Raw genomic sequence first — 972,517 nt, 5'->3', positions numbered from 1 at the left:
CCTTCATCAGGTATGGGAGTGCCCTGCTCCTCGTTCGACAGTTGAATTGTCGCGTCTTCACGTCCTAGATTAGCTATTCGTGCTTCCGCCTACATTGTGTCCCCGTCTCCAGTAGCTCGCATGGGTTGGTTATCCCTCTTTCCAAGATGGTGATGATGGCTATGCCGTACTGTAGATGCACCTTGTTTGGTTGGGCGAAACCTCCATCTCCAGCGAGTATACTGCACATGGTTTTCAGATTGTAATGTCAATAATCATGCATGTTTTTATCATTAGTGAACTGCTGTCTCAGGAGACAGCAGTTCACATATTGATCCTGGAGGTTGGAGACGTTCGAGAAAATTCACCGGTGTCTACCTGGGTCAATTGGGTCTCCATTCCCCCTCATATTCCCAACACATTGTGAATTTCAGAGTCGCAATTGGGTTCATATGCCATTAAACTGTGTTGGCCATAAGCATTCACTACGTTCATGTTCATATATTGTATTACAATACATAAACATGGCAAAACTTGGAGTGACAGTTCTCTCGGCATTTTGCGCCATAACGCTACATTCGATTATACGTATTGAAGCCAATGTCTGTGACTTCTCTAATCCAGATGCCTTCGCCGATGGGTTTTTCGTTCAGTGTAGCGTAGATACCAGCGTCTATCCCGATTCTACTGCGATATGTCCACGCCAATACAAAGGAATCGAGTACACATGGCATCCTCGACCACGTGAAATGCCGAGCGATAAAATCTATGGTTACGTAAAGCAAAGTGGCAAGCTTGCTTCTCGTAAAATTAGAAATATGGTACGCAGCGAATTCAAGTACTTTGCCGGACGGTATGAAGCCACTCCTTCGGGAATCGCTATGAAATTTAAATATCCAGAGGTTCCAATATTGGCAATGACCGAAAGCCGTTTCATATTTATCTGCGGCCCGAAGACTTTGGTAGTGAGCGATGACATCGAGCGTGAGATTTACCACCTTTCGGACATTACAGATGACACGCATCCGAATTCGTCACGGCCATTGCATCGCAGAGTGGGCAGGAACTTAAAGGATATAGGTGTTTTATTCTTGAACAGAGGGCGTACAAGTGGATGGTTTTACGGGTGCGGTATGCTCGATTCACCATTGTTTCCTCGTGATAACAACGTGTCTCTGGACCTACGTACTGATGTGATGTCATGCGTGGTTGATCCGATGACCACAAGAACGATCGGATTCACTTGCGACGGTATTGTTGAACCCCCAGGCTGCAACGGTCTCCTCTCTTGGTACACAGAGCCAGCAATTCCTAGAATTAGCACAGACGTGCGTGTATGGATGACAGGTAGGATATTCAATGACCTAGCACTTCCTGAGTATGATGAAATGTGCATATGCAAACATAGCGACACGTATGAAGTGAAGTCCATTATTCACTTCCGTTCACAAAACGTGTATACATGCGACATCGCTGGACTATTAGACCGCCACCGCAGGAGGCCCATAAGTGGGCCTTGGTGTTCAGTAGTACTCCATCCAGGAAGCACGTTGACCATAAAGTTCCCAACTTTCATCATAGATAAGGACTCCGAAACGTCTGACTTAATAATGATGGGTATCAATTCAAACGACCTCGGATTTGGGCCGAGAGACTTGGAAATTCTGCGCCAACTGAAATCAATTGATGACTTCAACAGCTACGAAGAAGTCCCGTACAACCAAGCCCTGGCTGGCAATGCGCTCGAATTAGATGTTTCCGAAGTGGAGGGAGGAGAGGTGAAGCTGAAGTACCGAAAGGGCAGACCTCTGGCGTTACGAAACGGTGCAAACCGGTTTGAGTTTCATTGGACTATGGTGAATGCTAAACATGGCCGTATACATAGAACAGTAGCCACCGTCAGTCTGGCCCTCGCGTTCACCCATAGATATGACGATCTTGGTTTCGACGTAGTGAAACAAAAAGACGTAGATCTATATAGCGTCTTCAATCCAGAAAAGAAGAAAAAATACACCTCTGTCAGACGTAAGGGAAATGGTATAGGGGACGTTTACGAATACCGCGTACCTATTGACGTTGCGAGTGAGCCTGCTGTTATTTACTGCAAATCAGACCGGATGTTGCCGAAGAATTGTGGCTATGAATCATACGATCTTCTCAATAATCGTGTTGTTGGAATGGGTATGGGTTCGACTCGTGTACGGGAATCTCACCTTCCAGGATTTAGAAAGCTCCACTTTGATTCAGTGCACCAAATAAGAGTCAGTAAGGCATGTTACTGTGTCGACCAACGTGGTTACGAAAAATATAGGATTGCATTCGAGTCACATTATCCCCGCGACTTTGTCTTCGAAATCTTTTCCCAGGGTGTTCCTAAATCGCGTATTCCCTATGTATTACTCCCATGGAAGGATGCGGAAGCATCGAGTGATGGAGTCACGTTATCCGAATGGCTTAGGGTAAATGACGTGGTTGAAGCATCAGTTACGATGCAAGTCGGTGACACGGTGTCTCTGGATTGTCGTAAAAGACAGTCGTCTCCCCTTCAATGTTCTCCTCCACCCTCTGAAGCCCATAGTGACTCAACCGCAACATGGATGCCAAGACAACCTGAGCAATTCCATTACTTGGTGAGCCAAACTGGCCGAGCGTTCGATGTTTTAAAGAGAAAGCGCGAAGATTCACTCGTAATAACTCCAGGTGGATTGAAAATAGGTTTAGAACATGACCCAACTATATCACCATGCCGTAAATTGATCTTACAAGCAGATGCGAGCGCCATCGTGATTTCTAAGGATCCACTGAACTATGAAACTTACCCGATGGCATTTTTTTGCGGCATAGCACCCGAAGGATCGGAACTGTCCGTCAATAGCGATACGCCATCTCTACCTAATATGAAGGTCGTAGGGCCTGCCAATCTGGAGATGTGGCATATGGTTCGTGTTAACTTCGAGACCACTGACCCGTACATGCAAGGCTGCGGTGTTACATACGAGTCCACTGAGTTGTTCAAGCCAGAGACGCCCACACTCTACGACGATAACGGTCAAGAAATCGGTTGCAGGATAGACATTAACGCTGCTGAGGAAGCGGCATTCTACTGCCCACCGCCGTACTCTCTCTACCCACCCGGTTGTTTCTTCGAGGTTGACATGGACGGTGAAGTGGAGGAAGTAGACAGCATCTCCGATTATTTCACGGCGACGACATCCAATCACTTCGTCATTTTAAAGTTCCGAAGTGGCTTCGTTAGACCTGGCGAAACGATGCTCCAGACGCCGCCGTTGGAGTGCCGCTGCATCACCAACAAGGGTGTCATTCTTTCCACCATACAGATCGTGAACTATCACACCAACTTATCTAAGTATCGCCCCGGGTAACTCTTTAGCAGACACCGAAAATTAATATATGTGTATCATTGTCTATTAATTTGTGTATTCCCGTGGCAACGTACCCGTTTGCTAGAAAGTATTAATTTTGGACGTATAACTCACCAGAGTGCTGTAGTGTTGTCACGGCTTTTTACAATCTGTGTGAGTAGCCAAGATCACAGTAATAAGGCTGGGGTGCAATTACGCCATACTGTAGCTTGGTTGCCTTAGCACGACTAATGAATTGGGAAGGTGTGATGTGGCTCTTCGCATTCATCCTCGCACGTTGAAAAATCGGCTATAACTTTAATACGCAAGAATGGATTTCGCCTCGCACCTTATAGTAAGCTTTACTTATTCTAACAGCCATGATAGAGAATTACGGTCAGTGCGTGGCCATGTTAGAACACGGGTGGGTAGGCATGGCGGAATGGCTTTATCCGCTCATCAAATTTCCGCAGTACGATACACAATATGTTAGGTAATGCAGCAGTAGGTCATTTTGATCACCTCAGGCTACCATTTTTCAGGTTTCACCGGAATCAGTCAGCCTACAGCATGAAGGTATGGGTGAAGGAAAATTCGGTAATGATACACAGTAGTAGATCTCATTTCAACTATCAGACCATGGTTTGTTAAGCGCAGAAACTGCGGGAGGTATATGAACTGGGTTAATACACGCATCCCAGTGACCTCGACATATGTATGGATGCGATGCGAGACTTTACGTCGTGAGTAGTGTCATGTTAACACCACGTGTACATTTTTAATACGATAGTTAGTCATTAGATAACACTTAATTTGCAAGGGATGAGAAGCCAACTGAATTGCGATGTCGCCATGGAGTATGTGTGCTGCTTTCACTGACGTTCTTAGTAACCAGCTGTACATAGTTGCTGTAAATACGTTACATGCTGCTTTTTTGCACTATGGACCACAATTATGACGCCATAATGGGCTTGGGAAAGCGCTGCCAATTTCTAAATAGCGAATTGAGGCACGCCCTCCAAAACAGCGTTGAGGACTGTTGTGATCAAATACTAATATAAATGTCGCTTCTTGCAAACAAGTGATACGATGAGCTTGTGTTGGACATGATCTGTGAGGCGTCTAAGTGCTAGTTGAGCCGCCGTAAGCATTCGGTGCCCGTAATATGCAAGGTGTGAGCAACGTGTAAGAACAAAAGTCGGCTCACGCCTTAGTTAACCCACGCCTGAGCGCAAACCATCTACACTAAGTACACGAATAGTGATCTCACGTGTGAGCGGATAATATATGCCTTGCTTCTTAATTTCTGTCTACATGCAGGGGCACGAACATTTTAATCGCCGAGTAAAATCACCAGTGAGCCGCGGTGACAATCGCGGCAGCTCTAATAGCACAGGATATCATACATACGACATTTCACATATCATAGAAATACGCTCATCATAAATTATTTGATGCACATATTCGTTTCTGCCCTAGTTAAACGCCGAGTGGTTATCACGCAAACTGCGTTATTTGATTTTAGAAGCAGGTTGGAGTTCGTCTCGAAGGTTAAGGGCGACACTGTGTCATATAGTGGCGCGGTTATAATTTAAATATAGGTGTTTGCAAGGCCCAATTTATTTATTGTTGATAATGAAGCCTCTTGGCTACTTCGTTCCGCAAGCTATCGCAGCATTAATGTTTTCTTGGGTGACCGTCTTTAATGAATCACCTATAAGTGCACTACCCACCAACGGTGACTCGGGCGGTGAAGATCACCCTTTAGAAGGTATTGCATTTTACGCCGAGGATGAGGAGTTTTATCGTAAGGTCAAAATCCTCGTAACACTTACTAGGCCAGATGGAGTGCTCTTTGGCTTTTTTGAGACATTGCCATCTTTATTGTCTGCCTCTGAAGCCACACCGGAGGTTAAAGAAGCAGCCATACATGAATGCCGTCAACTGTTGAATGCTGTTCAAGACGTGACTGGTAGATATATATATTTCGCCGACTTAAAAAATATTCTTGATAAGTACCGTGTCGTATCTAGAGGACTTAAAAGGAAAAATTTAACACCTGAACTATCGGCTAAACTTAGAAGCGCCTTGGAGAATCTAACAGAGCAATTCAAAGGCAATGAAAGGACGGCATCCGGTATTTTCCAATTTTACAACGCCTCTAAGTACCGAGAAACAATCAGACAGGCACAGTTATTCATTCAAAAATATACAGGCTATACGCAAACGGCGCCAGAGCATAATATTCCAGGGTCATCGGTAAGAAGCAGACTAAACCAAGCAGTGAACACAGCAGACTTCGTGAAAAATACAGGAATGATCCCCAGTGATGTGCCTCAAAGTTACTTAAGTTCTGATGAAGGTAATGAGACGATGCGAGTATTACTCAACGATCGGGAAATACTACAAACTTTGCATGAGATTCAAGCAATGGCTAACAAAATAGAGGAAATTTTACACGAGCCCTTAATGAATGACATCAATTTTTACGCAGCAGGTAGCCCTCCGATTTTAAATACTGAGTTGATTCTCAAATTTCAGGAGCATTACGACAAGTTATATGACACCCTAAGAGACATCAGATATGCATGGCCGATTCACAAGCGTTATAACGACATCAATGATATGCTGAAAGTGATTGATCCTCAATCCCCTCAAGCATCCGAATTAATACGCGAGCAACGACAACTGGAGATATCATTCGAGGAGTACGGACCTGTTGTAGTTACCATGTCTGCGAAATATGTCAAGTTGAATACAGCAGATATACTAACTATGCTGGAAAAAATTGAAAAGGAGAGGAAACCAGCTCAATTGGAATCGACCGTTCCTACTGCCTCACCACAGGATACACCACCCTCATCAGCGGCATACGTTCCAAAGGAATCTACATCCTTACCACAATCAAAGGAGAGTAGTAACACCACAGCTCCAACAATTCTTAGTCTTGGTGAGGGCGCAGGTTTACCACTGACAAAGGAGCGAGGTGAAACCATAACCACATCGAAGATTTCAAAAACAATTTGCGACGAACCCTCACAAATGCAGAACGCGCAAAAGCCATCGATAACTGAAAGTGGAGCTTCGGGTGAATCGAGCTCTGAGCAACCAGCAGAAAAGATCGCTCTCCGCGTAAATGTTATCAATTTGTATAAACGGTCGTCAGGATTTTTGACAACTGCTATCACGGTGATTCGGACAATGGTAGCAGTTGGTGTAATCGCGGTGATATGATTTCATAGGCCGCATACCGAACTTGGGTAGTTATAACATTGGACGCCCGCGCTGTTTATGGGCGACAATGTGGTAGAGTTGTTATGTACCCTATGGATGGTGATCGCTCGTTTCGTACACTTACTGCCTGTACGCGATTGGAATTCGTACACAATATTTGCCGTATAATGACCGGACGTTTTAGATGTCACCCCTATGAGACCGTGCAGTGCCGCCTCCCACCGCTTCACGGGATATAGCAACTAGACAATTTTAAACCCCAATAATTACGCAATTTACGACAAGAATGAGCAACATGGTTGCGTATTCGGGGCTCAATAATACCAGCTGCGCTCAGGAGGGTAAGTGCGATCAAATGTGAAGCTGTGAAGTGGCACTAGGCCCGACGGTCAAAATACTTTGCACTTACCACACGCCCATAAGCGCTTCAACGTCTGTCACCAAGGTACGCCAAGAGGTAGTGATCTCGTCAACCCGAGCAAATGTGGATAGCGTTCAGCATTATTCATAAACCGCAGGTCTCCAGACAATGGCTATCCAGCATTCGGACATTTTACTCATGTGAAGCTGCAAAATGCAGAGACAATTGTGTCCTTGTCGATTCAACATACGTTGAGGCGTGCTTCTACCCGCATTCTGCGGCAGTAGCATTGTGGAGGAGAGCTGCGAGCACAAAACACGCTATAGTTATGTTTGTTATATTAGAAATGATTTGTGTGGATTCTAATGTTGACTAACTACGGACCGGGACACGAATCTGTTCTTTCGAGCTGCTGCTGAACTTTGCCTTCTATCCCTACTCAGTAGACACCCCAGAAGCCATAGGTCGTGTGTTGCACCAAACATGCGTGAGATGGTACTTCTCTAACGCACTGCCAGATTAAGCACAACCCGTACGATGGCGACATACTGGCTTTACGTTGACCACAGTTTTCAACACCTCTCCGTTGATGCCGACTTCTGTGATAACCGGCTTTGCCTACAAACAAATTAAACAACGAATTCGTGCATTATAATACATTCAAGTTGCCAGTTAGGTGATCAGTGGGATTTGCATTAACAACTTATGCGCCAATAATTTGTCGAGATCAGCTGTAAAACGCGATGCAGAAGGGTATCTTGCGTACGAGGAAATCGCGGATGTTGCGGCCCACCGGGAAGCGGAAGATGCACAGGTCGAGCAGGATGATGGCGACGATGATGGCAACGATGATGGCGGCGATGGCGGAGTAGGGAGGGGGGGAAGGTGTGGAGTCTTGTTCATGAAGGTCGTCGATGAAATCATTTTGACTGCTGGTACCACTTAGTGCACGGGTTTGAGACTCAGCACCGGGGGATGAAAGGGTGACGGCGGCAACTTCTGCACGCGGACGTTTAGCGAGACAACATGTACATCCACATGTGTTAAAGTCGGGACACTGTTGAGTTTGGGATTTACATCCTTTAGGATGGCAGTCCTTGTTACCTGAGTTCCTGTAGAAAAAACCATCGTAACATAGATAGCAACCACTGCTAGTCTTACATTTTTTACAGCACCAACGACAGCAGTTACACTCTTGATAAGTTTTACATACATAATCACACTCATTACAACGAGCACCGTACCTTATGGTTATCCCCATCTCCCCTCCCAGTCCCCTCAACTTGCAAGCATATCAATCACCTCAGCAACACTCATCAACAACTCATGAACACGCGCCGCAGCAACGCAGTCGCCAAATGCACTCATGAGCACGCACCTCAGCCAGACACTGCTGTCTCCCATCGGCGCCGCCGTAGCAGCCGGGTGATTGCCATCCAGTGCACCGCTGGTTACATCACTAAGATACAGATAACGTCACCGAAATATTGCCAACTTGGCGCATGTCAATTGTATCCTGACTACGGCATGCAGATGAACTAGCACCAGTTGGGCAGTCAATTCAAACCATCAAGGACAGTACAACGTTGGCGCAGGCGCTTCTGAATGTCACCAAATTTGCTTGCTGATAAGTTCATTGATGAACCACAAAGCGTTGTTAATATGTTTATTGTTTACACCGTTGGCGTCTATGTCACGTCACTCAGCCGTTCACTGGCCATCTCGCCTATCAGTGCCTAAGCCGTCGCCTATCCACGGATCCAATTGTTATCTTGCGCCATATAATCACCTAAGACGTATGCCTCTTATTGGCCTATCACTGTAGTCGCAAGATACCAACATGGGTGACCGACCAGCCACCCAGCTTCACAATCCACTTTGTCACGCACTGCCTTCATTAGGTCTTAAGTGATCAATGAGCGCAGCCGCGTCGGCATTTCTGTACATCGTGATAATAAGTCAAGACACACTTACAACTTGTTTCCGCGCCTGGCATCTAAGTGCCTTAGTGAAGTGAATGACAGCTTCGGTTTGGTGATGTGGATTGCGCCAGACGGTTGCCGCAGTTTCGACTTAAATCATGATTGCAGGCCATATCATTCATATTTAAAATGCAGTATACTGGTACCAGTGTATTTATGCCACATTTCATTAACGAACCCAATGGTTACGTAGCATCTGTGTTGGGCACATCGGTCGGCCTCAGCCAGTCATCAATTTTCATTGACTGGTTTAATCACCAATGTCTCATTACGCTTAAACAACGCTGTGAGTGGTCTAATCATAACGCAAAGGGGTAGTGTTGGCGCCGCGTTTTCTCACTGTTGTGCCACGTTCCTTTTTGCTGCAGGTGATATCATTATGATGGTGACTCAACGATGCGCTGTGCAATTGGTTATGAACACTTTTTTGTGTAGTTACCGCGACATGAATAAGACACTTCATGCGTCCAATGATGACGTATGCTTATGCGTCAGACGCTTTTATGTGCGCACCAGGTGACCCCTGATGTGTGGATACGTCGGAAGCTTCAGAGGCAATGTAAAATGCAACACAGTTCATCGCGCTCAATATAATTTCGATACATGTGTTGATAGCAAAAGCTGCCGCATACGCCCTGAGGCAGTGGAAATGACCCTAAGTGTGGAAAGGAAGCGGGGAGGCCGGACAACGGAGCCGCCGCACACTTAATACCACGGGAGGACCGACGCACTACCCTGGAGGGAGAGCCTAACAATGACTTACCACGTAAGTAAGCTCTCCAAATAAGTACACTCCGTCATGGAGGTAGAAACCAACAGCGACGCTATGTAGCGAGGACACGGTAGGGGGTTGGGAAGAGTAGTGCTAGTAGCCCGCAAACCGGGACTGGAGGTGCCCGGCCAAGAGGCACACTGGAGCATCAGAGTGACACTAGATACCACGTCCTAGGCCATGCCGTTGTCCAGTGGATGGATCATGGTGCAGGAGAAAGCTCGGGAGAAGCGGCATACCTCTCACCAGTTACAAGGCGCCCTGTCTGGGAGGGGATGCAAGTGGCTGAAAGGATTGGCGTGGAGCCGAGTTGTGTCGTGGACAGAGGCAGATCAACGAAGTTGTGGAATTGGCATTTGTCAAGGAGTATTTGTTAAGCTAACATGAATTCATAAGTGTTACGAAAGGCAGTGGAGGTTGGTATCTAACATCGCATATGTGCTAATAATTGAGATTATGAAGCTTTGCCAGCACGTTGCCCATTGATTCGTATCCGCTTATACGCCTAGACAGGAGACGCCGGTATTGTCGAGATGGACGTGTCACTTGATTGTCAGCATGCTCCTTGCAACATGGGGGTAATATTGGATATTCATGTCATGTCAGCGTTGGGATATCCGGATATATGGTTGCCCCAGCAAATGGTGGATGGCAAGATAGGAGTGGGGGTATGGGCATTGTGTATTGTCGGTTGCTGAGAGTGTTAGTGAGCTGAGGTGCGTTGTTGATTACTGTGCAGGGTTGGTTGTCAAGTAAGGGAAGATGGGTAATTGCCCTGGTTGTAGTCAGCCAGCGTGCAATGGGGGTGCAAAGTGCTTGGGCATTGCCATAGGCATTGGCGTTCCCATCGGCTTGATTTTATTCCCAGCCATCGTTGTATTAGTATTTTATGTCCTCGGTAGACAATACAACCAAAGTCTTGGCGAGACTTTCGGCCGACTACGTGACGCATTCCGTGATTCTAAACCTCATCTTCAATGATCTGTCGTAACCTGACCAAACTTATCACAGCCTCACCCAGTCCAGATAGCTCATAAAATAAATGTCAAACCCGGTGTTAATGTGATAACGTCCAATTGATAGCACGGTCGTAATACATGTAGTAGCTTGCTGCACGTTTATTATGCCGTGGCTAAACAGAGTAGTTATCGCAGCTATATACATTCGACGACGGCCATGCCACTGTAAGCTATGCGCGAATAGACATATCCACCACTGCATCACAATGTCTCACAAGGCAACCTATTATCACGTAGGGCAATAATTACTATCTTGCGTCGACTAGCGCATCATGGCCCTCACCGCCGCAGCTGGGAGTGAGGATGGAGGAAAGGGTGGCGCCAGTTTGTTTATTCTCAGGCAAATCTTCCATTTGAAATCCCATCCGGACCCTGCTCTTGAGGCACAGGTTGCACGGGTCGAAGGGGTGAGTCTCGAAGGTGGAGCCCCAGTCGTCAGTCAGGAACGCCTGGAGGGGAGACTTGGAAGCAGTGATATCACTGCCGTACTCATAATTTTCCCACCCACCACTTAGTTTGTCCCGACTAGACTGCGCTTTCAGGAATTCCAACTGGTGGTGGCAGGCGTAGACGTAATCACGCAGCTGGCAGAGGAGACCGGCGGGGTCGGGGGAATAATGAAGGTTACTGTAAACTGATTCAAACTTAAACTTTTTATAGGCTGCGTAATCATCACGATGCTTTATTCTGTAGATAACGGTGGCTGAGTAGAGACACGCCTCGGTCAGTTTGGCGGTGACCATGGAGGCGTCCAACGTCGAGAGATCCCCGGTGACGTCGATGGCATCAGTAGGATGGGAAGTATCTTTGTTAAGTTCCCTCAGAAGGCTGTAAACATGTTCCGTAACCACTCCAATAAGTCCATATTGACTCAATCCAACAAACCAGCAGAGCATTTCCCGAACTGTTTTGGGCGGGGGCAGACGGTCGATAGCTGGGGGAGGGGAGGTAGGTGGTTGAACGGTATCGGTGGAGGAAGCGGATGTGGAAACGGACCAGGGGTCAGTGCAAAGGTGTGGATTTGCAAAAAGTGGGATGCTTCGCTCTGATACCAATCTAGCTGAATCAAGGGTGCTCGCAAGTTGAACCCCTGCTACTACCGGAGGCGGCATCAATGTACGGCCGTAATCGTAGTCATTCAGAGGCTGAAACGGTGAGTGTTTTAATACGTCGACGGACAAGCCGACTTCTGGAAGCGACTCGGAATCTTTGACATCAATAAACGTTTTAGACACATCCCCGGTTGCTTCAGTTGACTGTAAACCATGGGGCAATGTTTCAATAACAGGCGGAGCAACATATGGTTTCTCGTTGGGATATAAAATATTTTGAAGTTTGCGTGGTGATGGAAACTTGAGTGTTTCTGTTGATTCTTGTACATCATCAAGTAGATGTTGGTTCCTGTCATCGTCGTGCATATGTACCATGTTTTTAAATCCTTCTCCGTATCGTTGTGCCTCTTTGATTCTCCGGTCTTGGTCGTTCGCCAACGCCTGCTTATGCGCTTCAAGATCCCTTTTTATATTATTGTACATAACTTCCTTTTTTCGCCATGACTCAACGCCGCCAATAAACCCGGTAGTGACACTGCCGCTTACATCCGGCGGCTTGAATCTTGGCGGCGGACCTTGCACCGGAGGATCCTTATTATCATATGGAATAGGGTGGCCCATCGGTTCTGCTGGTAACGACAATTTAAAGTCCAAAGTGTCTTGAACTCTAGCCATTTGTATCTTGTTTGTATCTTCTGTAATTGGGGCACCGTGGATGTCTGGTATGCTTCCCATAAATTGGTCGTCAAACTGCCCACTATGAGGAGGATAAACTTTGGTGGGAAGCGGGGGAACAGTGGGTTTCGAAATTGCAATAGGTGACGTAGGAGAAAAGTGCTTAGGATGAGAAATACTATCGCCGGTTGCTTCAGAGACCAAGGGATAGAACTCGCCAGGATACGCTGCGATTTCTTCGTGTGGAATTTTCGTGGTGGTAGCGTTGGCTGCGATTTTAGGCAGTTGAGAGGGTGGGAAGGTTGGAGAGGGAAAACGTTTTTCAGTGTTAGGAATGGTCCATGATGTGATAAGAGATGGTGGCACTGGGGGGTCAATTTTCTGAGGAGCGGGAACGTTGGCATCGTTTTTTGTGGACCCTGTCAGGTCTGTGGTGGACACATTCAACATTTTTTCAATTGTCTGGTCAAGCGCAACTTTGATTGGCGATTTGTCGGGTGCATGAGCACGTTGCCAAGGAAGATTGGAACTATCGATAGGTGCCATGCGACGTCCTATGTTGGGGTCCGAAATAGGATTGCCTATGGGTTCTGACACCAATGAATTAAAGTCGCGAAAGTCTGTCGGGATATCGGCGGTTGGAATAGACGTTGGGTTAATTTCACTTCCGCTAATGTACATAGTAGTTAAGGTAGGTTCAGGTTGCGTGGGAACAGGGGAATGATGCTCTGCGGACTGAGACGGTGGTATCACCGGGTCACCTGAGAGTGGAGGAGATCGCACAAATTTATGATTGGGAACAGCGTCTACAGTCAAACCCAAAACCTCAGGCACCGGTGGATACGTCTTCGGCAATTTCGGTTGTTTTATCGGATGCCCCATAACAATACCATTAGCAAAGGAACCCTGTAGACCAGTGAAATTCGGTATGCCTCTGGAATCTGCTGTAGCATACCCTGTCGCGTAGTCTGTACTTTGGGTAGGTCGTACCTTAGATTTAATATCATCGATGATATTTGTTGTAAATTCGGGAAATTTGCTTACATCTCTACCAATTGGTTTCTCAAAGTCAAATAATGATGAATCAACGGGGTGATGATTTGGTGTGGTTGTCTGAATACCACCTACGGCTAACTCATGACTCCCGTATATGCGTTTTTTTATCCACTGTGTGTCTTCATCTTTTTTGCGTTGCACCGATTTCTGTATCATGTCATGCATCTTCTTATCTGATTTTTGCTGATTGTATATAATGCTATGGTAGGTTTGTTGAATATGTTCGGCATTATTTTGCTGCCGTGAAACCTTCGAGCTCTCAGATATCGCTGTTCCGTCAAACGGAGTGTTGACTGCAGATCCATTTAGAGCAGATGAATAATTCGGCATTTGCTTCATCTGACGTACATAGGTGTTATAAGCGTTTTGGGTTTTCCGTTCTTCCTCTTCCTTTTTTTTCTCATAGTCATCCCAAAGTTGCTGAGGAGTCTTTTGGCCATTTATGGGAACACGTGAAGGTTTCTTATATTTTACCTCACAGAATTCTAGAGCCGTTTTGCCTTCTCTATGGTTCCAAAGATTTTCGATATTGGGTTCCAGGCACTTTTTAACTGGATTATGCCCATTCTCTCCACTATCTCCACCCCCTCCAGCTCCAACGCTTCCTGAACCAGAAGCCGTGTCAGTGGGCGCCGCAGTATCACCGACTGGACGTTTCGGAGCCTTTTGAACACCTGGTTGACCAGCGTCAGCAGAACCCGCCTGAGAAACCGGACCCTGACCACTACTGGGATCAGCGACACCAGATGACGCAGAGTCTGCACTTGAATTACTTGAAGGCTGAGTTTGTACCACCTGTGAAACTCGTGAACTAGGAGACTTTGCTTCACTCTGACCATTTTGACTTGTATCTCCCTCTGCCTTCTTGCCCTGGTTCTGTGCTCCCTCCGCCTTCTTGCCCTGGTTCTGTGCTGCATCGGGTTTTGGTGCCGCTGGCTTCGGCGCCTCGGCTTTGGTCATCACAGGCTTGGCGGCCTCGGTTTTGGTGGCGGCAGGAAGATCTTCATCCAATAACTGTTCATCTTTTTCATCCTCGGACTCTACATCTGAATCTTCAGCCGGAGGGTCAGGCTCGCCGTCGTCAGCCTCTTCCGCTGCTTTTACTTGTTCTGTCCCTGTTCCTTTTCCTTTTCGTTTTTCGTTTTCGAGTCTACACTTCGCCCCATTCAAAATGTCAACTAGCTTATCCAAACCGTCACCTTCTCTATTAAGATCACTAATTACACCATTCCAATCCTGAGTCAATATCTGATACGCATTCGTCCATTTGTTAAAATCATGGCCATGAAATGTGAATCCGTAGGGAAAGAAATTGTGCGTAAAATAGTCGGCAAGCTCTTTAGCATTCTTAGGGAGGACTGCGCCCCTCTGAAAAGATGCATTTTTAAAGTTCTTAATGCTACTAAGGGTTTTAATTCTTTTCAACTTCTCCTTCACTTCGAACAAATTTGCTTTAAACCAACTCGCCATTTTCTTGGCGATATGGTTTTCGCTAAGGCCTTTAAGATCTCGCGCATATCCGGTGAAGGAAAATCGCTTTTCCCTAAAAATTTTTTCAAGTGGCACAATAAGTTTTTGGCAATGTGCTTGTAATTGCGGCAATTCAATGCATCTATCTTTCGAATATAAATGGTTCTTAAAATCTTGCGGATCTGTCACTTTTCCGAATATCCTACAAAAATCACGCACTAATCGAAGAGCATTGGCGATGTTCGGAGTGTCGGTTCCATGATTACCAACCACTGTGGTGGAATAAACATCGAGGAACAGATTATTCACGTGCCGATTTTTGTCCAACAGATTTCCAAGGTCCTTTGCCATCTCGCTACCACTGGCATAACCCTCTCCATGTGGGAGCATATAACTATCTTTCAATTCGTTGGCCCCGAATCCTCCGGGGATGACTCCGTATTCACCGCTGTCTGTATCAATGAAATACCTATCAATAACATTGGCATATTTCCTAATTTGATCCACCTGTAGATTGCGTTTAGCGTAGAGTGCAATCATCCCAACCGACTCATCTTTCCAATCCCCTCCGCCCATAGCCTTGAACCCCCCATCAACACGGTATCGCAAAAAGTAGAAGGCGGCAAGCAATTTGTTTACGCACTCTAGCAGGGCGTTGAGGGTACGTATAGCGGTTTGTGGTTTTTGTGTACCGTGATCTGCTCTATTGCACAGCTTCTTATAAAAGTTTGAGACTTCATTGAGGAAGTGCGACAGTGCGGATTCAATTTGATTTCGGTTAACATCATTATACTTCTTCTCGAGTAGTCTAGCTAGCCGACCCGCCAGCTGGGTTCTAGCACCACTCCTTTTAGTATGATTTAACCACTCCAGGAACTGGAGACAGTCCCTAAGAGTGTCCAACTTAACTCCATGACCCGCGACTGAGGGAGTGCTCTTAGCCGCCATCTTGTCCACCCCCAAACTCCCACTAATCCACACCTACAAAACTCCACTTCAAGCCTCCAGGACGATCTGAACTGGAAAACACTAGAGTGATCACGCCTTTAATCCACTCTTACAAACCACCACTTTCAGCCTCCAGGACTGTGTGAACTGGTGAACACTAGGGTGATCACACCTCTAAGGTGACGCCGCTTAACACAGCATGGCAGACAACTAAGTGCGCTGAGTGAAAGGGCTATGAAGTGAGACGCTGAATAACACTAATACGCATCATACTAAGACAATGACACACCTAAGCATCTATGCAAAATCCATGAACCATCACACGAATCCTATAGACATACCACTCACCTGAGGATGGAAAGCGACAAGGCAAGGCAGCCATGCTGGAGTGAGAAGGCGGAGCAAGGTGGGAGGATGGCGTTAGTAATGATGATTCAGTGTAGAGATAGACGAGTAGCGAAGGCATTATGTCAACAATTTAATTAGTTAACCACACAAGCAACGGATTATGTTCTACGTTGTTAGGTAGGTTAGGTGAATGACATGAGGAGTTCATAAATATTGCACGTAGCGGAATTATATGTTCTGATAACGTGTGCTCAACGTTTCGCATAGTTCTGTATAATACGTATAACATCTCATACTGGACAATTGCATCCAACCTGCAACCGCTGACTCAATGCTGTGTCAATGTAGTTTGTTAACATATAGCTGAACACCTTAAATAAACGATCATATTGTATTTAATAATACGTCATTAGACAAGCCGTGTACGGTTGATCTACAATACTGTGAGCTGAGTGCGATAGTACGAAGTGTCGGAGTTTATTAATGAGTGCGATGTAAACCGTTCATTTTGTGGGCGCAGAAATCGCGGAGCTTGTGGAACGGCCGAATGCGGAAGACGATCATGACGCAGATGACGACGATGATGAGGGCGACGGCGGCGATGAAGTAAGAAGCGGGGGAGGGGGAAGTAGTCACCTCACTGCTCAAGTGATTGGTCATCAACGCAATCGTTACTATCTACAACATTAGATGTCAGTTGCCAGTTAGGTGATCACTGGGATTTGGATTAACAATTTCAGCGCTAATGAATTGTTGAGATTAGCTGTAAAACGCGATGCAGAAGGGTATCTTGCGTACGAGGAAATCGCGGATGTTGCGGCACACCGGGAAGCGGAAGATGCACAGGTCGAGCAGGATGATGGCGACGATGATGGCAACGATGACGGCGGCGATGGCGGAGTAGGGAGGGGGGGAAGGTGTGGAGGCTTTTGTACCAGGGTTGTTGATTGAGTTATCGTGACCGCTGGCACCAGGTTGTTCACTGGTCCGAGGCTCAGGACCGATGGAAGGAACGGGAGGCGGAAGAACAGGGGCTTTGCAGAATTCAGGCTGATCTTTACATTTTTGCAGACAACATTTACATCCACATTTGTACTCGTTGCCTTTACATTTGGTTGGACAATCGAAAGTAGCGCACTCGTAAAGTTTCTTGCCTCCCTTGCGCATCCAGACAAGCCCTAAACATACTTCGCAAATGTCATAACTGTCCTTATTACATTCTTTACAACACCAGGGACAGCAATTACACTCTTCAGCCCTTCGACATCGGTAACCACATTTCTCACACGGATCTCCGTTCCTTATAATCCTCCCTCCCATCTTCCCCTCTCCCTCCCAGTACCCTCAACCTGCGAACATATCAATCACTTAAGCAACGCACTCACCAACCACTCATCAACACGCAACTGAGCAACGCAACTGGGCTCCCACCAGCTTCAACATCAGACAGGCGCCCGTCGTCCCGCGAATAGCTGCCACATTACGGCCTTGTAGCTATAATAACGGATATTTGACCTACTCAACGCATGTGAACGGGATCCTAGCAGTGACATGCAGGTCAACCTGTGCCATCGGAGGAGTCAACTCCAAGCATCACAGACTGTCCAACGTTGGCAGTGCCTAGGACTGCTGTAACATTTCTGTCATAATGAGTGCCTAAGTGAACCACATTACTTAGTTATCGTGTTTCTCATTTGCACTATTACCATCAATGTCACAACCTCGCCATCCGTTGGCCATCACGTCACAACCCGGTGGATCCTATTGCTGGCATCTCAACTAGTGACACAGCAACTACATAAGGACTCATGTAACACAGCACTTACCAGCTGCCTACTTCGGTGGCCAATGACTCGGCTTCACAGTGAGATGACGTAGCCACCTCTCACAAGTAACCAACGTGACAACGCATTGACAAAATTAAGGTTGACGTTAAGGTCACCACCTTGGTCAGGTGCTTGGTCACCTCACTGCTCATGTGATTTGTCATCAACGCAATCATTACTCTGTCTAGACATTAGATGTCAGTTGCCAGTTAGGTTATTGTGATCAGCTGCGCAGTAGATACCGCACCCTGTGGAACGGCCGGATGCGGAAGTAGATCATGACGCAGATGACGACGATGACGAGGGCGACTGGGACGATGATGTAAGGGGCGGGTGAGGATGATGTATTAGAGGGGTTGGTGCTACGATCTTCAGCGGAGGTTTGAAGCTGAGCGCTGCGGGCAGAGGAGGAACCGAGTGAACCAGAGCGAAGCTGTTGACCGGCGGCAAGTTGTCGACGGGCAGCTTCAGCTTCTTTACGTAGACAACACTCACATAAACAACCGTAGGGTTTACAACCAACACATCCCGAAGTATGGCACGGATATCCACCTCTGCGCGGTTGGACAAACTCGGCACAGTGAAGACACAAACCTTGACATTTAGTACAACAATATGGACAGCACTTACAATTAGGCTTTATACATCTATTTTCACACTTACAATCGTCCCACCTCCCCGCCATCTTCCCCTCCCAGTCCCCTCAACCTGCAAAACCTGTACCACTTACCTCACCCTCCAACACTGACAGTCTCCCACCGGCGCTCCACCAGCAACCAGGCAATCTCCATCCAGCGCAATGCCAATATCCTCACAACTATGCATCTATAAGCACGGAAGTACAACCATATTGACGCATGTCGACTGTAAGCTCGACGTGGCATGCAGGTCAACCGATACCAGTTGCGCAGTCAACTCCACCTATCGCAGGCCGTACAACATTGCCAGTGCCTACAACTGGTGTTACATGTGTAACTTAATGAATGCCTAAGTGAGATACATTGATTATTACGCTTCTAATTCTCATCTTTCACATCAATGTCACAGAACCACGCCATCCACTGGCCATCACGTAGGAGACGCAGCGGCATCCATTGCCTAGCGACGTACGTGATAGTACCATACCAGCCACTCATATCACATACGATGCATAATTTCACCTAGAACGATTATCACGGCTGCCTACGTTGGTCGCCCTCCACGCAGAGCCCCATTACACTGACTAGGTCGGAAGGCGTAGACATCTCTCACAGGTAACTCACAACTCAGCTTACCGGATTAAGTCATCTCTTAAGTGGGCTACATGTGCATAGTTGTGCCTTGAAGCAGTCACGCTTTTCTCACACCATGGTGCCGTAGATGCTGCAGTAACACAACTAACCACTACTACAGCACAACCTATCAATGGGAAAATGACTTCATGAATGAAATAATGATTATTGAATAACAAGTTGACCATTGGGGTCCTTGTCGAAGTAGTCGACGTCGTTGTATAGTGAAAGCATCTTCCGGCCTTTCGTGAGTAAGGCCTTGACATCGATGCGGTGTGAGGCCTTGGAGCGCATGAAGTGCTGGCAATTGCGCAAATCGACCCGCTTGTGAAACTTGGCCATGTAGCATGGGGAAAGGGGATAGGGTTCTGTGTTCTGGGGTTTCGCCTTCAACGCTGGGACTACCGTCGACTGGCTTATTATAGAGCATGGCAGTTGGACGGCCCACGACATTTACAGCCGCTTAACCCACCTCAACAAACAGTGCCCCATGCTTTGCCGTCTAAGCAGAACAATATAATGTAATGTAGCGGCTACGACGATAAAATATTGAGTCGCTAAGTGATATAATGTACCGAAGTTACTACGCTTTGCACTAAGGGGGGCTACATATCTTAACTAGTACACCACCATTCTTCCCCAAAGCTGCATTGGTCCATTATCCACCCGAGTAGGCGTAAAATAGTTGACCATGTGACACTTAAACTGCAGGCACTCCCATAAGGTTTGGCATACTAAGATTAATAGTTTGGACCTGGTAAATATCAGGGGGCAAATTGCACTATGAAAGATATCATGTAGAAATTCAAGACCGTGTGTAACATCATTCTACGAAAGAACTATTGTGCATTAAGAGTGTACACAATTTTGGAGTGATTGCGTTTGATAAGTTAGCAAATCTTCGTTCAGTAGTGGTTAGATTGCCACTCACTGCGTAGAGAATGCACGCTGCTGCTTCTCTTCATTCTGGAGGGCCTTCTTGGAAACCTTCCTTGCAGCTTTTTTCGCAGACTTTACCACATCGGCAGCTTTTGCAACCTTAACAGGTTGTTCAACGTCATCTACTTCAGGTTGCACAGGCTCGACGGACGGTTCGACCTCGGGGATCACGGACTGCTCACCTTCACCGTCAACGGACGGTTCGACCTCGGGGATCACGGACTGCTCACCTTCACCGTCAACGGATGGCTCAGCTTCGGGGATCACGGACTGCTCGCCTTCGCCGTCAACGGATGGCTCAGCTTCGGGGATGACAGGGTCTACGGGTTTCTCTCTGACAGCCTCTATTTTATTAGACCCGTAGAATGCCCAGAAGCCAGAGAGGTCGTAGAGTGTAAGAAACATTCGGAGCCTCAGATTTTTCAACGCGTTGTAAACATATGAAGCATTACTATTATAAATGCATTTCGGGTCATTGTAACCCAACGCGGACAATATATTCCCAACATTTGTCTTGCTCTTACCCAAACAGCTCAAGGAACCGCTGTCACTTGCAATTCTCAAAGAACGCAGACCTGCGCATAACATAGGCGCAATACCCACGAAGACCGCTGCGCAGTCTTCCGGCTTTTCGGAACATGATTTTTCCCACGTAGCTTCAGAACTGTAGGCAGACTCATACTTGTTATCGACCTTGATAGTGTTCAAGAACTTCTCACAACCATACACAACATCAGTTACTTTATTTGTGATTATGTCAGGCCTCATTTTTCTAGTTTTCACGATGTTTTTATATATACTTTCGTCTGCTCTGTGGATGAAAAAAGGTGTCCCATACTTTCTTACAGGGCTGCTGTACCGACTCCGTAGCTCCTTTACGTACGGCATGTTCTTTAGCTCATTTTGATCCATGAAATCTTTCACATTAAGTTTAACAACTTCTAGCGCTGGAACAACCGTGTGCCCGACAGGCTTGTCCACAAGAAACTTGTGAACTGCAGCACCCATAGCAGCCAAGTTACTTTTAGCAGCCGTCCCCTTCACGGCAATCAACCAATCAATACCTTCCTTGAGGTTGTGAGGAGCTTCCGTCAATGAATTGTATACCATTTTTGTGGAGAGTCATTAAGGTACACAGTTGTTATATTTGTAAGAATTTTGCGTCTTTAAAACCCGGTAAGAAAAAAGCTGTCCTAATGGCGGAACACAATAGCAGTGTTGATACCTTAGGTGTTCGCATTACAGTGTTAGGTGCAGCGATGTATGTAATTCACCTACTCATAGGCTGTTTACCCAGCCACCTGACCGTAGCCTGGTTAATACCATGAACCTGGCATGCAGCATCCTACACGCATGTCACCGCAGCGTTTAAATTTCAGGCGACGCTTGCAAATGATCCACACATGGTACAACAGTCATATATGCATTGGCGCATCAGAACCTGACATTGTACGACAGGTTGCGACAAGCAGATTGAAGGGTGTTCTCCTTCCAGTGGCCGCCACGTCGGAAAATACCCCTGTATCACGTATTGCGTCGCCACATAAGTGTGCCAATTTGCATCCTTGAGCCACCGAACTGATTAAAATGCGCTATTGACTCACTTTAGAGATAGCCCGCTGCCCTACCTGGGGTGGCGCTCCTAAGACACCACCGATGATCGCTTATGGAGCTTCATACACCGCTGTGAGCATGCTTATTACGTCACAACTTGCCGCAATTAGCTACACAACAACTGAAAGCGTCAAGTTGGCCAAAAGATTAGGTTTTATGTGACGTGAGTTGCCCGCGTTAGTTGGGGAAGGTGGAATAAAAAATTAACATCACGCCTGGGAGTGCGTAAGCTTGTTGGTACGGGCGAGATGGCTTTCTACTGTCCAGCACCGAACATGCTGTACCCGCCCAATAGCTTCACAGGCCTCCGTGGGCGGTGTTGTCAAGGACAGACCATTTCAACTTGTCTTTGGTAGCGCACACCGCCAACCATTTATCCACTTCTAAATATAAGTAGCAAACTCATAGGGCAAAGTGATCCACTGCTCCAGACGCGACCACGAAATAGGATGTCAGCGCATTTGTTGGCAGGTCGCGTCTGACGCCGGTTACGCAAGTGCTGCTGTCGTCATTTGCCGATGATATCACGGTAGATTACCTGTAAATAGCCCGGTGGTCACTGTTGTACTTAATGGGAACGTGTCAGAAGTCCTACTGCACAACCGCGTATTCCAACAGATGCCGATGGCCTTGTTACGGCGGTTGATTTACGCTTCGAATGTTGAATACACCTGTAAACTTAGCCAATAGGTGAGCTATGAATGCGCAGCCAAATTACGTGATACACAACCGCTTTGTTAAGAGCAATCCAGACGTTCCACTGCATGGCGAGAGGTACATTCTGGAGTATATGGCCGCAGGATTTATTTGGTTTCAAAAGATGAAGCTTTGATGATGGCCTGTTCACACGGGAAATTATAGGCCAATGTGATAAGATGGTGAATTCAACATAAAGAATTAATGGTAGTTCCGAGTTAGAACACTAGAAACATGCAAGGCATAGCCATCATCACCATCTTGGAAAGAGGGATAACCAACCCATGCGAGCTACTGGAGACGGGGACACAAAGTAGGCGGAAGCACGAATAGCTAATCTAGGACGTGAAGACGCAACAATTCAACTGCCGAACGAGGAGCATGGCACTCCCATACCTGATGAAGGAGATGACGCCGGGAGGCGTCTGTGCCAATTTAACGGCAGAAGATGTCATATGAAGAGTCCGTTCGGTGAAGACATTCGCTGATTACGAGGGGCGTACGAGCCGTTTTTCATCCAAAACGTCATATTCTACAACAAGATAAAGTGTGCAAATGAATGTAAAAATAGACAGTTAAACATATTTGGAAACGCCATCCAGGAGATAGGCTCTTCCAGTGAACACGGACAAATGCGCCTACATGGCCAAGGACAACTTATGTGTAACTCCGGTCGCGCCCGTTACAGCACGATACGTTCCGAAAGTGTCATCGAACGCGTGACATAGACATGTATGATGGCCGCCGTTCAGTCCCCACGTTTGTATATGCACGATCGGGTCTTTACAGTTACATCGATAACTTTAGAAGTCAATGTTTTTTTAGTAGTACGGCACTTGACTGCTAGGCGTAAGTCGAGTGAACTTCTCGACTTGGTGTTCCACATCGTTCGTGAGTTCAGTTTCCTGCAGTGCGGGTGACACGAACGTGACCTCCGGTTCGAAGTATACGGCCCAAAGCGTCGCAGCCGCCAGAGTGATCAGCAGGAGTGGTGTGGCGAGCATTCCCTTCTGGAAAACAAGCACCATGAGTTCTGAAAAGGGGTCAGCATTATGCAAACGTCGACTCACCAGCACACCCGGTTAGAACGAAGCATACGCCGTTGAGGTAGGCGTGGAGGTCACCAGCGCCCTCGTCATGATACACTTCGAGAAGATAGCAGGCCAGACCATACAAGAAGCAGGCAAATGCGTGCATGATTCGGGTGAACACGAAGAAAACGAGTTCCGAGCTGCCATCGTTGAGATGCGCGAACCATCTTTGGGTGTAGAATTTGGAGATGTACAGATAGAATATGAACTGCATCGTAGAGCTGAACGCGTCTAGAAATGTTGCAAGCCTCAAGATCTTGGAGCCCGAGCGATAGCCCCTTGCCCAGCACGTGTCGTCCGCGAGCAGAACCTGGAAGCAGAGCAGGCTAAGCGATCCCAACATGTATATCATTGCGAAGGTGGTGATGTGTGAACGGAATCCCTCATCCAGCCTGCTTGCTTCGGGTAGGCCGACGAGGTTGTAGGTGAACAATCCCTTCCCGCCATAGGCGAAGTAGACAAGGTTCATGCCCACAAAGCCCAAAAGTTGCATTCCGAAACCCATTCTAAGAGTGTTGTTGAATATGAAGTTGAATGAGACGGATGGCGCCCTGCTTGGTGGGATGCCATCGTCGAGATGGTCCTTTCTAGTCGTGAACCACATCATCTTAACAAACGGTTTTGTGACCTAAACAAAGATTAGCATGACGACCCACTGGTATGCACATGTATACAACGGCTCACATAAGCATACTGTATCAAACCAAGTTACACGTGAACGTCTACAGTGCAGCTACCACATCGACCCGGGGCCTGTGATAGGGAACTGCAGCTCGCAACCAATTACACCAACGAAAATGCCAATTTTCGTACACAGATGCACTCGCAATAATGCTTGAAGGCACAGCGGAGACTCGCAGCAAAATTTTAGCGGCGCGCTTATACACACTTACCGTATACACATAGGCCGTGCTTGCACGCACACTGTTTAGCTACAGACGGGTTGTGCAATATCGTTGCTATATCCTCCAGTTCCTATGTTTGTCACGAATGTGGCGAGGATGAAGTTCCAGTAAGTCTTATTGGGGCGCGATGCATCAATGCACGATGGCCCGCGGGAGCGCACGCTGTTTCAAAAGGTGTACGGCGTCAATGTATCACTTTTGATCACCACTTGTAGCGTCGAATAACGCAGCGTAGCTGGTGTGTATATCGCACGTTTCAGGAATTGTGCTTACACACTGTGCCCTGCGTATGCCTAATTATTGCTTCGGCACTTTAGGGCAATTCCGGCGTTACGGTAATGATCACAGGCGAATACACGGTTAAATACTGCGGTTTAGGATAACATTTGGTAAAACCTCTGCCTATTGCGTCATTAGTGCAGTTTTGAACCCCTTTTCGGGTCCTTGGGTTTCGTGTATCTAGGTCGGTACAGCATTGCTTATACTACGATGTGTCCACTTACTTGTCATTTATAGAGTCCTAACTCGTATAGGAGGGCTGTGGTACCTTTTGGTGTCTGCAGCTCTCTCATTCCCGTGGTCACGAGTGACCAATCGGCACGGCCTTAATAATGCGCGTATTACGCGTAATCGATCGCACAATAAAGCATGATTTGCTCTGCGCTTGAGCGCTCTGCACGTTATGCCGGCATTTGTGACGTTTTGCGGCGCAGCCACGCGCCGCGGTACCGCGCCTCCCAGATTTTGCGTTCCGTTTACCAGACTAAGGTGCCGAGCTACTTAGACATGCTGCATATCCCACGCCAGCTTCGTGAGAATCTACACGAGCACTTCGACGGGTCGTTACTATCTTTGAAGGCGTGTAGTACCCACAAATCCGACCGTGCGTGCAAGATTTTATTTGAGTATCGCGATGGCAGCAAGGTGGAGGCTGTATTGCTGAGTTTCCCCACGCACAAATCGCTTTGCATCTCCAGCCAGGTATGTGCGTGCTATTGTCTGGTCTAATCGGTCGTACAGGTCGGCTGTGCTTATGCATGTTCCTTTTGCGCCACAGGAAGGATCGGCCTCAAGCGGAACCTGTCGGTGGACGAGATAACAGATCAAGTGCTCTATTTCCAACAGCTGGGGCACGAAATAGACAGCATCTCGTTCATGGGTAGGCAATTTGTCGAGTACATTCCCTGCAGCATAAATGTTTTCCCTCACGTGGCCAATTTCGTTATAAACCTTGGATGTGTTGCTAGTGGGGCTATAATGTCGGTCTGCATGATGTACTGTGTTTCGTATAGACCTGGTGGCGTATTTCGCATCATCACCTTTATTCAGGTATGGGCGAACCTCTTTCGAACCCCAATGTGTTTCGTGCCATGAGGGTGCTCAGTGACCGCCAGCTGTTCGGCACGTCATCCCGGAGAATAAACATTTCAACAGTGGGCATACTGCCTGGAATCAAGAAGCTCAATCGTGACCATCCTAAGGTGGGTGAAATTTGCGCCATGTAACGCATGTCAGGTCAACCTTGCTTTTTCCATGCATTCCCCCTTCACTGACCAGCGCAACAAACTAGTGCCAGCCAATAACGTGTATCCCTTTCAAGAGGTCTTCGGTCTACTGGACGAGCGCATAAGGCTCACTGGGAAGCGCGTCTGGGTGTCGTACGTGCTCATGAAGGGCGAAAATGACACGGTGGCTCATGCCGAGGAGCTCGTGAAACTAATTAAGAAACGACCGGAAGAACTTCAATACCTCTACCACGTCAATTTAATCCCGTACAATACAGGTAGGTTGTTGGCGCCGCCGGCCTACAGCTGACGCCAGCACACCCTGACCTTCATGCAGCGCGTTCGATCGGTGTCTACGAGCGTACTGAAGAAACTGATATAGACAAATTTAAGGTATGTGCGATGCGCTTAATATCGTTTTTCTGCACAACGCTCAGGGTGTTCTCAAGAAGAGCAAGATTTCTTATTCTTTTCGGTACGTGGATTCAATGCATACACGCATTTTCGCGCAGTAATCACTTCGGCCAATCAATCGACGCGGCCTGCGGGCAACTATTTGCCGGTAAGTTGCGGAAATGCGTGTCTTTACAATCCGGCAGATTACGATCCCGCCGACCAGTCCCAGCTCTTCGGACATCGCCGGAAGGTGAATACGAGCTGACACACTTTCCGGCATTGTCTCGAAATGTGAGACATGCAGGCGTTTGTTTAATACAATGTGTAGCGTTAGAAACCCGGCCGGCGGCATCTTCAAGGTCGCAACACCCTATCAGTCCTACACACTTCCGCGGTGTGTGTGGCACAAAACGACATCGTCGGGATGTTCTTGGGGGTGTTCAGCGGCCTTCGGCCTCGCCATAACACGAAATGCGACAATGAAGTGGTAGATTGTTACACATTCTTGAGCACAGCCTGTTAGACAATGCTGCGACGGCTGCACATCCGTCGCCGCGGCGCAGCTCCGCTGCCGTGGTTGGCGTTGTGCACGATCGTCGTGGCGTTTCTGTGGCGCATCGCTTCTTCCGATGAGTGGTGTAAGGTCGCCACTTTCGGCCTCGAGCCTCATTACGAGCAATGCCTACCAGGTGTGTAACCGCGCTGCGTCTGCACGATGTCTACAACTCCGTGTTGCGTGCCGTCTGTGCTTCCACATTACTAACGCAACACAGATGGAGACACTCTGGTGCGCTACACCATCGAAGTGGTCCCCTTGCGTCTGGACGATATGAGCCTCAGGTGGGTGTATTCAGCTCGCTAACTTCTGAAGTGCGCTTAGTGCCGACGTACGCATAAAGATCATCGGTGACGGGAGGGAAACGAAGCCTATAACTATAGCTTCCATCGACGGCACCCACACGAGGTTTGGGAATCTACTTTATGATGCATGCGTTACAGGCTGAATGTGGAACGCATCGACGTTGGCGACCCTCGTGCCATTGAGTTGGATTCCGGCACCTCCGATTGGTCGTGCGAGCGCATCACCGTGTTTAGGGACTCCAAGTACTGGATTTTCGACTGCGTTGCAGACGGATCGGCGGGCGTGGTTGAGGACCGCCCGCGCTACCTGCTTTCCGGCAACAAGGTGTACACCGTCAGCATCCAGACCGGCAGCTACAAGGACTCGGGCACTTCCGGCCGCATATCGCTGATGTTGATCGGCCCGCTGGGGAAAAGCAACACGAAGTCCCTGGGAACTAACTTCTACGCGGGGTCGTACTTGACGTTCGTGTTGAAGGCCGCGGATGTCGGCGACGTGACCGGCGTGCTGCTGTCGAATTCGGCAACGTCCGACCCGTGGTACTGCGAGGACATTCGCGTGATGTCGTCGAACGAATCTGTGAAGACGTTCGCGGTGAAGCGGTGGGTAGGCAGCCCCTACGAGTCGTCGGTTGAGGTAACTACGGCCGAGGGCACGAGCGTGACGAACTTCAACGAGACCACGCCCATGGATATCCAGTGCCACACGCGCGCTATAGACCTTTATTCCGGGTACGTTTCCGCGTGGGCGGTTTTAAAGCGCGCAGTCCCGTCAACAAGCCCTTCAACGTGACTGTGCGGTGCCCGATGAACTGCCAGGCGTCCGCGCTGGTGCACGTTGTGGGTTCCTCCCTGCACCATTCATCGTCTTCAATTTGCACATCGGCGTTGTACGACGGCGTGCTCACCCCTTCTGGTACGTGCTTCCGCCGCTTTGGGGGTCCCAGCACGCGCTGCAGGTGGAGAGGTGGTGGTTTCGATAGTGGGCGCCTTGAAGCACTACCATGGCGCCGTGAACCCTTTCAACCACATGGAGTCAGAGAGCTACGAGCCGTCCCCGGACAAGCCCTACTACTCGTTCTACACATTCCTGAACGAGAGCATCGACAACGTCGAGTCCAACGTGCGGCTGGTGGACGGTAAGGTTGCTTGGTTTCGGTTGCCATCGTCTGCAGCGTATGGGCGCCTCTCTTCGTTCGGGCGCCTCGAGGTGCTGAAAAACGGCAAGTGGGGCACCGTCTGCAACAAGGGGAAGTTCGGCGCTTTCAACGAAGCTGCGGCGAACCTGGTGTGCCGGAAGTTGGGTGCGTTGCTGCCGTCCGAACCGTCATGTTGCCCAGGCTTCAAGCACGGCGTCCACGTCATGGAGAGCTGCTCCAGTGTGAACGACCAGAACATGTGCGTGCCGCGCGGTTACGCCGTTTCGTACGCCGGGTTGATGGTTTGTCTGCGTCTGAGGCCTGTATATTCGCGCGCAGTGCTTGGGCACGGAGGATGACATATCGAGCTGCATCATCGAGGAGCCAACGGTCGACTGCCAGTCTCACAAGGACGACGTGATCGTCAAATGCACCAACACGATGCCACGCGACGGCATCCCGTTCGGCACCTTGCGTCTGGTTGATGCGTCCGGCGTGCCCACGAGCACCGGCACCGGCCGCCTTGAGTTCTACAACGACGGGTTCGGCTCCGTGTGCAACGAGTCGTGGAGCAAGGCCGCGGCGAAGATCGCCTGCCAGGAGATGGGCTACATCGGCCTTCACAACGGCGGCTTGGTCGGCCAGGACTGCTCCGACGTGCACGGCGTGAACCTGTGCGCACCAGTCACGCAGAAGATCGCCGCGGTGGACTTCCAGTGCAAGGGTGAGTTGCCGATAGCTCGCGGTTAACATTTGCAGGCCTGGAGCGCGCTCTCGGGCAATGCCCCCACGAGTCGGCTGACGACATCTACTGCACCCACGACCAGGACGTGGTGCTTTCCTGCGCCGGCAACGGCGACCCGAGCGAATTCAGGCACCAGCGGCGCACGGAGCCGTTCACGCCCGTGATGAAGAAGCTGCCGCACGCCGTGAAGCTTACTTGCTACGACAACATGGGATCGCACAGCGAGCTTCAGACTAAGCATGGCGACTTCGCGATCGCCATCTGCCCACCGGGTTGCAAGTACGTTTGCGGCATGTTACGTGTTCATCGTCTGCCAGGAGCGACCCCGCCGCTTTGAAGGGCACGTTCATCTACACGGAGGACTCGGCGATCTGCAAGGCTGCCGTGCATGCCGGCGTGCTAGATGACTCCGGTGGCGAGATTGTGGTGATCCGCGCCATCACCCAGCCTACGTTCTACGGCTCTGTGATGAACGGCGTGACGAGCCTCGGCGCTCACAAGATGGCGTCGGAGTTTCAGGCGGGGGCGTTTCTGGTTTCGCGCGCGACGAAGCACATCCTTTCTAAGCAGATGAAGCTGCAACACGCGACGGGATCCCAGGCCGACCCCAAGCCGCTCGTGGGCGCTGACACCCCTCCGTCTCCGCCGAGCGTCCGTTGGTTCCCCGAGATGGGCTGGAAGGGCTTCAACGGCTCCGCTGCGGACTTCGTGAGCCTGCGCAACTTCCCCAACACCGAGAAACTGAAGACGTTGCGCGATTTCACGTTCATCGTGCAGATGACCCCCACCGGTACGTCGTCCGTGAGCTTCCGCTAATATGCCCGGCAGAGCTGGTTGGTAAATGGAACACGTTGTTTTCGTTCCAGGGTTGCGGCGGCCTCACCTGCACGATCGACAACGCCGGCGAGATGGTCCTGGAGGAGAACTGCCGGCCGGAACTGTTCAAAACAACGTTCTTCCCTACTTTGGGCAGTGAGTTACCCTCGTGCGTCGTCGTTCACCGTTCGCCCAGGACGTACCACCATCGCAATAGTGTACTACAGTCCCACGCGTGACATGGGCTTTTTCGTGGATGGGACCCTTATCGCAAGCCGCTCAACGGAGTTCGACTTCAGCTTCCAGGTATGTTGGTCTTAATGCACTTTCCCCCACCCTCCGCCAGGGCGACCTGATTCTCGGGAAATCTGCGGAGACTGATTCGGACTTCTTCGTCGGCCAGCTGCTGTCGCTGGAAGTGTTCGACTACGTGATGCCGCCGGATCAGGTGATGCATCACAGCCGCATGCTCCAGTCGTTGGACGGTAACCGCATCCACTCGCGCCACTCGTCCACGCGCATGACCGTCGAGGGGAACATGTGCCTGAGCAAGTGCGTCCGGATGCGCTCTCCAGCGCACGATTCCGCTCGTCACGGCAGCCCCACTAACCCTGCGATCCACCTGGCTTGCCACAACACGCTCGAAGACGAGCGCTTCAACGGCGCCACTGGCAACGAGTTCCTGGTGAGCTGCAGCCGGAGCTGCACTGACCCCCTGCTCGTGCTGAAGGGCAGCAAGGTCTACACCCCCGACTCGTCGATCTGCAAGGCCGCAGTCCACTCGGGCGCCATCCCTCTGGAGGGTGGCGAGGCTGTCGTCACCATCCTCCACGGGCAGGACAGCTACGACCGATGCGTGGGCCACTACGGTAAGTCAGGAGCGGCACGTTTCTAACGTTCCTAGGTGTGCTGAGCAACAAGTGGAACCAGCCGCACATGCGATCGTTCTCCGTGCGCCGCGCCCCTCGCGTGTTGGCGCTGTCATGTCAAGGTGAGTGTCTTACGGCCGCTCGAACCTAATCGTGCCACAGACCCCGGGCTATTCGTGCTGAAGATGAACCCAGGGACGCGGACGCTGCTGCGCTGCCCTCCGGGCTGCCTAGACAACCAAGCGACGAACGTGTTCGGCAGCGGTATGTTATCGGTCGCCGCCAATGGTAATGCTGTGCTAGGCGTGTACAACCCCGTCTCGTCGCTCTGCCAGGCCGCCATCCACTCCGGGAAGCTGGACAACCGTGGCGGCGAGGTCGAAATCGAGGTGCTGGGGAGCCAGGAGTCGTTCGCCGGGTCGACCGCGAACGGCGTGACGTCGTTGTCCAGCGGCCAGTACCTGAAGAGCTTCCGCGTGCTCCGCGGCACCGTCGGCGCCGCCTAGTGCCCTCAGGCACGGGCGCACTCATCTAATTTACATCCGAAACATGGTTGTGTAAAAAGTTTGCGTTTAGACCGGTTCACGCTCCCCCTTTGCGGCGCGCGAGCACCACAGCGACGGCGCTGGGATTCGCGGCGTATTGGCAAAAGTCCACGGCTTTTCCGCTATCTTCCAAATTGCTTCCTCACCGACTATGTTAGGTGTGTCATGGTGTATTCCTCTTGGCCTCCGGCGCCTTTCCCCGTCCTTGCCGATTCTAACCGTGTTCAGGTAAACGAGGCTTCAAGCCCGCCAGGGGTGGCGGAGGCCGCCCTTCTGGCAAGCCGATGCGCGGTGAGTTAATTTATGTCTGCGTTTGACAGCGCGCTGCAGGCCGCGGGTTCAAGGGTGGCCGCGGCGGCGGCCCGGGCGGTAAGCGCGGCCCGGGAGGGGGCTCCGCGAACAAGGTGATGGTGGTGCCGCACCGTTTCTCTGGCGTCTACATCGCCAAGGGGAAGGCCGACGCCTTGGTCACGCGCAACATGGTCCCCGGGGAGTCCATCTACGGCGAGAAGCGCATCCAGACGATGGTGGGTTGACAGGCTCCTCTATCGCGCATCGCGGGTGCAGAACGAGGAATCCGAACCGACCGAGTACAGGGTGTGGAACCCCTTCAGGTCCAAGCTGGGCGCCACCATTATCGGCGGTGTGGCCAACATGCCTATTGAGATTGGATCCAAGGTGCTCTACCTCGGTGGGTTCCCTGCCTAATTTTTGCCTGATTATCTCCCAGGCGCCGCTAACGGCACTACGGTGTCTCACGTTTCCGACATGGTCGGCCCTACCGGCATGGTGTATGCCGTGGAGTTTTCCCATCGTTCGGCTCGCGACCTGACCAACATGGTATGTGGCCATTTTGTTCATCTGAGCGTTTTTCAGGCCAAGCGGCGCCCCAACATCGTGCCGATAGTGGAGGACGCGCGCCAGCCGCTGCGTTACCGCATGCTTGTCGGCATGGTCGACGTCGTGTTTGCTGACGTCGCTCAGCCTGACCAGGCGCGCATCGTCGCGATCAACGCGTACCACTTTCTGAAGCCCGGAGGGTGGTTCATCATTGCCATCAAGGCGAACTGCGTGGACTCGACCGCGAAGCCTGAGGCCGTGTTTGCCGCGGAGGTCGACAAGCTGCGCAAGGAGAACTGCAAGCCCCGTGAGCAGCTCACGCTGGAACCCTACCACCGCGACCACGCAGTGGTCATCGGGCAGTACCGCGTCAAGAAGAAGAAGGCCACATGACCTTATCGTAACAACACTCTCAACACGTGCACTTAAATGTCGCGCCATTGCGTACCCCGTTGGCGTGAATTATTGACAGTAGTTTTTCACCAGAGCCTCACGTGCGGTTTACGTGAGGCGCGACAATCACACTGCACCCACGGGGCACCGTCGTGTCTCCCAGTCCACGACGGTGCCCGTGCCCTGCCTACAGTGGAGCTCAGCCATGCGCACGCGTTCGCAAGCGCGCAGTGCGGCTACAATACGGCATATTACCGACGACATCAACTTAATTGCCGATTACCTGTTCTTCAGGAATCTGATCAGTGAGTATACGAACAGGCACGCCACCACCACGAAGCTGGCAATGAGGGCGGCGCGTATCGAACACTCCACGGTCTTCTGTTTCCTGAGCACGCTTTTGATCTGCTGCGATACGGACGTGACGTCTTCGGTTGCGTCCTCCACGTGCTCCATGGTGGCGACGGCTTTCATCACCTGCTCGTTGGCCCGCTCGCCGATGACAACGGCCACCTCGCCTGCACCCAGTTGATCGCTTGCGCGGATGGTCCCTACCTATGCGTTCCACGGCCTCTCCGATTTCCTGCAGCTGCTGGTCGAACTGCTCGTCACGTGTGCGCCAGCGCTGGATCGACGCCATTGCCTTCAGCTGTTCCTCCTCCGTCACTGCGCACGCATGCGGTTGAGGGTGCAGCCCACTTACTTGGCTCGGAGTCAGAGGGGGGCGTGAAGTCCATGTTGATGCGCCGCTTCACGGTCGTGGTGCGCCTGTACCTGCTGCTGTCGTAGGTGCTGCATTGCTCCTCGAGGTTCTGGATTGTGTCTTCGAAATTGTCCAACTCCTCGTCCGTGTACTTTTTGCGATGTCGTCTGCTGGAGGTGATGCGCTCGTAGATGTTGTGGAGGATGTCGAGGTCGACCCTGACCTGCTCCACTCTGGCGTCGATCCGCGCCGTCAGTTTGATTTGCGCCAAGGGGTGGGCCGTCTTATCGTGCCTGATCTGGTCGCGCTCCCGGATGTCGGCGTTGATTGCGGCATTCTGCTGGAGAATCAGTTGCACCTGAGCATTGAAGTCGAGGTTGCTGAGATTGGCTTTCCCAGCTGCGAGATCCAGCTGCGGATCCGGAAGGTTTTGGGCGGCCTCTGACGTGTCGCCAACCATTCTGACCGTTTAGTTTTTACGATAGCCACATATGCTACTTGTCTACAGTATAAATATGCCGAGTAAGCACGGCTGTGTAGGCTCCAGTCTCCTTCAAAGATCCGTGATCTGCGATCGCGTATGTGGAGCGGTAGACATACGCGCCGGCTCCTGTATTCAGGATTTATATGCAAATCACCCCTTATCAGTTATGATTATGCAGGGTGTGTGTATGCCACCGTAGTCAGGATATTGCGGGATGGCGTGTTGGTGTCTACGGTGATCATCCGGTGCGCACATGGACAGGGACACAGGCGAGTCGCAGATACGCTTACACCTGATTTAAATAATTGTGTCGACTCGGCGCCACCCTTTGGGGGCGATGTGTTTGCTGGTTGTGGAAGACGCCAGTGCCTCTACAGTCGTTTCTCCGCATTGTAGTCATATACTCGCAGTACAGCGACAGAGACGACTTGCTAGGTCATTCCTGGCTTGTGGAAACCATATTATGCACCTTAAGCATTCACTTTTTAAGCAAGCGACGAGCGCGATGCAGGAATCCTAACGCAGAGAGGTAGTGTGTCAAATAATCTTCCTGCCCGTATTTGTGTAGAAGCGCACGCGACAGACACATATATATAAAACCGTTACGCATATAACCGTTAATAACATTTATTGACTCTGGCAACAGCTGCTTTCTCGCGGTTGCCTTGGGCTATTGCCCTCCCTATCCCTCACCAAATTCGTGCAGCCTGTTGCTGCTTTTGCAGGCAATTTTGTTGCCTATTTGGGCGTGATTTCAAACGTCGCGTCGGCCGGCGTGAATATACAAATCGGTTGCCGCGCCCTTTCTCGTTGGCGCGATGTATGGCCAAAACAACGAATCCGACCCAGCGAGAGGGCATGGCGCGCCCAATGCGTCTTCGTTGGAATCTGCCACCCATATTCCACCGGGGAATCCGCCAGTTCCGGTGCCCGGCTACCCCGCCTCTGCGACTGTGCCTGCGTACGGCGCCTATTACGGCTACAACGGTTACGCTGCATACGGTAATAGTTAGATCCGTGTATGGCTAATGGTGTTGCGTAGACTACGGCGTGAACTATGGAAATGGGCCGGCCGCGGCCACGGTACCGCCTACACCTCCCGTGGCAGCGCCGTTGGCGCCCATGGCTGTGCCCTCCACCGCCTCAATGCCGCCAACTACAGCAGCTGTGTCGTCCGCTATGGTCCAACCGTCTGCTGAGGACAAGCTCGAGAGCGTTCAGCGCTGCCACATGCACAGTAGGTCACGCCACTACAGCGCCTAATGCCATTTTCAGCGAAGCCAGATCTGAATTGCAAGTTCTGCCGCAAGTACAAGTCCGCCGTTCACGAGATGAGCCGCTTGGCCGCTCAGCAGAGCAGCCAGCAGCCCGTGGATAAGCCCAACCAGCTGCCGATGACCAATTCGAGCACGTACAACTTGAACACACTGCTTTTGAGCAACATTCTGAACTCGGAGTACTACAAGTCGCTATCGTAGGTCGACTTTCTGCAGTCACATCACAGTGGCAGGGCGATTAATTCCTACGTCGACGTGATGAACGAGTTGATTCAGTACGCCGACCATGCGGAGCCGTACTGCAGCACTGCGACCCGTGCGCCGTCTACCCTGTTCTGCTGCCTCCACAAGCTTTTTACGTTGAGGCTCACTGAACGCCAGATGACAGCTCTCGTTGACTGCCCCAAATCGCCCTATCCGCGTTGCTGCGGGTTTTTGTACCTGCGGTTCGTCCTTCCCTCCGACCAGGTACGCTCCCTCAACGGCGCCGTCATGTCATGGCCACCGCAGCTGTGGGACTGGTTCGAGCCGTACCTAATGGATGACGAATCGTTTGTTGTGAGTGCGCACCCAACCCGCAAAACGACGATCGGCGAATTTTGCGAGCGTCTGCTGGTGGACGACAAATACTTCAACACAGGTTCGTTCCGCCACCTGGTGACTTGAAGCGCCCCTCAGTGCTCCCGCGTTTGCCCATGCGTTTCAAGAACCGCCACGGCCCGCACTTGTACAGCATGGCCGAACACCGGCGTCGGCGCGTCAGGAACCTGGAGTCCATCGACGACTTCGCCCCTGGAAAATCGGCTTCGGCGTTCATCAGGTATATTACCGTGGTTTGGCAAGGTGGTGTTATCGTGTTTGTCTTCAATTTCATCATCAAGCGTTTCGTGTGTTACTGTTGCACGCCCGCGTGATCCATGCCTTCAATTGACTTGCAGTGGTGACTGGGTGGAGTGTACCATCCAGTCGGTCTCCGACGATTACCCTACGGTGACCGTGTCGCTGACCAGCGGAGAGGAGCAAACCGTCGACATAGGATACGTATCGCTAGGCAAGACCGGAAAATCCGGCTCTAAACGTGGAAGGGAGTCGGAATCGCCCGAGGCCGATGGTAGCGGCCGGAAGCCCGGCCACGTCGACCGTCACCGCGCCCGTGACGGTTCTCCCGGCTCTACCAAGTCGAAGGAGGCGTTGCTACGCGAGTTCAAGCGGCGTGAGAGCGAGCGCGCGCTGGCAGTTGGGAAGGTGCGTTTGTGTGTCGTGGCGCCTAAGGCTGCTGCAGGACTACTCCAAGCGCCCGTGCTCCTTCAAGACATCGCTGTCGTCGAAAATGGACAACAAGCGCTGAAGATAAAGCCCCGTTCGCCGAAATAAGTTGCCAGACGGGCATGTTACACTAAAATAATCGCTATATTGGGTTTTAAAGTGTCGTGGCGCCATCGCGCGCGTTTCGTTTGATTTCCCTTTCCTTCTGCCTTTTGGGCGCGCCCAGTTTTCACGATGCGTCTGATAACGCACAACCTGTTGATGTGGTGAGTGGACGGAGCGGTCTGCGCGCGCCGCCTTCCGCGTGCCTGTCCCGTAACACGCCGTGCAGCAACAGGCCCCGCTGCAGCGGAGGCTATCCCCTGCGGGTGTGCGCCTCGATGGAAGATGGCTCCACGAAGGTGGAGCCGCAGGAGCTGAACCCCGAGTTCATCAGGAAGATGCTGCAGCGCATGGATTACGGCGTCCTGGTGGAGGCCGCACGTTCGGTAGGTTTCAGGCCACTCTCGCCACCGCTGAGCCGCTGCGCACCGGTCTAACTGAACTCGCAGCTCGGCACGAACCTGCCGGAGAGCTACAGCGACGCCGACCTGGAGTCTGAGGAGTTCATCGCACTGGTACACCGCTGCATCCTGGAGGTGGGCAACACTTCGTGTCATACTTCGTGCTAAGGACCACGAAACGTGGATCCGGCCACGTCCACGTGTCACAGCGATTTGCTCGGTCGTCGCCGTGTCGGCGGTTGTTTACACATCGCGCATCTCACGTATATTCGGTGGTGTCTAACGGCGTGCAGACACACGTCCTCAAGGGCACGCTCACCTGCCCCAAATGCGAGCGGGTCTACGACATAAACAACGGTAAGCGAGCAGCGAAGCTTGTCGACCGCGTTCAGGGATCCCAGATATGCTCCACTGCGAGGGTGGCGAGTAGACACGGCCCGTCACTCGGTTGCGGGAGTGACCTCCCGGTCGCCCATTCTCGCCTCGTATCAGACTCAGTATAACACGTGATAAATGTCTGCCGTTGTGTATGTGTCGTTGGTGTGCGCTAGACCTCTCTTCTGCGTGTGGTAACTTGGCGTGTACCGGGGGAGGGAAAGTGCAATTTTTGGCAGCGCGGCGCGTGCGTACGGTTATTGCGAGCCGTCCGCCGGCTGAGCACGCGGCGGCGTTTGCCCATGTGTGCTTTGTTGGGGAGTGTGTGAGCACACCGCCCACTTTGCTGACGTTGTCTGGAGCGGTGGGGGGTGGCGATGTTGTCTTACACATCAGGGCAGCCGTGGCCAGAATCGTTTTATACCGCTGCAGCGTGTAGTTTTTGTCCCCATTTACCCGTCCACAATGGCCGCCAATCGCACTAACTTCCGCTATTCGGATTTCAAGTGCGATCTGTCCGGTGCGTGTGTTCGCTTCCCCGGCATCGGCGCGTACGTGCGCATCGGCGAGAAACTGGGCTGTGGCGCATACGGGGACGTGTTCCGAGGCTATAGGTTGGATGAATGTAGTGATGCGACCCCTTCGAGCAACGATGCGGGTTACCAGTGTAAGAAGCGGCACGTCGGAGGCTGCTCGCCCACCTCCGACTCCGCCGCCGCGTCTGCAGGCGGTGACGCGGCCGGCAGCGGCAAGGACGACGGCAGCGGGCTCGTGGGCACCTTCAGCAACCCTCCGGAGACTGCCCGGGAGGAGGGGTCCCCCGAGCCGCATGTCCCTGACTACGCCATCAAGTACTTCAAGGAAGACATCGTGCACATAATGAACGAGGGCTTCAGCTCTGGCACTCTGCGCGAGCTCAGCATAATGAAGGTGCGTGGGCCGTATTCATTTGGGTCACTTGCTGCAGAGTTGCAACGACCACCCCAATATTCTGAAGCTGGTCGACGTCTATGTCGGTACGTCATCCCGGCTCATTTCGTCACTGCGGCTGCAGGCGCTCATCCCGGCATCGCGGCCACCCTGAACACCCAGCTGGGCGACATGCTGAAGTCGTCCGGCAGCGACCTGTCGCGCAGGAAGGACCTGCACTTCTACCCGTTCAAGAACTCCCAGGTGTTCATGCTGGCTCTGTACGAGTATTGCGAAGGTGGGTCCGGTGTCGCCGCGGAGCTTTCATTGCGTGCAGGTGGCGACCTGGGAAGGGCCATCTGGCGCGCCTACGACAAGGGCCTGGGCGGCTACACGCTGTCCGAGGTGAAGTGGTACGCGTTCCAGCTGCTGAACGGCCTGGCGTACCTCCACACGTCCAAGGTATGCTGCTGCTCGTTGAAATTTGGTGTAATCGCGCTCTCAGATCCAGCACCGTGATTTGAAGCCGAACAACATCATGCTCGCAACCAGCGACCGGCTGACGGTGCTGAAGATCGGCGACTGGGGCATGGGCCGCGAGATGCGTAACCTCGACGGGACCATCACCCCCACGGCGTGCACCCTGTTCTACCGTCCCATCGAGGTCATTCTGGGCCCGATGGTGATCCCCCCCGAGAGCGAGAACTTCCTGCGCCCCTCCCAGAGCCACGTGAGTTTTGCCGATCGCCGTGTCTAACCTGCCCTAGCGGCACAACTACGGGATCAACGCGGACAACTGGAGCGCCGCGTGCATCATCGCCGAGCTGGCGACCGGGCAGCCCCTGTTCCACGGCAACTCGGACTTCCAGGTGCTGACCCGCATCGTGACCACGCTGGGCCGGCCCACCGAGGAGGAGTGGCGCAACTGCTCGCGGTCGGAGCACTACCCCTTCAAGGGCAGCCTCTACAGGATGCAGGTCACCGACAGGAAGGAGCGCCTGCGCACGGTGCTCCAGGGTCGCATGGACGACTTGGGCCTGGACCTCCTGCTGTCGCTGCTGGAGTACAACCCGCACAAGCGTCTCAGCGCGCTGGAGGCGCTATCGCACCCGTGGTTCCACGACGTCGACTTCCGTCACCTGGACGCGTTGGGCGTGCGCAACTGCATGTCTAACACGCTCATGGGCCGGTTCGGCCCGGGAGCGGTGCGGGACCTCGAGGCCAACTCTGGCGGGATCACGTCGAGCACGCTGCTGTCGCACGTGCTTTTCCTAGATTCGGATACGCGGGATCAGGTGGTGGACGCCATGGACCGCGACTACGCGTGCGTGGCGCCGGCGCTGCGGCAGTCCGCGCTGCCTGTCGCGATCCAGTACAGCGGCGCCGCGCGGTCGTCGCCCCTTTGAGCTGCCGAGGAGCTGGAGATCGGGAATCAATTATTAAATGAGTAAAAAATTGGTGTGGAAATGCATCTTTCGCGGGGCGGTTGCGCTGCGCGGAGGATTCCGCAGGCAGCCGTTGTCGCGACGGCCGCTTTCGGCCGGTTGTCTTCCACCGCCCAGCTGACACGTTTGCCTAGCCGGCATCAGAGGCGTGACGCGTGATCCGCGCTGCCGTGTCTTGCTGTCATAACCGCTGGGACCGCTGTAATTTTTGCCGCGGTGGGGCGAAAAGTATATAGTATGGGGTTGCGATTGGCGTCGAGCGACCGCGGACCATTCGCGTGGATACGGCCACTTTTTGCGCAGTGCTGCCTTCCAATAAACTCGAAACGCGTCGGACAAAATAATTTGCCGAACAGGGCTGTTGCTAGCGCGTGCTCGTGGGTATTTTGTTGTGGCAGCGCGGCCGGGTCTAAACGCTGTGTCACAGTCGCCTTGAGCTGTTTCGTGTCTAACGGCTTGCCGCGCTTAAATTTCTCGCGCTAGTTGGTGCGCGAGCTAGGGATCCACCTGACGACTCACAGGTGTTTAGAGTGGAATCCTTCTTGGGGACGCGAGCCCAGCAGATTGTTACTTGAGGCAAAAAATTTCGCCCGGATATTATTTTTTTTGTCGGAGAGTTTGATTCGACTGAGCGAGTGTCGTTCGCCCAACTGCGCATTGCCTGTCACCCAACGTTATCAGGCGCGGCCGAAGGCTTCGTGTACTCCTGCGTAGACGCTCCTGCAGCTTGGAAGGCCGGATCGTTTTTTTAGCGCGGGTCGCTAGGCTTCCCGATTTGGCTGATTGTGAAAATGGCTGATTCTGCTCAGGTCGAGAGACCTTACGCGTCGGCCGACTCCGCGGTGGATGTTACTTCCACGTCGCTGGTGCAGGGCGGCGAGAACTACGGTTACACCGGCGAGGTGCAAGATATTCCCGGCTCAGGTGAAAAAACTAATCGCATGGAGCACCTCGAGGCAACCGAGTCCGTGGAGTACGGAATGCCGGATGCCAACGGACAGCAGCTGTACGACAACGGCGGGGCCGCTTACCAGCCTTCCGACGGCAGTTATACAGACCAGGGCTGGAACAGCTCGGGGTACATGGGTTTGTCCCAGGAAGGCCTCCACTTCAGCGGCGAGGTGCCGCACGAGTCACACATGGTACGTTTACGCGTCGGTGGCCGCCGTCACGCGGCCTTCCGGATGTAGTGACGTCTCTTCATCGATGCTGTACGTCCCGTTGTGTATTTTATGTGGTGTGTCTTATTCCTGTTGTGTTGTCGGGGTATGTCGGGATTCTTATCGAAGACGGCCTTCCACGGCCTGCTCCCGTGCTGGTGTCCACGGTCGTATGGGCTGTGGAATCCACCTCCAGCAGCCGTCTACCTTTGCGTTTCGTTAATGTGTATCGTTTGGACGCAGCTCCAGTCGCGGCGATGTCGTTTTTTAGTTCTTTAGGCGTACTGTATGCGTGGGATAGTTGTTGATGCTCTTCAGGCTTTCGGAAACCAGGGATTCGACATGACCAGCACTTTAGTGGGCTCGTTTGGCAGCGTTGTCAGCGAGAATTCCATGCAATCCGCTGATGGTACGTTACCGGGTGTGAGTTGGCACGGCGCATTCAGGCTCGCTGCACTCCAAACTGCTGGACATGGCACAGCACGATATTATGCCGCCCCATGGCATGTCCCTAAAAATGGACGGCGGCGCCATGTCGGGCGAGCCTCCTCGACGCGCGATCTCGAAGGGTCGCAAGAACAAGGATGAGGCCAATGAGCTGGTGCGTCGCGCCAAGTTACTGCCCAAGGTGATGGGCGTTCGCTACGATGCCAACCACCAATACTGGGTTGCGACGTGGTATCAAAATCGCAAGAGAATGGATCGGTACTTTTCCGTAGGTCGTTTCGGCTTCGAGGAGGCCCGTATGCTGGCCATCGACTGCCGCAAGACGGCGGGCAAGAGCCTGCAGGGCAAATCATACGACCGGCCGCATTACGCGCACAAAGAGGCGTCGGCCAACCCCCGCCCTACCTACGGTGCGTTACTAGGGTGCCTCCTGTGATTGCTTTCAGATGCTGACAACAGCGCGGACAAAAGCACGGAGTACTACGGCGGCTCCGACACGTCGAAGAAGACGAAGGATTTCAACCGTCTCAACGTGTCCAAGGTGGCGCTGAACTACATTCTGTCTGACCTGTGCAACAACTGCTTGCCGAGCATCCTCGAAAACAACCACATGCCCGGGGAGCTCTATATTCATTGCTACAACAAAATATCCGACCACCTTCAGATGATAATCACGGCGAATCAGTCTGAGGAAATAGAGAAGTACCTGCACTTGTTCCAGTTGTGTATTCAGAACCGCGTGCTGCCCAGCGCGCTGCAGGTTCAGGAGCAGAGGGCAATGATCACCACTCTGTGCCAGATGTAGGCCTATCGGCATATCTGGTTGTCTGTACAAATGTCATTTGATATATTTTGTTAGATGTTCATTGGCGTTGTGCGGCGTTCTGCCGCGTGTTTTGCGCGTCTGCCGGTCGAGCGGTACCTGCTTCCGCTGCCGTCGCGCCGCGACTCCGTGCTCTCCAAGCTGCGGTTCGTTCCAGCCGGCCGGTGTGTCCGCATCCATGCAGCCGGGTGTTCATGGACCCCGTGAGGAAAATACACCCGTTTGCCGTGCTTGCGCTGTGTCGCGGCGACTGCCCGCGTCACCTCCGAGGTGAGCGTTCCCGGCGTGGAATCCAGCCTTCCCAGCCTTCGGCTTCGAGCCTGCGGACCAGACGGCGAAGCTGCTGCTCGGGATAGTGCACATCTGGATCCTGCATCGTCGTATGCACAGCGCGGTAGCAGTCGGTGGCTCGTGTGTCGACCCCCGTGCAGGGCCTCGAGACGGAGAAGATGCTCCTATGGGACTACCTGTGGTCCCACATGCGCACCATACTGTGTGCACAAGGGGTATCTGCGTTGCCCGCAGCTCTGATTCGTCGTTCAGATCCACGAGCTACAGTTTCGGGCCAACCTGGAGGAGATGCAGCACAAGACCCTGGGGTTCTGCCTGGCGCTGGACGAGTCCATGGACGAAATCGCGCAGAAGGGAGACGACACCACGCTACGGAAGATGCTGATCATGTATGTACGGCTGTGGGTGTCTCGTCTGAATCGTCGCAGCTACTTCTACCAGCGGAACAGCGGCATGATGCAGTCGCAGCCCCTGGACTTGTTGACCAAGTACATCCTGGCGCTGGTATGTAGCGTGCTCCGTCGTTAGTCTCACAGCGGCCGCAGGTGGATTTCGTTTCCGAGGTGCCCGAGGAGGAGTTTCGCTACGCGGCATTCACATGGTAGGCGACATGCACGCTACTCGCATTGCTGTGTTCGTGACTGCGCGGACGCGAGTGGTTACCGTAACCATTCGCGGGCGCGACACCGTAGCATATACGCTACTAAATGAGCAGGTTATATGGCAGTTTGTCGTACATGAGCACATGGTGTGGGCGCCGCACGTCAGGGCAGCAGCCTCGCAACGGAGCTGCGCATTCGCCCCCGCCCACCTGTTGTCTGATCCACTGTGACGCACACATCACGCAACGCAGGCCTGAAATCGACCACTACATCGCGAACTCAGCGGCTTAATTCAGGAACGCCGGCTTCACCTTGACCTGAGCGTAGAGGAAGACCGGTTGCTGCCACATTTTACTAAGCCTGTGTGACACATTTTTTTGCATCTGCTTGACGATTCGCCCCTGGATCCCGCATATGATTTTAGCGGCCTTGTCGTTTCTGACGTACAGCTCCTGCGCACCGTTGATGGCATGTCGTGCTGGCTCACCATCTCTATGATCAGCGACCCGTTGTCCGCAGGCGTCCATCCGATGACCTTCTGGCCGACCTGGTACGGCAGTTCCTTGTTGAACCAGCAGTAGATGTAGGTCCGCACCAGCTGTTCGACCACCTGCACCTTGGACATGGTGGTGAGCATGTCCGGCGGGTACACCCACCGTCCGGGCCTGGCCACGGCCTTGAGGAAGTGCAGTACGCGTTCCACGCCTATTCCGTGTTTTGCGCTGGTGTAGAATATGTCGTCGAAGGTGCCGTGGTTCTTCATTTCCCTCGTCCTGGCCTTGACCCACTTCTTGTGCTGCACCAGGTCGATCTTGTTGAGCACCAGCGCCACCGGCTTCCTCCGTTCGCACGGTTCGTGTCCGCCCGCTGCGATTTCCCCTCCAGCTAACGCCGCTGGTTCGTCCTCATCGAAGAGTTCCGTGCCGTCGGGGTCGGCGTCATCTGCCCCGGCCGCCTCAGGGTAGCTTGGGCGGTGATCCATGTCGCCGACGTGGCCATCACCAGCCTCAGACACAGCTCCGGTATCGCACGGCGCCGCCCCCGCGAGCAGCCGTACAATCCGAAACAGCTCCGCGTCCGGCCGCTTCACGGTGTCGAGCACCAGCAGGCATGCGTCGGCCTCCCGGTAGGTCCGCCACGCGGTGTCCACGAGTGGCGCGCAAAACCGCCTCCTGCGGTGCGACTCCAGTATCCCAGGGCAGTCCATGAGTATGATCTGGCAGTTGTCTGCGCACAGGATGCCCTTGATGTCCTCCCTGGTGGTGTTGACCTTGGGCGACACCGCTGCGATGGTGCTGCTGAGCAGCGCGTTCAGCAGCGAGCTCTTGCCCGCGTTGGGCAGGCCGACCAGCGCCACCCTAACTAGCTTAGGGTCCTCCGGCTGCTGCGGCGCGTGCCAGCTGACGGTGGTTGCCTGTGTGTGTATTGCATTGCGCATTAAGAGTGCGACGTACGCTGAGGGGCACGGGCTGCCGAGTCGCGTTCGCTCCGTAGTAGGGCACGTTGCCGCGTGGCCTCGCTGCTACCGTCGTGTCTGTCTGTGCCTGTAGTGCGACGCTGGTGTCAACGTCGGTGCTGGCGCTGTGGTGGGTGAGGCCCTGCGCATGGCCGGGTCGAGCCGAGGACTGCCGCCTCAGCATGCACGGCAGGGCCACCGCCGCGCCCCTCCGCCAGCAGGTGTTAGCGCACGGCGCTACTACGCGGCTGCTAAAGAGGAACATCGGATAACGGCGGCGTGTCGGCTGGGCAGGCCAGGGAGGTCATCCGGGGTGTCGCCGTCCGCCTGCAGCGGCGCATCATCCGCATGCGTCGTACGGCATAGCCGCGTTCACACAACGACTGACTGCCGCCGCCGTCCGCCGCTAGTATGTTGACGTATCAACGAACGGCCGCGTTGATTTGGGCGTCGAGCGGACCCTGGACGTCGCCCCGTCCTTGTGGTAGCCAACACCGCCGGGCGGAAGTGATCCCTTATCCGCGCCTGCACGGATATTTGAGCTATTAAGCCGCGTTAAAGACGTACTGGCCGCGCCTGCCCAGCGTTTTGGCGACTGTACCTTCCGCACCCCACGCTCTATGCGCGCGAGTGTGTTGTCGCATTAGCGGCGGTGTCAGCCTAGTAACCAAGCGCGCTTTACTCCACAGCGTTTCACAGACTGGATATTTTACTACATTGTTGCAGCGGGCCTGATTGGGGTCGCTCTTTCCGTTGTATCGCCCGCAGTCGATCGTCCGCGTACGTTGGGTAGGATGATGCGTAATTCGGGTAGCGGTCACCCGCACGGGCATGCTGGTAACACACACAAAGGCGACAAGCGCGCGTCAACGCTTGCGCGCGTCAACGAGGAGCGTTTGGCCTACGCTATCTCGTGCCTGGTGGTAAGTGGCTGTTCGCGCTCCCCAAATCCCCGTAGGGCAAGGACGTTGTCGTGCACATGAACGGCGGCCGCATCATGAAGGGCACCTTCCACTCGTGTGACCCCGTGCCGCGCCCGACCAAGGCCTATGACATTGCTTTGCGCCATGCGCGTGCCGTCCAGAACAAGGTACCGTCCATGTGCATGGCGATCTGACGCTTCTGCAGAGCGAAGACAGCGGTTCTGGCAGGCAGTACGTGGTCTTCGGCACGGACTACCAGTACGTGGTGGCCAGCGGCGTGTCGATGGGCCCCTCCGCCAAGGAGTCGAAGTCCGCGAACGCCGCGTCCGCTCCGCCGGCGGGCGAGGGCGGCGCTTCGAACAAGCGCTCGGGCTCCGGCAAGTTCAAGACCGACACTGAGATTTCCGGCTCCAAGGGCCAGCGCCACAGCGACAAGCTCGTGGAATGGGCGTCCGAGGCGCCCGTCGCCGACAATCAGCTGTACGTGCTGGAGGCCCAGCGCAAGACCGAGTGGGACCAGTTCGAGTCCAACCGCAAGGACTTCGGCGTGGAGAGCACCTACGACGAGAGCCTGTACACCACCGAGCTTAACATGGACGACGTGCCGCAGCGCATCCAGGACCAGGCGACGAGGCTTGCGTCGGAGATCCTGGGCAGCAGCGGCGAAGGCGGCTACTCGCAGCTGGAGAGCTACCTCGAGCAGGATGAGGACGCCGTGAACAACGCCGTGACGGAGCAGATCGTCAAGAAGGCGCTGGCGCGCAACTCCCGTGAGGAGAGGCGAGAGGAGAAGCGCGAGGAGAAACGGGAGGACCGGCGTGAAGACAAGCGGGAGGAGAAATATTCACAGGGTAACAAGGGCAAGACCCGCTCTTCTGGTGGAGACGGCGCTGCGGGCGGCCACAACTCACGCCCCGCGTCGTCCAGTCGCGTCATGTCGTACAAGGATATCATAGCCAACAGCTCGACCTCCCCGTCTCAGTCGCAGAAGGGTGCGGCCACGCAGGACAACACCCCGCAGCAGGGCGGCCACGGGAAGGGCGCCGGTCACGAGCGTGACTCAGCGCAGCACACGGTACGTTTCCGTGACGCATTTCCCGCAACTGTCTTTCAGCAAACCTCCACCGCTCGCTCTGATGTAAATCGCGGCCGCGCGGCGAACGTCGAAGCGCGCGGCGGCGAGCATGGTGCTGAGGAGTCACGCAAGGGCGAGCGTGGCGGCGCGTCGCACCCTCAGAAAGCCGAGGAACGCGCCGCTGCCAAGCCTGCGGTTGAAACCAAACCGGCCTCCCCCGCTTCCCAGACGAGCGGGACCATCAAGAAGACGTTCACATTCAACCCGAACGCCTCCAGTTTCACCCCGTTTTCGGCTGCTCACATTGCCGTGCGCCTAGCATCCCCGTCGCGTCGCTCGGGCTCCCGCTCTCCCATGAGGCAGGCCCAGGGCCCTCAGAAGGTACGCCACGTATGTTGGAGCCGACATTGCCCGCAGGCGCCGTCTGGCGAGTCACGCCCCGCTGGCGTCGGAACCCCAGCCTCCGGTGGCAAGAGCAAGGATAACACGGCCAACGCGAACGTCGGCGCGCAGGCCAGCGCAAAGTTCAGGCCTTTCGCGGCTATGGTGGGTTAACGTGTTTCGAGCGCCAAATGCGTGCAGGCTGGATACCCCGTGCTGGACGTATCTGCCTACACCGTGCTGACCTGGCCGCTGACCGACTATGGGCTCGAGGACGGTTGGCAGAACTGCAGCGACGTTACGTACCGTAGCGTCATCGGCGACCTGAGCCAGTATTATGCCGCTCCCGGCATCGTAGCTATGCGTCCTCAGCACCCTATGGTCGCCTCAGCAGGCATGACCACGGTCCTGTTGCCGCAGGCCGGGCCGGTCACGTACCCCGCCTACCAGCTCGGAGGGATACCCGTCAACATGGTTCCCTACAACCGGCAGGTTACCCCCAAGTTCTTTGCGCGGCAGGCGCAGCAGCCCATGCAGCCGATTGTGCCTGCACGGAGGCCAATGAACGGCGCCACGACGCCTTCCATTGGACATGCGCAGCCGCAGGTGAAGCCCAAGCTATGAACAAACAGGAGCGGAAACGTTATTTAATGCATACACCCACTGTTCGGCGTCGTATTGCCAGCAGGCGCGCCGCATGTATGCACGCTGAGCCACGGGGCCCGCAGTCAGCCCATAGGCCCGGAGGTACCGCACATTTACTAGGGGAGTGCGGCGCGTGGCTCGTGGACATTGTTTTAATGCGCTACTTAACCATAGTGAGCTCAGTGGGTGGTGATGGTGGTGGTTCGGGGCTGCTGTGTGTCGCCCGACCTCGGCGGCTCCGTACGAGGCGGCCGCTGACAGTCGGCACCTTTGCACGGTAAATTACGCACGTGCTCACATTTGGCATTGGCGGTCACATCAGGCCGCGGGCAGCGCCGCCCGGGCGCGATGGCCCTCGCGGCCGCCGTCGCCACTGGCGGTAGCTGCCGAACGATTTCCATGCAGATCAAAAATAATAGTCGCAGCAAATGGACATGAGATCGCCATTTCAGACGCCATTATACACAGGTATGTGTCGTGCCGGCGTCGCGTCCAACGCACGTTGTTGCACGGTGCGACGTCGTGATTCCGCGCTACCTCAACGGCGATTCCGGCCCGGACTTCCACACAGATAAAGCGGGAATTGCTGAACACACAATGTGTGACAGTGGAGCGTAAAATAAGCGGCAAGATATAAGTTATTGGAGCAGGTGTCGCCGTTCTATGGAGCTCTTTGAGCCGGGACAGCAGGTCCTTTTCTAGGACATAGCGTGAATCCAGTTTGCTTCATTGGCATCTTTAGAGCAATGTGTACACGTGGATTGTATTTTTTAGGTGCAGCGCTCGTAAATAAGGGTTGAATGCAGACGTCGATTGGCTACATGTGTCGGTGCTGACTGTGCGTCGTCGCTTAGAATTCCGTTTGGCAGTCGCTTTGGATGATAACCAGTGGCGGCTAATCGCTTTGCTGAGGTCGGAGCTGCAGGATGTGACCGATGTGTATCTGAGCAATGGCCCGTATCTGAACCGCTGGCGGTGGTCGCTGCTGTGTTCGCATTATGGAGCATCAGACAGTGCTAGGCGTTGATTCGCGAAGTCTGTCCTCAGTAGGGGGCAGCAGAAGCAACCTGCGTCACGTAACCGCGCCTTTCAAGCCCCCAGTGAAGGAATCCGAACGGCCTAACACGACGGTGCGTTCGGTTAACGTCACCGGGGCCCCTGCAACGGACCCCTTGGTGCCCTCCGCGCATTCGTACTATTCCAACGTGAAAGAGATCCCATCCGCATTGCCTCCGTTCGTGAGTTTCCGTGAAGCTGACGCTGATACCGTCCAAGGCGACACCAACGATTTGTCGGTGTCGTCGTTCAGCGCGGCGATCAACGACCACATTTCGAACAGGGTAGGCGAGGTTCTGAAGTGGAAGGTAATGAAGCCTTGGGAGTGGTCACCGCTCGGTGACCAGGCTGCCAGCTACCTGCAGCACTACCACTCCGTCACCAAGGGCGATGCGGAGGCGCACGCCTCTGTCGTGAGCAAGATTTACCCCTCCGTGTTCACCTTCGACGACTATGGCGGCGGCGCGCATGGAAAACACGCCAGTGGGGTGGGCGAGCCCGTCGCAAACGTCCGCATGGACTCGCGGCGGCACATGGGTGCCGCCATCCAGAAGGGGGAGCTGTTCGACAACCTGAGGCACATCAACAACTTCTTCATGGCCGACGAGACGCGCCTGCCAGTCTATATCGCAGCCTTCGGTTCGGGCTTTTTTTCCGTGCTGATTTGCCTCTGCGCCGCCTTGTACGTCAAGTACCTCTTCGCGAGGGTGCGCAAAAGCAAGTCCACCACCCAGCAGAGCGACGGAGGGTCCGCGCTGCCGCTGCTCGACAAGCGGACGATCATGGCCGCCCAGAAGAAGGAGAACCTCGCCGAGACACGCGCGATGAACCCGAACCTGGCGCGCATCGACGACTACATCCGCGGCGAGGTCAAGCGCTGGGAGCGCCGCGTGCTCATGGCCGAGGCCAAGGCAGCCTCGCCGGAAAACTTTCAGGAGATCATGAAGGAGCTGAACTCCGACGCGGAGAGCAGCGACAGCGAGGAGCAGGAGGGCGGCAGGGTCAACAAGATCTCGCCGGCGAACGCCATCAACGCCAGCGTGGACAAACTGTTCCAGGGCAACGCCCAGCTGGAAAAGGCGCTGAGGCACGACAGCGACTCCGATGAGTACACCACCGACAGCAGCGACTCCGACGCCAGCTCTTCCGACGATGACTACGACTCGTCGTCCGACGACTCCAGCGAGTCCGACAGCGACTCGTAGATGTACACTAATAACGAACCGTGTGAAGTGCAGTATAACTTTATTCAGTGTTTCAGGGCTTTCTGAACTTTGTTAGCGTGATTGAGTCCCCGTTGGACCATGAGTTGAGCAGGTCCCAGCCCGATGGCGGGGCTGCCGCGTCCTTGGGGGCGGGTGGCTGCGTTTTTGCGATGACGGTGGGGTTGGTCATGAACCCGTTGGCGAAGGCAGTGACCTGCGACCCCGATCTGAGCGACGATGCGATCCCGGTCCCATCGTCGGAGCATATCCGGCGGCTCTTGAACCTGAGCAGGTCGCTGTCCGCGTCCTCGCTGCGCTTCGACGGCGACAGCGAGTCGGTGATGGAGGTGAAGAAGCGCGGTAAAATGTGCACGGAGGACCCGCGCGGCGTCGGGGTGCTGGGCTCCCTCGCGAACTGCCCGAAGAAGTTACGCAGGTCAAGCTCGCACGACGCCATGGTGTCGCTGATCTCCATGTTCCTCGTCACCCAGCCGCTGATGCCCTTCCTGAGGTTCGACAGCGCGTACCTGCGGTCGGCCAGCACCACGGCGCCGTAGTCCTTTATGTGCCTCAGGGACCTGCCGACCGCCTGGTTGACCGCGCGAATCGCCTGCGAGTTGTACCACAGCGACATCACCTCCTCACCCTTGCCGCGCTCGGCGCCCTTGGACAGGTAGTCCATTTTCAGCGCCACGTTGTCCTCGTAGGGGTTCGGGTACGGCACGCCGCAGATGAACACGCCCCTGCAGGCGTCGTCCGAGAAGTCGATGCCCTCCGCGATCTTGCCGCGGCACACTCCGATGAACACGCACCCCCGGCCCTTGGACACGAGGTCGTTGTACTCCTTGAGCTGCGCCTGCGTCGGGTCGGCACCGCCGTGGGTGAACTTGTTGTCGACTATCGCCGAGGCGGCGCTCGACGCCCCCCTGGCCTCCACGAAGATCGTTTTTTCCTTCTCGAGGTGCGAGTAGATTCCAGTCCGCTTCCACGCCTTGACGGTCGACTCCATGACGGGGTACGACCCGAAGAAGACGAGGACGCCCGCCGGCACGCACTTGGCGAACGTGAGCAGCGACTCGCCCAGCGCCTTGATGTAGGCGGGCGTCGACCGCGTGTTGAACGCCGACGAGAGTATCTGCGGGTCACCGGCCGTGCCGGTGATGACCCTGGCGCAGACGTGCGACGCCGGCGCGACGTGCTTGTTCGACAGCTTGTACTCGAACGATATCTTGTCATCGCCGATGTTCTTCTCCAGGTCACTGAGCGGCGACAGCGTGCCCGAGGTGAGCAGGATCGACCTCACGCCGTCGTTCTTGAGGCGGAGAAAGGAGGGGGTTGCCTGCAGGCACTCGAACGTCATGATCTTCGGGAGCGGGCCTTCCTCAGCAGGTGCGCTGCCGGGCGTCTCGTCCCCGCCCCTCTGGAGCCCCTTGCTCTTCCAACCGCCTCCAGCCGTGCCGGATTTGTCGGGAGACGCGCTGGCCGCTTCCTGCTGCTTATGGGCGCCGAACGACGTGTCGTGCGTCACGAAGACGTGGAAGTACTCCGGGCACGCGAGCAGCTCCTTCGAGTACACGTGCTGGAAGAAGAGCATGAGCCCAGTCAGCGCCTGCAGGTCCTCCTGCAGCGTCTTGGCGTTGTCGTAGTACGCCTGGTACGCGTACGAGATGTCGTCGACGTTAGTGGACAGCACCGAGATGCAGCTTTTGATCACCTCGTCGATCTTCATGTTACGCAGCTCGTACAGCCCGATCTTTTTCATCAGATACTGCAGCACGTCGACACCCTTGACCACAGCGTGCTCCCGCTTGATGGTCGCCAGTTGCCACAGATCCAGCCCCATCGACTGCGATGTCGGGCTGTCCTTGGAGTAAGTGCCGAGCTTCAGGTTCGTCAGGAACGCGTCGAAGTTTTTGAGCGCCACGGCCAGTTTGGCCATGGCCGAGAAGTCGATCGCCGGCCCCTCCAGCTGCGCCGCCGGGTCCTGGGCGTCGATGGCCTTCTTGTGCGCCGCGGCGAACCGCCGCAGCGCCATGAGGTAACGCGCGATGTCCACCTGCCGCACGGCGAAGGTCGCCGCCGCCTCTGCGACGCTCTCCACGTTGTGCGCCTCGTCGATGATGAGCACGGAGTTCGACAGCTTTATCTCCATGGCCTCCCGGGACCGGGGCGACAGCAGGTAGTTGTACGGCAGCAGCGTGACATCCGCGGTCTCGTGCGCCTCCCTGCTGGCGTAAAACGGGCAGCACTTCTGGGATTTTCCCAGCATCACCAGGTCCTCGATGTCAATGAAGTCGTAGAACTGCAGCTTGCTGTTGCCCTTGTACTTCTTGAGGCCGTTGTAGTACACGCACCCCTGGCCCTGCACCAGCTTCCTGCAGAAGTTGTTCAGCGCCTCGCCGGTGGCGTTGCGCCGCCCGGCGTGGATGCACAGCTGGTCGCGGGACCCCAGCACGATGGTGGTGAGCCCCTTCGCTGCGAACTCCTTGGTGTAGGAGCTCTTCTTGGCCTCCCGGATCACCTGCTTCAACTGGCTGTGCGTGCGCGAGGCGTAGATGATGCGCAGGCTGTTCGAAGCCTTGCCCTTCGGACCCTTGGGGCCGCCCTGCAGCGAGCTCCGGAGGTCGGAGATGGTGCTGAGCAGCGAGGCCTCGCACGACCCGTCCAGGCTGTTGAGCTTAAAGGCAGAGGCATCCTTGAATCTCGAGTGCCACAGGCACGCCAGCGAAGAGCACATCAGCGCCAGCGTCTTGCCCGTTCCGGTGGGGGACTCCAGCAGCGCGTTCTGCCCATTCTTGACGGCCTTGATGACCGTTTCCATGTACACCGTCTGGCATGGGTAGGGCTGATACGGGAATCGCACGTCGATTCCATCGATGATGTGCACGTATTCCCCGCTCGGCGCCATGAAGCGTCACCTTTTAGCAGCGGCCGGGCATCGAAACTGCGCATTCACCCGAAACGTGAACTTAGGACCACATCATCCGTTGCAGTTGCTTTCCCGCCGCAGCGTCATTCGGCGCGCGTAGTAGTGACGAACGCAATTGTTACGGCTCGTTCGCCGCGTATGTGTGCCTCGTTAGCCACCCCTCGAGCCAGCCGTTAGACAGACCCAGCAGAGAGCACAGTGTGTTCCAGGCATGCTTCGGCCCAGCGACGTTAGCGCTATTAAATGCCGTAGTATGCTCTACTTGCGGTGCGCCAGGCGGCCGTTTGGTATCCCAGCAGCCAATTGACGGTTTGTGATGGCGGCGCCTTCCGGCCGCGCAGCGCGGAGGCAGCATCCCACACATTTCTGATTTTTTTCATGCTTGGAGCCATACACGCGTAATTAAACGCCGCGGGAGATCACAGCTGCTCTATGCGTTGGCTTCCCGGGGATCTGTTGATGCGTCCGTCAGGTGGTACCAGGGTCACTCTGCAGAGCAGTATGCGCCGAGCATGGTCGTCGCTGCCCGCGGAGAGTCAGTCTGGGCGGTTCCGCGGCCGGCGGCGGCGTGTATAACGGAGCTGCGCCTGTTCCAGCAGCACTGCGACCGCGTCTTCCACGACCTGTACGCCAGAAGAAGCTTCGCCAGGCTGCAACGGCAGGCCGAACGCAACATACACGCCGTCGATGTCTTGACCGGAGCCAGCTATGCGCGCCGCGCGCGCACCGTGGTTGTCGACGCCGGGCACCGCGTCCCCGAACGGGCCTACGACTACTCATCGCATTTCGTCGGCGTCGTTCGCAGCACCGGCGCAGCGCAGCATCCGATCAGCTACAGCAGCGCGTTCCGCACGGTGGTGTTCACCAAGGCGGTCCGCATCTGTCGGGAGGAGTTCGCGAACATCGCCACCGTGGACCTCCTGCTGCTGGCGTACGACGTCTACACGGCGTTGTACTTGTCCCTGATCGACGCGCTGATACACCTGGGGAGTTGGGACGAGGCCACCGAGGTGTTGATGCAGCTCGGCGTGGTTTTGTACTTCATACGCTCAGATTTGAACAAGAAGCAGCGGTCGCTCGTTGGCGCGACCGCCGACGCCAGGACGGAGTTTAGACGCCGGCTCTTTAACTGCGTCCTGGCCAAGCGAGGCATCAGTTTGGACGACATGCCGTGTTGCACGGACAATAGCGCCATAGTGCAACACGTCTTCGACTGCTTCATGCTGGAGCTGCCTCTGGAGACCTGGTCGAGGACGGTGTACTTGTGGCTGCGTGATGCCTCCCTTTACAGCGTGCTCGAAACGTTGCAGGCGTTGCCGCTGCCTCAACGATCGGAATTTTATCGCAGAGTGCGGCGTGGTCTCTTATTCGCTACAGACACTGAGGACACGGACAGCCCCGACCTTCCTTATTTCGATGCCGAGTCCTGGTCCTCCAAACCCCCTGTTTGGAAGGCGGCGAGGCCACGTGGAAGCGGCGGATGTTTCGGAGCGCAACGTTGGGGCAGGAAACGCGGTATACCGTACGACTTCGTCCTGGGTTGCGTCCTGTCCGCTTCAAATTGCTGCCGTCGTTACGCGCTGGAGGGGCTAGTCATGGTGGCCAAGATTTCCATGGCCCTCGATCGGGAGCTGTACGCGGCGCTGTGCTTCACCGTGTGCATGGTGTTGCGCGTGCTCTCGTCGAAGATACGCTTATTGGATGAAATTTCTTTCGAGAACGGTGTCAGCCAGGGCGCCGGCGGACATGAAGACGCCGCCACGGATCCGCCTCTTTCCGTGGACCACCTCTCGTCGCTGCTGCAGTACGTCGGCATGAACCACTGGGAGAACCAGAAAAGCTTGTGCGTCATGTCATCCATCGACAACGTCTGGGTGAGGCGCAGCGGTATGCGCTCGCTGTCAGTGAGCCTGACACCGGTGGCCTCATTTCTTGGCACGTCGAGGTACAACGGGCATAGTTGGGTCGGATTGGATTACGTGGTGATGTTGGACGTTGACGGCATGATACAGTGCGACGCTGCCGGGTTGGATGGGATACGCTTCGTCCCGTCCCGCCGCGTGGATGGCCAATTTTCCCCTTTGGGTGAGATGAAGATTGTACGTAGCGACCACGACAAGACCAAGTCGCCTTCAGGCGCTGGGTGCACAGGCTCAATTTGCCTGGAGAACTTGAAGGTGCGGAACAATTCGGTGGACGTGCAAATGGACTTCACGCCGCTGTGCAACAACATGTGTCACTCCGGCAGAAGGTACAAACGTGCCCCGCCGTCGAGGGGCACCAAACTCGCCTTTTCCGTCGTTTCAAAGCCCCCCGACCACGTGCCGCAGCCGTTGGTGCTAGGCTTCGACCACAAGCTGGTGCTTGCCTTGTTCGCATTTTGCGTTTCCGTGGACCGCGAGTACGCCGTGCTCCACTTCCGCCAGGCGCTGGAATACCTGAATTACAGGGACACGCTGCGCAAGAAGCGCAAGGCGTTCCTCCGCAAGCTCATGACCTGGGTGCCCACGCCGAACAGCAAAGAAGCGCGCAACATGATGAAATTCCAAAAGCGCATTCGCACAGCGTTTCGCCACAGGTCGTGGCTGTCGTACATGACTGCCACTGGTGGCAACGAGGACCATGCTCACGACGCCGATGGGGCCGAGTGGTTACCTCCTTTGCCGCCAACGAAGGGCGGCGACGCCGTAAACGTGAAGGAGTACCTGTCCATGGAGAGCGCCGAACTGAGGATGCATTACAACGGCAACAATTGTCTGAAGGAGACCATGATGGCGAAGAACCGGGTAATGGATGTAGTGGAAAAGTACCGTTCCGCAGTCTCCCAGGCGACCAACTACTTGTACAAAAAGTGTATCAACTACCGGCCCTTTTGCAAAACGGGCGCGCTCAGGGGCAGCCACTATCGACTGGGCATCAAGTACCCATTCGTGGAAACAGAGGAGGCCGAGATGGGAGCGGCGAAGCCGACGCGTTCGAGCATGCCGCCATGTGAGCACACGGCGATGACCCTGTCCATGGACGAGTGCACGCAGTGCTCCACCTCACAGTCATTCCGGCAACTAGATCGGATGATTACGTTGACAGAGTGGATATCGCATTTGGTTTTCACGGGCTGCATCCGCCCTGGCAAGGTGCACCCTAGATCCTTGCCCATTGGGACGCCGGTGGATCCTCACCGCGCAATGCCGTCTGCCGCCTCAGGTGGCGCGAATCGGCTTGCGAAGAAACTGGCTGGGAAAAAAAGAGCGCGGCGTGTGGATCGCCGCAGTTACCGTATTATGGAGTATGTCGTCGACGCGTACGTCCCCGATAGGCTAGCAGGGACTGCCATGGCCAATTTGTCGGACGGTTTGGCGCTGCTTAACGAGGTGGTTGAATCGTGTATGCTGACTTCGCTGGCCACGTTTTTCCACGAGCCTTACTACAAGGGGCTGGTGTTGGATTTGGCCCTGGTGCAGTTGCTGCAGGGCCGCTGGTCCCTGTGCCTCGCGCTCTTGAAGCAACTGCGGGGGCCTCCAGGCAACTACAGCACCCCGTTCGGTGCTGAGACCATAACACTGCCTATTGAGGTTTTCAGATTGACGAAGGTTGAAAAGGAGTTCCTCTCACGCCTGACCGGCAAGATATTCACCGAGCTTATCATGGAGCCCCAGCTAAGCATCGAGATGCTTTCGCAGGAGTGCGAACCGGTCGATATAGGGTTAACTGATGGCAACGATCACTGTGCGACACATAGTGGGAAGGGTCCCGGAGTGGCGGTGAGTTCACACCCTGACAATTTCGGTATGGGCTTGTCGGCCAAGTCTCTGCTGCTCCTTGGAGTGTCGTACCTGAGGCTCGGCATCGTTCAGGTCGACCCCTTGTCTGCCTCGATAGGGGACACCACTGGCAGCTGGGTGCACATCGACCACCCAGAGTTGGACAACTTGCGGTCCTTTGAGTGCGACGCCCCCAATTCGGTGGCCGTCTGCAGGGAGTACTATCCGCAAGCTCCGGGTGACGCCGCTGTGGCAGATCCGGACACACCCACAGGCCGGTTGGCGACCGCCTCAGAGCACATCCTGAAAGCGCTGTCAATTGACCCGCTGTGCCACAAGGCGTGGCTCTACCTGGCCCACTGCGGAGTGCTTGCGCACGAATACGAGTTTGCATACAGGTGTTGCCAGCGTAGCATCGACTGTTACGATGCGTGTGTGGCCGCGTGGCTGACGATGGCGGTTGCGCTTAGCTCACGCAGTCGTAGCTGCCCCCCCGTCAAGCTTTCGGACGGTGTCTGGACGGAGTATTTGGTCGAGCAGAAACGCTTGACCCAGCGCATGCACCACGACAAGCCAACCAAGATAAGCATACCGTCATTCGTGGTTCCGTATGACCCGGTGTTCCCGAGCCGTGCGGAGACCACGGACGATCTGGCACGGCACATGAACCAGGCGGTGGGTGGCGACACCGCGGAGTGTTTGGACGTGCTGATCACAGCGACACGTTTCGGGAGCGTGTTTGCGTACGCCGGGGTACTTCAGCTGTTGTCGAGGACGGTGGAAACGCCAATCCACAGCTTCCCGTGGGAAAGTTCCAATGTTGCGGCGAGCTCGTCGCGCGTTGTTTTGACACAGCTCTATTTGGTTTTGCACGCCAGCATAGAATGCGCCTCTCAGTCGACACTCGCCAAGATCCCCGACGAATGGCTGCATCCCGACCCGCGTAAGATGCACTCGCATATGCGGGCGCTGGTGTCGCGAGCGGTTTCCGCCAAGCTGCACGTCTCCTCCCTTCCTTTTATCCGCGCAATGTGCCTGATGTACTCCTTGGATGTCGTGGACGTTTCGCGTGCTGCGGTGCTTTCGCGGGGCGAAATGTCGTTTGAGGTCGGCTTGACCGACGCGGCGTGTTTCGAGGATGAAGTGTACGGCTGGATAACCTGTTTGGAGGTGTTGATGCAGAGCGGCCACGCTGCCACGGCGGAGTTGCTGTTCCCGCTGCTGGAATTGTACCTGGATGTCAGCTCGCCTCGTTGTCTGGAGGCGGAGTATGCCGCGCCATCTTGCGACAAGTTGCCTGTCGGCCCTCATGCGGAGGAGTCGCGGTGGGGGGCGGTGAGACGCCATTTCAACGGTCGCGCGTTCACGTACGCCGACCTGCGCGCCGAAACGGTATTCCTGCGCCTGTACATGCGCTGCTACACTGCGGCTGAGGGTGAGCTTGACGAGCTGCTCTCTGACGTCCAGGATGCCATCACCCAGTGCGCCAGCCGCAAGCTGCGCCTGTTAGAGGCGCGGGTGCTGGCGGGGCTGCGGCGTTACGAGCAGGCGGCCCGTGTATTCGCCGCAGAGCTGCGCCGCGGGTTCACCGGGTCGGTGTCTACCGACTACATGCTGGAGTGCCAAGCTATGAAGGTGTACGCTAAAGTGCTCACTGCGCTTGGAGAGGTATCGCAGTCCGCTGCGGCCACGGCTTTCGCGGAGCAGTGTTACCTCACGACTCCTGTGTTGCGTTGCGACCTGTGTCTGGTCGCGCCGCTGTGACTGTGGCCCCTCGGTGTGCCTTTCGCACAGCCGCGCGGGCATATAGACCGAATCACTCTGTTAATGTAGCATTATTGTGTATCTTCTGCGGTCTTCGTCTCGATGTGTGGCCGCTGCGAGTGTTTTGCGCGGCTCCCTTGATTCCACGGCGGGCGTGGCTCCTTTTTCCTCCAGTGCGGGTGCTCACAACGAACCCGCCGCGCAGTTCACCATAGCGTTGATGTTGATTTGAGCAAGGAGTCTCTGTCTTAGGTCACTTCCGGCCTCCTTGGCTTTCTTTTCATCGCACGTGCGTCTCCGCAACTCCAGGGCCGTTTCAAGATGGTAAGCGGCTCGATACGATCCTGCGACCGCGCAGCGATGTGTGTGGACAATGTGTTAACATAACTGTGCAGTTTTCCATGTTCTTCGGACAGCCGTGCTCCCTGGAGGTGGAGATAGACTCGGACCCCGGCCGCCCCTTGGTGTTCGTGGACCCGCAGCAGAAGACAGACAAATGCCCCGTCTTTTCGGTACGTTCGGCGGGTCTGTGTGTGTGATCGCGATGGCAGGATGGCGAGGAGATCAGCGGCACGGCCGTGATCAGCCTCAAGCCCGGCAAGCAGTTCGACCACCAGGGCATCAAGGTCGAGCTTATCGGCCAGAGCGGTTAGTGTGGGCGCGGTTCGCTGTTGCGTCATAGCTGCGCAGACACTCTGTACAACAAAACGGGGACGTACGATTTCTTCACGATGTCTCGTGACATTGAGGCCTCCGGTGGGTGCCTAGCGCGCTTTCGGCTCACCTCGCGCAGGCAGCGTTATAGAGAGCAAGAGCTACCGCTGGAAGTTCCCGCTCGTGGGGATTGAGAACGAGACCTACTGGGGCGTGAACATCCGCATGTACTACTTCGTGCGCATCACCATAGTCAAGCCCTACGGCGGGTATGTGACGCTGCCTCGGGTCTTCATAAGTGCGCAGCAACATCTGCAAGGATGCCATGTTTGCCGTGCAGAACGTGGGGATCCCCCCGCAGATCAACAACACGATCAAGATGGAGGTCGGCATCGAGGACGCGCTGCATATCGAGTTCGAGTACAACAAATCGGCCTACAACATGCGCGACGTCATCCTCGGGAAGGTAAGGCATCTAGCGGCTCCTTAATATGCGGCTAGGTATACTTTTTGCTGGTGGCGCTGAGCATCAAGTACATGGAGGTGGCCATACAGCGTGTGGAGACCATCACACTGGGTTTGTTTCGCGCGCTGACATGGGCATGTTTTCCAGGCCGTTCCGTGGTGAACGAGACGCAGACTGTGACGACGTTTGAGGTGATGGACGGGTCGCCGGTGAAGGGCGAGTGCATTCCCGTCCGCATATACTTGACGGGGCTGGACCTGTGCCCCACCTACAAGAACGTCCAGAACAAACTCACCGTCAAGCACTACATCAACCTGCTGATAGTGGACGAGGACGACAGGCGCTACTTCAAGAAGCAGGAGATCGAGTTTTGGCGTGACCGCCTGGGCTGAATAGCGCCCGCTCGCCGCGATTGTGTCTGACGGGGTGGCATTCGCGCTGCCGGACCCTGGCAACAAGCGCTTGTAATGTTATCGTAACTTAGTGGGTTGTGGGCCTCGAAGCTGGGGAGTGCTGCCAATTTCTCGTTTTATTTCACGCTGAGCAAAGGTGCATTGATGGCATGCCCTGAGCACTCTTAGGCCCGACCGTCACTGATATGTTTTGGTTTCCATTTAATTTGTAGACCAACTGCTGCGTCACTGATTGTGTTAAAGGGGAGTTATGGTCTGCTTAACCAACGGTCGTCATGTGCAGCGATATTCCTCTTGCCTACATCATGGTCATTACATAGAAATTTCTTCGGCGAACTTTCCTCTCTCATGGCTCGCTGTGTTGCAGCCTAACGCACACTGCCGATGTGTTGGTGCGTTAAAATGTTGTAACGCTGGGTTACACGCCACCTCGCAGTCACATGTTACCGGTGGTAAGGTTGATGCAATATTAGAACATGCGCTATATACGTGATTGGTTTCGCTTCTTTGCTGCCGCACACACCATCCAATTGCATCGTTACGCCGCTTGTTTGTCGCAGACGAGCCTTTGTTGTAAAGTGGTTCGGTAGAGGTACATATTTTTAGCAGACACCGCACATTCCGACCAATGAGAAGCTGAGCGTGGATACAGCCCACGTCAACTAGATAGTCCGGCCTTCCAATGGAGATGCTGGAGCATCTATTCGAGGAGTTCGAGCGCTGCTTCGACGAGATAGACACCAGCAAGCAACTTCTCTCAACAGGTATGCACGGCACCGGGAATGCTGGGCGTGCTTCTACGTTCGGGCTTCCATCCCAAATTTCCCAGCCGATGTGACTTACCATTGTGCAGTGTTGTGCCAGAGCAATACGTTATATTTGCGCCATGGACTGCTGCATGACGAGATCAAGTGCCTGCGGTAGGTTGTGCGGTTGCACAAGCCAAACAGCGTTTCTGCAGCAAGGATGTCGTAGACCAACTTCTGATCTATAATGAGATCAAGGAGCAAATTGAAGATATATGCAATGCTATCGAGGCTTTGGAGATTCAAAATGAGGCGCTGGAGCGTGCGGTCGCGGAGAAGTCGGAGGCCCTACAGGCGAAAACGCAATGTTAGTTACACCTGCGACTCTGCCTATCACGCAATGCAGCATTGAAGGTGGCACGTGAGAAGTATGACGCCACTGTTGGCGCACTGAGGGATTCCCAGCGCCGTTGCAACATAAAGCTGCTGGCGTTACAAGAGGCGGAAGAGGTCAGTTGTTTGTAATGTTGGTGATCATCACCGTGCAGGCAGGCTCCAAAGCTCATGCAGCGTTGTTCACTATGCTGAGAGCTTTGAGCGATTTTAAGGTAGGTTAACGTGATTTTGGCGTCCACGGTAAACCAGCGGCGCATGCAAGAGCAAGATTCGAGCCACCGCAACGAAATACGTATAGGTGGAGAACAAACGGTTCGTAAACATAGTTACTATGGCCCAATAGCAACAGGAGTCGAAACAGGCTGAGATAAGTGCCGTGCGTCGGTTAGTAGAAGAGACGACCGCTGAGTTAACAGTGTCCTTGGAGGAGCTGCGCTGCGTGGAGTGTGAGAAGCAGGAATTGGAACGAGTAATAATAGAGCAAAAGTCCGATTTCGCCGCCCGTTGCGAAGAGTAGGTTGCACGGTCGAGTTCAACGCATAATGGCACCCAGTTTTGAGAAGTTGAGGTGTTCGGAGTCGTTGTGCCGTACCAGGTTGTCCGAGCTCTCGCGCCAGTTGATGGAAGCACGCGATGCCCTCAAACAGCATTCTACTGTGCTGGCTGATTTAGAAAGGGAGGAGTCCCTTCTGGTTGAGTTGCGTCAGACGTTGATGGCCGAAGCCGCTGACCTGCAGCGTGCACTGGTGAGTCGCAGCAAACAGCCGTCCGATGTTGAATCGCACTGCAGCAAACGGCGTCGGACCATTTTTACGAGCTTGAGCAGAAGCTGTCATCGACTGACGCGGAGTGCAGCTACGTGTCTACTTGTATAAACGATACGTCGAAGCTGCGAAGCACGTGGGCGCACCACGTCATGGCTCTTCGGGAGCGAACGACGCAATGCGCCAGCCTCCTAAGCAATATCGCAAGCACGGCAGCGGAGATCGATGAACTCCAGCGCCAGCTGTCAGCTTTGGACGCTGAGGTATGGTCCTAGTTGCATGTAGCAAACCTCACACCCCCCTAGAACACCGGTCTGATGGACGAGATCTCTACATGGTCAAACAAGAATAGTATGCTGGAGGTTGGTTAACATGGCACGGGGTTGCTGTTTTACAATGCTGGGGCAGCAGGAGATCACTCGTGTGCAATGTGCGCTTCGTTCGTTGGAGGACTCAAGGTCGTCGCTGAAAGAGGCGCTGGAGTCGGAAACGAATCGGTCTCGCCAGTTGTGCGAAGAAGTCGACGAGTTGAACAAGGTGGGGGTTCCATGGCTTGATTTAACTCTGACCAGGGCATCACTCAATCCCGCCTGCTGCTGGGCGATTTGAAAAAGAAGTATGCGGAGTAGGTCACAGTCCATCCCGTTCCTGATCACGCCCAGGGAACAGCACGAACGTAACGCACGCTTGTCGGAGTTGCGCCAGGTAGGCTTGGTTGCACCGTGTGTTGTGACCCCCGGCAGCGCCACCTGGACGAGTACAAGGAGAAGCAGAGCGTCAAGATTTGCGACCTAAAATCGGCTCTGAAGAGCGAAAGGGCGTCTGTGATTCAGGTGGGTGCACTGATTGAGAGCCATTCATACAACGCCGTGCAGAGCAAGAAAGACAACATCGCGAAGGCGCTGGAGGAGCGTGCCGCGCAGCTCCGCAACAACGCGGCGGAGCAGGAGCGCTGCCACCAACGGAAGCTGTGTGAAGAAGCACGCATAATATCGCTGCTCCAAGCGGAGTTGCGGAATGTTTGCGGCGAAGCCCGCTAATGTCTAATGTGTGTCGACACACCTGTCTGCAGCGCGGCTGCCCTATGTGCGCGCTGCCAGCGGCTACCACGTCTTAATGAGTTGTTCTTCTGAAATGGTATAACGATGTGTGACGCCGACTGGCCGATCTCCTTCGAGAGTCACCTGTACGACTCACAGCTGCTGGCTGCCTTGAGGGGGACGCTCAAATATATGCTCGAAGGCTCGTACATCAGCAAGAGCACCGCGGACAATATAATGCGCGAAGCAGCAGAAGTAAGTCTCGTTTGATGTGCTATGTTGCCGCTGTCCGAGCCAGTTGTCCTTGTCCGTCGATTGCCCTGATGCGCTGCAGCTCTATCACCGCCTGCTGCGATTGAACTACGTTAAGCTTCCGAGCCACTACATGATGGGACGCCTGCAGCAATATCACCATAACAAACACGCGTGGTACTTCACCGTATACAACCCTATTGTATGCCTGGGATACGATCAAGCGTCGTTAAGCGGTTGGTTTTTCGTTTCCCATTGTGCGTCGTTTCGCTTGCCAGCCACTCCTCGCGCTTTGGTGTTTATATGAAGATTACCGACGATGTTCATGCGTGTTTAGCCCCGGTCAACACCGTCGTCGTCGACGAGAATTACAGTCACCAGGATCCAGCGGTGGGTTGGATGGTGCCCCGATTGATCCGGCGCAGCGTATTACGAGCGACCAGCCACTGTCCGACGCCCGTGCGGCGTTTTGTTACCCCGGCTACGTGAAGATCAAGGCGGTCATTCCCTACGTCGAACCAGATTCCTCATGATACGGCGGCGAGATATCACCACTGCTTGCCCTTCCACACCGGCATTCAACGGCCGGCGACCTTAAATTGCAATCGCATTAATAGTGCCTCTAAGTAGTGTCGTTCACAATTACGGCTACATGTTTGGCTGTACCGTGCAGCACGGTAGATGAGAGGATGATGCCGCGAGGTGGTTTTCGTGACAAATTCCCAAAACAGAATCCACGTTATCAATCAAAAATCGTGCCCTCCTGGGAGGCGTCAGTAGTCTAACGGTTATGATATCTGCCTTCCAAGCAGATGACCCGGGTTCGACTCCCGGCTGACGCATATTTTGCACCCAAGCCGGTTTAAGTCACGTGACGGCCGTTCTCACCTACCAAGGGCATCGCATTACGACCATGCAGCGCCACTGTGCTACATATTTATATACAATTACTGCGAGTTTCTCTGGGTCACGCGCCCGTCGATGAGGTCCTTGGCATCGCACGGGTGCATGTAACACAGCTTGATGGTGTCCATCATCTTCTTGGTGAGCGGCGCCAACTTGATCTTGTGCATGGACTCGGTGGCCTCTACCACCGCGTCCGCGTTGGACTCGTACAGAAGCAGCCAGGTGGCCTGCAGATGCTGAATGGCAAGTCGCGCGGCACCTACCACGGAGGCAATGTAGAGCAATGTTATACAAGTGGAAGGCAGCACTTCCTGACAGTTCAGGAAGACGCCAGACATCGCGAACTGCGTGAGCGAAATGCATATGAGCATCGACTTCACGGCCGAAGCTGCGATCTTGCCGGTGGAGTCCAGCGGCAGCTGCAGAACGTCGTATGCGATATTGTGCCTGTCGACGCAGTATCGGACCGCGAAGTACAGAGTCCCGAGGATAAGCAAATACGGGATGAACAGGCTGTATTGGAGTGAGTGATTCCAGCGGCGGGCCTACCTGAAGAGCATCACCAGCGTCAAGATCGACAGGTGGAAGGCGTACCAGTACCCCAAGTCGAAGTTGGTGACACCAATGTCGAATTTGAAGAAGTATATACATATAGATCGCACTGAAATGGTGTCAGGAGGCAGCGTATTTCGACCTACGGCTCAGCTGTGACAGTTGGAGTAGCTGGTTACTCGATCCGAGTAGCGTGGCGTTGAGAACGTAGATGGTGGAGAACCGCCACGTGGTGTTGACGAGGACGGTCCCCAGCTCCAACGACAGCGAGTCGAACGCCCCGTCGAAGATTTTCTAGACGACGTCAATTGTCACGTTTCACCGCTTACCCAAAAGGCGATCATGGACGCCACCAACGGAATCAGTATGGTACCGATCACGAGATAGAACACGTGGCCGAACAGGAGGTACTTCTGGTGCGCGGTTTGTGTCCAGAAGCCTGCGGTGGGATGATTTCTCATTGTGGCGATCACCTACCCACTTGCCTCGACAAGAGGTTTATCATGGTGGGGTGCACGAACGAGTTCAGCCCGGCCATAATAATGGGCGGCATGATGGAGCTCCAGAACGAGCGCTCGGTGAGGTCGTTGATGCTGAACGATCTCTCCGGGTTACCTGCGCAGTGTCACGTGGTAGTCGGAGTTTGCTTACGGTCGTCCTTGCTCTTGACGGTGTGCAGCAGGTTGAGGTGCGAGAGTATCCAGGTGATGACGATGTAGAAAATCGTCAGCAAGAGGTTGCACACCACCATACGCGTGGCCACGTACCACCTGGGAAGGTGCAGATTCTGCCAGATTATGTCCCTTGGGTGCGGGGCCGGCACGATGCGCCATGTAGGCATGCCCTCCAGCAGGTTCCGGTCCTTCAGAATGTGCAGCACGATGTTGGAATCCGCGAACGAAACGAAGCATATACGGGCAGACGTGGTGTGCTCCCGGTTCAACTCCTGCTCGATGCGCGCCTTCAGTTCCTTCACCTTCTTCAGGAGCCCGGCAAACCTCTCCCCCAAGTATTCCAGGTTTTCCGCGTCGCCTGCTTCCTGCAGCTCACAATCGTTTTTGCCCAGCATGCGAGTCACGTAGCGCGTGAACCCCTTCGGGATCGCCAGCGACGGCTTTTTCGGCTCGGGCTTCGCAGGTTTGGGGAGCGAAAGCAAGTTGGCCGACGACGCACAGTTCCGAGGCGTGCCTCCCTGATTCACCGACGACGCGCAGTTCCTCAGCGGGGCAGTCTGGCCGAGCGAGCACTTCATCTCGGCCTCGGGGAGCATCCCGCACGATCGCGACCTCCGAGGTTTCTTGGGGGCCACGTCGGCGTCGGCGCGCCCGTCGACCGCCTCCTTCCCACTGGTGCTGGTCACGGCCGAGTGCTGGTACGCCTCGCGCGACCTGTCGACCAGCAGCGACATGTCCCTGCACAGGCAGAGCTGCGCCTTGGTGGCCTTGAGCTCCTCCTCCAGCGCCATGCGCTTGCTGTGGTTGAACACCACGTGGACCGATAGCACGTGCTCCGGGAAGTACTTCTCGAAGTAGCGGTAGAACCGACCGGGGTCGGTGATGGTTTTGTCGAAACCGAAGATCATTATCGTGTGCAGCTGCGGACGCAGCATCACGGTGATCTGCTTGCCCTTGTTGACCTTCTGCTTGAACTTGAGGATGTGCACGTACACGATTATCGAGTAGATCCACGTCGTCGCGTACAGCGTCCACACGGTCACCTTGCAGGTGCGCAGGTCCTCAATGGAGTACGTCAGCAGGAAGTGAGGTTTGTTGTTCACGGTCAGGTGGGTGAAGATGACGACGTTCGAGACGATGGCCACCGCCGAACAGATGAGCAGCATGATGCATGTACTGCGGATGAAGCCGAGGTACAGCACCGCCTCATTGTTGCGGATCTTGTTGTGCTTCCCATGGTAGAGGTAGTACCACCAAGTGTCCTTGCGCTTCTTGCTGCTGGTGGCCCTCCCTCCTTCAGCCGAGGGCTTCTTTTTCTTCCGTTCGATGTACATCAGCGTCGCGGCCGACGCTTCGTTGCTTGAGTCCTCGTCCCCATTCTCGGCGGAGCTGCTGCCGTCGTTGTCCGCTTCCGTGACTGCTCAACAATTAGACTCTGAAGTGAAAGAGCGACTTCGGCGGACCGCAGCGCCGGGCAAACCACCTACCGCTACTGGCGTAACCGCTCTGGTACGTAACTCGGTACTTCACATCGTCTACGGTGACGCGCCTGTTATCGGACTGGGTGTGCTCCTTCTGCTTCTTCCGGTTCAGCAGGTGCAGTCCCTGCAGGCTGTTCTGGATCAGCACGATTATCTTGGTGCGTTTGCTGCACCAAATCACCACGCTGGCCACGAACACCGTGATATCTATGGCTAGAATGATGATGAAGTTCCTCAGGGCGCGCTCCATGGTTGAGGTCGTTTGGGCGCTGCCGGCGTAAGGGCAGCCTTACGTGCCGCTGTGCTTCTATTCATGTGGAGGCCGTCGAAGCTGACGCGAGCATTTTGACGGCGGCGCGACTTCGTGTGATCTCGCCCAATGTGTGTCTGCACATTCCATGCGCCGCGGGTCGCGGTCAGGCGGGCAGTAGACTCGATGCTTATTCGCAACGCCCTCCCATAAGCGCGCTGCAAGGCCGATCCTACGTTTGTCTGGTGGCCTCTGTCGCACGCGGAAAAGCGCGCGTCTTCGGTTGGTGGTCTGCCCTGGTCGTCGCGGTTCGGCGGCGGCCGATAGCGTCGGATTTCCGCGGCAAAGCTGCCGGACATCGTGACGATGTGTTGCAGTGCGCGCGATGAGCAACCAGATTTTGAAGGACTACGTGCGCTGGCACCTGGAGCAGGTCGAGGCTTCAGCGCCCCTCGGCGACTGCGACGGACCCCCGCAGCTGTCTGAAGACATCTCGGACATGATTGAATCAGATTCGGTGTCGTGGTGCCGCAGCGTGGACCGGTGCTTGGCCTACACGTTCGAGTCGTACTGCAAGCTCGTGCTCTCCACGGCGATGCAGCGTGCGCACGCATCGCACAGCAACGAGGTCACAGCGGAGAGCGTTCGACAATCGGTGCAGGCGCTGTTCCGCCTGCCGCAGCAAGATATCGCAACGCCGGAGGTAGGGGATCACCACGACGTAGAACGCTGTCTGTGTCTGTACCGCGGGTACGCGACGTGGTACCAGCGGGTGGGACATCGCATTTATGGAGTCGCGCGGCAGCGCATGAGCAACCTGAGCCTACACCGCCTACAGTCGCGCGCCGGAGCTGCGTACGCCAACCAAGCTCACGCCGCGCGTAAGGCGACGACGAGGAGCGCAGAGGCCGGACTCGAGGGGCGGTACGCGTACTCGGCGCCGCAGCACAAGACCGCCGAAATACCGTTAAGTCAAGTGTTCGAGACGTAGGCGACAGCCTCAGATGCAACCGGACAGTTCCGCGTGGAACACCGGGGCACTCATGGCCTCCTCGATGGAGGGCCGCATGTTGGGCTCGAAAGCAAGGAATCTTGAAATGAGATCCTGCCCATCATGACAGTGAAACGGAGGATGCCTACCCTGCAGTCCTCAGACACCCGGTCGTTCGGCGGGAACTTCACGCCACTTAGGATGGCCTGGTACATCCTCTCTGTAATGCAGTATAAGAGTTTTTGCATGTGTTGCTGCGTACCCGAAAGTGACCTCCGGCCACCGATGAAACCGAACGGGCGCGCGTTGTACAGCATCTCGTACAGGATGCAGCCAACCGCCCAGATGTCGATCTTGTCGGTGAGCACAATCTGTTTGTTCCTGAAGTTGGCGAGCAGGCACTCGGGCGGCTGGTAGAAGATGGTGCCGCCGCCCCCCCAGAGTTCCCTCGTTGAATGGTGGGGCACCATCTGCGGTGTTGTGTTCTTTTAGTGCTTTGAAAGCCTACCTTAGATAGGCCGAAGTCAGCCAGCTTCACGTCCCCCCGGTGCTTGAGGATGTTGCCTGGCTTGAGGTCGCAGTGGTGCACACGCCCCTCGGGCAGCGTCTTCATGTAGTGCAGACCCTCCAAAATCTGGTAGGTCCAGGTCAGCGCGAGCTTCTCGGGCACCGGCGCGTGCAGCTTTATGTAGTGGTCGAGGTCGCCGTCGTCGCACAGCTCGAGGATCGTGGCGAGCATGTTGTCGCCCATCTCGAAGCACGCCTTCATGTTCACTATGTTCTTGTGCGATCGGCACGTTTTGTGTATGTCTATCTCGTTCTTCACCCTCATGACGACGTTACCGCGCTCCACGGGGTTCATGTCCACGGACAAAATGTGGAGCTTCGCCGCCTGCACGGTGAGCGTTATGGGGTCCAGCACCTCCCACACCTCCGCGAAACCGCCCTTTCCCAGCATGTTCAACAGCCGGTAGCCCCGCTTCAGCGGAGGGAACCCCGCCCATTTAGAGTTGCGCTCGGCCCAGTCGCGCTTCAGTTTCTTGTACAGCGCGCAACGACCATTGTCCAGCTTCTTTTTCAGCTCCAGCAGCTCGCTGTTCACGTCGATGATCTGCTGCAGGATCGCCGCCTCCATGTCCTTGCTGCGGTTCTTCGACCGTAGCGCACAAATCCCGCCCTGCAGGACCTTCATGAGCTTAATTTCAGCATACGAGCAGGTAGTGTACAGAGTGCCGTCCCTGAAGTTCTCCTGGCTTGGAGGCACCGTGGGGCGGCAGTTGTCGGTTTCGTCGAGCCAGCTCAGCGCAGGCGGCAGCTTGCTGAACCCGAGCACGCTGCCGCCGTCTGCGAAGAGCAGCGCGTTCAGCTCGCTCAGCAGCGCCCTGTAGCCCTCCAGTTCGCCCTTCTCCTCCATTTTACTGTAGATCCTCTTGTTTACGTGGCCCACAGAACTCAATCGGTTCGCGAACGGCGTGTCCTGTTCCCTGGCGCTGTTGGAGTTGCACCGGAACGAGGGGGTTATCGGCCCACCCTGTCGGGAGCCCGCTGCCATGGCTGACGACGGTGATTTGCTGCAGTTGGCGATCGAGTCTGTGACGGACCTGTCGCCTAGGCGTTTCGTGGGGGTGAGGGTCTCCCTTGGCCGGACCCTTGAAGATGGGATGCACGAGGAGACAAGCTGGATGGAGCGGTTCTGCGCACTGGTTGCCACATCCCACGCGCTAGAAGACCCCATTTGCCCGCTGATTACCGTCTTGTCCCTGTTAGGTGTGTCGCACGAGAAGTCGTGCCTTGACGGGGTCGCGGTGCCGGCGGAGGCGGACCCGCCATTCCGGCTCTGCGTGCCCAAGTCCTCCTGGGTGGGCAACGCTGGCAACGAAAGCACGATCTCGTGGCACACGTTGCTCTCCGCTTGCGTCAGGCGTTCCGCCGTCTGCGACATCTGGCCCACCTCCCTGTCGCCCTCGCCGGTCGCAGGGCCCGACGCTGGCGCCGTGGTCTTGCAGTCCTCCAGGTCGTACTGTTGTTGCGGCACGTGCGCGGCGTTCATCGCCGTATCTTCGGTGATGTCGTGCGACGCTGCCGAGTGCGGCCCTGGCCGGACGGGGGGCGGCTGCACCCTCTCGGGGACGGGGACGGGGACGGGGGCGGGGCTGGGGCCGGGGCCCATGGCGGCGGCCTGCTGGGCGACCCTGTCACGCAGGTGCCTCGACATCTCTTCGCACCTCTTCTGGCACTGGAGGTACATCGTGTACATCTTTTTGCACCTGTTGCGGTTGTTCTGGTTTTCCCGCTCGATGTCCGCAATGAAGTCCTTCCTGCCGTACAGACGCTCCTCGGTGACGAGCTCGCGCTCACGCATTTTACGCTCGCAGTCCTTCGCTTCGGCGAGGATCTCGAAGAAGTAACGCGACGTAGCCGCCACCTTGCGCTTCAGAACGCCGTTGCCCTCCTGCTTCGAGTAGAGGTATTCGTAGTAGGTCTTCAGCACATCGCTGAGTGACTTGCAGTACACGGGCCCGGAGCTGATCCAGTTACGGGTCATCGCGTTCTTAGGCTCAGAAGGCGCGTGCCTCTTTCGCGCCAGCGCGCTCTCGATGAGGCGTTGGGCTGTCTCGTTGCCCGCGGCGCTCGCAATGACGTTCTCTTTCACGGTGGCGTCATCGCGACCCTTGAAGCGGGACGCGTAGAAGTTGTACAGGCAATCGTTGATGGCGTTGCGCTTCCACTGTTTGGCGAACAGGCTGTGCCTGCGGCGTTTGACATGCTCCTGCGAAGGCGTCAAGTGCGGCAGTGCGAGGCTCACCTGGGACAGAATCGAGTCCTTTCCGGGCGACACGGCGAGCAGGTCCCTGTCGTTGTTGTCGATTGCCCGTTTCACCATCTGCGAAAGCTGCGTGTCCAGCGGCGACACGATGCTGGAGTCGCCCCGGTAGTCGCCAAGTCCGCAGAAGGGCACCAGCGTCCTGCGCGGCGTCCTCACCATTTTAGGCAGCAGCGGGTACACCATGTCATCCACCGACCCTTCCGCCACCGCAGAGCTGTACTTGTACGGGTAGTCGGGCGGAACAACGAAAAGCTCACGCTTGTCATGGATGTTGACGAACACAAGCGGCGTCCGTTGGCTTCCCTCCTGCCTCTGCGGCGAGACTCCGTAGACGTCGCCAGCCTTGGAGTCCACGCAGCTGCTCGGTTGCTTCGGAATCGACTCTCCGCGACCGCTCGCCTTTGCAGCGCTGCTTGCGGCGGTGCTGCTGACGGAAGAGCGGCTGGCGGTAGAGCGACTGATGGCAGAACGACTGGTAGCAGAACGGTTGATGGCAGAGTGACTTATGGCAGAACGGTTGATAGCAGCGCTGCTGACGGAAGAGCGGCTTACCGTAGAATGGCTGACGGCGGCGCTGCTGACAGAAGAGCGGCTGATGGCAGAGCGGCTGGCGGTAGAATGGCTGAGGGCCGGCCGTCGAACGTGTTTGGGCGTCTTGACGCCGTCGCCGTCCGCAAACGGCGGCGCTCGCCTCCTGGGCATATGCATCGATGCGTATCTCACTGTCGCAAACTGCCCATACGCGGATTTTGGCGGACGTCGTTGTCACCTGAGTTACGACGACAACGGGATTTGCAAAAGGCCGGTCAGCTGCCCGGAACGACGATCACGCCAAGCACAAATTTTGTACATTAGCAATACTGCGATACTGCCGTTTGCGGCGACCGAAGTTGAGCCCGGGCATCCAACCTTCTACTGCCCGGTGTGTCGGCGCAGACAGCCGACGCGCGCGCGCGTGGAGAGGGTCAGCAGAGGTTAGGCGTTAAATACAGTTCCGCAAAAAGCAGTTTGCACATCGGAAAGTCGGGTACGCCGTTGTCAGCGCTCCGGTAGAGACACGGCGCGGCTGCAGGATTGGCGACTCCGGCCGTGGAGTCGGCCGTGCTTAGGATGTCCACAGCCATCTTCTACAGCCAATAGCAACCGTTTCGCTGGGTTGTCGTAGATTCCATCTGTCGGCAGTTCCTGTATTGACCCATGTAGGCATATGAGCGTCCGTGTCAGCAGCGGCTTTACCGCATCGCGTCTTTTTTGGCTGCTCCACTCAACCGTTTGGCTATGGCTCTCCCTTGGCGCGCGTGGATGTTCATGCGTGTCCACTGGTAGGGTTAATGGGCGATATGCGGGTTTCCTGGCGCCGCAGCCACGCCCGGGAGCCGTGCGAAGCACCCCGCTGATGGGAGCGATCGCGGGTATACAGGTACGCTGATGACGATTTTGGCCGTACCAGTGCATGTTGCGAGTCGTTCGTGTGGCTGCTTGGGTACTGTGAAAACGCGCTCATCCCGTTCAGCCAACCGGCGACCTCCACATCGGAAACTACATCGGCTGCATACACCCCGCCGTGCAGTACCAGAACGATGGCGGCCAGCTCGTATTCATGGTCGCCGACTTGCATGCCACCACAGGTACGTTTTCAGCGGTTGTTGTCAAACGGCCCAGGCGACGAGCCCGTTGTCGATTTGGGTCGCCAATCCCTCAGCACTGTGGCCACCCTGTTGGCCTGCGGCGTTGACCCAGAGAGGACCAGCGTGATCCTCCAGAGCCAATTCCCAGAGATCCTGGAACTGAATTGGATTCTGGGCACTGCAGTGTCACTAGGTAAGTGGAGTTCGTACCGACATTGTGCATGGCTGGTTTAGGCCGTTTGCGGAAACTTGCCAACTTCGCCAAACGCGTGGTGGCGCAGGAGTCGGACTCCGTGGGGCAGTGCCTGTACCCGCTGCTGGTAAGTCGAGTGTACGTGCGGGCCGTTGTTGGCCGATTCGGCCTCCCTCAATGTGCGCAGATGGCCGCGGACGTGCTGTGCAGCGACAGCGACACCATCATTGCCGGGGATGACCAGGCGTGCCACGTGGGCCTGATCCGCGAAGTCGCCAACAAGCTGAATCGGAGAATATCGCAGCCAGTTGTAAAGGTGCCCGAGCGATACCACAATGGCGGGTTCAGGTTGGTAGACGGGTCACGGTGCGGACTGATGCAGGGTGCTTTCGCTGGACGGCGCCGAAAAGATGTCCAAGTCCAACAGCAAGGAGGCATCGCGCATACACCTGACGGACGATGACGAGGCCATATTCACGAAGTTGCGCGCGGCCAAGACTGCCAGCGACCACGGTAGTGATCTGCTTGGGGAAGCTGACGTGATGCAGACCTCGCCGCTCCGGAGATCGCGAATTTGGTGCGACTCATGCGCTTCTTCTCGGGGGGATTTGTAGATGAAACCGATGGTTGCGGGCGCCCCGAGCTGCAGTTCAGCGAACTCAAGAGCCGCCTGCACGAGGCGGTATCGTCGCACCTGCGGCCCATCCGAACGTGAGTTTTGTTGCGCGCCGGCGTCACCCCGCGCAGGCGCTATCTGGAGCTGATGCAGAACGACGCGATGCTGAAGGCGGTGCTGCAATCGGGGCGACGGCGGCAGCAGCCCGTGTTCTCGGCGGTGGTGGAGGTAAGGCGGAGCGGTCGCCGCATTCACGGTGCTCAGCGGGTCAAACGAGCTAGTAACTATTGTCACGTAAATTAAATACAGTGTCACTTGTTCATGAGCTTAGACAGTAGCCTGTATTTTAGCGATAGCTCAAGCGGGTTCTGCGGCGGCTGCTCCCTCGGGGGCGCAGGCGCCGGGTCCACCGGACGCGCCACGATGAGCCTGGGGTGCAGGATGCACGTACGCTTCGGCTGACTACTCTCCGCCTGCTCGGCGACCTCCCGGCCGAACCCCGCGAGGTCGCCGGCGAGCAGCAGCTTCTTCAGCCTCTCCAGGTCAGCGCTGTGCTGACGGTACAGCTCCATGATCTTCTCAGCCTCCTCCACGCTGACGATGCGCGAAGCGGCGTAGGCGGGCTTCTGCGATCGGTCGGCCGCGCTGCCGCCCGCATGGTGGCCGCCTCCGTGGTGTTGCGATTTGGAGCCAGCGGACTCCGACGCGTTTCTCCTGGAGCCGCTGGAACCCGAACGACCTGACGACCTTGAAGCGTTACGTGGGGTTTTCACAGCCGGCTGAACGTCGGGGTCCTGGTCTTGTGCGATAGCACCGCCCTTCCTGCGCCTGCCCGCGTTCCTGGCGGAAGCACGGGTACGGGTGACCCTGGAGACCGGCGGAGGCTCGGGGTAAACCTCCTCGGCGACGGTGCTGTCAGGGGTCGCGGATTCCGAAGGAGGAGCAGCGTCACTCAACGGCGTCGACGCGGCAGGCGTCACCGTTGGCGTAGGGGCCTTCCTCTTCTTGACCTTCCTCCGCGTGCTTTTCTTGCTCGGTGTCGCCTCGACAGCCGGTAGAGAGACATCGGGGATGTACTCCTCGTCCTCGTCCTCCTTCACCACGGGGTCGTAGTCCATCACGTCGTCCTTCATCACGGCGTCGATCTCCATGTCCTCCTCGTTCACGATAATGTCCATTTGATCGCCCTCCAACTCATAGCCCTGTTGTACATCCTGGGAAGCGGGTTCCTGCTTTACCTCCGCCGGTTCTTCCTTCGACGCGGGCGGTTCGTGCGATTCGCTGCTGGCGGCGGCATTCTCGGCCTGCGGCGCCTCCTCGGCGGGCTCCGCAGTGACGCTTGTGTCAGCAGCGGAGTCGCTGGGCTGGGACGCCGGATATGCCTGCGCAGTCTCACGCTCGGACGCGGGATCCGGCGGGATCACCGCCTTTATCTGAAACGCCTGCGGCAAACGGTAACCGCTGTGCCGGTACACAGGCGCGGGCGGGAAGTCGATACCGCCCTGAACCGCCGCCTCCAAAGAGTCGCGTTTTAGCTCGGCGCTTAGCGACGGCAGGATATCCTTCGTGAACTCCGATTTTAGCCTCGGGATCCTGGTGTCATCGGCGCTATGCGAAGTGGCCGGTACCAGCGGCGCTGAGAAGCGGCTGACTCGCCGCGGCCTAGACTCATCGTTTAACTGAACGCGAGTTGTATAGGTATCATTTTGGTAAGACACCCGCGGAATCTTAATTTCAGAAGACTCGCGGGCGCTGCCGGGGCTGCCGTGCAAGGCCGACGCCTCGCCGCTGCCCTTCTTAGACGATTCACCATCCGTCGAGCTGTCGAGCGACGACACCATACGCGTTTCAGAATCGAAACCCGTAGACTGGCTCTTACGTTCGCCATCCTTGGAAGCGCTTTGGCGCAAGTCGAACGTCGGCACCAGCCACTGCCGCTGCGAGGCCGACAGGCCCGTGGAGCTGTTTGTAATCTGGTCGATCCCAAGCAGCCTCGATATTTTCGTCCCTGCGATGTCGGTCATGCTGTGAATGCCGGGCGACGAGGATTGCGAAGCACCATCCTCAACCCCGTTCAGAAGGTTGCGCGCCACGCCGACGCCAGACTCGCCGCCAGCGGACGGTTTGCGGTCGGTTTCGTGTTTGGGGACCGATTCTGCGCTCTGCGAGCCTTGAGTTGACGGCGCTTTGTAGCTTTGGGTCTTGATTTTTATGGATATGGCATCCCGTTTTGCGATCATCAGCTGCTGCTTTACAGGCTGTTCTATGGGGATCTGGTGCGACCCGGAGCCTCTATCCTCTGCCTTCGACGCCTTTTCGCCCCTCTCGGTTTTCTGGGTGTTGTACATTCCGTAGCCGTGGTCCGCGGCGGCGGGGGGAGCGGACGACTTCCTGGCGGATCCCTGCTTGGGATTCTTAGACGCGCCCTTCGAGGACGTGGAAACCTCGCCCTCGTCACGGCTACGGTGCTCCAGGGAGCTCCCGGCGGACGACTGCGCGCTGCTGCTTGTGCTCTTCTTGCTCTTGTCCTGGCTGTCCAGCTTGGAGAACATGTGCTCGTAGTACATTATTTTCCGCATCTCCCGCGAGCTGGAAATCGGGTTGAAGTCCTGCTGCCTCGCAGACTCAGCGAGGAGCTCAGAGGAGCTGTAGGGGCCGCGACGCTGCGGCGGCGCAGACCGCTGAAAACCGTTCGCGGCATAACCAGCGTTGTTCTTCATGGTGACCACACACGAAGGCGAAGTTTACAAAAGTTCAGCTGCTGTGCCGCCAGGTCTGCGCGCCCATCTCACACGTAGGAGCCGACGCGCTCGTGTTGCGGAGCCTGCCCTCGGCGAGGCCCTTGCCCTAGACAGAGCATCCCACCCGGGGGAGGGCGACTAGGCGCTAATTTTACGCACGTAGCAACGAGTACAAGACCTCCTCACACCCACTGCTACCACTCACGCCGAACATCCGCGGGCGCTCGCGAAACGGCCGCGCATCGACCACGGAGCCAATACAGCACCTGTTACACCTATCGTTATGTCCGCGGTAAAACCGACGGCTATAAAAGTGGACAGGGGCGGGCACGGCCGCGCGAACGCCCCCTCACAATCGCTGCCCTGCCACACCACCGTGGGCCGTCACGCCGCAGCGGCGCATGGCTTTTCCCGCAGTGCGGACCGTGTGTGGCGCCGGTTCTTGTCAGTGGCGTGACTACACGCGGCCGCCGACGCCGTGTGGCCGGGCAGTCACCGGCGACCCGCTCGGTGACGCCCGGCGCGACTCCCCTTGCCGGCCGCCCCCTTCTTGGGCGGATTCCGCGGATTCACACCCCGCTTAACGGCTTTTTTCGGCGCACGCGGGGGGGACTCAGGATCCCGTTCCGTTTCGAGGCCTGCGCGCAGCCTCGTCTCCACCAGTTCTTTCTTGGAGGCGGCGCGCTTCTCGCGCTTGGTACGGAACCACATGCGCTTTTCTGACACACGTTGGGTCGCTGCTTCGCGCAAATTACCTTCTTTGCCCTGCTCGCTGCCGTGCTTTATCACGTTCTCGCACCTGCGCATCTCCTTCTCGACCTGCTCTCCCATGAGCACCTCCTTTATCTTGTCCTCCAGCTCCTCGATTTTGCGCTTGTAGTTGTTCAGCGCGGCCGTCGACAGCTTTATCTTCTGCTTTTCCAGGCCCGAGCCCTCGGCGGCCACACGCTTCATCATGCTTTTCACGGCCGACCGCTCGCTCTCCACGTAAAACGTGATGGCGGTACCCGATTCGCCCATGCGCGCTGTCCTGCCGACCCGGTGGACGAACCTGCGTTCAGTGCACAAATAACGCATATTGGCGCTAATCCCACCTCACGACGTCCGTAGGGACGTGTACGTTGATGACGGCACGGACACCGGGGATGTCCAGACCCCTGGAGGCCAGTTCGCTCGCCATGAGGAAGTTGACACGGCCGTCTTTGAACCTGCGCAGCATGATACCGTGCCTGCGCCGTGAGCAACCCACATTTCAACCTGCTCGAAGCGCTTGGATTGCGATAGGTCGCCGTGCAGCTCGCCGCATTTCAGGCCAGCGAGGCCGAACGCCACGGCGGCCCTGTGGGCGGCCTTTTTGGTCTGCAGCGCGTTGGCGTGGCTTCATCCGGAGCTAACCTGGAAGAACAGAATGGTGCGGCTAGTGTACTTCTGCTTGCACAGGTACAGCGCAGCTGCCTCCCTCAGCTCGTCGTTGGGCAGCTGGATCATCTCGCACTTGAGGGTCTTGGCCACCGTGATGCGCGGGGCAGCCTGGATGTAAATCGGGTTGACCAGCGACACGGGGACCATCTCCTTCGTTGCCTCAGTGAGCGTAGCGCTGAACAGCATCGTCTGCCGGTCCTTGTTGCACAGCTTCAGGATCTGGGTGAGCTCGTCCTTGAAACCGAGGTCGAGCAGCCGGTCGGCCTCATCCAGCACCACGATCTCGATGCCGTCCATGTGGATGCTGTTCGAGTTCAGCATTATGTCCAGCACCTTGCCGGGGGTCGCGAACACGATGTAAGGCACACGGCGCAACCTCGCCTCCTGGTCCTTCACCGGCACGCCGCCGGTGAGCAGCATCCCATTTTGGCTCACGTACTTTGTCAGGCCCAGGAAAACGTCGAAACACTGCGCAGCCAGCTCCCTGGTGGGCAGCAGGATCAGCGCCTTGGTGCCCACACGCTGCGCATGCCACGGCGTGCGCTGGCCACTGTCCTGCCTGATCACGCCGGCATTTATGAGCCGCTGCAGCGTGGGGATGAGGAACGCCGCGCTCTTCCCGGAGCCGGTCTCGGCAGTGGCCAGCAGGTCCTTGCCCTCAAGGGCCACGGGGATGACCTTGCTCTGGATGATGCTGGGGGCCTCGTAGCCCATGTCGAACACGGCCTGCGTATCGTGCGCGCAGCTACGGTCGATGGTACCTTGATCAGTGAGCGTGCGATGCCGAAGTCAGACCAATTGGACGTTGACGTCAGATGCTTGCGCATGGCGGGGTCGGCCTTGCTGTCTGCGCCCTTCGCAGCTGTCGCAGCGCCATCAGCCGCATTGGGCGAAGGCTCATCCGCCGCGACTTTGCCAGATGCGGTCTGCCTGGCGGTCGCTTTATCGCCGGTCAGCGATTCGGCAGTGGCCTCGTCACCAGCTGCCACTCCGGCGGCAGCGCTGCGGCTTCTGGGCGCAGAAACGTGGCCATCGCGGCCGACGCCGGTGCTGGAGTCGCCCAGAAAGTCGAAGAATCCGTCCTGAAATGTTGTTAGTTGCGCTCAGTTGGCTGATGCAGGCATGTAGGTGTGTCGTGAGCGTCGTCTGCCACGGGATCGCATACCTCAAATTCAAGGCTGAGGCCCTGGTCGTCGTCAGACTCGGCTTCCGGCGTATTGACGCGCTTCATTTATACAAATGGGTGCGTTTCGCCCGTGTTAGTGGCGGAAACGTGGCGACGCGCGTTGGTAGCAGGGCTACGTGGGCGGCTGCTGACCAGGTGTGTGGGCGCCGGCCTTCCACCCACGGACGACACAGAAGCCGCACGAAAAGCACGTAACCAGCACGCAGGTGTGAAAAGACACTGTATATTACACCATTCAAGTTTTAATGGCGCGCGTAGTACGTGTGGAAGGCGCACCACCAAGAGCGCTCAGAAGAAGTCGACGCTGTAGGACTCGCGAGTCTTCGAGTTCGGCGTGATGATCGTGCGCAACAATCCACTGCTGTTGTTGGTTCGGATATCGGCGGACAGCCCGATATCACTAGACAGGATGGTCACCTCATGGCTCTCCTTAGAGCTCAGCAGCACCTCGTAGTTGCCAATCAGCAACAGGGTGTCCAAATCACGGGGCGGGATGCTCAGGAACGTAATGCCGCTGTACTTCTTCACCTCAATGCCCCACATGATGGCGTCGCACTCGATGCTGTGCGCATCGAGCACCGCCAGCCTCGCCTCAGGCGCGAGACCGAAGCACTCCGTGGTGATGTCGAAGCACACGTCGAGGTTCGCAGTGTAACGAGCGCGTTGGTAGCTGTTGGCGTTGTCGTGCGACTCGACGTACCTCTTGTGGTGCAACACGTTGCGGCCCCTGAAGGTCATCGTCAGGTAGCCCTGGCCCTCGCCCTTCGACGTGGTGATGTTCACCATCGTCATGCCCTCCGGGGTCACGATGTCACCATCGACGAACGTGATGTCCTTGCTGGACTTCAGGTAGCCGCTGTCGATGGTCTCCAGCACGAACAGGGTACCGTTGGCCTCCACCTGCTTCAGCGAGGCGTTGCCCTTACCATTGAAGGTGAAGTTCTGGAACCACATGGGGTCGCGCCTCAGCGACTTCTCAGCGTAGGCGTCCTCGAACAACGTCGGGAGCGAGATGTCCTTGAACAGCGCCTTGGTCGCAACGTTGGTGAAGATGTCCATGTCGCCAGCCTTGTTGAGGTACGTGGTGGTCCACTTGCCACCCTCGTCACGGCTGCCAACCGCAAGATGGTACTCGCCAGGCCGCTGAAGCGCACACACGATAGTGTCCACAGGGTAGCTGACACCAACTTTCCTGGACTTGCCCTGAATCTCGACAGTCCTGATGATGTGACCGTTGGTGGCCCTGTAGCACGTAATGTCGCCATTCTTCTGCGTTCTGATGTTCTCGTTAGGCTCGCCGATCACCAACGTCATGTCCGTTTTGACTGACGCCTCAGGGGTGTTCTCTTCAGCGGTTGCATTGGACTGCACCTCGTGGTGCTCCGATTCCACGTCGCCCGTGGTGATCGTCGCGACGTGCGTGTTGTATTTGCTTCCAGAAGACGCAGGGGAGGCAGTCATAATCTTCTTTTTCCTCGCAGGGGGAGCCGGAGGGGGAGGCACGATGCTAGGCTTGACGGCTGCACGCATCGCGCCACCGGCGTGGAACCCCTTAAAGTTCTGATTCGCGTCTTCCGCGGAACCGCCCGTGTATCTGGTCTGGGGAACTCTCGGAGGCACAGGCGGAAGCTTGTGTGACGCAGAATTCAACGTATCCTCAGACGAAGGACCCTTCGATGGAGACGTTGACGCATCATGCGACGACACATAGGATGATGAAGACGTTGACACATCAGACAAAGGTGTTGTCGTATGCGATGATGATGAAGATGAAGATGAAGATGCATCCGACGACGACAGGGTGGATGATGACGACGATGTGTCCGATGAAGACTGAGTGTAGGACGACGATGGGGTGGATGATGACGACGATGTATCTGAAGTAGACTGCGTGTTGGATGATGATGATGATGATGACGGGGTGTCCGAGGAAGTCTTTGTGGAATCATAGGACGACGTGTAGGATGAGGATGGAGTGTAGGACGATGTACCTGATGAAGTCGTCGTATCAGATGAGGGAGTCGTTGTGTCATACGACGACGGAGTGTAGGATGATGTACCTGATGAAGTCGTCGTATCAGATGAGGGAGTCGTTGTGTCATACGACGACGGAGTGTAGGATGACGCGGATGTGTCCGATGATGGCAGCGTGTAGGATGATGAGGATGATGACGTATCAGACGATGGAGTTGTCGTGTACGATGATGACGGAGTGTAGGATGATGAGGACGATGACGTATCAGACGATGGAGTTGTCGTGTACGATGATGACGGGGTGTCGGTATAGCTTGACGAGGAAGTGTCATCCGAGGTTGGCTTTGCGACATCAGCGGATGACGAGGAAGTGTCGGTTGAAGACTGACTGTACGATGACGACGATGACGTATCGGATGACGAGGAAGTGTCAGATGAAGGCGCCGTAGGAGAGGATGAGGAAGCATCCGTTGATTGTGATGACGCACTGCGGTGTTCATCCCCATCTACATCCAGCAACCCATCGTCCTTACCCTTGGAGGCGCCACTGCTGTCCTCTACATCTGTATCGAACTCGTCGTCAATGCTCTGAAAGTCTTCAAACACCATTTTAGACGGCTGCTTAGCGGGGGTTGGTTTGTTGGCTGCTTCCCGCGCTCGTAGATCTAAAACAGGCGTCTTGTCAGCTCTACTGGTGATTTGCCTCTCAGCCATTGACCTCAGCCTGCCACGCATCTGCTGGAACCCCGGCGTTTGGGGAGCTCCCATGGAGGGAGAGGCCTTGGCCATGGCCCTGAGCAAAGAGGGGCTCATAGCCGGCGCAGATCCAGAACCGTGCAACGGAGACTCAGTTATCCTATGTCTACTGTCCGATTCCGTCCGTTTTGACATCGCGGATCTCCATGGGTTAGGCTCAGCGGGTGCCGAGGGTGTAGATTCGGGCTTGGCTGCCTCCGATGAATCTGCAGTGGTCGAAGAACTTGACAAAGTTGATGAACTTGAAGAGGCTGGTGAACTTGGAGAAGCTGGAGAAATTGACGAGGATGAAGAACTGGAAGAAGATGAAACATTTGATGAGGATGAAGAACTGGAAGAAGATGAAACATTTGATGAGGCTGGAGAACTGGAAGAAGCTAGTGAACTGGACGAAGATGAAGAACTGGAAGAAGATGAAGCATCGGAAGGCTCCGGAGCTGGCCTCTGAGGCGGTTTCGCTACACTTGTGATGGTGTACCGCTCTTTGTTCGTCAAAGCCTCAACGCCTTGGGATGTGACCTCGAACTCGTCGGAAGTTTCATCGTTGAAGACGACGGTGAAGGTGTTGTTGAACGGGGATGCGCAGAAGACAGCCTCCACCTTTGGAGCAATCGGGAGGTCTACACGGAAGTCGTTGATCTGGATGGCAGTGATGGTGGCGCCTACGTCAGGTTTGACGAAATAACGAGTTACTCCCTTGAGCCTGTTGCACATGGTGATACGCGGGTCAAGGTTGCCCGCAGTGAAGTCAAGGATCAGCTTTCCCCTGTTCATTAAATCCGGCCTGGGGAGCTCCTTCACGACAGCTTGAGTGGCAGGTGCGGCGCCTACGCCGATAAGAGACGACGACAAGGCCAGAATGGCAGCACATAATGCCAAATTCCTCCTCGCCATCCTCTCAGAAAACAGATGAATACCTATACGTTCAGAATATATAACACATTTCACTACAATGCATATTGAGTATTTCCTCAATGACAAGCGACAAAACACAGGATTCTATGGAAACTCGGAGTACTAAATTTTGCGCGACTTTTGCGTCCTTTATCTCATCCAGGACGGAACTTTATTGCGGGCATTCAGCCGAAGAAGCACGACCTCCTCCCGTCCTCGGTGCGATCTGCAGAGCGCATTGGCGAGACGGGCGTAACCGCAGCCCGTATCCTGACTTCAGGGAGTTGTGTATAGTTAATATGACGGATTAGGGCTGGCTTCCGACGCCAGAGGCCATAGGGTTACACGCAACAATGCCCCACCCACGCGTCGTTCGTGCTATGGCATGTTCCGGTCCTAGCGTTACTAACACGATCTTCTGCCGTGAAGATGCTGTACATGGTCATTTTGGTCAATTCTAATAGTATATAGGTCTGCGGTGTGGGCGGGTTTCCGGTCGAAAGGCGGCATAATGGACGCGGCGGGGTGTAGGTGACGTCGCGATCCTTCCGCATATTTGTCAAGCTGTAGCAGCTTACACACATATTTCCACCAATAAAGCGGTCATGAGGCATCTGTACGTGAGGTGGAACTAGCTGTATGTGCGACGTTATACGAACATGCCGACGGCCATCCGCTGACAATTCATTTCGCAGGTGGCGTGTGAGAGTGGCTATTCACCGACCAAAACACTTCAGCAATATTGGCATTAATATGCTCAAGAATTAATGGTCATGGCGGCTTGCGTCATGCTGTGAATCAGCGGTTTGCGGCGCGTGCCTGTCACTTGTCTATTGCAACCTAACCGCTAGAGTTATTCTACGCACATCGACGTCCTTTAATAGCACGCGTAAATGCGTAACGACACGCGATGCGCCGCAAGTAATGCTGGTTGATGCATCGCGTCACAACGCCCTTCGCGGCGCAGCATGAAGCGCGCAAGATCTGTTGGCTCATGTGCATCTGCGATATATCTGAAACAGTGTGCTTAGTGATGCTTTCAGGCGCATCGATGATCGCAACCCTACAGCGCGTGGAAGGACGCGAGTTGTTGCAGAGACCCAGCCTCATATTACGTAAGCGTTCGTGCAGGCACGGCTGCCGCACATCGACTTGTGTCTCTCAGGTGGAAAAAAGTCCCTGTGATTTTATATCGGATTTGTATGGGCGTGAAACTTGCGTGTCGTCATTGCTGCTAGAGCAGATATTTAGTTGACGTACATCTACCAAAATGACGACAGTTAGGCTGAAGAATGTGTTCGGTGGGTTTTCGAGCAATATATTTGTTTAATTCGTGACGTGATTCTGCTGTATGCTGACTCGAATGCGCCATTCGGTCGACCCCGGTCGTACTTGACGTTCGTGCCCTTATTGGTTGTAATGTTCCGCTACTGTGCTCGTATGCGCCATAATTTCGCGGCAATGTTGCATTTTGGGGGTATTATGGTCATTTGGGTTCTTACATCGTTGCATTTTGTAGCGAAGCTGTCATTCGTGCTGCTCGTCAGTGCCCGGTGTTTTGTGTGTTGTTCGGCCAACTGTTGTCGCCTTTATACGGGAGTCACATCACCGCAGGTGAGCCTTTCAAGCAGGCTTACTGCGATCTCAAGATCAACCCGAAGCCCACCGCATTCTCCCCGGGGATGGCGGCCAGCAACACCCATATTGCGTTCCCATGGGAGGTTGGAGGTGGTGGGCTCATCACCCTGATCAACATCGATAAGCTGGGGAGGAACAGTGGCTCTGACCGTATGAACTTTAAGGGTAAGTGTTTACAGAGCATTGGCGCGTGCTGATAATTTGCAGGGCACACTGGATCGATTCAGGATATTACCTTCAACGAGTTTGACAACAACCTCTTCGCCTCAGCATCTGACGGTAAGGATTGGCGTGGTTTCCATCGGTCATTTAGCTACAGACGGCTCCGTGAGAGTTTGGCGTGTGACTGGGGAGCAGGATTCTACCGCCGCGGCGAACCTGAACGGGCATACCAAGAAGACCACCAATGTAGTATGGAACAGCGCCACCGATTTCGTGCTCATGTCGGGTGGACTGGATAACACCGTCCGCGTGTGGAACGTGCAGAACGAAACCGAGGTTGTAAGTATCCCCATTGAGGGCCAGTATTCCTACTGCAACTGGTCGTACGATGGAGACCTGTGCGTCGTCGCCACCAAGGAGGCAGGTGTCGCCGTGGTCGACCCTCGTGAAGGAAAGGTGTCGCACAGCTTCAAGGCACACGAGTCTAACAAAGCAACGAGCGTAGCCTGGCTAGGAGGCAATTATGGTAACGACCACCTCGCCACGACGGGATATGTCGGCAACCAGACACGCCAGATCAGGATATGGGACAGGCGCAACACCGATAAGCCGCTACTATCCAAGGACATTGATTCGGCGCCTGGACCTCTGATCCCGCACTGGGACAGCGCCACTGGGCTGTTGACGGTGGTCGGCAAGGGTGACCTCACAGTGCGCATATTCCAGTACCTTGAGAATGAACTCAACCGTGCTGGAGAGATCAAGTGCAGCGGAACCATCAAGTCGTTCTGCTTCCTGCCGGCTACTGCGTGCGACAAGTCCAAGTGCGAGCTTGGCCGCATGCTTTACAACAACTCCGGCAAGGAAATCAACCCCATCTCAGTGGTTGTCATGCGCAGGAACAGCGGGGCCGCTATGGATGAGATTTACGGTGCTTTGCAGCCCAGGCGCCGCACAAGCGCCAAGGATTGGCACAATGTCCCCGGTCGTAGTGCGGGTGTCAGTGTGGAATCATCTTTGACCGAAGGCTCCTCTTCGGCCGCAGTGACATCGACTTCAGCAGCAGCGTATGATGCACAGAGCTATCACGCGGCACCGTCGCGGACGATTGCGTCGGATAATTCGATGTCCTTTACTCCGACTGTTCCCACCCCTCCGCAAGAGTGCGAGACGACTGCAACAGGCCGTGCGTTCGGTGAAATATGCGCCTCTCTGGGAGTGCTATGCCAGAAGTACAAGCCAACCTTCGACGACGCCGACATGATAGATGAGCTTGAGACCTTCAAGGGCGATGTGGAATGCGTGATTGCGAAGCTTAGGCAACTGCACAACATCCCAGCTCCCGCTCAGGAGCAGCCTCAGTTTACGTCGATGCTGTCGGGCGAGCCCAAGGCGCCTGTGCGCATTGTGTCGCGTGACGAAGGGCGTCCGGCATCTGGATCGTCGGGGCTGTCAGGTGTGAGGGCTGCGATAGCAGCGATGGAGGCCCGAGCTCAGGCAAAGGCGCAAGCACAAGCCAACGGGCGCGCCGGCAAATGATAGATTAACTACAGCATCAACAGCAGCACCACACTATCAAAACGTGTAACATATCAGAGTTATTTCTGATGAGGCTGCAGTGACATTGATTATACCCTAATATGTCGTTTCATTCGTGACCATGTAGTTTATCGTTGCCTGTTTTCTTTTGGGCTACGTTGTGTAAAGTGTTGTAGTGGGTTGTGGGCGAATCCCGTAATGATATGATCTGACAACGACTTTCAGTACCGCATACGGCAACTGCATTATCTGTTTGGTCGCAATTTAGGTTGAATTAGTGACGCTATATTATAGGATAGTGATGCGGATATGGTCGGAAAGTGCAATAAAACATTGATGTGCGGTATATTCGCGACTCCCCGAAATAACATAACAGTATGATGGTTAGGGATATAACTGCAACACTAACTGGACGATTCTAATTGCATCATCAATTATGAGGGCTATGCGAGTGCAGTTACCCCTTGAACAAGGTCAGTTATGTTATTTTAAGGGACGCCACAGCATTGAATATGCGGCCCTACCACACCTAGTGGAGGGTTGACTACCGCTCATCATATAGTGGCAAGCTATTACATAAATGTGATCATGAATATTAAACCCCAAATTGCCCAACATCTCCGTCGTCGGCGTGATACACATCGCTGTAAAATGAGAGCATCTTCCTCCCGTGATATGCGCCTAGGCATCGATAAGGCAAGATTCCCCGGTTGACCAGCAGGCGATAAAGTATAAGCAGTATGTCCAAGTTGCACGAGAAAAATGTGCAGCAGGTGACCTCTGTCGATCACGTTAATGTTGTCAATCCGCATTCACTACTGCGTATCGATTATGCGTAAACGTATAGCTGAGTGCGTGACGACGTACAATTGTGAAACATTTAGTAATACGTCATCAGACAACCATTATACTCTCAATTCATAGTATGCTGCGATAAGTGCGATTAGACGAATTGCTGGACTTAATTATAAAACGCGATGCAGACTGGTATCTTGCGTACGAGGAAATCGCGGATGTTGCGGCCCACCGGGAAGCGGAAGATGCACAGGTCGAGCAGGATGATGGCGACGATGATGGAAACGATGACGGCGGCGATGGCGGAGTAGGGAGGGGGGGACGGTGTGGAGCCTTCTGCATTAGAATCGCCAGAGGAACTTTCTTCAGTGCGAATATCAGACAAGTGCGGTTCACTGGCGGTCTGAGACAGAGCATCGGGGGAAGAAAGGGATTCGGAGGCAGCGGGTTCACGTGAACGTTTTTCTTTGCAACATGTACAATCACATTTGGGGTTGGTACAATCTTTTTTTTTCTTACCACACCCATCAGGATGGCAATGGCTGCTATACTTGCGCTTGAAATTAAAATCATACCAACAATCATTGCATCTTCCAGCCTTACACTCTTCACAACACCATCGACAGCAATTACATACTACAGACCTTTTACAGTTATTATGACATTGCGTGCACGGCTTCCCTGGCCAATAATAACTCATCTTCCCCTTCCCTTCCCACTCCCCTCAACCTGCGAACATATCAATCACCTAGCAACGCACTCACCAACTGCAACACTACCACTGCCGCTCCCAGTCCCCTCAACCTGCAAACATATCAATCACCTAGCAACGCACTCACCAACTACAACAGGTACCACTGCCGCGCCCAGTCCCCTCAACCTGCGAACATATCAATCACCTAGCAACGCACTCACCAACCAACTACATGAACACGGACCGCAGCCAAGGCAACTGAGCTCCCACCAGCTTCAACATCAGCCAGGTGCCAGTCGTCCCGAGAATAGCCAGCCACATTACGGCTATGTTGCTATATTAACGGGAATATGACCTAATCAACGCATGTGAACGGTATCCTAGCAGTGACATGCAGGTCAACTGGTACCTGTTGAGCAGTCGACTCCACCCGTCACAGACCGTCCTACGGTGCGAACTCCCACTACTGTTGTTACATTTATGCCTCAAATAGTGTTAGATTATACCCCATTGCTCGGCTAGCATGCTTATCAGTTACTCTGTTACCATCAATGCCACTTATCCTCACCATCCATTTGCCATCACGTAGGAAATGCCCCGGCATCACTCACCATCTCGACAATCAGTACCCAACCCGTAGCCTGTACAAATTACAAATCGCCGTCTTATACAACTCAAGTACCTTGCGTATGTGCCACTATCTCACCTGGCACTGCAGGTGGTCAGACGGCAACCTGAATGACCCATCACATTTACAATCCACAGTATCGCACCGGCTTGGTTAGGTTCACGTGACACACAAACTCACGCATCCTAAAGGTTTCTATGACCAGTATAATTAGATCAACACGCATCTCCACCGTATTACTGCGTTTGGTATCTACGTTGCTTAGTGAAGGGAGGATTTCGGCGGGGTGAAGTCTGGAATGCACCAAACCATTGCCACATATTTCGAGTAAAATTATGATTATATGCCCAAGAATTCAGAGTTTTAATCTATTTGAATGCCATTGGCACAAGTTTGCCACATTTTATAAACTCACCAAATGGTTCCGTAGCATGTGGCTGGGCAGCTTGGTGGGACCCAGCCACATATCAGTTCTATTGTTGGCGAGCTCAACTGCAGCAATGTCACCATGGTTAAACATCAAAGTGTCTCCCCTACTCATAGCGAAGGGGGTGAAGATTTACACCGTGCTTTGCCACTGTTACGTCACGTTCCTCATCGCTGCAACAGTCAACTCCGTGTCAGTACGGAGTTATATCATCCACGACTTATTATGTACCATATTTTGTGACTCGAAACACACAATCAGAACATATCAGAAGCAAAAAATGTCATGTTCCTATCTGTCATATGTATTTCGGCACGGCTTAGGTGAAGATGACATGGTGACCTCGGGTGGATGGATACGTCAACTAGGTCAGGGTCAGTACGCAATACGATACGTTAAAACAACGCAAACGCAATTTCAATATGTGTTGAAAGCACAAGTTTCCGCAGACGCCCTCGAAGGAGTGGAGATGGCCCTACGTGTGGAAAGAAAGCGGAGAGGCCGGACAACGGGACCGCCCCATAGCCAATACCGAGGAGCGATCCCTGTATTTTACATCCCCAGGGGAAAACGATTAGTACGCCGTACCACGTGAACAGGTTGGCGTTACAGGTGGACTTCATCATGGAGGCGAAATAGAGCCGCGACGTGAAGGGGAGAGTACAAGCTATGGTGCTGTTGGACAGGCGTACTGATAGCATGCAAGCCGAATCTAGCGGTACCCGGTCATAAGACAGACTAGGCCACCAGCGGGTGATGCCGGATGCAACTACCAATGCCATGACATTCTCCGGAGGAGGGTGGAGCAGGGTAGGCTGGGGAGAAGCGACATGCCTCTCACTCCTCAACGCTTCGAAGGCGTCGTTGTACCGGAGGAGACAAACGCAGCTGGATGGATTGGCGTAGAGCTGGTATGCAGAATGTAGGGACGCATGTTAACGGCACTTTCAAGTTGAAGTTGAGCTGTGCGAATTATTTAATACAAGCACAAATTCTAAAGTGTTCCAAAGGGAAGTGGAGGTTTAGTTGTGAAACCGTACGAGTGCTAATGATTGAGATTATGAAACTTTGCAAGTACGTTGCCGATCGATAAGTCTGCTTATACGCCTGGAGGGGAGACGATGGGTTGCTGGGATGGAAGTGTCACTTGGTTATTAGCATGCGCCTTGCCACATGCGGCGGTATTGGATTGTCATAACGTGTCAGCGTCGTGAGATGTTGGAACCTGGTTGCCCCAGCACAATGTGGATGGCATAGTAGGAGTGGGGGTATGGGCATTCTGTATATTCAGTTGGTTGAGGATGATCGAGGTTTAAGGTGCGTTGTTCATGCTGTTTAGGGATCGTTGGCGAGTGAGCTGCTTGTAAACATGGCTAATTCGTGGTGTAAACGAGTATGTGGTAATAATCATGAGGGGGCACCTTGCGTGGGTCTCTGTGTGATGGCTTACATTGCCATTGCTCTTGCAGCAATTATTGGTTTCTCGGGACTCGTTTTCTTGGTCCTCCATATTTGCGCAAAAGTCCACAACCAAAGCCTAATGACAGTTTTGGATCAACTATACGATGAGTTCGCTGACACTAAGCCCTCACTACACTGATATCTCGTAAGCTCACAGAGCCCACATAGCCTTGGTGTAGCCATGCCACACTTGATCTTAATGTGATTATGTAGTCCGATGTCTAACATTATTACTTCACATATACTTGTCTGGGTCACCCTAGGTAACCATTGGCCGGAGTACGGAGTTGTCACAGCTTAATAGTTTCGACGGTGACCATGACATTGTAAGTTATGCGCTAATACTCCGAATAATCACGGCTGCACAACATATCATGAGGTAACACGTTACTGCTTATAGCGATTATTACCATTGTGTCGAGCCGCGCATCATGCTCCTCACCGCCGCAGCTGGGAGTGAGGATGGTGGAAATGACACTACCCAGTTGCGATGTCCTAAACAAATCCTTGTGTTTGAATCCCATCCTGACCCTGCTCTTGTGGCAGAGGTTGCACGGGTCGAAGGGGTGAGTCTCGAAGTCGGAGTCCCAGCCGTCAGTCAGGAACGCCTGGAGGGAAGATGGCTTCTTGGTCTCACTGCCATAGTGATGATGCTTCCACCCACCATGTGACTTTCCTCTATTACACTGCGCCTTCAGGAACTCCAACTGGTGGTGGGCGGCGTAGGCGTAGTCACGCAGCTGGCAGAGGAGGGTGCAGCAATCAGGCTCATCAGATTGGGTGGAAGAGTTAGGCTTTACAGTTTTGGATGACGCATTTGCTCTCCACTTAGGCGCAATGGATGTAAGTACTGAAGCTGCAAACATGGCGGTAAGTTGGAGTATGTCGAATACATCTGTGGGTCGGACGTATGAACCGTTGATTGAGAGTGCAAGCTGTGAAGGATCACTATACAAGCCGCTAAATGCCTTGTTAATACATTGTCTGAGTGTGCCATGATGCTTTTCATTCCTAAGCCCTGCCAGCCAAGTGAGCATCTCCCGGACAGTGCGAGGGGCCTGGGCGGGGAGCAGCTCTGTTTCGGGGATGTCGGTGGAGTCAGGTGTCGGTGTTGAGGTAGTCCAGGAAGAGATACACATTTTTAGTTCCGGACGGTGGATTTTTTCTGGATCGAAGTCTTGGGGTGGCGGCATAGACTGCTCGACGTCTGGAGGCGCGATGTTGAATGAGACTGCAGGGAATGGTGGATATACAGGGTCACGCAGTGTCTCAGTTTCAATATGCGTTGAGTCATCATCAAAATCCAACTCAAAGTCGAGATCGTTGTCTGGCAATTTTAGTTTTGGGACGTGGATGTCAATCTCAAATGGGTCTGAAGTTTTGCGTTGTTTGTACGCTTTTTCCATTTCAAAACGTATTGGCGGTGGATGTTCCAAATAGACCTTGGGAATATTGGAATCAAGGTTTGAATCGGGAACGATTGTTCCATTAAAATCCGGCATTGGTGGCGTTGGCGGCGTAATATGTTGGACTGCGGGGATATCTACATCGGATCTCAAAGGAAGCGTCATACTGATGCTGGGGGCCGACAAGAATTTGTCCATTGATGGGTCATCAAATGTGTCGGTGATAACAGGGGCGTGGGGAATGAGGGGAGGATGCTTATATTCAGGCATGCCAATGCCTGTTGGCTTCATACGAATAGGATTCATTGACGGTATCGGCGCCGGAAGTAGATGAATGGCTGATTTACTCAAAGTTTTGGGCGGATTTAGTGGGTAGCCTGCTGCCATCGCATACCATGGCGAAACTTGTGCAACGGTCTTTGGTGTACTTTCGATATCGCTAATGGTGATGTTTGTTAAGCTATCCATGTCATGGTTGCCCAGTGCGGGTGTGATTGGGGACTTAATTGAAGTGTGATCCTGTTGCACAGTGGGTTTCGAGGTTGGCAACGGTGGCATGCGACGTCCAAGGTTGGGGTCCGAAATGTGCTGCCCTGAAGCTTCAGAAACCAACGGATTGAAGTCTCCAAGAAACACTGGAATTACTTCGTGTGGGATTTTGGTTGTAGTAGCGACAGCTGACATTTTAGGTAGTTTGGCGTTTGGGAGTGGTGGGGCGGGAGAATCCTTTTTAGGGTAAGGAATTGGTACACCGGTAAACTGTAACACTGACGGATATACATTGCGAATGTCCGCTGGTATTTTGACTTGTGGAATTGTCCTCAGTGGATCTGCAAGTGCAGCGCCTAAGACGTCCGGTATGTGGGCAACCGTTTGATCTTCAATTTGGAGGTTGGTAATAGGGTTAGGTTTAGTTGTAGCGGCTAAAGGTTCACGATTAGCGTAGGGTGGAAGAGGCGGCAGGTGGTTTCGCCGGTTTGGATCCGGTATAGACTGAGATATAACCTCCGGAACGTCCGTGAAAGGTATACGATTGGTTGCATGTTTCGCAGTTTCAACCGGAGACGCTGGTTGGTTAATAGCATTACCTGTTGGTATGCCATTATAGTCTAAAACCTTCCGAGGAATTGACTTTGGTATACCCCTAGAGTCAGTCGCTGGCGCTCCAATAAATTCAGAATTACGGCGTTGAAATTCATTTCGCGCATATATCCGTCTTCGAGCCTCGTTGGTTTTTACAAGATCCTCATTTAGCCGAGATGCTCGAAGTCTATCTGGCAAAGGATGACCAATCGCAGAAGATACAGGAATAGAGGACGAAGAAAAGTTTGGATCAGGCGGTGGGTTCACAGCCACATGTCCATCCAGAGCAGAAATGGGCTGCATCTCTCGCCTGCCTTGATTCCCTCTCGGATCATAGTAATTACGACCACTATCAACACGGCCTCCGGTGTAACCAGGGACATTTTGGTTTCGGTGTAGATCGGCGGATCGTAGATTTGCAAATAACTGTCTTTGTAAATTGTTTTCCATCTGTTGTTGTATTTTCTTTTGTTCAATCTGTTCTAAATTTTCATTAAATTTATTCAGTATGGTTTCAATATTTTTCTCATCTCTGTCTCTTTTTTCTTTCAATATTGTCTTGTATACCTTCAATCGCTCGTCGAGTTCGGGATACACTATCCTTGTATCACCTGCCCCCTTAGCCCTTCCAGCTGCACCGCCACCTGAAACAGAATCCGTATCAGACGCTGCATTAGTGTCACCTGCACCTGCCTGAGCCACGTGATGACTTGGTTGACCAGAAACATCATAACCTGCCTGCCCATCTTGGCCCTGACCACCACCGGTACTAGGGGCACCAGATGATCCAGGGTCTGGATTTTGAACACTTGAAGTATGAGGTTGTGGTGTCTGCGCAACTAGTGAACTCCCAGGCTTTTCTTCACTATAACCGTTATTTTGATTTTGCCCTCCCTCCGTCTTCTTGCCCTGGTTCTGTGCTCCCTCCGCTTTCTTGCCTTGGTTCTGTGCGCCCTCAGCTTTCGTGCCCTGGTTTGGAGTCCCATCGACTTTAGGTGCAGTAGGCTTGGCGGCCTCGGTTTTAGTGGCTTCGGTTTTGACGGGCGGACTGTCTTTATCATCCAACGGTGCATCCTCTTCATCCTCGGACTCCTCATCCTCATCCTTTTCATCTTCATTTTTATCTTCTGTTCCTTGTTCTTTTCCTTTTTGTGTTTCTTCTCTATCCTGTAGTTTGCATACTTCGCCATTCAAAATTTGCACCAGCTCTTCCAGGCCTTCACTTTTATCTTTCATCACACCAATTACACCATCCCAATCCGTTTTCAAAACCTCATACGTATTGCTCCATTTGTTAAAGTCGTGGCCATAAAACGTGAATCCGTAGCGGAAGAAGTTTTCATTGAAATAGTTGGCAAGAGCTTTGGCGTGTTCAACAGACGAGATTTTACCTTTCTGAAAAGATCTACTATTAATACCTTTTAGGCTACTAATGGATTTAATTAGCGTCAATTTACTCAGTACATCATCCAAATTTGTTCTAAACCAACTCGCCATTTTTTTAGCAACATTTTGTTTATTAAGGTCTTTGAATAGGCGTCCGTACCCTGTAAAGGAAAACCGCTCGCCTTTAAAAATCTTTTCAAGAGGGTCTTTCAGTTGGGCACAATGTGATTTTAATTGATTATAATTGATGCATTTTTCTTTCGTATATAAATGACTTTTAAAATCATCCTCATCCTCCACTTCCGCAAATATTCTGCAAAAATCGCGCACCAACCGGAGGGCGTTGGCGATGTTCGGAGTGTCCGTTCCCTTATTACCAACTACCGTAGTAGAATAAACGTCGAGGAATAGATTTTCCTTATAACGATTCTTGTCCAGCAGATTTCCAAGGTCAGCTGCCATTGCAGAACCGACGGAATATCCACCCCCAGTATTTGGCTTCAGATCGCTTGGCTCAAATCCTCCAGGGATAACACCGTACTTATCGCCGTTTGGTGTAATGAGATATTTTTCAATATTAGTGGCATGTTTCATAAGTGAACCCGACGGCATAACCCTAGCCAACATTTCAACTTGCCCAATCATGTCATCAGCCCAATCACCGCCTCCCATAGCTGCGAAACCTTTATCAACATGATACCGCAAGTAGTACATCACGGCAAGCACCTTTGGAATGCACTCTAGGAGAGCGTTCAGGGCAGGTTTAGTGGTTTGAGGTTTATGTGTGCCCTGATCCGCTTTTTTGCATAGCTTGTGATGAAATTTTGACACTTCATTAAGGAATTGGAACAGTGCGTCTTCAATGCGCTGTCGGTCAACATTATTATACTTATTGTTTAGAAGCCTCGCCAGTCGACCAGCCAACTGCGTTCTCGCACCACTCCGTTTAGTATCTCGCAACCACTCCAAGAACTGGAGACAATCCTTGAGAGTCTCTAACTTGACACCGTGTTCCGTGACCGACGAAGTACGCTTAGCCGCCATCCTGTCCCCTTCTAATCACCCACTCATCCACCCTTACAAAACTCCACGTCCAGCCTCCAGGACTATGTGAACTGGGAAACACTTGAGTGATCACACCTCTAAGGTGACACTGCTTAATACAGCATGGCAGACTACTAAGTGCACTGGGTGGAAAGGCTATGAAGTGAACCGCAGAGTGACAACAGTACGCATCATATTGAGACAATAACACATCTAAACCATATTGCAAAGTCCATGACCCATCACACGAATCCTATAGACGTACCACTCACCTGAGGAGGGAAGGCGACAAGCCAAGGCAGCCATGCTGGAGTGAGGGGGTGGAGCGTGGTGACAATGCAGCAACTAATGTGAGGGTTAAGGGTGAAAGTGGAGAGGTCGGGGAGGCAGTTGGTTTGATGTTAGGTGGGCTGTGTGTCTAGGCAGGGACATCGTCAGGGTATCGATCAAGATCAAGGTGGCGATTGGAGGCACGGTCACGGTCATGAGTAACATAACGGCCAAGATTAGATTGCGGGTGGAGGGACGATATTCTGTGCAAGCGGATGCGGAGCGTGTCGAGGCTTTCGAGAAGGGCGTACAACAGGTCACCTCAATTGATATCGTTCGATTTTTAAAGACTTGTTCTATTGCATATCGGTAAAATTTTGAAACGTCTCGCTAATAACCTGACAGTGCATGATCATTAAACATTTAATAACACATCATTAAAGAAGCTTTGTGCCGTTAATGTCTGACACCATAAGCTAAGTGCGATAATTGAAATTGTTAGAGTTGATTATAGGTTGCGATGTAAGCCATACATTTTGCGGGCACAATAATCGCGGACTTTGTGGAACGGCCGAATGCGGAAGATGGTCATGACACCTATGATAATTATAAGGATTAAAATGAAGGCGATGATGTAAGGGGTGGCGATGGTAGCAGTGACATCTTCTGTGTGAGACCTAGCACTGGATTGAGCCGAAAAAACGGAAATGGCGCGTGCACTGGGAGTATGGCTATTGCAGTCGGCAGGAAGTATGCCTGTATTTTTACCTGCACAGCATGGACACGGACATTCACATCTGCGGTTGCTGCACTTTTTACATTGATTTGCACATATAGAAGGATCGCAATTGTAATCTGAGCTGAGACGTATGCTGTCCATGTTCAACGACGTACATGTAACGCACTGTCTACTACCACTACATCCAGCACAACACCAGGGACAGCAACTACATTTCCCGTAATAGTGACAACTAGTATCACAATTACACTCAAAACCCATCTTGCCATTCCTCTCAGTCACAATCAACCTGCACAGGTATAAACGACGTACCTCAGCCGCGGGGGCTGAGATCTCCCATCTGCTTTAAGATAGCAGCCAGGTAACGGTCATTCACAGCACAGCCAGTTACATCACTACTATGCAGATATCGAAAGTATAGTACAACCAAGATAAAGCATGTTGATACCATCCTGGTCGTGGCATGCAGGTCAACGGGCACCAGTAGCGCAGTCGACTCTATCCACCACAGACCGTACAACGTTGCCACTGTTTATTATAACCGTTATCACATTGGTGTCATAAATAGTATCTATATAAGCTACACTGCGTGATAAACATGTTTCTACTTCACACTGCCACCACCAACGCCACCTAACTACGTCGTCCACCGGCCACATCGGGTAACCACCACTAAATTTATTGCCTAACAACGCACATGATAAACAACTTGCCAAACAATCACGTTGCATACGACGCACTTTCACATATCACAACACGTTTCAACAGCCTACGTTGATGACCTATCACCCAACATCCCTGCCCACTAACACCATGGGAGTGGGCACGTTTAACGGGTAACTCACAACTCGACATTCCAAATCACGAACCCATTGATGCATGAACTACATCGACTACCGAATTGCTGAGTAGGTATTAGGTAATACATTTGGGTGAGTGTTAGGTTAGGCGGTGGGTTGCTGGGTAGTGGGTTAGGTGAGCGGTGGTGAGATGGTCTATCAAGGTTGCAGGTAAAACACTCTGTTAAGCTTGTTAACACGTGCAGCAGCGAGCAGTGATTGAGCGGCAATCCTATGACTTGACGGACTATGTAAATGCGATTTGATGTGGAGCAGGTCGAGGCGGATGACCATGATGTGGATGAGGTACAACACAGAGAGGAGCCAGAGGGTGAGGACCAGGTAGGAAAAGGGTTGCCTGATGATCCAGAGGAACTCATCACATTTTTCGAAGAGGTCTTTGAAGTACTGCGAGTTAAGGACACTACACAACTGATTGCGCAGGTTAAAGCATTTCGTTTCGTTGGATATCAGACAATGTACATCTTGGAATGTGAAACCATATTGGTATAATGTAGGACCAACTCCCTTGCATCCAACGATCGACTGGCATTTGCATCCGTCGCCAGGGACGTCTGGGTTGAGCATACCGTGCGCCCCTTTTTTGCAGGTGTCTCCTCTCAAGCAGCCAGTGCATCCCCAGTCTTGGCAGAATATCTGTAAGAATGCGTCATACAAACTGTTGAGTTGCTGCCAAAACGTCCACGGCAAATAAACAGACCACGACATGTATGCGTTGCAGTGTTTGTTGCCGAAGTAAGGATATGTGTCCGAGTAAAGAGTGGACAGATAAGGCCCGCAGTGATTTGCGCCTCTGCATCTAGTACTGATTGACAAGCTTGATACAGCAGCGTTTTTAGGTTCGGGATGACGGCCAGTATTATGAGTACCCCGTGCATCACCGTAAGCATTGCGTAGCGCATCAGTTACCTCGTTTGGCGATTCACGTAGCTCCATAGACACGCTTTTAATGGATTTGTTGATGGCATCTTGCAGTCCATTACCGCCATTATGCGACCATCCTTTCACAAAGGACAACGCGAACGCATAGTGTTCCGGCAAGCTGCTTGGGGGTCTGGGCGACAGGGAAAGCAGGCATGAAGCGACGCCTTTGTCGAAGAATTTGGTTAGCACGTTGCTTATGTCTTTACCTGTCCTTTTGCTTCCCGAGAAACCCTTGAACCCAAGTGGAGTGATACATGGCATCCCGGGTGTAGATTTGGGGCACGTCTTACATTCCGATTTACAGTCAACGCTGGTCAGTTGGTGAGGCAAGTGGCCGGGAAGGGAGTCACGGAGATATGACATGAGCGGTGATCTGGGACGGCAGTCGACATCAGTTTTCGAGTGGTCCTTGCATTGCCAACCGGCGGACTCGACGTCGCTGCCATAGGCGCAATGATACCAACCGTACTCCGATGCCAGGTTGCTACAGCGGCTGTGCAGGAATCTGAACACGGGGAACAGTCGACGCATCAACTCAAGCAACATGCTGAGACATGACGAAGGCGATGAGGGGATGGCAAATCCAGCGGCGTTACTGTGGTAGTCAACGGCGTAGGTTGTGTACTCATCACCGAAACCGACGATGGTAGTCAGTATGACTGGAGCGAGTGACGTGACGTGCATAACTGCGTCATGTAGATCACTAGGCGTGAGGTTCTGTGGGTAGGCTGCCAAGGATAGTTCAGTGAAGTCTTCGACTTCAATGAAATCGTCGTCAGCAACAGCAGCCTTCTTCTTCTCACGCTTGTCAAACAAATCACTGAAACTGTCTGTTATCAAGTTGAAATATACGGGATTGTGACGGAGACTCGTAAGCCAAATCAGAATTTCCGAGATGGAACATGGGCGTCGAGTCGACAAGGAAGCGGCGATGTGGCAGACATCGTAATAAAGGTTGAGGTAGCTGTGAAAATTTTCTAGCGCGTTTTTGGTATCTTTACCCTTGTTGTAAACATATGTATGGCTATCTCCAACCAGTTTTCTATGAATTTCGAGGCCCGTCATTGTACCCTTATTCTGCAGCTCACCGTTCTGTTCGGCGTCCTTAATTGCAACACGGTAACCGCATTTCTGCATAAAAGCACCGAGACTTCTACTCGAACATATTCTACTTGTAGACCATTTCGAATCACATTGCTCCCTCAAATACTTGAGGTCCTCACTCACCATCTCCACTATCGTCAGGCAGACCTTGGCGCAGTTGCGGCCCTCAGGGGTTAAATCGGTAACAGTTTTGGTGGTGACTTTACTACCGGATTCACCTGTTTTTGAAGGCTCCTTAACGGTTTTAGTAACAGTTAACGCAGTGTATTTTTGACCAGAGTACCTGTTCACGTACGCGTGGCCGAGTTGCTCGGTGAAGGCTGAGAGGCCGGACTTGAGGGGGGCGAGGAGGGGGGGAGGGGGAGGAGAAGGAGGGAGAGAGGGAGGTGACAAGAGAGTTGAGGGAGGTGAGTGAATTGACAAAATTATGGTCGTAGTTATATAACTTGTCTTTTTCGAGGTGATTAAGAAGTTCGACGAGTTTGTCGAAAATGGACTTGAGTTGAGGGGAGTAGTCGGCGGAGGGAGAAGGGGAAGCGAGAAGTCTTTTGATTTCGTCTTTATTGTAGACTACGAGAGGAGTGAGATAGGCACGGACGTGTTGCACAAGCGCAGTGAAATCCCCCTTAGTTGGCGGGTCTTTCTTAGGCACAGCTTTTTCAAGCTGACTGAGCAGATTATTTTTGTCGGACACAGAGCCTTTGAAATTGGCGGGAACACCACTCAACGTCTTCAGCATTCCTTTCAATCCGGTAGCTTTGTCATTGTCAATTATCTTCTGGATCTCCAAATGCTGCGTTTCTACTAGCATTTCCAAACCTCGCAGATCAGCATGCCGTTCGGCAGTGAACAGCTTTCGAACACCTCCAGTGAGGATGGCGAATGATGATGTGACTTGTTCAATAAGTTGGGTTTTGAGTGTTTCTATGTCGCTATCCAATGTCCTAAGTGACGTTTCCAGGGTGACTAGGACGGCTTGTATAGCCTCATTTATAGAGTCATCAGCTTTAGCAGCGGTAACGCCAATTGTATTGAGTTTGTCGAAGAGATCATTGTACAGCTGATGCATAAGCCTTTCCGCGTCATCACGACATTTGTCAACCGCTCCAGGCACTTTGTCGAGCTCCTCAATTTTGGTAAGAACGACTTGGATATTAGTGGTGACGCGTGTCACATTGGTGCTTCGTAGCGATGCGATGCTGCTCTTGATTTCAGCAAGTTCATTCTCGATCTTATCATTTTTCAAATGATCGAACTGCAGCTGAACAGTTTTACCGGCTTCCCTAATCGTTCTACACAATTCAGCAAGTTTGGTCCTTACCAGCTCAGCTCCACCTAAGATTGCTTGTCGAGCAGCGGAAGCATCCAAGATAGAATTGCCAACAGCACCGTCGACGCTGTTAAGTTTGCTAACAACTTCATTCTGTATCCTATCGTTCAGCACCGCAATACCTTTCTTGACAGCGTTTTGGAGGAGTTCTCCAAGTTGGGATTGAACTTCCGATCTCTCAACCTCCGTTGCAATTGCATCATCAAGCTTGTCGTCAATTTCAGCATCCTTTCCAACGGAATGCAATGAAGCTCCAACGTGGGCTGCAGCACCGCGTTGTAAAGCTTTATGGAGATCTACTAATAGATCTTCCGTTGTCTGCAAAGCGACGTCCACGTTGCCAATATTGCACTTTTGGAGTATCGCTCCTAGCTCGTTTGCTGCTTCACTAGCGGCGGACGAAAGAGCCACCAGTGTTTGCTCGACGGCGCGATTGAGATAGAAATTGGGGAATGTATCAGAGCTGCTAATTCCCCACGTCCCAGGTGTGTCTATCGCCCGGACAATGTCATTCGCAACGCTACCAACGCCGTTTTCAATATTAGCATTAAGGCTTTTAGCAAAGGCTTCACATATACTCCTAACAGCTTGCAAATCTCCCACAATATTTTGCGTTGTTCTACCTGGAAATGTCAATTCATGCCCGCCGTAGGCATACGCCTGAAGGTGTTTAGTAATTGTATCTTTAATTGGCTTATGCAGTGCTGAATCCTCTCCGCTGATTAGATGCTCCAGGTTACTGCTTTTTAATTTATTTCTGGCTGTGCCACTTTGCTTCTCATCCTCCACATACTTCTTAAGAAGTCGCATGACTTCAGCATTGTGTTTCAAAATATCTGCAATCCAATCATTCAATACCGTATTCGTGAAATCGTTCTTGTTGCTGAATTTCTGAGCATACTGCCAAACGTTTTTCTTCATTCCTTGTAGGCCCACATCGTTCGAGAGGCCTTTTATACTTCCAACTTTTCTTCGAACTTTTTCCACATAACCCATAATGTAATTTGTAACATTACTCTTAAGCGTGTTTTTAAGGGCCCGACTATCTAATTGCCAAGCATCTTTTTGAAATTCACTCGCATCATTCGGTACGTTAATTTTGTTGTGTAGCTCGCTAAGTTGTTTTAAGGGCCCAGTCAGCCCATCTGCCCCTTTCACTTTGGCGATCTCTTCATCTAGTCGTCCTTTTACCGCCATAAATTGCTCATTGAATGTACCTGTTTTTTTCTCAATCTGCTCTGCAGCGTCGTCAATTGCTTTCTTTCTCTCACACTTATTCGGATTATCAACTTCATCGAAAAGACTTTGCAGGTCTGTTCGTTTTACGTCATCAATAATCTTATTGGTGTCTTTCATCCACTTGTATATCTCGTGAACATGCTTATGCATTGTATCATCAACATTTTCAACCGCCAGTTTGATCATCTGAACTTGATCTCGTAACTCAGACTGCTTACTGCGACTTTTTGCAGGATCGACGTCCTTTAATGAATCTTTGATCTTTGTGAACATATTATGAATTTCATTTCGTGTGCTACCGGAATTTCCCAATGCACTGTCTAATGATTCTCTTGCCTTCTTCAAGCAATCATTAATGTCCCTAATATGATTGATGCTTCTTACTTCTAAAACCGTGACACTCTTGCGCATGCTGAAAAGCTCAGCTCTCATGGTCTTTCGCAACCACTCACAGCCATCCTGAATTTTTTTACGTATATCACTTTCTTGTTGTTTCAGTGCCTCGTCCACATATATTGCCTGACCCTGCAACGTCCCATCCATAGACGATGCCTTTAAAGCTTTCGCAGCTCCTACAATGACGTTCATTTCATTATTTATTCTGCTCTTCAGTGCGTCATCCAACTCACTAATTCTTTCATCATTGATTCTACTAACCTCATTTGATATCGTTTCAACCGTATCCCTCCAACCTTCCAGCTGAGATTTCAGGTTATCGACATTCTTCGATTTCACAATTTCTGTATAACCACCAATTAAGTTATTGCTTAACGTTGTTATAGAGTTTGTCACTGCATTTGTCTTCTTGCCAACTTCCTCTCCATACCCCTCCAACCACTCCTTCACCGCGTCGACAGACTCCGCAAGCCCAGCACGCCCGGAGCCAATTTGTTTATTTACCTCTTTTAGTACTGTTTGAAGGTTTGTTTGAAGATTATTATCATAAGTTGTCACTTCATTTTCGTTTTTCACCGCTTCAAGCACGCCACTCAAAAATCCCATCACCCCGTCACACAGCCTGTCCAGGTCGGAGTACACAATCCCACTGCCGTCGTAGCCGTTGGAAGTAGAGTTGAAGCCGAGGAAAGTCTCGAGGCCGACACAGAGGTTGTTAAGGATGTTATTATGATTACGTTTATTAGTGTCAAGTTGATCAGCAAATTCAGCAAGCTTCTGCACAGTCTCAAGAGACGCCACCTGGGTAGGAAGGGAGTCAAGGGACTTGGAATCTTTTTCAGTGAGGTAACCATTATTGGCATTTTTACGCTTTTCAAGTTCATCTTTTTGCTTATTAAGCTCCTGAATTTTGTCACTAATTTTCGTAGTCCAACCAGTGGATGAGGGAGATGATGGAGAGACACCAGATGAGGGAGATGGAGTAGAGGGAGGGGTAGAAGTACCTTTTTCATCAGGACATAGGCTATAAAAAGCATTACTTATAGCCTCCTCAATCAACTTTTTCAAAGCTTGAGACAACTTGGTAAGACCCTTACCACCCTCACCATTCCCATACCTAACCTGGATCAACCAGTCGATGGACTCACGGAGATTGTCAGGACAGTCCGTTAGTTTCTCCTCATGCCACCATGTGTCTTTATAACCAACGTAGGGAGCAGTTAGTTTGTTCAATGGGATTATCTGTACTTCCGTTCATCATATTGTTCCTTCGAATTTTTTACTGCCCAAATTGGGACGGTGTTGTATGCCATCTGGGTTTTTGACTCATCAACCAAAATATAATCTATATCATTCATACAGCACAATATTACGTATGCGAAATTCTTAACGGAATCCACCGATGCCTTTAATGTTGAGGAGTTGCTTCTGTCACTGCCTCGCCACGTTGGACAAGATTTGTGAGCCCATAGAGTGATGGCACCATGCGCTTTATTACAGTTTCAGAACATAGAAAACGATGTTACACGCTACATTGAGTCATAGTGATATTTTTGGATTGTCGTCTTTTAGGTCTCCTTAAATTCAGACACCCAACATATAGCTTTATGGGATAGGCGAGAGAAAACAAGCAAGTGATAAACACTTGGATGTTTAAGTTCATGCATATGGTAAATACTTGGGAAATGGATTGAGTGGCCAGTCAGTCGAACACGTTCAATGCCCCTCAGCTCAATAGGGGGTACAACAGCATTAGGGTCGGGATGTGAGGAATTTTCAGCAAGCACAGTTCCATGTTAACATCAGAAAGATATTGCAAACGGAACTGTCGCCTGTGGATCGCGTGATTAATGAGTGAGTTGGGTCGCCAGCTGAAGCTGGCAGTGTCATGGGTATTATGGTGCAATGCTGCTGGAAGGTGACTGAGGGGGAACGGGAGGCGAGGTTGTCGCTGTAGCAATATCACGCATAGACATAGAACTGCAAAGCATGAACAACGTGCGTAGATTAATGCAGCAATTTATAATATGCACCCCGTTGGGCCAGGGCAAAGTGGGGTAACGTTCGCAATCTCAAGTGGTCATTGGGGTGATGCTAAAATGAGGCACTGGTGTCTACCCAGCCGACAGCGGCACGCTGCATCGCGGGTGCCCTAATGTTCGCAGAACGCCGATGTGAGATGGCTTGGCGGCGTCACAATGCGGAATGAGGGTAGGCATCCTATATTCCGCCCGGAACCCTCATGGAGTGCTCCGTGCTCCAGCCGTTCATGCCAGTCACGATACAATCTTTCCAAATACATAGACCTACCGCCTTCCTTACTCAGGTAGGTGGGATGGTGGTATCGTTTCAGTCTTTGATGTTGTCTGCGGAGGGGAGTGGACAAGTGATTGGCTGCGGGTCCAAGCTTGTCGCGCTTGCTTTTCGCACCATGAGATACTTCTTTGTGTCACCTTTGCGCTTTGTACCCTTGTCACCTAGCGCACTTCGCGGCTTGGATAGGAGGTTTGTAAGGGGAGTCACCTTAGAACTTTCATCCATGTAGTGTCTCCTGTTTAGCAGAATCCGCACGTCAACCTCGGTACGTTGTGATTGTATCTTATTAGATCATTGGAAGTGGTCAGGATGGCTAAGCATGGAGTCAAATTAGACACTCTTAAGGACTGTTTCCAGTTCCTTCAGTGGTTGAACGGCCCAAAAGGCCAAACTAGAAATGTGATAACTGAGTTTGTTCAAAGGTTGAGTCCGTATTATCAATTTAATACACAATTAAAGGGGCAATTGCAAGTTCAATACACTAAGTTTCTTAAAAATGTCTCGCTGCTATACAAAGCATTGTCATCTAATGAACATATTACACGGCGCACTTATACGGTCAAAGCAAATGATATTGTCGAATCTCTTTCAGAATACGTCCCTAAGTTCCTCGCTGCATTATATTACTTGCAGTATCGCGTTGATACTGAGTTCGGCAAAGTTGGAGGTGGAGATTGGGCTTCAAAGTCTCCAAATTCCGGAGATTTTCAGAAGTTTTTGACTACTGGGAATGACATTATTGGCGGCGGGTTCAGTGCCGGAGAGCTTAAAAATGTAAAGGGTAGCGATCTTGTTAAAGTATTGCGTGAAATTTTAAATAAATACGGTGCTAAAGGAAAGCCGGTGCATGATCATTTTCGAAATGTTATGTTGACGACATTAGGCAAATCGTTGGACGCTGGGAATACCGGGAACGCCGTCTTTCTTCTGCCCTTTTTTTGCGAGTTGGTTCTTGAAGACTCCGGCGGCACTAAGTACAAACCCTCTATGGAAAAAGGCATTGGACCTAAGACAATATGTTGGCAAGATTTAACAAGTCATTGTGTGATGCTGAAAGAAACCATTGATGCACTGATGAGAGCGGGATTTTCTGCTACCGGTATAGCGTTTAGACCTAAGGAGGATGTTAAATTTGTTACAAAGGCCGCCGAGTGGTTTAGAGAAAATTTGCTGAGTACCGCAGACGTCTTAAAACGCATGATACCTCAGTCAATCCGCTCGCAGTTGAATGAACTGCAATCGTTTGCCAACGATAAACTCTATCCCCATGGGTTCATTTTCGACGGGAGTAAACAGAGAGTGTGGGCCAAACCCAATAAACTAGATGAATGGAATCCTATATTTCAAAAGTTCCTCCAGCTAGATGAAATGCTGAGGAAACTTAAAACGATTTTGGATGGTTATAATTGCGGCGCTGCGCCCTTGGTCACCAAAGCCGAGGCGGCGAAGCCGACTGCCACTAAAACTGAGGCGACTAAAACAGAGGCTGCGAAGCCTGCTTCACCTAAAGCTAAGGTAACATTAAATCAGAATAATGTTCAAAGTGGAGGAAATGCTTCAACTTCATCAGTTGGCAAACCTTCATCTCAGCCTTCCGGTGGTACAAGAGAGCCAGGACAGTCTGTGCCTCAAGGTGATCGAGGCCAGCAAGGGACTGGTGGTTCAGAATTTTCGAAACCTGCCGCTTCACCAGCAAAACAAACTGTTCAGCCGCAACAGCCCATTCAACCCCAACCAGCACAACCCCCTCAAGCCACTCCCCCTCCAGCCCCTGCCTCCCCTAGTCAGCCGGGTAGCGGGGGTGGGAGGCCAAATGGCGGTGGTGGTGCGGGTCAGAAGGCTGGTGGATCTCCACAGCCTGGACAATCTCAGTCACCGAGTGTCCAAGCTTCAGGCCCTCCGTCACTTGGTGCCTCTGGTACCGGTGGTGGTAATGGGCAGGGTAAGCAGCCGGGGTCCTCTGTTCCTGGCCCACCAAGTGGTAAAGATCCCGGTTCAAAGGGCGGTGGTACTACGGTTCAACAATCTGCTGGATCTTCATCAACTAACCAATATCAAAGCCCTCAGTCACCTGGTGCCTCTGGTTCCAGCAGTGGTAAGGTGTCTCCTTCTGGGTCTGGTCAACCAGGTGGTAATGGGCTGGGTTCACACGGCGGTGATCCTAAAAGTACACAGATTCCTTCGTTGCCATCCCCTGCTCCACCTCAGCCTCCAGGTGTTCAATCTTCAGGCGCTTCGTCACCTGATGCTCCTGCTCCCAGTAGTGGTCAGGGCCTGGGTGACCAGGTGGGTTCTTCTGGCACCACTCAGCAGCATGGTAGAGGTACATCGCGAAGTTCCACCAACGTTGCTACTACTACGTCCGCTGGTTCGGCTCCTGGTGCAGGTGGCGGTGGAGGAGTTGGTGGGAGTAATGGGAAGGGTACGGCAGGGAAGGATCAGGGGTCCGGTAAATCCCATGATCAAAAGCAAGACGAGAAAAGCCCACTGCCAGCCTGCAAAAATGGTGAACATCCATTCACTAAAAGCGGTGAATACAAATGTTTTCGAAAACCTACGACGAGGAATTTAACCAATACATACGATAACGTTTGGGAGGACGTCAATAAAATAACACAAAATAGAACAATTCAAAAGAATATACAAAAAAACAAGGAAAAGCAAAATTTACCACCTCGAATTCCACCCACCCTTCCAACTCATCCCACCCCTCAAATTCCACCCAACCGTCACACTCCACCTAGCCGTCCTGCTCCCGGGCCTACTACTCAGATCCCGTCTACTCCTCAGCCGCCCAGTGGCAGCCCTGTTAATCAGCGTCCGCAGAATGTTCCACAGCAGAGGGACGTTGGACGGGGGGCTACGGATGCGGTGCCATCCGAAATCACAGGTACAATCATAAAGGATACCGATACAAAGAAAAAGTACGATAAGATAGGACGCAGAGTGGAAACCGAACAACAAGTGAGAAAGTGGAACAGGGAAGCCGAAGAGTCGAAGGTTAAAGAACAAGCAAAAACATCATTTGCAATACTGAAAGCAAATGCTGCGGAAGAATGGAAAAAGCAGCTAGAAGAGGGGGAGCGCAAGAAAAAACACGATGATGCAGCAGAGAAAATGCAAAAAACATTGCAGCAAGGGGATATAGAGTTGGAGCTCAAAAGAAAAGAAAAGCAAAGAAGAATGGATGCCGAACGTGAATACCAAAAATCCACTGAACAATATAAGCGCCAACTTCTCCATGGAATGGATGTTGATACAAAAGTTCTAAACGAACATCCCAGGAGACCTACGTATCCCGATGCGGCAAGAGTGGAAACTGAAGTTGCGAGGCGGAATGCAAGGGAGGACCCAATGGCCACGGCGACGCCTATTCATCCAGATAAGCAGCCTGTTGATCTCGAAGGAGATGCCACGCCCGGCTCTAAAGGTATTCCAAAATCCACTTTCCCACCTCTGTCTAGCAATATTGGTGTTCCGATGAGTTACCCGATCAAGCCACCACAAACCAAAAAGTCAAAAACGACGTCATATGAGCCGGAACTTACAGTTACCAATATTCCCGATTTTAACATGAAACATCGTTGGTTACCCCCTCCACCAATCGTTGCGCCGCCCACTTCACTTCCTCCCCCCGCGGCACCGCATCATTCAGCTCTCCTACAACATGACCATACCTTACAAACGATGGCAGCCAAAAGTAGAGACCCGAATGCATTTGTCTCAAAAGCCGAAGGCACCCCTATTTCGGCACCTGATGTGCATTCGTCATTCATTCCTACGGTATACGTAGAGCCTCCACCACCAGGCGGTTTACAGATTGCTCTGCCAGACCGCCCTTCACCCAAAGTCGATGACCCCGAGTTCTTCATCGAAGTCGCCAAACATACATTGCCAGAAAACAACCTTGACTTTGATTTGGATTTCGATGATGAATCAACCCATATTAGGAATGAGACACCGCCTGACCCCGTAGATCCATCATTTCCTGCAATCTCATTCAATATACCGCCTCCGGGCCCAGAGCAGTCAATGCCACCACAGAATGATTTTGATCCAGATATTATCAGTCGCCCTGACCTTAAAATGTGCACTGCCCCGTGGATGACTCAGACAGAAACTGGAGACTCCCCCGACATCCCTGAGACGGAGCTGTTCCCCGCCGAGGCCCCGCGCAATGTCCGGGAGATGCTTACTTGGCTGGCTGGGCTTAGGAACGAAAAGCATCATGGCACACTCAGACAATGTATTAACAAGGCATTTAGCGGCTTGTATAGTGACCCTTCACAGCTTGCACTCTTCATCAACCACGCAAAAATCAGACCCGGAGATGTCTTCGACATACTCCAACTTACCGCCATGTTTGCTGGATCCGTGCTCAATTCCATCGCACCTAACTGGAGAGCTAGTGTCCCATCAAGAACTGTGCAGCCTAAGTCATCTGACCAATCCTATGAGCCTGATTGCTGCGCCCTCCTCTGCCAGCTGCGTGACTACGTCTACGCCTGCTGCCACCAGTTGCAGTTCCTCAAGTCGCAGTGTAATAGAGGAAAGTCACATGGTGGTTGGCAGAATTGTCAATACGGCAGAGATCTCAAGACTCCATCTCCCCTTCAGGCCTTTCTTACCGACGCCTACGACTCCAAGTTCAAGACGCACCTCTTCGACCCGTGCAACCTGTGCCTCAAGAGCCGTATCAAGATGGGATTTAAGAGAGGGGATTTGCCTAATACATCGCAACAGGGCAGTGTCATTTCCACCATCCTCTCTCCCAGCTGCGGCGGTGACGACCTCTTACTGACATTGTCCTCCTACCTCAACTGCATCACCAGGCGGACGCCGCGCACCACCGGGGAGCTCGTCTCCTTCTTCCATCATTTGGGCAATTCGCTTCATGATATGTATTCAGATACATTGTTGCCACTAGGCACTGCACTCGCCAAGTCACATGCCGACTGCCCTGACTGGGACCATCTTGGTCGCCACGGCCTCCAAGCTGTCAGTGGCATCCGAGGGTCCGAGCCTCTCAACTTCATATCCAAAAACAACTCCAGCCACGACAAGGACCATCCCCGTACCCTGTCCACACTGGTCAGCTGCGGCAGTGACCCTGACAACTGCCATCCACGTATGTCTCCCATCACGTACCGGGCTTACGCAATGTACTCTCATACCTTCGCCAACACCTACCTTAGCTGGGCGGTGTACCTGCCGGACAGACTGTGGGAGTCACTTCAAACATTGCACTATGAACTCAATAAGCACGACAGCAGCAAGTGCACATCCCTCTACCTGTGTTCCACTGCGCTGCCCCTCCTCTACACTCACGGGTTCACGCCGCCGGAGGGCACATTGCAGTTACCACTCAAGTGTTCAGATGTCATTGTCAAGCTGCAGGAAATTGTCAACGGTGGGCCTATCGCAACCCTCCTGACCGCCATGGACAATTTCCTCTACGGCATCCGGGAGCCATTCATCTTCACCCTCGTCGCACTGTGGTCCACCGCATTGCTGGTCCTCGCCAACACAATGTTGTACCACTTGGACGTGCTCCACATCCGGTCACACCTTATCCGCACCAAGGCCTCCCATCTCATCGACGTCAAGGCCTTACTCACCAAAGGCCGGAAGATGCTTTCACTTTACAAGGACGTCGACTACTTCGACGAGGACCCTATTGGTCAACTTGTTATTCGATAATCATTACCTCATTCATCTAGTCATTACTTGCCTAGTGATGGATCGCACTACAGCACTAGTGGTTGTTTGTGTTACTGCAGCATCTATGGCACCGTGGTGAGAGGAAAGCGTGACTGCTTGCAGGCATAACCAGGCTCATGTAGCTCACATAATGGATGATACAGTGTGGTTATTTGAGTTTTGCATTGCCCATGACATGCATTTACACAGTCCCACTTTGTCTGTAATGTGGTACTCGGATTATTAGCCACTAAAGTAGGCAGCTGACAAGTGCCGTGCTACGTAAAATTTAGCATCGTGTGTTCGGTGAGTGGCTGGTATGGTAATATGACGTGCAGCGCTGGGCAATGGATGTTGCCGGAGCACACGTATGTGATGGCCAGTGGACGGCGTAGTTAGGTGGCCTTGGTGGTGACAGTGTAAATAATATGCATGTTAACCAAGTAATGGGTTTCACGCAGGCGCTCATTAAGACACAAATGTGATGACATTTAGCAGCTGATGTGGCAACGTTGGTCGGTCTGTGATGGATGGTGCCGGCTGCGCAACTGGTCCCAGCTGACCTGCATGCCACGGACAAGGCACCAACCACATGCGTTAACTAAGCGCAACTTCAATCGTGACAGCAGCATAGTCGTGATGTAACTGACCCTGCTTTAGACGGCGGTCACCTTGCTGCTAACGTAGCGCCGGTGGGAGACCATCAGTGCCTTGCTGAGGTGCGTGTTCATGGTTGAGTACGTTGATTGGACGGGATACGCCTTGCTGAGGAGCATGTTCATGAGTAGTTGGTGAGTGCGTTGCTTAAGTGATTGATATCTTTGCAGGTTGAGGGGACTGGGAGGAGAGCGGGAAGATGGGGAGTTGTAAGTGTGGCAAACAATGCACAGAAGACAAGTGTCTTTGCTGCTACTTGTGTTGTGGAAAATGTATTCTATGTTTTTCCCAATGTCGTACGTTCTACCAATATCGCCAAAGTGGATACCAAAGTTGCGACCCTAACGGATGTAAAGAATGTAACACCCTCACATGTATGTGTGACTGTTGCATCAAGAAACGCCCTACACCAACTGTAACCCGTACCCTTTCTTCCAACAGTCTACAGCGTACCGCCCTCGCCCCCGGTTCCCCCGGTGCCGCCTCCTTCCCCCGTGCAGAGCAGCAAATAGGTAGACAGACTACCACCCCTATTCTCCCTTACATTATCGTCCCCGTCGCCCTCATCATTGTCGTCATCTGCGTCATGATCTACTTCCGCATCCGGCCGTTCCACAGGGTGCGGTATCTACTGCGCAGCTGATCACAATAACCTAACTGGCAACTGGCATCGAATGTCTAGACAGAGTAATGATTGCTTGATGGCCAATCACATGAGCAGTGAGGTGACCAAGCACCTGACCATCCATTTGACATAGCATTTAATAGATGCACTGATGAGCGAGTTGTTTGGGGTGTTGGCATCTGAGTTACTTGTGAGACGTGTAGACGTCATCGCATCGAATCCGTGCGATGTGAATCTAGATAATTGCCTGCCAATGTTATAAGCTGTGATAACCGTGTTAGGTGATATCATGTTGTGAACTACGCTACTGTTTGGCGCCTCAGCTATCATCTGTGTTGCTGGGGGATGTCACCGGGACTCTGCCATGATGGCCAGTGCACGTCGTAGTTATGCGGCATTGATGATAGCAGTGTAAATTAGAAACATGTTTATCACGCAATGTAGCTTATTTGGATATTCTTCATGACACAAATGTGATTCCATTTTGAAGCAGCGTTGACAACGTTGGTCTGTGATGGATGGAGGTAACTGCGCAACCGGTACCAGTTGACCTGCATGCCACAGCCAGGATACCGTTCACATGCTTTATATCGGTAATACTTAAACTGTTATAGCTGCATAGTTGTGATGTAATCGGCTGTCCGTTGAATGGCTGTTACCCGGTTGGTCGTATCGCCGATGGGAGACGGCCTCAGTGTCCTTGGCTGAGGTACGTGATTCATGCCTGTGCAGATTGGTGGCATGGGAAGTAGAGGAAGATGACGGACGGGTGTAAGTGCGGTAAGCCATGTACCAAGAGTTGTACGTGCTGTTCCTGGTGTTGTCCAATATGTAAGTATGACGGGGCGTGCGAACCATGCAAAGAAAACAGAACACAATCAAGCACTTGCGATCGGGTCTCGTGCGGAAAATGTAGCTTTACAGATTTGTGGAATTGCGGCTGTCCATGCTGCACAAATAAATGTATAAGCATAGTCATAACTCCCGTCATAGTAATCATTTTCCTCGTCGTATGCATTATGACCATCTTCCGCATCCGGCCGTTCCACAAGGTCCGCGATTTCTGCGTCCACAAAATGAAAGGTTTACATCGCAATCATTAAAAAACTCCGACACTTCGTATTATCGCACTTAGCTCACAGTATTGTAGATAAACAGTGCACTGCTTGTCTAATGAACTATTAAATGTTCCATAATTTTGCATCAGCAAGTACCCGGCCACACTTTCATGCAGTATATGCAGACTATATCGGATGCACGTTGCATAATGGAACAGATGACTTTTCATACGTCTTACTCGGACGTTTATGCAGGCTCGATGTCCGTAGATATTTTGCCTTTTCATTCGGGAACCCCTCTCTTGTGCCTTTCAAACTTACTCAACTGAGGATTGCCAATGTCAGTCAAATTCTCACTTTCCCTTTCCAGTTCATTAAGTATCTTAGTAATGTCGTTGTCATATTTCTAACAGTATTGTCGTCACATGCCTGCTTCGCAGCCAATCTCTGGTACGCTCTCACGGCACCGTACAGCCCATCGATGGCGCGTCACTCCCTAGAGCGAGTGGCTCTGCGGACTTGCCTGAGCAGTTTTGTGAGTAGCTTGCATATCTGTTTAACACATCTATTCTATTTGAACTGCGCATAATGATTCAAATGATGGACTCCCATATGGCCGTTTGTGAGATTCGAAAATGTGACTATAAGGGAGAGATGTATGACATCCATGGGCATCATTGTGAGCTAACATGAACTAAAATACAGTATGCGTGAAAGTTTGCTAGTGTATGCAGTAAAGCACTGAGCTGATGCTCTCTCTTGTCTTGTCCATCTTATTGTCGTCAATGTTCACAGGAACAAGATGACGGGTGTGGACGGGATAGGCCCAAAGGGGAAGGGTACAAACAAATTTCAACTTAACTTAGGCATACATTGCATATGACCCACACTGAAATGTAAATCGATTGACGCTACTATTTTGATATGGGATTCGACAGGCACACAGAGGGCGCTATGTGGGTTGGGTGTGGGTGAGGATGTCAAGGGAAACAGCAGGGCCAACCGATTACCACGACAGATGCTTGGAGCGCATATGATATACATTATCAGTATCAATACATGTAGGCTGCAATGAACGTGGTGCGTGACGGAGCGGCTACGACGGCGCCATCGGGTACACCAACTTCAGCCGTTGACCAACCTAGGGCAATGTTTGTGACTCATGCAAGGAAACTTAGTGAGGATAATGCGGTGACGAAATAGCATTAGCGTGTGTTGCTACTAGGTCCACATGATACAGATACTGTGCTGTTAAAAAGTGACAGCTGTTGTGGTGTTAAAAATCTATGCGTTCTACGCCAAGCCAGTGTATGGCCTTGGACGGAAGGCGGGATAGCGGTCAATCTTACCCTCCTCAAAAATTTTGTCACCGACGAGATTAATCGGGGATTTGCCGGGGTGCCTAGGAGAACTGGGAAATGCAGCACGTATTGTACTCATCACCGCCTGGAACTTCTCGGGAAGCATGAATCGGAAAATAAGGAATACTAACACAATGATAACCAAGGGAATCGCTATGGTGCAGCAGCGCCTAAAGTTATCTTGTCCGCATAGTTTGCCACAGTAGGTGCATTTGAGGACGCAATTACCATCTTTGATCTCGTCTGCACAAATCCAATTGCAGTTGTTGTCAGTACAGTCCTTGCCTTTGTGAGGTTTTCCATCGCACGGGATTACATTTTCGGTATCGCGCTTGTATACAGCACCGTATGTGCCGTTTTTGTCGTAATTGTCGTATTTGACGTGTCCTCTGCATTCAGTAGTCTCTGGATATTTGTCTTTGCATCTGCCGAGTACGTAGCCGTTGCAAGGCCCTCCAGAACAATTACTAGGATCACACCAGCTACAGCAGCTGCAAATTACGCCGTTACATTTCGTTCCGCAACTACAATAATGACATAGACATGGTTTCCCATCTTCGCATCTTATGATGCATCGCTTGCAATCAATTTTATTCTTTTCTTGACACTTGCCATCTTTGCCGCTTGCATAACAATCTTCCTCACAACCACAGCGGGGAGTACAACATTTGCATGTTCCAGGTTGTTTTACCTCCTTGCATTTAACTTCGCAGCCCTTACATCCGGGGGGGCAAGGCGCCTCGCACTTCGTACATTTGTCATCAGAGCAGAGCTCTTCATTGCCCTGACATGAAACTGGTTTGCATCCACACTGGTTATCTCCCTGCCCCTCCACCATCCTCCCCCGACTCCACTAAAACGCCACCCAGGGCAACAGAAAATATATTTTAAGACTCCACCATATTTGAAATATCCGACGTGAACGTAGCATAAGTCATCACATGCAAGGTACTTTTAATCCAGCTGAGCATGCAAATCCGTATGTCAATCCCAGAAGGGTGACACCGAAGGCATCATACGCACTACATGCGTTGACGAGCCGACTCCATAACACGATAGCAATGGCGGTACACTCTAATATTTGTTGGTCAATAACGTAGACACCAACTCATCCATCTCATGTCATGTCAGCGTACCACCACCTCTGCTTTGGCACAACCAACGCAGCATGTGGCAACGCGTCTAATCGCACCGACCGTTGAGTTCATTGAACTCACTGCGACATCTCCATATTTCTCTCCAACTGAAGTACAGAGTCCCAAGTATTTTATACAAACGCTTCTTGTACTCCAAACGTGTGGGATGATGCGCAACTTTAGTCAGTGCCAATTCAGCATCTCCTTTTAATGATAGTACGTCAAACACTCGCTGCTTTCACACTGATTACTCGTAACAGATGGTCGCAATTATGTACAATTGGTGATACAATTTCGTAGATTGGTCCACCTTCACTCACCTGCTTCATATTTACTCTTTGTTTCTCGCCAGCGCATTACCAGTTAAAACTCAGTATAGGGGATGTTAGATCTGTTAACATAGTTCCAACGTTATGCTTATGACACCGATAGCCATTTAGTCCAATATGCTTTCCCAACTCGACGTATGATGTTCCCAATGAGCAGCGTAGATCAATGGCTGAGTTGCTTGCATAATTTTACACAACTTGTGGCGCTTACCCTACGCTTATTTGTATAGCTATCCATACAGCAAAGATTTCGCGTCGCCTAATCGTTGCCTACCTTTGAAGTTAGGTGCCTAATCTACAACCAGTATCACTAAATGGGGGAACTGCACTGATTTTTTATAAACGGTGTCGCTCTAACCCAGCATACGTCACTCTCAAAATATCTATCACAATCGCAATGTCGACGAAAAATAAGATTTCTGTCAAAAATATTATCACACCTATTACGCTGGTAGTTGGTAGGCAGTATACGTCAACTTTTCTGTGGTTGGATTAATTGTGAAAGACATTACAAAGTAAAGGTCCGACTGAAAGTCATCAAACTTTACATACCATCATTTCGGGATAAGACTTGTGCCCACCTGAACTGTGTAACCATGCGGATAGAACACACCCAGACATCCGCGCTTGCTCAACGATGGGGGATTTCACAACATGATATAATGCTGAATGGTATAACAAACTAGTAATCTATAGTAATGTATGAAAGTAGTAATCCGTTCATACGTGTCAGTGTAGTAATACTTAATCGATATAAAGTAACGCTTTGTCGCCATTAAAATGACGGAAAACGTGTTTGAGGATCCATAATAACAGGTTGAAGATGGTGACGGGCACCCGGTGTCTGATGTGCGGAATTGGCGGCCGGAGATGGGTTTGTAAACAAATGGCATTAGCGTACTGCTAGCTACTATCGCAAACAGATTAAGGATGTTAATTATGGGCCTCCGAAAACCATCGTTGATGATATGTTACAACACTAACAACGTTAGGGCGATCGATAATTGTAACGATCGTCTATGTCCATGGTCGATCTTGTATGTGGTGACGGAAAGACGTAGTAGTTGGTGTTGTTAGGAGACATTCGGGTTACGAGTAAGCAGCGGATTTTAATCCAACGTGTATACGTGCACAGCTACGAACAGTGTTTAAACCCGAAGTATATTGTGATAAAGATGTATATATCGGCCGCAAAGGCATTACAACTGCTTCGTAATGTCAATGCTAAGCTGGATAATTTATCAGGAACACTATAGGGGGTAGTATCGTATCAGTAGCCGTGGTTTACGATTAGATCGAGACTTCATGCTCTCAGCATTCCGCTCACAAATGTAACAACTAACTGTTACCTCAACCATCAGCATCATTCATACCTCTCATTAATCACCGGAGAGCAAGGTATGACGAAGCAGGGTGCAGCTTTCAATTTTGATTAGCAATATAATGAAAGGGGGGTGTCATCTGCAATGAGCAACATTCGCATGTATTCGCAACCGTGGAGTATGTGGCGGATCTATGCTAACTACTGTCCTATGCATCTAAAACATCAGATGCCAAGAAGCATTTTCCATGCCTAACAATGGGACACAGCCTAAATAGGAAGCAAAAATACATTGAATTATATCCATGATGCGGTAGATGAGGCATCATTCCCGATAGCTACCACCGTCTGTGTAAGCCGTTCATTGGTTTGCAGGGTTTTGTCAAGTGAGCTGCAGGAGAAGATGTCACAGCGTTGCGAATGTAAAGAAAGTTCGTGCTCTAATGGAAGAGCTCAGTGTTGCGAGAATAAAGGTTGCCAATCTGATAATAAATGTAAATGTTGTTATTGTTCATGTGAAAATCAATGTACAGAGCACATTTGCAAGTGCTGTTCCTGGTGTTGTAAAAAATACTCTGAGTGCAAATATTGCCAAAACAACGGAGAAAAACGTAGAGGGACTCATACAAGTTATCCGCGTTGTGAAAATTGGTTTACCTGTAGGTGTCATGGGTGTATAGTTCGCTTATGCGCATTACTGGGAATGACCGCCTTCTTGGTCCTCTTAGTCATCGTAGCGTACAAATATCCGGACAAAGCTCATAAACTGAGGCTTGCAGTAGTGAATGCATTTAGCCAGGACTCATAACCTTCCGCTTCATTATAAGCTCCTCCATCCAGCGATCGCTTATTGCCTCACTAATCAAGCAACATAGGGAATAATGATATCAACGTCTACATCGTTTTACCGACTCTCTCAATAATGAATGTCATCTGAGTTTTCAAGGTCGATGGTGTCATGCAATGTGGACAATAGACAGAGGACTCAGGCACTTGCTCTTTCACGTCAGCAGCCGAAAATCGCAATTCCACCCAAGGTCTCAACTCATCTGATGAATGCCAAGGTATCATTTTACTGACTGTGTGTGTGTCTACATGATGTGTAGAGTCATGCCCGTAGACGGCACGCTTCGTGATACCGGGATCTTTTCCACTCGATGTGCACTTGCTGCCATGGTTAGAAGACGTTTATGAGTACTATTGCAGTTATTACTAACATTGCTACGCCACACCGTAGCTAAACCAGACAGCAGGTAGCGCACCCATGGCGCTACACGAAATACACGATCGTTGGAATACAGTCTGTGTTACTCTATTTTTTGCAGTTGAGTAACATGGAATTTTTACAATGCTGACAACTACATTCCTCAACTTAGGCTTCGGTCGTGGAAGTGCAATGTGTAACTGGGTTGAGTGATTTTGGAGTGCAGGGTGAGTGCTGTGGCACATGTCCTGGCTTTAAGGGATTTATGAGATTTGATATAAGTTCGATTTGTCTTACGGTGATGGTCAAAGTGCAAGACGCATATGGACGTGAAACTGAACTGTCTCTGAATTGTTCCTGTAACGGTGATGGCACGGGGAAAGTAGGTAAGGAAGTCGCTAAACCGTGTGTCAGAGAATGTACGGGTTGTGGCAGTTTGCTGGATTGTGCGTGTAGATGTTGTATACGTCGACGGAGCAAAATATATTTAGGTTTAGCCTCAGTACTTCTTCTCACTTTCTTTACTTATTACCTCGTTACTCATTTAACTCCCGACTTCAGGAAATGGCACGACTACTTCTCGAATATATTGGGTGCTAGAAAGCTCCGATTCATTCCCAGGTCGGAGTTGGACGCACCCCAAATTACGCATATTACCGAGGAGATGGACATTAATCCATACTCATTCTTCCCGTCCAAAGACCTCATGTAGCCTAACGGGCTGCGTGGAACTTTAATATCGCAAAAACTGTGTAATCTAAATGTAGTAGAGCAACCCGAGTATTAAATTTGGCCATTTCACACGTATCCAGTTACAGGGACTGATCAACCAGAAAAGACATCATGTAATCAGTACTATTGTTGATATTATTAATGCATTATATTTACAGATCCATTGCTATGATCACTGCATGTCAAGCTTTATGAGAATTGACATCCAAGGGACGGCAGTATTGGGCCTGTTCCACCCTATTATCGTTTGAACAGGAAAGAAAGGTCCTCCGAGCTGAGCTTGGCCATGGACTCCGCGGAAGATGATATGGTGGCATCGAACACGATCATCTTCTTTTCCTGGAGCTCAATGATACGTTCTTCAATAGTGTCCTTGCAGATAAACCGCACCGCATACACGGGTTTTGTCTGACCGATGCGGTGGGCCCGCTGAATGGCCTGAAGCTCGGATGCAGGGTTCCACCAGGGGTCCATCAGAAAAATGCGGTTCGCGATCTGAAGGTTGAGACCCTCGCCACCTGCTTTAAGACTGATCAACATGACCCGCAAGTTGGGATTGTTGTTAAATTCCAACAACATGTTGCGTCGAGCTTCGAGGCTGGTGGAGCCTGCCAACACGGCACATTGCACCTGTGCTGTCTTGAGGCGGAATGAGATAAGTTCCAGCATCGAGCAGTACTGCGAGAACACAAGGCACTTGTCAGTGGTGGTAGTGAGGATCTCGGAAATTTCCGCGAACAGCGCCTCGATCTTGGTGCTGGACTTGAACTCGCTAAGTTTGATGTGCTGCAGGATGCTATGCTTGGATGTGCCATGCGGCGCGGCATCGCTACCAGTTCGCGCGGGTGAATCCTCCTCCACCTGCGGGGTATGACGTATCTTGATGGTCAGCGCTGCATAACATGTGGGACAGGTCACAACATTGTTATCGTCTCCGGTTACGTCATCGGGCCTGCTTTGGAGGTAGTCGTTAAGGCACGGCTGATGAAATGAATGCTTGCAGTTTGACGTACAGAACTCATCGCTATCCGTAAGCTTATCGAAACAAAGTCCACAGCTGCGCTCGCTTCCCGCCGCCGGTAGGCTCTCACTAACAGTCGCCTCGAGCTCCGCCTTCGTCTTTGGGTCCGGTGCGTTGCTTGCCTTCATTGCAAGCGAAGAGGGGCCATACAGAATCAAATACGGATGGTCCACTGCCTGTCGCAGCCTCGTTAGCAGGTCGAATATGTGCGCGTAGTTGTGGAGCAGCGTGCCGGAGCGAGCATAGGTGTCCTGTATGAAATTTAGATCGAGGGCTGGGCGCATCAACTTACGAATTTTATGGCTGACTGTTTGTAAAGCGCTTCGTAGAAATCGCGTTCGAAATCCGACAGTACATCTCTGCGTATGGTAACGTGCATTGGTGGCAGATTAACGTCCTTTGCTCTCTCTGCCTTCGTCCTTCTCAGCATGATCTTACCGAGGACATCGTTGTGCAGTGCACTCATCGCCACCTGACCTTCGTTACTATACCCGCAGCTGAGAATTGGCTTTAGGATGCGCTTGTTAAAGTAGGAGTAGTGCAAGATCCGCGAGTGGCCGCAGAAGTCACAATACTTGAAGTCCGAACACGAGAACTCGGTACACTCGCAACTACAGCCATACTTTCCGCAGAAATTATGCGCAAATGGGTACATTTTAAGGAAGCTGATGAGGCTGAAGACATCGCCGACCCTGTTTTGTAGCGGGGTCCCGGTCAGGCACCACCTGGACCCTGATGATCTCAGACGTATTATCGCCTGAGTTTCCATTGATTGGCTAATTTAGATACAAAACTAACCTGAGAGGTCGAGTTAGATTTTGTTTTGATCCTGTGCGCCTCATCTATCACTATACGGTCCCAAACCATTTCATGCAAAACGCTCCCCTCGCAGATAGTTTCATCAGATGCAGAAGGAAGAGGTTTAAGCCTCTTTTGATCGACAGTTTCCTTCTTGACATGGCTTTTCAAAGGCTTATATACGTTCGTGTTCGCACTGTCTGGTTCCATTTTGACCTTTATTTCGGTTGCTTTCTCCGGTAGCTGGGTTGCCAATCCATCGCCGGTCCCATCCTCCAGCTTCACCTTTATTGCAGTGTTGCTAATCGATTCCCTCTTGCGTTTCATATCACGGCCTGATTTGCCGCCACTTGTGCTTGCTTCCTTGTCTTTATGTGTTGTCCCAGACCTCAACCTTCGTCGGACGACTGTAGCTTCTTCGTCGTCTTCATAACTGCCGTCTGATTCCGCGTTGTCGGCTTCTATGGTGGCCATTGAGCTGGGTGTGGCATCATAATCAGGAATAGCTTCTTCATTATCAAGTATCTTCTTCTTAGACACTAGCTTCTTTATACTGCTTTCATCAAATTCCAGTTTTACCCTCACATTCTGCATGTCCCCATCAGGGCTACCTCCCGTGACGCCGATAGGAAGCTTATTTTCAGCGGATTTCGTAGCAATCGATGCTTCTGAATATTGCTCGCTCAGTCGACGCATCTTATTAATGAAGACAATGACCTTGTTGATCAATTCGGTTTTGGAACCAAAAGCACTCAAACCGAAGTGTCCCAACAGAGACTTTAGCTCCACCACCCTTGTGGACTTGAGCAGGCCCATGTCCAACTCATCAGAAGAGGCAAACCTTTCCAAAAGCTCGAGCTGTTTCATCTCTCTGACGTTGCTTTTCTCTGCCAGGACCTTTAGCTGCTCCACGAATACTTTGACACCACTGCTCAGCGACCCCAAAGCCGACTCAACATCCTTTTCAGGTATACCCAATGTAGTGAAAGCGTCCGTGATCTCCTATAGAACATTTTGGTGTCACATGATAGTTCGACCTACAATTTTCAGAAGCTTGGCCCCAAAGTAGTCTTCGTCCTCGGGATCCTCCTCTTCCACTTCCATTTCCACTTCAACTTTCTGCCGTTTCTACAAACAATGCAAATTATTGTATCCCAAAAGTCCCTACCGGTGATCCAGACGAATCGTTGTCATCATCTTCATATGCTTCATTGTCAGCTTCGCCCTTTTTGGCGTTGATCTCGTCTACAGCTTTCTTGATGTCAGGGAACAACCGGGCGTGAATCTTGAGCACGATTGAGCCTGAGTCGGCCTTCCGCTCACTAAGCCGCTGCTTTTCCGTACGTATCGCAGTTGGTCCGCAGAAGTATTTCTGGTGCAGGACGAGCGTTTTATGAAGGTACATGCGACCGCAAAACTACACGCGCTTTGAACATATGAAGTGCAATCAACCAACCTCACACGCTATCTTGCTCTTGTTCTGCACCTTTCTGAACTCAGCTTCCACGATGGCGTACGTGGTGAGAACCACGTCATACTCGTGCAGCACATGCGTCAAGCTCTTTCGGTGCCTGAGAGGCGCTGTCAAGCGGCGAATGTGCACAACTCACGGCCCATGGTAAAGCAACACCGACAAGTAGCCATCTGCGACTTTGGTTTTTATTTCGTTGTACCACTGGAGCAGCGCCGCAAGAGGTGAGACTATAAGCGTGCAACCCCGACGGTTGAGCATAGAAACGTTCTTGGCATCCTTCTTGTCCGACTTCTTACCCTTTTTACCTTTGCTTTCAGGTTTACTTTCTGGCTTGTACGTCACTTGCGAATCTACCTGCGGTGCCTCTTTACTACTAGAAGCGCTTCCTTTCCTCGATGTTGACTTCCCAGCAGCATCGGCGCCGGATTCTATTGCTTGCGCCTTCTGCTGCGCTAGCAGCGCATCACGCTTCGCAGCGATCAGGAGAGCAATTGTTTGTATGGTTTTGCCCATTCCCATTTCATCTGCCAATATCCCCCCTTTGACTGGCCCCTTCTCTTGGTGGTACATCCACGTGACTCCGTCCTGAAACACCGTTAATTGTCACAAGCTTGCACCCTACCCTCTGGAATGGCAACAAAGGCACGAGCAACTCGGGCGGTTGTGGCAGCGACTCCAGCTCCGGGGTGATGGCTACCGTCTCAACTGCGTCCCTAATTTCGAACTCCTCGTCTAACTCGTCCGGATATTCCATTGCTAGCCTAATTTTTGCGACAACGACTTTCTGCAAGGCGCCAAGGCTATCGAAACCGTACGCATGCTCGACAAGCTGAGCCATAAGGGGATCAGGTTCCTCTTTCCCTTTACCTGTCTCGTCTGTACCTGCGATGAATTCCATTAATATTGACATATAAACTGACCCTTAGAATCTTCCTTGTCCCCAGATTCATCCTTTGCCGCTTTAGCAGCCTTGCCCTTCGCAGTTTTCCCCTTGGCCTTGGCACCGTCGGATTTCGGAGCATCAGCACTGCTGGCTGCCGCCTCATCCTTGGTTGTCGCTTCAACCTTTGGTTTCCGGCCTCTCCTGGTCTTGACACCCGATGAAGGCAGATCTTTACCGCTCTTGGATGCTCCTGCATTATCTTTATGAGTGCCAGCTTCCCCGTCCTGCTTGGCAAGTGTTTTGCCAGTAGCTGCTTGCGATGCCTTGGAGCTCTGTAGCTCGAATATGCACACCAGCGCCGGGACAGCGCAATCTACGTGCCTCCAAAGTGAAATAAAGCCGTATGGGCCACGTATGCTCTTAATTGGGATGCCGACAATGACGTCGTTCTTGCCGATGCTTCTCTGGCATTTTTGGCACTGCACGGCAGCTGCAATCGTATTTAGAATTCGCGCAAACCGTGATTAATCCATACAACACACCACTAGTACAGTTCTGGCTTAAATCATAGTATTAGACAAAAGCACAGGCAATGTAACGGGATCGTATTAGTCGCGTAGTACACGTCAAAATCCGTGGAAGGCTGACCTTCCACGCGTCACCAACGACAATGAAGGCAAAATACCGCACAGAACGCCAGTGTAGCTGAGATTCAACGACACATCAAGGTACAACGTGCACGCGACAACCTACTGCGATTGTGCTTCCGGATGATGCACTTATATTTCACGATGTCCTTTGTACGCTTCCCCTTGAAGTGGTTGGCGGTACTGGGCGACATCCACTCTCCCCTGCCGATGTCCAAGAGACAGTTGACGTAGAGCACATTGCTGGGTGTGTGCCACGCGGCAAGAGCGTTGGAATCCGCCATATTCGCAATATATGGTATCCGAATAAACGGCTAAAATTTATCAGAGTGATCCATGAATTTCATGAACTGCGCTAGCCAGCCAAAGCGGCATGTGTGTCAGTGATAGGAAAATATTATCGTCACCTAACCTGAAAAATCGGGTCCCCTAGGTAGGCAAGATGGCCGAGTGGTCTAAGGCGCAGCGTTTAGGCCGCTGTCAGTAATGGCGTGGGTTCGAACCCCACTCTTGTCACCATCTTTTCCGCGCACCGCCGGCTTATGGCTATATGTTTCGGCAGCGACGCAGTGGCCCTCGCAGTGGTTCATTTATTTCCACCCTTGTGAAAAAATTGACTCAACGTTTTTCAGTGCAACTCATAGAGGCTTAATATTAACACATAATTTAAGGCCATCGTCAGGACAAGATGGCCGAGTGGTCTAAGGCGCAACGTTAAGGCCGTTGTCAGTAATGGCGTGGGTTCGAACCCCACTCTTGTCACCACTTTTGGCCTATTTTTTTTACGCACAGCGACGCGAACGAGCCTCTAGTGACGCTAGAAGTGCCGGCTTTTGTCGAACTAGGCTAACTTATAAGCTGCTATGGGCGGCATCCGCACGGAGCACGTAGCCGGCGATGTGCACATAAGATCAACGCCATTTGGCAGCGCCACCGCTTCCGCGGCAACACGACGTGTTCGCGTTGTGGTGTAGTTGCGTTTAAGCATCAATTGTCGTTACACATAGTTGAGACAGCGAATATTTGGTTACTGTCGGTGGGACCCTCCGCCGAACGCTCACCCCATAGGTCACGTAACCCCGGCAGCCGCGTCGCCTCCGCGGAATATCAAAGACCTATTAGCCGAATATATCGGACAAGAACGACACTGTTGGACTGCGAATCGTTAGGTATGTTCGCGGCCTGTACAGCCCGCCGTTTCGTGCGCGTGCCTGAGCCCTCCGCGGTGTCGCGAGTTTGACGTGTAACGCGGCAGCCCGTTGACCGCGTGCGGCCAAATTGCACACTTCATTCGTGTTGCTTTTGTTTTCACATATTTTGGGATCATATCGGCCGCAGGTTCTCGGATTTATCGTATATCGTCAGGATGAAGGTCAGCAGAAGTAAGTCACCGCTTTCGCGTCACCGACGACCGTGTTTTAAACCCGCTAATTATTTGTGCAGAGGTGTCTTCTAGCCGCAGGAAGTCCCGCAAGGCCCACTTCACGGCGCCGTCGTGCAAGAGGCGCATCATCATGAGCGCCGCGCTGTCGAAGGAGCTGCGCCAGAAGTACAAGGTGCGCTCCATGCCCATCCGTAAGGACGACTCCGTGATGGTCGTGCGTGGCCACTACCACGACCGCGAGGGCAAGGTCACCCAGGTCTATCGTAAGAAGTGGAAGATCTACATTGAGCGCATCACCACCGACAAGAACAACGGTGAGAGCGTTCAGGTGGGCATCCACCCCAGCAACGTGATCATCACGAAGCTGCGCATGGACAAGGATCGCCACCGCATTCTCGAGCGCAAGGGACAGGCGGCCATGAAATCTAAGTACACCGAGTCCGACGTTAAGGCTTAGGCTGTCTGGCTATAGTGCGCTCTCAGACCTTTCGGTTTGGTAATATTGGCAGCATGCGATATATGTCTTCGACGAATGTGACGTAGTCTATGCGCTGGGTGCTCTGCGGGATGCCGAGCAGCTCGAAGAGGTAGTTAACCTCCGATTGCTCGAGCTTCTCTCCGCGCGTCGTGAGCAGCCTGATGAGCTCCCTCGTGTCGATGAAGCCTGAGCGTCGATGAATTCGGAGCATTGGGCTTGCTTAGTGACAGCGGTGTACGCATGCGGGTCCCCGCAACGGCCAGAAGCTGCACTCACCTGTGTTATTCTTGTCGAACAGCATCAGGGCCTCCCTCACCGCCCGCTCCGTGGGCGGCGGGGTGAAGTGTTGCACGAAAATGTTCACGAATGCCTCGAAGTCCACACCTGAAGGCCGTGCATATGTTTACAGTGCACGTCCGTACCTGTTGACGGTGCGTTCTTGAACGCCTCTGCAACAATATTAGCGACTTCCGCGTTGACCATCAACTTACCCTCGACTATCTGGTCGAGACGTTTGTTCGTTATGACCTGGCCGAACGACCGGAAGAGCAGCCTGAACTGCAGAGAGCTGTCTATGCCACTGATGCAAACGCACCTCGGACTGGTTGATGCAACCATCTCCGTTGCTGTCTACCAGCTTGAAGTGGTTCCTAAACGCGATGTGTACGGATGTGAAGCGACAGCTATCGCCGGCCGTCGAAAACGGGCGATGTGTACGCGGCGCTTTGTGCGTAAACCTACTGGAACATAACCAGATGCTCCGCGCTCAGGCGGAGGTGTGGCCGCGGGGCCATAATTACCGACGCTTATATGACTGTGCAGCGTCAAGAACAACAATTGTGCCGTATTAAGCCCCTATTACCGCCTAGGGAGTGCCCTGGGGAACCGGTCGCCACAGACGGTACGGTTGCCGCCTTTGGCAACATCAATGAGAGGCATTTATCGCACATATTTCACATCTGACATTATGCCAATAACCGATAGTAAATGAAAGGATGACTATCTCCCGTGCCCTTTTCGGGCGATCCTTCCTCTCCCCGAAGCTCATCCTCGAGCGGACGCCGTTTGGATCGTTGTTGTCAGCTTCTAAGAAAAAACAGTTCACCCCGACCCTACGTCAAGGTAAGTTAACGGTTTTTGGCCCAACTAGACTGGATGGCTGAGTTTTGTTTACGTTTCCATGATGGCCCCGGCTGAAGTCGGCCGACGTCAATCGTTGTTACGTCTGTATAACACATGCTCAGGAGCGTACCAGGTGCTGCCGCCACAGCCCATTCCGGCGCATATCACACGCCCGCCGTACGCCGCTTCCCGCAACGAGAGCGAGTTACGTGCGTACTACTCCCAGCCCTGCGTACATGCGGAGGTAAAGAATGCTCAGCAGATCGCGGCTATGCGCGCAGCGGCACGCGTAGCTGCCGACTGCCTAAAGCGGTGCATGGATGCAACCGCTGAAGGCGCTACTGCGGAGGACATTGATCGCTTGGGGCAGGAATTCATCGTGTCGAGAGGCGCGTACCCGGCTGGCGTGGGCTTCCACGGGTTCCCGAAGGCGATATGCATTTCGGTGAACGAGGTGGCCTGCCACGGCATACCCGACACGCGTCCATTCACGCGCGGCGACGTGGTATCGTACGACTGCACGGTGTTCCACGACGGCGTGTTCGGAGACTGCGCCGCCACAGCCATAGTGGGTGAGGCCACTGAGGCCGTCAACACGCTGGTACGCGTGGCCAAGGTTTGTTTGTTGCTCAGTGTTTTGCAACACATCGCAGGAGTGCGCAGACAAGGCAGTGGCTGCTGTTGCTCCCGGCGTCGAGTTCGCGCGGCTGGCCGAGATCGTGACCTCGCATGCTGCCGCCTTTGGATTCGGCGTGGTGCGGGAGTTTGGCGGCCACTTCATCGGCGAGCTCATGCACATGCCGCCGATGGTGCAGTTCAAGCACCCCAGCTCAACGCCTGGGGTGATGCAGGCGGGGCAGGTGTTCACCATTGAGCCCATCATTTGCCAGGGCGACCCCGCCATCTACACCTGGGACGACGGGTGGACCATCGCCACTTGCGATGCCGGCTTTTGCGCGCAGTTCGAACACACGGTCCTGGTCACGGACACCGGCTGCGATGTGCTAACTCTGCCGCAGGGCTAATGCGATATTAAATGAGTTGGTGTTGCTTCACACTAGCTTCATTCGATGTCCGGCTCGTCGTCATCGTCAGATCCTCCGGAATCTTCGTCTGCCTTCTTGGTACTCGGTTTGATTCCGATGAGTTCGTCTTTTCGGCGTCGTTTGGCAAATGTGCCATCATCGTCGTCGTCATCGCTCTCTTCCTCGTTAACTCCCGTGGAGGGATCACCTCCGACACCGTTACTTTCACCCGCACCTCCTCCTGAGGTGGCGATATTGCTCTCGTTGTCGCCTGATGCAACCTTGTCGGCGGTGTCGGATGCGGCGTTTCCGCCAACGTCAGCCCGACCCCTTTTAACGCCACCAGGCAGCTCAGCACCCGGGTTCAGGAAATTGTAGAGTGGCGTGTCCCTGTGGCCGACCCACTCCTCGTCCAGTGGCGTGCCGTCCGGGCCCACCTCTCTGAGCTCAATGGGGTTGTCGTCGGAGACGTAGTCGTGCGCGATCCAGGACAGTACCTCGACCTCCGAACATGGGCCGTATACAACGCCGTCTCCGCGCACCCACCGGAACTGGTATCGCGTGGGGGGCGCCGACTTGCCGCCGCGTTTGGGTCGGTTTTTCGCCGCGGCAAGCGCATTGCGTATGTCCTCCTTCGTCATGTAGTACACGTTCTGCCAGGTGATTGTGAGCACGTGCGCAAGGTCAGACACGTCGTATTTGCTGAGGTCTTTAGGCCCTGTCTCTTTCTTATGCTTTGATTCGGCTCCTTGACTGGCCGCACTGGCGTCCGCCGCATCCCGCTCCTGTTTACGAAAGCCAGGCAGGCAACGTTTGCCTGATTGCTGGCGCTTAACCTTGAGCGCATCCACCGGCGTCTCTCCCGGCTCCAGCAACGTGATGAGCCTCTTGATGACGTCGATTGTAGGGACGTCCTGCAGCTGCTCCATGAGGTCGGGAGTTGACGCAGAGGCGCGCACCGGCTGCTTTGCGTAAAACGCGCCATTTTCAGCCTGCAGACACGTAAAACTGGCATACAAACACTGATAGCGTACCTTAAATGACAGTGAATTCTGCTCCTCGAGGGATGCAACCCAAGGGTCGTCACCCTCGTCCCGGTTGAGGGACCTGTTCGTCGAGGTCATCTTCCGGTTGCTCTCAACGTAAGTCCCCTCCGTGTCGAATGCGCCCTCCTGCATCTCGCGGCGCATGTGGAACGGCTCTATCGTGATCCCGCCCTCATCCGCAACACGGTCGTCGCCCTGAGGAAGGTGTATCCGATCCAACGTTGCGATGGCTCCAAAAGGAGCCCGGCAACCTAAAGACACCTACCTCCGCATCTCCAGCGGCCCCTACTGCCGACTTCTCGTCATAATCGAGACCGGCGTCACCGAAACCGAGGTCAGAGGGGTCGGCGATGCCCCGTTGCCGGAGGCGTCGCTGGTCCTTGATGCGGTTGATCTGCGGAGAGATGAGCGGAGGCACAACCACTATACACATCCCAATATTACACCCGAATAATGAGCCCAGTAACACATCGGCCTTCGTAGATCGAGACTAAACGAAGGAGCAGAGTTGCGTCGAAGGCTGATACGAAAACACAACCCACCTCGTGTGGAAGGTACATTTTAATAACATAATTAGCGATACTCTACACCAGCGAGAGCACGCTACTTAATGTGTTCGCGTCAGCACCCATATGAACCCCCCGGCGAATACCTCCGGCGGCCGATTGGGTACTGCGCCACCACTTGCGACTTGTTGCCACCTCCCACGTAAGCGCCTTCGCACACATCGGCCAGGGCGCCCGCTTGCAAGCTGCCTCGAGGCGATTTCCACCGCGCAGTGGACTGGTCTGTGTTCTGCCTCGCGCCGCGATGGAGGATGCCGGTAACTTCATCCGCGTGACCGTCAAATGGATGGGCAAGCGCTTCAACGACCTCGAAATTAGCCTTGACGATAATGTAGAGGTGCTGAAGGCGCAGCTGTACTCGCTCACTGGCGTGCCGCCTGATCGGCAGAAGGTGATGTACAAGGGTCTCATCACGGAAAGCACGAACCTGAGGGAGAAGGGGCTGACCAATGGGACTACCCTGATGCTGATCGGATCCCCGGATAAGCTGGTGGAGCGCACGGAGCCCGTGCGTTTTTTGGAGACCATGACGCCGCAGGAGAAGTCTGCGATGCTCAGCTCCGCCAAGATGAAAAGGATCCCTTGCGTAGGTGGTTCTAGACGGCAATCATGGCGCGCAGGGTATCATGAACCTGGGCAACACGTGCTACTTCAACGCTGTGTTCCAGTTCCTGCAACCCGTGACTGAGCTCTGGGAGGGCATCGAGCTTCTGGAGGCCAAGGACGCCATCGACACCAAGTCCGACCGGTACCAGCTGACCAAATCGCTGCTGGACATGCGTCGCAACCTGCCGTCAACGCTAACGCGATACGTGCCGCTGCAGCAGATGCAACTGCTGAGAAGGGTCAACCCGATCTTCAACCGGACCGACGAGAAGACCGGCGTCTATATGCAGCAGGACGCCGAGGAGTGCCTCAGCTGCCTGCTTAGCTGCATCAACGGCCTGTCAGACAACAAACTAACCGACGAGCTGTTTGGGTACACTTTGTCGACGACCATCCAGCCAAAGGAACGGTCGGACCCTGCGGCTACGGAGGGCAGCTCAGTGACGAACGAGTCCAACTTCAAGCTGAACTGCTACATGGGCACGCAACTGAAGTCCGTGGGTACGCTGATGGACGGGATAATGATCTCGCTGAATGAGGACATCGTCAAGTTCAGCGAGCAGCTGGGCACCGACGTGCCCCACGAGAAGGTGGCTCGCATCTCCACCCTGCCGAAGTACCTCATTGTGCACCTCGTGCGTTTCGAGTGGAAACAGGAGAGCAAGGTGTCCAAGACGGATGCGGTGAAGGCCAAGGTGTGCCGCCGCGTGAACTTCGAACGCGAGTTAGACATCACGTCCATTTGCACCGAGGTTAGTTTGAATAGTGTTATCTAGATTGCCGATGACTGTTTATTCGTCAAGTGGACTTCGTGTTGAAAAACGCGCTCAAAACCGCACTCGTGTAACAATGTCGTCACCATGACGGATGACTCAATGAGCGTGGCGCCGCTGCTAGGGCCAACCCCAAACGAGGCCCTTACAGCCCAATGTAAAAATCGTTTTCATGCGTACAACGGCGGCAATTGCCAAGCATTTCATGCAGTAATGTGGCAACACCCACATCTAAGTCCAAACGACTAATTTAACCTCGCCGCAGGAACTACAGCAATTGCTGCATGAAGCTAACGCCGTGGCGATGCAGTTGGACTTCAACATGGGCAAGACCAACCGTACTGCGCCTTTCAAGGGCTACGAAATGTACCCGGGGATGTACGCCACGGGCAGATACACGTTGCAGTCGGTGGTCACGCACCAGGGGCGCACGGCTGACGGGGGCCACTACGTCTGCTGGACCAAGGACAACAACGAAGGTTGGTTACGCGCCAAAGTACACAGCATTGTTCGCAGCGGCTCCAACCGAGGACTCCGACTCAGATGTGGCAGTCGACGACGGCTGGCTGATGTTCGACGATGATCGCGTGACCGAATACCGTTGGGGCAACTTCGACCTCTGCGGAGGCAGGAGTGACTACCACATCGCAGTACTGCTACTGTACAAGGCGCAATGCGTAAGCGTGGACGCCGAAGAGGCGCCCGCTGGCGCCGACGACGCACCAATGGCTTGACCAGATATGTCAGATGCCGCACTGACCGGCGGCGACCATTTTCCGCCCCTTCCTGTTGGCTTTATACGTTAATCATGTGTTACCGAAGTTCACTCTCATCCTTTAGTCATTAAAAAACGATATTCTGCGAAATTCACCGCGGCAGGTTGGTGGACGGCCGTAGGGGGTGCCCTTCGGTCGCGGCCTATCTCCCGCATTGGCAGTGCTTCCTGACTGGAACGCTGGGCAAAATACTTGTATTTTAACAGCCACAAGTCATGGCGGATCAAGAGGTAGTCGCGGCTGAACCGGTGTGCGAAGCGCCGGTGGCGCCGGCCTCCTGCGAAGGGGTAGCCGCGACCGAGGAGCCGGCCCCGGAGACGTCGTCAACCGATGAGCCGTCCAACGAGGCATCAGAGACGCCGGTTGAAGAGCCAGCACAGCAAGAAAGCAACGAAAGCGAGCAGCCAGAGCCACAGGAGGAGGACCAGCGCGCGTCGAACAAACGTAAGTTTAAAGCCGCTGTTTGGCTGCTACCCGCGGCTATGACGTTACTAAACTAGTGACAGATTCCACACCTGCGGATGACCAGGTGAAGTTCTTCGTCGGAGGCTTGCACCCATCTGTTGATGAAGGTACGTTACGTGATGACTACGCGTCTTGCTACGCGCTTCGCAAAACGCCGTGTAGCTGTCTGATATGAGCGCACAAATGCGCCGGTCTGATCGTTTCGGTCGACTCGATGCGTTTTGTGTAGCAGTGTGTTGCTCTGTCTTGCTATGCGGTCTCTTCATATACATTATGGAGCCCTTTTGGTGTGAAATACGTTTGTTAACTTTAACTATGGGTTAATTTGAGTATATCTAAAGATATGTATCGTATACGGAATAAATGTGGATTTGCGTTTCATGTAGTTTCCGTGCTGCCGTGCAACTACCACTATGCTTTTTATTTTGGCCGATGTTATCCCTCATTTCGGTTTTATATGGCGCTGCTTATACAATATTTGTCACGGCTTCACTGACATGCTGCTGCAGAGGTCATAAAGGGTCACTTCTCGAAGTATGGACGGATCGTTTCGGTGCAGATCATGCGCGACTTCTCCACAGGGCGCAGCAGGGGCTTCGGTTTCATCACCGTCGTCACCCAGGATAACACGGAGAAGGTGTTCACGGACGATCACATACTCAACGGTAAAAGGGTGGATGTGCGCCACATGCAACAGGACCCCGGCTCCACCATCAAACGCAAGATATTCGTCGGTGGGATCTCTAAGGCACTCAGTGAGCAGATGCTTGAGGACTATTTCGGCAGATTCGGGACGATTGAAAAGGTGATAATAATGCGTCAAATCGACGGTAGCTCGCGCGGCTTCGGGTTCGTTGTCTTCGCGGTGGACGGCGCTGCCGAAAAGGTGCTGGAGTCACCGAGCCACTTCGTGTACGGCTCTAAGGTCGATGTTCGCGCTGCTGAGACTCGCAGCAGACAATCTTCGAACCGCCCCGATGCTTACTTCAAAACCCTGGCGCAAGGCATGAAAGTGAACGGACATGATAACATAAAGGGAATGCCTTACCCACGTTCGCATCACATGCAACCGCCGATAATGCCCCCTCCGTCAGCAGCTCCGGTTGTCGGTTACGACCCACAGATGCTCCAGCAACACATGATATACCAGCAGTATGCCATGCAAACGCAGTACGCGTACTATGCACAACAGGGTGGTGCCCCTGGCGGCAGGGACCCGTCCCGCTACCTGCCTCATCGTCCAACCAACTTCGGAAACCAGCCATACAGCCAGAACAACATTGCACGCTCCTACCGACCAAGACCGTATTGATATTAATCCAAACGAAGCCATATTCCGGGTTTTGTAGGGTACCCTCCTGCACAATATTTTCCAAACCGCCGCAGAGGATATTAACGTGTTGTCCGTCCAAAACTCATTTGGTTGCTCAGAAAGGCGGCGTTCTGCAGATACATGTGTGTGGGGATTGCCATCTGTATGCTCAGAGGCGCCCTTTAAATTCATAAACAACATGAACGATTACGACGTAAGGTAGTTGGTCTGTGTCGAGTGACGGTTGCTCGGGATGCGCTATGGAGAGGGACTCAAGCGCAACCTTACTTGGCTAGTTTAAGATTCCTGTGGACCACAATGATCAACTACGAAAGTGAATATCGCACACTAGAAACTGGCCCCTGACACCAACCGGTATACGTCTGCAGAGGACATATCGAGACCCGTCCGTGATATTACGCGCTCTCACGGCGTCACGATGCAAATCCGCCCGTTCTCTGCGCGTCACCGCACAATATCCGAGGTGCGTGCGCCAAACGGGCGGCGGCGCTCATCAGTGACCGGATGCGTCAATCAGAGGGAGGCCTGCAAACCACGAGGCAGGCACGGCTCCAAGCTACCGCGCGACACGGAAAGTAGAAGTTTACGATCTGTGCAGACTGCCGTATACCTTAGGGAGCGCCATTATCGCCTTCAGTGTACCAACCTGCGGTACAAGTGGCCTCCACAGCGTAGGCAGGTGGATGACGGCTGCTTTCGGCCCGAATTTACCGCTGCGTTGTGGAACTCCAATAACATGGTCAATAATATTGCATATTATACAAAACCATCTGTAGTTAATGTTTGTTGGTTACCCTCCAGATCTCTACTCGTCAGACCGTGGTGTTGCCCTTGTTTTCTGCCAACCACCGCGTGGCAGGCCGCTTTAAATCGGCTGAATTATCACAATTGCGGCGGAATCTAGTGGAATCTTACATATTTCCACCAGGTTACGCTCCATCATCCGTATTGAGGTCACAATACACGATGTCGCTGGCCCCTTTTCATGCTTTAGCTTCCGCTGTCAACGTCTTCCAGCGGCGCACATCGGTATTTAGAGCCCAGCATTGCGCTTATGTCACCAGTTTGTGGAAGGATGGCGTGTGTCGTTACAGCAGAGTGTGTAAGTGTCTACACAAATACAGAGAGCTCATGTACCAGCAGTGACACAGACGAGGTGTACGAGCACTCCACCCTGCTTCTACTGGCAGCGATGGGCGTCTTCTGCGGTGGCATCGCGCTCTATGGCGGATCAAGTGGCAGTAGACAAGGGATTCCAACGAGTAAAGGCGATCCCGCCTGGCCAGCCTAAATCAGGCGAGGTACAGGCGCACCTGGTAGCTGATTCGCTGCACATAGATGCGGTCAAGAATGAGTTGAAGTCCATGGGAGCGAAGATGTCAATGCGTGGTAAGTGGAGTTGCTTGCGTTTAACACCTACGGGCGCCACGTAACTACCGGTGTAAATGGATGTGAATGCAATGCAAAATTAATATATAAAACCATGGCTATAACGTCATTTTAGTTGTGTCATGCACGTGAATTGCATCCTATAATGCAATGTATAACTGTTCTCTGATAGTATAGCCGTTTTAATGTTTAAATTGATGTGGCCTGTATCGCGGATGGCCACTCCATGTCTTGCGCACTGATTCTCTAGCGCACCCGATGGATGGACGTTAATCATGCGCGTCCACGGTGTAGTGGAAATAATATTGGTGGAACCCATTGCTCGCAGACGGAGTCACGCTAGTGGAGGGATGCGCTGAGCTCGGCCACAATGAGGGCCTGGTATTCATCCACAAGGTGAGTTACGTACATTGCGCGAATTCGAACACTGACGGTGCAATACCTACTTTTGGTTTGGGTTTGGTTAATGCGAATGCTCCGATTTTGCGTACACTCTAGAACCGTGTAAACTGGCCACCGCAATGTGGAACACTGGCCGCCTGGTGGCTGCCACAAGTGAGACATCTGATGGGACCCCAATAATGCACCTGCAGAACGGTTCTATCGTACTCTGGGACGCGGCAACGGCTGCCTTCGCTGGCTACCGGAAGGTCATGGAACGACATGCCACGATGTGGGTTCCGCGCACAATAATTGCAACACCCACGTTTACAGCCCGCTTAAACTCCCGAAGAGCATGATCGCAGAATTCAGCGAAACCATCGATGTGGTCGACGCAGATCGCAGTTGCATGGTCAAGGGTGTCCTTCACCTGGGCAAGGATCACACCATCGCAGAGAAGGTAGGAATTCGCAAACTACGTAACACGCTATATACATTCAGATAGCAGTGTCTCTAGCCATGATGTCCGCGGTTAAGCTGAACAACGTCGAGCTAACTATCCGCCAGAAGATCGTCGTCAGCAACGCCGAGCTCGACCGATTGCGCCAAAGCATGTCCAGGCGGAACCTGGACAAGCTGGCGGAACGCCTTTTTGAATACCAAACCTTCGCGCACCACACCAGGTACTGGCTTAATCTAGAGCACGACCTCCTTGAAATCCCGGACTCGCTGTGGGAGGAGGACCACCTGAGGGCGCTGTTCCGCGCAACTCAGGCGGTGTTCGACATGCCTCCCAGGCTCGAAAAGCTCAACCATCGCATTTCGTGGCAGCTGGAGTCCCTACAATCGCACTCTGAATTCGTGAGGCACAAACACTCCTCTCGGTTGGAGAAGATCATAATCCTGGTCATCACCTTCGAGCTTGCGCTGGGACTCACGCAGGCTCTGTACAAACTGGTGTGACGCGCCATTCCCACAAGTGTCGCAAAAGCGCCACTAAACTGCCAGCTAATCTTACAGAACGGGCATATAAGCAGACTGGTTTGAGTCGTCCGCCAACTGCATTTTATGAGGACCCGAGCCGGACGCCACGACCGATGAACCCGACGTGCGGCTGCTGCTGGCGTGCAGCCGGAGTGTACGCGTATGAGCCGGGGCCGCTGTAGGTGTCGACCCTGCGGAAGTCGAGTAGGTTCTCCATCTTCTTGGCCATGTAGTCGAAGCAACGCGGGCAGACAGAAAGAAGGTTGGGGAACCCCTTTGAGGGCAGCACCTCGCGCATCAGGTAGTAGGTGTGTCCGGAGATGAGCCCGATTATGTTTACGACCATCGGTGCGCCCATGATGAAGTTGAAGAAGAGCATCGCGAATGGCAGCTGGTAGGCCTTTACCGTGAAGATGTATATGGAGACGGAGTTCCACATGTCGCGCTTCGACCAGTAGTACACGATCGCGAACAAAAGTGCCTCACAGAGCATGGGGTATCCGGTCGGCCAGTATATCAGCAGGCTGAACAGCGAGACCAGCAGGATCTGGATCACCACGAAGTAGAGGTATGCGCCAACCGAAGAGGCAAACACTGGATTGCGCTCGAGCATTGACGAAAACTGGGAGAACATGTACGTGTGAAAGACCCACCGCAGCGAGAATGGTCCCGCGTACAAGCATCCCAAGAGAATCCGGTGCACTTCATACTTGAAGCGGATGATTTGCCAGTCGAGCAGCAGGGAGTGCGGCGAGACTATGTTGAACGTCGTAATCAGCGTCAGCGCGAACGATAGCGTGATTATCATGCGCGTGATGCGCGGCAACGACGCGTACCAGACCTCCGGGCCGTTGGCGTCCATTTGACAACGTTGTTGTTGGAGTCCCCGTTCAGGAAATCGGCCGGGCTAGAGCCGGCAGCAGCATGCGATTTGCACTAGTCACACCTAGTACAGGCGGCCACACCGGCACGCCAGCGAATCGCGTGTCCGAAAAGCCTAGTTACGCTGAACCTATGTGCAGGCCACCGACGATTGCGGTGCAGCGAACACACACCGAAAACATCAGTTGTTGACGTTTCGGATTCTTTCTATACCCTTTAAATTGACAACACCAAACAGAAAATCGAATGTGAAACTCGTCCGTACGCTTTCTGTTGTGCCTCCCGCGGGGTGTGGCACGTCTGCGGCAGGCGCCAAAAATTCACCAAGTATCAGGATTCACAAAATTCGTCTCAATTACGAACGATAAATTGTCAGCGTCCGCTGCGAGAAGTGACGGATGCTCCCGGCAATGCCCCTGTCCGAGACCGGCAACCAGCGTTACCGTTGTCGTGGGCCCTGCCGACGTTGACCGCTACCGAGCGTTCGTAAGACGAGACTTGTGTGATTCCTGGGTCGCCTTTCCCAGCCGGTTTTGTGGCGTGTTCGCTGGAGAGGACGGGGCTCGTGTTGAGCCCGAAACACTGTGGACTTCTGGTCACTGTGTCACGTCCACCCGGCGTTGTCTGCCGTGCCTCCCGCGCTCTGTAGCCCGTATAGCTGCAGCAATGTCGTCATCGAAGTCGTTGGAGGTCGAGAAAGCTCCGGAGCCGTCGGAGTTGGTCCGCCCTGACGGCTCATACTTGTCCCATCTGGTGGAGGACATGCTGCAAGAGATGGGAGTATCGCACTATGACAATCGCACGACCCATTTGCTGGTTGACATATTGCAGCGTAAGTTGATCCAGATGCCAGAGCGTGTTGTTTTGAATTTGTTGATGTTATAGCAACCCTGGACATCCGTGCATTCCGTCTGGAGGCTGCTAGGGGCCTTGTTCGAAAAGGCTCCCCCTTGCACCCAGATATTTTAATTGTGCATGTGATACGTATTGGCGCGGATTTTCGCACTAGGAGCGCTGGGATATGTTTTTAAGTTACCGGCGCTTTTTACATCGTCATGTGTCTGTGCCACCGGTTTTGACCGGTTTGCCCATTCCGGCCGGCAACCTCGCCTCCATGTCGTCGTGCAGCACCTTTGCACAATGTACACAGATTGTGTTGGTTTAATAAACAATGCTTCGTAACACGAATGTCTATACACTGCGCAGGGGAGTCGCTTTCACTGCTCGACGACGCCCAGCAGCAGAGCGAGAACCGCATATCGCAGGAAAAGCAGCGCCTGCTGCAGAATTCCACCATCGCAGCCAAGCTGCCCAAACTGAGCGTGACCGTCAGTGAGGAGGACGCCCAGCTGGCCTGCCAGCAGTACCTCTCTCGACACGTTGGGAAATCGTCCTTCCTCCAGGTTCGAAACACGGCACTAAAACCGATATTGTCTGCCAGGACATCAAGGAGATGCAACGTTACGCGAACAGCGTGCGTCTTGGTGTGAAGACGATCACCCTGCCGCCGTCGAAGCAGAGCAGGGGATTCCTGGCCGCTCTGCGCTCAAGCGAGTGAGTGACATTTGCGTCCGACTGAGCGTTCTGCAGGGCAGCAACATTGGGGTTCTTCCCCACCGGCTCGCCGCCGCACCTCCCCGAGAACATCTCGCTCAACACCCTGGTAGGTGACTGCGTGCTGAGGCTGACGTGGCTCAGTTGCCGAATTGGGACGTCGCTCCGAAGGAGGACAAGTGACGGAGCGGTTGTGTCAATGCTTGTGCGTAAGTGTCGCCGTGTCTGCGGCAGCAGTGGCTCAGCATGGACTCCCATGTTGCCGATCCCTGCGGTCGACAACACCTGCGGCTAATGCCGCGATATAACAACGTACGGCTGGATTCCGCCGGCAGCTGCTAAAAACCTGTTGTAACATAGACACTTCGCGCTTTCCAGCAGCCTGTGTAGCCGTGTTGACGTATTACCGGATCTGGCGCCCGTACACATCGCGATGGGGTGCCGACGCGACGCATTAGGTGTCTGGCTGCGTTAAAATCCGCGGCCACAACGTACACACCGAACCCGCCCGTGTACCACGGGCATCGCACGCAGTGAATGGCGACCGTCGAGGAGATAACCTCGCGCTTCGTGGCGCTGAACGCGCGGCGCGAGGCGATCGACGCCGAACGCGCTCCCAAATGCGCACCTGGCGCGCGTATAGGATGCTGCACGTACCCGGCGGACCTGATCGAGGGCTATGTCGCGCTGAACGAGTGCATCCTGGGAGCGCCGGGCGGCCTGAATGATGCCGCGGCGCAGGCTGCCACGGCCGCAGCCAGCCATTCGCTGAGCGTGCTGACCGACGAGCGCGTCATGTGCATATGCGAGAACGTTTTATACGTCATCGTGTACCACTTAATCGAGACGAAGCAGACCGACGCCATGCTGGGCGCCCTCGTGCGCAATGAGGCGTTCTTCTGCGTGCTGCCGCAGGCTAAGACCGCCAAGCTGGTGAGGAGCGTGCTCGAGCGTCTGTCGCAGGAGGTGAAGGACCTTGACGTGCTGTACAAGGTCTTCAGCATCTACCGCGGCTGGTGCGAGTCCAAGAAGCGGACGTTCCTCGGGCTCCGGCTGGACCTAAAGATCGCGATTTTGCTGCTGCTGCGCAGGAACTACACCGCTGCGCTGAGCACGCTGGACCGGCTGCAGCAGGAGGTAAAGGCGCTGGAGGACAAGCCGCTGCTGCTGGACATCCACCTGGTGCAGGCCAAGGCGTGCCTGCTTGTGCGCAACCTCGTGCGCATGAAGATCGCACTCAGCAACGCCAAGAACATCGCGTCCAACATCAACACGCCGACTTACGTCAACGCGGAGATCGACCTGCTCAGCGGGCTGGTGTGCCTCAGCGAGAAGGACTACAGCACGGCGTACTCGTACTTCTTCGAGGCGTACGAGGGCTTCCACATGGCCGTCGGCGGCACCCACAGCGTGCTGTTCCCCAACCTCGCGCGGTCTAAGGCCAAGGCTAAGGTGCTCGGTGAGCTCACCGCCGCCGACACGGCGGGTCCAGCGCTGGTGTCAAGCGCCGCGGTGTCGCTGATGGTGGGCGAGGGCGAGCTGTACAGCTGCCACGCGGCGATATCCGACATATCGCCCGTGTTCTTCTCGTTCTACAACCTGACCGAGTACAAGAGGGGCGCGGAGGCGGATAAGGCTGTCGGTGACGTGCCTGCGGTGGATGCGTGCAGCAGCCACTACCTGCAGTACTACGGGATGCTCAACCTCGACCTTGCGGCCAACGGCCCGGAAAATGCGGAGCAGATGCACTACGAAAGCGGCGAAGAGCCGCTGGACGTCAGCGTGCTGGCGCGTGCCGACGAGCGCAAGCTGGTCCAGGCGCTGAAGTACCTGCTGCTGACCATCGTGATCACGGGCCGCAACGACGAGATGATACCGCTACTCGCGGCGAAGAACAAGCAGAAATTCGTGAACCACGTGGAGTGCAAAATGATACAGCGCATCAGCGCGTGCTACAAGAACAGCTCCCTGGTGGAGTTCGAGAAGCTGCTGACGGAGTACAAGCAGGTCATCCTCATGGACCCCGTGCTGCAGCAGGAGATCCACCGTCTGTACGAGGCGCTGCTGGAGCGCAACATCACGCGGATTTTGCAGCCGTACAGCAACGTGCAGATAGACTTCGTTGCGAATAAGCTGTGCCTGCCGCAGCAGAAGGTCGAGAAGAAGCTCGCGGAGATGATTCTGGACGGCAAGTTGCGGGGCACAATCGACCAGGGGCAGGCGCATCTCGTCATTTACGACGAGGAGGAGCACGAGACGTTCTACGAGGACGTCAACCAGACCATCGGGCACATGACGAAAGTGATAGACACGCTTTACGAGAAGGCGCAGCGCGCGATATGACGCGCCAGCAACACCATTAAACATTTAATTTAAATACACACTTCCCAGCGGTGGGAGTCGGTGCCGGCCGCTCGACGCATCAATGCTTTTCGACCGGCGCCGCAGGTTCCGGCAGGACTACATCGAGCAGGTACGAGCTGTGGCGTCGAGCTTCGCAGACACGGCCGCCTGAGAAGGAGCATAGTGCTCCTGACATCAGGTGGTTGGCATTGACGCAACGATGGATGGCAAACGTTTCTGCCGTGTTGCATCTCTTGCCGAAGTGGCACGCTTATAAACTCCGACACACGATCAATATGACAGCAGCACACGTTTGTTCAGAGATGCGCTCGATGTATATCCGTATGCAACTCCTACGGGCTCTTCAACCTGCCCTGCCGCAACCAGAACAGAGTTGAGATCAGCACCTCCGGGTAGGTGATGCATGCCACCGCAGAGGCACTGACTAAACGACAGTGCCAGCATGCGCCTCCAGTATTTTGCACAACCACAGCACATCCAAACGGTGTGCGGTGTTAATCAAACATTCGCCGGCGTGGCTGTTGTTTGCATACGAATGCTTAAAATGGCGGTCATCGGCCCTCAGGGAGTTCCTGCTGTGCTCCAGCAGATCTTGCTTCTGCGTGATACACGTGCCATCGGAGATCTACAGTGACCGTTCCGTGAGAAGTATGTGACTGGCAAGGAGTTTCACAATTTGTACCAGGACGCGGGGAAGAGTTCACGCCCTGCTCATGCAACGCCAGCAGCGCGTCGTGCCCCTCGCCGTCACCATGCGAGGTGTCACTCACGAAGCCGTTCACGTACAAGTCGAAGTGCAATGACTGCGTGTGGTACACCGTCGACGATGGCATCTTCCTCTCTGCGGGTGACTCCATGGTCAACGTGAGTTCGTGGAACCGGCGCCTGATAATGGCGCAGGTGTGGGACCTCAACGTTCTGGATATCGCATACACGTTCGGCCTGAAGCTGTCAACTGTGAAAAGGTTGGCGGTGGAGAAGTCGAACAGCACGAACCCCCTCATCGCAGCCGGCCTCGCCTGCGGGTCCATCGCAACATGCGACATGCGCGCCGGGACCACGTTCAACTACAGCAACGTGAAAGTAAACGCGGAAGTCACGGCGTTATCTTTCCAGCCGCATAATCAATATCTGTTGGTAGCTGGCTACGAGGACACGTCGGTGTGCGTCTGGGACCTGCGGCGGCACAACAGACCGCTGGTATCGCTGGGCAACCGGGGGAGTTCCGACATCCTATCCATCGTGCACGGCTGCAGCGTGGCATACGGCGAGAACGGAGGTGCCCTGTCCAAACCCCGAGAACTACCCATCGCACTGTCTCAGGATTTCGAAAATGAAGACCAAATATGGTCCTACGTCATGGGGACCACAAAGGGCCCGTCCATCAAAGCGCAAGCATCTCGGGAAGGCCCATTGTCGCCGGCAGTTTCGGCTAAACAGTCCGAGGCGGATTCTGTCCTGGGGATCAAAATTGGAGCCGGGCCAAGTTTGCCGCTGGACAGGCCGCCGCCCAAAACCAAGCGGCTTAGGAGCACGGTCTCTGTGACTGACCTGTTGATGGGGATGGACTCGAGTGCAGCGACTTCCACATCCTCCAGCAGTGCAGCGTCCAGGGTGCCACAGCGGAGGACAAGAGGCCCGGCGGGCAGCAGCCTGATGGCGAAGTACAAGCTTGTCGACCACAACAGGCGCCTGTACTCCGGTCCCGATTCGACAGCACGGCCGGTAAGCGTGCCATGTTTTGACTTATAGCAACCTTAGGAGGCGCAACCCAGTGACGCTGGCCCTAGCCCCGTGCGTCCGCCGAGCACGGCACGCGGCCCGAAGACGCCCAAGTTCAAAGAACGAGGAATGCCGACGGCGATTGAATGCAGCCCTGAGGGCAACTTCCTATTCGTCGCACGTAGGTTTAAGCCACTAACTAACAATGACCTGATTGTCACCAGGTCACAAGGGCCACGTCGAGCAGTATGACGGCAAGAACTACCGCGCCATCAACCAGTTCGACATCGACAGCCTCACCAAGCCCTACCAGACCGGCAGTCCGAAGAGCTATGCGCAACGAATGCAGCTCCACTCCATCGCCAACGGCGACTACTTGCTCTTCAACGTCAGGGAGCAGCTGGCGGTACTGGACGTCCGCAAGGGCGCGCTGTTGAACGTGGTTGCCCTCCAGTGGGAGAACCACGAGTCTATAGTGGATGCAGGCGCCTCCAACGCCTCGGATACCGTCCAGATGGCGCAGAAGTACGTCACCGACTTCGCCGCCATGAGGAGCAGGCAAGATGTGTACGCGATAAATGAGCGCGGAGAGCTTTTTGTCTTACACCCAGGTAACTAGGTACCCGTGATTCGCTAACAAACGCCGTTGCAGACAAACGGGTGATTTTCCGAACGCACGAAGAAGGAAGACAGCGTCAGCCTAACGGCCCGGAAGACAGATGGTTATAGTTCGTGCTGCGCAATGAACGCTGCACATAGGCATTCTACAACCGCAGCAGCGCCGTCGCAGCTTCTAAACGTGAAATATAAGATTTGAAGGGCGGCATTGGCGAGGGATACAGCCAGAGACACCCATGAAGCTACCACACATTAGCCCATAGTTTGGAGTAGTTTATGAGTGGCACGGCACGGTGCCACTTTGTTAATTATTAACATTTAATATCCCTGCACATTGAGGAATGGTACGACCGCAATACGCGCCTGCTTCCTACATGTGTAATGCACTGCGGCCTGTCTACCAGTATCACGTCGAGACGGCGCAAGGCATGGAATCTCGGGGTTTTGTGAAATGGGAGGACAATAGGGGGCTCGAGATGTGATCAACATCGCTGCACGCGTTTGGCAGGCGCTGCAAACCACTATTGCAGCGGAATCGCAAAGTCGGTGACTCCATGGCTCGAAAAAGAGCGAAGGATCCACCCAAGCCGACGGATCCCGCAGAAGCTGATGATGGCGCGGGTTCGACGCCACTTAAGCCGAGACGTCGGCGTACCATCCTCATGGTTTCCGAGTTCTTCTACCCCGACATAGGCGGTATCGAAACGCACATCTGCGCATTGTCAACGGGGCTGATTGAGCTAGGTGAGCTGACATCTCTATAGTGGCAAATCCCGTGCAGGATACCGCGTGGTAATGGTTACGAGGCACTTTGGCGATCGGCGAGGCGTGAGGTACCTGTCCAATGGCATGAAGGTGTACCACATACCCACCATCTTCTACATCAAGCCATGTGGGATGCCCGGATTCTTCGACACCTTCCTGCTTGCGCGCAACATCTACATCAGAGAGCAGGTTGACATCGTGCACGTTCACCAGGTATGGTTTTAATCACCATGCGTAGGTGTGACTTTCGCTGGGTCACCATCCCCCCAAACGTGTCATTTCCTCACCACTTCACAGACCACCTCGCGCTACGCCAGCGAATTCGTGCACGTGGCATACATCATGGGGCTCAAAACCGTCTTCACGGACCACAGCCTATTCAGCTTCACCGACCTTGGGCCCATCACGACTACGGATGTGAGTTAGACACCGCCGGCGCATGACTCACATGCAGTACCTGAAGCACCAGGCCGTGGTGCTCAATCACACCATATGCGTCTCGACCACGCACAAGGAAAACCTGGTTTTGCGAACGCAGATGGACCCAACCGCCGCATCCGTCATCGGCAACGCCATCGTGAGTATATTGGGAATGCGAACCGAAATCCCCGCAGGACCCGGACATATTCCTGCCCAGTGAAACTAGTAGAAATGACGGGCGTATCATAATCGTGGTGGTCAGCCGCCTCACCCTCAAGAAGGGCACTGAGCTGCTGACCGACGTCATACCCATCGTCTGCAAGCGCCATGAGAACGTCGACTTCATCATCGGTGGGGACGGCCCGCTCTACGCGAGCATCGTGGAGTGCGTCGACAAGCTGTACCTGCATAAAAGGGTCACCCTCCTAGGCGCTGTGCCAAACTACAAGGTCAACGCCGTGCTCAAACGGGGTGACATTTTCCTCAACACATCGAAGAGCGAGTCGTTCTGCATTGCCATTCTAGAAGCAGTTTCGTCCGGGCTTTTGTGCGTGTCCACAAACGTGGGAGGGGTGCACGAGATCCTGCCGCACGACATGGTGCTGCTGGCCAACTACTCGCCGGAAAGCATCGCCAATCGTATTGATGATGCCATCGAGATGCTGCCGTCCGTGGACCGGCAGAAACTGCACAGCAGGGTGAGACAGATGTACTCCTGGGCCAGAGTCGCCGGCGAGGTTTCGCGTGTCTACGAAAATGTGGTGCGGGAACCCCGGCGTCCCGTGATTGACGTCATCAGCATATACTGGGAAATCGACACCATATTCAGTAGGTTACCCGCTGCCATATGTTCCATCCGGCCACAGGGGGGTTGCTAATCGCCATAATCATTTTCTTATACGCGGAGTGGTGGATTGCGGAACTCTTGTACCCGAGGTTTGCCATCTGAACTTACGGTCATGCGTTTCAGGGAGGAAATCGACATCGCGCCGGACTGGTCAATACACGGATCGCAAATGCGGGAAGAGACCTCAGAAACTAAAGAATCGTGAATCGCAAGCTGTGGGTGCAATAACTGGCACGACATACCTCTCACCCCGCGCAAGGAGCGCCATCTGAGGCGTGTTTGGCAACATCGGATCATACAAAAATCTGACGTTATACATGAACGTCTGCCATTAAAAGCTAGAATGTTGCTACGTTTGTTTGTGAACTTGCTCTTCCACGTTTGCTCTAGCATGAACCAGCTGAGCAACAGCCGTAATCTGCATGTGCGGCCCCGGCCTTCATAATAAGAAGCGGTCAGTCTCGCCATATATGGTGCGCTGGTTCAGCAGGTAGTTGGCCTTGTACTCGATCTGCTCAATCCACGATAGCGACTCTGTTGCACTCATTACATAAAAGGGACTCCCATACACCCACCGTACTCGTTGTCGATGAACGCCTCTATGAGGAACCGCGTCAAAGAGTCCTTGAACTCGAGAGTGCGATGCTGGACGTTGAGGTGCAATATGCCTGTAGATATAAGCGAAAGCACCACCTTGTTGTCAATGGTCGCCCCGGGGCGCAGCTGGAGCATCGGCTTGCTTAGCAGGTAGCGAACGGTTTCCGACACCGTCACCCAGAAATGCACATTGTTATTCAACCGGTGGCGTACTGCCTCCATCGCAGGCAGGCTGAGGAAGCGGTTCATCAAGTTCTCGAACTGTCCCACTTCGGTCGCCAACGCGGCGTTGTGGACGTTGCGCACGAACATTTTGCAGCGCTCCTCCTGCAGGTACCGGGCCTGCTCTTCCACGGTTCCTTTGAGAGGGAAATACTCGTCGTCCACAGGACTTACAGAACCGGCCAGAATCTGGTGTACCGCGGGCAGGTCCAGCGACAGCTCCATCTCACGGTATGACCGTACGAGATTACTCAGCAACTTCATGTTGCCGCCACTAACTTTCATCAGCGCTTTAACCACGCGATCGCAGTTCCAAATGCCCTGCTTGAGTGCCGCGCGAGCGACAGTAGGCTCCAACTCCGGGACATCCAACCACACGAGAGACGACCGGTCGACGGTTGCCTCAGCCGACGGTGGCTCGTTGGGCTGCATGGACACGTCGTCCAACTTGGCCGACAACCGCTCATCAACCAGTGGCATGGTGGACACGCAGTCGTCAGAAATGAGCACGGAGTGCAGATTGTTGGCCTGCATACCGGACAGCAGCTGGTGGAGGAATCTGCCTCCACGGTCGTTCAAGAATGGCGACCTTGTGAGATGGTGTACGCCATCAAAGCACAACACCAGCCTAGATCTGTGAAGTTGCGATAATGCTGAGCACGCTTTGAGCAGATACTTCGTGGCCTGTCGAGATATTAAAGGCACACAACCTTTTCCTACCCAGGTGCCAGTGAGCAACGAGCTCGGGTTAGCCTCGCCTCGCGATTCTATCTCCGCCTTCTCTGCGATGATGCCGACGGCATATAGTCCGTAGAAGAACGGCTCGGTGCTCCCGACCGCGGAAACGTTGTGGATACCGAGCGTGGCTGGTGCATGCTTCAGGAGCAGAAGACAGGTGTCGTGCCACGTGGCACCGGTGATCTGCAGGATGTCATGTTCACCGTTGACCTGCTAACCTCAGATTTCGAGTTTACAATCCCTTGTACGGTAGCGGCTACGCGCTTGTCAAGGCGCTTTAAGGACACTGGAGAATAATGTACACGATAAGCCAAAACGTACATATGCGCTTCAAGAAGGATCGAATGTGGCCTTGCAGCTCGGGTATGTCGCCATTGACCGCATCGAAGACCTTAGAGCATTCGTCGTGCTCGATCTTGCCGACAAGCGGGTTTTGCGATATCAGAGAAGATGACCATTGCGTCACCATGACCTGCGCAGCCTATGGAATGCGCATTGCTGGCAGCTCCTACCTGGAAGTTGTGGTTCGCATTTGCGCCGAAGTCGTAGTATGCGTAACGTAAGTCATACGGGCCTGGGATTTGCCCCTGTTTCATAAGCTCCTTCAGCAGCGTTGTCTTGCCACGGCCTTCCGGGCCGACCATGAAGACTGCAGAGCGATGTGTATGGCAAATAACCCAAAGTCGGTAACACTGACGCATACACATCGCATTGAAGTGAATGTATCAGTCAATACTAGGCCCAGGCTACGACACTTACCCTGTCTGCTGCTCTCCGAGGCAAGGGCCTGCGAGAGGCGACCTCGCAGCTGCCGCAGCAAGGGCGATTGAACTACAGACATGACATTAAAAATTAAACAACTGCAAGTGACATTGCGCGGCTCAGCCGTTGTAGCGGGCGGCCTTTTCGGTCAGACGCCGCCACAGCAACTTCAGGAAGTCCTCACTCTGCATCGTCTCGGCACACGCGGCGCACAGCATTTCGTAGGTCACGGTGATCGGCATGCTGCCGGTGGGAAGCGCCATGGGCTGCTGTTCGCGCGGCTGGAACTGCGGGGCGAACGCCGGCGATGGGAAGTGTACAGGGGGCATGACGGAAGTCCGCGGCGTATAGCCCGCAGGCGATTGGTTCCCACCGCGTATCAGCGGCTTCAGCATGTTCACGAACCTCTGAGGATCTTTGCTCGTTGGCTCCGTGGCAGCGACAGGCGGCAGGTTACTTCCGGTGCTCGCCATTGGCGCAGGGGGCATGGGCGCCGAGGCTGCGGGGCCCGAAGGCGCCCCTGACACATTAGCCCTTTGCTGATACAGCGTTCCTGCATTATTAAATCCACCCATAGCCCTCATCTTATCCGTGTCTGGCGTCGGATACACCTGCTGGAGGGTATGATGTCATCGTATACCATGAACATACGGTCGGTTCGGCGTGGGCGTTGAGGGTGCTCGCAGCCACAGGGGGGCTGTTTGCCGTCACTGCCGCCGTAGGAGGCACCGTGTCCGGCTTCGCATTTTTGCTGAAACCGGGCACGGGCTCACGGTTGACTGCCACTGCAAGGATCTTCTCGAATGTCTTGACGCACTCCTTCTCGTCATAGAACCAGAGGCTGCGGGTGTTCTGCATAGTGCGCTGCATACTCGTTAACTGACGCGGCATCGCACGCCTACCGTTTGCATAGACAGCGCGCGGTAGAAGATGTAGTTGTTTTCACGCGTTATCTGGAATTCGGGTGTGATGAACTCCATGAGATGGCGCTCCGATTTGCGGTTTACCACGATTAGGCTGTGGCGCGGCTCATTGCTGCGCTTCAGCAGGTACAAAAACCCCTCAACTCCACTGCGTTCCCATCTGCGGACGATGTACAGGCCGCGTAATACACCTACTGTTTGTTGTCACTTAGCACGTAGGCTGTTACGAAGGGAGTCTGGTGAAGAATCTCTTCCACGTACAAATCCAGGCCGCGCAGCAGCTTCAGGCTCAGCTCGCAACGTATGCGTTTGACCTGCGGCATTTAAAATGTGGAATTGTGCGCATACCTCGTCCAGAGAACCGCTGTTGGCCGCGGACTTCGGCGCCGACGTATCTCCGGCCCCGGGAAACTCCATCACGAACTAGGGAGTTTCTTACAAATTAATCATTAGCATACACATTGAACACGCCACATACGTCAGACGGTGGCGCGGCGTCGGACGCGGAGCATCAGCACACTACGCCCGCCGCGAAATTGGACGGAGCTCAAGAAAAGACACGTTTCTGAACCAAATGCGACTCGCTGTGAGAGTGTGTGTGTGCCACGGCCAACCAACCCATCGGTGTGAAAGACTGCCGAGGTTACTGTTGAGTCTACGTAGCGAACCCCTGGCCTTCGTTTTGGCGTGTATTTGGTTCCATAGAACCAATTAGTGCATTCACCGACGCCGTATGTGGCTCGTATACCGCGTATCGAGCAGTGCGCTCACTCCGGCTGTAAACGGTGCTCCGGTCGGTGCCGTCACGGCCCATACGAACTCCAAACACGCATATAGAATTCGCATGGCGCGTTCACCGTGCCAAACAAGCTTCATAAAGCCCGCAAATGTATTCTTTAAGAGAACATTGCAACTACGTTTGCCACGATGGCACTAAGCTGAATGCTTGCTACCGACGGTATCCATATAAAGGCCAATGGAATACGGCACGTGATACGTGCGCACTATGACCTTGTCCAGCACTCTCGAGATGAGGGCGTCGGGGTTGTCCGGTTCTGCAGCCGCCATACTCGCTTTAACGTTCTTACGGGAGGCTCCGGAGCTGGCCGTGGCCGCCATCTGCAAGGCGCGCAGCAGCAGCATATACGATTCCTTGGAGTACCTCGAAAGCGGCTCAGCATCTATACCGAATTCAGCAGGTATTTCGACATCCTGCTGAATAACGGCGCTTGTGTTGACATCCCAGTGGCTCACGGCGAAATGCGATGTAACGTGCGATATTGTGCGATCGAGGCACGCCGTTAGCATTCCTGGAAGATCCGTAGACAGGCCTTCGGCACCCGACTGCGACGACTTCAAAAGCCGCAAGAGGAATGTGTGAATATCCGGGATTGCGAACGGGTTCTGAAGCACAAACACTGCTTGCGATTTTACAGTCGCATCAGCGGCCATTTCGAGGCCTCTTCGGAATCCCTCGGGGTACGTCATGCGAGGAATACGTATTACCGATTGGAAACCCGTATTATTAGACACTTCGTTTCCGTGGTTGGGTAATGCAATGTTGTCTTGACTTGTGGCTTCCCGACCTCTGGGGGTATCCGGCTCCCTACACTTAGGACAGATGGCCTTGGAAGCGCTTTGCTCGTCGTAATGCTGCTCGAAACCAACACATGCGAACACAATGCGCGTGCGCATCAAGCTGGCGTCAACAGGCACGCCAACGCTGGACGCGTACCTGATGACCTCGGCCAACATCTGTTCCTCCACCGACGACAGAACCTGCTCAAGCCTCGTCGCGCATGTCTCTCGGTTCTTCTCAGCACAACCACACACGCTCACCGTGTTTGGCAGGCTCGTGTTGAAGTACTCGTACAAGGTCAGCAGGTCCAGAGTGGAAACGGACAGACGGTAGCACACCACGCACGTGCGGTACTGCCCCCCGATTTCGGGCCCGCTGGCATGCATCAGCGTTGACAGGACGCCGTAGGAGTCTATACCAGAAGCGCCGACGGCAACCGTTGGCAGATCTGGCATTACTGCGCATGTGAACAGCTCGTGCAGCAGCCCCTCCTTGCCGATGTATACGGGACACGAGTGGGCATACAGAGCAATTGACACCGTATTATGGTACCTCGGATCGTCCGGATGAATCACTTCAAAACGGTGGCAAAGACGGTAATCCACAGCCACAGTAGCACCGTTTACATCGCCGTCATGAGGTCCGCTCGTTTGGAGACCGTGAGACAGAGACGACACAGTATGTTCTCTTGAGCATGGCGTAAACCGAACCTCCCTTTGTATGCCGAAGCCATCATCGCGCAAGTTCAAAGACACCGCTACCGTTAATGGCAATGCAGTCTTTTCGGGGTCGCTATCCTTCCGTGTTTGCAGCGGGCTGGCAGAACAGCACTGCATCGCCAACCGCCTCGAAGCGCATCCACCCAGGAACAAACGATCGGCACCAATTTCAAACCCTGACATGTGCAGCACATCCTGCTTTAGACGCAGGCAGTAGTCGGAACTGTGGTACTCCTCAATTAACCGTCCGAGCGGCCCTTCAGCCGTGAGGTCGCGACCTTTCGACCCGCTAGGTGACGATGCCAACAACTCACTCCGTACCAACAAGGGGTCAAAGAAGGCCACGTGGAAAGAAATGCCCGTGCCCCAAACGCTGTAAGTGTGCAGGGGTGCTTGGTAGCCCAAACTGTCATGCATGTTTGCAGTGGTGCTCCCAACGATAAAATCCAACCTTTTGATGGCCACGCGTAGCAACAGTTCCAGTGGCGAAGCATCGCTATTCAACGATTCCTTGAAGCAGTCGGCAAATCTGTGCGCCAAACGTGAAGAACTCCCGTATACGCCCGCCAAATATTTCCCCGTGGCAAGTGCACGCGAACTGGTCGAAATAGCCATGTCTTTTAATGCACGTTCGGTGACTACGGCCAGGTCGAGATGTCCCACACCATCGCAATGCATCAGTGGCGGGGAGTATGGAACGTCGGTCTCGCTGTCGTCACCTCGGGAATCACGTAGCCGCTTATGAACATATTTGACCACCTTGACTGTGGCTCTGGATGCATGCCTGACGATGAACCGTGCCAGCCGGTACACTCCTTTAGTTATCTGCACTGTTGAGGAGCCTAGCATCTTTAAAACGTCTCGCATGTCGTAACCGTTGTTACTCCAGCACGACTCACAGGTATAACAAGGCTTTATGATGCTCCTGACCCCGTGGTCAACCAGGTGCTTGATGTAAGCTTTAACCAGGAAACGCTCGCTGCCGCGCCGATTCAGGTAGAGAACCTCAACACATCGATGGGCGGCTCTGTCCCTGACGCCACCTTCGCTCATAATGCCATCAACGGGGGTTAGCCGTGCCGATAATCCTTTGACCTCTCCCAAATCCCGGCGAGAAGAGGTTGGCGACGCTCCATAGGCATCCACATGACTCACGTTGGCATCAGACGACGGGGACCTGACCGAACGCCGGTAACGCTTTCTCGCAGGCTCATCTAACCCACACAAAGCGATCGGGTCGTCGAACTGGTTGTGCAAGCGTCGGTCTAACATCGCGCCAGTCACTGTACGGTCCACCAGTGATCCCACCAGGTCCCGAAGATGATGCAGCAGACGCTTATCTGCAGACATCTGCACGGCACCTTCTATACGCATGGAGTTAACGTCACCAGGGAGCTTGGGTCGTATTAGCTTTACTCGCTTGACTGCCTTCGCATTTTCATAGGCTTCTATGACCCTTTCCAACGAGTAAATATCCTCGGGTTCATCCTCACTCTGGGCTGATTCGTGACTTTCTACCTCCTCACTTGGAGCCGACGGCTGCGGGACGTTCGCAGCGCTAGGAGGATCGGCAGTCGGAGTTGGCTGGATGTTGCCGAATAATGGCAACTGCGGAGCAGCCGCATCCGTGGTCTGCTTGCCGAAGAGGTTGGGGAACGCAGGTTTGGGGTCCGTAATACCAAACAACGCCTTTACTTCATCGATCACTCCTGGGGTCGCCGCTGCTGGAGCGGCCTCTTTGTTGGCATCCTTACCCGCAGCTGCTGTGATTGGTGGCTTGAACAGCGTGGGCTCCGTTTCGTTTCCGAAGAAGCTGTTGACCGTAAATGAAAACAACGGTTTCGGCGTTGCTTTGTCTTCAGATGGTGGCGGTTGAAGCCCGAAAGCACTCTTCGACGACTTTTCCCCTGGCTCACACGTGCTGTCGCCACTCACCGCATTGGCATTGCTGCCCGATTCTGCTGGCAGGGTAGATGCGCGTATACCACTCGATGGCGGCATACGTAGCCGTGCAGATTTGGGCGGTGTTCCGACAGAACCGGTATTGCCTGGCGGAGCAGGTACAGCCTTGTCCGAAGCCTGCTCTGCAGCAGCGGGAGCAGCACCAAAAGTAAATTTTGGTTTGGGCTCGGGCGTAGCGCCGAATGTGAAAGGCTTGACGTCATTGGAAGGGGTTGTGGCTGCAGTCTGGGTCAGCAACGGCTGTGACGGCGCTGGTGGAGGCATGCCTGGAGTTGGGAAGCTTGAAGCAAACGGGTTAGTGTTGTTTGCAGGGGTCGCGGCTCCGGGGCCAAACCCGAAGATCTTCTGGTCTGGCGCGGTAGGGGGTGGTCCGAATGCGAACGGCTTAGGTTCCGAGGCCTGCGCACCGAATCCGAAGATGCTAAATGGCTTGGATTCCGGGGCACCCTGCAGCTGCCCGAATGAGAAGGCAACTTTGCTCGTCGCTGGGGGATCGAAACCTGAACCAACGGCTGGTAAACCGCCTCCAATAGGCGCACTCACAGGAGGGAAGCCCGCAAAACTAGACTTGCCAAAAGTGAACTTCGGCTGCGGAGGTTCGACGGGTGCAGCCGGTGGCTCGGGTTTCGGGGGAATTTCCTCAACATACGGCGTTCCCGGGGTGTCTGGTCCTAATCCTTCAGGGTACTCAAAATCGGGGTCGAAGATAAGTTGGCGTGAGGCAAAACTTGCGAGCTTTGAGCCGACCACCGAGCTTGTCGTCTGGAACTTGTTGGTCAGCTTCTGCAACGCCGCGCTGTCGTACGTCAACTGGTTGGCATTGGCGCCCTCAAACTCCAAAAACTGCTTGTCGCCGGAGCTGTACACGGTGATATCGTACTTCTTGAACAGCTTCTCGGCGCTAGCCGCAGGTTCGCCGTCGAAGCCGAAGATCGAGTTGAAAGTTTCCATGTCCATAGGGTTCACGCCCTTCTTCGCAACCTTGTACACAACCAAGGTCTCCAGGAACTGGACCCTCAGGCAGGCTGCGAACCTGTTCATCAGCGCCGCGTAAAGCGCAGGGCAGTCCTCGCGGCGCAGCAGCGTGAAGTAGCGATACAGGTTGCGCGACGCAGCCGTGTGGCACACCTCCACGGCAAAGGCCACAACCGGGGACTCGCGCAGTGATTCCGGCATGCGCTGTTTGATGTCGCAAAAGGTTGCGGAGCCGCCAGGAAGCAGAAGCTGGGGGATATGCAGCAGCAGCCGGTATCCCCAAAATTCGGCCTCATGCGGAGACTGGTACACCAGAATGTCCATCACCTCGTCAAAGTTCGGGTTCGCGCCACTCTGCTGCTCCATCTGGCGCTTCGACTTCCGGGCATTCTTGTACTTGTGCACGGCCTCGTAGCCCTCCATCAGCTTGTCTAGACACGTGTTGAGCAGGCCGCGGTTCTGGGCGATGTCGTATTCCTCATTCTCGCAAAGCTGCTCGTTGGAGTAAATCAAAAAGCGAATGCTGATCTCGAAACACTCGATGTAGGCGCGGTGCTTGGTGCAGTGCTGCACCGTGAGGTCTTGCCAAATGCTGCGCAGGCGGTCACGCAGGAAGTTGTAGACGTCCAGGTACGAAAACTTCTTCGGCATCAAGTAGGGCTTCTGCACCAGGTCTGCGTCCACGAAGTAGCACAGGATGTTGAAGATGGTGCGACGACACCAGACCGCGGGTCGGGTCTCCTCCGGCTTGAACACGCGGCTTGCGTCGGAACGCTGGAAGCTCTTCAGCGCCAGTCGCGGGTTAACCTTCGTGCTGCAGATGCGCTCGAGGTCACTCGCCGTGTTCATCTCCAACTTCTGCTTTATCTCCTTGGCGGGGCACATGCCCAACACCTCGCCGACCATGCGGCCGGTTTGCTTTCCGCGCAAGAAGGACGCCACTTCCTGGTGCTTGAGGATCGTCGCTCCCAACTCGCTGCCCTCCAACGGACGCAGCAGCTGGTTGCGCAGCGTCCGGCTAGCTGGAGCTGACCCATCGCCTAAGCATGTTAATCCGTTCCGTAAAGCACTTACGATCAGCGATCGAGAGGTAGTCCGGCGGATTGCACGTCATCTTCTCGAGTTAGTACGCGACGACTTATACAGGCCGCCTGGCGCTACGCCACGAGGCGAAGACGCATCGTAAAGCCTACCGGCGCGACACGCACTGCCACAGTGACACCACGATTCCCAGTCGATTATGGGAAATCAGACCCATGCGACGGTGACATGTCCACGCCGCTGCCGATTCGGCGAAAGAAATATTCGGCAGATTCGTTTGAGGCGGTTATTAGGCGCTAGAGGGGCGTGGGAGGGCAAACACCTTACACGCGCTGGAGCTGCAACCAGCAGCAAATGTGTAGGTGGAAAACTGACGTTTCTAATAGAGATGTCTTAAATATATACAGCGCGGCGTTATCGTGGTATCATGTGCCCTATCGGAGGGTATAGGAGCGTCATTCACGCCTGTCTTCGGATGAGACGCATGGCCTAACATGGCAGAACGCAAATCCCCAGCACGCTTGATTAAACCGGAAATGCGTTGCTTCTGTGCGCCAATATATAGGTGCCGCTAACGAATAAGCGGCAGAAGCTTGCGCAACAGATCGGGCTGGACCGCTTTCCACAGCTTGTAAATGTGCGACGTTCCACGCTGACGAGGCATAAGCGATTTTTCGTCGCCTTGGTTTGGCTGGTACTTGGGTTTCCCGCACGACCTCCTGTAGCTGCTGTAGACGCACCGCACTCTGCCCGCACTACGATCAGGTAGGAACCGCGTTCCTCGGCCGTTGTAATGCTGAGATGCACTTAGCGGCGTAGCAACCAACTGCGAGTGCTGTGCCGTGCCTACATACTCTTCACCTTCCACCTCCTGTGCTTCTCGGTCAAATTTCCTAGAGCCGTGTTCACATAGACCAACATCGTCCAAATAAGACACGACTCGCATGAAACTTTTCCTGCGAACGCAGGCGACCATGTCGTACGGGATGCGGAGGCACAGCATGTGGAGGTTCGCCGCCAATACGGCGTCAGCATGGCTGATTACGTAACGTGACAGCGCCGTGTTCAGCATAATACGCGCCCCGTAATGATGCAGGTAGCCCATTTTGGTGTAGCACCGCTCGATCACCTAATGCGAAATGTTTTGCGAACGCCGAGTCACCTACGTCAAGGATGCTGGCTGTACTAAGTGACTTGCTGTTGACGTACAAGTTGCGAAAACATTCGGGCAAAATGTTGCGCAACTCGTCTCCAAGCTGCTCTGGAGGACTTCCGTGGCCATCGGCAATTATACACAGCAGCATTGACACCACACTTGGATCCATAGCCTCTATGTGGTTCCCGAATTCTTCTACACATCGCGAAGCAAAATCCCGCAAAGTATACGGGGGATCGGAGGAGTTGCCGTCATGGTCATGCCGTGTCAATTGGCCATGGGTGTCAAAAACACTTAGGACCTTATGCAGCGACAGGCACTTCGAGTTCAACCTTCGGCAAAATTAAAGTTAATTTACAGTCTTACCAACCTTACGATGTCGTTGAAACAGTCCAAATTCTGTGAATTGAGCAATTCGCATAACCGCTGCATTTGTGACTCCAACTGCTTCATGCCGAATATGGACTGCTGCACATCTAAGCTGAGCGGCTGTTTATCTTCACTGTCGCACCGTGCTGTTATGTGATGCAAAGCATCGCTGAGCATGCGAAATAATGTTGGGTCAGCACCGACATATGCAGACCGAACCTCCCTTGAGCCCCTAAGCAGGTCCAGCTTCAAGTACATCGACGACGTTAGATAATCTGAAATACCGCATTTGGGTAGCGACACAGCGCGTGTTATCTTTGGTAAGACATCCAGCAACATAATCGAGAGGGCGTCGGCAATCCCATGTGCATGTCGTACCAAATCACGCAGGGCAGCATCTCGTGCGTCGCCCAAACTTTGCAACGATTCTATATTCACGTGGCTCACTATATCGGCAAGGTTTCGGGCGCAGTCTTCAATCGTGCTCGTGTGGACGTCTAGAGTGGAGGATAGCTTAAGCATAATCTCCAGTGCTGAACCCAAGATGGCGCCAGAATCCGAAGCCGCCACTACACGGGCGCCTCCCAGGATGTTCGCACCATAAAGGGCGGCTGTTTTGCGGACAATCTCGAGGTTCAACCGATTTAATTCGTCAAGAGGCACCGGGCCGCCATCGAAGTCAGCGATGCTCAGGTAATTGAAGCCGGCACCAACCACTTCGTCTGCGGCCACAACAGCATCGTCATTCACCGTTTGATCTGGTCCATGACTTTCATTAGTGTCGCTCACAGCGTCTGCAACTCCACTCGGAGTATCCTTGGCATTTCGCGGCAGGAAGCTGTCCAGTTGCGATATCACTGTTGCGCAATCTTCCGCAGAGAGCAATTTGGCCCCGTGAACCGTGTAAGACAGGCATGTGCCGATGTACGTCAGGAGCTTGCGATGTTGCGCAGGAGTGAAATACAGGATGTTGCGCGCAATGGAGTCGTACAAGTTGTAGAGGGTGCGACGATCAAAGAGCTGATTCTCGCTCAATATCCGAAGGGCTTCAAGCAACTTGTCCGGACTCAGCTGGGAACAATGCCTGTTCAAGGAGCGCAACACATACTGCAGACCCGAACCTGTAACAACATGTCGTAGGATCATACACGATGGCAAATGCAACTACCGTATCCAATACCAACGTGGATATATCATACTTCTATGAATGAATTCATAGCCAGATGTTACGCCACAGCAATGGCATTGGGGCACAAATCCGTGCATACATACCTCTTATGTGGTCCTTCTTGCGCTCACAGGTTTCCAGGCGTGCAATCACGCCTTCGTGGATGTGCACAGGCCGACGCTCCAAGGGCCGTCTTCGAACGGCCTGCAGGGCGTCCTGAGGCTTGACTTCCACAATGTCCATTGTGTATACGGTTACACATACGCCTTATGTGCAGGAATGTGTCGCTGTAAACGACGACATTCGCACTTTACCGGTGGAAGACCAGATGTGTAGCGAACAACAGTGACGTCATCCCTGATTGTCAATCACGGAAAGGTCGCACGTGCATACAATATGAACTTCATTCATTGATAACTAGTATGGAATCCGGGTTTTGATTGGTTTGGTGCCGTTATTATGGGTCTAGTTACACGCCCAAACAGGAAGGCAAGGCAATAGATGAATCTTGGAGGCAATTTTCAGACAGCCACACTCAGGTTATAATTGTAAATATTAAACCAATATGGTTGCTTACACTTCATTTGAACTGCAAATGTGACCCAGGTGACGGATGGAGGACAACCTCCAACGTCATGTAAAGCGTGAGCCAACATCACTTTTTCTTGGGTATCTTCCTTTTTGCGAATTTAACAGGAACCTCCGCATCCAATGTATCCGCCTGCATATGTTTTAACGATCAAAAGATGCATATCACCTTGTGTTTGGTGAACACCTGCTTCTCCTGTAGTTGCATGTCGTCAACGTTCAACAAAGGCGTTTCATAAGTTGCATCGCGAATCACATCCAGAATGTCCGGTTCTCTTTTTGGCGCCGCTGGAGGGTTGATATAAGGGTCCAATGAGACTATAGAGTGGGAAAACACGCTTTCCTCCGGCTTAACTACCTCCCACTGGCCAATTGGAGGTGCGGCGTACTGCTCCTTGGGAAGCTCTGGTCGGTTTTCCGTAGCGCGTTGACTAGGTTCATAAGCATCAGCCCCTTGCGATTGGTCCTCAGGCTCAGGCTTAATACGAACTGCAGCCGGCGTAGGGGGCGTTGGCCTCTCCGGAGGTTGAGACTCCATTGGCTCCAACTTTATGCGGATTTGCGATGGCGCCTTATTGGCGCTTGTTTCGGACGTATCAGGTTCCATTTTTATGGGGATTGATGGCGGAACGCTACTGCTTTCTGCCTTCCTTGGCGGTGGCGCCGGGGCAGCGCTTGGCCTCGGTGCCTCCAGCCACCTAATCTCACCTGTGGCCAGATTGTGATAATACTTGGCCCCCTTAGTAGGGTCGAACTTGAGCGTCCAATCTGCGAAATGTGTGGAGGAGTTCACATTTTACATACTTGACGTAAGGGAGCTCGCAGCGGTTGGAAGTACGCCGTCGAAGTCCCGAGGCCGATTCTTGGTTTTCAAGCCCGTAAAGTTGTTGTAATACGTCAGTGTCCCGTCTTCCGGGTCGATGAACGCCATCCACGCTGCAGCATGCGTTGACACTATAGTAACCATGACATACTGGTGTTGCGATTGTGATCCGGCTCGTCGGGCGGCGCCCCGGACAAGACACGCGAAATGGTATCCAAAACTTGCATCTGCTCCTTCTCTTTGTCCACAGGTGGGCGCAGAAGGCGGTTATGCGTGGAGAATGAACTGCCTACAAAGCCCGAATCACCAACGGGCTCGACGATGCTAGGCCCGTCCATCGTGACGCTGTTTAGGCGAGCGATTTCGGCCGCTTCAAACGCTTCCTGTTCTTTCCTAGCCACGTCTCTGCGGTGAGACTCGATCATCTTATTGCGAAGCGACGAGATATGCCGGGCGCTGGATTCATGGTTCTTAATATTCTGCGACGGTGTCAAAATACGACGCAACCAGCAGCTCACCAGTGTTGTACCCGATATCCAGCACTTGCATACCTCGCAGTAATGCTTCTTGGTCGATACCCAGTAGTCCGTCATCGTGACCGGAAGGCGCTTTGCAATTTGGGATTAATGGAGGAGAAGAAAGTGCGAAAGACGCCTCAATAGTTTACATATTAACCAAGTAATGCCCTCATGTGGACTTCCGCGAAAGAAGTCTGCGAAATGATGTCACGAGCGGGTTCTGTCATAAGAGGTAAGGTCCCGAGCGGCTACACACCACCAAAACCAGAAAGAAGATCTACGCCCTTTTAAAGTTAACGGCGCCGCCTTGTTATAGGGATATATTTTTAACAGTGTAACTGTAAGGCGATTGAGCTTCCGCCGCCAAGTGTGTGAGGGCTTAAGAGCCGCTCTACAAACGCAGCTTTTTAGCAGGAACCTTAACGTGTGATTGACCGCGTAGTAAATATGAGCACTAAACGCTCACTGCCTGTTAATTAGGGTGATATTGCTGCGGATTGAGGTTGAGCGTCGCGAGATAAAAAAACGCCTCCACTTAACGGTGAAGACAAGCTCTATTGCGAAATCCACCACGCTCATCGTATAAAGTTTCGCTATCTGCGCTAAATTAAAGCTGCGCGGGTTCGCGATGAAGCGATAGCGATGAACTAGACTGCCATCTATAGGGGAGGGGGGGAGATGTGCCGGTCACGCGGCCCACCCGACAATCGACGTCGACTACCTTCCGGCCTAAGCGCGATCCACGCGACCCATAAATATATAAACGGGCATTTTTATAGCCGCCGGGGTTTAAATGGGAAGCTCGTAAGCTCCATTTCCGACGACACGCTACACAGACTCAACACCCGACATAGGAGAAGGGGTCCATACGGCGACGAGAGCTAAGCCACGCTAAACTCCGCCGCTGTGCCCTACATTTCAAGCTCAACTTTGGGTTTGCTCAGGAGCACTAAAGCAAGCCCGAATTGAGCCACCTAAGCTAACCCACCATGGCGGGCGCTCAGGTTTTTATCAAGCTTTTTAACGGCAGCACTGCCGTTTTCGACGTCAATGGCCTCGAGACCGTCGCCGAACTCAAGAGCAAGATCGCCGAGATTTACAACTTGAGGAACTGCACTCAGTCCCTCTGGGTCGGCATCATCGAGGCCCAGGATGCCACACCCATCGCTGAGCTCATCGGTGAAGACAACACCATCGACCTCGTGCAGCACATCGACATCAGCGGTGGTGGTAAGAAGCGCAAGAAGAAGCAGTACACCACCCCCAAGAAGATCAAGCACAAGAAGAAGAAGGTCAAGCTCGCCGTGCTCAAGTACTACAAGGTCGAGGGCGACAAGGTCGTCAGGCTCCTCAAGGAGTGCCCCTCGAGCACCTGCGGACGCGGTGTGTTCATGGCGGCTCACCACGACCGCTCTTACTGCGGCAGGTGTGGCGCTACCTACTTGAACGCCGCAGAGTAACACCCGCTAATTGAACTGTAGCGACTGCTTTAGTCGGAGGCGTATTGCGTGGTTTCGTGTAAATGGCGTCTGATTTCGGGTTTACTAGCATTACAATCAAGTCCTATGGCTTGTGCTGAGGCCTCAGTTGTCGGCTGCGAACATGTCCTCTATGTCGTCCGGGTCCTCCTCTGGCGCCGGCGGGGCGACTTCCTCGGGCTGCGCGTCCTCTTCGGCTGCAACCTCGCTCGACTGTTCAGGGGCGTCAACGGGGGCCTCATGGTCGAGGTCAGGTCCGACGACGTCTGAACTTGTGTCCATGTGATCGTCGGACTCGGAGGCGGCGGCATTCGGCACCTCGGCGTCGGAAGCTGACTCCACGTCGCTGCATTCGTCCGAAGCCGCTTCAGCGTCTCCGAGTTCCGGTTGTGGCGGTGATTTGGCGGGATCTGGCGGTCGGCGCATTTCGGATTCGCCAGAGCCGACCTCCATCTCCATAGTGTCTGCTCCGCCGTAAGGTGAGACGCTTTGTGACAAACGTTCGTGGTCTTCGCGATCATTATCACGTTCAGCAAGCTCCATCTCTCTTATCTCCGCCTAAGGTGGCCGTGAAACTCCAATCGCGGCAACCCACCTCCCTGGCTTCCACGTACATGTCGTTGATTATCAGGCGGGTGACCAGAGATGACCTGTCCCCGGGTATGGTCAGCAGCCCACGAATCAAGCACAGCTGTTTCAGCTTCCTGACGCGCATGAGCAGGTAGCGCTGCAAGCGGGTGAAGCCGAAACCACAATAAACGTACGTAAGCTGCTTCGCGCCACTTCAGCGGGAACCTAGATAGCACGTCAAAGTACTCCATCTTCTCTCCATCGTAGGTGGAGTCGATCGCCTCTCTGTGCTCCTCGAAATGCGGCAGCGTGGCGAAAGATTCGAAGTCAGGTCCCCAAAGGGCAGACTCCAGGCCGTGGATATACTCCGTGGGGTATGCGTTCCACTGACGCCACGCAGGCAACATACGGGTGATACTGCCTATCAGCTGCTGGACTGCGATCTTGCTGCTGGAGGTCTTCATGAACTGCCTGAAGTGCGCGAAGACCTCGGGGATCCGCTTCTCAAAACTCGACCTATACAGCCACGCGAACTTGTTGGACGCGGACGTGTTGTACAGCACGTCGCTCAGAATGTACAGGCGACTTATCTAAGAAAACATGAGAGCGCGTGACTCGAACAACTACCTTCTTATCAACCGTCGGCGTGTCCTCCAGAATCGAGTTCACGAGGTAGTCGGTAACCTGGAACGCGGACTCGCCGTGGTTGATGATGAACATCATGGCCTCAGCCACGCTCCCCCGGGTCGTGGTGCAGTCGCGCAGCAGCTTCTCCAAACGGCTGATGTCTGAGTGCATCATGGGGGCGCGGCCGCTGTGCGACATCGTCATCGCTGTCTCTGCACCGAGAATGGGCGGCACCGTGGGCATCGGCGGCGCCGGCGACGTGTCGGTCTTTTCAACGGGCGGATGCCACTGCAAACCGCCGGCAACCACTTGGAACGGTTCTCTGCGCCACTCCTTATCGGTGTCACCCTGGAGAAGGGAGTACACTTTCCAACGGTAGTATATATGCTCGGGAGAGTTGCGGTTGAAGATGAAGTTGAAAAGGCCTTGCTCGGACTCGTTAGCCATGATCATGGCCTCGAATTCAGCGCCGCCCTGATTCAAATGAAAAATTGGGGACTCTCAGGGGAACGCACCTGGACTACGTAGCGAGCCATCAAATCGATCACCGCACGTTTCATTGGTGACGGGGGCAACTCAACGTGCACTCCGCGCTGTTACAACGTCAACTAAACGAAATGCTAAACGCACCGCATCGGCCAGCAGTGGCGGGAGATTGGATGAAGAGGGCATGGGCGATACGGCGACCTCGGCAGGTTCCGCGTACGACGACGGAGACGAGCCGTGGGTTGGCGATCTCCCGCCTCCGTGGTACGACCATCCCAACCTGCAGCGGTAGCCCAATATTTCGGCGCCATCGAGCGATTCCTTAGCCCATTGCGCATCTGAGGGGTGCGAAAAGGTCACGAATGCGTAGCACTGCTTCGGGCGGTCGGCGGCACTGCTGCGCATAACTTTGATGCGATTGATCCGTCCGCAGCGCCCGAATTTGCGTTCCAAATCATCCTCAGTTATCTGCAGAAAATGCGACTACAGGTCTCGAAACCTACGGAAGGTGGCAAGTTGCCAACATAAATGGTACATGGGGCGTCGGAGCCCGAGTTGCGCCTAGGGTCCACCCCTGCGCTGTGCACGGCGGCATCTGGAAGGCCTGGCGACAGCTTAGAATCGCGCATGCGGCGTTGCAACGCCTTCTCTTCCTCCTGACGCTGCTGCTTTTCCTTGAGCTCTGCACAGCGTCAGATCAGGCAGGGCGAACACCTGCCTTGGATGAAAGCGTCGATTTCACGCGTCTTCCCAGTTGCCGGAGGCCGCGCGGCAGCCGCGTTCGCGTTGGAGGTTACCCATCTCAGATACTCGGCGCTGTGCTCATCGACCCTCTCAGCCGCCGGATCGCCTCCAGCCTGCACGGCATGTGAAGGAACCCAGGTGCGACCTGGTACCTGGGCGTCGAAGATTCCGGAAGCTGCTAGACTTGAATGGGACGTTTGCGATGGTTTGGGCGCAGGTTCTCCACTTTTAACGAAGCGTACGGGCGCAGTTGCAGCGACGGCCGTGGCGGGAGCGCCGGTTCCTTCGAAATCGCGCACGTACTCCGCATATATCTTAGAAGTCTCGAGCCGTTCCTTCAAAAATGTCAAATTATGTATCGAAGTTGCGGTAGAAGCCGTGTCAACGCAATGTCTAACGCAGCCGAAAAGATGACGCCGCATCTCTCCGTACCTTTTCCTTGGCCAACTCCTCCTCCTTCTGCCGCTTTAGCCACGCGGCCACATGTGCCATTATTCTAAGTAGCGATGTGTAGCCAAAATTCGTAGTGGTCGGGGCGTAGCGCTGCCGTCTGTGTCGCCGGCGACCGACGCGCCCGTACCGACGCACGAACACCAAATCAAATGCAACTGAATATGTAAGCACATTTAACACGGTAATGTGTTGATACGGGCGCTCAGTAGAATATCCAGTACATGGGACCGGGTCCACGGCTGCCGTCTGTGCGCGGAGGGGTCCACGGGTAGTGCTCGTGGATGGTACTGTAATCCAGACCGTACTTGTACATGTAGTGGAGTGCGATGGTGGAGGACAGAGTGAACCACAGGGAGCACCACATCAGCTTGTGGTCCTCCTCGGCCTCGTGCTTGCTGGGAACGAGGCGCTGCAGCTGGCGGGCCTTGAGTCTGTTGTACAGCACGAGCCTGGTCACGTCAGTGCGCTCCGGGCCGTGCAACCCGGAACCGCGCAGCACCTTACCCGGAGGGGTGATGTCGTCGACGGTCACCAGCGGCTTGCTGGGGAGGTCGCCGTTGAGGTGGGCCAGCGGGTCCTTCATGTGCATGAACACGGAGCCGCTCTCGGGCACCAGCGGGCTGCGCACGCCGACCTCCTTCTCGATGGGCACGATCACGTGCTGCAGCCTCGGAGGCGCGACGAACTCCCAGAGGCCAAAGTCGCGATAGTTACCTGAAATAGCATTAGCCCAAGCAGCTACAAGGGTCACATGGACGATGGGCCACCATTGACACGAACACTAAAACCACAGGCATGCGCTCGGAACGCGTGACAGTGCAGATACGGCGCGATGCGAGCGTACGGCCGGCAAGTGCTGGCTTGCGCTGTGTGAAAACGCCAAGCGTCAGAGCACTGGGACCGCGAGATGGCGGCAAGACGATACAGGCATACACAACGTACCTATGAACAGATGCTTCCCATTGTGCAATTTTCTGGACGCGCGAATCAAACCGGAGCTCGCCATGGTCGATTCACGTGCCGATCATTTACGGGATACGATGCGGCAGTCCGCTGCCCCGGCAACGAGAGCTACACAGGCAGCAGCGGACGGTGGTATAATTGAATCCGCTAATATAGCGTGGTTGCGGTTTTATTTCCGCCTGTGGTTCTGTTTGTGGATACCCGAACTCCCCCAGCCACCTCGGGTCGCAGCCGCGCGAAGGTGACGGGATGATGTAGGGGCACGGCGGCGGCCGCTTGCGCTGTTGTAGACAATAATATCACCTTTCACTTGCAGTAAAACACGTCATTGCGCAAACTCGCACGCCGCACTGATACGGGGCGGCGCGTGCAGAGACGACTGGACCGACTCAGGAACGAAACACAAAATTTCCACCGCCGTCGCACAACGGTACCGAGACGCATCACCACTGCGAGCTGCTGTATCAGTAAAAAAAGGCTAATAACGGTATCTGCTGCTTGGAAGGACGCAGCGCGCGCTGCGGAAGGAGGCCTGCCTGTCTAGGACCGCCCGGCTATCCAGCTCATTACCAAAACCAGCGGAGCCACAGCAGCCCAAAGGCAGTCCATAACTGTTGAGAGGCGGCCGCGAGCGTGGTCGTCGAGAACACCCCATCGACGCCATGGAGGGGTCGCGAACTATGACACTCCTAGCGCCGCCCAGTACGGTGCGCACGTTGAACGACGATGCCGCAACTGCAGTGCTGGAAAGGCGTTTCCGCATACTCAGAGTAACCCAGCCACGAAGGGTCACCTGGCAGGAGGGCACCATCGACAACGAGGGGCAGCACAAGAAGAGCAGCAAGTGCTGCTGCGTGTTCACCAGGCGCCAGCGATACGAAGACGAGAGCTCAGACGGTAGGGCTTGAACAACAAAAGCTCACATCACACTGCAGACGAAAGCAACGCGGCCGGCCCGAACCCAGAACAAAAGAAGCCGAGTGGGTGATGCACGAAAAATACGACCGACCCCAACTGGCGCCAATGCGCGTGGCTCGGCACTACACTTAGGAGCCGCGCGTATTAGGCAGCGACCGCGCAGCCGAATCTGGCGTAATGTAGACTACAACGCAGTATTCGGAAGCGCGACGTTACGGCGAAAAGAGCCGAGATACGCACGAACAGGCCGAATCAACACTCGGATGCCAAATTCAGATGAAACCTATTGGAAGGCGGCTGGGAGTGCTATTCGTTATGTAGCGAAGGATTCCGTGGAGGACCTCGCACGCGGCACCCGAGGGTGTACCGCGGTAAAATTTAAGCGTAGTCCGCCTCTATAAACCTTGTCAAAATTCAAAGGTAGCTTGTATTCAGTGGCCTGTGTGAACGTGCTCTGCGCCGGTTGCAGGTGGTGTAGCCTACAGACGCCAGATGGGGCGACCGGCAGCGAGGCCGCTACGAACGGCCAACTTCACCAATAAATTGCTCTCGACGTGGCACTAATCGGTATCGCGACACATTACTGGTTCAATTTCAACCGACCAGTCGCGTGAGCTGCGCCATAGCCGTTGCCAAACCCTACCCAGCATAATTGGGTGAACTGTCGCGCGACAAACGCAAACCAGGCCGACACAAGATCGATCGCCTACCGCGAGCACTAGACTCGTATTCATGTGCAACCAGGATTGAGGCCGCTTGAAGTCAAAATGGTGCAGAATACCACCCAGGCGGAGCTGACCCCCGATGAAGACAGCATCAGGATGATGTTGACCTGCAAGGTGAGCACACCACCACAGCTTTTCGTGGTTTAGTGCGGGAATTTGAGTGTGTCGTGGTTGTAGGAGGCAGGGAAGGCCTTTGCGGAGCTCAGGGTGCCGCAGGCCATAGGAGGCCTGTCGGCGCGTTCCCGCTCCGGCACGAGCCTTCCATGCCGTCAGTGACTTCGTGATGCGTACTGTGGTTCGAATTTGAGTAGCGATGTTTAGAGATGTCGTTGGAACAATTTTCGTTGAACCCACTAATGCCCCGCAGGTCCACATCGGAACCAAGAATGTCGAAAACAAGATGAAGAAGTACGTTTTCACCAGGACCCAGGAGGGTGTCCACCTCATTGACCTTTCGTGGACCCTGAAGAAGGTCAAGTTGGCGGCGAGGGCCATTGTTGCCGTCACCAACCCCGCCGAGGTCGTGGTTGTGTCCGCTAGGCCCTACGGTAGCCGTGCCGTGCTCAAGTTCTCGCACTACGTCGGATCCCAGCCCATTGCCGGAAGCTGGGTGCCCGGAACGCTCACCAACCAGATCACGCAGAAGTTCATCGAGCCCAGACTCATGATCGCCACCGACCCCAGGACCGACGCTCAGGCCCTCAAGGAGTCATCATACGTGGCGCTCCCCGTCATCGCTCTCTGTGATACCGATTCCCCGCTCCAGTTCGTGGACATCGCCATCCCCTGCAACAACAAGGGCAAGAAGTCCATTGCGCTCATGTACTGGCTCCTGGCGCGCGAGGTGCTCTACCTGCGCAACCAGATCCAGAGGCACATGCCGTGGGATGTTATGGTCGACACCTTCTTCTGGAGGGACGCCGAGCAGCTCGAGTTGAAGTTCGAGGAGCAGAAGCGCGAGGAACACGCCGCTTCCCTCCGCCCGCTCATGCCCCCGAGCGTCGAGGGTGACTGGAACCAGATGCCCGGTGCACAGGCTAACACTGACTGGAAGGTCATGGCCGCCGGCAACGACGAATGGGGAAACTTCGTCGACGCCAGGACCACATGGCAGTAACTGAGTAACCCTAATAGATTAACTGTGCTTCAAACCCACTGAAAACGCCTTCAGGGGAATTTTCTAAGTGACCGTGGTGCAATGCGTGAGCGAAAATTTGCAGCGTGGAATAAACGGACGGTCGCCGCCGGCCTGGTGGGCTGGGCAGCGAGAAAGCGCTGACAACTCGGGAAGGCAAATGTGTACGAAAACCGCACGCTCAATGGAAAATAGTGCACTCGAACAGTTCAAAGCGAAAACTACCGGGCCAAACGCGCACCGGAAGACAAAAAACTCGGGGGGCACTTTGGCTAGGCAACACCGCGGTCAACGCGCTAGCCAGAGATAGTATCGGCGCCAGAACCGCACAAAACAGTGCGTATTTGTACCGCCAATTCGCACAATTCACACACGGCAGAAGACACGCAACAGGGGCTGGACACGACAACTCATCGTGGTGTGCTATGTGGTTGTCGTATGATTCCACACGCGGTGTCCGCCGATGACCACCGGAGCCGACGACTCTCACACAACAAGCAACGCCACAAACGTCCTACGCATACTGGGTGACTGACCCTAGGTATTCCCGTAGCATCGAGGGCACTCCCCGCTGTGTGTGAATCCGTTGTGGCGCACGACGTCGCCAGCGGAGTCGCGGAGGAAGTAGACAGGCGTTGTCTACCTAACCACGCGTCAAACAGACAGTGTGTGGGACGCGAAGCGCGCGAAAACGACCGCAGAAACGCCATCCAGGGGGCTCTGGGAACGACATCACCAGCGTCTGGCTTGGATGTGTGTATGTACCATAGGACCACGATGAGATTCAAACAACAAACAAGGGGCCAGCACGCTTCCAGAGTCGCCGAAGATGTGCCGAGGGAGCCGCGGATGCTCACCAGAAATCCCACTGTCGAGCATGCCGGCGTGGTGAGGAACATCGGCGACTGCCCCCTCACCCTCAGGAGGTCGATCAGCGCGTGGAGCTCTGCCGAGTTCCAGCGAAGCACGTACTGCCAGAATCACCCGCATGCGTTTCAAGAATATGCCGATAAGGGGGCCAACACCCCCAGGTACCAGCTTTTGTCAACGCAGTCCAACAACGAAAACAACATCGCACTAGAAACTGCGCACAACAGGAGGGAGCTGTATGGCGGCCTGTCAGTCGATGAGGCCTCTGAGTTGCGCAACAGGCCGACGATATCGCTCGCCGACCTCAACGAAGGCGTGGACTTCGAGGCGCTGCTCTACGGACCGCTGCATGACGACAAGCTCAAGGCGGCACATCAACACTCCATAAGTACGGCCGACCACTGCCGATTCGAGCAGCCGCGGCCCGTGTGGCACCTAGTCAACGCAATCGCTTCGGATGAGGTCTACAGGAATGCTGAGGATTGGGGAATTGACCGGTCTATATACACCAGGTATGCCAGGTCGGGGTTCTTCGCAGACTGCCACGTGGCTGACTCGATGCACCACGGGGAGTACCTCAGCGGACCTGACTGCGAAGAGTTCGCGGATTGCAGAATTCCGCTTATTGTATGTATCATATCTACGAGCCGCGAGGCAAGACACAATGAAGTGCAGAGGGGAATCGTGCCGCTGGCAGTCCACATACTTGATAGGTACATCGAGAAACACAAGCATTCGATGTCGAGGTTGCTCTCAATCGCCTGTGCGCACCTAGATCTAGCGTCGAGCGAAAACGGCTCCAAGCAACCCTCCCTGGCCTCCAGCATGAACGCCTCCGACGCCGCTGCCCTGGATGCCGCAGCCGTTGCCAAACACCTCAAATCTAAGTACAAACACGACAATCTCATCAAGCTGTGCTTCAATTTCTCTCCTGAAAGGAGGCGCGGGGACGGCGCGCCGCCGGATGGCCATACCAACACTTTCCACGACTTCAGCTGCCGCAACTTCGACACTGACTCCTGTTATGAAGAGGGCAGCGAGTTCGACGAAACGACGCAAAAGTACAGTTCAGCGTCGGTAATGAAGGCGGATGTCGTATACAACTTCGTGGCCGCGGCGTGCTTCTTTATCGCCGACAGATACAACGGGCTCTCAAATACGTCCGTCAAGGCCCTGCTGGTCAAGTGGGAGTCCATCTGCCACGTGTTCACAAAAACGAGGCACGCCGGAAGATATATTCGCGAAAACAGAGCGACCGCACTCTCCATCATCATGTCGTTTATGTTCGATATTTACTTCGTCCTGGAGTACAAGCTCACCACGCCGTTCCCGTGCCACATGGTACAGGATCTCATACTTTCGACAACGGACTTCCACTGCTCCCCCAACCCTGGCGAGTACAGCGTATACCAAAAAATTGCAGCAATCATGGCGCGCATTGCCTATGTTGACGACACCTTCCACAAGTTCCAACCCAGCATCATCACCCTGGCCATTTACGGCGTCGTCAGGCGCCTGGCGGTCCACAACGAAGTGGTGGAGGACGAAAATGCCTGGCTGCTCGTGGACGAGACTGATTCGGAGATACGCAGATGCTCGAGCCTTCTCATTAACACGCTGATCCAGTACGTCAACACCGACATCCTGGACGTGCTCACGCAACCGGTGTATATGAAGCACCACACCGACGAATTGTTCAGTCATTTGTTCGAGGATCTGTGTGATCTGGATGCGGGGCATCTCAGAAAATTTGCGAACACTCTCATGTCACTGACCTGACCGTCACCGCGACAAACATTTTAAGTAATCCTAAAAGTCATTAGCACTTGTTTATGATTGTATCTATGTTTGTATTAGTATGCGGATGTCTGTCTCGATATTGGACGAGTATTGTTATTCCTGGCAAGGAGGTGAGTACGAAGCGTTACATGGGCGCCAGATGTCAGGTACTTCGTTCACATGTCTAAAGCTTTATTAGCAAGCACGTGCGGAGCTCTTCAATTGTATACATTAAATGAGTCTTATACATGAAAGTGGAGCTGCTACATGGATGCGGGGATCCCATGTTGAATAAAAGAAGTCAAGTATTGTCGGTAGCAACGTATGAGATGGTGGGATTAGGAACAAAACTAACGTAGAAGCTCAACTACTATTGGCAAGGTATAAAATGCTAAAATAGGAAATATATAATGAATATAGGCGATGCGGACAGAAAGAAACGGACTGAAGTACGTTGAGTCTGAGTTTGCCGCTGCGATATTACAATTCTACGTGTTCTATGTTAGCCTATGGTATATACGTTATAGGGACGTGGAATAGATTCAGGGCAATGTCCTCCTAAGTTCTGTCACTAATCGGATTATATCTGGGTGAGCCTGAACGTATACATGCTTTGGCAAATGAAGCACATATTGTAACAGTCACCATCCGTGATTATTGAGAAAACATAACAACAAATTGTGGAGGGCTAGTGGAACTGTAGTGACGATTCCACCACTTACCCACGTGTCTACCACTGGTGGGGCTGGTTGTGCACAACTTTGGCGCTGGAAAGCGTCATTTGGCCGAACTTTACAGTACATAGCAGGCGCATTAGAACATTCATAAATGCTGAACCCCCTGCAGTGAATATCACCCAAGTGTAGGCTTTTAGGGGGAGATAGCAACAGTACGGATATTCAGGAAAGTCCCTATGAAAAAAATTTGAGTTGTTATGACAACATGTATAATCGTTCATACGCTTCGATCTCGATGCTGCTATGCATTTGTGTAACTCATGATCCACCGATATACGCCAAGACCACTCAAACACATGAGTAGGCAAGAACGAGTGTACAACGTTATTTATAAACTGCAAGTCTGCACTAAATACAAATCGGACACGCAAAGATTGAGTTATGTTACTTCAGAACAACAACACGCCAAATCGCGCCATGAAACAAATTAGGTAGAAGATCAGAAATGTTAGTACCCTTATTCGATGACACCTGCTAATGGTGTAAGGGTGTATACATCGAATGGCGGCTAACGTCATTTACAAAATGAGATAGGTTTTGTCAGAATTCATGACGGCTGCTAAGAACCTGTGTGCTTAATTCTTTCTTCTTGATCTGCTTCTACATCTCTCCTTTAATTCCTAATCAATAGAAAGCCCAGAATCCAGCTAGGTCGTATATTACATCCATTACACGGCCATCTATACCGCCCAAGGCCTTAAATACATCTGAAGCGCTCAAGTTAGCGCGGTTCTCCGTAGCTGAGTAGCCAACACATTCCAATATTCTAGCAAAACGCGTCTCTGCATTAGAAAATACCACATATCCAGTTGCATCATCGGCTGCGTCCTTCAAAGAACGTATGCCAACGTATAACATTGGTGCAATACCTACTAGGATAACGGCGCACGCTTCTGGGTCTTCAGAGCACGATGCCTCCCACGTAGCTTCAGAACTGTAAGCGGACACGTATTCGGAAGGATGTTTTACGCCATCCAACAGCTTCTCACAGCCATCCAAAACTTTGCGTAAGCCTCTTGCAATAGCCGTAGGCTTGACACCCCAGGCCTTTATAATGTTCTTATAATCGCTCTCCTCGATGCTCATAGAGACAGTAGGGAGCCTTTTGGGATTTTTACTCATACGTGTAGAGTATCTCCCAATCAGTTCTTGTACGAATGGCTGATCCTCAATATCCGGTTTCTTCATAAAAAACCTAGAAAAATGTTTTACTCTCTCCAAAGCTGGCACCTCCGTAAATCCAACAGGGTACCGTATCAAAAAACGGTGAAGTGCGGCACTCATAGCATCCACGTTTTCGGCATTGTCTCCCTTCATGGCCATCAACCAATCAATGGCCTCCTTGAGGTTGCGAGGAACGTCAGTCAACGAAGTTAGTAACATTCTGAATAGAGTTGTTGGAGTCTGCAAATGATATAAGCGTATGAACTTTGTTGTTAATTTACAAAACGGGCCTCTAGAAACAGCTGTCTTAATAGCGTATCAGTAAAAATGCCGTTGGTGCGCAATATAAACGCATTTAAATGTTACATACAATGCTTACGGCACAGCGAATACGTATATGACGATGAGCTGGATATCCCATAATAGACAGATCCGCACCACCAACGTAACATGCAGTAAGTTGCACGCGAGTCATCGGGTAGACACGTTTCAGACAAAAATGCCAAATACCGAGCCAACAGTTGTTGGTATTATTAGTATGGAGTTGTAAAGGTTTGACAATATTCCGATGGGTCGCAACTAGCACGCTACACAGCCCGCGGTGTCTCGCGGAACCTCCTCTTCATAAACACCGCGGTCATTGATAAGTGCGCTGCTTTTGCCGTCTTGCACAATACGCCTGATTGCTTTGAACTTCAAGATTTCGCAGCGATTCTCGTTTTGGATGATTATTAAGGTAGAACAAAAGCATGTGTCTGTGCGCTGCTTCTGTTTTATAGCGAAATACTTATGTTCGCAGCTGTGGTAGTCGATTGCTGCGAAATCTTGCGCACATCCATGTTCGGTGTCACTGTGTCCATGCAGACAATTTGTGTGTATTTGTATCGCTGAGATACGCGGGGTTTGAGAACTCATTTGCTACTTGTGCAGTGATGTTCTAGCTTTGCTCCGCAGGTGCTTCGTCTAAAACTTCGTCGATCCGCGGCTGCTCCAGACGACGTCGGCTTATCCTGAATTTGGCAGTATGCATGAAAATTCCGATTCCTTAAATGTAGTTGCAACCAATTCGACACATCATTTCCATGTGCCAGCATAGGCGAAATTGAATTCAACGGAATGTAACTTCTCCAAGGTACACCATTGTTAGTTTGGCGTTATCTACGGCATTGAAAACCTGAAAGACACGCATTACTGTAACCATATCTTCGCACAAAAACCCCGAATAGTGTGTATGGTCTGTCTGAATTCCGACGTCAGTATTCGTGCTACGCTTAGGGGTCCAGGTTCTTAACCATAAGTGGCATAAGTCGCATGGTACCATGGCAGGCATAGAGAAATATACTGCTCTCTGTCTATCTGGCATGCAACCAATAATTCATCGTAACGTCAACTTTGACCGTTGTATTCGAACTCAACCGGACGCGCAATGGTCTCCCATAACAGTGGGAACCGCACATTAGTCACTTCTGGACAATTCCTCTTTTTGCACTTTAGGTGTTCTATATTCGCAAGTTATTCAGGCATAGTGAAAATAGTTGTAAGCATTATACAGCTGGCAACGTTGACTATTAGCTTATGGTAAAATTGCGAAGTACACTACGTGCAACGCATCGGCGTAATCCGTAGCCCGGTAAATCTAATACATTGATATTACAGTTATTGCTATATACAAGTTTACGTGAAGCATTCGCAGTCACCGCAACTCCTTGTGCGGGAAAGCAGAGTAACTGTCAAAGCGCTTCTTTTGAGAGATCCACTGCTCGTGTATTGTAATAACCCGGGTGGTAAGCAAATGCGTCTAGTATATGATGAATCGTATATCGAACTTTATCTGGAAACATAGACCAGGCAACGAGGATGACTAGTGAAATTCCAACAATGGCGCCAACAACAGTGCAGCATAGCACAAATTTATGTTGAGGGCATAGTTTATTGCAGTTGGTGCATTTACAGTCCAGTTCATAGACATCATGTTCTTTAAGTTTGACGATACCGTGACATTTCCCAGAACATTTGGTACCAGTATTACACCATCGACAGCACTTACAAATGCACCTAGCACATCCACAATTACAGTGACAATGACAACATATACACGACACTCCTTTCCTACAACCCTTTAACTCGCAGCACTGAGCACTTCCATTAGAACAACAGTTGACTCCACATTCACGATTCGTCTTACTTGTTTTAGCCAGGTCTGCGGGGCAGTGAACGCTCCTAGAAGGTAGCAGTCGTTGAGTTATGCAATACCTTAGTTATTGCAGTCAAATTCTATCTACATTAAATTTGCAGCATTGAACGAAATCTGAAAGGGTTCCAATGAACCCGTGTCGAAGATGCACGGCAGTGGGTAACCACGGACCCGCCAATCTATTGTGTCTACTTTATAATAGTGATGCTTTTCGCGTTATATTTAATGTCAGATTGTCTACTATACAGGTAATAAACCTTGAAGTACAAATCACAATGGCAGATTCTGGACGCGACGTCTGAAAGCAACCATTTGCGTTATTGGTGTGCCACACGGCATTAACGTATTTATTGACGCACTAATAGGCGCATATATTTTCATATTGTTCAAAAATATCCGTTTAATTCGTGTGTGACCGTGTCTAATGTCTATTCCATTAGCCAAAGATAAGTGGTACCACTAAAAGTTTAAATCAACCGGTAATAGCGACGATGCATTGTTCCAATATTACACCGGTATCCATCTATAGCGCATGGTGTAGCATTACGCTTATCTCTTAGTATTTAAGCTGTAAAATATAGTTTTACTGATTCGCTATCCGACTAATGGTGCCCAACGTAAAAACGGGTGTTGGGGGTACCAATTACAACAGAGGATATGAGTAATAAAACTCGAGGGCCATCGGGAACAGATAACGGGCAAAAATTGGGTTGATTAATCGTTATTCAGACTTTGCTCTGCAAATCCTATAACTAATTTCGTAAATTGAGGTACAATGGTCATAAGTGTGACATCGGCACTACGCTCCTACAAAGAAATCGCTTGCTATATTCTAGAATAACCAAAATCATGTTGTCGGTATCAACTATTTCATTCCGAAAACCAACATATCAAATTGCGCTTCGGCTGATGGTATCCGCGTCAATGCGAAAAGTAATTTTCTCTCAACCATGTAGAATCGGCGATCATCACTCCTCAATCGTCACCGAAGTAGTGTGCTAATCTGTATAGCTATAGAATCACAAATACCGCATCGCTTCGTGTGACGGTGAGCAGTGCGATATAACCCGGGTCGGCACCTAAGAGGTGGTACGCAACCTTATATTGCAATGACATTTTACATGGATTTACTGTTGCAAGAGCTGCTATTATGGCATCCGTCATAAAACTTTGGAATTATACACGAAATCAGCCAGACAGAGTAGAAGTCAACGCCAAGAGGCCACCCACCTGCTAGTCTCAATGTTATGGTGGGAACAGTAACTGCTTTGGCAGTCTACTACCGTAATTGCACCTCAATGTTAGCACATAATGTTTTTGAGGTGGAAGTGAAGCCTAATTGTGAGACTTAAGCCAATTGTGTGAAAGTTGCCTTTAGTCTGATCGATTCAACGGTAGCGTGGTGAAGATGCCATTTGAATAAATCAACATTAATTTAGGAACATACATTGGCTCTAATGATTGCAATCTCAGATATGATAATGAAAACATTGCCATTGGGAGGAGGTATTCACATAGGATATCATATGAACTGTCACCCCTCAGATTCGTGCCAGGTTGAGGTGTGAAAGCTGACAGCCATTAATAAGACCGAATCTGCCATATGACGCATAGGGAATATGATGCGTCATACTACCGTTCTGATGGTATATGAGAAATGTGATGTGTACTGCGGGAAATTATATCAGTGATGGTGCCGTAGTTGAAATAAGGACAGCGAGATGAAGAGACAATCAAGCTACTAAGTAGTGTTGATTTATCTGGATCAAAAAAGTGCTGAAGCAAAAGATAGACACGAGTAAAACGTATATATAGAGAGAGGCAACATTAGATTCGCGTAATTCATTGATGGCACAGTTAGATATACAATCGTGAATCATTCCATACAATGTTAAGAGTACTGCAAAAGGTCTAGCAATAACACCCTGGTAACATAGAATTTTTAAGAGTACAGATGTAAATGAAAGCGGGTATTTTATGGCTTATGTTCCCGTACGGACAGAAGCGTTACCAGATGATACCATGGTCGTCCCACAGCAGACCGTTTTAATGTTGCGTTATGCGACATGAATGGATATGGGATTGTGATCTTGCGTCTACCGTGTTTGAGTCCAACGTCCATGTCATCATTATCTGGACAACGCCACTCTCCGATGCAAACAGTGGTCATCCATGCTCATGGTGTCAGTGCTCTGGGACTGCAGTTCAAGTATGCATGCGCAGCAGGATGCACAGCGCCTCGCATGTGAGTACGTAAGCGCTGTATGACTCCAATTTTCAAAATATGACAGAGCCTTAAGATAGATAACCTGTTGCCCCGGGTGGCGTGTGAATGGAGTCAGCGGGGAGGATGGCGGAGAGGACGGAGGAGGCAAGTGGAAAAAACCAGTGCGGATGTGGAAAAACCGAATGTACTCATACTGCAAAATATGGCGTCTGCTGTGATCGCACTTGCAAGGTATACAAGGCAGGTTGTCCGCCCGGATGTGAGGGCTGCAAAGTAAAATGCAAGGCGAAAGGGAAATGTCAATGTTGTACTCCCCGCTGTGGTTGTGAGGCGGATTGTTATGAAAAGGGGGATGGCACGTGCAAAGGAATAGGCACGTGTACACGATGCAATGCAAGATGTAAGCAAGATAATAAATGTTTATGTCATTTCTGTAGCTGCGGAATACACTGCAACGGTGTAATTTGCAGCTGCTGTAGCTGGTGTGATCCTGAGAATTGTTCTGGAAAAGAGTGTAACGGCTTTGTAATCGGCAGATGCAAAGACAAATATCCAGATACTACTGGATGCCGAGGTCACGTCAAATACGACATATACGACAAAGACGGCAAATACGGTGCTTTATACAATCGCGATGCTGAAAATGTAATCCCGTGCGATAGAAAACCCCACCCAGGCAAGCCATGTACTGGCAAAAACTGCAACTGGCTTAGTGGAGTACGAGACGTGAATGGTAATTGCGTCATTAAATGCACGTACTGCGGCAAACTATGCGGACAAGATAACTTTAGACGCTGCTGCACCATAGCTATTCCCTTGGTGATCACTGTGTTAGCATTCCTTATTTTTAGGTTCATGCTTCCCGAGAAGTTCCACGCGATTATGACTAAAATACGTGCCACATTTGCCAGCTCCCCTAGGCACTCCGCCAGATCTTTCAGTAATCTCGTAGGTGACAAAATTCCCCAGGAGATGAACACCGACCGCTACCCCGCCGTCCCTCCAAGGGCATACGCTGGCTTGGCGTAGAGTGCTAGTATCGCAGCAGCTGTCACTTTTTAACAGCACAGTATCTGCATCATGGCAACGTAGTAGCAACACACGCTAATGCTATTATATCACCGCCTTATCACCACTATTGGTGCGTTAATCAATGATAACCAAGGTGGATTGACTGGCGTTGTTGTACTAAAAATCGCCGGCGTAGCAGCTCTTCAGCACTCCACGTTTATAGTAGCGTACATTGTTTGATGCCGGAAACGTATGTCATGTACGCCAAGCTTTTGTCATGGTGATAGGTTGGCCCTTTTGTTTTCCTTACCTTTTTAACTAGCACATAGCCTTCACTAGAAAAGTAAACTCAGATATAATCTTACCATACTCCACCATTCCACGTTTTGATTTGCCATATATGCAATTTGTGTCTACGTTAATTTGATAATTTCCCGTACCCTTGTCGCCCTCTGAGCTTAGTTCGCCCACACCCCTCAGCAACTTGTTCCTGTAAACATTTACAACAATAAGATTGAAACCACATGAGCAACCATCGGCTTAGCGCGCCAATTTATCAACTAACACACTTCAACGCATACTGCATTAAGTTGATGTTAGGTCACAATGATTCCCATGGGTATCCATCCCTCCCACAGTCACATTTTCGAATCTCGCAAACGACTATGTGCATGTCGTTCATTTGCCTCATTATGAGCAGTTCGAATAGCAGAGACGTGTTTAACAGATATGTAAACTATTCGCAAAACTGCCCAGGCATGTCTGCAGAGCCACTCGCTGTAGCGAGTGATACACACAATCGATGGGCTCTATGGTGCTGTGAGAGCGTGCCAGAGATTCGCCGAGGAGCAGGCTTATGACGACGGCACTGTCAGAAATATGACAACGGTATTACTCAGATACTGAATGATCTGGAAAGGGAAAGTGAGAAGTGGACTTACATTGGCAGTTTTCTGTTGAGTGAATTTGCGAGGCAGAAGAGAGGGATAACCGTATAAAAAGACAAAGTGCGAGCTAATTGTAAGCATGAATAAACGTCTGCTGGAGACGTAAAGCAGGTAGCCTCGTTCAATTCGCCAATGTGAATCCGATATCGTCTGCATATGATGCATGAAAGTGTCGCCGGGTACTTGCTGATGCAAAATTATGGAACATTGAATAATACGTTATACGAGCAGTGCTCTGTTGATCAACAATACTATACGTTGTTTGCGATGATAGAAATTGTTAAAGCTATTTAATGAGTGCTACGCAAGCAGTTCATTTTGCGGGCGAAGCAATCGCGGACCTTGTGGAAGGGCCGAACGCGAAAGACGCTCATGACGCAAACGGCGAGGAGGATGATGAGGAGAATGAAGACGACGATATAAGGGATGGCGGTGATAGTAACGAAATCATCTATGTAAGACGTAGCACTGGATTGAGCCGAAAAAACGGAAGCAGAGCGTGCACCGGGAGCATGGCTATTGCAGTCGGCAGGAAATATGCCTGTCTTTTTACCTGTACAACATGGGCACAGACATTTACATTTGGAATTATTACACTTTTTACATTGGTTCGCACATACCGAAGGAGCGCAATCGTAATTGCGGTAGCCACTTTTGCGCTCTAAGGAGGGTATAAGACATTCAATGCATCCTTGATGCTCACATTCCTTACAACACCAGGGACAGCAATAACAAACCACATTCATTATACAGTTATTACCGCATTCCAAGCACTTCTTCTGCGCCATCTTTTACTCAACATACAGAACCATGAACCTCCTACCTCAGCCAGGGACACTGACCGTCTCCCATCGGCGTCACTGTAGCAGCCAGATGAACGCCATCCAAATCACAGCCGATTACATCACTACAATGAAGCTATCACAACTGAGATAGTGCCCAGTCAAGGCATGTGAACGGTATCCTGGCCATGGCATGCAGGTATACCGGTGCCAGTTGAGCAGTCGACCTCAATCATCACAGACCGTGCAACGTTGGCGGCGCCGACAACTGCTGTAACATGTCATGTAATGAGTACCTACCTAAGCCACATCGGTTGGTTAATATAATAGTAATATACACTGTTATCAGTAATATCACACAACCACGCCGTCCACTGTCCATCACGTCACAACCCGGTGGATCCTATTGCTTTCATCTCAACTAGTAACCCTGCAATTACACAATTACTCATCTAGCATGGCACTCAGAAGCTGCCTACTTAGGTGGCCAATTACTTAGCTTCACAGTGAGATGACGTAGCCACCTCTCACAAGTATCCAACGTGAAAACGCATTGGCGAAATTAAGATTGACGTTAAGGTCATCACTCTGGTCAGCTACTAGGTCACCGCACTGCTCCTGTGATTGGTCATCACCGCAATCATTACTCTGTCTAGAACATTAGATGTAGGTGGCAGTTAGGTTATTGTGATCTGCTGCGCAGTAGATACCGCACCCTGTGGAACGGCCGGATGCGGAAGTAGACCATGCCGCAGACGACGAGGATGATGAGGGCGACGGCGGCGATGGCGGAGTAGGGATGGGGGGAAGGTGTGGAAGATTCGGCGTCGGTGGAATTTGGTTCAGTGGAGACAGCAGCCGAATGCGGTCCACTGGAGGTGTGAGGCTGAAGACCGGTGGGAGCAAGGGAAGAGGCGGCAACGGGTTGCTGTGGACGTTTCGCAACACAACAGTTACATGGACAAGTGCCAATGTCACAGTTTTTACATCCCGAAGACGAGCATGACTTTTGGAATCTACGCAAATTGTAGAAATGCAAACATAAAATGCAACGGTCACGTTGCCTGCAACAAACTTCACAACACCTGTAGCAGCACCTACAGTCACTCGTCTTACAATCTGTACCACATATACACGTAGCGGACCACCAAGCCATCTTCCCCTTCCCCTCCCAGTCCCCTCAACCTACTAACATATCAATCACTTAGGCAACGCATTCACCGACACCCATGCTTCCGCCAGGGATACCATATCCTCGCCTCTTGCATGACAGATATATCACACCCATGGAGGTTATATGCAGACTGCTTACCCCGACCCACACCTCGATGATGCAACGTCTGGGATATTTTGAAAACAAACATTAATTGATGCGCCGTATTCATCATTGTCAAAGTTTCGTGTGTGAAGCACCATTAAAATAGGCAATTCTGCTCTATCCTTGGCACCCACCTGGAATCCAGCAGGCATGCTGTGATACCAACAAAAAGGCATAGCGCTTCAGTTGACTGCCTAGCTTTCTCAACTTTGATATGGAGCCACTAGTACCCACAGCACCTCACATATCGTTATGTTAATACTGTGTCACGCAATCCTACACTGTTTATCGAACCCCCACCGTGATGGCCTCGAACTCCACATGGAGTGGAGATTTACCTAACACCGTTCGCCGCTTCCTAAACTCGCCATTTGACCAACATGTTAATTTATATATTGGTGATTAACATTAATATGTGAAGAATTGGAAGTTCTGTTGCTACCTACCTCATCAAGGCGCGAGTTGTGACTGAGTCCCGTAAGATATGGAAACCGCAATTTAGGAATCATCAACATGATTCAGTTTGACATTATGTGACATCGCATGGAGTGCGTTGTGAACATATAATGATGGCACGAAGCCATTCCTCTGTGCCTCACCACCGGTGATCCAACACGGCCAGGTACGGCATAGTGCTCTCTCAACAACATTTGTGAAATCAGTGAAGTCCATTGTTATGTATCAGTTGTTACTCATTGCGGAGTATTAATTGCGTTGTTGGGTTTTGAAATGGCAAACGTAGACGAGTATGAGTGCATCTCACCTTTTATGTTTCTGAAGGACCATGAACGCAGCACGGACGTAATGAGATGTACTTTTATTCATGTCTAATATGCAGGCATTATACTTCACCCCAAAGTTGATAATACTAGAATATGATATAGGATTGGCAATTACAGTAATTCCAACCTTCACTGATGCTGCCGTTGGATACACCAACATAGCGACAAACACGAGCTACGACAATTAAAGTGTATAATTGCCTAACGAGGTACCAAATCTGCGTTACTCATTCCTTGGCGTAATAGTTCTCGATCTGTATGGTGGAAAGAACAATACCCTTGATGGTTACGCAGCGGCATTCAAGTGGCGGTGTTTTGCGAAGGGTCTCCCCGGGTCCTACGACTTTGCCGTAGAACTTCAGTGTGACAAAGTGATTACTCCGGGATGCTCCCAACGACTGACTGATGTCCCTTACGTTTTTCTCTTCACCGTCCACGTAAACTTGGTCGAAGCAACCGGGTGGATCCAAGACGTACGGTGCTGGGCAGTAGAATGCCGCCTCACCGGCAGCCTGGATGTCTATCTTGCAACCTATTTGTTGTCCGTTAGCGTCGTAGATTTCGGGTGTCTCAGGCTTGAACAACTCATCTGATTCGTAGGTAAAACCGCAGCCTTGCATGTAGGGGTCCGTGGTCTCTAGTTGAACCTTGACGACATTCCAAGTGTATTTTTCTGACGCGTCTATGATACTGGAGACAATAGGTTCGGATTCGTCAGCAGACAACGCATCACCGGAGATGCTTGACAAATCCAATGGTTCGGCCTTCTTGCCGCATACGAAGTTCATCCGCACGTGCTCACTGCTTATCGGATCTTTGGAAATCAAGATGGCGCTTCTACTCGTTCTGATTGTCAATTGTTTGTGCTCATTACTTTTCGGATCTGTTTGGTATACAACTTCCAACGCGGAGTGGGTAGAACATATAGAATCTGCATATTTCTCACGATTAAGTTCGAGACCATCCGTAACCTCGTTAATTTTATAATAGAACTCCTCAGGTGGCATAGGAAGCCAAGTAGTCTCCAGATTTTCAGTATTTACATCGTTTTGCAACTCAGAATCAAAAGCACATGTCATGTGCAACGTTGTGCCCATTTGCATCTTAATGGTCTTCTCTGGTGCATGATATATAACAAGATACATGGGCGAATCGATTTTGTCGCTTGATGGCACGCCCTCACTCCAGGGTAGAAGCATGTAGGGGAGTGGCGTGTGAGACTCCCCTGCACGACGTACTACATAATCATTAACAATTTTGCGGTTGGACGCCAAAACAAGCCTTGATGTTTCGTATCCACTTCGGTCAACACAGACACAGGCATAACTGAGAGGTCTGTTAATGAAGCCCATGCGTAACACGCGAAAACCTACAGTGGGATATGGTGTCACATTCCTAATAGATCTAGGGAACGGCCTAATACTATTAGAATAGAGATCATATCCCGTCGACGCACAGTTACCAGGCAACAGCTCCTCGTCTGGTCTGCAGTGGATACCAAAGTGTTCATCTGTCGTCGACATATCGTTGACGCATTCATACGTTCCCCCTAGACCGTTACCCATAGGCTTGGTGGAACACCCGTCCTTGCTCCTGTCTGGGTCAAACACACTTGGCTCCCCCAGGTCGGATCCAATGATGTCATAATGATGAGTAAGCGCGAAGGACACATTGACCACGGCGCGTGTCTCGTTGGCAACGTTTTCGCTTTTAGATACCAACTTCCAGTGATACAAGAATGAGTTCAATCCTCCCTTTAAAGCCAGAGGTTTGTCTGAACGGTACTTCAGCTTCACCTCACCCCGTGATATTTGAGATGCATCCAACTCAAGAGCATCGCCAGCAAGGGCTTGGTCGTATGCAACTTCGTCGTAATGATCAATGTCACGCAGTGATTTTATCTGACGCAGCGTGGTCATGTCCTTCGGCAGAAACTCAGTTTCGTATTCATAGACAGATGGCAGTTGGGAGAATGGGACAGTAATTGCATCTTCTTCTATATCCCCGTCGTCATCTCCCTCGTTTTGTTCGTCGATAGACGACGAATTCACTACCGGTGCTGGTAACCGTATCGTCAAGGTGCTGCCTGGATGAAGTACCACCGAACACCAAGGGCCACGGATTGGCCGCACCCGGTTGCGCAACATCATACTCGCTATGTCACAAACGTACTCGGTTTTCCGGCGAATCTTCATCTTTGCCATCACAGCACCTGTCTCGGGATTTATGCACCTGCATTCACCATGGAAAGGAGGTAATGCGAAATTAATAAAATATCGTGCTACCACCCAGGGTTTACTTTCTTCGAAATTCAAATAAGCGTTTGGGGGATAGGCTGTCACAATTTCATCGTTGTTGTTGATAAGATATTTCATGCAATTAGGAGGATCAATCCAGCCTTCGCAAAGAAATCCAATACGTGATTCGGACATAGGATCTGCCACGCATGAAACCGCTCCGGTCTTTCTATCTATGGAAACCTCATTCTCTGCGTCAAACAGAGGCGAGGGGCGGCTTCCACAGCCCTGGAGTGGTCGATCCATGCGTCCTCTGTCTAAGTAGAACACGCCCAATCCATGCCCTATCTTCGCTATTTCTTGAGTCAGCGGTGTTTCTTGGGTCCAAGGAAGCTCTTGCATCCCATCGAAATCATCGAGGCGGTGCAGTTGACGCTGCAATTCAGCATTCAGAACCAAATCTTTAGGTCCGCAGATAAATATCAGGCGACGTTCTGTACTGGCAAATAATTCGTTGGCTGAAAAATCCAAACGCAGTTCCGTTGACGTATCATTTGACACCAACCAGATGAGTGGATTCTCGGCTTCGGAGAGCAATACATTCGAAAGTGGTATAGAGCGAAGCTTGCCGTTGTTACTCACATACGAGTTGACATCACCGTCTTCATTCGAATTAGGCCGAGGATGCCAAACATATTCTGTCCCTTCGACATAGATCGGGCATATCACGGTTTCTTTAAGAGGGTATGCAATATCCATCCGACATCGAACGACAGCATTGTTGACGAGTAACTCGCCCTGGTAGTCAAAATTATATTCCGATGCGTATATGAATCCCCCACGATGCAGCCATATTGCGCAGAAAGCTAACACGGCATTGATCAGGGCGGAAATTCCCATGGTGTTGAAAGGCGTTGTATGTTGCGCTTATCCCCTATAATTGCAACCGCCTTACAAAACCAAGCAGTTCTAATGCATCAAATAACGTAGCAACGTGTGCGCACATCAATAATACGGACAATAGCTTATTGAGTTCTGTAATAGTTTTACAAGGATGACGGCAGCTGTCCGGATGCTTACCGAAGAATAACCGCCACAGTTCAGACAAAAAATTAACAACTGAAGGAAAAGACCTGATAATAGATCAGATTTGAGTTGCTGTGCATTTTTTAGGAGCATCTGGTCATTGAAAGATCATCGTAGCACTCCACTGCGCGTAACTGGCCGTGTGCCGTAGTTGCCAATGAACGAGAAAGTGTCACCACGATCGCAGATATCGGAATAAACCAGCCTCAGATCGTGACTGATACATGTATACACAAGAGCAAGAAGTACGTTGACCTGGTGGAGGACCTCAATTGGTGCCAATTAAACAAGCACACGAAGTTCTTCGTTGTACCCTGTGCGTTGACTCGCTATGGACTTTTGGTGCGTGCTAATATTAAGCAGATGCTTTAATTAGGCAGCTAGGTTGGGTTCGACGCTCATCTGGTACAGGTGGTTTTCCGGCAAACCTATGGTTTTGCGATGAGGATGAACATGCGATCAAGACTATCGACCACCGCCACAGACGAGCACATGAATCACGCCTGGAAATACGGACACTACGAAGGTCATAAGGCGACGAAAACGGCTGATATGAGCAAGTCAAGTCCTAAACCGTAGCTAAAGTCTGATAACATGAGAACCGCCTTGAGGCGCAACGCAACTCTGTCGTAGTTATTTGCGTTATCTTTTGCCACACCTATGTTGATTGAATCATACATTAACAGCTATCACAGAGGATTCACGTGTATGTTGCAAATTGCTTGGCCGCGCTCTCAGTTGCCTTACGGTCACAAAGAAATGGAGGTGGCGTGAAGAGCAGACAACTTTTTTTCGAAGTGAATAAGGCACGACGTCGTTAATTAAGACAAAACAAAAGTATGGACTTAGGGCCGACCTCAATGAAGATAACCATATGTATTTTATGCCGTCAAATCGGCTTATGTAACACACTCAACTATTACTAACATAACCATCGTGCAATCGACGCCATTTAATGATACGTATTGAAAATGACGGACCGTATATGATGCGTGCTGTTCGTCGTAGTTGCTTGTAGTAAATAAGAGCCGCCGTCGTCGATGGAATCCAATGACGTTACGCAAAAGCACACACTAAAGCGTATTACTGAACTCCAAATTACTGAAGACACGGAATTCACATTTTATTTGTGCATATTAAACGAATATATCGGCTAATACGAAATGTGCGTAAATTTGCGGCCGATGCGGAGGCGTTGGATTAGGCGTTACACCCCTCATGGGGGTTAAACTGAGCAATTTTAAAGCCTTCGTCACTCCAATTTTAATGAACGCAGAGGCAGAAGTAACTGATGCCGATAACTCGGCGACTGAGAGAGACGAGCCCATCAGGAGGCCGCGGCGACCTCTGTATACACCTCGGTCTCCGCAGTGCTCCAACGACGTGACAGACGGGGCTGATGAGGCGAAAAACGACACTGGATTAATCAAAGATGGGCATCTATCAGAGCTGGATCGGTCGCTAATTGCAGTTCCCTATGAGGTTGGATTATCGAATATGCGTGAGCTGGAGCACCTTATGGAGAAGGAACTTCTGCTTATCGCGAGCTACCTTTCGAAGCGACTAGTGCTTTTGGAATCGCACGACATTGTGCTTGAGAAGCTGCAAAGGGCACTAGAAAGACTCCAACGGTTGGATTCATCTCTGCGGAGAATTGACGCATCGCTGGAAACAGTGACCTCCCAGCTGTCTGCACGCATAGATACATTCCATACCGAATCTTCATTGGGAACAGGAAAAGTAGACAATAAATTCTGCTTCGATGACTATCGGCAACGTGTTGCTTGGGTGGTGTCGGAATACCTCTTGCGAAGGGGCTATCTCAGTGCCGCTACGCCGTACGTGGCACAGGAACAGCTAAATATGTTGGTTGACACGGACTTGCACGCCACCGTCGACCGCATATATCGCGAGCTTCTGGATCGCCAGCTATCAGGGGCGCTGGAATGGGCCGAAGCGAATTATGAGACCCTCGTGAAATTAGATTCCACACTTTTGGAGGACATCAAAGTGCAACAGGTAATTATGCGTCTACAGGACGAAGACGTCACGGGCGCTATTTCGCTTCTCAAGTCCTTTGGAAGCGCAATGCTTGAACGATGCGAGGACTCCAGGAAGCTGTTTTCTGCCATAGTGCTGCTGAAGGTGACGCATCAACGAAGACAAGGCAACGTTGAGCCTGTAGATTCACAGGACCCTGATCAGGTACCTGGTAGCACAGAAATGGGTGATCGCACGGACGACAACAGTTCGCAGGACATGCACGAACAAAATGCCCCTGCAACCCCTACGCAGTCGAACGAAGACCCAGAGACCGATTCAGATGACACCACGCCCCAGTTGATCTGTATTTACTGCGATGAGACCGTCAATAGCGAGTGTGAAATCTGCAATCACTACACTGATTTGACAAGCCCCGACCGGTGGGACAGTCTGGCAGCCGAGTTCTACCGCTGTATAGTTTCAATATACAATCTTGGTCAGCAGACTCTGCTCGAGAACCTGATGCACACAGGTTTCTGCGCCATAAAGTCCACCAGCTGCGCAGATCACAGGAACGCCACGTGTCCCGCATGCCTTCCGGAGTGGCGGCAATACGTCGACAAAGTGCCCACGACAACGAAGCTGGACTCCGTATTGGTGTGTCCGGTGACAGGGGATGTGATGGGCTACGACAACGCGCCGTTCACCAGCCCTGGCGGCTGCGTGATATCGGAGCACGGGCTCAACACGCTGATCCGCAGCGGCGACGGCAAGCAGGTTGAGTGCCCGCAGACCCGGCTTATGGTCCCCAAAGAAGACTTCACGAAGCTTTTCATCACTTAGACCGCGGCGTGAGGCTATGTGCGATCATCAAGGGAGCGCACAGCGCAGTATGGCACGTCACACGTAAATGTGTAGGCTTCACAGCTCGCCCAGCGCAGCCGTAGCGGCGTCCACACCCGCACAGAGACTAGTGACGATAAACATGTACAACAACAACAGCTAATGCAGCGCGGTGTCGAAGATCTACGGCGCGCGACGTGCGGAGGCCACCGCGGCGCGTTGATCGTCGAAGGCGGGCTTTCAGGTGTTACCCCCGTGTCGCGATAATTGAAAAACTGGTATATTGTCGATACGGTATTTGCGGTGTTTAAAATTTACCGTCACTAAATTGAAGGACCTTCTGCGCAGTGTACCTGTTCCACCGTGACAGAGCCATGGCATATAAAAAGCAGAACACCGCGTCCGCCATTGGCGCCAAGATTTCTCAACTGTTGCGGCTCGACAGGGGCGAGAACTGGATCTATTGCGGATTCTTCGTGGCGCTCATTGTGTTGTACAAGCTCTTCTCCGATGGCGACTTCTCGTTTTTGCTGACGTTGTCGTCCATGATCAGCTGCCTCAGCTTCATCGTGGTGACCTACTGCATCACTTCGGCCAAGTCGTGCAAAGGCATATCGCTGGAGACCATGAAATGCTACTTCGTGTTGCTGTGCTCGAGGCTCATGTCGATTGTGCCCTTCCAAGGGTGAGTGATGGATAGTTAAGACACAATTCCGTGCTTTCCTCGTCTTTTCGTTTACATGCAGGGTCTTACACTTCGATGTGTTGCAACGTCATCAACTGCCGTTTCACACCTATGTTGCAACCCGTGTGTATAAATTCATAACGTAGTGTTTATGTTGATCACCAAAGCGGATGGCGTGTTATCGGCGCCCAAGCATCTCGTCGAAATGTGTATGTTAATGACATTACAGGTACCTGCCGTCGGACTCCAGTGGCGACTTCCTCTACCAGTTTTCGGAGTTCGTGGCCTGCTGCTTCGCCGGTTACATCGTGTACCTCTGCGCGTACAAGTACCATGACACCTACGAGAAGGAAACGGACACCATGCCATCTTACTACGTGATGCTTCCTAGCTTCCTGTTGGCCTTGTTCATGCACCCCAACCTTAACCGCAACAAGTTTGGAGACACGTGCTGGGCGTTCGCCCTCTACGTGGAAACCTTCTGCGTTCTTCCACAATTGGTCATGTTCCGCGCGTCGGATAGGGCTAAGAAGTCGACTGTACACTTCACTGCGGCACAGTCGGCCGCCAAGTTTTTGGGATTCATCTTTTGGCTTTCAACCTTCAGGGAGCTGAATGCACGTGGCAACATGCTCACTCACTACGTTGGACACTGGGTCATCTTCACGCAGTGCATCCAGATGCTGATTATCGCTGACTTCGTGCTCCACTATATGCAGTGTATCACTCGCGGAATCTCGGTGGAGCTCGTGATGACGGAGGATGTGTAACCCGACGGTCCGTGTCGGATTAGTAGCATTGTAGCTGTAAAATACGCATAATGCTAGATTTTTTGATACTGGTGTTGGTGAGGGTGTTCGCACAGGCTACTGTGTATGCAGTGGCGCCCGCTCTTCCATTTTTCGTGTTGCGCGAATCTCGCGATGTGCTCGAATACATCGCGTTAGACGCCGCGTCGCGGCTCAAGTTCTTCGAGAACACATCGCACTTCATATACAGTTTCACGTGGTTGCTTACATCGGCTGTCCCGCAGCTGCCGGCGCTTGATGTTACCAAGGTGCTCATCCTTCTGGTAGACATTGCTTCGGCGGCGCTATGGTACAATACGACGCGCCTTCTAAGCAACTCCGGGCTGGAAAAGAACAAGCATGTGCGAGGATGCGATTTTGTGCGTTGTTTTCTCGATAGATTTTACATGTGTGCTCAGGCATCCTCGCCCTTGTTCATTGCGGCTCTGCACCTGCTCAACCCGTTCTCGGTAAGTAACTGCGACACGTGTTCGATGAAGTTTCAGATAATGTACAATGAAGGCTGCAACGCCGATAGCGTACGCTATTTTTGGGTTTCTCTCGCCACTTTCGCTGCTGTCAACATCAATGTAGAGCGTGGCGCTGGTATTAAGCCGTACGTCATCTATCAGCTGGCAGCTTCCGGATTTTTGATCAACGGCGTGTTCAAGATGTACGCGGTGCTGCCTGCGCTCACAATGGTCGCCGTGCACAACCGCCTGCAACAGAGCAACGAGCCGTCCATCACGTGGAAGGAGCTGAAGCAGATGTTCGCGGTCATTTGCCCGCACATATTCCTGACGCTCTCCATTGTTATCCTCTATTACACAGCACGTGGGGAGAGCGTGGTTTGTTTTTGCAGTTGTCTCGGCCATTCACGGGCAGGTAAAACGTGCGTTGGAGCTCGAGTACACCGGCCGCGGAACTGGTATCGACTATTCACTCTACTGGTACCTTCATCGAGTCCTACCCGCCGCATTCGAAGCAACAAACACGTTCAAATCACAGGTGAGCCGAGATGTTTGCATGGATGTGTCATTGCATTTTACAAATGCTACTTCATGGCGGATGCTAGCATGACTCACCATGCGACATTGCCATATGCACCAGCTGTACGCTGAGACGCATATACTACGTGCTACAACGTGTTTATTGCCTTGTTTGAACGCATTTATGACCGTAACGGCCGTCTGCTAGCATGCAACGAGACACTTCGAGTAATTCCACGCAGATGATGATCTTTGTGCTCCCCTTCCCGTTGTTGGTACTGCTGCGCAAGCGGCCAATGGAGTGCCTGATCACCACATTTGTCATCGCAATTCTGCAGCACCCCAACCTCTCGTTGCTGGGCCTCTGGTATATCGTCTGCCTATGCGCCCTGCATTACCCAATGATGGACAAGACGATCGGGTTCACTAAGATGGTGGGTTCACGCAAGAGTGGCGCTAATGTGCACAGATGATGGTTGCCATAGGGGCGATGTGCTTCTCCGTTACGGCGTACGTTACGTGGGTGGGCCGCTACATAGCCAACCCCAACTACTTCTTCGCCCCGCAGCTACTTATATTCGCAACCATATGTAGGTGCTAGCGCAAACCGCCCATTACGATTGTAGGTATATTGCTCGAGGACTACACTAAAGCGACGTTCCAGCTGTCTAATTCAACGTCGCAGGTCCATAACTAATTTCACGGAACCGCTAGGTCGGCGTTTCTAGTCCAACTGTAACGCATATGCGCAATACAAGCGCCTAATTTAATACTAATAGCTACTAAGACCCCTTCGTACGTTAAACGAAGCTGCTGCGCCCTTTTTGTGGCGGGCCGTGCGGCGCCCTCGGCGGATAAACGTAGCCTTCCACGCTACACACTGGCACAACCAACGTGCAAAGGTGTAAACAGCCTTTATCGCATCCGTATTGGCTGTCTTTACACCCACGAACGTTGCAAACATGAACAACGCCGTGGAAGCCTTCCGTACCGTGTGTCGGAAGGTGATGAGCTGCTGGTATGAATCTACCGCTGCCTTCGGTCATTTCCACTCAGGACCGCTCTGAACCTTGCCGTTGATAACGGCTGGGGCGGCGACTCGTCAGAGCAGAAGCGGGAGGCGCTGATAACGCAGCTCATCGACTTCTGCCTCTCAAGTTAGTGCCGAGGTCTCCCTCTACACAATTTTGCAGAGAAGCAGCTCTACACCGACGAGGTCGAGGACCTGCTCTTTGACAAGATGCAGACGCTTTTCAACGTAGATATAGAGGACCAGAGCGAGGTAGGTGCCCTTCGCATGAACTCCATGCTGGAATGACATGTCGCCGTATATGCTGGGTTTGCACTGAGACACGCTTTATTAACCGCTGTGATGCCAATTGACTCAATGTGGCAGTCAACTGTTTATTCTGTTGCGTGGTCCTTTAATTCTCTGTTCTGATAGACGTATAAGTCGGATGAGTAATGCGCTAAACCGTAGATAAGCAAACGTGAAGTATATGCATGTCCCATCAAAACGCCCATTACACGCACATACGTAGTGCACCTATTGTTCGATGTCTTTTTTTTACCAGTTGTGTCTCATTGTACATTCCGTGTTGCTCCTCTCGTGTACGGATGGTGTTTGCCGTGCCGTGTTACACGTCGGCGATTTTTCTGATATTCCAGTTATACCAACTTGCTCATATATAGCCCTTGTTGATGCAACACGTCGTCGTAAGAGTTTCTAAATGGTATGATGATTCTCAGGTCGAGATCGCACGGCTGTTGGTGCAGCTGCACAACACGTGCAGTACGGGCGACTTAAGCTTCGCGGTGGAGCTCAACGAGAAGCTGACCAAGTGCAGCACTGAGCACTGCAAAGTCAAGGATGAAGTTGTGGAGGCGTCTAGCGGCGAGTCAGATGATGATACGGAGGGTGAAGGACAGGATGGTGAGGACGGCCAGGATGCCGGTGCCGCCAAGGGGGCGGGCGCAAAGCCAAGGCCGCGCAAAACGGAAGAGCTGGAAGACGGTTGGACCAAGGTGCTCTGAGGCACCCACTACCGCCAGCGTCACGCCGTGGTACGCAACGGTGGCATATAAGGCCACGATCGCAAACAAAACCTGATAAATGTTAGCTGAGTTGCTCCCGGATGCTATGCGTGTGAAGTGACATTACGTGATCAACGTATGCATTGAAAACAGCCAATTCACCGGCTCCGTGCCATAATGGCAGCGGTATGGTGTCGTTATAGCGCCCCGGATCAATCCAGACACATCTTCGCGCGTTTGGCAGCCTCGGCCATGCCACGCTTCATGTACCGCTGCTTCTTGACGCTCTTCAGCCTCTCCTTGGCAGCCTCCGCACGTTTCTCCTCCTCGATCATCAGCTTCGCCTTGTGCTTCTCCTGGTCCGCCTTGCGCTTCTCGAGGCGGCTCTTGCGGATGGTCATGAGCCGCTGCATCATCGCCGCGACCGAGGCCTCGTACTCCGAGTGGCCCATGGTCTCCTTTGAAGGGTCGCTCTCGTACACCTGAACGGAAGTTATGGCGGTTTGTGTTGGATCTTACCTTCGGGCGGGACGAGAACGGCAACTTCTCGAGGATAGGTTTCGGGATCCTGATGGCATTGAACCTGCGCGTGGGCCTGCGCAAAAGCGCCTTGGGCTCGTAAACGGAGTCGGGGTTGATGCCGCTTTCGGTGCGCAGCTCGGCCATCGTCCGCACGCGACGGAACGCCTCCCAGTCAACCATCGGGTTGAAGAACCGCTTGGTACGCACCGACACGAACGCCTTGAGCATCACCAGGTCAGACATCAAAATCTTGTCCTCGAAGGTCGCACGGAATGAGCCGTTTTTGCCCACCGGTTTCTTGATCTCGCCACGGATCCCGGACGCGGTCACCACACGCGATCCCTGGCACTTGATCACCTCCAACTCGGAGGTGAACATGTCCTTTATGAACGCGGTGTTCTTCATGATCTTGTACGGGTATCCCTGCACCTTGAGCTTCTTCTTGATGTTGAACTCCTGGTTGGTGCCCACCACAACGCCGGTCGCCGATATGCGGTAGTGCGGCACGCGGGACCAGTCCTTGATGGCGACCACTCCCAGGCTGGGCGGCGCCAGAGGGCCATAGAGATTTGCCAGGCAGTGCATGTGTTCCGGGGTGTACTTGAGCATTTTAATGCGTGTGTTGTTGCGCTCATCCATGCAGTACACTGGCAGCGACTGGAACCTTCGCCACCCGATGGAGAACAGCAGCGGGTCGTTTGTCTTGAGCACCCGTGGTGCCCACCTATGCTTGCGCATTTTCACCTGGATGTACCCAGACGACTGCTCGCCCATCTGCAAGCCGCCGATGATGATCGGGCGCCCACGATTAGCGTCGCGGTGCTTCAGGAAATCATGAGGCAAACCGTTCACCGTGATGCGAACGAATTGGCCAACGTTACCGACAGATGACAGGGCCAAGGCCTCGTTGTAGAGTCGTTTTTGCTCAGCCTCCTCTATACGCGCCAACTTCTCATTTTCGGGGTCATTGCCCGCAACGGCCGCCGCGGCAGAATCGTCGGCACCCACGTCAGCTTCGTCTGTGTAGTTTTGGAAGCACTCCGACCTGAGGTCCGCCATAGCCTCTTCATTCCACTCCATATCGAATTTGTCGTCTTCTAGTCTCGAAAAATCCACGAACACCAAGTCAGTCGGCGTCACGGATTCCGTGCCATATACCTTCGTGGCAATTTCGTCGGTCAGATTGCTTAGCGCCTCACGCTCTTCTTCAGTCTCCACGGAAGAATCGCTTTCGTCCTCGCTGGAGCTGAACGCCCCGTCAATGTCGTTATATCCCACCCCGTCACTATCACTTGAATCGCCATCAGGCGATCCCTCGTGATCGTTTCTGCGTGACCTTGTTCGGCTCGCCGATTTCTGCGATATACTGCTGCCCATATCACGACCATCATCATCATCATCATCATCATCGCCATCATCATCATCATCATCATCATCATCATAGTCCTCATCATCGCCATCATCATCATCATCATCATCACCGTCACCATCTTCGTCGTCAGATGCGTAATCGCCATAACCATCCTCGACATCATAATCGCCCTCCTCGTCTTCATCTGCGTCTTCGTCATCGCCGTAATCGCCATCACTGCCACTGCCGTCGTCACCGTCGGCTCGTGCGTCTGCTGCGCCCACGGGCTTGAACTTGTACGACCGCAGCTGTGACTTCAGGGCGTCCTCGCTTTTTTGGAGTTCCCTGACCATCTTCACGGCCTCCGACTGGATGGGCTCCTCATCAGCGATCTCGGTGAAATGCTCCTTGGCACGTGCTAGCTGGATGTACATGGCGTCATCGTCCAGCATGACGTTGCCGACGTCACACTCAGGCGCGTATATGTTGCGGTTTTTGTCCTTCAGCGTGCGCCCCCTGATACGCGGTGCAAAGTTGTACATAATCGCCACTTACTCAGTCTGGACGGGACATGGGTCCTGCATGTTGGTCACCGATTCCGGGATGAAGTCCCCGACCCCAGGGATATGCAGCGCCTGCTTTCCCACGATACGCGATCCGTACACGTATCCGTAAAAGGACACCCTCACTGTGGCGTCATCGCCATCTTCCTCGCCTTTGCCGTTGACGGCCTTGCCGGAACTGCCCCGCACTTTGCCGGAGTCCTTGCTCGACGTGGGTCCGAGCACCTCGTGCCGCAGGCAGACGCAGTAGAAGTGGCTCTGCCGCCACGAGATCGTAGTGGGCTTTTGCGATGCGATAGCTCTGGCGACGTTGACTATTTCGTTTTTCTTGTACCTCCCGTATTTGAGGCCGTTGAGGTAGACCATCTTGGCGCCGTCGTAGATCTCGGCCCAGAACCGGTTCTTCAGCCGCTTCTTGGCCTTTCGCAGCACGCTGTTGTCGGGGAAGCCCTCCATGTGCGTCACCACTGCCACCACCCTCGGGAACCCGTGTGTTTGCATGATGTTCAGGAATTCCAGCGTCTCCATCTCGTAGCTGCGGCGACGTGACACGGACGCAACCACCGTCTTACCCGAAAGAGCAGTCGATCATCACGAGGACCAGGTCCGCCACCTTGCAGCAGTCCAACATGTCGACCATCGAGCTGCCGCACTCGATCAGGGTGAGTCGGCGCTCCTTGGACGAGACAAGCGTGATGGGCCCCTTGACGGCGGCGACGTTGCGCTTGGCGTAATGCTTCACCAGCGACTGGATCAGCGTTGTCTTCCCCACTCCAGCGGGTCCCTGCACCACGACGACAAACGGCGGAGGCACCTCCGCGGCCTTGAAGACGCGAGGGCGCCGAAGTCGCTTCTCCTCGACCTCGCTGGCGTGCTGCACTCGTCGGTGCACGGCATGGCGCCCACCGCTGAAGCTGAACGCCTTCGGGTTGTGGCGCGCCTGCTTGCCCTTGATGCCCTTCCGCTCGAGGTCCTTCTTCTTTTTCTTTTCCGTCTTCACCCGGGAGTTGCTCCGCTTGTGAGACTGGTGCGGCACCGCGCCTGCCAGACCGTCCATCGCGACAAGTACGGCCAGAGCAACGCTTTTTGCGATATTGTTACTCAACGAGTCGAGGCAAGGACCGCCGGCCAAGGCAGGTACCAATCAGCGTCGCCGCTGCCAGGATTCCTCACCCCATCCAAAGCGAGCAAAGCAGCTCAAAACAAAACACAGTCTACGAAAAGCACTTAATTTAATCAACATAGGTTGATTTCTGGGTCCTTGGGCGCGAACGACGCCCGAGGGCAGCGGCAGAGCCAGGGGAAGGCGCGGCACAGCCGCAGCCAGCGAGCTGTCCTACACACCGCCATGAACTAGGGGGCTATCACTTTCTGTGCCTCCCCAAAAGCTTGTTCCATGCGTGGTCGATGTCGTCGGCAATGGAGCTGATCAGGCTCCTCTTGACGGTAGAGGATATGGTCCGCAGGGCCTCCTTCACCTCCGGTTCGACGTGACTAGGCTCTCTCTGGTCCTCCTCGATGTGCTCGTGGATCTCGTCGGTGACATCCTTGTGATGGCGCTGATGCCCGTGCTCCTCTTCGTCCGAGCTAGACTCGTCGACACGCGAGTCGTCTGTTTTCCTCTCCTTGTGTGTGCGTTTCTGTCTCTTGTGTTTCCTGCGTTCGATCCAGCTTTGCTTGCGTTTCTTTTTGAACTCCTCGGGGTTTTCGTCGTCGCTGTCCTCCGCGGGCTGCTGCGCCTCTCGCTTTCGCTTCACGGAGCCGCGCAGCTTCGACCAGAGGCCGCGTTTCTTTTTGCCGCCAGATTTGTCCTTAGCCTTGTCCTCTGTCTTTGTGGCGGATTTCTTGAAGAGCGGGAATTCCATCAAGGAGGCGCTAGAGCTGTGCAGCGAGTACGCCTCGCAGCCGCTGGCGGCACACACCAGCGCCAGTCCGGCTAAAAGCACACCGAAGCTACGCATTTTGCTACAATTAAGACATCAGTTGAACCGTGCTTCCCAGACAGAGGCACCCGGGAGCACACATGGTTAGGCTGCTCTACACCTCCGTGAGCAACCTAGGGTTCTTGTATACATCGACATTGATCTCGACAGGCTCCGGCTTGAACTCCGGGATCGGCTCAGACAATAGCTGGAGATTGAGCGCCGGCATAGCGGGAGCGTCGAGCGTGCACATCCGCGGTTGGACTCCGGGGACACTGCCCGTTGTAGACGCGGCCCCGGGGGCCTTTTTGACATCGGGCACAAAGTCTATCGGCTGCGTCAGCATCTCCATTGCTTTGGACGCGTCGACACCGAAAGACGACATAGGGCGGTGGCTTCTGCCGCGTGAGGCCGCACGCCGTTCAACAGGTGCGGTGTGCTCGATAGGGATTGACAATTCCATCATCAGCATCCTCTCCTTCTTGCTTAGGGTGGGTTGGGTCGCAACAGGCTCCGGTTCCGGCGGCTTAGCGACTGGAGTCGCTGCTCCTCGCGCATAGCGGCTCGTCGAACGCCTGACCGGTCGTCTGGTGGCCGGGGCGGGCACTTCGGGCTCCGGCGGCGACGGCTTCGCCTTCTTCACATACGATTTCCCGGTGCTGTTACGCACGTATTCTTCACGTAGTCTGCGCAACTGCCGGTCACTCTGCGGCACGGTAACCCGCGAAGAGCGTGTGGTCATGCGTCGCTTGGATTCGCGTTTGGTCTCCACTGGCGCGGGCTCCGGCGGCGCTGAGGTCGCAACGCCAGACGCCTGCATCGCGGCGGAACGGACGCTGTAGCGGGTGCTACGCTTCACCGCGGGTTCGGCCGGGGCCTCAGGTGTTGGGTAGACGATCGGCATTGCGAGCAGCGACAGCGGCTGCAGGAACGATTCCACAGGCAGTGTGCTCGCGCGCAGTTTATCCTCCAGCAGGCAGTGCTTGCGGGCAACCCCGTTCGGCTGCTTGTTCTTACGGTTAACGAACACAGACAGTAGGCCTCTGAAGTCCTCACGGCTCACGGATGAGAGGGCTGCTCCCTTGTGTTCGGCACTTGCCGCCTCGGAAGCGACTGCGTTCGAGGCTCTGGAGGCAGACGCGCTTGCGCTCTTCGTTCCGGAATGAGCGGCGCGCGGCGACTTACCGGTTGACGCCGTTGCACTGGTCGCTTTCGTAACTGGCGTCTTGCCATCGATGGGGCTGGCGCCAGGCGTTTTAATAGCTGCATTCATTACACTAACCGACCTTCTGCCGGATCTGACAACGTTCGGCGTTTTGACTTCAGCATTGGCAACAGCAGGCGGTGCACGTCCAGACGATCTGGAGGTGGACGTGGCCGGCCTATGTTCGTCAGGATTGTACGACTTCTCGAATCTGATCAGCTCTTCGCGTTTAACTGGCGGGAATTTGCCAAATTTGGGCACCTGCAGAGCCAGCTTCGGGAACATCGCGGCCAACAGCGACCGAGGCGGCTCCGCACCAGGGTCGATTTCCTCCACGGTGTCGATGGTCGACGCGTCGTTGTCCCCTGTGGGCCACTCGGTCTTCCTGGCCAAGCCGATGGAGACCGTGCCGTCATCGCGCGGGACGTTGTCGTCCTTGACAAGTTCCTCCGCGGGATGGAGCAGTTTGCTGGGCGGCCGTGACGTGTCGTTGGCGACGCTGAGGGCGGCCGCCGTCGGCAACTCGTCAATAAGGAGCACGTTGTGCGGCAGCTCCGTCGCTAGCAGGCTGTTTGCGCCCAGTGAGTGGACTGTCAGCCGCTTGTGCAACGGGTGGTCGCTCCTCTTTTCGAACAGCAGCTCCAGCACCTCATGGTCCATGAGGCGGTCATTGAACCCCCTGGATGTGGGCCTTGGTTCGACGGGGCGAACTGGGAGCGTGACCTTCTTGCCCGTGGAGGCATGCACCTTCGCCTTGGGGGTGGTCGCGGGTTGGGAGTGGTGCTTGAGATCGGGGAAGGTCTCTTCAGGCACCGAGCACGAATTGTGAGCGGGGTCCCAAACGTTCAACGAACAGACCCAAAAGTCGGGCAGCTTCTCGGTATCCACTGAGAGCGGCAACCTTCGCCATTTTTTACATTTTTCACATTGGGCCCAGTTCTCGACAGTCGTGACCGGTGACGGCTGCCTGGCAGCGGTACGCGAGGAACGCGAAGATTTGGACTCTGCACGCCTCGACTGGCGGGTATTGCGCGTGGAACCTCGCGTTTTCATCGGCGAGGTTGGCGGCGGAGCGTGCGCCTCGGCCTTGCGGCGGGCCGCGGCGTCGGCAGCGACATCAGGTTTGGCGCTGCGGCCCCCGTTGGAGTTCGTGCGACCAGACACTGGAGGCGAGGGAATGTCGTCATCGTACAGCTTGTCCGGAATTGGCGCCAGCAGCGCCGACGCCGTGAGGAGGGAGGCACTCATGCTGAGGCTTTCGGCACGGCCGGCGAGCGTCGCACGCGCAGCCTGGGCCAGGGCGGAAGGGAGTTTGCCAATAAGCTTCCCTGGCGCCTTCTTCACCGGCGCAACGGCCTTCGATTTCGGGTTCACACCGCCGGCAGCCGGGTACATGGCTGCACGCGCGGCGTCGGACATCGTTCTGTATTCTGGCCTTGTGGAAGGCGCCTCGCCGCCGGGGCCGTTGACAGGAACGGCGGATGGCGACGGCAGCGGCACGGAGTCCAATTTGCGCGCCAATTGGGCCAGGCCGTCGGCCTCAAAAGGGCCGGGTGGCGCATCCTGTTTGGGGATGGGCTGCGCTAGCTTGGAGAGGTCCATTTGCGTCCTGGTCACTCACGCCGCCCGGACGCTGCACATCACACACTTTTGCGGATCCTGACAGCCCGCAGGGCAGCGATCCGGCGAATCTTTTCGGCAAACTTCAGCAGCGCTGATCGACAGCCGCGCGATCCTGCAACCCTTCAGAATAAGCGCAGCGGCCGAATCGCGCATCACTCGGGCGTGCAACCACAGAATCGAGATGTTTGCCTCCAAGCCACAACTGCCAGAAATAGCAAAGCCGAAATCCCCATAGCAGCGCTGTCGCCGTCGCATCCAGGCGCAGACAGGAATGGCTGTGTGGCGCAGGCGACTGACAGACCTTCGGTGTGGCAATTGGGTGTTACATGTGGCAATGTGTTACACTGACTAGGCTATAATTAAAAAAGGTTCGACTTCCGCATGATCTTCATGAATTCAGCCTCGTTGACCACGCCGTCGTTATCGCGGTCCGCCTCCTTGATCATCTGCACGGCGTTAGCGTGTCACACCCAAGGGCATGTGCATTGCGCAGTAACAGACAACAAAGCCAGCACAGCTCCCTCGTATTGCCTGCGCAGTGCGGGCGAATAGCGCAACATACCTCGGCTAGTTCCTCATCCGACACCACCTCGCCCAGCTCGTCGGCGACACGGCGCAGATCCTGCACACACGTTACGCATCTACGCGGCAAATTACCTTCAAACTGATCGTCCCCGTGTTGACGTCGGCGAAAAGCTTAAACGCCTTCGCGATCTCCTCGGCGGGATCGCGGTCCAGCTGCAGCGTCGTTAGACAAGGGCGGCGCATCGTGTATTGCGGCGTTATGCGCCACCATGACGGCATTATTTAACACGACATCCGCGAGCATGCAGGGGTGAGGAATCGCGCATCTACGGCTTACACAGCTTTTAACGTACTATCTTTGTCTTCGCGATCTTGAAGTAATCGTCGTACGACACGGTGCCGGATCCGTCCTTGTCGACTACAGTCATTATAGAGTACATTTCGTCGGTGGTAGGGTCAAATCCCAGCGCATTCAGCACAGCCTTAAGCTCGCGAATCTCGATGCGACCTGCTCGGGGTGACCACGCGGAGACCGTGCGACGCGCTTACCCGTGCCATTGGTGTCGAATATGGCGAATGCGTCCTTGATCTCCGCGGTCTGCTCTTCCGTGAGCTCGCGGCGCCGCCGGCCGGTGATACCAGATGCGGAGCTTCGCCCGCTGGGCTTCGTCTGCCACTTCATGCTTCTTAGCGACACGTGCTACAAAAGGCACACATAATAGCTTACACGCAATAGGAGTGATACAAGTGCCCGTGGAAGTGTTTTCACGCCCTATTTGGGTACTTGCATCACCCGACAGCTGCGCCACCTTCCACACACCAGCGGAAGGCTTACAGTCATAATTCCTCACCAGACACCGATGCAGCTACGCTGAGGCACACATGGGCAGCGTGCGCGGCTATATAGTGATCTAGATCCATTTAGAATGCGATATTAGGTTGCGATTCCAGGGAATCACGCGCACAGTTTCGGCCGTGGTGACACACGGCAGCGCGCTACCTTCCCAGACGACATCGCCAGTACCACCAGTGTGACACCACGATGACCCCACTGGGAACAGGTCTTCATTTCCGTATAAATAACGACGCGACTCTCGTCTATCTAGTCCCGAAAGTACGCCTCACGAAGGTATCTTGAGCATGCACCGATGTCCTCCCAAGTCGTGAGCTTCACATTCACTCGATGGCCGGGTACCAGCGCTACGCGCTTGCCCTCTAGTTGTTCCACAAAGCTAGCGTCGTCGGTGAGGTGCGGCGGAGGCTCCGCTTCGTCGGATGCCAGCACCGTAGCGTACGCCCTCTTTAACAGAGACGACAGGAAGGCTTGAGGGGTCTGGACTGCGAAAAGGGTGGAGCGGTCGGGAGTGCTGCACACTACAGTCCTCCCCGAGTGGGCCTCTACCACCTTGATGGTATCCGTTACCGGCACTGCCGGCACTGCGGCGCCAAGCTGGCGGGCAGTTGACACTAGCGACTCCAGGTCGACGTGGCGTAGTAGCGGGCGCACTGAGTCGTGCACCAGGGCTATGTACTCAGCTCTGCAGCAGCCCGGCATCCGCGCATCCAAAGCGTTCTTACGGCGCAACGCATTGTAGACCGACCACGGTCGATTACCACCGCTGACGCACAAGGATACCACCTTGTAGCGCTTCGGATCGGGTCCACGCATTGCCTTCTCTAGCACATCCAACCACTTTTCATCACTGCTTAGCACGCAACGGCGATCCACAAGGTCGTAAACGAAGTAGGGGTATCTGCGGAGGTGGGATTCATATTCTGACTTGCGTGCCGCGTCTACCTCCAAGGTCGGTACTCCCGTAAACTTTGGTGCACGTTCGGAATCAACCTCAACAGGCCCCGTGGTGCCATCTGTGTTGGACATGTTGCATCCTTTATCATGTTGCGATTGTGATGCGTGTGGAGAATCCTCATCGACGACGTAACCAGATACCGCTGTTGGCGCATTTACGGCTACTTCTTGCGGCGAATTCTTTTCAGGCGATTCTTTACACGACTCAGTCCTTGTTTCGATAATGTTCAGCAACGGCCCCGTGCACGAGTCCACGAGCTCCAGGACCTTTAGGTTCCACTCAGGCTTCGTAGCGATGGTCACTTCACTGATCACAGGAGAGCGCAGTAACTCGGCAAGCGAGTAGATGAACACCGGCACGCCATGCAGAAACACGAATTGCTTGCTGGAGGGGCAGTCGGCTCGCAGGCTTGCTTCTGGGTTAGAAGGTCGAAGTAGTCGATCCAGGTCATTTTTCATGCGTTCGCCCACACCTCCGCAGAGCAGAATGGCCTTAACAGGCAGTGACGCACCTGCGGACGGAGGCACACATCCAGGGTGAAGCGGTTGTACTGCACATAGTGCAATATTACTCAAGCCTGTGACAGCGGAACTGCCGCAGTCGTATCGAGCTGGCCTCCTACTGGCAGACCACCCCCAACCGCCGCCGATGCGTATCGACTTTGGCTCGTGGAACGGTTTATGCGCGTTGAAGGCATCAACTACCGTACGGAAGAGCAGTATCAGCGCAAGTCGCCACAACGAAAAGCACATCGGCCGATACACATGACGCTATCTCACGACAGAATGCGGAATTTAACACACTGCAGCGACATGTATAGACACAAATAGCACAAAGTGATCACGACGAACTAATATGTGTCCTCACGGCGAGGTATTGCCGCGAGAAGGATATCGTGGTGGTGTCCATGTTAGGATAGATATGCTAAAATGTTGCCGCTGACGGGACCTTCCACTCATAATTGGAACACATGAGCTACGCGCAGATGTATTAAACGCGTCTACGGCAGATGTGTCGCGTACTATCTGAAGGCGGCGTAGAAGGCCCTGGCGGGGAACGCGGCGTGATCTTACCGGAACAATGCCCTTAATTCTCTGTGAAAGTGGCCTTCCACGGCAGCTAGAGTCAAGATGAATGGCCAGGAATTGGTATTAGGCGCATTCGGTGTCTATTTGGCGTTGTTTTTGGTGATTGCCATAACCAGCATCCGAGCAATACTTGCTGACGATGGCGTTGACAAGCACACATTCTGGGATGACGACGTCGTGGTCGATATTGACACTGAGAGGCCCATCAACTTCCTGAACTGTGCCTGCTATGGCCTCTCTGAGCTCAGGGAGGTGGTCCTCCGAGCATGGTCGCCGGGCATTGAAGACACGCCAGATGGTATTGGGGCGACGCTGCGGAGATCCCGTGACGATTGGCAGATCCTTGCGGCCACGCGCCATGTCATACTCCCTACACAACCGGTGCATGTCAGCCACCTGATGGTGCTGAAGTGCCTAAGGCAGGGAGGGTGTGACGATTTTTTGTTCATCCTGCCGTTCCACGAGGCCATGCAGACGAACGAGATCGCCGCCATTGACAGCGAAACCAAGTCAAAGTTGCAGGTTAAACTGATTAGAGGTGTATCAAGAGCCGAACGTGATTGCGTTCACGTCCTCCCCGATGACGAATACCAGTCATTCAAACAAGATGCCGCCTGCAGGGACTCCTGCTACCCGGCGGTGTACCGAGTGCATCTGGACGAAACCATCGGCGCTGAAACCACCACCAAGGTCAGGGTCGACTACTATCTGGGGAAGCCGTACACTCCGCTGCAACGCCGCCTGCAGTTAGGTGAACAGCAACGGGTTGCCTTCGGCCTCAGCACGCTGCTTCCAAGCCCCTACCACTCCGTCTCCCAGAAAACGCGGCTTATATTGATGTCCGAGCTCAATATAGACGTGGTTTCGTTACACGTCTACGCCACTTTGAGTGAGATAGCGGAGAATATCTTCCTTTGCGGACCGTTCGACAAAGTGGAGCTGCTGTCTTCTGGGGAGCCCATGGTTCTCACCATCGACTGCACCGACAGTCTGGAATATATCCCACAGCTGCATAAGCAAATCAGCGTCCCTATGTGCCCCTTCAGTGGCCATATCCAGATTGCGGAGCATTACGTGGTTTACAACGATGCCTCGCCGGTAGAGGTAGGTACACTAGATGACACTAAAAATTTCAAAGGGCCACTTCTCCCTGGAAACGCTGAGAGAAATAGATAGGAATGAGGGCGCTCGCCGTGGCGGCGGGAATTTCGTGACATACATGGACGCGCTATTTCCGCAGCAGGCGACCAAACTCAGATACTACGATGACATCGGAAACATCTCACGGGCGTACCTGATCGACAGGAATGCGTCACATAACTACAAGTCCGTACATGTAAGTGAATTTCGGATAGCGACACCACCGTTTGCAGCTGCTGCCGAGGTACCCGCTGCTGGGTGGATGGAAGGCGTCGTTCACGGTGCAGTACCGCCTACCGCCATGCATCCTGCACTCCAGAAAGGAAGTGGGATACACGCCAATCGATCGATTTGCTCTCAACAACGCCTTTCGCGTCGCCGATTGGATCTGGAATTATGTGAAAGGCGGGGAGTTTGTCGTATGCGCCCCGCTGTACCCGGCGATATACTACATGTATATCCACAGGGCGACGCACACTTTAACGCTGCCACCAGGTAAGCAAACGCAACGTGCGCAACCCAGTTAATATGTCAGGTGCCAAGGTCACTCGAGTGGATTCGCCACGTGACGCCGTGGTAGAAGTGAAACAACGACAGCGGATGGTGCTCGGCGCAGCTGTATCCATACAAGAAATCACAGTAAACGTATCCAGACTGGCGCTGCACGGCATGGAGCCGTACTACACGGAGCAAGTGCTCGTGGCATACACCGTCAGCGCTTGGTGGCTGTGGCGTGTGTTCGGCGTGGTCGTCCTCCACGCCGCCGCCGGCTGGGCCGCGGTCCACTTCTGGAGAAGGTAACGACCACGTCCATCGCCTCACATGATGCAGAATGAGTGCTATGTACAACAACCTAGGGAAAACGTGCCACGGCAAGGGTGAATAGGCGTGGAAGCTTTTTCTGTCACACACGATGTCGTTTTGTCGCCACGCCGTAACGGGTGGTAGTGGTGCTATAATGCCCCGCTTTGTATACACATCAGGCTTATACTCAGCTTAATCGCATCATAATTACAGTATTGCCTCCAATTGTTACCCCGTCGGACAGAGACGTTACCAGAGCTCTGTCGGCACGTGTCTACACACACTGATGGATGAACTGCTCTCGTAGCGTTCCTTCCGCCCGTGTTAACACTCCTATTGGCGCCGGATATTGAGTTAAACAATGAAGTATGAGCTTCGTTGAGGCCTTGCGCAACGTTTTCGTGTGATCGCAGCTGTTGTCAGCCTACACATCGCAACATCAATGAGGGTCACGTCTGCGTATGCCGTCGTTTTCGCGGCAGCATACCTGAGATGTGTGCACGGACTCGGGGACAACCTGCAATCTGCTGCAATTTCGAGGTCGCAGCAATGCCGCGGCGCCGACTGCCACCGGGATGTCATCATCGACGCGTACGCAGGTGCGGATGTTGCCGCGATTGACAAGAAGGCCACGCCGATATGGAACACGCCAGCGCAAACGCTGCAGCGTTCATTGAGGGCGCAGTATCCGCGCATGCTGACATCGCAACTGTTCATGAAGCCCAAGTATGCCATCAAGCTGCACAGGTTCACGCAGCTCAACAATGCCAAGAACAGGCGGAAACCCGGGTCCGACAACAACGTGCACCATACCGGAAAAGGCTCGCCAGCGCATGAGAAAACGCATACAAAAGTCAAAGGCCATGATTCGTCGTTCATCTGGCAGTCTGCGGAGACCGCCACTCCGCCAGCTGAAACCACGACGGTTTCAGGCGGACCTGGCGCGCAGATGCTCCGGCAGTTTCTGTTCAACTTCGAGAACAACCAGTACTTCGGGGAGATCGAGGTGGGCACGCCGCCGTCGAAGTTCGTAGTGGTGAGTGGCGCCGTCATGCAGCCTCATCACACCGCAGGTGTTCGACACCGGGTCCAGCCAACTCTGGATCCCTTCGAAGCAGTGTTCTAGGTAGGTCGCGCGGGTTACGTTGTCCCCCAAATGAATGCAGCAACGGATGCGCCAGACACCGGCAATTCGACTCCACGCAGTCGAGCACGTACAGGGAGCCGGCGCCCGGCAGCGTGGCCTCCAACGCGTACATACAGTACGGCACCGGCGAATGCGGTATGTTGGTTTCCGACGCACCTGATGACCGTGCAGTCCTCGCGCTGGGAGCTGACACCGTCAGGATCGGCCCCCTGGAGGTCAAGAACCAGTCGCTGGGGCTGGCCACCTACGAGAGTGACCACCCGTTCGGCGACCTGCCATTCGACGGGCTGGTTGGCCTGGGGTTCCCGGACGCAGCGTTCAGCGCCGACACGGACGCGCTTCCGTTGATGGACAACATCGTCAAGCAGGTGGGTGATTGGCACCCGCCTCCACCGGCACATCCGCGTGCAGAAACTGCTCAATCGCAACATCATGGCCTTCTACATGACCAAAGACCGCACGCAACCCGGCACGCTGTCGTTCGGCAGCATCGACCCCATGTACGTGCTCCCTGGGCACAGCCCCTGGTGGTTCCCCGTGGTCTCCACCGATTTCTGGGAGATCGAGATGGACTCGATCCTGATCGACGGCAAGCCCATGGAGCTGCAGCGGAAGTACAACGCGGCCATCGACACCGGCAGCAGTCTCATTTCGGGGCCATCCGAGGTAGTTGGGCCACTGTTGGAGAAACTGTCGCTCTCCGGGGACTGCTCCAACGCCGCGTCGCTGCCCACCATCTCGTTCGTGTTCGTCGACATGCTCGGCAGGCGCATCAAGTTCGACATGTCCCCGGAAGACTACCTGGTACGCATGGACGAGGACGACGCCGACTTCGGAATGCATCTCGCCACGGCCACCAGCAGCGGCAGCTCGCAGCCCGGCGAGGCAGCAGGCGACCACGGTCAACGCAGCGACGGGAACCACGATGCGGGCGGCGGTGCGGCCAGGGATACGACAGCGAGTTCCGAAAAGGGCGACGCTACGAAATCTGGCCGCAAAGCCGACGACGGCAACGATCGTGACGCCACATCAGGCGGTCAACAACGCACAGCCGCCAAGGCTGAATGGACACCAGACATGGGAACGCGCTGTGCGGTGGGCATAATGGCGATGGACGTGCCGAAGCCCAAAGGGCCGCTGTTCGTAATGGGCGTGAGCTTCATCAACCGCTACATGGCGATCTTCGACCGAGACGCCATGGCCGTGGGGCTGGTCCCATCCGCCCATAAGCAGGACGACAGCGACAAGCAGCAGCTGCTGGAACAGGACTTCGAGATCTCGTCAGGTGAGCGAACCTCCCCCGTGTATAACGCAGCGCAGCGATGGGCTTCAACTCGTACGCCAATTCAACGTGGACGTTGATCGCAGCCCTCAACCTAGTGCTGCTTCCAGTGCTGTACTTGGCCTTTAGGCTCGTAATGGAAATGTAAAGATAGACCAATTAGTCAAGCCATTGCATGCTGGCCACGTGGCAGCAATTAGCGTAAATCACAGCCCATCGCAGCTGTTGTAACTAGCTTAAGATGTATGCGCGGCATCTACTGCCTAACGCAGTTGTGTATCGGTGTCCTAAGTTTGGTGCTGTGGCTCCACATCGGCACGAGCTATATGCTGCTGGCAAGCGTCTGTAGCACATCGCTTGGGATTGATACTCCCGGTGTATACGACAAGATCGACACTACTGGGCGTGGACCACTGATGGGTGTCTTTAGTCCTACACACCGCGCCAGATACACGCATCAATCCGTCTAGCACACGGGCCGAACGGCTCTCGAGTGGCTAACATCGCAGACATCAGCGATGATGTTGGCATTTTAACGCCCATTCGCGAAACTGACAGGTCGCTGACGGCAGCACGTTGGATCCAGAGCCCGTGGACGGAGGCGCGCGTGGGGAGATGGCCAGGGAAGACCGGGGCCGTGTGACGGCTCAGACGCTGGATTAGCCTCGTCGTATCCGTAAACGCGAAATGGCCACAATCAGGGCTCTATTTGCGAGGAGCCGAGCCTTGCGCTCGGCCGCCGGTGGCTCCGGGTCGTCCACGCAGACCTGGCTGAACCTCGGCGCCTTCGCGACCGGCGGAGATGCCAAGCAGGAGGCGTGCTGGACCGACCTGAAGAACGCCGAGCTTGCGGTGTCGAACACCGTGGAAGCGGCGCAGCGGCAGCCCGACGTGGTCGACTGGGACCGGTGGGAGGGCCTCATCGCGCACAAGGACATCCTCCGCCACATGAAGCAGACGTACGACGCGAACATCGCGATGATCGAGAAGGCGGCTGCCGCCGAAGGGGACTCCTCACACCTCGAGTCGCACTGGGAGCTCTACGAGGCCGCACGGCAGAACTGCAAGCAGGCGACGCGAACGGTGAACAAGATCGTCGCCGACGGCTCGAAGGCGCTGTGGCTGTCGCAGAACAACCCGCCCGTGTGGAAGGTCGACACCAACGAGGTACGCGCACGTGTATGTTCGCGTGTGTCATGATTTCGCAGTGGCTCGAGAGCGACCAGTACTGGCAGGCCTTCGTGGAGAAGCACGGCATGTACTCGCAGTCCGGTGACGCCCCCGACCCCGAGGCGCCGGCGGTGGTGGAGGCCAACAAGGCCAGCTGGAACTCCAGAATGGTCAAGTTCAACGAGCGTACCGACACACCCATGCTGTACGAGTACATGCACCACCTCCCCGCCTGGGAGTACTACGACATCAACCGCAAGCAGTTCTTCGAGCACATGTCGTACTTTTTGCTGCGCACCGGCGACGACTTCAGGCACTTCCCGGACCTGCCGCCGTGGCAGTGGCTGACGCACCTGGAGGACCAGCGGTTCAAGGAGTTCGCCGTCACGCAGCGGCGCAGGGAGAAGCGCCAGCTGGAGCGCGTGGCGAGGTTCGAGCCCGACGACTTCGGCACCGGTGAGGAGCACACCGGCGAGGAAACGCACATGGCGATGCTCACGAGCGAGAAGCACGCCGCCGAGCAGACGCTGGCCAACCTGATGGGCAACTTCTGCTTCCTCTGCGACCCGCTGGTGCCGGTGCAGTCGCGGTTCCAGCTGCAGTACATCCTCTCCAAGTGCGGCCACGACAAGAACGGCGGTGCGCGGGTGCTGTCGCTCGGCGACGACGTGAATGCGTTGTTCGTGCTGCCTGCCGGCGCCGCCGTGGACGCGCCGATGGCCTCGCCCCTGGAGTGCTTCCACAACATGATGGAGCACTACCGCATCCTGGGCATGCGCATCAACCCATCGTACGCCACCCGCGTGGAGAACCAGGTGGAGCTCATCCACCAGAGGGGCCCCAACTGGCTGAAGTTGAAGAACGAGACGGTGCTGGAGTCGTACCTCCGCCGCATGCGCCGCGACGACCCGCTGAGGGCTGACTTCGAGGACTACGCGCAGCAGCTGCGCGAGAGAATAGCGGGCGCCAAGGAGCTCCCTCCGGAGGAGTGGGAGCGCGCCATCGCCAGCGTGGAGGAGCGGGCCATGGAGGACGCTCTCGCCGTCCGGAAGATGGAGGGCGCCAAGCACGACAAGAACGCGCACAAGCTGGCCGAGATGGACCTGCAGCAGCTCATCGATGACGGCCACCTCCTGGTCGTCGACCCCGCCACCGGAGCCACCGTCACCAACGCCGGTGAGGTTGCGGCCGCTCTCAAGTGAACTCGCAATATAATGTTATGTGTTAATGGTACCATTTTCATACCTTAGACGCGCAAAAGGTTCGGGTGTGTTGAGGCGGTTGCTGGAACTGGACGACAGCGTGCTGCCGCAGACCATCAAGTTTGTGGCTGCAAAGGCGCTTAAAGACCGCAACATCCCGCCTCAGGCGGTACACAGCCACCTTTCCGGCGGCACCAGTGCCAAGTGTGCGGCACGCGAGCCCGCAGCACGCGACTACGGCCGCGACGTCGCCGCGTTAATCCAGGAGAAGGTCGCACACACCAGCGCCGAACAATGGACGCCCAGCGCCATCATAACCGTCGTCTACTACCTCTCCGAGTCAGGTGTGCGTCTGGAAGCCGCGACCAGGGAGCTGTTCGTGAGGAAGGTGGCCGACGCTGAGAATCTCAACATCATCGACCTCTGGCAGGCGCTCACTGCCGCCAGCAGGTCACGCCTGGACATCCCAGTCGGCCGGCTCAAGCGGCACCTGGAATCCAACGCAGAAACTCTGCTTCGTCCGTCGAGATGCAGGAACGTGTACTCGGCGTTAAGGGCGTTCTCTACATGCGGGGAGGCGCTCGACCCCCTGACGCTGCAGCAGATAGCGTCGCATTACCTCAATAAAATGAGCGCCGCCGTTGATTTCAAGGACGCCTCTAACTTCGCCAATGCGCTGGCTGCGCAAGCCAGCATACTGTGGGCGCGACGCAAGAATGAAAGCATGGATGGCGGAGGGAGGGCAGCTCACGTTGGCGCCGCACTGGCTGACGCAATAGACGGGGTCATTGATCACACTCTAATGCGCGCGAATGACAGCGATGCTGATGTAGAGGGAATCGCGGATACTTTTGACGCCGTCGTTCAGACGATGCAGTGGACGAAATTCAGTGACGAGACGTACGCCCGCCGGGTAGCGCAAATGCAGCATCTGGTATCCGGCATCAACAGCCGCATCGGCGCAGTGGGCGTTTCAGCTGTCGCCAGTTCCGGTCATGAGTCGCGTGGTAATCCAAAAGCGGCGCAGAGAGCGGAACCCAGGGTACTGCGGGTGGTGCTGAGGTGCCTGGTACGAGCTGGAATCCACCACCCGGAGCTGATCGACAAAGTCTTGCACTTGTATCGCACACAACCGCAATCGTGGAGCGCACACGGTACGTTCACGCTGCAACAAACGCTAATGTCGAACAGGGACGGCGGAGGTGCTCAGCTGCGCAGCCTTCTTCGGGCTGCGAGACACGGCAGTGGGAGACGTAGCAGAGCACGTCAGCGACCATTGCCTAAGGAATCTTCTGCGACACGTACCTCCATCGCGGATTCTGGTGGATGCGTGCGTTTCCGCGGCCCAGGCTGTCGACGAAAGCTGTCGCGTACGACTTCACCGACTGGCGGCCAAGGCCCTGGCTCACGTGGATTCCATCGATGAGCGCGACCTTGCGCTAGCCATGCTGACTCTACAGCTCTCCCCCGGCGCTTTTGAGAGTATGCCGCTCAGCACGATCGGCCAAGTCGCCAAACGGCTACGACGCCGTGCCGTCGCTATACGAGTACACACGTGCACACCAAAAGCGCCGACATTCGAGGCGGCGGAAAGCGCTAGTGCAATCTTCCACGCGCAGTTCAGCGAGACATGCGAAATTAACCTTGAATAGTGCTACGAAATAGCTGTGCGGCGGGAACCTCGGGGGTCGTGGACCGCCTGCACATCACTCACCAACGGGGCAGACAAACGTCAGCGGCCATGGAGAAGCTGGATTTCAGCCAGGCGGCGCAGAACGCGCAGGCTATTCCCCACAACCAGCAGGAGGTATGGCAGCGCAGGCGTCGTTTCATGTTTCGCAGAAGCAGATGCAAGAGGAGGCCAAGCGCGAGTGAGTGGCAGGAAGGAACCCATCACAGCGGCGCAGGGGCATCTTGGAGGCCAGGCGCATGACCATGCGCACGCTGCTCACTGTGGACGCACAGGAAAGACGTATGTCTCTGGCACTCGGCCACATAACCTGCAGTTAACCGCATCTCAATGGTCAAGCCGGAGAAGGCTGCCCAAATCGAGAACTACCTCATGCAGGTACGTGAAAGCACTGCAATATGCCTCTAAAATGAACCCAGACGGCCTTTAGAGCCGGTAGGAGCCACAAAATGGACGACGCCGAGCTGAAAAATCTCATCGAGGTAAGTTGGTGGAAGCGAAGGGGCAGCGCCTCGGGCATATGCAGTCGCATATGTTGGCGTAATCTCGCACGCGGTGCTGCGCCCGGTGGTACCGCGAACTGTCAGTGCACACATTATATCCTGATGTGTTTATGTATGAAATACATGCGATGAGTACCTAGTGTGCACATGACATCTCACAAAACAAGTCTGGCAGTAGACACATTCTGAAACGCAGGCAATGGGAGCGGCGGCTGCGAAGAACGTCTCCAACATAAAGGTAAGAATCGAGTGCCGGCTTCAGCAACGTGCAGATCCAAAGGAAGCGGTGGAACGACGAGTCGGACTCAGACGGCGACTTCTAGAGCGCCGAGCAGTTCAAGACGCTGGACGCACCTTCGGCGATCAGCACCTCCCTGGAAATGGGCTTCATAACGCACACGCACTTGTTGATGTGCCCGTAATCCTCCGACGTCAACGGGATTCGGTCGACGGAGCGCTCGAACGTGCCACTCAAGAGCACAACGCCGTCATCTCCGCTGCAGATGTGTTCGAAGCGGACGTTGCGCGTCTAACAAATGGTTAAAAATAGGACATAGACATACCTCTGGCGTGCTGGCGGAGCATATCAGCTGCTGGTTTTGCGGGTCCCAGACGTCCACTGTCGCCGTGCCTGCCTCGCAGCCGCCCGTTGACACCGCGTAGTCGTTGCATATGGTGAATATGAGCGGGTGCAGGACGCCCGGGCGGTGGTTGCGGAATGACCGGTGCCTCATCTCGGCGTCCCGCCCCCTGGTCACGTTGAGGAAGCTCATGGGTGAACTGAAATCATCTCCACTTTCTCCGTCCGTTTCATCCTCGTCCGACACGACCTGCGTCTCGTGGTCACCGACAACACTGGAATGCCGCGATAGCTGGTCCCTTTCATCGTCGGACTTCGAGTCCTCCGTGTCCCGCACGTCTGCGTGGGCGTCCCCCCTCGCGGGGACCATGCCCGCGGAGGCGCCGAACAGCGAGCTGGTCTGCGTGTCCTCCACGAGCTCGAAGTCGTCACGGTATCCGAACTGCTCGATCGACGACGTCACCCAGTCGTTGCTCATGAAGTTCAGCATGGGCCACATGACAAAGTTGTACGGGTGGGGATACGGCGCATCGGAGTTAACCGCGCTGGCGCCCGGCAGGTAACGCTTGCAACGCTCTATGCCGGCGATGAGGTCGTACGTCGAGCAGTAGAGATCCATGTCGTGGGGCCCGAACTGTATCGAGGTGGCGTAGTCGTCCTTGGCGGACAGGAAGCCCATCTTGAGAATCCGCACATCCTCGTGGGCGGAGCAAATAACGATCTCAGACTGCCCGTTCGCGAGCGCTATGAGCCGCTCGTCGTGGCTCACGGCCATGCTGGTCAGGCGCCCCAGCTTCATGTGCTTCAAAATCTGCTGGTCGGTCTCGTCCATGTCGACGTATTTCGTCTGGTTCCGCAGGTGCATTTCAAACGACCGCAGCGGCATGGGGCGCTCCACGTAGGGGCTCTTGACGTGGTCGTACGGGAAGCGCAGGTCGAAGAAGTTGAGTTTACCGTCTTCGTACCCCCCGGAGACGAGGCTGAAGCTGAACCCGCGGAAGTTGTACATGCACGAGATCGCCCCTGAGTGGCATCGGCTCAGTGACATCACCGGGTGCCCGAATTCGCCTTTCACTCCGACGCGCAAGTCAATCACGTTGATGTCCCCCAGAGCGGTGGAGAGGAAAACCAGGGGGCTGCTGCTGTCCGTCGCGGAGGCCAGATGCGTGCACGTTCCGCCCAGATCCGTGATCCCGCTCGGCACACGGTTGGAGTACACCGACCGCGATATGCGGCTGATGCATTTTCCTGTCTCGAGGTCGTGGTATACACCCGCGCAGGAATCCCGGCAGACAGACAGCGCAGTAGTACGCGCGTAGGCCGGGATTACGGATTGAACCGATGGAAATATGCACGGCGCGGACAGATGCCGCTTGATGCGGCGGTCGACGCCCACTTCGTCACCTCGGAACAGGCCACGAAGGTCGGTCTCGAAGAAGCATCCGCTCTGGAGGTGGGCCAGCACGCACTCCGACCGGTGCGAATAAATCGACTCGATCAGCAGATTGTAGTCCGTTAGCAACACCATCCTGACCTCCGCGGTGATCACGTACTTCAGGCGCCGGGCAAGACCGACTAATGCCTCGCGCAACCCGCACGATAACCAAATCTACACACAGCGAAGTTCGTCACGCTACACGGCAGCATGACGTCCCCTCGGCGTCATTATTGAGTATTATGGCTAGTTTGCAGTGGTAATGTGGAGTTATGCTGACGCGGAGGCCTCACAAATCTCAAGCCGCGTAGTGGAAGAAGGCCGACACATTGGACAGACGCCGGAAATATCGGCACCTACGTACGTCCCGCATCGGATATTATGGCAAATCGATGGCAAATAAGGGTGACTGAAGTGGACGCGAAACGATTCCTCGTGCGTCGGAAGGCGAACACAAACATGGGTGAAGCGCGCCAGGAGGCGATTCAAAGGCAGCGGACGACCGTAGCTAAATGTGTACGTTAAGTACTGTTGCCCGTGGCTGTATATCGATGTGCCGGCGCGATGTTAGAATCCCACTCATGGGGCGCCGGGGCGCCGGCCTCCCCATCGCGGCAAGGGCGCCTTTACCTCGCCGCCGCGGCTACTCACAATCCTGGCACAATAGCAACCTTCAATCACATATTAAGGAGCTCGAGATACAGCTCTTTTGTCGCCGCGCCGCACAGCAACCGAGGAGCAACACCGGGAGCCTTGAGACACTCCTCAAGTGACCGGAGTAAGCGACCTAATCCGCCGACCAATCATACCTTGCGCAGTCGTCCAAGCCATAGCAATATAAACTGGGGCATCTGACTCGATAAAGATGGAGTTCGACTGCCTTCACGTGGACCCCAAGGAGGAGGCCAAGAAGCACAAGCTTAAGAGGCTGGTGCAGAACCCTAACTCGTTCTTCATGGACGTGCGCTGCCCTGGCTGTCTCACTATCACCACCGTCTTCAGCCACGCCCAGACCGCCGTCATTTGCGGCAGGTAAGCGATATATGCCCTTGGCCAGTCAGCACCACCGCGGCTACGCCGCGCCTCCCCTGCCTCGGGGATGACCATGGCGCCACTCACAAAGAGTAGCGATGTGTTGTGGGCTGTATCCGTTGTTGTGCCGTGTAACGAGTGGTATATGCGAGTTCGATGTGTAGTTGGCGTCGTGAGGCGGCCGCCACGGAATGCGGCTACGTACGATGCAGAGTGTTTTTTCTGTCGTACCGTGGTATATCGTGCTTGTGGTTTTGTGTAACTCTGTTTGTGGTATAGTGTAACGCTGTTTGCGCCGTTCTCACAATGTTTGCAGCTGCAACGTTGTCCTCTCCGAGCCCACCGGCGGCAAGTGCAGGCTCACCAAGGGCTGCTCCTTCCGCAGGAAGGTTGAGTAAGCGTCGTTCGTACAAGGCTCATCGGGGTATGGACGCTGAAGTCATTTCGCCGGCGAAGCTTTGACAGCTACAATCGCGATGTGAATTTGGTCACGGCCTATAATCTTTCATATACAACGTTCGTTGATGCACATTGCTCTGTGGTAGAGGTGGATTTTTATGGTGCGGAATAGTTATGCTGTTCTTCCCTGTATAATGTGTGGCGTTCGGCGTCGCCTGTGTTGTGAGCCCGCCGTGAGAAGGAATGGTACCTGCGCGACACAACACCGCCGGCGACGCAGGTCGCTACGCAGAACATCACCCCTTACACACCTCCTAAATTTACTGCTAGCTCGTGGCCTCGCGACACCGTCACGGGCGGCGGAATCTACTTGCTACACGGTACAGACACGCACGGAACAAGCCGCCGCAGCTGCAATGTCAGTGGAATCTGAGCGCGAGGCGCTAATACGGCAACATAACAAGTTGAAGGCTGAAGTAGAAAGTGGGTGGAGCGCCACAGCCGTTTATAGCGCTCAGGCATCAACAATGAGATAAAGAAGCTCGAGCGCGCCAACGAGTACCTCAGGCAGCAGAACGCGAATATGCGCCGGATGGTCGAGCAGTCTCAAGCTATGGCGGCTGCGATGGCCCCGGAATCCAGGTAGGACCGCACAGCGCGTCGCGCAAACAGCGCTCAGCGTACACACCTCCAGCGGAAGGTATGACGACGGCGACCTCGTGAAGACGCCGGAGGCGCGCGGCGGACATTTCTACCAGGTTGTGTCCGACCTGACGGGGAATCGTGACTCGGTGCTCGGCAGTTATCTAAAGCACGTGGCCGGCGTGGCGGACGACTTCGCCAGCAAACTGCACGTGACGGAAGGCGACTACGAACACCCGCCCGCACGTGAGAGCGTCTTGCAGCACATCTACAGGCGCACGGATCCGGCCTACATGATGGTCCCGAGCCTGTCTTCCAGGGAGTCAGGCATCGACACGTCCTCGGAGATGGGCAGCCCACAGGTGGAGCCGCAGTACGTCGAGCGCACGGGCTACTTCCAGGAGGTAACCGCCGCCTACGGCTCCGACAAGCGCGGCGACTTTCCGCCGTCGCTGGTGAAGTGACGTGCGAAACACAAATCGCAAACGAGCTCGGTATATGCATTGTACCAGATTTATGTCTTAGCCACGGACCACCCCCGCGGCACTGCGGCGCGGGGAGCGGCTGTGCTTAAAATGCCAGAAAGGGCATTTTTTGTCAATACCAAGGGTATTAAACTACGCTGCGTAGACGCGATTGCCGCGCATAGTGCGGCCACTGTATCACTAGGCAACTTTGTAACCGTATCAATCATAATCGCGTAGACGGCAATGCGACGAATTCGGGTCACCCGCGCCGCGAAGGCGCAAAGAGGCGGTGCCGCGGACGGCGAGCAGCCTGAACCCCAACTTCCCGCGGCGGGCCGCCCGCAACACGCACCATCGAAATCACGAAAAGACATTACGATCGCAGTTACTTGCGCATGGCGGTCTTGGTGATCTTCTTGGGAATGGGGACCTGCTTGGCGGGAACGGCGCCAGCGGGCTTGGGCGCACCGCCCTTGAGCTTCTTGGCCTTCTCCTTGGCCTCGGCGAGCATAGCCTGCTTGGGGTTCTGCGAGCGTGTGAGTGACGTCGACCACGAGGTTCCCCGGGAACGGGTCGAAATGTTGCTCGTAGTCACGGCGGCCACGGCCACACACGACACGGAGCGTTGCTGTGCGAAGGGCACTAGGTCGGAGGCGGGGGGAACCGCCAAGGACCACTCTGCCTTCAGGTGAAACACGGACTTACCAGCTTCGAGTCAGACTTGGTGGCGGTCGCACGCTTGGCCTTGAGCTCGTCAAGGCTCAGGCCCAAGAAGGCCTTCTGGTACTTGGCGGCCTTCTTGGAGCGGCGGCGGTGGGACACCACCGTCTGGAACTTCTTGTTGGCCTTCCTCCAGCTCTGCGGCGGATTACACACACGCGCGAAAACGCGAAACGCACCGGAGTCCACTTGACCTTGGCCGGCTTCACACGCTGCTTGTGCAGGGAGGCAGCCTTGGAGGTGAGGAAGAAGTAGACCTTCCCATCGCGCGCCACAAACTTCTGGCCGCGGCCGGGGTAAACCCTGTAGTCGCTGAACGAGCAGAGCTCGGTCTTAATCGTGGTGGTTACCGTCGCCATCTCCTGAAAAGTGATGAGTCCTGGCGCCACACGCGGACGTCGCCCACGGCGACCCGGAACGCTGGGGTGGAGACTTACCGATAGGAACCAAAAAAAGCGATGGCAAAATTGCTTCGCGGTTGCACGCTGCCTGGTTATGTAACGACGCCGCGGAAAGCGTGCCGCCGCAGCACGACTCGACACGGCCCCACCGCGCTACCAACAGGCTACCGACTACGCTGCGCAATAGGACTAAATTTAAGACATAAATGATTCCGGGTCGAATGGTATCAGCTTTCGGCGCGGGGGTGAGCGATATTTGGCCGCCGCGTTCGGCTGTCGGTAGGTCGACTGCACGCCGAACTTCTCCTGGTTCACCCTGAACATCTCGTCAGCGGACCAGCCGCTCGCCTCGCCGAACGTCTCGTAGCACAGGTCCACCTTGTGCTGGTCGTCGAACTGGAACTTGGAAAGCTGCGCCCTGTGCTCACCGGCCGACGTCGAGCACGGGTTGTCGAGACTGTGCTCGTCCAGCGACGGCAGCTCCTCCGCACTGTCTCTCACGCGGCAGAAGTTTGCGTACGCGGTGGGGAAGTGCTCCCGCAGCTCCCCGCCGCGGAAGTCGCGCACGAACTCCCAGAGGCCCTTCACGAACTGCGTCACGTCGAACAGACGGAAGTGCTTCATTTGCTTCTTCTGCGCCTCCACCAGCGTTGACAGCGGTATCCACTTGATCTCACCGATCTCGTACTCAGTGTTGGAGCCGAGCTTCGTGTCTTCGTCGACGCCCGGCACGAAAAACAGCTTCAGCGTGCGCCCGTTGCTCACGTGCTCCACGAACACCTCGGGGTGGATCAGCTGCCGCACGTCCAGGCCCACCTCCTCCAGGACCTCGCGGGCCGCGCACGCGCTGTCGTCCTCCGCCTCGTCCGTCTTCCCGCGCGGAAAGGTCCAGTTGTGGCTGTTGTAGCTCTGCACCATCAGCACCTTGTCACAGGTCTTGTTCATCACCATACAACCGCGCAGCGGTATCTTCTGGTTGTACTTCGACCAATTGTCCAGCAGCACCTTCTCCTCCTCGTCGCTGATGAAGGCGCGCAGCAGCGGGCAGTCGTCGCAGACCAGGGTCAGGAACGCGCCGAACTTCATCGGGCAAAGCTTCTTCGGGTGGCGCACAACCCACTTGTCGCAGTACCACCAGTACGCCTCGCGCAGGTAAAAGCACAGACGCACGTGGTCGCTCAGCACCTCCTCCGGCAGCAGAGCCACGAAGCGGCCGTAGCAGTCCGATAGCGCCTGGTCCAGCAGGTCAGCATCCACGTTGCCGTGCTTGGTCAGAAGGAGGGCGCGCTGTTCCGATATCGATGGGTCTCGCTCGCGCAGCGGTGCGTTGCCCACACAGGCAGCAGCCGACGGCGCCATGACGCTGGTGTGGCCCTCAGACGGCAGGTGTTTCGGCGACGGGCACCGGGGCAGCGGAGAAGGCGTGATCGACGAAGGGCAGGGGTAAACTGCCCTTGGGTCCCGGCTCCGCATAGCCACCGGCGGCGGCATGGCCATTGGGAACGCCGCCATGCCCACAGGAGGACCCGGAACGAAAACGCTCGGGCACGGCTCCGGACGGCGATGGCTGGCTGCATCCTCCCTGCTGCCAGCGGCAGAACCGCCGCTGGAATTGATACGCAGCGCAAGCTTCAGGCTCTTGCATAAGGCCTCGGACGACATCTGACCGCCCACATTGCCAGAATGAAGCGGATTGACGCTCATCGGAGGACTAGTAGACAGGCGCTCGAAACAACAATTACTGGGCACTACTTCAGAAAACAATGGCTACATAATACATTAAAACACATACTGAGATACACCGCTGGCGCAAGGATTAGACGAACCCGCTCGGTACACTCAGAGCGGTTCGTCACAAACATACGGGTCGACGAACGGCGCGCCGAGACAGAAGCCAGAGGAATGGCAAGGGTACATTAAATAAAACACAAACAACCTCGCGAATTGGTGGGCCATTCTGCAGCTGCGGCAGCTCTGACATACGGCGTGGACGCGGAGTCAACACCACGGCTGACAGCAGAGAGCGACAATGCGGCAAAACAACGGTCGCGCGCCCGCAAGAAAACGTATACGCGCCTATCACTAAAACAACAAAATAATGCGCAAACAGCTCAATGCCGCGCTTGCAAGGTGGATGGCCCACACGGCGCGTACACACTGTGTGTAGGCAAGACGGTACTGGACTCGAATTTCATCAACCGTGCTGTTGCGACGAAATGATGGGCACGTTAAGGGCGTTAATGCGCGCGGCACGACGCGTTGCCATTACATACCACGGTGACTGTCAAACCTGCGAAGTCTCATGTCCTGTGTCGGCATGTCGCCGTGACCGATACTACACCTATAGGCTTGTTGTATAGCACTTACAATGAGGCCATTCATGGCATTATTGTTTAGAGAATGCGGTAATTGCGTGTCTAGGTCGCTTTTGCCAAGCACACAGATATCTGCGGGCCGTGGTACGGTATTGAGATGGCTGTTGTAGAATCCGCCAATGAGCATGTGGTCGACGCATGTCGCTTAAATATTATCATTAGTTAACTACGGGTTGACGTTACCCACGGGGCGCGTTTAGACGCCTCGAGACGGCAAAACGGAGATGCATATTAAACAGTAAGCGTACGTCGCGCCAGCCGCGATAGACGGGACTATGTAACGAACTATTGAGAACAGATGTCGAAAATAACAAGGATCAAATAAAGGGTACAACCAAAACCAGATGGTACCCTGGCAAAGCATGCAAGGATTAAATACCACCAAATAACTTCCTTCAAAAATCAAATGCACAAAACACCACTGATAAGCGACTCGGCACTTAGGCCAACCGCACTACAACCAACAGCCGCCTCCAACGACTACAAATGAATACAACACAAGACAACGCATCGCGATGGCGGGTCATGCAACTACTCACGGGTCAACTCACGCACCCTGAACTCACACACCTTTTAACAGCCGTATGTTGAATGTAGATGTGACACGCGCCTAGTTCACGTACTCCTGGTGGCTTTTGTTGTGGAAGAAGACCTTGCCCTTGGAACTGCGGATGTGGCGCATGACCAGCGCGTCGATCACCAGGAGCGCCAGCTTGTTGCTGGTGATCAGGGTCACCTTGTTGTCCACGGCGGCGCGCCGCATGATGTACCCGTCCGACGTGCGCCCGGGGTTCACGCGGCCAGCGACGTTAATGAACATGTCCACCTCGCCGCTCTTCATCAGGCTCACCGCGCTGGGCTCGCGGCCGTCGCTGGGCTTGTAGGCCGGCAGCAGCTTGCCACGCGGCCTTTGGTCGGCGTTGCGCGACCAGCCGTCGGTGATGGTGTCCTCGAAGAACACCAGGTTCGAGGAAAGCAGCGAACGCACGTCCAAACGGCCGGACATGCCGCCTTCGGATGTCGAGACCTCGTTCATGCGCGAGAGGAAGTTGTAGGTGCCCTCGGTGGCGTACACGTTGAAGCCGAGCTCGAGCATGGTTTCCACCTTACGAGATATCAAAAACTTGTCGACGTCGGTGCCGAAGGATATCAGGATCGAGCGCGACGGGATGCGCATGCCGCTGGATATCATGGCCTTCATGAGCGCTTCGTACTTGCTCTCGCCGAAGCCGACCACCTCACCGGTCGATTTCATATCCACGCCAACCAGCGGGTCAGACGGGTACAAACGGTCGAACGAGAACATCGGCACCTTGACGGCCACGTAGTCGATGTCCATCAGCTGGATGTTCTGCACCCGAGCGGGGCTGCCCACCATGACGCGGGTGGCCTGGTCGATGAAGTTCATGTTCAGAGTCTTGGAAATGAACGGCAGCGTGCGGGAGGCGCGGAGGTTGCACTCGATGATCTTGATCTGGTTGTTCTTGCAGAGGTACTGCACGTTGAACGGGCCGCTGATGTTCAAGTAGCGCGAAAGCTTCTGGGTTATCTTCTTCACGCGGCGGTGGGTGCCCACCAAGATGTTCTGCGCCGGCAGAATCAGCGTGGCGTCGCCCGAGTGCGTACCGGCGTACTCCACGTGCTCGCTGATGGCGTAGTTCAGAATGATACCCTGCGACGCCACACAGTCGACCTCCACCTCCTTGGCGTTCTCGATGAACTTGGAAATCACCACCGGGTGCTCGCGGTTTATCACGGCCGACGTCTGCAGGAAGCTCTTCAGGTCGTCGAAGGAAACTATCACGCGCATCGAAGCGCCCGACAACACGTACGAGGGTCGGACCAACACGGGAAAGGACACCTTGGTGCAGAACTGCTCGGCAGCCTCCAGGGAGGTGAACTCCTCCCAAGAGGGCTGGTCGATGCCCAGCACATCGCACAGCTTGGAGAACTTGTTCCGGTTCTCGCAGCGGTCGATCGACTCCACGCTGGTACCCAAAATGGAGAGCCCCAGGCTGTGCAGCTTGCAGGCCAGGTTGTTCGCAGTTTGGCCCCCCACCGAAATCACGATGCCCATAGGCCTTTCGAACTGGTAAATGGCGTCCACGATCTCGCAGGTGAGCTCCTCGAAATACAGCCGGTCACTGACGTCGTAGTCAGTGGACACGGTCTCCGGGTTGCAGTTCACGATCACGGCGCGGTAGCCCAGACTCCGCAGCGCCTTCACGCAGCTCACCGCGGACCAGTCGAATTCGATGCTGGAGCCGATACGGTAAGGACCGCACCCCAGGACCACAATGGCAGGGCCACTCGACTTGCCGGTGCAATCGCCGTCGTCACAGGAGCTGCGGGCAACGTCCGCGGGGCTGCACGCCGAGACGTCGTTTTCGATGCCGTTGTACGTCAGGTAGCAGTAGTTAGTCTTCGCCGGGTATTCCGCAGCCAGCGTGTCGATGACCTTCGTCACCGGGATCACGCCGAGCGACTTGCGGTGCACCCTCACGTCGTCCTCAGTGGCTGACGCGTCGCCGAGACCCTCGGCGATCTGCTTGTCGCTGAAACCGTGCACCTTGTAGCACCGCATCTGGTTGAAAGAAAGTTCAGACACGCTGCTGAAGCGGCCCAGATGCGATGTCAGCACGTGGAGGTAGTGCAGCCGGTGCAGGAACCAGGGGTCGATGCGGGTCAAACCATGCACCTCGGACACGCTCATGCCGAGCTCGAAAGCGCGGGCGATGGCCGACACGTGGTCGGGTGTGGGATGGCACAGCCCATGCACGACGGCATCCCGGTCGGCCGTGGACAACACGCCGCTGCTGAAGCCCGTGACGCCGTCGCCGGACATGCGCAACGCCTTCTGCATGGCCTCCTCGAACGTGCGGCCGATCGACATCACCTCACCCACGGACTTCATGCTGCTGCCAAGCAGGTTGTCCGCGAACTCGAACTTGCGCAAATCCCACTTGGGGATCTTAACCACCACGTAGTCCAAACTCGGCTCAAAGCACGCGGTCGTTACCAACGTGATGGCGTTGCGCATCTGCACCAGGTCGAAGCCCAAAGCTATGCGCGCAGCGACGTACGCCAACGGGTAGCCGGTGGCCTTGGACGCGAGGGCGGAGCTGCGGCTGAGGCGCGCGTTCAGCTCCACGATGAAGTACTCGTCACTGTCCGGGTTCACAGCGAACTGGATGTTGCACTCGCCGATGATGCCGAGGTGGCGCACGATCTTGAAGGCGATCTCGCGGTACTTGTACAGCTCCACGTTGGTCAGGGTTTGCGCAGGAGCCACGACGATGGAGTCACCGGTGTGGATGCCGAGGGGGTTGAAGTTCTCCATGCTCGCAGGAGTAATGCAGTTGTCGTTGCTGTCGCGGATTATCTCGAACTCGATCTCCTTCCAGCCGTTCAACGCCTTGTCGATGTACACGCACACGGTGGAATCCTCCGACACAGAGCCGGGGCCAACGTCGGCCTGGTTCGGGGATGCGGTGCCCTCAGCGGGTTCGTGGCCATTACGGCACGAGCCTGCGGTGAAGATGTTGGACAAAATCTCGCGCAATTCCGCTTCATCCTTGGCGAAGCCCGAACCGAACCCTCCCAACGCGAAGTTGGTGCGCACCAACACCGGGTAACCCAGCTCCGCAGCGGCGGCGACACACGAGTCCGCGCTCGTGCCAACCTTCGACGGAGCGCAGCGCTCGCCGATCTCGGCCATCTTCTCGTTGAAAATCGCGCGGTCCTCGGTGTTGATGATGGTCTCTATGGGGGTGCCCAGCACTTCACAGTTGTACTTGGCGAGGATCCCAGATTTGAACAACTCGATGCCGCAGTTCAGCGCCGTCTGGCCTCCGAAGCTGCACATGATACCGTCAGGGCGCTCCTTGGCGATGATCTCCGACACGAACTCGAACGTTATGGGTTGGAAGTATATCACGTCAGCCAGCCCGTAGCTGGTCTGGACAGTAGCCACATTCGGGTTCACCAAGATGACATCGGCGCCAGACTCCTTCAGCGCCTTAATAGCCTGACTGCCGCTGTAGTCGAACTCGCCAGCCTGGCCAATGGAAATGCCGCCGCTGCTCAAAAGCAAGATTCGCTTCCACTGGACACGCGGCGTGATGGCGCGGATGTGCAGCGGGATGCAGCCGTTCTTGCCCATGCTGTAGATGAAGTCGAGCATCAAGAACGTGGTGTCCGTAGGCCCTCCGCTGGCCTCGGGGTGGAACTGTGAACTGAACCACGGGTTGACCATGTGGATCAGACCTTCCACGCACCCGTCGTTCGCGTTCACGAACAACGTGGACCAGTCTGGCGGAATGGTGTCCTCGTCGACGGCGAACCCGTGGTTCTGCGACGTCATGTAGCACTTGGACGTGCGCAAGTCCACGCAGGGCTGGTTGAAACCGCGGTGGCCGTAGGTCATCTTATACGTGCTCGCGCCAGCGGCGATGGCCATCAGCTGGTGTCCCAGACAAATACCGAAGATCGGAGCCGTCCTCTGCATGGCTAAGCGGAGGTTGGCGATCGTGGAATGCGCCTCGTTGGGGTCGCCTGGCCCGTTTGAAATCACCAAACCGTCGTAGGGGATCCGGGCGAAGTCGAAGCTGAAGGGAACCAACAGCAGACGCATCTGAGGAGGGCACATTCGCAACATCAGGCGGATGATGTTGCTCTTGGCCCCGCAGTTGACCACCACAACAAGCGTGACATCCTTGAGACCCAAGCAGTTCGACAGCTCCCCGGAGCCCTGCGCACCGCACGAACCAGCGGGACTGTGGGGCTGCACCGGGCTCTTAGGGTAACCGTCGTACTTCAGCTTCGGGGCAAAGGCGGACATCGCGTCCGCTACGTGGAAGGCGCCGGGGTCACGTTGTAAAATCTCCTTCAGCTCAGCCGCGGTGAACTCGAACTTAGACACGTACTTGTGACCATCGACCTCTCGCATCGTGTAAAGCGTTGGAGGCGACAACGGAAGGGTCTCCAAGAGGTTGACGCTGTTTGTGTCGTAGAAAGCGGAGTTTGACAGCAGGCGGGAGTCGGCGGGAAGGGTTGCCGCACGCCCTATGATGATGCGGCCGAGCATCGAGCCGCACGTGCGCAGGTGCTTCGTGAGCGCACGGGTATCGATGCCCGCGATGGCAGGGATGCGCTCCTCGCGCAGCCACGCCGACAGGGACTTACACGACGACCAATGTGAATCATGCACCGAGTAGTCGCAGCAGACGAAACCACGCACGTGGATCTTCGAGCTTTCAAACCACTTCAAATAACCGAACTCGTCCTGCGCGCCACCATGAAACAGCCTGATCAACAACCAACCTGCTCTGTGGGAGGGACTCCGGTGTTGCCCAACGAAGGATAGGTCATCACCAAGATCTGCCCCAGGAAGCTAGGGTCAGTGAGCGCCTCGGCATAGCCGACCATGGCGGTGGAAAAGACAATCTCGCCCGTAGTATCCACGCTTCCCGGGTCGACGTAGTTGTACGACTCGTCCACGTACCCGAACGAGTAGCCGCAGTACTCGGTTCCATCCTTCAGCAGGAGCTTGGCAGGGGGACCGCGGCGCAGCTCTGCGGAGCGTGACACACATTACGCAGCCACTCACCTTCCGGGTACCAGACGTGCTCGCTGGAATCAGAGTCGTGACCCATTGTAACCAGCTGGGGAAACAGAAGTTACGTGCAGCTCGCGCCGAATAATCAGAACCGGAACACACCTGGAGGCGGTGCAACGACACCAAGCCGGAGTCAACTACCAAGGAATAACAGGCCCGAATTCTCCGTTTCAAACCACTGCTGCGATTGTGCGGTATTCTAGGTTGTGTTTATGCTGTGGAAGGTGCGACCTCAGGTTATACCAGACAAGCGGAATACGCCCGACCAACGACGTACCGAGCTGGGCGGCTGCCAACGGCAAACGCGTCAAACACGCCAAGAATAGCACACCCACATACGTGTGCAACTACTACGTGACCAGGCTGATGAGCTCGGCTGCAAACGGGAGCGAAAACCGACCACACCTCCGACGGGCCGTGGCACGGGTTGCGTGGCAACCGGGAGACCCAATTGCGTAGATGCTACACTGGTGCGCGAGATACATACTTAACTACGGACTGTTGCGCGTATAGAGGCGGCCACTGGCTCCGTTACAGCTAGTCAAGGCAGCTGAGCGATGTGCCGCACCGCGCGCGAGGTGTATCGGCGGGAAGCAATAACTCCGGCGCGAACACAATCGTGAAACGGCCTGTCACATACCATTCTAGACCATTCGTATGCGATGGTACCACGGCGCCACGTGGAGCCCAAAGTGCTACGGCGACGTAGCTGGACAATCGCCGCGCCGTCTGAGGTTTCCCAACTAGCGGTTACACAGCTGCGCACAGCGCTAGCGGGGTGTGTTGCGTAACGTGGGAGGTTCCCGGCGTAGAAACGGATGGCGTATGGCTAGCCCAGACACCAGTCGTGCTGATGCCACCACAAACTATCGCGCGAACGCCTCACCAGCTGCCACGAATGTGCCAGTAACAAATCCACACCGCACCTTGAACGAACTCACAATTACAATTGAGCGCACGGCAGCACGGCAAACCTATGTCTTGCTCGCCAGCTCCGACGTCAATGTGCGGGGCAACCGCCGAGAGGGACTAGTGGCGACGAGCCGCCTAACCGTCGAGGAGCACCGCAGAGGGCGAAGACGATCCCGAAGGCTGTCGCTGCGCGCCACCGAAAACAGGATTCCACGGACAAGAGCACGGACACACGGCAAGCCGCCTCGTCCAAGCGCGGCGCGCCGCGAAATTCAACGAAATCGCCGGCCTAATATAAGCGATGTCAGCTGCTCGTGAGGACTTAATTGGAAACGCGGGAGCAATGCGTCAGCCGGCCGCCGGGCGGTACGGCGAGTCGGAGGATGCGGATGCCCGCGCAGTCCTATACCGCCAACACCAAAACGCAATGTACCAGCAACGATGCGTTTCATACAACCGTCCAGCGCAGCAATTGAAAGATGAGACGGGCCAAAATTGGAACCAGGTGCCGGAGGTTGAGCGCGCTCATGGGATCCCAGACGGACGTGAAATGGCGCAGGGCGTGCAAGCTGCGAGGGCAACAGATCCGCAGGTCAACCCTGAGGACAAGTACCAGGTCGAGCGGATGATTGGCAACGGGTCTTTCGGCGTGGTGCACGAGGCCGTGCAGAAGGAAACGGGCAAGCGAGTGGCCATCAAGAAGGTGCTGCAGGTAGGTCACGGCCCTCTGTTGACATAGCGACGCAGGACCCGCGCTACAAGAACAGAGAACTCGGAATCATGCTAGAGCTCTCACACCCCAATATCGTCTTCCTCTTCGACTACTTCTACACGGAGTCGGTCAGGGAGCAGGAAAGACAGCGCTACCTCAACCTGGTCATGGAATTCGTGCCCGGCACCGTGCACAGGGTCATGCGCTCATACTTCAAAAAGTACAGCCAGATGCCGCTCAAACTCATCAAGATCTACGCTTTCCAGCTGTGCAGGGCGCTGGGCTACCTGCACTCCATGGGGGTGTGCCACCGCGACCTCAAGCCACACAACCTCCTGGTGGACCTACAGACCAATGTGCTCAAACTCTGCGATTTCGGCTCCGCAAAGAAGCTGATGCCCGGGGAGTGGAGCGTGGCATACATCTGCTCCAGGTTTTACAGGGCGCCGGAGCTCATGTTGGGCGCGAACGAGTACACCACCGCCATTGACATCTGGTCAATCGGATGCGTAATCGGCGAGCTCCTTATGGGAAAGCCAATGTTCGCTGGCGACACTTCGGTGGACCAGCTGGTCAAGATCATCCAAGTGCTGGGGACGCCTACCATCGAACAGATGCACGCGATGAACCCCAATTACACGAATGTCACGTTCCCGAACATACGGGCAGCAGATCTATCGCGGGTATTCCCAAGGAACACGCCGGCAGTGGCTATCGAGTTTGTCACGCTCTTCCTGCGCTACGACCCCAAGGAGCGCATCCAGCCACTCGAGGCGCTCGGCCACAAGTTTTTCGACGAAATCCTGTACGATCCCAGTCCGGAAATTCACGTGCCGGAAAACCTGCTCGACTTTACAAAGCAAGAGCTAGAGCTCATGTCCGACAGCTGCAAACAGAAACTCGGCATCGTGCAGTAAAAATTAGTAGCTAGTGGTAGTTCACGGTAGCAGGCCGCATTAGACGCGGCCTAACTGGGATGTGTAAGCGGCGGGGGCTAAGTGGCACGGCCCCCGCGACAAATCTGGCGGCGATGCGCTCATACGATCTTCTCCAGCTCCTCGATGTAGCCCAGCGAGTACGCCAGCATCTCCTTAGAAGGCACGCTGCCGCGCACGGGCGCCTCGCTGACGAAGCAGACGCGGTCTCCCTCAATGCGCCACTGAACAGCACGTGAATCTGCGTGTGGTGAATGGCCGCTTGCGCGCAAACGCACCGTCCGTCTTCCTGGACTTGTTGTAGTGGTTCATGAAGGACGCAAGTTCCTGAGGAGGGTTACAACAGCGATCGAGTCACCTACGTTCACGTCACGCAGTTTCAGCATCGCAGCTGCATCCGCCATGCCCAAGCTGGGGTACGCGATCTCCATCGCAGCCGCGATCTTGTTCCGCGCGGTGTCGGCCAGCTTGTCCGCCAACGACCAGTAGTAGGCGGAGGGCGCCGTCTGCCGCACGTCAATCAGCCGGGTCAGCTTGCCCTCCATCATGCTGCGCTCCAGCTCCACCACGTACTGGATGTTACGGCTGGCGCGAATGTCGGCCGGCAGAAGCTCCAGCAGCATGTAAAAGTCACCGATGCGATTCTCCGTCAGCAGGTGCAGCATACGGAGGCCCAGGACCACGTCCGTACGCTCGCTACGCTGGACGACCTAAGAACGAGTCAAGCGAATCCACGACACCCACGCACCCCTGTGTAGTCGAAGTAAAACGGATGAAGATACGAGTAGTAGCAGTCGAAGCTACCCACGTCGCCGAGCTGCAACGACAGCAAAGCGCCGATCTCGTACGCCTCGCGCGCCAGCGACAGGAAGCGAGCATCGCCGCTGAAGCCCTTGAGATGGCACTGCGTCAGCCGCTCCTTGATCTTGTTCAAGATGCCAGCACATGGCGCCACGGCGCGGGGGTCGGAGGAGGCCTCCGAAAACGCGCCCTGCAGATCAGCGACGAGCTTTTCTATATCGTCCGTTGACATCGTTTATTATTCAAGTGGAAGGGGCATCTCAGCGGCCACGGAACCCACGCAACCGGTACACAACGGTGGGAGGAAGCCACATAAGCTAAGCACCGGGCAACAGGCAAAATTACAATCTCAGTGAGACCCAAGCGACTTTAAACTAATTGTAACGTCTTATAACTGAATGTAAGGGCGTTTAACGGCGAAATCTTGCCGGAAAAGGTGTGTCTTGGCCCTGCCTCCGGGCGTACACACCCGGAAGGCCGACGGCGTGACCGATTGGAAACGGAACTGGATAAGTCATATAATTATCCCCTGTTCGCACATGTCTATCGGCTAGTTTGTGTAGATGTGGCAAACAGGTAGGGCGGGGCTGCAGATCACTACGTTATAGGCGGAAGTGTCTGCCTGCAATTCGGGCACTCGAGCTTTATTGACGCCCACTCCTTCAGGCAGCGGCTGTGGAAGAGGTGGTTGCACGGCGTGATGCTCCAATCTCTGCGCGCTATGTGGCCAAAATGAACCAATAACTCACCGTTTAGAATGCACGATGCTGTACATACAAATCACGCACTCCTGAGGGTCGTCCTGCATAAGCTGCGACCACGGGCGCACATACGTGTATATTTGCGGCAGAATCGACCACGAGGCGAAGCACCTAGCACCATTGAGACGCTGGAGGGACATGAGGATCAGCTGAAGGCAGATCACCAGCATAATGTACGCCCCGACCGTACGGTTCGTGCGCGCGGAGTCAAGCGCAAACACGTCGTACGTGAATGCGCTGTCCTTGAGCATGAACAGGTAATACGGCAGGTACATGCGGCAGAGCGAAAGCGCAACGATCGACCAGAAGCTGAAAGAGGTGCAATGTCCACGCCACGCATCCAGCAGAATCTGAGGCACCCAACACAAATAGGTCACAATGAGGACCCACGGACTCTCCACGTAGTAAAAGTACCACAGCAGTGCTTTTAGGAACAGGAAGCTGAAATAGTAACGATAAAAAAGCGAGAACCGCTTCTGAGTAGCCTCCCAACCCTCACGGATCTGCTCTGCATGGTTGGCGCGCCAGATCAACACCAGGAAGGTGTGGTCTACGATGCCTATCAAAAACAGCTTCATGAGGAACATGAAACAAAAACTCGTCACATTCTTCCAAAACACGCCGCGGTGGAACACCAGCATGAAAATCTCAAGCCAATCCTGGTACGAATACATGGTGAAGGCAATGATGCTCATCGTCTGACCCTGGGCACCCTCATCCACCTTGCGCACTTGCTTCAACAAAACGTAGGTCTCGATCATTATTTTGATTAAGAAGACAGTCGAAAAGTTATACGCCATACTGTCCATGTAAGACATGTCGCGCTCCTTTCCGTTAAATTTTATGGTCACACCACAATCCGTGCTCTTCAGCGTTCCGTTTATCGTGTCAAACAGCATTGAATCAGATTCCACTTTACTGGCGTCCCCTGATGAGTGAGTTGAGACTGGAATGGATGACGAATCTGACACTTCCTCCGCTACACTGGAGGTTGGTGGAGTGGGCTCACCGTACAACGCGTTAAAAATGTTGAACCTCGAAGAGTCGTATTTAGATATGTGCTCTAAGTCTTTCAGAAGGAAACGGCGGATATTCAAAATGTAAAGCTCATCCAAACGGCGCAAAGAAACCTGGTTCAGGCGGGGTATGGGCTGGCGAATAAACGTGTTGAACGAGCATACCGCACCGGAAGCCTTGCCAAAATACTCATTCCAATAGTCCACCTTCAAAGCTTCCGCAGGCCAGTATTCTTTCAACGGAGCTCGCGACGTAAAAGGGCCCATCACGGCCGACATCCCCGACATGTATAACGAGTCAATCCTGCCCGTTGATTCCAAGCCGGAGAATCCCATGTAGACGCGGCGCTCATTTTTGAAACTGTTAGCACCATACCGAGAAGAATTCCCCATGCTAAAGCGACTGCCTTCGGGTAGCTCCAAGCAGAGCAACACAAACATCTTCGTGAAAGAGTCAAAAATCATGCTTCGGAATATAACAGAAGCGTGCATCACACCTTTACGACATTCCGCTGGATGCTCTACCACGCGCCCGTCTGCTGTCTTGAACTTCCGCGCGGCCTCGCATATTTCATACTCGCCGGTATAGTAGGTGCCGTACACTCCCATGTTATCCGAAATCTGTACCTCGTCAACGTCCGATGTGTCCCGGCTCATGGAATCGTAACTTAACAACACGTTGAAAGCCAGTATGGCCCCTATAATTGAGAGCAAAGAAATGCAAACAAACACTCTGCGGTACCTCTCTGGTATATCGTCATCGTCTCCACCGCTACCCGTGCCTTGGGTAGTTGTACTTGTACCACCTCTCCGTAAGATGGAGTCTATCAGGCTAGTGGACCTGATGCTTCCTGCGTTCGACGCCATTTTCGGTTAGATCATATCCGCCGATAACGAGGTGCCTTGCGGGGCTGAAAACTAACTCCCAAATACGAACTAAGCACCGACAACTGCTGGTCGTTTAGCTTAGCAGAGCCATTCTCCACATTGTGAATGTGAGTAGACGTCACTACGAGCTGCATTAACAGAGCGCATTGGCAACTACCTGGAACCGAAGCCTCAGCCGACGACGATTGCAGATTCAGTATTCTCGCCAATGTACCGCGCCTTAGGAACTTCCACCACCTGATAACATAAGATAACGCCGCATATTAGCAGAAATAGCACTTACCTACAGCATTCGAGCGCGGATCCCACGGTATCAAAATGCTTTACACTGAAGCCCTTGTTTGGCCGCGGCTGACCGCGGCTGCCAATACGAAGGTGAGTAGATCCGCACCACTGCTTTGTTATGCGACCGAAATGGGTGTAAACTGTGAAAAGATGAATACGTGCCAGAGATGGATCAAGCGACGAAATACAGCGCCAACAGAGCTCGCAACTGACCCATAGCCAACGATAGCAGCGATGCTACACTGAAAGCTAACGATGTTACACCGAAGTTTCGATTGACAGAAAATTGCTGTACTTGGCTCCCTGGTTTCGTAACCGCGACATGAACGGTAGGATATCCCAGGAAGGTTAAGGCGACGAGAAACGCGTCAGATGATCATTAACGCAGCAATAGAACACAATAACATGCCATAAGGTGATTCCGCAGAACAAACAAATTTTAATTGAAAGCCGTAAACATCATGCACACCGCACTACTACTGTACACATTCGACATCACCAAAGCTTCCAAATGCTATGAATTATATAGGTGCAACCATCACAGATACAGCGTTCGTTGTCTTAAAATTAGATAGTTCCGATTGAATGATGTGCGTGTGTGTCGGAGCGGTGGTTGTTATTCGGTGGAAGCCTGGAGCGCGGTGGAGAGCTCGTACGCGCCACGGTCGTCGGCGCGGTACACGAAGCACTCGTTGTCGCACGAGACCACCAGGCGCTCGTTGCTGAATGACGCGGAGACATTCGCGGACGCGCGAGGAAGGCCAACGCGCTGGCACTCAGACCACTCGGGCCCACCGCCGAACAACAACAAATTGCCACCAGTGCCAACCGCCAAGCGGTCGCCGCTCTTGTTCCAGCACAGGCACTTCACCTGAGTAAGGCTCTTGGACTCGCACTCCAGAGGCAACGTCTTCAGCAGCTGGAACTTGCGATCGACCAGTTGCCAAACCTTCACGCAGCCGTCGCTGCCACCGCTGGCAAGCTGACACGAACGCCCAGCACTGCCACCAGACAACACACTGTCGTTACCGGCGAAGCAAACGCTGCTCACACCGCCGCAGTGGGCCTGGAACTCAACGCACTCAAACGATCCCTCACAAAAGATCACGCCGATGCTGCCGCCGGGCGAACCAACGGCGCACAGCAGCTCGCCCTTCGGTGACACGCCCACACTCATACAACTTATCGACTTCTGCACATCGCGCTTCTCCTGGTACAACGACAGCTGCCACACTCCCGCTGACGGCGCATGCTGGTAGAACGAAATGGAGTTGTCGCTCAATGCCACCAACAGCACCCTCCCAAATTGGGGAGGAGCCCAGCACAACAACACAGGATCGCAACGAGTGCTCACGCTGCTCACCACGCGGAAGCTGCCGGAGTCATCGGCAGACACATCCTTCTCCAAAATCACCACCTCAGAGCCATTCTGCGATCGACACCCAGCTGCCACGTATTTGCAGTAATGGTCGTACTGAAGGTCGAGCAGATGCACATTCTTCTGCAGAACCTGGCTCAGATTCACTGAAAGGGAGCTGGCCAATGCGCTCATCCTGCAACACCAACCAAATCCACTGCACGCAAGCGACACGAAAGGGGTGGACAACAACACTCACAGTGGCGTCACAATACGAACCACGGCGCTACACACACCCACATCTGCACGATTCCCGAACCACGCCGGAATATCAAGTATCGCGTGACTGCGACACGTACGGAGGGCGACGCGAGAGTGACGCCGACTCCCCTCACACATACACCTCAACCACACGAATCCGCCCTTTGCCGCTCCGTAGAAACTGCGCTTAATTTGCCGGAGGTCTCCGACACCGGCAATACACGCTCTCAGATGCCACCGGCACCGCCAGGTTGGTTCGTCACCTTACACATGACATAGGCACACAGTTATCTTAACTTTTACGCCGCTAACAGTATATACAGGTATTCGTCAGCGTGCTGTCTATTCGGAGCTGCTGGTGAGCACTGGGCTGCTTTTCGAGAGACGCCACAAGGCGCGTCAACTGGCTGACCTCGCGCAACTTCACCTCCAGGCCAAGTGCTATCTAGACAGATGGGTAAATAGTGAACAAGAGGCTCGTGAGGTGGAAGTCACGCTAGAAGACGAAGGTGAGCAATCTCCGGGGATATCGGACGTCCCGGGTGATGATTTGAACGTTGGAGGACCGGTGATCCGATCCGTTGCGAGCGACGCGGCCTATACATCAGAAGATAATTGGAACGTCTACCATCGTACTGGAACAAAGGTGTATTTAACAAAGACCAATAATTTGAATTACGAAGCCACTGGATACAGTCTACAGAGTGACTTTGCAGACACTGATTGTATCGACACTCCGACGCAATTAGCAGCCTCTTCGTCAGTGGATAGCATTGTGCAAGTGTATTCAGTGGCTACAGCCGCATCTGGTGATACTGTTGTAAGCATCTGCGGAGAGGAAAACACAGTTGTCGGAGCGTCTGCGGAAACCCATGCTGCAGAGAATAAAGAGCGTTATCCGAATCGTACTGTGGCAAAAATCATCTGGACGTGTTGTTTCTTAACACAGATTATAGTATCCGCAGTGATAGTTGCATCCCTACATTTGTCGAATAGGTGGAACTGGCACGAAAAATTCAGGAGCTTCCACATCGTATATCCGTTTGTTACATACTTCAGCACGCGCGTGATAGCACAAACCGCAATCGATTGGGCCCTGACAAGGTACGTTAGGTCGTACAACACTCCTGCGAAAACGGATACGCGACTGGAATTGTATCACCTGATAAACGGGGCAATTAACAATACATGCCTCGTGCTGGCCGTAGCCGCAGCTTCATTACCGAACATTGCATCCGAGGAGTTAATCGTGTACGCTACGGAGACGAGTGCCTACTTCGGGATTATCGCAGCAATTCTTGCAATTAACCTAATCGCAACTGTGTATCAGTGTTGTTCGAAATACCGGCTTTTACGAGACTTGTCCGCTTGAAATTGACGAATATGAATGTGACTAGCTGTGCGTCAATCGCTGCTCGAGGAGTGAAGAATGCATTTCCATTCTATCTCAACTTCGCCGCTGTGGAATTGCCATCGTATATTCCGAATCAACTGGCGCATCCTGTGCACTGGATCGTCCGAATTCCCGATGAAATGGAGATGCGACGACGAGTATACAAGGCATACAAGAGGCGTGTCTTAGGGTTGCCATCAACAAAAACTCGACGTAAGCACGCTCAGAATTGTAGATGATGCTACGTACTGTTAAAACCTAATATCTAGTTTGTATTCTCTGTATCTATATGTTCGTGATTGGGCACTCCCGCAGAAAGATAATGTACGGGAACTGTGGTTTGGCTGTCAACGCAGAGACGTGCGAAAGCGTTGCCAAAGTAGTTTACGCGATGGCGGCGTTCAAGGGCAGTCGATAATATATTATACTGCTCATCCGCTAACTGTCATTGTGATGTTAGACTTTATTGAGTGCATCAAACGAAAGTTTTACATAGAGGTGAAGACGGTCTTACAAGCCAAGCGACAGTTGAATGGAACCCAGCGCTACGAACATCCAGTGATCAACAACTCTACCGAAATGTTCCCAATAGGCAGCACGAATATTTCAAAGTGTAATTCGCCTAAACGAAATAAATGCCCGCATGTATGACATGTTACGATCGTCAACGGACCGACATGGAACCCGCAAAATCAGAAACGGGCACCAGGCAAGTAGCAACACAGCTCACTATAATCTGGTTAGTGGCATTAAGGCAAATGTGTTAACACAATGAAATGTTCATTTCAAGACATACAAGCATGTAGTCTCCTAAACGGTCACTTCTTCTGACACCATCAGACACCAACATAAACGATGACAATTAAAGTCTCTACTTGCCAAACGAGTTAACGAGTTTAATCTACTCATTCCTTGCAGTAGTAATTCTCGATTTGGATGGTGGAGAGGACGATGCCTTTGACGGTGACGCAGCGGCATTCAAGTGGCGGAGATTGGCGCAGCTTTTCCCCATGTCCTGAGAGTTTACTGAACGAATATAGTAAGACAAAGTGATTGGAATGTGACGCTACCAAAGAATGGCTGAAGTCGTTTATGTTCTGGACGCTGCCGTTTACTAACATTTGGTGGAAGCAGTTGGGTGGGTCCAGGACGTACGGCACTGGGCAGTAGAACGCTGCTTCCTTAGCAGCCTGAATGTCAATCTTGCAACCGATTTCTCTTCCGTCGGCGTCGTATATTTTGGGTGTCTCGGGCTTGAACAATCCAGCAGACTCGTAGGTAACACCGCACCCTTGCATATACGGGTCGGTGGTTTCGACGTGAATATCCACGACGTGCCACTTATATCGTTGTGATGATTCGATTCTGCGTGCATTGCGCTGTCCATCGTCGTCTGAAGTTAACGCATCATTTGCGACTACGGAAAAATCAGATTGTTGTGGTGTCTTAACACAGACAAATGTCATGGGCACGTAGTGCGTATGAAGTGGATCTCTAGATATAACCACGGCTTGTCTTTGCGATCTAATGCCCAACTCGTAATTTGTTGGCGTGGTAATGATAGCAAAGACTTCGAAGCCACCCGGTGTAGTAGCAACTGAATCGCCGTGTGCCGCAAGAACAAGTTCAGGCCCATCCGGAGTCTGTTTTGTTGTATAATGATGATTGTTATACGACGATGGCAACCACATCGGTCGTATGTTAGCGCCATTCACGCCTTGTTGCGCACCAGGTGCAACACTACAGCGTATGAACAACGCTTTGCCTCCTCGCAGAGTAATTACTTTATGAGATACGTTGTTTAACACCAAATAGTCGCGTGATGTGGGCAACCCGCCAGTTAATCCAATCGCATGCCAATACAGTAACCTATGAGGTTGTGAAATGTTGACCACCTCTCCATCATTTACTGTGTACCTACGCGACTCATACTTGTTTGTCTCCAAAATAAGCCTGGACTTTTCGTAGCCACTTTGGTCGACACATATGCAGCCAATACTGGCGGGGGGGGTTTTGTCTGTGAAACCTAACGTTTGAAAGCCTAGGATACGGACGACCGTCGCGTGCTGCACAGACTTAGGCAATGGCACAACACCGTTCGAGTGGAAATCATATACCGTGGAGTCACAGTTTGCTGGCAAAAGCTCCTCATCGGGCTTGCACTGGATACCAGCCCATGAAATAACCAGCGTTGAATAGGACGTGCATTCGTACGTTTCTCCGATACCGTTACCCCACCGTTTAGCTGAACAAAACAATTTGCTAATGCTGGGTGCGAATAGGTTTTGTGGCCCACGATCGCAACCAACAGCATGGTAGTGATGCGTGAAGGCAAATGCAACATTGATGGTAGCGCTTATACTTTCTTGAATGTTCACGTTTCTTGATCTTACTGTCAAATGGTATAAGAATGAGTTCGATCCTCCTTTTAACGCCAGAGGTCTGCCCATATTATACTTCAGCTTCACCTCCCCTCTACTTATTTGGGAAACATCCAACTCGAGCGCATCACCAACAAGGCTTTCCTGATAAAAAATTTCGTCGTAAGATGCAAGGTCATAAATTGCGTGTAGTTGCCGCAGCGTCATCAGGTCATTCGGCAGGAATTCAGTTTCGAAATCATAGAGAGACATCATTTGTGAGAATGAAACAGTGGGAGAACCGTCAAAAGATTGCCGATAAACCTTCTGTATCGGCACCTTTATGGTCAACGTGCTGCCAGGGTGAAGGACAACCGAACACCAAGGGCCTGGAATAGGGCGAATACGATTGCGAAAAATCATTCTAGTGATGTCACAAGTGTATTCGGTTTTTTGACGGATCTCTATCCTCGCCTTTACCTGGCCTGTTTCGGAATCGACACACCTGCATTCGCCTGTAAAGGGCGGTAATGCTAATTGATCAAAATATTGCGCCACCACCCAAGGCCTATGGTCATCAAAATGCCAATATTTATGTGGTGAGGGAGCAGTTACAGTGTAACCATTCTTGTCCAGGAGTGATTTCATGCAATTCTCAGGTTGAATGCGACCTTCGCAAACAAATCCTATCGGTAAGCTTGACATCGGATCCGCCACACATGAACGGGTGCCAGTAAAGCTATCCTCGGTAACCACGTTGTCCGGTGAAAAAAGTGGTGAGGCGCGGCTGCCGCAGCCTTGAAGAGGTAGGTGCGAACGTCCTATGTTCACGAAAAATACACCTAAACCCTTCCTTATTTCTTTTAGTTCTTCGACTAGTGGTGCCGATGAGTTCCACGGAAGCAAGTCCATGTGGTAGGTGTCTTTGAGACCGTAAATGTGACGCTGCATCGTATCGCTCAATACTAAATCTCTGGGGCCGCAAATGAATATAAGACGGCGTTCAGTAAGGATAAACAATTCATGAGATGGGAAGTTGAAGTAAAGTTCCGTTTGCGACCGATTTGACTCCACCGATATAAATGAAGCTTGTTTTTCTGTAATCACTATATCCGAAAGATCTCGAGAACGTAAACTGCCGTTATCATTAACGTATGTTTTGATATGAGGATGCCCATCGGTCGTTGGTTGAGGATGCCAAACATATTCGGTGTTGTCGTTGATTCGGCGAGGGCACGTTGCAATTGCATCCTCCATTGTGTCGGTATCCATATGACACATAACAAGCGCATGGCTCCCAAGTGGTTCTTCTGGATCTGATAAGTCACAAAGAAGTGCGTCAAGGCAGCCAATCCAATGCATCCATATTGCGCAGTACAACAGGGACACCATTCTAAGTTTCACCATTGTTATTGATTTGTCATCAAAAGATCAATAAATAGGTGCAAAAATACAAAAAGGTAATGCCAAAAGATCCATTTCATAGATGGATGACATTTTAGGAAAAAATATATTCTATAAGATGCGTTGTGAAAATAAAAGCCACTTAAACCCCATAGCTGCAGCTAGCTGTCAGGTTCTCGAGGAAAATTCCTTTGTAGACACAATCTAAATAGCCAATACATCAGCCGGTCAGGTGTTATAATCAGTGCACCTTATCATGCTGGCTAAGAAGTTATTGATTATTAGAACACAAAACATTAGTCCAAGAGGAATCATTCCTGAGCCTGTCGACAGTAATCAACACAGAACATATGGCGGCATAATAATCGGTATACAATAGCACAGCCGTGGGAATTAATGTGATCCTTTGTGTTTTTTATGTAAAATAAGTTTTTACAAGAGGATGGAAAAATTGGGGCTGGTGGAGGATTTGAAGTGCTGAGAATTCACCTAGAGGGCAATGTTCAAGGTGGCAATTTATGTGACAAATGATATTTAACGGAGCCACATATGAGCTTGTAGATGAAAGAGGCGCAAATATAGAGTGGATGGCGCCAGTTACGATCAACAATAGACCAACGTGGAAACCGCAACCAATAGCAGCGTGAGGCGATAGCCCCGAGTAGCCGAAACTCGGCCCTAATCAAGTAATCACATGGCACACTATAAGATGAAAAAACATAATAATGTGCAACCGCTGATAATATTGGCAGTGTAGCGAACTTACAAAGCTACTATGGTGAGGCCTCTCAATAAACCACTATGAAAAGGTGTATAAGACGAAGCATTAATAACTATTTAGACTTCTATAAGATTCTGAACATGAACGTCATTTTTATTTACCTCGATCAACTGGTGCATATAAAATCCGCTCACTCGGTTTTTGTCTATTGTGACAAGTAGATTCTATTGACACGCCACTACTGTATCGTCTACCGGCATTACGTGTCAGTGAATTCAGGTATTGGTTCCATTTACCACTCCGTCCAGTTGCCTGTCACATGAGGTGCCATGCGGGATGTCACCCATGCTGCCTGGGTACAAGCCTCTTTCCCTACATCGTACTATACTCTAAGTGTGATAGTCGTAATTGCACACTACATTGTCGAAAACTTTTTCAGTCAACTGAACACTTTCCTTTGGGGATAATGCACCTACACCTCGTACATTGTCCTTTTGTGCACCAGTTTCACATTATTAATCTGGATTCGTAGCAACGTGGTCTGTAATTCTATCCGTATGATGTCGCTTATCTGAAACTATTACATCCGTTAGTTTGTTTTCAGTAGCTGGCATGGAGGAAACTCCTTGCCTGGCACACTGAGGATGCCTCGGTGTTAAACTTCTGAGGTTACTTTAAGCAACACAATATTTAACACAATCAGAACACAATGTCGCTCATCACATTTATCCGCTTAATTACATTATTATCGCGTTTGGAGTGGTGGAGGAAAATTCTTCGGTGAGCATCCAGACAGCTGCTGTGAGCCATGTAGAATCATTGCGCTTATATGCAACAAATGAAACCTTTTTCGAACCTAATGGGTACATTATATCCTATTAATGTTGTTGCCATAACCTTAGCTTCATTAAGCGGTCGATAGTATAGTTTGTGGCACGCATCGCAACACCGTCAATCACAATGGACGTATCTAGAGTGAGGGGCCTTGTCTTGATGCTATGCGCAACATGGCTACAGTACGTTAGATGTATTGATCTAATGCGTTGTGATTTCGGAGATCCGGATGATCTGCTCATCAACAATGCTCTCGTGATGTGCCACATGGATATTGATGACTTTTCTTCTGCAGTTGTGACCTGTCCTCGGCGACTTAACAACATCGAGTATACTTTACATCCGCAACCGTACACGTATGAATACTCTCATCTCAAAACATATGTTAGTGATGAAGGTACTTTTCGTTCTGTTGCGCTTTCGGAGGTGTTCTTAACCGAATCGCCAGTGACATTGGCTTCGATGGGATCTGACGAATTGCACACGGCGCTTATAATAGATATACCTAATGATCAGTTGTTTGCAATGACAGAGCGCCGCTGGATATTCATATGCGGCCCGCGAGACCTGACTCTGAGCGATACGCTGCAACGTCACCTGGACCGCCTGAATGGTACGATAGAAATCCACGACATTCCTTGGAACCCACCAACATCACTGTCAGATGAAATATCTAAGATGGGGCATGCATTGGGTGTGTTCATCTTGTACGGTGAACGCACATATTCACGTCTTCAAGGCTGTGGTAGCCGCCCTTCACCACTTTTTGCTCCGGACAATCAAGTTACAGTCGACCCCGTCACTGGAGTGACTTCATGTGTAGTGGATCCTGTGTCTGATGTACCCATTGGATTTCTCTGCGATGGGCTTGTTGAACCTTATGATTGCATGAGATCACTCATTGACCATAATGGAGAAGTTGTGGCTGCCCCCGAGCCGCATCCCTATCGGAATTTTCACCTCCATAGACCTTGGGTAGTAGGCAAATATTTTGATAAATTTGTACTGCCACAATTTGGTGGCGAGTGCAGATGCATAGATCCTGGGACTGGTCAGGTGAAAGCCAAGATAGAGGTCCGTGGGAGAACGGAATACGTCTGTGACATTGCCAGCAAGATATTCCGCCACCGTGTTCAGCCAATACGTGGCCCTTGGTGCTCTGTAGTGTTACACCCGGGCAGCACCTTGACCATCAGATTCCCAATAGAGTCTCCAGGTGCAACCTCAGAAGACGAGTTTGACATGGATATCGACGAGGCTTCCACGTCTGGCCCTCCATCTGAAGACCCTCCCAGATATTTATTCAAAACTGAATTCCTTCCAAACAACTTGACCACGCTTCGGCAACTGAGTACAGCTTACGATACTTATATCTACGAGGAAGTTGGGTATCAAATGGCCCTTGCTGGTGATGCGCTTGAGTTAGATACTTCACAAATGTCCCATGGGGAAGTAAAACTGAAATATCATTCAAGCAAACCTCTCGCATTAAAAGCTGGAACAAACTCATTTCTTTATCATTGGACATTAAACGCTATAAACAACTACATATTTGAAAGGATAGGCGCCGCGGTGAATGTATCCTTCGCACTCACTCATTACTATGATATAGTTGGTTGCGAACAGGGGCCACAGACAGTATTTGATCCCGAGTTGAGTAAGGACTATTGTGCAGTCAAACCGATGGGAAATGGGATAGGACCAATCTATGAATGCGCTTACCAGATTAAGTGTGACGGATGGCAAGTGGGTATTCACTGCCGACCAGGCGAAGAGTTGTTGCCGGATAATTGCGAGTCCACAGGATACGACCTATCATCCAATAAGGTTATGATGCTTCCTGAATCTGTTTGCAATGCGACGACTTATCGTATTCCAGGATTACATGTGTTCGATATTGGCTTAAACGGCGATATCCCTTTCAGTTATGCTTGCGCCTGTGTTGATCAACGTGGATACGAAACGTCTAGGCTTATTTTGAAGTATATGACAAATGAAGTTCACGCATACAAAGTGCGCCATGCATATCAACGGCGCACGTCACTTCCTCACGTATTGATGCCATGGAGGGAAGTCGGTTTGGCAATGGAAGGAGCCACAACACCCGAATATCTTATGATGAGTTATGTACCACAGAGGACGATAAAGATGGAAGTGGGAAGAACGTTGAAGTTGCAATGTGAAAATGATTTTGATACGTTCCACACAATTAATCAACCTCTAAATATTGATGCGAACACTGGCAGAAATAAATTGAAATGGTTCCCTGACAATCCCCAAATTTTTTTTTATGCCTTTTCCCATACGCCAGATGGGCCTAAACTAATGCCTGAAAAATACGAACATTCCATAGCTATGACTGAGGGTGCATTGGAAATCACTTATTCTGAGCAATGGGGGATACCCGGATACCTACAATTGGCTATATCGTCACATCGAGGCGCAATACTAATATCCAAGAATCCAAGAAATGCGAAGGCCGTATCCATGGCATTTGTCTGCGGCAAACGACCTGAACCATCCGATTTGTCCATCATCTCCGATGGCATCACAAATTCAAGCGCATCTGAGCAACCCAATTTTCAGATCATGCGGTTAGGTGAGCGGTACACGTGGCACGTCGTTGAAGTTGCTGTGGAGACGACAGATCCCTACGTGCAAGGCTGCGGTGTTACGTCCTCATCGGATGAGTTGTTCAAGCCTGAGACACCTAAACTCAATGACGCTAACGGACGACGTAAGTTCGGTTGCAAGATAGACCTTCAGGTCGCACACAAGACTGCATTCTACTGCCCGGCTCCTTATGCGCTGGACCCACCCAATTGCTTCGACCAAGTTTATGTAGATGGTGAAGTGAAGAACGTAAGCAATGTCAGCAATTCGTTGGTGAAAGCTTCTTCAAACCACTTTGTTATCCTGCGGTTCGACAGTGAACTCATTGGACCAGGGGAGACCCTGCGCCAGACCCCGCCGTTGGAGTGCCACTGCGTCACTACCAAGGGTGTAGTTCTATCCACCATCCAAATCGAGAACTACTACGCCAAGAAATGAGTAGCTAACAGGTGCAAACTCGTTGGTGAATTATACAAATTTCTTTGCTTTCTTTTGTTGCTGGTTCTGCCTGTGCTGAGACTTATCTCTCCATGGCAACATTGCTTTACGGTATAATGTTGTTATTGCTGCCGATGATTCGGCCGCTTTTCCGCTGTTACCTAAGTCGTGTATGAGTGGCGTAGTACGCCGTTGGCGTAGTTATGAAGTGAAATCTATTTACGTACCGTCACGCTTTTGCTCTACATTTTGCACTACGAAAGTCATAAGATGGGATGCAGTGGCTAGCTCATTTACTCACAAACTGAAATTTCGACAATGCACCTAAAACGTGACAATGAACAGTTGGTGAAGTGTACATATGACTTTCAGTAGTCTACTTTTCTTTAGCAATTACCGGCAGTAAATGTCTAGCCACGTCAGTCAACCGGAGGAATATCCTAAAAAGGTATCGTTATCCGATCATTGTATATACGATGCGCATAATCAAATGATATGTAACGTCGCAGTGAGGCATTCCAACAATTTCAAAGCGTTGGATCCTCGGCACCATCGGACTAAGCCACTAGTTCACCGACAGATGGCATGGTCGGAGGATATCAGACAATGCTTCATAGTGGGAAGCTCAGAATCAGATGATGATGACTAAGATTTGGAAAATGGGGTGAGTGGCGAAAGCCAGTGAAACAGTCTACAAACCTCAGCTCAATATGGCGTGAGAGCAATGTGGTCGGCATGTGAAGAGTTTTCATCACGCAAAGTTCTGTGTTACGATCGAAGCGGTATTGCAAGTATGCTCATTACATGTGGTTAGTGTGGTTATTGAGAAATTTAGCTCGTCAGCTGAAGTGGGCAGTGTCACGTGTATCATGCTGCAATGCTGCTGGAAGGTGAGTGAGGGGGCACGGCGGGCGAGGTTGTCGCTGTAGCAATATCACGCATAGACATAGAACTGCAAAGCATGAACAACGTGCGTAGATTAATGCAGCAATTTATAATATGCACCCCGTTGGGCCAGGGCAAAGTGGGGTAACGTTCGCAATCTCTGGTGGTCATTGGGGTGATGCTAAAATGAGGCACTGGTGTCTACCCAGCCAACAGCGGCACGCTGCATCGTGGGTGCCCTGACGTTCGCAAAACGCATATGTGAGACGGCTTGGCGGCGTCAATGCGGGGTGAGGATAGGCATCCTACCTGCCACCCAAAACCCTCGTGGAGCACGCAGTGCTCTACCCTGCGATCCACCCCTCGCCAGTCAGCTTAAGGTGTTGCCAAATATATCAGCTTATCGTCTGACCTCCTCCTAAGGTAGGTGGAAGGGGTGAGAGTTTCGTCCTTAGTCCGTTGAGGGTGAATGCGGGCGTGTTGTTGGTATCATGACTCACGCCGTTGTCGCTGGCAGTTCACTTAGTAGCGTTTTCACGTAGCGCACTTGACGTTTCCGCATCGATGTCTGAGTATGGCAATACTCACGTGTCCTCATCGGCGCTTTGATCATTTAGGGGTTTCGTAGTTCACCTTTACTTTGACACGCGTTTTAATTCGTTATTAGAGTATGTATGCGTGTGGTTGAGTGAGCAGGATGGCGGCGAAAAATGGAATTCCGCCTCTTAACACTCTTAAGGATTGTCTTGTGTTCCTGGAGTGGTTGAATAGCGGTAAAGGTCCAAAAAAACTAGTGGTAACTTCATTTGTTCAAAAATTGAAACATTATTTTCCGGGAATGCCCGGACTTAAAGGCCCACTGCAAACTGAATTTTTCAGATTCCTTGAAAATGTCTCGCTGATATATAAAAAATTGTCATCTCAGCAAGTTACGAGATGGGGCACTTATACAGGCAAACCAAATGATATTCTTGACGCACTTTTAGAATGCACCCCTAAGTTACTTGCTGCGCTTTCTTTCATACAGTATCACGTGGATGGCGCGTTTAGCGGTGTTGGAGGTGGAGATTGGGCTTCACTGTCTCCTATGTCCGGAAATTTTCAGACGTTTTTGACTAGTGGGAATAACATTATCGAAGGTGGGTTTGATGCCGGAGAGCTTAGTAGTGTACAGGGTGGCACACTAGTAGAGGATTTAAAAAAAATTTTGAATAAAGACGCTGCTAAAGGAAAGACAGGGTATGATCACCATCGAAATGTGATTATGACTACTTTGGAAAAACAGTGGAATACCTTCAACACTGGGAACACTGCCCTTCTGGTTTACGCATTTTGCCAGTTGGTTACCAAGACGAGGGAACCTGAAGGCGGGGCGTTTAAAAAGGCGTTAGAGAAGGGCCATGGAAACAAGATATGTTGGCAAGATTTAAAAAACCATTGTCAACATCTACATGGACACATTGAAATACTGACTGGCGCAGGGTTTTCTTTTACAGGTATGTGGATTGGACCTAAAAACGTAGTCCATTTCGCTGAAAAAGCCGGAAGATGGTTTAGAGAAAACTTGCAAAAAGCCGCCAGCGAAATGAAAGGCATGATACCTCACTCAATACATTCGCAGATGACTGTACTTCAATCATTTGCCGAGGATAAACTCTATCCCCATGGGTTCATTTTTGACGGGAGTAACAACAGCGTGCGGTCCAAGCCACGTAATTTAGATGATTGGAATCCTATATTTCAAAAGTTCAATCAGCTGGATGCAATGCTGACGAGGCTTAAAGATATATTGGATGGTTATGAATGCGGCTCTGCGACCGTCGTCACCAAAGCCGAGGCGGCGAAGCCGACTGCCACTAAAACCGAAGCGACTAAAACGGAGGCTACAAAGCATGCGGCCACTCATGTAAAGGCGGTGCAGCCACCTGCCACTACAACAATAGCTACGCCACCTCCGGGTGGAAATACCAAAGGAACTCCAAATCAAGGCCAGACAGTGAGGGGAGCGCAGAACACGGGAAGCAGAAATAATGTAGCTCCAAGTCAAAATAGTGGTCAAAGTGAACAAAAGCCTGCAATATCATCAGCCGGCACATCTTCATTTAAGCCTCCCGGTGGTATAGGAGCGCCAGTATCGACAGGGGCTAAAGGTGAGAAAGGCCCCCTAGGGCATCCTAGTACCGTGTCTACAACATCTTTTCCGCGTCAAAATAATGTTCAACGACAATCTCCATCTCAACCGCAACCAGCACAACCCCCTCAAGCCCCTCCCACCGGTCCTCCTGCAGCCCATGGCTCCACTAGTCAGCCGGGTAGCGGGGGTGGGAGTACAAATGGAGGTGGTGATGCGGGTAAAAAGGCTGCCGCCTCTCCAGCTCCGAAACCTCAGACTCCCAGTGGTACAAGTTCACGCCCTCGGGCATCTGTTGTCCCTGCTCCGGGTGGTGCCCCTAGTACCGGTGGTAGTCAGGGTCTTCCTGCCGCTGGTCAACCAGGCGTTAAGGGGCAGGGTTCACAGAGTGGTGTTCCTCAAAGTTTACAGCCTACTGGCGCTCACGTTCCTGCGTCTCCTCAGTCACCGAGTGTTAAAGGTTCAGGCGCTCTGTCATCTGTTGATTCTGCCTCCGGTGGTGGTCAGGGGTCTTCTGGTGCTGGTCAACAATATGGTAAGGGGCAGGGTTCACCGGGCGGTGGTAGTCAAGATTCACAGTCTAATGCCTATCCACAGGCTGCTCTTTCTCAGCCTCCAAGTGCTCCACCTCTAGGCCCCTCGTTATCTAGTGTCCCTGCTCCCGGTAATGGTACGGGGTCTACTTCTGTGACTGGTCAACCAGGTGGTGAGGGGCACGGCGCACCGGGAGGTGGTCATAAAGGTCAACAGCCTGATTCCGCTTCATCATCTGGACAATCTTCAACACCAGGTGGTACTACCCAAGGCCCTCGGGCATCCAACGTCCCTGTTACTAGTAATGGTCCGGGGCAGGTTGGGCAGACGACATCTTCTGGTTCTGCTAAACCAGGTTATCAAGGTACATCGCAAAGTTCCACCACCGCTGCTACTACGACATCCACTGGCATGGCTCCTGATTCAGGTGGCGGTGGAGGGGTTGGTGGGAGTAATGGGAAGGTGGATCCTGAGGAAGAACGGTTGAGAGAGCACCTGGAAGTATATGGAAGCAAAGTACAAAAAAGAAATTATGATGCCAGAAAAAACATGGAGAACATATGGAAAAAGGCTCAAGAAAAGTTCGAAAAAATCAATGAAACAAAATTCCGAGCCAAATTAGATGAAAGGCGTAATACACAAACCGCAGTAAATAGACCTCAGCCGCCACCCATCCCTCGTACTCAGCCCATCCCTCATGCTCCCGCGCCTTACCCCCTGCTGCCCGGTGTCCCACCTGGTCGTGGGCGTGATTACTATGAATCACGGGGGAGGGACATCGGACAGGGGAATAGGGGTGTTCAAGATGCTGAGATTCCCATATCTCTCGGCGGAGAAGCTGTTGTAGACACGGATTTGAAAAAACTGCAAGATGAATGGAATAACAGAATCGAAGCGGATGAGAAACGTAAACCATTAGACTGGCTCAATCAGGCGTCTGCAGATCTGAAACAATTAATGGCATTCAGTCTTGATGGGGCAGAAGTGTCCGACGTCACAAATCAAGTAGGAAAGTATGTAAAGAATACTATGGGTTCAGATGTTACGGCCACCCTAAATCGAAATGTTGTCACTTCAGCAATGTACGATTTAGACGGCGACGTAGTCGCAGGTCTTGATGATCCCGACATGGTGGCTGTCGACGGAGCAGAAATAGCGGAACAGAAACATGTATACAGTGTATACCCGGCATATATGGACGGTTTAGAAGTAGATGCGATTGATGGGGATGCAGTGATGTCTGACTCTGACGATTCCCTTGTACCTGGTATTGACGATCCAACAGTTGCCGAATTAAACGGCACAGAAATTGCAGAAGTCGTGCATGAAACTCAGGATAAAGAATGGAAGGCAGAACTTCAGGAAAGTTATGATGAACTGTTGCGCAACTCTGGATTCACAGGAATGTCCATACCAAACTCGAAAGGCATATGGCGTCCGGTAGATCCACAAGCTCGAACATATGATAACCCTGTTAGCGGTGACCCTATTAAAGCCCCTGACCGCCCTTCTACGTTGGAAATTACAGGTAACCCTATTTCGGCTCCTAATCTAAATGTTCGCCTGCAGCCTCTTCCCATTGACATAGAAGTCAGGGACTTCAATTCACGCGACCATGTATTGAAATCTGAAATTAATCACCGCCCGGCTCTGCCGGTTGTGGAAAATATGAGACTAGCCTCAACTTCCATAACTCACCCCCGGATGCCTATGGCATCGCCTGATGTTAATGGGAATTACGATGATTCCTCCACCTGGGGAGAATTTAAAGACTACGCATTTGACATTGCACCAAATCCCAACATGTGCAATAATCCTTGGAATTACGTTAATAATTCCACCACTGCAGCAACGATACCCCCTCCACCAGACTCCGACCATCTACCGCCTCCCACCAACGTCAAGGCCATGCTCTTCTGGCTGGTCGGTCTCAATGCGTACGGACTTATTGCCAAGATGGAGAGACATATGGAAAATATACTCAATGAAATCAACGGCGATACATTCTACCCTAAGTATGCCCTCCAGGTCAACGGGGATCTATACTCCTTGTCCGCATCTCATATCGCCGACACCCTTACCGAGGCTTGTCTCTACTCCGCACACGTCCTGAACGGAATAATGCGTATGCAATCCGGCGATGCTCTATCTGACATCGACTTCAAATCAGAATATACTAAGTTTTGTTACTCCCCCGACGCCGCCTCTCTTCTCTGCCAGCTGCGGGACTACGTCTACGCCTGCCACTACCAGTTGCAGTTCCTGAAGGCGCAGTGTAATCGAGATAAATATCATGGTGGGTGGAAGAGTTATGACTACGGCAGTGATTCCAAGGTACAATCTCCCCTCCAGTCGTTCCTGACCGATGGCTGGGACTCCACCTTCAAGACTCACCTCTTCGACCCATACAACCTGTGCCACAAGAGCCGCGTCAGGATGGGATTCAAAAAAAGTGATTTGCCTGAGAAATCACAAAATGGCGCCACCCTTTCTGCCATCCTCACTCCCAGCTGCGGCGGCGATGACCCCATCCTGACATTGTGCTCCTACCTCAACTGCATCACCAGGCGGACGCCGAGGACGACAGGGGAGCTTGTCTCGTACTTCCACCATATCGGCATCGAGTTGCACGAGTATGCGTCAAAGTCATTGTCTCCACTAGGAAACTCACTCCTCAATCCACATCCCGACTGCCCCGACTGGGACCATCTTGGTCTCTACGACCTTGGAGCTGTCAAGGGCATCCGGGGTTCCGAGTCTCTCATATCCAAACACAACTCCAGCCACGACAATGACCATCCCCGTACCCTTTCCACACTGGTTGGCTGCGGCGATGACTCTTCCAACTGCCATCCACGTATGTCTCCCATCACGTACCGGGCGTACGCCCTGTACTCCCAGAGCTTCGCCCACACCTACCTCAGCTGGACGGTGTACCTGCCGGACAGACTGTGGGAGTCACTTGAAAAACTGCACTACGAACTCAAGAAGCATGTTAGTATCAAGTGTTCATCCCTCCACCTGTGTTCCACTGCCCTGCCCCTCCTCTACACTCACGGGTTCACGCCGCCGGAGGTGGGATCGCAGCCGACACTCACATGTCAACAGGTCATCGCCAAGCTGAAGGAAATTGTCAACGGTGGGCCTATCGCAACACTCATGACCGCCATGGACAATTTCCTCTTCACCATCCGGGAGCCATTCATCTTCACCCTGGTGGCACTCTGGTCTCTCGCATTCCTCATCTGTGCCAAGACAATGCTATACCGCCTGGACGTGCTCCACATCCGATCACACCTTATTCGCACCAAGGCTTCTCACCACATCGACGTCAAGGCCCTGCTCACAAAAGGCCGGAAGATGCTCTCACTTTACAATGACGTCGACTACTTCGACGAGGACCCTATTGGTTATGTTGGTGTCTAATAGTAGTTATCGCATTCACATAATAGCTTCTCACCATATGATTTGATTTGGTGGAGTGGTATATAGTCGTTTTAGGGAAGCATGTGCAGTGCTGTGACAGTTCACGAACTCACCGAAATTGCGCATCTTTAACCGTATCAGAACACATACGGCCAATATAATTCGCCAATTGGCAGACAGTTTAGTTTGATGTGCGATCGTGGTTTTTCGTATGGTGTATTGCACAGCGTTGAAACAGCCAGACACGTTTGCGCCATTCCATGCTGTGAACGGATTGCGGATACAAGCAAGAGGTATGTTGCGTCATGGCCTCAGAAGTGCCATTGTACGTGAGCATGTGATTGGCACACGAGGTGTGTGGCGTGTTAGTTGTAACCTATGCTTTTAGCATCTCTGTTGAAGCCTGATCATGGGCGAGATACTGTGAGTTTGCGATATAGTTTAACGTGATAACCATCAGACGCCGTGGGCTCTGCGAAATACTGCCAGCAAGCTACTGCTAATTCTTAGACATTGATGGGTCTCCACAAATTGTACTAACATGTCTAGCTTCAATATTCGCCATTTTGCCTGGAACTTGTCTACCCCAATGACTCGCGTGCTGCGCACTGCATGCCACGTTACTTGTGTGAACGTGTCTAAGACACGACATCTTGCTCGCCATCGCAACCCATCTGATAGTCTAATTGGTGTATAGGCGACTTCGCCAGTTCAATTAGACAGGTATACGTTGGAAGGCACCGGTAGTTGAACTGATCCGCTACCAAGACATAGCTGTCTAAAGGCTCCATCTGTGAAATAACAACAGATTCCACACGTGTATATTATTTGCAGCCTTCAACCACTCATTACAAAATGGTGTACAATTCGCTGGCTGATAACCCTTGGAACCTCAAGGAAGCCATTGACTGGTTGGTGGCCTTGAAAGGAACGGATCCTTCGACAAACTTCAAGGCTATGGGCGCGGCGCTTTACGATTTCCTCGGACAACAGCCGATTGTTACTAGAAGTGTGACAACCATAGAAGAACTCAAACGCGTTTCTGACAGGTTCATCGGGCAAAAGGAGCTTAAGCACCATCGATCCTCAAGCGTAATGCTGGAGAGGTGCAATGGCTCTGTCGAGAAAAACACCGGCGAGTTCGCTGACGCCATGGGATCCAAGCCCGAAAAGGTCGCAGACAACGTAGCTAACGTCGTCTATGCTTGTGAGAAGTTTTTGTATGCATTAAGGCGTCCCGGGGAGTATACGTCTGCTTACAGTTCAGAAGCAACGTGGGCTAGGTCCTGTTCGAACGATCCGGAAGCTTGCGCGAAGATCTTCGTGGGAATCGCACCTATGTTGTACACAGGCCTGCTCACTCTGATGGATGCAAGCAACGCCACGAACAGCGTATGGTCATGGCTTGAAGAGAGGCAGCGTGTGGTAGATGTATTGGCCGCCGGGGGTTACACAAAATGGGACTGCCGCCATGACATGTCTTTCTTCGATTTATCCAAGGTGTTGAGCAGTATTAAAAAAGAAACCTTCATCATGCTTTACAACATCGCTGGAGTATTGGCTTTCTATTGATTGGGTGTTGCTGATGGGCTGTTAAATTACTCCGACAAACATCATCTATGCGTCGGTGTCCTCTGTCAGTCAGCGTCATACAAATTCTCACAAAACGCTGCTAGTTTATGAAATGTTATTTATACCGTGTTTATGTATACACGTTTAATACACAATACTGCAGTCATGAGGGCAAACACACTTCTCAATGTCTCTGTATTCGAATTCACCGAGCAATTTATCGCATTTTCCCGAATGCACGGTCTCTCATTTTAGTACACCAGATATTGTGTGCGTACTTGCGTTTGATTCACGGTTTCAACTGTTTCGGACCTCATATGGATAAGTGAGCAGTGCTGCTTCGCGGCTCTCAGCTCCACAGCCTGTACTCAAATGCAGAACACCTGCTGAGTGCAACGCTTATGAACGTTTTAATTGTATAACTAAACGCAACTGTAGACCGTAGAACGTATACTGAATATTTCCGCTATCCTTTCGCCGCAAACGCAAATGCACAGGTGATGTTCGTCGGCGTGGAGTACGCATTTTGGACACAAAGAGCTGAATTGCTATGCCCTATGCATTGGCGGTAGACCGCAGTCCCTGGAAACAAAGGTCTGCCGGATTCGTCTCCTTCACCCTTGGCCGACGAGGAGAAATGGTGGAATTCGCAATGTGATGATCCAATATGTTCATATACTGGACCATGCTTGCCGACACATACCATCTGATGATGATTAAAACATAAGCTGCATTTTCAAGGTCGCCCAAAAGTTCCGGCCGATTCACAAATAATCTTCTAGGTGGATAGATTTCCGAGAGCATGGGTATAGACCGCTACCCCGCATTCCCGTCAGAGAAGGCACAGTAGCTTCACGTAGAGAACGCATCATTTTAATGTCATATTAACTGCCACATTCTTTCATGTTTATGCAGTGCTACTTTGAAAATACTATACAACAATGCATTTCAACATATTCATAGCATCCCAATGTCTTCCATCGCATAGACGTGCCTCCTCTGGTAGCGTTTATAATACTACGAAATCCAATGTCACGGTAACAGCATCCTATAAGTTATTACATGCTCCTTGGCCAAACTTAATCACTAAGCAGTACCCAATCAGACACCAATTGTACAAAAACCAACTATCTGGATCGGCTTCTCCTAAAATCTCTTTCCCTCCTACGGGATCTATGCCTAGATGACGAGCGATGTGGGCTTCTTCGTGAACGACGCTCACGGGATCGGTCACGATGCCTGCTACGGTCACGTGACCTGCGATGAGATGTGCGCGATACTCTGCTGGAATGATTGCGATCTGAATGTTGCGCTGAATCCTGTGGCGCATCGGACGTCTTGGCGTTAATGGCCTCGGTACTGCTATCCTCTAAAGCATGCTTGGGCTCATTGTCAACATTTAGCAATGTTCGCAATGTTGCAACGTCTGTTGGTCTGCTTTTGAGTAGCATCAAACGCTTAGGTATTGCACCCCTGAATCTCGCTGAGTAACCATAGAACTAAACTTACAGCATTTCCTGCATCAACTCATCTTCATAAAGTTTTATTAACTTCATTTCATCGGCTGCATCTGAAGTATTACCCAATCCTTCATCCTTCATATACCAGTCGTGTTTGTAGAACTTGTTCTTGTGTTCAATCATGCCAATCTTAACACTATGGCCTAGGAAGCTCTCACAATCTGGATACCCAAAACTTACCCAAATAGTGTTCGCGTTCCTTGGTAAGATATTTCTTCACCTCGTCCCACTTGAATTGCTCACGTCCGCCTCGGACACCCTCCCGAGGAGGACTTAGGCGGATGTCCATTGTGGTCCGGCCTGATGGGATCCAGTACGATACACCAATATATTACGTGCGTTATCAATATAGAATCATCGGCTACAATTGTTCAATCACGCATAGTAACAAATCAAAAATAACAGAGGCAATGCAGAACCGCAAACTAAGGCGGACGTGGACAACTGCGGCACAACCAGAACACTCTACACATCACTCGCCGCCACCATATCCACATATTTTGTTACAATAAAATTAGATAGTTCCGATTGAATGATGTGCGTGTGTGTCGGAGCGGTGGTTGTTATTCGGTGGAAGCCTGGAGCGCGGTGGAGAGCTCGTACGCGCCACGGTCGTCGGCGCGGTACACGAAGCACTCGTTGTCGCACGAGACCACCAGGCGCTCGTTGCTGAATGACGCGGAGACATTCGCGGACGCGCGAGGAAGGCCAACGCGCTGGCACTCAGACCACTCGGGCCCACCGCCGAACAACAACAAATTGCCACCAGTGCCAACCGCCAAGCGGTCGCCGCTCTTGTTCCAGCACAGGCACTTCACCTGAGTAAGGCTCTTGGACTCGCACTCCAGAGGCAACGTCTTCAGCAGCTGGAACTTGCGATCGACCAGTTGCCAAACCTTCACGCAGCCGTCGCTGCCACCGCTGGCAAGCTGACACGAACGCCCAGCACTGCCACCAGACAACACACTGTCGTTACCGGCGAAGCAAACGCTGCTCACACCGCCGCAGTGGGCCTGGAACTCAACGCACTCAAACGATCCCTCACAAAAGATCACGCCGATGCTGCCGCCGGGCGAACCAACGGCGCACAGCAGCTCGCCCTTCGGTGACACGCCCACACTCATACAACTTATCGACTTCTGCACATCGCGCTTCTCCTGGTACAACGACAGCTGCCACACTCCCGCTGACGGCGCATGCTGGTAGAACGAAATGGAGTTGTCGCTCAATGCCACCAACAGCACCCTCCCAAATTGGGGAGGAGCCCAGCACAACAACACAGGATCGCAACGAGTGCTCACGCTGCTCACCACGCGGAAGCTGCCGGAGTCATCGGCAGACACATCCTTCTCCAAAATCACCACCTCAGAGCCATTCTGCGATCGACACCCAGCTGCCACGTATTTGCAGTAATGGTCGTACTGAAGGTCGAGCAGATGCACATTCTTCTGCAGAACCTGGCTCAGATTCACTGAAAGGGAGCTGGCCAATGCGCTCATCCTGCAACACCAACCAAATCCACTGCACGCAAGCGACACGAAAGGGGTGGACAACAACACTCACAGTGGCGTCACAATACGAACCACGGCGCTACACACACCCACATCTGCACGATTCCCGAACCACGCCGGAATATCAAGTATCGCGTGACTGCGACACGTACGGAGGGCGACGCGAGAGTGACGCCGACTCCCCTCACACATACACCTCAACCACACGAATCCGCCCTTTGTCGCTCCGTAGAAACTGCGCTTAATTCGCCGGAGGTCTCCGACACCGGCAATACACGCTCTCAGATGCCACCGGCACCGCCAGGTTGGTTCGTCACCTTACACATGACATACGGACAACATTAATCGCGATTTCCACGATAATAACGCTATGTTCTGTGCTACAAACCCTATGCATGAGATTACACTTTTTACGTGCTATCCGTTACCTTGTCTAATGAAACTTGCCATTGCGCACTAGTTTTAAAACCCATTCAACAATGACTTTTGCAACAGAATAAACCTCGGTTATGGAGTGTAAGTGCTTATTCTAAGATTCTCAGTATGCGATTACTAAATAAATTAGATTCCCGTCTATGCCCAGTTAAGTATTGCCCTGGAAATGTCACATAACCAGGCCATCTGGGTCGTCAACACGCGTCTTTGTGCCCTTGCGTGTCAGGAATTCCCACGCATTCCTACCGACCGTCACGTGTTTTATGGTGTAGTAGTAGTCCGGTTTGCTTGTTGCCGATAAGTTGGCGTGGCCTCCGTCCTGGAACAAAAACATGTTTATGCGGGATGGCAAATCACTCCGCATTAACTCACTCCGAAGCATCTGAGGGGTGGTAACGGTGTCCTTTGCGCCCTGCATTATGTACGATTTGGAACACGTCTCCGGATCCCTCAACAGCGTTCGGAGGGATAGGTTATCAATGTGAAATCCGCCCCTGCATTTCATTAAAACATGTTATTCCACTCACTTGTTGACCAATGATAGAACGTGTTCCATAAACCAGTTAACGGATTCTGTCGTCGAGTTAGCCACGTGATTGCGGATGTTTGCCACCGGAGATTCCATGATGATCGTGTCGACTGTGAAATTACGGAGGACGGCGGGATCCATGCCATCGAAAAGCGGGCAGATTGCCTCTCTGGTAGTGTCTTCTAAAGGTTTTTTGATCCTTGAGACGAGCTCGTTGAACAGCAGTGCACTGATACAGCTCACAGACTGCGCATAAAGGCTCATATGGTCCACACCCAATTCGCGATTCAGATACGCCGCAGCATCGTATATGTCCGCGACTCCCTTCAAACCAACGTTTGTCTCGAACGACTTTCCGCTGTCGTCGTGCAAATCCAATATGAGTATGTGGTGGGTGTCTAGAGAACCCATCTACGAGGATATTATTCGTGGAAATAGGCAGTGCAGCTACTAAAAGCAGACCGAAACAGTACCTTGCTGAGCATATCGGCAAATTGTAAGCACGACTGCATGTTACCGAACCATCCGTGCAGGAGAACAAATGCCTTTGTCGCTTTAGGGTTCGTTGACCGTATCAACCAGCACTGCTTATGAGCCTTTGAGAAATGCGATGGCACCTCCACCTAACCACCGTGAAAGTGGAACACCTTACTCGTACCTGCTCATATGCGATATTAAAAGTGGCCGGTGTAGCGTTTTCTGGCAGCCCCAATTTACTGCAACTGTGAGAATGGGATGCTTGGTAACCTACTTGGTAATGTATTGATCGTTGAGGTTGCTGTTCAGCAGGTTCCCGATTCCCAGGCCCAGGGGGCTGACAATGTAGAACGACAAATACGATTGCATCGCCTTGTGTTTCACGTAATGGTAGAGGTGGCTGAATATCCGACTCAACACCGCCTTGAACAAGGATTCTACCTCCTTGACCTCAGTGACAATCTGCGAGTTATTGTATCTAATATGCGAAAAAATAGCAGTCACGTGACAATGCAAGCCCATTCAAGGCTGCAGATATGCCTCAACTGGCTGCTGGCGGCTTTAGACATACCTGGTTCTTTGCCACTTCGTAGTCCGCATCGTCCTCAACTGCTGAAGGGAGATCATCCGACGACTTTACAGCCACCATCGCCATGCGCGGGCATCTTGTGAGATGGCGTTGCGATTTTGCATATTTCTGCTCGTCATGAACTTTCGTTGGCGTGGAAGGTCCCTCACCTGTAGCCCCGCCGTGCTCCGCGACAGAGGGTTGCCTCCAAAAACGGCAACCGTGGCCACCGCCGACCGCATAGGCGAGTGAACACATTCCGCCACATGGCTGGAGAGCCATAAGAGCATCCATACAGCCGCGAAGGCGTGGAATCTCCGTGGAGCGCAGAAGGACAGCCTGCACACTGGCCGTGTCTTCAAAGTTAGCCGCACCATCAGCTTCTACACATCACCTACATTTATCCTATTGTATCAGTAACACGGAAGGCCGCATAAATTGCCATATGAAGCCTTGGTGTGGCATCACGTTTACCATACAGTCGACTGCCATTGTCAGGCCGGTGGAAACATGAATTCGTCAACGCACATCATTAATATCAATTGCAACAATAAAAACAAGCTATTACGGCACACATTTTCCTCGTGTGTTTAGAAAATGGGCGTGTAGGTGTAAACTGTGCCATCCTTGTGAAGCAGCTATATACACAGTAATTACGTTACTCTTTGTTTCCCGTGGTACACAGGGCAATTACTGCGTTGCTGCACAACTTTTGATTATCATTGAGGCTGTATACCGGCCACCAGCCGAATCACGGCATTGGCGTTATCGCTGGCGGCACTGGTCACTGCCGACACCAGAATTTCGTGTCAAGAACTATTTTACCGGCAGTTGCGCTAATAGAACCTGTTAGAAGCGATGCACACCATAGGTACATCTCATTTGACGTTTTGGATTGTGTTGGCGAGGAAGAGCAGCTGGGAACTATGCGTTGCGCTCCGGTCAGAATGACTAAATTCGGCGTATACTTTATTTTACGCATCACAACCAACATATAGAGGTGCTTTTGTTCTAAGTTACACATTATAGGGTACAGTGAGACGCCGTGGAATATTTCGTAGCGCAATGGCTCTTAGCTGCGAAAAGCAGCAAGACGTTTCTCGCTGCTGCCTGCCATTGTGCGGCTCTGGCAGCCTACTGCCATATCGCTATCAATTCATTAACTTCAACAGTTGTAAACGCAAAATATAATTACTACATTCTAGTGGTCTCGTTTATGCGCAACGGTGTTCTGGATGCAGCCTCAATCATAGCTAGCTTTGGTAGCGGCTTGTGAATCCCTCCGAATAAAAAAGACCCCCGTTAACACCCGGTGTCTTTATAAGTTTCGAAATATATTCGCTTCGGCTCTGCGCTTCTAGTCAGTAACGATGGCTGTTGTTCAGTACCGCGGACGAAGGGTACTTGCTGCCCTTGTGTGCCTGTACATGGTAATCCTCAGCGGTTTCGCTACGATACTGCCCGGTGAGAGCGACGATTCGGACGTTGAAGTGATTCCTCTTAAAGGCCTTGACTTTTACGCCGGTGACGAGTTTTTCTACGGGCGCATCAAAGGCCTTGCAACCATTGTGAAGGATGTTGAGGGTATATATGCTGACTTGGCAGCCGTATCACTTGCGCTATTGGCTTCTGACGCTCCACAAGAAACTAAAGATGCGGATCAAGCCGAAGCTGGGCAGATAATGAACGACTTCATAAGCCTAAGTCGTGACGCCAAGGAGTACATCGAGATCGGAAACATGTTTGATAGATACCGCGAGTTGATGGACGAGTTCAACCGTGGAGGCGCGACGCAGGGAAGATTAGATGAGCTTCGTAGTGTTGTGAGCGCTTTGGAAGGGCAGTTCGAGGGCAAGCAATCACTGGTGATCAACGCCACAAGTCACCTTCTGCAAGACTTCGACAGCAGGATTATCAAAGCGACCAATTTCATTCAAAAACACAAGGCCGACTTAGACGCATATCTGAAAATTGAAAACCATGCAAAACCGGAAGCAATGCCCTCTTTTGAAGACCTATCAGCTTCGCAGTCTCCCAAGGAAGACAGCCATTCCACCGAAAGAAGCGAGGGCGGTGTGACCGACGATGCCAACGGAACTACAACTCCATCTCCCGATGACAGTGGAGAAACTAAAGCAGGGGACCAAAAACCTGCATCATCCACGGAAAAGCAGACCAATGATGTGCCGGAAGGTGACCCTGCTAGCGCACGCATGGAAAGGATAAGGGCATACCTCAAAGATCGTTCTTTATTCCACCAGCTGGACATACTGCGGAACTTTACCACTGAAGTGAACAATGTGATACAGGGTATTCCACAGAGCGGAGCTAACCACGCCGCGGTTGTCGAGAAGGTGCTGTCAGTTGTGCCGCAGTGTGGCGGTTCGGCCGAGATTGGCTTTGAGGCTGTCTCTGAGCAACTTGCAAAGATAGACATCGCGTGGACTATTTACAAGCGTTACAGCGACATCAGTGATGCGCTGCCGACGATAGAGCCAGACTCGACTGAGGCTCGCGAATTACTGGATGAGCAGCAGACACTGGAGTCAATATTCGAGGAGTACGAGCCCCTGGTATCGCGGGAAGTTTTGACGGCAGCTGCGCTGAACGAATCAACACTGGCAGGAATTCTGCAGTCCGTCGAAGAGATGGCCCATGGTGCGACTTCCCCTCGGAGCGGTGCTGAAGAGGTCGACACGCCTGCCACCGAGAGAAGTCTAAAAGATGGGGATGCGCCTGCCACCGAAGACGACGCCGCGGGCGACGGAACAGTGGCCAACAAAATGCGGGACACGGGGAACAGTGAATCATCGTCGGGGCTCGCGAGCATGGGCACCAGGGCTATTAAAGCCGCAGTAGCACTGTATATGATGGCTACCCTCTGAATTCAGCACTAGGTGCAACAGAGTTTCTCAGTTAACATACACGTAGCATATTCTTCATGACGAACATTTTAAAGTAACTAATGAATCGGAAACACGTGGTTTCATCGGCGTCTGCCGGGTACACACTCAATGTGTGTCGTCGTAACCCTGCCTTTTGTAGCTTTTATGGCAAGATGCGGGTGTTATTAAACCTAACCGCACATACTAATATCCAATGACTTGGTGCGTATGACCAATGACCGAGCGAGCGGCGTAATACACAACGCTGGCGCATCCGCCGAGGCGCTTCCTCACGGCGGTAGGACAAAACAGCGCCGAGCGCAGCTACTGTAAGCACCGCACACACCACTAAAATTTTCGAATGCGCGAATGAGTTATAGAGCTGCGTAGGCAACGCGTAAGGTCGTTAACACAAGCGGGCCCCACGGATTCCAGGTGTACAGCGCCGCCGACCTGCTGCGGTATAGTATGTTCTGACGATGTCTTCCGGAGAGTTCGTACGGAGAATTCAAGGCGGCGAAAGTCCGCAGCGCGGGCTGGGCGGGGTGATTCCTCGCGAGTCTGAGGTGGTCCAGTTCCTGCTGAATTTGTACGACGGGCTCTACAACCGCAACGCCGAGGAGGTGAAGGCGTTGTACGAGCAGGATTTAGCAATAATCACGGACAACCACTTCAAGACTGCGCGATGGCCGTCAATCTCTGAGGTGGCTGGCTTCTACAGCCAGAGCGGCCGTCTGCACAGCCTCATCATGGCGCTGTACTCCGAGATCTACTACCGCCACGTTTTCTACTTGGGCGACGTGACGTACGAGGACCGTCTGGACTCCTGGGAGAAGTACTGTAAGCTTTTGGGCTACTTCGTCGACGAACTGGAGAAGGGAGACGAATCCGACAGCCTGAGCGGCCTGGTGATCCCCGCGTCCTGGGCGTGGGACATCGTCGACGAATTCGTCTACCAGCTTCAGGAGTGCTGCAGGTGGCGCAGTCGCCTCAGCCGCACCGAAGACGCCAATGTCGACGACGGCGTGAAGGTGAATGCGATTTGGAAGGTGCCCACTGTGTTGGAGATGCTCCACAGGCTAGCCGTCAACCCCGCTTACAAGAACTCGACGCACGATCTGCAGACGGTAAGCTGATTTTGCGTGTTTCGTTTGTTTCTTCCCTTGCCACTGTGCAACGTTTCCCACTGCCCACTGGTGGTTGCGACAGTGGCCTTATGTGCGTCGTCTGTAGTGCAGTGCACACGCGTGTAACGCTCTATATAATACCGTGTGTACTAATGCTTCAAACTGCATTATGCAATGGTTCCATTTTATTGCAGGACGGCTTGGAGACCGCTGGTCTGGGATACCAGCTCGGCTACTTTGCCTCGATCTCTCTGGTCCGCCTTCACGTGTTGCTCGGCGATTACTACACCTCCGTGCGCATGGCCGCGTCCATCGACTACTCGAGCAAATTCTTGTACTGGAAGGTGCCGTCGTACTACGTGTCATTGTCCTACCACCTCGGTTTCGCTTACATGATGCTAAGGTCCGTTTTTGCATCTTGTGGCATCACTGGAGCGCAGGCGGTATGGCGACTGTATCAAGATATTATCGCAAATTTTAATTTTCCTGACCAAGCAGCGCAGCTACCTGGTGACGCAGAGCTACCAGCAGGGCGCCATGGCCAAGTTGACTGAGAAGATGTACATCATCTTGGTCCTGTGCCACACCACGACCAAGATCCGTCTCGATGAAACGCTTACCCAGACCATTAAGGAGCAGTATGCCAACCGATTCTACCAGTAAGCGTCGATTTTGCTCTGTCACAACGTTTCGCAGGCTCCAGAGCGACAATGAGGAGGCGTACCGTGACGCGTTCCTGAAGTGCTGCCCCAAGTTCATCGACGCGTCCAGCGACAACGTCACGTCTAAGGTGGACGACTCGGACATCACTGGCGGCGTTTTGATTGAGCCGGTGCTTAGGCAGCTGAACCTGTTTTTGAAGGAGATCTCCAACCAGCGCCGCGTCGACGAGATCTACTCCTTCGCCAAGCTGTACCACAACATCAGCCTCGAAAAGCTGGCCGCTCTGATGAAGATGGGCGACGACCCGGAGTTGGTCCGCTCCTGCGTGCTAAGCGTGAAGCACCAGACGCGCCAATTCGCGAACGCCGCTGGCGGCAGCGACTCCATGCCTGCGGGTAACGAGGGCGACATCGACCTCTACATCGACCAGAACGTCCTCTACATCAAGAGCAAGCAGAGCCAGAAGTTGTACGTGGACTACTTCCTGCAGCAGATAAACCGCTGCAAGCACACCCTCCGCAATCTACAGAGCAAGACATGAGTAGCTGGTGCACGACAGCGGCGCCTCAGACCGGGAACCGTAAAACAGCTCTAATTTAGAATGCCTTTACAACGTCGCCGTTGACCACGTTCGCCTTTCATCTAGCCGCATGCCACGCATTGTAGAATCTTAACCTATAATATACAGTTCCGCCCGGGATCCATTAGCTCAGTGGTTAGAGCGTTGGTCTTATGAGCCAAATGTCGTGGGTTCGAGCCCCACATGGATCACTTTACGTGCGTGCGTTCCGCGTCTATATCTGGCATATTTGAGTTCGTGAAGTCTCATTTCAGCGCTGTATCAACAGCGCCGCGGCTGGGGGTTGGTTGTGACGCCCAGTCGTCGCTGTGGCCTGACCGGCGTGACGGCCCCAATCAAGCAACTTCGCGGGCATGGCGCGGTATCTGGGTGCTCTACTACGAAAAGGTGGATATTCGATACGCCAGTCAATTTCGCACGGTTGGCGTGCATCGGTTTAGAGTGGGGGCTTGTTAGCCGCAACCCGGAAACACATGTCCGCGTAGTTGCAGTTGTCCAGAGGCGAGCAGCCGTCGTCGAATTCGTCGTCGTCATCGTAGCTGTCGTCATAGTCATCGTCGTCGGATTCGTAGTCGTAATCGTCGTCATCGTCCGTGTAGAAGTCGGAGTCTTCCTCGTCCATGTCATCGAGTTCCGGATTCATGCGGCTGCCGTTGTTCACATTGTGCGCTTCAAGCAAGAGCTCGTCAATGGCTCGCTGCACGTTTTCGTCCTGGCTGTAGCGCGCCACGTTTTGCTTGAGGGAGGAGAAGCAGGCCAGGTAGAGCTTGCACATGTATTTGGACGTGCAGCCCCGCGACACGTGCAAGAGTACTTTGATGAGTGTGTCGGGGTCCTCCAGGCTCTTCAGCGGGGGGTTTTCGCGGCAGGAGTACATCACCACCACCGCTGCGTACCTTATTTTGGATTGGAAGTATGTCGGGGTGTTCATGATGGCCTCGTAGGTTTCAGCGATGCCCTTGGTCAGCTCCTTGGCGGCCACCGCGAGGATGCTATCGCAGGCCCGGGTGTTGTACGTCACCTCGAAGACGTCGGCCAAAAGGCGCTCAGCATGAGTCCCGTCGTCTCCGTCGAATGACTTTTGGCAGAGCGCGTAGAGCTGCATGGCGATGTCGAAGGTGAACCCGTTGGGCGCATACGCGAGCAGGCTCCTCACCGGGCCTCGGATGACGCTGATTTCCACCATAACGGCCTGTATCGTATCGCCGTCTTCGGAGTCATTGGCGTGGTACCCGCTTATGGCCTTCGTGCACAGCCCCAGTATCTTCCACATATCCGCGAAGCGCGCACCCATGAGCGCCGCCTTCTCCTCCCCGGCGTAGCCCACCACCTTGTGGATTATCTTCACCGAATAGCTCAGCAGCATGGCGAGGTCGTCGATGTAGTCCATCAGAGTGTCCAAGTCCAGGTGTTCGTATAGGGAAATCAACAGAGTGCCTGTCCTGTGTGCGATTTTTGCGAACATTTCGCAGTCATTGGGCGTCATGGTCTTGGTGTCGGCCTCGGCCGCAAGTCTAACGATTGAGGTCAGCGTTTGCACCATCGACCAGCGGGCCAGTATCTGCTCATCGTTGCTTGTGTCCTCGTCGTGCTTGTCTACCACACCCTCGTTGCCAACGCTGTTCCAGAGCGCGTTGCAGACATTCTCCGTGATCTGCGCCCCGAACGGCAGCACGGCCACGGAGTACCTATCCACGACTTCATCGAGGGTGGAAACAACGGTCTCCAATTCGACCCGCTCCATGAGCTTGAAGAGGTTCTGCAGAAGCACCGGCAGGTATTCCACTATGGTCCTCTGCAGCGTCTCGTCGGAGGAGTGGAAGAAGGCGAGGACGGCGCCGGTCGCCATGACGGAAACTATGACCTCCTGATCGCCCAGCAACTCCACGAGCCTGGAGTACAACGTGAGGAGCGTCTGCGAGTCCCTCCAGGGATGAATGGTCCTCACTACGTGCCCGCATAGCCAGGCCGCCCGCATCCTGAGCCACTTGTCGGGCGAGCTGAGCAAGGGGGCGACGAAGGTGGTGATGAACGCCTCGCCATCCAGCAGCTGCTCCGCTGGCATGTCAGCCATGCCGGAGCCCATTTTCTTCTTGCCCTTTTTGCTGTTCTGCAGCACCCCTGCGACGGTGTGGCCGACCAGGCACATGATTCCGTACAATTCCGGCACTGAGTTGCCGCGGTCGCGGAACACGTCCCTGGCTGCCGATATGATGATCGGCGCGAAATCGGCGCGGCAGAACTTGCACGCGTCCTTGATGAAGTCGGCGGCAGTGCCTCGCGGCGACATGAGCTGGAAGCTGACGTCTGGGCTGTTTTGGATGTACGACTCCGGGTCCTCCAGGTACTTCTGCTCGTCGTAGGCGTTGCAGGCGAACGTCTGGAAGATCATCTGCACGATGACCGCCGCACACGGCTGCATGGAGGCGTTGTAGACGTCGGTCAGGGGCAATGTGTACTTGAGGTAGGTCCACATCCTGTGGTGCAGGTTGTTGGTGAATACGGCGCCTCCCGAGGCCTCCGCCTGGAGCAGGAGCACCAGCTTCTTGGCGAATAGGGCGGCGTACCCGTCCTTGAGGTAGCGAACATAGTGCATCTTGCCCTCGTCCTTCTCGATTTTTTGGGGCGTCTGCCTCGACATGTACTTGGTGAGAATTTGGATTGCCCACTTAAGGCACTTGAACCGCGGCATTTCGTGCAGGCGCGACTCCTCATCGTCGGGCAGCTCCACATACGGCATCATGGCGTGCTCGCCGGTCTTGAACACCGCGTCCCATCGCACGGGGTTGTCCAAGACGAACTGCACGAGCGCCATCCAGGACTGGAGCGTGCTCTGCACGGTTTCGGTGGTCGGCGACGTGAGCAGCGCCAATGAGAAGTACACCTTGAGCACCTGGTGGATGCACTCCGCGGCTTCGGGTGACTCCAGCCCGGCGTTGGAGGCGTCCTGCGCCACCTGGAGCAAGTGCCCGAAAAAGCCGTCGACCACAGCATTGACCTCATCCGTCATCGACTGGGCGTGGTACTCGTAGCGGTACATGAGCTTGCGCAGTGCCTTGAGGGCGCAGAGCAGGGTGTCGCCATTGGAGCGCTGCTCTATGTCCGTCTTCACGCGCTGCGCGATGTAGCTGACGTCAGCCTGCTCAGCGTTAAATACGATGTGGCGCAGCGCTTCGAAGCACTGGCGTCTGATCAGGTCGTTTTCGCGTCCGACGGAGAGGATCGCATTGTATATGCCCTTCCATAACGCGGCCCGGTCTTCCGCGCACAACACGCTGGAATCTCTCCAGTGTGTGATTACAATATTCTTAAGTTTCACGGCGCCGGCCAGTCTGATCGGCGCCTCTACCGCGTCTGCCGAGATGAGCGATAGAAGCAGCGGTATTGCCCCCTTGGCAGTAGATATCTGCGAATGCGTGAGCGCATATTTTGAGGCGTTGGGATATGGTCATGTGTGCCAGGCCACGGGCCTATTGGCGGCTGTATCACCCACCTTGTAGAGGTACTCCTCACTCTCCTGTCTCAGCGCCTGGTCCGGGGAGAGCGAGCCTTCGAGCGCCCTGTGAAGGGACTCGGGCATCAGGAGGATCTCGGCGGCCATTTCTTTCTGTGACTGTGTCGGAGGTGTAGACCCCCAGTTGCTCGCACGCCGTCGGCGCGAGCCCGTCTAGACGGCGAAAGGTCACATGCCCGCCGCCGTCGCTACAAAGCTATTATGTGTGCTATGGGGATTCGTTTTTATCCATGATTGTGCCATACGATTCCCTCGAAACACTCTCCCAGCAAAGGCGCAGGGAGACACGACAGCGGTCGTTGTAGACACCGGCATTTTGCCGCGGGAAACATTAAACACCCCAGTTGGAGACACTGCGCGCTCGTTCGCGTTAGGCCGAACCCCGTCGGCCGGGCAATCAGGTGATTTTGAGTATGATCGGCACTCCGATGACTAGCCCCGCCGCGATCACGCCGAGCATGATGTATACCATGAGCCGGTTGCTCCGCCGCTGGTTGTGCAGCGCCTTGGTGAGCTCCACGTTCGCCTTCTCGGTGTACTCCATCGCCCTCATCGTGTTGTACTCCACCTGGTCGATGAGGTCGCCCTGGTAGCTGACCACGCCGGCGAGCTCGATCATCATCTGGTGCAGCTCCTCGACGCTGTCCTCCAGCGCGAGCACGTCGTTGTACTTGGACTGTATGTTCTGCACCGCCTCCGTCAAGCTGGCGGTTCCGATGATGGACGACCGCGCGATGTGCTCGAGCATGGAGTGGCCCTTGCTCGAGTCCATCATGCGGTCGAGCTCTTTGCTGTCCAGCTCCGGGTATATGAGCTGCACCTGCCTCGCAGTGCGCTCCTTGATGGCCTTTTTGAACGTGATTTGGGCGTCCTGGTAGCGCTTGATCGCGGCTTGGAAGTGTTTGATGCAGACGTTGTATGCGTTCTCTCGCATCCGCGCCTCTGTGGGCGTGCCCTCGCTCTTGCCTAGCTCGAGGATGGACGCAGCGGCCTTGCACTGGGTGCACACTTCGTTGGTGCTTGCGATGATGTCGGTGAGTTTGGTGCTGACTTCCTCGTTTTGCTGGTTGGTGACTGCGCTAGCGCTCAGTTCTATGAGGGAGTTGATTTCTTTCACGCCCTCGTCGATCGACGCTATCAGCGTCCGCATCGCCTGCACCTTGTGCATGTACTGTTGGAACAGCTCATCGTCCTCCCCTTCCTCGTTGGCGCCATCGCCGCCCTGCGAAAGGTGTGACGTCTACGCGTGACGATCACTTACATTCGTCTGCGAGATGAAGCCGCCGTCTCGCACGACGATTATGCAGTCCTTCTCATACTGATTGGACCTTTTAACACCTTCCGCGAGATCCTGCAACTGTTCCGTGCGGTTATACATCTTGGATGCTATGTATCCCGCAGGCAGTCAGACATGGGTTGCGGCTGTGCCCGGATATTGCCAAAAATTGCCACAAGTACGTGGCTGTGATATGCCAACGTGACCTGTATCTGCTGTCTAGGGTGGGTGGAGTCACGCCGGTTGTGATCCCGGTATCAGGTCTAGCTGACCGGCACGGATGTGATCCGTGCCGTGGAGAGATGATTCAGTGAGCAGCTTACCAGATCTAGCACCTGGTTACAAATCGCTATACAGTATTTATCTGTCAAATCCACTGCGCGTTTGCAGCGGGGTAGGGGCGTGCAGTGAGAGATGTGTACATGAGGGCGCGCACCGTGCGACTGTCTTTGTCTGTCTTTTCGCATAAACGACATGTTTCGTAGCCATAATTGCCAGCGAGGCTGCCGAAATAGTGCAGTGTGTATTGTTTTATTGCGTCTTCCCATCTAGTCTTACGATCGGCCCCCTCGAGGGGGCGCGACCTGTCGTTACCGACTCAGTCACTTCTAAACACAAACGCAGCGCTTTAACACCATGCTTCTCATAGCCGGTGGTTATGAGGGAGGTCTGGTCGGCCTGAATGTCGACGAGGATTGCGACTCATCGGCATCTTCGACGACTTCCACCGCCCCCAGCCAACCGTCCTTCGCCTTCCGGTTCATCTGCTCGCAGGTGGGTGCCGTGAAATTGTGATTGATCTTTGGCCTGGTGACTCACAACCTTGCCGATTCAGTTATTTTGTGCCTTACCTGGGCCTTTTCGCCCTGTGTTTCATATTCGCAACTTGTCTCTGAACACGGGTGTTGGGATTTAGTGCCCTGATCATTACATCACGTGTTTCGTGACTCGATAGCGTATTTCATGCTTCCAAAATGCCAGGTTGTGGGAAACGGGCCTAATGTTTAGGCTTATTAGATGCTATGTGGCATGTTTGTCGCCGGGCATTCTGTTCTGGTTCCCGCTACCAGGAGCTAAATGGCGGCTTGCGTGTTTGCAGTGTTTTTACCTAGCATGATTATTTGGCGTCAGTTGTGTTTGTTATCCGATTGTATGCGAAATATTCATTTTAGTGCAGGGGTCGATTCGCTGTTTAGCTTTGGGGTCGGACTTCCTGTGTTGCGGAGGGTCCGACGAAACTGTGCAGTAGGTCGATGGATTGCCGCAAATAACGGTCAACCGCAGGGTGTACGGCCTGCGTCATCGCAAGAAGCATGGCGACCTGCTGTTGTCAGCCGGGTGCATTACGGCGCTGGGCGCCAGGGGCAGCATAGCGAACGGCCTGCTGCTGGTGGGCGACGAGCACGGCTCACTGCAAGTGTTTGACGTTCTCAAGCTTAGCCTGAAGAAGCAGCTCAAGGGCCACAAGAGCGCCGTCACGGCGATATCAGTGCACCCCAACGGAGAGCTTGCCTTGTCGGTGTCCGAGGATGCCACCTTGCGGCTGTGGGACTTGAACACTTGCCTCTGCGTGTTCTTCTCTCGGCTGAACGAGCCGGCTATCGGAGTGCAGTGGCACCCCGGTGGCGAGGACTACTTCATCCTCTTTGAATCGCAATTGTTAAAGCTCTCGCTGAGCGAGGGAGCTAAGCCGTCGGTACACAAAGCCAACAATACCAAGTACTGCTGTGCGTCCTGGATCGGCGATTCCATCGCAGTGGGGTGCCGTTCTGGTGCCGTGGTCATCTATCCACCTGGCGAAGAGTCTGGCACAGATTTCGGCGGTGTCCACAGTAAGCGGATCAAGGCGATCACATCACTCTCTGGTCGAGTGGTGACTGCAGACTCCGACGGCACCATCCTGTGTTCTGCCGTCGTCTCCGACGACAGTGAAGCGCCGAAGTTGGTTGAGGCGTGGCGTTTCAACGTGGAAATGCGTGTCAACTGCTTGACGTGCTCCACCGCCGTTGAGTGATGCTATCGGCCAGTGTTTTGATCACCTGAATACAGCGAACTGCGATTTCCACCTCACGTCAGGGTACGTTGTGTACATTATTTGGGCAACGAGTGCAAAACGATTACCATGGTGACGAAATTACGACGTTTCTAGTCTCTGTGGCACTATGGGAATTAAAGTACCACCGTACTGTGAACGTTGACGTTTGTTGGCCGTAGGTGTTGCATGTTGGTGACGTGAGTCGCACTGCCTTCCACAGGATGATCCGCTCTTGTTGAGCGCCTGGAGCTAAGCATTGGCGAAAGTGCTCTTGCGCATCCTGCGGGCCGAATCTTTGTTTCACGCGCGAGCTGCGTGCAGCAGTAAACGAGCCCGTACATCGCTTTTCAGTTTCGACCGAAAATCGCTGGCTCGTGAGTCGGCTCCCCTTCGGTCTGCAATTAAGATGGGTGCGCAAGCCAGGTGCATTTGTGATACGCGCTTTAGTAATCTGATGGAGGCTGCGGCAATGTGTTGCATGCGTATGCTTCTGTGTGGTTTTATGCAGTCGCTTTTGCTTGTCTACACTCCATTTTGCAGGCCTGATAACAGGTCAAATGAAGTTTGGACAGCTGCCATAATTTGCGTTTAAGCCTTTTGCGGTGTATGCGCCGTGGCGACACTGGTGCCACCGCTAAACAACCTAGGCACGGTGATGCCCTTTAAATTGTCTCGCCCCGTGCTGTACATGCGTCATTCATGCGCTGGTAAGGAGTGATTTGACACGAACAATGCAATGCTTGTTCTTTGCTAACGACATCAACCCGCACAAGGGTGGAGAGGGCCTGACTAAAGCGCATCGCTGTGAGATGCACGTCGCCAGACACGTTTCCGGCAGCCCATACTACCACAAATAGATTGGACACTGATCGCTGCCGGCAACATTCAACACCATGTACATGCATAAAAAGAACGTCGATTATTCAGAAGTTGCTAAGTCGGTCTGGGCTCTCGTTGTAGTAGTCCATGGACGTTTGTTGCGTGTATGGGCCCTCAAAATCCTCTGGGACGTACGCGTAACAGTCGTACGGCATGTAGGGGATGTACTCCGGACTAACCGGTGGGGCAGGCGGAGTTGCAATAACGTGCCCCGCAATAGCGTTTCCTGTCGAGACGTTTTGAAGGTACAATACGAGATTGCGGTGTTTCTCCCACTCGAGTGCTGCGAGTTCAGCCATCGTTTTTGCCTCGTAGAACCCGTATTTTCGTACACCAAAGGTGCGCTGCGAACGCTTCGAGCAATTGAACGGATCCCTGCAAGTCGTGCGCCACTCGAGCTTGCCGAAATGGTAATATACCCCCGGCATTTGACTGCAGTAGTCTTCCGTCGGGACGTTCGGCACAATTACGGCGTTTTTCGGTATGCCTTTGGTGGGCGCCCTACGGCGTCGGCGAGGCGATACTTTTCCCATCTGTGAAGCCTTAGGATAAGCCAGTTCGATCTGCGGGTCGTAGAGAGGAGCACAAGTTCCCTTCTGATTGCCGCGACTTTGATGATTGTAACACAAATCACACACACACAGTATGTGGTGTTTCCTCGCCGCAAGGCATGCGAATGCCGCTTGTGCGGGGAGAGCACGACGTGGAGCCACTCCACGCGTAATCATTGCGCACACAAGATATGTGCCGAACAACGGGCACTTATATCCTTCCGCTTTCCGGCGAACCGTTACTTGCTGGGTCGCTTTCAGAATTTAGCTCAGACGTGTGCGCCAGACATGAGCCGGAGTCATTCCACCAGGAATCTCCAGTTACATGTCAAAGGCAATAAAAGCACACGTTGAGCGTTAAAGCGGCTTTTTAGCACTTCCTGGCTGTTGTGTCGGTCCGAAATGTTATGCGGTTGGCCACGTGTCGCGCTTGGCCTGTCCCCCGGCGACCAGGTAGAGACGTATCCTCCACGTCTCGCATGTGTGTGCTGAGACAACGAGTCACAATAAACAGGACCATGGTTTAATACACGAATCCGCGGTGGAAGGTCTACAATGCGTCTCGTATCGGCGAAAAGAAGCCAGCGTGATCTAGGCGTCTCCCGCGTTACATTCCTCGACGTACATGTTCAGCGCCATCTTTGCGATCGCATCCGGCAATTTTGTTTCTTCGTTCGCCTCGGCCCTTTCCATAGGGCTCGTGAGCCGTTTGCTTAGCGCTAATTTTGCCTTTAGCTCGGTCCGCTTTTCATCGTCGGTCGACTGCTGGCAAAACACCTCGAGGTCCTTACACCGCTTTATTTTTTTGTGCGATATTTTGATTCTTTCTTTGTTCGGTGTCCTGAAGTAGACCTCTCGTGTCTTCTCGATAAATTCGTAGAGCGAATCTGACCAAAGGTCCCTGTTTCTGTCGATCCGCTTTAGGAGGATCCCGAAGTCGTTCCCATCCTTATGATACTTCACGTAGAAGCACGCTGCGTTTGTCGGATCCGCCAATACAACGCTCATTGCGAGAAACGGGTATGCCTCGATGGCTTCTAAGCCAGCCTGCGTGAGTTTGACAATTGGTATATATTTGTGAGACGTTGGCGTGGAGAAGTTGCATGAACTGCATTTTCACCCTGCTCAGAGCGTTTTAGCATAACCTGGCCACTAATGCAAGTTGTAACCACAGTTTCAAAGCGCAACCCATGGATCAGGTCAGCGATCGCCATGGAGGCGCCACATCATCGCCCTGGTCCCCCCGCCACCACTTCTAGTGCGAACTCACGTTGTAGTCTTCGATGGAGTTCCATACGCACCACTCCCAGTTGCCCGCCGATATTTCCAGCGGCTTGAAATAGTACGTCGTCCACTTCTGGCCGAAGGTGTTCATTTTCTTGAGCGGCCCTGATAACACCTTGGAGTAGAACCTGAGCTTCGCATAGTCGTCCATGTTCTCCAGCTCCTCGACGAGCTCCTCCTCTGCAAACCGTCGAATGCGGCATGGCACTGGCTTACCTAGGTTGGAGCCGTCTTGCTGCGACTCCACAATGGCCTGCAACGTCAGAGCTGATAGATTCCGGGACGCCATCTCGTCGCTCATGCAGTATATCGAGACCTGTTGAGGCTTGCACACACTAAACGGCCAAAGCGTACCTTGACACGTGTAGCCGTGCGATTCTGGTGCACCATGGTGAACCAGCGCCTCTTGGCCGGCTTGGGAGCCATGAGGTCTTGCTCCACTGAAAACTTCAGTTCACCGCATTGGTCCGACCTCAAAAGCTGGCTTCTGTAGAGATTCACGACGACAGTGTCGTCACACTGTCGCACGTGTACCTTCAGCTTCTCCTGCAAAACGCATTAGCCGGGCATTAAGACTCGCAGTGACCGCCGTCACCATGCCGATGACGCGCACATGCAGTTGCGCTACATTAGGCGCATGTAGAAAGTGCATTAGACATACAGGGTTCCCGAAATGACGTCATCATGACCCCATGTTTGTTCAACATTACATGATGGCATGACAGGCTTTCAAATCTGCCTTGGAAACTTACATGCACTTGCAGCTGACCATCTTTCGCGGGAAGTGTCTGCGTGCGGTATTTCATCCGACCGGCCTCGACCTCGAAGAAGTAGTTGCCTGAGCCGACGCCGCCAACGGCCTCATGAATCTCCAGAATGAAGTCGAAGGAGTCGTGACTGTGCAGCCCTGTGATGCGATACAGGCTGCCAATGCAACCGCATTCCGACGGGTGCGGTATCTTGGCGAGATTGTTCGACACGTAGCTGGCAGCGGCGACGCCGCAGCAGCCGATGGCGCAACAGCCGACCGTTTGCGGGTCGATGAAGAACATGACCACCAGCCGTTCCCGCGCTCCCAATGGCGCATGCTACAGTGTGCCGTGCACAACGGCAAATTACATTATAAAAACTCTGGCATTCTCCAGCACCGCGGCCGCAGCGGGGCCGTACGGTGTTCATGCATCGGCTGTTTGCCGTCGTGTTGTGTTGTGGCTATTTTGAGTGTTTGGAGTAACCAAGTAATGTCAATGCACGCTCGTCAAGGTGCCGGGCATCTCCGCAACAGGAGGATCGCCCGTGCAGCACGAGCCCCTATCGCGCAGTCGCACATACACATTACACCGGTGCGGCATGCTATGACGGCCGGGCATTATGTATGTTCTAGACGGCGTAAAGTAGCCTTTAGTTCGTTTATAATGTGTACCTGTGGCGCAAATCGCACTTTGACTCTGGCGCCGTGGCGGCGGTGTGTTCGGCATCGTTGATGGGGATTCAGCGGCCATTTCCGGTGGCATTTCTCGGCAAAAGGCCTTGGCCTTCCGTACATATGTGTACGGTGTTGCCGGATGCCGTCACGTGTGACGGTGTGCCGTCATCTCGGTGTCCTCGTAACCACGTCGCGGTGGCGCTGCGCGCCGAGGCTGGCGTTGTGAGGAAGGCTACACCCGCAATGTCTTTACATCGAAATTTACCGGCGTCATATTGCACATAGCGGCAGGCATCGTGCGTGCCATGCTGGGCGCAATGGGTACAGAGGAAGGCCAATGCGCCACGTGGCTCCCGTTACGTAGCCTCTCGCCCACTTGAGCAATAGTAAGACATTTTGGCAACAAAGGTTGTCAATATTCCGTGACTTTATTGAAGCGTTTTAAGTTGTGACCTTCTTTTAGAAGGGCGTTTACCAAATCGGCCTAGTCGTTGTATACTAGAACGATTTTAGAGGCGTCGCAATATCTGCCGTTGCCACGCCGCTCTCCCATCTGCTAGCCTCTCTGCTCAGGGTAACCCTGACATCGGAGCGGATACGCGTACTAGAATATATACCATGACCGACAGCAGTGCAGTTGCGGACGAGTTCGGAGCTCGTCCGTCCGACGACGGGTACGATGATTACCCCCGCGGAGCCTTTCTCACGGACGATCTCTACGGGACGTCGGATGACCGCCTGCCTGAGCTGCATATTGCCAGCGCGCCCAGGGCCTTGATGCTGACCTTGGCCGACTTGATTCGCCGCCACAAGCTCCTTATCGCATGCTTGGTCTACGTGTTGATGGATATTTTCACCACGGTCTATTACAAGCGGCTGATGGACCACACCGGGAACTACGCCATCGTAACTATGGAGGTTTTGGTGATCTTTTTCCTCGGCTTATTCTGGTCGCTGTACTGGGCGTGCTCCTACCTTTTCCCGGCGTACATGGCCCATCCCTTCAACTATCGCCAGCTTATTCCGATGTCGCTGTTCGACATAGTGAGCACTCTGCTCTCCACAATGGGAAGCGTGGAAACCAGTGGGATCGTGCTAGTGATGCTGTCTCAGGTCAGCATCCCCCTGACCATCATCACCTGCAAACTGATCCTGGGACGTGTATACCACTGGTACCAATATCTCGGATCGCTGCTCATAGTTCTGTTCGTCATCATCAAGGAGCTCACGGTGCCCATGACTACCGGGAGCAACAACCTCGTGGCCAACATGCTCTACATGGCCTCCTGCCTGCCGGACTCAATCGCTTCAGCGCTGCGCAGCGGGGTCTACATGTCGGAGTCGTTTCACCTGCTGAAGTACCAGGTCAGCGCCATCAGTCTGCAATTCGTCCTAGGGTTCCCGCTCTTCGCGTTCACACTCGCCGCGCGTAGGACGCAACCGGACCTTGGCGTGTTAAGCGGCTCGCTGCATGACGTGGGCAGCGGCCTTGCGTGCCTGTTCCTGGGGCGCAACACCATCGTGGACCAATGCTCGTCCAGCGGTGATATCACCTGCGACAACTGCGAGGGAGCGTTCCGAGTGCTGCTGACCTATCTGCTGTGCAACCTCATCATCCGGGTCGCCTACGTCGTGATAATGATGAACGCGACCGTGACTCTGGTGTTCCTCCTGGGTACGCTGAAGCTGCCGCTGTGCTCAATCGCCTTCTCGATGAAATCGCTAAGTGGCGACAGCGCCACTGCCTTCGAGATAATCGACGTGGTGTGCTTCGTGGGCATTATGGCCTCGCTGGGCATGTACGCAATGGGCAGGAAGATGCTGGATGCGCCTCCCGAGTGCCCATACGCGCAGCCGATGTTGCCCGATACAGAGTAGCGCCCGGGAGTTGCGCGTGCAAAAGCGCCAGTGGCGTCACCTCAGTGCGGTTTAAAGTTTAACATTGAGTTTAAATAAGTTTAAAGTATTTACATCTATTGCCGCGGCGACAGTTCGTCGCTAAGATCTAAAACGCTAAATCGCATGTCCACAACAAGTGTAAAGCCGCGAAATACCGGATTGCGCGACAAGTCACGCTTGTAGGTGTACCGTGTTTTACACGGTGTCTAGGCGCTGGAGCCGTAACGGATTAAAATAGCGGCACGCTATCGTTCCTTTACGTTTGATGCAACGTAAATTGTGCCCATTCGACGCGTTTTCGCGATTACATCGGGTTTTATCGCGGTCAACGCCGGCATCGCTCCACGTCTATGTGCGGAATCCTTGACCCACTCCAGGGCTGCAAGGGGCACCTGCAGCCGAATTGCGCCGAAGTTTACATTATAAGCACGATCTATTGTGTGTTGAGAATAGCCGTATCGGCTCACCTCGCCGAGAGTTCATGTGTCCGGTGACGGATGATCGCGCCGGTACCTTGCTACGCTGTGTGCGGAATTCTGCTGGCGCTGCTGCCTCTGCGGCCGTGTCTGCCAATAGTATATGGAAATGCCAGTATCTCGCAACGCACGGCTGCGCCGTGTTGCCGGTTTGAGGTGGGTTAGGCCCTTGTGCCGCGGAAGGCTGCAATAACGACAGCTCCCTTTCTATGTCGCTGCCAGACTCCCCGCGGTACTTGTCAACGCATCATGTCAACATATGAATGTGATGTGTATCGCAAATGAATCGATATGACGGCCCGTAACTATATTGCAGGAGGGGCGGATGTTGGCAGCCCTGAACGACTACCGGGAGTTTCACTCGTCTCCGCCATTAAAATGGTAAGTGTGGATTACACGTGCCCTCGCAACAGCGCTTAGGAGCGATAAACTCGCATCTTCTGCCGACAAGTTAGCGGCGGAGGTGAGTGTGCGCCAGTCGCCGTGAAGGATGCGCAGCTGAGCCGGCAACTAAATTGCAACATCCCGCTGTATTATCGCAACGAACTGGGAACCAACTACCTCTCCGCAGCCCTGGACGGGTTCAGCGAGGCGGTAGCGGCACAGTTCTGGTACGAGGGGCACACCGACTACGACTTTGAGAACGGTGGGTAGCGCATCCGTCCACGCCATCTCCGCCTCAGGTGGGCCATTGAACCGGAACCCCAACGTGCTATCGTTCACGCAACTGGTCTGGAAGTCGTCGCAGGTTGGTTAGCCGCCTCCTCAGCAAGTCACTGTGCCGTAGGAAGTGGGCTGCGGCGTCGCGTGCTGCGACGGCCGGCAGGTAGTGCTCATCTGCCGGTTCAACCCGCCCGGCAACACCCAGGGTACGTCCAGCAGTAGCCGAAACGAACGATGTGCAGGCCACTTCACCAGCAACGTCCAGGAGAAGGTGGGTATACTCTTCGCCCGGTCTGAATGCTGCAGTTCGAACGGCTCAATGATGTCGTAAAAGAAGTACCATACGAACTCTAGCTCACACATACCCCGTAAATTGATAGCAGTGATAACCAATGTGTGCCGTGTGTCTTGCCACCCAACGCGCCGCCGGAGGCCTTCCATGGGGCGCGAGCTCCAGGTCCCCGGTTGCCGGTAAAACTGGGCACGCAGCCACTGCCAATTGCTAGGAACTATTATCGCGCGCGTTTTTGCGTCAATCGTATCAAGATGACTAACCTTTTCAACACGCATCCGAAGAACTACGGTCCGGGCAGTCACCAGTGGTACGTTGCACTCCGTTCCGGCCGCCACGGCCGCGCGGCCTTTCCCGACCGCCTTCATTTTATGCAGCCGTGTCTGCTTCAACCGTCACGGCCTGATCCGCAAGTACGGCCTGAGCATCTGCCGTCAGTGTTTCAGGGAGCGCGCCAACCTCATTGGCTTCTTCAAGGTGGGTGTACCTTTCCGCGTCTCCATTGCGCTGCAGTACTGAGTTTCGTCGGTGCGAAAACAGAACATCGTGACTAATTATGGTTCGGCTTTGTTGCTGGTTCGTATGGTGTTGTGCGTGTTGCGCTTGCTGACTGGTTGGGCTCCGTTCGTGTTGCCAGAGCGTCAGGTCCGCCTCGGCGACGTGTTAATTCGTTATTCGGCGCGTAGAGTGCCCGGCGGGCAGACTTCGCTGACGGGAGATGCACGGCCGTCATTAGGAGCAGGGCGGAGGGGGCAGTCCGTCCCACCCGCCCCTAGGTCGCGGCGTGGTGTACAGTAGCGGCACAAAATTCAGTTGCAAGCTAGTTTGGTAACGTTTAAATGCTGATAAATGTACTGACTCAGCTAGCGTACGCTGCTGACAAATGTTGCCGACGAATCTTAAAAAAAACCGTCGTCGGTGCGGTACATGGCCGAATTCGGGCTCTTTTCCCTGTTCTGCTGCATTTTCGCCGCTGCCTGGGCGAACATTTCGTACATGCTGAGCGGCTTCCTCTCGGCGGCGAGGCGCTGGCGGGCGTCCTGGGCTGCGAGCATGAACGCGCGGCCCATGAGACCCAGCCCCTCGGCGCGCTTGCGGCGCCACTGCTTGTCGACCACCATGTCCCTCAGTATGCGCTTGCACGCCTTCTTCACGGTGGACTGCACGTCCATCAGGCAGATGTTGAGCATGGTGTCCAGGATGTTGGGCAAGGCGTTCTCGAAGACCTCCTTCATGTAGTCCTCGTTGAGCAGGTTCTCGTCCTCCCCGTTGCGCGCACTGCGGCTCACGCTGCGCTCCGCGACGGCGGTCTTGACCATGGAGGTGAGCGCCTTGATGGTCTTGCCGAGCGCCTTCGACTGCTCCTGCACCTTCGCCACCTTGCCGCCGATGCCCATGAAGGTGTCCCACTTGCCGATGTAGCGCTTCGCGACGTTGTTGTAGGTCCAGCCGATGGTGTGCACGAGCTCCACGGAGAAGGAGTTGGTGCAGAGGCTCCTCGCCTTCTCGAGGACCTCGCCGTACCACGTCTCCAGGTTGCCGCACACGTACGAGCGCACGTTGTCGCGCAGGTTCAGCGCCAGCCTGACCTCGCGGTCCCACTGGGCCACCTCGAAGTCGTTGGCGGTGGGCGTGCAGCCGCGGTTGCCCAGCTCGAGCTCCATGAAAAGGGCCATGCGCATCTTGCCGACGTACGGCTCGAAGCTCTCCGAGCCGAACAGCATCATGAAGAATAGCGCGCTGTCGAGGATGGGCATGTCGTGGCACGCCAGCTTCCCGTGCTGGTCGTACAGCGCCCGGCGCTGCTCGTCGCCGAGCACCTGGTACGCCTCGCCCAGCTTCTTGAACTGCTCGGTGGACTCCGCGTCCCGCGTCTTGTCGGGGTGCATCTGCTTGGCCAGCTTGTAGTACTGCCGCTTGATCTCGGCCTGCGTGGCGGTGGGCGGAACGCCGAGGACGTCGTAGAAGTCGGTCTCGGCCACGGCGACGTTGCGCTTGTTGTAGCGCTGCGACACGTCCACGTCCGCCTGCTGCTGCTGCACCGCCTCGCGCTGCCGCTCGATGGCGTTCATCACCTCCTTCACCTCCTCCTCGAGGGAGTACCAGTTGTCCCGCCACTCGCAGTGCTGCTTGTTCCACTTCTTGCCGTTGACGCGCTGGCAGATGGCGTTGGGCGTGTTGTAGATCCCCCTGCCGATCTGGTAGCCGGCGATGCCGACGCCAGTCACCGGCAGCGCCACTGCGCCCAGCATGCCGGCGCCGATGCCCTTCACGAAGCCGCCGAAGCCGCTCGAGTGGCCGCCGACCACCGGGCATACCACCAGGCTGGCGGCCCCGAGCGCGACACCCTTGGTGACGCTCTTCAGCCCGGAAACGATGCCCGCACCGGCGTCGCGCGGTTTGCGCAGTGAAAACAGCCCGGAAATGATGGGATCTTTGCTGATGGTGTTGTCTTCGGGGCGGCGCGTGTTCATGATGAGGGGCGCGCGCAGCTGCTGGCCTCGGTCCTCCGTGCGCTTGGCGGTATCTCGGATGTTGTGGTTGCCCTCAGCCTTCTCGAGGTGGAAAATCGCCTCTTGCATGGTCGCGCCGCACGGCTCCCCATCCGAGAAGAACACGGGTGCCCCCTCACTCATTGCGGCCGCTTGGAAGGGACCCGCGGGGGCCTCACTAGGCGCTTTTACCGTCGCGTAGTTGGTCGCGAAAGGGTCGGATGGCTTCGCGCCCGATGCCGAAAATGGTACTGACGAGTAGTAGCTGTTCCCCATGATGCATGTCAAATCCCTCATCACTCGCTCCTCGACGCTCCCGTCGGAATCCGAGTGGCATTCATAGATATCCGGGCCTCGCATGGCCGGCCTCGTCTGGGTGGTGCCTCGCATGGAAGCCTCGCGGTCCGCGTACTCATAATGCCTGCCGTGGTTGGAAAATGCAGCAACGTCGCCAGCGTCTCCTGCGGGCGCAAACCTGCTCCGCGTTACTGCCTTCGGCCGCGCGACCTGGGATTCTGATTGAACGGGCAGGGGCTCGAACCTTGGCGAATCGAAGCCGAGATCAATCAGCGGGTGCGCAAAATCGGTGGAAGCACGCGGCTTGGCGTCGCCAAATGTGTCGCGATCCATCTCGCAACGCCGGGTTTAACTTTATTTTTACAAAAAACTCCTATACACCTCTGTTGCAACCTGAACGCTGGTCACGCCGACATCAGGGGGTGAAATCGCATGGATCCCGAGCGCCGCGGTTTTTGGCGGCATGGGCTGCGGATAGCGGCGCCGCCACGGTATACGCAATACGGCCACTTTCGCGGTCACTTCGAGTCGCAACTCAAGGGATGTAATTGTTAACGACGTTTATGCATTATATGTGTCGAAGGATAGCCACAGTGTGGTGGCATTCATGCCACACTGCACTCCCGGCGGCGGCTCATTTAACACATGTCGGCCGATACCGAAATGTGTACGATACGACAGCACTGATAAGGTTTATAATGCACTTGTCGCGCGTCCTTCGACGGCAAAGTGCCGCGCGATCCGGCTAATACGTTTAGGTGCCGCGCGCAAGGAGATGTTCTGCAGTAAAGCTCCCGGGCGAGATTCTCTCCACACAAATCACGCCTAACGCATGATATCGCTTTGAACCACTTGCGGCACGTGTTTCAGCACGAGCAGCTCAGCGCAATTCGACGTAGAGACGTATATTCCAGATCAACCGCTTCGGACCAAAAACTGGTCAAGCCAGAGTCGGTACACGGTTCAGCACATTTCCATCTCTACACCGAATCGCTGGTGGCGCAAAAAACGGGCGGTCTGAGTCTATCGGCTTTGCGCCTCCGCCGTGTTATGTACGTTAGCGATGGCCACTGCTACACATGAGACGACGCGGACTAACCACGCATAATACGGCAAAACATTTGTCTACGGCACCGCAACTGTGCAGCACTCTAGAATCTCGAACTGCCTGGGTGATGTGTTTCCCCACGACGCGTTCCGGCTCGCAGTGCTAGCACATTTCCGTCACACGTAATGGTGATAAAATGTTGACGCCCTATCTCACCCGGGCGCCACAGCGTTTCGCGCTTCAGGCGCGGCGCTTCGGGGCGGTTTACGCCGGCCGCTACGTCACCTCGGACCAGCTGGAGAAGAAGGACCCGAACTGGGCCATTGAGGAGACCAACTTCTGTCTCGGCAAGATTAGTGTAAGTGGTATACGATATTGACGGATGGGTGTCCGTCTTTTTGTCTGTATGGGTCGCAACTAGATTCTGCCGCCGCTCACGGCGTTTTGGCGGTGCTGCTATGTTGCCGAGAGGCTTCGTATCGCACCTATGAGCCGCGTGCTTGTTCAATGAAGCGGTTGCTGTGGCGTGTTTTCGATGCCGGTATGCCGCCGCCATTGTGTTGTGTCGCAGCGGAGCTGTGTTCAGGCCGCCTGGCCTACCCTTGAGGTTCCGTGTTTGTTAGTGTCGTGGGTTATGTTGCGTAGATGAGTACATATGTGAACTTGCTGGTGGCATTAGCAACACTTATGCCCTTATAAATGGCGCGTTAACACTGTGCAGGAACTCCGCTTTAAAGACACCGACGACCTGGCTCGCCGCACCCTGCAGATTATGGACAGCCAGCTCAGCAAGATGCACACGCGCCTTAGGGATGGCACGTGCGTGCCTTACATGGCGCTCAGCCTGCACCAGGTGGTCGACCGTCCCTGCCCCAACCACGTGTTCATCGAGCAGCCGCTGCTGAAGTGGACGTGGGACGAGGCGTACGACGACGCCTACGAAAACATGTAACGATATCGCTATTAAAAACGTATTTTCTGACGATGTTAGCGTTGGGTGGCGTTTAAGCCCGCCGGGTACTTATGCTCGTGTTGCATGTTGGCGGGTCTACTTTCGGTGGTTCATGTTTATGTATTGCACGCCCCTGTGCGCTGCTAAGACTACAAACGACTTCAGTGGCAAATACTCGACGTGTTACCGGTTGGCATGAGTGGGTAGTGGAGTGGTGCGTTTGAGGTGCCCAGTCGGTGTTGTTTCACCCAGGGTTAATGGGTTCCACAATAAACGTTTGTGGAATAGATAGCGATTGTAATTGAAATCGTGAGTTTGTTGCTGCTGTTTAAAAAGGAATGCGATGCCAGCGTCGGCTGGGTGTAGTTGGGCCTATGGCACGCCTTTCAACCTCGGTGGCGATGTGGTCAAAAGAATGTCCGACACATAGTCGAATGCCACAGGCGCCTCCGCTCGTATGGATGAACACGGATTGCCAGCGTGTATTTTTTGCAGCGTTGAGTAGACGCTGCAGTGCACCTCATTTTGGTTGTCCTCATGTGTGGTGGGCCTGGAGCGGCGGTGGTGCGATGTAGCTCCGATATGCGACTCAGTGCGTGTTTTGCCGCCAGTGCCCACTTCTGCAGCGCGATATTGCAATCTGCGGATGAAGGCAGGGGATGTGGTGATTCCACCAGGCGTAAGGTAGCCTTCATGAACCAGGCACATGTAGAGCGCCTTCAGGCACATCCGTGGAGGCTTTCTCAAAGCCAAACACCTCGACACAACATGTTCTCCGACTCCATTAGTGATCAGATGGCCCGAAAATTGCATTGCACTGAGAGTGAACAATATGGACTCCTTGACAGCTTCGTCATGCGCCTCCTCCAGGACCTTAACGGCGGTGTCCATCAGCGCCCCCGGGTCGTTCACTGCTATTTCCAGGTGGTACACTGCATTGATGTAATCCAAGAAATCCTGGGGGCCTATCCCACCATCAAGTTGTTCGACGATGGCACTCGCGACCGACGCTACCGACGTCGATCTCACGTTGAGCTTCCGGGCCACTGACAGGCATGCGATCAAACACCGCGTTTCTATTTTAGTGTCGCCGCACAACGTATGAAGCCAACTCTCCACTAGGTTGGACAAAATGGGAACTACATCCAGCTCTCCCTGTAGGTAAGGCAACAGCTCACATGCCGCAGCCTGGTGCCTCACGGTGGATGGCACCTCCACGTTAGATCCATGTTTAGAGGAGACGCTACTCATCACGTTGCACCCTGATCCAGCATCTTCATGTGCATTGGAATCGTTATTGACCGCCATTTTAGTGCTGTTGTCACGTCCAGGCTTTAGCACCACCTCAACCGCCCGCCGCGCCAAGGCCCTCGCCGCGTCGCTACCCGTCTTCCTCAGGAGGGTGTTCAGCAGTTTGATATGGCTTTCATTCGCGCATCCACTGCCGTCTAGATACTTGTCCGCAATAAGGCCACACGTTTCGGAGTCTCCCCAGTGCGCCAAGGTTTGCAAGTCGACCGCGCTGAATGCCTGGTGTTGATCGAGGCGCCGCTTCAGTTCGCGCTCGACGACGCTCACGCAGGCAGCGCCCGATCCGAAGTGCCACAGCGCATTGTAGAGCACGACGATCTCCTTATTGCTGAGCGCTCTCGGGTCGAAGCGCTGTGCGGCGCAGTTCACCGCCCTCTGCGCCGCACCGCGGCAACCCAGCGTCACCAAGTAGTGCAACAGATAGACGTGCTTAGCGGAGTAGGCCGACCTATCTGCTGCCAGCGCTTTGGAGATTGCATTATCGAGCGCGCTCAATCGCATGCGGCTGGCGAGACCCCAGTGCGCAACGGACTGCGTCAGGGTCAACGCGTCAAGTAGCGAGAGTCGCATCGTCATCAACGCGGTGTTTAAGTGACGCGGATACGCCACAGTGAAGGATTTGTCAACGGGTGCTTCCTTCTGTATCATCAGGTTTACGACGTTGCAAAGCTCCTGGGCGTTCATCTTGGGCAGGGCGTGTTCAAGCAGTGCTGACAACTGCTCATCCCAGAGGCCGGCCTTCAGGTAAGCGCAATACACGTTGCACGCCTCTCTACCCGTGAAGCGTGGCGCCCCGTCAACCACATTTTCACGCAGTATTCCGAGCACCCGGTGCAAGGGGGGGTGCGCAGCGCACGCGAAAAGGATGGTGGCCTGCGTCTGCCCGTTCAATGTGGAGCGTTCCTTCTCCACTCGCTCTACCAACACTTCTGCCATAGCATGGTCGACGACATGCAGTTTGTCGAAGGCGTACAGCACCAGCGACAGTTCACGCATGTTGAGCCTCGGCTCAAAATCGCGAAACCCAGAAAGGACACTTTGAACCACTGCCGAGGTCGCCAGTTGCTCACGTTGACGCGGGTATACCCGAGCTATTGCGCCCAGCGAGTGTAGTATGCTGACCGTCAACTCGACGTTGAAATTGGCGTCCCGTTCAACCAGCTGGCATGTCTGGTCGAGTACGCGCTGCATTTGTGGCTGCGACAACGGCAGTCCGAGCGTGTAACTGGCTACCAACAACATGTTTATGAGCTCCAGATTCAGCAGCTGGAGCGCCTTGGTGCTGGTCACGTCCCTGAAGACCCGCTCGACCAGCTTGTCTGCTTGCGCAGCTCTCGCGGCATCGCGGCCCAGTCTGCAGGCGACGCAGGTGAGAAGGCACTTGGAGTGGGGGCTCATCGCGCCGAAAACGGGTGGCTCCATTGCCCTGCGCACGTACTCGAGCCTGCGCTCGTGTATATCGACGGACGTCGGCCTTACCAGAACGGCGCAGGGGGGCGCGGCCCGGCGAGAGCGTTGACCAGCCGCAGGCCGAGCCGCGGCAGATGTGCGGGCTTAGCGGCGCGAAGCGCCGCAAGTAGCTGATGCATATCAGTCCATGTTTGTGATGTGTCGGTTTCTGTGACTGCCGGTGTGCTGCCCATGTGGTGTTGCGCCTTCCGCCGCCTCGCCGCCGCAGGGTCACTTCCATTCGCAGGGACACACCATGTTGCTATCACGCATAGCTTCGCTGCGGCTGCAGCGCGTAAGCCGTCCGCTTGGCCTCAGGGTAATGGTAGGTTCCGCCGCTCACGTCGTTGCGGCCGTCCTTGACGGCCGCTTTTCGCCTGAAGCAGGCGTTACATGCCCGTGCCTGACCTTGTTGCAAATATCGGTTATTATTAATCTGTCTTCCCGGGTACATATGCGATTTGGGTGCTGATTCTGGCGGCGCCGCCTTGCCCGTCGGCAAATCGACAGCTTGCCAATACGGTTGCGTGTAGCCTGGTATTTGTGTAACTAATGCGGCATTTGTGGCTGGTGCTGCGGTTTATACGGCGCTGTGGAGTCTGGATATGTGCTGCATACGTATCTTAGTGCCGTTGCCTCTCCGTGACCTGCGGTATGGATGTTTGCCAAGTTATAGCGCCTTTGGCCGTTTTGTGATACTGCAACTGTGTATGTGGCCACGTGATGTTTTATGTGATCCATTTTCCGACGGCTGTTGTGCCTAGGTGCATATGCGTAGTCGTCCTGTGCCATCGGTGAAATTACGATGTGGACTTTCTTATGTTAGTGGCCATCATACATAACATTTACGTACTTGGTGCCGTGATTAATGCTTCTTGTGGCGTGTACAGGTTTAACCGTTCATTGGGGTGTACATGATTTTGACGCGTGACCTCATTTTCCTGCAGACCACTGCCGCCAGCGGAGCCGCTGAGATCAGCCGCATCCTCACGAAGGCGCCGGCAGCATACGTCAACGTGCCCTTTGTCGAGGAGGATGTTGAGCAGATCATGGAGGAGGTGCCCGACTTCAAGTTCTACTACGTCGGTCGCTCCGACGGTGGTGACAACCCGTACCGCAAGGTGCCGTTGACCGACCGCATCTACATCGAGGGATCCGAGGGGCGCTTCGAGCCCGTCGACGACTCCGTGAAGCTGGCGAAGCTCCCCAACGGCCTCAGAATTGCGTCCGTCGATAGGGGTGGAATGGATTCTTTGGTGGGACTTTACGTCGGCGCGGGCGCGCGGTACGAGCGCCCCGAGGAGATTGGTGTGTCGTCTATGATCGAGAACATGGCCTTCCACTCGACAGCGCACCTGTCGCACCTGCGCACCATCAAGACCGTGGAGACCCTAGGCGGCAATGCGAGCTGCAACGCGTTCCGCGAGCACATCGCTTACCACGGGGAATGCATGCGCAAGGACGTGCCGATCATGGTGAACCTGTTGATCGGAAACGTCCTGTTCCCGCGTTTCCTGCACTGGGAGATGAAGGCCAACAAGTCGCGGTTGGACGACCGGCGCAAGCAGATCCACGAGACCCCGGACATGATCGTCACGGAGCTCTTGCACTCCGTCGCCTGGCACAACAACACGCTCGGCCTGCCGAACTTCTGCCCGGAGGCTAGCATGGCGAACTACAAGCCCGAGGTATTGAGGAATTTCATGTTGCGCCACTTCTCGCCCGACAACTGTGTCGTGGTGGGCATCAACACCGACATGGCCGAGCTCTCGAAGTGGGTGATGCGCGCCTACAACGAGTACAACGCGATCGAGCCCGTAAAGCGCGAGGTGGAAAGGCCCGTGTACACCGGCGGCGTGCGCTACCACGAGGACAACACGCCGCTGCTGCACCTGGCGGTGGGATTCGAAATCCCCGGTGGCTGGAACAAGCCGGAGCTGGTGGTTTTCACGGTGCTGCAGGCGCTGCTCGGAGGCGGTGGAGCGTTCTCCACCGGCGGGCCCGGCAAGGGCATGCACAGCCGCCTGTTCCTGAACGTGCTTAACAAGAACGAGTTCGTGGAAACGTGCATGGCCTTCTCGACCGTCTACAGCGACGCTGGTATCTGCGGGTTGTACATGGTTGCCGCACCTCACGCATCACGCAATGCCTTGGAGGTGATGGCGAACGAGTTCAGGGCGATGGCCACGGTGACGCCCAAGGAGTTGGAACGCGCCAAGAACACCCTGAAGTCGTACCTGCACATGTCACTCGAGCACAAGGCCGTGCAGATGGAGGACATTGCCAGGCAGCTGCTGCTGTGCGACCGCGTGCTGACCGTGAACGAGCTGGAGCGCGCCATCGACAGCGTGACTGCCGGCGACATCAAGAGCTGCGTAGACCGCATGCTGAAATCCGGCAAGCCGTCGGCCGTTGCCATGGGAAACCTGACCTATATGCCGCACCCAGAAGAGATGCTCAAGTACTTCCAGTTTTAGGCCGCCCATATGGATCGGAGCCTGGTCAACGTGTACACACTGGGCTCGATAACTTCGCCGTACTCTAATAGTCTGCGACCATTTTTGTAAACGGTTCTATGTATTGTCGCTCGTCGGGACTGTACCCGGTGGTGCCTGGAGTCGAGTCTATATGGCTTTTTTCCTGCACACCCTGGGCTGCGTAGCAGTGTAGCCGGCCTGCCCCGGGCCGATCGAGAGTGCATTCGTTTACACATTTCATCGAGGCTGCAAGTTGTTTGTTTGGCTTATAAAATATAGGCCACATTGCCCTCTGGAAACAGTTTTATCCGACGTTGATGCCAATTGCAGACCCCTCCGCTACCAAGGAGGTTCGGTAGTCCCAATCTAGTTCGAAAATGGTGGAGGAGTTCGAACGCAACGCCGATGTCGCAGACAAAGTGGACGACGTGGCGGCTCCAGTAGCACATGTTGAAGAGGAGGCTGCGGCTGACGTCGGCACCCTGGATGTGCCAGAGGCCGTTACACATCCAACGGAGCCTGAGCATCAACCCGCATCCACCTCAGAAATGCTGCCCGAACCTTCGCAGGAGGGCGCTGTAGAGCCCTCAGACGAGCAGCTGCCGGCTGTACCGGGCACCTCAGCGGAGGCACCAGAGGCTGATGACGAGCAGGCCCAGCCAGCTGACTCTGCCGATGCGTCATCACCAGAAGAGTCTGAAAAGGAGGATTCGCCGGTTGAGTCTGCTATGGAGGCGTCGGAACCTGTACAAGACGCGGAGGAAGAGGTTGAAGAATCACATGATCAAGAGGCCGCGGAGGTGGAACCCTCAACCGAAGTTGTCGATGAGGCTGAGTTCGACAACCAACGCGTTGAGGATGAGGAACCCTCATCTGAGAGCGCAAGTGAGGTTGAGGTTGAACAGCAGGAAGCGCAAGATGTCGGAGGTGAAGCTGAGCAGTCCTCCAGTGTTGCTGAAATTGAAGCGACACTTGAGCCGGAGGTAGTTGTTGACGAAGTGCAATCATCAAGTAGTGCCGAAGTTGAGGAGTCGTACGATCAAGATGTTGACGAGCCTCAATCATCGCACGTGACTGAAGAGGAAGCTTTAGACAACGCAGATTTTGTTGACGAACCTCAATCTACACGTGCTGCTGAGGATGAAGAGACATACGAGCAGGAGCTCGTGAACGATGAGCCACAACCATCACATATTACTGCAGTTGAGGAATTGAGCGACCGAGCTGCCATGGATGAAGCGGTGGAATCGTCACATGTTACCGAATTTGATGGCGTGGATGAGGGCACCCAACCGTCTGGTGAACTCGAAAATGCGGGTGACCAGGACGCAGTGACTGATGAACCTCAATCGCCAGAACGCAACGATGGTGTGGCGATCGAGTCGTACGCTCAAGAGGTCATGGACGAAGCAGAGCCTTCATCCGAAAGCATCCATGAGGTCATCTCTGAAGTGGGTCACCAGGAGTCCGCAGTAGAGGCGGAGCCATCAGCAGACAATGCGCCTGAGGTTGACGCAGATGAGATTGAGGGTGTGGATGGATCAGAGCAACCATCACATGTACAAGAGGTGGGTGTTGTGGATGGATCAGAGCAAGCATCACATGTTCAAGAGGTGGGTGTTGTGGATGGATCAGAGCAAGCATCACATGTTCAAGAGGTGGAGGTGGAAGAGCCGCTTGGCCAACAGTCGGTCGATATGGAACACCCTTCGGAAGTTGTAGACCAGATGCAATTTACGTCTGCACAACACGCCCCCACTGTGTTTGTAGACGATTTGTCGGAGACTGTAGACGAGATGCAATTTGGCGCAGCCCACCATGCACCGACGGTGGTCCTGGCATCCTCCTCGGGAGAGGTGGATGAGACGCAACTCGAAACGGTCCGCCATACGCCCACCGATATTATGGAAGACTCTTCTGATATTATAGAGGGCGTGGAGGCAGGAGACTCCCACGACCAGGGTGCTGCTGAAGAGGTGCCAGAAACATCACACATGGAGGAGATGAGGGTCGATGATCAACCTGGTGGAAATGACGCATCAGAGGCTACTTTACGTGAGATTGAGCAGAAGCTGGCTGAAAAGGAGCAGCATTGCGTCATGCTCGAGCAGCAGCTGATTCAGGCAAACCAGCAGGTGGAAACCTGCTACTACCAGCTGGAGGAAAACGGAGAGCGCCTGCGCAAGTACGGCTCAGAGGTGGAGGCGCTTAAGGCCGAAAATGATAGGCTCGGAAGCGAGGTGGATAAAATGAAGGCGGATTGCGAACGTCTGGAGCTGTTGGAAACCGAGAAGCGCAACCTCAGCGAGATGACGGCCACGTTGACACGCGATATGGAGGCAAAAGAAAGGGAGGCCGCCCTGTCATTGCAGTCTGCCACTGCGCTGGAGGAGCGCGTGAAGGCGTTGGAAGGCGACAACACCAGCCTCAAGGGGCAGCTGCAGTCTATTGAGAGCGAGTGCCAGGCCCACAAGCTGAAATCCTCTGAAATCTACGCGATGTACCAGCAGCTGCAGAAGGAGAACGTCAGCATGGTGGAGCAGCTTAAACAGCGAAGCATCAGCGCAACGGCAAGCGTGTCTGTCGACACCGCCGCAGCGAATTATAAAGAGCTCACCGGCGAACTCGAGCGGGCCACACAGCGTTGCAAGGAGCAGGAGGCGCTCCTGAACTCAAAACAGGCCGCAATACAGAAACTGGAGCAAGAACTGGCGGCGCTGAAACGTGAGCGGCGCGAAGCTGCTGCCCAGGCCCAGGAGAACGAGAGCGCAGCGGCATCTGATGCCGACGTGCGGCGCATGAGCGAGGAGTTTCGCATGATGAAGATGAGCAACGCCGGCCTCGTGAGCGAGGTGGCGTCACTAAAGGCGATGTTAGCGGAGAAGACCTCCCGCATCGACAACCTCAACTGCGAACTGTTGGCCCTGCGGCACCCGGAGGAGGCAAAGCACAAGGGCGAACTGGACCTGGAAGACTACATGAGCAACCGTCGCATGGGCTTCTCATCAAATGTGGCGTCGCGAAAGCGCAGGGGTCTGCCCGGATTCATGGATGCTTTGCGCCTGGCGTTGGGGCACTGGTTCATGCGCCTGTTGGTTGGTATGTACATCCTTCTGCTGCACGTGGCAGTCGTAGTCATCCTCAACAAGTAGGACCGTAGTGGCACAGCCAAACCACCGATGAATGAATGTCACAGTTATATATTTTAACTTTTGTGAAAGCTCTCTGCCATGTAGCCCTGCTGTTGATAGCGCTGCTGCTGCAGGTACGACTGCTGCTTCGAGCTGCATTCAATGTACTTCTGCAGGTAGTAGTGCATGAGGTAGAAAGCCTCGTCTTGTTCCTTGGCGATGGACGACTCCGTGCTGGGCACCCACTGCTGAATCCCGCTGGCGGTCGGGGTCGTGGAGTAGGCGGTCACGTCCCCGTACACCGGGTATACAAACAGCGGTGACGGCAGGGTGCGGTTGAAACTGTACGCCGACGTGCTGGTGGGCGCAGTGCAATTACGCTCGGTGGTGTCCATATGCGCGACAGCGTGCTCACCCAACGAGGTGACGCGGGATGTCATGCGGTCCATGGCATCGATGTCCCGGGACCGCAGGTGGCCGACGTCCGAAGACACGCGCCGAAGCTCCTGAGTGCCGTGCGCATAGCGGCACATCGACCCCGCCTTGCAGTAGCCCTTCTCCCAGAACTTGCAGATGAACGTCTTGTAGAAGCCGTCGGTGTGCCGCAGCTCGTCGAAGGAATGTGCATAGGGGCACTCCTCGCTCGTCTTATCACAGTTCCCCTTGAGGTGGAGCTTGCACATTGCAGTCTTGATCAAGTTCGGAGGCTCCTTCAGCTCATCCGCGCTGTGAGCGTACGGGCAATGAGAGCGCATGCTTCTCAGGCAGCCTTCCGGCTTGTTCATGTGCGGGCACAGCTTCGTTTTGTGAAACTGCTCCACCGAAATCACGCGCACATCGCGAGTCGGCTCAGAGTGCTCCGACATAGACATCCTCGAGAACGTCGATAAACGGGCCGTTTATTTTGCTTTGCACAGCGCCTCCCGCGGGTAGCGATATTATTGTAAACGAAGATAACACGCAATCTTCCAGAAGCTTCCGTGTCAAATCGAGATGCTTGAGAGACGACGGTTTCACTTCACACACTCTTCCGACGTTGTAAGCCGTGCGAGTTTTGAGGGCGAGACGCTCGGGACATTAAAGATGTGTCTTCCACTGCTGACCCGCCAGCCGGAATTGGCGCTGCTACGAGGAACCCAAAACGCTGTCAGGGCGGCCCATAGGGAGGAATAACAGCAGCCGTATAGATCCTGCTGTAGGGGCAAGGAAAACGATGTCGCAAACGTAGACGCCACAACCGGCGATTAGAAGCCCTGATCACGCAGTAATCCCCGGATTCCAAGTTCAAGGGTACTATGCCTGCGTAGTTGGTCGTGATTCTGGCCACGGACGGCCGGCTGAGGCCGGCATCACCGCACCTTGCGGGGCGCGAACATCTGCAGCCGACACGCAGCAGTGACGAAGGTCGCACATTTCGCTACTCAATAATTATGAAATGTGGCTTCGCTAGTCAGGAGGCCCTGGACGAGCCTAAACGGCTCGTGGCGCTGCCGTTTCTCACCACGCTGTCGTTAGCCCTAGCGGGCGGCGTCAGGTGTGTAAACATAGACGCGGCCTGAGCAGTCCGGGCCACTCCTGGCTCGTAAACGGAACAGGATGCCGTTCAGCGAATTCGGAGTCGATCCTGACCTGAATCGAGCATGTCTTGACCTAGGCTGGGTGCTGCCGACGCCAATACAGGCAGAGGCGATCCCCGCGATTCTAGGCGGACGCGATGTTTGCGCGGCGGCGGAAACCGGAAGCGGCAAGACCGCAGCGTTCGCGTTGCCGTGCCTGCAGCTTGTCCACGAGACGCTGAGGGAGCGCGCTTCGGGAAAACGCCGACCGCAAGCGGTTGTTGATGATGCCAACGATGAGCAGGCATCGACGGCAGCCGTCGAATCTGAATCAGCTACTGCAGACGATAACTTGCTAACTGTAGATGGCGATTCCGAAATGCAGTTTGATGCAACGACCAACACATTTTTAACTAATGCCGACAAATGGTTCGGCGCCCGTTTATGCAAACCCGTAGGCGGCACTGGTCGGTACTGTTTCGAGTGCCGGGTGGAGTCGGACGGACTTTGCAGGTTCGGGTGGGCCACGGCAAACTGCCAGTACGCAATTGGGCTCGACAAAAACTCGTATGGCTTCGGGTCAACTGGGAAGAAGAGCAACAGCGGAAAGTTTCTGGACTATGGAGCGCCGTACGGGCGCGGTGACGTATTGCAGTGCCTGTTGGATATGAAGTCGGGCGAGGTTGCTTTCAAGCTCAACCAGCGTCACCTGGGTGTCGCATACAAAATACGAAGCCCGGGTGAGCCGTTCTTCCCCTCAGTGTGCGCTAAAAAGGCCAAATTTACTGTAAATGTGCACAAAATGACGTTTCCCGAGGAAGGATACACGCCAGTTGGGTTGGCAGAGAGCTCAGGTGGCTCCGGCAGCTCCAATGATTCAGAAGGTCGCAGGGCCCAACGTGCCCTCTGCCTTGTCGTGGAACCGACGATAGAGCTGGCGAGGCAAACTTTGGAGAATTTCAAGCTGTACGCAAAGTATCTCACTGCGCCCGCTATCACCGTCTCTGACAACGCAGGGGCGCATATCGTGGTCACCACCTTGCGGAGCGCCAGCAAGGTGCCGACTGGCACCGTGCAGTTCCTCGTCCTGGACGAAGCCGACGAACTCATCAAGCAGGACGCGAAAGCGACGTCGCAGATAGTTCGCAGTATGCGCAGCAGAGGACCGGGGCCAGATAAAGGCCGCCTGCAGGTGCTCCTGTTCTCCGCGACGTTGCACAGCCCCGTTGTCGCAGAGAACGTGGAGCAGCTTACGCGCGAGGCCCAGTGGATCGACCTCAAGGGGCACCCGCAAATAGCCGACACTGTGGATGTTTGCGCGGTGCAGCTGAACCCGGAGTGCACGTACGACTTCGAGCGCCAGTACCCTGAGCCGCCTCTGGACGGACTCGAGCACCTCGACCGGGCGTCGCGCCGTATAAAGACGCTGAAGCCAAAGTGCCTTGTTGCGCTGCTCGACAAGCTCAACGTCTCCAGCGGGCTCATTTTCTGCCGCACCAACCTCGACTGCGAGAACCTCTGCACGTACCTGGCGCACCTCAACAGCACGCGCAGCAACACGCTGATCAACCGCTACTCGGCGACGCAGCTGGGTGGGAAGCTGGACCAGCACCGGCGCAAGCGTAACTTGGAGGATTTCAAAAACGGCCTATACAGGTTCCTGGTTTGCACGGACGTTGCCGCCCGGGGCGTCGACATCGCCGGCATGCCGTTCTGCGCGATGCTGAACGTATCGGAGTGTAAATTCCAGTTCCTGCACCGCGTCGGCAGGGTCGGCCGCTCGCAAGCCAGGGGGCTGGCAATCGTTATCGCAAGCACCGCACCCGAGCGTGTCTGGTACCACACCTGCACCGGGCGGACACAGGGAGGGGGCGCCAAATCGCGTTTCAAGGCGGCGTCGGTGTGCCGCAACTACGACACCGTTGATCGCGGCGGATGCACAACAATACAGGACGAGCCCGCGTACATGGCGGAGGTGCACAAGCTTGTGCCCCCGGGCAGGGAAATCGGGACCATAGACCCCAACGTGCTCCAGCTTCCGCCGTTAGGAGGCACGCAGTACGGCGAGGCCACGATGTCAATGCAACACACGGAGTTCCAGGGGCCCATGCAGGAACTATACAGAGCGTCACAGCGGCGGTACCTCGTGAACATTCACCGCTCCTTCTAGCGGCGGCCAATAAAGACAACAGTATATTCCGCATAAGTCAACATCACGTGCAACAATATCGGCACTAATCTCGGTGACAACAACGTGTAGCGAAACAAAGGATTTTTACTTGCATTAATACCCCAGTCCTTCAGCGCGAAGCCACAGGGTCGGGCGCTGCGATCGGTAGGCTGCGCCGCTGGCTAGGCTCACTCGTTTTTGACGTCGCACGAGGCGCAGCCGCGGCACCCGCAAGGGATGCACTCGATGATCTTCCCTGGCTCCAGGTCGCGGCTGGGAACGCGGCAGATGCAGCTGGTGCCGAAGTTCTGATTCGCCGTCTGGATGCAGCGCAGGCAGCACAGCCATTCGTAGCCGGGTTTGCGCCACTTGGCAATGAGGTGCGCGTCCGCGTAGCCTTCACGGACACAGTAGTCGTACAGTTCCCCTGCGAAAGGTTAGCAACGTCGTTACACCGCCAACGACGCGGCGACACGCGGACCGCAAAGACAGCATGGACACGCATCAACACAGGCGTCAATACGAAATAGCAACACTGAAACAACTAGACACGATGGCACCCAGAGAAAATACGAAGGTTGGCTGCACCGGTCGTGTGCATCCGCGGCCACTTACTTGAGATGGCCTTCTGCTTGTAAAACAGCTCGTAAATATAACGCGACCGCTCGTGGTGAATGCGGAAGATGGGCCATTGCACCTCGCTACGCCGCTTTCCCTCGCCGCTTTCGCGCTCGGCGGCTTTCATACGCTCCTCCAGGGATTCCAGCGTGTCGGAGATCATATCCCAGCCCTCCGGCGGCGGGCGCGAGTTTAGCGTCCGAATCCGCGGCATTTTATCTACTGTGGCTTGGTCCCTGCCCCAACCGATTCACCGGGACAGTTGGTACACATCATCCACAGCAGGTGACGCACCTCGCGCGCGGTGCTCCACATGGTGAGGTGGCAGCTGCCCAGCCTACGCCGGGTGCTGGGCGATGCCTGGACACAGTGGTATCGTTTAAACCGTAGCAAAACCAACCTTCATGCAACTCTTGACGGAAGCGGCTACCATAGGGTAGAACGACTTGGAGCCGATGAGGGTGTGAATCACGCGGGTTGCCGGCGGAATGCAGCCTTCCACCTGGCAAGGCCGCGACATCATCGACTGGAAAATCGACGATGCGACCACGTCGGCCATCGTCATGTTGCTCTGCGCGAAATGCTTGCCCAGCAGTATCGCCCTTGCAGCGTTGCGAATGAGTCGACGCTTCTGACGCTCCTTATCAGGCAGCTCCGTCCTGGTGCGACGAATCCAGTGCACCAGCGCCACGAACAGCTCCACGATCGACCTGTTGAGCGCAGGGTTCTCCGTCGGCAGTAGCAGCGCCACCACCGCCACGTACCGCCCAAACTTAGGCCACGTTAGCAGCCTTAGAGCAGACACGTGGTTACTCACGCCTGACCTAATTGCGTTCGTGAACAGATCCAGGCTGTTGAGATCCCCCTCAGCGCGAAACCGTTCAGTGTTGAGGATACGCAGGATCTCGGTTGCAGACTGGCGGAAATGAGACGCCGCACTGCCGTCCGATGCGGCGCCAGTTGGGAGGTCGACGTGCCTGCTACCACTTGTGTGGTTACCAGTGGCACGGGAACCTTCTGTGTATGGCCCGTTAAATCCGTTCCTAACGTCGCGGTCCTCAGCTCTGTGACCGACACTGCGGAACCCGTCAGTGTACGAACCGTGGCCGTATGCGTTGCGTGTGAACTCGTCGATGCGTAAGGATTGCGATGGGGTGCCATCGGTTGATGTAGCGTGGCTGTGGACGCCGTTGACCTCCACGGAGTTGGGGTGGAACAGCTTAACAACCGATTCGCTGGAAGCACTGTACTCCGCCTTTATCACCTCATTGTCCGAAGTCACCACACCTGACACGGCGGGAGCACTGCTGTCGGCGAAGTCATCGCAGTCGATCATCACATTCAAAATCCGTGACACGTACTGGTCGGCCACGTCCATGCACTTGTTCAACAGCTTTTCCTGCTTGCACAGGCGCGTGGAGTGCAACGCCGCGTAAAGCGCCAGTATGTGGCTGTGGCTGCCAAAATGGGCCTCCTTCAGAATCCAGATCAACAGGCGCGTAACGTTCTCGACGTCGTCCGTGGGGTAGCGCTGGTCCACACGCAGCGACTCCAGGCACAGGTCCACCTGCGGCCAAAAGGCGTTAATGCGCTTGATGCGGCGCAGGGTTGTGGACTCGTGGTTGCGACGCATCAGGTCCATGCACTCCTTGGACAAGTTGCCGCCCACGTCGGTAGTGAACCACGGCTTGAAGTCCACCAGGAACAGAGTGGAAACGTAAAGGGCAATCTCGTCCGCCATGTTTTCAGTTTGACCCGCGTCGATCAGCCCGTTGAGCCGCATCGACATGGCTGCGACGAAGTCACGACGAAGCCGCACCTTCGCACTGTCGTTGAACGTCGACAACAGGTTGGCGATGCCTCCCAACAGCTCCAGGCGAGATGGGAGGGGAGAGTCTGCCTGCGCGATTTTTTGCGATATGTTGCGCATCAGATCAAAAACGTCGCACGTGGAGTAGTCGGCACTCAACGCGAGCGCATGCATGGCACGGGCGCTGAAGCTAGGGTAAACGCCATTGCCGCTGCCGAAATTATTCATACACAGCTGCTGCGCCGCCTTCAGCACCTCCGCGTCCTGCACGATCAGACCGGAGGTCAGCACGATGCATAAGGCGATGCTGCGGTGAACGTACGAGGCGATATCATCACCCTTCTCCGCATACAGCTCTCTAAACCGCTTCTCGTCGCACACGATAGACAGGTACTTCAGGATGATGGCCTCGGCCAGGCCCGGAGTCAGACGGTGTGCCACTGCGCGAATCAGGAAGGAGCACATCTCAGCCTCGACCCAATCGAAGCCCTCCTCAAGCGCTTTCACCTTGCATTGGATGACCATGACCAGCACGTTCACGCCGATGATGTGTATGGCTTCGTCGATGAACGCCGCGATCAGGCGGCGGTAGTTGTCGAACGCCTCTTCCTCGTGGTTATCGAAGTCCAGGGTGGCGCTCTTGAGCAGCTGCCGCACGAAGTCGGTGTAGTTGTGGCGCATCGCCTGCACGATGCGCAGCACGCACGTCGACAGGTGCGGCTCCGCCATCGCGTCCTTGGTCGCAAACAGGATGCTTATCATGCTGACGTAAAAGTCGAGGCACAGCTCGCGGCAGTGCATGTCGGGGTAGCGCACCGCCTCATTCACGAAGAAGCACACGGCGCAGGCCTTGTGCATCTCGCCCTCCGAGAACATCAAAATGAACGGTATGTGCTCAGCGGCGATCACCACCAGGAACTCCATGACGTTACGCAGTATCTGCGTCACAACGGGGAAACGCGGGTCGGCGGGGTTGTCGCGGCATTGCGACATCAGCGGGCACAGGATCTCCTGCAGCTGCGAAACGAAGTCCATTGCCCAGTTGCAACTGTCGGTCACAATGCACGGAAGCTGGGCGATGTACGGTTTAGAACTTGTCGTCCAGCTCCGGCTCGTGTGGGAGGACACGTCGTTGTACCTCTGACTGGTGGCGGTCAAAATGTTCATGAAGTCGAACTGCGTCAACGAGTAGAAGTGAATCAGCGCCTCGCAGACCAGCGAAGACATCTCCACGTGCTTCACCAAGATGGAGTGACGCAACCTCTCGAATAGCGAGAAAACGCCACCCATAGCACCGAAGGCGTTCAGGCCGTTGCGGATCAAAACCGCATCGTCTCGTGGTATTTTAGCACCCATGGCGTCCATGTCGAACGTGTGTATCCCACCGTGTGCCTCATTTGGCACGTACTCGTGGGTCCCTCCGAACGTCCGCACCAAGCGGACGTGTAGCCCCATCCAATGCGCCAGGGCGCGCAAAGATGGCACATGCTCGATGTTGGCCTTATCCCCCATGAAGGCGAACAGGCGCCCGAATATACGGGGCGCGATCATCACGCTGCTGCGCACCACATCGGCACGCGTGAACGAAGACACGCCGATGTTCTCGTTGAAGAGCTCCTCTGCAAACGCCGACAACAGCTCGAACTGGATCAGAGGCCTCGAATCAAACCTCAGCAACGCCGTGTTCAACAGGAAGTCGCGCTCGTTCGCACCGATGTCGAAAAACGTTATCACCAGCCCAGACACGGCGTACAACAGCTGCCGCAGAATCAGCTTGTCGTGGCGCTCGTAGATCCAGCACAGCTTAACGAGGTCATCCAGAGCACTGTCGCGCATATCGCGGGTCGGCGATTTGTCCGCCGGGCACAGACGGCGCAGACCATGGTAGGCGTGATGTTTCAACGTCACCGCGCAGAACATACGCCTACCGCCGTCAACTCCATGCACACCGTAACGTTCCACCGTGCGCAGCTGATCGCAGCACTCCTTCCACGAGCTTCTGCCATCGTGGAAGGACTGGATGGCCTCTGTGACCTGCGCGGACGGCCCGGTAGGCAAGAGGAACCGGTCGAGCTCCTCCCCTATCTTCGACTCGCTGCCATGCTTCATATCACAGCGCTGACGAGTTCAGGCTCATAATTACCCGTGCCGTCACACGGACAGTTATCGCGGGTAACATTGCACGGCCGCCGCGCTCCTGGGCTTTTACCTCGCCCTGTGCCGGTGTACACCGCACACGGCCGACCTTCCACGAAAGACACCAGTGAATTTGTATATTCAACTGTGCAACCGCTCTAAACGTGGCGCATTAGCAAATATTATTGCAAAATTGTGCTCAGATGTTCGCCTCGTTGCGGTCGAAAGCGGCTTAAGTTACACGTCGCTCTCTGCCGAAATTACTCGACGCTGCCGTACATTGCCAAAGGCTAAAGCCCGTTTGGCCGGGAGCCATAGGGTAAAAATAATGGTGTGTGCGGATGCATACGGCTTTATTTGCGGCATGTAAAGGCACGTACTAAACGCATAGCAGCCCCTCGAGATGGACCCTGTGCATTACACACGTGAAATCCCAGTCGAAGTGTATGTGCTTTACGGCGCACAGACATTGCAAACGCCAAAGTACTGTGTAGATATTACGATTATTTGTGCCATTGAGAACAATTTCGGCTCTCTAACAGCCAGTTAGAGCGGCGTCAGATGTCCACGTGAGCGAACAGCTTAAACTCAGCTGTCTTCAGCGAATCCGCGTCAATACTGCGGAGGAAATGCGATATGGCGTCAGGAGATGTGCCTTCGGCTGGGTCATCCGTCAGAGTCACTGCCTGGTCGCCCACTGTCATCTGCGTCTTCAACCCGTGATACGTGATGGCCTTGATTTCCGTGCCGCACGTGTGCAGTTTCCGATCGTATATGTCGCCATAGAGCGAAACCGTCACTTCTGCAGATGTGTCGCCTCCTAACAGCCGCAGTACGTCGACGTCGCCTTCGACGCGCACGTACCTGGCCACGAACCCGTGACCGTTGTGCATGTAGAGGCATTCCACCAGCACGTGGAACAGCAGCTGGTTAAGCGACTTGCCTGTCGCGGAAATGCTGCGACGGCTGCGCGCATCTACCAACGAAGTGTCCGTTATGTAGCCGAACATCGCCAGTATGATAGACTCCAACGCACGACAAAAATGCTTACCGGACCCAGTAATGATCACGTCCGCGGGGTGATCCAGGTAACCGAACTCGTGAGACTCGGATGCGAGCTCCTCCACCTCAGCTGCTATGTCAACCTCGGGAGAATCCGGAGGAGACGGCGGCTCCTCCAACTCGTGGCGGCGTCCGCGGGAAACGTCGGCCTTCCGGCGCGCCCGCGGCGGCTTGGAAGTTATCTCCACGCCGTCGATCACATAGGTATTGGAAGCTTCCATTAGACACCGATTCCTTGTTGCGCCAGGTCGACAGACGGTTGGGAAAGGCGGGCCAAACGCCCTAGGCTATATCGGGGAAAGCGCGCCTAGAAGATCAGCACAGAATACCGTCTAGTTGTTTTGACTGTTATGCTATATATAAAATGCTGGGAAGGTTTTTGACAGAATGTGTGTCGGTCGACCTGCCTCGCACACTACTCACGCTGTAGCATACGTTGTACGCCTTTGGCCTAAACGCCAGAGTATCAGCGGTGTTTGTAGCGTAATATAACAGTGTGAGATGTCACATTTAGGGCATTCGGCTGCCGCGCTTTCGTCAGACGGCATCAATGCGTTGCGATCACACATCAATGTGCCAATCATAGCCATTACATGGCGCGGAGGCAATTACACGATTTATCGGATAAGCGCTCCTGCAACATCATTTGTGACGTAACATTCGAACACAGTGCAAACATTAAGATAATCACGCACTAAGTTTGCCCCTAAGGGTTATCGGCCGACAGTGACTTTGGCTTTCGGCCACGGCGGCGCTTGGGAGGCGGTTCGCCACCATCATCTGCTGTGGTTGGGTCCTCGTCAGGTCGCGAAATCCCTGGGTTCTCCTCGGCTTCAGCTGGGGCTGATATTGTCGTATTACTTTGTGTTACGGGGGCATCCGTATGCGATTGTGGAGATATTGCGTCGCAATGCTTGTCATCATGTTCTTCGGCGATTTCAGGCGATTCAGTTTGTAGTTGGTCCGATTCGCCTGGAGGTGAATGCGCCTCTTCACCAGGCGGCATGTCAGACACAGGTGATGGTGATTCGTCGGGCGGTAGTGTAGCGCCATCAGCTGGTGAAATTGAGTTTTCAGCGGTAGACGATGCGATAGTTTCCGGAGTGGCCAACGGTGGCTGGTCCGTTGTGTCTGATGTCTCGGTAGGCGCAGTACCACTGGAGGCGGATTTTTGCATCTCCTCCCATATACGTTGCTTGATTTCACGCCTACGACGCTCACGACGCGATATCTTGCCGCTGAAAATATAACGGCGAGCGCGAGGGACGTCCGGGTGATACTCCTCCTCCACGATGTCCACAGTCTTAGGGCGAAGCAGCATGCATCGGCCGCCAAGATCCATAATTTCGCGAGCAGCGGAACGTGTAAATGCATGGGCCTTGACTATCAGGTTGCGAACGGTCAAAGGCTTCGCAACACCCGCGTATTTCTTGCCGCCGATCACCTTGATCGGATGGCCACGCTTGTACCGACCAAGCCGTGCTCCCAGGCACTCGAGTGTTGCCCAGTCGACAACCATACCCTCCCGTGCGACGTTAAGCTGGTGGATAGGGATAAGCTGGTATTCCCTGCGACTGTGGCGATGGCCTGGACCCACGGGCCGGCCAACGAACTTCGGCAGCCTACGGTAGAGGGGCATCTGACCCCCCTCGAATACCGGGTTTATGTAACGTCCAGATCTGTGCTTCTGCCCCTTACAACCACGTGTTGAACTGCCTCCGTGGCCGCTCCCGTGGCCACGTCCTAGGCGCTTCTTTTTCTTCTGCCCTAACGACGGCAGCAGGTGGAACTTCCAAAACGGCTCGTTCGGCTCACGGCCACTGCCCAGAACCGTGTTTGACCATACTATATCAGCGGGGAGTGTGCAGTTCTCCGGCTTTATGTACACGTTGTGATTTATGTCAGGCTGGCACACGTCCATCACGTAGGTCGGGACGTTGGCGAAGTACTCCTGCGTTTTCTGCAGCGCGCCGCACGCCAACATCTCGGGCTCAAACTCCTTGAACACCTGCTCCTGAACATCCTTAATCTGTTTTCGCACCTCAACAGCCAATTCGTTGCGCTTCTCCAGGGACAGCTTATTGTTCGACAGAATCGCCTCAACCTCCTCGAGCAGTGGCTCGGCGATCTGCATTGTCTTGTCCATTAGACGTTTCCACACATCCTGCTGTTCCTCGGTAAAAATGTTCTCACACGTTCCATTCTGACACTGTTGTGTGTTTCAAGGGTGTTGCCTACCTTGACTGAATTGAAGAAATCCCGCCACTCCTGGCGGCGTCCTTCAGCCTGCCTCCACTTGTGGATACGCTCAAGCTTTATCGCTTTCTTGCGCTCTTCTCGTAGGAACTTGTACAACGGGTGAGCTCGAGGAAGCTTGTCCCTTTCTGCGCAGCATTTACACGGAGGCGAATTCCACTCACTCATGCTGAAGGTGTTGATTTCGTAAAAGTCCCTAATTTCGTCACGCTCACGCTGCAGGTCCTCTTCCGTGTACTGATAGCCGAGCTGTTCGGAAAGGTCGTCGGGATCGTCCAAAGGAGGTGCATTTTTTGACGAGTCGTCATCACATGGTGTTTCAGTATCAGGAGTATCCAGCCGGGATGCCTGCACAGGCATCACCCTGGCCCATGTTACATTATTATACGTCCCCAACGAGTTCCTAAGCGTCCTGCTGCCGATAAATGTCAGCCTTCTGCACGCAGCAATCGACACCGACCACAGTGCCGCCAGTACTAGAGCAGCTGCGTCCATAGCTGACTATGGCAACCATGGTGCCACAGACATCGAATACCCGGCACTATAGTTGTATAATTAGTGTATGTGTAAGCAAATCAGTGCCTTTGGGGCCAAAGGATGTGCAGAAGGCTGCGTTGGTGGCGTGACACTGGGGAGTTGCGCGACCTTCCTAAACCATACACGGTTGCACGTATCGTGACGTATAGAAAATATTTCGTACAGCCGTTATATATGTGCACGGTCACATTTAGAGAAGGGTCTGAAGCGCCGCTGGTTTCCAATATGGCTACGATTTGAGAAGAGTCAGAGTGAGTACAATCGACGAAAACCATTAATGTGACAACAGGCAAGCTTCAGTAGTTAAAGGAGAGTGTGAACATCAAAATAAACGGCTGTATTGTATGTCGAAGGTGCTTCACGGTTTAACTTCCGTAGCAGTGTTCTCAGAAGGTTAACGAGTTACTGCCTGCAAAAACAGTTACTTAAACTCAGTGCTCAGGCTTCCAAGTGCTCCGATTACATGATAGGCAGAGTGGATGTTTAGCAGTGGTTTGCTTTGAAACATTAGTTAGATATCGCATGCTTATTGCGACCGGGTACGCTAGTAGACGACGACAAACTGGACACACGTCGTCCCACGATGTAAGTGGATGAGGCTGACAAGTATTCTTAGCTACGTGGCACTATTCGGCATCGCCAACGCGATCCGTGAACAGTGTTTCATCGCCTCACCGTGCGCTACCCATGGTGCGCGAAGGTTCGCTCTCTACGGTAATCTACGAGAGTGCAAGAAACTAAAGCGCACACACTCCGCGCGTAAGGCGTTATTGCGTACACTGACAACAGAAGTGCTCCGTCACGGACGCATCATTACGACTCTCAACAAGGCCAGACAGACCAAGCCCAAGGTGGAGCGAATAATCAAGTACGCCAAGAAGCCCGATCAGAGATACGCACGAATTTTGATTAACCGTTGGCTGTACGACAAGGAACTAACCGAAAACGTTTTAAAACTGGCACCCATCAGATTCAAGGAGCGGCACGGTGGATATTGCCGCATCAAAAGGCTCTGCTACAGCACCGTGGGTGATAACTCAAAGCGTGCTATTCTGGAGCTGCTCGATTACTAATGCTTCCGCGCAAATACAACTTAAATAACGCTCTATAATTGTATATCATGATATTCTAGTTGTACATGTTTAGGGCGCCACAACCGGCTACGTTAGGGTTGGAACGGTTTTAGCACTTCTTTATATTTCTTTACCTAAACTGCTTCGATTTACATCGGGGTCTACCATACGCAATCTTGCTGAAATCTACTGGTGCCATGAATAATAGCATATATTCTGAATGGACACAGCAGTCGGCTAAAGAAGCTACAGTTGTCCCTGACTTTCATGTCCCGAATCGCATACTACATTACCTTGAGACAAGTGTGCTACCTGAACGCGATTGCTATAATGTATTCTACAAGATTTGTTTGGTTGTGTTGTTGTCCAGTCTAGACACGTGGCATGTCGTTGAAGTTGCTATGGAGACTACGGATCCCTAGAAGCAGGGCTGCGGTGTTACGTCCTCATCGGATGAGTTGTTCAAACCCGAAACACCCAAACTCTACGACGCTGACGGAAGAGAAATTGGTTGCAAGATAGACCTTCAAGCCGCTAAGGAAGCCGCATTCGACTGCCCAGTACCGTATGTCCTGGACCCACCCAACTGCTTCCACCAAATGTTAGTAAACGGCAGCGTCCAGAACATAAACGACTTCAGCCATTCTTTGGTAGCGTCACATTCCAATCACTTTGTCTTACTATATTCGTTCAGTAAACTCTCAGGACCTGGGGAAAAGCTGCGCCAATCTCCGCCACTTGAATGCCGCTGCGTCACCATCAAGGGGGTCATTTTATCCACCATACAGATCGAGAACTACTACGCCGAGGAATGAGTAATCGAGATGTAACAACTCGTGTGGTAATTACAAACTTTAATTGTCAGTTCATGTTTGTCACTTCTTGGTTTGTGTCTCCAGTGGCATCATAGGTTTTTGTTGAGATTACTGTAGTTGCAAATCCAATAGCGTATTTTAGTCTTTATAACTTCTGTGTAAAACATAATGCCTGGTTAATATATTGAAATGGAAATACGTCTCATTTCTTCGTCATACACTTTCTCCTGTATAAACTGGGAAGGTGGGCTGCTACCATTTCCATGCATGGTCGCAATTCCAAACACTGACAACGCCCCTAATACGTAGCAATGAGTAATACCTGGTGATTAGCGATGGACGACACTTATTTCACCGATGTTGATGAGCGACCACTATTCGGTATTTGGCCGTGTCGAACAATGGGTTGCGAAACAGACGCCTAGTGCCTTAACTCATGGTCAGGTGCTCACGATAGACTCTATGAGATGTTATGTCATGTTGCAGTAAGTCACATTGCTAAATGCGAACTGCGACTGTATAGGTGCTGCCCAACTCAGTGACAGCCCGCAGATTGATGGGATGGGCAACAACAAAATCTCGAAATTTTTATATTGAGATGTTAATCAGTAACACGATGGCAAACATGTTGCGAAGTGGTGAGTCGCCGAAGCAGGTGAACAGCGTTCGGGAAAGCTCAGTTCAACAGGGGGTTAGACACCATCACGGTTGGGATTTGAAGTTCAGTGTAACATTGAGTGATACAGTATTAACAACAAAACGTTGTGAGACGCTATGGATAGTATTTCTATCATATCTAAGTTGAGAAAACTAAATAGCCTACTGAAGTGGGACGCCGTTTTTTGTAGCATAACATGCGTGCCGGATGACAGGTGGGGCCAATAATCCAGCAGCATCGCAATCATTTTAATGATTCATCACCATTACAACATGGGCAGTGATTAATACATCGCGTCCACTATTTAGGGGTCTAAGAACCTGCAATACATTTGTTCAGGTATATGTGAGGCAAGGTAAGCAATCTACATATACCCCCTATGGGACTGGTATCTCTGTACTGCATGATACGCGGCTGTGGTATCGCTGGCGGAAGACTGGGTGTCGGTGTCCTAACCCTGCGGGAACGGGTTGGTGGTTACAGCGGTAAGGGCACGTGTTTTATGTTTGCGGGTTGGTGAGTGCGTTGCTAGGTGACTGATATGTTCGCAGGTTGAGGGGACTGGGAGCGGCAGTGGTACGTGTTGCAGTTGGTGAGTGCGTTGCTAGGTGACTGATAGGTTAGCAGGCTGAGGGGACTGGGCGCGGCAGTGGTAGTGTTGCAGTTGGTGAGTGCGTTGCTAGGTGATTGATATGTCTGCAAGTTGAGGGGACTGGGAGGGAGAGGGAAGATGGGTTATAGGGTGACAAAATCAGGTGATCCGTGTAACGATTGTGGTTATGGATGTAAAACGTTTGAGGTTTGTTATTGTTGTCCGTGGTGTTGTGTGGAATGTAATAAAGATTTCGGCAGTTGCAATGCGTGTTTCGGAAATTTCCTAAAGCGCCAAGCAAGCAAAGATCGAAAAACCTATAAGTGCGATGAGAGAACGACGTGTCATAAGTGTGACATTAAAAAATGTAAATGTGAATGTTGTATAAAAAAATGTGAAGCGGCGCGTGACACCTGCAAAGCCCCCGGTCCACAGCAACTCCCTGATTCCTCCGAAGCTCAGCAACAAGCCGCGAAACAAGAGCTTCAATCTCCTCCCGAAGCTCTCAAGCTAGAAAACAAAGCTCCACCTTCCCCGCCTCCCTACTCCGCCATCGCCGCCGTCATCGTTGCCATCATCGTCGCCATCATCCTGCTCGACCTTTGCATCTTCCGCTTTCCGGTGGGCCGCAACATCCGCGATTTCCTCGTCCGCAAGATACCCTTCTGCATCGCGTTCTACAGCTGAACTATGCAATTTGGTAGCGCAAACATCGTAATCCAAATCCCACTGATCACCTAACTGGCAACTGACATCTAATGTTCTAGACAGTAATGATTGCGTTGATGACCAATCGCCTGACCAAAGTGATGACGTAGTAGCTGACATACCGCCTCACCTAACGTCTAACCAAATGTTTGTATTTTCTGCTCCATTTACACCTACAATGCCTACTATTAATATTACGTCGCTATCATTCTACACCCCCTCACTCCAGTATTGTTGCCTCGGCTTGTCGCATTCCCTCCTCAGGTGAGTGGTATGTCTATAGGATTCTTGTGATGGTTCATGGATTTTGCAATATGGTTTAAGTGTGGCATTGTCTCTGTATGATGCCTATCGTTGTCACTCAGCGCATCACATCGTAGCCCTTTCACTCAGCACACTTAGTTGTCTGCCATGCTGTGTTAAGCGGCGTCACCTTAGAGGTGTGATCACTCCAGTGTTTCCTAGTTCACATAGTCCTGGAGGCTAGCCGTGGAGTTTTGTAAGGGTGGGTTAGAGGCGTGATAACTTTAGTGTTTCCCAGTTCACATGGTCGTGGATGCTGGACGTGGAGTCTTGTAAGGGTGGATCAGTGGGTGATCACTCAAGTGTTTCCCAGTTCAGATGGTACTGGAGGCTGGACGTGGAGTTTTGTAAGGCTGGGTTAGTGGATGATTGGAGGTGGAAGAGATGGCGAGTGGCAAGGGTCCTGAATTCAAGACTCTTAAAGAGTGTTTGGAGTTCCTCCAGTGGTTGCATGATGAAAAGCAAAAGGTTGTGAGAGTACAGCTTTCCGGTAGACTTAAAAGACTTCTTGGGAAAATGTATAAAAGTGTTAATGCAGATAGTATTGAATCAGCACTCTACAACTTCTTGAATCTTGTGTCAAACTTTCATAAGAAGTTATGCGTCTCTCTACGGAAGTTGTATAATGGCGAAAGAACAGCTCGAAATGCGTTCAACGCTCTCCTACAATGCATTCCAAAAGTACTCTCTGTGATGTATTTCTTGCGGTACAATGTGGACCCGAAGTTTGCCGCACTGGGTGGTGGTGGTTGGGCGGAAAATCAGGTTGGATGGATTGCATGGTTCGCTGCAAAGGGCCCAGAATTCGTGAAACGAATGAAATCCAGTGCCGGTTCAATTGATAAATATCTCATTGAAACTTCCGGTTCTGGATACGGTGTCATCCCTGGTGGCTTTGGGGCGGGTGAGTTGAATGAACTCAGTAAGGGTAAGTATTCCCAGGGTAAAGATATGTTAACTGACATTGTAAATATTTTAGAAAAGCATTCCAACGCTGCTAATCTATTTCGGGACGTCTTCATCACTTCAGTGTTTGGCAACTATGGCGCTGACTCTCCAAATATCGCCAACGCTCTACGCTTGGTGAGGGATTTTTGCAGAATATTTGCAGAGGTAAAGGATGAGGACGATTTTAAAAGTCATTTATATACGAGAGAAAAATGTATTGATTTCCAACAATTGAAAGACCATTGTTCCGAACTCAAAAAGCCTCTCGAAAACATTTTTAAGGGTGAGAGGTTTTCCTTTACCGGGTACGGGCGGGATCTTGGCGACCTTAACGAACAGGATATATCAAAGAAGATGGCGAGTTGGCTAAAAACAAACTTGCCCAAAGTTATGAAGAGTTTAGAAAAAATTCAATCTTTCAGCAGTAAGAAGTTTAAGGTGGGTAGAAGGTCCCGTAACAGTGGTGTGCTGTCTCCGAGTGAGGCCCCGAAGGTTGCGTCATATTTCACGGAGAATTTTATTCGCTACGGATTTACATTTTATTACAATGATTATAAAGCACATGCCCCTCCGTATGATGATTTGAAAACGTATTGGGATAGTGCGATTGCTGAGCTTAATACACCAAATGCAGGTTTGGATAAGTTGAAAAAGATTTTAGATGGTTCGGTGTGTACACTAAAAGAAGATGAGCAAAATGATGATGAAGAATCTGAGCCGGAGGACGTACCATTGGAGGATGAAGAATCCAAGGCTATAGCCGCTAAAACCGATGCCGCAAAGCCTGTGGCCACCAAATACGATGCACCTAAGCCGGCTGATACAAGAGCTCAGAGTGCTGATGATTTGAGTAGCAAAGCCAACGGAACTCCAAACCAGGGCAAGAAATCCGAGGGAGCGCAGAACCAGGGCAAAAAAGCGGAGGGAACTCCAAACCAAGGCAATAAATCTGAAGGAGCACAGAACCAGGGCAAGAAAGTGGAGGGAGCGCAGAACCAGGGCAAGAAAGCGGAGGGAAATCCAAATGAAGCCTCCCCAAGATATAAGCCAACTCAGCCTTCAGGTGTTACAAGGCAAGAGCCTCAGTCACCTGATGCCCCTAGTCCCAGTAGTGGTCAGGACTCGGGTGCCCAGGCGACTTCTCCACTCTCAACTCAACAAAGTAGTGGAGGGTCTCATAGAGATGACAACGCTGATGCGTCTTCTAGTCCAGGTGGCGGTGGAGCAGGAGGAAGTGGTCAGCCTCCGTCAGTTAAAAAGTGTCTCGAGCCTACTATGGCGACATTTTTAAACATAGGGGACACTGAAAATAGCAATCAATTCTGTACCAAAGTATATAAAAAGCCCACCACCACTAACTATAAATATGATACCATCAGTGAACAACTTTGGGAGGAGTATAAGAAGCGAGAAATTTTGCAACCGTGGGAAGAAAAAATAGCAAAACGAAAACGTGAAAAAGAGGATAAGGAACGCGAAAAAGAAGGAAAACGTCAACTTCAACGTGAGGCTATGCTTCCAGAGATTGATGTAGTGCATAAGCGTCAGGAGTCTGATAAATCGGATAACGCATATATTGCGGCTCTACATAATCAAATGAGAAATGCAACACCTTCAATGCCCCTATTAATAACACTGCCTCCAAAGAACGATGTAAACAGTTACGACAATGCTGATGTGTTCGATGCTGACCAATCCGTTACTCTCAATATTGACAAGCCAGATGTGTTAGGTGGTGGGTACCCCGCTCTGTTTACTATTGAGCAGCGACCACTGGTCAATGCTGAAGATGAAAGTCACAGTATCGATGGCCAAGTAGTTGGTGTTGACGACAGTCAACTGGCTTTTCCAGTTGACGGAGAGGAAGTGAAAGAAAAAATAGGAGATGAAGAGGGCGGGCTGGACGATGATAAAGCTGTAGTTATTGACGGTACAATGGTGTCTGATGCTGACCATGCAATATTTCGTCACGATGGGCAAATAGTTGTGAACATTAGAGGGAACGAAGTGACGGAGAAGCGTGACAAACAGAATGAAGAAGAACGTCGATTGCAGTTGCTGCATCAAACCCATCATGATCATGCAAAATCGTTGGATGGGCAGCCAGTTCCGGATCCCACCGATTTAATTTTGAGGCAACAGGAGGTCACAAACATGCGCAGAGCGTACAAGGAAGAAGAAAAAAGGCAGAGAATGAAGGATCAGGAACTAAAAAAAATGCTCGATGCAGCTGAAAAAGATATTAACATTCCAATACAGATGCCTAGAAATACATTTGTTGTTCCCCTCGTAGAGTTACATGGAGATGCGCCTGCTTTTGTGAATGAAGTGGAAGGCATCATCCTGGCAAACTCTTCAAAATCCGATGCCAACGTCCCTATATCTCAAAAAATAGATCCCCCAGTTCCACAATCAATGTTAAGCGGATCACACGTGCCGGACGCCGAATTGCCATCCTCGCCGATTCCTAGAGATACATTCCTCACGGAGCCACAACCAACCAGGGAATTCCAAATAGAATTACCGACGCGCACTGTACGCGAAGTCGACCCCCAAATCGGCCTGTCGATAGAGGTACCGCCGCATGAAGATCGCATTTTTAACGACGTGGACCTAGACGACCCTTACGCCAACACGGCGGATATCCTTAAAGACGAGTTAAAACCTTCAGACGACGAAGGCTTCCCAGGCTTGCCTAACACCAATTTCGATCTGAACTTTGCGCCTGAACGTATCGGACTTGAGGGGTACGACGATCCCGGGATGCCGCGTGACTCTCCAAGAGAGGCAGATGAACGTGTTATTACTCCATTCGGCACAAATGAATGCCAAAACCCTTGGTCCGTTGACACTTCTTCAACTGATATAATCACTCCACCTCCCTCCCCTCTCCCAGACTCCGACCGTCTGCCCCCGCCCAAAACAGTTCGGGAAATGCTCTACTGGTTTGTTGGATTGAATCAATATGGGCTTATTGGGAAGATTGCTGATCACGTTGAAAACCTTTTTAAAGATTTCAAAGGTGATGCCATCGAGGTCACCGGAGATCCCCAGCAGCTGACCGCTTCCGTGGTCACCGACAAATTGACAGAGACGTGCCTCTATTTGGCCACCGTTATCTACAAGATTAAGTATAAAGATATTTCAGATGCTTTTAAAGACTTTTTTAAGGATCTCGACAAGTATGCTTTTTATTATTCCCCCGACCCCGCCTGCCTCCTCTGCCAGCTGCGGGACTATGTCTACGCCGCCCACCACCAGTTGCAGTTCCTAAGGTCGCAGTGTAATCGAGGAAAGTCTCATGGTGGTTGGCAAGATTGTGGGTATGGCAGTGACATCACATCTCCCAAGTCCCCCCTCCAGGCGTTCCTGACTGACGGCTGGGACTGCACCTTCGACACCCACCTCTTCGACCCGTGCAACCTGTGCCTCAAGAGCAGAGTCAGGATGGGATTTAAGAAGAATGATTTGTCTAATGATTCACAAACTGGCAGTACCATATCTGCCATCCTGTCTCCTACATGCGGCGGTGAAAATGATGATTCGCTACGCGCCAAAAAATAGTAATTATCGCTATAAGCGGTAATATGATACCCTATGCTACAGTGTTGATTAAATGTATTAGCACATGGTCCTACGTGTCATGGTGTACAGGAAAATTACGAAGCAGCAATAATCGCATCGCAAGACCACTGGTTTTAAAACAGGCTTTATGTAAGTACATGTTAAACAAATGTGTCAGCTATTGGAAGTCATCACATTGATATCAGAGGTTACCTGGCTACAAGAAGGCTACGTGGACTGGGTGAGGCTATGAGGCTATTGGAGTTTAGGCTTGGAATCACGGAACCCGTCACGTATTTCGGCGAAAACTGTACCAAGACTTTTGTTATAAATTTGGCCCATGATGTAAAGAACCAAGACAGCGAGGGCCGAAAAAGCGATGATGCCAGCAAGAGCGTAGCCTATGCCCTCCCCCGCCTGTTTCCAACTCATTTTTGCTAGAGATAACCTGACAACAAACCCTGCACAGCACTGAACAACGAACCTCACCACTCTACCACTTGCAGCAACTGACGATACACAATGCCCATACTCCACCCCTACCTTGCCATCCAACCCGTGCTGGGGTAATTGTCATGCCCAATCATCTAACTCTGATGCACCATGGCTATCCAATATCACAGCATGTGGTAAGGCAATTTATTATTATTATTATTGTGTTCTCTCATCTTATAGTGGCTACGTGCCTAGGGTCGGTTTTCGATTTTGCGGGGCTACCGCCTCACGCTGATACCTGTTGCGGGATCCACGTCGCTCCGTTGCCGATCGTCACTGGTGCCATCCATGCGGGCATCCATCCAGTTTGGGCTTGAGGTTCTTCCACAGACTCGTAGTCTTCTCTTGGTTTCACGCTCCTCATCACTATTTAACGTGTCTTGAATCCATAGCCTTTGTATAGGGATTATGTTATGCGTTGCACATTATACGTAGGATTGCTGGATTCCGAGTAGTTCGTTAATGCTAGGTGCTGTCTTACTCAGTCGGTCCACGGAGACACTACATATATGCATCGCTCTACTGCTCCACGTATAATATCCCCCTGCCCCGTTGTGATACAGCACTACTAGAATGCATAGGGTGCGTATTAACAACTGAGCCGCAGTGCAAGAGGTGAAAAGCGTACTTAGCACTGGGCCCCCAACATCCGTGAACTATGGGGTTACACTGGAGTAGCAACACTATCACTGACCTTCAATGCTTATAATCTGTGTTGCGTTACTGTGTGAGCACCAGGCACTGTTATTGCAACTGACTTCGTAATATAAACCACCAATATTTGCATCAGATGTCACATGGCTACAGTAAGGCTATGAGATATCAGTGGAGTGAGGGCTTGGTTCCAGCGAAGGCATCGTATAATTGGTCCAAAACTGTCATGAGGCTTTGTTTGTGGACTTTCGCGCAGATATAAAGGACCAAGAAAACGAGGCCTGCTAAGCCGATAACGCTGAAAAACACGATGCAACCGTAAACCGCTATAGTATGCATACAACACTTACACGTACAACCAATTTTGCAACACTCTTGTGGTTTATCACACGGTTTTCCGTTGCTATTACATTGACACGACATCTTTCCTAAATATCACTCGACAATCAATCCTGCACAGCAATGAACAACCAACCTTAACTTTCAAACACCCTCAACCAACTGAAGGTATACAATGACCATACCCTCACCCCTACATTGCCATCCGCCTTTTACTGGGGTGGCCATGAATCTGGATCGCCCAACGCTGACATATTATTCATATCCAATACCACAGCATGTGGCAAGGCGCATGCTGATAATCAAGTGGCACGTCCATCCCAGTAGCCCAGAGTCTCCCCCTCCAGGCGTATAAGCAGAGACTTATCAATTGGCAACATACTTTCAAAGGTTGTCAATGCCTACTGCTAGCGCTAATGCGCGGTGTTACGTCAAGTCAACCCCCACTCCCTTTCGTAACACTTAAGAATTCATGCTCGCCTTAAATAATTCACGGTACGAGATTTCAACCTGAAAACGCCGTTATCCGCATAACTACACGTTGCATACCAGCTCTGCTTCAATTCATCCAGCTGCTTCCATCCCCTCCAGACAGGGGCGCCTTGTCATCGCTGAGAGGCATGTTACTTCTCCCCAGCTTCCCCAGCTCCACCCTCCCTCCTCCGGAAAGAGGCATGACCTAGGTCGTTGCATCCAGTATAACTTTGATGCTCTATTCTGCCCTGAGTCCGGGCACCTCCAGTCCCGTCTTGCGGGTCACTAGTACGCCTGTCACCAAGTCCATAGCTTGTCCTCACCCCTCCTCGTTGCGGCAAGATTTCGATACCATTAAGGCGTCCAGCTGCTGCATTAATATCTATCCGTAGTATATCGTAGTAAGCCTCACTACCCGGTCTAGTGAATATATCGTTCCTTAGTCTTGACTCTGGTGGTCCCGTTGTCCGACCTTTCGGATTTCTCTCCACGCATAGAACCATATCCACTCCTCCGGGAGCGTCTGCAGAAACTCGTGCTATCAACACATATATCAAAAACGCGTCTGTGTTGTTGTTCCATGTTGTACGAGACATTGGCTCTAAACTTGCCTACGTGTACATCCGCCCAAGGCCACCTAGGCGTGTTTACCTGGGACATGTAACAGGCCATATGAGGCATAAAAACACAGCATTGTTTGACATCTAATATGCTTTATTTAGTAACTTGAGGCACAGAGTAAGGCGCACATGTTACATACATTGCCGGCACCGAAACGTGTAGTCCGTCATGAGTGCTGCCCTCGAAAGAGAGGCTAGTAAGGCAAAATTTACTACCTCAGGCACGCCGCTTTGGGGTTTACTTATGTATCATGCAATCGGCGTTAGTGAGGATAAGAAGGCAATAAAATAGCATTACCGTGTGTTGATGCTACGTTTATGTGCCATAACTATTGCGTTGTGATAAAAGATGGCAGTTAAGGCGTGAGAAATAACAGCCGCCGCGATATTGAAGCTTTACGCATTCTACACGAGTCTAGAGTATCACTTTTGAAGGGGAGGCTGGGTAGCGATGAATGTTCATCTAGTCGGGAATTCTATCACCGACGAGATTACTTAGGGATCTGCCCGTGTGCCTGGGCGAGCTGGAGAAAGCGGCGCGTATTCTAATCATCATCCCGCGGACTTTTTTTGGAAACAAGGCCCACAAGATAAGCAAGAATGCTAAAATGATCGCAACGACGATTATAATACGCATCCGTATCCTGCATTGATCTTGGGAACATAGTTTGCCGCAGTTGGTGCACTTGAAACGGCATTTTCCAATACCGAAGTAGATTGGATTGCATTTGCTAAAGTCGCATTGGTTTCTGTCATTGTGTTCCGCACAGTGGTACTTGCCCATGTTAACTGTTCCCCCGCACGCACCCCTTTCTTGGTGTGCGCATTTCTCGCTGTGTTGGTCATCACGGTCACACGTTCCACTACATTTGCTATTAGGGTTACACGTCTTACAGCACTGACAATTCACGCCATTGCAACCGCAGTTGCAAAGGTAGCATTTACATCTGCCACCTTTTTTTACATTTTTGCATTTTGTCAGGCAATTCTTACACTTATCTGTGTTGATCTCATGGCACGCCTTTGTGCCCTTTTTAACTTCTGGGTCTTCCTGACATCCGCAGTCGCAAAGGTTGCATTTACACCCATTTTGCTCTTCGCATTGCAACGCTTTGCATCCAGGACAGTCGGCCATACAACACACATAGCAATCTACACAATTCCTTTTATCACAAGGCCCCTCTTTGTGCCCATTTTCCAATTTTGTATCACATCCACACTTGTTCTCTCCCTTCCCCTCCGCCATCCTCCCCTGCCTTCATTCACACGCCATCCAGGGCAACAGACTATACATTTTAAGGCTCTACCATATTTTGAAAAGCCGAGTCATAAAGCGCTTACGTTCACACATGCGATGCTCTGTGCATCCAACTGCGCACGCGAACTTGAACCGCAATACCAGAGCAGTGACACCTTAAGCATCCGTACCACTACATACGTTGACGAGGCACGTCGTTCAGGTAATGATTAAAACGTCGCATTTGACTGTTGCTCAATGACGCAGACCCCGATTCAGCCATCTAACGCCACCTAACCTCTGCCTCCGCTGTGGGACGACCATTGCAGCATGTGGCAACGCGTCTAATTGTATCGACTGTTGAGTTCATTAAACTTGCTGCCAGATTTTAATATTTATTGCAAACGTAACTGCACAGTCCCACAAAAATCATACAAATGCTTCTTGTTCTCCAAACGTGTGGGATGATGCGCAACTTTAGTGAGTGCCAATGCAACACCTGCGCTTAATGATGGCACGTCGAACTTTAGCTGCTGTCACAGTGATCACATAAATCCGAAGGGTGCGATTATTCACTATGGGTGTTACCTATATATCGGTTGGTTGACCCTTGCTCACCCGCTTCATAATACCCCTCCGTCTCCCTCACCAATACATTAACCGTTAACAATCACTAAAGGGAATCTTAAACGTGGTGACATTGTTCCAATGTTATACCCACATCGTCGATATTAAAGGCCACCATCTTCTAACAACTCTACTTGACACGTCCACCATGAGGAATGCAGATGAAAGGGCACCTTGTTTGCATAATTCCTCACAACGTGTGACAGTTACTTTACGCCCATTTACATTGCAATTCGTACCGTGAATCTTTGGCGTCGTCTAATTGTACCCTGTGTTTTAAGCCACATATCTCATCTTCAACCGGCATCCCTTTACGGTAGGGATGTCAACACATTTAACCAACGGCATAACTATAAGCCCCGCCTAAGTTTCTCTAGAAACATTTACTGCAGCTGCCATATCTAAGACAGACGTCGCAATTATCTAGAATAGCATCATGCTTACTATCAGTGCGATGGTGGGTAAGCTGCCTACACGTCAACCTTTGCTGCGGTTCGATCAACTGCGAGGAACATCGCAGAGTCGATGCCAAATTAACGGTCATAACGGTTTAATTACCAACATTTCGGTACAACAGTTGTCACCAACTGAAGCCGCTTACCAAGTGGGTCGAACACATCCAGACATCTGCGCTTGCTCAACGATGGGGGATTTCACAACGTACGACATGAGGCGAAATTGTTTAGAAACTCACTGATTTGTAATAATGTAAAGACGTTACAATCCGATGCGACGAGTCGTCAAAATCTTTAGTATATTTAAATTCATGCTTTGTCGCCATTACAGTTGCGGGGAACGTGTCGGAGTAGATGTAATAGCAGGTTTGTTGGTTGAGGACAGTAAATACGAGCATGTTCACGATGTGTCACAGTGGCGACTGGTCATAGTTTTGTAAAGTAGTGGCAACAATGATCTGTTTACTACCATCCCATGTCGATGAAGTGTGATAATGAAGGAGATCTCAAAACAACCATTCATTACATGTTGGAACATTAACAATTATTGCTTGATAAATGCTTGATGCGATCGTCGATGTCCATGGTTGATCTTGCCTGTGGTGGTAGCAAGATGTAGAAGTTGGTGATGTTAGGAGACATTTGGGTTGCGAGTAAGTAGCGAATTTTAATCCAACATGTATAGGTGCACAAATGGGAACAATGTTGTAACCCGCAGTATAATGTGATCAAAGCAAAGCTATTGGACAGTAACTGGTTGGGGCAACTTTGTGATGTGAACAGTCGACGAGCTGATTAATATTGTAAGCTCTAAGAATACAGAAGTGGTGGTAACGTATAAATGACCGCGGTTCACTATTAGTACGAACCTGTTTGCCCTCATCATTATTTTTTCCACTAACGATTTGGTGTTGGCTAAATTACCAAATCATTGATACCTAGAGCGCACAACAGGATATCGCTGGGTATGACGGACCACGTTACATTTCGTAATCATAATTGGAAATACAACGGAAACGACTATAGTGTGAACTGGGCAACGTTCGCATGCAGTGGGTAATGTAGAGTCTCGTGGATCTATGCTGAATACTCTGGCATACATCTCTAGCGCAAGGTGCTAGGAAACATTTTAGACGCTCCACAATGCGATATAGCAAACACAAGTGGAAATAAATTGTCTAATGGCCTTGCTGCAGTAGCTTTGGTAGCGCATCCACAATCGCTACCAACTTCTGGGTAGGTTGTTGATTGGGCTGCAGGTTCTTTGTTAAGGGAGGGGGCTGAAAATGAGCACCGCAATATGTGGATGTGAGCTAGGAGAATGTAAAAATGGAAGTGGAAATTGCTGCCGGAATAACAGTTGCAAAAGTGGTGAGCCATGTAAATGTTGTCCCTGTACATGTAATATTATATGCTCTAAACCGGGAGATTGTAGCTGCTGCCCTTGGTGTTGTGAAAAATGTCCATATTGCACACCATGCAAAGCTAAATACGAAGAACGCAAAAGCAGGCCATGTGATCACAAGAGTGCTGGGAGGTGTAAATATTTGTTCACGTGTCGATGTCATTGTTGTATACTTCGCATAGGCATTTTAATTGGCACGTTGGCAGTCTTAGTGTTCCTAGTAACAGTAGCCTACCTGTATCCAGACAAAACTCGGAAATTGAGGCTTCGAGTAATGAATGCATTTAGTAATGACTCACAGCCGTCCGCCTCATACTTAACTGCTGCATCTAGAAACCCCTATGCTGATTCTGTTGACAAAATTCGACACCATTTTAGGCTTTCTGACACTGGCAAGCTGTTGCACTGATTGGGATGACATAGGCAGACTAAAAGGATCTATTAGCTCTCAAAACTAGGACATTTATTCAAACCTTAAGTACCGTAACTACACACATGAACACAACGTCATTCTGGCAAACGTCGTAGTAATAAATATGTTGGTGAACTGTATTACGCAATACGCAGTGGTAACGACTGATATCGTCGGTTTATTGCGAGGCAGGCGAATCAACGTCGTAATGTGCAGCTGTTATCAGTCGTTAAGCACTCGAAACAAATGTTGCTGTAACGAGTTAGAACATAAATAAGTATGTTTATTGCATGAGACATTACAAAAGGTGCCTGAACCCGTCACCGTGCCATTGCTGTGTCGATAGCAAGCAGGTCCCGCGGGAATCCGTAGACACTGCAACGTACTATCGGCAATCCGTCATAACAATTTAGGAATATTAGCATGCACTGTTACATATTGTTCTACCGCATTTATTATTCGAGTGTGCCATTGCTCTCTGGAATGTGTATAGACAAGGACTCGCGCTCAGCTCACTGCATGTCACGTTAATTGGGTATACGTGGCTGCGATGCGGCATCATGAGCATCTTTCCGCCTTCGATATTTCGCTGTTTGGTGTGTATGCGGGTTTGTAGAGTGTTGTAAAGCACAATGGTAGTAGAAGGCAACGGCACTTGCGTCGTGCTGCCCAGCCATTGAGATACAGGTGCTCATATACGAGGCCTGTTTTGTATACTAACCTGCAAATATACGAACAACTCCCGCGTTTATAGAAGTCGGCTACTTTGGGGAATCTATACAAAATGGTGTACAATTCGTTGGCCGCGGCACCTCGCAACCTCAAGGAGTGCATTGACTGGCTGATAGCCGTCAAGGGATCGTCTAGGTTCAACACGCAGGTTTTAGGTTATGCACTGTACAATTTCCTTGTGGACAAGCCCGTTGGGTTGACGCTTGTACCATCCCTGGAGAAAGTGAAACGTCATTCTAAAGAGTTCCTGCAGAACAGAGACTTTCAGAATGTATATTATTCAGAAGACCTACTGGGTAGATTCTTGGAACCTATGAATAAAACCGACGGTATAAATTTGAAGCGCTTTGCTGCAACCCACCAAAGCGATTATGAGAACGTCGTCAGGACCGGGGGCTTAAAACCTAATCACATGGCCGCGAGGGTAGATCTCCTTGCGTCTAGTTGTGCGGGTTTATTGAAAAGTATTACAGACCCTGCTCGGTATGAGTCTGCTTACAGTTCAGAAGCGACGTGGGAAGCATCATGCTCCAAAAATCCGGCGGCTTGTGCCGTAATCCTCGTGGGGATCGCTCCGATGCTATATGCCGGATTACACGCTTTGTCGATAGGTAGCGATGTGAATTCCGCTGGAAAATCAACGCATGCTGAGGTAAAGCGTATGGGAAAGGTAATGAAAGCGATGGGCTTCGATGAGTCGGAATGCCGCGATGGCCTGACTCGTTCAAAAGCCCGCCAGGCGGTGAGATGTATGCATAACGACTTATTGAATATAATCTATGATATTGCCGGGTTTTGGGCATTCTATTGAGTCGGAATCGCAGATAGGCACCACAAGCAGTTCGACAAATAACCATTTCGCTTGTGGGTACCCAGTTAGCTGGCATCACGAATTATCACGTGGCATTTCTTATATATGAAATGTGCTAATGGCCAGCATTGTTGATACAATTCGCATGGAGTACGTTGCTGCAGTTGTAACGGCAGACAAGGTTATTGGCGTCATACCCATTCTGTTCAGGACGCAATCTGGCGCGGTTTTTCAGTATCACACGGTTCTATGTTTGTATACACGACGGGCATTGTGAATATCCGCATTTTAAAAGTCACGGTGTGCACTGTTTTAGACCATGCGATGTGGCTGCGATAAATTTAGTGGATTTCACCGAATACCAAAATAGCTGGTGTCTAGCACGACCCCGTGTCGTCTTGCGTCTCTGACTAATCACGAGTTTGTCACGCTCATGAATTCCGTGAGGTATCAACCATCGCAGCATGTCCACCTATCGCGGTGCCTATCGAGGTGCTGAAGTACAACTTCCATATGCAGCGATTGGTTTATCGGATACAGTAATATAATAGTATAAGAGATTCACGGATCACGGCAATTTGCAGTTGAAACGTTTTGACAATGAGGATGAATGTAGTTTTCTGATGTCAAATGGAGCGGTTATGAGACTGCGATTCACGCATATTTTACATAAGTGCACATATTTTCATTTCAGTAATTCATGATAAAAAAATGTTTGCTGTGGTTCCCTACGTTCTAGGCACATATCTATGTGTTGTTCTGTGGTGCAAGGTAATGTGTATATAACCATGTCGTTGATCATGATGGCATAATACGTCAAATGTGATGTTACCTCTAATTCCACTTCAAGCGATTGTATCGCCCCGAGCGGTTATTAAATATAGAACCATGTATGTTGCCTAATGTAGTTATTCATATTACGATCCAAATGCTACGCGTCATCAGTAGCGGTTTGTGTTGAAGCCCACTCGATGACGACAAGCGAACGTTAGTGTTGAGCGATGTCCGGACCACAAGCGCCATCACCTGCATCAGCTACTGGCGAACTTCAACAAGCAGAGACAGCCAAAAAAATAAAGGCGGAATATGGCACCTTCGGTCAGGTGTTATACCACCTGGTGTCTTTCACTGAGGGTTACGAGCAGCAGGTGTTGTACTTGTGCATGAGGCTCTTCGAGTCAACTATGGGCTTCACCAAGCAGCAGCAGACGATGCTGATGACTGTGTCTATCATGTCGCGCTTATGCTTCTCGCTCGTTTGGGGGCTGCTGGCGGACGCATTTGAGACTAACCTGGTGATGTCTGCTGGGTTATTATTCATGGGTATCGCCTCGATTCTGCTAAGCTCGACGTCACGCTTCTCGTCGGTAGGTTACAAGCGTTGCACTGCTCATGCGTCTGCAGATTCTATTTTTGCGCTTCTTGCACGGTGCTGCATTTGGCTGTATCTATCCAGTTCAACAGAAGATTATCTCGGATGAAGATGATGATCAGGAAGGCGGCAGTAGCAGTGCGTTTACTCGTATTCATGCGCTTAATTGCATTGGCCGTATGCTGTGTGCCGCAATAACCACGGAAGCTGCTCAAAACATCTTGCTGGGATTCATCGGCTGGCGCGTGTCATACATTGTGTTGGGTTACGTGTGGATTTCGGTGGGAATTGCGATTGTATTTGCAATGCATACTGATAAGGTAGTTACAACTCCGTATCAATCCACGACAGATTTCATCAACCGAATATCTGGAGCCTTTAAAGCGGTTTTCAGATCTTGGTCATCGTTTTTGTGTATATTTACGATGTTGATTTCGGAGGCTCCGATGTGCACCTTGCCGTACATGATCACTTACCTGGAGTACCTTGGAGTGTCTGACATGAAAGTGGGTATTGCGATTGTTGTCACGACGATTGGCGGCGCAGCAGGGACTGCAGCTGGAGGAATAGTCATTGAAAATATTACAAAAACGCATAAAGAATATGGCGAACTTATTGCCGGTATCGTCGTGATGGGCGTTCGATTAATCGTTTGCGTGTTGTTCTTTGTGTCCCCGGCGCCGGATGGACGTTTGATGTGGTATCACTACATAGAGTTTGCGGTTCTCGGGGCTACGTTGGTCACTGTTGGCGGCGTTGATAGACCCATTATGAGGAAAGTCATCGAGGACAAGTACCAGGCCAGCGCATCGGCCATCATCCAATGCATATCGGGTATTTCAATTAGCGTGAGTTTCGTCGAGATCTTCGCATACGTGTCGGAGAAGCTGCATGGTTACGCACCGTCAACACAGGCAATTGATGACATGGACGCAGCTCTCAAAGATAACAACACTGAGGCGCTGAGGAAGTCGACCATGTACATGATTGTGATAGGCTCACTGCTTAACATCGCATGCTATGGTGCCTTGTTTGCCACATATAAGAAGGACAAGGAGACAATTGTACCGGATAATAAAAAAGAATGGGAGGACAGGAATAAGAGGCAAGAAATAAGGGATGAAATGAAGAAAAAGAAGCCAGAAGAAGTGGCTATCTTAGAGGTACCAGCAGACCCAGAGACACGGTCTCGAGTGGAAGTGGAAGTGAAAGCGCAAGGGGACGACGAAGTGAATATGCTCACCGAATTGCCAAGACCAGAAGGGCGATCGGATGACGATGATGAGGTGTTATCTTCGGACGAAGCGGTGCGAAATTATCTGAGTACTACCGGTCGCTCTTGGGAACGACGGGGATAATCGTAGTTTCCCATACTTTGAGCGTAATATCGTGGTACACGATCGCTGTTCAACGGGGATAAGCAGCCGGATGACGAGGTGGTGTGGGCTTTCGTCTCGCCAGTGGCTTTTAATATTTCGAATGGTGGGGGCATGCGGCAGCGATGCCATACTGGGTCTCCGAGTTGGCAACTCTTCCAACTCCGGTAGCTACCTGCCCCTCCTCTACACTCACGGGATCACGCTGACGGAGGTGGGATCGCAGGTGTCGCTCAAGTGCTCTGATGTTATAACTAAGCTTAAAGAAATTGTGAACGGTAGGCCTATCGCATCACTGATGACTGCCATGGACAATTTCCTCTACGGTATCCGGGAGCCATTCATCTTCACGCTCGTGGCACTCTGGTCTCTCGCATTCCTCATCTGTGCCAACACGATGCTATATCGCCTGGACGTGCTCCACATCCGATCACACCTTATTCGCGCCAAGGCTTCTCACCACATCGACGTCAAGGCCTTACTCACGAAAGGCCGGAAGATGCTTTCACTTTACAAGGACGTCGACTACTTCGACGAGGACCCTATTGGTTATATTGGTGTCTAATAGTAGTTATCGCATTAATGTAGTCGTCACTTGCCTTGCGAAGGATCACATTACAGCACTAGTGGTTAGTTGTGCTACTGCAGCACCTATGGCACCATGCTGCTTCACAAAATCACAACTTTAATTTACTTCCAGTCATAAGCAGACAGGTGTAGAAAACTGAATAGGTGATTCAGTTTGTTGATTTTAGTTGTGCGTTACGTGTTACACGTCTTTGCATAGCCACGTCGTGTCAGTGTAATGTGTTGCTCAGATTATTGGCCACCAACGTACGCAATCGGCGATGGCCATGGTAGGTGGGTTACTATGTTTTTGCGGAGCTCCTAGTTGCAATGCCAGCAACATACGCTACCGGGAAATGTCGCAGCGACCATCCTACGTGATGGCCAGTGGACTTCGTAGTTAGGTGGCATCGATGGTAACAGCGTAAATGAGAGACACATTAAGCACGCACTGTAGATCACTCAGGCGCTCATTAAAAGACGAATGTGATGACACTGATAAGAGACGTTGGCAGGTCGTATGGTCTGTGATGCATGGTGTTTACTGCTCAACTGATGCCAGTTAACCTGCATACCACGACAAAGATACCGTCCACATGCGTTACTTTGGTTGTAATTTCGTGCTTATACCTGCATAGTTGTGATGTGACTGGCGGTGCTTTGGATGGTAGTCAGCTGGCTGCTGCCGTAAAGCAGGTGGGAAGGGAGGAATTCGCAGCTGAGGTCCGTGATTCATGCCGGTGCTGGTTGATTGAAGGGAGAAAGGGGAAGATTAGTGACAAGTGTAAGTGTCCTCGAGGTGGTGGACAGTGTAGGGACGTACTTTGTATATGCTGTGTCGAGTGTTGCGAACAACATAGTGATTGCGAAAAATGTTTAACAGGAATTGGGTATAGCGTAAGGAGTTTAACATGAACGTCGGCGAACTGCAAAATCGTATCTGAAAAGCGAAAGACCCCTTGTGATCGTTCATGCCGCAAAGCCGGTGTACTTGCTCACTCCGCTGCTCTTACTTTCCCCGGTACAGGCTCTTCCAAATGTGTCCCAGTTACCCTAATGGTTGTTTTCGTCATCCTTATCCTCATCTTTGTATGTACTATGAGCGTCTTTCGCATTCGATCGTTCCACTATCTCCGCGAATAAATCGTCTGCAATTTACCGTTTTGCATCGCATTTTATGATTAAGTTGGACACCTTTTATCATCGCACCTAGCTCAAGGTTGCATCCTTTAACGACACATTGCTTGTCTAATAACATTTTATTTAATGTATCAAAAATTGTGGATCGGCTGGTACGTAAAATCCCCAACGTGCGGCATAAAACGTTGCCAGACTGAGAACATCGTGAAACGGTGATGCGGCGGTCTTGAGTGGATACATATGATCTACAGTGCTGTCGAATAGAGCATGAATTGCTCTAATCGTGTTATCAGTATAGAAACATACATAACGGTGCCAAAGATATAATGCCGAATACTGTATGGCTTTAGCGCAATGTGTATGTTTAGTTATTATTAAACGACAATAATCGTATTTATTGCGCGATTTGAGCGTGAAATCGTTTGCCTAGGTTGCTTGACACCCACACTCTTGGGATGTCTTAAGCTCAAGAATAAAATGCCAGCAAATCTCTGTTTCGCAAAACACATACGTTTATATTATACAAAAATTTGTAAAACTTACATCAATGTTTCTGATGTATTTGGCCAAACTTCGGCGATATAGGTACTACGTCGTATTCTACCGATCCTCTGCAACCGTTCTGAAAAAAACGGCAGTTAACGAAGCAAACATACGAAAACTTCATTGTTTCGCCTAATCAATGCGATTCGGAACCTTTCACGATAGTTTGGCGATTTTCTTGGCCTTTCTACGGCATGTGCAATGCGATGTCTACGGTGTGTGTTGGTACTGAGGTAACGGATTCCGTACGGCAGTCCATCTATATCGCACCTTATAATGGCCATTTCATCCGTTGTTTGTTGGATTCCACACAAAATGGGAACAACCGGGAATTCCATCCAACGGAAGGTTTTGCGGATATCACCTTGCACAGATACTTGCTGGCAACACTTTATAATTGCCCGCAATTACCCCGCTACAGCTGTATCCACTGCATCTAAACGCGGTATTAGACACGCGTGACTCATGGGCGCGAGCAGCGGGGATAATTAGTGGCGTGCGCAGCACTATAACAGATGTGCAGTCCACGGTGGTGATACTCCATGCGCGTGAAGACCGAGAGCGTTCCAAAGCATCTTCAAAGGGATTAATTATCCTGCGTTGTGTTACTAGCGACGCCGTTTATGCCACTTGTCGATTTCTGCTAAGACAAATCGCTGCTGCAGCCACCCTCTGCGGAGAAAGAATGGATTGCTCATTTCTATTCGGCTCCCAGAGTATCACGAGGCTCATATGCGCAGCTATCGCTTACATCGGCTTCACCAAATTCCAGAAAGTCGAGTGTGTTGGGGTTAAGGAATCCCCGGCGGGAGAAGTCGTCGTGTCACCGCAAAGCGTACTGGCCGCGGACTCGTTGGTGTCCGACATCGAAGTTACCGAGAATGGCGCAAAAGACATCGATAATTGTCGCAGAGAGGGGAATGTAGCGTTCAATTCTACCACTGTGGGCGGCAAGTCGGCCTTGGAGCGCCTACACGCCGACGAAGTTGCAGCGATCCAGGCCAACAGGGCTCATGGTACCGCCCGCGAGCTAAATGATCAGACCGCTCTGGAATTCATTCAGATGATTTTTAACGAGCACTTACCGAGGAAGGAATTTTGGCTGTGCTGGTTTCGCAACCGCCTGCTCAGCCTTACGGAGCCATCCGAAACATCCTCGTCGCCTACTGCAGCGCCCTCTGGTAACGATGAGTTGGATTCACCAACGGGGTCTAGCGCCGGGAGGAACGTCCGCGGTGCACAGTACAACGACACGGCCGATAAAAGGTCAGGCGTAAGTCAGGATGCCAATGGAAGCAGTATTGCGAAATCGTCCCAGGACATCTGCAGACTCAGTAAAGTCTGGCAGTTTACTAAGGGATTATACGCATTTGCCAAATCGATGCTATTCCGTGACACTACGGAAACCAATGTCCCTAGAAGGTCAATAAAACGCGCCCTCGCGGATTGTGGCAGGGCTGTTGCTGGGAAGGTTGGCAGGGGTGTTGTTAGCGCCGTGTCTACTGTGAGCTCTGTGCTCGGCTACAATGACACACCCTTCCAAAACATGAAGCATATTATCATGCATTTGTTTTCCCCAGAATCGGAGGTCAAGGAGGGCCCGGAAGAGCCGGCACATGCGGCCCTAGACGAGGAATGCTTCCTGGAAAAGATGGCCCGACTCAACGCCTTCTACCAACTTGAGATCGCCAACACGCCTATATATGCAGACAGGAGATCATTTTACGGCCCGGTGCCCAAGACGTTGCACGTCGCCAATGCTGAGGCGCCATTCGAAACCGCGCGTTGCCGGAGCGCCGCACATTACGTCGTCGTGTCTAGCGGGAAATTTGCGTCATTATCGCTGTACACCTTGTTTGCAGTGATGTTACTCATATAGGATACGGGTGTGTAAGGTCATGGACGTGGACGGCGCGGCCGAAGACGGCTACTTTCGAGCGCCGCCCATCAGCAGTGATGTAGACACGAGCGCGACATTTAATCTTTCTACTGTGGTAGGCCGATTTAGAACGTTTTAACGTTGCGCAGTATTTCCCGAAAGAAGGGGACCATGTACTAGGCGTTATTGTGTCGAAGAATCTGGACTTCTACACAGTACGTTGTCGCCGTCCAATCAATCATGGCAATCAGCTCGACATTGGCGGCCTTTGCGAGGCAGTGCTTCCAGCTGTGGACGGTTTCCGTGGTGCGACCAAACGTAACAGGCCGAATCTTCATGAGGGCGACGTGGTTTTCTGCCAGGTAACGCGGGAGTACCCTGCCCGCGAGCTTCCTACGGAAGTATCGTGTATAAACGCCGGTGACATGAAGCAATGGACGACAAAAGAGACATACTTCGGGCAGCTGGAGGACGGGTTCATGTTTACGGTTCCTATCCCATATAGCTACTGGTATGTGTATCGATGCCTTCGCTACGTACATTTTGTGCAGCCTCTCTGGAGATCGCTGTTACGTGCTTGAAAAATGCGCAGCACGTTTCAAATATGAAATAGCTATCGGTTTAAATGGAAGGTCGGTGTAAACTATGTAATCGTGACGTCTGGCAGGGTCTGGGTGAGAAGTGCCAATGCTAGCGACACGCTGCATATCGCCAGGTACATTCGGATGTGCTTCGGGTTGACATTACCCCAAATGGAAGCGTTGTTCACATATCTCGACAATTCCCCATAGGGGCAACGCCACTGGCTGTATAACGAAACATAGTAATGTCAGTGAAGCGTGCATTACACAGGGTTTGTTGCTATATTGTTCATACGTAATTATGCCAATGATCACCATACCATCCGTTTACTGGGGTGCAGTTCACCGGTCTGCGCGTCGATCGGGCTTGTTGGTGTTTATGGCCGGATGTTGCTTGTGTGCTGTGAACCGCGTGCTGTTGCCGCTGCTGTTGGGCCAGGTGTTGCCCGCTCTGTCCCGTGGCATCGGGTTGGGAAGCTTGTCAGGACTGTCGGATGTTTTGTCGCTGCAACTGGAGTAAGGGTCAAGCGGGAAGTTGCGGCGTGCGCCTCTGCGGTACTTTTGCGTCAAGGTGCCATGAAACTGACAGGTCGATTGTGCGCGGGGAAAGCTGCAGTGATGTTGGCGGCAATTACTTTGGGGCGCTCGAACTGCACATGCGTAATTGTGGCAGCTGTGTGCAGGCAGTTACCTCACCGTGATTCACGTGCCACCTAACAAGCTGTCTGGCTTGGTGAGCTGTCGGCCCAAACTGCGATTATCCGGCGCTGGTGTAACGATAAAATCGACAAGCTCTGCTATCTGAAGTGAAATAAATATGTAGTGCACTACGGACGGTTATTTGCACCGCTAGTGCGCCGTTTAGTGGTATATGACTGATGGAATCCTTTGCGCTACATGCATGTCTAGGCGAGACGTAGCTCAAGTTGGTCTCGGACATGTCCAAAAGGTTTAACGTACGTGTCACTTATTGCTTTACAAAAGTTGTAGATATACTTTATCTTCTACGGAATATTGAAGCCAAATTTTTAGAGCGATTAGCAACTCGGTAACAATGGCGAACTCAACGTTGGTGGGCCATCGGAGATGGTTTGGCATTATGGCCCTGACGCTCACGTTGGCGGGCAGAGCTATTGCGCAGGTTGATGACAAGCTTACGGGTGCTTCTTTGGATAAGAATCTCCAAATCTACATTAATGGCCAGACAACGACATACGATGGCACAGAACCGCTTGATTTACCAGTAAGTAACTTCGTAATGACTCTGAGTTATCCTTATCTGCTGAACAAACTTGAGTTTTTGAACCATGCTCTCGATGATTACGAAAGTCCACATCCTGTAAAACCATTCCTTATGAAGATGTTTCGCTATCTTCTGAATAAGCTTCAAGAAGACATAGGGGAGTCATCGGTGACATTCGAATCTACTCAAATATGTCGAGAGTACCTGCAGTTCTTTGCGGGTGTGCGTGAGAGTTTCAAGCTACCGCCCAAGCCGTTCAAATACCAAGAGCTGGAGTATTATGACGCCCTAACGCAGTATCAGGAGCCATCAAAGCCTGTAGATAAGCACACCATGGACGAGTTGCTACTGATGTGCCAACAGTTTTATCTTCAATGCTATGATAGGCTGCAAAGGGAAGAAAGAGAAAATACATCAGCGAATCACCAGGAAGGAAGCAGCAATGACGCACCCGCAAATCTCGGCGACGGTGGTAACACCGTCGGCAGCCATGAGGCGATTACGAAAGGTGCTAGCAGTGCCGACAGCAGCGCACTGCCCTCTTCAAGCTCGGCAGACAACAAGGCCGCCCCACTGCGTATGAAGAGGTCGATGGATGCACGGAAGCCCGAGCCGTCGGTATCGTCACAAGAGCCCGGTCCATCCGGTGTTAATCCCGCACCATCCGACGACGACAAACAACTGCAGCGACAGTTGAGTGAGGGTGAATCTGGCCCCGCGGAGCATGAAGACGATAAGCGGTCCCATAACCCTCCTCAAAATAAGATAGACGAGGATAGTGCTGCAGACTGGGACGAATACTTCAACTCTCTGATGCATAGGCTCAGCACATCGTCGGAGGATGGAGAGCCGTCAAATGAACCCGTTAAACGCCTGTCCATGTGGAAACGGTTCCGAAAGTCCCTTCGCAAGCATAGTTGCATATAATCGCGAATCGTTGTCGAGGGTATTGAAAGGTATTACCTGCTTCTGTCATTGTCGCCAAACGCGCGCAATTAGTTAATGAATGCGGTAATCATTGTTATTCAAGTATATACATATTAACCTGTGTTGCGTTCTTGGGTGGGAGAGCAGATTGTGTTCCAAGTCTAGTTTGTTGTGTAGCTACATTTGGCTTGGGAAAATAGACGCGCCCACAGAGCTAGTGTCACACAGTGTAGATTTACGCTGCTTATTCCACGCACTATTTCCAAACATTGCTGCTGTCTTCCATGATAGCATCCATCCTGTCTAGGCTCAAAGGTTGTTCACGGATTCAGCCATTTCTGCGTCTTGTGTTGCTAATCAAATACGATACCACTTCTAAGCTGGTCTAATAGTTAAACGCTCTCCCCTTCGTGCCATTCACCGATTCTTCATTTCTCTTCTCTTATATTTGTTCATCTGCTCCAACCTGTCTCGGTCGGCGATAGAAATATGTACGATGGTAGTGGTATTATTTCGCATAATACTGAGGATTATATTCTGCAGATAATCTTCTTTAGACCTCTAAGATGTTCCCCTGTGGTCCTCGACTGTCAATAGTTACCATCCTCGTCCGCCTGCTCCTCACTGACGTAATTGCGCTCCACTGAGATCTAAATTCGCCTTTATTCATAGCCACACTCATAGTCCTCCATATTAACGTCGCAGTCTTATATAACGCATCGATGATCACAAGCCTTACGAAGGTTGCAGAGGGAATTGTTTATCTATAAGCTTTTCCGTATAGTATTTACAGCATGAATGTATTCATCCAATGTTCACGCTACTCCTGGCATTGACGTATCAGGACTATCCGTTAAGTATTATGACATTTTTGTAGTGATAATGGGGCATGGTGGTAATTGCTAAGGAGCAAGGGAGAAATTTTCGCAAACTTTGAGCCGTATATTGACTGGGATATGGTTATAAAGCCAAGAGTGTAATCGTTCTAATGTAGTTAGGAGGTCTCACTACGTCTACGAAGCTAGTCATAATTCTGCATTGTCTGGATACTGGAGATTGCGAATTGGTGAGTGAGGGTGATACTAGTTTTCTCATGACACATAAATACAAACTTCATCAGGTACCGCTGTAACTAATGTAGTTAGAGACGCTGTGAAAAGCATATGCCAACGGTGCAGGGATTGTCGCATTTTGCAGCATAGTTGGCGATCTACAACGTCATCTTCCTCGTGGGTTTTTAGCGTTATGTAAACGTTTGTCTGTTTTCTCTGAACGATGGCACCGCTATTTAAGGAACTAACGGACTGTCCGGAGAATCTCCGTGAGTCCATCGACTGGTTGATCCAGGTTAGGCATGGGAATGGTGAGGGTCTTACCAAGTTGTCTCAAGCTTTGAAAAAGTTGATTGAGGAGGCCACAACTAATGCTACCAAGAGCCTTACAACCCGTGAAAAACAGCTTCAATGCAAAGGCAAAGGCTTTCCTAAGGCCTTTCTTACTGATGCTGGTTCCGCTGAGTCATACTCCGGGTCCCATTGTGATGAAGTTAGTGAGAAGATTAACACCCTCAAATCTGAAATAAAAACAGCTTCAGAATCCGATAAATCCAAAAAAGAAAAAGACCTAAAAAAGCTTCAATCCGGCTTAGAAGAGCACATTGCCAAAGATCATTCTCTTGATGAGTCTACTAGGCAGACTAAAATTGAAGAGGTCAAAAAGCAACAAAATTTTGTTAAGAAGTTCGGTGAAGATTTCAATAATGCTTTAGATGGTGACAAAAATCTCCTTGTTAATTTATGTGACGGCCTCGAGAAATTCCTCGGCTTCAATCCATCTTCCAAAGGCTACGACGGCCATGGCATTGTGTACTCTGACTTGGATAGGCTGTGTGACGCGGTGATGGGATTTTTGAGTGGTGTGCTCAGTGCGGTGAAAGATGATGAAGCGGTTAAAACGTATGATAATATGATGAATAATAAGCTTAAAGATGTAATTAAGACTCTGAATGAAAAAAATGGCTCCGGGCGTGATGGGATTGCGGCGTCTATCGCCGCGGTGAAGGGGTGGTTGGGGGGGTATGAAGGTGAATTGAAAAAGAGAACGGATGACTTGAAAAACCCAATAAGCAGTATATTAGCTCTAATTGACAGCCATAATAATGAAATAGATAAGGACAAATATTTTGACATTTCTGACCAAATCGTTAAATGGACTAGGCAGGCCGGGTGGTATATCAGCCATATTACAACGTGTGAAAAGGCGTTAGAAGATATTGATAACAATCTCAAAGAACAATTATCGTCTAAAATATCATTGTTGAAGCAGGCGGCTAACGGGTTTAAGCAAGATGCTGAAAACGAGGATTTGAGGGAGATATATTCGCTGGCGAGACATCAGTGGAATGCGGTTACTAGTTTTATTGCAGAGTCCACTGAGTTGCGTTCGAGTGAGCTTCAGGAATATTTGGAAAAGCGTATTGGCGGTTTGTATACGAGAATACACTATTTACGTACTAACGAATTTAAGGGTCTGCAAAAGTCTGCCAACTCGGATCTCCAGATGGCTTTTGAAACCGTTAACAGTGGTATTGAAGATCTCCTAAAGAAGTATGGAACGCAGTTTGTTCCAGAATTACAAACAATCGTGAAAAGTGCACAGGAGCTTCATAGTAAAATTAAATTAGAAAAATCGAATCTTCAGAAGCAAGTAAGTAGTCTGGAGCAACGGATAAGTGAGCTTAAAGGGCTGAATGAAAAGGTTGCGGGCACGGTGCCAAAAGCCTTAGATGAGTTTGAGCAGGTTAATGAGCGCAATCTATGGAATTTGAGCAATCCGATAAGTCACCTAAAGAAGGAAGTCAACAGTCAGTTGGGAATTGCTATCAAAATGTTGTGGACGGATTTGCAAAAGGCGACAGTGACGGCTTATGGTAAAAACGGAGTCGCTAATAGAGATAATCCCGGTCTTAAAATTTTGGAAACTACTAGTTTAGGACGGTTGCCAAAGCTTGGACCCAGAATCAATGCTGCAGCACCGGACCCTGACCCTGACGGACCTGGCTACCATCTAGAAAAATTGCTGATTCATATCAAAAGTGCCGAGAAGAGTTGGGAAAGTGCGTCCAACAAAATAACTCCACAAGGAAAACTGTATGAAGAGGTAATCAACGCAATATTGAATGAGCTGGGAGACAAAACGATGGATGGCGCGAAAAATAAACTGACTGAGCTGCTGAAAAATACCATCACGAGTTGTATCAAAAACTTTCATGATGAAGTGACTAACATTGTTGATGGGCATTTAAGCACAGTTAAACCGGCGCTTACAACAATTAAAGGTGAGCTTGAGAGACTTCAAACTAAAAGCGGCGAAGGCGCGGCAGGCGGTGTGCTAAACGGCGAGTCGACGGTTGAAAAACAAGCCTACGATCTTCACGAAACAATTGGCGACTTTATGCGTGATAAAGTGGGCGATATAACGGATCCTGCTCGGGGAAGCATTCACAAGGATTTGAAAGGTTTACAAAGCAATATTCAACGTCTCAACACCAAGGTTGCCGAGGTAAGAAAAAACATACTGGCGGTAGAAAAGGAACTAATTGCTTGCATCAGTGATGCCGATGAGTTTTTAGAAGATGCGCCGAAAGAGACCAATAATATGTTTAAAAGATTGAGTGATGCGATCAACCTTAGAATTGATCAGGCGTTCACGCAAGTTCAGAAAAAGGCCGAAAACTTATACACCGCAAGAAAGAAAAAAGAGCTCAACAGGCTAAAACTAATCGTCAAAAATCAGCACCATGCAATCGATAAAATCATCTCGGAAGATAGAAATAGAAGCCTGAAAGGATTCTGCAAAAAATTACATGATTCCTTGCTATATAGTACACCTGTTGCTACTGATGGTACCAAGACTGCCCTTGGCTTAACCTTTAAACTGAAGGACTTCTTAAGCAACTTCTTCGATAATCTAATGACACAAGACGATCTCACTGCTGCTGATTCCAATATCTACCGTATTAATGAATCTGTCAAAGATTTCCTTGCCGAGCTCTACAACAAGCAGCACTTCCACACCGACGTCACCAAAAAGCTCGACGCCTTCAGTAATGTCCTCACCAATTTCCATCCCGAGACGATGGACGACGCACCCAAAAAAGTGTTGACGCCGCTGAAGCAAGGGTTCGGTAAATTCGTTGACCAGCTTGACAAGGCTTATGTGAGCAGGTATTCGGGCGTGCAGATACTTGAAAAGGATTATAATCACTGCGCTAAAGGTTTACTGACTGCGTTACCTATATTGTTCGACCACTTTAGCATGTTGAATAAGTATTCAGGTAGTACATGGAGAGATGGAAAAATTAATAAAGCAACGTCGCTTGGCCAGATTTTTACTGACCGCGGTTACGTTGTGTCGGATGATGGAAAGCAAAATGGCGAATTACAAGATACAGAAAAGATGAAAGGCTTTCATATACATAGGAATCTCGATAAAAAGATTTCGGAAGCTTACGATAACGAACATCTTCGATGGTGTGAATCTAACAAACGCGGTAAAGCCGTAGGCTTTAACGTCATGGACACTCTAAACTGTTTTTTCACGCATCTCCAACAATACAACCGTACCTGTCATCTCATACATCGCCCTAAAGCTAAGCATCCAGCTTCGATATACGACATGCTGCAATGGCTCAGCGGTCTGTCTTACAACGCCGTGCATCACGAATTAGCGCTCAACGGTTTCACACAGCTGTTCAAAAAGAAAGAGGAGAAGGCAAGCGATGTTGACGAGGACGGTCCAAAACTGGTCGACCCAAACGCCGATTCGTTACCCGCCTACCCAAAGAGAATCACAGCTACAGACCTATCGGAGACACTGCTAGATGTATGCCACTACTCCCACGACGTACTCATCGGCATCTTAGGTCACGGTCAGGCTGCGGGCCGGTACGCTTGCGATTTCAATACGAACCCGGACGGCCTGCTGTATCCGAAAGATATGAACGGTTTACTCTGTATGCTATATGAGATTCTGAAACGCCTTCAACAGCAACTCCATTTCTTGTATGAACAATGCTGCTATGAAACATCGTACAGTGGATGGATGGATTGCCATTACGGGAAAGGTGTAGGCGGCTCAAACTGGATGTGTAATTCCATGCAGTGCCCTGAGCAAACAGGCAACCAAACTCATAGGCAAACATGTGACCAAAAGTGTAACCAAAACGCTGAGTGCGGAATAAAGTCGCCGTTACAGTCTTTCCTCGAGGACGGCCTACAAGGTTTCCTTCCACACCAGCTGAACGGTAACTCCGGCAAATTGGACTGCCAAGTGAAGAACCACTCTACTGTGCCGTGCAAAACACCGATGGGATTTGCCGATATCACTGTCATGGCATCTCACATAAAAACGGGAAAGCATCTGAGAGATATTCTTGCCCTACTATGTGGCAGTGAAAAGTCTCCACTTAATGCGCTGTGTAGTATGCTCAGTTGCTTACTTCCTATGGCGCCGAAAACGCTGGGCGATATGTTTGCGTTCTATTATAATCTGGTGAATGGCTGGTATGGTAAGAATATCTTACCCAGGGAGCATAGGGAAACCGCATTCACTGATGCTGTCAAGGCCGCCAATTTCGAGAATCCACAAACCACGTTAGACATCTATCCAATGTTCGGCAACAACCAGCATGGATATGGCCGTGACTCAGCTCACGTTCGTGGTGACCTATACAGCTTATGCAGCGCCGACGCATCGTGTTACGACTTAAACAGCCAATGTGGTCCGTACATAGATTCGTTAAGCAGGACTACCTACGGTACTTTTGCTTCCGAAAACGCTGATAAATATGTGTCATGGGTAGTGTACCTCACGGGAACGTTTTACGATTTACTGTGTCAGTTATGCACGAAGTGCAGTGGTGACTGCGGTTCAGCAAAATCCAAATGCCGTGTTACGGGATGTGCGAAAAACTCATGCTCTGTTTTTGAGCATTCCGTGTTTGAGAATACGAAAAAAGAACACGGCGTTTGCGATTCTATCATAAAATGCCGTCACACGCATCCGACATTATATGCACTCGGTCTCACGTACGGCAATAGAACCAATCTGGACGGTAAAGTAGGGTCTACAAATGTTCCCAAGCGAACGTGCAAAACCTTCATACAGCAGCTCGAAAAAGTATGCTCAAAAAAATCCATACTTTCTAAACTCATTCATGAAACAATTCCAGGATTCCTCTTCAGGATACGCGCGCCCTTCATCTGGCTCAACGTCGCCCTCTGGCTCCTCTCTTTGTTGTACCTCCTCCACATCATGGTCATCCGCCTCGACCTGCTCCACATGAAATCCCACTTGCACTCACCCTCATCGCATCGCATCGCCGCTCAATCACTACTTGCTGCAGGAAGGGTTGGCAGACTTGTCAAGATCACCTATCTGCAACCATGATAGACCACCTCACCACCACCCACCTAACTCACTACCTAGCAACCCACCGCCTAACATAACACTCACCCAAATACATTACCTAATACTCACCCAAATATATTACGTAATACCTACTCAGCAATTTGGCTGGCAATGTAGTTCATGGATTGATAGGTTCGTGTTTTGGGATGTCGAGTTGGGAGTTAGCTGTGGAATGTGCCCTGGTCCTCCCATGGCTTTAGTGGGCAGTGATGCTGGGTTATGAGCCACTAATGGAGGCTGATGAAGCGTGTTGTGATAAGTGTAAGTGCGTCGTATGGAGCGTGATGGTTTGGCGGGATGACTGTTGCGTGAGCTGCTTTGAAATAAATGCAGCAGCCGCTGTCCTACGTGATGAGCAGTGGATGGTGTGGTTAGGTGACAGTGATGCTAACACCATATGTGAGAAACGGATTAACCAGGTATGATAGATCACTCCTTATAATACAACTGTAATGACATTTAGAAGCAGCGGTCGCATCGTTGTACGGTCTGTGATGGATGGAGTTCGCTGCCCAACTGGTGTTGGTTGACCTGCATGCCACAAGTGGATACCGTTCACATGCCTTGACTGGGTACTGCTTCAGTTGTGACAGCAGCATAGTCGTGATGTAACTGACCCTGCTTCAGACGGCGGTCACCTTGCTGCTAACGTAGCGCCGCTGGGAGACCATCGGTGTCCTTCGCTGAGGTACCTGGTAAATGTGCGTGGGTTGGTGAGTGCGTTGCTTGAGTGATTGATATGTTTGCAGGCTGAGGGGACCGGGAGGGGAAGGGGAAGATGGGTCGCTGTGAGTGTGGTACATATTGTAACTTGGCTACTTGTAGTTGCTGTCCCTGGTGTTGTGAAAAGTGTAGTAGTAGTAACACGTGCAATACATGTTTGGTGAATAACAGTGAGCTTAGATCGCAAAAAAAATGCAACGCTTCTCTATGTGACCTTAAACTGGGTATGTGTAACAACATTACCAGTTGTCAATGTAAGTGTTGTGAGGGAAAGCGCGGTTCATCCTCTCATCGCAGCGCTGAGCTTTACACCTCCAGTCAACAGTCTAACACCACTTCCCCCGCCCCTTACATCATCGTCCCCGTCGCCCTCATCATCCTCGTCGTCTGCGTCATGAGCTACTTCCGCGTCCGGCCGTTCCACAGGGTGCGGTATCTACTGCGCAGCTGATCACAATCACCTAACTGGCGACTGACATCTAATGTTCTAGACAGAGTCATGATTGCGTTGATGACCAATCACATGAGCAGTGAGGTGACCTAACACCTGACCAAGTTGATGGTTGCGGCAGCGGTGACATGGTTACGGCAGCGATGACAGTGGTGACCAAGCACCTGACCTAGTGACTGCCCTAACATCTGAGCTATGTGCTGAACAAACAGTTAACAAACAGTCTGCAAAACGATATTATCTCTACTGGAAAACATCATCTATAACACCATCGTCCCACCACTCTCCACCCTCTCACTCCAGTATGGCTGCCTTGCCTTGTCGCCTTCCCTCCTCAGGTGAGTGGTATGTCTATAATATTCTTGTGATGGTTCATGGACTTTGCAATATGGTTTAGGTGTGTCATTGTCTTAGTATGATGCGTATCGTTGTCACTCAGCGTCTCACTTCATAGCCTTTCCACCCAGCCCACTTAGTTGTCTGCCATGTTCTATTAAGCAGTGTCACCTTAGAGGTGTGGTCACTCTAACGTTTCCCAGTTCACATAGTCCTGGAGGCTGAAAGTGGTGGTTTGTAAGAGTGGATTAGTGGGTGATCACCCTTATGTTTCCCAGTCCACATATTCATGGAGGTTTGCCGTGGTGATTTGTAAGCGTGGGATAGAGGGCAATTGGAAGGGGGCAGTATGGCGGATCATGGAGTTCCGCTTAAGAGTCTAAAGGACTGTATGCAGTTCCTGCAGTGGTTACATGATCGTAAAGATGTGCAAGACTTAGTAGCCCATCGACTTGATAAGTTTCTCAAAGACAGATATAAAAGTGTTAGTCCCGTTGCTATTGCAACCGATCTGTCCCAATTCCTCAATCAGGTGTCAAGGTTCCATGAGAAATTATGCAATAAAGCGGAGGTTAGCAAACAGAGACCTAAAACCACAAAAAGCGCCCTCAACGCACTCCTGGAATGCATTCCTAAAGTTTTATCAGCGTGCTATTCTCTGCGGTACCGTGTAGACGCGAAATTCGATCAAATTGGCGGAGGGGGTTGGGCGGACAAACAGGTTGGGCAGGTTACACTATTCGCTAAACGTCGTATGCCATTTAAATCTAGAGCCACTGAAATTGAAAAGTATCTCATTGCTGATGACGAATCGCAATACGGCGTCATCCCTGGTGGGTTCGATGCCATTGAGTTGAAGGAAAGTCATCAGGGTGGTTATGCCGAGGGGTTTCTTATGGTAGGTGACCTTCACAACATCTGTGAGAAACATGCCGGTAGAGGTTTGCAAAATTATTTCCTCGATGTTTATTCAACATCAGTAATTCCGAAAACCACCGGCACCCAAATATCGAATGTCGCCAATGCGCTTCGGTTGGTGCAAGATTTCTGTAGGATATTTGAGAAAGTGAAGCATCAAGACGATTTTGAAAAATATTTATATTTGAAAGATAGATGCATAAATATGGAAGACTTAACAAAACATTGCGCCAAACTTAAAAAGCCTATTGGCGACATTTTTAAAAAGGAGCGCTTTTCCTTCACTGGATATGCGCGCGAAGATAAGCACCTCTACGATGAAAAGTTCGCGAAAAAAATGGCAAGTTGGTTTAGGACACATTTGAATGCAGTGAAGGAGAAGTTTGAAAAAATTAAAGCTTTTAAAGCAATTATTCAGTCGAACGAAAGATCATTTAAGCGAAGTACCCTTGATGCTCAAGCAAAAGCAAAGCTTGCTGATTATTTTACCCATCATTTTTTCCCCTACGGATTCACGTTTCACGGCCACGACTTTAACACATGGGGTAATACATATGACGTTTTAACAAAGGATTGGGATGGTGTAATTGAGAAACTGAATAAAACAGATGAAGGTTTGACTAAGCTTGTAGATATTTTGAATGGCAAAGGGTGTAAACTGCAGGAGGTAGACAAGGAACATACAGTGAAAGATGAAGAGGCTGAAGAAGAGCAAGATATTCCGGATGTAGCATTGCAAGACGAAGAGTCTGAAGCCACTAAAACCGAGGCCGCCAAGCCTCAGATCGTACAATCCGACGGAGCACAGAACCAGGGCAAGAAAGTGGAGGGAGCACAGAACCAGAACAAGAAATCCGAGGGTGCACAGAACCAGGGCAAGAAGGCGGAGGGTAATCAACACCCACAGGGTGATAACAGTGAAACAAACTCTCCTGGTTCATCGGTTGCAAAGACGGTTCAAACTCAAACTTCAAGTATTTCAAGTGCAGACTCTCCGTCATCTGGTGCCCCTGATACCAGTAGTGGTCTGGGCAAGAGTGGGCAGGGGTCGGCTTCTGTGCCTGGTCGAGGAAGTAATCAAGATGGTCTGGCAGGTGCAGGTGACACTAATGTGGCATCCGGTGATGGTTTAGGTGTCGGTGGAGCTGAAGCAGTAGGTCTGGGGAGTGGAGTAAAACGAGATTCTCCAAACACTAATACAAAATGTTCGAGAGTAGCGGGATATAGGGAAATTGATCTTTGACCTTATAGCGGTAAGTACTGCATCAGAGAGACTGATTATAATGAGCAAGCAAAAAGTCATAAACATTGGGATCAAATGATAAAAAAAGCTCAAGAGGATGCTGCGGAACGTAAAAGGCGGAATGATGAAAAAATTAAAAGGCAAAAGGAAACAGAATTAGGTAAAAGGGAGGATGAGGAACGTAAAATAGAAGATGAACGTCAACTTCAACGGGAAGCTATGCTTCCAGGCATTGATGTTGTTTTTAAAGCGCGTGAGTCTTCTGATAAATCTCTAAATGCTTATTTGGATGCTCTACAAAATCAGCTGAAATCTGTGCCACCTACAGTGGGCCTTCAAGTAACAGTGCCTTCACGATATGATGCAAACAGTGATGACAATCCAGATGTATTTGAATTCGGTAAATCTGTCACTCTCAATATTGTCAAACCAGATCTGATAGATGTTGACGAGTCAGTAGAAGCTGATCTTGACAAGACGCTAGTATATAATTCAGATGTTAAAGGAGACGTTCTGGATCATGTGAACGATATTATGATCGTCGACGTAAGCGGGGAAGACGTGCCGGAGGAACCCGACCCTGTACTGGATAAGCCATCACATGCTAAAACGCAAAGGATTGTAGCGCAGCATAACGTTGATAGTTTAATCTGTGGCCAGGCAACATCAGACGCCAAAGGCATACCGGATTTCGCTGTTCCACAAGGCTCCTCTGCTATTGGTGTTCCCATAGGCTACTCTATAAAGCCACCTAAATTGCCGAAGATACCGCCACCCCCTCCGCCAACAATGGAACTAACAGGAAATCTTATTCCTGATCATGCTTTAAAATACTCATGGTTACCACCTCCCAGAATCCACATAGAAACGGCACCTCGCAATCTTCCAATTATTAATGTAGACATTGAGAAGCCTTATACTTCTGAGCATATCATGCAAACTGAATTGCGTAGGACAACTTATCTGCCGCACGAAATGGTAGATCCCGAACCCTTACCAGCATACAATGTAAATTTGGATATAGCACCGAAACTCAAGGTATATAACAACTCATCTTACATGCCAACTGCCGAACTGAAACCGCAGCCACTGAACAATCCCGACTTCTCCATCCACATTCCCAAACCCAGACTTCAAGACACTTCATATGACTTAAAAATAGATGAGCCTCCCCCTCTGCAAGCACTTCAACCCCTGGACCCAATAGACCCATACACCACCTCTATCAATCTAAATTTGGATGCACCAGAACCTATTCCAGAACTACCGAACAAATCTGCTGCTGACTATACACACAATACTTCGACTCTCCAAATGTGCGTCTCTTCCTGGGCTACTCCAACACCCACCCCTAGCTCCACCGACATCCCCGATACTGAGCTGTTCCCATCGCAGGTCCCTCGCACCGTCCGGGAGATGCTTACTTGGCTGGCTGGGCTTATGAACGAAAAGCATCATTACACTCTGGAGAAATGTATTAACAAGGCATTTAGCGGCTTGTATAGTGATCCTTCACAGCTTGCACTCTCAATCAACGGTTCATACGTCCGACCCACAGATGTATTCGACATACTCCAACTTACCGCCATGTTTGCAGGTTCCGTGCTCTCCGCCATAGCGCCTAACTGGAAGGCAAACGTGTCATCTAGAACTATGACAACTAAATCCACCACCCAATCCGATGAACCTGATTGCTGCGCCCTCCTCTGCCAGCTGCGTGACTACGTCTACGCCTCTCACTACCAGTTGGAGTTCCTTAAGGCGCAGTGTAATAGAGATGAGTCACACGGTGGGTGGCAAGATTGTAACTATGGCAGTGATACCAATGCGATATAAATGTAGTATAATTATCAACAACTATAACCTAGACTTTTCTTAGGTAGCAACCGCCGCCATCACAATATGCACGTGGAAACAGGACCCATAAACAATTCATATTTTACAATAAACACGTTGTAATTTAAATTGAATCGTTTTAATGCGACAGTATTTTGCGCTATGGCAACTAATTAAATCAAGTTCAACGCTTCGCGTAACTGATGCTTATGGTAGAATTGCCCATGACATGGCCCTGCAACGCCTGCATGCAGTAACCGGCGTTGAATTCGTTGTCGAAATCGACAAAAGCCACACGCCTGGCAGCGATGACCCTGGCCTCCACAAAGCCAAGGGAGCCACCAAAAACGGCATTGACTTCGGACACACCAACGCCTTCCGGCAATCCCTCCACGAATAGTGTGCGATTTGGCAACCCCTTGGGGCCGGCGGAGGTAGTAATGTGAGAAACTGGCTTGCCTAGTACTTCGGCACCAGCGGGCTGCGATCGTGTTAGGTCGTGCATCCTGGCCTGAGCAGACTGAAGGGCTTGTATGAGTTTGGGGTCTCCTGGCTGCGTCATCCCCTCCAAGGTGCCAGCCAAATAATCACTCTGTAGCTTCTCGAATATCTTTCTTTGCATTTCCTCGCGTTCCTTGATCGCTCTTGGTTTCTTGGGGCCCGGAGGCCTGGGCTTGAAGGTACCATCTGCCTTGCTGATGATGTCACTCTTTTCTCTGGCGAAATTGATCTGCATAGCGTGCCCGTGGAACATGAAGCCTTGCATGTCATTCAACGCATTCTGTGCTGCTTCAACGGTCTCAAACACGATGAACGCCTGCCCCCTGCGCCAGAAGGACGTCAGGGCTACGACATCGAGGATTTTCCCAAATCGACCAAACACTTCGCGGAGCTGAACTCTCATAAGTTTAATCTTCACACGGTCGTTCAGATTCTTGACATAAATTGTGTTGTTGGGTGGGATGGACGGATCGGCATCCACTCGTTGTATATATCGCTGCGGAACCGGCCTCGGTGCCGGCACCGGGTGCATGGGAAGAGGAAGCATCATATTCCGCAACGTACTTTGACTTGTTTATGTTGACTTGTGCGGTCTGTTAAATTGATTAGGCACGTACAGATCGGATTGCTGGGCACAACACTGTGCAGCTCCGCAATCACGTCGCTGGAGCACTCACTATGACACTAATTGCACCCAATTACGATCCAATACGACGTAGACACAGTACATCGAAGTAATAAGGGTATAAGCCAGTGAATCTCGATGCCGTTTCCTTCCTAGATACGTCGCCGGAATGTCTACTGTGTAATCCGATATATCTCTCCCTCGAAACCCGTCTTGCTTGAAATCCCAACTGGTTTAATATAAACACATGGAAATAATGGTAGTATCGGTTAAGAATTCAGCACGCAAAACCGCCGCGGCGAAAGACAGCAATGTCGCGACCTTCCAATACAACGATCGCGAGTGTACTAGACATTACGGCGTAGACCGTTTTGCCATAGCAACACGTTAATAATATTTATATTGTCACGTAAAAGTTGCTCTGGCCACAATTTGCCCGGATTGGGCGGCACTATATGTCCTCGGTTGCGCCGGGGAAGGTTACGGTGCGATCGGAGTGTGCCGTACTCTAAGGACCCTTCTGCAACCACGTCATTCACCTTTCTGTGCCTTCTGACGTTAGGTAAGATGGCTCAGGGTGGACAAGACTCCGCCGGGAGGTTTGTATTCCGCGTCGTTTCCGTGACTATCCGCAGGCGAGCAAAGGATTCGCATCGATCTAAGCACAAATCCAAGCACGATGCAACGGATAGTAGAAGGCGTCACCAGGCGTAAGTTTTGAGTTGTGACTCTACAATGTTTTCAGGGCACGCCGCCGGCCCGAGGAGCCAGAACGTACTACCGAGGGCAATTACCGTGATCGCGCATTCGAACGCAGCCAGCTGAAAGACGAATATTACAAGAAGATCGTCGAGGAGCATGCACTGTTGAAGGCCCAGACTGAGGAGGAATCGCGGTACATGGTGGGTTAATGTCTGCCGATATTCACGGCACGGCAGGGCGGCGATGAGGAGCACACGCACCTGGTAAAGGGCCTGGACTACGTGTTACTGGAGAAGGTACGCAAGAGCCTAGCTCCTAAGTACGTGGAAATTGTCCGTGATGCACATGTTTCAGGGTCGCAGCCGAACGGGCTGCCGAGGCTGCCGCCGCGGCTGCGGGTGAGGAAATCGGCCACTCCGACCTGGGCCGATACATCTATCGCACGTTCATCTACCACACGCACATGCACCACCGGCAGTTCCATCAAAGGCTGTCGAAGACGTACAGCTTGGTGTGCCAGGGTTACAAGTTCAAGAGGAAGGACGCCGACACGCAGACCTTTTATACGTTGGACCTGAGCATGGAGCCATCCGCTAACGACGTGCCCTCAACCGTGGTTTCAAAAGGGGATCCTGAAAAAGCACCAGTACGTGGCGAAATGCGGGGGTGTCTTTCCGCCGAACTCAAAAGTGTACGTTAGATACCGTGTGCATAATGCCCGTGCAGGAGATCGCCGAGGCCCTGCAATGGCACCAGGAGAATCGCAAAAAACCCAAGGAGGAGCGACTGCACGCTAGACCACTAAAACCTGCTCATGGTGGATCCGGGGACGACTCCGATGATATCTTCGCCGACGCCGGCGAATACCGCAGCAACGAGTTGAACACCGACGAAGTCACCCGACTGAAGCCAGACGAGAAATACTTCGCCGACGAATCAGGTCGGTACTAAGCATACAATGCGCTAATTCTGCCTGCAGACGACGAAGGCGCCAACGAGACATACCAGGGCCCCTCGCGGCTACAAGTGCTGGGCCGTCGCAAACGCACCGCTGCGGTGGCGGACGGCTACGACGAGTGCTACCCGTGCGCTGCTGACGTAGACAGCGACGACGAAACGGGAGGCAAGGGCAAGAAGTCTCGGGGAAACCGTGCCGAATGGCGCAAGATCGAGAAGATCATCGCCGACAAGGCCGCCATACCCATGGAGCAGCTGGAGAAGATATCGGCGGCACAGAAACAGAAGTGACGTGCCTCCTACGCTGTTGTACCTGTCCAAGCCACAGCATTAGCACCAAAAGGGCTGTCACCTGGTTCTGGCAACTGAACGCATATTACTTGGAGATCGCATCGACTAGGTATAGGCAAATCCAAACGACGGTGTGTGACTATGTGCTCACCTACACGATAGACCTCTGCCAGATGTAACACTAAGTCAAAATTGGCCCGCAGCATGCACTTACGTCCTCTCCCTAAACGGGGCTACCGAAGCGTACCCCGCGCTGTGTGTCTAGGTGCTGCTGACGGTGGCCGTCAAGCCGCAGGCGTCGCAGAGCTATTGCGAAATCTAGAATTTAACTAATAAAACGAGGTGTGTAGTATTTTTGCCCCTAAACCACCGGGTAGAGAGGGCGCGCCGTCCGTCCCCCGGGCCGTAAGCCGCAGGCGCTGAGTGACAAACCCCGTTTCCGCGATGGAGCCGGAAGCGCTCAACAAGCTCATCCAGAAGGAGGGGACTGTCTACGATTCGGTGATCCCTGACTTCGCAGAATGGGTCGCCTCCGGCGCGCTGGACGAGTCGTCGTCCGAGGTGCTGCAGCGCTTCGAGGGCATGAACAGCGTGGAGCGCTGCGATTTCATACGGGATAACGAGCTCGTCGCTCGAGTGCTGCTCAACTCAACCTATGCGACGGGTCCGGGTCTGCTGCGGTGCTACTCGCTGGAGAGGCTGTGCGACGCCTGCCGGGTGGACGCCTCAACCTACGCGTTCCTGCTCAACACACTCAACGATCGCGATGTTTTCGAGATCTACTACGACATCGCCACCCACGACAGCGAGCGGAAGATAATCGAGAAGACCATGTTCCTGCTCTCCGGGTTCCTTGCGTGCGGCAAGGACAGGTTCACCCTCGAGCAGGTGATGAGCCTCCTGCAGTCGATCCTTGCCAGCAACACCGACGCGGCGCCCAAACTCTACGCCATCGCAAACCTGATTGAGGAGGAGAGCTACCGCGAGTCCGTGTTCCAGGAGAGTGCCCTGATCGAGCTGATCGGGAGCTGCCTGAAGAGGGAAGGCGCGCCTAACGCGCAGTACAAGGCGGTCTACTGCATGTGGCTGTTCTCTCGCAGCCAGAACTACGTCGAAGCCATGTACGACAAGGGCCTGGTGCATGCGCTGTGCGACCTCTTTTGCTCCACCAAGATAGAGAAGATCGTCCGCGTCGGCCTGCTGCTGCTGAAAAACCTCTTCAAGAGCACGCGATGCCTGGAGCTCATCATCGACAAGAACGTGTCGCAGACGCTCACGCTGCTGGAGTACGACAAGTGGCGTGACATCGAGCTCTACGACAACATCCAGCAGCTCCGCGCGTCGCTCGAGAGCAAGACCACGAAGATCAGCAACTTCGAAAGGTACGTCCTCGAGGTCGACACCGGGGCGCTGAAGTGGTCCGTGCTGCACTCCGAGAAGTTCTGGGCCGTGCACTTCGACAAATTCGAGGACGACGAGTTCAGCGTCATCTCGAAGCTGGTCAAGCTGCTGTACGCCTCCGAGGACCCCACCACCATCGCCGTGGCGTGCTTCGACCTGGGCGAGTTCGCCCGGCTCTACCACAACGGCAAGACCATCTGCCAGAAGTTCCGCGTCAAGGACCGCGTCATGGAACTCATCGGGAGCCGCGACCGCGAGGTTGCGAGGGAGGCCATGCTCTGCGCGCAGAAGCTCATGGTGCAGAAGTGGCAGCAAGTGTGGACCTCCTGAGTGTCAGTCTGGGGGTAGCTCATCGAGTCAGCGTAGGACAGGTCCGTGTGCCGCGGTGCACCGCAATGGCAACTGTCGTGCCTGACGTCTAACTTTGTGATTTGTCCGATATAATGACAGTGTACAACATGAGTGCATACATTAGATAGTTACATACGTGGCCCACGTGTCAGACACCGCGCCGTTTACACTGATTGCAGCGTTACTGGGGGAGGCATGCCGCCGATCGACTGGGCGGCCGTTGGCTCTGGGGCAGCGTTGTATTAGCAATGACATTACTAGAGCAGTTCAATCAAGGCTTCAGCGCCGGCCTGTTTTTGCGCGTGCGCGTCCTGCGGTGCAGGAACTGGTGGTTGCGATAGAGCGCAAAGCGCAGGAACTCGACGGCCTGCGAGTAGGAGTTCTGAAAGCCCAGCTCGCGGGTAGGGAACAGGCGGTACTTACGCACCCCTGCGTCCTTGTACACAGCGACCCACGCACCCGACTTTGCGTCGAAGAAAACGCCCCGCACGCCACTGAGGTTGCAGTCTGGCTGCAGCTTGTTCTCGAGGTTGATGATGTTGGAGCCAACGGGAGATGGCAAAGCGTCGTCACTAGCGCCTGGGCGTGCACGGTACCGCCGCAGGTGCTCCTCGGCCATCTGGCGGGCGAACGCGATGGCTCTGGAGCGCGCTATCTCGAACCTGGAGCCGGTCGCGCGGAACTGGCGGAACACCTGGACTCCCTGCTTGTAGTAGACAACGAGGAACCGGCGCAACACCGGATCAAAAATGACGTTGCCTCGCGAGTTCTGCACGAGGCGGATGCGTGTTCTGCGGGCGCGCTTTGGGTAGAAGAGCTCTAGTCGCCGTCCGACCGCGCGCTGGATTCTGCGGGGCTCGCTCTTGCTTTTACGCCGCTTCAGCCCGCGTTGCCGTCCTGCAAAATGTCTTACCTGTTCCGCTAACCACGGAAGTGGCGCACGCGACGCCGCGGGGAGAGCCAAGGAGCAGCTGCGATGTGTAAACGCCGCGCTGTGCCACTGCCGGCTCAAGAATTGCGATATGCACGGTTGCACGCGGCCGGCACGCGGCAGCCGCCACGCGTGGTTGAAGCAAAGTGGCACCAGCGCTCGTGGAAACATTAAATGTGTGCAGCGCCTTCAGGGGCCGGGCGCATACTGCGGTAGGGCAGACAGCTCCAATCGTTCGGCGCACCGTTACATTTACCACCGCCGTCTGAAAGCAACATGAAGCTATAACCGCGTTTAATCATTGCCATTTGCTCAGATTAATTAGATAACCTTTATTCGCGCGGTCATCTTCTGCATGCTGGGCACAGCCTATCCACACAACCGTGTGGGTAACCGGTACAGAGATTGAATCATGCGGCTCCACCTCTGAAAGCCACAACCACGTGTGATGTGTGTTGAGCTGCTTAGCGTGCGTGTGGGCATGTTAACGAGGTTTTTGCGTGCCGGTGAAGTGGTGGTGAGTACACGATTGCGTTTGTAGTCACCACCACTTGCCACAGCTGGCGTCAGCGCCTCACCGGTGCTCTTATTGCGGCGCCTCAGAGTTGAAACCTACTGATATCACTTATATTTACGCGGCGCTTTTATCTCTAGACATCCCAGGGAACGACAGTGCACCCATCCACGTCCAATAACCACACACTAACGGATACGCCTATGTCGTTACCTGGTGACAATTAAGTTGCATTAGGTATCATCTGGGACCACAATTGCGGCTGTCAAGATCCGTTATTATTAGCAGGAACTAAGCCGGCACGCCATGAAGCTCTTCACGTGCGCCGCCCTCTTCGGGCTCTACCGCCTGATCGGCGCAGCCGCCCAGGGCCCAACTCTATCGAGCTACGACCTACGTCGATCGGATGAGAATAACCAGCTCGACGGGGAGGGGAGGTACATCCCCAGGGAAGACGGCGAGACTTATGCAGAGCCCATCGTCGGAGATGGTGTACACCACGGCCACTACGTCGATGCCCGCAGCTACAACGAGCCGTCTGACAATGTAAGCGATTATCCCGTGTTCGCGTCTCACCGCACATAGAACCTTAAGGGCAGGGCTCAGCGATTCACCCGCCTCATCACCGGGAAGATTCGCAGGACGACCAGAAAGATCAACACCCACAATGACGGTCACGTCGTCCACACCACCCACACGTCTCGTATGGTGCATGCCCGCCACGACGGAACCACCGAGCCCATGACAACGGAGTGGGAACGGCACATCAGAGCGTTAATGGGGAAGGACGGGTACTCGGTGGGTTCAAGCAGAGACAGCGACGACGAGAGTGCCCAGACGGATATGAGCAACCTGAGCGACTTCGATGACAGCAACGAGGGTTGCATGAGAACCAGGAGGACCTATGGCGGAGGTAACGAAAGTAGGATGGTATACAGGGGAAGATACGGCGGGTATGACAACCTCAGAGCTGATACCAGTGACATGGGTGAAGACGTATCGGGTGGAATGCAAGATCAGGACTCTAATGAACCAAGCGACGCCACCGAGGACGTGGACCCCACGGTCATTGCTGCCAATCTCAAACTTAACTCCAGTGGTAATACGGGATACAATGGCGACTCATTTCTTGCAGAAAGGCCTATGACTGACATGTACGACAACATGGATGCCGAAAACTCGCCCTCCAATGAGTGGTCTGACGATTCCGCAGAGGATGGAAGCTCTGAGCTATCGAGCTCATTAGACGGTTCATTGGAGAGACGTCGCACCACGCGAAAGGCAATTACAACTGCGTTCGGCTTAAAACGACGTGTTGAAGAGAGTCTATGTAAGTATTAGTGCTGTGCCACCGCAGTTGGGTGAAAGGGATTGAATGAGTGCCCATTGATTGACACAAATTACATTTAACTCGCAGCATTCCACCGGATTCGATACATCTACGTATCTGAGCACACCCCACTGTGGACCCGGGTGCTGCCTTTGGGAGGCTACGTCATACAGGATGACGAGGCTGCTGATGCCATGACACGCCTGCGGAACTGCTACGAGGCCAAACGGCCGCTTCTAACGGACAACGTGCGCCGCTTGAATTCGCTTGATGCGCGACTAAAGCGGGTGTTCGCGTCCCTGAGGTTCCGCCTCGGTATGGACAACATCAATATCCCCTTGCAAGCCGGCTACCACCGGATAACGAACGAGTTCAGGGCGGTGCACGTCAGGGCCACGGCATACTTCAAGGGATTGACGGCTGTTGTGAGCTACCTGCAGGGTCAATACCGATCCCCCCCGAGGATGCCAGAGGGCAATCAGGAAATGGCCAGGCCCATTACAGTCAACATGGTGGAACCGGAACTTGACCGATGCGTGCACGACGACAGCTACGGCACCTCCACGAGCATACGCGCGTGCTTAGACATGTGGGAATTGTACGTGACGGCCGATACTTTCGAAATCGAAGCTATGATTGACCACTTGTGGCTGAACAAGTTGGAAACTCCTATGGACCAGATCCACGCAATTGCGCTCAAAGCATTGGCCAAGATTGAGGGCGCCCTACAAGTGCCGCAGTGCCTCAACCGTCTCGAGGAATTCGAAGGCGAACGTGAGCTGGAAGATGCAGTCAAGAAAACTGGCATCGCCCCCTTTTGAATTTAAAACCGAAGAATAAGGCGGATGCTGAAACAGGTTGACATTCACGTGGCTTCCGATACAAGTGAATACGTTGCGCTCGACGGTGGAAGGCTTCTCTTTTCGGGACTACACACTAGCATCTGCTCCGCAAGAAACTCAACCGTGACGACCGAACATCAACATATTTACAGATTTAATTATTAATACTAACGTGTAAATGGTTGCGTATAAATGCTTTTCCGCCATGCTGCGCGCTTCAGCTGCCACCGGGCTGAAGTAGTGTCTGGACGTCGCACGTTCGGCGAAGGACCTGCCGGCAAGCCACACTACGCACATTTGTGGAAGATCAGGCCCTAGACCAAGGTCTGAATTATGTGTAACCTATGAGCCCAAGAATGCTAGTGTTTCCTGCTATGACGGAGCGTTTGGCGCCGTAAGGCATAGGAGGTAGGCAGCCTTCTGCCCTCCTCCGTGCCGCCAGCGCTTGGCAATGGCATGAATCACGCAGCAGCATGGATCTTCACGCTGTGGACGCTGGTTTTGCGCCATTTGGCTCCTCAGGGGTTCTCGGATGCCGCCGCCATACGCAGGAGATGCGGTAAGCATATATCGTCTTGCATTGTAGTGACTGAAGAGTCATAGTGACGTTATGGAGCTATCACGTTCATCACACACGTGTTGAACTATATGAAAAGATGGATGCTTCGCATTTTACACTATGCCTTGCCTGCCGTGTATACCGGTGTTGTCTACCGTAGCATTAACCCGTTCACAATACACTCATATCTACTCAGGGTCGCTATTTATCGGGAATGATGGAGCTGTTACATCACGGTATTTATCCACCACTTGTGGACGAAGCTCGTTCATCGCTCCCCCACGGCTGTCTTTGCTCGGCGGGCCTGCTAGGTCGCTACCTCTCCGTATGACGAGGAAGGTCGTTTTCGGCTACAGGTACAACGCGGAGCGCGTAAAGCGCAAGGGTGAAGTGCGCAGCAAAATTTACTTCGATATGTACAAGGACAAGCACCCGCTCTACGTCATCCACCGCTTCATGCACGAGAACGACCCCGACAACCCGAACTTCAAGTACGACGTCGAACTCGCCACGAAACCTCCGTGCACGCGCCACATCTTCAAGCATTACAAGAAGGACAACAAACTGAGGTTCTTCTGGTACGCCTCGGGAAAGAAGATGCCGAACGGCCCCTGTAGTCGCTACATCAACTACGCACGGTCGTACAACGAGTTCCGCTTCAGCAAGCTCACCAGCTTCTACCACATCCTCCCCTATGTCCACGAGCACTACAAGGACGATCCCAGGTACATCTACTTCATGAACCGGTTCCTCTCCTTCCACGGCCGCGTTGCAGAGGCCAAGCGCGAGCTCGCCGCACAGGCGGAGAGGGAGGGACTGGAGAAGCCGAACGAGTACCGCCGGACGATCTCGTGGAAAGAAATGAGGGCCAAGCGCAAGCAGGAAGAGGCCGAGCTGTACGAGAAATACGGCATCAAGGACAAAATTGTGGTGAATATGGGCGACGGCAAAAGCTTCGTCGTGAAGCCGGACGGGTTCAAGGTCCACGGCGAGTACTACTCGCGCATCGACAAGGCGGAGCGAGACTCGCCGTATGACATTTACGCGCCCTACTACCGCACGAAGCACTCCTCCAAGCGCCGCCGCTTCCGTGAGCGGGGAGTCCCGCTCGACCCCGCCGAACGATGCAAGACGCGGCGCGAGCGGCTGCTGAAACGCAAAGCGGAACGCGAGGCACGGGACGGCCCCAATGCGCATGCCAAGAAGTTCATGAAGCAGAAGAAATCGTTCAAGGTGCCGCGCCCACCGGGGTGGCTGCCCGAGGAGTGCGCCGACCTGGCCGACATCCTGACACCGGCGCCAGATGCTGGCGCAGAAGGCCAGTGAGAATGGGGAATGCCAGTGGCGTGTTCACGCTCACAGTACCGCGTCAGTATCGACAACTGCTGCCCTGGGTGCACGATTACCCAGGCCCAGTCGCGTCCACAGCTGCTAGAGAATGCTATCGCTACGACTGCCCTGTGGCAGTCACATTATAACAGGTTTATAAAAACATCGCACACTAGATGTTTCATGGGCGGAACACCTGTTCCATCCAGTTTGATTTGTCCTCTGGGTTGCCGTCGACTTCCACGAAACCGTGCACGGGCTTGGCCGGCGCTTTCGGCTTGGGTGCAGCGGACGGCGGCACGGCCTTAGCTGGGGCAGCTACGCTGACAGGTACCGTGTCCTTGTCTGCAACAACGGTCCTGTTGAGGACAGTCACATCATGCACGCCTCTCCCAGCATCCGGCTCGCCATCCGCTCTGGGCTGCTGCGCATCGTTGGCATCAGGTGCCTTGTTCTCGCGCGATGGGAACAAAAAGTCCCGGTTCGGGCCATTGGCCAGCAGCATCGACGCTTCACGCAGAACCCTCCTACAAAGCGTGAACTGTTGCTGTTACAAAACCCACCTCTGGCGACCGTCCATCTGGTCCGACAGGATTTCAGCGGCAGTGTCCAAGCAACGCTGGTAGCGGATCATACGCAGCACATCGTAGAGTACATTGCTGTCCTGCACACGAATGAGGAAGGGCTCGCACAGCACTCCTCACCTGGCGCTGGCCTTTCACTTTGCGCAGCATACGCAGCAGCCACTTGTCGTGCACCAGTTCGACGTTGCCCATCGAAGTCGCAGCCTTCTGGGTCACGCGCTCGGCATCACGGAACCAGAAGCCGTACGCCTGCTGCAGCTGCATCAACAGCTCGAGTTGAGCCCCCTGCAGCGTTAGGGAGTGGCGCATCTCGTCGTACTGCTGCCAGGGGATGGCAGCGACATCCTCGACGATGCCAGCGGGGCCGACCTCCTTCAGTTTGGGGTCGCGTGTCATCACCGAATGGAACTTGTTGAACGGCATGTAAGCACCGCTTGCGCCCTCGATACGCAGCGGCGCCTTACGCAGCGTGTAGCCCAGGAAGTTCACTGGCGCATGGCTGTGAGGGTAGCGTTCGCCCTCTTTCAGGCGGATGTAGCACAGCTAACATCGATGAGGACACGAGAACTTCGTAAACAAACCTTTTGCTCATTTACGTAGAGCGGGAACGCCCTTATGCGATTGCTCTTCTCCTCCGACGAGCTCTCACCACCCAGGTCGGCGAGGTGCAGCGATGGGACCCACTCGAAGGACACGCCGCCCAGCTTGTGGAAGCTCGCCATGGCCGGCACCAGCGACATCAACTGGCCTGCGCGATATGAGGTGGCATCGTACGGTCGACAACTCACCGGACGAATCGCCCACCCAGAGGTTGAGCTGGTCGGAAATGCTGAGCCATGACACATGTCTGTTAGGCGGCAGTACGAGCACGTCGTCGTAAAGGTCGACGACGCGGTTCAAGGAATTTCGGGCGAGGCCGCGCAAACCGTTCACCCACAACAGGCGCGTGGAGTACACTGTGGACGACCTTGGGTTGCTGGTGCACTCTGAAATGACGGCCAAGATGTTGCCCTTGGCAGCTAGGCCGACCGGTGCGCCTTTCAGGCGGTACACCCCCAACATGCTACCCGCAAAGGAGAATATGTAGAGCACGCCGTCTCCCAGAACAGCTACAAATTCGTCAGAGACTGCCACTGAGGCGATGCTTTCGTGCCTTAACCGGCGCTGCCAGATCTCGTTGGTGCCCAGGTTGTAGACGGTCAACAGCCCCTGGGGTGCGTTGTCTACAGCCAACTCGCTGCCCGTGACCAGGGCCCTACCGCACAGCGCGGCCGTGTGGCAGTTGTGGCTGTCATGCTTCTGTATGTAACCGGCATTGGGGCCCGAGTAGAGGTGGACGTGCAGAGTTGTGGAATCGCCGGAACCTTGCTTGGTAATCTGCCCACCATCGTCCCAATACATGAGCCTGCACATGACTGCAACATCGACCATGCTATTGCCCACCATTGAGAAGACTCGTCATGCGGCGCTGGGCATGAGCCCGGCGTGAGATTGTAACGCGCCTCAGTCCGCCGCTCAAGTTGTGCCACACGCCGCTTGAGCCGCTCGATGTCCTCCATCAGCGCGATGCTCGATTCATCATTGAGCACGTCGAAGACGTCTACGTTGCGGCGGCGGTGCCTTGATGGGGACGCTGGTGCCTCCGGCTTCTCGGCATCGACGTCGATATTGTCTACGCCGTCAAAGAGGCCGCCCTCATCCTCCGCAACGTCGTCTCCAGCATCCTCCGCAACGTCGTCTCCGGCATCCTCCGCCTCATCATCCACCATCCGGCGCAGTCGCTTGTTTACTTGGGCGTCAGCGCCTTTCGAAGAGGAACTCGCCTCCGCGAGGCGCTTCACCCCTACCTCCTCCATGCGGTCATCAGCAGGTAGTGTCAGCCGAGTGAGGGTCCAGGGCTCTGCGAACTAGTGACGCGCGTTCAACGCAACATACTTCTGTCATAGACGTGTCCCAAGATTGCCAGGCTGACCTCGTTCTCCCTCAGGTCGGTAAGGAAACACAACCTGAACTCGCATCCTGGAGAATGATGAGCCACAAAACACGTCGTATTACCCGTTCGCCTATATAGAACAGATTGGGTGTCGAAATCCCACACTGCGATGTTGTCTTGGCTGGCGGTAAGCAGCACCACTATGTCGCCAAGGGCGGTGAATTGCAGGCACGATATGGGCTCCGAATGAACCACGCCGTCGCCGAACTGGTAGATCTCCCAGCGGGGAGCGGACGTATAGCGGATAGCATTTGTGCCTGCAAATGCCAACAGACGCCGATGAGGGTGGAAGGCCAGCGCCCATTCTTCCCAGGTGTCGCTGCCTATGTTCTCGAAGGTCCTCAGGATGCTGTCGGTATCCAGACACCTCAGCACCATGCGGTCCGGGGCGTACTGCGCAATCACACTGTGAGCCAAGCTGGCGTGCATTCCGTTGATGCCGTAGCCGCTGCGCATCATGCCGATGCTGCGCGAGACGCTTACCACTCTATGGAGATCTGCTGCAGGGTGTCCCATGCAAAACGCACGATGGTGCCGCCCTCAAACAGCGCGAAGCTGTGAAGCGCGGCTTTGCCCCTTTTATCCGCCTCAATGTCGACGTGAACCTCCAGGTGGAGCACCTGGGCACTGTTCCTGTCGTTATGCGATACTATGTGGAACTGCCCCTGGGCGTCCACGCCGGAAAGACAGATGATGCCGTTGGCGTATCCCAGCACGACGACAAAGTTGTAATTGCTGAGAGTGACGGGCGCTTTGCAGACATCCAGGGCTGTTATATGCGTGGTAGTGATATACGGCTCCACCTGTGGACTGATGCAGACTTTCCAGTCCTCGATGTCCACTCCATCCTTCCCTCGCAGCGACGGCAGCCAGCACACCTCCAATCGCCTCGAAAAGGTCACACAGCTGAATGTGTAATGATGCGGAATGCATCGAAGGAGAAGGGAAGCGAACGCGTCCCTTCAGAACGGCGTCGACATCGCCACGGACTTACCCGGCGTGTACCGCAAGCGGCGGAACGCTCTCAGCCGTATCCACTACATCAAACATTTGTAGACGGAAGTATAGTGAAAAACAAGGAATAGCGATTGAGTGTGTTACGCGGCGCTGATTGCCGTGGCGGGCCAAACAACGCCCAGTGCTAACGGCGTCGAGGCCCAGCGCAGCCGCGTCCTGCGAGCGTAGGACGCGCTTTAGACAATTTAGTGGTCGAATTCCATCGACTAGAGTGAGGCTCCCTTCTCCCGAAGCGCGGACTGGGCAGCGGTTAAACACGGCATGAGCGACAATAACCTACCATGTACACCTTCTTCAGGTGTGCCACGTTACTGCGCACGCTAGATAGGGCATTCAACATGACGGTAAACGGGCTGTCTACTTTGCAACGTAGACGGATTTCTAGCTTGTTTTCCAGGGGGTGAGGGACGCGGTATCCAACGAACGCAACACGTTCGTCCTTGCTCAGCCGGCTGCGGCGTAGTCACGGCATACGTCAACCACCTACGATCTCATAAGCGTGCCGAACGTGTGATCCTCCAGATATACGATAAAGGTGCCGCAGAGCGGAGATCTCGAATCGGTGATCCACTCGACCCTGCAAAGCATGAACAAACCGTGAATGGCAATGCCACAGCCCGCAACGGATATTTAGCGCACCGAATAACGCCGTGAATAGCAGCCATAGGCGCTAACACATACACGGCTGGTACTAAAGGCATCCTGCAACGCAAGCGGCCGATGTGCAACTCACTTCTTGACGCCCTGGGCTAACTCCATCATATCGGCCGTCTCCGGCCGATTTATAAGCGACGTCTGGCGCGACATCTTGGCAACTGGACGAGCCGTGTACCGGCCGCAACCGAAGAACAAGTGACCTGTGAGAAGCCGCGCCCGCACTATACGGCGAGTGGGCCGGCGCTACTGCGTGAAAATGCCGTTAAGCGGCGGCTAATGGGCTAATAGACATCCGCCATAACCAAATGTATTGGCTCGGCGCGTCCTGCCGGAATACATGACAGCATTGCCGTGGAAGGCTGAGCCGGGAGTAATGGCGGGCCGCGAGTCGCGAAGCGACACACAAACACACATCTGTATGCCCTGTGTTGCGAAACAATCGAGCGAGCTATCTAATTTTGCATTATGAGCCAGTTTGCGACGGCGGAGTTGAGTAGGTCGACATTTCGGGATAACGGCCGCTCCCGCACCATAGCGTGTGGAAGGAAGGAAGGAACCGTCGACGCCGGCATTATCAAGTAAATGTCTCCCAATGTTAACGTAGCACAATTTTACAAGTTTATTATGTGTATTGCCCTGCATTATGCAGTTCGGTTCGCCACAACAACGTGGCAACTGCGGATTTTGAATACTGTAAGAGCGCCCTGAGGGACGCTGCAGAGGCATTTGATTTTTCATCCGTTTTGTGTGGCCCTAGGCGTAAAAATCGCCATTTAAAAGAGTCATATTTGCAGATCGCCTGTCGCCGTGGCAAAAACCACCGTTAATGGAAAAGCGAAGTAACGCTGATTGCCGAAGGACAGAATCTCCCGTTCCCGCCTTCAAGATTTTTATTAACATTTGAAAATTAGGCTGTAGTTCGGATCAATTGCGGGGCGGAAGTCGTGCGTGTTGAGCGAGCGTATTTAAATGCAGTATTTGCCGTCTCCAAGTGGAAGGCAACCGTCACCGATAAACCTTTTGCCAGTCAAGGAGCAAAGCCATCTCCGTCGGTGGAATCGGCAAGTGTGCGAGCAGCTGTGTGTAGCGCTGCGTGTGGTCTTTTAGCGGATCAAGCTGCGGCGTCTACACCCACCACTTCAAAGCGTTGGCAGCCTTGAGCATAAACATACTGAGACAGGAATCCGTCGGCACTAGAGCCTTCCGTGGTTGTCCAATGCAGTTTTACGTCCGCGGTCGCGAGATAATGCGGTTACTGTGGATTTCGATTGCCGATAAGTGAACGGAGGGTTCAGGTGAAGCAACCTTAAGACTGCAATCGCCGTCGGCCGAAAGTGGGAGCGCTGGGTTGGTAACACCAGCAGCGCTTGATGACGTTGTACGATTCATTTGTTTTGCGATTTTGGCCATGATAGTAAAAAATTTGGTTGGCACAGAGGTCAAGGCCATGGGCGTAAAGCCCAGCAGGCGTGACTATCTGCGGCGGATCCTCGCTTCCATGAGACTGACAGCGGGAATCAGCAAGTTAAAGATATCCGGTGGGCGATGCTGCAAGCTTGTGGACTCAAACACGGCCCAGGGTGGGCAGCAGGACCAGAACCACTCGTGCGACGGGAAATGCGACGCCAAGTCTGGAGCGCCGCTGAAGAGCCCCGTCTTGAGGGTGGACAACCCGAGGGTGAGTCAGATTTCAACTCGCACATTCACGTCCGTGCAGAAAAAGACGCTCGTTCTGGATCTGGACGAGACCCTCGTGCACTCATCTTTCGAGAATAAAGGAGGGCACGACGTAACGCTCTCTTTGCAGGGAGAAAACAAGAGCAGGCACGTGTACGTCAATTTGCGGCCGTTCGCGAGGGAGTTCGTCTCCGCGGCCACCCGCATGTTTGAGGTGGTCATATTCACCGCTGCCACCCAGGACTACGCGAACCCGGTCATCGACGTCATAGACTGCGAGCGACGCATACGCGGAAGGCTTTTCAGGGAATACTGCACGCACTGGAACGGGTGCTACATCAAGGACCTCGACATTTTCGATCGCGACCCCAAGGACATTGTCATCATCGACAACACACCCGTATCGTACTACCTGCAGCCGAACAACGCGATACCGGTTTCGTCGTGGCACGACAACCGCAACGACCGCGAGCTCGTACAGCTGCTCCCGTTTCTGCGGAAGCTTTCCACGGCGAGCGACGTGGTCCCGCTGCTCAACGAGCGGTACCCGTCCAACGAGCTCAACTCCGACATTTCGCGGAGGCGCGTTCAGTTCGACCACCTCTTTCCTGTACAGCACTTCTAATCTTTTGTGATCGTGTCGCACCGTTGCCCGTGCGGCTGGGTATCCGCCTCCCGGGAGCGCGAGGGCGGTGACGCGTGCTGCCGCTGGCGGCCGGCACCACCAATAGCAATAACTTTGCCCGGACGGTCCAGCTCCAAATACCCACCAAGTCGTTGATCCAGTGTGATGCAACGGATCAGATTGTCAAGACAAGAACCCAGTACGCAGAAGCGAGTGTCATCCAGGCCAGCGCATCATGGACGAGGTGAGCGCTCTCTCGCGCGCGATACACGCTGCAGATTAAAGTTCCGAGGAGTTTCAAGCTGCTAGACGAGCTCGAGCGCGGCCAGAAGGGTTCCGTCAGCGAGTGGGTCTCCTTCGGGCTGGAGCGGCCGGACGACATCACGCTGTCGAACTGGTCGTGCACCATTCTGGGCTACCCAGGAGTAAGTGCTCCGCGCAGCTCACCAAATCGTGCAGACCGTGTTTGAGAACAGGATCTACTGTCTCGAAGTGTACTGCGGCGAGCAATACCCGGACGTGCCGCCGGTGGTCAAGTTCCTGACGCGCATCAACCTGCCCGGAGTCGACCAATTTGGCAACGTAAGTGCCCGCCTGCGCAAGAGCTAACACAGCTTCAGGTCATGGCGAACTACTTCCCCGGGCTCAAGAACTGGAAGCGCACGAGCTCCATCGAGGCCGTGCTGGTTGACATCCGGCGCCACATGGCAATGCCAGCCAACAGGCGCCTGCCGCAACCCGAGGAAGGCGATTGCTACTGAGCGCCCGTGCCATCGCAGCGGCCGTAGGTGACAGAAGCCGCGCCGCGGGCGTTGCCATGTTCGCATCAGCCGCGCGACGTGCGCCCGGCCGTCATATTGCACCCACAAAGTACGTGGTGTACTATGTCATTTGTAACAAACTTAAGGGTAGAATTCCACTTAGATGTGTAGGCTGTTGCCGCTGTCTTCCGATGCGGGCTGTTGTTCCCTGAGGTGTTAACTGGACAGCGACCAGTGGCTCTTTCGCCGGTCGGAAATGGCAACCGGCGATAGTGGCAAAATGGCCGAGGAGGCTGCGAAGCCGCCTGAGGAGGACGACGTCCTCAACTTCTTCTTCTCCGAGATCGAATCCATTGGTACGCTCCACGACGCAAAACGTCATCGCTGGCAGGCAAAGCGAAGAGCGACGCCGACATCATGACCTTCAACGCCAAGGAGATGTGTCTGAGGCTCACGTCGCAGACCTTCGCGAGCCCCTACCAGGTGCTGCAGCTCAAGCACGACGCCACCGAGGAGGAGATCAAGAAACGCTATCGCAAGGTAGGCTAAGCCAGGCGCTTGGCATAGGCACTCAGATCTCCCTGCTGATCCACCCTGACAAATTCAAGCACGAGAAGGCGCAGGAGGCGTTCAACGGTAAGGCCGACTCGTTGTGACCGATAATGCGAGCAGTGCTGCTCAACGCCTTCAACGAGATCCAGAAGTCGGACTCCAAGGAAAAGTACAAGCTCGTGTACGAGGAGGCCAAGAAGATCGTCTACAAGCGCCACAAGGCGAACCCCAACGCCACGACGCTCGACCTTATCGCAGCCGGGGTGCTCGACAGCGACATACAGCAGATCGAGAACGAAATACAGCGGGAGTGCGACGAGATCCTGCGCAAGCAGCAGGAGCGCCGCGAGTACGCGGAAAAATGCGTGCGCGCGAACATGGAGTACGAGAAACAGGTTAGTCGTGATGCCGTTCAAAAGCTCAACGTTCGCAGCTGGCCGCTGAGCAGGTCGAGCTGGAGAAGCAGCAGCTCAACCACCAGGTGGAGTGGGACAAGACCCGAGATCTACGCGTCACCAGCTGGCGCAGCTTCCAGGTGCGTGCCCTCCACGCCGCCCCCCAATGCCGCCGCAGGGCAAGGTCACCACCAAGGACTTCAAGCTCCAGGCGTTCAGGACCGTCGATCCCAAGCGTGAGCAGCGTCCTGACGTCGAGGGAACCAAACGGGGCACCATCGCCGAATCGCAAACAAATCGCAAGGAGAAACGCAAGAAAATCGTGCATACAGACGAGTACAAGGCAAGCTGGAGATGAAATCTGGGCCAAAATTCATACACTGTTCGTGACGAACGCCGAGCCCAACTGCGCGTACGCACGCGCGGCAACAGCATCCGACGAGAAGTTGTAGCTGTGCAGGTTCAAAACCATGGTCTCGAAGTCCAGCTGCTCCAGTGCTTTGGCGCACTGCACGTAGAGCTGCCAACAGCGGTTGCGCAGCCCCAACTTAAGGCCGACGTCACTAACGTTCACTGAATCGCAAGCCATAACTGCGGCATCGCACAGATTTATGACCTCGCGTGCTTCCTTAGCGTACGCGGCCGGCGACGCGCCCGAACGTTTGCTCGTGAAACCGCCGAAGCCGTTTCCACCGAGCTTCTCCTTAAGGCTGGACATAGTGCAGTCCACCTGCCAGAACGATATCACTACGCACAGAAGGGCCGCATTCCGCGAGCTGCGATTGTTGGTGCGGTACTGGCGGAGGTGGCCGACGGGGTCGATTATTCTTTTGCTCACTGCATTAAAAACTGTAGCCACGAGGTCTCCGGACCCCGTAAAATCGTCGATGATAACCTTTGCGCTCAAATCGAGCAGATGCACGACAATTTCCACCAGGTGCGCGTCGCTCCCCGCCAGCTTGACTGCGGCCGTCACGCCCTGAAGCAATTGCTGCCTCGTGAGGTCGACGGACACGTTACGCGCGGCTTCAATTTTAGCAGCGTCTGAGAGATGCTCCCACTCTATAAGGCGTATAAGCATGCCCGACTTCGAGCTCTCCTTGATATGGGTGCTCCTGAGGCTATGCAGGATGCTCCGATTCACCATGGCGACGAACGGTGCGAGGCATGCCGAGTCCACGTGACGAGAAAACTCGATGGCCAAACTATATCCGGAGACGCTGTGCGATTTCGCGGTGCTTTGCGTTACTTGTAACGCAACTAGCCGCAATAGGTCGTCATCCGATGACAGCAGAGCCTCCGCGATATCGTTACCTTGCGATCTTAGGGCGATAGGGCCTAACTTGGATGCTGATGCGCTAACTACGCCCGCGAAATGCTTTCGGAACAAAGCGCCGAGAGCCCGCAGCTGCTTTGCATCTATCATCCCCCTCACGTATTCGCACTGCTGTGTCGAGCTTTCAAATCCGTCTGACGTTGGCCTCAGGAAGCATATATCCTTCACGCTATCAATGCCACCGCAGCAAGCGTCTATCTCTGGGTCGTCCGATTCCGAAGGTGCAGATTCGGTGGCGGAGCGCTTATTGGTGCTTGTGACGTCCGGTTGCGAGCCGTCTACGTCCATCACCCACGAGGGCTCGTCTGCTCCACCAGACGTTGCGCCCGCTTCTGGCGTGGTGTCATCCTCAGACGCGATTACAACATTGATGAAACGGCACACGACAGGCATCATTGCCGGACTGGACGCGCAGTCCTCCACCATCTCGCCGAAGACGGTTTCAGGCGGCGGGCATGCATCGGAAGGTTCGCTGCGGTGCACCAACAGCGATTCCAGCAGTCGGTGCTGCCACACGTATAGGCCCAGCACGGGGTGAGGCAGCCTCCGGTTGAACATCTCGTTGAACACCAGCGAGGAGAACTCGCCGTAGTCGCCGAGCGCATTCGCGAAACCCGGCGCGCGCTGTACACGCGCGCAGACCGTCGCTCCGAAGAACAGCATCTTAAAAATGTCACTGCCTTTCAACGATTTAAGTGCGTGGCGCATTATGGTGCTCCAGGTCTTGGTGGAGATCTCTTCTGGGTCCACCTCGCCCGGGCTCCCGTCCTCTCCGGACTTGGCGTAGTCGGCAAGACGCTGCGTGACCTGCACTTCAAGTTCCAACAGCAGCGTGAACAGTGACAAGCTCCGCGGGTTTGCACGCAGGGCCATTTTCACCACTCTACGTGCGGCCACGCTGCCCTTCAGGGTCATGGTGTACTGCGTGGCCACCTTCCACAGCGCCTCGCACGTCGGATTCTTCGACAGGGCGCCCATGATGGCGCGATTCAGCACATTGAAAGCCTTGATGCGATAACAGAATGCGCAGTACTCTTTCCACAGCTCTACTTCCGTTCCGAACCTTTTCAGGCACCGGTTGAAGATGCGGTGGATGCGACGTCGCACTGTCACCTTAATGGGGACCTTGCCGTGCTCCGCGGGAACATTGTAACGCACGTCGGACCTGCGAATACGGTGAATACACAATCAGACAGTGACCAACTTTTCTTCCTTGGACTTCGCCTGCCGCAACCGCTCCTGGAGAAGGCGGTCGAGCTCCACCTCGTACCGGATGTACTCCCTGAAGGAGTTTCGCGCATAAACGGGGTCGGTACTGATTACAGCGTACTCGTACTTTCGGCGGCACTTCACTATGTCCTGTACCTCGGATTCCGTGAACAGCTGCAGTTCCGAGAACCTGCGCAGCTCGGGGACCATGTCCTCGAGCTGGTGCTGCACCCGAGCCGCCATTTTGCGATATTTATAATGCGATATATGGAATCTGCCGCGCCTAGGCTACGGATACCCCGTAAAGTTACAACAGTCCCCATCGCGCCAGCGGCACTATACGAGGTCGTTACACATCTACGAGTTGGCCATCCACAACGTGATAAACCGTACCGTAATTATGTTATATGTGTGTAGTAAATGCGGTGATGAAGAAGGTGAAGATTTGTGGTTATTCGAGCAACGTAATACAATCCACGTACGTATCGTCATCTAAATGCGCGTAAGCCGTGGATGTCTACGTATTCTAACGGCCACAGTTGCGATTTTCTTATCTGTATTCGTCTCTACGTGTCTATGTGTCCATTCGGCGTTTCTGGTGATGTCTTATGGTAGTCGAGTCTTCTAAAAATTCCATCTTATTAGAAAAGTCCTGATACATTTCCGACGTTTGCGAAATATCTCACACTGTAGCTAAGTGCCGATTTTATGTGTCTACGGCATGGATTATACGCGGCTCTCTGAATAGTATTCATACACGGAGACACCAGCGGTGCCTAGTATCCCTGGTCGCCGAACTATGGCTGAATTAATTTTCGGCCACCGTTACAAAAACTGTCGTCCACACTCAAATACAAACTTATAAGCAATCGGTAGCTCAAAATGACGTCAGAACATGCGCCCAAGCAGCTGTTCCGGCATGAGGTCCGTGTCGGATCGACCACCGTGGTTATTACCATCGAGACCATTGAAGATCTGTCAAAACCTGTAACTGGCGATAGTGAGCAACAAGCGCCAACATTGGGTGCCAAAATCGACAATGAAACGGACACCGCAGAGGCTAACGGTCTCGGCGAAGGGGAAAATCTAGCCGACGTGGCCGGAGGTAAAATTCCAGAACTCACCGGTGATGAATTAATCTCCGGTGAGCCACCAGTTGATACTGAAACAACAGAAAGTGAACATGCTGACGATGCGGCGGCCACAGCAGACGTGTCACCGACGACAAACGATGATGAATCAGTGCCTCTAGCCGGTGACGATGGATCGGCTCCTATAACCGGTGACGGTAAATCGGGGGACCTAGCCGATGACAAGACCGTGTCGTCTGATTATAGCGATGAGGCTGATTGGGGAATGAACACCAGCGAGTTGAGCGCAGCACTGCATAGCGCCCTGCAGTCATACAATGCGGAATCCGGGGACGCCCCCCTCGTAAACAGGAATATCTCGGGCGACATGGATCACACCGTATCCAACACGACGGATAGCACCATAAATGAGATGCAAGAAGAGAACTACGGTAGGTGAAACATGAAAGTGTCTCACGTGATACAGAGGAGGCGGATAAGATAAACCCGCTGCTGGCAGAAAATGACGAGGATTTGGATACGGCAACCGTATCTGATGCCACGTCGGAAGTATCTGTAGAAGAGTTCTTGCCAAGCGGAGACCGCATCGACAAGCTCCATCCGGACGACCCGCGAACCATAATGACGTGGAACGTCTCCGGGTTGGGCGAAATAGTGCACCGAAAGAACGTGTGGAGTCGTTTTACACAGCTAGTGGAGGGGTTAAAACCGGTTTGTTTGTAGTTGGGGCGTATTAATCCCTTCTCAGGATATCGTCGTGCTGCAAAACGTGAAGCTCTGCGAGTCTCCAATGATCGGTAGGGCCCACGTAACGGTTCACCATACCAACCCAGGCTTTTGCCCCAAAGTGGTGGAAAAAGGAGACGGGAGGGCCACCAACATTTCGTATGATCAGCAATTTAAAGATGGGAAACTTATCGACGAGATAAAGAAGAGCATCTTTAGGAGGTACCACCTCGTCCACTCCCTCGCCAGCTGGAGGATTGGCGGCCAGTTAATATTCATCAAAAAGTGCTTTACGGTTTGTCATCAGGCAATCCCGCTAATTCGTGCAGTACATTACGGCGAGGTTCGGTCTCAGTACGAAGTTGAATGCGAAGTACCACCATCCGGTAGGTTCAAGAACTCCATATAACATGCAACACTTCCGCAGGAGGGCAGGGCAATCATGCTACAATTCAAAAGCTACAATCTGTTATGCGTGTTAGTTTGCAGCCGCTGATTCCTGATGGTTAACTTCAGGATGTCGCCCATTAACGGATGGGACACAGCTAACTTGAAGCAGAAGAAGCAGTGGCAAAGGGACCTCGCCCACTTGCTTCACAACTTGAAGGGTTTGTAGCCCTCACGTGATTGCAATTCACATGCGCAGACACGAAAGCGGTGGTTCTTTGCGGATACCTCAACTGGTACGTCGAAGGGATTTTTAGCCACATCTTCAACAGTGCCCCTGAGGACATCGACCTGTCGGACTCGGAAAAACTCAAAATGGAGAGTTCACCTGTTTTGCACAACTCGGTACGCTATATTGGCAATATGTGGTATGCATGTGGCGCAGGGCCATACGGGTTTCCCGGGATGCAGGCCGGCAGACCGCGAGGGCTACAAGTGGATACTGCTGGCAGGGTGAGCTTATGCGGTTTCGCCGCTAGAATGTTGCAGGCGTCTCGTCGACAGCTTCCGTAGGTTGCACCCATACAAAGGCAAGGACAAGAATCCTAATAACAAGAAATACACGTCACTGGGTTTGTTCCATACCTTCCCATTGACAAGTTGCAGTCTACCTCGGCGACAAGACACGATGCGCCGTCAGGACCAATCTGACAGTAGGTGCACAGTCCAGGGTTATCATGGCTCCCAGCTCGTCTCAAACTACTTTATGAAGAACGTGAGCCAGTGCGAAATCATTGGCAACACCAACGACCTCGTTAGTGCACGAAACCGCTAATAGCACACGCATATGCAGAGCCCATCGGGTTGGAGACACCTGCCTCAGCTGCTAGTCATGAGGAGCCCCAAAGTGGAAACGACATCGTCGTGACTTTATTAATGACAGAACGATTGGAAACGTGTTAAAAGCGTCCCGGCCTCGCTCTACCCGTATACTTGGTGTCGGGCCTGGTTTCGATACCCTAAACATTGTGACCAATAGCGATAAGAGCAACTCACCCTTCTGCGTTGCTGCTGTTTCTTGTTGATGATGCGCTGACGTAGACTCTCTTGCTTTTTCTGCCTTTTATTCCGCTTCGGCATTCCGCCGCCTGTCTTAACCGTCTCTTCCTCATCCGACTCCACGTCCATTAATGCCTGCGGCATTTTCTGCGGTATTCCCGTCATGCCTGCCCATATGCACAGGTAATACCTGAACAAAGTCACCTTTACGTATCGGTTGTCACATACTTCTTCGCCTTCGTGGACTCGGGGAAGTCAACAACAAGCCCGCCGCCGAAGTTGCAGCGCGTGGCAGCGGAGGTGATCATCTCAATCTGCTCCGCGTTCTCCGGGTAAAACTGGATGGCTGCGCGGGCACCATAGTTTAGGCTGCGATATAACCACTTGAAGAATGTCAAGAGGCGTTTGTAGGGGTCGTGCGAGCTCTTGTTGGCGACGCAGAGCCACTGCAGCGCACTGATGCTGATGGCCCCGTCGAAGCTTTGGGGCTTGAAGTTCATTGGTTCGCCGATGTCGCCAAGGATCATATCGCCTTCCTTGTCGCACTCGTTCCGCACAGCCTCCTCTGCGCACAGCTTAAGAATGCACTTCGAAGTTCCGCCTACCCAGCATGAAAGCGCTGATGTCTATGCCTATCCAGAAATTGTTGTGGTCGTTGAGCACCGAGCCGCTCAGACCGCTGCCGCATCCGATATCCAGCACGAGACAGCATTCATCCTGCGAAAGGTATACTCCCCCAAACTCGGGCCTACCTCCGGCAGCAACAGCATCTCGGTGGCCCGCTGGCTCATCTCGACCTGGATGTCTCGGATATGCGTATTTACGGTGTACCGGCGAGCTTCTTCGCTATTGTAATACTGTACAGTTGTGTATGTTCAGCTCTAGGCAACCTACAATCTCCGGCGGAGCCAGATGCTCCGGCCGAGTCGCCATTGTGTCTACCGGCAGAAAGCCAGCGTCACCAGTTTCCCTTGCAGAGCGTTTTCAAGCCGTCAATTCCTTAGTGCGATTGTTTCACGCAGTAATTTCGTCATACATGGGCCGAAATTCTTAAATGCGATATTTCAAGTGCGTTCGGACGTACGTTGGCATACACGCGCGACAGTTAGACCAGCTCAGGACGGGTCATACATCATGCGCGATGACATGGCACAATCAAACTGCCTCGGTGTGGTCCTTATATGTGTTTTGTTTGGCGTGTTTAGCGATTCCGCTGGGCGGTAACCGTGGCCGTACGCGTTGCTACCCCTATAACGTACACACTCGCAACGCGTTCTGCGTATTTAATATCCACACATCCAACGAACAGTGGCAATATTGCCCGGACTGGGAAGTACGATGAGCCATATAGTTCTGGAAACGTCAATGGAACGCGATGTAAACTCAAGTGCGGGGCATAGCGGAAAAAGAAGCAACAGCTGCATGCCATCGACGCACGGTCGTCCGCAACAGCGCAGGAACTCCAAGTGTGACTGGAATCCGCCTGTAGACACCAGTACGTTGCCCGCCGCCGGCCTGTCCTCCAGTCGCTGTACAAGGGACTTCGCTGCGCGCTGTAACCTGCTGCTACACAGCGGGATGAAACGCGCGCCAGCCGCTTTTCCGAGCAATACCTATGAGCAGGCGCCGTCGCCTCGGAACTACCGGGGATGGAACCACAGGTACGGCGACACGGCCCCTTTGCCGGCATCGACGGAGGAAGGGGTCACCAGCCCCAAGCAGTCCCTTCAAGACAAGCTGCGCCAGCAGTACGCCCGCTACAATCGTGTGTTCCGTGACCCTCCACCGGCGGACCCGCCTGCGGTGAAACCTGGCGCTCCTATGTCCGAGTTGGAGGCGAACAGGCAGCGCATCATGCGCCACTGCTGCATCTTCAATGACACGCAGGAATCCGATAAACGGAAACAGGAACGTGATGTGGGTAGCTCTCCGACAGCACGGCCCTCTGAGTACGCTTCGCCCGGCCGGTCTCCCGGTGGCCAGCAGCATGACATCACCGATGAAAGCCCCAATTTCAAGGCACCCCTGGTTACGGAGAGGACCATCATCGGCGGCACCCGGACAGTGATGCCACGCGATCCGGAGTGGGAGGTGGTTGCCATGCGGATGTCCTGCATCGATGCGCTGATGTCGGAGCGTGACATCGAGGAGCTGGCGCACAAGGCCGACATGCAGGTGGTATCGATCCACCTGGATCGCAACATAATATCGCACATCTGTAACGGCACCGGCACCATCAAGTGCCGCCACACCGGCGGTGAGGAGGGCCTGATGTACTTCGCGCAGCTGCTGGCAAAGCGAGGCATCCGCCTCTACATAACGGACATCGTCTCCCGATCTAACGCGAGCCGAGAAGGATCATAGATGGATGCGGACTTCACTGTGCAGTAGGTGGTTGGTTATATACGCGAAACTCAAGACGCCAGCCTTAGTACATTATCTATTCCATAACGCTTTAACATGTATAATTAATTCTGCCACTTCGGGCACATTTCAATGCACATGGACCGAAATAACCGCCACTGTTGTGGCTGTGCTGACGATTAGATTGCGTTTGTGTTGATTTTTGCGATACGGTTGCGCCTCGTGGTCAAGCGACGTTGAGTTTGCGCTGGCGCTTCAGCGCCTGCTTGAGGACCTTCTTGCGCCTCGCCGTGATCATCTGGCCGCCAGATACCACTCGGCAGAAGTTGGTGCCGCGGACGCCGGGTTTCGTGTCCTTCATCACGACGTCCTCTAAGGGAGCGCTGGAGGTATGTTGGCTCGACTGCCCGAGACTGAACGAGCTCAACTGAACGGTGGTGTAATGCACTAAGAAAAAATATACCTGCAAGTTTACGCCGCGGCAGAGCTTCTTGAGGTTGTTGCGCTCCTGGCGTTTGCGCTCTTGGTCGACCATCTGCTTCTTGACGACATCGTACCGCTTTTTAATTACCGTGCGGTTATTTTTCTTCGACATTGCGATGACAAGTGTGTACTAGCTTCACATTCTTAGGATTAAATTCTGTTTCGACGGCTATACGTTACAGTCTCTCGAGTGCTGTGCGGGCACTAGGGCACCTCCCCTATAGCAGCCCTAGATAGCGACATGGCCTCCGCAACGGCGTCTGCCTCGTCCTCCCTCTTGGTTCGCATGATGGACTTATAGGCTGCCGTAAAGTTCTCAAGCAGACGGCTTGTGGAGCCCACAAAGTCGATCCACTCCTTCCACGCTCCGTAGTCACCGAACATATCGGGCTCGTTGAGATAGAGAAAATACTCATCAGAAATGTCGGTAAAACCAACTGCAGCGCATTAGCCAGTAAATACGATAACCTACGTTGGGTAAGCGCATCCTTGACTTCCTCGCCGTGCTTTATTTTGAAGCGGGTGTACTTCAGCAGCGCCACGGCCGCCGGGTGTCTAATAATATCCTCGTACAGCTGTTCGTTGTTCACGCGGAGCAGACGTAGTTGCAACTCGTCTGGGTGCTTGGCGATTTGCGAGATCAAATGCGAAACGTTTCCCAGAACAAGCAGGAAGTTGTCGGAGTCGTCCTTGTAGAGCTTGGCAAGGATGTCCTCGAGTGACACGGCGGGGTCGTTTTTATACACCTGCTGCACGCAGTAAAACGCGTTGGCCACCACTGAGTCTTGATTCTGGATGTTGCTGAGGTCTGCTTGGAGGAAACCGGGCTTATTCTTGAGCTGCTCCTTGGCCTGCTGTATGCGTTTGAGGTCCTCCTTGGTCTCCTGAATGATGGAAAATTCTTCGCGCTCGTCGTCGTCATCTACATCTTCAGCCGCCTTAAGGGCATTTTTTAAACTGGATGTTGCGCTTTCTTACCTGTTTTGACAGGAGCTCGTTTACGCGCTCCACCTCCACGAACCGCGGGGCCAGCTGCTCCTCATCGATTTCGTAGACCTTGTCGTAGTGCCGCACCAGCGTCTCGACTACCAGGCGCGTTTTGGGCCCCCAAAACACCTTGGTCGCATCGGTGCTACTGAGTTGGATCCTGTACCGCGCCACCGTGGACAGCAGTTGCGTCAACAGCGCCTTGAACTGCACGTACTCGTCGTAGAGGCTGAGCAGGCCGTCGTCATCGCACGTGAGAAACTTCTCGGCTTGCTGCTTCAGACCTGCGGCGCATTGGACGGTTCTAGAGCGTTCCACTTACGTTCAACCTGGTCCTGAGCCTCGGACAGCTTGGTCATCGTCCTCTCATCTGGCTTCGTACTGGACCACCCTGTGCGACCTCTTCTTGTAGAGGATCCTGGAGCCGCAGTTACGGCACCTCACAGTTTGCGTCGGCTGAACCGCCAGATCGTTTCCGCACTCTGCATACAGATGATTTCGGTCAAATCGCGTACACATCGACATGGTCATGCGGCCACGGCATAGCGAGGTCGCGCATTGGCGCCCAAATGTATAAGCACGTGCGAATTCCGCCCGTTGCTAGGGTCTCATATAATCTAAATCCATTTTGTGCTATATTGGGGGGCCGAAAGACGCGTAAAACGGCGGCCTGGGCGACATCGGCTGCGAAGGCGCCCCGCCCAGCTCGGCGACTGGACGCCCGAACAACGCCATCAACGGCCCATCAGAGGGAATATTTACTAACGTAATCATGCTTACCGGCGCAAATGTAGATAATGGGCTCGAGATGGTCGTGAGTGTCAATATTGTTTGAAGCCTCCATTTTATTTCGACTGAATGTCTAGAGTAGGCGGCAGCATCGCATCCGCACCGGAATCCACGGTAGTGAGAGATGACCGTTGCGTGGCTGCCATGTGTGTGTCTAATGCTGTGCTTGGCTGTTATTGACCGTTCTCTGGCCTTCCGTGTCACGCATGGCTTCGCGTCGGCGAGGCGGATTCCGGGTCGGCTGCGCAGCGATCACATCGACGAGATGATGTTCGAGTGCGCCATCTACAACTCGAATCTGCGCTTTCCGCGCAACGTGGATTCCGAGCTGAACCCTCACGCGGCACGCGACAGCGCCACGCAGAGCCGGCTGGAGTCGATGAGCCTCGAGCTGACAAAGCAACAGCTGGAGACCTTCAAGCGGCGTAAGGAGCACATGCGCATCAGTCTGCCGATCTCTGGGGAGGTGAGCCGGCCACGAGGCGGCCACCTGCAGAAGCTGTACTATATCCTGGAGGAGCACAACCGGGAACTGATGGAGAACGAGCTATATCGCGCCGGGACCGAGGGCGGCGAACAAAACACCGTCGACATCGACAATCTGCGGAAGATTGTGCTGCCCACCCAGATGTATCGCATTTTCGACTCCCCGTCGGTGACGAAGCGTTACCGCCTCTTCCCGACCACGATAAAGTCGCACTCGCCAGTGGTACGTTATCTGCTGGATGACGCGGCCGAACACGTTTATGCAGGTGCCCGGCCAGTTGTCAACGATAACGCTTCAAGAGCCCCATCGGGAGCTTTTGGTGGAGCAGGTGCGCTCAAGTAACGTATTCGGGATACCGGTCGCCTTCCTGGAGCCGTCGAAATTCGACAATGTTGACCCCGAGATATCTCCGCACGCGTGCATGTGCGAGGTAGGCGAACCGGGACTATGTGAGACATCTGAGCGTAGTTCGTGGACCTGACCGACTTCGACACCACCGGCAAGATAGTAGTGCGGGCTACACAGCGGCTGTCGATCGTTGACATGCCGGCGACCAAGGATCCCATTGTGCTGGTAAGAGCGCGGATACGCGGTGATAGGGAGGCTAAAATCCTTCGCAGGCGGATGTGTCGATCCTGGAAGACGAGCGTGAGCGGCTGCGCAACCCGAACCTAACACAGGGGAATGCTCGCGCCGTGGCGAAGCTGTACGACAAGTGCAACGAGCAGGAGGCGCAGCTAAGGTATGCCAAACTTCACGCGACCTCACGAGGTGCAGCCGGCTTGAGGGCCGAATGGGCGATGTGGAAATCGTCGAGTCGCGCGAGTTGTTCGCGGACAAGCTTGGCCGCATGATACGCGATGTGCCGTTAGATGGCGACCACGAGTACAGGATTCTAGAGCTGACCGGGTTCGCTGCGATGGAATTCCATGCAGACACCGAGACGCGAATGTGGGCCGCCAACACACGTGACACGGAGGAGCGCCTAGCGTGCGCCAAAACAGTGCTGGAGGAGAAATCAGCTTATCTCAAAGGCCGCATATCAGAGGTGAAAAGGAACGCCGACCCGCCGATAGCGGTCAACGTGTCAGACGTGAATGTATAGCGCAGTGCACTCCGAGTGTCTCTTCACCGATTTCACCGCCTTCCTCTCGCGCGCAGTTAAGATAGGAAGAAGCGGGTTAATTAGATAACTTAACTCATTGTTCCGTGTGTATGAGCTGAATGCATGGGATGCGACGCAGACGCGATGTCGTGCTGTTGATGGTGTCGTGGCCTGCAGACCGTGTGTAGCACAGACATTCTGCTTTTCGCTATTCATTTTATGTGCGGAAGCTTGATTTGAGGCTGAACTCTGCGACGGCAGCCTTGCGTCGTTTCGCTGGAATAGTTACGGATCGTGGTAGTCTCGGCAGGATGAAGCAAAAGAAATCGCCGATGGTCGATAGCGACTCCAAATCCGAAGATGAGTACGAGGTGGAAGATATTCTGGACTTCCGTATGTTTAAAAAGCAACCGAAGTACCTGGTAAAATGGAAGGGCTTTACAGACGCGGACAACACCTGGGAACCAGAGGTAGGCGGCCCTTCTGTCCACTAACACGGCGCAGTCCAACCTGAGCAATTTGCCTGCGTTCGAAGCGAAGATGAAGGCGCTGAAAGCCGAGCGATTGACTCCACTGCAAAAGACACAGTAAGTCGTCGTGCATAAAGTGCAATGGTCGGTGATTCCTAGCGAATCCACCCTGATGTTGTCTATTGGAACCGTTTGCGTGCTAATTATGGCATATGTGTGTGATCGGTGACATTATGGTTTCGTATGTGCGGTCATGTAAGTGATGCGTGTCACCACCTGACGGTAAACGGCGGCTTTAATATGCGTGCAGTCCAAGTAGCTCGAGCACCTCTAGCCGTGTTGAGAACCGTCAGAAAATGCCCCACACCCCCTCAACCACCCAGCAAAGCCAACAGTGAGTTTGGGGACAGCGTTCCATGCATCCTTGCCAGGCAGTACAAGAAGCAGAAGGTATCACCAGAGCCAGCAGCAACAACTGGTCAATCGTCTGACAAGGTCGACCCGGCCCAGGTTTCCCGCGGTACCAAGTCAGTGAAGCCTGCTGGAGACCAAGCGGCGGCAACAACGGAAAAGGCTCAGATGCCAACTGATGAGAAGGCCAAGGAACCGGTGAAGAGCGTGACACAGGTTGCTGCCGAAACCGAGGAAGCTGTTGAGGTAGAAGACTTGTTAGATTACAAGCCGCGTTTTAAGAAGGATTACTTCCTCGTGCGTTGGAAGGGTGACTGGGAGGATTCGTGGGAGCCGCGCCACAACCTGCTGATTGTTGGCGACCTGATGAACAAAATGATCGACTTAAAGATGAGCTATTTGCGGATTTACGGCCCAAGCGACATGGAAGAGCAGGCATTCGTGACTGTGCAGTCCATCCGCATTTCGGGGTCAGCGACGCTCTCTGCCGTCGTTGTGGAGATGACCAGGTACGTTGCCGCCCAGACACCCTCACGGTATGCAGGGACACCGAGAGCCGCACGCTGCTTCCACTTCAGGAGGTGAGGCGCAGGTGGCCACAGCAGCTGCTTGACTTCCTGCTATCCAGACTGCGGTTGCGCGCTTCTGGCGAACCTGTCGGCGACCGCCACAGCGGCAGCACACACCTGCTCACATAGAAATGATTGGTGAGCTTTGTCATTCGTTTCGTAGCACATCCTCACACTATTAAATATAAGTGCCATGAGCCTTGCGTACTCTATCAGATCATTGGTCGTTGAGGTCTCCGGTCCGCGCAAGCACGAGCTGCGCGACTGCCTTGAGAAGGTTCGCCAGGGAGTGGCTTTGGCGACGCAGCAGGTACGAATGAGTGTGTAGATGCTCATAGAAGTTAGGGAAGGAATATATCGTCGGTGGAATTTGCCCATGTACCCCGCAAAAGGTGGCGAGTGACGTACCTCAAGTCTAGGTTCAAGCACCGGAAGGCTATCAGGCACTATGTCTTTGAGCGGTATACGCACCGAGTATCGTTCACAGCGCCCTTTGATCTCGGACCAGCCCTCAATTGTGTGCTGAGTAGCCTGGTTGGTGGGCTACGAGCGAGATGCTCCTTCGCTTGGCAATTCGGTTCCATCCCCAGTGTTGACGCCTGCCGGCGTGAGGATGCTATAGTGCGTAGGCTAGAGGCTCGTATCGCTGCGCAGGAACCGCAGTATCCGGAATAAAAGGATGACAGTTCCGTCTTGGGTTCGGGCCATGCGACTCCCGTTCCAGAAGCTGACGCCGTCGCAGCGTGAGCTGTGCGTCCAGCTGGAACGGGTCAGAGTTGCCGTGGAATCACGAATTGAACCAGCTCCGACAGTTAGAAGCTGGTTTTCGCGGCTCAAACCGGAGGCACCGCAGCCCGCAGTGCGGGGGATGTACATATATGGCGGCGTCGGTCAGGGGAAGACCATGCTGATGGACGCCTTCTACGACCAAGTTTCGTTGCCCAAGATGCGTATGCACTTTCACGACTTTATGATCCGTGTACAACGTGAAATGCATCTGCACAAGAGCGACTCCGGCGGTACCGTCATGGGCACCGTTGCGAGGAGTGTTCTGGGGGACGCTCGCCTGTTGTGCATGGATGAGTTTTTCGTGAACCACATCTCAGACGCCATGGTGCTGAAGCCGCTTTTCGAAAACATATTCCAAGTAGGTTTATTTCGTCTTATTGGGTTTTTAGTGTCATGATTGATGAGTGTATGCTACATGTTTGTTAATTGCATACATGCGGGCGTGCTCATGTTTGGGCGCTCTGGGAAAGTTCCCGCAGCATGGCATTATAGGGATATTTGCCGCTACATTATTTCATAGCAGCGGTATCGTGTGCGTACATAGCTGTTTTGTGATAGGATAGTGAATCACTTGGGTGTATGTGATATGCGTGTCTTCGATGCAATTAGCGTACAGATGGGCGTGGTGGTAATATGCACCTCAAACAGGCCTCCTGAAGATCTTTACCAGGGCGGTCTAAACCGTGAACGCTTCCTCCCTTTCATTCCGCTGTTGAAGAGCCACTGTGACGTATTTAACCTGCAGGCGCACGATTTTCGACAAGAGCACAACTTCTCAGATTCGTCTAGCAATGTGCAACGGGTCTACTACTTTGACCCTAAAGACGACGAGAATGCACTCATGACTGCTTTTAGGGGGGACAACAATGCGACAAGCATAATCGAAAATGATGTTGTAAAGGTATCGGAGCTGCGATCCATCACCGTGCCGTTATCAAAAGGCGGAGAGGCGTTCTTCCGCTTTCCCAACTTGTGCGGTTCTTCAAACACCTCTGCTGGTAGCAACGATAAGGTGGAAGTGTCGTTGGGCACCGACGGTTTTATAGCGTTGGCTGAACGTTTTCATACCATCTGGATATCGCAAGTGCCCCAATTCGATGCTTCAAACCATATGGACGGGCGCCTGCGCAGTTTCATGCTGCTGATTGACGTTCTGTACGAGAGACAGACCAAGCTGTTGCTTGCCTCCAAGGTGCCACTACTGCAGTTGTTTGGAAGGACAGGGATAGTGAAAGTCGCAGAGGATTTCCAAAGTAGGCTATACAGACGCTATGCGTCGGTGGAGGAATTTTGCAATGAGTTCCCAGCTAGTCTATCAAAAGACGAATTTATGAAACTGGGTGATAGTTTAGGCATGTCAAGTGGTCACACGGGTCTATTCTTCAACGCCGTACACGCCCCAGACGAGGAGTCAGTTGGGGCAAGGCGAATATGGGACATTTGCGAGAACCATCGCCTTCTGTTACATGGGAAGCCGCCAGCAACGCCGCATCTGTATCGGTTTGATATACGGGATGAGAACGTGATGGAGAACGAATTTGTCTGTTCACGCGCTCTGAGCAGACTCTTTCACATGTGCTCCGGTAACTACCTGCAGCAGCACCATGAGCGCTTCGGCGATAAGTGACAGCAGTTATAATGATCCCACTTATCTGATCACTAATAGTACGGCATCTGCGTAAAACAATCGTATATGTTTTGTGTACAAGCGTTGCGTGTGGCATTGTGTATATTTTAAGTCCCCGTAACGATTGGTGGTCAGGTTGACCATCTCGACGGCAGTCAGGTTAGTCGAATAGAGAGTTGCAAAGAAGCCTGCTTCATGGTAGGAATCAGGATTAAACCTTCATTCGAGAGAGTACATAGAATACAGTAGCGAATCAAACTAGATCTTTGGGAATGTGGAAACTTGTATGACCTATGTGAGGTTGTTAGGCCTGAAAGGATGCCAGATCTGTATGTTTGTAGGACACAACGGCATTTAGCAGCGAATTCAAGATGCCCAGCTAATTCACACTTGAAAACAACACGACAATTTACATGTAGTTATCTGAGTACTATACACTATTATACACCAAGTTGACTAATAGGGTCTTCGTCGAAGTAGTCGACGTCCTTGTACAGTGAGACCATCTTCCGACCTTTCGTGTGTAAGGCCTTGGCGCGAATATGATTAGAGCGGTTGCGTAGGAAACCCACGTGACACACCAACGTGTGTGTATATGATGTGGTGAGATGGACCATAGTGCGACGAGGGTATAGATGAATGGCTCTCGGATGTTGTCGAGGAAGTTGTCAATGGCGGAAATAAGATCTGCGATAGGCTTGCCGTTGACAATTTCCTGTAGCTTAGTCATAACATCAGAGCACTTGACTGTCAACTGCGATTCCACCTCCGGCGGCGTGAACCCGTGTAGGTAGAGGAGGGGCAGTGCAGTGGCTGCGGTTGCAAAACGCCAACGCGAAGCCCCAGGACTGCATCTGATAGTGCCCTTGAGATTATTCCAGTTTATGAAGCATTCATATGGATTGGAGCGTGTAGAGCCAAGACTGGGCGTTGTTGGTTACGTTTGGTACAGTCCGTTGACGAGGCTACGTCAACTGTTGCATGGCCTACACATACCCCCCAGCATAAACATCAAACGCGCCTGACGGTACGAAAATCAATACGCGTTATTACCTCGGTTGTTTCATTGTTGAACATCCATAGTGTGCCAAAGCCGTGTATGCTCAACGCACGGAGAGAATCGAAGATTCCCCTCATATGACTTGCAAAGTGCGCGTGGAAATTTTGTAGCCTCTTAAATCGTCATAGCCCTTTTCCTATCCAGGTCTATTTTCCCTGGCACCTCCACTAATACGCCCTGTTACTGCGGCAGTTCTAAGATTGGCCGTTCCCCTAGCGTGTTAGATGACAAATCCAATTCATGTAGACGATCTTCTGTTATTGGCTCTTCTTCCCTTCTGCCCTGCTTTTCTGCAATCATTTTCTGCTTCTTTTCCTGTCTTACAACCCGTTCCTTCTCATTTTTCTTTTCAACAATCTCCTTATCCTCCTTGTATCTGCCAAACAATGCACCATAGCACGCAATGTTGAGCAGTGACCCTACCACGATCATGTACATGGTCGATTTCCTCAGAGCCTCGGTGTTGTTATCTTTCAGCGCCGCATCCATGTCATCAATTGCCTGTTTCGAGGGGGCGTAACCGTGCAGCTTCTCTGACACGTACGCGAAGATCTCGACGAAACTGACGCTTATAGAAATACCCGATATGCACTGGATTAGGGCGGATGCGGTAGCCTGGTACTTTTCTTCTATTGCTTTCCTCATTATAGGCCTATCCACGCCACCAACCGTAACCAGTGTCGCACCTAGAATCGCAAACTCTATGTAGTGATACCACATCAGACGTCCATCTGGCGCAGGGGACACGAAGAACAGAATGCAGACGATTAGTCGCACGCCCATCACAACTATGCCGGCAATGAGCTCACCATAATCCGTGTGCAAACTTGCAATTTTGTCTATAACTACACCTCCTGCCGCAGTTCCTGCTGCGCCGCCAATCGTCGTGACTAAAATCGCAATACCAACCTTCATGTCTGACACACCTAAGTATTCCAGGTACGTGATCATGTACGGCAGAGTACACATCGGAGCCTCCGCGATCAACATCGTAAATATACACAGAAATGCAGTCGCACTTGTGAAAACTGCTTTAAATGCCCCAGACATTTGCTCGATGAAGTAGCTCATGGATTCATAAGGAGAGATTAGTTCCTCAGTAGCTTTCAAACTAAATATAATCGCGATGCCTACCGAAATCCACACGTAACCCAACACAATGTATGACACGCGCCAGCCGATAAATCCCAGCAAGATGTTTTGAGCAGCCTCCGTGGTAATGGCGGCACAGATCATACGGCCAATGCAGTTCAGCGCGTGAAGACGAGTGAACGTGCTGCTGCTGCCGGTACTCTGCCCATCATCTTCATCCGAGATAATCTTTTGCTGAACTGGGTAGATACAACCAAATGCAGCACCGTGTAAGAAACGCAAGAAGAGGATCTGCAGACTCATGAGAAGTGAAACATTTACAACCTACCGACGAGTACCGTGACGTGGAGCTTAGCAAGATGGAGGCTATGCCCATAAATAATAACCCGGCAGACATCACCAGGTTAGTTTCAAAAGCATCAGCCAGCAACCCCCAAACTAGTGAGAAGCACAAGCGCGACATGATAGACACGGTCATCAGCATCGTCTGTTGCCGCTTGGTGAAGCCCATAGTTGACTCGAAGAGCCTCATGCACAGGTACAACACCTGCTGTTCGTAACCCTCAGTGAAAGACACCACGTGGTACAACACCTGGCCAACGACGCCATAGTTTACAGGCTCTTTTTTCGGTGCCTGTTTAGCCGGTGCAGATGAGTCATGTTCTGCAGTTGATAAAGGCCGTGGTTCAGACATCGTTCTACGTAATTACTGGTTTAGCATAATCCAGCAGGGTCCAAAATCAACTACTGATGGCGCGTAACATAAGGATCACAATATGAACAACTACTTTAGGCAACATCCATGGTTCTATATTTCATAACCACTCGGCGCGATACAATCGCTTGGAGTGGAATTAAGGGTGACATCACAAATCACCCACTACGTTAAAATCACCAACGACATGGTTGTATACACATTGCCCTACACTCAAGAACAAAACATAGACATTTACATAGAACTTAAGGAACCACAGTAAACATTTTTTATCATGAATTACTGAAATGAAAATATGTACACTTATGTAAAGTATGCGTGGATCCCAGTCCTAAGACCTCTCCATTTTAAATCAGAAAATTACATCCATCTCCATTGGCAAAACGTTTCAACTACAAATTGCCGTGATCCATAAATATCTTATGTTATTATATTACTGTATCCGATAAACAGATCGCTGCGAATGGAAATTCTACTTCAGCAGCTCGATAGGCACCGCAATAGGTGGACATGTGATGGTCGATCCCTCACGGAATTCACGAGCACCACAAAGTCGCGATTAGTCAGCGACGCAGTAAGCAAACGATATGTCACGGGCTTGCGCTGAGCATCAGCTATTTTGGTATTCGGTGAAATCCACTAAATTTATCGGATCCAGCTAACACGGTCTAAAACGGTGCACACCGTAGCTTGTAAAATGCGGATATTCACAATTCCCGTCGTGTATACGGATATTTAACCGTGTGACGCTGGAAAACAACCCGCCAGATTGCATCCTGAACACGATACGTGTGACGCCAATAACCTTGTCTGCCGTTACTACGGATGCACCGTGCTGAATGAAGATTGTAGCAGCAATGCTGGCCATCAACACATTTCATATATAAGAAATGCCACGTGAGAATTTGTGATGCCAGCTAACTGGATACCCACAAGTGAAATGGTTATTCGTCGAACTGCTTGTTGTGTCTATCTGCGATTCCGACTCAATAGAATGCCCAAAATCCGGCGATGTCGTATATTATATTCAATAGGTCGTTATGCATACATCTCACCGCCTGGCGGGCTTTTGAACGAGTTAGGCCATCGCGGCATTCCGACTCATCGAAGCCCATCGCCTTCATTACCTTGCCCATACGCTTAACCTCAGCATGCGTTGATGTTCCAGCGGACTTCACATCGCTACCTATGGACAAAGCGTGTAGGCCGGCATATAGCATCGGAGCGATCCCCACGAGGATTACTGCGCAAGCCTCCGGATTTTTAGAGCATGATGCTTCCCACGTCGCTTCTGAACTGTAAGCAGACTCATACCGAGCAGGGTTTGTAATACTTTTCAATAAACCCGCACAACTATACGCAAGGAGATCTACCCTCGCGGCCATGTGATTAGGTTTTAAGCCCCCGGTCCTGACGACGTTCTCATAATCGCTTTGGTGGGTTGCAGCAAAGCGCTTCAAATTTATACCGTCGGTTTTATTCATAGGTTCCAAGAATCTACCCAGTAGGTCTTCTGAATAATATACATTCTGAAAGTCTCTGTTCTGCAGGAACTCTTTAGAATGACGTTTCACTTTCTCCAGGGATGGTACAAGCGTCAACCCAACGGGCTTGTCCACAAGGAAATTGTACAGTGCATAACCTAAAACCTGCGTGTTGAACCTAGACGATCCCTTGACGGCTATCAGCCAGTCAATGCACTCCTTGAGGTTGCGAGGTGCCGCGGCCAACGAATTGTACACCATTTTGTATAGATTCCCCAAAGTAGCCGACTTCTATAAACGCGGGAGTTGTTCGTATATTTGCAGGTTAGTATACAAAACAGGCCTCGTATATGAGCACCTGTATCTCAATGGCTGGGCAGCACGACGCAAGTGCCGTTGCCTTCTACTACCATTGTGCTTTACAACACTCTACAAACCCGCATACACACCAAACAGCGAAATATCGAAGGCGGAAAGATGCTCATGATGCCGCATCGCAGCCACGTATACCCAATTAACGTGACATGCAGTGAGCTGAGCGCGAGCCATTGTCTATACACATTCCAGAGAGCAATGGCACACTCGAATAATAAATGCGATAGAACAATATGTAACAGGGTAGACGTGTATCCTTTGATTATTACGGCAGATTGTCGATAGTATGTTGCAGTGCCTATGGGCTCTCGCGGGACCTGCTTGCTATCGACACAGCAATGGCAGGGTGACGAGTTCAGGCGCGTTTGCAATGTCTCATGCAATAAACATACGTATTTATGTTTTAACTGGTTACAGCAACATTTGTTTCGAGTGCTTAACGACTGATAAAAGCTGCACATTACGACGTTGATTCGCCTGCCTCGCAATAAATTGACGATATCAGCCTATAAAAAGGCACGTTGCGTAATACAGTGCGTTAACGTATTTATTACTACGACGTCTGCCAGAATGACGCTGTGTTCATGTGTTTAGTTACGGTATTTAAGGTTTAAATAAATGTCCTATTTTGAGCGCTAATAGATCAGTTTAGTCTGCCTATGTCATCCCAATCAGTGCAACAGCTTGCCAGTGTCAGAAAGCCTAACATGGTCTCGAATTTTGTCAACCGAATCAGCATAGGGGTTTCTAGATGCAGCAGTTAAGTATGAGGCGGACGGCTGTGAGTCATTACTAAATGCGGTCATTATTCCTATTCTCAAACTCCGGGCTTTGTCGGGATATTGGTAGAACACTACGGCTAAGAGGACTAAGAATGCAAGAGTGCCAAATAATACACATAAGCGAACTATACACCAATGGCACCGACAGGCGAACAAATTTCTACACCTCGCAGAATCCTTATAATAGTGTGTCTTTTTTGCTTTATGTTTTGTACATTGTGAGCAAGTATCATGTGCTTAACAACACCAGGAGCAGCACTCACAATTTGTTTCATCACATTTAGACCCACATGAACAAAAACAACAGTTACATTTATCTCCTTTTGTACAGCCTTTACCGCCGCAACAACTGCCGCTGCCATTAGAACACTTATTTTGCCCGCATTCACACCGCTCCCCCATCGTTGCCTCACTTTAAAAATCCTGTACAATTCTTAACCTACGCAGGCGGTGAGAGCAATTGGGGTAGTGATATCGTAGCTACAGTAGCATGGTCAACAGGCAACGTATTTTCTGCCTGTGTTGGCCATCTTTAATCGAACGGAATCGAAAAACTTTCCATGCATCTTGTGTTTAAGATGCAGGGCAACGTATTTAGCATAGATCCACGAGACTCTACATTACCCACTGCATGCGAACGTTGCCCAGTTCACACTATAGTCGTTTCCGTTGTATTTCCAATTATGATTACGAATTGTAGCCTGTTCCGTCATACCCAGCGGTATCCTATTGTGCGCTCTAGGTATCAATGATTTGGTAATTTAGCCAACACCAAATCGTTAGTGGAAAAAATAATGATGAGGGCAAACAGGTTCGTACTAATAGTGAACCGCGGTCATTTATACGTTACCACCACCCCTGTATTTTTAGAACTTAAAATACTAATTACCTCGTTGACTGTTTACATCACAAAGGTTGCCCCAACACCATTGTCCCAATAGCGACATCTGTATAACGCTATACTGTTGGTATACGCATTGCTGCAATCCGTCTGCCTATACATTGCGGGTTTTTATCTTATATTCATTCGTAAGCGGAGTGTTAGCTCACATCACCAACTTCTACGTCTTTCAACCAGCACAGACCGGATGATCAATAAAACAGCAGATCTTTGGAGAGCATTTGGCAATAAAATATAGTTAGGTATAAGGAATGTCTTCAGCGATTATTTTTTAGAGACGCATAACCAATCCCCGTAAAAACCTGTATGCGGTGGTAGAGAGCAGCGCATTTTGTCACGTGTTTACAAAAATGTCACCGATTGGCGAGTTCGCACATCATAATCCCACTGATGGTCACTGTATTCAACCAATCAGCGTATCTTTAAGCCTACTCCGACACGTTCCCCGCAACTGTAATGGCGACAAAGCATGAATTGAAATATACTAAAGATTTTGACGACGACTCGTCGCATCGGATTGTAACGTAGTTACATTACTACAAATCAGTGAGTTTCTAAACAATTTCGCCTTATGTCGTACGTTGTGAAATCCCCCATCGTTGAGCAAGCGCCGATCTCTGGGCGTGTTCGACCCAACTGATGACCAGATTCAATTGGACACAACTGTTATGCAAAAATTATTGTCTGCGAACAATGATTACATTGAATTTGATGTTGATTGTGCCATATCCTTCGCAATTTATATAACCACAGCAAAGGTTGACGTGTAGACAGCTTACTCACCATCGCACTGATAGTAAGCATGATGCTATTTTAGATAATTGCGACGTCTGTCTTAGATATGGCAGCTGCGGTAGATGTTTTAAGACTAAATTAGGCGGGCTTATGGTTATGCCGTTGGTTAAATGTGTTGACATCCCTACCGTAAAGGGATGCCGGTTGAAGATGAGATATGTGGCTTAAATGGCAGGGTATAATTAGACGACGCCAAAGATTCACGATACGCATTGCAATGTAAATGGGCGTAAAGGAACTGCCACATGTTGTGAGGAATTATGCAAACAAGGTACCCTTTCATCTGCATCCCTCATTCGGTACGTGTCAAGTAGAGTTGCTAGAACATGGTGGCCTTTAATATCGACGGTGTGGGTATAACATTGTAACTGTGTCGCCATATTCATCGTATTTGCTAGTGTTAACGGCCAAGGTACTGATGAGGGAGACGAAGGGTTATTATGAAGCGGGTGAGCAAGGGTCAATCAACCGATGTATATGTAACACCCATTGTGGATAATCGCACCCTTCGAATTTATGTAAGCACAGCGGATCAAGCAGAGGTTTGGAGTGCCATCATTCAGAGCAGACGCTGAATTGGCGCATACGAACGCTGAGCATGATTTCACACGTTTGGAGTACAAGAAGCATTTGTATGGAATTTGTGGGACTGTGCAGTTACGTTTGCAATAAATATCAATATCTGGCAGCAAACTTAATGAACTCAACAGTCGATACAATTATACGCGTTGCCACATGCTGCAACGGTCGTCCCACAGCGGAGGCAGAGGTAAGGCGGCGTTATATGGCTGAATCGGCATCTGCGTCATTGAGCAACAGTCAAATATGACGTTTTAATCATTATCTGGACGACTTGCCTCGTCTACGCATGTAGTGGTACGGATGCTCAAGGTTTCACTGCTCTGGTATTGCGGTTCAAGTTCGCGTGCGCAGTTGGATGCACAGAGCATCGCATGTGTAAACGTAAGCGCTGTATGACTCTGATTTTCAAAATATGGTAGAGCCTTAAAATGTATACTCTGTTGCCCTGGATGGCGTGTGAATGAAGGCAGGGGAGGATGGCGGAGGGGAAGGGAACGAACAAGTGTGGATGTGATTCAAAATTGGAAAATGGGCACAAAGAGGGGCCTTGTGATGAAAGGAATTGTGTAGATTGCTATGTGTGTTGTATGGCCGACTGTCCTGGATGCAAAGCGTTGCAATGCGAAGAGCAAAATGGGTGTAAATGCAACCTTTGCGACTGCGGATGCCAGAAAGACCCAGAAGTTAAAAAGGGCACAAAGGCGTGCCATGAGATCAACACAGATAAGTGTAAGAATTGCCTGACAAAATGCAAAAATGTAAAAAAAGGTGGCAGATGTAAATGCTACCTTTGCAACTGCGGTTGCAATGGCGTGAATTGTCAGTGCTGTAAGACGTGTAACCCTAATAGCAAATGTAGTGGAACGTGTGACCGTGATGACCAACACAGCGAGAAATGCGCACACCAAGAAAGGGGTGCGTGCGGGGGAACAGTTAACATGGGCAAATACCACTGTGCGGAACACCGGGACAGAAGCCAATGCGACTTCAGCAGATGCAATCCAATCTACTTCGGCATCGGCAAATGCCGCTTCAAATGCACAAATTGCGGCAAACTATGTTCCCAAGATCAATGCAGGATACGGATGCGTATTATAATCGTCGTCGCGATCATTTTAGCGTTCTTGCTTATCTTGTGGGCCTTGTTTCCAAAAAAAGTCCGCGGGATGATGATTAGAATACGCGCCGCTCTCTCCAGCTCGCCCAGGCACACGGGCAGATCCCTAAGTAATCTCGTTGGTGATAGAATTCCCGACTAGATGAACATTCATCGCTACCCAGCCTCCCCTTCAAAAGTGATACTCTAGACTCGTGTAGAATGCGTAAAGCTTCAATATCGCGGCGGCTGTTATTGTTCACGCTTTAACTGCCATCATTTATCACAACGCTATAGTTACGGCACATAAACGTAGTAGCAACACACGGTAATGCTATTTTATTGCCTTCTTATCCTCACTGACGCCGGTTGCGTGAGACATGTAAAATCCAAAGCGGCGTGCCTGAGGTAGTAAATTTCGCCTTGCTAGCCTCTCTTTCGAGGGCGGCACTCATGACAGCCTACGCGTTTCGGTGCCGGCAATGTATGTAACATTTGCGCCTTATTCTGTGCCTCAAGTTACGTAAATAAAGCATATTAGATGTCCAACAATGCTGTGTTGTTATGCATCGTGTGGCTTGGTACAGAGCCATGTGAACATGGCAAGTTGGCCTCAGGTGGATGGATAGGTCAACTAAGTTAGGGTCAACATAGAATACCACGCAGGAAAAAACGTAAACGCAATTTCAATATCTATGTGTTGAAAGCAACAACTATTTTATATGCCCCTGAAGAAGTACATATAGCCTTATGCACGGAAAGAAAGCGGTGAGGCCGGACAACAGGGCGTACCCAGTCAAGACCGAGGAACGATGAATTCACTAGGCTGGGTAGTGAGATTCACCATGACGTAACACGGAGTGAAGCTCGCCTAATGGGCACAGGTGACCATGGAGAAGAAATCCAGTCGCGACGTAGAGGGGCGAGGACAAGCTATGGACTTGGGGACAAGCGTACCAGGAGCCGGCAAGACGGGACTGGAGGTGCCCGGCCTCAAGGCAGAATGGGGAATTAGAGCTATGCTGGATGCAACTACCGATGCCGTGACGATCGTAGGAGGAGGGAAGGTGGAGCAGGGTAAACTGGGGAGAAGCGACATGCCTCTCACCCCTCAACAGTTAGAAGGCGCCCCTGTCTGGAGGGCATAAATGCAGCTGGACGTATTGGCGTAGAGCCGGTATGCAGAGCGTAGCGACGCATATTAACGGCACTTTCAAGTTGAAACACAGCTCCGTGAATTATGTATGGCAATCATGAAGTCTTAACTGCTCCGGCATGGAGTGGAGGTTGCGTTGCAACCACTCATAAAGGCTAATAATTGAAATTGTAAAACTTTGTAAATACGTTGCGGATAGATGAGTCTTCGCTATTCAATCTCGATGGGAGACGCTGGGCTGCTGGGATGGAAGTGTCACTTGATTATTAACATGCGCCTTACCACATGCTGTGATATTGGATATACATAACATGTCAGCGTCGGGAGATGTTGGAACATGATTGCCCCAGCACAAAGTAGATGGCATGGTAGGGGAAAGGATAATTCCATTGTATATCATCAGTTTGCCAAAAGTGTTTTAGGCTTGAGGTGCGTTGTTCATTGCTGTGCAGAGTTTATTGTCGAGTGATGTTTAGGAAAGATGGATGGCAAGTGTGAATGTGGAGGCCTTAAGCATTGTACAGATATATCGAAGTGTAATTGTAAAAATTGGTTTTGTACATGTAAGTGTTGTGTCAAAATGGGAGGGATTGCCTTTGGCGCAACTTTAGCCGGTATTATCGGGTTAGTAGCCCTCGTTTTCTTGGTGCTTTACGTCTGCGCTAAAGTCCACAAACAAAGCCTCATGACAGTTTTGGACCAATTATACGATGCCTTCGCTGGAACCAAGCCCTCACTCCACTGATATCTCATAGCCTTACTGTAGCCATGTGACATCTGATGCAAATATTGGTGGTTTATATTACGAAGTCAGTTGCAATAACAGTGCCTGGTGCTCACACAGTAACGCAACACAGATTATAAGCATTTAAGGTCAGTGATAGTGTTGCTACTCCAGTGTAACCCCATAGTTCACGGATGTTGGGGGCCCAGTGCCAAGTACGCTTTTCACCTCTTGCACTGCGGCTCAGTTGTTAATACGCACCTAATGCATTCTAGTAGTGCTGTATCACAACGGGGCAGGGGGGATATTATACGTGGAGCTGTCGAGCAAGGCAAAAATATAGTGTCTCCGTGGACGGACTCAGTAAGAGAACACGCAGCATTAACGAAGTATGCGGAATCCGGTAATCCCACGTATAATGCGCAATGCATAACATTATTCACATCCAACAGGTAGTGATCCGAGAAACACATAAAATAGTGATGAGGGACATGAAGCCGAAAGAAGACTACGATTCCGTAGAATACCCTCAAGCCCAAACTGGATGGATGCCCGCATTGATGGCACCAGTGACGACCGGCAACGGAACGGAGTAAAACCCGCAACCGGTTTCAGCGTGAGGCGTTAGCCCCGCAAACACGAAAACCGGCCCAAGGCACGTAGCCACTATAAGATGAGAGAACACAATAATAATAATAATAAATTGCCTTACCACATGCTGTGATATTGGATAGCCATGGTGCATCAGAGTTAGATGATTGGGCATGACAATTACCCCAGCACGGGTTGGATGGCAAGGTAGGGGTGGAGTATGGGCATTGTGTATCGTCAGTTGCTGCAAGTGGTAGAGTGGTGAGGTTCGTTGTTCAGTGCTGTGCAGGGTTTGTTGTCAGGTTATCTCTAGCAAAAATGAGTTGGAAACAGGCGGGGGAGGGCATAGGCTACGCTCTTGCTGGCATCATCGCTTTTTCGGCCCTCGCTGTCTTGGTCCTTTACATCATGGGTAAAGTTTATAACGTAAGCCTTGGCGAAATATTCGGCCAAATACGTGATGGATTCCGTGATACCAAGCCTAAACTCCAGTAATATTATAGCATCACCTATTCCACATAGCCCTACTGTAGCCAGGTAACCTCTGATGTCAATGTGATGACTTCCAATAGCTGACACATTTGTTCCACATGTAGTTACATAAAGCCTGTTGTATAACCAGTGGTATTGCGATGCGGTAATTGCAGCTTCGTCGTTCTTGCTGGGTACCATGATAGTGCAGATCATACTCTAACACGCGTAAACACCACTGCCGTACTACGCATATTATGATCCACAACCAAGTATTGCAATACTTACCATTTCGTGCCGTGCAGCGCATCATACTCCTCTCCGCCGCAGCTGGGAGTGAGGATGGTGGAAAGGGTACTGCCCAGTTGTGATTCCTTAGGCAAATCCTCTTTCTTAAATCCCATCCTGACCCTGCTCTTGAGGCACAGGTTGCACGGGTCGAAGGGGTGCGTCTTGAAGGTGGAGTCCCAGTCGTCAGTCAGGAACGCCTGGAGGGGGGAGGGTGTCTTGATGTCACTGCCGTACTTACAATCTTGCCACCCACCACTTAGTTTGTCCCGATTACATTGCGCCTTCAGGAACGCCAACTGGTGGCAGCAGGCGTACGCGTAGTCACGCAGCTGGCAGAGGAGACAGGCGGGGTCGGGGGAGTAACGGAACTTACTATATACTGATTCAAAGCCGAAGGTAGCAAAGGCTTCGAAGTCATTGTTATGGGTAATCTTGTAGATTACGACAGCCGAGTAGAGGCACGCCTCGGTCAGTTTGGTGGTGACCATGGAGGCGGTCAGGGTGATGGGACCCCCAGTGACCTCGAGGGCATCTTGCATATCAAAGGCATTCTTGTTAGCATTCTTTAAAAGGCACTCAACATACTCAGTAATCATCCCAATGAATCCATATGTATTTAATCCAACAAACCAATAGAGCATTTCCCGGACTGTTTTGGGAGGAGGCAGATGGTCGGTGGCTGGGGGAGGGGGTGTATCGGTGGAGGAAGTGTCAACAGACCAAGGGTTTTGGCATTCATTTGTGCTAAATGGGTTAATTACACGTTCATCTGCCTTCCTTGGAGAGTCACGCGGCATCCCGGGATCATCATAGCCTTCAAGTCCGATACGTTCTGGCCCAAAGTCCAGATCGAAATTGGTGTTAGGCAAGCCTGAGAAGCCTTTATCCTCTGCAGGTCTTAACTCGTCTTTAATGATATCGGCCGTGTTGGCATAAGGGTCATCTAGGTCCACGTCGTTAAAAGTGCGATCTTCATGCGGCGGTACCTCTATGGAAAGACCGATCTCGGGTTCAATTTTGCGTACAGTGCGTTTTGGGAATTCTATTTGGAATTCCCTGGTTGGTTGTGGCTCCGTGAGGAATGTATCTCTAGGAATCGGCGAGGATGGCAATTCGGCGTCTGGGACGGGGGATCCGCCAAACATTGATTGTGGAACTGGGTAATTTATCTTTTGAGATATAGGGACGTTGGCATCGGATTTTGAAGAGTTTGCCAGGATGATGCCTTCCACTTCGTTCACAAAAGCAGGCGCATCTCCATTTAACTCTACGAGGGGAACAACAAATGTATTTCTAGGCATCTGTATTGGAATGTTAATATCTTTTTCAGCTGCATCGAGCATTTTTTAGTTCCTGATTCTTCATTCTCTGCCTTTTTTCTTCTTCCTTGTACGCTCTGCGCATGTTTGTGACCTCCTGTTGCCTCAAAATTAAATCGGTGGGATCCGGAACTGGCTGCCCATCTAACGATTTTGCATGATCATGATGGGTTTGATGCAGCAACTGCAATCGACGTTCTTCTTCATTCTGTTTGTCACGCTTCTCCGTCACTTCGTTCCCTCTAATGTTCACAACTATTTGCCCATCGTGACGGAATATTGCATGGTCAGCATCAGACACCATTGTACCGTCAATAACTACAGCTTTATCATCGTCCAGCCCGCCCTCTTCATCTCCTATTTTTTCTTTCACTTCCTCTCCGTCAACTGGAAAAGCCAGTTGACTGTCGTCAACACCAACTACTTGGCCATCGATACTGTAACTTTCATCTTCAGCATTGACCAGTGGTCGCTGCTCAATAGTAAACAGAGCGGGGTACCCACCACCTAACACATCTGGCTTGTCAATATTGAGAGTAACGGATTGGTCAGCATCGAACACATCAGCATTGTCGTAACTGTTTACATCGTTCTTTGGAGGCAGTGTTATTAATAGGGGCATTGAAGGTGTTGCATTTCTCATTTGATTATGTAGAGCCTCAATATATGCGTTATCCGATTTATCAGACTCCTGACGCTTATGCACTACATCAATCTCTGGAAGCATAGCCTCACGTTGAAGTTGGCGCTGTTCCTCCTTTTCACGTTCCTTGTCCTCTTTTTCACGTTTTCGTTTTGCTATTTTTTCTTCCCACGGTTGCAAAATTTCTCGCTTCTTATACTCCTCCCAAAGTTGTTCACTGATGGTATCATATTTATAGTTAGTGGTGGTGGGCTTTTTATATACTTTGTTACAGAATTGATTGCTATTTTCAGTGTCCCCTATGTTTAAAAATGTCGCCATAGTAGGCTCGAGACACTTTTTAACTGACGGAGGCTGACCACTTCCTCCTGCTCCACCGCCACCTGGACTAGAAGACGCATCAGCGTTGTCATCTCTATGAGACCCTCCACTACTTTGTTGAGTTGAGAGTGGAGAAGTCGCCTGGGCACCCGAGTCCTGACCACTACTAGTACCAGGGGCACCAGGTGACGCAGAGTCTAGACTCGAACTACTTGATGGCTGACTTTGTACCGCCTGTGTAACCGGTGAACTAGAAGTATTTCCCACACTGTGACCATTTCCTTGATCACCCTCCGCCTTCTTGCCCTGGTTCTGTGCACCCTCCGCTTTCTTGCCCTGGTTCTGTGCTCCCTCCTGTTTAGTTGGAGTTGGCTTCGGCGCCTCGGCTTTGGTGACAACAGGCTTGGCGGCCTCGGTTTTGGTGGCTTCAGACTCATCATCGGACAACTGATTCATCAATTCTTCATCAGAATCAACGTCAGAGTCAATATCATTTTCAAGCTCAGGCTCAGTCTCAGCCTTAGGCTCGAACCCCAAATCACTCTCGGGCTCAGTGTCGGGCTTAAGTTTAGGTTTGGACTCTTTCTTTCTTTCTCCATTTGCGCACTGGTCCCCATCTAAAATGTTCTTAAGTGTGGCCAAGCCGCCGTCATCCTTCTTGAGTTCGCCGATCACCGCATCCCAATGCGTCTTCAAATCCTCATAAGGAGTGGTGCCCGTTTTAAAGGACCTTCCGTCAAATGTGAATCCATAGGGAAACAGATACTTGGTGAGATGTGCACCAAGGTCGATGTAATATCGCGTTAGTATGGCCTTCCGCTTAAGATCAGTCTTTTTGTATTTGCTGTTTAACGGTTGTATTTGCGCTAAAATATTTTTCATTTCGGGCAAATTTTTTTTAAGCCAACTCGCCATCTTCTTCGCAATATTTTGTTTGTCAAGGAAATCATATGTACGCCCGTAGCCTGTGAAAGAAAATTGGTTGTTGGTGAACAATTTGCTGAGAGAGTCTTTAAGTTTGGCGCAATGTCGTTGTAATTCGCCCCAGTTAATGCATTTGTTTCTAGATTGTACATGGCCTTTAAAATCTTCTCCATCCGTTACCTTTTCAAATAATCCACAAAAATCTTGTACCATCCGAAGAGCGTTGGCCACGTTCGAGACGTCAACTCCGGAATTTTTAGACAACACCGACGTTACGAACACGTCACGAAATAATTGGTGATTCTCTTTTTCGCAAATCTTTATGAGGTCCGATGCCATTTTAAGACCCTGCGAATAATGACCCTGATAATCTGGCATTAACTCACCAGCTCCAAATCCTCCGGGCATCATGCCACCGTAGTCATCGTCAGATTCTGCAATTAGATACTTTTCAATATCCTTGGCTGTAGATTTCATCCGTTCAACCAACTGTGAATTAATTCTAGCGTACAGTGCTAGCGTCCCAACTTCTTGCTCTGCCCACCTCCCTCCTCCCACTCCGGCAAAGTTAGGGTCTACATTGTAGCGTATAAAGTACATCACGGAGAGAAATTTAGGAATGCATTGCAGGAGAGCATAGAATGCATCTCTAGCTTTATCAGGCGTATATGTGCCATGCCCTGTCTTTTGGCATAATTTAGTATGAAATTCGGATACTCTGCTGAGGAAAGTGGACAATGCTGCGTCCATTTGCTGTTCATGAATTTTTTCATACTTCTTTTCGAGCAGCTTTTTTAGACGACGGGTCACCCGGTATTGCATATGCTTGTCATCATGCAACCACTGCAGGAACTCCAAACACTCTTTAAGAGTCTTGAATTCAGGAACCTTGCCACTCGGCATATTTTCCACTTCCAATCACCCTCTATCCCACGCTTACAAATCACCACGGCAAACCTCCATGAATATGTGGACTGGGAAACATAAGGGTGATCACCCACTAATCCACTCTTACAAACCACCACTTTCAGCCTCCAGGACTATGTGAACTAGGAAACACTGGAGTGATCACACCTCTAAGGTGACGCCGCTTAACACAGCATGGCAGACAACTAAGTGTGCTGAGTGAAAGGGCTACGATGTGATGCGCTGAGTGACAACGATAGGCATCATACAGAGACAATGCCACACTTAAACCATATTGCAAAATCCATGAACCATCACAAGAATCCTATAGACATACCACTCACCTGAGGAGGGAAGGCGACAAGCCCAGGCAGCCATGCTGGAGGGAGAGGGTGTAGAATGATAGCGACGTAATATTAATAGTAAGCATTGTAGGTGTAAATGGAGCAGAAAATACAAACATTTGGTTAGACGTTAGGTGAGGCGGTATGTCACCACCTAGGCCAGGTGCTAGGTCACCTCACTGCTCATGCGATTGGTCATCAACGCAATCATTACTTTGTCTAGACATTAGATGTCACTTGCCAGTTAGGTGATCAGTGGAATATGGATTACGATGTTAGCGCCAACAAATTGCTATAATTAGCTGTAAAACGCGATGCAGAAGGGTATCTTGCGTACGAGGAAATCGCGGATGTTGCGGCCCACCGGAAAGCGGAAGATGCACAGGTCGAGCAGGATGATGACGACGATGATGGCAACGATGACGGCGGCGATGGCGGAGGGGGAAATGGAGGGATGGTCACCTCACTGCTTATGTGATTGGCCATCAACGCGATCACTACTGTCTAGCACATTAGATTTCCGTTGCCAGTTAGGTTATTGTAATCAGCTGCGCAGTAGATAGCGCACCCTGTGGAACGGCCGGACGCGGAAGTAGATCATGACGCAGATGACGAGGATGATGAGGGCGACGGCGGCGATGATGTAAGGGGCGGTGGATGAATCGGTGGTAGGTTGACCTGCGTGAGGCTCTGCACGGGAGTAAGAGGAGGGACCGGGGGGAATGCGTGGTTTTTTTGTACAACACTTACATTCACATGTATTCTCCCTGCCTCTACATTGAGTGTCACACCCCGACGGAGGGCATTCCTTGCTTTTGAGGCGTATCATACAGAACATGACACATTCAATGCACTTGGCGCTACCACTACATCCCGAACAACACCAGGGACAGCAATAACACACCTCAAGCATTTTACAACCCTTACCACAAAACCTACACTGATCCCCTTTCCCCATCTTCCCGCTCCCCTTCCACTCCCCTCAACCTGCAAACATATCAATCACCTCAGCAACGCACTCACCAACCTGCAACCATGAACCACGTGCCCTTACCGCTGCAACCGCCAGCCCATTCTTGCAGGGCCAGGCCATTGACACCCGTCTGCCGGCAGCTATACCACAGCCGCGTGTCATGCAGTACAGAGATACCAGTCCCATAGGGGGGGGGTATATGTAGATTGCTTACCTTGCCTCACATATACCTGAGCAAATGTATTACAGGTTCTTAGACCCCCTAAATAATGTACGAGCTGCATTAATAACTGCCTATGTTGCCTTCATGATGGATCATTAAAATGATTGCGATGCTGCTGGATTATTGGCCCCACCTGTCATCCGGCACGCATGTTATGCTACCAAAAAGCGGTGTCGCGCTTCAGTAGGCTATTTAGTTTTCTCAACTTAGAAATGATGGCAACACTATCCATAGCGTCTCACATAACGTTTTGTTGTTAATACCGTATCACTGCATGTTACACTGAGCTTCAAATCCCAACCGTGATGGTGTCGAACCCCCTGTTGAACTGAGATTTCCCGAACGCTGTTCACCTGCTTCGGCGACTCACCCCTTTTCCACCATGTTTGCCATCGTGTTACTGATTAACATCTCAATATAAAAATTTCGAGATTTTGTTGTTGCCCATCCCATCAATCTGTGGGCTGTCACTGGGTTGGGCAGCACCTATACAGTCGCAATTTGCATTTACCAATGTGACTTACTGCAACATGACATAACATCTCATAGAGTCTATCGTGAGCACATGACGATGAGTTGCGGCACTAGGCGTCTGTTTCGCAACCCATTGTTCGACACGGCCAAACACCGAATGGTGGTCGCTCATCAACATCGGTGAAGTAAGTGTCGTCCATCGCTAAGCACCAGCTATTACTCATTGCTACGTATTAATGGGGTTGTTAGTTTTTGGAATTGTGACAATATATTGAGATGGTTGCAGCCCACCTTCCAAGTGTATACAGGAGTAACTGTATAACGAAGAAGTGAGACGTATTTTCATTTCAATCTACTAACCAGGCATTATGTTTTACACAGAAGTTATAAAGACTAAAACGTGCTATTGGATATGCAACTACAGTAATTTCAACAAAAACCTGATACCACTTAATACACAAACCAGCAGATCGACCAACGTGAACTATGACAATTAAAGTGTCTATTCGCCAAACGGATTACCAAATATCAGTCAAGTATTCCTTGGCGTAGTAGTTCTCGATTTGGATGGTGGATAGAACTACACCCTTGGTAGTGACGCAGTGGCACTCCAACGGCGGGGTCTGGCGCAGCGTTTCCCCCCGCCCTACGAGCTCGCTGTCGAACTTTATAACGACGAAGTGGTTGGAATGTGACGCTACCAATGACTGGCTAACGTCACCCAGGTGCTTCACTTCACCATCTACATAAACTTGGTTGAAGCAATTGGGTGGATCCAGGACGTAGGGTGCTGGGCAGTAGAACGCCGCTTCTTCAGCGGTATGAATGTCGATTTTGCAACCGATTTCTCTTCCGTCAGCGTCGTATAGTTTAGGTGTTTCGGGCTTGAAAAACTTATCCGATGAGGACGTAACTCCGCAGACTTGCATGTAGGGGTCATTGGTCATGACGGCAAGATCATTTATGGGCAACTTTTATAGACCGGGGAACACGATGACCCGAGGTTTTTCTGCAAGACATATTATCAATCGCGTTCAGCTACCAGACAAAGTTCAAGGTGGCAGCACACGTGATGAGACAGGCCAAACCAAGAGGTTACTACAGTTTCGTTAACAATCACAATGACATTACAGGATGGATAATACCAGTTGACTTAGACAACAGCACCATATGGACCCTCTATGTAACACAACAGCCGTGTAGGTCACGAGCTATAAAGAGTCATGTAAAACTCCTAAGGCTAACGTACCACAAATCACGTTACACAACGGAATACACGGGCAATACAGCTTTACCCATAAAACCACCACTTTTTAATCTGTCTATACATGGTGCAACTGTGATTACTCTCTATATTTAGCAGTTGTACGCGTTTGGCGACAATACCCGAAGCAGGTGATACTTCTTAATACAACCGAGATATCTCGATTATATGCTGCTACGTTTGCGCATAGATCTCAGGAACCGTTTCCACCAGGAGAGTGGCTCACCGGATTCGTCCATCGATTCGCTATCCTCCCGCAATTTCCTAATCCCATTCCAATACGACTCGTTATATTCGTCCCAGTCTGCAGCACTATTTTCGTCTATCTTATTGTGAGGAGGGTTATGGGACCGCTTATCGTCGTCCTGCTCCGCGGGGCCAGATTCGCCCTCACTCAACTGTCGCTGCAGTTGTTTGTCGTCGTCGGATGGTGCGGGATTAACACCGGATGGACCGGGCTCTTGTGACGATACCGACGGCTCGGGCTTCCGTGCATCCATCGACCTCTTAATACGCAGTGGGGCGGTCTTGCTGTCTGCCCAGCTTGACGATGGCAGTGCGCTGCTGTCAGCACTGCTAGCACCTTTCGTAATCGCCTCATGGCTGCCGACGGTGTTACCACCGTCTCCGAGACTCCTGGGTGAGTCATTGCTGCTTACTTCCTGGTGATCATTCGGTAGGTCTTGTTTCACGAAAATTTCCATCTCGGTATAGCATTGCGCATATATTTGTTGGCATATCAGCAGCAAAGTGTCCATGATATGCTTATCTATCGTGTTTTTCGTTGGGTTTTTAAAATGCACTCCTGTGCTGTGAATGTCGAGTGTATCATGTTTGATGTGTGGCCGTTCCTTCAAAAGGTGAATAACACCCCAAAGCATTTTAAGGGAGTTTGCACACATCTCACTAGGTTTGAATACAACAAGAGAATCTTCTTTTGCTTCTACAAGCGTACTTTGCAAATATTCAACAAATTTCTCCAGATAGGGTTTGACAGGATGTGGTCTTTGGTAGCTAGCAAGAATGTCCTCCAACAAATACTTTTTGTTCTTCAGATATGCAGAGTTTGTGACGAATATGTGTTTTTCCAGATGCGGTGACGGCCGTTTTGAATTTTCGTACACAGTTCTCTTGCCATTTACGTATGCCCCTAAGTAATCGTTTAAGGAGTTAGTCCGGCTCTTGTCATCAACCTGCGCAGTAGCTCCACACGCCATCATGACCGCCAGGGCCATAATGCCAAACCATCTCCGATGGCCCACCAACGTTGAGTTCGCCATTGTTACCGAGTTGCTAATCGCTCTGAAAATTTGCCTTCAATATTCCGCAAAAGATAAAGTGCATATAAAACTATCGTGACGCTACACATGGCACGTGCGGCAAACCGTAAAGAGGCGGCGATGACTCAATGTGCCTTAACGTCTCGCCTAGACATGCATGTAGCGCAAAGGATTCCATCAGTCATATACCGCTGAACGGCGCACCACCGGTGAAAATAACCGTCCGTAGTGCACTACATATATATTTCACTTCAGATAGCACAGCTTGTCGATTTTATCGTTACACCAGCGCCGGATAATAGCAGTTTGGGCTGACAGCTCACCAAGCCAGACAGCTTGTTAGGTGGCACGTGAATCACGGTGACGGTAACTGCCTGCACACAGCTGCCACAATTACGCATGTGCAGTTCGAGCGCCCCAAAGTAATTGCCGCCAACATCACTGCAGCGTTACCCGCGCACAATCGACCTGTCAGTTTCATGGCACCTTGACGCAAAAGTACCGCAGAGGCGCACGCCGCAACTTCCCACTTGACCCTTACTCCAGTTGCAGCGACAAAACATCCGACAGTCCTGACAAGCTTCCCAACCCGATGCCACGGGACAGAGCGGGCAACACCTGGCCCAACAGCAGCGGCAACAGCACGCGGTTCACAGCACACAAGCAACACCCAGCCATAAACACCAACAAGCCCGAACGACGCGCAGAACGGTGAACTGCGCCCCAGTAACGGGATGGCATGGTGCTGATGCGCGGCAAAAGGTGCTTCCGGCTACCAGGTACGTTTACCTTGAGCGAGCCCATGAAACGTGATGCGGCGTCCCTCATCGATATCATAGACTGCGAATGTCCCTGTAACATAGACATCAGTCGTGGAGAGGAATCCAGAGCCGTAAATCGCGCATATGAATCGCACTTACGGCATTGCGACCTCAACAAGCGCATGAACCTCGATGCGAAGTTGTGCACGTCGACGTACAACAGCAGATAAATCACCGGAACACCACGAAAGGGCGCCAGCGCCGCATCCAGAGCCTCCAGCGAACATTTTACCGACAAGACAAGCTCACTGAGAAGCGATGCTTTTCTCAACCCTGCGATGGAATTGGCAAACAACCGGTCCAGCGTCGGCCACGTCTCAGACCGCCAGGTTGCCAAATTGGAGGCTGCGTCAGCCTCGGAAGGTACATAGTCGGCCAATCCTTTGCCTACATGACGCAGACTGCTGGAAGCGGGCAGGCCGTGACGACGCGACGCAAGCGCGGCGGCGTCGAAACGACGCAACGGCAGCAACGCACCCTTGCACGGAGCGAAAACCTCACTACAAAGCAACACGCATATCACTAGAGTCAAAAACATAGCACTTTGTTGGAAGCTGAAACAGGCTACTTGTGCTTAAGCGCGTTGGTCAGCCAGTCCATGCCCTCGTAGAGGCCGGTGCCCTGAGTAGCGCAGGCGGCTTGGATGTACCTGCAGCGCGTTATTCACGATAAAAATTTCCTTACCATGTGCGGTTACCGAACTGGTTGAGGCCCAGCTCGTTCGACAGTTCCGTCGCCGGGATGGCGTTCGGCAGGTCCTGCTTGTTGGCGTAGATCAACAAGAACGCCTCGCGCAGCTCATCTTCGTTCATCATCTTGTGCAATTCCTCGCGTGCGTCCTTGATGCGCGCACGGTCGTTGCTGTCGACCACGAATATCACAGCCTGGGTGTTGGTGTAGTAGTGCTTCCACAGAGGACGGATCTGAGCGCAAATGAGGACTGGAAAACACAAGGCACGGCCGTCATGATATTAGTGCACACCGTAGGCACACATATCAGCCGCCGGAAGAAAGCTGGAGACCAAACACACCTTGTCCTGCCCTCCTACGTCCCACACAGTGAAGGAAATGTTCTTGTATTCCACGGTCTCGACGTTAAAACCGATCGTCGGAATCGTGGTCACGACCTCTCCCAGCTTCAGCTTGTACAAAATCGTGGTCTTGCCGGACGCGTCAAGACCCACCATCAGGATCCTGACGTCCTGCTTGGACATCAGCCTGTTGTACAACCTCGATATAGCACCTCCCATCGCGCCGAAATAATAGCACTAAGCGAACTAAGACACAGATGCGAGAGGGAAAAACAGTGATGGAGAGGGCAGACTCGGCCCCTGCCCACCAAAGCGACACCACACAGCAGGGAGCGCGTAAGCACAGTTGCCGAACACACACCTCAGGCACGCGAGTTGAAATGCTAATAAATTACTAAAGTGAGACACATCGCTGCTAGGCGGTGACAAACGTTAGCGCGGGCGATTGAACGCTTAGTCAACTTCTTCCATCTTCGGGTCAACCACGACCTCGTCCAGGGATGGAATTTCGACGTCCTCTACCGGAGCGTCATCGTCCAAGGACAGACCCAGCTTGATCATGCGGTATATGCGACCACCAAACTGAGTCGGGTCGTCCAAGTTGAAACCGGAGGTCAGCATGGCAGTGTCGTAGAGCAGCCATACAAGGTCCTTGAGGGTCTTGTCGCTCTTGTCAGTCTCAGCACGCTGCTTGAGCTCCTTCATGATGCTGTGGTGAGGGTTCAGCTCCATGGTCTTCTTGCTGATCATAAAGCTCTGAGCACACGTTAGTGTTGGCAATGCAGCGCAAATCAGACACATGGTGCACTTTCGTCACAGGGCGGACCCGTTGGAGTGGTGCATAGCACGGGAATCATCATTTTAGCGCACGGACAAAATTTGAACTAGAACTCACCCCGAAGTTGTTGTCACGGAGGGCCTGGGCCTTCATGATACGCTCCATGTTAGCGGACCAGCCGAATTCGCTGGTGACCAGGGCACATGGGCTCTCGGTGAAACGCTTGCCGCAAATGACCTTCTCAACCTTGTCGTGAAGGATCTCCTTGATGACGCGGCAGAGGGGCTCCATCTCCTTCTGGAGGGTCTCGAAGCTCTTGCGCTCCTCCTCAGTGTCCTCCAACTCGAGGTTCTCCTTGGTGCAGCACTTGAGTTTCTTGCCTTCGAACTCCTTGATCTGCTGGACGGCGTACTCGTCAATGGGGTCAGTCATGTAGATGACCTCAATGCCCTTGGAGCGGAGCAGCTCCAGGAAGGGAGAGTTGGCGACGCTCTGCTTGGATTCACCAGTGATGTAGTAGATGTACTTCTGGTCGGGCTTCATGCGGTCGACGTATTCCTTCAGGCTGATGGCCTCGTCACCGCTCTTGCTGGTCTCGTAACGCAGAAGCTCGGCAATCTGCGATGAGATGACGACCGATAATAACACACAAATCACAATAAAGATGATGCAATAATGTAACGCAGATGCACCGAACATGCTCACATCAGCGCGTGCACGTCCTTACATTTCACCACTTAACACAAACGGACCAGCACTTTGATGCAAACCAGCAAGGGTATTCACATGTGGCAAATATCGCATAGCAACAACGAAAATGTACCACCGCTGAGTCGGACACTGATGAGGCATCCTTAAGGACGATGTATTGCTATCCCAGCCGGAAAAGGCCTCCGACGTACACTCGCTGGAAGCGATTTTTCGCGACCGGAAACACCACCAAAACCCGATCGGATTTATATTGCACCTACAGCGCCACAAACACCACAATAACCCATGCAACGTCGTATTGCAGCTGAACATACCTTGGTGCGGTTAGCGTTGTCCTCGTGGATACCCAACTTCAGGTTCTTGCTGAACTGCTCGTAGAACTTCTTGAAGTCCTCCTTCTTCTCGGTGAGCTCGGCGAAGAGCTCAAGGCACTTCTTGACGAGGTTCTTGCGGATGACCTTAAGGATCTTGTTCTGCTGGAGAATCTCACGACTGATGTTGAGGGGAAGGTCCTCGGAGTCGACGACACCCTTCACGAAACCGAGCCACTCAGGGATGAGCTCCTCGCAGTCGTCCATGATGAACACACGGCGCACGTACAACTTGATGTTGTTCTTCTTCTTGCGGCTCTCGAACATGTCGAAGGGGGCGCGCTTGGGGATGAACAGCAGCGCCTTGAACTCAAGCTGACCCTCGACGCTGAAGTGCTTGACGGCCAAGTGGTCCTCCCAGTCGTTGCACAGGTTCTTGTAGAAGCTGGCGTACTCCTCGTGGGTGACCTCGGTGGGCAGGCGCATCCAGATGGGCTTCTGCTTGTTCAACATCTCCCACTCGCGGGTGACGGAGGTGACCTTGCGCTTCTTCTTCTCGGCGCTCTTTTCGCCCTCCTTATCCTCACCATCCTTGTCCTCCTCGCCTTCCTTCTCGACCTCGTCGGTCACATCCTTGATCTTCTCCTCCTTGGTCTCGGAGTCGGCGGCGGGCTCGGCCTCGTCGTCGGTGACCTCAGTCTCGGTGGTCTTCTCAACCGACAGGCGGATGGGGAACGAGATGAACTCGCTGTGCTTCTTCACGAGGTCCTTGAGGCGGCGCTCCTCAAGGTACTCGGTCTGGTCATCCTTCAAGTGGAGGATGAGGCGGGTGCCACGCTTCAGCTGCTCGCCGGACTCGTCCTTGGTGACGGTGAAGTGGCCGCTGGCGCTGGATTCCCACATGTACTGGTCGTCGTTGTTGTTCTTTGACACAACGGTGACCTTGTCGGCGACCAGGTAGGCCGAGTAGAAACCGACACCGAACTGACCGATCATAGACATGTCGGCGCCGGCCTGGATGGCCTCCATGAAGGCCTTGGTACCGGACTTGGCGATGGTACCCAAGTTGTTGATGAGGTCGGCCTTGGTCATACCGATACCAGTGTCCTCGATGGTCAACGTCTTGTTAGCCTTGTCGACGGACAGGCTGATCTGGTACTCGGGGAAGTCCTCCACCTGCTTGGGGTCCTTGATGGCCTCATAGCGGATCTTCTCCAAGGCATCGCTGGCGTTACTGATGAGTTCACGGAGGAAGATCTCCTTGTTGCTGTAGAAGGCGTTGATAATCAAACCTGCGCGGGTATGTGGGCCGCTAACACACAGGCGCACACAACAACTGCAACGACGCCGTGGATTCCAGCGCAAAACGAGCGCGATAAGCGCCTGTATTTGCGCTAGACACCGAACAAATATATGCTGCGAACACAGCGGCTTCACTGGCTAGCTCGTGTGAGGTCACTTACTCAGCAACTGTGAAATGTCGGCGTTGAACGCGTAGGTCTCCTGACCCTCCGTCGCCATCGTGAATAAAAAAACTGCTGTAATACGTTCACAAGAAAGGTGTTACCCTGTCGTCGCTTTTTTTGTTAGTGACTAGAATCCCGGCGCTGCCCTATAACCCATGAGGTGACAAATAAGCACACTGTCGGGGGGCAAGGGGGGGAGGGGACAAATAGAGCAAAGGGTCCAAAACGAGTTACACATTAGCCACGGGTGCCCTTGCGGCGACATTAGCGTATTTACTGCAAGTGAAACGCGTATCGACTCCGTGGAATCCTCGAAACGGAAGGCGTGTGTGTCGCCAATCCCCGGCCGGGCGTGAGCCGTACGTCACAGCGTGTAAAGCTGCCGGAGAGCGCTTCGTAAATATTATTGGCGCCGCTTGGGTGATAATAACGCCGGTATTCGGGAAACGTTGATGCAGCATGTGTAGACGTAGAATCACACCCGCACGGCGAAATGCACCCAGCGCATCGCCGCAGCGACTCTAGCCACACCTCGCCGGTGTTACGACACTCTGTAACATTAAAAGCTAAGTGTGTGCAGCACACTGATCGGTACATTTAGTTGGCCATCGCCAAAGCATCAGTAGCCGTAATGCTGAAACTACGTGGATTCCACACCAAGGTTCCCCGTATTGCGCCTACAGTCAACAAGTAAAGCACATGTGAGCATTTGAACCGTAGAATCTGTACTCTGCGCCACAATTTGGTGGTTTATTGCGGGGCAAGCGACTCGCGCGAGGATAGGGAAAGGATAACGCGAGGCACCGATTTAAATGCTGGAAAGCAGGTGCACTTACGTGGATCATTTGGGAGTGCCACTGTCAACTTCTGCAGAACGCCGGAAATGCGCTATCATCGAATGTCGAAATAGTTATGTGTCCACCCCCACTGCTACTCGCGATATTCTGAGTGTGTCCCTACTCATTAGCCATCAGTCTACTCCTTGACGTCGAGAAAAAAATTCGGTGGTAGTCAGATTGATTATTCAGCGGAAATTTAGCTGCGAGAGGTTACACTCGCCGCCGGCCGCACGTCACCCTGCAGATCCCGCGCCTAAGCCTCTGTGGTAGATTACCGACACACAATGCCAGTCCTTGGAATAGACATCGGCGATGGATCCGCCACGGTCGCCACAATCGCCAAAGGGGCCATAGACATCGTGCTTAACGAGGTTTCGCAGAGATATACTCCGTAAGTTACACGCACCGTTCTATCTGCGGCTGAAAAACGAGGTGTATGCAGAGCTGACGCGTGACATTGCGCAGATGGCTTTGCCAATGGCGGTGCTAACGTATGCATCGGCTGTTGGTGCTTTTCAACGCTCGCGTTGCTGTGTTACGTGCCTGCCAAGAGCTCGTATTCACTTTTTCCTTGTGCAGCGACTAATGGTGGTGCAGAGTATGTGCGAGCTACACGCAGAAGAGGAGGCTCTTCGGCGACCAGGCGACGCCCCAAATGATCTCCAACTGCCGCAACTCGTGCAGAAACATGATGAGCCTGCTCGGCAAGACCATGGGCGGCGACCCCGAGCTGGAGGTGAGCGCCATGGACGACTTCTTCAGCCCGAACGGCATTTCCATTTGCTCTAACGGCTACGCCGGATACAACGTTGCCATTTCCAGTGAGCCCTACGAGGTCACCAAGGTCCTGGCGGGCTACATTTCCTTCCTCTCGGAGATGGCCGACAACTACACCAAGGGCCCCTGCAGGGAGGTGGTGCTGGCCTGCCCGGGCTGGTATTCGGAGGTGCAGAAGGAGGCGCTGAAAGTGGCCGCGATGGCCGCGGGGCTGTCGTGCCTGAACGTCCTGGACGAGTGCACCGCCATGGCCCTCGACTACGGTGTGTACAGGGTCAAGCAGCTGTCGGACGAGAAGCCCACCACCGTGGCCATTGTAATGATCGGCCACTCGCACGCCTCCGCGGCGGTCTGCGATTTCTACCAGAACCACGTCGAGATCCTGTCCAAGGTCTCGAGGCAGAACCTGGGTGGCCGCAACCTCGACCACATGCTCATGAAGCACATGGCCGATGGCTTCGAGAGGAAGTACGGGTGCAACCCGCTCGACAACAGGAAGATCAGGCTCAAGCTCGAGGCTGTGGCCATCAAGACCAAGCGTGTCCTATCGGCTAATTCGGAGAGCGGCTACTCGGCCGAGTGCCTCATGGAGGACAACGACCTGCAGGGCAACATCAAGCGTGATGACTTCGAGGAGATGTGCAAGCAGGAGTTCCTGCCTAACATCACGGAAATGCTCATGGAGTGCGTCAACTTGTGCGGGAAGGCCGTCGAGGACATTTCGTGCGTCGAGATCGCGGGAGGTGTCACTCGCATCCCGTGCGTGCAGAAGACCATCAGCGACATCTTCGGCAAGCAGCTCTCGCGCACGCTCAACTCCGACGAGTGCGTTGCCCGCGGCTGTGTGCTCGACGCCGCCATGAGGAGCATCAGCTACCGCGTGAGGAAGTACCACGTGGTGGAGCGCATAACGAGGCCGCTGTCGCTGGCCTGCATCCCGGGAGGCGACATCAGCCAGATGGCCAGCGCTGAAACCGTCGAGATCCTGCCCGCAAACAGCTCCAAGTCAACCCCGATCGCTGCCAAGCTGGCGGTAACTGCGCCCGCCATCCTCATAGCGTCGCTGGGAGACCCGAAGGACCCCTCCGACGCCTACTTCCTGGGGGCCATACAAATCGTCAAGCAGGTGCAGCCCACCGAGGAGCAGGGCGTGACCACCGTGTCTGCGGTGTTCGACGAGAACGGCGTGTTCTTCTTCACTGCCGTCGAGGGGCACGAGTTCGTGACCATGCCGAGGTCCTCCGCGTTCACCGTCGAGGCCTACGCGCAGGCCGAAGCCGAGGCCAAAGCGCAGGACTCCATCGAAAACCAACGCCTGCGCACCCTCAACGACTTCGAAACGCTCATATACAGCGTCAAGGAGAAAATGCAGGGCTCGCACCGCGAATACGTGGCGCCCGAGTTCGTGGGCACCATCAACGAGGAGCTGAACAAGTGGAGCAACTGGCTGTATGACAACTACGAGGCCTCTTTGGAGGTGCTTCAGGACTCGCTCAAGCGCATGCAGTCCGACTGGGAGCCAATTGAGCGCCTGTACGGCATCCAGAAGGCGAAGGAGAACGAGTTGGACGTTTTCCTCTCGGGCCTGCAGTCCAGGCACAGCATGTGCTGCGAGGACGGTCCCATGTGGTACGGCGCGCCCGAAGAAGAGCGCCTGGAGTTCGCGCAGAAGATCCAGGCCTTTGAAGCCAAGGTAAGGCAGCAGGCGGAGGAGGAGAAGGCGATGCCCCGCCACGCTGAGCCGCTGTTCACCATGGAGCAACTGCAGACCGAGCTCAGGCAGATAAACTCCGAAATCGACGAGTTCTGCCGCAGGATGCGCGTGCAAAGTGAGCGCCGCAAGGAGGAGGAGATGGCCGCCAGCCAGAAGGCCGAGGAAGCTGAACCCGCGCAGAACGAGCCCGCGGAGGAGCAGCCGGCGGACCAAGACGCCCAGTAATTTTGATAACTTAGTCTAACATGTACAAATGATTATCGCGAATGTGCAGAGGCGGTTGCTGGCTGCGGTTGCGCGGCCGAACGGCCGTGCCTTCTCCTCGCTGCGAGGCACACCTCAGAGCAGGGTAGGCGAGGATGCGCTGTTTTGAACACACATAGGGGATTTTCAAAAACGTGACCCGTAGCGCGGTCGTCTGCGGCTGCGCCGCCGTGGGTGTCTACGCGCTCTTCGACGCGAAGCGTTCCAGACAGCGAGGTACGGCGCGGCGCATCGAACGACATCAACTGCGCAGCCATCGTCCAGGAAGAGCGCTACGGGAAGCCGCAGCTCGGCGGTCCTTTTACGCTAACCGACCAGACTGGGAAGGAACGGTCGTTGTCAGACTTCCGCGGGAAGCTGGTGCTATTGTACTTCGGTAAGTGGCTTCGCATCGTCACGCCATAGCGCCAACCGAGCCCCGATACCATCATTCAACGCCGCACTAACGCAACGCAGGCTTCGCGAACTGCCCGGACATATGCCCGGTGGAAATGCATAAGCAGACCCAGGTGACGGAGATTCTCGGTTAGACATTAAGGACGCTGAATCGTTAAATGCGCTTGCAGAAAAACGCTTCGGCAACGTTGTGCAACCGTTGTTCATCACTGGTAAGCGGCTATATGGCGCCAACACATTTCGGCGCAGTGGACCCCAAGCGCGACTCCGTGGAGAAGCTGGCGGAGTACGCCAAGGAGTACCACCCGAGGCTGGTCGCGTTGACAGGCACACATGTAAGCGTGAATCGTGTTATGGCGTGACGTTGGCACCAGGAATCGATCCGGGACGTGGCTAAGAAGTTCAGGGTGTACTACAACCAAGGCATCACCGCCACCGAGCAGGACTACATGATCGACCACTCCATCATCCACTACCTGCTCGACGAGAACGGCGAATTCCTCGAGTTCTACGGCAAAAACGCCAACGTGAAGGAAATTGCCGACGACATCGCAAAAATAGTGCAAAAGCGCAAACTCAAACCTTAAAGTTGCGTAGTCCATACGTATATTCGCAAGCGGCGCAGCGGCTCCTATTCAGCCAAGTTTAGCACGCCACATAGCTGGACACTCTATAAGGCTACACGCAATAATACAGAGTAACCTGGTACTGCCACGTTGGCCGGGTTGTCAACCTGATTGGTCACGCTTGCGGCCACGAAGGCGCACCTCCGCCAGCTTGGCTATCGTGGCTGCGGCGGACCTGCTTTGCTGCTTGTAGGCGTTCAAGAACAGCTCGAACTGTCACGGATTGGCGGTTGAGAGTGTAGGGAACTAACCTCGTTGGCGTCGCAGCAGCGCTCCAACACGTACAGGTCAACGCCCTTGTCCTGAGCAGCGTGACTCACACGCAACAAGCACCCACCTCTGCAAGAGTTGACACATAACTGAGGCCGAAGTCGATTAGACAAATCTCGCCGCTCTCGGTGCGTAGCATGTTCCTCGTCGTCAGGTCGCCATGCACGATGTTGACGTCATGCATCTTCGCAACTGCAACCCCGACACGCTTCAACACGTCTTCACAGATATCCTGGTGTGACTCCTTAAGCGCGTCCAGCACGGTCTGCCCCTTTATGAACTCGTAGACTATTTGGCGATTCTTCACGTCCACCAGGTATACCAGCGGCACGTAAATGCCGTGGCGCCGCAGCCTGGCCACCGCGCGGCACTCCGCGACTATCCTCTTGCTATTCAGAGCGTCGTCCAGCTCGGGGTGCCGGTACTGCTTGGAGAGTCTGGTTTTCAGCACCGCGTTGCGTCCCAGGTAGAGTATGCGAGTCACACGCTGCACATGATATAACGAGATTGTCTAACACACACCGCCTCTGCTCCCTGAGCAATAAGAGCGCCTTGGTCGCTAGATTCCATTGCGATAAGTTGTGAATGCGGGAGCCGATGTGCCGTACGCCCAGCCGCACATCAACAACAGACACGCGACAACGGTCGATCGTGTACACACATCGCATTCGTTGCGCGACGAAAACGCAGTTCATATTTGACATGACCGTTGGCGGGGCTCTAGAGGCAGTCGCAAAAGAAGTTCGCTCGCTCAGCCAGGCGTTGCTGCAGGCGGAGCGGAATCCGGAGCTGTTCCCGCCACATGTTAGGCGGCTGCGCACCATAGGTAGGTGTAACTGAGATGGAACTACAGCCGGCCTAGGAAGGCTGGCCGATGTGCCGCGACGGGAGTGTTGTAACGCCGTGCAGCTGCGGAGGTTAGACAAGACAGGGCCAAGAGGGGTTTTAACCAAGATTCGCTAAATCCGGATTCGCTGCCCCTGGAGCGTGCTGGGAGGGTTGTGTACGGCCTGTACGACTCCCGGAGTCCGCACCTCTTTTTTCTGGCGTCCAGGCAGCCCGCTGGACTGGACGTACACCGCCTGTTCCTCACTGCACTCAAGCAACGCGGGAACCCGCTGCTGGATTACCTAGCGAGGTAATGGGCGCTCATCACGAGCTTAAATTGTGTGCAGAACCGACTTCAGCCTACTGGGCGTGTACCCTATCGAATCGATCGCTGCGCCAGGAGTGCCATTCGCAGTCATCTCGAGAGCGAGGCTGACATTTTGGCGCTCCATCCCAATATGAGAATAAAGACGGCACAGCTTTGTACACAGCTTATCTGCCGTGCTGAACCTATTGTTGCTGGTACTTATTCGAGCTGCTACGAGGGAAGTGACTAGTTTGCTTCCTACGCTAACCCGTGGTGTAACGCCACCTCTACCATCGCATGAGGATATATACGCAGACAACCTGCGATTCGAGCGTAACAAAGTCTATTACGCCGAATAAATCACTCGTTATTGCAAAATGCAAATCCGGCAGGCAATGCTCAGGCTGACCGGGGTACTGCGCGGCCCCGGCCACGCCAGCTGCAAGGAACTTTCTGTGGTCACTCAGGACGGGCCAGCACGGCACATCAGGTTCAGGCTCAAGCCCATCAAGCACGACTTCGGAAAGGTGCTCTGCATGGCCGACGCCAAAACGCTTCGGAAAACGGCTGACGAGGTGCTGCGACTCGAAGGAGCATCAAACACCAGTAAGGTGCCGCTGCTCGAATGGGAAGAGAAACGGACCGGCGCGGCGAGCCAGACCCAACAGAAGTCCAAAGCGTTCTGGACGGTGTTCAGCAAGCGCTTCAAGGCGTCAATGCCGATCATGAGCGCAGTAGACACCGTGCACGTGCTCAGGGCCTTCCACGAATCAAACAAGGACACGGGTAAGACGCCATTCGCTGCCATGCATAAGACGCAGGCGTGTACGTCGTTGCGGCGCCGCTACTCAGGCACCGCACGCAGGAGCTTGACAAGAAGGGACTAGTGGATGCCCTGCACATCCTGTCGAGGAGGATCAAACACAACACCCAGCAGCAGCTCTTTCGCGCTATGGCCGACCACGTCCCCAACGTTCTGTGGCAAATGTCAGGTAGGTGTGCCGAAAGGCGCTCCGGACACGTCCCCGCAGCAGCAGACGTGGTAGCGACGCTCTGGCACCTCAGCCGCGCTGGCCTCGCCGATAGGGACCTCGCAGCCTACATGCAGCCGAAATTCTGCGACACGGACCACACTCTGGACGATATAGGTGCGCAGACCACTGCACGTTTCCAATGTAGAGCAGGACGCGGCACCGCGGCACTCGCGTTCGCGCGACATGGACACACCGACGCCGCCCTGTTCCGGCGCATCGAGGCCGGTATGAGCCAGGACTGCTCGGTACGAATCACACTCCGAGAGTTCTGAAACACACTTGCAGGGAGAAGCCTTGTTTCGGGCCGCCTGGGGTATGCACATGGCGGGCGTGGACGTTGACGCCCTGCTGCGGAGCCGCGTCCTCACATGCCTGCAGCATATCCAACAGTCGGACAGGTATTTTCGCAATTATACCGTGCAATTTGTGCAGCCGTGCTACCGAAGTCTGGCGGGCGATACTCCGCGACTCCGACCTCTACCACACCGCATTCGGTCAAGCACGCAGCGAGCGCCAGCCGGAGAGCGCGAATCCGGGCGCGGAAGGCGACGGAGGGAGCAGCGCGCATTACACGCAAAACGTGACATCATGAGCAAGCACTGAGCTCGTTGAAAGGTACTGTGGACGAAGATGAACGTTCTAGGTTGCATCGCGGCCCTTGCGGCGTTTGCAGCGTCAGCGGCAGCTCAGAAGTGCCTGGAGTTTGTTCCTGTGGACATTTCCATCCCGGAGAGCACCTACTACGTCAGAAATGAGTCGGGCTCCAGGTTCACCATCGTCACCAAGAGTGGCAAGTGCATCGGCACCGTGTCCAACAGCGGCCAGGAGATCTCGAAAATACCGGAGACCGGCGTCACCAACAGAAGGGTTAGCGTGCAGCGTTTGTTGGAAAATGAATATGTAAACACCGACCTGAAGCCGGCCGTCGAAAAGGACGGCTACATCTACATTGTGGAAGTCGAGACCATCTTCCTCGGCATTCCCAACAGGCAGAAGCTTGTGAAGACCACTACCGGCGAATACGAGGAGTACTCGGGGGGATTCGATGATTTGGACATATGCGGTAAAAGCTTCGAGTCGTTCGTGCAAGAGCCGATGCGCGCGGACAACACCATGGCGCGCCTCCTGCCCAAACCCGGAAGGCGCATGGGATCCATCGTATGCGGCGACAAGGTGCTTCTGGAGCAGGATGACGAGGTTTTCTTCCGGTACGCGGAATTCAGCAACAACATCTGGCACGTGTTTACCACGCCGAACGTGGGAAACAGTTTCAAGACGTCCTTCCTGCCCGTCGCCTGGAAGGACTGCATGTACCGCACCCTGGACCACGGCTCCCTGTACATCGACCTGTCTAAGGACTACAGGACGGAGTACTGCCAGATCCTGTCGACCTGCGGCGAGAACTGCGTCTTCTTCGACGGTTGCAGTGACCCCGATTACAGGGTGGTGGACATCCTGGACCAGAAGGGCGTGGTGTACATGGGCAACCACGCCCGCTGTGTGCAGCTGAAAATGCAAGTCGTGGAGGGCACTCACTACCTCACCGTGTACGCCAGGCTGCTGAACGGTCTCTTCGAGGCGGAGCTCTACCGCTCGTCCGACGGCCGCAACTACACCCCGTACAAGCCGGAAGTCATCAACTTGGAGCTGACAAACACCAACATCGATGAGCGCATCCAGGTCACCAGTGACAGGAACGGCAAGGTGTACACGATCCCCGCGCCCAACAACCTCCTTTACACCATCGGCGCGGTCACTTACATGAACAAGACGCTCGTTGGCAAGAGCTTTTTGGAGGACCCCGACAAAGTGCCGTATGTCGTGCTCTCAAGAAGGATCACCGTCGTTGACGAGTACACCACTGTGGAGACCCAGACCAACAAGGACCAGCCCACCAATGTCACCTACGTCACCAACAAGGACGGCGTATGGCTCCACAGGCCCAAGCCTGTGCAGTTCGAGCTCACCCAGCTGAACGCGAACGACCCCAACTTCAGGGTCACGCGTTTGGAGAAGGGCAAGTTCCATGTCGCGGCCGCCCTGCCCAACATGAAGATCGGGTCCATCAAGTACAAAAACACCATTGTCGCTCCGAACCAGAGCAACGCGATCTCGACGGAGTTCCTGTACGACTTCAACGAGCTGCTCGTCACCGAGCAGATGAACGAAAGCGTCAGGTTCCACACCAAGTACGTGCTCCGCCAGGGTTTCCTCGGGGATGACACCATGCTGTTCGTCGAGAGGCACAAGCAGCCGCACGTGCTGAAGATAACCGACGTGTTCAACGACGCGTTGCCGGAAGTTTTCTGCAGGGACACCCTCGGCAAGTTCGTCAAGATCTACGTGTGCAAGGACCTGTTCAACATCACCATGGGCGCGGTCACCTTCGGCGACACCACGCTCGTGCCGTACAACAGGTACTTCAAGATGAGGGAGGTCTACGTCGCCGAGGAGTACTTCATGTCCTACATCGTGGTGAGGTCGTTCACCGAGGAGGGCGACAGCGTCGTGGAGGCCTTCCGCAGCAGGGTGGTCGACGGAGAGATAACCTTCGTGCGCATGAGGAGCAAGCCGGTCACGATTGACTTGGCCCCCGAGGCGAAGGCTGCCGATCAGGTCGTCAAGGTCCAGGACGGCAACAACAGCTACTACCGCATCAAGCCCGAGTTCGCCGTCAACCACAGGATCGGAGACGTCAGGTACGACGGAAGGCTCCTCATTCCGGACGGCGGGTCCAACCTCTGCAGGGTGCTGAACACCACCGCCGAGGTGGTGAACGGCAAGATTACCGAAATTCTCATGTATGTCGGCGACATCGGCACGGCCGGTCGGAAGGCGAAGCTGCTGACGGCGAACCTCGAGGCGCGCAGCCTCACCGAGGTCCCCAAGAGGCCGCTCGAAATCGATATCAGCTTCAAGGGAACCAGGGACGACGTGGTCGAGATCGCCGAGAACAACGACACCATCTCGTACTACGTGCCGTGGATGCTGGCTGGCGGCATCAGGCTCGACGCCGTCGTGTTCACCAACGGCCAGAACGAGGTCGACGTCCTCATCAAGGACCTGGACCTCGACGACATCCCGGAAGTCAGGCTCCACCACGCCTCGGACGCCGCGCAGGCCGTGGTCGCCATCACCCCCAAAAACCTCCCGGCCATCTACGCCAACGTCATGCCCACCGAATCCACCCAGGTCGCGAGCACCGCGAACCGCCTGTACGACGAATACTTCAAGTCATACTACGGGGAGGTCTGAGACCCCTAGCAAACACGTGTATAATATTCAAGCGATTAGTGTCCGGTGCTTCGCAGCTGCGGCGGCGGGGAGGGAAAGTGCGCCGCCGCCATCAGGCTGCGCCGCCTAAAAGCCCGTATGGACCGGGCTAGACTGTTCCCACATGTAAATGTTGTATGCGATTAGCAAACGGCAGTCAGATGTGCTCCTGGTTCCGCTTGTCGTAGACTGAACGGCGTCAGCGCCAACACACCCAAACCCACTGTTGTAGACGAGCAGCTTCTCAATGAGGTCCACGTGCGTCAGAATCATGCGGCGGCAGCAGTAGCGCGTCAGGTCCAGGCGGTCCAAGGCGTCGCTGCGAAACTTTGGCACGGAGCCTTCTTACACCCACCCCTCGCTCACGTTCTGCTTGAGCATCTCCAGCCAGCGCTCCCAGAGGTGCCCTATCACCTTGCCGCAGGTGAAGCAGCGAATCGGGACGATCATCGTGTACAAGGTCGCGAGTGGGCGAGCGGAACGGCGCGCGACGGCGGGATTCCATGGGGGCGCGCGGCCGCGGCCGTCGAGCGCGCCAGTCTCAACCATGGCGCCAGGATCGCAGCATCATGGCGTAGAGTACGCTATGAAGTCGGACGCGCTGCCGGAGGGCGCGCAGTTCATCGCACGGAGCGGCGGCGAGTACTTCTTCTCCAACGACAAAATCCAGCTCGCGTTCAACGTAAGCTGCGCGCACATACAACCACATTGGCCGCAGGAGCAACTAAAATGCGTTCGAGAATTCGAATTCCAGTACAGGTGCCGCATGGCATCCACGTACGACAAGGCGCTCGCCCTGGCGGCCAGGAACCGGCTCTACCTGGTTGACCAGGCGGGGGCCGTGAAGGAGCTGAAGATGTCCAAGCGCCTGCTACATGTCCACATGATGGGCGAACAGGAGTTGCTGCACGTGCTCATTTGCCGTACGCGCAAAATGCTACAGCTGCAGATCGGCGAGCGCACGCTGTCGCTCGAGGTCTACGTCGGCAAGTGCGACTGCGAGATCCTCTTCGCGGATTTCGTCGACGAGGGCGTCTTCTGTCTGACCTACGTCAACGAGGGCAAGGACGTCAAAATCGCGCTCGTCGCGGTTCGGAATGGGCACCTGACCCTACTCAGGAACGACCTCTTCCGCCAGGCCAAAACAGGCAAAATGACGCGCGCCATCGGGTCGGACAAGCACTTCCTGATAGGCTGCGACGGCAAATGGAGCGTGCTGAAGTACTACCGGCTGTATTGCGCCATGGTGCTGGTCAGGCACCTCAACATCGCACTGGGTTCCACCACCACGCTGAGGCTCCTGGGGCAGGAACGCGTCATGGAGGTTGAAGCCGCCGACCACTCCATGAAAGTCGTGTACCACAACGTAGTGAAGGGCGAGCGTGTGGAAAAGAAGATCCCGCTGCAATCGGACTGCAGCGAGATCCTGACGGTAGGTGGTGTCTGGTTGCACGACCTGCAAGCATGCTCAGGTCGACGGAGTTGGCAAGCGCGTGGCAGTGCTTCTGCGGGCCGGCGAATCTGGCCTGGTGCTGGTCCATTTCAAGCCGCCAATATCGTCGCGAGTGCCCGTACTCTTTAACAACAAGTTGGAGGTGCATAGGCCAGAAGGTATGTTGCCGTGTCATCGTGGGATTTATGACGGCATTATCTGGGTAACTATGTTGCTCCACGTTGTGCTTTGGCGCGGCGAGGTGGCGATGGACGTGCCAAAATACGTACGGCTGAGTGTGGGAGTTACGTGACTGCGGTGTGACGCAAGCTTGGTTGCAACGCTGTCGTCGCGTGGACGTTTGTGCTGTTTTGGATGCTCTCACGTCGGCACTCGTGTTGTGCGTTGTACACGCGTAGTTATTTCATATAACCACTTTAACCTTGCCGCAGAGGAACTATCGATGCTCATTCGCACGGGGAAGGTCGCCATCAACACCCAACTCGTCGACCACATCATGAAGAACAAGCTGGAGTCGTGCGCAATCGAGTGCCTGAGGTCCATATACATACCCGTATGTTTATAACAACGCACGCACTAATGCCCCCAGGAAAAGGAGGCTGTGAAGATCATCGTCGAGAACACGGAGCTGCTGAAGGTGCTCATACAGCACACCAAGGGCGACCAGAACGAGATGATAGCGGCCATACGAAAGCAGGTCTCCGAGGAAAAGTGCGCGGAAATCGTTGAAAAGCTGTTCTACATGCTCGACAACATCGACATGTTCGGCGACCATCAAATCCACTGCTACAAGCGCATCATCGCATTCATGAACATCCTGCTGGATGCCAAGCTGTTCCATATGCAGAAAGCGGACAAACTCAAGCCGGAGTGGGTCACGAGGCTACAGGAACTCGTGGAACCCTGCTCAGAGGAAAACCACAACCTTCAGAGCCTGCTCAGCTTCACCGCGAGCCTCCTTAAGTCACGCGGCAAGAAGCAGAAGTGCGAAAAGAGTTCGCTCATAGTCTCGCTTCCCATCTCAGTGTAGCCGCTGAATGAACCTAAGCATTAAGTGTAACCCCTATGCGGGTCGTATATGCGAAAGACGGCCACGGCCATCTGTGCAGAGGCGACGCCGGCAGGTGGCGTCGGCGCCGGGCCGACTGCGGCCAAGGTGAGGTGTAATAATTCGCAACCGGTGTGGCACCATTACACGTGATAAGGCTCCGACAAAACACACTTGTCTAAGTTTGCGCGGCGGCCCCGGTAACTGGGCGGTTCTGCCTGACCTAGAAACGACACTCGCCATGGGGTGGACTGCGCGCCACCGCCGGAAACTCCACCGCCGCGTGAAACAAATTACAAAATCGCTACTTTAGCATTATATAAACGCAAAGCGGTGCAAAATGGGTAAATGTGGCAAGGGTACGGGGTCGTTCGGTCTCCGCAACGGCAAGACCCACATACTGTGCCGCCGCTGCGGCAATCGCGCCTTCCACAACCAGAAGAAGAGATGCGGCTCGTGCGGTAAGTGATAAAAGAAAGGAGCCGGTGTGCCGCCCGAAACTCCGCGGAACCGCGGTGGCGGGGTACAAAGTTCGGGATGAGCGGACTCCCCCGTAGCCAGACGACGCGTCACCAAACACACACTAACACCCGTTCAGGCTACCCTGACAAGAAAACGAGGCGCTACAACTGGTCGTTCAAGGCCGTCCGCAGGCGAACCACGGGCACAGGCAGGTGAGTCTCAGCTCAACATGGCGCGATGTGCCGAGCCCGACCGAACCCTTGCACATTCACTCGCAGGTGCCGCCACCTTAAGACCATGCCGAGGAGGTTCAAGAACGGCTTCCGCTCTGGCACCCAGCCCCCGGCCAAGAAGAAGACCGGACCCGCCACCGTATAAGCAGCACAAACCACATTAATCTTTCGATTAGATGTAGCCCATTATTATATTGCCAATTCGTACAATGGATAAGTTGATAGCCCCGCTCGTAGGCCAGGCCAGGGCGGTGAGGGCCGGAGTTGCCAGGCAGGCGCTCGGCGCGACCGGCGGCGTTAGGCACGTCGCGACTTCTGCCGGCGCGGCCATCGCGGACAGCGGATACGTACTCAAGCCAGTGCCGGGAGAAACCGGCCGCTACTACCTGGCGTTCGCGAAAGACAAAATGGAGGCGCTCAAGGATCTGTCGTTCATCGACTTCACCAAACAGAACAAGGTGCAGAAGGACGAGTTTCTATTAAGTGTGGAGTCTGCAAAGACGATGTTTGACTTCATGTCGCCGGCGACGCTGGAAATCATCGCGCTGAACAAGAAGTTTGCCGAGCAGCCCTCCGAAGACACGCTGAAGCAGCTCAAGGAGCAGCCAGAGCTCGACGACAACTACCTGATGATAGTCAAGATGGAGTGAAGCCGCAACGCCGTAGCTACTTTGTGTTCACGCCACCAGTTCCGGAGTCAGGGCTGGGGTTGCACGGCCACAAATGCCTGATCGAGAAGCGTTTCACTGCAGGCTGAACAGGCGCATCACCCGTGCCGGTATTGTTAGACTTCATGCAACGCCCGAACTCGTGGAGATCAGACTGGCATTGCTTCCACACTCTGCGACAGCCATGAGAAAGGAGAAGAAGCTTCATCACGGTCCCAGTAAAACACGTAGTTACGACGAAGCGATGAAGTCACAAATGTGCAAAAATAGGACACATTTGACGATTGTTGATAACACACATCCATGTATATTGAAACGTGCTGTGCTATATGTCACCTGAGCATACCTGTCGTGCCGGTCCAGGCAGTCCTCCAGGCGCCGGTACTGCGCTTCGCACCCTGTCTGAGCAATGCGGTCGTCAACGTCCAGAGTGCCCTGCGAAGTACCAGCTGACATGGTGGCAGTAATTATATGGTTGCCTTGGGCATTGTACCAGTCTTGAGCTCGTATGGCGCCGAATGTGTGACGAAGATTCCAAGTACGCGACACTGCGGAAGGCAGCATGATGCCGGGCGTTTATTGCTGAGCACGACAACCTCATAGCGCGTAAATCATCAAAACGTATATAGAGAGGTCGAAAGAAGAGGATATTAGTAAGGATTGTCAAAGGAATCCGCGAAACGTAGCTTCTCGTAGACGTAACTTGCAGCTAAACCGAACTTCTTCGGCGCCGAAAGGTCGTTCGTAAAGCGCTCTGGGAGCGGATAAGTGATACTATATCTTAGTAGACGTCCAATTGTCGAGGAATCACGAGAAGATGGCCGCGGAATCGCAAGTTTCGTCATCGCAGTTGCTGCCGACGCCGTAGGTACACAGTTCCATCGGCCACGGGATGAGCCGAGAGCATGACTGGGCACATCACAGTATGTGTGATACTGTGCTCGGTCTGTATCGCAGCACTGTTTCCGGCGGAAGCTCTTCACAAAACGCATGTGAAGCATCGACATGTGACTGATGGTGCGCTGAGCTCGATAAACAAGGCTGCGCCGCGACTTCAACGGAGTCTCGGTTGCCTGGTGAACACAACATGTAATACTTCGGGCACTTATCAGACCTCAGGGACACTGCGGCGGAATCGCAGTGAGGTGGCATGCGGAGATATTCGCCCCGGAGTATCGCACAGAGCACAGTCAGCCGGTAGGCGCAAAATGCGAAGCAGCAATCATGAGGCTACGTTTGTGGGTCACATGAATGTGGAGCCTCGAGTGGAACAACACATGGCGCGAAAACGTGCCGCCACCGACAAATCTAGCACAGGTGCCTGGGGTGGACGTACCAATAGTCGTCTGCAAGCAAAGGATCATTTTGAGAACCCTTTCCTCGAAAAACCAAAACCCATAGATTTGCCGCCAGACGAACTTGAACGAATTAGGGATATGCTCGACCGAGTGTACCCCGACGATGCGAAAGAGGACGAAGATGAGGCGCACCCGCTCAGTGACGTGTTGCTCAGGTACTGGGGACGCAAACCCAACGCAAGGGACTGCATGATGCAGCTTGTAGACAAGATTCTGGAGGAAAAGGAAACGACCGATGACGACATAGAGATTTGCAAAAGGCTGGGATTAGAGCCACCTCCAACCATCAAACATGAACTTGCATCCGCCATGCTCAGGGAGATGTTTAATATGCGGCAGAAGCCGAAATCGTTCATACAAACTCTGGTGGAGGCTCTGGGGCTGAGAAAACTGATGCAGTATATCCGAGGGAAGAAGGAAGGTAACGTAAAGAGCAAGTGGCCATTTGGCATAGAGCTCAAAGACCCCAATATGGAGATCACGCCACTAACTGAGAACGCGCTGAGGGGCTATTTAGGGTTGCCGTATTACGACCACGTTGCCGATTTGGCGAAACGGAACCCGGAAAACGCCAGACGGATATTGACGATCATACACCGCATATACAAACCGCCGATCCTGTTCATCGACCTCCACCCCGACCGCGAACACACAGACCAAGACTTGTACATGGACTCAGAAAACCTCAAAAGGGCACAGGGAGAGGCATACAAACACTTCGTGAACACGTATCCGGACCTCAAGTGGCCGGTTGATGATCAAAGTTTTCTGGATATATACAACGTATGGTACCCGGAAGACAAGGCGGTGCCGGCAGATTCGCTGCCAGACCTCATGAGGGAGGAGTACGGGCCCGGCATGAACCTCATGCCGCCAAACTTCTACTACAGGTTCATCGGGGTGCCGGCGATAAGCTGTGCTACCGGCGCCGCTTTCGGCGGGCTGCTGGCGAGCGCAATTGGTGGTGTCGCCGGACTGGTAGGCGGGATCGCTGCGCAGAATTTGGTGCACGGCATCGTTGGTCCCAAGGCGTGCTCTGTTGCTCTGGCAGGCGCCACTCTAGCTGGGTTGTCGAGGGACATGACGGTGAAGGGAGACTTGTTCAACGTGGCCCTCAAAAACCTTGTTGACAACGCATTCGAGGACCCGCGAGCCGTAATCAACGCAGCGTACAGCGGGCTGGTTCCGAAGGACGATGTCGTGAAGGGGTTGGAAAAGTTCACCATACACTGCACGCTCACAGCGTTCAGCAGGGCGATGCGGTTGGCCAGGGAAGGGAAAGGTATAAAGACATGGAACCTGCTGGCTAAGCAATTAGGACGGGTTGCAGAAATATGCTTGCCGATATGTGGCGCATCCGTATACCGAGTGATATACTTTGCAGCGTGCGACCTCGCCACATCGAACGACCTGCCGTGCGCTGAGGGGGACGAAGTTCTGGGCAGGCAAATCTCAGGTGATCCGGAGTTTTCAGATGATGACTATACGGACCTGTACGAAGAAGGGTGCAAAGAATTGGGGATACCTATGCCTGACGTGGCGAAATTCGAGCGCACTGCCATGCTGTTCACAACGTTCGTTCTGCAGGCGTTCGGTGGTATCCAGAATTTCAAACGGAAGTCGGACGAAGAGATCGACAAGTACAAGGAATTCGTAAGGGCTCTCAAGGAGTTCGACGTGTCAGATGATGCGTGGGACAACCTCAAGGACGAGCCCATGGCGACGTCGACACTTGACGACATTGAAAAGTTCGCAAGGGAACTCGACCAGATCGGCGGCAAGTTCAAAAGGATAACGCTGGAGAGGGAATACGGCGTGGACACTCACAACGAGTTCCTCGGCGAAAGTGATGAAGAGAAACACCTCCGGATGCAAATTGAGCTGCAGCAAGCCAGGGACGCAGTAACCGATTTGGCCCATAAGGTTGGGTACAAATTGGAGATGCTCAAAGCGCTCTCCATGGCGTTGCACGTCAGAGAGGAGTGGCTGCTGCCGAAGTATACCCAGTTCCTCAAGCAGCAATGCGTGGAATTCATTGCTGCTGAGATCCGAAACCAGACCGGTAACCTGGAGGAAATGATACAGGGGTTCCATATAGCGAAAAAGCATACTGAGGAAATCAAAAACGAAGCGATGTTTTACCTCACCCAGAAATTGCACGAGAACAAAGCACTGAACCACGATGAGGTGCTGGAGATGGCGAGGGTGGCCAATATATCCGAGCAAGTGACGCTCGATGCGTGCAGTGTGGCCATGTACCAGGACCTCAAAGACGAACTGGCGACGTGGGACCTCACTGCGGTGACGCCAGACCAGATAAGGGAGATAATGCAGCGCTATAGGTGCAGAGACCTAGTTTTTGTAAACGCTATATGCGACGTTATCAAGAAAACGGCGTCAGAGGCCAAAAAGGAAATGATTAATGCCAGGAACAAACTTAATTGGAACCTCGTCGAAAAATACATGAGTTCGCTGCTGCGGGGCAGGAATGCCGTAGTAAATGCAGCTGCGGACACCATCGACTGCAAGCTGTGGTACAGGCTTGAGCGCGCTTTCAGGCACAACCTTCAGTACATTGACTATAAACTTGGCAGGCACCAAATCCTGGGTACGGGGGAAGTGGCCAAAATTGAGAACGCCGACTGGGAGATGCTCGACCCACCGCCCCAAAAGTCGGAGTGGAAACAGCTCGAGGAAGAATGGGAGGCCGACTTGAAAAACGTGGAACCTCTAAAAATTACAGGCGAGGATAGCTTGACGCCCATTCCGCTGCAGATGGAGCTCTCGAGGATGGTCGAGAGGGGAGAACTCGACCCCCGGCTGGAATGCGTACCGAACGAGTTTCACATTGGAGAAAGGCCCAAGGAATTGGAATATGAACCCGACTACAAGTTTCCCGAGGACCCGCACGCCCTTGACCGCCCTATAATTGACAGCCGGTTGGCCTACGCATGTTGGGTGGTGTATTGCTACCGCAAGAGAGCCGTAAATGAAGAAGACATCAAGACTGTGCTGACAATCTTCCCGTTTTTGAAGAAGTAGGTGGAATACGCGTTCACTACATCGTGTGCAGGCTAGTGGAGAAGAGTGATGAGCACTGGCGTCGACTATACGCAAGACAGCGGCTGAGGCAGAAGGACAGGTAAGCAATGCGTGCCGTTGCGTAACGTCATATCCTGTGCAGCTTGGGGTCGAACGTCGATTGGTGCCGGGAATTGGACTGCGACGAGGAGATGGCCCAGAATGTATGCGCCGTTGCCTACGAAGAAGATCTGCTGAAGCGTACCGGAGCTTACGTGGAACACATCGAGGATGACATCGGTGACGTCGAGGACCACTATTTCAATCCTTTCGACCCATCAGTGTACAATAGGATAACGTATCTGTACTCGTCGAAGGTGCCGTCCGAGCTGGAATTGGAGAACATAAAAAAGATACAAGCGTTCTTCAAGCTCACGCCGCAAAAGATCGCGGAAATACATACCAAATGCTTCTCGGTAAGTGGTTAGATATGTGTTTGGCATTGTTCGCAGCATGCGCTCGACCTGCATTGCGGAGCCGTGATGAAGCGTTCGCCGCAGGACTGGCCGAAGGCCGTAGAGGAGGAGCTGATGCCGCTAGCCAAGGAACTGCTCATACAGGAAACGCCGTTCGACATGATACTCCGTAAGACCGAGTACGACTACCTCATAGTGGAGGCGAACAAATTGATGATGAAACGCACACCAGGTCGGCAGTTCCTGGACATGTGTGAATTCATAATCGACGAATTCAAGAGGCTAGGGGTGATGTACATGGCAGACGGAAAACGCAGGATGCGCTTCTCAATCAGGGCCCAAAACAGCGCCATCATGGAGGAAATCATGGGGGCCTTCATTATATCGCATGTAGACGTGCATGGCAAGGTGGACCAGGAAAAACTGGACGAGCAGTGCGCCGTATACGGACTCATCAAGGATACGAGGAGGGAAGTGCTCAACCGACTAGGCAGGAAGTTTTATCACAGGTTCCTGCAGAAGTTCAGCAACGAGGAACTCTGCCTGGAATCACTCAACGAAGTCGAGCACCTGCACAGGGCATACGAGCTGGGCCCAAAGGAGGTGGAGGAGATATACAAAACGCATGTAGGCATCCGCATACGTGAGTGGTATGACCCGGAAAGCGGACTTGAAGCTATGAAGAAACTGGTCACCATACTCCGGGGCCAGGACTTCAACAAGTTCATACCGTTTGAGAGGTCCAGACGCATACACTGGTTCATCAATATCATCAACGATTGCATCAACCTCGGAGAGGACAAGGCGGAAACAAGGGTATTCACGTACCCTCTGGAGGACTTCTTCGCACTACACTTCGAAGGAGGGGAGGAGAACTTTGACTCCCTGCAAGGGATAGTCAACCTGTCCAGACGCGTTCTCACCTTGACGCCGGAAGAATTGCGCGAGGCCAGGATCATAGTTGGCGAGGAAATTGGCGCAGCCGCGCTGAATAACGTCCGGCAACGGCTATTGACCAGAGATGGCGTGTATGCTGCTGACACCGAGATGTCCAAGTTCATCCGGGCGATCGCATTCGCGCCTCCGGACGAACTTCAGACGGTCAAGAAGGAGCTGCCTCACATCAAAAATCGTGAGGAACTCAGAAAAGTGATCATGTTGATACCGTGCTCCGACGAAGCGCTGGCCAAGAGCCTCAGAATGCTAGACGAACTCATGCCGGCTTCATAGACACCTAGCTGTCTAGATGCTATAAATTGTACACAAATGATGCAAAAGCGTGTCAGAGTAGCCTGTGAATAGAGAAATGTGCCCTGGAAGCTTGAGCAGCCGGTGCCATAGCAGCAGGGAAAATTCTGCGCTCATTCGCGACAGTAGTGCCACCTGCTGTCCCAGTTGCCGCACTAGTCCCACTAAACAGGCCACAGAGACATCACAGTAGTCAGCTGTAGACGTGTGTTTGTAATAAAAAATTTTATCAACCAGGCCTACTGGAATCACTAGACGACTAGTTAATACGTCCGGGATACGCTAACCACCAAGTTAGTGTCTCTAAGTTATTCATATTTTACTTACACATAGCTTATAGTACAAGCCAGTTAGAGTTGCTAAGATGAGCGCCACCAAGAAGCTGGTTTCTTGCGTTTTTGGCTTAATATGCTCCATTATCATCCCGGTCACCGTAATATGCGTCATAGAGTTTGGTTTCGGGATACCGATTGGAAGTAGAGTTGGTTGTGAGTGTTTTACGATGCAATTATGCCCAGTGTATTGAAGGAGTGTCGCAGCTATTTAAGAAGGCAGAGTAGATGGCACAAGGTCTCGTTACAAACATGGACACAGACGCAAGTTACGCTGCTAATAAGCCGATGTTGAAGCAAAATCCCCGGAACTATCTGATGTGTACATTCTGTTGAATATCATTACTATACCAAACATATATTTAGTGCATACCCTGTTTGCGGTGCATGACCACATGTGTTATCTGCGTTTGTACGTTTACACACACACCCTGGTGTTTTATTGGTCGCAGCGCATCTGAAATGTCACTACTAGACGTCATTAGTCACCTAACGCACATATGACGTCCAAGTGGCTGGGTGTGTGCAGTATGATCGGTTTCCTGAGACATAGACACTTGGAACCTCAGCTATGAAGGATCTGGGTAGCAGTTGGCGCATTATGCCGCCCAGTACATTCACTACGTGACGCCTACTGTTATCCAGAACCATGCGCCCACAACCATGCACGTCGCCGTCATCAAATGGCACTGCCGCCAACAGGCACGTAGACGCCGGTACGTGGTGACGTTACAACATGCGGGGAAACATCGTTTGACCCTCAAGTTACGACAGTACTCTGAGTAAACGAGACAATATATGGCCGTAAAAGCCAAATCTGCATTAGACCGAAAGTTGGTAGGCAAGCATCAACGACGGGATGTTTTACCCAACGTGCGCTTGCCGGTGAACATGTGCTTCGGGCGCTTCACCGCTATGGTGCGGTCGTGCTCGCTGAACGTGCCCTTAGGAACCTTCACGCGTGCCTTGGGGCGAGAGAAGGACACGGATTCGCCCTGGCCCTGCCTCTGGCGGCTCTTGGCCTCCTCGAGCTTACCCTCAATCGTGTCAATGGGCATGGGCGCGAGACGAGAAGCACGCTGGTGCAACTTGATGCGGTCCTTGCCCTTGCTTCGCATCTTCTTGACCTTTATAGTCTCGTTCAGCACTGGGCCGCCCTTCTTGCGCTTCAGCGAGTTCTCGAACTTCACCTGGCGAATGCGAGAGTGCATTTCAGCCTCACGTTCGGCAAGATCCTCCCATTCGTCGTCGATGGTGTCGTCCGCGAGTTGGCGCAGAAGCAGCTCCTCTTCCTTCTCCAGCCGGCGCAAGGTCTCCTCGTTACCGGGATAGGCGTAGTCGACCACATTACGTCCTCGGTAGATCTCGGGGACCTCGTCGTATTTCCAGTCGTCATCAGCCAATATGTGATGCTTGCGTTGGTCCACGGAGTACACACCGGGACCTCCGCCCATAGCCTCCAGTTGCTTCTCGGTCTCGACCTCCCCGGAACCGGCGTGTTCAGGACGCTCAGTTGGGGGACGGGCCGGGTTGGGAGTAACGTTGGTCACGTAAGCCAACTTAAGCACCGCACTCTGCGGAGCCTGGCTCAGCTTCTTCTCCAAACGCGACTCGAGCAGCAGCCTGCAGGCGGCAATCTTGGCGTCGTCCACGTTCTCACCAGTCAGGGCAGACACCTTCACCCACCGTAAACCTTCCAAACTAACCATGCGATTCATATCAAATGGGCCCAAATCGATCTTGTTCAACACCACCAATGTGGGCTTGTCCTTAAACAGGGGACGGATGGACTCGAAGAGCGCAACCTGCTGCTCGATCGAGTAACCGCAGGATTCGCTGACATCGATGAAGAACAGCACTGCGCAGTATATGTGCGCCAGCGCAGTAATGGCCGTCATCTCGATAGTGTTGCGCTCGTCCAGGGGGTGGTCCAACAGACCGGGGGTATCGATCACCTGCCAACGCAGGTAGTCGTGGTCGAAGTGGCCCACGTACAGACTCTTAGTCGTGAAACTGTACGGCTGCACGTCCACGTTGGCCTTGCTAACCTTGTTCATGAAGCTGGATTTACCCACATTTGGGTAACCGGTCAGCAACAGGGTCCTCGTGTAGGGGTTGATCGAGGGGAGACGGGACATGTGCTGCCTCACATCCTCCAGGTACTTTAAACTCCCAGCCAGCTTGCGGATTACCTTGGCCATGCGACCCAGGCCGGCGACCTTCAGCGACTTACACCGATATGCGGAGATCGCAAACTTGATCAGGCCTACGTGCTCCTTTGCGATTTTGTCAAGGTGACGACGAGCTGCATTGCAGTGACCCAACGCGAGCTTGTAGTGGTCACGGTCGTACAGCACATTGAACAGGTCGCTGTAGAATGGGTGGATGTCCTAACCAAAGTGAAAATCAAGCCACGAAACACCTACGTCCAACTGAGGCAACTGGCTCAGGATGCGTTGAAGCCGGTCTCGGAACGCCTGCTGCACATACTTCACCTTGCGCATGTAGAACTTCCGAATACGGGATATCTTGAACTGCTTGTGGACCTCCGTCGGCGTACGGCGCTGGGTCTCCGATAGCACGGTGTCCAGCAGCGCCGTGGCCGTAGGGATCGTGGTGATACCCTGAATACATCGTTAAAACGCTTTACGCGAGCCTCACCCACCTTAAAATTATACGTCTGCGTCCCGCTTGCCATCTTGAAGGACGACATAAACTGGGAAGTGAACTCAGGCGTGGAATCCGGGTGGGGACGACCACCGCGAGGAGTTCGGATGTAGTAGAGATTTGGGGGGAAATTAAGTTAGTATTAATTGTTGTGTTGTAGCGAGGTACCGATCACCTTGCTTGAGCCTGCCAGTGCTATACCGAAGCGCGCTGCCTGGGAAGTCGTGGCAGCAGGCAGGGCACGCCCTTATGAGCTAACCGCTTTGACGCACACCGCTGCCATATAATACACGGGTTACGGCGTATCTGTATACTGTACAGTGACTGGGCATCCCTTAAATAATCCCCTTTGAGCAAATGCGACAAACAGCAACGACCCAGCGGTGCGAAATAGATCTTAAACCGCTTTCGATAACACACACGCTATGAGTCAAGAGTAGATTGAACATACATGGACTGTTGTCAGCTGGAATTGTGGTGTGTGCGTGATCCGGGCCGCCAAAGCACTGCACATATGACCAGGGGTAAGCCGATGTCTAAATACGCGCACAATTGCTTACCGCCGACAAATCGCGCATTGTGTAGTTCAAAATGCGGCATGTGACACAAATTGATGGCAATAACCTATAAATGTGTGGAAGTCACCCCCGCAATCGCAGCGCGCATACCTTAGCAAAACGCACATAAGCACAAACATACAAACACAGTCATGACTGTAGATGCGTAGAAGACATCTATGAATATTACGAAGCGTCTCGGTTGCGTAGACAGAACAGTTGGCAACTATGGGAGCCGCATTTTATGCATATGATGTTGCCGCCGGGGGGGCACGGACCCCCGCGTACTGCATTATAAATTAGCGCGGTCTACTGTGATCGCGCATTGTTAAATATTTCTCATAGCTTTTGGCTCTGTATTCTGTGCAGGGCGCGAAAAGAAACGGTTATTAAGCGGCCGTGTAGGTTACTTGCGTGCACGCACGTAACTAAAGCGCGATTAAGGCGGGTGTTTGGTCACAAGTTATACGGATCACGGTGGTAAAATAGGTGTTTATCTTACGCGCTTGCAAGAGGCGCGTTCGCGTGTATCTACGCAGAGAGCGTAGCTGTAACGAAGGGTCGGTCGATACCGTAGCGGTTGACGCCAAATCGTGAATTAATAGAGGAATTGTTGTGTGTTGAATCTAGCGAAGATGATTTTGGACCTTAGTGGACAGTCGCTGTACTCCCTGTGGGATTCGGCAGTTGCCAAGAGCATGGACGGAGTTGGACTCTCGTTCGGCGATGTCAGAGAACTACATGTGCAGATGTGTGGGCTCAAATCACTTGAAGGGCTGGAGAGATTTGTAAATCTCCGGGTGTTAGACGCGAGCAACAACAATATCAACGCGTTCAAGCCGCTATGGAAAATGGGCAGCCTGCGCACCGTCAAGCTCAGGAGCAACCGTTTCAAGACTGTGTGCCTGCGGAAAGCGGGAGAGGCGACTGTGCTGGCGACGGCTGACGAAGTTGATTACCCTATAACCGTCGTGAATACCGCGGAGTATAGCCTCCTGGATTTGGAGGCAAACGACATCACCTGCGTGCTGGCAGAGCCTGACACAGCGGCCACTGTGGAATGTTTGCTGTTGGCAAACAACCGAATCTCCGAAATTTCGGGGTTGTCGGCTTTCTCGGGAATCACTCTGCTCGACCTGACGGGAAACGTCAGCGTAGATGCGGAGGCGATTTTGCGTATCCCGTTCGGGAGCGGGCCGCGGATTTTCCTACAAGAATGCCATATCACTAATGAACATCGTCTCATGGATCTGGTGGAACAGGATAAAGAGGCGGAACTTGTTGTACCGGGGCATATCACACTCAACCACCCCCGGGTTGTTAAGGTCGGACCCATCGACCTCGGGAAACTGTTGCAGAAGGAGTTCGTGGAATACGAATCGGAGTTTGCAGATTTCAGGTTCGCTGGAGATCAACTGCCCAGGGAACTCAAAACGCCTAGGGATTACTCGGATATACGCTTGGACGCCGCGCATTTCGTAGTACGCACCCACTGCCCTAGGCAGCACATCGAAACAATCACGACCATGGTGGACCTCAGCGAAGCCGACAAACATGGTTTCAAGGGACGCGCAGACACCGCGGTGTCGTCGACACTGGGAAGCGGAAGCGAGACGAACTCACCGCTATCCATCAACGCGTTAGACACCTCGACCGACCAGGATGACGACACACACTCACCCAAGTCATTCATTCGCGGCAAAGCATACCCTGTCGACGACAATCAACACATCTCTATGGTTAGAGGCGGTCGTAGAGTTATCGAGGCTGCGTGGGCGGAAAGGATTGAACGCGACCTCTCCTCTCACTTTGCCATGCCCGACACCATTGTAAGGCCGACCGACTCGGCGGCCTGAACCATCCAGTAGTAACCAACAATGTTTGAATGTTGACTCCCCCTAGACCCGAATAGAATGTGCAGCGCCTTTAGCGAGGTGGTCGCCGCCAGGCGCAAGGCAGCCGCGAGGGTAGGACATACACATCGCGCAAAACACACGCCGCAGGACAAGAACAGGAACAAGGAGTACTTGTTCGGCGTTATCAGCGCAGACGATGTCGAGTGGGCGAAGAACGCCCTCGACGATAGCGCGCAGGTCAAGCGGTACACGGGCAGGGAGCAGGACCAAGACAGGGTCTCGACCGCAGAATCGGAAACCATCCCAGCGCTCGATGGCCCTAACGACGAGTGTGTGCAGAGCAAACACACAAGTATAAAGGACCTGGTCGAAAATGTGCAGCAGCTTAGCCTCAAACTTGGAGCGGAGGGGAGGCAGCGCGAGTCACTGGAGCAACAAGTGGAGCAGCTCAGAGAACAAAACAGACAACTCATGTCGCAGATGGAGACCGCTGAGAGTAACTCGGAGGCGGCGAATGCGTATGCAGCTGCGCTGGAGGCGATAAAGACACTCGATGTCAAGGAGTTCGGGCAAAACTGTGAGCAGATCATGGACGCCATATACTCCGTGATATGCGATGCATTCGGGCCTGACAACAACCTCGCGCTGCTCTTTGAGGAGATGGCCGACATTTACCTCAAGGCGGAGTCAAAGCACGAGCTTGAGATACAGGCGATGCAGAAGCAGATCGACTTCCTCACACAGTTCGAAAACGTCATCAAGGGAGAGGTGAAGCCCAACGCTAAGACGCTGGATTCGTTGGTGGAGCAGCTTAAAGCCACCAAGGAGGAGTCAGCTGCCGAAACATCAGCGTTGCGCAAGCAAATCGAGTACCTGAAGTCAGAGAACCAGCGCCTGCAGAAGCAGAAGAAAACGGTGGAACAGAACTTCGAAGCGGAAAAGCAGGATCTCAACGGTATAATCAAGGCGCACCAGGACAGGTACCAGCAGTTGCTGCAAGACCAGGCACAGCTTTTATCGCAGATGCCGCTACTCAAGCTGACACCGACGGACCGGCCTGCTGAGGACGGGGTTCTGCGGCAATCGGGGACGAACACACTGGAGGCGCTTGTGACTGCCTTGTACCGCAAGGACGCAGAAACGCAAAAGCTGGTCAAGAGGAAGGACGACGTCATACAACAGCAGCAAAGCACAATCAACAAGCTGGAGGCGCGCCTCAAGGAGTGGGAGGCGGACGCCATATTGTGGCTAGATTATGTCAACCAAAGCAACGCGAAAAAGAAGGCAGCACTCAAAGAGAATTAGCGACCTGTTCCTTCTCCAGCTGACTCAGCTTCTTGGAGAACTTGCTCACACTCTTATGGAGCAGCGCCATAGTCTGGTTGAGCGGCATGTTGAGCTCCTGCGATAGAGCCATCGGGGATTTGCCCTGGCAGCCGATACCGAGCAGTATGGCGCACTGCAGGTAGGACAGCGAGATGTCCACTTTTTTCTCGAACACGAAGCGGCACATTATGGGCAGCAGGTCCGTAACCAACGTGAACTCTGCAAGCTGTGCAGAGTAGCGCTCAAGCCGACCCAAATCGAAAGAAGTAAACTGTGCGTAATTATATGATGTATAATTCAACTAACCACCTCTAGAAGCGTCTTGTCGTCGTGCGCCTTGATGTGCTCACTCGAGGCCGTCAGCAGCATGAGCACCAAAGTGGCGGGCAGCGATCGCCAGCACGAACCAGATAGCCCGAGCAGGCGCCTTGAGAAGTCGGAGCAGAACTCGCTCAGCCATTCTTTCTGCGCTCCGTCAGATTCGGATGCCGATGCGGCATTATCGGTAGCGCGCAGCAAAATAATGGAAAACTCGCCAGTCGCCTCGTTCGGTACCTGTCTACAGTAAACTGGCTTGAACGATTGTTTAATCCAGTATTTGAGCAGCTGAGAGTTTAATCCAAAGCACGTGCCAACATAGTCGACCTTTTCGGCACCATCCTCAAGGGCTGCGGCAGGATCCACGGGCACCAGCAGGGAATCACTTGCGGGAACCTGGTTCACCGCACCATTGACGCAGCTGATGAACTGAGAGAGGCATTCCGATCCGTATCCCATATTCTGCAGCGCCTGGGGCACTGCGATGCGCACTATGCGAACGCCGAGCAGCTGACAAAAGTCCTCGCTGCAGAAGTTCTGAGTCAGGGTCCACGGAATCAGGTCGCCGCTCTTCTTGGTGGTGCCCTGCGCTACTGCCTCCTTCGCGACCAGCTTGCTTATTCTGCCTTCAATGGCTACGTGCAGCACGCAAAAAACGCGGCTCTCCAGCGCGGATACGGAATCCTGGTCCTCCGACTCCAAACCCGGGGCCATAAGCACAAACAGCTTGTGAGCGGGCGCATCGCTCAGCAGCAGCAGGTCGTCCGGGGAGTTGCGGTAATGCGATGACGACAACACCGCCGTGATGGAGTTCAAAAAGGACTCGGCCTTGGAATGGTACGAAAACAGCACGTCGCGGTTCACCAAATACAGTTGGCACTTGTTTGGAGGTGGTAACGTCGTGCGTTCCTTCGGATCATCCACAGGGGTGCCCAAACACAGCACCCCGTTGAGCCAGTTCTCAATGGAGTCGTTTTTGCTGTAACGGATGGGCTCCTTCAGCGTTATCTCGGTGAGCGCGTCCGGGATCGTGTTACGGAAACGCTCAATCAGCTTCAAGCTCAACGAACGGCCAGTGCCCTCGTAACCGCCCACTGTGGACGAAATTATGACTATGCCTTTTTTGCATAATGATTCCACGATTGGCAGAGGGATGGACGCAGCCTCCTCAATGATCAGTATGTCGAACAGGTAGTTGTTGGCGCCCACTTTAGGGTCGATGGTGCTCGACTCTACAAACTTCACGCATGTGCTTCCCCTCACGGTGAGCGTCAAGCACTCCACGTAACCGTCTTTCCGTGACACGACCACCTTGGAGTTGTCGGGCGTGCCCAGCAACTGCAAGCCGCTCTCCAAAAAGCTGTATAGCGTCTGTACATTTTCCACGGCGGGGGCAACGATCAGGATGTTGCGGAACCCCATGTTCAAAGCCGATGATAGGAACAACCCGATGGTCGCACTCTTGCCCCTACCACGAGCGCTTAAGATCGTTGTTATGTTAAGACGCTGCTGGATCTCGGCGCCCTTTGAAACTGCATTGAACAGCGTTATCAGAGCCTTCAACTGGCCATGCTTGATACACAGTGTGGAAATCTTTGTCAAAATCTTCATTTCCAGGGCGTCCTCTTCACTCGAGCTCAGAGAGAGCTGCAGTTTGCTCAACTTCTTATCGCTTCGCGACTTAGTCAAATCTGACAGCGTCATCTTGGCTATCGGCAGCACGTTAAGTTCGTCGTCAACGACGATTGTGTTGCGCGCACTGGCCAACGAATAGATGAAACGCTTCACAAATCTTGGCTCGATAGTGCTGTGGCCGTGGCTTACGAGCTTGGCGTGGATGTCCATAGAAATCTCGTATAGCTGGTTCAGGGATGACATCGTGTGTAACAGCAGGATTATAATGCCTCCACCCTGTACAGTCTCAACTGTGCGGCATAGCACGTTTGGAGTTAGCGCCTCGAAGTCCTACAGAAATGTTAAGTTGTCTATGGGCGTTCATAAAGCCATTACGCAAATTACGGAAAATGGGATTAACCAACAACACTATACATACCTGGAGTACGAGGAAGCCAAATGTTTGACCAAGAACCTTTTGGGACTCCTTGTAGTAGCAGTAGCGAATTTCCGTGGTACGGAGGAACAGCTCGTAGGGGTCCTCAGTCGCCTCATCGTACAAACCTTTGTATGCAAGCTTCTTCTGCATCTTGTGACGCTTGCGATGGTGCGACGACATCTCCAGGTTTTTCTTGTAGCACCATAGCACCTTGGCCTTGTTACCAGAAACGCGCTGGTGCAAGTAGTGCAAGTTGGACACCTGCAAACGGCCCTTGTCGCCCACAATTACGAACAGGCAGCGCTCTCCTGTTTCCACGGCGTGCTCCACGAGCGACCGGATATCGGACGTCACCTTCTTCTTCATGGTGGTGGAGCAGCTACGGTATCCTACAGGGCCGATATAACCGAGCTAACTTAGGCGGCTGGAATCACCGAAGAACAACACACCGTATGCACAGCGCCAATATTCGCTGTGGCACAAGGATTCCACCAACGAAGCCCAAAATGAGGTAAAAAGTGCGGTCAAAATGTTCGGAAGGTATCCATGGCAATATACTGCAATCCCGAGGCTGACGATAGACTTTAAGTGCCTCAGAAAACATAAGTTTAATAAAATGTATATTTTGCGATTGGAAGGTATTGAAAATTGTCGCAAAGCGTGCGCTGCCTTCCAACGTGACCGGAGTGCAACGCGTAACCGCGGCCTGTTAAGTCACACCAGTAGCGTTATAGGTGCAGTAAAAATTAAAAGTTTAGTACATTCGAATATTGTGTTTCACTTTGTGGCACATAGGGCATCGAGAATGTCCTCGTCGTAAGTATCGGCCTTCCGATGGACCTCGGCACACTTGTCCACTCGCCGGATTAATCCATTGATGAAGTTGTTGAATTCAGATTCTTCCTTCTTGAAAGTTGATGAGCGGCTTTTCTTCTCGCTCTGGGAACAGAGGACCTTCTGCTTTGCCAGTGACTTGTCTAACACAGGCTGCATAAAGGACGGTCAACACTACCTGTTACAGAAACGGATTCCGTGCCGCGAGTTGCGCCGTTGATAATAGCGGTGCTATAGGTCTGTGAAAATAAGAGGTGTTTTACAGCACGCCCACCACGAGGGCATTCTTGGCATTTGAGAGCACACGCGAATAGTCGCATTGCGCCAGCTCGTTGCGGGCCACCTTGACACGCTGCAACTGCTTAGAGGGATGCATTTGCAACACACATACAAGTTTTATTTCCTTTGCGATTTGCCGATGCAGCCTGTCCAGTTGGCGCCGCAGCTTCGCGTGCTGGTTCCTGATGTGTAATAACGAACACACCCCTGAACCCACGAGTTTACAGACATAAACCGGTTTTTGAACGACACCATTGTAAAACGAAACAAAAAGGTAATGGCAGATGCAAATGTGTGGTACGGATTCGCTGCTGGATTCCATGTTCCGCGCAGTGGAAGGCTGCTGCTCTACTGCAGGGTGGTGAAAAATGTTACTCATGATACGCGTCTTTTAGAGTATATGGTTTGACTACTTTTCACCATATTGGCGCGTCATTAGTGCAACTAAATCGTTCCGGAGGCAATACGCTGTGACTAATCATGATTGGTGAAGATGACACACCACTGTAAACAGGGCACTATAAACTTAAATTAACGCACGTATAAAAAGTAGCAAGTTGTTGTAACAGTATATCATGCGTTAATAGGTCATAATTTATGTACTGTAGTCATTCATTTCGTCATCCGTCTAATCCCTAAAACCAGCGCGAATCATGCGCAGCCACAACACAGAATATACAATCTGACAGATGAAATCAAAAGTATCATTTGATTGTTCCATATATAAGCGACAACGCTCCCTTTTCGAGGAATTGGCTAAATATACTAAGCCGAACAGATATATTGATCATGGCGTAACTAACTGGCTTGGCGTGTCTGTGAGGTTATGCTGAGCAGAGACTAATTTTGGATTAGTAACTTCGGTGGATTCTACTAAGGTTTTATAATGATGTGTTTCATCAAGAAACAAAACTCATGTTGGGTGTTTGGGTTACAGCGACATCTTAGCTTTATCTATTCATCTTCGGTTGTGATGTGGTAGTAACCTACGCACAAATTGTAAGTGTTGTTCCTGCATATAATTAGTGTATTGGTGAGAAATGTTATATCGCTGTATGAAAACTGTATGGGCTCGTTGGATTTATGAAAGATAATTGGATTGTGGCATTGGAACGCGTCGTCGTATGGTATCGCCAAATTCTTAATGCAGGTATATAACACGGTGATGCAGAATAATAAAAAGGTGGGTCGAAAACATGACACGTCAACTACATTGTCTACGAGCTTGCTGTTATGTGGTTAGGTAGATAGGCACTGGCGTCATCCAGGCAGCAATCAAACACACGTGTATAAATGATATACTGTGCGAGCGCATGTGGAAAGCGTCCAAGATCTCGTCTTGATAGGTCCCGTTTAACTGGTCATTGCGCATCGGATGCTATGTCATGACATAATCCGTGAACGTATAGCTGCGTGTCTTACGATGCGTAATTATGTAACGATCGAGAATACGTTATCAAAAAAGCATTGCGCCATTAGTCCAAAGTGATGGGTTATAAGTGCGATAATTGAAATTGTTGGAGCTTATCAATGAGTCCTCCGCAAACCGTTCATTTTTCGGGCGCAGAAATCGCGGACCCTGTGGAACGGTCGAATGCGGAAGCCGATCATGACGCATACGGAGATGATGAGGGCGACGACGGCGATGATGATGGGAAGGACGTTGGGGGAGTAGCTGTCATGGGCGAACGACCGCGCAGAAGAATAAGTTTGCTCAGATGTTACATATTGCGTAGTGTCAGAATAGGTGGATTGCGATGGAGCGAATTTAGAGCGTCTCAGTCGGCAACATGGACATTCACAGTTTGGCTTCTTACACTTATTACATTGTTTCTTACATTCCGGTGGTTGGCAGTGGTCGCTTAAGGTGCCTGTTTCGCGCTCATAATAGAAGTTTTTACAGTATGTGCAATCATTATCTCGGCATTCTATACAACACCAGAAGCAACAATTACACACCTGCAGCGATCGACATTCATTATTACATTTCGGGCACAACTTCCCTTCATAAGACATCTTCCCCTCCCAGTCCCCTCAACCTGCTAAAATATCAGTCACTTAAGCAACGCACTCACCAACTACACGAATACGCACCCTTACCGCTATAACCGCCAATCTGTTCCCGCAGGGCCAAGCTACCGACACCCGTCTGCCGGCAGCCATACCACAGCCGCGTGTCATGCAGTACAGAGATACCAGTCCCATAGGGGGGGTATATGTAGAATGCTTACCTTGCCTCACATATACCTGAGCAAATGTATTGCAGGTTCTTAGACTCCAAAAGAAATGGACGCACTGTATTAATCACTGTCCATGTTGCATTCGTGATGGATCATTAAAATGATTGCGATGCTGCTGGATTATTGGCCCCACCTGTCGTCCGGCACGCATATTATGCTACCCAAAAAACGGCGTCTCACTTCAGTAGGCAATTTTTGTTTTCTCAACTTAGAAATGATAACAATACTATGCATAGCGTCTCACATAACGTTTTGTCGTTAATCCTTATCACTCAATGTTACACTGAGATGCAAATCCCAACCGTGATGGTGTCAAACCCCACGTTGAACTGAGTTTTTTCGAACGCTGTTCACCTGCTTCGGCGACTCACCACTTCTCAACATGTTTGCCATCGTATTATTGATTGTCATCCCAATATGAAGATTTCGAGCTGTTGTTGTTGCCCATCCCATCATTATGTGGGCTGTTACTGAATCCGCTATTAGCTAGAAGCTTACACTTCGCAATTGCCAATTTGAGTCACTGCATCACAACAAAGCATATTATCATGCATGCTTTATATATAACCATCGCATTAAGGTGTCTTTGTATGACCTGCCCCCGTGTCTAGCGTGGCTTGACATGGACTGCCGGACATTGCTCATCAACATTACTGGAGCTACTGAATATTAAGGCTAGGTACTACACGTTATTTAATGTTGGATGTTATGGGCGTTGCAGGTTTTCTAAATTGTGAGCTTGTATACAAACAAGCATCTGACGCCTTCAAATGTTTTGCATTACAGATAGCAACTCGAAGGCACATCAAGACGTGTTGGCATTTCACTTCATTGGCTGAAGTTACTACTACACGCACAGCTTCCAAGGAGCTGTAGTGACACAGAATGCTGTCGGCATGGCAAGCACCGTCATTATGAGGTTAAGGCTGTTTCAAGTTAAACAGTATTCTACGCCTGACGTTTATTTCGCAACCCCTTTTGCACCTGTTAGTAACTTATTACGTGCACCCTTTTCGTATGCGATGCGGGATCCACGTCGGTTCGTTGCCGAACGCTATTGGTGCCGTGTGTTCGCATCCACCCTGTCCGGCAACAAGGGCAATTCAATAAGTGGTAATAATATCCAGGAATCACATACCCTATCACAGAAATACCAGATCGTATCTTATTTGTTACGTGAACGCCTCCCTCTGAGCTTCACCAGCTCCTTCGAAATCCGCATCTTGCACGTCTTCAGCTTCACCAGATTTTTTTGTTTGTTGTTTTCATTTCCAGACTAGTGATACTAGTCTTTTGTAACTGTGCTTGTATTATGTCCCGTTTGTTGTATGTCTTGAGTTGCAGAGAGGTGTCTCCTGATAGGGCAGAGTGTCGCTGCGTCACTATCAAGGGCGTCGTTCTCTCCACAAAACAGATCGAGGATTACTACGCCAAGTAATACTGAACTCACATTTGGTAACTCGTATTTCGATTAGGCAATTTAATTGTCATAGTTCGTGTTGGTCGAGCTGTTGGTTTGTCTTTAATGGTGGCATTAGCTTATGGCAGAATGCGGTAAATGCTGGTGCTGATTTGGCTGCTTTGTCCGCTGTTATCTAAGTCGTGTATGAGTGGCGTAGTACTCCGTTAGCGTTGTAATGAGGTGAAATCTATTTACGTACCGTTACGCATTTGCTCTACATTTTGCACTTCTAAAGTGAGAAGATGGGATACAGTGGCTAGCTCAATTGCTCACAAACTGAAACATCGGCAACGTAACTTACACATAACAATGAACACTTGGTGAAGTCTAGATATGGGTTTCGGTAGTCCAATTTTCTTTAGCAATTACCGGCAGTAACTGCCTAGCCAGGTCAGCCAACCGGAGGAATATCCTAAAAAGGTATCGTTACCCGATCATTGTATATACGATGCGCATAATCAAATGATATGTAACGTCGCAGTGAGGCATTCCAACAATTTCAAAGCGTTGGATCCTCGGCACCATCGGACTAAGCCACTAGCTCACGGCCTGATGGCATGGTAGGAGGATATCAGACAATGCTTCATAGTGAGAAGCTCAGAATCAGATGACGATGACCAAGATTTGGAAAATGGGGTGAGTGGCGAAAGCCAGTGAAACACTCTCTATGCCCCTCAGCTCAATACGGGGTGAGAGCAATGTGGTCGGCATGTGAAGAGTTAGCAGCAATAGTGATTTAGTCTAAACATCACGAATGTCTTAATAATGGGACTACTGCCAATGGATTGTCTACTTAGTGAGTGAGCTAAGTCCTTAGCTGAAGTTGGCAACGTCATCTGTATTATGGTGCAATGCTGCTGGACTGTGAGTGAGGGGGTATAGTGGGCGACGTTGTCGCTGTGACAATATTACGAACAGATGTAGCATTGGAATGCAAAAACTTCGTGCATCGATTGATGCAGCAATATATAATATGCACCTCGTTTGGCCAGGGCAAAGTGGGGTAATGTCCGCAATCTCAAGTGGCCATTGGGGTGATGCTAAAATGAGGCACTGGTGTCTATCCGGGCGACAGAGGCACGCTGCATTGTGGGTGCCCTAATGTTCGCAAAACGCCGATGTGAGACGCTGCAGAGGCGTGACAATGCGGGGTGAGGGTAGGCATCCTATATTCCGCCCGGAACCCTCATGGAGTGCTCCGTGCTCCAGCCGTTCATGCCAGTCACGATACAATCTTGCCAAATACATAGACGTGCTGCCTTCCCTTCTCAGGTAGGTGGGATGGTGGTATCGTTTCAGTCTGTCATGTTGTCTACGAGGGCGGAGTGGACAAGTGATTGGCTGCGGTTCCACGCTTGTCGTGTTAGGCTTTTGCGCCGTGACATACCTCTGCCACTCAGCTTGGCGCTTTGTAGCCTTTTCACCTAGTGCACTAAATGGATTGGATAGGGTGTTTAGTAAGGGGAATAGCGACAGAGCTCTGACCCCCTTGCTGTGTCCTGGTCAACATAATCTGAATGCCAACTTTGCTGTTCTGTAGAATTAGCTTATTGAATCATTGGAAGTGGAAAGGATGGCGAAAATTCGGCTCACCACTCTTAAGCACTGCTTTGAGTTCTTTGAGTGGTTGAATAACGGTGGAGGTCCAAAGAAAGATGTGGTAACTGAGTTTGTTCAAAGATTGACGCCTTATTTTCCGCAAATGTCCGGACTTAAAGGCCCATTGCAAAAGGAATTTTTTAAATTTCTTGCAAATGTCTCGCTGCTATATAAAACATTATCTGCGGAAGTTACGATGCTGGGCACTTATAAAGTAACAACACGTGATCGAAAGCATATTCTCGAAGCTCTTTTAGAATGCACTCCTAAGTTGCTTGCTGCGCTTTCTTTCATACAGTACCACGTGGACGAAGCGTTTAGCAATGTTGGAGGTGGGGGATGGGCTACAAAGTCCATCAAGTCCGGAGATTTTCAAACGTTTTTGACTAATAGGAATAACATTCTTGCCGGAGGATTCAGTGCCGGAGAGCTTAATAATGTACAGGGTAGCAGACTAGTAGAGGATTTAAAAAAAATTTTGAATAAGGAGCGTGATGGTAGAGGAAAGGGAGTGCATGATCATTTTCGAAATGTTATATTGACAACTTTGGGAAAAGAGTGGAATACCTTCAACACTGGGAACACTGTACTTCTGGTGTACACATTTTGCCAGTTGGTTACCAAGAGGACGGAACTTGACGGCGGGGCGTTTAAAACGGCGTTAGAGAAGGGACTTGGACGCACAATATGTTGGCAAGATTTAAAAAGTCATTGTCAACTTCTGAAAGAACACATCGATACGCTGACGGGAGCAGGATTTTCTTTTACGGGTAGAGCTAGCATACCTAAAGAGCATGTTAAATTAGCTACTGAGGCCGCGAAGTGGTTTAGTGGGAATTTGCCGGCTGCTGCAAACGTATTGAAAGACATGATACCTCATACTGCTGATATATCTACACTTCGATCATTTGCCAAGGATCACCTCTATACCCATGGGTTCATTTTTGACGGGAGCAAATGGAACGTGTGGCACAAGCCTCCGAATTTAAATAAATGGGATCGAATACTTCAAATGTTCCGCCAGCTAGATGGACTGCTGGGAAAGCTTAAAGATATTTTGGATGGAACATACAGAAACTCATGTCAACCCCTTGTCACCAAAACCGAAGCCACTAAAACGGAGGCTGCAAAGCCCGTGGCCACCAAAACTGAGGTTACGAAGCCCCAAGCTAAGAATGCTGGAGGAAGTACAAATCAAAATACTAGTCAAAGTGGAGCAAAACCTGGAACTTCATCTGTCGGCACATCTTCATCTCCGCCTACCGGTAGTGCAGGAGCGCCAGGGTCTCAAGGTGATCGAGGCAAGAAAGGGCCTGGTGGTTCAGTGTCTCCAGAGCCTGCCGCTTCACCAGGGAAACCAACTGTTAAATCCCAACAGACTGCATCTCTAGATTCGCCTGTGACCTCACCTCACGCCCCTCCTCCCATTACTCCTGCAGCCCCTGCCTCCCCTAGTCAGCCCAGTGGCGGGGGTGGGAGTGCAAATGGCGGTGGTGGTGCGGGTCTAAAGGTTGGTGGATCTTCATCAACTGGGCATCCTCAGACTCCAGGTGCTCCATCACCAGGCACTGCGTCATCTGGTGGATCTGGTAACAATGGTGGTCAGGGCCTTTCTGGCGCTGGTCAGCAAGGTGATACGAGTAAAGGTACAAATGGCGGTAGTCTTACAAGTCAACAGCTTGCTGGCGCTCAAGTCCCTGCGTCTCATCAACCTCCAACTGCTCAATCTCCAGGCCCTCAGTCAACTGGTGTCCCTGGTTCCAGTAGTGATAAGGGCCTGGGTGGGCAGGCGGGTGCTTCTGGCGCTGCTCAACGAAGCGTTCAAGGTACGCATCCAGGTGCAGGTGACAGTTCTGCTGTATCTGCTATTGCCGATTCGGCTCTGGGTGTTGGTCAAAGTGGCGGTGGAGCTGGAGGGGGTGTAGAAAAGGTAAAAACATTATCTCCCCAACAACAACTTTTGGAACATTACGGACAATTGTTGAAAAACAATGCACATATATTTAAGAAACAAGCTGAACGAAACGACAAAGCTGCTAAAAACATGGAAGAAAAGATACAATCATTAAATGAAAAGCTGCATAATATATGGCAGGATGTACAAGAAAAAAACATACGAGAAACATTTGGACAACCGACACTGCCAAATATACAAACGCAAGATCATTCCGCACTTCAAAATGCGAGCGGTCTTAATTCCCCTGGTCTTTCGCTTCAACCTAACAGCCATCATCCTGGTGTATTACCTCAAACTCCTCAGCGACCTAGGTGGAGTGGAAAGGGGAATCACCCTGCAACATATGCGGATTATGATATCTCTAGAGGATACAATCCGTTGAATAGTCTTGACGGTTATGCCATTTCAGATCCGTTTGATGTGACAATGGATGGTGTTGCAATTCCGGATACGTCGTTCGACGAAGAAGAAAAAAATAGGCAAACCAGACTTCAAGCTCATGATGAAAGACAACTTATCAAAGAAAAGGTAGATCACCAGGCATACGTCAATATGCAGGCCAACGACATCCTAAAATCAGTTGAGGAAGTGAAAAATTCGGAAAATAAAGTGTTACAGGAGATTAAAACCCTTCTAGAAGAGGAAGAAAGACAAAAATTAATAACTACAGGTTTCGACGGTGAACCCGTTGTTGGTGTTGACTACCTCGATGGTGAAGAGATTAAGCATGAGTCTCCCAGTAAACATGAACATGAGCGATATGTGCAATTACAGGCGTACGACCAAGCTACGAATATACAGCGGGATAAGCAGAAGCAGTGGGAACAACATTATCAAGAACAAAATGAAAAAATTAATAACTCACAGGAAGAGCATCAACAAGAGATAAAAAGAACCCTTGATGCCATAAATTACTTTAAAGAAGTAGAATACCGAAGACAACGAGAGGCTGCCGAAGCCGTAACTGGTGTACCACTTTTTTCCAAGACTGCCTTTAATCTCCTGGAATCACCTGATCATTCGACGGTATCGACATTACCAATGGTCACTGGAGCACCCATTCCGAAATCCAACCAGCTGTTACCGATGCCCAATGGCGGTTTTGACACTGCGATGCCTCCGCATCCAACAATCCATTTAGAAATCGAAAAACCGCATTATTCCAGAATTATATACGGATTTAAAGAATTAGGTAATTCTCAGACGCCATCAAATTCAATAGAACCTGCCTTGCCAGATTATGCAATTCCAAACATGGATCCTAATTCAGACACCGATCATTCCAACTATTTAGGTGTTTTTAAGAATTACGGATTTACTATGGATCCTAACCCCAACATGTGCAACAATCCATGGAATTACGTCTATGATTCTGCCACCTCATCAACCCTCCCCCCTTTACCATACTCCGACCATCTACCGCCTCCCACCAACGTCAAGGCCATGCTCTTCTGGCTGGTCGGTCTCAATGCGTACGGACTTATTGCCAAAATGGAGAGGCACATGGAAAATATACTCAATGAAATCAACGGCGATACATTCTACCCTAAGTATGCCCTCCAGGTCAACGGGGATCTATCCTCCTTGTCCGCATCTCATATCGCCGACACCCTTACCGAGGCTTGTCTCTACTCAGCACACGTACTCAATGGCATAATGCGTATGAATTCCAAAAACGCCTGGTCTCCCACCGACTTTGAATCAGTATATAGTAAGTTTCATTATTCCCCCGACCCCGCCTGTCTCCTCTGTCAGCTGCGTGACTACGTGTACGCCTGCCACCACCAGTTGCAATTCCTGAAGTCGCAGTGTAATCGGAATAAACTAAGTGGTGGTTGGAAAAATGATGAGTACGGCAGCGACATCACTGCTTCCAAGTCCCCCCTCCAGTCCTTCCTGACTGACAGCTGGGACTGCGACTTCAAGACGCACCTCTTCGACCCGTGCAACCTCTGCCACAAGAGCAGGGTGAGGATGGGATTCAAGAAGGATGATTTGCCTAATGATTCACAAACTGGCAACACCATTTCCTCCATCCTCACTCCCAGCTGCGGCGGCAGTGACCCCTTGCTCACATTGTCGTCCTACCTCAACTGCCTCACCAGGCGGACGCCGCGCACCACCGGGGAGCTTCTTTCCTTCTTCCATAATTTCGGCATCGAGTTGCACAATTATGATCAGAAAGCACTTTCCTCACTAGGCACTGCCATCACCAAGTCACATGCCGACTACCCTGACTGGGACCATCTTGGTCGCCACGACTTGGACGCTGTCCGTCGCATCCGAGGCGCCGAGTCCCTCAACTCCATCTCCAATCACAACCACGACAAAGACCATCCCCATACCCTGTCCACACTGGTAGGCTGCGGCAGTGACCCCGACAGCTGCCCTCAACATTGCTCGCCCATCACCTACCGGGCCTACGCCCTGTACTCCCAGAGCTTCGCCCACACCTACCTCAGCTGGACGGTGTACCTGCCGAACAGATTGCATGAGTCACTTCAAAAGCTGTACTACGATTTGCAAAAACATCGTGGCAGCAGCAAGTGTTCAGCCCTCAACCTGTGTTCCACTGCACTGCCCCTCCTCTACCTACACGGGATCACGCCGCCGGAGGTGGGATCGCAGGTGTCACTCACATGTTCAGATGTCATTTGTGAGCTTAAGGATGTGATCACCGGCAAGCCTATCGCAGATCTCATGACCTGCATGGACAACTTCCTCTACGGCATCCGGGAGCCATTCATCTTCACCGTCGTCGCGATGTGGTCTCTCGCATTCCTCGTCTTCGCCAACACGATGCTATACCGTCTGGACGTGCTCCACATCCGATCACACCTTATTCGCACTAAAGCTTCCCACCACATCGACGTCAAGGCCTTACTCACGAAAGGCCGGAAGATGCTTTCACTATACAAAGACGTCGACTACTTCGACGAGGACCCTATTGGTCAACTTGTTCTTTAATAATCATTACCACATTAATGTAGTCATTACTTGCCGTGTGATGGATCGCACTACAGCACTAGTGGTTAGTTGTGTTACTGCAGCATCTATGGCACCGTGGTGAGAGAAAAGCGTGACTGCTGCCAGGCACAACTATGCACATGTAGCCCACTTAAGAGATGGCTGAATACGGTAAGCTGAGTTGTGAGTTACCTGTGAGAGATGTCTACGGCATCTCGCCTGGCCAGTGATGTATAACTGGGTGATTGGTCATCAACCTAGGCGACTGAGTACGACCACATTAGGTCGCTTCAATTGTCTGTTATGATTGGTTGACATGGTATTATCGCGTGCATCTCTATTCAGTGTCACCGGGACTGTGACGTGATGGCCGGTGGACGGCGTGGTTACGTGGCATTGATGGTAACAGAGTAAATGATAAACGGATTTACCAAGCAATGTGCCTCACATAGGCATTCATTAAGACACAAATGTTACAGCGGTTGTCGGCGCCGCCAACGTTGTACGGTCTGTGATGGATGGGGTTGACTCAACGACTGACACCGGTTGACCTGCATGCCACGGCCAGGATACCTTCCACAAGCTCTACCTCGGTAGCAGGTACGTGGTGGTGTCTGCATAGTTTATATGTAACACGCGGTGCTCAAAATGGCGGTTGACTGGGTGCTACCGTAACGCCGATGGGAGACGGCCTCAGTGTCCTTTGCTGAGGTGAGTGGTACATAGTAGGTTGGTGAGTGCGTTGCTTAGGTGATTGATATGCTAGCAGGTTGAGGGGACTGGGAGGAGAGCGGGAAGATGACGGGGGGGAGGACGTGGATGTCCGGTGCTCCGTGTGATGTGTGTGATTATGGATGTCTAACATTTACGGCTTGTTATTGCTGTCCGTGGTGTTGTATAGAATGTAATAAAAAAGGTTACGACAGTTGTACTGCGTGTTTCCTAAATTTTGAAAAACACCGAAATAAGAATGACTGTCATCCCTCGGGATGTGATGCGCAGAAAAAAAAGCCATGTCCCGACTTTACCAAATGTAAATGTACATGTTGTAAAAAGAAATGTGCAGAGCAGGCTGACAAGTGCAGTCCCCCCGCTCCCCCTGCTCCACAGCTTCCCCCTGATTCCTCCCATGCTGAGTCTGATTCTTTCAGTCAACCGCAACCGTTCATTTCCGAAGATCACATCCAAGAAAGCAATTCCCCCTCTAACCCCCAAGCCATCGCCGCCGTCATCGTTGCCATCATCGTCGCCATCATCCTGCTCGACCTGTGCATCTTCCGCTTTCCGGTGGGCCGCAACATCCGCGATTTCCTCGTACGCAAGATACCCTTCTGCATCGCGTTCTACAGCTGAGATCAGCAATTGGTTAGCGCAAACATCGTATTCTATATCCCTATGATCACTTAATTGCTAACTACATCTAATGTCTAGACAGAGTAATGATTGCGTTGATGACCAATCACATGAGCAGCGAGGTGACCATAACATCCGCCCTACTCCGCCGTCGCCGCAGTTATCGTCATCGTCATCATTTTCATATTGCTTGACGATTTGTGACTTGTGCATCGTAAGCACACAGACGATGGTGCTTGCAATAAGGAGTTTGAGCACGGATGCAAAACCTGCGCCTCAGGCACCGCGCATCCCTCTCCTCTGGTATAGCGTCACCTAACCCGCAAGATTCAGTTAATGAGAATCTGCTGGCATGGCGTCGTACTAGCTACTTTGTTGGGGTTGTCTACCTCATCTCAAGCGAATAGTGGAACTTATCCGCTGGTAGTCCAGGCCGTCACCTGATGAGTGATGTACCATGTGACGTGACGGGCCATCTGTTCGGTTAGCAGGTAACATGTGAGTGAGATGGTGCTGTAATGTGGCGTGATCAGTGGCAGCATTGTGGCAATAAAAACATCAAGCAAGCGACTTAGGTCAGCTGGTGACATCACAATACCCAGGGTGGAACGAAGCAGATGTTCCGTAGACTTGGAGCCTTGCGTGGATACTACGTTGCTAGTTGCTGTATTACTAAATCACAACCTAGACATTTCTTATGAACGCATGCGGTAGGGTTTGTTTTTGGCGTGTCAGCGTTGTGATGTCTAGATTGACGGTCACCCCAGCATAAGGCGGAGGGCAGGGTAAAGGTGGGGGTATGGTCACTGTGTATCGTCAGTTGCTGAGAGTGTTAGAGTCGTGAGGTTCGTTGTTCATAGCTGTGCAGAGTGGTTGTTAAGTGATCTCTAGAAAAGATGAGTTCATGTGAATGTAATAGGACCGGAAAACCGTGTGACCAACCACAAAAGTGTTGCAAAATTGGTTGTACGTGTAAGTGTTGTATGCATACTATAGCGGTTTACGGTTGCATCGTGTTTTTCAGCATTATCGGCTTAGCAGCCCTCGTTTTCTTGGTTCTTTACATCTGCGCGAAAGTCCACAAACAAAGCCTCATGACAGTATTGGACCAACTATACGATGCGTTCGCTGGAACCAAGCCCTCGCTTCACTAACATGTAATACCCTAACCTAGTCCACGTAGCCTTGGTGTAGCCATGTGACATCTGATGTAAATATTGGCGGTTTATCTTAGGAAATGGTTGCGCATACAGTACTTAGTACTGACACAGCAATGCAACACAGATTATAAACATTAATGGTCAGTGATGGTATTCCTACTCAGTGTAACCCCATAGTGCACGGATGTTGGGTGCCCTCAGCCAGATACGCTTTTTACCTCTTGCACTGTGACTCAGTTGTTAATACCCAAACCCGTGCATTTTAATAGTGCTGTATCACATTAGGGCAGCTGGGCTGTTGTACGTGGAGCTGTAGAGCAACGCAGCAATGTCGTTTCTCCGTGGACCGACTCAGTGAGATAGAACCCAGCATTAACGAAGTATGCGGAATCCGGTAATCCCACGTATAATGCGCAATGCATAACATTATTCACATCCAACAGGTAGTGATCCAAGAAACACATAAAATAGTGATGAGGGATATGAAGCCGAAAGAAGACTACGATTCCGTAGAAGACCCTCAAGCCCAAACTGGATGGATGCCCGCATGGATGGCACCAGTGACGACCGGCAATGGACCGACGTGGAACCCGCAACCAGTATCAGCGTGAGGCGTTAGCCCCGCAAACACGAAAACCGGCCCAAGGCACGTAGCCACATAGTACACTGTAAGATGAGCGAACATAATAATGATGATACTGAACTCATAAGAAAATGTCTCAACCAAATATAACATGAAGTCAAATTACTTGGCCCCACCCCAGGTTACTTAAATTCGTGATACGTAAAACTTGTTAGCATAATTCAAACCATAATGGATCAGGCAGTAAGGCGTTATGCATATAGGATGTATCACGGTAATTGTTCGGTATCCATGTTTCTGTCACCAACATCACGTAACACGTGCCGCCTTACGGACATTCCAATGCCAGACATCAACAAACAGAGGTGCAATAGAGCATTTAAGCGCTGATACACGTGGGAACGCCAACTAAAAAATTACGAAGCAGTTTTTTAGACACTACTGTAAACCTTGGTGACGCTAATGCGACTAGCCAAATGTTCTTAAGTGGTGTATCTAAAACTAAAGTGTAATTAATATTATGGCGATGAAATCATTGAATTCAGCGATTACTACACAAAACGACACGGAAGTGAGGCAGCAAAATTACATCAGCAAAAAACGCCGCAAAACTTTACTATCGCATATAGGCAGCAGCACTGAACAATACCTACCTCGTAAATAGCAGCGCAAAACTGTATTGCACCGGGTTTGCAGTTGTTTGACAGGCTTCAGACTTTAATATCCAACGTAATGGTCTCCCTTTTGCGTGTTACTTGTAGCATGATGGTTGAGCTGTTTAATATGGTCGACCATGCGGCTGCAAAGCAATGACATGGGTAACCTCGTGGATTCTCAAGTTTAGCCAACAAAACTGTTGTAGTAATGGCATCATACATGTGTAGGAGTCGAGGCACTTCCGGACGTAGTCTTCGAGGGAAGAAACATCTGCGGCGCAGTATGTAACGCAACGAAAGAATCTAATGAAGGCATAGCGACACAACAATATGCACGCCTGTGAGGCAAACGACAACGGAGGATGCTACATGTCGCTGTTGCAGGCTAAAAATGCGTATAGCCCATGTGCGATGCATACGACCATTAACTAAGCTCAGGAATAAATTGGCGCTGCCCCTATCAGTGCACGAAAATTACGACCGCAGTGCCACAGCTCAGAAAACGCCTGCCGACTCACTAGGTTGAGCTGGAGCATTGTATATCAAAACAGACATTCATGCCTTGTACTGAAATCTTGCCCCCAATATGATCGCCAAAACAGACGGCCTCCAAACCACAGAACTCACCCACACCAGTGAGGCCCAGGCAGTTGTCCCACAACGACTGCTGACCGCCGATTTTCAGCCGCAGGGCCTCGCGAACCTCGTCAAGGGTCCCCATGCGCATCAGCAACGGGCTCCTGTAGGGTATGAACTGCAAGAAAACAAAACAAACCTGATTGAGCGATAGTCTGACTGCAGCACAGACACACGGGGCGCGCATTTAAACGCCTTGCGATAGTTTTCAGAGCCAAACCAGCTCACCGCCTCGCTGAGAAAAGGTTAACGCTGGACTACAAAAGTGACAGTAATATGCAACATAACACGACTTTTAGCCCTCATATACAGACAAAAACTATCGCATATTGGCGTCGAATCGCTTGGATAGCAGACATCCAACCGCTAAAGCCAGAAGCGGTGATGCCCATCTCGATGCTCCTGGATTCTCGACACCGCAAAGCACGAAACGATAAATCAGACTACACAATCACTTACCGGTAGGCGCGTTTTAAAAAAACTCTCCTCATTTGTGTATCTTCCGGTGTTGCGATGCGGAAAAAAACGAATAATGAGCTCGGCCCCCATCCCATGGTGATCGATCACCGGGCGCACCGCGGTATCATTGCCTGTTACACAATACCAATCTCATGCCGTGGAAACGTTAGAATGCATTCGTGCTATAGTTCGGCATCGAATAGTCTAGCAGGGTTATTCCCAGTCAATGCGTGCTTGGAATATGTCGCGCCTGTAAATTTGATTCGCCAATCATTGTAACTGTAACTCGTGGGTAATTGCTGTCTAATAACTATGTACAGTTGATAACAGCAAGAAAGAAGTTCTTGACACTATACATCTCTTAGCTTACTGCCTCTCTCGGCAACTGCCATGTCTAGCTACACACTTAAGGCACATAAAAGTTTTTACCGTTTGTACGCTCATTAAGTAGCGATTTATGCTAACGACTATTGAAATCACCGCTGCCGAGAGGTGTGGCATTCTCAAAGGTAAAGCGATGCTCGCACATATGTAGCAGCTGCCGGTCACGCCGTAGCGACCACCAGTCATTACCTATAACAGACCAAAATGGTGGTTCAATTCTCCAGAATTCTCAGACATGCTGCCAACACGGCAGGTAGCGGGAATCTGGTTTTCTCGCTCATGACACCGCATACAACGCTCGTGAGCAAAAAGGTCGTGAAGCAGGCCACTTTGCCAGGTAGGAAGGAAATGCTGCATAGCGAGAGTGATTGAGATTAAATGTCATACGCAGTACATCCAGCTATTGTCGTGTCGCACCGCAATGGCGCTCTCGTGACTTGTTTTAAAGCAACTTACCCGCGCGCAGGCTCTGAGGGATACTTCACGGTCACAAAGGGCCACTCTGCCATGCTCAGCAACCTTAAACCCGGCGTTGTGTCGGTTGTTTGCGGAGATACCGGCGAAGTTGCCAAGTATTTCCTGTCGTCTGGATTCTTCAAAATATCAAGCGTAGACGGCGACAGTGTAGCGGAGGTGTCAGCAGTAGAGGCTGTGCCAGTCGACCAAATTGACAAGGACCGGGCCACTCAAGTACTGCAGGAGCTGCTGGCAGAGGCACAAGGATCCACCGACCCCTGGATAAAAGCCAAGGCAGTGCTCGGGTAAGCTCACAAATGCACACGATTACGTGCACAATGACAACATTATACACATTGTGGTGTTCTGTGTGTTGCCACAATATACGGTGACATCTTGTGTACATAACGTGCCCGTTTCCTAACGGTGGCGAAGTATGCCCACTGGCTGCCACAATGTCATTTTTGCGCGTGCAGTCATATCGCAGTGATATCATCGCCTGCAGACAGGACCTCTGTGCCGCTATAATCAAAACCGTGTAATCGCATCTACACTCCACGACGGTGAAGCGCGTCGGGGCTCTGGTTGTTGCCCTGCAGTTAATTATGACCAAAGGAAAATAAGAGACAACTAGCACTCAACACAGTAATTAATTACACAATGCGCAACACTTGCACTGCCGATCCAGCGCGTGTGGAGCAACAACAAGCCAAACTACTTACCTTTAGGCAAACCTTGGCGTCGGCGATCAACCTGAAGCCCGGTGACAAGTTCGGAGTGTTGGCCGTCAGCTTTTCCAAAATGGCGGACTTGTCTACGGGTTTATCTGTATCAGTGTCGGGTTGTTTGGGTGGTGTCGCAATATGAATCGCGTGCTGATCCGGGCTGGAGACGCCGCAAACGTCGACCTCCTTGGGGGGCACCTTCACCACACCTTCGCGGACCGGTGTAGCTGCAAATGATTAAAAGATGCCATAACGGTCACAATCAGTCACGCAAAGAGCTTAGACATCACGTATATCGATGTAGATGGCCGCACAGGGCCGACAAAGGTACCTATTAACAAACACATCACGTGAAGCATAATATCATATGACCAACCACACCCCAAATATATCATAGGTTGTGTACACGCTCCATTTTGACTCGGTGCGCGCGCATTCAATGGTTTCATAGCGGTATGACCGAAAGGCGAAATCGCGCCGTAAAGAGCCACACCGGCTTAATTATTTCAACTGACAGCGATTCACGGCACCGATCGAGATGTGACACAAATTGGCGACACACGAAACAGTACGCAGGACGAACCTTGTTTGTATTTGCGCTCGAGCTCTGCGATGACCTCGCGCGACATCGCAGGAGCCTTAAAACCGTATGACGACATGCTGACGAAACTGTGTGGGCTATACCAATGCTACATTATAATACTTAAATATGTTTAATATAAAAGGGCGTCTGCGCGCCGCCGTGAGCCACGCTAACATGCATGGAACCACGCGCCAGATCCCTCAGTCCTCCCAGAAGACATCGTCGCCGTCGGTAGCAATGAGCTGGTTTACGTCCATATGAGGCGTTTTAGTTTCGTACAATTTGCCATCTTCCCCCTCTTCGTCATCTGTTGGCTTCTCGCCCTTTATCACCTTCTTGTGTCTGAAACAGTGATGAGCGTATGCGAGCAGAAGTAGACAAAAATGAGGCACTAGAACACACATGCCGACAATATGTGTAGACAAATACACTCCTGCTCGCTGGCAAAACTTTTCACCGATGACACCGGACTGCGACACCCATAACAGTCCAGTTATCCGGGAAAAGGATTGCGATGAGAGGCATACACACACTTGAATCAGTGAGCAACGTCTGCCTAATGCAGTGTACAACGCGTGATAGCGCAACACCAGCATCCCGGCGGACGCTTTATATGTAACATCACTTACGATCCCATCGACACGATGAAGTAAAGGCCGCTGACGATAATCATGCCCACTACCGCTCCTCCGGCATAGACCATTGTTGCTGCACGTGATTAGACATAGGTTTAGCAATATGCAAATAGCTTGAAAGATGAAATTGGCATCCATCTACCGGTACTTGTGCACCACAGCCAGCCGACAGAATCCAATTGCGGATCCGGAGTCAGGCAAAATAGAAGTATACGGTTCCATACGCATATGGTAAGTATGTAACCGCATACTCGTTACGCAATTATTACGTTATAATCTAAACGATGCAAACAAGATGTATAGCAAGAACACTTACCACCAGTGGATTTTCCCACAACACAACACCTCCCCATTCGTTGCTGCAGTTGCGAATAGATGCACTCCTCGCTGGTCAGCGATAAGTAGTGCGATTGCTGGCACTGCTTGGCAGCGTGGCAACATTGTAACTTGCAAGCGGCTTCATCGCAACGCTTGCCGTCTAACTCCCCATCAACAGCGAAGACGGTACTGCAAACGCGCAAACCGTTTCCATGTAGAGTCGCACACTCAGATGTGTTAGTCAACAAAGAATTGCCTGTTGGCGGTTTGTGCGACACCAGCGGAGCATCGTTCACCTTCTCCGCCCCAACCAATAGCAGTGCCAACAGTGCACCGGAAAATGCGAACAGAGAGAACAAGAAAGACTTCATTTTGTTATTTACAACGACTGTTTATCCAGACCCTATAACATTATCCAATATGCCAAAATTATACCGTAAGGCAGATGTATATGCAGACTCCAAAACAGGCAACTCAAAACAATCAGATGGTTCGGGAACCAATTGTTTTGTATTGATAGAATCACTATATACCTTCTAACGCATCCGATATACGCCCAGATTTTCGTATTGTTGAGGCGTTAGACCGAAAGGCAACGCCGCTAAGTCGGAGTAAACCAAAAATTAGAATAGCAGAATCCGAAAAACGTGCGGAACAGTGTCGCTAAGCCAGTGTATCAAAGCGCATTCAACATTCCGAGGCGCAATGAATCTGGACAACAGATGCGTGAAACCTGTATGCACATCAGTATGCGACGAGTGACGGCCCAGTATGACGGTTTGATACAAATAAAAAATATAAATTTGTGTTAAATCGAGCAGCGGCCGTGATTCCAAAACTGCCCGTGCATAAAACGATTGGATGTGTGCTGATGTCGTTATTGGTGGGAGCACGTCAACTGCACCCTGGTACACACGTGCGTTTGTTGCCGAAATTGACACTTGGGCCGTCTACGACGCATACAAATCACCTGCACTACGGCACGAAGTGCTAAATTGCCGTCAACGAATGGCAGCAGAAACGCAATCAACACTGAGAAACGTAAAAACGACATCACCCATGAGCAAACACACAATTGCGAATTCCGCGCTCATTCATGTACACATAGTACGTTAAATGCCTTGTAATTTTACCAAGTGCATTTAAAGCTCAAATTTAGACAATCGAGTTGCAAATTGTTAACAAATGCGGCTGGGTGTGTCCACATTAGTGTGGCACATCGTGCTGTTTGGGAAATGTTGCGCGGCAACGCAATAAGCCCGAAATAGTGGGATACAACTCAGTATAAATGTCGGTGTAGTCATATCGAAACGGACGGGTCGTTGCCCTCGGACATATATTAGGTTTACCTGTCTACACATCGGGAGCCGCTGTCGGCATCACGGGAGGTAGCATCCATATGATGCACCGATGAATACGGCAAACTAATCCGGGAATCGCATATTGATATATGGAGTCATGAAGACGAGTCCTGCAGCAGATGCGGCATTTGACCAAGGCATAGTTTTTGCCACAATACTCTTCGGTACGCTACAGTAGGCCACAGAAAACGTGCACAAATCACCCCAATATAACAATACATTCGTACGCAGGCATAACGTCTCTGCTATTAGCATTTTGTGCGCTCTATTTCAGACCTTCACAATTATGGCGCACGAGAAGGGCACCGCCAGTCGAGACTGAAGAGAAAAGGTGCGACAGTATTACACAGATTATGCAACCGCCATACAGGACCGTTTTAAAACCGTCGCTGTCGATATTTATAAACGACGTAGGCTCACATGTGGAGGCGCACTATATCATGCAGCTTGTATTTAAGAAGGGGACCTATGAAATCATTCAAGAGCACCTAGCACCACTAATACCCTTAGGCACCAAGTTCCAGCTCTACCTGTTCGTGCAGGTTAGGCGATTCAACTTTACAATGCCCACAATATGCGACAGGTGCCTAATCAAGAGACTATCGCAACTGTACTGGATGCCATGGAAATGGCCGGTAGTTTTGGAGAACAGCTGTTAAAACATGTGAGTCCCGGACACTCTTAGTTTTTTACGTCATCGCAGAGGGTGCTCTTCTCCACCACAAGCGCTGGGCGTGCATCCATGACTAGGCAACTTCAACCACTGCTGCATATGGAATCGGATGCGACTGTCGTACAGACTATTCTGGGTAAAGTCGCAAATGTAATGCACTTCGCCTTCGAAGGCGACGAAAACGGTGACGATGCGGCAAACAGACCCGAAGGCGGCGACATTGTCAAAATAAAGTCAACTGCCGAAATTATGACGCTTCTGCAACCGATTACTACAGCGTAATAACGCGCCGAATTGTGTTACTGGCGGATATCACGTCGCATGTTGGTCTTATTGCCAACTCACAAAAAAGCCTAGGTACGAGTATGCAGTTTGTTTCCACCGCGTTGGTGCGACGCATTCCACAGTTACCCAACAGTATACGGCTTAATTCAAAATCGGTTTTAGATATATTGATGCTTGTTGTTCAGGTGGTTAAGAAGCATTATAGGTTACGTATGGTTTCCACAATCAACACATACGCAGCTGCGCTGTACCTTGTCGCGTAGCACCGCATTTATGCATATTCAGCGCATTGCAATAGCCGAATCCGTATCTGTGGTGCGCCTCTTCAAAATCTCGTTAGAGGGTATCTCTCCGATGTGCAGCTGCACGGCATCCGAAATTATGGGAAGCGCAGCGAAACGTCCAATTATCGCATGGAAAACGCAGTAGAACACGGCTCCAAATGAGCTCATCACTGCGGACATCATACAAACAACGGATACGAAGTCCTGCGACGAGGCGTCTATGGGAAGCAGCTTGAAGTAAAACATAGCAAGCGCATTTTGGAAAGACGATAAAATTAGAGACTGAAGAAAGTTAGCGTTAACTCATTATTCAAATACCTGGAGGAAGTGGTAACGAACAAAGTACGACGTATTCAACTGGTTCTTCTTCACTAAGCTGGAGTAGATCAGTGTCGACATCGTGTAGGAAAGAAAAGGCACTTGTGTGTAGAATTGCGATAATCGGTGAATACCCTGTAGAGCATCTTGCGCCAAAGGAGGAACGTGCGGTTTAACAACCCCCCCAAAATTCTAATGGCAGATGATAAGCTTACATGCAACGACCTACCTCCACCGCGTCCATCAAAGGCAACACATATGCAGCCGATGCTGCCAGACACTCAACGGGAGAGGCATAGCTGCCTTGGGAAAGCGTCTCGTACAACGCATTCGAACTCCTGTCCAAGATGGAGGCGGTATCGCTATTCAAAGAACGTATTTCAAAAGGGCGTTCAGCCTTCCTAACCGCCACGCCACCGAATGATGCGCCTCCTTGACGGTGTCTCAACCTTGTACAGGGTGGAAGATCACGGCCTGCTGCCAAAATGAAGGCGCGGGACGGCCGCGCGACCGCACCGGCCGAAGCAAACACGCTCCAACGCGCAACCAAGACGGCGGTGTACAACAAACGAAAAAGCATCTACGATTTCAGAATTTAGACCGTCATATGACGGCGCGAAATTTCGGTACTTCAGCCGGTACACCTCTTCGTAATGGTCAGGTAGGTGTTCTTGGTACGGTCGGCGCAATTGTTGGGAGCCTCCTCGTTGCTGGCCTTCAAGTCGATGTCAACGACTGCATAATTGTTAAAGGTTCGGGTGTATAAATATGTAACATCGCAGAGGCGGCCCAACGAGACCGACAATCACAATCGTACACACTACATGGGTTGCCGAAGGATCAATCGATGCGTAGATCGTACGTGCAACATGTGCCAAGGTGCAAAAAACTTACGTTTGTCATTCACGGGCACCGGTTCCATGTTCTTGAGAAGCTCAGTAGCTATCGGGTTGAATAGATCGTTGATGTTGTCGCCATTCTTGGCACTGGTCTCGCAGAACAGGCATCCAAACTTCTTAGCCTGCTCTTCACCCTCGTCGTAGGATACCTTCCTCTTGTCGAGCAGGTCGGTCTTGTTACCAACTAGTACGATGACCGCCTTGTCACCACGCAACTCCTTAATGTCCTTGATCCAGTCGCCCACCTTGTCAAAGGACTCGCGGCTAGTGATGTCGTAGACGACAATGGCGGCGCTAGAGTCGCGAATGTAGCTAGGCATCAGCGTACGGAAGCGCTCCTGGCCGGCAGTGTCCCACAACTGCAAACGCATGGTCTTGCCATTGACGGTAACGACTTTGGAAAGGAAGTCAATACCTATGGTGGCAGCATAAGCCGGTACGAAGTGGTCATACACAAAACGCGTCACAATAGACGTTTTCCCCGTGTTTTGCTCGCCAAGAAGAACGATCTTGATCCTCTGGCTGCTGACACTTCCACCTCCACTGCCTATCGCACTCCCGGACTCCGCTGCCATCTTTAACTAATTGATCGCTACAAAGAGGCCTCAAACTTCCGGATATATATCCAGCACAGACTCCTGAATTTGTTATATCACGGCAAAACCTTGCACATGTATCATGCCGATGGTGAATAATACAATCCCTGCAAATCAGCCTTCTCTTGACGCAACTTTGCAGTATATATACATGTCCTAATCTACAGCACGATGTGACTCGAAAATGAAGAACACACTGCCGAAACACACCTACGAGGAGGAACGAAATGACGTGGTCGTAAATAATCCTGCGGTCGAGAGACTGTCGAAGGATAGCGATGCTAGCTATCGAATTTCCCGATGGTGATAAAATTGCATCTCAATTTAATTATAAATGAGTGTGCCTTTGATTTGACTTCGGCGGCACGTGAGACTGCTATGTTCGACGAAACAAGCAGAAGGATTTGGGCGCAGGGCGGCGGATCCCGTCACTATGGGCGAACTCAACGCCGTTTTATCTGCCCACAAATCTCGGTCTTCCAGAAATCAAATGTGTATTATGGGCAAGGACTGGATCGTTACTGTGCCGGAGTCCAGAGACCAATCCCCACGTTTGCATGACCAAGGAGTACGCCCGTACAGCTAAAATACGTTCAAACATTGTACCGTGTCATCAGTGTTATAGTAGGATTTGTTTATGTGCCAGCGGCGGAGAATACACACCCCTAAGTTTCGGTTTTATCTGCGGCTCGCGCTGGGTGCCCATACTGTGTAGATATCCGTGGCGCCTTTTTAATCGTTCTTTTCATCGGTGTGTATAAAATTTACGTATATACATATTTTAATGTGCGTGTTCTGGCGATTTTATTTGGCATAAGTTATACGCGTTTACTTTGCTCATCCTTGTCCATCTTCTCTTTGTGTAGCCTTCTGTATTCCCCGATTGCTGCGGTTATGATCTTTGGCATCTCATTGTGTAGCCTCATAAGCTCCAGTTGTGGAATTCTCGGTGCCTATTGGCTGGTGGCTTCACATTGTTGCTGTCGTTGCGCCTGGTACAACCTGTTCTCCCATTCGCTTCTCATCGTGGGATGAAAACGGCAGTGCGTACATGCCATCGACGTGTGGACAATAGCGCCATGTGTGTTTTTTAACATGCAAACTGCAATATCTAATAAGCTGAAGCTGCGAGAGGTCACTTGTATGGAGTCTTGCAGCCATTTAAGTAGCCGTGCAATTTGTCGAATGCTAAACGAAAATATATCCCTCTATGGAGGAATGAACGCGGCACAGGCAATGCCCATGCCTATAGTTTGCCATGCAATCGCACAATAGGTAACTACTTGCCACGTCTCTGATGCTACTCTGCCAAAGTGGATGGCCTACCACTCACTTTCACAGTCAACCGATGGCGCCTGCTGATTCCGCTAAACCTTAGCATAAAAGGTGCTACAACACAAATTGGGCAATGAGAACGTTCACTACATGCGATATTAGGTTGGTGCTGGGTAGCTGAGTGAGCTAGGCACTGGGCTCGATGTGACGCTCATCAATGGTGAATAATATTACACGTAGGGATATGATATTTTGTTCGAGCAGACGTAGAGCGTGTAGAAACGGCCGTATCACAACGTGTCACCGTGGTCAAGCCCATTCAATATGCCAATGCGCATTCGGTGCTGTTTCCACTTCATTCGTGAACGTCTCACCGGGCACCTTACGATGAGTAATTATGAAACGATCGAGAATACGTTATCAGATGAGCATTGTGCCGTTAGTCTAAAGTAAGGTGTCCTATGTGCGATAATACAAATCGGCGGAGTTGATTGATGGGTGCTATGGAAACCGTTCATCTGCGGGAGAAACAATCGCGAACCTTGTGAAACGGCCGAATGCGAAAGACGCTCATAACGCCTATGACGATGATTATTAGCATGACGAAAACGATTATTAGGGGAACAGTGACACTTTCGGAAGAGCCTGTGCTAGGGGAATTAAGGGCAACGCTATCACTGCGTATATATTCGTTACCACAACATCCACACTCACAAGTATCGCCCCGCTTCGGTTTACATACCTTTTCACAGTTTTCACGCATACATTTAAGTTCGCGTACGCTGGGTAACTTCGTCACGGCACATTGCGTGCAACGTTGTGTCTCGCATACTTCACAACATGAGAGACAGCATATACAAGTACTGCTCTCACACTTTACAACGCCTTCACGGCAAATACACTCTTCACTCATCTTCCCTTCCCTCACCCCTCATCAACCTGCCCAAACCATGAAACACATACTTCAGCCAGACACTGCCGTCTCCCATCGGCTCCACAACCAGCCAGGTGAGGGCCTTCCAGAGCACAGTAAGTCACATAACGACTTTGTAACTATCAAAACAAAACTACGACCGAGTTAACGCATGTGGACGGTATCCTAGCACTGGCATGCAGTTCAACCGGTAGCAGTTGCGCAGTCGACTCTATCCATCACGGACCGTGCAACGTTGGCAGTGACTAAGACTGCTGTAACATTTCTGTCATAATGAGTGCCTAAGTGAACCAGATTACTTAGTTATCGTGTTTCTCATTTGCACTATTACCATCAATGTCACAACCTCGCCATCAATTGGCCATCACGTCACAACCCGGTGGATCCTATTGCTGTCATCTCAACTAGTAACCCTGGAATTACACAATTACTCATCTAGCATGGCACTCAGAAGCTGCCTACTTCGGTAGCCAATTACTCAGCTTCACAGTGAGATGACGTAGCCAACTCTCACAAGTATCCAACGTGACAACGCATTGACGAAATTAAGGTTGACGTTAGGGTCATCACTCTGGTCAGGTGGTAGGTCACGGCATTGATCAGGTGATAGGTCACCTCACTGCTCATGTGCTTGGTCATCAACGCGATCATTATATTGTCTAGCATATTAGATGTAGTTGGCAGTTAACTGATCATAGGGATATAGAATACGATGTTTGCGCTAACGAATTGCATAGTTTAGCTGTAGAACGCGATGCAGAAGGGTATCTTGCGGACGAGGAAATCGCGGATGTTGCGGCCCACCGGGAAGCGGAAGATGCACAGGTCGAGCAGGATGATGCCGACGATCATGGCAACGATGACGGCGGCGATGGCTTGGGGGTTAGGGGAAAAGGAAGCACCGGGGGGATTTTCTGTATCAGAGACGCCAGAGGAACTTTCTTCAGCGGGAGGACCGGACGACAGCGCTTGACTGACGGACTCAGACTGAGGACCGGAGGAAGAAAGGGAAAGCTGTGGACCGGGGGCTTTGCAGGTGTCACCCGCCGCTTCACATTTCTTTTTACAACATTTACACGGACATTTGGTAAAGTCAGGACATTCAATCTTACATTCCTCAGTGCCGCATTTGTAGGTGGGATCGCTGTTATTTTGGCGCTTAAAGCGATTTAACCAACATCCACCGCAACTGTCAACACGTTTGGTACACTCAACACAACACCAAGGACAACAATAACAATTAGGATAACTACAATTCTTACCACACGTACACTGTCGCCAACTAAACCCCGACATCTTCCCTTTCCCCTCCCAGTCCCCTCAACCTGCAAACATAAACCACTCAGTTCAGCCAAGGGCACTCCCCCTCAACCTACAAAACCATGAAACACTTACTTCAGCCTCCAACACTGACGCCGTCTCTCATCGGCTCCATAACCAACCGGGTGACCGCCATCCGAAGCACCGCCAGTCACATCACTACTATGCAGCTACCACAACTGAAGTACAACCAAGCTAAAGCATGTTGATACCATCCTGACCGTGGCATGCAGGTCAACCGGTAGCAGTTGCGCAGTCAACTCCATCCATCAAGGACAGTATGACGTTGGAAGTGCCAATTATAATTGTTGTCACATTTGTATTTTAATGAGTGACCGAGTGAGCTACACTGCCTCATCAGCATCTCTCTCATTTGCACTATTACCATCAATGTCACAACCTCGCCGTCCATTGGCCATCACGTCACAGTCCCGGTGACACTGAATAGAGGCGCACGCGATGATACCATGTCAACCACTCATAACATACGATATAAGTGACTTAATGTGGTCCTATTCAGTGGCCTACGTTGATGACCAATCACCCAGTTTTACAGCACTGGCCAGGCGAGATGCCGTAGGCATCTCTCACAGGTAACTCACAACTCAGCTTACCTGATTCAGTTGTCTCTTAATTGGGCTACATGTGCATAGTTGTGCCTGGAAGCAGTCACGCTTTTCTCTCACCACGGTGCCGTAAAGGTCGCAGTAACAACTAACCACTAGTGCTGTAGTGCGATCCATCACACGGCAAGTAATGACTAGATGAATGAGGTAATGATTATTAAAGAACAAGTTGACCAATGGGGTCCTCGTCGAAATAGTCGACGTCCTTGTAAAGTGAGAGCATCTTCCGGCCTTTCGTGAGTAAGGCCTTGACGTCGAGACGGTGAGACGCCTTGGTGCGGATAAGGTGTGATCGGATGTGGAGTATGTCCAGGCGGTATACCATCGTGTTGGCGAAGATGAGGAATGCGAGAGACCACAGTGCCACGAGTGTGAAGATGAATGGCTCCCGGATGCCGTAGAGGAAATTGTCCATGGCGGTCATGAGTGATGCGATAGGCCCACCGTTGACAATTTCCTTCAGCTTAGAAATGATATCAGAGCACGTGAGCTTCGGCTGCGATCCCACCTCCGGCGGCGTGAACCCGTGTAAGTAGAGGAGGGGCGGGGCAGTGGAACACAGGTGGAGGGACGGGCACTTGGCATAAGCATGCTTCTTGAGATCATAATGTAGTTTTTCGAGTGACTCCCGCAGTAAGTCCGGCAGGTACACCGTCCAGCTGAGGTAGGTGTGGGAGAAGGTCTGGGAGTACAGGGCATATGCCCGGTAGGTGATGGGCGAGCAATGCGGAAGGCAGTTGTCAGGGTCACTACCGCAGCCGACCAGTGTGGACAGGGTACGGGGATGGTCATTGTCGTGGCTGGAGTTGTGTTTGGATATGAGGGACTCGGAGCCTCGGATGCCACTGACAGCTTGGAGGTCCGAGTTCTTGAGATGGTCCCAGTCGGGGCAGTCGGGATGTGGAGTGGAGAGGGATGAGCCCAGTGGAGACAATGACTTTGACGCATAATTGTGCAACTCCATGCCAAAATGATGGAAGTACGACACAAGCTCCCCGGTGGTGCGCGGCGTCCGCCTGGTGAGGCAGTTTAGGTAGGAGGACAAGGTCAACAAGGGGTCATCGCCGGCGCAGCTGGGAGAGAGGATGCTGGAAATTGTGCCACCATTTTGTGACTTCTCAGGCAAATCCTCCATCCTGAATCCCATCATCACTCTGCTCTTGTGGCACAGGTTGCACGGGTCGAAGAGATGAGTCTCGAAGGTGGAGTTCCAGTCGTCGGTCAGGAACGCCTAAGGCGTAAGAACGTCTTGTGAGATTGCTGTCAGCGGTGCTCCGCATCCAACTGGTCCTCCATCGTAGGTGCGACGTCAAACGCGAAGAGCGCTCGCAACTCGACCACTTCGGAGCATAGCGATTCTCCTCTGCAGAGCAGAAGCACCTCCTTGTCTCGGTATTCGTTATGCTCTCCAACATCTGGTTTTACGGATGCGCAGCTGAAGCAACATCGCATTGAACACGGAGCCGCCATGCCTCCATACTCCGAACTCGGCCTGCTGGGGTTCATAAAATACAATAGCAATATAAACCGTTTCGATCAGTTGGTGAACAAGGTTAGTTCATTGTGCGGTCTGTGTATGTGGTGCCTCCTATGGGTATTTGAATTAAATGTTGTTCATGGTTCAAATATTTTATAGAAGTAAATCTGCATAAACGTCCCAGAAGTTAATATCATTTGCAGGCAGCTAAATTCATCTTATGAGAGCCAAAATCCTACAACGACTACGCAAGCACTACTGGCCCAAATAGCAAAAGGCCATTAAAGACACGTATCCAGTGAGAAATATCCGTATATATAAATGCAGTTCAAACATCCTCTTATAACTCGAAAGTGTCGCAACGATATTTTTGTAAACAGGAATTTTAAAGCCCATCTCGTATTCATTGGCCATATTCCTTGTTGCTCCCCTTAAGACTTGCTGGGGAAATTTCCTAGGCAGCAGAACAGCTAGCTGCTGCTGTGGTGTTGTGTGTACTTTCATATGGCGAACAACAAATTGTTTTAGTTTATGCCGTTAGAATATATTCTTGGGGCATATTTTGGCTAATAACTTATCTATGCGTTCCACTTGCCATCCAACTTATGATAAAAAATCATAAACTCGAAATTTTTCATCATGAAGTATCCCTTGGCTTTCTGCGCGATCATTCTACAGACTATCGCATATAGTCGTGCAGCAATATGTGATTTCAATGATCCGGACAGAACACTGACATACTATCCTCTCATCACCTGCTCGACGGATTTCAATCAGTTTCCTTATAGTCCTATTATATGTCCACGAGAAGTGAATGGTATAGAATATGTTTGGCACCCTCAACCTACGCCGGATGAGCATGCTCACCTCACCACTTACGTAAGTCGCAATGGTGCACTGCGCTCTGTTCCGCTTTACGAAGTAGTGCGCTCTGAAGCCGAGAATGAACTCTTCAGGATAGAATCGTACCCGTCGCAAACGGAATTGCACTTTGACGTGTTAGCTCGACAACTGTTTGTTGTCACCGATGATCGGCTGGTATTCATCTGTGGTCCACGAGACCTAGTTATGAGTGATACGCTTAAAGAAGAGCTTGACCTCCTCAATGTGATTCGCCCCAAAAAAACATTTGCGTGGAATCACGGCGGCACGTTGACAGGTGAAATAAGAAAGCTGGGATACGGATTGGGAGTGGTGTACATGTACAGAGGCCTCTCATATCTCCCGCTTCAAGGCTGTGGGAGTCGCCCCTCACTGCTTTTTGCACCGGACAACGTGGTTAGTGAGGATACCTCCACTGGCACCCGTTCATGTGTGGCGGATTATATGTCAAATGCGCGTATTGGATTTGTTTGCGAGGGTCGACTTGAACCTAGTGATTGTTTTAGGTCTCTCTTGGATGAAAATGACAAATCTATAATTGATCCTCTACCATATTCTTATCGACACTTTAATACCTATAAGCCATGGGTTTTAGTGCAGTATTTCGATGGCTTGGCGTTACCCGCATTCAAAGGCGAATGCAGGTGCATAGATGCTGAGACAGGTCACGTGAAGGCAAGGATAGAGATCCGTTCGAAAAAAGAACACGTATGCGACATAACCAGCAAGGTTTTCCGCAACCATACGGCAGCAATTCGTGGTCCGTGGTGTTCTGTGCTACTTCATCCCGGCAGCATACTGACCATACGGTTCCCAATTGAACATGTAGAGGATTCTAAAGCTGTTACGGTTTTGCGGAATCCACCGAGGTATTTGTTCAAAACTGAATTCCGACCACAGAACTTGGATTTTCTGCAACAAAATATAAACACCTATCAGGCTTCTATTTACGATGTGGTATTGTATAATAGAGCCCTAGCTGGTGATGCTCTTGAACTAGATATTTCACAGATACCCCAGGGAGTAGTAACGCTAAAGTACCACGCAGACAAACCACTCACCTTAAGAAGAGGGGTGAACTCATTTTTGTTTCATTGGTTATTGAGACCGACAGACAAATATAACTTAGGTCCGATACGCGCGATCATCAATGTCTCTTTCGCCTTTACCCATGAGTACTGTATCGTTGGTTGCGACCGGGAGGTGCCTAGTTTGTTTGATCCGGTTATCAGCTTCAAACATTGCTCAGCGAAATATATGGGAAACGGTATTGGGGAAACGTACCAATGCATTCAACGTTCGCGACTTGGCGTTTGGGATGCTGGGATCCGCTGTAGGCCCGACGAAGAGCTTTTGCCAAGTAATTGCGCATCCGAATTATACGATCTCCATTCCAATGAAATTGCGCTATTACCCGATTCTGTGCGAAGTTCAGGGCCGTTCACTATTCGAGGATTCCAGGTTTTCGCGCTTGATTTAGACGATGGAGCCGTAACCTATGCCTGCATATGTGTCGACCAACGTGGGTTCGAAAAAAGCAGGCTTACTTTGGAATCATACTATGATGATTATCGTTATTATAGAGTACGCCATAAGGACGGACGCAACGTGGTGCTTCCTTATATGTTGCTACCTTGGCAAGAGGTTGGATTATCAAGTGAGGGATCCACCTCACGAGATCGACTTATGCTATACGACGTAACATCGAGTTCCATTCCAGTATATGCAGGGGCATATTTGGTCTTGTATTGTGCTGGTACTGATGACATAATCATAGACGAAGAGGACGTAGGGAATGATAATGATGTACAAACGTCTTGGTTTCCAAAGCAATCTACGCTTTTTCATTACACCATCAAGAATACGCCTTACGGAGACGAGCTCGTTAGAGTGCCACATAGCTTTTCCATTGCTAGCAATCCGGGGGACTTGAACGTCGCATCGGTGCCTACAGCTGCGGGCGTCAATGAATTGAAGATTAAATTGAGTAGAGGCGCTGTATTGGTATCAAAAGATGTCATGAAAAGACAATACGTGCCCATGACGTTCGTATGCGGTAAGAAACCCGAACAATCTGACGTTACTGAAATTGCTGGTAGTGCGATCAGTTCAGACCGTTCGCTGCAACCCATTAACAATATAATGGGACTGTCGACAGGATACACGTGGAATGTTGTTCAAGTGCTAGTGGAGACCACCGACCCATACATGCAAGGCTGCGGCGTTACATACGAGTCTGCTGGATTGTTCAAGCCTGAGACACCCACAATCTACGCTGAGAACGGACAAGAAATCGGTTGCAATATAGACCTCCACGCTGCTAAGGAAGCGGCATTCTACTGCCCAGCACCCTACGTCCTGGATCCACCGGATTGCTTCAACCAAGTTTACGTGGACGGAGACGTGACCAACCTAAACAACATCAGCAATTCGTTAGTAGCGTCACAGTCCAACCACTTCGTTATTTTGCGGTTCGACGGTTCGCAAATGGGACCAGGAGAAACGCTGCGCGAAATGCCGCCCTTGGAGTGCCGCTGCGTGACCGTTAAGGGTATCGTCCTGTCTACCATACAGATTGAGAACTATTACTCCAAGGAATGAGTAGCTAGGATTTGGTAACCCATTTGGCAATGGCACACTTTAATTGTCAGTACATGTTGGTCGTTATGTTGGTTTGTGTCTCCAGAGACAGCATTAGCTTATGGCAGGATGTGGTAAATTCTGTGCTGCTTTTGCCGCTTTGTCCGCTGTTGTCTATGTCGTGTATAAGTAGTGCAGACGCTGATAAGGGCTGATATGAGGGCGAAACGTTATCACATATTTCCAAGTTATCACTCTTCCTTTCTCACTACATAATTGAGTGATGTGGGATATAGCAGTCAGCATATTTGCCCACAATTTGTAAGGTCGGCAATGCCGTTAGCACATAACAATGAGCACTTGGTGAATTCCAGCGATGAGTTTCAGTAGTCCACTATTGTTTAGCAATTACCGGCAGTCACTGTCAAGCCACGTCAGTCAACTGGCGGAATATCCTAAAAAAGTATCGTTACCCGATCATTGTATATACAATGCGCATAATGAAATCATATGTAATGTCGCAGTGAGGCATTACAACAACGGCAAAGCGTTGAATCCTCGGCACCATCGGACTAAGCCACTAGTTCACGGACAGATGGCATGGTAGGAAGATATCAGACAATGCTTCATAGTGAGAAGCTCAGAATCAGATGAATATGACCAAGATTTGGAAAATGCATTGAGTGGCGAAAGCAGGTGAAACACTCTTTGCAACCCTCAGCTCAATAAGGAGTACGACAGCAGTAGGGTAGAGATGTGAGGAGTTTTCAGCACGCAAATTGCTGTGTTAACATCAGGACGGTATTGAATACTAGGCTGCCGCCTGTGAATGGCGTGATTAATGATTGAGCTAGCTCGTCAGCTGAAGTTGGCAGTGTTATCTGTATTATCGTGCAATGCTGATGGAAGGTGACTGAGGGGGAACGGCGGGCGAGGTTGTCGCTGTGGCAATACTACGCACAGATGTTAAATCGAAAAGCGAGAGCTCCGTGCGCAGATTGATGCAGCGATTTATAATCTGCACCTCGTTAGGCCATGGCAAAGTGGGGTGATGTTCGCAATCTCTGGTGGTCATTGGGGAGATGCTAAAATGAGGCACTGGCGTCTATCCGGGCGACAGCGGCACGATGCATGGTGGGTGCCCTGATGTCCGCAAAACGCCGATGTGAGACGCTGCAGAGGCGTGACAATGCGGGGTGAGGATATGCATCATATCTTCCACCCGGAACCCTCATGGAGTGCTCCGTGCTCTACCCTGCGATCCACCCCCCGCCAGTCAGCCTAAGGTGTTGCCAAATATATGAGCTTATCGTCATACCTCCTCCTCAGGTAGGTGGAAGGGGTGCGAGTTTCGTCCTTCGTCTGTTGAGGGGGAATGCAGGCGTGTTGTTGGTATCGTGACTCACGCCGTTGTCGCTGGCAGTTCACTGTGTAGCGTTTGCACGTAGCGCACTTGATTGTTCGTCTAGTATTCCTAGGCGGATTCACTTTAAAAAAATCATTATTTTAATATTTTCAAACGTGATCAATTACATTGTATCTGCACGATGGGTATGTAAGTAGCATGATAGGTGACCTTTGATTCGCTTTGTAAAGCTCTCGGGCCTACAATCTGTAAGCTGATATCACGTTGCGTTGGAAGCGTGGTTTGATACCGTGTTGTATTTGTATTAGTGTATTGCATAATGGCCTCTGCTGTTGGAATCAAACTTACCAGCCTTAAGGAATGTTTGATTTTCCTGAACTGGTTGTATGAGAGGGAGGGGAAGCGTAAACTTGACCAGGTAGCCAACAAACTTCATGAGCGTCTTAAACCATATTATAAGGATCTAGACTACCGTAAAATTAAGTCCTCATTGTCTACTTTTATGACCACCACGGATCACTTTTACAAAAGATTAGTAAAAGCGCACGTTCCTACGCAGTTACATAGCAACAATAACTCAATGCCCCGTGACCCCAATGTTGATCAAGTAGTTGACGCTCTCCTCGAGTGTATTCCCAAATTCCTTGCCGCGATGTACTATCTTTGGTACGATGTTAATGCGACTTTCGATAATCTTGGTGGCGGAGGGTGGAAGAATGATTATCCTGGGTATGAGAAGCATTGGTATACGGGTCACTATGGTGGCGACTTGCAAAAATATCTCAGATCTACAAACCCCAATGATTACGGCGGGACTATACCCGGAGGCTTCGGTGAAAACGAAGTGAAATACGCTGAATATTACACCGGCTACTACCAGGGTTTGCATATGGCTTTGGATCTTAAATCCCTTTTGGACAAAAATTCTAGTAAGTACAATCTTTTCCGTGATATCTTCGCAACATCAGTTGTTCCTGCTTCCGGAAACCATAAGGCGAACACTGCTAATGTACTTGCATTGGTGAAAGCGTTTTGTCAGGTTGTTGAAAATGACTCTGATGGTTCTAAATTAATAAAAGTTGTGCAAAAACCAGAGACATGCATCAATTGGCCCGAATTAAAAAAACATTGCACCGCGCTTAGAGGAAAAATTGACAAATTGTTCACCAGGCGCTTCTTTGATCACACCGGTCAGTCCATAAACCCTAAGCACATTAATGCGGAAAAGTTTGCAGAAACAACAGCGAATTGGTTGAGAGAAAATCTCGGGACGGTGCGAAGCAAATTGGAGCGCATTAACACGAAAGACGCCGCCGTCAACGCACCAAATAGCCGCAATCTCGGAGCATATTTCACCAACAATCTTTTCCCCTACGGCTTCGTGTTTGAAGCCAACCACCACCTATGGAATGGTAATAATTCAAAAGCTCTGCTGCAAAGGTGGCGTGAAGTGATAGAGATGCTTAGTAAAGACGATGAGGCAAGCGGTGGACTAAAAAAGCTAATTAAACTTTTGAATGGAGACGATTGTCCTGCGGTCACGAAGACGAAGGCAACGAAACCTAATGTAGTAACTCCATCTGTTGAGGGAGGCGTAAAGTCTGCGCCGAAAAGTGCTGCCAAAACTCCACAGACCGCCAGGCCTGTGGTCACCAAAGCCGAGGCGGCGAAGCCGGTTGCCACTAAAACTGAAGCTGCGAAACCTGTGGCCACCAAGACTGAAGCGACCAAGCCGGTGGTAAACCAAGAGGGAACGTCTCGGAATCAAAATAGTGGTCGAAGCGACGGGAAGCCTACAACTTCATCAGTTGAAACATCTTCTTCATCTCTGTCTTCAGGCAGTGCAGGAGCGTCAGGGCCGACAGGAACTCAAGGTGGGAAAGGCCAGAAAGGGCCCGGTAGTACCACGTCTACAACATCTACACCTAAAAGTACTGTTACATCTCAAAAGACTTCATCTCAACAATCATCGTCTCCCCCTCAAGCCTCTCTCCCCAGTGCTCCTGCGGCCCCTGGCTCCCCTAGTAAGCCAGGTGTTACGAGTAAGGGTTCAGATGGCGGTGGTGGTCCGGGTCAAAAGTCTGGTGGATCTTCACAGCCTGGACAACATCAGTTGCCAAGTGTTTCACCCCCACGCTCTCCGTCATCTAATGCCTCTTCTCCGGGTCAGGGTCAGGGCAAGAGTGGGCCGGCGGATTCATCTGGGTTTGGTACACAAGGTGGACAGGATCAGGGTTCACAGGGCGGTGATCATAAAGGTCAACAGCCTGATTCCGCTTCATCATCTGTCCAATCTCAGGCTCCTGGTGTTCAACGTTCAGGTGCTGCGTCATCTGGTGCCTCTGTTCCGGGTCAGGGGTCTTCTACTGACGCTGATCCAAAAGGTGGTAAGGGTAAGGGTTCACCGGGCGGTACTCTTACAACTCAACAGACTGTTGTCACTTCACCTCCTGGACAACGTCAGGCTCCAAGTGGCACGAGCCAAGTCACTCAGTCAACTGGTGCCTCTGGTACCGGTGGTGGTCAGGGGTCTGCTTCTGTGCCTGGTAAACCAGGTGCTAAGGGGCAGGGTGCAAATGGCGGTGGTAATGCAGGTACGCAGCCTGGTATCTCTGCACCTCCTGGACAACCTCCGACTACAGCTGTTCAATCCCCTGCTTCACCTCAGTCTCCAGGTGTTCACCCTCCAACACCTCCGTCATCCAGTGCCCCTGCTCCCGGTGGTAGTCAGGGAACGAGTGACCAGGCGACCACTTCTGGCACCACTCAACAGAATGATCAAAGTACATCGCATACTTCTACAGCCGCTACTACTACGACTTCCGCTGGTTCGGGTGGCGGTGGAGGTGGTCAGGGACAAACGTTTGCTGCAACTGATGCACAAACTGTTATAAATTCACCAAGAAGTCCTCAAATACATTCGTTTCCTCCTCCAGAGATTGATGTGATATACGGACCGCAAAAAATATCTGAAAACTTGGAGGAGGCATATCGTAAGGTTTTACAGAAAAACATGAAATCTGTTCCGCCAAATCTATCGATTGAGATCACTAAGCCTCCGACGAGTGACACAGATAACTCTAAAGACGCACCGTTGGTCGTTCTTCATGATCCAACTGAGTTCGGTCTTGGTGGTGCAGTCGCCTCTGATGAAGATGAACCAGTTGTGCTCGGTGTTGGAGGGGAACCAATAACAAGTGACTCTGATGTGTTTAAACAGCAACATATTGCAGAGATCCAGGATGTCCACCAGAAATTATACGAAAAGCAAAAAGCTGAGGATCTAGAACTTAAAAAGGCGTTAGAAGCCGGAGCAAAGCGGCAACATCAGGATACATTATGGAGCGAAAACATGGACGATGTATTGCGAAAAGAAGAGGAAACGGAAGAAATGCGTAAAAATCTCCAGGATGATACCCTTGGAGAAGTTGTAAAAATTCCTTTCAATACTAAGATATGTGCTCCTGAGAACATTATACAACGTGCAGTTCACGGTTTTAATACATACCCTCCACCTATCATCGATATTAGAGCTGTTGACTCGAAGAACATCTACAGTATCCCGGATGGGTCTAACAAGTTGGTTAATGTCCCAGATCCAAAACAGTTGCCCACATTAGACATTATTAGAGCCTATATTCCACGGTCCTATGACATCAACCCCCCCAACATTAGTCAGGATGAATATAATTCAGCTGCGTCTCCAGTGTTATTTGATATCACCAAGCCGACAAGACCCACAGATGAAGACGATGATGACAAAAGTTTCCAGCACATGGATGACGTAAAATCCGTGCTAATTGGCGTGAATCCAGCCTACGAAGTTATTGATGATGGTTTGGAGATCTCAAAAGTAACGCACACTGATGCAGAAGAAACTGTTGATTTATTTATCGAAACACTTAATACCGCGCCTTCTCAGCCTCTTCATGATTATGACCCTGAAAACATTCCCATGATTAAAGTACAGGCCGACCACACACGTGACGGCCTGGATGATTTTTCTATGGGAGATGCAGACCGCTCAGACATTAATATTCCAATGGCCGTATTCCCCGACCAATCTCCGGATGATTTAAATACACAAACCTGCCAAAACCCTTGGTATGTTACCCCTTCCTCCACTTCTCCCACCTCACCACCTGCCTCCCGTCCCCCAGAGTCCGACCATCTGCCTCCGCCCAGAACCGTCCGAGAGATGCTCTACTGGTTTGTCGGCTTGAATACATATGGATATATTGGCATCATTAGAGAACATGTTTACAGTTTTTTGAAGCGTTTTAAAAATGATGCCATCGACGTCACCCTTGAACCTTACACTCTGGACGCTTCCCATGTCGCCGATAAACTGACAGAGGCATGTCTCTACGCAGCACACGTACTTTTCAGGATTCGATATAAAGGCTCTTCTGACGCTTATGAAACATTTTTTAAAGATCAAGATAAATATGCTTATTACTATTCCCCCGACCCAGCCTGCCTCCTCTGCCAGCTGCGTGACTACGCCTACGCCTGCCACCACCAGTTGGAGTTCCTGAAGTCGCAGTGTGAGAGGGACAAACTAAGTGGTGGTTGGCAGAATTGTAACTATGGCAGTGATCCCAAGAAGCCATCTCCCCTCCAGGCCTTTCTTACCGACGCCTACGACTCCACCTTCAAGACGCACCTCTTCGACCCGTGCAACCTGTGCCTCAAGAGCAGGGTCAGGATGGGATTTCAGAGAGGGGATTTGCCTAAGACATCGCAACAGGGCAGTGTCATTTCCTCCATCATCACTCCCAGCTGCGGCGGTGAGGACCCCTTGCTGACGCTGTCCTCCTACCTCATCTGCCTCACCAGGCGGACGCCACGCACCACCGGGGAGCTCGTATCGTACTTCCACAATTTCGGGAATGAGATGCATGATGCGTTTTCAAAGTCATTGCTTCCACTGGGCTCATCCCTCTCCACTCCACATCTCGACTGCCCTGACTGGGATCATATTGATCGCATCGGCCTCCAAGCTGTCCGTGGCATCCGGGGTACAGAGTCTCTCAACTCCATCTCCAATCACAACCACGACAAAGACCATCCCCGTACCCTGTCCACACTGGTCGGCTGCGGCAGTGACCCTGACAACTGCCATCCACACTGCTCACCCATCACGTACCGGGCGTACGCCCTGTACTCCCAGCGCTTCGCCCACACCTACCTCAGCTGGACGGTGTACTTACCAGACAGACTGCGGGAGTCACTTCAAAAACTGCACTATGCTCTCAAGAAGCATGTTAGTATCAAGTGTTCATACCTCCACTTATGCCCCGATGCCCTGCCCCTCCTCTACCTACACGGGTTCACGCCGCCGGAGGTGGGATCGCAGCAACAACTCAAGTGCTCAGATGTCATCGAAAAGTTGCAGGAAATTGTCAACGGTGGGCCTATCGCATCACTCATGACTGCCATGGACAATTTCCTCTACGGTATCCGGGAGCCATTCATCTTCACCCTCGTGGCACTCTGGTCTCTCGCATTACTCATCTGTGCCAACACAATGCTATACCGCCTGGACGTGCTTCACATCCGATCACACCTTATCCGCTCCAAGGCTTCTCACCGCATGGATGTCAAGGCCTTACTCACGAAAGGCCGGAAGATGCTCTCACTCTACAAAGACGTCGACTACTTCGACGAGGACCCTATTGTCCAACTTGGTTTCTAATAGTAGTTATCGCATTAATGTAGTCATTAATTGCAATGTGATAGATCGCACTACAGCACTAGTAGTTAGTTGTGTCACCACAGCACCTACAGCACCATGGTGTGAAAAAACGTTACTACTTCCAGGCATAACCAGAACCATGTAGCCTACTTAAGAGATGACTGAATCCGGTAAGCCGAGTTGTGAGTTACCTGTGAGAGATGTCTACGGCATCTCACCTGGCCAGTGCTGTAAAACTGGGTGATTGGTCGTCAACGTAGGCGACTGAATACGACAACATTAGGTGACTTCTATCGTATGGTATAAGTGGTTGACGTGGTATTATCGCGTGCGTCTCTATTCAGTGTCACGGGGATTGTGACGTGATGGCCAGTGGATGGCGTAGTTAGGTGGCATTGATGGTAACGGCGTAAATGATAAACGGATTTACCAAGGAATGTGCCTCACTTATTCAATCATAAAGACACAAATGTGATGAGATTCATAAGCGACGGTGGCACCGTTGTACGGTCTGTGATGGATAGAGTCGACTGCGCAACTGCTACCGGTTGACCTGCATGCCACGGCCATGATGGTATCAACATGCTTTATCTTGGTTGTACTTCAGTTGTGATAGCTGCATAGTTGTGATGTGACTGACCCTGCTTTAGACGGCGGTCGCCTTTCTGCTACCGTGGCGCCGATAGTAGATGGCCAGTGTCCTTGCTGCATTGCGTGTTAATGAGAGGTTGGTGAGTGGCTTGCTCAGTTGCGTGTTCCTGTAGTAGTTAGGTGAGTGCTTGCTTGAGTGATTGATATGTCTGCAGGCTGAGGGGACTGGGAGCGGCAGTGGTAGTGTTGCAGTTGGTGAGTGCTTGCATAGGTGATTGATATGCTTGCAGGCTGAGGAGACTGGGAGCGGCAGTGGTACGTGTTGCAGTTGGTGAGTGCGTTGGTTAAGTGATTGATATGTTTGCAGGTTGAGGGGACTGGGCGCGGCAGTGGCACGTGTTGCAGTTGGTGGGTGCTGCTTGAGTGATTGATGTTTGCAGGTTGAGGGGAGTGGGACTGGGAGGGGAAGATGACGAAGTGTAGCTGTGGCAAACAATGTGCAGGAAATAATTGTAGATGTTGCTACATATGCTGTGGAAAATGTACAAGGTGTTCTGTATGTAACGCTACCTACTGGCAGCGCAGCAGTGGAATGCAAAGTTGCCATCCTTCGGAATGTGATGGTTGTAATACCAAGACATGTATGTGTTATTGTTGTGATAAGAAACGCCCTCCCCTCTATTATCATAGAGCTACCGGTCGATGGTCTACGTCCCTTACCCCCGATTCCGACTATTCTTCTAGTCTACAGCGTGTCTCCTCTTCTACTACCGTAACACGTTCCACCGGCGGACCCGGTACTGCTCACACCACGAATCCCTCCAAGTCTTCAAATCTCACAGTTGCCATCATCATCGCCGCCGTCGTCCTCATCATCATAGTCATCTGCGTCATGAGCTACTTCCGCATCAGGCCGTTCCACAGGGTGCGGTATCTACTGCGCAGCTAGTCACAAAAACCTGACTGGCCACTGACATCTAATGTTGTAGACAGTAATCATCGCGTTGATGATCAATTACATGAGCAGTGAAGTAACTACTTCCCCCTCCGCCATCGCCGCCGTCATCGTTGCCATCATCGTCGCCATCATCCTGCTCGACCTGTGCATCTTCCGCTTCCCGGTGGGCCGCAACATCCGCGATTTCCTCGTACGCAAGATACCGTTCTGCATCGCGTTCTACAGCTGATCTCAGCAATTTGTTAGCGCAGAAATTGTTAATCCAAATTCCACCGATCACCTAACTGGCAACTGGCATTGAATGTCTAGACAGTAATGATCGCGTTGATGAGCAATCACATGAGCAGTGCAGTGAACGTAACACCCGTCCCCCCAAGCCATCGCCGCCGTCGCCCTCATCATCGCCATCATTTTCATATTGATTGATGGCTTGTGGCTTATGCATCGTAAACACGCAGACGATGGTGCTTGCAATAAGGAGTTTGAGAACGGATGCAAAACCTGCGCCTCACGCACCGCCTATCCCTCTACTCTAGTATAGCGTCTCCTAACCGGCAAGATGTTAGGGAACGGAGATTTGCTGGGATGGCGTAGTGCTGATTAATATGTTGGTGTTGGTGATCTCATCTCAAGAAAAAAGTGGAACTTATCGGGTGGTAATCCAGACCGTCACCTGACGGGTGATGCACCATGTGACGTGCTGGACCATCTTTAAGGTTAGCAAGTGACATGTGAGTGAGAGGTGCTGTATAGTGGCGTGCTAAGTGGCTGCATTGTACTGATAAGAAACAACAAACTAGGAATTCAGGGGAGCTGGTCACATCGGAATAACCAGGGTTGAACAAAGCAGATGTCCGGCAGACTTGGCGCTTCTCGTAGACACTGTATCGTTAGTTGCAGCGTCGTTACATCACAATCGGAATGTCTTACTGATGCATGCGGGAGGGTATGTTCATAACATGTCAGCGTTGGGATATCCGGATTTATGTTTGCCCCAGCAAATGGCGGATGGCAAGATAGGGGTGGGGGTATGGGCATTCTGTATCTTCAGTTGGTCAAGAGCTTTAAAGAATTGAGGTAAGTTGTTAACAACTGTGGATGGTTGACTGTAATGTAAGTTAGAGAAATATGGATGATAACGCGAAAGCCGCTGTTGGCTCCGTTATTGGTGGCCTTGCTTTAGGCATCTCCGTCTTTCTCTTGGTCCTTTACATCATGGGTAAAATATACAACGTAAGCCTCGGAGAAATATTCGGCCAAATACGTGACGGGTTCCGTGATTCCAAGCCTAAACTCCAATAATCTCTTCTAGCGGCACGCAGTGCAAATAGAATTCTGTAGTAATGCCACTTGCCATGTCAATATAATAGTGTCCAACTGTATGTATGTTTCTGCGTCGCATGGCGAAAAACATGCCACAACGTTCTTTAATACGCATCCAGCGCCACTATGTCTGCGCTCCAAAACCCACCCACGACAACATCCTGTAAACAGAGCTTCCTTAGCCTGTGTAAGCATACGTCAATACGTTTCATATCATCGAATACGAATGCCCTACAATTAACAAAATGGGCACATCCGCCACTATATATGGTATGAAAACGTAATTGAGAATGCCCTGGGTGTATTCTGTATACAGCTTTTCCGTCCAGTTAGTAGCCACGTGAGTTCAGTTGCAACCGTCTTTTCACCTTGAACATTTGTTTTAAAATGACGTCGGTTGCATGTTTGTGTCCTGCACAGTCACGGTTTGTGCTTCTGTCTACAGGCTGAAAATCCCGCTTGCCAGGTATAGTGAGGATGCGTTGAAATCCAGTTCGGGCACTTACGTTCCTTCCAAAGCACATTAGACGTCTGTTTTACGTTATATATATTTTATAACCATTTGTTTTGGGTCATACTTGGGCTCTGACGTTTTTTCCATCGTGCCCTCCTTACCAAATTTAACTGCGTATCTTCCATCCGCGTGCGTATATAGGTGGTATGAAGTTTTAAGGCAGAATATCTGTAAATATGATAGTCATTAACGGCGTTTAATGCTAAGACAATAACTCGTCAGTCCATCCCCCACAGTGCACCCAGTCCACCACCCTCATCGTGTACCCTCGCATATATGGGAGCACCTCCTCCTTTGTTTCGTGGCTGATACCACATTTACATAGTGTTTTGCATAAGCCTATTCCACATATAATAGCAATAGAATCTTATTTAACATTTGTAAAATGATAGATTAAATAGGTTGCCGGCACCGAAAGGGGTTCCCGGGCGGTCCCCCACCCCAGTACTAACCCGGCCTAGCGCCGCTTGACTTCGGAGTTCGGATGGGATCCGGTATTTTCGACGCAGTATGGCCGGCAACGCTTAGGGACACAAAAGTCAATACATTATTTTTTAGTCTAACCGTTTTGACAACAGGGGTGCTATAAACACATGCATTAGGTCAATCATATCGGCACTTTGCATGGCCGTTGCACCAAATTAAGCAAGATTATATGCATATCGTGCATTAACTAGAGGCCTGAAAAGGAAAAACCTAACACGGGAGAGGTATGCCGAACTGCAGAACGCTTTGACGAATCTCGAAGAGCAATTCAAAGGCATTGAACAGGTAGCATCGGACATCTTGAAATACGATAATGCATCGTCTTACAGAGATAGAACAAGAAGGAAAAAAGCTATTTCGGAAATATACAGTTCAAACACCAACATCGACTGACTCTCAAGATCACGGTCATCGGAGGATAAGGCGGGGAGCCCCAGAAGCATCGAAACCATATTCAGTGAGCGCTTCAGCATGGGTAGATATTGAGAAAGCGGCAGGTGTGCCAGTTACCGAAGCAGGAATTGAAACGACGCTAAAATGGGTCAACGATCGCTTATTATCCATACGGTTATATAGAGTTCATGCAGCAGTCAGGAAAACGGGTGCCATGTTACGTACCTTTACAACAGCGATACGAAATATAATCCCAGAGGATATGTAATATAACTACGACAGGCATTGTGAAGAGTATATACGGGTTTAAGGTACATCGGATATTTAAAAGCACTACAACGTCCTCAGCGACAGGCTGGGACCAATAAATCACACATCTCACCAACATATCGAATTATGAAGTAAGCAACGTGAGCTGGAACAAGCATTTGAAGAGTACGCAATGATCCTAAACAGACTTTAACTGGGGAGTTGGAACGAGTATCGCCGAACCTAGTGTTCAGGTTGGAGCTATTTGAAGACCGTCATAACTATAACATTAGTCAGTTACAGCACGTCAGACTACCAACAGAGCCCAACGAGCCGCAGTAGGTCACGGATGACAGAGAACCCTCTGGTGAATTATGCGGAACAAGAGATGACCGATAAATTGCCAATTTACGCGATACAAAGCAACGATATGGCTCTCCAGTGCCTGTAAAATCGGTAACCACGGTTATTCGAACCGTTGTCGCACTTGGCATAATGGTCGTTTTCTGAGTTAAGGTAATCTCTGATAAGCAGTGTGTAATTATCTGCACGGACCTCATAGCTCGTGTCTTATTAGACAATACGTGATGTGAGGGCATGTGTCCAGTTACCGGTGTTTGCCACCACAAAAAGCCTCTTAACCTTTGAGAGTTATAGGGTGTTATAAGGGGGTGTGGAGGGAGGGAGTAAAAGGTTGCAGATGCATGGAACCGGTAAAGTATACCCCAACACGCGTTTATAGAGCTGGAAGTAGGACCGCTTGACGATAAAAGCTACTACATTTACGCCAGATGCTGTAATTTAGGTAACGCATGCTCCACGTGAATGTACCCTAGCCTTTCTGACGGGATGGCGGAGGAAATCAATACCTACGGCAATACATCCACCGACAAGATGATTTGTAGATGCATCAGAATGCCCCGGCTCTTTGGCAACGGCAGCACGCAGTTCATAAAATAGCCTGCGTAACTGACCAGGATACTTATGCCAGATCAAGAAGATGAATACTGCAGTTGCAAGGAAAATACCGCCAACTTCTTTTGTGTATGTATCTGATAACTGCGGGTTACAGGCATCTCAAACCGGGGTCCACCACGCAGCAGCGCCGTGCGCGGCACGACCAGCAAATGGTACATAAGACCAAGACCTGAAGAACACAACATAAATCACCATAATGGCCGCATAAACGTGGCGTGATAGCATAGCGGAAGCGCAGGAACGTGACTATAGCAAAAATGTTGCGTCGTTATGTACACATGCATCAGCGGTTATATGCTTCGTGGTAGAGGCACCCATTAGCTCTGCAACCAGTACGCTGCGAAGCCAAGACAATGCGGTGGAGATCTCTCGTCGACATAAAAATACACAAAGCAGTGTAGGTTGTCATTCATAAATTGCGTGACTCCATGAATCTGAGTCGTGTATGCGGGCAGTGGAGCGTGACGTACAAACAACAGCCCGCCAGACCACAGCACGAAACCGATTACAGGGACATTGAGAACTGTTTCGTCCTTATTCTACGGTAACAATGTAATTGACGAAGTTGGAATAATTTGCATGAGTGGACCACATGTCATTCATTTAGGTCTTGCGGGGGTTTGCCTGATGACAACTCACTCGAAATACGGAAGATAAATCTGGTTTCGCCAATCTACTTGTACAGTTCTCCTGCCCAATGTCCATCAATAGAAAGCCCAGAACCCAGCGAGGTCGTATATTGTGGTCAACACTTCAGTACTTACGCCTTCTAATGCGTTGAGCAACTCTGCACCAAGAATTTCACTGCGCCTTTGCGGTAGCTCATAACCAACGGCAGTCAATATTTTTTCTGAATTTCCTTTGGCCTTAGGCCTCGCAACTCCGAAGATTCTACCGGGGACCGCATCAAACAAAGAACGTAGGCCTACGAACAGCACTGGTGCAATTCCCACGAGGACCACTGCGCAGGCTTCCGGGTCTTTTGAGCACGACGCATCCCATGTAGCCTCCGAACTGTAAGCAGATTTATACTTGTCGTGGTTTTTTACGCCATCCAATAACTTTCCACAACCATCCACGACTTCACCTATTTTCTTTCCAATATTTCCAGCGGTAAGACGCTGTCCCTTTATGGCATCTTTGTAATCGCTGTCAGTAATATATATCATGGATTTAACGACTCTGTTGGTGAATCTATTCAAAGGCCGATTGTATCTATCCATCAGCATTCTTACGAACCACTGGCCTTTAAGATCCTTGTGTTCCAGGAACTTTTTGGCGATGGGCTTAACTTTTTCGAGTGCCGGCAGCTCCGCCTTTCCGATAGGCTTGTCTGCGAGTACATCGTAAACTGCTTTACCCAGAGCCTTCAAGTTGTTCTCTCCATCAGTTCCCTTCACAGCCATCAACCAGTCGATAGCCTCCTTGAGGTTGTGAGGAGCCTCAGTCAACGAAGTGTATACCATTCTGTGTTGATGCGTTGAAATATACTATTGATATGTGTGTATGGATATGTGTCTATTTGCAATATGCTGTACAAACAGCTGTATTTATTGCGGGTAAGCACAACACTAGTGCTGTTGCCTTCCAATGTCTGCGTCTATAAATGAGATATGCAAAGCTGTCTATGCGAGAGCCGTACAGGCAATGGAGACGTTATGGCGACAATGTTGGCCCATCGCAGCCAGATCCACAAAGTGAAGGTGACATGCAGTATCCACAACGCATGTCTTGGCAGTATCCAATTTTCCTCCAAAATAAATCATACTTAACTTGGGAATTTTAGCAGTATTTGCAATTACACATCAATGTTAGCAAGGTTACGATGGTTTACAGGTTGTATATTAAAGTATACTAAATTCCGTGATTGTCGCATTCCACCACATACTCGCACCACCCAGAACTTAAAATCGTTCGGTTTCCAAATGTATAGTGCGCCATCTCAAAACGTTTATCACTAGAGACACAAAATACTATACAATGGCTCATCACCAACAACCATCGGCGTAGGCTGCTGGTCAAACGCAGTCCGCTTGCCGAACGTCACCGGTGCCATCTGCCTGGGCACAATTACGAATACACACGGGGATAGATTGTAGTGTTGTTACACTATCTGGTTTCAGGTTGTTTATCGAATTTTAAAGCAACTAGAGCGTTGTGAGTTGTTTGAACGATCTCCATGTAACAACCTTAGTTGCGTAGCCTGTCTTGCAAATACACGTGACACCACTTAGTGCGAACGTTATCAGCTATATGGCACTACGTTTTTGCAGACTCAAGTTCATCTGTGACGTACATGTCTCGGTCATTCTTCCACGTACTGATTCATGTTGTGCAATAAACTGAATTTACCAACATACTTATTAATGAGCTAACACGCAAGGATTCTTATTGTGCAATGTTTATGCGCATATTCAGCCACTCTGTACGTTATTAATGAAGTCAAAACTCAGTTTATGGTTAGTTGTGTATGCACCACTAAGACATTCATCGAAGTTTACCATCGGAGGGGTAAAACGTGTAACGAGGGCCTACAAACATGTATTGACCCGTGCTTATCGTATTTGAAAATGTAACACTAATGCTCATTCGCCACATGTAGGGTGTGAGATGGACGTTTTCAATGATGCACGCATAATAAACTATGCCGCAAAACCATGAAGCGTAAATAGTCACAACATCTACTTAATTATCACGAGTTTTAACGGTGTAATAACATTCAGGCCCAAATGTTCGAATTACTTTGCGATTTTTTCGCAAGCGATGATAACTTCTCAACGGTTACGCAAGCTTTGCATAGATCATTTAAACCCTCTATACCACATTTTTTGCACGATTTTAGTTCTCGGTTGGTTGGATAATGCGCATATAAATGTTGTGAAGAGTGCGCTATGTTCTGTATAATTCGTGGATCAACGGCCTCCAGTTGTTTTATGAACGTTCTCATATACCCTCTGTATGCTTCCGGGGCATAGGAACATTCCGTAGAAAAGTACTCCAGTCCCAGATATCTGGCGTACATTACAATTTCCTTTTCGTAGCAATACATCATGGGCTTTATGCGCGTAAATGCCGTTCCGTTGCTGCTCTCTGTTTTCGAATCTTCGTGTGGCCGAGTTTCTGCATTATGTTCGTCAGGCTGACGCGCTGCGATAGATGCATTTGATCTTTCATTTAGGCTCTTGGCCAGTTTAAATAGATCGTTCCTGCAAAAGTTGAGAAGCGTAGTCTCCGCGTTATCGTCGAGGTTGTGTCCCGTGCAGAGCTTGTTGGCACCAAGCAGCCTTGCGCCGATTTCTAGAATTTGCCTACGAAAGGTTCCGCATACTGTGCAGTTGTTCTTCTGCCCAATGAGCGACACTATCTCGTCCATCGTAAATCCGAACCTATCTTTGAAGTTCAAAATCATCAGCTCTTTGTAGTTGGGATTTTTCATGTTCATCACTACATTAAGTGAATCATCACGGTATCCCCTAATTCCCTCGTCCGCAGCAAGCAGCACCAATGTCCAATTTCGTTTATACCGTTCCTTTAAAGTGGCGAGAACATGTGCTAGTACCGACGAGTCCTTGCCTCCCGAAACTCCGATGCAAACAACATCTCCATCCTCAATGAGTTTTTGTTCTTGGATCACTTGGTATACTTCGTCTTCAAAAGCCTCCACAAAGCATTTCTTACAATATGGCAGCCTATTAACCGACCGCCTGAGAGCTGGATGCTCTACAAGGCACGAAGCACATTTCATTTTGTGACTATCGTACCACGTTCTTAAAAATGGGCGCACATTGGCGGTCTTTGGCAATTGAGGTACATACACTAAGCTATACACCCTGTATAATTCGATGATTTCAGGTTAGAGTTGCAAATGTTACTCCTTATTTGTCATTTGGTTTAGCGGATGATGGCACAAAAGTTTGGCCAGTATTGTCGCGCCGACTGCGTTAATAGGTTCACACATCGCTGTGAATTAGTTATTTATGCGTTCTCTCCATGTAGGCATGTACTGCTGATCATAATGTGGTTTTGCAATTCACTATGTTCCACCGCCAGACAACCATCGGGAACTCAGACGGTATTCCCAGCCTTCTTACCTACGGAATTCTACTATTATATCGCCAGCCACGTTTCTAGATTTAATGCGCGTCGAGGAAAACTGGCTCATACGCAGGCGCTGTCGTTCTCTACGAACAAGTCAGGGAGTGAAGAATGGCCTATTTTTGCCATCGTCTATTAGCAAATGTGTTCTGCTTATACATTGATATATTCATTATTAACACTAAATACAAAATTTCCGCCCATAATCGCTCATTGCGACCTCTACGGTGAAAGATAGATTGCATTGGCGTAGATTGTCACTGGCTTCATAGGTTTCCTTCGCTTTCCATTTTCGCCCGCATAGAATGGATTTTAGTAACAAAGTCGAGACAACCTAGTTGTACTTTTCGTGAACTGTAACACGGATTATCTGGCCGTATTGGTATATTTTGTAGGACTGCGTTCCTATGCTGCAACCGCTGAGAGCGTTTTAGATACTTATGCGACAAACCAATGCCAGCAGCACACACATACCAATCGACTGTAAAACTTGTGTAAGCGCGTATTTTTTGCCACGAGGGGTATCGCATATCTCTCTTCAGTTTATGGACACAAGGCTGTTATCGTTGTAACATTATGACGGCACCAGCAAACGCACAACTGTCCGTGTATTGCCATATATATCGACATAGCATGTTTTTACCAGTCCACAGAACCCATTATCAGTAAAAAACCAAGACGCCTATATCGACGACATCATAGGCTCGGTATGAAACATCGTAACACCGACGCTAAGCAGTAGCGAAATCCGCCCGACGCCTAGCGCACATTTGTTTAATTACATTTCACAGGAAATTATACACTTCACAGTCCTTAAGACCCCTGTTTGCTAATGTGCGTCCCCACTCGTCGCGTCGTCGAACAACGAGCCCCTGCGCTTCAAACCCTATGAAAGTACAACTTTCACGGGGCGTAACATTTCCCAATTACTATTAATTACGATGTCGGACGGCGGCGCCAGCAACGGTGGCAGCCGCAAGAGCTTGCTGCAGAGCATACGCAGCAGGCTTCAAATCCCGTCTATCAAGCATTTCCCGGCCCGGTAAGTTCGAGATTTGATAACACAGCCATTTTGTGCAGGGCGGATGCGCCGCAGAGGTGGAGAACACAGATGGGTGGATTTGATCCTGCCACTCCTTACGCCGAGGCTCTGATCAACTATCACAACCACGCAGCTACTTTTATGATTTTCGTGGTTTTGACGGTTATCCACACCATCCGCAGGTAGTGGAGCCAACAATTGACAACCTAATATATTATCGTATTCTGAGTGTTGCTTTGGTTAGGGATGAATCATTGCATTTGTTTTGCTTGCGACGCCAGCAAGTGCATATCTCCAGCTAAGAACACCATTGTTGTTGGTGTTGCATCTGGTGGTTTTTATTTGGCGCGCCTTTCTGGCACCAGGAATAGCGAGACGACGGTGTACCGTTTGACGGATCCATCACTACAGGCACACGCTCACCATTGACACCTCACACGATGAGAGGCAGATAAGGACGCCCCAGCGCTACGTGGAGTTGTGAAGAAATCGCATGAAGACGATAGGTGTCATTGAAACGAATGAGATGTAGGAATTAGCTTTGTGTCGTCATGACGCCACATACGCCACACGTTTGAATCGTTGTTGCTAAACTTGAGCTTCATTCTAAATATGGCACTGTTTCTGACCCTCTGGAGTTCAATGGTTGCGAGTGCGCAGACTATTGGGGGCGGCAGGTCTGCTGAGTTTCAGCACACCTCTATCACGGCTTAGGCTTCACCAGTTTGTATCGCCTCGGAGGGTCCGTGGGCAACTTCCGCTTGCCTGATGGCACCTGGCTAAAGCTGGCCGACGTTTGCTCAACGTAGTCTATGGTTATTGCATGTGGACGAATCCTAATTTTGTAGAGATTGTCCCCGATGCGCACCCACTGGTAGTTGCTGAGCCAGTCCTCCGGCTCTGCGCACTCGCTGTTGACAACGTCTCGGCTTAGTTGTGCAAGCGAGTTCACGGGAACCTTGGTGACGGGTTCCGGCACGGCGTCGGAGATGCAAGGGCATTTCATGCGCCTCGACCCGAACGGTGCAGTGTAGTTGAACACCTCGTCGTCTTCTACATCCCAGTCAGAGGAGTTCACTGGGCTGAGAATGTAGGACCTTACGGAGTAAGACGGTCTCGAGACGTCAATTTTATCGCCGAGACAATTGGCCGCCACGTAATTGGTGAGGTTTGCGATGCTTCTTGTTAGAACTACATCACCGGAGTAGACCATGTACTCCTTGTCGTACAGGAGTATGTTAGAATACCAGGATTCGCAGTGCCCGAACTTCGTGCCGAAGTGTTCGTTGGGCCTGATTTCCACATCGATTCCGATAAGGAATCCGCACATGGGCCCAGAGCTGCTGATGGTAAAGGATGATTCGAAGTGCTGACACATTTGTGGCTGCATCCACTCCTCGAATCGCAGTTGCTCGAGCACCTGCCATGGCTCACACAGCGGCAGGTTGTCAATGCGAAGTCCCACGCTTTGCAGCATCTTCAGCGTGGGACTAAAAATAGTCATCTCATCGTGAAGGCTTGCCTTGTTTACTACATTATCTGCGTCTGGGAACACGCAAGGTACGAACATTGTCGCGGCTGCGGTGGGTATGCTTTTAACCTTGCTTAGGTATTCGGGTTTGTTGAATAATATGCGTCGCTGCATGTCCAAGAACACGTCAGCCACACCTTCCTGCGAACAGAAGTCACCCAGGATCTCGCTTATGATCATGTCATACGGTGGGTTGGCTGGGAGATCGATTTCTGTCATCCCCGCGTATTCCTCCCGCTTCAGCCCGAAGAAAGAGGCAGTGTCGAAAAAGAAGTTTTTCGAATGGCAATTGAACACCCTTATTTTGTCAGAGACCCCGTACGCTGCCATGAGTTTCGAAGCGAGCCTCGCAGCGCTGGTTGACACCTCTAGGGCGTCCACAAATTTGGCGCCTGCATTCAGCGCATTCATTGCAAGGACGCACATGGGGCCCGTTCCAATTTCCAGAACCCTTTTGTCCGCGCAATAACTTTTCAGGGGATTGTTTGGATATAATTCGCCGGAATTACATCGCGTGGTGGGATGCGGCGAGTTTGCATCCTCTTGGCCGGATTCTCCTGACCCAGCCTCGAAATGATCCGAATGCTTCCGCCCATCCACTTCGAAATCCGTCTGTACGAGCGCAGAAGTCGTTGTTTCCGCCTCAGAGTTATCGCTGGTATTGTATCCGGACCAGAAGATGGCAGCGCGATAGTAATGTACACGGTCCACATCTGCAACCATGGCCTCGTGGTTAGAGAGCTCGAATTGGTTACAAATAGATAGCGTTGTCGGCGTTCCATCGCAAACTTCTGTGCGAGTGGCTACGCCTGATTCGAAAAACCTGTTTATCTTATCCTTGAGAGTAAGCCCGTTTGCCCACCGTGGCCTTCTACGGTCTAATATCATTGTGTCCTTTTCCCTCACAAAGTAGTCGTAGTAATACTCGTCATTTAACAGATCCGCTCCAGATCCAGATGAAGCCTCTGTGGCCTCCGTGCTTTGTGAGTCGGGGCCATTTTGCCAACCGTTCCGTAGTCCATTGAGTGAGGTGTCTACATCCTTTGTTTTATTGTCTACATCTCCCAAGGCAAACGATTCTTCCACATCTGCGATTTTAGCATCATCTATACGACCAGTCTGTTGTTTCTCCGGCTTATTTCCGTTTGCGTTCTTTTCGTCTTGCTTCGGACGTGTTGATTTGCTCGTCGTGCGGCGTTCGGTCTTCACAGGTGACGCTTTTGTCTTGCTCCGTGCGACCTTAGGCGAGAGTTCGCTTTCACCAGTATCTCGTGTAGGCGTGGACGGCTTTTTCCTGCTCCTCATGGAATATCCTCCATAGAGCCACGTCAGATGGACAATGAGGCGTGCGTCTTCTTCCGAGACGCCTTCTAGGGCGTCAGAAATATCAGGCGTCACACTCATCCTAGACTCTAAAGTCGGTATAGAATTGCATGTGATCTACTAGTTTGCGGAGGCAAGCCGCTGGACGTATGTTGTGGTGGTCGCGTCTACGGTTTTGCGAATCTGCTGATTGCACTTCTGTCTCGACCTCCGCTACCAGCTGCTCGGGATCTTTGTATTTCATTTTCTTGTAAATAAACGTCGCGATCGCTTCCATGTGACTGAGGAACTCGGGAAACCCGTTCAAGCTTCGGCGTGTGTGCGTGCGCAGGAATATGTTTTTCATGATCTTTTTTGTCTCTTGCAGGTCGATTTTGCCGTTGCTCGCCTTGTTTCCGTGCTCGCTCTGAATGGAATCTTGCATGGCTGCGACCAGACCGTTATCTTTGCAGAAGCGTAACCAATCGTCACACTGTATGTCTTCCTCCTTATACTTGCTTTTGTATTCCGCGAACAGTGCAGTAACATCGCCTATTTCCGGCGGTATGCGCACGCGAAGCTCGATCCATGCTTGCATCTCTTCTTTGTTTGTGCTTCCGCAGCGGAGCCTGTGCGCCAGCTTTAGACACTCCTCCACGAGCGACACTTTGACGTGTTGATCCACCACATCGTATTTTACGGTGTCGTTCTCGTGGTACATGTACTGTAGGCTCGGGTTAGCGTTAATCTCCAAAAGCCACATTTTACCATCTTCGTCGAGGAGCACATCCAGGCCCATGATTTGGAAGCTGTAGGCGTCGCTGGGGTCCGAATTTATTTGCACAGTTGGATAGAGTATAGACACAGCCGCTTCGCTCAGTGTTACCATTTTCGCCCATATTTCGTTGCTATTGATGCCGTGGGTCGTGCTGAGGGTGTCAAGCACCGACCTCATTGTGCGCTTGTGCCCCGCGTTGTCATCAACGTCGGCGCTTCTCTGGAACCGCGCGTGGTGCCGGTTAATCGAGTAGTTCGTGAGGTGCATGAACTTATCATTGCAGTTGTTGCTGTCTGGCAGCTGGTACGGGTGGATGCATACGCGGGCGAGTCCCAGCGTGGAGAGCAGCGCGTGAAACCCTCCCCCTATGTTAGTGATAACCATGTATAGCCTAAAATCAAATTTCCTGCCATTTAGCAGCATCGGCCGCGCGATGTATACCTGGCAAATGTAGTTGTCGCCCCTTGCTATGGTCTGCGGTATCCGCTCTGGGCAGGTGACGACCTTGATACCGTTTCCCATAGAGCCCGTGGACGGCTTGAGTATCATCGGGATGCCACTCCGCATCTCACTCAAGACCTTTCTGTTGCATTTGGGAAAGAGATATGTCTTTGGGCATGTTGCCAAACTGTAAAGACAGGGGTCGTCTTCCGTGTACCTGACGTAGATGTCTGTTAGGCATGCAAACAACGACTTTCGCGTTGCTGCCTGTATGTTTGCAAATCTGTTGACGATGACCTTCTTATAGGTTATTCCAAATAGCGCCTTGCTTTGATCTTTGAGCATGCGCTCCGTGAAGCAAGTGGAGAACCAGAATATGTCGCCACCTGCTCCAACTTCACATGTGTCCCACCTCAGTCTTTTTGCAGCCTCTTTTAAGATCGCCGCATCTGCTTTTGCGGACGATATGTTGATTACGGGTCGCTTGTACAAAGTTGCAGCGCGGTAGGGCCATGCCATATTTGCCCCGTGATACTCCCTACGGTGGTTCCCGTCGTGGCATTTTCCGCCAGCCAATGCGCTTCCACCCGCACCCCAATGACTTAACGCAGTATTGCTGGCAACACCAGACATTGCAACATGCCCCGTAGCCTTGATGCCATTATCAACGGGGTTCGCCAATCTCGATTTTGCTGTCCGTCTGCTCTGGTTCAGTTTGCTTAACTCATGCAGCCTTGAGGAGAGCAATTTTACGAGATTCGACGCCGGCACCTGGTCTGAAATGCCAGTTTGCGAATCACAAGTGCTCCTGTCGTCACTGGTTATATCTTTTTTGGTCGTGTCCATGGTGTCTACGAATCCGATTATGTCGTTGATGCGGCGCAGGACCTGTTCGTCCTTAGAGCAAGCGAACGACTTTCGCCGCATTGCGGCATTTGTTGGGTGCTTACATCGCGTGGGAGCTATCGAAGCAGAACGTTTAGTTGTTTGGCTGCATCGCTGTCGTACTGTGGTTGCATGGTTGATGGCCGGGTATAGGTGCGGCGGCCACATGCGGGCTTTGAAGCTTGCTGTATCGGTATAGTTCATGTCAACCATGCATCACTAATGGTATGTACGGTACCTTTCTGTGTGTAACTGGCGGTGGCACGCTGAGTTGCGCATTTTTTGCAGGTGCACAGGCAAGTTACTTCTTGCGCCGAGGCCCTTGCTGCGACATCGGCAACCACCATCCGGAATAGTCACTGATGCAAGAGTCTGTATGTAGATAAACGACAAACACCGCGCGTAATGCGCATACGTGCCCCTTAGGGCCTGCCGCCTGAATTCAGAATGAGCGCTTATCATCACCAAATTACACTGCGATAACGGCCGCACATACCGACTATTAGTTTACACATTAGTGCCATATCTCAGTATACCTGCCAGGTGTGTGACAATCACGCCTGATATTCAGTGTAAGTCATCATTGACCACGTGACCTGACGTAGTGGGACGCACCGCGCCCACGCTGTTGTCTGACCTCTCACGTAGACCATTAAGGATGAAGATGTGATTTGATGAGAATTTAAAGATGGATTCTATCCAGGATCGTATGATCCGTCGTGCCCGCGACGTTGTGTCTGGCCTGGAATCCTGCTGCGCCAGCATCGACGCAATCGGTGCCCCTTCACGTGAGGTAGGTTACATTAGGCCAGTTTCACATCTCTTAGGTGTCTACTGATGGCACGATTGTATTATCGGAAGGTTAGTTAATCCTAAGATGCTTTTAATGCACTGCTGCCCGCACCTGGATTATGCATCTCTCCACAGTCGCTATATCCCCGATGTTATGTGATTTGATATATCTCGTCTTTCAACATTGGTGCTGTGTATTATGGTTCTGACAAGGTGCCTCGCCAGTGAACCGATATTGCCCATATGGGCAGTAGGTGCGCATGTCTAATATAATTTTGTACGATTGCTTGTGACAATGTAGAAATAATGCATTCACAAACAACACCGTATTCATATGGTATATACAATCTAGTTTATTTTTACAAAGTACTTTTGCATTCTGCTTTGTTTGCATCTGCCTAACTTATTATTTTGCAGACGAATCTACGATTATTTGCAAGGATGGAGGCGAGCTACTGGCGAGTTACATGACCTACGTGTGCCGGGGGTGCGACGCCCAGGAGGCCCGACGTTTGAGCGCTGAAATGTCGGAATCTATCCAAGCGCAGTTCCTCGTAGAGCGTGATTGCATGGCGTTGTATTCATCTGTTTTCGCTCGCTATTTAATGCAACATCTTGAAGGCGACGTTGTATCCGAGCCTCCACCTTACGACGGCACTCCATGCCTGAGCATCGCCGTAGAACCGCTGTTGCGTTACCGCCCTGCGCGGCTGGTATTGTCCATCCTCAGCGACTTCAGCATCACCGACGGAACCGTGCGCCTGGATTCGACGAAGCACGGTGCCTTGTTTTTGCGAAGAATCGGTACTGTGGCGTGCGAAAGCTCGCCATTGCAGCGTGAGGTGCACATTAGGTATATAACCAAGCACCTTACCCTATGTGGTCCTACCCGCACGGTGCCACTTGAGCACCTCAACTGTGCGCAGCCGTGGATTGTTTACTGGTCGCTGCACAGCCTGCGTATACTTGGGGTTGACATATCGCCGTACCGCGAACGTGCCATCAACAGTTTGTTTGGCTGCTGGGATAAAAATGGCGGCGGCTTTGGCGGAGGGAGAGGTCAGATCGGCCACTTGGCCACTACCTACGCCGCAATATGTTGCCTGAAGATGCTGAATGCGATTCCATTGTTGGACACGGGGAAGTTGCGCTCGTTCCTGTTCGCCATGAAACAGTCCGACGGCAGCTTCACCGTCCACCGTGGCGGCGAGCGCGACGTGCGCGGCCTTTATTGCGCCATCGCATCCGCTGTAATGGCGGACATATTAGACGACGAACTGTCCGAGGGCGTCGCGGCTCGCGTCGCTGCATGCCAAGGGTACGACGGTGGCATTTCTGGCGAGCCGCTCTTGGAATCCCACGCGGGTTACGTATACTGTGGTACTGCTGCACTCAAGCTGTTGGGTCGATTGGACTGCATAGATGTTGCACGGCTGCGTCGGTGGTGCCATATGCGCCAAACCCCCCAGCTGGGGTTCCAAGGGCGACCTCACAAGCTAGTTGACGTGTGCTATGCGTTCTGGATCGGCGGCACGCTTGCGTTGTTGAATGACTCCGCTGACAAACCCTTCAACCTGAGCTTCTTGATGTTGCGAGCCTACATTCTCTGCATTTCGCAGTGCCCCTCCGGCGGCTTCCGCGACAAGCCCGACAAGGCCGTCGACCTTTACCACACGTGCTACGCATTATCAGCTCTTGATATTATATCGCAACCTGCGGGGAAATGCCGCATAGACCTCGCCCTTAATATTATAGTCTGATACCACTTTTGTACGTAATCTGCTGTTTCAACTGGTCAATGCTTCGACCTTTCCGGTGACTGGTTTGGCGCATTCCACCCAAATCATAAATAGGCAGATGCGCAGAAAGCATAAATGTGGAGAACTGGTGGTGTCCAAAGCATGCGTATAGGCACATTGTCCCCCGCTTAGATCGAGGGTTGGCCAAAAACTGCATGCGTCTCATCAAATTGTTACCCTGATTTTACACATTTTAAAGTAGTAAACTTAACAATCAGCAGTTCAATTGTTATCATCCTGCGTGTTACAGGATTCTGACACAAATTGAAATTATATACATGGATCGATGTTTGGCATTCAAACACCGGTCACTACACGTCTCTGACCTCAGGCTGAGCTACCTGGGCTGGTCAGCCAGCCTTGCGATAAATACCAAATTGCGCTGTAGCTGCGCGAAGGTTTGTACGTAACGATAGCTATCCTTCGTCAGATGAGGATGCCGCAGCTGCTGTATCAGCTTGGCGTTTTCTTCCAATATGACGTCTACGTCCGTCGTGTTTACTCTGGTGCGATTGATCCCTTGATGTTGCTTGACGAACTGCAGCTCATCTGAATTATCTTGCTGCCGTTGCGCCTTCACGCTGCCCTGTGTCTTGGCGGACCTGGTTGAAGACACATTGGAGCCGCTGGCTAAATTAGCGGAAGATGAATCCACCATACTGTCAAAAGACCAGGTGAGCCACTAGGGCTGCCTCGGAGATTGACATCAGCGTAATTCACGTCCTTTATAGTTCCTATTATCCTCGTGGCGCGTTAGGACGATGTGGCCTAGCATCCGACATTGTCCACGTTGCGGATGTTTTGTGCTTTTATATGCTTGTAGAATCCGGATTCTTAGGCTATGTAATCGCTGGTTGAGCCAGCAGCTCAATTGAATGTGTAGGCGCGATGTGCAAGGCTCCGCTACGCTCCCGCGTCAACAGTTTTAGGCAGTATAAATCGACGTGAACCACTTCGTTGTTACATGTATCTTACTATAATGTGACATGTGTCCCTTTTCTCTAGAGTACATCGCGACTTTCGCCGGCGGGGCGTGCCTGCACCGTCCCCGCGGCCATGCCCTAGTGTGTGTTCTCGCGCCAATCATCGGGTCATGTCGAGTGCTGTTAGCGGGGTGGTAACATACGCGTGCTGGATAAACTCTTCCAAGGACACCTCCCCCGACGCGTCGGTGTCGACGACCATGAAGGTGTCTAGTACCTCGTTGTACTTCTCGTTGATTGCTTCTAGGGCTTTCCTGTTGTGCAACTTGGCCATTTTAACCCGTCCGTTGATGAAATCAAAGTTGTAGCGAACAAACAAGTTGTATTGTTGGTCGGACACCTGGCTCACGTGTTCTCTGAAGACCTTCGCGTCCTCCTCGCCCATTAGTGTACCGATGAATTCCTGCAGTGACAGGTTGCCCGTGTTGTCCGCGTCGACCACGCAGAACCTGCACATCTGTACCATGTGGTAGACTACATTCTCGATCAGACTTGACCGTTCGAGTGGTGTGTTGGCCTTCAAGCCATAGGTGGCCAATACATGATCCGTGACCCTGGCGGCAATCTCCACGTTGTAGGTCATCGCGCCGAAAAATTCCGGATCTACCGTTAACGCTTCTGCTCTTCTGAGCATATTAAACACAAGGGCTCTCGACCGCTTGTCTTTAGCGACGAGATCCCAAAACTCGTCGAGGGGGGCCCTGCTCGTCCAGTCCACGCCCGTTTTGGAAGCTATGTTCGCGAAAGCGTCAAGCGAGTCAAACGTGGTTGTTGTCATGACTTGCAAACTAGCAATAAATATCCCCAGCAGGACCAACCTGTCCTCCACGGTCGCCGCCGCCAGGCGCGGGTAACTCGCTAGTTTACGCTGTATTGCGAATATGAACATGGCGGCTGCCTCCGGGAATGTGGTAAACAGCCTAATGACGCTTTCTTTCGCCCCTCCGAGGGCGGGTGCCAAAAACGTCGGAATCGCGTACTGCGCCACATGGGAGAGTGGCGACTGTGTTTTTATCAGTTTACTGGAGGTTATCTTTTCCGCAGGAAGGCGGTGCTCCGCATTTTCCGCCAAGTACGTCACGACTGGACGCATAATGTTGATGATGTGTTGGTCGCCGGCCCTTTGTTTAGGCGATGTGTGTTCCTTGTCGTGGGCCACCTCCAACCGCGACAGGAACTTAGTCACGGCCACTCCCTTAACATTGCCGACCGTTGACAGCAAGACGCGAACAAGCTCCCAGGTGTCATCCGTGTCGCTGACGAGTGTTTTGTCCGGCATGTTTCTAGCGATATGAGCCGCCAAAAAGGGGCATACGTCCTTGAGCAGGTTGAGGCCATGCATTTGTGTCTCCGACTGCCGCTTTAGTGGCCGCTCAACCTTCTGACATATGCGGAGGAGTTCGTATGCGGCGTGAGTGACGCTGGGTATTTCATCCACGGTAACGCCATCCTTTGTTTTGGTGGTTCTCACCAGCGTCGCCCCGGCGGCCCCGCCATTCGTGAAGAATGAAACGTCCTCTACATGTACGAAACCGTCCCTCGCACCTCTCGTGTCTTTACAGCTCCAAACGCTCCCAGCCCAATCTTGCGTGAAACTGCTGGTGCAGAGACCACTTCGTATGAGCTGCGTGATCCCAGCACTGTCGAATGGCGCCAACCGTGTTATCAGGGGAGTCAGGAGGTACACGAAGTACACGGCATACAGGAACGCCACAAACGCCTTTATACTGCACGTTAGGTGGCCCGCCATGGCGCCAAGGCTTGTGCGCGATATCCCTTTACTCGGCTGGCGCTTTGGCGGTGTTGAGGGATAGCACTACCGACCGAAGTCTCCCGCCCTCGGTTTACCTACACATCAGCATCTTGTACATAGGCTGCAGAGGGCGCATCTCACGCAGCCCTCTTTCAGCACGGGATTTGCTGTGTAGCATGTGATGACGTTGTTGCGCTGTTGCGGTTCTCGGCGCTATGGGCGATTCCACGCATCAGAATATGATCCGGCTTGGTCATACACGATTTTCCGATGTCCCATTTGATCTCCAATTCCACTCCTTGTGCACTAAAGGGTACTGTGTTGGTTGCCTCGTGATTCCAGTGTGATATCTCACACAGCGCTACCCTGAGCGCTGAATCATCAATTGGTGTACAAAAGTATTGTATAAATGTGTTGATTTCACAAGTAATATAAATGGATCTGTACCGCGGTACTTACACCGTCACACCATAACATCGGAGGTGGCGTGCCCGTGCTTGCGCGTGCTGCTGGTAACTTCCGGCGCTGTCTGGCACATTCGGCTTATTTTACGTCCCTACTGTCGACTTATTTGACATTGCTGGCTCCTTGACCAAGTCACCGGCCGATCTGCGGCTGTCTCGCTGCCGCAAGGCACACCCTTCGATGCTCACGCCGTTGCGGCGGGATATTGTCTGCACATGTTCTCTGGATCGACGCGGGTGAACTATAACATTGTAACAGATGCGGTGTCTCATCTTCCTGCGCGGATGTGAGTTCTTTTTAGGCGAAGATGCATTTCTCTGGTTGCGGCTGCAAGGCGGAACATGAGCTTGGCACCAGTGCGGCCTGTTTGCGCAGCCAGATTGACTTGGACGGGGTGAGGGTATTCAACAGCGACGCGAGCCCCGAGAGCGGCAACTTGGTCTTCAAACCGTACAACAGCCGTCTTTCCGAGGAGACTTTGCGGAGCGACCCGGCTTCCGACAACGAGCTGCTCTTCACACTCCGATTTTACAACCCCAGCGACGTCGCACAACTTTTGGTGGTTAACGACACAACTCAAGTGCTGCACGTGCGCCTGTACGCCAACAGGCAGCACTTCGACTTCAGCGACGTGGAGGACGTGACTCCTACCCAGGAGCTGGACCTTCCGCCCGACGCGCATGGCTCATTCTTGCACAAGCTGTCGTTCACCAAGTTTAAGGACGTCTCAGACCTGGCTTTGCACTTCTCCGGGGAGGAGCCCATCGAGCTGCGCTACATTGGCCTTCGGGGCAAGTCGCGGGTGCAGCAGGCGAACGTGGTTGATGCTAAGTATGAGCTGGTGCCCACTGCGTCGTTCCAAGAATCGCTTGCGGAGGTGAAAAACTTTAAGTACGTGTGAGTTTGTTGCACTCTGCGGCGACCAGCGGTGTCCATCGCTTCGAGTCATTGGCCGTTGTTGCCGCCCTCTGCACCACATCACTCCGTCCCCATGGTGCTCTTATATGTGCTGCGTTGGGTTATCGCAGGGGTGGCTGTTTTAGTCAGTCAGTGCTCCATTGGCTACGCGTTCCGGGGTGCGTCTGGCACCCCCATCTTAGGAGCGTTGCCGGCCCTTCGTGCGCCCCTCTACGGCAAGAACCGTCACTGCGATCGCATGAAGCGCATTCGCCGCGACCAGTACTTCTATGGACGTCGTCGCGACCTGGATGCATTGCGCGAACCCGGTGGGTTGGAGCACGCTTTGGGCATCCAGCGGCATGCGCTGTCGGCCGTTTTCGGCCGACCCCTTTCGCAGCGACTGGGGGATGGAGGGATAATCCCCTACCTATCAGACGCGTCTAACAAGGTTGCACACGTTATGGAATACTTCGGAGTCCCCATCGACGAAGAGGGTGAAGTCGCCGAACTTTGCGCCAGCGTTGCGCGCCACCCGACGACCACCAGAGGCGAGTTCAAAGGTAAACCGCCGATGACGGAGAAAGTTTTCTATCGCGATCCCTCAGTGCCGGAAGAAGAGTCGGAGTTCAACCGCGCTGCCGACTACCAGTCGGGCATGGCTCCGCTCATCCCCCAACTCGGCGCCAACGACCACGAGCACCGCTTCTACAGCGGGCTTTGGACCGAGGTCGCGTTTAGAAAGTTGCCGAAGCAGCTGGTGGACGAGATGGTAAGCATGGAAATTGACGCTAAGCAGGGTAGGGTCGACGGGAGCAAGCTGCGCCGTAAAACCGCCGGCTTTCCTGGGCTGTCCGACTCCGATGGTTCCGGCACTTCGGGCACCCCGCCGACCCCTGGCCAATGAAGTCACAACTGATCGCAACATAACTTTAATATGTTATATTGTTTTTTACGTCGAGGAAGTACACGGTGTCGAAGTTCGACACCGCCACTACGCATCTCCCATTGGCTCCTACCGGGCCCGCACCATCCATAGTGCAGCTGTCATTGCCGTTTGGAACACCTGCCTGACGTGCTTTGCACTGCGATATTTGGCCCATACCCTTTTCAGCAGCCTCGGTTTCGCTGAAGGTTTTTGTTCCGTGATTGCTGGTTGCATCGAGGCAAGCTCCGTCGTCGGAATGCCCGTAGTTGCACTTGATGCCTGTCGCGCTGCTCCCAAGCAGTTTTGAGCACATTGTATCGGCGGTAACCGCGTAGACTGGTGCCCCCTCAATAGCGAAGATTGGGGCGTCGATGGTTACAGGCTCCACCGGGTATATTGTTCCGCATATATCCCTGAACTTTTGCAACAGTTCGTGCGGCATGCATTTCGCGCCATCGAGTTCTATTCTTTGCAACGCGTCATTCAGTGTCTCTATATCTGGCCAAGGCTTCCCATTTGTCGGATTTGGCAAACGGGTAGAGGAGCCAGTCAAGGGTTCCGCCTGTAACGCAGCAGGGTCAGATGGCGATGCGCAATTGCCACCGTTGTGTTCATTATCGTCGCCACCGTCTCGAGTATTGTTTGAAATGGTGGCGGTTATTGCCTCATCCGGGTCGAGCGCTGTTCCGCCGTGCGATGACGGATCAATTGTACGGTGCGATGCATGTGCTGCTGCTTGATTTTGTCGCTGTTCGTCACCATGGACGCATGGCGCTGAGCAGTCTAGGCTGGCAATATCAGCATTCTTTGATATTCTTTCAACCGCTGTACCCTGTGCGACAACTGCGAGGTAGACGTGTACCCTAAGGAGCCGTTCGAATTCTCTAGAAGCAACTATTCCTCGAAGTAACTCTTCCGCAGTCACCCTTTCCAGCGTGTCCTTATGGAATAGGGCGAATTTCGTCCTCAGCAGGGCATATACGGTCTCCTCTGTCGTGAGCACAAGAGCGCCTTTGCGCCTGGCCGTTGCTAATTTGTGGAATACGGGGCCACGGTGCTGGAAGACAGTGGCCTGCGTCCCGTCCCAAACTCCCACCGCATCCAGGCGTTGTGGCAGAACCAGACTTAGATTCTCTGCATCGCCCATTAGCATTGCTTTGTCGTCATTGTCATTGCAAGGCGTGGCACGCGGTGTTTACACATTGCGTCAAAAAGGGTCCTATACGTATGAAAATGCAATCTACCGCCATCGGCAGAGTTTCTCTGATGGATGTGTGTCAGGATTCCACGTCAATAGTGCAAGCAACGTATGCCAACATACAACGGACTAGTGCAGCGCCTTCCAGGCTAAGGCTCTTTAGTCGCGCATACGGTTGAGAATGGAATACAATGTCAGTTCAAATTTGCCTAAATCAGCATTAACCAGTGTGTTGCAGTTTTGTGAATTATCGTGCTTTCAAAATTTCCACAGTAGGCTCCTTCTTCCTGGTACGGGAGTGGCTTAATCCGAGTCGTTGAAGACAATCGACTTGGGTTTCTTAGGGTCGATCTCGATGCTGCCGCCATCGTTCCTGCGCTTGAAATCTCCAGAGCCACCGCCGAAGCCTCCGCGACCGCGGTTGCCTCCGAATCCACCCCTGCCGCCGAAGCCGCCACGGCCACGGTTCCCACCAAATCCTCCACGACCGCCACGGTTCCCTCCGCGGCCTCCCATGTTCCCACGGCCACGGCCTCCTCCAAAGCCGCCGCGACCACCGCGGAAGTCTCCTCTGGGGGCCCTCGGGCGGGCGTACTGGATGCTGACAGTCCTGCCGTCGATCTCAGTGTTGTCGTACTCTACGGCTTTAGCCGCAGCCTCCTCGCTGGCAAACCCAATGAAGCAGCGTCCCATGCTCTTGCCGGTGTCCTCGAACTTGGGGATGACGCAGCGCACCACCTCACCGCACTCAGAGAACAGCTCCCGCAGGCCCTCCTCAGTTGAGTTGTAGCTGAGGTTGCGGATGCAGACTTCCGTTCCGCTTTGGGGGACGTCATCCTGCTCGCCGAAGCCCGGCTGGCGTGCAGGCTTGGGACGGTCTGCCGTGATGTTGATTTTCAGAGTCCTTCCCTGGTAGGTGGTGTCGTTGTACTCGACGGCCTTCTGGGCGGCTTCATCGCTGGCAAACGTGATGAAGGCAATTCCCTTGCGTTGCAAGATGTTGATGCGGACGATGGGGCCGCAGTCAGACTCGAAGAGCTCCTTGACCTCCTCCTCAGTAATCTGGAAGGGCAGGCCACCGCAGTAAATCTCGTTTCTTCCACCCTTGGCCTTGCCGGCGGCTGAGTCTGCAACAACATAAGAACAGTGAAAACAGCAATAGCACATCATAACGAAGCTCAAAAAACGCATTCGCGGACGGTGCCACGGGTTTAGATATCGGGCCACCATGGGGCTGGTTTATACCGAAACCTGGAATAGAAACAATACCGGCACACAGTCAACGTGTTGTATAGCATGGGGTCGCTCATCGCTTCACTCGATAGTTTAATCACGTAGTCATTCGGAAAGTTTTAATCATTGCGGCCCCGACTTTGACAATAACACAACACAGAGTTCATCGGCTGCGTTTCACAACCATGCAACACGCATTTAACACCAGCATGAACGCTATGGTTAATTCAACTAACCACTTTCTTTCTCGGCATTTTTGGCGGGCTTCTTCGACTCTTTCTGCGCCTTGGCAGCGGGAGGGGGGGTTGGCTTGACCATTTCGTCGTCAGAAGAGTCGTCGCTCTCCTCCTCGTCGTCGCCATCTGCTCCGTCTTCATTTTCTTCAGCTTCAGCTTTCTTCTTCTCTTCTTCTTCCTCCTCCTCTGAAGACTCTTCGGAATCCTCATCGTCCTCGTCTTCGTCATCACTGTCCTCATCCGAAGAATCCTCGTCTTCATCGCTGTCGTCGCTTTCGCCGTCGACGTCCATCTTGTTGCTCTGCTCTTCCTTGGCCTTCTTCTCTTTTCCGCCCGTAGTTTTGGCAGGGGCCATCACTACGTCCTCAGAATCGTCGCTGTCATCGTCATCACTGTCCTCATCGTCACTGTCGTCATCCTCGTCATCGCTGTCATCGTCGCTGTCGTCATCACTGTCGTCACCGGCCGGCTTCTGTTCCTGTTTCTTCTCCATCTTAGGGGATGTCTTCGCAGGCAATGCTTCTTCATCTGACGATTCATCGGAGTCATCGGAATCCTCCGAGTCTTCCTCGGCCTTTTTCAGGGCCTTTTGGTCGACTTTGGCGCTCTTTTCGTCTTCCTCCGACGATTCTTCGGACTCTTCATCCTCAGAGTCGCTGTCGTCACTGTCCTCGTCATCGCTGTCATCCTCGTCGGAGTCGTCCTGCTTGGCTGGGCTGGGCTTCTCAGCCTTAGGCGCAACCTTGGCAGGCACGATTTCTTCGCTTGAATCGGTGTCATCACTGTCGTCCTCCGAACTGTCGACCGGCTTCTCTTCCACGATCACGTCCTTCTTCGGTGCAGCTTTCTTGGCGGACGCCTTCTTAGCACCACTAGCGTCGGTTGACTTTTCCACATCTTTGCCCTTCTTTTGGTCGGCACCAGCGCTAGCGTTGCTTTTCTTTGCGGCTGATTTCGCCGACTTCCCCTTGGGCAAGACGACGAACTCAGTGTCCGATTCGGAATCAGACCCGTCTGAGCCTTGGGCGGCAACCGGCTTCTGCACCATGGCCTCCTTGGGGTTTTCGTCTTCCGAGCTGCTGGAGTCCTTCTTCGTTCCGAAGGAGAACCACGACCGCTTCTTGTCGGCCTTCTTGCCCTTCACAGCCTTCGTGGACTCGGACGACGTGGTGGCGTTGCTGCCTTCCACAGCGGCAATTTCTGCACGTGGTGTTAAACGCGGCCCAAAATTTTGCTAGGCCGTGTGTTTGGCCTCAGTCAATATCGGTGTAACTTCGTCATACGCTCAGAAGTAGCAAAAAGCGACATCACGGGCCATGTGGCTGGACTACGTACCTTGCTTCTTTGTCTTCTTCGCTTCCTTGGCCATCGTGTTCTCCGGCGCTTCGGTTCGCTTAATGCTTTAAAATATGACTGTTGGGGGTTCGGAGTATGAGCCCGGTGCGATGTTAAATGAAGTACAAGCAATGAGCTCCCACCCCATAGCTGGGCTGGGCGCGGAATCCGCGTTGCCTCACGCAGCCTCGCCGCATAAATTCAACGCGCCCGAAATAAGCGCGCGCTCGTGTACCAAGTCGAGTGAGTTGCGGGATAGTGTTCGTTAAATGCCAGGTGTGCGTTTTTTTGACGCCGTCACGCCGCGTATGGCGCCACCTCAGCCGGAGGTGGTATGAGCGGCGACTGCTTTTTGCGGCGCGGGGCTAACACACTTTCCTAAATCCGCCGCTTCCCGAGCCGAAGGCTTCGGTTTCGGTTAAATTAGGGGCGGTATTGCCGCGCCTTTGAGTTCCGGTGTGTAGTTTCCTCGGTCACCGCGGCGACGTGTACGAGTGCGCCGCGCCCCTTTTGGCGGCACATGCTCTGACGTTCGTGGGTTCAGTGTCATTTTTGGATGTGGCCGACGGCGGTATGGAGGCCTCGGAGTTGGATCCGTGGAATCTGCGCGTCGGTTCGTACGGATGGATGAAGTTGCGGTAGGTTGGCCTCCTGGTTCGCTGTTAACGCTCAGGCTGCGCCGCGCGGGGTTATTTCTGCTAAACTACGCCGCGTTACTCTGCCTGATAGACTGCATCGTGCTACCAGCACTGATAACACTCTTCCGTCTGCTTGACATGTTCCAAAATTTCCACGCCTACGAGAACGTTGTCCACGTGGTTCGTTTGGAGCGCCAATTTCCATTCCATGGGTCGTAGGTCGAGATAGCGTGCGTCATCCCCCTCGGGCTGCTGTCCGTGTTTGTCAACTATCGCAAAAGCAAGAGGCGTCGTTACCTCGCGCAGGGCCTCTGCGGCATTGTGTTGGTGGTGTGCGGCCACCAGCTCGTGGAGGGCTGGTACGACACAGCGCTGTCACTCACGGGTTGTGCTCTGCTGGTGTCCTCCAACCACTTCGCGTCTCGAGAGAGCGGGTGCCACAACTGTCATCATAGCCACCTCCCTGTAGTCGCCTAATGGCGCGTCGAAACGGCCCCTAGCGGGCCTCGTCAAACGTAGTACATGTCGCGTTTCATGTAAAAAAAACTGAGCGCTGTGTAGCAAGGGGCTCTCGCCCAATCGTAACTTGCTTAATGCTTACCCACGATATACTTAGCGTTAATGTGCTAGGCGGCCGCGCGCCGACTAGCCCGGAATCATTCAAATACAGTCTGTTACGCGTGCTGCAAACCCGCATTAGCACACCGCCGATGGGTGCAAGCGGGCTCCCTCATTTGGGGAATCGATCTGTTTGTATTTCAACGATGGGATAGTCGGGCACGCACGGCGGGCGCGTTAAAGGTTGGTTTTGATGACCTTGATCCAGTTCGACTGCACGAGCAGCTCGGCCATGTCAGTCGGTACGGTGAGCTTCGCGCCCTTGGGGTAGTAGCGCATGTTGGGGTTGTTCCTGTCTGCGATGTCGTCGGTGACGATGTCCTTGAGGATCGCGATGATGCTGTAGCTCTTCGGACGCACCGGCAGGGGTGCCTTGATGATGGAGTTGCACGTGTCCCTGAGGAACGTCGCCTCCTGGTCCGACAGGCGCTCGATGACGTTCATGGGGATGACGTCGTACAGCCCGTTGTACGTGACGGCGAGCTCCTTTATCAGGTTCATCCGGTGCGTGTTGTACAGGTAGTAGTTCTTCGAGCCGGCCAGGTAGCAGAGTGCGTAGTAGTCCATGAGCAGCTTCTGCTTGAAGAGCTTCTTGGTGTCGCCCGGGGCGAATGCAAGCGCGTCGCGGTACTCCCTTGCGTAGTGCGTGAAGGCGGAGAGGCACACGGCGATCTCGCCAACAGCTCGCTTCACCATCTCCAGCGGGTACGTCTGTATGAGCAGCGACGACTCCTCGTTCCTGAAGATTTCCGGCAGCACGTCGAGGGAGTTGTGCGTTGACGGCACGACCTCCTGCTTCCTGCTCATCGTCGGTGCATTCGGGTCGCCAACAACGCGGGACGCTCCTGGGTGTTCTATGTGATCAGATAACGCAGCTGTGCGACCTTCTCCATCGCTTGACTGCCGTGTCTAAGTCCGCCAAGGTTCAACAGCGCTGCAGTATCTCGTGAAATTGCACACATAGAGCGATGATATGGCCAATTCGAAGGGGACTACATTGGTGACATTGTTAGAGCAGAGGACCGCAACCAGGGCGCTCCTCCATCTGCCGGCGAGCTCCGGTCGCGCGCAGGCTGCCGTGGCTGCTGTCGGTGATGTGTGGCTTCAAAACACCTCAGAGCACACTTCTAAGATTAACAGTGCAATACTTTCGCATCAGAATTATACTGCGAGCCATTTAGGATGCAAAGTTTTTGGAAGAGATCACGATCATTCCGTTTCGCGTAGCGGTAGCCGTCGGTGGCATCCACTGGTACCGTTTAGTAGTGTTCAGTGCGTAATACTGTACCACTATAGGGTGCCATATTTGATTTAGTTAGCAGGTAAACGCGCCTATGTATTTATTACGACGATTTGGTTGCGTTATGCCGTCTGCGACGTTGGTTGACAAGCCTACAGTGCTTCGGTCACATAATTGGCACCTAAAAGGCCGTAACTCACGTTGGTTACTCGTCAAACGTGGGTATATTAGGCTGTACTATGTTTGTTGCGTCGCGGTTGGCGCCTGCTCATCGCATAACGTGCCTTGGGCAGTAGTGATCACGTTTGTAATACTCACGAGATATAAACATGTCAAAAGGGTCACGTCAGCAGTTTCTATCGTATTACATCACACCAACTTCCCGTTTCGTGGTTTACAGTGCCATTTTTCTCGGTTCGGCTTCTCTCGACTTGCGTCGTTGCCGCCCACACTTCGTTTGCCAGATGTATTTGTAAGAACACTGCCACATACGGTGCAGAGCCGTTCACAGCCGCCCCTCATACTAACTGCCGTGAACCTTGCCGGTGAGTCGCGGCATTCAAATTACCGGCCACCAAGGTCGACACTTTGCTATGAACCAGATTGCAGAATGGTGTATTTAGAGTCATGCGAAGGAATTTAGCGAAATGTTTACGAGTACATCATGATGGCGCTCATGAGGACACAAACGATGCCAAGGAACTCGAGGAAACCCATACCGATGAGGGTGTAGGTGAACAGGTCCTCCTTGATGGATGGGTTGCGGGCAGTGCCGGAAACCAAGGCTGCGAACAGGTTGCCGATACCCTGGGCGACACCTCCGACGGACATCAGCGCGACAGCGGCACCGAGCGTGGCGATGCCTCCGTCGTACCTGGCGCCGAACTTGTTGTTGAATGGCGCGAGACTCGCCATGTTGCCCTGCAAATGCATTACACCACATTAAATGTGAAATATAGAACCATATTATGGACAGACACGGGCCACAGCAGAGGCGGTTACTTGAATCACCCCTGTCTGGGCCTTCACGGCAGTGGACGCGCACTTACCCTGTTTGCGAAGTTCGTGAGCAGCGCATTCTGGATGCCATTCTGGTGGATGTACAGGGATTTGGGGAGCTCCGCGGCGGTGGGCCTGGTCTGCTGCCTAGCGTCGAATCTCTGGAAGCTGGGCACCTGGGACAAGAAGCGCGCTCCGAGCGGGCTGGTGAGGTGCGAATTCCTCGCGAGGGCGCTGGCAAAAAGACGTTGGATGGGTGCCATTTTGGTATGCGTATTGGAACGGTAGTCACTTCAACCGGTACTGGATTTTGTGAAGTGGCGCGAGGCCCACACAAGAGCCCAACAGCATCGGCCGATGCGATGACGCCCTCACGCGGCCGAAGACGCGTAATCTGTCTGTTTCGTGAATTATAAGGTGTTATGCGTGGCCGGCGAATATGTGTGTATTTGCGGCGACGTGTATCGTGGAAGACTCGCCCAGCGCGGAGGCGCCGTATTTGACTTTCGCGACACATAACAGCCAAAAAATGGCGTATAACAGCTGCTCTCGGTGTGTGTTGCCGCAGCAGCAAAGCTTTGTGATTTCCGTACCGTTGAGCACATAATCACTGCAGCGCCGTTAACGTGCTGTCTTCATTGCGAGGATAACGCAGATAGGTCACCAGACGTTCTACACATATTCTAGATCGCATCGTATCTAACGGTGTAACAATCACACCAGGTGTGTTGTCTTTCGGGGCGATTGACCTATGGCCGCCATGGGTCATCCCACGGAGGGCACCGCGGAACCAGTCCAAAAACGGCCGGTACGGCCAAATTGTATTGCAATTGAAGCCATTGTGCCGATTATTTGCCCTAGAGGGGTGCTATAGTTGTATCTACGGAGGGGGCGCGCGTGGCCCGGGCCTCTGGATGGTGGGGTGGGCGCTGTGCGGCCGGTTTTAGCCTCGTTGGCCGCTGCTACGTCGCGACCGTGGCATTATAATATCGGCGCATATTGCGTGAGAGTCGTTTTATATCGGATACAGCCATTTTCCCCATCAGCGTTGCGGCACGATGGTGAAGCGTAGCGACGCGAAGAGGAAGCCCTCCCTTAGCCAGAACCTCACCCACTACCACGTGGTTGGCAGGGCGGCGCCTTCGAAGAAGAACCCCAACCCTCTGATTTACCGTATGAACATCTTCGCGAAGAACGCCGTGCTCGCGAAGGGCCGCTTCTGGTACTTTATGCGCAAGCTGCAGAAGGCTAAGCGTTCCGGCGGTGAGATTCTGGCCTGCAACGTGCTCCTGGAGCCCAAGCCCACCAAGGTGAAGAATTACGGTGTGCTGTTGCGCTACGAGTGCCGCACCGGAATCCACAACATGTACAAGGAGTACCGCGACACCACCCTGACGGGCGCCATTTCCCAGATGTACGGTGAGATGGCCGGCCGTGACAAGGCGCGCGCCAGCTGCATCCAGATCATTCGCGCCCGCGAAATCGCCGATGCCGACTGCCGCAAGGTTCGCACCACCCAGCTTCACAACACGAAGCTCAAGTTCCCAATTCTGAGGCCGCAGCCGCTCGTGACCAAGGCCGACCGGGAGACGTTCGCGGACCACAGACCATCGCTTTCTCTCTGAACAACTTGTGTGGTTGTAATCTAATTGGGCGCCTTATTTTCATATCGTGGTGTGCAGGTTTCGTGTGGTCGGTCGGTTCGCTGGATGGGCAGCTTGCCGAGGTGATTTTGTTACGCTCTACATTTATCATTTCTGTCGTTTGTGCGCGCGTGTGTGTTGCTAGGTTATCTATTCCGTGGCTGTATTTCGTCAATTTCGTGGTCACTTCATTTTGGTGGCTCACGGGAGTCGTTGGGTGTTCTGCTACCGGATCGCGGATACTTTCGAGGCATTCTCCTTCCGCCACTTTACACGTCGTGGATCGCGCAGCACGATGCCTAGACTTAAGAGCAACAAATCTTCACGTGTATGGTCTCGTTTTGAGGACGGTTGTTTTCTTGGCTCCGGCATACGTTGGTGTCCGTCAAGTGCACTATCTTATGTCGGCAAAGAAGTCGCTGTCCGTGGTCCAAGGGTACAGCCACCCTTATTGTAGAATCGTCAACGGATATGGAATACGTGTCCGAAGGAATCCAAAGGTGGATAGTTCCGCCATGGCAATGTCGAACGGGTTCTTCGCAGCGGCACGTCACACGGGGACGGGCCCCGTGGATAATAATGATGTCTTGGCAATCCATTGCGAAAGGAAATGGTGCTAATCAATTGTTGAATTCGAAATAAGCACCTTCAGCGGTTCCTGCAGCGTAGTTATACAGCACGTATTCTTGGAGTTAGATTGAAGCTGATTTGTGGAACAACCTGCGCAGGATTATAAATCGTTTACGCCGTAAATATAGGTTGCGTAACAACACTGTGAGACGACCAATGAAAGGGGTTCACAAGTAACGGTGTACACCTCGAGGTTGGAGATAGTTAACCTCTAGGCCTTTGTGGGATGTCTCATACTTGTAAGGATCAGCATAAGCATCAAGCACAAAATCTACCGTCGCAGTCGTGTAGATCGGTGTAGGAAAACAATGTTGCGTCGTTGAGGCTAGGGCAATTATTAGCCTGTCAACCGCCGTTACTGCAGATTGCGCAGAGTCCCTTCCGACATATACATTGCCAATAATTTACGGACAGGCGATGTCTCGTGCGCTTTTCGTTTTCATAACTTGCGGCTACAGAGCCGGGTCCAGGCACGCAAAGAGGCAAACCCGCGCAATAGGCAGATGGAAACACGGAGGCTGGGAAGTAGACGTGGCGGACCCCTACACAAGATAACTATCCTACGTTGGTATCTTCGGGTGCGGAACTAGTATAAATGTTGCATAACAACGTAGATATAATTACGAGATTAGAAGAATTATCTGTCAATACCCAAATGCAACGACATACGGCGAAGCACAAAAAACTTTTGCGCATTTTACCCTGAGTCAAATATGGATCTTTAGACGTGGGATAGAATCAACGCGTAGCCCGTACGTTGAATCGATCGCGTATGCTAGAAACGTGATTTCAGCATCGCTGATGAGCCATCGAACCGTGTAAAAATGTCACTACCGTTGAGCGTGGGTAAATGTTGATTCACATCCCAGGAATTATGTCGCGATAATCGCGTGATGCGGTGACTGCCGTTGAATTGCACATCTGCGAACGATCTGTGACTCGGTGCAATTGCATAATGGCGGATTCTCAAACGTGGGATACGGAGCAGAGGCGCCAACAAGCAGCGATCCGTACAAGAATGGGATGGAGTAATTGCATGCCAAACTGTGTGGAGGCGCTGTATACGCGCTTAGATAACATTGCGAAGAGTGTTAGGCATTGCATTAGAAAGGAACCATCTGGAGACCCCAAAACGGGGAGTTTTGCCATACTTAAGAGCTCCCTTGTTATCTATATCGTAGTATTTTTGTTCAGGTTGGTTTTCGATGCACCTGTGTTGTCAAATGTGCCAATCGTGGATTATTGTTCATAGGGTCGTTGATTTTTCATCTGTGGACATATGTGATGATGAATGTTCGCATCTGTATTAAATTTGCAGCCTCGTCATAAACAAAACAACGTTCCATGGTAGGTGTATAGGGCGCGTTGATTACAGTCTTACGGACATAAACGCGCCATATTACTCACCGCTGGGGTACAGCGCCTGTGAGCACAATACCAACAGCGCGGCAGACAGCATCAGCTTCTACTCCAACGGCGAGGACAACGGTTACCCGTCCATAGGTGCCCTTGAGCTCAATGCCTCATTTTCCGCGTATTACGGGCCCAAATGGCGCACGCTGAACATTCTGGGTTGCGCAGATACCAACTATATAAGGCACTACGGCGAGTGGTTCCGGATGTTTACCGCAATCGCGCTGCACGGTGGATGGCTCCATCTATTGAATAACTCTGTGGCACAGGTCATCATATTTTACGTCATTGAGCCGGTTAGTTGCGTCATCATGAAATGACTGTATCAATGCATGTCGCCCCGTGCGGTAACAGAACACGATTCATGTTCAGGAGTGGGGATTCCTCCGTACGCTGGTAGGGTACCTCGTTACAGGTTACGGTGGGTACCTGGTTGGCGTGGTGTTCGTGCCCTGCCTCAAGCAGGTCGGTTCTTCGGGAATACAGTTAGGGTTCATTGGTGCAATAGTGCCATATTGCGTGGAGCATTGGTATGCCATGGGCTCCCCCGAACTCATTCTATTCCTAAGTCTGACGATTTTCGTGGTGGATTTCGCTGCTATGGACAAAACTGTCAGCGCTCACATCCATGTGGTACGTTCATTCCTCTAGACGATTTAGTGAATGCTTACTGCGCTTATTTTATTTGCCCAAGTTGGGAATAATCGGTACAAATCCATATGATAATGCTGCTTCCGACCGGTTTTCTTGGATGCGTTACTGATATTGCGTGAATTGTGTACATGCGTAACACTATCCACATGGTTCACAGGGCGGGTACATTTTCGGTCTCCTATACGGTTTTGCGACCATCAAATCGGTGGCTCTTTTTGACAGAGGTGTTCCTTATCAGCGTTTTGTGATAAGGTACTTCTCTAGATGGATGAGTGATGCCAAGAAGGCACAGTACATTCGCGCTATTGCCAAATCGAGCCAAAGTGAAGCACTTGCCAGGTTCCAATACGAGTCCGAAGCCAAGGCCAACGAGCGGCATTGGGGTTGCATCAAACATATAATGGGAATTTATCCATTCGGTCCACATCGCATGAGGCGTCGCGACATCATTACTAGGGTCACAGCGCTCACCATTATGGTTGGTCAATTACAGTTAGTCTCATCCCACAAACATATACAGGCATTTATGGCGCTATTCCTATTCCTGGGATTGTACGATGAATCTACATATACAAGCGTAATCACAAACATGACGGGTATATTCAGCAGTGCGTGCACTTGCTGTTACATCAAAAGAGATGCAACTAATGCATACCAAGCACTTCAAGTTGAGTTTTTGAAGGGGAGATACTTCTGTTTTAGTTCTATAGAATACGCTGAACGCTACTGCGTGGAATTGTAGCTCTTTAAACCCCTTGCGTTAATGTAATCTCTGCCCAACCTATTTGCCTAACGTGCGGTGATCGGCTGCACCTATAGCTTGCCTCTTTGCGTGCCTGGACCCGGCTCTGTAGCCGCAGGTTATGAAAACGAAAAGCGCACGAGGCATCGCCTGTCTTTGAATTATTGGTTATGTATGTCGAAAGGGGCTCTGCGCATTCTGCAGTAGCGACGGTGGACAGACTAATTATTATATCAGTATTAACGACAGCTGATTGCTTCTCTATACCGATATACACAAATGTGACGGTAGCACTCCAGCGGTACGCGACAAATACGTCCGATGGACTGATACCATGACCTTTCCGTTACCAGTATGTTGTAAATTATGAACCGAAATATTTAAAACATTCAATGTGTGGACTGTGTTGTTACATATGTCTGGTCTATTCATCAATTCTCGCGATTACAACTACTGAGGAAAATTCTCAGCTAACCAGACGGCTGCTACTATCCTCGGAAAAACCGTAATTTGCAATCACAAAAATTACTCGTTATCAACATGTGGTAAAGTTTTATTACATTTGATCAGTTCGAACTGTATATTTAAGAAGTCAGCTGCAATTATATGAATTGTGCTCCCCGAAACAGACAACGCCATCAATCACCATGGGACCCTCTCGCTTGAAGCGCACGTTGACACTATGCGCAATGCTTCTGAATTGGATTAAATGTGTCAATGCATTGATATGTGATTTCGCATATCCGGATGATTTACTTGCCAGACACGCTCTCGTAACGTGTCAAATGGACATCGACTACTCTGGCCCAGTAACCGCCATCTGCCCGAGCAGCGTAGATGACACGAATTACATCTGGCATCCGCAACAAACCGTTGATCAGGACGTTCATCTTAACGCTTATGTCAATGAAAATCGCAAGTTCAAGTCCGTTGCCATTTCGGATGTCGTGCGCTCTGAAGCCCACACTCCAATAATATGGTTCGAACCAGACGTTTCTCAAACGAAGTTGCATTTAAACACGTCAGCCAACGATTTGATTGCCATTACCGAACACCGTCTGATATTCATTTGCGGGCCTCAAGATTTTATTTTGACTGAAGCAATACAGCTTTATCTTCACCTTAACCGCCACCGCTTCGATGGCCAAACCCAGATGCTAACGTTCCCATGGGATGACTCCACGCCGCTCACTCATCAAAGTGCTCATACAGCTCGAGGTTTGGGTGTTCTTACTTTGAATCGGTTGAATCGACATCTGCCTCTTCAAGGGTGTGGCAGCCGTCCCTCTCCACTCTTTTCTTTGGACAGTGAGGTCACTGTGGACCCTATCACCGGTGTTCGTTCATGTGTGGCGGATCCTATGTCAAAACTCCCTATCGGATTTGTTTGCGAAGGCAGGATTGAACCTTCTGATTGCATGAGATCACTCATCGACCATAATGGAGAGGTTGTGGATGCCCCTGAACCATACGCATACTGGAATTTTTACAACAGCAAACCCTGGATAATAGCCGAATATTTCAATCAATTAGCACTGCCACCTTTCAATGGTAAATGTTGGTGTAAAGATCACGAAACAGATCAAGTGAAGGCTACCATTGAGATCCGTGCGAAAAGCGAATACGTCTGTGACATCGCAAACATGATATGCCTCAATCGATGGCACCCAGTAACTGGCCCTTGGTGTTCCGTTGTACTACACCCTGGCAGTACGTTGACCATAAAGTTCCCAGTAAAGGGTGTCTATTGGGATTCTCGTAGCGCTCATTGTGCGGCTACCTCATTAATTCATAATATTCCTAAGTTTACATTCAAGACAGACTTCTTTCCTACGGACTTGCTTAGGCTGCGACAACTGAGCTCACAGTATGATGTTGATGCTTACGAGGAAGTCTTGTACCATGAAACCCTTGCTGGAGATGCCCTCGATCTGGATGTTTCACAAATGTTCCGGGGAGAGGTGAAGCTGAAGTACCATGCGGGCAAACCTCTCGCTCTAATAAGAGGTATAAATTCATTCCATTTTAATTGGTCGTTGATATACAAACACATGGCTCTCTTTGATATGATTCGCGCAATCGTGAATGTATCCTTTGCGTTTACTCATCAGTACACAATTACGGGTTGCGACCGAGAACAAACAAATCTCTTCGATCACAATTTTAGCAAGGATTATTGTTATACTAGTTCGATGGGGAACGGTATAGGGGGCATTTATGAGTGTGCGTTTCGTCTCAAGTGGGGAAGTTTGCGAGCTGGCATTCGCTGCAGACAAAATGAAGAGCTGTTACCAAACAACTGTGACAACGTGGCATATGATCTCTACTCCAATCAAATTGTGCCATTTCCTGGATCCCTTCGCAATGTAACACCATATCCCATGCAAGGATTTAAGGTATTGGATTTTGAATTTCGCAACGAAAATCCCGTAATCCATGCATGTGTCTGTGTTGATCAACGTGGATACGAAACCTCCAGGATCATTTTAGAGTATGACCATCAAAAGCACTATACCTACGGAATTAATAGCCAAAGCGCACTTCACACCTCACTCCCATTCATATGGATAGTTTGGCCGGATACACAAGCGTTAGTTGAGGTACCAACAGCGCCAATATGTGTCAAGATACAAGATATACCCCAGGAGTCTATTGCAATGCGCGTTGGGGAAACCTTGAACCTACATTGTGGCATTGATTCCGCAGCGTCTTTGCAATATGACCCTTTCGTCCTTGGAACAGATGATGACGATATGGCAACGATATGGCTCCCAGAACAAACTGCAGAATTTCATTATGCCATTGAGCCAGCAGGAGATGGAGTTGGACTTCTTCGTATGAGATACACAGATTCGATGGCCACTTCTTCGGGCAGTTTACGAATCACCAACTACACCCACTTAACGGCATATAAATCGTTAAGAATAGAAACTATTGGAAGCGCCATTCTGATCTCCAAAGATTCTGTCCACAAGGACCACGCTCCGTTGACATTCGTCTGCGGCAAAACACTTAAACCATCTGGGGAGTCCGCCACCACTGGCAATGCGTCCACCTCAAACACCTCTGTAGAACGTAATTTGCAGGTCGAAGAATCGCCAAAACAATATGCGTGGAGCCTAGTACACGTTAACATCAAGACCACGGACCCCTACATGCAAGGCTGCGGTGTCACCTATGAATCAGATGAGTTGTTCAAGCCTGAGACACCCAAAATCTACGATGAGAACGGACAAGAAATCGGCTGCAGGATAGACCTACAGGCTGGGGGCGAGGCAGCATTCTACTGCCCAGCACCCTACGTCCTGGACCCACCCAATTGCTTTAACCAAGTTTACGTGAACGGAGACGTGACCAACGTAAACAACATCAGCAATTCGTTAGTAGCGTCACATTCCAACCACTTCGTTACCTTGCGGTTCGACGGTTCGCAGATGGGACCCGGAGAAGCGCTGCGCGAAACGCCGCCCTTGGAGTGCCGATGTGTCACTATCAAGGGTATTGTTCTCTCCACCATCCAGATTGACAACTACTACGCCTAGTAATGCTTAACTCACATTTTGGTAACTCGTTTTGCAATTATACACTTTAATTGTCAGTTCATGTTGGTCGTTATGTTGGTTTGTCTCTTCACTGGCATCATAGGTTTTTGTTGAAATTACTGTAGTTGCAAATCCAATAGCACTTTTTAGTCTTTATAACTTCTGTGTAAAACATAATGGCTGGTTACTAGATTGAAATGAAAATACATCTCACTTCTTCGTTATACACTTTCTACTGTGGTAAACCGGGAAGGTGGGCTACTATCGTTTCCATGTATGATCAAAATTCCAAAAACCGACGACTTCCTTAATACGTAGAAACGAGTAATAACTGGTGCTTAGCGATGGATGCCACTCATTTCACAAATGTTAACAAGCAACCACCACTAGCCGCCTTGCTGCGTCGAACAATGGGTTGCGAGACAGACGCCTACTGCCTTAACTCATCGTCATGTGCTCACGATAGACTTGATGAAATGTTATGTAATGTTGCAGTAAGTCACATTGGTAAATGCAAACTGCGACTATAGGAGCAACCCAACTCGGTAACAGCCCACAGATTGATGGGATGGGCAACAACAAAACATATGATTGCTCATGTTGAGATGTTAATAAGTAATGCGATGATAATCGTGTTGGAAAGGGGATGAGTTCTGGATGTCGGTGAAGGGCGTTCGGCAAATCTCAGCTGCATCGGGTGACTGATATCAAGGCTGGGACACTAGACCTTACATAAACTTAAGTAGTTTTGCGCTTTAATAGTGACTATATAGAGACGATGATGATACATGAGATCGAGTGCCAATTATTGGAGCTAAGTGGTTAATCGAAGGGCGAAGCGTTGGTAGGTAGATGTTTTAAAGCCCACAATAGGTGGGGATGAGTAAAGTGTATAGCGTTATAGAATATGGCAGTGTGGCTCTCGAGACATGTTGTAGTTGTGACGGTAACGAATACGACGCATTACTCCATGGTTAAGTTTACAACATCCAAATCATAATGTAGACATATATGTGGGGTAGGCTCATCAGTCTAACTATGACTGGCTGGGTGTGGCGTTTCTGTGGTGAGAAACGCGCCGTTGTGATATCCTGCCGGAGTGGTTAATGACGGATACCTGGGTGCTCCCCTAGTGCCTGGAGGATACGGCTTGGCGGCGTCACAATGCTGGGCCACGACTGTTGCCCAGACCTTCACTCGGACAACTCATGGGTATGCCATCTGATAGTTGTGTCCCAGACGTCAACGTGCGTCAGGATCCGGTGTCTCCGGACTCCTGGGCTTGTCACAATCTTGCCTACACAGGTAGGTGGGATGTTTATAATATAATCGCCCTGTCTAGTGGGTTTTGAGAGGGCACGATGAGTCTTTTACTGTTGTAATATAATGCGTCATGTAGTTAATAAACTAATCACTTTGTAGCATTTACATGTCGCGCACGTGTTTGAGTATCCTGTATTTCCAGACAGCGTCACCTGAGCGGTGTGCTCACACGAGTATTTCCTGGTTCACATGATATGGAAGTTTGCAGGCGCTTAGCGTGTAGTTTGAAGTAATAGAAATGGCGAATATACAACTGAACACTCTTAAGGAGTGTCTCCAGTTCCTGGAGTGGTTGAGGCAGGATGCTAATATGCGGGCCCAGGTGGCAACTGTGCTGCACGGGCGTATTAAGAATTATTATAAGGGTAAAAACACAGAACATGACATAAAACAGTCATTAAATCACTTTCTCAATAACGTGTCGGCTTTTTATACGAGATTATGCTACAATCCGGACGCGGGCAAATATCGCAACCAAAACCCCAATGACATTGTCAACACTCTGTTGGAATGTCTCCCCAAATTCCTCGCCGCTATGTATTATCTATGGTACTGCGTAAATCCGACTTTCGATAAACTCGGCGGCGGCGGGTGGAAACACGACTGGCCTGGTGGATCGGCGTCTTGGGCGGGTGACTATGGCGGTGATCTTGACAAGTATCTCCAAGCACAATCCAACGAAACAAAATACGGCGGTATGATGCCCGGAGGCTTCGCGTATGGAGACATAAAATACAACAAAGCCAGTGGTTACTACCAGGGTTATAACATGGCTGTGGGCCTTGAGAACATTTTGAACAAATATCGCAACATGCACAATTTTTTCAGCGATATCTTTGTCACTTCTACGTTGTCCACTGCTGGCATACATAAGGTTAACGCTGGTAACGCCGTTGCATTGGTGGGGACGTTTTGCGGGATTGTAAAACAAAAAGATGAAAGTTTTAGAAACAATGTAGAATCACCCGGCAAACCTATATGTTGGCAGGACTTAATAAAGCATTGCGCACATCTTCAAAGACAATTTGGGAGGATGTTCACCAAGAAACGCTTTGACCACACCGGACAGTCGCCAGAATCTAGAAAGCTTAACGAAGCGATATTTGCAAAAGAAACGGCAAATTGGTTTCGGATAAATCTCGACAACGTGAAGAGAACCTTGGAGGGAATTAAACCGTATTACGGGGATCTGGGGGGATATTTCACCCACAATCTTTTCCCCTACGGATTCACGTTTTTTAGCGATCATCGTTACACAGCTCAGAGCAAGGATGTGGAAACTTTGAAAAACGATTGGAACACTGTCATTGGTGAGCTTAAGAAAGAGGGTGATGGTTTGGCCAAACTTAAAAAAATTTTGGAAGGTGAGTATAGAGTTTCGTGCCCAGTGAGGCCTCCACCAGAACCAGCGGTTCCGTCTGCCAAGCTCCCCAACTCCCCCAAACAAGTTATACCGGAGAATAAATCGTCGCCTCCAACTGAAACTAAATCCACTACAACAAAAGCTAAGTCACCTCAGGGTAAAAAAGCCAACGGAGCTCCAAATCAAGGCACTACAGGGAATGGACAGCAGAACCCAAAAAGCAGTAATAATGCATCTCAAAATCAAAATAGAGGTCAAAGTGGAGGAAAGCCTCCAACTTCATCAACTACCACAACTTCTCCATCTCCGCCTATCGGTAGTGCAGGAGCTCCAGGGCCGGCAGGGCCTCAAGGTGGGAGAGGAAATAAAGGGCCTGATAGTACCACGTCTACAACATCTACACTAAAAAATACAGTGTCACCGCAACAGCCTTCTTCACCGCAACCAGTGCATCCATCTCCAGCCTCTCCCACCGGTCATCCTGCAGGCACTGGCTCCCCTGGTCAGTCAGGTGGCGGGAGTGGGAGTTCAAATGGCGGTGGTGCTCCGGGTCAAAAGGCTGCCGCCTCTCCAGCTCCGAAACCTCAGACTCCCAGTGATACAAGTTCACGCCCTCAGTCATCTGTTGTCCCTGCTCCGGGTGGTGTCCCTAGCACCGGTAGTGGCCATGGTCTTCCTGGAGCTGTTCAACCGGGTGGTAATGGGCGGGGTAATGATACGCAGGGCGGTGGTCTTAAAACTCAACAGCCTGCTACCTCTCCACAGAATCTTACCACTCAGCTTTCAAGTGTTCAACCTGAGAGGTCTGGTACACCTGGTGCCTCTGCTCCCGGTGCTGGTAACGGTGGTGTCCCCGGTTCCAGTGGTGGTACGGGGCCTAGTTCTAGCACCACTCAACAAAATGGTCGAGGTACACCGCAAGCTCCCACCACCGCTACTACTACGACAACCACTGGTTCGGGTGCTGGTTCAGGTGGCGGCGGCGGGGTTGGCGGAGCTGTAAGTTCACCGGGGACGGCAGGGAAGGATCAGGGGGCTGGTAATTCTCAGATTCAGAAAAAGTGCCCTGAAGGCAAGTCACTTATGAGTCTATGGCCTGATGGCCCCGAGTACTGCGTACCGAAGTATGACTTTAATGACCCTAAAACAACCGACCCCGTATGGGACAAAGTCAACGAAAAATTGCGTGATGAAGACATTCAAAAGACTGTAGAGAGAAATATACAAAAACAAAATTCACAAATGCCGCATCCTCCCAGACGCCAAACAAGGCCTGACAATCCTAATGCCGTACTACCAGCTCATTCTAACAGTCGCCACCCTGGTCCTCAACATCACCCCATCGATCCATTGAGAAGCGGTGACGTACAGGTGGATGCGATTGATGTACCCACACCGGTTCTTGGTGGCAACATTATTAAACCTAAGTCACAACAATTTCCTCCATATGATCTCGATGCGTTAACGGGGATCACAGTCAGCGTAGCCCCTGATCTAAAGCTACAGTCTTTCAATGACATACAAAATATGAATGCATCACACAATAAAATGAGTACGATAAGGGATCGTTTGTACAGTAGAAGTCACATGCGTGTTGGTAATGTCGACATCTCTCGCCCATCTCCACCTATTTCCGTAGAAATCACAAAAGCTGTGAGTGTAGATAAGGACGATATTAAGAAGCCGTTGATGGCAGGTGGTTACCCACTGGCGGCATTAGACGTTCAAGGAGAGGTGCTACACGGTTTTGACGATTCATTGGCCTTCGAATTAAGCGGCGAAGAGATTCCGGAGGAATCTGACCATATATTGCAGAAAGAGATATCTGCGCAGGCACAATGGCAAGAGATGCAGAAAAGTGACATGCTTACAGGTATTCAAAGAGATATTACGCAATCGGCTAAGCGTTTGGATGAAGGTGCCGTGTTCGTGTCAGGTGATAAAATCGAATTCCCACAACCTGCAGACATGGTAGGTAGAGTTGTGAAAAATAATGCTAACTCTGAGTTGAAGAGAATGCAGGAGGCACAGAAATATATTCGTTCAAACGACTTTGCAGTCACTGGTGATATAATTCCCATTCCAAATATTCCACCTAAGCCCCTTCCGTTACTCCCCGCCATTGGCATTCCGGCCGGCAAACCATTAAAAGAGGCCAAGCAAATATCGCCCTTACCGCCGCTGCCGTACCCACTCTCCGTTCCTGCCATTGCTTCTGAGCCTGAAGGCATTGATCTGACAAAACAGAAACGTACCACGGAACGTACGCCCGTGATACTCCCGGAGGTCATCCCTCCTCTCACTGGGCAGCTTGACGTCCTACCCATGGAAAATTCAACCGACTTTTTCGGCACCCCAATTGTACAGACACCAAGTCATATCCCAACAGTCTACATTCCACAAGACAGTGCTTTCGAGACCTTTGTGCCGTCGGAACCAACAGGCGATCCCATTGCTGATCCCAAGACAAAGCCTCCGCGGAAATCCCTCACTCCGGTAGAAATCGAAGCTCATCCAGGGGTAATGATTGATGAACCGATATGTCAGCTGTATTCCCCAGAGTTGGTCACAAAAAAGGTTCCTAGCACTGATCACAGTATACCGCCGCCCCGAACTCTTCGTGAGATGCTGTGCTGGATCAGCGATTTGCCGCATGCCCTGGGATATGCCGATTTAATCAATCACCTTGCGAATTCGTTTGAGGGTTCTGAATCAATAGATGTTTCCCCAGAATCTATTTCATCGGAGGATGTCACCGAAGCTTTGTCCGAGACCTGTGGCCACGCGAGCTCCGTGCTGGCAGGTATCCAAGAGCCTGTGCCCATTGACCTTAACAAGTTGCATTATGAACGCTACGGCGCTCCACTGATGTACTACTCTGAAGACCCCTACACGCTTCTATGCCAATTGCTGAGCTACGTCTACGCCACTTATCATCAGTTATCGTTTTTGCGCACTCAGTGCCGGAGGGAGTCCCACCAGGGTGGATGGCGTGACTGCCAGTACGGTAAAAATGTAAAGGCATCTTATTCGCGGCAGTGCACCGAAGATCCATTAGACCCCATGAAATTACAAGGTCACGGCTGTAATCCATCCCCGCTGCAAGGTTTTCTCACTGACCAGTCAGATCTCTCCACCTACTGGTATCAGAGGAATGATGTATGCCGAAGGAGCCGCATTAAAATGGGTTTCGTCGCAAAGAATTTTCGTAATGATTCGAAGCACGGATTTTACATCTACAACTTTTTGACTGGGGCGTGTTATCAGAATCACGACCCACTCGAGAAGCTATGCAGATATCTTGTCTGCCTCACCAAGAGGACACCGCGTACGACAGGGGAGCTTGTGTCGTTCTTCCATCATTTCGGTAATTCACTTCATGATGTGTATTCAAATGAATTGTTGTCACTGGGATCATCTCTCACCAGGTCACATGCCGACTGCCCCGACTGGGACCATCTCAAGAACTCTGACCTTCAAGCTGTCAAGGGCATCCGTGGTTCCGAGTCTCTCAACGTCATATCCAAAAACAACCACAACCACAACCACGACAAGGAACATCCCCGTACCCTGTCCATGCTGCTTGGATGCAGCGATGACCATAAGAACTGCCCTCCACACTGCTCGCCCATCACCTACCGGGCCTACGCCCTGTACTCTCATGCCTTCGCCCACACCTACCTCAGCTGGACGGTGTACCTGCCGGACAGACTGTTGGAGTCACTTGAAAAATTGCACTACGAGCTCAAGAAGCACGTTAGTATCAAGTGTTCATCCCTCCACTCATGCCCAGATGTCCTGCCCCTCCTCTACACTCACGGGTTCACGCCGCCGGAGGTGGGATCGCAGGTGTCACTCACATGTTCAGATGTCATTTGTGAGCTTAAGGATGTGATCACCGGCAAGCCTATCGCATCACTCATGACTGCCATGGACGATTTCCTCTACAACATCCGGGAGCCGTTCATCTTCACTCTCGTCGCACTGTGGTCCACAGCATTACTCATCTTCGCCAACACGATGCTGTACCGCCTGGACGTGCTCCACATCCGATCACACCTTATTCGCACCAAGGCTTCCCACCACATCGACGTCAAGGCCTTACTCACTAAAGGACGGAAGATGTTATCACTTTACAAAGACGTCGACTACTTCGACGAGGACCCTATTGGTCAACTTGTTATTTAATGATCATTACCTCATTCATCTAGTCATTACTTGCCTTGTGATGGATCGCATTACAGCACTAGTGGTTAGTTGTGTTACCGCAGAATCTATGGCACCGTGATGTGAGAAAAGCCTGACTGCTTCCAGGCATAGCCTGGCTAGTGCAGTCCACTTGAAATATGACTGAGTCCGGTAAGCTGAGTTGTGAGTTACCTGTGAGAGATGTCTACGGCATCTCACGTGGCCAGTGCTGTAAAACTGGGTGATTGGTCATCAACGTAGGCCACTGAATAGGACCACATTAAGTCACTTATATCGTATGTTATGAGTGGTTGACATGGTATCATCGCGTGCGCCTCTATTCAGTGTCACCGGGACTGTGACGTGATGGCCAATGGACGGCGAGGTTGTGACATTGATGGTAATAGTGCAAATGAGAAACACGATAACTAAGTAATGTGGTTCACTTAGGCACTCATTATGACAGAAATGTTACAGCAGTCCTAGGCACTGCCAACGTTGAACGGTCTGTGATGGTTGGAGTGACTGCTCCACTGGCACAGGTTGACCTGCATGCCACGGCCAGGATGGTATCAACATGCTTTATCTTGGTTGTACTTCAGTTGTGATAGCTGCATAGTTGTGATGTGAGTGGCGGTGCACTGGATGGTCATCATCTGGCTGCTACCGTGGCGCCGATGGTAGATGGTCAGTGTCCTTGCTGACGTGCGTGTTCATGAGTGGTTGGTGAGTGCGTTGCTAGGTGCGTGTTCATGAGTGGTTGGTGAGTGCGTTGCTTAAGTGATTTATATGTTCGCAGGTTGAGGGGACTGGGAGCGGCAGTGGTACGTGTTGCAGTTGGTGAGTGCGTTGCTAGGTGATTGACATGTTTGCAGGCTGAGGGGACTGGGCGCGGCAGTGGTACGTGTTTTAGTAGGTGAGTGCGTTGCTTAGGTTATTGATATGCTTGCTGTTTGAGTGGAGTGGGAGGGGAAGGGTAAGATGGGAGGGAGGACGTACAGGTACGGTACTTCATGCGGAGAGTGTGTTTATGGATGTAAAACGTTTCAGTTTTGTAATTGCTGTCGCTGGTGTTGCACAAAATGTAAGGGTGGCCTATGCTACGGATGTTTAATGCATTTCCGAAATCACCAAGGCAGCAGTTATTGCCATCCCAGGGGATGTGCCTCCCAAAGAAAAACGTGTAGCGACATTTACATTTGTGGATGTAACTGTTGTCTTGAAAAACGTACACGTGCAGAAGTTGCTGCCTCCGTCTCTCTTCCTTCCACCGGTGCAGAGTCTTCTGCTCCCTCCGGTGTCGTCCCTCTCCCCGGTGTTACCAACGCTCTCCACGGTGAACAGCCTTCAACCGGAGACCCTAATGCAAAAGCCTCCACACCTTTCCGCCCAGACCCCCAAGCCATCGCCGCCGTCATCGTTGCCATCATCGTCGCCATCATCCTGCTCGACCTGTGCATCTTCCGCTTTCCGGTGGGCCGCAACATTCGCGATTTCCTCGTACGCAAGATGCCCTTCTGCATCGCGTTCTACAGCTAATACCAGCAATTTGTTAGCGCAATTTTCGTAATCCACATCCCACAGATCACCTAACTGGCAACTGACATCTAATGTTATAGACAGTAATGATTGCGTTGATGATCAATCAAATGAGCAGCGAGGTAGACATAACCCCCGCCCCTTACATCATCGCCGCCGTCGCCGTCCTTTTCATGATGAATGACGGTTTGTAGCTTATGCTTCGTAGACAGACGGAGGATGGTGCTTGCAATAATGATTTTGAGAACGGATGCAAATTTTGCGCCTCACGCATCGCCCATCCCTCTACGATACCACAGCCTCACCAACCTATCAAGTTTTTAGATAATGGAAATTCGCTGAGATGGCGTCTTGTTGGTTAATTTGTTGGCGTTAGTGACCTCATCTCAAGAGAAAAGTTGAACTGATTTGGTGGTAGTCCAGGCCTTTACCTGATGAGGGATGCACCATGTGACGTGGTGGGCCATCTGTTAGGTTAGCAAGTGGCATGTGGTTGAGAGATGTTGTATAGTGGCGTGCTTAGCGGCTGAATTGTACTGATCGGAAACAACAAACTAGGAATTCAGGGGAGCTGGTCACTTATCAGAATAACCAGGGTTGAACAAAGCAGATGTTTGGTAGACTTGGCGCTTCTCGTGGATACTACATTTTTGGTTGCTGTATTGTTACATCACAATCAAGATGTCTTATGAATGCATGCGGGAGGGTACGTCCATGATATGTCAGCGTTGTGAGGTCTATATTTACGGTTGCCCCAGCAAAGGGGGATGGCATGGTAGGGGAAAGGATAATTCCATTGTATATCATCAGTTTGCCAAAAGTGTTTTAGGCTTGAAGTGCGTTGTTCATTGCTGTGCAGGGTTTATTTCCGTATAAGTTGAGGGAAGATGGGTAAGTCGTTTTGTGGTCAAGATAATTGCAAGGGTTGCGCTACGTGCGCGGGCATCGGTCTTGCTATTGCTTTCGCCGGCTTCATTGGTTTCTCGGCCCTCCTTGTCTTGGTCCTTTACATCATGGGTAGACTATACAACGTAAGTCTTGGAGAGATATTAAACCAAATACGCGATGGATTCCGTGATTCCAAGCCCAAACACCAATAGTCTCATAGCCTCACGCAGCTCACGTAGTCTTCGTGTAGTCATGTGACATTCCACGTTAATCTAATGACTTCTACTAACTACCACAGCTGCTCTAAACGTTGGTGCACACGGCGCGCTAGGTGACTATTGGCCGTACGAGGATGCTATCCCAGCATCATAGTTTTGCTGGACATCATGGCAATACGGATCACACCCCTATACCCATAATAAACACTGCAGCACAATATATCACAGGGTAATAACATCCCACATATATAGCTTTAATTACAATTTTGTGTTTACTAGAGCGTCACGCTCCTCACCGCCGCAGCTGGGAGTGAGGATGGTAGAAATGACACTTCCCAGTTGTGATGTCTCAGGCAAATCCTCTCTCTTAAATCCCATCCTGACGCGGCTCTTGTGGCACAGGTTGCAAGGGTCGAAGGGGTGAGTCTTGAAGGTGGAGTCCCAGCCGTCGGTCAGGAACGCCTGGAGGGGAGATGGCGTCTTGATGTCACTGCCGTACTCATAATTTCCCCACCCACCACTTAGTTTGTCCCTATTACACTGCGCCTTCAGAAACTCCAACTGGTGGCAGCAGGCGTACGCGTAGTCACGCAGCTGGCAGAGGAGGGCGCAGCAATCAGGCTTTTGGGATTCATTGGAGGACTGAGGCTTCACAGTTCTCGATGGCACATTTGCTTTCCATGTAGGTGAAATGGCGGTGAGCACTGAACCTGCAAACATGGCGGTAAGCTGGAGTATGTCGAAGACATCATTGGGTCTGATGTTGGTGTGGTTGATGGATAGTGCAAGATCCGATGACTCATTATGTAAGCCATTAAATGCCCTATTAATACATAGTTTCAGAGTCTTATGATGCTTTGGGTTCCTAAGCCCCGCCAGCCAAGTAAGCATATCCCGAACTGTGCGCGGCGCCTGCGATGGGGACAGCTCCGTCTCGGGGATGTCAAGATGATCGGTGGGTTTCGAGGTTGTCCAGGATGAAATACACATTCCGACAGTAGATGGACTATATACATACGCAGCGGCAGTGTTGTTCGGTAAGTCTGGTAATGCTTCTGGTGGTGCTAAATTTATTTTGATGGCGGGTGTCACCGATCCTATTGGGTCAACTGGTTCGATTTGGGGGAGAGGTGGATGGTCGTATTCCAAGTCTATGTCATATGATGAGTCCTGAAGTGTAGGTTTGGGAACGTCGATTTGGAGGTCGACGGCTTCGACGGGCTGAGATGGAGGATCTATTTTTCCAATTACCAAACCATCGTCAATAACTTCGAAAGCTGGATTCACTCCAATGTTTACGGTTTTTATTTCATTCTTTGAATGAATACCTTTGCCATCATACTCTTTATCTGTGGGCGCTGTAGGCGCGGTATGATCATTGAGCACTTGAGAACCAGCAGAATCTGCAAGAACATAATCAGGGATATCAGGAATAATAATGTCATTTGGTGGTGGGATGTATCGATGAATTATTTCAACATCTAATGTATCAGGTGGCAATTTCGGTATTAAATCATCAGGTAACATTTTAGACGTGTCGACGTTAGGGTCGGCCACCTTTGAGCCGAAAGGTCCTGTTTCGATGATTGGTGGTGAAATTGTCGGAGGCTTGGGTTCAATAATTTCTCCTTCCGTATAAAATACCTTCTGATTGTATGTGTTCATTTTCTTTCTTCTATCGTATGTTTTATCAATTTCTAATTCAATGTTGGGATGAGGCAATGTAAGACTTTGCTCGTCGTATATCGTTTTCGCGTTAAATGGTTTGCTGATTTTGAACGAAATATTAGGCGGCGGAGGGTTCATGATGGTTCGGTCGTCCACGGCAGAACGATGAGGTACTACGTGGCCAATATCATCGTCATGAAACTCCTGGTGTAACCATGAATCCTTAAGTCGATTTAATACTTTTTCTTGGGTGTCTCTTAGGTTTCTCCTAAATTTTTGTTTTTCTCTTTTCTCAGCCTCCTTTCGGAATTGTTCTGCCAATTTCCATTCATCTCTATGATTTCGCTCCCATTCAATCCCCGGGTTGCGCAACGCTTCATTGGAAACGTCTGCACCATCCATTATTACAGGAGTCATCTGCAAATCCGTGAAATACTGAGCACGTCTATCAGAAGCTTTAGGATCGTAATACGACCGGTATCCTGCGTTCATGCCTTGAGCATCCAATTTTTTTTGTCGCTCTGCCTTTTTTTCGGCCAACTTCTGCATAGCATCTTCTAGGCGTTCCATATTTTTTTGGGCTTCCTTCATCTTCTCCTCATGTCGTATTTTGAGTCTATTTATACCTTCCTGGTATTCATTAGTTTGCTGACCATTATCAGACTTCCCATTCCCTCCAGTTCCACTGCCACCTGGACCAGCACCTGGAGTATTGGACGCCGTACCATTGGCGTCTCCATTTGCCTGAGCCTTTTGGACACCTGGTTGACCAGCGTCAGAAACATCCGCCTGCCCACCCGGGCCCGGACCACTACTGGGACCAGTAGCACCAGGTGACCCGGAGTCTGGACTTTGAACACTTGAACTCTGAGTTCGTACCGCCTGTGAAACCGGTGAAATAGAAGTATTTGCTACACTGTGATCATTTCCTTGATTTTGATTTCCCTCCGCCTTCTTGCCCTGGTTCTGTGCTCCCTCAGATTTATTGTTCTGAGGTGTTGTGTCTACATTAGTAGTGGAGGAAAGCTTTGAGGCCTCGGTTTTGGTTGGAGGCATATCGTCATCCTCAGATTCAGAATTAAGATCGTCGAAGTCAGACTCAGACTCAAGATCGTTTTCATCGTCATCCACATCTAGAAGCGCAGGCTCAAGCTCAGGGTTAGGTTCAGGTTTAGACTTTGGCTGCTTATTCCTATTTCTATCTGGACACTGATTGCCATCCAAAATCGTCTTCAACTGATCTAAATCGCCTGTCATTCTCTTAAGCTCAACCAATGCAGCATTCCAACTTTCAAGCAAATCCTGATACGGCGTGTCACTCATTTCATATTTATTCTTTCCAAAGGTAAATCCGTACCGGAAAAAGTTTTCGGTGAAATAGTCGACAAAGGCTTGGGAAAACTCGGCAGGCAGCTTGTTACCTTTCCGTAAGCGTCTATCATCAAGCTTATATTTCCTGTTGTCAAAAGGTTTGATGTGTGCCAAATTTGTTCTTATTTCGATCAAATGTTTTTTAAGCCAAGTTGCCATCTTCTTAGCAACATTTTCCTTCTTAACCTCGCCGACTGTCCTCCCATAGCCGGTAAACGAAAATCCATTGGTCTTGAAGATTTTTTCAAGTGACGTTTTCAGTTTGGCACAATGTGCTTCTAATGCTTGCCAATCTATGCACATACGATTGGATTGCAAATGGCTTTTAAAATCGTCATCCTTTGTTACGTTTCCAAATATCCTACCGAAATCCTCGACCAGGCGAACCGCGTTGGCGACGTTCGCAGAGTTGGCACCATCATTGCCGAACACCGAAGTGACGAAAACGTCACGAAAAAACTGAGCCTTCTCTTTTTCACAAATCTTCGTCAGGTCATTTGCCATAGCTGAACCCGGGTTATAGCCGCCCCTAAAACCTGCTCTCAACTCAATGGCCTCAAATCCCCCCGGTATGACACCATACTGCGTAGAGCCGTGTTTCGTAATGAGATATTTATCGATTTTGGTGGCGTTAGATTCCAATAGCGCAGGAATTCTAGCGTACATTGCAACTACACCAACCTCTTGCTCTGCCCATTCCCCGCCACCAAGTGCTTTGAAATTAGCGTCAACTTTGTACCGCAGAAAATATATCGCCGATAGCAATTTAGGGATACAGACGATGAGAGACTTGAGGACTGTTGTAGCGCTCACATGACTATTATAAGTGGCGCTTGCTTTTGTGCACAATTTTTTATAAAATTCAGAAGCGTGTCCGACGAATCGCGATAGTGCGTTTTCTATGCCACCCTGTTTTGCTTCCTTATATCTGTCTTTAAGAAGTCTTTCCAGCCGATTGGCAACCTGACCTTGCATTCCCCTGTCATTTTTCAACCACTCCAAGAACTCTAAGCACTCCTTTAGAGTCTTGAACTCAGGAACTCTAACCTTAGCCGCCATCTTTTTCACAGCCAATCACCCTCTAATCCACTCTTACAAACCGCCACTTTCAGTCTCCAGGACCACGTGAACTGGGAAACACTAGAGCGACCACACCTCTAAGGTGACTCCTCTTAATACAGCATGGCAGACAACTAAGTGGACTGGGTGGAAAGGCTATGAAGTAAGACAGTGAAAACAATACGCATCATACTAAGACAATGACACACCTAAACCATATTGCAAAATCCATCAACCATAACAAGAATCCTATAGACATACCACTCACCTGAGGAGGGGAGGCGACAAGCCAAGCCAGCCCTGCTGGAGTGAGAAGGTGGAGCATGATTGGAGATGGGCGTTAACCAGGAGGATTTAGCGATGAAATGTAAAGGTTTTGCAGTTTTTTGTATGAGTGTTCAGAAGATAGCGCAGTCACCATGTCAGCTACTAAGTCAGCACTTTGGTCAGTTGCTAGGTCACCTCGCTGCTCATTTGATTGATCATCAACGCAATCATTACTGTCTATAACATTAGATGTCAGTTGCCAGTTAGGTGATCTGTGGGATGTGGATTACGAAAATTGCGCTAACACATTGCTGAGATCAGCTGTAGAACGCGATGCAGAAGGGTATCTTGCGGACGAGGAAATCGCGGATGTTGCGGCCCACCGGAAAGCGGAAGATGCACAGGTCGAGCAGGATGATGGCGACGATGAGGGCAACGACGACGGCGGCGATGACTTGGGGATCAGGGGAAAAAGGTGTGGAGGCTTCTGTACCAGGGACACCAGTGAGACTTTCTTCAGTGGGAGGATCGGACAACTGCGCTTGACTGGCGGCTTGAAGCTGAGAATCGGAGGAACCAGAGAGAGAGCGTGGAGCGGGGGCTTTGCAGGAGTCAACTTGTTGATTTCTACATTTCTGTTGACAACATGTACATTGACATGTCTTTTCTTTGCCTTTACATTGTTTCTCACATTTCCATGTTTCGCACTTGTAAGACTCCAGGCCATTAGTGCGCTTATAGTGATCAAACCAACATTCATAGCAATTGCTAGTCTTACATTTCTCGCAACACCAGGGACAGCAATTACATACTACTGATTTTTGACATCCAATATTACACTCCGTACAAGCATCACCTGGCCTGTACGTCCTCCCCCCCGACATCTTCCCCTCTCCCTCCCAGTCCCCTCAACCTGCAGACATATCAATCACTCAAGCAACGCACTCACCAACCTCTCATGAACCGCTTACCTCAGTCTCGGATACTGGCCGTCTCCCATCGGCTCCATCACCAAGCCGGTGACCGCCATCCAAAGCACCGTCAATTAAATCACAGTTGTGCAGCTATTATCATTAAAGTATCGCTTAGTTACCGCATGTTGACAGTATCCTGTCGGTGGCATGCGGGTCAAATGTCATCACAATTGCACAGGCACTTACATCCATCACGGACCGTACAACGTTGCCGCCGCCCATAAATGCGATAATATTTGTTTCATCATGAGTCCGTGAAATAGGCATAGTGTTTGGTTAATCTGCTTGTCATTTACGCTGTTACCATCCCTCTCATAACTACGCCGTCTACTGACCACGAAAAATGCCAACGGCATCCACTGCGTAGTGTCGCACATTACCGACATTGCAACTAGTAGCTCCGCAACAACGTAGCATCTAACCGACTACGACCATCGCCAATCGCCTACCTTGATGGCCAACAACACAGCTTCACATTGCACTGGGTGGGCAGGATGACGTAGACACGTCTCACAAGTAACGCGCAACTAAACATGACAAAGTGAGAATATCTCAACGTGTCGACAGAACTATGGGTTAGGTGTTGGGTTGGTACTTTTGAACGCAGTGTTGGTTAGCCATTCTATTGCTTTTTTGCTTGGAACATTGGTTATGGTTGCATCGCCAATCTGAGCAGCCGACACCTTTGCCGTAATAACACTCGGCCCAGGCGCTTCTGCTTTCGCCATCGAGGCATTGCTTATACAGTAATCATATTTGTTGATAAACTCTAAACAATACTTCTACAAGTAAATCGAAGCACGCACCAGCATTCCCTGGATAGTCTAGATCGTCCGGGTTGGTAAACAATTCACAGGCATAACTGCCACCCGCATGGCCATGGCCGAGGATGCGAACCAGTATCTGATACGGGCGGTTAGTTACCGTGTTAAGCGGTTGTCCGACAAATGTATGGTTTATGGTTCCTTTCTTACTTATGGTGGCCCTGGATGGAACGGCAACGGATAAGTTGCCGTCCTTTAGATTGTACCCCGCTGTCAGCGCATCATACCATTGTGGGATATGGCTCTCTATTTTGCTATACATTGGATTCCAATACAGCCCGGCAAGCCAGTGGAGCATTGCGTTGATGGTTGTTGGGGGCTGCGGTTTGGGACGCATAGCGAGATGGCATACGCTGCTGTAGTTGTGAATATGATACAGAAGCGTGCCTGGCTTGTTTTTGTCGGTGTTGTAAAGTTGTTTGTAACCGCCGATAAGTATGGCTTTTAGGTCCGACGTCCCTTTTTTCCGGTGCAGTTCACTCATCTGCCTACTTTCATCAGCCGACACTCTAAAACCGCAATTCTGGAACCACTTACCAAGCAAATTATTCAAAATAATTTTAGTTTGCATCCTGGTATTTACGGAGCAATCTACTTTCAGCTTACCAAGATCACGCTCCAGGAGGTCAATTATAGTTAGCGTTATTTTCGCAAAATTAACGTTGTCATAAGATTCTTTTTCGTTCCAATTGATTGCCTGAGCTCCCTCGTACTTGTTCACATACACCCTCCCCATCTCCGTGACAAACCCCTGCAGCCCCTTTTTGACCGCATCGAGCAGCTCCGGGTGCCGGGGGTTGGCGAAGGCGGAGGGCTGGAGAGAGGCGAGGGAGGAGGAGAGGTGGGAGAGTAAATCAGCGAAAGTTTTATCGTAATTATACTTTTTAGTGCTATTTGAGGCACTTAAATGATTAAGTAATTTGTCGAAGTTGGTTTTGATTTTGCTTAGCTGTTTGGTTGGGTCGTTGACTTCATATTTAATATGCCTGTAGATAAGACCAAAGTAATATCTAAATGATTCCGATAATTTTTTGAATTTTTCGTAAATATTGTCCGATGACATTACAGTGGTTTTTAGATCGTCAAGCTTATTTGTTGAACTTTTAGCTCCAGACGCATCCAACTCTCCTCCCATCCATCTCATGAGACCTTTAACGCCGGTTTTTACATCAGTGTCAATAATACTTTTGATATCGTCAACCCTGTCCCTAACACCTCTATTCAAAATTTCCAACTGCTGTTTGGTAGCATCGCGATGGCGATATAGAGCTTCATGTTTTATTGAGTTTATTTTAGAATCACATCGCGTTTCAAGAAATGCAGCAATGTCGGAGAAGCAATCTGCGAGATGCTTGTCAATTTTTTTCGCGTGAAATTCAGTGCCTGCGGCAATTATTTTTCCAAGGTTCGCAGAGTTGACCCGGCCATTTGTGCCGAGAATACCGTCTATATCTTTCTGAAGTTTAGTCAAGCCGTACTGAATATCATAATTAAGATTTTGAACGCTATCTTCCGTTAGCATGGTCTTAAGATCGGTGAGCAAACCCTTAACGCCTTTCTTCTCTATATCATGCATACTCTGTTCATTTACAACACATTTCTTTATAGTATCGGTGAAAATTTCAAACTTACTATTGAACGCTGCAAGGGCTGACTTGAGAGCAGTGCTGTCTATGGGTTTAGTGCCTTCATTAACAGATAATGCCGCAATCACAATTCTCTTAATATTGCCAATCTTATCTGGCAATGTTCCTTCACTCGCACTGCCGGATAGAATTGTTTTGGCGGTAAATCCATCTTGTTTAATGCAATCGTAATAGCTGCTGAAATTGGCTTTAGTAATGGTGACTTTACCGTCATCCGTATCTTCACCCTTTCCAATCTTTTCTTCCAAAATTCCCGTAACCATACCCTCTATACCGCTTTCAAGCAACGTTTTGACTTTCTTGTCGCCCCCGTCAAATTCCTTCATGAGAGTGGTGCCAATTTTTGGAGAAATCGCAAGCTCATCGTCACCAATGTGCTTAGCGACCTCGGTTTTAATAGCTCCTTCTAACCCGCTAGTAATGGCTTCTGTGAGCTCCTTGAATGTGGGATTAGTAAGGGTGCCACCACCTGAAAATTGCCCGTTCGACGCTTCTTTAATATGCATTAGTAAATTTTCTATAGTACTAGAAAAAAGTTTGGTAGCAGAATTCGTTTTTTCAGTGGCGAGTTTAGTGAGCACATCTGGTAACGTGCCTAGTCCAGTATCTCGGAGCTGATCACCCAGTGCCTGAAGCCCTTTCCTGGGCACCGATCCCCACGGATCTGTTGCATAAGTGGCAGCGGTAATGATAGTTTCCCCCAAACCTTCAAAATAAGTATTCAAATCACCTAAAATATGGCTTTGCAGCGACACCAATCCCTCTTTCACTTTCTTATCCAATTTATCAAGTTGGTCAACCCCCTTCAACTGCCGATTAACATAATCTCTAACTTTCTCCATAATTTTTTCTTTCACTCCATTCAACTCATACCGTAGAGCATTGTTTGTTTTCACGACTTCCGAGAGAGCTCCGGTAACTTCGTCTGCTGCCTTCTTCCTAGTATCCTCTATGGCCTTCAGAAGTATACCGGCTTTCTTGTGCAAGGCATTTGCAGCCGACACGACGTTTTGATGTTCCGTGCTTGAATGTTTATTCTTGTCTATTTTTGTTAATATTTGCTCCGCCTTGTATCTTGCCGCCGTTACAATTAACTGCGCCTTTTCCCCCCATCTACTTAGTTTTTTACGTACCTCCTCCAATGTCGCACTAACGATATTTATAGGCGCCTGAATATCCTCATTAAACGATTTTTGTATACCCAGAATACACTTTCTTTCGAGTTCAAAAGCCTTATGTTCCACGTCTCTATAAAGCTCCTCAAGATGCGTTTCAACATTTCTTCCTAGCATCTCAATTTCCTTCTCATCGCTCTTTGCACCCCTATCCAATTCATGAATGCGTAACGTAATCTCATCGAACTCGTTTCGGATTTTAACCTGCAATGGTTTATCAAGTTTCTCAATAGCCAACGTGGCATTCTGCAACGTTTCGTTCAGCTTACCGATCACAGTGTCCCTCCACACGGGCCAAGCTATATCAAAATTATCTAATTTACTAAGCTCACTAATATTAAAATTTATGTTAGTTCTAAGTGTTTTTAAGTTCGTAATGACATTATTTGTTTTTTCATCTACTTTATTCCCATACCCCTCCAACCACTCCTTCACCGCGGCGACAGACACCGCAAGCCCTTCACGCCCGGAGCCAATTTTTTTATTTACCTCTTCTAGTACCTTTTCAAGCTTATTACTCATCATATTATCGTACGTTTTAACTGCTTCATCATCTTTCACCGCACCAAGCACACCACTCAAAAATCCCATCACTGCATCACACAGCCTATCCAAGTCAGAGTACACAATGCCACTGCCGTCGTAGCCTTTTGTCTCAGGGTTAAAGCCGAGGAAGGTTTCGAGGCCAGAGCAGAGGTTATTAAGTAACTCAGTGCATTTTTGATGACCATTTTCAGTAAATATGCTAAGCTTATTAGTAAGATCTTTGAGTTGAGTCTCACGCTCTTTAATGTCCTGCAAGGCTTTTTTCTGGGCATCGGAACGATAGTATTCATGGTTATTCTGGCAGTGTTGTTTGTTTTTTACAAGTTGTTCTTTATTAAGACCATTTGGATTTTTAGATTTTCCAGCCTTCTCAATCAGCGTATCAATATAGGCACAGTTAGAGGGATGTCCAGTATACTTAACAGGGCATTCAAGTTTATCTTTTTCGGCTTGGAGGGACTTAGTAGCCTTCTCAATAGCCTCCTCAATCAACTTTTTCAAAGCTTTTGCCAACTCATCAAGACCATCACTGTCACCATTCCCATACCTAACCTGGATCAACCAGTCGATGGGCTCATAGAGATTCTCCGAACAGTCCGTTATTTTCTTTGGAGCGACATTTTAGATATGTGAGAACACCTCATTCGCATCTAAAAACAACCGACGAGCAAATCGGGGCTGCAAATCCCCGGCTCCGCTGCGAAAATGTGATACGCAGTGGACGGCTGGCGTGTACTTTTCACAGCGTCCCCAACTACATTAATTATGGCGGTACCATATATAAGCTGTATATCTATTTCAAGGCAAAACAAGCATTGTCTATCTCTGCTTCGAAATCTGCACTGTACAAACAGCTTGAAATTCTAATCCACTCTGGATGCTAACATATGCCTACCTTATACATTACATTATTATACGACACGAAGTAATAGCAAAATGTAATGCAACCCGCGCTGTAAGGTTCAAAGCGAGTCCTCTCACGCTCCGTAGCAATAACAGATGAGACCCACTAGCACCAAATCCGCCCATATAATGGAGACCATATTCATTACACAATAGTGGGACTATCGGCCAGGAATCGTGTGAACCGCTGCATGGTATAAAGCTCTGGTATATGTAGTAGCAACACATAATTCACAGCGCAGCCTTCCTAAGGGATTAAACCTTCAATGCGCGATGTTTTCGAACATGACGCAACGACAGCACACATAAATTGTGATGATAAAAAATGGCGGCAATGGACTCGGATGAATGGTGACCGAATGAGTTGAGAATATGATTGACCAGGTGTTTGCCCATTGAAACAAGGGATTATGTAGGTCAACGTACGAGGCCGAGGAACATAACCGCCCAAGCACAGCGGTCTCTAATAAGAGGAAGAATACACTAACAATGGTGGAAAAGTAGGATCACAGACAAGGACAACCTAATGGAGACGGAGAAGTGCAAGAGGAGGAAGCAGTGACTTGGCTAAGGATAACAGAGGAAGGTTATTTGACTATCAGACAATTTTCAAGTCGCTGCCTTATGTGACGAATAGCATAGATAGCAGAGAACAATACAACTTTGTAAGTAACCGCCCACCCAGACAGGATGGTTTCAATAATGGATGACACTAGTGACGTTCGGCAACAGCACGAGGTGGGACCCGCAGCCTACAATAGGAGATGTTCGCGTGATTGAAATGCAATACAAAAGTGTTATGTCGTACTTAGTCACCCACACTACTGCGGTCGACCTGAAACACAGCCTAATGCATCGTGCGTTGTGTCGGCGTCAGTGGCAGAGACGGATACGCGATTAGTTCGTTCAGTGAGTATTCTCGACCCACTCCCGCACAACTAGCAATAATTGCACGTTGTCATTGTGAAGTGCACGCCAATAACAGCTATATTCGTCCACGCCAGACGTAGCTAATCAATTCACAGCAACTCACCACTAACGGCAAGGCCTTGATGCATCTCACTATATTATTTGCATTACACGCCAGCAAATAATTGCGGCACCCAAGACACAACGAGCACAAAGCAACATTCACCCGACAACTCGCCCCCTAATACTATAACCCAATGAATCCCTAATAAAGAATTTTTAGAATAAGTCCGATTACACCTTGAAACCACAAGACTTCCTGCGACCACGCGCCTTCTCGAACTTGCGGCCCTTAGAGCGCACATACGGCTTGGTGGACGACCCGGGGGTACCAGGGGCCTTGCCGAAGTGCTTCTCGGCCTCACGGGCCTTGGTGGCACCGCGCAAAAGCGTGCACTTAGATCCGGTGGGGGAGCGAGCAACGAGCTCGTCGAAGGTGAGAACCTCACCGCCTGCCTTCAAAAGACGAGCCTGAGCAGTGCGGGTGATACGCAAAGCGCACACGCTCAACTTGGGCACCTCGTTGACCCTCAAGTCATCTGATAAGGAGTCATACGCGATCCAAACGATTAAATATTGAGTCATACGAACAATGCACGCACTATAGAAAGTAACAAGTCATGAAAAACCCGTTGCCTATGTCTCATGCCATAACTCATGGCAACAGCAAGAACATACGAGTACAGAAAAACCCAACAACAAAATGCACAGATGAGCCAACAACAAATGTGCCAATGCAACAATACGCGACAATTGCCATGCGTCGAGGAATCAGTAAGTTCTACCCTCTCCAGCAGAGTCAGAAGACCGTCGCGATTCAGTAGAAACGTACATCATCATGTCCTTTACATGAACCAACAAAAGTTAGCAACAACCACCGTACACACAAAGAGTAGATGGAGTCGGGCAACGCCGAAACCACGCGGAATACGAACCACGCAATGGTGCAGCACAGCGAGAACAAAGCGACACACCGACCAACCAACGTCCCACGTAATATCAAACACGGTATAATAACGTACCTGTAACAGTGCCTACAACAACGGCAGTGGTGTTCTCCCTGCCCTTCATGTGCTTGATCAACTTCGAGAGGGAGATGGGCGCCTTAAAGCGTCGGGGCATCAACAGACGCTTGAGAACAGTGCGGTTGAACGCGCTCGACGTCCTACGAGCGAGAGTTTTGTAGGTTTTTACGAGAAGACGCAGGTAGGGGTCCTTGCTAACCAAGGCCTTGCGTCCGGGCTTCTTAACCCTACCGCCCTTCTTCAAGTCGATACCCTGCAGGATAGTCAGACCGCAACAAACAAACGAAACGCACCATCTTAAATGAATATGGGAATCACCGATTATCAAAGTAAATAATACGACTGTAAGGCCCTTAGCGGTAGAAACGAGCCGGGCGACGCGCTCCCCCCACTAGGGGGCCCGGACAGATTACACAGATGGCGACCCTCGCCGCGCTGAAAACGACCTCGTCTTGACATTACACACATTACTATAAGTCGCTCCAAGTAACCATGTGGAGTTATAACGGTTGGCTGAGTGTTGCGCTTATGTGTGGTATGCCACCCGCCGGAAAGAGCGCGGTGTCGGTTGACCCTAGTGGAGAAAAATAGCTTTAAGCGATATACATCTAACCAGCGTGCAACGTTACCACGACAAATGTACATGGAAGAACATTAGACTTCTCGTTCACGCTGTGAGAATTGGTTGGAATCTATATGCTTTTTGTAACGGATGAATCCGCCGACTACCAAATAACAAGGCCTTGGGAAATAGCAATGCAATGTCACTAACAATGTCTCACTTAGCAATAAAGGGTTGTGATCGCGACATCTGGACGCTGAGTAGTTGGTCGAGTGCCTGCTGGTGGGCCGTAGGTGATGTACGCCAGCGTCGAACACGTCATACGGCAAGATCGTTCACTTAAGAACAGTATGACCACATTTTGGTGAATATACAACGCAGCAGTAGTCCGTCGGCGTTTACGTATTGGCAACAGCTTTCCCGTCTTCCGTGTAGATGTGTGTCGGTAGACTCGCAGACACACATTTAAAAGGCGTGCAGAAACGCCGGTTCCAAGTAAAAGAGTTCTCAGTGAGCGATATCATGAGATGCAACTAGAGTGTTGCACGTTTCGTTTATCTCCATTGGACGATGTGACGATGCTCCACATTGTTCGGCCATCAGTGTTAATACGTAGATGTGACATGAAGCACCTCGTCAAACGTATTTTAGTAACGGTAGTCGAATATTCTATATGCTATGAGTGACAGGATTATATCAGGGTGGGTTACCAATAAGTAATTATGCCTATATAATGTAAGCCGATAACTAAGTCGATGATCTCCTGAATGATTTAGCATTGAGTTAGAAGCGCACATTTCGCTCCTTATTGGGCATTTGTATCCATTATAGTTAAAATAGCGTGGTAGAGAGTCCATTTAGTGCTTCACAGCCTCGGCGCACCGGACGGAGCTCCCAGATGTACGACACGCCTTAAGGAGTCTGGTCACGTTTGGATATTACTCCGGAGTAAAGCACAACTTTCCAAAAAATTACATCGATCATCTCAATTAGACAGCAAACCAGAAGGTAAACGCGTATAGCTCAACGGACGAGAGGCGTCAGCGTGGTAAACACGGAAATACGCTCATGCCAAACGTGACCACATAGCACATTAGACAATATGAAAGAGAATTAACGTCCCTATAGTTTTTGAGCCATTGTGGCTTATACTACAATATCATCGTCCACCGTGTCGAATATAACGCTCGGTGGATCTGAACTCCTCGAATTATTATCAAATCCGCCATCATGTGAACCGGAAGATGCTGGCTTCATAGGCACATCGTCATCTTGGTTCATATTGCGCACCATCTTAAGCCTGTGTAATGGTTAGAATACAACTGTAGCACGACGCATCCCACCTGTAGAACTCTTCACGTTCGAGCTCGTCCAGCTCACGCTTGATGTACTCCACGTGGTTGTCGATGGTGGGTATCACCAGCTGCATCCCATGAGTTGGTGCGTGAGATGTCTTACGTTGTCGAGCGCGTTGACACGCCTGTTTGTCATTTTAATCTCTTGCTGGAGCATCATGAATGACACCTGCACCGTTTTACGTGCTACAGCTACGTCATACCTGGAGGGATGCCAGTGCCGTCAGGGTCTCCAGGAACTCCAGATACGCCGTCTTGGCGGAGTGGATGACGTTTCCACCTGACGTTAGTCCAATGTTTGCGATAACATCGACGGTGGGATCAACTCTGAGCTCGAAGTTTGGCAGGATGACCCCCGCAACGTTTTCAGTGCGGACGCGCAGCGTTACCGCGGAGCGTCCGACGGACTCCACAACCAGGGACTTGAAGTCTCCAGCCGACCAGACCGCGTTAGCCAGCGCGTAAGACGCCTCATTGAACCCCTCAATGACCTTTTCCTTGCCCTGTTGAGGCGTATGGGCGACACTAAGTCTGCAACACACCTCTATGGTTTCCTTAAGCAGCTTCCTGAATTTCGACGTGAGCGCGTCGCTTTTGCGCTTCAGCAGAGAATACCCGAGGAATGCATTAGTTCGCTTTTGCTTCAGGATTTGAAGCGTCCTGCATCACGTTACGGCGGCGGCCACGGAAACGAACATTCGCGACGGCAAAGGCCTACTCGAAGCGGTGCTCATTTTGCGTCTCTAAATAGCATCGTGTATTTGGCATAGAATTAAAAGTGTGCGCTAATTGCTCGGAGCCCCGCGGCTCCCTGTTGGGTGGCTTCTCCGCCGCCGCGTCAGTCGGCGGTGTGTAGGAGCAGCCCTGGGTGTCAGTTGCCATCCTCAGATGCGCATCTGCGGCTGACTTGGCTTTGTAGGCATACCTTTGGTCATAGGCCTGCCCACCCTTGGATGTATAGGTTCGCCTGCGATTCATCCGACCAGGACGCCATCGGAAAACTCGCTGTTCGGCTAGGGGTCCTAATACGTCACGGCCTTGCAATGCCTTGGCGCTTCAATTTCGGCGTGTTAGCTCCCTCCACCTCTTTACAGTCTGCCTACACATTGCCACCGCTATCACAGTGCCTTCTAAGCTCGCCAGCACGAATCACGTTCACTGTTCAGCGCTCTGTACCTTCTTTCCCTTCTTACCCTTGCGGGTGGCAACCTCGGCGGCTTCGGCCTCAGTGGCGGGGGCCTTGGAGGCCTTGTACTCCTCCATCATCTTGAAGTAGGCCTTGAGGGATTCGCGGGAGGCCTTCTCCTTCGCTACCCTGAGGGCAACGCGCCTCTGCTTCCTCTGGATCCTCTGAGGAGTGACGAGCCTCTGGATCTTGGGGGCCCTGGTCTTGTTGCGGCCCTCGATCTTGCGCCTGATGACGTACTTGCGGACATCGTCCTCGGGGCCGAGGTTGAACAGCCTGCGGATCTTGGAAGCCCTCTTGGGACCGAGACGGCGTGGCCTGTCCTCGTCAGTGAGTCCGGCGATTTCCTGGGGGCCCTTTTTCACGACAACGAGGTTGAGGATGGAGAGGTCGGGTGAGGCGATGCAGCCGCGGACGGATTTGCGGCGCATTTCACCGGTCCTGCGCGGACGGTAGCACTTCATACCCTTCTTGAGCAGAAGCCTCACACGGCTGGCGGTGAGAACACCCTGCATCATGGGAAAACCCTGCTTGTCGTTACCACCCGATATTTTGAAGACGTAGCCCTTGAACTCGTCCCCGAGCGAATCGCCGGGCACCTCGGCTCCCATACGCTTCTCGAAAAAGGGGAGCAAGCGCTTTTCATCGTCGACCTCCACGGTCTTTTGCATACCCGTGTACGGGTTCGCGAGGTTGAGCTTCATCTTGATCGCGCGCCAGGAAGCCTGCCAATGAGGATATCACGGGCTGTTATGTTGGCAAAAAACGGTTCTACCGATGTGGGATCTTAGTGATTGAGCCGGGCGGCCGTTAGTCACGCGGTCCCGTGGGAGTGGGGGGCTCTGCGCCTGCCCGGCGCGTTGGAGCTGCCGACGTCGATGCCATGTTTCACCGTGTTTTTGAAAGGAATATGCCATGTTTTAATTTGTATTTTGGTGTTGGAGCGGTGTGTTCCGGTGTGAACGCCCCTTTTCAAGTGTATCGCTCGGTCGGCACAGAATCCAACGTTCCCTGGTCCCGCATCTCCCCTTTTCGCCTAATGGTTACGCACCACTGCCGTGGTTGGACTACTAGTGATAGTGCCGTACTATTCCTGACGTATCGCCATAGAAGTGCGACGTGCGTAGCAGAGTCTGCCTACCATAAGACACTGCTGATTGCCCCTATGCACACTCCTTAGAGATATACATCCGAGAGGTCTATTTCCCGATCTAAGCTTACGCCATGCCGTGTTATGGACGGAATCGACATTTTGACGCGCAGATTCCCATCACCATGCGTATGCGTTGCACCTACATCTTGTCCCCCCGCAACGGTTGATTCTGGGAGGGTGCAGAGCACAATGTCAAAAAGCGTTTACATCGAGAACTGCGTTCTACATGAAACTCGAACTACGTTCACGTTATCGATTGATTAGTATTAACGTTCCAATTCGCTAAATCACGCTACTGCCGCTCAGGCCGAAGCAACGCCACACTTGCAGTTGGCTGCGCACATGTTCTCGGGGGTGCAAGCGCAGTCGCTACCGCAGGTGCAGTTTTCGCAGCACTTGCGGTCAGACTCGGCCTTGCCGCAGCAGCCGCCGGTGGTCAGGCATTTGGCGCCGCAGTCACATTCGGCGTCGCACGGGCAGTCGCCGCAGCTGCAGCTGGTACCGCACTTGCAAATCGAACCGCACTCGCACTTGTCGCACGCGCAGTCACCCTTGCTGCAGCAGCCGCTGGCGTTCATGCACTCGGCGTCGCAGTCACAGTCGACTTCGCAGGGGCACGCCTCGCACTTGCACTTGGCACTGCATTTGCAGACCGAGCCGCACTCGCACTTGTCGCAAGCGCAGTCGCCGATGCTGCAGCAATCGCCCTTCTTGTCGAAGTCGCTGTCGTCGCCCATGTAGTCATCATCGTCGTCGTCGAAGGCGCCGGGGTTCATGCCCGCGAAGTCGCCGAAGTTCCCGAAGTTACCCATGTCGAAGTTGTCCCTGGCAGCGTCGTCGTCCTCGGCGTCAGAGTCGACCCAGCGGTCCCAGTCGATTTTGAGCCAGTGCTTCTTGCCGTCGTTGTTCAGCGTTGGCCACTTCTCCTCATCAGCCTTGGGGAGCTTGAACCTGAGGAAGCGTTCGTCGGCCTTCATGACCTCTGAGGACTTGATGGGCTTGTAGAAGTTGATGACGCATTCGTAGTCCTTGCCGTCCTTCTTCGCCTTGATGGCCAGGGCCTCATCCTTGATGTCGATGTGTGTGTCCTTGTTGTGCTCGACTTCGACGGTCATGTAGACCGCGTCCTTTGTCTGTGCCCAGAATACGTTCGGAGAGAGCCTGAAAAGCAGATGAGCAGATGCGCTTCATCGACTAACGCCATTATGGGTAGGTTAATGCTGAGATGCTGAGGTGGAATGTGTACGAGCGCGGACGCACGGAGGCGATAATATCTTGGGGAAGACGGTACTTCGTGGAGCGATTGGAGTCGTAACGTTGAGTCTCTCGGTTATGATGAAGTGGAGCCCCTCGTCTCGCCTTCCACGTCCGGCCTCGCTTGTATGGGGATAAGGACAGAGCACACGCTGCGAGGACTGCGCGGACAAAGCAATGTGTATCGACGAAGCGGAAATCTTTAAGTCCAGCAATTTCGTTATGTAGCGTACCTGCTAATTAATAGCGAGTGTCAGCGGTACTGGCGCTGCGTTGTTCAGTGTGTGTGCTACTAGACGCATCGTGCCACTTCTAAATTTCGATCACTATGGCTCTCGCCGCTGCCACATGAAAAGGCTCACACGTGTGCGACAGGTTTTTGCGTGTGTGTGTGCTGGCTCAACCCTTGTAGCCGTTCTCGTCTACCGCAGCGTTACCTCGTGATTCTGCTGCGTAATGCCACTGTGCCGTAGTAATCTGCACTGCCGACACATTAAGGCACCAATAATTACCATTCCACCTATAAAAAGCACTCTCGCGGTAATGCCGGACACCAGCTTTAGCAACTGGCTCTTTTACGAGTCGGTATGGGTGTACGCCTTCCACAGTTTGGATTCCATCACCCCCGCCCACTCTCACGCTAATTTTCACCGCAATTCCGCTATAAAGTAATGTGTATTGTTGGCTCCGTATAGTTACCGCTGCTCAAGGGTTCGGTATACGGCAATGCCGTCGTGATGTACCAGCGGCTGCTTCTCGCTCACGGTGCTCCACGAAATGGCTGCCGGCACTTGCATTCGGCTGTGTGGCGCCCGATACGCGCAAGAAGCGTCCTGTCTAGATGCCGGATTGATGCCGTAACTTGTGAAGGTAAGGCACCTGGCTGTCGATGGCTGGGAACAGCCTCCGAGGGCCGCGGAGCCAGTGCCGTGCAAAGTAGGCCGCCCAAGTCTGTGCCTGGTGTTAACAATGGTGCCGACCGCCTCACTCATGAGTGTGCTGATGGCGGGACCAAGCACGTGTACCGCTACGTCATGGAGAACCACAGCCGACTCAGCCTGTATGCCATGTGCGGGCTCGTGGAGCGGCTGTCCCAGGCGACCCTGGATGATTCAAGCGTGACCAACTTGCTGCGGTTGAAGCTGCTCGAGAACCTGGGCGAGGTCACGTCGCCGGTCGTCATGGGCCGCGTGCTCTACCTGCTGAAGAACTGCTCGTCGATGGACCGCGACTTCTTCGTGATGATCACGAACCATATCTATCGCAACAAACTGTACCCAACGGGTGACGTGCCCAGGCTGTGGTGTCGTTACTTCAAGTTCATCGGCGACAATCGGCTGTATCACAAGGCGCTGCTGGACGTGCTGTGCAGTGAGTTCTCCGAGTACGTCCTCAGATACCTCAACCACGAACCACCGTCATACCCCCGGCGTATGCAGGAGTCAGTAGCAATTGCATCATGGGCGCTTGCTATAACGGCGCCCGACATGCCCCTGGAGGACCTGTTTGAGCGGATGCTGCGTTTCTGCAGTTTACCCGGGATAGATCGCAGCGTGGCCATTCGAGTTTTCTGGGGCGCGTCTGTGCGCAACACCTGCCTAGACCGGATTGATGTCGCTATCATCGAGCGGCTGTGGGAGGAGACGTTGTCAGAGCCCAGCGCAGGCCTACGCCGCAAGTCGCACCTGCACCAGATCTACACGATTCTGCGGTGTTTGAAGCTGGGTGGCATCGAAGAGAATGGGCTCACCGACCGTTGTCTTGCGACCTTGCACGAGCTGCGTTACGGTCACAAGGACTCCAAGATTTCTACCAGCCAGAGGTACGTGTCGGATGTGCTAGTTCGGCTAGGCGTTCCCCACAAGGTGGAGCTCCTGACCCCTGACCTGTTGAGCATAGACATCGCAATAGAAGGCGACGGCGAGAGGATCGCGCTTGAAGTGGACGGTCCGCTCCACTTCACGTGTGTCTGCGATGCTGCCGAAGCAAGCTCGCCGATGCGCACGGGCCCCACGCAGATGAAGCAGTCATTCCTGAAACACAACGGGTGGTCAGTGCTCTCCGTCCCACCGGTGAAGCTGGACGATAGCGTCGACCTGAGTGCTGCGATTGCATCAGTGGACGCTTACTACAAGCGTCTGCTCCTTAATTCCGGCAGTCCCTACCTGAGGCGCATTCTTGGGTAGTGTCCGATACAACCACGGCATGGGATCGAATAAATGGCTACGCGGCAAAACGCGAATAAGCGAACGGACACAGAGATGGGTGTATGGGTGAGGTTTCCAGGCGCCACATCATCTGCAGCCAGCAACATCCAGTTTTGTACGGCGATTTTCGACAACCGTCAAGCTTCGCAAAAGCGCAAACCACAAACTCGTGTTAAAATTGACACATGTTAAATTACAGTACAGAGGCATGACTCTAAGAGGAAGTCCCCATTGCTGCGACGTCTGCCATGAGTTGGCAGATAGTCTCCAGCTGCGATCTTTGGGCGATAATCTGGCGCCGCATGTTGTCTATGTTGGAGAGGATGGTCGCGTGCTTCGCCTTGAGGCGCTGCTCCCTGACCTCCAACTGCGACACTTCTGGGATCTTACCCAGCACCTTGTACAGACGGTCGTAGATTTCGCTGACGCCCTTGCTCCTGTGCTGGTCGCGGCACATACCCATGAAATTGTTCTCGATCCTGGGCACCTGTACGATAATTAATGCGCGTATGTGGCGCTGAGCACTCACGTTCTTCTGGATGCACCTGCGCTTGGCCTCGAGATGGCGCGAGTACTGCATCGCCGCCCTCATGCGCCAGTTGGCGCGGTTGATGTGCGACTCCATCTTGACCTTGACCCGGAGCGCCGTGAGCGCTATCCGGTCGACGAGCTCGGCTCGCGAATCCGGATCGCCGGTCGAGAACTCCAGATGGTCGTAGAGCTGCATGAGCGAGTTCGCTAGGGTGTCCAGATCCGGCTTCTCGTCGCACAGCCGCTGCAGCGCCAGGCCTGCGATGAGATCCTCGTTGTCAGGAGTGACCGCGGCAGTGGGTTCCGGCTTCTTCTTGATGGTGGGCTCACCCTTCTCATCACTTCTAGTCGCGCTGTTCGTGCGGTCCGAGCCGCGGTCCCGACCGTCATCCCGCGTCGAGCTACGCCCTTGATTTTGATCCCTGTGGCTGTCCCTATTCACGTACTTCGACGAACTGCTGCCCAATGAGATGTGGACTTCGTCGTTCATCGAGCTTGACGTCCGCGTCCTTCCATCCTGCGATCTGTAGATGTTTGACGATATAGACGACGTTCGGCGCCCAGACTCCATCGCGAATTCGCATTTAGCGGTCCTTCACATTTGCAACGGTGTTTGGGGACTGCTTCTTCGGCTGTTGGCGCTGTGTCTGGGCGGTGTTGTGGGTGTAGGCGCGAGTTTGCGTTGCGATTTTGGTGGACGCTAGATATTCGCGACACAAGTGTATTGTACAAAGCTGTGTGTTACAACATTTATGGCCGCTTGGTGAGAGCAACAAGTTCACAACGCCCGGTTACACCTTAACGAGCGCCCATGCCTTCGTGTCGCCGCTCTCGTGTAAGGACGGCATTTCGTCAACTGAGGTTCATCCCTTTTAGCAGCAGGCCCTTGTGTACGCAAAGTAGTCTGTAAAATCGCCCCGTCGCAGGAATTCATTAATCGATTCGACTTGGGATTGCTGACCTTCGTGTTTTAGCGGTGCCTCTGTCCGCCGATTTACTGCATCGTCTGTGCCGTTTGCAGCCGCACATTAACAATGGCCAACGACGATTTGGAGCACGGCCTCTTCGAGGACTCCGAGGAGTCGTCCGTGGAAGATAACACCGCCCCGTATCTGACTACCGTCGAGGACCCGCCCACTCAGGAGTTCGCAGCGCCCGCGGCCGAGGCCGTTGCCGCGCTGGAGGTTAAACCGGAGCCGGTCACTCGCAAGGTGATTAACAAGACGATCCCGTCTTCCGCCTACCCCGTGCGAGACCACCATCTGGTAATCTGCAAATTCCCTCTCGCCGTCTCGATGTCCGCGTCCCCGTTCACGGAGATGGAGGAGCGCCAGAGGCTGCGCCAGAACCCGAAGCTGCTGGAGGAGCCGCAAAGCAGCGAAAACGCCGCGATGATGCGCTGGCGCTTCGGGCAGGCTCCCGAGGGCGACTCCGAGCCTTTTGGCGTCCTTGAGACCAACACCCACTTCGTGGAGTGGGACGACGGCACGTTCACCCTGTTTGTGGGCAAGACCCCCTTCAACGTCGACTACCGCAGCGAGACCGTGTTCTTGTTGGAGGACTCGCGGCCCGACCTGAAGCCGGTGCACGCGGTGATCACCGACCGGCTGCAGATGAAGTTCTCCAACATCCTGAAGAACAAGTTCACGCGCTCCAAGGACGTGGGTGCCAAGCGCCAGCGCATGACGCTGACCTCCATCGCCGATGCCGTCTCTTCCAAGATATCGCTTCAGCGACATCGCATAATGGTCAGGGAGAACGAGCGTTTCCGCCGCATCCAGCAGTCGACCACCTACGGACCGCGCGGTCTGACTCGCCAATTTTTGGAGAGCGACAGCGACTCGCAGTGAATGTTTGAGGTGCCATGCCGTTAGTCACTACTACGTAATGTACGCCCGTGGTTGAGCAGGCCCAAACCGATGTGGCAGTGCCCTCGGCTCCGGGTAACTGCAGCAACTGAACATATGAAGCATTAAACATCGACTGTCACTGGAGTTCGTGCTATTATAGTAGTTATATGCGTAGCTGGGTTGGAACTTCCTTGTAGACACGCACGGTAGTTGGCCCAGTCCATGAAAGCACGGCGCATTGATATGCCGCACGACTTCTACGTTACTAAGAATCCTGACGTTAAAAACCGCGATTAATGATTACATTTGTGGGTGAGACATGGCCAGATGATGCATCATAGCCTTACAGTAACAGCCACTTATCTCGTTGCTATAGATACAGCAAAATATGCGATGGGTAGGCAGCAGAACGCGTTGCAGAAATAAATTGCGTGATGTCGGTCAGCCACACGCTACACATCCAGGTGGCCGCTTTTCTCGTTGTTGCGCAGTTCCGGGTCAGAGATGAGGATGGCCGCCGCCGGCTTAGGGTTGAAGTTGAGGTACCTGCGCTGGCGCCTGATTTGGTTCTCCTCCCGGTGCTTCAGGAATATGGCCTGCTGCTCTGGATTAGCAATACATACTGCTTTTGCAACTTACGTGTTCGTTGCTGATGTCGCAGGTGCGGATGCGGGTGTCGTTCTGTATCGTCCTTGCGATCTTGTCCTGGCTGCCCTCGGCCGACTTCAGCAGTCCGAAGGAGAGCGACAGAATCGCGATACCGGTCAACACCGTGATGAAGTACGTCTGCCCTGCCGTGCGGTTCGGAAAGAAGAGGTATTGCGGCGGTTTCTTCGGCGCCTCGGCGTTGGTCGTCCTGCGCGTCCACTTCTGCCAGTCCTCCATGATAGGCCGGCACAGCGCAACAAAAGGCTTATGGCGAAGATGTGTACCCCATGTGTTGCGCCCGGAAGATATCGCGATACGGTTTCCAGGGGATACTGGGATGGAAGGCGCGCTAATGTTGAAACGTGGACACACCCTTCCACTCAAATGAATCTCCTGTTGGCTCCTTAATGGACCTATTTACTTACAAACGCTATATGCGTACTGTGTGTGCGGGTGATGTGTATACGATTCACTTTTGTAACTGTTGGACGCCATTGGTCATGTACCACGGATAGTGGCGCCGCCACCCGCCTAGCCTATAAGGCGACGATAGCGCGCAGCTGGCGCAAGGTGCTGCACAACTTCTATACACATACAGCATTAAGTAGTATATATTCGCCGGAGGTACATCAGCCAGCGCGCAACGCAGCCGTGCGGATATGAGCCCGTCACTTCGGGCTCCACATGCCGAGCCGCGTGGAGAACAGGAGCTCCAAAAACTTCTGCTCGATGTTGCGCTCGCGGCGCAGCTGCAGCTTGATGAGCTGGTCGAAGATCACGATCATGAGCGCCAGCCCGGGCCCGAAACCGATCACCTGGAGCGGGAACAGCAGCGCGACCTCCTTCGACGATATATGTGATATGCCAATCCTCAGCGCCGCGAGTGCTATGTGGCAGAACACCACGGCGAACGACGTGAACATCCAGTTGGTGTTGTGCCACGGCCACTTTGAGCCATGGCCGTACTTGTTCACCCACGAGCTCGAGGCGGTGGCGAGGTTGAACACCAGGAGCACCGAGGCGCAAAGCTGCGCGAGCACGTGAGGCGTGTCGGGGTGCACGATAACTTTATCTTCGCCCAGAGTTTGTCGATGGGCTGTTAGCGCGTCGCGCACCTTGTGGACGCATTGCCGCAGTGGCATTCGGAAGGGGGAGTCGCAGGTTCCAATATCCATCGAAACCCCGACAGAGGCGAGTTCCGCGGCGACCGTCTTGTTTATTATGAACAGGCATAAGCAGTATCCGAGAGCCGTCAGGGTTGTCGCTAGGAACAGCCGCGAGTAGTTGCGCAGCATGCTCTTGCCCTTCACCTTGAGGTCGTCCTTGTGTATCTTGTTGGGTAGAGTCTGCATTATTTTATCGTCCGGCGGGTTTGCCAGCAGCGAAATGGATACCATCGGGACGTACGCACAGAGCGTCAGCGCGAAGTCCAAGGGCTGGATGAAATCCGCGAACCCCGTGCAGGCCTGCAGGAACAGCAACCAGGCCAACGAGTGGCACGCGAGCTTCATGAACGCAGCCGACTCCTGGATGTTCGTGGACACGTGCCGTGCAACTCGCAACACCTCGTACAGCATCTCCATCACGTAGTACGGGTCCGCCACCTTGTACATGGTCGAAGTCTGCAGGTCGCACGGCAGGCTGGTAAGCGCCGCCGACAACTTCATTTCGGGAAGTGCCTCATCAAACATGTGCGCCCGCGCGACGCCGCTCCAGCGCTTACCGCGGCAGAAGCGGCACACCGGGTGGTACCCCTGCGCCACCGAGACTGAGCTGTGCGCCTCCCTAAACACGTAGAAGTTGGACGGTCGCAGGCCTCCGCCGATGCACATGATGGTTTCACCGTTGTTGCGCAATATCCCGAGCATTTCGGCGGTGTTCTTCGGGTTGCAATTCGCGAACAGGGAGACCTGCAGCGGGATGTCGTCGACCTCCTCAATGTGCCGCTTGATGTTCTCGATACCGCTGGGCAGCACGACATTGCCATCCTGGTTGATGTACGTGGAACGCTCGGAGTTAGCCAGGCTTATCATGGAGTTCCAGCTGGTCTCCAGGCCGAGGTGCGCCCCCGTTACCCTGGTTTGACGCTCGTCATGTTTGCTGAAGTAGACGAAGCGCACCCCCGCATCGTGGAACGACTGGATGCGGCTCGGCACCTCCTTGGGGTAGAGCCGCTTGTCAGCTGACATGCCAAGCAGCACGGTATTTTTGAGGCACGCGCTGACCATATCGGCGAGGTAGCCCTTGAGGATGCGCTTCTTGGTCGATTTGGGTATGGTGTCCCAGGGTTCGGAGGCCTCGCTCTTGTCCTGCTTCTTGAACTGCTTGAACCAGCTGTATATGCACTCGCCGCCGAGCTGCATCGATATAGGCGTGGCCCCCTCCAGGTACATGTACTTGCGCTTCCGCCGGCCCTCCGACTTGCCCGTCTTCACGGTGAAGACGGTGGTGGAGTCCAGGTGCGCCATGAGCATGTTGAACTCCTCCAGGTGGATGGGCTTGTAGGCGTACGCGAACGACACCATGCCCGACGACACCCACTGCATGTTGAGCTCCTTGAGCTTCCGCTTCATCAGCCTGTTGACCGCGAGGATCTTGCCCTGTTGGTGGTTGTGGTAGTTGAGGTTGCGCTCGAGCAGCATGTCCAGCTTGCCCTTGGCGAACATCTGGACGATTTGCTTCCTGGGGTCGCGCAGGAAAAACAGCAGCAGCATCCCGTTGGGGCCGTGCGCCTCGTCGATCAGCATGACGAACCTCATCAACCGGAACCGGCGGCTGAACGAGCGCTTGAGCCCGATCGAGCCGGTGAAGGTGCAGAGGCAGTCGGTGAAATCGCAGAAGCTCTCGTTGGACAGCATCCCGATGTACGTGTATATGAGCTCGGGAGGCAGCCTGAACAGCGAGGGCGGCTGGTACCGCGGGAACTGCGTGACCGTCATGGCGAACGACAGCGGCAGCAGCTGCGGGAGGCACCCGCGCTCGTCCTCGTTGTTGAACCTGACGTACTGCTTGCCGAACTGTGAAGAGTCGGAGTACACGTCGAGGATGACGAGGTGCTCGTGACCCGTGCTCGATATCCCGCAGGTGGCGCATTCCCGGTAGCTTTCCCCCTTCTTGACGCTGACGCAACCCGAGTCGTCACTTTCGATTGACGACTTCATCTTTAGGGAGGACGTGGAATTCATGGTTTTGAAGGGAGAATCACCGTTGGACCTCACGGTGTTGCTCCGTTCGATGTCGTTGCCCTTGATGAGTGCGATTTCCTGAAGCGTCGCGCACCCCTCCGTCAGCAGCCCAACGTCGTCCACGAAGCACAGCAGCGTAACGGAGGAGAGCACGTGTATCAGGCTGCCGGCGCTGTCGAGGCCCCGCTTCATCACCTTGTTGAGCTCCTTGAGGTGGTTGACCAGCGGGATCTGGTTGGCGTCCATGTCACTGTCGACGGAACCAGCCTTGGAGCCTCCGATGAACGTGGACGAGCTCGAGCTCGACAGCTGCGGGCAGATATCCACGGTGAGCCTCTTCTCGTTGTGCCAGTTGAAGAGCGTCTGTAGCTTGACGTTCCCCCAAATGTCAGCCAGTTGTACAAGCGGCTCAAACCCAGGGAAAGCGAAGCAAATCAGGAGCGTGCTCCCCACGAACAGAGAGCTAGTCCACTCTTTGATCCCATTCAGCCAGCCGTGCGCCAGTGCCACCACCGCGGTCAGGAGGAGGTAAACTGACATTTCGATGTTGGTAATATGCATCCTGGAGAAGTGCGTGCTGTCACTCAGGTCCCAGACCGAGTTCTTGCAGGATCCCCCAGTGGATTCGAAGGGCGCCTCGAAGACGTTGCGCTCGCATCCGCGGTTGACCAACGGGTTGCCGTAGAGCTTCGTGTCCAAAAAGGCCTTGAGTTGGGGCAGCATCGCGTCGCTCTCGGCAACGAACGTCCCGTCAATGAACTCGACGTTCGGCTTGGGCTCGCCCACGCTGCCGCAGACGCTTCCGAACTCGAAGACCTCGTCACCCAGGACGACGTTACCGTCGACGTCACACCTCAGTATGATCCTGCAGTCGCAGGGGAACACCTCTCCGGGCTTCATTTTGAACACGTCGCCGGAGACCAGCACGTTGGTGGGCAGCCGCTTCCATTCCCGGTTCCGGTAGACCGGAATGAGGACCGAGTTTGGCGGGTCGAACGAGAACCTCTTCTGCTCCAGCTCGGAGTGAAACGTTGATCCAATGTCATTCCGGAAGGAGTTGAGTATGTCCTTGACCCTCTCGCCGACCCGCGACCTGCGGATCCGCTTCATGGTCAACTTCACGAACGCGTTGAGCGCGAGCCATCCTGTGAGGAGCACGAAATAAATGACGCACGGGATCCTGGCGCTATTCTTTTGGGCCACAAGGGTAAGTACGCCGATAATTGCGACTGTGCCGAAACACAGGTCCTTTCTGAATAGAGATTCGACGTATGACCTGCCGTCGGCATCTGTTTCGTGCTTCTGCAGCGATTCCTGAACGTGATGTTACATTCGCTTACGTACGTGGGCGGCACGTTCGCCATTTCTGTGGTGCGGCGCGTATTCGAATTGCACATGAAGAACAACGAGCACGACAGCATCGCGGTCATATCGCAGATGGGATCTGACATTGTTACAGAGTGGGTATCGGTTGGTGATACGACGGGGCAGGTAAAGCTCACGGCAAATTTGTGATCAGGGGCAAAATGGCAACAGATTCCGGCACATTTGTATGTGGCGTGGATATTTTAGCGTGGTACGAGCCGTTGGTATGTAAGCCGTGCCGCCTATGCCGATGCTTATCCCTGTGCCGTCTACAACCTTCCCGTCACTCCATGCGTTCGCATGCAAGTTGTCCCATGAGCCACAATCGATACAGTACACACCCGCGCCAACGGCCACGACGCACGTCTCATTCAACCTACCGTGAGTATTGCGATGATGCGGCGGTTGACCTCGTCGGTAGACAGGCCGATGGGCGGATTGTATACGACCTCCGCCAGCGGATTCGGAACCTCCGAATCGTTTATCACGGCGTCCTGATGGACCTTCGAGTAGTGCAGCGCGTCGTGATCGAGTCCCGGCGGCGAGAATTCGTCCTCGTGTGTCACGTTGCTGGCCGGCGGAGCCTCCGACGCCATCGTGCCTCAGAATCACGATCCGTAGCTCCCGAACCTATCTAATATCACATCCTGACAACTACTTCGTTTGGAATGAGCCGAACTTCCGGTCCTCCTCCGCGCGAGCGCGCCCACGTTGCGCGTGCCCCGGCGGGCCTCAGCGGCTCTCCAGAGTGAACTTCTCGCGGCGAAATGTCCGGGTATGATCGGTTCAATATCCACGCTCAGCTCGAGCACTTGCAGAGCAAGTACCAGGGCACCGGTCACGTGAACAACACCAAGTGGTAGGTGGACACCGCGGTGGCCTTCGCAGCGTTTTTCAGGGAGTGGACGCTCAACATCCAGCGCGACACCTTGGCTTCTCACGCGGGGCACTATACGCGCCTGGCGTACTTCTCAATCTGCGAGAACGAGTCCATTGCCCGCATCCGCCATCGGTGCCTCCAGGTACGCCTGCACATTGGCATCCTAACCTGTCGCAGAACATGGCAAAGCCGATCACGCGCGTCAAAAGTCAGCCCAAGGTTTAGAGGTGGATTTTTCAAATGTGCCGTGCGCGTACGGCCGTGGATTGGCCCACTGCGCTGCCGGCTCTGAACCGTTGTGAACGTTGTCGTAAAACTGTCTACACTTTCACTCCGTTGTATCCGTGTCTCCATGGCGCCTTTGTGGGCATCGTGGATGCTATTTTAACGGCTATGCATACCGGCTAATGGGAGATGGAACCTGGATTCCGCGTGACGTACGCACGACGTCGACGTGGTGGACGCAGCTGTGTCAGCGTACCCAGCCGGGGTGCGCGACCGCCAAATTGAAACTTATATACATGCGGTATTGCCATTTAAGCACGGTTGTGTGATATGCTAGTGCCTGTGTTCCAGCAACCGGCCTCTGCCGTAGGCCGACGGGCTCAGTGCTACTATCCCATCGTCATCATGGTCTTCAGGAAGCTGTACGCGGCTTCCGTGGAGTTGAAACGCGACGTTACTCCGTTATGGCTGACGCAGTCGCACACGCCCATGTAGTTGACCGTTAGCATTATGCCCCTCAGCAGCGCGACGATCGTTTGGTCGGCCGGCGCGAGCGGCTTGGTCGTAAACCCGTATAGATGCGATACCTTAGACGCCAGGTTAACCAACCCCAACACCATGTTACGCGAGCCCGCATACTGCGATAGGTCGTCCGTCAGCCTGATTACGCCCTGCAGCGCCGATCCCTTGACGATCAGAAGCGCCCGCCCGGCAATCGACCCGTAGTGTGCGAAGGCGGTGAAGTAGAGTTGCATGTCGTCCTTGCTTACAAAGTCGAACGTTTTGTCGACCCGGTAGGCGACGGCGCCGTGCACAGGGGTCGGCTTTTCCGCCAGGTAAATCCAGAAGTCAATAACCAACTCCCGCAGCCGCTCGCTGAGGACACCTAACGCGCCATTGGGGTCTTGTAAGTAGAGCGAGATAATGTCACGAGACGATGCTGCTTTCGGCCGCGTTTCCGCCTGCTCGTCATTGTCGGAAGGTGCGCAAAACTCGCACGGTTTGTTGCGCCAGAAGTCGCGCAGCAACACCCGGGATAGGTCTTGGCAGGGCTCTTCTCCGTTGCCCACCTGCATCAGCGCCTCTCTAACGTGCATGCATTGCATCAGAGGCTGTGACTCGGCCAGGGTGAAGGGCGCCGGGAGCCCCTTGAGGTTGAGTGAGCCCGTGGCGTAGTTCATGAAAACGTATTTGCTGTTATCCAGTTTGTCGAGCTGGTACCGCTCGAGGCGATTAGCCAAGACGTCCAGCCACTGGTCAAGTCGGTGCTCAGTGATGTCGCTCTCGGCGATCATGCCGGGCAGCTCCAGCGTCGCCACGCTGATGTCGCCGCGCCCGTCCATTTCGAACCGCAGCGTGATGGACTCGACATCGCCCTCCTTGAACCCAGGGAAGGTTTTGACGTCCAGCACCAGCCTTTGCTGGTCGTTTATTTCCACGTCTGAGCACGAGAGGAGCGAACGCTCCGGCTCCGACGACACGTAATAGGTGTAGTCCGTCACCATGAGTCTGAGCGACCTGTAGTCCACAGCTTGGCCTTTCAGCCGTTCCATTATTATCTTCCCGACGTACAGGTTCGCGCACTCGTACACCACGTCGAAGATATTCCGATCGTTTGTGGTGTTGTGGATCGCCACGGCATACATCAACAGCGAGAGGAACGTGCCCCGCGTTTCGCCCTCGGTGCTGCACCCGAAGCGCTCCAGCAGCGTGGGCACGGCCAGCAGCACCTGCCACAAGTAAAAGTCGTACACAAGGGTCACTCTGAACATCCCCTCCCGCGTGAGCGTGCACTGCGCGTTGTTGTACTCAACCACAACCTGCTTGCGGCTGCACTCCGATCTCCGGAACTGCATGCGGTACTCGCTGTATATGCGTTCCATGGTCGGGTCGGCCTCCTCCGGGCTCAGGGGTGGCAGCGGCACCGAGTTGGTGGTGGCCGACTCCGCGAGCTGCTGCAGCATCAGGGGCATGCGTGTATACCGGCCGGTCGAAAGCAGGTCGACGGCCAGCGCGGTGTTGGGGCACGGCACCAGCAGCTCCAGTTGCTGCACCTTCCTCAGGTTAAGCGCCACGTCCCGGCCGCAGTTGTCGAGGTAGCTCTCGAAGGAGTACGTGTTTTCCAGGAGCTTGTCCAGCTTGCGCTGCTCACGCATGAACCGGTACAGCACGTACAGCTTCAGGAACACCTCGCGCTGCGCCCTCGCGAACTGGATGATCCCAGTGCGCGCATGGCTGTCGACGTACGACTCGTCGTTTACCTGCCGGTAGCAGAAGCAGCGCCAATCCACGACACATCTCTGGACGCAGTGCGATAGGAGGTCGTTGAACGAAACGACCTGAAAATCATCCATGGATGGCAGTTTAGAGGCCAATACGGGTGCTATATCAACACCTGATCGTAGGCGGCGCCGATCACCGAGGCCCTATATAGCAGTGGTGTGTAAGGCCATGCAGCGCGCGTAGGTTTGCCTTCCGCGGGTGTTCAGTCGCTGCGGGGCCTAATTCACACGTAGGCATGATGTCTGCCTGTCAATTATATGTATGCATGCTGCTACGGCGCTCGAGCCGTTGCTTCTCCGGCGTGTCGGATGCCGTCGCGGCAACGTCGTCTCTGGGTCGTAAAAGTGCGGCAAGGCATAGCGCAAACGGATCCGTTAGTGGAGCAGATTGCGGTGGGCACGTAGATGCTCTGTCCATACCCGAACCGAGTTGGCCCAGTCCACCAGCCTCCCCGCCGGAGTCGACCAGACCGCGGCTCGTGCATCACGTTTTCCGCTGGGGAGTGGGCAACGCCTTTCGGGCGCACTCAAAGAACAGGTACGGATGTCAACTGTCGCTGTTGCAGTGTCTGCAGGTTCCGGCCGACCCACGCCGAGAGAAACACCGCAGTGTCGCTGTACGAGGGGTACTTCGACTGCGACAGGAAGTTCCAGCACTGCAAAATCGCATACGACCGGCTGAATGAGCAGTGGGAAGTGCTGTGGACGGAGTTCGGCAAGCTAAACGGCAAGCCGTTCCCCGTGAAGAAGTTTGGCGTCGAGGCGTCGAAGGCCGAGAGCATCGCCTTCGCCGAGGAACTGGACGTGAGTGAAGCGGCCCAGGGCACACATTTATGCAGCGTCGGCTAAGCGAAGAGCTCAAGGATAACCCGGAGCCGCCAAAGAGTGCGTTATGTTGCTTTGTGGCCGTTAATGCAGTTGCAGAGCCCGGAGTCACCTTCGACCACACACTCCACTGCTGGGTCGCCTTAGGCCGGGTGCGCGGGCGACCCGCTGCACGCGCCTTCTCCGCAGATTACCACGGTTACGAGGGCGCACTTAAGCGTGCGTCTGACTTTAGAACCGGCTGACCGCCTAAATGTGTAATATCGCATCACGTACGTAGCGCTGCTGTCTACCGCCAGCTCTATCTCGTGCCCGCCGAAACGCCCGGCGGCGTTTTATAACGCCGCCAAATGTCGGTGTTGCGCTACGCCGTGCGCGGCCGCGTGCAGTACTACCCGGGTTAGTGGTTGTCGCAGCCGGAAGGTTACATGTGTCGCAGTGCGTACGAAGGCTTGGAAGGGTAACTTCTGTTCCGTGTCGCTAGGGAGTTCATATCGCCTCAGAGCTGCAGTATAAGCGCATGCGGATGGGCCAGTGGCCGCCTGAAGGCGCATCGCCGCTCCACCCAGTAGGTCCGCCTGCCGCGTTGCGAATGCTGTGCAGATCGAGCCTTGGGGCAAGCAGTTCTTCGTGTTCAACACCGTGCAAGACGGCCAGGTACGTCGTGTTCAATCGAAATTCAACAGCTGCAGCCTGAGACATTGCTCTGCGTCGCCAATCATGAGCGGAAGCCGCTGATGTACCTGCGCCGCGAGGACTTCGAAGCGCTGGTAGGTGGTCTATCCAGGTGGATTGGGTGCATTAATGTGTATAAGTGTGACACTAGCGTGATACGTGTCGCTTGTGCTTTGCATCCCTTGTTTCTGTGGCGCTGTATTAATAACTATGCGTCTTTGTATGGTGGAATGCGGTTACCTTTGCGCTTGTGCTGTTTCTATGAACTCGCGCTGCATAGAGATGGCGTTTATGCCGATGTGGCGACGTGTAGTATTGGCGATAGTGGAGGTTTGATCGTATATGGCCATAACCAATCTGGGTTCTCCAGCCCTAGGCCGGTAGATGGGCACTGCCGCTATACGTGCTCTTCACAAATGCCTCACGGTGGCATTGCCGACCCATTTCTGATCATGAAATTTGCTCGTTGACATGTTCAGTGGCAATTGAATTGTCTGCAACCGTCGTCACAGTTGTCATTTTCCGCGCTATTACGCCGAGTAGTGTCCATTGCTTTACCATCCGAAGCTTACGTGTTTGTAACAATGTGTGATGCACTACGAATACATCCTGCGTCTCATTTCGGTTCAGTGCAGCGCGTTCGACAGCATCAAGGAGGCGCTGGAGAAGTACGAAAACGAGGAGCAGGTGAGCCTTAATGCCATGCTGCGCAAAGGCGTGCAGGAGCCGGACATGCGCTACGAGATGCGGCGCCTGGAGGTGCTAGAGGACAACTACGCAATGCAGCGCATGAAGACGGGCAGGCACAGCTCCCACACGATCATGCGTGCGCGCCCCAGGAACAAAAAGTAACACCTTAAAATACTAGTTCGATTTCATCTGTTGCTGCTGCTGCTTCCAGCGCATCGCCGCCTGCAGGATCTTGCTCTGCTGCAGGCCGTCGTCGGGGAAGACGTACACCACGTCCTCCACCGTGGAGCCGTCTTCCAGCTTCCTCTTGCGGCGGACCTTCTTGGGCTGCCGCGACTTCGCCTTGGCCACGCTCTCCGAGTCGCCGTAATGGCGCTCCATCTGCAGCAGGTGCGCCAGCAGACCAGCGCGCTCGACCTGGTGCCCCGACGCCTTGTAGAACTCCAGGCCGCGCTCGATCACCGCCCTTCCCTTGTCCAGGTAACCCGATTCAAACTCGAAACCGGCATACCCCTTGAAGACCTTGATGTGCGTGGTTTTCAGAATCAGACGCTCGTAGATGTTGCGGACGTACGGGTGCTGCTGCCACTCCTTCTCGATCTCGATGTAGCGGTCCCAGACCACCTCGGGCATGTCCATCTGGTCCATGGCGATCGCGCTTTCGCAGAGGGCGCGCACACGCTCGCGCTCGTCCAGCATGAGCTCCAGGTTCACAAACGCGAGCCAGCTGTCGGGCTTGAACGGCCACATCTCGATGTACTTGGCGTGGATGTGCCTGCAGCGGTCCAGGTTGCCCAGTTTCAGCTCGATCTGCGCGTACGCCTCGAACAGCTTGGGCTTGCTGCAGCGACCGAGGCCCATGCCGAACGTCTTCCTCATGCTGTCGAGGTCCTCCTGGCGGAGCTGCGGCGGTATGGGCATGTGCGAAGTTGCAACTTACATGGAGCTCGGCGAGCAGGATATAGAACTTTGCGAATTCCTTGGGTAGCACTTGCAGTGCCTTGCGATAAACTGCGATAGCGCGGTCGGGTTGCCCCAGCGTGAGCTCGGAGAATATGGCATACCCGATCCACAGGTAGGAGTACCTCCGCCACAGCCGCCGGTTGTCGACCTGCGGCAGGTTGGAGATGGCGCGCTCGTACAGCTCGCAGATGCGCGTTCGCTGCGCCTCGGCGTACGCCTGGTCGATGCCCTCGGGGTGACCGTCGTCGGACAGCGTCTGCTCCTCCATGCGGATGTAGTCGAACCAGACGTCGTAGTTGTACGGCTCGTCCAGCAGGTGCTGCTCGTACTCGTTACGCTTCTTGGTCACGATGAGGTTGTCGATCGTCTCCTTGTCCTTGTGCTGCTTCTGGAACGACACGTACGTGCGATAGAGCAGCTCCGCGTTCTCGCGCGGTAGCGTCATGAGACCCTGCTCGTAGACCTTTTCCGCGCCTGCGATGTTGGCCTGCGACGTCTCAAACGCCGCGAACTTGATGAAGAACTCCTCAGTGAGCAGCTCGGGTGGCACTATCTCCAGCTGCATGCATGATTGCCGATGAGCACAGGCCACCTACGCATTTCACAAACGCCGCACGGGCGCGGGGGTAGTTCTTCTGCCGCTGCTCGAACTTGACGAACTTCAAAAAGGCCGAGCACGTGGGGCGATGCTCCAGGAAGCGCTCGAATATCTGGCGGCAGCGGTCGATTTCACCGCAGCGCTCCTCGAACTTGATGTAGAGCATCCAGCCACGCTCATCCGGGTTCCACTCCATCCACCTGCGCCCAGTGCGTCGCTAGGATTGCCTAACCCACCTCTCGAACACGGTACGTGCGCCGGCATAGTTGCCTAGGAGCTCCTCGAAATGCGCGTACTTGAACCAGAACTGGTCCACCCTCGGGAGGAGGCAGACCACCCGGTCGAAGAGGTTGCGCGCTGCGTTCACGTTCTTGTTCTTCATTTCGGTCTCGATGTAGCGAAGCCACAGGTTCGCGTTGTTCGCGTCCACCTGGAGAGCGCGCTCGAACACGGAGCGTGCGCGGCGGAAGTCCTGCTGGTTGGCCTCCCATAGCGCGTACTTGATCCAGGTGCCGATGTGGTGACGCTGCCGACGCAGCGTGTCCTCGAACTCCTTCCTCCGTTGCGCCCTGCGCACATGTCAAAGCCAGCGTGGCGCCACCCACTTGTAGTAGACGAGCTCATCTTGGTCGACGAACGTCCTGTTCGGCACGCGGTTTTCGCGGCTCTGCCACTCCACGGCGTCACGCAAGATCTGCTCCGCGGTGATTTGCACCGCCGCAGGCATCTTGTTTTTGACCTGCGCGGCGATGAAGTCGTGTTTCCGAGCGGCTGGAGCCTGGAATCCAGACACCGACGTAGCCTACCTGGAGCTTCGAAGGGTCGAACGGCGCCATCTTGAAGACAAAGCACGCAGTTCGGACCTAAAAAGGAAGAAAAGGTGCCGGATAAAACGGGGTGGATTCCGCTCTGCAACGCCGGATGCGGAAGTGCCGTGGCATCACACGGAGGGCGGATCGCGCGGCGCACTCAAAATTCAATCGCGGCTAGGGTATTCACACGAAAATTTTTCAATCTTATTCAGGCACGTGCATATGGTCGACTGCGACCGGTAGACACCGCCTCAACAAAAGCAGGGATCGTTGGCGAAAGCGCCCCGGCAACAAAGCCTACAACGACACTGCGCGGGGCACCGCCTCTTACATATATTACTATACATTTATTCAACAAGGTGACACTAACACGCTGCCTTCCTTTCGGCAAAACGCGCCGCAACCCACGATCGTGCCGTAACGGCAAATTAGATGGATGTGCAAGTGCCAATTCCCGCCTCCCGACGCAGCATCGAGCTCACTTCAGGAGCTTGATGGTCTTGAAGTGCTTGATCTCCACGTCCTTGGGCTGCAGCATTACGAAAAACTCGCCGTCCACCTGGAAGTACACCTTCTCCCTCGGGGGAAGCTCCTTGAACAGAATCTTCCACGGGCCCGCGCCGAAGTGCAAGCGGCGAGCCACCCCGAGGCCACAAAAGTCGGCGGCAATGTGCGTGATTCGCCTGTAGGTCACGAACTCCATGCGGCTGTCACCCATCTTCTGCGAGGTCTTTTTCAGCTCGCGTATCTCGTCCTCGCGCAAGTTCTCGAGTCCGATGCGGCGCGCCTTCGTGAACGCAGCCACGCCAGCCGAGTAGCTGGGGATGTTGAGCGCCACGAGCGAGGCGGTGCGCGGGAGGATGGGGAACTCGAGGTTGTGGGTGTCGGTTGTGAACACGGTCTTGGTGTACCCCTCGCCGCAGAGCATTTTGTCAATCTGCTTGTCGACGCGTACAACAGGCCGGAACGTGTTCTTCATGCCTTGCATCAGGTAAATTAACTTGTTCATCGGGCCCGAGTTGGAGCGCAGGCGGTCGAACCCGCGCCCGATCCTCGCGTCCACGCCCAAGCTGAAGTAGTTGCCCATGACGAACTCCATGTGCAACACCTCATGACCTTCCGCGTCGAGGATGGTCTGCTTCTGATGCGTCGAGGAGCTGATCTTGTTGAACGACCCTTCTGGCTCAACCGTGATTAAAATCTGCCACAGGTCGTGCTGGATCTCCTCCGCCTTGTACATCCGCTCGAGGACGCGCCTCAGCCTGCGCAGCCATGATCAGTTCGGAATCGCAACTCACGGTGTCATGTTCATGTCGAACGGCATGAGGCCGTTGAAGTCGTTCCAGTTGACAGCACGAGCGAGGTCATTGCCCGTTCCGTAGGGCACGATGGCGAAGGTGATCGTGCTGTAGTCGATTGAATGAGCATCCATCTCGCCTATGAGCCACACCACGCTCCCGTCACCTCCGCAGATGACCACCTTGACATCTGCAGCGCAATGACCGGATGACAAAACGGCACTCACTGTCTTCGGGGGACTTGGAGGCCATGAAGTCACGGAGGTGGCGCAACCCCGGCTTGTTCCCGCTGACGCCATCCGTTATCGAGTATATGCGTACTATTGCGGGCACGGGCTTCGAGAAACGCAGTTCGTCCACTTCAGGCTGCGCAGGTGTCAGTACGGCGGCAGGCTGGCGCGAGCGCCACTCACCTCGAAGAAGTTCGACGCTTTCCTCCCCCCGCTGCTCGGGTTTACGAAAAAGTAGATATATTCCATCGCTACATTTTACGCAGGAACGGCCAATGCGAGCTGCTACGGGCGCGTGCGTGCGTGCGTTATGCAGTGAGAATCAGTGGTGCCACCTAGACGGATCACAATCCACACATTTAGCGCATTTCATCACATGTTGAGTGACGGGAGCAGGGGGCGGTCGCTGCTCAGAGCAACGCTCGCGGTGGGTGACGCCGTCGACCACCGCCGGGAGTCGTAGCGGCCCAGGACACCCAGGTATCCGCTGTCGTGGGTCGGGTCCCAGCCGGAGCACGGGTCCATCTTCCTGCGAAAAGCTCAGCAAACAAACGCAACTTTACTTACCATATGGACATCACGGCACCGCAGAACCCGCAGCCGAGCAGAAACAGGAGGAAAAAAAGGTAAAATCGGTAGCGCATCCAGATCACAGCCTCCAGCATGCACAGCGTGGCCGAGCTTGCGCAAAAACTGCAGAGCAGCAGCGTTACCCGGCTCTTCGCGCATTGCGGATAGTGCCAAATCTCGCCTACCTTGGGTGCCCGTAGGCCGTAGTAGTACAGATAGAGAGTCGCCGTAATTAGCACCAACGAAGCCAGGCGCAACGACCAATACGTTGCCTGCGTGCTTTCGAACTGGCTGTAGTAGGCGGTGGCCAGGTCGAGAGGCGAACCGCCGCCTTCCCCGACAAGCACCACGCTGTCATCCTGAACGCATGTTGGTGGTGGTACGAAACGGTGGCCAAGTATTAGTGCTCCAACATTCCACTCATACGTATAACTTAGCATTGCGTGGCAATCGATGCAAAAAACGGCTACGCGTTCACAGATACGGCTTGGAGGCAAACGCACCAGTAGCGGAAACGGCTCCAAAAACGTCTCCTTAGGTATCAACGCAGTTCTCTGGCGCCCGATAGCGCTGAAGCGCATCGTATCATTGCCCCAAAAGGTGACCCTCAGATCACCAATCTGCAACAGTTCAGCGCGACGCGCAGGCACCAACCTTCGGGTTCTGGGGGTCGCCGGTGTACAGCGCATTGTTGTGCACCTGGGTGTTGAGGTAGTCCACATTGGGCACCGGGAGCGGGTACGTGATCTCCGATGGCTGATACCAACGGTCGTCAATAAGCGGCAGCTGCCTGACTCCCCGCACCGCCGCAAACGCGCCCGGCGGGACGCTGTAGCCGCCCAGCTTGAGCTTCGGCGCAAACTTGCGCCCGAAGCCAGGCACATGCGGGATGTACCCCGGGTTGCGCTCCGTTGAGAACAGGGTCTCCACAAAATTTTTCTGTGTCACCGCGTGGTCCACGAATGCGCCGACCTTGTGCACGCCGTAGTAGCCTACTTTGTCTACCCATTGGTACATCTCCACGCGGGTGTCGAAGAAGGCGCCGGTGTACGAGTATATGTTGCTCGAGAACTCCTTCGGGGCGTAGAACGTGTGCCTGGTGTCGATCTCGCAGTCCTGCAGCGCATGGACTCGGGTGCCAGTTGAACCTACGATGTAGACCAGGCGGTGCTCAAACTTGTCGGACGGGACACATGGTGCCTAACAACGGCTCTTAGACATCGCATGACCGCCTACCTCTACCACCTCGCTCAGCAGTGGCAGCACTTGGCAGCGGTTGCGGCAAAGGCGCACATCGCTCAGCAATGTGACCCCTAGCACCAGCGCCGACGCCAGCAGTAATAGTATGACCAGCATGTGTGTGACCTAACCATGCACTGCCGAACGGCCTGCAGCCGCGCCGGAGCGACGTGGCCTCTACCGGGCTCAGGGGAAGTGTGTCGCAGCTGCGAGCTCACACATGCGGGTACGGAATCGAGTGTGTCACTTTATGGATCTATACGTACCAATTACCCACTGACAGTAAAAATCCGACGTGAATCTTCCGTAGCAGCGCCGCACGACACCTCTCAACCTGCTACCTGCCAGCTTACTCTTCTATATGCACACGGTGAGCCCACAGTGTATTTATTTGTGTATAAAAAGGTGTCCTGTGTATTTTTAATGATGCCGATGCCTCTTGCGGCTTCCGGCTGCGCTTCCGCGCTTGTACCAACGACGCTAATATTAAGCCCTCAGAACCTACAATGCTACGCATCGATGCATTAGCATACAGCTAGCTCGGTCACCTCGACGCGAATAACGAAGTCGAGTGATCATGTGGGACCTCTACATTCAGGATAGCGACCCTTCGGGAGGCTGGGAGTCGGACTCCGCCTCGGAAAATGTAAACTACATCCCACTAAGCCCACAATATGTCAACCTGCGTGAGTGCAGCGACTGTGCATCTTCCGATTACGGGCACTGCTGTGATTACGGAGTGGACGTAATTGACTGCTGCACATGCGATCAGTCCGCATTTGATATACCAGTAGTGGCTGCGCGGGGCTCGTGTAACGCCTGTCACCACGCCACATACGATGATCGCCCCAAAGTGCTGCAGTTCGAGGGGGAAGCGGCTTTCACGACGGAAAAACCGGCCGCTGCAGGCTTAGGGGCCGGCACGCCCAGTCTCCAGGAACGACGGTCGGTAGACAAGCCTAAATTCACGAAGAAAGCCGTGACAATCGAACGTGGCGATCAAACTGTTAAGATTGAAGTGCCCTCGCCTCCTCCCAGTCGGCCATCTATCGGGTCCAACAACATGCCGACACGCACACCGGCACCAAGGAGAAGCGTCTCTGCAGCATCGAAGCGGAATCGCGCATACATGTTCTGCGGCAGGCCGCTTGCAGGGACGCAAAACACGTCGTACCGCAACATCGTGCTGCCCCGGGCTCCGGGTGAAAAGGATGTCGAGATCATAGCGAAGCGGGCCACGAACGACCGCGCCAGCTCACATGAGGCGCGCATCAAACCGCCTCAGCGGGGTCCTAAGATAAGGCTGGCTATTGAAGCGCCGCGGCGAGGGCACTGGTGATTCCACGACTGCGAGACGTACGAGGCGCTCGAGCCGCGCGTCGCGACGCCCAGATGTGTATTGAGTTGTAGGACGTGTCGATACGCCGGCAACCGCGGCACATATTCCGAATTGTAACGATCATCTAGTTCCGCTGCGCAAGAAGCGGCCGTGTAGTCGATGACGGCGAAAAGTGGAATCCGCCGTGGCGTCAGTACGCCCCTGGGATGGGTGTGGCTCATAATCGGACTAGCCGTCGCTGTGAACTCTATGACCCATATAATCGGCGCTAATGACACAGATAATTATCGGGTGTGTCTACCCCTTGATCTCAATGGCGACACTTGTCCCTTGGATGTCACCAAGGACTTGCAGAAGGATGGCCACTGGTACCGAGTCGTAAACCAGTTCACCCATGTTCTCGGGGACGTCACCTTCGGGAATAGGGTTGTAAAAGGCGATTGCCGTTACACCGTCAGGAATGTGTACGAAGACACCAACGAAACCGGTCGGAAAGTTGTGAAGGTACGGACCCTGCACACCGACAACACGATAGAGCTAGAGGAGTACGTCGAGACGGAACCCGGTTCGACGACGTATGTGGAGCTCAAGAGAATACCAATTGACCTCGACATGAACGCCGTGGAGTTTCCGAATCATGTCTACCCACTCTACAACCCAAGCACGCGATCTACGGACATCGACATTCACCCAACATACCGCAACACCTACAGAATCGGAAAGGTCACTATCGCGCAACAGGTGGTGCCTGATACGCCATGCATCGGCAGATCAGTCACGCTATGGGGGCGTAGGGACGGTAGGCGCATCGCAGACGTTGCCACCGTCCATTTCGACGAGGTCATCACCAACGACACTTTCATCGAGCAGTCTGCTGGACACGCAAATTTCGTCCCTTATGATCCTAATAACGGTACTGAAGATATTCGTATAGGTTTGATAGAGGATGACCTTGACTTCGATATGTTTATATAACGTATATAAGTAAACCTTAGTGGTGCGCTCTACCACCGCTAAGACGCTTACCTTGGCCGACCAGGTGCCTACCAGCAAACACATACTACATCGCGTGTGCTTACAATTACAAGGCAGTTCCAAGATAGCATTAGAAATATTAAGTAATGAGCAAGAGGCCTCCTACGCAGCCAGGTTGGGGCAGCCTTCACTGCTCAATAAACAACGCCGAGTTTCACGGCATGTAATCACGTGCGTATATAAGAACCCAATATGCCATAATGTACTATTTTCAAACTTAATGTTGCTGCTATGCGTGGATTATCTGGGCAGAGTGCTCCACCACTGATAATGCACAGTGGGTGGGCATTTCCATTTATATAACGAACAATATTCAAGGACAAACACATAGATTGCACATTGTCGACATATTGTGGGAGTAAAGGATTTTCCCGGACATTGAAACGCCGTTCACCCTGTAAAATAACGGATAGCTTTCATATGATAGTGTTCCCCAGCTGCCGACGTAGATGACCAGTCAGTATATTTTACGGCCGGGTTTACCGTGGAATTACGCATTGCCAATCATCACAGACACTACAACAAGTACATGATATGTCAGCCACATTATCTCTCGGTCGGTTAGTTAGGTGGGCTGAGTGAGCTAGCAGTGGTATCATCATTACTATGCCTGTAAATAGTTGAAGTTGCTACTTTGCCAACACATGCGGTGGCGTACAGTGTATAGGCATCAGACGAATACGGGCAACAGGTCGCCTTAGTTAGCCCTTTTCAATGTTACAATGTGCATTTGACGCTGTCGACATAATTAGTGAACGATTCGTAAAACAACTCTTTGAGCATTATTATAAAACATTTAATAATACGTTATTAGACGAGCATTATGCAGTTGATGTCTGATATCACAAGGTAATTGCGATAATACAATGTGTCGGGCTTAATTATAAAATGCGATGCAAAACGGCAACTTGCGGACGATGTATTCGCAGGCCTGGGGGTAAGGCAGAATGTTAAAGACAAATAAATGGAACAGGAGGATGAGGGCGATAAAGATGGCTATGACGATAGCGGTGACGATGTTGATAAACGTATATCTACAACAATCACAGTCACAACTCCACACATCTTTCTCTGTGCACTTTGGACACTCATGAAAATCATGATCGCCGTTTTCTTCTCTGAAGTTTTTGCAAACTTTGCATTCGTGTTCTCCAGTACACGCTTTACAACACCACGGACAGCAATTATAAGAGGGGCCAATACAGTCTCCGCCCCTTAAAGAGCAATTACACTGCTCTTCCGACATTCCGGTCGTCATAAACATGGACAACCATGTACGACGTACCTCAGTCTCCGACACTGACGTTGTCTCCTACTGGCTTCTCCACCACCCAGTTGACCCCCATCCAACGCACCGCCGTTTGCGTCACAGCAATGTAGCCGTCACAACAAACACATAACCACATTGACGCATGTGGACGGTATCCTGGCCATGACATGCAGATCAGCCGGTGCCACTGTAGCAGTCAACTCCATGCTTCACAAACCGTTTGACTTTGCCACATCAGCTGCTAAATGTCGTCAAATTTGTGTAATAATCAGTGCCTAGATGAATTGCTGTGCGCGGTTAACATGTTAGTCGTCCACACGGTTGATCTTCAATGCCACTTAACCACACCATCCATGTGACATCACGTAAACATGTCTCCGCATCATTCATCATGTGGACAATCAGTACCTAACCCACAGACTGTTTAAAGGACCAATCACCATCTTATGTGACTCTCCTTCACGTAGCACAGCAGGTTGTCAGCTGCCATCCTGGATGACCGACCAGCCACCCAGCTTCACAATCCACCTTGTTACGCACTGCCTTAGTAAGTCATTCCGTGATCAATTAGCGCATTCAGCTTAAATATCTCTGTGTGTATAGTATATGATTAAAATGCAATTCCAGCTCATTTCTACGCTTGTCATCTAAGCCGCTGAGTGAACTGAACGAGGCTGTCAGCTGGGTGGGGTGGAGACTGTCCCAAACCATTGCCGCAGTTTTCGACTGTAACAATCATTACAGGCCATATCATCTTCATTTTAGATAGATTATACCGTTATCGGTGAATTTACGCCACGTTTGATGGAATTACCCAAATGTTTGGTAACCTTTATGTTCCGGACTTTGGAGGGTACCAGGCACCTATCAATTTTCTCTTTGGCAAACTCAACTTCAGAATTGTCCCTAAGCTTAAACAGTACGGATTCCTGCCTAACCATATCGAAGAGGGTGAAGGTTCACGCTGTGCTTTGTCGCTGTTATATAACCTCCCTTATTGTCACAACCAAAGACATGTTTGGAATGGTACCTTGATGACACGTTCAACGCCTTTTTTTGTCACCGTATTCTGTAGGCCTTAAGACCTAAATAGGGCATATCCGACGTACGCCAATAGCGTGTTGTTATGCGTCATATGCTTTTCGGCACGGAGCAGGTGAACATGCCTTGGTGGCCTCGGGTTGATGGATACGTCGGCAAGTTTAGAGCCAATATCTAATACAGCACAGAGCAACAACGGAAATATAATTTCGATACACGTGTTGAAATCATGAGCTTCCTTAAACGCCCCCGAAGGGGTGGATGTGGCCCTAAGTGTGGAAAGAAAGCGGGAGGCCGGACAACGGGGCCTCCCTAGTCACTACAGACAAAGGAACGATGAATTCACTACCCAGGGGGGGAGAAAACCACTACGACACAATACGGATAAAGATACGTACAGCAGGTGGACTAAGTCATGGATGCAAAATTGAGCCGCGACGAGGAGGGGCGAGGACAAGCTATGGACTTGGGGACAGGCGTACTAGTAGCCCGCAAGCCGGAGCCATAAGTGCCCTGACACGAGGCAGAGTGAGGCTATAGAAGGGGATACCGTATGCAACGACCGGTACCATGCCGTTGTCCGGTGGCGCCGGTGCAAGAGGGGGAGAAGTGAGATGCGTCTCAGCCCTCACCACTTCGAAGGCGTCCCTGTACCGGAGAGGATGGAAGCAGCTGGACGGATTGGCGTGGGGCCGAGATGTATCGTGGACATAGCAGATTAACGAAGTGGTGGAATTGGCATTTGTCAAGGAGTATTTGTTAAGGTGGCATGAATTCATAGGTGTTGCGAAATACAGTGGAGGGTGGTATATAACATCGCATCTGTGCTGATAATTGCGGTTATGAAGCTTTGTCAGCACGTTGCCGATTGATAAGTCTCAGCTTATACGCCTGGAGGGGAGTCGCTGGGCTGCTGGGATGGACGTGCCACTTGATTATCAGCATGCGCCTTGCCACATGCGGTTGTATTGGATATACATGTCATGGCGGCGTTGGGATATCTGCAATCACGGTTGCCCCAGCAAAAGGTGGATGGCATTGTAGGGGTGGGGGTATGGGCATTGTGTATCGTCAGTTGGCTCAGGGTGTTCGAGGTATAAGTACGTTGTTCATTGTTGTGCAGGGTTCATTGTCAACTTGGCTCCGAGGAAAATGTGTTTCTGTAGCGGTGGCGGTGGCAATTGCAAAGGCGAAGTGAAGTGCATAGGCATCCATATTGCTATCGCTTTTGCCGGCTTCATTGGTTTCTCGGCCCTCCTTGTCTTGGTTCTATACATCATGGGTAGACAATATGATGTGAGCCTTGGTACCATATTCGGCCAGATACGGGACGGGTTCCGTGGTTACAAGCCTTCACTGCACTAGTAATCCATGGCATCACCCAGTCCACATAGCCCCACTGTAGCCATATCACATCCGATCTCAATTTGATTACTTCATCCAATCACTAACATGGTTGTTATACATCTGCTTACCTACGTTGCGTTAGACAATCATTGGTCGTACGCGGATGTCATCCCCGCTTCTTACTTTTGTATCGCACCATGACACTATAAGATATGGCGTAATACACGTTATCACCACTGCAGCCGCATATATATATATCAATGGAACGTATTCAAAGGTATCGCGATAATCACCATCTTTTGTCGACTAGCGAATCATGGTCCTCACCGCCGCAGCTGGGAGTGAGTGAGGATGGTTGAAATGACACTGCCCTGTTGCGATATCATAGGCAAATCCACTTTCTTAAATTCCATCCTGACCCTGCTCTTGTGGCACAGATTGCACGGGTCGAAGAGGTGCGTCTCGAAGTCCGAGTCCCAGCCGTCAGTCAGGAACGCCTGGAGGGGGTACTCGGAAGCAGTGATGTCACTGCCGTAGTGGCAATCCCGCCAACCACCACTCAGTTTAGCCCGACTACACTGCGCCTTCAGAAACTCCAACTGGTGGTGGCAGGCGTACACGTAGTCACGCAGCTGGCAGAGGAGACAGGAGGGGTCAGGGGAATAACGAAACGTACGGTATTCTGATTCGAACTTGAAATCTTTATAGCTTGCATAATTATCACGATGCTTTATCGTGTAGATAACGGTGGCTGAGTAGAGACATGCCTCTGTCAGTTTGGCAGTGACCATGGAGGCGTCCAACGTCGAGAGATCCCCGGTGACTTCGATAACATCTGAGAGCTTGGAGACATTTTTGTTAGCATCCTTCAAAATGCTATAGATATAATCTGTAATCAATCCAACATACCCTTGTGTATTCAAGCCCACAAACCAGTAGAGCATTTCCCGGACACTTTTGGGCGGCGGCAGATTATCGGTGGCTGAAGGAGGGAAGGCAGTTGGAGGGGTTATATCAGTTGTTGAAGTGTTAACGGACCAAGGGTTGAGACATTCATCTGTGCTAAATGGGTTAATTACGCGTTCATCTGTCTTCCTTGCCGGGTCACGAGGCATCCCGGGATCATCGTACCCCTCAAGTCCGATATGTTCCGGCGCAAAGTTCAGATCGAAATTAGTCTGGGAAAGGCCTGAGAAGCCTTTATCCTCTGCAGGTCTTAACTCGTCTTTAAGGATATCGGCCGTGTTGGCATAAGGGTCATCTAGGTCCACGTCTTTAAAAGTGCGATCTTCATGAGGCGGTACCTCTATGGAAAGGCCGACCTCGGAAGCAAGTTTGCGTACATTGCGCTTCGGTAATTCTACTTGGAATCCCATGGTTGGTTGTGGCTAAGTGAGGAACGTTGCTCGGGGAATAGGCGATGATGGCAATTCGGCGTCCGGCACGTGTGATCCGCTTAACATTGATTGTGGAACTGGGGTGTCTATCTTTTGAGATATACGGACGTTGGCATCGGATTTTGAAGAGTTTGCCAGGATGATGCCTTCCACTTCATTCACAAAAGCAGGCGCATCTCCATTTAACTCTACGAGGGGAACAACAAATGTATTTCTAGGCATATGTATTGGAATGTTAATATCTTTTTCAGCTGCATCGAGCATTTTTTAGTTCCTAATCCTTCATTCTCTGCCTTTTTTCTTCTTCCTTGTACGCTCTGCGCATGTTTGTGACCTCCTGTTGCCTCAAAATTAAATCGGTGGGATCCGGAACTGGCTGTCCATCCAACGATTTTGCGTGATTATGATGGTTTTGGTACAGCAGCTGCATTCGACGTTCTTCGTCTTTCTGCTTGTCACACTTCTCCGTCACTTCGTTTCCTCCAATATCCACAACTATTTCCCCATAGTGACGGAATATTGCATGATCAGCATCAGACACCATTGTGCCATCAATAACTACAGCTTTATCATCGTCCAGCCCGCCCTCTTCATCTCCTATTTTTTCTTTCACTTCCTCTCCGTCAACTGGAAAAACCAGTTGACTCTCGTCAACACCAACTACTTGGCTATCGATACTGTGACTTTCATCTTCAGCATTGACCAGTGGTCGCTGCTCAATAGTAAACAGAGCGGTGTACCCACCACCAGACACATCGGTCCCCTCAACGTCGATATCCACTACACCCTTAACATCGACAATCATCTCATCGTTATCAAACACTTCCTCCATAACGTCATCTAATAATCCCCTTTGCATAGCTTCCCTTAACCTATCTTCCTCTCGCTTCGTTTCCAAATCCCACAATTTTTTTCGTTCCTCGGCCGCCTTTTGTTTTCGTTCTTTCTCATGTTGTTCGTAGGACTGATCCTCTATGGCTTTGCCTCCCAGAATAATATAATCCCCCTGCCCTCTATCCCTTCCCCTTAGTTCATAGTAATCACGCCCATGAGCATTACGGCCACCGGTAGGCTGAGGGGTAAGGCCGGGAGCAGGACTGCCGGGCTGACTTGGAATGGCGGCGACTGTAGATGTTGGGGGGTCTACACTAATGTTTTGCTGCTCTAATTTCTTTTTTTGCTCCGAACGTTTTTGCTGTAATCTTTTTTTGGCATCTTCATTTTTTACATCGTTTTCTATATGTTCCACGTTTTGCTGCAGTTGAGTTTTCCATATATCTTCTGTAGTTTTCTCTAAATTTTTGTCAAGCTCATTGGCGGCCTGCATTTGCTTTTCATTCCTTTTTCGGATACGTTCAATGATTTCTTTTGTTCTTAACTCCGACTTGAATCTATTCTCTGCTTCTCTTTCGTATTTTTCAATACGATCACGTGCACCATGTATCGCTTCACTTATCTTCCGATCGTCGGAACTTTTTTTTTGTAATAATTTGTTGCGTTGCGTTTTGGAAGTTATTTTCCGTCTTACGGTCATCCACATGTTGTGTAGTATCGGCGGCTGCGCTGCCGATAATAGAAGGTAATTTATGTCGGGCAGAGGGAATAGGTAGTGCACTCGGCCGATGCTTAACTGGATAACCGGCGAAAGGTCCCGAAGAAGCATTACCATGCTCGTTAACATGTCTTAGATAATCTCCCATCTGCTTAATTTGCCGCTGTTTTTCACCTTCAGCCTCTATCATCATCCGTTTCTGCATATTATCTAGAAACTCATTCCTATTGGCTCGCCATTCGTGAGCGTATTTTTTTGTTCTGCTTCGTACGCCTTTTCCATTGCGATCTGGCTTGTTACTGGGTTTGTAAACGATCTACCATCGAGAAATATGGCACTTCCATCCCAGTGATCGGCATCCCTCTCCTGTGGAGCATTGTACGGGTTTTCATTCAGAGGACGGCCAACGATTTGCTGAGGAGGCGGTCTGGAAGCGTGAAGGCTAGGCTTATTTGGAAGAATTGAAGTATACCTGGACTGCGTTGGTGGATGGTTGCGTTGTTGCTGAGTCTGCATCCGTACAAGAGTTTTAGCTTCATTTTTATAATGATCTTCCAGCATACTCTGCCTTTGGGCATTCCAGATTATTTCCTCGTCATCATTGGACTTAGAGAAACATATTGCACCATCACCAAGGTACGAGGATGATGTCGTACCATCAGGACAGGTGTTAGACTTCCCAGAATTCTCAGGACCTCCTGAACCCCCGCCCCCTCCAACTCCAGCAACACCTTGACTAGGAGGCGGAACATCAGATGAAGGATCGCCGCTTTTTTGAGCAGACCCAGAAGTAGACCTCTGTTCACCCAGATCCTGACCACTACTGGGAACAGGGTCACCAGGTGAAGGAGTGCCTGCACTTGAACCATTTCCGTCACTTTGACCACCCGGTTGATTTGTCGTTCCCTCAGCTTTCTTTCCCTGGTTCTGTGCTCCCTCAGATTTTTTGCCTTGGTTTGGAGTCGCTTCAGCTTTAAGGGTAGAAGGCTTTGTCGCCTCCGATTTAGTGGCAGTGGGTTTCGCCGCCTCGGCTTTGGTGACCACAGGCTTTGCGGTCTCAATTTTAGTGACTTCGGTTTTTCGAGCAGGAGGATCTTCTTCATCCAACAATTGTTCATCATCTTCATCTTCAGACTCTACATCAGACTCATCTTTAGACTTCTCAGCCTGAGGCTCAGGCGGGCCGTCTTCAGCCTTATCCGCTGCTCTTCCTTTTTGCGCCCCCTTTTCTTTTGCTTTCTCTACCTCCTGTAGTTTACACATATCACCATTCAGAATATTACAAGCTCATCCAAACCTTTACTCTTGTCTTTAAGCTCCCCTATTACTCCATCCCAATCCGTTTTTAGAACGTCATATCTATTTGGCCACTCTCTAAAATCATACCCATAAAATGTGAACCCATAGCGGATGAAGTTATTGGGAATATATCCTGCAAGTGTGTCGGAATATCCCCTAGGCAGGGAGTTGCCTTTCCGAAAAGACGTACGTTGGAGTTTCTTAAGGCTCGTAAACGGTGTAATATTCTTCAAATTCTTTGTCACCGCCGCTAAATTCGTTCTAAACCAACTTGCCATTTTCTTAGCAATATCGTGTTTACTAAAGTTGTTCAGATCACGCGCAAAGCCAGTGAAAGAAAATCGTTTGTCCTTGAAAATTTTTTCAAGAGGTTCCTTAAGTTTGGCGCAATGCTGCTTTAATTTTTGCCATTCAATGCATTTATCTTTCGAATACAGATGACTTTTAAAATCTTCCTCACCCGTGACTTCTGCAAATATCCTGCAAAAGTCTCTCACTAAGCGGAGTGCATTGGCGACGTTCGAAGCGTCAGTTCCATGACTGCCGAGTACCGTAGTAGAATAAACATCAAGAAAAAGGTTGTTATTATTACTGTTTTTGTCAAGCAGCATTCTCAGATCATTTGCCATTCGAGAACCTTCGGAATAGCCACCCCCAGTAATTGGCATCAGTTCGATTGGATCGAATCCCCCGGGTATGACCCCGTACGTATCGCCAGTTTTCGTAATGAAATACTTCTCAATATCAGTGGCAAGGTTCATAAGTCTATCCGACGGCATACGAAGTTTAGCGAACAGTTCAATCTGCCCAACCTGTTTATCCGCCCATCCCCCTCCGCCGAGTGCTTTGAAACCTCCGTCCACATGGTAGCGCAGAAAATACATCACAGAGAGAACCTTCGGAACGCACTCCAAAAGAGCGTTGAGTGCGTGTTTTGCTGTTTTAAGCCTGTATACGAACTACGCGCCTTTTTACATAATTTATTATGAAACGTGTTGATTTTGGCGAGGAAAACCGACAGTGCGGTTTCTATTTGGTCCCGATTAACACTTTCGTACTTCTTATCAAGAAGCCTTTTAAGTCTACCGGCGAGCTGACCTTGCACACCTTTCTGAGTATGTAGCCAATGAAAAAACCCCAAACACTCCTTAAGAGTGTTGAACGCAGGAACGCTACCCTTAGCCACCATCCGGCCCACTTCCAATCACCTCTAATCCACTCTTACAAAACTCCACGGCTAGCCTCCAGGACTATGTGAACTGGGAGACACTAGAGTGACCACACTTCCAAGGTGACTCCGCTTAACACAGCTTGGCAGACAACTAAGTGCGCTGGGTGGAAAGGCTATGAAGTAAGACGCTGAATAACACCAATACGCATCATATCAAAACAATGACACACCTATGCCGTTTTGCAAAATCCATGAACCATCACACGAATCCTATAGACACACCACCCACCTGAGGAGGGGAGGCAACAATCCAAGGCAGCCATGCTGGAGTGAGGGGGTGGAGTAAGGTAGGAGGATGCTGTTATACATGGTGGTTTGCAGTGGGGATAAAATATTTTGGCAGACTTTTGGTTGAGCCTTGAACACATAGCTCATACGGTAGGGCAGTCACAAGGTCAGTCTCTTGGTCACCACTTAGGTCAGGTGCTAGGTAACCACGTTGCTTATGGAATTGGTCAGGTGCTTGGTCATCGGTGCAAACATTACTCTGCCTACAACATTAAATGTCAGTTGCCAGTTAGGTGATCTGTGGGATGTGGATTACGAAAATTGCGCTAACAAATTGCTGAGTTCAGCTGCAGAACGCGATGCAGAACGGTATCTTGCGTACGAGGAAATCGCGGATGTTGCGGCCCACCGGGAAGCGGAAGATGCACAGGTCGAGCAGGATGATGGCGACGATGATGGCAACGATGACGGCGGCGATGGCTGGGGGGCAGGGCGGAAAGGTGTGGAGGCAGATTGAGAATTGTTTTCTTGGGTCTGAGCTTCGGGAAGAGATGGTAGCTCTTGACTCTCGGACTGAGACTGAAGACCGGTGGAAGTAAGGGAAAGCTGTGGAGCGGGGGCACTGCAGGTGCCAGGCCGCTCTCCACTTGCACATTTCGCTCTACAACATTTACATCCACATTTATACTCCTTGCCTGCACATTTTGTTTTACAACCGAAAGTCTCGCATTTGTAAGTTGGATCTCTGTCTTTTTGGCGTATGAAGGTATATCCGAAACATCCATTACAACTGCTTCTACCATCACATTTATCACAGCACCACGGACAACAAATACAACTGTACCGTGGACAACTCGTAGCACATAAACAAGGAGACCCTGTCGACATCTTCCGCTCCCAGTCCCCTCAACCTGCAAACATATCAGTCACCTGAGCAACGCACTCACCAACTGCAACACGTACCACTGCCGCTACCAGTCCCCTCAACCTGCAAGCATATCAATCACTTAAACAACGCACTCACCAACTGCAACACGTACCACTGCCGCTACCAGTCCCCTCAACCTGCAAGCATATCAATCACTTAAGCAACGCACTCACCAACTACTCATGAACACGCACCTCAGCGGCGAACACTGATGCCACTACTCTTTCTCCCATCGGAGACCCGCACCCAACCGGGTGGCCGTCATGCAACGCATCGCCCTGGATATCACAGCCGGGTCTGTTGCAGTATAGATACTATTCCCATGAGATTTACATGTATGCTTATTGCCTTTCCCCACAGATCACTGGACAAATGTCTTTGAGGTTCTAAACGTAACCACGCAGTAATGCATCATATTAGTTATCAATGCGGCATGTTAGTTTCATACAGGCAATAATATATTTCTAACGGCCCTATCCGTTACTGGCTCACGTGGGAGTGGAGTAGTGACGTCCACCCCTCGCTTCAGCTTACCACCGAAATCTATTTGTTAACGTGTAACCACGTATATAAGACGCCTCCTTGGTGAATTAGTGGTGTTTACACGGATCCACGCTTTCCTAATTTCTGCTTCACATACCATTTACAACGGGGTCTCGGCCAGTGTGGAGCTGAAGGGTGTCAAACTTAGTTTATCAACGCCCATTGTTTTGTCCATTTCCAGCATCTAAGTGTCATAATGGCATTCATAGTATGGTTCTTGCGTGATTGCCCATCCCATCAAGCTGTGAGCTATGACTGAGTCTGGTTGTACTTGTAATGTGGCACCTCTGTAATATCAATATAACCAGCGGTGGCTTGGTATAACATCCGATATTATGCTTTATGCATATGGTGAAGGGATTAAGTAGACCATGAGTAAATCAACCCTCATGTTCCAAGGTGGCCTGGCACCTAAAAGGCAGTTGCTCGATAACATTGGTCTATGTGGTAAGACAGATTAATAACTGTCTTATGTCGCCTCTATTGCGTGTGAAGAACATTATTGGTTTCGTAAACTATGATATCATATATAAGTGACATGGTGACATCCTCATTCCGGTGGTTCAACACACAGAGCAAACACATGTGATACATCTTCAGTCACTGCCTTTGCGATGTTGTCACTTAGGCACATGAGTGAGTGCTGTTACATAAAAAGGCTGTAGACATGGCAACCGCTTTAATAAAAAATGAGATTAGGTTAGTTTCAAGTTTTCCAGGGTTAGGCGTGTGGCTACGTTCGTATGGCGCTGCTTTCTGTGCCTATTCATACTTCACCACCTAAACCGTATCGATGTATGTTGAGAATTCCACATCACAGTATTGCAGACAGTGCTCGGTGATGTCCTTCGTGTATGGGCAGGAGTGTAATCGACGCGTCATGCCCTCATCCGGTCTTCAAGCTCTCACTTTGTTGTAAATTAGCCTAATACTCGTCTACAAGTTGAATGGTAGCGCTTTCGGTTTCTGTATTAGATATTCATGCCTCAATTCCGTGACTTTCCCTTTCCACTAGGTCCTATTGGGTGGCGATCAGGATATCGAGACGGTGCTTCTGTTCTTCCACCGATCTTACATGAGTCGAATTGGCGGATGAGATGGAGTAGTCCCTTCAGTCTTGAGTTCCTACGCAATGCATCGTTATCATGGTAATCTGCCTACTCCTCACTATTCTTAATCAAGACTATTGTTTCTTATCTGAGTCCACCTTCAGTCATATTCATGGTTAGATTTGGTATACGACATATTAATATCGCCTTCTCATCGATAACGGATCGATTCGTCCATGTCTTGCGGAGGCTCCAGAGGGAGCATAATTTCCATTACCACTTTACATGCTCAGTTATACCATGTCTCATTCACAACAGTCATAGTTTATTCCCTCTCACATTTCGGGAAAACTTTGGCCACAATATTGCTGGTAGATTGAGGTGGTGGGGCAGGGCAGTAATTGCAAAGGAGTTGGAGAGAAACCGATGCGAATATTAATAAGCACGTCGTACAGGATTCAACTATTGCGTTGCATCTTTGAAGATTAAATGCGATTTGGAGGTTTCACGCCACCTCCGAAGGGGACTAGAATTTGGAGCAGTCTGAATACTGGCGGTTAGGAAACGGTGAGCGAGGTGGATGCTAGTTTGGTCGTGATATTCAAATACGCCCTTAATCGAGGAGGCGCTTGAGTAATGTAGTTTGGAGCACTGAGAGAAGAGTTTGCTAGCTGTCCAGTGCTTATCGCATTTTCGCAGTGGAGTGGAGGTTTGCAGCCTCGAAGCGCTGGTGGGCATATTGAAGTTGCGCATACATTGAACTTTCGCTTCAGCACGATGGCGCCAAAGAATCTCACTGACTGCCCGGAAAACCTCCGGGAGGCCATCGACTGGTTGATCCAGGTTAGGCATGGGAATGGTGACAAGAATGGTCTTGATGAGTTGGCCAAAGCTTTGAAAAAGTTGATTGAGGAGGCTATTGAGAAGGCGTATACTACAAATTTTGATGCGCTTCTCAAGCTTCTCCATTCTGCCAAGTCTTACACCTGTTGTAAGGAAAAAGTAACTGAAATTGAAGGATTTAACGATTCCAAAAATAATGCCCCAAGAAGTTTTGAAGAACTTAAATCTAAGTCTGAAGGTATTAAAAATTGCTATAAAGGACACCTGGATTCCTCCCAACAGAAAGCCTATGATGAGATTCAGTCCAAGTTGGAGCAGCTTAAAAGTCTTAATGAGAGTCTTAAAGGCATCACTGTTGAAAAGAATTGCAAAGAACTTCTGACAAATTTATGTGATGGCCTCGAAACTTTCCTCGGCTTCTCCTCTGACTCCAAAGGCTACACTGGCCAGGGCATTGTCTACTCAGACCTTGACAGGCTGTGCGATGCGGTGATGGCGTTCTTTCACGGTGTTCTCAGCAATATTCAAGGGAATTTAGGGCAACATAACGGGCAAATTGATGAAGCTATTAGGTTTATTACAGCTAATATACATGGTAGTAAAGACAGTTTTAATAAGGCAATTAATGCGGTGGTGGATGGTGTCAGGAACTACAATAGGGAAGTGAAGGCGTCTAATGAGAAAATTACTCTCGTCATTACGACATTAAGTGGTCAGATGAAATCGTATTCAAAAGATGCTCTAAACAAAATTTTACCGGGAAAAAATGAGTTGGGCAGGCCGCTTGTTCATAGTTCAGAAAAAATTCAAGAAGCAGTAGAGGCCGTAGATAAGATACGTGAGACGGAGTGTAAAAAGCCTATTTCAGAATTTTTTATTGACATGCTTAAGGCAGATAAGGATATCAAAGACTTAAGCCCGGAATTGAAAATACAAATTGAGAACGCTAAGAACCTAGTTAAAGAACATGCTGCGTGGTTGAGTTCAATTCATAAGCATCAGAAGAGCGATAGGGATGGCGTTATTAAACATGTTGAGAAACAGCTTGAAGATGCTAGAGATCAAATCAAGGAACGAATCCGGAGTGATATAAATAAGCTGCTCGACGATTTGATAAGGAGAGTGCAGAGCATTTTGCAGTTGCTTAAGAGGATCGAAAAAAATGTACAGCAGTATGTTAACGATCTAGACTTATGGATTATGGAGGCAGATGCCATTGTCAGAGAGGCTGAAAGCAAGGTTGATAGAATATTAGAGGAAGTTGACAATCCTGCTAAATGTAAAGAAGAGGTTAAAGCAGCCGCAGAGTATATTAAGGGACATGGATTGACGCTGCATGAGAAATTCACGGAGTTAAAAGATAAGTATAATAATGTATTTACGATTATTAAAGGAAAAGAGGGAGATGGTGAAGACGATACATGTGTGGTGAAAAAGCTTAGTGATGCTCAAACCAAGGTGAATGAACCGGACGATTTGGAGACGTGGAGAGATGATAATGGTAACTGGGATGTGTCCAATAGCATCGATCCACTCATAAGAAAAATTAAAGAGAACTTTAGTAATTATTTGGACACTTTGAATGATGCCTTGGCAGCTGGTGTGGCAGAGCAAAAGGGTATTACTGTTAATGCTGATAGTACCCCTGCTCTTGATGTGCTTGTTGATAACGTGGGAGAATATGAATTGAAGAATAAGTTGGGAAATTTGGGAACGCTGCTTGAGACGGCGAAATTGGACAAGGATGACGGTGGCCTTGGCAATAATATAGAAAAGGTGTTAAAGCACCTTTACGAAGCCAAAAAAGGCTGGAATGCAAGAAAACATATTTCTGACATTTACCATACATTGAAAGCATCAATGCAGGAAAAGATAACAGCCGTAAACAGAGAACTCGGCCAACTCCTACAGGCCGCTGCGATTACAGGTGCAGCAAACCTTCATAGTGCGGTCATGGAAATTGTATCAAGTGATTTTAAGACCATAGAGATGTTGAATGGTGACATTGTGATCGCCGCCCAAGAGACGCAGTCCATGATCGACAACAAAGCCGAAGAAGTTAAAACAAACCTTCATAAACTCTGCGAAATTGTTAAGATCTATGCTGAGGGTGGCGAAGTAAGTGCAAAAGGCAAATTATTAGAGCTAAAAAAGAAGATGGGCAAAACGGCAAAAGGTACACTTGCTGAGGGGGTACTAAGGAAAATACACAATGATATTGACGCCATTCTTAGAGGTGATTTGAAGGATTCCATCAGGGAGACAACGGAGTTTCTAAGCCACGCTGAACAAGAAAAGAAAAATACAATCCAAGTACTTCAACACCTGGTTACTACCACAATTGATGGAGCTCGAGACACCATTACCGACGACATCAAAACCAGGTATGTACAATTGATCAAAGCGCAGCTCACAGCTTTCGCTGACAAAGTCAGCACGGCAATCGCACCGCTCCCAAATGAAATCACCGCAGACGCCGATAAGGGTGTTAAAGGCTTCATGAGAGTAATGCAAGATAAATTAAGAGACAGTGGGTTAAATACTGTGTTGGATGAATACGCGACACTGCAGACACTGTCTCGCAGAGCCAAAACGTTTTTCACTGAACTGCCTAAAACTCTGAACACGCGGTCTAAAATAATGCCTCCGGATTATCTTTCCAAACTGCAAAACAAATTACACCCTTTATTCACTGGACTCACTAAATACAACAGAAAATTTGTTGCTGGCTTAACTGCGCTTAACAGTCTGCTAACCGAAATGAATTCCAAATCGTATGCCCACCAGAATAATCCATTGCTAGAGTACCTCAAGCAAGGAATCACAGATATGCATGGGGAGCTGGACAAGGCGTATGTGTCAGTGTACGATGGGGCCGAACCCATAAGTCAGTGGGTGGATGGCAAAAACAAGTTGACTACTGACGGAAAACATGGCGCCAAGGTTTGCATTACCATACTGGAGATGCTGTTTAACGATTTTAATGACTTGCGGATTAAGTGTAACCAGGGCAATGAATACAAATACAAAACCGTATGTGCGAGAAATGGAACCGTAGAAAATCCACTTGGCGCCTTTTTAGCACGTTGCGGATATGTTGTTTCTGAAGAAAACAAACAAAATGGTGAGCTGCGCTACATGAACGATTTCAGGGGCCAGAATATCCACGATGATCTCCTAACCAATAAACATGGTATAGGTGATGCACAATATAAACTTGTCAGCGACGATGACGAGAAGGAAGAAATAAAGGTAGACGGTGAAGTGAGAGTAAAGACGACAAATCTACCAGATCATGGTGTCCTTAGAAAGCTCCTCGGATATCTTCACGATTACTATCGCGTATGTCACTTTGCCACTTCAGGGTCAAAGAAGTTGCCTTGTAATATCTATGATATGCTGATATGGCTGAGTGGCCTACCACATAATCCCGTATACCACGAATTAACATTCAGCAGCTTCGATGAGCTATTTGATAAGCCAGAGGAACAAAACGTGGATGTTAGAGGAACCGTTATCTCTTTGGCCTATGTTGACAACGTGTCATTCGCAGCGTATCCAGAAACTATAAAAGTTTCACAACTAACATCGGCACTTGGTGACGTATGTTCAAAGTCCCACTCAGTCCTCACAGCCATCGTTGGTCATGGCCACTCGGACGGTGTCTACGCTTGCGACTATAACACCAACGAATATAAACTACAGTATCCTAACTCTGCCAGCGCCTGCTTTGACATGCTAGTAGATGTATTGTACAGGGTGTATCATCAATTGAATTTCTTATATAATCAATGCTGCGACACTACGGAGGTAAGCGGCTGGCGTCATTGCTGGTATGGAAATGCAATAGGCGGTTCGTCATGGAAATGCAACGAGTTACAATGCCCTGACCAACCGTGTAATCCAACGTGTAACCAAACGTGCAGGCAACATCCAAAGTGCGGCCTTAAGTCACCTTTGCAATCCTTCTTAGAAGACGGACTGCCAGGCTTCCTTCCGCACCAATTCGAGAAACCCGGTTGCAAGCTGGAGTGCACTGTACCCAACCACAGAGGAATACCGTGTAAAACGCCAATGGGGTTCTCAGATATTGCCACTACAGCATCGCATAGGCAGAGTGGTCGGTATTTGTGCACTGTCCTTGCTGATTTCTGTGGCGGGAAAGATTCATGTCTTAGTAAAATTTGCAGTTTGTTGATTTGTCTTTTGAATAGGCCGCCGCAGACCCTTGACGAGATGTTTGCTTTTTACTACCATCTGCTCAATGAGTGGAATGGCAAAAGCGGAGCCCATGAGGCAGCTAAGAAGCATAAGAAATACGCTTTTGAGGATGCTGTCAGAAAAGCTTCCTTCGGCTTTTACGGTCACCTTGACAACACTACCATATTCAAATCGAGAAATCACAAAACCCATACCAACGGTGATCTCTTCACTCTTGTTTGTAGCGATATATCAGAGGTTAAGTGTGGTAGATATATCAAACCTCTTAGCCACAACATATGGACGGTTTTCTCACAAAAGCATGCCGCACGTTATCTCTCGTGGGTCGTCTACTTGACGGAAACGTTTTATAATTTGCTTAATCGACTGTTGAATGAATGCATCGCTACATGTGGTGAAGGCAACAAATGCTATGTCAAATGCTGTGCTGCAACATGCCCAGTCAAATCCGCCTATGCATCTAAAACGCCTATTATTGATCTTATTGATAAACATCACACTCAGGATTGCAAATCGATAACCCACTGCCCATCCACTCGTCCGACATTATCTAAATACGGTTTAGTTTTCAGGAGTCCGTATGATTTAAGTGGAGTTAACAACGTCGTATCGAAGCGGACATGTAAAGATTTCTGTTACGCATTGGAAACAGTCTTGAACAAAGAGATGCATCTCGAACGTGCGCTTGCCAAATTTGTATTCGAAACCATCCCAGAGTTCTTATTCAGAATACGTGAACCCTTCATCTGGACAGTCGTGGCTCTCTGGTCGCTGTCTCTTCTCTACCTGTCCTACGTCTTGATCGGACGTCTAGACACGCTCCACATCAAATCACACCTCAGGTCGCCAGCCTCCTACAAAATTGCCGCCCAGTCACTGCTCGCAGCTGCACGTGTCGGCAAAATTGCCAAGATATCGTACCTGCAAGCTTAATCACAACTGCGTGCGCGATGTAAACCGCTGCTGTATCGCCGTTCACCACGTTCACAGTACTCACAACTACAAATATACCACCACCTAGCTCACCCAGCCACCTAACCAACAACCCACCGCCTAATGTAATAACTAATCAGCAAATTGGTGGACAGTGTGGTTGATGCATTGCGTTGTTAATTGCTATTTGGTCTGCGTTACTCGTAATACGTGGTTGCATAATCCTATTGCAACTGGATTGTGAAGCCGGGTGAGCGGCCATCCGTGTAACCCATTAATGACTGCTCCAGCTGAGGCTCTGACCCACAAGTTAGATAGATGGGTATAATGTATGTGATGATGTGGATTGTGTTAAGATCATAGACATCTCTATGCTAGGCAGTGAGGAGACATTTTCCGGCGTGACGTCTGAGGGATGACGTCTCCGCCGGGCATCGCAGGCGGCCTCGTGGCAATGAATTACAACGTAATGCCGTACTGTACATTACTTGAACAGTTGATGTCGCACCTTCATCATGGCCCATGGTGGGACGTGGTTGGGGGATGCGGCTTACGGTGGGTGGAGTTGCGGCCGAGCAACTCTAATACTAGTTGACCGAATACACTCCGACCAAAATAAAATTTTAATTCTTCGTCAAAAAGCGTTTCTTCTGTGGTGCCAGGCGCGCGGATGTCGTGTCACTGCCGGTACGTTTTTTTGTCGGCCGACCGAAAGGTGACGGAACACCGAGGGGAGAGTGGTTGGCGGGGTCGGGGTAAAAGGTTAGGAGACTTACCCCTTCTTCGATCCTGCATCCAGATATGTTTTCAGCTATCGTACGTTATACGTGCTGCTACGCCTTTTTGACTCCGGTTGTTCTGGATTCCTGGGTTGGCTGCCTGTCACACTCCGGGTAGGTGGGATGTTTGCCCGTTTTCAGTGCTCGTCGATGTCTTTTGAAGGGTTGAGTGAACATATAAATGTCTTCGTTTACGGCATTTGTAGTGGTTGGTTTCAGTTTGACGATGCTGATTGCAGCATTTTTGCTCATACCACTTTGCCGTCTGGCTATACTGTCTATGAGTGGGCGTAGTGAGTGGTCAGGGTAGGGATTTGATTAGTTTAGTTGTTTACAGCTGACGTGGTCTTGGACACTGAACCTGTAGTTCTGCGAGAGTGGATTGGCGGTTGATTGAAAATGGTCATACAGAAGAAGAGTACCATTCTTCCGCTCAAAACACTCAAGGAGTGTCTTGAGTTCCTGAAGTGGTTGGAAGTCAACAAGGAGAAGCAAGAAAAGGTGGCAAAGAAACTGGAGAGGCGTATCAACTATTATTATTCAAAGAAAGTCAACGTGGAGAACATTAAATCCGCACTTTCTAATTTTATCGACCAAGCGTCACACTTTTATGGCAAAATATGCAGATCTAAGCAGCCTCACAAGCATGGATTAAGAAAAGATAAAGATGTGCTTGATACTTTGCTTGCTAGCATACCCAAACTGCTTTCCGTGAGGTCCTTGTTGGAATATAACGTGGATGTGAGGTTCCAAAATATTGGTGGAGGGGGGTGGAAGGATGAGCCAATTGGGTCGTTTATAGTGTCGACATCTAGTGTCAGTAAGATTGATGCATATCTCACTGAAAAAAACATCAACAAATACGGTGTCATTCCTGGGGGATTTGAGAAAGGTGAGGTGAATGATGCTGCGCATGGTGCTTATGCCAATGGTTCTGTAATGGCTAATGACTTCGATAAGTTTTTTGATCAACAGGAACATCAGCTTTTTCGCGACGTGTTCGCTACATCGGTGTCGACCACTGTCGGTTCACAGACTTCCAACTCCGCAAACGCCCTAAGATTGCTCAAAATATTTTGCGATATTGTTGAGACAGAGCTGAATGAAGAACTAAAGAACTATTTGGAAGCTCACCGTGTTTGTATTGATTGGGAAGAGTTAAAACAACATTGTTCAGGACTTAGGTCCAAGTTAGACACGTTGTTCGCCAATGGCCGCTTTTCCCACACCGGCCAGGCGCCTAGAAATGAAGATTTAAACAGTAAACATTTTGCTAAAAAGATGGCGACTTGGCTAAGAGATAATTTGGATAAAGTGCGAGGGAATTTGGAGAAAATTGAGACGAATGATCATGTACTCGGCAATACACAACCTGGCCAGCTTGGGGAATATTTGAAGAAGCATTTCTTCCCTTACGGATTCACGTTTCATGGCCACAATATTGATACTGAAAGCAATCTGAAGCATGTTTTAAAAACGGATTGGAAAGCTGTGATCGGTTGCCTCAATGAACATAATAGTGGCCTGTCTAAGCTTGTACATATACTGAAGGGTAAACAGTGTCTACTGAAACAATCTCAGAAAGCGGCTGTAGTGCAGAACCACGACAGTACGGCAGACCCTGAATCTGAGTCTGATCCTGAAGAAGATGAAGAAGAGGATGATGATGATGATGGCGGATTAACATATCAAAACAATGATCAAAGTGTACAGCATCCTGGACTTCCGAATGAGGCAAATTATTCAGACACTCCTCCTGAAGATGGCAAAGGTCAAGGCCCCGCTGGCGCTCTAGGGGGCGGTGGTGCGGGCTTGCAGGTCAGTGGTCCTCCAGCTCAACAGCCAGTTCCGCCACAAGCAGCTGCACCTACATCCTCAACAATTACTCCAAGCCCAGGCTCCTCGTCATCTGGTGGCCTTGGTCCAGGTGGTGGTACAGGCGCACCGGGGTCTAACGGTGACCAAGGTAAGCTAGGGCCTGCTGGTCCGGTTGTTTCAGCGTCTTCTGATGTTTCAGATGCACAGGTGATACAAACGTCTCAGCCTGCACTTCAATCGTCGCCAGTGTCATCTCTAACCCCTCCCGCCAGTCCTCCTGGTAGCCCTAAACCCACTGCTAAAACTGGGGTGCTAGGTGGGGGTTTACAGAATGCTTCTTTGGGTTCAGATCCTCTTCTAGCTGCAAGCGCTGTTTTAGCGCAGCCTTCAAGTGTTTCAGGTCCACCATCTGTAGCATCTGGCGTCCTTTCTACGGGTAGTGGTACGGACATTCCTGATATCGAAACGGAAGTTGTAATACATCCATGGGAAGGTGGTAAGGATGCCTACAATACACATTCTGATGCGTTACTCAATGATCATATTGAGAGGTTGCGAGATCCCAACGGTATTAACCTTCTTAATGGTCCTATTACTCATCGCGGCACAGTTAGAGAGGCATCTCCACAATCGGATATCGCTTCTGACCTGGATAAGTTACAAGAAGCTTCAGTTTTGTCGAACTCATTAGGCCTTCGTGATGTCGATATGCCGTTTGAACATTTTGATTTTCATGTTTCACCGAACGAAGGAGGTACTGGTGAGGTGTATATTCCCCAATGCCTCAACCCCTGGTATGTTGACCCTTCATCCACCTCTACCAGCCATTCAACTACTTCTCCCCCAGATTCTGACAATATGCCTTCTCCCAATACTGTCCGTGAAATGCTCTATTGGATGGTCGGCGTTGTCGAATTAGGGTACATTGGTTTTATTCAGAAGCATGTTGGTGGAGTTTTGGATGATATTAATAAAGACTCCTCGTGGCCTTCATTTGCCATCGATGTCACCGGGTATCCCAACCAGCTGACTGCTTCCCGTGTCACCAATACCCTTGCAGAGGCGTGCCTCTACTCGGCAAACATAATCACACGGATTAAGTACTACAATGATTTTAAAGCCTTCTCTACTGTTGACTTCAAATCAGTATATAGTCAGCTGCATTATTCGTCCGACCCCTCCTGTCTCCTCTGCCAGCTGCGTGACTACGCCTATGCCTGCCACTACCAGTTGCAATTCCTGAAGTCGCAGTGTAATCAAGACAAATCCCTTGGTGGTTGGCAGAATTGTAACTACGGAAGTGACATATCTTCTTCCAACTCCCTCCTCCAGTCTTTCCTGACCGACGGCTGGGACTCCGACTTCGAGACTCACCCCTTCGACCCTTGCAACATCTGCTGCAAGACCCGGGTACACATGGGATTTAAACACAAAGATCTGCCTAAACCTCACCAAACTGGCGCCACCCTTTCCACCATCCTCACTCCCAGCTGCGGCGGCGACGACCCACTGCTGACACTGTCCTCCTACCTCAACTGCCTCACCAGGCGGACGCCGCGCACCACCGGGGAGCTGGTGTCCTACTTCCACCATTTCGGCAATTTAATGTATGATGCGTCCTCCAAGGGATTGTCAAACCTTGGCAAGGCCCTCACCAAGCCTCATGAGAACTGTCCCGACTGGGACCATTTCGTTGATTCCGAGTTACCAGCTATCAGGGGAATCAGGGGCGTCGACTCCGCCAATCACAACGTTGACCACGCCGGCTCCCTGTCCAAACTGCTGGGCTGCGACATCACCAATGCGCAGTGCGCAAAACTTCTGTCGCCCACCACGCACCGGGCCTACGCTGTGTATTCTCCGTGCTTTACCCACACCTACCTCAGCTGGGCGGTTTTCTTATCAGACAGACTGTGGAAGTCATTCAAAAGACTGTTGTATGATTTAGAAGGGCATGATAACACCAAGTGCTCATCACTCCACTCATGCCCCTATGCTATGCCTCTCCTCTACACACACGGGTTCATGCCACCGGAGGGTAAATTGCAGTGGCCACTCACATGCTCAGATATAATCGTAAAGCTGAGGACCGTGGTCGACGGCAAGCCTATTGCAATGCTCATGACCTGCATGGACGACTTCCTCTACAGGGTCAGGATGCCCTTCATCTACACGCTAATCGCACTATGGTCGGTAGCAGTACTCCTCCTCTCATACACGATACTGTACCGCCTGGACGTCCTGTATCTCTGTTCTCATGCCATCAGGTCCAAGGCATCCCACCTCATCGACGTCAAGGCGCTGCTCACTAATAGCAGGAAGATGCTCTCACTCTACGACGCCGATTACTTTGACGATGATCCCAATGATCTCATAGACCAGCTTAAATAACTACGAATATAGCACGTATAATAATGCTTCACAACGCATAAAAAGTAGTTTAGTATTTTCATGATCTTAGTTGCGGCCACAGGTGCCCAGTCGTGTTAACACAACATATAGAAAAAGTAATTGCACAATGTGATCAAATGAAGCGTCAACAGTGTCGCATATCGGGGTGTTCATAACGCAAATGATGTGCCTTGATGTGGCATGCTGCGAATTTTACGCCATCCGTGCCATTCTGGTAAAGAACCACAATGTTACAGAAGATAAGCAATGTTGGATGTATGACCAGAGATGCAGGCGAATTGCAAGGTGACTGAGCGGCAACGATGACCGAGCGACAAGTAGGCCAACGAAAAGAATCAGACGGGAAAGGGGGTGTGTATGAAGGAGAGGGGAGTGACCAAGGAGGCAAGGAAGAGAACAAAGTGAAAGGTGGAGTGAGTTGGGGGAGGCGAGGAAGCGGGAAAGGGTGTTGATTGAAGGCTATGGCGGTGTAAATGGTGAGGAAAGTGTGGGCGAAAATGTGGAGGGTGTTTGAAGAGGCGGCAACGTAAGGACATATGGGAGGAGACAGGGAGCGGCGCCAATTGGGAGACTGGGACAGGCGGGAAAGGTTGAAGATGATAAAAAGCGATATGATGGGATAAGGAATAGATCGCGTACGACAAGACGGTCAAGACTCAGAAGACTGAGGAATACAACAGGCCAGACATAATCCTGGCGGATCGGCGGAGGAACACCGTCACCATCGTGGAGATAGGAATCACCAATCAAGACAACCTATTGGATACGGAAAAGTTCAAGAAGCAGAAGTATGAAGACCTTATAGAGGACCTCAAGGCGCGACAGTTTAACCAGCAGACCAAGATCAGGGTTATCCCCTACGTTATGACGTGGGAGGTAATAGTGACGAAGGAGCACAGCAAGTACAGACGGGACCTGGGCATATCGGATCGCATGGAAGCCCACATACAAAGGGTAGTGATCCAAGAAACACATAAAATAGTGATGAGGGATATGAAGCCGAAAGAAGACTACGATTCCGTCGAAGACCCTCAAGCCCAAACTGGATGGACGCCCGCATGGATGGCACCAGTGACGTCCGGCAATGGACCGGCGTGGATCCCGCAACCGGTTTCAGCGTGAAACACTCGTCTGTTAAAACCGAAAACCGGCCCTATTCACGTAGCCACATAGCACACTGTAAGATGAGAGAACACAATAATAAAAATAAAGTATCATGAACATGCCGTATAAGAAATGGACCATAATTTTCCCATCTCTACGGATACCCTACAGTGGACTCTCATAGCGTAAATGATCCCAAATAGCTATGTAACAATTGTCTATAAAGTGTGAACGCCCCTCACCTTCAGTATAATGGCGTTGGTTTGGGTTACCATTTTTTTCTTGTTGCTTTCGCTCTCCATCCTGCCGTAAATCACGGTGCTGGCCTCGAAACGATGACGCACCTTCGCCTGTGATTTGCATTGTTGCCTTAACATGATTCACCATCGTGATGGAAATCGCCATCGATTGCTCGCCTATAACAATCACCGCTTAAATGTGACAAGCATCTGGGAGCACAGGGCCAATGCAATAGATTGGAATCACCGAAACAATGTAGAATATAGGCGCTTACAACATCTGACAAACAATATGATCTCACATTAACAGTGCAACAGATTGCGGAATTTTTTGGGCCTAGTAAACTTCCGCAGCGATACAGAGGTGATCATAATATAATACCAAAGGGATGTACCAAACGAATTTGACTTTAGTGTCGAATGACATATCGAATTACAAAGCAGACTACGTGATACCTGCTAATCACAACGAATAAAAGATTATAGCATTATTACACAACATGTTAACTGGTACCCTGTCAGTCGCGTAACCTCGGAAATGTAATGAGACCATATCATAAAGCTGCATTGAAAATTAAGTTTATAACTCAAGTGTTGCTGAGCAATATCGATTAGAAGTCCGTTGCTTCAAATACCAAGCTCAGCGTAGACCCGATGTTGGCATTGCGGACCACCATCGACGACCGGTCAAACCGTCCACTCAACGTACGAGGGCTCTGTAAATAAACCCAGCCATGGTACCTAGTAGTCGCAGGATCGGTGAACTTAAGGTGTTGTTGATCCACGTCCTCACCACCACAGCGCGGTACGCCACCAGGACTAGGGCCGCAGCAACGCTTGCTGTTATTCGACGAAAAGTTACGTCGACTCGGCTTGCAACGTTCGGTCGTAACATCACCCCCAGAATTACGGAATATGCTAAATTCCTTCCGGTGGCCAAGCACTCGACTTTTCGGCAGAGTCACCGTGCATGACGACGCATGCGCCCCTTTCTTACCAACATCGCGGGTGGAAATGGAGGAGGACGTAGCTTCCCAGGTTGTAATGGAATCTTTCACCCCGCCATGAGTTTCTTCCGCAAGTATGCTGTGACTCGACTCTAAACCACGAGTTGCCCTGACTACAACGCCAGTATTTGCACGCCCATGTATACCGTGCGGGGACACCAAGCGTTCCACAGGACGCACCCGCGCTCCAAGAGCTCTCTCTGCAGTGATATTTTGGGTAGATGCTTGATGCAGGTCCTTAATCGTAACCACCGTGCACGCTTCAGAGTTCAACGATATCGCGCGGTTCGTGGGCTTCACTTCCCGAGATGCGCACAATTTGGCGTCCCCAGGCTGCTGTACATCAGCCAGATCCACACCGTTACGTTTGGCGACCTGCGCTACTGAACGATACCTTGCCTCCCAAATCTCAGCCTCCTTCCAACCCTCGCTCACCTCAGCCTCGAGGTTGCGTCTTATCTGCTCGTGAGAGTCGGAGAGCTGCTGGCAGTGCTCCTGTGCCTCCAATAGCTGTCTATGCAACACGGCAACCGCCTCCAGATATGTTTCGCGTTCTTGCTCCAAGTTGAAAATGATTCCCATTAAAGCGCCCTCAGGCAGCTGCGAGACAATGACATGCAATTAAAAGGTCAAACATGTGATTCCGCAATACGCACATGTATCATCCACCCTTCAGGTACATACCAACATGAGTTACACAACAAAGGATTCACTCATCGTTGGAGACATACACGAATTGTACACATCAATCGCCATGAGGGGGGCACTGCAACAGAAGGCCGTGGAAAAGGCACTGCTCTCACTGTGGACACGCAACAACCATACACATCAAGTTAAATCCACCTACCTGTATACTTTCAGCACCCTCCGCAGCTGATGGTCCGGGCGCTTCTGCGATAGTGCGACATACGGGGAGGCCGGGCAACGGCAGCTCCGTCGACGTGCCATCTCTCCCACCGAAAACGGGGCTCCGCGCCCCCTCCTCGACACCGCAATTCAACATTGTTTTACACCGCTGGAGTCGACTCTCGTGGAGAGTCTATGGGCGTGTGATAGACCCGTCTGACTTTACATGAAGACACGCGGCCGCAACCGTGCTGGACCAATCACATGATCCATTCTAAATACAACAAAACAGCAATAAACGCCTTTGTTGGTATTTGGGCGTAGTTAGACCCGGATGTGTAGGTCGCATAGTTATTGGCCGTTCGCCTCGCGGCCTCCGCCGTCATCCCGGACGATGCTGAGCAGTGCACCCTTGGTATAAAGCGCGCAACGTACTCCCATAATACAGCTCTGACAATACGTTTTTCCAAAATGTGTACAATGTTTAGGGGCAGCAACCTAGGTTCTCCAGCCTAGGCAAGCCTGATCAGACGCGGCTGCAGGGTGGCCAGCGACACCAAGACAACGGAAGGCTGCTTCGTGAACGCAGGCACGCAAATAACCCTCGGCGAGCACCCAGCAGCTCCAGTTTCCGCGCTGGCGAACTCCTGCGAGTTGCCGCTGAAAATGACATGCGGGAACTCTGAGTCGTCCTCAAGTGTGAACACGCGAGCCTCCGGGTGGCATGCTAGCGTGTCCGGAGCAGTCGGAGCGATGAATCGTGCCGACGCTGTGAGTTGCAGCGCCTCTGAAATCACAGTTTAGCGGTTTACGAACCAGCCACTCACCGAGTTCAGACAAGGTGCTGTAGTCGCAGATGCCCTTCACGGCCTGACCTGACGTCCCCAGGAACCTTACACCGTCCACAGTGAAGAAATAGGGGTTCGTGGTCGACTGAAACGTGCCGTACCGCCTGCTGTGTTCCAAAAAGCACGGGTGGATCGGCTGCTGGGGAAGGTTGCGATTAGATGGGTCGGCGTCGCCTATTAAGAATGAGCCCATCCGAAGCAGTCGTAGCTTATGAACACATAAGCACCACAATCACCCACCTGGCATGAGGTCGACCGGCAGTGCCGCAGCTAGCTGTGCAAAGTAAACATCACACTGGGCCAACGACGCCACGTCGCATTGGCCGATGCCATTGCCGGCTATGACCAGCCGGACTATTTTGCTGCTCAGGTCACCCATGCTGAATCACTTTATGACGTCTGTAACCGATGAACCTACGGAGTATTGCCGGCGACAAAGTCGCGCAGCATCAGCAGCGAGTCGTGGCCCGAGCGCGGCCCGGCGATGTTCAGTCCCGAAACCAGAGCCACGTACTTCTCCTCCGTCGTTGGCGGCAGCGGTACCGACGTGGGAGGCCCTGGCATGAGGTAGTCCTCGCACTCAAATTCACCCTGGTCATTGATGGCGCCCTTCATCGCCATCACCTGCATCCCCGTTAACAACCGCCCACGAATGAGCAATGGAACGTAATCACGACCCAACATAACATTATATTGTGCAATTCCACATCATTGCAAAACGAAAAACAGTGATACCTGTTATACACAACCGCACAATTGCGATTCCACAGCATCATGCATGTCTCAAACCCACCAGCCCCGTGACCAGCTTTTGGGGATCCAGCAGCGGCCCGTGCAGGGCCATGCGGATGCTCTGGTCCTCAATGAACAGCCGATCATCATCCGATGTGTACTTCGCAACTTGCTCCTGCTGAGCGGGGGTGCTTTGCAACACTTTCACTGCTTACCGACAGCTTCACCTGCTCCGAGTACTCCTCGAGCGGCGACGGCCGCAGCTTCATGTCCTTGTATATGGCTCCTATGATGACACATTGCGCCTACAAACGGATATACAGCTTGCCCTATCCCCAACCTTAGCGTCCTTGATGGCGTTCACGTAGTGATACCGCCCGGGTGTGCAGTGCTCCGTGTCGTTGGATTCCAACGACACCTCCGCCCAGTGTTGTTTGATAAGCGGCACCAAGCACGGCCGGAGCTTCTCCAGCTTCTCCGCGCTGAGCGTGAAGTACTGGTTTGCGTATGGCACGCCGATAAGCCGGAACCGCTTCGACAAGCTATCGTCGTACGCCGCAACGGCGCGCTCCGCGCCCATTTTGGACCCTCCTTACTACTCCCGAAAGTCTAATATAGACAGCACTTCGCAACGATAGCGTTAGACAACCTCCGCGGCGCGGAAGGACAAAGTAATTGCTCTCCGCGGAGCCCAGCCCAAACGCGTCTAACGTATCTCGCGACACACCTCAAGCCTGGCCACAGAGTTGGTGTCTAAAAATATGTGCTATTAGAATTTAAGATAGTGCGAGTGAGTCTACTTAGTAATGCGGTATATTATAGCAAATATGATGGCGATGATGAGACACACAATCGTCACGTACATTGCCGCCTTGGTGTAGAAATCCGACCAGCTCTCCGAGCGCAGAAGGCTGCGGGTTTCGCGCTGGCGGTTCGCGGTTTCCTCTGCCTGCGCGGCGTCTGCCGACTATGCAAGTCCACCTACGTAGTGAGTCGAACGGATGATCGTTTCCCGCTGCGATAGGAGCTTGCTCATAACGGTGGTGCCGATTTCGTTCGTCTCCTCGAGGACCCTGAAGCCCATGATGGATCCGCCTACACCTCCCACCTGCGAGAGTCGCCGATGTTGCCCAGGGACTCGCCCAGCATCTCCGATTGCTGAAGGAGCCGCGTACGGTCGCCCGGCTCCTCGGAGCGACCATCGGTACCCAGCTCCCAATTCACCATAGTGTATGCCACTGCGGTGTGTACGGCTCGCCTTGTGCGCGGGGGCACGGCAATCAACGCGGGAGCAGCTACGTGTGCTATGTGAGGCAAAGGGTGTTTGATTGTTAGCCCCGGGGGGCTGCAAAAATTGCTAACATATCTTTCGAAATGATAGACGGGAATTGGAGTAGTTTTCAACTAGCAATTATCGCGCATCCGCTAGGCGTCACTTGCAACGATATTGCCCCTTCCGCAAGGATAGTCCCCCGCGAACCCTCGCCAAAACTGTGTTGAGTACGGCACACTAAGCGGGTGACACCTGTTCCACCCCATCACCTAGGACACCAAAGTCAGCTGAGCGTCGTTATTGAGCAACATGTTTGCTCGTAATTAGACTACAGTATTCACTATAGCATCGCAGATAACATGTGAAATGTAGACACGGATGTGCGCTCCATGAGGGCCCTCGGTCGTTCGCTGTTCCAGGGCAGGAGCAAGGTGCTTGCGGCGCCGAACGTGGTAGGTTTTCCTAGCACATCTTCTACCCGTATCTATTGTTCTAGCGACGATGTGTAGCCGTGGCGTCACATATTTGCTCAGAAACGACTCGCGAAGCTCTCCTGTCTGGACCTGCGCAAGCAGATACAGGATTCGGCCAGGAGGCACATACGCATGAGGGCAGTCTGGACAACGTACGTCCAAGAGGTGTGCAAGAGGGTCAAGAATGAAGCCGCTGAGAAGGATGGCGAATCCGTCGACCGGTTCTCGCCCACCGACATCTCGCTCATCTTCGCCGCCTTCGCCAAATCCGGAAAGCGTGACTCAAGCTTTATCAGCTTGTTGCTGGAGGTGAGGCAGTATACTCATCTTACCAGCTAACCGTTGGCAGGCGATGCGGGACAATGTCGACAAATACGACATCCGGGATTTCGCCGTGCTGTACAACGGCCTTGCCAAGGTTGGCATGCAGGCGGACGAGATGATAAACGGCTTCAACAGCAACATCGAGTCGCGAATAACCGCGAAAACGTCGGAGAAGGTTAGGCTCATCGCTATTGCACCGTGACATAAATCCCAGGATCTTGCCCTTCTACTTAACGCTTTGTTGGAGCTCAGGGTCCGAGATGCCAACTCCATATTCGTCAAGGCGTCGCTGGCCATATCGTCAAAGATAAAGTACATCGCAAATTGTCACACGCTGACTCTTCTGCTGCACTCCTACTCGAGGTTAAAGGGCTTTGCAACCGCATCGGATTCGCCGGCGCCTCCACCGGTGGAGGAGGTGGGACCACATCGTTCAGCAGCTGATGATAGCACGTATCAAGATGACAAAGCAGTAGGAGGCAGTGATACAGTGTCACAAGGACACGATACCGCAAATGAACCGGAGAAGGAGCAGTCGCCTGAAGCAACGTTGATAACGGAGACGACGCTGTCGCTGCTGGGCAGATGCGCCGACCTCATGATCCAGATGCGACCCACCGACATCATGTACTACTACAAGTCGGCGCTGAACCTGATATACTCCAACTCCGACGGCGTCACGAGGCAGCTGTATGCCTCTATGGCCAATATGAACAAGGCGCATATCCGGATCCGCGAGCACGTCCTCGAGTTCGAAGCCAGGGAGCTGGTATCGCTCCTGCAGGCGTTGCAAAATGCCCAGCGCCTAGCGGGCCTAGAGTCACCGTTGGACGGTGATGGCGCAGTCTGGGTGGTGAACAACGAAATCCGCAACCAGGCGCCCATGCTGCAAGAGGAGATCACCGACGAGCTGACCTACCGAACCAGGGTAATGTCATTCGCCGAATGCCTCGGGTTCTTGAAGCTTATGGACCCGGGAGACCATCGGGGCGTGCTCGTCTGTCGACGATTAACCTACAAGGTCAACAAGATGAACGAGCTCAACAGCTGGGAGCGGTACTCCAAGACTGACCTGTGGGATCTCATACACATTCTCGGCAGAAGAAGCGACGTAGCCACCAGCACAGAAGCACAGGAACTAATGGTGGCTATAACGAAAAACATCACCGGGACGCTAAAACTGAGGGAGGTGGATGCGATGTGCCGGCTAGCGGCACGACTCGGCGCCAAAAGCAATTCGCTTTTAAAGAAGGTAAACTCTGTGACATGCCGCGCCGACTGCCTGCAACCAACGCAAGCCGCCTCCTTGGCGTACCACCTGACCGGACTAGGGTACATCGAGCACATCCAGCCCATTCTGGCCGCCTGCCTACAAGTGGACAACGCCAAAGATGCACTTCATGTGCTGACGGCGCTGGCAATCCTGAAGGTGAACCGCCTGGCGCAAATTTCCGCGGAATTAGTGGACACTATGACAAGGCAGATCGAGGTTGGCAAGGCAGAACTGCCTACCGACGAATTGACTACAAACAAAATCGCACTGCTCAGGGCAGCCGGCATAGCTGAGCTGCACGGCGAGAGTACAAAATACAGACTGTACCCGAGGCTGTTCTCGCCTGTGGACCACGTGGCACTGCGGAATGTACGGTTCACGTCCAACAAGCTGAAGGTGGACATCCAGCTGATGACCCTCGAGCAGTGCACGGAAGATATCGCCAACAGCCTCGCGGAATTCCTCGCGAAATTCGACGAGAAGACTCGTTTACACAGGAACTACGATGCTGGTGACATGATAGTGCCTATCGTGATTGAGTTGCCCGGGTCGACCAAGGTGGCCGTGCAAGTGCTAATGAACGACTTCTACTCCGGCAGGCGCCAGATGCTGCGCAACGACGTCTTCGCACAGATGAGGCTAATGGAGGACCGCGGAATACGCACAGTTGGCTGCCGAGCTGACCACTATCTGCAGGGCGACCGGACGCAGTTCATCGCCAACCTCCTGGAACGCTGCCACAACGTGGCAAACTCGGAGACAAAAACGGCGAAAGGTGAGCTCCAAGAGCCACAAGCTAGGTTTGCCAAAGCGCACGCAGTCGACATAAGCCCGCAACAGCCTAAGCTTGACAGCTTCTCCAGGTTCAGGCGGCTAGTTGCCGGCTGAGCGCTGCAGGCTCAACCAGCCGACTGGCAAGCACTAACAATCACCGACAGACGTAAATATTTGACTGGAGCTGCTGCAGGCAAATTCCTCTGAGCAGCGCGGCATGACCAACAGGGAGTGAACGGCTGCTGCGTCTACACACTGGGCGAGAGGAACAAAACTGCCTGAGAAGGCGGGAAAATCCGTTCCGCCGAAAACATTTAAGTACCGACCCGACTCGTATCATACGGTGGAAGCCGTATTGATTACGTCGCCGCGGATACCGACGTTACACCCTGTCGCCTCTATGTGCACATGACGCCGTTTTCTTTTTGAGGGCAGAAGACCGTGCTGCTATCGCACAGGGTTCTGACTGAACCTTTAGGCGAAGTGGTTGCCTACGACCGCCATTAAAAAAGACACGAAGCCTCCGGATTAAGATGGCGCCGCAGCAGAAGACGATCGAGCAGCGCTACCAGAAGAAATCGCAACTGGAGCACATTTTGCTCAGGCCGGACACTTACATCGGCAACACAGAGCTGCAGACGCAGCAGATGTGGGTGTACAATCCCGAGACCAAACGCATGGTCTACGAGCCTGTCTCCTTCATCCCCGGTCTGTACAAGATATTCGACGAAATCCTCGTCAATGCGGCTGACGTGCACGCCCGACAGCAGTCGGACCCGTCGTTGCACCGTATGACCTTCATAAAGGTCAACTTCAACAAGGAGACGGGAGCAGTCACCGTGGCCAACGACGGCGAGCCCATCCCGGTGCAGATACACAAGGAGCACAACATGTACGTGCCGGAGATGATCTTCGGCGAGCTGCTTACGTCTGACAACTATGACGACTCGGAAGGCCGTATCACCGGCGGGCGTAACGGTTTCGGCGCCAAGCTGACCAACATTTTCTCGAAGACCTTCGAAGTCACATGCGGCGATAGCCGCAGGCACAAGCAGTTCGGAATGAAGTGGGAGGAGAATATGAAAAAGATAAAATCCCCGGCCAAAGTTGTACCGTACCACGGTAAAGACTTCGTCAAAGTCACCTTCGTGCCCGATTATGAGCGTTTTGGCATCACCGCCATGGACGACGGCACGCTCAAAGTGCTCCTGAAAAGGGTGTATGACGTCGCGGGCACGACCGGCCTCAAGGTCTTCTGGAACGACGAGAGGCTGCCAATCAGCGACTTCAAGCACTACGTATCGCTGTATTTCGACGAGGAGGCCCAGCTAATGAAGGTGTACGACAAGGCTTACCGGTGGGAGGTGATGGTGTCCGCCACCGACGGGAGCGGGTTCCAACAGGTCTCGTTCGTCAACAACATCACCACTTTGAAGGGCGGTACGCACGTGCAACACGTCCTGGACCCACTCGTGGCAGCGATCACCAACAAGGTGAAGTCGAAGAACAAGGATGGCGTGGAGCTGAAACCGTACCAAATCAAAAACTACATCTTCCTGTTCGTGAACTGCCAAATCGTGAACCCGACCTTCGACTCGCAGACCAAGGAGACGCTCACCACGAAGCCAACGAGGTTCGGCAGCAGGTACACCATGAACCCGAAGGCGGTGGCCCAGATCCTCAAGAGCACGCTGCTGGAGCGCATCGTCTCGTTCGCGCAGCACCGGCTGAACATCGAGCTAAAAAAGAAAATGAAAGTTACCAAGGCCGTCAACAGGCTCACCGGCATCCCGAAGCTGGAGGATGCCAACCGGGCTGGCACCCGCAGCGCACGGGACTGCACCCTCATCCTCACTGAGGGTGACTCCGCCAAAACGTCATGCCTCGCCGGATTGTCGGTCGTGGGTCGAGACAACTACGGCGTGTTCCCGCTGAAAGGAAAACTGTTGAACGTCAGGGACGCTAGTTACAAACAACTTGTGCAAAATGCAGAGATACAAAACATCCTAAAAATCATGGGCCTGGACATCTCCAAAAAGGACCAGACGACCCCAGAAGGACTCAGGTACGGGTCAATCATGATCATGACCGATCAGGACTACGACGGCTCGCACATCAAGGGCCTGCTCATAAACCTGCTGCACTACTTCTGGCCGAAGATGATCCAGTACCGGGGCTTCATCAGGGAGTTCGTCACTCCGCTGATAAAGGCCACGAAAGGTGACGCCGTGGTATCGTTCTTCACGATGCAGGATTATGTGCACTGGGTGAACAGCACCAACGTGTCCGGGTGGCGCATCAAGTACTACAAAGGTCTCGGGACGTCGACCGACAAGGAGTTCAAGGAGTACTTCACGAACATCCGGCAGCACCTGATCGACTTCGTGTACGAGGACGAGGCGGACGACGACAGCATCGACATGGCGTTCAACAAGAAAAGGGTCGACGACCGGAAGGCGTGGATGCAGAGCTACGAGCACGGCACCACCGTGGACCACACCATCAAGAACCTGAAGTACTCCGACTTCATCAACAAGGAGCTCATCCAATTCTCCATCTACGACACGGAGCGCAGCATCCCCTCCGTGGTCGACGGGTGGAAACCCGGCCAGCGCAAGGTGCTGTTCGGGTGCCTCAAACGGAACCTGATCTCCGAGTGCAAGGTGGCGCAGCTGACGGGCTATGTGGCCGAGCACTCCGCGTACCACCACGGCGAAGCGTCGCTGCAGCAGACCATCATCAACATGGCGCAGGATTTCGTTGGGTCCAACAACATAAACGTGCTGGAGCCGTGTGGCCAATTCGGCAGCCGCAAGGAGGGCGGCAAGGACGCCTCTGCGGCGCGTTACATCTTCACCAAGCTGATGCCCATCACGAGGCTGATCTTCGTGGAGGAGGACGACAACGTGCTGCAGTACCAAAACGAGGAGGGCCAGATCATCGAGCCGTTCTACTACATCCCCACTATCCCCATGGTGCTGGTCAACGGCAGCGAGGGCATAGGCACCGGTTTCAGCAGCCAGATCCCCAACTACAACCCGTACGACATCATCAGCAACCTCCGTCTGTACCTGAGCAACCGGGACATGAAGCCCATGGTCCCGTGGTATCGCAAGTTCACGGGCAGGATAGAACCGAACGACAAAGGCGGTTTCGACTGCATCGGAACGTACCAATGGCTGGGTGAAGAGGGCCTGCTTGAGATCACCGAGCTGCCGATCCGTCGTTGGACCCACGACTACAAGGTGTTTTTGGAAAGCCTGGAGCAGGGCGTGGGCAGAAGAGACCCGTTGATCCTGGGGTTCGTGGACAACTCCACCCACGAAAGCGTGCATTTCACTGTCAACGTGAACGCCGACGCCATGGAGGAGATTTTGAACGAGGGCGTGGAGAAGGTCTTCAAGCTCCGCACCAGCATCGCCACCTCCAACATGACCCTCTTCGACGGCCAGAAGAAGCTCAAGCGTTACAGCAACGAGCTGGAAATCGTCCGGGATTTCGCCGCAGTGAGGCTGGAGACGTACGAAAAGAGGCGCCTGTACATGATCAACAACCTCCAACTGACGCTGAAACGGATCAGCAACCAGGTCAGGTTCATACACATGGTGATCAACCAGGAGCTCATTCTGTTCAAAAAGAAGAAGGCCGTCCTGATTGCCGAATTGAAGGAACTGAAGTTCGACCCTCACTCCGAACTTGTCAAGTCCACCGCAGGCAGCGAGGTGACCCCGCCTGTGCTACCCACCGAGCCCGCCACTCCCGCCGGCCAGTCCAGGAGGACCTCAACCCTGGACGCCCAGGCGGCCGACTACAACTACCTGCTCAACATGCCGCTGTGGTCGCTCACTTTAGAGCAGGTCCAGAAACTGAACGAGGAGCACGCGCAGAAGGAAGAGCAGCTGCGGCAGCTCATGGTCACCACCGTCACCGACATGTGGCTGGAGGACCTGGACCGCCTCGAGACGGCCATGAGGGCGACGTACCGTCAACAGGAAACCGCGGCACCCACCCCCTCCAGGGCGGCGCTGCTTCAACTCGGGAAACGGAAGTTGAAGTCCACGGGCAACCAAAAGAGTGGCGCGACTCCAAAGGTGGCCGAGAGCCCTGCAGCGCGCACGCCAGCCTCCGCGTCGAACCGCGCCAACAAACGAAGCAAAACCAAGGCCGATTCCGACGACTACAGCGACTACTATGACGACGTGACGCTCGTTTCCGACACGTATACGGACGACGATGTCGACATGGTGGAAGCGACACCCAAACCGGCGAAGCCTGCGAAGACCACCCGAAGGCAGATTTCCATCGCAACGGCCTTTTCAAACGCAAACAAGGCTGCAGATAACACGCCACAAACGGGCCAACTAGCCTGCGCCACGCCGGTCGCAACCGATAGGCCTGCGGAGCTGCCGCCCAACCCGATGAAGGCGGCGATGCCCGAAATCAACGCCGGCACCGAGTCGTTCAACCCCAACCACCGACAGTACGCGCAACACACTGACCTAGATGAGTCCGACAACGCGTCGATGACGGCCGAATCTGACGACGGCTTCTCCCTGAGCCAGATGGAGTTCTCGCAAGACGCCCTGGCCGCCACGGACATCGAGCGCCTGATGGCCGACGCGAGGCGCAAGAAGCAGCAACGTGAGGCCAACCGAACCAAATCGCTAAACGCGCCACAATCCGCGCACACCACCCCCAAGGGTGGCGCCAAAACGCCTGCGAGCGCCACCAACACGCCCAAGCGGGGCGCCCGTACCCCCCAAAGGGCCGGCGGCACAACTCCCAAGGGCCTAAAAGCCTCGTCTACGTCCAGCCCGTCGCCCGCCACGGCCAAAAGCCGCAGCACGCCCCAAAGAGGCGGCGCGAAGAAGTTGCAGTACTACGAGTCAAGTGAGGAAGAGGACTACTACGGTGAGGATGACGAGGAGAGCGGCTACGAGCAAGAGGACGAAGACGAGGAATACGAGGAGACTACGACCCGCAGCCAGTCGCGCTCCGCACGCCGCGGCGGCACGGCAGCGTCCCAGGACACAGCCGGCAGCCGGTCGAGGCGGAACACCGCCGCCGCCAAGGCGGACGAGGCAAAGAGCAAGCCAACCACGCCCGCCAAAACTACACCGTCCGCTGCCAACCACGGCGAGAAAGCCTCGCCGTCAGGCGCCCCTGGCAGCGGCGACAAAGCGGGCCGGGAGGTTGATATCGATTTCAGCCTTTCCCAGGAGCCGGCCGAGAATGAGGGTCCACGCGGCGACTCCAGCCCGTCGGACAAACACACATCGGCGCTGCACAGGGCCGGCTTGGCTAAATTCAGCGTCAGCCTCGCGGATAGGCTGCGTAACCTAACTCCGAAGCCACCGCACAACTAGACACGGGCGTCCACGCCGCGAGCGCCACTTACACATCGTGCCTAATATACTCTACAGAGCAGTTGCGTCTGTTGTCCCGCGCGTGATTCACTCAACGTTCGCGGCTGTGAGTGTGCTACAGCGAACCGGGATCTTCGCGCTCCCGTACACGTATGTGTATCAAGTGCGAATGTGTATGCTTCGGCAGTATGTAACGCCGCCTGCGTCCCATCGCACGTAAGACATCCGATCATGCGAGATGGAGTCGTGGAAATCTAAAATAGATGCCGGCGGCGCCGTGTTCCGCAGGCTCACCGGTCAGTTCCGGGCGGCGATCGGCGAGGTCGGCGTGCAGCTTAAACGCCACGCCAGCCAGGCGTCCCGGGAAATTGGTATTGACCTGGACAACCTGCAGCAGCCGTTCTGCAAGGGGCTGAACCAGGTGCAGTGCTCGCTGTTTTCCGCGCCCGGCAGCTGCGCCAACAAGCGTACGACCGTCACCATATCAGGTGAGTTCGACTTCGGCTTCAACCTGAAGTTCCACCCGCACGAGATCGGCGTGGTCATCGCCACCGTGTCCGGCGTGAACGAGCTGGACTGCAGCTTCAAGTGGAAGAGGCGGCATGCCAGCTACGAGGTGGACATCGAGCACACCGACGGGCCGCGGTACGCGCTGACCGCCGACGACATCGGGACCAGCCTGGTGATCCGCTGCACGCACAGCGGCGGCATGGGCACCGCCATCGGCGAGATCGGGCCGTTCGACGTCGACGTGGCGTCGCGCAGGGCCATACAGGACGCCCTGATCAACTCGACTGCCCGGCACGACCTGTTTTTGGAGCGCGACGCCAGCAGCGTGAAGTGCCTGTGCGACGTGCTAAAAACCCCCGAGCACGCCGTCAAGACCGACGGCAGCAGCGTGAAGTACGCCATGTACATCATGGCCGAGGAGGTGCAGCTGCAGCCGGACGACGACATAAAGGGCGACGGCATTCTCAAGTGCAAGTACTCGAGCTCGTTCCCTCGGCTGCGTCTGTGCACTGAGGACCCCCTGAAGCTGTTTCTGCGCATCAGCGAGAAGCACGAGCTGACGCTGCGCGCGTTCAGCAAGCAGCAGCGCGACATGGTGGCGCTCATGCTGCGGGCGTTCCACAGCCGCCTGCTGATCCTGAACACCCTGGAGGCGAACTCGCTGGAGGTGCTGCGCGACGGCAAGCTGCAGGACCCCACGGAGGGCGGTAAGCGCCTGGACGTCGTGCTCGCGTTGCAGAAGGCCAACGACGACCTGTCGATAATGCTCGAGGAGGCCGCGCGCACCCGCCGCGAGCTGAGCAGGTGCAAGCACGAGAAGAGCTTCCTGGAGTCCGAAATCGAGAACACCATCAAGGTGTTCCAGCAGCAGCTATCGTCGGACGATGCGGCGGCTGCCCCGAGGGGCAAGCAGAAGGAAAGCTACAACGAGACGCTGTACACCGAGCTGATAAACCGCAACGCGCAGCTGGCCGACCAGGTGTCCGAGATCACGAAGGAGCGCAACGCCATGGAGGAGGAGGTTGACACGCTGCGCGGCGAGCGCAACCGTCTGGAGCGTCACTCCCAGAGCGTGGTGAAGGACCTGGAAAAGCTCAGGTTCGACAACCAGTACCTGCTGAAGCAAATCGAGGAGCTGAAGGCGAAGATCCGTAAGCTGGCCGCGAGCTGAGTCGGAGTCGCCCCCAAGGTGTGTCCAGCCAGCGCGCGGCCGCGCTGTAGTTGCCTGAGGGCAACCGCGTCTGAACTGTATACTAATGTGGATTTTGTGAAATGCATAAGTGGTCGCAACTTGAGCTTGCGCTGCCGACCGCGTCCAGACGCGGCTCGGAGGAAGGCAGGGGCCTGGCCGACTACGTGCCGCCGCCGTGGGCGTCATTCGACCCTCAGGAGGTGCTGGGCAAGGACGCGCACGCGCTGTCCGTGGACGTGATATCCCGCGGCACCCTGCTGGAGAATGTCGAGCTGGGCCGCAGCGCGCATTGCGTCCTGGGGTCCATGGACGAGTGCCAGCTTGTCTACAAGAACCCGCTGGTGTCTAGGCGCCACCTGGTGCTGCAGCTCAACAGGTACGGGCGTCTGCTGCTGTACGACCTGGGCTCGACGCACGGAACCACCCTCAACCACGTGCGCATCGAGCCGTGCAGGTACTACCTGCTGAAGGTCGGCGACCAAATCCGCATCGGCGAGCGCGGCTCAACCAGCAGGACCTACGTGGTGTGCGGCCCTGAGGAAGCGCCGGCGGCGCAGGAGGACGCCACGCCGGCGCCCAAGCCGAAGAAAATCGCAAAGAGCTGGGCGGCGAAGGACGAGCAGGAGATCATGAGCAAGGTGAAGAACGCGACGGCCGCCGACTACTACGACACCAACCTGTACTTCGACGAGTGGGACGACTACTTCGACCGCGACCAGGTGAAACAGGAGAGCGAGTCTAAACGCAAGCGGAAGACGCACACCGCGGCGTCTCTCAAAGCGGACCTGTCGCGCCTGTACCAGGAGGAGGTGGATCTGCTGAACCGCTGGTACACGATCGTCAAGCAGGCCGAGGACGAAGGGATCATCGGCGCATCTGGCGACCCGGCGAAGCCCGTCTCGCTGGTGAAAAATATCCAGCGCAAGGGCCTGGACGGGGACCGGGCGAAGCTGCAGGAGCAGATCGACGCCGTTCGGGCCGATATCGACCGCAGCAGAAAGCTGCTGAAACTTACGCGCGCGGAATGACCGTCACGGCCGTGCGACGTCGCCGGGAAACGCGTCGCACTGCTGGCCGCGTGTCTCCCCCGGCAAGACGGCCGAGGCTATCCGCTGTCTTCGCGGCGACACGGATCTATTGGCAGGAGACCTCGTATCTGAGACAAGGACACACATCACAACATTACTTTTGTAATAATTTGTCCAACTGGAACATCGTCCGGCGCCAACAGTGCTGTGAAACGAAGTATTCAAACGCCAATTTGCAACACGCAAACGTTTCTAAGCGGTGACACATCACAGCTCAGTTCAGCGGACCAAGAAGGCGACGCAACCAAAACGACACGTAAGTTTGAGGGCCGATAGCAGCGTCCGCCGCGTTCCGCAAACCCGGTGCCGCGCCGAAATTTCCGCGCCCGCTGTTGCAAAATATGGTTCGAACGCACTAAAGTTGTTTGAACACCGGTCGGTGGCCAATCCTATACCCTAAGCGGCTGTCCAGCCCTCCACGGCTCCAGCCCGTGTGTACGGGCGGACGGTAGGATCCACCAACCAGTTTGACAACAGCGCACCCCTGAAAGGCGGTGACGTGCTGTAGAATCTGAAGACTGCATTGACGCGGACGCAAAGTGGGTATTGCGACACAGTGAGTCCTAGGCCGGGCCAGGGACGCGGCGGCTCCTCGCTGCAAACTCGGGCTTGACAGCGGCTCCACCGTGTCTTATCAGGCGTTAATGTACTTGCAGAATGAGAGAAATCGTACACATTCAGGCCGGTCAGTGTGGTAACCAGATCGGTGCCAAGTTCTGGGAGGTCATCTCTGACGAGCATGGAATCGACCCGGTGAGTCTCTTTGAGCGTTTTACGCATGCACGCCGGTTGCACATGGCAGCCTGAAGCTTTGACGGCGCACTGCGTGCCTGTCTAAGCTGACGAGGCGGCCACTGTGCAACCCCCGTCGGCATGGCCCCGCCTTGCCCTCGATGACGACAATGTCTTATACTTCTGCAGAGCGGAACCTACCACGGCGACAGCGACCTCCAGCTGGAGCGCGTTGACGTGTTCTACAATGAGGCCACCGGCGGTCGCTACGTGCCCCGCGCCATTTTGATGGACCTGGAGCCCGGCACCATGGACTCCGTGCGCGCTGGACCCTTCGGTCAGCTCTTCAGGCCCGACAATTTCGTGTTCGGCCAGACCGGCGCTGGTAACAACTGGGCCAAGGGTCACTACACTGAGGGCGCCGAACTCATCGACTCCGTCCTTGATGTTGTACGCAAGGAGGCCGAGGGATGCGACTGCCTCCAAGGTTTCCAGATCACGCACTCGCTCGGAGGTGGTACCGGCAGTGGTATGGGAACCTTGCTGATCAGCAAGATCCGCGAGGAGTACCCCGACAGGATCATGGAGACCTTCTCCGTGTTCCCGTCGCCCAAGGTGTCCGACACCGTGGTTGAGCCCTACAACGCCACGCTGTCCGTGCACCAGCTGGTTGAGAACGCCGACGAGGTGCAGGTCATCGACAACGAGGCGCTGTACGACATTTGCTTCCGCACGCTGAAGCTCACCACCCCCACCTACGGAGACCTCAACCACCTCGTATCGGCCGCCATGTCTGGTGTCACGTGCTCGCTGAGGTTCCCCGGCCAGCTGAACTCTGACCTGAGGAAGCTCGCCGTGAACCTGATCCCGTTCCCGAGGCTCCACTTCTTCATGATCGGCTTCGCGCCGCTCACCAGCAGGGGCAGCCAGCAGTACCGCGCGCTGTCCGTGGCCGAGCTGACCCAGCAGATGTTCGACGCGAAGAACATGATGTGCGCGTCCGACCCCAGGAGGGGCCGCTACCTGACCGCGTGCGCCATGTTCAGGGGCCGCATGAGCACCAAGGAGGTCGACGAGCAGATGTCGATGGTGCAGAACAAGAACAGCTCTTACTTCGTGGAGTGGATCCCCCACAACACCAAGTCGAGCGTGTGCGACATCCCGCCCAAGGGCCTGAAGATGGCCGTCACGTTCGTGGGCAACTCCACCGCCATCCAGGACATGTTCAAGAGGGTCTCGGAGCAGTTCACCGCCATGTTCAGGCGCAAGGCCTTCCTCCACTGGTACACCGGCGAGGGCATGGACGAGATGGAGTTCACCGAGGCGGAGTCGAACATGAACGACCTCGTCAGCGAGTACCAGCAGTACCAGGAGGCGACCATCGAGGACGACGAGGACATCGGCGAGGAGTACTAGATGTACAGATAACTAAACAGGGACATGCGCAAAATCGCGCCTAGCGGTATAGGCGGGCGCATTTGCGATCTTAAGTTTTACAATAGTACATGAGCGACCGAGCGAGCGTGTGGCGCGGCGGCCACGGGTGTGCGGGTTCCGATTATTAATACATAGTTGCGCGGTCTCTGCCGCGGGGCGCTCACTGCTGCGGCGACGAGGGCTCCTGCGCGGGCTCCGTGTCGCATATGAGCTGCAGCAGCCACTTCTTGAGCATCGGCTCCTCCTTGAGGCAGGGGTAGAAGACGGGGTCGCTGCACATGGTGACGGGCGCAACGGGCGGACCTACATCTTGCGCAGCGGCTTGGGCAGGCACTTGCGCAGCATGTCGCGCGCGCGCGGGTTCTCCGAGAGCCGCAGGTAGCAGCGCACCACGTGCTTCAGGATGCGGCGCGACGGCGACTCCAGCAGGCTCATCACCATGCTGTTTAGCACCGCGGCCACCGCGTAGAAGCGCTCGGCGGTGGCGCAGACGTATGCGAGCCCACGGTCGTCCAGCATGATCTTCTGCACGATGAAGATGGCCACCTGCAACCCGTGAGCGGCGGTCCAATCCCACCCACCGTCTTGGAAATGTCCGAGCCCGTCTCCATGATGCGGAGGCACAGTGCGATGATCTCGGTGTCGAGCAAGAAGCAGATGACCTCCTCGTCATCGCTCTGTTCGCGATATAAGCGGCCGGCGCTGCACCCACCTTCACCAGGGCGCCGATCACGCCGAGGCATGTAAGCTTCAGGTACTCCAGACGGCGGCTCTTGCACGTCGAGTTCAGAAAGGGGTAGAGAAACAGCGGAATATGGGCTGCGGCGCGTGACACACGTGACCTGTGACTGACCCGAAAGGAACAGACGGCGCGTTTCCGGGTGCGATGCGATACATTGCAGCAACGTCAGTGAGTTCGACGCCTTCGTCGAGTCTGTCATGGAGAGGTTCACCGGGTACAGGTAGTGGCTGCACACGCTCAGATTCGCGCGCAAAAAACCCACTAGACAGAGACGATCTCGTAGAGCAGCGTCGCCACGGTGCCGAAGGAGTGCCAGAGCAGCAGCGGCAGGTCGGGGTAGTGTTCGCGCTGCTTGGAGAGCTCCGAGAGCGCGTATTCCCGCTTGTCGTGTATGGCCAAATCGAGGATGAGCTGGTGGAGGATGTGCTCGGGCACTTTCTCCTGCGCCGGAGGCGCCGCCGTGGCCACGCCCGGCTTCTGCGACATCGAATTCCCCGGCGGCAGGCCCTCCCCAAGCAAGTTGGAGGGCAGCCCGTCGCCTTGATCTATGTCAAACGAGAAATTCTGCATTGTTCGCACAAGAAACGACTGCGGAAGCTGCCGCGGAGTCAAGCGGCGTGCCCGACAGGCAACCCGTACACATCCGGTTAAATGACACCACATTAGAACTTCTATATGTGTTTCGCGATCTCGCATTTGGCAAGATGCCGTAAGCCCTCGGCGACGCTCCGTACGGATGCGCGCTGCTGAGGGTCAACCTGCATTAGACGGTCGAAGACGTAGCGTGCCGCCTGGGCACAAATGGGAAACTTCTGCGTGGCGGAGTCCATCTGGAGCACACTGCGTATGTGCTGCAGCCATACGCGCGGCGGTATCGTCCAGTACTCGTCGCGATCCCACCACAGGCGATCGGTGTTCTCCTCGGTGACCTCCTGGGGAGGGTCTATGAGCTCCGGCGGTCCGGAGCCGAATGGCGGCCGCATGTGGTCGACCATGCGTCGCCCGAGCAGCACCTCGATGACCGACTGGCCCAGTCCCCAGGCGTCGGAGGCGCGGTTGATGTCGACGGTCCGAGCGCGCTTTGAGTTGTGGTGTTTCTTCGTGTAGTATTCCAGCAACTTCTGCTCGGGCGACTCGTACCAGGATGTGCCTCCGGTGAATTCCTTGGTGTGTTCCATAGACGCCGCGCCCAGGTCGATCACCTTGACGTCCACGCGCTTCACGCCGCCTGACTCGTACATGTCCAGCACGATGTTGTCGGGCTTCAGGTCGTTGTGGCGAATGCCCAACTCCGACAGCTGTGCGACACGTTCCATTGCGATTATACACCAGTCCAGCTTGTTGAGCTCGTAGAGCGGGGTGTTGCGCGAGGCGAAGCGCGGGGAGCACTCGGAGCGGATGATGTCGAAAAAGTCCGGGCCGAACAGCTTCCGAGTTATGAGCACTGACACACCTGGGTTCTTTTTGTCCAGATAGTATCCTAGCACCTCCGACGTCGGCCAGTCGTCGGTGGCGATGGGCGACGATCGGCAGGCGTCCCGCGAGGCGCCGACCAGCTTCTGATAGATGAACAGATGGCAGCCAATCTCGCGCTTGATGCTCCTGCCGTCGCGCATGTTGCAGTCCCTGACGCTTTTCACCGCCACCTTTAGGGCGATTTTGGGGAACTGCTTGGGCAGCCAAAAGGCGTTGTAGACCACACGCTGGGTGGAATTCTGGGAAATCAGGAGTGAGCGCAGCTCCGGGGTCAGCCGGAGCTCCGCCGCCGGGGAATAGAGGCCTTCCAGCAGCGAGGTGCGGAACATGACCGGGCCTATGCGGTTATACAGCGGACGGTAGTCCGCGAAGTTGATCTCGACATAGTTGTCCAGGTCATGCAGCACTCCTATGCTGGAGGGCGGCCACTGCGCATCCGGCGATACTCGGACGTTGTTGCACGGGATGTCACTGCATTTGTGCGCGCCGCAGAGCAAGGGTGAGGCCGAGCCGCCGATGCCCCCCTTTGAGGGGCCGCGGTAGCCGCCGCACGAGCCGTTGGAGCGAGCACCAAATCCCACCTTCAGGTCAACAGCCATAGAACTACTGCCGTTCGGCCCGTTGTAACAATCGTCCGTGCATTGGTCGGCGATGTTGTCCCGCGCCTTGCGGACTCGGCAGACCAGCGAAGGGGTCAGGTTCGACGACTTGCATTTGTGCGCGCACACATCACGCGAATTGCGCATGTAAGATCGGCGCTTACACAACGCGGGGAAAGCGGGTATTGACAGCGAGTTGCCTCTCAGATCCACTTTGTCGTCTCCGGGCCATCCAACACGACTCACCTCTGATACCTCGTACTCGGCACACTCCATTTTTCAAATTCAAAACTACATTACACATAAACTGCATTAAGTCAAAAGGAAAGGCAGGGCCGCAACTTCATCGGACGGAGAGAAACACCGCCAAGGACCGTTGCGGGCTGGATGCCGCAATGCCAGCCGCCAAAGCGCTGACGGATGGCAATGTGCGGAACGCACGCCGACATCCAATGTCGAAAACTTCGTTATTGGCTTCTCGGACTTTTCCCTAGACACACATCGCGCCACAAACCTGTTTGCCGCAATTCGGGGGTCACACGGTTACACCCAGAACGACAAAAGATCGCACGGGCTTCGAGTGCACCGGTTTATCGACGTGCCAATTGGCAATCCAACGTCCATAAAACGATGACGCCCTCTGAGGCAGCAATGTGTCGCTTTCCGGCGACTAGCACGCGACTGCTGATGTGCACCTCGTACCGACAGGTTACCCCGTATGGCTGAGATGCCGATGTCAAGCAACCAAAATGTATCTTTCCCCAGGGCACCGGTCATACAATTTATTTTTCCGTTGGCTTTGAGTTGGATCCTTGATCTTGGAATGAAAAGTCAGCGCGGCCGTCACCTACCGCGGCCGTTGACAACGTTTAGACATAGGGCCTCAGTTTCGCGAAAAATGGTTAGAAGAACTTATTGTGGCATCCGACGCCGTTACACTAGCGTGGAGGGGTGAAGTGCCACTCGTGCAGCGCTGTGGTGAGTTTTAGCTTTTGGCGTCGTATAGGGCCGCCAGCTCCACGAAGGCGCAAGCTGTGGAAGTCACAGAAAACGCCGGTCTATGGCTATATTGGCGCTGAAATCCGGTAGAACGTTTCAAGACTTGCTAATTGGCCCCGCGAAAGCAGCCGCATCCCTGCTGGATGCGAGGAATACAATAGACACGCCGGGTTCTGAACTCGTCGTGGCACTTCCGCTAGCTACAACGGCGATTCGGTGTAACCACGCTGCGCCAGGAATGCTGCGACACGTCGACACGGTGTACTTATTAGAAGTGACTAGTAAGGCCGTTGTGGTACATCTCTCCACCACGGCGAGGCGGCGCGATCCATCTGGACCCATCCGATGAGGGTAAAAAATGCGCGCTATGCATCGTTTTACAACCAATTGATGTTCCTATTGTGGCTGGTTCCAGGATCGCGGTTCCCTGCTATAGGTGGCCATGTGCCAACCGAGATCGGCATCCGCCATATTTTCAGGTTACCGGCGAATGAACGCAAACAAGCCGAATAATTGGCTTACTAACGTTCATTTTCGTGTCCGTGTCTTTAGAATAATAATATTACCCCTGTGGTAATTGACCCCACATACTGACATTTGACACTATAGTCCGCCACCCCTACAAGATTGATACAGGGCAACTGGCCTCTTCGGAGCGCCATCAGAAAAAATTGGAACGATACAGAGAAGATTAGCATGGCCCCTGCGCAAGGATGACACGCTCAAATCGAGAAGTGTAAAAACGATTTTTTTTTCATTTTCCCGCTTGAACCCATTATGCGCAGCAACTACGCAATAGCAATAACGTTTCGTTGCGTCTTGAAAGCCGCCGGGATGGCATTATTTATTTGGTACGCCACCCGTGATGACGGTGTTTCCGTTATCGGTTGCCACCCCTGTCCACAAACAGAAAGCACATTAACTTCACCGTCGTTTCATTGTGGATAAACGCCGTAGTGGTTCATTTAATGGAAATACACAAGATATTGCTGCAAAAATCACCGTCTTTGGCTGGTGAACGCCGCCGATCCGACATCTACGAAGTATATACAAAATCCACACCCCGGTACATAACACAACCTTTTGACAGGAGATTACCGCGTAAAACGGTTACAACAGCTCGCAAATTGACACCGGTAGCAAAACGTCAAACACTTGAAGTTTAGTCAATAAACGGCGTTGCTAGAAGGCTATCTTACACACGCTAACGACATAAAAGTGTACTTCGGTCAGGGATACTGGCTGATAAGTTCCGACTCGCCCGCGGCAGGCAGGGTGTGACTCGCGACGTATGCACCACCTCTGGTGGCAGACACGCGACACTTATATTTAAACACATATGGCAAAAATCAGAACCATAATATGGACGATCCAATTGATCAGTCAGTAAAGGAAATAGGACACAACATATCATGCCTGCACATCAACTCCGGCGCGCAGCTTGACGACGTTTTCAGGCTCAGGCACCTGTTTCCCTAGTAAGGCACACTTAGGCGAGGTGTCATTGCGCAAACAGCTCAAAATTTGTAAATGATATGCGTGGACTGTCCCTAAATCTAGGAAACTTCTTTTCGTCGTACGTGCCGCTGCTGGATTCTTTTATCATCGGGCCCGGGAAACCTACCGTATCTGACGCGACCCTGTCGTACGCCGATAAGATCCTGGGTAACGGAAAACGCGCGCCAATCCATCCGATGCAGTCGCCGACCTCCTCACCATAGGCAAGTCAGACGACACACTCAACCGTTGGAAGCACCTCAAAAGGGACTTTTTAACGACCAATGACCCCTTAGTGCACCGGGACAACGTGGTGTCTCTCGTCGACGCGCATAACGAGCTCTTGCAGCAACTCGTGAACCGCAGTCTCGAATTCCGTATGTGCAGATGCGCACGTCTCGATATTTGCCGCAGAGAAGCCGCACAAGCACTCCGAGGCGAACGTGCATCTGAAGCTGGGAGTGAAAAAGGCAAAAACCATCAAAGGTGGGTGCCTGAGGCCCGTGCCGCCCTGAGCTGCCGCAGGTCTCGACGACTACCTCGCCAAGATCAAGTAGCTGGTACGCCACGCCTACAGCGGCAATCACGGCTGACGTGGAAAATGTCATTGCCGGACTGGAAGGGTCTTCTAAACTGGACGCTGAAGCACGTCCCTGAGGATTCCACAGGTAACCGTGCCCATCTCTGCCGGAGCGCACGTTGCGTAGGCAACACAAAACCCATTGCCAAGGAGGACGTGGAATTCCTGCAAAAGGCCATGGAGAGCATCCATGACCACGACGACAAGGTGAAACGCGCCGCGCAGCTCATCCAGCAGTCGGCCGCGCACGGTGCGGAATACGACACATCGCAACTGCTGGAGGCCTTCGACACCATGGAGCAGTACTACGAGGAGCACCCCGGTAACGCGTCGTCGATGCACCGGACGGGCATGCTCGCGGCTGTCACCGAGCACGTCGGCCAGGGCAACCGCGAAGTGCTGCCAGCGGCGCTATCGGTAGGGTGTGGAGCTATGTGTGATTATGGTGACGCAGCTACTGACGACTACGCTATCAAACAACGAGAAGGTGCAGGAGGAGGCGGCGAAGGGCCCGCTGATGATGCACCTGTTGCGACTGCGGCAGCAGGTCACCGGCACCCCGCTCGAGCCGAAGCTGATAACCACCGTCGCGGCCGCCACCAGGCACTGCGTGAAGGCCGAGGAGCACTTCGTCCGAGTCGGGGGCATGCAGTACATCAGCCAGTGCACCGCGAGCAGCAACCTGAAGGTCAAGGAGAAGGCGGCGCTGCTCATATACCACTTCGTGAACCTGCAGAAGCTGGACAAGAGGGAGGCGCACAAGACGCAGCTCCTGAAGACGGTGCGCAACCTCATGCCGCTCAACGTCGCAACCCAGGGTGAGCGGCAACTTCCCACGCCACAAAGCAGCGCAGGCATACAGTACGCGGAGGTGTGCGTCAACCTCTTCGCCGCGGCCGTGCTCAAGTACCCGCAGTTGATAGACCGGGCCGAGGCGATGGGGCTGTGGCAGCAGCTGTCAAGCGCCATCCAGAAGACGCCGGAGCTCGAGGACGCGAAAGGGACCTTGCAAGAGCTTCGCAGGGCGCTCGGGACGTGAACAACTCAGCCGAAAATGGCGCTCCTAATTTGTTATTTGAAAAAAGCGTGTGTCCGTCGTCGTAGAGCACCGGTGCCTGGCGTGAGGCACGCCCGGCAAGTTTGTTGTGGGCGGGTGTGACCTGCGGCCGAGCCGAACTCATGGCGAACCGCCGTACAGAGGACCGTACGCATTCATACCTTTAGACGCCGCAGGCTGCACTTGGCAGAAATCACATTGGGGCCACAGCTCACACGCGACAGAGGGCTCGCGATGACGCCGGTCAGTGTCTAACGACTCCGGAACACACACACTAGAGCCTTCAGCGCTGCCAGGCAGAGGACCCGACGCCCCGGGGTCACACCTAGGATGGCGCACGCCTACCCGAGGGCACGGCAATAGATGATGGTCCGCGGTTTAGGGTTATGCAGGCGCGGGCCTGGGCGGCCGACACACCTGACGAATACGACTGAGCCTCACCGCCGGCCGCGGCGACCCTACAGGAAGTAGGGTGCGGCCTCGCGGCAACGTCAAGTGCGAGTTGCGTGAATTTCAGAATTAGGCAAAGGAGCTATCGGTGTTGTTGCTGAGCGGCTCAAATACTAGAAACGCGGCCAAGTCGCCCCTGTGTACCGGCGTATTAGGCGTACACATTGCAAAAATATCCCGTAAACTCACGCAGTTATTTCTCACCTAAAGTTTGCACATCGCCCAGCGCTGGCTGCATCTGGCCACACTATGCGGTTGGCCTAGAATTTAGCGGCTGTCTGCAGCCGCAGTCCGTCCGACCAAATCACAGGTTCACGCCGGCCCTTTAGAAACGAATTGAAAGCAACACAAAAATCGTTAGCGTGTATTCGAAGTCGGCCCTCAAAATTTTTGCCGCTAGTGGCGAAAAACCGCGGTGTAGGGTTGCTGCGACTGGAAGGCAGCGCCTAACACGCAAGGTTACCTTGGGGCGTCAAAAAATTATTATCGGCATAATGCCGTATAATGTGAACCGCTTGTGCCGATCGTTGTCCGGCCTGTCCAAATTCCAGAGGCAGCCTCGGACGTTGTGTACGCCGACGGATCCGGCAGGCTGGGCGGCCAGTCGGTCCGAAATCGGCCGTGAGGCGTGGAGGGACATCGCATGGGTGCGCCACAGGCGGCGTATAAGCACCCAGAAAGCGACGCCAAACCATGTGTCGGCGGAGCGGCGCCAGTACGAGGGCGCCGGCGCAGCCTTCCACTGCGGGTGGTCGTGCCTGGGCGGAAAGCAGGCGCCGGAGCACGCCGCGCTGCTCTCGGCCAAGCGTGCTCATTCCACTGGGCCGAACATCGAGCGCTCGGAGGAGATTCAGCGCATCAAAGCGGGCAAGGTGCTTACCCTTCGCGACCTTCTGTGGCCGAGGGACCAAATGCTCAAAAAGCGAATCGCCCTGAGCATGACATTCCTGGTTCTCTCCAAGCTGTCCACTATCGTCATACCGCTGTGCATGTCGGCGATGATAGACGCGATCGCGGCTAACCCGGCGGCGAACGCCGGGCTGCTGATGAACGTGGGCCTCGGGGGGCTGATAACCACTCCTCTGGGCATCGCGCAGGTCTACTTGGTGGCGTATTGCGTCGCGAGGATATCCGCTGCGTTCTTCACCGAAACGAGGAACGCGGTCTTCAGCACCGTCATGGAACGCACGGGTATGCTCAATGCGTCGAAGATGTTCATGAAGATCCACTGCCTGGACATCGACTTCCTGATCGCGGCGAAGTCCGGTGAAATTTCCAACGTGTTCACGAGGGGTATCAAGGCGATATCGCAGGTGCTCCGGATTCTCGTGTTCCAGATCGTGCCGACGGTGCTCGAGTTCGCCATGGTCACCGCCCTGCTCTGCTACAAGCTGGGCCCCACCATCGCGTCGCTGACGGTCGGCACGATGATCGTGTACGTGCTGTTCACAGCGCTGGTGACGCAGAAAAGGATGGTGCTGCGTAAGCAGATGGTCAACGCGGAGCAGAGCGCCGCGGGCGTGTTCACGGATTCCATCACCAACGCGGAGGCCGTGCGGTACTACAACGCCGAGAACAGGGAGCTGCAGCGGTACGCCTCGCAGCAGTCCGATTACGAAAACAACGCCGTGCGGGTGCAGCAGTCGCTCGCGCTGCTCAACTTCGGGCAAAACGCCATCTTCAACACCGGGCTCTTCTTCTCGATGTGGCTGACGCTCCGGGGCATTGCGGAGGGCACCGCCAACTTCGGGGACCTCATCCTCGTCAACACGCTCCTCTTCCAGCTCGCCATACCGCTCAACCTCATCGGGACCATGTACCGGGAGACTAAGACCAGCATGGTCGACCTGCAGAAGTTCCTGAGCCTCATGCAGCACGAGCCCAAGGTGCACGACAAGCCGGGTGCCAAGGACCTGGTGATCAAGGCGGGCAAAATCGAGTTCAAGAACGTGTGCCATGCGTACGAGAACAGCGTTGGGGCGCTGAAGATTCTGCAGGATTTCTCGCTCACCGTGGAGCAGGGGAAGACCGTCGCCATCGTCGGCAACTCGGGGACTGGCAAGACCACCATCGCCAAGATGCTGTTCAGGTTCTACGAGCCCTCGGCGGGCCAAATACTGATCGACGGCCAGGACATCAGGGACGTGACCATCAGCAGCCTCAGGTAGGGTGCACGTCGCGGAAGCGCGCTCACGTCTACGCAGGAACGCGATCGGCATTGTGCCGCAGGACGTCGTCCTGTTCAACGAGACCATCGAGTACAACATCAGATACGGGAACCCGGACGCGTCCATGGACGACGTCGTCGCGGCGGCCAAGAGGGCCGGCATCGACGACACCATACGGCACCTGCCGCTGGGCTACAACACCGTGGTCGGCGAGCGGGGCATGAAGCTGAGCGGTGGCGAGAAGCAGCGCATCGGCATCGCCAGGTGCTTCCTAAAGAACCCGAGCATCCTGGTGTTCGACGAGGCCACGAGCTCGCTGGACGCGATGACGGAGCACAAGATACTGGCGGCGTTCAGGAGCCTCAGCGCCGACAGGACCACCATCGTCATCGCCCACCGGCTGTCGTCGATCATCGAGGCAGACGAGATCGCGATCTTCTGCAACGGAAAGATAGTCGAAAAGGGTGAGACGGAACAGCTCATGGGGAACCCGAACGGGTACCTGCAGGAGATCATCAGATCGAACCAGATTATCCACTAAATGATTCAGCTCAACTATCGTGACACTATAGAGGGTATACGCGTGATGAACAGAAAGCGGAACTGCTTGTTGACGTACGATACAATCCTGGACACCAGCTCCGTGGTGACGCTGGTCCACGCGGCCGTGGCGAAGTAGAGGCTGAACTCGGGGTTGTTCTCCACGTACACGTTGACGCACTGCACGGGCGTCGATGCGGCCGAAAATGCACAAACCTCAAAGCGGGCGGTGATCGCGCCGTGCTCCTCCTTGCTGAACAGGAACTCGGAGAAGGATTTGTAGGCGGCCCTTATGACGTCGGCGTTGTCGCCGAACGGCGTGTTGCGGAACGCCGACGAGAAGAACTGCCCCAGCTTCTTCGAGTAGTACAACACGTGCAGAATGGCGCACGACGGGTCCTCGCCGCAAAATACCTCCAGCTGCAGCGACACCAGCGGCAGTTGGAAACGGTCCAGCAACCCGGAGTCGGTCATTTGCTGCGCGCGTGTGGTTGCGTGGCAGGTCGACCCACCTTGGTGACGCGGCCGACGTGCTCGGAGATCTTGTGAAACAGCTCCTGGTCGCCGCTGCTGGAGATGCAGATAACGGCTATGTGCGGCTGCACGCAGTTCACATACGCGTACGTGAACGCCCTGCACGCATGCTATCGAGCGCGGGAACTGGCACGTACTGGTCGTTGAAGCCGGGCAGACAGATGGGGGTCCAACTCTCCTCCTGGCGCAGCGCGCGAGCGCCGCCCACCATGAGTAATATGATTGCGATATCTGCGAAGCGATGCGCGGGACCTGGATGCAACCCACCTGACGGACTGAGCGTCACGCTCTTCGACATGGTGACCACCACCACGCGGTGACAGACCACCATCAAACAACAGCTGCCGAATCAGTTAAACGCGCGCGAATCGGGGACTCACAGCACGTTCGGGCTCTTGAAATCCGTGAAGAAGGAGCTCAACTTGGAGCGGGTATCCGCCGGCAGCGGGAGGGCCTCATATCCGCGCGTGTCAAGCAGGCTGAGGGGGCTGTCCATGCTGGTCACCAAATTCTGCAGGATCGACTGAGTCCCGCCTAACAGGTTTTGCACGTCGTACGAAGGCCGCTTCAGCAAAACGCGCTCCACGCCCCGGGTCAGAATCGACAGGATCTGGAGATGCAGGTAAGACAGAACCTTGTACACCATCAAGGGCGACTCGCCCTTGGGCCCAATGCCGAAGTAGCACAGGGGGCCGCGGTCCAGGTAGACGAAGTGCTCGTCACCGGCGCTGATGTACCTCAACTCATCCTTGCTGGTGTACTCGGACAGCAGCGTAGACACCTTGGAGGCGACCGCGCACAAAACGCCTGCGGGTTTCGAAGGCGAAAGGAACCAACGTACCGTAGAAAGCAAGTGATTGCTCGCCTTCCGGGCAGCTGCGCGAAAATTAGAATGTAAGAATGGCAGCCAAGTTCTGGGCGTACGGTACAAGAATCGGCAGCTCGCATGGACGCAATCCACGCGCATTCTCCCACGGAAGACGGATAACTTACTTTGTAAACAGCGGCTTGCCTGCGTAAGTGAACGCGAAAACCCTGGTGCCCATTCTGAAAGGCACACCGGAGCTGAACTAAAGGAAACCGCCGACCACACACATTGTCAAAGACAAGGGCCTGCTATGAACTAGACGCCCTGAGTAAACTCGCATAAGGTGTGTCAACGGCGAAGTCGCCGATGTGCTCGCCCTAAACGTTGGAATCCGCTCCTTGCGAGACGTCGAGGGGCCAGGGAGCACGGACACATGGGGGCTGAATTGGCGCCGTAAAACCTTGAAAATCAGATCGCCGCGGTGTGATCGATAGTTATTCTCCGTAAAGGTGCAAGGTGTGTTGTTCGCTCGTGCAGCAACGTCTTCCTACTGCGCATATCGCGCTGCCGTACCGAGGCAGATACGCTCCGCGCGGCATTTGGCGATTTCCGATCGAAAGGCGCTCATAACACCCACGAATGCTTATTAAATAAGAGGATGTTAACAAATCTGGGCACTAAGGTCGGTGATGTGTTGAGTTTTGGTTGCTTTCATCGGATTCAAGCGCGTACGAAGAGGACAGGTATCAACAAGCGGATGAATCCCTAGCGTTTTGAGAAAGCGGAGGGGTGGAAGAAGGCGGAGGTCTTCGTGGTCAAGATTTCGGTGGCGCGAGTGGAGATCCAGCGGCGAGTGCTGTCACGCGTGCCTCAGCAACCTCCAAGATGAGAAACGGTATTCTGAAGTACGACAGGTGGGAGGACGTTGTTTGGGTGTACAATGGGGTCCACTCCAACATGCGGACTCCCCTTACGGGGTCTGTCGTCGGCATTTCGGCCGCGGATAACTCCGTCAAGTACAACCACTGGGGGATGCATAACGGCGGCCACTACGGCGCGGGCAACGCAAACCAATACAACGAGTACTGCGGCTGCCACATGTGCACGGTGAACGCCATGCAGCCGCACGAAACGGGCCTCATTGTGTCCAACGCGAAGGGCGTGGAGTTGGTGAACCGGGACGGAGGGAGGCGGATGCGGCTTACCTCCGAGAGGGCTGAATCGCAAATCTCCAATCACGGGGCCGCCCATATCGTGTGCTCGCTTCTGAATTGCACGCCCGACAACACCAACATCTGGCTGGCGACCAATGCGGAGGACCTGTATGCCGTCGATGCCCTCACGGGGCAAGTATCTGGGAAAATGAAACTGTCGAACGCGCCTATGAGCGTGCCGGATGTGGCGGACCAGATCACGGTGGTGGCCGGTCTAAACGGCGACACTTCCGCCAGCTCGTGCATAATGTCGTACCACCAGCAGTACAACGACGTGTCGCCTTCCCACGACGCCGCGCAGCCAGCCGAGTTCTACCCGCAGAACGACATCTACAACGCAACCACGTCCTCTCTCGAGAGCATCGCCAGGAAGTACGGAAGCTTCGACGCGATTCCGGAGTTCATCCCGTCGTCTGAGCGGATGAACCGTCCCAAGAAGTTGTTCGTAAAGCAGAAGATGGTCCCAGACAAGACTTCGGGCGCGATCGCGCTCGGGTACGCACTACAGACTCAGAATTACGGGGCTGTGGAAAAGGCGTACTCCGACACCATCTGCGTGGGTATGCTCTCAGGCCTTCTGCACGTTGTGGACCACCGGATGCAAAAGGTGGCGCACACCGTGGAGGCGCACTCGAACGCGGTTGGGAGCATCTCGGCGTACGGGAACTACGTGGTCACAACTGGGTGCTACATTTATGGAAGCACGCTCATCTATGAGCCGTTGTTGCAGGTGCATGACCTGCGGATGAGCAACACCGGCTCCATCTGGGTGGGCAGCCCGATAAAGGCGACGGCCGTGGTCCCCAACAGCAACAAGGTCGTCGCGCTCAAGGATGACGGCGGGTTCTTCGAGTGCAACCTCACGACCCTGGAGTACGTCAAATACCCGAGGTTGAACGATGGTCATTCATGGGTCTACCACGACATCGACGTGAACGTGGACATACATAAGGGCTCATACCGGGTGTTCACGGCGGATGAGGTCTATGCGCTCAGCACCATCGAACTCCCAAACGATATCGGCGCGGCGTACGAGATGGACCCGGCGAATCTGAAGCCCATCTTCCAGAAAATCAAGGAGCAGCAGAAATACTCAAACACCACGCAGTTCGCCTCCATGATAGGCACCTTCCATGGCGACCTGGTGCAGGTGTTCGTGCAGGTCTTTTTCTTCGTGGAAAGGCTCACCTCCATACGGTACCATTGCTGCGAAGTGGAACACTGCCTCACGTGCCAGGTCGGCTTTGCGATGCACATGCTGCATGTGGCGCATGAGAACCTGAAACAGGGGATTGTTGAGGAAGAGTGCAAATTCGTGCCCGCGAAACGGTCCGAGCTGCGCGCCACGCAACTTCAGGAGCTCATGCCGGTGGACAGGTCGGAGACCTCCGCGTCCTCCGTTCAGCGGCTGCTTCTGTGGATCATAGAAAAGATGAACTCGGAGCTCGACACCTACTACGGCAGGGACGAGCGGGGTTACGCGTCCAACGAAGGCCAGCTGATCAAGAACGTCTTCGGCTTTTCGAAGACGGTGGACTCAACATGCGCAAACGGACATCGCACCACAAAGACGCTGGAGAATGAGTTCTGCCTGCGCTACAGCCTCTTTGTCTCCGGACAGGCGGAGGATGAGGAGATCGTCTCCTACTGCACCGAGTGCGAGAAGCCCGTCCGCACCAAGTACCACACCGAAGTCAGCAAAACGCCGAACTTTATGATAGTGCACTGCAACCAAGATCAGCAGGAAGAGCAGGTGACGAGAATCGACGAGCACGTCACCTTCAAAGACGACGCGTACGAGCTCATCAGCGTCCTTTTCTCCGTGCCGCCCGAGGACTCCAGCTACCGCCTGCTGGCGTACATCAGAGTGCCGCAGGAGATGAAGGTAGGTTCGCGCCGCAACAGGCACAACCCGCGCAGGACAAGCAAGAGTGGATCTTGATCAACGACGGCTATGTGTGCGAACTCTCCGAGGAGGACCTCGAGCAGATGCTGGATTTCTCCGCGCCCTGGAAGCAGCCGATCACCCTAATATACCGCAAGAAGATGTTGGGCGCGATCAAGGATATAGACCCGGCGGCGAACGCCGAGCTGACGGTTGTGAACCTCAACGGCCGCATAGTGCCGCTGCCCGTGCCAAGCAGCAAGGTGCCCATCCCGGCGTCCATATTCATTTCCGAGTGCAACATCGCTCACAACCCGAGGGCGCACGACAAATATCGCACCTTCGTGCCGCTCTCGGTTAACGAGCTGCTGTCGCTGCACCTGAGGGATTTCATTGTCGCCCTGGACATCGAAGGGGTCGAAACGGGAAACGAGAGCTTGGGGCTCACGAGCCACCGCTCCTTACCGGACGACAATGTGGTGTCGAACGCGAGCCTGCAGCAGAGGAAAGGCTTCCTATATTCCGCCAAGGAAGATGGAGACCAGCATCTAGCGTCAATAGCCAGGTAGGTGCCCGTGCTAGCCGGACTAAACGCCTGCAGGGTCAGCGCCGTAAGGGGCACCGGAGAGGCGTGTGGGATCCCGTTCCTGGACCACTACATTCATCGGAGAAAACCGCCAAAGGACTACCTCACAAGGTGAGAAGCTAGGTTCTCGCTTAAGCACGCGTCAGGTTCTCTGGCATCCACCACGGCGACCTGGACTTGAAGTCCTCGGTGCACTGGCTGACCACGAGGAAGGCCATATATATGAAGATCAGGTACCTCATTGACGCCGGGTGCAAGATACTGGGCCACGGGCTGGAGCAGGACTTCAAAATGCTCAACATCGTCGTCCCGCACGACCAGGTCATCGACACGGTGGAGCTGTTCAGGCTGCCGAGAAGGAGGTACATCTCGTTGCAGTTCCTGGCTGCGCACATACTGCACCAGCACATTCAGCGCGGCGAGCACGACTCCGTGGAGGACGCGAAAGCCGCGCTGAACCTCTACAGGTAAGCGACCACGTCACATGCAACACAAAATTGCAGGAAATACTTGTTGTACGATCGCAGCGGCGAACTGCCAGCCATGCTGGCGGAACTATATGACACCGGTTACAAGACGAACTGGGTGGTAACCGACTTAGAGCCTGCCCAAGGGGGGCCCATAAGGCACGTGAGGCGAGTGCATCCTTGACTCGGGGCTTACGTCGCTTAGCCGTATACCTGCGCGATTGGACAACTGGTCAAAAAATCTTACCTATAAGCACATGGTACAGCGTGTGAAATATGTAGAACACCGTGACTGAAACGACGGTGCCGTTTATGCCAACGGTGCCGACTGCCTTGTTCATGAACACCGTTAGGGCTATGGTCAAGACGATGTCGCAGATCACTGCGAACGTGTTGACGAAGTCGAAAATCTTGTACGATAGCGGGTGGCTTAGTATCGCCACGTTCATTATTGAAGAGACGACGGCTTTCGGGTACGCCGAGAAGGCGAAAAACGTGAAAATCAGGGCCCCCACGACCATCATTTGCACCATGGTGCTGTAAGGATCGCCATCGTTCGCGTAGCTGCAGATGGAAAGCGCCACCAGAGACAGGCAACTCATCAAAAGACACCTAAGACTTGTCAGAGCATACACCTAGAGCGCACCTGTAGACCTTGGTCATCCTAATGGGCACCACGTCTCGCGAATTTCTTGGCGGACACATAGCCGCGTACAGGCCGTAGACCGAACCGCCGAACTTCCCGGCCGATACCAACAGCGAGCATATGATGGCGGCATGCAAGATGCCACGATCGGGGAACAAGGTTCGGTCGAGAGCTGCATGGTGTTAATGGGCAGGACGAGGCTCGCTCACCGGTTAGCGGGACACAGAAGCATATTAAAGAGTGCTCGAAAGCAGTCTCCATCGACACGAAGAAAATCTGCCTCATCAATGAACCCGATGAGCACGCGAGCAGCATGCCCTCCTTAATGTCGTCCAGCTTGCAGCACATTTCGTCCCAAGCGGAAGCGACGGACAACTCCACGCTACCATAGTGCACGGTGTAATCCGCGGGCGCCGCGTAACCCAGGCCGCTGCAGTAGTAGTAGAGCGAAACGGCAGAGAGCACGGCGAAAGCGCTGCCCATGACTGTCGCCAGAATAAACAGCTCTGCACGCGAATTGGCAATGCGATGCAACTCACAAACCTGACTTGTTGACTACGAACTTGAGCCCGTATGCGATAAGGGACAGCGGGATCACTACGCAGACGAACGAAACGAGGGAGGCGATTTGGTACTTGTTTAGCATCATGCTATGCCTGGCCGGGTCGATGGCCATATCGTAGTGATGGCTCAGGCGGTCGATTCCCTTGTACACTAAATCAGAAGTGTTGGAGAGGGCCTCTTGAAAGCCATCCAACACAACAGCCAGTAGGCACCACCACGAAAATACGCCCGGCAACGGCAGATAGAAGTCTGCAAAACTTGTAACCACATGTGGCTGAACATACTGAAGAAACAATACGACGCCGGCAGCAGTATCGTCCAGATTGCCAGGCGCCACAGGAGAGTCAAACACAGCAGTTTCCGAATGGTCATACTCTGCGGGCGTGATTGCCATGCGCGCTTAATCAAACAAACCTCCGCAATCAGATCAGAAAACAGCGACGCGAACAGCAGAGACGTGTTGAAGACTGTTCGGCTTGTCGTAATTGCATTGTTCCGTTGCATTAATTCGGCCATCAGCAGCCCCATAATGGTCCACCAAATCGAACGTCTCATCACGTCCGCCAGCTGGCCGTGGAAGTAGCTCCGCAGGATCACCTCATGCTCGTACGGTGCATCGCTCAGTGGCGTGTTTGAGCCATAGCCGGACCTGGATTCAGGGACCGAGTAGTACCACGATGCCGGGGTCGACGTCCCATCGGTAGTGGAGAATCTGCGGACGGCGATGCCAAACATGCCGGGGGAACGACCTTGAAGCACCTGGCGGCTAACGGAGGCCGAATGTTGGCCGCTTCCATTGGTGTTCGAATACGTAACGTAGTTCTCGGCATCGTCGTAACCTCTAGACGCCGCCGAGGCGGCAACGTGAGGACCACTCACCATGTTGAACAACGCAACACATGGGTGAGAAAGATCCACACATCTTCCGACGGAAGGCACCTCAGCTGAGAGGCATCATGTCCAATCAGCCAGCGGTCAGCGCCTAGCGTCCAACGAGACCGATACCTATCCGACGTGGCTAACCGCCGACGCAATGAAACAGTCGCCCTAATTTGCGAGCCAAAAAGTGTCTGAAGTGTATATGCGCAATTTTATTGTTCTAATTATTTGCGCGGTTGTTTATATGTGAAATTATAGGGAAGCGCAACGGTGTCATCCGCCCGAAGTATGAATCGCGTCGCCCGTACACAGTAGAAATGATAACTACGCACACCAGCTGAAATGGCAAAAAGCATCAATTACAATTAGCTTTTTCGAGCTGCCGATCTCACCGGTGTATAACACGAAAGGTGCTGTTGGTGTCTAGGTCCTGTCGATGCTGACGGTGTATGAGCAGACGTGCTTCCAGCAACTTTGTTCCTGCATCTGCGATATGCCGGAAGTCGTTAACTGAAGTGCCGAAATTGCGGCATTAACGCCTCTTTCGCATTTTTTTAGGTCACTCAAGAAGCACGGAGCGTGTCGATACGAAGCACCGCTTCCCTTGCGATAACTCATTGCCATAGGCAGTCATTACGTACCGAATGAGATATGCGAAATAGAATAATTGGGCCCCGAGTGCCACGCTGCAACGCTTGGAAAACGCACAGAACGTGCACGTGTTATCACTTTTGCATGAATCAACATCGATTTGAGAAACAGAAGAGAAACAATTCCTAACATTGACGTTCGATTCCATTATTGGACACAGCCAAAACTGTCAATAGCTTTTGTTGGCCTCGTTTTCCCTGGACAAGAGTTGTCTAGCCGCTATGAACACTTAGACTCAAGGATCAGCATTACACGTGTATCCGGGTCAACTGTTCACTCAACTATGATCCAAACAATTGACTGTACGCCATTTCGAGTCAAATAATGCTGGTATGTGCGCGATACAACGGTTATTATCCATGTTCGTTCCTAGAATATCACGAATTAATCACGACGGCGCGCTTGTGACGGAGATTGCGTGCTAAGTGACCTCAAATGAGCCATGTATAGTGGTTGCAACTTTAAGAACCAAACATAATACAACGACTTTGATTCGTTGCGTCGTTCCTGCCGTCTAGCAAAATGGCAGTTTTTTCATGACATCCTGAGAAACAAAGCTGAGTTCGTGGACGCCGATAGCTAACTTTGAAGCACCATGGCAACGTAGTGAAATATTCGTGGCTTGCTCCATATAGGCCAATAAAAAGGCTTTATTGGGATAATGTTTTAACCAACTAGGATTGTTAAAATTGCATGGTAGGGGAAATCAAATGATTTTCCATTTACAACTTCTGTCCATTTGCCAACGCACGACCCATTTATAAAATGACGTTAGGAGATTGGTTTGTACTGGTGGCGCTTGCTTTCGTGTCTGAGGTCAGGATGGATCCTACGAGCAGTGCTCACGGCAAGCCTCTCAAACCGGGCGTTTACAAAACCCTGCAAACAAAGGGTTCCGCTGGAAAATTGGTAGCGGATTTCACTACGAAGCTTACGCCAGACAGACCGACATTCCATGTGGCGGAGGTGGACCTTTATCGCGGTGAGAGCATTACCATCACGTGCCCATGCGCGCGTGCAACGGTCTCTAACTTCTACCCGAACGAATTAACCAAGTACTATACATCACCGCCTCGCGGTGGGTCGTGCCTCGAAGCAGCGCCATACACGAAAGATGACATCGCCAACAACCTTTTGACGTTCGCGGATGAACGGCTGGGGTTCCTCGATGACATCACCGACTCGCTGATACTCATAGAGTATTGCAAATCGTCGAGGCGGCTGTCGTTCCTATGGACCGGAGAGAAGGTGAGAGCACTTTCCACGATGTATTTTGTCTGCCTGAATGAATGCCACAGACGGGAGATATACAACCCTTCGGCGCTCATTGCCGTACGCGTCATACCCGACCAACCCGTCATAATGGATAATTTTATCCACATCAGCCACATCGATTTCCGCCCAATGATGCACGATCTCATCTATACAAAGGAATACTCCGCGGTCGACCAACTGATAGCACTGTGCAGGGGCCCAGAAGACGAAAAGGTGGCTGGGACGTGGACACCAGTTGAACATGAAGCTATGAAACACAACGTATTACACTCGGACAAGGTCACGCCTTCTCGCATTAATCCTAAATGGAAGGATTCGGTTTCGCTGCACAACGTTTCCGTAAACTTTAAAAATATCGGTGGTGGAAGCCTAGTCGTGAAGAGCCGTGGCCTGTCATCGCTCTTTCGCGTATTCAAAGGGAAATTTTACCTGAGCTGCACTTCAAGTAACCAACAATTAGAGAGCATATTCCACCTTGTTTCCAACACCGTCTCGGTTATCGACATCATCAAACCGGGTCCCAGGGCGGCGGGGGATGAGAATGGTGAGGCCACTCACCGACAGAAAGCGGTGCAGATGTACGAATATAATCTGACCCATGCCAGGGCCGTGGCCCTGTACTGCCCACTTGAAACGCACATGTTGTGGCCTTCGAGTCTTATGTCGGTTGGTGCAGCAAAATTCATGATGGAAATGCGCCTCATGTTTCCTAACACGCGCTTATCGAAGCGAGGAGAGCACCTCATGGTCATTGATTTCTCCAACACCTCGGCACTAGAGGACATGACCCTGCAAATCAGCTGCAAGAGCAGAACCCAGGATTACACCTCATATGTTTTTGCGCTGAAAAATACAAAGATGTGCATATTCGACGATGACATGGAGCTTTGGCGGCCCTGCAAGATCATTCTGCGCCCCTCTGAGAAGTTGCTTGTAAGGTGCCCCCGCAGATCTGAGAGGGAGTACTTCCCTCTACAGCCGGAAGACGTCCGACACGGCTACGTCAGGGTAGACGACGATTACGTCGTGGATAAACACGCTGGAATCACCAGGAGTCTAGTTAAAGACAGCAGGGGGGAGTCGCACAAAATCGTGTTCAGTGGAGTCCATGGTCGCAGCCCCATCAGGGACGAAGTTCACTACGAATGCAGCAGCCATCAACGCGACTATTCGACAACCGAGAACAGCCCCATCGTCATAGTCAAACTGGTGGGCGAGTTCGAGGAATTCGACAGCGCAGGCAAAATTCTAATCCCGGACAACTCCATACTAAAGCCCACTGATGGACCCAAATTGTTCCATATCTTGCTGGCTGCGGGGCAGAAACGACGAATCGACTGCTCCGACTTCTTTGTCAACCGTCCAGCTACTCGTTTGTACCCGAGTAAAGCGTGGGAGGTCTACGACGACATACCACGCTTCTTCCCGGGTGTGCTCATGGACAAAATTCGTGGCAGGCCACTCTACGCCACCAGGGCCATGCACGGGCTGACTATGGTGAAACAGCCCAAAAACGCAGAATCGGTCTTCGAGATGTATCTAGACCCCGATTACGTGCTCTCGTCAAGAAGTGACAACGCTATGTACTTTCTGTGCACAAGAAACCATTTATGGGACGACCAGAACAGCGACGTCGCCGTCGTCCAGATTTATATACGAAGCAACACCCCCAACCACTACGGGGTGAGCGCCGAGGATGCGTTGTTTCGTCTGGACTACTCCTACCCGAAGAGCACCTACAACAGTGCAACGTTCAACATCGCCGAACACAACGTCGTGGCATTGCACTGCCCCAAGGGGCCGGATGATAAAATTCTGCCCGAATGCCACGACGTAAATGCGCCGTCACTAGACACACAGAGCACTGCTGTTCAACGCAGCAGTAACTTGTTACAGAATATCATGGAAAAAAACACCCGCGGCGGATTCAAGTCGTTGTGGTACATCTCAACGGATATGTTGAGGAACGAATCCCAGCAGCCAGTCGTGGACGTGGAGTGCCGGTGCCTCGACGAAAACAATGAACTGCTGGCGGTGGTATACCTAACATCGCGGTCAGGCATGGCACACGCCGCGGTGAAATTCATTACTGTAGCTGCGATTTTAGCCATCTTTGGCACGGCTTCAATCACATAGTAACGGTAAGACAGCGGCTGCCACCGCTATCACTGTTAGGACGCCGAACCGTCAGCGATCCGTGAGGTCTGGAGACACCGCAAACATGAGTAACGCTCAGAAATCGACACATCACGATCAACAAACGTGGAAATTATATCTATAATACATCGAACCGCTAGATAAGTGCTGAAACTGCGGCTGCATCGGACGGCAAACATCTTTGTGTGTAGCCATGTCTGACTAATATGGGGTATTAGAGTAATCACCCGTTTTGTGTGGTGGTGCCAGAGCGGAGCTCGGCCGCACGTTTCCGCGCATACCTTCTCGGCCTCTTGGCTAAGATCAATTTGTAGTACCTGTTCTTATCAGCGTGATAGCTGATACGAGTCCAATTGGACTCTATCTTATCACGGGTATTTTTCGCTGGGGAAGATGTCCGCCATGGGCTTGCCCGGTGGCTCTTCAGGCGTCGCCTCCCCCTAACACTTTTGGGTTGTGCGGTGCACCCACTCCGGCCCTCCGGGGCTAACAATCTCTGCTGCTTAGGCGGCTCTCTTTCATGATTTGTTTGAGTGATTTGCGATTGTCTACGTATATTATATAGTTGTTTTGTGACTCTGCGTTGCTTCACGCCTCCAGTTTGGTGGAACCGGGGCCGAGCTTTGCCGTGTCCGCCGTCGGGGGCCGGTAGCCTGCGGGCAATGCCGTATGCTCCTGGCCAAACTCACCTCCGTATTTTATCAGCTGCGGCATTGCGCGCTTCAGCAGACGCTGCGGTTTGCAGATGGGCTCCGTGTCGGCCCTGAGCCACATTTCAGGCGCTGACGCAAACACAAACCACAAAAACATCGCCTCCAGGAACACGCGGCTGTCGAGGTTGGACACGTGCGTGAACTGCCGCAGCACGTACTTCACCAGCAGACGCACCGTGGATTCGCTCACGTCCCCCTCGTACATGTGACTGAAACAATATCGCTGCCGGTCGAACGCACATACTCATGCAACGCGCGCGAAAGCTTGTACGCGTACAGCTCCTCGTCCAAAGTGCACTGGTCCAGCTCAACCAAAAACTTCATCATGAACGCCTGGCAGTTCTCACGCTCACGCTTGAAGCGGTGCTCCGCAACGCCGCGCATCGACAGCCATTCCCCCAGCAGCTCAAACGCGCAGCGGAACAGGTAGCGGTCCAGCAGGATCCCCAGCGGGCACTCCTTCATCGCGCGCCGGTGCAGCAGCCACACGTGCAGAAACAGCAAGTACGCACGCCGGTTAAAACCGGGGCCGATCTCGAACGCGGCCGTCAGCTCCTCGTTCTCTAGTCGCTCCACGCACAGGTGCAGCATTATCGACGCGGCGCCGAACGTGTAATTCTGCCTGCACGCATGACACTAACTGGCAGCACAACTATAGCGCCACGTACCTGAAAGGACGGGTTATGACCTCCAGCAGGTGCGGACGGTCGCTGTTCGGGAACGGCACGACGAAACGCGCACTCTCCTCCACGCTCACATCGGACAAAGGGTCAGACAGGATCTCGTTGCAGTACTCGGCGGGGGAGGCGGCGGGTGTCACTGCTGTCGAGTCCGCTGCGGAGGCGACTGCCACGCTGTCTGCAGTGCTTTTTTTACCCAGTAGTTAGGTAGCAAACAGTACCGTCAACGTTGGCGACGGCAGGAGCTGAGGCGAGGCGATTGTCGGACGAGCCGCTCGACACAGCGCGCACATCCCGCGTTAACGGGCGGCAGAGAAGGCTGCTGGCGCCTGGAGGGACAGCAGCGCCGCGGCGCCACGCCGCGGCGCTGTGCAGCAGCCATCTGCCGCGTAGAATCCAACGGGAGGAGCAACTCGCCAGCTGACACATTTTGCGCCCGCAGATGGTCAGACGGTGTCAAAGACGATGTCTGTAATTTGGGGAGGCTGGGTGTGGCGGCGAAGAGCCCAAGAATGCCGCGCCGGCCGACGCTATTGACGGGGTGAATAGGCAGAGCAGGTGGGCGACGTGATCTACACAGGGATTAGACACAGGTGAAAAAGCTTAAAGTGGGTTAATGACAGTAAATAGTGCCAGCTCAGCGGGAATGGATGGTTGAGTGCACCGCTGGACGGCCGCCGATGGCACCGAACGACGGAGATGAAGGCGGCTACACATCCAGCCGATGGCGCTGATGCGGTCGCCCTGGAGGGCCTCGGGGGTGGCCAGGACGTTTAACAAGGACGTCGCCAAGGTGTTTGGCGAACTGATGGCGCCCAAGCACGAGGAGACCTTCCCCAGGTAACGCATGCCGGCCGCACACTCAGCCTCTTGCCAGGTACCAGACGCCGTTCGTGGACTACCTCAGGGTCAAGTGCAGGGGCGGGCACGGCGGAAGCCCGCTGCCGAACGTCAACCGCTCGCAGAAGCTGGCGGGGCCGGGCTACGGCGGGCACGGCGGGGATGTCATCCTCAAGCCGACGCACCTGGTGGAGAGCCTGCTGCACATCGAGGAGACCATCAAGGCGAACAACGGAGGAGACGCGGAGGGCACAAGTCGCGGGAAGCACGCCAAGCACACCACGGTCAATGTGCCGCTCGGGGTCATAGTCAGGAAGCGCATCAAAACCATGGCGGGGTACCGGAGTGTCTTCTGGTAAGTGGAGCACGTGGCTCGGAGTGTGTTCACGGGGTGGCTGCAGGCACCAGTTCCAGGAGGAACGGCACTCGATAGTGGTGGCGCGCGGCGGGAAGGGGGGGCTGGGGCCGTCGACGTTCAAGAAGCACGACAACAGGCTGCCGGAGGTGGGGGAGACCACCCACATCGAACTGGAGCTGAGGCTGATAAACGACGTGGCGCTCATCGGGAGGCCGAACGCCGGCAAGACCAGCCTCGTAAGCGCGCTGACGTCCTACATGACCAGAATCGGGCCCGAGGAGGGCTCCACCACCAGGCCGCACGTGGCGGTGCTGAGGTTCGTCGACGGGCTCGACGTCAGGCTGATGGACCTGCCGCCATTCTCAGCGGAAAACGAGCAGATTTACGCGAGGATATTGCGGCACATATATCGCACGAAGGTGGTGGCATACGTCATCAACGCAGCTGACGACCAAGGCGACCCGGTGGACACCCTGCAACAGCTGAGGGCCATAGTCAAGGCGTCGAACATGTACCAGCAAGACAAGACGGAGCTCGTCGTCATGACCAAGTGCGACATGTTCCACAAGGAGGCGCTCTACAACCTCGACAAGGTATACTACAAGCTGCGGAACGAGACGCCGCACGTGAGGGTGGTGGGCACCTCGGCGACGCACAGGCTGGGGCTGCAGCGGCTGGTCAACACGCTCAGGGAGCTCGTTCACCCGAAGCAGGTGCTGTACACGCCGCGAGAAACGGTGGAGAGCCAGGAAATCAAGTTCATCAAACAACCGGACGAGCCGCCAGGTGAGATCATGGTGGGATGAGGGTAGTTGGCGCTGTCAATGGCGGCGGGTGCACTGGTGGTTGTGTTAATGGCGGCGAGTGAACTGGTGGCGCTGTCAATGGCGGTTAGTTCACTGATGGTGTCGATGGCGCCATGAAAACCATAATGAAATAATTCTTTAATTGAGTTATTGACGTCATGGATTACGTGTTTGTAAGCGTGATGTGGTAGTGCTGTGATGTAGTAGCGCTTTGATGTGGTAGTGCTTTGATGTGGTAGTGCTTTGATGTGGTAGTGCTGTGACGTGTTGTTTGGAAAGATGTGATGGTGGCAGCATGCCACCGACGGGGTGTTGAAACGATGCGGGCTTTGTGATGCGTCAATACAGTGAAAGCGCTCGTTTGAAGTCTATTGGCCGGGCTTGGTGACGCACACCTTCATGGAGGGAGACGACATGGACAGCTTGCCCATCGCGATGTGGACGCGCTCCAGAAAGAAGATCCACGTGCCGCCTTCGTTCTTGTAGTTTGCAAGCAGGCCGTCCACCTTCAACGGCATATTGCGCCGATGGGAGAATTGCAGCTCTTTGATGCGATGGAGGTTGCCCTGGACTGCCTGCAACGTTTTAAGTTTTCAGAGCGCATTGTCCGATGACGCACCTGCTTGAAGCACTTCAGGGCCTCGTAGTACTCGTGGACGGTTATCGTGGAGTCCCTCAGCAGCTCGTTCAGCACCAGCTGCAGCGATATCCCGCACTGCAGCTGCAGGTGCGATTTGTCAGTGGCCAAACTCCACTTGTCGATCCAGCAGTGGTTCTGGATGCACGAAAGAGGAAGCGTGTAGTACTTCTCCTGAGGGGCGATACCGCCGTTCGATGCGATGCACTGCCTCGAATGGCGACAAATTGGCGGTCTTGATGGGCCTTCGTCGACGTATGCATCCAGGTCGGCGTCGAACACGATGCGCCTATCGTCCATTGTCGGCGTGGACGTTCGTCGTAGCCACAATGATTTAGAGCAAACGTAGACACATTACGCCATTATAGCACGTATCTATGGCGGCAATGTATGTCACTGTGTTGTCATGGCGTCTGCCATTCGCGCAGCAAACGAAAAATTCACAGCGAGGAGGGATGATGGCCCATCACCGACCCTTGCGGTATCCGCAGTCGTCCCTCAACCGAGAATGCAGTAACCGGTTTAATACGTCGTACCTTGCATAAATTGCCCTGCTCAGTGTGTAGGAAGAACTGGAAGTTATAGTTTATGTCACTTGTTAGTCTGTCTACACACGCTTCCCATGAGGCTGTAGGTGATTCCATCGACGAATGTCTACATGTACGATAAGGAATTAAAGGGCATACGAATTGAGCACAAGTAGATTCCGCATGTGATGTGTAAGGTTTGCAAAACGTAAATTCCTATACGGGAATGAATACAGCGTGGCAATGATGTCGCAAGTACCTTCCTGCTGCAGAAGCTGCAAACGCAGCGACTCGCCGAAAGACGAGACCGAGAAAGAGGATCCTAATCATGTAGAGACACTCAGGTTCAAAATCTTAAGCGCTGAAGGAAAGGATACGGATGCGCCATGTGGCCGGTCATTCGGGCCCATCTCGCTTCTCGAATTCTTCGGGGATATGCCACAGATCATCAAGGATCCCATCAAAGAGGCCATAGCGTCACAGGTTGCTGGGTATAAAACGGAGCCGCGTGATCGCAGCAGGCACCCCAAAAGACACCAGCCGACGGCCATCAACACGTTGAATATCACGAGGAGCTTCGACGTCAATGGCAAGTTTGCTATGTCCAGGTCCATAACAATAGAAAGTACTACTAATGCTTCTTTGGCATGGGGGAAACTCACGACGTCACTGCCGCTTTTCGAATCGGAGGGTGAGCCTACGACTGCTAGGCGCGATGGGCAGATCACCCTGACTGTTGGCGCCCACATTATCAACGGAAAGTACGTGGATCTGGAATCGGGAGACCATTTCTTGGTACTTAGGAAGGTGGAGGACCATTGTAGTTGTATCTGTACCAATGGCACGTCGGACGGCGAATGTACGGAAACGCATGAGGCGTACTTCGAAATATCTGGCGTAACGCGTGCAAAGGTCGTTTTCAGTGAACGGCCGTCGATTATTCAGCACTCTGCTGATATGGGTGACGGTTCGCCGTGGTTTATATGCCCATCGGAGGATTTGGAATTGACTGACCCACAGTGGCTGTTGATAAGGGTGGCACACGCAATGGTGGATATGTTCACGGCCGAGCAGGGATATTTCAAACTGCTAAAGAACTATTCGGGAAGTAAGCAATCCAGGCTTGTTCTTAGCCTGCGTGGTGAAACTTACCTGCTAGAAAGGGTAGAGTTGGGTGGCAAGATACTGCTGGTCAACCCTATGCGCGTGAACGCGGACCAAGATAAGTCCTGCAATATCCTGTCTGTTGTTGGGAGGTGTACGTACGTGCACAACCTTATAAAGACGGCGCCCAACTTATCAAGCACACGGAAGGAGGAAAAGGTGTCGTTGCAGACCATCCTGGACTCATTACCCGCCTCCGACGCACAAATCAAAAGGTTCCTCATGAACGCAGTTCCTGCATCACCGTGCGATTACATGTATACTGGTGGTGTCAAATTCGCGTATTTAGATCCAATTTTGTCAGCGGAGTTCAGCATAGCGCTCCTGCGCACGTTGGACATCCACTTCGCCAAAAGTGAAAAGCCAAAAAGTGACGCCTTGAACCCATCCATAAGAGATGTATGGACGATGGTTATGTCGTTCCAACAAGAGTTCGATTTCCTACCGCCGCATATGAGGACGCCCAAATCGTTGTTCCAAATAATGCGAGGTTTGTGTGACATACGGGAAGCCTTTACGGACCTCGAAGATTATTTGAACAACATGGGGGACGAAGACAAACTGTTGGATACTAACATGCAATTGAACCTTTTTAAGATACACCGCAAAATTGTCCGGGCTATTATTATCGCAAACGAAAAGGACAAGATGACGTATCTCGCCGTCGTCAAAAAGATCGATTCATTGTTGTTTGGGCCATCGGTGCCCTCCTATCTGTTTGACGGCATGATACAATATTTGATAAACGGCAGATTGGAATCGGACGACGATATTGTCGACTATGTTACGTGCTTGAAGTTCTATTACGAAAGGTTATCTTTTACCGACGTGGCGGAGAAAATGTCGCGCATATTCAACAATAAAACGCAAACGCCTTTCGACGCGACGCAATTTTCGCTAAGTGGCAAGAAGCTTTTTGCTGTCGACACGGGTTACGATAACGAGGTGGTCGAATCTAAATCGGCATGCTTGAATTATGGCATCTTCAAACTAAACACCAAGGGACTCACGCAGCTCAGGTTTAAGCATGCAATGAACTTCCTGCTGTCGCTCTGCAGAAGCCCTTTGTCCCTACATCTGTCATTCGTCTCGGAGAGTTTGGTCGCAAAGGACGATGGAGTCACGTGTATGCTGCAGATGTACCGCAAGGAAGACGAGTGCTGTCTCAGGGATGTTCTGTCTTCTTTGTTTACTATAAATCAGCGGTGGAATCTGGAAGATATGGAAAAGAAAATGGCCAGATTCTTAGGAAGCAGGACGGCACTCGAAAGTGTTACGGGGCCCCCGAACTTCCACGCCAGAGTTTGGATAACAAAACAGAAAAACACACTCAATTACGAGCGCACAGACTCGGAAGAGGAACATCGCAAATCATTTGAATCCGAATACACGTCAGCCTTAGGTGACGGTATGCTTCAACACATCGAAGAGGAAGCATACATTATCATTAACTCAAATGTCCCTACCGTGTAGCCCCTAATATGCAAATAACAATCCTTCAATGTGGCGTCTATAATCCGTTGTACTTAAGTGCTGTCTATGAAATGTTTTGCTTGACTTCTTAATAGTGGCGTGTGTAGCCTAGAGCATGCCGCGCCCGTGTGCCGGTTGTGGGTGGTGGGCTACGGCGATGCACATTGAAGTAAGCACAGGTTTGAGTTTACATTTCTTGGCGTTTGTGGGTGTCAGGGTGCGCTGCTGGAGAGGCGCCTGCGGTCGCTGTCTGACGCTGTGCCGTGCCAGCGGACAACCACGCGGCAGGATGAAGATCAACCTGTCGTCGGACGACATCAACCTTCTGGTCTACCGGTACCTCATAGAGAACGGGTGAGTTACGGGCGCAGCAGAACTCGGCCGCGCGGACCCGGCGTGACGGCCAAATGCTCACACAGCAGACTAAGCGGTGCGCAGGTACAGCCACACGGCCTTCTCTTTCAGCAAGGAGGCGGAGATACAGCGGAATCCATACTACAACAACCATGCGGACAAGCTGCCGCCGAACGCGCTAGTATCCTTCATGCAGAAGGCCATGATTTACATCTACCTCGAGTACCACACTGACGACCTCACCGGCGAACAAATCGTGTGCGAGGAGCCCTTCTCGTTCTTTCGGAAACACGCGTGCTTCCGCAAACTGGGGCAACAGAATGGCCTGCCCATCAAGGAAACGATGCTCCTCGCTGCAGAGCAAAACGAGCTGGCACGCGAGGTTGCCCGTCATGGACACAAAAGCACCTGCAATGCGTCGCCAGGCAGACATTCAGGTACGTTCAGTTCACAATACTTGCGTTATAACGGTTGTACGTACGTATGTGTCTATGTATGTGACAGTGGTCGACATGACTGGCACCGGGTGGTTGCAATCGGCAGCGTGCCTCATCACGGCGTTCACAGATATCCTATGGAGTTTGTAAAATGCAGAACGATGGCATACCTGACACATGTACCGATTGTATATTTAGTCATATCAATGCAGACATGGCAAATGACCGTGGCGAGTCTCAGGATGGAAGCGCGCTGGCTCAGATCCCACCCATATACGTGGGACCGCCGCAGAGGAGACTGGCCGACAGGTGGCAGGTGTCCGGCTACATGTGTCTGATGGATTACGGGCCTTTGGGCGCAGCAGCGAGTGCGCAGTTTAACCCCGCCGTACCGGGATACATCGCAAAGAGGTGAGTGACGTTGATACGCGCCGACATGCGAGCGCAGAGTGGAGGGGGCGCCGCCGGCCCTGTACGACATTTCGAAGGTGGGGAAAATCAAGACTTGCGAGATCGTGCCAACCGTCGCTAAACTCACCGAAACGGACGGCGGTCCGGCGGGCGTAGGCACCTGCCTCAGGTGGCGGTACGACGGTCACGCGCTCTGCACGGGATACGAAACAGGCGCAGTTGTCATCTGGGACAAAAAAGGCCGCCGGATGTGCGGAGGCAGGCTAGGCAGAGCACCGATAACGGCGGTGGCATTTTCAGGAAACCGGCGATTTTGGAACGACACTGATGATGTGAACACCGTATGCAAATTGGCTGCGGGAGACGCGGCGGGCAACATCCAAGTGTTCAAGATAGAAAATGGCATCCACCACGTCACGGTGTACAACCAGGGCGCCGTGGTGACGGAGATAGACTGGAGGGACCACGACGTGTTCGCCGCAGCCAGCGCAGATGCGACAGTTCGCATATATAACACTGCCACAAACGCGAGCGCAATCCTGCAGGATGCCGTGCAATCTAATCCGCAATTCATGGAGTGGGGACCTACAGGGAAGTGTCTGGCAATGCTCGATAGCACGGAAACGCTCAAAATATACAAGCCAGACGGCCATGGCCTGCAGGGAGGCGTAACGTCGCTCAGGGCACACACCAAAAGCATCATCGCAGCGTCGTGGCAGTATGGACACCATGCGAAATCCGCGAACAAAATATGCACTGTCGCCATGGACAAGCAACTGCTAGTTTGGGACGTCGCCACTGAAACAGTGGTTTCTTCCATCCTCATCGACCAGGTCCCAACCACCATAACGGTGAACACATCAGACACATTCGTCGCCGTAGGTACGTATGGAAACCTTATCAAGGTCTTCAACCTTCCGTCGCTCACGCTCAGCTGCTCATTCTGCGACCAGAACCTACCAACCAGCATCACGTGGGCAGCCGATGACGAGCATATCGCATACAACGTGTACAACCAGCAGAGAACACCGGTGCTGCCGGTAACCACATCGGCTTCCTTCGTCGCTGACTGAGGGGCTTGTCGCTTTAAGAATAGCTCGTCAACGAACTTTATTCTCGCTTAGGCGACACTTACACGGATAATTTTGCTCTGGTAATTCGACATTCGATAGCTGCAGCTGAAAGGCTCGAGTACGCGTGTCTAGTACAGCGTGCCAACGGAGCTATGGGGACTCTGACGTTGTAATGTGCGGGAAGCTCGGCCGTTTTATATGGATTCCAACGCTAAATATTACACGTTATTCAACTGATGAGGAGTAATGGTCTGTTAACTTGTTGGAAGGGCTCTGCCATACCGTCAGCCGAGCCGCCTGTACGTTGGCTGGATTCGCCTAACTAGACAGGCTCCTTCCGCTTCAAGACGTGCTGCGGGACAAAATAATTAGAGTGTGTGTCGTATTACGCGTTGTCTAAGGGCAACAAAGGTTGCACGTGCAGCGGTGTACCTGAGCGAGGACCATGGAGTGTCTGTTGCCACCCAACGCGTTCCTCGCGGAGGGTCAAACCTCCTTTCACATCGAAGAAGACGCAACGAAGTGTGTGCGCGACGCCGTGGACGAAGTTATCGCATCCACGGAGCAACTCGACCAACCTACAACGCCGCTGTGCGGACCCCGAGGTGAAGGCACATTTGAGGAATTTACGGCGGAAGATTTTATAATGCCGCCACATGCAGTTGACGTTAAACTGGGCACTCCTAAGTTGCGGAGCAAGTACGCTTCGCCATCTGTGCCGCTTCCTGGCATTGAGGAGGCGAGTAGTAGATCGCCTACAATGTCCATGAGAGAGCGCGTCCAGTGGAGGCAACAACTGTTGTCTAATTCATCCCGTTTGGATGTTTCCAACGCGGAATCCGATTCGGGAACGTTATTCGGCGAAGTAGCGAACAAAAACGAATGCATGTCCTCGGAGGTAACGCCATTTCGAGGCACATCGGTGAGGACACCGTCAAGGTGGAAGAAGCGGGAAACAGACTCGCGTCACTTGTTAATGCGTACTATAGGAAGGAATGACAACGACACGTATGTGAACGTGAGTGACGATTTGGTGAAGAACCCAATTCTGGCGAACTCGGTGCGGAGCGCCAAGATGCGCAAATATCCCGACGACGAAGAGGTGGAACGGTCATTGAAGGTACTCGGATCATCACGCTGTTGGACTGACAGATTAGAAGATAGAGCAAATGGGTTTGTTGGCGGCGACCTGGACGACGACGACATGCTGGCGACCCAGACACCAATACGCAGCTTCAACACGATGCTGTCAACATCGCAATCTGACTGCGTATATGACTCGACGCAGCCCGCATCCTTATGCTCGTCATACACACAGTGGAACAACGCGAGTCCTATAAGCACACCGGGTCGCTCAACCGGGGTTCATGCGTCAAGCACACCCAACAGATACGTTCAGGCCATGTTTGGAACTGGGTATGCCACCGACCTCGACGCCTTCGGAGGCGCAAGACTTGAAGACATGCGAAAGGAGGAGGTAAATCCCATGGCATACGCAAGGGTGCCGAAGGATATGTTCTCCGAAGCCAAAATGGGGGCGCAAATGGGCACTCTCTACAAGCACTTCAAAAACATGTGCACATTTATCAGGAGGTCGTCAATGCGCAGTGATCGCCCCTACTTCAAGGTGGTGCAACTCATGGTGCAGCGGATGTCGAGGAAAGCCTTCACGATGGATCAACTTAGGCAGATGGCCTGGATGGCGCCAAACCTAGTAACGCTGAAGTGGGTCCGTATAAGTGAGTCGGTGCGAAGGCGGTATAAAAACGAATACGAGGAGTGTCGCGGGGATTTGGTCAGCGACGTACAAGTGAGAATCCACCGGCAGGACGGGAAAGTATGCTCGTCGAACAGCGACTTCGAAAGTACGTGCTTAGCATTCAAGAGCATCATGTGTGCGTGGTTGGCACGCTGTGAGGCGGAACACGTGCAGGGAAGGGGGTCGTGTGATGGGTTTGTTCCAGAAATGGCCCTGCCTATTCCGATGGCGGCCCTGCCAACGAAGCAGTGCGGAAGTCTCGTGACGGATAACGCTATGCTTGCTCCCATGTCAACACCTTCGCGATCCGCTTCAAGGATGTCACAATGCGCTGAAACTAACCCGACGCGATCGACGGCATTGCTCAGCACCAATCGGCGGCCACATGAGAACGAGCACTTTACCACAAGTTGCATGCTCCGTTCACCCGACAGTGCGTCAAACAAGTCCTTCAACAGTCATTACGAGAGCGACTCGACACGTTACGTGGGCCTCTCCACTAAGAGGATGCGAGAGACACCCATGTTGCCCATGGACACGGAGCTGCTCGACACACCAGGTATGCGCCGCATTAGGGAGAGCGCTAAGCGTCTCGCCACTGAGAGTGCCAACAGTGTCAAGCCAAAAGAGCATGATGTGTCATACTGGAAGGATGTTCGTCGTTTCGTGAACGCTCTTGTGGACCTCTCAATCGCGGACACATCGCCGCCGGTGTTGCGCATCGAGTGGCTGGCGGAGTTTATGACCAAGTACGGCACGAAAAGGGTTACCTACGACGAAGTTGCGGAGTGGGCCAAGACTTTGACACATTTGGCGCCAGAAGCTATCCACGTTGGTGTGTCGAAGTTCGACGACTATAGCACAGTGCTCACCTTCGGCCCGCAACCGACTTTCGACGGGGTCATACGATACGTCAATCAACAGATAGACGCATGTAATAAATGAAGCGACTGTGCGGTTGTTTTTAATATGTTTGTACTGCATTCAATGCTTGATATGTGTTTTTCCAACTGCTCTGCGCTGAGCCTGTGTATAGAATTGCTTGCTACTCGTTTCTGTGTAACGCTGGTAATTTGCTTTCGGCTACAGCACGAATACACTCTTGTATGGCCCGCGTGATGTTGCCATGCGTTGGAGTGAAGGTTTGCGATTTCCGGAATATATTGGACACCGTTGTGGATGGTGCCTCCATAATCCCGTGGCACAACATGACATGGTGCTGAGCGCTGCTCCCGTGAAATGACAGACATTGCGTTATCACAACTCCACGTAGCCCATTAAGCTACATGAGATCCTTGGACGGGAAGAAGGAGTAGGGATCAATGTCCATGCTTTCGGGAATATGCGTACTTTTGGGGAGGTCCAACTCCGACCTGGGAATAAATCTTAGTTTTCTAGGTCCCCATAGTTTATTAGACACATAGTTACCAACTGCCTTGAGAGATGCAATGTGATGCGTTACAACGTAATAGATTACTATACCAATCGTAACCGCGACTACGACTGCACCCGTGGCTAGGCCTCCATATATTCCACGTTGGCGAGGTTTACAACATCTACATGCGCATATAAAGCCACAGCCTCCACAATCTTCATCACATCTCCTCTCTTCTATGCTGTAATGATTTTCATGTACATCAACATTACATAGACAAGTTTGCAACGGATCTACCTTGCCCTTCCAATCTTCAGAGGCGCAAGTCTTCATTGCAACCCGGCGATGCTTCCTTTTGTTTCCCAAACGTCGCGTCAAGAAGCAACACGAGCCACGCCGCCCTGCGCTCCAAGATCACGCAACGCTGGTACACGTTACACATTTACGACCAACACTGGCATTGAGGAGTTTAATTCATAGCTGTGAGAGAATAACGTAAAACTCAAATGTGTGGGATTCACAAACGCAGAGTACGCTCCACGCATCATTTATTTTGTGCAACGCCATGGGTGCGCTACTGGCTGTCTACTTTGCCTGAGGTGTGGCGTTACAATGTTAGCAATGGCTACAATTTTGCGCATAAATGTCTTCTAACCACGCTTTAAACTGTACATCGTCTCAGATTGTCCATTGGCATCACAAAATGTGTAGCCCATAATCATGACACTACACATCATGCAGACACACACACAATCTGTAACATGATACCTTGGCATTCATCAAATGAGTCGAGACCTTAGGTGAAATTGCGATTTTTCGTTGTTGCCGTTAAATAGCAATTGCCTGACTCCTCTGTCTATTGCCACCATCGAATGACGTCAAAGACCTTAACAACTCAGATGACATTCATTATTGAGAGATTCAATAAAACAATGTAGACGTTGATTTCATTATTTCCTAAGTTGTTTGATAAGTGAGGCTATAAGCGATCGATGGATGCAGCAGTTAAGTATGAGGCGGACGGCTGTGAGTCATTACTAAATGCATTCATTACTCCAAGCCTCAGTTTCTGAGCTTTGTCCGGATATATGTAGAACACTATGGCTAAGAGGGCCAAAAATGCAAGAGTGCCAAATAACACGCATAAGCGAACTATACACCAATGGCATCGACAGGTGAGCCAATTTTTACAATTATACCTGCTAGATGAGGTTTTCTGTTTGGTGCTACATGTTTCACACTTTGTACCTTTACCGTTACATCCTTCACAACAGCATGGGCAGCACTCACAATGTGTTTGCCAACATTTCTCCTTGTTGCCAGTCACACATGTACAATGATTGCATTTGCATCCATCACTCTGGCAATTTGTTTCCGTACAGCATCGAGCATATTCAGTAGCACACCTTCCTTTTGTGCATCCACACTCCTTTGTCATCTTCCCATCAGCTCACTTAAACAGCCCAGCGCCGCACTAAACAATGTAACCAGACGGTAGTGGCAATTTGTGATTCATTACAATAGCTGCTGCAGTATAGTCATAAGTCACTGTGTCTGTTGACTGTTTTGGCAATCTAGCATTGTGGAGAAGTGGATATGTTCCTAACCATTTTGTGTTGCGGATGCATGGGACATTTGTTTGCATAGATCCGCCACATGCCCTGCAGTGCCCAATAGATTAGAATGCTGCTCATTCTGTATGACATGCCACTTATATATATTTATGATAAAAATTGCGTATTTAAACGCACTCCGGCATGCCCAGCCATAACCTGTGAGTGGCACTGAGTAAAAATGATGTGGCATAGAAAATTTTGATAAATGACACACATAACGAGACCATTAAGTCACGTACTAGTTGTGAATGACGACTATTGACACGTTGCCATAGCCGCCTATATTCTTAGAGCTTACAATCTTAATTAGCTCGCTGATCGTTGACATTCATGGGCTGTTTCAATGCCTTGTTGACCAATGGGAACATCTTTATCACCTCACACTTCGGGTTGAAACATTTGTCCCATTTGTTCACTTAGAGAAGGTTAATATAAATCATGTACTTATTCGTGCTCCGAATGTCTTCTCACATCACCAACTTCTACGTCTTGCTTACACCACGGACCACATCATGGACTGTGTCTACAATACTAGCGAGGAATGGGTGAATGAGCATTAATGGTTGAAGTAATACGCGCAGCGGTGATTTTAGGGGCCCCCAGAGCAATCAACACAGTCGAGATGCGATGGCGGAAAACAGAGCATTGTTGCGATGACCTTACAAACTATCACCAGCTGCCAATTTAGCATTCAGGGCACCTACTGGCATTCACTGTCTTCAAAAATCAACTTGCTATTACGTCTACTCAAACGTGTACGTGACAACGGCAATGGCAGCAAAGCATGAATTTGTACCCACTAAGGTTTGACACCGGGTCGTGAAAACGGACTGGAACGCCAGTACATCACCACAGATTTGCAGTTCGTTATTCCATGCTATTTTATGTCTCATGTTGTTAAATCTTCCATCGCTTAGTAAGCGCCGATATCTGGCTGTGTTAGATCCAGTTGATGGGCAGCTTCAGTTGGACACAACTTTATAAAGCAGTTATAATATGTAAGCTATAATAACTCAACGTTGGATATTGAGTTTGCCATATGTATTGCAATTAAACTAACCACAGCAAAGGTTGACGTGCAGGCAATCTACGCACCACCACCATTAAGGTATGAATTATAACAGTATCCATAAACGTGATGTCTGTCGTCGACATAGCAATTGTGATACATATTTTGACAGTGACTTAAGCTGTGTTATGGCGATACCATTAATAAAATATCAATGCAGTTCCCCCATAGAGTAATGCAGGTTGGATGTGAATTAAGTCTCTTAAAACTTAAGCTAACATTAGACGACACCAAATCTTTGCTGTATCGATAACTATGTAGATAGGCATGAAGGAGCCGCCTCACGTTGTGAGGAATTATGTAAGCAAATCACTCTTTGTTGTGCACTCCTCATTGGGTACATCTTGAGTCGGGTTGGGGAAGCATGTTGGCGTCTAATATCGATGGTGTGGGTGGAACATTGGAAGTATGTTACAACACTAAAGACCCTTTTTAGCGATTGTTAAAGGTTAATGTACAGGTGAGGGAGACAAACGACTATGTGGAAAGCGAGTAAGAATCAACCAACCGATATATACGTAACACCAATTGTCGATAATTGTAGCCATCTGTTTGATGTGATCATTGTGACAGTAGCAAAGGTTTTGAAGTGCCATCAGTTGGAGGAGATGCTAAATTGGCACTTACGAACACTGCCCATTATTTCACACGTTTGGAGTACAAGAAGCGTTTGTATAAATTACGTGGGGCTCTGTATTACAGTTGACTAGTAATATGGAGATGTCTCAGCAAGTTTAATGGCTTCAAAGGTGGCTTCAATGAGATGCGCAGCCACATGCTGCCATGTAAGTACCAGAGCGTAGGTGATGGTAAGGTGGCATGACGTAAGTTGTGTGGAGATGTGATCAACATGATCGAACAAAATATTATTAATCTTTATGTTATCGCCATCATATTGTTAAGTAGCCTCGTCAAAGCATGTAGTGGTTGTCAACGTCGTTGGTGTCACCGCTCTGAGATTGCGGTCCAAGTTTGCATGCGCAGCTGGATGCACAGCGCCGTGCATGTGTGGACATAAGTTTCGTGTTATACTGCTTTTTCAAATATGGCGGGACTTTGAAATATATAGTCTCTTGCCCTGGGTGGCGTTTTAGTGGAGTCGGGGGAGGATGGTGGAGGGGCAGGGAGATAACCAGTGTGGATGCAAACCAGTTTCATGTCAGGGCAATGAAGAGCTCTGCTCTGATGACAAATGTACGAAGTGCGAGGCGCATTGCCCCCCCGGATGTAAGGGCTGCGAAGTTAAATGCAAGGGGGTAAAACAACCTGGAACATGCAAATGTTGTACTCCCCGCTGTGGTTGTAAGGAAGATTGTTATGCAAGCGGCAAAGATGGCAAGTGTCAAGAAAAGAATAAAATTGATTGCAAGCGATGCATCATAAGATGCAAAGATAGTGATAAATGTATATGTTATTTTTGTAGTTGCGGAACGAAATGTAACGGCGTAATTTGCAGCTGCTGTAGCTGGTGTGATCCTAGTAATTGTTCTGGAGGCCCTTGCAACGGCTACGTAATTGGTAGATGCGGAGACAAAAATCCAAAGACTACTGAATGTATAGGCCACGTCAAATACGACATATACGGCAAAGACGGCACATACGGCGCTGTATACAAGCGCAATACTGAAAATGTAATCCCGTGCGATGGAAGACCCCACCCAGGCAAGGACTGTACTGACAACAACTGCAATTGGCTCCGTGGCGAACTGCAGCCCGACGGCAATTGCGTCATTAAATGCACGTACTGCGGCAAACTATGCGGCCAAGATAACTTTACACGCTGCTGCACCATAGCTATTCCCTTGGTTATCACTGTGTCAGCATTCCTTATTTTTAGGTTTATGCTTCCCGAGAAGTACCACGCGATTATGACCAAAATACGCGCCGCATTTCCCAGTTCTCCTAGGCACCCCGGCAAATCCCCGATTAATCTCGTCGGTAACATAACTCCCGAGGAGACAAACGTTGACCGCTACTCCGCCTTCCGTCCGAGGGCATACGCTGGCTTGGAGTAGAACGCGTAGACCTCAATATCGCAATAGATGTTATTTTCACAACGCAGTAGCTATGTCAGATGAGTAGTATCAACACACGCTAATGCTATTTCGTCACCGCCTTATCCTCACGAAGTTTGCTCGCATGAGTCGCAATATTGCCCTAGGTTGGTCAATGGCTGAAGTTGATGTACCCGATGGCGCCGTCGTACCCGCTCTCTCACGCACCATGTTCATGGCAGCCTACATGTATTGATACTGACAATGTGTGCCAATGTACGCCAAGCATCCATCATAGTGATCGGTAGGCCTTGTTGTTTCCCCTAACATCCTCACCCACGCCCAGCCCACATAGCGCTTCTGTGTACCTGTCTAATTCCACATCAAAGTATTGGCGTTCATCAATTTACATTGCGGTATTAGTCATATGTAATGTATTTCGAAGTTAATTTGAAAAGTGCTCGTAACCTTGTAGCCCTCTGGACCTAAGCCGTACACACCCATATCACTATGTTCCTGTAAGCATGTATGACAATAAGATCGACAACACACGACAAAGCATCAGCTCTGTGCTTTACTGCATACACTAACACACTTTCACGCATACTGTCTTAGTTGATGTTAGGTCACAGTAATTCCCATGGGTGTCATCCATCCCTCCCACATAGTCAGATTTTCAAATCTCACAAACGGCAATGTTGGCGTCGCTTATCTGCCTCATTATGCGCGGCTCGAATAACAGAGACGCGTTTAACAGATATGCAAGCTACTAACAAAACTGCCCAGGCATCGCTGCAGAGCCACTCTTTCTAGGAAGTGAAACACTCAATCGATGGGTTGTAAGGTGTCGTGTGACCCCTCTATAGATTGGATGTAAAGTAGGCTTGTGACGACGGCACTGTTAAAAATATGACAGAAGTATTACTCAGCTCCTTAATGATTTGTAAACGGAAAGTAATAAGTTGACTGGCATTGGCAGTCCTCTGTTGAGTGAGGTTGCGAGGCACAACAGCGATATTGCCGTATAAAAACACAAAGCACAATCGTAATTTGAGTCAGAAAAAACGTAAGATGTAAATGTTAATGAGGTCACCTTGCTTAATCTCATTCAGTGTCCCAATGCGCATAGGATGCTATGTTCTCATAATTTCTGATCGTCTCACCGATTTCCAGATAATGAATGATTGTAAAGCATTTAACAATACGTTATTATGCAAGTAGTGCTCTGTCGATGCATACTACTGTGATCTACGGGCGATCATTAAAATCGGAGTAGATTAATGATTGCGATGTGAACCGTTCATTTTGCGGACGCAGAAATCGCGGACCCTGTGGAACGGCTGGATGCGGAAGTAGCTCATGACGCAAACGGCGAGGATGGTGAGGGCGACGGCGGCGATGATGTGAGGGGCGGGGAAAAATGGTCACCTCGCTGCTCATGTGATTGACCATCAACGCAATCATTACTGTCTAGAACGTTAGATGCCAGTTGCCAGTTAGGTGATCAGTGGGATTTGAATTACGATTTCTGCTCTACTTAATTGCTGAGATCAGCTGTAGAACGCGATGCAGAAGGGTATCTTGCGGACGAGGAAATCGCGGATGTTGCGGCTAACCGGGAAGCGGAAGATGCACAGGTCGAGCAGGATGATGGCGACGATGATGGCAACGATGACGGCGGCGATGGCGGAGTAGGGAGAGTGAAGTAGTCACCTCGCTGCTCATGTGACTGCTCATCAACGCAATCATTACTGTGTCTATAACATTAGATGTCTGTTGCCAGATAGGTTATTGTGATCAGCTGCGCAGTAGATACCGCACCCTGTGGAACGGCCGGATGCGGAAGTAGACCATGGCGCAGATGACGACGATGATGAGGGCGACGGCGGCGATGATGTAAGGGGCGGGGGAAGAAGATTGTGAGTCAGAGGGGCTGGTGGAATATGGTAGAGTGAGGGTTTGCTGTTGACTGCGGGAAGAGGCGGCACCGGGGGAATGGCTACTGCAGTCAGGAGTGCTTATGCCTCCATTTCTACTTTTACAACAGGGGCATTCACATTGACATCTGGGGTTGCTACACTGCTTACATTGTTTCTCACATGCCGAAGGATCACATTTGTAACCTGATCCGCTTACTCTGCGAAAATTATAGAACTTCAAACATGAAAGACAACGGGAACTTCTACCATTACATACTTTACAACACCAGGAGCAGCACCTACACTCCGAAGAATCTGTACAATTTGTGCCACACGTACAAGGTGGAGTATAGCTCATCTTCCCGCTCCACTCCCAGTCCCCTCAACCTGCAAACACATCAATCACTTAAGCAAGCACTCACCAACCTACTCTCGTGAGCACGCACCTACGGAAGCACTCACCTACCACTCATCAACACGCACCGCAGCCAGGGACACTGACCGTCTTCCATCGGCGTCCCGCAGCCAACCGGGTGGCCGTCATGCAACGCACCGCCCTGGATATCACAGCCGGGTCTGTTGCAGCATAGATACTACTCCCATGAGATTTACATGTATACTTCGTGCCTTTCCCCACAGATCACTGGACCAATGTCTTTGAGGTTTCAAAAGTAACCACGCAGTAATGCATCATTTTAGTCATCAATACGACATGTTAGTTTCATACAGGCAATAATATATCCCTGACTGCCCTATCCGTTACTGGCTCACGTGGGAGTGGAGTAGTGACATCCACCTCTCGCTTCAGCTGACCAGCGAAATCTGTTTGTTCACATGTAACCACATATATAAGACTCCTACTTGGTGAATTAGTGGTGTTCACACGGACCCACGCCTTCCTAATTTCTGCTTCACATAGCATTCGTAACGGGTTCACAGCCAGTGTGGAGCTGAGCGCTGTAAAACTTAGTTTACCAACGCCCATTGTTTTGTGCATTTCCAGCATCTAAGTGCCTTAACGGATGCTGGTCACAGGATTGTGCTTTCGTGATTACCCATCCCATCAAGGTGTAAGTTATAACTGAGTACGGTTATTCCCGTAATGTGGCACCTCTGTAATATCAATATAACAAGCGGCGGCTTGGTATAATATCCGATATTGTGCTTTAGACATATGGTAAAGGGATTAAGTATTCGAAGAGTAAATAAACTCTCATGTTTCAAGGTGGCATGGCACCTACAAGACAGTGGCTCGATAACATTGGTGGAGTTCATAAAATACGCGAACAATAATCCTATATCGATGCTAGTTACTTTTGAAAAGCATTGTAGGTTATATACATTATGATGTCATATACAAATGGCATTATTACAACTCCTCATTATACTACCTAGAATTGCAGAGGAAATACATCATGACAAATAATTAACAGTCACCGTGTATAAAGGGATTATCATCACTTATACGGATTATCAAGAGCTGTGACATGCAAAGACTGTAGATATTGCAATTGCCGTAATGAACAATGAGATTAGGTTAGTTTTAGGTTGTACGGTGTTAGACGTGTGGCTACGTTCGCATTGCACCTCTCTCTGCAACCATTAATACCTCATGATATAGGCCCTATTAAACTAGGTGGAGGATATCACGTCGCACTGTTTAAAAGAGTCTTCGGCGGCATCCTTTCTGTATGAGCAGGAGTCTAGTCGACCGAGTAATCATTTGCGATTCATATAACTCATTAGGTAGTAGATTAACTTGATATTCGTATGCTAGTTGAATGGTGGCAGTTTCAGCTTCTCTATTAAATATTCATGATTCAATTCCGCGACTCTCCCTTTCCACTAGGTTTTCTTGGTTGGCGATCAGGATATTGAGACGATACTTGTGTTCTTCCACCCGTCTTACATGAGTCATATTGGCTAATTAGCTTGAGTAGTCCTCTCATTCTTGAGTTCCTACCCAATGCATCGTTATCATGGTAATCTGCCTACTCCTTACTATTCTTAATCAAGACTATTGCTTCTCATCTCACATCATCTTCAGTATTCTTCATTGTTGGATTTTGTATACGTCATATTAATATCGCCTCCTCATCGATAACGGATCGATTCGTCCATGTCTTGCGGAGGCTGCAGAGGGAGCGCGGTTTCCATTACCACTTTCTATGCTCATTTATACCATGTCGAATTCACAAAAATCATAGATTTAATTCCCTCTAGCATCTCAGGAAGGCCTTAGTCCCAATATTGTTGGTCGATGGATGTGGTGGGGCAGGCCAGTAATTGCAAAGGAGTTGGAGAGAAACCGATGCGAATATTAATGAGCACGTCGTACAGGATTCAACCATTGCGTTGCATCTTTGAAGATTGAAATGCAATTTGGAGGTTTCACGCCACCTCCGAAGTGGACAATAACATCGAGCTGTCTGGGTACTGGCGGTTAGGAATCGGTGAGAGAGGTGGATGCTAGCTTGGTCGTGATATTCAAATACGCCCTCAATCGGGTAGATGCTTATGTAATGTAGTTTGGAGAAGTGGCAGAAGAGTTAGCCAGCTGTCCAGTGCTTATCGCATTTTCAGAGCGGGATAGAGGGTCTGTAACTTCGAAATTTTGGTGTATTGCTTGAATTTGATAATTACTTGGTTTACTACTCTCGAACCATGGTGCCGAAGAAGCTGACGGATTGCCCAGAAAACCTCCGGGAATCAATTGACTGGCTGATCCAGGTGAGACATGGGAGTGGCACTGACAAGAATGGCCTTGATGGGTTAGCCAAATCTTTGAAGACGTTGATAGCCGAAGCTATTACAAAGTCTACTAAGAGTCTGGAAGCTGAGCATGATAAACTTGTTTGCCCTTTCCAATATTCTGCAACTGAAACCAATTGTCAGCATTACCAGACGCTACTTGAGAACCGTAAGAAGGAAATTAAGGATGCAGAACCACTTCGAGATGTTTCAAAAGATGCTGAGGTAAAGCGCCTTATGGGTACTATAGCAGACTGTAGGAATAAATATCACAATGAACATTACCGTGACCCAGCTAAACAGAAAATTTTGAGGGATATTGAGGATCGGCAGAAGACTCTTGGAAATCTCCAAACTAAACTGGAAGCCTTTGTTGGCAAAGTAGCTAATAAAGAACAGAAGGATATTCCTGCAAAACATATTTTGGAAAACCTCACGGACGGATTAGAGAAGCTTCTAGGCTTTGACCCGAAATCTAAAGGCTACGACGGCACTGGCATTGTGTACTCCGACCTGGACAGGCTGTGTGACGGGGTGATGGCGTTTTTGTATGGTCTGCTTAGAGATGTTTATCAGAATCAATCCTACGATGTTGGTAGAAGAGTGTTGAAACAACTTGTTGAAAATAAAATTCACCCCAAATTGTGCTTAGGGCATTCGGGTTTTAAGGAGATTATTGATGAGGTGGCAAGGCAGGTGAAGTTGTATAATAGGGAAGTGGAGCATAGCAATAAAAAAGTCTCCGATCCGATAAGAGGGCTTCAGAAGGAGATGACAACGCTTACAGAACAGGTGAAAATAATTTTGAAAAATAGCGTTTCGCAGGACTTTGTCAATACAGCCGTTACGGAAGTGAATAAGCAGTTGGACGCATGTAACAAAAACACTGACACTTTCAACAGAAATATGGATAGCGTAGAACGCATACATAAAGCAATCACATATTTAAATGAATCAATACGTGAGAAAGTTAACAAGGCTAGAACGAACATAAGGCACGAGAAAAAGCGCCTTGAAAAGATGACCAAAATTGAGAGGAGTAACTTGAGTTCAATGACGAATAATATTACGACGACACTTGAAGATGTTAAGACGCAGATTAGTAATAATATTAGCGAGATTGTAAAACAGCTAGTCGAGGACTTAAAAAAGAAGGTCCAAGAAATTCAGAGTGAACTTGTTGAAGTATATAAATCCTTGGGAAAGTATATTAAAACCTTGGAGGATTGGATGGAGAAGGCGTTGGAAGTTATAGAAGAGGCAAACAGGCAAGTTGCCGTTATTGAAAATGAGGTTGGTGATCCTGAAGATAAAAAAAATAATAATAAGAGTGCAATTGCCAAAGCGGCCAAGGAGGTTGAGAAACAAGCCGGGGAGCTGCATGGGAAATTCGAAACAGCGAAAAGGCAATTCGATGTAGTTGTCGCCAAGATTAAGGGGAAAGCAGGTGATGGACAAGAAGAAGGATGCGTTATCGAGAAACTGCAAGGCCTTGAAGAGAAGGTTACGACTACGATGCCGGAAGACTTTGAAAATTTTAATACGGGTAACGGTGGTAATTGGGATTTCAGCCAGTCAATCCGAGAGCTCAGACAGGAAACAAATAGACAGTTGGGAATTGCGATTGATGGTATTTGGAAAGATTTAAAGCAGGGGTTGGATGCGGCTACAGAAAGTGCTCCCAGGAGTGGTAATTGGAAAGGTCTTCAAGCTTTGCAAGAGACTGACCTGTGGACGGCAAAGGGCGTGGGAAAATGGCTTGATAGTGCAGCGTTAGACTACGACGACAGCGGTCCTGGCGCAAAAGTAGAAAAGGTCTTGAACCATCTTCACAATGCGCAGCAGGAATGGGAAAACATTTTACAATCCAACATCACCACCAATATTCCCAAAGTAATTAAAGAGACACTTAGCAACGAAACCATTGACGGTGTCAAACGGCAGCTCTTAGGCCTCATTATTGCCGTCGTCGCAGGGAGCATCTCAGAGATGCAAGAAGCTGTCAACAGAATCGTTGATACTGATCTGAATACTATTAGCCAGCTACAGGATAGCATTGCCCAACAGGCCCAAGCGGCGAAAGCTGCACTCGAAACCCAGGGCAACCTTGTGTACCACCACCTTACTGAGCTATGCGAGGCAATTAAGAACGGAGTGAAGTACTCCAAACAGCATCTGGGAACATTGGCAAACGATACTATAAACACGCAACTTAAAAAGATTCGTGATCGATTTACCGAGCTGCAGAAGAGGTTTGCAGATGGTGCCCTAAAGTTGTCCGAAGAATTTGCTGGTGAAGCTGACACGTTATGCACCTCAACCGTACAACAACTTCAAAAACAAGTTGACGAACAAATATCTTTCGCAATCGCAAAACTCACATCCCAGGCGCAAAAGAACTACGTGTCATCTATGAAAGGCTTGCTAGATGCGTTTGCCACTAAAGTGCAAGGTGAGCTGTTGAATTTGCCAGAGAGAATCGATATTGACCTCAAGACGGAGTTCAAAGGGTTCATGAAAGAGATGGAAACGCATGTGAGCTCTGCTAATTTGAAAAATGACTTGCCACAGCACGCTAAACTGGCGACATTCGCCTCTGGTGTCGGTAACTTCTTCAATGGTATTTTCCACAGTCTCAAAACGAAGCGTGACATAATTCCTATTCATAAGCTCACCGAGATAGATGCTACGCTTAACACTCTCCTCAATGGCCTTTCTAATTACAATAAGAAATTTGTAGATGACCTGGCAGCAGTTAATACTCTTCTGCAGAGCATACGCCCTGAGTCATACAACGATGAGAGAAATAAGTTGCTTGAGATTCTGAAAAACGGCCTGCAAGGGTTTCACAATGAGCTCAAAAACGCATACGTGTCGGCATACGACAGCGTTCCCAATGTCGACTGGTCCGATATAAAGTCAACTGAAACATCTCTGCAAGGCACGAAATGTGCTACGGTATTCTTGACCACGATAGACATAATGCTCAAGAGTTTATTCAAATATAAAAGAGAAGTTGAGAAAACAAAAAGTACGTGGAAAGACTACAAAATGTATAGTTCGAATTACAATTATAGCCTTAGCAGCCTCTTCTTTAGCAAAAACGGTTACGATCCTGGCCTTCCCAGCAATGCGGAATACGGCGAGTTAAATCACAAGAAGGGTTTTAATGGCAATAGCATCGTTGATCTATTTAAGTCTAACACTCAGGTCACGTCACAGCCCAGTTATGATATTCTCGCCTCTCTGGACGACTTCGCCGACATAATCAAATATTACTTGCGCATTTCCCACTTAGGGACTTTCTCTTCCGCTAAACATCCGCTTAACGCATTCCAGATGCTTGCATGGCTCAGTGGCCTGCAGCATAACCCAGTAAAGGAGAAACTTACGAAGTACCTCCAAAAACAATTCGACTCTGAAACTGATGTTATACTGCGAAATATATTATCGGATATATTCACATCTGAACTACCGTCAATTTACACTCCTGCCTACGATATGCTTACCAGTATCGTGGGATATGGCGACGCAGACACCCTTTATGCGTGCCAATATCTCGGGAACTCTCTTGAGTTGCACTATCCTTCCGATGCTGCAGCGTGCTTTGATATGCTATTAGACGTGCTCCGCAAATTGTGCCCTGTCTTGCAATTTTTATATTGGCAATGTAAACTCGGTGTTAAGAACTTAGGTTGGCGCGACTGCCATTACGGCAAAAACGCCGGTACGTCAAGTTGGCAGTGTAAGGAACATTCTGATCAGACACCTGATTGCCAACGTACATCTCCTCTGATGTCCTACCTGACCGACTGTCTCCTCGGACACTTGCCTCACCAATTGCAGTCTGTTGGCTGCACTTCCAAATGTTCCACGTGCTCGTCCAGTTCACCTAAGATGCCTTGCTTGACACCCCTAGGCTTTAGGACATTCTCCTGTAGTACGCGTACTGGTAAGGACCTATGTTCCGTGCTTGACAAACTATGCGGCGATCGAGGCGTACTCACCAAACTTTACGCTTCACTGGCATGCTTCGTTGGTCGTCCTCCGCAGACATTCCCTGATGTATTCGCCTTCTATTACCAACTTGTACAACCGTGGACTCCGATGACTGAATATAAAAAGCCGTCAAATTCAATAGAACAAGCACTTAGCAACACTATCGAAAAGACTGTGTCCTGTAAATACGAGGACGCTAAGCAGTTCATAAATCAATGCCGCAGTCTGTATGAATCTCCATCTCACTTCCTGCATGATATAACCCGTATTTCCGACATGAGTTATTTAGTTGGGTGTGGTGAGCAGGATTGCGGTTATATCATCCGACCTATAAACTCAGCTGCATACGGCGCGTTCGCTCCGAAGCATGCCAAAAGTTATTTGTCATGGTTAGTCCACGTTTGCCCCCAACTCGTGGATTTCTTTAAACAATTGCAGAAGGCATTTAGTGATGTCTCATGTGCCGACTCCCGTTGCTCACCATGCCTCCACAGTGAGAGTTGCACAAAAGGCAAACACGGCACCACTTCATGTGGATGTAGCTCCATCGTCCACTGCCAACCGGTTTCCTCAATACTTTATAAATATGGCTTGACGTATGCCGATGCCGCAAACAAAAGCCAGATTAAGTGCCAAGATTTTTCTAATGTGCTGAAAAACATCTTGAATTCCCAGGTGCTGGGAAATTTCTTGCATGCCATAGACACATTGATGTTCACTATTCGGACGCCATTCATCTGGACAGTTGTAGCCCTCTGGTCGCTGTCTCTTCTCTACCTGTTCTACGTCTTGATCGGACGCCTAGACACGCTCCACATCAAATCACACCTCAGGTCGCCAGCCTCTTACAAAATTGCTGCCCAGTCACTACTCGCTGCAGCACGTGTCGGCAAACTTGCCAAGATATCGTACCTGCAAGCCTAATCGCATCTGCACGTGTGATATTCACAGATGCCTTATATCGCAACCTTCTAACCAGTCATCACGTTAATGTTACTCACAACTATCATTATACCACTGCCTAGCTCACCCAGCCACCTAACCAACAACCCACCGCCTAATTTAATGTCTGGCGTAATACCTAATCAGGGAATTGGCACAGCGTTTAGTGTGTGCATTACAGTATTTGTTCCGCACTTAGTTTGCATTACTTGTGAGATGTTACCGCGTCATCTCATCTGTTAGTGTACCGCAGCTGCGTGAGTGACCATCCATGTATCCAGTTAATGCCTGCTCCAGCTGAGGCTCTGGTTCGCAGCTTAGATAGATGGGTATAATGTTTGTGATGCTTTGGATTGTGTTGGCATAGTAGAAAGCTCTATGCTAGGTACAGCAGTGACATTTTCCGGCGTGACGTCTGAGGGATGACGTATATGCCTGGCATCGCAGGCGCCTTTCTGGAAATGAACAGCATCGCAATGATGTGCTGTATATCACGTGAACAGTTGATGTCGCACCTTCATCATGGCCCATGGTGGAACGTGGTTGGGTGATGTGGCTTACGGTGGGTGGAGTCGTGGCCGGGCAACTCTAATACTAGTTGACCGAATACACTCCGACCAAAATAAAATTTTAATTCTTCGTCAAAAAGCGTTTCTTCTGTGGTGCGAGGCGCGCGGATGTCGTGTCACTGCCGGTACGATTTTTTGTCGGCCGACCGAAAGGTGACGGAACACCGAGGGGAGGGTGCTTGGCGGGGTCGTGATACCAGGTTAGGGGACTTACCCCTTCTTCGATTCTGCATCCAGATATGGTTTCTGCTATCGTTCGTTATACGTGCTGCTACGCCGATTTTACTCCTGTTGTTCTGAAAACCTGGATTGGCTGCCTGCCTCACTCCGGGTAGGTGGGATGTTCGCCTGATTTCACCGTTCGTCCACGTGTTTCGAAGGGTTGAGTAGACAAATAAATGTCTTCGTTTACGGCATTTGTAGTGGTTGGTTTTAGTCTGACGATGCTGGTTGTGGCATTTTTGCTCATCCCACTTTGCCGTCTGGCTATACTGTCAATGAGTGGACGTAGTGAGTGCTCAGTGTAGGGATGTCAGGAGTTTAGTCGCTTTCGGTTCACACATTATGGGAGTTGGCTGCGCTGATTTGTGAGAGTAGAGTGGTGGATGATTGGAAGTGGACGAGATGGCGAAGATAACAAGTAAGATTCCTGCGCTTAACAATCTTAAGCAGTGTCTCCAGTTCCTGGAGTGGTTGAAAAATGACGAACATATGCAAGGTCAGGTGGCCGAGGAACTGGCTCGGCGTCTTAGAATCTATTATTCTAAGAATTCAGATTCACAGAACATAAAAACCGCACTGTCGCGATTGCTTTTTCAAGTGTCACACTTCTATGATAAATTGTGCAAGAATGCGCAGCCTACTAATTATATGGCGAACACACCTAGTGTGGTATTATTTACCCTACTCGCTTGCATTCCCAAATTGCTCTCCGTCGTGTACTTCTTGCAATATCATGTGGATAAGAGGTTCGTTGCGGTAGGCGGAGGGGACTGGGCGGATCAAACGATTGGAATGGTTGCAATGTCTACATCTGGTGTCAGTAAGATTGATACATATCTTATTGATACGTCCTTCGTTAAGTATGGTGTCATTTCTGGTGGATTCGAAAAAGGCAGGTTGAAAGAAGGTAGTGATGGTGGCTATACCTACGGTACGGAGATGGTTGATGACCTCCCAAAGTTACTGGGCGAGTTACATACAAATTTCTTTAGTGACGTACTTGTCACATCGGCTTTGACCAACGCTGGCTCACAGGCTTCCAACACGGCGAACGCTCTTGCATTGCTCAAAACATTTTGCGAGATTGTGGACGATGACAAAGATAGAAAGGTAGAAAATGCTCTGGATGGGTATATCAACGAGTACAGAAACTGCATCGAGTGGGAAAAATTGAAAACGCATTGCGCCGAACTTAGAGTGTCACTCGAAAGAATTTTCAATGCTGGTGTCCTCTCCAACACTGGTCATTCGCCAGCAGTTGATGATCTTAACAAAGAAAAGTTCGCTAAAAGGATGACGAGGTGGCTTAGAGAGAATTTGGATAGAGTGGGGTCAAGTCTGAAAGAGATTAAGGCAAATCGCTATACAAATGCTGGTGATTATTTCAACAAGCATTTTTTCCCATATGGTTTTATATTTGATAGCCACGACTTCGGTACGGAGAGCTACAGGTCTCAGGTTTTGGATCAGAAATGGAAAGGGGTAGTAGAGATTCTCAGTGAATACGGTAGAGAACTGGATAAGACGGTAAATATTTTGAAGGGTGTGTCATGTAAAGACCATAACCATGTCAAGACGGCGGATCTTGAAGCAGATGACGAGGAGGATGAGGTTGTGGTGTTAGAGGAGTTAGGTGTGAGTGATGATCTTGGAGTTGAGGGATCTCCCAACCAGGGCAAGAAAGCGGAGGGAGCACAGAACCAGGGTAAGAAGGCGGAGGGAGCACAGAACCAGGGCAAGAAAGCGGAGGGAGCACAGAACCAGGGCAAGAAAGCGGAGGGAGCACAGAACCAGGGCAAGAAAGCGGAGGGAGCACAGAACCAGGGTAAGAAAGCAGAGGGATCTCCCAACCAGGGCAAGAAAGCGGAGGGAGCACAGAACCAGGGTAAGAAGGCGGAGGGAGCACAGAACCAGGGCAAGAAAGCAGAGGGAGCACAGAACCAGGGCAAGAAAGCGGAGGCAGCATCTGATGATGATGATGAGGAGGACGATTTGGCGGATGCTGCGTCAGTGGGATCTTCAAATCAAAACAATGGTCAAAGTGAACACCAGCCTGGAATGTCGCATACATCACTTGGTTCTAACGTTCCTCCTGAAGATGGTAAAGGACCCCAGGGCCACGCTGGTCCGCCAGATGACGCAGGTAAGAGTTTGCAGGGCAGTGATCCTCCAGCTCAAGCGCCTGCTTTACCTCAAGCTCCAGGTGTTAAACCTTCAAGCTCGTCACCTGGTGGCCATGGTGCAGGTGGTGCTCCAGGCGCACCGGGGTCTAATGGTGATCCAGGCCAGACAGGGCCTACTAGTATGGTTGCTTCTGCGTCGTCTCAAGGTTCAGATGCACAGGGGATACAATCGCCTCAGCCTACACTTCAATCGTCGCCAGCGTCTTTTCCAACCCCTCCCGCCAGTCCTACTGGAAGCCCTAAGCTCACTGCTCAAGCTGCGGTGCTAGGTGGGGGTTTACAGAATGCTTCTTTGGGTTCACAGCATACAGTATCTTCCCAGGCTGTGCTCACTCAGGCAGCAAAGGATTCGAGCCGGCAATCTGCTGCATCTGGTAGCCTTGCTCCCGGTAGTGGTCAAGGTCAGGATTTGCCTAAATTAGAAGTGGAAATTTTGAAGCCTAAATTGATATCTAGTGAGGATGCTTATAATTCAAGTGCCGATGCGCTAATCAGTGATCATATTGAGAGATCACGATACCGCAACGGCATTAACCCTCCTAAAGATCCTTTGACTGTTTCCCATACACTTGGCAAAGCATCTCCACAATCGGATATAGCTTCTGACCTGGATAAGTTACAAGAAGCTTCAGTTTTGTCGAACTCATTAGACCTTCGTGATGTCGATATGCCGTTTGAACATTTTGATTTCCATGAATCACCCAACGAAGGAGGTACTGGTGAAGTGTATATTCCCCAATGCCTCAACCCCTGGTATGTTGACCCTTCATCCACCTCTACCAGGCATTCAACTACTTCTCCCCCAGATTCTGACAATATGCCTTCTCCCAATACTGTCCGTGAAATGCTCTATTGGATGGTCGGCGTTGTCGAATTAGGGTACATTGGTTTTATTCAGAAGCATGTTGGTGGAGTTTTGGATGATATTAATAAAGACTCCTCGTGGCCTTCATTTGCCATCGATGTCACCGGGTATCCCAACCAGCTGACTGCTTCCCGTGTCACCAATACCCTTGCAGAGGCGTGCCTCTACTCGGCAAACATAATCACACGGATTAAGTACTACAATGATTTTAAAGCCTTCTCTACTTTCGACTTCAAATCAGTATATAGTCAGCTGCATTATTCGTCCGACCCCTCCTGTCTCCTCTGCCAGCTGCGTGACTACGCCTATGCCTGCCACTACCAGTTGCAATTCCTGAAGTCGCAGTGTTCTAGAAATGAGTCTCGAGGCGGTTGGAAGAATTGTGAGTACGGCAGTGAGGCCAAGATGCCATCTCCCCTCCAGGCGTTCCTGACTGACGGCTGGGACTCCGACTTCAAGACGCACCTCTTCGACCCGTGCAATCTGTGCCTCAAGAGCAGGGTCAGGATGGGATTCAAGAGGAGAGATTTGCCTAAGATATCGAAGCAGGGCAGTGTCATTTCAACCATCCTGTCTCCTACCTGCGGCGGTGAGGACCCCTTGCTGACCCTGTCCTCCTACCTCAACTGCCTCACCAGGCGGACGCCGCGCACCACCGGGGAGCTTGTGTCGTACTTCCATCATTTCGGTATCGAGTTGCACGATTATGCTTCAAAGGCACTTTCTTCACTAGGCACTGCCATCACCAAGTCACATGCCAACTGCCCCAACTGGGACCAACTTGGTGACTCCGACCTCCAAGCAGTTCAGGGCATCCGGGGCTACGAGACTCTCAACTCCAAGCACAATCACGGAAATGACCATTCCAATACGCTGTCCACACTTGTTGGCTGCTGCAGTGACTCGGCCAATTGCCCACAATATTGCTCGCCCATTACCTACCGGGCGTACTCCCTGTACTCTCCGACTTTCGCCCACACCTACCTCAGCTGGGCGGTGTACCTGCCGGACAGACTGTGGGAGTCACTTGAACGACTGCGATATGATTTCAAGACGCATACATGTTCCGAACCTAAATCATTCCATCAGTGTTCCGCTGCCATGCCTCTCCTCTACACACACGGGTTCATGCCACCGGAGGGTAAATTACAGTGGCCACTCACATGTTCAGATATAATCGTAAAGCTGAGGACCGTGGTCGACGGCAAGCCTATTGCAATGCTCATCACCTGCATGGATGAGTTCCTTTACAGAGTCCGAGGGCCATTCATCTACACGCTCATGGCATTGTGGTCAGGCGCAATTCTCTTCATGTCTTACACGATACTGTACCGCCTGGACGTCCTGTATCTCTGTTCTCACTTCATCAGGTCCAAGGCTTCACACCTCATCGACGTCAAGGCGCTGCTCACTAATAGCAGGAAGATGCTCTCACTCTACGACGCCGATTACTTCGACGATGATCCCAATGATCTCATCGACCAGCTTAAATAACTACGAATATAGCACGTATAACAATGTTTCACATCGCCTAAAAATTAGTTTAGTATTTTCATGATCTTAGTTGCGGCCACAGGTGCCCAGTCGTGTAGACACAACATATAGAAAAAGTAATTGCACAAATTAATAAAAATGTAGTTTTTAGAGCATCGGTTAGTAACGTGTGCATAACTACATTGATGTACACGGATGTGGCATGCTGCGAATTAGACGCCATCCGTCCTATTCCGGTGGACAACCACAATGTTACAGACGATAAGCAATGTTAAATGTATGACCAGAGACGCAGGCGAATTGCAAGGTGACTGAGCGGCAACGATGACCGAGCGATAAGTTGAGTGACAAGTAGGCCAACGAAAAGAATCAGACGGGAAAGGGGCAATGTATGGAGAGAGGTGAGCAGGGAGGCAAGGAAGAGAATGAAGTGAAGGGGTAGAATGGGTTGGGAGAGGCAAGGAGGATATTCGTAAGAGGAAGTTACAGTAGCGTAAAAAGATGAGGGAGAATGGGCGAACATAGCGAGAGGATCTGATGAGTCGGCAACGTAAGGACATGTGGGAGGAGACAGGGAGCGGCGCCAATTGGGAGACTGGGGCAGACGGTAATGTTGAAGATGATAAAAGGCGATATTATGGGAAAAGGAAACGATCGCGTACGACAAGACGGTCAAGACTCAGAAGACTAAGGAATACAACAGGCCAGACATCATCCTGGCGGATCGGCGAAAGAACACCATCACCATCGTGGAGATAGGAATCACCAATCAATACAACCCAGTGGATACGGATAAGTTCAAGAAGCAGAAGTATGAAGACCTTATCGAGGACCTCAAGGCGCGACAGTTTAACCAGCAAACCAAGATCAGGGTTATCCCCTACGTTATGACGTGGGAGGGAATAGTGACAAAGGAGCACAGCAAGTACAGACGGGACCTGGGCATATAGGATCAGATGAATAACCACTTACCAAGAGTAGTGATCCAAGACACACATAAAATAGCGATGAGGGACGTGAAACCAAGGTAAGTGTACGATTCCGTAGAAGACCCTCAAGCCCAAACTGGATGGATGCCCGCATGGATGGCACCAGTGACGTCCGGCAATGGACCGACGTGGATCCCGCAACCGGTTTCAGCGTGAGGCGTTAGCCCTGCAAAATCGAAAACCGGCCCAAGGCACGTAGCCACATAGCACACTGTACGATGAGAGAACACTATAAGGGCAAAGCTGTTTGCACACCGGCCTATAGATAAACACAAAATCCTTACAGGCATAGCAACTATATAGGGTTAGGAGCCTCTACGAAAATGGTCTACCATTCGTTGACTGAAGCTTCTCGCAACGTCAAGGAGGTATTGACTGGTTGGTAGCCGTGAAGGGGGATGATGCTAAAAGCAACTTGGCTGCTATGGGTACCGCAGTTCACAAGGTGCTCTCAGAGCATCCTGTTGGCTTCAAAATGTACCCGTCTATCGAGAATGCAAAATTTGTTACTAAGATTCCTGGAGCAAGATGAGCTTAAGTATCCGTGGTTGGTTAAAGAACTGCTGAAAAGATTTAACACTCGTATGGCCGAAGACCCCAAACAATTTGCCAAGACCTTGGAACAGGCACGCAAAAGCGATTATAAGAACGTAGTGCGAATCTATCTCCGTGGTCGCAGCCACATCACAAAGGATCCGCGTAGAATTGTGAATGGCTGTGAGAATTTTTTACAAATATCAAGAGCACTGATAAATATACATCTACGTACAGCTCAAAAGCAACATGGGATGAATCATGTTCGAAATATCCGGAAGGTTGCGCAAAAGTCCTTGTTGGAATTGCGCCAATGCTATACGCAGGCCCACGTTATTTGCGGTTTGCACGCAGTGCTAAAACCAGAGTGTGGCAGATGCTAAATTGCAAGGTACGTTTGGACGACATATTGAAGGTTGTTGGCTACAAAGGGTCGGAATTCCGCGCCGATATGCGTGGTTCAGATGTCCTCAAGGTGTTAAGCGGTGTGGATGAGAGTTTATTGTACATAATCTAGGACTTCGCTGGATTCTGAGCATTCTACTAATCACGTATCGCATATAAGCTGTAAAAATATCTAAATACAAACAGACTGACGCTGTCTACGTAGTGAGTAGCCATTATATGAATCTTCACGAAACATTTTAAATTTAGACTTGCTGCTATAGCAATGAGATTGTGCGCACTTTCAATGCCAAATAATGCTGCCGTAATAAAGGCGAATACCACTCTGAACTGTATATTCTAGTCTTTGGGTCAATGTGACAGGTTGATTTCCAGCATCACACGTTCCAATATCCGTATACACGGAAAGCTTTTTGCAGAGATCCACATTTTGAGACACGCTTTGCAATACTTCACGCTTCAAAAGGCCGATGAGCGGTAGGTGCAGCACTGGGTAGCACGGCTGTTGTAGGAATACGGGACGCCTGCTGAGTCCAAGGCCTTGTGGCCCGAGCAGATTGTACCAGATAAAGAGACCATCTTTTATTGCGGCAATTCATTCGATAACAAATGTCATTATTTGATCCCCACGAAGAAACATGGTGGCCCTGGTACGTGGCTGAACCTGTGCATTCGTAGGCCCTGTCAGTCGTTTTCTCGATATACACCGTAATTCGGCTATAAAAGGTCGTACAAGGGAATCATGAGTTATTCCAATAATGTCCGTCAAAGGCACGACGTGGAACACGCAGCAGGTACCAGCACTGTGAAGCTCTGGCCTGGTAGACGCAAAACAACCCAAGCCCAACGTAGCCACATGAAACACCATAGAATAATAAAGCAAAGATTCAAAAATTGGTACTGGTACTAACCGACCCGAGCAGGCATCAAAGGCATCATCGGATCAGTGATGGGCATTTCAACAACACCCATTATAGCATGACAGATGAGATGAAGTCAATAGAGTCCTAACGTGGAGATGTTTTGAAACCTGCCAACGGGACGGTCCAGTGTTGACATTGCTCGAACCTTTAGTTTTGCCACAAGAGTAAAGACATGACGGAGAACCCCTCTTCGGTGAATAATTAAGCTAGAATACTGGCATTTTAACGGTTTTACGTCGTTATAACTTCGTGCTAATACAACCAAGTGTCTGCTGCGATTCCGTTCCGCTGAAGATCCTCAGGCAATCGTCGTCTGACGGAAAGCATTTAATAAATGCGGCGCCTATACATGTGCAATTCAGCATGTATGTCATAGAGATCTTAGCTGTCAATTGTAGAGACGATTCGGTAATGCCCGTCAGAAGCGCTAATGCTCACGCGTTTCAACACTTCGAAAGGCACGTTATGTCACATTGGTAAATCGATCCGCGTTGTTCTATTTTTTAGCATTTTATCTGAGTACCAGTGTCATCTCAACAGCCTCAGTGATGAGAATCTCAAGGGTACTTCCGTTGCTGCCTCTTTGCATTCCGGGTTATAACACCACCGCTGCTTACAGACCCCAATCAATACGTTCCATAGAATATTCCACATATGGCAACATCGTTTGTGAAGTACCATCGCCGATGTGTAGATATCTAAACTCGTGTCTACATCTCCCGACCGCACAGGGTGGCACACACCCACTTACACACCCGTATTCGGTAGCGTCAAAACGTCCTTCCGCGTCGGCGGAGTCCCGAGTCCGGTGTTGGAATTGGCAATTTCCGCTGCCGATTTGCCATCTGGATGCCGTAGGTTGCCTGTGGTACCGGGAACTTGCGGGCGGTGCGACGCCTTGCCTTTCCTTCCTTGCTGGAGTGGCTTCCGAGCAACGAAACACGTGGTTGTCTAGCGGTCATACCACTATATGCACGTTAAGAGGCATATAAATCACGCTTACACGGCCGCCTGTGTAATGTCTGATCCAGTGAGTCAACATACATTGAGTAGCTGGTTTTCATGCGTGGCTCGTATTGAGCTTAGTACGCGACCTAAGTGTTAGACAAATACTGTGATTTAGTGGGAATAACAAGGGTAGCTTTGTCACAATGGTTGGAGGAGGTGACAGTGAACTTGGAGGTGTTGGTGAATCTTCACGAAACGCGCCTGACGGGAAAGACGGCGACACTAAGGCAGATAGAATTAAGGCAGACTATGGCACGTTTGGTCAGGTGTTGTACCACGTGGTGTCATTCACTGAGGGCTACGAGCAGCAGGTGTTGTACTTGTGCATGAGGATCTTCGAGTCAACTATGAGGTTCACCAAGAGTCAACTGACGATGCTGATGACCGTGTCCATCATGTCACGGTTGTGCTTCTCGCTCGTTTGGGGGTTGCTGGCGGACGCGTTTGAGACTAACCTGGTGATGTCTGCTGGGTTGTTATTCATGGGCATCGCCTCCATTCTGCTAAGCGCCACGTCACGATTTTCGTCGGTAGGTTGCAAGAGTTGAATGCGTCATACGTCTGCAGATCCTATTCCTCCGCTTTTTACACGGTGCCGCGTTTGGTTGTATATACCCAGTGCAGCAAAAGATCATCTCGGATGAAGATGATGAGCAGAGCGGTAACAGCAGCACGTTCACCCGTATTCATGCGCTGAATTGCATCGGCCGTATGCTGTGTGCCGCAATAACCACGGAGGCTGCTCAAAACATTTTGCTGGGATTTATCGGCTGGCGCGTGTCGTACATTGTGTTGGGCTACCTGTGGATTTCGGTTGGCATTGCGATTGTATTTGCAATGCATACTGACAGCGTACTAACCACTCCCTATGGATCCATGGACAAATTCATCAACCAAATATCCGGCGCTTTTAAAGCGGTTTTTACGAATTGGTCAGCATTCCTGTGTATATTCACGATGTTGATCGCGGAGGCTCCGATGTGCACGTTGCCTTACATTATCACCTACTTGGAGTACTTGGGAGTGTCTGACATGAAGGTTGGTATTGCGATTTTGGTCACGACGATTGGCGGCGCGGCAGGGACAGCTGCTGGTGGTATAGTCATAGAAAAAATTACAGGTATGCATAAAAAGTATGGTGAGCTAATAGCCGGAATTGTCGTGATGGGCGTGCGATTAATCGTTTGCGTTTTGTTTTTCGTGTCCCCGGCGCCAGATGGACGTCTGATGTGGTACCACTACATAGAGTTTGCGGTTCTCGGAGCGACTTTGGTCACGGTTGGTGGCGTAGATAGACCCATTATGAGAAAAGTCATTGAGGACAAGTACCAGGCTAGCGCATCAGCCATCATCCAGTGCATATCGGGTATCTCCATTAGCGTCAGTTTCGTCGAGATCTTCGCATACGTGTCAGAGAAGCTGCATGGTTACTCCCCGTCAACACAGGCAATTGATGACATGGACGCCGCTCTTAAAGATAACAACACCGAGGCTCTGAGGAAGTCGACCATGTACATGATCGTAATTGGATCGCTGCTCAACATTGCCTGTTATGGTGCCTTGTTTGCCACGTATAAAGAAGATAAGGAAAAAGTTGAAAAGGCGAATGTGGAAGTATGGGTGGAAAGAAAGGTAAGGCAAGAGAAGCGTGAAGCATTGAAGAAGACGAAAAAACAAGAAGAGGCAGTGGAAGGATCTGATGATTTATCAGGGTACACGGAAGCCTCAGAGCGGGCCAAACTTGAAGTAGAAATTCCAGCACCCCCACCGGAAGTAGACCGAATGGAACAGGTAGAGCAAACGCAACTACAAGGCGACAGGGGGCCGGAAATGACAGAGGAAGAGAGGAAAAATTATTTGAAAATCGCACAACCAAGTTGGCTAGAAGAAACATCTTCGCGTTATTCGGTGCGTTGAGCATGATACCTCGGCACACTATCGCTGCTCAACTATGCTGATCACACGGGTTATACGACGGTTATTGATATTCACCTCCCCATGTGCTTTACATGCTTTTGTTTTTTGACATCTGTAAGCGAAGCCAATCGACGAGGAATACTACTCTGCCAAATTCTAATTTGATTTACTGGGGATAGCTATTACCTTATACCTGTCAAACGAAGTTGGATAACAGCAGACACACTCGCTGTGTATAAATAGAAGAAAGGCTAGGGCGCCCTTCACTACAACACTAAGACGAAGTCTGTCTTGGACGATGCTGCTAAGAGAGTCTACGCTTAAACTTTTACAAACCAGTTGTGCTAAACTCGCAATTGGCGCAGCACATCTACACTATCAGCGTGCAGTTCAAGGGCGTGACTTCGCGTTCACTGGGCCAGTACCGGAACGCCTCGTCACATGCCCACCTGTAGCAGGCGCTCAAGGTGTTGAAGCAGAGCTTTAACTAGCGCCGGTGAGTTTACCGACGGCGGTTATTTAACGCTGTGACAGGCTTGTATGTCACGTCGGTTTCAGTTGAAATCCTGACCGACGCTTATGGCGACCGCTTTTTATAACACCCGTCTTCACGTGGATACCCGGTCGACATTGTTCATAGAGTCGTGACGTCACTCGAGCGTTTCAAGATCAGACGAAGGCTCTATCTGTTACGCCAAAATGCATTTTGTATACTACACGATATTTGGTAGGGCTGCATATCCGCGCCGCGATGCGTGCAGAGTTATACAATACCTATATGTTTTAATTGTAGCTGTAAATGTAGTTGTACACTTTGACCGCTGTAGTTATAGTCCTCCAAAAGATGGAACAGCGCTGCGACAGCACCTCATCGGTTATGCGCAGAGGAACCAAGTCAAATCGTGCCACTGCCAAGGGAACTTGGGCATGGACAATGAATGCATTTTTGGCGGAAACCGCAACAAAGGTGTTGACCGTAAAATCTGCTGTAAATTATGGGTAGCTGGTAGATCACCACTTAGGGAGTTTATGTCCCATCTATGTAAATGTAGTTATCAGGAAAGCTTCCTGACAAAATGCGGAACCATTCGTAGGATGAGGGAGCATCGGTATACCACCATTGCTGTTGCAACACACGGCTATGGCAAAATGCCAAGGGAACACCGAGGAGATGGACATCGATCCCTACTCCTTTTCCCCGTCCAAGGACCTCATGTAGCTTAGCGGGCTGCGTGGAATGTAAATATCGCAAAAGGTGTTATTTTACGGGATCAGCACCCAGCAGCATTCTATGTTCGTGCCACGGGATTATGGAAGTGCCATTCACAACGCTATCCAATATATTCCGGAAATCGCAAACCGTCACTCCAACGCATGGCAACATCACGCGGGCCATACAAGAGTGTATTCGTGCTGTAGCCGAAAGCAAATTACCAGCGTTACACAGAAACGAGTAGCAAGCAATTCTATACACAGGCTCAGCGCAGAGCAGTTGGAAAAACACATATCAAGCATTGAATGCAGTACAAACATATTAAAAACAACCGCACAGTTGCTTCATTTATTACATGCGTCTATCTGTTGATTGACGTATCGTATGACCCCGTCGAAAGTCGGTTGCGGGCCGAAGGTGAGCACTGTGCTATAGTCGTCGAACTTCGACACACCAACGTGGATAGCTTCTGGCGCCAAATGTGTCAAAGTCTTGGCCCACTCCGCAACTTCGTCGTAGGTAACCCTTTTCGTGCCGTACTTGGTCATAAACTCCGCCAGCCACTCGATGCGCAACACCGGCGGCGATGTGTCCGCGATTGAGAGGTCCACAAGAGCGTTCACGAAACGACGAACATCCTTCCAGTATGACACATCATGCTCTTTTGGCTTGACACTGTTGGCACTCTCAGTGGCGAGACGCTTAGCGCTCTCCCTAATGCGGCGCATACCTGGTGTGTCGAGCAGCTCCGTGTCCATGGGCAACATGGGTGTCTCTCGCATCCTCTTAGTGGAGAGGCCCACGTAACGTGTCGAGTCGCTCTCGTAATGACTGTTGAAGGACTTGTTTGACGCACTGTCGGGTGAACGGAGCATGCAACTTGTGGTAAAGTGCTCGTTCTCATGTGGCCGCCGATTGGTGCTGAGCAATGCCGTCGATCGCGTCGGGTTAGTTTCAGCGCATTGTGACATCCTTGAAGCGGATCGCGAAGGTGTTGACATGGGAGCAAGCATAGCGTTATCCGTCACGAGACTTCCGCACTGCTTCGTTGGCAGGGCCGCCATCGGAATAGGCAGGGCCATTTCTGGAACAAACCCATCACACGACCCCCTTCCCTGCACGTGTTCCGCCTCACAGCGTGCCAACCACGCACACATGATGCTCTTGAATGCTAAGCACGTACTTTCGAAGTCGCTGTTCGACGAGCATACTTTCCCGTCCTGCCGGTGGATTCTCACTTGTACGTCGCTGACCAAATCCCCGCGACACTCCTCGTATTCGTTTTTATACCGCCTTCGCACCGACTCACTTATACGGACCCACTTCAGCGTTACTAGGTTTGGCGCCATCCAGGCCATCTGCCTAAGTTGATCCATCGTGAAGGCTTTCCTCGACATCCGCTGCACCATGAGTTGCACCACCTTGAAGTAGGGGCGATCACTGCGCATTGACGACCTCCTGATAAATGTGCACATGTTTTTGAAGTGCTTGTAGAGAGTGCCCATTTGCGCCCCCATTTTGGCTTCGGAGAACATATCCTTCGGCACCCTTGCGTATGCCATGGGATTTACCTCCTCCTTTCGCATGTCTTCAAGTCTTGCGCCTCCGAAGGCGTCGAGGTCGGTGGCATACCCAGTTCCAAACATGGCCTGAACGTATCTGTTGGGTGTGCTTGACGCATGAACCCCGGTTGAGCGACCCGGTGTGCTTATAGGACTCGCGTTGTTCCACTGTGTGTATGACGAGCATAAGGATGCGGGCTGCGTCGAGTCATATACGCAGTCAGATTGCGATGTTGACAGCATCGTGTTGAAGCTGCGTATTGGTGTCTGGGTCGCCAGCATGTCGTCGTCGTCCAGGTCGCCGCCAACAAACCCATTTGCTCTATCTTCTAATCTGTCAGTCCAACAGCGTGATGATCCGAGTACCTTCAATGACCGTTCCACCTCTTCGTCGTCGGGATATTTGCGCATCTTGGCGCTCCGCACCGAGTTCGCCAGAATTGGGTTCTTCACCAAATCGTCACTCACGTTCACATACGTGTCGTTGTCATTCCTTCCTATAGTACGCATTAACAAGTGACGCGAGTCTGTTTCCCGCTTCTTCCACCTTGACGGTGTCCTCACCGATGTGCCTCGAAATGGCGTTACCTCCGAGGACATGCATTCGTTTTTGTTCGCTACTTCGCCGAATAACGTTCCCGAATCGGATTCCGCGTTGGAAACATCCAAACGGGATGAATTAGACAACAGTTGTTGCCTCCACTGGACGCGCTCTCTCATGGACATTGTAGGCGATCTACTACTCGCCTCCTCAATGCCAGGAAGCGGCACAGATGGCGAAGCGTACTTGCTCCGCAACTTAGGAGTGCCCAGTTTAACGTCAACTGCATGTGGCGGCATTATAAAATCTTCCGCCGTAAATTCCTCAAATGTGCCTTCACCTCGGGGTCCGCACAGCGGCGTTGTAGGTTGGTCGAGTTGCTCCGTGGATGCGATAACTTCGTCCACGGCGTCGCGCACACACTTCGTTGCGTCTTCTTCGATGTGAAAGGAGGTTTGACCCTCCGCGAGGAACGCGTTGGGTGGCAACAGACACTCCATGGTCCTCGCTCAGGTACACCGCTGCACGTGCAACCTTTGTTGCCCTTAGACAACGCGTAATACGACACACACTCTAATTATTTTGTCCCGCAGCACGTCTTGAAGCGGAAGGAGCCTGTCTAGTTAGGCGAATCCAGCCAACGTACAGGCGGCTCGGCTGACGGTATGGCAGAGCCCTTCCAACAAGTTAACAGACCATTACTCCTCATCAGTTGAATAACGTGTAATATTTAGCGTTGGAATCCATATAAAACGGCCGAGCTTCCCGCACATTACAACGTCAGAGTCCCCATAGCTCCGTTGGCACGCTGTACTAGACACGCGTACTCGAGCCTTTCAGCTGCAGCTATCGAATGTCGAATTACCAGAGCAAAATTATCCGTGTAAGTGTCGCCTAAGCGAGAATAAAGTTCGTTGACGAGCTATTCTTAAAGCGACAAGCCCCTCAGTCAGCGACGAAGGAAGCCGATGTGGTTACCGGCAGCACCGGTGTTCTCTGCTGGTTGTACACGTTGTATGCGATATGCTCGTCATCGGCTGCCCACGTGATGCTGGTTGGTAGGTTCTGGTCGCAGAATGAGCAGCTGAGCGTGAGCGACGGAAGGTTGAAGACCTTGATAAGGTTTCCATACGTACCTACGGCGACGAATGTGTCTGATGTGTTCACCGTTATGGTGGTTGGGACCTGGTCGATGAGGATGGAAGAAACCACTGTTTCAGTGGCGACGTCCCAAACTAGCAGTTGCTTGTCCATGGCGACAGTGCATATTTTGTTCGCGGATTTCGCATGGTGTCCATACTGCCACGACGCTGCGATGATGCTTTTGGTGTGTGCCCTGAGCGACGTTACGCCTCCCTGCAGGCCATGGCCGTCTGGCTTGTATATTTTGAGCGTTTCCGTGCTATCGAGCATTGCCAGACACTTCCCTGTAGGTCCCCACTCCATGAATTGCGGATTAGATTGCACGGCATCCTGCAGGATTGCGCTCGCGTTTGTGGCAGTGTTATATATGCGAACTGTCGCATCTGCGCTGGCTGCGGCGAACACGTCGTGGTCCCTCCAGTCTATCTCCGTCACCACGGCGCCCTGGTTGTACACCGTGACGTGGTGGATGCCATTTTCTATCTTGAACACTTGGATGTTGCCCGCCGCGTCTCCCGCAGCCAATTTGCATACGGTGTTCACATCATCAGTGTCGTTCCAAAATCGCCGGTTTCCTGAAAATGCCACCGCCGTTATCGGTGCTCTGCCTAGCCTGCCTCCGCACATCCGGCGGCCTTTTTTGTCCCAGATGACAACTGCGCCTGTTTCGTATCCCGTGCAGAGCGCGTGACCGTCGTACCGCCACCTGAGGCAGGTGCCTACGCCCGCCGGACCGCCGTCCGTTTCGGTGAGTTTAGCGACGGTTGGCACGATCTCGCAAGTCTTGATTTTCCCCACCTTCGAAATGTCGTACAGGGCCGGCGGCGCCCCCTCCACTCTGCGCTCGCATGTCGGCGCGTATCAACGTCACTCACCTCTTTGCGATGTATCCCGGTACGGCGGGGTTAAACTGCGCACTCGCTGCTGCGCCCAAAGGCCCGTAATCCATCAGACACATGTAGCCGGACACCTGCCACCTGTCGGCCAGTCTCCTCTGCGGCGGTCCCACGTATATGGGTGGGATCTGAGCCAGCGCGCTTCCATCCTGAGACTCGCCACGGTCATTTGCCATGTCTGCATTGATATGACTAAATATACAATCGGTACATGTGTCAGGTATGCCATCGTTCTGCATTTTACAAACTCCATAGGATATCTGTGAACGCCGTGATGAGGCACGCTGCCGATTGCAACCACCCGGTGCCAGTCATGTCGACCACTGTCACATACATAGACACATACGTACGTACAACCGTTATAACGCAAGTATTGTGAACTGAACGTACCTGAATGTCTGCCTGGCGACGCATTGCAGGTGCTTTTGTGTCCATGACGGGCAACCTCGCGTGCCAGCTCGTTTTGCTCTGCAGCGAGGAGCATCGTTTCCTTGATGGGCAGGCCATTCTGTTGCCCCAGTTTGCGGAAGCACGCGTGTTTCCGAAAGAACGAGAAGGGCTCCTCGCACACGATTTGTTCGCCGGTGAGGTCGTCAGTGTGGTACTCGAGGTAGATGTAAATCATGGCCTTCTGCATGAAGGATACTAGCGCGTTCGGCGGCAGCTTGTCCGCATGGTTGTTGTAGTATGGATTCCGCTGTATCTCCGCCTCCTTGCTGAAAGAGAAGGCCGTGTGGCTGTACCTGCGCACCGCTTAGTCTGCTGTGTGAGCATTTGGCCGTCACGCCGGGTCCGCGCGGCCGAGTTCTGCTGCGCCCGTAACTCACCCGTTCTCTATGAGGTACCGGTAGACCAGAAGGTTGATATCGTCCGACGACAGGTTGATCTTCATCCTGCCGCGTGGTTGTCCGCTGGCACGGCACGGCGTCAGACAGCGACCGCAGGCGCCACTCCAGCAGCGCACCCTGACACCCACAAACGCCCAGAAATGTAAACTCGAACCTGTGCTTACTTCAATGTGCATCGCCGTAGCCCACCACCCACAATCGGCACACGGGCGAGGTGCAGTATGGCTTTTACACTAACGGGATGATTTACTTATTATAATTCCATTTCGTATACACAAACAATATAGATAAGTTGCTTAGTATGGATAGAAGTTTCATCGTTAAGTAACACTGCTAGTCTACATTGGTTGTGTGCCGCGTGATTCCATTGACGGTTCTTCTTATCCTCCTTTCCTGCTACAATGACGGACACTGAGGTGTCGAAGCGAACACTCGAAGCTGATGGCGGTTAGTTGTGAATTACAATCGTTTATGTTTGTTCCAGATGAGGGTGGTGTTTCCAAGAAGCGTTTGGTGACTGACTCTTCGAGCGTTGAAGTCGTTGAAACTCTTTTGGGCAAATCCCGCGTCACAGATGAAGAGTTCAAGGTTGTATTATCGCACGCAACTCCAGAACAGCGTCTGAGGTTCATTCAGCGCCAGATTGGCCACTACTTGTCCAATGAGAACCTGAGCCGTGACAACTTTTACCACCAAAAGTTTACCGAAGACAGCTCGAAAGCGGGTGTTGAGGTGGGCTTATAATCTAACTATAATGAGAAATACTGCAGAATGTGCTGGAGCTAAAGTACATTTTGAGCGCCAAAAGGATGCTAGACATCAAGGCCACCTCCGAAGATGTGAAGTCCGCACTGGACGCCAATCCACTGCCTGGCATCAGTTTGGAAGAGATTTCTGGCACACTGTACGTGCGCAAGAACGACGGTCTACCTCGTTTCGAGGGCAGGAAGTTGTTTGAAAAGAAAAAGAAGTTCGGTGAAACGCACGACACCTATCACGCGGCCGGACCCATCCTGTTCATTTCCAACGTTCCCGAGAGCGTTCGTGAATGGACCCCGGTGAAAGAAGCCCTGCAAAAGGACAAGCAGGTTTGTTTGTTGTTAGCCGTACTATATAGTGTTTTAGGTGCGGGTTCGCTTCATTTCCCCCGTCTCCGACAATGGGACCTGTTTCGCCTGGGTGAACAAATCTCCGGAAGTCATGACGGCTGTGAAGGAGCTTGCGCCGGAATTGGAAGGAGCTGTATTACATGTTTCGCTGGTTGACAGCGAAGAGAGGTACAAGGAGTTCATTTCTACCCTCAAACCCAGCATATTGAGCTCTCGCAACAAGGAACTGCAGCGCATCCATTCGGAGATAATGTCGTCTCCTTTGGAAATCAACGGTCTGGTGATCAGGAACTTCGGGTCTATCCGCCCTCTGTTGAACGGCGTCCTCGAGTCGTCTGACCACGGTACTGCGATTGCTGTTGACTCACAGGCCGGAGTGCTGGTGGGTTTCTTTGCCTACCATATCAAAGTTTGTAGTTGAAATTCGTTCTGGACTTCCACCCACGTGCCTACGAGAAGCTGTGTAAGAGCCACAGATCGCTGGTTGGCTTCGAGATAGCCGTTGGTGCGTTCAAAGAGGGCTCCAAAAAGAAGTGTTTCCTGGTCATCACCAAGGACAACAACAGCGGCAAGGAGTACAAGGAGGTGGGTTAAGCTCCGTTATGAATTCTGCATTGTCACTAGGACTTTTCCATCAGCAAGTGTCTGGAGTGTCTCCGGGTGATGGCGCACACGATTCCGAAGACTGAAAAGCGCGATTTCATCAAATCGCTATCTGTTACAAGCCCATGAGATTTATTGCTGTGACCGAGTTATTTGGCGTCAAACCGCGTTAAGTAAAATGAGTTTATATCAAATATTTGTGCCACCGTGGGATGGTTTTGTGCTATTGCCTATATCATTTTATCTTGCCAACAATAATCCACTCAACATTTTGCAACTAATGAAGCAAGAATGCCTGCAGCGCCAACTTTTCCGGCTGCGACGTTGTTGTGCGTGCACATGTAAGGTAGGATTCCTGTTGTAGCGGTAATCTGTGCGCGTTCACGCCCCCTATTCTGTTGTTATTAACGTATTTGTTTACCAAGAGTGCCGATGGACCTTCTTTATGGATCGAAACGCAGTTAAACGTGTTACGTGTGTGTGGAATGTGTAGAGCGACGCTGTCTACCTAGGCGTCGGTAGACTGCTATCTGCCAATTTCCGGCATCATTATACGTCACAGAAGTGTGTGTCAGTACTGCCGCACGATGTCTGGATTACCTGCTGCCTTCCGTCGTCTGCAGCTGGGCGGCGGTAAAGACGACGAACTGCCACGAAAGGTGAGTTGTACCCTATTTGTACAGTCTGCGACTGATTCGTCGCATTTCTATGGTTAGACAACCGCTTCATGATACTGCAGCCTCGCTTTCGTAATACCGTCGCGCCAGTACGCCCGCAGTTGCACGGTGATTCGGTAAGTCGGCCTGACTGCCATTACATGGACGCAGTATATGACCCGAGTCGACGTGGAAGACCACATAGTTCCTCTGTGGGAGCATGTATCGCAGGAGGAGGCTGAGTCGGTGGATCGGGCTTCGGCCGATGTCGCGCTGGAGTACCGCTACAGCCTAGAGAGCTTCATCCAACGTTCTTCCATTACGAGTGAAGTCACGGTGTCATCTTATGCCGACGACTTCAGTCGTTTATCCGAGTCGGAAGTGGAGGAAAACGATATACGCGGCGTTTATTTGGGCGATTTACCCAACATCCGTGTCAAACCCGGCGTGCTTGACCCGGAGGCGCATCCTGTATGCGTCGAGGGGGTAACCATCCACGGAGGCACTGTGGAATGCGTGGATATGTCCCCATATCGCGAACAGTTCGCGGTTCTAGACTACGAGTGGTGAGTGCCAATCTCTGCATGTCACAGGCTGCAGGTTTCTAGGTCTGGACTACAATTGCGCAGATCGGTATGACCCCGATTGCGTCGGCAGAGGTCCCACGTTTATGCTGCCATTCGATGCCGTGGGGAAATATGTATTCTGCCGAGCCCATCGCCGGGTGGAGCACCAGGCCGTCGACGAGTTCAGCAAGCCCAAAGTGGGCGTGTACGACCCGCACGTATCCGCTGCCACCAAGGCCGGCTACGTCCCACACCCTCAGTTCTACGTGAGTCAGTACGGTTAGGTGCACATGTGAGGTCAGGAGGTATCGAGTTGGTGCGTAGCTGGACCTGTGTCCATGTCTGACGAGTGGTCACTGCAGATCCTCGAAAGCCTCGCTCAGGGCTCCTATCGCACGGAAGCGCAGCTGCATTTCGACGACGACCTCTCACGCGGCGTTGTGTCGTCACCGGGTGAGAATGGTGGCCGTATCGAATTGACGGTGGACTTCAACGGCGTCACGTTGAAGGATCGAGATTCACAACAGACAGAGTCGTGCTCTGTAACAAACATGCGGAAGGTGTACAATTCTCGTGTGTTTGGAGGTGATGGAGGCGTTGCGTCGTTGGAATTTGCGGACTTTGAGGTGAGTACACCGAGGCGCAACCGACAGATGTGTAGGTGGAAGAGGCTGGCAAATCGACAAACGGATTGCTTCTTAGCATACACAAGTGCAGCCCGTTGGTGTGTTACGTATTTTTGAAGTTCACCGACGACTGGAAATGTCTGTTTACTCTTTTCATCCTCTCAAGCTTTCGCTGCCAGAAGGTGAGCGATGTGCTCCCGTGTCTCACGTTTTGCAGGCTCTAGGCTGTGACACCGAGTACTGGAACTCCAAACTCGTTGACGCGGACGTGTTTAGCGTTCGCGAGCTGTTCCGAGAATCCGTATTTCTCTGACTGCCGGCGCGCGTATGCATCCGGGTGCTTCGTATAGACAACGCGTTCCCGGAGGGTGTAAGCACCGTCGAACATTTGAAAGACACCGAAGCGCAACCAGAGACGCTAATATCTCCCGTCTGTGATGGGAGGATACACTGTGTCAGTGTGTCACGTTTCCCTTGGGGTGTGGCAGTGATGCCTAGCTTGGTGACGCCTTGATGGACGCGCTTAGTTTAGACATTTCACAAGCCGTGGAGGCGTCTGTGACGCCCTCCCCCGCTCAGAGCTCTCAGCGCTCGTCGCCCCGCCGGATGGCGACCTACACATCGTTCCTGCCGAGGCGGACCACTTCGGTGCCAGCGGATAATGACACAGACCCGCTTATTTGCAGTCAAGATCGCAATTTGAGTTCCGCGCGTGTTCGCGCGAAATCGGCTTCTGCTGTGAAGCCGACTTCGTCGGGTACCTCATTCATTCACTGCCTACCTGTGGTGGTGGTGGTCGCGAGCTTAGCCACTGCCTACACGATCTTCGTCTTCTATCATCTCAAGCCAGCCATCGAGGATGACGTAAGCCATTTGGGAGTGCTGAGCAACAAAACGGTCGCCATCTTGCTCAGCACTAGCATCTCCTGTCTAATGTTCCTGTTGAACTACATCCTGTGCGCCACTGTCGACCCTGGGCGTGTGCCTGAAACGTTGGACTGGTGCATGTACCCGGGCAGTGAAAAGCGCGCTCCGCCGACAGTATGCGAGACCACGAAGTCCGGAGATCGTCGTTCGTGCAAGTGGTGTTCCGTTTACAAGCCGGACCGGGCCCACCACTGCTCAACATGTGGCCGCTGCGTGCTGAAGATGGACCACCATTGCCTGTGGGTGAATAACTGCATCGGTTGGGCCAACCACAAGTTCTTTTTCTTGTCTGTCTTCTACGCTGTTGTCCTCTCTGGCCTGGTCTCCACCTTCTCTTACCCCACCGTGCGCCATGTGATGAGGAATCCAGTGGTTAGTTTTGGTTGTGTTCGTATAAATTCGTGTTGTCTGCGTCACATGTATTTCCTGCTGAGTGCAAAGATTGAAATGTGTTATATATGTTGCGTTGTGATGCTTTCAATGCGGTGCAGGTTCCAACAAAACAGTACATTGCGCTGATCGTTGGCGAGGCAATATCGATCTTGGCGTTTGTACTTTGCAGTATTTTTTTGATCTTCCATATCTGGTTGATGTGCGAGGCGTACACTACGCTCGACATCTGCGAGAAGGGGACGTACAGTTGCATGTGGCTGGACCGTTCCATCTGGTCGGGCACGTTGTACGAGAACATCTCCTGCGTCCTGGGCAGAAACCCGCTCTTCTGGCTCTTGCCAATCGACGATCGCATAGGCGATGGTCTGACTTTCACCCCGCACATTACGTCAGATGACACTGACGAGTCGTACGACGAGAACTCGACGTTCATCAAGATGGCCCGAGAGACCAAGCAGTTTGAGCCTATTCTGGACGTTTGAGCTTCGTATATTACCACAAGATTCTGCAGTCACGAATGTTAAGATTTAATGTATATAAGTTTTATCGTTTGTCTGTGCCATTGCAGCACTGTTGCGCCGCAGGTTACTTTGCGCCGTTAAGGCGGCACTGTACATGTTCAACGCTTTAGCCCCGTGTTGTTTCGATAGTGGTGGCGTTAAGTTGTTGCAATCATGTTTCCCCGAACAGGACCTTGATCTTTTGCGTGACGGAGTCCTTGTTGGGGTCATACGCTTGCTCCTTGCTGGGTATCTCTATGATGGCGGGGATTGGCCCAGAGTGGAGGTCTATCGCGGTTCTGATCTGCTCCGCAATGTGCTGGTTGATGATGATGATGCCACAGTCCCGTCGATCCTTGTATTCATTAAAGGTCTGCTCAATCTCTTGCTTGCCCACTTCTGCAACGGGATGTTAGGTCGCATCTCAATCAGCTAGGACTCACTGGCTGTGATGATTTTGTAGTTAGTGCGCCCCAATCCATCCTTGCTGCCTATTCCAGCCATCAGAAATCCGACCACGGTGTCCTACGTAAAAGTTTACGTCACGGTCTGCTTTGCCTTACCTCATCGCCGATGATGTAGACTTTCGCCTCGGTGAGCTCCTTGAGGCGGTGCATGGTTGCGATTTGTGTGAAATGTGTGTCCTTCAAGCCGGATTTGATCTCTCGGATCACAGTTGACGGGTACTTCGGATGCCGTATCGACGCGCCAATACACCTCGTGGCGTTTAACTGTCGATGATACCGGCCAGACAACAATAATTTAGTAACGGGTTATAAATACCGTCTAAAAATCCTTGTGCAGCAAACGTGCCCAAACTGTCAGCACGGTCCGCGACGCAGGTCACAACTACACCTCCGACACCCGGACAGCGGCCGTAACTGGTGACTCCGAAGAGCAAGAAATTGTAATTTATCTATAAGGCAAGCTTGTATAAGTGCTTTAATAGTGCGCGTGAGCTCAGCGAGTATACACTTGTGAGTGCAAGGTGGTTTTATGTTTTTTGCAACAACTTTGCCGCAATATATTTTAGACACCACTTAACGAGGCCTTAGGCACATCTTAGGTGAATACGTTCGCCAGTGGGAATGTGTGTGAAAACGTTGATACGGAATCCCACTTGTTCCATTTGTGTTTGGATTCGTGGTCCAGCTCAGTTATCTGAGGCGTAATGTCATAGTGACGGTTTGCCGTATCATCATCGCTGGTAATAGACGTATATTTTGTTGCAGTCTTCGGGTTACAAAGACTGAATTGCGTGGTTCGGGCAAGCGCCGCCGCCCGCCCTCTATTCTCCCCCATAGCGCTCGAACGCGACGAAAATGGCTGCTACTGCTAGCCGTCGCCCCCGTGGCAGACCTATTATCGTCGTCCCTAAGTGTCTGTTGCCCAGTTTCGGAAAACCAGTGCTGATACACACCTAAATGGTTGGAGACCATATAATTCCCGTATACATTGTTTCACGTCCAATCTGTGACACATTTTCGCCTTCCTCTACGGAACTCGGGGACGCGTAGCCAAAGTGAGCTCCTAGGCATCCCAGCGCTTGCCTATTGCAACAAATTCGACAATGGTATATGCACATTTATAAGCTATCCGTAGGCACGGCAGCATATTGCTAACACATTACATTTAGCTGATGGTTCAGACCTTCGGCTGCAGTTGCCACTTAACCGGTACGAACAACATAGTAGGCGCAAATGGGTCTGGTGAGTGCAGAATGTGTCTGTGCTCCGTGATTGCGATTCTTTTTTTATAAATGGGACAGTCGATAACGAGGCTCTCGAATTCGCCTCCCTCACCGCAGACATTGAATCCGTACTTGTCCCTGATTTCGAGGAATTCCGGATACAATTCACGGATTGACTTGCCGAGGTGTTTTTCGTTGAGCCCTGCAAATGCATGTTATTCGTCCACGGCCCCGCAACACAGATCGTGTTGCCGTTAGACTATCGTGACAGTGTTGCGACTTACCCATGGAGCAGGTCTTAATGATGATTGCGTTCATGTCGTTTTCTATCATTTCGGCGAGCAGTTCGCTCTGCTCGCGCCCCCAGAGGGGCTGCACAGTTTTAAGACCCAGCCGATTAGCCCTGAAGAAAGGTTAGACAGTAGTGTTTGCGTGATTTACACGTGCTAATCTTGCCATGAAAAACTTTAAAGGCGATTTATAGATCGACGGACGGTCATTCGTTATTTTACGGGGGTATGACTTTAATGCGGTGTACCGAATTTAAAACCTACACATTTGAAACGCGTTGAAGCTGGTATTGAGATGCGATAGCGCCTGTTAGTATGGCTTCTATGTCGTTACGCTCATTCTGTTTTCATTTACGCGCATTGCGGGTACCACTGACCATGGCGTCGACGACAAGGCGGTAGAGATCTTCGACCTCGTCGCCCTCTTTTGGCGCATACTCGAGGGATTCAGTGACCACTGGCGCGCCTGTAGCTTGATAACTGGCAATATCAGGATTCTTATGTGACCGTTTTAGGCGCAATGCGTACCTGTTATTTGGCGCTCTATCAGGGGGAGCTCCATGCACTCAGCTATCGCCGGCACTATATTGTGCCCGATCGTCTGGTACATGAAGCTGTCGAGCTCGTGAACCTGGTCGCCGTCCTTTGGCGAAAGGTGCCCTAGCATCACCACCTCGTGCCCCTCCCTTTGGGCTGCGATGATGCTGTAGATTCCATCCTTGCCACCGGAAATAAGGGCCAGGAGCTTCATCGGGACCACATTGGCGTGTGACTATTACCGAGTTCTTGGCGCCCTTTAATGGTTTGCCCGTGTTATTGAGCTATGCACATACCAAGAAGGGAGCCTTCCTCAGTGTGTCGGAGTCAACAAACTCCGTTTTATGCCGTTCAGGTCTAGAGTTCGCAGTCGGCGACAAGTATATCTATAATTACGTGTTGAAACTATGCAGCCTTCTAGCAGTGGCGGCAGATGTTGTTTCGCGCAATGTCTAACGCCGCCTTCCACGGTAACGCCAGGGCACGACTACGTGCACATTGGTTCAAAAGTCACAGTTATGCCACCCACGAGTGTCATCACAATCAGAAGAAATACATATAACTCGGAAGTTAAAGACATTTCGGCTCCCTGCGATTACACGCAATGGTAGGCTCTGGCGATGTGTATGAGCCTCGCTGATTCCCTGTCGTCAAGACAACGTGCATCGCCACATATGGGGCCGAATCGGAGCGATTGTACAGTTGCAATGAGCAACTCTATTCGGCGGTTTAAACTCTCGCCTTCTTGGAGTCCCTTTCGTCCGTTTTGATATCCAGGAATTTGAGGACGTCGTCATAAGTGATGCGCATGTTTTCCAGCATAAGCGCAGCCTCGGCCGCATAGTCCAACGGTTCCACGCGTGTGACGGTGAAGTTGTGCTTGGTCTCGCCGTTGTAGACCCTTGTTTTGATGTACCCGCTGACCTTGTAATCTCGGTGCGTCGCTTCAAAATCGCAGAATCGCTTCAGCTTGTCGGGGTCCATTTCCTCCAACTCTTTCGCCGTCTTGCCGAGCAGCTTCTCGCCTGATAATGTATGAAACGGTCGGTCGGCAACCTACCGATGTCGGTCGCGATTTGCGCTGTCAGCCTGCCGGTGTGGTCCGTGAAGTTGCAGTAGAACATGTACCTGGGCACAGGCACCACAGTGGCGTCTCCACAGGATATACACTTGTACCTGTTGTCATCACCGTCCATGATGACCTTTTTGGTGCACATGGGGCACGCCTGGTACCACATTTTGGCCACGCCGTCCTTGTTCTTCCAGAATATTTTCCGCAATTTGCCCTTAACAATGTACCCGCCCTTGGTCTTATCGGCCACCGTTACCATGTCGGCCAGCTCGTACTGGTCCCTGGCACTGACAGCTTGGGGCCGCATGGTCTTGAAGGTCTCGTTTTTGGCCTTCGCGTCCTCGAACCATTTTTGCAGCTGCGATAATCTGGTATGGTCCCTGATGTTGTCCTGCGTAGCCAGTTGGACCTCTGACGACGACAAGGTTTGACAGCTTCTGGCGCCCTGCCACTCCCTGATGATGACCTTCTCCGCAATTACGGCCTTCCCCTCCATCTGCTCGACTGCCTCGTTGTTCGCGTGTTCGGCCCAGAGCGTCAGCTCCATCTCGTATCCGGTGTCGTCAACCAGCATCACAACGCGTTTCGAGATTTCCTTCCCGGCCTTGGTGGTGACGTTCGCCGCCGGCTGCACGGCGTTGACGATGCAGAGCAGGTCGACTGGCGCCTGAGTGACGTTGGGCATAGTCTTGATGTCTCGGAGGGTGAGCAGCTTGTGGTCGCGCTGGAGCTTAATGTCGCCCGCGTCCTCCACGGATTCTATGATGCTCTCCTGGTGGCACGTGATTTCGTAGTTGTGCGGCGTGGTGTTGAACCTTTTGTTAGACAGCTCCACCGTTCCCTTTGAGAAGGTGTACACCTGCGGAACCGTGTGACGCCACCGTCGTCTGCCTTACCTTCCCCTTCTGCAATACCTCGTCCCATTTCGTTGCAGCTTTGCCCCAGAACTTCACCCTGATGCTGTCGCCCTGCACATTTATACAGCTGGTTACGTCCGGTTGACTCACATGCTTGTCGACGACGTCTATGTGCATGAGGTGGTTGTCGCCCTTTATCTGTCTGAGGGGAGCCTTCTCCAGGATCCTGGCCTTAATGGTCCAGTTTGAGGTGTAAGTGGTGAGGTTCTTGATCGGGAAATACTCCAACTCCATCTTGGTGGATCACGCGGCTTTGTTATCAAGTGTGTTAACGGCCTTGTGCTGTATTTGTCGCATCAGTCGTGGCAGGTACACGCCGGCAGCTTCTACGTTGGTCAATGCCGTTGCCGATCCCTGAGTTCGCACACGCTCGTAACCATACACCTGCAGCCCCTGTAACGACCGGTAGGTGTCTTCTAGCGTGGTACAGCAGCTTGTGTAACTAGGCTCTCGCCACTCGACCTTCGTGACTCTACACTCTCCTTCCACCCGGTTAGTGGTAAAAATGGGCGTGAAATGGGTATTAGAATCACCTGTGAGAGCACCTGTACGGCGTTTGCCCGTATTGTGTGCCGTCCGTTCACCTGCCTTCCGCCGTAGCGGCACCGGACGCGTTGGTGGGCGGTGTTCCCTGACCGTCGAGCGCGCTGTCACGCCGCACTGCGTATTTATATTCGCTCACAATGCGCATTTTGAGACGTGTGGCACCGGGTCGCGTTCGCTTCCCTGGTAGCGACGTGGCGTGTGTGTTGAGCGCTCGAGCTCCTGGCTGCGTTCCCGCAGCGATACGCAGCGCTTTGGGCGGTCGCCGCGCCCTGCATACTATTGAGAGCATCCGTTCCAGGCTTGCTACGGCCTCAGCGCCTCTGAGAGTGCCCGAGCGTTCGAACGTGCGCCTGGTCAAGGACCACGCCGAATTTTACAGCGCCGTTTACTCAATTCCTGGTGGGTTTCGCGTTCGTTGTTAACGTAAAGTGTCACTTTCGTGGTGATGAGCTATGATTGGTGGTTGTTATAAGTGTTGTATGCGGGCTTTGACGTAGTTCTGTGCGATGTCCTTTCCTGGCAGTTGTCCATTGTTTGCAGATCGTGAGCGCGTCCAGTCTGATGACCTGGTTGTCTCTGTGTTCGTGAGCCAGCAGAACACTGCGGCGCTATCGGTGCTCGACTGCGTTGATAGGCTGGCGCGAGAGTATCCTGGCAACAAGTTTTTGGTGATCGACGCCGACCAGGTTCCTCGCGCGGCGTACGACGCTGACCTGCAGCAGTTCCCTGCCGCGCTTCTCTCCTTCGGCGGCGACGTATACCGCCGCCTGGTGCAGGAGACCAACGGCTACCCTTCGGGCTGGCAGGCTGTGCCTCAGTGGGAGTTGCCCTCATCCGGCACCGTCGGCCAGTCGTCGGTTGAGTGCACTCTGCCCGAGGCATTCTACACTTCTGTGAAGCGGGAGATCGAGTCGTTTGGCGCCTCCTTCCATGGCCAGGCGATTGCCACCCTGAAATCGCGCTGTGGCACGCACAACTACACGCACGGTATCGACACCGACAACCTCAACGTGAAGCGTGTGGGATGGCCGACCGAGTAGCAACTCCGTTATCGCGCTAAAATTGCGAAACCCGAATTAATCTGTTGTCATAGTAAGTGGTAGCGCGGTAGAGTGGTTGAGGATGTGATTTCGGCCGCCCTGGCAGTCCTTAACTGGTTTTGACTAATGCCGCCGGTGGGAGCGAAGGGGACCCTCAGATTTCGTTCCCCTTCGATATTGATCATCGATACTTATTGCGTCACGTAGACTTGTTTGGTTGCGACTTACGCGCCATGGAAGGCGGTTTTGTAACGTTCACCGCATTGGATGTGTAGGCTGTGTTGCGTCAGACAGGTGGGCACCAGGAAGGCATCCTGCGCGTTCCATTTGCCCCAAGTTTGTAGGCGACATATTTCAATGAAGTTGTGTAGTTGGTTTTGATAGTTATTGGCCATGGTTAAGTCTGCGCGTCGTCGACAGCGGAAGGCTGCGAAGGCCCAGGAGGTCGACGATGACGCTCCTCGCATCGTCATCATCCGCAGAGGCTCGTTGCGCCCGGAACTGAAGCAACTGGTACGGGACTTGCGTGTTCTGGTCTCGCCGAATTGCGCGAGTCGGCTGAATGAGGGCTCTCACCAAAAAATGAAGGACTTCACGGAAGTCAGTGAGGCGTTGGGGCTCACGCATCTGCTTGCAGTGAGCGAGACTGAGCGCGGCTGCTACCTCAAGGTGGCGAACCTGCCCAAAGGCCCGACATTGACCTTCGCCATTGATGCTATGGCGTTGGTGTCCGATATCGCAAAGAGCAGCTCAAACCCGAAATCCATCGGTGGAGCCTGCCACTTTTCGCCGTTGGTGGTTCTGAACGGGTTTTCAGGCGCGCCTGGTGGCCGCGGCCGCTCTTCCGTTGACGAAACCGCGACGGCTATGAAAACGGTGGCGACGACGTTGAACGGCATGTTCAGCCCTATTGACGTGTCGACCGTCAAGATGCAGAACTGCAAGCGCGTTGTTCTGTTCGACAAGGATCGCAAATCCGACGTTATAGTCATGCGTCATTACCTGATAAACCTGGTCGACTGCAACACGTCGAACGCGGTGCAGGAGCTGATCGACAAGCGCTCCATAAAGCGGCTCATGCAGGACAAGGGCGCGTCCTTCAAAGATGTCTTGCGCACTGCCACCGGAGGCAAGCTTGACGTCTCGAATCTCAATGACGACTACGTGGAGCTCAACAACGTGGACCACGGTGATGCGATACTGCGCCACAAATACGGTCTTCCCGGGCGGAGTGACTTGGAGGAGGCAGACGACGAAGCCAACAAATTAGCTGTAAGGTGAGTTCGGGTTCCAAATATGTGTTGTGCACACCTAAATTCACACGTGTTAGGCTAAGTGCCGTCAGTTGCTAACATCTTATGCAGGCTGACGGAGGCGGGCCCCCGTCTGAACCTACGCCTGATAAAAGTAGAGGCCGGCGTGTTTTCTGGCGGAGTTAGCTTCCACAAGTTCGTGAGCAAGACGCCGGAGGAGATAGCACGCCTCGAGGCGCTCTCCGCAGAGAAGCGACGCATGGAAGCCGAGGAGGCGGAGCGCAAGCGGCGCAAGGCGGAGGGTGACGATAAGGGCGACGCCCAGGAAGAGGAATCAGATGAAGCTGAAGAGTCTGACAGCGACTAGACAAAGCGCTACCAGCATAAAACGGGCAGTTGAATTATTTTCATACCCCAACGACGGGCCTTCCTACTACCGTAGTACATGCGTTGTGGATATCTGGGTCTCACGAGAAGTGTCAGTGCTATGAATTATCGAGATGTCCATTCTGCACTCGTGTATGTGTGTGGCGTGTGGGCGGGCGTGATCGTTAGTACCGATTGTCAACTGCTCACGGCCGCATTTAGCTCACTCTGCCATGGGTATTCCCAGCAAGGCAACATCGCGTTATTGAGTGACGCAGTGTGCTGACCAGTATCAGGCGGCCGCTGCCACCTGCGCCTCTTCCGCCTTGATTTGGCGCGTCACCTCCGCAGCCGCGCGGACGGTCACCTTGATCATGAACTCCTTGCCTTTGGCCATCTGCGGAGTGTGCGGCCCGTAGTTGCCAATCACCCATTCAAACGGGCACCCGTCAATCGTGCAAATGGCGCCGCACCTGATGCCGTATATGTTGCAGAGCGTGAACATGGCTGAGTTGTCGGTGTCCTCGATGGCTACGCCGCACTTCACAAACGGCATCTTGGGGTCCTCGCCGAGGATTCCGGTGCGATAGAAGAGGTCGGTTGTGTAGCACAGGCCCATGTGGGTGGGCACATTGAGCTCCTCGCTGGCGTTCCTGAGCGCCTCCACGACGTCGGGGTGCGCAGCGGCGGGGAACGCGATGTCGATATCGTTCCTGGTGGTCGAGTCGCCCCTGATGCAGCCGTAGCAGATGCAGATGTCCCCTATGACATGCTTCTGCGGCATGAAGGTTCCGCTGGTGCCACTGCGAATGATGCACTTCACGCCAAGTTCGATGAGCTCCCTAACCAAGACCGCAGTGGGCTGGCTGCCCACTCCGTGGCAAGCCAGCAGGAAGTATTCCCCGTCGTATTCAAACTCCGCCGCCTTCCAGCACGAGTAGTAACCAAACTCCCTGTAGTTGGTGACCTCACGTTTGAACATTTCAAATCGCTTCTGGTCCCCGCATATGATAGCTACCCTGTGCACCCTATCCTTTGGGATTGATGTGCGATTCAGGATCACGCCACCATTCTGCTCCATTGTGAATCGGCAAGATGGCGCAAATTTGACTACGTTTCTGTTTTGTTTCCGCTGTACGCCGCCCTCTACGGTTATCGTGCACGGCCAATATATTGCACTCTGTGTTCACTCCTCTCAAACCTTCCGCGCTACAACAGAATATATTTCACGTGAACTGTTACTGCTGGCATTTTTGTGAAGTCCCAGGTGTCACTGGCGTAGCATTCGCGGTTCCATAATCCCCATGCCCTTCGCGGCGCTTTGGCAAAATTCGGCTATGCTAAGAGATGTTGCAACGCCTTGTGGCTACGTCTAGTTGTGTGCTGGTTAAAACGTTGTGCATTCCAAGGTTGTGTCTGATTTTAAGAGCGCAAACTACCAAGTGTTAGACGTCTCTGGACAAAGGTGCCATGTCGCGCGCTGTGCGCCTATGGCATTGCCTGACGGTTTGTACCACAGCTAGTAGGAAATACAGCTAACACCCGTGCGCAATGTGGCCACCCCTTTCCTTGAGCCACTGTAATGGCCGCCTGCGCAGCCGATACACACGATCACAAATTAGGCGCATATGAACACGAAGGATCAATTTTATTGTTCCGTTCATGGCGTTTGTTATACACCATTTAATCAGTTTCAACACGCGTCGGGCATAATTTATGTGTGTGATGCCGTCGCGCGGCCCGTGTTGTTAATGCCCACTATCCCGGAGTCACGAGCATCGACCGCCGCGCGAGGCACAGTTAAAGTCGACTTCCACATCTGGTTATTCTGTTTTTTCTCTAGCATTGCATTCGGGTAGCCCCTGTTGTCGTGGCTCTCTCAAGCTGTCTAGGCTCTTCTGTGAACAGGGCAGGATTCCACCTTGCGTCCAGGTTACGCCTTCGGATTACCGCGTCATGGTCGTCGCTGCATCCACATAGGTTAATTTGGACTTGTCTATCTGTATAGTTCGTTCGGTATCTGCTAAATTTCGTGTTACTGAGCCCAATGCCAAATACCAAGACCGCGGTTTGCCCTGCGGGGATCATGAACAAGATCGGCGTGCCACTGGACCGCATCCACCCCGTGGCTATTGTGGTTGGCAACCCTCCCTGGTTGGACCATTTGGCTCACTTGGCAACCCGCCATGAGGTCTTCAGCCAGTACAAATCGCTTCGTTCAATGGAGTTGGAGTACAACGGGCAGACGTTCTTCGCGTTGAGTTACGGGTACGGCGCTACAAACTTGCACCGTCTGCTGTGTGAGTTGGGCCTTTTCGGCGTTAGGTGCGTGATTTTGGTCACGGATTCGGTCAGTTTGACCCCTGGCCGCGTGCCTCGCAAGGCTTTCTGCGTGACATACGCCGCCTGCCGTGGCGAAAACACGTCGACCATCGAGGTCGACATCAGCTACCCAGCCGTGGCGCACCCCGATGCCGTTCGCGCGCTGCGTCAGTCGGCCAAGAAGATGGGAATCGCAACTCGTTTGACGCGGTCGTTGACTCGCGACACGGTCTATCCGCCGAGGGTCGATCGCGGCAACAGCCTCCGTGACGAGGTGTTGCAGACTGACGTCGACCTGGAGGACCGCGAAGTGTCCACGTTTTTGGTCGCGTGCAGCATCCGTGGCATAGTCGCCGGTGTGATTTCTTGCAACGAGACTGAGGCCCACAGGTTCGACACCAAAACCGGCACTGTGGTGGAGGATGAGGACGTGATTGAGGCCAGAGGTAAGGCGATGCGCATCGCCATGGGGGCAGCTGCGGAGTTGAGCGTCGACTACGCATTCGACGATTAGGGCGACTGCAGCACTTGGCGGAATTCCTCTGGACGAATACATTAAGCCGTTTGACCTGCTCCAATTCCAGCGGCGCTCCAGCACCCCTTTCCATCCCATGACATGACATACTGCATTTATGAGCTCCTTTGAGCTACATTTATTGCAGTCACACCTTCAATGACAATCTCCAATAACAACGTTGTAGTGGCGGTGGCCATGCCTAACCCAGCCTCGACGGCGTTCGTGGCTCGTGAATGTCGTATTTACATGATTTAACGTGTGTTTCATGTTAGATACAGTTTCGTCGTTTCGCGTTTGTGCGTCGCAGTGGTTTCAACGGCATTTTCGCTCGTTGCCCAGGCCGGCGACGCTTTCACGGTTTCCTCAGCAGCAGGTGCTCGAAGTACTCCCTCAGAAGAAGCGTGATGATGATGTGGGGTGCGATTCTCATGTAGAACGCGCTGTATGAGGCGTAAAACAGTCTGATCCCTCCCTGCTTGTACGTTTTGATGAAGCAGTCGGTGACGCCCTTGTACTGCGGGCCGCCGCTATTTTGCTTCTGCAGACACGTCTTCACGTAGTCGAACGGCAAGCTCGCGAGGACTGCGAAGTAGGCGCTGATGCCGCTGCTGACCACGCTGAGCATCGACTTGCTCTTTATGTACGGGCTGAGCCCCTCCTTCGCCTGGTCGTAGGTTGCGAGCATGGCCACGTTGAGCGCCATCGCCCTGACGATCGTGGGCGTTGACCCCTTCCACAAGCTGGTGACGCCCTCGTTCTTGGTGATGTGGCATACGGTGCTCAAAATGCCGCTGTAGTTTTTCCGCTGCGCCAGCGGTAGCGATTGGTTCGACTGCATCCTGACCAGCGCCAGGTCGGCCGGGTTCCCGATGAAGGCGCCCACCGCGCCACTAAATAGGCCGACGGCGCACTTCTGGGAGAAGGGGAGGGTGTCCTTCCCCTGCTTTTCCTTGAGCTTGTCGCTGATGGTACGGAAGAGCCCGAGCCTCGTCGTCGTGTAGAGTATCTGACGCGCACAGGCCGCATCCAACCCCTTGTACATGGACTTCAGACCCTCGTTCTTGACGATTTGCCCGAAAAGCGCGACGGGGGATATCTTAGTCTGCCCCGCAGACGCCGCGAGCTGGATCCTGACCTTGACCATATCTATCGGCTGTATGCAGACGGTCGCTAGGCATCCCGACGCGCCTCCCAGAATGAAGGGTAAACATGGCTTGACGATTGGCCTCGCTGCCGGGGGCAGGAAGTCAAGGTTGTATTTGTCCATAGCTGTCGTAGGGCCTGCAACCGGAGGATTCGCCCGCTCAAACACGATAAGAAAACTGCCGGGTTTTTATGCGGGCTCACCCATTTGAGTTCATGCGCCAAATACCTCCAAACTGTGCAGTAAAGGCTATTATATTAAGGGAATCCACACATCCGACGTACGCGTCTCGCTCCCCATAGCCCGCAGACTTTGAGGGCTATGCGCCTCACTTACAACCTAGAAATGTGCTACTGATGCATCTAACTGGTACATGTCCCCGTTAGAGGCCGCTATTGCCACTCGGCGTGTTGACGGTGCAGCGCCTATTGGACGCTTCGCAAAGAGCCCAGTAATGGCCACAGACATGGGCCTTCGACCACTCTATACCCCTTTTAGCAACGCGTGGACGCCGATATCGGCACGGGTTCAAAGTGTGCGCCGTGCAACTTCACCTACGGTGTGCGCCGGTGTCGGTGACCGCGACACGCCCTAGCCACCGGCCGAGATGTAGGTCTCCGACGCTTCTACCAAGTCACTATAATGGTGTACAAGCATAATTTGGCGACGTTGCTCTACCTAACTGCGCCGGCACGGCGATTCTGTCCTGGGGTTTCCACCTTCTTGATGTACGCTGCGCGTGCTTCCGTTGTCCACGTTTGGCGTTCCGGCGCGTCTGTCAACGGAAAAGCTCGGCGCGTTTCGTGTCATACATTATCAGTTCACCGGCAGTTTTTTGAGCTGGCGAATTCAGAGTGTTTTATGTCTTTTCTGACGTGATTGTGTGACGGTATATTGGGTCACCTGGTGCTCTGCGCTCGTTCGAATCTGCGCCGCGCAGCTCAGTTTGGGATAGCTGACCCTGACTGTTGAATAGTGCGTATTCGTGACGTCAGTTTTTATTGTAGCTGCGCCTGTCGCTGCTCCTTTCGGCGATCGTGGTTGGGACATTGCTTTGCCATCTTGTAACATTCTTATCTCTGCGAGGCGTTTTGTCGGAGCGTTTTGAGCGCCTATTCAGCGTGCTTCAAGGTGTAACCGCTCGGTGCGTGCTCTATACATTTGGAATCTCGGCCGCTTCTGTGTCGCGGCGTGCCAAAATCGGCCACTCTAACGACTCCAGGTATTAAAATCATCGAGCGCAGTTGTGGGTTCAATTTCAAGAGTTCTCTGGTGCGTTGGTTGGGATCGCCTCGGGCTGTCTGGGACTCGGCTGTGCGAGCGCTAGTCAGTTGGCTTATCACGACGCTAAACTATGCTCCATTGGTGACGACGCTGCGGTTTATTGGTGGTGTACGTTATTAAAGGTTGTTCGTCACACTGATTATTCGTCTCTGTCTATGCCCGTCGGTCGTTACACTCTGAGCGCGACCCTAGGATACCACCGTGCCTGGCGCACGACCCCGTGCGTGCGTTAAGCGCTAGCGGGGCTTTGGGGCTCCTTGAATGCAGCGTGTGAGGAGGAAGTAGGCAGGGGAAATACCGGTTGCTCGGATGCAGTTTAGAAGTTGTGTGGAGGCTACCGTTTGTCGTTCTACTACCATTGGTTCACTGGCTCTTCCGTTAACTGAGCTCGAGTCGGTCAGTGTATTTTGTTCGGCTCAAGGTCTTGGTTTTGGTTGGCAGGAGCAGCGCACCGACGATGAGTTCGAGGGCCAAGGATACGAACATGTTCCTTGTGCATGGGAAAAATGGGCTGTTTGTCAACGGTTGCGTTCCGGGCCGTCGAGCGGAGACACCCTCTGAATACGCGGCGGACGCCGATGAAAGCGCAAGATCGGATACCACCACACCGTACACCAGTGTCACGGTGTGGTCGTTGAACCGTTTCGCGAGGCACTACGCGCGCTCGCCGAACAACAACGTGGCCATCGTGGATGACCGCTTGGGGCTGTCAATTCTGCACGTGAAGGGCGAATCGCCGTCTGATTTTTCATTCGACACGCTTCGCGGCGTGGGGAAGTACCGCAATCTCTACACCCCAATCGGCTGCAAGAACATCAAACACCTGCAGTGGTCCAACAACGGCGTATACCTGGTGATATACTTCAACCTTACCAACTGCTCCAGGGAGACGGGCCTGTTCCTGGAGGACAACTTGCACATTTGGGACATTTCGCAGAAATGCATCGTGGGCAGCTTCAGCACACGCCGCTTGTCCCCCGATCAGTGGCCCATAATCAAGTGGGTGGGACACAGCGACAAGTTCGCCCTGTGTTACGGCCAGCAGGTGTCGATCTACGCAATCACGTCTTCCGAGAACACCCCGTTGAAGAGTACTCGTTTGCTGCACTCCATCCCGATCCCCCGCGTGTTTTCTGTGGAGGTGTTTTCACCCGAGTGCCTCCCCGACTCCAACGACCAAAGCAAGGGCGAAGTGTTGGGAACTGATAGGAAAGGTGGTGCGGTCCCTGGGGGCAAGGCGGAACACACTAGTGGGTTGTCACTGGGTGAACGCAGCGGAACTGATGCAACAACCGTAGGCAGTTTCGCCGCGACCTCTGATCGTGATGACGCATCTTCAGTTGCACCCGGAGATGTGGTGGGCTCTGCTGCCGACTTACGGGCTGACACTCCCAGCGCCAAGGAGAGCAGTGCGACGTCCCCTCGTTCCATCGCGGGGTCAGAAAGCAAATCACTTGCCCGTTTCTGTCGAGGTGCCCAAGACTGCACTATATCAATTGCTGCGTACACCAAGGCGGATGTTAGCTCCCAAATATCGGGCAACTTGCGCATCACCACTCTGCGGTGCGTGGGTGATGAGTTATCGGAGCTCTCGTCCGTTGACCACGAGTTGAAGTCAGAGGACTCCGCCGACATGTTCTGGTCGCCCTCTGGGCGCTCTCTGCTGGTGCTCGGGCAGTCGATTGTCGACTTGGCCGGTGAGAAGTACGGTTCGACCTCCAACTGCTTCCTGTTCCGCTCCTCAGGCGACTTCGTCTGCCAGGTGAACATGCAGACCACCCACGACGCGCGGTGGTGCCCTACGCGTGACGAATTCATACTCATGGAGGGAAACATGCCGTGCGACATCACGCTGTACGACTCGGATTGCGTGCAGTTGTTCACCTTTCCCAAGTCGTACCGGAACACCATCAAGTGGAACCCCCTGGGTAACATGGTCGCGCTCTGTGGCTTTGGTAACCTGGCTGGGGAAATCTGTTTCTGGTACCGCAAGGACGCCTGCGACTACGAGCAGATTGTGCACTTAAAAGAACCGTGCACAGTCGTCTCCGAGTGGTCGTCCGACTCCCGCTATTTCATGGCTGCCTCAACTTTCCCGCGCATGAAAGTGGATAACTTTTTGAAGATTTTCAGCCACGAGGGCGACCTTTTGGAGAGTCAGAAGTTCGACGAGTGCTACGGCGTATGCTGGATGGACCACCCCGATTCCGATTGGGAATTCGTGCGCCCCAACGTCCGACAGAGCGCCCAGCGCAAGGCCGTTTACCGCCCCAAAATCCTGAACAAAGGCGGAATATCGAGGCGAACGAGTGAGGGATACGGCACGCGATCGCTGTTGGGATCCGACGCATTCTCGAGGGATGGCAGGACCACCGCCATGCCGACGCCTTCTCAGGACGGCGTTCGCGCGCCAGCACCAGCTGAGGGGGTCAGGCAATACGCAATGTGGAATTCGATGATGCCCACCAACGGGCACTCCAAGCCGACGAATTCGGTGGCGATGCCACGCAGTGCCCGCAGCAGGTCGTACCGCGGGTCGCTCTTCTCTACTGACTACGGAGACAAAAACGACCCCACTATCGACCTGATGAACGCGTTCCGCAACGTTTTCTCGCTATCCCAATTCAGGCCGCCTCCTCAACCGGCGTCTTACGAGAATGCGAACGCGCCACGATTCCCGCATGACTGCCTCGGCGACTACCCACACTTGCCCTTGGGGAGGCGCACGGCTCAAGCACGAGGCGGTTCTGGCAGTGCCAGCTCCAACCAAGATGACGCATCCAGGAGACTCGCCATGTTGATGCGCATCAAGAGCCAGATGCAGTGCGAGAAGTCCAAGCCGCTGCAGCAGACGGTGCTTGACGAGGTCCAGCTGCTAAAACTGCTGCTGGAGGCCAAGAACCGGTCGCTGAATCGGGCTCGCGCTGAGTAGCGACACATGTAACATCTATTTCAATTTTCAACGCATGTACGGTGTGTAACCTTCTATTCGCGCGGTGGCGGTGGCGCGGGCAACGCCGTGGTCCCGGTCGACGAGTTACGATTTTCAGCCGTCATTAATCGATGTGCGCCTAATTCCCGGTTTATAGCTGAATTTTTGCGCGGAGCGCGCTGTGTCTACGCGGCCCGGTGGCGGTTCCGGCGCGGCTGCACCCTAGCAGCTGCCTTCCACGCGTTCCGCGCAGCCTAGCACACTCAATGTTCGCGTGGTACACGCTAGGGTGGTTCGTTGTCGCTTGGTGCAGATGCCTCCGGCGTTCGCGCGACCTCGGCGCCTTCGTGGCTCCGGGGGCTCCCTTTGTCCACGATGGAGCCATTGAGGCGCGTATGGTATCCGCGCTGGGTGCGAAGTCGGCAGGGAAGGTCGCTCTTTACACCGTGCGTGGCGGCCAGTGCTTCCTACCGCGGGAGCAGCTGGAGCAAAGGCAGCTGCAGGACGAGGTAGGCGACGCTGCATGAGCTACGTAGCGTCTTTACCATCGCTTGACTTCTGTTCAGTGGCTGGCGTTGTCCAGGATCTTCGGTTTTGCGGAATATTCGTTGGGAGTGCTTGCGCATGCCGAGCTGTTCACCGGCGCCGCCGGGGGAGTCGCTACCGACGAGCATCGCAACGAGCTATACGAGTTCACCGACCGCAAGGGGAGGCGGCTGGCGCTGCGAGGTGACGTCACGCCGCAGTTCATGGCGATGCTGCGAGACCAGGGCGAAGCTGCAGGCGGTGCTTCGCCGTGCGGCGCTGTTGCCCCCAGCCAACTCTCCAAGTGGTTCACCCTCGCCGATTGTTGGCGCTACGAGCGACCGGGGCACTGCCGACGCCGCAACCACCTGCAGTGGACATGCGACATCGTCGGGGTTCCCGGGCCCGAGGCTGAGATCGAGCTTCTGACGATGCTGGTGACATTCTTCCGCAAGGTGCGTTTGAACGTGTCGCGTTTTAGCCAACGACGCGGCAGATTGGATTGACGAGCGAAGATGTGGCTATACACCTGAGCCACCGGGACATTGTGCCGGCAATGCTGGGTGTTCTGGGAAAGAGCACGTCGGACAGCCAGTGGCTGCACGAGTTTCGCAAGGTGCTCGACAAATATCGCAAGGTATCGCAACCGGAGTTTGAGGCCATGCTGGCATTGCTGGGATTCACTCCGGCAGAAACTGCCGCGCTGCTTGACCTCATCGCCAATTGCCGCACCCTGTCCAGCATCGAGGGGGTATTCCCCGCCGATGCAGCATTTGTGAAAGTGTTACGGTGAGTATTTGGCGCATCATTTGGTCTTATTTATGGTGCAGGAGGATAGTAGAAGGACTGGAGCGCGCCAAGTGTGCGGATTGGATTACGTTCGACACGAGCATTGTGCGCGGGAGCGACTACTACACGGGAGCAGTCTTCGAGTGTTTCGACCGGTCTCACCCTCAGAGTCGCGCACTGGCCGGAGGCGGACGCTACGACAACTGCTTGCCAGACCTGCGTGGCGATGAACGGCAACTGTCGCATGCCGTGGGTTTCGGCATGGGCAATGTGGCCATTGCGGAGCTCCTGCGGTCACGGTGGGTCTAAGTTACCATAATGCTTTCATGTGTGTAAGAGGGCGGTTTGCGCCGTGGAGCCTCGCTGACGTGGTTGTGTTCACTCCGCCATCTGGTGACGAGCAATCTACGTCGAGCGGCGGCGACTTGCAGCGCGTGCATGACGTGATTGACGGACTACGCCAGAGCGGCCTGCGGGTGTACCACTACTACAAGTCCAGCAAGTGGCAGAAGGCGCTGGATTTCGCAGATCGCGTCGGCGCCCCAATATTCGTCCACCCGGACGTTGGCACCAGCGGCGTGGCATACCAGGTGCACCGCCTTGCTGACAGGTCAAAGGTAACACAAGCTATTGGAACTGAGTTCAATGAGTTGCAGGTTAAACTCGACGGTGACGACTTAGAGCGCGTGGTTGACCACATACGGGGTCAGGTTGCGGAACATGTGGAGCTACAGAAGACCTGACTTTACGGGGTGATCACGGGCTGTTCAGCGCACCAGGTACACGGCTACAGTGCTTGGGAAACGGTGTCACATTATTAAAGTTCCGATTTCTCCTCGGGTTTTTCCTCCACGAAGGTGTCACATGCAATCTGGTGTTTGTCTTTCATGTCCCACCAAATCTGTTGGTTGGGGATCTTTTCGTTGCCCTTCGTGAGCGTGTTCCAGACTGACGGGCGGGCCTTTTTCAGCGTGATGGTGAACCGCCCCATTGAAACTGGAGACACCCTGGTCTCGTCTTTGATAACCTCGTCGTAGAGCTCCAGTTCCAAAATGTACTTCTTCTTTTTGTCCGATTGGGTGCCCATGCTGACATACTTCAACTTGTTGCCTTTTACCTCCAGCGACTCGTCAGATACCACCAGCGCCCCTGCTGTTGTATGTCACTTGATTTGGCTGCACTGAGTCTCACCTGGGCTGCTCCACCTGTTGGAAAACTTCACGGCCAGGAACACCTCATGCGGTGACTCCGCCCACTGGAAGGCGACCTTGACGACGTCCACTTCGTCGTAGTGCTTGTTCAACAGCTGCAGCAGCTCGGCAGACTGCTTCTGGACGGTTTCCACGCTCTGCCTGACGCGGTACGAGAGGTCGACGCCTGCACGTGTTAGTCGTCCACCTATTATGACCCACCTTCCTCGTGCGAGAGGAGCACGATCTTCTTGGCGAGGTCCCACCATCCGTTGGAAATGCACCTGTCGACGTCCCTGTAGCAACATTAAAGGTGGCTGTGGTGCGCTTGCTAACCTTTCGTTCGGCACGTATCTGTCGGTTTTGGAGTAGATGGCCGCCTCCATGTTATTGTACTCGACGGGCTTCAGACTCAGGTATGAGAACCACTTTATCGCCGGCGTTATCGCCGCCGTGGCCAGTGTATAGAAGGCCAATAAGCTCTGCATTGTGTTTCAGACAGTGGCGGTTCGCGAGATTCAGCGACTACTTGTTGCGATGTGCGGCAGTTACCGTGGCTTTACCGTAAGCGCACGGTGTGTTTTGATGACGATGCAGTCCGCTGTAACCGGAGGGTTATCTTGAGGCCTTAAAATGACGGTAGCTTCGCTCGCGCCACTTCAGTGTCTACACATCCTTCTGCTGGAGGCCTCGATATGCCTCTTATGGTTGGCTATATGTCAAGTTTAATTACCGTCGCGGTTAACAGGTAATTCGCGCGCCAATGTGTGACGCCTGCTCTATTTCGTGGTGGAGTACGCGCATCGTTGTAGCCCTGCTGGCTGCGTGACCAGACCCGTAGCTCCACAGAACACGGCGGCTGCCATACACATTTACTGTTAGGAGAAGATCATTGGTATATACAAAGTATTTTTATGGTTCTACCGCACAAGGATGGCCTGTAAACCACTTCGGTGCCGATGTCCAGCTTAGTAGAAACGGGGCGAAGACATTAGACACCGTAGTTGCAACCTGTGTAACGGTCTCAGCCGCTCGTGGATACGTTTCTAAGGCGTTCTCTGAGTTCCTTGAGTGACAGCTTTTCCGCAGGAGCCTGGCTCGGTTTGGCCTCTGCGGCAGCCGTTCCAGTTGCCTTGACATCCTGGAGCTCGTCCTCCGAGACTACAGCGATTTCGTACTCGTTACTCTCGTGTTCTACTGGTTCGTACGCGCTCGAGGTTGCTTCCGCTGCTGCTCTTTCCTCCTCCAGTGCCTTTTCACGCTCTGCCCGCTTCTCCTCCTGCCTCTGCAGGCAGTAGTTCTCGTTGCATTCAGGGTTGCAACCGATCGAGTACGACGGGAAGTAGTCCTGCAGGGAGTTGTAAGTGAGCAGTTTAGTGACGTTGCCGAACTGGAGGATGTGTTTGAGGGCGTTGTGCGCCAGCAGCCCGGCTACCACACCCATGGTGGTGGGCAGGCTGGCCGTGCACACATCTGGCCTTTTGATGGTGCTTTCGTCGCCTTTAACAGCCACAATGTACGGGGGCGCGCACAGGAAGCATCCAGTCATCCCCGGTATGCACGTCTGTATCTGCCCGCTGGTTGCATTTTCTGCCACTCCCGAATTCATCCAAATCTGGTTCGCCTGGCAGCATGCCTTGTTGATTGTGACCCTCGCAGCGTAGTTGTCGACGCAGGACAGCACGAGGTCTACCTGTCCACCGCCAAGGGCGCCGCTGCATATACGTTCGTAGAAGGTGGAGTAGTCCTTGCAGATGTTCGCATGGACGGCGTCCACTTGAACTTGCGGGTTAATCGCATTGAGTGTCTGCTTGGCAGCCTAGAGCACGTTGTGTCACATTGGTGTGATGTCAACATTACCTCCACTTTGGACATTCCAACCTGCTTGGGGGTGTAGAAGAGCCTGTTCATATTCGCCAGCTCAACGTCGTCGTAGTCGAACAGGATGAGCTTGCCGACTCCACACCGCGTCAGCATTTCTGCAACCACGGCGCCCACTCCGCCGACTCCAACGACGAGCACAGTGGACCGGTACACCCTGCTGTAGTCCTTGACGACTCCCATGCGCTCGAGCGCCTTCAGCCTCGAGGCAGGGTCATCTTTTTGCGACGACATGGCGGACCGGTGATAGAGTTACGCCGCCACAATTGTAGCCGTGCTGCTGTTATAGCATGCTATGGCTGTAACGTTCCAGGCAGCTTGGGTGTGTAAGGCGCGCCTCTCCACAGTAGCGTAGCGTTGTCGCTGCCATTCCTGGTGATGCACCTTAGTCGGTCTCATGAGTGATCTCCACTAGTGTTAGAAGGCTTGTGTGTGGTATATTCGGTGTGCAGTGGCCCTAGGTTGGAGCAGCATCCTTCTTGCGATGCTTCGCTCCCCTCGAGTACATGTTATGTTGGTGTACAGGGCCGTTACTAAGCCGTTTTGCTGCTTGTTTTGGCACGAATAACGACATTCTTCGAGTTATGCTGCGTATAATAAATGTGACTCGATGTGTCTTCTGTTGAAGCCGTTAATTCTCTAGACACGTGCTGAGAGGTATGCGCATAAAGACGTGCCATCGACCTTTCCATGAGTCCGAGTCTTGCAAGCAGAGACATAGGTGTTTGTGAGTAGCAGAAGCCGTGTCTAGTGGTTGGAACACTATAGTTTTCTGGCGCCCTGCGCATTTACGAATAATCCCACCGCCATCAGGTGCTGACTATAGGACGGTAGACAAAATGTCTGATGCTTTTGAGGCGCGTATTGGCCTAGTGTTCCCCAAACAGGTTTGCTTTTTATTGTTTTCCGTATTGCATTTTATCGTGCACTGCCCAATACACTGGCGCCCGTATGTTTCAAGGGTATGCCACGTCAGATGAAACGTATCCCGCAGCTATGATTAATCACAGGTAGCATGTGTTGTATGTTATTGCATAGATGTGTTTTCAGATGTTACACTTAAAATTTTAAAGGTTAGGCGCGGCCTTCCAAGCTCCTAGCAGTTTTTAGCGTAGTCCGTCGATTGTAGGAAGTGCCAGTTCCCCGCTGCCATTCGGCAGACAGACACATGAGTTCATCTAGGCATAGATGGCGGCGCAGAGTCCAAGTACGAATCGTTGAGCAGGAACTCCTCTAGCGATCGTTCCGACATCCCTGCGAACATGTGCGGATCATGTCCGAACGCGGTGGGTCGTGGGTAGTGGTTGCGCACGTGCTCCGGCCTCGGCTCATGGTAGGAATGCATAGGAGGCATCGACCTTTGTGCGTTTGTGTTGCGCCCTCCACCACGCGTCTTGTTCGCTCTCATCTGGGTGCACTTGTCGATTTCCTCTATGTAGTCTATGCGCTGGGTCATACCAGTTGGAATGGTCGGGTGGTTGTTTCCGGCGTAGTAGTACGCCTTAGCCGCATCATACGTGGGATCCTCCGGCTTGAATAGGCCGTTGATGATATCGCCACGAATATCGCCGACGATGTGGGCAAGCACGCTGAGCGTGCCCGACACGAACCCTCCTACAAGTTGCGCAGCATCCTTAGCGTCGATCGTTGGCAGCGCGGCTGTGTGCTCCTTTATCTTGTCAACCATACCCTTAAACACAGACTGGCTCTGCAACATCATTGTCTAAATCCAACCGTGTACTTACCCGCTGCGCAGAAGAAGCCTTCATCTGATTCCTGCCCTTAAAAGCAATGTGAACGCCGTTACCGTGCGGCATACGCTGGCCTGGCTGCGTAATAGTCGAAGAGTTAGCTCTGGAGCGATACTGCATCGGTGTGGTCGGAGCCCTGGAGGGGGTGAATGATCGTTGTGCCGCATGGTAGGTAGGATACACTTCAGTCACATATGAGCTTGGTGTAAAATTTCTCCGTGACATTCCTGTTCCCTGTCTCGGCATTGCTGACGGAGACCTGTCTGGCATAACTGCACTTCTTGTTAACGAGCTGCTACGCAGTCGTGGCTGAGGCAGCACCGCGGTCTTCATCCCGCTCCCAGGCATCAGCTTTGTATGAGGCTTATATTGCATCGGCGACATCACAGGGTTACGTTTAACACTCGATGCGCCATTTAACATGCTTGCAGTGGCACACCGCGGCATCATCATGGGCGCCCTGCTCCCGGGGTCGGGCTTGAACGGGGAACGCAGCGTATTTTGCGGTGGCTCCATGCTGCGTGACACTGTGTTTTGCCTGCGGAACACGGTTCCCGTGCCATTCCTCGGTGGCATGGTGGCACGCCCCGCCGCCATTGATGGCGGCACCGCCGTCTTGAACGGGTACGCTTCAGCGCGATACTGCATTTGAAGTAGGGCGTTGGGCGGACTCTGATGCTGTTGGGGTCTCCTTGCAAACGGTCAGCGAACGCTTATTTTGCCGCTGAAGTTCAGTTCTAGCAGTCGACGCGGGGCATTCGCGTCTTCCGCAGGCGCCTTGTCGTCGGCCGAGTAGGCACTATGTCAATATTTTTCAGATCGATATGACCCCTTAACCTCGTTGCCCCGGCTATTATACATCCGTTGGCAGGTAATTAGGGCCGATGTGTATGTTTCTGCTGTTGCAACTCGTACCTTTACGGCGAGTCGGGATGTGCACTCGGAGGCATCAAGCCGCCTCTGTGGGCGTCCGTCTCCAGGCAGCCACGATTTTTTCTATCTGTTATATTCGTCTAGTCATGTGTTGAAATACTGCTACTGCCTATTTGGCGTAGTTGCACAGCTCCGTATAAGGGCTTATCGCAGCTGGCGCGGTCAACAGCTGTGCAAGGTGCGGCGGTGTATTGGTTCATTTCGAGTGTCTCGTGGTACACTTGTGCGTCGATATTTATATTCGTAATGTTTTTGGTTTGTCCAAGTTTATTGGTGTCTTACGCTCTGCCGTCATCAGACACACCCTAGGGGCAGTGTTACCGTAAGGTTATAAAATGGTCTTTTCGTTTCCGTCTTTCTGTGTTTACGCCATCAATTCGTGGGATTATTGTATCTATGCTGTTCAAAAACTGCTTTCTTTGCTAGAGAATGCCAAGTTGCGCTATAAAGGCTGTGTGGCCGGCGTTATGTTGCCCTCCGTCGTAATATAGACTTAATTTATTCCTCTATATTACCAACCGTGTGGAGGAGCACCAATTAGCTCATAGGATCCGCATCTAATGCGATGCATTTAAATTCTGTCATTTGTGTCGCCATGGTTTGGGAGCTTTGTCTTTAATATAAATTAAGCACCCATTTACTTTTTGTATCCGCTGCTGGAATGCAACGCTCGATATAGCTTCTGGCGTAGTAATCAGGTTGGCCGAACATGCTATGGGCGGTGCCAGCAAAGTCAATTCTCACAATACTGTTGTTCGTCAAGGAAATTCCGTGCCACCCACCTCGACAATTATAGCATACATACGTTTCTAGTTGTCTATGGTCAAACAATTTACCGCATCATACGTATCATTTGCCGTGTTTAAAGAACGCAAACAGATTGGCAATGGAGATAATACGGTTACAGTGATGTGTTGACTGCATGAGGTTACTAGACATACACGTAAAGGCATGCGATTTTCAGAATATATTGGACACCGTTGTGGATGGTGCTTCCATAATCCCGTGGCACGAACATAGAATGCTGCTGGGTGCTGCTCCCGTGAAATAACAGCTTTTGCGATATTTATATTCCACGTAGCCAATTAAGCTACATAAGGTCCTTGGAAGGGAAGAAGGAGTAGGGATTGATGTCCATCTCCTCGGTAATATGCGTAATTTTGGGTGCGTCCAACTCCGACCTGGGGATGAATCTAAGTTTTCTGGTACCCAATAGATTCGAGAAGTAGTCGTGCCATTTCCTGAAGTCCGGAAGCGGATGCGTAGCGAGGCAGTAGATAATGATGGGTAAACCGATGCCTACGACTACACCACCAACTATTTTTACTTTACGACGTACACAACATGAACATACACAATCCAAATATTTACAATCCTCACAATTGCTGCAATAGGTAGCAACGGGGGGATCTCCATTGCATTCACAATTTTTTTCCGGTGTAGAGTTAACCGGTTCCTGGTAAAACTTTCCATTCGTCATCTCGAACCGGAGAAAACGCAGCTAGACCTTCTGAGGTTTCCTTCAAGTAGCGACATACGCGCTTCCACCGTGCGTTCCATGATACGCTACGCTGGCACACATTGCAAATCCACAAGAAGCACCGGTGTTGAAGAGTTTTGTTTTTAGCAGTGAGAGATTCACGTAAAAGTCTACTGTGTAGGATTCACTAACGCTAAATACGCTCCACGCATCACTTAATTCGTGCAGCGCCATGGGTGCGTTACTGGCTGTCTACATTGCCTGAGGTGTGGCGTTACAATGTTAGCCATGGCTACAATTTTGCGCATAAATGTCTGCTAATTACGTCTTCCACGGCACGTCGTGTTGGACTGTCCCTTGGCATCACAAAGTGTGTAGCCCATAATCACGACACTACACATCATGTAGACACGCACACACAATCAATTAAGTGATATCCTGGCATTCATCATATAAGTTTACCCCTTCGGTAGGATTGCCATGTTCGGCTGCTAACGTGAAAGAGCAGTTTCTTTGCTCAGCATTCCATCTAGAGCATGGGATAATGCCATTGACTTACACCGCTCCACCCCTACTAGCATGCCATAACACCAATTCAGCAATGACTTTGTTGAGCTCTTTATTCCCTAGGTTGCTATCTAGGTGATGGAGTAATTGTTGTATGCAGCAGCTAACTATGAGGTGGGCAACTTAGAATCCTGACTAAATGCGTTCATTACTCGACGCCTTAAATTCTTCGCTTTGTCGGGGTATGTGTACTCGGCGATTACTAATAAAACTAAGAATACAGGAATGCTAAACATCGAACATAATCGGGCTATACACCAACGACACCCACAAGTGAACCAATTTTTACACCTCGCAGAACCCTTATGATTACATACTCCTTGTTTGCGATGTTTGGCTTTGTCTCTGCATCGTATGCAGCTTGTACATTTTCTACAGCACTGGGAACAGCAGTAACAGGATGTGTCGTCACATATATTTCCACATGTACAACATTTACATGGACCTTCCGCTGTACAGCCTTTATCCCTGCAGCACTGAGCATTTGTATCTTAACATTTCTCGTATTTACATTCACACTGCTTAGCTGTCGACATATTCCACACATTACTTAACAAAGAACCTGCAAACCAATGAACGGCCTACCCACACGGTGGTGACAATTGTAGGTGCACTATCCTAGCGACAGCAGCATGCGTGTGTATCGATGTAGCTTCCGCTTGCCAATGCTATCTAGCACTCTGGACGACCGGAAAATGACTCCCAGCATCTTGAGTTGAATATGCATGGCAGGGTATTTAGAATAGGTCCACCAGACTCTACAATGCCCGGTGCATGCCAAAGTTGCGTTTTTCAGACGATGGTTCCTTTCTGTATATTTCTAACTAAAATTGCGGGCTCTACGCTGCTCCTGAGTACCTCAGTATTTCCGCTTATTACTGCGAAGTGTGAATGATGTGGGTAGTTGATGTGACAGTACATTGTTACATTTGTGACCAGAATGCTGAGAGCATGAAGTCTCGATCTAATCGTAAACCACGGCTACTGATGCGTTACTACCCCCTCTAGTCCTATAGCGTTCCTGATATATTATCCAGCTTAGCATTGGCATTACGAATCAGTTGTAATGCCTTTGCGGCCAATATCGACATATTTATCACACTAGACTTCGGGTTGAAACACTGCTCGTAGCTGCGCATCTATACACGTTGGATTAAAATCCTCTACTTACTCCTAACACGAATGTCTCCTAACATCACCAACTACTACGTCTTGCCATCACCACAGACAAGATCAACCATAGACATCGACGATCGTTACAAGTATCGATCAAAACAGCATTGTAAGTATGCCGACATATTAGTAACGGTTGCTTTTGTAATCTCCGTAATTATCACCCTTAATTGATATGGGATGGTAATAAACAGATCACTCTTGCCGCTTTTTTACAAAAGTATCGCCATTTGCCACTGTAATACATCATGAAACTATTGTTGTTTACTGTATTCAACCAATAAACCTGCTATTACACCTACTCATACATATTATTCAGAGATGTGATGGTGGCAAAGCATGGATTTCTATACACTAAAGTTTTATATCGGGTCGTGGATACGAATTTGCACATGGCTACATTACTACAGATTGGCCATTTGTTATACAATTTCGCATTATATCTTACGTTGTGGAATTCCCCGCCGCTATGTAAGCGCCGATCTCTGGGCTTTTTCGAAACACTTGGTGAGAGGGTTCATTTGGGAACACTGTTATGGCGAAATGCTAGTATATGAACTATAATGACTTTAGTTTTTATATTGTACATGCCATATCCCTTGGTATTAATCTACCCACAGCAACGGTTGACGTATACAGTCTACCAACTACCACCGCCGTCATGGGTAGCATGATACCATTGATTATAACTGTAGTCGGTTTTCTGTCATGATAAATGCTTAAAAGCAGCATGAGCGAGTTTATAACGATGCCATTATTAAGATTCGAGGTCAGCACCTCCTTGAGGTGAAGCAGATTGGTTATGGACTAAGTGGCTTTAAACTTAAGTCACCATTGGATGACTGGAAAATTTCACCGTATGCATAGCTGTGTAAATGGACGTAAAGGAGGTGCCACACGTTGTGAGGAATTATGCAAGAACGTTGCCCTTTGTTCTGCATTGATCATTGGGTACATGACAAGTCGAGTTGGGAAAGCATGTTGGCCTTCAAGGCCATCTACGGTGTATGTAGAACATGGGAAGTATGTTCCCACCTCAGTGCGTCTATTAGTGAGTGTTTACGGCTATTGTTCTGGTGAGTTAGAGAAAGAATACTATGATGTAGGTAAGCATGGATTAATCAAGTGATGAATATGTATGACCGATTATAGATGGCTGTGAACGCCTGTTTTAAATAATCATCATAGCAACGTCGAAAGTTTGTAGTGCCATCATTCAGAGGGGATGCTGAATTGGCACCTACGAACTCTGCGCATGATTTCACACGTTTGGAGTACAAGAAGCTTTTGTACAAAATATGTGGGACTGTGTAGTTATGTTGGCAATAAATATGAAGATGTTGAGGCAAGTTAAATGAACTCGACAGTCGGTACAATTAGATGCGTTATCATGCTACCATGTTTGTGCCGCAGCATACGGTAGTAGGGTGGCGTGACCTGATGAGTTGTGGTCTACATTATCAAACAAAATATAATAGATCCCGATTCCATGGCCATCATATTGTTTAGTCGCCTCATCAACGCATGTAGTGGTACGAATGCTCAGTCAGTTCTCTGGGATTGCGGACCAAGTTTGCATGCTCATCTGGATGCACAGCGCATTGCATGTGTGGATATAAGCTCCTTAAACTATGCCTTTTTAAATATGGTGGAACCTTGAAACATATTGTCTGTTGCCGTGGGTGGCATGGGAGTGAAGGCGGAGGAGGATGGGGGAGGCGGAGAAAGGGACGAACACGTGTGGATGTGATAGGAAAAAAGAAAACGGTCACGATAAAGGGCCTTGCGATAAATCACAATGTCCGCAGTGCTATTCTTGTTGTCTTCCTGGATGTGACGAGTGTAAGAAGCAGTGCCAGAAGGATGGGAAGTGTAAATGTTCTAATGCTTGCTGTGGTTGTCCGACTAATTGTTTTGACAAGCCGGAATCTGAAAGCTGCAAAGGAATAAAAACTGGTTGCCAGCGTTGCCTCACACGATGCAAAGAAGGGGGACAGTGTGCATGTCATTATTGTAGCTGTGGATTCCAATGTAACGGCGTAATTTGTAGTTGTTGTAGTTGGTGCAATCCTGGCAAATGCCCCGGAAGTAATTGTGACGGCTATGTACTCGGCAGATGTCCGGATGGATTGTGCCAAGGCCATGTGAGATACGACGGAAACGGTGCCGTTCGTGATCGTAAGCAAAAACCCATCATCCAGTGCGATGAATCGCACATTGACTGTCGCCCCGGCAATTGCAATAAGTGGGCCCGTGGAGAAAAAGGAGCAAATGGTTTATGCATCCTCAAATGCAGATACTGCGGCACAGTATGCGGCCAAGATAGATTTGCGCGCTGCTGCACGATAGCGCTACCCTTAGTTATCATTGTGTTGCTATTCCTTATTTTCCGGTTTATGTATCCCGAGAAGTACCACGCGATTATGACTAAAATACGTGCCACATTTGCCAGCTCCCCTAGGCACTCCGCCAGATCCCTCAGTAATCTCGTCGGTGACAAAATTCCCGAGATGAACACTGACCGCTACCCCGCCGTCCCTCCAAGGGCATACGCTGGCTTGGCGTAGAAGACGTAGTGTTTTAATATCGCAACAAATGTATGTTAATGTAGTAGCAACACACGGTAATGCTATCTTAGTACCGCCTTAGTATCACCAATGGTACTTGCGTGAGTCGCAATGTTAACCTAAATTGACCAACGACTGTTGCTGTTGTACTAAGTTGCGCCGTTATAGCCGCTCTCATGCCCTCCACATTCATGGCACTCTACGTGTTTCTAAATACGCAATGTATGTCAATGCTCGCCCAGCTTCCGTCATGGTGATCGGTTGGCCCTGTTGCTTCCGCTGACATTCTCACCCACACCCGGCCCACATGGCCTTAGTGTAGCAACGTCAGATCCAATGAAATCTCGCCATGGTCCACCATTACACTTTGTGGCTTAATATAGATCGTTCTATCTCTAAGTTAATTTTTGGAATTTGCCAGCACCTGTGTCGCTTTGGGGGCCTAAACATTTAGAACCACATCGTCTTGATCCCCTAAATATTTATGAAAATAGGCTTACAATGGGAAGTGTAAAATGTTGCTGATGTCACCTATTCATGGAGCAATTTATGTCGGCCCAATAGGTCCTTGGTTGATTTTGGGCTACGATGCTCAAACTGTTGTTCACAACCATCTGTTATAAGTGATACGCTTTTCTCGCTTCACCAATGAAGTAGACAACAGCAAAAACTCGACTCCCAATTCACCATCTAAAATGTAGAATAGTGCTTAGTGGGTGCGTTGCAGTTTTACGAAAATCGCTCTGCCATAGCTTCAGAGCCAACCCCAGTAGGGGATGAAATTGGCTCTCAATAAGCTCCGGGGCGCTCTGCAGGTGGCGTTTATTTGGCATGAAAAAAGGAGTAGAAGAGTTGTGTATACCACGTTTCTGGGTTTGGAGGGGTTTATTGAGATCGATATGGAAACAGGGATGGAAGGCATGGTGGACAAGCTAACAACACGACCGAGTTACAGGGACAACAAATTCATGAGGTGGGCGTGATACTCGTAAAATAGGATCAATAGTTTGGACAGACCGAAGACTGATGAGGTGCTTTGGGGTTTATTTTCTAAGCGTTTTAGAGACTTATACATGTCAGTAAGTGGACAAGGGATTGCTGCCAGGTATGGTAACAAAAGGTGAAAATGTTACCACGATTAACTTATATCAAACGTCATAATAATGGCTACATAGCTGTTAGTATGTTATGCAAGCCAATGCATTTCAGGTGGGAAATTTGGATGGAATTGGTGGTCTGTATAATCGGTTGAAGGAGACGCCAAAGAGGCCGCATTGGTTAACCCCATTCAATTTGCCGATTATTACTAGATGCGCTGTCGACATTATTCCTGAACATTTCACTGGCTGCCCGTAGATGCACAACCATGAGACATTTTACAATACGTCATTAGACAAGCGTTTGGCCATTAATGTCTGACGCCATCAGCTAAGTGCGATAACATAAAGTCTTGGAGTTAATTGTAAAATGCGATGCAAAAGGGCAATTTGCTTACGATATATTCGCGGACGTCTTGGAACGCTCGAATGCGAAGGATGCATAAATCGAACAGCAGGATGAGGATGAAGAGTGTGGCCATGATTACGGGAACTGTGGTAGCTGGGGCAGTGGTAGCACCTCTAGAAGCCTGGGCAGCTAAGTAAGCACGGCGTATACGTCCCCTCTTACAACATGGACATGCACAGCTTTTGTTGGTGCATTTATTACATTGTTTCTTGCATACTGGAGGATCACATTGGTCTCTCAATTCGCCTATTGTGCGCAGATGGTAAAATTGTTTACAGTATGTGCAATTTCCACTCTGACACCTTACACAACACCAGAAACAGCAACTACATGACTTGGTCGTAATACAGTCCTTATTACAATCCGGACAGCGCGTCTCTTCACTCATCTTCCCCCTATTTTTCTCCCTCCTCTACCTACAAACATGAACCACTTACGTTAGCCCCGGACACTGAGCGTCTTCCATTGGCGCTCCACCAACAACCGGGTAGCCGCCATCCTGTGCACCGCCATGGATGTCACAACTATGCAGATATCACAACATAGTTACTACCAAGGTGAGGCATGTGAACGGTATCCATGCCGTAGCATGCAGGGCAGCTTTCACTAGTTGTGCAGTCGACTACACCCGTCACTAACCATGCGACGATGCCATCTCCTGACTGCTGTTACGTTTATGCACTAATAACGGTCTAAGTGGGCTATCATACATGGTTAATACGCTTCTCATCTACACCGTTACCATCAATGTCACATAACTTCGCCGTCCATTGGCCATCATTTCAGAGTCCGGGAACCATCCATTGCCCAGCGACTCACATTGCGGTCGTGGCAACTAGTATCACGTCAACTACATAATGACTCATGTGGCACAGCACTTACCAGCTGCCTACTTAGGTGGCCAATTACCTAGCTTCACAGTGATATGACGTAGCCACCTCTCACAAGTAACCAACGTGACAACGCATTGACGAAATTAAGGTTGGCGTTATGGTCACCACCTTGATCAGGTGTTAAGTCACCACCTTGGTCAGGTGATAGGTCACCTCACTGCTCATGACATTGATCATCAACGCAATCATCACCCTGTCTACAACATTAGATGTGAGTTGCCAGTTAGGTGATCAATGGAATTTGGATTACGATGTTTGCGCTAACAAATTGCTGAGTTCAGCTGTAGAACGCGATGCAGAAGGGTATCTTGCGGACGAGGAAATCGCGGATGTTGCGGCCCACGGGAAAGCGGAAGATGCACAGGTCGAGCAGGATGATGGCGACGATGATGGCAACGATGACGGCGGCGATGACTTGGGGGTCAGGGGAGAAATGAGAATTGTTTTCTTGGGGCTCATCTTCGGGAGGCGATGACAGCGCTAGACTGGCTTCAGGATCCTGAACACCGGGGGAAGAAAGGGTGGGCGGTGGAGCGGGGGGACTGCAGGTGCCAGGCTTCTCTTGACTTTTACATGTCTGTTGACAACAGTTACATTTACATTTATACTCCTTGCCTGCACATTTTGTTTTACAACCGAAAGTAGCGCAATTGTAAGTTGGATCACTGTTAGTTTCGCGTTTATGGCGATTTAACCAACATCCACTGCAACCTACGCCAGTCGTACATCCGTCACAACACCAGGGACAACAGATACAATTAGGATACCTACAACTCGTACCACATGTACAATTCATCCAATCCATCCCCCTACTCATCTTCCCCTCCCACTCCCAGTCCCCTCAGCCTGCAAACATGTCAATCACTCAAGCAGCACTCACCAACTGCAACACGTACCACTGCCGCTCCCAGTCCCCTCAACCTGCAAACATATCAATCACCTAGCAACGCACTCACCAACTGCAACACGTACCACTGCCACTCCCAGTCCCCTCAACCTGCAACCATATCAATCACCTAGCAACGCACTCACCAACTGCAACACGTACCACTGCCACTCCCAGTCCCCTCAACCTGCGAACATATCAATCACTTAAGCAACGAAGTCACCAACCACTCATCAACACGCACCGCAGCAAGGGCACTGACCGTCTCCCATCGGCGCTACGGTAGCAGCAAGATGATGACCATACAGTGCACCGCCACTCACATCACAACTATGCAGCTATTACAACTGAAGTACAACCAAGCTAAAGCATGTCGATACCATCCAGGCCGTGGCATGCAGGTTAACCAGTGCCAGATGGGCAGCCAACTGCATCCATCACGCGCCGTACAGCGTTGGCGCAGCCGCTTCTGAATGTCATCACATTTGTGACATGAGTGCCTATGTGAGGCACATTTATTGGTTAATACGTTCCTCATGTTCGCCGTTACGATCCATGCAACGCAGCCACGCTGTCCACTGTCCATCACGTAAAAGACGCAGCAGCTTCCATTGCCTAAAGACTCACATTGCCTACACTACAACTCCTAGCTCGGCAACAACATAGCAACTCACCTACTATGGCCATCGCCAATTGCCTGCGTTGATGGCCAATCAACCGGCTTCACAGCACTTGCTAGGTTAGATGCCGAAGACATCTCTCACAGGTAACTCACAACTCAGCTTACCGGATTCAGTCATATTTTAAGTGGGCTACATGAGCCTGGTTATGCCTTGAAGCAGTCACGCTTTCCTCTCACCACGGTGCCATAGATGCTGCAGTAACACAAATAACCACTAGTGCTGTAGTGCGATCCATCACTAGGCAAGTAATGACTAGATGAATGAGGTAATGATTATTAAATAACAAGCTGACCAATAGGGTCCTCGTCGAAGTAGTCGACGTCTTTGTAGAGTGAGAGCATCTTCCGGCCTTTAGTGAGTAAGGCCTTGACATCGATGAGGTGAGAAGCCTTGGTGCGAATAAGGTGTGATCGGATGTGGAGTACGTCCAGGCGGTACAGCATCGTGTTGGCGAAGATGAGGAATGCGAGAGACCAGAGTGCTACGATAGTGAAGATGAACGGCTCCCGGATGCCGTAGAGGAAATTGTCCATGGCGGTCATGAGTGATGCGATAGGGCCACCGTTGACAATTTCCTGCAGCTTGGCGATGACATCTGAACACGTGAGTTTAGGCTGCGATCCCACCTCCGGCGGCGTGAACCCGTGTAAATAGAGGAGGGGCGGCGCAGTGGAACACAGGTAGAGGGATGAACACTTGGCGTAATCATGCTTCTTGAGTTCATAGTACAGTTTTTCAAGTGACTCCCACAGCCTGTCCGGCAGGTACACCGTCCAGCTGAGGTAGGTGTGGGCGAAGGTATGAGAGTACAGGGCGTAGGCCCGGTACGTGATGGGCGAGCAATGTGGATGGCAGATGGTAGCGTCACTGCTGCAGCCAACCAGTGTGGACAGAGTGTCGGCATGGTCATGTTTGGAGTTGTGGATGGTGGTGAGAATCTCGGACCCTCGGATGCCACTGACAGCTTGGAGGTCGTGGCGACCAAGATGGTCCCAGTCAGGGCAGTCGGGGTGTGGAGTGGAGAGGGATTTGCCCAGCGGAGACAGGTCCTTTTGACCATAATCGTGCAACTCGATACCGAAATGGTGGAAGAACGACACAAGCTCCCCGGTGGTGCGCGGCGTCCGCCTGGTCAGGCCGTTGAGGTAGGACGCCAATGTCAGCAGGGGATCACTACCGCCGCAGCTGGGGGTGAGGATGGAGGAAATGACATTGCCTTGTTGCGATGACTTAGGCAAGTCTTTGTCTCTGAATCCCATCCTTATCCTGCTCTTGTGGCACAGGTTGCACGGGTCGAAGGGGTGAGTCTTGAAGGTGGAGTCCCAGCCGTCAGTCAGGAAGGACTGGAGGGGGGACTTGGAAGAAGTGATGTCACTGCCATATTTATAATCCTGCCATCCACCACTTAGTTTGTCCCTCTTACACTGCGACTTGAGGAACTGCAACTGGTAGTGGCAGGCGTAGACGTAGTCACGCAGCTGGCAGAGGAGACAGGCGGGGTCGGGGGAATAGCGAAGCTGACTGTAAACTGATTCCAACTTAAACTCTTTATAGGCTGCGCAATCATCGCGATACTTAATTCTGTAAAGTACGTTTGCCGAGTAGAGACACGTCTCAGTCAGTTTGGCGGCGACATGGGAAGCGTCTAGAGTGAATGGTTCCCGGATGACATCCAGGGCATCTGTGTTATTACTCATCAAAAGGTCTTTCACATGCTCCGTGATCATCCAAATATACCCTGATTGATTCAATCCGACGAACCAGAACAGCATTTCCCGGACGGTTTTCGGCGGGGGCAGATGGTCTGAGGTTGGGGGAGGGGAGGTAGGTGGAGGGGGTGTGTCAGGGGAGTAGGGGGTAACGGACCAGGGATCACGGCAGACGTATGGATTAGCGAAGAGTGGAATGCCACGCTCCGACGCCAATCGGGGCGGGTCAAATGTGTTCGCATCTTGTTTATCCCTCCCTATGGCCGTAGGCAACCTATAGGAAGGCCCGTAATCATAATCTTCAAGAGATTCTGGCACAAGAAGTGCGGGTATATCGATGGATATGTCAAAATCGGGGAGAATGGGGTCTGGCATATACTCCGGCTTCACGGGAACAGACTGTATTTTCACGTCAACTTCGGGTGGAGATGTAATGGCATGTCCCGTCATACCGACGTCTGGAATATTAGAAATTGCTGTAGAAATGTCGCCGTTGGGTTTGTACAGATCCATATCGCTTTGTGCTACTGGTTGAAAAAGTTCCTCTTCGACGTTAAAGGGCTCCAAAACTTCATTACCATTGAGCAACGTTTTTTGCTGACGATCATACAATGACGCTACTAGTTGCGCTTCTGACCGTATCTGCTCCGCATCTTGTTTTTGTTGTTTTAAAAACTCTTCAGCATCATGCACTTCTTGGCCCTCAATCTCCACGGCCCGTTGACCGTCGAAAACGACTTCATTGTCAGCATCTGACACTTCCTTGACGTCAAAAGTATCGGCGGTTTCACCGTCTAAACCTGTTGCAACTGACGTAATTTTAGCATTCTCATGCTCTATCTGTTGCATGGATTGGAGGGAATCTAGTACAGTCTGTTCGTGTTGCTTTTGTGATAGTTGTATACGTTCCTTATCGACGTCTTGCCTATTTTTCAGATGCAATATTGTATCGTTATACGTTTGGTCTTTTTTTCGTTGTTCCTCTTCACATTGACGTTCCCATTCCTCATGTCGTTTTTCCATATATAAATCACTCGGCGATTTATTCCAAACCTCTCTACCATCGAGAGCATGAGATTGCAATCTATTAACAGCTTGAAGGCGCCGTGTCAGGTTTTTCGGATCGTATGGGTGGTGCCAATTAAGAGTACGACCTCCAGTAGAACCAGCGATGTTTTCGTTAAGACGGATATTGGCAGAAGATATATTTGCAAGCAACTGTCTTTGTAGATCGTTTTGCATCTGTTGTTGCATTTTCTGTTGTTCAATCTGTTCTAAATTTTCATTAAATTTATTTAGTATGGTTTGCATATTTTTGTCATCTCGGTCTTTTTTTTCTTTCAATAATTTTTCGTAAACCTTTAATCGCTCTTCGAGTTCTGGATCCACCATCCTTGTATCACCTGCCCCCGCACCCCCTCCAGATCCACCTCTAACTGTACCAGCACCCGGGCCAGTGGACTTCGTAGGTGTGGCGCTTTTACCGGTCTGTACCTCTTGACCCCTTGGTTGACCAGAGCCAGAAGCACCCGCCTGCCCAACTTGCCCCGTACCACCACTGGAACCAGAGGCACCATGTGACGGAGTCCCTGGGTTGGAAATACTTGGGGGCTGAGTGATTACAGCGGTTGTAGTAGTAACAAATTGTGAAGCTGGAGAATCACCGTTATTTGAAGTCATACCTGAGGCACCCGGCGAACCGGGGGCTCCAGCAGCACTGGGGAGAGGGTCGGGAGGTGGAACACCTGGTGCCGCAGAATATACAACACCTGTAGAAGAAACAGGATGTTTACCCGGAGAATCACTGCCCTTTGGAATTGTACCCCCGTCACTTGTCGGACCAGCGGGGCTAGGGGCTGCGGGAGCACTAGGGGGAGAGGCTGGAGATTGAGTTTGTTGAATCTGTTGCTGCTGAGCAACTTGCTTATGTGACGTATCTTGAGACTGCGACAGCTCCGTTGGCATTTGACCTTTAGCCCCTGCCGAGCCTGCGTCTCCTTTATAACCTTTGGCGTCAGACGCCGGAGCTGCAACAGGATTTGGTGCTTGTAAACTTGAAGACCTATCTCCACTCTGGCCCTTTTGACTTTGCCCCCCCTCCGCCTTCTTGCCCTGGTTCTGCGCTCCCTCGGATTTCTTGCCCTGGTTCTGTGCTCCCTCCGCTTTCTTGGCCTGGCTCTGTGTATTTTCTACATTTTGAGCTTCAGGCTGCGGGCTGTCGGTTTTCGTCACCTCGGCTTTGGTGACCACAGGCTTTGTAGACTCAGTTTTCGTCGCTTCAGTTTTACCGGCAGTCGGTTTAGTTGCCTCCGTTTTAGTGGCAGTCGGCTTCGCCGCCTCGGCTTTGGTCACAACGGGCTTGGCAGCCTCAGTTTTGGTGGCTTCGGTTTTAGTGGCAGTAGGCTTCGCCGCCTCGGTTTTAGTGGCAATGGGTTTACATGCAACTATATTCTTACCTTCCAATATATCTTTAAGCCTTCCCAGCATTTCATCTAGCTGGCCGAACTTTTGAAATATAGGATCCCATTTATTTAGCTGAGTAAGACTGGGCCACACGCTATGATTGCTCCCGTCAAAAATGAATCCATTGGGATAGAGTTTATCCTTGGCGTATGATCGAAGTGTAGATATGTCAACACTGTGAGGGATCATTTCACTCAATACGCTTGCAGCTGTCGGCAAGTTGTCTCTGAACCACTTGGCGGCCACTTTTGCAAAATCTTCTTTTCTTGTAGGCTTAATTCCTCTACCGGTAACGGAAAACCCCGCGGCTGTCAGTGTATCAATGTGCCCATGTAGGATTTGACAATGGTCCTTTAGATCTTTCCAACATATTTTGTGTTCTATTAGGCCTGTCTCCAATGCTGTTTTGAATGCACCTCCATCATAACGGCTTTCCTGCATCACCAACTGGCAAAATGCGTAAACCAGAAGGACAGCGTTCCCAGTGTTGAAGTTATTCCACGGTTTTCCCAAAGTCGTCAATACAACATTTCGAAAATGATCATGCACTGCTTTGCCACTTCTATTGACTTCTTTATGCAAAATTTTTTTTAGATCAAAAACTAAAGCGCTCCCTTTCACACTACTAAGCTCCACGGGGCTGAATCCGCAAGGAAGAATGTTATTACCGGATGTCAAAAACTTCCGAAAATCACCAGAATTAGTGGACTCTGAAGCCCAATCCCCGCCGCCAACATCTGTATACGTATCATCCACGTGGTACTGCAAGTAATATAATGCAGCGAGGAACTTAGGAATGCATTCTAAAAGTGCATCGAGAATATGATTTTTATCTCCCGTGTTAACGTTATAATTACCTAGTCTCGCAACATCTCTAGATAACAATTTAGTACGTAGCGTGGAGACATTGCTTAGGAACGTATTATATTGAAACTGCAATGCGCCTTTATGTTTCGACATTTGCTGGAAATAAGGCGTCAACCGCTGCACAAACGTGGCGCCAACATTGTTCTTTTGACCTTGACGGCCGTTCAACCACTCCAGGAACTCAAAGCACTCCTTAAGAGTGCTAATCCGAATTTTTGTCATTTTTTGTACTTTAAAGGACCAATACGCTATGTTTACATAACGCCAAGTCTGGCGAGCAGAAGGTGTCCACCAGGACACACTAAAGGGGGGATATCTCTAAATTGACTCCCCTCACAAAACACCATATTCAAGACGCTAACTGCACTAGGTGAGTAGGCTAGATAGCACAAAGCTGAGTGACGGAAGTATCTCATCGTACGAAAGCCAAGCGCGACAAGCGTGGACCCGCAGCCAATCACTTGTCCACTCCGCCTTAGCAGAATAGATGAAAGACTGAAACGATACCACCATCCCACCTACCTGAGAAGGGAAGACCGCAGGTCTATGTATTTGGCAGCACGGTAGTGTGACTGACATGAACGGCTGGAGCACTGTTTACTCCATGAGGGTTCCGGGCGGAATATAGGACGCCTATCCTCACCCCGCATTGGTACGCCGCCAAGCTGTCTCACATCGGCGTTCGGCGAACATTAAGGCAACCACTATGCAGCGTGCCGCTGTCGCCTGGATAGACACGGTTGTCTCATCAGCGTCACCCCAATGACCACTCGAGATTGCTAATATTACCCCCACATTGCGTTGGCCGAACAAAGTGCAGATTATATATTGCTGCACCAATCGATGCACGTGGTTCATGCTTTGCAATTCGATATCTATGTGTGATCTTGCCACAGCGACAACCTCGCCCGCCGTTCCCCTCCCAGTCACCCTCCAGCAGCATTGCACCATAATACCCATGACACTGTCCACTTCAGCTGACAACCCAGCTCGCTCACTAAGTAGACGATCCATTTGGACTAATCCCATTTTCAATGCCGTAGTCATGTCGGAAAGTAACTTGCCATGCTGCTAACTCTTCACATCCCTACCCAAATGCTCTCACCCCTTATTGAGCTGAGGGGCATTGAACACGTAGAACTGGCTTTCGCCACTCACCCCATTTTTCAAATCTTGGTCATCGTCCTGACAATCGACATCCAATTGTAAATCACCTGCTTCTTTTCCCTCGCCTATCCCATAACGATGTATGTTGGGTGTCTGAATTTAAGGAGGCCTAAAACATGACAATTCGGAAATTTCACTGACTCAATGTAGCGTGTAACATTGTTTCGGATGTTCTGAAACTGCAATAAAGCGTATGACGCCATCACTCTATGGGCCCAGACATCTTGTCCAACGTGGCGAGGCAGTGACAGAAGCAACTCCTCAACATTAAAGGCATCTGTGGATTCCGTTAAGAATTTCGCATACGTAATATTGTGCTGTATGAATGATGTACACTATATTTTGGTTGATGAATAAAAAACCCAGATGGCATACAACACCTTCTCGATTTTGGCAGTAAAGAATATGAAAGAACAATATAATCAACCGAAGCCCAAATAGTCCTGTTCAACAAAGTTGCTGCTCCCTACGTTAGTTATGAAGACATGTGACGCCGCAATTTAAGAAACTGGTGGACTGCCCAGAGAATCTCCGTGAGTCCATCGACTGGTTGATCCAGGTTAGGTATGGGAATGGTGACAGTGATGGTCTTGATGAGTTGGCAAAAGCTTTGAAAAAGTTGATTGCGGAGGATATAGATAAGGCTACTAACTCCCTCCAATCCGAAAAATCTAAACTTGAATGCCCTGTTAAGTATAATGATAAGCTCTCTAACTGTGCCTATATTGATAAGCTGATGAAACATGCTAAAGATTCTGACAATGCCGATCAGCCTAAAAATGGTTTTACTAAGCAGCAAATAACTGATATGAAAAAATCATGCTCCGATTCCCACTCCCGTCGTTATGATGATGCTACTAAGAAAGCCTTGGATGGCATTAAAGAGCGTGAGAAACAACTTGAAGATCTTACTAATAAGCTTAGCATATTTACTGACAAAAATCATCAAAAATGTACTGACTTACTTACAAACCTCTGCACCGGCCTCGAAACCTTCCTCGGCTTCAACTCTGAGACCAAAGGCTACACTGGCCATGGCATTGTGTACTCCGACCTGGATAGGCTGTGTGACGGGGTGATGGCGTTTTTCTATGGTGTTCTCAGTAACATCAAAGAGCATTTAGGGCAGCATAAAAATACTTTAGATGATGCAATTGAGAGTCTTAAGCAAAATAAACACCGCGGTAAAAACGGTTTTAATGTTGCGATTGAAAGTGTGGTTGCAGGGGTGCGGGGGTATAATGAGAGTGTCAGAAATTCCAACAACCATGTCATAAACAAAATAACAGATTTCGACAGAGAGATGAAGAGACTCAAAAAATCGGTAAGTGAGATTGTACAAAATAATCGTGTTGCAGATGAGACCTTGAAATATGAACAAGTTGCGGAAGAGATGGAGAGGCGTTTGGCAGAATATGAAAAGAGAGCCGCCGACTTTAATAAAACTTTAGATATGCAGAATAATGATGAAACAACTAGAAACGCAATTAATGATCTTAGTGATAAATTACGTGATAGAATAGATAACGTACATAAGACCATGGTGCATGAGAAAACCAGGTTGAGTGAGTTGGCGACGAAGGAAAAGCAGCGCTTTAAGAGCATGGAGGCGTGTATTAACACAACGTTAGTAGGTGTTGGTACGTGTGTCAATCGCGAAATCGGTAATAAAGTGAAGGAGTTGATCCGCGATTTGAGGCAGATGGTGCAGAAGATGTTCGTGCAGCTCGAGAAGATCAACAAAGAGCTGCCGCAGTTTGTTGAACGGTTGCAAGAATGGATTCAAAAGGCAGATGGAGATGTCACCAAGACGGAAGACAACGTGAAAAAAATACTGGAGCAAGTTAACGACGGTCTGACGAGTAACAAGATACCAATTGATGATGCCATTAAGGAGTTGGAAAAGACCAAGATTGCGCTTGAGACGTATATTAGTGGTGAGAAAAGTGGACTGACAGGGTTTGTTAATAACGTTAACGAGGCGATTGGGAGGCTCTATAATAAGGTCACTGGCGAACCTGGGCCGGTGAGAAATGATAAGACGATTGACGAGATTATGCGACATATTAAAAGCAAGGTGATGAGTATTAAAGGATACGTTGGAGTGAAAAATGAACACGGCGATGACACGGATGAAAGTATATATCAGAATTGGGATGCAATAAAAAAGGAAATTTTAGAGTGCGTTGATTTATTGACCGATACTGGCAATTCAAGTCTTACTGATGTAGTTAAAGGCATCAATGCTTTCGCTGGTAAGTTTAAAAAAGGAGAAGATTATTTCGGCGTAATATTCAAAGACTGGGTGACGGACATCATTCGTAGGGAACCGGTTAAGGGCTGGATTGACAAGTACGTTGAGGAAAACAAGGGATATGGTTATTTCAACGGAAAACTCAGTGGACGGGGAACTCCAGCATTACACGCCTTTGTTGCACCAATTGTGACGCGCCATATCACAGAAAAACTCCAAGAGATACATCCCCCAAATAACTTCGACGCCACAAACACAATGGATCAGAAATTTTTGTACATTTTGAATTATATGAACAAATTATCAACTGATTTGTGGAATAAAGAAAGTAGTATAATTAGATTGATGGAAGGTGAGGTCAAACTTCACTCTGAATTGGTACAGTCGGATAGGCAGACAGGTCATAAGAAATATTATCTCGAGCTCGCTGTGAGGGCCACACTTGCGTCTCTCGCATCAGTTGCCAAACATATTGGTGATCAACTAGATAAATTGAAGACAACGTCGAATATTCACAACAAATTGGAGCAGGCCATAGCGCAAGTTAGAGATCTAGGGAGCCAACTTAAATCTGATAAACCAGGCGTTAAGCTCGACGCAGCATTGGAGCTGTTAAAAGAAGAAATTAAGAATCTCCACGATAATTTTGAACAGGTGTTCCAAACCAGCGTCGACGACGATCCGAATTACGCCAAAGCCGTAGACGTGGCCATAAAAACTGTTAAATCTGGAATTGAAGCCATGAACGTCGATGCAATCAAAGACGCTCTGTCAAATTGGACCCACCAAATTAAGGCCAATTTTGCCGCGCTCACTGGCGAAATTTCAGTTGTCAGTAGGGGTATCAGTGAGCAATTGACTCAACTCAAAAAGTACATATCCCTGAATAACGGTGGCAACGGCCTTCAAAAAATTCATGATGATCTTCACAACCTAATAGGCCCGGTAGCAGATGCACTCAAGACGGCCAAAAGATTCCTCGGAAGTGTTGACCACTCCGGTACCGCCACCATCCAGGCACTAGGAAGAGACGTCGATTCACAAGTGGAGAGCGCTAAGAAAGCTCTAATTGCTAAGGCCAGAGAACAGTACGTTACATCTCTACAGGGTCTGCTCGTGTCTTTTTCAACGAAAGCTGAGGCGGAATTACAACCGCTGCCTGGCTTGATCACTAAGGAGTTGGACTTGGGCGTTAAAGGTTTCATGAATAAAATAGAAAAGTATTTCATTGGAACGGATAAAGGAATTAAAGTCATTAAGGACATCAAGACCACCCACTCTCCTCCAGAGAAGTCTCCACTCAGCCAGGCAGCTCAGAGAGCATACAACGCCTCCAGACGTTTTTGTCATTATTTGAAGTCACAGACAGACTTCATATCAGACTTTCAAAAATACGAGCCCTTGCATAATGCTCATCTAACTTTGCTCGATGGACTCAAATCTTCCGAACATTTCAATCACCAATTTAGAGATAACTTAGACACAATTAAGATTACTCTCGGCCAACTCGCTCCTCAGCAATTCGGCACCTCTTCGACGGTCATGTTACAAGCCCTGAAAGGGGGAATTGCTGCTTTGGTCGACGAACTTGACAAAACCTACGTAAGCAGTTACTCCGGGAGACAATGGCAAGACGAGGAACGGGGACACTACGCGAAAATCGGCTTGACCATCACGCCCATCTTATATCAAGAATTGACTACCTTTAAGCATGGCCTTGATATATACGATTGGACCACCCATAAAATCTATGATGCTCAAGCACCTACCTCCAGCCTCCACGCTCTCTTCTTCCGCGACAACGGGTATGACGTCCGTCGTCCTGAGAACGCTGAGCACGGCGAACTGAATCACCGAAATGACTTCAATGGTAGCAGCATTCTCAAACACCTTACCAACGAAACGCATAATCTGTTCAGCCAACTGTCATCTCCCGTCATCGGCATTCGTCAATCGACATCCGGGTCGGACGAGCTAGGTGTAACCATCGCGGAGGAAAGTGGTCTCATCCGAAAACTCTATGATTGCTTAAATACGTACCTCAAAGTCTGCCACCTTATCCGTGTTGACAAACCAAGGGCTCCATGCTCCGTTTACGAAATTCTTGTCTGGTGCTGCGGCCTGCAGTTCAACCCCGTGTACGAGAGGCTCAAGGCGCAAATTAAATCTGAGTTCATGAAGGAGGACAAAGAACGGCCGGGTACTAAAACGCTGCAACCCTTCGAAGCGCATCCGTCTCCCTTCCAACACACGCATATCGACGAAGCGCTCTACAAGGTCTCATCTGACTCCCACGCCGTCCTCACCGCTATCCTAGGGCACGGTCACAAGGACGGAATCTACGCGTGTGATTTCTCCAGCAACTCGCTGAAATTAGAGTACCCTGCCAACATGATTCAACTGCTGTGTACGTTGTTCGACCTGCTTAAGCGCCTCTACCACCAGCTGTACTTCCTGCTGCAGCAGTGTAAGCACAATGCTCAGCTAAGCGGCTGGAGGGACTGCCACTACGGCAAGTACATCGGTGGGTCGGGCTGGCAGTGCAACACGAAGCAGTGCCCTAAGCAAGACTGCGACCAAAGGCACGACCAAAGTGGCAACCAAATGGGTGGGCAATATCCCAACTGCGGCGTCAAGTCGCCACTGCAATCGTTCTTGGAGGACGGATTGAAAGGCCACCTGCCGCATTCGGTAGCAGCTAGGGGATCGAGTCTGTCATGTGGCACGTGTGGTAGTACACCTGGTATGCCGTGCAGGACGCCAATGGGCTTCGCTGACATCAGTGCCATCGCGTCGCATACGATGATTGGCCAGGATATATGCGATGTGCTTTACGATTTCTGTGGCCGTCCTAACTCCCCTCTCACTAGACTGTGCAGTTACTTGAACTGCCTTCTGCCTAGTGCGCCGAAAACGCTGGCGGACATGTTCAGCTTCTACTATCATCTCACCGATCGCTGGGGTATGAGTGGTAACGGACACAAGAGAGAGGCATTTGAAGAGAGTGTTAAAGCTGCCAATTTCGGACGTAGTTATGGTGAGTTGAAAGTCTACTACTTATTTACCCCTAGTCACTCAGCATTGAAGAAGGGCCACTCCGATGGTAGTCTGGGCAGTCTCGTATGCTTATCAAGGGAAGCCGTCGTATGCGGTCCTTATCTCCGTCCCATCAGTCAATCCATCTACGAGACGTTCTCGTCAAAACACGCCGATAAATATTTGTCGTGGATCGTTTACCTGACGGCGACGTTCTACGATCTGCTTAAGAAATTGTATGATGAGTGCAATTCCAAATGCGGTGCCAGGGGATCGAATTGTCACGTGAAAGCGTGCGTCAAGGGGTGTCCAACTACAACCATAGCGCAAGATCCGCCACGATATCACGATCGCAACTGCAAATCCATTGTCAGCTGTAATGCTACGCTGCCAACATTGGCAAAATACGGCTTCGTTCTCGGCAATCCGGAGAGGCTGAACGGGGATAGACAATCGCATACAAAACGCACGTGCAGAGATTTCTGCTATGTATTTGCGGAGGCATTTGAGAAGGACTCACATCTTGTGAAGTTTTTCAAAGCCATTGATAATTTCATGTTCGCCATCCGCGGACCGTTCCTGTGGATGACCGTCGCGCTCTGGTCACTATCTCTCTTCTACCTCATCTGCGTAATGGTTGGCAGACTGGATGTGCTGCACATCAGGTCACACCTGAGGATACCGTCGTCGCACAAGATAACGGCGCAGTCATTGTTGGCTGCAGCGCAAGTCGGAAGGCTTGCCAAGATATCGTATCTACAGCCGTAATTGTATTCATACTTGTAATTCAGATCAACTCACGTAACAATTCACCTACTCACCTAACCGACAAACGTAGTCTAATGTCTCTAAGTACTCTAGCGGCAACGTGTGAACTAAATAGCACCTAGATTAGGTGATGAGTAAACGACCAAGCAACGTGTTGACCTAGCACCCAGGCAAACTGCTAAGCTAGCACCCAGGCTAAGTGGTAACCTAGCACACAGGCAACGTGCTAAGCTAGCACCCAGGCAACGTGCTAAGCTAGCACCCAGGCAAAGTGGTAACCTAGCACCCAGGCTAAGTGGTAACCTAGCACACAGGCAACGTGCTAAGCTAGCAGCCAGGCAACGTGGTAAGCTAGCACCCAGGCAACGTGCTAAGCAAGCAACCAGGCAACGTGGTAAGCTAGCAACCAGGCAAAGTGCTAAGCTAGCACACAAGCTAAGTGCTAGGCTAGCACCCAGGATAAGTGCTAATCTAGCCCCCAGGCAAAGTGCTGAGCTGGCACTCAGGCAAAGTGAAAAGCTAGCACTCAGGCAACGTGCTAAGCTGGCAACCAGGCAATGTGTTGACCTAGCACACAGGCAAAGTGCTAAGCTGGCACACAAGCTAAGTGCTAAGCAAGCAACCAGGCAACGTGTTGACCTAGCACCCAGGCAAGGTGCTAACCTAGCACCCAGGCAAAGTGTTGAGCTGGTGGATGAACCGTAATTTGGTGGGTGTTGTAGCACGTTGATTGCCTGGTGCGTTGAGTTAGGCGTTGACTGTGAGAGGTGTCCACGTTGCCTATTGAGTGAGTGTCACGTGAGGCTGGGTGATTGGTCGCTAACGTAGGCGGTCGTGATGGCCGCGGCGGGTGACCTAAGTCGTGTGTTGCGAGTCGCTGGCAGGGTGGCGTAATACGCGTTGGCCTCGTTAAGTAGCGTTTATAGGCAGCGATGTAGCGATTGTTAATATCACATTTAGGCACGTAGCCGACACGCTCCGCCAGTATGGCGCCGATACCGCGGCTCGTAGCACGGTGCTGCTGCACTGTGGGAGTTGAGCGCACGGGGTTCGCTGCAATTTTAATGGCGTTGCGAATAGTGAATAATTTAGAGTGACAGTTGGTGCTAATCACATGCGCCGCGTCAGGGCAGCTGTGGTATCCCGGGCAGCGTGGGTGTCGGTGGCCTGGGCTGGGGGGATACAGGGGTGAGGGTGAGTGTTGATGAGGGGACTGGGCGCGGCAGTGGTAGCTGTCGCAGTTGGTGAGTGCTTGCATAGGTGATTGACATGTTCGCAGGTTGAGGGGACTGGGAGTGGTAGTGTTGCAGTTGGTGAGTGCTGCTTGAGTGATTGACATGTTTGCAGGCTGAGGGGACTGGTAGCGGCAGTGGTACGTGTTGCAGTTGGTGAGTGCGTTGCTAGGTGATTGATATGTTCGCAGGTTGAGGGGACTGGGAGTGGCAGTGGTACGTGTTGCAGTTGGTGAGTGCGTTGCTAGGTGATTGATATGGTTGCAGGTTGAGGGGACTGGGAGTGGCAGTGGTACGTGTTGCAGTTGGTGAGTGCTTTGCTAGGTGATTGATATGTTTGCAGGTTGAGGGGAGTGGGAGCGTCAGTGGTACGTGTTGTAGTTGGTGAGTGCTTGCGTAAGTGGTTGACATGTTTGCAGGTTGACAGGACTGGGAGCGGCAGTGGTACGTGTTGCAGTTGGTGAGTGCGTTGCTAGGTGATTGATATGTTTGCAGGTTGAGGGGAGTGGGAGCGTCAGTGGTACGTGTTGTAGTTGGTGAGTGCTTGCGTAAGTGGTTGACATGTTTGCAGATTGAGGGGAGTGGGAGCGGCAGTGGTACGTGTTGCAGTTGGTGAGTGCGTTGCTAGGTGATTGATATGTTTGCAGGTTGAGGGGAGTGGGAGCGTCAGTGGTACGTGTTGTAGTTGGTGAGTGCTTGCGTAAGTGGTTGACATGTTTGCAGGTTGAGGGGAGTGGGAGCGTCAGTGGTACGTGTTGCAGTTGGTGAGTGCGTTGCTAGGTGATTGATATGCTCGCAGGCTGAGGGGACTGGGAGGGAGAGGGGAAGATGGGAGTATTGAAGTGTACGTGCGGCAAGAAATGCCGAGAGAATGTGGAGTGCTTTTGTTGTCCGTACTGTTGTAATGTATGTAATATACGCTGTTTACCATGTCTCAAGTTTGCTCATTTGCGCAAAAGTGGAGGAGACCCTTGCAATCCTTCGCGATGTGCTCAGTGTAACGAAGACACATGCGATTGTACTTGTTGTGTGCAGAAACGCTATACCTCTCGTCAACAGCTGTCTACTTCTTCTCATACCGTCTCTGCCTCCGGTTCCTCTTCTTCCCGCACAGCTCAGCTACAAACCGACACTCAACAGTCTACCACCAACCCCGCCCCTTACATCATCGCCCCCGTCGCCCTCATCATCCTCGTCATCTGCGTCATGGTCTACTTCCGCATCCGGCCGTTCCACAGGGTGCGGTATCTACTGCGCAGCTGATGACAATTACCTAACTGGCAACTGACATCTAATGTGCTAGACAGTAGTGATTGCACTGATGATCAGTCACATGAGCAGTGAGGTGACCATTACCCCCGCCGTCCTTCCCATCATCATCGTCCCCGCCTCCCTCATCATCCTCGTCATCCGCTTCATGACCATCTTCCGCATTCGGCCGTTCCACAAGGTCCGCAATTTCTGCGCCCCCAAGATGAACGGTTTGCATAGCGATCATTAATCAACTTCCCCAATTTCGATTATAGCAATTATCTCATGGTATACTACATCAACAGGACTTTGATTGTGTAATAACTTACCGTTAAATGTTTCGCGAGCGTGCACCTCTAGGTACCTAGCGAGGTTTTCACGAGGTATCTAGAGTATACCATCGTATTACCACTGGAACCTTGAGTAGAATTAATCATAGTAACCTGGTGTACCTTTTCTTCAGACGTACTGGCACTCTTTGCTGCCAAAAGCGTTCGCAGTCTCAGTAATATTACGTACTTACAACATTGATGCTGTGACTTACCACCTGAATCGTACCTTCACGTACGCTTTTCGTCGCCACTGCTGACTTACTCACTCACTCATTTAAGACGACAACAGTAATGAAATACAATGCCCTTATCCATCTTATTTCCCCGGTAGCTGCCGCTCTTGCGCCTATCACCGTGTCATATAGTTTGACGTGTTCAATGCTTAATTAGTTTTGTAACACCCATCATATGTTACTACCTTGTAAACGGACGCATTAAATACAAATATGCTCAATACTATTTTTTTAGCGGCTCAATGATTTGAATCTAACAAATCCTCCTATCCCCATCCACCCCACATATTTTACCAGTTAATCGATAATGGGTATATAATTTCAGCATCTAAAGTTAATGCAACAGATTCACTCCAATACTGATATAAGTGCGAAAAACAGACAACAAATCACCATGCTACACCCAAACAGCAACAGAGCTATGTATTATGACTAAGATTCATATGCTTGCTGTCTTTGGTTTATCTTTCCACTCCTTGACAAAGTTGTCCAGTTCCTGAGAATGATATGACCAAAGTGAACAAGTGACTTACTGTTTCCCAGTCCGAGTCGTTTTCTGAAACCTGTGCATCATGGTCGCTTTCGTCGGACGTATCTGATTCATCGGAATCGCTTTGTTCCTGCTTGCTTAGGAGTTTTTCGTACTGTTCCCGAGTTATTTTTCGTTTTTTAAGTTTTTTTGCAAGCGCCTCTTCGCGTGCGAGTTCTTCCCACTCCCGTAACGCATTTTCGCTGATGATAGATATATAAGGGTGTGGATGATACTTACCGTTTAACTACACGTTTTTCGCTCCTAGTCCTCTGCACCTTCGGTTGGGGCTCTGGCTTCTTTTCCCGCACGTGGGGTTTAGTTTCGTTATTTTTTTGCTGGAGCTTTTTCAGCCTATCCCTCTCTTGCCCCTCGTTTTTGAAAGCCACCGAATTTACATCGGTATCGCTATTGGCGAAATTTTGCAACTTTTTGCCGAGTATTTCCTTAACTCTGGGCACCTTGAGTACGCCAAAAGAAGTGGCAAGTGCTCCATAGTCGACATTCTGCAGAGTTATGAGTATGTGACCAACAAACGTGTTATTAAAATTATCGTTTACAGCGTCACATAACGCATCGACTGAATCTATATGTTTACGCGCGCAGTAGCATTTCACATGATCATAATAGATGGAATATGATACATACTAACACCGGTAAGTTAAAAATAAGACAAACACCGTATGGCGCTATATCACCACTCGATGATGGCGCGAACGTACCTTTTGTTCGAATATACTCTTAAGCCTGTGTTCGGAATAGGCCCGAGTGTAGGACACAAATGCCTTTGTCGCCGTTAACAGCAACGCTCTGTCTGTGGTAAGTTGTGCCCGTATGTACGACAGCATCTTGCAGGTGTGGATCCAGGGAAGAACCGGTTGTTCGGGAGCTGTTTCTTGCAGATAGTCGATGTATGATGTGCCATTGGCCACCGTAGTACATTCGCTGTGTAAATGGTGAGGCAATGCCGATTCGGTTTCTGAGATCCTGTCGTAGTAGCTTGTGGCGCCCTCTAGTACTTTGCTGGGTAGTGGCATGAGTGGTATTTTGCGATTTATTTGGAACTGCACGTACGCTTCCTCGCTGTTGTTCAGCAGCAAGATAGCGTTGCCAGACGCCCCTGCACGTGATACCCTCCCTATACGGTGTACGTAGAAGTTAGGGTCTTGTGGTGCATCGTACTGTATAACCCACTCTATCTGCGGGATGTCTATCCCCCTAGAGAATATGTCGGTACAAAGCAACACCTGCAGCGTATTGCTAGCAGGATCTGCAGCGGCATTCAGACGTTTGGGCCCTCCGTCGGATTTCGTTTTCGAGACACCAGCGTCCGGCATTTTCCGGAATGCGTCCAAATTTAGCTGACGTCTGGCGGTGGGCATTTTGCGATGAATTTTGTAGAGGATGGTCCGCACGCCTTCTTTCGCCTGATCATTACCATCGGCCAGGCACTTTGCAATCATGAGTGAAAAGTAGTCCACCAGATCGCACGTTAGAAAGAAAATGGCACACTTTCTTACGCCGGTCATCCTGAGATGCTCCAGCAATAGTACTACGAAGTGCAGCTTTTCCCGCGGGTCAAGTATGAGGTAGTAGTTCTTAAGCGTAACCGGAGTTGCATATGTTGCCGCACCTTCGGCGTGACCCATCTCTGATTCTGGTTGAAGTTCCTCACCTCCGTGGGAAGCAACCCCTTTGTGCGATGCTCCATCATCGGCGTTGATGAAATGGTAGTTGTTCAGAATCATTTTTGCAAATTCCAACACCTCTTTCGGTAAGGTTGCAGAGAAGAAACCGGTCTTGCGTTGTTTGGGCATGTTTCCCATAATTGCCGTCATGTCGGCCTGGTATCCCATCTCCAGCAACCGGTCCGCCTCGTCGAGCACCAGCGTGGTGACATCCTTGAACGTCCACAGCATTTCTTGCTGCAGCATATCTATCAGGTGGTGCAGCCTCCCGGGTGTCGCTATGACAAGCGGTCTGGCACCGCGAACGGTCTTTAGCTTCGTGATGGCTTTGACGTCATGCTCCACCGGAGAACCACCAATGAGCACCAGACACGACAGCGGCACGCCACACATCTCCGATCCTTCTTCGACGCCACTCTCCATGTGTGCGATTGCGTCGGATACGACGGAATGCACTTGAGTCGCCAGTTCTCGTGTGGGCAGCATTATGACGGCGAAAACGGCGATCAATCCACTATCGGGAAAATGCCTTGCGCGCTTCATGAACATGTCCAAAATTGGCACGACGAAGCACAGAGTCTTGCCCGATCCTGTATGTGACTGCACCAAAACGTCGGTTCCACTCTTCATGAACTTCGGTATGGCCAATTTCTGCACCCGCGTCATAACTAGAATGTTCTTTGTTTTCAGCCATTCTACAATACTCCGGTCGATGTCTAACGCTTCGAATCTATCCTGCTGGTGCCCATCAGTGGAATTCGAAGCTATATCTGCTTTGCGCTGTCGTTTGGCTCCTTTCCGTGCACTGCTTGTAGTAGCGGCATCTTTTAATGGCTGCGATTTCTCATTGTTTGTACGTTTCGATGGATGCGTAGTTGCATCAGATGCACGTCTGCCCGCGTTAGCATAATCCTGGATTGTTGCTGTGCTGTCATCATCTTGAACGTGCTCCAATCTCGTCACGGCCTCCGTGATTGCCTTGTACCTTGCGGCAATCCGCTGCAGCCGCTTGTACTTCTTAGACAACTTCATAGTACCCAACTGGCTCATATGAACATCCTGTATGACGCTTGATATTACACGGTCATTTTTTCGCGACAAAATTTTGCAGCTCGGCTTGGCAACGACGTGGAAGGTAACTCCAAGTGAGAATAACACCAATGCTTCTAAGCCACTATAGCTGTTTATTATGCTCTTCTAGTACTCGCCGCAGTCTGTGGTGCCGCGAAGACCGTCTGTCGCGTATTAGGCGGGCAAAGTGGAACGAATGTGTAGAGCCCTTCTCGTACGGTTAATCGGGGCCGGCGGCGCGCCCATCCGTGGATTCTTGAGATGTAAGAACAATACAGTTTAAAAAGCACACTTTATTACCGTTATATGTGTATGTGCCGTGTCTGGCATTCCTTTTTACGTCACGTCGTTCCGCCACCCGCCGCTGCCGTGGACCACCTCTACGGCGCCGGCAACCCGCGGCCTATTTACCGGATGCTTGTTATATAGGATTTTAGAATATATCGCGCCGTAGATACGTGGCACATCTGCCTTGCCAGGGACCGCGGCGGCCCGCAGTTGCTGTACCGGCGTAAGTCTCAGTCATGGCGCTGCCGGCGTTAACGCCTGGCTGCCGGGCATTGCGCCGGCTATTTGGCGCCAATGGATACCGGCTACTGCGTTCAGGCGAGCCGGAGTTGGCTGGGGGGGCGCTTACTCGGCTGGCTTCACAGGGCAGGGCCTTCCACTCTGTTATTTGCGGTGCTCCGCCTATTTTAAATACTACTTTGCGTATTTGTGTTTCAGGTATACGCGGCTCACGGCACTTTTCCAAGAAGGTACCTTCCGGCTTCGGTCGTTTTGCAGGACGCGGCGGGAGTTCCGACTCCAAGGCTTCGGGAGGCGAAGCCGACAGCAGTACGTCGAGTGATCCCCCCAAATCGGAAGGCAAGATGGGCAACTCTTCCGGCAAACCCAAGGGCCCTGGTGACTCTAAAAACGATGGCGAGAACCCTTTCGTCTTCCTGTGTGCAAAGCCGTTCAGGCTTCTGTTTTACGTGCTGGGAGCGTTAGCGTCATACAAAGTCCTATCCTACAACGAGCTCCCTAACGAAGTAACAATGCAGGAATTCTTGTCAAAGTACTTGATGCGCGGTTGCGTTGAGACAATACTGATTGTCAACGGCAAGTCGTGTCGTTGTATACTGCGCAGCGACTCCAAGACGGTGCCGAAGGTCGTGAGTTTTCGGATCCGATCGGTTGAAGCGGTGGAGAGGAAGTTGGACGACATTCAGGTATGCCAAATTATAATTTCCCCGCTCAAACGCGTTTCAGGGTTTGCTAGGCATTCACCCCGAGAACTTCGTTCCCGTCAAGCACGTTGAGGAGGTTGAGTGGTTACAGGTGCTGAAGTATGCGGTTATCGTCGGCATTCCCGTCGCCTATATGGCGGCAATTATGTGGAGGTTCTTGCACAACAGTCAGTACCTTGACCGTGTACACCGCATGCGTAACCTTAACCTGACCGACGCCAAGGAGCTCAAGGTTGGCGTGCGCTTCAAAGATGTGGCTGGAATGCACTCGGCCAAGCTCGAGATTAGCGAGTTCGTGGATTATCTGAAGAACCCGAAGGCCTACGAGCAATACGGCGCTAAGATCCCCAAGGGGGCGTTGCTGTGCGGTGCTCCCGGTACCGGTAAGACCCTGCTGGCGAAGGCGGTCGCCGGCGAGGCGAACGTGCCGTTCTATTTCATTTCCGGCAGTGATTTCGTCGAAATATATGTGGGTGTTGGCCCTTCTAGGGTGCGTAGTTTGTTCAAGAAGGCCCGGGAGAACGCGCCCAGCATCGTGTTCATCGACGAGATTGACGCCGTGGGTAAAAAGCGAGCGGGAAAGGGCGGCTTCGTCAGCCACGACGAACGCGACAGCACGCTGAACCAGATTCTGGTGGAGATGGACGGTTTCAACGCGAGCAGCGGCGTGCTCGTGCTGGCCGGGACCAACCGTCACGACATCCTGGACCCTGCGCTCGTGCGCCCCGGGCGCTTCGATCGCATAATCACGATAAACAGCCCCGACCTGGAGGAGCGTTACGAGATTTTCAAGGTGCACTTGGCCCCGCTGAAGTTGAACAAGCTGCTGGATGTGGACGACCTGGGCCGTCGCTTGGCTGCGCTAACACCAGGCTTCGTGGGTGCGCAGATCGCCAATGTTGCAAACGAGGCTGCCATCCAGGCTGCGCGGCGCAAGTCTCCGGACGGCGTTGACCTGATGGACTTCGAAGCGTCCATTGAGCGCATCGTCGCGGGTCTGCGCCGCAGCAACCAGCTTATGTCTCCCGAACAGAAGTTGGTGGTGGCGTACCACGAGGTCGGGCACGCGCTGGTTGGGTGGTGGCTGGAGCACGCCGACCCCGTGCTCAAGGTGTCCATAGTCCCTCGCAGCAGCGGTGCTTTGGGCTACTCGCAGCAGATCGCTGATGAGACGCCGCTGTTCAGCCGCGAGGCGTTGCTGGACAAGATCGCCGTGATTTTGGGCGGCCGTGCGTCGGAGGAAATCTTCATTGGTCGCATCACCACAGGAGCGGCGGACGACCTGCACAAGGTGACCCGCATGTGCTACGCCTTCGTCTCTAAGTGGGGCATGAACCCGGCTTTGGGCCTCGTGTCGTACCAGCGAGACGGTGACGACAGTGCCGGGTTCTACCGCGAGTACTCGGACAGCACTGCGCTCCTGATCGACAACGAGGTGCGCAGCATCATCGAGGGTCAGTACGCCCGCGTCAAAGAGCTTCTGAAGGAGAAGGCTGAGCTGGTGCACAAGCTGGCCAAGCTGCTCTACGACCGCGAGACTTTGAGCCACAAAGACATTGCGTCGTGCGTGGGCGAGCGTGCGTTCCCTATGCATGAAAGGCTGCGTCCGTACGTCCTCGGCGGCATATCTGGCGCACCGGTTCTCCCTAGTCTGTCTGGCGCGGAGCCAGAAAAGCCGCAGGGCGAAGTCGGCCGCGACCTTTTTTCGGTGGCGTGTCTCTGAACCCCGGTATCGCAAAACACGCGGGCTAAAATGCCAGCCTAATGATTGGTTACGATACACATTGCTGTGCTTTTTCTGTTTTTAGGTGCTGCTGTCCGCCCCCTGACCCTCGGGCCGTCCGTCGCGCGTCGGAGCTGAGCGGCGGTGTGGCCGCGGGAACACCTTCAGTCGGCTCCATATGCTGACACACCCGCTATTTCACCATGGTTAAGGACAAGGCGCCGGAAGAGTGCGTCTCCGAGGACGAGGTGCCCGCTTTGGCCGCCGTCGAGGTGGAATACTGCCCGCGCTGCGGTATGCCGTTTGACTTCTGCGACTTCGGGGACAAGTGGGAGTCCGGCGAGTGCCGTGAGGAGTGCGCGCGTCGCTACCCTGAGATTTTCGGCAGCGCCGAGGACGTGGCGGAGCAGCTGTCGAAGATCGCAGTCGCGCCTCCGGCCGCCCCGCGCAAGAAGAAGCCGGAGGTGCGCCAGGAGGTGACGGTGCAGCGCAGCACGCGCTCCAAGCGCAAGGTCGTCACCAGCGTCACTGGTCTGCACCTCTTCGGTACGTCTGCGCGTGCCACGGCTCCCATCAGCGTCTGCAGGTGTGAAGCTTGAGGCCGCCGCCAAGCTGTTCGCGAAGCAGTTTGCTTCGGGGGCCGGCGTGGTGAAGGGAGTGCCTGGTCAGATGGACAAGATCGATTGCCAGGTGAGCCCGCTGCCTTTTGCGCACATGACCGCTGCAGGGCGACGTGGAGGATCAGGTGATCGACCTGATATTATCGCAGTACCCCGAGATAACTGAGGACAAGATCGTGCGTCTCACGGCGAAGCTAAAATGAGCTCTGCCGTGTCAACGCGCGCCTCACTGGCGGTAACGAAGTCAGGCGCCCCTGGCGAGCGGCCGAATGCCAACAGCGCATCGACGTGGACTGCGACGGCGCACCTCAAAAACGCGTCTAATAGTTAGAAGCTAGCGTGTGTCAGTGTGTTCAGCAACGGGATGCTGGGAGCCTTCGTTGTATCTTGCGATATGGAGGGTGCGCCGTCACCCCTCCTGTAATTGACGGATCGGCGTCAGGAACGCGCCCTGCACGTGCTGCTCGATGTTGAACTCCTTCCCGTCCCTGCGGCACGACAGCATGAGCACCGAAGCTTCGCCGGTTTTGCTTTCGTTGTGCAGCTTGAAGACGTCGTCTGGCAGCACTAGCACGTGTGCCTGTCTTGGGCAGGGCACCTTGCGCTTGCCGGTGAGGTTCAGGCTCTCGTAGAAGAGTTTCCCCGGCGGAAGGTCGATAAATATCAACACCATGACCCCGGAGGTGTTGATGAATGGGCCAAAATGCGATGTGGGCGGCACGCGCAGCATGGCGTAGCACGCTCCGCGCGGGTTATTCAGCAGCGGCACGCAGCTCGAACCCCCGAACGCGGCAGCAGGCATTTCCGCCGCAAGCTGGTCTAGGGACGAAGTATCGACAATTTGCACGTCGGCGCAATCCGATTCTTCGCATGTCAGGGTGGCGAGCAGCGCCTCCGAATGCTCCTTTACTCGGGCGACCTCCACGGGGTCCAACATGAATGCGAAGCTCCCTTCATTGTCAGCGACTGACGCGAAATGCCGCAATTCACCCGTATGCAACGCACCTGTATCATGCGATATCGAGTTAGACAGCGAGGTACGGCCGTTGACGTCTGCTTTGCGCTGGAAATACCTCGACATGCCGACCTTCGGCAGGCTAGTTGAAGTGCCCTTCCCTTTCACGGACCTGCGTGCCGGCTTCTGTGGCGAGAAGAGCGGTGCCGCGGCCGATCGTGCTTCAGTGCTGGTTGAGGCTGTGTATACACCCTGGGCCATAAGCCGCTCCCTAAGCGGCACATTGTTCACCGCCTTCTTAGCTGTCCCTGCGAGCACGTTAGAATACGCTTGAGGTAGACACTCGTTACCTTTCACGCCAGCTTTCGGCGCCATGGCAGCGACGGAGCCTGGGCCCGTACTTTGCGGGTGTGTAATAATGCAGCGGGCCACCTATCCAACCTGTTGCCTACATCTCACCTATATCATTTACGGTGTAACCGCAGAAGTCCGATACTGATGTGCGTACGTTGACTCCGGACGTATGTGAAGGCGCGCGCCCCGCTGCGGCAAATTGCTCGCCACCCTCCTACAGCGGTCTTTTGCGACGACGCGGTTATAATAATCGATTTACGTACATTTGCAGTGTCTGCCACAACAAATCATCCAACTCCATTGGGTGTTATTATCGGCGCTTCACTGCCATCTGTCGACCGTGTCGGTCCCTGCGCAGCAGGTAGGTGTTTGTTGCTCTGTTTCCGTCAAAATCGGGTGCTATTTCGATTGTCAGGTTGATTTCGCACACGTTTGTGCTGCGTTTTAGGCAACGTTCCAATTTGGCACGTTTAACCACTGTATGCTGTGATTGGCGTTATGCCGTTACATTACCTTTGAGTTCCGTTGCATATACTCTATTTGCGAGCTGTGGCAAGTGGTTGCTGTAACGAGTGATTCTGTGTTATGTTTGCACGACTCGGATTTATATAGACGCCTCAGAATGCGGATGCTTGTAAGGAGAGTGGCGAGGCGCTCGTTCTCCTCGGTGCCCACCAGCACCACTGGAGCAACCTCCGACGTCGCCACCGGTTCCAAATACGAGGAGTCAAGCTGCCTCGCCAAGGTGCACCACGTCGAGGGCATCTGGCGTGCCCCGCGCAAGCTCCCGTACACGAAGGAGGAATTCGACCGCGCGTACCCGCCGAACTACCAGAAGATGCGCATCGGCCTCCCCGATTCCGGGACCGTGCACGCGAAGTACATCGACCCCCGCTACGACGAGATGTCGCCGCTGGTGTGGACCGGCATCCTCATGTCGCCGATCATAATTTGGGGCGGCATCGAGACCTACTACCACTACTTCCCCGGGGAGCCTGGTGGGCACCATTGACAAATCATTAATATTGGATGTTTATTACACAGAAATGCAGCGAGAAGGCGTGCCGCGGGCGGATGCCACTGGGCTGAGACGCTCAGCCATGGCATCGCACCTGGCGTCCATGTTCTTTTGTGAGATCTGCTGCTTGACGCACCACACCAGCGACAAGGGTGGCAATTCCGCTGATTCGACGTCAAGTTCGCCCGATCCATCTTCACTCTTGGAAAGGCTGACTACAGTGGAGCTGGAGAGCGCCGGGCTATCGCACTCGGCAATTACGTTGGAGGGATCCCGTGAAGTGCAGTTCGAGTCGCAGCTAGACACGGTGTCATTGGTGGTCTGGTTGTGGTTCTCATTGTAGGCCGAGTAGCGCTTAGCTTGGTTGCCGTACTCGCCCTGGTAGTCGGCGTATCTCTTGGTGGGCTTGATTGACCTTCCAGACAGAGTGGTGAAATGCTGCTTGACAGGTTCAACTTGGCCCGCATTGTCGCCCCTCACTCCCTGGTACCTGCTGTGCTTGACGTGCTCCACCTGAGCCGGCGGAGTGGCTCTTCCTCCGGTCGCCTCCACTGAGGACATCTGTTCGTACATCGTGGCGTCGCGTTTCACCATAAGGTTCTGAGGCACGGTAATGTTTTGCTCCTGCGGTTCTTCATTGAGCTTTGCCAACTTGTTTTGTGAGCCGTTTGGGACATCCACTTGCATCGAACTCTGAAATTCCTGGGACGCGCCGGTCGTATCGGAATCCCAGCTAGTTTCACTCGACTGGCTCGACAGTTTCGCCTGATCATCCTTGGCAACTTCCTGTGTTAGTTGCTGTGCTTTGGCTTCTTGAGCGGCCAGTGCAGCATGACTGCGGTCCACCCTCGACCTGCCCCTACTCTTGTCGTTCCTTAAGGCGGCGCTCATCTGGCTCTTGTGAATGGCAACAGCCTGCTGGAAGACGCCAAACTGGTGCGTAAGCTCCCAGAGCATGGGGATGTTGAAGAAGGGAAGGTTGCTGATCGAGGATGGCGGATTCCTGGCTTGCAGAATGGATTTGTAGTACGGGGGGTTCTGCCTGTAAACCCTCCTCACAAGCTCGAGCAGGGCACTTCTACCCTTTGCTCCCAACTGTCTGTTGAAGCCCGGGTACCACTCAATACGTTCCTCGGCGGCAGGGCCTTTAGCCACCTCACCAGAAGCCTCTGATGATTCCTTAGTCACATTGACGGGGTCCACCGCAATCGGCTCCTTGCTAGCCTTTGAACCTCTGCTCTTTTTGTTCGACTTCCCCTTCTTGGCCACGGACAACTTCACTTGCATCTGCTTGTACAGTGGAGGATCTCCAGCCGCTGGCTCTAGCTCCTTGGGCGCCTCAACAAGCACGTCGCGGCGCATGCCAATCGCGCGTTCCTCCGACTCATCAGCTACGCCACAGACCATGTCTATGATGGACACGTAGTTGTCCGTGTAGTCATCATCCATGCCATAGCCAGTTACCGTGGTGAAATCGAAATTCGTTTCCGAAATGTCGTAAACCTCATCAGAGGCAAAGGAGCCATTGTACCCCGTGAAGAAGGGCTCATCGGCAAACTGCAGCGTGCTGCTGGGAGCATATCCAGGGAAATGATCACATCTACTACGTTTAAACGTGGAGAAGGCAGTAGGCACCACTAGCGACTCTCCGTTTTTCTTCTTGTTCCAGTTCATTTTGTCGCACTCGGTGCCGAATGGGCTGGCTGTGTCCGAGATAGAGGCAGAAGTTTTGGCATCATCCATCGAGAATGCGTCGTCCAAATCGCGCCTCGGCAAAGCCTGTAAATTAAGCATCGATGGTACATGCAGCTTTGTGCTGTTAGCATACTCGGAGGCCTTAGATGAATACCTCGTAACCTGTTTTAGTTCCACAACATTGCACTGGTCTTCATTGCGCGCATCAAACATATCAACATTATCCGCATAGCCGAACTTTGGCGTCATTTGGTTACATACAGCCTTATCCTCCTCAGACGAGAACGGAGTCTTAAAAATCGCGAACCCTATTGAGTTTTTTTCTTCCTGCTTCATTGTTACGCAACGTGCGCCATGTATCTCATCGTTCTTAGACGAGGAAAGCGGCTCCAGTACAGCGCCGCTGCCTACACGGCGGCATTGGGTAAGTCCAAGAGTACTGTTGCCCTTCATGTTGTACCCAGAAACTGCATTAACAAGCAACCAATCAGCAAGATTCTCGACAATAACTATATATACGCTACCGTTATAAACATTAAATCGAAAATGGACTACATTGACGGTACTACATTAACAAGAATAAACATACGAGATAGCCGCTACCCACTCCTTTTCGCTGAATACTCGGCATCAATCGCGGGTGTAAGCTCCAGCGACTATTACCGATCCAACCAACAAAACGTCGCGAGTGGACGCGCCACGCATAGACTTTCCGTTCCACTAGCCGGGTCTGTCTACCTGAGAAAGTAGACGACCGCAAAATGTCAAGCGAAATGGAAATTATCGGCTCCGTCAAAAGCCGAGCACTGTCGAACACCTTGTACCTAAATGGGTAGGGGGCGACAGACAGAGGCGTAGCGTTGCCAATCCGTAGATGTGTAGAGGTCGTCTCAGGGGGCGCACTGCGGGATGCCGGCAGATAAGCCGTATTTCCCCTGCAAACATATAACGGTGCTTGCCTCGGGTGTGCACGGTCTGTGCTCCAGCCATAGGACCGGGCGTGTCTGCTTACCAGGGCAAGACATTGGAGGTGCACCCAGCCGTGCACCGCGATCGATAGCAAAGCAAGGGCCGCTCCAACGGCGATATTTCGAATCGATCTACAACGTATAAATTATAAAATTATTTTGCCGAGGTGTATCGTTGCTTTCCAGCCCGGTGCCACTCCACACATCCGCGGCGTTGTTAACGCGAAACAACAATCAACTGCATTCTCACTTTTTCAATACAAAATATAAAAACAGGTGCTTATTATAATGCAATCAAACGCTGATACGCTTGATGGTCAAAGAGTCGTGTGGATGCGGCGGTGGCGGGCGCCGCGTAACATTGCGCGTCGTTGTTACCATGCGTAGGCTTTCTAATTGAAGCACATTATAATACACAGATGGATGCAGTAGACGATGTATTCTTGTTTGTCATACGTAACCAATTCAATAATTACAAGACGTATACTGTGTAATGCAAACTGTTTGTATTATGCAACATAAATTTGATTTCACTCACGCCCCGCATTATTAGCTATAAGTGTTTCTTAGCTCATAGCTTGCGTTTTCGAGGTGATGTGTAGTTGCTATGTGCAGCACGGACAACACATGTGTACGATGTTGTTTGTCACATCGTTGCCTGTACGTGTTATTTGAGTTTGAATTTGGTGCGACATACTTTTATATACAAATAGGCCGTTTGATTTGTCGCAGTGGCACTCCAGTCGGTCGGCAGCGCATATCTGTGTCTTTTCAATCCGGTGATATATCCTGAATTTGCTCGGTGTTAGCCCACCCAGGCCTCCTATGAAAAGCATGCGTGCAAGTGATGGTTAATATAACACTAGCATCGGCTCTCATCCGTTCTATGTGTCGGAGAGGAAACGACGGCGTAGCATACGTGACGTCGTACAACTATTCCGTCCATTCGCGCACACGTGGTTGTTACATTCAGGTTGATTAGGCATTATTTAACCCTTACGTGTATACATGTGTTAACGTAGAACTATCGCGGTCGCTGAATGTCTACCAGGTCATTACTGCGGCATCTGATGCGTGGCTCGTATTCTGTACATAATTCAAAGTACACGGGCGTCGTGTATACGATGTATTTATGCGTTAGAATCATATTCACTATTTGTATGCGTCCGCGTTGGTACTGTGCTGTCTTATACACCCAGGCAATGCTTCCATTTCCACACACCTGCGACATTCGCCGCAAATAATAGCAAACTGCGTTCTTATGTCCGGGATTTTGACGCCTAAAATCTGTGACGTTGTAGTTGGGGAGTGCCAACTGCCTCGATTGGCGGGTTACGTCTTTCTGTCAGCGCGCGCTTGACGCTCCCAGTGCCTTTTGACGCGCCACAATGATAGATTACGCTTGTGTTGTGAGCCGTGGTGGCGTTGTGCTCTGGAATCAGCACTTCGACCACGGCTTCGACGGCCACGATGGGCAGCGGACCGGTGAAGCCCTCAACAAGCTGATCAGCAGCGTTCTACTGGAGGTGTGTATTCATCGCGGCATGATTCTCACGTATTTTCCTGTATTTGTTACGTGGTTACAACTATAACTGTATGTGCGCCCTATTTACTCAGGTTGCTGCTTTCGTGATTGGCCCATGTGCGTTACGTAATATTGCCCGAGATGCTGCCATCTGCATGTCTCTCGTGCTCATAGTGGTTCACGATGTCGTGTTAGTTCGTATGGGCCTAATGTTGTGGCGTATCCAACCTTTGTGACAGTGGATCGCATCGAACCTACGATGACGGTGATTGTTGTCATACCCTTTGCTCCAATAAGACGACATGCGCATATCTCCGTTACTATACTTACGTTTGCATGCGATATATTGTGAATCGAAGCGCTTTCCCGTTTCTATCTGTGTTTGCATAACCGAGTCGCATGCAACTGGCGCCTCCGTTGTGCGGGCATGTATTGGATGACTGCGTATGTCAGTAGCTGCGTTCTAATTCAAAGAGCGCCCACTTGTACGTCTATGTGGCATGGTTGATGTGCATATGTGTACTGCTTTGTTACGATGAATAACGTGTTTGCAGGAACGCGGCGCTACGCAGCAGGCCAGCATAGACGGCATCAGCTTCCGCTGGAAGGCGCTGCACTCCATCGATGCAGTCATGTACATTATGTATCAAGTGAGTCCGACCGCAACGTACTCTCTGTAACGTTGGAACAGGGCATTCAGAGCTCCCAGAACATTGGGAACTTACTGGACACCGCCGCCGACCTCTTCGTGTCGCATGTGCGGAAGCGCCACACGAACCCGTCGTCAATCAACTGGGTCACCGACACTCTTGGTTTCGAGTTCGATGAAGAATTCAGCCAGCTACTGTACAAGATAGGTTTGAGCGCTAGCAAGGCTGCGGCGCCGGAGGCAACGGACAACGCCCCGCAGCGCGCCGCAAATGGCAAGAAGGAGCAGTCGAAGAAGCCGGGCAAAACTGGGCGCGATTGGGGGATACGGCAAACGGTTTCGCAGCGGGAAATGGACGCGCTCGACTACTCAACTGACAAAGATTCGCGGTCGGGCCAAAAGCCGACGACCGCCGAAAGTGCTGCCACGCCGCAACCTGAAGGCGCCATTGACCCTTCGGCAAAGGGCGGCATTGGTGGTATTTTCCGCAGCGCACGCAGGTCGCTGGGCAGGATTTTCGGGCGCAACAAGAGCGACCTGGCTTCGAGGCCCAGCACCGACGAGGGCTCCAATGGCCCCAGCGTGCTGGACAACTTCGCCAAAATGGTACTGAAATACGCGGGTAACATGGTTCTGACCCCCGAGGCCATAGAAGAACCGCTGAAGGAGCTGAGGCTGAAGTTGAACGCGAAAAACGTTGCCAACGACATCTCCACCATGATTTGCGACTCCATTTCGGCAGGCCTGGTTGGCAAGAAGACGGCGTCGCTGAAGTCGGTGGCCGCCACCGTGCGCGAGGCGCTGGAGGCGTCCGTTCGGCGCATCCTCACGCCGAAGGAACCGATCAATCTGCTGCGCAACGTCTCCGAAGCCAACGCACGCGGCGAGGTGTACTCCGTGCTGTTCCTTGGAGTGAACGGGGTGGGCAAGTCCACGAGCCTGGCCAAGGTGACCTACCTGCTCAAGTGCAACGGGTTCAAGGTACTGCTCATCGCGTGCGACACGTTCCGTTCTGGTGCTGTGGAGCAGCTCAAGATCCATGCGGACAAGCTGGGCGTGGAGCTCTTCGAGCGCGGCTACGGCAAGGACCCTTCGGCCATCTGTCGCGAGGGTATGAAGCACGCACGTGCGAATGGGTTCAACGTGGTGCTGATCGACACCGCGGGTCGTATGCAGGACAACGAGCCGCTGATGGCGGCCCTGTCTAAGCTGATCCACGTGAACAACCCCGACCTGCTGCTCTTTGTCGGTGAGGCTCTGGTGGGCAACGACGCCGTGGACCAGCTGCGCAAGTTCAACCAGGCGATCCATCGAATGGGCGAGTCAAGCGACGAGTTGCGCGGCCGGAGGATCGACGGCATTATTCTCACCAAGTTCGACACTGTGGACGACAAGGTCGGCGCTGCCCTTTCGATGTGCTACATCACGGGGCAGCCCATCGTATTCGTGGGCACTGGGCAGACGTACACGAATCTGAACAAGCTGGAAATCAACGACGTTGTGAAGTCGCTGACCAGCTGACCGTGCAACGCGTGCCTATTGCCAAAAACATCGCCACTTTGGGCCTTAACTCGATAAAGGAGAAATGTTTGCTGCGTGTTGCTATCAGTCGGCTCTTGCGTCCGTCGATGCCGAACTCTCGAAGCGATTCCTGCCGTTGCACACGCACTCCTGTACAGCGCCGGCCGATGGGCCTTACACGATCCAGCCTGCCACAGCTCTGTCCCACGAGACGATCTCTTCGGGTTTGAACCACAAGCTGCACTCGCGCTTGGCGTCCTCCACTGAGCTGCTGGCGTGAACCAGGTTTTTGTGCGTGACAACGCCGAAGTCCCCGCGGATGGTCCCTGCATGGCATTGGCCGCGGTGCCCACGTAACGTACCTGGCGCGCTCTCCATGGGAGAAGTGACGCCCACCAGCTTGCGACCGATCTTAACTGCCTCGGGCCCCTCCCAGATCATGCAGAAAACTGGCCCCTGCGCGATGAAGTCGCAAAGCGAGCCGTAGAAGGGCTTTTCTCTGTGCTCGCTGTAGTGGTTGGCAACGACCTCAGCGATCGGTTGGTGGAACTTGGCGGCCACCAGCTTCAGCCCCTTTTGCTCATAGCGCTTGAGCACCTCGCCCATGATGCCGCGCTGAACGCCGTCGGGCTTTACCATGATGAATGTCCTTTCCGCGTCCATGTTGTCAAATTCAGCCAATACACATTACCGTAATTTAGCAATAAGAACCTGTTTCGGTAAGAAGTACAAAGTAGCTGAGGCTGGGGCGCCGTTCAATCGGTGATGTGTGGTTGGTACGTAAAACTGGCGAGACGCGGCACGCGGTACGACCCGGTACACAGCAGCTCCGCTGGTGGAAGATCGCCGTAGGCGCCGGTTTTAGGCGGCTCTTTCGGTTACTGGGAGCGGTAACCGCCGTATTTTGAAATGACTTCTAGACTCTTTGGACACGCTTGACGACGTTGGTATAATAACTCCAAATGTGAGCTACTTCAGGATTCTATTCCGCATCGCACAGCATTATACGGCTTATGAGTAATTTACGGCCGATAATACAGATCCCTCAGCTCGGTTTGCGCGCACGCCCTGTTTGGAGGCTGCAGATTCCATGACCTTCTACGCCTTTGTGGGCCAAATATGCGAGAATGGACAACACATCACTTGAGCAGGTTGATGTGCATTCGGCCGTGCATCAGGATCGCCGCTACAGCGTGGAATCACTAAAAGAGTCTCTACATGCTGAGCTGCTGAGCCACATTGACCTGAGCGTCGTGTTTCTGTTACTGCTCCGGGGCGAGCTGTTCCTCTACGAACCCAAGTCTGTTAAGACTTTGTCATCGCTTCTGGCACGATGGCGAGGGTTAGGCGAGCAGAAGGCTTGCGGTGGTACCCCCGCTTGTGAGGGCACTGCTGCCACTCACGTTACCACTGGCGATGGCGCTGCTGACAACACAGACAATCGTGACAATGGCGATAGTGGGTCTTTTGACTTATCGTGGTCTCCGAACATAAATCGGATTCTCCACAGGGTGCGTCAGAGGTTCCACTGTCCCCGCAGGCGCGGCACGTCGGAGTGCTCGGCTATGACCCTCTCCGAGTCGGACTACGAATATTGCAGCAGTTGCATCGGCAGAGAGGCCGTGGGGATGTTGTCAATGCCGCCAAGGTGTGTATGCAAAGTCAGGCAGGGCTCCGAACACAAGTACCACCGTAAACGCGCTGACACTGGCGGAGTCCCAAGCACGGCGGATCATGAGTCCAGTATAGTGAAGAATGGTAACAGTATTACACCGGATACTGCCAAAGGAGACATTATCACGGGAGTGAACGTTGGCGCTGATATACGGCAACCCGGTGAAAATCATACTGAAGCGATGGCCGATGGCAACGGCACCGATGCAGCCACCGCCACAGTTGACGATGCGGGCCGTGATGGGGAGGCATCAGCAAAACCAACCGGCATTGACAAAGGATCTGCGTCGTTGGTTAGTGCGGCTCGAAGGCTTGTGGCAAATGCAAAGCTAGGGGGGCCCGCTACATCCAACTACGACCACAGTGGCTGTGTGACATGCTCCAGCGGAGGCACGTCGGCCAAGGTTGTGGCCGTCATTAGCCCCTTCGTCGTAAAGGGAGTTAAGAAACCAGGAAAGAACTCCAGAAGATCCATCAAACGCTCCAGCCGTTCGGCCGGCTGCGGCGTGGGCGTGGAGTTGGACTACCACGGCAACGTGGAAATGTACACGTCACACAACTTTCCCCTCAATTCATTTTTCGAAGCGGATGTTTCTGGAAAATACAGCGTTCATCAACCGGTTGTTACAGATAGTGGGGAGGCACCAAACACCGTCGCAGATGCCATATTTGACGTCGTGGAAGCCATCCTTTGCCCCGATACGGATGCCGCTCCGACATTTTCAAAAAACGCCAACATAGTGGCTCATATGCTACATCAGAAGTTGGCGGAAACTTATGCGGGTGAGTCGAGCCCCAGCCACCCCGATGACGCGGAACCCAACGGAGCAGGGGAATCAGGAGCGATGTTAGGCAGAGCATCCCGAGAACTAATGGATCTATCAGAACAAGGCGCATTTACCAGCGATGTAGAGTCAAAACTGTTGAAAGAACAGGGGGACCTTGTCGGGAAGGTGGGCAGTTTGGTGCCATTTCCGACGACATATTGGCTTACCGACCCCGAGCTCGTAGCGCAAGTGTCGGCACTGGAAGGAGGGGGAGCCATAATGCACCTTCAGAGGGAAATAGATATGCATGCACACGCGTATGAACGTGAGGGGGTACCCGAATCCGGCATTTTTGTGAGAAGGCTAATATTGGATAATTTGGCGTACATCTGCCAACGTTTCGCATTGCTGCACCCCGTCATATTGACAGCGCTGTATACAATGCTAGTGAACTCGGTCCTTTTCAGCAGATTTTACGACAGCGACTATGGTAGCGAGGATGCAGTGCGCAGTTCGTACATATCGCTATCGTCCACTCCAAATGGCCAACCGGCCGAATCGCGGCCCAAGAATCGCTCATCGTTGGAAAAGGCGCTCGCCATTGTGAACACACCGAGGGTTTACGGCATTGGCGGCAGTCGGAGCTTCGTGCACATCAAGTGTCTACACACCAACCTGGCCTTCGAACTGGCAGAGGGATGTGCCCTTGGCAGCCTGGTGTTTGAAGCCCTGGCGGATCGCACATCGCAGTATATATAACACATGAACACGTATTCGCTGAATTTTGTCACTAGCATACCGGTTGCAGGCGCCCCTTGGCCCTACGCTCCAGCCCGCGCGGCGACGCTGACGGCGGGGTATGTTGTTTGGCAGACCGCCAACTATCACAGTGGAAGGAGGGCAAATGAAGTGAAGTATGGCATAAAAGTAGAGCGTGCTTCGTAAGTGATTGTATTTTGTCTCCATTTTCAACATCCAGACACATACTGGCTCGAGCAACAGCGACGTACGCCGTTGATGCTCTTACGGCGCGTTGAGCGTTTCTACAGCGTTGTAGGCTCTTGGTGGATATAAAACATAAACATCTGTCGCGCTAGGAAGGTATACTTGGGTACCATAGCTGTTTTTGACGGCATCGGTCTTCCAAAGGTCCCAATGACAGCAGCCCGTGCGTCTGGAGCCGCGTATTTGGCAAATAATGGCTTGTATGTGAATATATAGCTATATCGGGTCGCCGGTTGGGCGCATTTGAGTACCATGAGCGCATTTGGATCGGCACAACGACATGACGAAGAGAGTACTATCAATCTAAATTCTGCTATGAGGAACGGTTAATAATCGGCCTTGTGAGGTTCAATTGGGTCGGGATTTAGCAGCGCTTTTGGCACCATACGCGTTTTGAATTCACAATGACGAGGGATGAGCCCGAGTCGCCGTCGTATTTCCGCAACAAGGTGGCGTTCAGTTACGGCACCATCAGGCGCTCGCCCGCGGAGATTAAGGTACAGGCAAAGATACAGCACGACCGCGAGACGCCTATCTTTTTCGAGGTGATCAGCTTTGACAATGGCCCCTTGCCTTTCAACTCTATCGCATTCCTGCCCCCAGGGGAGACTGCTGTGCTTAAAATGCAAAATGTCTCCATTCACAGGTTCAGATCGCAAACCGAAACTGCACTAAGCGAATCGGATGTCAACGTGTTCGCACGCGTGGTTCTGGAAGATGGCGGCAGACGGTATATGCCTCTCCGCCTCATGGATATCCCCGAACGAAACTGGCTGACGTTCGTGTACGAGGTGGACGAAGATGCCGACGACACCACTTCGCGTGTGGACGGCCTGTTGGTAGCTGGGCGTCTTGAACGCGTGTCGTACGTGTTGTTGCGGCACCGTGATGCCGCTGGCACATGGACGGTGGCTCCCGAAGAGGAGTGCATGTACTTCGGTGGCAACACGCTAGACGCGCTGAAGTGCAAGGCCGCGATCGACGCCACTGCAGCGGTGCCGCATATAGGGCCCCAACGTCCGGAATTCGAGGTCACTAGCATGCCGTTGTCTCACCACACGCGATATACTGATGTGGCAACGTGCAAGACCCTTTTTGAGCTGCGGGAGGCCGCAATGGACCCAGACAGAGAGGACCACCTCGTCGAGTATATCATTGGCCGTCTGGAGGATTTTTTGAAAGATGATATGGATTCGTCGGAATTTGTCAACCTCAAGGAATTGTTCTCGGAATGCTACAAGCACACCAAGTTCATCTTTTCCGACAAAATACCACTGAACGAAGTTATCGTCCCCGTGGTCGAGAAGTGCATTAAGAACGTCACTTTCGATTCTGAGGACCTGTACTTCGGCATATTGCAAATGCTGGTACGCGACTGCGACGTCGCCCACACGCTGATGTTCGATAAGGGGTTCGGCAAAAATTTGGTTGAGAGGTTGGTGGCTCCGGAAAACCACCGCTGGGTTGAGCGCGGCTTTATGCTTGACCTGCTGGTAGAGATGGTGTCGCATGGCAAGTGTATGCGCAACTTTCTGCAGGGCGATCCCGGGGGGAAGGTAGACTCGCTCTGCGACACGTTGCTGCTTGGGGCTGCCAAGCTGCGCCGATTCTCCTTGTTCAACATGACGACGCGTATGGAGGCGCTGGGTCAGCGAGTGGAGCTGTTCCTGGCCCTGTCGCGCGTGGAGCAGCTCTTCCAAAGCCTGGAGCCGAAGCTTAAGGAGGACGAAGGCCCTACATACGAGCACCTGACGACGCTGCTGCAAAGCTTCAACGAAGCCGTTGAAATGATCCAAACACACCACAATGGTAAGGTCAAGCATAGCGTGCTGCGCGACATCCACGAAGTTCGGCAGTACACCGTGTCGTACCTTTTGGAGACCACAATGCACAAGGTGCTGACTCAGTTGATGGGATCGCTTCTCACCCACCTAAAACGCTTCCCGGTGGCCCCCATGTATATCGACAGCATGCTGGAGCTCCCGCTGTGGTTCGTGGCGCAGTACACCAACCTGATAGACTTCGGGGTCTGCTTGCTTTACATGACGGACATTTGCGATTTCGTGAACGGGATGACCCTGAACAACGCGCTTCAAAATGGCATGTACGCCGATTCGCGGGCGACCTGCTGCAAGGCGAGGTGCCAGAGCATGGCGATACACACGATAGTGCTGAAGATGGCGTCGGCCTTACTCGGCAAACGGTCGTGCCCGCAAATGGTCAGCGCGTTGCATCGAATATGCACGGAGTACCCTTGCGGATACCGGGTTATTCCCACCATCCTGGCCGAGCAGAGCATGATACAGACCGTGCTTCAGATGGCCACGTCGGCCATCACCGACATGACGTCATCGGGGGTCGGCGCAGGTGGCCACAGGGATAACATGGAGCTGTGGCAGCTCTTCGAAATTGTAAGCAACGCCGTGTTGAAAGATGAAAGTGGGATACTGCTGTATTTTATGGGAAAGCAGTTGATATCTCCTCTGGGCTCGTTCGTCGACATGTTCGTGCCCGAGGGCACTCCGGCGGCCGACCTGGAGCTGCAGCCGCTATGCGATCTGCGCAACAACCTGCTCCGCCTATTCAAGTCGGCGGCGCTGATGAGGCCTGCAAAGTGTGGACGGCTTTTCGATGACGTAGAGGTGTACCTGCGGGATTTACTGGCCAGCGCTAAGGTGACGTTGCACCCAGACACGTTGAAGCAAAGCATGTCGAAGCTTTCGCACATGGACGCAATGTCTCTTGTGAACCAACCGCTTAGAAACAGCGTTTTCCTGATGGACCCGTCTCAGGCCAAGTCAATTCCGAAGTCGATGGTGTCGGAACAGTTCGGCACCGTGTACAGCGTCAGCGCGGATACCGTGGAATTGGGCGCCGTCCACTGGACGCCAAACGAGCGTTATTCGGCAAGGGTCACCGACCTGGGCGTTACAGCGGATAAGGCTGGTCATTTCAAAAGCTGCAGGTTATACGTCGCGCCACCCGAACGCCTGCCAGAATTTGTGCACTACGGTGTCCGCCTGCTTAGCTTCGCCAGCACAATGGACCAGTATGTTTCCGTATTCTCAGACCTGCTGAGGGAACGCGAGAACACGGAGACCCTGCTGAGGCTGTGGGTCCATGCGGTGGCTTCAATATCGCCCGATATCGACACGGTGTTGAACGTCGAGATGGGAGCGTTCAAGTCGCTGGTGGGCTACGAGTGGTTCTTCTCGAGCGAGGATGCGATACCCCTGGTCACGAACATCGCCCAAATCGTCTACTCATCGCTCCACCACCTGTCGTGCGACGGACACTGCCACGAGGACACGGACGAGCACCGCAAGGTAACGGGCGCACCCGTGCGCTATATCAACGACGATATTCTAACGCTCGTCGTCCTGTCCGTGAACGGCGTCATGATGAACCGGAGATGGGCGTTCGAGGGCCGGTTGGGCCGCACGTCACGCAAGTGCCTGAGGTGGCTGTGCAAGCTGATGTCGTACTGGTATCTGCGCTACGAGAAGTCGCAAGGGTACCTGATGAACAAGCTGATGGGCTGGTACACGACCTTGCCGTGCATGGCCGACGGCGCTGCGTTGCTCATCACGTCATGCGGCCCCGTTATAAACCCCAAGTGCAATGTAGTGGCGTATGTAAGCCTGCCGGAGGACGAGGAGAACGAGGCTCTGTTAGGACGTCGGAGAGCGAGGGTTCTGTTCGAGGGGCGCGAATACACGGTGGCCCTAAGCGAAAAGGAGGTTAAGTTGGGACGCGATGTGCCTAACTCCGCCGTCTGGGGGCTCATTCGCCGGATAGAATCCCTGAAGGTATCGGTGCTTGCCGAATTCATGTGCGCCGTCGCGACGCGGTGCTACTCCGCCAACCCATGCACAGTGGTCCTGGCAAGCGAGATTGCGCACTTCCTAATTGCGAACGGCGCGCCGATGATGGTGTTCCTGTCCGCTGTTTCGGACCGGTGTTTGGAGGAGTGCCTCAAGGCCGGCTCTGACGCCTCCAGGTCCGGCAACGCATCGGGCAAAGCCTACAGGCTGTTGACGTTTTGGTCGCTGGTCGCTAAAGCGTTGGTGTCCAACGACTCAGCGGGACCCACGGCTGTGTTCAAGGTGAACAACTGGATCCTGGATCTGTTCAGCCGGTACACCAAGGGCTGCAGGGTTATCACCGAAGGGTGCTGCCGAGTCCTGTTTGACGGCTATGTACACCTGTTCAGGTGCCACAATAAGCTGTGGGAGGGCCACCACGCAACGTTGACGCGTGATCCGGAATTCCACAACTACATGAAGAACATAAACGGCTCCGTGTGGTGGATTTGCCATATCCTCAACGGGTGCAAGGCCAGGGACACCGAGACCGGGTCGTCCGACGAAGGCTCTCAAAACAAGTTCGCAACCGTAGACTTCGACAGTGACATCCACTTAGATTCCTCAATAAGCCTCTCGTGGGAAGTTATTCTGGCTGGATTCGCTGCGCTCAAGCACGCTTTCAAAATCCCGTTCACGGCGCTGAACATTTTGTACACCGTGCTGTCGGGGCCCATGGAGCTGATGGTGCAGATCATCAACAAGCAGATCGACTCTGAGATCATCAAAGTGACACCGTCCACCACGCTGTGGCTCAACAACATCATACGGCAGCTGTGCGATGCGCTGTTACTGCACGGCAGCAGTGAGGAGGCCGACGGCAGCGGTAACTCCGACGCGCCGTTGCAGCTGCTCATACTGCAGCTATTGCACGACATTTGCGCCTCCATACACCAGACTGGGCCCGCTCAGGACGTGTTCATATGCTCCTTGGTGTACGGCACGACCCACTCCGCGGACCATGACATGCTGATGGCCGAGGACAGCCTTGGCGACGGGCAAACGGAGGGCGCCCAACCGCAGGAGGACATATACTCGGATATAGTGGGCTCTAGCAAGAATAGATTGCCGCGCAGGGTGCTGTCGAGCGCCGCATCGCAGAATGCAGCCAACGGCCCCGCGTTCAAGAACGTCACCGACGCCCTGGAGGCGTTCAGAGACGCAGTGGCGGCGGAGCTTGCGCTCGGCAAAGCCCAGAAGCTGCAAGGAATAGCGCTCTCATCGCAAATCGCAAATGTACTGCTGATGCTGAACGCGTTCAAGTCGCTGTCATCGGTGATAGCGAAGGACGCCATGGAACGCACGCCGCCCAAGTCGCTGCCCGGATACATATTCCTCAAGGTGCCATCGTACACGGGGCTGTTCCGCCACTCGCTGGGTGACGCGTGGTCAACAGACGGGCGTGGCCCCAGCTCAACGCGCTCCATCCTGACCCGAGTGATACGCATGACGAAGTGCGAGAACTGGGCCGCCAACACGTGCTTCGTCAACCAAAGCGTGCCCAGCCCGCTACTCACAGACGACCGCAGGCAGATGAGGTGGCTCTCACGCTGCTTCATGTTCAACGGGAGCCCGGAGTCAGTCGAGATGTGGAAGGCGGTGCGTTATTTCGCCACCGCCAAGCTGCTGTTTGCCGACGAGCTGATGCAGTACGCCCCCGTAAAAACCAAGCGAATGGAACGGCCGCTGCCGAGCGACGGCATGCGCTACATCCGCAGCGTCAGCACACGCGCCCCGTCGAAGCACGTGGACGCCTACGAGTCGGAGAAGGCGGGCGTTGCCACAGATGACGACGGCGCAATCACGCAGGAGAACATCGAAAAGGCTGTCGCGCGTCTCAACGGCGTGATAACGTCGCAGACGTGGCTGGATTTCGACAACGACCTGGTGACCAACGGGCTGAACCTGCGCTCGATTCTGATCAACCCGGGGCTGCTCAAGGACTACTCGGCGCGTGCGACGTTCCTGAACGCGCTCTCGAGGCACGTGCTCATCAAGGAGCTGCTGATATCGGTGGGCGTGGACGTTCGCTGAGCCCCGTGTCTGCGATGCAGTAGCGCAAACGGGGACCTACACACCTGGTGGTCGGTAGCCACCGGTAGCCGAGACTCGCTAATCGCCATTGCCGGACTCTACAAACGTCAATTTTGCCTACACACTACGTAAACCATCCATGTGTGTCGCTCGTAGCGCCGTCGTAACAAACAAGCGCCACGCCGGCGCGGCCACGGCCAGACCGTGACCGCCACCTCTGTCCCGCCGTCCGACGGCGCCGCCGATCACAGCACGCCTTTTAACGATGATTTACGGCGTCTTCCTGCAGAATGTGAAGAACAACACGCGCCTGTCCAGGTGGTAGGCGGCTTTGATCGCACGGCATCGCGCGCAGGTACTGCAACTTCAGCCAGCAGGAAAAGAAACGCATCGCGGACCTCATCTACACGGAGATATCGCGGCGCGACGTGCGCTGGGTGAACTTCTACGACCTGGAAGGCCGCAAGGTTGTCTACCGCAAGTACGCCGGGATCGTCATCAGCATCTACACCGACCGCGAGGACAACACGCTGGCGTACCACGAGCTCATCCACCTCATCGTCGAGATCCTCGACGACTTCTACGACAACGTGCACGAGCTGGACGTCGTGTGCAACTTCAACACGCTGCACAGCCTGCTCAACGAGCTCATACTTGCAGGCGAACTGCTCGAAACCTCGAAGCAGACTGTGCTTGACCGGATGAAGGCCACGTATAAGTTGAACTGACTCCTGCAGGGCTCTAATGTTATTATTCTGACCTGTTGTTGTGCTTTGTTTGCAGCAAAATAACGATGTGGATCCACTGTTGCCGGAGACTTGCCTAATGTAGGTAGCGTGAGGTATGGCGCTAGGCAGCGTACAAAAGGACGCCGCCTCAATCCGTACCCAGATATGGTATCATATGGTGGTTGTTTGAAATGGCCATTTGTGCTGATGGAGGCAGGCTATTTGGGGATCAGACGTTGGCGGCCGCATGACCAGGATCCATGCCGCCTTCATCGGCTGGTAAACTCCGCGGTGCAACACATGGCACTCGGATCAGACGTGGCGACCACTGACCCGAGGAGTATCCGAAGGACGATGTGACAACAGGCTGCTTGGTTCTTGTTTCCAATCGGTAGACGCCAGTAAGTGCCGCTGAGCCTCCGGCTGATCACATACAATTTTATCCGGTTATCACGATCTTAGCTTAACCGTGGCATTACAAAAGGTTGCAGATTAACATATATTAGCGTTAGGTGTGTTTCCTAAAATTTTTGCCCCGCGTAAATCAGGGAAAGGTAATGTGTCATTTTCTTCGTGGTACAACGCGGAACCCAGCGCGTTGTCCAGTACGTATTCAAAAAACAAACTGTGTCAACTTAACTACGGAAGTTTAATTAAACTACGAACTGCAACTTCTGCCAAGGCAACTTGGAATTTTCATCCCGAGGAATTTTCGCACTGCCGCAATAGCGAGCGGAGCATCGCCTCTAAAACACAATAATAAATTTTGCAAAGATGGAGAACTCAAATATGGGACTGTTCAAGACTCGTACTGACTGCAGGCTGCTGCGGAACCGCAACACGATTGCCACCGGGCCCTTTGGGTACTCCGTGATGGCAACGTGCCTGGCTATTATAACGGCCGCGACGCTGCTCTTCATTTGCATCTGGCCATTAGAGAATGCGGTTCTTTACCATCTTTTCGGGATGGGTATGCCGCTGGTGTTCAAAATCTGGAGTGCAGGGACTACTGTCATTCTATTTAGCATACTGTGCAGGAGTGTTACCCCGATTTACTTGCTTATTGTATCGTGTTTATTATACTTCATGAACCACGTAAGTTTATTTCCAGATCGCATCAACGTGTGCAGATGATGCTGTTAGCAGGGCTGGTCCAGTTGTACATGAGACAGCACGCGGCCAACTATACGCTCTTTAGAATGATGTACCATTCACCGCAGATCTTTCACTTCGCCATATTCATGGTTCTTTCTATATTAAGGCTTATATTGACACTGCCGCTGTTGTACTACGTGATGGTGCTGGCCTCGATCCGTACCTTCGGCGGCACGGGGTGGGAGTGCCTGTCGTCCTTGAAGCTGGAGGAGAAACAACTGGAAGGGCAAAGGAAGCAACTGGAGATACGCAGTGAATGGTTGAACCTAGTGAACCAGGAATAGAGCCGAAAACGATCCAGCAAGACGGTACCTCAGGAGTTCCTGCAACGCCTCATGCTAAAAATTAACAAACTATAATTAGCGTATTTTTAAAAACGTGACGTTGTATGTGGCTCGCCGCGACGCCTACTCGCGTCTAAAATTCACAGATTCGGTGATGCGAGGAATTTTCGTCGCAGGGTACGGCGCAGAGAGGCACGGCCGCGCGGCATATAATATTTATTGAAGTCAAGATGGCGTTCAAAGAGACTTTGATTAATATGCACCGGGAAAATGTGAAGGGGAGTTTCGGGGGTCGTCTGAATGTTGTGCATACCCTCATGGTCCTGCACGCCTTAGAGGCAGCAGTGACTATTCAGATGTTTGTTAGCAACTACCTGTATGAGTCCCAAATGCACGGCTCCGGGTTTCTAATTCACTGCATCTTGAATGTAGTATTCAACGTGATTACGCTGATAGGATTCATTCCGGGAACTTTCTGGCTTTACTTGAGCCTGCCCTTCCACGTCATTGTATGTCTACATCCCTCATACGTTATAGGGATGATTGTGGGAAACCTAATCTTCTGGATGTATGTTCGCTCCGGTCTGAATGATGCGAAAATCTTTAAGAATTTGTTCTTCTTATTGGTTACCCGCGGTCTTCTGGCAGCGGTCATGACCTTGTTTTTTAAATTGTACCTCAGTTTAACGGTTTTATGGTACCACCTCGTCCTCGAACGCATACGTGCAGCAGGTGGAAACGGCCGGGAAATGAAATCGGCACTGGAAATTGAGATGGAAACGAGAATGGGACCGAACTGCAGGAGGGGTTCATGTCCGATTGAAATTCTTTAGTCAGGATTCTCATCGGCATGAAAGCCACTCAATAGCAGCCGCAACTCAAATAAGTCTTATACATTCGTAATGTTGGTAGTTCATACGTTTACACCCTCCATTGTTTGATGCGCGATTGCTGCGTTCAGCCTATGAGGAATATGCCTCCTAGTGACAACTACACTACCGCTGTGTCGTTCGTGCACTCTTAGTAGAATCTTAGTTGCTAGCGTAGTTGGCAATTAGCCCGTAGTTTGCCGCCAATAGGAAGAATTGGTGGCAGTGTCCGACGTTTGTACGTCCGCTAAATTTGCCCATGGATTACCGACGCTGTTCTGTTACCACCCATGAAAGTATTAAAATGGCGTCGCAAACTGCCATGTTGTCAAAATTGCAGCGTTTGTAGCTGCTGTAGTACACTAATGTGCTGAAGTAACAGCAACGAACACCAGACATGCCACAAGTAGGGAACGATCGCACAACTCAGCATTCTAAGAAATAGATTTGATGAAATTCAAGGTTTAGGTTTCGTGGAAATCAGTAGTTGCGTTCCGCCGCCGATTGCTGAACGATTTTCCTCCACACATCACCAGACTACACAAACGTTGCATTTCCGCGCCTCTATCGACGTCCTTCACATAACATCGTTAGCGTGGGCCTTCCATGAGATTTGGAATATACGGTAGTCGGCTCGTCGGGCTTGTTAGTTGATGCTTGCACGTTCCACGGCTCATGTCCGTATGACACACCCATCAATAGTGTCTTGGAATCCGTGAGTCGTTGTCAAGCTTTGGCGTGCATTTCGTTCATCTGCTGCTGTATGCGGTCCACGGCCGTTTGCAGGAGCTGCTCATCGACGGCTACGTCATCCTGAGACTCGCATTTTAGTTTCGAAAGGTGGTGTTGTAGAGGCTCTATTTTGGCAGCCGTGGCCTCAGCTCCCTTCGATGCCTTGCCCGAAGCGTCGACAATCGGTTCCGGGTGTTTATAGGGAGTTTCCGGCTTCGACTGCTCCACCTTTCTAGCGCTGTCGTCGAGCAGCTTTTCCCGGGCCTCGTACAGACGGTTGAACTGGTTCATCGCACGACGCTTGAGGTCAACATTGGCCGGGTCCAGGTTTATCTTATCAGGGTGCCATTGCTTGCACAGCTGGTTGAAAGCCTGCTTTATTTCGCGGGGGTTCGCCGTGCTGCTGACACCGAGGATCTGGAACATGGTTGCCCCCAGCTGTGACTGCAGAGCCGCCATCTTCTCGTCGTCGAACACGCCGCAGTTCTCGCGCATCAGATAACACGTTTTAGCCGCATTACCCCAGTCAAGCAGTTTCTCGTACGCCTGGATGCAGGTGGCGTAGGCGTTGGTGTACGACGGAATGTGCTGCACGCAGAGCTCGCACGCTTCCACCGCGCCAGTCCACCTGTCCAGGTGCATCAGACTGCGGGCCTTGTTGTAGTAGAGCTTGCCCAGGTTCACGTCTTGGGTGGCCACTTTGTCGCCGCCGTCGATGCTGAGCACCTCTATCTGCATCTCTATGGCCTCCGAGTACATCTTCAGCGCAGCCTCGAAATCGTTGTCCCGGTAGTTCTCGGAGCCCTTTGCCGCCTTTTGGACCACTGCCAACCCCATGAGTTCGACGCGGACCTTGCCCTTGGCGACATCCAGCGGGGTCTCCTTGTGGTGGTTGGGCGCGCTGATGTGCTCCGCGTCGATGGCGTATGGCTTCAAGGTCTGCACTACAGCCACGGCGTCACCCTTCGCCACCCTGTGCCACAGGTTGTCTCCATTATGGGGATCGGTTGGGAATGTGGCGAAGTTGAAGTCCAATGCCTTCATGTACCGGTATGCCTGCGTGGCATTGCACGAATCGCCGAACGACCACATCATCGGATGGCTCACACGCGCGCTGTACGTCGGCGCCAGCTGGAAATCGAGGAACCTTCGCGCGACGGATTCTTTCAGAATTTCCACAGCCCTGAAGTTGTCGTAGTACAACGCGGTGAAGAGGTAGTTGTAGAGCGTGCCCATATCAGTGTGCTTAAGGATGCTCAGCAACACTAAGCGGTTCATGACAACCCCCATTTTCTCGCGTTGGGCATCGCTTTTCGCTGTACCGTGCATGCTGAACCTGCGCGGAGGGTGGCTCGACTCCATCTCATCCACCACACGCCGCTCGAACTCTTGCGGGTAGGGGTACCTATTGGTGGCGGCCGGCAGGTGCCCCTCAGTGAATATGCGATTGATGCCGTGCCGCAGCGCCGAGTGCCTCAGGCGGCTGTGCAAAACGTCTGCATCGCTCCGTATGCCGTCGTTAATGAAGTCCACCAGGTCGCCACAACGCACCACCTCCGGCATCGAGCTCAGGTCGCGGTACAGCTCCGATTGAAAAGCAGCGTTAGACGACTGGTCCATACTGGTGTACAGATACGTTTTCAGGGTCGTTATGTATGAACGTCTCCTCTGGTCGAGCTCATCAGCATCGATAATGACGGCGGGCATGGTTGCGGTGTAGTTTGAGTCGTCAGTTTCTTCGCCGTCCGCACCCTCCTGATCCTTAGGTCGGTCGGCTCTGCGGGTGCTCTTTAGACGCAGCAACTTAGCCTCAAGTGCATCTAGTCTCGCCTCCAGGTCGCTCCTCTCCGATTCGTGCTCCCTGGCCTGGTTGCGCAGGCGGGCCAGCTCTTGGTTCTTCAGGTGCAGCTGGCTGTATAGGGCCCTGCGTATTCGCTCGTTTTCACGTTGGGCTGCTTCTCTGGCACTAGCCATCGACTCTATTTGGTCGGCCATCGCTCGGAGTGACATCACCAGCCCACTGTAATCCCTTTCGAGCATCGAATGCGCACCAGCATATCCAGCTGATGCGTGACCAGGTTCCTCGTAGCCAAACTCGACATCAAAGATATAATCGTTGTCGTTGTGGTTTGGCATCTCCCTGGCACTCCTAACTGGCGGCTTGACTTCCGCGCTGTTGGGGTCTGCATCTGACTCCGGGTGCCATCTGTACGGACTGCGCTCCCGATGCGATTTGGACCTTGCCGCCTCCGGTTCCGTAGAGTAGTGTATTTCATTCTCTACAACCACGGGGCTGCCTTCATCCGTGGACGTCTGAGAATCATGGCGGATGCTAAAGGCGTTATCCGATGAACTCTCAGCCTCTTGGAAAAAGTTGTCATTGCGGAACATCTCCACAGAGGTGGTGTAAAGCATTTTCCCGTAGGTGTCGTCAGCGTGGCGACGCAACCGGTTTTTGCTTATACGTGCAGCGCTCCTTTCAGCGAACGTAGAGTCTGGTACCGTCGCATGCAGACGCATCATGCGTTTGCGTTGTTCCTCATTGATGCTGCTGTCGTAGTGCCTGGAGTCCCTTGATTTGTCCTCTTTTCTGTTGTGAGACGCTTTTTTGTCGGATGTGGAGCCTCTGGTACCGGCTTCGCCGCCGTAGTTCGTGTGCGGCACCCCCCAGCGTAAATCCTTAAGGTATTCGTGGAACCTCTTATCCATACCCCTATTGGTTACGTGGTCCCGCCCACCGCTGCCCGATTCGCGGTGCCTAGAAGCCTCCGGATGCGTTGAATTGAACATTGTGTCTTTATCTTGATGCCTCATCTCTCCATACGACAAGAGGTCTAGTCTGCTTCACCAACTTGATGTCGTAGTGCGTTATCACAGGTGAGCGTTTTTACCGTATTTCGCTTACACCCCCTTAATATGGTCTCATAACGGTTCCTCTGCACTTTCTACGCTTGGAGATCAATCACACTTTCATTTTGTGCAATGCTGAGGGCACACCTGTGGAGTTCCGATGCAGATAATGATTAGACGCCAGTGCTGCGACACTTGCACTCGTGTCGCCTAAATAACAGACGATCGCAGACTCGCGTTAGTACCGTGTGCTTCCACCCGTGCCGGCGCACAAATGAGACTGGAAGACCTGGATCAAATGTGTCCTGAGGGGTGTTTACACATCACATAACGACGGCGCTCAACGCTCAAAACACTATACACATTAATAGCGATCATAAAGGTCGCTTTTGATACCAAATAAAACCTTGGCGATGTTAGACAACACGTTTTTAATGTACAGCGTCACGTCTGATGCGTTACACAGCCCTCAATCTTCCACGCCAATATATGCGATCCTGTACTTATACCTATGGTAAATTGATATCTCACATATGTATGGGTGATTCGCATGGCAATTATAAGAGTAGTCGTATTTTGAGGTCCATGTGTACGGGTCTCCGCCCACGCATGGCGCGCGCAAGCGTCACCGCCGGATGGGTCGCAAAGCGCATCGCGTTTCGACCTCCCGTATCGCGTAGTCTAAGCTGACGTTTGAGTATGGATTCCACGGCTGATGAGGTACGTGACCCTCCTTTAGTGCGCCATGAACCGCCTTCCGTGACTCTAAGCCCGGCACCCAGTTAACCGCTTCGCAGGAGAGGGAGGCCATCACGGCATCCAACCTCAAAAGGCATGTGTCCGTGCTCGAAAAACGTCTGCTGCGCAATCAGCAGGTGCGTCTGGAACACCCGGAGGACCCAGAGCGGTAGGAATGAAGTGTCTTTGTGTCCACAACTTCGCAGCTGGGTGAAATCGGAGGTCGATCTGGATGAGCAGATTCGTCTATTCCATGACATATGCGCTCAGCCTGAGCTCTTCGGGCAGTTCGAGGAGCTCGGCGGCCTGCGCATCCTGCGCGACGCACTATCGCATCCAAACATTGGTATGTCAGCCTCCAATACCCGCCTTCCATGATGCCGCAGATATCGCAATGGCAACGCTTGCCGTTTTGAACGAAATAGTCGACCCAGAGGTGCTAGTTCGACTCGCTCGCGCTGAGAAATTCGTGCGCTCCCTGCAAGAGTTGAGCCTGCACGTACCTTGCGTCGCGGCGCTGCTGAAGATCGAGGAGGACAACTCGGAGGTGGACTATGAAGGCGTAAAGAATGCGCTGGAGCTCTTGGAGAACCTCATGGAGCTCTTCCCGTCGATAGCGGGGGGCATGAGCGAAAACCGCGAACTGCTTCTGTTCTTGTTGCGCCGCATGAAGGCGAGCAAAACGCTGGAGTACGACTCGAACCGCGTACACGCGGGGGAGATACTGTGTATCCTCCTGCAGCATTCGGAGGAGTGCCTAACGCTGGTGGGCGGACAGGAGTTGGAAGGGGTTGACAAGCTGCTGCGCATCATCACCGTGTTCCGCAAAAAGGACCCCGAGGGAGTAGAGGAAGAGGAACTTGTCGAAAATGCTGTCCAGTGCCTCTGCAGGCTGATGCTGATGTGGGTTGCGTGCACTATGTTACGTCCTTACTGTATTCAGACCGTCCAATCGCTTGCTCTTCGGGAAACTGCAAGGTGTTAAGCTGCTGATTCGGCTTATAAAGGAGCGCCGCTCAACCTATCGTTTGGCCATAACGCTGCTAGATTATGCCCTGATGGATTCGCCGGAAAACTGCGCGCTCTTCGTTTCTGGGTTAGTCTTGTCTAATCGGCTGTGCCATTACCGTCTTAGGCTCGGGCTCAAGTGCATATTTAGCGTGTTGATGCGCAAGGGAGTTCGCACTAAACCCGGATCGGAGGATGAGAAACTCGAGGACGAGCACGTGTTGGGAGTGGTCCACTCGCTGTGCGCCCACAGCTCCGGCACGGAGCTCGCTCGCGTGATGAACAAGTTCGTCGAGCACAAATACGAAAAGTTGGAGCGCCTAATTGAGCTCCACGAGAAGTACAATGCGATGAGCCGTGCCGCAGCCAAGAGCATTCAGGGGCGCAGTGGAAGCGTACGTTCTATGTACTCGGCGCTGCAGCTGAATGAGGACAAGCAAAAGTACCTGGAGCGTTACGAAGCCGGGCTCTCAATATGCCAGTTGGTGGACTGCATCATATTGCGTCTGTACAACATGGGCAATTCGAACCTCAGCTCGTGCCTCCTGGTTCTACTACACAACAAGGGTGTCGATATACAGGACATATACAACAATATCTCCGGTAAGCACCCATATCGGCGCCTAAAATGTCTACAGACTATCTGGAGCACCTGGACGAAAGTGCTAATGACACTAGAGAGAAAGTGGACCGGCTGCTGAAGACCTTCTTAACCGGTGCCAGTGATAGTGGACTCTTCGAGTGATTCACGCATAGTGAACTTCTGGAGACACTAACAACCATCGTTAATTTTTGTGGCTTTCATGCTCTAATGCGTGTTGTATAAGAGTCTGTGTAGTTGTCTAATGCCTTTAAAACAAATATAGACACGGCAGTGTGTCGATGTGCTGGATGCTTCAGATGAGGGCGTAAAATCCGCAACAGCTTACACACCGGATTTTAATAGCGCGAACACCATATATGTATCCATCTGACGTCGAGATAAAACCGTTTGAGGCCGGAAGAAGGCTGCACCTGGACGCATGGCATCTGACGGAGCATGGATTGGCGTATAGGCCCGTTAAGACTCCAAAACGCTCATATTATAACTGGCCAAGTATGGCCGATTAGCCGCTGTTGTACGCCGGCGATGCAGTATGGATGTGTTCCACTTCCTGCTGATGGCTTCTGTCTGACGTAGCTTGCTGCGTTCAAACCGTCTAGCCGAGACTGTGGATGCGCACAGCCCGTCCATGCCAGGTTTACAAAATATTAACGCCGAAGGAGGTGGGATTTTACGATTTTGGAAATCGTGCAGTGGATTTACTGGCTGTCTGTGTGTCACAGGCGCAGCCGTCTACCGTTCAAGTACTGCTTTGCAGATAACGGATAACTAACCATATTACAATATGACGTCTTCTGTGCTTGCGGTCAAGAAAACGGGATCGGGATTCTCCGGCGTATCGTCGGGCCCCCTTCCTCTCCGCATGCTGTCTGTCTTGGTGTTAATGGTGACTGTGTCCCTTAACGTCCCGTCCTCTGTGGCTTTGGAAACGCGACAGAGGTTTTCTTCGCCTATCGGAATCGTCAATAACGTGAATGTAGCCTCCCCAAACAACTTTGAGTCGCCTATCATAGTGCAAGAAGAGAACCAGTCCTGGAATGTGGCAGAGCCACATATTGCTACCATCAACGCACACCGCGTAGATACCCACTCGCAAAAAACCGAAAGCAAGACTGTGCCTGCATGGGATTACGCGCGCCATGGTGCTGACTGGACCTCGGGTATGTGCAAAATCGGCTCCATGCAGTCTCCAGTGGATCTACACGTGGATGGTCTGGTGAGCCGTAGACCAGAAAATCTCAAGCAAGTGTTCGAGTCTGTGCTTAAAGGAGACACTACAGTGAATACTCTGAGTGATGGTTGGAAGCGCGGAGATATCGTCTATTCGTATCGTCATCTCATATCGTCCGTACAGGTGATGCGCACCGACAAAGTATTCCGACTGTCGATTCCGGCTAACGAAGGATCTACGTTCGGCGCACTATTCACTACCGACAGACCTAACTTGTACATGGCAACCCACATCGAGTTTCACTCGCCCAGTGAGCACACCTTCGAAGGTTCTGCCAACAGGCGCCAGGTGGAGGTGCAGATCTGGCATTACTACGGTGACGACTCGGGCGCTGATTCAGGAATCAGAAGCCTGGAGTTAAACGAGCATACCGACATGAACGTGCTGGTGAGCACGCATGACGCCGATATGATTAACCGTGTTAACAAAGTTGGCGCTCAAAGGATGGATGCCGAAAGTAAGTTGTCGTCTAAAAAGGCTGAAGAATCTCATAAATCGGAGGAGCCCGCCGCTAAGAATGATAAATCTAATGAGGTGGATGATAGTAAATCTAAGAGTGATGAGGGTGATAAAACATCCTCCCATGATCAGGCCGACAAGACCCCACACGTCGATCATTTCGCCGATAGCCACCAAAATGACAAGCCAGTTGCGGATGATGTTACCAAGGATGTTCATAGTGAGACTTATGTACAGCCTTCGACGTCAGACAAACCGGGAGAGCATGGAACCGCAGAGGTTTCATCTGCGAGCGACAAATCGACGCCGCCCGTCGTAAACGAATCGCAGTCTGAGGGTGCTGATACGAAAAAAGAAGAAAAATCGCCTTATGTGATTGTTGACATCGACGGGAACAAGATCGGGCAAAACAAACCGTCAGGCAGTGCTTCCGCAACCAATAATACCCGCGGTCATTCAGAAGATGTCAAATCGGCGACAAAATCCGTTGCCGTAGCTGAAAAGCATGAGGAACACAAGGACAGCGATCCCGACGACTATGAGGATATAGATGACGAGGAAGACGATGAAGTGGATGATGGAGAGGACATAAAGGATGCCAACTTCGTAAACGACGAAGCCGGTGCCAGCTTTATCGAGGTTCTGAGCGATGTCGAGATGGCAGATGGACATCACGTCATAAACCCGAACTTCGCAAATACCAAGCCACACGATGCGGTGGTACATTCAGTGCGCAACGGCAGTTACAGGGGCAACCTTCACCAAGAGCAAAACAATACTCCCCTGGCAATTAGTGACAAAGCTGAAAACATTTCGGATATGCATGCTCAATCTACGGGTGAAAAGCTTACTGATAAACATGCCGATGCCGCAAAACCTGCTGATTCAGCTGATGGAAAAAAGAAAAACGATGGAACCGGACACGAGTCACATCCCTTGAAATCGGAACACTCGAAGGTATACTCAGACATGGTGGAAAGCGAGCAGTTCGAGCTGTTGCACAAGTACCTGCTCGATCACCTGCACAAGGCCGCGTACGACAAGGAAGGTGACCGCCGCCACGTGTCGGAGAAACGCCGTGCGCGAGAGACCGGGGTTCACTGGGGTCGCTGGGCAGTGCTTTCCATGACTTTCATGAGTGAGGAGATGGAGAGGACCCGTATCGAAACCTTGAAATCTTTTCCCTCCGAAAGGTTCATGGAACAGGTGCTGAGCGTAGGGTCCGAGGTTGATGTGTCTGCTGATCCAAATTCTTCAGGTGTAGGTGACCTTGGTGCCGATAATGGGTCGGAGCTTCCGGTAGTCGAACTCGACGTGCCAATCAACCTTTCCTCTCTTCTGATGATGTTGGAAACGAAAAATTTGAACTACTTCGCGTACGACGGTTCGTTCACCCGTCCGGGATGTGAGGAGACTGTGCGTTGGTATGTGGCGAAGGAGTCGCTTCCAGTGTCAACTGAGTTGATGCTGCAGATACATCGCATGTTAAACCAGACGCGCGACCAAACCGCGCACTCCGCCCCTATCAACAAGTACAGGGAACTACAGAACGTCAATTCCAACCTGCATAACTCCGGAAAGGTTCACCTTGTTCACGCATACCCAATGGAGTATTTCATCGCTGCATCACTGGATCACGCACGACAAACGCCAGTTCACCATGAATCAGGATTCTACACTTGTTCATTCGGCTTATGGGCAATAATCGCTGCAGTTACACTTATGTATTTGTAAACTAATGTTATAATTTCAGTTAGCCTGTGTTTGTGCTAATTATACAATGCTTTCAGTTACATATTGTGTGGCTCACCGCTACGTCTTACGTAGCCGATGACATGCTTGGATGCCACCACATCGACAATGGAAATGACAAGGTTGCACTAATCTGTGAACTGCGTGATGTTATTAAACATACACGTAGAGGCATGCGATTTCCTCAATATATTGGATAGCGTTGTGAATTGCGCTTCCATAATCCCGCGGACACAACATGACATGCTGCTGAGCGCTGCCCCCGTGAAATGGCAGACATTGAGATATTACAACTCCACGCAGCCCATTATGCTACATGAGGTCCTTGGACGGGAAGAAGGAGTAGGGATTAATGTCCATCTCCTCAGTTATATGCGTAATTTTGGGTACGTCCAACTCCGACCTGGGAATGAATCGAAACTTTCTGGTACCCAATATATCCGAGAAGTAGTCACGGGCTTTCTGGAGGTCCGGAAGCGGATGCGTAACGAGGTAATAAATGAAGAATATAACCGCCAACACGACTGCACCTGCAGCAATGACGCCGCATATTTTGGCTATGCGACGTCCACAACATGGGCATGCACAACCCAATCGACTTCTACGAGCCGTAGTCTCTCCACACCCTTCACACAAGTCGGCACAGGACTCACCGGGGTCTACAATACACATGCAATTTTTAGACGGTTCACAGCCAATCGGCTCCTCATGGTATTTATTGTTTCCCATTTTGAACTGACAGAAAGGACGTTTTTCCTCCATATTTGCCTTCAAATAGGGAGATGTGCGACAGCATTCACTCTGCGCTCCGACATCAGACGGCGCTCGCACACATTACACCTTTACGACCAACACCTGCGTTGAGAGCTTTAATTGCAATCACCGTAAAACTAACATGGAGGTCAACTACTTGGGATAGAGGAACGCAGAATACGCTCCATGCATCATTTAATCCGCGCAGCGCCATAGGTGCGCTTCCGGCTGTCTAGGATTGCTGCGGTGCGACGCAACAGTGTCAGCAAATGCCGCAATCTCACTCATAAATGTCACTGAACCACTCCTTTCACTGTCTATGACTTCGGAAATGCCACCGCATCACGCAGTGTGTAGCCCATGGACAGGGCTTTGCACGTCTTCTAGACACGTACCTACTCAATGACATTATACCCTCGTGACATTTAGATAAGTCGAGACCTCGGGCAGAATCGCGATTTTCGGCTGTTGGTGTGAAAGGCCAGTTGCCTGACTAATCCGTCTATTCTCAACATCGAATGACGTCATCGACTTACACCGCTCAGCGGGCACGCATCACTAATAACGCTAATTAAACAATCTCCATGTTTGCAAGAAAATGCGATAGGTTGTTATCGGAGGCTGTGAGTCATTGCTTGATATAGATCAATATGAGATGGATGGCTTCGACACCTCACTAAATAAATTCGTCACTCCAATCCTCAATTTCCGAGCGTTACCTGGATAGATGTGGACTAATGTCGTTAGGAAGACTAAGAGTGCCAATGTGCCAATTAGAATGCCAATGCGAAGTATGCAGCAATGACATCGACACGTGAACAAATATTTACACCTCCCAGCGCCCTTGTGATCACATGCCTTGTTTTTGCGTTCTTCGTATTTTGCCTTGCACGATGTGCAATTTGGACATTTTTCACAACACCACGGACAGCAGTAACAATCTCCCGGTTTCGGGCATATAATATTACACGTACAGGGACAACATTTACATACTAAGCCTTTTGTGCAACCGATACTCTTGCAGCACGTAGCACCTCCATTCTCGCACTTTGCTTCTTTACATCCACACTCCCCATTAGTCATTTTAGCCTCACTTGACAAATAACCTTGGAGAAATCTTTAGCTACCCAGGCTATAGTAGCGGTTGGGGGAGGAAATAACATAACCACCGCAGCATAGGTGTACAGCGTTATACCTTCTGCTTGTTCTGCTATCTAGCATTGGGGAGAGGTAAAAATATTTCTACGCTTCTTGCGTTTAAGATGCATGGGACAGTAGTTGGCATAGATCCGCCACATAATATACGGTTCCTAACACATGCAACTGTTGATTATTTCCAGCTGTACGTCATTTGATTATATTTCTAATTTAAATTGCGCGCTGTATGCTGCTTCGTCATACTGAGCGATGTCCTACTGTGCGCTCTAGTTATCAATTATGTGGGTAATTTAGCCAACCCCAAATCGTTAGTTGGAAAAAAAATCATGAGAGCATGCAGTTTTGGACTAATAATGAACCTCGGTCATTAATTCGTTACTACCGCCCCTATATTCTTAGAGCTTAAATATTAATCAGCTCGTTGACTCTTTGCATCACGAAGTTGCCCCAACCAGTTACTGTCCAACAGCTACATCTTGAGCACCTCGTACTGCGGGTTACAACATTGCTCCCATTTGTGCGCACATACAATACGTTTTAAATCAATTGCTTACTCGTGATCCGAAGGTTCTCTCACATCACCAAATTGTATGTCTTGCTAACACCACAGGCCACATCAACAATGTGGGTTGACGACTGCAACACGTATCGATAACGATAGCATTTTAATGTTATTACATATTATTGGCGGACATTCTCATCGACACATGATCAATTCGCTTAATCAGTATGCGATATCAGCGAGCAGAACGTTGTTGCCACTTGTTTACAAGGCCATCGCCGTTAGCCATTTTACCACGTCAGTCACCCACTGGTCTTCACTCTATTCTACCTATCAACCTGCTATAATCTCCAGTCTAAATTTGTTACCCGCAATTGTTATGGCGACAAATAATGAATGTCCCATACAGACTGACACCGAATGGTATACAGGAATCATTACGTCACTGTGTTAACACATCCCAGCCGTTTGTTACATCATTTCATATTACGTCATGTTCTGGGCATCCCCATCGCTAAGTAGGCGCCGATGTCCGGGTGTGTTCGATCCAGTTGATGGGTGGCGTCAGTTGGTGACAACTGGTATGCCGAAATGCTTCTATATGAACTATAATGACTGTAGTTTTTATATTGTCCATGCCATATCCCTTGGTATTAATCTAACCACAGCAACAGTTCACGTATACAGTCTACCAACTACCACCGCCGTCATGGATAACATGATACCATTGATTATAGCTGTGGTCGATATTGCGGTCATGATAAATGCTTAAAAGCAACATGAGCGAGTTTATAACGATGCCATCAGTAAATTCCGAGGTCAGCTCCTCCTTGAGGTGAAGCAGATTGGTTATGGACTAAGTGGCTTTAAACTTAAGTTACCATTGGATGACTGGAAAATTTCACCGTATGCATAGCTGTATGAATGGAAGTAAAGGAGGTGCCACACGTTGTGAGGAATTATGCAAGAACGTTGCCCTTTGTTCTGCTTTGCTCATTGGGTACATCTTACTTCGGGTTGGGAAAGCATATCGGACTAAATGGCTATCGGTGTCATAAGCATAACGTTGGAACTATGTTAACGGATCTAAGATTTCCTATACCGAGTGTTAACTGGTGATGCGCTGGCGAGAGACGAAGGATTACTATGAAGCAGGTGAGTGCAGGTGGACCAATCTATGAATTTATATCACCAATTGTACATAGTTGCGACCATCTGTTACGAGTAATCACTATGAAAGCAGCGAGTGTTTGACGTGCCATCATTCAGAGGAGATGTTGAATTGGCATGTATGAATGTTGCGCGCCATTTTAGTAGAGGCTTTGAACAGTACGAAACGTTTGGCTAAAATATCCGAGAATACGTCCTAAAGTTGGCGACATATACGGAGATGGCAGGGACAATAATATGATTCAGGTTCTCTTACGAATAGGATCATGGAAGATGCTACCAAGGTCGTCCCACCAGAGGTGGTGGAAGGATAGCGTAACCTGAGACTAGTGAGGGTATGACCGATATCGTGTATCATACATAGTAAAACATCTTGACAATAATCTTGACCTCGAGAACCTGCCTCATCAATGCATGCATTGTTCACGCAGTTACACGGTGTCAGTATTGCGGAATCTGGAACCACCCACACCTGGCCAATAGGTAGACGGCAGACTGCATGTATCGATCTGGGTATTTCGTGTGGTATGTTTACTACAGGTGTCGGACGTTTTGGGTAATTTGTTCATTGCTTCGCAGGGCTTATTGTTAAGGAATCCGTAAGGGAAGATGGATTTTGCGTCGGCGTCAGGTGTTGTTTTCGCTGTACTCGCCTTCATACTCTTCACATCGTTAATCGGCTATGCTATTTACCTTTATAAGACCAAGTCAACGGCTTACCTAATCCCCAAAGAAGTCTACGAGTGGACCGGGTACACTTCGGCATGCACCGGCCCTGGAAGCAAACATCTCTCGTAAAATTAAATCCGGTATAACATACTTACAGGCATAGTACATCACAATGTCGATTATTTACCGTATATAACCGTTTCATGCCTCACCATTTGAATTCGAAGATTTATTCCTACGAAATATTTTTCGATTGTCCAGCCCAATATGCTGCCAGAGCCTCATCTGGTTTGAAGTCCCACCAACCCCCACTCGATGCACATTATCGGATTTACTGTTTAACTTAACAACCTAGTTCCTCGCATCCTCCCCATTGTGCATCATGAGTCCCGACAAGTTGATCCACCTTGTCAAAGATGTATTTTTACCTTAATCAGCGTTCCGCAACACTTATTAAGGATTTTACGATTAACCAATGTGGCATTTCTACTATGTTGTATAATAGAATGTACTTCATCATCAGTATACAAAAACTACAAGTAAGGATGCAAAAGTTCAGAGTATGGCTGAGGCGCTTAATGGAAAGTATTGTTAGATTGGCAAACCATAACCAATTTAACTTTAATCGATTCATATTTCGACCTCCAAACCTTTTCAGGCTATCACAGTTACAGAAATGCCCCGCCGACCTTGGAAAGCTGTGTTCCCAGGATATATGCAGAATATGGTTGGGTGTCATAGTCGTCGTTTCTCTTATTTTAGCATTCTTGTTTGTGATGCGATCTATGTTTACCGAGAAGTTCCACGCGTTGATGACTAAGATCTGCGCCACATTCGCCATCTCGCCCAGGCATCCCGGCAGATCCCGATTAATTTCGTCGGTAACACAATAGCCGAGGAGGCGAACATTGACCGCTACCACGCCGTCCTTCCAAGGGCATACGCTGGCTTGGCGTAGAGTTTATTATTGCAGCAACTATGTCATGGCACTGAAGTAGCAACACACGCTAATGCTATCTCGTCGCCACTTTATCCTCACCAATTCTGCTTGCATGAGTCACAACATTAACATAAGTTGACCAACGGCTGTTGCCGTTGTACTAAGTGGCGCCTTCGTAGCCTCTCTGTGGCGCACCATGTTCATAGAAAACTACATGTTGACAACGTCAATGTGTGTCATTCCAACGCCAGGCATCTGTAATGTCGATCGGTTGGCCCTGTTGCATACCTTAGCATTATCGCCCCCACCCAGCCCACATACCCTCCACTAGTCACGTGAAATCGAATGAAATCCTGCCATACTCTACCATTGCACATGATAACCCAAGGCGTTCGCAATAAATGCCCAACGTAATTTGAAATTTTCCCGTACCCTTTATACCATCTAAGTATAACCCGTCCACACCCATATCACAATGTTCCTGTAAACATCTAACAATAAGATTAAAAACACAGTAAACAGCATCAACGTATTACGTCAATTAATACACTAGCACACTTCCACGCATACTGTCTTAGTTGATGTTAGGTCACAGAATGATTCCCATGGGTGTCATCCACCCCTCTGTTAGTCAGATTTTCGAATCTCACAAACGGCCATGTAAACGTCGCTTACGTGCCTCTCTATGCGCAGTTCAGACAGCAGAGACGTGTTTAACAGATGTTCAAGCTATTCACAAAACTGCCCTGGACTGTCCCCTGAGCCACTCGCTCTAGGGAGTTAAATACGCAATCGATGGGCTATAGGGTGTCGTGCGACCCATCTATAGATTGTATGGAAAGTAGGCTTGTGACAACGGTACGGTTAGTAAGATGACGAAAGCATTACTCAGTTACTTGATAATCTGCAAAAGGAAAGTGAGAAGTTGACTGACACCGGCAGTCCTTGGTTGAGTGAGTTTGCGAGGCACAATAGAGGGATCGCCGTATGAAAAAACAAGGTACGAACAGATATAGAGGCTGCAGAAACGTCCGATAACAAACGTAAAATGGGCCATCTTGTTCAATTTGCCAATGTGCATCCTATATATTCTGAATATGATGCATGAAAGTGTCGCCGGGTACTTGCCAAAACAACATTATGTGGCATTTCATAATACGTCATTAGACAAGCATTGTGCCGTTAATCCGTACTACTGTGATCTAAGTGCGATAATACGAAGTGTCGGAGTTTATTAATGAGTGCGATGTAAACCGTTCATTTTGCGGGCGCAGAAATCGCGGACCTTGTGGAACGGCCGGATGCGGAAGGTGGTCATGACGCATATGGCGATGAAGATGAGGGCGACGGGGACGATGATGTAAGGGGCGGGGGAGGTATGCGGTTGAGTGTCGGTCTGAGAATGAGCGCTGAATGTAGAGGAGTGGCCGGAAGTAGAGCGTTTCTGCTCACAACACTTACATGGACAACTGATAATCTTGGTACAAGTACCCTTTTTAAGCTCACATAGAAAAGCGTTGCATACCTTCCGTAGTCTGAGGGGTCTGTTTGCCTGCGAACATTGATCACAGCTACTACCATTACATTTGTCACAACACCATGGGCAGCAATTACACACGTGAGGCAGATAACAATTCTTACCACAATCTCTACACTCCCCCATCTTCCCGCTCCCCTCCCAGTCCCCTCAACCTGCGAACATCAATCACCTAGCAACGCACTCATCAACACGCACCTACCAAGCACGCACCAACCACTCATGAACACGCAACTCAGCAAGGCGTGGCCCGTCCCATCAACCAGCACAGACATGAACCACGTACCTCAGCGAAGGACACTGACCGTATCCCATCGGCGCCACGGTAGCAGCAAGATGATGACCATCCAGTGCACCGCCACTCACATCACAACTATGCAGCTATCACAGCTGCAGTATTACCGAGGTAAAGCATGTTGATACCATCCTTGCGGTGGCATGCAGGTCAACCGGTGCCAGGTGCGCAGTCAGCTCCATACAATACAGACCGCACAACGTTGGCACCGCCTACGACAGCTGTTACATGTCATGTAATAAGTACCTACCTAAGCCACATCGGTTGGTTAATATAATAGTAATATACACTGCTACCACCAATGCCACCTAACTACGCCGTCCACTGTCCATCACGTTGCAGTCCCGGTGACATTTCCCAGTGACGTACATTGCTGGCATTGCAAGTTGTAACAACGCAGATACATAGTTACTCACGTAGCACGGCACTTGTCAGCTGCCTACGTTGGTCGCTCTCCACCCAGCGCCCAATTACACTGGCAAGGTCGGATGGCAGATATGTCTCACAAGCAACGCATAACTCAACGTACTGAGGTATATTATTTATTAAGTGGTCTCCATGAGTCTGGTTATGCCTGGCAGCAGTCACGCTTTCCTCTCACCACAGTGCCATAGATGCTGCAGTAACACAAATAACCACTAGTGCTGTAGTGCGATCCATCACTAGGCAAGTAATGACTACATTAATGCGATAACTACTATTTGAAACCAAGTAAACCAATAGGGTCCTCGTCGAAGTAGTCGACGTCTTTGTAAAGTGAGAGCATCTTCCGGCCTTTAGTGAGTAGGGCCTTGACGTCGATGAGGTGGGAGGCCTTGGTGCGGATAAGGTGCGAACGGATGTGGAGTATGTCCAGGCGGTATAGCATCGTGTTGGCGAGGACCAGCAATGCGGTGGACCACAGTGCGACGATGGTGTAGATGAACGGCTCCCGGATGTTGTAGAGGAAATTGTCCATGGTAGTCATGAGGGTTGCGATAGGGCCACCGTTGACAATTTCCTGCAGCTTGGCGATAACCTGTTGACATGTGAGTGGTGACTGCGATTTGCCCTCCGGTGGCGTGAACCCGTGAGTGTAGAGGAGGGGCAGGGCAGTGGAACACAGGTGGAGGGATGAACACTTGGTGCTAACATGCTTCTTGAGTTCATAAAACAGCTTTTGAAGTGACTCCCACAGTAGGTCCGGCAGGTACACCGCCCAGCTGAGGTAGGTGTGGGCGAAGCTCTGGGAGTACAGGGCGTAGGCCCGGTAGGTGATGGGCGAGCAGTGTGGATGGCAGCTGTCAGGGTCACTACCGCAGCCGACCAGTGTGGACAGGGTACGTAGATGGTCATTGCTGTAGTTGGAGTTGTGTTTCGATATGAGAGACTCTTGACCACGGATGCCACTGACAGCTTGGAGGTCGTGGCGACCAAGATGGTCCCAGTCGGGGCAGTCGGCATGTGACTTGGCGAGTGCAGTGCCCAGTGGAGACAATGTATCTAAATACATATCATGAAGTGAATTTCCAAAATTGTGGAAGTACGATACGAGCTCCCCGGTGGTGCGCGGCGTCCGCCTGGTGAGGCAGTTGAGGTAGGAGGACAGCGTCAGCAAGGGGTCACTACCGCCGCAGCTGGGAGAGAGGATGGCAGAAATGACACTCCCCAATTGTGATTTCTCAGGCAAGTCCTTCGCCTGAAATCCCATCCTTATCCTGCTCTTGTGGCACAGGTTGCACGGGTCGAAGGGGTGAGTGTCGAAGGTGGAGTCCCAGTCGTCAGTCAGGAACGCCTGGAGGTGAGAATTGGTAGGAGTGATGTCTCTACCGTACTCATCATGTTTCCATCCACCACTTAGTTTATCCCTATTACACTGCGACTTGAGGAACTCCAACTGGTGGTGGCAGGCGTAGACGTAGTCCCGCAGCTGGCAGATGAGGGCGCAGCAATCAGGCTCGTCGGATTGGTCAGATGGCTTAGGCTGCACAGGTTTTGATGACACATGTGCTCTCCAGTTAGGTGCAATGGAGGTGAGCACGGAACCTGCAAACATGGAGGTAAGCTGGAGTATGTCGAAGACATCTTTTGGTCTGATGTAAGAGCCGTTGACGGAGAGTGCAAGCTGTGAAAAGTCACTATGGGAGCCACCAAATGCCTTATCAATACATTGTCTGAGAGTGCTATGATGCTTTTCGCTCTTAAGCCCTGCCAGCCACTGAAGCATATCCCGGACAGTGCGAGGGGCCTGGGCGGGGAACAGCTCCGTCTCGGGGATGTCAGTGGAGTCTCCGATTTCAGTCTGTTTCATCCACGGGGCAATGCACATACCGACTGTTTGAGCGTCGTGCGTATAAGGATCCACGTACCTGTTTGGGAGAGACTCCGGAGGATCGATTGGTTCTATGTCGAGATTGATGGCGGTGGTGACTGGGTCTATTGGGTCCAGGGGTTGGAGGTTTGGGAGAGGAGGCTCGTCTATGTTCACGTCATAAGAATCGTCTTGGATTGTGCGGTCGGGAACTTGGATTTGGAGGTCGACGTTAGAACTCCCGTGACCAACGGCGCATAATTCGGTATCATCCTCCTCACATTTAGAAGGTTTGAAATCCGCTTTTTCAATGAGCACTTGGGGGTGAATCGGCATGGAACCAAGAGAAGAGAATGGGTCGTCGTGCTGGAAATCGAAGTACACATCCCTAGGCCGAATCTCTGAGTCAGCGGAACGTTCGGCATATGAATTATGTTCATAATCGCGACTATGTATCTCCAGATCAGTTGCGGGGACTGTGACTGCAAGTGGCATTCCCCCTTTAAAAGGGGGATCAACGATAGTTGTTGGTTTAATATTTCGCTGTGGAATGTCGAAGTCGAAACCATAAGGGTCGCTGGGATGTGTTGCAACCACGACATGAAAATCTGAGGCGTTAGACACCTTCATGCGTTCTGCATCTATCTGTACTGCCTTTTTAATTTCCTCTTGTTGCTGATTTAATCTGTCTTCAGCCTCCCTCAGCAACTTGTGACGGTCATATATCTTTTTCTTTTCTTGTTCACGCATCTCTTCAAAGCGTTTTTCGTCTTCTAGTTTCTTTTGTTCACGTAAACCCTCATTCCTCATTTCAGCAAAGGTGAAGGCTTCATTACCATCCAAGTGTAGTGCTCCCTGCGGGGACGTCTCTTCCATCACATCTCCATCCATGAATATTTTAGGTGCAACATCAGCGTCCAGGTTCCCGTATTGCTCGATTTGTGGAACATACTGCGGACGCTGACTAACAGTGCGATCGGTGGGATGCTGGGTAAAGAATGGGGCCCGACGGGAAGGCCCATCGACAGGACGGCTGGGTTGGCTTGGAGGAGTGGAGGGAGTAGTTGTTGCGGGATGTCGACTGACTTGTTGCTGATCTGATTGTTTCTTCTGCAGCAACCGTTTCTGCTGTAGTCGTTTTTTCGTATCATTGCTTGCACTGCTGGATATATCATCCACGTGTTGTTTCTGTTGGATGTCCCAGATTTCTTCTCGGTTGTCCTTCAATGTTTCGTCAAGTTTCTTGGCGGCTTGCTTTTTTCTTTCATTCCGCATTTCGATAGTTTTACTAAATTTGTCGAATTGCCAGTCATTTTGTCCCTTTTCTTTTTTTTGCTTCCATATCTCTGCTGCTTTTTTTTGTTCCTCATCATTCGACTTTGCAACTTTAACTTTAAATGCTTCCTTCTCAGCGTCTAAATCCCAAAATTTCATTTTCGCCTTGGCTGCATTTAATGTCTGCATTTTCTGCTGTTTTATGGAGTCTGTGTCCTCTAAGACTGTCCCGGTTATATCGGAAGGCTTAATGCTCCAAACACTCTCGTCTTGCGGACGTGTCCTCCCACCTCCTGGAACAAAGTACGGGCGACGATTACTAACACGGGTGGTGAGACTTGGACTGGAAGGCGCAGGAGCATGAGGGATGGGTTGAGTTGCACGGGTGGGTGGAATTCGAGGGGTTGGCTGCATTGAGGGGGTGGGTGGAGTTTGAGAGGTAGGATGAATTTGAGGGGTGAGCTGATTTGGAGAAAGTGTTGGTGCCTGAGGTCTATTTACTGCGGTTTGTGTATTACGCTTTTCATCTAATTCGGCTCGGAACTTATTTTCATTAATTTTTTCCAACGTTTCTTGAGCCTTTTTCCATATGTTCTCCATGTTTTTTCTGGCATCATCATTTTTGCGTTTTATTTTGCCTCCATATACATCTAGGTGCTTTTTCAACTGTTCGGCCGCTGGATCCAACTGCGCCTTCCCCTTCCCATTACTACCGCCAACCCCTCCAGCTCCGCCACCTGTACCAGCACCCGAATCAGTGGATGTCGTATTAGAAGCGTTGGTGGAACCTTGCGATGTACCTTGACCATTTTGTTGAGTGGTGCTAAAAGTGGACCCCTGGCCACCCGTGCCCTGACCACCGACTGGAGCAGGGACACTGGATGACGGAGAGCCTTGGGTTGCAACACCTGGAGGCTGAGAAGAGACAGGGGCTTGGGGGACAACAGTCTGTGAACTATTAGGATCACCGCCCTGTGCACCTCTACTTGTAATACCTTGCTGAGTAGGCACAGAAGTAGACACCTGACCACCACCGGGACTAGGGACACCAGATGACGGAGGGACAAGACTGGAATCACTTGAACGCTGAGTAATAACATTCTGTGAAGTGACAACAGGCTGTGAACTATTAGTAACACCGCCCGGTGCACCCTGCCCATTGCCACCTTGTGGACCAGCGCTAGACACACCCTGACGACCACTGGAGCCAGGGGCACCAGGTGACGGAATGCCTGAACTTGCACCACTTGGAGGCTGAGCTTGCGCAGGAACTTGAGTTGCAGCAGGCTGCGTAGCTTTAGAACCACTGCCCGGTGAACCCTTACTTGTACCACCTTGCTGACCAGCGCCGGAAGCAGGCCCCTTACCACCACCGGTACTAGGGGCACCAAGTGACGGAGGGGATGAATTTTGGACACTTGAAGGCTGAGATTGGACAGTTGATGTAGATCCACCAGCCTTTTGACTTCGAGCACCACCGCCATTTGTACTCCCACTCCCGCCACCGGACTGACTAGTAGAAGCAGGGGCTGCAGGAGTACCGGGGGCAGGGGCTTGAGGGGGAGCGACTGGCGGCGGTTGAGATGGAAGCTGTTGCTTTTGAACAGTATTTTGAGGCGAAGAAGATGTTGTAGACTTGGTACTAGAAGACCCTTTATTGCCTTGATCACCTTTAGGCCCTGCCTGCCCTGGCGCTCCTGCACTACCGGGAGGCGGAGATGGAGAAGATTTGCCGACTGATGAAGTTGCAGGCTTTCCTCCACTTTGACTAGTATTTTGATTTGTACTTCCTCCAGCATTCTTAGCTTGGGGCTTCGTAACCTCAGTTTTGGTGGCAGTCGGCTTCGCCGCCTCGGCTTTGGTGACCACAGGCTTCGCAGCCTCAGTCTTGGTGGCCTCCGTTTTAGTGGCAGTCGGCTTCGCAGCCACAGGTTTCGTCGCTTCAGTTTTGGTGGCAGTCGGCTTCGCCGCCTCGGCTTTGGTGACCACGGGCTTCGCCGCCTCGGTTTTAGTTGCTTCCGTTTTGGTGGCAACCGTCCTCGCTGTGTCACTCTTTATATCTGTTGAAGGCGGTATTTCAGGTTTTTTGGGTGGACATGCCCCACCTTCTAAAAGTTCCCTAAGTCGATCCAGACCGTTTCGCGGTTGGAGAAGTGTATTAAGTACATCACGCCAATGATGTTGAAGCAATGCATTGCGACGGCTAATCATCCTTTTAAAGTGATTGTCTTCAAGTATGAACCCGTAGGGGTAGAGATTTTCTGTGAAATATGCCCCAAGGTTGTCCTTATTGGGAGCGGCGACGGCAGGATCATCCGTTTTAATTTTCTGCAAGTTATCTCTCACTGTTCTCAAATTCGCTCTAAGCCAATTCGCCGCGACTTTTGCAAATTCGTCCATATTGATATCTTTAGATTCTAGTGACTGGCCGGTATGGTCGAAGGCTTCTTTCCTGAACACTTTATGCATTTGAGATTTCACTGTTGTGCAATGTTGTTTTAATTCAGTCCACTTAATGCACGTGTCTTTTTTTTGCACAGCCTCTTTTAATTTTGAACCACTTGGGTCCGTCTCAACAATGGCACAAAACGTTCCCACCAATGCAAGAACGTTTGCACTGTTCACCATACGAGTACCGCAATCAGAAAGAATGGATATAACTAAGACGTCGAGCAAATAATTATGTCGTGATGTATTCAAAATGACCCCAAGTTCCGGAGCCATATTGAAACCCTGGCGATAGCCATCGTAATACTGATTATACCTCACATCGCCAGAGGTGAAACCACCTGGCATCAGGCCACCGTATTTATTGCTAGGCTGTGCATGAAGATACGCATCAAGGTCACCGCCATAGCTACTGTACCAATAACTGGATATCGCCCCTGGATAATCATTCTTCCATCCACCGCCACCAAGTTGCTCAAAAGTCGCGTTCACATCATACCAAAGATAATGCAACGCAGAGATAAATCTGGGTAGACAGTCTAAAAGCGTGTCAACAATTTGTGCGGCAGTTTTATCATTATAGTTTCCAGCAACACGTACATAACATAATCGATTGTAAAAGTTCGACACGTTTGTGAGGAATTGTGACAACGATTTCTCAATGTCGTTTTTCATGTTACTAATCTTATAATACTTTTTAATACGCTCATACAAGTTACTGGCCGTCTGGCGTTGCATATTACTATGACTTTTCAACCACTCCAGGAACATAAGACACTCCTTCAACGTGCTCAGCGGCACTCCATGTGCCGTGCCTACAGCAGCGCTTTTAGCTGTCATCCTGCTCAGTCACAATCACTCGCATACATACTGTAATAAAACACCGAGAGATGTGTCGATGACAAGGTGAACTACTAAACCCCTACGTGATCAACGCGCCGATGCGGACACGGGAGTATTGCCATACTCAGACATCGATGCGGAAACGTCAAGTGCGCTACGTGAAAAAGCTACACAGCGAACTGCCAGTGACATCGGCGTGAGTCATGATACCAACAACACGCCCGCATTCCCCCTCAACGGACGAAGGACTAAACTGACACCCCTTCCACCTACCTGAGGAGGAGGTAAACGATAAGCTCATATATTTGGCAACACCTTGGGCTTACTGGCGGGGTGTGGATCGAAGGGTGGAGCACGGCGTGCTCCACGAGGGTTCCGGGTGGAATATAGGATGCATATCCTCACCCCGCATTGACGCCGCCAAGCCGTCTCACATAGGCCTTTTGCGAACATCAGGGTACCCACGATGCAGCGTGCCGCTGTCGGCTGGGTAGACACCAGTGCCTCATTTTAGCATCACCCCAATGACCACCAGAGATTGAGAACATTACCCCACATTGCGTTGGCCTAACGAGGTGCAGATTATAAATCGCTGCATCAGTCTACGCACGAAGTTCTCGCCTTGCAATTATACATCTGTGCGTGATCTTGCCAGAGCGACACCCTCGCCAGCCGTGCCCCCTCAGTCACCTTCCAGCAGCATTGCACCATAATACCCATGACACTGCCAGCTTCAGCTGACGACCCAGCTCACTCATTAAGTAGACAATCCACATGCGGCAAACTCAAATTCAATAACTCCGTGATGTCTAGACGAAATCACTATTGATGAGAGTTCCTCACATCCCTACCACATTGCTGTCTCACCCCTTATTGAGCTGAGGGGCATTGAACGTGTTCCACTGACTTGCCACTCACTCCATTTTCCAAATCTCAATAATCGTCCTGACACGTAACGCCCAATTGTAAATCAGTTGCTGCTTTTCTCTCGCCCGCATACCATTAAGCTGTAAGGCGTGCGGATGAGGCCGATGACGGGTGGCACCTTAAAATGCGCACTTCAACCTTGTTTGTATTACACCACAAAAGCGTTACGTAGCAGTCTATATATAGCGCCGCGAAGATATTATGATCAATTAACGCCCTCGCACTATACATCCCCAGCGGTGGTCTGGTGTAGGCAACAATCGCCACCGTTATCAAGATTCGTATAGCCACTGAATTGCAGTAAATGTTGACGTCAAACAAGAATTTTTGTGTATTGCGGGCATTGCTGGTGTTTCAAATTGTGAACAAATACGCTGATGGTTGTACCCCATCTGACTGATTCACGTAGTGAGAATGAAAAAGTGTTAACATGGTGATACGTGATTACATTGCTCCCTCACATCAATCCTTACCAACAACCGCACTACGTATACACGAAGCAGATTACGCTAGACTAGACTGCCGAATTTCGCCACCCAAATGACCACATTCTACCCTATACTTACGCTGATACTGGAACAGCCCAACCAACTAAGGGACCAACATTAACAAGCAAGAACCGATTGGTGTAGTTGATAAACAAGTTACTACATCTGTGATAGTCACTACTTGGAGTAGTAGTTCTCGATATGGATGGTGGACAGCATAGCGCCCCTGACGGTCACGCAGCGGCACTCTGCCCTACCAGGAGCTACCTCTCTGCAACTCAAGACATGAAACCAACCAGAGATAACACATGCACAGCTACAATGGAGTAGTATCATTAGCCCGAAAATGATAAACAACTAGCGAAAAAAATCTGGTGGAGATGGAGACTTGCAATATGAGGATGTCCAAGGAACTGTTGAAGCTCGGAGAGAGGGCGTTCACGTACGAAACAGGATTAGAGATGGTAGTTGTGTGATAGAGTATGTGACTCTCGGATATTATTGCTACGTTGTGAGTGGCCGTTGTTGTCGAGCAGGGTGGATGCCAACACGTGGCCCCCATAGCGTTCGGCAACGGACCGACGTGGAGTCCGCTACCAGAATCAGCGTTAGGCTGCAGCAACTCAAAACCGAGAGCCGGTTCAAGGCACGTAGCCACCTAGCACACTCTAAGATGAGAGTACATACTAATAATAAGTAGGTGGGTAATCGAAGGGGAAGTGTCGTTGGTTAGGTTACCCGATGCTCTCGCCGCATGGGAGATGGGTAGTGTATAAAGCATAAGAAAATAGACATATGACTATCGAAACACGATAACGTGATGATGACAGCCAATGCGATGCATTACTCCCTGGTTGAATTTACAACATACAAAACATAATGTAGACATGAATGTGGGGTAAGCTTCTAGGTCTATATATGACCTGCTGGGCGTGCTGTTCATGTAGTGCGAAGCACCTTATCATGCTACCCTTGGAGGTGTGGTTGGTGGCGGATGCTTGGGTGCTCGCCTAGCTCCTTGGGGAGACGGCTTGGCGGCGTCACGGTGCGGAGTTAGGAGAGGCGTACTCTCTCCCATTCAAAAACATAATGGTGTGAGCTGTTTACCAACTGTGCTCCACCTTGTCATGCTAGTCAGGTTCCGTCCTTGATAGACAATTGCGTTTGCGAAATTCCCCCGCCTCAGGTAGGTGGGATGTTTGTAATCTTTGTTTTCTTGAATGTAGTTTGTAAGGATAGGAGTCATGTACCTCGTTTCAGTGCCATGAGGCACTTAGTTGTCACTCGTTTCAGCTCCTAATCTTGCCACTTTTCCCAATAAGCAAACTTGGCCTTTTGGCCATGCTGTCTTATAGGCAGCGGCGCAGGCCCTGGCTGCCTGGCAATGTGACTGTCCGACTACAGACGGCATGGCGCCTAAGGCCTTGACGGAATGTCCCGAGAACCTTCGAGAGGCGATCGACTGGCTCGTCCAGGTGCGGCACTGTAGCGGGGTTTCAACGCTGTCTGGCGCTCTCTCCGCGTTGTTCGACAATGCTGCTCAGGACGCTGAGAAATCTCTGCCGTCTCTGCTCGACACGGATCGGCCGTCCGCCAGAGATGTGGTCTCCAAACTTCGGGCGTTTCAGAGTACTCTTCCGAAAGACTCTGAGAATCCTAATAAAAACATTATACATAATCTCTGTGCCTCCGCTTGCAGCTTCTTAGGTTATCGGTATCGTGGGACCTACGACGGTTCCGGGATTGTATATGGCAACGCCTCCCGTCTGTGCGATGCCATCCTGGCATTGCTGTATGCCGTGTTCAGTGATGTCTGTGATAACCAGCCTTACGTTGCTGGTAGAAGTGTATTACATGATGTGATTGTGCAGCTGAAATCCCAACTGTGGCGTGGCCACAAGGGGTTTTGTCAAGCCATCCCCAAGGTGGCCACTGGCCTCCAGAGGTACAACGCCGCTGTCGAGGCTTCAAACGAAAGAGTAAAGGAGCCGATTCAAACAGTTTTGGAGTACGTGAAACCAGATGGTGAGTTGTGTAGAGGTATAAACATATTGCAGATAACGGAAACATCTACGTCAGCTGAAGATGAGAAAGCTGTGGAGTCCGCTGTCTCCTTGGTCGAGGGGTGCAAAGAGGTTGCCAGGGTATTGTCAAAAAGTCTCATGGCAGCCAAAGATGCCATTAATGACCTGAACCCCAAGCTGAAAAAGAAGCTTGAGAACGCCAGGAGAAGCTTTTTCAACCACGTCGACTGGCTGAGCAGGTGGTCCAAGAAGGGGCAGAAAAAGATGTTGGACAAGATGATACAGAAAATCAAGAATAGGCTTAAACAGCTTGCAAATGCAGTCAAGGACAAAATTAAACAAGAGGTGCATACGGTTGTCGAGTTGTTGAAGGACCGTGTCAGGGAGGTTAAAATGAAGTTGGAAGGTATTACTGTCAGTCTGGAGGAATATGTCAAGGAACTCGGGCAATGGATGGATGAGGCGAAAGAGTATATTCAAGATGTGAAAAAGTATGTTAATAAGATAATGCAGGAACTTGATGGAGAGAATAGGAAAGCGATTGACAAGGCAGCCGCGGACATTGATAGTGAGCTTAGTGAGAAGGTTGAGGAGTTGAATCAGTGGATTGAGACGGCGGACGCCGCCGTCAATGTGGCTAAGGATAAGGCAGATGATGTATTCAAGAGGTTGGATAAAGATGAGAAATCTGGGACAAAGATTAGTCAAGGGTTTGAGAAGATTAGTGAAGCTAAGGAAAATGTTTCGGAAGTTAGTACCCAACTGCTATCTGTCCACGACGATTTGGTAGGTTGGAAAGATGCAACGCAGGGTGTGATCAGCAAAGCTGCTGGGAAGGCCGGAGAGGTGAGTGGGCAGTTGGATCCTTCACAAAAAGGTGATGGCAATCCAATTGGCAAGAACCTCAAGGATATTGAGACCGCTGAAAAGACTATTTCATCCGCTAATGAACAACTCAAAAGTCAAGTCGATAAGTTGAGTAAGTGGATCACCGAAGCTGATAAAATCCGTGAGCAGGCACAGAAGAAAGCCCAGGAAGTGTACAACAGCTTGGATGTTCATAAGGACCTTAGTGAAAAACTTGGGCAGATTAAAACAGCAAATCAGGAAATAAAAAGTGTTAATAAGGAGCTGAGTGAGGTAGACAAAAATCTGGAAGAGTGGAAGCAGGTGGCCGGGAAAGTGATTCAGGATGTGGTCAAAAAGGCTGAGGATGTATATAAGAAGCTGGATCACGGAGATAAACAGCAGCTGATTAGTCAAGGCATTACGCAGATTAATGCAGCTAAAGATAACGTTGATGGTGTTGCTAAGGGCTTAACATCTGTTAATGAGGATTTGCAGAAGTGGAGAGAGGCGGCAAAGGCTGTGCTTGGCACTGTGATTGATAAGGCTAGTGAGGTGCATAAACAGTTAAATCCAGATGCGCATGATGCATCCCATCCAATTGGCCAAAAAATTAAAGAGATCGGCGACGCTAAACAAGAAATTGATAAGGCCAATCAAACCCTTGGTCAACAAGTTAAGCTTTTGAACACCTGGATTAATGAGGCGGAGAGCATCCGCGCTGCCGCTGAAAGTAAGGCCAAGGAAGCGTACGACAAGTTGAGTGTTCATGAGGAACTTAGCAAGAATGTCAATAGAATTATGGACGCTAGTAAGGCAATTAAAGGTGTTAATAATGCGGTTGAGAAAAAACTCAAGGAGTTGGGAACGTGGAATGAGAAGGCTAAGGAGGTGCTTGACGGGGCTATAATAAAGGCGCAGGAAGTTCATGGTAAGTTGCAAGATGCTGTTGTCGAGAAAATTGATGAAATTGAACAGCATAACAAGGAAATTATTACTGCAAATAATAGCCTTGAAAAAGAAGTGGGCCACCTAGGTAAGTGGAGAGCTGCCGCCGGTAAAGTCATTGATCAGGCCGACGAGAAGTGCGACAAAATTCTGGAGAAAGTGCAAAATGAACATCCCAAGAATTACGATAAAGGCAATAAAACAGTTATCTTCCAACAAGCTGAAGATTTGAAAAATCAGGGTAAAAGGCTTTTGGATGCGGCGAAAAACGCTAAGCAGAGAGTTGAAAAAAATGTCAAATCGGCGTTGGAGGCTGTGAATGAGATGGACTCAGATCTCAAGAAGGATTTGTTTGACGTTAAGACAAAAATTAAGCAGGGGATTACGGAGGTTATTAGTACGTTGCAGGTGAATAAGTTGGGTGAGAGAGTTAGAGAGGATTTAGTTAAGCTGAGGGAGCGGATTGGAAATCTCAAGGGTAAAGTAAATAAAAATGAAAAAAATGGCGGCACTCTTGTTAAAAAAGAGTTGGATGCGCTTGATCAAGCGAAGAACACGCTTACCGAGGAGAGTCGTAAAATTAAGGAGCAGAAGTTGAAGGAGATGGACCAGCGGTTCAACAGTGCAATAAAGGAGTCGCTTAACCAAGAGGTCGAGAAGGTCACTACGGCGATTCAGACTCTGTACGGCAAAATCAATCCAAAGAACGACAGCGCATCAGAGACTGATAAAAAGCAACTTCACAAGATTTTTGAGCATATTAACAACGAAGTTGAGAAGATTAAGGGTAAGGCAGGGAGTAGTGCATCTGATCCAATCGCCAAAGGCCTTGATGGTATTGTATCTAAAACGAAAGGGCTTGTTCGGGGGTTTGGGGACAGGAACAAGAGCGGTCATGGATTTAGTCAGAGAGTCGATGGGTGGATTGGCAATATTCTCGGTATTAATCAGAATACTGGAGGTAAACAGATAAAGGGGATGGAAGCTGTGATATCTTGGATTAAAGAGTATGATAGCAGAGTCAATGAGCGTAACAACGCTTTAAAAGATCAATTCAAACAAAAAATTAAAGAGGCACTTAATGAGCAAATCACAGCCGGCCAGGATAAAATATCATTACGCGACGTGAAAGAAAGCATCGTGGAAAATTTGACGAAGGTCAAAGAGGCTTGTGATACATTTGCAGATGCTTTGGACGCGAAGCTGACGAAGGTGGAAATAGAGAAAACCATCGCTCCGATTGTCCGTAATATTCAGGGTTCATCAGGCGGGGCAGGAACGTCGGGTGGAAATGCCGAACATCTCACCACCGCCGTTAAAACAGCCTTAATTGCGCTCTGCAGGTGCGTTAAACAGGTGGCTTCAGAAATAGATTTCTTGGGGGTACGAATGTTTGGCGGAATTATAGACGAAACCAAGAAGACTGTTGATGGGCTTAATACAAATCTTACCAATGCGGCCAAAACTGGCACCCCCGCAATTGGCACCGCCCAAGCAGTGGACAACGCGATCGATAAAGTAAGGGAGGAAGTTAAGGGGCTTGAACAAAAATTTGAACAGGTCAAAAAGCCAGTTGAAGAAGCAGTCCGAGACCTTGATACCGCCGTTGATACCTTCGACAAGCAAGCTCAGCAGCAGGTCAAGGATGCGGCCGAAGGGGCGATTAAAGCGGCGGCTAAGGAGATAAGTAACAGTGATAATGTGGATCTTGATGAAGCGCTGAGTAAGATGCAGAATTTCCACGAAGCTCACCAGAAAATTAATGATGAGCTTCCAACACAACTTGAAAGCTTACTCAATGAGCACATCGGGAGGGATGGTAAGGTAGGTGGTGGTGATACAGTTTCACTTAAGCACACCTTAAGCTTGGGTGCATATAGAAAGCACATTAAACAAAATGGAGGTGATGAAGGAAAGCTTAAACAAGCGATTGAGAGGATAAGAGACGGTGTCGATGACGCCTTGAAAATGGCCGATCCAAGTGTTAAAAAAACGATTGAAGAACTGACCTTTAACTCTGCGTTTGCTCTAATTGCAAGTGAGCTGTTGGGTATCACCCATTTAGTTAATGGAACAAACTCCTTCGTAGATGGAGGCGAACAAGGCGTAAAAGCGCTTTTGACGGAGCTTCATAAGGGGATCGGTAAAAATAAATTGGCTGACACAGAAAAAGGCCTTGAGGCAATCATAGAGGCTATTAGAGATATGCAAAAAGAGGCGTTTGGTACAAAACCCAAGGCAATTGAGAAAATCGCCACAGATATAAAGGCGCAGGTTGAAGATCTTAAGAAGAAGTTGAAGAGTGGTGATAAAGATCCAATAATCAACGCATTGAAGGATTTGAAGGATGCTGGTCTAGCTAGTGGGCAATGGAACGGCAATGATGGGCGTCAGGTAGATGGTCTTCTGAGAATCTACGAGGACCTTCAAATGCAGAGTGGGAAAGTGCCCGATCAAACCGGAATTATAGGAGAAGCCATTAAAAAAATTAGATGGGAGCTTTTAAAACTCGGATATAAGTTGGACAATCTCTTCACTGATGATGATATCCTAGACAAGTTGAAGGAGTTGCAAAGGAAGATAGGTAAAGACGCACATATAGATGGTGACAACCTTCGAGCAATTTGTAGCATTATTGAGAAGTTGCAAAATGGGCAGCTTACTAGACAACCGACGGTAATCGAGGGAGCACAGGAAGTAATCGCAAAGGAACTAGAGAGACTTCAAGGTGAGTTGAGAAACGGAAACGGCAATGGTGTCATTAACGCAATTGAAAATTTGAGAGATATTGGATTGAGTGAAAATACCTGGGTTAAAGCTGAACACAATAAAGGTCTCCAGTTGATAGAAAACGAACTTAAAGAGCAGCAAGAATCGTTGGCACAACAACCCGGACAATTCAACTCAGGCGTCGAAAAAATTATCACTATGATTGCGAAGCTTAGAAAAGAGCTAATAGATGGCAATAGCGGCAAGGATGGTGTTATCGACGTATTAGTACGCTTGAAGGATAATGGGCTCACTGAAGGCGAGTGGGAAGAGACAGGTATCCATGGTCTTGGACTCATTCAAAAGGAAGTCACAAAGCAGAATAAGAAGTTATCCAACGCAAACAAAATAATAGACAAAGCAACTGACAGTGTACTTTCATATACACAAAGTGTGCTTAAAACTGCTAAACAGAAGTTACGAGATGATATAGCTACTGACGACGTACTGGACAATTTAGAAGAGCTGCAAAAAAAAATTGGTCTCATTGGAAGTAATGATGATGCCACCCTTCGCGGAATATATAAGAAAATTAGTGGGCTGCAAGAAGATGCGTTTACTAATAACCCCAAAGAAATTGAAGAAGCAAAAATCGCCATTAACAAGGAACTTGAAGAGCAGCGGGCGACTTTGCAAAAAAATGTCACTGATCCGCTAAAAGATTTGGTGACCAATGGATTCGGTAAAAGTGACAAATGGAATGGCAATGCCAAGGGCTTTGATAATATTCAAAAGCGCCTTAACACTCAAAATGACACGTTGTCACAACAACCCCAAAACATACAGGATGGAATCAATGAGATAACCGATGAGCTTAAGAGTCTCAGAGCTGTGTTGCAGGGCACTGGCGACGACAATCCCGAAAAAAGAGGCGTGATAAAGAATTTAGAACATTTAAGAACACAGATCGGCAATAAGGACAACAAAGGCCTTAAGAAAATCAAAAGTGAAATTGACTCCCTTAACAAAAACCAAATCCCGGTTATCACCCAGAATCTCAACACCATGTCCACTGAAATCACCAACGCAGCTGGACAATTGGGTTTGAATCTGATTCAGCTGGGTGATCCACATATCGACGTCAAACTCAAAGACATACAAGATGGTTTCGACAACCTCCGACTCACCGATCTGGCCGAGGCCATCAGGTTGTGTGACGATTTCCTTAATAAAGCCGACGAGATGGAAAAGAACACCATCATCGCCCTTTTGAAGCACGTCGACGATGACGTGTACGACGCCATCAAGGACCTCACCAAGGAGGCCCGTACGCTGTACGTGGACTCAGTGAAGGAGGCATTGGAATTGTTTGTCAAAAAAGTGGAGGAGGATTTGGAGCAGCTGCCGAATGAAATAAACAGGGAAAGGTACATAGGCTATAAAGGGTTCATGAAGTACTTGCAAGGATCGCTGACCTCCGATCTAACAGGTGACGAACAGAGCGTCGCAGAATTGTCATCCGCATTCCAGGAGGTCTTCGAGCAAATGGAGAAGTACATAAGGGTTGAGATCACCAGGCTGCACGATGAGCAAAAAAAAGAGCAGAATCCCTCTTTGCCACCGACCGAAGAGCCATACACGCCCAAGCTTAATGATGTTTATGAAGCGCTCACCGCGCTGCTCGCCTACCTTAGAGACAATGATGACGGTGCCGACAAACTCACCGAGCTGGTTGAGAGGCTGACCAAGGCGCTGGGTGATTTCGTACCCTCCGACTTCAAGCACCTGTGCACTCCACTGCTGGATACGGTCTCTCGCGGTCTCACTAAATTTGCCGCTGAGTTTGGCAACACGTACCTATCTACCTACTCCGGTCAGCGGTGCAGGGAGGAGCACTCACACAAGTACGCCAAGGTGTTCCTCAGCCTGATACCTATGACGCACAAAGCGCTTAACAAGTTGATGATGAAATGTGAAGGTGAGTGGAAACATCTTCCCATTAGTATGTTCACTGCTGGCGACAGGGACAACGCGCTTGGCAACTACCTCACCAGGTGCGGCTACAGGGTGTCCAGTTCACGGGGTGAGCAGGATGGCGAATTGAACAACGTGTTTACTGGCGGTGGGATTTACGAGTTGCTATTCACCCCAATTGAGAGTGTGGACATCGAGATGATGATTGACGGTGATCCGATGAAAAACGGAATTAACTTTGTCCAGATCATATCGCTGCTGTACAACCTCTTATGCCGCTACTTCCAGGTCTGCCACATCCCTGTTCCCCCTGAGCCACGATACCCGTGCACAGTCAGGGACATGTTGTCGTGGCTCTCCGGGCTGCAGTATACAATGGTGGCTGACAAGCTACCTGGGCACTGCAAGGCGTTGCTCAACCGCCGATGCCACGATGGCGACACCCCTAACAAGGAGGATCCCATCATGGCCAAGTGCATTGGTGAGCTACCTATTATCATCGCATCAGCCTGTTCACACTCCACCGCCCTGCTCACCGCCATCCAGGGCAACGGCCACGGCTTCGACCTCGCCGCCTACCCGTATTCGGTGGACTTCTCCAACAACCGCGCCAGGCTCCACTACCCGGCTGACCCAGACGCACTGCTTGAAATGCTACGTGATATAACATGCCGTCTAAGTAAAGTGCTCTACTTCCTGTACTCCCAGTGCTGCCGCAGCACCGCCCGGGTCAAGGGGTGGCGGGAGTGCGCGTACGGCAGGCAGGTGCAGTCAAACCACTGGCAGTGTAAACAAATCGGCACTTACCCTAGTACTATCAGCACTACTACTGCTGCAACAACTACCACTTCCTCCACCTCCAATCCCGGCTGCCCTCCCACCTCGCCGCTCCAGTCGTTCCTCTCCGACCACTGCCAAGGTCTACTGCCGCATACCCTAACTGCTGCTGACATGACCATCCAATGTGCCAACTGCGCCGCCAACCAACCTGGCCAGCAGTGCCTCACTCCACTCGGCTTCTGGGACCTTGGCTTCGCCGCCTCCATAAGTGGCACCGGCTGGGATCTCGCCAAGCGCCTCGGAGATATGTGCCGTGACGCCGACTCATGCCTCTTCGTGCTGTGCCGGACTCTGTTCTTGTTGTGTCCCACTGCACCCTCATCACTGGCCGATATGTTCTCATTATTCACGCAGGTATTACGGCGGTGGGACTCTCATGACCGCGTTCAACACCGTGGAGGCACGTACACCGATGCCTCCGATTTCATATCGCATCTCAACACCGACGGCATCGACAGTCTCTTCCCGCTGTGGAAAGAGCTCCACGGCAGCTATGAAAATCACAAGCTTACCAGTGCCATCGCATCACTCGCTGGCCATGACCACATAAGCCACGATGCGCTGTCGAACCTCTTCAACGACTTCACTTGCAAGTCACCCAGTGGATGCGCTCCCTACCTCCAACCCCTAGGACTCCACGCCCGTCACACCTACCCGCAGAAGCACGCGCGGTTATACATCACGTGGATAATGTACATGGCATGGCAGTTCTGGGAGTTGCTATTTGATTTGTTGCAGGCTCTGGACAACATCGACTGCACGGCCTCCGGGTGTGCCACATGCCCCTGTAAACCAGGCATACACGGTGGGAAGGACACCTGCCACTGCCCATCCATCGTCCACTGCGCCGGACCTCTGCCCACACTCTACCGCCACGGATTCACGTATCGCAACGCAAATCTCCTGGTCACCGATAATCGTGCCATGCGCTGCGGAGACCTCAACGCACAACTCAAAAGGGCGCTGCACTCCGACCACTTCACTGAATTGTTCCGGCAAATCGACCAACTCATGTGGCACATCCGGATGCCTTTCTTCTACTGCTTCATCGCACTGTGGTCTCTTGTGGCGCTGTACATACTCCACACTTCCCTGTACCGCATGGACGTCTTACGCATCAGGTCACATCTCCTTACCACCAAGGCCTCACACCTTATTGATGTCAAGGCGCTACTCATCCCGAGCAGAAAAATGCTTTCACTCTACAACGCCAGTTACTTCGACGACGACCCCAACGAGCTGCTCAACTTAAAATAATAATTATCGCAGTTACATAGTACATTGTACATTGTGTTGTTTGATGTGTTTACTGCAGGTTGATGTCATGTCTGTCGGTTAAGATTGTTACTTTCATCGTCAACGTTGCCATCACTGTGTTCTCATGTGTACCCATGACACTAACCAGGCACCCTACCTAGCAGCTGACCTAGTGACTGGCCAAAAGGCTGACTTAACGCCCAACCAAAGCGCTAACCTAAAAATCACGCAAGCTTCTACCTAAATGCTATCCTAAACTTAAATTTGGTCTGCGCGTTTGGAGGTTTGTTGTCCGGTACGTTGAGTTGTGAGTTACTTTTGAGACGTCTACGTCATATCACCGCAGTTCAATGTGAAACTACGTATTTGGCCACCAACGTAGGCGACTGTCGAGTGCCATGTTAGGTGACGTCATGGATGGTTAGTTATATGAGTGGCAGCAAGGTAGTACCATATGCGTCGCTAAGCAACAAGTGATGCCTCTCCTACGTGGTGGCCAGTGGACGGCTTAGTTATGGGACGCTAATTGCAACACTGTAAATGACAAACATGATAATCGTGTGCTGTACGTCTGCTGTACACTACTTGGAACACCAGCATATCGACACAGAGCAGTGACGAAGTGGCGTGGTATGTGATGGATGGAGTTTACTGTGGAACTGGCATGGGTTGCCCTGCATGCCTCTGCTAAGATACCAGCCACATGTGTTACCTTGGCAGCGTCTTTGTTGTGATATCTGCATATTTGTGATGTGACTGGCTGTGCGTTGAATGGCGGTAGCGCGGTTGGTCGGAGCGCCGATGGGAGTTGGTTGGTATCCGGGACTGAGATACACCTTTCATAGTTTGAATGTTGATGGTAAAGGCGGTAGTGGAAGATGTCGGCTGAGTGTAGATGTCGTGGAGGGGACATGAAGTGTCCCGACGACCGTTGTATATGCCGTGTCGAGTGTTGTAAGAGGTGTATGTCAATCGGTGGTGAGTGTTCAAAATGTTTGGAGAACAGCGTATATCGCGGTGATATGTATAATTGTGACCCTGCAATCTGTGAGACCACATGTCAACCAGATTGTGATTGTCCATGTTGTGAGAGTAAACGTGCACGGCGTTCCGCCGTTGTCACCGCTTCCATCATCATCCTCGTAATAATCTTCCTAATACTCATCTTACATTTATGCGCTTTTCACATTCTGCCTTTCCCCCAAGTCCGCGAATACATCGTCCGCAAATTACCGTTTTGCATCGCATTTTATAATTAAGCCCAACACTTTGTAATATCGCACTTAGTTCATTGTATCCAATATAAATGGCACAATGCTGATCTAATATCGTATTACTAAATGGTTCGAAATCGTGCATCGCAGTGTACCCAGCGAGACGTTCACAAATTATATTTAGACGTAGTGACCAATGTGGATCGGTATTCTACACAGGATGGACCACGGTGACTGGACTGACGTTTTTGTTGGACTTCTTGACACGCTCCAGATCCTCCCGCACCTCGGGCTGCCCGTTTTTCACACCGTCGCCGCACATGTCGACACACTAAACAAAATGGTTTACCCGAAGTTTTAATCGTCCCTCTGAGTTTGACCTTTATCGTTGCCCTAATGTCACTCATAACCATTCGTACGTCATTGCCTAACCCACCTAACCATCTTGTAATGTAGCACCCATACGATACAATGCGAACCTCAACGTAGTGGCACCTTATATTGAACAGCCCCCCCGGCACCATACCATAGATAACTACTACTCATGCATACAAAAGTTAGAAAAGATGAATTACGTCCAGGCCACCAAAATGGCACAGGCCACACTGACTCACTCAGCACAACGGCAACGTAACCGAATGGCCTCTTATAAGACTTTACGAATACAGCATTCGACTGCTATATTCACCACTGCCAACATAACATAATACCCCACTTCTACTTTAGCGTGAAGCAAATCACGAACTATAGACATCGAGATTTAGATAATGTAATCTCAGCTGCCCTACAGCATATATCGTGGCCCTCGCAGGGTCACTGTGCTTATGCGAAGTCCTGCCCAGGCTTCGGTGGAACTATGGTGATGAAGGTCATGAGCATATGTATAGCGTCCACCGTGCGATTTTTGTCGGCGTTGCAGTTTTGGTAGGCCGACTCCAAGAGGTCCACCAGGTTGTGTGCCTCAGGTTGTGTCAGAAGAGTTCCCGGTTGGTGGCCATTTTCAACCATGTGCTTGAGCGCCCTGATGTAGTCCACAAGCGCGTTGAAGTATATCTGGTGCGACTCGTTGCGCAAGACATGTGCGACGCTGTCAAAGATGTGATTGCGCCTGGCGTCCATGACGGCCCCGGCGTAGTCGCCTTTTTTAACTAGCACTGAAACGTTAATGCAGTCGAAGAGACTGCTGAGCTCGGCCAAACGCTTGTTTCCAGGCGCCAGACTCTTAACGAGGGAGAAGTAGACACAGAGGTCGTCGCCAGTAACGGCAGTGGCACCCGACTGCTCCGCGTTGTCGTAGAGGTAGCAGCAGCAGGCTTCCAGCACTGAGACACAATTTTCCACGTCTTGAGTGCAGTAGAAGCACTTGAACGCCGCTGCCCAAAGCCCTACATGCGCGGAGTACTGCGCCATCAACTGGATTGCAAGCTTCGCCGCGCTACGTCTTGTGGCGAGCTTGATGAGCTTCTGCAACAGGGGCCCGATCACCAACATTCCGTTGCGCGTGGTAGCGGTACCGATAAAGCACGTGTTAACTGCGTCGTTAAAGTTCTCCGACACTACGTACTTCATGCAAGCAGTAGCCTTCTGCTGTGGCAGTATGGTGGCAATGAGTATCTTGAGCTCCGGCGACACGTTTCTCTTCCTGCTGAATGCGAGTTGGGTGAGATACGGCACCTCCTCCAACTTCCCCGTACCCTCCTCCATGTTCCAGAGTGCGCTTGCGATGTACCTGAGATCATCCGCGCCGAGCAGCCCGGTGTTCTCGAAATACACCAAAAACACCAGGGCCACTGCTTGGACGTTAGGGTCGTGCACTGCGGACATCAGCAGGCGGAGCGCCTCCATCACCCCTCCCACCAGCGCCAGGGAATACGCATACGTAAATACGCGTTCAACAACATTCGCGTCGGTCGCCTTGATGGTGTTGACCTCCTGCGTCAAATTGTGACACAGCGTCGCAGCCGACATGCTGAGGGACGTGGACGACCCGGCCAAGATGATGTGAATCTGGTACCAAAGATAGTCCTCCTTAGTGTGCAACGAATCCGCATCACAGGGCAAGTAGTAGTCCGGATAGATAATGCTGAGCAGCAACAGTGCATAGAAGTTGCTTCCCTTCCCCAATAGAGTGATGCTGTTGGCCTGTTTCGTTGGGAAATACTCCGCTGTGAACTTGCCGAGCAGCACCTGCTTGTTGGCATCCGGTTCCTTGTCCTGCATCACGCCAATCAGCAACTGGCAGATGTCTGTGTACATTGGAGGGTACCGCTCGGATTCCATCCCGGGAGGTAGCTCGTAGCGGCCATTTTTGCCGATCAAAATGCGCAACCCCTCCTCGGAGCCAGCGCGGAATAGCAGGTATGCGATAAAGAAGTAGTACTCACTATTCTGCGGCTTTGCTCCGGAGCTTATATGAGCAGTCTGGCTGGGGAATATGAGCTGGGCGCACTCCACGCACATCTTGAGTATCTCCTGGGGCTTCTGGTGCGGCGCTGCGATCAGGGCGTCCATGAAAATCCCCTTGGTGTTGAGGATTGCAAGGTGCAAACTCCCCCACGCATGCTTCTGCAGGTGCTTGAGTGCCACTCTTAGATACGATTTCATGAAGTCCGGCTTCTTGCCGTCCCCCAGGCGTGCGATGTCGAGCATGAATGAGATGAAGTTGTGCGCATTTGCGTCGCATTTGCGGAGCAGCGGAATCATGTTGTCCACAAATATACGCCTAGCCTCCTCGGATATGCTTGCGGTGTTGTGCGCGTGGCGATCGAGCCAGCTCAGCAGCATTTCAAGTTCGTGCGACATGACGATATCCGGGGCCTCGCGTGCCGGCTCTGCTTTGCTCTGCGCAGGAGTCTCCCCATTTCTGTCGTGCTTGTCGCGAATCCTTGCGCTGCTCCCCGATGAGCGCAGTCGGTTCATCAGGCTTTCAACGACAGCCGCCTTGTCACGCTCCCACAGCTGCAGGTCCTTGTCGCACCATTGTGTGCCTTCCTCATCGACAATGCCGTCATCCAAGTCGACTACGTAACCAGTTTTCTCCTTATCATGCCTTCCAGACGGTTGTCCAGCCGACTCAGGGGCAAAAGCTTCGTCAGCCCCTGCTGCGTTGGCCCACTCCTTGGATAGCTTGAAGATGTTGACCACCGACGTATGCTGTATGCCAGCATCGAGCGGCGCCAGCGCTGACGCTGATGCCGTAAGCATATGCCAATCCATTTCGTGTATGATCAATTGGTAAACTCCTAGGATTCGCCTGGCGTTTGTCGCTGGGCTGTGTACAGCGCTTCTCCAGAGCAGCGCCCGCTTCCGCCGTTCAAAGCTTCAGAACCGATTCTATCACCGGTATACGCCCACTTCGGCGGTCAGTACAGCGTCATTTTTGACGGCCGGTACGTGCATCCAAATGTCGCGTCGCGTGATCGTCCCAATTCCCGGTTCTGGAGCTCGAAGGCTAGAGCGAATCTAGTCTCCTCCTGACTCCCAACGACCAGGCTGTTTTTAGTCTAACCCTATCGGTGTTAGACTTTGGGTTAACCCCCGCGGCGTTTGTGTAAACTTCCACGATCACCCACAATCGCCCTCCGGCAGCGGCGGGCCGCGTTCGTCCGCAGCCTCTGCCGCATATGCGACGTAATTCATCACATACGTGCACTTGAGTTAAAATTGAGGGATAATGTCAGCATCGGGAAGTCCGATGTATGCTTTTGCCGGAGCAGGCTGAGGGGCGTCCTTCCACGCCCTTGGAGATGTGTTCAACATTTGCGGAGTAGGCTGTCGCGACCGCTTAGGAACATTTATGCGAGAGGCATAGTATCTAGCGCGTGGCTATGTGTGAAGGCTCTTATTTCAAGCGCTATCACGTTTGATTTGCCGTTGAAGCTGCTCCTTACTTGCAGTTAGGTGTGTCTTCTATCGCGACGGCGTTAGCTGCCGATCAAGCTACAAGGCGCGTCGGAATGTGAATCTGGTTCCCTGCATAATGGATTCGCTGACCTCTTACGATAGCGACGATGGCGCTCCGCCCGGTGACACGGCGCCTACCACACTCACGCCCGCGCCATCAGCAGGGAAGGGGAAACAAGGCTCCAGCGCGACCAATAGCGCGTACAAAGGGATCAATAATGGACAGCAACCGGGAGGAGACGGTCTAATTACTAGTAACCCGGTCCACCAGCACTTTTTGGCCTTTGGTAGCGGCCGCTCGACACCGCAGTCCAGTGTGACCCAAAGCTCCGATCCATCCTCTACCACCAATCGCAACCCATACACCCCTTCAAGCCAAACAGTAAACCATGGATCCACAGCCGCACAAGCACCTTCGGCTTCCGAATCAACCAAATCGCAACCTACGCCCAGCTTTGCCAACGTCAATACCATGGACACCGAGGCCCTAGAAGGAGCCGGCTCTCTGAGCTCTCGGATTCACGCCTCATATCACCGCTCAAACCTAGCGAAGTCCAACGACATTAGCACGGAGAGGCCGGTGCGCTATGGCGGCAAGTACAAACCTTCCACGGAGGAGAGCTCCTCCCTTGCCGTGTTGCCGGATGGTCGCATGGGTGTGGTGTCGGTTCAATTTGGGTCTCGCAACAACGCTACTGGGCTCGTGAGTGTTAGCGGCGCAGATGCCGACGCTGGAGCGGCGATTACCGAGCCCGAGGTGGTTGCGCGTAAGATGCAAAGCATGGAGGCTAACGCCACAGCTCTGATGAAGAGCCGGCTGAGGGAGCACACTAGGAATGCACAGGACATGGTGTTGTTAAACTACCCCGTTGACCACCCGTACCACCAGAGCATTTCGGTGATTACGCAGAAGGCCCTCGAGAGCTACAATAAGGCTAATAGGAACCCAATGGCGCCGGAAGCCGAGTCCGTCAGCGGCGTGTTTGTCACTCCCTCCGGCGTCACCGAGAAAACGTATGTGGACGAGGTCAGCTTTGATGACCAGTTGCGTGAAGGCGACCGGCAAGTGTCCCTCGCCCACCAAAGTGACGGCGACGCTAAGCGGCGTCGGCGTCTGACTGAAAAGGAGGTTGAAGAAGAGGGAGTGTTCGGACCGTGGCGACCGTACGAAGAGACCGTTCAACCAGCTGCCGATGTCGCTCCCAAGGAAGAGGGCAAGCCTGAGGAGGAGAAGCCCAAGTTACCGGTGTTCGAGACGAACACGCACAAGATGGCCCACGTCGGCATGGCCTTTCCGAGCTGCACCCCTGATGTTGCTCTAGGCCGTAACGAAATCGTGGTCGAGGATGGAAAATCGGAAACGCGGTACGATGGCGTGGTCGTCTCGACGTTCCACCGCACGGTCGATCCGAGTTCGCCCCCCTCACGTCCGTGGGTGCTTCCTCCGAAGAACTTAAAAATGGTGGACCCTGAAGAATACAAGTCGTTCCTGCCTAAGAAAGAGGTGTACACGTACACCGGCCACACGATGGCCGTGCAGGCCATCAGGTACATCCCTCGCACCGGGCACTGCCTGCTGTCCGCCTCCATGGACGGCTTCGTGAAGATATGGGACGCGAACAACAATAGGCGTTGTATGCGCACCTTCAAGGGCCACTGCAAAGGCGTGCGTGATATAGCGTTCGCGAACGCGTATGGCACCAAGTTTTACAGCTGCGGTTACGACTCCTCGGTTATCCTGTGGGACACCGAGTACGGCAAGGTGCTTGGCGTCTACGCGCAGGAAGCCCTGCCGTACTGCGTGACCGTCTACCCCAAGGACGAGGGCATATTCATCGTCGGTGGCGCGAATCGCAAGGCGTGCCAGTATGACGCCCGTACCGGTAAGGTGTCGCTGGAGTACAGCGCGCACATGTCGAACGTGAGCACCGCCACCTTCTTCAACGACGACCGCAAGCTGATGACCACCGGTGACGACCGTCGTATAGTCATATGGGAGTACAACCTGCCGGTGCCCGTGAAGCAGCTGGCGGACCCGTCGATGCACAGCATGCCCGCGGTGGTGATGCACCCGAGCGACAAGTTCATGCTCGCTCAGGCGATGAGCAACCAGATTCTGGTGTACGAGTCGTCCCATTCGCGCTTCCGCTTCTTCGGCGGCAAGCGGTTCAAGGGCCACATCTGCAGCGGCTACGCCATCCGGCCGACGTGTTCGCCTGACGGCCGCTACGTGGCGAGTGGCGACGTGCGCGGCCGTGTCTTTTTGTGGGACTGGAGGACCTGCCGCAACCTGGTGACGCTTCCGGGTCACAAGTCTGTGACCATGGACTGCCAATGGCATCCTCTGCAGCCTTCACGTCTGGCCACGTGCTCTTGGGACGGTACGATCAAGCTGTGGGACTGACCGGCTGCACAGCGCCTCCATCAAGTCTATGTTGGACACCGTCATAAATGCTGTATATATACATCGCAACACACTGAACTGCCGCGTTCTACACCGCATATCGGCCGCAGTCGCCCTTGGCGCGTGTTTGTAGGTCGCGCCGCCAGGGGCCGCCTTCCGCGGCACCGAGGGCCCTAGGGCACCATCTCGCCACATACAGCAAATTAATAACCGCCAATGGCGCCCGGTAATCGCAAGAAGCTGCCGCAGCGCAAAGCCGGGAGCGCGGGCAGCATCCACGATGTCTACGCTCGTGCGCTGCGGCTGTCGTCCGGGGCACCGGCGCAGGAGATTCCCGAGATTCCTAGCGCCAGCGAAACCCACGAAGACGCCGATGAGGTTGAGTGCGTTCAGCCGTCGCCTCCGACGGACCGCCCCGCATCGGCCGACAGCAAAGTGAAGCTGTTCATGTGGGACTTCAACCAGTGCGACCAGAAACGCTGCACCGGCCGGAAGCTGCTTCGTATGAAGCTGATACATCCGTTGAGGATCGGGCAGTCGTTCGCCGGCGTGGTGTTGAGCCCGTTCGGCCGCAGCAAGCTGTCGTTGGAGGACCTGGAGATCGTGCGCACCCGCGGATTGGCGGTCATCGACTGCTCCTGGAACAAGGTCGACACCGTCAACCAGGGCCAACTGAGCGTCAGTAAGTTGCTTTACTGTTTTATTAACTTAGATGTGCGTTTTATGCGTCTGGCAGTTGAACCGTTCGTGTTTAGCCCCGTCAAGTGTCCAATGCTTCTACAGAGCATGCGCGCCTGCTCCCCTTCCTCATCGCCGCCAACCCAACTCACTACGGGCGCCCCTTCGAGCTGTCTTGCGTGGAGGCGCTGGCCGCCGGCTTGCACATCCTAGGTGAGTCGCCACCACTCCGTGCCTCACCAACCAGCAGGCATGGGGAACGAAGCCACACGCATCCTGGCCCCTTTCGGCTGGGGGCGCAACTTCCTGGAGATAAACGCGTCAAACCTGGAGCTGTACGGCTCCCAGGGCCACACCAGCGCCGACATGGAGTCACTTGAGCAGCGTTTCTTGTCGAGCGTAGCGGCGGAGAACGAGGAGCGCCGTGCTGCGCGTCGTCAGCTCGACTACCAGGACATCGGCGCCGAGGCGCCTACTTAATGTTAGTCCAATCGAAGTTTTGGTACTGGTTGCGTAGCCAGCTGAGCGCCTGCTTGTAAGTGTCTGGCTTCCTGAATGCGCGTGCCATGGCGTCCATCCTGAGCACGCCGGCAATGACCTCTCTGGCGAATGACATTTGCACCCTGCTGGCGTCCTCCACGACGCAGGCGATGCCGTCGCCGGAGAGCGAGTAGTCCACGTGCACGAAGTCGAACCCCCTGGGTATATGCTCGCGAACGCCGGTCTTTCCCTTGACCTCGAGTACCTTCTTGTTCCTCGACCACTCTGGGACCAGGTCGCCGATGGCCTTGCGAAAGAAGCTCTTGGCCTCGTCGAGCGCCTCCGCCGGTATCGGGAAGCAGTCGATACGGCAGTGCTGGTGCCGCCGCGTGCCGGAGTCCTCCTTGTTCCGCAGGTACGGGTCGCGCAGCGAGAGCTCGACGAACACGACGGCCTTGCCCTGCTCGTCGAACATGCGCACCAGCGTTTTCTGGTAGTTGCGTATCTCGGTGTAGGCGTTGTCGTCGAGGTACAGCGTGCTCTGCATGTGCTGCTTTGGCGCCAGCACGAGCTGGTCGTGCAGTATGGCGTGCCGCTGCTGCTCCATCGCCAGGAAGGCCGCTGTTGATTGCGATAGGCGCTGCTCCCGCTGCACTCCCGAGGCGCACAAGGGGCATCCGCCCTCAGCGGCGCCCATGTGGCTCCTAGGCGGGGCATCACGTAGGTCCAGTGGCTTGAATTTGGATATCTGTCTAAACTGGCAGGGCCCGATGTCGAAGCCTTCCGCGTCCTCCCTCACCAAAATCCGGCGCCTCAGGGCGGCTGCTGCCTCGTGGTTGGCCTGGTAGAGCGCCTCGTCGACCTTAAACTGGTAGGGAGCCATGCCGCGGCCCCTGTGCCCAGGGCGGTCCGAGGGACCGTCGCGCCGCGGGTTTCCCCGGTGGCGCTTAGCCCCGTAGCCCATCTCCGAGCTCGCGGACTGCACAATCTAATTTTTATCACCCGCTTCTATGTGTTACAGAACGCGATACGCCGCAAAATTCAAACAAGAGTCTGGTCGGCCGGTGTAGGCGTGGCGACGTAGCCGACGGAGCAGGAGAGCCGGTTATAGGCGAGCTGCACCTGCGCTTCCGACTGCTCCAGCGCGGCGAACTGGTATAGCGCCGGTTCGAGTCGGGCGTTGGTAACCTGGGGGCTGAGCCGTATGCCGTGGCCGTCTGAGTCGCGGATGTCGCTCGGGCTGTCGTGGATGAGCTCGAAGGTCTGTACGCCGAGCACCACCCCATGCAGGCACGTGAACAGCATCTGCTGGTGGTCGCAGGTGACGCTGAGCACGCGCTTGGCGATGTTCACCGGGGTGGGCACTGCAATTGAGCACGACTTGGCCAGATGCGAATCCACCTTGACCAGCGACCTTCGCGGGCGCCTCCTCTCCGGGTGCTCCAACATCTCGCAGAAAGCGTTGACGAGCAGCGCCGTGTTGGGCAGCGGCTCCTTGAAGTGCTTCGAGAAGCAGCGCAGGTGCCCCCATGCCAGGACCTGCTGCCCGAGGGCACCTCCTTCGGTAACCTTGTCCACGACGGCGCATATCATGCGGCCGTTGGTACACACCGAGTGTATGTTTCCGCGCAGGTTGTAGCACTCAGCAAATGCCGCACTGCCTCCCAGCACGCGTAGCACGTAGCGCAGCTCGGCCGTGTACAGCACGGTCATAGTGCCGCCGCACGCCACCGCCACTATGCGCTGCCGTTGTATAGCCTGGCAGTGCGCCTTGATGTCCTCGGGCGCGTATATTGCGTACCCGAACGCCCGTCCGAACACGAAGTACTCGCCGACGGAGACCCGCACAACCGAGTGCTCCTCGCCGCACCATGCCCCAGTCACCTCGCGCAACGGCAGCATCGTCGGCGACCAGACGTACGTGAGCCTGTGGCCCTGGCCACACTGCCCGTGCACGTTTGTGCCCCAGCTGTACACTCTCCCGCTGCGATCCAGCGCCAATGAGAATTCGTTGCCGCAAGCAATCGACGTGATCTCCACTCGCGGTACCAACACCATCTGCGGCCGCCCCAAACCGACGAGCTCCGTGGTATCCCATGTGTAGAATTCCAGGGGCTTTGGCAGGTACTGCGTATGCAGCCTCTTCGGTTTTCCGCCCGTGGATCCCGTTCCTGGCCTGTTTCCAGCCGTCCGTGGATGCGGGGCCGTTTCCGCCTCCAAAACCGCGGCCCCTCCCCATGAGTAGAGCGCTGTACTGCCGCCTTGGGTGTACGATACCAGCATCAGACTGTGGTACGCTCCCACCGCGAACTGCAGGCCGACGATGCGCGGGCATTCTGCGTTCCCGGTGTCGATAAACGTGAGCTGCATCTGAATCAAGTAATCCAGTATCCCGCTCGCTTCTGCGGCCCACGAACGCGGGTAAACGTGCCGCAGGTCGTGGTACGCGCGGAAGTGGAAGAGCGTCATGCCGACCGCGTTGCAAAGCTCGCGCAGGGGCGCTGCGGCCGCGTACTCCCTCATGTTGAGGTAGTACAAGGCGTTGCCCGACAGCGGCGCAACGCCGGGAGGTCTAACGCCGCGCCACCAACGCTGTATCGTAGTGGCGGCCTTGACCTTCTCGAGGTACTTTATGCGCGCCACCTTGGTCATCCCCAGCGCCTGCACCTTCTCGATGGCCGAGCGCAGGTGCAGGTACTGCTTGCGCACGAAGTACATCCGGATCATGTTCTGCACCTTTGTGAACCCTGGGGGCAGGTTGGTCTGCATCATGATGAGCTTCTTCATCTGCATCGTGGTGGAGTTGTATCGCTTGCGCTCCTTGACGAACTTGAGGTGGTCCCCCAGGCTGAGGAGCTTCGACCCCTTCCGCACGACGGAGAGAAGCGCGAGTTTGAGTCCCGTGAGCACCTCGTACTGTCGCCTCGCACGGTACCCGCGGTACGCAGCTTGGATAGCCGTCGCCGCTATGTCGCGCGTGGGTTTCTGCTGTACCAGCTTGGCGGTTGCCAGGAACCTCCTGATGGCGGACTGGACCAGTGCGGCCCCGAAGTCCTCCAGCTGTTCGACGCGCATCTGGTCGTACCGTTTCCGCTGCACCCTGCCGCGCCAGCACGCCTGGATGTAGGCTGCAGCGGCGTGTTGTATGTGGTGGTACTCCTTCTCGTGGTACCGCTTCTCCATAGAGTGCAGGAGTTGCAGCGTTTTCTGCGATGAGGAGAGCAGGCTCACCTTGAGGTGGTACAGGACCACGCATAGCCCTATGAAATCCGTGCTGAGAGCGCGGGCCTTCGCCCGGGTATGCACGTGCTCCTGGAACAGCCGCTCCCTCACGCGCGCCTGTATGCGTACCACGGTTCGGGCGAGCTTCTCCTTGAGTCTGATGACGTTGTATCCGAACCACCAGCGCTGTATCAGCTTCACGCTGCCCATCACCTCGGTCAGGTACGTGAATGCGCGTGCCAGTATCTTGACGCACAGCGCCCGCCTCAAGGTGACGGTCTTCTCCGAGATCTTGTACGCCGAGGTCGGCACGTTCAAGGCGTGCAGCAGGAGCATGAGCGTGACCTTGTCATCCATGAGCGGTATATTGCGGTGCGCCGAACAGTGCAACGCGACGTAGGCCAGCGGGAGGAACGCGTTCAGCGCAGCCGATATGTCAAGCGTCACCTGCGACTGGTCGCGCTGCGTCACGCATATCTTCAGCATGGGCACGTTAGTCGACAGCGCCCGCTCAAGCAGCGTCATGTCGCCCTCGTCTTCGTGTTCCGCTTGGTGGTCGTCCGCCGCCTCAGGCCGATCCCCCTTGTGCTGTCCATCTTCGTCGGGAGAGCGCCTTGCGCTGTCCGATTGGTTGGCGTGCTGATCGAAAGTGTGATCCACGCCAACCCTGGCACGTACCTTACTGTAAAGCTTGCGAGCTAGTGTTGGGCTGGTGCATACGATGAAGTGTGACTCATCGCCGTCTGCGATGGTCGTGTCGAGGAACGTCATGTAGCTGAGTGCGCCGGCACACGCCCCCGACACGTTGTGTAACGACCTTTTGGAGACGAGCAGGTCGATGATGAACTTGTTCTTGGAATAGGCGAACAGCCTCAAGACGCGGCTCGGGATCGTGAACATCTGGGCCTCCTCTTGCGCGATTGACGAGATGTCGTAATTCACCTTGTGCCACGAATGCTCCACTGCACAAGCGTCATTGGGCTCTTCATCACGCACGACGTACCTGTTGCCACATTCGCGGCTTGCCATGAGCTTTTGTTGCCTTTCCCGTTGGCCTTATCATGCGCAATCACCACCACCTTCCCGAGCAGACCCGTGACTCCACTCAATGCGGCCACCGCCTTCCGGCTCCTGCGCGCCATATCCAGGTCGCCGTCCGAGGCGTTGCTACGTTGCATGGCTGCAGTGATGAGCTTGTCCACAAAGACCTCCTCGGACGCCCGCCTGGCCAGCTCAAGGTCGCAGTGCTTGTCCACGTGCAGCGACTGGGGAAAGCTCCCGGCGTTGCAGTGGATCGATATTGTTGTCTGCACTGCGGATCCGCGCTTCAGGTCCAGGAAACTGTTTATTTTCCGGTAGATGGCGACCTTCAAGCGCACGAAGAGTGCGGACGACAGGTTGTCTAGTTGAGCCATGCTCTCCGACGAGAGCAGCTCTAGTCTGAAGAGCTGCTCTTGTGACCCCAGCATCTTGGCCGGCACCCTAAAAAACCCTATATCGAGCACATCCGCAGCGAACACGAGAATATCCTTCGGGTTGATGACGCCATCACCGTCCTGCGAGGCCCGCCCGGTGGCGGTGCGGGAGGATGCGTTTGGATCGTCGCTCCTGATGCTCATCCGACCAGAACCACCTCCGCTATCCTTTGCACTCAGGTCGGTCCGGTGACTGTTCACCTGTGAGACCGACCTACTGGAGCCCGACTGCGGGTCTCTCTCGTAGTTGTCACGCAACAGCGTGCAAGTGTCGAAAAGCAGCACCGCCGCCAGCACCTGCATGATCGACTGTACCTCGTCTGCGCTGAACCCAATTTTCAACAGTATGCGTATGGCGCGTTCCAGCGTCTTGAGATGCCAGTCATGGTGCGATTCCTCATGCACGGGCAGCATCTGCAGTATGAGCTTCGCGTCTCTGGCCGTGAGCTTGCACGTCGCCAACCACCGCCGCAAGTTGCTTTGGATGCTGCCGCGCAGCAGTGCGTAGAAAATTGTGGGCGGCCTCACCACAACGTCGCGAAGCGCTGCGTCTTCCGTCCTGCTGGCCAGGTAGCTCCTGAACCTCGACGACACCGCGGTGCTGCGAAACCGTTGGGCGACAGTGCTATGCGCACTCACCATGAGATATCAGTGGCCATATTTGGCACCACGCTAATCGACGTCATTTTGTGGTCACTGTCGAAATTCAGCTTGTAGGTCATCTGCGTGTTGCGGTAGACGCTGTCATGCGATGCGTAGTCGCCGAACATCGCCAGCAGGTCGTTTACGTCCGTGATGTGCTCAGTCATGGCTCCAGATGGCTGCACATTCATTTAACGCCTTGTATGCAACAAGTAGTGAAACCGGAATGCAATCGCGCGTTCACTGACACCGTACCAGGTGACATGCTTAACAAAGCGGACACCCCAAAAGGGAACGTGATAACAATGCCACTCAACCACAGCCACCACCGTCAACACTTATATAACTGCTGTGGAAGTCACAACTGATTGCTGTGGCACCACAGGGGAAATATGGCTTGTGCATCGAAACTAACCTCGAGACCGATAACGTGGGCACTTTGCGATAAGTATTCTACAGCGTGTTTCGCGACGTCCATCTGCCCGAAGGAGCTGTCGCCATACACAAAGACATTGCAGTTGCGTCTCTGGTTCTGTGGGTCCGCCGCGTCGAAGCGCCGCTTCGGCGCAGAGCCGGCGTGGTCGCTCAGCAACCCATACCCTCGCCCCATGGGTCGCGACTGGGAGGCCACGGTCAGATGCAATATCTCGTTGAGAAGCCCGAAGAGGTGCGGCTCCGCATCGCCGGCCTTGAACAGGTGCTTCTCGTACTCCCTGCGCATGTCCCGCTGCCGTGAGGGCATGAGGTAGAAGAGCACGTTTCCGAAGTACGAGAAGTAGTGCCCCCTCCTGTACCTCCGGTATATGTGCTCCACCACCTTCCGTGGCGCGAGCCCGTCCACGTAGTAGAAATCTTCGAGCGCGGCGATCCCACTTCAAGGGCATTAGGAGCTCATTGCAACGACTTACTCTTCCGTGTTGGCTCCCTCTGCGCCGTTTGACTCACGGGGCTCGTTATGGCTGCCGCTGGAGCCGCCATCGGTGCTGATCATCAGGTTACAGGCAGCCCGGTGGTCTGCCCTGATGTCTCAACCACTCTGCGAAACTACACCCTGATGGCCTAATGGCCCCCGAAACGGACACATCAACTTCCGCTTACGATGCTGGCGGCAATCCGAGCGTGTACCTCCACACCGCGCCTATTAACAGTCATTGTCTGCCATTGCATCCTGGTAACGACGTCGGAGCCATCGCAGCCGGCAACACACCGCCGAAAAATCGACCCAGGTATCTCGCGAGGACCTTCAGCGCCGCCTTCTCGCCATGTACACCATACTTCCAGACAGGCTAAGGGTGTACCGCGGCTCTCTACACGGCACCGATGACGCGGTGCCTACACATCTCGTTCGTCACAGACGCACGCGATAAGGCGGTATATCACTTGACTCAAATAGATGATCCGTCTGCAGTCGCACCGCGCTGAGCTTTCGTCGTATGAGCTTCTTCCTTACAGCACGGCCTGCCGTCACGCCGCGTGGAGTGCAGGCTCAGCCGGTGACGCATCACTTTTTTGCGACTTGTACATCTGCGTTTTTTTGCAAAATGTCCGACAAATCGTCTTCGTCTTCTTCTTCTTCGCCTGCATCCTCCGACATCGAGGTGGATGAGCCCGTGGATGTGCAGGCTTGCGTCGCCGAGGCTACCTCGCTGAAGGAGCAGGGCAATGCCGCGTTCAAAGCGGCCGACTACGACACGGCCGCCGAGGCATATCAGGTGTGTGCGTATACGCGATGATCTCACGACTGTACAGAAAGCCGTTGATCGCCTCCGCAAGTTGCCGTCCGACGTGACGGAGCACGACGGCATGAAGAGCGTCCTGTACTCCAACCTGAGTGCGTCTTACCTCGGCATGGCCAACCACGAGAAGGCCATATCCGCGGCTGAGGACGCGCTGAGATGGGACCCGGGGAACAAGAAGGCCCAGTACCGCCGCGCCCTGGCAAGGTTCAACTTCGGTTACCTCGACGAGGCGAAGAGCGAGTGCCAGGCGATGATCGCCGAGGACTCCGGCAACAGCAACGCGCGTATGCTGCTGGCTAAGATCGTCGAGCGCCAGAAGCACCTCCGCGAGCAGCAGAAGAAGGCGTTCGGCGGCCTGTTCAACAAGACTGGCGGGCTGTACGTGGACCGCACGGAGGAGATGCAGCAGCGCAAGCAGCGCCGCTTCGAGGACTTCAATCGCGAGCGCCGCGAAAAGGGCGAGGATGAGCTCGACTTCGAGGCGTGGGAGCGCAAGGAGGAGGAGGAAGAGCAGAAGCGCGAAGCCGAGCGCATCGAGAAGGTGAAGGCCGAGGAGGAGAAAAAGCGCAACGAGGCCAATGGCGACGATAAGAAGCGCAACGGCGCGCAAGCTCCCGAGGAGCCCAAGAGTCCCACCGCTGCTTCGGCCGCCGCCAAGAAGCCGAAGCAGGAGGAGTCCGACATGGACGAGGAGGACCAGAAGATCATCCAGGAGACTAAAAAGATGGGTGAGTGCCGTGTGCCGCTGATCGTGACCGGTGTCGCAGGCTACTGCTATTTCGGCAAAAACAAGCCCGAGGGCAACCTTACCAGCAGCAGGGTGCCTCAGAAGATAGAGACGGACGCATCGGTATGTTCAATTGCGGCACATCCCTTTCAATTGCCGGTGCAGTCGACGGACACGGTGTCGCGTTCGCTTTCGTCGTGGAACTCCAAGGGCACCACCTACGAGGAGAAAGGTTCGTTATGCGTGTGATGCGCGTGTTTAGCGGGAGTGCGATGGGCCCTGTTGCCTACCACCCCGTGGTACAACGGCAGCAATTACGTCTATTTCTACGTTTGTGGCAGTGACACCGCCGTGCAGATATGTCATCGTGGTGTCGCAAGGCGATCAGCGACAGCCTGAAGGCCGCCCGCTACGAGAACGACCCGTCGCTGCGCGACCCCAGCGTCAACGTCATGGAGATGCTGAGCAACGTTGGTTTCCCTAGCTGCGGCGCCATGTACCGCAGATAAACATCGACAAGCTTGAGGACTCTGCGAACCTGGAGAAGTTGGAGAAGCTGGCGATGATGATCCACAAGAGCAGCATCAGGGTCACCTCTGTGGCCGACCTCGAGTGTGATGCGCAGATCGCGCTGATCAGGGCCACTCGCCGCTACATGTTCGACTTCAGCTGCGCGCTGAAGTTCGAGGCGTCGATTGACACCGCGTTCGGTTCCGGCTACTCGAGCGACGACGAGTCGAAGGCTTCCGTTTACCGCGGTTCGTTGCGCCGTCGTCGCTGCCACGTCAATGCCTCGCAGGTACGCTCTTGCTGACCGAGATTTCTAGCGCCATGGAAAAGGGCAAGACCTACAGCGACTACATGCGCGTGTCCTTCGAGGACGAGCCTAAGCCCGAGCACGCGGAGCTGATGCGCTGCATGATGGACAAGTTCAAGACTTCCGTGTGCGAGCGTATCGACGCTTTCCTGGATGCGTACCAGCAGCAGTGAAATCCCCGTCCCGCGGCCGTGGAGAGCGGTGGTGTTATTGTGTGGTCTGCATGGCGACGACGGCAGCAACGTCCGCGCAGCCTTCTGGTGTGTGCGTCACTACCATATCTACTGAGCGCCGCAACTCGACTTCCGAACACATATAAATATATAAATTGCGAGGTTCTACTAGTGTGCACCACGCCTACATCTGTGAGCGCTGCAGCTGGCGAGGCGTGTGCCGTGGTGTCTATTGATGGCGTTCTTCAGAAACCATTTCGTCCAAGCGCCCGCAGCCCATCACCGCGAACACCGTAATATTATGGCGGCCGAGCAAGACACGCGGGCGGAGAGAGCGAACTCCTCGTCATTTGGCGAGGCAAGGTCCGCGCAACATCGCCGGTTTACCGTGAAGCACAAGCTGTACCGTTCTTCGTGCAAGCACAATGCGTCTCTTCGGCTGCTGAAGCTCGACTTCCTGGCGTACCACCTGCTCCTGAGGCAGCCGTGGCTGGTTGCGGCGACCAAGCAGATCCCGGATGACGGCTCGCTGTCGGTGCCGGGCACGCTCGACGGCGTGATGCCCAAGCGTACCCGCCGCAGGCGTCTCATCATGACTCGCCCGGATGGCCGCGCCCGAGCTCACATCCGGCGTTACGTGGGTGCAAACCTGCCCGACTCCGTGCATGCCCTGGGCTCCGACGGCGAGCCTGCCGGTCCGACGTCGCACCTGCGCCGCTGCCATGCGCACTTTTTCCTGGATGCCTATCTCAAGTCGGTTCTACAGAATGGCGGCATGCCCAAGGCGGCGTACTTCGGCGTGTTCGCGTTCGTGGAGAGGCGTTTGATGCTGTACTTCGGCGGTCAGCTGCCTGACGTCTTCACTTCGGGGGCCTGTGCGCACCCGGGGGAGTCCGCAGCCGAGGAGGATCTGACGTTGCAGCAGCTGGCGACGTACGTGCAGGGCACGGAAAACATGCTGCACACTCTCTCCGGTAAGCCTGGAATTTACGTGCACCTGCTGTTCATCGCCATGCTGATCCTGTTGCGCAACCTGCGCCGCACCCTGCGTCGTCACCCGCCTACGGCCATGCTCATCGAGTTCACGCTGCTATGCGCGGAGGCCCTGCATTGCACCCACGAGTACGTGCACCGGGTCTGCATCGCCCACTACATGGAGTTTGCGCATCGGCCGGGGGTCACAGTGCCGGCTCTCCCCGCCTCAAAGGCAGTAAGTTCGAACACTCCTGACACCGTGGATCCGGACGTTTCCGCTCCAACGGGCGATGGGGAGAAGGCGGAAGAATCTCGCGATCATCCGCCACATTTGCAAAACAACAGCCCCGCCAGATGCTGGGAAGCGCCGCCCCATCGTGACGAGGAGTTCAAGCGCAACAGGAACCTGCTCATTACCTTCCGCGACGCGTGCATGAATTTCAAGCAGGCGCTCACCGTGCGCGGGCAACTGGCATGGAAGGAGTACCGCGACGAGATGGACTGCGAAGTAGCGTGTGAGCAAAACAGCGAACAGCAGCGCGGTCCCGATGCCGGCGACTCGCAACCAGAAGGCACGAATATCGATACCGTCTACCCTGAGGTTCCCTTTTCAAGCAACGTTTTTGCGGAATTCATCAACGTGGCTGACAAGCTGCTCTTCCAGTGGAGCATAGCCCTCTGCAGGTACGCGTCTGAGGCCAACAGGGTCATGCCGAACCCACTGCTCAAGGAGTACCGGTCGCTAGGCTTCGGGTCGATAGCTGAGGGCCCCGTGAGACTGTACAAGAAGGTGCGCGGCCTGAACCTGACGCTGCACCGCTATAAGAAGCTGGCGGCCTTTAAGAAGTGGTCTCTGGACAACAAGTTGACAGCGGAACCATGCAGCGAGGAGTCGCCAAAGAAGCGCGCGAAAACCGCCGCGGATGCGATGCTCACGTGGAACAAACCTGTCGACGAAATTCCTCTGGTGTTTCCGCAAAACGGCGTCGCTTACTGTGAACCTGAGCTGAAAACCTCCCAAGAGGCCTCCGAAACTGCGCCGTCTGAACGCAGCCGTTCGGCCCGCCTGAATTTGAGCGAGGGTCCCAGCAGAAACGACTCCTCCAGAATCTTGTCGTTCTTCACTTCGTTGCTGGGGGCGGTGCGAGAAAACGGCCGCAACAGCCGCGATCCGTCAAAGGCGTTCCATGAACCTGCTTCGTATGGCATGCGTTGTCCCCCTGGGACGGGCGAAGCGGGTGACAAGGGGCAGGAAGAGGCCACGCTGGTTGAGCCTGCGAGCGGTGGAATGACACCCCCGGTGCCCTTAAACAGCGACGCGGATGACGAGTGGGCGGTAACCCATAAGCAAAAGGCAGGTGCCGGCAACGAGGCCGCTCTCCGCATAGTCGACGTCGCCGCTGCCTTGCAAGAACACGCCGCAAAATTGGAATCTATGTTACCACTGGCTGACAATCGTGCGAATGAACAGGGGAGAAAAGCTGACACTGTGGCCCCCACAACCGTCAAACAAGCTGAGGGAGCTACCTCACCCGCGATAACCATGTCCCCCGCAGAAGTGTCACCTCCGTCCGAGTTGCCACCCGGAAAGAGGTCACCTTTCGATGCGTTCTCTAAAGACAAGCCACTCGGGGAAGCGTCACATTCTGGAGTGAAGTCAAGTTCTGCAGAAGTGTCACCTGCGTCAGAGTTGCCACCCGGAAAGAGATCACCTTTCGATGCGTTCTCTAAAGACAAGCCGCTCGGAGAAGCGTCACATTCTGGGGTGAAGTCAAGTTCTACAGAAGTGTCACCTCCGTCCGAGTTGCCTCCCGGAAAGAGATCACCTTTCGACGCGTTCTCCAAAGACAAGCCGCTCGGGGAAGTGCTACCTCCCGCATTGAAATCAACTGCTAGAGGAGCGCCATCTTACGGAATGAAGACCCGTTCTGCGCAAATGTCGACTTCTAGAGGAGCGCCATCTTACGGAATGAAGACCCGTTCTGCGCATATGTCAACTTCTAGAGAAGCACCAGTTTACGGAATGAAAACCCGTTCTTCACAAATGTCATCTTCTAGAGAAGCATCAGCTTACGGAATGAAAACCCGTTCTGCACCAATGTCAACTTATATGGAAGCACAAGCTTACGGAATGAAGACACGTTCTGTACAAATGTCACCTCCAGGAGTAATGTCAACTTCCAGAGGAGCGTCACCCCCTGGAGTAATGTCAGCTTCCAGAGGAGCGTCACCTCCAGGAGTAATGTCAGCTTCCAGAGGAGCGTCACCTCCTGGAGTGAGGTCACCTCCCGGAGAAGTGTCGCCTCCTGGGGAAACGCCCCTCGCCGCAGAAATGCCACCCGGTGCAAAACCAGACGGTATAGGTACCACGTATATGAACGCAGGCCTGCGGATTACGGTGGGGTCATCATCGCCGCCCCCGCAGCAGGGGAGCGTGGCTGTCGGACGCCGTCGGGGCAAGTGGAAACGGGACGAGGTGCTATTGCTGATAGATGCAATAAACAGGCACGGCGTGGGCAGGTGGGCCTACTTCGCCGCCACGTACTTCGGCGGCCGACGGACCGGAATGCAGCTGAAGGACAAGTGGTCCAACCTCATGCGCTACAAGTACGTGTACCAGGACACCTCGGCTAGGGGCCCTAATGTCACCGAAAGGCCGCCGTGGAGGCTAGTTGACAGCTTTTGACTTAATAACGTATATTATCTTAGTTATGAGATGGGCGCCAGGTAGCGCTCGAGCGCTTCCAGGAACCTCGTGCGATCCGCGTCGACCTCCGAGCAGCTGGCGTCGTCCAGGTGGAAGCGCTGCAGCTTCTTGACGCGCTTGTACCACTCGTCCATCTCCGCGGAAATCGGCTCCTCCTGGCCGATCCCCGCCAGCGCCGTCAGCGGTGGGAGGTCGTCCGCGGTGCCATCGTCCATGGTTACGTCGCCAGATTCTTCATTAGACGGAGGTGGCGCCGTCTGTTTGCGATATTCCTCCAGGCGCTTGCGTACCGCCGCCAGCGCCTCCGCGTTAGACAGCGGCTCGCCCTTGGAGACGACCTTCATGGTTCGCGAGCGGCGCTTTACGGGTCGATCTGGGCGCCTAACTGCGATTCAAAAAGTGCGATAAAATGGCGGAGCCTTTAGGGGCAGTTTGCGGTCATTCTTGTGGAGGACTTGGCTTGCGCCCTGTGTAGCGTTCCCGACTCCGGCCGCCGAAGGTCACTTGAGTGCCCGCACCGCCATAGCCAGCCACCCGGCAAGATGTGTGGGCAACAATTTGCTGTGGTCCATCTTGGCATACCTGGGGCGCATGAGTCCGTTGGGCTTCTGACTTACGTCCTGTAGCAGGGGAATCTGCAGGGGGCGTTCGCCGCTTGCGGGTCGCTGATGCGGGCGAGGGGGTTCAAGCATCCCATCCGGCTGGGGTACAAGTATACCCAGTCAATGACGCCTATTTCCACGAGGGTGATGAAGACGCGTGCCAGCCCCTGCACGAGCATGTGCCCACTGCCGTCGGCAACTATGAACACCAAGCGGCATCGTATGAAGACCTACATTGAAGTGTGGCATGGCCTTCTTTTCATTCGGGTAATATATGCACATTTCTTTGAGATCCCGCTCGACGCCGAGGAGGGTCAACGGCATGATGCCCTGCAAGTGCAGCCGGGCGAGCGACACCAACACGTAGTGTTGGGGCAGCGAGAGGTGCTCAACGATCGACTCGAACCATCGTGTGGTCCCGGAATCGCGAAGCTTCGCCGTCACTGCGTCGCTGGATATGCAGAGTTCGCCGTCTTCCATGACCTCGAACGCGTCGTCGTAGAGCTGGGCACATGTGGCGGCGATGGTGCTGGTTGCGCTGCGCCCGCACAACAACCCCTCCCCGAGCATTTGCTGCACGGCGTCATAACCCCAATCACGCAACCCACCTTAGATTCGTCGTCGAGGAAGAGCACGGCCTCCTTCCCCAGCAGCGAGAGCTTCCCCGGCGCCGCCACGGCATCGTAGTCGGCGGTTCGGTCGCAGTGGATGGTTTCGTGCATGAACCTCGACCTCACGCGCTTCTCCAGCCGCTCCATCGTCCGCACGTCCGGCGTGACGCCGACCAACGCGAACGCTATGTCCTCGCAGGCCAGCATGTTGCCGATGAAGTAGAGCATGCCCTGCCGGCGGTGGCACGAACCCGTTCTCTCGCTGCAGTCGTTTCTGCCCTTGGTCAACACGTCCATCCCCTCCAGCGCGATTACCACGTACACGTGCGACTTCCTGAGCAGCTTCATGCAGTGCATGATGCGCTCCTGGACCTCCTGGCAGCGCGCTATCCCGCAGCGGGAGCCGCTCACCCCTGCCAGCTTCTCCAGCAGCAGCGCCAGGTGCTTCATGCACTTCATCTCGTCGCGGTAATTGTATATTTCGAGCATTATGATCTCGACGCGCCAGGGCATCTCGCTGACGCTCTCCGCGTCTGAGGATAGGCCGTCCAAGCCTTCCATCGGCTCGAACTCCGTGTCGAACTCCATGACCCCCTGATCCTCCACGTCCATGGCGATTGTGTCGTACAGCAGCATCAGCGCGGAGGTCACGAGGTACGACTTGCCCGAGCCCGGCGGCCCGGTTACCATGACGATGGCGCTCTCCGTCTTGTACATGGCCGAGACCAGCCGGTTGGCCATCATCTTGACCTTCTTGTACATCCAGTGGTCTTCCCCGGTGTTTCGGTCTATGAAGAACTCGCTGCGCGCCATGAGACGGTAGAGCGCCCGGCGCATCCGGCGCCTGAAGCGGTTGGCGGCCGCAGCCACGTCCATGGCGTCACACACGGCGGACCGCGCCGGCCACACACTCTAGCGACAGAAACGAACGACAGGTACAAAATACAACAATATTGCGCCGTGAGTTTTATAAAGCGTGCCATCTGCACGGTCACCGCGCGAAAATATCAGGTACACCCTCCGCGACCGTGCCTTCCGCCTTCCGGAACCAGTACTCGCCGGTGAACTCCCAGCTGGCGGCGCGGGTGTGCGGGTCTAGCTTCTTGTTGAACCACTGCGGCTTGTAGGAGCGCTCGCCGTCGATCCGCTTCTTGGCGGCCTCGCGCTGCCGGTCCTCCAGGCGCTGCTTCTCCTGCACCGCCCAGTCCATGTCGCCGGCCTCGTACGCCCGCATGTCCGGGCGGAAGCGCGAGTCTGTGGGCGGAATTGCGACGCCGCGATTGGGGTCGTAGTCCGGGGATAGTTCGTTGAGCTCCATGGTCATGTACCCGAAGCCGTAGTAATTCTCGTGGCATGGCGGCCGTGGATGCGGTTTCCAGACCTGCTTCTTGGTGCCGGGGACGACGTCGATCTTCTCCCAGTCGATTTCGTTCACGAATGCGTCCCAGGCGTCTTCCTCGTTCTTGTAGAAGGAGGTGTCGTAGTCCAGCCGCCCGTCGGGCTTCAGCAGCGGCTTCTGGCGCCGGACAGACCGCGGCCGGACGGACTCCATGTAAACCACCTCACTCCACTTTCCGTAGATGTGGTAGTGCGGCGTGGCGTAGCGGTCGAAGACCAGCGCGCGCACCTTGTGGAAGTCCTTGTCGAACCAGCCCTTGCGCAGGTACTGGACCACGGCAAACTCGCCGCTGGTGATGTTGCGCAGAATCGCAGTGCCCACGGTCTCGATCCATATCTTGCCTATGATGATGTTGTGTATCACCACGTAGCACCGCTGCAGCGAGTACTGCTCCTTGGCGCCGCCCACCATGAGGTTGACCAGGAATGGGCCGATGATGCTCACCTCGACCGACTTGCCCGTGAGCCGCACCAGGGCGTTGGTGCTGCCGTACGCCTCGAAGTACTGGTTGTGGCAGTGGAACGCGCAGATGGGCGGGTGGTGTCCGACCTGCTCTGCTACGAAGTTGAACCCGCGGTGGGTCAGCTCGTAGGTCTCCCCGAGCAACGGGTTGAAGGGCTTGTACGCGCGTCCGACCGCGGACCCGTACGGCGTGATGCTGAACAGCGTCACGTAAGCCATGCGATCAATGACATTGGCTTGCTGCGCCGCCGTGTCGAGCAGGTGGCTGTACTCGAAGGCCTCGCAGTCGCGCTGCAGCGCCGAGGTGGGCTCGTTGAGACAGATGGGCATGCTGATGCGCGCCAGGTCCTTTCCGATGAGGTCCTTGAGTATGGACCAGATGCTGACCTTGAGCTCCGTGCGCGGCCTCGGTAGCCGGGTGCGGCGGTTGATGACCGCGCCCCTCGGTACCTTGCCACTGGCCGGGGCGGGCGCGGAAGCGGCGTCCACAGTGGCGTTGTCTTCACTCATGGCGCCTTTTGGCGATTCCTGACGTGGTTCCTCAGCTGGCACCACGTCGTTGGTGGCTACAAGTTCGTCTTCAAACGATTCACTGTGAGTGCGTTGTGCAAAGTCCTCGCACTCGAAGAATTCATCCTCCACGTGACCACAGTAGGCACTGTCGGAGCTGTCGCTGTCTTCGGAGTCCACTGTATGGCTCTTTTCGCTCACATGCATCTCCGCAAGGTGCCCCTTACGTTCGACAACACCGGCCGATCGAGTGAGCTCCTGTTGCTCCAATTTCATGTTCCGCCTGGTAACGCGGAACAGCGACTGCTCGAGCTCCTTGCGCGAGCGTACCTCCTCCAGATACAGCTGCTGCGTGCTCTCGTAGTACTCGCGGGCGATGAGTCCCAATGTCTCCACCTTCTTGAGGGAGTCGCCTGAGAGCACCTCGCGCAGCTCCGCCAGGATCTTTGTCGTGATCTCGTCGAAGCAGCTGGTGTTGCTGAGCATACAATTCAGCGACGTCTGCGGCTCCTGCCCGAACCTAGTTTTTATAAAGAGCTCCGACACATCGACGGATTTGCGGCCGCTGTCCTGCGCCAGGTCGTCGCCCTCGGGAGATACGACGGACGGCTCGTCGGACGCTTTGCCGGGGACTGCCGCCGGCGCCTCGACGCTGATATAATGCTGCGGGCTCTCTAAAACGGCGGTGCCCTCCTGTTCGGCGGCCGTGTCGGAGTTACCGTACGCTCCCGGCCGCCCTTCGATGCTGTACACCCCCGATGGAGTGAGTACCTTTTTCTGGTACGCTTGGAACAGTATTTTTTGAGCCTTCTTGAAGGCGACAAACCACTTTTGCTTTTCCGCAGGTGTGTCGGTGCGCAGGCAAACCACCCCGCGGCCCACGACGTCTATATCGAGACGCACTGGATCATCTGCGCTGTGTGTAAGCATACGGCTGGAACCCACCGGCGCAGAGGCGCATGGTGCATTGAGATAAAATGAACGATTCCTTGACGAGTCCATCCTTCTCGAGCGAATACTTGAGGCATCCTGGCTCTAGCATGAAATACCTGCACATCGTCTCGCGGCGGCACGGCCTCGGCCTACCTCGGGCGCCAGCTCCCGATGAAATTGGTCCACTTGCTGATCCAGCCCTCGTGGAGATATCGCTTCTTGTTGCGTGACGCCATTGGGGCTGATTACTGGGCGCGGCGCCGGTCCTCGAGCGTAGCCGGTCCACCGCCTAAAACCGCAGCGGGACGGGGTCAACGAATACAACTCAAACTTTACTGGCAAGTTTTCCCCTTTATAGGGTACGCTTCACGGCGTGAAATCATCCACGGAATCATATAAATACCTGCCATGGGGACCTCGGTACGGCCCGGCCATGCAGGGTCGTCGCGCCTGCGCCGCGTCTACTATTTCACCCACTGCCGCCGCGGCAGAATGCGCCAAAGATTTACGCACGCTCGAAATTGGCTTCGGCCACCATGCACATTTCGCGGTTGGATAATACCGCAGTGGTCTCGCGGAGGCCCGTACACTACTTGCGCTGAACTTCGTCGGACCCGGCCATACGCTGCTGTCGCGTGGGCAAGGGTTTGTCAAGGTCTTCCTCGCTAAGCATTTGCTGGCGAAGCTTCAGGCGATCTCGCCACAACCTTCCACCGTCGGAGCTCTGCGTGGCGACCTCGTCGCGCTTTGCCACCTTGGCAACCTTCACCAACCCTCCCTTGCTCAGATCCAGCGCGGAACCGGATTGGTCCGACGCTGATGTACCGGGCTTTCGTTTAACGCGCCCCTTTGCGGCGTCGACTACGTAGTCAAGCCAGTTGTCGGCCTACGCGTTCGTCATGATTCCATTCTAGTAACACCTACCTCAGTCTCTTTATGCGGGTCTGCTAGCACGGGTTCCTTCGGCGCCAATTTGTCCTCGTATTTGTCATCTCTTCTGTCATCATTTTTATCGTCGTATTTGTCCTCGCTTCTGTCATCATTTTTATCGTCGTATTTGTCCTCGCTTCTGTCATCATTTTTGTCATCGTTTCTGTCATCGTTTCTGTCATCGAATTTGTCGTCGTATTTGTCCTTGCGTTCGTCATCGGACTCCGGAATGGGCTCTTCCACCAGGCGCTCCTGGGTTGGCGACGCCTCTTCATTACCCCCAACGTCTGCGTGCTTCCTTGCCACTTTCGGCGACGATTCCGCCGATCTCGGAGTCACTTCCAGAGATTCGTCCGCAGATAACGTGCGGCCGGAGCACGCCAGCGCTGCGATGCTTGCTTCCTCCAGCACGAAGGGGTCGGGGCGCGCGGGGAACATCTGCCTTCGAGCCGACATCAGATCGGCGTGTTGAACTGGATCAGCTTTTCCGTGTGCCAGTACTCTCGCAAGTACGGAGCGTTGCGCTTGGGCTCGTTGTGGTTCGTTTCCGACTCCGCGTTGGGCTCTGCGATGTCAAAGCAGAAGTAGGTCACCCCTTCAGACACCCGTTTACCCTTGAATGGGATCTGCCCGTTCAGCACACACTTCGGTTCCGCGCCGTCCAAACCCTCCAAACGCAGCGAGTTGAAGTTGCAATTGTCAATCGCGTACGTGCTGCCCGTCGCGTCTTCCGAGACCTGCCGGAACACCGCGCCGTCGAACACCGACGTCGTCAGGAAATCAGGGAAATCTAGCAGCACCAGTGATTCCTCCACAACCTCCCCCCTGCCGCTCGCGTCGACAGCTCCCGCTTCACCTCTTCCCGCGCTTTCGTGAGCCGCGTGTATCGCCCAGCTGGCCATGGCAGAGCCGAGGCGATAGGCGTTAACGGATGCTATGCGCCAACGTGTAGTCGACACAGTGTGCAAGGTATTATAAAAGCGCGTGACGCCCGTTATAAAAAGGGGCCTGGTTGTGACGCAAACGATTACGAGTGCCTAGTCGGCGCCTGTCGCACAGCCCCGCTGTCTAGCTGCTGCACCAATGTCGCCCGGCCTCCACCGATAACGACGCTAAAAATGGTACGAAACTCCCCGCAATGGCTTATGTGGAGCGTAACAATGGAGTGTGGCGCGGAAGACAGAACGACTGTAGGTCCGCGTCGGAGCAGACACCCAAGGCGGCGTGCGACTGTGTGACAAACACTGCTAGATGCGGCGCTATAATTTTGCGGCGATTTGTTGCATGCGTATGTAGCTGCTAGGCGCACACCAAGGATGGACTGGCCGACTACTCCCAGAGACGGATACGACCTCCAGCGCCGGTCAGGACAGCGTGGCGCGGACTAGGACGGAACACAACAGGTGGAATATTGCAGCCATCCACTGAAAACTTGCCGTCCCCGACTGCTACAGTAGCAACGGGACGTGCATACGAAGTTCGCGGAGATTTGATTGCGATTTGGGGCGCGCCGCCGCAGGAGTGCTGGGAGCGGAAAATGCTACGTCGACACGCTGCGGCCCGCAAACTGTTCGCACACCAGTGACCAAGCGTCCTCTTTGGATGCAATTTATTTGCCCAGTGTCGTCGCCGCGGTCACACCGCAAATAACGACGTTGGCACGTACAGCCAGCCTGGCACGGTATCCGCCATGCAGCTGAAAACGGGCGCTGGAAGACGTCACGTCAGTTGCGCGTATTTTGGAATTTTGTACATTACCGGCCGTGGAGCGGATGATTCTCTGCCTAAACGCCGGATCGTTTTTGATTTAACACATTGACCGCCGTCAACGAACGCGAGAAGGTTCGTTTGGAAAATACCGCCTTGAAACGCCGGGGGAATCGTGTGACTTGCCGCATTTGGCACTCGCGCACGACTGCACGCTTCGCAGTGTTCACACGTCGGGCTACGCTCGTAGAAGCGCCGAGACGAACGGCTCGTGCAGACGGCGCGCTTGTCCGTTGCACAGCTTTCGCTTCGCAATTAAAATTTGTTGCCGGGGTCAGCTGTTGCGGGGCTTCTACTCTGGAAGACAGCGTCGATGCGTGCCGGGTGGTTCTGCGCTTGGCCGAAGACACGGAGTCGGATCATTGCTATCTCGCGGCACCTTAAAGACTAACATTTGTAACTTTCGGACCGAGGAGTCCCCTTCCTGCGTTATGCTCTGAGCGTTCGCATTCGAGGGGCTGCTTGTTGTACCCTTGCTGAGAAAGGTCGCAGTATCAGTGCAAATCGACCTTCCGTCATGAGCGGGCGTTTTAAAGGGCACACTCCATCCAACCGTACAGGAAGACACGCTTAGCATCACCGGAAGGTACCTTTACGCGCACTGTCGTCCGTGCTTTGGCCAGCGAGGGCGTGGTGAGCTGCGTTTATGCGCTGCTAGATATAGAGGATTGAAGGCACGGCAGCTGAGCTCTGGCTGGCAGTGAGGCTACATGCCGTCAGACTGAAGTGTTTCGTATCGCATGCCGCGATTCCGTTCTTCTGTATTTTAGATTGCACACCTTCGAACCGCGGCCGCGCAGAAACCTCGACGAGGAGCAGGGAGCGGGTGGCAGGGTCCCCAACTTAGATGGAGTTCGGGTGGAAACACAGAGAATATCGGATATAGACACTGTTAGCATTACTGAGCGTTTATCGACCCGTTGTCGAGGCATCGTTAAGTCGTTGACTCCGGGAGCACGGAACTTGCCATTACGTCACGGTGGCGTACGGCTGCTAGCGTCACGCCATCCGGTCAGCTTGAGCGAGCACTCCCCTACATTTTGAGAGGTACGAGGCATCGGGTATGGAGCGCATAAGTGGGAAAGTCGCGCGGTGTGATCCAAACCAGGTCAGCATGCAGGTGGACCATGATGGTCGATTCGATAACGCCGATAATTTGCGAGGTGGCAAGTCGCCTCGAATTGAAGGCACGCCACGCCGGAGCCCCCAGGCGCACGCCGCCAAGTATGCCAAGAACCACCCTGAGGGTGCAGACGTTTCGCTGCTTGAACTTCCCCCCAACGCGATCGACCACGTTGTGACCAACACGACGGCGGCCACCCACAGCACCATCGTGAGCAGCGTTTCGCCCGTGAAACCTGGGTGCCACGAGCACGATTGCCACAAGGACAAGACCCAGGACAAGAGCTCCTGGACCACGCACAACCCCCTCGCCAGGGCGTACTCCTCCGAGCAGCACGGCGCGGTGCCCAAGTTCAAGGCGGCCACCAGCATGGGCGGCAGCCACAAGCCCGAGTACAACTCGCTGTGCACTAAGTGCATGCCGGACGAGGACCGTATCACCCGGGGTTTCAAGGGTCTGCTGATCCAGACCCCGATCTTCAAGTACGTGAAGGACCCCAAGCAGCCGGGCAAGGAGTCGCAGCCCACCTTCGACCGGTCGTTCCTCATCCACGAGACCGCGCTGGTGGACGGGAAGAGCATCACCGACGTGTACGACCTGCACAGCAGCCGCCTGGGAAAGGGCAGCTACGGGCAGGTGCTGAAGGCCTGCCACAAGGAGACCGGCGAGGTGAGGGCCGTCAAGGTCATCCGCAAGGCCCACATCGAGAACGCCATGCGCATGAAACGTGAGATTACCATCATGTAAGTCGCAATTGCGGTCCTTGACAATTTCGCAGGAAAACGTTGGACCACCCGAACATCGTGAAGCTGCTGGAGATCTACGAGGACGAGGAGTGCCTGTACCTGGTGATGGAGATGTGCGGAGGCGGGGAGCTGTTCGACGAGATCGTCAGGCGCGGGTGCTTCAGCGAGCAGTACGCCGCGACGATGATGCGCCAGATTTTCTCGGCCATCGCCTACTGCCACGGCAAGGGCATCATCCATCGCGACCTCAAGCCCGAGAACATCCTGTACTCCAACATGAGCGACAACTCGCCCATCAAGGTGATCGACTGGGGCTTCGCCACGAAGTGCTGCAAGGCGCACAAGTTCACGAGCCTGGTCGGCACGCCGTACTACGTGGCCCCCGAGGTGCTCATCGGCAACTACGACAAGAGCTGCGACGTGTGGAGCGCCGGGGTGATCATGTTCATCATGCTGGTGGGCTACCCGCCCTTCCACGGCAACGACAACGCCACGATTTTGAACAACGTGAAGCGCGGCGTGATAAACTTCGTGCCGCACCACTGGAAGAAGATCTCGAGGGGCGCCATCGACCTGATAACGCGGTGCCTCTCGTACGACCCCCGCTACCGGCTGACTGCCAAGGCCGCCTTCAACCACGAGTGGATCCTGAAAAACGCGACCAGCATCCACGTGAACCCCGTGCTGCGGCACTCGCTGACCAGGGACCTGGTGAAGCGCTTCCAGAAGTTCGACAACTACAGCACGATGAAGCAGCTGGCGCTCACGTGCATCGCGCACCAACTGTCTGACGGCGACATCGGCTCGCTGAACACCGTGTTCAACGTGCTGAACAACGCGGGCGACGGCGTGCTGTACGTGCGGGACATCGTGAACGGCCTGCAGAGCGACAAGGTGAAGGGCCAGTACGACCCCGCGATGCAGCGTCTGGTGGAGAAGCTGGACACGAACGGCAGCGGCGCGATCGACTACGTGGAGTTTTTGGCGGCGTCCATCGACGAGGAGGTGTACATGCAGAAGGACTTCTGCAAGAAGGCGTTCAAGGTGTTCGACCTCGAGAACCGCGGCGTGATCACGCGTGACAACATGCGCCGCTTCTTCCAGGGCGACATGAAGGGGTGCGACTTCTCCGAGGACTTCGTCGATGAGATCTTCAACGAGGTGGACCTGGACCGCGACGGCGTGATCAACTACACCGACTTCTGTACGATGCTGTACGGGCTTTCGCGCCCTGGGGAGGCTGCTACGCTATGATGGCACCACGAACGTCGTTTGAATGTAAAGTATCTCTACACTAACATTTACGAAACAGTTGGGGCGAACGGCCTAAGCGCCCTCGCCCGGCTCCGCCTTGTCGAGCTCCTCGAGGCTCTCCAGCAGCCCCAGGGCCGTGAACAGGTCGCCGTCCGACGCCTCGAGGGCCGTTATGCAGCGGTCCCGGTCGTATATGCCCATCTCCTCCAGCTGCGCCAGTTCCTCGGCGTACTTTTCGCTCACTGGGTTGGTGGGCTCCGCAACTTCGTCCTCCGATCCAGTCGCGCTCGGCGTCAGTGCCTCGACCGGCGAAGCCGCAGACTCGTGCGAGGCGGAGCCGGAGTTGCTAACGACGCTGTGGCGCCCGGACGTTGCCGCGCTGCTGGAACTGGACCCGCTTGCACCCGAGTCTCTTGACGACCCCGAGGTGTCCACGCCGGTGCCCCGTATATACGGGTTAAGCGTGTTCATCAGACTCAAACTCAGTGGCGACTCGTTGCCCTTGGAGGACTCCCGCCTGGGAGAGATCGGCATCGAGGAGAGCAGGTTCGCCAGGCCGCCCATGTTCGAGTTGTTGCGCATGCCACCCAGGCCTCCCAATGAAGGGGGCATGCCTGGTGAAGCCGGAAACGACGGAGGAGACGTAACCCACGGGTTTGGCAGCGCCTCCACCGACAGTTTCTCGTTGGGGTTCGGCAGCTTCGACCTCCCGTGGCGCCTGGGGGGCGTGGAAGCCTTCTGCCCGTCGTTCAGCATCGCCTGCCAGAGTGGCTGCTGGATGTTGCGGTGCATCTGGTACAGCGCCCGGAAGCCACCGGGCACAGCCTCGATGTTTCTCCAGGCGGTATCGGCCTGTCGCGCAAGCTCCTTGGCCATCTCCGGGTTGGTCGCGGCCCGCATCACCTGGTTCATCAGGTCGGAGTCCGCCGTCAACTCCCGCAGCATGCGTTGCGTTTCCGACTGGCGCATGCGCTCCTCCTTCTCGTCGTCGCTTTCGCCCGGCGACGGCTGGTTGGCGTCCATCGACTGCACCAGCTCGTCGACGTTGATGTTGGCGGTGTCCGTCATCAACCGTCTTGTAACGTGAGACGACCCCGTAGCGGGTCGCCCGGTTGACACACTCGACTCACCCGTCTTGTTTGCACGGCCAGCCACACTTGTACCACCAGGGGAACGCCCAGGGGCAGCGCTGGCGGTACCTGATGCCGTTGATGCCGCGGCGGGTGTCTCGGTACCGCTGCCATCCTTGCCCACTCCGCAGCTGCTCCCAGTTTCGGAATTCGCTGGAGGGGCATCAGACTGCGGCGCGTGATCGCCGTATTCCATCAGCCTGCAGTTTTTCTTGGGGGACGAGGGGGAAGGGGCATCGTCCATCGACTTCTTGCCATCCGTACCCTTGCCAGCGCTGCCGCCGCCGCCCCTCTCAGACTCACCCGCCATGAGAGTACAGCGTTGCAGTGACCAGAAACGCGTTAATTGTAATAAACGGCGGTTCGGCCGTTTATTTGCGATCTACGTCGTGGAGAGCGGCACATAGCAAGCGCCACCTCCAGTTGATCCGGGCAATGTAGCAACCCCCGAAATTTTCACTAGCGTTTCTACAATGGAATCGTCGCGGTACGTAATGTGGCGGCTCCGATACTCCACGTCCCGCTTTTTCCGAAGGCGTGTGTACACATACAGCCGACCAGGTCTTCACCGCAACACAGTTGCGCCAGATTGTCGTATTCGGAGGACCGAGTCGCTTTGAAACCGGCGCAAATACAGCTTTGCGTGTTTAGGGCTCCGGGGTCCTCCAGCGAGTGCGCCGGGTACGCCCGAGACCCCACACACATGGCTGTCTAACAGCCATCTGGCTGAGCCTCTGCCGCCAGAAAGGCGTTAGCAGCCGCACAGCTGAGGTTTGGGCGCCGTCGGTGGCTGCCACTCGCCATGTGCAGCCGTGTGGCTGTTGTGTGTAGAGGTTTGGCGATGGCCTGTCTGTAGCCCTCATGACAACGTCACGCAGCTACCTTCTGCGGCATTTAGCGCCATGTCGAGTCGTAGAGGTGCCAACAGATACCTAGGAAACTCCATAAATTCCACCTTGTGTGCGAAGCGAGCGTGCTACTATTGTTTGCGGACATTCCAGCACTCATATGATTGATTGCGTGCTCCCTGCTGAATACCATGCTTTAGGTAGTCATCTACATGCCGTGTAACAAGCTCCTAGTTCTCATTGACCGTCCTAACTGTCAGCACCGGAAGTGGCAGTCCACATTGGCATATTGTTTCAGCAACTTTTAATCGTATGGGTTACTTTCATCTCAACACTAGTTGTTCTTATGTACTATATGCCATAGTATTTAGTTAATGCGGGTCGTGTACAGTGCAATTTACGTAATGCGATAATTAAACACACGAGGTCGACCCAACCGAGCGATATGCACAGTAGATTGATTAGCCGTGCTCATATAAACGACCCAAACGCGCTGTAATACTCATTCACATTTCGCCAGTAGCGACATGGGGCCTAGCGTCTGGATAGCGTCATCCAGCAGCTCCTGAAATCCATATGCGTGATGTAGGTGGGCTCGCCTACCTTGTATGCGCTTCGGCTGCTTACCGGGCGGGGTACAGTTGGCATGTCGAAATTGCAGTCAACCAGTATTAACCCATGTGGACTTGCCATCTTGTACCTGCGTGTCATGGAACCGCATAACGTGGATGGTGTACGCACTGAAACTTGGGTTCATCTGGACGTTGCAGCAACTCCGCTATCTTTGAAGCAGATATAGAGCCCTCTCCAACCAAAAACAGCGCCCCGACCATGCACCGCACCTGCAAAAGCGTCATCACACTCCACTGGTGATGGGAGTACCTGGTGCCAGAGGAAGGAGCGGCCGCATACAGTGGCAACACAGAGCAAATCGCTGTAGCGTTCCACCGTAAACGAGTATATCGTGCGGTTGGGGTCCTTTGGGTTGCGATTGTCCTGCTTGCAGAACTGGCGGAAGTTGTGGCTGCCAACCTGTGGAGCATCAATGGGTCATCGGGTGTAACCCACAAAATGCTGGCTTGCCTCTTGCATCAGGGGCAAGTTCATGGCTCCCAGCTGGAAGAAATACTTGTAAGTTCGGCGAACGCAGTTGTGCCTGTGTTTGAGTAAAGATATAAGGGGATGAGTGGGAGGTGGTGTACCTGGAGCTGAAGTCGTCGGCCACCCTCTGGACGCTGTTCACGCGAATGGACCGGGGCAGGTGTTTGTTCACCGCCTTGACGAAGGTATTGATGCGATAGCATACGCGCCTTTCGTTGCTGTCAGGTGCCGTCGTGGCGGAAGGGTCCTCGGGGAAGCTGAATGACTTGCCAGGTATTTACGGCCTCACTCACCACGGGTCCATGAAGAAGGAGCAGTAGTTGTGAAGGGCGTGGACGCCAGTATCAGTTCTCCCACACCTCTCGTAACCGCTGCGTACTCGTTACGGCTTGACACCGATGCAGACGTACTTGTTTAGGACATTGGCTGCTATATGCGCCTTGGCGAAGGCGGCGAACAGGTGGCCTTCAACGGTGTTAGGCTCATCCGGTTGATACGCCAGACCCTTCACGCTGTCACACGCACGATCACGGTGCACCTACGTGAAACCCGGTGCCGATATAGGAGAAGTCGACGAGAACTTTGCGACAACAGGAATTATGATGGAATCTGGGATCAGACATTGTGGTCGCGATCTATTTATGGCAATATTTTAGCACACATGGCATTATATAAAGCGATTGTGTGAAGCGATACTGCTTGGTTGTCACGGAGGCGGCGATATATGACGCAGCCTATTGAGCTTCGGTGACCGATGGCGGTATCAAAGGTTGCCGGCAGGCTTTAAATACTACAGGCGCAATAGGATTATAGTTCCATATTATTGCAATTTTATGTGCCGTTCGAGGAGTAACGCATTGAGGTTATCACAACCAGACAGGGCACGCAGTCTGCACATGAAAAGAAATGACCTAAATAGTAACACCAATACGCGCTTTAGTATTTCCATGTAAGATTATGACCGTACTAAGGCAGCGACGAGCACTTGCCTGAGCGTATGAACGCATTCCCGTCTTTACTTCCCATAGACGATGTGTTACGCTTTCGGGTGTAAATGTTTTGGAACGTGGCACACATGAGATAAACACAGCACCCTTGCGTTTTAAAATCGCGGTTTGAAGTTATATGGGCTAGGCCGTTTGGCGTGTTCACTGTGACGGCCGTCAACAGGGGCGCCCTAGCAGCACCCATCCCGACGAAGAGGGCAGGCATGAATCCCGCGGCGCCCAAGCAATCGCCCGTTGTTCGACTTAATTTAAAACCTAGCAAACGCCAGCTGTTGTGCAGCAGCCCGCTCTTACAGGGATATACGCGCTATTTCACTGCCTGCTGATTGCCATCTCGAAGCTTCCAGGGGACCGGTATGCAATGAGGGCCTACCAGGAGTTTAGGGTGATTACTAAGAAATATGAGGGAGCACTGAGAGTCAAATAGCAGCAGTTCCCAATGGCGTCTTCGTTCGACTACGACGACCGTGACCGGCGGCTCCGCGGAGTCACGCCGGTATTCAGCTGCGTCGCCTACTTCTTCGTGGGCATCAGCGTGACCCTCGTATACGCATTAGGGTATGTGTGCAGCATCGCGCTGCTGGATGGACTGGGGATAAACGCTGAACTCTCCAACGCGTTTTACAAGACAAGGCAGCTGATCATATTCTGCGCGTTCATTGGGGCATCCATCGCGCTTCTGTTTGGGCTAGGAGGAAGGATTTCCCTGGCTGTGGAACAATGTATGCTGACAGTTTGCTACTGCGGTGCCGCGGGGTACATATGGGCCAACAGCAGCGACCTGCACCTGCGGGTCAACAGTCTCATGAGGTTCGCCCCGGCGACCGCCATGCTGTCGGGCATGGCGCAGACGGCGGCAATCTACTGTATGACAGATTATTCGATGCCTGGGGGGGTGGCTTACACCTACTACCGTCTGACTGCGTTCTTCGTGGGAACTGCCATGGCGGGGCCACTGCTATCATGCTGGTTCGTGGGCAACTGGCTGCTGGGAGGCGATTCTAAGGATGTGGCGATGCTGTTCTACATATCACGGTCAAGGATGCTGCTTATGTTCTTGTGCTGCCTGGCGGCCGGGATGTGCGCCATCGCAGCTGCCTTCACCATTTACATGTTCCTCTGCTCCGGAGAGAAAACGTGCCTCGACAAGGAATGCTGGTTCCCGCTAATCACGTGCGCGCCATGCCACATCTCGCGTGACTCGCTGAAGAAGCAAATCAACTCGCTCTATGTGCCCTTGTTATGGACGGCCAACCCGCTGTTCATCGCGTTCGTCATCGCAATGACGCACAACTCGTCGAGTTCGGTCGAACTCGTGTTTACGCAGTTCATAGTGTACGCTGTGGCTGCCATCGCACCGGCGTGGTTAGCGTATTTCGAGAACCCGCCGCCGCAGGGTGCGTTCTTCGGGCACAACGCGGCGATGCGCCGCATGCTGGGCGTCAAGTATGCCAACCGGCGAGAGGTGCTCAAGACAACGGGTGCCGACGCATTGTTGAGCGTTTGTCGTCAGGGTGGCAGATTAAGTGGTGTTGCGACGTATGAGGAGTCCATAGGCAACTCTGGGATGAGGGCCGTATCGCACCTAAAGAATCGCAAGCTGAATGTAGCACGGGTAAGTAGCAATACGCAGTGGACGCTTCTACAAGGAGAGTTGTGGGCGCAGTGGCAAACCCGTGATGCGACGTATCTTCTGTGCACCCAAGCGGTAGAGAAAATCTATCACACGCTCTACGATCTGGGGAACCTGTACAGCGGAAGCCTGTATGACAACGTCGACGAGATCATGAAGCAGTATTGCGACTTCATCAACTGCAATGGGACGTTATACGGCATACCGTTCTCGATCGATCCGTCGTGGGACTCAATACAGTTGCTGCATAAAATGCTCCTGCATCAGAAGACCGTTCTGACCCTTCAGCTGGAGAGAACGGGCACCATGTACGCCGATGGCCTAACGGAACGAGTTGGCGTCGCTTCTTGCAGCTTTATTAATAGGATACCTACTCTCGGCGAATGCTGCGTGTCTATCCTAAAGCCGATTGTAAACACAAAAAAAGATAAGGACGAACACCACGAACATGGCAAAATTACAATAAAGCATTCAGCGAATGCGGGTATAAGGGCCATTTCCCACTGTTCGTGTTGCTTTTTGTCAACACAGGAAAATATCAGAAAGTTCCTGAAGAGTTCAATCGGCTCAGTCAAAGAACGCTGCAGCAGCCTGTCGAAGGATATCTACAATCAAGAGATGTTCAAAGAGAGGGGAGACGCGCCGGAGAAACTATCGTTAGAGTTAGAAAAAAGGCTTATGTGCATGCTCAGAAGTTTTTGTGAGTCGGTACTGCTTTTGATCGACACGTTGTGCCTCATAGATGAGTTGCTTCTACTCCAGGAGTGGCTCTGTAGGTTATGCTGGGATGTAAAAGATCTATATAGGAAACTGCAACAACGTCCGGAATGTAGTTGTGAGGAGCATGATCATGATAGCGACTCTGAGCATGAACATGGAGAGGAACATCACAGTGATCATGAACACCACGATGATGATCATGAACACCATGAAGGTGATAATGCAGGTGAAGAGAGCCATGATGAAGAGGATCATGATGACCATGGGCACGGACACGGGCATGGTCATGGTCACGGTCATCACCACGGCGGCGGCAGTGGGCATCGCGAAAAGACACCGAAATGTGTGTGGAAACTTCTCGAAAAGCTCGTCAAGATGCTTTGCAAGGTTATTGTAATGATGCACTCTTACAAAAATGAGTTGATCCGTAGGATTGAGGAGATGTCGAAGTGCCACGCCGGGTCTAAGCATTCAGAAGCGCTGTACGATGATGAGTTGAGCGCTGTAGGGCTTATGAACACAACACGGGTTATGGTCATAGTCACACGTTCAATATCTGACCTGCTGCAACTTAACGAAACCATGGAAAAGCGAGGGGAAACAACGCAATCTGACAAAAAAAGCAAGGCCGACTACTGCACTGGAGCATACCACTTGCTCCTACCATCTGCTGAATATCTGCATGACATCATGACACGCATGTTGTCGCCAGGCGAAACGTTTTTGGAGACCGTGATGGACGATGTGGTGTTCTGGTATTCGGGACTTACCAACACAATTGGACAGCTGTGCCCAGATATAGAACGTAAGGATAAATCCAGTTATTCATCCTTGTTTCATAAAGATAAGGAAGTAGAGATGAAGATGCCTAAAGATGAAATTTTGAAAGAGTATGGCAACACAACGAAGGAATTGTTAAATGCCTGCCTAAAAGGTAGTGGGGATACAGCTAGATTGCTTGAAGAAAGAGTTAAAAATTACAAGGAGTCTTATGGAGCTGTAGGTGCAGACAGCATGGAAAAAACAAAATGCCTCTCGTCAAAATCGTATGCTTTTACTTCTCAACTAAACCCATGTCTGAAAACAGTTGAACCATCCAAGTCAGACACATGCGATTCTGCTGAGAAAATTCAAAACCACGCCAAGTCATGCATTGATCATCTTGGAAAACTGCTGTCATGCACTAAGGAAGCCACTGTCGATTGCAGCAAAATTGATGAACTTTGTAATCAGTTTGATGTGATTGCATGCGGAGAATCTCCTGTCGCGTCGTGCTCTGAAAATTGCTGCAAAGATGGATCGGAATCGTCGCGATTTGCGGCTGTTTTAACAAAATTGTTGGAGTGCGTTTCCAGCCTTGAAAAATTGAAATGCGATGCGTCGACTCATTCGGGCGCAGAATGCAGCTGTTGCGCCGATGAGCAAGGCTCTTTAGGAGCCAAAGATATATGTAATGCGCTATATGCCATATTGAGATACTGTTTTTGTTGTGATAACTGCACTCCGGGTACTTATAATACGTTGTCATGTGGAGTGCTATACATTTTTCATTCCGTATGTACATCTTCCGGCAAAGGTCTTAAGTGTGCTAAATCGCCTCCTTGCTCCGTTAGTGGTTCAATGTCTCATCAAACCTGTTTATGCTCGTCTTCATCCCCCGAATGTCAGCTCTGCGCGAAACTGAAGACGGTTTGCAGTGATTCGAGCGACGAATGTTGTCGGAATCCAGTCTGTTGGAGGGAAAGGATAAGATGCTATGTGCTTTGCGGCGAAACCTGTTGTAATTCGCATGAGATGTCGAAACCTCTTGATTGCGAGGGCAATTGCGCGTGTAGCACAAATACGTGCAACGATACATGTAAGTTGAGAGGCCTTTTTGATTCTCTTTTCCATTGTAAAACTTGTTTGCAAAACAGCCAATCATCAATCCAGCAAGTTGAAGATGCGCCTCCTGCTTATAAGTGCAATATGAAGGATTGCCAATGTAATATTACCATTGCTATGAAAAGTGGTAGCAACAAGAAAATGGGGACTACATGTTGCAGCCATAGACTAGGGTGTGCGCTGCGGATAATAACCGATGATGTAACTGCTCTCAAACATAATGCAAGTCAATTAAAAGGTGGTTTGGAAAAGCTTACACAATGTGCGGAGAAGATAACAGAAAGCGTGAAGAAAGTGAATGAATCCTTAACTACTCTGTGCAAATTGCTGCAATTCGCTCACTGTGGCCTCCAAAAAAGGATGGCTAAGGTGGGAAAGATGTATGAAGTTGCAAATAAAGTACGTATTGGATTTCCTTGCTACAAAACTGAAATCAATCAAATTGCGTTGGCTGAAAAGCAGGTGGTCGATGTTCTGCTTAAACTGTTGGGATTTTGTTTAAAGGTTGCACACCAACACATTCTCTTTATCCAAAACATAACATGGACTCTAGCCACTATTACAATGCAATGCCTACGCCTGAATTTCCTCAACAAGAAAATCACGCGGATAAAGGAGCAGATAAACCGTGTTTGGCTCTCTTTAATAGGCATGAAAGGCAGTCAAAAATCAGCGCTTGGCGTTGTCACCAGTTCGCCTGGATTCAGTACCTTAAGCACGGAGGACAAATTGAGTGTTGTGTACAACGCTCGACTGAAGGGTGAGCGTGCATCGCAAAGGTTTAAACCAAACCTTGACAACTACTCTGACGCCACCCCATTTGCCTGCCTCAAGTATATTTGGGTTTTGTTGTGCTTCTGGGCGGTCATGGGGTTCTTCCACTGGTTTGGTGTACAGCGTTCTGTTGCCAACTCCAAAACGCTGTTGACTGCCATTACGGCTTTGAGCGCAATGCACTTGTCGTCAGCTGTTATGAGCGGGACTTTGCACAGGGGAGCGGGGAATGGAGCCGGTGGTAAGATGGGAACGCGCATCAATCTCATGGTGCTACTGGGTATCGCGGTTATCTTCATTCTGTCTTGGATTTCCAACATCACCGGTACGTATCGGGATACGGCGAACTCCCTTAATTATGTAACCGAGAAGCTGCGCGTTGTTGGAATCTATGACAACGGTCAACCGCCAGCAACCCAGCTCATCAAGAGCACGGTTACCAAGACGTTCCTCTCCGACCTTCAGAGCGCCTTTGGTATATGGGGACTTAGTGGGCCCTCACGTGCTGGGTCCATCCCACTGTGGTATGTCTTGGGGCCGTTGTCCCACACCACTGCCGGGGCCAACCCACATTACACTAGAAGCATCCCGAGGAAAGAGGTTACATTCCACGACTTTCTTGTGAATCAGTCAATGAGGCCCATAAAGTCGCTGGAATGGGTGTTGAACCTGATGTCGTTCCTGCAATTGTTCCCGGATGATGCCCAGATGATCAACGTGTCCGCGCCGTTCATGAGAAACCTCAACCCCGACGCGCAGCTGCTCTGGGTAGGTTGGGAGACAAACACGTACCTGACCGACAATTTTATGAACAGCATGGCATTCTTCCACAATGTCCTGCATGACCTAAACTTGGACTTGTTGGATGAGTTGCATCACTTGGGGAAAATGGAATACAAGCTCAAACTTATATCGCTGTGGAACACTTTCTATAAGGGGCAGAGCGATACAGTGCCTCTTCAGGCCACAAAGTTCAACGTGGAGCGCAACATGGTTACAAGCAAGCAAAGGCAACTCCAACAGGAGGAAATTGCCGTCCGGTACATCAATGATTGGCATAAATACCACACTTGGCTCGCCAACTGCTCCAAGTACGTATACGAGCGAAAACGATATTATGAAAAACGCTTGGCGGAGGAAGAGGTTGCTGCCGAAACTGATATAGTAGAGGAGCCAAAAGTCACCGTGTCGTGGCTGGAAAGCGTTCGTCGCTCTTTCAGTTCCGGGGAAAGCAGTACTGACGTGTCGCAACCCACCCCTAAGGCTCCAATTGCAACAGAAGACTGGGATAGCGATGGTGACGACAGCGATTGTGGCAATTCTGACCTCGACTGGGTGGAATCACCCGGCTGCTGGAAACTGCGGAAGCGCATTGCTGAGAGGTTTTCTGGAAAGAAGAACAAATCAGAACGTGGCGACGCCATTTCACATAATAAGAATCCCGCAGCTCCATCGCGGACAGGGGATGGGTACCACAAGCGTGATGAGAGGTATCCAAACCTAGTGGAACCAGCCGACCCACTCGAGTGGCTGTTGGTAAACGAGCCATGCACCGAATGCGTTGAGCACTTTAAACGCCAGGGATCGCAAGTCTTCTCCGATGGAAGTGAGAAAGCCATCTTAGTTCTCAGTACCGGTCGTCTCTACGAAGACATCCAGGATACGGGTGAGTTGCTAGAGGAAGCGGCAGGGTGGAGAAGGAAGAAGGAAGCTTTCTGCAACAATTCAAGCGAATTCCAGGAAGCGTGCCTGGCAGCCGTGAGGGAAACCTACGACAGGGTTGTGGAATTCGCTGAGGATGACAATGAAGGCAACCTCGTGAAATTGTTGCACGACACGATAACGGAGATGAAGGCCGCGAAGGGTGATAGTCACACTCATGATCACAGTCACGGCCACGACCACGGTCATGATCACAGCCACAGTCACGGTGACGGTCACGGTCATGGTCACAGTCACCACAAGAAAATCAAAGCCCCAAAGCCCAAGGCATATCTGCCTTCAACGCTGCGGGACAAGAACGAAGTTGCCACCCTGTATAGGGAGGCGTTGTTGACTGCACACCACGAGCAGTCAGGAAAGTCGAGGTCTGAGGCCTCGGAAAAGCACCGACGCGCCATCGTGCGCGCAACACAAACGGAAGACCCAACTAGGGACTGGTGGCAGCTGCTCACTTGGATGGGACAGTGGTCCATCTTCAACGGCATGCCGGTGTCACAGAGGGATGTGCGCTACTTGGTTTTGTAAATGTTGCGCAAACCTGTGGTTTGTCTGCGCTCATCAAGCACTCACAACATGAGCGCTCATAAGGTTTTTGAAAACTGTAATTCTAATGTTTATACGCTTTACTATGGCCACCAGTTGCAGTCGTTGCTAGCCATGAACACTAATACATAGCATCGGTCAAACCTAGTTCCACGGGTGGTTGCTACATAGTGCCCAGCAATTTGAAATTTTATTCCACAATGTCTCCCAGTGTGTCCGTTATTTTGGACATGCGGCGCTCTTCGCGCTTGGCGTGGCCGGATGGTGTGAGGTCGCTGGTATCCCACAACAAGGCTGCGATAAGGAACTGGAAGTTTATGCTTGCAACTTTCAGGATCTGGGGAGTCAAGTGGTCCAGAACCGAAGTCTGCATGGCACTGTGTTGTGTTTAAAGCGCAACCTACGTAGTGCTCCATGAGCTTGGCAGCACCTATACCCAGCAGACTGTGGACACAGAGAACCGCCGACGTCAGCAGCGTCCGCGATGAGGGCGATCTTGCCGGCGGGGCTGCTGCAAGGCCTGGTTCCAGGCTTTTCTGCGTATTGTGTTAGTTTTATGAGCACAGCGAGAGTACCTTTTCTCTCTCGAGAATGACAGCACGATCGCCCTTGAATATGAACCCCGACGCAAGCAGGCCCTGCACTGCGACGGACATTGACGAAAACTGCGGGAACAGCCCCATGATCATCACCGGGATCATCGTAGTAGTGCACTTCAGTAGCCTCCCTCCAAAGTCGCTATAAGTATATTACGGGTCAACGGCGCTGGCACCCACCTGGTAAGGCGAACCCGTGACGCCATGTCCACCTTGTTCATCATAGTGTTGAATTGCGAACTGTTCTTGCGCCAGTATTCGCGGAACTTAGACACGTCAAACTCTGGAGGCATGGAGGCGGCCATGGCTTCGTCCTCCTCTTCGGGTGTGGCGAACTTGCTGACGACCGGATTGCCGTATGCGTCCCTGAAAAGTGTCACACAATAATTCAGCGCAAACCCACTTTGAAGGGTCCCAGTACTCCTCCCAGGCGACTGGTCCACGCTTTATGAACGACTCCATGTGCTCGAAGGCTTCCACGAACTGCTTCCGGAGGAACTCGTGGAAACTTCGCTTCAGCACCTCACGCATGTCCTCCGGAAGGGTTTCAACGGCATGCTCGTACGCCTGACCTATCTCCACCAAATCTGAGTCGGGATGCGCTCCGATCAGGTCGAAGAAGTCTTTTGTTTCCTGTTCTGCAACCAAATCAGCACATGATGTTCAGCTTCGTACCTGTCTGCAGCCGACCGTGTTTGCGCAGAATAGTGGACGCAAACTTGCCCGTAGGCATCGGGGGCACGTACCACCGACTGCCGATTGCGTTGGAGAACCATCCAGTCAAACTGCCGAACAGTCCCAGCGCAGTGGGACGATGGGTGTTGATGCCTGGGCCCGATATTTTGCGATAAGAGGTGGTGTGCCTCAGCCCCCCCACGAATTCACCATTCCGCAGCGTAACAACTGACAGGTTGTCTGCGCGCGGTGGAGCACCGAACAGGAATGCTCGGTGGTGTTGCGGAAAGCCATTGCGATATATAGCACGGTGACCAGGTAGCAGCTGGACGGCTTGACCAAGATTACTACATCCAGTGAACGTATACGGCAGTACTATGAAACAAGTTAGCCACAGACAAACTTTGATGAGGAAGGATGTCATATGTATGCACCCATCGAGTGGCCTGATGCTCTTGTTCCAGTGGCGCATGGGCATTACGGTACATGGTGCGACCGAAACGCTTCCGACATCGACTTCTGCGACTCTTCACACTCCATCCAATGCAGCGCTGATTGCCGCCGCCCCTCGCTCGCAGTTTCGCGCCAACTATCGCCAGAAATAGTGGAAGGCGCTGATTGCGGCGGTGCGATAACCGGCTTGTCTAATGTGGAATCCAGAATTATCAATATCAAAATAAAACCATCTCTATGCCATTGGCAGTATATCCCAGCGAATTGATATCGCGCCTGTCGTAGAACTGCTTTCGGCGAATAACGATCTAGAGGGTGCCGGTAACGGTGGCGTGTAAACACAGCCAAACTCAATAGTTACGGCCACTTAACGGTTCTAAGCGTGAGCTGATTTATATACGCTGTTTGTGATGTGTAAATTTGGGGCAGCGGTTGTGTCGAAGGCAGCCGACGGGGTGGAAGGACCGTACACACCCGTTGCATAAGCGAGAGACTATCAGAAAGCGCCACGGAACTGTAACCACTGTAGGTTACGTGAATCGTGTGCTAGTTCCATGATGTACACTTTAAGTGGTGGTTATACTTTTACCTGGCCTAGCGTCATTGTATCTGCCTAAGGGTAAAGGGCGTTGCATACAGTATGCAACGCAAAATTCTCGCTTGGTACTGCCTAAGTTGGGTTTGGTGACTTCTAAAAACACACCAAACGATTGCATGGCATTGGCCCGCACGACAGAGAACTGGAAGCAAGAAGCGAATCTAACCAATGGGCACCTAATGTGGATGGCATAATCTCAACGGCGCAAACTACGTTTCATGCATTATCAAAATGTGACGTGGAAGCCCCAAGTGTCGTGTAGGACTAAATTACGACTTAACGCGACCCGCGTAACCTATTATACCCAGGCGCCACCATCACCGCATACCCGCGCCCTATCCAGCCATCCCCCGCACTTACAACATACCGAAACAATTGCCGACCTTAATTTGCTAAAAACGTAAGTCTATGTGGAAGATTGTTGCGTGAGTATGATGGCTGCTTTCCCCGCTTCCCTCCTCCTGTGAGCCTTGAGCCATCGCCGAGTCGCGCTGGCTTCTACCGCTGAAGCATTGGCCACGAGACGGCTCATAATACTACTTGCGGTGAAAGGCGAAACAAATACCCTGTTACATGTTATCGTAGCCTGTTTGTTTTGGCATACGTGCCCGCGTAAGCGGAAGGCCCATATTAGTCACGCAGACACCACCCAAACTGACTGTACGGAACAATGGCGAAACCGGAGCCGGATGTTCAAGTCCCAGCTGGTGACGCTAAGAAGGGTGCCAAGCTGTTCAAGTCCAAGTGCGCCCAGTGCCACACCACCAACAAAGGTAGGGAAGCACCCACGGCAACGGCCACATCGCGCTGCAGGAGGCGCAACCAAGCAGGGACCTAACCTATTCGGACTATTCGGAAGGCCGTCAGGGTCCGCCGACTACGCCTACACCGACGCCAACAAATCTTCCGGTAAGTGCACGCCGACCGGCGTCGACGAACGCAACGAAACTGCCACTCACTGTAAACAGGCATCGTGTGGAGTGAGAAGCACCTCTTCATGTACCTGGTCAACCCCAAGGAGTACATCCCTGGAACCAAGATGGTATTCGCCGGCATGAAGAAGGAGCAGGAGAGGGCGGACCTCATCGCCTACCTCAAGGAGGCGACCGGAAAATAAACACATAACGGTGTTTAAATTTAGACGAATGCATAGGTGCCACCTGAGCTTTAGAGCTGCATTTCGGCGTGTATGGTGTTGCGCGATGAGTATGACACCTCCGACGGCGGCGTCGAGCGGGGCTTCGCCGCGGGACGGAATGTCTGCCGTATCGTTTAGCACACTTCCTTTTCTTAGCTATATTTGCACACGGAGGGTTGCTGTGTGTAGCCGTTTACACACGCGCAGCACATCAAATGCACACGTGACAGCACACGCTCCGCGGCTCACACGACCGAGTAGCCGAGGCAGGAAGTACAATCAGCAGGGATAGGCGTAATTGCGACGCAGTGCCGTGAATATTCTGCACAAAATGATTAAGGCCGTAGACGATCTGGTTTTATCCACTTTCGGTGGCAAGGTCCACCCGGATGTCTGCATTGTCGCCGTTGCCATAGTCGCACTCACGGTGCTGCGGTACCTTGTCGCGGGATACGACGGACAAAAGGAGCCCCTGTGCCCTCCGCTGTTCAACATCCTTATCGACAAGTCAAACGTCGCCAAACCGAAGAAGACGTACAAGCTCGCGGAATCCTTGTGGTACGTCAGGCGGGCTCGTAACTCATCGAGCTCAGGTACCTCTGCTGGCACGTCACGTCGCTGGCGTGCACCATCTGCCTGCTGGCGCACGAGTACGGCACTCACGCGGAGCCCAAATGGCTCTCCTACTTCCTCAAGGACCACAAGGGGATGTGGTAAGCAGCGCAGCGGCGAGCCGCGTCACGCCGTTCAGGTTTATCTACGAATCCGTCAGCGACGTGGGACACGAGATCTCGTGGCCCAACATCTCGATGGCGGATGGCGTCAGGATGCTCAACCTCATCAGCATGGGGTTCTGGATGAGCTGCTGCCTGTACATCCACTGGGAGACCAGGCGGTCGGACATCCAGATCTTGCGGTTCCACCACTTCACGACGGTTATCCTGATTCTGCTCAACTACACCTACAGGTTCCACAGGATCGGACTGGTAGGTTCAAACACACACAACCGGCTCAGCCGCGATGCAGCTCATCATCATCCTGCACGACATACCGGACGTGTTGCTCTTCACCACCAAGTGCCTCTCGTACTTGAGGCTGGTCCCTGATCTCGTCACGGGCGCCGTGTTCTTGATCTACGGAACCTCGCACTTCGTATGCAGGCTGGTGCTGCTCGGCGCCTTCGTGGCGAGGCCGCTGTTCTTCAACATCGGCTCCCCCGAGATCTACGAGTTCGCGAAGAAGTACATGTACTCGCTGCCAGGAGGTGTTCTGTGCATCTGCCTGTTGACCATTCTGACGGTTGGTTGGCGCCGATTCGCGAGTCAACGTTCGCAGGTGATGAACATCTACTGGCTCAACCTCATCGTCTCCATGATCCGTAAATTCGCCAGCGGCGCGGAAATCAGTAAGTGTGGCCACGCGGCAGCCTAACTCGGCGCAGGGGACGAGCGCGAAAAGGACGATTGAGGTTTCACGGCATCCCCAGTTGTTGCACCATTCACGATGATGTAAGCTGGGGGCTCCCACCTGCGATGCGACTGCATGGGTTACATCCCAGCGGTGGAACGCATACGAGAGCCGGACGATGTCGTTCGAGCAGCCGCGAAGCAGACACGGGAGACGTGGATCACTAATGCACATTAACGTAGAAATGCTATGGTTTATGCTTCCGGAGCGAGTGCCGCAGCGATGGGCTCCTTCGGTTCGTTAGGAACTGAGTAAATTTATTCTTCTTGCTTGCTCTCCGTTTCTTCCGGTTCAGGGACGGGGGCCACGCACCTGGGGGTGGGCGTCCTTTCGGCGGGCTGGGTAGCCTTCGCGACCTCCTCCTCCTCCACGGGCGCAGGGGCGGGAGCGGCGCGGACCACGGGCCTGCTGCGGTACCCCATCGGCACCAACAGCAGCAGCGCAGCGTCCTTGCCGTTGTTGAGGTCCCTCAGCACCATCAAGTTGTCTTCGACGACCGCCTTCTTGTTCACCAAACGCAAGTCCTCCAGGGTGAGGCAGTCACTGCAAACATATTGTCACGCTGCATAAAACACCAACCCGCGGTTGTTCACGTACGAGCCCAACTTCTGGAGCACGTTGTGCTTCAGCTCGAGCACGGTCTCCTGGTCTAGAAGCTTGAACGAGTACTTTTGCGCGAAGATGTTGCTGAGCAGGGGGCTGCAGAACAGGCCGCAGCACTCCACGTCTGGACGCAAATGAGGCCGCACAGCACCAAACCTACGCTTCACAACCCTCACGGTGACCGTCAGGTAGCTGCGCTCGTACAGGTAGAACGTTATCTCCGGAAGACCCACAGGGTTGTACTCGCGCAACTGGCACTGGTTGTCCAGCGCCTTGTTACCGGAGTAAAGGACGAACTTCTCGCACGGGTCACGCTCGTCGGTGTACTCGTTTTTCAGGCACTTGAACTGGTTGTCGATAAGGATGCAGATGCTAGACAGCGTGATGTCATCGGAGATGTTCGTCAGAGACAGCGTCGCTGGCTGGCAGTCGCCAAATTGATTATTTACGGTAATGTTCACCATTGTAAATACTTCAGAATCAACCGTGGGAATGCAAAATCTACGGCAGAATACTGCGAGAATACGGCGCCGAAATGGAGATGAGCACTGCAATACGAATAGTTTCGTGGCACGCGCTGAATCACTGCTGACACCTGGAGACTCCTATAAACACCTAAGACTGGCGCAAATGTTGTAGAATCACTGAGCACTCCAGACGCTCGAGCCGTTCACACACCACGCGCATACAAACGCGCGCCTGCGAACGACACTATCCGCGGCCGCGCGTCTTGCGGCAAATGTCGGTCTTGGACTCCGTTAAAACTCGAATGGTATCCTCAGGGCAGCCGGATAAACACGGGTTGGCCAGCAGTTCCTGAAACACAAGTGAATCACAAATTGCACACACCCACCTCCATACAATTGCAGCTCAGCATACATTCCTTCAACAGCTGGCCTAGCGAACGGTAGCCGCACGCCAAAAGGCACTTGTAGTCTGCAAAAGTTAGCCCCTAGACCAAAAAAACGAACCGTCGTCATCGAGGCCTTCCTCGCCCGACTCCTCGTTCTGGCCCTCTGCGTCGAATTCCGTCGACATGTCCACGCCGATGGACTTGTACAACGGGGTTTCCTCGGGAACTGCGTGTACATGTCTCTCTGTATTCCATCAGCCTACCGGCGGTGAGCTTGTTACGTCCCCATTCGATGGCCTCCAAGAACGACTGGCGAGCGAAGTTGCCGACGTCCTTCAGGTCGTGGGTCTTGCCCAGCTCGTGGATGGAGGCTGCGCGGTGTGAAAGCGAGCGGAGGCGCGGAATACTCACCAGCCACCATAATGGCGCACAGCACGCGGCAGCATAGCATGTAGACGGTGTCTGTACGCCGGGTGAGGTTGTACAGAGGCTTGAAAGAGTCGAACACGCCGAGCTCCTCGTCCAACAGGTTGGGGAAAATCCAAAAGTCAAAGCCGCAGAACCAGAGGGACACGAAAAGCACCAGACGGATCATGAGCAGAGAGATCTGCAGTATATGTTCCGAGGATGGTACGACACACCAGAATCGTAAGCAGCACGACGGAAATGTACCACATTCCCAGCTTCAGCGCCAGCGGCCAGGTCTGGAACATGCAGACGGCCTGAGAACCATTAGACCAGGGCCACGGCGACTTACGAAAATTCCCAGTATCATCGCAGTCAGCATCACGTAGTTCCACCGCTGGTTGCCCTCGTACGAAATTATGTAGAATCCGACCTTGTCGAAACGCTGCTTTTGCGTCTTTATCAGGCGCTTAGGCCACATGGGGCGACGGACTGAAAGCGTGATGACCACAGGTGAACAACCGCCTACACGTCCCGGACGCGGTCTTCTCGATCGTGCCCTCAATCTGTGCAACGATGACGCCTGACTCAGCATGCGACGGTGCTTACCGGCTGGTACTGCGCGCGGTAGATAAAACCGGCAGCGATCAGGTAATCGCAGACGCGGACTATGTCGTCGCTCTCCGGAGATATGTCCGCATTGGCCAAAAGCGTCGGGCACTGGAAGTTATAGCACGTGCACTTGTGCCACTAACCAGCTTTGCGACGGTCTGCTTGTTGTTCAAAATCCAGTTCGATATCTCATCTCCACGAGTGTACTCAACGGCCCTCTTCCCGACCTGAAAGTTATAGCTTAGATAGAAAGCATCGCTCTAGATGGAGCAGCCAGGCGCATGGGTATACATTCAGCCAGGACGAAGCCCGTAGTGGCTCAAACACGGCAGCGGATATTGTGGGCGTCAGTTGTGTAAGATACGTACCTCAGCAGCGGACTTTACCTTGATGCCGCCGTTGATCAGCGCCTCCATGAGCGCTACCGTCTCCTTCTTGGTTTCCTCCGCCTTCGAGGCATTCATGAAAAGTTGGGAAATGCGCTGTCTTACCATCTCAGCCAAAGTGAAAGAAAATGTGTAAGGGAAAGAAAACAAACTGGCTGCTCAAAACGCAACTCAACACCCGCACGAGATGCGTAGCATCAGTCAAAGGGCGGCTAGCGATACGCAAAAAACTTAAGGCGCCAGTAGACACAAAAAATCTGCGATGTGCGGCCACTGGTAAGGGACACCACCAGGGGCGGCGGCGTGCCTCCAACGTCACGTTGCCGGGGCCATGTACGGCAGAGTCGGCAATACAAGATATCACTAATCCAAATGTTGTGAAAATCGGGCGAAGTCGAAATTATATCCCCGGAACTGGCATGACTCTACGGCTGCCGAAAACGACAACACACAAAGGGGTGTTACGGCGCTGTAGACATGAAAATACCTCGACAAGTTGTGTTCGAGGTAGCTAGAGGCTTCAGGGGGCGCAGCAAGGGGTGCATTAAGCTCGCATCGACGCGAGCGGCGAGGGCGCTACTCTATTCCTTCAACGCACGCAGGAAGCGACACACCTACATCCGCATACATTGGACAGCAACCGTCAACCGTGCAGCCAGGGAGTGGAACCTAAACTACTCGAGATTCGTAGGAGCGCTGGGCAGCCTCAATTGCTGGCTCAACAGGAAGTCACTCTTCATCCTCTCACTCAACGAGCCGGTGACCTTCAAGGCGCTGGTAGATGAGTCGAAGTACGCACTGAACGAACCTAGGCGTAAGCCACGAAACATCAGTGACCTCTGAAGTCGTCAGTTGACCTACATCCGAAAAAGCAGATAGCCAGCTTCACATCGCAGCAATTCGCAAACAGCAGCACCACCGCGTAAGCGGAACTAAACATACAATTTAAACATATGGTGGAGAAGTACATTTCCCGTATGTGTGAGCCGGCATTGAAACATATGGATCACTTTAAGCTGCCACGGTAAGGCCGGGTGGCATTCCTTTTTGGCGGCCGCTGCGGAATTAGCGGCACTTGAACCCAGACAGGACTTAATCAAGTGTGCATATGCAGCTGGGTAAACCACTTATGTAGGACATATTTATGAGGTGGTTAGTTGGTTGTCGAGTTCAGAAACTCAGCTACACTGTTGGCACCAGACACCTTGCGGACTATTGCGCCGTTGTCGATGTACCAAAGATGTTGACACGATTTCAGCGCATTCTTGTCATGCGCCACAATGAACGTCGTACAATGTTTGAAATACATACGCACAAGGTCGTAAACACGAATGCTGCTGTCAATGGTGGATACGGCATGGACAATGGCCGCATCGTCCTCCCCGGAGGCGCAGTTGTCCGACGGCGGTTCGTCTATCAACAGCAGTCGGTACGTTCGACGGTAGAGGAGGAGTCGAGCAAAGGATAGCATGCGCAACTGTGAATCGGAGAAAACTTCACTGGAATTTTCGTCACTTTTCGACGACTCAAATGATTTTCTTCTCAAGACGGGTAATTGCTCACTTGGGCTCTTTAGCTTGATTATCGGAATCACGAGATAGAAGCCTCGACCTGGGTCTACATTTTGATCCACCATGACGGCGTCCAGCGGGTCGATCTCCGGCAGAGATCTGACCATATCGAGCAGGCCGCAGCACTCAATGGCACGCATGATCTCGTTGTCGGAGTGCAACATACGCGGGTCCAGGAAACGACGCAGGGTCCACCCCTTGAACACAAAAGGCATCTGGGGCAACACGCCGATGATGTGCCGCAGCACCTTACGAGGGATGCTGTTCAACTCCCGGCCGTCAAGCAACACGGAGCCCTCCCTCCCGGGTGCTATATTCTGCAGCACACTCAACAGCGTACTCTTGCCAGCGCCAGTACGGCCCACGATACCAACAACATCACCAGCACTGGCACTTGCAGTTATACGTTTCAAAATGTAACGACGGTTCTCACCCGTCGCTGATACCTGCTGTGGAACTGAAACGTTTTCCAATTCTAGCGAAACATGCTCCCCACACAAATACTCTCCACAGTCCAAAAACTCTACCCGGGGTTTGTAAAACAGCGTGCTCAGCACAGAACGGTAACGACGGAACACGAAGTTGCGGAACTCACTCTTACGACGTTTTAACAGAGCGGCGTAACTCTCCTTGTTCCATTCATCCTCATCACCGACCTTACGCAAAACGGTCTCGTTCATGCTTTCAAACTTCTCGTTCAACGAACTTTTTCCTTGCAGGAGATGTTTTTCAAAACGAGAAACCGAACACATCATGCGCTCAGTGAGGCTGTGGTTATATACGAATGACGTGATCAAAGAATTGACTTCCATTGCAAGAGTAATGATGAGACCCAATGTTGCAATCTGGACGGATTTCCCAGTATAATGCGCATACGCTAAAATTAACAACGTGGCCACAAAAATAATGCACGACGTTAACATCTTTGAAACGATAATAAGCCACGCCGGAAACACTTTCTTTAAGAACCGCGTTCGGAAGTAGTACTCGGAACTCTCATACAAATACTCTAAACATTGGAACTCCATTCTGAATCCTCGATAAATAGCCGCACCCCCAATAACGTCAGTGAATGTTGCGTTGATTCTTGCAATTGCTTTAAACATGAAGCACTGCAAACGGTTCGATGATGTTATGTGCGCTCCCACAACCTGCGTGCAGAGGTACACCACCATAATTATAGGTAGCGGAATTATTATAGGTGCCGCAGCGCACATCGTGACGAATTGGATCGCCAACCTCATGAACGATATCACCGACAGCAAACACGTTCTACCCAAAATCTCATCAATGTAAAACAAGTCGGTCGACAGCAGCGTGATTATGTCGCCGAAAGATTTCTTCAAAGACAGCTCATCAGTGCCCTTGAAAAACAATGAATTTACCGCATACTGGTGAAGCTTTTTGGCACATCGCATGCTGGCTATAGCAGTCAAAATAGTGCCACAATATATTAAAACCACGTATGACACTGAAAACCCCTTGATCAAGTTCACAGTGTGCTCATGTTTCTTCAACAACTCGCGGCCCTCATCAATGGTCATTATTCCCGCATCTGACGAATTTTTGATCGAATCCGACCACGACGCGACGAATATCGAGTTTGCCTTCTCAAGCGCAATACCAGATACAACCATAAGCAAGATAAGGACGCACGTAACATACCCGGTGCAATAGAAATAAACCCGATATGCCTTGTATGTGGACCCACTGTTTAGTTCCTTCTCCTTCTCTATATCTTCCTTAGACGCCGTGGGAGATTGCGACTGGAAACTGGGATTAGAAAAGCTGGAAGCGGATGCGCTGTATACGTTGGTGCGCATAACTGCTGGCGGCATGGACGTGAGAGATCTGTACGTGCGCAGACTCCCTGGGTCCGAATTCGCTACATCACCCATGGATGGAGCGCTGATTTCGCGCAAATCCTGTGAACCTACGCTGTCCCACATCCTCAAACCTTTGGAGCCGAGACGATACACAGGAATCTTCACCAAGTCGTCCAAATTCGAGTTGTTAAAACATATATCCATAGACATTTTTGATATGGCCAATACAACCGCCACATCGTCACGAATCAAGAGACCATCAACCGTATTCAGCAGATTCCTCGCGATGGAAGACGCAACCTTTGTATCCAACCCGTTGAAAGGCTCGTCCAGACAGACCAAGAAGCAGCACCGGTCGCCGACCAAGCGTTCGTTGGCCTTGCTGAAGATCAGATACGCGTAGAGAGCACGCGCCAGACTCAGCCTCACGCGCTGGCCGCCACTCAGCGAGTAGCCCTTCTCGGAGATCACACGCATGTCCCCGTCCTCCCAAGAAGCAAAGTCAGACTCCAGCTCAACCGCACACGTCACCTGCCGGTAGATGTCCTCGTCGAACGCGTACCCGAACGTGATGATCGAACGGATGCTACCGCTCGGCAGCCACACCTCCTGCGATGTGTAGAAAATGGGCATACCGGCGGAAAGCGGTGCCACCGCCATGCTACCCGATACCAGACTCATATCACCAAGAATCGACTTAATGAAGCTCGTCTTGCCGCAGCCCTGGTTGCCGGTGATGATCTTCACATCGCCACGCTTCAGCTCGAAGTTTAGGTCATTCAATATGGGAGGTTTTATTGGCACCTCTTCCATACTGTCTTCGATCGTATGGAACCATGCGAAGCTGGCACCTTCATATTTAACGACCACATCTTGCTCCAGGCTAGTACCATCCTGCGACGCTACGGATGTCATGGCGTAGTCCATAGGTTGCGGTTTGTTTTTACAAGTCAAATAATAGTTTGGTGAACAGGTGGTCAAAAACTTCTCAACACGTATTATTGACGCCCAAGCCTCTGCAACGACCTTCACGGTCTTGGGCAAATTTTCGGTTGCCTTGGTAATCTTGCCCACAATAAACATGAGCGTTATGGGAATACCGGCTTCAAATGGCTGATTTCCCAGAGATGTTTCGAGGGTCTCGATGTAGTCCAGCAGTATCACCAAGAATACAATACAACCTATGGTCATCATCGTACTTCTGTTGAATGCAGTCAGAGTCAAACGTGTAAACAGCACCGACACCTCATCGTTCCGCGAGTCTTCTATGATTTTGTAACCGATATCGTCTAGGCCCATAGTCTGTACCAAGTTGATGTTTCCAAGCACGTCGTACGTTTTCGAGTAGCGGTAGTCCTTGGACTGCATCGAGTGCAGGTACACGTGCCCATTGACTACCTCGATCACGCCCGTCAAAAGGATCATGGACACCAAAATGATAATGGTTTTTGCCACGTCGGTGCTTATTTGAGTGCGGATGATAATTAACGCTGTTATCAGCGTCGTCAAAAATCGCACTCCGATGACCAACGCCTCAAGAGGTGACATCAATGCATAGGTATCCAAAAATACATATGTGCACATGCTAGGCGCCATCTCCTTATTTTGGTACCTCCTCGCCGGACAGAACAGTGGGTTTGACGCACATTCATCATTCTTGCACGGCCAAGAGTGAACAACTCCCCTGCATGCAGACAACTGCGATTGGCCATCTGTAGTCACCGCGTACGCACGACGGTGGCACATACCGTGCTGAAATAGAGTGATTGAGATCGCAGACTCCATAATAGTCTCCAGACGACAATTGTAGAAGATGACATGCTGCTCAAACAAGGACGACGCCAACTCTATAATGGCAATGTAGAAGGCATAACGAATTATCATTCCGTATGCACCACTCGTAGACGACATTTTGTCAAGCATCACCTTCAGCAGCATAGAGATGCCAACTCCACCGACGTTTAGGATCACAGTTGCAAGCAGCAAGAGTGCGACACGGCGACCAAACGTCAAAAGGAGGGCTCGGAGGATTATATTTCGGTACAATTTGTTTTTGTCGCATTCTCCATTGGCGAGTACTGCATCATGGCGCTTCTGTTCGGCCCGCAAAATCCCATCACTTATGTTCTTTGCAAACAGCGATTGCCACGCGCCGATTTGATCCCCGTTTAGCAATGGATGCAGCCTTTCGCTGTCAAACGAGTCATTCCGCACATTGTTAACCCAGTAGCGCACCCAATAGAAGAATAAACGGTTGAAGAATCCCGCTTTGTCGTAGTACGCTGAATCCGGCATCGCATCATTGGGGGAATATTCATACGGCTCTGGGCCGAAACCGCCCGTAGCTCCGTCTTCCATTCCCGATATTTGTACGATCACGTTGCCCTCGCTTATGGCGATCCTTCAGCTATCCAGCGGGGCACGATCGAGCAACTCGCCAACTGCCAACTCCGATTAGACAACCGGAAGGCTGTAAGCGCTAGTCGCAAGGGCTGCACATATCGAAGGAAGGAATAGAAGTTTAATTTTGTGCCGAAACACAAGAGCAGAAGCTGCGGTGTTTGGGCACTGAAATGTGCAACGGCGGCGCGCCCGCGTTAACAAGGCAGAATGCTAGGGAGAAGAGCCTCCATAGCAAGCAAAAAAACATATCTCGTCCATAAAACAAATTGCCATTCACGCGGCACGCTCAACCAAAACCATACCACAACTTCATGTGACTAACGGAAGGCCTGGCAACGCCGCACAGCGGTATGTGGCGCGAAATTTCCAGCTGCAGCTCGCCAAATAATCCAAACGCCCTATGAGCGCAAGAATATAAAAAGATTAAGAGTAAGAATTGAATTCACGCTTCTGTCGAAGTGCAGAATCCCTCAACCGGGGAGCGTGGTCGCTAGAATAAGTTATAATTATTATACTAAATATTATGTATACGGCCATATATCTCATACGCAAAGGCTTCACCAATCACGTGAATGGCCGCTGGATTCCAAACATCCTCCATTGGGGATCGGTTCATTTCGCATCAAAGAACATTTCCACATCCCCGGCCTCCAAAACCTTGTTTGTAACCAACTCTCCGCCACACATCTCAAACAACCTGTTGCAGTACTTCAAAACGTTCTGGTCGTGCGCCACAATGAACGTAGTGCAGTGTTTGAAGTACATACGCACAAGGTCGTACACGGGCGGCACGGCTGTACCGGAAAGGTTCTCATCCTCGTTGGCAGCCTCCGCTGCACCTTCATTTGAATTCTCATCAGCCGGAGGTTCGTCGATTAACAAAATACGGTACAAATCGCGGTAAAGGACGAGTCTGGCGAAAGAGAGCATACGCAACTGCGTTGAAGAGAAGAAGCTCTTCGACGTAGTTGTGTCGTTAGGCTTCTCATCCGCAGCTGCTTGCAAAACAAAACCTGTATTAGTTGCGCCCTTTATCTTAATCAGAGGCGTGATGAGGAAGAAACCGCCTTTAACAATGGCAGTAGTAGGTACCATGATGGCGTCCAGCGGATCGGTGCCAGGCAGAGATTTGACCATATCCAACAAGCCACAGCACTCCAGGGCGTGCAAGATCTCCTCGTCAGAGTGCAACATACGCGGGTCCAGGAAACGACGCAGGGTCCACCCCTTGAACACAAAAGGCATCTGAGGCAACACGCCGATGATGTGGCGCAGCACCTTACGAGGGATGCTGTTCAACTCCCGACCGTCGAGCAATACGGAGCCCTCCCTTTTCGATGCAATGTTCTGCAGCACACTCAACAGCGTACTCTTACCAGCGCCAGTACGACCCACTATACCCACAACATCACCAGCACGCGTGCTCGCAGTCACGCCCTTCAGGATGTAACGACTGTTCTCACCCGTGGCAGATGCCTGCTGTGGAACTGAAACGTTTTCCAATTCTAGCGAAACATGCTCCCCACACAAATACTCTCCACAGTCCAAAAACTCCACGCGGGGTTTGTAAAACAGCGAGCTCAGCACCGAACGGTAACGACGGAACATGAAGTTGCGGAACTCGTTCTTACGACGTTTCAACAGAGCAGCACAACTCTCCTTGTTCCATTCATCCTTATCACCAACCTTACGCAAAACGGTCTCGTCCATGCTTTCAAACTTCTCGTTCAGAGAAAATTTGCCCTGTAAGAAGAAGCGGTTGTAGCGCGACATGGAACACATACTCTTATCCAACGATGTATAGTACAAAATGAATGACGTGAGGGCAGAGTTAATAGCCATGGTAACAGATATTCCGAGACCAACCTGAGCGACCTGAAGAGGCTTACCGGTCATGTAACTGTATAGCACGGGCAACAGTGCGACAATAAACAGCATCAGACACGTCATGAGCTTCGTCTCAATCATGAAACGCGCAGTGAAGGCGGCCTTGATGAACTTGCTGCGGTAATAATAGTCCGACCTCTCATAAATCGATTTGATGCACTGCTTCTCCTTCTGGTAGCTCCTGTACACAGCAGAACCGTCAATGACACTTGCATACACCGCATTAATGTTTGTGACACCCTCAAGCATGAGCAGCTGACCTTTCTTCGAAGCAACCAGGTACCTTTGCAAGAGCCCGAAGTAAATTATCGCACCACCAATCACGGGGACTGGGATTGAAATCGGGATAGTGTAACACACCGTAGCGAATTGCAACAGCAATTTCAAAAACGCGAAAACGGCGTGCTGGCCAAGAAGCACCAGGTGAATGTCAATGTACGCAAGATCAGAAGCCAAAAAGGTGCACAATTCACCGACAGACTTCTTCAGCGTGATAACCGATGAACTCTTCGTAAACATTGAATTTAAAGCGAAGTCGTGTAGGCGGGTAGCTCCGACGACATTCGCGACAGCGATGAGTGCAATTGCGAAGAAAATCAAGCCAATGTACAAGGACGAGAAACTGGTAATCAGCACGCTGGTTTGATCGTGCTCCTTTATTATGGCTTCGGTATTCGTTATTGTAGTCCGGTCTGTACCTCCAAGAGCCTTCACCGAATCCGACCACTTTGCAACCCAAATCGCGTTCACCTTGTCCATGACGGCACTGGAGAAAGCAAACGTTAAGATAACGAAGCACAATACCAATCCCATTGCCTTGAACAGGGTCACATAACCGGCTTTAGTGGCGCAAAGGTCACCCTGCGACGCAATATCGTCCGTGTAGTTGGTAGCGAGGGCCTTCAAACGGCGAGAAAGGTGGTAGTTCTCTTTACGCATGTTCAACGCGCCGTCCTCACAAGACCTCCACACACCATCCGGAATACGGAACAGAGAGCTGTGTTTGCGCATAATACGCATACTGGCCTTAGCATTGGGTGAGGCTTCAGCGGGTAAACCTTCCGTGCTCAATGCTTGGAAGCCCCGCTCATCGGATAAGCACCCATCCTCAATCATCAAGACAGCAATGTCCGCCATAATACCCGCGTCGACAGACGACAGACAAATTCCCAAGTTCATCTTAGACATTGCCATTACAACAGAAACATCGTCCCTTACTAACAAACCTGTACCCTTCTTGAAAAGGTTTGACGCAATGGACGCCGTCACCTTAGCGTCCAAACCGTTAAATGGTTCGTCGAGGCACATCAAGAAAAGGCAGCGATCTTCTAGGTTTTCATTGGCCTTGCTGAAGATCAGGTACGCGTAGAGAGCACGCGCCAGACTCAACCTCACACGTTGACCGCCACTCAGAGAATAACCCTTCGCAGAGATCACACGCATGTCACCATCGCTCCATGCTTCGATATCAGTGACAAGCTCGGCCGCAGAAAGCACCGTCTTGTAGATGTCCTCGTCGAACGCGTACCCGAACGTGATGATCGAACGGATGCTACCGCTAGGCAGCCACACCTCCTGCGATGTGTAGAAAATGGGCATACCCGTTGACAGCGGAGCAACCGCCATGCTACCCGATACCAGACTCATCTCGCCCAGCATCGCTTTGATGAAGCTAGTTTTACCACAACCCTGGTTGCCGGTGATGATCTTCACATCGCCACCTTTCAACTCAAAGTTAATCTTGGTGAAGAATGGATTAGATGCCTTGTTAACGCTGAGCAACTCCTTACGGTCGTAATACCAGGCAAAAGAGGCATCCTTGAACTGTGCAACTGTGTCAGAAGGGAGCTCATCCTGGAGGTTGGCCTGAGTCAACTTATTGGACTGGCTCTTCAGATAGGCGGTGGCTTCCTTGTAGGTATTCAAGTAATAGTTCGGAGAGCACGACCTGATGAACCACTCAACCCTGGTCAACGACGTAGCAGCCTCCACGACGGTCTTCATCGTCTTGGGAAGGTTATCAGAAGCACTGGCAATCTTCTCCACAATGAACATGATCGTAATAGGTGCCGAAATGTCGAAATTAGACTCGTTGATCGACGTTTTCAAGGTCTTAATGTAGTCCAGCAAAATGTAAAGCAAGACAGATACACCAATGATACGGTTCAAGAACACGCTCACAGCGTGCAAGGAGATACGTGTCTTCAGCAACATTATCTCGTCCTGACGGCTGTGCCGCACCATGTTGTAACCTACGTCTTCCACACCCATCACACGTAAAACATTCAAGTGACCGAGTGCCTCAGCCGTTCTGGCCACACGGTTATCCTTGGACTGAAGCGTGTGATACCACACGTAACCGTTGATCGCCTCGATCATAATCAAAATCAAAACGATGGTGAGCACGATCGACGCAGGAACCAGCACATTGATCTGAATACGTGAACCAATAAGGTAAATGGAGAAGGCGAAAACGGAGACGAACTTTACGATATCGATCATGGCATTGACAACGCACACTATAGCGTACGCGTCGACGAACAAGTACACATAGATGTTGGGTGGCAACTCCCTGTTTTGGTATCTCCTCGCAGGACAGAGCAGGGGATTAGACGCACATTCGCCGTCCTTGCAGGGCCACGAGTGAACAACCCCCTTGCACGATGACATCTCAGGTAACCCGTCAATGCTCGATGCGTAGGCACGACGGTGGCACATACCGTGCTGGAACAGCGTGATGGTAATCGCCGCTTCAATTTTTACGTGAACACGATGGAAATACAAAAACACGTGCTGGCTGATCACCGAGTGCACAAATTCGACGGCAACAATAATGACGATCATACCAATAATATCCTTCATCGACCGATCCTTTTCGTTCATATAACCCATCAACTTTTTCAACAAGATCGCAGTACCCACGTTCACCAGGTTCAGCGCAATGTGGGCCAAAAGCAGTACCGCAACACAGCGCCAGAACGTCAAGAACAACGCACGCAAGATGACGCTGGTGTAAGGTCTCGGAGCCTTTCTCCGGCCTGTTTCAGAAGCGCGTTCAGACTCCCACCGCTCCAACCGCAAAAGCCCATCGCTGACATGCTTCGCGAATTTCGGTTGCCAAAGGTCGACGGAGTCTACCTTCGGCAAAGGGTGGATATCATCGGGCTCAATGAAGCTTTTGCAGAAGTAGGACATCCAAGAACGAGACCAATGGATAAACAAGAAGCTGAACCAATTGCAAGTGTCGAAGTATTTCAGGCGGTGCTCAGCATCACGCTTTGCACGCCTCTCCTGATCAGCATCATGCTGTTCATTACACTGCTGCTCAGCTTCAGGCTTTTCCGGGCGCTCCTGCTCCGCATCGGTGTTCGCGGATGTTATACTGGAACGATCCATGTTGGCGACGTAGAGGCAGACGGGAGATGACACGACTATGGAGCTGTCGAATGACAAGTGGACGTGACCAGGCCCGTATGCGCAGCGCCCCTAACCAGACTTAACCCGTGTGTGTAACAAAATATTACAACACGAAGTCTCGGCGCCACAACACGCGCAGCTAGTAACGTCTGAGACGCGTCAAAGCGCGTTAGCACGCATCGTAGAATCCGCCGCGCAGATGGGGGTAGGAATAAACCTGCGAAGTGAGCAATTGCGGAAGGCACGAGTGAAAAATGTTTAAATTGTCATATCAATGAGTGTTTAAAGTGTCTGTCGTAGTGTATCATAACGAGTCTTTTAAGAACGCCGGCGGCAATCGTTAGCTGCCCAGGAAAACCAGTGAAAGTCCTCTATGGCACCCGGAGGCATTGCCACTGCAATCGCCTACTAATTTGTAGATGGCTTAGCGGACTTCTAGAAATGAACAGAGACCGACATTTGCGAGTCTGCGTGTGTGTGCTTGTGTGTAGATTGGTGTCACCGGGTATATCTGTCACGCATCTATCATTATAACCCGGGTTCTGCCTCCAGGACGCCATCCTCCACTTAATAGGTGAATCGTACGATGTGTGACTGGCGTATCGAGAGATTTTGTGAAATGCATGTCATAGACATAGGGCTCAAGAATACGGCGCAATGTGGCACAAAGAATCGTTTCCAAACACGTTTGTGTTTCTGATACTTTATGCACCATTTATTCCGTACGAAAGTGATATTGCAACCCATATGTACTCTTTGGGTGTTTCCGTCGTGATTCAACCTCTACAACGATTGTGTTAGTGTAATTGCGCGTTTCATTGTTGCCGGCCATACTGCGTCGAAAATACCGGATCCCATCCGAACTCCGAAGTCAAGCGGCGCTAGGCCGGGTTAGTACTGGGGTGGGGGACCGCCCGGGAACCCCTTTCGGTGCCGGCAACCTATTTAACATATTATACTACAAAAGTTATATAAGGTTGTACTGCTATTATATGTGGAATATGGTGATGTAAAACGCTCAGTTAACACCCTATGAGCCACGGCAACGTGGAGAAGGGGCTCCGGGGCACACACCGCGACCTGACCGTCGCCACAACCACAGGCGCATCTCACTGATGGTCGTGCCACCGTCACACTAAAAAAATGAGCGAATCCGCGGCGGAAGTTATTTTTCCACCAAAATATGTCAGAACTATTATAGACAAAACCGCCCAGTTCGTGGCAAAGAATGGCGACCAGTTCGAACAGCGCATACGAGCTGAACAGGGCGAGGGCGCTGCCGGTTCTGCCGCAAAATTTGCCTTCCTAAATCCGAATAACGCGTACCACGCATATTATAGGCTCAAGCTAACGGAACTGAAAAGTGGCATAGGTAGGCCTCTGTAGCTCCGCAGTCACACCGTCACAGATGTGGAAATCAAGCCTTCCATACCGCAGGCTATCCTAGACAGGCGCAAGAAGCTCGAATTGAAGAATGAATTCAAGGAGAGGCTGCTAGCGCTCACGGATTTCGGCGCGAGCGGCGCGGACGACGAAATAGACGAGCCAGAGAAGGACGCCTTCACATTTACGCAGCCATTTGTGGCGGCCATGGACATGTGAGTTGCATATCTTGAAAATATACGTGGCCTGAGGGCATGTAGATGCCACTTTATGCGTTTCCGCACTTGGAAGGCAATCTCTTATCGGTGACCTTAATCACGCGCAGGGATATCATTAAGGCGACGGCGACATTCGTGGCAAGGAACGGGCAGCGGTTCTTGGTTGAACTTGCGAAGCGCGAAAAAAGCAACCCGCAATTCGACTTTCTCAGCCCGTCACATTGCCTCTTCGGTTTCTTCACTAGCCTCACCGAGTCGTACACCAAGTGCCTGCTGCCAACCAAACCGCAGATTGAAAAACTCAACACCGTGGCCAAGGACAAAGTCGCATACCTTAGGAAATGTCAGAAAAGGGCAGACTGGGATGCGCGCCAACAGGCAAAAACCGCATCGGAAGAAATGCGAAAAGCGGAGGAGCGCATGGAAATGCAGTCCATCGATTGGCATACATTCTTCATCGCAGAGACAATCACTTTCACTCCTGTAGGTTGTCAGATGCCATCAAAAATTACGGTTCTTTTGCAGAACGAAGAGGGACTGCCGCCACCAATCGACTTCACGCAACCGGGAGCTGCCATGCTGCTCATGACACGCAACCCAAGGACTGCCGCAACGGAAAGAAACAGTGGAGAACAATTGACATCCGTCATTCCTCTGGATGCAGATCAAATAAATCCGGAAGTTGCGGTTGTTGTGGATGATGAAGAGGAAAAGACCGAGGATCCATCCACGGCAGACATTACAGCACCCGAACCGCAGGAAGCGGACAATGCAGTGGCCGTAGAAACTGTACCCACTGTCTCCAAATTCTCGGATGCGCCTGAGAGTTATAAAAGACGGGTTGCCAGGGACAATGATGTTAGCATTGTACAGGTACGCGAACGATAGCAACTCCAAGGGCTGAACAACACGCAGGACGGAGATGAAATCATCAAGGTCAAAAAGTCGTACACAAGGAAATCGAAGGCTCAAACTGCTGTTGAGATGCAGAGGTGCCCTATTACAGGCCAGATGATACCGGCCACAGAAATGTCGGCGCATCTGAAGATTCTTCTGCTCGACCCCAAGTGGAAGCACCAGAAAGAGCGTTTCATAGAGAAGGCCATGAAAGAAAGCGCGTTTGCGCCATTAGAAGGTAATTTGCGTGTGAACTCCCCAAATTATGTGCAGACGTCGAGGGGAACCTTGCATCATTCGTGGCGGGCAGGCCCGACCTTTTTGGTACGGCAGACGACGAGGTAAGTCGGCTGCGCGAACTTGCGACCATGACATTGCAGATGCTCGATCATACCAAGTAAATGACGCATACCAAAGAATCTATAAACTACATTTTAAAACATATATATTAAATACACCAGCACTAGACGTACGCACGCCAAGCAGCCGGTGTCGCAGAATCGGGTGGTTAATATAGCCGCAAAGGACTGCAGCATTCTGCGTCTGTGACGCCAGTCGATGGCATCCCCCTGGCCATGAATTCTTGTGTGGAGCAGCGTTCGACTAGCGTGCCGCTCTGCATCAGCCAGACCGACGTGCACGACCTCAGCACGTTCTTGTCATGCGCCACGATGAACGTCGTGCAGTGGCTGAAGAACATCCGCACCAGGTCGTAGATGGGCACTGACGCGTCGCTCGATGCCTCAGCCCCGGACGGGCTGCCACCTGCCTGATCCGCATCCTCGTGACCCGCGCAGTTGTCGGAGGGCGGCTCGTCGATCAGCAGAATGCGATAAGTCATGCGATACAGCACCAGACGAGCAAACGACAGCGACCGCAGCTGGCTCATCGAGAAGCACGCCACGTTGCCATCGGGACGCTCACCCGACACGCCTCCCTCGCCGTCATCGGAACGGGTTGAAGTGAGTCCACGCTTCAGACGTATCAGGGGAATTATCACGTAGTAGCCCCTTTGCACCCGTATGTCCTCGTGCGCTAATACAGCGTCCAGCGGATCGGTGCCAGGCAGAGATTTGACCATGTCCAACAAGCCGCAGCACTCCAGGGCGTGCAAGATCTCCTCGTCAGAGTGCAACATACGCGGGTCCAGGAAACGACGCAGGGTCCACCCCTTGAACACAAAAGGCATCTGGGGCAACACGCCGATGATGTGGCGCAGCACCTTACGAGGGATGCTGTTCAACTCCCGACCGTCGAGCAACACGGATCCTTCCCTTTTCGATGCAATGTTCTGCAGCACACTCAACAGCGTACTCTTACCAGCGCCAGTACGACCCACTATACCAACCACATCGCCAGCACGAGTGCTCGCAGTCACGCCCTTCAGGATGTAATTCTTGTTGGCGTTGAATTCCTCAGCAGGTTCTGGCACCATAACATTATCCAGTTCGAGGCTCATGTGCTCCCCTGCAAAGTAGTCGCCGATGTCCACAAATTCAAATTTCGGACGATATAGTAGTGTGCTGATAATGGACCTATACCTCCTGAACATACATTGGCGGAACTCATGTTTCCGACGCTGTATAAGTTCGATCAAATGTTTATGCATATGTTCGGCGTTCTCACGTAGCGAGGAACTACATGGCACCATCTCTACTTTCTTGTCAACGGCATCCAAACGAATCTTGGTCTGGAGGAAATATTCCCGGAAACGGACCATGGAACACATTTGTTTTTCCAGCATGGAAAAGTTAAAAATGAAGGTATTAAGTAGGGCGTTTATGCCCAAAGAATACGAAATCCCTAAGCCTACTTGAGCCACCTTCAACTCCACTCCCCTTACATACGCATATAAAACGGGCACGAAGGCAGCACTTAAAACCATAAAGGATATGAAAAGCTTACATGTCAACATGGCCCACGAAGTGACGGCTATCTTAAGAAACTTTATACCGAAAAAGCTCTCCGAATAATCGCGGACACGGTCCACGCACAGCTGCTCCCTTCGGAAGCTCCTGTAAATTTCAGAACCAGAAATTACATCACCATATACTGCGTTTATAGAATTGTTGGCTTCCAACATTACCCATTGCAACTTCTTCGAAGCCATGAGATAAGATTTACAAACAAAGAAATATAGGACAATAATAATCACAATTGGTATGGGGGACAGAATAGGGGTGGAGTAACAAATGGTGATGAACTGCACACAGATGCTCAGTAAGGAGAAGAGTGTAGCCACGATGAATCGTCCAATGTGCTCATCTATGTAATATATATCTGATGACAGAAACGTCACTGTAGTTGCCAACGAACCCTTCACTTTAGCCTCGGTGGAAGACTTGTTAAACAGAGAATTCATGATGTATTCGTGTATCCTCCTGGATGCGCGGATGTTCGCAAATATGGCGGTGAACATCCCCGCAAAGATGAGAATGATGAAAATTGTGGCCAGGATTCCCATTTTTCGCGCAGTCTCTTCGTGTTCGCTCATTATTTGATTCGCCTTCAGTATGTCATCGCCTTCCTGGTTTTCCAACCTCTTGACGAGGTCTGACCAGCGGGCCACGAGAACTCCGAAAACCTTGTCTAAAGCAACCCCCGAAGTTAACAGCACTGAAACTGCAACACTGTACCATATGCCCATTGCAGAAATGTAAGTCCCATATGCAGGACCTGTTAGACATTTTTTGTTCTGGGCCTCCACGTCCCCTGGCGAATTGTGCATTTCATGGTCTTCTTCTGCTCTACGTGTCTGTATGCCCTTCACAAAACCGTATTGCTTCGAATCCATCAAATTACTCTTTCTTAAGGTTGCAAAACTGTTGTAAGGGCCTTTGTTTTCTAACTCTGATATTTTGTCCTCATATGGGCCGACGTGAGGCTTGATTCCGCCTGGTGGCTGTTTCCCCATGAAATCCATTATGGATACCTGGCCTCCAGTAATGTTGTGGACATGGATTTCTACCAGGTTATCTAATATGTCGAGTGAAGTGCATATGGAAATAGTCACAGGTGACATTGCCATGACTACGGCGACGTCATCCCTTACGAGCAAGCCCGTCTCCTTGTTGAAGAGGTTGTTGAATATGGTGCCTGCGACGGCCGGATCCAACCCGTTGAAAGGCTCGTCCAGGCATACCAAGAAGCAGCACCGGTCGCCGACCAAGCGTTCGTTGGCCTTGCTGAATATCAAGTACGCGTAGAGAGCACGCGCCAGACTCAGCCTCACGCGCTGGCCGCCGCTCAGCGAATAGCCCTTCTCGGAGATCACACGCATGTCGCCATCCTCCCAAGAAGCAAAGTCAGACTCCAGCTCAACCGCACACGTCACCTGACGGTAGATGTCCTCGTCGAACGCGTACCCGAACGTGATGATCGAACGGATGCTACCGCTCGGCAGCCACACCTCCTGCGATGTGTAGAAAATGGGCATACCCGTTGACAGCGGAGCAACCGCCATGCTACCCGACACCAGACTCATCTCGCCCAGCATCGCTTTGATGAAGCTAGTTTTACCACAACCCTGGTTGCCGGTGATGATCTTCACATCGCCACGCTCCAGCTCGAAGGTAATATTGGCAAGCACAAAAGAATCCGTATCCTTTGGAGTCAGTGCATCTTGCCTGCTGGCAAGCCAACTGAAAGAAGCATTCTTAAACAGCACTAATGTGTAGTAATGCATTGTCGAATCTCCTCTTGGGTCATGTACTGTCAACTCATTCTCCAGTGTGTCAGAATGAGCCTCCGGTCTCGTCGCATAGAAGTTAGGAGAGCACTCGCGAATGAACCTCTCCACTCTGCGCATGGATGCCACCCCTTCCACGACCATCTTCAAACTTTTTAGCAGGTGGTCGAAGGATCCAACGATGGTGCTAACTATGTGAAGCAAGGTGATCGGCGCAGATATGTCAAAACTGCTGTCGTTTGGGGCTATCTTCAACTTCCTTATGAAATCAATGATAACAACCAGGTAGACAACAGTACCTATCACCCGCATTAAGGACCTGTTGATCGAGAAAAACGTTAAACGAGTTTGCAGCACCGACAGCTCATCATCACGGCTGTTTTTCATTATCTCATACCCGACATCTTCGATGCCCATCATCTCCAACAACTTCATGGAGCCGATAATTTCCGAACTTTTTGAAATACGTTCGTCCTTTGATTGGAGAGCGTGCGATATGTTGAGCCCGTTCACAGCTTCCACAAGCACCATGAGAAGCGTGATGCCGACGATAACAAGCATGGGCCATAGGACGCTCATGCCTGTTTGGGTGTATATGAGAACCATGCCCAGAGTCATGTTGCACGCGAAGCGCATAAGCATCACGGTGGCGTCCACGAGAGATATTATGAAATATGTGTCGACGAATAGGAACGTGTACATGCTTGGTGGGAGCTCGTTGTTTTTGTGACGTCGGGCCGGGCATACGAGGGGGTCTTCGCAACAACTGTCATTCACCGGTGGCCACGAATGAACAGCGCCTTTGCACCCCTCACGAACGGCGCAGCGCTGCATCGCGTTTGTATAGTCCTTGCGATGGCACAAACCATGCTGGAAAAGCGTGAGCGATATTGCCACTTCCATGACATTTTGCAGACGCATGTTGTACAAGTTCGTGTGCTGGTCAAGAAAAGTGCTTAATACCTCGACACCTACTATCGATAATACAACTCCGACAATATTACCCCATACTTGATCCTTCTGAGATAATGTTTTCAGCAGATGCTTCAGAAGCACGACGGTCCCAACGGTGGTTATGCTCATCAGCATCATCAACAACAGCGTCAGCACTATGCGCCGCCAGAAGGTGAGCAGGATTGCACGAAGAAGTACGCTGCGATATGGCGTTGTCCTCTTAGAGGCATCGTTCTTTAGTACCGCATCCGACTCAGCCTTCTCCAATCTGAGCAGTCCGTCGCTGATGTGTTTCGACAGTATCGGCTGCCAGTACGAGATCTGGTCGGCTTTCGGGAGCCGGTGCACAGTCTCCGGGGTGACAAAATGAGTGCAGATGTAGTTCACCCATGATTTTGCCCAGCCAATGAAAACGAATCTCAGCAAGCCCCGGTCATCGTAGGTTTTGGGCGACGGTGGGTATTCTCGACCAACATAGTCCTTGCTTTCGCTATTATAAGCGGCGGTTATCTCATTATCGCTAAGGCGCGGCTTATCCGTAGAGCGCTGCATCATTCAGCGAACCACATCTGGAGATTTTAAGTCTAACCTGTGGTAGCCTCGCTGCAGCTGGGATGACACACATACGCCCATTACAACCGCTGGTTAAAGAAAGTCATAATAGACGATTTAAAATATGGATTTTCACCCGCCCGCTTTTCCAACCATCTCACAAACTACATTAATAATCGAAGGACGTCACATTACAGTCAGCGGCGGTGTTTTGTCCCCATTAGTTCGGTCGATATCAATAATATAATTCCACAAAATTATCCGTCGGATTCATGTGTGTGTGACACCGTGACTACTTAGTGCACAGTGGAACAACAACGGTGCCAGGAGGCTCTTTTGATTCCTTGTAAAAAGCATTCACATCCACACGCATTTGAGCTCCCTAAGTTAATGAGCGACCTAGATGGCGTAACAACGTCATGATGGTTCAATAAATATCAACGTATGATAGCTGTGTGTAGGAAAAGTAACATCCGTGATTATTCGCGCGAGTGTAAGATCAGGTAGCGATGAAACAGCTTCTGAAATACGGTAGAAGTTTTGCCGTCATGTAAAACCTATGTTGACAAATAATTTTTTTGCCTTGGGACGATATCGTGATTAATACTCCATTCCAAGAACTACATTCCGCTGCTTGGCGCTTGCCTACAAAAGGTTCTCTGGAACTGCTGCACATAACACTTGCGTGGTGTTATTAGTGATATGTAACATATAATAATGTAATTGTTGCAATGTTAATGGCTTCATGCCCCTTCGGACTTGCGTTCTGTGTGCTGTATAAGATTACATTAGTGATTCTGTTAGTGTAAATGCCTGTTTCTGTGTTGCCGGCCATACTGCGTCGAAAATACCGGATCCCATCCGAACTCCGAAGTCAAGCGGCGCTAGGCCGGGTTAGTACTGGGGTGGGGGACCGCCCGGGAACCCCTTTCGGCGCCGGCAACCTATTATCACACAAGTCACATAAGGTTGTACTGCTATTATATGTGGAATAGGGTGATGCAGAACACTATGTAAATTTGCTAGCAGCCACGAAACAAAGGAGGAGGTGCTCCCGGGCACATTTGTTTACAAGCTGGGGGTGGTGGACCAGGTACCCCGTCGATGATGTACTGATAAGTTATTGTCTGAGTTTCACACGCCGCAAATAACGCTTACATTCACGGATGTTGTGCCTTAAAACTTCATACCACCTATATACGCGTCCAGAAGGAACATACGCAGTCGAATTTGGTACAGAGGGCACGATGGAAAAATACGTCAGAGGGCCCAAGTATGACCCCAAACAAATGGTTATAAAACATATTATACGTAAAATAAACGCTTAATGTGTTTTGGTGCAAAAGTAAGTGACCGAACTGGGTTTCGAGGCATCATCACTATACCTAGCAAGCGGGATTTTCAGCCTGTAGACAGAAGCACAAACCGTGACTGTGCAGGACACAAACATGCAACCGACGTCATTTTTAAAACAAATGTATAAGGTGAAAATACGGTTGCAACTGAAACCACATGGCTACTAAGTGGCCGAAGAACTGTACACGGAATAAACACAGGGCATTGTTAATTACGTTTTCATCCCGTATATACTGGCGTCAGTGCCTTTTGGGGTAATTGTAGGGCATTCCCATTCAGTTATATAAAACGTATTGATATTGTATGTTTTTACGTAGTAAAGAAGCTATGTTTACAGGATATTAGCGTGAGTGGGGTTTCGGAGCGCAGACATAGTGGCGCTGGATGCGTATTGGAGAACGTTGTGGCATGGTTTTCGCCATGCGACGCAGAAATATACATACAGTTGGTACTATTATATTGATATGGCAGGTGACAGTACTAGAGGATTATATCTGGACTGCGTGACGCTAGAAGAGATTATTGGAGTTTGGGCTTGGAATCACGGAACCCATCGCGTATTTGGCCAAATATCTCTCCGAGGCTTACGTTGTATAGTCTACCCATGATGTAAAGGACCAAGACGAGAAGGGCGGGGAATACAATAAAGCCGATGCCAATGCCAACTCCCACCGCCTCAACAGTTTTGTTTGAGCAATTTGTATGCCCAAACATGCATGGCTTCGTCATACTTGCTAAGACTACTTAATAAAGAGCTCTGCACGGCAATGAATCACGTACCTGAAGACTGTAACACTCTCCGCCAACTGAAGATACAGAATGCTTATACCCCCACCCCTACCATGCCATCCACGTTGTGCTTGGGCTACCGTAAATCTAGGCATCACAACGCTGGCATACTACGAACATACCATCCCGCATGCGATAATACTACATGTCTTGATAGTGATTAAGTAATACGGCAACTAACAATGTAGTGTCTACGAGAAGCGCCGAGTCTGCCAAACGTCTGCTCTGTTCTACACTGGTCATTCTGATACATGACTAGCTGACCTGAATTGCGTGCTTAATGTTCCAGATCGGCACAGTGCTGCCGCTAAGCACGCCACTATACAGCACCTCTCACTCACATGCCACTTGCTAACCTAACAGATGGCCCACCACATCACATGGTGCATCACTCATCAGGTGACGGCACGGATTGCCATCGGATCAGTTTCACCTTGGTGACTTGAGATTAAGTCACCAACCCTAACGAATTGATCAACACGATGCCATCTCAGTGAATCTCCATAACCTAAATATTTGCTAGGTTGGTGAGGCTATACGAGAGCAGAAAGATAGGCGGTGCGTGAGGCGCAGATTTCGCATCCGTTCTCAAACTTCTTATTTCAAGCACCATCCTCTGTGTGTCTTTAAGACGCATAATCCACAATCCGTCAATCATAATGAAAATGATGACTAGGAGCGCAATGGAGGCTATAGAAAAGGAGGCTCTTAGACCTCTACATGTGGCAGCGCATTTATATGTTTGCTTGCATCATGTACATGTCTCTACTATACCATGATCACACAATGCCATCCCGCCAAGCAATGACGAACCAACCCTGGAGATGGTAGCCGTTGGTGGATGTCGACCCTCGGTACCGCAATAAAATATATCTGGCAGACGGAACGTGATTACGTTGGGTAGTTATTACGCAGAAGTACTGAAGTTGTTAGTTGTAATGCCACTCCGACTATTCTTGGCAGAGTGGGAGGGCATAGACCCAACCCAACTCTACTCCGGCCATTACATAGGCATTATTTCTCTACTGTATATTCAGTGCCCTGATATGTTAGGTAGAAACTTAAAATCGTAACTTCCAACGCCCTCCGTTCCGTGCGTCACACGAGCTTAATGAGGTAGATGATGCTAACAGCGTTAATGCAGAACGTTGCTGCCACAGTTACATTTAGCCGTGTGCGTTAACTGGTGATGCACTGGCGAGAGACGGCGGGTTACTAAGAATAAAGTGAATACAGGTTTAGTAATCGGTAAGTACGAATTAGCCATTGTGGACAACTGCGGTCATCTGTTTCGTGTGATCACTCTGACAGCAGCGCAGGTCTGACGTGCCATCGTTCACCGCAGGTGTTGCATTGGCACCTACGAACGTTGCCCACCATTTCAGACGATTGGAGCACGAGGAACATCTGGCTTTTAAAATATGTACGTAAATAATAACTGGCATCTTATTTGGATATGTCAGGGCGATAGTAATGAACTCAACAGTAGATGCGATTAGATGCGTTGCCACATGCTGCCATGGTAGTGCCGTGGAGTAGACGGTGATGAAGTACTGTGACGTGATCTGGATGAGATGCGGCCCACATAACTATAAAAACAATATTCGACTACGATGACTATGTCATCACTTAGGCAACTGATGCCGCCAATGCACCTAGTGGGTGCGGATGCTCATGGTATCACTGCTCTGGGATTGCGTTCAAGTTTGCATGTGCAGATGGATGCACAGCGCCTTGCATGTGTGGCTATAAGCTCCGTAAACGCTACTTTTTAAACTATGACGGAGCCTTGAGATATATCGTCTGTTGCCTCGGGTGGCGTGTTAATGATGGAGGGGAGGATGGCAGCAGCGAAGGAGATGTGCTGTGGATGTGATCAACCGTGTTTTGTAGTACAGAGAAAATCTTGCTGTCCTAAAGGATGCAAACGTTGCGAGATAAAGAAGTGCAAAGAAAAGCAGGAATGTCAATGTAATGATTGTAACTGCGGATGTAAGTCGGCTATTAAGGAAGGCAAGCAGTGCAAGGATTCCGGTTGTCCGCTGTGTATAGTAGTGTGCAAAACTGTAGAACAGGGCGGTAAATGTATATGTAGTATATGTACCTGTGGATGTGAAAATGCTTTCATGCAGAACAAGCCATGCTACGAAATCACACGTGATAAGTGTAAGAATTGCCAGATAAGATGCACAAAGCTAAAACCGGGTGAAGACTGCATGTGCTACCTCTGTAACTGTGGATGCAACGGCGTGAATTGTCAGTGCTGCAGATGGTGTAATCCCGACACCACATGTGGGAAAAACGGAGACTGCAACAGCGAGGAAATACACGGCACCAATTGCCCCAAAGGCAAGTGCAAACAAAGTCCTGGCAGTTGCTCCGAAGTCACATGCATGTGCAAAGAAATGGGTATGGTAGAGCGCGAAGGCCTATGCGAATGTAAATGCAAGTGTGAAAAACAATGCCCCAGAATCCTATGCGCCAAAGCCAAAAAAGACGGCACATCCCGTCTATGCAGCAAACATTCCAATGGTGGCTGCGGTTGTGAATGCAAATGCAACTGCAACGCCTTTGGCAAGTACTACTGTAAGGACCACGAAGCCGGCGGCAAAGGATGCAACATCAGCGAGTGCAATATAATCTTCTACGGCATTGGGCAATGCCGCTTCCCCTGCACCAACTGCGGCAGGCTGTGCGACCAAGATAGATGCATGATATGGATACGTGTCATAGTCATCGGTTTGATTATTGTAGCATCCTTGTTTGTGATGCGGGCCATATTTCCCGAGAAGTTCCACGCGATTATGGCTAAAATCCGCGCCTCATTTCCCATCACGTCTGTGCATTCCGGCAGATCGCTCAATAATCTCGTCGGTGACAGAATTCCCGTGGAGGTGGGCATTGACCGCTACCCCGCCTTCCGTGCAAGGACATACACTGGCTTGGCGTAGAAGACGTAGTGTTTTAATATCGCAACAACTGTATCATGGCACTGTAGTAGCAACACACGGTAATGCTATCTTAGTACCGCCTTAGTATCACCAATGGTGCTTGAGTGAGTCGCCATGTTAACCTAAATTGACCAACGGCTGTTGCTGTTGTACTAAGTTGCGCTGTCATAGCCGCTCTTTGGCGCTCCAGACTCCTAGCAGCCTTAGGGTTTTGTTGTCTGCAATGTATGTCATTTTCACGCCACGCATCTGTCATGTTGATCCGTTGGCCTTGTTGTTTCCCTTCACATTCCCATCCGGACTCAGCCCACATAGCGCCTGTGTGTACCTGTGGAGTCCCATTTCAAAATATTAGTGTCAATCAATTTATTTTTCAACGTAAGTCATATGCAATATACGCCTAAGTTAATTTGAAAATTTCCCGTACCATTGATACCCTCTGAGTCTAACCCGTCGACACCCCTCATCACCATGTTCCTGTAAGCATTTGTGACAATTAGATTGAACACACACGAGCAAGCATCAGATCAGTGCGCCTAATCATACATTATTACACTCCCACTAATACAGTATTTGGTTGATGTTAGGTCACAGACTGATGTCCATAGGTATCCATCCCTCCCTTATAGTCCCATTGTCGAATCTCACAAACGGCTATTTCAGCGTCTATCATTGGCCTCATTATGCGCAGTTCTCCAAGCAGAGAGGTGTCACTCAGGTATGCAAGCTACTCAAATAATTGCCCTGGCCTGTCCCGAGAGCCACTCGCTGCAGGGAATGATACACGCCATCGATGGGCTGTATGGTGCTGTGCGAGCGTACCAGTGATTCGCTGAGAAGCATACACGTGACGACAATACTGTTAAAAATATGACAAAGCTATTACTCAGGTAGTTGATCTGTAAAAGGAAGGCGAGATGTTGACTGACATTGACAGTCCTCTGTTGAGTGAGGTTGCGAGGCACAAGAGCGGTATCGCCGTATTAAAAAACAAGGTACGAGCAGACATTATGTCCAAATAAATTTCATATCAATATTTAAAAGAGGTTACCTTGATCACTACCGTTTGAAATTCCAGTGCAAAGTCGATTCTAATCCTAGATATAATTCGTGAACGTCTCCGGGTACCCTCAGATGCAGGAGTATGAAACATGAAACAACACGTCATTAGATCAAAAGTGCACAGCTGATCAACAATACTGTGCGTTGTTTGCGATAATCGAAATTGCTAATATTGATTAATGAGTGCGATGTAAACCGTTCATTTTGCGGGCGCAGAAATCGCGGACCTTGTGGAACGGCCGGATGCGAAAGTAGACCATGACGCAGATGACGGTCGAGATGATAGGGATGCAGACTATGACGATGGGGATGACAGGGGGGGAATCATTTTCACCGGAGTGTGCCATCGTAGTGGACTGTGATGCAGAAGCGCTTGGCTGCGGTGGACGTTTCTTTTCACAACACTTACATTGACATTTGTCTTCTTTGCCTTCACATTGAGTATTACATCCTGACGACAGGCATTCCTTGTTGCTTCTGCGCTCGCTGTTGAATGCCATGCATGATCTGCACTGATCTCTACCACTACATCCGTCACAACACCAGGGACAGCAAACACAGTCCTCGTACAAGTAACAACGAGAAACGCAACTACACAGGAGTCCAGCCATTTCCCCCCTCTTCCATCCCCTCAACCTACGCAACCATGAACCACGTACCTCAGTTTCGGAGACTGACGCCGTTTCTATCGGCGCTCCCAACCAACCCGGTGACCGCCATCCAGCGCACAGCCAGTCACATCACGACTATGCAGCTATTACAACTGAAATACCACAAAGTTAACGCATGTTGGTGGTATCCTAGCAGTGACATGCAGGTCATCCGGTACCAGGTGATCAGTCTCCTCCATCCAACACAGGCCGACCAATTTGTGAACGCCCATTCTAAAGGTCATCGCATTGATATTTTAATGAGTGCCTTACTGAGCTTCACTGCCTCATCAGCATGCTTCTCATTTACCCTGTTACCGTCAATGCCACGTAACCGCGCCTTCCAGTGGCCATCACGTAGGAGAGGCGCGGTGACATAAATTGTCTAGTGAGGCGCATTGCTGGCACTGATCGTAGTGACCCAGCAACAATATAGTAACTCACCTAGCACGGTTGTCAGAGCTGCCTACGTTGGTGGCCGATAAGCCGAGTACCACATTACACTGACGGGGTGGGACTATGCAAAGATATGTTGAGGATTATGCAAAACTCAAATCACAAACTGAATCATATTCTAAGTGAAATACATGACTCTGATTATGCGTGGAAGTAGCCACTTTTGTCACACCTTGGTGCCATAGATGCTACCCTAACACAACTAACCACTAGTGCTGTAGTGCGATCCATCACACGGCAAATAGTGACTACATTAATGAGGTAATGATTATCGAATAACAAGTTGATTAATGGGGTCCTCGTCGAAGTAGTCGACGTCCTTGTAAAGTGAGAGCATTTTGCGGCCTTTCGTGAGTAAGGCCTTGACGTCGATGTGGTGGGAAGCCTTGGTGCGAATAAGGTGCGAGCGGATGTGGAGCACGTCCAGGCGATATAGCATCGTGTTGGCGAGGACCAGCAATGCGGTGGACCACAGTGCGACGAGGGTGAAGATGAATGGCTCCCGGATGCCGTAGAGGAAATTGTCCATGGCGGTCAGGAGGGTTGCGATAGGCCCACCGTTGACAATTTCCTGCAGCTTGACAATGACATCTGAACACTTGAGTGGTAACTGCGATGTGCCCTCCGGCGGCGTGAACCCGTGAGTGTAGAGGAGGGGCAGCGCAGTGGAACACAGGTAGAGGGATGTGCACTTGCTGCTGTCGTGCTTATTGAGTTCATAGTGCAATGTTTGAAGTGACTCCCACAGTCTGTCCGGCAGGTACACCGCCCAGCTAAGGTAGGTGTGGGCGAAGCTCTGGGAGTACAGGGCGTAGGCCCGGTAGGTGATGGGCGAGCAGTTCGGAGGGCAGTTGGAGGAGTCATCGCCGCAGCCAACCAGTGTGGACAGGGTACGGGGATGGTCATAGTTGTGGTTGTGATTGGTGGTGAGAGTCTCGGACCCTCGGATGTCACGGACAGCTCCAAGGTCGGAGTCACCAAGACGGTCCCAGTCGGGGCAGTTGGGATGTGACTTGGTGAGTGAAAGGCCCAGTGAAGACAACATCTTTTGACCATAATCGTGCAACTCGACACCAAAATTATGGAAGAACGACACAAGCTCCCCGGTTGTGCGCGGCGTCCGCCTGGTGAGGCAATTGAGGTAGGAGCACAAGGTCAGCAAGGGGTCATCACCGCCGCAGCTGGGAGTGAGGATGGTGGAAAGGGTGGCGCCAGTTTGTTGACTACTCGGTAAGTCTCCATCCCTGAATCCCATCCTGATACGGCTCTTGAGGCAGAAGTTGCACGGGTCGAAGGGATGAGTCTTGAAGGTGGAGTCCCAGCCGTCGGTCAGGAACGCCTGGAGGGGGGAGTTGGGAGAAGTGATATCGCTGCCGTAGTGGCAATCCTGCCAACCACCACTTAGTTTGTCCCTATTACACTGCGACTTGAGGAACTGCAACTGGTAGTGGCAGGCGTAGGCGTAGTCCCGCAGCTGGCATAGGAGGGCGCAGCAATCAGGCTCCTCGGATTGGTCAGATGACTTAGGCTTTACAGTGCTTGATGACACATTTGCTTTCCAGTTAGGTGCGATGGCGAAGAGCACGGATCCAGCAAACATGGCGGTAAGTTGGAGTATGTCGAATAAATCTGTGGGTGTGATTTTGGCATGGTTGATGAATATTGCAAGTTGTGAAGGGTCACTATGCGGAACACCAAATGCCTTTACAACACACTGTCTGAGAGTGCCATGATGCTTTTGGTTCTTAAGCCCCGCCAGCCACTGAAGCATATCCCGGAAAGTGCGAGGGGCCTCGGCGGGGAACAGCTCCGTCTCGGGGGTGGCGGTAGAGTCATGCGCGGGTTTTGAGGTAGCCCAGGGAGCAAGGCATAATTCAATGTCCGGTTGTTTGATAGTCTTCTGGTCAAAGTCTTCGGTAATTGAATGAGGAGCAGCGTCAAACGGTTCTATGTTGAGATCGATGGCGGAAGTGGGCGGGCTTATTACGTCGAGTGGCTGGACGCTTGGGTGGTGGTGGTGGTGGATGATCGTATCCCATGTCTATGTCAGACATTAAATAATGTATTAAGTTCTGCATTTAATCAGTCACTAACGCAGCCACTTGGTCACTCAATATGTCATGTACTAGGTCAGTTGCTTGCTCACCACTTTGGTCAGGTGGTTGATCACCTCGCTGCTCATGTGATTGATCGTCGACGCAACATTACTCTGTCCAGAACATTAGATGTCAGTTGGCAGTTAGGTGATCGTGATCAGCTGCGCAGTAGATACCGCACCCTGTGAAACGGCCGGATGCGGAAGTAGATCATGGCGCAGATGACGATGATGACGAGGGCGACCAGGACGATGATGTAAGGGGCGGAGTTATGGTCACCTCACTGCTCATGTGATTTATCATCAATGCAATCATGACTGTCTACAACATTAGATGTCAGTTGCCAGTTAGGTTATTGCGATTAGCTGCGCAGTAGATACCGCACCCTGTGGAACGGCCGGATGCGGAAGTAGATCATGACGCAGATGACGACGATGATGAGGGCGACGGGGGCGATGATGTAAGGGAGGACGGGGGTGGTGGTAGACTGTTGAGTGTCGGTTTGTAGCTGAGCTGTGAGGGAAGAAGAGGAACCCGGGTGACGGCGTTTCCGCTCACAACAGTTACATTCACAACTGCTGTTACTACAGGTATGATAATTTGCGGTACCACATCCCGAAGGATGACACAGCTTGCTATCCAGGCGATTTTGGTAGTGCTGTGAACATATACTGCACCTACTACTACTCCTACACCCTACACAACACCAAGGACAGCAGCTACACACAAACTGCGTACATGAGCTACTACACTTATTGTCAGTCCCCCAACTCATCTTCCCCTCCCGCTCCCAGTCCACTCAACCTGCAGACATATCAATCACTCAAGCAACGCACTCACCAACTGCAACAATACCACTGCCGTCCCAGTCCCCTCAACCTGCAAGCATATCAATCACTCAAGCAACGCACTCACCAACCACTCATGAACACGCACCTCGGCAAGCACTCATTAACCACTCATGAACACGCACCGCAGCAAGGACACTGGCCATCCCTCATCGGCGCCACGGTAGCAGCAAGATGATGACCACCCAGTGCACCGCCGGTTACATCGAAACTATGCAGCTATCACAACTGAAGTGCAACCAAGATAAAGCATGTTGATACCATCCTCGCCGTAGCATGCAGGTCAACCTGTGCCAGTGGAGCAGTCATCTCCAGCCATCAAGGACTGTCCAAATTGCGAAAGCCGATTCTGAATGTCATCACGTTTGCTTGCGGAGCAGTTCATGGCTGACCCACAAAGCGTCGTTAATATGTTTATTGTTTACACCGTTGGCATCCATATCACGTCACGCAGCCGTTCACTGGCCATCTCGCCTATTAGAGCCTAAGCCGTCGCCTATCCACGGGTCCAATCGTTATCTCGTACCATCAAATCACCTAACACGTATACCGCAGATTCACCTAGCACGGCAGTTGCTCAGTTTCCAATCTGGATTACCGACCGGTCACCCAGCTGCACAATCCACTGTCACTCACTGCCTTCATTAGGTCTTAAGTGATCAATGAGAGCATGCCGCGTCGGCAATTCTGTACATTGTGATAATTAGTCAAGACACACTTACAACTTATTTCTACGCTTGGCATCGAAGTGCCTTAGTGAAGTGAATGACGGCTTCGGCTGAGTGAGGTGTGGATTACACCAGACGGTTGCCGCATTTTTCGACTTAGATCATGATTATATGCCCCAAAACTCATAGTTCAGAAACATTATACTGGTACCAGTGTATTTATGCCATATTTCATTAACGAACCCAATGGTTCCGTAGCATGTGTGTTGGGCACATTGGTCGGCTTTAGCCACTCATTAATTCTCATTGACCAGTTCAACAACTGGATCAACCATCAGTTTAAGTGGTGCAATGTATCACCTAATCACAGCGTACAAAGCTGGGGATGGCGCCGCAAATTGCCGCTGTTACGCCACGTTCGTCAATGCTGCAGCAGTCGACATGGTGGCAGTACGGAGTGCCATTCTCCACGACGTATCAGCTACCATATTTTGTGGCTCAAAACACAGAACCAGAGCATATCAGACGCAAGCAACATCAGGTTCCTATCTGTCATGTGCATTGGGACTCGGCACAGGTGCACATGCCAAGGTGACCTCGGGTGGATGGATACGTCGGCAAGTTTAGAGGCACTACAGAATACAATATAGAACAACAACGGAGATGTAATTTCAATATATGTGCTTAGAGCACACCTTTCCGTACACGCCCCCGAAGGAGTGGATATAGCCTTATGCACGGAAAGAAAGCGGGGAGGCCGGACAACGGAATCGACCCACCATCAAGACAATGGAACGATGAATTGACTAGGCCAGGTAGTGAGATTAACCATGACGTACCACGGAAGCCAGCTCTCCAACTCAGTACACTCCGTCATGGAGGTAGAAACCAACGGCAACGCTATCGGGGCACGGGCAAGTTATGGACTTGGGAACAAGCGTACCAGTGGCCCGTAACCTGGAGCTAGATGTGCCTGGTCATAAGACAGATTAGCCCTCTAACAGTAGATGAGGGATACAACTACCGGGACTATGCCGTTTTCCGGAGGAGGTAGGGTGGATTAGGGTAAGCTTGGGAGAAGCGATATGCCTCACCCCTCAACACTTAGGAGGCCCTGACCGAAAGGGGATAGAAGCAGCTGGACGGATTGCATTATATCTGGTATGCAGAGTGTAGCGACGTTAGTGAAAGGCACTTTCAAGTGTGAATGTAGCCCCGTGAACTATTTAAGGTTAGCATCAATTCTTGAGTCTTCCGGCACGGTGTGAAGATTGAGTTAACGTAGCACTGCGTATTAGTGCTAATAATCTAAATCTTTAAGCTTTGCAAGTGGGTTACTCATTGATTAGTCTCAGCTTATACGCCTGGAGGGGAGTCGCTGGGCTGCTGGGATGGACGTGCCACTTGATTATCAGCATGCGCCTTGCCACATGCTGTGAGATTGGATATTCATGTCATGGCAGCGTTTGGAGGTATAGATTCATGGTTGCCCCAGCACAAAAGAAACGGCATCAGAGGGGTGGGGTATTAGCATTTTATATCGTCAGTTGGTGAGGGTGTTAGAGGCGTGAGGTACGTTGTTTGGTGTTGTGCAGGTTTTTTTATTCGGTTGAGGAGAAAATGTGCTTCTGTGGTAGTAGTGGTGGTGGAAGTAGCGGTTGCACTAACAAAGCTAAGTGCGCCGGCATCAGCATTGCCATTGGTGTTGCCGGCTTCATTGGTTTCTCGGCCCTCCTTGTCTTGGTTCTATACATCATGGGTAGACAATATGATATCAGTCTTGGCACCATATTCGGCCAAATACGTGATGAATTCCGTGGTTCCAAGCCTAAACTCCAATAATCCTATAGCCCTCACCCAGTCCACATAGTCTCACTGTTGCCATGTCACATCCTGTATTAATGTGATTGCGTCGTCCTATAATTCACACGTTTGTAATCTATGTAACCATTTGCAGTTCTACAGATACCTTTTGGCCGTACGATGCAGCTAGCGCTTCTTCATGAGGTTTTCTACATACTATGACCTAATACATCCAATAGCCACTGCGGCACTATGTATCACCAGGTACAAAATGGCCATGTGAGCCGATAGTCACTTAAACAGCAAGATGAACGCAGTTGACGTACGGAGTGGAAAGTGAATTGCCGAGTGAAGACAAGGACTCTGAAGCATACCCGTTCAACTCGATACCGAAATGGTGGAAGAAGGACACCAGCTCCCCGGTGGTGCGCGGCGTCCGCCTGGTGAGGCAATTGAGGTAGGAGCACAAGGTCAGCAAGGGGTCATCACCGCCGCAGCTGGGAGTGAGGATGGTGGAAAGGGTGGCGCCAGTTTGTTGACTACTCGGTAAGTCTCCATCCCTGAATCCCATCCTGATACGGCTCTTGAGGCAGAAGTTGCACGGGTCGAAGGGATGAGTCTTGAAGGTGGAGTCCCAGCCGTCGGTCAGGAACGCCTGGAGGGGGGAGTTGGGAGAAGTGATATCGCTGCCGTAGTGGCAATCCTGCCAACCACCACTTAGTTTGTCCCTATTACACTGCGACTTGAGGAACTGCAACTGGTAGTGGCAGGCGTAGGCGTAGTCCCGCAGCTGGCATAGGAGGGCGCAGCAATCAGGCTCCTCGGATTGGTCAGATGACTTAGGCTTTACAGTGCTTGATGACACATTTGCTTTCCAGTTAGGTGCGATGGCGAAGAGCACGGATCCAGCAAACATGGCGGTAAGTTGGAGTATGTCGAATAAATCTGTGGGTGTGATTTTGGCATGGTTGATGAATATTGCAAGTTGTGAAGGGTCACTATGCGGAACACCAAATGCCTTTACAACACACTGTCTGAGAGTGCCATGATGCTTTTGGTTCTTAAGCCCCGCCAGCCACTGAAGCATATCCCGGAAAGTGCGAGGGGCCTCGGCGGGGAACAGCTCCGTCTCGGGGGTGGCGGTAGAGTCATGCGCGGGTTTTGAGGTAGCCCAGGGAGCAAGGCATAATTCAATGTCCGGTTGTTTGATAGTCTTCTGGTCAAAGTCTTCGGTAATTGAATGAGGAGCAGCGTCAAACGGTTCTATGTTGAGATCGATGGCGGGAGTGGATGGGCCTATTGGATCAAGGGGTTGGAGGTTTGAGGGAGGTGGAGGTTCGTAATCAAAGTCAACGTCATGTATGGAGTCTTGGAGTGTAGGTTTTGGGACGTGGATGCGGAGGTCGAAATTATTGGGATCGTCTTCATCTTTGGTCGTATCAATGTCTGCGCGTTCGACGAGAACTTCGGGAGGAATCGGCGGCAACTCCAGAGATCCAAGACGATCAACATGGTGGATTACTAAGGATAAATCTTTAGGTTTAAAATCGGGAGCTGGTGACCATTTACTCGCAACTTCAATACCAATCTCAGGCGCTGAAAGTTCGCGAGCTTGCTGAATAGAGCCCATGTCGGGATGTTCTGGAATGATAAAATCAATTGTGTCATGTTTCGAATCTTCTACGTTTACAATATCCAATGCATCTGGCCAAGTAGGCGTTTGACACTGGTCGCTTATGATATGCGTGTTTGTGTCTTCAGGCCACGTGGAAGGAGGTGGGGAAGCTGGGTCAAAAAACCCTTGTGGGATGTTATCGATATTTTCAATCTGCGCATTTCTCTGAACCTTACGTGGCCTATCAATCCACATATCGGGGGGTGGAATGCCACTCTTACCTTGACTCAGTCTATCAAGCATGGGAAATTTTCTGTGTCTCAATCTGTCTATGTAACTTCAACGCTGTGTCACTAGGCAACGGAATAGGGTCAAGATATACTCCTGGAATGATTGCGGACTGAGATGAAAGGTTGGTTTGAGGAATTAAGTCTGGACCCTGCACTCTACCATTATTTAATTTTACTTGGGCATTACCAACCGGAGGAGAGTTTATAATGGTGCCTGTGATTTCGGGGTAATGTGCAACTTTTCCTGTGATCGGTCGAATACCCCGAGTCCTAATGTTACCAACACTTCGATTGCTTGGCAGTGATGCACGATTCAAAATAGAACGAAATTTGTGATCCTGTGGGAAGGGCTTCGGATATGTCGATATCTGTTTGGATATTTTATGACCTGTGACATGACTCTTATGTGATAAACGATTTTTGAAAATATGTTCCTGCAACGCGCTAGCCTCTGCATAATTTGGTTGTGTGGGTTGTTGTTTCAGCGTCTCCGTAAGTAGAGTTTCATCGCGAAGAAGGTTTTCCATTTGTTGCCTTAATTTCTCGGCCTCCTGCTTGGATTCCGAATCCCACAATCTTTTTCGTTCTTCGGCTGCATTTCGCCGTCGTAATTTTTCACGTTGTTGGTAGGATGGATCTTCTATGGCTTTTCCATCAAGGACAATATCATCGCCATCCCTGGAATACCTTTCCTGTGGAACATGCTGCGGGCGCTGATTAACAGGGCTGACACTGGGGGGCTGGGGAGAAAATGGGATCTGACGGGAAGGCCAAGCAGCGGGACGGCTGGGCCGATTTGGAGGAGTGGTAGGATTTTGGGATTGCATAATGCGATGATTGTGATTTTTCATATTATGTTCGTCGTGTACGTTTTTTAAGAGTGTTTTCTCATAGGCATGTTTGATTGCATTATGGGCGTCGTCGGACAGAAGCTTGCGATAAGACGTAGTAGGTTTAGTCCGACAGAAGTGTTTGCCAGACATGTCTATAGATGCAATTGTATCGCCAGAACATGTTGGAGAATTTTTTTCAACCATAGCGGGATCCTGCTCAACACCCCCTACTGGAGTTCCTCCGCCACCTGAACCAGAAGGCGTGCCAGTGGGCGCCGCAGTATCACCGACTGGACGTTTCGAAGCCTCATGAACACTTTCGTGAGCAGGCTCAGAAGCAGACCTCTGGTCAACCGGTCCCGGACCACTACTGGAAACAGGGTCACCAGATGACTGAGGGTCTTGACTTGTAACACTTGAGGGCTGAGTGGCCGCATCTTGTAGAATGACAGCAGGCTGTAAACTAGTATCATCATTGTCCGGTGAACTTGAAACATTTCCGTCACTTTGACCACCCGCTTTACCTTGTCCTTCCTCAGCTTTCTTGCCCTGGTTCTGTGCTCCCTCAGCTTTCTTGCCCTGGTTTGAAGTTCCTTCAGATTGCTTTTCAGTCACTGGCTTCTTAGGAATTTCAGGAACCTTGGTAGGCGGTAGCTCCACTGTTTTGGATACACGTACAGCATCCTCATCATCCAAATCTTCATCTACATACACTTCATCATCATCATCATCATCATCCCCGAACTCATCTTCAGACTCTACATCTTCATCACCATCGTCTTCATCTTTATCTTGTTTGTTTTGTGGACACATGCTCCCAACCAAAATCTGTCTCAACTTCTGCAAACCTTCATTTGCTTGCTTGAGCTCACCGATTATAGCATCCCATTGTTGCATCACAATCTTCGGCTTCATTTTTGTGTTAAAGTTGGTGCCATTAAATGTGAATCCATAGGGGATGAGATTCGTGGTAACAAACTTATTAAAATCTGTCTGCGATCGAAGTCTTATCAATTTACTTCTAATTGTTTCCAAATTATTTTTAAGCCACTGTGCCATCCTTTTATCAATAGTTTTGTCGAGGAATTCATATGTCCGCCCATACCCGGTAAAGGAAAATCGGTTTAAGGTGAAAATATTGCCTAAAGACGTTTTCAGTGTGGCACATTGTTGTTTCAATTCTTCCCAATTTATGCATTTACCCCTGTCTTCCAAATGCATTTTAAATTCTTGTTCATTCTTTGAGTTTCCAAATATCCCACAAAAATCTTGCACCAACCGAAGAGCGTTTGCGACGTTTGATATCTCATCGGCAGAATTTTTGAACACAACTGACGTGACGAATACATCACGGAAGAGATTATTGGGAATATGTTCCTTGTCGAAAATATTTACAAGGTCAGGTACCATAAGAGAACCCTGATTATAACCATCCCTGGCTACTTCCTTTAACTCACCGGCAGCGAATCCACCAGGGATGACGCCATACTGATTTCCATCAACTGTCGTAATGAGATAGGTGTCAATTTTACTGGCACTAGATGCATACCGTGCAGCCACCGCTGGAGGAAATCTAGCGTACATTGCAACCATTCCAACATTTTGCCCTGCCCAATCCCCGCCGCCAACTTTAGCAAACCTTGTATCCACATGATATTGCAAAAAGTATATGACGGAAAGTAATTTGGGGATACACTGAAGGAGAGCTTCGAGGGCGTCTCTTCCTGTGATACTCTTAATTTTGCTCTGACCTGCAGTTCGGCATAACTTCTTATGGAAGTGTGACACGTGATTTAGGAAGGTGGAGAGCGCATTTTCAATTTGCTGTGCACTGACGCTCTTATACTTCCCTTCGATAAGCCGTTTTAGTCTACCGGCCAGACGGGTTCTTACATCATTTCGTTTATCATTTATCAACCACTGCAAAAACTCCAAGCACTCCTTAAGAGTGCGAAACGGAATAGTAGTCATTTTGATCTCTTACAATTAGACATCTAATCCACACCTGCCAAACTCCACGGCAAACGTTCAAGACTATGTGGAGTGGGATACACTTTATTGATCACACCTTTAATCCCCCCTAACAAAAATCCACATCCAGCCTCCAGGACTATCTGAACTGCGAAACACCAGAGTTATCACACCTCTAAGGTGACACTGCTTAATACAGCATGGCGGACAACTAAGTGCACTGGGTGGAAAGGCAATGAAGTAAGACGCTGAATAACACCAATACGCATCATACTGAAACATTAGCACACCTAATCGATATTGCAAAATCCATGAACTATCGCCGAATCCTATAGACACCACTCACCTGAGGAGGGGGGGCGACAAGTCTAGGCAGCCATGCTGGAGTAAGGGTGGAGCATGATTGGAGAGGGACGTTAACCAGGAGAATTTAGCGATGAAATGTAAAGATTTCGCAGTTTTTTGTATGAGTGTCCAGAAGATAGCGCAGTCACCATGTCAGCTGCTCGGCCAGTAACTAGCTCAGGTGATAGGTCACCACGTTGGTTATGGCATTGGTCACCTCACTGCTCATGAGATGGATCATCAACGCAATGCTTACGTAGTCTAGCACATTAGATGTCAGTTGGTAGTTAGGTGATCAGTGGGATTTGGATGAACAATTTCAGTGCCAGTAAATTCCTTAGATCAGCTGTAGAACGCGATGCAGAAGGGTATCTTGCGTACGAGGAAATCGCGGATGTTGCGGCCCACCGGGAAGCGGAAGATGCACAGGTCGAGCAGGATGATGGCGACGATGATGGCAACGATGACGGCGGCGATGGCGGAGTACGGAGGGGGGGAAGGTGGAGAATCGTGATCTTGAGTCTGATCTTTGTCACGGGGGGAAAGCTCTAGTTTGGCGGCTTGAGGCTGAGCATCGGAGGAATCAGAGGTAGAGCGTGGAGCGGGGGGAGGAGGAGCGACGACATCTCCACGTCGCTTTTTCTCTTTACAACACTCACATTCACATGTGTACTCGTTGCCTGCACATCTGATTTTACAATTGAAAGTAGCGCATTTGTAACTTGGATCTCTGTTTCTTTGGCGCTTGAACGCATATCCGAAACATACATCGCAATAATCATCTCTACATATCTTACAACACCACGGACAACAATTACAAACGTAAGAGTATCTACATTCATTATGACACCTCGTGCACTGCTTCCCAGGATATAATGACATCCCCGCCATCTTCCCCTCTCCCTCCCAGTCCCCTCAACCTGCAAACATATCAATCACCCAGCAACGCACTCACCAACTGCAACACTACCACTGCCGCGCCCAGTCCCCTCAGCCTGCAAACATATCAATCACCTAAGCAGCACTCACCAACTGCAACACGTGCCACTGCTGCTACCAGTACTCTCATCAGCACGTACCCTCACCCCTGTATCCCCCCCAGCCCAGGCCACCGACACCCACGCTGCCCAGGATACCACAGCTGCCCTGACGCGACGCATGTGATCAGCACCTACGAATCAATTATAATCATTATTCACTCGATGTTTCAAATTGCAGCAGCTCCAGTGAGCGCAGCCTGTACACCGCAGCAGCGCCGCTCCAGGCGTCACGCTACCCGTGCCATAACGCTCGAGTGTGTTGCCCAGATGCCCGTATATGGCATTACTAATCGCCACATTCATGTCCACATATACCACTCAACTAGGCAACACATGAGCGTCCCATCGACGCAGATGCTAGTACCATCCCAGCCACGCATCCGACTGCTCCACCACCTATCACGGCTACCGCAGCTGCCTACCTGAGTCACAACTCAGCCAGCTTCACACCGCGATGACTCAGATGCCTCCTACATGTGAAGGACAACTCACCGCAATAGGCAACCTACGTCCCACCGCACCTACCGAATTTGGTTTAGGTTGAGGTTGAGTATCACATCAGCTGCTAGGTCAGTCACTAAGTCACTTACTAGGTCAGCGGCTAGATCACGCACTAGGTCAGCGGCTAGGTCACGCATTAGGTCAGCGGCTAGGTCACTCACTAGGTCAGCGCTAAGGCCACTCACTAGGCCATCGTTTAGGTCACTCACTAGGTCCAAACGTATAGGTCAGGTGGTTAGTCACTCACTAAGTCAGTGTCATGGGTATACACGAGATCACAGTGGCAGTGAGCGAAACCATCATACACAACCAGTCTACCACGCATCACAAGACACACTAAATCACATGAAACAACACAATGTACAATGTACTATGTAACTGCGATAATTATTATGTTAAGTTGAGCAGCTCGTTGGGGTCATCATCGAAGTTACTGGCGTCGTAGAGTGAAAGCATTTTTCTGCTCGGGATGAGTAGCGCCTTAACATCGATGAGGTGAGATGCCTTCGTGGTCAGGAGATGTGACCTGATGCGTAAGATGTCCATGCGGTACAGGGAAGTGTGAAGTATGTATAGCGCCACGAGAGTCCACAGTGCGATGAAGCAGTAGAAGAAAGGCATCCGGATGTGCCAGATGAGTTGGTCGATTTGCCGGAACAATTCGGTGAAGTGGCCGGATTGCAGCGCCTTTTTGAGTTGTGCGTTGAGGTCTCCGCAGCGAATGGCACGATTATCGCTGACCAGGAGATTTGAGTTGCGATACGTGAATCCGTAGCGGTATAGAGTGGGCAGTGGTCCGGCGCACTGGACGATGGACGGGCAGTAGCAGGTGTCCTTCCCACCGTGAGTTCCAGGTTGGCAGGGGCATGTGGCGCACCCGGAGGCCGTGCAGTCGATCTTGCCTAGCGCGTGGAGTAGGTTGTAGAGCAACTCCCATAACTGCCATGCCAGGTACATTATCCACGTGATGTATCTCCCGGCGTGCTTCTGCGGGTAGGTGTGATGGGCGTGGAGTCCTAGGGGTTGGAGGTAGGGAGCGCAGCCACCGGGTGACTGGCAGGTGGAGTCGTGAAATAGAGTGGACAGCGCATCGTGGCTTCTGTGGTCATGATTAGCAAGCGACGCGATGGCACTGGTGAGGTTGCCATTTTCATAGCTGCCGTGGAGCTGTGCCCACAGTGGGAAGAGGCTGTCGATGCCGTCGGTGTTGAGGTGCGATATGAAATTGGAGGCATCGGTGTACGTACCGCCACGGTGCTTAACACGGTCATGAGAGTCCCACTTTCTTAGTAGCTGAGCATACAATGCAAACACGTCGGCGAGTGATGAGGGTGCAGCGGGGCACAGCAAGAACAGAGTCCGACACAGTACAAACACGCATGAGTCAGCGTCACGGCACATATCGCCGAGGCGCTTGGCGAGATCCCAGCCGGTGCCACTTATGGAGGCGGCAAAGCCAAGGTCCCAGAACCCGAGCGGGGTAAGACAATGCTGACCTGGTTGGTTGGCGGTGCAGTTGGCACAGTGGATGGCCATGTTATCAGCGGTGAGGGTATGCGGCAGTAGTCCGTGGCAACTGTCGGAGAGGAATGACTGTAGAGGCGAGGTGGGCGGGCAGCCGTGAGTGGTGGTGGAAGTGGTAGTTGTTGCAGCAGTAGTGACAGTAGCGCTGGTAGTTGTAGCACTGGCAGTGGTAGCGTCCCTGCCAAATGTATTACACTGCCAGTTGTGTGACTGCACCTGCCGGCCGTACGTGCACTCCCGCCACCCCCTGACCCGGGCGGTGCTGCGGCAGCACTGGGAGTACAGGAAGTAGAGCACTCTACACAGGCGGCATGCTATATCACGTAGCATATCAAGCAGCTCGGCAGGGTTAGCCGGGTAGTGGAGCATGGCACGGTTATTGGAGAAGTCCACCGAATAAGGGTAGGCTGCCAGGTCGAAGCCGTGGCCGTTGCCCTGGATAACGGTGAGCAGGGCAGTGGAGTGTGAACATGTTGCTGCGATGGTGAGCGGCAAGCCTTCAATGCACTTGGCCATGACAGGATCGTCCTTGTTGGGGATATCGCCATCTTGGCATCGGAGATTGAGCAGAGCCTTGCAGTGGTCAGGCAGCTTGTCTACCACCACTGTGTACTGCAGCCCGGAGAGCCACGACAGCATGTCCCTGACCGTGCAAGGGTATCGTGTATTTGGAGGAACATGTAGGTGGCACACCTGGAAGTAGTGACACACGGTGTTGTAGAGCAGCGACATGATGGTGACCAAGTTAATTCCATTCTTAACCGGCTGACCTTCAACCATCATTTCGATGGCCACATCCTCAATTGGGGTGAATAGCAACTCGTAAATCCCACCGCCAGTAAACATGTTGTTCAACTCGCCGTCTTGCTCACTTTCGGAACTGGACACCCTGTACCCGCACCGGGTGAGGTAGTTGCCAAGTGCGTTGTCCCTGTCGTCAGCTGTCAACTTACTAATGTGAAGTGCTTTCCACTCACTCTCACACTTCATCATCAACTTGGTAAGCGTTTTGTGCGTCATAGGTACCATGCTCAGTAACACCTTGGCATACTTGTGAGACTGTTCCTCCCAGCACCGCTGACCGGAATAGGTGGATATGTACGTGTTGTGAAACTCACCGGCGAATTTGGAGAGACCGTTGGCGATACTGTCCAGCAGCGGAGTGGACGGGTGCTTGAAGTCGGCGGGTACCAAATTACCCAGCGCCTTGGTCAGCCTATCAACCAGTTCGGTGAGTTTGTAGGCATCGCTATCATTGTCTCTAAGGTAGGCGAGCAGCGCAGTCAACGCGTCATAAACATCTTTGAGCTTAGGCGTGTATGGCTCTTCGGTTGGTGGTAGTGACGGATTCCTATCCTCATCACGCTCCCTATGCACCCTATCAGTCTCTTTGCGGACGTACTCGTTGACTTCACCGAAGAACCCGGCGAATGCGGCGGATAAGAGTTTCAGTTCTTTGCTTATCACGCACTTAAGCCTGTTGATGTTACCGCTGTTCTCACCTTCCATCGTATTCATGAACCCTTTATAGCCCATGTACATATCCCTGTTAATCTCACTTGGCAGCTGATCCAAATCCTCGTTGACCTTCTTGGCAAACAATTCTAGCGTCTCTCTTACCGAGTCCACGTACAGCGTGCGGGCCTCCTTGGTGAGGCCTTCGATAGCCTCGCCCACCTCACCGTCGACGTGCTTCAGAAGGGCATGGATGGTGTTCTTCTCTATTTCGTTGGCTTTATCAAGGAACTCGTCGCACATGGTGATGGCGTCGGCCAGATCGGTGAGTCGGAGGTTGTCGATACCATCTTCTATGCCTTTGAGTTTGCCGTCGACGTGCGGATCTTCGAGCTGAGTTACGTGCCAATCGGCGTATGCAGCAGCGTCTTGAATATCACCGCAGAGCTTACGGAGGTTGGCGGTCACAACTGGGACTGTATTGGTATTGAGAGTCTCCAATGCCTTTCTAATTTTTTTAAGACCTGCATGGTCACTGTCTCCAATCTCTTTCATCAAAAACTCCAAATTACGCATTACGCCCCGTTCCTGTGCAGTGCTACTGTCCCGCCCATCCAAAATATTTCGAAGTTCGTCAAGCTCATTAGTAACTACTAGAACGCCGGTCTCGATGTCTTCGGGTTGTTTTTTCAATATACCTTGTTGACGTTCAAGCTCACCATTAATGAAGCCAAGTCCTTTATTATCATTCTGCCATGTTTTATCTTTGCCCATCCCGTTGCCGATCAAGTCCGTCAACGTACTGCTAATATTAGTGTCCAAGACACCTATAAGATTTTTAAGTTCATTAGCGATCTGCTGCTTTGCTTTTTCAATCGTATATTGCGTATCAGTAAATGTTTTGCTCTGAAGTTCTCCAATCTGGTTTAGAACCTCTTGAAGATTGTTCTCATCCTTAATTTCATCAAAGCCAAACTTCCTCTGCAGCCGATGCAAATCCCACGCGATGTCATCGTGTGGGATTATGTGATGTCCCAACTTCATTCTAGCATTCCGAAGCACACCTTGTATCTGCATCAACACTGTGTCCATGGCTTTTTCCATTTCTTCCCCATCCTCAGATAACTTTTCATTATGCGATTTGAGATCGATCCTAATTTTCTTAAGACCATTTTTACCATTCCAGGTGTTTGCCTTATCACCAAGCCCATTTTCTCTCAAATCTTCCAGTCTTTTTATCACGTCACTTTTTGGATTTCCTTTGTCATCATGCAACGCGGCTCTTACCTCCTCAAGCACCTTGGTAATCTTTTCGACACCTACGTCAATTAATCCTGGTTGGGAGGATAATTCACTTTGTTGTTTCTTAAGCTCCATCTCAATAGTCTCGAGACCTTTTGTGTTTCTTTCTTTTTTCCACTCACCAGCGCCGAGGCCCAAGTCAATCAAATCCTTTAACGTTTCGATGACGTCATTGTCTTTTACACCCTTCAAATTATTTTGAAGCCTTTTAAGTTCCTCTGTTATTTCATCTTTGGCTCCCTGTATGGCTTCGGAATTAGTTCTGAAGGCATTTGTCACCAAATCATTGATTTTCTTTTGAATTGCTTGGAGCCCTCCACGCCCACCTCTACTAATCATCAATTTCAATGCTCCCAGGTTGTCCACGACATCATCGTCCATAAGTGTGTGATTCAACTTCATCCCGACACGTATAAGGACATTTTGCATCTCTTCTTTTATTGCGTCGATGGCTTGCTTAATTTTATCAGTTTCTTTTGGCAATTCAGCATTCTGCTTTTGAAGGTCATTCTTAATTTTAACGAGACCTCCCACGTTTTTACGTTGCCACTCAGCACCATTAAATCCAAAGCTTAACAAATCTTCCAAATTATTTATCACGTCGTTATTAGGATTTCCGTACACATCTTTTAACTCTTTTCTAAGTTCGTCGAGCACATTGGTAATTGATTCGAAGCCCGAGTTTAATAGTGTCGGCTGCCAGCTCAACTTACTTTCTTCAATTTTGAGATCATTTTCTATTGCGTGGAGACCTTTTGTGTTTCTTTCTTTATTCCACTCACCAGGGCCAAGGCCGTCAGTTTTTAAATCATTAAGAGCGCTTATGACTCCATCATGTTTGTCGTTCTCTCCTTGCAACACACCTCGGAGCGTCTTAAGCCTCGCCTTAACTGCCTTTAAGGAGCGCCCGATTTTATCCGGATTCACACTAAAATTTTTTGCTCTCAAACCACTTATCATATCATGAATTCCTTGCAGAGTGCCCTCATATTTATACTTACCTCGGCCAATCATATCTTCTATTTGTTTTAACCTGAAAATTACGTCACCATCAGGAATTATGTGATGATCCAACGTCATACCGACTTCTCTAAGCACATTGTTTATATCTTTGATTACGGAATCCATGGCTTCTCCTATTACTTTGGTTTGTCTAGGCAATATCTTATTCTGCTCTTCAAGTTCCTTATGAATATGAGTCATACCCACATTACGATTCCATTTTCCACTTTCGAGACCAGCATCCTTTAAATCTTTCAAAGTGTCAATAATGCCTTTTGGATCTGTACCATTCAGCAACTTCTTTTTGAGCTCATCAACCTGCAACTTAATTTCCTTGACGGCTTTGCCGATTTCAGCGGGTTTAGTGGAGAACGGCTCTCTTTGCAGTTGTCCAATGGCTTTCTTAATATTATCTAAACTTTCCCCAGCCCCATCCAACTTTCCATCACCGAAAGCATTTTTAAGATCTTCGAGATAATTTTTGATGCCGTTTCTGTATGAAGCTGGTTCGCCAGTCATGTCTGTCCTTGTGTCACTAACCAATTTCGTGATATCCTCAAGCTGCGACTGAATCTCTTTGAACGGATCGTCGAAGGTTTGTTCATCTATTTTATCATTGCCAATGTGTCTTGGATGAATGATACTAAGCTCCTTCATACCGTCACCCTCAATCTTGTCGATAGCCTCTGCCAGTGGTCCGTGCGGGTGACCTGTCAGCACGCCAACAGATATGTGTTTGAGGTATTTCTCAAAATTCTTCGAGAGTTCTACTTTCTCTGCTTTACCTACAAATGGAATTTCATCCCTCCCAATGTGGTCATTGAGTAATTTTTCAAGCAGCGGTCTGAGCTTATTTGTGACCTCATTATGAGTTTTGTGGAAATTTGACATGGATTTTGACAAGTTTATTTTACGTGTGCCTGCATCTGCACTAATCACGTTAGCCGCCTTGTCAATCGCCCCCTTGGCCGCAGCCTTGACTTGCTTCTTCGCTGCTTCGTCAAAAGTTTTAACGGCCTTTTCGAGACCTTGGGCTGCTTCTTCAACTGGCGTTTTGACATCGCTCTCAAATTTCTCTTTGATCGTGTTTTCAACCATATCCTTCACCCCCTCGATCGCATTGTCTACGGCTTTGGCTGTGCCATGGTCGGGATTTGCATCACTGGATTCGGTGGGTTTAGTCGCATTGGTAAGATTCGTATCAAGCTCATCAACAGTCTGCTTTATGGTGTCTATTTTTTTGCCAAACATGTTTATGCCTATGAACTGTACTTCCGAGGCTACCTGCCTGACGCAGCTGCAAAGTGCAATTAGCGCAGCCCTAACGGTGGTTTTACGATCGTCATTTTCATTTGATACCCTCTGGTCCATTGACGGACCCTGAATTTTGGTTACTATCTGCTGGACGAAAGGTTCTATTTCCGTATTAGTCAGCTTCTTATCCAGCGTGTCTACAAATGCTTCGCAAGCCTCCTTGACTTTCGTCAAATTTTCCACAACGCTTTCTTTCACGTCTCGTGATGATGATTTTTCTTGACCCGCTTTAATTTGGTCTCCAAGTGCCTTCTTAATTTGTTCCTTAACGGCTTTCAAAGCGTTTTCACGATCCCTAACTTGACCATAATAGGCCCTGATCCAAGACGTCACAGCCTTCATCCCATCCGTCTGCGTCTTTCGTTGATTCTCATTGATCCCCAAAATACTTCCAATCCACCCATCAACTCTCTCGCCAAACCCATTTCCATTCTTGTGAAATGCGTTAGCAAGCCCTTTCACTTTAGCGACAATGCCGTCCAGACCTGACTCATTACCTTTTTGATTTCCATTCCCCTTAATCTTCGTAACATCCTTTTTAATGTGCTCGAAAATTGGTTGAAATTTATTTTTATCATCCCGCGTTACGCCATCTTTCGGATTTATCGTTTTGTATAACGCTTCAATCGCTTTTTCAACATCACCGACTTTCTGGTTAAGCGGGTTTTTGATACCCTCCTTAAATGTCTTCTGCATCTCCTGCTGCATCTTACTCATGATTTCCTGAGTCTTCTGCTTCACCTTATCATGCTCCTCTATAAGCATTTCCACTTTATCATTAACGAGCTTATTACTACCCTTAAGCCCCTCAATACTCTCCCTCAACTTCTGCAAATCCTGCTTCACTTTCTCACCCAGCTTATCAACCTTCAACTTCTCAATTACGTCTTTGATCCCTTTCATAATCTCATCCTTCACCACCTTCAAATCCCTCTTGATATCCGTGTCCATGTTTTTCACAGCCTCCAATGCCGATTTGACTTTTTCCTCAACTTTTCGCTTAGCGTCCTGCGCAGCTTGTAGAAGTTTGGTGCCCTTATCTTGTAACTCTTTCGCTTGTTTGAATATCACTGGGCCATTCTTTCCTCCTTCATTATCCTTATGATTTATGTCAACCCTCTTGAGTATCTCATCACACTTGGCTTTGGCCTTGTCAATGACTTTGCTGGCGGCATCTTTCCAGTTACCTAGATGGTTAACTTCGCTTTCAAGACTCTCACATGCACTTTTGATTGCGTTATTCTCCTGCTCAATCTCACCCATTTTCTTGTCAACATTATCTTTTAACGCATCATGAACATGCTGCGCCTTTTCAACCGCCCCGTCAATCACTTCCTTGGCCTTCTCTCTCCACGTCCCCAACTCCTTGTGTTTTGCATCAACCGCCATATGAACTCCGTTAATTGCCTTACTGGCGTCCACAATCCTCTGTACATTCTCACTCAGTTTTTCATGAACTTGCAACTTATCATACGCTTCCCTGGCCTTTGCTTCAGCGGCGGCGCGGATATCTTCGGCATCTTGAATCCACTTGTTAAGACTCTCAACTTGTGTTTTAAGCTGTTCATTTGCAATGTCAAGTTCTTTTTTGACGTCACCAATATCCTTGATATTTTTACCAATTAGATGGCTTTCATCATTTTTCGTAGGATCCAACTTCTCGTGCACATGCTCTGCTCGATTCACCGCTATCTCGAGCACAGTTTGCGCCGCTACTCTCCATTTGCGCAAATCGGTGTTAACCTTTTGTAACTCCGCATCAACTTTCAGAATATTTGATTTAGTGGCATTAATTTGGCTGATGCCCTGAGTAATCGGCTGTTTATCATCATCTATATTCAGCTGATCATATATTTGCTTAGCCTTATCGGCCACCCCTTGGATCACATTTCTCGCCTCCTTACTCCATTCCCCCAATTTGCTGTCCAGTTAAATTAAGTTATCTCATCTTATAGTGTGCTATGTGGCTACGTGCCTAGGGCCGGTTTTCGTGTTTGCGGGGCTAACGCCTCACGCTGAAACCGGTTGCGGGATCCACGCCGGTCCATTGCCGGACGTCACTGGTGCCATCCATGCGGGCATCCATCCAGTTTGGGCTTGAGGGTCTTCTACGGAATCGTAGTCTTCTTTCGGCTTCATATCCCTCATCACTATTTTATGTGTTTCTTGGATCACTACCCTTTGTATGTGGGCTTCCATGCGATCCGATATGCCCAGGTCCCGTCTATACTTGCTGTGTTCTTTCGTCACTATTCCCTCCCACGTCATAACGTAGGGGATAACCCTGATCTTGGTTTGCTGGTTAAACTGTCGCGCCTTGAGGTCCTCAATAAGGTCTTCATACTTCTGCTTCTTGAACTTCTCCGTATCCACTAGGTTGTCTTGATTGGTGATTCCTATCTCCACGATGGTTATGGTGTTCCTCCGCCGATCCGCCAGGATGATGTCTGGCCTGTTGTATTCCTTAGTCTTCTGAGTCTTGACCGTCTTGTCGTACGCGATCCATCCGTATTTTCCATGTACTTCACTCTCGATCTTGTGGGCGTCTATCTTCTCCTTGGGTAGTCCTATTTGCCTCCCGAGTACTGAGTGGACCCGTTTTGCTACCTCGTTGTGCCTCTTCGTATATTCTAGGTGTAGTAGTTTCTGGCACTTCGTCGCGAGGTGATCCACGTTCTTGCCGTTGTTGCATCTTGTGCATTTCTTGGACGAAGACATCCATTGCAGATTCCTATCCTGGACTTCCGCTACGTTCGCTTCTTCTTCCGGAGTGAGTATTCCACACGTCAGGTACAAGGACGACGCCTCAATGTCCAGCTTGGGGTCCTCACGCTTGGCATACAGAACCTTATGAGTTGATTTTACGTGCATTCTGTTGTACAGCCATTTGTTTTGGGCCACCCTGAGGTCCCTGAGGCTCTTGTCCGTAGTGTCCTCCATTCCGAATTCCATTCCATATCTTCCTTCCAGGTGCATCTTGATGTGAGATATGTGCGCGTATGTGTCGCGAAAATGCTGCATGATCGCAGCTCTCCTGGTTGACGTCACCTCGTCTGCTGAAAGCGTCAACCACAGTCGTAGCAGCATGGCTTCCGCTCTAAATACCATGCTGTGGAGCCCTCTCCCCATCTCTTTCCGGGGGAGGTAGAGCCTCTGTGTGTTCGCCCACTTCTTGTGTCCGTGCTTCGCGTTAATTATTCTCCGTACTGCCAGGTCGATCTTGTCGAAATGCGTGATGTCCATGGGGATCACGCCGATGTAGTAGTTTATGACGCTGAGGGCGTACTGGTTGATGGCCATCGAGAGGTTTTTCCCCGACAGCTTTGACGCAGCCAGTAGCTCCGTTCTCCTGCATATCTCCTGTAGTATTATGTCGAACATTCCGTCGCTTGTCAGTGAGTTTGAAGTCTCTGTGACTCCCAAGTACTTGTACGTTTCCGGGCCTTCCATCTGCTTGGCGATGCTGGCGCACGCCTCCGTGTTGGTTGCCGACTTGTCGCGGTTGATCCTGAGTCCTATGTCGTTGAAGAACTTCTCCACTTCTCGGCCCATTCCTCTCATCGTACTTTCCTCGTGGGCGAAGAACTTGAGGTCGTCAATATAGAGAAAGTGGTTTGTGGCGAATATCCTGCCGCCGGTCACGCTTAACTCCACCTTGGGGAAGATGCGAGTCAGGTGCCTGCTCAGCGGGTCCAAGCACAGCACGAAGAGAAGGGGCGATAGGCTGTCGCCTTGGAGAATGCCCCTCTCCACTTTCTTGTGCATGATTGTGTTCTTGTTCCACCGTATCTCTATATTCCACCTCTTGATCGTCTGCTTGATGAAGTTTGATAACCACCCTGGTAGGTTAAGGTTGTCGATAACCCTTGCCAGGTACGCGTGGTCGATTGAGTCGTACGCCTTCATGACGTCGACCCACGTTGCAAGTAACTTCCCCTTGTGCTTCTCGTTGAGCGCGATGTTCGCTAACGCGTGCTCCTTTGCACCCTGTACGTTGCTCCTCGTGCCCATCTGGTTCTCGGACCGTAGTCCCCTGCCATCGACTTCTCGCTTAAGCGTCTCCGTTGCACAGCGGGTAGTTAGCTTGTATAGGTTGGACATGCATGTGATAGGCCTGTACTGTGCGGCGGACTTTGGTTTCTTGTTCTTCGGTAGTAGGTACGTGATCCCACAGTAGAACCAGTCGTCCTGCACTTTGCCTTGCTGGCATGCCTCCTCTACTAGCCTGTAAATGACTCTGTGAAGGGACGTGAGCCATTTAATGTAGTAGTTGTAGATCCCATCCGCACCGGGCGACTTCCAGTCTCGCAATTTCTTGACGATCGTGACGAATTCCTCGTATGTGGGAAAGCCTGCCTTGTTCTCTGCCGGTGGTCTTTCGACCAGATATCCTTCACCGTTGTGCGGTGCGTTTGGCTTCACCCACATTTGCGCCCAGTACTCTATCATCATCCCCTCGTTTATCGCCGACTCGTCCGCGTCCTGCTTGTTCTCCAGTGTCCTGTAGAAGTGTCCCGTGTAGAGCTCGAACATGCGGTTGTCGTTGTACAACTCCTTCTTGAACTTGGCGTTCTTGAGTTTGTCCTGCTCCTTTTGGAGCTCCTCTTGAGTCCTGCTGATCACGTATGACAGTTCCTGCGGCTTGTCCGCGATCATGTTGTACTTGTCCATTTGGCGATAAACGCGTTTCCTATCCTCCTTCTCCAGGGGGACCTTCTGCTTGTATTTCAGAAGTAATGCTCCTATCTCCTCCAGCTCCTTGATCCTCCTCTCAGCTGCCTCCTTCTTTCCCGAGGACGACGATGGTTTTGCGCTGTACTTGTCGTAGCAGTCCTGTGCCGTCTGATACAAGACGGCTAGCATCCCCATGTCAGTGACTGGGTTGTGCTTCACGTAGTTGTGGACCACTAGATCCAGCGACCTTATCGCCGTGAAGTCGAGGGAGTCCATGGTGTGTCTTTTGTTCTTTACTGTCCTAATCACACCAGGCTCCCTCAACCTCTGTGCCATGATCCGGTCGAAATCCTCCTGCAGGGCGTTGTATGAGTCGACGTCGTGCAGCGATGCTATTTCTCCAACGTCCGTCGGTTGGCTCCGCGCTGCTTTGGCGACTACCTGTCTTGCCATCTGCTCCACCTCCTTGTGGGTCTTGTGGAATTCGAAATGCTCGTTGGCATATTCCGCGAGGACTTTCCATCCTCCTCGTGGCATCCTCTGATACTTCGTCACTACTGCCTTGTAGACGTCCGGTACCCAATGACACCATGGTCCATCGATCTGACGCATGACACAGTGCAGGAACTGTAACTTGGCATTCAGCCTAGCGTAGTTCGGCGGCATTTGTGGCGTGTTCCCGGCCCGTTCAGCCTGCGGGGCGTGCCCTTCGGGTGCCCTCGGCAACGCAGCCGTCTCAGTGAGCGCCACCTCACTGGCGGTGCCCGGTGCTATACTGTTGTTTGATTCTCTCACAGGCCCGACTTGCTCAGGTTCCTCTTCGTCCACGTCCATAAAGTCATCCGACGATATGGAATACACGGTCGGAGAGCGGCAGCCACCGTTTCCGACAACCTCCCCTGCCGGTGGCTGCAGGGTAGACAGTGTCTGCACACACACGGGTGCGCGTTCCGAGGAACTCGGCCCGGCGTTGCAAACCACGACAGGCGGCGTTTGAGCCGTGTTTCCTGTCTTTTTGGCCTTCCGGTTGTTACCCTTTTGGCCCTGGGGACCGCCGTTCCGCGCTTTGTTTCCAGCGCCCTTCACAGCCGGAGTGGTTCCGGGCTGGTGTCGTTTCCGGCTTGCCTGCGGGATTGGCCGGCTTTCGCCGCCACGGCCGGCCCCCTTCGAATTTGTGGGTTTACCTTTAGGGCCCTGAACACCGCTTTGTACCGGTTTTCTGGATTCATGCCGCCTTTCGGGTTGCCGACACTCTCGGCGCCCCACGGTGGCAAGCGGAGCATCGATGTCCATCCCATCGGGGACGTCCACGTCAATAACCATGAGGTCTCCGTCCTCATCGATTTGACTGCTCAGCTGCACTTCTTGTGAGCTCTCCATTGGTACCTTGTTCGTCTATCCAGCGCGCCTGTGTGGCCGCCTTTCGCCTCGCGATGTTGCCGCTTTAATTCCGCACTTTTGGCCTTCAATACACCCCCCAGTGACATCGGAAAAATTTCCTTTCTGTGATAAACCCGAGAAAACACGTTTCTCAAAGTTTCCCCCAAAATCACAGAAGATTCCAACTCCCCCTGTCCACACTATTTATCCCAGCATTGACATCTTTAATCTTCTGATTCGCTGTTATAATCTCTCCGAATTTCCTACTTAGTTTCTCATGAACTTGCAACTTATCGTACGCCTCCTTGACCTTTTCTTCAGCCTCTTGGCGGATAGTTTCAGCATCCTGAATCCATTTGTTCAGATTCTCAACTTGGATCTTGAGAGTTTTATTTGCACTGTCAAGTTCTGTTTTTGCCTGTCCAATTTCTTTAATATTCTCACCAAGGGCATACTTGCCATGAAGGTCATCCGAATTTAACATTTTATGCACATCACCTGCTTTATTTACCGATATGGCGAGCACATTCTTCGCAGCCTCTATCCACATGTCTAAATCCCCGTAAACTTTTTGTAACTCCCTATCAACATGCGAAACTTTCTCTTTAGCTGTAGTAATATGTGTAACTCCTTTACTAATATCGTTGCCTGCATTGTTTTTGTTTAACATATTAAATACTTCCGTCGCCTTTTTTACCGCTCCTTCGAGGACTCTTTCGGCCTCAATATTCCACTCTCCCAAATGTTTGTAAACATTCTTTAAGCCGGTACGAGCGTCGCTGATTTTTTTTCTCGCATCCACAATTTTCTGGACATTCTCACTCAGTTCCTTATGAACGTCCAAGTTCTCGTAAGCATCCTCCGCCTTTCTCTGCGCCGCAGCACGGATACTCTCCGCATCCTGAATCAAATGGCTTAAACTCTTAACTTTTCCTCCAAGTTCCTTGTTTGCATTAGCCATTTCTCGATTAGCAGCATCAATAGTCTTGATGTTATTCCCAATAGGATTGTCATCACCATCTTTATCAGGATTCAACATGCCACGCACCTCTCCAATCTTCCCAGCAGCGTTGCTGAGCACATCCTGCGCCGCATCTTTCCAAGACTCCAAATCCTTGTGAACAGTTTCCAGTTGGGTGCTAACTCCTGAAACTGCATCGTTAGCTTTAGTAATCTTTTCAATCCCTTGACGAATCTTCTGATCTTTATCATCTTTGTTCAACCTCCCATACACTTCATCCGCCTTCTTCTTGGCCACATTTACGGCTGCCTCCGCATCCTTAATCCATGCATTCAACTCCTCAACTTTCTTGCCAAGCTTACTATCAATGTCCGCGGCTGCTTTGTCAATCTTCTTTCTATGCTTTCCATCAAGTTCCTGCATTATCTTATTAACATACTTTTTCACTGCATTAATATACTCTTTTGCCTCACCCATCCACTGTCCGAGTTCCTTGACATATTCCTCCAGGCTGGCAGTAATACCTTCCAACTTCATTTTAATATCCCCGACACGTTTCTTCAACAACTCAACAAGCATATGCACTTCTTGTTTAATTTTGTCCTTTACGGCCTTTGCCAGCTTTTTAAGCCTAGTCTTGATTTTCTGTATCATCTTGTCCAATCTCCTTTTCTCCCCCTTCTTGGACCACCTGCTCAGCCAGTCGACGTGGTTGAAAAAGCTATTCCTGGCGTTCTCAAGTTTTCTTTTCAGCTTGGGGTTCAGGTCATCAATGGCATCTTTGGCCGCCGTCAAGCTTTTGGAAAAGACCCTGGCAATCTCTTTGCACCGCTCCACCAGGGTGACCGCGGCGTCCACAGTCCTCTCATCCGCAGCTGACGTAGATGTTTCCGATATCTGCAAAGCTTTTATACCTCTACTCAACTCATCATCTGTTTTCATGTAATCCAACACGGTTTCAATCGGGTTCTTGACTTTCTTGTTTGAAGCCTCGACAGCGGCATTGTACCTCTGGAGGCCATTGGCCACCTTGGGAATGGCTTGACAAAACCCATTGTGGCCACGCCATAGTTGAGATTTCAGCTCCACAATTACATCATCATACAACACACTTCTACCAGCGACGTACGGCTGGTTAGCATGGACATCACTGAACACGGCATACAAGAATGCCAGGATGGCATCGCACAGGCGGGAGGCGTTGCCGTACACAATCCCGGAACCATCATAGGTCCCCGGAAAACTGTAACCTAATAGGCTGGCAGCGGAGGCGCAGAGATTATGTAGAATGTTTTTATTAGGATTCTCAGAGTTTTTCGGAAGAGTGCTCTGAAACGCCCGAAGTATGGAGACAACATCTCTGGCGGACGGACGGTCCGGGTCGGGCAGCAACGGCAGAGATTTCTCAGTGTCGTGAGCAACATTGTCAAACAAAGTAGAGAGAGCGTAGGACACAGTCGAAATCCCGCCACAGTGCCGCACCTGGACGAGCCAGTCGATCGCCTCTCGAAGGTTCTCGGGACAGTCTGTCAAGGCCTTCGGCGCCATGCCGTCTGTCCTGGGACAGTCACATTGCCAGGCAGCCAGGGCCTGCGCCGCTGCCTATAAGACAGCATGACCAAAAGGCAAAGCGTGCTTATTGGGTAAAGTTGCAAGATTAGGAGCTGAAGCGAGTGACAACGCAGAGCCTTATGGCACTAAAGCGAGGCACATAACTCCTCACCCCAAAACTAGATTCAAGAAAACATAGATTACAGACATCCCACCTACCTGAGGAGGGGGAAAGTTGCAAACCCAATAATCAATCAAGCACGGAACCTGACTATCATGGCAAGTTGGAGCACCGTACGTATACAGCTCACACCATTATGTGCTCGATTGGGAGAGAGTATGGCTATCCTAACCCCGCACCGTGACACCGCCTAGTCGTCTCCCGTAGGCGCTAGGCTAGCACCCAAGCATTCGCCACCAACACCACCGCCGGGATGTCACAATTACACGTGCAACACCACAAATATACCACGCCCAGTATGTCATATAGAAACTGAGAAACCTACCCACAATTATTATTATGTTATCTCGTCTTATAGTCTACTATGTGGCTAAGGGCCTTGAGCTAGTTCTCGGTTTTGCGTTGCTGCCGCCTCATGCTGATACTGGTAGCGGACTCCAGGTCGGTCCGTTGCCGACCGTTACTGGTACCATGTGTTGGCATCTACCCTGCTCGACAACAACGGTCATTCACAACGTAGTAATAATACCCGAGAGTCACATACTCTATCACACAACTACCATCTCGAATCCTGTTTGGTACGTGAACGCCCTCTCTCCGAGCTTCAACAGTTCCTTGGACATCCTCATATTGCAAGTCTCCATCTCCACCAGATTTTTTTCGCTAGTTGTTTATCATTTTCGGGCTAATGATACTACTCCATTGTAGCTGTGCATGTGTTATCTCTGGTTGGTTTCATGTCTTGAGTTGCGGAGAGGTAGCTCCTTGTAGGGCAGAGTGCCGCTGCGTGCCCGTCAAGGGCGCTATACTGTCTACCATACAGATCGAAGATTACTACTCCAAGTATTGACTCTCACAGATATCGTTACTTTTTCATCAATTCCACCAATCGGTTCGTGCTTGTTTATGTTGGTCTCTGTTGGTTGGGCTGTTCCAGTGGTAGCATACGTATAGAGTAGAATGCGGTCGTTGTGACGGTCAAATTCGGCAATGTAGTCTAGTTTGATCTGTTTTGTATGTATGCAGTGTGGTCGCTAATAAGGGTTGTTATGAGGGTGAAATGTGAGCACATATAACCACGTTATCACTCTTCCTTTCTCACTACATAATTGAGTACGGTTGGATATAGCAGTCACCATATTTGGTCACCAATTGAAAACCCGGCAATGCCCATAACACACAAAAATAAATCTTCAACGGTAACATTCACTGCATTTCACTGGTTCCAGTACCCTTGACAACAACGGTGGCATCGGTTGACCACACCAGACCACCACTGGGATGCATAGAGCGATAGCGTTAATTGAATCTGATATACTTACAGCGCACCATATCAACTGTTTCATAACGCTGTTATTGCGCAACACGGAAAATGTTGCAGTGTGGGTTTAGAGGTGCTACTCGTCACCGGCCTCATCCAGATATATTACAGCTTGGTGGGATGCGGGTGAGGGAAAATTGCAACTGATTTCCAATTGTATCTTGAGTGTCAGGACTATGATTGATATTTGGAAAATTGGGTGAGTGGCGAAAGTCAGTGAAACACTCTCTATGCCCCTCAGCTCAATAAGGGGTGAGACAGCAATATGGTCGGGATGTGAAGAGTGTTAAGTAATAGTGATTTTGTCTAGACATCACGAAGGTGTTGACAATCAAACTGTTGTATGTGAATCGTCTACTTAATGGGTGAGCTAGGTAGTCAGCTGAAGCTGGCAGTGTCGTGTATTATGGTGCAATGCTGCTGGAAGGTGAGGGGGTACGGCGGGCGAGGTTGTCGCTCTGGCAACATCACGCACAGATACCAAATTGCAAAGCACAAACTCCATGCGTCGATTGATGCAGCAATTTATAATATGCACCTCGTTAGGTCAGGGCAAAGTGGGGTAACGTTCGCAATCTCTGGTGGTAATTGGGGTGATGCTAAAATGAGGCACTGGTGTCTATCTGGGCGACAGCGGCACGCTGCATCGTGGGTGCCCTGATGTTCGCAAAACACCCATGTGAGACGGCTTGGCGGCGTCACGGTACGGGGTGAGGATATGCATCCTTCCTGCCACCCAAAACCCTCGTGGAGCACGCCGTGCTCTACCCTGCGATCCACCCCTCGCCAGTCAGCCTAAGGTGTTGCCAAATATATGAGCTTATCGTCTTACTTCCTCCTCAGGTAGGTGGAAGGGGTGTGAGTTTCGTCCTTCGTCTGTTGAGGGTGAAAGCCGGCGTGTTGTTGGTATCGTGACTCACGCCGTTGTCACTGGCAGTTCACTGTAGCGTTTTCACGTAGCGCACTTGACGTTGCCGTATCGATGTCTGAGTATGGCAATACTCACGTGTCCGCATCGGCGCGTTGATCACGTAGGCGTTTCGTAGTTCACCTTTCCTTTGACACGTCTCGGTGTCCTATGAAAGTATATATGCGTGTGGTTGAGTGAGCAGGATGGCAGCGAAAAGCGCTGCTGGAGCCACGGCACATGGAGTGCCACTGGGCACGCTGAAGGAGTGTCTACAGTTCCTGGAGTGGTTGAATAGCCGGCAAGGAGGAAGTATGCAACGCCTGGTATCCGGTAAATTGGCTACACGTATAGGGCTATATTATAACAATCCTACGTTCAACATCCAATTCGAACTGTCCATATCTAATTTCCTCCGCCACTCGTCATTGCTGTATAAGCAAATAAGCAGATCCGCCAGTCCTGGAAATTTTGGAAGCAAAAGTGCGAATGATATCACTGCGGCATTCTCGGAATGCCTTTCTAAAGTGCACTCGGCCTTTTCATATTTGCGCCACAATGTGGACTACATTTATGGTAGTGTGGGAGGTGGGAGGCTGGCAAAGTTTCAGCTTAATCAAAGCGGTGATAATGAGCTCAAGACTTATCTCACCGCAAATGATGATTTATACAATGGTATTATTTCCGGAGGATTTGATGAAGGTGAGCTGAACAATATAAAGGGGGAACTTTTGGTTCACAATCTAATGAATGCGCTTGAAAGGCAGACAATAACTCCCGACGTTTTTACAAGTGTTCTTTTCAACAATCTCGAGAAAGATGATTGGCATAAACAGGACGCTGGGAACGTTCTGCTGTTGCTTTGGGCTTTCTGCGAATATGTGGAGACACATGAAGAGGGTGGCGATCTGAAAAACAATTTACAAGCGGAGCTACAAAAGAAGGGTATGTGTTTTGACTGGGGAAGATTAGTGGCGCATTGCAAAGTACAGAAACAATTCCTTGATAAATTGTTCGGCAATACGGATGACTTTAGTACTAAACCTTTCACCACCACTGGCAGGGCGTTTACCCCTGATGCCCTTAAGCCTGAAGCATTTGCCGGGGCATTCGAGAAGTGGTTTGAGAACCATTGGGATGATATCGGTGAAGCTCTGGAAGAAATTAAGATGGGCGTAGAAGATTTGGAGGAAAGTACTGCGGATTTCTCCCCAGAGTCTCTCTACCCCTATGGCATCGTGTTGAATAACCGAGAGAAACACACATGGCGTGACGGATTAAAGAATCTACCGGGTGTTTTAAATGCGCTTGTCGATTCTGGTGACAAAGGGCTAGCGACGCTTAAAGACATTTTGGGAGGTGAGCAATGTCCAAAACTTGAACTACAGTCTCCTCAATCATCTCCAAAAGCCGCCACGCCCCCAGTGGCTACGCCGGCCGCCGCGAAGCCAGTTGCCACCAAGACGGAGGCTACGAAGCCAGTAATAAACAAAGCAGGATTATCTCCAAATCAAAATAATGGTCAAAGCGAACGAAACCCTGCAACATCATCTGATGCCACATCTCCTCAAACTCCAAGTTCCACTGCTAAACAAGCTCCAGCACCGGCTGGGACTAAAGGTGAGAAAGGCCTGCAAGGGTCTTCTCGTACCGAGCCTACGAAATCTCCAGGTATAAATCCTGTTCAGAAGCAGACTCCATCTCAACCCCAACCAGTGGCTCCCCCTCCAGCCCCTGCCCCCGGTCCTCCTGCAGGCCCTGGCTCCCCTAGTCAGCCGGGTGACGGGAGTGGGAGTCAAAATGGCGGTGGTTCTACAGGTCAAGAGCCCGCGGCTTCTTCACATCCTGCAAAACCTCCGACTACAAGTGTTCAACCTGTAGGCTCTCAGTCATCCGGTGCCTCTGGTACCGGTAGTGGTCCGGGCCCGGTTGACCAGGGGTCTGCTTCTGAGCCTGCTCACGAAAGTGTTCATGAGGCTTCGAAACGTCCAGTCGGTGATACTGCGGCGCCCACTGGCACGCCGTCTGGTTCAGGTGGCGGAGGGAACACATATGGGTGTTCAAAACCAATAACATTGCCCGCTGAATTTGGCGGCGGAAAATACTGTCCCCGAAATGGAAACTATAATCAATATGATAAATATTATAAAACATGGAGTAACACGCCTACCACATTATCTAATAGTGTTCCCAATCAAGATTCTTCCACACAGCACAATCGGAATTCTGACACGTCATCCAGTAACCACCGTACCCAGCATCCTTTAGAACATAGCACACGAAGCAGACCACACAGCCAAGCGGACGACAGTCTTCAAAGCTATATATTTGCGGAGGGCAACGCCGTGGAAGCACAAAATTCTGATCTGACATTTCCGAATATACAACTTGATAAACTGCCTAGTCTTGACGGCCACGAACAATTAGATCATTCGTATCTAAAAAGTCAACTAGACGAAGAGCAAAAAGGGCAAGAGTTAGAGGATCAATGGAATAAATATTATGCCGATCAAGAGCAGATAAAGACACTAGATAAGATGAAACATGATATGGAACTACAGCGTGCAAAAATAGACGAGTTACAACATGCTAAAGCAGTATATTCCCACCAGGAAAATGTGATGCATCGAACACCGTATTCATTAGCCACCAATCAAATGCTCTCAGGAACTCCCATTAACTCGGATGGCATCTCAGTTGTGCCACCGACATCCTCCAAACATCAATCTCCTTTTATCACAAGCAAAGCGCGTTCAATTCCAACAGTTGATCTTGAGGATCACTCTTATTCTGAATATTTATATGCCTCCGGCGATGATATTAAAGCTGCTCCAGACCCATTTACATACTATTATGGTGGTTTGGCAGGACACGTTGTGCCAGATGACTCAGACGTTATAAGGCAGAGAACATTCATTGCAAAGTCTCTAGAGGCCAGCAAACAAGTATTCGATGAACGCCGAACTAAACTTATGGCGATGGACAAGAAAGTGCAGCGTGCGAAGTATTTTGGCGGGGGTGAAGTAGATATTAAGATAGCGAATAGAACACCGGAATTATTTTTTGACATTGAGACAGCACCTAAGCCCACGGTCAACGTTACAAGTGATCCACTGTTTCAAACAGTTAACCCAGTAAAGAGCGCACATAACAACATGAGCATGGCTAATGAAGTCCACGACGATAACTTCGAGATTACTACGGTTGAGCGTTTCAATGACGACGATCATGAAAAGGGGTTTAAACCTATGGATTTGTCATTTGAAATCCAGAATACCGACCCCTTTGAATCAAACGGAGTACCGCCCATTCCTCCTGAAGTTCTCGTCGAGCGCGCAGACCGTGATACGACTCAAAATGAAAACGATCCCAATTATTTAGATCTCCAAATCGGTGTCCCCGACCGCACGCTTCAAGACTCTTCATATGACATAGACGTAGACGACCCTCCCCCTCCCCCAGCCATCCAGCCACTTGAACCTGTCTACCCATCCACCACCGCCATCTCTGTCGACTTCCCACCAATCGACCCTCCGGAGTCTCTCCCAAACAGGTACGTGGATCCGTATACGCACGACGCTCAAACAGTCGGTATGTGCATTGCCCCGTGGATGAAACAGACAGCAATCGAAGACTCCACCGACATCCCCGAGACGGGTCTATTCCCCTCCCAGGCGCCGCGTACCGTCCGGGATATGCTTCAGTGGCTGGCGGGGCTTAAGAATGAAAAGCATCATAGCACTCTCAGACAATGTATTGATAAGGCATTTGGTGGTCCGCATAGTGACCCTTCACAACTTGCAATTCCAGTCAACGGGTCTCACATCAGACCCGGAGATGTCTTCGACATACTCCAGCTTACCGCCATGTTTGCGGGTTCAGTGCTCTCCGCCATCGCACCTAACTGGAAGGCAAACGTGTCATCAAGAAGTGTGAAGTCTAAGTCCTCCGAGGAGCCTGACTGCTGCGCCCTCCTCTGCCAGCTGCGTGACTACGTCTACGCCTGCCACCACCAGTTGGAGTTCCTGAAGGCGCAGTGTAAACGGGATAAGTTAAGCGGTGGGTGGCAGAATTGTAACTACGGCAGTGAAGTCAGTCCTACCAATTCCCCCCTCCATGCGTTCCTTACTGACGGCTGGGACTGCGACTTCAAGACTCACCCCTTCGACCCGTGCAACCTGTGCCTCAAGAGCAGGATCAGGATGGGATTTAGGATGGAGGATTTACCCAATAAATCACAAAGTGGCAGTACCCTTTCCACCATCCTCACTCCCAGCTGCGGCGGCAGTGACCCCCTGCTGACACTGTCCTCCTACCTCAACTGCCTCACCAGGCGGACGCCAAGGACGACCGGGGAGCTCGTCTCGTTTTTCCACAATTTCGGTATCGAGTTGCACGGATATGCTTCAGAATCATTGTCTCCACTGGGCACTGCCATCACTAAGTCACATACCGACTGCCCTGAGTGGGACTGTCTTGGTGACTCCGACCTAGGCACTGTCCGTGGCATCCGAGGCTCCGAGTCTCTCATATCCAAACACAACTCCAAACACGACATTGACCATCCCCGTACCCTGTCCACACTGGTCGGCTGCGGCAGTGACCCTGACAACTGCCATCCACATTGCTCGCCCATCACGTACCGGGCGTACGCCCTGTACTCCCAGCGCTTCGCCCACACCTACCTCAGCTGGACGGTGTACCTGCCGGACAGACTGCGGGAGTCACTCGAAAAACTGCACCATGATCTCAAGAAGCATGATTATGCCAAGTGTTCATCGCTTTACTTGTGTTCCACTGCGCTGCCCCTCCTCTACCTACACGGGTTCACGCCGCCGGAGGTGGGACCGCAGACATCAATCACATGTTTAGACGTCATCGGCAGGCTGAAGGAAATTGTCAACGGCAAGCCTATCGCAGATCTTATTTCCGCCATGGACGATTTCCTCTACAACATCCGGGAGCCGTTCATCTACACCATCGTCGCTCTGTGGTCCACCGCATTACTCATCTTCGCCAACACGATGCTATATCGCCTGGACGTGCTCCACATCCGCTCGCACCTTATTCGCACCAAGGCGTCTCACGTCATCGACGTCAAGGCGCTACTCACGAAAGGCCGGAATATGCTTTCACTTTACAAAGACGTCGACTACTTCGACGAGGATCCTATTGGCCAACTTAGTTACTAATAGTAGTTATCGCATTAATGCAGCCATTACTTGCCTTGTGCTGGATCACACTACAGCGATAGTGGCTAGTTGTGTCAGGATGTCATCTACAGCACCATGGTGCGAGAAAAGCGTGACTGCTTTCACGCATAGACGTGTTCATGTAGTCCACTTGAAAGGTGATTCAGTGTGGGATGTTTAGTTATGCGTAACTTGTGAGACTTGTTTAGGTGGTACCACTGTGAAGCTGGGTGGTTGGCCACTAACATAGGCAGCTGACAAGCGCTTTACTGTGTGATACAGCGGGCTGCCTGTTAGATTTGTGGATGACAGATTACTGATCTGATGAGGACCCAGGCGATGAATGCCATCGGCACTCTGACGTGATGGCCAGTGGACGGCGGAGTTATGTGAGATTGATGGCAACAGGGTAAATGACTAACGTATGAACTGAGCAATGTGGATCACTCGGTCGCTCATTAAAACACAAATGTGACAACAATTATAATGGGCACTTCCAACGTCATACTGTATGTAATGGATGGAGTTAACTGCCCAGCAGGTGCCGGTAGACCTGCATGCCACGGCGAGGATACCGTTCACTTGCTCTACCTCGGTAATATTTCAGCTGTTATATCTGCATAGTCGTGATGTTACTGGCAGTGCTGCTGATGGCAGTCACCTTGCTGCTAACGTAGCGCCGGTGGGAGACCATCAGTGTCCTTGCCTGAGGTACGTGGTTCATCGTTGAGTAGGTTGATGGTACGGGCTACGCTTTGCCGAGGTGCGTGTTCATGAGTGGTTGGTGAGTGCGTTGCTTAAGTGATTTATATGTTTGCAGGTTGAGGGGAGTGGGAGCGGCAGTGGTACGTGTTATGTTGGTGAGTGTTTGCTTAGGTAATTGATATGTTCGCAGGTTGAGGGGACTGGGAGCGGCAGTGGTACGTGTTGCAGTTGGTGAGTGCTGCTTAGGTGGTTGATGTTCGCAGGTTGAGGGGACTGGGAGCGGCAGTGGTACGTGTTGCAGTTGGTGAGTGCTGCTTAGGTGATCGATATGTTTGCAGGTTGAGGAGTGCGGGAGGGGAAGATGTCGAGAGGGGATCAGTGTACACGGTGTGAAACGCCATGTACCAAGAATGATTGCAGGTGCTGTCCCTGGTGTTGTGCGGGATGTGCTAGATGTTTTGATAGATGTCGCGATATTTCTTATCCGCGCAAATATATAGCAGTGTGCCATTCTAATGGATGTGTTAACTGTAAACCCAACGGTTGTACATGTAACTGTTGTCTACGTAAGCTTTATGGCGTTTCCCGTTCCCAAGAATCCCTCAGTCAACAGCGTTCCGGTTCTTCATCCACTTCCCTTGCCCCCGGTTCCTCCTCTGTCGGCAGCACTCATCGTCAAACCGCCGAACTACAGCCTACCACCGCTTCCAACCCCGCCCCTTACATCATCGTCCCCGTCGCCCTCATCATCGTCGTCATCTGCGCCATGATCTACTTCCGCATCCGGCCGTTCCACAGGGTGCGGTATCTACTGCGCAGCTAATCACAATATCCTAAGTGGCAGCTGACATCCAATGTTCTAGACAGAGTAATGATAGCGTTGATAAGCAATCACGTGAGCAGCTGGGTGACCACTTCCCCGCCCCTTACGTCATCGTCCCCGTCGCCCTCGTCATCATCGTCATCTGCGCCATGAGCTACTTTCGCATTCGGCCGTTCCACAGGGTCCGTGTTTTTTGCGCCCGCAAGATTAACGGTTTGCTCAGCACTGTTTAATCAACTTTAACAATTTGTGAAATCGCACCTGTAGCACAACCCCATGTATTTAAGGCACAATGCTCCTCTAATATCGCATTATTGATTTCACGTAATTATTCTTAGAGAACTACCCAGCTATGTGTTCACGAATTACATCGAGACATCATCAATTGCCCATTGGCAAATTAAACGGGATTAATCAAGGTTACCAGGCGCATGTATTCTTCATGTCTTGGCGTTTCGCGCAGCTGGTTGCGCCTCAGGCTGCAGCCATATCACAAAATGGTCACCAATTCTGTTATCGTTGCAACATGTGCCAACGAATTTGCCAAGATATCGTACTTAAAAGCGTGGTGATGACGCCGCCTTAGCTCATGTAGCCCTCCTATAGAAAATCTCATAACGTGGTTGACTCTTCCAGTGCTTACATTGTCTTATCCAAAGCCGGTGTAAGTACCATGTTTGTGTATAGTCTCACATAGTCCACATGCCGCTCATGAACTCACGTAATAATAGTGACATGTTGTGGGGACGATGCTTATGACCGACCCCTTCCCTGATAAATTTCTAACTATCGCCTACATGGATACCCGTAATCTCGGCCACCAATTTGAGATTTCAGCACAAAACTGCATACACATACACGACACACCATAAGGGATAATTCAATAAATAGAGAAGTAGGATTAACTTCTGTTTATTAACACGGCATGCTGCTGGTCACGGGATCAAGTGATCTGCTCCAATCCCCTGGCCATGAATTCTTGTGTGGAGCAGCGTTCGACTAGCGTGCCGCTCTGCATCAGCCAGACCGACGTGCACGACCTCAGCACGTTCTTGTCGTGCGCCACGATGAACGTCGTGCAGTGGCTGAAGAACATCCGCACCAGGTCGTAGATGGGCACTGACGCGTCGCTCGATGCCTCAGCCCCGGACGGGCTGCCACCTGCCTGATCCGCCTCCTCGTGACCCGCGCAGTTGTCGGATGGCGGCTCGTCGATCAGCAGAATGCGATAAGTCATGCGATACAGCACCAGACGAGCAAACGACAGCGACCGCAACTGGCTCATCGAGAAGCACGCCACGTTGCCATCGGGACGCTCACCCGACACGCCTCCCTCGCCGTCATCGGAACGGGTTGAGGTGAGTCTACGCTTCAGACGTATCAGGGGAATTATCACGTAGTAGCCCCTTTGCACCCGTATGTCCTCGTGCGCTAACACAGCGTCCAGCGGATCGGTGCCAGGCAGAGATTTGACCATGTCCAACAAACCGCAGCACTCCAGGGCGTGCAAGATCTCCTCGTCAGAGTGCAACATACGCGGGTCCAGGAAACGACGCAGGGTCCACCCCTTGAACACAAAAGGCATCTGGGGCAACACGCCGATGATGTGGCGCAACACCTTACGAGGGATGCTGTTCAACTCCCGACCGTCAAGCAACACGGAGCCCTCCCTTTTCGATGCAATGTTCTGCAGCACACTCAACAGCGTACTCTTGCCAGCGCCAGTACGGCCCACTATACCAACCACATCGCCAGCACGCGTGCTCGCAGTAACGCCTTTCAGGATGTAATTCGTGCTAGCATTGAATTCCTGAGCAGGTTCTGGCACCATAACATTATCCAGTTCGAGGGTCATGTGATTGGAGGGCAAATATTGGGAAGCATCCAATAATTCTATGGTGCATTTGTGAAGTTGCCGATCCCACAGTGAGACATACTTCCTAAACATCAAGCGGCGATATTCTGTTTTTCGTCGCTTCTCCAAATCAGCTAGGCGCATTCTGTCGTTTTCGGTATGCCCTGCGCCGCCATATTGACATAAAACAGTTTCTCTCATTGATTCGAACATGTCCCTGAATGTACATTTGCCTTGGCAGAAATACCGCGTATAACGCGCCAATGAGCACATCTGTCTCTCAACGACTGCGACGTTGTATATGACCAAGGATAGGGAATCGTTAAACCCCAGAGTCAGAGATATTCCAAGACCGATTTGAGCAATACGCAAATCAATACCGAATGCATAATGACATATGATGGGGATGAAGAACATAATACCCGCACCACAACACGTCATCATCTTGGCAGCCACTGCTGCCCATACGTTCAATGCAAGCTTCAGGTATTTAGACCTGTAAAAATACTCCGACTGTGTCGTAATAGCCTCGATACACTGACCCTCCTTCCGGTAACTGCGGTAAAGCGGTGATCCTGAAATCGTACTAGCGTACAGCTCATTTATGTTCGATGTCGCATCTAGCATCAGGCACTCCAGTTTCTTCGCCGGAATAAAATAGCGGCGTATGACATAAAAATAGATACACAAAACTAAAATACAAGGCACAGGTGAAGCCAAAGGTATAGTGTAACACATGGTAATGGCTTGTAATATTATCCGGATCAATCCCAGAATCGTGCTGCTAACTTGTTTGCAGAATTTCTCGTCGATGTGGATGAAGTCGGATGAGAATATCGTGATTATACCCCCAATTGACCTTTTAAGCGTAATAACCGAGGAATTTTTATGAATAATCGAATTTAATGCGAACGAAAAGAGCCGTGAAGAGCACCTCAAACTGCCCACAACCATAAGAAGGAAAGCAACAAACAAAAAGTATAAGTAAAAGAACGAAAACAACTTCACCAAGAAACTTTCATATTCATGCGCCATAAATATCACGTCCACATCAGCATTACCGTCATGGTCACATCCTCCAAGGTCCCTAACAGTGTCTGACCAACGCGCAATGTAAATGGCGTTTGCTTTCTGCAAAACTATACTGACCACAATCAGTGCAATTATGAAAAAGCTTGTTTTATACCCTACAGCCTCCAAGTACCTCAAATATCCTGATGAAGTAGAACACCGCTCGTTTTGCTCACGTGCTTCATCGGCTGCCTTGGTGATGGAGTTCTGCTTTACGCACGACATGTACCCCAAACTCATCGTTGAGAACTCTCCACTTTCGCACACCTGGTAAATATTGCGCGGCATACGAGTCAAGGTGGAAGCACGCTTCAAACCACCTTCTGTTGTGAAACATTCCTTGTGCTGAGAGGATGGCACATCGACGTTAGACGGCTCGTTACATCGCGTGGACGGGGACATAGAACCATTATCAATGTCCCAGCGTTCCATATGAACTACGTTGTCGAACATATTCAAATTGGAGAACAAATCCATGTATATTTTTGACATTGCCATGACTACGGCAACGTCGTCCCTTACGAGCAAGCCCGTCTCCTTGTTGAAGAGGTTGTTGAATATGGTGCCTGCGACGGCCGGATCCAACCCGTTGAAAGGCTCGTCCAGACAGACCAAGAAGCAGCACCGGTCGCCGACCAAGCGTTCGTTGGCCTTGCTGAAGATCAGGTACGCGTAGAGAGCACGCGCCAGACTCAGCCTCACGCGCTGGCCGCCACTCAGCGAGTAGCCCTTCTCGGAGATCACACGCATGTCCCCGTCCTCCCAAGAAGCAAAGTCAGACTCCAGCTCAACCGCACACGTCACCTGACGGTAGATGTCCTCGTCGAACGCGTACCCGAACGTGATGATCGAACGGATGCTACCGCTCGGCAGCCACACCTCCTGCGATGTGTAGAAAATGGGCATACCAGTCGACAGCGGAGCAACCGCCATGCTACCCGACACCAGACTCATCTCGCCCAGCATCGCTTTGATGAAGCTAGTTTTACCACAACCCTGGTTGCCGGTGATGATCTTCACATCGCCACGCTCCAGCTCGAAGTTGAGGTCATTCAATATGGGCACTTTTATTGACACCTCTTCCAAACTATCTTCGATCGTATGGAACCATGCGAAGCTGGCGTTCTTATATACCACAAGATGTTTGTTCGACAGGAGGCTTGTTGGTTTGTTCATAAGTTGCAAAGCTGTGGAAGTCCCCGCAGGCGTGTCTTTGGCGTCCAAATAGTAATTCGGGGAGCATTCAACTATAAACTTCGAGAGTCTGCCGTATGATGCGAGCATCTCGATCAAAAACTTGAGCGTGGTGGGTAGCTTCGTCAGTGACGTGGTGATCTTTGCAACTACGAAGAGCAATGTTACGGGAGCAGCTAAGTCAAAATCACGCTTATCAGCAGCACGTTTGACAACACTAATAAATTCGAGCAAAACAATGAGTTTCAGAATGACACCAACACTGTTCATTATAGCCCTGTTGATGAGCATTAGGAAGACACGAAGCTTCAGGAAGCACATCTCGTCCTTCCTGCTATCATTGACAATATTGTAGCCAATATCCTCCATCCCGGATGTCTGAATAACGTCTAAACTCCCAATCACTTCACCAATCCTAGCCAACCTCGCATCCCTGAATGTGAGCAAATGCTTCAACACGTATCCACTCATAAACTCGATAGCAACCATGATAATTGTAAGCGCCAGCATGGCTATTCCAGGGTATAGTATGTCGACGCCAATCTGCGATCGTATAATGAGCATCCCGAACACTAAGCTGCACAAGAACCTGATGACTGTGGCGATGCCATTTGTTAGGGATGCCATATGGCAGGTATCGAAGTAGAGAAAAGTATACATGCTTGGCGGCAGTTCCGCGTTTTTGTGCCTCCTGGCTGGGCACATCAGTGGGTTAGGCGAACATGAGCTGTACTCGGTATTGCAGGAATGCACAGCATCCTTGCAGCCATTTAATTGGCCATGCTTCTCTGCTGCAACGCAGTAATCTTTGCGATGACACAAACCGTGCTGGAACAGAGTTATGGACATAACTGCCTCCATAAGGATCTCCGTTCGACGGTTGTAGAAGTTCCTATGTTGCTGGACTATCGAATGGACCACTTCCACTAGTATGATTAGAAAAAGCATGCCTACGACTTTAAAAGGCAGCTGATCCTTCCTTTTCATAATGTCAAGCAGAAACTTTAGAAGCATTGCCACACCGACGTTTAGAACGCTGTCAATGACGGCCAGAAACGAAAGGAACAATATGCGCCGCCAGAATGTCAATAGAATTGCACGCATCAGTATATGGTGATGCTCTTTCTTCGGCTTAGACTCACCGATGGGCAACACCGCTTGCGCCTTTGCCTCCTCCAACATAAGCAGCCCATCACTGATGTGCTTGGAAAAGACGGGCTGCCAGTAGGATATCTGGTCGGGCTTCGGGAGTGGCGGCAGCATCGACAGTTCGAAATAGGTGGATTTAAGTCTATTCACCCAGTATACTACCCATCGCAATAACAAGAAGTTCAATATGCCCTTGTCATCGTAAGTGGGTACCTTGTCGGCTTTACATCCCTTTTGCGATATGCCGGTGCGACACGAGTCGACCGAGGAGTCAACTTGCATTTCAACAGTATCCCGAGTCTCGTAAGTAGTCCCCATTGCGGCTGATATATCCACAGGCTTGAGATCCCAATGTTTATTGCTTGATGTGCCTCGGTGCTGGAAGATCGGCTATTTTCGTCCCATGATTCCTAGGGATCAAGACATCACGCTACATTTCCGAAGTTATTACATCATTGTAGATCATGGCGGAATCCACCGAGCGGCAAGAAGCCGCTTTTTTTCTCTCTTGAAACGCACATCACCGAGTGTCTCACTCGCTCCCATCAACGCGATTTATAGACACCCGAATGGCGCAGCACCTCCCAGGTACATGCGCGGCGTGTTTAAGTAACCAATTACACATTTCAGCATTTCCAAAAGCCGGAGATGTTGCATCGACTGCTCTTCTGGTGAGTAGCACTGCTGCACAACTGTTGAATCGCGTTATTACCCGCCAATCGCCCCGCAATGGGCGCCATTATTCATTTGCTATGGAAACAGTCGGAATGTGTAATACGGCTGGCCGTCAGGCATGATCTAGGCAGGTTGCCGCCGTACGGCGCGTTAACGACGTAAGTCTAGCTAGGGTGTATCCAAATGAACATAACAATCAAAAGGAAGCACCAAACAAATTTATATGACCTTCAGTAGCAAACGGCTGCGGCCCACTTGCGTGGGAGCTTGCTACGTTACAGCATCAGTTAAAATCGTCTAGCTTCTGCATCTCGGCGATGTCGTGGTATATCTGGCGCAGACTGTTTATGACCGTCCTGTATCAATGTGTATTCGTTCACGCAACGAGTCGTTCCGTGCTGTGTGCCAAACTTACTTCGTGAACTCTTGCAGCTCCGGCTCGCAGCTGCGGTCGGTGTGTATCCATGTTTGCAATTGATCTGCGCACAATCAGCACCTTACACTATAGGAAGCACCACTCAGTGGATGGCATGAACCAACATGGTTGGCGGCACATCATATGATCGCTTTCAAAAATACGCAACACTGAATCAACGCTGTTTGTAGCGCACATGCACTCAACCGAATAACCTCGCTGCTCTTTACTGATGCAGCCGCTCCTTCAGCCACGCACTGACTCACCTGTAGACTTGTTCACCATCCAGGGACACAGGTAGTGCAGGCGAAGCACGATTGATATTGAGCTCTTGATGAACTCCAGCACGGAGTTGCGCAAGTTAGCCTTCTGCAAGCACCGCCAGTAGGTGTCGATCACCCACGCGAAGCGCTGCGCATTGGCATCTTCTGCGATATTTGCCGGTGTCTACAAGCGTTGAGATAAAACACAACAGGCTACCCACCTTTGAAAGCTCCGGCATCTCCATCACCTGCAGCAGCACTGTGTACAGGTGGTAGGTCGCCACATCCCCCGCGCTGTACGGCTCTAGACACGTTGTCCGCCCGTCCTTAGAAGGTATGATGGTGATGTTCTCCCCCGTGCTGCGACAATGTCAATAGCATAAGTTGGCACCACCCACCCGTTGGGGTTCACGGCGGTAGATTTGAGGAGATTTTCCGCCGCCACGTTGAACCGCTCGGCCACCTTCTCAAACCTTCTCTCCTCTGGGACACCGAGGTTTAGCCATAACAGAATCTTATTCGGCGGGAGGCCACTGGATGCGATGACGTCATCGGTGAAGGTCGCCCTTGAACTCAGCATCCACAGGAAGCTTGAGATGTTGATTTCAACTGTTCGAGTCAGTTTTTCTGGCAGCATATCCAGGATCACGTTGAGCGCCGCTGCCTCCTGCAATTACGTATACGGTGTGAACCCGCAGCTCAAGACCTACCTGCAGGGCGTTTATGTGAGTGAGCTCCAGTTGTGTTTTCCGGTGAACGTTGAAGCTGGATAACCCGTAACAGACGTACTTGTAGAGGCTGTGGAAGAGTTGCAGCAGCATATTGGGGAACGCCCTGAGCGCGAACGAGTTCAGGACCGCTTTCTTGGGCATGCGCAGCAGCACGTTGATGGGGTTTTGGTGCAGTGCGATATAGTTGGACGAGAAGAGTTTCTGCATATCAGCGCCCTTGGTCTCATTGCAGAACAGCATGAGCGCGTTTTTCTGCCTTGGGCTGGATGCGGGGTCCCGCTCCACAACGTAGTTGTATATGATGCTGTCCAAGAACGCCGAGTCGAAGAGCGTGCTTTCTATTGAGTACAGCATGTTGAGATGGCATATCGACCAATGTACTTCCAATGATTGCTTTCTGGCTTCGTTGTAAAACTTTTTGAACCGCCCCTGCTCGTTGTTGACGTGGACGATTGCAGCATTCGCCCCTTCCTGCGGGTCGTGATGCTCCCATATGATCCGCATCAGGTGAGCTACCGAATAGTAGAGCATCGGTGGCAGCGACATGCGTCTCACTGTGTGACCGAGTACCTTGCTCATGATTTTTGGCCACAGTATACGCAACGGCGTGTACACCGTCGTGCGCTCCAATGGCACAATCGATTCCAGCTTCAATTCGCGATACCCGTGGAGCTCCTTCTCCCCTGTCGAGACCTTCATCATAACTTCGTTCAACATGCTTACGACGGTGTCGCCCGACACCAGGTTGAGCACCGCCCCCTCACCCAGACACTGAACAAGCGCGCTGGTCAGTGGCGCGACCATGTGGTTGATGGCCGGATCCTTGCAGCAGAAGGAGATCGCAGACGCCCATGGTAGGCAGTGGAATTTCCTCAAAAACCTGATGTCCTCAGACCGTACGTACGGATGTTGGTGGTTCACCGCCACCAGGTAGAGCACCACAATTGCCAACCTGCACTGCATCCGCTGTTCTTCACTTGACCATGTCGAGAAGTTCATCGACAACAGCCACCTGTATAGCTCGGGGTTGCCCAGGAAGGGCGCGACGATCATCCTCGCCTCGCTGGCCTTCTGCGCGAACGGCGCTGCCACCCTGACGTACTCCTCCACCATGCACCTAAGCTGACGCAGCCGCAGATTCAGGCGGTACGAGTACCTTACTCCCTGCGTGGTGTACTTGTCGAATGATATGCGCCCTGCTTTGCAGATGTCCTCCAGCACGTGCATCCCAAAGCCCAGCATGAACGACACGACGGCGCCTCTTAACAACTCTAGGTGCTCACGGTCGACACGCATGGTGGTACTTGAGGGGCCCAGCTTCATGATGGCCGCCAGCAGGATCTTGTGCAGCTTGATGCTTGGATAGGGCTCGATGAATCTGTGAATGCGCCGATCCGCCAGCCACCCTGCAAGGATATGGACAAGCGTCTTCGGCTCCGTTTCGACCAGCGCTGGAGTGTCCACCGTGTAGGCAATGCCGGTTGCCACATGTGCGTAATAGGTGCCCGTCAGCGCGTCGCCTTTGCTGTACAGCCGGACCAGCCGGTGGAACATTTGGCTGTACACTGTCTCCAGGTGATCGATGCGTTTCATACACCGCATAAGCAGGGTCAAGCTCCAAGGGAAGGATGAGCTTATGACCCTCAGCAGCTGCTTGCACTGGGTACAGGTGTAGACATGCCCATCGCCGCAAAAGGAAGCTGCGATGGTGAACAAGGTTGCGATTCTCGACTTCCAAAGCACAGTGCAGTTTCGTGGAACAACACTCTCGAGCTCTCGGGAGTCCCACACGCGCAAATGAGCGGATGTATGGCCGATTGTTTCCAGCAGCCTTTGCGGCGACTTGGAGTATTGCGCCGGGCCGTAGAACACTTCTGCGCTCTCGGCCCCGAACGGTATGCTGCTTACTTGTCGTTGGACGGTGGGACGTGTTGCAGCCATCATGGCCGCATCGCTCATGTCATTTTCTGCGACACTGCGTGGCGACTGGCCTACGTTGGCCTCATTGTCCCTAAACTCCCCTATGGTCATGCGCGTCGACGCGTCGACGTCGACCTCGCTTATGTTTAGGGGGGCGGTTGGACTCGCCACCCTGCTGGGAGAGCGGCTAGTCGGCGACCCGGTGGCCTGAGGGGAGCACGGCGACAGGTCACTCAGGCTGTGGCTGCTGCCGAACCTCCGCAGGTTCTGGATCGTCATCAGAGGCGGCAGGTTGTACGGCTGCGCGTAGGACAGAAGGTAGCCCGTCTGAGATATCTCGTGCAGGCACTTGTTGTGGAACTGTTCCATCATGTCTTCAGCGGAGCCTCCGGAGTTGCACTGCTCGACGAAGCTGACGAGCAGCAACTCGCCGAGCAGAACGCGACTTCCCGGGATATCCTCCTCCGGACGAACCTCGTATCCGCGCCCATACTTAACTAGACGCTTGTAGAGCTTCTCTGAGGTCCTGCGCGCCGCTGCGGCCCGCACTCGGCCTGGATGGCGATGAGCATGGACAGCATCAACGTGCCACTTACCGAGGTATTCGGCGGTAGAAACTCGTTCCACCACCATATCTAGTTTATATTATCGCACATGAGTACGTGCTGTACATCTACAGCAGCAAACAATGGGCATAAACTTGCCACAGAGGCGCTGCTGCGAGCGGCGTCAAAATGCCAGCAAATACGCACACAGCAGCCCAATGTGAGCACATGTATCATTAAATGTGTAATGTGTTAATGATTCCTTGGTTAACCAACGGATGGAATAAACTCAAGCGGCTCACAGTCGCTCAACATGTGTCTATGGGGAGAGCGGCATAAATACGCCGGTAATGCTGAGGAAGACAGCCGTAATATTTCGCACAATACACCGTGACAGGGCTAAGGTACGGCAGGGGTTGTGTAGAGCTCGCAGCACGTTGGAAGCTATGGCTCTGGGCGGCAGCGTCGTTCCTCAGCCTACGCTGCCGCCGCCGTTAGCTCAACACAGTGGCCGATGTGGCTGGCGTCGTTGATACTTCAGCTGCTGAGATGCTCAGGATGCGCCTTCCTCGCACTGATCGTCTGCGGAGGCGCTGCACGGCGGCAGTGGCGAGGACATGCCTCGCTTGACCATGTTGACCGGAGACCGAGCAACCTTATCGCAACCCAGGTCGCCTTGAAGGCGCCCGTATCGCATACAACTGAGCGAGTCTCTAGAGTGGCATCGTTGCGCTCCCGTGCAACGGAGTCACATGCTCCACATGACGGAACAAGTCCACGCAGATCGGCTTTCGTCGTGCGCCAATGTAGTGGCACTGCGAACACGGCACATACGGATGGACCTGCTGCCGAGGGGAGATTCGTGGGTGAGGGAACTCGCAGCCTAAGGCGGCTGCCTGCGAAAGGACGGGGGATGCTTTCGGTGGAGTCGACTACAAGCGGCGCCGTTGTCAAGCAATATGGCGCTGTATTCAGACCACCGGAAGTCGATTCAGATGAGACCCCTCTGATAGATCCCGCCGACTCCACTCCGGAAACGATGTTCAGCGACCTCACCCAGTTCATGCAGGACCCGCGCAGCAAGAAGACTGTGATGTGGCGCTACCCGTTTCTGCGCACCTTCCCGCAACGCGCTGCGCTGCGTACTCTCACCGATTTCATGCCCGCCAGCAGGGCTAGAGACTGCCTAAACGTCACCGACGGTTCGAACGTGGACGATCTGTTGGATCCCACGTGCCAGGGGTATTACTGCAAGAGGCACATCAAGGCGTTTTTCAGGTACCAGCCGGAGTTCAATTATATGCGGAATGGGACTGAGGTGTTCCCGCGCACGCCGGAGCCGCCGAAACTGCAGTTGCCGTCGGACATGCCGCCCACGGAGGGAAGCAAGGAGCGCCCTTCGGTGCCGTTGGGGTGGCGAACTTTCGCCGCGCTTGGTCTGTACCACACCGCCACCGGTGTTAGTGACCCGGCAGTCTTGTGGTCGGGGTACCGCTTGACGGACGGCGACCCCATGGGCCGGCTCGCCAGCGGGCTGTACAACTCTCCGCTGACGTTACGCGTGCTCTCCGGGAGGGATGCCGTGATGCCCAACAACAACATGATGCATTCCAAGTACCCTATCGAACAAGGCGAGCGCTTCCGTGGGAATAAAGGCGACATGTCACATTTGGGGCCAATGGCGCCTCGCCACCACGAAACTATCAGTGAGGACCTGTATCGGCATCACTTCGCAGAAGACGGCGTATGGCCTTACAAACACTTCGAAACTGTGTTGAGCGAGATGGTGCCGTCACAAGCATTGTGGGCTCGGCTGTCTACGACGTTGCTGCGGTCGACGGCCAAGGTGCTGAGGATGTACAAGTTGCGGGTGCGTAAAAACTTCAAGCAGGAGGTTTTCTCGGCGCGGCGCACAACTATCCTGGGGCGGCCTAAACCCCCTAGTGAGGTGCCCGTTGAGACGTCGGTCGGTGTGCTCTACTTCCTGACGGCGCCGACGCTGCACCACGCCGTGGGCCTCGCGTGCTCGGACCCCATGGCCCGGTGCAACCTGTACCAGCAGCTGCTGCTTTTCGAGGTGGACGATGTGCTCAAATACCAGATATTCAAGAAGCGCGACCCCAACCGGGAGAACCCTCGGCAGTACGTCGTGTTGGGTTCGTACGACCACCGCGATGACCACAAGTTGCTCCGGGACAAGATGATGCGTTTTGTCGTTCGGTCGAACTGCGTGAACACCCACGTGATGTTGCACTCCCCGAGGAAGGACGCGATGGTCGACCTGAGCATGCCGCTGCAGCAGTTTTTGCCCATAACCACCCAGCAGCGTGACCGGTTGCTGGACCGGTTGAACAATGTGAGGGATGCGTGCAACACGAAGAACAAGTCGCTGCCCATCGGCGACCTCAGCATCATCAACCAGTTCGACTCCGACGATGCGTTCGACTGGGCAAGGCGTTCGCCTTACACGCGCGCCGGCTGCTACGAGAGCCTCTTTGTGGCGAAGGCGTACGAGGTCGGCTTCTACGGCCGTAACTGCCACTACGTCGCGCCGCTGCCCATGGGGAGTTCTTTGATGCCGGTGAAGCAGGAGTACGCCATCATCGAGCGCGACCCGGTGGACGTGTTGCGCGACCGCATGTCGGACGGTTGGGGTCACGTGTTGGCCCTGCCTAAAGTCATACCTCGGTCGTCGGAACTCTATCGTGAATTGGCCGCGGGGGAATCCGTTGGCGTGGAGAATGTTCGTGATGAGCATTCTGAGCAACGAGTGGATGGTGCCACCGAGTCGACACCTCCAGAGTCCGGGGACGCTGGGACCGACCCTGCACAGCAATCTTGGCCAGGCCGGCTGCGCATTACCATACGACGAACGGTGTCTGAATGCTTCAAAGCACCCAACATCTCCTCCAAGCATATAGCCTCAACCAGGCCCATTGTGGAAGATAAGGCTAAACTCGGTGACGTGCCGTTTGAGCGTGACGGGTCACTTGCTGTTGAGATGCCCCCACCTCGAGTAGAAGATACCGAAGGCGCCTCCCGAAGCCAAGATAAACTAAATGGGCCTTTGGAATCGCAGATGGGCGGCATAACTAGAGGTCGTATGTATGTCGTTGGCCGCCCTGGTAAACAAGAGGTGCCGGGGTCCGTCCAGATGCTGCCAGGTGTGCTGCTATCAACTGATGCGGTCGGCAAGCTGCTGTCCGAAAACGCCCCCGTGGAGCTGGACACCCCGTTCTTCGCTGACCTGCTTAAGGACTACGTGTACGTCTCCCTGCCCGCCGGCGACTTCTTCGAGTGCCCGCCCGGTGACGACAACGTGAAGTACAACGAGAGGGGGGAGGAGAGCATGATCCAAACGGGCGTTGGGGCGGAAACTACGAACAGGCTGCCGAAGAATAGGCCAGAGGCCATCGCCGGATTCTGGATCAAGAAAAGCGAGTGCTACCTCATGTACAAAAACGACGAGGAGCGGTGCATGCTCCTGGGAAAGGCGCCCAGCAGGCTAGACCGGCGACGCACCCTCAGTCAGGACATGATAAAGCGCGGGCTCATCAGGAACGAGGTTATACTGGACTACATCAGGAAGGGGGCGGGGCTCACATGGCCCGACCTCAGCAACGCATACAGCAGGCGGGAGGGCAAGCTCGTGAGCCATCTGAGTCCGACTGAGGAGATGAAAACGATGTGGACTGTGGACCCGCTCAACAAACCCTACGCGCGCTACTCGGCCGATGATGAGGTGCCTGCTGCGCGGTTCTACTTAAAGCCCGTGGAGTACGCGGAGGATGACCCCAGGCAACGTATGCGTCGCTACCCACAAGAACTTTATAAGATGGCTTTCGAGTTCATGCAGAAAGTAGATCGTGGAGAGGCGAAGCCCGAAGACGACCCTCTGAAGGCCCTGGTGGAAGCGGAGTACGTGCTTCCCAAGGATAGCAACGACAGCATCTGCACTTGGGAGGAAGCCGAGCTCGAAGAGGCGAAAAACGCCCCGGTGCAGGGGACGTCTACGGCGTGAATGTCGCCTGCGCGCACGACAGCGCACGCTCCCAGGCGGCGGCGTTGTGCAGCCCTGCCGCACAAACCTGCAAAACACTGCACATAACGCAGCATAATACACTAACCTCACGCAGTGGTTTCAACTCATCGTCGCTTGTTGTGTCCGTGTTGCCTATCGCCTTGCGTGCCCGGCTGATTGGGCAGCGCGCTGATGCGGCGGTGCAGTACTTGTGGCACCTGCCTGGGCACTGCGGCGCGGGCACAGGGTCCGGTCGGTTTTCAACCGGCTCCATTCCGCGCGCCTTGCATTCCTCTTCCAAAGCGACATACAGGTCCCAGAGCAGCGGCAACAGGAACTCGTGCAGGATGGCGGAGACGTCCACTCCGATGACGTTCATGAGGCGTGCGTCGAAGCCAGTGAGTTCGACGCGCGGCCCCCGCCATCCGTTCGCGCACCACTCGATCGAACGCTTGTACAGCTGAGCCACTATATCACAAAGCTTGGCGGCTTGGATACGCGCCACCATATCGTGAACATGCTCGTGCAACTGCAGTATGTACTCGGAGCGGCTGCCAAGCACCAACATGGCCGCAAGCAGCCGATCACGCTGCAGCGCCGCTTCCACTACCACATCCTCTACACTTTTCTCAGTTTTGGCAGATGGGTAGTGGTCCTTCAACGTCGGGTCCAGGTGGAACACGTCGACCAACCGATGCACCACGTCGTTGAAGAGCGCGTCCCCCCCGACATCTGCCCCTTGGATCAGCCCGAGCTCGCAACGGTACGTGTCGCACAGCGACCCAAACGACATGACGTTGGCTGCAGGCTTCTGAGGGCGAAACAATCTGTGGACCTGGGTGAGGTCGATGAGAAAGGGCTCATAGTACTGCGTGAGCACGTAAACCTGCGGTTCCTGCATGTACACCAGTATTGCCACAAACGTCGTGTCCCTTTCCTTGCCCGTTACAACACGCCGCATTTTTGAACGGTGGTTGCCCTTTCGGTCACCGTCGTTTGGTGCTGTAGCAACACCCATTTGCTGCGCTTCCGTACCTTCGTTGTTATCACTTTCAGCTTCTTGTTTTTCCTTGGTGGTCAGGAACCCAAGAGCGGTGTTCTTGGGCGCCGAGCTTTGGGCGGCGTTGAGATTGACGCAGAGCATCTGCAGCTGCTTGATATCGGCGCAAGTGCCGCTTTTGAGAAAGTCATTCGCCGATATCACAATGTTGGGCGAGACAGTCCAGGCAATGCAACCCAGCTTCCTGTAGAAGATATACAAAGCGATGCCCCCTTTTGTAGCTGTGAACGCGGCGTATATCCGGTTGCCGCAGGGGAAGACATTAATCCGGGCGACGTTGACGTTCGATATTGGGCATCCGTCGATCAGGGTTGCACCGGTTAGCGTATCCATGAGCGTGAAGAATGTCGTGAACGACAGTTTTGCATTGCGCTTGGCCGGACCCAAATCCACCGCCTTGCCACCACCGACGGGCGACCCTCTTGCATTCAAGCATTCTGCGGGGTCATGAGTGTCCCTCTGGATTGACTTGCGGCATATTTGGGTGACAATGAGCACCATGCCCTCGCTTTGAACCGGGCATATGTGAGTGGCGTAGCCCTTGCTGACCTGTTTCGTCCACTGCATACGAAGCGTCCCATCCCCGTTGCGCTCCACGCATGCGACCAACGCGGAACACATCGTGTTGGCACGGTTGATCACTACCACCTGCTTGTTAGCACCTTGTATCTGCACCGATAGGGACGGTCGGATGAGGGGCACCTCGAATAAGCCTTCCAACCGCGGGGGCGGCTTGCTCTGGTCAAGCTGCAGTGGCGGAGGGGCAGGCACGGTTCGCAAATGTGCCCTTACTCCCGCCTTGTGTTGCGGGCCGTCAACGAGCGGTCCGAATGTAGCCTGTATATTAGTTGACGAATCCAGGGAGCCTGCCCAAATCGGCGACATCGGAGGCGCCATGGTCAACAATGGCGATGCCAGGTCTGAACCAGCAATTGACGATAAGTAACCCATGCCACCAGTCAACAAAGGCGAATTTATTGCAGAGTTCCTAGAGGACGACACATGATACTGCAGTCCACCGGGTGACGGCTTCAACGACGATGATTTCTGGTGCGGTACAGCCTCCTGCAAAATGAAAAATTGCGGTGATCCTTGATGTGCCGGCGTTTCCTTTTCTGCAGTGGAAATTGGAGGGGTTTTGCGGCCTTTAGTTGCCTTGGCAGTTGCGGTCTCAATGGACGTTTCTTCCACTTCCTTTGCAACGTCGGAGACTGCCGACTCAAAATGCCCGCGCTTATCCGTGTGAACAGCATTTTGTGACGTCTCGGGCTCTGCGGGTGTGACAGGTTCTTGCTCAGACGCCTTTTGGGGTTTCGGGTCGACTGCAGGGACCGTCTTATCAATGCATTTCAAAAGTTCCGCCAAATCATCATCCTGAGGGTATTCCATGCTCAGCCAAATGTCGGTGATTCTGTCTTCTGTGACGGGTGAGGTTTTCGGCCGACGTGAAGGCGGCCTCCCCCTGCCACGCGGGCTCGATCCCGATCTCTCACTTGCATCCCGTTTATTCCCCCCTGTTTTGGAAGTGGGCGACGACACAATATCAGTATCCAATGTTGTTTCCCTTGCTTTTCCTGCTTTGTCGCTTTGACGACTGGCGGATGTATCTCTGCGTGACGGCGAGGTTTCTTTAACAGCGTTGGTAACGGCACTTTCCACCGTACCGGACTTTAACTGCGCATGTAACGCAGCCATGTTTCCCCCTGGATAGCTACTGGATACATTGCCGGGGCCAACAAACCCGTTGGTAAGTGGTGGCAGTAAGCTGCCGTACTCAGTTGACCCCAAATAATGCCGCCCAAACTCAAGCTCTTCCAAACACGGTTCCGCCGAATCCGGGTCATAAAGGCGCATAGAATCCACAGTTCCAACCCTTTCTGCTTGTATTCCCCGTATGGCAATGGCAGCGAGGCCTGCGCCCTGGCCGAAGCGAGAGGGCCGAGATGCGATATCGACGTCTGCTTGCAGGACTCGCGAGTTGGAACCAGCCGCGCTCCTACACAACGCAGGCACAGCACTAATGGGTAGGGTACGATAAACGTGGCAGATTAGCATCGCTGTCGCTGCTACGCATGCCTCTGCTATCCCGTGAAGTGCCTTCACCAGTGTGCTCAGCAGCACCGCTGTCACGCAGTGCATGAGCTGCCTTTCCGCCACCTCACCAACACCATGGATATGATCTTTCAACGCAAAGGGGGCACTTACGAGCTCGTATGGCGTTCCACCAGATGCCGGGTGGTATTGTGCCGCATACCTATGTACATCGCTGGCGGCAGCCCAGGCTACGCTGCCTGCAGTGGCAGTGGCTGCTGCAACATCGCCCACGCTTCTTCTGCTCGTGGCACTTTTGCCGTCTGAGGAACTGCCAGATTGCTCCTTCGCCGAGGATTCGGAAGAACCCTGAGGCGTTTTCTTCGACTGGTATTGCTCGACCTTGTTCAGGAAATCGGTCGTGACTTCGTGGGCGTCCTCGATTTTCAGACCGTCCATCCAGTTGCTGTGGAAACGCGTGGAAGTGTCCTCCTCGCCCAACTCAACCAGGATGATGCCGCCCTGGCTGGTGGCCACCGCCAGCCACCTGCCGCCGTTGCCCCAGGCGAGGTCCTCCAGGCTGCTCTGCTCGTCCGAGGCGTTCTGGATCACGCAGATGCACTGCACCTCGTTTTTGTACTGCGAGTCCCAGTTGCTGGCGTGCTTGAAACGCCAGATTGAAATAGTGCCGTCATCGCTTGACTGCGCGTAAAAAATGAAGCGGTCGCTATCCGAGGAGGTGGCGCCCTTGCAAAGGCCGCGTTTCTGAGGCACCATCAGGTCCTGTGAGAAGCGGACGTTGCGCACACGCGCCGGGTGGCCGTGCAGCAGCATCGCGTCCTGGCGCACGTTGTGGTCAGCGGTGTCGTAGGCCAGCTGGAGGCGCCGGTGATCCGGCTTGCCGTCGCGTAGCACGGCAATGTCGCGAGAGAGGTCAGCGTGCACAACCTCGAAACACGCCGCGAAATTGAGCGTGGCCTTCCCCGCGCTGGGGAACGCCACCACCTGGCCGTTTGGCGCCCAGGATATGCGGGACCCCCCGAGCACGTCGCACTGCGACTTCTGGAACAGGTCGGTGTCATGAAACACGCGCTTGAAGTTCCACTTCTGCGCCGATCCCTCGGGATTAGGCGGTGAGCGGCGCCACACTGAAGCCTCCCTGCCGCTCGTCTGCACTGCTATATACAGGGTCATCGGGTCCCAGGCAACGCTCTTCACGTAGCCGCGGCTGTGCGCGATGGAATCTGCTATCTGGCCCTCGAACACGTCGAAGTGGGCCACCACCTGCTTCGTGAAAATGTCGAACACCGCGACCTGGCCGTTCAACCCCCCTCCCACGATGCTGCGATTGTCGGGCGCCCAGCTGATGTCGAACAGCTGGCCCATGCGCGAGGGGCAGCGGAATGACTGGATGGACTTCCACGCTTCGAAGTTGCCGCCATTTGACTCCACTGTCACTGGCTTCACAACTTCGGTCTTGACGGACTGCGAGTCGTAGCTGATGCGCGTCCTTCCCGCCTTGGTACGGTTCGGCATGCCCGTTTGGCGTTGCCGCTTGGCAGTTGTGCCATCGTACTTGAACGTGAACTTGCGCGTTACCTTGGTTGTCGTGGCCTCGGCCTCCGGTTCTGGAGCGGGTGAAGCTGCGTCCGCATTGCCAGCAGGCTCATGGCAGCCCAAGGAGTGCTCCAGTTGGCGACACTTCTCGTCGCTGCGCTCCAGGATGTGGGTGGTCCCGCCGGAGTCGGTGCTCGCCAGGTAGCGGCCGTTGGGCGACCACCTGGCAGTGGCGACCTCGTACGGGGAATGTTCGCGGAATGTGTATAGGCAGACGCATTTCAGCGCCGACTTTTTGGTGCCTGCGTCATCCCGCCAGAGCGCCCATATCTGGACCTCGGTGCCCGCTGCCGTGGCGATGCGGTGGACCGTCCGCGGCTTTGCGTGCGGCTGGAAGTCGACCGAACTCAGTGAGCCGCGCGTGCCGCAACACTGGCTGACCCGCGAGATTCGCATGACGTCGCTCGGGAAAACAGCGCTCGCACACCAGTCAGACGCCCCTCGACACGACCTTCCCGATAGAAAACAGCCGTATACCACGGTAGACAGCGGCACCTCGCGATACACAGCCCGGAATTGCGGGCGCGTACACCCAACCAACCTCACAAACGACACCGTGGAATAACTAAACGTTTCGAATAGGTCACGTCTCTCACTGTTGAGCAGATAAACTCGGCCGAGAAGGGCTAATGTGTGGGACAAAACGAGGCGGATCCCGCAGAACCGAAGCGCTAGACACGCCCAGTCCTACGGCTTCGCAGGCCACACCGCGCGGCGCAAAACGACAGAAGCACTTTATGCGCACATGCAGCCGCTGTAAATCCTTACAGACACCTCATTCCTCAGCAGCGGGAGCGGGTGCGGGCACATCGGCCTCTGGCGCCTTAGCTTTCTCAGACCTGAAGGCAAATGTCGAGTCGGCGCTCTAGCACAACTTACGCCTTAGCTCCCGATGATCCCTTGTTGGCATTTCCGCGTTCACCCCGCTCGTTGTTCCAGCTATCCCGCCTCTTGCGTTCGCCGCCGCCCCGGCGGTCGCCACGGCCGCGACCTCTGTTGTTCTGGGTGCGGCGGACACTGTCCGCGCCGAAGGTGTCCACATTGATTTCGTGCTGCTTCTGCCTCTCCTTCCGTAGCATTTTCTGCGCTAAAGTGCAGAAGGTTGCCGTGTAAACCCACCTTGTCGCCGTGGATGTCGCTGGACAGGTTGTCGAAGAAGGAGCTCTTCTTGTCATAGAAGGGCCTAAGGTCCTTCTCCTCCTTTGGCGCAACCGCTGCAGCCTTTTCAGGCTTGCCTTGTTTTACATCCGCGACTAGGGCGTTGGGTTTTGTTTGCGATGGTCCCACGTCCTCCTTCACATCTGCGGCGCCGAGACTGGCCAGCAGTTGCTCGGCCTTGATGATGTTGAAATTTTTCACTGAAGGAGGGCCCTTGTGCTCGCGCTTCGTTGGCGTCATCAGCTGGTGCGGCTCCGATGTCGGGAGCTCTTCCTCACGTTTCTCTACGTCGAGTGGGTCGGGGCGACCGCTGTCGGGTAGGGGAGCGGGGGAGTTACTTTCCTCGCGACCGAGCGCATCGCCCTCAGCAAACGGGTCAGGGCCGAAGTCGAACTCCCCTAGGTCAAACCGGCCGCTGTCTGCCTCGGGCTGGTGAGGCGGAGATGAGTCCATGAACATGGGCCCAGGCAGTCTCTTGTCCGCGCTCCCCGGATGCATGATATCCCGATGTGGCATACCGGTCGGCATGCCGCCGTAGAATGAGCCCGGCTCATGCCAATACGGGCTCGAGGGCGGTTGCCGGCATTCGGGGCCGCCAAAAGACCCATCGTGCATCGGCGGGGCTCCCATGGGACGGCCCATGGGCGGCATCATCATGGGCCCCGGCATGTTAGGAGGTCCCATGTACATCCCACGTCCGGGCGGCATGTACATGGGCGAGCCCATAGGATGCATCATCGGGCCCCCCATCATCGGCGGTGGTGGTGGCGGCGGCATGACTCCGAATCCCTGCCCGCCGGGGCCATCCCGAGGGCCATACATGGGCCCCGGGCCCGGTCCGCCCGGCTGGCCGAAATGGTTATTGAAGTAGATGCCTTGTATAGCAGGGTCGTTGAACGTGCCGTACTCCGGCGGGTGCTCCTTCTTCAGTTCGCAAACGCCCAGGTCCTTGATGTCCTCGCCCTTGAACACCATGTAGTCGTGTATACGGTTCGACGGGGGGATTACATTGCTCGTGCGGTTCTCAGTGCCCATGCACTGCACGTTTTGGAGCACTATCACGGCGTCTTCGCTGTTGAGGTCGAAGAGAAGGCCTGCAGCGGCATTGTAGAGCGACAGTGGCACATGGAACCTCCAGACACAACAAGATTCACACTAGTCATGAACGAGGGTACACCTAAGCACTACACACAGCCGTAGATACGGCGGCTACCGGTTATTCACAAGCCGCCTATGCAGCTGCGAAAACGCCGTAGGCCGCCACGCAAGCTGCCATGGGAAGGAGCTCAACTAGCACGTTGGCAAACACGAGCAAACAACAAGCCGCCGTGATGCAACAACACCAAATGTGCGTGCATATAGCCCGCAGAGAGCAGATCAGAAATGCACAGGGGAATCCGTCAAACGCAGAGGCATGGATGGTGCCCAGATGGTATCCTTACCCTCATAGCGCAGATCCGAGTTCGTCGTGATCGATATCCGACTGCCTATAAACGACTCGATCGCCATGTTGGCCGGGAAGAGGCTCGGAAGGGTCGATATGCGGGGGAAGTCGAACGACCAGACGGTGGCACGTTTGGTCACGGCACGCTGACGTGTTCGCGCACACCCACCTGAGATCCCACAGTTTCATGCAACGCGCAGCCGAAGGATCGCAACGTCCGTGCTAGCACCTGAGCTGAAGTGGCTCTAAGTGAGTTCGCGCAGCGACACACTCCCCACAGCAAGACGACGAATAACGGGCCCGTTCAATTGCATACGCGCATATTCAATGAAAAATTAAAGGAAATTAGTGCTTGTTACCCGGTGCCACGGCAGAATTGGCGAAGTACTCCAGCAGCAGGTCCAGCTTGCTGCCTACCTGGGCGATGCGCGCCTCGAGCACGCTGAGGCGTCGCGCAAAGGCCAGTTCGAAGGAGAGCAGATCCTTGCCGCTGGTGTTGCCGGGAAGGCGCTCGCACGCGGCGGCGAATTCGGAGACGGTCACCTGATACAGTCCATTCGCGTAGTACATGTTGAGGACCTCGTACGCCTGGAACATCGGCACTCCGGCATGGCGCAGCGCCTGCTTGATTGACGGATCTGTCAGCGTGGCGTAGGGGTCGCGGAAGGTCATGTCGATGACTGCGTGGTCTCCGGTCTGCGCCGCGACGAAGCGCAGCATCTCGGTCGATCCCACTTCACCCTCATTGCGGTAGCCATAGACCACACAGTCATTCGACCTCATGTCGCCGCTCATGTTAACCTTGCATGCGCCCTGAATCGAGTTGTTTGCGGCAGGCTGCGGAGCAGGGGCGCCCGGCGAGCGCACGGGGAGATGTGCCGTAAGAGTGCTGAGCTCTCCTGAGGGCGACGTCTCAACCGCATCCATGAGGTCGTTTAGAATTTCACTTGCCGTTGGCTTTCTTGAGGTGCTAGGGCTTGTGCCGTCCTGTAAGACCGTGGCGCCTCCGCGGGCGTTGGTTGGTGTCAGCGGTTCCGGGAGATTAAGCGACTGCGTTCCACCGGCGGGCGCGTTGTTGTGATCATCGGCATCGCCCCGCTCGATGTCGCCAAAAATGATTTCTCCTGTGATTTCTTCGCGTGATCTGGCCAGCGCAGGCATTATACGCCACATAGTGTTACGCATCTTCAACCCAATCGACTGGCCCACCTTCATCATCTTCGACGCCAATTTGTCACCCTCTCCCTTCATGCGCTGATTGCCTGCGTTGGAAATATCCGAAGCGGCCGTGTGCTCTTCCATAGTGTCCTTAGAACATGTACGAGCAGAGACAAACTGTGATGTCGCCTCACGCGACATGCAGGCTTGCTCCCCGCTCGGCGCACCCTTGATAGCCTCACCCAGAATCGAAGTGACCTCGGCGTACCGGTCACATCGACCCTTGCTGCATTTTTCTTCACTAAACTTCTCATTTACCGTCAGGAACGTGTTCAGAATGATACCCGTGACCACGTTCATCACCGTCAGCGTGGCGAAGCAGACGAAAATCACGAAGAACAACTTCGAGTTCGGGTAGAACTTGGCCGTGTCGTTGCTCACCTGGTTCCAACCTTCCAGCGTCATGATGGTGAACAGGGTGTACATCGACCGCAGCAGCGTTCCCCAGTAGTCGTCCATCTCATCGTCCTTAACCTCCGTGAAGACCCAGGTAGTGTATATGGCACATGCGTAGATGACCATGACAACGAAAACAGCAGTCCACGCCAGGGACTGAATACTCAACAGAATACCCTTCGTCAGGGTTCGGAGCGGTCCGCAGTGCATGCACAGCTTGTAGAGCCGAAGCAACGGAATACATGACCAGATCCTCAGATTGTTCAGGTCCTGCTGACACTTGTCGACAACGACGGGTAGCGAGCTGCAGTGATTTAACACCGCGTGCGCGACATAAATCGTGCTGGCAGCCTCGCAGATTAGCAGGGCCAAATCAACAAGAAACTCAGGGTTTCGATATATTTTTATGTTCATATCCTGCGTACTCTGCATGATCAGGTCGAACGTGAACACGACAAAAAACAAAAAGCGAAAAACAAAGATGGTGGTCACCCAGGGAGTCGAGAAATCATGCCAGTCGAGCAGGGTGCAGAATCCCAGGAAGCAAGAGTAACCCACAACAATCCCCATGAGGAACCACTTGTAGTAAGGGTGGGTGTACATCCGCTTTCCCATGTCCTCATGGTTCCGAGTGATCATCAGAAGCTCCTCACGGTACTTGCGCGCATCGACAACGCCACTGCCGCAATACCTCAGCGGAGGGTACGAGGTGACGCTGCTAGAGATGGCCGCAGTTTCGCCGAAGCTGTTTCCTCCCGGAAGGCCTTCTCTGACGGGCGTTGCCCTCGAGGCAGCAGCCAGGCGCATGTTGAGGGGAAGGGACTCGCCAGCGGCTAGGTCGCCGGCGCCACCCCCCATGCTGTTACCGGCAGTGGTCACCATGTAGAGGTCCTTCTTCTCCGCAGTGTAACTGCCGCCTCCTATTTCCGTCGATACGTCGCGACTGCGCCTGTGGAAGACACTATCACTGCGGACGTGTAGATCTAGGTGAACCTGGGGACTGTCCTTGTCATCTTGAAACCTTGTGTCCTGGTGACCCAACTTACCAGAAATATCCGCCGAGCAATTTCTAGAATGTCGTCCACTCACCATTCCACCTCTATTGTAGTTTTCCGTAGATTTTGACCGTAATATGTCAATGGGCTTCGGCGATTCTCTCGTACTCTGCATCTTTCAACCACGGCGGCAGGGCTCCAAATAAAGCAACTTGCGTCTTCCACCAACAAACCCACCACTATTGTGTACACCAGTTTGTAGAACGGGTATCAGGTCTCCCGTTTAAGTGACAAAAAAGGCTCCTAAGCTCAGGTAGGCGTCAATTCCCAGAGTGCTGCACGCTTGCTCACCGGCGAGGAGATAACCCTCAATGCCATACAATACAACTGTGAGACGGTACACCCACGATCGGCCTAACCGATCCCCTATAATACCGCGGAATCACGTGACCGACCACGTGCCGACAAGGGAGCCGCGAGCAGGTTAAAACGCGCAGCTCCCACGCGAGTTAAATACCCGAAACCCAAAACGAATCTATTTCACCTCTGACATTAATTCCAACATAGAATGCAGGCATGTCATCGGTGTGGAGGTTGCACAACCGCCGTGTTGTGCGCACCAGACAGGGCGTCATTAACGAAGAATACGCCAATGCGGCACGGTTCGCCTGTGCATACACGTCGAAATATGACCGTTTCAATTGTGGGTGTTTACACGGTGCAGTTTCCGCGTTTTTGTCTTTCCCGCTACACAGCTTTCACACCAGCAGCTTGGCCGGTTTCGCTGTCCGGGAGTTGCACACGCTGCAGAATACACCGCATTTGGATTAAATAGTAAATGTAAAACAGATTGGTTACGCCAGCGTGCCAGTTGTCAGGGGATGCGTAGAAGACAGCGGGAAATTTCGATATCATACCGCCGGATACTTGTCTCGAAAATTCAAAACAATATCACAGCCGCGCAATGGCATTCAAATGTATTTTAGACAAGCGATGTCTTATGGTGGTGCGCTGTGACAAGTCCACTTTTGTGTTTCGTCGGTAGGCATGTATGGCGCTTACAGCGAACGTTCCAGTTCAAATTTGCGGGGCACCACGGCACACACATAGTTTAATTCGCACTATTATGTATTGTGCAATAGCTTCGAGGTGGTTGTAGGCTGACTTCTACTCTTGAAATGACATGTAAGGATATGTCTTACCGGTCTGCAACCGGCGAGTCGCCACTAGCTGATTTTCGCAACACACAATTGCGAAATTGAAGATTCGCAATTCACATATATTGTGTAACTCACTCGTATAACTTCGACAATTTACGATGGTTGCTACAACCGTATACAGGGTTACCGTGTTGAAGCGCTGTGTAACGTGTCCCACGGCCTCGTAAATCCGCTCATTAAGTCACTCACTATAAATTGCACGGCCGCATTACATACCGTTATTGTGGCCATGAGCAAATAAAATGGATCCTAAGGATTTATATCCCCGCGCCGACGATGTCGAAGAATCCCCGGCGCCTGCAAACGACCCCGTTTTGGAAGCCGTCGGAGCACATCTAGAAGCTGAACTGTTACCGGTAAGGGGTGCACGATCTGCTACATTGCTGTAGTGGCTAGTGACACGTCGCGTTAGGGGTGTAAAGTTGTTGCTGAGATCGCCTCGTTCCTTTGTTATGTGATGGTAGTTGCCACTTTAGGCATGGTTACAGGAAATGGGCAGTGGTGCATGTGTCTGATCTGGTCATCTATTGTAAATTAAACAGCTAATCATGCCGTATAGGGGCAGACGAACTTGCCGAGGCGTGGTGTCGATGACCTCAACCCGGCTCTAGGCTTGCCTCATGACCTACCTAATTGTAAGTTTGTAAATATACAACGCGTGGTAGTGTGACGCTGGCATCGTTTGTGGGTCGAATGACGGTTATCCCGTCGTGCTTTTGCCTTGCTGGCACGATTTCGTGACCACGGCACCGTGCCGCCCACCGTGACACCAAATGCCAAGGACGTCACACCGTTGCGAAGGTCGTATATCCACTATAAACTACTCGCAGTGATGCGGCCTAATAGGCCGAGGAACCCGAGCGGAATGCTTATGGGACCAAATGACCCATTCTTCGAGGAGGGACCCAGACAGCTAAGGTTGGTGACCGTTCACGCCGCCGTGAAGCGGTAGTACATACTGAACATAACATGGGCACAGGGCCCCAGGAAGCACAGCGCCACGCTACGACACCATAGGACCGTTTGGACGCGAACCAGATCCTTCCATCGATCCGTCGCTGCATCCCTGGTCGCCGACGGCGAACCGCGGAGGCATGATGGGAAGAGGCCCCGGACCGTTCCCTGGGCCCGGTGGGCCGTTCTTCTGAGGAGCCAACATACGGCTGCAGTCAGCAATGTGTATGTCATGTACAGTAGACAGGCAATTTAGAGCCGGACTACTACATAAGAGCCCATTTTTGTGTAACTGCCGGGGCACTTTAACGAAGACATTAAATGTGTAGTATTCACACCCATTTCACGGCACGAACCATCGCGTTATCCGACGAGACACGACGCGGCAGTGACGCCGCTCGTGTATGCCAGCGTAGCGCAGCGACGGCACTGACAACAGTGCCTGTGATAGCCAAAATGCAGTGGAGAAGGTTATGCTGTAGCGCGGCGTCCGCCACTCGCAGCGGGAAAGAAACGCAATGACCGTTGCCGTGCTTCTGCAGTGCGTGGTGGTCGTGGCGAGCGCCGTCGCAAGCGGGTTCGGACTGCGGCCTTTGCGCCCTCAACCACCGCCGATAAGCGGCATCCTGAACCTCTACAAGTCCCCAGGAATGACCTCGAATGATGCCTGCCAGATTGTTAAGCGGATACTCACGGACGGGCTGCGGGAGCGGATGGCGACACCAAGACGCCCTAAAATAAAGGTGGGGCACGGGGGCACTCTGGACATGCACGCCGAAGGCGTGCTCGCCATCGGCGTGGGCAGCGCAACTAAGTTGCTATCCTTCTACCTCAAGGGTAGGTGGGTCTGCATGCCGGAAGGTAACCGGTGCAGGTAGTAAAACGTACGAGGCGACTGGGGTGCTGGGATACGAAACCAATACGCTCGATTCCCATGTAAGACGGATTGTACGTGGCGTATTTGCTTTAGGGGGAGACGGTCAAGGAAGCGCCTTGGCAGCACGTTACTGACGCCGACCTAGACAGCGCCATCCAGTCGATGCAGGGGCCGTATGACCAAGTGCCGCCGCTGTACAGCTGTAGGTTAGGCAGTTGGGCGATTAATCATGAAACAGCGAAAAAGCACTGCGGCAGGAGCCTGCGGGATTATGCAATCCGAAGCCTGCCAGTGGAGGTCAAGTCGTCACTGGTCACAGTGCACAGCATCGAGAGGATACGCGTCCCTGGTGCAGTATGTCGGGGCATTTTTTGTGGCGTACGTAATTGTTTCAGGAGCTCCCTCGGTTCGCGTTAAGGGTCACCGGCTCAGGCGGCACCTACGTGCGCAGCCTCATCCGAGACATCGCATACAAACTGAACACGCTTGGCACGCTGCAGTCCCTGGTGAGTTGCGAGGCGGAGTTGCCGCAAACTGCGCAGGTGAGAACCGCCAAGTGTGACCTGACGGTGGACGATGCGCTGCGCATCGACAGCCTGGACTACGACACCATAGTGCAGAACCTCAGAACGCAAAATTTGTCATAACAGATATATTAACGTCAGCAGTAGCTTACAATGTCCTGGTTCATAGTTCATGGCAGCTTGATCGACCTGTGGGTGATGACGTATTGCGTGTTGCGCTGTTCCCTGAGCAGTGCCGCGGAGTAGATACCGCCCGGGGTGTAACCGCCCAGCTGGAGCACGCGGTCGCCGTACGCGTAGCTGTAACCGCGCTCCGTCGGCGGGCCCGCGGTGATCAGCATCTCGACGCCGCCACGCCTCATGCAGTAGGCCAACTCCCTCTCGGTGAAGTCGGCGTGGAACTGCTCGCCGGAGGCGTCGGCCACGGTATCCGAAAGCGTGCCGAAGCATGCGTTCCGCACGTGCACGTTGGCGTAAGCGCCGCGGGACCGGTTGTCGCCCTTCACCGACGTCTGTTCCACTATGACGGGCTTGCGCACCCGCGCAAGCTGCTCCACCGAGCGGAACGCCTTCGACAGGGCGCCGTGCACGCACAGCACCCGCTCGTCCACGATGGCTGCAAGCGACAGGTGCTCGAACACGTCGTATATGCGATGGTAGAGCTCCTGGGCGCTCTGCAGAAGTAGCGCCTCGTCGTCGGCGAGCTTCAACTGGCGTGCGTTGCCGCTCAGCTTCGCGTATATTTCCCGGAACAGCGCGGACTTGTAGTCACGACGACGGGCCTCCCGGCGACCACGCAGGAGGAACACGTGATACGGGTACAGAACCTTCAGCGAGAAGAGCACCAACAGGGTCTCCAGGGAAAAGCCCTCGACCTCGCCGATCAGGTCGCCCAAGAAGACGAGCTTGGTGGTCTCGCCCTTGGCGTATTGGCTCGCATCCACGGCTCGAGCGACAGAACGGTCCGCGGTGTTGCCGTGCAACGGCCAGCCGAGGCAGTTGAACGATTCCAGCAGCGTCAGCACGCTGCCGTTGAGAGGGCCGTGCATCTGCACAGTCCCCTCCATGTGGAGCACGCTGCCCTCCTGTCTGACGACGCCGCAAACGACGTCGCACAGCTCCAGCAGCTCGTTGTAGGAGCACCAGTGGAAGCGCTCGAAGACGCCCCAATAGTCTTGGCACTTGAACGTCCTGGTGTAAATCTCGCCGTACACCTTCAACGCGATCGTGCTGTCAGCGAGCATGCAGCTGTTGAACCCGATGAACCTCGCGCGGTAGCGGCGGCAGAGGTCCGACAGGCGCCTGCTGAGGATGCCCTCGAGATCGGAATCCGAGGCCGCCGTGGCAGACGACGCTGGCACGGAGTCCTCGAACCTCACGCTGTTGTGGCGCTCCGGAGCTGGCGCGTCCATCTTGCACTCCGTTGTCTCCTGCGACCGCGAGTTGGAGCGACGGAGTGTCGCCCCGATCATGCTGGGCGAGGCATCGTTCAGTGCCAACGTCTCGGTGGTGGTGTCCTGCGGTGGCGTTGTAGACATGTTCAAGTTGGAGGTCAACATGGACTCGGAGATGCCCATTTTGTCCTTCACCGGGTCGCATAGATCTGAAAAGCCGAATCCGGCCATACCCAGGCCGGAGATGCGTGCGTAGCCGGCGCTACGAGAGGTCCCCAAGATGCCATCAGTGTCAGCGCGCTTCCGAAACGTCATCCACTCTGTGTGGCACTCCACGCTCTTCGCGCGGTTCCACGCGTTCTCACCTTTTGGCAGGAACGGGACGACGTCCCGTGCAACACCTTGTCCGCGGGTGGCACTGAGAGCGTTTTCCAAAGCCTTGGTGGATAGCAAGTTGCCAGCGGGCAGTTCGGGTTCGCTGACGGCCGCACTGCCTTGGAACGCGGAGGCACCCTGAGGTATCCCCATGCCCAAGCCCAAGCCCAACGCGGATGCCTTACCGCCAAGCTGGCGGGGTTCATTATCGGCATCATACGACCTGAAGTTGCCAGCCTTCGTGTACGGAGCCAGCTTCCGGAAGAACGCGTCTTCGTTGAAAGGGCGTATTGTGGCGTCCAAAGAGCCGCCCTTCAGAGGCGCAGGTTGGAACAGCGGCTTGCGATCGGTGCCTAGCCCGGAAAGGCCGTAGTGGCTCCTTGAAGACAGGGACCTGGGAGATTCGCGCACGCCGCTGAGGCCGTAAAACGGCTCCAGGGAATGCACCCTGCCATCGCGAGCGTACGTGCTGGCGTAGGGTGAGGGTGCCAGACTTGTTGCCTCGGCCGACCTCGGGGAGTTGGCGGAGGACCAGATGGAGGGCTTCCTCGTGCGATCAACGGATCGTCCCGACACGTCCTCGTTGACTGGGGCGGGCTTAGGTTCCTCTTCCTGAGGTGGTGGTGTTTCGACAGGAAGCGGTGTGACCTCGGCCTTGGCCGCCACCTCAGACGGGATGACCACGCGACCGAGTGCATGGATCAGGTGTTGACCTACGAGCTCGGCGAAATCCTTGTCCGAACGCAACAGCAGGTGCGAGTCCTTGATTAGGCCGCTCTCGACAGATGAGTAAAACGCGTCGTAACCGAAGCCGTTCTCGTACGTCGACATGATCAGGTCCAACACTTCGTTCAGATTGGAGGTGGCGCTCTGCGGGTCCGACTCAGATAGCGAATCGCTGCGACGTATGTCGATGAACGACCCGTTCATGCTCGGCATCCGTTCCACCTTCGAGCTGTTGGCTATGCGCGCAAGCTGCTGGATGTGGGTCAGCAGCACGCGGAGCGCGTCGTGGTCCAGATAGCCCTTGCGCTTGACGTCGTAGGCCCGGAAGATGTGCTGCAGGCGCAGGCGGCCGGTGGCGCTGGTCACCTTGTGGGCTGCCTGCGGGGAGCAGGCCATCATGCCGGCGATGAAGTCGTTCAACGTGATCATCAGCTGCCGCCGCCGGTCCATGGAGTCGAACACGAACCGCGTCATCGTCTCGTTCGCAAAGACACCCTTGTACAGCGACATCATCGACATGTACTCGTCCAGGGTCATGTACCCGGGGTGCGAGACGCCGGCGTAGTGGTTGAACGCAACCGTGAGCAGCGCCTCCGACAGGCTGAGGCTGTTGAATTCCTTGTTCATCACCTCGAATATGCGGCTGCGGAACGCCTCGATCTCGGAGGTGAGCTCAAAAGGAGCGGAAATCAGCTTCGACTCGTCCAGCTGGCGGAACGTCTTCAGCAAGAACGAAACCACGCCGTTGTTTACGGGCTGTAGCTGCGAGTCGGAAGTGAAGAACACAGTGCTAAGGCGCGCCAGAGAATCGTGCCGATCGCTATCCGGGCTCTCGGAGGGCTTCGTCGACCCGAACTCGCCCTCGCACATGGAATCGCCGCATGAGGAGCTTTCGAACAGCGCCTTCGCCTCTCGGCGCATCCGCTCGTCGTCGCGCTTCATCTCCATCAGAAGGTGGCCCTGGGAATGCCAGCGCATGAAAGACGCCCTAGAGCCGCCACTCGCGGCAGTGCTGGGCTCCAAGAGGCTGCTCTTGTACCCCTCGCCCAGAGAGGGGAGGCGCATGATATCTTCCTCGGCCGGCACACTCGCATTCTCGGGCGCGCTCGCAAGCGTTCGGTTCGAAAAAACAAGCTCGCCCGAAAACTCGTCGGAGTCAGCGCGACCTACCGGCGCCATCGCGGTAACATCCGGAGGTGCCATGGCTCATGCGACACAGTCACAAAGCGCCGATCGGTATCCGAAGTGAAGCGGTGCAAAACGGCAGAAGGGGCACCAGTCTACAGCGGTGTGTGCAGCGCGAACATTATAATGCGTAGAGCCGTACGCACATAGACATCGCGTCAACTAGCAGACGCGGGGAATGTGCGCCACCAGAGCCTCAGAGAACACGCTGAGGAACGTTAACTGTGCCGCGGAACGGGATGCACGGCCAGCGCGCGCAACACTTGGGGCACACTCAGGAGCGGCGCCTCGTGGCCTTACACATCCCGCGGCCTACACACCCCGCGAACGTCTATTCGCGCGCACAGTTTAAAAGTAATATATTATGATGCTACAGTTACAGGGTGGCGTTTTTGCCGGGCGGAGAGTATCAAATCACCAGTTGTCAAAGGGATCGTCACGGCCCTCGACCGGACGGGGGATGTCCATCGAATCCGGATAGTCACCGAATTTACCAGTATCGTCATTGCTCTGCAAAATGCTTGCGGGCAGTACGCAGTGGCACCTACTTTCAACTCGGGCACATACGGGGCGGGCAGTTCCTTCTTAAGCAGCTTGCCGAAGTCCAACCCCGACAACCACTTGCACGTGCGAACGTCCTCAGCTCCCTTGTGCAGGTTACCGAGACGCTTCGACGGGTCGAAGGTCAGCAGTTTCTTGGTCAGCTCCTTGGCATCGCTGGGAAGCGTGAGACACCACTTTGCGGACCTACCGGTCGTAGAAGCTCGGGTAAACGGGGCGGCACTCCAGCGTCTTCTTGTAGATGCCCATGGGGTCCTCGTTGTAGAAGGGCGGGTAGCCCACCAACATTTCGTAGATGAGGATGCCCAGCGTCCACCAGTCAACCGCCTTGCCGTGTCCTTTGTTGAGCAGGATCTCGGGGGCGAGGTACTCGGGCGTGCCACACAGCGTGTACGTGCGCATCTCGACGACCTTGGCGAAACCGAAATCAGTCAACTTGAGGTACCCGTCGCGGCCCACTAGCAAGTTCTCTGGTTTGAGGTCACGGTAGATGATGTTGTGCGAGTGCATGTACTCGAAGATGGCGGTGATCTGCCCGGCGTAGAACATCGCAGCCTCGCTGCTCAGCCTGTCCACGCTGCGCAGGTAGCCGAAAAAGTCGCCACCGAACACGCACTCCATCACGATGTAAATGTACTGCGGGTCCTTGAACGTGCCGAGCATGTTCACGATGAACGGGTGGTTAACGCTGGCCAGCAGCTTCTTCTCGGAGATCACGTGATCGACCTGCTTCTGCACAATCAGGGTGTACTTCTTCTGACGTTTCACAGCGCATGGCTCCTCCATGCCCTCCACGCCTTTCGGGATTGCTAGCAGAACACGTCCGAAACCACCTGCGCGCATGTCAGTAAAGTTGACGATAGATGCACCAAAAAGGCGTACAATTCGAAGTTTCACGCCGAAAACGGTTGTATGCGCCCGTGGCAATGACAGGCAGAGCACGTAATTCACTAGAATGTACTCACCAGTTCCGAGCGTGCGGACGAACTCGAAGTTCTCCTTCTTCAGCTTAGACGTCGCAGTGCGGACCTCGAGGCTGCATCTTTGCTTACGGCGCTCCTTCCGGTTGAACATGCGTTTTATCAACGCAATGAGACCGGCTGCACATCCCACGCCTTCCTCTTTCTCTGAGCCCATGAGCCGCGCGAACAGCCGCCAACTCACCCTGCGCCATCTCCACGACTTAAACTATAAATAACACATCTAGCGAGAGTCTTCGGCAGCCACGCTGGAGCAATGCCAGCGGAGAGGGGTTGGCGCGAAGAAGAGGACGTCTAACCGCGGAGTAGCGCTACCGCAACGAGTCTACCGATCAAAACCGCTCTTAAACTAAACGTGAAATGCCTGTGGGCATAAATCTATCAGCTCAACGGATCTGACGCTGTAACGGCAGAACATGTCGCCCGCGCGAGCGGCCACCATAACACGCGGCCAGCAACGCGCAGCCCTGCAGCTGCCTACCGCTAGCAATCATTACGATGCGAATTAGTGTGAAGCGTATCCGATCCGCATTCGCAACATGCATCGGAGGTAGTCGACGTAGAGCTGCCGGCAGCCCCGTCGCTACTTGGCGAACGATATGCGCAACTCGTGGCCGTGCGAGACTTTGAACCCCTGCAGCCCCTGAAGGGCGACCTCGCCTTGGTACTCCGTCGCGAAGTCGACGAACGCCACGCACTTGCCCTCCACGAAGCGGCAGTCCTTGTAGCCCGGGTACTGCTTGAATAGAATCTCAACTGCCATCTTGTTCATCTCCGGATGCATGTTCTCCACGAACAGAGTGTGGCTGCCGCTGCTGTCCTGAGCGCCCTCGGCCGCGTCCTGCGTGGGCGCAGGGTCCGAGGGGCGATGGCGCTCTGACGTCAGCAGGCGGTAGCATTCCGAGGGTTTCATGGACCTGTGCGACTGCGTGCGCGCATAGGCCACCTTAATGGGCCGGTTCAGAAAGATGCGATTGTTGACGCCTTTTAAGGCTGCGGTAGCGCTAGAAATCTCGCTGCGAACGATGAAATTGGGGGCGATCAACGCTCACCTGAATGAGACGAACGCCTGGCCCCGTAGCTTCTGCGTACGGCGGGCGCGGATATCGACGATCTCTCCATAGGGAATAAACAGCTCGAACAGCAGCTTTATGATGTCGTTGACGTGTACCTGGTCGTCCAGGTTAGACACGTACAACGTCTGGTTTGGCAGGGTGTCGGCTGCGTGGTACGCCTGCTCTGGCATCATCTTGCGGCGACGCGTCTAGTATGCCTTCCAATCGATTTAATGCAACCTTAGACTATTGTGTGCCTCAGACAACAGCGTACGTGCTGTTTGGTCTGCCAACCTCCGGGTCGCCTAGGGTGTCTTGGTCCGCGGAAGGCCGTCCTTACGATGTATCCAACACACGCCGAGTTCTCGCCAGCAGCGCTCAACGCATGAACAGAATCCAGAACGCACACACAATACAGCAAAACGCGACGTACGGTGACAAACGGTCGCCGATGACGGCGAGCTTCCCCAAAAGACCGAAGAAACCGGGACGCCGGGCGTTGAAGTAGTTCGGGAGGAACACCTTCAGGTAACTCGAAGTGCAAATGGTCAACAGCAGCACGACGATGAAAGATGGCAAACTCAATAGAGCGGTCATGATCAGAGGTGAGCCTTCCGCCACGGAATCGCGCCGCGGAAGTGACTCAAAGCGACATTCGACCGAGATCGGCGCCGACTGCTGCCGACCGTGCCCGAAACGTATGTGTAAATTGGGCCGAGTTAGACCGTTCGGGAGAAGCTAGTGTACCGCGGCTTCAACGTGACCACGGACTGCCGCCGCGAGGGTCGATGGGGGTGTCGACATCGAGCCCGGTAAAAACTCAAGCGGCGGGAAGCAGTACCTAAAATACGGTTTTCGAATAGGATTACACCCGGGTGGTCTACGAACGGGCAACTCGGGCGACGTATAACGCTGTAACTACGCAGTCCACCCAGACACACGTGCCCGGCGCTCGCCAGGATATCGGATATCCCGCGCGCCACGCGCCCACCAGGTGCCTGTGCCTTCCTACCGCCGGTATATTCGCAGCGGCGTGGAAACGCCCAGAGCCAAACACAAACGAGCAAAATGGGCGTCAACGTCGAGGAGTGCACGCCCTATGACATCACCAGCCGGATCTCGCCGTTCCTGGACGTCGAGATGCTGCTCCACGTGCTGGACTGGCTGGAACAAAAGGGGGTGTACAAGGGCGAACTGTCGGCCGTCCGCGCGGACATCACCAGCAAGGTGGCCTCGCAGAGGCTGACAGACGAACAGTTCAGCGAGCAGGAGGCCGCGATGCTGAATACCCTTGCGCCACTTCAGGAGGCGCTAGAGATATACAAGAAGAGCCAGGCCACGCGCATCTCGTCGTCCGCAGAGCGCATATGGCTGGTGTCCCTGCCGCAGTGGCTTGCGACGCAGGGCACGACCGACATCGAGGTTAGCCCGGAATCCGAAGCCACGATATTCAAGCTCGCGAAACTATACTCCGACAACGGAGACTGGAAGAAGTGCAAGCAGTGGCTGGTGTACTACCTGGAGAACGTGGCCAAGTACACCTTCGACGGCAACACGGCCGCCAACAGGGCCAAGTGCTACTGGGGTATCTTGCGCTCGATCACGGTGGGCGTGCTGCTGCCGTCGACCGAGGAGGAGCTGCTGGTCATGGCAACCACGGCCACTCCCTACGATGAGAACAAGGAAAACAGTGTCCTGGAGCCCGACCTGCCGAGGACCGGCGTCCAGTGCATTCTGAGGCTCGCCGAGATTTTCAACAACGAAGAACTGGGCAAAAATCGCAAGGATCTCGTGCTTAAGCGCTGCTGGCTGCTGCACTGGGCGCTCTTCTACGTGTTCAGGTACCACATTCCGCTGTCGCAGGTGAAGTCCAAGAACGCCAAGAGCTACGAGTGGCCGCACGTCCAGGAGTACCTCATGGACGACCGCAACATGGCGGTGGTGCTGATGGTAGCCCCGCATCTGCTGAGGTACTACGCCGTCTACGCCATACTCAACAGGAATCGCAAGGACCACTTCAAAGTCATCAGCGCGTCGCTCTCGATCGGGAAGGCCAAGTACTCCGACACCTTCACCGCGTTGGTGAGTGCGCTGTTCGTGGAGTACAACTTCGAGGACGCGCAGAAGCACATCATGCAAATCCAAAACGCGTGCCACGTCGACATTTTGTTGGAGCCCCTCAAGTTCCAGATCGAGGAGTACAGCAGGCACATCATCTTCGAGACGTACTGCCGCATACACCAGTCGATCAACCTCGACCTTATCGCACAAAAGGTGAACATGAGCTCGCTGGAAGCGGAACGGTGGATCGTCAACCTCATCAGGCACTCCCACCTGGAGGCGAAAATCGACAGCGAGAAGAACTGCGTGGAAATCTCCACAGTTCCCCCGAACCTATACCAGCAGGTCATCGACAAGACCCAGAACCTCACCATGCGCTCGAACATGATACTGCAGAACCTTATGAACGCCGACGCAGGCATCACGCAGTACGTTCGCGGCCAGGATGATCGCGGCCTCAAGCGCTCAGGCCAGCAGCAGCGCCGGCAGCAGAACCACAGGTTCCAAAGCTTCGGTCAGCGTGATTTCTTCAGAAACACCGACGACCTTTAGGCGACCTGAGGACTGCGCGGCGGTTGAAGCAGCAACTGTTGTTTCACAACGGTGTCACAACAGCTTCGACATTAATCAATTGTTATTATCCTACAAGTGGCGAGACCACAGTTGTTTTCACCCGTATGTATACATGTCACAGCCGTGAAGTGCGAGAGGGTTGCCCAGAGGCAAGTGGCTCTGCCCACCCGTTCATGATCAGCTCCGTGTATTCTGGAACATATACTAGCGTTTTGGAGTCCTACAGTCTGATATACGGTATAGTGATCAGCTATTGTGCTATGTGGGACCTGCAACGTTGTCTACCTAACCATGGCTCCAGGGCCGCCGCGGCTGCCAAGATGACACAGCCACGGCGACTGCAGAGATCACGATGCCTTTTAGACAACCCAGCGGATCAATTGTGGCCACCCCTGATGCCTTTAGACATTCCGGAAGTCTTTAAAAGTGATTATGGAAACAAAATAGAGTGGACGACCAGGGCATCGATCCCCGTACCTCTCGCATGCTAAGCGAGCGCTCTACCATTTGAGCTAGCCGCCCTACCAAGCGGGGGTAAATTCTCACCTACTTATACCGCTAAATATTAAGTAACCCTTACGCCGAGCAACGATTGTACCAGGCAGTGGCTTGAAGTGCGGTAGACAATCTGTTGATACATTCCAGATCATACGAGCTGGGTGGATCTGGCTGAAGTGCTTGTAGGAAGACATGGCGTAACCGATGTGTAGCGAAATTCGATCGAAATTGTACGATGTGTAAGGGTAAACCGTTTAATATAAACAATAGTAATATGGTGGATCCAGCGGCAGGGTGTCGTCTGTGAACTCGATTGGCAGACAGACGCTTGTCGCCGTCGTAAAACTAACAACTAAAGGCGATTATAAGCGGACTATTTACGTTATATCCGTTGTGCGGTTGCCCTTAGTTGTTAGCTTTTTCAACGATTTTAGTACACATCTGACTGGGCGCGCAGTAGGTGACCACAGTAGGTACGCGCAATGCGCATCGGGAGATAAATTTTACAGTCTTCTACCGTTTATGTAGCTGTATGGTAATATCTATGTGCACAGATGAGCTGGCGATGATCGCTTGGAGGCGGACTCAAGGGCGTAACTCGCTCGGTTTAGCTTCCAGGGCCTCTTACACAGGATTCGCAGCAGTACTCGCGGCAAACAGCCGATCAAAGTACCCTTGGCAGCAACGATGAGTGCCAAAAAAACACCAGTTGCGCCATTGCACATTTCACTTTAGATCAACGGTGTGCCTTCCTAGCTCACATGTCACCTAGCGATTGATGGCAGGCGTTCAGCCAACCAATGGAGCACGTTCCGACGGATAATCCCGACAGTACCAATGGCGATGTCGGCCAAATCGTGACAAAAATGGTATCCTGGAAGGATGTGACGGACGACGACCTACCCTACCGCGCGTCCATCAACCCCTACACTTACGAAAAATGCAGAAAAATTTATAATCACTATTTCCAGGATCTCGAACGCTTGGGACAGTTGGAGACAACTGAAGAAACTGTCAATGTTAGAAAAGACATCGATAAAAAAATTAAAGTAGGCGCAAAACCACTTAGCGGCGTACGCGGCATATACTACACCCGTGGCACATGGAGGGTGCAGTACCGCGGACGCAACAGGGAAGTGGTGAGTTGCGTGTTCAACTACGATAGTAAAGATGTCCTTATCGCAACTTTCGATCTCGCCTTCCGGCTGCTGCGCAGGGTCATTGACCTGGGACGCCAAATAAAAACTGAAGATGGAATGGTCATAACGGAGCTAACGGAGGAGCGGCTGCTCGACCTGGATCGCCGGTCTAGACTGCGTTCAGCAAAGAATGAGTCTACTGGACCGCGGGACGTGCAAAGTGTTCCAAGCAAACGCATCAGGCGGCAGCGGCAAGATCTATACACAGAAAATTATAACAGCGACGCCGATGACAGTGATGTGGAGCCTCGACATTCCACTGTTAGAAAAAAGAGCAGACCGTCCGCAAGTAAATCGACGCATTACTCAAAGACACTGCCCAGCCATGGCCGAGGGCCAGATACGGCTGGAGAAGGCATGACGATACCTCCGAATCTGGGCTACTACGCGGGTAAGCTGGATTCATTTGAGCGTCTTTTTCAGTCGTACAACAAATTCAACACCCTCGAGCTTATTAGCTACCTCATAGATGAAAGTCGAATGCGAAACAGGCAACGTTCAGTGGCCAACCGACAGGCGGCGCTTCCCCAGAGTAGCGCCGCGCATGAGACATCTGTCATCGAAGAGGAATCAGCCACTGAACGTATATCTATGGACGGGTCGTCTGTGAGTGAATGCGTCTACGATCAAGACGATATCGAAGTCAATGCAGATGTCGAATACTACCAACACGGAGACCACGGTATGTGCACTATGATTGCAAAGCCGAGGACATATGTAATCAGAATGGTATGAAATGGGAGGTTCCTCTTCTGTCCTTCCCATGAAACCCGAGATGCACAATCCGGCAACAGGTAGGTGACCATGCAGTGAAACCTGAGTTTGGCTGTAGGCATTCCGTGCAGTTGTGATGAGCTCACCGAATATGAGGCACATCACCTAAAACACGCGTATAGAGTTAGTTGTAGGTCGTAAATACTAAGGTTGTGTAGCCAAAAGAAAATGAAGAGACTCAGTTGACGCGCAAGGGCCCTCTTAATGAGCAGGCGCACATTGATCCAGTAACACAGATGCAGTTTGAAATGCGCAATCAAAGTAACAGCAAGGGTCCAACGTATGGGTACGATGCGAACAACGGTTACTTATGAACCGTCTTTCTAGGATGTGGTGTCTGGTGCGCCGACCTCCATTTAGGACATCACGTTAATTTTATATGGCAAAAATCCATCACTCAGTCGCAATTATTACATCTGTTGCTACTTTAAAATGTTGTTGGCGATACCTCAAAATGGGATTGTATATCTTCTGTGAGCTGAATAGGAACAATTTTCCATGAAAGTGCGGTGTAGCCTGTGTATCTATCCGTAGTCGCATCGAATGGCCACTGTCTATAAAAAATTCAATATTGCATTTTAGTCAGCTTAAATGATATGGTAGACATTAATATAGCATTGATAATGCGCATTTGCAAAATTAAGTTGACATTGGGTGTCACGTGGCTACATGGCTGTGTCTATTATACGACGTTAAGGTCAACGTCCCAGTTCCGTAAGTCCACGGGCCACCACCTTACCGTACATGCTGCCCCAACAAATATCGTTAGATGATCAGCGGATATCATCTCACGGTGACTAGTGACAACATACATGCTACATTTAGTGCGTAACACCAAGGTAACCAATAGGGTCCTCGTCGAAGTAGTCGACGTCTTTGTAAAGTGAGAGCATCTTCCGGCCTTTCGTGAGCAGGGCCTTGACATCGATGTGGTGGGAGGCTTTGGTGCGGATAAGGTGTGATCGTATACGCAGCACGTCCAGGCGGTACAGCATCGTGTTGGCGAAGACGAGGAATGCGAGAGACCAGAGTGCCACGAGAGTGAAGATGAACGGCTCCCGGATGCCGTAGAGGAAATTGTCCATGGCGGTCATGAGTGATGCGATAGGCTTGCCATCGACAATTTCTTTCAGTTTACTCATAACATCATAGCACTTGACTGTCGACTGCGATTTGCCCTCCGGTGGCGTGATCCCGTGAGTGTAGAGGAGGGGCAGGGCAGTGGAACACAAGTAAAGGGATGAACACTTGGTGCTAACATGCTTCTTGAGATCATAATGTAGTCTCTTGAGTGACTCCCACAGTAGGTCCGGCAGATACACCGTCCAGCTGAGGTAGGTGTGCGCGAAGCTCTGGGAGTACAGGGCGTAGGCCCGATACGTGATGGGCGAGCAATGCGGAGGGCAGTTGTCAGGGTCACTGCCGCAGCCAACCAGTGTAGACAGCGTCTTGGGATGCTCGTTGTCGTGGTTGTTATTGGAGATCATGTTGAGAGCCTCGGAGCCTCGGAGGCCACTGACAGCTTGGAGGTCGGAGGCACCAAGACAGTCCCAGTCAGGGCAGTCGGCATGTGACTTGGTGATGGCAGTGCCTAGTGAAGAAAGTGCCTTCAAAGCATACTCGTGCAGCTCATTCCCGAAATGATGGAAGTACGACACAAGCTCCCCGGTGGTGCGCGGCGTCCGCCTGGTGAGGCAGTTGAGGTAGGACGCCAATGTCAGCAGGGGATCACTACCGCCGCAGCTGGGAGTGAGGATGGTGGAAATGACACTGCCCTGTTGCGATGTCTTAGGCAAATCCTTATCTCTGAATCCCATCCTGACACGACTCTTAAGGCACAGGTTGCACGGGTCGAAGAGGTGAGTCTTGAAGGTGGAGTCCCAGCCGTCGGTCAGGAACGCCTGGAGGGGGGACGATGTCTTGATGTCACTGCCATAATGGTAATGTTTCCACCCACCACTTAGTTTATCCCGCTTACACTGCGCCTTCAGGAATGCCAACTGGTGGTGGCAGGCGTAGACGTAGTCACGCAGCTGGCAGAGGAGACCGGCGGGGTCGGAGGCATAACGGAACTTACTATATTCCGATTCGAATTTTAAATTATTATAAGCCTTGTAATCATCACGATATTTGAGCCTGTAAAGTACGCTTGCCCCGTAGAGACATGCCTCGGTCAGTTTGTCGGCGACATGGGAAGCATCCAGGTTGGTAGGGTCCCCGGTGACTTCGATAACATCTGAGATCTTGGAGACATTTTTGTTAGCATCCTTCAAAATGCTATAGATATAGTCTGTAATCAATCCAACATACCCTTGTGTATTCAATCCAACAAACCAGTAGAGCATTTCCCGTACGGTTTTGGGGGGCGGCAGATGATCGGTGACTGGGAGAGGTGCGGGGGTTGGAGGTGTGGGAGAGGTGGATGAAGGGGTAACGTACCAGGGATTTTGGCAGCTGTCTGGAGTAGCGAATGCCGGAACTAAGCGCTCAGACACCTCCCTGGAAGGGTCACGCGGCATCCCGGGATCTCCATAGCCTTCAACTCCAATACGTCCGGGTGCAAAGTCCAAATCGAAATTAGTCTGAGGGACGCTTGAAAAGCCTTTGTCTTTACCATACGTCATATCGGAAGTTATGTACTCATCTCTCAAGATATTGTCAGCGTTGGAATAAAGGTCATCTAGATCCATGTCATGTAAGGTGTCTTGGACTGCGCGCTTAGGGGTGTCAATTTGAAGCTCTAAATAATCAGGGTTACGAGCCATATATGGCAGTGGGTATGTAATATCGACATCACCGCCATTAAACATTCCAAGACGTGTTTTAGTATTCTGAATCATGTCTTGCTCATCTACCTTTTGTTTTACGATGTTTGCAACATGGTCCGCAGCACTCGCATAGATACGTCTATATACCGCTGGATCGTGAGATAATCTAGGAGCTGCAGTACCGGAAAATAGCAGGGAAGGGTCTAAGTCGTGTATGCCATATGTCTTTGGAAGCACAACTGTATTCCCATCAAGCGCTGATACTTCCGCTACCTGGTTGTCGTATTTCTGTTTTTCTATGTGATCTATATACTTAAGCTCATCATCAATGTGTTTTACATCTCGTTCCTCACGTTCCGCATCTTTCTTCTGGCGCTCTGCTAGTTTCAATTCCTTTACCGTTTGATTGTAAATAGCATCTTGCGTTTTCTGCTCAAATTCACGTTCCATAAGTTTATCATGGGCGTCTTTGATTTGATCCGGAACCGGATTGCCATCAAAAGGTATATATGTAGATACAAATGGCCCTGAAAAGTGATCGACTGCTTTTCCCACCCAATCGGTATTTTGCAAAGCTTCCACAAAATCTTTATGATCTGCTAGGGGAGTTGGAATCTTCTGTGATTTTGGGGGAAACTTTGAGAAACGTGTTTTCTCGGGTTTATCACAGAAAGGAAATTTTTCCGATGTCACTGGGGGGTGTATTGAAGGCCAAAAGTGCGGAATTAAAGCGGCAACATCGCGAGGCGAAAGGCGGCCACACAGGCGCGCTGGATAGACGAACAAGGTACCAATGGAGAGCTCACAAGAAGTGCAGCTGAGCAGTCAAATCGATGAGGACGGAGACCTCATGGTTATTGACGTGGACGTCCCCGATGGGATGGACATCGATGCTCCGCTTGCCACCGTGGGGCGCCGAGAGTGTCGGCAACCCGAAAGGCGGCATGAATCCAGAAAACCGGTACAAAGCGGTGTTCAGGGCCCTAAAGGTAAACCCACAAATTCGAAGGGGGCCGGCCGTGGCGGCGAAAGCCGGCCAATCCCGCAGGCAAGCCGGAAACGACACCAGCCCGGAACCACTCCGGCTGTGAAGGGCGCTGGAAACAAAGCGCGGAACGGCGGTCCCCAGGGCCAAAAGGGTAACAACCGGAAGGCCAAAAAGACAGGAAACACGGCTCAAACGCCGCCTGTCGTGGTTTGCAACGCCGGGCCGAGTTCCTCGGAACGCGCACCCGTGTGTGTGCAGACACTGTCTACCCTGCAGCCACCGGCAGGGGAGGTTGTCGGAAACGGTGGCTGCCGCTCTCCGACCGTGTATTCCATATCGTCGGATGACTTTATGGACGTGGACGAAGAGGAACCTGAGCAAGTCGGGCCTGTGAGAGAATCAAACAACAGTATAGCACCGGGCACCGCCAGTGAGGTGGCGCTCACTGAGACGGCTGCGTTGCCGAGGGCACCCGAAGGGCACGCCCCGCAGGCTGAACGGGCCGGGAACACGCCACAAATGCCGCCGAACTACGCTAGGCTGAATGCCAAGTTACAGTTCCTGCACTGTGTCATGCGTCAGATCGATGGACCATGGTGTCATTGGGTACCGGACGTCTACAAGGCAGTAGTGACGAAGTATCAGAGGATGCCACGAGGAGGATGGAAAGTCCTCGCGGAATATGCCAACGAGCATTTCGAATTCCACAAGACCCACAAGGAGGTGGAGCAGATGGCAAGACAGGTAGTCGCCAAAGCAGCGCGGAGCCAACCGACGGACGTTGGAGAAATAGCATCGCTGCACGACGTCGACTCATACAACGCCCTGCAGGAGGATTTCGACCGGATCATGGCACAGAGGTTGAGGGAGCCTGGTGTGATTAGGACAGTAAAGAACAAAAGACACACCATGGACTCCCTCGACTTCACGGCGATAAGGTCGCTGGATCTAGTGGTCCACAACTACGTGAAGCACAACCCAGTCACTGACATGGGGATGCTAGCCATCTTGTATCAAACGGCACAGGACTGCTACGACAAGTACAGCGCAAAACCATCGTCGTCCTCGGGAAAGAAGGAGGCAGCTGAGAGGAGGATCAAGGAGCTGGAGGAGATAGGAGCATTACTTCTGAAATACAAGCAGAAGGTCCCCCTGGAGAAGGAGGATAGGAAACGCGTTTATCGCCAAATGGACAAGTACAACATGATCGCGGACAAGCCGCAGGAACTGTCATACGTGATCAGCAGGACTCAAGAGGAGCTCCAAAAGGAGCAGGACAAACTCAAGAACGCCAAGTTCAAGAAGGAGTTGTACAACGACAACCGCATGTTCGAGCTCTACACGGGACACTTCTACAGGACACTGGAGAACAAGCAGGACGCGGACGAGTCGGCGATAAACGAGGGGATGATGATAGAGTACTGGGCGCAAATGTGGGTGAAGCCAAACGCACCGCACAACGGTGAAGGATATCTGGTCGAAAGACCACCGGCAGAGAACAAGGCAGGCTTTCCCACATACGAGGAATTCGTCACGATCGTCAAGAAATTGCGAGACTGGAAGTCGCCCGGTGCGGATGGGATCTACAACTACTACATTAAATGGCTCACGTCCCTTCACAGAGTCATTTACAGGCTAGTAGAGGAGGCATGCCAGCAAGGCAAAGTGCAGGACGACTGGTTCTACTGTGGGATCACGTACCTACTACCGAAGAACAAGAAACCAAAGTCCGCCGCACAGTACAGGCCTATCACATGCATGTCCAACCTATACAAGCTAACTACCCGCTGTGCAACGGAGACGCTTAAGCGAGAAGTCGATGGCAGGGGACTACGGTCCGAGAACCAGATGGGCACGAGGAGCAACGTACAGGGTGCAAAGGAGCACGCGTTAGCGAACATCGCGCTCAACGAGAAGCACAAGGGGAAGTTACTTGCAACGTGGGTCGACGTCATGAAGGCGTACGACTCAATCGACCACGCGTACCTGGCAAGGGTTATCGACAACCTTAACCTACCAGGGTGGTTATCAAACTTCATCAAGCAGACGATCAAGAGGTGGAATATAGAGATACGGTGGAACAAGAACACAATCATGCACAAGAAAGTGGAGAGGGGCATTCTCCAAGGCGACAGCCTATCGCCCCTTCTCTTCGTGCTGTGCTTGGACCCGCTGAGCAGGCACCTGACTCGCATCTTCCCCAAGGTGGAGTTAAGCGTGACCGGCGGCAGGATATTCGCCACAAACCACTTTCTCTATATTGACGACCTCAAGTTCTTCGCCCACGAGGAAAGTACGATGAGAGGAATGGGCCGAGAAGTGGAGAAGTTCTTCAACGACATAGGACTCAGGATCAACCGCGACAAGTCGGCAACCAACACGGAGGCGTGCGCCAGCATCGCCAAGCAGATGGAAGGCCCGGAAACGTACAAGTACTTGGGAGTCACAGAGACTTCAAACTCACTGACAAGCGACGGAATGTTCGACATAATACTACAGGAGATATGCAGGAGAACGGAGCTACTGGCTGCGTCAAAGCTGTCGGGGAAAAACCTCTCGATGGCCATCAACCAGTACGCCCTCAGCGTCATCAACTACTACATCGGCGTGATCCCCATGGACATCACGCATTTCGACAAGATCGACCTGGCAGTACGGAGAATAATTAACGCGAAGCACGGACACAAGAAGTGGGCGAACACACAGAGGCTCTACCTCCCCCGGAAAGAGATGGGGAGAGGGCTCCACAGCATGGTATTTAGAGCGGAAGCCATGCTGCTACGACTGTGGTTGACGCTTTCAGCAGACGAGGTGACGTCAACCAGGAGAGCTGCGATCATGCAGCATTTTCGCGACACATACGCGCACATATCTCACATCAAGATGCACCTGGAAGGAAGATATGGAATGGAATTCGGAATGGAGGACACTACGGACAAGAGCCTCAGGGACCTCAGGGTGGCCCAAAACAAATGGCTGTACAACAGAATGCACGTAAAATCAACTCATAAGGTTCTGTATGCCAAGCGTGAGGACCCCAAGCTGGACATTGAGGCGTCGTCCTTGTACCTGACGTGTGGAATACTCACTCCGGAAGAAGAAGCGAACGTAGCGGAAGTCCAGGATAGGAATCTGCAATGGATGTCTTCGTCCAAGAAATGCACAAGATGCAACAACGGCAAGAACGTGGATCACCTCGCGACGAAGTGCCAGAAACTACTACACCTAGAATATACGAAGAGGCACAACGAGGTAGCAAAACGGGTCCACTCAGTACTCGGGAGGCAAATAGGACTACCCAAGGAGAAGATAGACGCCCACAAGATCGAGAGTGAAGTACATGGAAAATACGGATGGATCGCGTACGACAAGACGGTCAAGACTCAGAAGACTAAGGAATACAACAGGCCAGACATCATCCTGGCGGATCGGCGGAGGAACACCATAACCATCGTGGAGATAGGAATCACCAATCAAGACAACCTAGTGGATACGGAGAAGTTCAAGAAGCAGAAGTATGAAGACCTTATTGAGGACCTCAAGGCGCGACAGTTTAACCAGCACACCAAGATCAGGGTTATCCCCTACGTTATGACGTGGGAGGGAATAGTGACAAAGGAGCACAGCAAGTACAGACGGGACCTGGGCATATCGGATCGCATGGAAGCCCACATACAAAGGGTAGTGATCCAAGAAACACATAAAATAGTGATGAGGGATATGAAGCCGAAAGAAGACTACGATTCCGTAGAAGACCCTCAAGCCCAAACTGGATGGATGCCCGCATGGATGGCACCAGTGACGTCCGGCAATGGACCGGCGTGGATCCCGCAACCGGTTTCAGCGTGAGGCGTTAGCCCCGCAAACACGAAAACCGGCCCTAGGCACGTAGCCACATAGCACACTATAAGATGAGATAACTTAATTTAACATCTGCTACTTGTTTTTTGTGCTCTTCTAATTGCCGTTCGATGCCTTCTACTTGATATTTATGGGCCCTTATATTCTCTTCCTCCGATCTCTCCAATTTTTCTTTTTCCAAATTTTTCTGCAATTTCGTTTGTGCTGCTATCTCGTCAAATAACAACTCGTTGTACACTTGATCCTGCTCATAATCCAAATCACGCATAGCCTGGCCACGGAGACCCGGCAATTTAGTGAAGTCCTTCGCAGCGAAATGATTTGATTTCGTCGGCTGAATTGCTTCTCCACCAACGGAAACGTCAATAGACGGAATATGCGGAGCGCCTGTGCCTCCCCGCCCGTCATCCCTTCTTAGTGGATCAATGGGCTGGTGTTGAGCAGGGTGGAGACTGTTAGAATGAGTTGGTGGTACGGCATTAAGATTGTCAGGCCTTGTTTGGCGTCTGGGAGGATATCGCAATTGTGAATTTTGTTTCTGTCGATTTCTCTCTACAGTCTTTTGAATGTCCTTATCATGCGATTTTTTGACATTGTCCCATACGGTATAGGTTTTTTCATGGTCATTAAAGTCATTTGTAGGGACGCAGAACTTGGAGCCATTGGGCCATAGACTCATAAGTGACTGGCCCTGAGGGCAATTTATCTGAGTTTGAGAATTACCAGTCCCCTTCCCATTACTACCGCCATCCCCTCCACCGCCGCCCGAACCAGCGCCCGAGCCAGTGGATGGCGTAGTAATAGCGGCAGTGGAATTCTGCGGTTTACCTTGATCACCTGTTGGACCAGGGACAGCAGAACCCGCCGAGCTACCCAAGTTCTGACCACCATCGGGAGCAGAGACACCAGATGACCGAGGGCCAGGAGATTGAGCAGTTGGAGACTGAGTGATAACATTCTGTGAAGACGCACCAGGTTGTTGCGCTGGAGAAACACTGACCATTGAACCCTGCCCCTTAACACCTGGTTTAACAGGCACAGAAGTAGACCCCGTGCCACCACTGGAACCAGGGACAGCAAGTGACGGAGGGGCTGGACTTGTACCACTTGTAGACGGAGGAGAAGCAGGGGGTTTAGAGGCAACAGGCTTCTGACTTCGAGCACCACTGTCATTTGGCCTTCCACCCCCGTCACTTGTCGGACCAGCGGGGCTAGGGGCAGCGGGAGTACTGGGGGGAGGCGCTGGCGGCGGTTGGGGCGGAGGATGTTGCGGCTTACCAGCACGTTGAGGTGTAGAAGATTTTGTAGTCCCTGTATCAGGAGGCCCTTTCGCGCCTTGATCACCTTTAGCCCCTGGTTGACCTTTAGCTACATCAGCACCGGACACTGTCGATGAATCTGAATGCGGACCCAGTGAACTTGAAGTCGTTCGACTATTTTGAGCGGTTTGCTGATTTGGAGTGCCCTCCGCTTTCTTGCCCTGGTTCTGTGCTCCCTCGGATTTCTTGCCCTGGTTCTGTGCTCCCTCAGCCTTCTTGCCCTGGTTCTGTGCTCCCTCAGCCTTCTTGCCCTGGTTCTGTGCTCCCTCAGCCTTCTTGCCCTGGTTCTGTGCTCCCTCCGCTTTCTTGCCCTGGTTCTGTGCTCCCTCCGCTTTCTTGCCCTGGTTCTGTGCTCCCTCAGCCTTCTTGCCCTGGTTCTGTGCTCCCTCAGCCTTCTTGCCCTGGTTCTGTGCTCCCTCCGCTTTCTTGCCCTGGTTCTGTGCTCCCTCGGATTTCTTGCCCTGGTTCTGTGCTCCCTCGGATTTCTTGCCCTGGTTCTGTGCTCCCTCAGCCTTCTTGCCCTGGTTCTGTGCTCCCTCAGCCTTCTTGCCCTGGTTCTGTGCTCCCTCCGCTTTCTTGCCCTGGTTCTGTGCTCCCTCGGATTTCTTGCCCTGGTTCTGTGCTCCCTCGGATTTCTTGCCCTGGTTCTGTGCTCCCTCGGATTTCTTATAAGTATCTTCTGGACAATTGTAACCTTCCAAAAGTGTTTTTAACTTTTCTAAACCTTCACCATTAGCAACAAACTTACTGATTACACTACGCCAATTTTGCATCAAGGTCTTCCTATCTTTAATCATCCTTCTGAAATGGTTGTCATCGAAAAAGAAACCGTATGGGAAAAGATTGTTGGTGAAATATGCGCCAAGGTGCTTCTTATCGGGATTGTCGATGACCTTGTCTTTTGTATCAATTTTATTCAAATGGCTCTTAACTTCCAACAAATTCACTCTCAACCACTTTGCCGCATCTTTCGCAATTTCTTCCTTTGTAGAATCACTAGATTCTAGTGACTGGCCAGTATGCGCAAAGCGTTGACTGGCGAACAATCTGTGTATTTGGGATTTCTTTAGCTCTTTGCAATGAGATTGTAAGGCAGACCAATCCAGGCATTTTCCATTCATTTCCTTAAGTTGCTTTTCCAAAGCGCTCTTCACGGCACCTTTGTCCCTTTCCACAATGTCGCAAAACGTTCCCACCAATGCAAGAACATTTGCAACGTTTTCCTTCTGCTTGCCTGCGACGCCAACCGTAGTAAGAAATACGTTACGAAAACACTGGTCATTTTTTTTGTCCAGAATTATTCTAATATCATCTTCCATCAGATATCCCTGACGGTAGCCACTGTACCAATAGCCATACCTCACTTCGGTGGGGTTGAATCCTCCGGGTATCATGCCACCGTAGTTGCTGCCGTTCTTCGCATGGAGGTAATTGTCGAGATCGCCTCCGCTTGAACTATAGTAACTACCATATAAGGCCCCTGGATAATTTAACTTCCAACCACCGCCGCCAAGCTCCTCGAAAGTGGCATTCACATCGTACCAAAGATAGTACATCGCGGCGAGGAATTTAGGAATACACTCGAGAAGAGCGTCCACAATTTCCTCCGTTGTTGCGTCGCTATTAATTGAGTTTGTTGTTCGAAGCAATTTTTCAGGGATGCCGTCACTTACCAATATTCTATAAAACTTATCTACGTTCGAGAGGAAAGTGGACAGCGATGCTTTAATACTGTTTGATTCGACCGCCTTATTATACTTATTTATACGTTTATACAGATCCTGGGCAATTTGGGCGTGTATATTCTTCTTTTGGGTGTTTAACCAATCGAAAAATATGAAACACTCCCTAAGGCTAGTGAGATAGAATTTCTTAGCCGACACCATTTTGGATACAAATAGCAGAAACACAAAATGCTAATACACATTCGCCAACATGCGCTTACAAATCTTTACGGCTGGTGTCCACGACTATGTGAACTAGGAAGCAGTCGTCTGATCATACCTCTAAGGTGGCCCCGTCTAAAAATACTAGACGGCCAGACATGTGCGCTAGGTGGAAAATGCTACAAAGTGATTTGCCCAGTGATTACATTACTCATAATATTAAAACAGTGAAAGACTCATCTCGCCCTCTCAAAACCCATTAGACAGGACAATTATCTTGTAAGCATCCCACCTACCTAAGGGGAAGCAAGGCTACGAGCCCATAAATACGGTAATACCATATATTGGCTGGCATAAGAGGCTGGAGCAATGCTGGCAGACGGGATTCCCCATGAGTTCTCCGAGTGGAATAGTGTACAGCCCCTCTGACCCAGCATTGTGGCGCCGCTAAGGCGTCTCCTCCAGGCACTAGGGGAGCACCCAAGCATCCGCTACCAAATACGTCACCGAGATATCACAACAGCGCGTTTTACACCACATAAGCATCACGCCCAGTAGGTCATATGGAGACTGATAAACCTACCCCACATTCATGTCTACATTACGTTTTTGATGTTGTAAATTCAACCTTAGAGTAATGCATCAAATTAGTTACCTTTGAAACAGCGCCAAGTCTCGAACTCCACACTGCTATGTCCTTGAATGCGTCACGCTTTACTCAGCTCCCACCTGTTGTGGTCTTGGAGACATCCACCTACCAACGCTTCGCCTTCGATTAACCACTTAGCTCTAATAATTGGCGCTCAACCACATGTACGGTTATTATCGTAATGATGTCGTCATTTAAGCACAAAACGACGTAGTGTTATCTAAGGTCTAATATCCCAGCCATGAGCAGATGGATTATCCGTTTCAGATGAGATTTCCTGAACGCCTTTCACCGACTTCTCTGACTTGCGCTTTTTCCAACATATCTGTCATATTATTACTGGCTAGCAAGGCAACATGAGGGATTCGAGCTTTTGTTTTTACCCATCCCATCATAATGTGGGCTGTTACTGAGTCCGGTATTAGCTAGAAGCTTACGCTTTGCAATTACTAATTTGAGTCACTGCACCTCAGCAAAGCATATTATCATGCGTGCTGTTTATATGATCATCGTTTTAAGATATCTTGGTATGACCTGCCCCCGTGTCTAGCGTGGCTAGGCATGGGCTGCCAGGCATTGGTCATCAACATTACTGAAGCTACTGAAGCTCACTGCTAGATACTACATGTTATTTAATGTTGGATGTTATGGGAGTTGCAGGTTTTCTAAATTGTGAGCTCGTATACAAACAAACATGTGACGCCTTCAAATTTTTTGCATTACAGATAGCCACTGAAAAACAGAGCAAACCGTAGTCGCATCTCACGCCATTGGCAAGGATTAGTGCCACGCGCATAGCTTCCAAAGAGCTGTAGTGACACAAAATGCAGCCGGCATGGCAAGATCCGTCATTACATGAGGTTAAGCCTGTTTCAAGTTGTAAAGTGTCCGACGCCTGACGTTTATTTGGCACATCTTTCTGCACTCTTTAGTAACTCATTACGTGCACCCTTTTGGTATGCGATGCGAAATCCACGTCGGTTCGTTGCCGACCGTTACTGGTACCATGTGTTGGCATCCACCTTATTCGGCTACAAGGGCCATTCACAAGGTAGTAATAATATACGGGAGTCACGTACTCTATCACATAGGGTATCTCTTAGAATCGTATGATAGTTGAAAGCCCTCTCTCCGACCTTCATCAGCTCCTAGTAAATCCGCATCTTGCATGTCTCCAGCTTCACCAGATTGTCTTTGTTTTTCGTTTTCATTTCCAGACTAGTGATACTATTCCTCTGTAGCTGCACCTGTATTATGTCCTGTTGGTTTTATGTCTTGAGTTGCAGAGAGGTAGCTCATGGTAGGGCAGAGTGCCACTGCATGACCGTCAATGGCGCTGTACTGTCCACCATCCAAATCGAGAACTATTACGCCAAGAAATGAGCACGTCACATTTGGTAACTCGTATTGCAATTAGGCAATTTAATTGTCATAGTTCGTGTTGGTCGAGCTGTTGGTTTTTCTTTAATGGTGGCATTAGCTTATGGCAGAATGCGGTAAATGCTGGTGCTGATTCGGCCGCTTTGTCTGCTGTTATCTAAGTCGTGTATGAGTGCTGTAGTTTTGCAGTTAGCGTAGTTATAAGGTGAGATCTATTTACGTACCATCACGCTTTTGCTCTACATTTTGCACTTCTAAAGTGAGAAGATGGGATACAGTGGTTAGCTCATTTACTCACAAACTGAAATTTCGACAATGCACCTAACACATAACAATGAACACTTGGTGAAGTCTAGCTATGAGTTTCAGTAGTCTGCTTTTCTTTACCAATTACCGGCAGTAACTGTCTAGCCACGTCAGCCGACCGGCGGTATATCCTTAAAAAGTAGCGCTATCCGATCATTGTATATACAATGGGCATACTCAAATGATATGTAACGTCGCAGTGACGCATTCCAACAATTTCAAAGCGTTGCATCCTCGGCACCATCGGACTAAGCCACTAGTTCACAGACAGATGGTATGGTAGGAGGATATCAGACAATGCTTCATAGTGAGAAGCTCAGAATCAGATGATGATGACCAAGATTTGGAAAATAGGGTGAGTGGCGAAAGGCAGTGAAACACTCTCTATGCCCCTCAGCTCAATTAGGGGTGAGACAGCAATGTGGTCGGGATGTGAAGAGTTAGCAGCAATAGTGATTTCGTCTAGACATCACTAATGTATTGAATACGAGTCTGTGGCATGTAGACCGTCTACTTAATGAGTGAGCTGGGTCGTCAGCTGAGGTGGGCAGTGCGATCTGTATTACAGTGCAATGCTGCTGGGAGGTGGGTGAGGGGGAACGGCAGGCGAGGTTGTCGCTGTGGCAATATTACGCATAGATATCGAATTGCAAAGCATAAACCTCGTGCATCGATTGATGCAGCAATTTATAATCTGCACCTCGTTAGGCCAGGGCAAAGTGGGGTAATGTTCGCAATCTCCGGTGGTAATTGGGGTAATGCTAAAATGAGGCACTGGTGTCTATCCAAACGACAGAGGCACGCTGCATCGTGAGTGCCTGATGTCCGCGAAACGCCGATGTGAGGCGCTGCAGAGGCGTGACAATGCGGGGTGAGGGTAGGCATCCTATATTCCGCCCGGAACCCTCATGGAGTGCTCCGTGCTCCAGCCGTTCATGCCAGCCACGATACAATCTTGCCAAATACATAGACCTGCCGCCTTCCCTTCTCAGGTAGGTGGGATGGTGGTATCGTTTCAGTCTTTCATGTTGTCTACGAGGGCGAAGTGGGCAAGTGATTGGCTGCGGGTCCTAACTGATCGCGCTCCGTTTTTGTGTCATGACATACTTTTGTCACTCAGCTTGGCGCTTTGTAGCCTTTTCACCTAGTGCACTAAATGGATTGGATAGGGTAATTTGTAAGGGGCGTCAACTTAGAGCTCTGACCCCTTTAGTGTTTCCTGGCTAACACCGTATGGCCACTTGCCGTGGCGTTTTATATAAGTTGGCCAGTGTATGATTGGTTGGGGAAAGGATGGATACGCATGGAGTCAAGTTGGACACTCTTAAGGAGTGCTTTGAGTTCTTGGACTGGTTGAACGGCCCAAAAGGTCAAAAAAGTAATGTGGTAACTGAGTTAGTACAAAGGTTGACGCCTTCTTTTCCAAAAATGCCAAGTTTTAAGCGGGGGTTACACGTTCAATATGTTAATTTCCTAAATAATGTGTCCGCTCTACGTACTAAATTGTTATCTAATAAAATTACTACACCGAGTAATTATGTTAACACAAGGGATAAAACTCAAATTCTTGACGCGCTTTTAGGATGCATCCCCAAGTTTCTTGCTGCATTATATTACTTGCAGTATCACGTGGATGATGCGTTTAGCAATGTTGGCGGTGGAGATTGGGCTTCACAGTCGCTGCAGAGAGGCGAGCTTTGCAATTTTCTAACTACCGGAAATAACATTCTTCGTGGTGGGTTCAGTGTCCATGAGGTTAATAATATAGAGGGACGTGCAGTAGCAAACGAACTGAGAAAGATTTTGAATAAGGAAGTTGACACTAGAACAAAAAATCCTGTGCATGATCATTTTAGAAATGTTACATTGACAATTTCGAATAAACCGTGGCATGCCGTCAACACTGGAAACACTGTATCTTTGGTTAATGTATTTTGCGTGTTGGTTGCCGGAGAGAAGGATGCTGACGGTGGGGCTTTTAAAGCGGCTTTAGAGAAGGGCCTTGGAAAAAAGATATGTTGGCAAGATTTAAAAAACCATTGTCAACTTCTGAAGGAACACATCGATACGCTGACGGGAGCAGGATTTTCTGTTACCGGTAGAGGGATTACGCCTACACACGCAGTCAATTTTGCCAAGACATCCGCTACATGGTTTAGAGCAAACTTGCCAAAAGCCGCAGGCGAATTGAGTGAAATGATACCTCAGTCAATCAATTCGCAGAAGACTGAACTGCAATCATTTGCCAACGATAAACTTTATCCCCGTGGGTTCATTTTCGACGGCAGTAAACCGAACGTTTTGAAAAGGGGCTTGCCGCAGCAGTGGACTCTTAATTTACAGAGATTCAACGAGCTTGAAAGTAAGCTGATACAGCTTAAAGCAATCTTAGAAGGTGAGTATACAGCATCGTGTCCCAATCTTGCCCCCCCACCTGTCACTTCCTCCGAAGCACCCAAGGCAGTTGCGCCGGAGAGAAAATCTGCTCGAGAATCCACGTCAACAAAGCCCGCTGTCAAAACCGAGGCGGCGAAGCCTGTTGTAAGTCAATCCAAAGTAACTCCAAATCAGAGCCAGAAATCTGAGGGAGCACAGAACCAGGCCAAGAAAGTGGAGGGAGCACAGAACCAGGGCAAGAAAGCTGAGAGAAATCAAAATCAAACCAAAGCTCAAAGTGGAAGAAATCCTTCAAGTTCATCAGCTACCACATCTTCTCCATCTCCGAGTACCGGTGTTAAAGGAGCGCCAGGCCCTGCAGGGCCTCAAGGTGGTAAAGGCACACAAGGGCCTACTAGTACCGGCTCTACAACATCTTCTTCGTCTCAAAATACTGTTACATCTCAACATACTCCACCTCAACCGCCGGCAAACCCTCCCCCTCGAGCTGATCCCAGCACTCCTGCAGGCCCTGTCTCCTCTAGTAAGCCGGGTAGCGGGGGTGGGAGTGCAAATGGCGGTGCTGCTCAAGGTTCGCATACTGCTGGCGCTTCACAGCCGTTACCTCCTAAATCGTCAAGTGCTCTCTCTCCACGTTCTTCGTCATCTAGTGTCTCTGGTAACAATGGTGGTCCGGGGCCTTCCTCTGCGCCTGGTCAACCGGGTGGGCAGAGTAAGGGATCGCAGAGTGGTGCCCCTTCATTAACTGGGCAATCTCAGAATCCAAGTATTTCAAGCTCAGGGACTCCGTCACATGGTGTCCCTAGTACCGGTAGTGGTAAGGTGTCTGCTTCTGTGCCTGGTCAGCAAGGTGGTACGAGTAAAGGTCCAAATGACGGTAGTCCTACAGCTCAACAGCCTGGTGCCCCTGCACAGAATGTAACCACTCAGCCTTCAAGTGATTCCAGTCCTGTCCCCCCGTCATCCAGTGTCCCTGCTCCAGTCGGTGGTCAGGGCACGGGTGACCAGGGGTCCACTTTTAGCACCACTCAACAAAATGGCCAAGGTACATCGCCAAGTTCTACCACCGCTGCTACTACGGCAACCACTGGTTCGGGTGGCGGTGGCGGTGGAGCTGGAGGGGTTGGTGGGAGTAATGGGAAGGGAGTTGGTCAGGATCCCGCTTTGGTTAAACAACATTCGCCGACGTGTCCTGCCAATCAAATTAAATCCGTAGATATGTCTGGCACATCATTCTGTCGTCCTAAGCCGAATAAGTCTTATCGCAAACCTCTCTCTGAAAACGCAGAAAATAAAATCGCAAATGCTTATGAGAAAACAGTCGTAAAAAACATACTAAATGACCGTAATACTAAACATCCAAATCGTAAAATTCCGCAATTTCAAATTCCACCCAACCGTCCAACTCCAACCAGCCCTGTTGCTCCCGGGCCTTCCCGTCCAATTCATCCCACCCCCTCAGTTCAGCCCAGCCGTCTTGCTCCCGGGCCTTATCCTCTGCCTCCCGGTAGCCGTGATGGTCAGGGACGTCGGTACTATGAGCCAGCAGAAGGTAGAGGTAGGCATGACGATGGTAGCATGGCCGTTAATCAACCTTCCGAATTTGATGGTCAGCCAATTCCAGATACCGCTTCTAAGGAACTACAGGAAAAAATAAAGAAAAAAGTTGAGGGCATTAAATTTCTGAAATCGTTGGAAAGTACAGCTCAGCAGGAGGAAGTGGAACAGCTTAGACGAGATGAAGAAACAGTGAACACGGAACAAGAAAAGAAGGCTAAGGCGGAGTGGGAAAAGCGGAAACAACAGGGCAAAGGAGTGAAAAAGCATGATGAGGATTTAGATAGAATACAGAAAACATTGCAACGTAGCAACAGAGCTAATGAAGCGCGCTTAAGACAGGAAGAGGAGCAGAGGAAATTTATAGAGGCTGCGCCGCAATTAGATGGGTCGCAGCCAACCGACGATGCCTATGGTGAGCACTGGCCGTGGTGGTATCCTGGTCTGCTGTATCGCGAAATAACGGGCAAACCTATCGACGATGATTTGCCGGAGCGATTGCAAGATCAACGAGATAGGCTGTTTCATGAGAAAATTCAAGATGATTTGGGTCGACACATAGACGAGCGGAAAGCGCTGCAAACATTGGAGCGGAAAGAAAAGGATCAAATCAAAAAACACAACAAGGATGCGGAAGAGGAATTAAGACGGGGGAGGATTCAGCATATGCAATTGAATCCGCCTATTACAACTGTTCTTCCTGCATTACCTGATCCTCGCGAATTGCCAGATTCACTCAAGCATCCAGATATTACATTTAAAGTAGTAGACTCTACCGACAGGCAAAGCTTTGCGCAGAAGAGTAAGGATGCAGCGCAGCGTATAAAGGACCATTACGAGAAACAGAGGCAACGTGTAGCGGACGAAAAGAAAGTGTATAAAGAAGAATTGGAACAAAAGGAGAAGAATGCTACCCAGGCACATGTGGAAAGCATAAAGCGTGCTGGAGAAATTGTTCAAAGTGAACATTTGAAAAAAATGTTCCATGGAGGTGACTTTGATATCGCTTTGGCACCATCACTAAACGTGGATGATTTCGAAGACAACGCACATGAAGCTTATCGAATTTATGGTCCAAGCCCTAAAAAAACGTCCGATGAAATTTTTGAATATAATCCCAAATGGAACAATGTTATAAACTACGGTCTCATCGTTGATCCTAACCCCAACATGTGCAATAACCCATGGAATTACGCTCATGATTCTGCCACCTCATCAACCCTCCCCCTTCCACCAGACTCCGACCATCTACCGCCTCCCACCAACGTCAAGGCCATGCTCTTCTGGCTGGTCGGTCTCAATGCGTACGGACTTATTGCCAAAATGGAGAGACACATCGAAGGCCTGTTGATGGTGTTCAACGGCGATACATTCTACCCTAAGTATGCCCTCCAGGTCAACGGGGATCTATCCTCCTTGTCCGCATCTCATATCGCCGACACCCTTACCGAGGCTTGTCTCTACTCCGCACACGTCCTGAACGGAATAATGCGTATGCAATCCGGCGATGCTCTATCTGACATCGACTTCAAATTAGAATATGATAAACTTCATTATTCCCCCGACCCAGCCTGCCTCCTCTGCCAGCTGCGTGACTACGTCTACGCCTGCTGCCACCAGTTGGCGTTCCTGAAGGCGCAGTGTAAACGAGGTAAATCCCTTGGTGGTTGGCAGGATTCTAAATATGGCAGTGACATCAAGACATCGTCCCCCCTCCAGGCGTTCCTGACTGACGGCTGGGACTCCGACTTCGAGACTCACCCCTTCGACCCGTGCAACCTGTGCCTCAAGAGCCGTGTCAGGATGGGATTCAGAGATAAGGATTTGCCTAAGACATCGCAACAGGGCAGTGTCATTTCCGCCATCCTCACTCCCAGCTGCGGCGGTAGTGATCCCCTGCTGACATTGGCGTCCTACCTCAACTGCCTCACCAGGCGGACGCCGCGCACCACCGGGGAGCTTGTGTCGTACTTCCATCATTTCGGGAATGAGCTGCACGAGTATGCTTTGAAGGCACTTTCTTCACTAGGCACTGCCATCACCAAGTCACATGCCGACTGCCCTGACTGGGACTGTCTTGGTGCCTCCGACCTCCAAGCTGTCAGTGGCCTCCGAGGCTCCGAGGCTCTCAACATGATCTCCAATAACAACCACGACAACGAGCATCCCAAGACGCTGTCTACACTGGTTGGCTGCGGCAGTGACTTTGCCAACTGCCGACCACACTGCCCGCCCATCACCTACCGGGCCTACGCCCTGTACTCCCAGAGCTTTGTCCACACCTACCTCAGCTGGACGGTGTACCTGCCGGACAGACTGCGGGAGTCACTTGAAAAACTGCACTATGAACTCAAGAAGCATGATTTTGCCAAGTGCACATCCCTCCACCTGTGTTCCACTGCCCTTCCCCTCCTCTACACTCACGGGTTCACGCCACCGGAGGGCAAATCGCAGTCGACAGTCAAGTGCTATGATGTTATGAGTAAACTGAAAGAAATTGTCGATGGCAAGCCTATCGCATCACTCATGACCGCCATGGACGATTTCCTCTACGGCATCCGGGAGCCATTCATCTACACCATCGTCGCACTCTGGTCTCTCGCATTCCTCGTCTTCGCCAACACGATGCTGTACCGCCTGGACGTGCTGCGTATACGATCACACCTTATCCGCACCAAGGCTTCTCACCACATCGACGTCAAGGCCTTACTCACGAAAGGCCGGAAGATGCTCTCACTTTACAAAGACGTCGACTACTTCGACGAGGACCCTATTGGTTACCTTGGTGTTACGCACTAAATGTAGCATGTATGTTGTCACTAGTCACCGTGAGATGATATCCGCTGATCATCTAACGATATTTGTTGGGGCAGCATGTACGGTAAGGTGGTGGTTCACAGACCCACGAAACTGACGCACACACGACCTTAACTTCATGTAACCGACAAAGTAATGTAGCCACGGGAAACACGATGTAGATGTTGCAGTTTCCGTATTAATTGGTCGCTGCAATTTCGGTATTTTGGACATGCCGAACGAGGATGCTCTCCAGCATTCTCCCACACCTCGCTTCACTAACGTTACATAGCACCGCCTTCTTCTCACAGGTCCCGTTTAGCCATGTCAGTGCTATAGATAAAGGTTTTTGCACTAAGTAGCCAAGCTACACGCTACCATTCAATGCACCACGCAATACAAACATGGTTGTGCAACACACACCGCCACAAAATTAACACAATAAAAAAGTTTTAGTTCGGTGTGTTATTAGGTGATATACCGGACATTTCAACGGTTTTAGCTCGTTAGATTTTTCCCCTGAGCATAGGTTAGTATCTCTGCCGCAACAACGTTTCCTTGGAGGTTTTCAGGTAACTGTTGTTTGACGAGAAACATTTGATACAAACTGGGGGTCTCCATGTCCAACAACGCGTGAAAGTCGGCGACGCCTTTTGCGTCTATGTTTTGTCGTGTGGCCATGTACCCATCCAGCAGGGCGTCGAGTTCCTTCATGCCGGTATTTTTCACTCGCATGAGGAGCCTTCTTCGGCTTATGTTCAAATCATCACCATTAATTTCACGGCTGAAAAATATTTTGTTACAACATCTTGAGCCAATTTCGGCATTATAAGCGCGTGTTGATCTGCTGTATCTCTGCCATTGGTTTTGGGCTACGAGCCCGCCAATCAGTTTAAAAACTCCAGCGTTCATTGTTTCACTCGCTTTCGGGTTTAACATCAGGTTCCTGTTGTTCAATCCAGTACTGGTGCGAGACGTTATATAGGGAGATGTAGTGCTCGTATGACAAATTCGTTAAATCAACAGGGAAAATTGCCAGTGCCGGGTTATACTCCGCCGCCTTTAACGCGTGATCCTCGGTCATGCGGTACCCTCCTTCAACGTCAGTGGGCTTTTCAGCCTGCCCGTTTTGAGGCGTTGCGCCACTTCGCGACCTTTTTTGATTCCGAGGTGACGACACGGGGGGCACCTGGTAGTAAGGCGCCACAACGCCAATGTGCTGCAAATCAACTGGGGCGTGAGATATTGGTATAACCGGAAATCCAGACAACGGGGGTATGGTCTGTGCACCTGGGGCTACTCCCACGCATTGATATCCTTGAGGGTTGATCACGTACGCACCATATTGGCTTCCGTACATTTCCGGTTGCCACGGTATGGGTTTCTGCAAGAACCTGTTCTCGAAGAGTATACACAGTTCCTTTCCAGTAGATTGATCAATCCTTTGTCCGTCGCGCGCGACCTTCACCGGCCTGCCGTCGTCGAAGCTGTTCTTAAGATGAACACAGTCCGAGAATGGCAATTCCACCACCCTAATCCAAAGGAGATCGAATTGCTTGCCGTTGAACTGCCTTCCGTTGGGTAGGCAGAAAACGTTATTCTGTACACTGCAGTTCCCTGGCCTCGATCGCATCAGGGCGTAGCCGATGAAACGTGAGCTCCCATTGATGGAAAAGAAGAGCACGACATTCTCGCACTTCTTGAACGCCTCGTCAAATGTACCCTCGTTTTTAGGTGTAGTCGCCCAAACGTTGTGCTCGAGTGCTGCGCGCACATTTCTGTCGGAGAAGCTCTTCACGACGTAGTAATAGTTCTTTTCGTTTTCGTCTGCGCCACGGTTTATGATTCCTGGTTGTCGACTTACATATGAATTTAGCTTGGTTGTGGTTCAGGTTTTTATGGGAGTATTCGTTCAAGTCCATCATACTCCATCTGGTAGATTAACGAGCCGCCTCATGCCGTGTGTGTGTCTGCGACCGTGTGTGTGCTACGCAGACGCCCATAAAATAGCGTGTTTTCGCTGTGATGTGTGCTGCGGCCCTCCCCGGGGTCGCCTAGAGCTTGAACCCTCGCCTTTCCTACAGTGGTTTAAGTGGTCATCTGACCACCTTTTCCACTGAAATGTCATAAAAAATGAACTATCCCTCACACAGGGTACCGTGCGGGCCACGCTGAACACCGTGGCTGTAAACAATGGGGCCGCGATACCGCGTCACCAGTTTAAGGGCAAAAACCGTGTCTGGTCTCGTAATAGGCCATAAATGTTCGCATAAGGGTGTGTACTACTGCACACATGCTTGTCTATACGTACGAGTCAAAAGTACGAACGCATTTCGTCACCGCCGATGTTGCGGGGCTCGCGCTTCAGCCGCGACAGCGGCGACTTGAAGACCCCTTTTCTCGCTGGCAAGGAGCGCGAGCTTCTGGAGTCTAAAAAGTGGCCCGCCTGTTTTTCAAAATCCGTCGACATCACCAAGGTTCAAATAGACGCGTTCAAACCGTGGATAACTCGCCGAGTTACCGAGCTGATGGGCGTCGAGGACGAGATTGTCGTTGACTACTGCCTGAGCCAGCTGAAGTTTTTCGGAGAGACGGATGCGAAGGCCAATGCGGAGAATGCCGGTGAGTTTCCTCGCGATTTTGCATGATTTGCTGTGCACTTGTCTATGGCACCTATTGTAACCATTCGTTTCGACCTTATCTGGCTCTATACGTGATATCATATACCCGCAATTGCATATTCGTACAATATATCAAATGTCTACATTACTTAAATATCGCTTACATGATGCAACAGGCGATGGTGGCAGGTGCCTCAACGAGAAGCCGTACCTTGACCCCAAGAAGCTTCAGATCAACCTAACGGGCTTCATGGCCAAGAACGCCCGCATTTTCGTGAAGGAATTGTGGGATCTGCTCTTGGCTGCCCAGGATAGCGAATACGGCATCCCCCAGGTCTTCATCGATGAGAAAAAGCGTGAGATCGCGGCGATTCAGGGAGCCGCAAACGAAGTAGAAGACACGCTAAGGCAAATGGGTTCCTCACTCCCCGCATCCAACCATACAGAGCGTGATTCCAACTCCGCTGCGGAAGGCGCGGTTCAGAATACCAACGAGCCATCGTCTGCCGTAGGTGTGGGCGGTGAGGCCGAATCGGGTCCAAGCGAACATCGGGAATCACATCGCCAAAGCCTGCAAAGCAAAAGGAGCGCTGGAAGGTCGTGGTACGAAACTCGGAAACGCGCAAACCGTCGTGCCAAATACCCCGCCCGCCGCCACGACGACTCTATTCGCGATCGTGGTCATCGTCGTCGTAGGTCACCTTCGTCGGGCTCTTCAAGATCCAGTTCCGAGTCGGTGAGTTACCGCCGTCGCACGCACCGAAGGAGGTCTCCATCCCGCAGTTCCTCCGTGTCGTATTCAAATCGCAGCGGGTCCTCGTCGTCGAGGTCTTCTTCCGCGGTGCGCAGGGCACCTCGCCACGGCCGTCGTCGGCCATACTCCAGCGTGTCTAGTGATTCCCCCAGTCCCTCAGAGTTTTCCTTGGACTCTCGTGCTTCGCGCTCTGTAGACTCATCGGTTTCTCGCAGGAGTCGTGGCAAGCGGTATGAATCCCGTCGTAGCCGTGACCGCTCCGTGAGCCATCGCAGAAGACGCAGTAGCGATAGTTCTTCATCCAGGTCATCCTCTAGATCTTCCAGGAGCTCTTCGAGTTCGAGCAGCTACAGAACTAGGAGGCGACGTGGCAGTGGCAGGCGATACAGGTCGCGTGACCGTCGATCCTATTCGTGATGGGTTGTTTGACTAGCAGTGACTGTAATATATTAACGCAAGCTACGAGTGTAACTGTATGATGCTCTAGTTGACTGCAACAACGCAGCGGTGTGATGTGAGCACTAGTGCGTACTAGAACAGCACTCCACATTTGCTATTCTGGTACGCAGAGGTACCATTGAGCCATATTTCCAACGCATCACAATTGCATTTACGCAGAGCATGGTGCCTGGTGTGCGTGTTTGTAAGCCAGCTGTTAAGTAGTGCCAACCACCTTGGCTTCAGAAACCGTATTGTGCCCTGAAGGTAGCGTCTATGTCCACAATCTCTTCCATGATGATGTCTTTTTCATACCTGAACGTAATGAGCTAGTGGATCGCGTGACCTACAGCTGCTTCGCCTCGTCCGCCGTGTATGCCTTCACTTGGGATAGGTGCTCGAGGTCCGATAGCACCTTTGACAGTGGGTAGAAAAATGGGCTCTTGAACAGGTTGAAGCACTTTATTGGGGGCACAATGGCGTGCATTCCGACGTGGGAGAAGTTGTTGGGGTAATTGAACCCGTATATGGCTTCCGAGACTATATCACTGACTTTTCGCCTCTTCGATCCACGTTGGGGGGCCTGGATGATCCCTCGTAGATGGTTAACTGACACGCTATTCTTTAGGTAATCAGGCCCAGCGTGGCCGGTTATAACGTCGTGTATAATAGCGTCGCAGCGGGACTTCATTTTGGTGATCATGGGGACGTGGGTCTTCCTGAAGTTCTTGATGTCGTAGAAGGTTCCGTTGGGCACAGCTGAGAGGTGTATCGCCGCCGAGGGCTGTGGGTGCACCATGATCGTGAAGTCAAAGCACCGGTGTAACATGACGTATTCGACGGTCCCATTCTCAGTTTCCCCTCTTCTTGAGTTGGCGGTCCGACACAGGGGGTCAACTACGCGCAGCCTGATGTCCTCGTCCCCCAGAGCCGTGAGGCAGTGGACGCACTGCATCACTGACAAGTTGTTCCACAAGGCGCATGCTTTACACTTTTTCATGTAAAACCGGTTGGTATAGTACTTCCCCCGCTGGGCTGAGTGGTGCGAAAACCTTTTATCAAAGCTACCACAATGGCCATAATTGTTAGTTTCGTGGCAGTGCACGGTATTAGGCGCGACTCTCCAAATACCACGTTCGTGTGAAGCCTTCCGATATGTATGGAATGATGACAGCGTTGCCTGTTGCCACCAACTTTCCCATATGGTGCAGCATCCACCATACCTGCATACAAGCGACTGCATCTTTATGCAGATATTGGGCATGTTGTGCTCTATAAGCATTAATCCTTCGACAAATCAATTAGTCGTCCCAAAGCGATTCCTCAGTCTGACGGAGGCTCCTGGCTGGATTCCGACGGCACCACGTCTTTCAGAAAAGATGTGTCTAACGGCTTCTCCTTAACGTCAGCAGTGATTTGGATATCTATTTCTGGGTCCACGTTCAATTGGACCTTGTACACGCCGAATTCGGTGATGGTCCCCGTATCAGTCAGGATTTTAATATCTTGCTCTCTTAGCATGTCTACAGCCAGCAGCAGTTTCTTTTCCCTCATCTTATCGATGATATCGATGGGAAGGAGCGGTGAGACGAGCAGGTTAGACCCATCTGACTGCGCTGGAGTTTCAAATGGCAGCACTGTGTCATTTCCAAACCTCGCTTTCATGTGCACCGCGCTGGACTTCCTGACATTCGCTAGCGCTTCCTTGTATTCCGTGTCGAGCACGATCCCTATCAGTTCGGCGCGTGTTGTGTATCTGGCGAATCCGAAGGGCACGAGGTAATTGAAAGCGTAATTGCGATTGACGATGGCAACTTCGCCTGCTTTGCCCACATGCGGCGTGTCTTTGAGGAGTGTGACTCTCGTGTATTTCCAGCGCTGGGCGAATACGGGACCGGTCCTGTGCCGAGGTGCCTGATGTGTCGACGAATCCACGAACGCCGTTGCACGCCAGTGGAATCTGGGTCCTGCGGCCAACGGTGACGCTGTAGACCGGTCTATGCGCCTACTAAGCGCCTCAACACCGTGTATTAATGCGATAAATATGGCGGCTAGGATGATAATGCGATTGCCGGGCAGTAGCGGCGCCTTCGCTATACATGTGCGTGTACCGCGTCGGCCGTTTGCGATACAGTAACACCTCCGAGGCGAACACATACCACCCCGAGCGATCACGTAGGCGATAATATCGCCGTGTCTATCATTCTTGGCGCAGTTGTTTTTGACGTGGAAGGCCACTGTGCCGACGTTAGACGCCGCATACCGGCGGTGACGCGACGCCTGAGTGAATACACATAGCAAGTGCGAACTCGGTTACAACAAATATGATAATTACGTGATAAATTGGCCGTCATCGGCCTTTGCAGTTTGATTGTGGACACTGCGGAGAGCGGCGCTACCACTAACACTTTCGTCGGCACATCAGCCGTTTGGTCTCACCCTTAAAATCCATTTACTAACCGTGGTACGGAATGGAGCCGCTTCCGCGTTCCTCGGCTCCCACGGTTGCTACATTACCTACAAATACAAAAGGCTCCGTGCTGTTCGCCTTCTTTTCCTTAAAATCGTTTTGATTCTCCATAGACCTCCACGTCGTTGCGTATGGCCTCGAAGTATATACACTTGTAGTTAGTCTTCATCATGCTGCGTTTGTTAGACGTGTAGTTTGCGTCTCGCCACTCCTCGCGCACGAAATCGAACCATGTCGAGATGATCTTCCTGAGCTCCTCCCATGAAAACTCGACCGAGTTGTGGTTGAAGTCGGCGTAATGGTACAACAAAGGGCCTATGTTGGCCCACAGTCCCCCACGGCGCAGCGCCCTCGCGCATGTGCGTATGTACTCGATTGCGTTTTTGGCCGTGTCGAGAAAGAAACATGTCAAGACTGCATCGAATGGCGTCTCCACAGTGGCGTATACATCCGTGAATTCTCCTGTGCACATGCTGAAGTCACGCTTCATATCGTGTTCTGCCGGCGCCACGTCCGGCAGGTGGCAGGTGAACATTTGGTCCTCGTGCTTGACCCGGTTGCTTGTCGAGAGGCAGTAAGGGTACAGTTTGAAGCAGTTCTTCTTGGTCATATAGTTGGTTGCAAAATACGCCCCAATTAGCATGAACGACGAGAATTCGTTTCCCTGGCTGTCGTACCCGAGCCGCACAGCTTCGTACGGCAGCCGTCCCAGCCCACATCCAGGGCACAGTACCCTGTAAAAATGTCATTGTCGTTTTTAATGGGAGCCACACTCCTCTGCTTTAGAACTCACCTCGGTGGCTTTTCCGGGTTGTCGATCGGCACATGCCGCTGCAGGCTTTCCAGTAGTGGCGCAAACGCTTGCTCGCGCTCCTCGGCGCCCTCCTCCGACCAGTCGCGGACGAACTGTCGCAGCGTTGTTCTGACCCAGTGTGCGTTTCTTGAGAGAATTTCTTGGTCTTGCGTCGGCACGATTTCTGAGTCGGCGACTTCCTTCGGCATCTGCCAGAAAGGCGCATTCCTGACGACCTTCCTTAGGTTGTCCATCAGACGCTCCTTATCGGGATCGCCACCCTCGCTACTTTGGGGGGATTGGTCTGGAGCCATGGGATCATAGTCGTCAGCTTCGTCGTTTATATTGCATCCAGACAAGCAGCTCAACATGGTGTTGATGAAGCTCTGATTTTTGATGAGTGCGTGAATGATCTTCATCACGCGAACGCCGGGCTGCTCGATGAGCAGCTCCCTGTCGTCAGCAGATAGCATCTGCATAGACCTATATATGCGTTCCGCATCGATAGATCCATCGTTCCTGTACGACAGAAACGCGTACACAACGTTTACAAAGTGCTGGTATTCTTCCCTTTCTTCCCGCGAAAACTTATCCATGATACTGATCCTCCCAACACTTGAGAGCCCTTAGGGCGAAAAAAGTGGGCAACGCCCTTATCCGATCCCTCCGTGTGTGCTGTGTATAGCTCTAATTCGTGCCTCCTTCCCGTGCCTCAGGCAGAGATGCTGGAAGCTCGCCACAGATATGCTTAGAAACGTGTTCAAATGAGTGCTGTGTAGAGTATTACGTGTAAATGCCGCCGTTGTTGGGTGTCGTACGCCGCATTCACCCAGGCGCGCCAACCACAGTAGTGCTCCAACAAAGAAAGTTGTAACGGTTCATTGACCTTCTACTCGTCAAATTCATTCTGTGGGTCTGAGTGTCGTGTTGGCAAAACACCGTGAACAGGATCTACCGATTCTCAAGTTCTAACAGCCGACGCGGTAGTGGATTCCTTGCCATCGTGTGCGAGCTGTGCGGATCGCGCAAAACAGTGACATCTTATGTTAGGCCCTTGCCTTTTGAGTCTCTGGCACAAAGGCAGAACGATGTCTCGGGTGGTTGACGGCCTCTACGTTGGCGACCTTTACACGGCACATCGTCTCTTCGACGATGTGCGACTGCCGCCGGATCGCCGCCCCCCCAACAGGTTTGAGTCCGGCAGCGCACCCGATAATCTTCGAGGCGTGATATCAGCATGTTTTGATGCGCCGGAATGGTGCAGCGAGTCTGCCGGTTGCTTCTATCAGTGCGACGGTCACGAAAGCGCTGCCTACTCGCATTTGATCAAGTCGCCCCGCTTCGACAGTGACTATATCAACTTACACGTAGATCGTATCCCGCACTACCGAGCTCATCAGGCGTCTGAACCCGATTCGGATGAAAACCAGAGCACTTACGTGCTCCACATGGTCGTGAACGCCGAGGACGCTTCCAACGAAAAACTGTTTAGGGCCTTCCCGTTCGCGTTCGATTTCGTGGAGGCTGTGAGCACCCTCTGCAACGGCTCCACCTTCGTTCATTGGTCAGTGTCGTGGATTTTGCGTTTAACTCTATTGCAGCATGATGGGAATGTCGCGGAGTTGCTCGTTGGTGTGCGCCTACCTGATGAAGAAGCAGGACACAACGTTCACCAGTGTGATCAAGCAGCTCAAGAGCGTTCACCCCATCGCATCTCCTAGTGCAGGTTTTATGTGCCAGCTACTTTTATTCTACAAGCACGGTTTCGAGGTACCCAACCGTGACGTGTTCTGGAGCGAGTATATCCACCTGATCCGCCACATCGATCTAGATAAACCGGAGGAATACGAAGCAAAGTGCCGCGACCCAAACTCCGAGGCTGACAATGGAACTGTGTACAGCTGCGCAAAATGCCGGCAGACCTTGTTCTACGGGTATAATGTCATCCAACACGAGGGCGTTGCAGATTCCCGCGATGCTGCCAGCGAACCGTGCAGCAGCGTGTTTGTGGAGCCAATGGACTGGATGAACGACGTGGACTCCCAAACCGGTAAGATAATGTGCAAAAACACGCGGTGTTCATCCAAGCTGGGATACTATTGCTGGTATGGCCGCCGGTGCTCATGCGGCCACCTTCAGGTGCCAGCATTCCAGATCCAGCTGTCCAAGGTCGACAAACTCGTTGCGGAGTCCCGTTTGGGAGGCACAAAACCCGTTCGAAATGAGGGCCTGCTATGAAGCGGCAGTGCCGCAGATGGCGCTTTTATTGCCATGTCACTTTTTCCTTTGGTTTGTATTATTGGGCCCAGTCAAGCCCCCCGAGGCACACTCTACCAACAATACACATACGAATTAAACCCAAGAATACGGTATGTTTCACGTTTTCGAGTCTAACAGCGTGATGCCTTTCTATGGTGCACCTGTATCAGTGCGTCTACAATCTCCTTCTCAATGCTCTCTTTCTGCAACATTCGGTGAGTATCACCCCGCCATGCCATACCTTAGCGTCGATTTTTTTGGACGTACTATCGGGAAATACTATCTCCACTCGGTCGTATCGTTGATCCAGTATGTTGGCAACGACGGCGTCCGCCATGGTAGGCTCATCGAGCAGCACTTTGGCCCTCTGGATGAGCACGTTCGGATCCGTCTCCAGTTTAAAACAGCACATGGTCGGCGCTTTCCCTATTATGCCGCGCACAATATTCCTGGTAACTGTGATTTCGACACGGCTCCACGGTACCTGATTTTAGGAGTGGGCATTAGGGTAATGTTCATGGGAGCATTTGACGGCACCTTGTTCTGAGGCTGTACAATGATGTTTCGGTGTTTCGCGAAATGTCAGATGGACTGTCATCTGTAGTGAAGGACAATAACCCACTGCTAAGATGGTGTTAAAGCAGTGGCACTGTAATTGGCACATATGACGTACCATTTGTGCATCTGGAATCTCGAAGTCCATGACTGCCGCGGTGAGGAACCAAATAACGTTCGCCCCCAGGTGCTTGGTGTCGTGACTCAGCTGCCTGTACTACGTAAGCACGCATGCACGATAACCCACTCTATAACGTTGCGATACTCCCACATAGTGCGGAATTTAAGGACCACCAGCTTATCCTTGTACTGTGAACGATCTATGGGTAACCACGTGCGGTGATACCTGGCGGTAGTTGGCTAGGGCTGTGCGTACAGATTCCTGGTGTGATTCCGGCGGCACGACTGCGTTCGTTAATTACGCAACATATGAACCTACGTCTGATAGATCCATCATCCAAAAGTCCCAATCCGTCCATAAGGGCCAGATCGTCGCCCCATCCGATAGCATCCCTTAGGAATGGTCTGCAGGTGCCCTCCCTGTAGACGAAGACAACATGGTAATTGTGCCGCAGCAACTCTCTGTATAAGATGACCACGTGCTTCAATAGAAGCAACACTCATCGTTAGGGGACTTACTCGGCGATGCATGACCCTCTGCGCCCCGTCGAGAAGTTGTCCATAAACCTGACCCCGCAGCGGTCGAGCGGCACACACGTGCCGCCGGAAGCGACTATCGCGAGGCGGCTCTCGCCTGGATAAGCATTAACAGTTTTATAAGAGTGTCTAAATGCCGCCAGACGACCACAGGATTTGTCCAGACGTGCTAATCGGCCGGAATCTCACCTCCAACTCGTGCGATAAAGTCACGCAAATGCTGCGCGGATGCCGCCATTATCGCGTCATACGCTATTCAGCTCTTTGAGTTCTGCTCTATTGAGCTCTGAATAACGACTAAAACTCACGTACTGCAAGCTAATGTGCGCTCCAAGCAGCACCTACGAACATACACACTCACACACCAATACAAGCCGCTGGAACGCTCCAGCGCGATATCACCAAATCGAATGCAGCTTAAAACGCGTGTTATCGTAGGCGACACTCCTCTGCGGGTAGTCATCCGTATGCAGCGATTTCCATATAGGCTATATAGCTCAGTCGAATAGTGAGAAACCCATGTCATCCTCCTCCTCTTCGGGCTCAGGCTCGGCCTTCTTGGACTCAGCGGGCGCGTCACCTGCAGCGGGGGCAGCTCCGCCGGCAGGTGCGGCAGCCACACCACCAGTGGGCACGCTCTGGAGCTTCTCCATACCGGCTGCGATCGTCTGCGTGGCATTAGCATTGGTATACAGGATGTTATGAACGACCACTCTTATAGTGGCGCATCGAAAATCACAACAGCACTCGATGCAGCCATTGTCACAACAGGGCGTAGAAAACATGGCGATCACTAACCTCGTGGACGGTCTTGCCGCTCATGGACGCGACGAGACCTTCCAGGCAGTCATCGTCGACCTCCGACCCAACGGCGTCGAGAATCTTCTTGAGGTCCGCGACACTCGGGCTTTCGTTGCCGCTAGCGACGGCGAGCAGGTAGCTCGAAACGTACTTGAGAGCCATCTCGTAACAACTGTGGCGTATGTGGCAATCTGCAGCAAGATGTGAGGGGTCGTATTAGCAGCTAGAAACACGGCAAATAATAACTAAATGTGCAACGCGGCTGGAGTTGGCCTGTAAACGCGTTAATTAAGGTCGTGCGCCGCCGTTTGGCGCACGCTGTGTGACGGAGCGCGCGAAACAACGAAGTGAAAGGAGATTTACACCCACCATATGCAGTAAACTCACCTTAAAGAAATGCTGTAGCGAGCAGTGTACCCGTTATGCGTTGATTTCCAGTGGTTCGCGAGCTTGAGCGAGGGGCCTCCCCTGGGGCGCGTCGAGATGTAATGGGGAGGAGTTCAGCGGTCCCGCTCTGGCAGTAGAAGCCACCCACGTACACCCAGTGTTTCTTAACGCATTGTTCACACATCATTCAGCGCAGCTATGCGTGTTTACAGTCGCCAATAGTGGCGATGGCGTCGTCGGCGTAGCCACTACGAGACACCATACAACATCTTATAGAAGGTGGCATCTCAGCACATTTTATCGCGCCAACAGATCAGTTATATACTAACTGAGCTATACCGTAGTTATATTAGGTGTACTGCGGTATGGTTGTGTAGCCTGCATCGGCTGTCGTGCGTCACTGTTGTTCTTATGCCTGCATCTTAATAGGTTTCTTGGTCCTAGTCGGCACGACTTAATGTAAATTAGCACACATAACGGTTTACTGCACCGTTGACGGGCGATAACCGTGGCTCACGTGCTATCGACCCTTGATGTGTGCCCGGCATCGTGGTCGCTTCGCCGTCGCCACCCACGTTACACAATTTCCCGAGTTCATTTGTAAACACACCTCCCACGACGTAGGGTGTGTTACCTAAACATATATATTGCCAGGTGGGATACTGTTGTCTGCTATTTGCGCGCCTTTGTGGTTGCGTTTTACAGGCCAGGCAGACTAAAGGCCCGCTCTGTTCGCCGTCCGCGACCGAGCGTATTGCCACCGGACGTTTTATTATATCGTATTAAACAAAATATGACAATGAGGGACACAAGTGCTTTGTCGTCGGTCAACATCGACCTGAACAACTTTCCTTACTGCCCATTGGACGGAAGCGGCGTGAGGACAGCGTACGGCGACACGCTGTCTGTGCATCCGATGCACGACATCGACTGCAAGAACCTTATGAAAGAGGAGATGGCGAAGTCTGAGCGTTTGCAGAAGACGCTGGGTTACCAAGCGGCGCTCAAGAACTCCATCGAGCTGAACACGTGCTCGAAATCCACACGTCTCCCCGGTATGAAGAGCAGCATGTTGTCCGTCGAGATTTTGATGGACAAGCTGGATTCGCTCGAGTCTTACGAGTATATGAACGTCGAGAAGCCTCGCCATGAATTTGGAATAGGGGGGCTGCATTCGCTGCTGGAAACCAAATTCAACATCTGATTTTGTGCGGTGTATACCGAACCTTAACCCACCCATTCTCCGTCAATATTGTTATGAGTATTTTTGCATGCCCTAATAATTTTGTTTTCACAAGTGCAGGTGCGTTACGGCAGCCTACCATGGAGGTAGGTGGACAAGTGTCCACAATAACTCGTCCATGATGAGGTAAGTCTCAACAGGTCATGTTATATCGGGGTTGAAGACTGTAATAATGCATCACTTCCGCGACACCTACGCGCACATATCTCACATCAAGATGCACCTGGAAGGGAGATATGGAATGGAATTCGGAGTGGAGGACACGACGGACAAGAGCCTCAGGGACCTCAGGGTGGCCCAAAACAAATGGCTGTACAACAGAATGCACGTAAAATCAACTCATAAGGCTCTGTATGCCAAGCGTTAGGACCCCATGCTGGACATCGAGGCGTCGCCGTTGTACCTAACGTGTGGAATACTCATTCCGGAGGAAGAAGCGAAGGCAGCGGAGGTCCAGGACAGGAATCTGCAATGGATGGCTTCGTCCAAGAAATGCACAAGATGCAACAACGGCAAGAACGTGGACCACCTCGCGACGAAGTGGCCAAGTATTGTGGAACTTGAGGCCAATACTGATGTGATATGGGTAATTGGCCATAAATAGGTGCAAAAAGCGGCACTAACAGAATGCAACAACTTGTATCACCCTGTACAACTTGGAACACATTGCAAAGGTAGGCGAAGGCAGTAAGCCAGCGTTGAATCTGTCGGCTCGTATACTCGTTACGCACATATTTTTAAAACATTGCGGCATACATTTTACTTATTCACAATAAAAGATATATTTTGTGTTTTTTCCCACTTTTCGTTAGATTAACACGTTTATCATGCTGGGGTGGAACGAATTACGGATAACAGTTCCGACGTATATACCGCTTGTGTTGTCGTACACAGGCGATCTTTTGTGTGTAGTCTTATGCAACTCGATTTGGTCGCAATGAGTGTTACGACACGTTACCATATATGATATCACATTTTGATTTTCCCCTTATGATGCATATGTTATGAGATACCTACAAGCGTTTTTAAAAAATAAGTTGGAAAAGACCAAGATTGTACTAATGTAACAAAAATGGAAGGCCGGGTGCAAGAAAACTCAGCTCAAACTACGAATAACAAACTTGAGTATACGTTGTTAGGAAGAGCACTGTACAAGCTCGTGTCTTTTTTCGAAGGCTACGATCAACAGGTGCTTTCCATGTGTATGAGGGCTTTCGAATTAACTTTGGGGTTTTCTCAGTCTCAGCTGTCAACGTTGGCAACCGTGTCTACTATGTCGCGCATGGGCTGTTGCTTGATTTGGGGAGTTCTTGCAGACAAGTATGATTCGAAATTGGTACTTGGTGGCGGTCTGTTAGTGATGGGCATCTCCTCCATTTTTCTAAGTTCTGCATCTCGCTACAAAGTGGTAAGTTGCAATTCGTACTGTATTAATGGTTTCTTAGATTCTATTCTTGCGTTTCCTACATGGCTTTGGATTCGCATGCGTCTATCCCGTTCAACAAAAGATTGTTTCTGATACAACTAGTTCAGAAGAAGAAAAGAAACCACAAAGCTCACTTGGTTCAACCGCTTCAGGCCCTGCACAGACACAAGGGACATCACTGAAACCCAAAAACTCACAAGCTAGTACGAAATTCACGACATTTCAGGCTCTAAATTGTATTGGACGATTGCTGTGCGCAGTGATAACCACGCTTATTGCACGCAAAGTATTATTGGGATATTATGGCTGGCGGACCTCTTACGTTGTGTTGGGGTACGTCTGGATATTGTTTGGCACGGCCATTGTATTTGGAATGAACAAGGCCAGGGATGATGTTTCTAGATCTCAAGAATTTCAGAAACTTATATCCGAGGCGTTTGAACAAGCTTTCACTAGGCCAACGACGTGGATATTAATATTCACACTATTCATCGCGGAAGCTCCGATGTCCGCATTTAATTATATGACAATATACCTGCAATATCTGGGAGTATCCGACACAATGGCAGGGGTTGCAATTGCGGTTACATTGATTGGTGGTGCAGCGGGAAGTGGAGCTGGCGGGAAGATTATAGACAAAATTGCGGGGAACTACAGCCACTATTATGCTGAAATTGGTTCTGGGATCGCCGTGATGGTGGTAAGACTAGTCGTATGTCTGGTATTCTTTTTAGGAAAAGCACCATGTGGTAAGTTGCTTTGGTATCATTACGTGGAGTTGGCAACGCTCGGGGGTACACTAGTTACAGTTGGTGGTGTGGATAGGGCACTTTTGAAAAGTGCAGTGGAAAATAAGTATCAGGCAACAGCGTCTGCGATGGTTCGAACTATATCTGGCATTGCGAGTAGTGTAATTCTATTCCAAGTTTCCGCATATTTGACCGAAAAGGTGTTCGGTTACGTACCCTCTAGGGAGTCATTTGAAACCATGGCTACAGATATCAAGGACAGAAATGCCGAAGCTCTAAGAAAATCTATGATGTACATTATATTGGCGGGCACATTGTTAAACACTGTTTGTTATATTGCCTTGTTTTGTAGGTATGAAAAAGATAAGGATGTGGTTAAAAGTAATAATGAGAAACATAAAAACCCAGCATCCGAAGCTAAAAGCGAATCGTGATTCACAGTACTGCTGCGCGAGCCTCGAAACGCGTCGGACATACACGGGTTTTGGAGCATTAAACATCACTTGTGTAGCATCATTGAAAATATATGTTTAGTGCTAATGCTAATGTCACGATATATTACGTTCGTCTTCGATGTGGTTGACGGTTAGATCTGCAAATGTCTTTGCAAACCGTGCCACCGTCGACAAGTATTTCATTCCCAATACAGGGCGACGGATAATGTTGAACATGGCTTTGACAAATAGTGAATCCGCACCATTCATAAACTTCGTGCTGGACCGCCCATATATCCATTGGCACCTATGGAAGGCGCTCATCTAGGTAGTCAAGCAAAGTTTTCACTAGAGCCGTATTGTTTCGTAGGGCTGGTAATTCAACTGGGTTACAGAGTCATTAGTCACATACATTTCCAGCGAAACGCCATGGCAGTGCAGTCAAAGTGGGCTATTTTACGACTTGAGGGGTCGCTACACCGTTTTGAATAATTTGCACCAGTCGTACCGGTCCTAAGTAAGGGATTCCGGACTCTCACATTTACTATTAGCATGACTGGTGTTGCGAGGTTTAAATAATGTTTGATGTCAGCGATTTGTGCCGTTGTGTTATACGTTAGTCTGTTCGTTGGTTCTTGTGCTAGGTTGCGTATAACTGTTTCCGTGCATAGCGTGACGCACAACTTTCACGTTGCAAGGACGCTTCGTAAACTGAGCGGGGGAGTGCGAGATGGTAGAAATGGAAAGGCGACGTAGGGTTTGTCGATTTCGCGTGAACTTGTAACGTATCCACGCCATTTAAACGGAGACGACAGGTCATTCACCTTCCGCTCATATGTGGCGTATTCAATCTACGCAATGAAGCCTATGTGTAAGCAAAACGCATCTGTGCCTGGAAGAGCAATGCGTGCTGTTTACTGTGTATACCATGTCACCGCAACTGCAGTACCCAGAACCTGAACACCAGTCAATTACGTGTCTGGACTCTGATATAAGCCTTACAGCTAGATATAGTTACACATAAAGCAATGCAAATGGGCTGGAGTCTATTTTTTATTGAGCCAACATTAACTTAGCCACATGCCTCAGGCTTGCAAGCCTTTGCCACCCTGGCACCGCCAAGATACAGCATCACCGAATGTCTTACAAGATGTGAACGGAACTAGGTTAGATAGTTGCATGATTGCAATCGGTTTAATCCCTAGTAGGTGCCATCTGCAGTGCAGTTCAGTGTTTTGAACACCTAAGGCATTGAGGGTGGCGAATTACTTGATGCCAAGTGTTCGAGCTTGTGAACACAAATTTCTGCATATACCAAGATTGTCACTTTATGTTTGATACCCTACGTGCCCGCTGCCTGGTAGTAGCATTGTGCCACCCAACCGGCCACGTCAGCTGACAATTTATAATTTGCGATTTACAAACACAGTTTTCGTAATCGACCCCTTCCCTATATGATGGTGATGTTAACACAGAAAGACGAATTCAGACACTAAGTGTCACATCTCAACCTTAATGAGATCGAACTTCTAATTGACGTGTGAAGTCGTCAAACCTTAGTCACACTCTTCCAGCGTTCTTCCCACTTTAAACATGCTAAACAACCACCCTGGTACTTGAAATTCCCATACGACGCACTAGCTCCTTGCCCCTGCCATCCCACCAAGCTGCGTCTGAGTCTGGTGAGACCTAAAAAGTAGCACTTCGAAATTACCGATATAATTCACCCACGTTTAGCTTATTATTATTATGTTATCTCATTTTATGGTGTGATATGTGACTATCTTTAGGTTGGGACGATTTCAATGCTTATTGAAGGTTGCCCGTCACATTGTTGGTATAAGTTGAGTGCTCCACGTCGATCCGTTGCCGAACACTACTGGTATCATCCGTCCTGACTGGGCACGAATGGCATTCACAGTATTTTGTTATTCATTGGATTTCATTCGGCTCAATACGAGTGGTACAATCATATACTTCGTTTGCTAGCTGAATGTTTTTCTTTAGAGTTTCTCCACCGGGCCCTGATGCTTACTTATCTTGGATATGCCCGTCTCCACCAGGTTATCTTCGCTGGCGATTCGGATAACGACACGATTCTGGTGTTATTCCTCCGATCTCATACGAGTAATGTTGCTTCATTAAGTGGTGTTCTCCTCTCCGGGTTGGCTTGTGCGATCCATCGTTTCCATATTCGTCCGCCTACCCCTTCACCGCTCTTAACTCATACAGTTGCTTTTCTCCGAGGTCCGTATTCACTGCTAAATTT

The 972,517-nt window shown here is 52.0% G+C and overlaps 396 protein-coding genes across 396 annotated transcripts; 204 read left to right on the top strand and 192 right to left on the bottom strand.

Annotated features, from left to right (window-relative positions):
- Nucleotides 1-503: 503 nt before the first annotated feature.
- BBBOND_0312500 (hypothetical protein) lies at nucleotides 504-3,362 on the top strand (the record flags this gene model as incomplete). Its single annotated transcript, XM_012914079.1, has 1 exon — nucleotides 504-3,362. The coding sequence occupies one exon, from the start codon at nucleotides 504-506 to the stop codon at nucleotides 3,360-3,362; it is 2,859 nt and encodes a 952-aa protein (XP_012769533.1).
- A 1,614-nt stretch (nucleotides 3,363-4,976) lies between these two features.
- Nucleotides 4,977-6,575, top strand: BBBOND_0312490 (hypothetical protein; the record flags this gene model as incomplete). Its single annotated transcript, XM_012914078.1, has 1 exon — nucleotides 4,977-6,575. The coding sequence occupies one exon, from the start codon at nucleotides 4,977-4,979 to the stop codon at nucleotides 6,573-6,575; it is 1,599 nt and encodes a 532-aa protein (XP_012769532.1).
- Nucleotides 6,576-7,663: 1,088 nt separating this feature from the next.
- Nucleotides 7,664-8,197, bottom strand: BBBOND_0312480 (hypothetical protein; the record flags this gene model as incomplete). Its single annotated transcript, XM_012914077.1, has 1 exon — nucleotides 7,664-8,197. The coding sequence occupies one exon, from the start codon at nucleotides 8,195-8,197 to the stop codon at nucleotides 7,664-7,666; it is 534 nt and encodes a 177-aa protein (XP_012769531.1).
- Nucleotides 8,198-10,957: 2,760 nt separating this feature from the next.
- Nucleotides 10,958-15,910, bottom strand: BBBOND_0312470 (hypothetical protein; the record flags this gene model as incomplete). Its single annotated transcript, XM_012914076.1, has 1 exon — nucleotides 10,958-15,910. The coding sequence occupies one exon, from the start codon at nucleotides 15,908-15,910 to the stop codon at nucleotides 10,958-10,960; it is 4,953 nt and encodes a 1,650-aa protein (XP_012769530.1).
- Nucleotides 15,911-16,264: 354 nt separating this feature from the next.
- Nucleotides 16,265-17,440, top strand: BBBOND_0312460 (hypothetical protein; the record flags this gene model as incomplete). Its single annotated transcript, XM_012914075.1, has 4 exons — nucleotides 16,265-16,316; nucleotides 16,779-16,928; nucleotides 17,040-17,175; nucleotides 17,257-17,440. The coding sequence occupies 4 exons, from the start codon at nucleotides 16,265-16,267 to the stop codon at nucleotides 17,438-17,440; spliced, it is 522 nt and encodes a 173-aa protein (XP_012769529.1).
- Nucleotides 17,441-18,225: 785 nt separating this feature from the next.
- On the bottom strand, nucleotides 18,226-18,909 carry BBBOND_0312450 (hypothetical protein; the record flags this gene model as incomplete). Its single annotated transcript, XM_012914074.1, has 4 exons — nucleotides 18,226-18,264; nucleotides 18,332-18,479; nucleotides 18,748-18,792; nucleotides 18,815-18,909. 4 exons carry the CDS (start codon nucleotides 18,907-18,909, stop codon nucleotides 18,226-18,228), a joined length of 327 nt encoding a protein of 108 aa, XP_012769528.1.
- A 611-nt stretch (nucleotides 18,910-19,520) lies between these two features.
- Nucleotides 19,521-19,808, bottom strand: BBBOND_0312440 (hypothetical protein; the record flags this gene model as incomplete). The annotated part of the gene is made up of 1 exon (XM_012914073.1): nucleotides 19,521-19,808. One exon carries the CDS (start codon nucleotides 19,806-19,808, stop codon nucleotides 19,521-19,523), a length of 288 nt encoding a protein of 95 aa, XP_012769527.1.
- Nucleotides 19,809-20,282: 474 nt separating this feature from the next.
- Nucleotides 20,283-21,404, bottom strand: BBBOND_0312430 (hypothetical protein; the record flags this gene model as incomplete). The annotated part of the gene is made up of 1 exon (XM_012914072.1): nucleotides 20,283-21,404. One exon carries the CDS (start codon nucleotides 21,402-21,404, stop codon nucleotides 20,283-20,285), a length of 1,122 nt encoding a protein of 373 aa, XP_012769526.1.
- A 1,948-nt stretch (nucleotides 21,405-23,352) lies between these two features.
- On the bottom strand, nucleotides 23,353-24,302 carry BBBOND_0312420 (hypothetical protein, conserved; the record flags this gene model as incomplete). Its single annotated transcript, XM_012914071.1, has 3 exons — nucleotides 23,353-23,509; nucleotides 23,532-23,637; nucleotides 23,675-24,302. The coding sequence occupies 3 exons, from the start codon at nucleotides 24,300-24,302 to the stop codon at nucleotides 23,353-23,355; spliced, it is 891 nt and encodes a 296-aa protein (XP_012769525.1).
- Nucleotides 24,303-25,248: 946 nt separating this feature from the next.
- Nucleotides 25,249-26,766, top strand: BBBOND_0312410 (radical SAM domain containing protein, putative; the record flags this gene model as incomplete). The annotated part of the gene is made up of 8 exons (XM_012914070.1): nucleotides 25,249-25,581; nucleotides 25,621-25,759; nucleotides 25,930-26,081; nucleotides 26,116-26,383; nucleotides 26,443-26,498; nucleotides 26,543-26,580; nucleotides 26,618-26,667; nucleotides 26,705-26,766. 8 exons carry the CDS (start codon nucleotides 25,249-25,251, stop codon nucleotides 26,764-26,766), a joined length of 1,098 nt encoding a protein of 365 aa, XP_012769524.1.
- Nucleotides 26,767-27,027: 261 nt separating this feature from the next.
- Nucleotides 27,028-31,437, top strand: BBBOND_0312400 (LCCL domain containing protein, putative; the record flags this gene model as incomplete). Its single annotated transcript, XM_012914069.1, has 16 exons — nucleotides 27,028-27,190; nucleotides 27,275-27,341; nucleotides 27,382-27,465; nucleotides 27,501-28,094; nucleotides 28,130-28,278; nucleotides 28,322-28,501; nucleotides 28,538-28,666; nucleotides 28,703-28,803; nucleotides 28,841-29,225; nucleotides 29,261-29,525; nucleotides 29,564-30,036; nucleotides 30,075-30,218; nucleotides 30,259-30,368; nucleotides 30,409-30,931; nucleotides 30,967-31,053; nucleotides 31,094-31,437. 16 exons carry the CDS (start codon nucleotides 27,028-27,030, stop codon nucleotides 31,435-31,437), a joined length of 3,798 nt encoding a protein of 1,265 aa, XP_012769523.1.
- Nucleotides 31,438-31,627: 190 nt separating this feature from the next.
- On the top strand, nucleotides 31,628-32,709 carry BBBOND_0312390 (fibrillarin, putative; the record flags this gene model as incomplete). The annotated part of the gene is made up of 6 exons (XM_012914068.1): nucleotides 31,628-31,634; nucleotides 31,705-31,767; nucleotides 31,807-32,003; nucleotides 32,044-32,167; nucleotides 32,207-32,316; nucleotides 32,353-32,709. 6 exons carry the CDS (start codon nucleotides 31,628-31,630, stop codon nucleotides 32,707-32,709), a joined length of 858 nt encoding a protein of 285 aa, XP_012769522.1.
- A 279-nt stretch (nucleotides 32,710-32,988) lies between these two features.
- BBBOND_0312380 (hypothetical protein, conserved) lies at nucleotides 32,989-33,872 on the bottom strand (the record flags this gene model as incomplete). Its single annotated transcript, XM_012914067.1, has 3 exons — nucleotides 32,989-33,227; nucleotides 33,265-33,375; nucleotides 33,413-33,872. 3 exons carry the CDS (start codon nucleotides 33,870-33,872, stop codon nucleotides 32,989-32,991), a joined length of 810 nt encoding a protein of 269 aa, XP_012769521.1.
- An 842-nt stretch (nucleotides 33,873-34,714) lies between these two features.
- BBBOND_0312370 (PRP38 family protein, putative) lies at nucleotides 34,715-36,521 on the top strand (the record flags this gene model as incomplete). Its single annotated transcript, XM_012914066.1, has 7 exons — nucleotides 34,715-34,904; nucleotides 34,939-35,133; nucleotides 35,172-35,370; nucleotides 35,407-35,813; nucleotides 35,852-35,993; nucleotides 36,112-36,418; nucleotides 36,456-36,521. 7 exons carry the CDS (start codon nucleotides 34,715-34,717, stop codon nucleotides 36,519-36,521), a joined length of 1,506 nt encoding a protein of 501 aa, XP_012769520.1.
- Nucleotides 36,522-36,673: 152 nt separating this feature from the next.
- On the top strand, nucleotides 36,674-37,445 carry BBBOND_0312360 (Trm112p-like protein, putative; the record flags this gene model as incomplete). Its single annotated transcript, XM_012914065.1, has 4 exons — nucleotides 36,674-36,705; nucleotides 36,771-36,927; nucleotides 36,991-37,077; nucleotides 37,236-37,445. 4 exons carry the CDS (start codon nucleotides 36,674-36,676, stop codon nucleotides 37,443-37,445), a joined length of 486 nt encoding a protein of 161 aa, XP_012769519.1.
- Nucleotides 37,446-37,782: 337 nt separating this feature from the next.
- On the top strand, nucleotides 37,783-39,632 carry BBBOND_0312350 (protein kinase domain containing protein, putative; the record flags this gene model as incomplete). The annotated part of the gene is made up of 6 exons (XM_012914064.1): nucleotides 37,783-38,247; nucleotides 38,285-38,333; nucleotides 38,372-38,524; nucleotides 38,564-38,688; nucleotides 38,732-38,956; nucleotides 38,994-39,632. The coding sequence occupies 6 exons, from the start codon at nucleotides 37,783-37,785 to the stop codon at nucleotides 39,630-39,632; spliced, it is 1,656 nt and encodes a 551-aa protein (XP_012769518.1).
- An 830-nt stretch (nucleotides 39,633-40,462) lies between these two features.
- On the top strand, nucleotides 40,463-42,083 carry BBBOND_0312340 (hypothetical protein, conserved; the record flags this gene model as incomplete). Its single annotated transcript, XM_012914063.1, has 4 exons — nucleotides 40,463-40,813; nucleotides 41,150-41,240; nucleotides 41,278-41,688; nucleotides 41,725-42,083. 4 exons carry the CDS (start codon nucleotides 40,463-40,465, stop codon nucleotides 42,081-42,083), a joined length of 1,212 nt encoding a protein of 403 aa, XP_012769517.1.
- Nucleotides 42,084-42,137: 54 nt separating this feature from the next.
- On the top strand, nucleotides 42,138-42,997 carry BBBOND_0312330 (hypothetical protein, conserved; the record flags this gene model as incomplete). The annotated part of the gene is made up of 7 exons (XM_012914062.1): nucleotides 42,138-42,265; nucleotides 42,286-42,371; nucleotides 42,407-42,495; nucleotides 42,533-42,607; nucleotides 42,645-42,781; nucleotides 42,821-42,896; nucleotides 42,938-42,997. 7 exons carry the CDS (start codon nucleotides 42,138-42,140, stop codon nucleotides 42,995-42,997), a joined length of 651 nt encoding a protein of 216 aa, XP_012769516.1.
- A 284-nt stretch (nucleotides 42,998-43,281) lies between these two features.
- BBBOND_0312320 (small GTP-binding protein domain containing protein, putative) lies at nucleotides 43,282-44,432 on the bottom strand (the record flags this gene model as incomplete). The annotated part of the gene is made up of 2 exons (XM_012914061.1): nucleotides 43,282-43,446; nucleotides 43,482-44,432. 2 exons carry the CDS (start codon nucleotides 44,430-44,432, stop codon nucleotides 43,282-43,284), a joined length of 1,116 nt encoding a protein of 371 aa, XP_012769515.1.
- Nucleotides 44,433-45,244: 812 nt separating this feature from the next.
- On the top strand, nucleotides 45,245-47,453 carry BBBOND_0312310 (ataxin-2 N-terminal region domain containing protein, putative; the record flags this gene model as incomplete). Its single annotated transcript, XM_012914060.1, has 4 exons — nucleotides 45,245-45,373; nucleotides 45,409-45,540; nucleotides 45,579-46,829; nucleotides 47,031-47,453. The coding sequence occupies 4 exons, from the start codon at nucleotides 45,245-45,247 to the stop codon at nucleotides 47,451-47,453; spliced, it is 1,935 nt and encodes a 644-aa protein (XP_012769514.1).
- A 1,019-nt stretch (nucleotides 47,454-48,472) lies between these two features.
- Nucleotides 48,473-49,735, top strand: BBBOND_0312300 (hypothetical protein, conserved; the record flags this gene model as incomplete). Its single annotated transcript, XM_012914059.1, has 1 exon — nucleotides 48,473-49,735. One exon carries the CDS (start codon nucleotides 48,473-48,475, stop codon nucleotides 49,733-49,735), a length of 1,263 nt encoding a protein of 420 aa, XP_012769513.1.
- A 52-nt stretch (nucleotides 49,736-49,787) lies between these two features.
- On the bottom strand, nucleotides 49,788-52,643 carry BBBOND_0312290 (DNA repair helicase (rad3) family protein, putative; the record flags this gene model as incomplete). Its single annotated transcript, XM_012914058.1, has 1 exon — nucleotides 49,788-52,643. One exon carries the CDS (start codon nucleotides 52,641-52,643, stop codon nucleotides 49,788-49,790), a length of 2,856 nt encoding a protein of 951 aa, XP_012769512.1.
- Nucleotides 52,644-53,176: 533 nt separating this feature from the next.
- Nucleotides 53,177-58,189, top strand: BBBOND_0312280 (hypothetical protein, conserved; the record flags this gene model as incomplete). Its single annotated transcript, XM_012914057.1, has 1 exon — nucleotides 53,177-58,189. One exon carries the CDS (start codon nucleotides 53,177-53,179, stop codon nucleotides 58,187-58,189), a length of 5,013 nt encoding a protein of 1,670 aa, XP_012769511.1.
- Nucleotides 58,190-58,510: 321 nt separating this feature from the next.
- BBBOND_0312270 (vacuolar protein sorting-associated protein 26 family protein, putative) lies at nucleotides 58,511-59,701 on the top strand (the record flags this gene model as incomplete). Its single annotated transcript, XM_012914056.1, has 8 exons — nucleotides 58,511-58,564; nucleotides 58,585-58,701; nucleotides 58,741-58,837; nucleotides 58,880-58,945; nucleotides 58,983-59,112; nucleotides 59,150-59,309; nucleotides 59,345-59,420; nucleotides 59,457-59,701. 8 exons carry the CDS (start codon nucleotides 58,511-58,513, stop codon nucleotides 59,699-59,701), a joined length of 945 nt encoding a protein of 314 aa, XP_012769510.1.
- Nucleotides 59,702-60,404: 703 nt separating this feature from the next.
- BBBOND_0312260 (hypothetical protein) lies at nucleotides 60,405-62,745 on the top strand (the record flags this gene model as incomplete). The annotated part of the gene is made up of 15 exons (XM_012914055.1): nucleotides 60,405-60,486; nucleotides 60,576-60,642; nucleotides 60,684-60,835; nucleotides 60,875-60,978; nucleotides 61,017-61,076; nucleotides 61,214-61,377; nucleotides 61,418-61,610; nucleotides 61,655-61,891; nucleotides 61,934-61,990; nucleotides 62,037-62,165; nucleotides 62,201-62,253; nucleotides 62,291-62,333; nucleotides 62,372-62,461; nucleotides 62,504-62,647; nucleotides 62,701-62,745. 15 exons carry the CDS (start codon nucleotides 60,405-60,407, stop codon nucleotides 62,743-62,745), a joined length of 1,620 nt encoding a protein of 539 aa, XP_012769509.1.
- A 28-nt stretch (nucleotides 62,746-62,773) lies between these two features.
- BBBOND_0312250 (hypothetical protein) lies at nucleotides 62,774-63,453 on the top strand (the record flags this gene model as incomplete). The annotated part of the gene is made up of 4 exons (XM_012914054.1): nucleotides 62,774-62,923; nucleotides 63,003-63,156; nucleotides 63,258-63,310; nucleotides 63,346-63,453. 4 exons carry the CDS (start codon nucleotides 62,774-62,776, stop codon nucleotides 63,451-63,453), a joined length of 465 nt encoding a protein of 154 aa, XP_012769508.1.
- A 414-nt stretch (nucleotides 63,454-63,867) lies between these two features.
- On the bottom strand, nucleotides 63,868-66,783 carry BBBOND_0312240 (membrane protein, putative; the record flags this gene model as incomplete). The annotated part of the gene is made up of 8 exons (XM_012914053.1): nucleotides 63,868-64,053; nucleotides 64,090-64,339; nucleotides 64,376-64,487; nucleotides 64,602-64,672; nucleotides 64,769-64,817; nucleotides 64,856-64,993; nucleotides 65,030-66,469; nucleotides 66,540-66,783. The coding sequence occupies 8 exons, from the start codon at nucleotides 66,781-66,783 to the stop codon at nucleotides 63,868-63,870; spliced, it is 2,490 nt and encodes an 829-aa protein (XP_012769507.1).
- A 385-nt stretch (nucleotides 66,784-67,168) lies between these two features.
- BBBOND_0312230 (hypothetical protein, conserved) lies at nucleotides 67,169-67,774 on the top strand (the record flags this gene model as incomplete). The annotated part of the gene is made up of 1 exon (XM_012914052.1): nucleotides 67,169-67,774. One exon carries the CDS (start codon nucleotides 67,169-67,171, stop codon nucleotides 67,772-67,774), a length of 606 nt encoding a protein of 201 aa, XP_012769506.1.
- Nucleotides 67,775-67,783: 9 nt separating this feature from the next.
- On the bottom strand, nucleotides 67,784-71,309 carry BBBOND_0312220 (protein kinase domain containing protein, putative; the record flags this gene model as incomplete). Its single annotated transcript, XM_012914051.1, has 3 exons — nucleotides 67,784-67,888; nucleotides 67,924-68,244; nucleotides 68,283-71,309. 3 exons carry the CDS (start codon nucleotides 71,307-71,309, stop codon nucleotides 67,784-67,786), a joined length of 3,453 nt encoding a protein of 1,150 aa, XP_012769505.1.
- A 499-nt stretch (nucleotides 71,310-71,808) lies between these two features.
- BBBOND_0312210 (tRNA synthetases class I (W and Y) family protein, putative) lies at nucleotides 71,809-73,341 on the top strand (the record flags this gene model as incomplete). Its single annotated transcript, XM_012914050.1, has 8 exons — nucleotides 71,809-72,021; nucleotides 72,115-72,229; nucleotides 72,264-72,422; nucleotides 72,464-72,549; nucleotides 72,610-72,770; nucleotides 72,805-72,935; nucleotides 72,971-73,133; nucleotides 73,170-73,341. 8 exons carry the CDS (start codon nucleotides 71,809-71,811, stop codon nucleotides 73,339-73,341), a joined length of 1,200 nt encoding a protein of 399 aa, XP_012769504.1.
- Nucleotides 73,342-73,349: 8 nt separating this feature from the next.
- On the bottom strand, nucleotides 73,350-75,758 carry BBBOND_0312200 (hypothetical protein, conserved; the record flags this gene model as incomplete). Its single annotated transcript, XM_012914049.1, has 1 exon — nucleotides 73,350-75,758. One exon carries the CDS (start codon nucleotides 75,756-75,758, stop codon nucleotides 73,350-73,352), a length of 2,409 nt encoding a protein of 802 aa, XP_012769503.1.
- A 513-nt stretch (nucleotides 75,759-76,271) lies between these two features.
- On the bottom strand, nucleotides 76,272-78,432 carry BBBOND_0312190 (DEAD/DEAH box helicase domain containing protein, putative; the record flags this gene model as incomplete). The annotated part of the gene is made up of 6 exons (XM_012914048.1): nucleotides 76,272-76,830; nucleotides 76,874-76,987; nucleotides 77,029-77,138; nucleotides 77,175-77,927; nucleotides 77,951-78,283; nucleotides 78,367-78,432. 6 exons carry the CDS (start codon nucleotides 78,430-78,432, stop codon nucleotides 76,272-76,274), a joined length of 1,935 nt encoding a protein of 644 aa, XP_012769502.1.
- A 243-nt stretch (nucleotides 78,433-78,675) lies between these two features.
- On the bottom strand, nucleotides 78,676-82,011 carry BBBOND_0312180 (membrane protein, putative; the record flags this gene model as incomplete). The annotated part of the gene is made up of 1 exon (XM_012914047.1): nucleotides 78,676-82,011. One exon carries the CDS (start codon nucleotides 82,009-82,011, stop codon nucleotides 78,676-78,678), a length of 3,336 nt encoding a protein of 1,111 aa, XP_012769501.1.
- A 1,270-nt stretch (nucleotides 82,012-83,281) lies between these two features.
- BBBOND_0312170 (WD domain, G-beta repeat containing protein, putative) lies at nucleotides 83,282-85,350 on the top strand (the record flags this gene model as incomplete). The annotated part of the gene is made up of 4 exons (XM_012914046.1): nucleotides 83,282-83,312; nucleotides 83,626-83,814; nucleotides 83,857-83,928; nucleotides 83,969-85,350. The coding sequence occupies 4 exons, from the start codon at nucleotides 83,282-83,284 to the stop codon at nucleotides 85,348-85,350; spliced, it is 1,674 nt and encodes a 557-aa protein (XP_012769500.1).
- A 961-nt stretch (nucleotides 85,351-86,311) lies between these two features.
- On the bottom strand, nucleotides 86,312-87,160 carry BBBOND_0312160 (hypothetical protein; the record flags this gene model as incomplete). Its single annotated transcript, XM_012914045.1, has 4 exons — nucleotides 86,312-86,868; nucleotides 86,910-86,949; nucleotides 86,989-87,025; nucleotides 87,084-87,160. The coding sequence occupies 4 exons, from the start codon at nucleotides 87,158-87,160 to the stop codon at nucleotides 86,312-86,314; spliced, it is 711 nt and encodes a 236-aa protein (XP_012769499.1).
- A 2,533-nt stretch (nucleotides 87,161-89,693) lies between these two features.
- BBBOND_0312150 (Ribosome-binding protein 1) lies at nucleotides 89,694-94,274 on the bottom strand (the record flags this gene model as incomplete). The annotated part of the gene is made up of 1 exon (XM_012914044.1): nucleotides 89,694-94,274. The coding sequence occupies one exon, from the start codon at nucleotides 94,272-94,274 to the stop codon at nucleotides 89,694-89,696; it is 4,581 nt and encodes a 1,526-aa protein (XP_012769498.1).
- Nucleotides 94,275-96,281: 2,007 nt separating this feature from the next.
- BBBOND_0312140 (hypothetical protein) lies at nucleotides 96,282-102,397 on the bottom strand (the record flags this gene model as incomplete). Its single annotated transcript, XM_012914043.1, is given in 3 exon segments — nucleotides 96,282-98,504; nucleotides 98,563-102,332; nucleotides 102,346-102,397. The coding sequence occupies 3 exon segments, from the start codon at nucleotides 102,395-102,397 to the stop codon at nucleotides 96,282-96,284; spliced, it is 6,045 nt and encodes a 2,014-aa protein (XP_012769497.1).
- A 1,088-nt stretch (nucleotides 102,398-103,485) lies between these two features.
- Nucleotides 103,486-103,677, bottom strand: BBBOND_0312130 (hypothetical protein; the record flags this gene model as incomplete). The annotated part of the gene is made up of 1 exon (XM_012914042.1): nucleotides 103,486-103,677. The coding sequence occupies one exon, from the start codon at nucleotides 103,675-103,677 to the stop codon at nucleotides 103,486-103,488; it is 192 nt and encodes a 63-aa protein (XP_012769496.1).
- Nucleotides 103,678-103,761: 84 nt separating this feature from the next.
- Nucleotides 103,762-109,152, top strand: BBBOND_0312120 (hypothetical protein; the record flags this gene model as incomplete). Its single annotated transcript, XM_012914041.1, has 1 exon — nucleotides 103,762-109,152. The coding sequence occupies one exon, from the start codon at nucleotides 103,762-103,764 to the stop codon at nucleotides 109,150-109,152; it is 5,391 nt and encodes a 1,796-aa protein (XP_012769495.1).
- Nucleotides 109,153-109,808: 656 nt separating this feature from the next.
- Nucleotides 109,809-110,644, bottom strand: BBBOND_0312110 (hypothetical protein; the record flags this gene model as incomplete). Its single annotated transcript, XM_012914040.1, has 4 exons — nucleotides 109,809-110,150; nucleotides 110,182-110,213; nucleotides 110,263-110,437; nucleotides 110,552-110,644. 4 exons carry the CDS (start codon nucleotides 110,642-110,644, stop codon nucleotides 109,809-109,811), a joined length of 642 nt encoding a protein of 213 aa, XP_012769494.1.
- A 2,141-nt stretch (nucleotides 110,645-112,785) lies between these two features.
- On the bottom strand, nucleotides 112,786-113,691 carry BBBOND_0312100 (hypothetical protein; the record flags this gene model as incomplete). Its single annotated transcript, XM_012914039.1, has 1 exon — nucleotides 112,786-113,691. The coding sequence occupies one exon, from the start codon at nucleotides 113,689-113,691 to the stop codon at nucleotides 112,786-112,788; it is 906 nt and encodes a 301-aa protein (XP_012769493.1).
- Nucleotides 113,692-116,082: 2,391 nt separating this feature from the next.
- BBBOND_0312090 (hypothetical protein) lies at nucleotides 116,083-116,319 on the top strand (the record flags this gene model as incomplete). The annotated part of the gene is made up of 1 exon (XM_012914038.1): nucleotides 116,083-116,319. One exon carries the CDS (start codon nucleotides 116,083-116,085, stop codon nucleotides 116,317-116,319), a length of 237 nt encoding a protein of 78 aa, XP_012769492.1.
- Nucleotides 116,320-117,144: 825 nt separating this feature from the next.
- BBBOND_0312080 (hypothetical protein) lies at nucleotides 117,145-117,555 on the top strand (the record flags this gene model as incomplete). The annotated part of the gene is made up of 2 exons (XM_012914037.1): nucleotides 117,145-117,229; nucleotides 117,335-117,555. The coding sequence occupies 2 exons, from the start codon at nucleotides 117,145-117,147 to the stop codon at nucleotides 117,553-117,555; spliced, it is 306 nt and encodes a 101-aa protein (XP_012769491.1).
- Nucleotides 117,556-117,815: 260 nt separating this feature from the next.
- BBBOND_0312070 (DNA repair protein rhp16, putative) lies at nucleotides 117,816-122,682 on the bottom strand (the record flags this gene model as incomplete). The annotated part of the gene is made up of 10 exons (XM_012914036.1): nucleotides 117,816-118,847; nucleotides 118,889-119,353; nucleotides 119,395-120,396; nucleotides 120,436-120,522; nucleotides 120,563-120,811; nucleotides 120,851-120,965; nucleotides 121,005-121,453; nucleotides 121,491-121,750; nucleotides 121,789-122,241; nucleotides 122,505-122,682. 10 exons carry the CDS (start codon nucleotides 122,680-122,682, stop codon nucleotides 117,816-117,818), a joined length of 4,290 nt encoding a protein of 1,429 aa, XP_012769490.1.
- An 887-nt stretch (nucleotides 122,683-123,569) lies between these two features.
- BBBOND_0312060 (ribosomal protein L24 family protein, putative) lies at nucleotides 123,570-124,239 on the top strand (the record flags this gene model as incomplete). Its single annotated transcript, XM_012914035.1, has 2 exons — nucleotides 123,570-123,599; nucleotides 123,844-124,239. The coding sequence occupies 2 exons, from the start codon at nucleotides 123,570-123,572 to the stop codon at nucleotides 124,237-124,239; spliced, it is 426 nt and encodes a 141-aa protein (XP_012769489.1).
- Nucleotides 124,240-124,261: 22 nt separating this feature from the next.
- Nucleotides 124,262-125,054, bottom strand: BBBOND_0312050 (EF hand family protein, putative; the record flags this gene model as incomplete). The annotated part of the gene is made up of 6 exons (XM_012914034.1): nucleotides 124,262-124,446; nucleotides 124,537-124,644; nucleotides 124,683-124,709; nucleotides 124,752-124,818; nucleotides 124,856-124,910; nucleotides 125,002-125,054. 6 exons carry the CDS (start codon nucleotides 125,052-125,054, stop codon nucleotides 124,262-124,264), a joined length of 495 nt encoding a protein of 164 aa, XP_012769488.1.
- A 201-nt stretch (nucleotides 125,055-125,255) lies between these two features.
- Nucleotides 125,256-126,407, top strand: BBBOND_0312040 (methionine aminopeptidase, putative; the record flags this gene model as incomplete). Its single annotated transcript, XM_012914033.1, has 3 exons — nucleotides 125,256-125,382; nucleotides 125,505-125,998; nucleotides 126,036-126,407. The coding sequence occupies 3 exons, from the start codon at nucleotides 125,256-125,258 to the stop codon at nucleotides 126,405-126,407; spliced, it is 993 nt and encodes a 330-aa protein (XP_012769487.1).
- Nucleotides 126,408-126,445: 38 nt separating this feature from the next.
- Nucleotides 126,446-128,013, bottom strand: BBBOND_0312030 (hypothetical protein, conserved; the record flags this gene model as incomplete). The annotated part of the gene is made up of 3 exons (XM_012914032.1): nucleotides 126,446-127,648; nucleotides 127,719-127,847; nucleotides 127,996-128,013. The coding sequence occupies 3 exons, from the start codon at nucleotides 128,011-128,013 to the stop codon at nucleotides 126,446-126,448; spliced, it is 1,350 nt and encodes a 449-aa protein (XP_012769486.1).
- Nucleotides 128,014-128,263: 250 nt separating this feature from the next.
- BBBOND_0312020 (ubiquitin carboxyl-terminal hydrolase family protein, putative) lies at nucleotides 128,264-130,132 on the top strand (the record flags this gene model as incomplete). The annotated part of the gene is made up of 4 exons (XM_012914031.1): nucleotides 128,264-128,605; nucleotides 128,640-129,377; nucleotides 129,664-129,877; nucleotides 129,915-130,132. 4 exons carry the CDS (start codon nucleotides 128,264-128,266, stop codon nucleotides 130,130-130,132), a joined length of 1,512 nt encoding a protein of 503 aa, XP_012769485.1.
- Nucleotides 130,133-130,389: 257 nt separating this feature from the next.
- Nucleotides 130,390-131,951, top strand: BBBOND_0312010 (RNA recognition motif domain containing protein, putative; the record flags this gene model as incomplete). The annotated part of the gene is made up of 3 exons (XM_012914030.1): nucleotides 130,390-130,618; nucleotides 130,681-130,746; nucleotides 131,149-131,951. 3 exons carry the CDS (start codon nucleotides 130,390-130,392, stop codon nucleotides 131,949-131,951), a joined length of 1,098 nt encoding a protein of 365 aa, XP_012769484.1.
- Nucleotides 131,952-134,014: 2,063 nt separating this feature from the next.
- Nucleotides 134,015-134,705, top strand: BBBOND_0312000 (hypothetical protein, conserved; the record flags this gene model as incomplete). The annotated part of the gene is made up of 3 exons (XM_012914029.1): nucleotides 134,015-134,034; nucleotides 134,076-134,202; nucleotides 134,244-134,705. 3 exons carry the CDS (start codon nucleotides 134,015-134,017, stop codon nucleotides 134,703-134,705), a joined length of 609 nt encoding a protein of 202 aa, XP_012769483.1.
- Nucleotides 134,706-134,808: 103 nt separating this feature from the next.
- On the bottom strand, nucleotides 134,809-135,588 carry BBBOND_0311990 (Der1-like family protein, putative; the record flags this gene model as incomplete). The annotated part of the gene is made up of 1 exon (XM_012914028.1): nucleotides 134,809-135,588. One exon carries the CDS (start codon nucleotides 135,586-135,588, stop codon nucleotides 134,809-134,811), a length of 780 nt encoding a protein of 259 aa, XP_012769482.1.
- Nucleotides 135,589-136,274: 686 nt separating this feature from the next.
- On the top strand, nucleotides 136,275-137,279 carry BBBOND_0311980 (hypothetical protein, conserved; the record flags this gene model as incomplete). The annotated part of the gene is made up of 4 exons (XM_012914027.1): nucleotides 136,275-136,424; nucleotides 136,820-137,011; nucleotides 137,050-137,162; nucleotides 137,189-137,279. The coding sequence occupies 4 exons, from the start codon at nucleotides 136,275-136,277 to the stop codon at nucleotides 137,277-137,279; spliced, it is 546 nt and encodes a 181-aa protein (XP_012769481.1).
- Nucleotides 137,280-137,699: 420 nt separating this feature from the next.
- BBBOND_0311970 (PCI domain containing protein, putative) lies at nucleotides 137,700-139,505 on the top strand (the record flags this gene model as incomplete). The annotated part of the gene is made up of 1 exon (XM_012914026.1): nucleotides 137,700-139,505. One exon carries the CDS (start codon nucleotides 137,700-137,702, stop codon nucleotides 139,503-139,505), a length of 1,806 nt encoding a protein of 601 aa, XP_012769480.1.
- Nucleotides 139,506-139,587: 82 nt separating this feature from the next.
- On the top strand, nucleotides 139,588-141,977 carry BBBOND_0311960 (hypothetical protein, conserved; the record flags this gene model as incomplete). Its single annotated transcript, XM_012914025.1, has 8 exons — nucleotides 139,588-139,635; nucleotides 139,827-139,918; nucleotides 140,092-140,174; nucleotides 140,212-140,390; nucleotides 140,427-141,251; nucleotides 141,288-141,429; nucleotides 141,473-141,859; nucleotides 141,901-141,977. 8 exons carry the CDS (start codon nucleotides 139,588-139,590, stop codon nucleotides 141,975-141,977), a joined length of 1,833 nt encoding a protein of 610 aa, XP_012769479.1.
- A 443-nt stretch (nucleotides 141,978-142,420) lies between these two features.
- Nucleotides 142,421-144,103, top strand: BBBOND_0311950 (glycosyl transferase, group 1 family protein, putative; the record flags this gene model as incomplete). The annotated part of the gene is made up of 7 exons (XM_012914024.1): nucleotides 142,421-142,610; nucleotides 142,648-142,844; nucleotides 142,929-143,048; nucleotides 143,086-143,208; nucleotides 143,246-143,879; nucleotides 143,918-143,987; nucleotides 144,022-144,103. 7 exons carry the CDS (start codon nucleotides 142,421-142,423, stop codon nucleotides 144,101-144,103), a joined length of 1,416 nt encoding a protein of 471 aa, XP_012769478.1.
- Nucleotides 144,104-144,337: 234 nt separating this feature from the next.
- Nucleotides 144,338-146,099, bottom strand: BBBOND_0311940 (hypothetical protein, conserved; the record flags this gene model as incomplete). Its single annotated transcript, XM_012914023.1, has 5 exons — nucleotides 144,338-144,432; nucleotides 144,474-145,401; nucleotides 145,438-145,665; nucleotides 145,835-145,927; nucleotides 145,968-146,099. 5 exons carry the CDS (start codon nucleotides 146,097-146,099, stop codon nucleotides 144,338-144,340), a joined length of 1,476 nt encoding a protein of 491 aa, XP_012769477.1.
- Nucleotides 146,100-146,336: 237 nt separating this feature from the next.
- Nucleotides 146,337-147,557, bottom strand: BBBOND_0311930 (Dcp1-like decapping family protein, putative; the record flags this gene model as incomplete). Its single annotated transcript, XM_012914022.1, has 5 exons — nucleotides 146,337-146,828; nucleotides 146,869-147,081; nucleotides 147,120-147,300; nucleotides 147,336-147,454; nucleotides 147,489-147,557. 5 exons carry the CDS (start codon nucleotides 147,555-147,557, stop codon nucleotides 146,337-146,339), a joined length of 1,074 nt encoding a protein of 357 aa, XP_012769476.1.
- Nucleotides 147,558-148,073: 516 nt separating this feature from the next.
- BBBOND_0311920 (SAC3/GANP family protein, putative) lies at nucleotides 148,074-153,489 on the bottom strand (the record flags this gene model as incomplete). The annotated part of the gene is made up of 2 exons (XM_012914021.1): nucleotides 148,074-153,415; nucleotides 153,450-153,489. The coding sequence occupies 2 exons, from the start codon at nucleotides 153,487-153,489 to the stop codon at nucleotides 148,074-148,076; spliced, it is 5,382 nt and encodes a 1,793-aa protein (XP_012769475.1).
- Nucleotides 153,490-153,987: 498 nt separating this feature from the next.
- On the bottom strand, nucleotides 153,988-156,352 carry BBBOND_0311910 (hypothetical protein, conserved; the record flags this gene model as incomplete). The annotated part of the gene is made up of 5 exons (XM_012914020.1): nucleotides 153,988-154,212; nucleotides 154,267-154,545; nucleotides 154,583-154,904; nucleotides 154,943-156,062; nucleotides 156,214-156,352. The coding sequence occupies 5 exons, from the start codon at nucleotides 156,350-156,352 to the stop codon at nucleotides 153,988-153,990; spliced, it is 2,085 nt and encodes a 694-aa protein (XP_012769474.1).
- Nucleotides 156,353-156,848: 496 nt separating this feature from the next.
- Nucleotides 156,849-158,113, bottom strand: BBBOND_0311900 (hypothetical protein, conserved; the record flags this gene model as incomplete). The annotated part of the gene is made up of 4 exons (XM_012914019.1): nucleotides 156,849-157,465; nucleotides 157,502-157,633; nucleotides 157,672-157,999; nucleotides 158,039-158,113. The coding sequence occupies 4 exons, from the start codon at nucleotides 158,111-158,113 to the stop codon at nucleotides 156,849-156,851; spliced, it is 1,152 nt and encodes a 383-aa protein (XP_012769473.1).
- Nucleotides 158,114-159,027: 914 nt separating this feature from the next.
- BBBOND_0311890 (ribosomal protein S27a family protein, putative) lies at nucleotides 159,028-159,498 on the top strand (the record flags this gene model as incomplete). The annotated part of the gene is made up of 1 exon (XM_012914018.1): nucleotides 159,028-159,498. The coding sequence occupies one exon, from the start codon at nucleotides 159,028-159,030 to the stop codon at nucleotides 159,496-159,498; it is 471 nt and encodes a 156-aa protein (XP_012769472.1).
- A 123-nt stretch (nucleotides 159,499-159,621) lies between these two features.
- On the bottom strand, nucleotides 159,622-162,435 carry BBBOND_0311880 (surp module family protein, putative; the record flags this gene model as incomplete). The annotated part of the gene is made up of 10 exons (XM_012914017.1): nucleotides 159,622-160,074; nucleotides 160,112-160,243; nucleotides 160,281-160,676; nucleotides 160,714-161,187; nucleotides 161,229-161,306; nucleotides 161,344-161,667; nucleotides 161,703-161,881; nucleotides 161,942-162,056; nucleotides 162,096-162,278; nucleotides 162,376-162,435. The coding sequence occupies 10 exons, from the start codon at nucleotides 162,433-162,435 to the stop codon at nucleotides 159,622-159,624; spliced, it is 2,394 nt and encodes a 797-aa protein (XP_012769471.1).
- A 163-nt stretch (nucleotides 162,436-162,598) lies between these two features.
- Nucleotides 162,599-163,402, bottom strand: BBBOND_0311870 (hypothetical protein, conserved; the record flags this gene model as incomplete). The annotated part of the gene is made up of 2 exons (XM_012914016.1): nucleotides 162,599-163,110; nucleotides 163,339-163,402. The coding sequence occupies 2 exons, from the start codon at nucleotides 163,400-163,402 to the stop codon at nucleotides 162,599-162,601; spliced, it is 576 nt and encodes a 191-aa protein (XP_012769470.1).
- Nucleotides 163,403-164,021: 619 nt separating this feature from the next.
- On the top strand, nucleotides 164,022-164,267 carry BBBOND_0311860 (protein phosphatase inhibitor family protein, putative; the record flags this gene model as incomplete). The annotated part of the gene is made up of 1 exon (XM_012914015.1): nucleotides 164,022-164,267. One exon carries the CDS (start codon nucleotides 164,022-164,024, stop codon nucleotides 164,265-164,267), a length of 246 nt encoding a protein of 81 aa, XP_012769469.1.
- Nucleotides 164,268-165,044: 777 nt separating this feature from the next.
- Nucleotides 165,045-166,119, top strand: BBBOND_0311850 (40S ribosomal protein S2, putative; the record flags this gene model as incomplete). Its single annotated transcript, XM_012914014.1, has 2 exons — nucleotides 165,045-165,116; nucleotides 165,370-166,119. The coding sequence occupies 2 exons, from the start codon at nucleotides 165,045-165,047 to the stop codon at nucleotides 166,117-166,119; spliced, it is 822 nt and encodes a 273-aa protein (XP_012769468.1).
- A 795-nt stretch (nucleotides 166,120-166,914) lies between these two features.
- On the top strand, nucleotides 166,915-168,786 carry BBBOND_0311840 (hypothetical protein, conserved; the record flags this gene model as incomplete). Its single annotated transcript, XM_012914013.1, has 1 exon — nucleotides 166,915-168,786. The coding sequence occupies one exon, from the start codon at nucleotides 166,915-166,917 to the stop codon at nucleotides 168,784-168,786; it is 1,872 nt and encodes a 623-aa protein (XP_012769467.1).
- Nucleotides 168,787-170,147: 1,361 nt separating this feature from the next.
- On the bottom strand, nucleotides 170,148-170,906 carry BBBOND_0311830 (hypothetical protein; the record flags this gene model as incomplete). The annotated part of the gene is made up of 1 exon (XM_012914012.1): nucleotides 170,148-170,906. One exon carries the CDS (start codon nucleotides 170,904-170,906, stop codon nucleotides 170,148-170,150), a length of 759 nt encoding a protein of 252 aa, XP_012769466.1.
- Nucleotides 170,907-171,090: 184 nt separating this feature from the next.
- BBBOND_0311820 (hypothetical protein) lies at nucleotides 171,091-171,422 on the top strand (the record flags this gene model as incomplete). Its single annotated transcript, XM_012914011.1, has 2 exons — nucleotides 171,091-171,142; nucleotides 171,283-171,422. 2 exons carry the CDS (start codon nucleotides 171,091-171,093, stop codon nucleotides 171,420-171,422), a joined length of 192 nt encoding a protein of 63 aa, XP_012769465.1.
- Nucleotides 171,423-175,231: 3,809 nt separating this feature from the next.
- On the top strand, nucleotides 175,232-176,137 carry BBBOND_0311810 (hypothetical protein; the record flags this gene model as incomplete). Its single annotated transcript, XM_012914010.1, has 1 exon — nucleotides 175,232-176,137. One exon carries the CDS (start codon nucleotides 175,232-175,234, stop codon nucleotides 176,135-176,137), a length of 906 nt encoding a protein of 301 aa, XP_012769464.1.
- Nucleotides 176,138-176,336: 199 nt separating this feature from the next.
- On the bottom strand, nucleotides 176,337-176,705 carry BBBOND_0311800 (hypothetical protein; the record flags this gene model as incomplete). The annotated part of the gene is made up of 3 exons (XM_012914009.1): nucleotides 176,337-176,449; nucleotides 176,485-176,609; nucleotides 176,689-176,705. 3 exons carry the CDS (start codon nucleotides 176,703-176,705, stop codon nucleotides 176,337-176,339), a joined length of 255 nt encoding a protein of 84 aa, XP_012769463.1.
- Nucleotides 176,706-177,359: 654 nt separating this feature from the next.
- On the top strand, nucleotides 177,360-178,002 carry BBBOND_0311790 (hypothetical protein; the record flags this gene model as incomplete). The annotated part of the gene is given in 3 exon segments (XM_012914008.1): nucleotides 177,360-177,521; nucleotides 177,533-177,736; nucleotides 177,820-178,002. 3 exon segments carry the CDS (start codon nucleotides 177,360-177,362, stop codon nucleotides 178,000-178,002), a joined length of 549 nt encoding a protein of 182 aa, XP_012769462.1.
- A 528-nt stretch (nucleotides 178,003-178,530) lies between these two features.
- On the bottom strand, nucleotides 178,531-179,004 carry BBBOND_0311780 (hypothetical protein; the record flags this gene model as incomplete). The annotated part of the gene is made up of 3 exons (XM_012914007.1): nucleotides 178,531-178,734; nucleotides 178,806-178,864; nucleotides 178,950-179,004. 3 exons carry the CDS (start codon nucleotides 179,002-179,004, stop codon nucleotides 178,531-178,533), a joined length of 318 nt encoding a protein of 105 aa, XP_012769461.1.
- An 891-nt stretch (nucleotides 179,005-179,895) lies between these two features.
- Nucleotides 179,896-180,136, top strand: BBBOND_0311770 (hypothetical protein; the record flags this gene model as incomplete). The annotated part of the gene is made up of 2 exons (XM_012914006.1): nucleotides 179,896-179,967; nucleotides 180,005-180,136. 2 exons carry the CDS (start codon nucleotides 179,896-179,898, stop codon nucleotides 180,134-180,136), a joined length of 204 nt encoding a protein of 67 aa, XP_012769460.1.
- A 39-nt stretch (nucleotides 180,137-180,175) lies between these two features.
- Nucleotides 180,176-183,085, bottom strand: BBBOND_0311760 (hypothetical protein; the record flags this gene model as incomplete). The annotated part of the gene is made up of 1 exon (XM_012914005.1): nucleotides 180,176-183,085. One exon carries the CDS (start codon nucleotides 183,083-183,085, stop codon nucleotides 180,176-180,178), a length of 2,910 nt encoding a protein of 969 aa, XP_012769459.1.
- A 1,404-nt stretch (nucleotides 183,086-184,489) lies between these two features.
- Nucleotides 184,490-186,097, top strand: BBBOND_0311750 (MACROPHAGE ERYTHROBLAST ATTACHER-RELATED, putative; the record flags this gene model as incomplete). The annotated part of the gene is made up of 1 exon (XM_012914004.1): nucleotides 184,490-186,097. The coding sequence occupies one exon, from the start codon at nucleotides 184,490-184,492 to the stop codon at nucleotides 186,095-186,097; it is 1,608 nt and encodes a 535-aa protein (XP_012769458.1).
- Nucleotides 186,098-186,471: 374 nt separating this feature from the next.
- BBBOND_0311740 (membrane protein, putative) lies at nucleotides 186,472-187,552 on the top strand (the record flags this gene model as incomplete). Its single annotated transcript, XM_012914003.1, has 2 exons — nucleotides 186,472-186,782; nucleotides 187,012-187,552. 2 exons carry the CDS (start codon nucleotides 186,472-186,474, stop codon nucleotides 187,550-187,552), a joined length of 852 nt encoding a protein of 283 aa, XP_012769457.1.
- Nucleotides 187,553-187,602: 50 nt separating this feature from the next.
- Nucleotides 187,603-189,256, top strand: BBBOND_0311730 (membrane protein, putative; the record flags this gene model as incomplete). Its single annotated transcript, XM_012914002.1, has 7 exons — nucleotides 187,603-187,932; nucleotides 187,990-188,040; nucleotides 188,077-188,418; nucleotides 188,456-188,578; nucleotides 188,802-188,993; nucleotides 189,029-189,149; nucleotides 189,186-189,256. The coding sequence occupies 7 exons, from the start codon at nucleotides 187,603-187,605 to the stop codon at nucleotides 189,254-189,256; spliced, it is 1,230 nt and encodes a 409-aa protein (XP_012769456.1).
- Nucleotides 189,257-189,521: 265 nt separating this feature from the next.
- On the top strand, nucleotides 189,522-190,593 carry BBBOND_0311720 (Pre-rRNA-processing protein TSR2, putative; the record flags this gene model as incomplete). Its single annotated transcript, XM_012914001.1, has 4 exons — nucleotides 189,522-189,577; nucleotides 189,616-189,716; nucleotides 189,753-189,841; nucleotides 190,309-190,593. The coding sequence occupies 4 exons, from the start codon at nucleotides 189,522-189,524 to the stop codon at nucleotides 190,591-190,593; spliced, it is 531 nt and encodes a 176-aa protein (XP_012769455.1).
- Nucleotides 190,594-190,805: 212 nt separating this feature from the next.
- BBBOND_0311710 (RIBOSOME BIOGENESIS PROTEIN, putative) lies at nucleotides 190,806-194,086 on the bottom strand (the record flags this gene model as incomplete). The annotated part of the gene is made up of 4 exons (XM_012914000.1): nucleotides 190,806-191,075; nucleotides 191,113-192,982; nucleotides 193,022-193,564; nucleotides 193,602-194,086. The coding sequence occupies 4 exons, from the start codon at nucleotides 194,084-194,086 to the stop codon at nucleotides 190,806-190,808; spliced, it is 3,168 nt and encodes a 1,055-aa protein (XP_012769454.1).
- Nucleotides 194,087-194,393: 307 nt separating this feature from the next.
- On the bottom strand, nucleotides 194,394-194,990 carry BBBOND_0311700 (hypothetical protein; the record flags this gene model as incomplete). The annotated part of the gene is made up of 1 exon (XM_012913999.1): nucleotides 194,394-194,990. One exon carries the CDS (start codon nucleotides 194,988-194,990, stop codon nucleotides 194,394-194,396), a length of 597 nt encoding a protein of 198 aa, XP_012769453.1.
- A 76-nt stretch (nucleotides 194,991-195,066) lies between these two features.
- On the bottom strand, nucleotides 195,067-197,757 carry BBBOND_0311690 (CW-type zinc finger family protein, putative; the record flags this gene model as incomplete). Its single annotated transcript, XM_012913998.1, has 1 exon — nucleotides 195,067-197,757. The coding sequence occupies one exon, from the start codon at nucleotides 197,755-197,757 to the stop codon at nucleotides 195,067-195,069; it is 2,691 nt and encodes an 896-aa protein (XP_012769452.1).
- Nucleotides 197,758-198,137: 380 nt separating this feature from the next.
- BBBOND_0311680 (EF hand domain containing protein, putative) lies at nucleotides 198,138-198,985 on the bottom strand (the record flags this gene model as incomplete). The annotated part of the gene is made up of 5 exons (XM_012913997.1): nucleotides 198,138-198,224; nucleotides 198,341-198,400; nucleotides 198,436-198,516; nucleotides 198,657-198,811; nucleotides 198,853-198,985. 5 exons carry the CDS (start codon nucleotides 198,983-198,985, stop codon nucleotides 198,138-198,140), a joined length of 516 nt encoding a protein of 171 aa, XP_012769451.1.
- A 420-nt stretch (nucleotides 198,986-199,405) lies between these two features.
- On the bottom strand, nucleotides 199,406-201,023 carry BBBOND_0311670 (2-C-methyl-D-erythritol 4-phosphate cytidylyltransferase; the record flags this gene model as incomplete). The annotated part of the gene is made up of 2 exons (XM_012913996.1): nucleotides 199,406-200,625; nucleotides 200,966-201,023. 2 exons carry the CDS (start codon nucleotides 201,021-201,023, stop codon nucleotides 199,406-199,408), a joined length of 1,278 nt encoding a protein of 425 aa, XP_012769450.1.
- Nucleotides 201,024-201,244: 221 nt separating this feature from the next.
- Nucleotides 201,245-203,143, top strand: BBBOND_0311660 (RIBOPHORIN I, putative; the record flags this gene model as incomplete). The annotated part of the gene is made up of 4 exons (XM_012913995.1): nucleotides 201,245-202,306; nucleotides 202,341-202,538; nucleotides 202,576-202,837; nucleotides 202,878-203,143. The coding sequence occupies 4 exons, from the start codon at nucleotides 201,245-201,247 to the stop codon at nucleotides 203,141-203,143; spliced, it is 1,788 nt and encodes a 595-aa protein (XP_012769449.1).
- A 445-nt stretch (nucleotides 203,144-203,588) lies between these two features.
- On the top strand, nucleotides 203,589-205,655 carry BBBOND_0311650 (eukaryotic aspartyl protease family protein, putative; the record flags this gene model as incomplete). The annotated part of the gene is made up of 4 exons (XM_012913994.1): nucleotides 203,589-204,182; nucleotides 204,220-204,272; nucleotides 204,313-204,661; nucleotides 204,705-205,655. 4 exons carry the CDS (start codon nucleotides 203,589-203,591, stop codon nucleotides 205,653-205,655), a joined length of 1,947 nt encoding a protein of 648 aa, XP_012769448.1.
- A 607-nt stretch (nucleotides 205,656-206,262) lies between these two features.
- On the top strand, nucleotides 206,263-207,947 carry BBBOND_0311640 (hypothetical protein, conserved; the record flags this gene model as incomplete). Its single annotated transcript, XM_012913993.1, has 2 exons — nucleotides 206,263-206,742; nucleotides 206,784-207,947. 2 exons carry the CDS (start codon nucleotides 206,263-206,265, stop codon nucleotides 207,945-207,947), a joined length of 1,644 nt encoding a protein of 547 aa, XP_012769447.1.
- A 25-nt stretch (nucleotides 207,948-207,972) lies between these two features.
- BBBOND_0311630 (hypothetical protein, conserved) lies at nucleotides 207,973-209,599 on the top strand (the record flags this gene model as incomplete). The annotated part of the gene is made up of 2 exons (XM_012913992.1): nucleotides 207,973-209,101; nucleotides 209,139-209,599. 2 exons carry the CDS (start codon nucleotides 207,973-207,975, stop codon nucleotides 209,597-209,599), a joined length of 1,590 nt encoding a protein of 529 aa, XP_012769446.1.
- An 89-nt stretch (nucleotides 209,600-209,688) lies between these two features.
- BBBOND_0311620 (DNA-binding protein) lies at nucleotides 209,689-210,181 on the top strand (the record flags this gene model as incomplete). Its single annotated transcript, XM_012913991.1, is given in 6 exon segments — nucleotides 209,689-209,754; nucleotides 209,790-209,818; nucleotides 209,855-209,919; nucleotides 209,954-210,015; nucleotides 210,057-210,119; nucleotides 210,125-210,181. Coding segments are annotated over 6 exon segments (342 nt in total).
- A 278-nt stretch (nucleotides 210,182-210,459) lies between these two features.
- BBBOND_0311610 (hypothetical protein, conserved) lies at nucleotides 210,460-212,248 on the bottom strand (the record flags this gene model as incomplete). Its single annotated transcript, XM_012913990.1, has 2 exons — nucleotides 210,460-210,669; nucleotides 210,704-212,248. 2 exons carry the CDS (start codon nucleotides 212,246-212,248, stop codon nucleotides 210,460-210,462), a joined length of 1,755 nt encoding a protein of 584 aa, XP_012769444.1.
- Nucleotides 212,249-213,020: 772 nt separating this feature from the next.
- On the top strand, nucleotides 213,021-213,585 carry BBBOND_0311600 (40S ribosomal protein S27, putative; the record flags this gene model as incomplete). The annotated part of the gene is made up of 2 exons (XM_012913989.1): nucleotides 213,021-213,187; nucleotides 213,504-213,585. The coding sequence occupies 2 exons, from the start codon at nucleotides 213,021-213,023 to the stop codon at nucleotides 213,583-213,585; spliced, it is 249 nt and encodes an 82-aa protein (XP_012769443.1).
- Nucleotides 213,586-214,002: 417 nt separating this feature from the next.
- BBBOND_0311590 (hypothetical protein) lies at nucleotides 214,003-214,692 on the top strand (the record flags this gene model as incomplete). The annotated part of the gene is made up of 3 exons (XM_012913988.1): nucleotides 214,003-214,069; nucleotides 214,105-214,228; nucleotides 214,266-214,692. 3 exons carry the CDS (start codon nucleotides 214,003-214,005, stop codon nucleotides 214,690-214,692), a joined length of 618 nt encoding a protein of 205 aa, XP_012769442.1.
- A 388-nt stretch (nucleotides 214,693-215,080) lies between these two features.
- BBBOND_0311580 (ribosomal protein L24e, putative) lies at nucleotides 215,081-215,774 on the bottom strand (the record flags this gene model as incomplete). Its single annotated transcript, XM_012913987.1, has 3 exons — nucleotides 215,081-215,377; nucleotides 215,401-215,553; nucleotides 215,595-215,774. 3 exons carry the CDS (start codon nucleotides 215,772-215,774, stop codon nucleotides 215,081-215,083), a joined length of 630 nt encoding a protein of 209 aa, XP_012769441.1.
- A 237-nt stretch (nucleotides 215,775-216,011) lies between these two features.
- BBBOND_0311570 (hydrolase, NUDIX family protein, putative) lies at nucleotides 216,012-217,478 on the bottom strand (the record flags this gene model as incomplete). The annotated part of the gene is made up of 1 exon (XM_012913986.1): nucleotides 216,012-217,478. One exon carries the CDS (start codon nucleotides 217,476-217,478, stop codon nucleotides 216,012-216,014), a length of 1,467 nt encoding a protein of 488 aa, XP_012769440.1.
- A 1,323-nt stretch (nucleotides 217,479-218,801) lies between these two features.
- BBBOND_0311560 (carbamoyl phosphate synthetase, putative) lies at nucleotides 218,802-223,845 on the bottom strand (the record flags this gene model as incomplete). The annotated part of the gene is made up of 3 exons (XM_012913985.1): nucleotides 218,802-223,475; nucleotides 223,514-223,764; nucleotides 223,800-223,845. The coding sequence occupies 3 exons, from the start codon at nucleotides 223,843-223,845 to the stop codon at nucleotides 218,802-218,804; spliced, it is 4,971 nt and encodes a 1,656-aa protein (XP_012769439.1).
- Nucleotides 223,846-225,063: 1,218 nt separating this feature from the next.
- BBBOND_0311550 (protein kinase domain containing protein, putative) lies at nucleotides 225,064-226,349 on the top strand (the record flags this gene model as incomplete). Its single annotated transcript, XM_012913984.1, has 2 exons — nucleotides 225,064-225,432; nucleotides 225,468-226,349. The coding sequence occupies 2 exons, from the start codon at nucleotides 225,064-225,066 to the stop codon at nucleotides 226,347-226,349; spliced, it is 1,251 nt and encodes a 416-aa protein (XP_012769438.1).
- A 119-nt stretch (nucleotides 226,350-226,468) lies between these two features.
- Nucleotides 226,469-227,400, bottom strand: BBBOND_0311540 (26S proteasome non-ATPase regulatory subunit Nin1/mts3 family protein, putative; the record flags this gene model as incomplete). Its single annotated transcript, XM_012913983.1, has 4 exons — nucleotides 226,469-226,608; nucleotides 226,646-226,694; nucleotides 226,730-227,077; nucleotides 227,116-227,400. 4 exons carry the CDS (start codon nucleotides 227,398-227,400, stop codon nucleotides 226,469-226,471), a joined length of 822 nt encoding a protein of 273 aa, XP_012769437.1.
- Nucleotides 227,401-227,765: 365 nt separating this feature from the next.
- On the bottom strand, nucleotides 227,766-229,812 carry BBBOND_0311530 (ZN/RING FINGER PROTEIN 2 domain containing protein, putative; the record flags this gene model as incomplete). The annotated part of the gene is made up of 2 exons (XM_012913982.1): nucleotides 227,766-227,880; nucleotides 227,918-229,812. 2 exons carry the CDS (start codon nucleotides 229,810-229,812, stop codon nucleotides 227,766-227,768), a joined length of 2,010 nt encoding a protein of 669 aa, XP_012769436.1.
- An 11-nt stretch (nucleotides 229,813-229,823) lies between these two features.
- Nucleotides 229,824-230,335, bottom strand: BBBOND_0311520 (hypothetical protein, conserved; the record flags this gene model as incomplete). Its single annotated transcript, XM_012913981.1, has 3 exons — nucleotides 229,824-230,070; nucleotides 230,117-230,258; nucleotides 230,332-230,335. 3 exons carry the CDS (start codon nucleotides 230,333-230,335, stop codon nucleotides 229,824-229,826), a joined length of 393 nt encoding a protein of 130 aa, XP_012769435.1.
- A 399-nt stretch (nucleotides 230,336-230,734) lies between these two features.
- Nucleotides 230,735-231,670, bottom strand: BBBOND_0311510 (Protein transport protein SEC13; the record flags this gene model as incomplete). Its single annotated transcript, XM_012913980.1, has 1 exon — nucleotides 230,735-231,670. One exon carries the CDS (start codon nucleotides 231,668-231,670, stop codon nucleotides 230,735-230,737), a length of 936 nt encoding a protein of 311 aa, XP_012769434.1.
- Nucleotides 231,671-231,967: 297 nt separating this feature from the next.
- On the top strand, nucleotides 231,968-233,108 carry BBBOND_0311500 (hypothetical protein, conserved; the record flags this gene model as incomplete). The annotated part of the gene is made up of 2 exons (XM_012913979.1): nucleotides 231,968-231,986; nucleotides 232,060-233,108. 2 exons carry the CDS (start codon nucleotides 231,968-231,970, stop codon nucleotides 233,106-233,108), a joined length of 1,068 nt encoding a protein of 355 aa, XP_012769433.1.
- Nucleotides 233,109-234,034: 926 nt separating this feature from the next.
- Nucleotides 234,035-236,896, bottom strand: BBBOND_0311490 (hypothetical protein; the record flags this gene model as incomplete). Its single annotated transcript, XM_012913978.1, has 1 exon — nucleotides 234,035-236,896. The coding sequence occupies one exon, from the start codon at nucleotides 236,894-236,896 to the stop codon at nucleotides 234,035-234,037; it is 2,862 nt and encodes a 953-aa protein (XP_012769432.1).
- Nucleotides 236,897-238,574: 1,678 nt separating this feature from the next.
- Nucleotides 238,575-241,499, top strand: BBBOND_0311480 (hypothetical protein; the record flags this gene model as incomplete). Its single annotated transcript, XM_012913977.1, has 1 exon — nucleotides 238,575-241,499. One exon carries the CDS (start codon nucleotides 238,575-238,577, stop codon nucleotides 241,497-241,499), a length of 2,925 nt encoding a protein of 974 aa, XP_012769431.1.
- Nucleotides 241,500-243,081: 1,582 nt separating this feature from the next.
- Nucleotides 243,082-248,475, top strand: BBBOND_0311470 (hypothetical protein; the record flags this gene model as incomplete). The annotated part of the gene is made up of 1 exon (XM_012913976.1): nucleotides 243,082-248,475. The coding sequence occupies one exon, from the start codon at nucleotides 243,082-243,084 to the stop codon at nucleotides 248,473-248,475; it is 5,394 nt and encodes a 1,797-aa protein (XP_012769430.1).
- Nucleotides 248,476-249,330: 855 nt separating this feature from the next.
- Nucleotides 249,331-250,047, top strand: BBBOND_0311460 (hypothetical protein; the record flags this gene model as incomplete). Its single annotated transcript, XM_012913975.1, has 1 exon — nucleotides 249,331-250,047. One exon carries the CDS (start codon nucleotides 249,331-249,333, stop codon nucleotides 250,045-250,047), a length of 717 nt encoding a protein of 238 aa, XP_012769429.1.
- Nucleotides 250,048-251,095: 1,048 nt separating this feature from the next.
- Nucleotides 251,096-251,856, bottom strand: BBBOND_0311450 (hypothetical protein, conserved; the record flags this gene model as incomplete). Its single annotated transcript, XM_012913974.1, is given in 4 exon segments — nucleotides 251,096-251,366; nucleotides 251,383-251,520; nucleotides 251,557-251,728; nucleotides 251,748-251,856. The coding sequence occupies 4 exon segments, from the start codon at nucleotides 251,854-251,856 to the stop codon at nucleotides 251,096-251,098; spliced, it is 690 nt and encodes a 229-aa protein (XP_012769428.1).
- Nucleotides 251,857-252,130: 274 nt separating this feature from the next.
- Nucleotides 252,131-253,066, bottom strand: BBBOND_0311440 (hypothetical protein; the record flags this gene model as incomplete). The annotated part of the gene is made up of 1 exon (XM_012913973.1): nucleotides 252,131-253,066. The coding sequence occupies one exon, from the start codon at nucleotides 253,064-253,066 to the stop codon at nucleotides 252,131-252,133; it is 936 nt and encodes a 311-aa protein (XP_012769427.1).
- Nucleotides 253,067-253,682: 616 nt separating this feature from the next.
- BBBOND_0311430 (hypothetical protein, conserved) lies at nucleotides 253,683-255,168 on the bottom strand (the record flags this gene model as incomplete). The annotated part of the gene is made up of 6 exons (XM_012913972.1): nucleotides 253,683-254,007; nucleotides 254,041-254,453; nucleotides 254,516-254,665; nucleotides 254,701-254,758; nucleotides 254,794-254,981; nucleotides 255,091-255,168. 6 exons carry the CDS (start codon nucleotides 255,166-255,168, stop codon nucleotides 253,683-253,685), a joined length of 1,212 nt encoding a protein of 403 aa, XP_012769426.1.
- Nucleotides 255,169-257,735: 2,567 nt separating this feature from the next.
- BBBOND_0311420 (hypothetical protein) lies at nucleotides 257,736-257,972 on the top strand (the record flags this gene model as incomplete). Its single annotated transcript, XM_012913971.1, has 1 exon — nucleotides 257,736-257,972. One exon carries the CDS (start codon nucleotides 257,736-257,738, stop codon nucleotides 257,970-257,972), a length of 237 nt encoding a protein of 78 aa, XP_012769425.1.
- Nucleotides 257,973-258,451: 479 nt separating this feature from the next.
- On the top strand, nucleotides 258,452-260,303 carry BBBOND_0311410 (EUKARYOTIC TRANSLATION INITIATION FACTOR 3, putative; the record flags this gene model as incomplete). Its single annotated transcript, XM_012913970.1, has 4 exons — nucleotides 258,452-259,099; nucleotides 259,294-259,502; nucleotides 259,540-259,758; nucleotides 259,796-260,303. 4 exons carry the CDS (start codon nucleotides 258,452-258,454, stop codon nucleotides 260,301-260,303), a joined length of 1,584 nt encoding a protein of 527 aa, XP_012769424.1.
- Nucleotides 260,304-260,778: 475 nt separating this feature from the next.
- On the bottom strand, nucleotides 260,779-263,943 carry BBBOND_0311400 (IMPORTIN 7, 8, putative; the record flags this gene model as incomplete). Its single annotated transcript, XM_012913969.1, has 2 exons — nucleotides 260,779-263,748; nucleotides 263,836-263,943. 2 exons carry the CDS (start codon nucleotides 263,941-263,943, stop codon nucleotides 260,779-260,781), a joined length of 3,078 nt encoding a protein of 1,025 aa, XP_012769423.1.
- Nucleotides 263,944-264,253: 310 nt separating this feature from the next.
- On the bottom strand, nucleotides 264,254-265,234 carry BBBOND_0311390 (SNARE domain containing protein, putative; the record flags this gene model as incomplete). The annotated part of the gene is made up of 2 exons (XM_012913968.1): nucleotides 264,254-265,078; nucleotides 265,118-265,234. 2 exons carry the CDS (start codon nucleotides 265,232-265,234, stop codon nucleotides 264,254-264,256), a joined length of 942 nt encoding a protein of 313 aa, XP_012769422.1.
- A 534-nt stretch (nucleotides 265,235-265,768) lies between these two features.
- Nucleotides 265,769-267,146, top strand: BBBOND_0311380 (WD domain, G-beta repeat containing protein, putative; the record flags this gene model as incomplete). The annotated part of the gene is made up of 3 exons (XM_012913967.1): nucleotides 265,769-265,906; nucleotides 266,310-266,377; nucleotides 266,417-267,146. The coding sequence occupies 3 exons, from the start codon at nucleotides 265,769-265,771 to the stop codon at nucleotides 267,144-267,146; spliced, it is 936 nt and encodes a 311-aa protein (XP_012769421.1).
- A 944-nt stretch (nucleotides 267,147-268,090) lies between these two features.
- BBBOND_0311370 (hypothetical protein, conserved) lies at nucleotides 268,091-268,774 on the bottom strand (the record flags this gene model as incomplete). The annotated part of the gene is made up of 1 exon (XM_012913966.1): nucleotides 268,091-268,774. One exon carries the CDS (start codon nucleotides 268,772-268,774, stop codon nucleotides 268,091-268,093), a length of 684 nt encoding a protein of 227 aa, XP_012769420.1.
- Nucleotides 268,775-269,188: 414 nt separating this feature from the next.
- On the bottom strand, nucleotides 269,189-270,933 carry BBBOND_0311360 (hypothetical protein, conserved; the record flags this gene model as incomplete). Its single annotated transcript, XM_012913965.1, has 5 exons — nucleotides 269,189-269,644; nucleotides 269,868-270,061; nucleotides 270,098-270,197; nucleotides 270,236-270,427; nucleotides 270,634-270,933. 5 exons carry the CDS (start codon nucleotides 270,931-270,933, stop codon nucleotides 269,189-269,191), a joined length of 1,242 nt encoding a protein of 413 aa, XP_012769419.1.
- Nucleotides 270,934-271,925: 992 nt separating this feature from the next.
- Nucleotides 271,926-273,185, top strand: BBBOND_0311350 (Putative chloroquine resistance transporter; the record flags this gene model as incomplete). The annotated part of the gene is made up of 1 exon (XM_012913964.1): nucleotides 271,926-273,185. One exon carries the CDS (start codon nucleotides 271,926-271,928, stop codon nucleotides 273,183-273,185), a length of 1,260 nt encoding a protein of 419 aa, XP_012769418.1.
- Nucleotides 273,186-274,007: 822 nt separating this feature from the next.
- On the top strand, nucleotides 274,008-274,699 carry BBBOND_0311340 (SCP-like extracellular protein family protein, putative; the record flags this gene model as incomplete). The annotated part of the gene is made up of 7 exons (XM_012913963.1): nucleotides 274,008-274,063; nucleotides 274,103-274,145; nucleotides 274,181-274,328; nucleotides 274,366-274,430; nucleotides 274,470-274,551; nucleotides 274,588-274,616; nucleotides 274,652-274,699. The coding sequence occupies 7 exons, from the start codon at nucleotides 274,008-274,010 to the stop codon at nucleotides 274,697-274,699; spliced, it is 471 nt and encodes a 156-aa protein (XP_012769417.1).
- A 192-nt stretch (nucleotides 274,700-274,891) lies between these two features.
- BBBOND_0311330 (ribosomal protein S14p/S29e, putative) lies at nucleotides 274,892-275,156 on the top strand (the record flags this gene model as incomplete). Its single annotated transcript, XM_012913962.1, has 2 exons — nucleotides 274,892-274,947; nucleotides 275,015-275,156. 2 exons carry the CDS (start codon nucleotides 274,892-274,894, stop codon nucleotides 275,154-275,156), a joined length of 198 nt encoding a protein of 65 aa, XP_012769416.1.
- Nucleotides 275,157-275,536: 380 nt separating this feature from the next.
- On the bottom strand, nucleotides 275,537-277,759 carry BBBOND_0311320 (dnaJ domain containing protein, putative; the record flags this gene model as incomplete). Its single annotated transcript, XM_012913961.1, has 1 exon — nucleotides 275,537-277,759. The coding sequence occupies one exon, from the start codon at nucleotides 277,757-277,759 to the stop codon at nucleotides 275,537-275,539; it is 2,223 nt and encodes a 740-aa protein (XP_012769415.1).
- A 911-nt stretch (nucleotides 277,760-278,670) lies between these two features.
- BBBOND_0311310 (hypothetical protein, conserved) lies at nucleotides 278,671-279,426 on the top strand (the record flags this gene model as incomplete). Its single annotated transcript, XM_012913960.1, has 2 exons — nucleotides 278,671-278,832; nucleotides 279,196-279,426. The coding sequence occupies 2 exons, from the start codon at nucleotides 278,671-278,673 to the stop codon at nucleotides 279,424-279,426; spliced, it is 393 nt and encodes a 130-aa protein (XP_012769414.1).
- Nucleotides 279,427-279,798: 372 nt separating this feature from the next.
- Nucleotides 279,799-282,159, bottom strand: BBBOND_0311300 (hypothetical protein, conserved; the record flags this gene model as incomplete). Its single annotated transcript, XM_012913959.1, has 1 exon — nucleotides 279,799-282,159. The coding sequence occupies one exon, from the start codon at nucleotides 282,157-282,159 to the stop codon at nucleotides 279,799-279,801; it is 2,361 nt and encodes a 786-aa protein (XP_012769413.1).
- Nucleotides 282,160-283,100: 941 nt separating this feature from the next.
- BBBOND_0311290 (mitochondrial processing peptidase alpha subunit, putative) lies at nucleotides 283,101-284,663 on the top strand (the record flags this gene model as incomplete). Its single annotated transcript, XM_012913958.1, has 1 exon — nucleotides 283,101-284,663. One exon carries the CDS (start codon nucleotides 283,101-283,103, stop codon nucleotides 284,661-284,663), a length of 1,563 nt encoding a protein of 520 aa, XP_012769412.1.
- A 1,400-nt stretch (nucleotides 284,664-286,063) lies between these two features.
- BBBOND_0311280 (hypothetical protein, conserved) lies at nucleotides 286,064-287,815 on the top strand (the record flags this gene model as incomplete). Its single annotated transcript, XM_012913957.1, has 1 exon — nucleotides 286,064-287,815. One exon carries the CDS (start codon nucleotides 286,064-286,066, stop codon nucleotides 287,813-287,815), a length of 1,752 nt encoding a protein of 583 aa, XP_012769411.1.
- A 53-nt stretch (nucleotides 287,816-287,868) lies between these two features.
- On the bottom strand, nucleotides 287,869-288,666 carry BBBOND_0311270 (Zinc finger C-x8-C-x5-C-x3-H type domain containing protein, putative; the record flags this gene model as incomplete). Its single annotated transcript, XM_012913956.1, has 1 exon — nucleotides 287,869-288,666. The coding sequence occupies one exon, from the start codon at nucleotides 288,664-288,666 to the stop codon at nucleotides 287,869-287,871; it is 798 nt and encodes a 265-aa protein (XP_012769410.1).
- Nucleotides 288,667-289,390: 724 nt separating this feature from the next.
- On the top strand, nucleotides 289,391-291,520 carry BBBOND_0311260 (DEAD/DEAH box helicase domain containing protein, putative; the record flags this gene model as incomplete). Its single annotated transcript, XM_012913955.1, has 1 exon — nucleotides 289,391-291,520. The coding sequence occupies one exon, from the start codon at nucleotides 289,391-289,393 to the stop codon at nucleotides 291,518-291,520; it is 2,130 nt and encodes a 709-aa protein (XP_012769409.1).
- A 188-nt stretch (nucleotides 291,521-291,708) lies between these two features.
- Nucleotides 291,709-292,352, bottom strand: BBBOND_0311250 (G10 protein family protein, putative; the record flags this gene model as incomplete). Its single annotated transcript, XM_012913954.1, has 2 exons — nucleotides 291,709-291,947; nucleotides 292,136-292,352. The coding sequence occupies 2 exons, from the start codon at nucleotides 292,350-292,352 to the stop codon at nucleotides 291,709-291,711; spliced, it is 456 nt and encodes a 151-aa protein (XP_012769408.1).
- A 165-nt stretch (nucleotides 292,353-292,517) lies between these two features.
- On the bottom strand, nucleotides 292,518-296,057 carry BBBOND_0311240 (hypothetical protein, conserved; the record flags this gene model as incomplete). The annotated part of the gene is made up of 1 exon (XM_012913953.1): nucleotides 292,518-296,057. One exon carries the CDS (start codon nucleotides 296,055-296,057, stop codon nucleotides 292,518-292,520), a length of 3,540 nt encoding a protein of 1,179 aa, XP_012769407.1.
- A 584-nt stretch (nucleotides 296,058-296,641) lies between these two features.
- On the bottom strand, nucleotides 296,642-297,367 carry BBBOND_0311230 (ARCHEASE, putative; the record flags this gene model as incomplete). The annotated part of the gene is made up of 1 exon (XM_012913952.1): nucleotides 296,642-297,367. One exon carries the CDS (start codon nucleotides 297,365-297,367, stop codon nucleotides 296,642-296,644), a length of 726 nt encoding a protein of 241 aa, XP_012769406.1.
- A 485-nt stretch (nucleotides 297,368-297,852) lies between these two features.
- Nucleotides 297,853-299,897, bottom strand: BBBOND_0311220 (50S ribosomal protein L15, putative; the record flags this gene model as incomplete). The annotated part of the gene is made up of 3 exons (XM_012913951.1): nucleotides 297,853-299,355; nucleotides 299,385-299,530; nucleotides 299,567-299,897. 3 exons carry the CDS (start codon nucleotides 299,895-299,897, stop codon nucleotides 297,853-297,855), a joined length of 1,980 nt encoding a protein of 659 aa, XP_012769405.1.
- Nucleotides 299,898-316,504: 16,607 nt separating this feature from the next.
- On the bottom strand, nucleotides 316,505-316,937 carry BBBOND_0311210 (hypothetical protein; the record flags this gene model as incomplete). Its single annotated transcript, XM_012913950.1, has 2 exons — nucleotides 316,505-316,541; nucleotides 316,564-316,937. 2 exons carry the CDS (start codon nucleotides 316,935-316,937, stop codon nucleotides 316,505-316,507), a joined length of 411 nt encoding a protein of 136 aa, XP_012769404.1.
- Nucleotides 316,938-317,862: 925 nt separating this feature from the next.
- Nucleotides 317,863-319,591, top strand: BBBOND_0311200 (hypothetical protein; the record flags this gene model as incomplete). Its single annotated transcript, XM_012913949.1, has 2 exons — nucleotides 317,863-318,228; nucleotides 318,266-319,591. 2 exons carry the CDS (start codon nucleotides 317,863-317,865, stop codon nucleotides 319,589-319,591), a joined length of 1,692 nt encoding a protein of 563 aa, XP_012769403.1.
- A 121-nt stretch (nucleotides 319,592-319,712) lies between these two features.
- On the top strand, nucleotides 319,713-320,576 carry BBBOND_0311190 (hypothetical protein; the record flags this gene model as incomplete). Its single annotated transcript, XM_012913948.1, has 3 exons — nucleotides 319,713-320,166; nucleotides 320,428-320,466; nucleotides 320,542-320,576. The coding sequence occupies 3 exons, from the start codon at nucleotides 319,713-319,715 to the stop codon at nucleotides 320,574-320,576; spliced, it is 528 nt and encodes a 175-aa protein (XP_012769402.1).
- Nucleotides 320,577-322,544: 1,968 nt separating this feature from the next.
- Nucleotides 322,545-323,738, top strand: BBBOND_0311180 (membrane protein, putative; the record flags this gene model as incomplete). The annotated part of the gene is made up of 1 exon (XM_012913947.1): nucleotides 322,545-323,738. One exon carries the CDS (start codon nucleotides 322,545-322,547, stop codon nucleotides 323,736-323,738), a length of 1,194 nt encoding a protein of 397 aa, XP_012769401.1.
- Nucleotides 323,739-323,757: 19 nt separating this feature from the next.
- Nucleotides 323,758-324,529, top strand: BBBOND_0311170 (Exosome complex component RRP40; the record flags this gene model as incomplete). Its single annotated transcript, XM_012913946.1, has 5 exons — nucleotides 323,758-323,853; nucleotides 323,888-323,953; nucleotides 323,990-324,249; nucleotides 324,290-324,370; nucleotides 324,406-324,529. The coding sequence occupies 5 exons, from the start codon at nucleotides 323,758-323,760 to the stop codon at nucleotides 324,527-324,529; spliced, it is 627 nt and encodes a 208-aa protein (XP_012769400.1).
- An 889-nt stretch (nucleotides 324,530-325,418) lies between these two features.
- BBBOND_0311160 (hypothetical protein) lies at nucleotides 325,419-326,489 on the top strand (the record flags this gene model as incomplete). The annotated part of the gene is made up of 1 exon (XM_012913945.1): nucleotides 325,419-326,489. The coding sequence occupies one exon, from the start codon at nucleotides 325,419-325,421 to the stop codon at nucleotides 326,487-326,489; it is 1,071 nt and encodes a 356-aa protein (XP_012769399.1).
- Nucleotides 326,490-327,764: 1,275 nt separating this feature from the next.
- On the top strand, nucleotides 327,765-332,939 carry BBBOND_0311150 (hypothetical protein; the record flags this gene model as incomplete). Its single annotated transcript, XM_012913944.1, has 1 exon — nucleotides 327,765-332,939. The coding sequence occupies one exon, from the start codon at nucleotides 327,765-327,767 to the stop codon at nucleotides 332,937-332,939; it is 5,175 nt and encodes a 1,724-aa protein (XP_012769398.1).
- A 230-nt stretch (nucleotides 332,940-333,169) lies between these two features.
- BBBOND_0311140 (hypothetical protein) lies at nucleotides 333,170-333,752 on the top strand (the record flags this gene model as incomplete). Its single annotated transcript, XM_012913943.1, has 4 exons — nucleotides 333,170-333,221; nucleotides 333,294-333,379; nucleotides 333,554-333,669; nucleotides 333,710-333,752. The coding sequence occupies 4 exons, from the start codon at nucleotides 333,170-333,172 to the stop codon at nucleotides 333,750-333,752; spliced, it is 297 nt and encodes a 98-aa protein (XP_012769397.1).
- Nucleotides 333,753-334,819: 1,067 nt separating this feature from the next.
- On the top strand, nucleotides 334,820-336,631 carry BBBOND_0311130 (Ribosome-binding protein 1; the record flags this gene model as incomplete). Its single annotated transcript, XM_012913942.1, has 1 exon — nucleotides 334,820-336,631. One exon carries the CDS (start codon nucleotides 334,820-334,822, stop codon nucleotides 336,629-336,631), a length of 1,812 nt encoding a protein of 603 aa, XP_012769396.1.
- Nucleotides 336,632-336,706: 75 nt separating this feature from the next.
- On the top strand, nucleotides 336,707-338,467 carry BBBOND_0311120 (hypothetical protein; the record flags this gene model as incomplete). Its single annotated transcript, XM_012913941.1, has 1 exon — nucleotides 336,707-338,467. The coding sequence occupies one exon, from the start codon at nucleotides 336,707-336,709 to the stop codon at nucleotides 338,465-338,467; it is 1,761 nt and encodes a 586-aa protein (XP_012769395.1).
- Nucleotides 338,468-338,651: 184 nt separating this feature from the next.
- BBBOND_0311110 (U2 small nuclear ribonucleoprotein B', putative) lies at nucleotides 338,652-339,518 on the bottom strand (the record flags this gene model as incomplete). Its single annotated transcript, XM_012913940.1, has 1 exon — nucleotides 338,652-339,518. The coding sequence occupies one exon, from the start codon at nucleotides 339,516-339,518 to the stop codon at nucleotides 338,652-338,654; it is 867 nt and encodes a 288-aa protein (XP_012769394.1).
- A 642-nt stretch (nucleotides 339,519-340,160) lies between these two features.
- On the top strand, nucleotides 340,161-341,543 carry BBBOND_0311100 (hypothetical protein, conserved; the record flags this gene model as incomplete). Its single annotated transcript, XM_012913939.1, has 7 exons — nucleotides 340,161-340,192; nucleotides 340,229-340,303; nucleotides 340,339-340,495; nucleotides 340,532-340,614; nucleotides 340,650-340,941; nucleotides 341,022-341,235; nucleotides 341,275-341,543. The coding sequence occupies 7 exons, from the start codon at nucleotides 340,161-340,163 to the stop codon at nucleotides 341,541-341,543; spliced, it is 1,122 nt and encodes a 373-aa protein (XP_012769393.1).
- Nucleotides 341,544-341,987: 444 nt separating this feature from the next.
- BBBOND_0311090 (VACUOLAR ATP SYNTHASE SUBUNIT H, putative) lies at nucleotides 341,988-343,274 on the top strand (the record flags this gene model as incomplete). Its single annotated transcript, XM_012913938.1, has 1 exon — nucleotides 341,988-343,274. The coding sequence occupies one exon, from the start codon at nucleotides 341,988-341,990 to the stop codon at nucleotides 343,272-343,274; it is 1,287 nt and encodes a 428-aa protein (XP_012769392.1).
- Nucleotides 343,275-343,566: 292 nt separating this feature from the next.
- On the bottom strand, nucleotides 343,567-344,397 carry BBBOND_0311080 (hypothetical protein, conserved; the record flags this gene model as incomplete). Its single annotated transcript, XM_012913937.1, has 1 exon — nucleotides 343,567-344,397. The coding sequence occupies one exon, from the start codon at nucleotides 344,395-344,397 to the stop codon at nucleotides 343,567-343,569; it is 831 nt and encodes a 276-aa protein (XP_012769391.1).
- Nucleotides 344,398-344,707: 310 nt separating this feature from the next.
- On the top strand, nucleotides 344,708-346,891 carry BBBOND_0311070 (hypothetical protein, conserved; the record flags this gene model as incomplete). Its single annotated transcript, XM_012913936.1, has 4 exons — nucleotides 344,708-344,743; nucleotides 345,029-345,286; nucleotides 345,326-346,070; nucleotides 346,158-346,891. The coding sequence occupies 4 exons, from the start codon at nucleotides 344,708-344,710 to the stop codon at nucleotides 346,889-346,891; spliced, it is 1,773 nt and encodes a 590-aa protein (XP_012769390.1).
- Nucleotides 346,892-347,798: 907 nt separating this feature from the next.
- Nucleotides 347,799-348,797, top strand: BBBOND_0311060 (hypothetical protein, conserved; the record flags this gene model as incomplete). The annotated part of the gene is made up of 1 exon (XM_012913935.1): nucleotides 347,799-348,797. One exon carries the CDS (start codon nucleotides 347,799-347,801, stop codon nucleotides 348,795-348,797), a length of 999 nt encoding a protein of 332 aa, XP_012769389.1.
- A 184-nt stretch (nucleotides 348,798-348,981) lies between these two features.
- On the bottom strand, nucleotides 348,982-353,201 carry BBBOND_0311050 (Probable DNA-directed RNA polymerase; the record flags this gene model as incomplete). The annotated part of the gene is made up of 12 exons (XM_012913934.1): nucleotides 348,982-349,327; nucleotides 349,364-349,464; nucleotides 349,505-349,927; nucleotides 349,966-350,132; nucleotides 350,173-350,789; nucleotides 350,828-351,284; nucleotides 351,320-351,403; nucleotides 351,440-351,825; nucleotides 351,861-352,230; nucleotides 352,653-352,846; nucleotides 352,882-352,971; nucleotides 353,128-353,201. The coding sequence occupies 12 exons, from the start codon at nucleotides 353,199-353,201 to the stop codon at nucleotides 348,982-348,984; spliced, it is 3,309 nt and encodes a 1,102-aa protein (XP_012769388.1).
- A 1,258-nt stretch (nucleotides 353,202-354,459) lies between these two features.
- BBBOND_0311040 (Dullard-like phosphatase domain containing protein, putative) lies at nucleotides 354,460-355,353 on the top strand (the record flags this gene model as incomplete). The annotated part of the gene is made up of 2 exons (XM_012913933.1): nucleotides 354,460-354,729; nucleotides 354,769-355,353. 2 exons carry the CDS (start codon nucleotides 354,460-354,462, stop codon nucleotides 355,351-355,353), a joined length of 855 nt encoding a protein of 284 aa, XP_012769387.1.
- Nucleotides 355,354-355,588: 235 nt separating this feature from the next.
- BBBOND_0311030 (UBIQUITIN-CONJUGATING ENZYME E2, putative) lies at nucleotides 355,589-356,114 on the top strand (the record flags this gene model as incomplete). Its single annotated transcript, XM_012913932.1, has 4 exons — nucleotides 355,589-355,597; nucleotides 355,632-355,778; nucleotides 355,813-355,935; nucleotides 355,974-356,114. 4 exons carry the CDS (start codon nucleotides 355,589-355,591, stop codon nucleotides 356,112-356,114), a joined length of 420 nt encoding a protein of 139 aa, XP_012769386.1.
- Nucleotides 356,115-356,394: 280 nt separating this feature from the next.
- Nucleotides 356,395-357,419, top strand: BBBOND_0311020 (dnaJ domain containing protein, putative; the record flags this gene model as incomplete). Its single annotated transcript, XM_012913931.1, is given in 6 exon segments — nucleotides 356,395-356,470; nucleotides 356,506-356,654; nucleotides 356,669-356,750; nucleotides 356,784-357,061; nucleotides 357,100-357,201; nucleotides 357,240-357,419. 6 exon segments carry the CDS (start codon nucleotides 356,395-356,397, stop codon nucleotides 357,417-357,419), a joined length of 867 nt encoding a protein of 288 aa, XP_012769385.1.
- Nucleotides 357,420-357,434: 15 nt separating this feature from the next.
- On the bottom strand, nucleotides 357,435-359,849 carry BBBOND_0311010 (U3 small nucleolar RNA-associated protein 6, putative; the record flags this gene model as incomplete). Its single annotated transcript, XM_012913930.1, has 2 exons — nucleotides 357,435-359,562; nucleotides 359,602-359,849. The coding sequence occupies 2 exons, from the start codon at nucleotides 359,847-359,849 to the stop codon at nucleotides 357,435-357,437; spliced, it is 2,376 nt and encodes a 791-aa protein (XP_012769384.1).
- Nucleotides 359,850-360,488: 639 nt separating this feature from the next.
- Nucleotides 360,489-361,832, top strand: BBBOND_0311000 (hypothetical protein; the record flags this gene model as incomplete). Its single annotated transcript, XM_012913929.1, has 3 exons — nucleotides 360,489-361,128; nucleotides 361,164-361,408; nucleotides 361,446-361,832. 3 exons carry the CDS (start codon nucleotides 360,489-360,491, stop codon nucleotides 361,830-361,832), a joined length of 1,272 nt encoding a protein of 423 aa, XP_012769383.1.
- Nucleotides 361,833-361,940: 108 nt separating this feature from the next.
- Nucleotides 361,941-362,645, top strand: BBBOND_0310990 (hypothetical protein; the record flags this gene model as incomplete). The annotated part of the gene is made up of 6 exons (XM_012913928.1): nucleotides 361,941-362,031; nucleotides 362,070-362,215; nucleotides 362,256-362,323; nucleotides 362,360-362,442; nucleotides 362,477-362,523; nucleotides 362,559-362,645. 6 exons carry the CDS (start codon nucleotides 361,941-361,943, stop codon nucleotides 362,643-362,645), a joined length of 522 nt encoding a protein of 173 aa, XP_012769382.1.
- A 124-nt stretch (nucleotides 362,646-362,769) lies between these two features.
- Nucleotides 362,770-363,802, bottom strand: BBBOND_0310980 (METHYLTRANSFERASE-RELATED, putative; the record flags this gene model as incomplete). The annotated part of the gene is made up of 6 exons (XM_012913927.1): nucleotides 362,770-362,829; nucleotides 362,867-363,059; nucleotides 363,098-363,434; nucleotides 363,475-363,586; nucleotides 363,622-363,726; nucleotides 363,764-363,802. 6 exons carry the CDS (start codon nucleotides 363,800-363,802, stop codon nucleotides 362,770-362,772), a joined length of 846 nt encoding a protein of 281 aa, XP_012769381.1.
- Nucleotides 363,803-364,234: 432 nt separating this feature from the next.
- Nucleotides 364,235-365,233, top strand: BBBOND_0310970 (hypothetical protein, conserved; the record flags this gene model as incomplete). Its single annotated transcript, XM_012913926.1, has 1 exon — nucleotides 364,235-365,233. The coding sequence occupies one exon, from the start codon at nucleotides 364,235-364,237 to the stop codon at nucleotides 365,231-365,233; it is 999 nt and encodes a 332-aa protein (XP_012769380.1).
- Nucleotides 365,234-365,459: 226 nt separating this feature from the next.
- Nucleotides 365,460-365,828, bottom strand: BBBOND_0310960 (hypothetical protein; the record flags this gene model as incomplete). Its single annotated transcript, XM_012913925.1, has 1 exon — nucleotides 365,460-365,828. The coding sequence occupies one exon, from the start codon at nucleotides 365,826-365,828 to the stop codon at nucleotides 365,460-365,462; it is 369 nt and encodes a 122-aa protein (XP_012769379.1).
- Nucleotides 365,829-365,920: 92 nt separating this feature from the next.
- Nucleotides 365,921-367,062, bottom strand: BBBOND_0310950 (hypothetical protein, conserved; the record flags this gene model as incomplete). The annotated part of the gene is made up of 4 exons (XM_012913924.1): nucleotides 365,921-366,153; nucleotides 366,189-366,654; nucleotides 366,695-366,987; nucleotides 367,026-367,062. 4 exons carry the CDS (start codon nucleotides 367,060-367,062, stop codon nucleotides 365,921-365,923), a joined length of 1,029 nt encoding a protein of 342 aa, XP_012769378.1.
- A 554-nt stretch (nucleotides 367,063-367,616) lies between these two features.
- On the top strand, nucleotides 367,617-369,084 carry BBBOND_0310940 (hypothetical protein, conserved; the record flags this gene model as incomplete). The annotated part of the gene is made up of 5 exons (XM_012913923.1): nucleotides 367,617-368,201; nucleotides 368,245-368,409; nucleotides 368,448-368,552; nucleotides 368,600-368,721; nucleotides 368,757-369,084. The coding sequence occupies 5 exons, from the start codon at nucleotides 367,617-367,619 to the stop codon at nucleotides 369,082-369,084; spliced, it is 1,305 nt and encodes a 434-aa protein (XP_012769377.1).
- Nucleotides 369,085-369,395: 311 nt separating this feature from the next.
- BBBOND_0310930 (ATPase, AFG1 family protein, putative) lies at nucleotides 369,396-372,950 on the top strand (the record flags this gene model as incomplete). The annotated part of the gene is made up of 9 exons (XM_012913922.1): nucleotides 369,396-369,554; nucleotides 369,589-369,671; nucleotides 369,865-369,948; nucleotides 369,986-370,474; nucleotides 370,510-370,621; nucleotides 370,698-370,844; nucleotides 370,880-371,155; nucleotides 371,277-371,681; nucleotides 371,940-372,950. The coding sequence occupies 9 exons, from the start codon at nucleotides 369,396-369,398 to the stop codon at nucleotides 372,948-372,950; spliced, it is 2,766 nt and encodes a 921-aa protein (XP_012769376.1).
- A 1,240-nt stretch (nucleotides 372,951-374,190) lies between these two features.
- BBBOND_0310920 (Inner membrane protein yihN) lies at nucleotides 374,191-375,796 on the bottom strand (the record flags this gene model as incomplete). Its single annotated transcript, XM_012913921.1, has 2 exons — nucleotides 374,191-375,393; nucleotides 375,431-375,796. The coding sequence occupies 2 exons, from the start codon at nucleotides 375,794-375,796 to the stop codon at nucleotides 374,191-374,193; spliced, it is 1,569 nt and encodes a 522-aa protein (XP_012769375.1).
- Nucleotides 375,797-381,212: 5,416 nt separating this feature from the next.
- Nucleotides 381,213-381,995, top strand: BBBOND_0310910 (hypothetical protein; the record flags this gene model as incomplete). The annotated part of the gene is made up of 1 exon (XM_012913920.1): nucleotides 381,213-381,995. The coding sequence occupies one exon, from the start codon at nucleotides 381,213-381,215 to the stop codon at nucleotides 381,993-381,995; it is 783 nt and encodes a 260-aa protein (XP_012769374.1).
- A 727-nt stretch (nucleotides 381,996-382,722) lies between these two features.
- On the top strand, nucleotides 382,723-382,980 carry BBBOND_0310900 (hypothetical protein; the record flags this gene model as incomplete). The annotated part of the gene is made up of 1 exon (XM_012913919.1): nucleotides 382,723-382,980. One exon carries the CDS (start codon nucleotides 382,723-382,725, stop codon nucleotides 382,978-382,980), a length of 258 nt encoding a protein of 85 aa, XP_012769373.1.
- Nucleotides 382,981-384,612: 1,632 nt separating this feature from the next.
- BBBOND_0310890 (hypothetical protein) lies at nucleotides 384,613-384,975 on the bottom strand (the record flags this gene model as incomplete). The annotated part of the gene is made up of 1 exon (XM_012913918.1): nucleotides 384,613-384,975. One exon carries the CDS (start codon nucleotides 384,973-384,975, stop codon nucleotides 384,613-384,615), a length of 363 nt encoding a protein of 120 aa, XP_012769372.1.
- An 83-nt stretch (nucleotides 384,976-385,058) lies between these two features.
- On the bottom strand, nucleotides 385,059-386,366 carry BBBOND_0310880 (hypothetical protein; the record flags this gene model as incomplete). Its single annotated transcript, XM_012913917.1, has 1 exon — nucleotides 385,059-386,366. The coding sequence occupies one exon, from the start codon at nucleotides 386,364-386,366 to the stop codon at nucleotides 385,059-385,061; it is 1,308 nt and encodes a 435-aa protein (XP_012769371.1).
- A 25-nt stretch (nucleotides 386,367-386,391) lies between these two features.
- BBBOND_0310870 (hypothetical protein) lies at nucleotides 386,392-389,175 on the bottom strand (the record flags this gene model as incomplete). The annotated part of the gene is made up of 1 exon (XM_012913916.1): nucleotides 386,392-389,175. One exon carries the CDS (start codon nucleotides 389,173-389,175, stop codon nucleotides 386,392-386,394), a length of 2,784 nt encoding a protein of 927 aa, XP_012769370.1.
- Nucleotides 389,176-390,066: 891 nt separating this feature from the next.
- Nucleotides 390,067-390,596, bottom strand: BBBOND_0310860 (hypothetical protein; the record flags this gene model as incomplete). The annotated part of the gene is made up of 4 exons (XM_012913915.1): nucleotides 390,067-390,200; nucleotides 390,273-390,388; nucleotides 390,462-390,509; nucleotides 390,577-390,596. 4 exons carry the CDS (start codon nucleotides 390,594-390,596, stop codon nucleotides 390,067-390,069), a joined length of 318 nt encoding a protein of 105 aa, XP_012769369.1.
- A 1,114-nt stretch (nucleotides 390,597-391,710) lies between these two features.
- On the bottom strand, nucleotides 391,711-392,121 carry BBBOND_0310850 (hypothetical protein; the record flags this gene model as incomplete). The annotated part of the gene is made up of 1 exon (XM_012913914.1): nucleotides 391,711-392,121. One exon carries the CDS (start codon nucleotides 392,119-392,121, stop codon nucleotides 391,711-391,713), a length of 411 nt encoding a protein of 136 aa, XP_012769368.1.
- Nucleotides 392,122-392,620: 499 nt separating this feature from the next.
- On the bottom strand, nucleotides 392,621-393,691 carry BBBOND_0310840 (hypothetical protein; the record flags this gene model as incomplete). Its single annotated transcript, XM_012913913.1, has 1 exon — nucleotides 392,621-393,691. One exon carries the CDS (start codon nucleotides 393,689-393,691, stop codon nucleotides 392,621-392,623), a length of 1,071 nt encoding a protein of 356 aa, XP_012769367.1.
- A 582-nt stretch (nucleotides 393,692-394,273) lies between these two features.
- On the bottom strand, nucleotides 394,274-395,807 carry BBBOND_0310830 (ADP-ribosylation factor family protein, putative; the record flags this gene model as incomplete). Its single annotated transcript, XM_012913912.1, is given in 4 exon segments — nucleotides 394,274-395,111; nucleotides 395,126-395,206; nucleotides 395,242-395,480; nucleotides 395,589-395,807. The coding sequence occupies 4 exon segments, from the start codon at nucleotides 395,805-395,807 to the stop codon at nucleotides 394,274-394,276; spliced, it is 1,377 nt and encodes a 458-aa protein (XP_012769366.1).
- Nucleotides 395,808-396,041: 234 nt separating this feature from the next.
- BBBOND_0310820 (hsp90 protein, putative) lies at nucleotides 396,042-398,909 on the bottom strand (the record flags this gene model as incomplete). The annotated part of the gene is made up of 4 exons (XM_012913911.1): nucleotides 396,042-396,344; nucleotides 396,484-396,984; nucleotides 397,392-398,680; nucleotides 398,852-398,909. The coding sequence occupies 4 exons, from the start codon at nucleotides 398,907-398,909 to the stop codon at nucleotides 396,042-396,044; spliced, it is 2,151 nt and encodes a 716-aa protein (XP_012769365.1).
- A 1,068-nt stretch (nucleotides 398,910-399,977) lies between these two features.
- On the top strand, nucleotides 399,978-402,409 carry BBBOND_0310810 (dnaK family protein, putative; the record flags this gene model as incomplete). Its single annotated transcript, XM_012913910.1, has 2 exons — nucleotides 399,978-400,084; nucleotides 400,291-402,409. 2 exons carry the CDS (start codon nucleotides 399,978-399,980, stop codon nucleotides 402,407-402,409), a joined length of 2,226 nt encoding a protein of 741 aa, XP_012769364.1.
- A 28-nt stretch (nucleotides 402,410-402,437) lies between these two features.
- On the top strand, nucleotides 402,438-403,431 carry BBBOND_0310800 (SCO1/SenC family protein, putative; the record flags this gene model as incomplete). The annotated part of the gene is made up of 6 exons (XM_012913909.1): nucleotides 402,438-402,533; nucleotides 402,568-402,664; nucleotides 402,702-402,824; nucleotides 402,952-403,056; nucleotides 403,094-403,179; nucleotides 403,219-403,431. The coding sequence occupies 6 exons, from the start codon at nucleotides 402,438-402,440 to the stop codon at nucleotides 403,429-403,431; spliced, it is 720 nt and encodes a 239-aa protein (XP_012769363.1).
- A 141-nt stretch (nucleotides 403,432-403,572) lies between these two features.
- Nucleotides 403,573-404,310, bottom strand: BBBOND_0310790 (Probable bifunctional tRNA threonylcarbamoyladenosine biosynthesis protein; the record flags this gene model as incomplete). Its single annotated transcript, XM_012913908.1, has 4 exons — nucleotides 403,573-403,683; nucleotides 403,722-403,772; nucleotides 403,808-404,227; nucleotides 404,263-404,310. The coding sequence occupies 4 exons, from the start codon at nucleotides 404,308-404,310 to the stop codon at nucleotides 403,573-403,575; spliced, it is 630 nt and encodes a 209-aa protein (XP_012769362.1).
- Nucleotides 404,311-404,442: 132 nt separating this feature from the next.
- On the top strand, nucleotides 404,443-406,501 carry BBBOND_0310780 (hypothetical protein, conserved; the record flags this gene model as incomplete). Its single annotated transcript, XM_012913907.1, has 9 exons — nucleotides 404,443-404,566; nucleotides 404,650-404,878; nucleotides 404,916-404,982; nucleotides 405,268-405,661; nucleotides 405,697-405,867; nucleotides 405,907-406,023; nucleotides 406,060-406,154; nucleotides 406,195-406,307; nucleotides 406,342-406,501. 9 exons carry the CDS (start codon nucleotides 404,443-404,445, stop codon nucleotides 406,499-406,501), a joined length of 1,470 nt encoding a protein of 489 aa, XP_012769361.1.
- A 38-nt stretch (nucleotides 406,502-406,539) lies between these two features.
- Nucleotides 406,540-409,164, top strand: BBBOND_0310770 (membrane protein, putative; the record flags this gene model as incomplete). Its single annotated transcript, XM_012913906.1, has 1 exon — nucleotides 406,540-409,164. One exon carries the CDS (start codon nucleotides 406,540-406,542, stop codon nucleotides 409,162-409,164), a length of 2,625 nt encoding a protein of 874 aa, XP_012769360.1.
- A 175-nt stretch (nucleotides 409,165-409,339) lies between these two features.
- On the bottom strand, nucleotides 409,340-409,632 carry BBBOND_0310760 (RNA polymerases N / 8 kDa subunit family protein, putative; the record flags this gene model as incomplete). Its single annotated transcript, XM_012913905.1, has 3 exons — nucleotides 409,340-409,371; nucleotides 409,407-409,501; nucleotides 409,538-409,632. The coding sequence occupies 3 exons, from the start codon at nucleotides 409,630-409,632 to the stop codon at nucleotides 409,340-409,342; spliced, it is 222 nt and encodes a 73-aa protein (XP_012769359.1).
- A 97-nt stretch (nucleotides 409,633-409,729) lies between these two features.
- BBBOND_0310750 (hypothetical protein, conserved) lies at nucleotides 409,730-411,665 on the top strand (the record flags this gene model as incomplete). Its single annotated transcript, XM_012913904.1, has 5 exons — nucleotides 409,730-409,864; nucleotides 409,901-410,614; nucleotides 410,655-410,793; nucleotides 411,067-411,188; nucleotides 411,225-411,665. 5 exons carry the CDS (start codon nucleotides 409,730-409,732, stop codon nucleotides 411,663-411,665), a joined length of 1,551 nt encoding a protein of 516 aa, XP_012769358.1.
- Nucleotides 411,666-412,023: 358 nt separating this feature from the next.
- BBBOND_0310740 (60S ribosomal protein L37e, putative) lies at nucleotides 412,024-412,523 on the top strand (the record flags this gene model as incomplete). The annotated part of the gene is made up of 3 exons (XM_012913903.1): nucleotides 412,024-412,144; nucleotides 412,282-412,357; nucleotides 412,424-412,523. The coding sequence occupies 3 exons, from the start codon at nucleotides 412,024-412,026 to the stop codon at nucleotides 412,521-412,523; spliced, it is 297 nt and encodes a 98-aa protein (XP_012769357.1).
- A 64-nt stretch (nucleotides 412,524-412,587) lies between these two features.
- BBBOND_0310730 (hypothetical protein, conserved) lies at nucleotides 412,588-413,028 on the top strand (the record flags this gene model as incomplete). Its single annotated transcript, XM_012913902.1, has 1 exon — nucleotides 412,588-413,028. The coding sequence occupies one exon, from the start codon at nucleotides 412,588-412,590 to the stop codon at nucleotides 413,026-413,028; it is 441 nt and encodes a 146-aa protein (XP_012769356.1).
- Nucleotides 413,029-413,951: 923 nt separating this feature from the next.
- Nucleotides 413,952-419,131, top strand: BBBOND_0310720 (hypothetical protein; the record flags this gene model as incomplete). The annotated part of the gene is made up of 4 exons (XM_012913901.1): nucleotides 413,952-417,442; nucleotides 417,478-417,546; nucleotides 417,589-417,901; nucleotides 417,938-419,131. The coding sequence occupies 4 exons, from the start codon at nucleotides 413,952-413,954 to the stop codon at nucleotides 419,129-419,131; spliced, it is 5,067 nt and encodes a 1,688-aa protein (XP_012769355.1).
- A 1,198-nt stretch (nucleotides 419,132-420,329) lies between these two features.
- BBBOND_0310710 (nucleolar GTP-binding protein 1, putative) lies at nucleotides 420,330-422,179 on the bottom strand (the record flags this gene model as incomplete). The annotated part of the gene is made up of 3 exons (XM_012913900.1): nucleotides 420,330-421,871; nucleotides 421,908-422,105; nucleotides 422,147-422,179. 3 exons carry the CDS (start codon nucleotides 422,177-422,179, stop codon nucleotides 420,330-420,332), a joined length of 1,773 nt encoding a protein of 590 aa, XP_012769354.1.
- A 1,161-nt stretch (nucleotides 422,180-423,340) lies between these two features.
- Nucleotides 423,341-424,561, top strand: BBBOND_0310700 (hypothetical protein, conserved; the record flags this gene model as incomplete). The annotated part of the gene is made up of 1 exon (XM_012913899.1): nucleotides 423,341-424,561. The coding sequence occupies one exon, from the start codon at nucleotides 423,341-423,343 to the stop codon at nucleotides 424,559-424,561; it is 1,221 nt and encodes a 406-aa protein (XP_012769353.1).
- Nucleotides 424,562-424,618: 57 nt separating this feature from the next.
- On the top strand, nucleotides 424,619-425,866 carry BBBOND_0310690 (hypothetical protein, conserved; the record flags this gene model as incomplete). The annotated part of the gene is made up of 1 exon (XM_012913898.1): nucleotides 424,619-425,866. One exon carries the CDS (start codon nucleotides 424,619-424,621, stop codon nucleotides 425,864-425,866), a length of 1,248 nt encoding a protein of 415 aa, XP_012769352.1.
- Nucleotides 425,853-428,624, bottom strand: BBBOND_0310680 (ATPase domain containing protein, putative; the record flags this gene model as incomplete). The annotated part of the gene is made up of 3 exons (XM_012913897.1): nucleotides 425,853-426,158; nucleotides 426,194-428,170; nucleotides 428,259-428,624. 3 exons carry the CDS (start codon nucleotides 428,622-428,624, stop codon nucleotides 425,853-425,855), a joined length of 2,649 nt encoding a protein of 882 aa, XP_012769351.1.
- Nucleotides 428,625-429,035: 411 nt separating this feature from the next.
- On the bottom strand, nucleotides 429,036-429,626 carry BBBOND_0310670 (hypothetical protein; the record flags this gene model as incomplete). Its single annotated transcript, XM_012913896.1, has 5 exons — nucleotides 429,036-429,235; nucleotides 429,259-429,331; nucleotides 429,367-429,444; nucleotides 429,484-429,553; nucleotides 429,577-429,626. 5 exons carry the CDS (start codon nucleotides 429,624-429,626, stop codon nucleotides 429,036-429,038), a joined length of 471 nt encoding a protein of 156 aa, XP_012769350.1.
- Nucleotides 429,627-430,898: 1,272 nt separating this feature from the next.
- On the bottom strand, nucleotides 430,899-431,387 carry BBBOND_0310660 (hypothetical protein; the record flags this gene model as incomplete). The annotated part of the gene is made up of 1 exon (XM_012913895.1): nucleotides 430,899-431,387. The coding sequence occupies one exon, from the start codon at nucleotides 431,385-431,387 to the stop codon at nucleotides 430,899-430,901; it is 489 nt and encodes a 162-aa protein (XP_012769349.1).
- A 3,259-nt stretch (nucleotides 431,388-434,646) lies between these two features.
- Nucleotides 434,647-439,596, top strand: BBBOND_0310650 (hypothetical protein; the record flags this gene model as incomplete). Its single annotated transcript, XM_012913894.1, has 1 exon — nucleotides 434,647-439,596. One exon carries the CDS (start codon nucleotides 434,647-434,649, stop codon nucleotides 439,594-439,596), a length of 4,950 nt encoding a protein of 1,649 aa, XP_012769348.1.
- A 798-nt stretch (nucleotides 439,597-440,394) lies between these two features.
- On the top strand, nucleotides 440,395-440,949 carry BBBOND_0310640 (hypothetical protein; the record flags this gene model as incomplete). The annotated part of the gene is made up of 2 exons (XM_012913893.1): nucleotides 440,395-440,436; nucleotides 440,599-440,949. 2 exons carry the CDS (start codon nucleotides 440,395-440,397, stop codon nucleotides 440,947-440,949), a joined length of 393 nt encoding a protein of 130 aa, XP_012769347.1.
- A 1,576-nt stretch (nucleotides 440,950-442,525) lies between these two features.
- BBBOND_0310630 (hypothetical protein) lies at nucleotides 442,526-442,720 on the top strand (the record flags this gene model as incomplete). Its single annotated transcript, XM_012913892.1, has 1 exon — nucleotides 442,526-442,720. One exon carries the CDS (start codon nucleotides 442,526-442,528, stop codon nucleotides 442,718-442,720), a length of 195 nt encoding a protein of 64 aa, XP_012769346.1.
- A 750-nt stretch (nucleotides 442,721-443,470) lies between these two features.
- On the bottom strand, nucleotides 443,471-444,475 carry BBBOND_0310620 (hypothetical protein, conserved; the record flags this gene model as incomplete). Its single annotated transcript, XM_012913891.1, has 4 exons — nucleotides 443,471-443,619; nucleotides 443,898-444,088; nucleotides 444,124-444,219; nucleotides 444,444-444,475. 4 exons carry the CDS (start codon nucleotides 444,473-444,475, stop codon nucleotides 443,471-443,473), a joined length of 468 nt encoding a protein of 155 aa, XP_012769345.1.
- A 556-nt stretch (nucleotides 444,476-445,031) lies between these two features.
- On the top strand, nucleotides 445,032-445,825 carry BBBOND_0310610 (ATP synthase, Delta/Epsilon chain, beta-sandwich domain containing protein, putative; the record flags this gene model as incomplete). Its single annotated transcript, XM_012913890.1, has 3 exons — nucleotides 445,032-445,164; nucleotides 445,294-445,588; nucleotides 445,789-445,825. 3 exons carry the CDS (start codon nucleotides 445,032-445,034, stop codon nucleotides 445,823-445,825), a joined length of 465 nt encoding a protein of 154 aa, XP_012769344.1.
- A 6-nt stretch (nucleotides 445,826-445,831) lies between these two features.
- On the bottom strand, nucleotides 445,832-446,667 carry BBBOND_0310600 (hypothetical protein, conserved; the record flags this gene model as incomplete). Its single annotated transcript, XM_012913889.1, has 3 exons — nucleotides 445,832-445,876; nucleotides 446,006-446,235; nucleotides 446,592-446,667. The coding sequence occupies 3 exons, from the start codon at nucleotides 446,665-446,667 to the stop codon at nucleotides 445,832-445,834; spliced, it is 351 nt and encodes a 116-aa protein (XP_012769343.1).
- A 124-nt stretch (nucleotides 446,668-446,791) lies between these two features.
- Nucleotides 446,792-447,915, bottom strand: BBBOND_0310590 (hypothetical protein, conserved; the record flags this gene model as incomplete). The annotated part of the gene is made up of 3 exons (XM_012913888.1): nucleotides 446,792-446,933; nucleotides 447,221-447,299; nucleotides 447,543-447,915. 3 exons carry the CDS (start codon nucleotides 447,913-447,915, stop codon nucleotides 446,792-446,794), a joined length of 594 nt encoding a protein of 197 aa, XP_012769342.1.
- Nucleotides 447,916-449,002: 1,087 nt separating this feature from the next.
- On the top strand, nucleotides 449,003-449,860 carry BBBOND_0310580 (hypothetical protein, conserved; the record flags this gene model as incomplete). Its single annotated transcript, XM_012913887.1, has 3 exons — nucleotides 449,003-449,069; nucleotides 449,137-449,540; nucleotides 449,591-449,860. The coding sequence occupies 3 exons, from the start codon at nucleotides 449,003-449,005 to the stop codon at nucleotides 449,858-449,860; spliced, it is 741 nt and encodes a 246-aa protein (XP_012769341.1).
- Nucleotides 449,861-450,144: 284 nt separating this feature from the next.
- Nucleotides 450,145-451,045, bottom strand: BBBOND_0310570 (hypothetical protein, conserved; the record flags this gene model as incomplete). The annotated part of the gene is made up of 3 exons (XM_012913886.1): nucleotides 450,145-450,429; nucleotides 450,466-450,600; nucleotides 450,695-451,045. The coding sequence occupies 3 exons, from the start codon at nucleotides 451,043-451,045 to the stop codon at nucleotides 450,145-450,147; spliced, it is 771 nt and encodes a 256-aa protein (XP_012769340.1).
- Nucleotides 451,046-451,096: 51 nt separating this feature from the next.
- BBBOND_0310560 (Ras family protein, putative) lies at nucleotides 451,097-451,939 on the bottom strand (the record flags this gene model as incomplete). The annotated part of the gene is made up of 2 exons (XM_012913885.1): nucleotides 451,097-451,200; nucleotides 451,360-451,939. The coding sequence occupies 2 exons, from the start codon at nucleotides 451,937-451,939 to the stop codon at nucleotides 451,097-451,099; spliced, it is 684 nt and encodes a 227-aa protein (XP_012769339.1).
- Nucleotides 451,940-454,907: 2,968 nt separating this feature from the next.
- Nucleotides 454,908-455,604, bottom strand: BBBOND_0310550 (hypothetical protein; the record flags this gene model as incomplete). The annotated part of the gene is made up of 3 exons (XM_012913884.1): nucleotides 454,908-455,327; nucleotides 455,441-455,494; nucleotides 455,578-455,604. The coding sequence occupies 3 exons, from the start codon at nucleotides 455,602-455,604 to the stop codon at nucleotides 454,908-454,910; spliced, it is 501 nt and encodes a 166-aa protein (XP_012769338.1).
- A 668-nt stretch (nucleotides 455,605-456,272) lies between these two features.
- BBBOND_0310540 (hypothetical protein) lies at nucleotides 456,273-457,262 on the bottom strand (the record flags this gene model as incomplete). The annotated part of the gene is made up of 1 exon (XM_012913883.1): nucleotides 456,273-457,262. The coding sequence occupies one exon, from the start codon at nucleotides 457,260-457,262 to the stop codon at nucleotides 456,273-456,275; it is 990 nt and encodes a 329-aa protein (XP_012769337.1).
- A 116-nt stretch (nucleotides 457,263-457,378) lies between these two features.
- BBBOND_0310530 (hypothetical protein) lies at nucleotides 457,379-457,585 on the bottom strand (the record flags this gene model as incomplete). The annotated part of the gene is made up of 1 exon (XM_012913882.1): nucleotides 457,379-457,585. One exon carries the CDS (start codon nucleotides 457,583-457,585, stop codon nucleotides 457,379-457,381), a length of 207 nt encoding a protein of 68 aa, XP_012769336.1.
- A 646-nt stretch (nucleotides 457,586-458,231) lies between these two features.
- BBBOND_0310520 (hypothetical protein) lies at nucleotides 458,232-461,075 on the top strand (the record flags this gene model as incomplete). Its single annotated transcript, XM_012913881.1, has 1 exon — nucleotides 458,232-461,075. One exon carries the CDS (start codon nucleotides 458,232-458,234, stop codon nucleotides 461,073-461,075), a length of 2,844 nt encoding a protein of 947 aa, XP_012769335.1.
- Nucleotides 461,076-462,739: 1,664 nt separating this feature from the next.
- On the top strand, nucleotides 462,740-468,118 carry BBBOND_0310510 (hypothetical protein; the record flags this gene model as incomplete). The annotated part of the gene is made up of 1 exon (XM_012913880.1): nucleotides 462,740-468,118. The coding sequence occupies one exon, from the start codon at nucleotides 462,740-462,742 to the stop codon at nucleotides 468,116-468,118; it is 5,379 nt and encodes a 1,792-aa protein (XP_012769334.1).
- Nucleotides 468,119-468,807: 689 nt separating this feature from the next.
- On the top strand, nucleotides 468,808-469,192 carry BBBOND_0310500 (hypothetical protein; the record flags this gene model as incomplete). Its single annotated transcript, XM_012913879.1, is given in 5 exon segments — nucleotides 468,808-468,849; nucleotides 468,925-468,980; nucleotides 469,000-469,024; nucleotides 469,077-469,117; nucleotides 469,150-469,192. The coding sequence occupies 5 exon segments, from the start codon at nucleotides 468,808-468,810 to the stop codon at nucleotides 469,190-469,192; spliced, it is 207 nt and encodes a 68-aa protein (XP_012769333.1).
- Nucleotides 469,193-469,538: 346 nt separating this feature from the next.
- BBBOND_0310490 (hypothetical protein) lies at nucleotides 469,539-470,112 on the bottom strand (the record flags this gene model as incomplete). The annotated part of the gene is made up of 3 exons (XM_012913878.1): nucleotides 469,539-469,643; nucleotides 469,729-469,947; nucleotides 470,032-470,112. The coding sequence occupies 3 exons, from the start codon at nucleotides 470,110-470,112 to the stop codon at nucleotides 469,539-469,541; spliced, it is 405 nt and encodes a 134-aa protein (XP_012769332.1).
- Nucleotides 470,113-470,697: 585 nt separating this feature from the next.
- BBBOND_0310480 (hypothetical protein) lies at nucleotides 470,698-470,969 on the top strand (the record flags this gene model as incomplete). Its single annotated transcript, XM_012913877.1, has 2 exons — nucleotides 470,698-470,744; nucleotides 470,792-470,969. 2 exons carry the CDS (start codon nucleotides 470,698-470,700, stop codon nucleotides 470,967-470,969), a joined length of 225 nt encoding a protein of 74 aa, XP_012769331.1.
- Nucleotides 470,970-474,314: 3,345 nt separating this feature from the next.
- On the bottom strand, nucleotides 474,315-475,076 carry BBBOND_0310470 (hypothetical protein; the record flags this gene model as incomplete). Its single annotated transcript, XM_012913876.1, has 1 exon — nucleotides 474,315-475,076. The coding sequence occupies one exon, from the start codon at nucleotides 475,074-475,076 to the stop codon at nucleotides 474,315-474,317; it is 762 nt and encodes a 253-aa protein (XP_012769330.1).
- A 1,253-nt stretch (nucleotides 475,077-476,329) lies between these two features.
- Nucleotides 476,330-477,355, bottom strand: BBBOND_0310460 (Cytoplasmic tRNA 2-thiolation protein 1; the record flags this gene model as incomplete). The annotated part of the gene is made up of 1 exon (XM_012913875.1): nucleotides 476,330-477,355. The coding sequence occupies one exon, from the start codon at nucleotides 477,353-477,355 to the stop codon at nucleotides 476,330-476,332; it is 1,026 nt and encodes a 341-aa protein (XP_012769329.1).
- Nucleotides 477,356-477,625: 270 nt separating this feature from the next.
- Nucleotides 477,626-477,844, top strand: BBBOND_0310450 (hypothetical protein; the record flags this gene model as incomplete). Its single annotated transcript, XM_012913874.1, has 1 exon — nucleotides 477,626-477,844. One exon carries the CDS (start codon nucleotides 477,626-477,628, stop codon nucleotides 477,842-477,844), a length of 219 nt encoding a protein of 72 aa, XP_012769328.1.
- An 802-nt stretch (nucleotides 477,845-478,646) lies between these two features.
- Nucleotides 478,647-478,933, top strand: BBBOND_0310440 (hypothetical protein, conserved; the record flags this gene model as incomplete). Its single annotated transcript, XM_012913873.1, has 2 exons — nucleotides 478,647-478,747; nucleotides 478,786-478,933. The coding sequence occupies 2 exons, from the start codon at nucleotides 478,647-478,649 to the stop codon at nucleotides 478,931-478,933; spliced, it is 249 nt and encodes an 82-aa protein (XP_012769327.1).
- Nucleotides 478,934-479,450: 517 nt separating this feature from the next.
- Nucleotides 479,451-481,682, bottom strand: BBBOND_0310430 (hypothetical protein, conserved; the record flags this gene model as incomplete). The annotated part of the gene is made up of 1 exon (XM_012913872.1): nucleotides 479,451-481,682. The coding sequence occupies one exon, from the start codon at nucleotides 481,680-481,682 to the stop codon at nucleotides 479,451-479,453; it is 2,232 nt and encodes a 743-aa protein (XP_012769326.1).
- A 1-nt stretch (nucleotide 481,683) lies between these two features.
- On the bottom strand, nucleotides 481,684-483,897 carry BBBOND_0310420 (tubulin-tyrosine ligase family protein, putative; the record flags this gene model as incomplete). The annotated part of the gene is made up of 1 exon (XM_012913871.1): nucleotides 481,684-483,897. The coding sequence occupies one exon, from the start codon at nucleotides 483,895-483,897 to the stop codon at nucleotides 481,684-481,686; it is 2,214 nt and encodes a 737-aa protein (XP_012769325.1).
- A 475-nt stretch (nucleotides 483,898-484,372) lies between these two features.
- BBBOND_0310410 (prenyltransferase and squalene oxidase repeat family protein, putative) lies at nucleotides 484,373-486,236 on the top strand (the record flags this gene model as incomplete). Its single annotated transcript, XM_012913870.1, has 3 exons — nucleotides 484,373-484,477; nucleotides 484,512-484,545; nucleotides 484,894-486,236. 3 exons carry the CDS (start codon nucleotides 484,373-484,375, stop codon nucleotides 486,234-486,236), a joined length of 1,482 nt encoding a protein of 493 aa, XP_012769324.1.
- A 376-nt stretch (nucleotides 486,237-486,612) lies between these two features.
- Nucleotides 486,613-486,933, bottom strand: BBBOND_0310400 (hypothetical protein; the record flags this gene model as incomplete). The annotated part of the gene is made up of 1 exon (XM_012913869.1): nucleotides 486,613-486,933. The coding sequence occupies one exon, from the start codon at nucleotides 486,931-486,933 to the stop codon at nucleotides 486,613-486,615; it is 321 nt and encodes a 106-aa protein (XP_012769323.1).
- Nucleotides 486,934-487,358: 425 nt separating this feature from the next.
- BBBOND_0310390 (membrane protein, putative) lies at nucleotides 487,359-489,008 on the bottom strand (the record flags this gene model as incomplete). The annotated part of the gene is made up of 1 exon (XM_012913868.1): nucleotides 487,359-489,008. The coding sequence occupies one exon, from the start codon at nucleotides 489,006-489,008 to the stop codon at nucleotides 487,359-487,361; it is 1,650 nt and encodes a 549-aa protein (XP_012769322.1).
- A 775-nt stretch (nucleotides 489,009-489,783) lies between these two features.
- On the top strand, nucleotides 489,784-490,377 carry BBBOND_0310380 (PITH domain-containing protein C; the record flags this gene model as incomplete). The annotated part of the gene is made up of 1 exon (XM_012913867.1): nucleotides 489,784-490,377. One exon carries the CDS (start codon nucleotides 489,784-489,786, stop codon nucleotides 490,375-490,377), a length of 594 nt encoding a protein of 197 aa, XP_012769321.1.
- A 90-nt stretch (nucleotides 490,378-490,467) lies between these two features.
- Nucleotides 490,468-491,280, top strand: BBBOND_0310370 (hypothetical protein, conserved; the record flags this gene model as incomplete). Its single annotated transcript, XM_012913866.1, has 1 exon — nucleotides 490,468-491,280. One exon carries the CDS (start codon nucleotides 490,468-490,470, stop codon nucleotides 491,278-491,280), a length of 813 nt encoding a protein of 270 aa, XP_012769320.1.
- A 25-nt stretch (nucleotides 491,281-491,305) lies between these two features.
- Nucleotides 491,306-492,454, bottom strand: BBBOND_0310360 (hypothetical protein; the record flags this gene model as incomplete). Its single annotated transcript, XM_012913865.1, has 1 exon — nucleotides 491,306-492,454. One exon carries the CDS (start codon nucleotides 492,452-492,454, stop codon nucleotides 491,306-491,308), a length of 1,149 nt encoding a protein of 382 aa, XP_012769319.1.
- A 348-nt stretch (nucleotides 492,455-492,802) lies between these two features.
- Nucleotides 492,803-495,337, bottom strand: BBBOND_0310350 (RNA recognition motif domain containing protein, putative; the record flags this gene model as incomplete). The annotated part of the gene is made up of 3 exons (XM_012913864.1): nucleotides 492,803-493,626; nucleotides 493,969-495,168; nucleotides 495,304-495,337. The coding sequence occupies 3 exons, from the start codon at nucleotides 495,335-495,337 to the stop codon at nucleotides 492,803-492,805; spliced, it is 2,058 nt and encodes a 685-aa protein (XP_012769318.1).
- A 539-nt stretch (nucleotides 495,338-495,876) lies between these two features.
- Nucleotides 495,877-496,418, top strand: BBBOND_0310340 (hypothetical protein, conserved; the record flags this gene model as incomplete). The annotated part of the gene is made up of 3 exons (XM_012913863.1): nucleotides 495,877-495,941; nucleotides 495,977-496,121; nucleotides 496,161-496,418. 3 exons carry the CDS (start codon nucleotides 495,877-495,879, stop codon nucleotides 496,416-496,418), a joined length of 468 nt encoding a protein of 155 aa, XP_012769317.1.
- Nucleotides 496,419-496,736: 318 nt separating this feature from the next.
- BBBOND_0310330 (hypothetical protein, conserved) lies at nucleotides 496,737-497,366 on the bottom strand (the record flags this gene model as incomplete). Its single annotated transcript, XM_012913862.1, has 1 exon — nucleotides 496,737-497,366. One exon carries the CDS (start codon nucleotides 497,364-497,366, stop codon nucleotides 496,737-496,739), a length of 630 nt encoding a protein of 209 aa, XP_012769316.1.
- A 1,084-nt stretch (nucleotides 497,367-498,450) lies between these two features.
- Nucleotides 498,451-499,061, bottom strand: BBBOND_0310320 (ATP synthase subunit C family protein, putative; the record flags this gene model as incomplete). Its single annotated transcript, XM_012913861.1, has 2 exons — nucleotides 498,451-498,720; nucleotides 498,849-499,061. The coding sequence occupies 2 exons, from the start codon at nucleotides 499,059-499,061 to the stop codon at nucleotides 498,451-498,453; spliced, it is 483 nt and encodes a 160-aa protein (XP_012769315.1).
- A 795-nt stretch (nucleotides 499,062-499,856) lies between these two features.
- Nucleotides 499,857-500,423, top strand: BBBOND_0310310 (60S ribosomal protein L18ae, putative; the record flags this gene model as incomplete). Its single annotated transcript, XM_012913860.1, has 1 exon — nucleotides 499,857-500,423. One exon carries the CDS (start codon nucleotides 499,857-499,859, stop codon nucleotides 500,421-500,423), a length of 567 nt encoding a protein of 188 aa, XP_012769314.1.
- A 1,603-nt stretch (nucleotides 500,424-502,026) lies between these two features.
- On the top strand, nucleotides 502,027-503,880 carry BBBOND_0310300 (RHOMBOID-RELATED, putative; the record flags this gene model as incomplete). The annotated part of the gene is made up of 5 exons (XM_012913859.1): nucleotides 502,027-502,265; nucleotides 502,390-502,780; nucleotides 502,857-503,117; nucleotides 503,296-503,616; nucleotides 503,659-503,880. 5 exons carry the CDS (start codon nucleotides 502,027-502,029, stop codon nucleotides 503,878-503,880), a joined length of 1,434 nt encoding a protein of 477 aa, XP_012769313.1.
- A 647-nt stretch (nucleotides 503,881-504,527) lies between these two features.
- On the top strand, nucleotides 504,528-507,422 carry BBBOND_0310290 (hypothetical protein; the record flags this gene model as incomplete). The annotated part of the gene is made up of 1 exon (XM_012913858.1): nucleotides 504,528-507,422. The coding sequence occupies one exon, from the start codon at nucleotides 504,528-504,530 to the stop codon at nucleotides 507,420-507,422; it is 2,895 nt and encodes a 964-aa protein (XP_012769312.1).
- A 1,561-nt stretch (nucleotides 507,423-508,983) lies between these two features.
- Nucleotides 508,984-514,296, top strand: BBBOND_0310280 (hypothetical protein; the record flags this gene model as incomplete). Its single annotated transcript, XM_012913857.1, has 1 exon — nucleotides 508,984-514,296. One exon carries the CDS (start codon nucleotides 508,984-508,986, stop codon nucleotides 514,294-514,296), a length of 5,313 nt encoding a protein of 1,770 aa, XP_012769311.1.
- Nucleotides 514,297-514,980: 684 nt separating this feature from the next.
- On the top strand, nucleotides 514,981-515,835 carry BBBOND_0310270 (hypothetical protein; the record flags this gene model as incomplete). The annotated part of the gene is made up of 5 exons (XM_012913856.1): nucleotides 514,981-515,018; nucleotides 515,096-515,120; nucleotides 515,172-515,196; nucleotides 515,255-515,318; nucleotides 515,454-515,835. 5 exons carry the CDS (start codon nucleotides 514,981-514,983, stop codon nucleotides 515,833-515,835), a joined length of 534 nt encoding a protein of 177 aa, XP_012769310.1.
- Nucleotides 515,836-516,722: 887 nt separating this feature from the next.
- Nucleotides 516,723-516,935, top strand: BBBOND_0310260 (hypothetical protein; the record flags this gene model as incomplete). The annotated part of the gene is made up of 1 exon (XM_012913855.1): nucleotides 516,723-516,935. One exon carries the CDS (start codon nucleotides 516,723-516,725, stop codon nucleotides 516,933-516,935), a length of 213 nt encoding a protein of 70 aa, XP_012769309.1.
- A 264-nt stretch (nucleotides 516,936-517,199) lies between these two features.
- BBBOND_0310250 (hypothetical protein) lies at nucleotides 517,200-521,039 on the bottom strand (the record flags this gene model as incomplete). Its single annotated transcript, XM_012913854.1, has 1 exon — nucleotides 517,200-521,039. One exon carries the CDS (start codon nucleotides 521,037-521,039, stop codon nucleotides 517,200-517,202), a length of 3,840 nt encoding a protein of 1,279 aa, XP_012769308.1.
- A 584-nt stretch (nucleotides 521,040-521,623) lies between these two features.
- On the bottom strand, nucleotides 521,624-522,033 carry BBBOND_0310240 (hypothetical protein; the record flags this gene model as incomplete). The annotated part of the gene is given in 2 exon segments (XM_012913853.1): nucleotides 521,624-521,866; nucleotides 521,884-522,033. 2 exon segments carry the CDS (start codon nucleotides 522,031-522,033, stop codon nucleotides 521,624-521,626), a joined length of 393 nt encoding a protein of 130 aa, XP_012769307.1.
- Nucleotides 522,034-523,030: 997 nt separating this feature from the next.
- Nucleotides 523,031-527,514, bottom strand: BBBOND_0310230 (hypothetical protein; the record flags this gene model as incomplete). The annotated part of the gene is made up of 3 exons (XM_012913852.1): nucleotides 523,031-527,077; nucleotides 527,137-527,256; nucleotides 527,482-527,514. 3 exons carry the CDS (start codon nucleotides 527,512-527,514, stop codon nucleotides 523,031-523,033), a joined length of 4,200 nt encoding a protein of 1,399 aa, XP_012769306.1.
- Nucleotides 527,515-528,577: 1,063 nt separating this feature from the next.
- BBBOND_0310220 (60S ribosomal protein L18, putative) lies at nucleotides 528,578-529,836 on the bottom strand (the record flags this gene model as incomplete). The annotated part of the gene is made up of 4 exons (XM_012913851.1): nucleotides 528,578-528,882; nucleotides 529,129-529,186; nucleotides 529,349-529,621; nucleotides 529,720-529,836. 4 exons carry the CDS (start codon nucleotides 529,834-529,836, stop codon nucleotides 528,578-528,580), a joined length of 753 nt encoding a protein of 250 aa, XP_012769305.1.
- Nucleotides 529,837-531,076: 1,240 nt separating this feature from the next.
- BBBOND_0310210 (V-type ATPase, D subunit family protein, putative) lies at nucleotides 531,077-532,053 on the bottom strand (the record flags this gene model as incomplete). Its single annotated transcript, XM_012913850.1, has 6 exons — nucleotides 531,077-531,230; nucleotides 531,274-531,353; nucleotides 531,389-531,454; nucleotides 531,489-531,788; nucleotides 531,828-531,945; nucleotides 532,004-532,053. 6 exons carry the CDS (start codon nucleotides 532,051-532,053, stop codon nucleotides 531,077-531,079), a joined length of 768 nt encoding a protein of 255 aa, XP_012769304.1.
- Nucleotides 532,054-532,440: 387 nt separating this feature from the next.
- BBBOND_0310200 (40S ribosomal protein S6, putative) lies at nucleotides 532,441-533,175 on the bottom strand (the record flags this gene model as incomplete). Its single annotated transcript, XM_012913849.1, has 1 exon — nucleotides 532,441-533,175. One exon carries the CDS (start codon nucleotides 533,173-533,175, stop codon nucleotides 532,441-532,443), a length of 735 nt encoding a protein of 244 aa, XP_012769303.1.
- A 751-nt stretch (nucleotides 533,176-533,926) lies between these two features.
- On the bottom strand, nucleotides 533,927-534,828 carry BBBOND_0310190 (hypothetical protein, conserved; the record flags this gene model as incomplete). The annotated part of the gene is made up of 2 exons (XM_012913848.1): nucleotides 533,927-534,785; nucleotides 534,824-534,828. 2 exons carry the CDS (start codon nucleotides 534,826-534,828, stop codon nucleotides 533,927-533,929), a joined length of 864 nt encoding a protein of 287 aa, XP_012769302.1.
- Nucleotides 534,829-535,912: 1,084 nt separating this feature from the next.
- BBBOND_0310180 (hypothetical protein, conserved) lies at nucleotides 535,913-537,064 on the top strand (the record flags this gene model as incomplete). The annotated part of the gene is made up of 1 exon (XM_012913847.1): nucleotides 535,913-537,064. One exon carries the CDS (start codon nucleotides 535,913-535,915, stop codon nucleotides 537,062-537,064), a length of 1,152 nt encoding a protein of 383 aa, XP_012769301.1.
- Nucleotides 537,065-537,299: 235 nt separating this feature from the next.
- BBBOND_0310170 (hypothetical protein) lies at nucleotides 537,300-538,187 on the bottom strand (the record flags this gene model as incomplete). The annotated part of the gene is made up of 1 exon (XM_012913846.1): nucleotides 537,300-538,187. The coding sequence occupies one exon, from the start codon at nucleotides 538,185-538,187 to the stop codon at nucleotides 537,300-537,302; it is 888 nt and encodes a 295-aa protein (XP_012769300.1).
- A 463-nt stretch (nucleotides 538,188-538,650) lies between these two features.
- BBBOND_0310160 (hypothetical protein, conserved) lies at nucleotides 538,651-539,466 on the top strand (the record flags this gene model as incomplete). The annotated part of the gene is made up of 1 exon (XM_012913845.1): nucleotides 538,651-539,466. The coding sequence occupies one exon, from the start codon at nucleotides 538,651-538,653 to the stop codon at nucleotides 539,464-539,466; it is 816 nt and encodes a 271-aa protein (XP_012769299.1).
- A 452-nt stretch (nucleotides 539,467-539,918) lies between these two features.
- On the bottom strand, nucleotides 539,919-540,351 carry BBBOND_0310150 (hypothetical protein, conserved; the record flags this gene model as incomplete). The annotated part of the gene is made up of 2 exons (XM_012913844.1): nucleotides 539,919-540,062; nucleotides 540,106-540,351. 2 exons carry the CDS (start codon nucleotides 540,349-540,351, stop codon nucleotides 539,919-539,921), a joined length of 390 nt encoding a protein of 129 aa, XP_012769298.1.
- A 431-nt stretch (nucleotides 540,352-540,782) lies between these two features.
- Nucleotides 540,783-544,750, bottom strand: BBBOND_0310140 (Uncharacterized protein KIAA0195; the record flags this gene model as incomplete). The annotated part of the gene is made up of 2 exons (XM_012913843.1): nucleotides 540,783-544,613; nucleotides 544,640-544,750. 2 exons carry the CDS (start codon nucleotides 544,748-544,750, stop codon nucleotides 540,783-540,785), a joined length of 3,942 nt encoding a protein of 1,313 aa, XP_012769297.1.
- Nucleotides 544,751-545,035: 285 nt separating this feature from the next.
- Nucleotides 545,036-545,260, bottom strand: BBBOND_0310130 (hypothetical protein; the record flags this gene model as incomplete). The annotated part of the gene is made up of 1 exon (XM_012913842.1): nucleotides 545,036-545,260. One exon carries the CDS (start codon nucleotides 545,258-545,260, stop codon nucleotides 545,036-545,038), a length of 225 nt encoding a protein of 74 aa, XP_012769296.1.
- A 171-nt stretch (nucleotides 545,261-545,431) lies between these two features.
- Nucleotides 545,432-545,769, top strand: BBBOND_0310120 (splicing factor 3B subunit 10 (SF3b10), putative; the record flags this gene model as incomplete). The annotated part of the gene is made up of 3 exons (XM_012913841.1): nucleotides 545,432-545,523; nucleotides 545,563-545,686; nucleotides 545,722-545,769. 3 exons carry the CDS (start codon nucleotides 545,432-545,434, stop codon nucleotides 545,767-545,769), a joined length of 264 nt encoding a protein of 87 aa, XP_012769295.1.
- A 389-nt stretch (nucleotides 545,770-546,158) lies between these two features.
- On the bottom strand, nucleotides 546,159-548,123 carry BBBOND_0310110 (hypothetical protein, conserved; the record flags this gene model as incomplete). The annotated part of the gene is made up of 1 exon (XM_012913840.1): nucleotides 546,159-548,123. The coding sequence occupies one exon, from the start codon at nucleotides 548,121-548,123 to the stop codon at nucleotides 546,159-546,161; it is 1,965 nt and encodes a 654-aa protein (XP_012769294.1).
- A 333-nt stretch (nucleotides 548,124-548,456) lies between these two features.
- BBBOND_0310100 (hypothetical protein, conserved) lies at nucleotides 548,457-549,121 on the top strand (the record flags this gene model as incomplete). Its single annotated transcript, XM_012913839.1, is given in 3 exon segments — nucleotides 548,457-548,859; nucleotides 548,874-548,945; nucleotides 548,970-549,121. The coding sequence occupies 3 exon segments, from the start codon at nucleotides 548,457-548,459 to the stop codon at nucleotides 549,119-549,121; spliced, it is 627 nt and encodes a 208-aa protein (XP_012769293.1).
- Nucleotides 549,122-549,226: 105 nt separating this feature from the next.
- On the top strand, nucleotides 549,227-550,403 carry BBBOND_0310090 (hypothetical protein; the record flags this gene model as incomplete). Its single annotated transcript, XM_012913838.1, has 5 exons — nucleotides 549,227-549,275; nucleotides 549,365-549,448; nucleotides 549,480-549,508; nucleotides 549,563-549,615; nucleotides 550,187-550,403. The coding sequence occupies 5 exons, from the start codon at nucleotides 549,227-549,229 to the stop codon at nucleotides 550,401-550,403; spliced, it is 432 nt and encodes a 143-aa protein (XP_012769292.1).
- Nucleotides 550,404-550,415: 12 nt separating this feature from the next.
- Nucleotides 550,416-552,638, bottom strand: BBBOND_0310080 (tetratricopeptide repeat domain containing protein, putative; the record flags this gene model as incomplete). The annotated part of the gene is made up of 6 exons (XM_012913837.1): nucleotides 550,416-551,144; nucleotides 551,182-551,763; nucleotides 551,801-552,002; nucleotides 552,039-552,371; nucleotides 552,408-552,541; nucleotides 552,609-552,638. 6 exons carry the CDS (start codon nucleotides 552,636-552,638, stop codon nucleotides 550,416-550,418), a joined length of 2,010 nt encoding a protein of 669 aa, XP_012769291.1.
- A 454-nt stretch (nucleotides 552,639-553,092) lies between these two features.
- Nucleotides 553,093-556,068, bottom strand: BBBOND_0310070 (diacylglycerol kinase, putative; the record flags this gene model as incomplete). The annotated part of the gene is made up of 10 exons (XM_012913836.1): nucleotides 553,093-553,876; nucleotides 553,913-554,102; nucleotides 554,140-554,278; nucleotides 554,326-554,359; nucleotides 554,519-554,671; nucleotides 554,710-555,071; nucleotides 555,216-555,332; nucleotides 555,367-555,828; nucleotides 555,865-555,912; nucleotides 555,949-556,068. The coding sequence occupies 10 exons, from the start codon at nucleotides 556,066-556,068 to the stop codon at nucleotides 553,093-553,095; spliced, it is 2,409 nt and encodes an 802-aa protein (XP_012769290.1).
- A 460-nt stretch (nucleotides 556,069-556,528) lies between these two features.
- On the top strand, nucleotides 556,529-557,290 carry BBBOND_0310060 (hypothetical protein; the record flags this gene model as incomplete). The annotated part of the gene is made up of 1 exon (XM_012913835.1): nucleotides 556,529-557,290. The coding sequence occupies one exon, from the start codon at nucleotides 556,529-556,531 to the stop codon at nucleotides 557,288-557,290; it is 762 nt and encodes a 253-aa protein (XP_012769289.1).
- Nucleotides 557,291-557,539: 249 nt separating this feature from the next.
- Nucleotides 557,540-558,265, top strand: BBBOND_0310050 (membrane protein, putative; the record flags this gene model as incomplete). The annotated part of the gene is made up of 1 exon (XM_012913834.1): nucleotides 557,540-558,265. The coding sequence occupies one exon, from the start codon at nucleotides 557,540-557,542 to the stop codon at nucleotides 558,263-558,265; it is 726 nt and encodes a 241-aa protein (XP_012769288.1).
- Nucleotides 558,266-559,289: 1,024 nt separating this feature from the next.
- On the top strand, nucleotides 559,290-559,544 carry BBBOND_0310040 (hypothetical protein; the record flags this gene model as incomplete). Its single annotated transcript, XM_012913833.1, has 1 exon — nucleotides 559,290-559,544. The coding sequence occupies one exon, from the start codon at nucleotides 559,290-559,292 to the stop codon at nucleotides 559,542-559,544; it is 255 nt and encodes an 84-aa protein (XP_012769287.1).
- A 2,146-nt stretch (nucleotides 559,545-561,690) lies between these two features.
- Nucleotides 561,691-562,001, top strand: BBBOND_0310030 (hypothetical protein; the record flags this gene model as incomplete). Its single annotated transcript, XM_012913832.1, has 2 exons — nucleotides 561,691-561,736; nucleotides 561,760-562,001. The coding sequence occupies 2 exons, from the start codon at nucleotides 561,691-561,693 to the stop codon at nucleotides 561,999-562,001; spliced, it is 288 nt and encodes a 95-aa protein (XP_012769286.1).
- A 305-nt stretch (nucleotides 562,002-562,306) lies between these two features.
- On the bottom strand, nucleotides 562,307-563,359 carry BBBOND_0310020 (hypothetical protein; the record flags this gene model as incomplete). The annotated part of the gene is made up of 1 exon (XM_012913831.1): nucleotides 562,307-563,359. The coding sequence occupies one exon, from the start codon at nucleotides 563,357-563,359 to the stop codon at nucleotides 562,307-562,309; it is 1,053 nt and encodes a 350-aa protein (XP_012769285.1).
- Nucleotides 563,360-563,654: 295 nt separating this feature from the next.
- On the bottom strand, nucleotides 563,655-565,049 carry BBBOND_0310010 (hypothetical protein; the record flags this gene model as incomplete). The annotated part of the gene is made up of 1 exon (XM_012913830.1): nucleotides 563,655-565,049. The coding sequence occupies one exon, from the start codon at nucleotides 565,047-565,049 to the stop codon at nucleotides 563,655-563,657; it is 1,395 nt and encodes a 464-aa protein (XP_012769284.1).
- A 93-nt stretch (nucleotides 565,050-565,142) lies between these two features.
- On the bottom strand, nucleotides 565,143-566,195 carry BBBOND_0310000 (hypothetical protein; the record flags this gene model as incomplete). The annotated part of the gene is made up of 1 exon (XM_012913829.1): nucleotides 565,143-566,195. The coding sequence occupies one exon, from the start codon at nucleotides 566,193-566,195 to the stop codon at nucleotides 565,143-565,145; it is 1,053 nt and encodes a 350-aa protein (XP_012769283.1).
- A 1,712-nt stretch (nucleotides 566,196-567,907) lies between these two features.
- Nucleotides 567,908-568,207, top strand: BBBOND_0309990 (hypothetical protein; the record flags this gene model as incomplete). Its single annotated transcript, XM_012913828.1, has 1 exon — nucleotides 567,908-568,207. One exon carries the CDS (start codon nucleotides 567,908-567,910, stop codon nucleotides 568,205-568,207), a length of 300 nt encoding a protein of 99 aa, XP_012769282.1.
- Nucleotides 568,208-570,987: 2,780 nt separating this feature from the next.
- On the top strand, nucleotides 570,988-576,207 carry BBBOND_0309980 (hypothetical protein; the record flags this gene model as incomplete). The annotated part of the gene is made up of 1 exon (XM_012913827.1): nucleotides 570,988-576,207. The coding sequence occupies one exon, from the start codon at nucleotides 570,988-570,990 to the stop codon at nucleotides 576,205-576,207; it is 5,220 nt and encodes a 1,739-aa protein (XP_012769281.1).
- A 1,178-nt stretch (nucleotides 576,208-577,385) lies between these two features.
- On the top strand, nucleotides 577,386-581,195 carry BBBOND_0309970 (hypothetical protein; the record flags this gene model as incomplete). Its single annotated transcript, XM_012913826.1, has 1 exon — nucleotides 577,386-581,195. One exon carries the CDS (start codon nucleotides 577,386-577,388, stop codon nucleotides 581,193-581,195), a length of 3,810 nt encoding a protein of 1,269 aa, XP_012769280.1.
- Nucleotides 581,196-582,080: 885 nt separating this feature from the next.
- Nucleotides 582,081-582,338, top strand: BBBOND_0309960 (hypothetical protein; the record flags this gene model as incomplete). The annotated part of the gene is made up of 1 exon (XM_012913825.1): nucleotides 582,081-582,338. The coding sequence occupies one exon, from the start codon at nucleotides 582,081-582,083 to the stop codon at nucleotides 582,336-582,338; it is 258 nt and encodes an 85-aa protein (XP_012769279.1).
- An 832-nt stretch (nucleotides 582,339-583,170) lies between these two features.
- BBBOND_0309950 (hypothetical protein, conserved) lies at nucleotides 583,171-584,569 on the bottom strand (the record flags this gene model as incomplete). The annotated part of the gene is made up of 2 exons (XM_012913824.1): nucleotides 583,171-584,166; nucleotides 584,414-584,569. The coding sequence occupies 2 exons, from the start codon at nucleotides 584,567-584,569 to the stop codon at nucleotides 583,171-583,173; spliced, it is 1,152 nt and encodes a 383-aa protein (XP_012769278.1).
- A 355-nt stretch (nucleotides 584,570-584,924) lies between these two features.
- Nucleotides 584,925-586,572, bottom strand: BBBOND_0309940 (DNA polymerase alpha subunit B family protein, putative; the record flags this gene model as incomplete). The annotated part of the gene is made up of 7 exons (XM_012913823.1): nucleotides 584,925-585,199; nucleotides 585,240-585,434; nucleotides 585,501-585,640; nucleotides 585,679-585,884; nucleotides 586,054-586,167; nucleotides 586,208-586,297; nucleotides 586,333-586,572. 7 exons carry the CDS (start codon nucleotides 586,570-586,572, stop codon nucleotides 584,925-584,927), a joined length of 1,260 nt encoding a protein of 419 aa, XP_012769277.1.
- Nucleotides 586,573-586,788: 216 nt separating this feature from the next.
- Nucleotides 586,789-587,219, bottom strand: BBBOND_0309930 (VESICLE TRANSPORT V-SNARE PROTEIN VTI1A, putative; the record flags this gene model as incomplete). Its single annotated transcript, XM_012913822.1, has 3 exons — nucleotides 586,789-586,941; nucleotides 586,978-587,065; nucleotides 587,101-587,219. 3 exons carry the CDS (start codon nucleotides 587,217-587,219, stop codon nucleotides 586,789-586,791), a joined length of 360 nt encoding a protein of 119 aa, XP_012769276.1.
- Nucleotides 587,220-587,654: 435 nt separating this feature from the next.
- On the top strand, nucleotides 587,655-590,223 carry BBBOND_0309920 (hypothetical protein, conserved; the record flags this gene model as incomplete). The annotated part of the gene is made up of 4 exons (XM_012913821.1): nucleotides 587,655-587,717; nucleotides 587,799-588,047; nucleotides 588,088-588,237; nucleotides 588,277-590,223. 4 exons carry the CDS (start codon nucleotides 587,655-587,657, stop codon nucleotides 590,221-590,223), a joined length of 2,409 nt encoding a protein of 802 aa, XP_012769275.1.
- Nucleotides 590,224-590,642: 419 nt separating this feature from the next.
- BBBOND_0309910 (DNA topoisomerase II, putative) lies at nucleotides 590,643-595,475 on the top strand (the record flags this gene model as incomplete). Its single annotated transcript, XM_012913820.1, has 1 exon — nucleotides 590,643-595,475. One exon carries the CDS (start codon nucleotides 590,643-590,645, stop codon nucleotides 595,473-595,475), a length of 4,833 nt encoding a protein of 1,610 aa, XP_012769274.1.
- A 238-nt stretch (nucleotides 595,476-595,713) lies between these two features.
- On the top strand, nucleotides 595,714-597,156 carry BBBOND_0309900 (hypothetical protein, conserved; the record flags this gene model as incomplete). The annotated part of the gene is made up of 1 exon (XM_012913819.1): nucleotides 595,714-597,156. The coding sequence occupies one exon, from the start codon at nucleotides 595,714-595,716 to the stop codon at nucleotides 597,154-597,156; it is 1,443 nt and encodes a 480-aa protein (XP_012769273.1).
- A 101-nt stretch (nucleotides 597,157-597,257) lies between these two features.
- On the top strand, nucleotides 597,258-598,205 carry BBBOND_0309890 (FHA domain containing protein, putative; the record flags this gene model as incomplete). Its single annotated transcript, XM_012913818.1, has 1 exon — nucleotides 597,258-598,205. The coding sequence occupies one exon, from the start codon at nucleotides 597,258-597,260 to the stop codon at nucleotides 598,203-598,205; it is 948 nt and encodes a 315-aa protein (XP_012769272.1).
- Nucleotides 598,206-598,922: 717 nt separating this feature from the next.
- Nucleotides 598,923-600,413, top strand: BBBOND_0309880 (tubulin beta chain, putative; the record flags this gene model as incomplete). Its single annotated transcript, XM_012913817.1, has 2 exons — nucleotides 598,923-599,018; nucleotides 599,187-600,413. 2 exons carry the CDS (start codon nucleotides 598,923-598,925, stop codon nucleotides 600,411-600,413), a joined length of 1,323 nt encoding a protein of 440 aa, XP_012769271.1.
- Nucleotides 600,414-600,594: 181 nt separating this feature from the next.
- On the bottom strand, nucleotides 600,595-601,746 carry BBBOND_0309870 (cell differentiation family protein, putative; the record flags this gene model as incomplete). Its single annotated transcript, XM_012913816.1, has 6 exons — nucleotides 600,595-600,706; nucleotides 600,742-600,980; nucleotides 601,016-601,111; nucleotides 601,147-601,253; nucleotides 601,288-601,403; nucleotides 601,439-601,746. The coding sequence occupies 6 exons, from the start codon at nucleotides 601,744-601,746 to the stop codon at nucleotides 600,595-600,597; spliced, it is 978 nt and encodes a 325-aa protein (XP_012769270.1).
- A 101-nt stretch (nucleotides 601,747-601,847) lies between these two features.
- On the bottom strand, nucleotides 601,848-603,527 carry BBBOND_0309860 (hypothetical protein, conserved; the record flags this gene model as incomplete). The annotated part of the gene is made up of 1 exon (XM_012913815.1): nucleotides 601,848-603,527. One exon carries the CDS (start codon nucleotides 603,525-603,527, stop codon nucleotides 601,848-601,850), a length of 1,680 nt encoding a protein of 559 aa, XP_012769269.1.
- Nucleotides 603,528-604,311: 784 nt separating this feature from the next.
- On the top strand, nucleotides 604,312-604,599 carry BBBOND_0309850 (hypothetical protein; the record flags this gene model as incomplete). Its single annotated transcript, XM_012913814.1, has 1 exon — nucleotides 604,312-604,599. The coding sequence occupies one exon, from the start codon at nucleotides 604,312-604,314 to the stop codon at nucleotides 604,597-604,599; it is 288 nt and encodes a 95-aa protein (XP_012769268.1).
- Nucleotides 604,600-605,612: 1,013 nt separating this feature from the next.
- On the top strand, nucleotides 605,613-607,366 carry BBBOND_0309840 (PROTEIN FOLDING REGULATOR, putative; the record flags this gene model as incomplete). The annotated part of the gene is given in 7 exon segments (XM_012913813.1): nucleotides 605,613-605,728; nucleotides 605,767-605,915; nucleotides 605,951-606,124; nucleotides 606,135-606,233; nucleotides 606,305-606,415; nucleotides 606,455-606,744; nucleotides 606,782-607,366. 7 exon segments carry the CDS (start codon nucleotides 605,613-605,615, stop codon nucleotides 607,364-607,366), a joined length of 1,524 nt encoding a protein of 507 aa, XP_012769267.1.
- A 962-nt stretch (nucleotides 607,367-608,328) lies between these two features.
- On the top strand, nucleotides 608,329-610,543 carry BBBOND_0309830 (ABC transporter family protein, putative; the record flags this gene model as incomplete). The annotated part of the gene is made up of 2 exons (XM_012913812.1): nucleotides 608,329-609,998; nucleotides 610,039-610,543. The coding sequence occupies 2 exons, from the start codon at nucleotides 608,329-608,331 to the stop codon at nucleotides 610,541-610,543; spliced, it is 2,175 nt and encodes a 724-aa protein (XP_012769266.1).
- A 909-nt stretch (nucleotides 610,544-611,452) lies between these two features.
- BBBOND_0309820 (Trafficking protein Mon1, putative) lies at nucleotides 611,453-612,122 on the bottom strand (the record flags this gene model as incomplete). The annotated part of the gene is made up of 3 exons (XM_012913811.1): nucleotides 611,453-611,883; nucleotides 611,918-611,952; nucleotides 612,070-612,122. The coding sequence occupies 3 exons, from the start codon at nucleotides 612,120-612,122 to the stop codon at nucleotides 611,453-611,455; spliced, it is 519 nt and encodes a 172-aa protein (XP_012769265.1).
- Nucleotides 612,123-612,769: 647 nt separating this feature from the next.
- Nucleotides 612,770-616,220, top strand: BBBOND_0309810 (PAB-dependent poly(A)-specific ribonuclease subunit 2; the record flags this gene model as incomplete). The annotated part of the gene is made up of 5 exons (XM_012913810.1): nucleotides 612,770-614,983; nucleotides 615,019-615,548; nucleotides 615,585-615,680; nucleotides 615,716-616,036; nucleotides 616,073-616,220. 5 exons carry the CDS (start codon nucleotides 612,770-612,772, stop codon nucleotides 616,218-616,220), a joined length of 3,309 nt encoding a protein of 1,102 aa, XP_012769264.1.
- BBBOND_0309800 (hypothetical protein, conserved) lies at nucleotides 616,167-617,358 on the bottom strand (the record flags this gene model as incomplete). Its single annotated transcript, XM_012913809.1, has 5 exons — nucleotides 616,167-616,249; nucleotides 616,284-616,633; nucleotides 616,683-616,854; nucleotides 616,892-617,188; nucleotides 617,226-617,358. The coding sequence occupies 5 exons, from the start codon at nucleotides 617,356-617,358 to the stop codon at nucleotides 616,167-616,169; spliced, it is 1,035 nt and encodes a 344-aa protein (XP_012769263.1).
- Nucleotides 617,359-617,396: 38 nt separating this feature from the next.
- Nucleotides 617,397-618,128, bottom strand: BBBOND_0309790 (hypothetical protein, conserved; the record flags this gene model as incomplete). The annotated part of the gene is made up of 1 exon (XM_012913808.1): nucleotides 617,397-618,128. One exon carries the CDS (start codon nucleotides 618,126-618,128, stop codon nucleotides 617,397-617,399), a length of 732 nt encoding a protein of 243 aa, XP_012769262.1.
- Nucleotides 618,129-619,541: 1,413 nt separating this feature from the next.
- Nucleotides 619,542-622,187, top strand: BBBOND_0309780 (hypothetical protein, conserved; the record flags this gene model as incomplete). The annotated part of the gene is made up of 1 exon (XM_012913807.1): nucleotides 619,542-622,187. The coding sequence occupies one exon, from the start codon at nucleotides 619,542-619,544 to the stop codon at nucleotides 622,185-622,187; it is 2,646 nt and encodes an 881-aa protein (XP_012769261.1).
- Nucleotides 622,188-622,796: 609 nt separating this feature from the next.
- BBBOND_0309770 (hypothetical protein, conserved) lies at nucleotides 622,797-624,030 on the bottom strand (the record flags this gene model as incomplete). The annotated part of the gene is made up of 4 exons (XM_012913806.1): nucleotides 622,797-623,130; nucleotides 623,166-623,543; nucleotides 623,590-623,779; nucleotides 623,823-624,030. 4 exons carry the CDS (start codon nucleotides 624,028-624,030, stop codon nucleotides 622,797-622,799), a joined length of 1,110 nt encoding a protein of 369 aa, XP_012769260.1.
- A 304-nt stretch (nucleotides 624,031-624,334) lies between these two features.
- On the top strand, nucleotides 624,335-625,605 carry BBBOND_0309760 (GTP1/OBG family protein, putative; the record flags this gene model as incomplete). The annotated part of the gene is made up of 3 exons (XM_012913805.1): nucleotides 624,335-624,441; nucleotides 624,479-624,796; nucleotides 624,843-625,605. 3 exons carry the CDS (start codon nucleotides 624,335-624,337, stop codon nucleotides 625,603-625,605), a joined length of 1,188 nt encoding a protein of 395 aa, XP_012769259.1.
- A 508-nt stretch (nucleotides 625,606-626,113) lies between these two features.
- On the bottom strand, nucleotides 626,114-626,542 carry BBBOND_0309750 (hypothetical protein; the record flags this gene model as incomplete). Its single annotated transcript, XM_012913804.1, has 1 exon — nucleotides 626,114-626,542. The coding sequence occupies one exon, from the start codon at nucleotides 626,540-626,542 to the stop codon at nucleotides 626,114-626,116; it is 429 nt and encodes a 142-aa protein (XP_012769258.1).
- Nucleotides 626,543-627,012: 470 nt separating this feature from the next.
- On the top strand, nucleotides 627,013-629,406 carry BBBOND_0309740 (hypothetical protein, conserved; the record flags this gene model as incomplete). Its single annotated transcript, XM_012913803.1, has 1 exon — nucleotides 627,013-629,406. One exon carries the CDS (start codon nucleotides 627,013-627,015, stop codon nucleotides 629,404-629,406), a length of 2,394 nt encoding a protein of 797 aa, XP_012769257.1.
- A 289-nt stretch (nucleotides 629,407-629,695) lies between these two features.
- BBBOND_0309730 (hypothetical protein) lies at nucleotides 629,696-631,681 on the top strand (the record flags this gene model as incomplete). Its single annotated transcript, XM_012913802.1, has 4 exons — nucleotides 629,696-629,760; nucleotides 629,845-630,142; nucleotides 630,328-630,608; nucleotides 630,646-631,681. The coding sequence occupies 4 exons, from the start codon at nucleotides 629,696-629,698 to the stop codon at nucleotides 631,679-631,681; spliced, it is 1,680 nt and encodes a 559-aa protein (XP_012769256.1).
- A 445-nt stretch (nucleotides 631,682-632,126) lies between these two features.
- BBBOND_0309720 (hypothetical protein) lies at nucleotides 632,127-634,385 on the top strand (the record flags this gene model as incomplete). Its single annotated transcript, XM_012913801.1, has 1 exon — nucleotides 632,127-634,385. One exon carries the CDS (start codon nucleotides 632,127-632,129, stop codon nucleotides 634,383-634,385), a length of 2,259 nt encoding a protein of 752 aa, XP_012769255.1.
- Nucleotides 634,386-634,722: 337 nt separating this feature from the next.
- On the bottom strand, nucleotides 634,723-635,148 carry BBBOND_0309710 (hypothetical protein; the record flags this gene model as incomplete). Its single annotated transcript, XM_012913800.1, has 1 exon — nucleotides 634,723-635,148. One exon carries the CDS (start codon nucleotides 635,146-635,148, stop codon nucleotides 634,723-634,725), a length of 426 nt encoding a protein of 141 aa, XP_012769254.1.
- Nucleotides 635,149-637,864: 2,716 nt separating this feature from the next.
- On the top strand, nucleotides 637,865-638,323 carry BBBOND_0309700 (hypothetical protein; the record flags this gene model as incomplete). The annotated part of the gene is made up of 4 exons (XM_012913799.1): nucleotides 637,865-637,906; nucleotides 637,937-637,992; nucleotides 638,074-638,168; nucleotides 638,211-638,323. The coding sequence occupies 4 exons, from the start codon at nucleotides 637,865-637,867 to the stop codon at nucleotides 638,321-638,323; spliced, it is 306 nt and encodes a 101-aa protein (XP_012769253.1).
- A 286-nt stretch (nucleotides 638,324-638,609) lies between these two features.
- Nucleotides 638,610-639,515, top strand: BBBOND_0309690 (hypothetical protein; the record flags this gene model as incomplete). The annotated part of the gene is made up of 1 exon (XM_012913798.1): nucleotides 638,610-639,515. The coding sequence occupies one exon, from the start codon at nucleotides 638,610-638,612 to the stop codon at nucleotides 639,513-639,515; it is 906 nt and encodes a 301-aa protein (XP_012769252.1).
- A 1,776-nt stretch (nucleotides 639,516-641,291) lies between these two features.
- BBBOND_0309680 (hypothetical protein) lies at nucleotides 641,292-641,925 on the bottom strand (the record flags this gene model as incomplete). Its single annotated transcript, XM_012913797.1, has 3 exons — nucleotides 641,292-641,631; nucleotides 641,717-641,800; nucleotides 641,876-641,925. 3 exons carry the CDS (start codon nucleotides 641,923-641,925, stop codon nucleotides 641,292-641,294), a joined length of 474 nt encoding a protein of 157 aa, XP_012769251.1.
- Nucleotides 641,926-644,077: 2,152 nt separating this feature from the next.
- BBBOND_0309670 (hypothetical protein) lies at nucleotides 644,078-649,087 on the top strand (the record flags this gene model as incomplete). Its single annotated transcript, XM_012913796.1, has 1 exon — nucleotides 644,078-649,087. The coding sequence occupies one exon, from the start codon at nucleotides 644,078-644,080 to the stop codon at nucleotides 649,085-649,087; it is 5,010 nt and encodes a 1,669-aa protein (XP_012769250.1).
- Nucleotides 649,088-650,298: 1,211 nt separating this feature from the next.
- Nucleotides 650,299-654,438, top strand: BBBOND_0309660 (RIBOSOME BINDING PROTEIN-1, putative; the record flags this gene model as incomplete). The annotated part of the gene is made up of 1 exon (XM_012913795.1): nucleotides 650,299-654,438. The coding sequence occupies one exon, from the start codon at nucleotides 650,299-650,301 to the stop codon at nucleotides 654,436-654,438; it is 4,140 nt and encodes a 1,379-aa protein (XP_012769249.1).
- A 619-nt stretch (nucleotides 654,439-655,057) lies between these two features.
- Nucleotides 655,058-655,388, top strand: BBBOND_0309650 (hypothetical protein; the record flags this gene model as incomplete). The annotated part of the gene is given in 2 exon segments (XM_012913794.1): nucleotides 655,058-655,096; nucleotides 655,116-655,388. The coding sequence occupies 2 exon segments, from the start codon at nucleotides 655,058-655,060 to the stop codon at nucleotides 655,386-655,388; spliced, it is 312 nt and encodes a 103-aa protein (XP_012769248.1).
- A 533-nt stretch (nucleotides 655,389-655,921) lies between these two features.
- On the top strand, nucleotides 655,922-656,478 carry BBBOND_0309640 (hypothetical protein; the record flags this gene model as incomplete). The annotated part of the gene is made up of 2 exons (XM_012913793.1): nucleotides 655,922-656,293; nucleotides 656,338-656,478. The coding sequence occupies 2 exons, from the start codon at nucleotides 655,922-655,924 to the stop codon at nucleotides 656,476-656,478; spliced, it is 513 nt and encodes a 170-aa protein (XP_012769247.1).
- Nucleotides 656,479-658,440: 1,962 nt separating this feature from the next.
- BBBOND_0309630 (hypothetical protein) lies at nucleotides 658,441-660,214 on the top strand (the record flags this gene model as incomplete). Its single annotated transcript, XM_012913792.1, has 2 exons — nucleotides 658,441-658,827; nucleotides 658,922-660,214. 2 exons carry the CDS (start codon nucleotides 658,441-658,443, stop codon nucleotides 660,212-660,214), a joined length of 1,680 nt encoding a protein of 559 aa, XP_012769246.1.
- A 1,557-nt stretch (nucleotides 660,215-661,771) lies between these two features.
- BBBOND_0309620 (hypothetical protein) lies at nucleotides 661,772-664,030 on the bottom strand (the record flags this gene model as incomplete). Its single annotated transcript, XM_012913791.1, has 1 exon — nucleotides 661,772-664,030. The coding sequence occupies one exon, from the start codon at nucleotides 664,028-664,030 to the stop codon at nucleotides 661,772-661,774; it is 2,259 nt and encodes a 752-aa protein (XP_012769245.1).
- A 445-nt stretch (nucleotides 664,031-664,475) lies between these two features.
- On the bottom strand, nucleotides 664,476-666,461 carry BBBOND_0309610 (LisH domain/WD40 REPEAT PROTEIN, putative; the record flags this gene model as incomplete). The annotated part of the gene is made up of 4 exons (XM_012913790.1): nucleotides 664,476-665,511; nucleotides 665,549-665,829; nucleotides 666,015-666,312; nucleotides 666,397-666,461. 4 exons carry the CDS (start codon nucleotides 666,459-666,461, stop codon nucleotides 664,476-664,478), a joined length of 1,680 nt encoding a protein of 559 aa, XP_012769244.1.
- A 357-nt stretch (nucleotides 666,462-666,818) lies between these two features.
- On the top strand, nucleotides 666,819-668,258 carry BBBOND_0309600 (hypothetical protein, conserved; the record flags this gene model as incomplete). The annotated part of the gene is made up of 6 exons (XM_012913789.1): nucleotides 666,819-666,864; nucleotides 666,902-667,149; nucleotides 667,188-667,505; nucleotides 667,543-667,908; nucleotides 667,944-668,111; nucleotides 668,151-668,258. The coding sequence occupies 6 exons, from the start codon at nucleotides 666,819-666,821 to the stop codon at nucleotides 668,256-668,258; spliced, it is 1,254 nt and encodes a 417-aa protein (XP_012769243.1).
- Nucleotides 668,259-668,716: 458 nt separating this feature from the next.
- Nucleotides 668,717-670,290, top strand: BBBOND_0309590 (hypothetical protein, conserved; the record flags this gene model as incomplete). The annotated part of the gene is made up of 6 exons (XM_012913788.1): nucleotides 668,717-668,788; nucleotides 668,957-669,351; nucleotides 669,386-669,617; nucleotides 669,714-669,977; nucleotides 670,013-670,159; nucleotides 670,195-670,290. 6 exons carry the CDS (start codon nucleotides 668,717-668,719, stop codon nucleotides 670,288-670,290), a joined length of 1,206 nt encoding a protein of 401 aa, XP_012769242.1.
- Nucleotides 670,291-670,490: 200 nt separating this feature from the next.
- Nucleotides 670,491-671,779, top strand: BBBOND_0309580 (DHHC zinc finger domain containing protein, putative; the record flags this gene model as incomplete). The annotated part of the gene is made up of 2 exons (XM_012913787.1): nucleotides 670,491-671,276; nucleotides 671,396-671,779. 2 exons carry the CDS (start codon nucleotides 670,491-670,493, stop codon nucleotides 671,777-671,779), a joined length of 1,170 nt encoding a protein of 389 aa, XP_012769241.1.
- Nucleotides 671,780-671,969: 190 nt separating this feature from the next.
- BBBOND_0309570 (vacuolar ATP synthase subunit F, putative) lies at nucleotides 671,970-672,414 on the bottom strand (the record flags this gene model as incomplete). The annotated part of the gene is made up of 3 exons (XM_012913786.1): nucleotides 671,970-672,196; nucleotides 672,241-672,322; nucleotides 672,361-672,414. 3 exons carry the CDS (start codon nucleotides 672,412-672,414, stop codon nucleotides 671,970-671,972), a joined length of 363 nt encoding a protein of 120 aa, XP_012769240.1.
- A 1,027-nt stretch (nucleotides 672,415-673,441) lies between these two features.
- On the bottom strand, nucleotides 673,442-674,528 carry BBBOND_0309560 (MJ0570-related uncharacterized domain containing protein, putative; the record flags this gene model as incomplete). The annotated part of the gene is made up of 5 exons (XM_012913785.1): nucleotides 673,442-673,689; nucleotides 673,772-673,890; nucleotides 674,042-674,118; nucleotides 674,155-674,243; nucleotides 674,306-674,528. The coding sequence occupies 5 exons, from the start codon at nucleotides 674,526-674,528 to the stop codon at nucleotides 673,442-673,444; spliced, it is 756 nt and encodes a 251-aa protein (XP_012769239.1).
- Nucleotides 674,529-675,043: 515 nt separating this feature from the next.
- BBBOND_0309550 (REPLICATION FACTOR A 1, putative) lies at nucleotides 675,044-676,537 on the bottom strand (the record flags this gene model as incomplete). The annotated part of the gene is made up of 4 exons (XM_012913784.1): nucleotides 675,044-675,339; nucleotides 675,375-676,245; nucleotides 676,283-676,354; nucleotides 676,394-676,537. The coding sequence occupies 4 exons, from the start codon at nucleotides 676,535-676,537 to the stop codon at nucleotides 675,044-675,046; spliced, it is 1,383 nt and encodes a 460-aa protein (XP_012769238.1).
- Nucleotides 676,538-676,986: 449 nt separating this feature from the next.
- On the top strand, nucleotides 676,987-677,889 carry BBBOND_0309540 (hypothetical protein, conserved; the record flags this gene model as incomplete). The annotated part of the gene is made up of 2 exons (XM_012913783.1): nucleotides 676,987-677,248; nucleotides 677,390-677,889. The coding sequence occupies 2 exons, from the start codon at nucleotides 676,987-676,989 to the stop codon at nucleotides 677,887-677,889; spliced, it is 762 nt and encodes a 253-aa protein (XP_012769237.1).
- Nucleotides 677,890-678,282: 393 nt separating this feature from the next.
- On the top strand, nucleotides 678,283-679,509 carry BBBOND_0309530 (Brix domain containing protein, putative; the record flags this gene model as incomplete). Its single annotated transcript, XM_012913782.1, has 2 exons — nucleotides 678,283-679,166; nucleotides 679,254-679,509. The coding sequence occupies 2 exons, from the start codon at nucleotides 678,283-678,285 to the stop codon at nucleotides 679,507-679,509; spliced, it is 1,140 nt and encodes a 379-aa protein (XP_012769236.1).
- A 291-nt stretch (nucleotides 679,510-679,800) lies between these two features.
- BBBOND_0309520 (phosphorylase family protein, putative) lies at nucleotides 679,801-680,589 on the bottom strand (the record flags this gene model as incomplete). The annotated part of the gene is made up of 1 exon (XM_012913781.1): nucleotides 679,801-680,589. The coding sequence occupies one exon, from the start codon at nucleotides 680,587-680,589 to the stop codon at nucleotides 679,801-679,803; it is 789 nt and encodes a 262-aa protein (XP_012769235.1).
- A 966-nt stretch (nucleotides 680,590-681,555) lies between these two features.
- BBBOND_0309510 (Uridine phosphorylase) lies at nucleotides 681,556-682,344 on the top strand (the record flags this gene model as incomplete). Its single annotated transcript, XM_012913780.1, has 1 exon — nucleotides 681,556-682,344. One exon carries the CDS (start codon nucleotides 681,556-681,558, stop codon nucleotides 682,342-682,344), a length of 789 nt encoding a protein of 262 aa, XP_012769234.1.
- Nucleotides 682,345-682,699: 355 nt separating this feature from the next.
- Nucleotides 682,700-683,614, bottom strand: BBBOND_0309500 (mitochondrial carrier protein family protein, putative; the record flags this gene model as incomplete). Its single annotated transcript, XM_012913779.1, has 1 exon — nucleotides 682,700-683,614. The coding sequence occupies one exon, from the start codon at nucleotides 683,612-683,614 to the stop codon at nucleotides 682,700-682,702; it is 915 nt and encodes a 304-aa protein (XP_012769233.1).
- A 1,618-nt stretch (nucleotides 683,615-685,232) lies between these two features.
- Nucleotides 685,233-687,707, top strand: BBBOND_0309490 (Eukaryotic translation initiation factor; the record flags this gene model as incomplete). Its single annotated transcript, XM_012913778.1, has 1 exon — nucleotides 685,233-687,707. One exon carries the CDS (start codon nucleotides 685,233-685,235, stop codon nucleotides 687,705-687,707), a length of 2,475 nt encoding a protein of 824 aa, XP_012769232.1.
- Nucleotides 687,708-687,973: 266 nt separating this feature from the next.
- On the top strand, nucleotides 687,974-689,764 carry BBBOND_0309480 (HISTIDYL-TRNA SYNTHETASE, putative; the record flags this gene model as incomplete). The annotated part of the gene is made up of 6 exons (XM_012913777.1): nucleotides 687,974-688,216; nucleotides 688,274-688,687; nucleotides 688,729-689,021; nucleotides 689,063-689,320; nucleotides 689,359-689,638; nucleotides 689,678-689,764. The coding sequence occupies 6 exons, from the start codon at nucleotides 687,974-687,976 to the stop codon at nucleotides 689,762-689,764; spliced, it is 1,575 nt and encodes a 524-aa protein (XP_012769231.1).
- Nucleotides 689,765-689,838: 74 nt separating this feature from the next.
- Nucleotides 689,839-690,699, bottom strand: BBBOND_0309470 (hypothetical protein, conserved; the record flags this gene model as incomplete). The annotated part of the gene is made up of 3 exons (XM_012913776.1): nucleotides 689,839-690,170; nucleotides 690,213-690,433; nucleotides 690,548-690,699. The coding sequence occupies 3 exons, from the start codon at nucleotides 690,697-690,699 to the stop codon at nucleotides 689,839-689,841; spliced, it is 705 nt and encodes a 234-aa protein (XP_012769230.1).
- Nucleotides 690,700-691,235: 536 nt separating this feature from the next.
- On the bottom strand, nucleotides 691,236-692,326 carry BBBOND_0309460 (ThiF family protein, putative; the record flags this gene model as incomplete). Its single annotated transcript, XM_012913775.1, has 2 exons — nucleotides 691,236-692,030; nucleotides 692,072-692,326. The coding sequence occupies 2 exons, from the start codon at nucleotides 692,324-692,326 to the stop codon at nucleotides 691,236-691,238; spliced, it is 1,050 nt and encodes a 349-aa protein (XP_012769229.1).
- A 940-nt stretch (nucleotides 692,327-693,266) lies between these two features.
- BBBOND_0309450 (hypothetical protein, conserved) lies at nucleotides 693,267-694,491 on the bottom strand (the record flags this gene model as incomplete). Its single annotated transcript, XM_012913774.1, has 2 exons — nucleotides 693,267-693,800; nucleotides 693,838-694,491. 2 exons carry the CDS (start codon nucleotides 694,489-694,491, stop codon nucleotides 693,267-693,269), a joined length of 1,188 nt encoding a protein of 395 aa, XP_012769228.1.
- A 1,375-nt stretch (nucleotides 694,492-695,866) lies between these two features.
- Nucleotides 695,867-696,256, bottom strand: BBBOND_0309440 (hypothetical protein; the record flags this gene model as incomplete). The annotated part of the gene is made up of 1 exon (XM_012913773.1): nucleotides 695,867-696,256. One exon carries the CDS (start codon nucleotides 696,254-696,256, stop codon nucleotides 695,867-695,869), a length of 390 nt encoding a protein of 129 aa, XP_012769227.1.
- Nucleotides 696,257-701,339: 5,083 nt separating this feature from the next.
- Nucleotides 701,340-701,919, top strand: BBBOND_0309430 (hypothetical protein; the record flags this gene model as incomplete). The annotated part of the gene is made up of 3 exons (XM_012913772.1): nucleotides 701,340-701,536; nucleotides 701,579-701,642; nucleotides 701,773-701,919. 3 exons carry the CDS (start codon nucleotides 701,340-701,342, stop codon nucleotides 701,917-701,919), a joined length of 408 nt encoding a protein of 135 aa, XP_012769226.1.
- A 1,320-nt stretch (nucleotides 701,920-703,239) lies between these two features.
- On the bottom strand, nucleotides 703,240-703,779 carry BBBOND_0309420 (hypothetical protein; the record flags this gene model as incomplete). The annotated part of the gene is made up of 2 exons (XM_012913771.1): nucleotides 703,240-703,577; nucleotides 703,734-703,779. The coding sequence occupies 2 exons, from the start codon at nucleotides 703,777-703,779 to the stop codon at nucleotides 703,240-703,242; spliced, it is 384 nt and encodes a 127-aa protein (XP_012769225.1).
- Nucleotides 703,780-704,806: 1,027 nt separating this feature from the next.
- On the bottom strand, nucleotides 704,807-709,792 carry BBBOND_0309410 (hypothetical protein; the record flags this gene model as incomplete). The annotated part of the gene is made up of 1 exon (XM_012913770.1): nucleotides 704,807-709,792. The coding sequence occupies one exon, from the start codon at nucleotides 709,790-709,792 to the stop codon at nucleotides 704,807-704,809; it is 4,986 nt and encodes a 1,661-aa protein (XP_012769224.1).
- An 843-nt stretch (nucleotides 709,793-710,635) lies between these two features.
- On the top strand, nucleotides 710,636-716,795 carry BBBOND_0309400 (hypothetical protein; the record flags this gene model as incomplete). Its single annotated transcript, XM_012913769.1, has 2 exons — nucleotides 710,636-710,775; nucleotides 711,221-716,795. 2 exons carry the CDS (start codon nucleotides 710,636-710,638, stop codon nucleotides 716,793-716,795), a joined length of 5,715 nt encoding a protein of 1,904 aa, XP_012769223.1.
- Nucleotides 716,796-717,999: 1,204 nt separating this feature from the next.
- Nucleotides 718,000-718,868, top strand: BBBOND_0309390 (hypothetical protein; the record flags this gene model as incomplete). Its single annotated transcript, XM_012913768.1, is given in 11 exon segments — nucleotides 718,000-718,055; nucleotides 718,075-718,108; nucleotides 718,143-718,183; nucleotides 718,219-718,243; nucleotides 718,295-718,335; nucleotides 718,371-718,395; nucleotides 718,447-718,487; nucleotides 718,523-718,547; nucleotides 718,675-718,715; nucleotides 718,751-718,775; nucleotides 718,827-718,868. The coding sequence occupies 11 exon segments, from the start codon at nucleotides 718,000-718,002 to the stop codon at nucleotides 718,866-718,868; spliced, it is 396 nt and encodes a 131-aa protein (XP_012769222.1).
- A 480-nt stretch (nucleotides 718,869-719,348) lies between these two features.
- On the top strand, nucleotides 719,349-719,528 carry BBBOND_0309380 (hypothetical protein; the record flags this gene model as incomplete). Its single annotated transcript, XM_012913767.1, has 1 exon — nucleotides 719,349-719,528. The coding sequence occupies one exon, from the start codon at nucleotides 719,349-719,351 to the stop codon at nucleotides 719,526-719,528; it is 180 nt and encodes a 59-aa protein (XP_012769221.1).
- Nucleotides 719,529-720,282: 754 nt separating this feature from the next.
- BBBOND_0309370 (DEAD/DEAH box domain containing protein, putative) lies at nucleotides 720,283-723,092 on the bottom strand (the record flags this gene model as incomplete). The annotated part of the gene is made up of 4 exons (XM_012913766.1): nucleotides 720,283-720,339; nucleotides 720,377-720,575; nucleotides 720,613-720,878; nucleotides 721,095-723,092. The coding sequence occupies 4 exons, from the start codon at nucleotides 723,090-723,092 to the stop codon at nucleotides 720,283-720,285; spliced, it is 2,520 nt and encodes an 839-aa protein (XP_012769220.1).
- Nucleotides 723,093-723,655: 563 nt separating this feature from the next.
- Nucleotides 723,656-726,086, top strand: BBBOND_0309360 (ATP-dependent metalloprotease FtsH family protein, putative; the record flags this gene model as incomplete). The annotated part of the gene is made up of 2 exons (XM_012913765.1): nucleotides 723,656-724,345; nucleotides 724,386-726,086. The coding sequence occupies 2 exons, from the start codon at nucleotides 723,656-723,658 to the stop codon at nucleotides 726,084-726,086; spliced, it is 2,391 nt and encodes a 796-aa protein (XP_012769219.1).
- A 203-nt stretch (nucleotides 726,087-726,289) lies between these two features.
- Nucleotides 726,290-726,909, top strand: BBBOND_0309350 (translation initiation factor SUI1 family protein, putative; the record flags this gene model as incomplete). Its single annotated transcript, XM_012913764.1, has 3 exons — nucleotides 726,290-726,632; nucleotides 726,673-726,776; nucleotides 726,814-726,909. 3 exons carry the CDS (start codon nucleotides 726,290-726,292, stop codon nucleotides 726,907-726,909), a joined length of 543 nt encoding a protein of 180 aa, XP_012769218.1.
- Nucleotides 726,910-727,115: 206 nt separating this feature from the next.
- BBBOND_0309340 (hypothetical protein, conserved) lies at nucleotides 727,116-728,036 on the bottom strand (the record flags this gene model as incomplete). Its single annotated transcript, XM_012913763.1, has 1 exon — nucleotides 727,116-728,036. The coding sequence occupies one exon, from the start codon at nucleotides 728,034-728,036 to the stop codon at nucleotides 727,116-727,118; it is 921 nt and encodes a 306-aa protein (XP_012769217.1).
- Nucleotides 728,037-728,643: 607 nt separating this feature from the next.
- On the top strand, nucleotides 728,644-729,027 carry BBBOND_0309330 (hypothetical protein, conserved; the record flags this gene model as incomplete). Its single annotated transcript, XM_012913762.1, has 1 exon — nucleotides 728,644-729,027. One exon carries the CDS (start codon nucleotides 728,644-728,646, stop codon nucleotides 729,025-729,027), a length of 384 nt encoding a protein of 127 aa, XP_012769216.1.
- Nucleotides 729,028-729,051: 24 nt separating this feature from the next.
- On the bottom strand, nucleotides 729,052-731,064 carry BBBOND_0309320 (hypothetical protein, conserved; the record flags this gene model as incomplete). Its single annotated transcript, XM_012913761.1, has 1 exon — nucleotides 729,052-731,064. The coding sequence occupies one exon, from the start codon at nucleotides 731,062-731,064 to the stop codon at nucleotides 729,052-729,054; it is 2,013 nt and encodes a 670-aa protein (XP_012769215.1).
- Nucleotides 731,065-733,084: 2,020 nt separating this feature from the next.
- Nucleotides 733,085-735,391, top strand: BBBOND_0309310 (SRP54-type protein, GTPase domain containing protein, putative; the record flags this gene model as incomplete). Its single annotated transcript, XM_012913760.1, has 3 exons — nucleotides 733,085-733,222; nucleotides 733,776-733,871; nucleotides 733,913-735,391. The coding sequence occupies 3 exons, from the start codon at nucleotides 733,085-733,087 to the stop codon at nucleotides 735,389-735,391; spliced, it is 1,713 nt and encodes a 570-aa protein (XP_012769214.1).
- Nucleotides 735,392-735,565: 174 nt separating this feature from the next.
- Nucleotides 735,566-736,054, bottom strand: BBBOND_0309300 (nucleoside diphosphate kinase family protein, putative; the record flags this gene model as incomplete). Its single annotated transcript, XM_012913759.1, has 2 exons — nucleotides 735,566-735,717; nucleotides 735,754-736,054. 2 exons carry the CDS (start codon nucleotides 736,052-736,054, stop codon nucleotides 735,566-735,568), a joined length of 453 nt encoding a protein of 150 aa, XP_012769213.1.
- Nucleotides 736,055-736,518: 464 nt separating this feature from the next.
- BBBOND_0309290 (hypothetical protein, conserved) lies at nucleotides 736,519-738,591 on the top strand (the record flags this gene model as incomplete). Its single annotated transcript, XM_012913758.1, has 1 exon — nucleotides 736,519-738,591. The coding sequence occupies one exon, from the start codon at nucleotides 736,519-736,521 to the stop codon at nucleotides 738,589-738,591; it is 2,073 nt and encodes a 690-aa protein (XP_012769212.1).
- A 650-nt stretch (nucleotides 738,592-739,241) lies between these two features.
- Nucleotides 739,242-744,734, top strand: BBBOND_0309280 (hypothetical protein, conserved; the record flags this gene model as incomplete). Its single annotated transcript, XM_012913757.1, has 1 exon — nucleotides 739,242-744,734. The coding sequence occupies one exon, from the start codon at nucleotides 739,242-739,244 to the stop codon at nucleotides 744,732-744,734; it is 5,493 nt and encodes a 1,830-aa protein (XP_012769211.1).
- A 265-nt stretch (nucleotides 744,735-744,999) lies between these two features.
- BBBOND_0309270 (clathrin adaptor complex small chain family protein, putative) lies at nucleotides 745,000-745,462 on the top strand (the record flags this gene model as incomplete). The annotated part of the gene is made up of 2 exons (XM_012913756.1): nucleotides 745,000-745,055; nucleotides 745,090-745,462. 2 exons carry the CDS (start codon nucleotides 745,000-745,002, stop codon nucleotides 745,460-745,462), a joined length of 429 nt encoding a protein of 142 aa, XP_012769210.1.
- Nucleotides 745,463-746,236: 774 nt separating this feature from the next.
- BBBOND_0309260 (hypothetical protein, conserved) lies at nucleotides 746,237-746,901 on the top strand (the record flags this gene model as incomplete). Its single annotated transcript, XM_012913755.1, has 2 exons — nucleotides 746,237-746,557; nucleotides 746,593-746,901. 2 exons carry the CDS (start codon nucleotides 746,237-746,239, stop codon nucleotides 746,899-746,901), a joined length of 630 nt encoding a protein of 209 aa, XP_012769209.1.
- Nucleotides 746,902-747,131: 230 nt separating this feature from the next.
- On the top strand, nucleotides 747,132-747,734 carry BBBOND_0309250 (hypothetical protein; the record flags this gene model as incomplete). Its single annotated transcript, XM_012913754.1, has 1 exon — nucleotides 747,132-747,734. The coding sequence occupies one exon, from the start codon at nucleotides 747,132-747,134 to the stop codon at nucleotides 747,732-747,734; it is 603 nt and encodes a 200-aa protein (XP_012769208.1).
- A 762-nt stretch (nucleotides 747,735-748,496) lies between these two features.
- BBBOND_0309240 (DnaJ domain containing protein, putative) lies at nucleotides 748,497-751,316 on the bottom strand (the record flags this gene model as incomplete). The annotated part of the gene is made up of 1 exon (XM_012913753.1): nucleotides 748,497-751,316. The coding sequence occupies one exon, from the start codon at nucleotides 751,314-751,316 to the stop codon at nucleotides 748,497-748,499; it is 2,820 nt and encodes a 939-aa protein (XP_012769207.1).
- Nucleotides 751,317-752,051: 735 nt separating this feature from the next.
- On the top strand, nucleotides 752,052-753,843 carry BBBOND_0309230 (BETA-CATENIN-LIKE PROTEIN 1 (NUCLEAR ASSOCIATED PROTEIN), putative; the record flags this gene model as incomplete). The annotated part of the gene is made up of 7 exons (XM_012913752.1): nucleotides 752,052-752,072; nucleotides 752,150-752,259; nucleotides 752,297-752,436; nucleotides 752,477-752,993; nucleotides 753,034-753,186; nucleotides 753,226-753,701; nucleotides 753,737-753,843. The coding sequence occupies 7 exons, from the start codon at nucleotides 752,052-752,054 to the stop codon at nucleotides 753,841-753,843; spliced, it is 1,524 nt and encodes a 507-aa protein (XP_012769206.1).
- Nucleotides 753,844-754,486: 643 nt separating this feature from the next.
- On the top strand, nucleotides 754,487-757,126 carry BBBOND_0309220 (membrane protein, putative; the record flags this gene model as incomplete). Its single annotated transcript, XM_012913751.1, has 1 exon — nucleotides 754,487-757,126. The coding sequence occupies one exon, from the start codon at nucleotides 754,487-754,489 to the stop codon at nucleotides 757,124-757,126; it is 2,640 nt and encodes an 879-aa protein (XP_012769205.1).
- A 330-nt stretch (nucleotides 757,127-757,456) lies between these two features.
- On the bottom strand, nucleotides 757,457-757,873 carry BBBOND_0309210 (hypothetical protein; the record flags this gene model as incomplete). Its single annotated transcript, XM_012913750.1, has 2 exons — nucleotides 757,457-757,668; nucleotides 757,798-757,873. 2 exons carry the CDS (start codon nucleotides 757,871-757,873, stop codon nucleotides 757,457-757,459), a joined length of 288 nt encoding a protein of 95 aa, XP_012769204.1.
- A 2,608-nt stretch (nucleotides 757,874-760,481) lies between these two features.
- BBBOND_0309200 (hypothetical protein) lies at nucleotides 760,482-760,676 on the top strand (the record flags this gene model as incomplete). Its single annotated transcript, XM_012913749.1, has 1 exon — nucleotides 760,482-760,676. One exon carries the CDS (start codon nucleotides 760,482-760,484, stop codon nucleotides 760,674-760,676), a length of 195 nt encoding a protein of 64 aa, XP_012769203.1.
- Nucleotides 760,677-761,336: 660 nt separating this feature from the next.
- BBBOND_0309190 (hypothetical protein) lies at nucleotides 761,337-761,525 on the top strand (the record flags this gene model as incomplete). The annotated part of the gene is made up of 1 exon (XM_012913748.1): nucleotides 761,337-761,525. The coding sequence occupies one exon, from the start codon at nucleotides 761,337-761,339 to the stop codon at nucleotides 761,523-761,525; it is 189 nt and encodes a 62-aa protein (XP_012769202.1).
- A 2,684-nt stretch (nucleotides 761,526-764,209) lies between these two features.
- BBBOND_0309180 (hypothetical protein) lies at nucleotides 764,210-764,532 on the top strand (the record flags this gene model as incomplete). Its single annotated transcript, XM_012913747.1, has 3 exons — nucleotides 764,210-764,279; nucleotides 764,341-764,431; nucleotides 764,511-764,532. The coding sequence occupies 3 exons, from the start codon at nucleotides 764,210-764,212 to the stop codon at nucleotides 764,530-764,532; spliced, it is 183 nt and encodes a 60-aa protein (XP_012769201.1).
- Nucleotides 764,533-764,865: 333 nt separating this feature from the next.
- On the bottom strand, nucleotides 764,866-771,021 carry BBBOND_0309170 (hypothetical protein; the record flags this gene model as incomplete). Its single annotated transcript, XM_012913746.1, has 1 exon — nucleotides 764,866-771,021. One exon carries the CDS (start codon nucleotides 771,019-771,021, stop codon nucleotides 764,866-764,868), a length of 6,156 nt encoding a protein of 2,051 aa, XP_012769200.1.
- A 917-nt stretch (nucleotides 771,022-771,938) lies between these two features.
- On the bottom strand, nucleotides 771,939-773,001 carry BBBOND_0309160 (hypothetical protein; the record flags this gene model as incomplete). Its single annotated transcript, XM_012913745.1, has 3 exons — nucleotides 771,939-772,031; nucleotides 772,600-772,692; nucleotides 772,798-773,001. The coding sequence occupies 3 exons, from the start codon at nucleotides 772,999-773,001 to the stop codon at nucleotides 771,939-771,941; spliced, it is 390 nt and encodes a 129-aa protein (XP_012769199.1).
- Nucleotides 773,002-773,848: 847 nt separating this feature from the next.
- Nucleotides 773,849-783,037, top strand: BBBOND_0309150 (hypothetical protein; the record flags this gene model as incomplete). The annotated part of the gene is made up of 1 exon (XM_012913744.1): nucleotides 773,849-783,037. The coding sequence occupies one exon, from the start codon at nucleotides 773,849-773,851 to the stop codon at nucleotides 783,035-783,037; it is 9,189 nt and encodes a 3,062-aa protein (XP_012769198.1).
- Nucleotides 783,038-785,073: 2,036 nt separating this feature from the next.
- BBBOND_0309140 (hypothetical protein, conserved) lies at nucleotides 785,074-787,467 on the bottom strand (the record flags this gene model as incomplete). Its single annotated transcript, XM_012913743.1, has 1 exon — nucleotides 785,074-787,467. One exon carries the CDS (start codon nucleotides 787,465-787,467, stop codon nucleotides 785,074-785,076), a length of 2,394 nt encoding a protein of 797 aa, XP_012769197.1.
- A 763-nt stretch (nucleotides 787,468-788,230) lies between these two features.
- BBBOND_0309130 (WD domain, G-beta repeat containing protein, putative) lies at nucleotides 788,231-790,558 on the top strand (the record flags this gene model as incomplete). The annotated part of the gene is made up of 1 exon (XM_012913742.1): nucleotides 788,231-790,558. The coding sequence occupies one exon, from the start codon at nucleotides 788,231-788,233 to the stop codon at nucleotides 790,556-790,558; it is 2,328 nt and encodes a 775-aa protein (XP_012769196.1).
- Nucleotides 790,559-790,774: 216 nt separating this feature from the next.
- On the top strand, nucleotides 790,775-791,716 carry BBBOND_0309120 (metal-binding domain in RNase L inhibitor, RLI family protein, putative; the record flags this gene model as incomplete). The annotated part of the gene is made up of 3 exons (XM_012913741.1): nucleotides 790,775-791,240; nucleotides 791,342-791,449; nucleotides 791,487-791,716. The coding sequence occupies 3 exons, from the start codon at nucleotides 790,775-790,777 to the stop codon at nucleotides 791,714-791,716; spliced, it is 804 nt and encodes a 267-aa protein (XP_012769195.1).
- BBBOND_0309110 (CWF19, CELL CYCLE CONTROL PROTEIN, putative) lies at nucleotides 791,709-792,680 on the bottom strand (the record flags this gene model as incomplete). The annotated part of the gene is made up of 1 exon (XM_012913740.1): nucleotides 791,709-792,680. The coding sequence occupies one exon, from the start codon at nucleotides 792,678-792,680 to the stop codon at nucleotides 791,709-791,711; it is 972 nt and encodes a 323-aa protein (XP_012769194.1).
- Nucleotides 792,681-792,757: 77 nt separating this feature from the next.
- Nucleotides 792,758-798,046, bottom strand: BBBOND_0309100 (IQ calmodulin-binding domain containing protein, putative; the record flags this gene model as incomplete). The annotated part of the gene is made up of 6 exons (XM_012913739.1): nucleotides 792,758-795,577; nucleotides 795,617-795,900; nucleotides 795,942-797,014; nucleotides 797,053-797,234; nucleotides 797,471-797,927; nucleotides 797,964-798,046. 6 exons carry the CDS (start codon nucleotides 798,044-798,046, stop codon nucleotides 792,758-792,760), a joined length of 4,899 nt encoding a protein of 1,632 aa, XP_012769193.1.
- Nucleotides 798,047-798,596: 550 nt separating this feature from the next.
- Nucleotides 798,597-800,511, top strand: BBBOND_0309090 (tetratricopeptide repeat domain containing protein, putative; the record flags this gene model as incomplete). The annotated part of the gene is made up of 7 exons (XM_012913738.1): nucleotides 798,597-798,767; nucleotides 798,805-799,522; nucleotides 799,562-799,644; nucleotides 799,687-799,753; nucleotides 799,879-799,991; nucleotides 800,027-800,279; nucleotides 800,321-800,511. 7 exons carry the CDS (start codon nucleotides 798,597-798,599, stop codon nucleotides 800,509-800,511), a joined length of 1,596 nt encoding a protein of 531 aa, XP_012769192.1.
- Nucleotides 800,512-800,746: 235 nt separating this feature from the next.
- On the top strand, nucleotides 800,747-804,172 carry BBBOND_0309080 (hypothetical protein, conserved; the record flags this gene model as incomplete). The annotated part of the gene is made up of 1 exon (XM_012913737.1): nucleotides 800,747-804,172. One exon carries the CDS (start codon nucleotides 800,747-800,749, stop codon nucleotides 804,170-804,172), a length of 3,426 nt encoding a protein of 1,141 aa, XP_012769191.1.
- A 23-nt stretch (nucleotides 804,173-804,195) lies between these two features.
- On the bottom strand, nucleotides 804,196-804,537 carry BBBOND_0309070 (hypothetical protein; the record flags this gene model as incomplete). Its single annotated transcript, XM_012913736.1, has 1 exon — nucleotides 804,196-804,537. One exon carries the CDS (start codon nucleotides 804,535-804,537, stop codon nucleotides 804,196-804,198), a length of 342 nt encoding a protein of 113 aa, XP_012769190.1.
- A 156-nt stretch (nucleotides 804,538-804,693) lies between these two features.
- On the bottom strand, nucleotides 804,694-806,282 carry BBBOND_0309060 (hypothetical protein, conserved; the record flags this gene model as incomplete). Its single annotated transcript, XM_012913735.1, has 3 exons — nucleotides 804,694-804,894; nucleotides 805,030-805,368; nucleotides 805,404-806,282. The coding sequence occupies 3 exons, from the start codon at nucleotides 806,280-806,282 to the stop codon at nucleotides 804,694-804,696; spliced, it is 1,419 nt and encodes a 472-aa protein (XP_012769189.1).
- Nucleotides 806,283-806,397: 115 nt separating this feature from the next.
- BBBOND_0309050 (oxysterol-binding family protein, putative) lies at nucleotides 806,398-808,946 on the bottom strand (the record flags this gene model as incomplete). The annotated part of the gene is made up of 3 exons (XM_012913734.1): nucleotides 806,398-808,688; nucleotides 808,723-808,826; nucleotides 808,864-808,946. 3 exons carry the CDS (start codon nucleotides 808,944-808,946, stop codon nucleotides 806,398-806,400), a joined length of 2,478 nt encoding a protein of 825 aa, XP_012769188.1.
- Nucleotides 808,947-809,299: 353 nt separating this feature from the next.
- Nucleotides 809,300-810,078, bottom strand: BBBOND_0309040 (hypothetical protein; the record flags this gene model as incomplete). Its single annotated transcript, XM_012913733.1, has 2 exons — nucleotides 809,300-809,596; nucleotides 809,635-810,078. 2 exons carry the CDS (start codon nucleotides 810,076-810,078, stop codon nucleotides 809,300-809,302), a joined length of 741 nt encoding a protein of 246 aa, XP_012769187.1.
- A 17-nt stretch (nucleotides 810,079-810,095) lies between these two features.
- BBBOND_0309030 (hypothetical protein, conserved) lies at nucleotides 810,096-810,542 on the bottom strand (the record flags this gene model as incomplete). The annotated part of the gene is made up of 1 exon (XM_012913732.1): nucleotides 810,096-810,542. One exon carries the CDS (start codon nucleotides 810,540-810,542, stop codon nucleotides 810,096-810,098), a length of 447 nt encoding a protein of 148 aa, XP_012769186.1.
- Nucleotides 810,543-812,521: 1,979 nt separating this feature from the next.
- Nucleotides 812,522-814,530, top strand: BBBOND_0309020 (protein kinase domain containing protein, putative; the record flags this gene model as incomplete). The annotated part of the gene is made up of 2 exons (XM_012913731.1): nucleotides 812,522-813,273; nucleotides 813,309-814,530. 2 exons carry the CDS (start codon nucleotides 812,522-812,524, stop codon nucleotides 814,528-814,530), a joined length of 1,974 nt encoding a protein of 657 aa, XP_012769185.1.
- Nucleotides 814,531-814,602: 72 nt separating this feature from the next.
- Nucleotides 814,603-815,970, bottom strand: BBBOND_0309010 (Ubiquitin, putative; the record flags this gene model as incomplete). Its single annotated transcript, XM_012913730.1, has 1 exon — nucleotides 814,603-815,970. The coding sequence occupies one exon, from the start codon at nucleotides 815,968-815,970 to the stop codon at nucleotides 814,603-814,605; it is 1,368 nt and encodes a 455-aa protein (XP_012769184.1).
- A 1,040-nt stretch (nucleotides 815,971-817,010) lies between these two features.
- On the bottom strand, nucleotides 817,011-818,232 carry BBBOND_0309000 (tRNA pseudouridine synthase A family protein, putative; the record flags this gene model as incomplete). The annotated part of the gene is made up of 9 exons (XM_012913729.1): nucleotides 817,011-817,073; nucleotides 817,136-817,208; nucleotides 817,250-817,350; nucleotides 817,421-817,540; nucleotides 817,577-817,664; nucleotides 817,711-817,866; nucleotides 817,903-817,980; nucleotides 818,020-818,090; nucleotides 818,152-818,232. The coding sequence occupies 9 exons, from the start codon at nucleotides 818,230-818,232 to the stop codon at nucleotides 817,011-817,013; spliced, it is 831 nt and encodes a 276-aa protein (XP_012769183.1).
- An 823-nt stretch (nucleotides 818,233-819,055) lies between these two features.
- Nucleotides 819,056-825,874, top strand: BBBOND_0308990 (hypothetical protein, conserved; the record flags this gene model as incomplete). The annotated part of the gene is made up of 1 exon (XM_012913728.1): nucleotides 819,056-825,874. The coding sequence occupies one exon, from the start codon at nucleotides 819,056-819,058 to the stop codon at nucleotides 825,872-825,874; it is 6,819 nt and encodes a 2,272-aa protein (XP_012769182.1).
- Nucleotides 825,875-826,082: 208 nt separating this feature from the next.
- Nucleotides 826,083-827,457, bottom strand: BBBOND_0308980 (hypothetical protein, conserved; the record flags this gene model as incomplete). Its single annotated transcript, XM_012913727.1, has 7 exons — nucleotides 826,083-826,259; nucleotides 826,297-826,428; nucleotides 826,468-826,630; nucleotides 826,669-826,854; nucleotides 826,892-827,126; nucleotides 827,164-827,403; nucleotides 827,427-827,457. The coding sequence occupies 7 exons, from the start codon at nucleotides 827,455-827,457 to the stop codon at nucleotides 826,083-826,085; spliced, it is 1,164 nt and encodes a 387-aa protein (XP_012769181.1).
- A 1,427-nt stretch (nucleotides 827,458-828,884) lies between these two features.
- On the top strand, nucleotides 828,885-829,331 carry BBBOND_0308970 (cytochrome c, putative; the record flags this gene model as incomplete). Its single annotated transcript, XM_012913726.1, has 3 exons — nucleotides 828,885-828,987; nucleotides 829,028-829,123; nucleotides 829,183-829,331. 3 exons carry the CDS (start codon nucleotides 828,885-828,887, stop codon nucleotides 829,329-829,331), a joined length of 348 nt encoding a protein of 115 aa, XP_012769180.1.
- Nucleotides 829,332-829,683: 352 nt separating this feature from the next.
- On the top strand, nucleotides 829,684-830,783 carry BBBOND_0308960 (Protein ASC1-like protein; the record flags this gene model as incomplete). The annotated part of the gene is made up of 4 exons (XM_012913725.1): nucleotides 829,684-829,910; nucleotides 829,946-830,065; nucleotides 830,104-830,338; nucleotides 830,379-830,783. 4 exons carry the CDS (start codon nucleotides 829,684-829,686, stop codon nucleotides 830,781-830,783), a joined length of 987 nt encoding a protein of 328 aa, XP_012769179.1.
- Nucleotides 830,784-831,076: 293 nt separating this feature from the next.
- BBBOND_0308950 (hypothetical protein, conserved) lies at nucleotides 831,077-831,886 on the bottom strand (the record flags this gene model as incomplete). The annotated part of the gene is made up of 3 exons (XM_012913724.1): nucleotides 831,077-831,362; nucleotides 831,399-831,546; nucleotides 831,583-831,886. The coding sequence occupies 3 exons, from the start codon at nucleotides 831,884-831,886 to the stop codon at nucleotides 831,077-831,079; spliced, it is 738 nt and encodes a 245-aa protein (XP_012769178.1).
- A 247-nt stretch (nucleotides 831,887-832,133) lies between these two features.
- On the bottom strand, nucleotides 832,134-833,786 carry BBBOND_0308940 (Translocation protein Sec62, putative; the record flags this gene model as incomplete). Its single annotated transcript, XM_012913723.1, has 11 exons — nucleotides 832,134-832,238; nucleotides 832,276-832,358; nucleotides 832,394-832,501; nucleotides 832,539-832,646; nucleotides 832,687-832,882; nucleotides 832,917-832,997; nucleotides 833,033-833,172; nucleotides 833,210-833,246; nucleotides 833,300-833,359; nucleotides 833,436-833,519; nucleotides 833,661-833,786. The coding sequence occupies 11 exons, from the start codon at nucleotides 833,784-833,786 to the stop codon at nucleotides 832,134-832,136; spliced, it is 1,128 nt and encodes a 375-aa protein (XP_012769177.1).
- Nucleotides 833,787-834,155: 369 nt separating this feature from the next.
- Nucleotides 834,156-834,521, top strand: BBBOND_0308930 (ribosomal protein L20, putative; the record flags this gene model as incomplete). Its single annotated transcript, XM_012913722.1, has 1 exon — nucleotides 834,156-834,521. The coding sequence occupies one exon, from the start codon at nucleotides 834,156-834,158 to the stop codon at nucleotides 834,519-834,521; it is 366 nt and encodes a 121-aa protein (XP_012769176.1).
- A 310-nt stretch (nucleotides 834,522-834,831) lies between these two features.
- Nucleotides 834,832-839,433, bottom strand: BBBOND_0308920 (ATP-BINDING CASSETTE TRANSPORTER, putative; the record flags this gene model as incomplete). The annotated part of the gene is made up of 1 exon (XM_012913721.1): nucleotides 834,832-839,433. The coding sequence occupies one exon, from the start codon at nucleotides 839,431-839,433 to the stop codon at nucleotides 834,832-834,834; it is 4,602 nt and encodes a 1,533-aa protein (XP_012769175.1).
- A 657-nt stretch (nucleotides 839,434-840,090) lies between these two features.
- BBBOND_0308910 (ATP-BINDING CASSETTE TRANSPORTER, putative) lies at nucleotides 840,091-844,761 on the bottom strand (the record flags this gene model as incomplete). The annotated part of the gene is made up of 1 exon (XM_012913720.1): nucleotides 840,091-844,761. The coding sequence occupies one exon, from the start codon at nucleotides 844,759-844,761 to the stop codon at nucleotides 840,091-840,093; it is 4,671 nt and encodes a 1,556-aa protein (XP_012769174.1).
- Nucleotides 844,762-845,925: 1,164 nt separating this feature from the next.
- On the top strand, nucleotides 845,926-847,625 carry BBBOND_0308900 (Surp module domain containing protein, putative; the record flags this gene model as incomplete). Its single annotated transcript, XM_012913719.1, has 4 exons — nucleotides 845,926-846,154; nucleotides 846,191-846,380; nucleotides 846,491-847,250; nucleotides 847,299-847,625. 4 exons carry the CDS (start codon nucleotides 845,926-845,928, stop codon nucleotides 847,623-847,625), a joined length of 1,506 nt encoding a protein of 501 aa, XP_012769173.1.
- Nucleotides 847,626-847,788: 163 nt separating this feature from the next.
- BBBOND_0308890 (ATP-BINDING CASSETTE TRANSPORTER, putative) lies at nucleotides 847,789-852,474 on the bottom strand (the record flags this gene model as incomplete). Its single annotated transcript, XM_012913718.1, has 1 exon — nucleotides 847,789-852,474. One exon carries the CDS (start codon nucleotides 852,472-852,474, stop codon nucleotides 847,789-847,791), a length of 4,686 nt encoding a protein of 1,561 aa, XP_012769172.1.
- A 1,875-nt stretch (nucleotides 852,475-854,349) lies between these two features.
- Nucleotides 854,350-854,559, bottom strand: BBBOND_0308880 (hypothetical protein; the record flags this gene model as incomplete). The annotated part of the gene is made up of 1 exon (XM_012913717.1): nucleotides 854,350-854,559. One exon carries the CDS (start codon nucleotides 854,557-854,559, stop codon nucleotides 854,350-854,352), a length of 210 nt encoding a protein of 69 aa, XP_012769171.1.
- Nucleotides 854,560-856,448: 1,889 nt separating this feature from the next.
- On the top strand, nucleotides 856,449-857,570 carry BBBOND_0308870 (hypothetical protein; the record flags this gene model as incomplete). The annotated part of the gene is made up of 1 exon (XM_012913716.1): nucleotides 856,449-857,570. The coding sequence occupies one exon, from the start codon at nucleotides 856,449-856,451 to the stop codon at nucleotides 857,568-857,570; it is 1,122 nt and encodes a 373-aa protein (XP_012769170.1).
- A 2,436-nt stretch (nucleotides 857,571-860,006) lies between these two features.
- On the bottom strand, nucleotides 860,007-861,509 carry BBBOND_0308860 (hypothetical protein; the record flags this gene model as incomplete). The annotated part of the gene is made up of 1 exon (XM_012913715.1): nucleotides 860,007-861,509. The coding sequence occupies one exon, from the start codon at nucleotides 861,507-861,509 to the stop codon at nucleotides 860,007-860,009; it is 1,503 nt and encodes a 500-aa protein (XP_012769169.1).
- A 3,939-nt stretch (nucleotides 861,510-865,448) lies between these two features.
- BBBOND_0308850 (hypothetical protein) lies at nucleotides 865,449-867,023 on the bottom strand (the record flags this gene model as incomplete). The annotated part of the gene is made up of 1 exon (XM_012913714.1): nucleotides 865,449-867,023. The coding sequence occupies one exon, from the start codon at nucleotides 867,021-867,023 to the stop codon at nucleotides 865,449-865,451; it is 1,575 nt and encodes a 524-aa protein (XP_012769168.1).
- A 40-nt stretch (nucleotides 867,024-867,063) lies between these two features.
- BBBOND_0308840 (hypothetical protein) lies at nucleotides 867,064-869,862 on the bottom strand (the record flags this gene model as incomplete). Its single annotated transcript, XM_012913713.1, has 1 exon — nucleotides 867,064-869,862. The coding sequence occupies one exon, from the start codon at nucleotides 869,860-869,862 to the stop codon at nucleotides 867,064-867,066; it is 2,799 nt and encodes a 932-aa protein (XP_012769167.1).
- Nucleotides 869,863-870,549: 687 nt separating this feature from the next.
- BBBOND_0308830 (hypothetical protein) lies at nucleotides 870,550-871,098 on the bottom strand (the record flags this gene model as incomplete). The annotated part of the gene is made up of 1 exon (XM_012913712.1): nucleotides 870,550-871,098. The coding sequence occupies one exon, from the start codon at nucleotides 871,096-871,098 to the stop codon at nucleotides 870,550-870,552; it is 549 nt and encodes a 182-aa protein (XP_012769166.1).
- A 1,040-nt stretch (nucleotides 871,099-872,138) lies between these two features.
- On the bottom strand, nucleotides 872,139-884,399 carry BBBOND_0308820 (hypothetical protein; the record flags this gene model as incomplete). The annotated part of the gene is made up of 3 exons (XM_012913711.1): nucleotides 872,139-880,248; nucleotides 880,360-880,823; nucleotides 880,869-884,399. The coding sequence occupies 3 exons, from the start codon at nucleotides 884,397-884,399 to the stop codon at nucleotides 872,139-872,141; spliced, it is 12,105 nt and encodes a 4,034-aa protein (XP_012769165.1).
- A 169-nt stretch (nucleotides 884,400-884,568) lies between these two features.
- BBBOND_0308810 (hypothetical protein) lies at nucleotides 884,569-886,908 on the bottom strand (the record flags this gene model as incomplete). Its single annotated transcript, XM_012913710.1, has 1 exon — nucleotides 884,569-886,908. One exon carries the CDS (start codon nucleotides 886,906-886,908, stop codon nucleotides 884,569-884,571), a length of 2,340 nt encoding a protein of 779 aa, XP_012769164.1.
- A 523-nt stretch (nucleotides 886,909-887,431) lies between these two features.
- Nucleotides 887,432-888,543, top strand: BBBOND_0308800 (hypothetical protein; the record flags this gene model as incomplete). Its single annotated transcript, XM_012913709.1, has 3 exons — nucleotides 887,432-887,796; nucleotides 887,864-887,935; nucleotides 888,474-888,543. 3 exons carry the CDS (start codon nucleotides 887,432-887,434, stop codon nucleotides 888,541-888,543), a joined length of 507 nt encoding a protein of 168 aa, XP_012769163.1.
- Nucleotides 888,544-889,526: 983 nt separating this feature from the next.
- BBBOND_0308790 (hypothetical protein) lies at nucleotides 889,527-894,512 on the top strand (the record flags this gene model as incomplete). Its single annotated transcript, XM_012913708.1, has 1 exon — nucleotides 889,527-894,512. One exon carries the CDS (start codon nucleotides 889,527-889,529, stop codon nucleotides 894,510-894,512), a length of 4,986 nt encoding a protein of 1,661 aa, XP_012769162.1.
- A 486-nt stretch (nucleotides 894,513-894,998) lies between these two features.
- Nucleotides 894,999-895,610, top strand: BBBOND_0308780 (hypothetical protein; the record flags this gene model as incomplete). The annotated part of the gene is made up of 6 exons (XM_012913707.1): nucleotides 894,999-895,021; nucleotides 895,137-895,223; nucleotides 895,333-895,357; nucleotides 895,408-895,432; nucleotides 895,487-895,505; nucleotides 895,556-895,610. The coding sequence occupies 6 exons, from the start codon at nucleotides 894,999-895,001 to the stop codon at nucleotides 895,608-895,610; spliced, it is 234 nt and encodes a 77-aa protein (XP_012769161.1).
- A 1,373-nt stretch (nucleotides 895,611-896,983) lies between these two features.
- BBBOND_0308770 (ATP-BINDING CASSETTE TRANSPORTER, putative) lies at nucleotides 896,984-901,627 on the bottom strand (the record flags this gene model as incomplete). Its single annotated transcript, XM_012913706.1, has 1 exon — nucleotides 896,984-901,627. One exon carries the CDS (start codon nucleotides 901,625-901,627, stop codon nucleotides 896,984-896,986), a length of 4,644 nt encoding a protein of 1,547 aa, XP_012769160.1.
- A 768-nt stretch (nucleotides 901,628-902,395) lies between these two features.
- On the bottom strand, nucleotides 902,396-905,946 carry BBBOND_0308760 (hypothetical protein, conserved; the record flags this gene model as incomplete). Its single annotated transcript, XM_012913705.1, has 5 exons — nucleotides 902,396-902,463; nucleotides 902,666-902,846; nucleotides 902,884-903,022; nucleotides 903,061-903,329; nucleotides 903,373-905,946. The coding sequence occupies 5 exons, from the start codon at nucleotides 905,944-905,946 to the stop codon at nucleotides 902,396-902,398; spliced, it is 3,231 nt and encodes a 1,076-aa protein (XP_012769159.1).
- A 748-nt stretch (nucleotides 905,947-906,694) lies between these two features.
- On the top strand, nucleotides 906,695-909,879 carry BBBOND_0308750 (hypothetical protein, conserved; the record flags this gene model as incomplete). The annotated part of the gene is made up of 2 exons (XM_012913704.1): nucleotides 906,695-906,720; nucleotides 906,747-909,879. 2 exons carry the CDS (start codon nucleotides 906,695-906,697, stop codon nucleotides 909,877-909,879), a joined length of 3,159 nt encoding a protein of 1,052 aa, XP_012769158.1.
- BBBOND_0308740 (hypothetical protein, conserved) lies at nucleotides 909,869-914,983 on the bottom strand (the record flags this gene model as incomplete). The annotated part of the gene is made up of 1 exon (XM_012913703.1): nucleotides 909,869-914,983. The coding sequence occupies one exon, from the start codon at nucleotides 914,981-914,983 to the stop codon at nucleotides 909,869-909,871; it is 5,115 nt and encodes a 1,704-aa protein (XP_012769157.1).
- A 379-nt stretch (nucleotides 914,984-915,362) lies between these two features.
- BBBOND_0308730 (hypothetical protein, conserved) lies at nucleotides 915,363-917,254 on the bottom strand (the record flags this gene model as incomplete). The annotated part of the gene is made up of 4 exons (XM_012913702.1): nucleotides 915,363-915,426; nucleotides 915,467-915,669; nucleotides 915,707-916,839; nucleotides 917,188-917,254. 4 exons carry the CDS (start codon nucleotides 917,252-917,254, stop codon nucleotides 915,363-915,365), a joined length of 1,467 nt encoding a protein of 488 aa, XP_012769156.1.
- A 280-nt stretch (nucleotides 917,255-917,534) lies between these two features.
- Nucleotides 917,535-919,685, bottom strand: BBBOND_0308720 (VOLTAGE-GATED CATION CHANNEL (CALCIUM AND SODIUM), putative; the record flags this gene model as incomplete). Its single annotated transcript, XM_012913701.1, has 1 exon — nucleotides 917,535-919,685. The coding sequence occupies one exon, from the start codon at nucleotides 919,683-919,685 to the stop codon at nucleotides 917,535-917,537; it is 2,151 nt and encodes a 716-aa protein (XP_012769155.1).
- Nucleotides 919,686-921,850: 2,165 nt separating this feature from the next.
- On the top strand, nucleotides 921,851-922,166 carry BBBOND_0308710 (hypothetical protein, conserved; the record flags this gene model as incomplete). The annotated part of the gene is made up of 2 exons (XM_012913700.1): nucleotides 921,851-921,936; nucleotides 921,998-922,166. The coding sequence occupies 2 exons, from the start codon at nucleotides 921,851-921,853 to the stop codon at nucleotides 922,164-922,166; spliced, it is 255 nt and encodes an 84-aa protein (XP_012769154.1).
- A 324-nt stretch (nucleotides 922,167-922,490) lies between these two features.
- Nucleotides 922,491-923,496, top strand: BBBOND_0308700 (tRNA pseudouridine synthase, putative; the record flags this gene model as incomplete). Its single annotated transcript, XM_012913699.1, has 5 exons — nucleotides 922,491-922,809; nucleotides 922,847-922,908; nucleotides 922,943-923,203; nucleotides 923,245-923,355; nucleotides 923,392-923,496. 5 exons carry the CDS (start codon nucleotides 922,491-922,493, stop codon nucleotides 923,494-923,496), a joined length of 858 nt encoding a protein of 285 aa, XP_012769153.1.
- A 47-nt stretch (nucleotides 923,497-923,543) lies between these two features.
- On the bottom strand, nucleotides 923,544-927,047 carry BBBOND_0308690 (hypothetical protein, conserved; the record flags this gene model as incomplete). Its single annotated transcript, XM_012913698.1, has 1 exon — nucleotides 923,544-927,047. One exon carries the CDS (start codon nucleotides 927,045-927,047, stop codon nucleotides 923,544-923,546), a length of 3,504 nt encoding a protein of 1,167 aa, XP_012769152.1.
- A 420-nt stretch (nucleotides 927,048-927,467) lies between these two features.
- On the bottom strand, nucleotides 927,468-928,788 carry BBBOND_0308680 (protein kinase domain containing protein, putative; the record flags this gene model as incomplete). The annotated part of the gene is made up of 5 exons (XM_012913697.1): nucleotides 927,468-927,563; nucleotides 927,602-927,770; nucleotides 927,805-928,447; nucleotides 928,580-928,741; nucleotides 928,779-928,788. The coding sequence occupies 5 exons, from the start codon at nucleotides 928,786-928,788 to the stop codon at nucleotides 927,468-927,470; spliced, it is 1,080 nt and encodes a 359-aa protein (XP_012769151.1).
- A 389-nt stretch (nucleotides 928,789-929,177) lies between these two features.
- Nucleotides 929,178-929,843, bottom strand: BBBOND_0308670 (U2 small nuclear ribonucleoprotein B', putative; the record flags this gene model as incomplete). The annotated part of the gene is made up of 2 exons (XM_012913696.1): nucleotides 929,178-929,610; nucleotides 929,647-929,843. 2 exons carry the CDS (start codon nucleotides 929,841-929,843, stop codon nucleotides 929,178-929,180), a joined length of 630 nt encoding a protein of 209 aa, XP_012769150.1.
- Nucleotides 929,844-930,027: 184 nt separating this feature from the next.
- BBBOND_0308660 (Protein belonging to kish family) lies at nucleotides 930,028-930,246 on the bottom strand (the record flags this gene model as incomplete). Its single annotated transcript, XM_012913695.1, has 1 exon — nucleotides 930,028-930,246. The coding sequence occupies one exon, from the start codon at nucleotides 930,244-930,246 to the stop codon at nucleotides 930,028-930,030; it is 219 nt and encodes a 72-aa protein (XP_012769149.1).
- Nucleotides 930,247-930,717: 471 nt separating this feature from the next.
- Nucleotides 930,718-932,262, top strand: BBBOND_0308650 (eukaryotic translation initiation factor 3, subunit 6, putative; the record flags this gene model as incomplete). The annotated part of the gene is made up of 1 exon (XM_012913694.1): nucleotides 930,718-932,262. One exon carries the CDS (start codon nucleotides 930,718-930,720, stop codon nucleotides 932,260-932,262), a length of 1,545 nt encoding a protein of 514 aa, XP_012769148.1.
- A 1,319-nt stretch (nucleotides 932,263-933,581) lies between these two features.
- Nucleotides 933,582-934,715, top strand: BBBOND_0308640 (hypothetical protein, conserved; the record flags this gene model as incomplete). Its single annotated transcript, XM_012913693.1, has 1 exon — nucleotides 933,582-934,715. The coding sequence occupies one exon, from the start codon at nucleotides 933,582-933,584 to the stop codon at nucleotides 934,713-934,715; it is 1,134 nt and encodes a 377-aa protein (XP_012769147.1).
- An 860-nt stretch (nucleotides 934,716-935,575) lies between these two features.
- On the bottom strand, nucleotides 935,576-937,972 carry BBBOND_0308630 (hypothetical protein; the record flags this gene model as incomplete). Its single annotated transcript, XM_012913692.1, has 1 exon — nucleotides 935,576-937,972. The coding sequence occupies one exon, from the start codon at nucleotides 937,970-937,972 to the stop codon at nucleotides 935,576-935,578; it is 2,397 nt and encodes a 798-aa protein (XP_012769146.1).
- Nucleotides 937,973-938,315: 343 nt separating this feature from the next.
- On the top strand, nucleotides 938,316-942,359 carry BBBOND_0308620 (hypothetical protein; the record flags this gene model as incomplete). Its single annotated transcript, XM_012913691.1, has 1 exon — nucleotides 938,316-942,359. One exon carries the CDS (start codon nucleotides 938,316-938,318, stop codon nucleotides 942,357-942,359), a length of 4,044 nt encoding a protein of 1,347 aa, XP_012769145.1.
- Nucleotides 942,360-942,414: 55 nt separating this feature from the next.
- Nucleotides 942,415-945,576, bottom strand: BBBOND_0308610 (RIBOSOME BINDING PROTEIN-1, putative; the record flags this gene model as incomplete). Its single annotated transcript, XM_012913690.1, has 1 exon — nucleotides 942,415-945,576. The coding sequence occupies one exon, from the start codon at nucleotides 945,574-945,576 to the stop codon at nucleotides 942,415-942,417; it is 3,162 nt and encodes a 1,053-aa protein (XP_012769144.1).
- Nucleotides 945,577-949,204: 3,628 nt separating this feature from the next.
- BBBOND_0308600 (hypothetical protein) lies at nucleotides 949,205-954,664 on the top strand (the record flags this gene model as incomplete). The annotated part of the gene is made up of 1 exon (XM_012913689.1): nucleotides 949,205-954,664. One exon carries the CDS (start codon nucleotides 949,205-949,207, stop codon nucleotides 954,662-954,664), a length of 5,460 nt encoding a protein of 1,819 aa, XP_012769143.1.
- A 913-nt stretch (nucleotides 954,665-955,577) lies between these two features.
- BBBOND_0308590 (YT521-B-like family protein, putative) lies at nucleotides 955,578-956,294 on the bottom strand (the record flags this gene model as incomplete). Its single annotated transcript, XM_012913688.1, has 1 exon — nucleotides 955,578-956,294. The coding sequence occupies one exon, from the start codon at nucleotides 956,292-956,294 to the stop codon at nucleotides 955,578-955,580; it is 717 nt and encodes a 238-aa protein (XP_012769142.1).
- Nucleotides 956,295-957,418: 1,124 nt separating this feature from the next.
- BBBOND_0308580 (hypothetical protein) lies at nucleotides 957,419-958,453 on the top strand (the record flags this gene model as incomplete). The annotated part of the gene is made up of 1 exon (XM_012913687.1): nucleotides 957,419-958,453. The coding sequence occupies one exon, from the start codon at nucleotides 957,419-957,421 to the stop codon at nucleotides 958,451-958,453; it is 1,035 nt and encodes a 344-aa protein (XP_012769141.1).
- A 263-nt stretch (nucleotides 958,454-958,716) lies between these two features.
- Nucleotides 958,717-959,756, bottom strand: BBBOND_0308570 (hypothetical protein, conserved; the record flags this gene model as incomplete). Its single annotated transcript, XM_012913686.1, has 2 exons — nucleotides 958,717-958,789; nucleotides 958,825-959,756. The coding sequence occupies 2 exons, from the start codon at nucleotides 959,754-959,756 to the stop codon at nucleotides 958,717-958,719; spliced, it is 1,005 nt and encodes a 334-aa protein (XP_012769140.1).
- Nucleotides 959,757-965,970: 6,214 nt separating this feature from the next.
- Nucleotides 965,971-966,171, bottom strand: BBBOND_0308560 (60S acidic ribosomal protein P2 (L12EI), putative; the record flags this gene model as incomplete). The annotated part of the gene is made up of 1 exon (XM_012913685.1): nucleotides 965,971-966,171. The coding sequence occupies one exon, from the start codon at nucleotides 966,169-966,171 to the stop codon at nucleotides 965,971-965,973; it is 201 nt and encodes a 66-aa protein (XP_012769139.1).
- Nucleotides 966,172-967,195: 1,024 nt separating this feature from the next.
- On the top strand, nucleotides 967,196-967,600 carry BBBOND_0308550 (hypothetical protein, conserved; the record flags this gene model as incomplete). The annotated part of the gene is made up of 1 exon (XM_012913684.1): nucleotides 967,196-967,600. One exon carries the CDS (start codon nucleotides 967,196-967,198, stop codon nucleotides 967,598-967,600), a length of 405 nt encoding a protein of 134 aa, XP_012769138.1.
- Nucleotides 967,601-972,517: the final 4,917 nt, after the last annotated feature.

This window comes from Babesia bigemina (assembly GCF_000981445.1).
Source record: "Babesia bigemina genome assembly Bbig001, chromosome : III".
Lineage (NCBI taxonomy): Eukaryota > Apicomplexa > Aconoidasida > Piroplasmida > Babesiidae > Babesia > Babesia bigemina.
The sequence above is the reverse complement of the archived record's forward strand: the minus strand, read 5'-3'. Positions and strand labels throughout refer to the sequence as shown.